A 1,105,109-nucleotide genomic window follows, 5' to 3' on the forward strand; every position below is an offset into this window, starting at 1 on the left:
GTATCCTGTACACTATCTCCTTCTACTGTCTCCTGAACACACTCTCCTGAACATAGTCTCCTGTACTCTATCTCCTGTACACTGTCTCCTGAACACAGTCTCCTGTCCACTATCTCCTGTACACTGTCTCCTGAACGCTGTCTCCTGTACACAGTCTCCTATACACTGTATCCTGTACACGATCTCCTTCTACTGTCTCCTGAACACACTCTCCTGAACATAGTCTCTTGTACTCTATCTCCTGTACACAGTCTCCTGTACGCTGTCGCCTGTGCACTGTCTCCTGTACGCTGTCTCCTGAACACAGTCTCCTGTACACTATCTCCTGTACACTGTCTCCTGTACGCTGTCGCCTATACGCCATCTCCTGTATGCTATCTTCTGTATGCTGTCTCCTGTGCACTGTCTCCTGTACACTGTCTCCTGAACACAGTCTCCTGTACACTATCTCCTGTACACTGTCTCCTGTACGCTGTCTCCTGTACACTGTCTCCTGTGCACTGTCTCCTGTACGCTGTCGCCTATACGCCATCTCCTGTATGCTATCTTCTGTATGCAGTCTCCTGTGCACTGTCTCCTGTACACTGTCTCCTGAACACAGTCTCCTGTACACTATCTCCTGTACACTGTCTCCTGAACGCTGTCTCCTGTACACAGTCTCCTGTACACTGTCTCCTTTACGCTGTCTCCTGTACACTGTCTCCTATACACTGTATCCTGTACACTATCTCCTTCTACTGTCTCCTGAACACACTCTCCTGAACATAGTCTCCTGTACTCTATCTCCTGTACACTGTCTCCTGAACACTGTCTCCTGAACACAGTCTCCTGTCCACTATCTCCTGTACACTGTCTCCTGAACGCTGTCTCCTGTACACAGTCTCCTGTACACTGTCTCCTTTACGCTGTCTCCTGTACACTGTCTCCTATACACTGTATCCTGTACACTATCTCCTTCTACTGTCTCCTGAACACACTCTCCTGAACATAGTCTCCTGTACTCTATCTCCTGTACACAGTCTCCTGTACGCTGTCGCCTGTGCACTGTCTCCTGTACGCTGTCTCCTGAACACAGTCTCCTGTACACTATCTCCTGTACACCGTCTCCTGTATGCTGTCTCCTGTACACTGTCTCCTGTGCACTGTCTCCTGTACGCTGTCGCCTATACGCCATCTCCTGTATGCTGTCTCCTGTACATTGTCTCCTGTGCACTGTCTCCTGTACGCTGTCTCCTGAACACAGTCTCCTGTGTACTGTCTCCTGTACACTACCTCCTGTGCACTGTCTCCTGTTCACTGTCTCCTGCATGCTGCCTCCTGTATGCTGTCTCCTGTACACAGTCTCCTGTACACTGTCTCCTTTACGCTGTCTCCTGTACACTGTCTCCTATACACTGTATCCTGTACACTATCTCCTTCTACTGTCTCCTGAACACACTCTCCTGAACATAGTCTCCTGTACTCTATCTCCTGTACACAGTCTCCTATACGCCATCTCCTGTATGCTATCTTCTGTACGCTGTCTCCTGAACACAGTCTCCTGTACATTATCTCCTGTACACTGTCTCCTGTATGCTGTCTCCTGTACGCTGTCGCCTGTGCACTGTCTCCTGTACGCTGTCTCCTGAACACAGTCTCCTGTACATTATCTCCTGTACACTGTCTCCTGTATGCTGTCTCCTGTACATTGTCTCCTGTGCACTGTCTCCTGTACGCTGTCGCCTATACGCCATCTCCTGTATGCTATCTTCTGTATGCTGTCTCCTGTGCACTGTCTCCTGTACACTGTCTCCTGAACACAGTCTCCTGTACACTATCTCCTGTACACTGTCTCCTGAACGCTGTCTCCTGTACACAGTCTCCTGTACACTGTCTCCTTTACGCTGTCTCCTGTACACTGTCTCCTATACGCTGTATCCTGTACACTATCTCCTTCTACTGTCTCCTGAACACACTCTCCTGAACATAGTCTCCTGTACTCTATCTCCTGTACACTGTCTCCTGAACACAGTCTCCTGTCCACTATCTCCTGAACACAGTCTCCTGTACGCTGTCTCCTGTACACAGTCTCCTGTACACTGTCTCCTGAACACAGTCTCCTGTACACTATCTCCTGTACACTGTCTCCTGTGCGCTGTCTCCTGCACACTGTCTCCTGTACACTATCTCCTGTGTACTGTCTCCTGTACACTACCTCCTGTGCACTGTCTCCTGTTCACTGTCTCCTGCATGCTGCCTCCTGTATGCTGTCTCCTGTGCACTGTCTCCTGTACACTACCTCCTGTGCACTATCTCCTGTTCACTGTCTCCTGCATGCTGCCTCCTGTACACTGTCTCCTGTACATTGTCTCCTGTACGCTGTCTCCTGTACGCTGTCTCCTGTACACTGTCTCCTATACACTATCTCATGTAGACTACCTCCTGTGCACTGCCTCCGGTGCACTGTCTCCTGCACACTGTCTCCTGTGCACTGTCTCCTGAACACAGTCTCTTGTACACTATCTTCTGTACACTGTCTCCAGTACACTGTCTCCTGTGCACTGTCTCCTGTACACTGTCTCCTGTACACAGTCGCTTGGACACTGTTTCCTGGACTCTGTCTATTGTGCACTGTCTCCTGTACACTGTCTCCTGAACACAGTCTCCTGTACACTGTCTCCTGTACACTGTCTCCTGTGCACTGTCTCCTTAACTCAGTCTCCTGTACACTATCTCCTGTACACTGTCTCCTGTGCGCTGTCTCCTGTACACAGTCGCCTGTAAACTGTCTCCTGTACACGATCTCCTGTACACAGTCTCCTGTACACTGTCTCCTTTACGCTGTCTCCTGTACACTGTCTCCTATATGCTGTATCTTGTACACTATCTCTTTCTACTGTCTCCTGAACACACTCTCCTGAACATAGTCTCCTGTACTCTATCTCCTGTACACTGTCTCCTGTGCGCTGTCTCCTGTACACAGTCGCTTGTACACTGTTTCCTGGACTCTGTCTCCTGTGCACTGTCTCCTGTACACTGTCTCCTAAACACAGTCTCCTGTACACTGTCTCCTGTACACTGTCTCCTGTGCACTGTCTCCTTAACTCAGTCTCCTGTACACTATCTCCTGTATACTGTCTCCTGTGCGCTGTCTCCTGTACACAGTCGCCTGTAAACTGTCTCCTGTACACGATCTCCTGTACACTGTCTCCTGCACACTGTCTCCTGAACACAGTCTCCTGTACACTGTCCCCTGTACGCTGTCTCCTGTACACTGTCTCCTGTACACTGTTTCCTGAACACAGTCTCCTGTACACTATCTCCTGTACACTGTTTCCTGTACAATGTCTCCTGTACACGGTCTCCTGTACACTGTCTCCTGCACACTGTCTCCTGCACACTGTCTCCTGAACACAGTCTCCTGTACACTGTCTCCTGTACGCTGTCTCCTGTACACTGTCTCCTGTACACTGTTTCCTGAACACAGTCTCCTGTACACTATCTCCTGTACACTGTTTCCTGTACAATGTCTCCTGTACACGGTCTCCTGTACACTGTCTCCTGTACACTGTCTCCTGAACACAGTCTCCTGTACACTGTCTCCTGTACACTGTCTCCTGTGCACTGTCTCCTTAACTCAGTCTCCTGTACACTGTCTCCTGTACGCTGTCTCCTGTACACTGTCTCCTATATGCTGTATCTTGTACACTATCTCTTTCTACTGTCTCCTGAACACACTCTCCTGAACATAGTCTCCTGTACTCTATCTCCTGTACACTGTCTCCTGAACACAGTCTCCTGTACACAGTCGCCTGTACACTGTTTCCTGTACACTGTCTCCTGTACACTGTTTCCTGAACACAGTCTCCTGTACACTATCTCCTGTACACTGTCTCCTGTACACGATCTCCTGTACACTGTCTCCTGCACACTGTCTCCTGTACACTGTCTCCTGTACGCTGTCTCCTGTACACTGTCTCCTATATGCTGTATCTTGTACACTATCTCTTTCTACTGTCTCCTGAACACACTCTCCTGAACATAGTCTCCTGTACTCTATCTCCTGTACACTGTCTCCTGAACACAGTCTCCTGCACACAGTCGCCTGTACACTGTTTCCTGTACACTGTCTCCTGTACACTGTCTCCTGTACACTGTTTCCTGAACACAGTCTCCTGTACACTATCTCCTGTACACTGTCTCCTGTACACGATCTCCTGTACACTGTCTCCTGCACACTGTCTCCTGTACACGGTCTCCTGTACACTGTCTCCTGTACACTGTCTCCTGAACACAGTCTCCTGTACACTGTCTCCTGTACACTGTCTCCTGTGCACTGTCTCCTTAACTCAGTCTCCTGTACACTATCTCCTGTACACTGTCTCCTGTGCGCTGTCTCCTGAACACAGTCTCCTGTACACTGTCTCCTGTACGCTGTCTCCTGTACACTGTCTCCTATATGCTGTATCGTGTACACTATCTCTTTCTACTGTCTCCTGAACACACTCTCCTGAACATAGTCTCCTGTACTCTATCTCCTGTACACTGTCTCCTGAACACAGTCTCCTGTACACAGTCGCCTGTACACTGTCTCCTGTACACAGTCTCCTGTACACTGTCTCCTGAACACAGTCTCCTGTTCACTATCTCCTGTACACTATCTCCTGTGTACTGTCTCCTGTACACTACCTCCTGAGCACTGTCTCCTGTTCACTGTCTCCTGCATGCTGCCTCCTGTATGCTGTCTCCTGTGCACTGTCTCCTGTACACTACCTCCTGTGCACTATCTCCTGTTCACTGTCTCCTGCATGCTGCCTCCTGTACACTGTCTCCTGTACATTGTCTCCTGTACGCTGTCTCCTGTACGCTGTCTCCTGTACACTGTCTCCTATACACTATCTCATGTAGACTACTTCCTGTGCACTGCCTCCGGTGCACTGTCTCCTGCACACTGTCCCCTGTGCACTGTCTCCTGAACACAGTCTCCTGTACACTATCTTCTGTACACTGTCTCCAGTACACTGTCTCCTGTGCACTGTCTCCTGTACACTGTCTCCTGTACACAGTCGCTTGTACACTGTTTCCTGGACTCTGTCTCCTGTGCACTGTCTCCTGTACACTGTCTCCTGAACACAGTCTCCTGTACACTGTCTCCTGTACACTGTCTCCTGTGCACTGTCTCCTTAACTCAGTCTCCTGTACACTATCTCCTGTACACTGTCTCCTGTGCGCTGTCTCCTGTACACAGTCGCTTGTACACTGTTTCCTGGACTCTGTCTCCTGTGCACTGTCTCCTGTACACTGTCTCCTGAACACAGTCTCCTGTACACTGTCTCCTGTACACTGTCTCCTGTGCACTGTCTCCTTAACTCAGTCTCCTGTACACTATCTCCTGTACACTGTCTCCTGTGCGCTGTCTCCTGTACACAGTCGCCTGTAAACTGTCTCCTGTACATGATCTCCTGTACACTGTCTCCTGCACACTGTCTCCTGAACACAGTCTCCTGTACACTGTCTCCTGTACGCTGTCTCCTGTACACTGTCTCCTGTACACTGTTTCCTGAACACAGTCTCCTGTACACTATCTCCTGTACACTGTTTCCTGTACAATGTCTCCTGTACACGGTCTCCTGTACACTGTCTCCTGCACACTGTCTCCTGCACACTGTCTCCTGAACACAGTCTCCTGTACACTGTCTCCTGTACGCTGTCTCCTGTACACTGTCTCCTGTACACTGTTTCCTGAACACAGTCTCCTGTACACTATCTCCTGTACACTGTTTCCTGTACAATGTCTCCTGTACACGGTCTCCTGTACACTGTCTCCTGTACACTGTCTCCTGAACACAGTCTCCTGTACACTGTCTCCTGTACACTGTCTCCTGTGCACTGTCTCCTTAACTCAGTCTCCTGTACACTGTTTCCTGAACACAGTCTCCTGTACACTATCTCCTGTACACTGTTTCCTGTACAATGTCTCCTGTACACGGTCTCCTGTACACTGTCTCCTGTACACTGTCTCCTGAACACAGTCTCCTGTACACTGTCTCCTGTACACGGTCTCCTGTACACTGTCTCCTGTACACTGTCTCCTGAACACAGTCTCCTGTACGCTGTCTCCTGTACACTGTCTCCTATATGCTGTATCTTGTACACTATCTCTTTCTACTGTCTCCTGAACACACTCTCCTGAACATAGTCTCCTGTACTCTATCTCCTGTACACTGTCTCCTGAACACAGTCTCCTGTACACAGTCGCCTGTACACTGTCTCCTGTACACTGTCTCCTGTACACTGTCTCCTGTACACTGTTTCCTGAACACAGTCTCCTGTACACTATCTCCTGTACACTGTCTCCTGTACACGATCTCCTGTACACTGTCTCCTGCACACTGTCTCCTGTACACTGTCTCCTGTACGTTGTCTCCTGTACACTGTCTCCTATACGCTGTATCCTGTAAACTATCTCCTTCTACTGTCTCCTGAACACACTCTCCTGACCATAGTTTCCTGCACTCTATCTCCTGTACACTGTCTCCTGAACACAGTCTCCTGTACACAGTCGCCTGTACACTGTCTCCTGTACACTGTTTCCCGAACACAGTCTCCTGTACACTATCTCCTGTACACTGTTTCCTGTACAATGTCTCCTGTACATGGTCTCCTGTACACTGTCTCCTGTACACTGTCTCCTGAACACAGTCTCCTGTACACTGTCTCCTGTACACTGTCTCCTGTGCACTGTCTCCTTAACTCAGTCTCCTGTACACTATCTCCTGTACACTGTCTCCTGTGCGCTGTCTCCTGTACACAGTCGCCTGTAAACTGTCTCCTGTACACGATCTCCTGTACACTGTCTCCTGCACACTGTCTCCTGTACACAGTCGCCTGTAAACTGTCTCCTGTACACGATCTCCTGTACACTGTCTCCTGCACACTGTCTCCTGAACACAGTCTCCTGTACACTGTCTCCTGTACGCTGTCTCCTGTACACTGTCTCCTATATGCTGTATCTTGTACACTATCTCTTTCTACTGTCTCCTGAACACACTCTCCTGAACATAGTCTCCTGTACTCTATCTCCTGTACACTGTCTCCTGAACACAGTCTCCTGTACACAGTCGCCTGTACACTGTTTCCTGTACACTGTCTCCTGTACACTGTCTCCTGTACACTGTTTCCTGAACACAGTCTCCTGTACACTATCTCCTGTACACTGTCTCCTGTACACGATCTCCTGTACACTGTCTCCTGCACACTGTCTCCTGTACACTGTCTCCTGTACGCTGTCTCCTGTACACTGTCTCCTATACGCTGTATCCTGTACACTATCTCCTTCTACTGTCTCCTGAACACACTCTCCTGACCATAGTCTCCTGTACTCTATCTCCTGTACACTGTCTCCTGAACACAGTCTCCTGTACACAGTCGCCTGTACACTTTTTCCTGTACACTGTCTCCTGTACACTGTTTCCTGAACACAGTCTCCTGTACACTATCTCCTGTACACTGTTTCCTGTACAATGTCTCCTGTACACGGTCTCCTGTACACTGTCTCCTGCACAATGTCTCCTGAACACAGTCTCCTGTACACTGTCTCCTGTACGCTGTCTCCTGTACACTGTCTCCTATACGCTGTATCCTGTACACTATCTCCTTCTACTGTCTCCTGAATACACTCTCCTGAACATAGTCTCCTGTACTCTATCTCCTGTACACTGTCTCCTGTACGCTGTCTCCTGTACGCAGTCTCCTGTACACTGTCTCCTGAACACAGTCTCCTGTACACTATCTCCTGTGCACCGTCTCCTGTACGCTGTCGCCTATACGCCATCTCTTGTATGCTATCTTCTGTATGCTGCCTCCTGTGCACTGTCTCCTGAACACTGTCTCCTGAACACAGTCTCCTGTACACTATCTCCTGTACACTGTCTCCTGAATGCTGTCTCCTGTACACTGTCTCCTGTACGCTGTCTCCTGTAAACTGTCTCCTATATGCTGTATCCTGTACACTATCTCCTACACACTGTCTCCTGAACACAGTCTCCTGAACACAGTCTCCTGTACTCAATCTCCTGTACACTGTCTCCTGAACACAGGTTCCTGTCCAATATCTCCTGAACACAGTCTCCTGTACGCTGTCTCCTGAACACAGTTTCCTGTACTCTATCTCCTGTACACTGTCTCCTGTGCGCTGTCTCCTGTACGCTGTCTGCTGTACACTGTCTCCTATACGCTGTATCCTGTAAACTATCTCCTTCTACTGTCTCCTGAACACACTCTCCTGACCATAGTCTCCTGTACTCTATCTCCTGTACACTGTCTCCTGAACACAGTCGCCTGTACACAGTCGCCTGTACACTTTTTCCTGTACACTGTCTCCTGTACACTGTCTCCTGTACACTGTTTCCTGAACACAGTCTCCTGTACACTATCTCCTGTACACTGTCTCCTGTACACGGTCTCCTGTACACTGTCTCCTGCACACTGTCTCCTGTACACTGTCTCCTGTACGCTGTCTCCTGTACACTGTCTCCTATTCGCTGTATCCTGTAAACTATCTCCTTCTACTGTCTCCTGAACACACTCTCCTGACCATAGTCTCCTGTACTCTATCTCCTGTACACTGTCTCCTGAACACAGTCTCCTGTACACAGTCGCCTGTACACTTTTTCCTGTACACTGTCTCCTGTACACTGTCTCCTGTACACTGTTTCCTGAACACAGTCTCCTGTACACTATCTCCTGTACACTGTTTCCTGTACAATGTCTCCTGTACACGGTCTCCTGTACACTGTCTCCTGTACACTGTCTCCTGAACACAGTCTCCTGTACACTGTCTCCTGTACGCTGTCTCCTGTACACTGTCTCCTATACGCTGTATCCTGTACACTATCTCCTTCTACTGTCTCCTGAATACACTCTCCTGAACATAGTCTCCTGTACTCTATCTCCTGTACACTGTCTCCTGAACACAGTCTCCTGTCCACTATCTCCTGAACACAGTCTCCTGTACGCTGTCTCCTCTACACAGTCTCCTGTACACTGTCTCCTGAACACAGTCTCCTGTACACTATCTCCTGTGCACCGTCTCCTGTACGCTGTCGCCTATACGCCATCTCTTGTATGCTATCTTCTGTATGCTGCCTCCTGTGCACTGTCTCCTGAACACTGTCTCCTGAACACAGTCTCCTGTACACTATCTCCTGTACACTGTCTCCTGAATGCTGTCTCCTGTACACTGTCTCCTGTACGCTGTCTCCTGTAAACTGTCTCCTATATGCTGTATCCTGTACACTATCTCCTACACACTGTCTCCTGAACACAGTCTCCTGAACACAGTCTCCTGTACTCAATCTCCTGTACACTGTCTCCAGAACACAGGTTCCTGTCCAATATCTCCTGAACACAGTCTCCTGTACGCTGTCTCCTGAACACAGTTTCCTGTACTCTATCTCCTGTACACTGTCTCCTGTGCGCTGTCTCCTGTACGCTGTCTCCTGTACACTGTCTCCTATACGCTGTATCCTGTAAACTATCTCCTTCTACTGTCTCCTGAACACACTCTCCTGACCGTAGTCTCCTGTACTCTATCTCCTGTACACTGTCTCCTGAACACAGTCGCCTGTACACAGTCGCCTGTACACTTTTTCCTGTACACTGTCTCCTGTACACTGTCTCCTGTACACTGTTTCCTGAACACAGTCTCCTGTACACTATCTCCTGTACACTGTTTCCTGTACAATGTCTCCTGTACACGGTCTCCTGTACACTGTCTCCTGTACACTGTCTCCTGAACACAGTCTCCTGTACACTGTCTCCTGTACACTGTCTCCTGTGCACTGTCACCTTAACTCAGTCTCCTGTACACTATCTCCTGTACACTGTCTCCTGTGCGCTGTCTCCTGTACACAGTCGCCTGTAAACTGTCTCCTGTACACGATCTCCTGTACACTGTCTCCTGCACACTGTCTCCTGTACACAGTCGCCTGTAAACTGTCTCCTGTACACGATCTCCTGTACACTGTCTCCTGCACACTGTCTCCTGAACACAGTCTCCTGTACACTGTCTCCTGTACGCTGTCTCCTGTACACTGTCTCCTATATGCTGTATCTTGTACACTATCTCTTTCTACTGTCTCCTGAACACACTCTCCTGAACATAGTCTCCTGTACTCTATCTCCTGTACACTGTCTCCTGAACACAGTCTCCTGTACACAGTCGCCTGTACACTGTTTCCTGTACACTGTCTCCTGTACACTGTCTCCTGTACACTGTTTCCTGAACACAGTCTCCTGTACACTATCTCCTGTACACTGTCTCCTGTACACGATCTCCTGTACACTGTCTCCTGCACACTGTCTCCTGTACACTGTCTCCTGTACGCTGTCTCCTGTACACTGTCTCCTATACGCTGTATCCTGTACACTATCTCCTTCTACTGTCTCCTGAACACACTCTCCTGACCATAGTCTCCTGTATTCTATCTCCTGTACACTGTCTCCTGTACACAGTCGCCTGTACACTTTTTCCTGTACACTGTCTCCTGTACACTGTTTCCTGAACACAGTCTCCTGTACACTATCTCCTGTACACTGTTTCCTGTACAATGTCTCCTGTACACGGTCTCCTGTACACTGTCTCCTGCACACTGTCTCCTGAACACAGTCTCCTGTACACAGTCTCCTGTACGCTGTCTCCTGTACACTGTCTCCTATACGCTGTATCCTGTACACTATCTCCTTCTACTGTCTCCTGAATATACTCTCCTGAACATAGTCTCCTGTACTCTATCTCCTGTACGCTGTCTCCTGAACACAGTCTCCTGTCCACTATCTCCTGTACACAGTCGCCTGTACACTGTTTCCTGTACACTGTCTCCTGTACACTGTCTCCTGTACACTGTTTCCTGAACACAGTCTCCTGTACACTATCTCCTGTACACTGTCTCCTGTACACGATCTCCTGTACAATGTCTCCTGCACACTGTCTCCTGTACACTGTCTCCTGTATGCTGTCTCCTGTACACTATCTCCTGTACACTGTTTCCTGTACAATGTCTCCTGTACACGGTCTCCTGTACACTGTCTCCTGTACACTGTCTCCTGAACACAGTCTCCTGTACACTGTCTCCTGTACACTGTCTCCTGTACGCTGTCTCCTGTACACTGTCTCCTATATGCTGTATCTTGTACACTATCTCTTTCTACTGTCTCCTGAACACACTCTCCTGAACATAGTCTCCTGTACTCTATCTCCTGTACACTGTCTCCTGAACACAGTCTCCTGTACACAGTCGCCTGTACACTGTTTCCTGTACACTGTCTCCTGTACACTGTCTCCTGTACACTGTTTCCTGAACACAGTCTCCTGTACACTATCTCCTGTACACTGTCTCCTGTACACGATCTCCTGTACAATGTCTCCTGCACACTGTCTCCTGTACACTGTCTCCTGTACGCTGTCTCCTGTACACTGTCTCCTATACGCTGTATCCTGTACACTATCTCCTTCTACTGTCTCCTGAACACACTCTCCTGACCATAGTCTCCTGTACTCTATCTCCTGTACACTGTCTCCTGAACACAGTCTCCTGTACACAGTCGCCTGTACACTTTTTCCTGTACACTGTCTCCTGTACACTGTTTCCTGAACACAGTCTCCTGTACACTATCTCCTGTACACTGTTTCCTGTACAATGTCTCCTGTACACGGTCTCCTGTACACTGTCTCCTGCACAATGTCTCCTGAACACAGTCTCCTGTACACTGTCTCCTGTACGCTGTCTCCTGTACACTGTCTCCTATACGCTGTATCCTGTACACTATCTCCTTCTACTGTCTCCTGAATACACTCTCCTGAACATAGTCTCCTGTACTCTATCTCCTGTACACTGTCTCCTGAACACAGTCTCCTGTCCACTATCTCCTGAACACAGTCTCCTGTACGCTGTCTCCTGTACACAGTCTCCTGTACACTGTCTCCTGAACACAGTCTCCTGTACACTATCTCCTGTGCACCGTCTCCTGTACGCTGTCGCCTATATGCCATCTCTTGTATGCTATCTTCTGTATGCTGCCTCCTGTGCACTGTCTCCTGAACACTGTCTCCTGAACACAGTCTCCTGTACACTATCTCCTGTACACTGTCTCCTGAATGCTGTCTCCTGTACACTGTCTCCTGTACGCTGTCTCCTGTAAACTGTCTCCTATATGCTGTATCCTGTACACTATCTCCTACACACTGTCTCCTGAACACAGTCTCCTGAACACAGTCTCCTGTACTCAATCTCCTGTACACTGTCTCCTGAACACAGGTTCCTGTCCAATATCTCCTGAACACAGTCTCCTGTACGCTGTCTCCTGAACACAGTTTCCTGTACTCTATCTCCTGTACACTGTCTCCTGTGCGCTGTCTCCTGTACGCTGTCTCCTGTACACTGTCTCCTATACGCTGTATCCTGTAAACTATCTCCTTCTACTGTCTCCTGAACACACTCTCCTGACCATAGTCTCCTGTACTCTATCTCCTGTACACTGTCTCCTGAACACAGTCGCCTGTACACAGTCGCCTGTACACTTTTTCCTGTACACTGTCTCCTGTACACTGTCTCCTATACACTGTTTCCTGAACACAGTCTCCTGTACACTATCTCCTGTACACTGTTTCCTGTACAATGTCTCCTGTACACGGTCTCCTGTACACTGTCTCCTGTACACTGTCTCCTGAACACAGTCTCCTGTACACTGTCTCCTGTACACTGTCTCCTGTACACTGTTTCCTGAACACAGTCTCCTGTACACTATCTCCTGTACACTGTCTCCTGTACACGATCTCCTGTACACTGTCTCCTGCACACTGTCTCCTGTACACTGTCTCCTGTACGCTGTCTCCTGTACACTGTCTCCTATACGCTGTATCCTGTACACTATCTCCTTCTACTGTCTCCTGAACACACTCTCCTGACCATAGTCTCCTGTACTCTATCTCCTGTACACTGTCTCCTGAACACAGTCTCCTGTACACAGTCGCCTGTACACTTTTTCCTGTACACTGTCTCCTGTACACTGTTTCCTGAACACAGTCTCCTGTACACTATCTCCTGTACACTGTTTCCTGTACAATGTCTCCTGTACACGGTCTCCTGTACACTGTCTCCTGCACAATGTCTCCTGAACACAGTCTCCTGTACACTGTCTCCTGTACGCTGTCTCCTGTACACTGTCTCCTATACGCTGTATCCTGTACACTATCTCCTTCTACTGTCTCCTGAATACACTCTCCTGAACATAGTCTCCTGTACTCTATCTCCTGTACACTGTCTCCTGAACACAGTCTCCTGTCCAATATCTCCTGAACACAGTCTCCTGTACGCTGTCTCCTGAACACAGTTTCCTGTACTCTCTCTCCTGTACACTGTCTCCTGTGCGCTGTCTCCTGTACGCTGTCTCCTGTACACTGTCTCCTATACGCTGTATCCTGTAAACTATCTCCTTCTACTGTCTCCTGAACACACTCTCCTGACCATAGTCTCCTGTACTCTATCTCCTGTACACTGTCTCCTGAACACAGTCGCCTGTACACAGTCGCCTGTACACTTTTTCCTGTACACTGTCTCCTGTACACTGTCTCCTATACACTGTTTCCTGAACACAGTCTCCTGTACACTATCTCCTGTACACTGTTTCCTGTACAATGTCTCCTGTACACGGTCTCCTGTACACTGTCTCCTGTACACTGTCTCCTGAACACAGTCTCCTGTACACTGTCTCCTGTACACTGTCTCCTGTACACTGTTTCCTGAACACAGTCTCCTGTACACTATCTCCTGTACACTGTCTCCTGTACACGATCTCCTGTACACTGTCTCCTGCACACTGTCTCCTGTACACTGTCTCCTGTACGCTGTCTCCTGTACACTGTCTCCTATACGCTGTATCCTGTACACTATCTCCTTCTACTGTCTCCTGAACACACTCTCCTGACCATAGTCTCCTGTACTCTATCTCCTGTACACTGTCTCCTGAACACAGTCTCCTGTACACTGTCTCCTGTACACTGTCTCCTGTACACTGTTTCCTGAACACAGTCTCCTGTACACTATCTCCTGTACACTGTCTCCTGTACACGATCTCCTGTACACTGTCTCCTGCACACTGTTTCCTGTACAATGTCTCCTGTACACGGTCTCCTGTACACTGTCTCCTGCACAATGTCTCCTGAACACAGTCTCCTGTACACTGTCTCCTGTGCACTGTCTCCTTAACTCAGTCTCCTGTACACTGTCTCCTGTACGCTGTCTCCTGTACACTGTCTCCTATATGCTGTATCTTGTACACTATCTCTTTCTACTGTCTCCTGAACACACTCTCCTGAACATAGTCTCCTGTACTCTATCTCCTGTACACTGTCTCCTGAACACAGTCTCCTGTACACAGTCGCCTGTACACTGTTTCCTGTACACTGTCTCCTGTACACTGTCTCCTGTACACTGTTTCCTGAACACAGTCTCCTGTACACTATCTCCTGTACACTGTCTCCTGTACACGATCTCCTGTACACTATCTCCTGCACACTGTCTCCTGTACACTGTCTCCTGTACGCTGTCTCCTGTACACTGTCTCCTATACGCTGTATCCTGTACACTATCTCCTTCTACTGTCTCCTGAACACACTCTCCTGACCATAGTCTCCTGTACTCTATCTCCTGTACACTGTCTCCTGAACACAGTCGCCTGTACACAGTCGCCTGTACACTTTTTCCTGTACACTGTCTCCTGTACACTGTCTCCTATACACTGTTTCCTGAACACAGTCTCCTGTACACTATCTCCTGTACACTGTTTCCTGTACAATGTCTCCTGTACACGGTCTCCTGTACACTGTCTCCTGTACACTGTCTCCTGAACACCGTCTCCTGTACACTGTCTCCTGTACACTGTCTCCTGTACACTGTCTCCTGTACACAGTCTCCTGTACACTATCTCCTGTACACTGTCTCCTGTACACGATCTCCTGTACACTGTCTCCTGCACACTGTCTCCTGTACACTGTCTCCTGTACGCTGTCTCCTGTACACTGTCTCCTATACGCTGTATCCTGTACACTATCTCCTTCTACTGTCTCCTGAACACACTCTCCTGACCATAGTCTCCTGTACTCTATCTCCTGTACACTGTCTCCTGAGCACAGTCTCCTGTACACAGTCGCCTGTACACTTTTTCCTGTACACTGTCTCCTGTACACTGTTTCCTGAACACAGTCTCCTGTACACTATCTCCTGTACACTGTTTCCTGTACAATGTCTCCTGTACACGGTCTCCTGTACACTGTCTCCTGCACAATGTCTCCTGAACACAGTCTCCTGTACACTGTCTCCTGTGCACTGTCTCCTTAACTCAGTCTCCTGTACACTGTCTCCTGTACGCTGTCTCCTGTACACTGTCTCCTATATGCTGTATCTTGTACACTATCTCTTTCTACTGTCTCCTGAACACACTCTCCTGAACATAGTCTCCTGTACTTTATCTCCTGTACACTGTCTCCTGAACACAGTCTCCTGTACACAGTCGCCTGTACACTGTTTCCTGTACACTGTCTCTTGTACACTGTCTCCTGTACACTGTTTCCTGAACACAGTCTCCTGTACACTATCTCCTGTACACTGTCTCCTGTACATGATCTCCTGTACACTGTCTCCTGCACACTGTCTCCTGTACACTGTCTCCTGTACGCTGTCTCCTGTACACTGTCTCCTATACGCTGTATCCTGTACACTATCTCCTTCTACTGTCTCCTGAACACACTCTCCTGACCATAGTCTCCTGTACTCTATCTCCTGTACACTGTCTCCTGAACACAGTCTCCTGTACACAGTCGCCTGTACACTTTTTCCTGTACACTGTCTCCTGTACACTGTCTCCTGTACACTGTTTCCTGAACACAGTCTCCTGTACACTATCTCCTGTACACTGTTTCCTGTACAATGTCTCCTGTACACGGTCTCCTGTACACTGTCTCCTGTACACTGTCTCCTGAACACAGTCTCCTGTACACTGTCTCCTGTACACTGTCTCCTGTGCACTGTCTCCTTAACTCAGTCTCCTGTACACTATCTCCTGTACACTGTCTCCTGTGCGCTGTCTCCTGTACACAGTCGCCTGTAAACTGTCTCCTGTACACGATCTCCTGTACACTGTCTCCTGCACACTGTCTCCTGAACACAGTCTCCTGTACACTATCTCCTGTACACTGTCTCCTGTACACGATCTCCTGTACACTGTCTCCTGCACACTGTCTCCTGTACACTGTCTCCTGTACGCTGTCTCCTGTACACTGTCTCCTATACGCTGTATCCTGTACACTATCTCCTTCTACTGTCTCCTGAACACACTCTCCTGACCATAGTCTCCTGTACTCTATCTCCTGTACACTGTCTCCTGAACACAGTCTCCTGTACACAGTCGCCTGTACACTTTTTCCTGTACACTGTCTCCTGTACACTGTTTCCTGAACACAGTCTCCTGTACACTATCTCCTGTACACTGTTTCCTGTACAATGTCTCCTGTACACGGTCTCCTGTACACTGTCTCCTGCACACTGTCTCCTGAACACAGTCTCCTGTACACTGTCTCCTGTACGCTGTCTCCTGTACACTGTCTCCTATACGCTGTATCCTGTACACTATCTCCTTCTACTGTCTCCTGAATACACTCTCCTGAACATAGTCTCCTGTACTCTATCTCCTGTACACTGTCTCCTGAACACAGTCTCCTGTCCACTATCTCCTGAACACAGTCTCCTGTACGCTGTTTCCTGAACACAGTCTCCTGTACACTATCTCCTGTACACTGTTTCCTGTACAATGTCTCCTGTACACGGTCTCCTGTACACTGTCTCCTGTACACTGTCTCCTGAACACAGTCTCCTGTACACTGTCTCCTGTACACTGTCTCCTGTGCACTGTCTCCTTAACTCAGTCTCCTGTACACTGTCTCCTGTACGCTGTCTCCTGTACACTGTCTCCTATATGCTGTATCTTGTACACTATCTCTTTCTACTGTCTCCTGAACACACTCTCCTGAACATAGTCTCCTGTACTCTATCTCCTGTACACTGTCTCCTGAACACAGTCTCCTGTACACAGTCGCCTGTACACTGTTTCCTGTACACTGTCTCCTGTACACTGTCTCCTGTACACTGTTTCCTGAACACAGTCTCCTGTACACTATCTCCTGTACACTGTCTCCTGTACACGATCTCCTGTACACTGTCTCCTGCACACTGTCTCCTGTACACTGTCTCCTGTACGCTGTCTCCTGTACACTGTCTCCTATACGCTGTATCCTGTACACTATCTCCTTCTACTGTCTCCTGAACACACTCTCCTGACCATAGTCTCCTGTACTCTATCTCCTGTACACTGTCTCCTGAACACAGTCTCCTGTACACAGTCGCCTGTACACTTTTTCCTGTACACTGTCTCCTGTACACTGTTTCCTGAACACAGTCTCCTGTACACTATCTCCTGTACACTGTTTCCTGTACAATGTCTCCTGTACACGGTCTCCTGTACACTTTCTCCTGCACAATGTCTCCTGAACACAGTCTCCTGTACACAGTCGCCTGTACACTTTTTCCTGTACACTGTCTCCTGTACACTGTTTCCTGAACACAGTCTCCTGTACACTATCTCCTGTACGCTGTCTCCTGTACACTGTCTCCTATACGCTGTATCCTGTACACTATCTCCTTCTACTGTCTCCTGAACACACTCTCCTGACCATAGTCTCCTGTACTCTATCTCCTGTACACTGTCTCCTGAACACAGTCTCCTGTACACAGTCGCCTGTACACTTTTTCCTGTACACTGTCTCCTGTACACAGTCGCCTGTACACTTTTTCCTGTACACTGTCTCCTGTACACTGTCTCCTGTACACTGTTTCCTGAACACAGTCTCCTGTACACTATCTCCTGTACACTGTTTCCTGTACAATGTCTCCTGTACACGGTCTCCTGTACACTGTCTCCTGTACACTGTCTCCTGAACACAGTCTCCTGTACACTGTCTCCTGTACACTGTCTCCTGTACACTGTTTCCTGAACACAGTCTCCTGTACACTGTCTCCTGTACACGATCTCCTGTACACTGTCTCCTGCACACTGTCTCCTGTACACTGTCTCCTGTACGCTGTCTCCTGTACACTGTCTCCTATACGCTGTATCCTGTACACTATCTCCTTCTACTGTCTCCTGAACACACTCTCCTGACCATAGTCTCCTGTACTCTATCTCCTGTACACTGTCTCCTGTACACTGTTTCCTGAACACAGTCTCCTGTACACTATCTCCTGTACACTGTTTCCTGTACAATGTCTCCTGTACACGGTCTCCTGTACACTGTCTCCTGTACACTGTCTCCTGAACACAGTCTCCTGTACACTGTCTCCTGTGCACTGTCTCCTTAACTCAGTCTCCTGTACACTGTCTCCTGTACGCTGTCTCCTGTACACTGTCTCCTATATGCTGTATCTTGTACACTATCTCTTTCTACTGTCTCCTGAACACACTCTCCTGAACATAGTCTCCTGTACTTTATCTCCTGTACACTGTCTCCTGAACACAGTCTCCTGTACACAGTCGCCTGTACACTGTTTCCTGTACACTGTCTCTTGTACACTGTCTCCTGTACACTGTTTCCTGAACACAGTCTCCTGTACACTATCTCCTGTACACTGTCTCCTGTACACGATCTCCTGTACACTGTCTCCTGCACACTGTCTCCTGTACACTGTCTCCTGTACACTGTCTCCTGTACACTGTCTCCTATACGCTGTATCCTGTACACTATCTCCTTCTACTGTCTCCTGAACACACTCTCCTGACCATAGTCTCCTGTACTCTATCTCCTGTACACTGTCTCCTGAACACAGTCTCCTGTACACAGTCGCCTGTACACTTTTTCCTGTCCACTATCTCCTGAACACAGTCTCCTGTACGCTGTTTCCTGAACACAGCCTCCTGTACACTATCTCCTGTACACTGTTTCCTGTACAATGTCTCCTGTACACGGTCTCCTGTACACTGTCTCCTGTACACTGTCTCCTGAACACAGTCTCCTGTACACTCTCTCCTGTACACTGTCTCCTGTGCACTGTCTCCTTAACTCTGTCTCCTGTACACTGTCTCCTATATGCTGTATCTTGTACACTATCTCTTTCTACTGTCTCCTGAACACACTCTCCTGAACATAGTCTCCTGTACTCTATCTCCTGTACACTGTCTCCTGAACACAGTCTCCTGTACACAGTCGCCTGTACACTGTTTCCTGTACACTGTCTCCTGTACACTGTCTCCTGTACACTGTTTCCTTAACACAGTCTCCTGTACACTATCTCCTGTACACTGTCTCCTGTAAACGATCTCCTGTACACTGTCTCCTGCACACTGTCTCCTGTACACTGTCTCCTGTACGCTGTCTCCTGTACACTGTCTCCTATACGCTGTATCCTGTACACTATCTCCTTCTACTGTCTCCTGAACACACTCTCCTGACCATAGTCTCCTGTACTCTATCTCCTGTACACTGTCTCCTGAACACAGTCTCCTGTACACAGTCGCCTGTACACTTTTTCCTGTACACTGTCTCCTGTACACTGTTTCCTGTACAATGTCTCCTGTACACGGTCTCCTGTACACTGTCTCCTGCACAATGTCTCCTGAACACAGTCTCCTGTACACTGTCTCCTGTACGCTGTCTCCTGTACACTGTCTCCTATACGCTGTATCCTGTACACTATCTCCTTCTACTGTCTCCTGAATACACTCTCCTGAACATAGTCTCCTGTACTCTATCTCCTGTACACTGTCTCCTGAACACAGTCTCCTGTCCACTATCTCCTGAACACAGTCTCCTGTACGCTGTCTCCTGTACACAGTCTCCTGTACACTGTCTCCTGAACACAGTCTCCTGTACACTATCTCCTGTGCACCGTCTCCTGTACGCTGTCGCCTATACGCCATCTCTTGTATGCTATCTTCTGTATGCTGCCTCCTGTGCACTGTCTCCTGAACACTGTCTCCTGAACACAGTCTCCTGTACACTATCTCCTGTACACTGTCTCCTGAATGCTGTCTCCTGTAAACTGTCTCCTATATGCTGTATCCTGTACTCAATCTCCTGTACACTGTCTCCTGAACACAGGTTCCTGTCCAATATGTCCTGAACACAGTCTCCTGTACGCTGTCTCCTGAACACAGTTTCCTGTACTCTATCTCCTGTACACTGTCTCCTGTGCGCTGTCTCCTGTACGCTGTCTCCTGTACACTGTCTCCTATACGCTGTATCCTGTAAACTATCTCCTTCTACTGTCTCCTGAACACACTCTCCTGACCATAGTCTCCTGTACTCTATCTCCTGTACACTGTCTCCTGAACACAGTCGCCTGTACACAGTCGCCTGTACACTTTTTCCTGTACACTGTCTCCTGTACACTGTCTCCTGTACACTGTTTCCTGAACACAGTCTCCTGTACACTATCTCCTGTACACTGTTTCCTGTACAATGTCTCCTGTACACGGTCTCCTGTACACTGTCTCCTGTACACTGTCTCCTGAACACAGTCTCCTGTACACTGTCTCCTGTACACTGTCTCCTGTGCACTGTCTCCTTAACTCAGTCTCCTGTACACTATCTCCTGTACACTGTCTCCTGTGCGCTGTCTCCTGTACACAGTCGCCTGTAAACTGTCTCCTGTACACGATCTCCTGTACACTGTCTCCTGCACACTGTCTCCTGTACACAGTCGCCTGTAAACTGTGTCCTGTACACGATCTCCTGTACACTGTCTCCTGCACACTGTCTCCTGAACACAGTCTCCTGTACACTGTCTCCTGTACGCTGTCTCCTGTACACTGTCTCCTATATGCTGTATCTTGTACACTATCTCTTTCTACTGTCTCCTGAACACACTCTCCTGAACATAGTCTCCTGTACTCTATCTCCTGTACACTGTCTCCTGAACACAGTCTCCTGTACACAGTCGCCTGTACACTGTTTACTGTACACTGTCTCCTGTACACTGTCTCCTGTACACTGTTTCCTGAACACAGTCTCCTGTACACTATCTCCTGTACACTGTCTCCTGTACACGATCTCCTGTACACTGTCTCCTGCACACTGTCTCCTGTACACTGTCTCCTGTACGCTGTCTCCTGTACACTGTCTCCTATACGCTGTATCCTGTACACTATCTCCTTCTACTGTCTCCTGAACACACTCTCCTGACCATAGTCTCCTGTACTCTATCTCCTGTACACTGTCTCCTGAACACAGTCTCCTGTACACAGTCGCCTGTACACTTTTTCCTGTACACTGTCTCCTGTACACTGTTTCCTGAACACAGTCTCCTGTACACTATCTCCTGTACACTGTTTCCTGTACAATGTCTCCTGTACACGCTCTCCTGTACACTGTCTCCTGCACACTGTCTCCTGAACACAGTCTCCTGTACACTGTCTCCTGTACGCTGTCTCCTGTACACTGTCTCCTATACGCTGTATCCTGTACACTATCTCCTTCTACTGTCTCCTGAATACACTCTCCTGAACATAGTCTCCTGTACTCTATCTCCTGTACACTGTCTCCTGAACACAGTCTCCTGTCCACTATCTCCTGAACACAGTCTCCTGTACGCTGTTTCCTGAACACAGTCTCCTGTACACTATCTCCTGTACACTGTTTCCTGTACAATGTCTCCTGTACACGGTCTCCTGTACACTGTCTCCTGTACACTGTCTCCTGAACACAGTCTCCTGTACACTGTCTCCTGTACACTGTCTCCTGTGCACTGTCTCCTTAACTCAGTCTCCTGTACACTGTCTCCAGTACGCTGTCTCCTGTACACTGTCTCCTATATGCTGTATCTTGTACACTATCTCATTCTACTGTCTCCTGAACACACTCTCCTGAACATAGTCTCCTGTACACAGTCGCCTGTACACTGTTTCCTGTACACTGTCTCCTGTACACTGTCTCCTGTACACTGTCTCCTGAACACAGTCTCCTGTACAATGTCTCCTGTACACTGTCTCCTGTACACTGTCTCCTATATGCTGTATCTTGTACACTATCTCTTTCTACTGTCTCCTGAACACACTCTCCTGAACATAGTCTCCTGTACACAGTCGCCTGTACACTGTTTCCTGTACACTGTCTCCTGTACACTGTCTCCTGTACACTGTTTCCTGAACACAGTCTCCTGTACACTATCTCCTGTACACTGTCTCCTGTACACGATCTCCTGTACACTGTCTCCTGCACACTGTCTCCTGTACACTGTCTCCTGTACGCTGTCTCCTGTACACTGTCTCCTATACGCTGTATCCTGTACACTATCTCCTTCTACTGTCTCCTGAACACACTCTCCTGACCATAGTCTCCTGTACTCTATCTCCTGTACACTGTCTCCTGAACACAGTCTCCTGTACACAGTCGCCTGTACACTTTTTCCTGTACACTGTCTCCTGTACACTGTTTCCTGAACACAGTCTCCTGTACACTATCTCCTGTACACTGTTTCCTGTACAATGTCTCCTGTACACGCTCTCCTGTACACTGTCTCCTGCACACTGTCTCCTGAACACAGTCTCCTGTACACTGTCTCCTGTACGCTGTCTCCTGTACACTGTCTCCTATACGCTGTATCCTGTACACTATCTCCTTCTACTGTCTCCTGAATACACTCTCCTGAACATAGTCTCCTGTACTCTATCTCCTGTACACTGTCTCCTGAACACAGTCTCCTGTCCACTATCTCCTGAACACAGTCTCCTGTACGCTGTTTCCTGAACACAGTTTCCTGTACACTATCTCCTGTACACTGTTTCCTGTACAATGTCTCCTGTACACGGTCTCCTGTACACTGTCTCCTGTACACTGTCTCCTGAACACAGTCTCCTGTACACTGTCTCCTGTACACTGTCTCCTGTGCACTGTCTCCTTAACTCAGTCTCCTGTACACTGTCTCCTGTACGCTGTCTCCTGTACACTGTCTCCTATATGCTGTATCTTGTACACTATCTCTTTCTACTGTCTCCTGAACACACTCTCCTGAACATAGTCTCCTGTACACAGTCGCCTGTACACTGTTTCCTGTACACTGTCTCCTGTACACTGTCTCCTGAACACTGTTTCCTGAACACAGTCTCCTGTACAATGTCTCCTGTACACTGTCTCCTGTACACGATCTCCTGTACACTGTCTCCTGCACACTGTCTCCTGTACACTGTCTCCTATACGCTGTATCCTGTACATTATCTCCTTCTACTGTCTCCTGAACACACTCTCCTGACCATAGTCTCCTGTACTCTATCTCCTGTACACTGTCTCCTGAACACAGTCTCCTGTACACAGTCGCCTGTACACTTTTTCCTGTACACTGTCTCCTGTACACTGTTTCCTGAACACAGTCTCCTGTACACTATCTCCTGTACACTGTTTCCTGTACAATGTCTCCTGTACACGGTCTCCTGTACACTGTCTCCTGCACAATGTCTCCTGAACACAGTCTCCTGTACACTGTCTCCTGTACGCTGTCTCCTGTACACTGTCTCCTATACGCTGTATCCTGTACACTATCTCCTTCTACTGTCTCCTGAATACACTCTCCTGAACATAGTCTCCTGTACTCTATCTCCTGTACACTGTCTCCTGAACACAGTCTCCTGTCCACTATCTCCTGAACACAGTCTCCTGTACGCTGTCTCCTGTACACAGTCTCCTGTACACTGTCTCCTGAACACAGTCTCCTGTACACTATCTCCTGAACACAGTCTCCTGTACGCTGTCTCCTGAACACAGTTTCCTGTACTCTATCTCCTGTACACTGTCTCCTGTGCGCTGTCTCCTGTACGCTGTCTCCTGTACACTGTCTCCTATACGCTGTATCCTGTAAACTATCTCCTTCTACTGTCTCCTGAACACACTCTCCTGACCATAGTCTCCTGTACTCTATCTCCTGTACACTGTCTCCTGAACACAGTCGCCTGTACACAGTCGCCTGTACACTTTTTCCTGTACACTGTCTCCTGTACACTGTCTCCTGTACACTGTTTCCTGAACACAGTCTCCTGTACACTATCTCCTGTACACTGTTTCCTGTACAATGTCTCCTGTACACGGTCTCCTGTACACTGTCTCCTGTACACTGTCTCCTGAACACAGTCTCCTGTACACTGTCTCCTGTACACTGTCTCCTGTGCACTGTCTCCTTAACTCAGTCTCCTGTACACTATCTCCTGTACACTGTCTCCTGTGCGCTGTCTCCTGTACACAGTCGCCTGTAAACTGTCTCCTGTACACGATCTCCTGTACACTGTCTCCTGCACACTGTCTCCTGTACACAGTCGCCTGTAAACTGTCTCCTGTACACGATCTCCTGTACACTGTCTCCTGCACACTGTCTCCTGAACACAGTCTCCTGTACACTGTCTCCTGTACGCTGTCTCCTGTACACTGTCTCCTATATGCTGTATCTTGTACACTATCTCTTTCTACTGTCTCCTGAACACACTCTCCTGAACATAGTCTCCTGTACTCTATCTCCTGTACACTGTCTCCTGAACACAGTCTCCTGTACACAGTCGCCTGTACACTGTCTCCTGTACACTGTCTCCTGTACACTGTCTCCTGTACACTGTTTCCTGAACACAGTCTCCTGTACACTATCTCCTGTACACTGTCTCCTGTACACGATCTCCTGTACACTGTCTCCTGCACACTGTCTCCTGTACACTGTCTCCTGTACACTGTCTCCTGTACACTGTCTCCTATACGCTGTATCCTGTACACTATCTCCTTCTACTGTCTCCTGAACACACTCTCCTGACCATAGTCTCCTGTACTCTATCTCCTGTACACTGTCTCCTGAACACAGTCTCCTGTACACAGTCGCCTGTACACTTTTTCCTGTACACTGTCTCCTGTACACTGTTTCCTGAACACAGTCTCCTGTACACTATCTCCTGTACACTGTTTCCTGTACAATGTCTCCTGTACACGGTCTCCTGTACACTGTCTCCTGCACACTGTCTCCTGAACACAGTCTCCTGTACACTGTCTCCTGTACGCTGTCTCCTGTACACTGTCTCCTATACGCTGTATCCTGTACACTATCTCCTTCTACTGTCTCCTGAATACACTCTCCTGAACATAGTCTCCTGTACTCTATCTCCTGTACACTGTCTCCTGAACACAGTCTCCTGTCCACTATCTCCTGAACACAGTCTCCTGTACGCTGTCTCCTGTACACAGTCTCCTGTACACTGTCTCCTGAACACAGTCTCCTGTACACTATCTCCTGTGCACCGTCTCCTGTACGCTGTCGCCTATACGCCATCTCTTGTATGCTATCTTCTGTATGCTGCCTCCTGTGCACTGTCTCCTGAACACTGTCTCCTGAACATAGTCTCCTGTACACTATCTCCTGTACACTGTCTCCTGAATGCTGTCTCCTGAACACTGTCTCCTGTACGCTGTCTCCTGTAAACTGTCTCCTATATGCTGTATCCTGTACACTATCTCCTACACACTGTCTCCTGAACACAGTCTCCTGAACACAGTCTCCTGTACTCAATCTCCTGTACACTGTCTCCTGAACACAGGTTCCTGTCCAATATCTCCTGAACACAGTCTCCTGTACGCTGTCTCCTGAACACAGTTTCCTGTACTCTATTTCCTGTACACTGTCTCCTGTGCGCTGTCTCCTGTACGCAGTCTCCTGTGCACTGTCTCCTGTACACTGTCTCCTGAACACAGTCGCCTGTACACTATCTCCTGTACATTGTCTCCTGAATGCTGTCTCCTGTACACAGTCTCCTGTACACTGTCTCCTGTACGCTGTCTCCTGTACACTGTCTCCTATATGCTGTATCCAGTACACTATCTCCTACACACTGTCTCCTGAACACACTCTCCTGAACAGTCTCCTGTACGCTGTCACCTATACGCCATCTCCTGTACGCTATCTTCTGTATGCTGTCTCCTGTGCACTGTCTCCTGAACACAGCCTCCTGTACATTATCTCCTGTACACTGTCTCCTGTACACTGTGTCCTGTGCATTGTCACCTTTACACTCTCTCCTGTACACTATCTCCTGTACACTATAGCCTTCACACTGTCTTCTGAACAAAGTCTCCTGAACACAGTCTCCAGTACACTATCTCCTGTACACTGTCTCCTGAACACAGTCTCCAGTACGCTGTCTCCTGTGCGCTGTCTCCTGTACACTGTCTCCTGTACACTATCGCCTTCACACTGTCTCCTGAACACAGTCTCCTGAACACAGTCTCCTGTACACTATCTCCTGTACACTGTCTCCTGTACACCATCTCCTGTGCACTGTCTCCTGTACACTATCTCCTGTATACTGTCTCCTGTACGCTGTCTCCTGTACACTATCTCCTGTACACTGTCTCCTGTACACTGTCTCCGGTACACTGTCTCCTGTGCACTGAATCCTGTACACTGTCTCCTGTACACTATCTCCTTTACACTATCTCCTGTACACTGTCTCCTGTGCACTGTCTCCTGAACACAGCCTCCTGTACATTATCTCCTGTACACTGTGTCCTGTGCATTGTCACCTTTACACTCTCTCCTGTACACTATCTCCTGTACACTATCTCCTGTACACTATCGCCTTCACACTGTCTTCTGAACAAAGTCTCCTGAACACAGTCTCCTGTACACTATCTCCTGTACACTGTCTCCTGAACACAGTCTCCAGTACGCTGTCTCCTGTGCGCTGTCTCCTGTACACTGTCTCCTGTACACTATCGCCTTCACACTGTCTCCTGAACACAGTCTCCTGAACACAGTCTCCTGTACACTATCTCCTGTACACTGTCTCCTGTACACTATCTCCTGTATACTGTCTCCTGTGCGCTGTCTCCTGTACACTATCTCCTGTACACTGTCTCCTGTACACTGTCTCCGGTACACTGTCTCCTGTGCACTGAATCCTGTACACTGTCTCCTGTACACTGTCTCCTCTACACTGTCTCCTGTGCACTGTCTCCTGAACACAGTCTCCAGTACACTGTCTCCTGTGCACTGTCTCCAGTACACTGTCTCCTGCGCACTGTCTCCTGTAAACTGTCTCCTGAACACAGTCTCCTTTACACTATATTCTGTACACTGTCTCCTGTGCACTGTCTCCTGTACACAGTCTCCTTTACACTATATTCTGTACACTGTTTCCAGTACACAGTCGCCTGTACACTGTTTCCTGTACACTGTCTCCTGTACACTGTCTCCTCTACACTGTCTCCTGTGCACTGTCTCCTGAACACAGTCTCCAGTACACTGTCTCCTGTGCACTGTCTCCAGTACACTGTCTCCTGCGCACTGTCTCCTGTAAACTGTCTCCTGTACACAGTCGACTGTACACTGTTTCCTGTACACTGTATCCAGTACACTGTCTCCAGTACACTGTCTCCTGTACACTGTCTCCTGTACACTGTTTCCTGAACACAGTCTCCTGTACACTGTCTCCTGTACACTGTCTCCTGTACACTGTTTCCTGTACAATGTCTCCTGAACACAGTCTCCTGTCCACTGTCTCCTGAACGCTGTCTCCTGTACACAGTCTCCTGTACACTGTCTCCTGTACGCTGTCTCCTGTACACTGTCTCCTATACGCTGTATCCTGTACACTATCTCCTTCTACTGTCTCCTGAACACACTCTCCTGAACATAGTCTCCTGTACTCTATCTCCTGTACGCTGTTTCCTGAACACAGTCTCCTGTACACTATCTCCTGTACACTGTTTCCTGTACAATGTCTCCTGTACACGGTCTCCTGTACACTGTCTCCTGTACACTGTCTCCTGAACACAGTCTCCTGTACACTGTCTCCTGTACACTGTCTCCTGTGCACTGTCTCCTTAACTCAGTCTCCTGTACACTGTCTCCTGTACGCTGTCTCCTGTACACTGTCTCCTATATGCTGTATCTTGTACACTATCTCTTTCTACTGTCTCCTGAACACACTCTCCTGAACATAGTCTCCTGTACTCTATCTCCTGTACACTGTCTCCTGAACACAGTCTCCTGTACACAGTCGCCTGTACACTGTTTCCTGTACACTGTCTCCTGTACACTGTCTCCTGTACACTGTTTCCTGAACACAGTCTCCTGTACAATGTCTCCTGTACACTGTCTCCTGTACACGATCTCCTGTACACTGTCTCCTGCACACTGTCTCCTGTACACTGTCTCCTATACGCTGTATCCTGTACATTATCTCTTTCTACTGTCTCCTGAACACACTCTCCTGACCATAGTCTCCTGTACTCTATCTCCTGTACACTGTCTCCTGTACACAGTCTCCTGTACACAGTCGCCTGTACACTTTTTCCTGTACACTGTCTCCTGTACACTGTTTCCTGAACACAGTCTCCTGTACACTATCTCCTGTACACTATCTCCTGTACAATGTCTCCTGTACACGGTCTCCTGTACACTGTCTCCTGCACAATGTCTCCTGAACACAGTCTCCTGTACACTGTCTCCTGTACGCTGTCTCCTGTACGCTGTCTCCTGTACACTGTCTCCTATACGCTGTATCCTGAACACTATCTCCTTCTACTGTCTCCTGAATACACTCTCCTGAACATAGTCTCCTGTACTCTATCTCCTGTACACTGTCTCCTGAACACAGTCTCCTGTCCACTATCTCCTGAACACAGTCTCCTGTACGCTGTCTCCTGTACACAGTCTCCTGTACACTGTCTCCTGAACACAGTCTCCTGTACACTATCTCCTGTGCACCGTCTCCTGTACGCTGTCGCCTATACGCCATCTCTTGTATGCTATCTTCTGTATGCTGCCTCCTGTGCACTGTCTCCTGAACACTGTCTCCTGAACACAGTCTCCTGTACACTATCTCCTGTACACTGTCTCCTGAATGCTGTCTCCTGTACACTGTCTCCTGTACGCTGTCTCCTGTAAACTGTCTCCTATATGCTGTATCCTGTACACTATCTCCTACACACTGTCTCCTGAACACAGTCTCCTGAACACAGTCTCCTGTACTCAATCTCCTGTACACTGTCTCCTGAACACAGGTTCCTGTCCAATATCTCCTGAACACAGTCTCCTGTACGCTGTCTCCTGAACACAGTTTCCTGTACTCTATCTCCTGTACACTGTCTCCTGTGCGCTGTCTCCTGTACGCTGTCTCCTGTACACTGTCTCCTATACGCTGTATCCTGTAAACTATCTCCTTCTACTGTCTCCTGAACACACTCTCCTGACCATAGTCTCCTGTACTCTATCTCCTGTACACTGTCTCCTGAACACAGTCGCCTGTACACAGTCGCCTGTACACTTTTTCCTGTACACTGTCTCCTGTACACTGTCTCCTGTACACTGTTTCCTGAACACAGTCTCCTGTACACTATCTCCTGTACACTGTTTCTTGTACAATGTCTCCTGTACACGGTCTCCTGTACACTGTCTCCTGTACACTGTCTCCTGAACACAGTCTCCTGTACACTGTCTCCTGTACACTGTCTCCTGTGCACTGTCTCCTTAACTCAGTCTCCTGTACACTATCTCCTGTACACTGTCTCCTGTGCGCTGTCTCCTGTACACAGTCGCCTGTAAACTGTCTCCTGTACACGATCTCCTGTACACTGTCTCCTGCACACTGTCTCCTGTACACAGTCGCCTGTAAACTGTCTCCTGTACACGATCTCCTGTACACTGTCTCCTGCACACTGTCTCCTGAACACAGTCTCCTGTACACTGTCTCCTGTACGCTGTCTCCTGTACACTGTCTCCTATATGCTGTATCTTGTACACTATCTCTTTCTACTGTCTCCTGAACACACTCTCCTGAACATAGTCTCCTGTACTCTATCTCCTGTACACTGTCTCCTGAACACAGTCTCCTGTACACAGTCGCCTGTACACTGTCTCCTGTACACTGTCTCCTGTACACTGTCTCCTGTACACTGTTTCCTGAACACAGTCTCCTGTACACTATCTCCTGTACACTGTCTCCTGTACACGATCTCCTGTACACTGTCTCCTGAACACAGTCTCCTGTACACTGTCTCCTGTACGCTGTCTCCTGTACACTGTCTCCTATACGCTGTATCCTGTACACTATCTCCTTCTACTGTCTCCTGAACACACTCTCCTGACCATAGTCTCCTGTACTCTATCTCCTGTACACTGTCTCCTGAACACAGTCTCCTGTACACAGTCGCCTGTACACTTTTTCCTGTACACTGTCTCCTGTACACTGTTTCCTGAACACAGTCTCCTGTACACTATCTCCTGTACACTGTTTCCTGTACAATGTCTCCTGTACACGGTCTCCTGTACACTGTCTCCTGCACACTGTCTCCTGAACACAGTCTCCTGTACACTGTCTCCTGTACGCTGTCTCCTGTACACTGTCTCCTATACGCTGTATCCTGTACACTATCTCCTTCTACTGTCTCCTGAATACACTCTCCTGAACATAGTCTCCTGTACTCTATCTCCTGTACACTGTCTCCTGAACACAGTCTCCTGTCCACTATCTCCTGAACACAGTCTCCTGTACGCTGTCTCCTCTACACAGTCTCCTGTACACTGTCTCCTGAACACAGTCTCCTGTACACTATCTCCTGTGCACCGTCTCCTGTACGCTGTCGCCTATACGCCATCTCTTGTATGCTATCTTCTGTATGCTGCCTCCTGTGCACTGTCTCCTGAACACTGTCTCCTGAACATAGTCTCCTGTACACTATCTCCTGTACACTGTCTCCTGAATGCTGTCTCCTGAACACTGTCTCCTGTACGCTGTCTCCTGTAAACTGTCTCCTATATGCTGTATCCTGTACACTATCTCCTACACACTGTCTCCTGAACACAGTCTCCTGAACACAGTCTCCTGTACTCAATCTCCTGTACACTGTCTCCTGAACACAGGTTCCTGTCCAATATCTCCTGAACACAGTCTCCTGTACGCTGTCTCCTGAACACAGTTTCCTGTACTCTATTTCCTGTACACTGTCTCCTGTGCGCTGTCTCCTGTACGCAGTCTCCTGTGCACTGTCTCCTGTACACTGTCTCCTGAACACAGTCGCCTGTACACTATCTCCTGTACACTGTCTCCTGAATGCTGTCTCCTGTACACAGTCTCCTGTACACTGTCTCCTGTACGCTGTCTCCTGTACACTGTCTCCTATATGCTGTATCCAGTACACTATCTCCTACACACTGTCTCCTGAACACACTCTCCTGAACAGTCTCCTGTACGCTGTCACCTATACGCCATCTCCTGTACGCTATCTTCTGTATGCTGTCTCCTGTGCACTGTCTCCTGAACACAGCCTCCTGTACATTATCTCCTGTACACTGTCTCCTGTACACTGTGTCCTGTGCATTGTCACCTTTACACTCTCTCCTGTACACTATCTCCTGTACACTATCGCCTTCACACTGTCTTCTGAACAAAGTCTCCTGAACACAGTCTCCAGTACACTATCTCCTGTACACTGTCTCCTGAACACAGTCTCCAGTACGCTGTCTCCTGTGCGCTGTCTCCTGTACACTGTCTCCTGTACACTATCGCCTTCACACTGTCTCCTGAACACAGTCTCCTGAACACAGTCTCCTGTACACTATCTCCTGTACACTGTCTCCTGTACACTATCTCCTGTGCACTGTCTCCTGTACACTATCTCCTGTATACTGTCTCCTGTACGCTGTCTCCTGTACACTATCTCCTGTACACTGTCTCCTGTACACTGTCTCCGGTACACTGTCTCCTGTGCACTGAATCCTGTACACTGTCTCCTGTACACTATCTCCTTTACACTATCTCCTGTACACTGTCTCCTGTGCACTGTCTCCTGAACACAGCCTCCTGTACATTATCTCCTGTACACTGTCTCCTGTACACTGTGTCCTGTGCATTGTCACCTTTACACTCTCTCCTGTACACTATCTCCTGTACACTATCGCCTTCACACTGTCTTCTGAACAAAGTCTCCTGAACACAGTCTCCTGTACACTATCTCCTGTACACTGTCTCCTGAACACAGTCTCCAGTACGCTGTCTCCTCTGCGCTGTCTCCTGTACACTGTCTCCTGTACACTGTCGCCTTCACACTGTCTCCTGAACACAGTTTCCTGAACACAGTCTCCTGTACACTATCTCCTGTACACTGTCTCCTGTACACTATCTCCTGTGCACTGTCTCCTGTACACTATCTCCTGTACACTGTCTCCTGTGCACTGTCTCCTGAACACAGCCTCCTGTACATTATCTCCTGTACACTGTCTCCTGTACACTGTGTCCTGTGCATTGTCACCTTTACACTCTCTCCTGTACACTATCTCCTGTACACTATCGCCTTCACACTGTCTTCTGAACAAAGTCTCCTGAACACAGTCTCCTGTACACTATCTCCTGTACACTGTCTCCTGAACACAGTCTCCAGTACGCTGTCTCCTCTGCGCTGTCTCCTGTACACTGTCTCCTGTACACTGTCGCCTTCACACTGTCTCCTGAACACAGTTTCCTGAACACAGTCTCCTGTACACTATCTCCTGTACACTGTCTCCTGTACACTATCTCCTGTATACTGTCTCCTGTGCGCTGTCTCCTGTACACTATCTCCTGTACACTGTCTCCTGTACACGGTCTCCTGTACACTGTCTCCTGTACACTGTCTCCTGAACACAGTCTCCTGTACACTGTCTCCTGTACACTGTCTCCTGTGCACTGTCTCCTTAACTCAGTCTCCTGTACACTATCTCCTGTACACTGTCTCCTGTGCGCTGTCTCCTGTACACAGTCGCCTGTAAACTGTCTCCTGTACACGATCTCCTGTACACTGTCTCCTGCACACTGTCTCCTGTACACAGTCGCCTGTAAACTGTCTCCTGTACACGATCTCCTGTACACTGTCTCCTGCACACTGTCTCCTGAACACAGTCTCCTGTACACTGTCTCCTGTACGCTGTCTCCTGTACACTGTCTCCTATATGCTGTATCTTGTACACTATCTCTTTCTACTGTCTCCTGAACACACTCTCCTGAACATAGTCTCCTGTACTCTATCTCCTGTACACTGTCTCCTGAACACAGTCTCCTGTACACAGTCGCCTGTACACTGTCTCCTGTACACTGTCTCCTGTACACTGTCTCCTGTACACTGTTTCCTGAACACAGTCTCCTGTACACTATCTCCTGTACACTGTCTCCTGTACACGATCTCCTGTACACTGTCTCCTGAACACAGTCTCCTGTACACTGTCTCCTGTACGCTGTCTCCTGTACACTGTCTCCTATACGCTGTATCCTGTACACTATCTCCTTCTACTGTCTCCTGAACACACTCTCCTGACCATAGTCTCCTGTACTCTATCTCCTGTACACTGTCTCCTGAACACAGTCTCCTGTACACAGTCGCCTGTACACTTTTTCCTGTACACTGTCTCCTGTACACTGTTTCCTGAACACAGTCTCCTGTACACTATCTCCTGTACACTGTTTCCTGTACAATGTCTCCTGTACACGGTCTCCTGTACACTGTCTCCTGCACACTGTCTCCTGAACACAGTCTCCTGTACACTGTCTCCTGTACGCTGTCTCCTGTACACTGTCTCCTATACGCTGTATCCTGTACACTATCTCCTTCTACTGTCTCCTGAATACACTCTCCTGAACATAGTCTCCTGTACTCTATCTCCTGTACACTGTCTCCTGAACACAGTCTCCTGTCCACTATCTCCTGAACACAGTCTCCTGTACGCTGTCTCCTCTACACAGTCTCCTGTACACTGTCTCCTGAACACAGTCTCCTGTACACTATCTCCTGTGCACCGTCTCCTGTACGCTGTCGCCTATACGCCATCTCTTGTATGCTATCTTCTGTATGCTGCCTCCTGTGCACTGTCTCCTGAACACTGTCTCCTGAACATAGTCTCCTGTACACTATCTCCTGTACACTGTCTCCTGAATGCTGTCTCCTGAACACTGTCTCCTGTACGCTGTCTCCTGTAAACTGTCTCCTATATGCTGTATCCTGTACACTATCTCCTACACACTGTCTCCTGAACACAGTCTCCTGAACACAGTCTCCTGTACTCAATCTCCTGTACACTGTCTCCTGAACACAGGTTCCTGTCCAATATCTCCTGAACACAGTCTCCTGTACGCTGTCTCCTGAACACAGTTTCCTGTACTCTATTTCCTGTACACTGTCTCCTGTGCGCTGTCTCCTGTACGCAGTCTCCTGTGCACTGTCTCCTGTACACTGTCTCCTGAACACAGTCGCCTGTACACTATCTCCTGTACACTGTCTCCTGAATGCTGTCTCCTGTACACAGTCTCCTGTACACTGTCTCCTGTACGCTGTCTCCTGTACACTGTCTCCTATATGCTGTATCCAGTACACTATCTCCTACACACTGTCTCCTGAACACACTCTCCTGAACAGTCTCCTGTACGCTGTCACCTATACGCCATCTCCTGTACGCTATCTTCTGTATGCTGTCTCCTGTGCACTGTCTCCTGAACACAGCCTCCTGTACATTATCTCCTGTACACTGTCTCCTGTACACTGTGTCCTGTGCATTGTCACCTTTACACTCTCTCCTGTACACTATCTCCTGTACACTATCGCCTTCACACTGTCTTCTGAACAAAGTCTCCTGAACACAGTCTCCAGTACACTATCTCCTGTACACTGTCTCCTGAACACAGTCTCCAGTACGCTGTCTCCTGTGCGCTGTCTCCTGTACACTGTCTCCTGTACACTATCGCCTTCACACTGTCTCCTGAACACAGTCTCCTGAACACAGTCTCCTGTACACTATCTCCTGTACACTGTCTCCTGTACACTATCTCCTGTGCACTGTCTCCTGTACACTATCTCCTGTATACTGTCTCCTGTACGCTGTCTCCTGTACACTATCTCCTGTACACTGTCTCCTGTACACTGTCTCCGGTACACTGTCTCCTGTGCACTGAATCCTGTACACTGTCTCCTGTACACTATCTCCTTTACACTATCTCCTGTACACTGTCTCCTGTGCACTGTCTCCTGAACACAGCCTCCTGTACATTATCTCCTGTACACTGTCTCCTGTACACTGTGTCCTGTGCATTGTCACCTTTACACTCTCTCCTGTACACTATCTCCTGTACACTATCGCCTTCACACTGTCTTCTGAACAAAGTCTCCTGAACACAGTCTCCTGTACACTATCTCCTGTACACTGTCTCCTGAACACAGTCTCCAGTACGCTGTCTCCTCTGCGCTGTCTCCTGTACACTGTCTCCTGTACACTGTCGCCTTCACACTGTCTCCTGAACACAGTTTCCTGAACACAGTCTCCTGTACACTATCTCCTGTACACTGTCTCCTGTACACTATCTCCTGTGCACTGTCTCCTGTACACTATCTCCTGTACACTGTCTCCTGTGCACTGTCTCCTGAACACAGCCTCCTGTACATTATCTCCTGTACACTGTCTCCTGTACACTGTGTCCTGTGCATTGTCACCTTTACACTCTCTCCTGTACACTATCTCCTGTACACTATCGCCTTCACACTGTCTTCTGAACAAAGTCTCCTGAACACAGTCTCCTGTACACTATCTCCTGTACACTGTCTCCTGAACACAGTCTCCAGTACGCTGTCTCCTCTGCGCTGTCTCCTGTACACTGTCTCCTGTACACTGTCGCCTTCACACTGTCTCCTGAACACAGTTTCCTGAACACAGTCTCCTGTACACTATCTCCTGTACACTGTCTCCTGTACACTATCTCCTGTGCACTGTCTCCTGTACACTATCTCCTGTATACTGTCTCCTGTGCGCTGTCTCCTGTACACTATCTCCTGTACACTGTCTCCTGTACACTGTCTCCGGTACACTGTCTCCTGTGCACTGAATCCTGTACACTGTCTCCTGTACACTATCTCCTTTACACTATCTCCTGTACACTGTCTCCTGTGCACTGTCTCCTGAACACAGTCTCCTTTACACTATATTCTGTACACTGTTTCCAGTACACAGTCGCCTGTACACTGTTTCCTGTACACTGTCTCCTGTACACTGTCTCCTCTACACTGTCTCCTGTGCACTGTCTCCTGAACACAGTCTCCAGTACACTGTTCCTGTGCACTGTCTCCAGTACACTGTCTCCTGCGCACTGTCTCCTGTACACTGTCTCCTGTACACAGTCGACTGTACACTGTTTCCTGTACACTGTCTCCAGTACACTGTCTCCAGTACACTGTCTCCTGTACACTGTCTCCTGTACACTGTCTCCTGCACACTGTCTCCTGAACACAGTCTTCTGTACACTGTCTCCTGTACGCTGTCTCCTGTACACTGTCTCCTATACGCTGTATCCTGTACACTATCTCCTTCTACTGTCTCCTGAACACACTCTCCTGAACATAGTCTCCTGTATTTTATCTCCTGTACACTGTTTCCTGAACACAGTCTCCTGTCCACTATCTCCTGAACACAGTCTCCTGTACACTGTCTCCTGAACACACTCTCCTGAACATAGTCTCCTGTACTCTATCTCCTGTACACAGTCTCCTGTACGCTGTCGCCTGTGCACTGTCTCCTGTACGCTGTCTCCTGAACACAGTCTCCTGTACACTATCTCCTGTACACTGTCTCCTGAACGCTGTCTCCTGTACACTGTCTCCTGTACGCTGTCGCCTATACGCCATCTCCTGTATGCTATCTTCTGTATGCTGTCTCCTGTACACTGTCTCCTGAACACAGTCTCCTGTACACTATCTCCTGAACACAGTCTCCTGTACTCTATCTCCTGTACACTGTCTTCTGAACACAGTTTCCTGTCCAATAACTCCTGAACACAGTCTCCTGTCCACTATCTCCTTTACACTATCTTCTGTACACTGTCTCCTTTACACAGTCTCCAGTACACCGTCTCATGTACACTGTCTCCTGTATACTGTCTCTGGTACACTGTCTCCTGAACACTGTCTCCTGTATGCTGTCTCCTGTACACTGTCTCCTGTGCACTGTCTCCTGTACGCTGTCACCTATACGCCATCTCCTGTATGCTATCTTCTGTATGCTGTCTCCTGTGCACTGTCTCCTGTACACTGTCTCCTGAACACTGTCTCCTGTACATTATTTCCTGTACACTGTCTCCTGTACACTGTCTCCTGTGCATTGTCTCCTTTACACTCTCTCCTGTACACTATCTCCTGTACACTGACTCCAGTACGCTGTCTCCTGTGCGCTGTCTCCTGTACACTGTCTCCTGTACACTAGCGCCTGTACACTGTTTCCTTAACACAGTCTCCTGAACACAGTCTCCTTTACACTATATTCTGTACACTGTCTCCTGTACACAGTCACCTGTACACAGTCTACTGTCCACTATCTCCTGTACACTGCCTCCGGTACACTGTCTCCTGTACACTATCGGCTGTACATTGTCTCTGGTACACTGTCTCCGGTACACTGTCTCCTGTGCACTGAATCCTGTACACTGTCTCCTGTACACTATCTCCTTTACACTATCTCCTGTGCACTGTCTCCGGTACACTGTCTCCAGTACACTGTCTCCTGAATACAGTCTCCTGAACACAGTCTCCTGAACACAGTCTCCTGTACACTGTCTCCTGTACACAGTCTCCTGAACACAGTTTCCTGTACACAGTCTCCTGTACACTATCTCCTGTACACTGTCTCCTGCACGCTGTCTCCTGTACACTGTCTCCTGTATGCTGTCTCCTGTACACTATCTCCTGTACACTGTCTCCTGCACGCTGTCTCCTGTACACTGTCTCCTGTATGCTGTCTCCTGTACACTATCTCCTTCACACTATCTCCTTCACACTGTCTCCTGAACACAGTCTCCTGTACACTGACTCCAGTACGCTGTCTCCTGTGCGCTGTCTCCTGTACACTGTCTCCTGTACACTAGCGCCTGTACACTGTTTCCTTAACACAGTCTCCTGAACACAGTCTCCTTTACACTATATTCTGTACACTGTCTCCTGTACACAGTCACCTGTACACAGTCTACTGTCCACTATCTCCTGTACACTGCCTCCGGTACACTGTCTCCGGTACACTATCGGCTGTACATTGTCTCTGGTACACTGTCTCCGGTACACTGTCTCCTGTGCACTGAATCCTGTACACTGTCTCCTGTACACTATCTCCTTTACACTATCTCCTGTGCACTGTCTCCGGTACACTGTCTCCAGTACACTGTCTCCTGAATACAGTCTCCTGAACACAGTCTCCTGAACACAGTCTCCTGTACACTGTCTCCTGTACACAGTCTCCTGAACACAGTTTCCTGTACACAGTCTCCTGTACACTATCTCCTGTACACTGTCTCCTGCACGCTGTCTCCTGTACACTGTCTCCTGTATGCTGTCTCCTGTACACTATCTCCTGTACACTGTCTCCTGCACGCTGTCTCCTGTACACTGTCTCCTGTATGCTGTCTCCTGTACACTATCTCCTTCACACTATCTCCTTCACACTGTCTCCTGAACACAGTCTCCTGTACACTATCTCCTGTACACTGTCTCCTTTACACTGTCTCCGGTACACTGTCTCCTGAATACAGTCTCCAGAACACAGTATCATGTACACTCTCTCCTTTACACTGTCTCCTGAACACAGTCTCCTGTACACTATCTCCTGTGCACTGTCTCCTGTACACTGTCTCCTGTTCATTGTCTCCTGTGCACTGTCAACTTTACACTGTCTCCTGTACACTGTCTCCTGTACACTATCTCCTGTACACAGTCTCCTGTACACTATCTCCTGTACACTGTCTCCTGTACACTGTCTCCTGTACACTGTCTCCTGTACACTTTCTCCTTTACACTATCTCCTGTCCACCTTCTCCGGTACACTATTCTCCAGTACACTGTCTCCTGAACACAGTCTCCTGAACACAGTTTCCTGAACAGTCTCCTGTACACTATCTCCTGTACACTGTCTCCTGTACACTATCTCCTGTACACTATCTCCTGTACACTTTCTCCTGTACACTGTCTCCTGTATACTGTCTCCTGTACACTGTCTCCTGTATGCTGTCTCCTGTACACTATCTCCTTCACACTATCTCCTTCACACTGTCCCCTGAACACAGTCTCCTGAACAGTCTCCTGTACACTATCTCCTTCACACTATCTCCGGTACACTGTCTCCTGTACACTGTCTCCTGAACACAGTCTCCTGAACACTGTCTCCTGTACACTGTCTCCTGTACACAGTCGACTGTACACTGTTTCCTGTACACTGTCTCCAGTACACTGTCTCCAGTACACTGTCTCCTGTACACTGTCTCCTGTACACTGTTTCCTGAACACAGTCTCCTGTACACTGTCTCCTGTACACTGTCTCCTGTACACGATCTCCTGTACACTGTCTCCTGCACACTGTCTCCTGAACACAGTCTTCTGTACACTGTCTCCTGTACGCTGTCTCCTGTACACTGTCTCCTATACGCTGTATCCTGTACACTATCTCCTTCTACTGTCTCCTGAACACACTCTCCTGAACATAGTCTCCTGTACTCTATCTCCTGTACACTGTTTCCTGAACACAGTCTCCTGTCCACTATCTCCTGAACACAGTCTCCTGTACACTGTCTCCTGAACAGAGTCTACTGTACTCTATCTCCTGTACACTGTCTCCTGTACGCTGTCTCCTGTACGCTGTCGCCTGTGCACTGTCTCCTGTACGCTGTCTCCTGAACACAGTCTCCTGTACACATCTCCTGTACACTGTCTCCTGAACGCTGTCTCCTGTACACTGTCTCCTGTACGCTGTCGCCTATACGCCATCTCCTGTATGCTACCTTCTGTATGCTGTCTCCTGTACACTGTCTCCTGAACACAGTCTCCTGAACACAGTCTCCTGTAATCTATCTCCTGTACACTGTCTTCTGAACACAATTTCCTGTCCAATAACTCCTGAACACAGTCTCCTGTACACTGTCTCCTGAACACAGTCTCCTGTCCACTATCTCCTTTACACTATCTTCTGTACACTGTCTCCTTTACACAGTCTCCAGTACACCGTCTCATGTACACTGTCTCCTGTATACTGTCTCTGGTACACTGTCTCCTGTACACTGTCTCCTGTATGCTGTCTCCTGTACACTGTCTCCTGTGCACTGTCTCCTGTACGCTGTCACCTATACGCCATCTCCTGTATGCTATCTTCTGTATGCTGTCTCCTGTGCACTGTCTCCTGTACACTGTCTCCTGAACACTGTCTCCTGTACATTATCTCCTGTACACTGTCTCCTGTACACTGTCTCCTGTGCATTGTCTCCTTTACACTCTCTCCTGTACACTATCTCCTGTACACTGACTCCAGTACGCTGTCTCCTGTGCGCTGTCTCCTGTACACTGTCTCCTGTACACTAGCGCCTGTACACTGTTTCCTTAACACAGTCTCCTGAACACAGTCTCCTTTACACTATATTCTGTACACTGTCTCCTGTACACAGTCACCTGTACACAGTCTACTGTCCACTATCTCCTGTACACTGCCTCCGGTACACTGTCTCCTGTACACTATCGGCTGTACATTGTCTCTGGTACACTGTCTCCGGTACACTGTCTCCTGTGCACTGAATCCTGTACACTGTCTCCTGTACACTATCTCCTTTACACTATCTCCTGTGCACTGTCTCCGGTACACTGTCTCCAGTACACTGTCTCCTGAATACAGTCTCCTGAACACAGTCTCCTGAACACAGTCTCCTGTACACTGTCTCCTGTACACAGTCTCCTGAACACAGTTTCCTGTACACAGTCTCCTGTACACTATCTCCTGTACACTGTCTCCTGCACGCTGTCTCCTGTACACTGTCTCCTGTATGCTGTCTCCTGTACACTATCTCCTGTACACTGTCTCCTGCACGCTGTCTCCTGTACACTGTCTCCTGTACGCTGTCTCCTGTACACTATCTCCTTCACACTATCTCCTTCACACTGTCTCCTGAACACAGTCTCCTGTACACTATCTCCTGTACACTGTCTCCTTTACACTGTCTCCGGTACACTGTCTCCTGAATACAGTCTCCAGAACACAGTATCATGTACACTGTCTCCTTTACACTGTCTCCTGAACACAGTCTCCTGTACACTATCTCCTGTGCACTGTCTCCTGTACACTGTCTCCTGTTCATTGTCTCCTGTGCACTGTCAACTTTACACTGTCTCCTGTACACTGTCTCCTGTACACTATCTCATGTACACAGTCTCCTGTACACTATCTCCTGTACACTGTCTCCTGTACACTGTCTCCTGTACACTGTCTCCTGTACACTTTCTCCTTTACACTATCTCCTGTCCACCTTCTCCGGTACACTATTCTCCAGTACACTGTCTCCTGAACACAGTCTCCTGAACACAGTTTCCTGAACAGTCTCCTGTACACTATCTCCTGTACACTGTCTCCTGTACACTATCTCCTGTACACTATCTCCTGTACACTGTCTCCTGTACACTGTCTCCTGTATACTGTCTCCTGTACACTGTCTCCTGTATGCTGTCTCCTGTACACTATCTCCTTCACACTATCTCCTTCACACTGTCCCCTGAACACAGTCTCCTGAACAGTCTCCTGTACACTATCTCCTTCACACTATCTCCGGTACACTGTCTCCTGTACACTGTCTCCTGAACACAGTCTCCTGAACACTGTCTCCTGTACACTGTCTCCTGTACACAGTCGACTGTACACTGTTTCCTGTACACTGTCTCCAGTACACTGTCTCCAGTACACTGTCTCCTGTACACTGTCTCCTGTACACTGTTTCCTGAACACAGTCTCCTGTACACTGTCTCCTGTACACTGTCTCCTGTACACGATCTCCTGTACACTGTCTCCTGCACACTGTCTCCTGAACACAGTCTTCTGTACACTGTCTCCTGTACGCTGTCTCCTGTACACTGTCTCCTATACGCTGTATCCTGTACACTATCTCCTTCTACTGTCTCCTGAACACACTCTCCTGAACATAGTCTCCTGTACTCTATCTCCTGTACACTGTTTCCTGAACACAGTCTCCTGTCCACTATCTCCTGAACACAGTCTCCTGTACACTGTCTCCTGAACACAGTCTCCTGTCCACTATCTCCTTTACACTATCTTCTGTACACTGTCTCCTTTACACAGTCTCCAGTACACCGTCTCATGTACACTGTCTCCTGTATACTGTCTCTGGTACACTGTCTCCTGTACACTGTCTCCTGTATGCTGTCTCCTGTACACTGTCTCCTGTGCACTGTCTCCTGTACGCTGTCACCTATACGCCATCTCCTGTATGCTATCTTCTGTATGCTGTCTCCTGTGCACTGTCTCCTGTACACTGTCTCCTGAACACTGTCTCCTGTACATTATCTCCTGTACACTGTCTCCTGTACACTGTCTCCTGTGCATTGTCTCCTTTACACTCTCTCCTGTACACTATCTCCTGTACACTGACTCCAGTACGCTGTCTCCTGTGCGCTGTCTCCTGTACACTGTCTCCTGTACACTAGCGCCTGTACACTGTTTCCTTAACACAGTCTCCTGAACACAGTCTCCTTTACACTATATTCTGTACACTGTCTCCTGTACACAGTCACCTGTACACAGTCTACTGTCCACTATCTCCTGTACACTGCCTCCGGTACACTGTCTCCGGTACACTGTCTCCTGTACACTATCGGCTGTACATTGTCTCTGGTACACTGTCTCCGGTACACTGTCTCCTGTGCACTGAATCCTGTACACTGTCTCCTGTACACTATCTCCTTTACACTATCTCCTGTGCACTGTCTCCGGTACACTGTCTCCTGAATACAGTCTCCTGAACACAGTCTCCTGAACACAGTCTCCTGTACACTGTCTCCTGTACACAGTCTCCTGAACACAGTTTCCTGTACACAGTCTCCTGTACACTATCTCCTGTACACTGTCTCCTGCACGCTGTCTCCTGTACACTGTCTCCTGTATGCTGTCTCCTGTACACTATCTCCTGTACACTGTCTCCTGCACGCTGTCTCCTGTACACTGTCTCCTGTATGCTGTCTCCTGTACACTATCTCCTTCACACTATCTCCTTCACACTGTCTCCTGAACACAGTCTCCTGTACACTATCTCCTGTACACTGTCTCCTTTACACTGTCTCCGGTACACTGTCTCCTGAATACAGTCTCCAGAACACAGTATCATGTACCCTCTCTCCTTTACACTGTCTCCTGAACACAGTCTCCTGTACACTATCTCCTGTGCACTGTCTCCTGTACACTGTCTCCTGTTCATTGTCTCCTGTGCACTATCAACTTTACACTGTCTCCTGTACACTGTCTCCTGTACACTATCTCCTGTACACAGTCTCCTGTACACTATCTCCTGTACACTGTCTCCTGTACACTGTCTCCTGTACACTGTCTCCTGTACACTTTCTCCTTTACACTATCTCCTGTCCACCTTCTCCGGTACACTATTCTCCAGTACACTGTCTCCTGAACACAGTCTCCTGAACACAGTTTCCTGAACAGTCTCCTGTACACTATCTCCTGTACACTGTCTCCTGTACACTATCTCCTGTACACTGTCTCCTGTACACTGTCTCCTGTATACTGTCTCCTGTACACTGTCTCCTGTATGCTGTCTCCTGTACACTATCTCCTTCACACTATCTCCTTCACACTGTCCCCTGAACACAGTCTCCTGAACAGTCTCCTGTACACTATCTCCTTCACACTATCTCCGGTACACTGTCTCCTGTACACTGTCTCCTGAACACAGTCTCCTGAACACTGTCTACTGTACACTGTCTCCTGTACACAGTCGACTGTACACTGTTTCCTGTACACTGTCTCCAGTACACTGTCTCCAGTACACTGTCTCCTGTACACGATCTCCTGTACACTGTCTCCTGCACACTGTCTCCTGAACACAGTCTTCTGTACACTGTCTCCTGTACGCTGTCTCCTGTACACTGTCTCCTATTCGCTGTATCCTGTACACTATCTCCTTCTACTGTCTCCTGAACACACTCTCCTGAACATAGTCTCCTGTACTCTATCTCCTGTACACTGTTTCCTGAACACAGTCTCCTGTCCACTATCTCCTGAACACAGTCTCCTGTACACTGTCTCCTGAACACAGTCTCCTGTCCACTATCTCCTTTACACTATCTTCTGTACACTGTCTCCTTTACACAGTCTCCAGTACACCGTCTCATGTACACTGTCTCCTGTATACTGTCTCTGGTACACTGTCTCCTGTACACTGTCTCCTGTATGCTGTCTCCTGTACACTGTCTCCTGTGCACTGTCTCCTGTACGCTGTCACCTATACGCCATCTCCTGTGTGCTATCTTCTGTATGCTGTCTCCTGTGCACTGTCTCCTGTACACTGTCTCCTGAACACTGTCTCCTGTACATTATCTCCTGTACACTGTCTCCTGTACACTGTCTCCTGTGCATTGTCTCCTTTACACTCTCTCCTGTACACTATCTCCTGTACACTGACTCCAGTACGCTGTCTCCTGTGCGCTGTCTCCTGTACACTGTCTCCTGTACACTAGCGCCTGTACACTGTTTCCTTAACACAGTCTCCTGAACACAGTCTCCTTTACACTATATTCTGTACACTGTCTCCTGTACACAGTCACCTGTACACAGTCTACTGTCCACTATCTCCTGTACACTGCCTCCGGTACACTGTCTCCGGTACACTGTCTCCTGTACACTATCGGCTGTACATTGTCTCTGGTACACTGTCTCCGGTACACTGTCTCCTGTGTACTGAATCCTGTACACTGTCTCCTGTACACTATCTCCTTTACACTATCTCCTGTGCACTGTCTCCGGTACACTGTCTCCAGTACACTGTCTCCTGAATACAGTCTCCTGAACACAGTCTCCTGAACACAGTCTCCTGTACACTGTCTCCTGTACACAGTCTCCTGAACACAGTTTCCTGTACACAGTCTCCTGTACACTATCTCCTGTACACTGTCTCCTGCACGCTGTCTCCTGTACACTGTCTCCTGTATGCTGTCTCCTGTACACTATCTCCTGTACACTGTCTCCTGCACGCTGTCTCCTGTACACTGTCTCCTGTATGCTGTCTCCTGTACACTATCTCCTTCACACTATCTCCTTCACACTGTCTCCTGAACACAGTCTCCTGTACACTGACTCCAGTACGCTGTCTCCTGTGCGCTGTCTCCTGTACACTGTCTCCTGTACACTAGCGCCTGAACACAGTCTCCTGTACACTGTCTCCTGAACAGAGTCTACTGTACTCTATCTCCTGTACACTGTCTCCTGTACGCTGTCTCCTGTACGCTGTCGCCTGTGCACTGTCTCCTGTACGCTGTCTCCTGAACACAGTCTCCGGTACACTATCGGCTGTACATTGTCTCTGGTACACTGTCTCCGGTACACTGTCTCCTGTGCACTGAATCCTGTACACTGTCTCCTGTACACTATCTCCTTTACACTATCTCCTGTGCACTGTCTCCGGTACACTGTCTCCAGTACACTGTCTCCTGAATACAGTCTCCTGAACACAGTCTCCTGAACACAGTCTCCTGTACACTGTCTCCTGTACACAGTCTCCTGAACACAGTTTCCTGTACACAGTCTCCTGTACACTATCTCCTGTACACTGTCTCCTGCACGCTGTCTCCTGTACACTGTCTCCTGTATGCTGTCTCCTGTACACTATCTCCTGTACACTGTCTCCTGCACGCTGTCTCCTGTACACTGTCTCCTGTATGCTGTCTCCTGTACACTATCTCCTTCACACTATCTCCTTCACACTGTCTCCTGAACACAGTCTCCTGTACACTATCTCCTGTACACTGTCTCCTTTACACTGTCTCCGGTACACTGTCTCCTGAATACAGTCTCCAGAACACAGTATCATGTACACTCTCTCCTTTACACTGTCTCCTGAACACAGTCTCCTGTACACTATCTCCTGTGCACTGTCTCCTGTACACTGTCTCCTGTTCATTGTCTCCTGTGCACTGTCAACTTTACACTGTCTCCTGTACACTGTCTCCTGTACACTATCTCCTGTACACAGTCTCCTGTACACTATCTCCTGTACACTGTCTCCTGTACACTGTCTCCTGTACACTGTCTCCTGTACACTTTCTCCTTTACACTATCTCCTGTCCACCTTCTCCGGTACACTATTCTCCAGTACACTGTCTCCTGAACACAGTCTCCTGAACACAGTTTCCTGAACAGTCTCCTGTACACTATCTCCTGTACACTGTCTCCTGTACACTATCTCCTGTACACTATCTCCTGTACACTGTCTCCTGTACACTGTCTCCTGTATACTGTCTCCTGTACACTGTCTCCTGTATGCTGTCTCCTGTACACTATCTCCTTCACACTATCTCCTTCACACTGTCCCCTGAACACAGTCTCCTGAACAGTCTCCTGTACACTATCTCCTTCACACTATCTCCGGTACACTGTCTCCTGTACACTGTCTCCTGAACACAGTCTCCTGAACACTGTCTCCTGTACACTGTCTCCTGTACACAGTCGACTGTACACTGTTTCCTGTACACTGTCTCCAGTACACTGTCTCCAGTACACTGTCTCCTGTACACTGTCTCCTGTACACTGTTTCCTGAACACAGTCTCCTGTACACTGTCTCCTGTACACTGTCTCCTGTACACGATCTCCTGTACACTGTCTCCTGCACACTGTCTCCTGAACACAGTCTTCTGTACACTGTCTCCTGTACGCTGTCTCCTGTACACTGTCTCCTATACGCTGTATCCTGTACACTATCTCCTTCTACTGTCTCCTGAACACACTCTCCTGAACATAGTCTCCTGTACTCTATCTCCTGTACACTGTTTCCTGAACACAGTCTCCTGTCCACTATCTCCTGAACACAGTCTCCTGTACACTGTCTCCTGAACAGAGTCTACTGTACTCTATCTCCTGTACACTGTCTCCTGTACGCTGTCTCCTGTACGCTGTCGCCTGTGCACTGTCTCCTGTACGCTGTCTCCTGAACACAGTCTCCTGTACACATCTCCTGTACACTGTCTCCTGAACGCTGTCTCCTGTACACTGTCTCCTGTACGCTGTCGCCTATACGCCATCTCCTGTATGCTACCTTCTGTATGCTGTCTCCTGTACACTGTCTCCTGAACACAGTCTCCTGAACACAGTCTCCTGTAATCTATCTCCTGTACACTGTCTTCTGAACACAATTTCCTGTCCAATAACTCCTGAACACAGTCTCCTGTACACTGTCTCCTGAACACAGTCTCCTGTCCACTATCTCCTTTACACTATCTTCTGTACACTGTCTCCTTTACACAGTCTCCAGTACACCGTCTCATGTACACTGTCTCCTGTATGCTGTCTCCTGTACACTATCTCCTGTACACTGTCTCCTGCACGCTGTCTCCTGTACACTGTCTCCTGTATGCTGTCTCCTGTACACTATCTCCTTCACACTATCTCCTTCACACTGTCTCCTGAACACAGTCTCCTGTACACTATCTCCTTCACACTATCTCCGGTACACTGTCTCCTGTACACTGTCTCCTGAACACAGTCTCCTGAACACTGTCTCCTGTACACTGTCTCCTGTACACAGTCGACTGTACACTGTTTCCTGTACACTGTCTCCAGTACACTGTCTCCAGTACACTGTCTCCTGTACACTGTCTCCTGTACACTGTTTCCTGAACACAGTCTCCTGTACACTGTCTCCTGTACACTGTCTCCTGTACACGATCTCCTGTACACTGTCTCCTGCACACTGTCTCCTGAACACAGTCTTCTGTACACTGTCTCCTGTACGCTGTCTCCTGTACACTGTCTCCTATACGCTGTATCCTGTACACTATCTCCTTCTACTGTCTCCTGAACACACTCTCCTGAACATAGTCTCCTGTACTCTATCTCCTGTACACTGTTTCCTGAACACAGTCTCCTGTCCACTATCTCCTGAACACAGTCTCCTGTACACTGTCTCCTGAACAGAGTCTACTGTACTCTATCTCCTGTACACTGTCTCCTGTACGCTGTCTCCTGTACGCTGTCGCCTGTGCACTGTCTCCTGTACGCTGTCTCCTGAACACAGTCTCCTGTACACATCTCCTGTACACTGTCTCCTGAACGCTGTCTCCTGTACACTGTCTCCTGTACGCTGTCGCCTATACGCCATCTCCTGTATGCTACCTTCTGTATGCTGTCTCCTGTACACTGTCTCCTGAACACAGTCTCCTGAACACAGTCTCCTGTAATCTATCTCCTGTACACTGTCTTCTGAACACAATTTCCTGTCCAATAACTCCTGAACACAGTCTCCTGTACACTGTCTCCTGAACACAGTCTCCTGTCCACTATCTCCTTTACACTATCTTCTGTACACTGTCTCCTTTACACAGTCTCCAGTACGCCGTCTCATGTACACTGTCTCCTGTATGCTGTCTCCTGTACACTATCTCCTGTACACTGTCTCCTGCACGCTGTCTCCTGTACACTGTCTCCTGTATGCTGTCTCCTGTACACTATCTCCTTCACACTATCTCCTTCACACTGTCTCCTGAACACAGTCTCCTGTACACTATCTCCTGTACACTGTCTCCTTTACACTGTCTCCGGTACACTGTCTCCTGAATACAGTCTCCAGAACACAGTATCATGTACACTCTCTCCTTTACACTGTCTCCTGAACACAGTCTCCTGTACACTATCTCCTGTGCACTGTCTCCTGTACACTGTCTCCTGTTCATTGTCTCCTGTGCACTGTCAACTTTACACTGTCTCCTGTACACTGTCTCCTGTACACTATCTCCTGTACACAGTCTCCTGTACACTATCTCCTGTACACTGTCTCCTGTACACTGTCTCCTGTACACTGTCTCCTGTACACTTTCTCCTTTACACTATCTCCTGTCCACCTTCTCCGGTACACTATTCTCCAGTACACTGTCTCCTGAACACAGTCTCCTGAACACAGTTTCCTGAACAGTCTCCTGTACACTATCTCCTGTACACTGTCTCCTGTACACTATCTCCTGTACACTATCTCCTGTACACTTTCTCCTGTACACTGTCTCCTGTATACTGTCTCCTGTACACTGTCTCCTGTATGCTGTCTCCTGTACACTATCTCCTTCACACTATCTCCTTCACACTGTCCCCTGAACACAGTCTCCTGAACAGTCTCCTGTACACTATCTCCTTCACACTATCTCCGGTACACTGTCTCCTGTACACTGTCTCCTGAACACAGTCTCCTGAACACTGTCTCCTGTACACTGTCTCCTGTACACAGTCGACTGTACACTGTTTCCTGTACACTGTCTCCAGTACACTGTCTCCAGTACACTGTCTCCTGTACACTGTCTCCTGTACACTGTTTCCTGAACACAGTCTCCTGTACACTGTCTCCTGTACACTGTCTCCTGTACACGATCTCCTGTACACTGTCTCCTGCACACTGTCTCCTGAACACAGTCTTCTGTACACTGTCTCCTGTACGCTGTCTCCTGTACACTGTCTCCTATACGCTGTATCCTGTACACTATCTCCTTCTACTGTCTCCTGAACACACTCTCCTGAACATAGTCTCCTGTACTCTATCTCCTGTACACTGTTTCCTGAACACAGTCTCCTGTCCACTATCTCCTGAACACAGTCTCCTGTACACTGTCTCCTGAACAGAGTCTACTGTACTCTATCTCCTGTACACTGTCTCCTGTACGCTGTCTCCTGTACGCTGTCGCCTGTGCACTGTCTCCTGTACGCTGTCTCCTGAACACAGTCTCCTGTACACATCTCCTGTACACTGTCTCCTGAACGCTGTCTCCTGTACACTGTCTCCTGTACGCTGTCGCCTATACGCCATCTCCTGTATGCTACCTTCTGTATGCTGTCTCCTGTACACTGTCTCCTGAACACAGTCTCCTGAACACAGTCTCCTGTAATCTATCTCCTGTACACTGTCTTCTGAACACAATTTCCTGTCCAATAACTCCTGAACACAGTCTCCTGTACACTGTCTCCTGAACACAGTCTCCTGTCCACTATCTCCTTTACACTATCTTCTGTACACTGTCTCCTTTACACAGTCTCCAGTACACCGTCTCATGTACACTGTCTCCTGTATACTGTCTCTGGTACACTGTCTCCTGTACACTGTCTCCTGTATGCTGTCTCCTGTACACTGTCTCCTGTGCACTGTCTCCTGTACGCTGTCACCTATACGCCATCTCCTGTATGCTATCTTCTGTATGCTGTCTCCTGTGCACTGTCTCCTGTACACTGTCTCCTGAACACTGTCTCCTGTACATTATCTCCTGTACACTGTCTCCTGTACACTGTCTCCTGTGCATTGTCTCCTTTACACTCTCTCCTGTACACTATCTCCTGTACACTGACTCCAGTACGCTGTCTCCTGTGCGCTGTCTCCTGTACACTGTCTCCTGTACACTAGCGCCTGTACACTGTTTCCTTAACACAGTCTCCTGAACACAGTCTCCTTTACACTATATTCTGTACACTGTCTCCTGTACACAGTCACCTGTACACAGTCTACTGTCCACTATCTCCTGTACACTGCCTCCGGTACACTGTCTCCGGTACACTGTCTCCTGTACACTATCGGCTGTACATTGTCTCTGGTACACTGTCTCCGGTACACTGTCTCCTGTGCACTGAATCCTGTACACTGTCTCCTGTACACTATCTCCTGTGCACTGTCTCCGGTACACTGTCTCCAGTACACTGTCTCCTGAATACAGTCTCCTGAACACAGTCTCCTGAACACAGTCTCCTGTACACTGTCTCCTGTACACAGTCTCCTGAACACAGTTTCCTGTACACAGTCTCCTGTACACTATCTCCTGTACACTGTCTCCTGCACGCTGTCTCCTGTACACTGTCTCCTGTATGCTGTCTCCTGTACACTATCTCCTGTACACTGTCTCCTGCACGCTGTCTCCTGTACACTGTCTCCTGTACGCTGTCTCCTGTACACTATCTCCTTCACACTATCTCCTTCACACTGTCTCCTGAACACAGTCTCCTGTACACTATCTCCTGTACACTGTCTCCTTTACACTGTCTCCGGTACACTGTCTCCTGAATACAGTCTCCAGAACACAGTATCATGTACACTGTCTCCTTTACACTGTCTCCTGAACACAGTCTCCTGTACACTATCTCCTGTGCACTGTCTCCTGTACACTGTCTCCTGTTCATTGTCTCCTGTGCACTGTCAACTTTACACTGTCTCCTGTACACTGTCTCCTGTACACTATCTCATGTACACAGTCTCCTGTACACTATCTCCTGTACACTGTCTCCTGTACACTGTCTCCTGTACACTGTCTCCTGTACACTTTCTCCTTTACACTATCTCCTGTCCACCTTCTCCGGTACACTATTCTCCAGTACACTGTCTCCTGAACACAGTCTCCTGAACACAGTTTCCTGAACAGTCTCCTGTACACTATCTCCTGTACACTGTCTCCTGTACACTATCTCCTGTACACTATCTCCTGTACACTGTCTCCTGTACACTGTCTCCTGTATACTGTCTCCTGTACACTGTCTCCTGTATGCTGTCTCCTGTACACTATCTCCTTCACACTATCTCCTTCACACTGTCCCCTGAACACAGTCTCCTGAACAGTCTCCTGTACACTATCTCCTTCACACTATCTCCGGTACACTGTCTCCTGTACACTGTCTCCTGAACACAGTCTCCTGAACACTGTCTCCTGTACACTGTCTCCTGTACACAGTCGACTGTACACTGTTTCCTGTACACTGTCTCCAGTACACTGTCTCCAGTACACTGTCTCCTGTACACTGTCTCCTGTACACTGTTTCCTGAACACAGTCTCCTGTACACTGTCTCCTGTACACTGTCTCCTGTACACGATCTCCTGTACACTGTCTCCTGCACACTGTCTCCTGAACACAGTCTTCTGTACACTGTCTCCTGTACGCTGTCTCCTGTACACTGTCTCCTATACGCTGTATCCTGTACACTATCTCCTTCTACTGTCTCCTGAACACACTCTCCTGAACATAGTCTCCTGTACTCTATCTCCTGTACACTGTTTCCTGAACACAGTCTCCTGTCCACTATCTCCTGTACACAGTCTCCTGTACACTATCTCCTGTACACTGTCTCCTGCACGCTGTCTCCTGTACACTGTCTCCTGTATGCTGTCTCCTGTACACTATCTCCTGTACACTGTCTCCTGCACGCTGTCTCCTGTACACTGTCTCCTGTACGCTGTCTCCTGTACACTATCTCCTTCACACTATCTCCTTCACACTGTCTCCTGAACACAGTCTCCTGTACACTATCTCCTGTACACTGTCTCCTTTACACTGTCTCCGGTACACTGTCTCCTGAATACAGTCTCCAGAACACAGTATCATGTACACTGTCTCCTTTACACTGTCTCCTGAACACAGTCTCCTGTACACTATCTCCTGTGCACTGTCTCCTGTACACTGTCTCCTGTTCATTGTCTCCTGTGCACTATCAACTTTACACTGTCTCCTGTACACTGTCTCCTGTACACTATCTCATGTACACAGTCTCCTGTACACTATCTCCTGTACACTGTCTCCTGTACACTGTCTCCTGTACACTGTCTCCTGTACACTTTCTCCTTTACACTATCTCCTGTCCACCTTCTCCGGTACACTATTCTCCAGTACACTGTCTCCTGAACACAGTCTCCTGAACACAGTTTCCTGAACAGTCTCCTGTACACTATCTCCTGTACACTGTCTCCTGTACACTATCTCCTGTACACTATCTCCTGTACACTGTCTCCTGTACACTGTCTCCTGTATACTGTCTCCTGTACACTGTCTCCTGTATGCTGTCTCCTGTACACTATCTCCTTCACACTATCTCCTTCACACTGTCCCCTGAACACAGTCTCCTGAACAGTCTCCTGTACACTATCTCCTTCACACTATCTCCGGTACACTGTCTCCTGTACACTGTCTCCTGAACACAGTCTCCTGAACACTGTCTCCTGTACACTGTCTCCTGTACACAGTCGACTGTACACTGTTTCCTGTACACTGTCTCCAGTACACTGTCTCCAGTACACTGTCTCCTGTACACTGTCTCCTGTACACTGTTTCCTGAACACAGTCTCCTGTACACTGTCTCCTGTACACTGTCTCCTGTACACGATCTCCTGTACACTGTCTCCTGCACACTGTCTCCTGAACACAGTCTTCTGTACACTGTCTCCTGTACGCTGTCTCCTGTACACTGTCTCCTATACGCTGTATCCTGTACACTATCTCCTTCTACTGTCTCCTGAACACACTCTCCTGAACATAGTCTCCTGTACTCTATCTCCTGTACACTGTTTCCTGAACACAGTCTCCTGTCCACTATCTCCTGAACACAGTCTCCTGTACACTGTCTCCTGAACACAGTCTCCTGTCCACTATCTCCTTTACACTATCTTCTGTACACTGTCTCCTTTACACAGTCTCCAGTACACCGTCTCATGTACACTGTCTCCTGTATACTGTCTCTGGTACACTGTCTCCTGTACACTGTCTCCTGTATGCTGTCTCCTGTACACTGTCTCCTGTGCACTGTCTCCTGTACGCTGTCACCTATACGCCATCTCCTGTATGCTATCTTCTGTATGCTGTCTCCTGTGCACTGTCTCCTGTACACTGTCTCCTGAACACTGTCTCCTGTACATTATCTCCTGTACACTGTCTCCTGTACACTGTCTCCTGTGCATTGTCTCCTTTACACTCTCTCCTGTACACTATCTCCTGTACACTGACTCCAGTACGCTGTCTCCTGTGCGCTGTCTCCTGTACACTGTCTCCTGTACACTAGCGCCTGTACACTGTTTCCTTAACACAGTCTCCTGAACACAGTCTCCTTTACACTATATTCTGTACACTGTCTCCTGTACACAGTCACCTGTACACAGTCTACTGTCCACTATCTCCTGTACACTGCCTCCGGTACACTGTCTCCGGTACACTGTCTCCTGTACACTATCGGCTGTACATTGTCTCTGGTACACTGTCTCCGGTACACTGTCTCCTGTGCACTGAATCCTGTACACTGTCTCCTGTACACTATCTCCTTTACACTATCTCCTGTGCACTGTCTCCGGTACACTGTCTCCAGTACACTGTCTCCTGAATACAGTCTCCTGAACACAGTCTCCTGAACACAGTCTCCTGTACACTGTCTCCTGTACACAGTCTCCTGAACACAGTTTCCTGTACACAGTCTCCTGTACACTATCTCCTGTACACTGTCTCCTGCACGCTGTCTCCTGTACACTGTCTCCTGTATGCTGTCTCCTGTACACTATCTCCTGTACACTGTCTCCTGCACGCTGTCTCCTGTACACTGTCTCCTGTATGCTGTCTCCTGTACACTATCTCCTTCACACTATCTCCTTCACACTGTCTCCTGAACACAGTCTCCTGTACACTATCTCCTGTACACTGTCTCCTTTACACTGGCTCCGGTACACTGTCTCCTTTACACTGTCTCCGGTACACTGTCTCCTGAATACAGTCTCCAGAACACAGTATCATGTACACTGTCTCCTTTACACTGTCTCCTGAACACAGTCTCCTGTACACTATCTCCTGTGCACTGTCTCCTGTACACTGTCTCCTGTTCATTGTCTCCTGTGCACTGTCAACTTTACACTGTCTCCTGTACACTGTCTCCTGTACACTATCTCATGTACACAGTCTCCTGTACACTATCTCCTGTACACTGTCTCCTGTACACTGTCTCCTGTACACTGTCTCCTGTACACTTTCTCCTTTACACTATCTCCTGTCCACCTTCTCCGGTACACTATTCTCCAGTACACTGTCTCCTGAACACAGTCTCCTGAACACAGTTTCCTGAACAGTCTCCTGTACACTATCTCCTGTACACTGTCTCCTGTACACTATCTCCTGTACACTATCTCCTGTACACTGTCTCCTGTACACTGTCTCCTGTATACTGTCTCCTGTACACTGTCTCCTGTATGCTGTCTCCTGTACACTATCTCCTTCACACTATCTCCTTCACACTGTCCCCTGAACACAGTCTCCTGAACAGTCTCCTGTACACTATCTCCTTCACACTATCTCCGGTACACTGTCTCCTGTACACTGTCTCCTGAACACAGTCTCCTGAACACTGTCTCCTGTACACTGTCTCCTGTACACAGTCGACTGTACACTGTTTCCTGTACACTGTCTCCAGTACACTGTCTCCAGTACACTGTCTCCTGTACACTGTCTCCTGTACACTGTTTCCTGAACACAGTCTCCTGTACACTGTCTCCTGTACACTGTCTCCTGTACACGATCTCCTGTACACTGTCTCCTGCACACTGTCTCCTGAACACAGTCTTCTGTACACTGTCTCCTGTACGCTGTCTCCTGTACACTGTCTCCTATACGCTGTATCCTGTACACTATCTCCTTCTACTGTCTCCTGAACACACTCTCCTGAACATAGTCTCCTGTACTCTATCTCCTGTACACTGTTTCCTGAACACAGTCTCCTGTCCACTATCTCCTGAACACAGTCTCCTGTACACTGTCTCCTGAACACAGTCTCCTGTCCACTATCTCCTTTACACTATCTTCTGTACACTGTCTCCTTTACACAGTCTCCAGTACACCGTCTCATGTACACTGTCTCCTGTATACTGTCTCTGGTACACTGTCTCCTGTACACTGTCTCCTGTATGCTGTCTCCTGTACACTGTCTCCTGTGCACTGTCTCCTGTACGCTGTCACCTATACGCCATCTCCTGTATGCTATCTTCTGTATGCTGTCTCCTGTGCACTGTCTCCTGTACACTGTCTCCTGAACACTGTCTCCTGTACATTATCTCCTGTACACTGTCTCCTGTACACTGTCTCCTGTGCATTGTCTCCTTTACACTCTCTCCTGTACACTATCTCCTGTACACTGACTCCAGTACGCTGTCTCCTGTGCGCTGTCTCCTGTACACTGTCTCCTGTACACTAGCGCCTGTACACTGTTTCCTTAACACAGTCTCCTGAACACAGTCTCCTTTACACTATATTCTGTACACTGTCTCCTGTACACAGTCACCTGTACACAGTCTACTGTCCACTATCTCCTGTACACTGCCTCCGGTACACTGTCTCCGGTACACTGTCTCCTGTACACTATCGGCTGTACATTGTCTCTGGTACACTGTCTCCGGTACACTGTCTCCTGTGCACTGAATCCTGTACACTGTCTCCTGTACACTATCTCCTTTACACTATCTCCTGTGCACTGTCTCCGGTACACTGTCTCCAGTACACTGTCTCCTGAATACAGTCTCCTGAACACAGTCTCCTGAACACAGTCTCCTGTACACTGTCTCCTGTACACAGTCTCCTGTACACTATCTCCTGTACACTGTCTCCTGCACGCTGTCTCCTGTACACTGTCTCCTGTATGCTGTCTCCTGTACACTATCTCCTGTACACTGTCTCCTGCACGCTGTCTCCTGTACACTGTCTCCTGTATGCTGTCTCCTGTACACTATCTCCTTCACACTATCTCCTTCACACTGTCTCCTGAACACAGTCTCCTGTACACTATCTCCTGTACACTGTCTCCTTTACACTGGCTCCGGTACACTGTCTCCTTTACACTGTCTCCGGTACACTGTCTCCTGAATACAGTCTCCAGAACACAGTATCATGTACACTCTCTCCTTTACACTGTCTCCTGAACACAGTCTCCTGTACACTATCTCCTGTGCACTGTCTCCTGTACACTGTCTCCTGTTCATTGTCTCCTGTGCACTATCAACTTTACACTGTCTCCTGTACACTGTCTCCTGTACACTATCTCCTGTACACAGTCTCCTGTACACTATCTCCTGTACACTGTCTCCTGTACACTGTCTCCTGTACACTGTCTCCTGTACACTTTCTCCTTTACACTATCTCCTGTCCACCTTCTCCGGTACACTATTCTCCAGTACACTGTCTCCTGAACACAGTCTCCTGAACACAGTTTCCTGAACAGTCTCCTGTACACTATCTCCTGTACACTGTCTCCTGTACACTATCTCCTGTACACTGTCTCCTGTACACTGTCTCCTGTATACTGTCTCCTGTACACTGTCTCCTGTATGCTGTCTCCTGTACACTATCTCCTTCACACTATCTCCTTCACACTGTCCCCTGAACACAGTCTCCTGAACAGTCTCCTGTACACTATCTCCTTCACACTATCTCCGGTACACTGTCTCCTGTACACTGTCTCCTGAACACAGTCTCCTGAACACTGTCTACTGTACACTGTCTCCTGTACACAGTCGACTGTACACTGTTTCCTGTACACTGTCTCCAGTACACTGTCTCCAGTACACTGTCTCCTGTACACGATCTCCTGTACACTGTCTCCTGCACACTGTCTCCTGAACACAGTCTTCTGTACACTGTCTCCTGTACGCTGTCTCCTGTACACTGTCTCCTATACGCTGTATCCTGTACACTATCTCCTTCTACTGTCTCCTGAACACACTCTCCTGAACATAGTCTCCTGTACTCTATCTCCTGTACACTGTTTCCTGAACACAGTCTCCTGTCCACTATCTCCTGAACACAGTCTCCTGTACACTGTCTCCTGAACACAGTCTCCTGTCCACTATCTCCTTTACACTATCTTCTGTACACTGTCTCCTTTACACAGTCTCCAGTACACCGTCTCATGTACACTGTCTCCTGTATACTGTCTCTGGTACACTGTCTCCTGTACACTGTCTCCTGTATGCTGTCTCCTGTACACTGTCTCCTGTGCACTGTCTCCTGTACGCTGTCACCTATACGCCATCTCCTGTGTGCTATCTTCTGTATGCTGTCTCCTGTGCACTGTCTCCTGTACACTGTCTCCTGAACACTGTCTCCTGTACATTATCTCCTGTACACTGTCTCCTGTACACTGTCTCCTGTGCATTGTCTCCTTTACACTCTCTCCTGTACACTATCTCCTGTACACTGACTCCAGTACGCTGTCTCCTGTGCGCTGTCTCCTGTACACTGTCTCCTGTACACTAGCGCCTGTACACTGTTTCCTTAACACAGTCTCCTGAACACAGTCTCCTTTACACTATATTCTGTACACTGTCTCCTGTACACAGTCACCTGTACACAGTCTACTGTCCACTATCTCCTGTACACTGCCTCCGGTACACTGTCTCCGGTACACTGTCTCCTGTACACTATCGGCTGTACATTGTCTCTGGTACACTGTCTCCGGTACACTGTCTCCTGTGCACTGAATCCTGTACACTGTCTCCTGTACACTATCTCCTTTACACTATCTCCTGTGCACTGTCTCCGGTACACTGTCTCCAGTACACTGTCTCCTGAATACAGTCTCCTGAACACAGTCTCCTGAACACAGTCTCCTGTACACTGTCTCCTGTACACAGTCTCCTGAACACAGTTTCCTGTACACAGTCTCCTGTACACTATCTCCTGTACACTGTCTCCTGCACGCTGTCTCCTGTACACTGTCTCCTGTATGCTGTCTCCTGTACACTATCTCCTGTACACTGTCTCCTGCACGCTGTCTCCTGTACACTGTCTCCTGTATGCTGTCTCCTGTACACTATCTCCTTCACACTATCTCCTTCACACTGTCTCCTGAACACAGTCTCCTGTACACAGTCTCCTGTACACTGTCTCCTGTACACAGTCTCCTGAACACAGTTTCCTGTACACAGTCTCCTGTACACTATCTCCTGTACACTGTCTCCTGTGCATTGTCTCCTTTACACTCTCTCCTGTACACTATCTCCTGTACACTGACTCCAGTACGCTGTCTCCTGTGCGCTGTCTCCTGTACACTGTCTCCTGTACACTAGCGCCTGTACACTGTCTCCTGTACACAGTCTCCTGAACACAGTTTCCTGTACACAGTCTCCTGTACACTATCTCCTGTACACTGTCTCCTGCACGCTGTCTCCTGTACACTGTCTCCTGTATGCTGTCTCCTGTACACTATCTCCTGTACACTGTCTCCTGCACGCTGTCTCCTGTACACTGTCTCCTGTATGCTGTCTCCTGTACACTATCTCCTTCACACTATCTCCTTCACACTGTCTCCTGAACACAGTCTCCTGTACACTATCTCCTGTACACTGTCTCCTTTACACTGTCTCCGGTACACTGTCTCCTGAATACAGTCTCCAGAACACAGTATCATGTACACTGTCTCCTTTACACTGTCTCCTGAACACAGTCTCCTGTACACTATCTCCTGTGCACTGTCTCCTGTACACTGTCTCCTGTTCATTGTCTCCTGTGCACTGTCAACTTTACACTGTCTCCTGTACACTGTCTCCTGTACACTATCTCCTGTACACAGTCTCCTGTACACTATCTCCTGTACACTGTCTCCTGTACACTGTCTCCTGTACACTGTCTCCTGTACACTTTCTCCTTTACACTATCTCCTGTCCACCTTCTCCGGTACACTATTCTCCAGTACACTGTCTCCTGAACACAGTCTCCTGAACACAGTTTCCTGAACAGTCTCCTGTACACTATCTCCTGTACACTGTCTCCTGTACACTGTCTCCTGTATACTGTCTCCTGTACACTGTCTCCTGTATGCTGTCTCCTGTACACTATCTCCTTCACACTATCTCCTTCACACTGTCCCCTGAACACAGTCTCCTGAACAGTCTCCTGTACACTATCTCCTTCACACTATCTCCGGTACACTGTCTCCTGTACACTGTCTCCTGAACACAGTCTCCTGAACACTGTCTCCTGTACACTGTCTCCTGTACACAGTCGACTGTACACTGTTTCCTGTACACTGTCTCCAGTACACTGTCTCCAGTACACTGTCTCCTGTACACTGTCTCCTGTACACTGTTTCCTGAACACAGTCTCCTGTACACTGTCTCCTGTACACTGTCTCCTGTACACGATCTCCTGTACACTGTCTCCTGCACACTGTCTCCTGAACACAGTCTTCTGTACACTGTCTCCTGTACGCTGTCTCCTGTACACTGTCTCCTATACGCTGTATCCTGTACACTATCTCCTTCTACTGTCTCCTGAACACACTCTCCTGAACATAGTCTCCTGTACTCTATCTCCTGTACACTGTTTCCTGAACACAGTCTCCTGTCCACTATCTCCTGAACACAGTCTCCTGTACACTGTCTCCTGAACACAGTCTCCTGTCCACTATCTCCTTTACACTATCTTCTGTACACTGTCTCCTTTACACAGTCTCCAGTACACCGTCTCATGTACACTGTCTCCTGTATACTGTCTCTGGTACACTGTCTCCTGTACACTGTCTCCTGTATGCTGTCTCCTGTACACTGTCTCCTGTGCACTGTCTCCTGTACGCTGTCACCTATACGCCATCTCCTGTATGCTATCTTCTGTATGCTGTCTCCTGTGCACTGTCTCCTGTACACTGTCTCCTGAACACTGTCTCCTGTACATTATCTCCTGTACACTGTCTCCTGTACACTGTCTCCTGTGCATTGTCTCCTTTACACTCTCTCCTGTACACTATCTCCTGTACACTGACTCCAGTACGCTGTCTCCTGTGCGCTGTCTCCTGTACACTGTCTCCTGTACACTAGCGCCTGTACACTGTTTCCTTAACACAGTCTCCTGAACACAGTCTCCTTTACACTATATTCTGTACACTGTCTCCTGTACACAGTCACCTGTACAAAGTCTACTGTCCACTATCTCCTGTACACTGCCTCCGGTACACTGTCTCCGGTACACTGTCTCCTGTACACTATCGGCTGTACATTGTCTCTGGTACACTGTCTCCGGTACTCTATCTCCTTTACACTATTTCCTGTGCACTGTCTCCGGTACACTGTCTCCAGTACACTGTCTCATGAATACAGTCTCCTGAACACAGTCTCCTGAACACAGTCTCCTGTACACTGTCTCCTGTACACAGTCTCCTGAACACAGTTTCCTGTACACAGTCTCCTGTACACTATCTCCTGTACACTGTCTCCTGCACGCTGTCTCCTGTACACTGTCTCCTGTATGCTGTCTCCTGTACACTATCTCCTGTACACTGTCTCCTGCACGCTGTCTCCTGTACACTGTCTCCTGTATGCTGTCTCCTGTACACTATCTCCTTCACACTATCTCCTTCACACTGTCTCCTGAACACAGTCTCCTGTACACTATCTCCTGTACACTGTCTCCTTTACACTGTCTCCGGTACACTGTCTCCTGAATACAGTCTCCAGAACACAGTATCATGTACACTCTCTCCTTTACACTGTCTCCTGAACACAGTCTCCTGTACACTATCTCCTGTGCACTGTCTCCTGTACACTGTCTCCTGTTCATTGTCTCCTGTGCACTGTCAACTTTACACTGTCTCCTGTACACTGTCTCCTGTACACTATCTCCTGTACACAGTCTCCTGTACACTATCTCCTGTACACTGTCTCCTGTACACTGTCTCCTGTACACTTTCTCCTTTACACTATCTCCTGTCCACCTTCTCCGGTACACTATTCTCCAGTACACTGTCTCCTGAACACAGTCTCCTGAACACAGTTTCCTGAACAGTCTCCTGTACACTATCTCCTGTACACTGTCTCCTGTACACAATCTCCTGTACACTATCTCCTGTACACTGTCTCCTGTACACTGTCTCCTGTATACTGTCTCCTGTACACTGTCTCCTGTATGCTGTCTCCTGTACACTATCTCCTTCACACTATCTCCTTCACACTGTCCCCTGAACACAGTCTCCTGAACAGTCTCCTGTACACTATCTCCTTCACACTATCTCCGGTACACTGTCTCCTGTACACTGTCTCCTGAACACAGTCTCCTGAACACTGTCTCCTGTACACTGTCTCCTGTACACAGTCGACTGTACACTGTTTCCTGTACACTGTCTCCAGTACACTGTCTCCAGTACACTGTCTCCTGTACACTGTCTCCTGTACACTGTTTCCTGAACACAGTCTCCTGTACACTGTCTCCTGTACACTGTCTCCTGTACACGATCTCCTGTACACTGTCTCCTGCACACTGTCTCCTTAACACAGTCTTCTGTACACTGTCTCCTGTACGCTGTCTCCTGTACACTGTCTCCTATACGCTGTATCCTGTACACTATCTCCTTCTACTGTCTCCTGAACACACTCTCCTGAACATAGTCTCCTGTACTCTATCTCCTGTACACTGTTTCCTGAACACAGTCTCCTGTCCACTATCTCCTGAACACAGTCTCCTGTACACTGTCTCCTGAACAGAGTCTACTGTACTCTATCTCCTGTACACTGTCTCCTGTATGCTGTCTCCTGTACGCTGTCGCCTGTGCACTGTCTCCTGTACGCTGTCTCCTGAACACAGTCTCCTGTACACTATCTCCTGTACACTGTCTCCTGAACGCTGTCTCCTGTACACTGTCTCCTGTACGCTGTCGCCTATACGCCATCTCCTGTATGCTATCTTCTGTATGCTGTCTCCTGTACACTGTCTCCTGAACACACTCTCCTGTACACTATCTCCTGAACACAGTCTCCTGAACACAGTCTCCTGTACTCTATCTCCTGTACACTGTCTTCTGAACACAGTTTCCTGTCCAATAACTCCTGAACACAGTCTCCTGTCCACTGTCTCCTTTACACTATCTTCTGTACACTGTCTCCTTTACACAGTCTCCAGTACACCGTCTCATGTACACTGTCTCCTGTATACTGTCTCTGGTACACTGTCTCCTGTACACTGTCTCCTGTATGCTGTCTCCTGTACACTGTCTCCTGTGCACTGTCTCCTGTACGCTGTCACCTATACGCCATCTCCTGTATGCTATCTTCTGTATGCTGTCTCCTGTGCACTGTCTCCTGTACACTGTCTCCTGAACACTGTCTCCTGTACATTATCTCCTGTACACTGTCTCCTGTACACTGTCTCCTGTGCATTGTCTCCTTTACACTCTCTCCTGTACACTATCTCCTGTACACTGACTCCAGTACGCTGTCTCCTGTGCGCTGTCTCCTGTACACTGTCTCCTGTACACTAGCGCCTGTACACTGTTTCCTTAACACAGTCTCCTGAACACAGTCTCCTTTACACTATATTCTGTACACTGTCTCCTGTACACAGTCACCTGTACACAGTCTACTGTCCACTATCTCCTGTACACTGCCTCCGGTACACTGTCTCCGGTACACTGTCTCCTGTACACTATCGGCTGTACATTGTCTCTGGTACACTGTCTCCGGTACACTGTCTCCTGTGCACTGAATCCTGTACACTGTCTCCTGTACACTATCTCCTTTACACTATCTCCTGTGCACTGTCTCCGGTACACTGTCTCCAGTACACTGTCTCCTGAATACAGTCTCCTGAACACAGTCTCCTGAGCACAGTCTCCTGTACACTGTCTCCTGTACACAGTCTCCTGAACACAGTTTCCTGTACACAGTCTCCTGTACACTATCTCCTGTACACTGTCTCCTGCACGCTGTCTCCTGTACACTGTCTCCTGTATGCTGTCTCCTGTACACTATCTCCTGTACACTGTCTCCTGCACGCTGTCTCCTGTACACTGTCTCCTGTATGCTGTCTCCTGTACACTATCTCCTTCACACTATCTCCTTCACACTGTCTCCTGAACACAGTCTCCTGTACACTATCTCCTGTACACTGTCTCCTTTACACTGTCTCCGGTACACTGTCTCCTGAATACAGTCTCCAGAACACAGTATCATGTACACTCTCTCCTTTACACTGTCTCCTGAACACAGTCTCCTGTACACTATCTCCTGTGCACTGTCTCCTGTACACTGTCTCCTGTTCATTGTCTCCTGTGCACTGTCAACTTTACACTGTCTCCTGTACACTGTCTCCTGTACACTATCTCCTGTACACAGTCTCCTGTACACTATCTCCTGTACACTGTCTCCTGTACACAGTCTCCTGTACACTGTCTCCTGTACACTTTCTCCTTTACACTATCTCCTGTCCACCTTCTCCGGTACACTATTCTCCAGTACACTGTCTCCTGAACACAGTCTTCTGAACACAGTCTCCTGAACAGTCTCCTGTACACTATCTCCTGTACACTGTCTCCTGTACACTATCTCCTGTACACTATCTCCTGTACACTGTCTCCTGTACACTGTCTCCTGTATACTGTCTCCTGTACACTGTCTCCTGTATGCTGTCTCCTGTACACTATCTCCTTCACACTATCTCCTTCACACTGTCCCCTGAACACAGTCTCCTGAACAGTCTCCTGTACACTATCTCCTTCACACTATCTCCGGTACACTGTCTCCTGTACACTGTCTCCTGAACACAGTCTCCTGAACACTGTCTCCTGTACACTGTCTCCTGTACATAGTGTCCTGCCTCCAGGATTCCCATGCGATGGGAAATCTGCAGTGGTAGCTGTTGAAGTGGGCTCCTAGATTGATTCTCATTTTGATAAATATTGATGCTTCTCTGAGAGAGTCCAGCAGAAAAACAATTCAGTGAAAAGGAAAGCCTCTGACAGGGCAGTGAGACCGAATTGGACAGATCTTGGACAGAGCCAGCAGGAGTGTAATGGGCTGACTGGTCTCCAGATGTGACTCTACAATTCTCTCTGTGGTGCAGTTCAACACCAACAAGGACAATAGAATATCTGTCAAACACAACGAAATAAATCATATTTATGCGAGCAATGTGGTGTTTACTGGGAGATATCATTGATAGTCGGAGCGAAATGAGATCTTTAAGCTTCTAATGTTCATCATGGTGAACACAACGATATTACTAATGGATTTTTAAATCCCATAGTTACTTGCCTGAAGACATCTTCTCTGCAGCAAATGGGCTTCAGATTGCCCCCAACAACACCACCTCCTGTGCTTTCCGACACTAACAGCACTCCGTGACTCAGTTCCTTGGAGTGAAATGAATTCAAAGTCAGCTTGCCTGTTAAGTGGGAATGCCTGCTCGGAACACCAGCTGTGAGAGAGTGAGAGCTCAATCTTTAGCATAAAGCAGTTACTCATCTAAGCCAGCCTCAACCTCCGCTGGAGATTCAAATCACATCAGTGACCACTGTGAGCATCTTTAACCGTCGCAGTGCCAAGCACACTCTAGGCATCACATTGAGCAGAGCGTGAGGGAATAGTCGTGTTAGAGACACAAACTCACAAATCAACTGTTAAGGGGATCTGGGAGGAAGCTGGATCATCTGTGCTGGCTTCTGACTCCCCAAAGTTTCAGGTGAGCTGCCTGATCAGCCCTTGCAAGGACAGGGTACGCATCATATGGCTAGGTCAAGACTGAGGGTAGGGAATACTCTGACTCCTCATTGGGGGTTGGGGTCAGCTGTTGCTAATTCATTTTTCACATTTCAAGGTGGAAGTCCCTGTCTTTATCGAGAAACAGCACACCTTTCGTAGGCACACTGAGGTATCATTGTGCAATGAAGCAGAAATTTGTTGATGCTGCCTCTATTTTACAAACATTTAATTTCTTTAACTCTTGTATGGGATGCAGGCATCACTAGTAAGGCAAGCACCTGTTACTTTAGTGGCCTTGAACTTTTCAATGTCAACCCCACTTATATGAGTCTACAGTCATATGCAGGCCAGACCAGTGTAAGGAGGGTAGATTTCCTTACCTAAAGGTCATTAATAAACCAGTTAGATTTTTACAATAGTTAACAATTGGTCCAGTTTTTAATTCCACATTTTATTGAATTCAAACTTAATAATGTGATTTAATTCACATAATCCCCAGAATATTAGCTTGGGGCAAGGACCTGAAGAGAGAGCTAAGAGCAGCAAGGAGGGGACATGAAAGGTCCTTAGTTGGTAGGATTAGGGAAAACCCTAAGGCTTTCTATAGGTATGTTAGGAATAAAAGAATGACTAGGGAAGGAATAGGTCCAATCAAGGATAGTAATGGGAAGTTGCGTGTGGAGGCTGAAGAGATTGGGGAGGCGCTGAATGAATACTTTTCGTCAGTATTCACTCAGGAACAGGACATTGTTGTCGATATTAATACTGAGGCACGAATAAGTAGAATGGATGGCTTTGAGATATGTAGAGAAGAGGTGTTGGAAATTCTGGCAAGGGTGAAAATAGATAAGTCCCCTGGGCCTGATGGCATTTATCCTAGGATTCTCTGGGAAGCAAGGGAGGAGATTGCAGAGCCATTGGCCTTGATTTTTGCGTCCTCTTTGTCGACAGGAGTAGTGCCAGAGGACTGGAGGCTAGCAAACGTGGTTCCCTTGTTCAAGAAGGGGAGTAGGGATAATCCTAGTAACTATAGGCCAGTGAGTCTCACTTCTGTTGTGGGCAAAGTCTTAGAGAGAATTGTAAGGGATAGGATTTATGCACATCTGGATAAGAATGATGTGATCAAGGATAGTCAGCATGGTTTTGTGAAGGGCAGGTCGTGCCTCACAAACCTTATTGAATTCTTTGAGAAGGTGACTAAGGAGGTAGATGAGGGGAAAGCGGTAGATGTGGTATATATGGATTTTAGTAAGGCGTTTGATAAGGTCCCCCATGGTAGGCTACTGCAGAAAATACAGAGATATGGCATTGAGGGTGAGTTGGAGGTTTGGATTAGGAATTGGCTCTCTGGAAGAAGACAGAGGGTAGTAGTTGATGGCAAAGGTACATCTTGGAGTGCCGTCACTAGCGGTGTTCCGCAAGGATCTGTTTTAGGACCATTGCTGTTTGTCATTTTTATAAATGACCTGGAGGAAGGGTTAGAAGGTTGGGTGAGCAAGTTTGCGGATGATACGAAAGTCGGAGGGGTTGTAGACAGTGAGGAAGGATGTGGCAGGTTACAGCGGGATATAGAGAAGCTGCAGAGCTGGGCAGAAAGGTGGCAAATGGAGTTCAATGTAGCTAAGTGTGAAGTGATTCACTTTGGTAAGAGTAATAAAAAGATGGATTACTGGGCTAATGGTAGACTACTTGGTAGTGTGGAAGAGCAGAGGGATCTTGGTGTCCATGTACACAGATCTCTGAAAGTTGCCACCCAGGTAAATAGTGCAGTGAAGAAGGCATATGGCGTACTGGCTTTTATTGGTAGAGGAATTGAGTTCCGGAGTCCTGATGTCATGCTGCAGTTGTATAAGACTCTGGTGCGGCCGCATCTGGAATATTGTGTGCAGTTTTGGTCGCCATACTATAGGAAGGATGTGGAGGCACTGGAACGGGTGCAGAGGAAGTTTACCAGGATGTTGCCTGGTATGGTAGGAAAATCCTATGAGGAAAGGCTGAGGCACTTGGGGTTGTTTTCATTGGAGAAAAGAAGGTTTAGGGGTGATTTGATAGAGGTGTACAAGATGATTAGGGGGTTAGATAGGGTTGACAGTGAGAACCTTTTTCCACGTATGGAGTCAGCTATTACAAGGGGGCATAGCTTTAAATTAAGGGGGGGTAGATATAGGACTGATGTTAGGGGTAGGTTTTTCACTCAGCGAGTCGTAAGTTCATGGAATGCCCTGCCAGCAGCAGTAGTGGACTCTCCCTCTTTATGGGTATTTAAGCGGGCATTGGATAGGTATATGGAGGATAGTGGGTTAGTGTAGGTTAGGTGGGCTTTGATCGGCGCAACATCGAGGGCTGACGGGCCTGTACTGCGCTGTATTCTTCTATGTTCTATGTTCTAACTGAGGCCATGAATAATCAGTGAAATTACAAGGTTCCAGCTAAGCATCCATTATGGCATCCAATCGTGGTAAATGCAATATTCCTAAAGATCCTGGCCACTACTGCATGGTAGTTGCTAAGCCAAACTTCCACCTACTGACACCATCTACACTTCTCACTGCCTCAGGAAGGCAGCTAGCATAATTAAAGACCCATCCCACCCCACTTATAGTCTGTTCCAACCTCTACCATCAAGCAGAAGATACAAGAGCTTAAATACACCTATCAACGGATTCAAGAACAGCTTCTTCCACACCGTTATTAGACTTCTGAGTGGCCGTGGCATATTTTACATTTAATATTGACCTTGCTCTTTGTGTACCTTCTCTGCAGCTGTAACATTGCATTCCACCTTCTGTTCTATTGCCCTAACACACTTTGTGTGGTATGATCTACCTGTACAGCATACACAACAAAATCTTTCACTGTAATTAAGTATATGTCACAATAATAAGTCAGAGCTATATAACAGAAACTTTCATGGTAGAGTATGTACCTGCTTTGTCAATACTGAAAACCCTCCCAAGTCCAAACTTGCACTTCCTCCAGTCAAGCTGAGTGCTGTTAAAGGTGAACTCATCACAGACAGTACTAGCTTTTAAATATGCACTCACCTACATGCTTTTGATACCTTCGATAGGATTTTTGCCCAATATCTCAGCTCTTAAAGACCCACCTGCTTGTGACATTGCCGCCATTAATTATTGTTCCCTCTTTTCTCTCCATCTGCAGCCTGCTTTGGCATTGCCTTTCCTCAGTAGGATGACCAGTGAATGGGTCTACAGGATGGAAGACTAGATTCACAGTTATATCTTGGATAACTGACTTGAACAAACCTGGAAACAATGACGCAGTGAGCCATGTCAAGTGGATGGGTAGATGTGGGTGGGTTGGGACATTGCTGTCATTCTATTTGGTATTGTTTATGCTTGAGTTGTCTTGTTTTGTACCAGCTCCGCCCTTTCATTTACGTATTCTTATCTGAATGCCACAATTCCAAGGAGCTTTGTTCCTTGGAATGTAGGAGAATGAGGGTGGATCTTATTGAGGTGTATAAAGTCATGAGCGTAGATAAGATGAATGAATATAGTCCTTTACCCAGGGATGGGGAAGTGAAAATTAGAGGGAATAGGTTTAAGGTGAGAGGGGAAAAAATTAAGAAAGACCTGAGGGGCATCGTCTTCATGCAAAGAGTGGTGTGTGTATGGAATGGGCTGCCAGACAAAGGGTTTGAGGCAGATACAATAGCAACGTTTAAAAAACATTTGGATAGATACATGGATGGGAGGGGTTTAGAAGAACACAGACCAAATGTGGTCAGTTGGGACTAGCTAAGTGGACACCATGGTAAGCATGGATCAGTTGGGCTGAAGGGCCTGTTTCCATGACTCTATGACTAATTGATAGTGCCTTTTGCATCTTTGTTCAGCCAGACAAAACACATACACATTGACCTCTAGATTTACATTTCCTTCATTTGACTCCAGAAAAATACAGAGAATCCATCAGGGTAGCACTTGCCTATAGCACCACAGCCAGTAAAATATTCTGTATACAGCAGAACGACATGGGTGGGAAGTATTTTGTTCAGATAATTGATCATTCAGATAACCAGAAGCAAACAGTAATTTATGAGTGCTGGTTATCCGAACATTTCTCAGTTATCTGGCAATGCACGCCATAATGCTGTTTAACCAATAACTGATCTATCGATAACAAGTGGTAATTGGAGTGTTGATTATCTGAACATTTCTTGGTTATCTGGCAGTGCATGCCATAATGCCGTTAACTGATAACTGAATGCTGAAACGATTAATGCTATTTTTACGGGACCTTGAGATCTTGTTTGGATAATCCAAAATTCGGATAATTGATGCTCAAATAATCAAAGTTCTACTGTACATAGAACACAGAACATAGAAGAGTGCAGCACAATACAGGCTCTTCGGCCCTTGATGTTTTGCCAACCTTTTATCCTACTCTAAGATCAGACTAACCCACATGCTCTTCAGTTTACTATCATCCATGTCCCTAAATGTCTCTGACTCTACTACCACCGCTTGCAGTGCAGTCCACGCACTCACCACTCTCTGTGTAAAGAACCTAACTCTGACATTTCCCCTAAACCTTCCATCAATCACCTTACAATTATGTTCCCTTGTGATACCCGTTTCCACCCTGGGAAAAAGTCTCTGGCTATCCAATCAATCTATTTATGCCTCTCAGCATCTTGTACACCCCTACCAAGTCACCTCTCATCCTCATCTTTCTTCGTTCCAATGAGAAAAGTCCTAGCTCCCTCAACCTTCATTCATTAGACATACCCTCCAATCCAGGCCGCATCCTGCTAAATCTCTTCTGCACCCTCTCTAAAGTTTCCAAATCTTTCCTGTAATAAGGTGACCAGAACTGAACACAATATTCCAAGTGTGGTCTAGCCAAGTCTCTATAGAGCTGCCGCATAACCTCATGGCTTTTAAACTCAATCCCTCTGCTAATGAAAGCCAACACACTATATGTGTTCTTAACAACCTGGGGGGCAACTTTGAGGGATCTATGGACATGGACCCCAAGATCCCTTTGTTCCTCCACACTGCCAAGAATCCTGTTTTTAACCCTGTATTCTGAATTCAAATTTGACCTCCCAAAGTGAATCACTTCATACTTTTCCAGATTAAACTCCATCTGCCACTTAACAGCCCAGCTCTGCATCCTATCAATGTCCCATTGCAACCTACAACAGCCCTCCACACTATCCACAACTCCACCAACCTTTGTGGCATCGGCAAACTTACTAACTCACCCTTCCACTTCCTCATCCAAGTCATTTATAAAAATCATAGAAAGCAGCGGTCCCAGAACTGATCCCTTCAGAACATCATTGGTCACCAAGTTCCAAGCTGAATACTTTCCATGTACTACCATCGTCTGTCTTCCATGGGCAAGTCAATTCTGTATCCAGGCAGCTAAGTTCCCCTATGTCCCATGCTTCATTACTTTCTGAAGGAGCCTACCATGAGGAACCTTATCAAACGCCTTGCTAAAATCCATGTACACCATATCCACTGCTCTACCTTCAACTACGTGTTTTGTCACATCCTTAAATAATTCATTAGGATTTGTGAGGCATGACTTGCCCCTCGCAAATTCATGTTGACTATGTCTGATCAAACTATGCTTTTCTGTGGGGGAATCCAAGATGGTGGTGCTCCAGAAAGATTGTGTTACAGAGCTCTGTATCACATCGCAAGTGGGACAAAGTCCTAACTCACCCTTCCTGGTTCACTGTAATATCCTAGGACTCTGGAAAGGTTGTGGCGTCCCAGGAAACTGTTAAAGAATAACTTACCTCAGTTTTCGGAGTCCAGGGGTGCCAAAGAAGGGAGCAGGTATGTCCAAGGCCAAGCTCGTGGCCCAGCCTGCAGGATCCGTGGACTGGATTTCTGACCAGATCCTGGTAACGGAGCTCGCAAAACCTTGCAAGATGCTGGGTAAATAGATAGAGGAGAAGCTGGCTCTGATCTCTGTCATGCTGCGGAAGCATGAACAGCAGCTGGGAGACCTCAAGAAGAGGATGGATGAGGTAAAACACTGAGTCGCAATAGTGGAAGCTGATACCAGATCCTCCAAGGATAGGGTCCAGGCACTGGAGACGCTGGTCTGTAATTTGCTTGACTAGTTTGATGTCCTCAAGAACAGGGGCAGGAGAAAAATATTTGGATTGTCGGTCTGCTGGAGGGTAAAGAAGGTGAGCAGCCGATGAAGTTTATTGAGAACTAGTTGCCAAAATTCCTTAACTTGGAGTTTGGAATGGGAAGCTTGAAGATTGAGAGGGCTCACCGGTGTGGAGGTCAAGTCTGGACCAATGTCCTCATCCTGTCTTGGTGTGGCTTCATCATTATAGAGATAAGGAGAGAATTGTGGAAGGTTCCAGAATCCAGGGGGAGGATCCAAAGGCCCTACTTTACGAGGATTCTAAGATCATGTTCTTCCAGGACTTCTCAGCAGCAGTGATCCAGAAAAGAAAATCTGATGATTGGATCAAGAAAAGACTAAGTGAGCTCAGGATCCAGTACTCTCTGAGGTATCCAGCGGTTCTTCGGAACATCTTAAATGGATCTGTCCATCTCTTTGACACATCGGAGAAAACAAGAGACTTTATGGACAAATTAACTTAATCTGAAGAATTTAGCATGTACAAACAGTATTGTTGTTTGGGTATGTCTCTACTTTTCTTTAAAAAAAGAGAGGGAGTCTGGTCGGGGCTTTCATTTCCTTTTTTTTATTTGGTAATAATCTGGTCTAAACTATGCTTTTGGAGGCAGCTGGGATGTTTACTTTCAATTTCAAAGTTAAGATTTACCAAAGGATGGGAGGGATACTTACTTTTTATCAAACTTTCTTTGTTCACATTGTAATTTTATGATGTATTTTCTTTCTTTGCTGCTTTTGTTTGTGGTGTGGCTCTAGTTAGGAGGAGGGAAAATGGTTGGGATGGCTAGATGCCTACTTACAGGTAGTTTATTCCTGGTTCAGATATTTAAATACCCTGGCTGCTGTATTGGCAGTGGGATGGGAAGTTGGGATTTGGGATGTGTAGGTGCCCCCTTTGGGTGGGGGCTGAGTTCCCCTATTCAGCATCATTGGTGCTATATATGTAGGATTGCTTTTTGTTTTTTGTTGTTTGCAGTCTGTGATAGATCTGTAGGTTTGTTAACTGCAGTGGGTTTAGTTTATGTAGTTTTTATGATCGATGGATCTTGCAACACTAAAGCTTGGCAATTTGTAATTCAAGTTCCTCCTCTCTGGAATTTAAATGTTACTTCAGAAAGTTATGGCTAATGACTTGATTAAATGGTGTACCTGGAACATCAAGGGGTCTCACTCACCAATTAAGAGTAATTCAGAAAATGCTGCATTGATATTATTAGAATCACATGTTAAGGTCCCAGAACCTTCCCTAATCGACGTAATGGCTTGAGGGGCACTCTTTTCCCTGGTGAGATATGCTAGGTACTTACCTGATTTGTCACCATGCTCAGAGTCTCAGAAAGGAAAAGGTAGATATTGCTTTATTACAGGGGACACACATGGATGATGGGGAGCATTTGAAACTACAGCAGAATTGCTTTGATCAAGTTTACTTTTCATCTTTTAATACCAGAAGTAGGGGAGTGGCTATATTGGTTAGGAGGAATCTCCTATTTAAGTTACTAGAGTGTGTTAAGGACACACACGGGAGGCTTGTAATTCTCAAAGCCCTAATAAACGGGAAGAATATGGTGTTTTAAATGTTTACTGCCCTCCGGCCGATCCCCTCAAGTTTCTGGTAGAAGAGTTCTCTAAATTGATCAGTCTAGAGTCTTGGCATATCATCATCGGGGGAGATTTTGATTGTCTTATGGGTCCCGCGTAGACAAGTTGCTCAAAGGCCCCTGATATCCTCCATACAAACTAAATAATTAATGGATCTGTGGAGTTAGGGTTGGTGGACGTCTGGGGGGCGTCTCCACCTATAGGCAGGGATTTTATGGGTTTTTTCCAGTCTACACAGATGTCATCCCAGGATTGATTATTTTTCTGACTGCCGTGGGCAGCCCTGGACTTGGTGGCATCTTGTACAATTGGTAATATTACCATCTCCGATCACACTGCAGTGTACTTGTTGGTTAAGATTAAGGACGCTATAGTGGGCCCGAGGCACTGGCATATGGATTCCTTTATCCTTAAGGATAATAAGTTTGTGGATTACTTCTCTAAGGAATTTAGGGCATTCCTCAACATTAATTCAGACTCAGCTAGTAGCCCGGCCATTCTTTGGGAAACTAACAAAGCAAAGAAGGAGCTTACTTTCGCAAAGCAGAGGTTGTATGAACATGGTGACAAATCAGGTAAGTACCTAGCATATCTCACCAGGGGAAAGAGTGTCCCTCAAGCCATTACATTGATTAGGGAAGGTTCTGGGAACCTAACATGTGATTCTAATAAGATCAATTCAGCATTTTCTGAATTACTCTGAATTACACCAACCTGAGGGTTGTGAGGAGGGGTGGGCCAAGATGGAGTCCTTTTTCAAGGGTCTGGAGCTTCCAGCTGTGATCCTCAAACAAGAGCATTTTCTCAATGCTCCCTTAGCAGAGCAAGAGGTACAGGAGGTTGTGAAGCAGCTTCAGAGTGGAAAGGCACCCAGTCCTAATGGACTTCCCAGTGAATTCTATAAGGAATTTATAAACATATTGTCAGGCCTGATGTTCAACAAGTTCAATGACTCATACAGCTATGATCGTCTCCCCCCCATCTCTAAGAGGCCAATATTTCTCTTATTCTTAAAAAAAGGCAAGGACCCGGAAGATCGTGCTTCTTACAGGCCCATTTCACTCTTAAATATTGACTTTAAAATCCTCTCTAAGACACTCGCGTTAAGGCTGGAAACTGTGTTACCTTCTATTGTCAAAGAGGACCAGGCAGGCTTCATAAAGGGCGGCAGATCCTCCAATAATGTTAGGAGGCTGCTTAATGTAATTCAAGCATGTCATCAAAAGTCAATAGAGGGATTGGTGATTTCTCTAGATGTAGAGAAGGCACTTGACTGAGTTGAGTGGCCGTACATTGTCTATGCTCTAGAGCAGTTTGGCTTGGGCGAAGCCTTTATAAGATGGGTAATGGTTCTCTACAGTGACTCTCTTGTGGTCATCACCAATAGGATACAATCAAACAATTTTAGTATTTTAGGGGCAGCTGGCAGAGCTGTCTCCTTTCATCACTGCTTTTTACATTGGTGATTGATCCATTGGCAGAGGCAGTTTGTCAGGATCCCAATATATTGACTTCAGAAGTAACATCAAAATTACATAAGATTTCACTGCACTCTGACAATGTCTTTTTTTTACATTCCGCAGTTTCAGTGCATTGCGTGATACAATGCGTCAGCTCGTGTGGCACCTTTTTGGGATACAAGATTAATTTTGCAAAATTAGAGGCCATGCCTATGAATTGTGAGGAGGGGTGGTGGGTCTTGAGGGTGAATCTCTGCTCCCATTTAAGTGGTCACAGTGGGGGTTTTATGTATTTGGGCATATTCATCACTCCAGTTCTTGATCAATTGTTTAAAGCTAAGTTTGTTCAATTATTCAACAAAATCAAACAAGGCCTTCAAAGATGGGAGGCACTTCTGGTCTCATGGTTAGGTCAGATAGCTCTTATTAAGATGAATATTCTCCCCTGTTTGTTGTATCCTATATGAATGCTACGATAAGCAAACGCTCAGGAGACTGAAAAGCTGGTTCAGCTCTTTTATTTGGCATCATAAGCGGCACCTTATTAAATTAGCTAAACTGCAATTGTCTTACAGACTTGGAGAATGGATCTCCCGGACATTATAAACTATCAACTATGCTCATTTTTTTCTTACGTGAGTGATTGGGCTTGTGGGGACCATCTTTCAATATGGTTGGATATCGAAACCCCTCAGGTAAAGTGCCACCTTACTGGCTTGCTGTGTTTGAACAAAATGAGGACAGTTAAGGAATATTGCTATAACGCAATATTTATCAATACAGTTAAAGCATGGAGGGCAATTCAGTAGAGTGGAGGCAATATTGGCACAAATCTTTTCTTACACCAGTACTGGGTATGCCTGGTTTTCAAATAGGGATGATGGATTCAGGATTCAAACATTGGGCAGCTAGCGGTGTGTCTTGCACGGCTGATTTATTTGAGGGAGACACAATGATGTCTTTTGATCAGTTAGCACAGAAATACGAGCTACCTAGCAAGGACTTCTTTCATTCTTTTCAAGCTAGAGATTTTATTTTAAAAAAGACTTCACTTTTGATTGATCCCTACAAATCCGACATAGAGAAGAGGCTGCTCAGTATGAGGAGTACGCTTTCTGTCAGCACTTTACATCATCAGATTAGATTAGATTAGATTACTGACAGTGTGGAAACAGGCCCTTCGGCTCAACAAGTCCACACCGCCCCGCCGAAGCGCAACCCACCCAGACCCCTACATCTACATCTACCCCTTACCTGACACTACGGGCAATTTAGCATGGCCAATTCACCTGACCCGCACATCTTTGGACTGTGGGAGGAAACCGGAGCACCCGGAGGAAACCCATGCAGACACGGGGAGAATGTGCAAACTCCACACAGTCAGTCGCCTGAGGCGGGAAATGAACCCGGGTCTCTGGCGCTGTGAGGCAGCAGTGCTAACCACTGTGCCACCGTGCCTCCGAGTTGGGAGGTGGCCCCTCAGAAGAGTTTGATCAACTCTGCAGGGTGTGGGAGAGACAGCTAGGCGTTAAAGTCTCCTCAGAGGCATGGGGGGATATTTGGAAAACGCAAGAAAGATATCAATTTGCAACAGGACCCATGCTTTACAGTTGAAGATTCTCCATAGGGTCCACTTGGCTCCAGATCATTTGTCAAAATTTAAACCAGGATTATCTTCAACATGTCCCAAGTGTAAAGTTAGTGTGGGCACTCTTACCCATTGTCTCTGAACCTGTGGCAAGCTTCAAACATACTGGAGCACTATGGCAGGTGCAATGGAGTGGATTTTGGGTGTAAGGGTGGAGAAAGATCCAATCTCTCTTCTTCTTGGCCTGACTAGTCTATCCCCTCTAGATGCGCATAAGAGAAAACTTTTCGACATCCTCACTTTCTGTGCAAGAAAGAATATCTTGTTATATTGGGTATCCAAAAATCTGCTGGGCCTGTTGAGTTGGCAGAAGATTGTGATGGAGCATATCCCCGTGGATTTTCTCACAAGTATGGCACACCACAAAACTGAGAATTTCTATAAGACATGGCAGTCCTTTTTGAACTACTTGGACACAGATTTGTCTGCCACACTAATAAGAACTTTTATATAGCCATAATGGTTGTGTTTTACGAGTCTCATATCCAGAGAGGGGGAACAGCGAGCGTATGAATATGTGAAAATTAATGCTCTCGATATTCAAGCATTAGTGTTTTGTTTTGCTGTGCTGTTATATTACTATTTATTGTTTGCTGTTAGTTATTATTTATTTAGTTCAGTAGTTAGTTGGGTTTTTAAAATATTTTTATGCATTTGTACATGAGGGAGGTTTGGGATTTTAATTTTTTTGTGTTCTTTCTTTGTATTGTTTTGTATTTGTTGTAATATTTAAAATCTATTTTTCAATATAAATATATATTTACATATATATAATATACACACACATTTTAAAAAACTATGCTTTTCCAAATAATCATAAATCCTGTCTTTCAGATTCCTCTCCAATAATTTGCCCACCACTAACATAAGACTGACTGGTCTGTAAATCCCTGGGTTATCCCTATTCCCTTTCTTGGGAAAGGGAACAACATTTGCCACCCTCCAATCATCTGGCACTACTCCAGTGAACAGTGAGGACTCAAAGAACATTGCCAATGGCGCAGCAATCTCTTCCCTCACTTGCTGTCGTAGTCTTGTGTATTTCCCGTTTGGCTCAGGGGACTTATCAATTCTCATATTTTCCAAAATTTGCAACATATCCTCCTTCTTAACATCAACCTGTTCGAGCATATCAGCCTTTCTTACGCTGACCTCAAAAAACGACAAGGTCCCTCTCAGTAGTGAATACTGAAGCAAAGTATTCATTAAGGACCTCCCCAACCTGCTCCAACTCCAGGCACAAGTTCCCTCCACTACCCCTGATCAGCTGTACCCTTTCTCTGGCCATTCTCTTGTTCCTCACATAAGTTTAGAATGCCTTTGGGCTCTCCTTAACTTATCTACAAGGCTTTTTCATGCCCCCTTCTAGCTCCTCTAAGTCTATTCTTGGCAATTCTTTTTTGGCTACCTTGTAACCCTCTAGAGCCCTGTCTGATCCTGTCTCCTTAACCTTCACTAAACCTCCTTCTTCCTCTTGACTAGATGTTCCACATCTCTTGTCATCCAAGGTTCCTTCACCCAACTATCCCTTCCTTGCCTCAGTGGGACAAACCTATCCAGCATTCGCAGCAAGTGCTTCTTAAACAGCTTCTGTCGTATTTTTCCTGAGAATATCTGTTCCCAACTTATGCTCCACAGTTCCTGTCTAATAGCATTGTAATTCCCCCTCCCCCAATTAAATACTTTCCCATACCATTTTATCTTATCATTCTCCATGGTATAGTAAAGGTGAGGGAGTTGTGTTCACTATCATCAAAATGCTGTCCCACCAAGAGATCTGACTCCTGACCTAGTTCGTTGCCAAAAACCAGATCCAATATGGTCTCCCCTCTAGTCAGCCTATCGACATATTGAGTCAGGAATCCTTCCTGGACACATCTGACAAAATCTGCTCCACCCAAACTATTTGAGCTAAGGAGGCTCCAATCAGTATTAGGGGAGTTGAGGTCACCCATGACAACAACCCTGCTACATCTGCACCTTTCCAAAATCTGCCTTCCAATCTGCTCCTCCGTGTCTCTCTTGCGATTGGCGCATGTGTGAAAACTCCCAAGAAAGTGACTGCTCCTTTCCTGTTTCTGACTCCCACCCATACTAACTCTGTCAAAAAGCTCACCTTGACGATCTCTCTTTCTGCAGCTGTGATACTGTCCCTGATTAGCAATGCCACTCCCCACCTCTTCTACCTCCCTCCCTAATCCTTTTGAAATATTTATACCCGAGAACATCCTTTCCTGCCCCTGTGATATCCAAGTCTCTGTAATGGCCACAACATCGTAGTTCCAAGTACTGATCCATGTTCTAAGGTCATTACCCTTATTCCTGACATTGCTTGCATTAAAATAGACACACTTCAAACCCACCACCCTCACTGCAACTTTGCCCTATCAACTGTCTGTCCTTCCTCACAGATTCTCTGCACACTGTACCTGCCCTTTCACCAGCTACCCCATCTTGTGCTCCATGGCTCCTGTTCCCATCCCCCTGTCAAACTCGTTTAAACCCTCCCAAAGAGCTCTGACAAATCTCTCAATCAGGATATTGGTGTCCCTCTAGTCCAGGTGCAACTCATCCTCCTTCTACTGGTCCCACCTTCCCCAGAAGGTATCCCAATGATCCACATATCTGAAGCCCTCTCTGCTACACCTGCCCTGGAGCTACTTGTTCAGCCTCACTCACTCTCTTTTCCTAGCCTCACTAGCCCGTGGCACTGGTAGCAATCCTGAGATTACTACTCTGCTCGCCCTGCCTTTTAGGTTTCAACCTAACTCCCCATATTCACTTTTCAGACCCTCATCCCTTTTCCTAGCTATGTCATTCCTACCAAGTGTACCACGACATCTGGCTGCTCACTCTCCCCCTTAAGAATCCTGTAGACTCAATACGAGGCACCCCAGACCCTGCACCCGGGAGGCAACATACCATCCGGGAGTTTTGTTCACGACCTTAGAATCTCCTGTCTATTCCTCTCACCGTTGAATATCTTATCACTATCACTCTCCTATTCACCCCCATTCCCTCATGAGCCACAGAGCCAGATTCAGTGCCAGGACCTGGCCGCTGTGGCTTTCCCCGGTAGATCATCCCCCTCGACAGTATCCAAAGTGGTATACTGATTATTGAAGGGAACGGCCACAGGGGGTCCCTGCATTGTCTGCCTATTCCCTTTCCCTCTCCTGACGGTCATCCAGCTACCTTTAACTGTAACTTAGTATGACTACCTCCTTACAACTCCTCTCTATCACCCCCTCAGCCTCCCAAATGATCTGAAGTTCATCCAGCTCCAGCTCCACTTCCCGAACGCACTCGGTGAGGAGCTAGAGTTGGGTGCACTTCCCACAGGTGAAGTCAGCAGGGACATTAGTAAGGACCCTTACCTCCCACATCCCACAAGAGGAACATGCACCTGCCCTTGCTTCCATCCCCTCTGGTCTAAATTGCCAAAGAGATTTTTTAAAAATGACCTTACCAACCCTCCACACGGAGTCTTTTTTTTTGGTTAGAGGAGAAGGATGGGTGAGAGACCCTATTTGAGTAGTGTTTCGGGATTAGTCACTGCCTGAATATATATTATTCACTTACCCAGCAGTCCCCGTGTCAGCTTCTGCTCCAGTTCAGCCTTCCCTCCGCTGATTCACCAGGTAAGTATTTAATATTCTAACTTTCCTTCCCAGCTGCCCCCCGGCCCATGCTCTCTCAAATCCCACTACTGAAATAGAAGAATACAGTTTGGCACTATTAGGCACACTTGCAGTGTGCTGCCCCACAGTAGATACCTCAATCAATATCAGTGGCATCACAATCAGTATTACTAGCCCCATAACCAATATTGGGCCCATGATCAGTATTACTGGTAACTTGACCAGCTTTACTAGTGTCAGGACTCTCTTTATCTGCTGATTTGATTTATTACTGTGACATGTAATGAGGTACAGTGAAAGGTATTGTCTTTAGTACTTTAAGTGCATCAAGGTAACAGCACAGAGTGCAGACAATGTTACAGCTACTGTGAAGGTGCAGAGAGAGAGATCAACATTCTGATAACAGCGTGGAAGAAGCTGTTCTTACACCTATTTATATTTGTTCATAAGTTTTTATATTCTCTACCCGAGAGGGTGGAAGAGAGTATAACTGGGGTGAAAGGGGTCTTTGATTAGTGAGAAGTCCCCTTTCTGGACGGAAGTTGAAAAGTGTGGTGTTGGAAAAGTGCAGTAGGCCAGGCAGCATCCGAGGAGTGGGAGAATCGATATTTCGGGCATAAGCCCTTCTTCAGGAATCTTATGCCCAAAATGTTGACTCTCCTGCTCCTTGGATGCTGCCTGGCCTGCTGCGCTTTTCCAGCACCACACTTTTCAGCATCAGCAGTCCTCACTTTCTTCTAGTCATTGGATGGGAGGTTGGTTTGTGTGATAGACAGGGCTGTGTTTACAACTGTTCTTTCTTTCCAGTTCGGCAGTTAGACCCACCATTGTTCTGCCATTCTCACATACCAATCATTGAATCTGCACTAGCAACACTCTTTCCCCTCCAGCTCTCCCCCCAACTCCCCCCCCCCCCCACCCCCCATACGCCCCATTGAATAAATGCTGCCCTGTCCATGCTTTTCGTCAGCTCTGACGAAGAGTCACCTAAACTCAAGACATTAGCTTGTTGTCTCTCCAGGAAAGCTGCCTGACCTGCTGTGATTTCTAACATGTTTTGTTTTCAGTACAGATTCTGGCATCTGCAGTATATTGCTCCTGTTTGTAGCTTCAGTTTGTCTTGGGGAGAGCAGTTGCCATACTACACTGTAATGCATCCAGATAAGATACTTTCTAGGGTGCATCTCCAAAAATTTGTCAGAGCCTTTATGGACAAACCATATTACCGTAGCCTCCTGAAGAAGTAGAGGCATTGGTGTGTTTTCTTGACCATAATGTAAATGTGGTGGAGCCAGGACAGATTGTTGGTAATGGTCACTCTTAGGAACTTGACAGTCTCAACCATCTCCACCTCAGCACCATTGATGTAGACAGGGGCGTGTCCTCCACTCCACTTCCTGAAGTCAATGACCAGCTCCTTCATTTTGCTGACATTGTTGGAGAGGTTGTTGTCTTTACACCATGCTGCTAAGCACTCTGTTTCCTTCCTACACTCTGGCTCCTCATTGTTTGAGATCTGATCTACAACGTTGATTATCAGCAAACCTGTAAACGGAGTTGGTGCAGAAGTTGGCCACACAGTCGTATGTGTGTGAGGCGTAAAGTAGGAGGTTGAGTATGTGGCCTTGCAGGGCATCAAATGTTAAGGATTATTGTGGAGGTAGTCTTGTTGTCTATCCTTATGGACTGCAGTCGGTTGGTCAGGAAGTTGAAAATCCAGTTACAGGTGGGACAGCAGAGACCTAACTCCTGGAGTGTGGAATTATGGTGCTTGAAGGCAGAGCTGTAGTCAATAAGTGGGAGGCTGATGCAGGTATCCTTGTTATCTAAATGTTCCAGTGATGAGTATAGGGCCAGGGAGGTGGCACCTGCTGTGGACTTGTGCTCGTAGGTGAATTGCGAGGGACCAAGGCAATCTGGAAGGCTGGAGTTAATGTGAGTCATGACCAATCTCTCAAAACATTGGGCGTTAGTCATTGAGGCACTGTGCATGATTTTAATTTTTGGCACTGGTCTCAAATTCCATAATATATTCGTCTTTTATTGATGTACTATGGTTGTTGTTCATCCCATTGGAAAATGACGGTGAGCTGTCTTCTTGCATTTCATCTGGTGTAGGCACACCTACAAATACTGTTAGGGACAGCATTGCAGGATTTGACTCAGTGACAATGAAGGAAAACAGTCAGAACGGTGAACGGCTCAGAGGGGAACTTGTAAATGATGGTGATCCAATGTTACGGCTGGGCTTGACTTTCCAGTTTGTTCAGGACTTCTGCACGTGTATCATGTCTGCTTCATTATTTGAGAAGCTGCAAATGGTGCCTGAACATTATGTAATCATCAGTGAACATTCCTATATCACACCTTATGACAGAGGGAAGGTCATGCATGAAAGGTCATCCTTAAATGATCAACACAACAAAGTCACTCATAAAAAAAGATTGCAGGTTAAGTAGAAACCTCTCCTCAGACTGCAGAAAATGTGAAAGCTGCTCCCAACAGGAGTAATTGATATGAATAATAGAGCTGCAGCTGAGGTGAGACTTGACAAGCACATGAGGGAGAAGAGAATAAAAGGATATGTTGACGTGGGTAGGGTGAATATATTGTGAGAAAGCTTGTCTGAGGCATAAACACTGACATGGACATTTTGGCCAAATGGCCTATTTTTGTGCTTTATATGCTGCAGCATTGTTGCTCTGACCCTTCATGGCTATTGGAAATTCATCAGTGACACACTGACTGGTTAACATCTCCACCTATGTTTGCAGTTTGCAAACTCAGTTGAGAAAGATAGATCTGAGGCAATAAAATAAAAATAAACACCTTCAATGTGTTAATTATTGACATTGCATATTTGAATTATTCGACATGATTTTAATTTCTGCTTGTACATTTACAAGACAAAGAAGGAATCTTAAATGCATATACAGTGTGTGAGCTTTGCTATCAATTATTATTACACGTAAATTCTGCTTTATCATTGGAGGCATTGGTGGCACAGTGGCTGGATGAGTAATTCAGAGGGCACAGGTTCAAAACCTACCATGGGAACTGGTAGAACTTAAATTCAAATGATTACAAGCTGCGAAATTGAAAGGTAATCCCAGTAATGGCCACCATGAAAGTATAATCAGTTGTTGTAAAAGTTTAAATGGTTCACTGAGAAACTTGCCATTGTTACCACCAGATCCTCATTAGTGTGGTTCATTCAGCACTCTGAAATGGGCTAGCAAAGCAATTAGGTACGCATGACAAATACTGGCTTACTTAGCGATGTCCAAAACTCATAAAATAATACATTTCTTTAAAATACAGGCACTTTGCATGTAGCGCAAGTCCATCACAATTCAGAAGTGCCAAAACCATTTAAAAAATTGAAAGAAAACCATTATTTCCTGGTGGCTTTCATCACATTGACACCTTCCCAATAACAGGGTAACAGACTACAGACAGTCTTGAGGGAAATGGGAAAATAAAATGAAACAGTGATGCCGAACAGCAATGGGGAGCATTTAAAAAGATGTTCAACAAAAAGGGCAAAAATATTATTCCACTTAGAAATGAGAATAAACTACCAAGCAATAATAAAGTGACAGGGAAAACGTGAGAGCTAAGAATAGAGGAATACAATAATTATATGAACAGTTGGGAAGAGCAATGACTGGGGAGAATACAAGGATGTCCGACAAAAAGGGAAGGAGAAAGAAACAATGAAATTAAATTACAACGGCTAATAAAGCAAAACAGGAAAATATTCTAGAGGCATAGAAATCTTTTTTTAAAAATGAGGATGTGAATTGTGCCCCTAAGGTATAGATAAGATGAAATTGAAGGCAATGACAGCAAGATGACAGGAATATGAAAGGAATTGTTTGTTTCAGTAATTGCTGGAAAGATAAATGCAATGAATGTCTCTTTGGAAGGTATGATTAGAAATGGCATAATTACATTTACAATTAAAAGTGGAAGTATTTGAAAAATTCATCAAATTCAAAGAGAAACGCCCCTGGCCTGGACAAATTACATCTTTGTATGTTAACATAATTGTGGAAAAGAGCAGGGAATAATTACAAAGACATAAAACATTTATTGAAAAAGGTATCATTTCAGAGGACCAGTAGATAGCCAATATTTAAGAAGGGTGATTGAACATACTCAAGAAAGTATGAACCAGTCAGCATAACATTGGTGGCACAAATGGTCATAGAACCTTGGCTAAAGTAGAAAATTGAAAAACATCTCAAAACCAAGACTGTGGAAAGGAATACTGAACAGCAAGTTCAAAAGGGAAAATATTTCTTGCCAACCTCATTGAATTCAACCTCATCTTGCTTCTTTACTCAAAAGGTGGTAAGGGAGTGGAATGCCCTGTCTGCCAATGTAGTTAACTCAGCCACATTACGGAGATTGAAACAATCCTTGGATAAGCACATGGATAATGACTGGATAGTGTAAGGGGATTGGCTTAGATTAGTTCACAGGTTGGCACAACATCTATGGCCGAAGGACCTGTTCTGCACTGTATTGTTCTATGTTTTATGTTCAAATTATTTGAGAAAGGAAAAAAGAGAGGAGGTAAGGCCAACACAGTAGATACAATATATCTAAATGGCAAAATGTATTTGATAAGTTAATGCAATTGCACATGACAAAACGTGCTGAATCAGGGTGACAGGTGACATAAAATGGGCGGCACGGTGGCACAGTGGTTAGCACTGCTGCCTCACAGCGCCAAAGACCCGGGTTCAATTCCTGCCTCAGGTGACTCTCTGTGTGGAGTTTGCACATTCTCCCCGTGTCTGCATGGGTTTCCTCCGGGTGCTCCGGTTTCCTCCCACAATCCAAAGATGTGCAGGTCAGGTGAATTGGCCATGCTAAATTGCCCGTAGTGTTAGGTAAGGGGTAGATGTAGGGGTATGGGTGGGTTGCGCTTCGGCGGGGCGGTGTGGACTTGTTGGGCCGAAGGGCCTGTTTCCACACTGTAAGTAATCTAATCTAAAATACAAGTAGGAGCAGGTGTGGTTTGTTCAGCCCTCTAAACTTGCTCCTTGATTCCAAGTATCATGTCTATTATCCAACTCCCTGTAGAAGTGTGGATAGCCCATTGACTGTAAGATGGAAAACAATATTACTAATTACATTTATTCAAAATGTAGATGATAGAAATGGCTCCTACAAGGACCACTACTAATCAAAGTTTATATGATAATATTAATATTAATATGTTTATATTAATCACTTAGACTGAGAAATGCATTTCTAAATGTAAAAGATTGCTAAGCAAGACATTAAATTAAAGCCTTTGTCTTGAGTTCCAGTCCTGATGAGTGCAATCCCAAAGGTTCAACTTCATGACTCTTTCTACCAATATTCAAGACCTTTATCAAGCAGTTGATTCTCAACTTACATAAACCAAAGTTAGCAAAGTGCTAGATAGGCAATACTGAAGAGAACTGCAACAAAGTAAAAAGAGGCAATAATAAGTAGACGTATAATTGGGAAGTAAATTTTAGCAAAGGTAACTGTGGAGTATTAAATTTTGGGAAGAAAAATGAAGAGGTAGCATATTATTTTAAAAATAAGAACCTACATGGAACAGAAGAATGAAGGGATCTGGGAGAACAAATACATTAATCAGCAAAAATGGTGGCATGGGTAATAAAGTCACTAAATCAAACAAATCACTAACCTTTATTCCAAGAGGAGTAGAATTGCAAAGTAGGAACGTTATACTAAATCTGTAGCAAGTCTTGGCTAGGGGACACACACACACGCACACACACACATACACACACTCACACACACACACACACATACACATACACACACACATACACACACTCACACACACACACACACATACACATACACACACACATATACACACACATATACACACACACGCACACACATACACACACACACACACATCCCTACATCTAGTTCCAGTCACCCTATTATAAAAATGCCATAGAACTACTGGAGACAACTGCATGATGATTTATAAAGAATTATACCAGAATTGTAAAGTTATACACACTTGGAAAAAAGAACAAGCCGTTTCTCTTTTCTATTAACCAGAAGGCTGAGAGGTGAGCTGACACAGCTAATTAAAATTTGAAAGGTTTTGATCGAGTGGGCAGAGAATGCAAGTTGCATTTGTGGGAAAGGGGCCAACAATATAAGACAGCCATCAAGAAATGAAATAGTGATTCAGGAATGAGAATGTGGGATTTGCTAGTACAGGGAGTGACTGAGATGTATATTATAGATGTATTTAATGGCAGGCCTTATGAGAAGAGAATTATAAAGGGCGTTGTTGGTAGATTTAGTTGAGGACAAACGGAAGATTTCATTACAGCATAAATGTTGACACGAATTTGTTTGGCTGAATGGACATATTCTAGGTTGTATATTCAATGTAAATTCTTGCAGTTTCTTGATTGGTACCTTCTGTGTGCATCAGAAGATCTCCTACCATGAGTACTTCAGCAAACTGACTTAGAGAGACAGGCCAAGTCAAACACAACTCTGAATTTGGAGTTGAACATCACAAGAAAGCTACCATTGATAAACTTGATGGAAATCAGTTAACTAATTTTTGATGCCCTAAATTCACTTTTATTAAAGAGGCTGAGAAAATTCAGCTGAGACTTTCCAATATCTTTGTGAACACCAGGTCTATGACCATTAGGCCGGCACCAGGTTTTGGTTGTGCAACCTTCTAATTCAGTTGAGATCAAGAGAACATTCTCAGGGATAAATGAAAATAAATGGAAAATGCTGGAACTGTTGAAATAGAACTAGGAAGCAGTACAAATACCCAGCAGGGTGATTACCGTCGGAGAGAAAAATGGAGCAAACAGTCAGTTCTGACAAAAGATCAGACATAAATCGTTAGCCAGCTTTCTTCTTTCGGATGTTGACAGATGTTCAAGGTTCGGTTCTTATTTATAATTTACTCCTTGAATCAATAAGGTTGGTGAACATTGAAAATCAAATGTCATAGATTTATTAAGTCAGCAGTACCGGCAGTAGTGCTTAAATGTAGACTTAAAAAGACAGAACTTAAAAGCTGATCCTGACAATTTAATTCAGTTACTCAATGGTGTCACAGTTCTGTACAAGTTAATCAAACCTCATTGAACACTAGATACCTACACACAGCTCCCCCTCCCCAGTTCCACACTTTTTTCTTGCCCTCTCTACATGACAATTCACTTATTTCTGCATTTTCAGACAGAATAATCAATGAGTGACAGCCTCACAAGATGGTGAATTTCAATTAGCTTGTCCCTCATCAATAGTTTGTTTTTTTTTGCTTAACGAGTTATTTTTCTATGGTGTTAACGAGACCATTTACTTATTTATCTTGTCAATAGTATTACACTTGTTGCACATAATTGCTGTTCTACCAAGCAAAACTTTTAATTATAAGTATGTCTTTGATCCAATGCCATTCCATACAAGTCAATTGCTTGCTGCAACAGAAACCCCAATTAAATAGGTTGATGCACATTCAGATGGTAACCTTTGCACACCTATCAGTACTTGTTACCAATTGATTAAAGTTCTCTGATATATTTGAATAATTACAGAATAAAGTCTTACAGGGGTGATTAAACTGACCATTACTTGAAGGTCAGTCTTAGTTCAATAATTCAGTATTTTTTTGCTTCAACATTAATGAAAGGTTAATACTCCTAAGATATCTGCAATCTCAGTAGGCATCAGGAAGGTTTGGTTTTTTTTTTATCTGATGTGCACTCCGATCATTCTCAGTTTTACTTCATAAATGGAGAAATATCAGTGTTGCCTTGATCTTAGTAGCAGTTGAGGGTCTTAATCAGGAGATTGGTTTAAGGTCCCACTTCAACTCAAGCGTGCAACTTAGACCGATATTTCACTGCAATCATGAGAAAATGCTGTACTGTCTGATGTGTTCACTGTTGAAGGAAATGTCAAACCAAAGCCAGGCCTGGACTGTTTGAGCAACAGCTGGGATTTTCACTCAATCAGCATCCACAAGATAGAGATTCTCTGACTGTGTTTCTGACTGTGTGAGATTTTATTTTAACAGTTCTCAGGATTTGGGCATCAGTATGAATGCCAACTTGTCTCTCGATGTCCGAGTATGATCCAACTGACTGATTTATTAGCCCATGATCGAGGCAAGGTTAGAGCGAATTACATAGCTGCGGCACTGAAATCACATATAGATCAGGTCAATACATTTCCTTACTGCAAGGGAATTAATGAGCCAATTGGTTTTCCACAGCAAGCCAGGCAGCGCCAGGAGGTGGAGAAGTCAACATTTCAGGTATAACCCTTCTTGAGGACTAGGGGTGGTGTAGTGGGAGCTACAAATAATGTGGCTGGCAGAGGCAGGGTGCTGAATTGACAAATCTGCTGGTACACCAACTACCCTCACCTCCATCCAGGGCCCCAAACAGTCCTTTCAGGGAAGACAGAGGTTCACCTGCCTCTCCTCCAACGAGTTGACTGCATCAGGTGCTCCCGATGTGGTCTTCTCTACATGGGGGAGATCAAAAATAAGCTGAGAGAATGATTCTCTGAGCATCTCAGATGGGCCAGTAGGGGTCGACCAGACCTCCCGGTCACTGTCCATTTTCATTCTCCTTCCCATTCCCTTTCCAACATGACCATCATTGGCCTCCTCCATTGCCACAGTGAACCACACTCCAAATTGGAGGAACAACACCTCATCTTCTGCCTGGACAGCCTACAGTGTGGAAGACACAACATTAAGTTCTCCATTTTCAAATAACTTCCCTTCCCATCACCTGAATCCTTTCCCAGCCCCGCTCCATCCCTTTCACTCCTCCCTGCCACCAACCGGATTCATTCCTCCCATTGACCAATCAGGTTGTACCCTCGACCCATCGTCACCTATCCCCACTTCACCAACCTGGCCCCGCCAACCCCTTTATCTGCAGCTCCCCTTACACCCATCCCCAGTCCTGAAGAAGGTTTACACCCGAAACATCGACTTCTCCACCTCTTGATGCTGCCTGGCTTGGTGTGTCCTTCCAGCCTCCTGCCTGTCAACTTTGGATTCCAGCATCTGCAGATTTTTTTTTTGTCTCTAACCAAATTGGTTTTCCACAACAATTTTCACATTCACTTTTGTCCATTTAATTACGCAATTTTAAAATGGAATTCAAATTCCCAAACCCACCAAGGAAGAAATTGAACTCCCATTCTTTGGAATTCTTGTATGATAATCAATCCAAATTGGACTTGAAATGTTGCCCCAGGTTTTTCCAACTTAGGAGATAACTGGGTCAGACTCAGGAATCTACATTGAACTACATAAGCAGCTGTATTTGAGCAGCAGAGCTCAGGGAAAGAAATAAATCTGTGGAAACAACAGCAAGAACTTTCTCTCCCTCCCTGTTTCTCAGAAGACAGCACTAGTGATAAAGGAAGTTATAGAAAAGACCATTCAGAGAGAGCGCAACAATATCTACAAATCTCACCTTTGCTGATGATATGAATAGTTAAATACCTGTGGTCTCAAGGTAAATATCTTACACCTCAAAGATTCAAAGTACTTTTAAACATGTCAGCACAAGGCTGGATAACGTCTAGGTTCCCTGCATGTAGACAGTAAATTTCAGAACATGGGCATGTCAATCAATGTTCTCCAGGACTGACAGTGCATGAGAGTCTACAATAAAGAAATGCAGGTTTCTCTGGGTATTGTGAGATTGTAGATTGCAGGGATAAGGTAGGGGAATGCTCTGGAGAGATTTGGAAACAAGGGTCAAACCTTTGAAATTAAAACAATGCTTGACTGGGAGCCAACGTAGATCAGCAAGCAATCCCCATTTTTTCTATAGGTGTTGTCATCATATTATTTTTACTGGAACAGCATTGATAGGGGAATGGGACAGCATGCAAGTTACAATATGTACAGCAGCGTTTTGGATAACAGATAATATTTGGGTGACCAGCCAGGAATATATGAGAATAATCACGTCAAAGAGTCGTTAAAAAGAATAGATGTGAGTTTCAGCAGCAGATAAGCTGAGACAGGGCAACATCAAGTGATGTCACATGGGTGGAAAAAGACGACCATAGTGAAGGCATGAATATGAGGCCACCATCACAACCTCTGACCTTATGATGGAAGAAAGGTAATCGATGAAGCAGCTGAAGATAGTTGGGTGTCGAACACTACCCTGAGGAACTCCTGCAGAGATGTCCAGTGGCTAAAATGATTGACCTCCAACAACCACAACCGCCCTCAGTTTTTTCTGCATATATTCCAACCAATGTCGAAATTCCAGCTGATGTTCATTGATATCAGTTTTGTTTGGGATCTTTGCTTACACAGTCAGTCAAATTTGACCTTGAAGGCGAAGATAATTGCTCTCACTGATGGAATTTGCTTTCTTTTGTTTGACTAGGTTGTAATGAGTTCAAGAGCCTAATGACCCTCATAGTTCCCAAACTGAGCTATGGTGCGCAAGTAGTATTCTCACTTGGTGACACTATCAACATCACATTTTATGAATTTGCTGTTAATTAAGAATAAACTGAAACAGACTATATCCATTGGTATTGAGCAAATACCTACCAATCATTCATCAAGGTTCAGTCCAATAATATGGACCTTTTATTTGAAATTAATATGATATATACAGACAATGATAATGGGGAGGCAATGTATACACATCTCATCTGCAGTACTGCTTACAGAGTCATGGGATTATACACCACATCTTGTTTTGTGATGGATAGTGATGGTCAGAAATTTAGATTAGAGTCCCTACAGTATGGAACAGGCCCTTCGGCCCAACAAGTCCACTCTGACTTTCTGAAGAGTAACCCACCCAGATTTATTCCCCTGCCCTATATTTACCCCTAATTAATGAACCTAACACAACAGGCAATTTAGCATGGCCAACTCACCTGACCTGCACACTTTTGGACTGTGGGAGGAAACCAGAGCACCTGGAGGAAACCCAAGCAGACACTGGGAGAATGTGCAAACTCCACACAGACAGTGGCCCAAGGCAGGAAACAAACCTGTGAGGCAGCAATGCTAACCATTGAGCCACCGTGCAGCCCTAATTTAGAAAATGCAATCTTAAAAATACATGTACACACACTTCAGACTTAGATTGATAAGTGGTATGTAAAATCTGCACAATTCCAGTGGCAAGAAATGGCTACTTTCTCAAAGAGAGAAGCTAACAATATCCTGCTTCACACTCAACAGAGTATTATTTGCTAAACTATGCACCATCATAGTTTCCTTAGAGATGTTAATCAAAGGATAAGTATTGTCCACTACCCCAGAACTAGCATATGCTCTTCTTCAGAATTATACCATGGGATCATTCACAGACAGCACAGATGTGTGGATTGAGTTTAATATCTCATCTGAAAGATGTCACCTCCAACAGTCTAGCATTCACCCAGTACTGCACTGGAGTGTTACATGGAAATTTATGCTGGATTCTGCCATGGATTCAGCTTGAACACAGAACCTGCTGGCTGAAGTGTGGAAGTGCTACCAACGGGACATTGTATTTCTGCAGACACAATGTCATCCATTGGTTCAGGTTACAAAGAGGTACCTGAGGTCTGATTGAATTGATTTTTTTTGAGTTACATTTAAAATTGATATTTTTCAGTAAACATCAGTAAAGATCCTGTACTGGATCTTTTGATATTTTATGAACTTGTACACTGTTTTCTGGGACTTGGGTGTATGAACAACTAAATCACTGTGCTCCTTTAAGTTCCAAGGCCCTCAGCATTGAGAAAATATTGGAACTTCCTTTCTGAAGCTCAATGTGGATAACATTGTCATCAAGCACAGGTTTTCCTGCTCAGTCAATTTATGTCTCTTGGTAACTTTCTGCTCCAATCTTCACAATCTACTGCCTGTTCTAACTTTGTACCATATGTTTGTATCTCTCTCTGTTCATTCATCCAGCAAAATGAAAAAGAAATAGCTTTAGGGTTTTAGAATAACTTTACCATAATAATCCTACTTATGGAAATCCCAATGGCAAAGGATCCGATTTTTCAAACTAAATCAATATGATTTTGGTTCACTCATGGGATATGGGCATCAGTGACTGGGCCAGCATTTATTACCCATCACCATTTGCTTTTGAGAAGTTGCCTTCCTGAACTGCTGTCATCCATTTGGTATAGGTCAATGTACAATGTCATTCGGGACAGAATTCCCTAATGTAGCACTGAAGGAACAACATATATTTCCAAGTCAGCATGGAGAATTGCTTGAAGGGAAACCTACAGGTGGCGCTTTTCTCATGTATCTGTTGCGCTTATCCTTCTAGATGGTAGTGGTCATAGGTTTGGAAAGATCTTGTTGAATCTCTCTAGTGCTTCTTGGAGATAGTACACTCTACTGTTAATAAGTGGCAGTGGTAGAGGACTGAATATTTGTGTTATGGTGCCAATCAAGCTGGTTGCTTTGTCCCAGATATATCAAGCTTCTTGTGTGTTGGTGGAGCTGCCCTATCCAGGCGTGTGGGGGTAGTCCATCAAACTCCTGACTTGTGCCTTGCAGAGGGTGGACAGCAGGGAGTTACTCACTGCAAGATTCCTGGCCAACAAAGTGCTCTTATAATTGCCATATTTATACTGGCGACTTGTCCATTTCAGTTCCTGGGTATAGTAATCTCCAGGATGTCAATACTGGGTGATTCAGTAATGGTGATACCAATGAATGGCAAGGAGTATTGGTTCGATTCTCTCTTGTTGGTCATTGCCTGACATCTGTGCAGCATGAACATTACTTACCACATTTCAACTTCAGCCCAGATATTGTCCAGATCTTGTTGCAGTTGAACATGGACTACTTCAGTATCTGAGGAAACATGAATGGTGCAGTCATCAGAAAACATCTTCGTTTCTGACCTTATGATGAAGGAAGGTCATTGATGAAGCACCTGGAGATGTTGGGCCGAGGAAACTACCCAGGGAACTTCTGCAGGGATGTCTGGAGCTGAAATGACTGACTCCAACAACCATGACCTTCTTATATGCCAGATATGACACTGACCAGTAAAGAGTTTTACTCTGATTCCTCGTGATTCCAGATTTGCCAGGGCTTTTTGATACCACACTTGATTGAATGTAGCCTTGATGTCAAGGGCTGTCACTCTTCTTTATCTCTGGAATTCAGCTCTTTTGTCCATGTTTGACCCAAGGTTGTAATGAGATCCAGAGCTGAGTGGCCCTGGTGGAACCAACACAGGGCATCACTGAGCAGGTTATTGCTGGGCAGGTGCTGCTTGGTAGCACTGGTAATGACACCTTCCATCACTTCACTGATGATCAAGAGTAGACCAATGGAATGGTAATTGGTAGGGTTGGATTTATCCTACATTTTATGTCCAGGACATACATGGGCAATTTTCAAGTAGCTGCCACTTTTATGACTGTGCTGGAATAGCTTATCTAGGAGTACATCAAGTGCTGAAGCACATGTCTTCAGTACTATTGCCAGAATGTTGTCAGGGCTCATAGCATTTGCACAACCAGTACCTCTAAACATTGCTTCACATCATGTGGAGAGAATCAAATTGGCTGAAGACTGGAACTAAGGATGTTGAGGACCATGAGAGGAAATCAAGATGGATCATCTATTCGGCACTTTTGGTTGAAAATTGCTATTAATGCCTCAACCTTGTCTTTTCTACTGATGTATTGGACTGCCCCACTACTGAGGATAGTACAATAAACTCTTTGGTTATAAAGGAATTTGATGGTATAGTGGTAATACCACTTGTCTAGTAATGCAGAGGGTCAGCCTAATGCTCTCTTGGGAAATATGTTCAATTCTGATCATGGCAGCTAGTGGAATTGTGTTCTGATGATGAAATACGGAAATAAAGGTTTATTCCAGAATGGTGTCCATGGCAATTATCATCAAAGGGAACAGCAATTTATATGGCATGAAAGGAAGGTTCTGATTGGTTGGCACCTGGACTTTGATTGGTTGAGGCATTGTCATAAAGAATACACCAGGACACAGTGAACTGACAAACCTTTTTACAAGTTGAGTTTGATTGCTGTTCCCTTTGAGATTTGATATTCTTGCAAGTGGGTCCCTTCCATGGCAGGCCACCTTGTTGCAATAGAGAGGTTTTAGTGATCTTTTGATTTGAGAACAATGCTGTCAGAAGTACTCAGCTCCTGGCATGGTGACCCGTAGCAATAAGGGCAGAGCAATAAAACACAATCTGAAACAAGTCCTCAATGCCAATCCAGGCGGAAGTTACTTGTATAATATCAATGGCTGTGATGGCGGATGTAGGTTTCAACAATCCAGGGAACCCCAGTCATCAAGGCCACTGGAACTGGATCTACCTGCTCTCAAGAACTTGTGTCTGCTGATGTGTGGCAGTATTCTCTCGTTAAATGATGTCCCACACAATGCACCTATCTAGATGTTTTCAAATCCTCCTCTGAGTCCATGGCAAAAGGTTTTGGCAGTATATATCTTTGCAGCAATATTCAAGATGTACTGTCTAGATTTCTTAACAAAATAACATGATGTTCCATTCAAACTGGTTGTTTCTTTACTTTTGATGCAACAACCAGGCAAACACAGCTACCATAAACACCTTGAGGTAAAGACTTTCTTCTGCCAGGGCTGAGGGGCATAACAAGGATTTTGAAAGAGTTTGATTCAAAATGGGATTGATCCCAGTCAAGTCTCAGAAATTTGGGGAAGTGGTCAGAACCATGAGGTAGCAGAGTGGCAAAATGGTGATCTTCAGTGTGAGTCACACCCTGCACATACCAGCAGGACATCTCTGTCCTGTACTGAAATATGGCTCATTGTGCCACTCATTCATTGAGGGGTTCAGATCAGCTACAATTAACAGGCAACATGCATTTCATTCTGATAGAGTCATCGAATCAGAGTCATAGAGTCATATGGCACGGAAAATCACCCTTCAGTCCTAAAAGTCCAAACAGACCACGATCCCAAAGTAAACTAGTCCCACCTGCCTATGTTTGGCCCCATCCCTCCAAATCCTTCCTATTTGTGAACTTACCCAAATACCTTTTAAACATTGTAACTGCTCACATCCATCACTTCCTCTGGCAGTTCATTCCACACACAAACCACTCTCTGTGTGAAAGAAAGTTGCTCCTCATAATTTTTAAATGTTTTTCTTCTCACCTTAAAAGAATGCCCCCTAATTTTGAACACCCCCACCCTACGGATTAGACCTATGGCATTCACCTTATCTATGCCCCGCATGATTTTATAAATCTCAATAAAGTCAATAGACAATAGACAATAGGTGCAGGAGTAGGCCATTCTGCCCTTCGAGCCCAGCACCACCATTCATTATGATCATGGCTGATCATCCTCAATCAGTATCCTGTTCCTGCCTTATCCCCATAATCCTTGATCCCACTATCCTTAAGAGCTCTATCCAATTCTTTCTTGAAAGTATCCAGAGACTTGGCCTCCACAGCCTTCTGGGGCAGAGCATTCCACACACCCACCACTCTCTGGGTGAAGAAGTTTCTCCTCAACTCTGTTCTAAATGGCCTACCCCTTTTTTTAAAGTGTGTCTTCTGGTTCGGGACTCACCCATCAGCGGAAACATGCTTCCTGCCTCCAGAGTGTCCAATCCTTTAATAATCTTATACGTCTCAATCAGATCCCCTCTCACCCTTCTAAACTCAAGGGTATACAAGCACAGTCACTCCAACCTTTCAACATAAGATAGTTCCGCCATTCCAGGAATTGACATCGTGAACCTACACTGCACTCCCTCAATAGCCAGAATGTTTTTCCTCAAATTTGGAGACCAAAACTGCACACAATATTCCAGGTGCAGTCTCACCAGGGCCCTGTACAGCTGCAGAAGAACCTCTTTGTTTCTATACTCAATCCCTATTGTTATGAAGGCCAGCATGCTATTAGCTTTCTTCACTGCCTGCTGTACCTGCATGCTTGCTTTCATTGACTGATGTACAAGAACACCTAGATCTCGTTGTACTGCCCCTTTACCTAACTTGACTACATTTAGGTAGTAATCTGCCTTCCTGTTCTTGCCACCAAAGTGAATAACCACACATTTTTCCACATTAAACTGCATCTGCCATGCATCTGACCACTCACCCAGCCTGTCCAGGTCACCCCGTAATCTCCTAACATCCTCCTCATATTTCACCCTGCCACCCAGCTTTGTATCAACAGCAAATTTGCTAATATTACTTTTAATACCGTCATCTATATCATTAATGTATATTGTAAAAAGCTGCAGCCCCAGCACTGATCCCTGTAGTACCCCACTGGTCATCGCCTGCCATTCCGAAAGGGAGCCGTTTATCACTACTCTTTGTTTCCTGTCAGCCAACCAATTTTCAATCCAAGTCAGTATTTTGCCCCCAATACCATGTGCCCTAATTTTGCTCACTAACCTCCCATGTGGGACTTTATCAAAGCCTTTCTGAAAGTCCAGGTACACTTTATCCATTGGATCTCCCTTGTCCATCTTCAGAGTTACATCCTCAAAAAATTCCAGAAGATTAGTCAAGCAGGATTTCCCCTTCATAAATCCATGCTATCCTGTTATTGCTATCCAGATGTGTCGTAATTTCATCCTACATAATTGACTCCAGCATCTTTCCCACCACTGAGGTCAGACTAACTGGTCTATAATTCCCTGCTTTCTCTCTCCCTCCTTTCTTAAAAAGTGGGACAACATTAGCCACCCTCCAATCAGCAGGAACTGATCCTGAATCTATAGAACATTGGAAAATAATCACCAAAGCATCCACGATTTCTAGAGCCACCTCCTTCAGTACCCTGGGATGTAGACCATCAGGTCCCAGGGACTTATCAACCTTCAGACCTAACAGTCTCTCCATCACCAATTCCTGGCAAATATAAATTCTCTTCAGTTCAGGTCCTTCAGCCACTGTTCCCTCAGGGAGATTGCTTGTGTCTTCCCCAGTGAACACAGATCTGAAGTACCAATTCAACTCTTCTGCCATTTCTTTGTTCCCTGTCATATATTCGCCCGTTTCTGTCTTCAAGGGCCCAATTTTAGACTTAACCATTTTTTTGCCTTTCACATACCTAAAAAAACTTTCACTATCCTCCTTTGTATTTTTGGCCAGTTTACCTTCGTACCTCATTTTTTCTCTGCGTATTTCCTTCTTAGTAATCCGCTGTTGTTCTTTAAAAGCTTCCCAGTCCTCCGTTTCCCCACTTATCTTTGCTGTGTTATACTTTTTCTCTTTTGACTTTATATGATTCTTAACTTCCCTCATCGGCCACGGCCACGCCTGCCTCCTCTTAGGATCGTTCTTCCTTTTTGGAATGAACTGATCCTGCATCTTCTGCATTATACCCAGAAATAGCAACCATTGTTGTCCCACTGCCATCCCTGCTAGGATATTGCACCATTGAACTTTGGCCAGCTCCTCCTTCATAGCTCCGTAGTTCCTTTATTCAACTGAAATATTGTCACTTCTGATTGTACCCTCTCCCTTTCAAATTGCAGATTAAAGCTTATTGTATTATGATCACTACTTCCTAATGGCTCCTTCACTTCGAGATCTCTGATCAAATCCGGTTTGTTGCACAATACCAGATCCAGAATTGCCTTCTCCCTGGTATCTCGGAGGAACTCCACAAACTCTCTTTCTTGGGGTCCAGTACCATCCTGATTCTCCCAGTCTACCTGCATGTTGAAATCCCCCATAACAACTGTAGTAACATCTTTGCGACAGGCCAATTTCAGCTCCTTATTCAACTTACACCCTACATCCAGACTACTGTTTGGAGGCCTGTAGATAACTCCCATGAGAGTCTTTCTACCCTTAGAATTTCTCAGCTCTATTCATACTGACTCGACATCCCCTGATTCTAGGTCCTCCCATGCAAGGGACTGAATATCATTCTTTACCAACAGGGTCACCCCACCCCCTCTGCCCGTCAGTCTGTCCTTACGATAGCACATATAGCCTTGAATATTCATTTCCCAGGCCCTGTCCACTTGAAGCCATGTCTCCGTTATCCATTATCGTAACTGCCAATTTTCAAATGAGCCTCAAGCTCATCCATCTTATGTCTAATGCTTTGCGCATTCATATATGATATTTTTAATTTGTTACTGCCCTCACCCTTCCTATCAATCCCCATTTCACTCAACCTTATGGCATGATCCCTTTTTGAGTTTTCTGCTCCATTGATACTGTTGTCTTTCTTGACTTCTCTTGTTCTAACTTTCCCAGCCACACATTCAAGTCCATTATCTCTCTATTCCTGGCCTCTCCAGCTCAAGGAACTGGAAGCAAACGGAGATAACCACCCTGGATGTCCTGCTTTTCAGCTTTCTTCCAAGTTCTCTGAAGTCCCGCTGCAGATTGTCCCTCTTCTTCTTCCCGACATCATTTGTACCGACGAGATCTTTCTGGACAGGACCTTCAGCGGGGTTATTACACCGACCATACCAGAAGAGATAAGAAGGGAGAAGACGGTGAGGAAGGCAGAGAGGAGACAAGTGCAAGAGACCCTGGGGGAAGTACCTGTCAGGAACAGGTTGAATCTATAGAAGTTTATAAAATCATGAGGGGCATGGATAGGGTGATTAGCCAAGGGCTTTTCCTCAGGGTAGAGGGGTTCAAAACAAGACAGCATAGGTTTAAGGTGAGAAGGGGAAAGATATTAAAGGGACCTGAGGGGTAACATTTTCACGCAGAGGGTGATGCATGTATAGCATGAATGGCTACAGGAAGTGGTGGAGGCTGGTACAATTACAACATTTAAAAGGCATCTGAATGGGTAAATGAATGAAAAGGGGTTAGAGGGATATGGGCTAAATGCGGACAACTGGGACAAGATTAATTTTGAACATCTGGTCAGCATGGATGAGTTGGACCGAAGAGTCTGTTTCCATATTATACAGCTCTATGAGTCTAAGTAGCCTCACCAATATCTTGAACAATCTCAACATGATATTCCCAACTCCTACCCTCAAAGGTCTGGGCAATGAAGGTAAGCTTTCTAAATACCTTCTTGACCACCCTGTCTACATGTGGCATAAACATCCAAGAATTATGTACGGAACCCATAGGTCTCTTTGTTCTACAACACTACCCAGTACCCGACCGTATAAGTCCAACCCTTGCTTGTTTTATCAAAATGCAATACCGCACATTTATCCAAATTAAACTCCATCTACCACTCCTCAGCCCATTAACCCAAGCGATCAAGATCTCTTTGTAATCTTAGATAACCTCTTCATTGTCCACTATACTACTAATTTTGGTGTAATCTGCAAACTTACTAACCACGCCTGCTAAACTCTCATCCAAATAATTTCTATAAATGACAAATAAAGGAGACCCAATACAATCTCTATGGAACTCACAAGCTTTCAGTCTGATAAACAGCCCTCCACCATCACCCCGTGTCTCCTCCCATTAAGCTACTTTTGTATCCAATTGGCAAGCTCATCCTGAATCCCATGTAATCTAAGTGATCTAACTTTATTAATTACTCTATCATGCAGAACCTTGAACTGAAGTGCAAGTAAACAACATCTACTGTTCTGTCCTCATCATTCATTTCGGCTACTTCATTAAAAAAGCTCAATCAAGTTTGCAAGACATCATTTTCCTCACACAAAGCCGTCCTGACTATTCCTAATCAATCCTCACCTCTCCAAATGCAAGTAATTCCTGCCGTTCAGAATCACCCCCAAAAACGTACCCACACCAATCTTGCTGAACACATTTTTGAATCAATTATAATGCAAATGAATTAATTGTGCACGACATGGAAACAACTGCACATGCTCCATTTTTAATAATGGTTGGAATCATGGAAATGCTTTGAATGTAGGCAATGGCTTTTTTTAATAACCTATCTTAACAGTGTGTGTGTGAGAGAGAGAGACAAGCAAAGACAGTGAATGAGAGACACAAAGGAGCAGGAAAGAATGATTGAAAGTAAAATGGAGAATGAAACAGACTTAATCCTCCAGATTGTTTTATAGTTTGGGTGTTTTCTGCAATTCTCTAGTGTATTTCATTGACTCCCTACAGTGTGGGAGGAGGCCAATCGGCCCATTAAGTCCACACTGACCCTCCAAAGACCACATCATCCAGACCCACCCCCCACCCTCCCCCCCCCCCCCTCCCCTACCTATCGCTGTAAATAATCCACCCAGCCTGATCATCCTTGGACACCATTGGCAATTTAGCATTGCTAATCCATCTAACCTGCACATCTTTGGAATTGAACATAGGTCCCTGGTTATGTGAGGGAGCCGTGCTAACCACTGAGCTACCATTTAATCTATCTTATTTTTGGTTTCGCTCAAGGAAAACCCTCAGCTGCTCAAGCCTTCCAATCTAATCTGGTATGTAGCTATTCACCAGCAAGGTGGAGCTGCTGCAGGCTTTAGTTAGGCCACAGCTGGAATACTGTGTGCAGTTCTGATCTCCACATGATAGGAACAATGTAACTTCACTGGATGGGGTACAGAGGGGAATCATCAGGATGTTGTCTGGAATGGACCACTTCAGCTGAAGAGAGGCTGGATAAACTTGGATTGTTTTCTTTGGAGCAGAGAAAGTCGATGAGTAACCTGACTGAGGTGTATGGGCAAGTGGACAGAAAGTCACAGTTTCCCTTGGTTAAGGATGAACAGGGGGTCATAATTTTAAAGTGAAAGATAAAGGATGATGGGAATCTGAAATGTACTACCTGGGCGGGAAGTCAAGGCAGCCTTTAAAAAGTACTTGGATAAGCTCTTGAAATGCCATAACGTTGAAAACTTTGGGCTGAGTGTGGGAAAGTGGGACTAGTGTAGACTGAGTATACTATTGGCAATTTAAATCCAATAAGCTAAAACGCCTCTTCTGTACTCTACAGTTCTGAGATGCCCAGTTTTATTTTTGATCTGGAACTATCCCTTAAAGAGGCCGCTTACAAAACATGGTGAAATAGCCCAACAAACTCCAGTCAAAATCTCTCAGTCTGGGTCAGAATCCTGTTTCTGGATCAGACACAAAGTCATGCAGGTCCTTTATTGCAATGATTTGGCCCCACCCTCTGATGGAGGATACCGCAGAAATCATGAAAGGCAGCAATCTCTGCATAGACGAGAAGTCACACTCCCTTATAATGGCATTAGCTGTTGTCCTGTGGAAAGGATGCAGAGAGAAGACATGTGTGTGTGTGTGGTAAGTGGAAGAGAATAGAATGACACACAGGGAGGGGTGAAGAGATAGAGTAGCAATTATGAGAGGTGGGCAAGGATAATTGCCCTTTAGGAGATTAAACGTACCAGGGTAATTACTGCATTGTCAGCATGTCAGAGCTTCTAAGAGATGGGGGAGAAATTCTTTCGGAAATGATACCTCTCCTGCTGATGTCAATGTGAAGGGCAGAGTAAGTGGAAGGAATGCCTGAGATGCAGAAACTGCCCATCAGGGACCAGGAAAGCACAGGTTTGACTCCCAGGTTCTGAGACTGTACACTACAGATAGTAAATGTTCCTGTCTCTAGGTCTTTGGAATGGGGTCCACAGTCCAACAGAAACAGGCTCCAATCTGAATCCACCTCCTACTAACTATATAGAAATTTTGGGTCTTATTTGTTTGGCTCTTGATGGAACTTGGTTTGATGTCGTATCTCTCATAGCCATCTTACAGCCAGTCATGTAATTTTGAACTGTTATAAAGCCACTGTTATAAAGTGGCAAAGATAGCAGCTGTACAGCAAGATTCCACAAGATTCGATTAGGTGCTGGATAATTATTGGTCTGAACACCAGTTTATCCCAGAATGTGTTACATCCTGCTGAGTGGCCAGTTGGATTTCAGTCTGATAGATAAAACCGCAGACACAATAGTAACAAGCTTTCATGTTACACCATTGGAAAGAGATATTGTGCTCTAAGCTTCTGGTAACAACAAAAATCCCTCAACCTACAACTCGCAGCTCAGAAGGGAGAGTGCTAACCTGTTGACCCACAACTGAGATTGCTTCACTCTGCAGTTGAGAACAAGAACCCAATCTAGTTGACTCCACTTTCTGGTTGGGCCTACCATTGAGACCTTCACTCCTCCCTTGGCTAGGAATTGTGCATTCACCAGAAAGATGTGATCCTCCTGATCCTCCAATAAGAGAAGACAATGGCATAGTGGTATTATTGCTGAACTGCTAACTCAGAGACCCAGGCAATGTTCTGGGGGCCTGGGTTTGAATCTTGCTGTGGCAGATGGTGGAATTTGAATTCAATAAACATCCGGAGTAAAGAGTCTAAGGATGACTCTGAATCCATTGTTGAATGTCAGGAAAAACCCATCATGTTCAATCATCTCCTTCAGTGAAACTGCCAACCTTACCTGGTCTGGCCTATGTGTGACTCCAGACCCACAGCAATGCAGTTGACTCTTAACTGGCCTCTAGATAATTAGGGATAGGTAATAAATGCTGGCCTAGCTAGTGACGCCCTCATCCGTGAATGAATTAAAATGTTCCATCACATTTAATCACCTGGGAAGAGCCTGTTTGACTGTATCCACAAGGTGAGCCAGACTCTAACATTTCTGCCTGACCTGATGCTAAATTGTCCATCCTTTGGCCAGCGGCTTGCTTGGTATGCGATGACTCTTAAAGTTGAAACTCTTAAAGTTCTTCAGGGCTTAAGCCCGAAATATCGATTCTCCTGCTCCTTGGATGCTGCCTGACCTGCTGCGCTTTTCCAGCAACACATTTTTCAACTCTGATCTCCAGCATCTGCAGTCCTCACTTTCTTCTGGATGACTCTTAATGTCCCAATTAGTATTCTATTCTCTCTCGCAATATTTATAAGTTGGACCGTTGGTTCTATCTGTAACTTGATGTTTTTTGTTGTGCTAAATTAGCAACATGGTTGATGCATTTACAAAGGAACAGGCTTTGTTAAAATGTCCTTAGAATAATTTGGCACAAGACAATTAAATATTGCACTCTAAATGGTGCACAGAGAAACTTGATAGTTATTGAAAGCTGTTCATCAAACTGTACTTCAGACAATTATCCAACAGATCCACCATATGTGTTTGCAGAGTTGAAAGCTCCTTCTCATCTCTCTTCTCTCTGTTAGTATGTCTCTATGCGTCCTCATGCTCAGCATTCACAGCTCAGGTTTGTTGTGCATACTGTAACAAAAGGTATCTGCTTCCTTGTTCTCCTTCTTAATCTGTAGATGCACTGACCCGCTGAACCATTAATGATCAAACTTGTCAAATGCTAACTGCACACTGCAATTAACAGAATAGTGACAGGTGAATCCCATGATGACTAATCTGGTAATTGGGTTGCAATGAATATTTAAATCAAAAACAGAAGAAATATTGCACGAGGAAATAAATAGAAGACAGAGCGCAAAGGAAGCACCAGAAACAGTTGATAGGTAGAAAAGTAAAGTTTATAAATGTTTTAGTTTAATTTATAAATGTAGAAAGCTAATTTCTAGACTATAATTCTATAATTTGTAACATGTTAATTAAGAATAAAATAAAACTACAATAATTTTTAGGATAATGTAATTATAATGCTTTATAGACTATCTCCCATTATATGAAACTGGTCTTGCAGACGTGTTGAATTATCCAGTAATTCAAATTAAGCAATGTGAATGACACAGATGAGGAATTTAGTGCTAAAATCTTAAAATTAGAAGGAATTCAAAAGACAGTGTACATTTAGATAAATAGGGAGATTCAATTGCATTGCCATGGCCTTCGGGGCTATGAAAATGGGATTTGTGTGATCAGAATAGAACAAAGAACTGTGAATCAGCAAAACTACCACTTTACCCCAGCTGCTATCAGTTCTGAACAGGGATCACTGGACCTGAAATGTTAACTCTGCCTCCTGTGCACAGATGTTGCCAGAACGGCTGAGCTTCTCCTGCAATTTCTGTTTTTGTTTGTGTGATCAGATCTTTGTTGACTGGTCTGGATATGGATGGGCCAAATGGCCTGCATCTGTACAGTAAATGTCCATGAATCTATGAGCTCACAACATTATCTTCTTATGCTGCGACGTTTGAGCTGATACCTGTTAGAAACGTGACTGTCCCAGGAAGGACAAGATTCCTTGGAACAAGAAGCGGTTTGGATGGATTTCAAAAGCCCAATGACTTGCTCAATGAGAAAGAATAATTCACTCCTTTTATCATTGGGAACAATCGGTGAGATTGATGGGGATGAAGCATCAATTATCACTTCAGATAAGCAGACATCATCTGAATGTTGGCTTATTGCCTGATCAGGGGTCACTTGTTGGTAATATCTGTGTTGGTAACAGGCTGAGAACTCTGAACATAAACACTGCGTGTATGAGAGAAATGCAGGTGAAAGCAGTAGCAGCATAGAAAAGGTGACTTGCAACGAGTGTCTGTGATCCAGGAGGACCCATTGGTTTATTAGTGGAGTGACGGCACTATGATGAAGCTGCCATAATGGTAACATATGCTGTTAATCAGACAGCAGCTGTTTCCCATTGAAATAATGGAATTCTATTTACATTACATTGGGACACAATTGCAATCCAGACTGCAGGCATTTAACTTTGAAATGAGTTTCATTAATAACAGTTCAGAAAGGCCTGTGCTATGAAGAAAATTAGTTTCAACTCTTCTCCCAACCCCCACCTTGTCTATAGCTAACACAAATCATTCGTTATTATCCTCAGTAGTGTACATCTTGGAGTGACACAGGTATAAATGTGGGAACAGTTATGCCAGCCTTTATTATCAATCTCTAATTGTCTGGAGGGCAGTTAAGAGTCAACCATATAGCTGTGGATCTGGAGTCACTTGGGGGCTAGACTAGGTAAGGATGGCAGTTCCTTCCCTAAAGAGATCCAGATGGGATTTTCCAGCAATTGGCAATGGATTGCCAGCAGGGTCATCATTAGACTATTAATTCCACCACATGCTGTGGCGTGATTCAATCGCAGGCCCTCAGAACATTGCCTGGCTCCCTGGATTAACAGTCCAGTGTGAATACCATCAGGCATTGCCAACCATATAGAATATGTGAAACAACAAAGTAAATGTGGTCTGAGGAAGAAATATCACAAAAATGTGCACTTATCCCTTGCTTTCCCCCTTTTTTAATCTTCACACTTGTAAATTCAAAATTCTCAAAAATACAATGAGAGGAGAGACAATAAAATATCCAACCAGCATACTTCATATAGTAACTTCAAGTTCAGACATCAACACTACCCCTTTGCCCCACAGCAGAAGGGGAAAGGTTGATGAATAGGCACATTCATCTGGTAGTAAGCTTTCAGTCCCAACTATTTCACAGAATCCCATTTACGGAAAGAAGGAAAGAACCCTTATTTGTAAAGTCCTTTGCTGTGAATGGAGTACTCTTGGAGTCTGTTAATTGTTGATCTATGAGTCAATTTGCAAACAATGAGGTCACATAAACAGCAAATGAATGATGAAATGCAAATAGTCTGCTTTTGTTGGTGTTGGCTGTGAGGAAGGAGTTGGTCCATTAAACCATGCAGAATCACTGCTCCTTTCAAATACTGCAGATCATTGTTTTCATTCATTCACTCAGAGGATGTGGGCACACTGGCAGTCATTCCATCCTAATTGATCTCAAGAAGGAACTGATCAGTCGCCACTTGAACCATTGCAGCTTGTCATGGCAATTTCAATCTATGGAACATGGAAGCTAAATGTCAACCATGTTGTTTTGTGTCAGATGTCACATATGGGCCAGACCAGGTAAACATAGCAAACTTCGTCCCAAAGGATGTTAGAGAATTCAACATTGCATCCAACCATCAATTTCATTCCCCTCTCTTGTGAAATTAGAACAAGGCTTGAGACAAAAGGGAGTCAAAATCTTCTATCAACTCTGAACTTCCAACAATTTGGGCACTGCCATTTCAAATCAGAGGTGGAAAGACTCCTTTTGAATCCAGAAGTGAATTTTGATAAATAAGTAGGATGGGGTTCCGTTGAGGTAAAATAGAGAAAATAGAACCAGGAGTGGATCATTTAGTCAATGGGTCATAGTCAAAAAGTGTGGTGCTGGAAAAGCACAGCCAGTCATGCAGTATCTGAGGAGCAGGAGAATAGACATTTTGAGAATAAGCTCTTCATCATATTCCTGATGGACAGCTTGTACTCAAAACGTCAACTCTCCTGTCCCTCGGATGCCGCCTGACCGCTGTGCTTTTCCAGTATCACATCTTTTAACTCGGATCTCCAGCATCTGCAGTCCTCACTTTTTCCCAAAGAGTCATATCATCATACAGCACAGAAACAGAACCTTTGGTCCAACCAGCCCATGCCAACCATAATCCCAAACTAAACTAGTCCCACTTGCCTGCTTCTGGCACATATCCCTCCAAACATTTCTTATCCATGAACTTAACCAAATGTTTTTAAATGTTGCAACTCTACCTGCATCCACCGATTCCTCTTGAAGTTCATTCTACACACAAACCACTCTCTGTGTTGCCCCTCATGTCTTTTTTAAATCTTTCTCCTCTCACCTTGAAAATAATTAGATTAGATTCCCTTCAGTGTGGAAACAGACCCTTCGGCCCAACAAGTCCACACCGACCCTCCGATGAGCAACCCACCCAGATCCATTCCCCTACATTTACCCCTGACTAATGCAACTAACACTACAGGCAATTTAGCATGGCCAATTCACCTAACCTGCATATCTTTGTGACTGTGGGAGGAAACCCATGCAGACACGGGGAGAATGTGCAAACTCCACATGGACAATTGCCCGAGGTAGGGATTGAACCCGGGTCCCTGGCTCTGTGAGGCAGCAGTGCTAACCACTGAGCCATCATGTGGCCCCATTTCTTCTGCTCCTCGGATGCTGCCTGACTAGCTGTGCTTTTCCAGCACCACACTTCCAACTATAAACTTTTAACCTTAAGTCGTGATTGCATACTCTCTTTTGACTCCATCATGGAATATAACTTTTTTTAATTATAGAATCCCTAGAGTGTGGAAACAAGCCCTTAGGTCCAACACATCCACACCGACCCTCCAAACAGCATCCCAACTAAACCGATTCCCCTGCAGTTACCCCTGACTAATGCACATAATCTACACATGCCTGAACACTGTCAGCAATTTAGCATGGCCAATTCACCTAATCTGCACATCCTTGGATTGTGGGAGGAAACCAGAGCACTTGGAGGAAACCCAAGTAAACAAGGGGAAGGCATCTGCAAACTCCACACAGACAGGTGCCTGAGGCTGGAATCAATCCCAGGTCCCTGGCGCTGTGAGGCAGCAGTGCTAACCACTGAGCCACCCCACCCTCAGGAAAAGACACCTGCCATTTACCTTATCTATATCCATAACGATTTTATAAAGCTCCGATGTTCCGGTGCAAAAGGTGCCAGTCGATCCAACCTCTCCCTATAACTCAAATCCCCATTCCCAGCAACATCCTGCTAAATCTTTTCTGAACCCTCATCAGCTTACTAATATCTTCCTTATTACCGTCTTTCAAGACTACTTAGCAGGTAGTTAGTTCCTAATTGCTATTTTTGTCTGCTGTCCTAAGTGGAAGACTGGTGATGCTTTTCCTGCCAAGTTAACACTGTTAGCATTGTTAGATCCAAGGTTGCAGATAAATTTGTAAATTGTTTTACAAACTAGGAAGCTCCCGATGCATTTACCATGTCTCTGTGCTCAGTCCATCAGGTTATCAGGCTTCCATCCTGCTGCCAAACAGCAGTTGCCTTGCTAGTCAAGTCAGGGTTGGGGAGTCAGTTTGCAGTACGCGCATGAGGCCTGTGAGAAATGAACTGGCTACGTGACCTTTAAGCATTTGAAACCAAGCAGGTCACGATGATCGATTCTGTACAGTGTCACATGGTTGAGTAGCACACAGTAAGGGATCAGTTAGTCAATCCAACTTGTAAGCAAGTCAGCCGGGTAGGTCTGAAAAATAAAACCAGGGGCCAAAGGGTTGGAGAGAGTTGTGGGGAGATGTTGAAGGTACAGGGCCTTCTTTCATCTATTAACCTTTTGGGCCGTCGAGCCTCGAGCGCTGACATCCTGCCTGAGCAGCCAGGAGGAAGATGCCTCTGTGTATCTGGTGGCATCCTCCCTGCGCTGCTCAGGGAGGGCATCAGAACACATGTGGCTTCTCGGCACAGAGGGATAGCCTTGCCATTCACAAAATGCTAACAGCCCATAAAAAAGCTCCACATCCAGCACCCTTCATCCCCTTGTACAATCCTCTGACAGAACCAGGGAGGCAACCTGAAGCTGCTCCCTGTGATTTTATCAATACCCCGATCCTCCAGACCAGCAGAATCCAGACCAGCACTTCTGTTTATCTCTGCACAGGTTTTGTTGAGTGTTTCTGGCGTTTTTTATATCATTTCAATCCCTGTTAACTGCTGCTATAATTGCTGCATAATACACTCTGGGGTTAAGAATATTGCACATTCAGGCAATGACTTGTATGGATCCTTATACCAATAACTTCCTGCTGCATTCTTCTCGAGATTTTCCTTAACTCCGCCAATACCAATTTGCCAACCAATGGTGACAGTGGGCACGGTGTTGGCAGATTGTCCAATCATGTCCTTCCAGAAAAACATGGGCTAAAGGCCATGTAAACCTGAGTGGAACTTTTATTGTTACATTTCCTTTGGGCATCCAAAAGACTCTGATACAGTTTATACTGTGATGAAATGAGCATCCAGCTCACATATCCATGTTGTAGGACTCCATTTTCAATGTAGTTTAGGTGCGGCTGGGTGATGGATGTGCTGCAACTGTCCCCTTTCATTCAGATCAAAGTGAGAGACTGCCCAAGGCAGAAGCATTGTCACCACCTCCTCTCTTTGAGCACTGACTTTGGCTTGCCCCTGAGTTGCCAGTTCCCCAGCACCTGTTCCTGCTCACTGAATGCTCAGCAACTCACTTCAATAGTACTATTGAAGCCCAAACCGTATGTTAACTTGGGCATCTCAATGCTGACTTCGGACTAATTGGGATAATAACCAGTTCTCCAATTTCATGCCCCTGATGGGTGAATATTCAAAGGCACATCCATCTTATCCTTTATTGTTCACTTCCCATAATCTCCCATATTTTGGACATTGGAATTAGAATTAGGTTTACTGTTACTTGTTATCAAGTGCAGGGATACGGCAGCAGTGGAAAGTGTACAAAGCCACCATTCCCGGTGCCATCTTAGGTCCAAAGGTACCTAGGTGCAAAATCTTAGGCACAATGTCAAAAAAAAAGAAGATATGAAATTACAGATTCAACATTACAGTCTTTTTAAAGTGCTTAGCCATGCTAGCCTCACAATCTCCACAAGGGCTCGATCTCTTCCGCACTGGCCTCCTTGACCATAATGGGCTCCCCCTCCCTCACACTGGCACAATCTCACTCGTGCCTGACTTCGCCTGAGATGCTGGGAGACCTCTGCCTGCCCACTCTCACCACCGTCGCCGGGGGACCTCTCTTGTCACCACACTGGCTCGATCTCCTCCACACTGCACAAACGCGCTCTCCACAGAAGGTATGTTGATTAAAGCAAGAAAAAAAAGAGCAGTGAAAGCAGATTTTTAAAAAATCAAGCTGATAGAAGAGACGTGCTCCAGGCCGGAGCCCACCTGCTGCACTGCTGTTCTGCCGCCATCTTGAATTAGAAATGCATTGTTAATCAGCCCTGTCCCAATGTTTGAACATTCCTTAATATTTCTAATCTTTCCATCTGGTGAATCTTCATTGTATTCTTTACATGGACCTTTCTGGAAAGAGGTATCCAAACTACCCTCAATAAAATCCAGTTGCAATGAACTGGCATCTCAGGCAGCTCTCTTTTTTTGATATTTGCTATGGTCAGCAGGTACGAAAATAAGAGACAAAACAGATTTTGTTCTGATCTAGCTTGAGAGGCCATGTGGTTTCAAATACAAAATATGAGACACCAAACATGAGAAAATAAGTGTCAGAATTTCAGGGTTGAATTAAAATTTTAACTATGAAAATCTGAAAACACAAACACAAGTAATAATGACTGTGTACTGAACAGGAAAGAAATTGATTCTAAACCACATACATGATATGTACAACTTAGACTCTAACATTCAGAATTAATATGAAATAAGTAAACACACAAAATATGGTCATATACCAGACAGACCATATTTTAATGGTTGATGTGCTCAAGACAGATGCTAGTGATACAGTGGGTCTTCAAATCTCAGTAAGTTTCTGACTCCTTTGCAAGGGATTCCAATTTTTCAATTTCACTGATCTCACCTTGGAATTGCCTCTCTTCCTTTCCAACCTGTACTGCTTTAACAATTGCTCACATCTTGATAGCTCATCTCTTCTCCTGAGATTGAGTTTCCTAGACTCCCTGAGAGTACTCGCAGGCATCTATTTCCTTGCATACTTTCTGCTGGTATCAAACAATTGAACCCAAACTGATCATCAGTGAGGAAGCTATTGCCATGTAAGTAATTGTCAATAGCAATATTGACGGTATCCCCCATTACTTTTCTCATGTTGATTTGACCACATTGGACATATCCTGCTTTTGTGTGGACAGAGCATACCTGAACAATTTTCCACATTGTTAAGTAGCTGCCAGTGTTGTGGCACTATTGGAAGAGCTTGGCTAAAGGCTTATGAATCACATGTTGTCAGTTCCAAACTGGGATATTGTCAGAGGCCACACCTCTCCTCTGCATCAATGTGATTACTTGATATCAAATAGCATGAATGAAAGTATGAGAAAACTAGCTTCTACGATTGTGGAAACTTTAGATGAAGGCTGAGATCATCCATCAGGCTCCACCATTATTGATGATGTGGATGTTGGTGGACTCACGTGTTGTTCATTCTGACACATTGACAATTGGATGCGTAGGAAAGCAGAGCTCAGAACTGAAACATTGGTTATAGCATCACTAAAAACTGTTAACAGCATGCTCTCCTCACTTACAAACATGCACATATTCTTCACCTCATTTTTACCTATTCCTGATTCTGTGACTGGCATGATGTCCCACATTCCTCATTTAACTATCATTGATTGCCCAGGTTTGATGAAGGTGGTACAGTGGAGAATATGTCAGGCTGTGAGGTTACAGATTTTGGTTGAATATAATTCTACTGCCGTTGGTGCCCCTTAGTACCTCATGGATAGCCAGTCTTGAGTTATTAGTTCTGTTCTGAAGCTATTCATTTAACAAGGCTGTACAGCCATGTAACACAATAGAGAGTGTTCTCAGTATGAATAGGGGACTTCACGTCCATGAGGGCTATACAGTGGCCACTCCTACCAATACCATCTTTATCAAAGGAAATGATGACAGATAGATTGGTGAAGATCAGATAGTCAATTTATTCCATTTGTCAGTTCTCACACAACTTACTGCAAGACCAGTGGCTCAATGGTCAGCACTGCTGCCTCACCGCACCAGGGACCCGGGTTCAATTCCCGTCTCGGGCAATAGTCTGCGTGGAGTTTGCACATTCTCCCCATGTCTGCATGGGTTTGTCCGGGTGCTCCGGTTTCCTCCCACAGTCCAAGGATGTGCAGATTAGGTGAATTGGCCATGCTAAATTGCCCATAGTGTTTGCATTAGGCAGTAAATGTAGGGGAATGGGTCTGGGTGGATTGCTCTTCGGAGAGTTGGTGTGGACTTGTTGGGCCAAAGGGCCTGTTTCCACACTGTAAGGAATCTAATCTAAGCAATTTGGCAGATACATGTCGTTAAGAACTTGGCCAGCTCAGTCAGTGCCCTTACCATCTCAGGGATTCTTTCAAGTGATGTGCAATTTGAAGGAGTGCTAATTCATCAGCTGAAACGGTGGCTGGGTAGGAATGAGATAGAAGTTGGAATGGGAGATAGAAATCAGCATGAGATCTCTTTGTCCATTTCTGATCTGATTCCATTTGATCAATGTTGATGCTTTTCAGCACCAGTTACTATCTCCATTGCAAGTTGGAGGCAGAGGAGGATGCTCCATATGGAGCTCATCTGCTCCACCTGTTCTGCCCACTCATCTTCTTCCTTTCTTCTTTCTCTCCTCTTTTTCATCTTCCTAGTGTTTGCTTTCTTCTTCTCCTCCTTCTTTTCTTCCTTTTGACTCCCAACCTTCAACAATACTCCTGGCCACTGGAAATATCCAGGGAGGAGCGGCAATCTCCAGCCTCCAGTGAATGACAATCCCCGGCCTCTGGTGATGACTCCCAGCCTGGTGCAGTGGCCTGCTGCCGCGGCCTCCCAGTGTGGCCCCCTGCAGTGGCCTCCTCCCATAGAGGCCTTTCGGCGTGATATGGCAACTTCCTGGTCTCCTGCAATAGCCTCCTCCTGTCAGGCCTCCCGGTGTGGTGTGGTGACCTCTGCAGTGACCTCCTTCCATAGAGGCCTTCTGGTCTCCTGCAATAGTATCCTACTTTCAGACCTCCCAGCATGGCGTGTCACCAGCACAGTGTGGAGCCAGGGCCTGGTGTGGACTGGAAGCTAAGTGCCAGCATGGTCTACTGTAGAGAAACCTTTTCTGTAATGCTGGACATTTTATTTCTGTAATAAATCTTGTAATAAAAAAAACTGTGCTTTTGTATTTTTATATCTAAGTCAGTGCTGTAATTGGCGATGTATAAACCATTTACTACACTCAATGAGTACATGTGACAATAAAGACTATTCTATTCTATTCTATTCTAATCACCATCCATTTTGAGACCGTTGTGGCAGCGGAATAGGAAATGGTCTGGGATTATGATGGATGAACTTGGGACATTGATTGTGCAGTATCACCACATTGGACTCGTGCTTGACTCATCTACTAAATGGTAAACCCAATGTTGATGTGAACGCCCAGATGTTTATGATGAGAATTTGCAGTATTAACTGGGTAGGATGTACTTTGATAAGTTCAGTGTCAAAGTCAGTGCGGGATGATCCATTAAGTTTCAATAGTTGCAGTAGCTATGCCAGTTCAGAGTGAAAGTGAACCACATTTCTGTGGGTCTTGAGTTATACATGGGTCTCAATATGTGAGAATAGTAAATTTCCTGCCCTGAAGAACATTGCTAAACCAGATGAGTTTTATTGCAATCCAATAGTTGCATGGTCATTACAGCTGACATTAACTTTCTAATTCTGGAAGTATTTAATTAACTGAGTCTAGATTTCCTAGCTGCTATTGTGGGAATGTGATCTACTGTCTTTAAATCTTTTCCCCAGCCAACTTGATCACTAATCCAGTTACTCCAATTTGGAGATGTCTTATGTTGCAGCAGGAAGCATTTTGCCTTTGAGTCAGAAGATTTTTATATTTATATATGGGATGGGGGCAGCACTGGCTAGGCATTTATTCCTCATTTCTTGTTTCCCAGAAGCCTACTGAGAGTCAACCACAGTGTTGTGATTGTGGAGTCACATGTACGCTAAACCAGAATAAGGATGGCAGTTTCCTTCCACCATAGTGAATCAGGTGGGTCTTCATCAACAACTGACAATAATTACATAGTCTTAGTTAGACTGTTAATCCCAAAATGAAAAAGAAAACTGAATTCAAATTCCATCATGGCAGATCATGGACATAGTCTAGCGTTAATACCACTGAGGCATCACCTCACCTAAAGAGCTCAAGTCCCACTCTAAGACCTGTAGACCAAGGAAGGTGTGCTCATAATGTGATCAAACAGGTTGAAGATCAATTTATAAATCCTTCATGACGCCAATGTCAGGTGGTAAGAGTAGGGAAGATTTCTGATCAGCCTGAAGAAATTTACTGTGCGATAGCTCCAGATTGCTTTGTGTTTGTCACCACAGCAACTTAGCCTTCCTTGGTGAACTGTCGTGATGACTTCATTTTGCTGGGCTGCTCTCGAGTCATGAAAGGCACTGCACAAATCAAAATTATTTCTTGTTACATTGCATTGGATCAGCAGCCCAGATTACATATGCACAAACAGGAGTGTAATTTGAATCCATTATCCTCTGACCTAGAAATGGTAGTGCCCAGCAACTGAGCCGAGCTGACATTTGTGTGACCTTGATATTAATGACCATGTGAAGTACTGACCTATTTTTCACCCTGACAGTGGGATCTGCCAGGTTAATATGTAAGCTCCACAGAATAGGAGGACCCAACAGTGGGGCCTGTTTCTGAACAGGACAGGCTGATTGTCATTATGCAGTGGGAGATCTCAACTGGTTAATAAGTTGACCTGGAATGTTAAAGGGAAGATCAGTGCAAATTCAGTCATAACTTTCAAAAGCAATCTGGATATGTACATACAAATGAAACACTTTCACAAGCATGGAGACAGGGAATTGGACTAATTAGGCAGTTCTTTCAAAGGACTTCCATGAAGGACCTAATGATTTTCTTCAATGCTGTAATATTTTATCAACTTTTATTCCTCCTTTATATTTTCAAAGGACATTGCCATCACTGATAAGACCAGAATTTGTTGTCCATCTCCAATTGCCCTGCGTTTAAAGTATTGCCCTCCAAATCCTTTCTTATTGATGTACTTATCCAAATCGACAGAGTCATAGAGTCTTACAGCATGCAATCAGACTCTTCAGTCAGTAAGAACAGCATATTTCCTACTTGTACCATTGATAATGAAGATTTTCATGTCCACTATCTCTGAGAATTTTGAATTGCAGATTTTTATAATTCAATTATTTTCTGGTTCTCCAGTCGGATTTTAGCAAGCATTCCCAGAAAATGGACCTCTGGATTGTTATTCCAGTAACGTTACCTCTACACCACCACAGATTCTGAATTTTAAATTGTCTCCTCTCCACCATTGATACTTCTGGATTTGAGACATTGTGGGTGATATCAACACTTACTGTGTTTGGAAGAAGCAGCTTAAGGTGATTGTTTTAGCAGAGACCTTATCAATAAATTAGCTGGCAAATGTATTTCAGAAATACATTGATTATCTGAGTGCAACTATTCCATAGGATCATTTCAAGGCCATTGAGTTCACAAAATACATGAGTATAATTTGATTGCGTCAGTCAGCTTCTTCTACTGTAGAGTAATAGGTGATGCACTAATCAACATAGAACTATCTAATATCATCGAGATCACAGCATTACACAGGCAGTGCAAACACCTACTGCGTCATCTAATACCCAAATTCCTCCTTAATCATCACCAGTCTGTTGGCTACCTGGTTCAACAGGGCTAAACGACTCCTATTGTATGATGCTGATTGTTTCCTGTTTCATCAATCTGATGGAATTGTAACAAGTTGAAACTGGAATAAAAATACAAAGAGGTGTGAATGTATGTCTCTAAAAGCTAAAGGAAGAATCACAAAGCTGGACAGGTTCCAGAATTCATGCCCATATTCACTGTTTTCATAGAATAGAGAGGCAAACAAACAAATAGAGAGACAGATTATGGACAGATTAAGGATTGAACTGTACAGCTCAAAGAGGTGGCTCCAAGAGTAGTTTGCCTGAAACATTTATCTAAGTTTCAGGATGGTGGCAATAGAGTAGGCAGCATCCAGGATCCCTTCCATCTTTATTTTTCCTTTATTTTTCTTGTTTTCTTGTTTTTATTTCCTCTAATTTTTATTTGGCTTTGTTTTAGAAAGCTAAAGCAGAGGCCCAGAGCAGAGTGGGACATCCAGTGGGCTCGAGGCCTGGAGCAGGGTGGGACAGCCAGTGGGCTGGAGGCCCGGAGCAAGGTGGGACAGCCAGTGGGCTGGAGATCTGGAGCAGAGTGGGACAGCCAGTGGGCTGGAGGCCTGGAGCAGGGTGGGACAGCCAGTGGGCTGGAGGAGTGGAACAGGGTGGGACAGCCAGTGGGCTGGAGGCCTGGAGCAGGGTGGGACAGCCAATGGGCTGGAGGAGTGGAACAGGGTGGGACAGCCAGTGGGCTGGAGGCCCAGAGCAGAGTGGGAAAGCCAGTGGGCTGGATTCCTGGAGCAGGGTGGGACAGCCAGTGGGCTGGAGGTCTGGAGAAGAGTGGGACAGCCAGTGGGCTGGAGGTCTGGAGCAGAGTGGGACAGCCAGTGGGCTGGAGGCCTGGAGCAGAGTGGGACAGCCAGTGGGCTGGAGGCCTGGAGCAGGGTGGGACAGCCAGTGGGCTGGAGGTCTGGAGAAGAGTGGGACAGCCAGTGGGCTGGAGGCCTGGAGAAGAGTGGGACATCCAGTGGGCTGGAGGTCTGGAGCAGTGTGGGACAGCCAGTGGGCTGGAGGGCTGGAGGTCTGGAGCAGGGTGGGACAGCCAGTGGGCTGGAGGTCTGGAGCAGTGTGGGACAGCCAGTGGGCTGGAGGTCTGGAGCAGGGTGGGACAGCCAGTGGGCTGGAGGCCTGGAGAAGAGTGGGACATCCAGTGGGCTGGAGGTCTGGAGCAGTGTGGGACAGCCAGTGGGCTGGAGGTCTGGAACAGGGTGGGACAGCCAGTGGGCTGGAGGTCCAGAGCAGAGTGGGACAGCCAGTGGGCTGGAGGCCTGGAGCAGGGTGTGACAGCCAGTGGGCTGGAGGTCTGGAGCAAGGTGGGACAGCCAGTGGGCTGGAGGTCTGGAGCAGGGTGTGACAGCCAGTGGGCTGGAGGAGTGGAGCAGGGTGGGACAGCCAGTGGGCTGGAGGCCCAGAGTGGAGCAGGGTGGGACAGCCAGTGGGCTGGAGGAGTGGAGCAGGGTGGGACAGCCAGTGGGCTGGAGGCCCAGAGTGGAGCAGGGATGGTTGTTGGACTGGGGACAGGCACAGGCAGTCATTTTGTGAACCCAATCAGACAATATGTGGAAGCCTCTTGCATTGATCTACTGCAGGTGCCATATAGAAAAACTGTAATGTTTATCTTTTTAACATCATTTCTTATTATTCTAACTTGTACTATGAATAACTGTAATATAATGTAACTTTTATTTATTCATTTCTCTATTTTGTTCTTAAGATTTGTATCTAGGTACTTTGTACCTAAGACAGAGCCATGTGGGGTGACATTGCAAACTTTTCACTGTACTTCTGTACGTAAATGCATGTGAAAATAAACCTAATTCTAATTTTAATCCTAAAAATATGGCTGCTGGTCAATGCATATCATCCCTCCCGTAAATTAAGTCGCTGCTGCTGCTGCAGCTTGAAGCTAATTCTGCCAATTGACCTGTTGTTTGTTTTACTCCATCCTCAAACATCGACAGGAACTCATCAGCAACTGCTTTGTACCATTCATCATCCAACCACGCCTAGATCAGGCTGTCATCCACTTTGTCCGCAAGAAGAGGCCTCATATGACATCTCAGTTTGGATCAAATAACTGAAATATTGACATTTTATTTTCTGTAAGAATCCTTTTTGCTCTTGCAGTTTCAATCAACTCTTCATTTGTCTTATGGTCAGTGAATGGAATTTTTCGCCTGCGTCTTGTGATCCACATTTCAAAGGTTCTGATTTGTTTTCAATAGATCACAACATATTATCCAGATTTCTGAGGCAGACAGAAAAGTGTAACAGTGATATAAAAATGGAAAATAAATGACTTGGCCCCGATAATGGAACAGGTAATAGTAGTGACATCTAGTGGGAAAATAATTAAATGCTTAATTGAATCAGGTATTCAGAATATAATCTCATTGTCCCTTTGATAATTATTCCACTCTTATTTGCTTCAAGCTTTTCCATGAACATCCTGTGCAGCTGATATTGATGCTGACAGCTGGCAATATACACAGTGGAACAGTTTGGCTGCAGAGGGGAGGCGAGTCCTGCAGTATGATTGCTGAGGTTTCACAGATCTCAGCTGGCCTCAGTCTTTGATATATAGAACTCCAAATTGAAATGTTTGAATCAGACTGATGTCCCTATACATTAAGTGAAATACGTGAGTGGGCTGTTTTTGTACACCAGATTGTATGAATTGGAAATGTTTTTTTCAGGCTAGGCTAGAATTGTAGGCAAGTGGCTATTTTCATCCTCGGTTAATAGAGTATTCCAGTCGGTAAGGATGTGGTGCATATAAGTGCAAAGAATGATTGACTTACCAATTTTGGTTCACTTGTACATTCTGAGTAGTTCAAAACATTGCCATGCACCTGCATGATGTGAAACTGTTGTGTACATAATTTCATTTTTTGCGATGAATATGAATCTGTCAAGCACTTTGTTCTTCATGAATGTGGTTCAGGCTGGTGTGTTTGCATTTTATTGAATGTTGGATTTAGGTGACTATCTGCTGGCTCCCTTCTGTAGAGGCTGAGTTTGGGTTGGGTTAATCAGTTTTCCGTTAGTTTTAGGTCGAGTTTCAAAGGCTCTCTGGACTGGACTTCAGCTCCTCTGTGTTTGAATGTGCTACTTTTGTGCAGGATAAACAAATTGCTGGGTATATTTGGCACAGACTGTATGTGTTGCTGGAGCTAACAGAGGTGTTTTCATTACTATATAGTACTTTCCCAGTGCACCTGCCAAGGAAGGTATTGCCATCTCACTGTGCCCACCAGGGAGGGCATTGCCCTCTCAGTTTGCTCACCAGGGATTTATTACCCTCTCAATATAGCCACCAGGAAGGGTATTAGCCTCAGTGTGCCCATCAGGGTGTGGTGACTGTTCTGAATTTCTGAGCAGAGTTTGAGAATGAGCGCAGGATGTTTAGGCAATGCTGGACAGTGAATGCTTGCAATGTATGGTCTAGATTCAGGGCCCATGAAAAATTGGTGCTGCTGGAAGAGTGTGGTTTGGAGTTGTTTTTGACTGGCCATTCAACTACTTTGTCGGGATCAGCATTCCATGTGCTGTTTGCGATGGGAACATTGCTGGGCTATTTGTTGAGTGGAGTGGGTTTGGTATGGCTGGTGCCATCTGTGTAACGGTGAGTTTGAATTGCTTTGTAATACTTTGGTTGGGTTTGTTTGGCTTGTTTAGTGCTGGCTGTGACCACTTGCATCTGTTTGAGTGGTTTCATGGCCAAGTGGTGACTTGTATTGGGTTAATAGTGGTCTTGGTTTATTGAGGCTGAACTCTGCAATTGCTGATAATGTTGAAAGATGAGGTTTTGATTAAGTGGTATAATGAGTTAACTGGGTTTAAATTGCCTTGTAGTGGGGGTGGTGATTATATCATGGAACCCCACAGTGTAGAAAGAGGCCATTCATCCCACTGGGTCTGTGCCAACCCTCAGAAGAGCATCCCACCCAGACTGAGCACCTCCCCTACTCTATCCCCTTGATCCCACATTACCTAATCCACCTAGCCTACACATAGGATACTGTGGGCAATTTATCATGACCAATACACCTAACATGCACATCATTGGACTGTGGGAGGAAACTGGTGCACCCAAAGGAAACACATGCAGACACAGGGAAAGTGTGCAAACTCCACACAGGGTAGTTGCCCAAGTCTTGAATTGAACCCAGGTCCCTGGTGCTATGAGACAACAGTGCTACCCACTGAGCCTGTGCCAGTTTCTTCGAGTTGCTCTGTGTTGGGCACATTAGACTGGGCATGCGAGATTCCTATCTGCTAATGACGACTGGGTGCTTATGAGGTATGCTATCCTTAGCATTTGCTGGATATAGGGGCATTTGTGTTTCCAATACTGATTCACATGAACAGGTCAGTCCTGGGTGTGACAGATACAGAGCAGATGAGTTAGGAAGGAGGCATATACCTTACCTTAGGTTGACTGAATTTTCCGTCGCACCATTACCGATATTAGCATCACCCTACGTCAGGTTGCTTGTGCTGGGTAAGGGCAGAGACTGTAGCACTGTCCAGTGCCAGGTTGGCACAGGGAAAGTGTGGGTGACTCTGGCACTGTGGTTTGCTTAGTGCTGGGTCTGATTGGTGTACGTGGAGGGTGAGGAGCCGGTACTGTGGGCGGGGTTGTCTCTGCTGGATCTGAATGACTCTCGGTGAGGAGATGGTGCTGAACCGAGGCAAGAGCGGAGACGGGAGCAGGACAGCGGCGAGAGAGCAGTGACTACAGGCGAGCAGATCCTGAGAGAGTGCGGAGAGAGAGAGAGGAATCGCACGGGGAGTGCAGGCAGCAGCTGCAAGGATCGGCGAGCAGAGCCCACTCTCTCAGCCCCGGCTATGAGGCCGGTCCTCCCGCTGTTCATCGCCTTACTCCTGCGGGAAGGTAAGAGGCTGACAGGAGCCTGCTTCCTTTAGCTCCAATGTACTGTATTCCTCGCGTTGATCTTCGCTGCCGTGGTTTCTGATCTTTGCTGTTGCTGGGAGCTATGACTGTGTACAGTGACAATAACTCCTGTTATCCTACCTGTTGTTGGTGTGGAGGGTGTGTTTTGGGAAGAAATTGTTAGTTTCTTTTTAATACCGCCCAGAAGTGAGGATATTACCCTCTCAGTGTATCCCCGGGAAAGGAATTAACCTTTTAATACGCACATATTACCCTGTCAGTCTGGTGGGGCATATTACCCAGCAATAGGGTATATTACCATGTCAGTCTGTCCCACAGTGGGGTATATTACCTTGTCAGGGCCTGGTGATTATTCCGAATCGCTGCTCAGGGTTTTGGAATGAGTTCCCATGTTTGCGAAAGACTTTCCCGAGTGAGCTCCAGGCTTTGGGTTTGACTCGATGCGCAGAATGACAGCTCGGTCTTCCCAGGGAAAGTTTCCCCCTTCAGAATGGAGCTGCGCACCGGAATGCTGTGCACAGCGAGTGGGAGAGAGTGAGGGGTTAGCTGCAGCCTGTGGGTTCCTCGGCGTTCCAGAGGACCACAGAGAGGGAGACAGAGACCGGGGACTGAATGGTGTGGACTGGCAGCAGAGGGGAGTCGTCTCTCCGTCAGACTCAACATCGCCAGAGCTGTAGCTGTCTGCGATATTCCAAACGGCCAGCAATTCAGTTAGGGACAGACCCTGGCAAGAAAATGATGCTTTCACAGCAAAAGTAACGTTTGTGTGTGTTTGTCTGTCTCTGTGTGCATCTGTCTGTGTGTGTGTCTGTGTGTGCGTGTGTTTGTTCCACACACTCAGCTGTTCCCTTCAAAGAGCAGAATTCAAAGTGTGAAAGGCGAGGAGATGGAAGTCGCAGCTTTCCCAGGCACTCTTCACCAGCTTAAAGTGGGTGAGATACTCACAGCGAGTGCCGGTCACTGAGTGGAGTGAAAACCAAGCCTGAGTTGTTGCAGACTTGTCCTGCACCTCTCGGTGTGAATCCGACACTGAGCTGAAAATTGTGGCGGCGACGCTGCATTGAAAATATGGGAATAATTCGGATTTTCTATCTCCCCCGCCCCCGGGTCTGTGAGAGTGTGTGTGAGCGTGTCTCAAAGTGTGTGTGTGTGACAGAGAATGGGTGTGAGTGTGTGTGTGTCAGAGAGAGAATGTTTGAGTTGTGTGTTTGAGAGAGTGTGAGACAGATTGTGAGTGTGTGAGAGAATATATTAGAGAGTGTGTGTGTGAGAGAGTGTGTATCTGTGTCTGTGTGGATCTGTATGTGTGTGTGTTGTGCGTGTCTGTGTATGTACGTGCGTCTGTGTCAGTGTGTGTGTCTGTGTGTGTGTGTGAGAGAGAGAGAGAGACCCCGGAGTATTTGCAATGCGGGCGTTCTGACTGCGATCGTGTGCAGCTGTCGGTTCCATAGTGCCATGTTGACACAGGAACATTGAAAATTAGCAACAAAAAAGCACCCAGCAATACCACTAGAGAGCCAGGCATCCCCGGTGAGTGCCTGCAGAGAGCTGTATGTTACAGGGGTGCGGTGTTAGGAAGATACGAGGATGGTCACGACTGTGAGTCTCATTTTTTTTGTTGGCCAGGAGTTAGTTACACTGTCCGTGTTAAATGGGAACTTGGACACTCCCTCTGCCTACCATCTCGGTTCACATCAGGGTTTGGACTTGTACCCACACCTGTTCCTCTGTTCTCCTCACTCGGTTCTGACAACAGGGACAGCAGCGGGTGGCCCCAGGGTCTCACCCCCCCCCCCCCCCCCAAGTCGCTGCGCTGGGTGAAGACCCCACAGACCTTCTCCACCGCGCATTCCGTTTGCAGCAAACACTCGGATGATCATTCCAGCTTCTGGGCCCCCCGCAAGATTCGCTGCTCTCTCTCGGTTAGGACACTGCTCACTATCAGAGACATTGGGTTCACTGAGATCACTGATTACTGCCTGGAGATCCCCAGCACGGGATCTCCTCTGCTGCTGGAGAGACTACCAACACGGGAGCCCAGCCTGCTGTTCAACAATGGGAGGAATCACACTGAGTCTGACCCTGATCTCACTCCATTTCCACATCGGTGCATTTTGCAGGAAGTTTGTTGTTTGATGATTTTTTTATTTTAGAAAAGCTGAAGGTTTTATCTCCTCCCGGTCTGGAAGTGATTAGATTTAGATTAGATTCCCTACAGTGTGGAATCAGACCCTTCGGCCCAACCAGTCCACACCGACCCTCCGAAGAGTAACCCACTCAGTCCCATTTCCCTCTGACTAATGCACCTAACACTACGGGCAATTTAGCATGGCCAATCCACCTGACCCTGCACATCTTTGGATTGTGGGAGGAAACCGGAGCACCCGGAGGAAACCCACACAGACAGGGGGAGAATGTGCAAACTCCACACAGACAGTTGCCCGAGGCTAGAATCCAACCCGGGTGCCTGGCGCTGTGAGGCAGCAGTGCTAACCACTGAGCCACCGTGCCGCCCCGTGATGGGCCGAACTGCCCCAAATGCTGTGACAGTTGTAAGAAAATCCAAACAAAGTATTTCGATCTGAATATCACAAAACTACTTGTCACCATTCGCAGGTTGCATTATAAGGGGCATCAGTCTGTTATAATATTCTGAATACCTATCTCACTTGGGACATATAGCCCACTATGGGAGCTGTGGTTAGATCAGAGGGTAGCTGGTGATGTGGTTATGTCAAGGGACTAGTTCCCCCAAAACAAAATCAATTCACGTGTCTTTCCTCAGTAACAATAGCCATGCATTAACCAAATTGTGATGAAAACACAGTTGGTGTATTGATGTCTCTACCTGGTTTAATGTCTCAAAGCCTCCCGTCCTGTGACTCCTTTCCGACGTTACCAAGCAAGCTATTTCAATTGTATTGTCGTTTTCACAGGATACCCAGCTCTGCCCAAACAACTCTAACCCTAAGAATGTTTTAGAGAAAGAAACAGCGCACAATACATCTCTCAACCTGCGCGGTCCGCATCACCTGAGTGTAAATACACCCACAGGAAACACACAGGGAGAGATTGTGATTCATGAGGGGCACAGACAGCTGCACTCAGACACACACACACACAGCTAAACACACAAGTACACACACACATACGCAGCTATATCCACACACATATATACACACACAGCTACAGCTACACACAAATACACACAGCTACGCTCACATACACACACATACACACAGCTGCATACATACACATAAACAGCAGCTACATATGCATTTTGCACACAGCTACACACATACACACAGCTACACTAACATACTTTACATACACAGCTACACACAAAGCTACACAGACAAAACTATATACACAGCTACACACGCATACACACAGTAACATACAGACAGCTACACACACTTTCATTTACACATATACAAACACACCCACACTCATACACACTCTTACACACCCACACACACTCAAACACATAACCACAATCTCACACACATATACGCATACACATTCGTACACATGCATACACTTACATATATACACACACTGACTGATTCACTCTCACATACAGTCTTTCACACAGACGTACACACATTCACTTAAACGCACAGAATTTCACATCCACAGAACCGCAAACATACATGCACTCACATACGCATATGCACACATACTGTTACACTCTCGCTGATTCACTCACATGCACATATGTATTCTCTCAGTGTCACACGTGCAGTGTTGCACACATACTCATACACACACTTAATCACTTGCATAAACATACTGTCTCACACATACACAGTCACACACATTTGTATACACACGTATAACCACACACAAACACACAATGATACATATGCTCACACCCGCATCCCTCTCCCACACACATACACGCACACAAACTCACGTTCATCTTCACACACTCCCATTGCCCACTATACCTTAACACATATAGGAATTAGAACTGGGAGATTGTCATAACAAGCAATAATAGTGTCCGGAAGATATAAGCCTTGAATGATGAAAGTAGAGTGTACACGTGTTAAATAACGAAGGGTAGGAGGCAAGGATAACGTCGGCAGGACGCTTCAGATGTAGCTCTCATCATGGGAAGGACTGCAAAGGGTTTCCTCTGACTTTGTGAGCAAGCCGAGCTATGTCAGCAGCGGTGACAGGGTGAGGCAGATCGGTAACTGAGTGACCGGATCAGCACTGAGAGATCTCCAACAGCTGCTCTCTTCCTCCAGCAATAATACCGCCTCTAATCCGCTAATCCTCGCCTCTAATCCACTAATCCCTGCAATCTGCTTCTCTCAGATTCTCAGAGACTCATCCCGCAGCAGTCTCGCCTTGCCTTGGGCTAAAACTTGCTCCTCCAGAGGATTCTACACTATTTTACATGTCATCTTGAATTAGTCCAAGACCTTGTAATGAAATATTTATAATTGTCTCATCAGAATCCATACAAATTTTAATCAAAGCATCTGCAACATTCTATAAAAATGATTTGAAACATGTTATCATGGGAATAAATAGTAAAAGTGTAGCATTATAAAATAGCAGGAATATTAAAAGTAATTTATAATTTTGATCAAATTTATGGTACTTGGGACACGCTTATCCTCACAGATTTTGAATTGCTAGCAACTCTTTCAATCTTTTTTGTTTGTTGGGTTTTTTTTATTAACCCCGTGAGCGCAATGATTTCGGATCGCGCAGTGAGCAAAACCTGTTCCATTGTAAGTTCATTTCTAGTCTCATTTTTCAACGAAACAAATGCAATTTGTTGGCTGCTGTGGTGCAACGTGAGGAGAATGGGCTTTTTGAACAAGCTTTTGGAGTTAGATTTCCCTCTGTAAGTGCATAACCCAGTTTTGCTTCCTTCTGTTCTCCCTGCTCAAGTTTTAAGGTTTGTATGATAGAACGCTTTTCTTTTCTCAGACCATAGTGAGAGCAGGGTTTAAACTGCTAAAGTACAGATTGAAATAGACTGCGCCGCTTCAGTTTAGGAGGTTGCTGGATGACCTCATGGAAGCGTCCTAAATGATAAAAGAAGGATTTAAAAGGTTAAACACAATGCCTCCAGAACAGCAATCTTTAAATTTGAAACAAGCTATTTAATCAGGAGAGTTTTTGTTTGCTGTACAAAAAATCATGATTATCTTGAACTCCCTCTCCCAAAAAGACTATGGAGACGGAGGTCAATTGAAATGTCCAAGGTTAAGATTGATAGGGTTTTATTTTGTTGTTCAGTGAAGAGATTTGGAAAAAAACACAGGTAAATGGAACTGAGGTACAGCTCAGCCATGGTTAAACAGAATGATGGAACAGCTTCTCAGGACTGAGGAGCCCTCTCCTGTTCCTTTTTCAACTTTTCCCCATTTCAGCTGGACTGGAGTGAGGAGAATTCCCTCACAAAATCAGAAGGTGATTGCACGAGCCCCCCCCCCCCCCCCCCCCCAAACCACATGGTCCAGCAACAATGGGCAGCTCCACTAGCCCATTGAAGTCCTTACCTTAATAAGATAGCACCGAGTTCAAAGGTGAATCCTTTCCCATTTTAGCACACCTCAGTGTAGGTGTAAGGTTACGGTGATCAAGCGGGGGGACAAGTTGTGTTCTGCTTTCACTCAAAACCCCATACTAAATAATACGTTTAGCATTTTTGTTGCAAAGATGACAATATATAATGCCTTGGTTTAATTTTCTAGAAATTAATTTCAGGACTCATTAAAATGTACTCATCAAAATTGATTTCAGCTTTTGAAGATCCATTATGATAAAATGTAATTGTATTTGACTGAGCAGTTCACTTGAGTATATGGCTCTGAACTGATTTATATTGAAAATGCCACAACAGTTAGTAAATACGCGATCTGGTACACTGGAGAAACAACTTTCATGTGCCACTATGTTGCATTATTCCAGGAAATTCCAAACAGATCCCAACTAATGGATTACTGATTGACTTGTGTTCACTACTAAGTGGGTGAACGTAGAGCCATTTTGTGCACTGCAAGATCCCAGTAACGCAAGAGAGATGGAGAGCCAAATAATCTGTTTGTAGTTGTATTGCTCAGAACACTAGAGAACTGTCCTGCATTTCATACCATTTACACCAACCCAATCAGATGAATAGTGCATTCAAATCCTTGGCTTCATAGCTATGTGAAAGATGGAACAGAGCAGCACTCTCCCTCAAGATTCAGCCTCTCAAAGAGGCCTTGAAGTCAGAAGCAAAATTGGTACTAAATGGTCAAGGTAACTATGACATCATATGAAAATAAAATACTGTGGATACTGGAAGTCTGAAATAAAATCAGGAAGCACTGGAGAAACTCAGCATATCTGTGGAGAGAGAAACAGAATTAATGTTTGCGTTCAGTATGATTCTTCTTTGGAAGTGGTGAACTATAATGCCAAGTCAGGCAGACCCTCAGATCCAGGGTTTGAACTCTACAGTTGGGTGCTCTCATTCTTAGCTGTGGGTCAGTGGATAGGTTTCTTAGCTCTTTCTCAGAGGTTCTTAACTCAAATGCCACATGAAACATTTGAGCATGAACAGCTGATGCAATTTACACAGACCCCTGTAGTGCTGAAAGAGGCCGTTTGGCCAATGTTGTTTGCAGCAGCCCTTCAAAGAGTATTTCACCCAAACCAACTCCCACCATAGGCTCTGTAACCCTGCATTTCCCATGATTAATCCACCTAACCTGCGCATCACTGGACTGCAGGAGGAAACCGGAGCCACACAGACTTGGGGAGAATATTGTGATAATGCTGTCACTTTTAAAAGCTTATTTTGTCCTTTTTTTTTGAAGAGAGGTTGTAAAGGCAGAGGTACTGAAGAGTCTAATTTAACAAAGGGAGATGAGTAGCCAATTCTCCCAGTTCAGCTTTTTTCCAGTTTATGTTTGAGCTGTAGCAGTCAAGATGTGAGAGTCCAAGAGAGTTTCAGTAAAGGATTCATCTGACTTTCTCTGCAATCTCTCTCTGGATGTTCCTGCCTCCTGCCTGTAAGAAACTAGGTTTGAATTTATCATTTTTGCCAAGGGGTGTATTTATGGATGTTAATAATTGTTCTATCTGGTTGGTTAAGTTTTCCCATAGTTAAGTGATTCTAAATGCTGCTTTCTTTTGCTTGTGTTTCTACTGTACTGTTTAAATAAATTCTGTTTTGCTTAAAGCCCATTGTTTGACCCGCTGCATAACACATGGAACACCCACTTCACATCTGCCTTTAAATAAGACAGAGTTAAAGTCTAGGTTGCCTTCTTAAACTATTTTGAGGGGGTCTGGCCCAGTCTATAAAAGCATGTTGAAGATGTGTCTTTATGTCTAGTGAGATATTATTAATCTGAGGCTCTGGCTTCTCTCTTCAGTGAACCAAAAGGATCCTGTGATGCAATACAAAGATAACAGGGAAATTATTCTTCAGCATTTACCTCTCAATCAACATTGCTAACCAAAAAAATTAGATTGTTGTTGCAGAATCTTAATAATGTACAACATGAAGGATTCATTCCTTACATCACAGCAATGGCCACACTTAAAAAGTGCTTAAATTTAAAGCACCCAAGGCTGTCATGACATCACAAAGGCACTATATAAACACAAATATAGATTTTCTTTTAACCAGGCAGCAACTGTGGTGGTACAATTGTCCTTATCAACGCTGAATCTAAGAAGTCAAGTTCTACCAGGATTTTGGTGACTGACTCTATCAGTGAATCCTGATGAGAAATCCAGAGGTATGGATTTGAAACCAGGAGTGGATTAAGGCTTGGCTTGATATTGAACAACCTGCCAACATTCACTGTTCAAAATCACACAAAGAGTAAATGGAGTTGAGTGAGATGCTGCAGAGTTGTTGGTGACAAATTATAGAGCTGCTGACAGTCTGCCTTTTCTGTTCTGGAAGTCTCTGATGAGGGTACTAATTGCATTCTGTATAAAACTGTGACGGCACCAAATCCTCTCACAATAAACTGCACTGGGACTGAGTGATTTTTGGAAGATAAAACGGGCAGCAGTTAATTGGTAAGAGACATTGCCATCTCTAAAAGAGGACAGGCTGGTGATAAGGTATTGTCAGAGAGGGAGAATCACACCAAGCTGTTCACAATTGTCCCCGTATTCACCTTCACTAAAAATTGATCATTCTGCCATTTTTGCCTCCCCAGCCTCAGGAATTAACTTTCTCACGTCTCCATAATCTCACTCTCACTCAATACCCCCACCCTCATCCATTCAATCTTGCCACCCACACTCAGTCCGCTCACCCTCACTTAACACTGTCATCCAAACTCAGTCTCTTCACCCTCATCCACACTCAATCCCTTCACCCTCACTCACATTCCATGCCCTCACCCAGGCCCATACACAATTCCCACACTCTCACTCCCACTCAATTCTCTCACTCACACTGTATCCCTTCATTCAATACCCCTCACATGCACATTCCATCACCTCATACTCAGCCATTGTCAATCCTGCCTTGCTTGTCGGACATTGATTGCTGTTTCCCCTTTCTCTCCATGAGTGAAAGTCTATTCAGTTACTTCTTTGAGGAATATGCTGCCATCTTCTTATATCTATTCATGCCACCTTTATACCTTATTGTTCTTATTTGCCATTCCCTCACCAATAACCACTTTTCATTTCTTTTTTATCTTATCCATTTGATATAAATGTAAAGCCATTTGAGGCACCATTCCAAATTGTGAATACCATTCACCAAATCTCTGCAGTCTCATTTACACACTTGACTATGAGTGATGTGTGATAATTATTAGTGGGGAGATCTGGCTAATTTCTCATATTATTAATCATAGGCAAGTTGTTAACTGCTGCCTACCCTGACTTTAACGACATAAGCAGAGAAGTCATGGATCCTCACGGTACTTGTCCATATTGATTCAATAAATAAATAAAGCAAGATATGAATTTATTTAGAATCCATTATTGCCTTAGTGCACTCTACAGTACAGCCCATGAAACCCGTGGGAGCAAATAACAGAGCCAGAATGTAGAAAATACAACAATCAATTTGCACACAGCAAGCTCTAAAATTATCAGTGAAATCGAAACCCAAACAGTTTGGATTCACAATGTCAGCCAAGACACAAAAGAAAATGCCCAAGCTGTTTTTCAAATTATGAAATGAAACCTGTAATGCTCACCTGAAGGGAAAATAGATTTTGATTTAAAATCTCATCTGAAAGCTGCCATCTTGCTTGGTACTGGGATCAAGGAGGTGTGTCTTCTTACAGATGAAATGTTAAACTGGCGATTGTTTGCTTAAAGACCAGCCCAAGCTATGGACTGGAAAATGTCTGAAACCCACAGCCTTCTAAATAAGAGCTCACCCAACTGAACTGCAGCTGAGACTCACTATGACAGAAGTATTTTACTCATCGAACCACTCTGGTCCCATAGCAATCATCAAGTCATGATGTATGGAGGTCATTTGACCCATTAAGTTCATGCCAGCTCTCTGTGGAGTAATCCGGTCAGTGCTGATCCACTGCTCTTTTCTCCAGCCTTGAACACTTTGTCAAGATCCTATCCAATTTCCTTTTGAAAGAATTGATTTTCTCTGCTTCCAATCTGTTTGTTGGTAACAAGTTCTAGCCTATTACCATTGGTTCTTCCTCATATCTCCACGGCATCTTTTGTTTAAAATCTAAACCTGAGTCCTGTAGTCTTTAAACCATAAACGGATAGAAAAAAACTTTATTTGTCCTTCCCAGTCGCCTCTACCAATTCACCCTTCATTTCATTTTTCTCTGAAAAAAAACCCCATTTTCATCAACCTAATCTCTGAACCAAAATCCTTCATCCCTGGTACCATTCTGATAAATATCCTTTGCATTCTCTCTGGAACCGTCATATTCTTCCAAAGTGCATGTACTTTATTCATGGCTGAACCAAAGATGCAAAATGATTCAGCATTAGCATTTGTTCTCAATGCCTCTATTTATGAAGTTTAGGATCCCATATGCTTTACTAATGACTCTGTCAATTTGTCCTGCTACATTTGAAGATTTATGTACATGAATTGCCAGGTCTTTCTGTTCCTGCACTCTCCTTAGGAAGTCATTATGTCTATATTGCTTTCCCTATCCCTTCTCTCAAGATGCATCACCTCACACTTTTCTGTATCAAGTTCCATCTGCTATCTGTCTGTCTATTCTGTTAGTCTATCTATGTCCTGTTGCAATTGATTGACATTTTCCTTAATGTGTGTTACATTTCTCTGTTTGGTATCTTTGCCAAATTTTGAAATGTCACCCTCTATTCCAAAATCTAGGTCATTATGTAAGCAAAATCAACAGTCATGCTAGCATTGAACCTTGGAAAACATCACTGTTTACCAACCAGCAGTCTGAAAAAAGTAACTGTTTACAGTGACCCTGATGGTGTCTGTCTTTCACCCAATAGTTACCCAGTTGGATACTGATTTTCCTGTCACACAAGTTGCAATTTTGCTGACCAGCTTGTTATATGGTACCTTGACAGAAATTTCTTAAAATCCACATAATAAAGCATTTGCTAGATTCTTACAGTAAACGTCTCTTACTTAGTCAAAAGAAAAGAATAGCTAATGTATAATACAAAATCATGCTGTCGTCTTTCATTCAGTCAAACTCCCCACATGTATATATCATAGCATTTCTACAGTGTGGAAACAGGCCCTTCAGCCCAACAAGTCCACACTAACGAGTGACCCACCCCCCTATATTTACCCCTGACTAATCAACCTAACCTACACAACCCTGATCACTATGGACAATTTAGCATAGCCAAACCACCTACCCCACACATCTTTGGACTGTGGGAGGAAACCCATGCAGACAAAGGGTGAATGTGCAAACTCCATGCAGACAGTCACCTGAGGCTGGAATTGAACCCAGGTCTCTGGCACTGGGAGGCAGTAGCGCTAACCACTGAGCTACCATGCCACCATGTGTGTAGATTTCTTCAATTATTACTCATCAGTGGTGTTAAACTGGCTGATGTATAGATAGCAGGAATGTCCTCCCATACTCTCTTGAATAAGGGTGCCATATTTGCCAAATTCTAATCTTTAAGGTTGGAATGTTTTGGTAAGCCCTTTCATTTTCTCTACCATCAATTCCCTTATCAATTTGGGATCTGCCCATGTAAGAACAGATAATTCCGCTCCCCTCTTTATAACTACCTCCCTGAAGTTTGCGACAAATATCTATATTGATTTTTAGCACACAGCTCTCACACTTCAATTAAAGTGTGGTACTCATCAAAACTAAGAAATCATAAGAACCATAAGAAATTTACAAGGCTTTCTTGAGTGAAATAATAAAGAATCATATTGGCCATAAACTGCAAGAACAAATCATAAAACACAACATCAAATGCATACACAGACACAGGTAATATGTTTTAAAAAGGAGAGAATATCTTGTATGGGTAGGAAGGAAAAAGACTAAATTTATAAGGTTTAATTGTCCTGAGAGTTCTGAAGGAGTTAAATTTGTAACATCGATCATAGTCGTTTAATAAAATGTATCCTCAACAGTGATGATTTGTAGATAACTTGGAGCTCTTGGTGAATAAAGTTTGGGAGAAGATTTGTAGCTCGGGTGCTTGTTGTTGTGATTCTGTTCGCCGAGCTGGGAATTTGTCTTGCAAACGTTTCATAGAACATAGAACAATACAGCGCAGTACAGGCCCTTCGGCCCTCGATGTTGCGCCGATCAAAGCCCACCTAACCTACACTAACCCACTATCCTCCTGTTTCGTCCCCTGTCTTGGTGAATGTCTGTTTTCCACTTTGTTTTCTTGCTGGATGTTGTCTGAGTAGCTGAGAAATATTGAGAGGTTGAGACTTCACATTCTGTTGTTACAAATTCATTTGTCCTTCTCTCTGTTCTACTGCTCAAGACAGATATTGAAATATGATTGAAAACATCAAATACTGGAGATCACAGCAGGTCAGGCAGCATTCATGGAGAGAAAGCAGGCTAATGTTTCAAGTCCAGATGACTCTTCATCAGACGTTTGCTCTATCTTCATCAATGTTGCTTAACCTGCTGTGACTGTCAGTATATTTTTCAGTACAGATTCCAACATCTGTAGTCATTTGCTCCCACACTGAAATATGATTCATTTGTATATTCCCAAGTCTAGCTGAATGGTTGCAGGCAACAGTTAATGGGCAATCTGTGCACTTATTATGTAAGTGTGAATTAAATAGTGGACATAGATTTACAGCAGCTGCCTCACTTGCCTGGTTTCAGTTGTTTGATATAAAATATTCATTTCAGTTCAGAAAGTTTTGTCTTCTTCCATGTGGATCCCCTTCAGCTCACCTCAATCTACGACAGTGACAGTTAGTTCATGCTAGTATTTTCTCTTTTCTTAAAAACTGCATTTGTTCATGAAAGGTTTCAGGGATCACAGGGATAATTGAAAAGTCCTTTTTTCCCACAATCATATCACTAAGCTTGTCAGACCAGGTGATTTATCCACTTAAAACACAACCAAGCTTTCCAGCAAAGCCTGCTGTCAATTTTCATCTCTTTCATTGTCACTGCATTTCCACTAATACTGATATTTTATCCCTTTGGTTAGTAGATATCAGTATAAAGTACATTACTCTTCAAGCATTCCATCCTTGTTCAGCACTTCTTGCACATATCACCTTTTCTGGTCCAAATAGACCTGAACTCTTGCAACCCATTTACTATCTACATATTGATAAAATATTTTTGGGTACTTTTAATGATACCAATCATTTATTATCATGTTCTCTCTTTGACAGTCTTGTTTTTTTCTCATTCCCCCTTTAACTTATTACTTTTTACATGTTCCTCACTTGAAATTTGCTTCTTACACCTACTTTTCAAAATTGCATCCCATTGTCAACCTTCCCTGGCTTCCAAGGTACCCCGACATTACTTCACTTGCCTTTCTGTCTTGCTAGAATGTACCTATCCCATTTCACCAAAGTTGCATTCTTAAGGATACTTGTTGTAATTTTTGGGTTTCAGTGTTTAAATTCCTGATGTCTTTGAATCTTCTGCTTTTGTTTTTTAATCTGTCGGTCGTTGTGTGTGTTTAATGAGTCTCCTTGAGGAGCTCAGTAAGTTTACAATACTTTTACTGCACAGTTCCCGGGTGAAGCCAGCCCATGTCAAAGATCAAAGGCTCCTTTGTCAGTTGGCTGTAAAGATCAAAGCTAAAGCGAGCTTAGGCAATGTCAGACCAGCTCCACATCCAAACAAAAATAGGGAGCTTGACATTAATTGGCACTAAGTCAGCAATCTGATTCAGAGGATGAAAAGGGCGACTGAGGTGGACATCAAATCAGATTATGACACAGCAAATGTCACTTTATCTTGAGGTCAATGGCGTAAGGAAGAATTTTACTCTGTGAACTACACTGTCACCAGACCAATGCAGGAATCTATGTGTTCCCATTAATAAAGGAGCTGACTTAAACTCAGACCTTGAAAATGATTTGGACTCCTGATTATCACATGAATATGGTAAATAGTGAAGGTCTTTTCCCAGGATAAGGGAGTCCAGAACTAGACAGCATAGGTTTAAGGTGAGGGGGGAAAGATTTAAAAGGGACCTAAAGGGCAACGGTTTCACACACAGGGTGGTATGTGTCTGGAATGAGTGGCCAGAGGAAGTGGTGGAGCCTGGTACAATTACAACAATTAAAAAGCATCTGGATGAGAATATGAATAGGAAGGGTTTAGATGGATATGAACCAAATGCTGGCATTGGGACTAGATTAATTTAGGATACCTGGTTGGCATGGGTGAGGTGGACTGAAGGATCTGTTTCTGTGCTGTACATCTCTATGACTCTATGAATCTATGGTCTAAGACCAGACCAGTCTGGATCCCCAAGAGGACTCCACTTGGTCCGGGATGGAATAGATCCACCTGGGGATATGAGCAGATTGTTAGATTGTTCATTGTAGATGGCCTAGGAGCTGAGACTCCTGTCTTTAAAAGTCCATCCTACGTTTTACACCCAGTTCCCTTAATGAGGTGATGAAGACCTCCTTGCAAAGTCTTCAAGGACCATTGCCATTACACTTGGAGCTGAGATGTCTTAAGTCTTCAGTCAAGCTTGCAACAATTTGGCTAACAAACACCCTCTAGTGCACCAAGCAAGCAGGGCCACAAAGTCTTTTTGGGCCACAAAATTTAGCTTCTGGTAACATCTAGGTCTTTATGCCTGAAAATCTTAAAGAGGACTGATTGTTTCTTCCAGTATTGCCCTTCTGACAAAGTTAAAGGGCTACAGAGATAGGGTTGGGAAGTGGGACTAGCTGGGTAGCTTTTTCAGGAGTCGGGACAGGCACAATGGGTCAAATGGCCTCCTTCTGTACTGTCAAATTCCATGATTCTATAAAGATCTATCATCCTGAAGCACCAAATTGTGACGACCAACACAATGAGCTTCCTTGATCTGTAATCCTGCATTCAGTTTCAATATTGAGATATAAGAACTAATGTGAATGGGGCCAACAGCTGAGGCATGCTTTCTGCACCAGAATGGGCTGGATTAAGATCAGCAGGAGGACCTCTAACTACTGCTTTACTTCCCACATCGAGAAAGCCAATTGTAGTCCTGATTGCCATGAGCTAATTTGCACAGAACAAGGATCAAACCTGCCACCTACAGACTTGTCTTTACTGATCTGACCATTGGAAGACTGCGAGCTGAGGGACACCTACACCATTTAGAACATAGAACACAGAACAGTACAACACAATACAGGCCCTTCAGCCCTTGATGTTATACTGACCTTTTCTCCTACCCAAAGATCAGACTAACCTACATACACTTCATTCTACTATCAACCATGTGCCTATCCAAGAGTTTCTTAAATGTCCTTAATGTCTCTGACCCTACTGTCACTGCTGGCAGTGCATTATGTGCACCCATCACTCTCTGAGTAAAGAAACTACCTCTGACATCTCCCCTAAATTTTCCTCGTGATTGTTATTTCTACCCTGGGAAAAAGTCTCTGACTAATCACTCTATGCCTCTCATCATCTTGTACACCTCTATCAAGTCACCTCTCATCCTTCTTCACACCAATGAGAAAAACCCTAGCTCCCTCAAACTTTCTTCATAAGAAATGCCCTTCAGTATAGGCAGCATCCTGGTAAATCTCCTCTGCACCATCTCTAAAGCTTCCACATCTTTTCTATAATGAGATTCTTTAATACCGTGGGGCTGGATTTTACGTTTACACCTTTCACCCACAGTGGTGTGTTTGAAAAGGGAAGAGGGTTGGGGGGAGCAACGCATAAAAAGAATCATGTGGCCATCTTGCCAAGCCTCAACCTGTCTCCCATTTTACATGGGTTCACTGCCAGTATTGGAGACCCCACCTACTCTTGAGCTAATAAAGGCCCTTAAGTGGTTATTATTGGCCACTTAAATATTTTGTTACATTTTTGCCACCATTTATCTCTATGGAGGAGGAGGCAGGTAGCTGCGGCTTTTTTCTGGGAGAGTTGGTGTCAGTTAACAGGATGGAGACCTACATTGGAGATCTTTTGTGCCCATTGTGCCCTTGCCAAGCTCTTCACCCTCCTTCATACCTTTCCCTGGTCTCTCAAACCCCAATACCCTCTCCCACTTGCCATGCTGGAGTCTGCTAACCAGATCCTGCTGATTCCCTGGACTCCATAATGTCCTTTCTTCTTTGAGAAGTTGCCATGGTCACCACTAAGACCTTGTCATGTTGCAAGACAGTCAATATTTTGGCGGGTGTCCTCTCAACTAACCTTCTGGTGGGAAAATCGGGGGGGTGGGGGGGGGGAGGATGTTACAGAGAAAACAATGCTCATGAAAACTAATCCTATATCTGCACCATAATGATATTCCTCCCCAACACAGAAAAGGGGATGAAACAGCTAGAGGCAAGAAAAATAAACAGTGATACTTGGAAATGAATGTATTGGTCATACCGAAGCACGACGTTGGAATATGAGTCAAACCAGTGTGCGTCATTCACAGGTTTTACTGGTTTTTCCTTTCGGAGAGTTTCCACTTTTCCTTGTAACAATGTTCTCAACATCAGTTGATCTTTCACACCAAAGCTTAGTATAGCTTGGGATTTTCAGCCTGTCCAGTTGCTCTAAGACCATTTCTTGAAGTTGGCAAAGGTTATCAATTCAGGCACTTGTAAACTGCTGAGGGGCAGTTATATATCTCTGTGCTTCTCAAGGCAGGAGTGAGGGAGCACTGCACGGCATGTGTAAATTATTTGTCATGAAAACGTTGTTTGGTGCAACCGAATGAAGAGCCGTTAAGTTCTCCCAGTATCCCAAATGACATTTCCTTTCAGATTTCACCAAGACAAACAAGTAGTTTCTTTAACAAAATGAGAAGTTGCTGGAAAGCTCAACAGGTCTGCTCAACATCTGCAGACAGAAAGCAGAGTTAATGTTTTGGGTCCAGTGATCCTTGCTCAGAATGGTTTCTTTACCTCATTGTGGGATCCTTCTCTGATTTCCAATAGTTTCTGCATGATTAAATGCAATGTACTCCAAAAGCTGCACATTATGAAATCCTTTGAGATGTGGTGAAGCACTGCACAAACTCAAGTTCATTCTATCTCTCCCAGCTGGCATGAAATCAATAACATTGCAAATTTGCCAACTGTGGTCTGACGAATGATTATTTTCTAAAGTGAATTAATTCCAAAGGAGCAGTGTTCCTGCTCCCTCGCCATGTTTGGGAGCTATTTGTTGTTTTTTTTAAATCTCTAAATCTTTTCTTCATTCCTTCTATCCCAATGCCACAGTTTCCCTTGAGAGAGTTCTATTTCACTGATAATGGCTGCTGTTTCTTAACACACAGAAATGGTGCTTGCACATTTGAGAGCTGCAAACTGGGACCAAGTTGGTTGAGATTTGGAAGCAGCAACCAAATCTTTTAGTAATTTCTCATCAAACTGTTTCAGAGGTGACATCACACATCACTGGAGCTGCTGGAACTTGAACCTAGGCCTCCTAGTCCACAGATTAGGACACTGCCACAGCGTCATGAAAGTCCTCCCAAATCCCTTATAATTGGATTCCATAAAGACTCCACCTGGTGTACAGGCTGAGCAATGAGGAATGGCCTGAGAAAAAAAGCCTTCTACAAAATACCATTTGGGAATTTTGCCCATTGTAGTACTCCTCCTGATTTTTATCAAAATCCTTGATGGAAAGGCTTGAAGTGGCAGGGAACATCCAACATCACAACTAATATCCCAATTATTAACATTTAATCCTCATCAAATATCTTAGAAATCAAGGTGACTGTTTCTAATGGCATTATCCCAAATGGACAGCCTATCCTCACCCAAAGAACAATACTTATGACTAGAATCTATGAATCCCTACAGCGTGGAAAGAGGCCGTTCAGCCCAGTGATTCCACACTGACTCTCTGAAGAACATCTGACTTAGACCTTCCCCCATAACCCTGCATTTTCCCATGGCTAACCTATACAGCCTGCACGTTCCTGAACAATGTGGGCAATTTAGCCTGGCCAAACCACCTAGCCTGTATAGCTTTAGACTGGGGGAAGAAACTGGTGAAAACAAATACAGACCATGGGGAGAATGTGCAAACTCTACACTGGCAGTCCCCTGGGGTTGGAATCAAACTCAGGTCCCTTGCACTTTGAGGTAGCAGTGCTAACCACTGAGCCACCAATCTGCACTAGGAGATATGGATGTAAGGTCTGGGGTAAGAGATGCAGAAGGACTGGAACTTGTTATATAAGACAGTTAGGACTTGTTAGAGTTCCCTGATGTCACAAAGTACGTACGACACACCAGGATATAAAGGATTGTTCCTGGGAGAAGCTAGCCAGTTCTCCAAGTGTCTGAACTGGTTCCTGAGTAATTGTTCATAATGTTAACAGTGTGGAGCTAATGTCGTATTTAGTTTAGCCTGATGTCTCACAAAACGCATAAGTTGATCTTAGATATAATGTAAGTGGTCGTTAAGTATTTTTGAAATAACCTGTGTACCGTTCAAGATTATAGAACTATCTTCTGCCTAAAACATAATTCCCCGCATGGTATCGCAGCCTATACTGATTTCAGCTGAAGGTGTGTAGAGGGTAGCAAAGCTGCTCAGGTTATCTCAGATCATATTCACCATTCAATCAGAACTAACTGTCGACAAAGGTCGTGGGAAGTGTAAGTAATTAGTGATTTAAAAGTAAATCAGGTGGTCACCTGAAGGAAGTAAATATACAGGGATATAGCAGAAGAATCGGACTGATGTGTTACTCTAGGAAGAATTAGCATTGACTTGAAGGGTCAATTGTTCTGATTTTGTGATTCAAAGACTCAAGAGGTTCCCAGAGCAGGTCACTGCCGTCAGGACTAAGAGTCTTGTTTATTTGTTTGAATGTGGGCAAGATGATTAGAAAGTCACTGAAGAATTTTTATTATTAGTCAGTCCAGTAATTCAGGAAATGCATGAAAGCATGGGACCAGGACAAGTTTATCCTCATCCAAAATGTCTGCAGAGTTCTCCCAATCCCATCATGAGGTTCGGCAAGATTTCAGCAAAATAAGGTGGTGGCACGGTGGCTCAGAGGTTAACACTGCTACCTCACACCACAAGGGACCTGGGCTCAATTCCAGCCTTGGACAGCTGTCTGTGTAGAGTTTGCGTATTTTCTTCATGTCTGCGTGGGTTTCCTCCAGGTGCTCCAGTTTTCTCCCGTGGTCCAAAGATATTCAGGTTAGGGGAACTAGCCATGCTAAATTGCCCATAGTTTCCAGGGATGTGAAGTTTAGGGGGATATGCCATTGGAAATTCAGGGTTCCAGGGATAGGGATGGGGATGGGTCAGACAGTCATTCTGGACTTGATGGGCTGAATGTCCTGCTTCCACACTGTAGGGATTCGATGATTCCTACAGTTGATGGCAGTTTCCCTCGACCACTAACTCCGATTCTGCTGCTGAAGGAATTCTGGGCACTTGCATTCACACTGGAAATGGAAGAGCAGCAGAGAAAATTCATTCCCCTTGATCTTTCAAAGCAGAGTATCTGAAACATTGGCCCTATAGACGTTGGTTTGTGTCAACGCAAGCTGACGTTGGACCTTGGGCCTCATTTAGATGAAACTATGTATTTGAAGGAAGTTAAAAATCACACAACACCAGGTTATAGTCCAACAGGTTTAATTGGAAGCCAATTAAATCTGTTGGACTATAACCTGGTGTTGTGTGATTTTTAACTTTGTACACCCCAGTCCAACACCGGCATCTCCAAATCATGACTACTATATTTGAAGGAAAACATTATCTTGTTAGGCCTGGCCTATAAGGTTCCTTTTAAGGGTCATTAGCTAGCAGTACGTTTTATTGATTGTAAATAGCTGCATTCAGGGCAATTGCTGCAATGACACTGCAAACACACAGTGGGAACTTGACTTATTAATGGAAGGGGAGTTGGATTTACATCTGTTTCATTAATACAGTGGATGTATATGCCAATGTACTGTTATGGCCAATCTGCTTCAAGCTCCATCTTGCAAATAAAAATAACACAAGATACCATTGATTTTAGACTGTAATTTTAATGTAAGGAAATATTAGAAAAAATGTTAATCATTCTTTTTAAACAGTTTTAAAAATATTTCCAGCTTTACTAATGACTATTGCTTTGTTAATAAAAGTTCATGTCGACTGCTTTTATTGTCGAAATGAAACATATTTATGTTTGTGAGCAGTGAAATTCTTCATACAACAATAACAAGCCTCCAACTATTTCACAGGCGAGTGATATTCAATCAGCAAATTGCAGATTGCAATGAAACTCAACAGGAAATGTAACAGTCATTAAAAATATTTGTTTTAAAAAATCAGAGATAACAGCTAGCAGTCCGTGAGCTAACCCCATGATAGTGAACTTTCTCATTTCATTTAGGAACTGTCAAGGAATTTTGATGAGAGTTGAGTCTCACTAAATGTAAATGGAAAGATCAAAACATTTCCCTATTGTTCTGAACAGATCTGAAATGAAACAGAACTTCTCTGTAGCTGGAGCGTTGGGATTTGTTTACAACTGCACAATGTTGGCGCCAGCTCTTGAAACAATGAGACCATTTCAATGAAAATGAAAATCAGATTGCTGTCTTCTATTTTCCCACTATTTCTCAGTGACTTTTTTTTGAATGAAGTCGAAGTCCTTCTGTTTGTTATCTCAATCCAACCACTCCACCCTCAAAAGCAATGATTTAACTATTGCACAGTACTGCCCATCTCCGCATTAACTCAGCTGCGGTGGAAGTGGATTCGGTCAGGACTGCTGGACAGCAATGTTCCCTCGAATGATTGCTGTTTCTGGGTGATCTGTACAGTATGCAACCACATACCCAAGGATAATAGAGCATGCACAGCTTACAGGGGGTGTTGCTGAAGTGGTCTTGCTGCACTGCACCCTGTAGATAATCCACTCTGCAATGGAAGTGGAGAGGATGGATTTTTAAACCAAGGATTGGGTGTGCTGATTAACCAGACCACTGTCCAAGATGATATTAAGTGCCTTTGAGAGTTATTGCAAGTAGAGATTACTCAGTCACAGTGACAGCTCGAAAGTGGTGCAACGACTTTCAGTTGAGCCACTGGTTGCAGGATATCCAGCCTAAGACCAGCTCTAGTTGGTGTGACATGTCATAGAATGCCCACAGTGTGGAAGCAGGCCATTCATCCCATCAAGTCCACACCACCCCTTCAAAGATCAGCCCATCCAGACCCATCCCCCGCCCCTACCCCATCCACCTAGCCTGCACACTATGGGCAATTCAGCATGGCCAATCCACCCAATCAGCATATTTCCGGACAGTAGGAGGAAACTGGAGCATCCTAAGGAAACCCGTGCAGACACGGGGAGAATGTGCAAACTCCACACAGACAGTCGCCTGAGGCTGGAATTGAACCCATGCCCCTGGTGCTGTGAGGCAGCAGTGCTAACCACTGAGCCACCATGCTATCCCAATTTGATCCCATTCAGTTTCAGGTGAATGACAGCCACCAGGATTTGGAGGTTGAGCCATTGAGCAATGGTAATGCCATTAAATGATAAGGGAAGGTGATTACACCTTGTCATTTTGCAGGTGGCAAAAGTTGATACTTGTACATCATGAATGTCACTTCTCATTTGATGCTGCTTAACATGGTCACGATTACTTCAGTACCTGAGGAATGGAACATTATGCATTCACCAGTAATCATCTCCACAAAGGCCTATTAATGGACAGGAGGTCATTGATGAAGCTAATGATGACTGGGCCTTGGACACTGTCCTAAACAAGTCCAGCCATGATGGACTGGGACTGAAATGTATGGCCCCAAATGACCACATCCATCCTCCTTTGTGTAAGGTGTGACTCCAGTGATCATCCTCATTCTGATTGATTTCAATTTTGCCAGAGCTCTATGATGCCACAAACAATGAAACACTGACTTGAAATCAAGGATATTCACTCTCGCTTCACCTCTGCAGTTCAGCTCTTTTGTTCATGTTTAAACCTAGACTTCAGTGAGATATGGAGTTAGATGCATTTATTGAATCCAAAATGAGTTTCAGTGGCAAGTTAGTGATGAGTAAATGCTACTTGTAAACACTATTAATTGTTCCTTTCATCATGTTGTGGTGGATAAAGATGGGACTGATAGGGAGGTTAGCTTTAGACCGATGTAAAGATAACCACTTAGCCATCAAGGCTGTCCAAACATTTAACCAGATTATGGTTAATCTGTCTCTTAGTTTCATTAGTCTGCCTTACTTCCATATCCCTTAATACCCCATTAAATCCTTTAATCAATTTAATCACCTGAACCAGATCCCATCCTTATTTTCTGTACTCAAGGCTAGTTGACGTAACCTAGTTTAGTAACTTAACTGTTTGTGGTAGTTATCATTCTGTTGACTGCATCCATCAAAGTCTAGTACATCCTTCCCAAGGTGTGTTGCCCAGAGCTGAATTTTAATTACTGACATGGTTTAACCAGAGCTATGTGCAAATACAGCACAGCTCTTGTGCCTTGCGAAGAAAGCTAAGTTTGATTACCCTTTAGATTTGCAAGAGTCTGTGCTTACACTAGAAATATTTCAGCCATTGTAAAGTTCCTAGATTATGCATCATTGTGAGAATACTTTAAATGATTTGGTCTTTTTTTAAAAATTAGGATATATTGGATAATTCTCCAATTGATAAGTAGTTGTCGATGCTGTAGCTGCATTGAAGGTCAGTGTAGCTGCTAGTTATAGATAATTGGACTTTGACACTGTGACCAAGATGCCGTTGGACCAAGATGCTGTTGAACCAAATGTCTACAGAATAACTGATCATCAGACTCCTCAAAGCACAATACTGCTAATGAAGTAATTCCAGTGTAGAAACATAAAAACACAGAAAATAGGCAAGGAAGCAGGCTATTCGGGCCATCAAGCCTGCACTATCATTCAATGTGATCATAGCTGATCATGCAATCTCAGTGTCCCACTCCCACTTTCTCTCCATACACTTCAATCTCTTTAGCCGCAAGGGCCATGTCCAGCTCCCTGAACATATCTAACAATCTGATGTCAACAGCTTCCTGTGGGAGAGAATTCCATGGGCTCACAACTGTCTGAGTGAAGAAATATTTCCTCATCTTATTCCTGAATGGTTTACACTTTAATCTTGTACTGTGATCCATAGTTCTGGACCTCCGTAATATCGGGGCATTCTTCCCGCATCTAGCCTGCCCAGTCCCATCAGGATCTTATATGTTTATATGAGATTGCCCCCTCATTCTTCTAACTTGCAGTGAGCACAAGCCCAGTCGATCCAGTCTTTCCTCATACATCAGTCTAGCCATCCCAGGAATCAGTCCGGTGAACTATCTTTGGACTCCCTCAATAGATTAGATTAGATTCCCTTCCCTACAGTATGGAAACAGGTCCTTTTGCCTAGCAAGTCCACACTGACCTTCCGCAGAAAAACCCACCTAGACCCATTTCCCTCTGACTAATGCACCTAACACTATGGACAATTTAGCATGGTCAATTTACCTAACCTGCACATCTTTGGACTGTGGGAGGAAACTGGAGCACCCGGAGGAAGCCCACGCAGACACGGGGAGAATGTGCAAACTCCACACAGACGGTTGCGCAAGGCAGGAATTGAAGCCAGGGTCCCTGGCGCTGTGAGGCAGCAGTGCTAAGCACTGAGCCACTGTGCCACTCTAATGTCCTTCCTCAGACTAGAAAACCAAAACTGCACACAATATCCAAGGTGTGGCCTCACCAAGACCCTGCATAACTGCAGTGTAGTCACTGTTGAAGGAAGCATTGCAACCAGTTTGTTCATAGTGAGCTCACACCAATAGCAGTGTGACAATGATGAACTAATCTGTTTCTATCTGAGGAACCAGAGATAGATAATGGACATGACATTCTGGAGAACTCCCTTGCATCTCTTTAACTGGAATTTCTCAAATCCACTGTTATAGCAATCGGGGTTTTGGTTTCCTATCTCACCTTGGGACAGCACCTCTCACAGTGTGGCAGTCTCTCAGCTTTGCAGCTTAAGAGTTTATGACCTTGAACACATAACATTTGCTGACATCCAAGGCACACGCATCCCTCCGAGTTGCAGCTGACACTCAGGAAGGAGGTACTGTCAACATAGACCCCATGAGTTGCAGCTGAGCCTCCTGTAGATATTCTCTCCTGGAGCCACAGCGAAGCTATGGGTTGTACAGGGATTGAGAGTTAAATCAAGTCGTTTCATTATACACCACACCTCATCATCATGTGTCATGTTTCACCACATTTTAGATAAGTGGTAATTAAATGTAATTATTCATTTTAAATAGGGATGATATTGATGCACAGATTGCCAGTGATATTACTGAGAACCAGTTTTTATCTCGGTGTCCTTCCTTCTTCTCATGATAGTGCACCCATGAATAGCTTGGAGAACTGAGCTAAAACCATGTAGATAATCTGCATTTTGATCTTCAGTGTCACTGAAGTTCTGAGCGAGAAGAGTATTTATCTTAAAAGGTGAAAACCGTTCTAAATTTATGAAAGGTCTATTGAAGGTCTTGGTGAGATGTTTTTGAAAATCAATAATATTTCTCAAATGTTTTACTCTGAATAGCAATGAGTTTAGATACAATAAACACTGAGATCGGTATTTCTCAATAGTGCTACACATTACCTCTGTTAAAACACTTTCAACAGAAGAATCTCAAGCAAATTGCCAGCAAGTTCTGAAAACAGGGAGCACATAGTCACACGCTGTCCTAACACATAGTCAGCATTCCTCCATTGTCACTGGGTCAAAGTCTTGGAGTTCTGTCTGAAACAGCAAAGTGGTAACAATTTCACAACACAAACGACAGACATTCAGAAAGGTCCAATGCTACCTTCACTAGCAACAACCAATAGACAATAAATTCCAGTGGCACCTATGTCATAAGATTAGATTCCCTACAGTGTGCAAACAGGCCCTTCGGCCCAACCAGTCCACACCGACCCTCCGAAGAGTAACCCACCCAGACCCATTTCCCTCTGACTAATGCACCTAACACTATAGGCAATTTAGCATGGCCAATCCACCTAACCTGCACATCTTTGGACTGTGGGAGGAAACTGGAGCACCCCGAAGAAACACACGCAGACACAAGGAGAATGTGCAAACTCCACACAGACAGTCACCCAAGGCTGGAATTGAGCATGGGACCCTGCTGCTGTGAGGCAGCAGTGCTAACCACTGAGCCATCATGCCGCCCCCAAAGATTGATCATTAATAAGTTCACACTTTGAACTCTTTTCCAGCCTTTTGGCTCCTTCCTTGCCCAAACCTCCTGGTTTTTTTTGTGTTGTAGGAACAAAGGGATAATCATGAGTTATGGATGAAAGGTCCCTGTGCCATTATATTGTCTGCATGGTTAATGTGTGATGCTTGTTATTTGTGTGTTTTTTATTCATTCGTGAATGTGGATGTTATTGTTTGAGCCACATTTATTGTCCATCCCTAATTACCCTGGAGAAAGTGGTGGATATCTACCTTTATGAACTGCCACAGTCGTTAGGATCCAGGAACACCCACTGTGCTGTTAGGGAAAGGATTCTATGATTTGATCTAGCAACAGTGAAGGAGTGTTCAATATATTTCCATGTCAGGATATTGTATGGCTTGGAAGGAATCTTTTAGCTAGTGTTCGCATATGCCTGTAGACTTGGTCCTTCTAGGTGACAGGGGTTGCAATTTTAGAAGGTGCTATCAGAGGAGCCTTGGCGAGTTGCTGCAGTATATCTTAATGATGATACATACAGCTTCCACTATGAATTAATGGTGAAAGGCATGAATGTACAAGTTGATGGAAGGGGTGCTAATCAATATTCATTCTTTGTGCTTGATGGTGTTGAGATTCCTGAACATTGTTGGAGCTGCACTCACCCAAGAAAGTGGAGACTTTTCCATCAGACTCCTGACTTGTGCCCTGTCAACGATGGACAGACAGGAGATGAATTTCCTGTTAGTGAATCCCAAGCCTCTGACCAACAGCTACAGGATTTTAATGGTTGATCCAGTTCAGGTTCATGTCAATGGTAACACCGAGGATGTATTTCCCTTTGGTGGTACTGGTTTCAACTGTGGTACCACGGGAGGTGTGGTTACCTCTGGTGGTGATGGCAAGTTTCTCCAGTTTCTTGTTCTTGGTGCGCGTGCAGGTGCCTCGTCTGCTTGGTGGTGTCTCATCGCTGTTCCACTCTATCCTGAGCGCAAGCGGACAATATGGACTATATCTCTATTTCAAGATTGTAGCATCTTCTGTAGGGTTAGTGTACGAGATGATTGAGGCAAGTGCGAGAGGTGCAAAGGCAGAGTTTTCAGTGGAATCTGTGTTGTAAATCAACTTGAGTTGGTTCGTGGTCTGTAGTCCTTTCAGGAACTTCTCTACTTTCTTGCAACACTTGATGTCTATGTCAATATGCACAATCTTTTCGGAGATCCTCTCCACTTTGAGCCAGCAGTTTGTAATGTCGATGGTAGCCATGATGTGGAAGTGCTGACACCTCTACCCCAGGACGTTGATAGGAGAGTTTGCTATGATAGTAATACATTGCTTGTATTGATTAGATTCTGTCTTATTTTGAGGTGATCATCGTCTGACACTTGTTGGGTCTAGATGTTGCTCACCAGTTACCAGCCCAATATAGAACATTGGCCAGGTCTAGCTGAACATGAATATGAGCTAGTTATAACTCCAACTACTGGGCTTTGCCCTCTGTCACTGTTCTGTGCGTTCTTTCAACATGTTGTGCACTTTATTGGTGTCTTCTAAATGGTTTCTAATTTACCTGTTCAGCGATGTTATTACACACTTGCGCTCAGGATAGAGTGGAACAGTGATGAGACACCACCAAGCAGATGAGGCACCTGCACGCGCACCAAGAACAAGAAACTGGAGAAACTTGCCATCACCACCAGCAGTAACCATGCCTCCTGTGGTACCACAGTTGAACCCAGGCAGGGACACTATTACTGTGCCACAGAAGACCTTACTGATGAGTTCTATGCTTTACTAATGTACTGTGTTACCACTGTGCTGTACCCTCTGTTAGTGTTCTGTATGCTCTGTTACTGTGTTGCGCCCTCTGAAACTGTGCTCTGTCATTTTTTTCAGCAAAGTAATCATTGCTGCAAATCAGTACAAATTACTCTAAGTGATGTTTTGAGAGGTTTCCGAAAATCGTGTTTAAATCCTATATAAATGCTAGTCTTGTCTTTTCCTCTGTTCAGAAGTGTGACAAGAAATAGAGAAATCAATGCAGTCAGAGTTGGCAGGCTTGACAGCCAATGATGGTCATTAGACTAGGTGTCTATTGCTGGTCTGTTGAATTATGGAGTTCCTTGTGGCCTTTTTTGAGTTAAAATTGTTCAAGATCAACTGTTCAATAACTGCTCAATAATTTGAAAGAAACGGGCATTGCTTCTCCAACATCAACCACAATAAAGGATGAAGTCCTCCTTAATATTGCAATCAGGGAATTAGTTTAATTGGTTTAAAAAATCCAAAGTATTTTATAATAAAATATTTTGAAGTGTTGTTCATTGCCTTGAATTAGTGTGTTTATGTACCATGAATAACAATGGAACAGCTGATCATTTTGCCAGATTTTCAGTGGGGTATGGCTGTTCGGGCAGTTGCATGTTCCTCCTGCAGGATGTGGTAGGTGAGAGACATGACAGATGTAGATGGGGCAGTGACAGGATGTAGTAAATCTAATAGGAAGGTTCTTCAAGTGGTGCAACAAAGGGATCAGTTAAAGTGTGTCTGCCTTAATGCAAGGAGTGTCAGAAATAAGGGTGATGAACTTAGAGCATGGATCAGTACTTGGGGCTACGATGTTGTGGCCATAATGGAGACGTGGGCTTCACAGGGGCAGGAATGGTTGCTAGATGTTCCAGAGTTCAGAACGTTTAAAAAGAACAGGGAGGGTGGAAATAAAGGGAGGGAGTGCAGCATTGCTAATCAGAGAGTGCATCACAGCTGCAGAAACAAAGGTTGTTGAGGATGGTTTGTCCACTGAGTCAGTATAGGTGGAAGTTAGGGACAGCAAGGGAGCTGCCATCTCACTGGGGGTTTTCTACAAACCCCCTAATAGCAGTAGGGAGATTGAAGAACTCATAAGCTAACAGATTTTGGAAAAATGCGGATGTAACCGGGTTGCTGTTAAGGGTGACTTTAATTTTCCCAATATTGACTGGAATGTCCTTAGTGCCGATGGTTTGGATGGAGCCATTTTTGTCAGGTGTGTTCTGGAGGGCTTCCTTACTCAGTATGTGGACAGGCCATTGAGGAGAGAGGCCATTTTGGATTTGGTGCTTGGTAATGAACCAGACAGGTGTTAGATCTCACGGGAGGAAAACACTTTGGTGATAGTGACCACAACTGCTTCACGTTTACCATAGCCTTGGAGAGGGAAAGGAGCAATTATCAAGGGAAAATATTTAATTGGGGAAAAGGAAATTATGACACTATCAGACAGGGGTCGGGAAGTACAGATTGGGAGCAATTGTTCCACGGAAAGGGCACCAGATATGTGGGCATCCTTTAAGGAGCAGTTGTTGCAAGTAATGCACCAATTTGTTCCTCTGAGACAAGCAGGAAGGGGTAAGATTAAGGAGCCTTGGATGACAAGAACAGAGGAGCTTCTCGTCAAAAGGAAGGCAGCTTACGTAAGGTGGAGGAAGCAAGGTTCTAGCACAGCTTTAGAGGATTACAGACTTACTAGGAGGAGAGCCAGGATGGGGCACAGAAAAGTCTCGGCAGGAAGGATTAGGGAGAACCCAAAGGCATTTTACTCATACATGAGGAATAAGAGAATGATCACAGGGAAGGAAGGGCCAATCAGGGATAGTGTAGGGAACTTGTGTGTGGAATTTGAGCAGATAGGGGAAGCCCTAAATGAGTTTTTTTTTGCTTCTGTTTTCACTAAGGAAAGGGAGCTTGTTGTGAATGAGAACTTTGAGGAGCAAGGAAACAGGCTTGAACAGATCAAGATTGAGGAGGTTGACGTGCTGGAAAATTTGGCAAACATTAAGATTGATAAATCCCAGGGCCAGACCAGATTGCTCCAGGAAGAGAGAAAGGGGGTTGCGAAGCTGCTGGTGAAGATCTTTGCCTCCTCATTCTCCACTGCAGTCATACCGGAGGATTGGAGGGAGGCGAATGTTGTTCCTCTTTTTAAGAAGGGGAATAAGGAAATCCCTGGCAATTACAGACCAAACAGTCTTACGTCTGTGGTCAGCAAGGTTTTGGAAAGGATTCTGTGGGACATGATTTATGTCTATTGGAAAAGCATAGCGTGATTAAAGACAGTCAGCATGGCTTTGTGAGGGGCAGGTCATGCCTCACAAATCTTATTGAGTTCTTTGAGGAGGTGACAAGACAGGTGGACGAAGATTGAGCAGTGGATGTGATGTGTATGGACTTCAGCAAGGCATTTGATAAGGTTCGCCATGGTAGGCTCATTCATAAAGTCAGGAAGTATGAGATACAGGGAGTTTTGGCTATCTGGATTCAGAATTGGTTGGCTGACAGAAGGCAGAGTGTGGTTGTAGATGGAAAGCATTCTGCCTGGATATCAGTGGTGATTAGTGTCCTGCAGGGCTCTGTTCTTGGGCCTCTGCTCTTTGTAGTTTTTATAAATGACTTGGATGAGGAGGTTGAGGGGTGGGTTAGTAAATTTGCCAATGACACAAAGGTTGGAGGTGCTGTTGATAGTATCGAGGGCTATTGCAGATTGCAGTGTGACATCAACAGGTTGCCGATCTGGGCTGAGAAATGGCAGATGGAGTTCAAGCTGGATAGATGCAAAGTGATGCTTTTTGGAAGTCAAACTTGAATGCTGAATATAGGGTTAAAGACAGGATTCTTGGCAATGTGGAGGAACAGAGAGATCTTAGTGGGCAAGTGAATAGATCCCTCAAAGTTGCCACCCAAGTGGATAGGGTTGTTAACAAAGCATATCATGTTTTGGCTTTAGTTAACTGGGGGATCAGGTTTAAGAGCTGTGAGGCTTTGCTGTAGCTCTACAAGACCCTGGTGAGACCACACTTGGAATTTTGTGTCCAGTTCTGGTCACCCTATTATAGAAAAGATACAGAGATTTTGGAGAGGGTGCAAAGGAGGTTTGCCAGGATGCTGCTTGGACTAGAGAGCTTGTCTTATGAAGAGAGGTGGACTAAACTCAGACTTTTCTCTCTGGAGAGAAAGAGGAAGAGAGGTGACCTGATCGAGGTATACAAGATAATGAGAGGCATGGATAGCGTCAATAGCCAGAGACTTTTCCCCAGGGCAGGATTGACTGGCACGAGGGGTCATAGTTCTAAGATATTAGGAGGAAGGTAGAGAGGAGAGGTCAGAAGTAAATTCTTTATGCAGAGAGTTGTGAATGCATGGAATGCGTTGCCAGTGATGGTGGTGGAAGCAGAATCATTAAGGATGTTTAAGTGACTGCTGGACATACACATGGATAGCAGTGAATAGAGGGATGCATAGGTTAGGTTATTTTATTTTAGATTAGGAATAATCCTCGGCACATCATTGTGGGCTGAAGGGCCTTTTCTGTGCTGTACTTTTCTATGTTTTATATTCTGTGTTCTATGCTTTAAGTGCTAGCTAAAGGGTAATGTTTGGCTGGGATATGAAAGAGAACACTCCTCTGTCTTTCAAACATACTACTGGATCTCACCAGCACCTTGTACAGTTACAGTAAGACTTCCCTACACTTATACTTCAGTCTTCTTGAAATAAGGACCAATATTCCATGAGTCTTCCTGATTAACTGCTGCACCTGTGTGCTGGCTTTCTATGTTTCATGGCTGAAAATGTGTTGCTGGAAAAGTGCAGCAGGTCAGGCAGCATCCAAGGAACAGGAGAATCAACATTTTGGGCATCAGCCCTTCTTCAGGAAAGGGCTGATGCCCAAAACATCGATTCTCCTGTTCCTTGGATGCTGCCTGACCTGCTGTGCTTTTCCAGCAACACATTTTCAGCTCTGATCTCCAGCATCTGCAGTCCTCACTTTCTCCTTCTATGTTTCATGTACAAGTACCCTGAAGACCCTTTGGGTTACAGCTTTCGGTAGTTTTTTCCCATTTAATAATACTGAGCAGATCATTGAACATTTCAGTGGAAGCTACTGCTAATGTTAATATTAGGAACTTGACAATTGATTTAAGATTCTTAGTTTTGCAGATTGACTCTGCCTGTGTTGTTCTGATTCCTCTTGACCTTTACTGAATTTCCTCATTTAGTCTGACAGAGAGTTCTTTTGTTGGCCCATTTCATTTTGTGTGGTGTGCTAGCTTACTCATACCCAGCATTCAGAGTCAAGGATTCCCTCTCACTGCAACATAGACGTGACTAGAGCTAGTGTGGAAGAACAGTGGGATCTTGGGGTCCGTGTACATAGATCCCTCAAAGTTGCCACCCAAGTTGATAGGGTTGTTAAGAAGGCGCATGTTGTTTTGGCTTTCATTAACAGGGGAATTGAGTTTAAGAGCCACGAGGTTTTACTGAAGCTCAATAAAACCCTAATTAGACCACACTTGGAATATTGTGTCCAGTTCTGGTCGCCTCATTATAGGAAGGATGTAGATGCTTTAGAGAGGGTGCAGAGGACATTTACAGGATACCGCCTGGATTGGAGAGCTTGTCTCATGAAGAGGTGTTGAGTGAGCTCAGGCTTTTCACACTGGAGAGAAGGAAGAGAGGTGAATTGATAGAGGTGTACATGGTAATGAGAGGTATAGATAGAGTAGATAGCCAGAGACTTTTCCCCAGGGCAGAAATAGCTGTTATGAGGGGCCATCATTTCAAGGTGATTGGAGGAAGGTTTAGGGGAGCTAGCAGAGGTAGGTTCTTTACACAGAGAGTGATGGGTGAGTGGAACGCACTGTCAGCAGTGGTAGTAGAGTCAGAGACATTAGGGACATTTGAGGGACTGTTGGACAAGAATATGGATGGCAGTAAGTTAAGGGGTGTGTAGTTTAGGTTGATCTTAGATTAAGATAAATGCTCAGCACAACATCGTGGGCTGAATGGCCTGGACTGTGCTAGACTGTTCTATGTTCTATGTTCTAAATGGATGTTGACAACATAGGTCCTACAAATGCACACATGAGAATCTCAGGCTCACAAACCCATTCCAGCCAAATTGAAATTACCTTTTTTCCTTTATGTATTTTTAAAGGGAAGACACTAAATGTGTTTGTCGTTTGGGGTACAATTCATGGGGCGTGACTTGTTGTTGGGGAGGGAGTTGTCAGACCCTCATTGTCTTTGCAGTCACAAAAGATCACGGTCCAGTCTGTTTTGACATTCCTCCTTCCCTTTTGAAGGGCTGTTGTTCTGCTTGCATTTTTAGGTGTGATGTCATTTTTTTTGCTCGATCTAAACAGCGGTTTAAAAAAAATAGTTTTCAAATTCTAAGCTAAGCATCTCTGTCATCCTTTGGGGTTCTGACCTGTGCCCACAACATGATGCAATGAAGACAGGTGTGTGTGTGTGTGTGTGTGTGTGTGTGTGTGTGTGTGTGTGTGTGTGTGTGTGTGATGCTGGAGTATTGTGCTTGGGAGACTGACGTTAAAAATTCGCCAGTTCAGAGTTTTATGAGCTGGAATGAAGAATGATTGAATGATTTATTTCCTCTCAATTTATTGCTTTTCTCTCAAGATATTGCTTGTGTTTAGTCTAGCTGCAGACAGTCTGTTAACCATCTACTACCTTATCCAAGAAAAATTCTTTCACACAAAGTCAGTCAGAGACTACTCAGTAAAGGAAGGGATCACACCTAGGCTGAATGCTGTCTGTATTCAACTTAACATACACAACAGTGATCAGAGGCTAGGATATTGGCCCAGTTTTTCCTTCTTTGAAGTCGGAGCACAATGGAGATAAATCATGTATTTCTCCCCCTTTTGATTGACTGAAGTAAGACAGCTTACTGCAGACTACTGATGGAATCTATAGCCTGTGAACAAAGGCATGAGAATTTGGTTTTAAGGCCTGGGACGTGAGACCTGAAACTTTGGAGCTGGAGCCAAGGAATTTGGAGCTGGCATTTGGAGCCTGGGACCTAGGGCCTGTGGATCCTGGGGTCTAGGATCTGAGGCTTGGGACTTTGGTGTCTAGGGCCTGGGGGTGAGGGATCTGGTATCTGGTATCTGGGAAATGGGGTTTGGCACCTGGGATCTGGGGCATGAGGTGTTGTAGCCTGTGAATAAAGTCTGCTTTTACAATTGTTAATTGAACATTCAAATAATTCAGAAACTTTAACTGCACCACTTACTGAATCTCATGTGTAATGGAAAGTCTGGGAAAGAGATTAGGATGTGTTGAATTGAATTGAATAAATCCAATTTCCAATACCCAATCCCATCTCAATGAAGAAAGAATCTTCCGGGGCAGTTTTTAAGCATCTTCTGAACACAGAAAGACATTCTGCTGGAGTTTGAGGGGCAGAATGGCCTATACTGTTCCCATCAATATTGTTTTGGGATTCAACCGTCTCACTGCAACTTTCCCCTAAAATGTTAGCATGAGAAACAAATTAAAATGTGAACCAGATTTCACTGCTAAAGGTAGACATTTAGTTGTGTTAAAACAAAAAAAGGAAGACTTATTACTGCTCCCAAAGCATCTCAAAACGCTTTGCAGGCCATGAATTACTTTGACATGCAGCACTAGCAGTTATACAGACAAATGCTGCAGTAAACTCCATGCATATCAGGATTGCAAGGCAACCGTCAGATAAATTACCGATTGATCCTTTATTGCTGAGTCTCAGATGTTGGCATGACACAAAAACATGGAACAAAAAAGAGGAAATTGCTTTTATTTTAGTGACCCTCGCAACCTCTGGGCATCCCTCTGCATGTCACACCCAATGAAGTATTTTTGAAGAATAGCCTTTGCTGAAATCAACATGGATGCGGCTAAAATTCAGCTCAACCCACCTGTACAGGTAGGGGCCATTGTCCAGCTGTGACTAACCAACCCTCTTTCAACTGCACCTTCCAAACCTATGATCACTAACACATAGAAGGACAAGGGCAGCAGATAAATGAGAACACCTCTCCTTACTAGTGTCCCTCCACTCACCAACCTGACTTGGAAAACATATCACAGTTCCTTCAGTAATACTTGGTCAAAACCCTGGCAGTCTCTCCAAAACAGTCTTTTGGAGCCTCAAGCACTAAAGACCACAATACTTTGAGCTGCAGCTCAGCACGACCTTCTCAAGGTTAATTATGACCTGTCCAGTGATGCCCACATCCCATGAAAGAACAACACTGTCTCCAAGGGAACTGGCTTGACAAAATGAAACATTGTGCCTAAGTTTTAATTCACTAGTGGTGCTCTCACGCATGCACTACATAAAAACATACAAGGGCTCCGGAATCCTATGAGAGAAGAGGTGAGCACTCAAGGAAACAGCCATCAATGTTGCTTCCCAGTTTGTGTCAGGTCTCCCCAATTCCCTTGAGGGTGCCTGCTAGTCTCCAGGCTGCAATGGACACAGGAGACTGGGTGAACTGTCAAATCCCAGGATCAAGAACTGGGAAAGCCATTGGCATTCTGAGTCAGGTTTGATATAGATATGTTGTTTGGTGCTTTTTAGGCTGCTGCCTTGAGAAAAGAGGCAAGCCAAGCAATTCAACCCCATCACCGCAGTGATTTGATCATTTATAGGTACTCTGGATATTAGCTGGCCATAGTTCAAACCCACACAGCCTCAGGAGCTATTTCAAGGTTATTTAATAAACCTGCACTATTCAGCAATCTAAAAGTCAGTGAGGAACTTCATGTCAGGCAAGATAATTCACTTAGTTGATAAGAACTACAAGTTAAATGTTTTTTTTTAAATTAGAGTCTGTAAACTATTCATCATGCTCTTGTTTGCAGGTAAACATCAAATTAATTTACTGCTACTTCCTTTCATTTTACACTCACTGTTCATTAAATAAATCTGGTAATAAATCTGAAAATGATCTCTGCATTATTATGGTCTCTGAAAATATTCTGAGATTCAGTAGACATGAGAGTTAGTTCCAGTATTTAGAGGCACAGAGTATTTATTCATTAATCTTGTATTACAGCTGTAGCTTAGCTGAATATTAGGAGGCAGTGGAGACACTCAAAGTTGGGGGGACCTACATCTTCCCCATGAGAACTACAGCTATGATACATAAGATAGAGTAAGGATGGTCAAACTCAACCATTTGGCAAGCATGGTGTTTCGTTAATGCCACATTAATCTGACAGTCATTGAGCATGGTAATCATTTACACAGCTGACACAGTTTAGAGTGGTGGTTGATGGGAAATATTCATTCTGGACTTCAATTACTAGTGTTGTCCCGCAATAATCTGTTTTGAGTCCACTGTTGTTTGTCATTTTTTATAAATGACCTGGACGAGGGCATAGAAGGATTAGTTAGTAAACTTGCGGATGACAGGAAGGTCGGCAGGGTTGTGAATAGTGACAAAGGATGTTGTACCGTTACAGAGAGACATAGATAAGCTGCAGAGCTGGGCTGAGAGGTGGCAAATGGAGTTTAATGTGGAGAAGTGTGAGGTGATTCACTTTGGAAGGAGCAACGGGAATAAAGAGTACTGGGCTAATGGTAAGATTCTTGGTAGTGTAGATGCGCAGAGAGATCTCAGTGTCCAGACACATACATCCCTGAAAGTTGCCACTGAGGTTCATAGGTTCTGAAGAAGGCATACAGTGTGTTAGCTTTTATTGGTAAATGGATTGAGTTTTAGAGTCAGGAGGTCAAGTTGCAGCTTTACAAAACTCTAGTGTGGCCACATTTGGAGTATTGTGTACAGTTCTCATCACCACACTATAGGAAGGATGTGAAAGCTTTGGAAAGGGTTCAGAGGATATTCACTTGGATGTTGCCTGGTATGGAGGGAAGGTCTCACAAGGAAAGGCTGAGGGACTCGAGGCTATTTTTGTTTGAGAGAAGAAGGTTGAGAGGTGACTTAAATGAGACATGTAAGACATCAGAGGGTTAGATAGGGTGGAAAGTGAGAGCTTTTTTCCTTGGATGGTGATGGCGAGCACGAGGAGACATAGCTTTAAATTGAGGGATGATAGATTTAGGACAGATGTCAGAGGTAGTTTCTTTACTCAGAGAGTGGTAGGGCATGGAACGCACTGCCTGCAATAGTAGTAGACTCACCAACTTTAGTGGCATTTAAATGGTCATTGGATAGACATATGGATGAAAATGGAATAGTAGTGGGTTAGATGGGCTTCAGATTGGTTCCACAGGGTGGTGCAAAGTCGAGGGCTGAAGGACCTGTACTGCGCTGTAATGTTCTGTGTTCTGTGTTCTATTTTAATCCAGTTCTTCTTAAACTGGAAGCTCTAAATGTCTTGTCCAAGTCATGACTACCTGTGCATCAAGGTGGTGGGTTCAAAAGTCAGATTATTATTTACAAGTCCCTCCATATCACTCATCCTGCCTCATTCATCTTCATCTCTCTGTATATCAGCCTTTAGCCTCTGTCCCAGAATGCTTTACTTCTTGTCCTTCATATCCAGGCAACATTTTGCAAAGCAACCCTAGCAAATCTGGAATCAGTAGGAATCAGGGGGGAAAGCTGACCATTGGTTGCTGTTATACTCACCACAAATGAAGATGGTTGTGGTTGTCATCTCAGTGGCCAGTCATCTCTGCTTCAGGACATCCTGGAGGAGTTCCTCAGAGTAGTGTCTTAAACCTAACCATTGATGTTCCTTCACTGTCATTGAGTTAAGATTCTGGAACTCCTTTCCGAACAGTAACACTTACACATCATGAACTACAGTAGTTCAGGAAAGCAGCTTGCTCTGACCCCTCAGGGAAAAGAGAGATGGGCAACAAATGTCAATCTTGCCAGTGATGTCCACAAAGAATGACAGCATAAAAAAAAACACAGTGTTTCCCCTCAACCCTCACTCTTTTGTTCTCCAAATAGACTTCCCCTTACCTAGTTAACTACCACCATGCAATCATTCAATCATTCTGCTCTTAGAATCTTGATCTCATTTTATATTTGTACCTGAGATTTTGAACCTCGGTATATTTGTGCCTAAGATGGTGCCAGGATATTAAAATCTAATTCTAATTCTGATTCCTTCAACACTGCATTCTTTACGACTATCAATAACCTTCATAATTGGCATAACTTGTTTTGCATTCCACTGCACTTTTGGTTCCCCCAGGCTAACGTCTGTTCACCTTCAGAGTCCCTTTCTCCTGTTCAACAGCTGCAATGCGCAGATGCACAACCCTGTTGCTGTTGAAAGTAGTCAGTGACCAACCTTACCTATACTCATCCTAAATGCATCTCTTAACATTATATCAGCATGGACCATACTGCGAGTGTATGAGGGAGACACTGCCTTGGTACACCAACACATTCTGCAACTGGCTTCTCAACAATGAATTGCCTTTGGTACATGCATCCAATTCCTAGTTGAATCTCTTCTGTTTCTGCTGTGGTTCATAATCCTCCAAGTGCCAGTCTACAGAACTCTACAGTGAAGTTACCTTGCAAATCAACACGTTGAAACATGTCTTCATTCAAGGACGACTGTAGTTAAAAAAAAGGAACAATTTCATAAAAAAGATACACGCACTGAACAAGAACAAATAGCGATGTTTTTAAATGTTATTCAGATGGGATCAAACACTATTTTCTCTTCCTGGAGAATTACAAGAATTCATTGAAAAGAATTGACTGTGGGCACAATAAGGCTCTTATTTCAATGTCTGTGCATGTTTCTTAAAAATACCTGGTTTAATAGAAACTGAAGGGGTGCAGAGTCGGTCTGCATGGCTTACTTTCTTAAATATTAGTGTTTGCAAAATGGACACGGTCTCTCAGTTAAAGATGATCATCTGTCCCCCATCCATTAAAAATAGTTGAGCTTTTGCCTTTGAAAAATTGGGCTTAAGTCTGAAGAATCCTGTGGTTCCCTTTCTCCATCCCTGTACCTCTTACTTTTTCCCTTTTAGGGTGGACTTTAGAATTCACATCTTATTTCAAATCTTGGTCACTTCTCCTGACATTGCCTTCTGTGGCTTGGTTGTCACACATTGTTGGATAAATTCTCTGGGAAATGATTTGGAATGTTTCACTATCCTACAGGTGTTACAGAAATGAAAGATGCTGCTGGGCTTTGCTTTATCAGAGCTAACGAATTGTAAAGGAGATTTTGGGAAAGAAGCAACCAACGAGCATTTGATGCAATTGGCTGTAATGAATGAAGCCAATTGCAGCATGTCTGTGGCAATGACTCTATGCCAGATCTCTGACAGATAACAAGCTACTTAATAAATGTTACAAAGTTCATTACTCTGAATGTGAACTGTTCCATTGTATCAGAGGTTAGCTGAACACAAACAGAGAAAGCCATGGGATGAAAAGAAAATGTGTAAGATAATGAGCACAATAATAATTTATAGATGTAGCCATAATAAACAGCAACATCATTTATTGTTCAGAGAGGTACGTTTTACTAGCTATCTGAAAGAAGGTGATAGAGTTAGCGAGGTGGAGCAGTTTAGGAGGAACAACCCAGAGATATTTAAGTCTCAGTCAACTCTCGGACTAGCACAGGCTGTCTAATGAGCAGGAAAGAAGCTCACATTTATAAATATATTCCAACAAGATTTTACTCTCACCCAGAAATGTTAACAAGGATGTAGTGAGCAAGGTGGAAGTGAAAACAATGGGGTTATACAATTTGCATTGTGCAAACCATGATGGGAGGGAGAAGGTGCTCTGTTTGGTGGGTCATCTCACCCAGTAATAGTCTCTGATGTTTTTATATTTAAATGTAGAAATGGCACATTATAGGAGGCCACGACATGAGGCACATGCTGAGGTCACCCAGCTCCCATTGGGAATGAAGATTAAGCACCGCACTGTTGTGACCTATCATCTGTCATAGACTCCATGTGTCATAGAGGTATACAACCTGTAAACAGACCATTCAGCCCATTCGTCCACGCCAACCAGATATCCAAAATAAATCTAGTCCCATTTGCCAGCACTTGGTCCATATCCCTTTAAACCCTTCCTGATCATGTGCCAATCCAGCTTTTTAAGCGACATAATTGCACTAGCCTCTACCACTTCCTCTGGTAGCTCATTCCATACACACACCACTTTCTGGGTGAAAATGTAGCCCCTTAGGTCTCTCTTAAACCTTTTCCCTCTCACGTTAAACCTATGCCCTCTAGATCTGGATTCCCCTAACTCAGGAAAAAGATCTTATCGACTTACCTTACCCATGCCTCTCATGATTTTATAAACCTCTCTAAGGTCACCCAGGAGAAAGTGAGAACTGCAAATGCTGGAGAGTCAGAGTCGAAAAATGTAGTGCTGGAAAAACATAGCTGGACATGTGACATCTGAGGAGCAGAGGAGTCGATGTTTCGAGCATGGGGTCTTCATCAGGAATGAACTGATGAAGAGCTTTTTCCTGATGAAGAGCTCATGCTCAAACATCGACTTTTCTGTTCCTCGGATGCTGCCTGACCAGCTGTGTTTCTCCAGCACCACACTTTTTGACTCGATAAGGTCACCCCTCAGCCTTCGATGCTTCAAGGAAAACAGCCCCAGCCTATTCAGCCTCTCCCTATTACTCCAGTTCTCCAACCCTGACAACATCCTTGTAAGTCTTTTCTGAACCCTTTCAAGTTTCACAACATCCTTCCTATAGCTGGGTGACCAGAACTGCTTGCAGCATTCCAATAGTCCTGAACTCCCTTTGGTGGTTGGGCATTGATGAATCAGAGGTATGTAGGAGTGTGGAGATCAGAACACAAATAGATCATCCGTGATCGAATTGAATAGTTGAGCAGGCTTGAAGGGATGAAGGTTTAGTGGGCTGTTAATTTGTATGAATGTTCAGAATTGTAAACCATTTTTAGTCTAATAACAGATTCAAATGACGTTCATGTATCTGATGTTGTGACTCCAACACCATTAAGGTAGATTGAGAGAAGATATTAGAGTGATGAAGAGAGAGGAGCCTTTAACACTGCACTAGACAGCTGTGTTTAGTAACTTGCAATGTACATAAGTAAATAAAAGAGTGTAACAGTACAGGAGGACAGTAGAGCCTTATTTAAAGATAAGAACCCAACAGATCAGCATCAACACATGTGTAGACATGCACAGCACAGAAATACTGAAGACTGATATATCTAAATGAAGAGAAAGCATGTGGTATTGGCTTAAAGCACAAATTAAAGCATTATTGACACTAAAGATGGCATGGTGGCTCAGTGGTGCATCACAGCACCAGGGACCAGGGTTCGATTCCAGCCTCGGGTGACTGTCTGTCTGGAGTTTGCACGTTCTCCCCATGTCTGTGTGGGCTTCCAATCCAAAGATGTGCAGTTTAGTTGAATTGGCCATGCGAAATTGCCCATAGTATTCAGGGATATGTAGGCTAGGTGCATTAGTCAGGGTTAAACCTAGATTAGTAGCTGTAGAGGAATGGGTCTGGGTGGGATACTCTTCGGAGGGTCAGTGTGGACTTGTTGAGCCAAATGGCCTGTTTCCAGACTGTCGGGATTTTAATTCTTTCCAAACCAGTTAGGGGCATTGATTTAAAATTAGGGGTCACCCTTTACAGTCAGGGATCAGGAGAACTTTTATTTTATCTCTCAGAGAGTTGTACACCTTTGGAACCTTCTACCTCAGGAGGTAGTAGGCGGTGGAGCTGGGGGCATTGAAGTTTTTTTAGTTGAAGTAGATAGATTGTTTTTCAGGAAGTGAATAAAGGATTATTAGAGGTATGTAGGAGTGTGGAGATCAGAACACAAATAGATCATCCGTGATCGAATTGAATAGTTGGGCAGGCTTGAAGGGATGATGGTCTAGTGGGCTGTTAATTTGTATGAATGTTCAGATCTTCATTCCTGTGGATGTGCCCAAGAACAAAGCCACCTCTGTTCCTGGAAGTCACTAGTTGATGGCAGAGAGTAATAATACATTCCCCTTGTGGGCAACACAATGATGCCCAGTGGATATTTTGGCTTGACAACAGACACAGAACCTGGAAGCAAAAGCCCACAATGTCATTGGGGTAGTTCACGCACGCGTTTTATGGCAGAACCTGCCTCTCACAAAGTTGCCTCTTCATCCATCAGTGAACGATTGATTGGGAATGGCTCTTTCTGCAAGAAGACCAACAAGCTTCACAACCACCAAAGAGCATCTTGCATCAAGCTGATGATCTTCAACAGCAGTTGGTGTATGTCTTGGAACTATCTGCTTAACACAGTGTTGCACATCACAATATGGTACGGAAGGCGCTAGCTAGGAAGAGAGGTTGAGTAGATTAGGATTATTTTCATTAGAAAGACAGAGGTTGAGGGGGGAGCTGATTGAGGTCTACAAAATCATGAAAGGTGTAGACAGGGTGGGGAGCAAGAAGCTTTTTCACAGAGTGGGGAACTCAATTATTAGGGGTCACAAGTTCAAGGTGAGAGGGGAAAAGTTTGAGGGAGATATGTGTGGAAAGTTCTTCATACAGAGGGTGGTGGGTGCCTGGAATGCATTGCCAGTGGTAGAGGCGGGTACGATGGCTTCATTTAAGATGTATCTAGACAGATATATGAATGGGCAGGGAGCAGAGGGATACAGATCCTTAGAAAATAGGCAACAAGTTTAGATAGAGGATCTGGATCAGTGCAGGCTTGGAGGGCCAAAGAGCCCATTCCTGTGCTGTAATTTTCCTTGTTCTTTGTTCTAATAATTATTAGAATGAACTTTTATTCACAGACCTTCTTTGCAAAGCTACACTCTCGATAAGGAGGTAGGCAACAGTCTGTTCCCCATAACTGATAACTTGTCAGCAGCAGGTGGCAGCACTGAGACTTTGACTGTGTCTTAACAGATCTGCTGGGGAGGGTGATTCTCCCCCATCAGCCAATCTGCATCTCAATGCTTATTTGAATGTTTGAGCAAAGAGCCATTCTATGAAATGACTTTGACAGTCTTCTCGGGGAATGATTATTCAGTGTTGTTTTGAAGAAGTGGGAAACATCACGGACAAAATCAAGATTTCATGCTCCCAAGTAAAATCCCAACATTTTATACTCGTGTCAATTATAACTTGTCTTTCATATTTGTCAAAACCTCTTTAGAAGCAGCTTCAAAACGCAGTCAATTTTTATTCACTCATGGAATATGGGTGTCGCTGGGTGGCTAGCATTTACTGCCTATCTCGAGTAGCCCTTGACAAGGTCATGGTGAGCTGCCTTCTTGAACCGTTGCAGTCCATGTGCTGTAGGTTGACCCACAACGCCCTTAGGGAGGGAATTCCAGGCATTTGACCCAGCGACACTGAAGGAACGATGATATATTTCCAAGTCATCATGGGGAGTGGCTTACAGGGGAACTTGCAGGGTGTGGTGTTTCCACGTATCTGCTGCCCTAGATGGAAGTGGCTATGGGTTTGGAAGGTGATATTTCAAGATCTTTGGTGAATTTCTGCTGTGCATCTTATAGATAGTACACATTGCTGCTACTGAATGTCGGTGGTGGAGGGAGTGAATACTTGTGGATGTAGTGCCAATCAGGTGCACTACTTTGCCTTGGATAGTGGCAGGCTTTACCCATTCAGACAAGTGGGGAGTATTCCAACACTCTCCTGACTTGAGCCTTGTAGTTAGTGGACAGGCTTTGGTGAATCAGGAGTTGAGTTACTTATCACAGTATTCCTAACCTTGGAGATCTGAACATCAATATTGCACATTTACTTTCCCTCTCATGCCTTCTGAATGTCTAATCTCTCCTTTCTTGTCTCTCTCTTTCCTCTCTTTCTATGGTGGTTAATTTTCAGTTATTAACCTGCCACAAGACAAATCAATTTCCCTGTGGGATGTTCCACATCCAGTTTGTGCAGATGTTGGTCACAGTGCTGAAACTGTCAGGCCTGCTTTCAGTTAATGATGGTCTATTGACCAATCTTCTTCTAAATGAATCAACTCAGGATTTTCCAATGGCTCTCAATATAAGGTAAATTTAAAACACTCATTTCAATATAAAGATAGAAAGATCCAAAATAAATAAACCATTGAACCTCGGGTGAGGCAGAGAATTCTCCAACACCACAATTACTCATCAAACTCTCCAGTGCTTGAGCTAGTGCCCCATAGCCACATGCCCTGAGGAATGCAGCTATGATCCTAAGTTGCTATCCTGCATCGTGTAGGCTATGTTACGATCCCCATAGAAATCAATGCATTTTAAAAAGACATTTGAATTTCTCATGCATGGCTGGAAGAATAACCCAGCAAGATTACAAGTTTTAAAACTTGCACTGCAACATAAATTCAAAACCAACATTGTCAAAACACAATAAAAAAAACCAGAAGATCTGTGGCTGTTGGAAGTCAGAAACAAAAACAGAAACTGTTGGAAAAGCTCAGCAGGTCTGGCAGCATCTGTGCAGCGAAAGCAGAGTTAACATTTCGCCACTTTCTGTGTTGCTAATGATTCAACCAAACAGCAATGCTTTCACAAGAACAAAATGATCATTTAAATCATCTTGATGCTGAAACCTGAAGACCACTAGATTCAGCATGAAAGCCACCAGACTACCAATTGAAGATGTTTTCCTAGTCAACCCATTCAGAGATTATTATGACACACCCTGCGACAGATGGGACTTGAACTGGGCTTCCTGGCCTGAAGGTTGGAACACTACCACAACAGCCCTTCTAAAAAGAACAGAATTAAATCTCTTTGACTTTTATGGATCCTAATTTGGTCAAATAATCCTTTCCCACTCAGGTAGGGTGTGTGTGTGTGTGTGTGTGTGTGTGAATTAGAGTGTGTATGCATGTATATGTGTGTGTGTGTGTGTGTGTGTGTGTGTATACAAGTGTGTGGCATGTCCGTCTATGAGATAGCATATGTCTGTTTTTTTCTGTGTTAAACTCAAGAAAATTTGTCAGCTTGGTTAGTTTGTGATCACATCACTTAAACAGTTAGGTACTCCATTGTCAAATGTATCCTTTGAAAAACAAATCTATCACAGTCTAATGAGCCAGCCAACCTGTCTTCACCTGGCCAGGACAGGATTGAGTAGGTTGGAGAATTACATTCCATTGACCAGCCCCCGGCTTGGCTCAAGCATGTGCTGATTGCTCTCTCCAACCCTCCCTCTGGCTCTCCTTCCCTTCCTCCCTCCCTCCTTGTCTTACTGCATCCCTTCCTCACTTTCTCTCTCCATACTTGCCTCCTGTTCTCCTTCCATCCCTTTTGCTGTCACCTCTAGTTTGTTTATCGTAATGATGTCATTAAATTACATGCTGCTCTGAAATTCCCTTTTTCACTCCTGCTAAACTGCGAAGAAACCACTGCACATTGTTCCTGTCAAACTGAAAACGGAAAAATCAGGGACTCTTCAAGTTACTTTGTGTGCAATCATGAATATTTATGACTATACAGCAAAGCCAGCATGTGCCCATAATGAGATTAATGCTTTGTTATGGTCTCCATGTGTTTCATTGCTCTTTTTATACCTTTTGATGTGAAACTGTAATGCAGTATTTATAATAGTGTTGGTTATCAAACAAAGCAAGCCTTTTTTTCATTTGTCTCTGTGCTGCATAGCAAGCTTCCTGCTATCTCTGGCGCTCAACCTATATGTAGCTGCTGTCCTACTTCAGCCAGCCATGTCATAAAAGGAATTCTAAACAGTTTTATTCCACTAATATGACAAAAGTAAACTTCCTTCATTCACTCATCTTTTTTTTCTGTGTTAGTTCTCTCTACCGTTCTCTTATTGTTTGGCCTTTTGTTTTCTTTTCTTTTTCTGGCTCTCAGTCTTATTGACCATTCGCAAGGGGGTGAAGGAAGGGATTGGGATTTATTCACTGCTCACAGGCAGTCAGTGAGGGATGATGTTCAGAAGGGGCTAAGAATTACTCCCAATGCACAATTCAGATTGGGAGTTTTAGCTCATTTCTTGTTCAAGAGTGAATGGAATGGAAATTCGGAGCCTTAAACAGTATACGGCAATTTAGCAACGGCCGATCCACTCAACCTGTACACCTTTGGACTGTGAGAGGAAATCCACACAGACACGGGGAGAATGTGCAAACTCCACACAGACAGTGACCCGAGGGTGAAATTGAACCTGAGTCCTTGGCCCCGAACGCAGCAGTGCTAACCACTGAGCCACTTGGAATAAGTTTGTAATATGGATTGTAGTAAGTCGCTGAGCTACAGGCATGATTTGCAACAAAGGAGTATGATGCAGCAGTAGAATGGAAACATGCATCCAATGGAGGGTGGGTTGGACACTTAATATTCATGGAAAGAGGTTTTCAGAAAGTAAAGGAAAACAATCAAAGAGCAGGATGGCAGTATTGACGATAGATACTGTGTCAGCATTTGCTGAGGGTTCAAAGAGTCTATTTGCTTAATATTCAGAAACAACAGCGGAGACACGAGGAGCTCTTGCAGCAGGGTGCACCTCTCCCCTAATGCAGAAGCTTCAGGTTTCTCCCACACAAAGGGATTTTGATGAATTGGCCAAACAGGTTGGACCTGCCAATCTATCCAACACATGTCGGCGGCAGACAGCAAGAGCACAGGAGATTCCTAGTTGCCCATGTGATGGATAGCATTCATGGAATGTGTATAGATATACGGAACATTTCCAACATAGACATGATGGGCTGAATAGCCTCTTCATGTGCTGTTTGATCTGACAAGGATTGTTCTTTAGAAAATGTTCTCAGGACTAGTTTGAAAACAAAGGCCCACAGCTTCCCCTCAGTGTGACAAGAATGATAACTCTAACATACAACAGCTTAATTGGCAAAGTTTAATCCAGGAGGCTGTGATTGTCCAGACAACCAGTCCCATTGCAGGGGATAATTATTAGGGTTTATTGAACATCCATCACCAGCTAGAAAGTCAACAGAAAATTAACTACCATGTCTGTAGAATCTCTGGTGTTTGAAATGAAATTAATTAACAATCACTCATGAATAAGGATGGTGGGCTGTGCAGATGGATTGTCTCCAGGAACTATCACCAGACTATCCAATCTAAAGTCGCTACACATGGCTGCAGTCAGATAAATAACATCGTGTCGGCTAAGTGACTGTGCAATTAATCTGCATAATACCATCCATTCTTGGTTTGCTGAAATCAGCTACCTTAGATTTACACCCATTAACGTTAGCTCTCAGAGTCCCCTATGCTTTATCATGTGTTTCATACAGTCCGCCATTCCGGGCTGACAAGGGAAAAGCTCTGTAAGATCCCTGAGCACTGTTCTGAACTCATGCCAGAAAATACATGTGTTCCTGCACACTCGGGATGACGACAGGGTCAAATCTCTCTGTGACTTCCCAATGTTTGCTCACAGCCACTTTTCACTCCAGAGTACTGGTCAATTGAGGAAGACACAAGAGAATTTGTTGAGGCTATCAGCAGAGAAGCAGGCCACTCAGCCTAACTGGTCTGGACTGATGTTTATGCTTCATATAAGCTCTGTGCAATTTAATTCCCTCTTCCAATTCTGCCCCTTTATTCGTCTATCCCATGCTCCTTCCTGCCTGTATCAAGCTTCTTGACAAATATTTAATGTTCTCTCCTTCCATTTGTGATCAAGTTCAATGTCCTCATCTCTGCCTGTGTGAAGAAATTCCTCCTTTATTATTTATGTAATTTGTTAGAGACCATCTTTCACATTTATAGCCTCTTGTTCTGGATTCACTCGCAAGTGCAAATGGTTTCTTCACCCTCACACTTTGAATCACTGCATTATTCTTAACACTCTTGCTGAAAAAAAAAGACATTTTGTCAAAGTTTTCTGTCTTGGATCTATTGGGGCAATTTGCAAGAAAATCATCTTAAGGGATAAACCAGCGCTCAGACTGATTGGGAGGACGTTTGGATCAGGTTTCCCTTGCCAACAGGTTTTCTCTTAACAAGCTCTTAGTGGTCGGCACGGTGGCACAGTGGTTAGCGCTGCTGCCTCACAGCGCCAGAGACCCGGGTTCAATTCCCACCTCAGGAGACTGACTGTGTGGAGTTTGCACATTCTCCCCGTGTCCGTGTGGGTTTCCTCCCACAGTCCAAAGATGTACAGGTCAGGTGAATTGGCCATGCTAAATTGTCCGTAGTGTTAGGTAAGGGGTAAATGTAGGGGTACGGGTGGTTTGCACTTTGGCGGGTCGGTGTGGGCTTGTTGGGCCGAAGGGCCTGTTTCCACACTGTAAAGTAATCTAATCTAAGTTCAATTGACTGTTAATTATTTATCGCCGAAAGTGAGGGCTGCAGATGCTACACATTGCAGTCGAGAGTCTGTTGCTGGAAAAACACAGCAGGTTAGGCAGCATCCGAGGAGCAAGGAATCAACATTTCAGCAAAAGTCCTTCATCAGGAATGAGGCTGTGAGCTGAGGGGGTGGTGAGAAGTGCAAAACTTGCGCCCACACCTCCCCCCCTCACCTCTGTCCAAGGCCCCAAAGGAGCCTTCCACACCCATCAGAGTTTTCCCTACACTTCCACACATGTTATTTACTGTATCTGTTGCAGTCTCCTCTACACTGGGGAAACAAGACACCGACTCGCAGAGCACTTCACAGAATCTCTCCGGGACAGCCACACCAACCAACTCCACCACCCCATGGCCGAGCACTTCGACTCCCCCTCCCACTCCACCAAGGACATGCAGGTCCTAGGCCTCCTCCATCACCACACCCTAACCACCCAATCCCTGGAGGAAGAACGCTTCATTTTCTGCCTTGGGACCCTCCAAACACATGGCATAAATGTGGATTTCACCACTTTCCTCATTTCCCCTCCCCCAACCTCATCCCAGTTCCAACCTCCCAACTCGGCACCGCCCTCATGACCTACCCTACCTGTTCATCTTCCTTCCCACTTATCTGCTCCACCTTCCTCTCTGACCTATCACCACTGCCCCCCCCACCTCTATCTTCTTATCGCACTCTCAGCTACCTTCCCCCCGACCCCACCCCCTCCCATTTATCTCTCCACCCCCTTGGCTCACAGCCTCATTCCTGACGAAGGACTTTTGCCCAAAACATCAATTCTCCTGCTCCTCGGATGCTGCCTGCCCTGCTGTGCTTTTCCAGCACCACACTCTCGACTATAAATTATTGATGTATGTATGGTGGGCAGGCTGGCAATTTCAGGCACCCATCCACCCATTATGTTACAGCAGCAAGCTAGAGATTGAGTGGGAAGTCGGCAGGGTGGGTGCCCTCATTGAAAACACCTTTTAAAATCAAGCCCTGAGATTAGAAATGCAGTAAAACTGATAATAGCTGCCTGGTGAAAATGCTTCTGCTTTGAACATACTTGATAGAGATATTATGATCCTACCAGTTTGTGAAAGGCATGTTTGGAGTGATGAACTTCTTTTTATGTCAGTTATGACAAAGAAAACATTTGTTGTTAGTTCATGCCTGTTGCTTTGCATCAATTTAAATCGTACAGACTTAATAAATTAATGTTGTCCTTGTACATTGTGGCTTCAATGTCAATGGAAAATTCATCATTGAAGATTTTGGTGAACTCTTCTTACTCTGCTTCTGTGTGAGCTCAATACCCCACATGTGAATTCAAATTTAGAATCATAGAATCCCTACAGCGTGGAACCAGGCCATTCAGCCCATCAAATCCACATCAATCCTCTGAAGAGCACCTAATGCATGTTCATGAGGGTAAAAAAGAGACCCTAAAAAACAAAACATAGCTCATCAAAATCCAAAACTGACCTTTGAGAAAATCTCAAGAAGAGCTCTCAAGAAAAACAATATTCATGCCTGATTTGACTTTTGTTTGTGGTGAGTGTTGACTGGGGCATTAGTATTATGATGTAACCTGTATTTCCCCACATTTCTTATCACAAATGAAGTTCAATATCAGGTTCTGCACTGTTCAAACTAACCACTTTTCTGTTGTCGAGGCTTCTATCAAAGTCTTGTGGGCTGAATTTTAAGTAGTCAGTACTGGACCCACAGCTTGTGGAAGTTAAGCTGTGGTGTTATCAAATGCAGCCTTCGCCAGCCAATGCTTGTAATTAAACAGAATGAGTAAACACAGAATTTGAAAGAGCAATGCATGAATTATACGATGTGTGCTTACATCTTTTACAGAGAATATTACAGCACTAAAAGAGACCATTTGACCTGACTGATCTAATGCAGTCCCAGACAGTGGTTATGCAGCACACAATCATCCTCCCACTCTTCTCAACTATGAACATAATCTCAATCTGACTCTCTCTCAAGCTTCCCCTTAAAATCTCAAACTTCTTCCACTGACCAATGAGGTGCAATGAAAGACCCATGAATTTACCCAGTGGCCCTCCCCCACCAGCTTTTACTTTCCAGCATAAAACAAAACAGTTAAAAATCATTCTTTTACTACATCTCATCCATTTATACTGAACAGAAAATTATATGCATTTCCGTGTGATAAATATTAATACAAAAGAACAAATTTATTTGAAACATTGAAATCATCAAAACAACCTTATTTTGAGAAGCTAATACTTACCTTCCAACTATAACATGAATCAACTAAAATTAACACAAACATAAACTCTGGATAAATGCGGGGTATTGCATTTTGATACAACAAACAGGGATAGGATTTAGTAGCGCTGTAGAACAGAGGGACCGAGGGGTTCAGGGACATAAGTCTTTGAAGTTTACGTCACATATGGACAAGGTGGTTAAAAAAGCATTTAGGTCACATGCCTTCATTGGTCAGTCCTTTGAGTATAGGAGTTGAGAAGTCATGTCGAGGTTTTACAGGACATTGGTGAGGCCTCTTCTGGAGTACTGTGTCGAGTTCTGGTTGTCCTGTTATAGGAAGGATGTTATTCAGCTGGACAGTGTTCAAGACAAGATTTACCAGGATGTCGTCAGGTATGGAAGGTTTGAGTTATAAAGAAAGGTTGTATGGGCTGGGACGTTTTTCACTGGAGTATTGAGAGGTGACTGTACAAAAGTTTATAAGTTCATGAGGAATGTAGATAGGGTTGATAGAGTCATAGAGTCATAGAATCCTACAGTATGGAGTCAGGCCCTTTGGCCCAAACTGGTCCATGCCGACCAAAATGTCCATCCACACTAACCCCATTTCCCTGCACTTGGCGCACGTCATTATAATCATTCCCTATCCACGTATTTGTTCAAATGCCTTTTAAATGTCATTAATGTACCTGCCTCAACCACTTCCACTGGCAGCTCATTCCATATGCGTACCACCCTCTGTGTAAAAACGTTGCCCCTCAGGTTTCCTTTCATTCTTTCCCCTCTAACCTGAATGTCTTCTCATCCTTTATTTCCCAACCCTGGGAAAAAGACTGAGTCCATTCACCCTATCCATGTCGCTCACGTTCTTATACGCTTCTGTAAGATCCCCCTCAGTCACCTACGCTCTGAAGAAAAATGTCCTAGTTTGTTCAACCTCTGCTTTTAACTCAGACCATTGACTCCAGGCAACATTCTTGTAAATTTCTTCTGCATTCTTTCCCATTTAATAACATCCTTCCTCTAGCAAGGTGACCAAAACTGAACACAATACTCAAGTGCGGCTTCACCAACATCCTGTACAACTGCAACATAAATTCTCAACTCCTATGCTCAATGCCCTGACTAATGAAGGCGAGTGTGTCAAAAGCTTTCTTCATTGCCCTTTTTTATTTAATTCAAATTTCATCACCTGCCATGATGGAATTTGAATCCATGTTCCCCAGAACTTTAGCCTGGGGTTCTGCATTACTAGCCTAGTAACATCACCACTCCACTACCATGTTGATACCTTACATTGAACGAATGGACAATATTCTATCATTTCAGCGTTTTTGAGGTTCCCTATTTATCACACTTCTTTAATGCAATTTAGTCATGGCAGATGGGATTTTTAAAAATAATTTTTCATGAATGTGGGTGTGGCTGGCTAGCATTAACATCCCTAATTGCTGTGGAGAAGGTGATGGTGAACTACCTTCCTGAACCATTGCTGTCCCTGGTTCACGTACTCCGAGATGTTACCGTACCTGGAGTAACACCAATGATGTCGCATAAATATTTTCAGCAGTTTTGCAATGAAGGCATCTGTCTGATTTGCCTTTAGTAGGTCAGCCACAAGTTGTGGATGACTAGCTTTCGCACAGTTCTACTCCTTGCCTGAGTACTTCCCTCCCCCCATATAGCTGTGCATCAAAGTGAATAAGGCAGCATGTAGAAGCCGGGGGAAATTCACCACCAACTGGCGGGAGGAGTTCATATTGACCTCAAGTATTTACACAGTGTCATACCAGGGTCAAAGAGTGGGCCTGTTGAGGACCATTGGAAAAGCCCTCCATTGTGTGCACTGAATATGTACAGCTATAGTTGAAAATCCAGCTACCCAGCAACAGGAGATTTGACAATTCCCTGAGCACTTTGGAAGTGATTGTACAAAACAGAACATTCAGAATACAAAGCCTAAAGATTCAAATTGCAGTTTTGCCTGGTAGTGTACAAGGACAAAAGATTGCACATTGTTCCATGTTGAAATGTTTTGTTAAGATCCAGTCTTTATCCAGTTTACTTCATTGCCTGGAGTAGTTTTTTTCTACAGTGTGTACTTGTAAACCTACAGTACAGGAGGAAACCATTTCATCTTTTGTGCTTGTACATGTTCCTTAGATGGTAGTCATGCCTAATTCACGTCCATGCTTTTTGTGTAAAGCCTGGCAAATCCTTGCACTGAAGTGTCTGTCCCACTCTCTTCTAAGTTTATTTATGGAATTGGAATCCTTTAGCTTTTCGGGGGGACATATAGGATCCAAACAAATCTCTGAATGAAAAATAATTCTCCTCCATTTCCCTTTCAACCAATGATGATAGTTATTTAGCAGAGGGGATTTGATTTCCTTTCTTAATTTACCAGTTGTTATGGATCAGATCAAATCCCCTCGAAATTTATTAAGAGAATAACATAGACCCTAGCTTTTTCTTAAAGTCAATTTAAGGCATTGTATTTCAGAAGCAATTTAAATGGTTGAACTATTCAACTTTAAGCAAACACACTTTATTTTTACACTCCAGTTAACACATAGACAAAATAAAATGAAAAGAAAAGAGTTGGCTTCGCTGTAACTATACTGAATTGCTTAACAAAATAATACATAAACTGCTACTAAAGAACTGTTCCTATATAGTAACATCCCATAAACATACCTTTGGCAAAGGCAAATTCTGTCAAATAGATTGTCTTATGCAATTCTAGCAGCAGGAAGAAAACCCCAACTTTTAGCTCTAACAGAGAGAGGAATAAGAGCTTCCACACCCGGCTTTAAGTTTCCAGCAACTGCTGAAAGCTAAAACTAAAAACCCTGGTTCTGGAACAGCTTGAGCCACCCATTTAGGCTGATTTCATTGTTCCACTTTAAGAAAAAAACCCAAGGCCTCACAAGCTGTTGACTTTATCAACTTTGAAACAGACTGTTTGTCACCTCTGTCTTAACCTTCCTTCACAATAAAAACCAGGACAAAATGCATGTTTTATAGCCATTATACCATCCCACAATGCTCTCACCCTTCATAATTAGGAATACCTCTATTAGGTTTTAATTGTTTTATGTTTCAAAGAGGGCAGTTCAAGATATTCTACCATTGCTTCATAATTGAATTGACTTCTTTGTCTCCTCTTTAAAATGATTTCATCTTTCCTGATGTGCACTGCTCAGAGTTGTGCACCACTCCAACAAAGCTGAGGAACATTGGAACACAGTGCTTCGAATCAGGAGTAGGCCATTTGGCCCCTCAAACCTGCTCCACTATTCAACCATTGTTGATCTGGTTATAGTATGGACTCTTGTTTCCAATCTGCTCCGATAACGCTTGCCTTCTTTGTTTGTCAGAAATCTATCTGGTAGAACTTGAATAGCCTTTAATGACCCAGTCTATGCTGCTTTCAGGGCAAGAAATCTCCACAGGTTAATGACCCTCTCAAAGAGAAAATTCTTCTCATCTCCATTTTAAAAGGGAGGTTTCTTAGTCTTCCATTTGTGTTGCCCAATTCTGAAGCCTAACCAATAATTTATAAAGTTCCAGAATGATATTTTTCTTTTTATATCTGAATCTTCCATTTGACTCACTATCTTGATTAGGTTAGATCGCAAGGTTTGTGAAGGTTTGTAGCTCAGGTTGAGGTTTAGGGTGTAGGTTTGCTCGCTGAGCTGTAGGTTTGATATCCAGACGTTTCATTACCTGGCTAGGTCACATCATCACTTGGAGGTCGCCACTGATGATGTTACCTAGCCAGGTAATGAAACGTCTGGGCATCAAACCTACAGCTCAGCGAGCAAACCTACTCCCTAAATTAGGTTAGATTCCCTACAGTATGGAAATGGGCCCTTCGGCCTAACAAGTCCACACTAACCCTCCGAAGATTAACCCACCCAGACCCATTCCCCTACATTTACCCCTGACTAATGTACCTAACACTATGATCTTGTCTTGTCACCTTTAATAATTTGCATACATGGAAGCCAAGTTTATCTAAATTTTACCAAATTTAATAGAGAAGTAAAGTTTACACTCTTATCCATGTTGTCTGTCTCTAAGTAATATAATTCAGAAATCTAATGGCTACATTTCAATTAAACTTGGTATACAGATAGGAGATACCCAAGGAAATATTGATATCTTTATGGTGAAGCCACAGATTTTTCAAAGAACTTCTTAACTTTTGGACAAAAATTATTTTTTGCATCTGTTCTTCTGTGTAGAGCTGGCATGGTGGTTTAGTGGTTACCACTGCTGCCTCACAGCATCAGGGACCCAAGTTCAATTCCACTCTCGATCAACTGTCTGTGTGGAGTTTGCACATTCTCCCTGTGTCTGCATGGGTTTCCTCCAGGTACTCTAGTTTCCTCCCACAGTCCAAAGATGTGCAGGTTAGGTGGATTAGCCATGGAAATGCAGGTTTACAGGGATAGGGTAGGATAAAGCATTTGGTAGGATGCTCTTCAGTGGGTTGGTGTGGACTTGATGGGCTGAGCGGCTTGCTTTCACACTGTAGGGATTCTATGCTAAGGTAAAACTCCCACACTACTCCTTCTCCACTCCTAAACACATGTCCACCCTCACTGTCACTTACAACTAACTTTGGCATTATTCTGGCATTACCTTAGGCATTGCAATAGCATTAGTCCAGGCAATGCCGTCAATTCATATCTGTCACAAACATTTGCACCCAAGAAAGCTCTTTCAGATCCTATCACATTCAGCATCCCCAAGTCTAGCCCCAGTTCTCTCTGAAGCATTGCATTACAGTAAGAAAACATTTGGGAAACATTGTCTTAAGGTGTGCAAGCTTCCTCAGATTTCTTCCCGTTCTTTTTATTTCTCCTGGATCTTAAACTCTTTTTGAAGCCTTCACCACATTGCTTGACATCTGAGGAAGGGTCACCAGACCCGAAGCGTTAACTCTGATTTCTCTCCAAAGATGCTGCCAGACCTGCTGAACCATTCCAGCAATCTCTGTTTTTGTTTTAGAACAACTTAGTATTATTTTTCAATATATTAAGATTTTTGAGGTTTCAACTTTCATACATTTACTTTCTTGGGTGCAAATCTTTGTGACAGATATGAATTGATGGCATTGCCTGAACTAATGCTATTGCAATGCCTAAGGTAATGCCAGAATAATGCCGAAGTTAGTAGTTTGGTAAATGCTAGATTGGGAGCTAGGGTTCTGCCTTTGGTAAGAGTTGGGAGAATACTGGAGTTACACTTACCTAACATTTATTGTACTAACCAACACATGCCTTGCTGTGCAATCCTCCAGTGTTAGATGGCACCCTGGTGCATGATCTACCTATCTCCCAGCTCACTGAATAGAAGATTAGAATTCCTACAGTATGGAAACAGGCCATTTGGCCCAACAAGTCCACACCCACTCTCCGAAGAGTAGCTCATCCAGGCCCATTCCCCTTCCCTATATTTACCCCGATTAATACACCTAACACTCCAGGCAATTTGGATTATGGGAAGAAACCGGAGCACCCAGAGGAAATCCATACAGACACAGGGAGAATGTGCAAAGTCCACACAGTCACCCGAGGTAGGGACCGAAGCTGGGTCCCTGGCTCTGTGAGACAGCAGTGCTAAACACTGAACCACCGTGCAGCCCACTGGGCCCCTGCCACCAGTCCTGAAACTGTATACGATTATGCTGCATTCACACGAAAACTGAATGCACCAGAATCTTCTGCAAGCCCTTAAATCAATGGAATGCTTTATCTTGCCTCTCCCTGCAATCTAATCAAGCTCGTTATCTCCACCTATCTCTCTATACATTCCTGCCTTTCTGTTATACTCACTTGACCTTGATAGTGGACATTTTTAGTTTCTGACCCTTCAACTGGAACTCTGAAAGTAAAAACAAAACAACAGTTAGTCTCATTGGGTGAGAGGCTACTCGAATTGTATGCAATTATTCTTTTTTTTTATTGCTGTCTGATCATTGAGCTTCGGTTTGTGAAGGCAAATTTATTTTCCTTTAAGTGTCTGGGCAAAGATATCAGTTCTAATTCAAAGTTAGCAGTTATGTTGCATTATTAGCTTGCAGTCAGATATTCTTGTATGTGTGCTATAGCACCATTTTGAGCTGATCTCACCGAAATGACAGCCATTACAAACCAGGTCTGAAAGAATCAGCATGTCAAGGACGGTAACAATCTCATTCTGATTGATTTTGTGACGGGGATCTGAATTTCTCCCCATGATGGTCCTGGCCCATCCATCCCCTGACAGCATGATTCCTGACTCTGGACCACGTCTGTGGTGTCCTGTGTTGCCATAGCAGTGTGCTGTTACACTCTCCAAAATAAGGCCATCTAGAAATGTGTGGAATTGAAGACGGTGAGACTCCAAAAGGAAGCATCAGGAGAGAAGCCCTAGGCAAGAGAGGAGGAGGAATCGGAGGAAGAGACCTGCCAGACGAAGAGCTAGCAAAGGTGGGCAAAGGGCTTGCAAGGATCCCATCAATGCCAAGTTTCTCTCAATTCAAGATCATTTCAACAGAACCCCCTTTCTTCCCAGTTGAAGTGCAGGACATGCAAGGGAGTTGGAAATACCTGCACTGTCACATGTATGGATGTCAGAATCTGGAATATCTAGCTGCTGACCACCATTTCAGGAGGTATAAACACCCAGGTGTTTATCTGTCAACGCAGAGAGATGTGCTATTATTCTTCCTCCAGATTCCGAATTTTCTATTTCAGCAGCAGCAAACAGAGTCCCACACATGTGGTGAATAATTATATTGTGCAATTAAAGTAAAATAGTCTTGTTTTTTCCTTCCAGAGAAAGATGATTATATTCATCATCTGGACTGTGTGGTAGGGTTCCAACACCAAATGCTGAGACCGAGCTGTATTTGGAAGGTTCTGCTGCAAAACAGGACAAGATATAACAGCCAACTGAGTTTGGACAAGATGCTAGATGGTGATTTTCTCTGCTTGAATTTTCTCCCTGCCTGATATCCATGCCATTTTTGTAGGAGCCCACATTGCTTTTGAATTTGGTCATTCCAAGTGCATCTTGTGCAACCTTGTCCCAGGACTCAAGGCTGAGATCAATAGCATTCAAGGTATCTTTGTTGTGTTTCCTTTGATCCTGGTGAAAGTGCAGCCCAGCCTCAAACCTTTCCTAGAAGATTTACTTTGTTAAGTGAGTGTAAGTCATTCTGTCAACAGAACCAGTCTAACTCAGGACTCACTGTCAGTGCCTGCCATACCTGTTCAGAAGCACACCTCAGTATCTGGAACTTTGTCTTGCCATTGTCACTTAAATTATTGAGAATGAAACAGTTAATCTGAGCTAAGTCAATCCTTCACCCACATATATAATGCAGCAACTGCATATAGCTTTGGGCAGCTCGGGGCAGTTTGGGACATTTGGAGTTTGGCCCTGAATTCCACTTGAGATACAAATGCTTAACAAATCTCTTGTTAACAATACTAACACAGAATTAATTACAGCTGTATGTAGTTACTTGTATATAGTTACTGAGATATGTGGCCACGTTGTATACCAATCACAAGCCACACATTATTGGTACTTAACCAGAGGAAGAAAAACACAGGAATAGATTGACATGAATGTACCAGAGTGCCAGCTGGAAGCATGCAAGATGAGTTGGACCAATATTTCACACTCACAAGCTTCACTGGTTTGTTCTTCTGATAGGCATCTCATCATCTATTATATCATCTAATTTAATTAAATGCTTAAATTAAAGCAGTTGAAAGGGAAGTAATGGATGTAAAATGACCCGCGTTGTGTCACATGTGAAGTCATGGCCCTTCCCTGCAACTTCTGGGAAAAGAGCTACCCTCCTTCACAGCGTCCAATATCAGCTCCAGGCCAACATTAGGGGAATGAGGATCTGCTCTGTACTGGGAACCCAACCTCAGGCTCTCATGATGCTCATCTCACCCTGGTGCTGTAGAAGGCTTTGCTACAAGCTGCAGGCCTCTCCCTTGGACCACTAGCATCCTGGGCAATGGCTGCCATGGTGAGTCATCTGATCCATCTCCAATGAGCCCTATGGAGAGGGGACTGTTGTCTCCATATCAATTTGAGACACTTCCCTGTGAAACTCTGGCTGGGGAGGATTTATGACTTGAAAAGAAATCCACATCCTGTCTTCCATCCCTGTAGGTTAAAAATCCAATCCATTATTCCAAAGTGCAACATGGGCCAAGTGCCGGATAATGGAAATCGAATAGTTAGGTTGTTTACAATGGGATTACAATGCGATCTTGATCAGATGGGCCATTGGGCTGAGAAGTAGCAGATGGAGTTTAATTTAGATTAATGTAAAGTGCTGCATTTTGGTAAAGCAAATCAGAGCAGGACTTACACACCTGATGGTAAGATCCTTGGGAGTATTGCTAAACAAAGAGACCTTGGAATGCAGGTTATTAGATCCTTGAAAGTAAAGTCACAGGTAGATAGGATAGCAAAGAAGGTGTTTGCTATGCTTTCTTTTATTGGTCAGAGTATTGACTACAGGAGTTGGGAAGTCATGTTGCGGCTGTACAGGACATTAGTTAGGCCACTATTGGAATAATGCTTGCAATTCTGGTCTCCTTCCTATTGGAAGGATGTTGTGAAACTTGAAAGGGTTCAGAAAAGACTTACAAGGATGTTGCCAGAGTTGGAGGATTTGAGCTACTGGGAGAAGCTGAATAGGCTGAGGCTGCTTTCCCTGGAGTGTTGGAGGTTGAAGGGTGACCTTATAGAGGTTTATAAAATTATGACGGGCATGGATAGGATAAATAGACAAGGTCTTTTCGCTGAAGTGGGGGAGTCCAGAACTAGAGGGCATAGGTTTAGGGTGAGAGGGGAAATATTTAAAAAAGACCTAAGGGGCAACATGCAGAGGTGGTGTGTTTATGGAAAGAGCTGCCAGTGAAGTGATGGAGGCTGGTACAATTACAACATTTAAAAGACAGATGGATGGGTATATGAATAGGAAGGGTTCAGAGGGATATGGGCCAAGTGCTGACAAATGGGACTAGATTGGGTTAGGATATCTGGTTGGCATGGACGGGTTGGACCGAAGGGTCTGTTTCCATGTTGTACATCTCTATGACTCTGTGACTCTCTACATGGAAATTGAATAGTTAGGTTGTTCATTTTGACTGGCACACATCCAAAAGTCCGAAAGCCCTTTCTCTGTGCTGCAGATTCTATGACATATTATATTGAAATCTGTGTCCATCTGTCCAAGACCAGAGAGATTATTCAACAAACACAGAGAATCCTGAAGAGAGAAACAGCATTACTGTTTCAAGTCCAGTAGAACTCTCCTGTAGAGAATCTATGGACCCTGCTTGCAAAGCATCAAAGTTGAGACTATTCAATTGTAACTCAAGTTTCTTCTTGACTTGGAATTGGAAAGATCTGTGATTGTAGTTGTGTTCATTGAGGTGAGATAATGTTTGAGCTATACCATGGTAAGCTAACAACATCACTCTCATGTTATGCACACTGCCCAACACAATCTCCCACTGCAGCTGTTAACAGTTCTGAGTTGTGTCAGCCAATGAAATGATTGTATATCAAACAGACCAGCACTGACATTGAAAAGTCTTTGTCTATTGTGTTGTCTTCAGGATTTTATTCAATGGTAAAACAGCCACAGAAAAGGAGCAACATGCCCATGTTTCTAATATGTTAACTATCATGACTGGATATTTTACCAATTGCTCCTCTCCCCCATCCTCTCAGCTACCCTTGTCATGGAAAAGGAAAAATAAACTGAAAAAAATCCAGTAATCAAAGAAAAGTGTATTCTGGAAATTTTCTATCCAATCTCCTCAATTGATCAAATGATAATCCTCATGAGGACAAGTATCAAGTTGAGTTGTACTCTTGTCAATGCAGAGATCCCATTGCATAATGTCAAAGAAGAATGTTGGAGTTCTCCCTGAAATCCTGAACAATATTTACCCCTCAAACAACACTGAGAGCTTGCCATGAGCAAATTGCTTAACATTGTTCCTACATTACAACAGTGGCCACTCTATGTCTGTGACTAACATGATGTTAAAATGCTTGAGACATCCATTGATCATGAAATACAGCATGTAAGTGAAGTCGTTATTTTTGCTTTCAGCTCAGGAACTACATTATAACACATTAACACTTTATGAACCTCAAACCTTTGCTCCTTATCCTTTAAAAGAGCTGTTGGTAAACTATATTAATGCCTTGAATGAACAGACCAAGAAGAATGTGCCTGCAGTTGGAGTACTGCGTACAATTCTGGTCACCACATTATAGGAAGGATGTGGAAACATTGGAAAGGGTGCTGATGAGATTTACCAGGATGTTGCCTGGTAAAGGTCTTATGAGGAGAAAGTGAGGACTGCAGATGCTGGAGATCAGAGCTTAAAAATGTGTTGCTGGAAAAGCGCAGCAGGTCAGGCAGCATCAAAGGAGCAGGAGAATCGACGTTTTGGGCATAAGCCCTTCTTCAGGAAAGGTCTTATGAAGAAAGGCTGAAGGACTTGAGGTTGTTTTCATGAGACAGAAGAAGGTTGAGGTGACTTAATTGAGACATATAAGATAATCAGAGGGTTAGATAGGGTGGACAGTGAGAGCCTTGTTCTTCAGATGGTGATGGCTAGCACGAGGGGACATAGCTTTAAACTGAGGGGTAATAGATATCGGATAGATGTCAGAGATAGATTCTTTACTCAGAGAGTAGCAGGGGCATGGAACAGCCTGCTGGCAACAGTAGTAGACTTGCTAACTTTAAGGGCATTTAAATGGTTATTGGATAAACATATGGATGAAAATGGAATAGTGTAGGACATATAGGCTTCAGATTGCTTCCACAGGTCAGAACAACATCGAGGGCCAAAGGGCCTGTACTGTGCTGTAATGTTCTATGTTCTTATGTTTTAATGCATTCAAGTTTGCTGGCAGTGAGGAGGCACAAACAGTATGTTAAGGGATCTAGAGGTATATAAGTGCTTGGCAAGGAAATAAAGGAGTGTAATACAGAGACATTCGAAATTACTCACTCGGATAGAAAGAAGAAAGAAACAGATTTTGTTTTAAGAAATTAGAGACTTGTGAACTTTTGTATTTGGATGACCTTGTGCATAAATCAGCAAAGCTGAAGAATGCAACAAATGTTGTAAATGGTCCATTGATCTTTAATGTAAAGGCATTGGAGTGTAAGAGTAGGATCTCTTAATGCAACTGTAAAGGACTAAATGAAGAGACCAGAGTATAAAACGAAAGTACTGGAGAAACTCCAGCAGCATCTGTGGAGAGAGAAACGAGTGTCCTCTCTGCATCGATCTAATCGATTTAACTTACAAGCGGCTTGACAGGAATCATAGTCTCAGGAGAAGACTTTGGATATTTAGGAAATTTCTTGACTCTGAATTAAGAGTCATTGGAACTCTTTACCTCAGTGAGCTGTGGTCGGTTGTCATTGGATACATTCAAGAATAAAATTGATAGATTATTCAGCACTAAGGGAACCAAAGGATATGGAAATAGGTCAGGAGAGTGAATTGATGTTGAAGTTTAGTCATGTCCTTGCTGAGTAATTGAGCAGACTCAAGGGATCAGATGGCCTTTCCCTGCTTTCACTTGTTATGCTCCAAAATCTAACAAAAAAAACTATTGTTCCCAGCCTTGAAACCTTCAGTTCAGACCCAACATTTACAGCAGATAGGACGTAAATTGACAGAAATAATACTCTCTCACTTCACTCCTGAGTGGTCTTGCTCCAAGTTTAAGATGGTGTCCCTTCATCCTTGATTCCCCCACTGAAAAGAATAGTTTCTCTTTTCCTTCCCTTGTAATATTTTAAACATCTCAATCTCGATCACCCTCTAACCCTCTACAGTGAAAGTTATTCTGCAGGAAGGTAAAAAAACATGAGTCATACTCACCCTGGTGCTATTGATCCATGCCAGCTGCAGCCTGCCACTCGTGCATTGATCTCTGTAGATACCGCAGATGATGTTCAGTACAGAAATTACCGACACCCTGGGTACAGTCCATCACTGTGTGAGACAGACCAAAGCAAATTTATACAACCTGTCCTCATAATTTAACCCTCTAGGTCCAGGTATCCTTTTGGTGAACCTTGCTGCTAGGCCAATATTCTAAGAAGTCAGACCCAGGGCAGAACTCAGTGCCGCGGATCACAACACTCAGACATGATAAAATGTGGTTTTAATTACAGTTGTCCCGACAGTACAGCAGCTCTGAAGCTAATAGGTTGAGTGGTGCAGGCCACAGTATAAATTGCTTATGTTAATTAAACACTAATATAGTTTTATCAAATGATCTAACCTGGTTTAATGAGAGAAATTAAAGTGCAATGCAGTGGGTGTCGTTAATTTGCAAGAAAACGTCTCAATTACCTCCAATGTGCATACATTAAATAAGTTACAATTCTCCAAAGAAAATATTGTTTTGATGTCATTTGGCTGGCAATCAGTAAGGTATATCTAAATTGGATTTTTTTTCTGTCAATTCAAATGAGTAGTACAGCACTCCCAGTACCTTAATGTGGTACAGAGACAGACTGTGGTGTTGTTGATCAGGGTGCAGTGCTTTAAGTGGAATTGTATTGTATGGACCCTGCATATTTCCCTATTGGTCTGAGCTGTCAGCATTTGATGAGTGAGGAGACGAGTGGAGGATGAAATAAAAGCCAGTCAGGCTGGCCTGTTGAATATGAATGTTACTTGACGTGATGTAAGGGTTGTGGTGCCCTCCAGAGCTAAATACTGAGAGTGAGATTAGACAGGGGAATACTGTGTCAACATGAATAAGGTGGGATAGTAAACTGAACTGACTGCTGCGGTATACTAACGCAAGGGGCTACGCAATTGTGACTAATTTCTGGCTGATTCTGTCTGCCAGCACAGTCAGTTCCTGTCAAATGCATAGCTGATTTTTTCACATCTCTCCTTCGCTATTAAGAATAGTCACTGAGCAGAGATTTGCACTGAAGTATTACTTTGGCAGCATGTTCATCCGTCGCAACCCATTTATTTCTGTAAATTTTTAAATCCTCCAATTATGCCTTATATTATGTATTCCACCTGCCTTTCTGGGAGTCTTAATTGCTTTGCCTCAGTAACGTGTCGGCATCTGAGTGCAGACATTATTCACAGGAAGCCTGCATGAGGAGAGAGGGTGATTAACTCCCCACGTACTAGTCCTTTCTCCACTGAGATGAACGTATTGCCTGGTGCCTATCGACACTGGGAAGGCATTGGTTGGCAAACTAGTGCAGGTGAAAATCCAGTCTTATTAAGAAAGAGCAAGAAGCTGGTTTCCCTTTATAGTGATAAACTGTACAGAACATAGAACAGGCCCTTCAGCCCACAATGTTGTGCACAACATAACACCAAATTAAACTAATCCCTTCTGCCTGCCCTCAGTCCATATCTCTCCATTCCTCGCATATTCATGTGCTTATCTAGAAGTCCTTTAAATGCCCCTATCTGCCTTCATCACCAACCCTGGCAGTGCAAAAGACATGCCTCTCACATCTTCTTTGAACTTACCCCCTCTCACCTTAAATGCATGCCTCTAGGTTAGATGTTTCAACTCTGGGAAAAATATTCCCACCGTCAACCCTATCTATTCATCTCATAAATTTATAGTCTCCCATCAGCTTCTGCCACTCCAGAGAAAGCCTCTCCTTATAGCTCACACCCTCTAATCCAGGCAGCATCATGGTAAACCTCTTCTGCACCCTCTCCAAAACTTTCAATTCCTTACAATAATGTGGTGACCAGAACTGAGTGCAGTACTCTAAGTGTGGCCTCACCAAAGTCTTAGGAAACTTGTATCTCCATAATTAACAACAGGGTGACAAAAAACAAAAAAAAAAGTTGATGATGCCAAAGCAGTGCAGTCATACAGGGAACCATGATTTCAGAGTTGAGAGTGTGGTGCTGGAAAAGCACAGCTGGTCAGGCAGCATCTGAGGATCAGGTGAATTGACGTTTTGGGCATAAGGTCTTCATCAGGAAGGTGCTTATACCCAAAACATTGATTCTCCTGCTCCTCAGATGCTGCCTGACCTGCTGTGCTTTTCCAGCACCACACTCTCAACTCTGAATTCCAGCATCTGCAGTCCTCACTTTCTCCAACCATGATTTCTGGTCAATGTTCTCAGCTTCTGGACTATGCTTTGATCAGGAGTGTGACTGAAGGCATCTCTTAAGTTTGGGGACAGTTCTGGGTATTCAATGTGTGCAGTTTTATTTTTGGAGGGTGGGAGATGTTGTAAGGGAATTTGCAGCATCCAGTTTACAAACAGCAGTGTGACCATGTCAAGGCTGTCTGTGCTTTACTGACTGAGGGATAAATGCTGTTGACCTGCTTGCTTTCAAATAGCATCATCTGTGTTTATCCAAGTGAGCAGAGTGCCACTAACTTAAAAAAAAGTCACCTCTGACAGTGTAGCATTCCGTCAGTGCTGCAAGGAATTGTCTACTCTGGTCCCTGGAATGAGACATGAACCCACCAACTTTTGAATCCGACATGAGCATGTTGCCAATTTATTATGGAAGCCCAGTAACATGCGGGTCCCTATAACTGTCTCCAGATTTTCCTGGATTTTCACTCCAGAATGATGCTTGAACTCTGGATCAAACAGTTCCACTCTCGTTTCTATCACATCCGATACTTGCACTTCACCCAACCATCTACCCAGATGCTGTACCTTCCCCTACACTCACCTTCATTTTCCCTAATCATTTACTTATCCTTTGATTCATTTTGGAACATCTGCAGATCAATCGATCCATCCCTCTTAATCAGTCAGATCATCTTTATTTCTATTTAAGCTCCACATTTGCACATGTAAAATCCCCAATACCCTTGCCTTACAGAGCTCCATCAATTTTGGTAATGAAAGCTACAGCCTACAGAACATCCATAACCTTTTGTAGCAGGTAATTCTTGGTTTCTATTCCCTCTTGTGTGAAAAATGTCATTCTGATTTTCTGGCCAAATGGCTTAGCTCAAGTTTGAAGATTATAGATTCCATCATCAGAGAGAAATAATTACTCCACACCTACCTTACTAAATCATTTTTTTATTCATTCATGGGATGAGGGCATCGCTGCTTAGGTCGATATTTATTACCCAGAGGGCAGTTGATTATCAATGACACTGGAGTCACATGTAGGCCAGACCAGGTAAGGTTGACAATAGTGAGCCAGATGGATTTTTTTTCTCTGTCAACAGTTTTGTCAACATTAGACTCTGAATGCTATGCTTTCATTGAATTCAAATGTTACTATCTGCTGTGGTGCGATTCAAACCAGGGTCCCCAGGACATTCCCTCGGTCTCTGGATTAACAGTCCAGTAACCGTAGTCATTAGGCCATCACCTACTCCTTTTAAACATAGCAATCAGATTGCCCCACAATATTCTATACTTGAGGGAATTTTATGTTACGTTTATGCAAAATGTCCTCATAATTAAGCCCGGTTGATTGAACTGAAGCTTATTCTTTTGCCCCTTCCCCCCTCACTCCTTATGAGCTCCCCCACTTATTCAGAAGCTAATGCTTCTGATTGGGGTACAGTTGACCCCTCTGAATAACTCACCATGTGCCCATTCTTTATGCATAAACCATGTGCTGACCTGGTAGTCCATGAGAACCCACACTGATGGATGCCAGCCAGTGCCAGGTTAGTGTGTTAGTCTGGACTTGGGGGCAAGAAGAAAGATCGTTGAATTAATGTGCTCAGTAACTGCCAATTGTTTCCATACGGTTTCCTAGCATGTTTTGTTTTGTATATGAACGAGAGATCAAAGCAGCTTGAGGTGGATTTAATTTAATCTGCATGTAATTCACTTCAAGATGAACAGAATGGAATGGGTGAATTTACATTCTAAAGAGCTCACAAGTTCAGAGTGTATTGTGGTCTACATACCAGGACCATTCAAGGATGTGCATGAAGCGTTGTGATGAGCTAAAACTTTGCACACTGAAACTAATTTGGGCAAATTCTTGCTTAGTGTGCAGTGCCATTATTGAACAGACACACAACCAGAGGAGAACTGTGGCTGGATCCCAGAGATTGTCATAACAGCATAGAGTCACAGAACACAGAAATAGTCCCTTCGATCCAACATGCTCACGCCAACCAGTCATCCCAACCCGGCCTAGTCCCATTTGCCAGCATTTGGCCCATATCCCTCTAAGCCCTTCCTACTCAAATACCCATCCAGATGTCTCTAAAATGTTCTAGTTGTATCTGCCTCTGTCACTTTCTCTGGCAGCTCCATACATGCACCAGCCTCTGCATGAAAAAGTTACCCTTCAGGTCCTTTTTAAAAGTTTTACAAGGATGTTGCCAGAACTGGAGGGTTTGAGTTATTGGGAAAAACTGAATAATTTGGCTGTTTTCCCTGGAGCATCAGAAGCTGAGGGGTGACCTTACAGGGGTTTATAAAATCATGAGGGATGTGGATCGGGTGAATAGCCAAGGTCTTTCTCTTAGGGTGAGGGGTTCCAAAGCTAGAGAGCATAGGATTATGGTGAGAGAGAATTTAAGAAGGCATCACAATGATCATGAGGTAGATTGTGACAGAGAAAATCAACCTTTCTGGAAATCCAACTGTCCCATCTGCTCACAACAGAAGTGAACCCTGTCCATGGTCCTGACCCCAACATAACTCCTTTCCAGTATAAGAGAGGGACTTGCTGACAAAAACTCTCAACTTGCCTTTCATACCCTGATTTATTGGGCTTTTGTCCCACTGTGCTTCTGGCGTTGGAGGTTTTGTTCTGATTTAATTATATCCTGCTTAATTATCCTCAAAAATCTGTTTGTTTTTTCCCCCAACTGTGAATAGTCTAAGCTTTCTTCTTCCTCAGTGCTGCCCATCCCTCTTGCACTCATGTCTGTTGTTGATACCTTGCTGGAAATGGATTGATAAGATTCATGGGATGTTGCATTCTTATTGCACCATGTAGCTATGGAGATGAGAGAGGATGAAACTGATGCCTCCTGGTTGCTTTCGGTTCGGAAATATTTTTGTCCCAGGTGTCAGGTTTTTAATTCTTTTGACAGTTGCCAATCCTTTGGGATTATCCTGGAATCTACTGTTTTGAAGATTAATCAGCTGGACGCTGGTGCCAAAATTGGGAGGAGGGTGACAAGGACAAGAATTATGTTTTATTTATCATTTTTCTTTAATGAGTTACAAACAAGGTTGGAAAAAGGACTGGCAGCGGATAAACCTCCAGCTTGAAAATGAAATGAGTGCTTTGTTTTTCTCAGTGTCTGCAAGGAGAGACTGCTTTCGCTGACAGGAGGAGCAGTAACCGGGAGATACAGAATGAAGATAATTGACAAACAAACCAGGGCAGGAGATGGGGAGAGATTTTTTCCCTTATGATCATGGTGACACAGGGGTTAACAGCACCAGGGACTTGGATTTGATTCTAGCTGCAGGTGACTGTCTGTGTGGAGTTTGCACATCCTTCCTATGTTTGTGTGGGTTTTATCTGGGTTCTCCGGTTTACTTCTGCAGTTCAAAGATGTGCAGGTTAGGTGAATTGGCTATGTTAAATTGCTCCATAGTGTTCATGGATGTGAAGGCTAGGTGGGTTAAGTGGAAATGCAGTGTTACAAGAATAAAGTAGTGGGATGGGTCTGGGTGGGATGCTCTTTGGTGGGTCTGTGTAGACCCGATGGGCCGAATGGCCTGATTCCACACTGAGAGGATTCTATGATCAATATACCGTGTGAAGAGGTGTTAATTCAATAATAGCTGTATAAAGAGATTTCATTGATATTTGAAAAGATTAAGACATTTGGGGTTGAGAGGAAATGGCAGGGGAGTGAGATTAATTGGATAACATTCTCAAAGAGTCAGCACACATATAATGGGCTGAATAGCCATCTCCTTTGCTATAAGATGCTGTGCATATATTTTGACAGCAAACTCAATAGCCACCTGATATATTGTCCTTCATGCAATCATTCCTTATTTGATCATAGAGGGCATTATGCCCTTGTCCACTCCTGTCTTCACACTGTCCCATTTACTAGATAAATCTTTCCAATAGAAGAATTTGCTACATTTTTGTGTTTTTTAGCGTTGACATATTGAGCTGATTCACACTGACATTAGTGAACCAAACTATATCACTGATGTTGCCCTCTCAAGACCCTCCAGTTCACGTGAGAAGAAAGGTAGTCCAATAATATCCTTTCCCAAATGAGTACACCCAGCATATTCACTCAAAGCAGCTCTACTAACCAAGATGTGTCATGCATATAACTAACACCAAGCTCACAAATCAATTCTTGTATGTAAACCTAGTAATGGTGAGGTGCTGCAAAGGGGGCAGTGGAAAAGCTTTAGGGATGTCTTCAGAGCATCTCCAAAGAAGTCAAACATTCCCATTGACTCCTGGAAGACACTGGCTTGTGATCAACCAAAATGGAAATATATTATTTGGGAAGGTACCAAATTCATCAAGAGAAAGCACTGCAGATGCTCTAAATCAGAAACAAAATCAGATGTTGTTTGAAAAGCTCAGCAGATCTGGCAAAATCTGTGGAGAGAAATCAGAGTTAACATTTCAGATTGAGTGGTCCTTACTCAGAATTTAAACTCATCAAGAGACTTTGTCAGGGTCACTTAGATGTGATAAAACCTTCAACATTAGGTAGCAATGGTGAGGGAGCATGTTGAGAAGGGAAGCTCGAGTAGTTGCTCCAAGACTTCCAACAACAGATGGCGATGGTGAGGGAGGGCAGCTGGAGCAATTGACTGGATTCTATCAGAAAAATAGAGTGAATTTGGGGAAAGGAGGCCTCATGGGAATTCGAAGCAGAGAAAGGATTTCATAACCCAGTATAAACCCACAGTTTAATTTCATGTAAATGGTGGAAATACTTTATTTATTTTTTAATCTTAGTCTTCCTCCACATTTGTGATGACCTAACACAAATTCAGTAATGAATCCTATCTTAATGGCCTTTGGGCCTTAAATTGCATTGCCGGCATATTGAGCAAGATTCTACTGTATAGACATCAGGTCATGATGGACAAAATTGGGTCCAAAAGAGAAATATTGGGAAAGAAAATATTGAACAATTGCATGACTGACAAGACTGACTTTCCAATTAGCAGACAGGTACTCCTACAAATTGAGGTAATCACAGGTTGGCATAAGATCCAGAATGTGTGGTACCCTGAAGTATTAACAGTTGGCTGCAGACAGATGATCATTCCTACATTGTTGAATCAACAGTTGGAGGACAGCATCAGAAAACTGTTGACAGAGTGAAGTTGCTTGAGGCTTGGAGCCTGGTGCATGACATGAAGGCAAGTGGCTCACTTTGCAGTGTTACAGAACATAAAGTATGATACCTGTCTAAAGTTAAGTTAGATAGCAACGTCAAATCCTGCAGCATCCTGTGGGTTTTGAATCCGAGGGTACATCCAGTTTCTAAGGATCTACATTCACCCTGGAGAATGGAGTGCGGGGAGAAACAAACATATGATTCCTGGAGACCTGACTGATCTAGATCCCAAAATTGGCTGACCCACCACAGAGCCAAATCCCTTGGAAAGTCCCAGGATGGGTAAAAGAATTGGGAAGGAGCTGTCGAATGAATGCTGGAAAGCACCCCAATCCTTAACATTTGTTGAGACCGGTGATACAAGAAGAGAGTACTGCCAATAATCTGAACTCAAACATTCTAGCCATCCTGCTCCAGTTGATTTTGCTAACCATGCATCTGTTTAGCAAATGGTCATTCTGTGCTACCTGTCATTGCTATGACGGCAAGTTTCATACTGGAATGTCTGTAATGCAGCCTCCAGCAGCAGGTGGCAATAGTGAGGGAGGGCAGTGAGCAGGAGAACTTGAGCAGTTGTTCCCACAAGTGACAGAGTCTGCACACTAGATTGATCAGTCACCTCAAAACCCACCAAAATCAGAGCACACGAATATCATCCTTGATTCCATGGGATTGCCTAAAATGCAGAAACAAATCCATTGTTCTCTTACGGCTGTGTGGGCAATCATCAATAAATGTCTAGATCCTTGTTCATGTTTAGAAGTTGTAGCTCCTGACAGTTAAATGTTGTTCACTCTGACATTGTAAGAGAAACTAGTATGAAGAACCAATGATCCTACATTACTATACTGCCTTTCATGACCCTAGGATGTCCCAAAGTCTTTTACAGAATATGAAGTGTTTCTGAAGTGTAGACACCATTGTACTGTCGAAATCTATTATGAAATTCACAACGCAATGAGATAATTAGATTTTTAAAAGTGAATGAATAGCTATGTTTCTTTGGGGCTTGGACAAAGTAAAGCGCATGGAATGCGTTTTTTAAAATATTCTGCTATTTTCTCATTTGATTCAGAGAGGAAGGCAAGATTCACTCCTGTCCCAGAACCATTATGGCTAAGGGAGGCCATTCAGACCATCTTCAATCATCCTTCCACACAAAGTTGTACAACATCTCCCTGTGTCTAAGAATACTGGGCTAGGTGAGATATCTGACAGATGAAATGGGTTTGTCATTTGGAAAGGTGGGCTTGAGTTCATGGAAGCAAAAGACTTACTGCAGATGGTACAACATACAGTCTACACCTGGTGACCAGTTGTGTGGCCCAGTGTAGGGTCTGGAAAAGGAGATGAATGTTTCCAGTCTAAATAGAACTCTCAGTGAGTTTACTATCAACGTGAGGTTTCTGTGGCTACAAAAGAAGTTTGAAAAGTGAAAAACACAAGAAATTAGCAATGGGAATGACCAACAACTACTGCTTATATTTATGTGGTGCCTTAAACGGAACATCCTGGATGCCTCATTCGAGAACAAAGCATGACAATGAACTGCATAGGAAGATATTAGGGTAGAGGTTTCAAGGTTAATCAAAGAGGTATGTTCTAAAGCCACAAAACCCATTCTGTCAGCTAGTACTTGCTCTAATCCTGATCTCCCAGTGCTTAAGATTCACCTACTTTCCAGATAATACTCTAGAGAGGTTTAGTTGTCAAAAAGCGCTAACAAAATAGGGGCTTAAGAAAAGTTGAGGTGAAGGAGAAATTGAAGTGTACAGTCAGCAGCGTGACAAGCTATTGAAATGTTTTACTGGTACTATTATGTATTTAGTTCTGACTTCTATTTGTCTTCCCCTCAGTCCACTCTCAAAGGCAAAGGCCCATTCCTTCAACAGGAACTAGAGGTAAATCTTGGCCTTGTGTTGTAGTACAAAACTTTTCTCCCAAAATTTATGTTTCAATTGGTTTCACTGGGCATGAGGAATAAGTGTGAAGCAGATTGTTTGTGTACTGCTATCGCCCAAAGTCAAGAAGTCAACCCCACTGTAACTGCATCACCTCTCCTGCCAACAACCTTGGACCAATCTCCCCCAGTTTCAATAACATTCATCTAATTTTTTTTGCACAGGCTGTGTTGAGGATGGGAATCAGATTGATGTGCTGCCTGCTGGGCCCACTGGAGGGCAAATTGGTTTATTTATTACTTACTACCAGTCGGAAGAATCTGCATACTGCTTTTCATTAAAATTATCTGAAGAGCTGCTTGACCTAAACCATCAGCCTACACCTTCAATCACATCAAGGTGCCACAGAAATCTGCAACACTTGGGTACAGTTCCTTGTCAAAACCAATAAATTCTTTTCACTCCATTCAAAACACAGTTGACTCCCAACATCCAGGCATTGACATATGATTGCAAGAATGTTTGGCAGGAGTAGGCCATTCGGCCTTGTAAGCTCGGTGTATCATCCATGTCTGATATGATTGTGGCCTCATCTCCATTTTCCCATCTGCCCCATAATCCTCCACTTCCTTGTCCAAAAATATAAATCATGCAGCTTTGAGTAAATTCGATGCGTCAGCCTCAATTACGCTCTGGGGAAGAGGAAGAAAATTCTCCTCATGTGCATCTTAAATGGATGAAATCTTCTGAGTAACTTACATCTGGACACTCTCAGAGGGAGAAACATGATCTCAAAACCACTCTGTCATGACCTCTTTGAATCTTGTATGTTTCAACTTGATCATCTCTTATTCTTGAAACTTTAATGGACATAGGTTCAAACTTAGTCTACAAGTTAATCCCTACATCCCAGGAATCTTTCAACTGATGTAATAGCATTCCATTTTTAGTAAGGATTATATACCATACTCCAGATGTGGTCTCACTATTGTGAATAAGGCCATGTACAGCTGTCGCCTCCTACTTTCAAACTGCAGTCCCCCTGCAATAAATGAGAATGTTCCATGAATGTTCCTAACCACGTGTTGCACCTGCAAGCTAATATTTTGTGCTTCATGCATTGGGACATCTTTCTGTACTGCAGAGCAATCCATATCCATTTAAATAAGACAGTATGTTTCCATGCCATATTACTCTATAATTCTATGACTAGTGTGTAAAATTGTGAGCGGCATAGATAGGATGAACGCATATAGTCTTTTCCCAGGGATGGTGATTTAAAAACTAGAGGGCATATGTTTAAGGTGAGAGGGGAAAGATTTCAGAAGGAATTGGGGGGCACTTGCTTCACTTAGAGAGTGGTATATGTATGGAATGGGCTGCCAGAGAAAGTGTTTGAGGCTGTTGCAATAGCAACATTTTTTTAAAAAATGGCTAGGTACATGAATGGGAAGGGTTTCGAGGGATATGGACCAAATGCGGTCAATGGAGCTAGCTGTGTGGGCACTATGGTCAGCATCGGCCAGTTTGGGTCAAAGTGCCTGTTTCCATGCTGTATTACTCCGTGACTCTTGACTACTTTTCTATTCTCCCTGCAAAAATGGGCAAGTTCACTTCTCTCCACATGATACACCATCTGCCATTGTTTTGCCCACCCAGTTCTAAGACCTGATAGTAAATTCCTGGGCACACCAGGAGTCCCCACTGCATGTCCATGTATTACATGCATTCAGAATTGTGTCCTTCTCCCTGTCAGCATTTCCACACTAATTGAGACTCATTTATGAATGGCCCTCAAAGATTCCGAGTTAGAATCAGGTTAGTCTGGACCAGGTGTTGTGCTTCCCTGTAATGCATTTTGAGATATGGTTTTGATTGTCTCCAGCCCTGAGTAAAGTTGCCCTAGTTTTACCAGGCCAGAGAACTACTTTCTCATTAGAGAGGGACAGAGGTGACTCGTGGTGGTTAAACCTGAGGGTCACCATTCTCTAGGCAGGGAGAGAATTTGAGAAGGAGAGTCCTTCATAGTAACTTCAGTTGATATGGGAATTGAAGGCACACTATTTGAAAAAGTCTGCATTGCAAACCAGTCATCCAGCCAACTGAACTAACTGACCCCACTCTCCAACCCACACATGCACACACAGCCTAACTGGCAAAGAATTCCAGTCAACATCCTGCCATTATTCAAGTGCCAGAGTTTTAACCATAAACTGATGGGCATTGCCTTGTGAGAGCGTACTCACGTTGACATCTTCTGTATCTTGAGGAAACCCAATGCAGATGCCACTGCCAGAATAAACCAGAACTGAGGATTCCACAGGGAAGATTGACTCACTGGCCACATAATAAGAGTACACTACACATGGCCACTTGGTGATACAGAGTTTGGACATTGTTGATAAAAGAAACATACTGTTGAAGCTTTTAATCATGCACTCATCAGGGAAGAATCACGAGAGTCTACCAAACCTCCGGGGGACAACAATTTATACCACATGAGAAGAGGTTGCTGATTGGATGGAAAGTTAAGTCATAGAGATTATACAGCATGGAATCAGACCCTTCAGTCCAACTCACCCATGTTGACTAGATATCCTATATTCGTATAGTCCCATTTATCAGCATTTGGCCTTTATCCCTCTAAACCCTTCCTATTCATACATTCGTCCACATGTCTTTTAAATCTTGTAATTGTACCAGCCTCCACCACTTCCTCTTGCAGCTCATTAGGTGAATCAGCCATGCTAAATTGCCTGTAGTGTTCAGGGATATTAGGTTAGGTGCATTGATCAGTGGCATTGATTAGGGAAAGGGTCTGGATGGGTTACTCTTCTGAGGGTCGATGTGGAATGGTTGGGCTGAATGGCCTGTTTCCACACTGAAGGGATTCTATGATTTCACCCAGTGCATGCTTCTCCATTGGTATAATTGAAGCCAGCCCGAGATAGTGACCTACAGTCCTACCAGCAAATGGTGTAATGTGGACATTTTTCTCCCCATCTATTATAGTTTATTCAAGTCTTTCTATGGTTCTGAAAGTGTTAATGGTATCTATCTGAACTAGCACAGTTCCAAAGTAAAGAATTTTCTGAGCCTGCCCTAATTTTTGGAAAATTCTACAATGATGAACGGCCTTTAATTTGTAGGGAAACAATGTGGCTTAGTGGATCTATGCTTTATACAAACCTCCTCCCACCTTACTGAATCAAACATGAAATCACATCTTTCTGTACCTTTCTCTCTCACATGTATATCTAGCTTCCTTTAGCACCAAAGCTGTCCACCTCAATTTTGATCCTGTTTTTCTATGCGAAGGAGATCTGCAGGATGGCTCATTTTAAAATGTTTCTCCATTCATGCATGCAACAAGATTTGCTGTTATTTTTTGTCCTGTATTTATCAAAACAGAATTTTGAGAGTAACATATTTCAAAAGGGACAGAAATTTACACTGGAGCTCCCAGAGGAATCCCACGCAAACAAAGGGAGAATGTGCAAACTCCGCACAGTCGCTTGAGGCTTGAATTGAACCCAGGTCTCTGGCACTGTGAGGCAGCAGTGCTAACCACTGAGCCACCTTGCTGCCCCAATAAATTGAGTGTAAATTCTACCAGCAGTAATGTGCCTATGTGCCAGGGCTTTAGGCTGGGTCTCCAGATTAGTAGCCCAGTGACATAACCATTATGCCACCATTTCCACCAGTTTGTTTTGCAGTACTGTCTGTTCCCAGGGATCCATCTTAAACTGCCACTTGATACAAATCTCTCCTCCAAAGAGATATAGCAGCACAAACAGGTCTGCTCAGATCTACAGTGCTAGGTTAGATGCAAAAGATATCGAGATAATTTTCTGACATTACACCGTTGGTGACTTGTCGCATTCAATAAACACAGATGAATGAAAATGGTCATCATGCAGCACCTGAACACATACTCCTTCTGACCAAAGTTTCTGCTGGGTGAGCATCATGAAGTAAATTGCACTTTATTATCTTTTTTGATAATGACAGCACCAATTTAATAGATGAGCAGCAGAAGTGGGAACTATGAATATGTACAACTTTGTTATTGATATAACTATGGGAGGAATTTCATGTGCAATGGCAGCACTGTAATAGAATAGTTGCCCTGAATGGCCTGGTTCTGTCCTTTAAAGTTTTATGTAGTTGACTGTATGGAGCAGGATGAACTCCACACCTAAAAAACTAAGAGAAATATATGTTTTCCATGAGGGGACTTTTATATTGCCCTACTCAAACTGAAGATCTTTATTAGGGATCCTTTACAGTCATTCCAATAATTTGTAATCATGCCAGCAGACTATTTCAGTCCCTTTGGAAATCAGCATGAACTTGCAAAATTTTTCCCCCTAAAATTTGGACCCTGCTCCAATTCTTTGCCTTTTTTTCCTTCCTTCCAGGAGCTGGATGCCATGAGGCACCATCTCCTCTCTCTCTCTTCCAAAAGTAATAGGAAGTTATGCTGGCCTTCGATCTCCTGCTGAAAGAATGCCTCAAGGACCCTACAGATCAAAACACTTTGCCTTCTTTATAGTAGTATGTAGAAGAAAGCAGAGAGAGAAAGAGAGAGAGAGAAGAGGACACAACAGAATTTAGAACTACTTCTGAAAGTTCTCAGCATGAAGAGCTTCCACATCCAGACTGCACAAATATTGGTGTTAAACATGCAAACACCTTTGGATGCAAAACATGAAGTGAATCCCCTTGGGTCAGTGCTCATTCAGTTCAGTGATAGCACAGAGCTTGATGAACAACATATTCATTGCTTTAATGTTGCTGACTGACAGTGCAACAACCGCATGACTGATGAGGAACTTCAGAACAAATTTCATTTCAAATGAACTGTTCATTTGTTATGCATGTTGCCTTTTATTTCTAAGCATTTTCTACACTCAGAGACTTGCTAAATTTGTATTTCTCCTCACCGTCTGGAATTGCAGATCAAATCCGGCGCTCACTTCATCCCACCATTCATGACTGTGTCTTCAATCATCTGAGCCCTTAGCTCTGTAATTCTCTACTTAATCCTCTGCTTTGTCCTTTCAGGCACTTCTGAAGAGCTACCTCTATAACCAAGCATTTGATCTTCTGTCCTAACATCTGCATGAGTGCTTTGGTGTTAGATTTTTCTCTGGATCTCACTCCTGTGAAACACTTTGAGAAGCTTTACTTCAAGTTGTTGTGGCTCAGTGGTGAGGATGTTACAATAAATGTCAATGTCTGTGAATCAGGGAGGAACTTTTTGAGAGTCTGCTGCTGCCATTTTATGTTTTTATGGACACTGGTGTCAGGTAAGGGACAGAGAGACAGAGGTTCCACTGCCTCTCCTGGCGAAGTGATCTGTTAGCTTTTACCACCCAGGTTCACGTGTGACCATCTGGGTGGGGTTTCATAGGCTGGATGGCAAACTTCAAGTCTTCATCAAATTCATCATCTTCACTGAGTGTGGACGGGAGTGTGAGAAATTGGGGATCAGAGGTGTACTATATTGACTGTAATTCCATTACTTCTCAGAGCAGGTCTGCTTGCCAGAAATAGGGCTTTGAATCATAGATAAGCAGGCAGTAAATGTTGTTGCAATCCATGGGCCTCTGGAGAGAAATTATGTTTCTCACATGAAATGAGAGCAGAGTTCTGGTTTACTTTCTTTGTAGTAGCTGGTAATATTGTAGTTGCATCTGCTAGATCCAACCATCTCCAACAACTTTGGATGCTTCCATCATAAAATATGAAATGGGAAATTTCTCTGCATCATCTTTTCAACTCCTCAGACATTGAAGCAGACCATGTTCATATACAGTGTCATGACCATAATTTATAGCATCGGATTACCTATGGATTCATCGCATTTTAAATTACACTGTGTTTTTTTTAAAGAGGAGAGATACGGACAAACAAATTACTGTAGATGTGTAAATTCGTTGGCTGTCTGGGGAAAGAGTCCCTGGAGAGTTAAACCAGAGAAGCAACCTACCACACAGCTACTGGGAAGCTCTGGGCATGTCAATCATAATGCCAATGAAAGACTTCTGTTTCCAAGACCTGCTACTGTACACAGGCCTTTAAGGTCCCCTTAACAGCTACACAAACATTACAGGGAAGAGTGCTGACAAGGTGTCAAGGAAGCTTCAAAGGGATGGATTCAAAGCAGGAAAAATGTGTACAAGCTGATATACATTCACCTGGGAGGTATTTCAGAATATGAGAGTGGTGGGAGTAAAGACAGAAATCTGTGTGAGAGACATGTTCCTTTTCAAGAACCTTTTCAAACTGATCTGTGTACTTCAATGGAAGAGGTACATTAGTTAGTTGTTGTACATCTGTGAATTAGCCTAGATTCAAGCTCAAGCTCTAACTCACAGTCAAAAAATATCCACTAGTCACCCCTGCATTGCAAGTAAAGTAATGTCTCACTCTGCAGGCTAGAAAACAGCTAGTCAGCATGCCAGTGAGAAAGAAACAGGACAACTGAAGGAATCTCTTGTTCTCAGTGTTACCAGTCACTGTCAAAAGGAAACAAGACAAAAGAGTTTTAACTAACTTAATCAAGAATCCCAAATTGACTATCTAAATTTGAGCACTCCACTATCAACTCCTCAAGAATGATCCAGAGATTTATCAGTACTTTTAACTTTTATAGCTTTTTAAAACTAATTTCTCATTTCTAATTTATGTGTTTGTGTGACTATCTCTTCTCAGATTTAGTAACAAATTTACTTTTTTGATTGTTAAGAAATCCTGGTTAAATTAGTTACTTTTAAATCATCAATTCATTTGGGCTAGAAGTGAAGTATACCCAAGGGAGTGAATCCTTTGTAAATTAACCTTATTGCAATCAAATGAGAGGGTGAGAGTTGAAATGAAGGGAGCCAGTTCTTCCTCCTTGCCCAGGAGTTTTACAATTTGGTGTATCATATTGAAATCACGGTGGCACAGTGGTTAGCACTGCTGCCTCACAGCGCCAGACACCTGGGTTCAATTCCCACCTCAGGCAACTGTCTGTGTGGAGTTTATACATTCTCCCTGTGTCTGCGTGGGTTTCCTCCGGGTGCTCCGGTTTCCTCCCACAGTCCAAAGATGTGCAGGTTAGGTGAATTGGCCATGCGCAATTGCCAGTGTCAGGTGAAGGGGTAAATGTAGGGGATTGCTCTTGGTGGGTTGCTCTTCGGAGGGTTGATGTGGACTTGTTGGGCCGAAGGGCCTGTTTCCACACTGTAAGTAATCTAATCATAACTTGAAAAACAGCATCCAGGGTCTGGCCAGCATTCTGATTTAATGTAAAAAAAAACAATGAACATATGTGCCATAGAAATAGCAGACAATGACCATCTCCAACATGCAAACGTTTAACCCTCGATCTTTGATGTTCAATGGCATTACCATTGCTGAACCTCCCACTATCAATATCTTGGTGACTGCCATTGGCCTGAAACTTGATCGGCCAGTTCTCTGATTGAAAGCACAGGGCAGAGGCTAGGAAGTCTTGCTACTTGCTACTTGTCTCCAAAAGCCTGCTACCATCCAATAAACAAATTGACTCAATTGACACTCATCCATTACCTTCAATATTCACTCCCTTCACTATCAATGCACAATGCCAGCAGTGTGCTCAATCTACAAGATGTACTATAGTCACTCACTAAGTCTCCTTTGACAGCACATTTCAAACCCATAACCTCTATCACTTAGAGGGACAAGAACAGCAAGTGCAGGGGAACACGATCACATATGGGTTCCCTCCAAGCTAGACACCATCCTTATTGGAACTCAACCACAATCATCATTAATAAGTATGATTATGGACTAAGAAAATTCCATGTCACTGGTCATGGGTTTTTTGATTCCTGTGTGGCTAATGAGATCATTCCTAGAGCTCGATCTCCCAACAAACACTGAGCAGGTGTTTTCTGGAGATGGGGTTGATCATTGGCCTTGAGATCCCTGGCATTACTTTCTCCAGTTCCTTTTCTGTATTTGCTCCTGTCTGCAAGTGTTCTCAAAAAAGAATTGTGTACCTTCATACATGTGTACCTTCATACATGGAGGAAGGTGTAGTTTGCCTCATTAGCAAGTTTGCAGATGACACTAAGATTGGTGGAGTAGCAGATAGTGAAGGGGACTGTCAGAAAATACAGCAGAATATAGATAGATTAGAGAGTTGGGCAGATAAATGGCAGATGGAGTTCAATCCGGACAAATGCGAGGTGATGCATTTTGGAAGATCCAATTCAAGACTAAACTAAACAGTAAATGGAAAGGTCCTGGGAAAAATTGATGTACAAATACATCTAGGTGTTCAGGGCCATTGTTCCCTGAAGGTGGCAATGCAGGTTAGTAGAGTGATCACAAAGATATACGGCATGCTTTCCTTCATTGCATGGGGTATTGAATACAAGAGTTGACAGGTTATGTTACAGTTGTATAAGACTTTGGTTCAGCTACATTTGGAATACAGTAGCGCCTCGACTTACGAACTTAATCCATTCTGGGACCCGGTTCACGAACCGAAAAGTTCGCGAACTGAATCAATTTTTCCCATTGTTCGGATAGCGTACGAATGCTTGGACATAGCAACGAATGCTGCTCACAGCGCGCGTGCCAAAGACGAACTGAATGAGATCACGCGGGGCCCGAGAGCTTTTGCGTTCAGAGCACACGTAGCAAAGCAGAATAATGAAACCATGTGGTCGCACACTGGCTTTTTGCGTTTGTACCTTGAATTTCGTACGTACATTGAAGCAAAATTTTACGTACAATCCTGTTCATGAACCAATTTGTTTGTGAATGGGGTCGTTCATATGTCGAGGTTCTACTGTACTGTATACAGTTCTGGTCACAAAGGATATGGATGCTTTGGAGAGGGTGCAGAGGAGGTTCCCCAGGATGTTTCCTGATATGGAAGGTGCTAGCTATGAGGAGACACTGAGTAGATTAGGATTATTTTCATTGGAAAGACGGAGCTTGGGGGGGACCTGATTGAGGCGCCTACAAAATCATGAGAGATATAGACAGAGTGGATAGCAAGGAGATTTTTCCCAGAGTGGGGGACTCAATTGCTCGGGGTCATGAGTTCAAAGTGGGAGGGGAAAAGTTTAAGGGAGATATGCATGGAAAGTTCTTCACACAGATGGTGGTGGGTGCCTGGAACACATTGCCAGTGGAGGTGGTAGGGGAGTGAATGATAGCAGCAGTTAAGATGTATCTAGACAGACACATGAATGGGCAGGGAGCAGAGGGATGCAGATCCTTAGAAAATAGGCAGCAGATTTAGAAAGAGGATCTGGATAGGTGCAGGCTTGAAGGGCGAAGGACCTGTTCCTGTGCTGTAATTTTCTTTGTTCTTTGTTTGGTTTTGTCTGAATGAAAGTTTCTCATGCATTCACATCTGTATTGCATTTCCTCAGGGAAGCCTTCAAGGGGGTCTTTGAAATGCTCCCTTTGTCCTTCTTTTGTTCAAGTGCCTTCTTTGAGCTGGGTGAAGATGATTCTCTTTGGTAGTCAGAACTCAGATATCCTAAGCGTATGGCTGGCCCAGTGGAGTTGGTTTCAGATGGTCATGGCCGCAATGTTGGTGCTATTGGCTATTACAAAGATGCTAATATTAGTACGCCTGTCCTTCTTGCTGATATGAAGAATCCATCTGAAACAACATTGGTGAGAATTCTCCATGGCCTTGAGGTGGCATCTATACGTAGTCCACATTTCATCTCAAACAGTTGGGTGGATGACTGCTTTACATATAAGTAGCTTGAGATCAGAATGGATGTCATGTCCATCGAAGACCCTCATCCTTAGGGTTAGGGTTAGGGTTAGGGTTAGGCAGCATTGCAGATTGCATGTGATTTTGAATATCTGTATTGATATCAGCCTTAAATTCCCAGAAAAGGGAAATGTTCCCTGCTAAGGAGGATTTCTTCATTGATCTTAATGGACAGATGGACCAGAACTTGACCTGGGAAAGATTGGGAAAGGAATTGAATCTTTTAGAGGTTGAGGCTGAGTCCAATTCTTCCATGAAAGCATTAAGCTGGGCTTGAAGCTTCTCCTCTGAGAAAACAGAAGTGACATTGTCATCCTTAGGTACCACAAGTGAGGGTGCTCTTGTTTTCCTCTTGAATTTAATCTGGATTTACATTACCATTAACTCACTGTTACTGGGTCAAAATCCTGGAATGCCATTCCTCACAGCATTGTGGATGCCCTTACATCCCCTGAATGCCACTGTTCAAAGTAACATCTCACCACAACCTTTTCCAATGCAATGAGGATTTGACAATGAATTCTGAACAAGCCAGCACTGCACACTTTCCATGAGATAGGAAAAGAATCTTTGACTGTAAAGTGTGTGTATTTTGTCTATCATTAGGTATCCCTTGAGTTGCAGAGCTTCTTAAAGCACACTTTTCATCTCTTATTTAATCATACTGTTGTGGGCTATAAAGCTATTTCTTCAACTATGGGATGCTATCTGATATTATGATGACACTGGCTCTTACATCAACATTAAGATTGGTGAGATGTATATTGAAAATGCATCTTCTTGCCAAAATGCTCAGCTTGGATCATTTATTTTCCCCTCGGAATAGTTTTAGCTTTTCTTCTCTCATAACATGTGCTACATCTTAACATCTTTGCGTGAGTAGCTGTTTGACCTTTTGGTGCTTTGAATCCGTGTCTTACTTCTGCCTATTTTTCTGCAATTATCTTTTGTTTTACAGATGAAGCATTTTTTTTAATAGCTAGGTGGTGCTTGATGCCTGTGAGATTTACTTGCTCTATAACAGTGACACTGATAGTTGGTATTTACTGTCTGACTTATTCTCCTGTACAGTACTTTTCATGCTGCTCTTTAGGATTTTGTAACTTAAGTACTGAATGGATGAACTCAGATTTCTCCAGTTTCCTCATTTCCCCGCCCCCCACCTTGTCTCAGTCAAATCCCTCGAACTCAGCACCGCCTTCCTAACCTGCAATCTTCTTCCTGACCTCTCCGCCCCCATCCCCACTCCAGCCTATCACCCTCATCTTGACGTCCCCCCACCTATCGCATTCCCAACGCCCCTCCCCCCAAGTCCCTCCTCCCTACCTTTTATCTTAGCCTGCTGGACACACTTTCCTCATTCCTGAAGAAGGGCTGATGCCCGAAACGTCGATTCTCCTGCTGCTTGGATGCTGCCTGACCTGCTGCGCTTTTCCAGCAACACATTTTCAGCTACTGAATGGATTCTACCAATTTTCTGTGACAAGGTTCATTCCCTTTTCTGAGGTTTGCTCCGTGTTCCTTCTAGACTTCTGTTTCAGCTGAAAGCCTTTTTACAGAGTCAAATCTCTCGACTGTCACAAATCTGACAAATGCTTACCAGTAATTCCAACAACAATTCCATTTCTTATGAATTCCAACTTCAAATTTCCGCAATCTTTTTTTTCATTGATTGATATAGATCATTAGTGTACTTATCTATGCATTTCCCGTAATGCTAAACTCTTCTATAACATCTTGCTTTTTTGAGAATTGTATTTATTCTTGTTAAAAGTTTGTAGAATTTTAACAAAAATGTCTGTTGCACTTTGTATGCTGTTCAAAGCTAGCAACATCAGGTATCCTTTTAATTGAATACAGTAGTCCATTTATTTATTCAGCTTCTGATTTAATATCCAATTTGAACACAATTCTGTATCCTAAGAATTGCATGCTCCAAAATGTCTAATTCTGTGTCAAACACAACCCATTTCTGAATGTAAATCTTCGTGAAGTACTATTTCAGCTGTCATTTCTTCTGATATTTATTGGAATATTTATTTTCCTTTCTTTAAAAGATTTTAATTCTGCAATTTTATTCTCCTTACTTTGAAGAATTTAAATTCTGCAGTGTAGCAAAGCAGATACTGCATACTGCAGTAGTGGATTTTCTTCCCCCCATGTTTATGCAGTCAAAACAACTGCATAAACCTTTTTTGAGAGGACAATGAATGATTCTGGTACATGCACAGCCAAATAAATGATTCCTGTTCTTTATAACAGCTTTATCAAATAAATTCTGCATCCTGCATCTTTAAAAATAACTCATTTTTGTAATGGCTTTATACTGAATGAGTCCTGCTCTTTGTGGCGCAATAAGATTAATTCTGTTCTCTTTAACAGTTTCTCCGAGGTGATTCGTGCTGTCTGCAGCACTACCACTAATTCCTATTGATTTGATTTCTTTCCTGGCTGACTTCTGCCATCTGCAATCCTAATAAATTATTTTTTGTTTTTACTGTGGTTTAAATAATGGATCTCTTGCTTTCTTCTGTAACCTCAATAGTCTCCTAACTTTCTTTTTCCTATAGTCTTTGTTTGCATGAGTTTCTAAATTGCCTCATATCACTTTAATTCAGACTCCGCAATATTCCCATGGCTGCAACCTCCATTTACATTTACTTCTGCGTTCTTTGATTTCATTCCTTGTAGTGCCTGTCTTCAAGGCAGAAATGTTCACGTTCAGCTGTAAGTACTCTACTTAGTGTATAGCTTTTTCAGCCTGTTTTTAAAGTTTTTCCCTTTACCCATCAGAGATTTAGCTTCACTAATAGATCCTCTGATGTGGCTTCACTTTTCAGCTAAACGTTGACCAAAGATCGCTTCTACAGATCACTAACTACAATCTGTAACTGCCAAGCATGGATTGTGTTCTAACTGGACATGACATCTAAATAACACCTCCTTCTCCATGTCCCTTACTTGGTTTGGAATGTTTTTTAACCCCTTAGTTATACACTTTATCTTGTTAAATCTGGCCACGAGGTGGGTTTCTGCCGGAGTTTGGAATGATCTGCTTTTCTAGCTGCTGCCTTCTTACATGAGCTGTCTTCTTAAAACTTTGACTGCAACTGAGCAGACTGGGACTGTATTCACAGGAATTTGGAAGAATGAGGGAGCATCTTAAGGAAACATGTCAAATTATGAAGGGAATAGATGGAAGCAGGGAGATTGTTCCCACTGCTAGGTGAAACTACAACAAGGCGGCATATTCTCAAAATAAGGCAGAGCAAATTTAGAACTGAGTTGAAGAGGAGCTTCTTCACCCAAAGGGTTATGTATCCGGGGAAGCAGTTGAGGCTACATCATTGGATGTATTTAAGGCAAAGTTAGATAGCATTTTGAAAAGTGAAGAAATTACTGGTGAGCAGCAGATCAGTGAAGCTGAGTCCACAAAATGGTCAGCCATTATCTTATTAAATGACAGAGAAGGGTTGATGGGCCAGATGGCCTACTCGTGCTCCTAGTTCCTATGTTCTTCTATTCTTGTGTTTCTCACTGGAAGCCATACCACTGCTCGCAATGTCGTATCATCTATCCTTACCACAGTCAGCTTAGTGAAAGATGCATCTGATAGATTAACTGTTTTCCTCCTCCTTTGTGATCAAATCTAATGGGGCCTGACTGGTCTACTGTAATTGAGATAAACTACTCAGTACTCCAATGAAAAGACTCTCTTATGTTAATCAAGGTGTGGCTTACTGCTTGACAGCTGTCAGGTACAAGATACATTGGAATGATGGACTTCGTTACGAAGAATTTGATGAGATCTAGATGATACATCTGTTTCCTTTGAGATCCAGAGCTGTTATCCCATGCAGTTTGAGTTGAGATAACTTCGTATAAGGTGGTGGATAATGCGCTCCTCCACCTGAACCACTTCAGACCAGATTGCCTTATATAACAGTGATCAGTTTTTATTTGGTCTCCTCCCCAGCAGTACATGTTCAATAGATATTGATGTTTGACTCTAAGTACAAAGTCTGCTGAAGACTCCTTTATTCACACGTTATGCTGTGCAGAGAATTCTCACAATTTCAAAACATTGATGGATGCAACATCTTAATTTACGGGAAGACTAGCCTCAGAAGTCATACAATGTGAATAATTTGGAATACATCAGGGGTTAAAGTTTCATTCGAAAGTTTAAAGTTTTTGAGAGATGTTACAAATTATCCTTGTGGTAAAAATGCATTAAATAAATCAAACTTTTGAATAATAAAATCACTGAATGTATTTGGCAGCCAGCATCAAGGTTCGGCTCATTCTGTTATCAGGCATGTGCAGGGATGCAATTGGCTATATATTCTGTGCGATGAGAATAAGCCTGTAAATGGGGAAGGAACTGGTTGATATTACAGTGAGCAGACGTCGGTCAGGGAGAATGTGAAATCATCTGAACAACAAGCACAGGAAAAGATCAGGTAGTTATTCACCAGCCCACCCAAGCTCACACAATCAATTGGGAGAGGCAGAGTTCCAGTTGGTGCATGAGACCAGAACTGCGTAAAGTATTTGTTTACTGCAAGTCACACAGACTTTACCACTAGAATGCATTCCATTCCCATGTAGTAACAATGTAGTATTAATTCCTCTCCCCACATGTTGCAGAGGCAATGTTTCGAGCTCAATTCCATTGGTTATATTGTAGACCCCAGTCATCTGTCTGTATTGGTGCCAGTGCAGGATCTGTCCATAAGGCCATAAGATGGAGGAGCAGAAATAGAATATTTGGCCCATTTGGTCAACTCTGTCATTCATTGAGATCATTGGTACAGTGTAGCCTCAGTCAGATAACTTTCAACTTCACTTTTGTACCAGTTCCCCATAACTTTTGACTCCCTAAACTAATAAAAGCTGTCCATTTTAGCCTGACTATACTGAACGATGCAGCCTCTCCAATACACTACAGCAAAGAATGCCCCATCTTTCCTCTTCTCTGTCCTGACTGGGTAAACACTGACTTTGATATAGTGCCCTGTGGTCCTAGACTATCTCTAGGAATTAACCTCTCCACATCCACCCTGTCAAGCTCCCTAGGTATCTTATGTATTTTAATAATGTCACTTCTCGTTCTTCTAAGCTCCAATAACTGCAATCCAAACCTATTCAATCTCTTTTCATAAGAATGTCCCTCCATACCCAGGACCAACCCAGTGAACCTCCCTGGACTTCCCCAATGCCATTAACTTTTCCTTAGGTAAGGGTACCGAAACTATTCACAATATTCTGGGTGTGGTCTGACTCTGCCTTGTATAGTTTTAGTAAGGTCTCCCTATTTGATTTGATTTGAGTTGAGTTATTATTGACATCTGTACTAAGATACAGTGAGAGTGTGAACCAGACAAGTCATACCCTACATTAGTACATCAAGGTAATAGAACAGAATATAGATTACAGTGTTATAGCTACAGAGAAGGTGCAGAGAAATATTAGCTCTAATTTATGAGAGGTCCATTCATAAGTCTGATAACAACGGGGAAGAGCTGTTCTTAAATCCGTTGGCACATTCTTTCAAATTTTTGTATCTTCTGCCCAATGATAGAGGGTGGAAGACAGTGTAACAGGTGACAAGTGGTGTAACGCAAGGCTTAGGGTTGAGACCACAACTTTTTACTTTATACATTAACGATCTATGCGAAGGAATTGAGGGCCTTCTGGCTATGTTTGCTGCCAATTTAAAGATAGATAAAGGGACAGGTAGCATTGAGGAGGCGGGGAGGCTGCAGAAGGATTTAGGCAGGTTAGGAGCGAGGGCAAAGAAGTGGTAGATGGAGTAGAATATGGAAAAGTGTGAGGTCATGCACTTTGGTAGGAAGAATAGAGGCGTGAATTGTTTTCTAAATGAGGAGAAAATTCAGAAGTCTGAAGTGCAAGAGACTTTAAAGTTCTCGTTCAGGATTCTTGCAGGTTGAGTCAGTAGTTAGGAAGGCAAATGTAATGTTGACATTTATTTTGAGAGGACTTGCACATAAAAACAGGAATGTACTTTTGAGGGTCTGTAAGGCTCTGGTCAGACCACGTTTGGAGTATTTTGCACAGTTTTGGGCCCCATGTCTCAGGAAGGATGCACTGGCCCTGGAGCGTGTTCAGAGGAGGTTCACAAGAATGGTCCCAAGAGTGAAAAGCTTAACATATGAGGAATGTTTAAGGACTCTGGGTCTATACTCAAAGGAGCTTAGAAGAATGAGGGGGGATCTAATTGAAACTTAGAGAATACTGAATGATCTGTACAGAGTGGATTTTGGGAAGATGTTTCCATTAGTAGGAGAGACTAGGACCTAAGGGCATAGTCTTAGAGTAAAAAGCAGACCTTTTAGAATGGAGATGAGGAGAAACGTCTTCAGCCAGAGAGTGGTGAATCTATGGAATTCACTGCCACTGAAGGCTGTGGAAGTGAGGTCATTGAGTATTTAAGACTGTGATAGATAGGTTATTGAGTGTCAAGGTGATCAAGGGTTATGGGGAGAAAGTGGAAGAATGGGGTCAAGAAACTTATCAGCCACAATTGAATGGCGGAGCAGACTTGATGGGCTGAATGGCCTAATTTCTGCTCCTATATGTTATGGTCTTCTGGTCTTGTGCCCCCTTATCTCAATTGTTATACTCAATAGTTACCCAATTCTCTATTAATTCTCAGACAGTATCCCCACCACCATGGGCTTTTATAAACTGGCCTAAAGTGCAGCCCTATGATTGTATTAGTGCAGCGTAAGGTCAGTCTTGTGATCGTATTAGAGGTAGGACTTTGGCTGTTGTCATAGACTCATAGAGATGTATAGCATGGAAACAGACCCTTCGGTCCAACCTGTCTGTGCCGACCAGATATCCCAACCCAATCTCGTCCCACCTGCCAGCACCCAGCCCATATTCCTCCAAACCCTTCCTATTCATATACCCATCCAGATGCCTTTTAAATGTTGCAATTGTACCAACCTCCACCACATCCTCTGGCAGCTCATTCCATACACGTACCACCCTCTAAATGAAAAAGTTGCACCATAGATACCTTTTAAATCTTGCCCCTAAACCTATGCCCTCTAGCTCTGGCCTCTCCCACCCCAGGGAAAAGATTTTTTCTATTTATCCTGTCCATGCCCTTCATGATTTTATAAACCTCTCTAAGGTCACCCCTCAGCCTTTGATGCTCCAGGGAAAACAGCCCCAGTCTATTCTACCTTTCCCTATAGCTCAAATCCTCCAACCCTGGCAACATCCTTGTAAATCTCCAGAGACAGATCCTGGAACCAGTATGACTGTGTTCCAAGATGTTGATTCATACACTTGTCAGTTTGTGTTTGGTGAAGTGTCAGGCCGCATCCTTGTATTGTAGTTTTGAAATTTCCAGACCCAGCCTGGTGTGTTGTTTTTTGGGTACAGCATTGGACTCTGTTTTACATGCTTTATTCAGACAGTACAGGAACTCCCCTTTTGTATGAACGTTGTTCAGATTCTAGACTCCCATCTGCTTATGGTGCATATGTAAGTTATGCTGATGGCATTCAATCCAAGCAATGATGGGCAGGTGATTATCCTCTGGCCCTTTGTCCCATTATGATATCATTTGTCACAAAATGTATATTCCCAAAACATTTATAAATGCAAACATTCATCTGTTTTTCTCATTGATTGGATGTGGATATCATTGGCTTGACCAACATTTCTTGTCTATTTTTATTTGCTCAGAGAGCAGCTAAAGAATAGTTCACATTACTGTGAGTCTGGGCTAACGTGGAAGCTAGACCAGGAAGAACAGCTAATTTCTTTCTCTGAAGGGCAGGAGTGAACCAGATGGATTTTTATGACAATTGACATTGATTACCTAAGCTAGTGGTTTATACTGAATTTTAATTGGATTCAAATTTCACCATCTGCCTTGGTGAGATACGAGCCCCTGAACCCAGCTCATTAAGGCTGGAGTTCTGAATAAATAACATGTCACTGCCACTACACTACCACCTAGAATCATAGAATCCTTATACTGAGGAAACAGGACATTCGGCCCAACAAATCCACACTGACCCTCCAAAGAGTAACCCTCCGAGATCCATCCCCCTCCCCATTACTCTACATTTACCCCTGACTAATGCATCTAACCTACACATCCCTGAACACTATGGGTAATTTAGCATGGCCAATTCACCTAACCTGAACATCCCTGAACAGCATGGGCAATTTAGCATGGCCAATTCACCTAACCTGCACATCTTTGGATTGGACTCTGACTGGACTATGCAGTGAACTCTACTTTCCTCATGAAAAATCAGATCAATCTGAACCATCTCTGATGACAATTCCACAGGCTTGTGAATCATTGAGAAAAAAAAAATCCTCCTTAAACAAAACAGAAATTGCTGGAAAAGCTCAGCAGGTCTGGCAGCAAGATCAGAATTAACATTTTGATTCGAGTGACCCTTCCACAGACTGTCCTAAGGAAAGTTCACTCAACCTGAAACATTAACTCTAATTTCTCTCCACTAATGCTGCCAGACCTGCTGAGCTTTTCCAGCAATTTCTATTTTGTTTTGGATTTACAGCATCTACAGTTCATTCAGTTTTCATTTAGAATTCTCCTCATCTCTGTTTAGACCCTTATTTTTACACATTGTTGCCTTGTACTGTTTATTGTGATTTTCTAGCACAAAATTAAAAACAAGTTTTAAAGAACAGACCAATCTGGCTAATGCCACTTTGAGTATTCTGGGTGATTAAACCTGAACCAGATCATGTCGATCCTGAGCACCAATCTAAGGCGTGATTGATATGTGGCAACCATTAGATAAATTCAGCAGTTTAGCATTCACTGTGCAAAATGACACTATGCTCCAGATGTTCTGACGAATGAACCATTGTCTGACATCGAACTTAGATCGGGTCTCAGACAATTTAAATTGTGGCCCTTTGGATTTTACAAACCTATTTAACTGGAAGAAACAATTACAATCTATTCCATTTTTCACTTTACAAGCCTCAATCATGTCATTTCCAAACTTTTTCCAAACTACAAGTGTTTTAGCCCTCTCTTGATGCTTTAATTTTGGCATCAGCTTATGGGTGTCTCTGAGTCCTTTCCAAAGCCTCCAAGTGAGGAGACCACAATTAGACAAAGTATTCTAAGTGAAACCAAATCAAGGTTTTGTATAGAATACATCGTCTTCTCTCATAAATAACTGCTCTTAGAGGATACCTCAAGTTTCTACTTTCTCTATTTTATTCCTTCCCAGAAATGCTAAGGTACATTTAAAGATCCTTTACCAGAATGCCCAGATCTCCTTCTTTCTTCACCTTCTTGAATGGCTTTCCCCAAAGTTTGTCAGAAAGTTGAACATTCACTCTGCCTAATGATGCCATATCCAAGTGAAACATCATTTACCAGTCAGCAGTTCAAACACTAACACATCAAGCTCCCCCTTTATCATTGCTTACATACCAACACCCACAGAGATCTTAGCTCCTGACCTTACCTAAGTAATGTACTCATCTTTTTTTTAACATTATTGGTCTTTTTAATTAAAATTATTAAATATTAATTGTCAAGTACTCTCTTCAAGAGCATTCATTTAATCTTTCTGCCATACCAACTAACATCTTTGTAACCTATCCTTGAACATCTGTTAATGGCTCTGTGCAGTCTTTGACAGTTCTCTCACTCTTCAGATCACTGAAAAAGCTTTTCCCATTATTTCCACAATCGTCTGCAATTCACATTTTCATTAGTCTTTTAAATGTTCAATAGCTGCTTTCGTTTTCTTTAGCTGCTCACTGTATTCAACTCTGGTTATTTGAGAATTAGATGCCTTTGATGCATAGAACCATTTCTGTTTACATCTTATTTGTCTTTCTACATAACTAGGCAACTAATGGGCTTTTACTTAGCAGTTCTTTTACCTTTGGCTGTACATTTGTCTCACATTCATTGCCTTGTTCTTAAAATCTTTCTGTTATATTCTGCATTGGTCTCACCACCACTCTGGCAGGTAAGAATCCTGGCAAATCCCCACATTGGGTTTTCTTGCTAATTAACTTAAATTAATTTAAGTACTGTGACTGAGTATATACTCCTTTAATTTCATTGTGACACTATATTTTATACCGATCTATATTTTAAATTTGATTTGTGATGCTCTTTATCTAAATGCAGCTGAGAGTTGACTTGATGGAAAACTGTGGTTTAGATTTTGATTGACCAAATGTTTTTGACCCTGAAGGTCTGGAATAGAACCAAATTGTAAAAAGATAAACTTCAGCAGAAATTGAGTTGAATGCACAAGCACATGAGCTGGCTGTGTAAAGCCTGGAAAAACAAAATCTTCTCAAAAGTCCAGATGAGCAGCAGAGTGCTGGACTCTGAGAAAAGGCATTTGTGTATCAACTGTTTAGAAGCTGATTGATTTCTAATTAATTTATAATTTATATTGATTCACGAATCTGAGTTTGAGATGATTTTTGAGAGCTCAGCCTGTCTTGGATAGGCAAATGGAAGTGACCTCTTCAGTCATTGCACCATTCAAATGGTAGTGAGGTCATGATTGGTCTGAACCAGTCTCCATAGACTTTCTTGGGGAAAGAAAGTATCAGAGAAGATTCCCAGTGTATACAAAATGTAGTGGTTCCATGTTTTGTACTGAGTAATGTACAGCCTGGGGCATAAACAGGGACTTGCTACTTTAAGATTGCACCTCCACCCAAGGCTTAATGGTATTGCTGTTGTTGTTTGATATTCCTTCAGAAACATTAGTTTGTGCCCTCGTTGGAGTATATATGTAGCTCAGTCACCTGTGATATATTGATACAGACCCGGAAGCATTCCCACATTTTGAATTGTTGCCGGGTAGAACCCAGTCCATTGTACTGCATTGATGCAGCATGATATCTAGTCCTATGCTTGTACCAGTGCAGTGCAGGACCCAGTTCCTCATGTTGCTTTGTTGCAGTGATGTATTAATTCTAAAACACTGTATGAGATAATTCTCAGACCTAGTCCACATATTGTGCTCTCATTGTCCTGTTACATTGCAGGACTTGGCCTCGCAGCTAGTTTTGTGCAATCCAGAACCAATGCCATTGGTTATATTTATAATGTTTAAATCCCCAGTTCCAAGTGCTACATTGTGCAAAATAGGATGCCATAGATATTGAGAGTCATGCTGTAATAGTGATGCAGAATTTACTCTCACATGTTGTACTGGACCAATATAGACACAGCCCAACTTAGACTGATGAAGTGTGGGACACCATTTTACTCATTGTATTATTGCCCATCTAGGATCCATTGACATGACACAAATTGATGCTTAAAGGAATTTTTCTGCCTGTTCATGAAAAATAAGAATCATCAGCAAGGCGAGCATTTATTACCAATACATAATTGTTCCTGAAGGGATGGTGGTGAGCTGTCTTCTTATATCAGTGCATTCTGTGCAGGATTGGTAAAACCATAATGCTGTTCAGAAAGGTGTTGTACGATTTTTTTGTGAGAAAAGTTATAGTTCGCAGAGAAGAAGAACATAGAGTCACTGAGGCATGTAGCAATGGGGAAGCATGATGGCTCAGTGGTTAGTGCTGATGCCGAACAGTGCCAGAGACCTGGCTTCGATTCCAGCCTCAGGCAACTGTCTGTGTGGAGTTTGCACATTCTCCCCGTGTTTTTGTGGGTTTCCTCCCACAATTTAAAGATGTGCAGGTTAGGTGAATTGGCCATGCTAAGTTACCCATAGTGTTCTTGGATGTGTAGGTTAAGTGCATTAGTCATGGGAAATGTAGAATAATAACGTAGGGGAATGGGTCTGGGTGGATTACTCTTCAGACGGTTGGTGTGGACTGGTTGGGCCAAAGGGCCTGTTTTCACACTGTAGGGATTCTATGATATGAGCACAAAAACAGACCCTTTGGTCCAATTTGTCCATGTCAACCAGATAACCTAAATTAATCTAGTCCCATTTGCCAGCATTAGGCCCATATCCCTCTAAGCCCTTCCTATTCATAAACCTATCCAGATGCCTTTGAAATGTTACAATTATACCAGCCTCCATCACCTCCTCTGGCAGCTCATTCCATACATGCACCTCCCTTTGCGTCAAAACATTGACCTTTAGGTCCCTTTTAAATTTTTCCTCTCTCACCCTAAACCTATGGCCTCTAGCTTTCGACTCCCCTACCCTGGGAAAAATACCTTGGCTGTTCACCATATCCATGACCCTCATGATTTTATAAGCTGCTATAAAGTCATCTCTCATCTTCTGATGCTCCAGGGAAAATAGCCCCAGACTATTCAACCTCTCCCAGTAGTTCAAGCCCTCCAATCTTGGCCACCAATCTTTTCTGAACCCTTTCAAGTTTCACAACATCTTTCCTAGATAAGGAACCAGAATTGCACGCAATATTTCAAAGGTAGCCTTACCAATGTGACCTACAACCACAACATGACCTCCCAACTCTGATACTCAATTCACTGACCAATAAAGGCAAGCGTACCAAACACGTTCTTCACTACCCTCTCTATTTGAGACTCCATTTTCAAGGAACTATGAACCTGTACCTCAACCTCTCTTTGTTTCAGCAACATTCCCCAGGACCTTACAATTTAGTCTATAAATCCTGCCTGACTTGCCTTATCAAAATCAGCACCTCATATTTCAGTAGCAAAATGGATGAGGAAAATTGAATGAAGAATACGAAACAGAGTGATGGACATGTTTCAGGCTGGAAGAAGATTTGTAGTTGTGTTCTCAAGGGGTCACTACATTCCTTTGCTTTTTTTTTATCTGTATAAATGCTCTGGATCTTAATGTGCAGAGGATAATTTCAAAAGCTTGCAGACAACACAAAGCTTCAGAGCATTGTAAACTGTGAGAAGGACAGTGTAGAACTCTTAAAGAAGGTAAACAAGTTGATAGAATGGGCAGAGGTGGCAGATGAAGATCAATATGGAGAAGCGTGAGATGGATATCATTTGGTGTAAAGAACATAAAGCAACATTACACAATAAAGAGAGACATAGATGTGTATGTGCCTAAGTTGTTAAAGCTGGCATAACCCCCAGAGAGAGCTGTAACTAAAATATATCATATTCTAGGCTTCACAAAGAGAGCCATAGAGTATTGAGGAAAGAGCTTATGGAGAACTTATATAAGGCACTGGCTATGTTTAAATGTTCTGTATTGTTCTGAATGCCAGAATTTCGAAAGGATGGGAACTCATTAGAAAGAATACAGAAGGAGTTTACAATATTGGTTCCAGGAACAAGAAACTTCGATTTTGTAGTTAGATTGGAAAAGTTTGGGCTTGGTAAGGAGAAGGCTAAGAGGAGATTTGATGAAACCTTTCAAAATTATAGGCAGAGGAGATAGCGAGAATAGGTTTCTGCTTGTAAAAGGATTAAGAAACAAGGGACATAGGATTCAAGTGTTTGCAAAAAGACTAAATGTGAGTTTTTTTAACACAGTGAGTAATTAGGGTGTGAAATGCATTGTCTGGAAATGTAGCAGCGGCAGGTTTAATTGAAGCAGTCAAGAGGCATTCAGATGATTATTGAAATTGAAACAATGTACAAGGGGATTGGGAAAACAGCACTAAGTCAAAATGCTCAGTGCCGGTGCAGACTCCACAAGTGGATTGGCCTCTTTCTGTACCATTACTGTAATTCTGTAATTCTGATCCAGTGATGGAGACAGAACAGTGATCCAAATCTAAATGAGGATGGTTTGTGATTTTGTGAGGAAGCTGCTGATGGAAAATACTATCAAAGGAGCTTTGGTGAGTTACTGCAATGCACCTTGATACACTTAGTTGCCACTGTGCATCAGTTAATGTTTAAGGTGCTGGATGATGAGCCAATCAACTTGGTGTCTTTTGGTCTCAATATTGCTGAGCTTGAGTGTTGTTAGAACTGCACTCATCCTGGCAAGTGGAGAATAATCTATTACATTCCTGATTTATGCCTTGTACGTATAGAAGGTTTGGAGAATTAGAAGGTGAGTTACTCACCACAAAATTCCTTGTTTCCTAACCTGTTCTTGGAGTGACTGTAGTCTTTTTTTGTATCTTTGGGAAAATATGCTGTGTACAATGTCATATTATCAGTATGCCTTTCAGAGACATGCTCACGGTATCAGAACACTGATTCTTTCATTGCATGTGACTTGAGGAAGTAGCTTTCCTCAGAATCATTTGAAGCATGACACGCTACTGGAAGATTGCTGCTCTGTGTAACTTACTAGCATAGTGTTAGCCCAGGCATTGGCACAGCTGAAAAGACTGTAGTGACTGTATATAATAACCAATTCAAAGAATCTGTCAGATTCTTCAATATTGCACAATAACCATGCTCAGTTTCTTATGTTACATAAGCATCTCCATATCAGGTAAAATACTCTGTTGGAGGCAAAATAACATCAAAGCACAATATGTTTTGGTCTCCTTATTTAGAAGGGATCACAGTGTTACAAAAGTTCAATTTCATACATTCCTGAGATGAGATGTCTTCTAATGAGGCATAGACTAGATTGAGCTCATTTCATAGAATCAGAGAATCACCAAATCCCTACAGTGTGGAAGCAGGCCTTTCAGTCCATCAAGTCCAAATCGACGCACCCAATCCACCCCCTGTCCTATCCCTGTAACCCTGCATTTCTCTTGGTTAATCCACCTAATCTAAACATCCTATGGGCAATTTAGCATGACCAATCCACCTAACCTGACATGTTTGGACTGCGGGAAGAAACTGGAGGAGGTCAATGCAGAAATTATCACAGTAAGAGGTGAATTTAATGTAATGTTTACATTTCTTAGAGCAGTTGACAGGATAAAGGCTGGGACGTGATTTTCCCTAACTGGAGAGACTGGGGTTATGGGATCCCAGCCACAGGAGAAACAGCCAGTCATTTCAAACAGAGATGACAAGAAATGTCTTCACTCAAGGGATTGTGAATCATTGGAGGACTCCACATAATGAGGTTTAGAAGCTCTGTTTTATAATTATATTCAAGGTTGTGATTGATAGGTTCTCGAGAACTAAGCAATGAAAGAATGTGGAGATTATGTGGGGAGGTGGAGCTGGTACGCAGCCATGATCTTATAAAATAGCAAGCAGGCTTAAGCACATTATAACCAACACCTGATGCTTCTTACAATTTTATGTAGTCCAGGATCAGTCCCACGTGTTTTATTCTTGCTGTATAAGATCATTTAAAAGATGTTGCATTGAAGGCAACATCTATAGCCTGTGTGTTATTAATGAATCTAGGACCTAGCATTACTACTTGTGCAGTACTCTTGTAGACTGAGACCAATTTGCCCATGCCAACCTATTGCAATGGACTCAGCCCGATATATGTATTGATGTAACATATGGTTTAGCAATGCACACTGTGCTTGTGCATTTTGATGTCTCATGGTGTATAACACAGGCTAGGCCCTAGTTTCAGAACATTTATTTGAGAAATCGTACTCCAGTCCCTTCAGCAGAAATGTTTGGTCTTCTTGCCACAGAGGGCTGTGGGTCAGAGTCTTTGTGTATATTAAAGGCTGAGATAGAGAGATTCTTGATCAGCAGAGTTACAGGGAAAACACAGCAAAGGAATGTTGGATCAGCCATGACCCTCTGAATGGCAGAGCAGGTTTGAGGGGCCCAATGGCCTTCTCCTGTTCCTATTTCATATGGTCTTATACTCTTGTGCAGTACTGAAGGAGTGCAGCACTTGTCAAAGCTGTAGTCTTTCAGATGAAGACATTAAACTGAAACCCAAACTCTCCTTTGAAGTGAATGTAATCTGAAAGAACCGAGAGCATTTTTTAGAAGAGGAACTGGGTTAGGGTCAGGGTTAGGTTTAGGCTTAAGGTTAGGATTAGAGTTAGGTCTATGCAACCGAGCTCAATGTTTATCTCTCAAACCACATCATCAAAAATGGGAGTTTGCTGTATGCAGATTAGTTGTTGCACTTCCCACATGGCAAAGTGACTATTCTTCAATCATACCTCACCGACAGAGCACTTTCGGATGCACGACAATTGTCACCTAAATGCGAGTCCCTTGTTGAAGTTCCTTTGAAATTTTCCAAAAAATTGTAACAAAATGATTGCTTCTGAGTGTCCATCAGTTGCTATTTCCTTCTTGCTTGCGAAGTGGATGGTACATGTGAAACGCCATCAGCCGTTCTCTCCATCATTCAGTCGTATTGATGTTCACTGGGAGGCAGCAGCGTTTCTGTGTTAAGTTTAATTATTAAATTGACAGTTTCGACATTCGGTCGATTTACTATTCCTACAAATTACGGTGATGTAACTGCTAAGGAACAGCTCCATGTGTCTCATAAAAGGAGCTAGAGATAAATTATAGCAGCTTTATAACACAGATGATGCCAGAGATTCAGAGACTGCTGTAGCCTGTGAGAATGTTGATCCACTGAAGGAATTTGCATTGTTCTATCTTCAGGGTAGAATACCCTAGATAAATCTCCCAATATGCTAAGGATTTATCAAGAGGCATAGATTTCCAGGTTTCATTTTTCTTTCAGAAACGATGGTTTGTTCAGAAATCTCTGAACAAAGTGCCACAGTGTAGGGTGCTAACAGGCTGCTAAAGAGCAGAGAAGCAAGAAGAACCTGCAGTCAGGTGATACTAAGTTGATGTTCTTGTATTCTGTAGTCGTCAGGGGAAGCAGGTAAGAGTTGTGAGATCATTGTGTGGGAGGAAAGAGAACAAGACAGGTTTCAAGCAGCAAATGAAAACTGAAAGAACTGTGGATGCTGTAAACAAAACCAGAAATTGCTGGAAAAGCTCAGCAGGTCTGGCAGCATCAGTGGAGAGAAATCAGAGTGACCCTTCGTGAGGATTTCTCTCCACAGATGCTGCCAGACTCACTGAACTTTTCCAGCAATTCTTGATTTTGTTTCGGGTCTCAAGCGGTCTTGATTTAAACTCAATGGAGATAATTTAGATTCGATGAACAGTCACCTGTTTTACATCTTCTTAGTTCAAGTCACTTCAATAGAAATAAAAATTTCGGAGGAATATAAAACTGGAAACTAATTTGCTAGGAATCCCCTTTCAGCAGACAGCAAAGGCTCCAGGACTATGTCAGAACCTCAACTGTATTTGAGGAAGGGCCAAAGAGAAATGATCTCGGGAGTGCTGATGCTCATATTGCTCATAGAAAGAAAATGCTTACATTTATAAAGTTAAAAATCACACAACACCAGGTTATTGTCCAACAGGTTTAATTGGAAGCACATTAGCTATCGGAGCATCGCTCCTTCATCAGCTGGTACCACCTGATGAAGGAGTGATGCTCTGAAAGCTAGTGTGCTTCCTATAACCTGGTGTCGTGTGATTTTTAACTTTGTACACCCCAGTCCAACACCGGCATCTCCAAATCATTATATTTATAAAGGGAATTTCAGAACCTGAGGCTGTGCTGGAGTATCTCAATACCATTATAAAATGTGTACCTCTGCTACATATACCCTCCCTAAATTTACCTTTCCGACAATGCTAACATTATCACTACAACCACTGCTGTAATGCAGGGAAAAAGAACAGCAAGGATAGCAAACAATCTGCATTTTCCCTGGAGTCTCCATGACACAACCAAGCATGAAAACCCTTTATGAAAAACCAAAGGGGCAATAAACGCATTGAGTTTCTTTTCAAATGTTTTATACCACAATGATAACATCACTGTGGACAGATCACTGTGTGGAGCATTAGAAGAATGATCAAGGTATGTAACTTTCAGGAATACGTCCAACAAAGTTAGTGAACCCTAACAAAAAGTCTTCAAAATCAGTGAAGTAACGAAATATTGCATTTCTGTTTGAGTCAACAATACTTTCCAGGATAATAATACCGTGGGAATTTTGGACAATAATATCATGGCAATTTTGGCATCCAGCAACAAAACGACAGGTATCAGCTTAATATCTTATCCAAAAGATGGCAATTCCAATGGTTGAATTTAGTAAACCATTCAGAACACAAAAACACAAGAAATAGGAACTGGAGTAGACCATTCGGCCCCTCCAACCTGCTGTGACACTTGATAAAAACCTGGCTAATCTCAGTGTTGTCTCAACTCCATGTTTCTGTTCGTCCCCTGTAATACTTGACTTCCTTGTCAATCTAACTCGAATTGCAGCCTCTTCTTTTTCTTCAGCTTCTGCCTCTAGTTCAGTGCCTTGAAGTCTATCTCTAAGCAATCCCTACCACTACTGAACCTCTCTTCAGATATTTTTCCCAACCTCTGTGGTGGATTGTCACTATCGCCTTGTTGTGTGCTGTCACTGGTCACTAACCTCTGGCCTCTGGTTCTGTGGCTCTAGTATGCACTGCTACGATGTAGGAATATGAGATCAGCATTATGTTTTATTGAGCATAGCTACAGACAGAGGATGATATGAGAGGACGTCTAATTGAATGTCTTACTTCACAAACCCAGGCTTGAGTTCCTTCTGACCTGACATCATTAAAAGGTCCCTTTGCACATGCTCAGTAGTTACAGCTATGGTGTGCAAGAACTAGGAGCAGGTACAGACTATTCAGATCCCCAAGTCTCCTCTGCTATTCAATAAGGCTGATCTCATTGTGGCCTCAGCTCCCATTTCCTGACTGCATCCCATTGCCATTGACCTCTTGCTGACATTGAATCTGTCTAACGTAACCTTGAATATAATCAAAAATGTAGCCTTCTCTAAGAACACTCCAAGAGAAGAAAAAAATCTCCTATATTCTGTTAATTGGTGCATCCCTAATATCTAAAGCAGTGTCCTCTACTTCTAGACTCGCTAACAAGAGGAAGCATCCTCTCAGCATCCACTAATGGTTTGCTTGATAATGAAAATTGACTGGACTGTACCTCCACTTAACTGTTTCTGTTCTTTACAACTAATATCAAGATATATTCTGATCCCAGTTTTCCCTTGGCCACAGAGCTCAAATTGACTATCTCATTGGTCTGAATGTAATTACTTGCCAGTGGTGCCTGACACAGTCAAATAGCTTGCAGCCATAAATTGATGAGGCACATGCATGAATAATGGACTCATGAGTGAGTTACTAGCAATATTGGAATCAGATCCAAGTGGATGGGATGGAAACAAAGGAGAGAAATTAACGAAACTTTGAACTGAAAGGAATCACATTAACTAAAATTGATTGTGAACTACAAGCCTGCAGGAAATGAAGACCTGTTGAAAGAATTCACAAGTGTCTGTTCTGCAGATTCTCCTTTGTGTAGTGCTACACCACCGCGCTTGCCTGTGATACAATGACAGCTCAGGACTGGAACTCCAAGGCACCGCTTCAACTACCCTGCTTATTTGTTGCTCTATTTTCAGCACATTACTGACAGCCCAGTGGGTTAGCTCTCCCTCACTTCCCTACAACCTGCTATTATGCCTTACTTGAGTGTTTGGATAAATACATATTAGATGCATTGGAGCTTTGTGATGAGCTTCAGTTCTTTGAAAAGGAAGCTTTTTCAGAGACACCTTCCTTTTTGTGGTCTTACAAAGACTGTATTTAAAGTTTTCAGAAATCATTACCTGCTGTTTCTTTAACGATAATAGGAATATATCTGTATCTGTATAAATAATACTTTCTTGGACATCATGTCACACCAGTGGCATATTTCACCTGGCGATTGGATGGCTTATTTGTTGTTCTGTTTTCTTAACCTCTGGATTTGGGCCACTCAACCAGCCCCATGATGTAAATTTGAATTCCTTTGTTTCACTTCAGTTCTTTCTTCCTCGTAATCTCTGTTGCCAGCTCAGACTCAGACTGGGTCACAGCTTCACAAATGGAAGCAGCTTCCCACTCTGCTTCCAAGTTGTCCAGCTGCAGTCAACCGTTCGACAGCCAGAGGCATAATCTGATCCTGACCTTCCAAGTAAGAAGGTGCTTTACATACAGTTGCCAGGGGAGACTTTGGACAGCGACTGGAGTGAGACTATTGAATGGCTATAGTTTTGTTTTCAATCACAAAGGCACAAAACCTCACTGTAGCAGCCCCATTACTGTTTAATACAGAGTGGGATCATGTGTATGTCTAGTCGGATTGGTGCTGCACCATATATGTCTGTTTAGGTATGATACATGAGGGACACGTGGGAAATGTGTGTGCATGTGCATACATTTGTGCATGAGTGTGGTGGGGGTGCGTGTATGCATGGATGTGTAGGTGTGTGTTTGTGTGTGCGTGTGCGCGCATGTATGTGTGTGTATGTGCATGTGAGTGTGTGATGAGTCTCTCTCTCTCGAATATGAGTATGATTATTCTTTACTTGGTTGTGAAGATGTGGTCAACATTATGACCCCTTCCTATTTTCCCCACGTGGTGTGATTTTCTCAGCTATTTTGGAGGGCAGTTCAGAGTCAACTAGATTGCTGTGGGTCTGGAGTCATATCTAGGCCAGACCAGGTAAGGATGACAGATTTTCTTCCCCAAAGGACTTTAGTGAACCCAATAGGTTTGTGTGCAGGACTGACATATTTGGGGGTGCTGTGCAGGATTGAGCATGTGCATTTGATGCGTGATTAAATGTGTGCATCTTTGTGAGTGTTTTTGGGTCTGTATGATGGATGGATTTGCTTGAGATATATTGGTGGTTTGGTTAGTGTGCTAGATGGGATATGGGTGACAACAACTTTTATTTATATTGTGCCTTTAATGTAATGGAACATACTAAGAAACTTCACTGGAGCATTGTCAAAAGATAACCAAAAATTTGATCACAAAGGTAGATTTTAAGGATCATCTTAAGGGAGGTTAGACAGAGAAAGAGATAGAGAGTTTCAGGGAGAATCCAGAGTTTAATGGAGGCCTGGTCATTAATATCAAAGATCAAATCTACACCAAGTATAGGTAACTTAGGGCTGTGGAACTGAGGGGAGACTACAGAGTAAAGGAAGAGGGAAGCTATGATGTCAGTTTAAAACAAGAATGAGAATTTTAAATTCTAGACATCATTAAAATAAGATCCAATGTGGGTAATGAAGCAGAATATTGTTGTGCAAATAGGACTTGCTTCAAGTTAGAAGTAGAGTTTTGAAAGACCTCAGGATTATGGAGAGTAGAACAAAGAACAAAGAATAATACAGCACAGGAACAGGCCCTTTGGCCCTCCAAACCTGTGCTGACACATTTTCACACTAAAACTATCTTCACTTACAGGATCCATATCCCGCTATTCGCTTCCTTTTCATGTGTTTGTCCAAGTGGTCCTTGAATGCTTCTGTCGTGTCTCCTTCTACCACCTCATCTGACAATGCATTCCAGGACCTCACCACCCTTTGTGTGTAAAACCTCCCATCTCTTTCAAAAACCTTCCCCCACCGGAAGTGAAGAGAGTTGAGGTGGAAAAAGACAGTTTTTGTGACGGCACAAATATGTCGTCAGAGGTTCATTTTGCAACCCAGCCATCGATGGTTGTCAGTCAGGGGATGGAGTCGATATCAAGTGAATGGGGTTTACAGTGTGGTCTGAAGACAATGACTTCAGTGTTTCCAATATTAGGTTGAAAAAAAAAATCTCTATTCATCCAGTTCTGAATGTCAGACAAGCAGTCTAATCATTGAGAGAGAGAAGGAGGAGAGGAATGCTGAGTTTGAGAGACAGAGCTGGGTGCTCTGGAAACTGAGGAGCCATGTTGTGCGTACCATGTGGGAGTAGGAAGTGAACTCATGTTGAGAGATTCTCTGTTTATGACTTGATGGATATATCTAGGCAGGTGAATATAATCCTATTTTGTTGGATACATTGGAGAAGAAAGAAACACTGGCAATGGGGCATTAGCCTGTAAGGGCAAGGTGGGAGTGTCTTTTTGAGGGAGCGGTAATGGCACAAATTGCTCTTCAAAATCAATGACTGTATTGTTGACTAATTTTTTTCCAAGAGTTTCAAGGGTGGCACGATGGTTCAGTGGTTAAACTGCTGCCTCACAGCACCAGAGACCTGGGTTCGGTTCCTGCCTCAGGTGACCGTGTGGAATTTGTATATTCTCCCCATGTCTGTGTGGGTTTCCTCTGGGTGTTCCAGTTCCCTCCCACAATCCAAAGATGTGCAGGTTAGATGAATTGGCCATGCTAAATTGCCCATAGTGTTAGGTGCATTAGTCAGGGGTAAGTGTAGGGTAGGCAAATGGATCTGGGTTGGTTACTCTTCAGAGGGTCGGTGTGGACCTGTTGGGTTGAAGGGCCTGTTTTTATACAATAGGTAATCTAATCCATGTTCCAATCCCTTCGATAGCTTTCTACCACTGCTGAACCAACTTCTATCAAAGTCAGAATTGACATCCTTTGTGATTGTGACTAAGGTGCGTTTTCTCACCTTGTTATTCTTGGTCTGCCTTCAGCCTTTGATACAGCTGACTACAGTATCTTCCTTCAAATATCCCTACTATTTTCCAGTATGGTGCAACTTCACTCACCTAATTCCATTCTTATCTATAAAATTGTAATTGGTAAATTGTCTTTCTAGAACCACTCCATTACTTTTCTTTAATCACTTCACAGAATTTGTAAGTCTCTGGCTGGGCCAGCATTTACCGCCAGTTCCTTATTGTCCAGAGGGCAATTGTGAGTCAATCACATTGTTACGGGTCTGGAATCACAGGCCAGACCAGGTGAGGATGGATGATTTCCTTCCCTGAAGGACACAATAAACCAGATTTTTTTTTTGTTTTCCTAATAATCAATAACTGTTTCATTGTCAACATCAGACTCTTACTTTCAGATTATTAATGAATTTGAATCCCACCATCTGCCATGGCAGGATTCAAACCCATGTCCCCAGAACATTACCTGGGTCTTTGGATTAACAATACAGCGATATTACCACCAGGGTGTTATCTCTCCATCTTTAATATTCCACTACCACCTTTCTTTGTTCCCACTCTCCCACATTTTCAAATAACATGTCACCTCGATACAACATTATCTGAAATCAAACATCAATATTTGAATGTACACTGATGATGAGTTTTAAGAAGATTTGTAGCTCAGGTTGAGGTTCTGGACGTAGGCTTGCTCGCTGAGCTGGAAGGTTCATTTCCAGATGTTTCGTCACCCAACTAGGTAACATCTTCAGTGGGCCTCCGGGCGAAGCGTCACCTAGTAGGGTGATGAAACGTCTGGAAATAAACCTTCCAGCTCAGCGAGCAAACCTACATCCATACAGTAATGACATAGCCCACTACCTCTCCTTTCCTCCACTGTTTCTGAAGGAAAGGGGACAACATTCATAGAATCATAGATTCCCTACAGTGTGGAAGCAGGCAATTTGACCCATCCAGTTCACACCAAATTGACCACACTCAAACATCTACACTTGAGGAGAACCTACTGTTAACAATATCAGCACAAATGGGAACCAGGGCTGGGAGGTAGGTGGGCAATGGTTTAGTAAAGATAGGAAGAAGCTGATTGGTTTCTTGCAAAAGACAAGCTCAGACAGGCCAGGAGGACAGATAGGACAGAAATTTAAATGAATGCTTGAAATGTCAGTATATTCAAAGCTAGTGTTGGCTATGGGACTAGTGTAGATTTAGTATCGCTTTGATGATACAGATGTGATGGGCTGATTCTACGGATCTAAGTTTCTAGAGGATGTTCAGGGTGAGGGCAGGGGAGAATTGTCTGCAAAGTACAACCTGTTTGGCCAGTGGATGAGCACAAACTGGCAGAGAGAGCTGATCAGATGGCCTCAATCTTTGAGACAAAACTTTTCACACATGTTATTGGCAATAAGAGTGCAGGAGGAAGGGGAGAGAGGTTTAAGAAGATAAACTACAGTCGAGAAAAAGATCAAGAAAATAGCTTTACAATTCTGAATTATCCTCAAGTAGTGAGCAGTTTTGGCAACAAAGAGTTTGTGATGGGTGGCTAAACCTGTGATCCACTACAGATGCTCTAGTTTGTATTCCATCGACTTAAGGGAACAATGGTGAGGCTTTATGACCAAGTACAATGACCAGGGTTTGAGATTATAGGGCATTAATGTGGATTTGGGGTTTCAAAGATTTTGTTGGAAATGTAGTACTGCACATTCAACAATTACCAAATTGTGGATTTTATACTGATACCAGGTGTAAGTGCATGGTACATGGGTAGTATATATAGATGTGCAGTTGTGAGAGAGTGCGCGAAGTATCAGATTGTGTGTGCGAGTGTTTGTGAGTGTGTGTCTCTGTGTTGAGACAGTGTTCATGTGTGTGTGTGTGTTTGTGTGTTTATGAAGAGGCTTGCAAATCTTGGAATCATAGTGAAACTGGAATATTAACATTCAGCTTCCATCATCTGATTTTAAGACCTGAGAATTTCATAGTGTAGAAATTACACTGCGGTGTTAAATAGCTGCTATAATCATCTGACAAGTCCAGATGACCCATGTGGCATATATGAAACTGGATGCATTGAAATCATCATTTTAATCGAGAGGCACTGATACCCAGTGAGGTGTCAAGAAATCCATACTTCTTGTTTTACCCATACTGTTGGATAGATTTACATACTGGACAGAGGGTGATTACTGGAGGAAGGTACAGACAATTGAGCTAGACTTAGAACACACAAATGTGGGTGTCCCTTCTCTGCAACCAAAAGTCTGCAACGCCCCCCTCCCCCCCCACCACCTCTCTCTCTAGACTTCAAAAACTAGTACTGGGTCAAAAAGCAACTCGGGACAACAGGTCACTGAGACCTCAAGATCTATAAGCTTGGCAACTTTTTTTTATGTCTACATTTTTACCGTCATATTTTTACTATTTTGGGTTACCAGGCAAGAAAATTCATTGAAGAAAATCCAGAATCAGCTGTTTTATTTCAATCTATTTAACAAAGTTTAAATTGAAGTTTGGCAGCTGCATAGAAAAAGGGAAATGAACAGTGTTTGCTGTGACTGAATGAGGGCAGAGTGGGTGAGTTGTTGAAAGGAGAGTAGCTGATCACCCCTCCTCATCTGATCATAACAGTGTTTGTACAGATATTACTTATTTCTGTTGTGTTTGTGGGGAATATATGGGAGATGTGCAGAAATCTCATTCACGGTGGTAAAGATAACGGGTTTGGAAAGTGCTGTTGAAGGAGCCATGGTGAGTTGCTCCAGTGCATTTTATAGATAATACATGTGTATGTATGTGTATGATATGTTTGAGGATCTTTAAGAAGGGAAGAGTGGGTATGCAGGTTGTTTGGAATAAGAAACTATCACATTCATTACTGTGTCTTCAGTTCCCTATAGACTCCAAGTTTCCTGTAGAAATTCAATATCTCTCGACATGACTCAATTCAAGCATTCCTTAAAGCCCACCTCTTTAACTAAACATCTTAAAGCCCACTTCTTTAACTAACCGTCTTGTCATCTGCTCTAAAATCACCTTATGCCACTCCATGCATCATTTGTTATTTTTAATACTCTGTGAAATACATCAACGCATTTATTACATTAAATATTCTGAATGGATCCAAGTTCTTGTTGAGCTTAAAAACCCCTTGAATATCTCTCTTTCTTTCCTTTCCCACTACCTTCCATTAAAACTCTCCTTTACTCCTTCCCTTTAGCTCACTTGGTTGCACACTCAACTCTGCCTCACAGTCCATGCCTCACACCAAAGTATGAATGCATTAATTCAAGCTGATACTCCAGTGCAGAGCCAAACACGTGCTGTAGTGTTGCACTGTCAGAATAATATCTTTTAAAATGAGATGTTAAACTGAGGGTCTATTTGTTTGTGTGAGTGGATACAAAAGATGCCCTTGGCACACCTTTTACTCGGAGAAAGTGAGGACTGCAGATGCTGGAGATCAGAGCTGAAAATGTGTTGCTGGAAAAGCGCAGCAGGTCAGGCAGCATCCAGGGAACAGGAGAATCGACATTTCGGGCATGAGCTCTTCTTCAGAAATTCCTGAAGAAGGGCTCATGCCCGAAATGTCGATTCTCCTGCTCCTTGGATGCTGCCTGACCTGTTGTGCTTTTCCAGCAAACCATTTTCAACACTTTTTACTAGACCAGGGTAGTTATTCTTGATGTCTTGGTTCATTATTTGTTCCTCAAATTAATTATCTTCAACATTCACTCCCTCCATTATCGATGGCCAGCAGTATTGGGAAACTATCGATAAAATGCACTGGAGCAATTCACCAAGGCTTATACAACAGCACCTTCCAAACCTGTCACCTCTGCCAAAGCCCTGGACCTCCTTTACTAGTGGCATTGTGGCTGTCCCTACTCTGCAAATACTACAGCATTTCAATAACCAGCTCACTACCACTTTTTCAAGGGCAACAAGGAATAGACAATGAATGTGATCTAATTGGAGATGTCCATGAACAAGTAAATGAAAACAGCATTGTATAAACAAATTATCTGGTCTTTACCATTTGTGGGATTTTACTGTATTCACAATGGCTGCTATTTTTCCAATGTTAAAACAGTGACTAATTTCGAAAGTACATCACTCGCTGTAAAGCACTTTGAAGAATTCAGTGTCATGACCAGTGTGATATAAATGCAAGCCTTTCTTTCCCACATCTCTGCATTGCTCCTTCACTCTTTTTCACCTTCCCTCCCTCTCTTTTTCTTGGTTTCTCCCCCTCTACTCTCTCCTTTTCCTCTTTCTTACTAATTTGCTCCTTCCCTCATTTTCTCAGTAACAGCCTCCTGTAATGTTTGAGATACTAACATATTTCACATTGCTGTGACACATTTCTGAATGAACATTCAAGATTTTCTATTTCTCTTGATGTATATTCACCTGCTGCACCAATCTTCCTTGTTTTATTCTCAAATCAATTTGTTCTGGTGCCTCTTAATGTACCACCTACAGAGCTGGATGAATATTCTGCTTACATGCACACTCTCTCAATGGTTTAAAATATCTGAAGTGTCATTCTCTTTCCAACAGCCAACCACAGACACAAGCTTATGCTCATACAAAATCTATTTTCCTCTTAATCTGCTTCTCTCAAAAGAAACCCAGGTCTTAAAACGTCAGTGCCTAACTGAGAGTCTTATGTTCAGAAATTATCAGACCTTCTGACAGAACAGTTTAACACAGCGTAGCCTTTTTGTCAATAATGGGGTAACTTTTCAACCCTTACCTAGCAACAATAATTGTCAGAATCAGTTGCCCATGTTACTCTTTTTTGGAACTCATGGTGGGTCTAACTGTCCTGATTCCATCTTCCTCCAGGCAGAATCCAACTAACACAACCCCTGCTGTATCAACAATTGCAAATATGCTAAGAGGGCATGTTACTGCTCTACTGGACATTGCTGAGGCCATTTTTGGAATACTGCATTCAATTCTGGCCTACCTGCTGTAGGAACGATGTTGTGAAGCTTCAAAGGGTTCAGACAAGCTTAACAAAGATGTTATCAGGGGTTGGAGGATTTGAGCGATAGAGAGAGGCAGAATAGGCTGGTGCTCTTTTCTCTTGGATTCTAGGAGTGTGACCTTATAGAGGTTAATAAAATCATGAGGGGCATAGATAGGGTGAATAGCCAAAGTCTTTTCCCTGGGGTCGCAGAGTCCAAAACTAGAGGACATAAGTTTAAGGTAAGAGGGGAATGACTTAAAAGTGACCTAAGGGGCAACATTTTCCTGCAGAGGGTAGTGCGTGTATAGAATGAGCTGCCAGAGGAGGTGCTTTTGGTGGGTACAATTACAACATTTAAAAGACACCTGGATGGGTATATGAACAGGAAAAGTTTAGTGGGATATGGGCCAAATGCTGGCAAATGGGATTAGATTTATTTTGGATCCCTGGTTGGCATGGACACGTTGGACCAAAGGGTCTGTTTTCATGCTGCACATCTCTATGATTCTATGACGCTACCTTCAAGTGTCTCCTTTCGCTGCCATTTCACTGACCAGTATCCTCCTCATCAAGTCATTGGCAGAGCAACAATTGACAGGTTAGCACTGCTGCCTCACAGCACCAGGGTCCCAGGTTCGATTCCAGCCTGGGGCGACTGTCTGTGCTGAGTTTGCACTTCCTCCCTGTGTCTGCATGGGTTTCCTCCGGGTGCTCCGGTTTCTTCCCACAATCCAAAGGTGTGCAGGTCAGGTGAATTGGCTACGCTAAAATGCCCATAGTGTTAGGTGCATTAGTCAGAGGGAAATGGGTCTAGGTGGATTACTCTTCGGAGGATAAGTGTGGACTGGTTGGGCCAAAGGGCCTGTTTCCATAATGTAGGGAATCTAGTCTAATCTAATCTAATGGTCTCCACCATTAAGAAGCTTTTATGCTCAATCATTTCTGTAAACGATATCTTTGCCCAATTGCCTCTTTGCACTGCCATTGCTTCAAGGTGAGAGAGAAAGTAAGTCTTCCTGCACACACTTCAAAAAAAGACAGAACAAAGGCTAAATAAAATCATATGAGACCAACTATTGTCAAATTATAGTTAACACGGAAAAGTAATTATGTGCATATATTTGCATTAATTACCATAGTTATCATGTTTATGCAAATAAATCTATAAATAGCATAATTCCCCAGTTGCTGATTGAAGAAAACAACATATTTTAAGTGGAGATAAGACGGATGTGGTAGCTGTGTGGGGTATTCCACTGTAGAAGGTGTGATGATGCAAGTTCTAAGTGCAGAGAACTAATCCACTTTTTTGTGAGAGTACTTATTATCCTGTCAGGAGCTCTTCAGAAGCATTGAGAATAGAATACAGAGCTGTGACTCAGGCCAATTTCAGCTGAGCTGAGGTTCAGGCTGCTGCTTCACTTAATAGAAAGTTAAAAGTTGTTGTGTTGACCTTCAGGTAACGAAACAGGAAAGTTGACAAACTTTCCTCATATGGTGTTCCAGTGTAAGGTAAAGGGTCAATATGACCTAAACCACGATTATTACTAGTTTCATCTGAAGGTTGTGGATGCTAGGGTCAGTTTCAAGATTGAGCTTTTTGTTGGGTAGAGGTTGTTGCCATTTCAGACTCTGTCATGCTGCTGCTGTTGACTCAATGGCTCATAGACATTTGCAGCACAGAAGGAGGCCTTTGGGCCCATTATCTCAATGCTGGTCAACAAAGATCTGACTGCGCTCATCCAATTTTTCATCTTTTTGGCCATAGTTCTGAAAACTATGGCAACACAAGTAAATACTACTGAAACATTATGAGAATTTCTGACTCAAATATCCTTTCTGCAGTTGGTTCCAGACTTGCAGCACCCTCTGAGTGAAAAAGAAATTCACCTCATGTTTCTCCTTATCTTTCTACCCCTTACCTGAAATCTCTGCTGGCCACAAACATTGATGTTCTCACAGGCAATGTAATAACTAAGGCCTCTGAGACAGGTCAGGTCAGGATAGTGAGAGCTTACATCACCCATCCCATCTGAAGTCTGAATGCAATCAATACTAAGCAAACTTATGGCCTCTTCTCTGATTAACATTTTTTTAAAAATTGAGATATCTGATCCCACCAGGTTATTCAATAGTCTTTGTGATACTTGCCGAGAAACCTGCAAGTTTATTCTTGTTAAAACCTCTAATGCTTTCCCCATCTACACGTAAGTTCTGATCTTTTTACCAAGCTCTTGAACATGTATAATTGCATTTCTATATTTTAAGCCATTCAGCTCCAAGATATGAACAGTGCTAGCAAAGCCACTATTTGTTGTCTACCCCTCGTTGTCCTTGACACAACCAGCTTCATCTTGAACTGCTGCTGTCTGTGTGGAGTGGGCATTCCTCCTTTGCTGTTAATATTTCCAGCAACTTTCTGGTTCTAACTTCCGCAACAGTGATCTGACAGATGGAAGCCTGCATTGCTAGTTTGACTCTCAGCCTAGAGGGACATGCTCTTTGATATCCTCCATCCAAACTTTTCTCTGTTTTGTTTTTGTGGATATTTAAAGATGGAAGTAACAACATCTTTATCTGATACATTCCTCTTGAAGATCTGCTAGCAAACCTGGGAATAAGTTCAAGAATGGGTATTAATTCTTGTCAAGTGCTGTTGACGTTTTGTTCTTCCTCTTCTGGTCTCTGTCTGAAGGCAGGTCTTTGGTCTTGCTTCATTGAACCATGGAGAGGTTCTGGGAAGTTTTTTTTTGTGAGTGGAGTGAGGGACTCTATCTCAGCCAAAATGGTGATTAATCCCTCTGCTGGCATGAAGCTGTTCCTTTCACGAGCTGGCTAGTCGACTGCACCCATCCTCCCCACTCCTTTTGCACTGCGAAAATAAAATACTGCAGATGTTCAAATTTTGAAAGGAAAACTCCAAATGCTGGTAAGTACTCAGCAGGATCAGCAGAAACAAAATTAACAATTCTATTCAATGTCAGGTCTGCTCTAGCAATGGACCATCAACCCTGAAACACTCAACTCTGTTTCTCTCTTTGAATTGCTGTCTGACTTGCTGAGTGCTTTCAACATTTTCTGTTTTTATTCCCTCTACAATTCTTTGTCCAGATTTTGACATTCCAAAAAGGGAAATATGGAGTTGCTGGATATTAAAAATCCTGATGCCTCAAAGGATTAAGAATATAGAATATTTTATACAATTTGCCTTTTATTAAATGTATTTATTCTCCTAAGAATGTGCCTGTGAATCTTTTTGAACCAATGGAGTTAATGTGGGGAAGGTAATCTTATTGAGCTCAATTTTGACTCAATAGTGATGAACAAATAGTGATACGTGGTCTATCTTCATAGCTTTACAATTGAAGCTGTCATCTAATAAATCTAGAATCATAGAATCCCTACAGTGTGGAAGCAGGCCATTCGGCCCATCAAATCTGAACCATGAAATTTGTTTTGTGATTTATATTCATGAAAATTGGTCTTGTTGAGTTAAATGTCTTAACCTAACTGAATCAAATGGAACACTTTCACATTTCTGGCACCTCATGATAAAGCATCTCCCCAAATACAGTTCTGAGGAAGGGTCACCAGACCCAAAATGTTAACTCTGATTTCAGACAGCAACTTCTGTTTTTGTCCCCTTTGTACAGTGCTGACTGCTTCCCACATGAGGAAGGTGAGAGCTTGTTATCTACAGAGTCACCTCCACACTGTTAGGATGTCTCTAAATACTTTAACACAGGGTGATGAAGGGTTTGTGCCCGAAACATCGATACTCCTGCTCCTCGGATACTGTCTGACCCACTGTCTTTTCCAGCACCATACTCTCAAGCCTTATTGATCTGTGTTGCTACTTATCGTGATTTGTGCATTTGTATTTCCAGATGCCTTTGTTCCTCATGCTGATTTATATTCCTATTTTCCAAATAATTTATTACTTCTTATTATAATGTAATTCCATGCATTTGTCCTTGTTAAAAATAATTTACTGTTGATATGCCCATTCTGAAAGTTTATTTACGCCCTTCTTTAATGTGTTGTGCTTGTCCTCTGTATTGATGATTGCATCCATTTTAGTGTTTTTGACAAATTTCAAAATTGTGATTTTTATTTCAAATAGTAAATTGTTAATGTGAATTGTGAACAGCAGTGGCCCCATTTTCAATCCATGTAAAACACCATTTCCTAACTTCTACCACTCTGAATAAATCCCCATTATTGCCACTTTTCTGCAATCCTGTTTGACTACTTGTCCACAGATTGTGTGTTTTTTGGTCTTATTTGTGAAGCCATTATGGATAGTTGAATACCAAAATGTTATCAATCTTGTTTGGTGAATTAGGTGACATGGCGACTCAGTGGTTAACACTGTGGCCTCACTCCACCAGGGACCCGGGTTTGAGTCCATTCTCGAATGACTATGTGGAATTTGAGTAGTCTGGCAATCATTTCAGAGATGTCTACGAAGAGTAGAAGAAAATCACCTATACAGTGCATTCTGAAAGCATGGCTACCCAATGAACACAGTCGGTCATTTTCTCAGCAACAAACTCAAACAAGCAGACAAGACATGTCCAGAAACCTGAGTCACTCTCCCCTACATCAAAGATTTATCGGAAATTACTGCCAGACTACTCACACCTTTTTTGGCAACGTAGTAGCCCACAAACTCACCAACACACTAAAACAGCAGCTAATGAACTTGAAATACCCTATACAGACAACAAGCAAAACCAATATCATTTACAAAATACCATGTAAGAACTGTAACAAACACTATGTTGGAGAAACAGGCAGACAAGTAGACCAAAAAGGCATGGCCCACTCTCACTAGTATCCTTACATACGGATGAGGAAGGACACCACTTCTAGTGGGACAACACATTCAACCTAGGACAGGCCAAACAGAGGCACAGATGAGAATTCCTAGAGGCAAGGCATTCCAACTGGAACTCTATCAACAAACACACTGACTTGGATCCCATTTACCACCCTCTGAGAAAATGACAGGAAATGACACCACCAAAAGAAATAACATCATCACAGGAGATGCCATCACCAACCCAAGGAAACCCAAACACATAAAAAGAAAGCAGGCTATACCACCAGTGCTTCATCCGGAGGCACACTAATGATGTTACTTACCATGGTGACGATACGTCTGAAAACAAACCTTCCAGCTCAACGAGCAAACCTACATCCAGAACCTCAACCTGAGCTACAACTCTTCTCAAAACTCCCTGTTTCGTAGTGTACAGGGATGTGGAGGCTGGGTGGACTGGTAAATGCTGACTTTTATGGATAGGACAGGGTTGCAGAGCTGGGTCCAAGTGGGATGCTCATCGGATCGGATCCATTGAGCCAAATAGGCTCTTTCTGCACTTTAGGGATTCTATGAATTAGTTTCTGTGACCTCTTTAAAAGATTCAACAGGGTCATTCAAAAAGGAGTTCTGTTATGAGACAATACAGAGTACTGTCACTTACGTGAGAGGCTCTGGCAGAAACTCTGAGTTCAAATCCAATACGAATACTTGTTGGCTGTGGAGGTTAGCCTATTCCCATTCCTTTATTCCTCTGTAATGTGGTGAGCAGGTTGATTGTCAGGGCACTAATACTTCTAAGATGCTTCAGGGCACATGATAAATGTGAGCGAGTCTCCTGATCAGCCATCCTGCAGAAGGCAATGGGGCAACTTTTTCACTCAGAGGGTGATACGTGTATGGAATGAGCTGCCAGAGGAAGTGGTGGAGGCTGGTACAATTGCAACATTTAAAAGGCATTTGGATGGGTATATGAATAGGAAGGGTTTGGAGGGATATGGGCCGGGTGCTGGCAGTTGGGACTAGATTGGGTTGGGATATCTGGTTAGCATGGACGGGTTGGATGGGCTGCACATCTCTATGACTCCATGACTCTGTCTGTGGTTTGGAATAGAAATCCACGGTCCAAATCTTGGAACGGACGAAGTCAGAAAAGACCCAGACACATGGTTTATGTTTGTTTTAGGCACTGACTTTGGGAAGAAAGTAAAACATTTGCTAGAATGATTCCAAGGATGAGAGCCTTAAGTGACAGAGATAGATTAGAATTAGAATTTAGAATTAGAATTTGCTTTATTGGAGAAGCTGAGAGTGAGGTTGAGAAAAGATTTGATAGAATTGGTCAAAAAAAAAATGGGGATCTGCTTTGCGTAGACAAGGAGAAACTGTTTCCATTGGTGGAAGGGTCAAGAAATAGAAGATGCTGATTTGAAGTGTTTTGTAAAAGTAACAATGATGAGGTGAGGTAAGAATTGGTTTACACAGCAAATTATTAGAATCTGGAAGGCACTGCCTGAGCATGTGGTGAAGCAAATGGCATCAGGCTTTAAATAGAAGCTTGGATAATTATCTGATCAGAAAACATTTATAGGATGATAAATGGATTGTGGCTAGCAACTTGTTGAAAGGCAGCACAGCTGTGATGGGCTGAATAGCCTCCTTATGTGCTTTAACCATTCAATGATTTTATTCGATGATTCTAAATATTCTTCAATTCTCCCTTTTATTAGCGAATCATTTGCTACTTTTGCAAATCACTTTAAAACTGCGCCCTTGGTGCTTCATCCTTTTATAAGCTATGGCATAATGTTAATGTCACTGGACTATTAATACAGCACCCCAGGCTAATATGCTGGGAACATGGGTTTGGGCACGACAAATGCAGATGGTGAAATTTGAATCAGATAAAAATTTGGAATTAAAGAAAGATGGCCTAATGGTGACCATACTTCACTGTCAGTTGTAAAAACCCATCTGGGCCAATAATGCTCTTTTGGAAAGGAAATTGGTCGTCCTTACCTCAATTGACTTACATATGACCCAAAATATTTTGAATGATTCTGGGCAATTAAGAGATGGAGAATAAATACTTGCCTAGCAGGGTAGAGTTATAGAGTCATAGAAACATACAGCATGGAAATAGACCTTTCAGTCCAACTTATCCATGCTGACCAAGTTTCTCAAACTAAACTAAGTCCACTTGCCTGTATTTGGTACATATCCCTCTAAACCTTCCTTATTCAGGTGCTTGTCAAAATGTCTTTTAAATGGTGGAACTGTACTGGCATCTACCACTTCCTCTGGCAGTTCATTCCACACACGTCCTCGCTCCCTTGTGAAAAAGCAGCACCTCAGGTCCCTTTGAAAGCTTTCTCTTTTCACATTAAAAATATGCCCCCTTGTTTTAAACTTCTCTACCCTAGGGGAAAAAAAAACCTTTTGATATTCACCTTATCTATGACCCTCAGTCTTGTGGGTAAATAGCAGAATTAATCAGATTGAAGTTTGATTAATTTAGTTCTTTTTATTTTGAATTGAAAGATCTCCAGAATATTCCATAACCCCAAAGGTCGGTTTGCAGTCAGGGTAATGGCACTTCAGAATTTTGTTGCTGATTTTCCTGCCACTTATCTGCCTTAACAATTAACAGTTACCCCATGACCCTCTTACAACTTTTAAGTCAATGGGAAGAGGTCAATAATGGGAGGATGCCCAGCACGTTAAGCTGCTTGGGCCTACAGAAGGAAAATGATGGTGGAGTGCTCCCTGCTTTTCTGATGGGAGACCCATCCAGGGCCTGACTTTCTTTCACCCTCCCCATCCCCAGTTTCATGAACACCCCCACCTCCACACCCTGACTTCTGCAGTATGTGCCCATAACCTGCTCATGCCTCAGCCTCACCCCTCACATCCTAGGATCATAGAATCCCCTACAGTGCAGAAAGAGGTCATTCAGCCCATTGATTCTGCATTGACTTTCCTGTGTTGGTTGCCCCAAGAGTTCCCTTCATTCGTATCCCCCCACCCACAGCTCCACTTCATACTTACCTTTCGCAAGGTTCACCAGGCTCTTTGTTTTCTCTGACTGGTTGCTGTCTCCATGGGGACCAGAGAACTGCTGATCAATCAGATTATTCCTGCCAGTGATAGAAGGTCCATCTCCTGCCAATGCATTATCCTTAGTGCACTAACTGGCTGTGGGTCAGCCATCTGGAATAGTTAAACTTCGCACTAGATGTTTCAACAGACATGTGAGGCACCACTCCATCAGCTAAATTCAGCCTCACATTTCTAAACACACCATCAAATCTTATTGCTGCACATCTGGTTTTGTGGTAAATGCTGAAGTAAAATAATGGTTCATACTTTATAGTTCTGCCGTTTCTTGATATTTGCCTGTGATCTTATCCTGTCCTTCATTAAAAAGCCCGGCTCCTGTTATCGCTGTCCTTTTTTAAAATTTATGTGCCTGCAGTATGTTATATAATTTTATGGTTCTTGAGAATTTAATTTTATGGCTCCTCTTTGACCTTCTAACTGGTTTCTCACCTTCTCTTTCAGTTTCTTTATTTTTTCCCCACATCATACTGCTGTCCACAGAACTCACTCTATGTCTTTACCGTTAAAACATTTTCTTATGCCTTTCTCCAGCTATGTGGTGTCATCAGTATTTAGTTTTCTTTCCCTTTTTAAAAAATTTATTCAAATTACTTTTCCTATACTCTACTGAAAAATGTTTTAAATGTTTCCTATTTTCTCCATCCACTACTGCAGGTCATAAAGGGGTCAGGAGGAGTTGTCGGGTGATGAGGTCAAGTAGGCTGTCAGTGTGTGTATGGAAAGAAACTGAAATCGAATATCACTGATCATAAATAAGAGGAATCCGAGGATAGATAATTGGAGATCACCAGGGACAATAGCTCTGAGATAAGAAGACAGGCCCTCAATGGTGATTCCCTGGTTGTGAATCATCGGATAAAAATGGGGATAGGTGAGAACAGTCCCACCCAGTTAGGTGACAGTGAGGAACTTTTGAGGAGTTTAATGCCATCGGCTATGTCAAACCTTGCAGGCTAGTCGAGAAAAATGGGGAAGGGGTGCAATAACTCCACAGAGGGCAGTTTTCACAGAATCATAGAATCCCAACAGTTTGCAAACAGGTCATTTGGCTCAACAAATCCACACTGACCCTCTGAAGAGCAACCCACCCAGACCCATTCCTCTAACCTATTATTTTACATTTACCTCTGATTAATGCACCTAACCTACATATCCCTGAAGACTATGGGCAATTTCCCATGGCCAATTCTCCTAACCTGCACATCTTTGGATTGTGGGAGGAAACTGGAGCATCAGGAGGAAAGCCATGAAACCACAGGGAGAATAACAGTCACCCAAGGTTGAAATCAAACCTGGGTACCTGGCGCTGTGAGGGAGCAGTGCTAACCACTGAGCCACTGTGCCACTCCAAAGTGTCACCAAGTCACCCTTCAGTTACACATGAACAGTCCTTCGCTTTCGTCAGCTATCAGATTGTCAGCATCTCTGATACTCCTGTATGTATTTGTCAGCCAGGGCTTCTTGATTGGGCCAGGTTAACATCCCCAATCAGGGAACTCATATTCTATGATGGCCACCTGGCTGACCTCGTTACAATCTCTACAGGGGGGAGTTTGCCCTTGCCCGTAGTGGAGAGGAGGCCATTTGTGACTGATAAGTGCTGTTTCAATGTGACTCCAAAGATGTTATTATTGGACTTCCAAAGTTATTAATGCTATATGTGGTGCCAAATTTTATTTACATGTCTGAGGGTTGTGGAACTAAACAGTATAGCATTGAAGAGCTGTGAATTGGGTGGGCTATAAAACCAAAGTGCTGCCGACTCGCTCTGATGAAAGAAGCACAGAGAATGTTGAAGAAACTCAGCAGGTCTGGCAGCATTCATGGAGAGAGAAGCAGAGTTAACGTCTTGAGTCTGGGATGACTCTTCTTTGGCACTGAAATGTCCTGATTTGAGATTCCACTCATGGCAAAGTACTAATAGTGGCAGGTGTGGAACAGAAAATTGGATATGCTGTCTTAAGGACCACTTTGCTTTTGACCTGGTGTTCTGGTGCAACAAGGATATTATCAGTTCATGGAGACAGCCAAGGCCTTCACGGTGCCTCTTAAAGCAATAATTGAGGCTAATACTTTGTTGACTCAGACTTTGCTAAAACATACTTTCTGTTCATTAAGGCTTTTCCTCCTGCAGCACAAAATGCAGCTTACCAAATGGATTGTCCACATAATCCTGAGTCAGTTTTGCTGAAAAAAAGCACATTTGATCAAATCTTGCACTCATCACGACAATTTGCAAAAAAAACAATGAAAAAGGAAAATAACATTTATACTGTATGCTATTGTCTTTCCTTTACATTGGTCCTTCTTGCAAATTTTCTTGATCAATGCAAGATGTAAAGCTTAGCAAAAAAAGTGCCATCACTATGATAAAGCTGGAAAGATAGGAGCCAATTTATCTTGAGCCGTATGGCACAGGCATGTGGCAACAGAATTTACTCTGGTAATGCTAGTTAAGGGTATGAATGTTAGTCAGGCTTGCTTCTTGCTCTTCACCAAATAAGAATAAGGATCCTTTGCTGCACAGTTGAGATCTTGGTAAGATGTCTCATCCAAAAAACAGCACCTCCAAAATGCAGTACTCCCTAAGTATTGTAATCCACTGTAGTGTCTGGCTGCACCATTTGTCCATGTCTGTAGAGTGGGACTTGAAGCTGCAGACTTCCTGACTCAGAGTGCTACTGATTGACCACATTCTCACAGATTGTGAAGACTGGTTTTTAGCGTCTGGTCAGTTACTTGGCAGAGCACACTGCACAATGTTGTACAACTGTACTGATATGGTCAGCAATCCACTCCATCAGAACAATGCCCAACATGTTCAGATGGAAATCTAACTCATTATCTTCCATTTCAAAGATATTATAAAGGGGTTGCTTAAATCCATCAATTATGATAATGATGCAAACTACTTATAGACACCTGTAAGCTTTTATTCCCACTTTCCCTGATCTGACAAGTGTACTCTGGATACCTGCAACTGAAACCAATTCTAACGATGGTCCACATAATCCTGAGTCAGTTTTGCTAAAAAAAAGCACATTCTTAATTAGAATAAGTACATCGCAAAAATGATCGCAAAAATCTTACTTATGCAATGCTTATAATCACAAGCCTTCTATATGATAGACTTGTCCAATGATCCGAACAGAACAGCTGATCAGCCTGCTCCATTGCAACTTCTAGCTAAAAAACCTCTTGACCCCAGAGCGAGTTTTTGTTTTCTCTCTGTGAAGCAATCTTGTTTTCTACTCTTTCCATACAAAGGAACAATGCATTTACACTCTTGATGCTATCCAGTCTCCAGCAAATGACCAGTTTGACGGTTGTCTAAAATCACAATCATTTCCATGTTGTTTTGATCAATTAATTCATTAAGACTTACTTGTTTGTGTCTCCTTGTAAAGAGGCTTTCCAAATTCAACTTAGCTTGTGCTCCCCATTCACCACTTTTATGTCATCTAATCAACAGCATGATAGTTACACAACATACTTCCATGACAATCACAAATTCAGCTGATCAAGAGTCCACATTATCACATCAGATTCAATGTTTGAATAAAACCTCTGCTTTTCCAAAGTGACTGTGTCACACAGTTCAGTCCATTACTGTTGGGTTACATTGTTTGAAGTAATAAAATTTCTTCAGGAAAACAGAAACATTTTAAAGCCTTTCTAATCATTAGGTCATTACCAGGCTACATGTTTTCCTTCTCATTTCGTTTCACATCATTTTGTCTAACCCAACAAATTGTAGATTAATATCTGCACACCCAGGCTCATTAAATGACAGCGAATTCCCTCTCGACTGATTTTCTGAGCTCTCAGTGGAAACTCAGTACTTTTGAGAAAATGTTTTTCTGCAGTTATGCCTTCAATGGTTTGAGCTTCCTATAGTTGATCATGGAAATCCCTCTAAGCCCCTCATTATCCCGGCTTGGAAATATATCCCCATTCTTTCAGTGTTATTCGGGCAAAATCCTGTGACTCCTCTTTAGTGGAATTGTGGGTCAACCTACAGAACATGGACTTTAGCGGTACATGAAGGCAGCTCACTATCACCTTCTCAAGGGCAACTAGAGACAGGAAATACACGCTGACCTATCCAGCAATGGTCACGTCCCACAATGGTCACGTCGAAAAAAAAACACCCCTCATTCTATCATGCTGTCACTTTGAATTAACCTCACCCAATGATATACGTTTATATGAGATATTTTCACAGTTATTCATCACAGACTTGAAGAATGTAGAAAGCTCCTCATTTGCCCATCTGGAGGTAGGCTGAATAGGCTGCTAAACTATTGCTTGGATTGAAAACAAAATATGCTGAAGATCATAGCAGGTCAGACAGCATCCGTGGAGAGGAGAGCAAGCTAGCGTTTTGAGTCTAGATGACTCTTCATCAGAGCTGATGTGAAGTGAGGAGGGGGCAGCATTTATGCTAAAGTTAGGGGGTATGTGGAGTGCTGGAGCAGAGAGGATAGGATAATATGGTTTTGGTGCAGGCATACTATCTCAATAGTATCTGTCCATAGGAATTGCCTAAAGACCTTTGGCTTAGAAGAGAGTCATCTTACTTCACTGCACTTTGGACATCAGTATTTCTGAAGCACATCATCAAAATCAGTCTGCTTTAAACATGCGCTCTGTGCACATGCAACAATGATTACCCCGTGCTTACTCCCCTTGCACTGAACAATTATGAATATACAAGTTAGAAGCGTGTGGAGTACAGAGTTGAGAGTATAGTTCTGGAAAAGCACAGCCGGTCAGGCAGCGTCCGAGGACCAGGAGAATTGGTCCTTCATCAGGAATATCTGGCTTGAGTAGTACAGCCTCAGAGCATTCTGGAATGCCGACTCTCACCTTTCCTGACCTGTGCTCACTTGAGCCATGGGTAAACATGCCCCTTGTTTTGCTGTATTTGCACATTTAGGAAATATGAGGAAGCCATTCCAATATCATTGTCAACATCCCCTTCAACAAACAGAACCAAATCAATTTAATGAATCATTTATTTCATTGATCTTTTTGGAATTTACTTTGAATAGAACTATCCACCCACATTACCAGATTTCCAAGTAGTTGATACTGGAGTAAGGGTAGGCTGAGAAGCTCATATGTGAATCTTAGTCTTTCTTTGCGATATAATTTTCATCAGAGGCTGGAGAGGACATCACATTGGTTCATATCTTCCTCTGTTGTCTTATACTTCCTGGTTACCTGTCATGATGATGTTTACTGACAGCACTAATTACACTCAAAAATAAAATGCAGGCACTAACCATTTATAATTATTCAGTCAAGGGATTTGTTTTATTGCTTTTTGTTAAATTGAGTTTGATGTTTTCAAAGATTGACATCAATCTGGTCAACAGTCTTGGGGTCTGCCAGAATCAGCCCTGAGAGGGATGGTAAAACATGTCCAGCCTGTCAGGTTGCTGTTAGCTGTCATAATAGGCATGTCTTTCATTTACCAATGATAAACATTATGGTGCTGTGGTGCAAACACTTACCCTGCATATGTGCAATCACCTAATTTGATCACACACTACTGTTCATTTGGATAAAATGTGGGGAGTTGGTTTGAAACTGTACCATGCAGATAAAATCAGAACAGGCTTCCAGAGTATTTACCTACTGGGAAATGCCCAGGTCCAACTCAAACTATTATGCATTTGAGCATCTCAACAGATGGTTAAGTGTGTTCTGGAGAGAGTCAGATTTGTTGGAATCTAATGTTATAAAGTAGGATGCATGACTGAAGAACAAAGATAACACCTTTCTTTTAATTCACTCAAATGATGTATTTATTTATTGCCCATTTATTACTAATTTATTTATTAGTATTTATTGCCCATTTCCAGTTGCCTTTGCGAAGGCGGAAGCGAGCCAATTTCTTGATCCAATGAAGTCCCTGTGTTGCAATTACACAAATAGTGCTGTTAGGAGTGCTGAAGGAACTACAGTACAGTCCCATGTGAGGATGATGAGTGACTTTAAGGGGAACTAGCAGGTGGTTATGTTCCATGTATCTGTTGCCCTTATCCTTGCAAATGCTAGAGGTCACAAGTTAGGAATGGTCAAAGAATGGGAGGACAGAGAATGTTAGGATCTTGAAAACGTACCAAGCTGAAAGAAACTATGAGTGTCTATCTGCTTTATCTCAAAAGTATGTCATTACAACTTTTTAACTCCTTAATCCTTTGCCTAATCTTTTTGAATTTGTAGATTCCAATCATGTGTTTAACTAATGTGTTCTGCATAGAATGTGCACCTATCTTGTTCAGGGCTTAAGTTTATTGCCCCTAGCTGCAAAACTGTGAATTCATAAAACTGGTTATTAAGATTTAAATTATTTATATTCCTTTGCATCTTCGATCACTCTGAGATATTCCCTTGAGTATGGAAGGCTAAAGGATAAGGTAATTGATGTGTTTAAGATGGTAAAAGGATTTGATAGAGAAACTCTTGTGGGGGCTGGGTAGGAAGTGATGATGGGTGTCCAGAACTGGGCGTATAACATTAGGTTCAGGCCATTCAGGGATGACACCAGGATGTTCATTCAAAATGTCCATGAAATTTTAAGCACTCCTGTGAAATTGTTGAGGTTGCAGGGTTCAACTGAATATTTCAAAATGGAGCGTGATCTTTGTTTAGCAAAAATATAAAGGACCAAAATGGGTAGATGGTGCTAAAGTGCAGATCAATCATGATCCAATTAATTGTCAGAACAAACTCTCAGAGCTATGTTCCCATATGTTCTGACATGTCCAAGCTTTCTCTTTCATTATACATATTCCCAGTTTCATTGCCTCTCCTAACAGTTAGATTGTCCTTCTCTATACCCTATTCAATTCTATTACTGTACAAAAAAAACAGAGTTACTACTTTTCTTGGAATAATAAGAGTAGCTGTGCTTCACATGTCTTTGAATCATTTTTGGCTATATTTTAAAGATGTAAAAAGGCTACATCTGAAGACATTTTTTTCCTTTCAATTCCCCACTGTTGCCAAGTGATTAGAAAGTACACAAAATGTGTATGGTAGGTCACAACAAATGAAACTGAAGTACTCTGATACTGGAAGTTTGAAACGAAAATTTAAAAAAATGTTGTAGAAAAGATTTAAAAGCAAAGAAAAGGCTCAGAGGGACATAACCAGAAGTAACAAGAATGAAGGACTTATGTTCTGAGGAGTAGCTGGGCTGCATTTCAGGGAAGCAGAGAATAATTGGATTTAATGGGTTTCAGAATTTTGTTGAATTCAGCTAAAATAGATAGGTTTCCGTAGGAAAGAAGCAGAGATCAAAGATTTCGTGCAATTGTGAAAAGAACCAGAGGGAAACAAGGAAAATTTCCTCCTGCCATGTGTTATGATCTGGAATGTACTACCAGAAAGGGTGGTGAAGCAAATTCAACAGTAACTTTCAAAACAACAATTGGATAGATACTTGCAATGAAAGAAAAGAGCAGGGGTATTAGATTAACTGGTAACACCTCCAAAGAGTTGGCAGAGGAAAGGGAGGATAGATGGCTTCCTTCTATGCTGTAAAGTTGTGCGCTGGAGTTCAGCGGGATCGGGTTAACATTTCAAATCAATGGCCTTCCCTCAGAACTTTTGGTCATGATCAGCCATTGACCTGAAATGTTTGGTTGGTTTTCTGAAGTGTCGTCAACAAATGGGCACCCAGATAATTTCTGAGACCCAACTCCACCAGGTCCCTGCTCCACCCCAAAGAGAAATCTTCTTCACTGGGGTTATTGATCTCAGTTGGCATTGTAGCAAACTTCACCAAGTAAGTCATTGAAACTTCAGTAATGGCTCACTGAATGACACATTGTTTACAGATAGAGAAGATAACCAAATCGGGTGGAATGTATTCTTGGAAGTTTAATCAGTTTGACCCAACCTTAACAATTTTGCTCATGTGATATTATCTTGGAATACAAATTGGGAAGGCGGTGAGGTTGATATTTTGTTAATGGTGCCAAAGCATCAGAATCCCCCCCCACTTACATTACAAGGAGCAAAGTCAGATCTTGATGGGTCTTTGCCAAAGAAAGAAGGCTGCATTTCTGTAGATGTGAAGACTAAAGGCTTGTTCAAATAGCCAAATCAGAGCTAAGGTATACAATCCCGCAGGGCCTGATAATATTCACTGACCCTGAGGTGAGCCTCATAGCCATGGTTGAGCAAACATCAGACTATTCAGTTTCACTGAATTCTCTTTGGAATGTTGTTGTGTCTCCTTCCTTAGGCCCATTAATCAGCTCCAGCAGCAGCAAGAACCAGAGATGAACTCCAGCCCCTGATTTTGCAGTTGTGCCCACACCTATTCCTGATGCTGGCAACAACTGAAAATCCAGCCAATACGATGAAGTGTTTCTCTCTTCATCGATCCTGTCCAACTTTTCCAAAATTCTTGTCCCAAGGTATCTGAATGAGTACATGAATAGGTTTAGGGGGATATGGGGCAAATGCTGGCAAATGGAACCAGATTAATTTAGGATATCTGATCAGCATGGACGAGTTGAACTGAAGGGTCTATTTCAAATCTACAACTCTAAAAGTTTGAAGAACATGTTTTGCAGAATTTTTGTTTTGACTCTGGTGCTTAGTACTGGCTCATAATGATATACTTAGACTTACACACTTCAGTTTAGGTTCTCATTCCTGAATTTGTTAACCACTTACTCACATTGTGCTTCCCTTATATATTCTCCAAAATCTCTCTTTTGTGGTCTAACCTTTCAGTAAATACAAGACTAGTTATATTCCCGCTTCTGCCCAACTTTCAGCATTTTGTGTTATCCAGTTTGAACATCAGCAATCACGTTCTCAATCCAAGTAGCAAATCTCCCTCTTTGAGTTTGCACAGTTTCAGGAATCTCAGGTGTTACTTCACAGCACTGTAGGCAGCCAAGAATTCTGGGAGCAACTAGGCTTCATGGATGTCACATGATTTTAAAATTGGAGGCCTTGGCCTCTAGAGATTGAGGAAAATAGATGGGATTAGAAAGTGGAGAAATTGAAGCTCATAATGGTAAAACTCCTACTGAAAATTCAAACACTGAAGTGAGTAGTTAATGGGTAATGTTCCAATTGGTGGAAAAAGTTGAACCGCGCAGCAGTAAATTTGACAAAATGAATTTAAAATAGTTTATGAAGCAGCCTAGAAGATGTGAGTGGTGGTTGTGTCCATTCCTATCTTCTGTATCTTGCTGATGTTGCCATGGCAGTAAACAACGATCACCATGAGAAATATTATCCACTCTTCACCATTTTAGCCAAGCTGAGACAGGCACAGTGAGAGATCTTTATTGTGATTGTCAGTCTCATTTCCAATGCAATTAGTGTCTCTAAGTAAGAAGGTGCAGTGATTTAGTCACTGACTACATGTTAAGTACAGATGGATAAAATGGCTGATTCTGGTAGAATGTATTCTTGGAGATTTTATCACTGTGACCAAACCCTATGTTTCCACCATGGTCTGTCCCACAGATTAAAGTGCACTGTTTTCTCAAATTAAGTGGCATTCTGTGTTCCCTAAATGAATAATTCTCGAGAGTTATTCAAGCAGTCTTTGTCCTATCTTCAATAGATCTGTAACAGATGAAGTGGAAACATTCAAAGAAAATTTAAACAAAAACAGCACTATATTTTTTTTAATGTCCTAGTGATCCTTTGCTAATGTTTTTACATCTTTCTGGGGATTAATCTTCTTGAACACTCCAAGCTGATACTGGAGAGGCAGTGACCCTTGGTAGAGTGAATGGTCCATAATACAAAACAATTAGATTCAAAACCAGAAATCCCGACTCAATAGCACACACTAATAAAATTCAACTGTAAGGGAGACCAGCAATGGTAGTGACAGGAAAAGTCCACGGGCAGATTCAACACCATCAATCACTTGACAGACAGCCGTATTTCAACTGCCAGTGAGCTGCAGTTAATTAATGTTCATATTCTCCTCAAAGTCGTGCTCACAGAGCCTTTGATGTCAGGATTTTTCCATCTCTGAGATGAAGTTTTGTCTTTCCCATTTATTAGTGAACCTTTCCAGCAGTTTTCTGATGTAGTTCAGGATGTTAGAATTTGAATCTCGTGGGTCGTGAAATTGGTTTTGAGTAAAGGCACAGAAATAGATAGATAAACAACTCATAAGGAGTACTGGGGAATTGGAGGTTGCAAAGAGGAAAGTAAACTGGAACATTCACACACTCTCCAGGGCATGCTGATTTCCATTTTGGTATGTTACAATGGTTCTGAAGGATTTAATATTCATGTTGCTTTCTACTGGTTCTATTCTTCTGTCTTACCCCATTTCTCTTTTTATGGTTTTCTATTTGTCTTGCCAAAGTAGACAAATTCATATTTTCCCACGCTATGCTCCATCTGTCAAATTTTGCACACTTCATCTGTATCTTTCTGCAGGTGCCTTATATCATCTTCAAAAGTACCTTCACATCCATCTTTGTGTCAGCAGCCTGATATTCAGCTCCTTCATTCAGGTCATGAATATGAAATGTAAACAGTTGAGGCCCCAAAGCTGTTCCTGCGGTGATTGGATGTCTACCATGTTAGGTTACCCCTTGCAACAGAAGCTCATGTTGTGTAGTTGTATCCCTTAATGTGCACCTTGTTGAATGGAGTTCTTTCTGAAATTCTTAGTACACCACATCCACAGGTTTCCCCTTATCCCCATTATTTGTTACTTCCTCAAAGAATTATAATAAATTAATCAAGCATGATTTCCTTTTGAGAAACCCATCTAGACTTTGCCTAGTACATGAACATTTTCTAAGTGTCTTGTTATAACCTCTTTAATCATATATTCCACCATTTTTCTGATGGCAGTTGTTAGGCAAATTCTCTCCTTCCACCCAATTATCTGTCCAGGATTCCCTCAAGGTTCCACTAGATTTTCATTGAGCTATTGATATTTTTGCTCTTACCTCATAAAGAAATTTTCTTTCTCTATCTAACTTCCTGTAACAACAGTTCAACATTCATATCCGGTCATATCCAGTAATTGGTTTCAGATTGGAGATGTGCCTAAGAGAGTAACTCCCTTGGTTTTTATGCCACTAAAACAATGTTTAAGATCAATGTTTATCATCATGTTGATGATAGTAAAATAAAGGATGTGCAGGTTAGTTTGATCTTAGAATAGGATAAAAGGTCAGCACAACATCGAGGGCCGAAGGGCCTGTCCTGTGCTGTTCCATGTTCCATGTTCTATGTTCTATGCTCTATCCAACCATTTCAGTCTTCATAAGATTTACAGTGCAAGACTATTCCCTGCCATGAGTGCACTAAAGTCAATTGACTCATGGTACATGGGCACATCACTCAAGAAATTAAATCGGCTCCTGCAGAGGTTGGGCTCTCTGGGTTGGAATACGTTGGGACTTCATGCCCACGATGTCCCAAAATGCTTTCCTGCCAGCCGAACACCTGAACTGGGAGCACCCACAGATAAAAATATTAGGAGCAAATTACTGCAGCTGCTGGAAACTGGGGTACTGAAAGCAAAATGTGCTGGAGATCACAACGGGTCAGATAGCATCCATAGAGAGAGAGAATGCTCATGTTTCCAGTCTTCATCAGAGCTGGTTTCATTTAAGCTTTGATGAACAGCCATCGAGACTGGAAACCTTAGCTTGTTCTCTGTTCATGGATGCTGCCTGCCCAGCATTTTTTGTTTTCAGATAAATATTAAAGGAGGTTATACGGGTTGCAACAGGTGCGGCGACTAATTTCCAGATAGATGCTTTGCAACACAATGGACCCCTTCATTTAATTTTATCATCAATTGAATGGAGAATTGGGCAGGATATGTAATGGACGATTGATCTGCTGCAGTCTGTTTGCCGCCAATACATTTCCATTCAGCCCAGACTGATTATGATGTCCTTCTGAAATGTTACACTCTCATAAGCTTTGCTCCCTGTCTTTTGAAATGCACTCATCTTTTTCCCTCATGCTTCTGCCATGGTCAGTTCAGCAGGATGCCCTTTTGACAAGGGTGCAGCAAAAGTATTGCTAACTTACCGTTTCCTACGGAGAGAGATGTACGTTTCTGATGGAAATCAAGGAATGAAAAAGACCCTTGTGTTTCATAATCTCCCTGTCTTTTATAATGAGGCTGTCAATCAATCATGATCTTAGACAGAATGATATTTTGACTTGTGAGAGTAGCACAGGTTCCTGTCATTTTCTTATAATTACAGTGACAAGGAGATGGAGAAATCCCCAAAGAATGTTAATGAGATAGTAAGCTCACATTGTCAGGAATAACTATGTTAACACTTTAATATCTGCAGTCACAGCCTGTTGTTTGGAACGTGTCACTGTGCAAACCTTACCGTGTTGTCACAAAGCACCAGCATTAACATAGCACTTTGATATGTCGCATATGGTCAATATTCTGAATGGAATAGTCATAGTACAATTAAATAATGTTATCTCATTACCATACTACTGTCATGGTAATATAATTCCTCCAAAGTATTATAATTCACAAGAATAGCATTTAAATAATTGTCTTCGCGAAAACAGGATGAGCCCTTTTTTTTGAACCTTCTTGTTTGAAGACATTGCCATGCACATTAAAATCTATCCAAGCATTCAGGCTGTGCTCTGTTCCCTCGCTCAGTTAATTTTACAAAGCATGTCAGTCAACGTTCAATCACTACTCAAGAAGGTGCATGCTTTAGAAAGGTGAGCATCAGTTTCTCTTGTTTGAAAGGGGGAAGACATGGAGAAAGTGTTTTGTCTTCATTGTCTCCATCTTGAACCGAGAAAGGCATACTCCCGGAACCCAATGCTAATTGCATAGAAGAATGTGCATTTACATAACACCTTTCATGACATTAGGATACTCCAAAGTGACATCCAAATAATTAAGCACTCTTGAAGTCAAATCACTATTGCAATGTTGATAATGCACAATTGCAATGTTGATAATGCAGGGGGCAGTACTTCATTAGCCACAAATTGTTGTCCTGAGATCATGGAAGACTGAGCTGAAATGTACGTTTTGTCCTTCTTCCCAGGACGCTAACTGTTCTCCATGGCTATACCCAAAAAAAGGGGTTATTTTTCTTGTAGATTAAGTTTTGGTTTTGTTTTGCTGCCCATAGCACACTAAGGTTGCTGTCTCGTATCTTGTTTCTACAAACTACAGGAATATAAATTAGAGTCTAGCAAGCCAAAGGAACTAATGTATGCCAGAGTCTTACTTCCTGCTCAACAAAAGAGAGTTTAATATGAAAATATCAATTGAGTAGAGAATCAGTGATGTCAATCAGCTGGATACTGTTCTTAATAGCAGGTTTAACAAGACATGAATTGTCTGTTACACAGATTATATTCAGTGCATTGGAATAACATCCAAGTTCATTGTTAAACTATGAATGGTTATTACCCTATGATTGTTGTAACAGATACAATTGCCATATATTTTTCATCTCAGTATTTTTTCAGTGAAAGAAAGGCCATTGGAAGCAGGCTTAATAATAACTTTCAGAAAGAAATTGAGTAAATGTTTGAAGGACAGAAAAATTGGAGACTAATGGGGTAAAATATAGGGAAATGGAATTCAATTGAATTGCTGTTTGGAAGATTTGGTCGAAGTTGTACTATGTCACACAATCAGAAAATCATTATATCTTTCAGAGACACTGTATGTCAGTGTACCATTAAGTGATATGTTCACATTATCATCACACCTTCATAGCATGTATCCTGAGGTATATAGGTCTCATGGACCACGTGAAGCATGACATGCTGATGACACTGTGGTGCTCTCTGTAAATGAATAGATTAATATTAGCCTGGAGACATGTGTATCTTTGAGTCTGAGATTTGTATATAACACTGGGCTTTAATTAATATTCAGTTGTATTCTTCAATACCACATTACCGCTGTCACAAATGGTTATATTTTCTAAGTGTGGTGCAGTGGTGGTGTCCCATCCTCTGGGCCAGAATGTCCTGGTTCTTGTCCCATCTGCCACAGCTATGAAGTGGTTGATTAAAAATAAAACGCCAACAGATTTCTTGTTGGGGTTCTTAAGCAATCTTCAGGGAGGGCTCTTGTCACATCGCGTCTATACCCGTACATCTAAACCAGGAGTCCCAGGTTCCAGTCCCACTTGTTCCAGATGTATATCATAACATCTCTGAACTGGTTGATTAAAAACATAAAATTCACAACTAATCCATCTCCATCAATTTTCCAAAAAAGACAAAACAATGTGGATGTTGGAAACCTGAAGTGATTGGGCTCCCGAGCCCAGGGCTTTTCTTTTTCTTTTTACCTTTTCTCAATTTTATTTACCTTTTTTGCTATTTGCCTTTTTTTGATGGGCTCAGCAGCGCAGGCAAGGTGGGTCCAGCGAGGGATTCGTGGTGGCAGCCACAGTGGCAGTGCATAGGACGGTCTGGCACAGAGCTCACGGTGAGGACGGTGTTCATGGGCCGGGCACAGAGTTCACGGTGAGGACAATGTTGATGGGCCTGGCACAGAGCTCACGGTGAGGACGGTGCTGATGGGCCTGGCACAGAGCTCACGGTGGGGACGGTGCTGATGGGCCTGGCACAGAGCTCACGGTGAGGACGGTGCTGATGGGCCTGACACAGAGCTCACGGTGAGGACGGTGCTGATGGGCCTGACACAGAGCTCACGGTGAGGACGGTGCTGATGGGCCTGGCACAGAGCTCACGGTGAGGACGGTGCTGATGGGCCTGGCACAGAGCTCACGGTGAGGACGGTGCTGATGGGCCTGACACAGAGCTCACGGTGAGGACGGTGCTGACGGGCCTGGCACAGAGCTCACGGTGAGGACGGTGCTGACGGGCCTGGCACAGAGCTCACGGTGAGGACGGTGCTGATGGGCCTGGTACAGAGCTCACGGTGAGGACGGTGCTGATGGGCCTGGTACAGAGCTCACGGTGAGGACGGTGCTGACGGGCCTGGCACAGAGCTCACGGTGAGGACGGTGCTGACGGGCCTGACACAGAGCTCACGGTGAGGACGGTGTTCATGGGCCTGGCACAGAGCTCACGGTGAGGACGGTGCTGATGGGCCTGACACAGAGCTCACGGTGAGGACAATGTTCATGGGCCTGACACAGAGCTCACGGTGAGGACGGTGCTGATGGGCCTGGCACAGAGCTCACGGTGAGGACGGTGCTGATGGGCCTGGCACAGAGCTCACGGTGGGGACGGTGCTGATGGGCCTGGCACAGAGCTCACGGTGGGGACGGTGCTGATGGGCCTGACACAGAGCTCACGGTGGGGACGGTGCTGATGGGCCTGGCACAGAGCTCACGGTGGGGACGGTGCTGATGGGCCTGACACAGAGCTCACGGTGAGGACGGTGCTGATGGGCCTGACACAGAGCTCACGGTGGGGACGGTGCTGATGGGCCTGACACAGAGCTCACGGTGAGGACAGAACCCGAAGCAAGAAGGAAATGTTAAGGTTAACTCTTTGGCTGTAATTTCTGCCTTTATTTTCTGTGTTGTGCTGTATTTTCTGTGATTTTCTGCACAAAATATTGGCCAAACTAAACAACACGTTTCACACTAATTGTAATGGATAAATCTAGACTAAACACTGGAGAAACTCAGCAGGTCTGACAGCATCTCTGGAGAGACAAACAGAGTTAATGACCTGACGAGTTTCTCCAGAATTTTCTGTTTTTCTTCCATCAGTTTCCTGTTGGGTAATTTTAAAGCTGTTAATTTACCTGTTTAATGCTAAACAGATTTATCAGTTTATTTATAGCTGGATCCTTGGTTTGGTTGAGAGGATATTCAAAGGCAAGGTAATCACTTGGTGGGAGATGACACATCAAATAATGAAGTACAAGACATGTTAGCATTAATCTTATAGTGGACAGGTGGAGAACCATTCTGAATTAAAGCAGCAAATCAAATATGAAAACATAAACATGCAACATATGAAGTAACCTTGTGTACTGTTAACAAAGAAGAAGGAAGAGAGAGAGTTATAGGCCATCTTTATTCCTGTGTCAGGAGAAATTTATTGATTGGTGAGGAGTTTGACCTTTGCTGAAAAAGCCTTGACCGTGTTCCTATTTTAGACACTAAAGGGAAGGCAATGGTCTCATGTTATTATTGCTAGACTATTAATCCAGAGACCGAGGTAATATTCTGGGGATCTGGGTTTGATGGTAGAATTTGAATTTAGCAAAAATCTGGAATTAAAAGTCTAATGATGACCATGACCATTGTCAACTGTCAGGGAAATCCATTTGGCTCGCTTATGTCTTTCGGGGAAAAAGAAAAATGCTTGGTCTGGCCTACACGTGACTCCAGCCCTCCAACAATGTAGATGACACTCAACTGCCCTCTGGACAATTGTGGCAATGAATTCTGACCTAGCCAGTGATGCCCATATCCTGTGTATGAATAAAAAAAGCATGATGCCAGTGAGCATCCTGGAACCTAGTGAATTAATTCTCTGAAGATCTCTGCACTCTTCCAATTCTGGTCCCATTGTGTGCAAGTAGTTTTCCTTGTTCCACAATTGGCTAATGTGCCTTGAATTGCCTAGTCTCTCAACATTGGGATTTCCTCTTTACAATTCTCTGCGTGACTATCTCTCCTCTTGTACAACACTCCTCAAAACCAGTCTTTCTTTTCACTTGTTCATGGGTTGTGGACTTTTCTGGCTAGACCACCATTTGTTGCTTGTCTTGAATTGCCCTTCACAGAGTGGTAGTGAGTTGCCTTCTTGAGCCACAACAGTCCCAGGTGGAGAAGATGTACCCAAGTGCTGGGAGGAAGGGAGTTCTGGGACTTTTATCCAATGGCAGTGAGAGAACAGCAATATCGTTCCAAGTCAAGATGGCATCTGGCTTTGAGGGGAATTTGCAGGTGTTGGTGTGGTATTCCCCTTGTCATCTCCTTCCCATGCTTGTCAGCTTGGTGGTACCTGTCTCGGGTTTGAATAGTGCTATCAAAAGAACATCGGGGAATTGCTGCAGTGAATATTGTTGATGGTCCCTACTGCTGATGCTGAGATAAATATTGACCTCCCTCACCAAATCTCTGTCTATGGCTCAATGTCAACTCTTGCTGGTAAATGCCTTCAGATGTTTAACTGCATCAAAAGCAAGCTTGCTCTTGGCCAAGAGAGACAATAAGAAACAGAGAATGCTGGAAATACTGAACAGACCAAGTGGTATCTACAGAGGGAGAGAATCCGAGCTAATGGCACAAGAGTTAGTATTCCAAGAAGTCAGATTGCCACTCAGCACCTACAATTTGTGTTTAGGCCTGAGTTCTACAGTTTTTACTGGAAGTGAAATTCTCAAATCATTCAGTTGTGCAGAATACACCCAAAACGAAGATTTCCATCATAGAGACAGCTAGCGAAGGAATGTCAAACCTTGTCCCAATTTTCACAATGGGAGTTGGCCTGTTCTATGACTTAAATGCCGACCAGTACAGGCAGGCACTTTAACCCATGTGTATGTATGTAAATGTAGGGTTAGGGTGGCAGCTGGTTAAGGGATTAGTTTGTCAGGCAGGCAGGATGGCATGTGGGTACGGTAGGTGCGGGGTCGATTGGAGGATTTGGTGTCATGCACTGCAGTCGGGATATTAGTGCAGGAGATACATCAGGTCCAGTGAGGGAGAGCTATCATCGGGTTTGGTGGGGGGATGTGTTGTCAGGTCCAGCAAAGAAGAGGTTTCAGATACAGTAGCGAGGATGGGAAATTCAGTTCTGGTAGGGAATATGGTTTCAAAACAGGGTAGAACATCTTATTAAATCCAATGAATTGGTTTTCAGGGTGGGGTGGTTATGGCATGTGGATTTCAGGGGTGGTGAATCAGTTGAATGGTTACTTAGGCAAAGGACTGGTTTTTAATCATAGAATAACTACAGTGTGAAAACAGGTCATTTAGCCCAACAAGTCCACACTGACCCTCCAGGGACTATCCCATCCAGACCAATGCACTTGACTTACATATTATGGGCAATTTATCAAGGCCAATCCACCTCACGTGCACATCTGTCGCCTGTGGGAGGAAACTGGAGCACCCGAAGGAAACCTACACAGACACAGAGAGGACATGCAAAGATCACACAGACAGTTGCCTGAGGCTGGAATTGAATCTGGGTCCCCAGCACTGTATGGCAACAGGCCTAACCCCTGAGCCACCATGTCACACTAACTTCAAACCTTTCCTGGATAATCATGAACTTAAATGAAACAAAATATATTGAATTCTCCAACTTTAATGGGTTCTCTTGGAGTGCTCTAGATGCAGAATAACTGTCCAACACATCTTCAAATTCTCAGGTAATTCCTGCATCTAGAATTCTGCACAGTCTTGATGCAATATTCTAGTCTGCCCTGCTCCAGTGTATTCTGGTCATTGGAATATCTGAACCCAAATTTCAGGTCTCTGACTTTTAACCTAAACTAGTTTTAATTAAAGACAGAGACACAACTTGGAAGGATAGGAAAGAACAATTTGCGGCCGCATCTGGAGTATTGTGTGCAGTTTTGGTCGCCATATTATAGGAAGGATGTGGAGGCACTGGAACGGGTGCAGAAGAGGTTTACCAGGATGTTGCCTGGTACGGTAGGAAGATCGTATGAGGAAAGGCTGAGGCACTTGGGGCTGTTTTCATTGGAGAAAAGAAGGTTTAGGGGTGACTTGATAGAGGTGTACAAGATGATTAGGGGTTTAGATAGGGTTGTCTATGAGAACCTTTTTCCACGTATGGAGTCAGCTATTACAAGGGGGCATAGCTTTAAATTAAGGGGTGGTAGGTATAGGACAGATGTTAGGGGTAGGTTCTTTACTCAGCGAGTCGTGAGTTCATGGAATGCCCTGTCAGTAGCAGTGGTGTACTCTCCCTCTTTATGGGCATTTAAACGGGCATTGGATAGGCATATGGAGGATAGCGAGTTAAAAACAATAACTGCAGATGCTGGAAAGCAAATACTGGATTAGTGGTGCTGGAAGAGCACAGCAGTTCAGGCAGCATCCAACGAGCAGCGAAATCGACGTTTCGGGCAAAAACCCTTCATTAGGAATAAAGGCAGTGAGCCTGAAGCGTGGCGAGACAAGCTAGAGGAGGGTGGGAGTGGGGAGAGAGTAGCATAGAGTACAATGGGTGAGTGGGGGAGGAGATAAAGGTGATAGGTCAAGGAGGAGAGGGTGGAGTGGATAGGTGGAAAAGGAGATAGGCAGGTCGGACAAGTCCGGACAAGTCAAGGAGACAGTGCTGAGCTGGAAGTTTGAAACTAGGATGAGGTGGGGGAAGGGGAAATGAGGAAGCTGTTGAAGTCCACATTGATGCCCTGGGGTTGAAGTGTTCCGAGGCGGAAGATGAGGCGTTTTTCCTCCAGGCGTCTGGTGGTGAGGGAGCGGCAGTGAAGGAGGCCCAGGACCTCCATGTCCTCGGCAGAGTGGGAGGGGGAGTTGAAATGTTGGGCCACGGGGCCGTTTGGTTGATTGGTGCGGGTGTCTCGGAGATGTTCCCTAAAGCGCTCTGCTAGGAGGCGCTCAGTCTCCCCAATGTAGAGGAGACCACATCGGGAGCAACGGATACAATAAATGATATTAGTGGATGTGCAGGTAAAACTTTGATGGATGTGGAAGGCTCCTTTCGGGCCTTGGATAGAGGTGAGGGAGGAAGTGTGGGCACAGGTTTTACAGTTCCTGCGGTGGCAGGGGAAAGTGCCAGAATGGGAGGGTGGGTCGTAGGGGGATGTGGACCTGACCAGGTAGTCACGGAGGGAACGGTCTTTGCGGAAGGCGGAAAGGGGTGGGGAGGGAAATATATCCCTGGTTGTGGGGTCTTTTTGGAGGTGGCGGAAATGTCGGTGGATGATTTGGTTTATGCGAAGGTTTGTAGGGTGGAAGGTGAGCACCATGGGCGTTCTGTCCTTGTTACGGTTGGAGGAGTGGGGTCTGAGGGCGGAGGTGCAGGATGTGGATGAGATGCGTTGGAGGACATCTTTAACCACGTGGGAAGGGAAATTGCGGTCTCTAAAGAAGGAGGCCATCTGGTGTGTTCTATGGTGGAACTGGTCCTCCTGGGAGCAGATACGGCAGAGGCGGAGAAATTGGGAATACGGGATGGCATTTTTGCAAGAGATAGGGTGGGAAGAGGTGTAATCCAGGTAGCTGTGGGAGTCGGTGGGTTTGTAAAAAATGTCAGTGTCAAGTCGGTCGTCACTAATGGAGATGGAGAGGTCCAGGAAGGGGAGCGAGGTGTCAGAGATGGTCCAGGTAAATTTAAGGTCAGGGTGGAATGTGTTGGTGAAGTTGATGAATTGCTCAACCTCCTCACGGGAGCACGAGGTGGCGCCAATGCAGTCATCAATGTAGCTACGCATCCACTAATATCATTTATTGTATCCGTTGCTCCCGATGTGGTCTCCTCTACATTGGGGAGACTGGGCACCTCCTAGCAGAGCGCTTTAGGGAACATCTCCGGGACACCCGCACCAATCAACCAAACCGCCCCGTGGCCCAAAATTTCAACTCCCCCTCCCACTCTGCCGAGGACATGGAGGTCCTGGGCCTCCTTCACCGCCGCTCCCTCACCACCAGATGCCTGGAAGAAGAACGCCTCATCTTCCACCTCGGAACACTTCAACCCCAGGGAATCAATGTGGACTTCAACAGCTTCCTCATTTCCCCTTCCCCCACCTCATCCTAGTTTCAAACTTCCAGCTCAGCACTGTTTCCTTGACTTGTCCGGACTTGTCCAACCTGCCTATCTCCTTTTCCACCTATCCACTCCACCCTCTCCTCCTTGACCTATCACCTTCACCTCCTCCCCCACTCACCCATTGTACTCTATGCTACTCTCTCCCCACCCCCACCCTCCTCTAGCTTATCTCTCCACGCTTCAGGCTCACTGCCTTTATTCCTGATGAAGGGCTTTTGCCCGAAACGTCGATTTCGCTGCTCGTTGGATGCTGCCTGAACTGCTGTGCTCTTCCAGCACCACTCATCCAGTATATGGAGGATAGTGGGCTAGTGTAGGTTAGGTGGGCTTGGATCGGCGCAACACTGAGGGCCAAAGGGCCTGTACAGCGCTGTATTTTTTTCTATGTTTCTCTATGTTTCTAAAGGAAGGGTCTTTGATTTGGTGAAAGGCAGAAATGGTTAAATAACAAAGAGGTGGTAATGTAAGGCAAAAGAAGTGGTGATAGGATCAATAAAATGAGATGTAAATAATTGAATCATCACAAACAGATGGTTGTGTGAAGAAACGTGGAAAGTGTTTCTGATTTGAAATTGCTGAATACTGGGTTTGGACTACAGTTAGTAAAGCGACCAACAATATAACTCGTACCAGAGTTTACATTAGTCTGTATTTGTATCATGTAAGAGATCAAGAACAGAGAGGTCTTCAACTTTTTACAATTGATGTAAATGACATAGATGAAGGGACAGAACTCTGGTTGAAAAATGCTGACACAAAGGTTAGTAGGAATATAAACCGTGGAGAAGATATAAGAAAGCTATAAAAAAAAACATTTGGAACAGTTGAGTGAGTCGGCAAAGATCTGACAAATGTGAGGAAATATGAAATTCCCCATTTTGGCAGGAAGAACAAAAAACATATCATTGAAATGTTGAGAGTTTGCAGAGCTCTGAGACAGATCTGAGTGTCCTTGTACATAAATTATAATAGGAGAGCATGCAGATACAACTAAAAGAAAATATTGCTTATTGTGAGGGAAATTGAATTCCCAGATAGGGAAGTTACGTTCCAGGGCATTGTTGAGAAACGTCTGGAGTACTGTATATAGTCTTGGCTTCCTTATTCAAAGAAGAGTACAAATACATTGGAAGCAGTTCAGAGAAGGATTATGAGACTAATCAGTGGAATGGGTGCGAGATGTTAGGAGAAAAGGTTGGACAGACTAGGCTAGAGCTTAAATGCATAAGAGACAATTTGATCAAAACTAGATTCTGAGAAGTCTTGACAGAATGTTGGTAAAAAGAAAGCTTTCTCTTCAAGAGCATCTAAAACTAGAGTTGTGTTCAAAATAGGGGACTGCCCATTTAAGAAAGGAATGAGAATTTTTTTCAGAGGGTTGTGAGTCTTTGGAACAATTTTCCTCAGAAGGCAATAGAAGCAAAGTTTTCATGTATTTTTTAAGGTTGAGTTGGATTAGCAAGAGTCAAGAATTAATCACCTCGGTATGAATGTAGATTAATCAGATCAGCCACGTTCTTATTGAATAACAAAGCAGAAATCAGGGACTGATTGGCCTATCTCTACTAACTTATGTTTGCGCGTTCATATGTAGAAATAGGGCAGCGGATTAAAATGACAAGCCATCGTTATAAGACTCATGCTTGCAGACTGAATGAAGGTGTTCAAGAAAGCAATTACCCAACATTCATTTGGTGTCTTTACTGTAGGGCTGACTGCATTGTGGGCATGGAATATATACCATTAACTTGAAAGAATACATGTAGAGCATTAATTCATGCAGCAATGAGAGTAGAATCATTGGAACTGGATAGAATTAAGGGTTTCATCAATCCCAAGAAAGAGTAATCTCTAAGTTAGGAGTAAGTTATACGAGAAACAATGGTATGGAAGGTGACATTGTTAGAATGGATTCAAAAGAGAAAGAAAACCTTGGAGAATGGAATGGAGTCCTGACAGGTCGAGAGTTGGAAGATGGATTAAGATAGCTGTGGGAGTCAGTGGTCTTACAGGTGACAATGGTCAATATTCCTGCCCAAACAAATGGAAACAGAGACCAGAGGGAAAGGTTAGAAATGGAAAATGTGAAAGTAAGCGAAGTAAAATTCATGAAACCTTCCAATTCAGGGAAAGAGCAAGAAATTATGCCAATATAGTCATCAATGAAATGGAAAAGAAGTGAGCAGAGACCTGAGCAGAATTGGAATAAAAAAAAATGTTCCAATGATCCCACGAAAAGGCAGGCATAGCTAAGACCCAAACAGGTTGCTGCAAACACTTTTTACTTGGCAGGAACGAGAAGACTCAGAGGCAATGTTTAAGATGCAGCGGCTGCCAATGTATTTTGTAATGTACACTGATATGAAATTGTGTATTGGTGAGTGACCTGCTCGCAGATAGACCTTGGCTGAACAATAAGCTTCACTTCAACTGTCATGGAAAATCAGTGAGGTGCTCCTTCGTGCTGTGAAAGTTGGTGGAATGTCACAAATACACTGAGGCAAAGAGGTTTCAGAAAATGTTTCTACCAGTGATCGACTCCATAAACAACATACGTTATCTCAAAGTACAGCTTGGCACTCTTTTTCCTGCCTATTGATTTTCTCCCATTTCCTTTTGCTGAAATAGTCATGATTATTGTTGCTATCTGTTCCAATTGATGCTGATAATGGAGATGCTTTTCTGAATACGCGTCAGAGGAATGATACTCAGAGAGCACCTGTGATTTCTTTATAAAGGCACCAGTGGGTGAGCTTAGACTGACCCCCAACCTAGATACCATTACTTGGCTGTAGAGTTGTGAGAGACACCCTAAACAATCCAATCCTTTGTTTATTTGACATTCAATGTTTAGGATGTAGTAGCATCGTGGTAATATCTTTGAACCAATGAACCAGACGCCTAAGTTTTTTTTTATATTTGTTCATCATAGAATCAAAATTGTCGTAGTTCAGAAGGAGGATATACAGACCATCATGCCTGCACCAACTCTATCACTTAGTGCCAATCCATTGCTTTTTCCCTGCACATAGAATCCCTACAATGTAGAGGCAGGCCATTCAGCCCATTGAGTTGACACTGACCCTCCGACCAGCATTCCACCCACACCCACTCCACTATTGTATCCTGTAACCTTGCATTTCCCATGAATAGTCCACCTAGGGCCCTCATCTACAGGCAGTTTAACATGGCTAATCCACCTAACCCGCATATCTTTGGACTGAGGGAGGAAACCACAGCACCCAGAGGAAACCCTGGAAGAACTTGCATCTTTCACACAGTTTCCCGAGGGTGGAATCTGGGTCCCTGGCACTATGAGACAGCATTGCTTACCACTGAGGCATTGTGCCACCCAATTTCAATCCAGTAATCATCCAATATCCTGTTTAATTAGGGTGCAATTGAGCCTATCTCCACCACATTTCCAGACAGTGCCTGAATTACTGGTTGTGTGAAAGGATTTTTTTTCTTATGTTGGACTCGCTTCATTGTTATATTACTTTACATCAATCTTTTACCAGCAGGAACAGCTTCTCCATATCTACTCCATCTAACCCTCTCATGATTTTGAATTGTATACAGGCGTCACTGATTAGGCCAGAATTCATTCAACATTGTTCCAAATCAGGATGGTGTGTGGCTTGAAGGGGTACTTGCAGGTGGTGATGTTCCAATGTATCTGCTGACCGTGGCATTCATGATAATAAAGGTCAGGGGTTTGTCGTGCTGTCAAAAGTGGCCTTGGGTAATGCTATGGGGAAATGGATTCAAATGCACTGAACTTTAATTCAGTTAGTTAAATTTGGAATGGAAAACTAGCTCAGTGTTAGTGGGCATAACATCAATTAATTGTTCCACAAACCCATCTGGTCCTCTAATGACCCTTTAGAGAAAGACATAGGCCATCCTTACCCTGACTGAACTACGTGTGAATCTAGACCCACAGCAAAACTGATCAAAATCCATTGCCTCTACAATGGACTCGAATACCATACAGTTCAAGGACAGTTAAGAATGGCACCAAATGCTGGCCCACTGCCAGCAATCCCTACGTTCCCTGGGAAAGTTACAAATAAAAGCTGACAGCCATCACTCTCAGAGTAACACGCTCTCTTAGTGGGTGGCATGGTGGCACAGTGGTTAGCACTGCTGCCTCACAGCACCTGAGACCCGGGTTCAATTCCCGCCTCAGGCGACTGACTGTGTGGAGTTTGTACGGTCTCCCCGAGTCTGCATGGGTTTGCTCCGGTTTCCTCCCACAGTCCAAAGATGTGCAGGTCAGGTGAATTGGCCATGCTAAATTGCCTGTAGTGTTAGGTAAGGGGTAAATGCAGGAGTATGGGTGGGTTGCGCTTCAGTGGGTCGGTGTGGACTTGTTGGGCCGAAGGGCCTGTTTCCACACTGCAATCTAATCTAAAACACTTTTTTTCTCTGTGGGTGAAGAATTTGTAATCAAGCCTGAAATCTAATCTGGCACTTTGATGTCAAATTGAAGGAGTGCTGCACTGTCAGAGGCATCATCAATTTGGTAAGAGGTCAGTCCTGAGCCTGTGTCTTCACTCTGATGAATTAAAGATATTTTACTTCAGGATTTTGAAAAAGAGCAGGGGATTTCCTCCTAGTGTTCCAGTTAATATGTATCCCTTAGCTAACGTCAACAAAAAAGGAGTCCTTTACAATTTCTATTAATTGGGATCTTGCTCTGTGAAAAATAACTGCTGAATTTCCCTACGTTAAAAAGATTGGTTGCACTTCAAAAGGCCTTTATTATCAGTAAAAAGATTTTTGACGGTCCTGAAATGATGAAGGGTGCAAGTTCTTTCATTAGCCTATCCTCGGGAAATTGGTAGGGATCAAGAACGGGAATTCTGAATGATTTCTCCTCTCAATTCGTTGGTTAGTCAGCTCAATAATAACACCCTTATTCAACACCCAGGTCATATTAACAAATACAACATTGACTGAAGAGTTGAACAATGGAAAGTGCCAGGTTTCAATCATCCTCTGTGTTGGCAGGACTGATCCTGTTTAGGGCATCAGTGGAGGTGAGCTACAATGACCCTACTCTTCTCCAATTTAGGAAGGTGAACATGGATTGTGTTTACAGCTTAAAGGATATACAGATGTCACGCTATTAAAGTATTGATATTGCTTTTGAGATGCTCTGATTGCTGATTTAAACTGCATCATTATTGACAGAGAACTTAGAATCTATCACCATTCATAATAAGAAAGGTGAAAAATGAAACTCACTAAATTCCTTAACTTATTCTGACAATGTGCCATTGATTTTTTAAAAAGGGCAACAATTTACTTCTCTCTCAATATTTGCTTTAAACTTAGAATTTTACTGCATGGTTGGCTGGTTTTTCAAAAGAAAACATTCCTGTAATAAATTGTGTCTCAGCACCAGGAGGAGTGAAAAATGATCATTCATCGATTGTGGCAGAATCGCTAACTCAAATGCAATGGAGTTTTGAGTGACTTATAGTCATAAACTTCCTGTTTTGCTACCCCTCATAGCTTACACTGAATGAATGATCTCAAATTGTTTAGCTATTGATTTTTATTTAGTTTTATTTTGCTTGCCTGTTGACAGATAACAAATGCTTTAATACTCCTTATTATGACATGACTCTCCATCTCTCTCAACAATTTCTGGTATCTCATAAAGCTCTTCGGAGGGGTTAAATATTAAACATGTTTGATACCTGGAAGCCTCAGAGTTAACCCCTAATGCAGCTCAGAGTTAACCCCAATGTCCAACAATGCTCTCAGCCTGGACTAAGATGGATGAATGAGGAAGTTGGGATTTTTGCATTAACTTTGTGGAGATATTGAAGATGTTGAGAAGAGAAGAGGAAGTAATCACAGAGCGACACAGTCACCTGGATCAGGGTCTCAGGTTATGATGGCTGAGTTAAGCTTTCTAACATCGAAATATGAAATTGGAGAAATTTTATGGCACAGCTGCAGAATGTCTATGCTGGTTTGGAAGGAATAAAGCACCTAATTACCCTTTCCTGTTCTTTGTCCATACACCCATAGGATATAGCATTTATGAGGAAGATTTCTGTTGTATTAGTCTTTCCCTGAATGAGTTCCAGATCCACACCATTCTCTAGGTGAAAAAAAAATCACTCCTCAACTCCCTTCATTTACTTTGAACCTAATTCTATACTCATCAATCATTCTGTTAATGGATATGACTCCTTCCTATACATTCCAACTAGAGCCCTCAGAGTTTTGTACATTTGAATTATATTTCTCTCCAGGCACCTCCATGCCTCAGCCCAGCATTTTTGACTTGTTCCCCCATAACTAAAATTCTCCATTCCTGATCACATCCGAAGAAAAGTGTGCTGCTTGCTGTCCAGTGTATGACGCTGCACTGTACAGATACCCTCTGCTTAAAGCACATTTTCATTTTAGAGTGATTTGTAAATAACAGCACAGAATTGCACTGCCTGTATCTTCAGGTTTGTATGGTTACAATGCATTGGGCAAGAACTGTAACGAAACTGTGCATTTGTTTTTAGAAACACACTGCTTCTTCACTCAGTCCTTTTGCTCTCCCTTTCTTACAGCATCACTCTCCCTTTCACTCATTACTTCTCTCTCCTGACTCCCTTTCCCTCCTCCAACCCCCCCCCGCCCCCCCCACCACTTCACTCCCCCCCCCGGATCCACTCACTGCTTTCTATTCGTTGCCTCTCTCATCGGCCTGCTCCCGTGTAAACGTCAAAAATACTCCCTTCATCGAGCTTATGATTAAGTCCTCAAAAATGTCTGTCAAGCTTCTCGACATAACCTGCCCTTAAAAAAAGTCCTGCTTTTCTAAATAATAATTTATTTTGTCTTTGAGAATTTATCCTAATACTGTGCCCATTATTGAGGTTTTGCTGCTGGCATGTATCTAGTCAGCCTATCCCTTCCCTTTCAAACAGCAGCGCAATGTTGGTGTCTTCTAGCCCTGAGGCTTTATGCCTGCAGCAAGAGAAAATGGAGAAATGCAGACCAGCGCCTTTGTTGTTTAATCCATTCAACCAAGCCTGATGATTTATCTAATAAACCTTTCACCACTTCATCTCTCACTATGTTTACCCCACCCAAAATATTGCACACTGCTCCAACCCCTTCTTAACTGCAAATGACTCTCTTTTATGGACAGATATAACCCTTCATTGGAGCTCTTGCCCATGTTTTCTGCCTCACAGGTTCCTTTTAAGTGTTCATGGTGCCTATTTTTTCACAGTGCCGTTCTATCTAACAGACTCAATCCTTAAAATTAAATTCAAAACTAATCCTTCTTTTGTCACACTGTATATCGAAGTAAAAACTCCTCTGAATGCATTTTATTTCTTTTTTTCTATTTTGCATTGATATTATCCAATTGAATATTAAGGTAGTCAAAATAACTCGTTATTATCCTAATGTGTTTGCATCCCTCAGCACTTTGAACTTATATTTGCCCTTCCATTCCCCTCAGAATATTTGAAGATATATGGTTTACTCTCAGCTGTGTGGTTCCCCTTTGTAGTTTCGTGTAACGCTGCTCAAAAAGTATTCCTTCTCACAGCTGTAATTCTTCCTTTCAAACAATATTGGCACATCCCCATTTCATACGTCACTAGCTGTTTGAAAATAATTTTACCATTCATGCCGTACTTTGAGCTCTACCGTTATTGCTTTCCTGGTAATCTTCCTACTCCCTCATCAAAAAAGCTGAGCCACCCAAACTGTTGTGGTCTTCCGTCTGGTTGTACATCTCAAAAGAATCATTATCTCCTCCAGTATCCAACACCAGTTAGACAATGAGCAGGCTTAGAGAAAGCGAGAACTGCAATTGCTGGAGGTCAGAGTCGAGAGTGTGGGGCTGGAAAAGTACAGCAGGTCAGGCAGCATCCGAGGAGCAGGAGAATTGACATTTCGGGCATAAGCCTTCAGTGAGAAGGCTTGCATGGCCCTCCCTGTTTGATTGATTGCTACTCATTCCATCTCTATCTGCACAATGTTAAGCTGCAGTATTCCTGATGAAGGGCTTTTGCCTGAAACGTTGATTTCGAAGCTACTTGGATGCTGCCTGAACTGCTGTGCTCTTCCAGCAGCACTAATCCAGAAGTATGAACTCATCTGTAAATGTATTATCCTTTAGACTGCTTATCAACCATTGACTGAAGCAGAAATTAGGAGTCAGTTTCTCTTCCACAGCTCTTTACTGCATTTCATTGTTGAATACAAACAATGGTCTACCCACTTTCTGTTTTCCTCTTATGAGGAATTAACCCTTTCTTTTAAACCCACCACCAAATCACCCAATTGAACTATACAGCAAGCACTGCTTATAAGGGGCAGTGCAAAAATGGAAAAATTAAGGAAGACTGGGAAGAGAGGGAGGAGAGTAAATTAAAACAGAATTGGACGGGAAGATAATATACTCCAAGCCCCGTAGTGTCCACCTCTCTCTGATGGCTTTGAGGGTATTGGTGGGCACCATGTCCTCCTTCGCTGGGGTCACCTGGCATGAACAGAGAAAACTAACTCTCCATAACCATCAACTGGTCTTATTCTCTCTGATGCATAGCCTGGCTCATTGTTGAAAATGTCATCATTTACCACATTCCCACTCCTCATCTAACTCTCAACCTCACAGGTGAACAGGATTGGCACCAATTACTGCTCAAGATCTGAAACCCAGAGGTCAAGTAGCAACAGCTGATAATACTTCTTACAAATGGGGTTATCTTGGACAAGACAAATGAGCTGCAGTTCTTCCTCGGCATTATATGCACCATCAGTGAGGCAAAGATGTCCTGCTGAGTCTGTACTCATTAGACTATCAAATGAACAAATGTCTTTGTCCCTCTCAGAGAGGAAATAGAAGATAAATGCAACATTTAGCAACCAGCCTGCTGTCCTGTGATACCTATCCTTGATGTGTTGCTTTGGAGTTGCTGAATAAATATTGTCACTTCCATTCAGATCTGTGCTGTCACCTGGAACTTCTGTTTTGCTCTCTGTGTTCTTAACTTCTAGGTTTTTTTTAGTCATTTCAATTACATTTGTTTTAGCTTTGTTTTGAGGTACATTAACTTGAATCTTTACCTGTACCGTGACCACTGGAGTACCAGTCCCCCTTTCCCTCTCTTCACTGAAATCTAAATTGCACCAAATTCCCAACTTTTACAATCTGTTAACAATAACCTTCACTTTATGATGTTTCTGTGCGTCAGCAAATACTGCTAACTCCGGGCCACTGGGACAAGTGCTGATTCAGATTCCTGCTCACAGTAATCAGTGCCTATTCTGACAGTCGTATATGGTTGATTGATAGTTGACTGAGCTGAAAATGTGTTGCTGGAAAAGCACAGCAGGTCAGGCAGCATCCAAGGAGCAGGAGAATCGACGTTTCAGGCATGAGCCCTTCTTCAGAAATGAGGAAAGTGTGCCAAGCAGGCTAAGATAAAAGGTAGGGAGCAGGGACTTAGGGGAGGGGCGTTGGAAATGCGATAGGTGGAAGGAGATTAAGGTGAGGGTGATAGGCCGGAGTGGGGGTGGAGGCGGAGAGGTCAGGAAGTAGATTACAGGTTAGGAAGGTGGTGCTGAATTCGAGGGTTGGGACTGAGACAAGGTGGGGGGAGGGGAAATGAGGAAACTGGAGAAATCTGAGTTCATCCCTTGTGGTTGGAGGGGTCCTAACCAGAAGATGAGGTGCTCTTCCTCCAGCCGTCGTGTTGCTATGGTCTGGCGATGGAGGAGTCCAAGGACCTGCATATCCTTGGTGGAATGGGAGGGGGAGTTGAAGTGTTGAGCCACGGGGTGGTTGGGTTGGTGGGTCCGGGTGTCCCAGAGGTGTTCTCTGAAACATTCCGCAAGTAGGCGGCCTGTCTCCCCAATATAGAGGAGGCCACATCGGGTGCAACGGATGCAATAGATGATGTGTGTGGAGGTGCAGGTGAATTTGTGGCGGATATGGAAGGATCCCTTGGGGCCTTGGAGGGAAGTAAGGGGGGAGGTGTGGCCGCAAGTTTTGCATTTCTTACGGTTGCAGGGGAAGGTGCCGGGAATGGAGGTTGGGTTGGTGGGGGGTGTGGACCTGACAAGGGATTCACAGAGGTAGTGGTCTTTTCGGAACGTTGATAGGGGAGGGGAAGGAAATATATCCCTGGTGGTGGGGTCCGTTTGGAGGTGGCGGAAATGATGACGGATGATACGATGTATAAGGAGGTTGGTGGGGTGGTAGGTGAGGACCAGTGAGTGGGGTTCTGTCCTGGATTCCGCCACAAATTCACCTGCACCTCCACACATATCATTTACTGCATCCGCTGCACCGAGAAACAAATTTGTAAGGAGATCTCAGCTATCTGTAAGAATAATAGGGTGGTTATGGTAGGGGATTTTAACTTTCCAAACATCGACTGGGACTGCCATAGTGTTAAAGGTTTAGATGGAGATGAATTTCTTAAGTGTGTACAACACAATCTTCTGATTCAGTATGTGGATGTACCTACTAGAGAAGGTGCAAAACTTGACCTACTCTTGGGAAATAAGGCAGGGCAGGTGATTGAGGGGGAGCACTTTGGGGCCAGCGACCATAATTCTATTTGTTTTAAAATAGTGATGGAAAAGGATAGACCAGATCTAAAAGTTGAAGTTCTAAATTGGAGAAAAGCCAATTTTGACAGTATTAGGCAAGAACTTTCAAAAGCTGATTGGAGGCAGATGTTTGCAGGTAAAGGGATGGCTGGAAAATGGGAAGCCTTCAGAAATGAGATAACAAGAATCCAGAGAAAGTATATTCCTGTCAGGGAGAAAGGGAAGGCTGGTAGGTATAGGGAATGCTGGATGACTAAAGAAATTGAGGGTTTGGTTAAGAAAAAGAAGGAAACATATGTCAGGTATAGACAGGATAGATCGAGTGAATCCTTAGACGAGTATAAAGGAAGTAGGACTATACTTAAGAGGGAAATCAGGAAGGCAAAAAGGGGACATTAGATAGCTTTTGCAAATAGAATTAAGAAGAATCGAAAGGGCTTTTACAAATATATTAACGACAAAAGGGTAACTAGGGAGAGAATAGGGCCCCTCTAAGATCAGCAAGGTGGCCTTTGTGTGGAGCCACAGAAAATGGGGGAGATACTAAATGAATATTTTGCATCAATATTTACTGTGGAAAAGGATATGGAAGATATAGACTGTAGGGAAATAGATAGTGACATCTTGCAAAATGTCCAGATTACAGAGGAGGAAGTGCTGGATGTCTTGAAATAGTTAAAAGTACATAAATCCCCAGGACCTGATCAGGTGTACCCAAGAACTCTGTGGGAAGCTAGAGAAGTGATTGCTGGGCCTCTTGCTGAGATATTTGTATCATCTATAGTCACAGGTGGGGTGCCGGAAGACTGGAGGTTGGCTAACGTGGTGCCACTGTTTAAGAAGGGCAGTAAAGACAAGCCTGGGAACTATAGACCGGTGAGCCTGACCTCGGTGGTGGGCAAGTTGTTGGAAGGAATCCTGAGGGACAGGATGTACATGTATTTGGATTCGGGATAGTCAACATGGCTTTGTGCGTGGGAAATCATGTCTCACAAACTTGATTGAGTTTTTTGAAGAAGTAACAAAGAAGATTGATGAAGGCAGAGCAGTAGTTGTGATCTATATGGACTTCAGTAAGGTGTTCGACAAGGTTCCCCATGGGAGACTGATTAGAAAGGTTAGATCTCATGGAATACAGGGAGAACTAGCCATTTGGATACAGAACTGGCTCAAAGGTAGAAGGTGGAGGGTTGTTTTTCAGACTGGAGGCCTGTGACCAGTGGAGTACCACAAGGATCGGTGCTGGGTCCACTACTTATTGTCATTTACAAAACTTATTTGGATGCGAGCATAAGAGATACAGTTAGTAAGTTTGCAGATGAAACCAAAATTGGAGGTGAGTGGACAGTGAAGAGGGTTACCTCAGATTACAACAGGATCTTGACCAGATGGGCCAATGGCTGAGAAGTGGCAGATGGAGTTTAATTCAAATAAATGCGAGGGGCTGCATTTTGGGAAAGCAAATCTTATCAGGACTTATACACTTAATGGTAAGGTCCTAGAGAGTGTTGCTGAACAAAGAGACATTGGAGTGCAGGTTCATAGCTCCTTGAAAGTGGAGTCACAGGTAGATAGGATAGTGAAGAAGGTGTTTGGTATGCTTTCCTTTATTGGTCAGTGTATTGAGTACAGGAGTTGGGAGGTCATGTTGGTTAGGCCACTGTTGGAATATTGAGTGTAATTCTGGTCTCCTTTCTATTGGAAAGATGTTGTGAAACTTGAAAGGGTTCAGAAAAGATTTACAAGGATGTTGCCAGGGTTGGAGGATTTGAGCTATAGGGAGTGGCTGAACAGGCTGGGCTGTTTTCCCTGGAGCATCGGAGGCTGAGAGGTGACCTTATAGAGGTTTACAAAATCATGAGGGGCATGGATAGGATAAATAGGCAAAGTCTTTTCCCTGGTAGGGAAGTCCAGGGGTAGGGGTAGGGGAGTCCAGAACTAGAGTGCATAGGTTTAAGGTGAGAAGGGAAAGATACAAAAGAGACCTAAGGGGCAACTTTTTCACGCAGAGGGTGGTACATGTGTGGAATGAGCTGCCAGAGGATGTGGTGGAGGCTGGTACAATTGCAACATTTAAGAGGCATTTGGATGGGTATATGAATAGGAAGGGTTTGGAGGAATATGGGCCAAGTGCTGGCAGGTGGGACTAGATTGGGTTGGGATATCTGGTTGGTATGGACGGGTTGGACCGAAGGGTCTGTTTCCATGCTGTACATCTCTATGAATCTATGTCTCTACCTTCCACATTCCCAATGTCCTAAAGAGCTTCTTAGCCATTAAGAATTTTTGACAAATTGCAGAAAAAAAGTATTACAACTTTGTAACTTTGTAACAGTGGCTGACTAACATTTTATTGACTGTCCCTAGTTGCCCTTGAGAAGGTAATGAGCTGCCATCTTGAACTGCTGCAGTCCATGTGCTGTAGTTGACCCACAATGCCCTTAGGGAGGGAATTGCAATCTGTCAACATTTTTTGACTGTCACTCATCAGGACAGATGCAAGCATGCCAAATTTCATAGGGAACAACAATTTAGATTGCAAGAGAACTGGGAGCTTAGCGCTTGGCAGGTCAACTCTTATTAGCTAAGACATTACCATGGAGAATGCATCAGAGAACTATTGTCCAAATGCTTTAGTTTGTTTAAACACATCAATGAATCAGCATCTGTTGAGCAAGAACACAGTTCTTCTCATTCAGCCAGAGCTCTGTGACATCCATTGTTGATTCTGAGCTCACAATCTTAACATTTCAGCTTACAACTCTACTCAAGGTCCTAACTCTCGGAAGCCCCAGGGTTAATGACTCCCCAGAATGATCCCAAGGTGAAAAGAGGGAAACCATGAGGATAGTTTTTGTAGCATGGGCCATTATTCTTTTATAATAATGAATAAGGTGCGATCTGACTGAGGTGTTTAAGACAATTCAAGATCTTCATAAGGTAGCTAGAACAAAGATAATTTTCTTTGATGGAGCATTTATCTTAAATTAGAGCCGGGCCACCCTGGGTGCTGTCAAGAGGCATGTTCTCACACAAAAGGTATTTACAATCTGGAACAATCTGTCAGAACAAACTGATGAGATCACTCAACTGAAAATTTCAAAATTGAGATTGATAGTTTTTATTGAGAATATAAGGTTCAGTGCTCAGAAAATCCCAAGCTAAACCTCTCTGTCTCTTTACCTTGCTTTCTTTAAGAACTCTGATGAGCATACTTCATCAAACAAACATCTGAGCAGTTGTTCCAATATCTCCGCAGTGTCAATTTTTGTCTGAGAATTCCGCTTTGAAGCACGTTTGGACATTTGACTTCACTATTGATCCAAATAAATGCAAATTGATCTTGTTATTGAAATGGAATCAAAGCAAGTTGACAAACATAAGATACAGAAATAGCAACAGAAATTATTGGAGAATGTCAGTACCTCCAGCAGCTTATGTATAGAGAGAAAATTCCAAATAAAAGTTATATCAGGATGTTAACTCTGTTTCTCTCCCCACAGATGTTGCCAGACCTACTGAATTTCTCCATCATTTTCTGTTTTTATTTCAGATCTCCAGCATCCACAGTACTTTGCTTTTACTTTAAGAAACAGAGCAGATATGATATAAATGAATGGTGAAACAGGCTTGAGGGGTTATAGAGTCATACAGCATGGAAACAGACCCTTTGGTCCAACCAATCCATGCCGATCATAACCCAAAACTGAACTTGTCCTACCTGCCTGCACTTGGCCCATATCCCTCCAAACATTTCTTATTCCTGTATTTATCTAAATATCTCTTAAACTTTGTATCTGTACCCGCATCCATCACTTCGTCTGGAAGTTCATTCCATGCAAAAACCACTCTCTGTTTAAAAAACATTGCCCCTCGTGTCTTTTTCAATCTTTCTCCTCTTGCCTTAAAAATATGCTCCTTGTCTTGAAATTCCCGACCCGAGGGAAAAGACTCCTGGCATGCACCTTATCTATACCCCTCATTATTTTATAAACATCTATAAGGTCATCCCACAACCATCCATGTTCCACTGAAAAAAGTCCCAGCCTATCCAGCCTCTCCCTGTAACTCAAACCCTTCTATTCTTGGCAACACCTTGGTAAATCTCCTCTGAACAACTACACCTCCTCCACCCCCCCCCACCTCCCCCCCCCCCCTCCCCCCCGTCCCCCAACACACACAGCCATATCCTTCCTATAACAGAATTGGACACGGTACTCCAGAGGCAGCCTCAGCAATGCCCTGTACAACCTCAATATAATGTCCTGACTCTGATACTCAAAGGGTTGAGCAATGCACACAAGCGTCCTCAATGCCTTCTTAACCACCCTATCTATATGTGATGCAGACTTCAAAATAATTTGTTCCTGTGGGCGGCACAGTAACTCAGTGGCTAGCACTGCTGCCTCACAGCATTAGGGACCCAGGTTCGATTCCAGTCTCGGACGACTGTCTGGGTGGAGTTTGCACATTCCTCCCTCGTCTGCGTGGGTTTCCTCCGGGTGTTCCGGTATCCCCCCACAATCGAAAGGCATGCAGATTAGATGCATTAGCCATACTAAATTGCCCATAGTATTCAGAGATGTGTAGGTTAGGTGCATTAGTCAGGGGTAAATATAGGATAATAGGGTAAGGGAATGGGTCTGGGTGGGTTACTCTTCAGAGAATCAGTGTGGACTTGTTGGGCCGAAGGGCCTGTTTCCACACTGTAGCAATTCTATGATAACCCCTAGATCTCTCTGTTCTACTGAATAACTTCCTCTTGTTCCTATGGCTAGTTGTCTCTACAGGCCTGTGAACACTTAGCTGAAATTGAGGTTAGTAGATGTCAAATTTTCTGATATTTCCCTTCCGACAGTAAATAAGCCATTGGCTGATGTGAATTTGTTGTGTTTGAAGACCACTCAGACGGAACTATTCCTTGGCTCATTCTGAAAGAGTTTTCTAACAAATGCATGAGATTCATGTTATCAGAGGTTATTCTCCAGCACGTCATGTGGTGTGAAACAAATACTTCATGAAATTGGTACTTACAGAGGCTCATCTGCTTCAGAAACAGATTTGGACATTGAGGGACAAGAGCGGGTAGGACAGGTTCAACTCAGAAACAAGCAGCAAGCAGAACATGTTGGTGTGATGGGATTCTCGATGTTTATCACCGTATGTGGAAATCTGGTTTTAATTTGAGTATTTTAAAGTCAATGCAAGCAGCAAGGGATCATTTACCTAGTTGAAACCAGTGCATGAAGTAACAGAGCATGGCTATAACAGAAATTGGCTCATGCAAACTGCTTTCAGCAAACACTCACAGGGTGTGAAATTGACAGGAGTTGACAAATTCCTTTACTATGATGGATACAAACTGGTTGATTATAGGAATACAAAGAACAAAGGGAGATGACTCCTGAATCAATTAGCAGGAGTGTTAGAAGTGTAACAATTATTCCTTTTCTCTGCACTGTACAGAGGTCAGAAGCTGTCTGCTAGACAGTCCAACTTTGGTCAATGTATTGATTTTTCCAGTTCTGTTTGAGTCCTGGTCTCTAAGCATATCTGTTGATTCTTCGATCAAAGCAGATGTCAAATGGTGGAGGTCAAGTGAGGACATGAGCTCTGCCAGTGACCTCTTGGGTTGTGGCTTCAGATTTTACCTCCTTTGTCCCTTCATGAAGAGAGAATGGATCATCCTTGATCCAGTTCTTCCTTTGCATTAGTCTGTGGTTTGGCCTGAAGAAAATCGACAGTGGAGATTGAGATCCTGAATGAACATGGTGTGTTTAGGTTTCTATTGTATTTGTTCTGTATTTGAAAAGTCAATAGTGAATGCAATTTCCTAATCCTTTGCTTTGATTTTCATTCAGGAAAGTGATGGTTTTGTGCAGCTTTGTGTTTCTCCTAGAGGAAAAAATTGGATTACAAGTGACCTCAAAGCTGTTTACATCACTCCTGCTTTAACTTCAGGGAAACTCAATTTGTGTGGAATGTGTAAAGTTAACATGCACCTGACAAAAGTATAATGGTAGTCCATGGGCAATATAGTGGCTCAGTGGTTAGCACTGCTACATCACAGCACCAGGGACCTGGGTTTGATTCTACTCTTAGGTGGAGTTTGTACGTTCTCCCCGTGTCTGCATGGGTTTCCTCCGGATGCTCCAGTTTCCTCCCACAGTCCAAAGATGTGCAAGTCAGGTGGATTGGCCATGGGACATGCAGGGCTACAAGAATAGGGATTCAATGAGGATTCGATGGGCTGAATGGCCTGCTGCCACACTGTAGGGATTCTGTGTTTGCAGCTCAGAGATTATTCCAGTCATGCTGTCATTTTTTTTTAAAATCCTTCCCTTCTTAAAGTTTATGGCGGATACTTCAAGTTACATTGCAGACCAACTTAGAAATCATAAAATCCCTCCAGCGTGAGAACAGGCCATTCAACCAAACAAGTACAGAGCGACTCTCCAACCAGCATCCCACCCAGATTTCCCTCCTATGCCATCCTTGCACTTCCCATGGAAAATCCACCTCATCTCCACATCCAGGACACAATGGGCAATTTCCCACGGCCAATCCCCCAAACCTGCACATCATTGCACTGTTGGAGGAAACTGGAGCACCTGGAAGAAACCCGTGCAGACACAGGGAGAATGTGCAAACTCCACACAGATAGTCTCCAAATGAATTGAATCCAAGTCCTTCGTGCTGTGAGGCAGCTTTGCTAATCACTGAGCCACCAGGCCATCCATTAATACGCCCTTCCAGTAGAAAGGCTTCGGATATTGCTCAATAGATATTTTCCTAACTAATCAAAAATTCAACTCCACACCGGTACAAAAGAAAAGAATTTATACAGCATAATTCATGGTCCCAGGATATGTTTTATCAGCAGTGAAGTACAGTTTGAAACTACGCCTGTTGTAAAAGTAAGGAGATTTGTGCAGTTGTACAGGACATTGGTAAAATCACGTGTGGAGTAGATGGTTTGGCTTCCTTATTTATGAAAGTCCCTTATTGCATTGAAAGCAGAGCAGAGAAACTTCACCTATTAATTCCTGGGATGTGGGCATTATCTTGAGGATACATCTTTTGGAGTTCAGAAGCAAGAAAGTCTACTTTATGGAAATGTGTATGATGGGGTGGATCTTAGGAAGACGTCTCCACTTGTGAGAAAGATTAGAACTAAAGAACGCAGCTTAAAAACAGAGTCTTCCATCTAAGATAGAAATGAGGGGAAGTTTGTTTCCTTTCAGAGGGTTATTGACTTTGAAAATCTCTTCCCCTGTGAGCTGTAGTGGCAGATCATCAACTACTTTTTAATTCAGAAGTGGATAATGCTTTAATAACGAGGGAGTTAAAGGATACTAAGAGTAGACAGGAGAGTGTAATCAAGGCTACAGTCAGATCAGTTAGGATCTTATTAAGTGTCATGGGGACACTTGGTCTCCTCCTGCTACTACCTCATATGTACACATGTATGTTTGTGTGGAAAAAGTGAGGACTGCAGATTCTGGAGATCAGAGCTGAAAAATGTGTTGCTGGAAAAGCACAGCAGGTCAGGCAGCATCAAAGGAGCAGGAGAATCGACGTTTTGGGCATAAGCCTTTCTTCCTGAAGAAGGGCTTATGCCCGAAACGTCGATTCTCCTGCTCCTTTGATGCTGTCTGACCTGCTGCGCTTTTCCAGCAACACATTTTTCAGCTCATGTATGTTTGTGTGCTCATGTGTAAGCGCCAATAGGCTATGACCTAGTAGTATTGTTGCTAAACTATTAACCTAGAGACCCAGGGGACTTGGGTTCGACTCCCACCAAGGCAGATGGAATTTAATAAAAATCTGGGAGTACTAATTTAATGATGACCATGAAACAGTTGCTGTTGTCAGGAAAATTTGCAAATGTGGTTCAGTAATGCCCTTTAGGGAAGTCTGTTATCCTCATTTGGTCTGGGTCTGGCCTATATCTAACTCCAGATCCACAGCAATGTGGATCAACTCTTAACTGTCAGGAGAAAGTGAGAACTGCAGCTGCTGGAGATCAGAGTCAAGCATGTGGTGTTGGAAAAGCACAGCAGGTCAGGCAGCATCCAAAGAGCAGGAGAATCGACGTTTTGGAATCAGCTCATTCCTGATGAAGGGCTTATGACTGATGCAGCGATTCTCCTGCTTCTTGGATGCTGCCTGACCTGCTGTGCTTTACCAGCACCACACTCTCAACTCTCAACTGCCCTCTGGGCCATTTAGGACTGGGCAATACTTGCTGGTCCAGCTGGTGATGCTCACATCCCCTGAATGAATAAAGAAACCTATGCAAATAATCAAAGAGCGATGAGATATGTGATCAGCTTATCAGTTTTGGTGAAGTTGGTTGAGGCTAGACTATTCATCTTGAATGGAGTAATCTTGAGGTAGCCTGTGGTGTGTAAAGAGCGGTTCTTGGCTGTTGCTGATTTGGAAATATATATATTACGGTTGTTGATTCTCCATTGATTTGTTTTATTGTTGTCACATGCACTGAGATACAGTGAAAAGTATTGTATTGTGTGCCAGCCAGACAAATCATACCTTACATAGTATATTAGGTAAATAGAATAGAATTCATCATATAGTGTTACAGCTAGAGAAAAGGTGCAGAGAAAGATCAACTCTTATATGTGAGAAGTCCACTCATAGCTCTGATAACATCGGGGAAGAAGCTGTTCTTGAATCTGTTGGTAATTTATTTCAAAGTTTTGAATCTTCTGCATGGAGGAAGAGGGTGTAAGAGAGTATAATGGAGATATGAGGGGTCTTTGTTTTTGTTGGCTGCTTTCATGAGGCAGTACAATGCTTTTCACTGTATCTCGGTACATGTGACAGCAAAAAATCATTTCAAATCAGATCAAATCACTTAGGGATGGCCAGGGTGGGATCCTCCTCTGCAGCTTGGCAACCTCCCCAATTAGAGATGGCAACTGGCCAGCAGACAGAGACAGGAAGGGACACCAATGAGACTGTTTAAGATGTCAGCACTGTCCATATGATTCTGAACATGAATCATGGAGATTACCCTGTCAATGAGAGTATGAAGATGTCTGATTTGTTTGTCTCCACCTCACTCCCCAATTTCTCCCCCCAGTATGTTCCTGAGCCCATCCAGTCTGAAGCGAGAATTGAAGAAAAGGAATAGCTTCCTTTGTACAACAGCAAATTGCACTTATATGGTGCCTTAAAGCAGGGAAACAATAACATTATCATGTAAAATTGAATACTGAGTAACCTACAGACATACTAGAACAGTTTCAATGGAATTATGAGAGGTATCAGATGGAGTGTGGTGAGTTTGATGAGAAAAATTCCAGACCTTGCAGTAGACAGGGACAGCAATGGGCATGGAGCAAATTGGAGACAGCCCAGAGTTTCCAATGGGAGGAATACAGATATCTCGGAGGTTTGTGGCTGGAGGAGGACTGGGAACGGTGCGACCATGGAAAGACTTGAAGGAAGAAGATGATTTTAAAATGGAGACATTATCAGTTAGGGAAGTATGGGAGTGATAAGTGGGATGGGACTGGATCTCGACATCAGAGGGACAGAGGGAAAAGCAGAGATAAAATTGATGCACTACGCAGAGGGTGACAAAGTACAACAGTCAAGCAAAAGGCAGCTGACTGTGTGCAATTAATAGAGGTATGTGGTGTAGAAAGCTGCAGAAACAAGCTGAAGAAAATAGGGAATGTAAACCCTGCGAATAAAGCGTAACATAACCCATTAATATATTTAATATGTAACAATTCAAAAGGAATGTTATAGTCTGGAACAGGAATGTAATGAATGTAATATTGATTCTTCCAAACTTGCAAAATGTGAACACATTTAAGTAACCAATATTTGAAAGGATTCTGTTTGTACAGGCTAATTCTATCCATAATCTGTCCATCAAGACTATGTAACGGTTCCCCTAGTTCTACCCACGCACTGAATATTTCATTTAAGAATGCTTTGTCATGGCAGTTATTTTGAGCTCAGTTAATTCTTCAGATGAATGAGGAAAATCAATGTATAAAGGTACAGGTTACTGAAACCTCCAGAGGCCATTGATTTAGACAGGACAATACAAAGCCTTTTAATTTAACAGTATGTTGTTTGTGGCAATCATTTCAGAATCTATCATCCGTTAGTCAAATTGCTAACACTTGTGTGTGAGAGCCGCTATTAATCATTGTGTCTTAATTCCTTCTGTGCTGCATTCCATTCAAAGGTCTTTGAAGTGCTTGTCTACTGCCCGTGGGGCTGTGAGACTCCAGTTTATAGGCTATCCATTACACACTGTACATATGTAAATTATTGTTCACAGTGAAATGTGATCAAATTGAATTTTGCTTTGATGGAGATTACTCCCTGAAGGTCTTCCAAGTTTCAAGCTACTTGCAAGGTCGCAGTGCAAACAGTGATGTATTTGATATTTCCAGGGTAATTTTTTTCTGACACGGCATGTCGCTGGCATTTTGGTCATCTTTGTGAAATACATACAAAGTCCTTGCTTTGTTCAGTTTTTAATTAAGATCCGCAGGTTAAGGTTCACAGTGCAGAACATTGACAAGAAGAGATGACTGGCAGTTCCTATGGAGGCATCAGGCGTGAACTGAAATTTGAAGGGATGGTACGATGGGCCATCGTTTGTGGTTCAGAGAAGCTACAAGTTAGAATCAGAAGCAGTACACCAAATCTTGACGAGAAATACACAGCATAAATTTATCAATCCTAACTTCTGGTCATGAGGGCACATGAATCACAACACTTCTGACTATCCAAATCGAGGAAAACATTTGTTTCCTCAATCTCTTCTGAATGAATTCAACACTAATTGCGTCACTCTTTCCTTCTCAAAGCTGTCGGCTTTGCATTCAGCAAGAGGAGCCAGCAGTGTTACTGCATGTGGCACACATAAAGACAGGCATCATGTTAATGTGAGGGCGCCACAATGGAAATTCTTGAAAATGGTGACAGCAGAGTAGATGGTTGAAGCAGGCTGTCACCTGTGGTGCTGAATTCATTCATCGTGACATTGAGGAAGAGAAGAGATTTCATGTTTGCAACCAGGAACTGCTGAAGAGGCACTCTCAGAAGATATTGGGAGCAGGAGTCTGGACATGTGAAGCTGAGAGCAATGGCTTGGAGACACTTGGACCTCACCTGATGGTTGAGGTTAATGTTTGCATCATCATGGGTCATTAGAGGAAAATGTAGAGTTGGGATTATGATACCGGTCTGAAGTGAACTGCAGGTCAGAAGTGGGTACTACAGATGCTGGAGATTTAGTCAAGATGAGAGTGGTCCTGAAAAAGCACAGCAGGTCAGGCAGCATCCAAGGAGCAGGAAAATTGATGTTTCAGGCAAAAACCCTTCATCAGGAATGGGGCTTTTGCCTGAAACACCGATTTTCCTACTCCTCGGATGCTGCCTGACCTGCTGTGCTTTTCCAGCACCACTCTAATCTTAAGTGAACTGCAGTCATGATGAAAATGTGTGTTGAACAAAGATGCTTCATTTACCAGTTCAGTGGAGGGTGAAGTGGTTAGACAGTGCTGTTGTACTAATGCCAACAGGTATCTTAATAGGGCAGTGTCTAGGAGAATGCTGATGACAAGGTAGACTGAGAAGCTCAATGCAATGACTGGTCTGTCAGACGACCTTCTGACAAGGTCAGAGAGTATGATATGTTTGGCTCCAATTTGACAGAAGATATGTCACAGAGTTTAACCTCTCCACAGCCTTTGTGCCATTTCCTTGCCACTGCTACCACGTTCATGTTACAACCTTTCTGTCCACAGGTCACTACCCCTCTGTTTTAATCTTGGGGGGACGCACTCTTAGCTGAGAGACAGAAATAAACTTTTAGTCTCACATTTAATTCTGAGTGGTGCTTTAGCCCTGTGAAGACCTTGGTACAAGATGGCTGTAAAGAGCAGTGCTCCTGAAAATAAAAGGAGATAGGTCCATGGAATGAAGATTAAGTGTTGATTAAAAATCAGATAAAAAGCCAGAAGTGGTTGTTTAAACTGAGTGCAGTGAAGCTCAAGTCTGCAATAGCTTGAGGTTATCTCTGGTTTAAAAATGGACTTAAGCCAAATGACTTCAGTCTTCTGAGCGGTTGGATACAGGGAAACTGTGTGAGTGCTTGATGAGTGATGTTTTGATACTGTACAAAGATTGTTTTGCTTCTGTTCAATTCATAGAGAAGTGTTTAGGGATTATAACTTTTCTGTTTAAAATCTTTGCATTTGTGTTATAAGTAGGTAGGGCAGATTGCTCTATTTTTGTCTGCATTCCTTTTGCAACAAACTTCAGTTTCACTGTTAAAGCAAAATCAGCAGCATTGCAGAGCAGGGGCCTGAACAATATTGTGCTGAAAACATGTGATGCTGCTGGATTGTTCTTCTTCAAAATAACTAACTCTCTTCAAGGAAAGTTGCACTGAACAAGACTGGTGGAATTTCAAACATTTGAAAGTGGAATGTCAGGGCAGACAGAGGAGTCAAGATTATGAGTTCGAAACCAGAGTGGAGGAGAGGTGGGTGTACAGGGTGAAACAAGACAGTTCAACATCATCCCAGCAGATCACCACAGGCAATGTTGAGGAGGGTATGGAAACCACAAGCCTGAGAGACCAATGCCTGGAGTCTGGGCTTGAGGGTTTAGCAGCAGTACCATAAATGTAGTGACCTCACTTAGCCACTTATGGTCTATATCGAAGAGATGGTTCTCAACATCATGAGGAGCAATTATGTCAACTTCCATGATATCCGGTGTCACTGAGAGTATTGAGGGTGATGATGCATTCCTTCCTTGTGCCTCCTCCTGGTAGGCTAATAAAGCATCTCCAACATTGATCTGGCATTCACAGCCACCAGATCAGATCGTGATGGGATTGGCATATAGTGAATGACCAAGGCACCAATCAGTCACCACCTGATGTTGTCCTCTAAGATCTACGAAGTGCCATGAGCTGAACTGGTAGCTGTGACTGTGAGATCAATGTTGGAGACGTTTTAATAACATACCAGCAGGAGGCAGTTCTCATGGTCAAACTGGATCATTGTGGGGTCAGCTTCTGTTGAGGTCAGTTGCTGAGGTAAGGTCATAGTGGAATTGGTTGATAAGGTTGGGTCATGGTGGGGTTGGTTAGCGAGGTTAGGTCATGATGGTGGTTAGTTAGTGAAGTTAGGTCATGTAGTGCTTGGTTGGTAACGTTAGGTCATGGTGAGGTTGGTTGTGAGGTTGGGTCATGGTGGGGTTGGTTGGTGTTGTCAGATCACAGTTGGATTTTTCATGATGAGGTTGGATTGTGGGATTAGTTGGTGGAGTCAGGTTAGTGGTGGTGTCATTGTGGAGTCAGGATATGGTTGCATCAGGTCATGTTGAGGTTGTTTGGTGACATCAGGTTACAGTGGCGTTGGGTTTTACCAGGTTTGCTTGTAGGGTTGCAATTGGCATTTTGAAATGACACAGTTGATTGGCAGTCCAGGATCAGATCACAGTGGGATCAGTGAGTTGTGGGGTCAGGTTACGGTCAGGCATAGCTAGATGAAGCAGAGGCCATTCACCCTTACACAGTCTCGTGGCGGCAGCATGAGAACTACAGAGTCCAGGATCTCCATTAACTCTTCCTTTGGCCTAAGCAGCAGTTGTTGGCTGCCATGCAGGCTGGTGCAGACTATGACAGCTACACGGTCCTTCCCTCACTTTCTCCATTCCACTTTTCATCTTCAAATATGAAACAGGTATCTGGCAAAACATGGTGAAACAGGATTTTAATATGTTCAGTAACTGGGGGAGACCATTTTGAAACCAACATTACATATGTGCCTGTAATTTCGCACTCTGCTGGATTCTATTTGTGCTATTAGTTGGCACAGTCATATGGCAAGCTTGCACAGGTTTGGAACAGAGTTACCATTCCAGTTTTTTGGCTTATCATAGCCATCGATCTTTCAATTTCTTATTCTATTGGAGTTATGAGTGATCTGAATTTGACCCACAGCATCACCTTTATGCTCTGGGTTAGCACACTGTCCTTTCCCTTGTAGAGGGCAGGATCAATCAAGGTCCAGGCTAATGGAACGAAGTAGTCCTCGTCCTCAGTCTCTACTGACAATCACTGTCAAGAATGGATTTTTTTTCAGACGATGTCAGTTCCTGAAAGGACATTTTAAAAAAAAACTACAAATTATGGAACATGAACTGTGGAAAGTAGTTTGGCAGTTTGAAGGTCAGGAGGACAATAGTCAAACAAAATGGAATCACTTAGTTCATCAGGAGACACTCCGCAAAGTGTAGAAATACCAAACTTTGTTTCTTTCTCAGTCCAAGAGGGTCTGACTCAGCGTCCCTAATTTTTGTTCATGTGTCAGGGAGGACAACGGTGGGACATTTCCATGTTAGCAAATCTGACCCACGGGATTCTTGCCCAGAGTATCTGATTTCCAATCTGGGGTGATGTAGTTCATTTGGATGTGGGCCACGTGACATTGGAATGAGAGCAGGGCCTGTGGATGTGGACTGGGTACAAGATCAGCTCGCTTGTACAGGCACTGTACTGTCGTTCAATTAAAAAAAAACCCACTGAAACCAAAACCACCCCTTCAGCTCACCCTTCTACACTCTCTCCATGCCAATTCATGCCACACTAGCCACCCCCATTCTCTCTTTACCAATCTGGGTCCATACACCCATCCCTGGCACTTTTGAAACTTAGTATCAATGCAGTGCCAATTTATACCATCCTTTCTACTCTACCAACCATTCTTCACATACCCACTCCATGCCAAATCTCCTCCTATCGATCATGCTGCTGTAAAATATATTTCTGCATTTATTGACATTACCTGTAACACCTCACTGGGGTAGTGTGCATGAAATCAAGTTCCATTACTCCCCATGTTGTCACATTAATGAAAGATTCTACAAAAGCATACAATAGTTCCCTACTGCACCTTTCAAATTTAGGTTGACAGAAAGCATTCAGCAGGTTACTATACTGAACAAGAATTACTCTTTGTAACAAATACACCGACACTAGCTATAGGTAAACAATTATAAACCAACTGCCTTTAACTCTACGACTTAGAACTCTAACCCCCTAATAAACCCCCACTACACACACATAAGCCAGACACAGACCGGAAAATATACACCAGTGTTGTTTGTGCTGGAAAAGACTGGGAAAGAAAGGCCACTCGATGGTCCCTGTTCACAGGGTTCATTGAGAATGATCCTTTATGCTTGTTTGGACTTGCTGTTTTCTCATCATTCTTCTCCAGATACTTACTTGCCAGAGCAAGTGATGGATTAATGCTTATAAATTTTTCTAACTTCCTGGTGAAAAGTTACACATTGCATCAAGTGCTGAAGGAGGAACGAGCCAAATTTCTTCAGCCTTGAGGTGGTTTTCACTGCAGAGAAGAAAACCAGCACCTTTCCCTTCAATGATCTGTGGATTCTCGCTGATATTTCAAACCCACAAGCTGTTCAGCAGTCTGGGAGCCAACCATGTAGTTCATGGCAGTTTGTCTTTGTCATTAATACCTGGTTACCATTTTACAACCCAATCAGCTATTGGTTGCCAGCCAAATCGTTATTTGAACGCAACTCCCCCTGGCTAGAGCTTGTCTGTAACTAGACTTTCCCCACTGTTTGCACAATAGCTGTGTAAACAGCACTTATAATGAGGGTCAAGTAATTTTTTTTCAAAGAAAGGAACAATCCTTCAACAATTTCTGATTTTAGAACAGTCTTTTTCCTATTCAGAATCAAATATATCGATAAAATTAAATAAAGCATCCTTTATTGTTAAAGAAATATTCTTACTGACAAATTAAATCATACATTGGAATTAGCTGAAAATCAGCTGATCTGTTGTGAAAAACATTTATATTCAAAGCTCGTTGACTCTTTTAACAGTTACTTGGCAATTTGTCAGCTTTCTGTCAATTTGACAATTTTTTTGGCAGCTCTGATGGTTCTCTGACAATTTGATAGTTCTTTTGACAGCTTTCATAGTTCAAATGGTTATGCATTTTTTAAAAAATTAATTTGAACAGTTCCAAGTGGAACCTGACTGCCCTTCATATCCACCCACGTTCCAGCCAAATTTAACTGACCCATCCCTCTCCCACAAATGAAAATATTCTGGAACATATCGAGAGAGGTAACTAAGCAAAATCCTGCCAATCCAATGTAGATTCAAGGAATGATACCAGCTCTGACCAAGTCAGCTCCATGTACTTCGGGTTCTAGACAGTGAACACAGCAAAATGAAATTTAATTGAAGACAGAAGAACATTTAAATGGACTCCTGACTTTGTGAACAATGCATATGTGAAGACCTGGCTGCTTCCAAGAAAATGGTATGTTTAGAGGTCTGATCTCAAATTATTTGGGAATTTTAGCCATGCCCTTTTGAAAGAATTAGTCAATTAGTTCCAGTCCTCTGCTCCTTTCCTATCACTTTGCATATTTTCCTTCTGCAAATATTTATTCAATTATTTTTTGAAAGTTCCTCTTGAACTTACTTCCATTGCCCTTTCATCAGATTCCACTCTCAGCAAGTCATTGTGGAAAGGCTTTGCCTCAACTTCTCATCTTCTGGTCCTTCTCCTGTTACCCTCCTCCTTCAGTTCCCAGCACTTCAGCGATTGGAATAATCACTTTCTCCAGCATTATTTTGAACAAAAGCAGAAATTGCTAGAAAAGCTCAGCAGGTCTGGCAACGTCTATAGAGCACCTTACTTTGAACAGCTCTGTCAAATCTCAGCTTTATGGAGAACTAGGTTCTCCAGTCTATCTACATAAGCAAAGTCTTTCATTCCTGTCCTCTATTCCATTAAATCTTTTCTGTACTTTCTGAATGATGTTGACATCTTCCAAATGTGTGATGCTGTAGTTGGCTGTAATTATCCAACAGTGGTATTTCAATAGGTTTATCAAAAAAGCATAATGTCCTTGCTTATCACTTTACATTCCTCCAAATAAATCCAAGAATCATCAAAACTTATCACCTTCTAATACTTCCAATGACCTGAGTAGATACATCCACTAACCTTTCTGTTCCTGCACCCCTTTTGATGTTTTATCAGTAATCAGTAATCATCATCCTACACCTCAAAATTAATTGTATTACATTTCTCTACCATTAATTTCATCTGGCTTGTGGTCATCCATCCCACCAATCTGTCTGTGTCCTCCCAGTGACTGTTGTCATTCTCCTATTTTTCTACTTTTTGTATTATCAGCAAAGTTCTCAATCATTAACAGAACCAAAAAGAGCAGTATCATTCTTCCATGGAGTACACAAAGTAGATCCTGCCACGTTCCCTAAACAACACCCCACCCCCCCCACCCCCACCCCCACCCCCGCCCCCGCCACAGTCCAATACCCTTTTTACCACAGCACCACCTAACCCCCTTCAACTCACATCTCAACCCTGGTTGCACTCCGCTTTCTGTCCTGTAGTCACACAGCCACCATCCCTTTATCCATACGGGGTTTCAATTTTGTTAAGTAAGTTTATCAAGAACTTTCTCATAAGACGTATTTTACAAGTCAAATTCCAGATTACATTATTCGCACTTCCCAATTCCCTATCAAAGATCTCAATCCAATCAGTTTAGTAGATCTCAGTCCAATCAACACAATATCCCTTTAACTGGTTTAGCCAGTTTACATTTGCTAGCTAATATTTTCCAAGTGACAAGTAATGTTGTCCTTGATTTACTCCCTCAATGTTTACTTACCTAAACTACCCTTGAAAAGGAGTAGTTTTAGGCTGACTGCTCTATCATTGCCACATTTGTTTCCTCTCTCCTTTTCTGGTCATGAGTCTTTGCAACAATTGCAACTCTCCAGATCAATAGATCACTCCAGGATTAGCAGACCCTCCAAACTCCACCCTCTCATGTCTCCTGTATCCCTTAGCAAATCCAGGATGAATCCCAACAGAAACAGACGGCATTCCTACTTTTCTCACAACTAAACTTCCTGTTTATTATACAATTCATTTAATGCCTCTTCATTTAATGTTACACTGGCAACAGCCTCTTATTTCATGAGGACAGTTGCCAATCTCTCAATTAATGCTCAGCCACACCGTCTGTCTCCTTTTAGTCTTTTTGGCCCCAAACCAGATGAATTTTCCTTTATCTAAATTTTCACAAGTAAATTTAAAAAATCAAGCACTTTTGTTTAAAAAAAAACAATTACACTTCCCTCAAATTATCAGGAATGGCTTTCTGCATATGAAGTCATTAAAGCAGCAGTTGACGATCGCTGTGGCTTGAAGAGAATTCACTGTGAATCCAAAGTCAGAGAGATTATCGGAACATAGCAATACTGCTGCATTAGAATGGAGAAAGCAACATGAATGGACAGTGACACTACTGCACTGGAATGGACAGTGACACTGCTGCACTGGAATGGGCAATGACACTATTGCACTGGAATGGACAGTGGCATACTGCACTGGAATGGACAGTGACACTATTGTACTGGAATGGTCAATGACACTACTGCACTGGAACAGATAGTGACACAACTGCACTGGAATCGACAATGACACGACTGCATTGGAATGGATAGTGACACACTGCACTGGAATGGACAGTGACACTACTGCACTGGAACAGATAGTGACACTGCTGCACTGGAATGGACAGTGACACTATTGCACTGGAATGGTCAATAACACACTGCACTGGAACAGATAGTGACACTGCTGCATTGGAACAGATAGTGACACTGCTGCACTGGAATGGACAGTGACACTATTGAACTGGAATGGACAATGACACTAATGCACTGGAATGGACAGTGACACTACTGCACTGGAATGGGCAGTGACACGCTGCACTGGAACAAATAGTGACACACTGCACTGGAATGGGCAGTGACACGCTGTACTGGAACAAATAGTGACACGCTGCACTGGAATGGGCAGTGACACGCTGCACTGGAACAAATAGTGACACGCTGCACTGGAATGGGCAGTGACACGCTGCACTGGAATAAATAGTGACACGCTGCATTGGAATGGACAGTGACATTCTGCACTGGAATAAATAGTGACAGGCTGCACTGGAATGGACAGTGACACTCTGCACTGGAACAAATAGTGACACGCTGCACTGGAATGGACAGTGACACGCGGCACTGGAACAAATAGTGACACGCTGCACTGGAATGGACAGTGACATTCTGCACTGGAATAAATAGTGACAGGCTGCACTGGAATGGACAGTGACACTCTGCACTGGAACAAATAGTGACACGCTGCACTGGAATGGACAGTGACACGCGGCACTGGAACAAATAGTGACACGCTGTACTGGAATGGACAGTGATACTCTGCACTGGAATAGACAGTGACTCGCTGCACTGGAACAAATAGTGACACCCTGCACTGGAATGGACAGTGACACACTGCACTGGAATGGGCAGTGACACGCTGTACTGGAACAAATAGTGACAGGCTGCACTGGAATGGACAGTGACATTCTGCACTGGAACAAATAGTGACACGCTGCACTGGAATGGACAGTGACACGCGGCACTGGAACAAATAGTGACACGCTGCACTGGAATGGACAGTGACACGCGGCACTGGAACAAATAGTGACACCCTGCACTGGAATGGACAGTGATACTCTGCACTAGAATGGACAGTGACTCACTGCACTGGAACAAATAGTGACACTCTGCACTGAAATGGACAATGATACTCTGCCCTGGAATAGACAGTGACAGTACTGCACTGAAATAGACTGTGATATTGGGATGGAGTGTAACTGTTCGACATTGAAACTTGAGAACAAGACAACCAAACCAGATTGCACATCCACACTGCTGCATGGGAACTGACTGTAACTCTGGGGCTAACAGTAATATCACAACCGTGAGGTTTGTTCGAACGATTTTTAAATACTGAATCCATTGAGAATTTATCCTTATCATTTGAGGACCTAAGCCACATCCATGTCAGGAACCGTCTTGTGTTTAGCATTCTTTTTGTGGCTGGATCCCTGATAGTGTTTTCCAAATAAATCTCCAGGACCTCGAGGATGCCCTCGTAACTGAAGTGGGAAAAGCATTAATCAGCCCCAGGCATTTAATAGGAGGTTTGGTGATGCCCTGGGTATTATCCTGGAGAACTTTACAGTGCCTCTTAGCATTGCCTTTACCAATACCTTTAGCGTGTTCACCTCAAGTAGATGTACCACACGGGGACGAACGACTGTAATTGCACAGCATTGTTGCAATTCTCAATGAAATGAGTCACACCAATTATGCTGTTATTGGCAGCAGCCTTCTCTCCATGAGATCAGAAACAGATAAAAATTGATAACTTTTCACAACATTGGTTGATGTTTCTTCCTTCAGATGTCTGGACCCGTGGAAATCCATGTTTGTTTTTTCCCTCTTTAAACCAAAAAGATTTGGAAATGTTAAATCACATTACATATTTAGATTCTGCCTCTGTTAACTCTCTGCAGCTTACATACTGCAGTGGGGGGTCCAGTTAATAACCAAATCAACAGAAAGTATGCCTACAATTTTCCAGGGATCAGGGACTAATAAGGAAAATAAATGGCAAAACAGATGAATATAACAGCAACCAAACAGAAGATTTCAGTGAAAATTTAAATTATTCTAACATTTAGAACATCACCTGCTGGATGGCAAGATTGGGGGGAAGGGGAGGGCATGGGAGGGGAGTGGGGCTGCATTTCCTCTATCTTCTCAATACCTCCAATGGCGAGAATCTACTCCTATAACCACAATCTAAAATCATATAATAGTGAGGAAAATAGAAGACCATTCAGCCCACAAAGCGTCTGCTGGCTCATCAAAGAGCATTCTATATTTTTCTCACTCTTCCTCTTTTCTCCCACGTTCCTGCACTATTTTTCTTCTTTAGTTATTCACTTCAGAAAACAACTCATCAATTTCTGTCCAGCATTCCATCAGCCAGTGCATTCCAAGTTCGAAGCACTGGCTGCAGAAGGTGTTTTGGCTCTAGCTCTTGAAGGCATTAAGTCTGTGCTCACTGCGATTCTTCAGCCACTGAAAACAGTTTTAATGTATTTATTCTATCAAAGCCCTTGGTTATTTTAATCACTGCTGTCAAACTCCACTGATCTTTGTCTGGCATGAGTCACTCCTTCTGTGACTTTAAAGGAGTCACATAACTGTCAACCTTTATCCCAAGATTCATTATAGTAAATATCTTCTGCACTCTCTTCAGATCCTTTGTACCCTTCCTAACTTATGTCTAGAATTGGACACAGTATCCCAACTTGGGGCCACATCTGTTACTATATTTATTTATATTGTCCTGTTCAATTCTCAGTGGAAGAGAATGAGATGCCTCAAGGATGAAAATAGTGCATTCAGGTACCTGAGCACGAGGACACAAAAACTAGGAGCAGGAGTAAGTCATTGAGCCGATGAGTTGACCCTGCCATTTGATAAGGTTATGGCTGATCTCATTGTAGTCTCAACTCCATCTTCCCGTCAGTCCTCCAATAAACCTTGTCTCCCTTGTCAATGTCAAAACGGGTGGCGCTGGAAAAGCACAGCACGTCAGGCAGCATTCCTTCATCAGGAATGGCTTCATCAGGCTTATGTCCAAAACATTGACTCTCCTGCTCTTTGGGTACTGCCTCACGTGCTGTGCTTTTCCAGCGCCACCCTTTTCGACTCTGACTCCAGCATCTGCAGTCCTCACTTTCTCCTCTCCCTTATCAATCAAAATCAGCCTAATTCAGCCTTCAATGTATTTAGTGACCCCATCTCCACTGTTCTGTAGGGAATAGAATTCCAAGACATTTTGGAAGGAGTCAGAAGAAATTCTCCTCATCTCTGTCTTAAATGGGAGATAACTAAAGTTTGAACGGTGCCCCTAAGTTTTGCATTCACCCATCAGGAGAAACATATTTTTAGTACCTACGTTGTCCTCTCAGGATGTCATATGTTACAAAAAGATAAATTCTTATTTTTCTAAACTCTGATATGTTTAAGCCTAAACTGTTTCACTTTTCCTCAAAAAGTAATCTCCTCATGGCTGGAATCAGTTGAGTAAACTTTCTGCGACCTTACTTGGAGTGGAGTTGTATTTTTCTGAAGTAAAGTAACCAAAATTGTACAAGATATCCCAAATGTGATTGAACTAAACAACAGCACCAACACATTCCGCTTTTTTCTAACTGATCCCGATACCTGCATATGAACCTTTTTTTGTGCTTCATGCTGCTGTGAATGAAAGGAAAGAACTTTCTCTCTCTGGTCCCACTGCTACGTGAGCATAACTTCAATAGTTATAACCAGTTCCTGTTGTGGGCAAATGGATGTTTTCTCCACAAAATTATTGATTTATTCTAAAACAAATTTAAATCAGTGAAAATGGAGAATTAGTTACCACAGACTGTGGAAAGGGCAATGTTTACTTTTTTTAAATAGCTTAGAGCGCACACACACACACACACACACATACGGGCACACATGGGCACACACACACACGGGATTTAATCGGCAGGGATTTGTATTGGGAAATCAAAAAAACACTCTTAGCCAATAATCATTAGCTTTTACAGTCATAGAGCCACACAGCATGTTGCTTTAAATATTCAGTAAGTGTAGTTAAGACAAACATGTTTTGGAAAAGGTAATAGTGCGACCAAGGGAAAAGCAGTAAAACTTGTGCATGATACACAAATTTGACTCAGTTAGTTTACCACAAAATGGAAATCTAATCCCAATATGTTTGGTCCCAAATTTCCTGCTTTTTAATGGCCTTTCCCTCAGCTTGGGGTTTCTAGATGGACAGATCTAGGCGCACCCTAGGTTATCGAGTCATAGAGCACAGAAGCAGACCAGTCAGTCCAACCAGACCGTGCCAAACATAATCCCAAACTAAACTATCCCATCTTCCTGCTCCTTTCCCATGTCCCTTCTAACCTTTCCTATTTATGCACTTGTCTAGATGTCTTTTAAATATTGGAATTATATTCACATCCACCACTTCCTTAGGGAGCTCATTCTACCTTCTGTATAAAACTTTGCCTCTCATATGTGTTTTAAATTTCTCTCCTCTCACGTTAAAAATGTGGCCCCTAGTCTTGAAATCCTTGATTCTTGGCAAAAGACAGCTACCATTAACTCTATCTATGCCCCTCATTATTTTATAAACTCCTATAAGGCCTTCTCTCAACCTCCTGCACTCCAATGCAAAAAGTCCCAGCCTATCCAACCTTTCTTTATAAGTCAAATCTTCCATACCCGGCAACATCCTGGTTAATCTCTTCTGGACCGTCTCCAGGTTAATAATATCTTTCCTATAACTGGGTGACAAGGACAGTACACAGTATTCCAGATGAGGCCTGGAAAAGGTGTGAAATATTCCAATGGCAATTGATCAGGTGTTCTGGCACACCCAGGCTGATCACTAGACACATGCAGCTGTATCTGGGGTCTTGGCAGATGCAACTTGCTCAGGAAACACCATTCTGAGAAGTTCTTTGGCCATAATTTGAAGAGGATAACTTTTACACTGGATTCACAGAGCAAGGGTGGTTCAGAAACGAGAGAGAAAGAGAGATGAGCTGGTCAGCCTTTCCTCAATAGAATTTTCCTCCAACTGAAAACTAACTAATCTTCAAACAAAATACTTTTGATGTTGTGGTTCTGTTTGCCGAGCTGGGAATTTGTCTTGCAAATGTTTCGTCCCCTGTCTAGGTGACATCCTCAGTGCTTGGGAGCCTCCTGTGAAGTTCTTCTGTGCTGTTTTCTCTAGCATTTATAGTGGCCTGTCTCTGCCACTTCCGGTTGTCAGTTCGAGCTGTCCGCTGTAGTGGCCGGTATATTGGTCCAGGTCGATGTGTTTGTTGATAGAGTCTGTGAATGACTGCCATGCCTCTAGGAATTCCCTGGCTGTTCTCTGTTTGGCTTGCCCTATAATGGTAGTGTTGTCCCAGTCAAACTCATGTTGCTTGTCGTCTGTGTGTGTGTCTACTAAGGATAGCTGGTCGTGTCGTTTCGTGGCTAGTTGCTTTCATAGTTTAGGACTTGGTCTATGTGTGTGGCTTTCCTGTATATCTTTGTGGTGAATTCTCCGTTCGGTGTTCTCTGTACCATCACGTCTAGGAATGGGAGTTGGTTGTTCCTCACTAGAGATGAAGAAAAGGGCAACCAACTCCCATTCCTAGACGTGATGGTACAGAGAACACCAAACGGAGAATTCACCACAAAGGTTTGTGGTGAAAGCAACCACCCCAACACACACAAACGAAGTTGCATCAAGATACTATCCAAAAGGGCCACAACACACTGCAGTACACCAGAACTGCAAAAAGAGGAAGAGGAACACCTATACAAGGTATTCGCCAAAAACAGATACCCTCGCAATTTCATCAACAGATGCCTAAGGGATGGACAACGGAACAAGGACATCCCGCAACCCAAAGGACTAGCCACACTACCATATATCAGGAGCATTTCTGAACTGACAGCCAGACTACTGCGACCACTAGGACTCATAACAGCACACAAACCAACAGCTACGCTCAGACAGCAACTCCCCAGAACGAAGGACCCGATACCCAACATGAGCAAAACCAATGTAGTGTACAAAATCCCATGCAAGGACTGCACAAAACACTACATCGGACAAACAGGAAGACAGTTAACGATCCGTATACACGAACACCAACTAGCAACGAAACGACATGACCAGCTATCCTTAGTAGCCACACACACAGACGACAAGCAACATGAATTCGACTGGGACAACACTACCATTATAGGGCAAGCCAAACAGAGAACAGCCAGGGAATTCCTAGAGGCATGGCACTCATCCACAGACTCTATCAACAAACACATCGACCTGGACCCAATATACCGGCCACTCCAGCGGACAGCTGGAACTGACAACCGGAAGCGGCAGAGACAGGCCACTATAAATGCCGGAGGAAACAGCACAGAAGCGCTTCACAGGAGGCTCCCAAGCACTGAGGATGTCACCTAGACAGGGGACGAACCGTTTGCAAGACAAATTCCCAGCTCGGCGAACAGAACCACAACAACGAGCACCCGAGCTACAAATCTTCTCCCAAACTTTGAAAAAATATTTTTGAAACAATATTGCTGTAAAACCCAGGCCAAAACACTCGTGTTTTTTTTTCTAGAATGAAGCAAGTAGCTGCAATCAGGTATTTTCCACAGATGGCTTCTTCAACAATAGTTCCAAAGAGAGCTTTCAGTCACTCTGACAAAAGAAAACAATCCAGGTATTTACATAAAAATTGAAACAAATAGTTTCTTCACAATGCACCAAAACTTAAAACCTTAAAAGATATTAAATATGAAGCCTTCACAATGACATAGACTCCACTGTACTGCAGAGTTCTAAAGTTTCTCTCCAGTTAAGTAAAATTCTGTTTTTCTATTCTTCCTGCTAAAATGGACAAGGTTACACTTTCCCACGTCATATACATTATGCAATTTTGTCTCCCCACTCAAACAGCCAATCTAAATCGCTCTAAAAGGAGGAACAGGGAGTGAGTGCTACAGAGCTGGTACAGGTTTTACGACACAGGGTAAACCCTCCTCCTTAACCAGCAACACAGAAAAGATTTATCCCTTGCAGTAATTTGTGAAAATTCAAGAGGCCAAGAACTATTTAAAGTAAAAATTAATAATTTTATTTCTTAAAGAGAACAGAGAATAATTAAGTAACAGCTATTTACAACTCCTTCCTCTAATCTGTCTTTTACTTTCCCTTCTATAATACTAGTCCAATAAAAGCCCCGATTAAGATTTACTGAAAAATTCAAATTTCAAAACCAGCCAGCTGTTGAATCTTCCTTCATAGATTTGCTCTGCAGGTCGGTGTTGATGTTTTTTTTCTCTGTGCAAACTCCTTCTCTAAACAGGTCCCCCTCAGAGAGTTCTCACTTGCAGCCTACATCTGTTGGTTGCAGTTCTCCCTCAACTGTTCAATTTTCCCCTGTCTTATACACCCAAAGCATCAAATAGTGTCATTGGCTTTTAAAATTGTTAATATACTCAATTCAAACGTGATTTGAGTTTGGTTTTTTGGTGGGTATAATTTAAACTGATTGGCCTAATTCAAATTTGCTTTTATCTTCAGGCAACCAGCTACCCCAGCTGCTGCACCACATGTTATTTTGTATCTTATTCAGAACATTTGGTGCTGTCAGGTAGTTCTGGTGCTTTTAACTCTCTTAAATGTACATTACAAGCATATCTTCATAACGGCCACCCCTTAAGAAAAAATGAATCATCATAATGAAAAGATGGCTTCATTTTTTTTTTCTATTCTTTAAACACATTACCCTAACATAGTTATAATTTTAACCTAAGTTCATCTTAACTTCTTCCCATATAACTGTTTATAGGTATATTACATTAAATAAATACAAATCTCATCTAAACTTTATCAGTTTAAAACCGTGATAACGCTTCTGCGATTACATTCTTACAACCTGCAATATGTATGATTTTTAAATTAAAAGCCTGTAACATAAGACTCCAATAAAATAGTCTCATGTTCATGTCTTTAAAGCGTTTAAGAATATAAGCGGATTGTGATCCGTCTACACAGCTGTCTCCGACATATTGTTCATGACTTACACATGACAATGCTGTTCGGCCAGAACCGAACTCAAGAGTTCTTTTTCGATAGTGGAGTATTTCCTCTGGTGGATGTTTATCTTCTTCGAAAAGTAACCAACTGGCAGTTCAATCTGATCCTCATCTTCCTGTGGGATTACAGCTCCTAGTATCGATGGCAACTTTGAAAGGTTTTGCAAAGTTTGGTGTAGATAAAATTGGTCTGGTGGTTAATGTTGATTTTAAATAGTCGAATGCCTCCTGGTATGGTTCTGTCCACCAAAACTTTGTGTTCTTCTTCAGCAAATCAGCTAACGGTGCCACTACACTGCTGAGGTTTGGAACAAACTTCCGTTAGAATCCACTGAGTCCTAAGAATCAAAGCACCTCTTTCTTTGAGGTTGGTCGTGGAAATTCCTCGATGGCTTTCGTCTTTGCGTTCCATGGGGTCAACCTTCCAAGACTGATGTCATGTCCCAAAAACATCACTTCTGCTTTCCTGAATGCAGTTTTATTTAAATTGATCACCAGTTTTACTTCTCATAGTCATTCAAAGAACTCTGCCAATTGTACCGTATGATCTGTCTGGCTTTGAAAGGATTAAGCGGATAGGGGTGTTGTTTTATCGGAGCAGTATTCCCGATTTCTACCTCATGTACTATATTCATCCCCTGCATCTGTTTCTTATATATATCCTTATACTATAGTAACAATACATTCAACTGTGTTCTGTGCTCCTGAGGCAGATAGCTCACTAACTTATCCCACTCCTCAAGGACTTCTTCATTTTCCAATCTATTTTGAGGCACATCAAAATCCACATCACCTGGATTTGATTCCTCACTCTGTGGGGCAGTAACTAACACTTGTTTCTCCAGTTCTTTCTCTCTAGTATAATATGGTTTCAACATGTTCACATAACATACCCAATACCTTTTTCTTCTATCTGACATCTTTATCTGACATCTGACATCTGACCCAACTTTTTACTCAATTTGATAGGGACCACTAAACCTTGCTTTGAAGGAACCCCCTATCACTGGTAACAGTAATAACATGTAATTCTCTCGGGAAAATGTCCAAGTTTCAGAGTTTTTATCTGCTTCATTTTATGTTGTGCCCTCTTTAGGTGCTGTTTAGCTAACTCACCTACTTGACTTAGTCTCTCCCTCACCTCCGATAAATAATCTAAGTGTGAGATATCTGACTTTGGTCCTGTCAATTTTTTAAAAATTAATTTCAAAGGGCCTCTCACTTCATGCTTGAATATTAACTCAAAGGGAGTGAACTGAGTAGATTCATTTGGGTCATCTCTAATGGCGAACAATACAAATGGGATATCTTTATCCCAATCTTTCGGGTAACCCTGACAGTTTGCTCTCAACATGGTCTTTAAGGTCTGATGCCACCTTTCTAAAGCTCCCTGGGATTCAGGATGATACACACTGGATTTAAAATGCTGTATACCTAAGCTATCCATAACCTCCTTAAACAGCCTAGCAGTAAAATTTGACCCTTGATCCAACTGAATCTCTCTTGGGCTTCTTTTATGTCCGGTGGTAAATTGTTACCGGTGTACTCTACTCTTCTCCCAACTACTATCCCTCACAGGATAAACTTCTGGCCGGAAGCTTGTCTTCTACATCAACATGCACTAATCTGCTAATTCTGTTGCCCTTTTCACTTCCTGAACTTCCTGTTCTTCCACGTGAATTCTTACCATCTCCGCAAGTGAGTTTTTAAACTCCTCCAGCAGAATAATCTCTCTTAGAACCTCAACGGTCTTATCTATTTTCAAAGCACACACCCGTCGATCAAAATGACTATGTTTAATTCTTTCGAACTCGATGTAAGTCTGACCTGGTTCCTTCTTTGTGTTTCTGAACTACTGACTATATGCTTCTGGTGCCAATGCATGAACACTTAAAATAGTCTGTGTAACCTCTTCATAATCTCTTGACACCTCATCTGACAGTGTGGCAAAGACCTCACTGGCTCTGCTTACCAGTTTCATCCGAACTAGAATTACCCATAAATCCTCAGACCACTCCGTGTACCTAGGCAATTTTTCAAATTAAATAAAGAAGGCTCCAACATCTTTCTCATCAAAATATGGCAGCGTTTTGACATATTTATACATATCACTACCTTCTTTTTTAATCTCCATCCTGTTAACTTGACTTTGCTGACTAAGTCACAACTTCTCAAGTGCAAATTCTCTCTCTTTTTATCTCTCCTTTTCTTTTCTCTCTCTTTCATTCTCCTTTTCTTTTCTCTCTTTTTTTGGTCTGTCTTTCTTCTCTCTCTTTGCTCAACTAAGAACCTTCTCCCCCTCTTCTCTCTCTCCTCTCTATCTTTCTCTCTCTCTGTCTCTCTCTCTCTCACTCTCTCTCTCCCTCGCTCTCTGTTTGTCTTCTAGCTCCATTTTTATCAATAGTAATTTTGTTTTTTCTACCTCTGCTGCATTTGTCTGTTTCTCTGACACACCTATGTGTTTGAGTAACTCCCTTACAATTTCAACTTTACTTTTGTCCTTGATTAAACTCAAATCTAACTTCTTTGCTAATTCTAAAAGTATGGCTTTTTCCTTTCTTTCTAAACTTCCTTGGCAAATTTGAGCATCATCTTCAAATCCCAGAACCACTTTAGCAATTTTAAGAGCCATTTCTCTCATTTTTAATTTAATCAACCACAAGTCACTAAAATTAAACAATTGTCTCAGCTACATTTTGTTTAAAGATCTAGGGCATTAACTTGCAAGTGTTTAAATCTACTGGGCTTTTTCGTATCCCAAATCCATTCAAATCTATCTAAACCTGTTCAAATCACAAATCCAAGACCCAAACTGTTCAAATCGCAGACAAAAACCCCCCAAACTGTTCAAATCGTGGACGAGCCCACAGACTGTTATGACACAGGGTAAACCCTCCTGCTTAATTTTAACCAGCAACACACAAAAGATTTATCCCATGCAGTAATCTGTGAAAGTTTGAGAGGCCAAGAACTATTAAAAGTAAAATTGACCATTTTATTTCTTAAAGTAGAACAGAGAATAATTAACTAACAACTATTTACAATTCCTTCCTCTAGCCTATCTTTTACTTTCCCTTCCATAGTACTAGTCCAATAAAACTCCCAATTAAGATTTACTGAAAAATTTGAATTTCAAAACCAGCCACCTGTCATATCTTTACAGATTTGCTTTCCAGGTCGGTGTTGATGTATTTCTCTATGCAAACTCCTTCTCTAAACAGGTCCCTCTCAGAGAGTTCTCGCTAGCAGCCTGCATCTGTTGGTCTTTTGGTAGTTCTTCATTTTGGAAGGTCAAATTTGAATGCTGAATGCAGAGTAAACAACAGGATTCTTAGCAATATGGATGAACGGTGGGATCTTGGTGTCCGTGTACATACATCCCTCAAAGTTGCCACCCAGGTTGATAGGGTTGTTAAGAAGTCATTGGCGTTTTGGTTTTCATTAATGGGGGATTGAGTTTAAGAGCCGCTTATTCTGGTTCTGTATAGATTTAGACGTTATTGTCATGTGTACTCGAGTACAGGAGTACAGGAATACAGTGAAAATATATAATGTGCCATCTTAGGTACAAAGGTATCTAGTTACAAAAATCTCAGGTTCAAAATAGTAAAAGAAACACAGTTAAAAAGCTTATTTTACAGACATTCATAAAGTAAATTGAAAAATAAAGAAATGAGGTAATAGTTAACATTAAAGTAATTCTTAATATAAACAAGAGAAGCTCATTCTTCCCATGTCTGGCCGTAATGTCATCACCACTGCTTCTGCCGCTGAAGTTGACATTCCTGATCTCCTCCTGCTGCCTCTGGAACATGCCTGGGCAGGACCCACTCACTGCCTATGATCGCACGATCTTTGGCAAATTACCTTGGCAATTATTGCCATAATCCTAACCGCAACATTTTAAATTTCAGTTTTTTTCAGTGGCTTACAATCACATCTGAGTCTGAATATTACAGGGTTAAATACAACATTGAGCAAGAAATCCAGGATGACATTCCCAATCCACAATTTAGGGAGTTGTGCAGAGAGTTGAGAGTGTCCAGATGAGATTGTAAACTGGTTTTCAGTGAATGTAAAAGGTTCCCTTGACACCGTTTGAAGAAAAGCAGAGACATTTGCCCAACATTCTAGTCAAAAATGATCTGGAAAGTAACATAATTAAAACCAGATTATCAAGCCATTTATCCCGTTGATTGTTATTGTGTGTTTTCCAACATCACAGCATTAAGCAAACATCAGGAGCATTGATCTAAAAGGGCTTTGGGGCATGTGCGAGTTATAATAAGTGCTACAAATGCAAGCGTTTCCTTCTGAATTTCAATGAAATCCTTCCCCAGTCTCCTTCTCTATAGATTATAAACCATGATTTCAACAACAATGTGCATTTATTTAGCATTTTTAAAAGTGAAATGCAATAAAATGCCACTGAGCACTTTAATATCCAATATAGGTAGTCACATATAATTGCGATCTCAGTTATCTGCTGTGCAATTAGCTCACTAAGGAAAATGAATTTATATTACAATGGCACGAAGGTGACCAGTCACACAATTAGTGCACTGGGGCCTCAGTTCTGCACCACATTGACCCATGAATGAGATGTGCAATAGAGAGCCATATATATAAGTTTGCTAATGACACTGTATTGGTAATGTGCTAATACTATAGACAGAAGCATAAAATTGTAGAAAGACTTTGATAAATTATTGAAGTGTGAAAATGTAATCATCATATACATAAAAAATAATTATCAAGGTTAATAGAATGTTAGCCTTTGAAACTGAAAGAAGAGTGGAATATAAAGGACAGAGGTTTTGCTACAGGTATGCAAACTCTACTGGAATAATATCGGGAGTACTGTGTGGAGTATTGGACATTTCACGTTACCAAGGATGTATTAGCCTTGGAAAGAGACCAACACAGATTTTACAGAATATACCATCATTCAAATCTTAGAAAAAACTGAGAAATTGATTAAGCCATGCTTGTGCTCCTTGGAATAGATCGTGTTAAGAGGTGAGTTGTTCAAGAAATTAATAAGATAGTTCAAGAAGAATTATTCTGACGGATGGGAAAGTCGAGGACAAGGGGCATAATCTAAGAATAAGAACCAGTCATTCAGGAGAGCAGTTGAAAAATCCTTTTTCATGCAAAGGGAAATAGAATTGTAGAACATTGTCTCACAAAAAGCAGCAGCTTAAAAATTCAAGGGAGTTGTAAGGATTTAGGATCAGCCACTATTTTGACAAGTGGCAAGGATCACTTTAATTTTTATGCAGAACATGGGTATAACTGCCAATGCTGCTATTTCTTCCCATTTTAACTAATTGCCCTTGGGAAAGTGGTGTTGGGTCATTATTGCAAACACTACAGTCCCTGTGGTCAAGGTGCTCTTTTGATTCTGTTTGAAGGTAAATTCCAGGATTTTAATCCAGCAACTGTAAAGAAATGGAGGTATGGTTCCAAATTAGGATGCTGTAGAACTTAAAGATGGTGATGGTCGGAATGGTAAACTTTCAGGTGGTATTCCCATGCTTCTGCTGCCCTTGTTCCTTGAGTTGGGAGAGACCACTAATTTCAAAACAGTTCTGTCAGTGGGCACCTGGTGACTGGGCACCAATATAACATTTTTTCAAGGCTCTTCTTGAGTTTCTGAAGGACTTTTTTTTAACTTATTTTTACTGTTTAATTTACAGAGTCCTTTTCATTCTCACTACCTCATTTATTAGAGGATGCAACTACCTACCACGCACATTCTGTATTTATGTTGGAACTTCAGAGTTTTTGTTCACACAGAAACAGAATTGGAAGAATTCATCAACATTCTCAATAAATACTAATCTTCCATTGTAACTAAAGCCACCACGCACAAGTCACCACAATTTTAAAATTAGTACAAGACGATAGGCAAAAGTTAGTATTCCATTTATCAAAATATCTAACATGCACATCTACAAACAAGAAGCTGTTAGCCTAAACAGATCGTCCACAGACCAGTGAGGTCACAGTTAATATTGTTCCATTGTATATGCACAAAGTGGGAAAGACACAGGTGGTGTGGTGGCTCAGTGGTTAGCAGTGCAGCTGCACAGTGCTGGAGACCTCAATTCAATTCTAGCCTTGGGTGACTCCATGTGGAGTTCACACATTTTCCCTGTGCCTGCGTGGCTTCCTCCAGGTTGCTCTGGTTACCTCCCTTAGATCAGGTTCGGTGGATTGGCCATGCTCAATTGTATGTCGCATCACAGGAACATGCAGGCTCATCATGTTAGCCATGGGAAATGCAGGGCTATAGATTGGGGTTGGATTGGGCTGAATGACCTCTATCTGCACTGTACAGATTCTGTGATTTAGCAGCAGCACCTACACTTTTCACTGCATCTCCGATTTAAATTTAACCATTAACAAAGTATTGCGATAGAAACATCCACTAGGTGTTTTGCCTTCTTCTTTCCCCTCCTTGCAACCTACTCCTTCCTCTCACTGCTATTGTATCAGCTCCCAATATGCCCATTTGATGTGTCCCTCTCTCATTCACTTTCTCTCCCTCTCTCAGTCTCACCATCCCTCCTCCATACCCCACCAACATCCCAATGTCACCTGTTTCTCCCGCTAAAAAGCCCTTGCAGTCTTTCACTGAATCTCCTTTAGAGCGTGAGATATAGAAGCAGGGTTAGGTCATTTGGCTCATTAAGTCAGCTCCACCATCTGTACCAAAATTTAAGAGAGGCTGCAAGGAAAAACCTGGGAACGATAGACCAATGAGCCTGACATCAGTTGGGGGTAGATTGTTGGAGGGGATTCTGAGAAATAGGATCTACATGTATTTGGAAAGGCAAGGACTGATCAGGGATACTCAGCATGGATTTGTGCGTGGGAAATCATGTCTCTCAAACTTGTTTGAGATTTTTGAAGAGGTAAGCAAGAAGATAGATAAAGGCAGAATGGTAGATGTTGTCTACTTTGACTTTAGCAAGGTCTTTGGCAAGGTTCTGCATGATTGACTAGTTAGTAAGATTAGATCACATGGCAGCCAGGGAGAGCTAGTCAATTTGATTCAAAATTGGCTTGACAGTAGGAGAGAGAGAGGGCAATGGGAGAGGATTGCTGTTTATCCTGGAAGCCTGTGACCAGTGGTATACTGTAAGGGTCGGTGTTGGGTCCACTGTTGTTCGTCATTCATATAAGTGAATTGGATGAGAATATAAGATACCCCCAGTTAGTAAATTTGCAGAGGACACCAAAATTGATGGTATAGTGGATAGTGAAGAAAGAGTACAACAGGATCTTTATCAACTGGGCCAGTGGGCTATGGAATGACAGGTGGAGTTTAATTTAGATAAATGCAAGGTGTTGCATTTTGATAAGACAAACCAGAGCAAAACCTACACAGTTAATAGTTGATCTCTGGGAAATGTTGTCAAACAGAAAGAGCTGGGCGTTCATGTGCATAGTTCCTTGAAAGTGGCATCATAGGTAGGGTGGTGATGAAGGCGTTTAGCATGCTTGCCTTTATAAGTCAGAGCACTGAGCACAGGAGTTGGGATATTATGTCACAGTACAGCCTTAAGAATGTACAAGATGTTATTAAGGCTACTTATGGAGTATTGCATACAATGCTTTGGGAAGAATGTTATTAAACTGGAAAGGATGCTAAAAAGATTTATAAGGATGTTATGGAGACTGGAGGGTTTGAGTTATAAGGAAAGGCTAGATAGGCTAGGAATGGTTTCATTGGAGTGAAGGAGGTGAAGGGGTGGCATTATAGTGGTTGATATAATTATGAGGGACATAGATAAGGTGAATAATCAAGGTCTTTTCCCCAGGTTAGGAGAGTCCAAAACTAGACGGCATAGGTTTAAGGTCAGAGGGGAAAGATTTAAAAGAGAACTGGGGGGTAACTTTTTCATACAGAGCATGGTACATATATGGAACAAGCTGCCAGAGGAAGTGATTGAGGCAAATACAATTACAACATTTAAGAGATATTTGGGTAGGTACATGGATAGGAAAGATTTTATGGGATGTGGATCAAATGCAGGTAAATGGGGCTAGTTCAGTTTAGGAAACCTGGTCATCATTGAAGAGTTGGGCTAAAGGGTCTATTTCTGTGCTGTATGACTCTATGACTCTAGTGAAAATATATTCTCCACTTCCATTCTGTCCAGGCCTCTTCGTGTTCTGTAAGTTTCAGTGAGATCTCACTCATCCCTCTAAACTCTATCAAGTACAGACCCAGAGTCATCAATTGCTCCTCATATGACAAACCCTTCATTCCCAGGATCATTCTTATAAACCATTTGTAATCCTCCAAGAGCAGAACATCCATTCACAGATACAGGATCCAAACTGCTCACAATATTCCAAATATGATCTAATCAGAATCTTATACAACCTCAGCAGTACATCTCTGCTTTTGCATTCTAGCCCTCTTGAAATGAATGCTAACATTGAATTTGCCTTCCTAACTGCCAACTAAGCCTGCATGTTAACATTGGAAGAATCCTGAACACAGGTTCCCAAGTCCCTTTGTGGTTCAGATTTCTGAAGCCTTGCCCCATTTAGAAAATTATCTATGCCTCTGTTCTTCCTACCAAAATGCATAAACATATATGTACCCACATTGTATTCCATCTGCCACTTTTTTGCCCACTGCCCTAGCCTGTCCAAGTTCTTCTGCAGCCTCTCTTCTTCCTCAACACTATCTGTCCCTCCACCTATCTTTGTATCATCTACAAACTTAATAACAATGCCGTCAGTTCCTTCATTCAGATCGTTAATGTATGGTGTAAATAGTTATGATCCCAACGCTAACCCCTGCAGGGCTCTACTAGTCACCAGCTGCCATCCAGAAAAAGACAGATTGAACCTTACTCTCTGCCTTCTCCTCTTTCCATGCCAATACCTTGTCCCTAACACCATGGGTTCTGATCTTATTTTGCAGCCTCCTGTCAAAGGCCTTCTGAAAATCCGAATCGATTATACCTTGGCTCTCCTTTGTCTGAAGTTCTCATTACCTCCTCAAAGCTTTGTCAGGCATGATGCTTCCTTGACAAAGCTGTGCTGTATCAGCTCTATTTTACCATGCACTTCCAAGTGCTCTGCAATTTCATCCTTAATAATGTACTCTAAAACCTTCTTAATGACCAGGCTAACAGCCTGTAGTTTCCTGTCTTCTGTCTCCCTCCCTTCTTAAATTTAGGTGTTGCTTTAGCCATTTCCAGTCCTCAGTAACTCCTGAAAGATCACCACCAATGCTTTTGCATTCTCCCCACTATTTCCTTTAAGTCTCTCGGGTGTAGTCCATCTGGTTCAGGAAATTTATCCACCTTCAGACGTTTCAGCTTCCCGATCATTGTCTCCTTAGTGATGACCATTACACTTACCTCTGCCCCCTGACCCTTTTGAAGTTCTGTTATGCTGTTGGTGTGTTCCACCACCAAGACTGATACAAAGTATCTATTCAGTGCTTACATTTATTTGCTTCCTGCTACAATTTCTCCAGCCTCAATTTCTGATGGTCCAATGTTCATACCTGCCTCACTTTTACCTTTTACATATCCAAAATATCACTTTCAATTCTTCTTGTATATTAATAGCTAGCTTACCCTCATATTTCCTCTTCTCCCCCCTTGTTGTTTTATTGTCCTCTGCAAGTTTTTCAAGGCTTCCCACTAGTTTGCACCACATTGCTTGCTTTTCATTTTGCTTCAATGCTGCCCCTGACTGTCTTTGTCAGCCATGGCTGTCTCATTCTCCTCTCAGTACGCTTTTTCTTCCTTGGGATGAATTTCTGCTGTGCCTTCCAAACTACCCCGAGAAACTCCTGCTATTGTTGCCCCACTACCTTCCCTGCCAGAGTCCCCTTCTAATGAACTCTGGCCAGCTCCTCCCTCATGTATTAGTAGTTGCCTTTAATAGTTTCAACACCAGCAACAAAGGGGGGAGAAGAGGAAATATGAGGGTAAGCTAGCTATTAACATATAAGAAGATTAAAAGCGATATTTTCAACATCATTACATCTACTTCCAGCTTCTGCCTCTCAAACTACAGCATGAATTCTATCATATTATGGTGACTGCCCTCTCGGAGTTTCTTCACCTTAAGTTCCCTAATCAAATTTACTTCAGTTAACATCATCAAATCCAGAATTGCCTATTCCCTGATCGGTTCTATTACAAGCAAATCCAAGAAAACATCTTGTAACCATTGCATAAATTCCTTCCTTGGGATCTGACTTACCCCATCCACCTGCTCATTGAAGTCTCCCATGATTATTGTAATAGTGCGTTTCTTTAAATGCCTTTTCTATCTCCTGATTTATTTTCTTCTCCACATCCTGACTACTGCTAGGAGGCCTGTACACAACACCCTTCAGTGTCTTTTTCCCATTGTAGTTCCTCAATACCACCCACACAGATTGTATCTCTTCTAATTCAATGTTGCTTCTTGCTATCAATTTAAATTATTTTTTGCTAACAGGGCAACCCTGTTATACCTGAAGTTAGATTCCTGACACTTGTCCTATTACATCTTCTGGAAACTTTAGTAACCTCTGTTGAGCCGACCTGTGAAGCCAATCTGAAGCGTTTCTAACCTACATGATTCCATTGTCATCCATGTATTTGTCCGATGACCATGTAAATGCCCTTAAAGTTGGTGAGACTATCATTGCTACAGGCAGGGCATTCCATGCCCTTACTACTCTCTGAGTAAAGAACCTATCCCTGACATCTGTCCTTTATCTATGACCCCTCAGTTTAAAGCTATGTCCCCTCATGCTTGCCATCACCATCTGAGGAAAAAGGCTCTCACTGTCCACCCAATCTAACCCTCTGATTATGCTACATGTATCAATGAAGTCACCTCATAACCTTCTCTCTGACAAAAACAGACACTCCCATCCTCCTCAGACAATCTGCCTCTCCTTTCAATCACACGTTTCCTTAGATATTTCATTCCCAGCCCTTATCTCCTTGCAGCCTCATCGTACTTGTTCATTTCAATCGGTGTTACAAACTTATATCATATACTGCATGCATTTAAGTATAACACCCTCATTCCTGGATTGACTGAACCCCTTCTCACAGTTCTCCCCTTATCTGTTGTGCCTGAAGTTAGATTCCTGACCCTTTCCATACTTCCTGTTCTATTACTTCTCCTGGAAACTTTAGTAACCTCTACTTGATCCTCTCCCCACACCTTTAATCTTTTCTATCATTTTCTACCCCTGACCCTCCCCCTCAACTCCTACTATTTAGTTTAATGTGCTATTCACAGCCTCGTTATGCAATTCGCCAGGACACTGGTCCCAACATGATTCAGGTGGAGTCCATCCCATCAGAACAGCTCCCTCCTTCCCCAGTAATGATGCCAATGTCACATGAATTCAAACCAGTTTCTCCCACATTAATCTTTGAGCCATGCATGTGCCTCTTAAATCTTTTCGATGTTGTTCCAATTAGCTCGTGACTCAGATAGTAATCCAGAGATTATTAACTTTTAGGTTTTGCTTTCGAATTTAGCTTTGAGCTGTTCATTTTCCCTCAGGAGACACTGAATCACAACAACTGGATCTTTCCCCACCACTCCAGGCTCCTCTGCAGGCCAGATGAGATACCCTGAACCCAGGCAGCAGGCAGGCAACACAGCCTTCAGGACTCTCAATCCTAGCCACAGAGAACAGTACCTATTCCATGACTATACTATCTCCGATTACTACCTCAAGATCAGTTTGTTCATCCTCCCTCCAGCTCCCATTCTCACCCTCATAGGGAGCAAGAAGCTCAAACCTGTTAGACAAGCTCAAGAGCTGAAACTCCTTCAGCACTACCTCCTGGCTCCTTGTACCTGCCTCATTGTTAAGCACACTGTCCTGTCCCTGATCAATGGCAGAATTCAAGGTCGTTAATCTAAGGGGTGTGACTGATACAAAACCGCCTTTCCAAGTGAGACAGAGGTTCACCTGTCTCTCTTCCAACCTAGTTCACTATATCCTGTGCTCCCGAGGTGGCCTTCTCTACATTGGGGAGACCAAACATAAACTAAGAGAATGTTTTACCGAGCATCTCAGCCGACCCCGTAAGAGTCAACCTGACCCCCTGGTTTCACTCATTTCAATTCTCCTTCCCATTACTCTCCCACCTGACCATCCCTAATCTCGTCCATTGCCACAGCAAATCACTCTCCCGATCCCTTTCCAGGCCTGCCTCTTCCCTTCCATCCCCTCAACTGACCCTTCCCTCCAGCTACCTCGTCAGATCAGCCAACAACATCATGCCCACCACCTGTATTCACCTCACCACTCTGCCCCTCTCCCCACCCATAACTCTTCCCCCACTTTATCTGCAGCTCCCCCTCCACCCAGCCCCAGTCCTGAAGAAGGGTTATATCCAAAACATCGACTTCACCACTTCCTGATTCTGCCTGGCTTGCTGTGTTCTTCCAGCCTCCTGCTTGTCCTCCTGATACACAGCATCCAGGTAACTCTCCCTCAACCTGGTGTGTCACAATGTTTGAACCTCAAACTTCAGCCTATCAACTCTGAGCTAGAGTTCCTCATGCAACCAACACATGTTACAGTTGTGGTCACTGTGAACCACAATGGAATCCACTAGCTCCCATGTCATAGAACATAGAACATTACAGTGCAGTACAGGCCCTTCAGCCCTCAATACTGTGCCAACCTGTGAAACCAATCTGAAGCCCATCTAACCTACACTATTCCATTATCATCTATACATTTATCCAATGACTATTTAAATGCCCTTAAAGTTGGCGAGTCTACCACTGTTACAGGCAAGGCGTTCCACATCCTTACCACTCTCTGAGTAAAAACCTATCCCTGACGTCTGTCCTACATCTATCACTCCTCAATTTAAAGCTATGACCCCTCATGATAGCCATCACCATTTGAGTCTTTCACTTATACCCTATCTAATCCTCTGATCATCTTGCATGTCTCTATTAAGTCACCTCTTAACCTTCTTTTCTCTAATGAAAACAGCCTCAAATCCTTCAACCTTTCCTCATAAGATCTTTCCACTGCACCAGGCACCATCCTGGTAAATCTCCTCTGCACCCTTTCCAATGCTTCCACATCCTTCCTATAATCGGTGACCAGAACTGTAGGTAATACTCCAAGTGCGGCCTCACCAGAGCTTTGTACAGTTGCAACACGACCTCATGGCCCCAAAGCTCAGCCCCTCCACCAATAAAAGCTAACACACTGTATGCCTTCTTAACAACCCTATCAACCTCGTTGGAACTTTCAGAGGTCTACATACATGGACACCAAGATCTCTCGATTCATCCACACTACAAAGAATCTTGCCATTAGCCTAGTACTTTTTTATTCCTGTTACTCCTTCCAAAGTAAATCTTCTCACACTTTTCAGCATTACACTCCATTTGCCATCTCTCAGCCCAGCTCTGCAGGTTATCTTTGTCCCTTTGTAAGCTGCAAAATCCTTCCTCACTGTCCACAAACTCCACCGGCTTTAATGTCATCCACAAATTCCTTCTACGCCCTCATCTTGGTCATTTATAAAAATGACAAACAACAGTGGCCCCAAAACAGATCCTTGGGGTACACCACTCATAACTGAACTCCAGGATGAACATTTCTCATCAACCACCATCCTCTGTCTTCTTTCAGCTAGCCAATTTCTGATCCAAACTGTGAAATCACCCTCAATCCCATGTGTCCACATTTTCTGCAACAGCCTACCATGGGGAACCTTATCAAACACCTTACTGAAATCCATTTACACCACCTCAACTGCTTTACCCTCATCCACCTGTTTGGTCACCTTCTCAAAGAACTCAGTAAGGTTTGTGAGGCATGACCTACCCTTCACAAAACCGTGTTGAATATCCCTAATCAAAGTATTCATTTCTAGATTATTATAAATCCTGTCTCTTATAATTCTTTCCAACACTTTACCCACAACCAAAGTCAGGCTCACTGATCTATTGTTACCAGGGTTGTCTCTACTCCCATTCTTGAACAAGGAGACAACATTTGCTATCCTCCAGTCTTCTGGCACTATTCATGTAGACAATGACAACATAACAATCTAAGCCTAACGCTCTGCAATCTCTACGATAGCTTCCCAGAGAATCCATGATAAATCCCATCTATCCAGAGGACTTATCTGTTTTCACACTTTCCAGAACTGCTAACACCTCCTCCTTTCAAACTCAATCCCATCTAGTCTAATATCCTGTATCTCATTATTCTCCTCAATAACATTGTCTTTTTCCCATGTGAATATTGACAAAAAAATATTCATTTAATGCCTCTCCTATCTCTTCGGATTCCACGCACAACTTCCCACTGCTGTCCTTGACAGGCCCTAATCTTACTCTCGTCATTCTTTTATTCCTGATATACCTATAGAAAGCTTTAGGATTTTCCTTGATCCTATCTGCCAATGACTTCTCATGTCCCCTCCTGGCTCTTCTTAGTTCTCTCTTTGGGTCCTTCCTGGCTAACTTGCAACACTCAAGTGCCCGAACTGAGCCTTCACATCTCATTTTTACATAAGACTCCTTCTTCCTCTTGACAAGAGTTTCAACTTCTTTAGTAAACCACGGCTCCCTCGCTTGACCACTTCCTCCCTGCCTGACAGGTACATATCTATCAAGGACACGTAGTAGCTGTTCTTTGAATAAGCTCCACATTTCAATTATGCCCATTCCCTGCAGTTTCCTTCCCCATCCTATGCATCCTAAATCTTGCCTAATCGCATCACAATTACTTCCCCCCCCCAGCTATAACTCTTGCATTGCTGTGTATACCTATCCCTTTGCATCACCAAAGTAAACTTATCTAAATTGTGGTCACTATCACCAAGTGCTCACTTACCTCCAAATCTCACACCTAGCCAGGTTCATTACCCAGTACCAAAGCCAATGTGGTCTGCACACATGGGGCAAAAATTGACCCAACTAAAGTACTCTATTGCAATTCCAGTCAATATTAGGAAAGTTAAATCTCCCCCATAACAACGACCCTATTACTTTTGCTCCTAACCAAAATCATCTTTGCGATCCTTTCCTCTACAATTCTGGAACTTTTTGGAGGCCTATAGAAAACTCCCAACAGGGTGGTTTCTCCTTTCCTGTTTCTAACCTCAGCCTATACTCCCTCAATAGACAAGTCCTCATCAAATGTCTTTTTTGCCAGTGTAATACTATCCTTGACTAACACTGTCACACCTTCCCTCTTTTACCACTTTCCCTATTCTTAATAAAACATCTAAACCCCAGAACCTGAAACAACCATTCCTGTCCATGCTCTATCCATGTCTCCAAAATTGCCACAACATTGAAGTCTCAGGTACCAAACCATGCTGCAAGTTCACCCATCTTATACCAGATGCTCCTGGCATTGAAGCATACACACTTCAACCCACTTTCCTGCTCGCCGGTACACTCCTGAGACCTTATTCATGACCTTACTACTCTAAACCTCCTGTACACTGGAGCCACAATTCAGTTTCCTGTCCCCTTGCTAAGTTAGTTTAAATCCTCCTGAAGAGCATGAGCAAACCTGCTCCCCGGGATATTGATTCCCCTCTGGTTCAGGTGTAGACCATCCTGTTTGAAGAGGTCCCACCTACCGCAGAATGAGCCCCAATTATCCAGGAATTCAGCATCCCCCTCCTGCACCATCCCCATAGCCACATGTTCAACTCCCCTCTCTCCCTATTCCTCACCTCGCTAGCACGTGGCTTAGGTAACTAACCTGAGATAACAAACCAGAGATAACAAGTCTGTTTGTTCTGGCTCTAAGCTTTCACCTTAGCTTCCTGAATTTCTGCCTTAAATCTCCATCCCTTATCCTACCTATGTCGTTGGTGCTATGAGGACCATGACTTGGGGCTGCTCCTCCTTCCCCCTTAAGGATCCCGAAAACACAATCCAAGACATGACCATAACCATTGATCTCTCAGAGTTCAAAAATCTTTCTAACATCTTCTGGAAAGTATACAATGACAGCCTCTGCTGGCCTCTGGGGCTAATATTTCAATGACTCATGACTCTCTGAGAGGATCACTGAATCCCAGCATTTCCACAGAGCAGAAGGAAGCTAATCAGCCCATCATGTTTGAGCATGCTTTCCCAACGAGCGATGTACAGAGTGCCAGTCTCCTCATTCTCCCCCTAATCCTGCACCATTTTTTATTTCTTTCCTGATAATACACTGATTACCTCTTGAAAGTCTCAATTGACCCAACATCAATCACCCTCTCAGACAGCACATTGAGTTCTTAGCCACTCTCTATGTGAGAAGGCTTTGTTTCATTGCATTTTCTGACAACTACCCTAAATCTGTGTTGGCTCACTCTTAATCCTCCCACCAACATGAACAGACCTTCCTGGTCCAAATGGTTTTTGCCACTAGCAAATCTCTTCTCAAATTCTCTTCAAGGAGAGTGCCAAAGTCTCCAGTTTACCTTTGTGACCAAAATCTGTCATCACTGTAGCTGTTCTCATGACTAGTGCCTGTATCCTCTCTCATGCCTTCCTAGTGTTCCTGAGATGTCTGGTCCAGAAATGAATGCAACACTGCATGAGCTGACGCTGAAGTAGTGTTTTATCCAGATTATTCAGAATAACCTCCTTGTTCTTGCATTCTTTCCCATGATTAATAAAGTCTAAAGTAAGGACTGAACATGCCTTATTTGGAAATGACAATCAGAAAATGAAAATTAGGATTCTTTGGACTTTTCTGTAAATCAAAGGAAAAGTGAAAACTGTCCTTTTGCTGAAACACTTGGCATCAGGGGAGGTTTTGCAGGAGCTGTTACCCAGTCAGAGCTAATGGGTTGGTCATAAATGGCAATTCATCACAGAACTGAGAGGAGAAAGAATATTTGAGAACCAGAGCTCAGAAGATCCTGCCAACAAACTCTCTCTCTGTGTCTCTCTCTCCCTCGTGCGCGCGCGAACACACACACACACCCACGCACACACACGTGTGCATGCACATGCTTTTATTCCGCGAGTGGAAAAGAAACGACAATTGCAAACTTTGCAAAAAGAAAGTTTTAGCCAGATCTCGGTCTAGTTGACAAGTTACAACACTGAACATCACCATTGTTAACAACAACATGAGATCATTGCCAAATAAGCAAAAACAAACCATCAGAAAGTTACTTTGTTTTTCTTTGTGATTTGGACTGTGACCCACAAACCTTGTGTCTTTCCGTTCCCCTTGTTCCTGCAAAAACCGAATCATTTGTCTTGTCTATCTAATGTATGATTGAATTAAAGGGGAAATAATTTCAGTTTGCACATTAGTAACCAGTAATCTATTTTGTGAAATGTTGAGAATGAAATCGTAATAATAAACAGATTTTTTGATCTCTCATTCATTGATGAAATCTGGTGTGACTTGCTTTTCTCTCAGACAGTGGTCACAGCCAGGCATTAACCATTCTAGTAACTACGTTGATTGTAGTTCACACCTGTGATAACTTGTGGAGAGGGAAGAGTGGGACTTGATTTCCAGTATACTACTAGGATCATGACACTAAGATGATGCGTGTTTCGTTAACTACACCTTTAACTTGTCCTGCAACTTTCTTTGTTTAATGCACATAATCTCTTTGGTCCCTTTGCTCCTGTATACCCTTTAGTGTGATAAGAAGTTCCTCCATAACTCTACCTTAAATGCAAAATCTATTATTATGACATATTGCCTCAGTTCCTAGATTATTTCACAAGGGGAAGACCTTTCAGTATTTACCCTTCTCGGAACTATCTATGTTTCAGTGAGGTCACCCCTCATTATTTTGGAACTCCAGGGAATAGAGGCCCATGCTTTCCTCACAAAATAACTCTTTCAATGCAGGAGTCGATCCACTGAAGTTATTCTGCACCACCTGGAACGCAAATTTATCCCACCTTAAAGAGATTAGAACTGGACACAGTCTTTCCTGGAGATGCTGTTTCCTGAATGCCCTGGATAGATATAATGGCAGGACTTCATTGTTTTTACACTCTATTCCCCTGCAAGAACGGCCAACGTTTTGTTTGTCTTCCAAATTACCTACAGACTGACCTTGAACGTTTCATGTGCAAGTGTATTTGCATCCATATGTACTGCAAACTCACTGTGTCTTCCTCACAACTTGTTTTTCTACCCATCTTTATACAGTCAGAGAATTTGACTACAATGCAAAACTCCTTCATCCAAGTTAATAATATTGATTGTAAATATTGAGGCCCCAGCACAGATCCCTGTGGTACCTAATTGGCTGCTGTTTTTCAAACTGAGAATGATCTATTTATTCCTAAATCTGATTCTGGCAAATTGCTAATCCTCAGCCCATGCTAATAGACTACCATTAGCAACTGTTGCTCTTATTTTGTGCTGTAACCTTTTATGCAACGATAGGATTTCAAAAGGAAGCAAAAATGGATCATCCCTCCAGCATTTCTGACAGATGCTAATTGGTTTACTCCTGCTCCTCTGTTCCTCGATTTTGTATGACTGCTGTTCAAGACAGTGTGATTATTTCTGCATAAAATTTATTTAAACTCTTGCAATGTCTCCTGCTAATGTACATCGTAAAGCAAATAATACTTTTAAAAATTTATTTCGGGATGTAGGCTTTGCTAGTTGAGCCAACATTTATTGCTGGTTCCCAGTTGCTCTTGAGAAGGTACTGGTGAGTTGCCTTATTGAAATGCAGTTCATTTGGTGTTTGGGAACAGTGATATATTTCCACGTCAGGCTTGTGAGTGACTTGGAGGGGAACTTGCAAGTGATGGTGTTCACATTTAGCTTCTGCCTTGTCCTTTGAGATGGTTATGGATGTGGGTTTTGCAGTTTTTGTTAAAGGAGCCTTGGTGACTTTCTGCCGTGAATCTTGTAGATAGTACACGCTGCTACTACTGAGCATCAGTGATGGAGAGACTGAATGTTTGTGAAAATGGTGTCAATCAAGTAGGTTGTTTTGTCCTTTTAAGTGTTGCTGGAGCTGTACCCATCCAGGCAAATGGGTAATATTCCATCACACTCCTGACATGTGCCTTGTAGATGTTAGACAAATGAGGTAAGTTACTCACTGCAGGATTCTTAGCATTTGACCTGCCTTTAAGCTATTGTATTTCTATGGCTAGCCCTATTCAGTTTGTGGTCAATGACAACCCATTGTATCTGATATTCTTGATTGTTATCAATTAGTTGAATTGAAAAAGTGCTTTATTTTATTGTTGCAAAGTAATGAGGCATAGTAAGAAGGCTAAAAATATATAGAATATAACTAAAATACTTTGAGACACATGCAAGATGCTTGAGATACAGCCAAAGAGCTCTAAGAGTCTGAAAAAAATTTGCAATACAGTAATGACTCTTATGAAATACTGAAGATTCATGCGATACCGTCAAGATTCTTAAGATGCAAAAACCTTTGAGGTACTGTGAGGATACTTGAGATGGATCGCAGTGCAAATTTTGTTTTCTCAGTAACAGAAGCACATTAAGTGAACACTCAATAATCACACTCATTAACAAAAAGATATATATGGCCCTTGTCTCATTCTGCATTCCTCCATATTTATCACACAAAATAAATCACTGTTCCATGTAATCAGCTTTGTGCGGGACAGAGAAGTGTTGCAGCAGTCCATCAATATGTATAACAGGACAGAGGGGATCCATCATTGCAATGGGTAGAATAACCAGGCATGCGTACATCAGCACTGCCTGGACAACTCAATCCAACCAATGAACAATAAATGCAATTAGTTACCTGGTTCTAGAATTTCAGGTGACTGGATTGTCAGATCTGGAGAGAATTTGACAATCTGTCAGTGTTTGAGGAGATGCTGTAGAAAAAGCTTTGCCTCTACTCGACCAGTTCTGAGATGGTGTACACAACCATGCAGAAACCATTATGAATTTATCCTTCTCTAGAATTGTTCAGGAAACTGAGCGAGAAGCCTTCCTCTGTATCTATCCTGCATTGCATCTAATCTGTGAGCATCTGAATGGCTGACCTATTCAAATAAGGCAGTAATGATGGTATAATGTTTTCTATCATTACTGCTGCAGCGGCACGTAATGTTGTTGATGACTGTACACAATAGTTCTGGCAAATGAGTAATACATAATACAAATTTAATTACTTCACTGGTCAGTGAAACTGATGATCCGTCAACACTTCTACAACAGCAGATTCTTCCATATTTATGGAGGGCTGCAGTGTTAGAGATGCTGTATTTGTGGCTGTGATATTCAACCAAGTGTCAATCTATCCTCTCAGGTGAATGTAGAAGGTACCATGGTGATGAAGAGCAGTAGAACCCTCCTAGGTGTCCTGGCCAATATTTATCCCTCAACCCACATCCTTAAACAAGATTATCAAAACCGGTATGTCATTGGTAATTGTGGGATATTGCTTTGCTCAAACGAGCTGCAGCTACATTATAATTTTTCAGAAGAAAGGATTGGTTATAAGGTGATTTTGGAACTTCCCTTGTTCTAGAAGGTGATGGACAAGTGCATGTTCCACAGCACTTTTATTGCCCTCACTAGACAGGCAGTTCAGAGAGTCAGGTTCAGGGTTCTGGGTCCAAATCCCACCACGGCAGATGATGAAGGCTTTGTTCAATACAAAATCTGGAATTAAAATACTTAGGATTACCATGAAATAAAAGCCAATGATCATTATAGCTATCTAACAACATTCAGGTCAAGAAGCTGACATTTTGCTTAGCCTGAACTACATGTGACTCCAGTCCCACAGCAATATGGTTAGCCCTCTGAAATAGCCTAGAAAGCCACTTGATTGTATCTAAGGGAAACCAGGAATGGATTATAATTGCTGATCCAGCCATCACCCCATGAAAGAAAACAAAAAATTAAAATTTTGGGAAAATGCCCACCTGCTTAAATCACAGCAGTTGCCCAATCCCTGGACACTGACCATTGCCCACTGCTCTCATCACCAAATATCAACATTTCATAGATAAAGTGGCTGAGCTTTCTTCAATTAAGTGTTTTCCCTTGTTTGTTAGCAGGTTCTCCAGCTTGCTCACTCACAGTTGGCTTTTCACATAAATTCCTGGTAGTTTCTCACTGGTCATTCACATTTCCTAATGAATTCACTTGCGAATTGTTACCTCCTCAACTCAGACTTGCTGCTGTTTTATCTTGAAGTCAACACAGCGACATGCTTCACAATTACGCGAGTGATTACATGAGTATTTTAGCAATGCTATTCTCATCCATATTCTCTCTTCTTAAAGTGTAACACATATCTGAGGCCAATTTTCCCAATTACACAGTAAAGTGGCCAGAGAAACCTGTTTTTAAAATTCATTCATTCACAGGATCTGGCCATCACTGGCCACGTCAGCATTTTTTGCCCAGCGGGCAGTTAAGTGTCAACTAAATTGCTGTAGGTCTGGAGTCGCAAGTAGGCCAGACCACGTGCGAGCAAAAGATTCCATTCCCTAAAGGGCATGAGTGAATCAAATTTGTTTTTTTTCCTGACAATCAACAATGATTTGATGGTCATCATTAAGACTCCTAATTCCCAATGACAGAATACAAGATCTACATCTGCTTAGGCAGAATTCAAACATAGATGTCCAGTACATTACCAGGTCTCTAGCTTAACAGTCTAGTGATAATACCAACAGGCCATCACCTCCCCGATTGACTTTTATTCACATTATCACCCAAGTGGGGAAGGAGAAAATGATGGACATTGTGTGCAGATTTAGGGCAGCTCAGAGAGAGGCCTTCAGTTGAACGAATGTTTGATAGGGCAGTCTTGGTTGCATACAGTTATGTAATATTCCAAACCCCCTAAAATGATGGGTTTACGCACCAAATGTCGATTTTCCTGCTCCTCGGATGCTGCCCGACTGGCTGTGCATTTCCAGCAGCACACTGTCGGCCCCTGTAATAATGTCCAATTCAAGTGATTGCCATTGCCCATTTGACCTCCTGCATGCTTCACTTGTACCTTTGCTCAAGTTGACAAATTATTCATTGCAACTCTGCTTCGGGCGCAGTCAGCAGTGAACGGAAACGACACTCATCTTTAAGTTTTCTTGCAGAATGCTGCCACGTTCATTTGTGCTTGAGACACACTGAGAAATGTCAGACATCTGACATCATGGTGCATGCACTAGTCAGGGTGAAAGGACAGCAAGCGATAATTCTGGTCGGCCATCAAGGGGAAGGGATGTTATTAAACTAGAAAGGGTGCAAAAAGGATTTACAAGGATGTTCACAAGATTGGAAGGTTTGAGTCATAAAGAGAGGTTGGACAGGTTTGCCTCAAGCAAGTATGAATGGCTCATGTCCAGCTTTGTGAGGGGCAGACCTCCCTGCCAGTTTTGTGCATAAATCCTCTATCTGAAGGATTAGGTATTAATTCAGCTTCAAAAAGCAGTTCACCATTTATTTACAATCCCCACAATGATTGGTATGACCAGTGCTTCCCATTCCACAAACTGAACTGCTTTGATGATTCCTTTGCTTTCTAATTTCTGCCTGTACCTTTACCCATAAGGCAAATGGTACCTGGCAGGCCTTGCAGAATCATGGAATTCCTTCATGGTCAACATGTGAGGTGGCCTTGGCCGCTTTGATAGTGCCTAGACCTTCCTGAAAAACTTGCATGTACTTAATCAGGGCTTCACTCAGGTGGCCACTTTCCAATTGAAAAATGTTGAGCCAATTTGGGAGAATCTTTTTCAATCAATTTCACCCCATCAAGCTTGGGCCCAAGTCTTTCACTGCACTCAGTGGTAATGAACCAATTGCTTCTCATAAGAGACCACAACCAAAGTTGTACCCTTAACCTACAAAGGTTCCCCGGTGTTGGTTCTCAGTTTGGCTGAGGTCTTGCACAAACGTAAAGGCTAAGTCCAGGCTGAATCTTGTTAATGACTGGTTCTGCGATCACTGAAAAGGCCGCACTAGTATTGACTTCCATTAGAACTGGGTGACCATTTAACCAGATGTTCTTTTTGATTAGTTTTGATTTGGATATTGCTAAACAATTTAACTGTTCCAAACCAGATGTAGTTGGACTTTCTTAGGTGTGCACGCTTCTTGTTTTGACTAATGAGCTTTCTTATTCAATTTAGGTCTAGTGGGAGTTTTTTTGCTGTCTCAAGTCTGCATTTATAACTGTTTGCTGGCCTAGATGCTGAAGCAAATGTCAATTGCTTGGCTGAGGCTTGGCTTTGGTTTGGAGTTTTGCAGTGGGCTAACTTAGAGTCCATCTGTTCAGGATATGTCCTGGGTGAGGTATTCAATTGTCTTTGCCCAAGTGATGTTCCCCAAGCTCAGTCAGTTTAATTTTAAAGACCCAACATATGCTTTCTGTACATACAAACAGCTGCTTACCATTGTCCTGCTCATGTTTCAACTTGAGTACAAATCGATTTGCAAACAGACTCCAGAATGGAGTTTGTGGACAACCTGGGGACTACCTGTATATTCCAGAGTCCTAATATTCAATATTTTGCTTTGGTTTCTGATGGGTCAGTGTATTCCAATGTATTAGACATGAGCAGAAGGAGCTCATTAGGAATCCAGGTGAGCCTAATTGGATATCCAATTAGCCATTTCATAAAATAATTCACAGATGCAATTGTTGCTTATGTGATCACATTGCTGCCAGTTATGAAGTATTAATCTGAACTTTAATCTTTAACATGAGGTTGGTTGGGATTATTAAAGCAGCTGACTTCCTTGGTGACTGAATGGTTGCTGATGTTTGTTGAATAAATGTCGAGATGTGAATGAGATTTACCTCAGGGATCTCAGGCGTTTTCTATTAAAATGAATACCAGTGACGAAATGACTGTGTCTGCTCAGTAATTTTGATTGGAGGAATCAGTGATCTGTAATGATCCCTTGTTTCTATCCTACAAAACACGTCTGTCATTTGGTTACATTCTTTCCTCTGGTGTTTTTTGACGTAATTAATATTGTAATGGGATTGTCCTTCTCAGATTCCATACTCCCTTGTGCGTCATCAGTGTATTCAATGAAGATTTACTATACTGTCTATTTGATACTTTGCAAGAATCTTAAACCTGCCAACTTCTCTCTGTTTCCCTTTTGCTCCCACATTCTCTAGGATTTAATAATTTAATCTGGGTATCACCCAGTAAAAATCTCTTGCATTACCTCAATTCTTCCTTCCAGTGTTTGTTAACGTCCTCACCCTCTTTGATGAGTTTTCTCAATATAAAAGCAAGACCTGCCCCTTTTAAAACCTCAGAACACTCGACAGCATTTTTTAAAAGTCAGCCACTGCTGTAATGCGGAAAAAGGCAACCAGTTTGTGCTTAGCAACCTGTCATATGTCAGGATAATTCATTTATCTGACAGGACCTGAGGGATAAATGTAGGACACTGAAATGTAGGACCCTGTTCTCCTTTAAAATAATGCATTTGACATCTTTTATCTTCAACTTAGAGGGAGGATGAGGGGTCAGTTTAATACTTACTCTGCAAAATAGCAGCTTTGACAATGTAACACTCCCTCAGTACTGCATTCGAGTGTGAGCTGAGAATTTTAATTAAGTGTTGAAGAAATGGAATTCAATCTAGAAGTGAACACTACCCAGTGAGCCTTAGAGTGTTATTGAAGAAGACTTATTCCTGTATCACTGCAGTAGAAACATCATTAACGTGCGTTGCATTGGTGGCGCAATGGTTAGTTTCTGTCCATAATGATAAATTAATAGGATTAAAGAACATTGTGATTACCGGTATGTTGCTTCTAAAAGGACAACTCACTCCTGCCTACAATTACTGATGAACTAAAAAATTTACATACTATAATGGTTTCCTTTGTGTTTTCATGAACAGATCTGACAAACCGTATGTAACTAACCCACCAGGGTATTTAAACAGTTGGAAATCCTCATTCAGTTCAGAATGCAGCAACACCAGGCAGCCCTTGGCATGTCGTCCTGCAATTGGCACATCACTGTAGCAGATTGCTGCAGGTTTTGTACTTCAGAAATCGACTAGCTTTAGTTTGAACAGAATCAATCTATAAACAAAAAGACAGACTCGCATTTCTACTGTGCCTTCCTCAATCTGAGGACATCAAAAACGCTTTAATTTGAGCCGATGAGTCACTTCAAGATTATGGACAATGTCAGAATGTAAGAAATATGTTAGCCTATTTAAATACAGTAAATTCCCCGAAGACAGTAATGCGATCATCTTTTTATCATATCAATTAAATATTAGCAGGATCTCAGGAAGAATGCCCCACTCTTCTTCCACATAGTCCTCTGATATATTTTGTGATTCTGCTCAAAGGATGGCACCTCGGGCAGTGCAGCACCTCCTCAACACTGCACTCCCCCTCGGCAGCTTAGGTTCTGTGCCCAACTCTCGGGAGTGGTACTTGACCCCAAGACCGGTGGATTTGGAGGTGAGAGCTCTTCCCAGTGAGCCAATATTCATGTCCTCCTTCCCAGTGAACCAATATTCATGTCCTCCTTTCATTGGCTTTATTTTTCCCTCTTTGATCGTCTTACATAAGCTGTCAATCTTTGGGTGTGAGGTTGGACAGTGATGATAATGACCATTTGATTGAGAATGGTGGTACCTTCACAAAACATGCAACCAAATTAGCAAGACATGACTTTGCCATAACCACTTCACACTGACTGACCTGAATTAATTTGAGATTTTCTTAATAATGCTTTGTACTGATTCTTAAAAATGTTTCCAATACTTTGCCCATAATTGCAGTTATGCTTACTGGTCTTTCCTGACTAAGACTGTCCCTTTATACCTTCCAGCATCAAGCCTGTAGAACTGGAAAATAATAACCAGAGCCCATCTTTCCTTGCTTTTTTTTAACAACGTGGAATACATTACATCAGAACTGCTGATTCAAGGATGTTAATTTTTCCCTCACTATATTTATTCATTCCAATATATCAGGTATTTCTTCCTTAAACTATAATGCCTGGTGTGTTCTTTCTTTAAAATCAATTTGAATAAAATAGATAATGATACTGGCATCACGCAGTCTCTACAGTGTAGAAAGAGGCCATTTGGCCCATCAAGCTTAAACTGACCCTCTGAATAGCAACCCACCCAGACCCTGCATTTAGCTAACCCACCGGGCCTGTACATCCCTCAGCTATCGAGCATGGCCAACTCATCCAACCTGCATATCATTGGACTGTGGGAGGGAACCTATGCAGATACTTGGAGAATGTGCAAATGCCACACAGTTGCCCGAGGGTGGAATCAAACCCAGGTCCATGGTGCTGGAGGCAGCAGTGCTATTCACTGAGCCACCATTCTGCCCCATATTGCTGGCTGGATGCCAGCAGGAATATTCAAACTAATTTTATTGAACTATGTTTCAAAATCACAAGGATATACTGATAGCTGGTAAACAGCTGGCTAACACCATAGAGGGCCCATCAATGAAAAAAAAACAAACTTGCAAATTGATTGACTTTAATTTGATTGAATTCTTATTTTATAATGACTGACAGAAGCTGCAGCCTCTCAATTCAGTTTGCGTTTTACCATTTAAACTACAGAACAATGGTGTCATCCATTCTCTTTCTTACTTTAAACCATGAGATCAAGGTATAAATGCCCACTTCTCGGCATGAAACCTATAACGCTGAATTATTCATACTAGCCTTGACCTTCAATATTTCCTTGTTTCCTTTGATCCACAGAAAATTACTGGTCTCTTCCTCCCAGGGCTTCTGTCTTTATCTTTATAAAAAACAAACATAACCTGACTAGGAGACTTAAGACCATGTCAACGTTACTCACAACACCCTTGCCTCTGTTCTAAACTATAATGCTGATGAGATGCTAAAGGGGTAAAACAAAATGTTGGCCTACACCAGCTGTTCACCAAGGAATACATAAGGTAAACCTTTCTACCCTTCTGTGTTCTGAACCTGTGGCAATCAGATTGTGGTTAGTCCCTCCATGGTCAGGCTTGTGAGAGGTTAGAGAAGATGACACCATCATGGACAAAAATGTAGAAACGTAGAAAATAGGATCAGAAATAGGCCATTCAGCCCTTCGAACCAGCTACACTATTCAAAATGGCTGATCATCTAACTCAGTATCTTATTCCTGCTTCTTCCCCTCTTAACTGTAGAGAAGGATGTCTAATTCCTCCCTGAAACATCGAATGTCTTGGCTTCAACTAATTTCTGTATCAGAAAATTCCAGAGGTTCACCACCCTCTGGGTAAAGAAATTCCTCCTCATTTCAGTTCCTCTGAATTGTATCCAGATGAACTTTTTGAATAGTCAAAATCCCCCAACCATTCCCTATATAGCTAAGCAGCTGTATCACCTTGTATCACGGTTGGAACTTCACACAGTTTCAAGGATTCTCATTCCTCTGATCATGATAATGTCCTCACTGAATCAAAAGAAGTTCCAGAGTATTTTAATGAGATTCTTCCTGCGAGTCCCCTCACACTCTGAGTTATTGCTACTATTGGCTTTGCCCCTGTGCCCTTATAATTGTGGACTTTGTGATCATTTCATTGCACTTATCCTCACAACGATAACAGCACACAAAACACTTCACACGATGGTTCCTGTTAAGTGCTTGCTTACATGACTGAGTTGACTTAACTATTTTCCACTCACTTAAACATTGTATTCCCACAAAGATCAAGTTCATAAATTCAATATGAACCAATCTGACTTAGATATATCATTCCTTTAATTCTTTCTTACAGTACAACTATATTTGTAATATGCAACCAAAGGTTAATCGATGACATTGTTAGTTTAGTCCTTATTACATTCTGAATCTTCTTTATCTCCTCCTTGAATACTTTCCGTTGTTCTGACATTGATTTACCTTCAAATAGTTATTTCCAGTCTCTTAGCTCAGTAAAATTAGCCTTTTTCTAATTTAAAATACCTACTCCTGGTTTGTCTTTATCTTTTGCCATAACTAAATTAAATCTAACTGAGTTATGATCGCTAATACCAAAATTCTCTCCCACTGCTTTCCCTTCAAACTTCCCAGTTCCATTCCTGCAAACTAAGTTCGATCTGTTCTTTCTCGATGCACTGGTTAAAATGACCCACCCAAATGCGTTTTGAGAATTCTGTTCCCTAACGTTAAGAATAACAAGAATTGTGATTTTAGATTCCCTGCTGATGCCGACAACTAAACAATGAAGTCTGACAGCACACAGAAATCAAAATAGCATAAAATCAACCTCTTATCTGCACTGAACTTGCAGGCCATTGGCGTTCTAAGTATTGGCCCCATTTTCCAGTTAATACAATTTAGCCTCTCTTAACTCAGTCTGTCAAGAGTCAAAACAAGAAGCACTTAGTCATGCAAATAAAAGTGGGAAAGTGCAGATCTGCACTGATTTAATGGAATGATGGACAAGGCAAAGGAGTTCAAGATCTACTGCTGCACCATCAGAATGTTTGAAAGGAAATCAGACATTGAAGTACAGTCATCAGAGCATGAGATTTTTCTCTCCTCCAGCACTGGCCACGCATTGATTATCAATCCACTGCTCTCCAACGACTTATCTGGTACTTCCCAGGATGCCATTTCAGACCACAAAAGGCACAGCTTCCATTCTAAAGCCTCTCTTGATGTGGTTGCTATTAGCCCACCTGTATCACCAATTCAGGAACAGGTCATGGATAAACATCCCTCTGCAGTTGCCAATAACCTCTTGTTACAATTCACCTACAGACTGGCATCCTTTGAACAATGACACAGCCCAGCAGAGAATAAGCTGCGAGTCTAAGAGAATATGGGACACCTGAGACTGCAAAACCCAAGCAATGAGAATATCAGTCTCAAGGACTAATGACAGTGATTTAAAGATTCTGCACCACTCCTTTTGTGTCTCGGGTACTTTATCATTTGCAGAAGACAAGATTTGGAGTACACTATATGTGATTAACTTGAGATATGGCATGCATTTAGTGTACAATAATTTGGAGAGATTGATGACTTTCAGACTTTGATTCCCAAAGCTCTCCACCACTGAAATCTTCCTCACCACATGCCCTGGTCTGTGGTCTGTCAGCTTGCAGCAATTGTTTACTTATATTAGTCAATGACACCATTATCATTGCATCATGTGACTATCAGGATGGTAGGATGCAAACGCATCTTTGCTTTCCATTGCAACCAACAATTCTGATTCCCGGTGCCATCTCACAGTACAGCTCCAGTCCCCATCCATAGGTCTATCCTGTACTCTTCCAGAAATCTGAGAAGGAAGTAATCTTTTGTCCCATTCATGATTGCAATGAACTTACAGACATACAAACAAGGAGGACGAGTGGCCCTTCAGGTCTGTTCAGCAATTCAATAAGATTATGGCTGATCTGATTTTGACCCCAATCTACATTCCCCAATAAGCTTTTATCCTTTTAAAACTACTGAAAGGTTTTCCACCACTGCTTTTTGATGAAGGGAATTCCAAAGAAATAGAGTTAACTCTAATTGTACCTTGAGGCTCAACTTCACCAGGAGTACATGTCAACAGATTTGGAATCCAGTCCATCGATTGATTCCTGATGAGAATGCAATGTTTTGTGATTTGTTGGTGGTTTAAAAAGTGGGCTATTCACTGCAGTGTGCTGGATAATGAGCCGTGTTGTTGGAGGGCCAGCTGTGATGGTGACTGTTGATCCATTACTGACAACCACTTTCTCTCTCTTTCCTGGGCTGCAACCGTTGCCAGGGTAAAAGCAGCAGACGATTTTATCGGCAGTTGTTGCAGTTGTTGGGTAAAAGCAGGGAGATGGGCAGCAGATGGATGAAGTCAAACCAAGAGGACGCCTCATTAGCTGTGTTCCCACTCATCGATTCCACAGCTGTCGTAAAGAAGATAAACAACCCAGATGAAGTTATTCTGCTCCAGATTTTCATCAGAACTGGCAGAACGTTGCCAAAGAAGCTGCAAACTTAATTCCTCTTGGCAATTCTTCCAGTCCAACAGTCTGTGCATCTCTTTGAATTTCTTTTTCCACCTCCTTCACGTCGCCCTGCCACTAGCCAAATGTCCCAGTTTCAGTTCACTGACCCTTCACTGTAAGTGTTCATCTATAGAAATGAATTGACAATGATTTACTTTGATTTACTTGGTTATGGTGTAGCCGTCTCCAGGATCAGCAGTTTCAGCCAGTGCATTGTTTGCCAACATCATGCTGACCTATCGCACACATTGTCTTCCTGTCATAGAGCGATATCTAAATTCACTCTGTGACATTGTCAGGAGCATCTTCATTACTTCAAACTGACTGCCTTTTACAGTCATCTGTCATGCCCAAGGCAGGCCTCTGCCAATGAAGGCATTGATGAGTCATCATCGGCCATCCCTCACAGACCACGATGACTCTCTTCCGCTTTCAGAGCAAGTCCGGAGGTGACTGTACAGACTGATGCAGCTACTACAGGGTCTGTTACACTTGGGTTAGATGGTGGTCTCAGGAAAGGGGTGGGTGAGATGTTGGTGTGGCAGTGTGCTCCTTTCACGGTTTTTGCCTGGTTTCCATTTTTTCTTGATGGCAAGTCTCGAGGTGCCTTCCTGGACGCTCCTTCACCACTTTGAATGGTCTTGGGCCAGTGATTCCCAGGTACCTGTTGAGTAGTTGAGTAGAAACAGGGAATAAGATTAGGCCACTTGGCCTTCAAGCCTGCTCCGCAATCATTAAGATCATGGCTGATCTGAATTTAACTTCAACTCCATATTCTCCTCTCCCCGATAATCTTTCATCCCCTTGGTAATCAAGAATCTATCTAACTCTGCCTTCAAAATACAGCGGGACTTCAATTATCTGAACGAGATGGGCGGGCACTATTTCATTTGGATAATCAATTATTCCGTTAATTGATTAAATGTCTTTCTTCTGGGGCTCGGAGCTTTCTGTTTTGTCAGCTCCTTGTTCAGGAGACAAGGCAGCAGCACACCGAGCCCCTGCCCCCTTCCAACGCCACCCCCCCCCGTCCGCCCCCACAACCGTGTTCAACACCACCCCCCCCCCGTCCACCACTGCCCCCCCATCCACCCCCCAAACCTGTCCAATACTGCCCCCCCATCCGCCCCCCCCCCCCACACTGTCCATCACCGCCCCGTGCCCCCCCTCCACAACACCCCCCCCCCCCCTTCCCCCCATTCCCCAGGCACTCCCAACCTCTCTGGGGCAGCTGGACTGGAAACCAACAACAAGACTGCTGCTGCTGCTGCCTTTGTGGAGTAAGTCTCCAAATAGCACACACACACACACACACACACACACACACACACACAGCCGCAGCCATGCGCACAACGTTTTACTGCACCTTTTTGACAGGTTCTACTTCTGCCCTGTAAATAACAATGTTGGTCAGATAATCTGGGGAAGGCAGGTCTAGGGTATACCCCTGTGTTGAACTCCAGGGAAAGTTTGGGGAGAAAAAGAAGGTGGGCAGTGAGTCAGTTGGAGACGGTGCCTGTTTAATCACTGTAAACAAAAGACTCTATCACTGTTGGAAACACATCTTTGATGTAATTTTTCTATCGGGACTTCGAGATCTCCTTCGGATAATCTGATTTTCGGATAACCGATATTCGGATAATTGAGGTTCCTCTGTACTGAAAGATTCTACATCGACTGCCTTTTCCGCAAGGGAATTCCAGAGACTCACAACCCTCTGGGAGAAAGAAATTGTGACCCTAGTTCTAGATTCTTCCACAAGAGGCATCACATTTTCAACATTCACATGGTCAAGGTCCCTCAGGGTTTTACATGCTTCAGTTGAGTCACCTCTGACCTTCAGAACACAGGCCTAGTCTGTCCAGCATTTCCCAATAAGGTAATCCACTCATTTCAGATATTAGTCTAGTAAACCTTCTCTAAACCAATTCCAGTGCATTAACATTGTTCTGTAAGCACAGTGCCCAGTGCTGTACACAGTACTCTAGATACAGCCTCACCAATGTCCTGTAGTGACATGCCATTCATGAGAAAGTATTAGCAATCAGAAGATGTGCAATTCAGTTTTGATAACATGGTAATCACACACATTTGGTAACATGACAATCACACACATTGGTAACATGACAATCACACACATTTGATACATTTTTTCCTGACAAGATAGTCAGAATAAAGAAGAAACTTACATTTAGACAGAACTTCTCATGATTTTAGGACCTCCCAAAGCACTACATAGTTTCTGAAATTATTTTGAAATGAAACAAGAGAATGCAAGAGGAATTCAGCAAGTCTGGCTGCATCTGTGAAGAGAGAAACAAAGTTAATGCTTCAAATCCAGTATGACTCTTCTCTGGAACAAGTCTTCTGTGGAAGTAATTTAAACATTTCGTCACTGTTGCAGAAAGTGGAGTAGGAAAACTGTGTAAAGCAAGCTGCAACTAGCATGGTGACCAAAACCTGGTGACCTGGAGATTATCTGCTTCTCACGGTATTGCTTCAGAAAGTCTGAATATCAATCTTAGAGCAATAAGGACAGTCACTTCTGATTAATTACCAAATTTCTCATATTTGAGGCTTATGTCCTGACTCACAATTTTAGTTTTTGTTTCATTCGCTTCTGCATGCATGAATTCTTCCCAGCTGTGTTCCACCCCATACTTAAGTCTACTATACAAACCTGGTCAGATACCAAAATGTCCCTTACCTTATGAGCAAAAGCTGGTCTCCTTGCCCATTAATTGTAACATCATATTGAACTAATGAGCAGTTTCTTACTGATGCTATAAATATTGTCCAGGATTCTGCAATAACTCTCCCTTGAAGATATTTTATACCCAGCTGAGATGATCAAAAGGGCCTCAATTTAATGTCTCACCCAAAAGGATGGCACTTTTGGCAATGCCAAAATCCCCTCAGTCCCATTCTGCCATTTCAGCTTCTCAATTCCCAGCCATGCGATTTGAAGCCAACGTTTTTGACTCAGAATGGACAGTGCTGTCCACTGAAGCACAATTGGCAGAGAAACAAAGGTACTAATTCTTCTATAATAGTGCCAGTTGGTTCCTTGGGTTCTCCAGTCTATGCTTTACCTGCACCAACCTGCCTCTAGACTGAAAATCACCTGTCAGTAGATCAGTGAGAGTGATATTCAGACTTTCTGAAGCAATATCACGAGAAGCAGAAAGTCTCCTAAACCATGTCCGAGTTGACAAGGTGCTAATGTGTTTTGTATCTACACTGCTATCAACAGCTCTCATTTCAAAGCTGCAGGCACCTTAGTAGGATTTGATTCTGGCAGTAAATTGGGAATTATTATAAAGAAAACTTGCATTTATCTGATGCCATTCACAACTTTAGAACAACCCAAAATCCATTACAATCAATTAAGTACTTTGGAAAGGTACTCTTTGTTATAATATAGGAAACATGACAAGCTGCAACGTGATAGTACCAGATAATCTGTTTTTTTTTGTAATCTTGTTAAATGATATATGTTGACCAGGACACCTGGAGTTTTCCTCTATTCTTTTAAATAGTACCATTGAATCTTTATAATCCACCAGGGATGGTTGATGCAGCTTCAATTTTCGGCTCATCCAAAGGGCGACACTTCTGACAGTGCAACACTCCCTCAGAATTGCATTGATGTGTCGGCCTGGATTTCTGTGCACAAGTTTCAGAACTCAGAAAACCCAATTCCTGAGCCACAAGGTGTGAAATCAGTGAGATAAAAACCCAAGTTTAAAACCTAAACAAAACAAAGATATGTGGGCGTTGGAAATCAGAAACAGAAACAGAAATTGCTGGCGAAACTCTGCAGGTCTGTAGAGCGAAAGAGGAGTTAATGTTCACAAATAAAGCCCCCTGGATCCAAAAGCTGCTGCCAGACCTATTGAATTTCTCCAGCCATTTCCACTTTTGGCTAAGATTAAAGTCTTGGTTTCATCTCTCCCTCATTTTCTCAAAGTCCTCTTTAAAGAGACACTCTATTTGACTAAGTTTGTTCTGAAGCTAAACTTTTCTCCTTCTCTATGGATTCACCATCCTCAGAAATGCACAGCACTCTCTCATCAATCCAAACAATGATCATTCTTTAAATCTGAACTTCAAGTGTAAGTTCCGTGGAGATATAGACCCATTGTTTTGTAGTGTCATGGTTAAACTCACAGAGAGTAAAAATCAAAATGTTTCAGCGCTTGATTCACTTTTCAGGCAATTTAGGGGAAGGAGTATGCAGATTTAGGGATGGAGTATGCAGATTTTGGGGCAGGAGTATGCAGATTTAGGGATGGAGTATGCAGATTTTGGGGCAGGTGTATGCAGATTTAGGGATGGAGTATGCAGATTTTGGGGCAGGAGTATGCAGATTTAGGGATGGAGTATGCAGATTTTGGGGCAGGTGTATGCAGATTTAGGGGATGGAGTATGCAGATTTTGGGGCAGGAGTATGCAGATTTAGGGGATGGAGTATGCAGATTTTGGGGCAGGAGTATGCAGATTTAGAGATGGAGTATGCAGATTTTGGGGCAGGAGTATGCAGATTTAGGGGATGGAGTATGCAGATTTTACAAATGAGGGATTAAGGTTAGAGAGAAAAATCCTGTGATAATTAACCAAACAAATTCAGAGGTATATTCTCATATAGCCATGACATTTCTTTGACTTGAAAGGAATGGACTATGTTTATTTGGCACTTTATCATATCTGCAGGGCATCCCAAAGTTCTTCATAGACAATGAATGTACCTTTGAAATATAGGGTTTTGTAGTCAAAACAGTCAGCAGTTTGGATGTAAGTGCCACAGATAGTGGGTAAGTTGAGCTTTGAGTTGTTCTTTTGCTGGTTGAGGAAGGAATGGTGGCTAAGACACTATCAATGCTATAGGCTTTTCCTCCATTGGGGTCAACTTAATGTATTTCAAAAAGACAGCAGCTACAATTAAGCAGCTAATATGTCCCAGCACAAAATTACAATCGGACCACTTGCTGCGCTACCATTCTGTTCCCAATCATCAACAAAGTGATGAAAGGGGTCATCGATAATACTATCAGTTGGGCCTCACTCAACAATAGCTTGCTCACTGACACTCAGTTTGGATTTCGCCAGGGCCACTCAGCTCTTGACGTCATTCCAGTCTAAATATGGACTGGAGAACTAAGCTCAAGATGGAACATGCTGGAGGCTGCATTTGCAATTGCATTTGACTGAGCGTGACTTCAAGTGGCCCTGGCAAAATTGATAGAAATGAGGATCTTTCTGCTGGCTAAAGTCACGCTTAGCATAAAGGAAGGTCAAGGTCATTACACCAGAACATGCGAACTTGGTGTGAGCTTGCCACCTGGGTTAAAGCAGTCTCAGCCATCTGAAGGAATGCCCAGCACTGTAGGAAAGTCAACCTCTTTTATCACCCTGCCAGTGTAACTGCCCCCACGATACCTTACATTCACTGTATCTCTGCTGCTGTATCCAGGTCCCATCAAAGATCATATTCTTACACTCTCATTAATACCTGCAGCATCTTTGCTGCTAGCTTCCCCAGTCCCACCACCCAGGCATCACAAACTATGCATGCCCTCTGTGGTGCCTATTGGGACACCATCCCCCCTGCACCAACTGTGTCACCAACTTTCATTTCCACTAATACCTGCCTTGTCACCCGAAAAGGACAGAAAGATGAAGGACAAGTGATGTCCTGACCAACATTTGGCTCATTACTCTTTAAATGGATGTCATCCTGAGCTGCCCCTCTGGCTGGCTGACCATTCACAAGCTGTCGAAAGCTGCCCATCACTCACTGTATCCCAGGGCTCCCTGATCTAAAACTATCTTCTTGACTTGACTAAAGCCATGAAAAGCTTTGTTCCTCTGTGTCCGCGCTAAATGGCAAAGCAATATCGAAGTAAGCTCAGTGTCTCTGGCTCAGGGGCCAAAGTGCACAATGGAAAGGAAAGGCAGGGATGCTGTGAGCATCCAAGCAGGCTGAAAGTGAGTGAGCATTAAGACAGCAAGTGAGCTGACCAGAGATGCAGTCTGGCCCAGCCCAGGAGCTGGATGCTTGTTCATGAGCACACAGTGACCTAGCTGCTGCACTACAATTAAAATTTGCAGGTACAATTGGAAGTATAGTGATATGTTGCAGGTCGGTGCTACAAGTGGATCAAGTGTGTGTCACGGAAGTTGTTAAGAGGTTCTGATGCATATCAAATGCCAATATGTGTGGATGTAGGGTGCATTTGACCAGTGCCCTTGGAGGAAGTCCTGAAATCTTGGGGCATAGAGTCCCACATAGAGCAATTTCAGAGCAAGTGGCAAGTCTTATTCATCAGGTACAGACTTTGCATCTCGAGTTTCCACGATATCTGGCTTGTTTAACATGTTCAGTAAGATTAGAAACTGAATATTAATGAGGCAAATTGGACCATCAATAAGGTGTTTAATATAAAAAGATTTTCTCTGAATTGGCAACATACCAGCTCTCACTGTGCTGATTGTGAAAAGTATAAAAGATGGAGCAACACATTAAGATCAGTCTCATTGGATTTCTTGTCTGATTTTTGTCACAAATTTTGCCGTAGCCTGCATCAATCTGCCTCTATAATATTCCACCCCTGATATAGGTGCACCTCAAAGAGTTACAGAAGCTGAGGAAATGTTTTGCGGCAATGTGCTGCTGTCTGCAGTGTGGTGAGATTGAAGTGTTCGGTAAGGGAGTGCAGGCAATGAAGGCACTAATAACATGCAACTGTCTTCATTTCTCAGCTCCTGACAGGCTAATTCCACGCAGTTAGCCCTGTCAATGTCTGCAGTCTGTGACTGCTCTGACAGAACAAGGCTGTCAGGATCAGACTAAGTGACAGCCAATATAGGGGGTGTTGGGTGGGATCTGGTTCAGGTACAGTGCTGTCCCTGGTGAAAGCCTACCACAGTCCTCACAGAACTCCAGTCCAAGGTGCAAGTTGTCTATATATGTCTCCTAACTTGTCAATCATACAGACAGAGGTCTAAAGGACAGCTGGTATGGGAAATGGAAATGTCATAGCTGTGCAAAACTATTTGAATTAAAGAATGCTGTCAGGCCAGAGGAGCGAGACACTGGAAGCTTTACATTCTGTCTAGTCTGTATCCTACCTGACCTGCAATGTTTGATAACAGAATGCAAAGGGAACTTACAACTTCATCTCACGGGTACTATACCTTATCGGAGAACAGTTGAAGGTACTAAGCAGAGGGAACTTACCTGTAGCTAACCTTGCCATTCCTGACCTCAGAGTGCTTGATGTGAATGCTGAGAGGAAGCTGTACTCTGTAACTAACCCCACACCATAACCTGGATCTCAAAGTGTTTGAAGGACAGCTTAGAGGGAGTTTTACTCTGTAGTACTGCAAGCACCTGTCTTCGGAGTGTTGGGTGATGTAATTACACAATGTTCTCAAGATGTCAATTATTTAGACGCACAGTTGGAGATAAATGGATATAAGCTAACTGACAATATGAGATATGGTTGTGGGGTAAAGAAGACTGGGATCTGAATACTGAAAGATATTCAACATTTAAGAAGGAAAAGCAAACACGAAAAAGAGGTAGCATTGTGCCAAATATAAGGGATGGGATCAGGATATTAGTAATGGAGGGGCTCAGATCAAAATAACAAAGTGGGAATCTATTCTGGTGGAGCTAAACATGTCAAGGGTCAGCAAATAATGGTAGGAGTTGTTTATAGGCAATTAAGACATAGTCATAGAATGGGGCATGGTTTGATCAAGAAAATAATTAGACATGTAGTATGGATTATACAATAATCCCAGGTGACTTCATAAATATTGGCTATCCTAATGAGCACTAAAGGTGCCATGTGTGGCAACATTATCCACTTTTCACTATACTTCTGTACTTGAATACACATAGCAATAAATTCTAAATCTAATGTCATGGAGGATGAGTTTCTAAAGTATTAGCTAGAACATTTGAAAAATAATCCAGACAGCAGGCTAATTTATATCTACTAATATGTCATGAAAAAGGGTTCGTGAATAGTTTTGTAAAAGAACCTTTAGGAACCATAATATAACAAAGATTTATATTATGTTTTCAAGCGAAGCAGTTCCATCTGAAGCCCGCGTGTTAAATTTGAACAAAGGAAATTATAAAAATGTGAGGGGAAAACTGACTGAGCTGGATTGGAAAATTACATTAAAAGGTATAATAGTTCTTAGGCAATAAATAGTCTTTAAAGAATTATTACATAGTTTCCAGCAATTGTACATTATTTCAAGGTGTAACCCCACCCCCCCCCCCCCCCCCCCCCCACCAAGTGGTGAGCCAACCATTTCAGCCAAAAGAGAGCTAACAAATACATTTCAGGACTGTATAAGGTTAAAATAAAGTGTTTACAACATGCTAGAATCATGGTAAAGATTAGGATTAAATGTATTTTAGAATATAACAACAAAGGACTGAGAAAACTGATAAAGAAAATTCAAATGGAACATAGAAAATAGAACATTTCAGCGAAGCACTGGCCCTTCGGCCTTTGATGTTGCGCTGACCTGTGGAACCAATCTGAAGCCTATCTATCCTACACTATTCCATTTTCACCTATGAGTTGACCCAATGACCATTTAAATGCCCTTAAAGTTGGCGAGTCTACTACTGTTGCAGGCAGTGCATTCCACGCCCCTACTACTCCGTAAAGAACCTACCTCTGTACCTCTGACATCTGTCCTTTACCTATCACCCCTCACTTTAAAGCTATGTCCCCTCATGCTAGCCATCACCATCTGAGGAAAAAGGCTCTCACTGTCCACCCTGTCTAACCCTCTGATTATCTTGTATGTCTCAATTGAGTCACCTCTCAACCTTCTTCTTTCTAACGAAAACAGCCTCAAGTCCCTCAGCCTTTTCTCATAAAGTCTTCCATCCATACCAGGCAACATCCCAGTAAATCTCCTCTGAACTCTTTCCAAAGCTTCCACATCCTTCCTATAATGCAGTGACCAGAACTCTACGCAATACTCCAAGTGCAGCTGCACCAGAGTATTGTACAGTCGCTACATGATCTCATGGCTCCGAAACTCAATCCCTCTACCAATAAAAGCTAACACACCCTATGCTTTCTTAACAACCCTGTCAATCTGGGATTTCCAGGATCTATGTATATGGACACTGAGATCTCTCTGCTCATTTACACTGAGGAAGAGACAAAATACTGCCAGAATTAGAGATCCAAGTTAGTAAGGAAAATGAGGAACTGAAGATACTTAGTTTTAATAGGAAGGTTGTATTGGAGAAAGAAAGACAGAGATTGATAAGACTTTGGACTTGATATCTTACTATTCAAAGTATTTAAAAAGGTAGCTATAGAGATGCTTGGTGATCATCTTCCAAAATTTTATAGATCCTGAAATGACTCATGTGGACTGGAAAATAGCAAATATCACCCCATTATTTGAGAATGGTCGGAAAGAGGAAACGGGGAACTTCAGATCTGTTAACTTTATATCATTCCTAGTGAAATGGTGTCATTTATTATCAAGCCCATAATAAATGGACCCTTGTAGAATATTGTCCTGCTCTAGCACAGTCAGCATGACTTTGTGAATGAGAAATCTTGCTTGATGAACCTGCTGGAGTGATTGAGGATATTGCTAACAGGATTGAAAAAGGGGTGGGTGAAGGTGCAGCAAGTAATATGGAAGGCAAATGGAATTTTGGCATTTGTTGTGAGAGAATTAGAATACAGAAGTGGTGATCGGAGGGTCATTACTGCAATTGTACAAAGCATTAATGAGACAGAACCTGGAGTATTGCATGGAATTGGGTTCCCCTTCCTTGAGGAGACGGAGTTGACTTAGAGGCAATTCATTGGAGGTTGACTAGATTGTTTCCGGAGCTGATACATTTGGCTTATGAAGAGGGATTGGACTGTGTCGGCCTATAATCTCTGGAATTTGTGAGAATGAGAGGAGATCTAAATAAGATATATAAGATGCGAAAGGGGATTGACAATGTAGACGTAGAGAGGATGCTTCCTCATGTGAGATGATCTAGAATGGGAGGTTATAGGGGAGGGGGAGAAATTACTGCTTAAAAAGGGTTATGAATCTGTGTAACTCATTACCCCAGAGTGCAGTAAATTCCAGAGCATCAAGTACATTTAAGGAGGAGATTGACATATTCTTAATTAGTAATGGCAGAAAACTGAAATGGATGCCAAGTTGGGGTAAGCCATGATCATAGAGTCCGTATAGTGCAGAAACAGGTCATTTAGCCCACAAGTCCACACTGACCTTCTGAAGAATAACCCGCCCAGACCCATTCCCCTTCCTATATTACTCTACATTTATCCCTGACTAATGCACCTAATCTGCACATCCCTGAACACTATGGGCAATTTAGCATGGTCAATTTACCTAGCCTGCACATCTTTTGCTTGTGGGAGGAAACCAGAGCACCAGGAGGAAACCCACGCAGAGACGGGGAGAATGTGCAAACTCCACACAGACAGTTGCCCAAGGGTGGAATTGAATCCAGTTCCCTGGTGCTTTGAGAAAACAATGCTATTCACTGAGCCACCGTGCCGCCCATGATATTAAATGGCAGAGCAGGTTTGAGAGGTTGTGTCACCAACTCCTGTTTCTATTCTTGTATTCTTATGAATGCAGTATACTTGGATTTTCAGAAAGTTTGAGTCAGTAATGGGCTGACATTAAGGATTGGATAACATGCAGAAAATAGGCAGTCGGAATAAATAGGTCAATTCACATGATGGAAGGCTGTGGGAAGTGGGGGGGATAGAGAAAGATCATCCATCGCCATCCGCCCCACTGCTGGTCGATATTGACTCGGCCGTTGCTGCAGCACAACCGCGGCGAGTGGCGCTATCAACCCGGGTGGATATTGGAGCGGAGAGGTTGTTTGTACTTGGACCCCAACTGTTCACAATATATGTCAGAGAAGTGGGGACTAAAAGTGATTTTTCCAAATTTGCAGATGTCTCAAAGCTAAGTGGGAATGTATGTGGGAATGTGAGGAACATGCAAAGTGAATTTGGGGAGATTGGACAGGCTTGGTGAGTGGTCAAAAGTATAGCAGATGGAATATGATGTGGAGAAATATAAGGCTATCCACTTTAGTAGGTGGAACTGATGTGACGAGTATTTCTTAAATTGTGGTGTACAAAGAGACTTGGGTGTCCAGGTGAGTAAGTCACTGAAGGCAACGATGTCTGTGCAGCAAGATGTTCAGAAGGCGAATGGCAACTTTAATTTTATTGCAAGAGTTTAGGGGTAGTGATGTCATCCTTCAGTTGTGTAAGAGTTTGGTTAAGCTGTGGATCCTTTTAGCTGAGGAAGAATATTATTGACATTGTGACATTACACCAAATCTTTCCCCAACTTGTTCCCAGAATGTCGTTGGAAGAGCAATTGGGGAAACTAGGCTGGTATTGTCAGAGTTTTGGAGAATGACGGGTGATCTTATTGAAATCTATAAAATGCTTTTAATTTTAACACGAAAGGACAAAATGTGTCGGTGCCAGCTTGGAGAGCTGAAGGGCCTCTTTCTGTGCTGTATTGTTTTGTGTTCCTTGTTCTTGTACTTAATGGGACAGACAGGATAGATGCAGGTATGCGGGTTCCCTTCGTTGGAGTGTCTAGAACCAGGGGACAAAATTTCAGCAGAAGTTGGGAAATCACTTAGGAATGAATTCAGAAGCTATTTCTTTCCACAGAGGTGTGTAAATCTTTGGAATTTTCTCCTCCAAAGGGCTGTAGAAGATCAATCATTGACTCTGTTTAAAGTAGAGGTTGACAGATTTTTAAATACAATGATGCAAAGGCATATGGGAATAGTGAGGAAATAGGTATTGAATTGGATGGTCAGCCACGACCATATTGCATGGTAGAGCAGGCTTGAGAGGGCAAATGGCCCATTCATGTATCTATGTTCTAATGACAAATATTAAAGAGGGAGCTTACTCAGTATCTAACCTTGCTGCACCTTCCCTGAAAGTGTTTGATGGGGACACCACGAGAGATCTTTACTCTGTATCTAATGCCATGCTGTTCCTATCCTGGGAGTGTTTCAGAAAAAACTGGGGAAGCCGTAATGTGCCGACTCTCTTGAGAAACCGATGGCGACAACGAGCATCAAGTACATTGTAAATCTGACAGCCTCTTTTGGTGAACACAGCTGAAAGGAGGAAGGGAACGGATGGAAAATCAAAAGTATAAACACAGTTCTGCAAGGGTGTCAATTCACTCCCTTGAAATATCATGAAGTGGATGCCCTCCGGTCACCCGCAGTCCCCCAAAATGTAGAAATGATTCTAGAATTCCCTCAGTTATTGATCTCCAGCCTTCAGGAAGCCCCAGGAAGAAACAAAAACAGAAATTGCTGGAAAAGCTCCGCATGCCTGGCAGCATCTGTGGACAGCAATCAGCATTAATGTCCAATGACCCTTTCCTCAGGACTACAGCCCAGACAGCACTGTTTCTGTGGAACAATCCCGAGAGAGAGAAATGGTGTCCAAGAGAGGGTGGAATAAAGAATTGATGAAGAATAGTTGAACTTACTTTCATTTGCTTTTCTTTCAAATCAGTGCAGTCAAGGACATGTCTGCAAGCTGCTAATTGTATAGACAGATCCCCAGACACGTTGTATTCTAATCTGAGCACAGGAGAATGTAGCACAATGGAACTTATGATCGATTAATCAATTGATTGCAGTGTCAGGCAGGAAAGGAGCCTCATATCTAGAAGTCCGTGGGTCTGGCACATAAGCTGTAAGTGAAGCTGTCTTTCATGATGGGAAATAGCACCCGTCTCACTCCATTTCTTACCAAGTCCTTTCCAAGTCTTGCATGCAAATACCTCACACTTAAACCTAGCATGACAACGCTGGTGATCAGTCGTCATGATGAAGTGATTATTCATGAGGACAGGTGCGGGAGTCATTGAAAGATCATTGCAATGTGGTCGAGCTGAAATCCATTATTGCTCGGTGAGACAGAATGTCTCTGTCAGGCTGAGATGTGAGTACCGTGGACGATGGTGAAATCAAGACTGACTTTAGCTGCGATTAGAACCAGGGAGATAATGTGTGACAGTCACCGCCAGTGACAGTCTTCGTGGTGAGTGACAGTCCAAAGCAGTGCGCAAGAGAGAGGTAATGGATGCCATCGGGACATGGAAACAAGCTAAAGCTGGAGTGCCAAAGGCAATCGCCTGGTTAATAAAGTAGGCTCGAAAGGAGGTAAGAACCTGCATTTATGTGGCACCTTTCACAAATTCAGAGCATCCCAGAGAGCTTTCTAGTCAGTTCAGAACTTAATGGCTCAGACATACAGTCATTGGTGCAATGTAGGAAACACGATAATGTACACACCAAGATCCACAAACAGCAGTGAGATACATGATCAGATAATGCCAAAATTGTGAGCCAGTGTTACAGCACAAACCTTTACAGAGCAAGGGGATTCCAACCTGTGTAATTTTTTAAATATTCCTTTCACAGAAAGGGGACATTGTTAGCTAGGCTGGCATTTATTGCCCATCCCTAATTGCCCTTGAGAAGATGCTAATGAGCTGAGCTGATAACACAACCTGTGAAGCTGAAGAGGAGGGACATTTTAGAGGGATTCAATTAACTTCATTGCTCCTGGGTTTGGGAGCGGGATAAGTCAGCAAAAGGATCCTCTTCCTAATCACAATCCATTCAGCACCTCTGAGAAATGCCCATTTGCGAATGTTCAGTGCCAACATATTTGTTGTGACTCCCATCAATGAGCAGCCATTGAGGGCAAAACAGCAGAAAATGATCAGCTGTGTCGAAGCTGTCTGTGTCTTTATGAAACAGGAAGAAGCATAGTCAGTTAACCAGAGGGACCATTTTCCTCCTATTTTTCTCTCCCTTCCACTCTTTCTCTTCATCAACAATGACTGGTGCCATCCTGGATTGTTCCCCACAAGAGGATCAAGCTGACCATTATGTTTCTCAGTAAAGAACTGAGGACAGTTGTAAACACATCAGTCATCATTGTTTTCTGTTGCGGAACAGGCACTAGAAGGGGAGTAGACAGCAGCCTCTCTGACAGTCTGTGATATATTTGTTTAGATAGTGTGGTACTGAGAGTGCCACAGAAAATTAATCTCAGTGAGCACTGAGAGATTGCAGCACCAATCTCACCATCCTGCCTTTGTATAGCAGCAACAGCTGGCAATGAGCCCAGAATCTTTTCAGACTTGCCATTAATTAACTCACTATTTATTAGCAATTCTTATACATTTTAGATGCATAAATACTGCAAAAGATCATTGAGAATATAAAGCAATTGTTCATCATTCAGATATCCAATATTCTACAGATTAACCATCTAATCCCTCAATTAGATTCTTGTGTGTTGCTCGCTATTGGCTGACCGTTATTCTCTCCTAACTCAATGGATCCCTCCAGTTAGGTTCAGCCTGTAACTTATTCCCAGGAACCTGTTCTATATATGACCCCTGAATCCATTGATTAGATTCCTACATGTAGCTCACCATTGATTAACTTATTTTCATAGAACATGGAGCACAAAACAGTACAGCACAGTACAGGCCCTCGATGTTGTGCCGATCTTTAATCCTACTCGAAGATCAGACTAATCTACATACCCTTCATTGTACTATCTTTCATTTGTGTATCCAAGAGTCGCTTAAATGTCCCTAATGTATCCGACTCTACTACCACTGCCAGCAGTGCATTCCGTACACCCACCACTCACTGTGTAAAGAACCTACCTCTGACATCTCCCCTGAATCTTCCTCCAATCACCTTAAAATTATGCCTCCTTGCAATAGACATTTTCACCATGGGAAAAAGTCTCTCGCTTTCACTCTATCTAGGCATCACATCATCCTGTGCACCTCTATCAAGCCACCTCTCAGCCTTCTTCACTCCAATGAGAAAAGCCCTAGCTCCCTCAGCCTTTCTTCATAAGGCATGCCTTCCAGTCCAGGCAGCATCCTAGTAAGTCGCCTGCCCACCCTCTCTAAACAGGCAATCAGAACTGAACACAATATTCCAAGCGTGGTCTAACCAGGGCTTTGTAGAGCTGCAGTATGACCTCACAGCTCTTAAACTCAATCCCCCTGCTAATGAAAGCCAACACACCATATGCCTTCTTAACAACCCTATCAACTTGGGTGGCACTTAGAAGGCTCTATGGACGTTGACTCCAAGAATCCCTCTGTTCCTCCACATTGTCAAAAATCCTGCCTTTAACCTATAATCCGTATTCAAATTTGACCTTCCAAATGGATTCACTTCACACTTTCCCAGGTTGAACTCCATCTGCCACTTCTCAGCCCAGGTCTGCATCCTGTCAATGTCCTGTTACAACCTCCAACAGCCCTCCACACTATCCATAACTCCACCAACCTTTGTGTTCTCGGCAAACTTACTAACCCACCCTTTTCCTTCCTCATGCAAGTCATTAATAAAATAATCACAAAGAGCAGAGATCCCAAAACCGATCCATTCAGGACACCACTGGTCACCAAGCTCCAGGCTCAATACTTTCCATCTTACCACCTTCTATGGGTCAGCTAGTTCTGTATTGGGATAGCCAAATTTCCCTATATCCCATACTTCCTTATTTTCAGTTGAACTCTTTGTGAATTCCTTGCTTAGATTCTGGTCTGTAATGTACTCCAAGCTATCTGTTATTCTGTATATCTTCCCTGAATCCCTTGGTTAGATTCCATTTTGTAATTCACTCCCTGGTATAAATGATTTCCTGTATTAGATTCCAGCCTATAATTCACTCCCAGGAACGTGTTATTCTACAGGAAAAAAATACCTGTACCCCTCAATTACTCTCCAGCTTGTAACTCACTGCTAGATACTATTTTCTTATATATATAAGCAACCCCAATGATAAGAGTTCACTAAAGAAGCATGTGGTATGTTTTTAGATTCAGTGTGGGGATGATATCCACCTCTGTGAAGATGGTGGTGTAATGGTAATGTCACTGAACTAATAATCCAAACCCCAGAATAATGTTCTGGGACATGGTTTTGAACCCAGCATGGCAGATAGTGAAATTTAAATACAATAAGATCAGGAATTGAAAAACTAGCCTATGACTGTCATAAAAGAAATCCCATCTGTTTCCCTCATGTCCTTTAGGGGAGGAAATCTGCCATCCTTATGTTCTGATTCCAGATCCACACAAATGTGACTGACTTTTAACTGTCCTCTGAAATAGCCTAGAGAACCATTCTGTTCAAAGGCAACTAAAGATGGCTAATTAATACTGGATTGTTCAGTGACACCCACATCCAATTGTCATTAAGGTGAAAGTGAGGACTGCAGATGCTGGAGACTAGAGTCAAGATTAGAGTGGTGCTGGAAAAGCACAGGAGTTCAGGCAGCATCCGAGGAGCAGGAAAATCAATGTTTATGCAAAATTCCTGATGAAGGGCTTTTGCTCGAAACCTTGATTTTCCTGCTCCTCAGATGCTGTCTGACCTGTTGTGCTTTTCCAGCACCACTGTAATCTTGACAGCAATCGTCATTACTTGAGTGGAGCAGGAAGAGAAGTTTGCATTACATATAGACAGGGTGGTTAAGAAGGTGATTAGCTTGCTTGCCTTCATTGGTCAGTCCTTTGCTTATAGAAGTTGGGACATTATGTTGAAGTTGTACAGGGTGTTGGTAAGGCCTTTCTGGAGTATTGAGTCCAGTTCTGCTCTCCCTGTTAAAGGATGGACATTATTAAGCTGGACAGGGTTCAGAAGAGATTTGCCAGGATGTTGGTGGCAGTGCAGGGTTTCAGTTATCAGGAAAGGTTGGATAGGATGGGAGTTTATTTTCGCCGGAGCAAAGGAGGCTGAGAGGTAATCTAATAGAGGTTTATTAAAAAATGAGGGGTACGGTTAAGATGAATGGCTTTTCCCTAGGATGGGGACTTCAAGACTATTTTTCAGGTAAGAGGAGAAAGATTTGAAAAGGATATAGGGTGCAACCATTTCACACAGAGAGTGGTTCGCATGTAGAATGAACTTCCAGAGGAACTGATGGATGTGGATGCAGTTACAACATTAAAAAGACATTTGGATAAGTACATGAACAAGAAAGGTTTGGAGGGAGATGGACCAAGTGCAAGCAGGTGGGATTAGTTTAGTTTGGGACTATAGTCGGCACGGACAGGTTGGACCGGAGGATCTGTTTCCATGTTGTATCACCCGATGACTCAATGAAAATCTGGGTGTCATGAATAAAACCAATTGTAAGAAGAGTTGGAATTTTCTTTCAGTGCTCTTGACTCCCTGTGGTTTCAGCTTTCTGTCTTGCAGTCTGCGCAGATGAAATTAAAGCCCTCAATCTGCAAAGTCAAAATTCTGCCACCCCCCAACTGCGGCTTATGCATATTATTGAGTTCTCACTGACTGAAGGGGCATGATACACAGTAACTCAGCACCTGAGCAGAATAAATGAGTTTTGATTCATGCACTGCAAACCACAACTTCAATCAGGGGCTTGAACTGAGAAAATCTGAGCCTCTGACTCACATTTTGATCCAATGGAGCTGCTCCACAGGAAAGACAATGGTTCCGGCTGCGATTTCTATTCTTGTGTCCTGGGGGAGGTTTTGTTGATTTCAAATATAGGTTTTTTGCAAGATTCAGCCTTAGGATAACAAGCCTTATAACTACAAAACTCTTGTTTGAACAACTACTATCCAGTTTCCCCAGTGTGCCCCTTCAAACAGGAGCTGAAATTTTATTAAAAGTAAAGAAAGATGAGACTGGTACTAATGTAGTGGCACCTCTCACATTATTAGAACATCTCAAAGCACTTCCTGGGCATTACATTTGTTTGGAAATGTAATCACTGTCGCTAGGTCAGAAAAGATGATGTGCGCTAATGTCACTGAACTAATAAAACAGTGGAGCCCAGGCTAAAACACTGGGTTTCAGATTTCCACCATCTGCAGTATTTTATTTCTATAATACTCTGGGGATGTGGGTTCAAATCCTACCACAGCAGCTGGAAGAATTTAGGCTTCATTGCTACAATCTGGAATTGGTTAATAAAGTTTCAGTTACGATGACCATTGAAACATTGTTGATTATCATAAAAACACAGCTGGTTCACTGATATCCTTCAGAAGAGGAAATCTGCTATCTTCACCAGTCTGAAGTACACGTGACTCCAGACACTCAACAACATGGTTGGCTCTTAATCGTATCTCTCATTTCGCAAACCACTCAGTTCAAAGCAATTGGGGATCAGCAGCAAATGCTGGCCTCACAAACACATCCAATAAACCATAGAAACCCAACAGCGTGGAAACAGGCCATTTGGCCCATCGAGTCAACACTGCCCCTCTGAAGAGCATTCCACCCTGACCCACCTCATAACCCTGCATTTCCCTTGGCTAGCCCATCTAGTCTGCACGTCCCTGAACACTATGAAGCAGTTTAGCATGGCTAATCTATTTAACCTGTACAACTTTGAACTGTGGAAGGAAACCAGAGCAACCCCATGCAGTCACAAGGAGAATGTGTAACTGCACACACAAAGTTGCCCGAGGGTGGAATCAAACACAGTTCCCTGGTGCTGTGATGCAGCAGTGCTAACCACTGAGCCACTGTGCTGTGCATTATTGCATTCAGGCAGAGTAATGTCTCAGGAACAGTGAATGAGATTAATAACCAGATCATTTGCTTTTAAGAATGTAGTTGAAGGAGGAATGCTGATCAAGACATCACATGATTTCCTTGTACTTTATTGTACGGCAGCATAATATGCTTTACATTTATCTAAACAGAACCTTGATTTAGCTTCTCAACTACAGCAACAGTGCAGCACTCCCTCAGTGTTGCAGATGCCTGCAAGCTCAAGTGCTAGAAAGGGGCTAATCCCAAGCTTCCTGAGGGAACTGTTCAATCAGATGCACCACAACTCACACACAACTGAACCAAAGTTGCACAAGACGAGTTGCATCTCTTACAGTCATAGAGACGTACAGCACGGAAACAGACCCTTCGGTCCAACTCGTCTATGCCGACCAGATATCCTAACCTAACCTAGTCGCATTTGCCAGCACTTGGCCCAAATCCCTCTAAACCCTTCCTATTCGTATGCCCAACTAGATGCCTTTTAAATGCTGCAATTGTACCAGCCTCCACCACTTCCTCTGGCAACTCATTCCACCCTCTGCATGAAAATGTTGCCCTTCAGGTCCCTTTTATATCTTTCCCCTCTCACCCTAAACCTATGCCATCTAGCTTTAACTCCTCTACCCTGAGAAAAAGACCTTGCCTATTTACCGTATCTCACCCTCGTGATTTTATAAACCTCCATCAGGTCACCCCTCAGCCTCCGATGCTCCAGGGTAAACAACCCCAGCCTATTCAATCTCTCCCTATAGCTCAAAGCCTCCAACCCTGGCAAAATCTTGTAAATCTTTTCTGAACCCTTTCAGGTTTTACAGCATTGTTCCTCGAGCAGGACAAGGAGAATTGAATGAAGTATTTGTTCGAAGATTTGTTGCTTCTCTGTCCTGACTCCCCATTCAAAGAGTTGGTCACTGCCAAGGCTTTGGGTTTGCTACAAAGCCACTCCACACCTCCCATCCCCAACAATCCTGCCACCCGTCATCCATTACCAAGACCAGCAAGCATTGAATATGTTTGGGATCATATGCTGTGTAATATGTAACATACAATTTACTCCCAAGGAATGTAAACTTGTTGTGGTGAGAAACTGGTGTCTGATCTCAGTGGAAGAGATAGTACAGGAGCAAATTACTGCAGATGCTGGAATCTGTACCTAAAACAAAAAATGCTGGGAATCACAGCAGGTCAGGCAATATCCGTGGAGACAGCAAGCTAATGTTTCAAGTCTAGATGTTTCTTCATCAGAGCTGAAATTAAATGTGGAGAGGGCAGCATTTATGATTAGATTCCCTACAGTGCAGAAACCGGCTCTTCGGCCCAACCAGTCCACACTGACCCTCCGAAGAGTAACCCAACCAGACCCTTTTCCCTCCCACTAATGCACCTAACACTACGGGCAATTTAGCGTAGCCAATTCTCCTAACTTGCACAACTTTGGACTGTGGGAGGAAACCAGAGCATCCGGAGGAAACCCACGCAGACACGGGGAGAACGTGCAAACTCCACACAGACAGCCATCTGAGGCTGGAATTGAACCTGGGACTCTAGCACTGTGAGGCAGCAGTGCTAACCACTAAGCCACCGTGCCACCCATACAATAGTTGGGCGGAGGGGGGGAGGAGGTGGTGGAGTGCTGGAGGAACAAGCATGCTAAATAGTGCAGATGAAGTGATCTGAACATGAGAATGGTAGAACAATGGTGTGTCTAACTGCCAAACTGGAAAGAGCAGATAGTCCCACTGGAGTGGGAAGTGGAGAGATGACATGGTGACCGAGAATATAACAAAGCTAAAATAAAAGGAAGCAATGGGAGTGAGTTCACAATCTGAAGGCATTGAACTCAACAATAAGTCCAATGTTGCCAAGATTGGAGAGTTTGAGCTATAGATAGAGCCTGAATAGACTGGGGCTGTTTTCCCTGGAATCTTGAGGGCTAATGGATGACCTTATAGAGATATACAAAATCATGAGGGGCATGGATAGGATAAACAGATAAAGTCTTTTCCCCAGGGTGAGGGAGTCCAGAAGTAGAGGGCATAGGTTTAGGGTGAGATGGAAAAGATATAAAAGAGACCTAAGTGGCAACGTTTTCAAACAGAGGGTGGTATGTGTATGGAATGAGCAGCCAGAGGAAGTGGTGGAGGCTAGTACAATTGCAACATTTAAAACACATCTGAATGGGTATATGAATAAGAAGGGTTTGGAGGGATATGGGCCGTGTGCTGACAAATGGTACTAGACTAGGTTAAGGTATCTGGGTGACGTGAATGAATTGGACTGAAGAGTCTGCTTCCGTGCTGTATATCTCTATGACTCTATGACCCACAAAGGAGCAAGAGCGGAGTGAGGAAAAACATTTTCACTTAGCGAGTAGTTAGGGTTTGGAAGGCACTGCCTGGAAGTATGGTGGAGACAGGTTCATTTGAGGCATTCAAGAGGCCAAGAGATGTTTTTTTTTAGATTACATTACATTACAGTATGGAAACAGGCCCTTCGGCCCAATAAGTCCACACCGACCCGTCGAAGCGCAACCCACCCATACCCCTACATTTACCCCTTACCTAACACTACGGGCAATTTAGCATGGCCAATTCACCTGACCTGTACATCGTTGGACTGTGGGAGGAAACCACAGAGCACCTGGAGGAAACCCGCACAGACACGGGGAGAATGTGCAAACACCACACGGTCAGTCGCCTGAGGCGGGAAATGAACCCGGGTCTCTGGCGCTGTGAGGCAGCAGTGCTAACCACTGTGGCACCGTGCCGCCCACAACTGGTTATTTGGATAAAAATGATGTGCAAGGGACAAAAGGCAGGAGATTGGCACTTGTTAATGATGCTCATATAACGAGCCAGAGCAGACACAAGGGGCTGAATAGCCACATTCTGTGCAAGAACAATTCTGTGCTTCTGCACCCACTCCATTTCCCACCAAGGACCAATTAAAATCATGTTTGAGGAGCAAAAGTTGTTCCTACAAAAGAAGAAAATACCATGTCCCAGTTAATGTTCAAAAAAAGCATAATTCAATACCTCAGGATCTGCATTTTTGTGATAAATTAATGAGCCTCTTCCTTTGGTATTGCTATCACCAGTTCAGATCTGGCATACCTGCTTTAGGGCCAACAACTTTCTTCATGCTCCAATAGCACTGCTTACTGTCAGCTCACTGTATTACCTCGACCAGATGCCTGAGGCATTGAGTTGTCCTGTGGTGACAGCAATCTAATACGGAGGGCTTGTAGGAAAGGGTGACTGTGGAGACGGTGTGAGATGGACTTAGGGAAGGGAAGGGTGATCAGGTGCATGAGACCTTGGACAACTTTCCCAGATTTCTTACAAAAATATCTGAGAGAGCACAAATCACCACATTGGCTGGCTGTGCATTTTCCCTCTGCACCTATTGAAACAAACAAATAATATCTGAGCGAATGGGAGCTTGGAATGGCTTTAATTTTTCACTTTTACAGTGAACTTTAGTGTAATGTTTTGATAATAGCAGAATTTTCCATAGTTTTATGACTCATTTCGGAAGAGCTTTTCATTTGTAAACTTGTTTTTCCTTACGACTAGTCACTGGGGAGACCCAGAACTTCTGAAGATCCCGAACAAGATGCCACCAAGTAGTTATGTTACTGAGTGAGGAGAGATGAACTGGCCAACTTTCTTTGTTCAACCTCTCTCCTTTAGTTGGTTGCAAAGAAGTTTAAAAAATAATCCCTTCCCTTATGGATGGCTTCTCTAAGCACAACTATATTTATGTTTATAAAGAAGCCAATTTAGCCAGGTTTCCTTGAGTTAAAGAAAGAATGGCTTTATCTGCTATGGAATAGAAAGAGAATAAAATATGATAAGCGTACATATGGATTAGAAGAAAGTGGTGAATCTAATTAGAAAAGACTATATGGCTTCTCCATGGTGAATAGATGTGCAAGATTACAGGCATTGAGGTGGGTGATTCTGTAGCACTGACTTTGGTAGTTGAGTAGTTGTTTGTAGATGCTTTGTTCTTCATTAGGCTGCAAGGAATTTTCCAGATTCCTTTAAGAGTGGCTTTGCTGACGACTTGTTTTCACCAATCAGAGATAGAGCACTGCCAACACACGCAGTATGTCTAGTGGAAATTCTCAGCTGTGCCCCTTCACCAGGTACTTCAATACCTTGGAACTCCAGCCACAGGCTACCTTACTAACACTCCAGCTCACTGAGACCAGCACTTGAAATTGGTTTTTGACCATGTTTCCTTCAGTAAAACGTTTCAGGTCCAGTGACCCTTCCTCAGAACCCTTCCTCTGAGGAAGGATGATGTGTCTCTTCTTATGATTTCTCTTCACAGATGCGGCCAGATTTGATGAGCTTTTCCAACAACTTCTGTTGTTTATGTTTATTTAATGGTATCTCTCCCGTGCTGCCTGAGGCTCCCTTGACACTCTTCAGGTATGATATTCCACTGTTCTGTCTCAGGACACAAGGTGTAGAGATTGTAATGAGGTCAGCCAGGTGAACCTCATAGAATGTGAGTTCCCTGAATGGGGCTGTTGATCTGGTCCAATCAGGGAGCCTTGACTGACAGATATAATCAGGAGTGAAAATATAAGCACTATCTTTGTTAGGTGGTAGCGTTGGGGGGGAGGGAGGGGAAGCAGTGCAGGGGAACTATAACCAGGAGATTAGAATCTCCTCAGTCCAGGAGACTGACTCTCTGCTGGCTGAGTCACAGTGTGTTCCTGCTGGTTTTGAGGAGCAGAGTGTCTTTTTCTTTCCCCCCCAAAAAATAAGCAAGAGTGTCAGACTTCCTGGTCACTGGGAGAGCTGGCTCAGAGGGAACTAGATCAAGGTCAAGGACTGTCCATGTGTAAATAAAGACTGAGTTGGTGACGGGATACCAGTCTCTATTTCAAAAGTAATCAACACAGAGATTTTAAACAGCTCTTCAAATTGTATCCTCAGTTAATGTTTGGCTTGTATGTCTTCCTTTTAAAAGCACTTGAGTATTCAATTAGGATAATGATCCACTTCCTTGCCATGTTAGAGTGTTTCGTAATATGGTTTTTCACGGATTAAATGATGCTGATGGAAGACCCTATGAATTCAGGCCCATGGTCATCTGTGCAGACCTCGGGACAGTTACCTGCCAATGACTGAATTTAGTTGCTGCAATCTCCTGCAGACAAATCGGGGTCATTTTTGGATATTTGCAATTGGAAACAAACAGCTCTTTGGATGATTGTCTGTCCCTAAACTGTGACACTTGTGACTGCTCGCTGGCCAATCCATTCCCCAAATCCCTCTGCACTATAACCAACCATTCCTCTGTTCTCTTTTCTTGTCTGATCCACCTTCCTAAATGTTCCTTTCTTCTGCCTAAGCCATCTCCCTTCCTTTTCCTTACATTAATGGCACAAGTAGGAACTTAGAGCCTGGGTGTCGTTGCCTTTTGACAGTGAAGCAGCGTAACAAGCTTGCACTATCTTATCTCACCCTGAACTCTAATGGGGCGTATATTGAACTCATTATGTGCACCTGTAATGATAAAAGTTGTTCTGAACTGTCCTTCACAAACCGATGTATTGGCCATTGGTGCACTTTCAATTCTGTTTTCCAATGGATAGCTGTAACCCAATGCCCACCCCCACCCCCCTAGCCCAGGCAGTTGCCAGACAGGAACCTACCTATAATGCCTGAGGACAACTGTGTGCATCAGCAAGAGAGCATATTACTCTCATTTGATGTGTGTAACACTGGAATGCCAGGCTTTCAAGTATAGTGGCAGACCAGTAGATTTCATGCTCTAATATTGAAGTACAGTTGGTTCTGCTATTATATGGCAATTCCGTTCTCATGCAAGCCAGTGTTATAAGAAAATTGCATTACAGCAGCACCAATTAAACTAATGGGACCAGATTCGTGTTATAACCAATACATGCTGAAAAAGTTGGCACTTGAGGAACAGTGCCCCAATTTGTCTCCTGTGGCACAGCGAATTCGCATTAACAAAACACGTGTTATGGCAGAACGACCTTACACATAATAAGCTGCAGGGAGGCATCTGTGTAGGCAAGTGTGAGATATCGGTATGGACCAGCAGTAAATATCGGATTGGTGAAAAGATTACTTTCTGTGGCAACAATATATGAATATCAAATCTCCACAGCTTCCCTAAGTAGCAGAGAATGGTTTTGGCCTGACTTCAAAGGACCAGGATTTAAAGCTTTTTTTTTGTGAACAAAGAATAAACTTGCAGTTTTAACAAGGAAACATTTGAATGCGTTTCATCGATAATGAGCCCATGAAATTCCAGAAAAGTCCCTGAATTCAACGCTCATTCATCATTTAGAATAGCCCTTGTAATGAGGAAAAAAGGGATTTCTGTAAATATGTTCCATTGTTAATTAGTTGCTTTCAGCCCTGGTATTGAAAGTTGACAATTGCTGGGTTCTGTCACATTTATCATGTGGGCATACTGTGTGTGTAACAGTGCATACCTGACCCTCACTGAACATGGTAAGATTATAACTCTCCTAATAAGTGTAACAGACTGCACAGTAGAATCATAGAGTTGTACAGCACGGAAACAGACTCTTTAGTCCAACTCGTTCACACTAACCAGATATCCCAATCTGACTTAGCCCGGTTTGCCAGCACTTGGCCCATATCATTCTAAGCCCTTCCTATTCATATTCCCATCCAGATGCCTTTTAAATGTAATTGTATCAGCCTCCACCACTTCCTCTGGCAACTCATTCTACACACGCATCACCCTCTGCATGAAAACGTTATTTCCCAGGTCCTTTTTAAATCTTTCCCCTGTCACCTTAAACTTGTATCCCCTTATTTTGGACTCTCCACCCTAGGAAAAAGATCCTGGTTATTCACTCTCTTCATGGGCCTCATGATTATATAAACCTCCTGAAAGTCACCCGGCAGCCTCTAACAGTCGAGCGAAAATAGCCCCAGACCTATTCAGCCTCTCCCTATAACTTGTTCTGAAGTTGGATAGAGTAATTATAGATTAGGATGCAGGAAGTTAGAATTTGGTGTTTGTAAAGTTGTAAAATTGTAAAATGGGGAAAGCATTGCATGGTCCCTTTAAAGGATTATGTGTTTTTCCATGCTTAGAGATTCAAAATGGATGTCTGTAAAAAGGCAGCAAGTGCACATACAGCCCCCAAATTGAAATATTTGTATTGAAAGTCCATGCAATTAGCAGGCCAGCAGCAGTTTTTACCAAGATAATAGGCTTTTGAATTCAACCAATCAATTTGAACCAGGTATTTAGATATCAAATTCTTATTAAATTTAAATCTGATGGTTCTGACAACATAGGACAAATCCTATTGTAAAAAATATTGATATGTCATCAAGGGTAGAAAAGAAGGAGCCAGTTGGTCAAAGACCCCAGAGCAAGCTGTCATCCGCCAGGACTAACAGCCCTCAGCTCTCAAGAGAGAATCACTAGCTCGCACAGCCTCATCAATGTCTTAGAGAAAACACCATCTAAATAACAATGGTGCCAATGAAGGAGAAGGCATTCCTGAAAGAAGAAACAACAGAGAAGGCACAGAACATTCTGGAAGACATGTAACCTGGCTGTAATTTCGAGAGACTAAATTCTACTTTTTTATAAATGAGTCAGACTTGTATTTATTGAAACAGCATACCATTAGAATCTTGCTTTATTCAGGAATATTTAGTAGCAAGAAGGGATTTAGGCAGTTTGTTTACAGATTAGTTAATTTGTCCACTGCTAGAGTTAGATAATAAATTTGTTACTTGCTGATTTTTAAAGTGAGTGTCAGGGAATTACTTTATTTAACCACTAAAAGTTCCTGAAAAGCAGTTTACACCACTTTTCACACACCTTTTATAGGTGAGATGTTCCTGTTTGGGTGTTTCAGTTTTTAGTCCTCAGCTGAGGAGTCAACCTTTGCTTAAAAGCAAATTCAAATTCTCCAGTCCCAGCAACATCCTTATAAATATTTTCAGTACCTTCTCAAGTTTAACAACATCCTTCCTATCTAAGGGTGACCAGAATTGTATGCCTTTTTCTAAAATTGGCCTCACCAATATCCTGTATATCTGCAACATGGCATCCCAATTCCTATACTCTGTGTTCTGACTAACAAAAGCAAGTGTGCCAAATGCTTTCTTCACCACCCTGTCTACCTGAAACTTCACTTTCAAGGAGCCGTGCACCTGCACCCCCAGGCCTCTTTGTTAGGCAGTGTTCCCTTGGGCCATACCATTAACTGTAGAAGTCCTGCCCTGGTTTGCTTTCCCAAAATTCAACACCTCACTTTTATCTAAATTCAGCTCCATCTGCCACTCCTCAGCCTATTGGACAATCTTACCAAGGTCCAACTATACTCTGAGATGATAATCTTCACTGTCCACTGCACCATCTATTTTGGTAGTGATGTTCTCCATGGTCTAAGTTTATCTAATAAGTGCATCGATATATGCTTTGGAATTGTATCAGAAAGTTGAGAAGAAAACTAAGGTTAACCACCTATTCATTGCTATTACCTAATGTAAAGGAAGAAATTCATTGAAATATTCGTGCTTCTTGCAATGTAAGCATGACATCTAGAATGGAAAGACAACTTGCAGAATGTAGTATAAGCCAGTATTTATTGAGGTTGCTTAGCAACTCAATATCACGAGTTCATAAACTGACAGCATCGATTTATTGAATTGAATAAAGAAAACAATTTATGGGTTGGCAACTGAACAAATGCAGATGAAAACTGTCATAGATAAAAATGCAACTGATTCACTAAAGGCCCTTCAGAGAAGGGAAGTTTTCTGGGATTCTGATCCCACGTTATATGGAATGAAAATGTAATACCTGTCCACAACCCACAGATATATAATAAAAACAATGCTACAGAGGAGAGAAGGTTAAAGGGGAGATGTACTAGAGACATTTAAAATGGTGATCATTTAAAAATATTTGCATCGAGCTGGGTATCTTCACCTGATGTCACAGTGCTTAAGTTACTCCATACAACAGAAGACTCTAGAGCATGGGTAACATGCTATTGAAAGACTCAACAGATATTTATTCCAGTCATATGTGCAAATATTCCAATCACAGGCACTTCAGTGTCTGGTCAATACCGAGTTATTTGATTGCAAACCAAGTGCCCAATTACAGCAATGTGTCATGCTTCAGGCAGCCTGAGGTAAGATGAGTCTGAGATCTTTTTGCCTCCAGATCATATGCTGTAGTGATCTTATCCTGAGCTTATCTCTTAAAGGTATACTGCATATTAACTGTGTGAGATTACACAACAGAAACAATTTAATTGTTGGGAAAGATGATAAGCCAAATTCACATATTTAAAATGGGGATACAGTGGAAAACTGCTTATGCCAATAGATTACTAATCCAGAACAGGGGTCCCTGGTTACAAAGGTTTAAATACCACGATTGAAATTTGAATTCAACAAAAATTAGGAATTGAAAGCCAACTTGATTCTCATATTTGATATTCTTATTTCATAACTGGAAGGTCAGTCCTGTCTGCCTTGAGGTCGTTCAATGTTTTTCTTCTCAGCATTTCTCTGTCAGTCTCTTGGACTCCATCTTGAATGGCTGGCTTAGTCTCATGTGATGCTCAGCTCTCCCCACTCATTGACCTGACAATCTCCATCAGAAGATGAGGGGAGCTGTCTGAAAAATATTATTCCCTTCCTAAAGAGTTCGACAGCCATCGTTCAATCTTCGTGTCTCTCAAACTTCAAGCCAATCCTTGGCATGAAGAATACTCCAATGCTCTCAGCCCACCCCCACATTGCAAACTCAACATCACCCCCAACTCACCCTGGAAGTGTGTTGGACAAAGCCCCTTCAGGAATTGACTATAAGAGTCTGTAATGTATTGTAACAAAAACACTTGATCAGAGACACAAGGAGACTAAGCTTGGACAATGTTATGTGTCATAAAGTATTCCCATAACTGTAAATATATTGCAGTAAAATCTATGTGTTTTGCAGCCTGCAGTCTTCAACAATCATTGAAACTTTGTAATGCAACATCATAATAACATATCTCTCGTTTGGCAACACTGACCTTCCCTTGGGCACTGTGTAACTCTTCCTGATTCTTACTAATTTACTCAGGAGTTATCACTTTTACCCTGAGCTCTGGCCTGTGTTCGTGGCCATGTATAATGAACAAAACCTATTCATTACTGTTACTATGTGGACAATATTCCTCCTTCGGCTATTACTGTGGTAACTCTTCAGGGAAGAAGGATGGAAAAATAAGACCAAGTGAGGCTTTCGGATTAGAGAGATGAAAAATGTGTAGATGATTCTGACGGTGGCACTGTGACATTTCACAGGGTAAGTGAGTACTGCAGATGCTGGAGATTAGAGTCAAGATTAGAGTGGTGCTGGAAAAGCACAGCAGGTCAGGCAGCATCCGAGGAGCAGGAAAAATGACATTTCGGGCAGGAGCACTTCATCAGGAATGACACGCTTACAGATTCCTGATGAAAGGCTCCTGCCTGAAACATCAATTTTCCTGCTCCTTAGATGCTTCCTGACCTGCTGTGCTTTTCCAGCACCGCTCTAATCTTGACTATTTCACAGGCATGCCAAGGCAACCTTGCTAACGAATATGATATTGGTGTTTTGCTAATCTGCTTGCCATCCCTCACAACACGAGCAGAATTCCAATCCCCAAAGGCACCAGAGCTCCCTCCCCTGAGAGTATTGGAGTCTTCAAAGGTAATGATTTCCTCGGTGTGGGTTTGTTTCTCATCTGCATTGTGCAGCCATTTATCCTGGAAGAAGATGAAGGGAAGGATGGTATCTGAGGAGTGCCAAGGGCACAGCAGATCTGTGGGAAATTTGATCCTGATACAATGGAAGAAGAGCTTTCAGCACTGTGCTTCCTGACAAAACTGGGAAGCCACATCGCTTGCTGCCAAGTTAGCAAAGGCTTTGTCAAACTGCATTATGAAAGATAAATTGCTGAGGTTAATAGTGCTTAAAAAGGATGACAAATGTGTTGGTGTGCAGGGTGAACCAGGAAGCAAAGGAAGGGTATCCAATGTGTTGGCCCTGATCCTGGTGAAGGTATTGTATTTCTTGGACATTGGTTGATAGTCACAGGGTAAGAAAGCTGGCACTCATTGATTTCATCCAGGTGGCACTGGAAATAGTCCTGGCAGGACACCCAGAAGTTTGTGCCTTGTTAATTCAATTTCTTCACGAAAAGCAGAAAGGTCTGAATGAGAAAAAAAATGCTGTGTTCTTCTTCTGCATCCATGCCACACACTGCTGCTTTGTTTGGTTACTGAGTTCTATTGATTCCTGCTGTAGGTCTTCTTGAAAAATAGGAGAAGAATTTGAATGACATATATGGTGACATTCTATGAGAGGGTCAGCCATCAGTACTTCCTTACTGCTTCACTGATTACTCAACCTGTCATTTTAATGGTAGCATTCTGAAAAACTGCACTCAGTTTCTACTGAAATTATCCCAATTACAGTGTGAGGACTATACAAATGCCCCAGAAACTATAGTGCAAATACCACTCTGGATCACCAGTAGCTTCCATTCCGTTTTCAATCTAAAGAACCTTATCCTTAGATTCGCTTCCATTCTGGAATCAACACCCCCCCCACTCCCACCTCCCCCCACCCCACCCCCCACCCTACCGGGTCCAAACTCCAACAGTAGCACTTTAAAAAGCGAAGAAAAAGAAAAAGGCTTGGACCGAGCACAATTCTGAAAAGCACTGGCCACCTGATGCTATTATGAGATAAACCAATTGCCTCTCTTTTCCACAGCAACATCCAACCAAAGGCAATAGGATGGACAACCAGTCATTCTTTCTTCAGTTATACATTGTGGATGCTGCTGGCAAGACCAGCATCTATTGTCCTGGAGAAGGTGGTGGTAAGATGCCTTCAATCCGTGTGGTGCAGGTACACCAATAATCCTGTTACAGACTGAATTCCAGGCTCTTCACCCAATCACGGTGCGGGCCTGATGAAATGAACAAAAATAGAGAATGCTGGAGAAACTCAGCAGATCTGGTATCATCTGTGTTGAGAAAATAGATTAACGTTTTGAATCCAATGTCCTTTCTTCAGAATGCTGTTGGAATGCTGATATAGTTTCAAGCCAGCATGATGTGTGGTTTGGGAGGAACTTGAAGGTAATGGAAGGTGTTTGTTACCCTTGCTGTTCTAGGTAGTTTCGGTTGTGGGTTTGGCAGGTAGTGTCAAAGGAACCTGGGTGAGTTAGTGCACTGCCTTATGTCAATGGTGCTCATTGGTACACAATGCCTCTTTGCATTTGTGCTGGAGGAAGTGAATGTTTAGGACAGTGAACATATAAACAGGGTACTTCGTCCTGGATGGTGCCAAGCTTCTTGAGTGTTGTCAGAGCTCCGCAAAGACCGTTCCCTCCGTGACTACCTGGTCAGGTCCACGCCCCCCTACAACCCACCCTCCCATCCTGGCACTTGCCCCTGCCACCGCAGGAACTGTAAAACCTGCGCCCACACCTCCTCCCTCACCTCTATCCAAGGCCTTAAAGGAGCCTTCCACATCCATCAAAGTTTTACTTGCACATCCACTAATATCATTTATTGTATCCGTTGCTCCCGATGCGGTCTTCTCTACATTGGGGAGATTGGGCGCCTCCTAGCAGAGCGCTTTAGGGAACATCTCCGGGACACCCGCACCAATCAACCACACCCCCATGGCCCAACATTTCAACTCCCCCTCCCACTCTGCCGAGGACATGGAGGTCCTGGGCCTCCTTCACCGCTGCTCCCTCACCACCAGATGTCTGGAGGAAGAACGCCTCATCTTCCGCCTCGGAACACTTCAACCCCAGGGCATCAATGTGGACTTCAACCGTTTCCTCATTTCCCCTTCCCCCACTTCACCCTAGTTCTAAACTTCCAGCTCAGTAACTGTCCCCATGACTTGTCCGGACTTGTCCTACCTGCCTATCTCCTTTTCCACCTATCCACTCCACCCTCTCCTCCTTGACCTATCACCTTCATCCCCTCCCCCACTCACCCATTGTACTCTGTGCGACTTTCTCCCCACCCCCACCCTCCTCTAGCTTATCTCTCCATGCTTCAGGCTCACTGCCTTTATTCCTGATGAAGGGCTTTTGCCCGAAACGTCGATTTCGAAGCTACTTGGATGCTGCCTGAACTGCTGTGCTCTTCCAGCATCACTAATCCAGAATCTGGTTTCCAGCATCTGCAGTCATTGTTTTTACCTTAGAGCTCCCAGCAGACAGGGAGTACTTTATTATTTTCCTAACTTGTGCCTTGTAAATATAAGACAGATTTTAGGAAGTTAGGGAGCATGTTACCCACATGTGAGTTAATTCCCTGTCTCTGACTTGTTCTTGTTGCTAAATATTACTTGATATTCAGGTACATTTCTGTTCAGTGGGAGACCCCCCCAGGAATTGTTGTGGGTGTTTCAAACTGATGATTTGAATGTCAGATGAGATGTTTAAATTCTCTCTTGTTGACGATGGCTACTGGCTGGTATTTGTCTGGTGTGAGTGCTCTGTCCCAATTATCAGCCCAAAATTAAATGTTGTCCAGGTTTTTGACTATGGGCACAGACATGAGAAGTCATGAATGGTGTCAAACATTGTGTATTCTTCAGAAACTATTCCCATTTCTGACCTAATAGTGGAGGGAAGGACATTGATGAAGTAGCTGAAGATTTTTGGAGCAAGGCCACTACTTTGAGGAACTCCTGTGACACTTGCACTGTCCTGGGAGTGAGATGACTGATCTCCAACAAATACATCTGTCTTCCTTTCTGCTAAGTATGACTCTAAGCAGTAGAGAGCTTTACCCCTTGGTTCCCATTCATTTCAATTTTGCTCAGTCTCCTTGATCTCACACTCAATGAAATCTTGGCTTTGTATCAAGGGCAGTCACTCTCACCTCACCCCTGGAATCAAGCTCTTTTTGTCAATGTTGAGACCAAGGCTAAATTGAGGTTTGCAAAGGAGTGTACAGGCAGAGCTGGTTGACAAGTTCTGGTGGTGATAATTCTGCAGAGTATGTTAGTAAGCTCATTGTGTCATTATCACCATCCATCTGAACCAGCAGGACAGACAGCTGGACGTTGTCTTAATGATTGTTGTGAAACACAGAACTCTGTATCTCCCGAGGGAACACAGAGAGAAAAAAAATCAAACAAATGAAATAATAATGAGAGTTAAAGGAGTTACAGATTATGGATGCAGATTCTAACTGCTTTGAAATCATAAATCACACAGTGTACAGAGAGGACTTTCGGTTCATTGTATATATGCTAGCTCTTTGAAATAGCTCTCCAATTAGACACAGACCACCTGCTGTTTCCCCATAACTCTCCAAGCTGTTCCTTTTCAAATATTTAACCAATTCTATCTTGAGTGACATGACTGAATCTGCTTTCACTACCTTTCAGCCATGCAACCCTGACTATAACAACTGGCTGCAAAAAAAGTCATGCCCCTCATCTACCTTTTGCCCATTATTTTAAATCTGCGCAATTTTGTTACTCTCTGCCTGCCACTGGAAACTTAATTGTCAAAACCCTTCATTGTTTTGAGCATTTCCATTCAAACTTTCCTCATCCTTCTATGCACTGAGGAAAATAATCCCAGTTCTCTAATTAGATTAGATTACTTACAGTGTGGAAACAGGCCCTTCGGCCCAACAAGTCCACACCGCCCCGCCGAAGCGCAACCCACCCATACCCCTACATCTACCCCTTACCTAACACTACGGGCAATTTAGCATGGCCAATTCACCTGACCTGCACATCTTTGGACTGTGGGAGGAAACCGGAGCACCCGGAGAAAACCCACGCAGACACGGGGAGAATGTGCAAACTCCACACAGTCAGTCACCTGAGGCGGGAATTGAACCCAGGTCTCTGGCGCTGTGAGGCAGCAGTGCTAACCACTGTGCCACCGTGCCGCCTCTCTCCACATCACTCAATTTCATCATTCCCAACATTTCTGGTGGGACTGTTACCCAGATTATTTAAGAGGAGGGGAATTATTATTCATAAGTCCGTGAGAGAGGGACATCACTTTCAAGGGCAGCAGTTTATATAGTGAGTCACCATCCTGAGGCTGATTGAATGGTTTTGATACTATTTCAGGGGACAGTTCAGACTCCCTGCTACAGTCAAGTATCTGGCTGTGAGTCTGGAGTCACATATTGGCCAGACTGGCAGATTACCTTCCAAAGGCCTTGTTAGTCAAGGATAGTATAACGGTGGCTGAGAGAACTTTTGACGAGGACTCATCTACTGAGGTAGTGTGAGCTGAGGTTAGAAACGGGAGAGGAGAGGTCACGCTGCTTGGAGTTTGTTTACAGACCTCTGCAGAGTTCCAGGGGATGGAAGAAAGGATTAACAAAATTATTCTGGGTAGGAGTGAAAGGAACAGGGTGATCATTACGGGGGTCTTTAACTTCCCCAACATTGACTGGAAATGCTATAACTCTGGTACGTCGGATGGATCAGCTTTTGTCCAATGTGTACAGGAGGGTTTCCTGACACAGTATGTCGAAGGGCCGACAAGAGGGGAGGCTACACTGGATCTGGTGCTTGGTAATGAACCAGGCCAGGTGTTTGATTTAGTTGTAGTGAGCACTTTGGAGAGAGTGACCATAATTCAGTTATGTTTAGTTTAGCGATGGAAAGGGGTAGGTACATGCCACAGGTCAAGAGTTATCGATGAGGCAAGGGCAATTATAATGCGATGAGGCAAGAATTAGGATGCATAGAATGGGGTAACAAAATGCAGGGGATGCAGACAATGGAAATGTGGAGCTGGTTTAAGGAACAGATATTGCGTGCCCTTGATAGGTATGTCCCCGTCAGGCAGGGAGGAAGTGATAAGGTAAAGGAACTGTTGGTTACTACAGAAATTGCATCTCTTGTTAAGCAGAAGGAGTCTTATGTATTGATGAGACAAGATGGTACAGATGAGGCGATAGAGAGTTACAGATCAGCTAGGAAGGATTTAAAGAGAGAGTTAAGAAGAACAAAGAGAGGACACAAGCAGTCTTTAGCAATAGAATAAAGGAGAACCCTAAAGCTTTCTATGGGCATGTGAGGAATAAAAGGATAATTAGGGCAAGAATAGGGCCAGTCAAAGACAGAAGTGGGAAGTTGAGTGTGGAGCCTGTGGAGATCAGAGCGGTGCTAAATGGACATTTCTCACCAGTTTTCACTCAGGAAAAGGAGAATATTGTAGAGGAGAAGAATGAGGTACGAGATATTAGACTAGAAAGGATTGAGGTTAGTTACACACAGGTGTTATCAATTCTCGGAGTGAAAGTAGACAAGTCCCCTGGGCCAGATGGGATTTATCCGAGGATTCTCTGGGAAGCTAGGGAGGAGATAGCAGAGCCTTTGTCTTTGATATTTGAGTTGTCATTGTCTACAGGTTTAGTACCTGAGGACTGGATGATTGCAAATGTTGTGCCCTTGTTCAAGAAGGTCAGCAGAGATGACCCAGGTAATTATAGACCAGTGAGCCTTACTTCTGTTGTAGGAAAGGTTTTGGAAAGGATTATAAAAGATAAGATTTATAATCATCTAGCAAGCAACAATTTGATTTCAGATAGTCAACATGGTTTCATCAAGGGCAGGTCGTGTCTCACAACCTCATTGAGTTTTTTGAGAAGGTGACCAAGCATGTAGATGAGGGTAGGGCAGTTGATGTGGTATACATGGACTTCACTAAAGCCTTTGATAAGGTTCCACATGGTAGGCTGTTAGAGAAATTGCAGAGACATGGAATTGAGGGTGATTTAGCAGTTTGGATTAGAAACTGGCTTTCTGAAAGAAGGCAGCGTGTGGTGGTTGATGGAAAATATTCAGCCTGGAGTCCGGTTACTAGTGGTGTGCCACAAGGACCTGTTTTGGGATCAAAGCTATTTGTTATTTTTATTGTTTAAATCTCCCTAATGTGGCTGAGTTGACTACATTAGCAGGTAGGGCATTCCACACCCTTACCACTCTCTGCGTAAAGAACCTGCCTCTGACATCTGTCTTAAATCTATCACCCCTCAATTTGTAGTTATGCCTCCTCGTACAAGCTGATGTCATCATCCTAGGAAAAAGACTTTCACTGTCCACCCTATCTAATCCTCTAATCATCTTGTATGTCTCTATCAAATATATGTAGATGCAGGCATAGGTAGATGGATTAGTAAATTTGCAGACAACACTAAAGTCGGTGGAGTAGTGGACAGTTTGGAAGAATGTTACAGGTTTCAGGGGGACTTGGATAAACTGCAGAATTGGGCTGAGAGGTGGCAAATGGAGTTCAATGCAGCTAACTGTGAGGTGATGCACTTTGGGAAAAATAACAGGAAGGCAGAGTACTGGGTCAGTGGAAAGATTCTTAGTAGTGTGGATGTGTAGAGGGATCTTGGAGTCCATCTGCATAGATCCCTGAAAGTTGCCACCCAGGTGGATAGTGCTGTTAAGAAGGCATATGGTGTCTTAGGTTTCATTGGTAGAGGGATTGAGTTCCGGAACCGCAATATCATGCTGCAACTGTACAAAACACTGGTGCGGCCACACTTGGAATATTGTGTACAGTTCTGGTCCCCATATTTCGGGAAGGATGTGGAAGCATTGGAAAAGGTGCAGAGGAGATTTACCAGGATGTTGCCTGGTCTGGAGGGAAGGTCTTATGAGGAAAGGCTGAGAGACTTGAGTCTGTTCTCATTGGAAAGAAGAAGGCTAAGGAGGGATTTGCTAGAGACATACAAGATGATTAGAGGATTAGATAGGGTGGACAATGAAAGTCATTTTCCTAGGATGATGACATCAGCTTGTACGAGGAGGCATAACTACAAATTGAGGGGTGATAGATTTAAGACAGATGTTAGAGGCAGGTTCTTTATGCAGAGAGTGGTAAGGTCGTGGAATGCCCTACCTGCTAATGTTGTCAACTCAGCCACATTAAGGAGATTTAAACAATCCTTAGATAAGCACATGGATGATTTTGGAGTAGTGTAGGGGGACAAGCTGAGAATAGTTCACAGGTCAGTGCAACATCAAGGGCCGAAGGGCCTGTTCTGCGCTGTATTGTTCTATGTTCTATGTTCTAAGGATCATTCCTGAACCAGATGGGTTTTTATGACAATGAGGTAGACAGTAGTATTTTAAAGGCAGATTGAGTATATTTACTGTAAATATTTTTGACAACTGTCTCTGTAGATTAGTATTCTGAGTGTCCAGATTATCAGTTCACAAAGATGTAAACTACAATGTAAACTGCAACAACGTCTTTTAATTTATACTCGGTGTGGCACTGTTCTGCTGCCTTATAAACCAATAGATTTTGAAGACCTGGCTGTTGCAGACCCTGAGGGCACCTGCAGCATATTCATTGCTTTATTACTATTGTTGTGAATGGGGCCAGACCACCCAAAACACTCTTAAGCAGGTAGCCCCAGACCATAACTTTGCAATTTGTTACAGTAAATGTGCAGTGAGAATTACCAAGATTAAGTTAGCTAGGTTGACTACTAGATTTTAAAACAGACAAAATTTATTCACAAAATTACACAATGAAACACAAAGAACAGAATAAAGAACCCCTCCAGAACTCAACGTATCCAACTAGACTTAGTTATGCTGTTCCAAATAAACACAATAGCCCCAATAAGCAAACTCCCTTTAAAAACCAGCATAAGTGGAACACTTGCTTTCAGGTTAAAGTTGAAGGGCAGAAAGAGAGAGAGAGAGAGAGAGAGAGGGAGTTTCCATACAGCTCCCTGTTGAACTTCTAACCAGCTGATGACTGAACTAAAACTGCTCAGCTCAGCCAAACGCTGACCCTTTCATTATACAGATCACTTCTAAAACATGATCACTTTGGCCTGAAGGAGAAAGTGAGGACTGCATATGCTGGAGATCAGAGCTGAAAATGTGTTACTGGTCAGGCAGCATCCAAGGAGCAGGAGAATCGACGTTTCGGGCATGAGCCCTTCTTCAGGAATGAGGAAAGTGTGTCCAGCAGGCTAAGATAAAAGGTAGGGAGGAGGGACTTGGGGGAGGGGCGTTGGAAATGCGATAGGTGGAAGGAGGTTAAGGTGAGGGTGATAAGCCGGAGTGGGGGTGGGGGCGGAGAGGTCAGGAAGAAGATTGCAGGTTAGGAAGGTGGTGCTGAGTTCGAGGCCCTCGATCTCTTCATAGCCAACTGCCGCCGTGACATTAACCGCCTCAACTTCTCTATCCCTCTCACCCACTCCAACCTCTCACCCTCAGAATGTGCAGCCCTCTACTCCCTCCGTTCCAACCCCAATCTCACTATCAAACCGGCAGACAAGGCAGGCGCGGTAGTAGTTTGGCGCACCGACCTTTACACTGCTGAGGCTAAACACCAGCTTGCAGATACCTCCTCCTACTGCCCCCTTGACCATGGCCCCACCTCCCACCACCAAACCATCATCTCCCAGACCATCCATAACCTCATCACCTCAGGGGATCTCCCATCCACCGCCTCCAACCTCATAGTCCCACAACCCCACACCGCCCGTTTCTACCTCCTGCCCAAAATCACCAAACCTGACTACCCCGGCTGACCCATTGTCTCAGCCTGCTCCTGCCCCACCAAACTCATCTCTGCATACCTTGACATGGCCCTGTCCCCCTTAGTCCAAGAACTCCCAACCTACGTTCAGGACACCACCCACGCCCTCCACCTCCTCCATGATTTTCACTTCCCCGGTCCCCAACGCCTTATCTTCACCATGGACATCCAGTCCCTGTACACCTCCATCCCCCATCACGAAGGACTCAAAGCCCTCCGCTTCTTCCTCTTCTGCCGTACCAACCAGTACCCTTCACTGACACCCTCCTTCGACTGACTGAACTGGTCCTCACTCTGAACAACTTCTCATTCCAATCCTCCCACTTCCTCCAAACCAAAGGAGTAGCCATGGGCACCCGCATGGGCCCCAGCTATGCCTGTCTCTTCACAGGATATGTGGAACAGTCCATCTTCCGCAGCTACACTGGCACCACCTTTTCCTCCGCTACATCGATGACTGTATCGGCGCTGCCTCGTCCTCCCACGAGGAGGTTGAACAGTTCATCCACCTTGCCAACACCTTCCACCCTGACCTCAAATTTACCTGGACCATCTCAGGCTCCTCCCTCCTCTTCCTAGACCTTTCCATTTCTATCTTGGGCGACCGAATCAACACGGACATTTACTATAAACCGACCAACTCCCACAGCTACCTAGACTTCACCTCCTCCCACCCTGCCCCTGTAAAAACACCATCCCATCTTCCCAATTCCTTCATCTCTGCCGCATCTGATCCCAGGACGACCAGTTCCAAAACCGTACAACCCAGATGGTCTCCTTCTTCAAAGACCGCAATATCCCCCCAGACGTGATCAACGATGCCCTCCACCGCATCTCTTCCACTTCCCGCTCCTCCGCACTTGAGCCCTGCCCCTCCAACCGCCACCAGGACAGAACCCCACTGGTCCTCACCTACCACCCCACCAACCTCCATGTACAGCATATCATCCGCCGACATTTCCGCCACCTCCAAACGGACCCCACCACCAGGGATATATTTCCCTCCCCTCCCCTATCAGTGTTCCAAAAAGACCACTCCCTCCGTGACTCCCTCGTCAGGTTCACACCCCCCACCAACCCAACCTCCACTCCCGGCACCTTCCCCTGCAACCGCAAGAAATGCAAAACTTGCACCCACACCTCCCCCCTTACTTCCCTCCAAGGCCCCAAGGGATACTTCCATATCCGCCACAAATTCACCTGCACCTCCACACACATCATTTACTGTATCCACTGCACCCATTGTGGCCTCCTCTATATTGGGGAGACAGGCTGCCTACTTGCGGAACGTTTCAGAGAACACCTCTGGGACACCCGGACCAACCAACCCAACCACCCCGTGGCTCAACACTTCAACTCCCCCTCCCACTCCACCAAGATCATGCAGGTCCTTGGACTCCTCCATCACAAGACCATACCAACATGACGGTTGGAGGAAGAGGGCCTCATCTTCCGCCTAGGAACCCTCCAACCACAAGGGATGAACTCAGACTTCTCCAGTTTCCTCATTTCTCCTCCCCCCACCTTGTCTCAGTCCCAACCCTCGAACTCAGCACCACCTTCCTAACCTGCAATCTTCTTCCTGACCTCTCCGTCCCCACCCCCATTCCGGCCTATCACCCTCACCTTAACCTCCTTCCACCTATCGCATTTCCAACGCCCCTCCCCCAAGTCCCTCCTCCCTACCTTTTATCTTAGCCTGCTTGGTACACTTTCCTCATTCTTGAAGAAGGGCTCATGCCTGAAGCGTCGATTCTCCTGCTCCTTGGATGCTGCCTGACCTGCTGCGCTTTTCCAGCAACACATTTTCAGCACTTTGGCCTGAAGTCTCAGTCTGTTTACATATAAACAAAAGGTCTCTCAAAATCCTTTTCAGCTCTGTACCAAACCAGACTGGTCGGAGTCCCGCCCAGTTTACTGCCCCTCTGCAAAGAATCAAGGCCAGAATCTCCTTGAGCCAAGGAACAGTTTTAGAAAAAAAAAGGACTAGCTTTATGACACCATGAATCACTTTCTGAACGTAAGAAGCTAAGTATTATGGATTAATGACAATCTCTTTGTATGAGGTTGTGACAGTAGTGCTAGCATTGAAAATGTTCACAATGTTAACAATGCAGCTGTTCTTCACATGGAAAATATATGTGTGTGCACATGAACATGTGAGGATGCGCACATGTATGCAAATGCACATGGCTATGTCAATGTGTATGCGTGCACATGCATGTACAACCATCAAATCATAGAAACATTAGAGTGCATGTCGGACAAATTGACAAACAGCAAAATTCCAAGCTGACCTAGGAGGAACCTGTGTGGGAGAGCTCACAGCACAGGAACAGATAAGTTCTTATGTGTAATCTTGCTGTAAATCTGCAATAGTCAGTAGAGTGGGTTATTTCTTGATTATATGTCTTATTGAGATCTGTCTCTTGATTAAACTTTAAAAACATAAGCCATATGTATTAAATTAGCTTGGAACACTATTTTAGAGCATTTAGATGGTGTTATTTTCTGGGTCGCAGATTGTGAAGGAACAAAGATGGCCTTCAGTAGAGTGATATGCTCTTCCTGTCAGATGTGGGAGATTAGGGAGAGTTTTCATGTTACAGATGATTATGTCTTCAGGAAGTGTCTTTGGTTGCAAATCCTCTCAGATCACATAGATTGGTTGGAGTGGCCGTTATAGGCAATGAGGAATTTACAAGTGATGGATGGCAGTTATAGGAATGGAGAAAAGCTGCAGATACCATCAGGTAGATGGGTTAACTTCAGGAAAGTTAGGAGGGGTAGGCAGGTAGTGCAGGAGTCTCCCATGACTATCCCCATTTACAACAAGTGATTTATTCTGATCTAGTCTCTAGTCAGGGGCACAGACAGACATTTCTGCAACTGCAGCAAGAAATCAGAATGGTGTACTGCCTCTCTGGTGCCAGGATCAAGGATTGGAACCAATGACATAGTAAGGAAAAAGGATGATATTCTGAAGGGAGAATATAGGAAGTTAGGCAGGAATTTAGAAAGGAGGTCCTCAGGAATAGTAATATCTATATTACTCAAGTTGCTATTACCTAGTAAGGGTAGGAATAAGAGGATAGAGCAAATGAATGCGTGGCTGAGGAGCTGGTACAGGGGAGAAGACTTCATATTTTTGGATCATTTGAATCTCCTCTGGGTAGATGTGACCTGTACAAGAAGAACGGATTGCACCTGAATTAGAAGGGGAATAATATACTCGCAGGGAGATTTGCTAGATTTGCTCAGGAGGATTTAAACTAGTAAGGTGGGGAGATGGGAATCAATGAGATGGTGAGGAAATAAATCAATCTGAGACTGGTACAGTCGGGAAAAGGAGTGAGTCAAATACTCAGGGCAGGCAGGAACAAAGCAGAGAAAAAGGTAAGACTGATAAATTAAACTGCATTTACTTCAATGCAAGAGGTCTAAGGGAAGGTAGATGAACTCATGGCATAGTTGTGTCCAATCCAGCTCCTGCCTAATTTTGATATAATTGGTCTTGGCCCAGTTCAGTACTCTTCCCATAGCACCATTCTCATCTTTGTCTACGAGTATTCTACAACTTACAGAATTGTGGTCACTGTTCCCAAAGAAATCCCCCACTGCAACTTCTACCACCTGTCCTGGCTCATTCAGCAATACCAGGTCCAATATGGCCCCTTCCCTCATCAGACTATTAACATACTGCACTAGAAAACTCTCCTGGACGCTTCTTACAAATTCTACCCCATCCAGGTTTCTGACACTAAGTGTATCCCAGTCAATGTTGGGAAAATTAAAATCTCTCATCACCACTACCCTATTGCCTCTACATCTTTCCATAATCTGTTTACCTATTTGTTTATCTACCTCACGCTCACTGTTGGGAGGCCTGTAGTACAGCCCCAACAATATAACTACACCCTTCTTATTTCTCAGCTTTACCCATAATGCCTCACTACCCAACCCTACATCGTGTCCTCCTCTAGCACAGCCGTGATATCATCCCTGGCCAACAATGCAACTCCACCCTTCCTTTTACTTCCCTTCCTGTCCTGTCTGAAGCGTCTAAAGCCTGGGACGTTTAATTGCCAATCATGCCCTCCCTTCAACCAAGTCTCTGTGACTGCAAGAATGTCATACTCCCAGGAACCAATCCAAGCCCTAAGTTCATCTGCCTTACCCACTAATACTCCTTGCATTAAAGTAGATGCATTTCAGGCCACCAGTTCTTTTACGCTTATCCACTCTCTGCCTATTCTTTCCTTTATTAATGCTAGCTTCATGATTCTTACAGCCTCCAGTCTCCACCTCGCTGCCTACTTGTTTTCTCTTCTGGTTCCCAGCTCCCTGCCACATTAGTTTAAAACATCCCAACAGCAGTAGCAAAAACTCTCCCCAAGGACACTGGTTCCGGTCTGGTTCAGATGTAGACTGTCCCTTTTGTAATAGTCCCACCTTCCCGTGAACTAGTCCCAATGTCCAACAAATCTGAACCCCTACCTCTTACACCATCCCACAAGCCATGTGTTCATCCTATTCTTTCATTTCTTCGCTGGCTAGCACATGGCACTGGTAGCAATCCCGAGATCACTACCTTTGAGGTCTTCCTCTTTAACTTCTCTCCTAGCTCCCTGAACTCTGCTTTCAGGACCTCATCTCGATGTTTTACTTATATCATTGGTGCCTATGTGCACCACAACAACTGGCTGTTCACCCTCCCCTTTCAGAATGCTCTGCAGCCGATCAGTGACATTCCTGACCTCAGCACCTGGAAGGCAACATACCATCCAGGAGTCTTGTTTTCGGCTACAGAACCGTCTATCTACTTCCCTTGCCATAGAATCCTCTATAACTATTGCCCTACGGGTCTTTTTTACCCATCCTTCTGAATGGCAGTACTTGCCACAGTGCCATGACCCTGGCAGCTGCTGCCCTCCCCTGGTGAGCCATCTCCCCCAACAGTATCCAAATGGTATACCTGTTTTGGAGGGAGGTGACTGAAGGGGACACCTGCACTGGTTTCCTACTCTTCTTCTGCCTTTTGGTCACTCATTCTGTGTCTCCCTCAGCAATTCTAACCTGCGGTGCGACCAGTTCACTAAACGTGCTATCCACGACCTCCTCAGCATCGCGGATGCTCCACAGTGAGTCCATCCACGGCTCCAGAGCCATCATGTGCTCAAACAAGAGCTGCAGCTGGACACATTTCTTGCAAGTGTAAGAGTCAGGAACATCAGCTACGTCACGGAACTCCCACATCAAGCAAGAGGCACAATCTACAGGTCTGAGGTTCTCTGTCATTGTAAGCTTAGCTTTATATCAACTAACTAAAACCAAACAATGCACTTAAATATATGAAAAAGGAAAAAAAAAGAAGAAAGGTAAGTATTTAAGCAGTTTCCTGACCTTCCCGGCACCCTCCTGGTCTCCACGTCACCTCCGCTGTGTCTCCTGCTTTCCCAGACAGGGAGATATTAGGGAGGATATTCCTGGAATTACATCCAGGAAAGTTATTCAGGTGGAACTGAGAAATCAGAAAGGGATGATCACCTTACTGGGATTGTCAGCGGAAAATTGAGAAACAAATTTGTAAGGAGATCTCAGTTATCTGTAAGAATAATAGAGTGGTTATGGTAGAGGATTTTAACTTTCCAAACATAGACTGGGACTGCCATAGTATTAATGGTTTAGATGGAAAGGAATTTGTTAACTATGTACAAAGAAAAATCTGTTTCATTATGTAGATGTTCCGACTGGAGGAGGTGCAAAATTTGCCTTGTCTTGGGAAATAAGGTAGGGCAGGTGACTGAGGTGTCAGTTGGGGAGCTCTTTGGAGCTAGCGACCATAATTCTATTAGTTTCAAAATAGTGATGGACAAGGATAGACCAGATCTAAAAGTTGAAGTTCTAAATTGGAGGGAACTTAATTTTGACAGTATTAGGCAAGAACTTTCAAAAGCTGATTGGGGGCAGATGTTCGCAGTTAAAGAGACGGCTAGAAAATGGGAAGCCTTCAGAAATGAGATAATGAGAGTCCAGAGAAAGAGTAGTCTGTTAGGGTGAAAGGAAAGGCTGGTTGGTATAGGGAATGCTGGATGACTAAAGAACTTGATATTTTGGTTAAGAAAAAGAGGGAATCATATGCAGGTCTAGACAGGACAGATCAAGTGAATCCTTAGTCAAGTATAAAGGCAGTAGGAGTATACTTAAGTGGGAAATCAGGAAGGGAAAAAGGGGACATGAGATAGCTTTGGCAAAATGGGTTAAGAAGTATCCAAAGGGATTTTATAAATACATTAAGGTCTAAAGGGTAACTTGAGAGAGAATAGGGCCTTTCAAAGATCGGCAAAGCGGCCTATGTGTGGAGCCACAGGAGATGGGGAAATACTAAATCAGTATTTTGCCTCAGTGTTTACTGTGGAGAAGGACATGGAAGCTATAGAATGTGGAGAAATAGATGGTGACATCTTGAAGAATGTCCATATTACACAGGGGGAGGTGCTGGATGTCTTAAAATGCATAAAAGTGGATAAATCCCCAGGACCTGATCGGGTGTACCTTAGAATTCTGTGGGAAGCTAGGAAACTGATTGCTGGGGTCCTAGCTGAGATATTTGTATCATCGATAGTCATAAGTGTGGTGCTGGAGGACTAGAGGTTGGTTAACATGGTGCCACTGTTTAAGAAAGGTGGTAAGTAATAGCCAGACTGGTGAGCCTGACGTTGGTATTGGGAAGTTGTTGGAGGAAATCCTGAGGGAGAGGATTTACATGTTTTGGAAAGGCAAGGAATGATTAGGGATAGTCTGCAGGTTTTGCGTGGGGGATATCATGTTTCATGAACTTGATTGAGTTTTTTGAAGAAGTAACAAAGAGGATTGATGAAGGTTGTGCGGTAGACATGATCAGTATGGACGTCAGTAAGGCGTTCAAAAAGATTCTTCATGGGAGACTGGTTAGCAAGGTTGGATCTCATGGAATGGAGGGAGAACTAGCCATTTAGATACAGAACTGGCTTGAAGGTAGAAGACAGAGAGTGGTGATAGAGAGTTGTTTCTCAGATTGAAGGCCTGTGACCAATGGAGTGCCACAAGGATCGGTGCTGGGTGCACTACTTTTCATCATTTATATAAATGATTTGAATGTGAACATAGGAGATATAGTTGTAAGTTTGCAGATGACACCAAAATTGGAGCAGTAGTGGACAGCAAAGAAGGTTACCTCAGAGTACAACGGGATCTTGATCAGATGGGCCAATGGGCTAAGAAGTGGTAGATAGAGTTTAATTTAGAGACACGTGAAGTGCTGCATTTTGGAAAAACAAATCAGGGCAAGACTTATACATTTAATGGTAAGGTCCTGGGGAGTGTTGCTGAAGAAAGAGACCTTGGAGTGCAGGTTCATAGCTCCTTAAAAGTGGGGTTGCAGGTAGATAGGATAGTGAAGAAGGCATTTGGTATGCTTTTCTTTATCAGTCAGAGTATTGAGTATAGGAGTTGGGAGGTCATTTTGCGGCTGCACATGACATTGTTTTTGCCACTTTTGGAATATTGCGTGCAATTTTGGTCTCCTTCCTATCAGAAGGATGTTGTGAAGCTTGAAAGGATTCAGAAAAGATTTACAAGGATGTTGCCAGGTTTGGAGGATTGAGCTATAGGGAGAGGTTGAAGGCCGCTCCCTGGAGCGTTGGAGGCTGAGGGGTGACCGTACAGAGGTTTATAAAATCATGAGAGGCATGGGTAGGATAAATAGACAAAGTCTTTTCCCTGGGGTGGAGGAGTCCAGGACTAGAGGGCATAGGTTTAGGGTGAGAGGGGAAAGATATAAATTGGACCCAAGGGGCAACCTTTTCACACAGAGGGTGGTGCGTGGATGGAATGAGCTGCCAGCGGAAGTAGTGGAGGCTGGTACAATCACAGCATTTAAAAAGCATCGGGATGGGTATATGAATAGAACAAGTTTAGAGGAATATGGGCTAAGTGCTAGCAAATGGGACTAGATTAGTTTAGGATATCTGGTTAACATAGACTGAAGGGTCTGTTTCCATGCTGTACATCTTAAATGATACTGTATTGAAGGAGGCTATTTGGCCCATCTTGTTCATGCTGACATGTGTAGGTGTGTCTTGTAAATTCTTTGCTGATCTCAGCAAGACATCTGTGTCCTTCTCAGGATGAACTTTCATTTATATCATGCCTCTCATAAACTTTGAATGGCCTTAATTGTGTTCCAGTAAATTAACTTGCAGGTAGATAGGACAGTGAATAAGATGTTTGGTACTCTTGCCTTCATTGGTCAGTGAATTGAGTATAGGTGTTGGGAGGTCATGCTTTGGCTGTACAGAACATTGATTAGGCCATTATTGAAGTATTGTGTGCAATTCTGGTCTCCCTGCTAAATGAAGGATGTTGTGAAACTTGAAAGGTTCAGAGAAGATTTACAAGGATGTTGCCAGAGTTAGAGGGTTTGAGCTGTAGAGCGAGGCTGAATAGATTGGGGCTATTTTCCCTGGAGCGTCAGAGGCTGAGGGGCAACCTGATAGAGTTTATAGAATCGTGAGGGGCATGGATCGGGTGAATAAACAAGGTCTTTTCTCCAGGGTGGGCAAGTCCAGAACTAGAGGGCACAGGTCTAGGGTGAAAGAGGAAAAATTTAAAAGGGACCTAAGGGGCAACTTTTTCATGTGGAAGGTGGTGCGTGCATGGAATGAGTTGATAGAGGAAGTGGTGGAAGCTGGTACAATTACAACATTTAAAAGGCATCTGAATTGGTATATGAATAGAAATGGTTTCGGGGGATATAGACAAAGTGCTGGCAAATGGGACTAGATTATGTTAAGATATCTGGTCCATATGGACACTTTGGACCAAGGGGTCTGTTTCCTTGCTGTACATCTCTGTGACTCTATGACTAACTCCTTTGCAAACATCAACATTGCAATTTTGGAAACACATCAGTTAACTATGCAAAGCAAGTTCCCAGGAATAATGTAAATAACCAGATCACTTGGTTTGATGTCGATTGAGAGATAAAATTATGGCCAGGCCATCAGGTGAATTTGCTAATCTTTGGCCAAAAGATCCAGGATGTCTTCTTCATATAATGAAAGAGAAGGCCAGCCTATGTTTGACATCTTTTTTTTGATTTGGATTGATCATGAACCTCATTAAGACAAAAAAGAACTAGATTGAGGATGAGATCACTTTGGAACAGGTTGCTAAGTTTGTCTGTTTGGATAAATGGTGACCGAAGACAGCAGGTGTGATGCTGTAGATGGAAGAGTCGAGGTAGCCAGAATGAAGGATGTATTAACAAGAAAATGCAAACTTGTACAAGAATAACAGGATGCTACATTCCATCCACTTTTCTGTCTAACTTAAAAAAACTGGACAAAACTTGAAAATCTATGGATTAAAAACAGAGACCTTTGCGATGTAGGTCCTATAATATATGCTAAAGCTTCCATACACAGACTCTAAGACAAAAACAGAGGTGATTGAAATTGCAAGAACAAGAAGAACTTTTAAAAGGTAATCCCTGCAATGTGGAAACAGGCCATTTGGCCTTTTGAGACCACACAATACCATCTCACCCCCTGAAGAGCATTCAACTCTCTTACCCTATCCCTGTAACCCTGAATTTCCCATGGCTTTCTCACCTAGTCTGTACATCCCGAGACACTATGGGCAATTTAACATGCTGATCCACCTAACCTGCACATCTTTGGACTGTGGGAGGAAACTGGAGCAGCCAGAGGAAACCCACGCAGACACAGGAAGAATGGTCAAACTCTGTACAGACAGTTGCCTGAGGGTAGAATCAAACCTGAGTCTCTGACACTGAGGCAACAATGCTAACCACTGAAGCACCATGCCAAAATGTCATGCCAAAATCTATTTTGGCCATTTAATCAGAGCTGAAAAGCTATAAAGATCTCTTTTTGAAGACAAAGTGGAGGGGAGCAGAATGGGGAATTGACCCAAGCATAGTTGGATAATAGATGTCACAGAGTGGTTGTAAATGAGTGCCAGTGGATGTGAGAGTATGCTGTGGAAAGCTGTGGCAGGTCTCAGCACAAACTGCAACAGGATTCTGAGTTGAAATGAATTATTTTTGGAAGTACTCAACTCTCCATTATTCTTGAGTGCTTTGCAGTCAGTGATTTGGTGCCCTCTGATTACACTTGATCTCCTGGTTTTAGATAATCCAGCAACATTTCTCTGCAGAAGCAAGGAGAGTTGATTTTTACAACAGGATGTGGCCAGTTGTCACAGAGTTAAGGGTGAATCAGTGATTATAAAGGAATCATTGTACCAGTAAGGTGCTTAAGTACAGAAATAAATCTTGATTTCCAGACAAATTGAATCCTTTAATTATTCTTTACAACCAAGGAGCTTGGAAATCTATCCAGGATTATTACTTGGGCACTTAATTAAATGCTTTTCAAGACAATTGCCTATTTGTCTGAAGCCTGAACTTCAAAAGCCTGCACTTTATGCTTCTTGAAGAGCAGGGACAATAGATAGTGCAAAAGTGCCTTGTGACACACTTTGCAGTGAAGACCAGCCTAGACTCCATACAAATAGAGCCACAGAGCTTTCTGTTTTTGTTTACACTTCTGCATACGTGGTGACAGACAGTGTGGATGCCTTTATACAACCAACTCTGATATTTTTCTCTAAATCAACCCCATTGGGTATGTTATAACACATATCATGTAACTGGCACTCCTGGCTCAGAGGCAGGACACTACCACTGCACCCCAAGAGTCTGACCAACTCAGTAATTAATGACTTCATTAGGGAATGAATCATCTGGGATCTGTGAGGGGATCATGACTGAAAATAAGTTGAGAAGGACGTTTGGGAAACCCATGCTGACAAAAACTGAGCAAACATCAACGTAGGAGGAATGGCTCCATAATCATTTAGTTAAATAATTAACCAGCTCTTGCTTCAAAGCTTGTGGTTGTTATTTAGCTAGGACTGCAGCAAAAGAATTACTGCATTCTTCGAACTGCCATTCCATGATCAGATGCTAACTAAAGCCTGACAGTCAATTCTGGTGAATGAAAACCGAAAGAACTGTGAATACTGTAAATCAGAAACAAAAACAGAAATTGCTGGAAAAGTTCAGCGGGTCTGGCAGCAGCTGTGCAGAGAAATTAGAGTTCTAACCTTAACTCTGAATTCTCTCCACAGATGCTGCCAGACCTGCTGAGCTTTTCCAGCAATTTGTGTTTGTGTAGCCAATTCTGATGACTCAGAGAAGCAATACAAATTGGCACCAATGAACAAAAGACTTCTGCCAATGTCATATCTAGTGCTGCTTGCTTATACTGTCTCACAGAAAATAAATTTACCTTCGTCCACCCCCCTGACCTTTGTGGGGGGGCATTGTTGAACTACAGTTTTTGGCTACACAACTACGACTGTGGGTCTAAATAATGTGTAATAATTGAGGACCTTTGAGACAGTTTTGAGAGAAAGGATGAGATACTTTAACTGAAACTTTTCTTTAGGGGGGATTAAAAATTTAGCTGTAACCAATAGGAAAACTGGTAGTCAACCTCTTCTCTGGCCTGAAGCATGGGAAGCTAAACCTTCTCTGATTGTAATTAACTGGAGCGTTGGCCTGCTGCAGCACCGTGCAAGATGGGAGAGGTTTGGGTACTGTCATCCTTTTTTGAGCCAATGTCAGCTCTACTGTTGCAATAAGGTTTCAGTTGGAGGGCAGGCATTCTCAATACATTCAGCCACAACGTGCCTTTTATAAACCTTTCAGACTACTCTAACTTCGGCTGCTAATTAAATTCAGAGTGTCGTGGATGGAACATTTTACTCATTGCAAGAATATGACTAATTTGTTTCTAATTTTTCTTTCTCAATTTATCTATTTTTTGCCTTTTCTTAAGAAAGGTCTTACATTTCTCTCATTCCTTGGCACATTTCCAAAGACCTCAGTACATTTCCTATCTCCTCCCCAACTTCCATTGAGTTCTGGGATCTCAGGAGTTCCAGGATTTTGACTGAGTGACATTGAAGGAACCATGATATACGTCCATGTCAGGAAGGCCCGTGACGTTGAGAGGAATTTGGAGCTGCCATGTATCTTGTCCTTGGTGGTAGAGGTTGCAGGGGTGGGAGGTGCTGTCACAGAAGACTTGGCTGATTGCTGCTGTTCATCCTGTAGGGAAAAAAACACCAAAGTGAGTGGAGATAGTGAGGACTGCAGACACTGGAAGTCAGCATCAATAAATAGCAGGACTGGAAAGGCACATCAGGTCATACAGTGTCCAAGGAGTGGGAAAGTCAACGTTTCAGGTCAGGACCCTTCATCAGGACTGGGGAGAGGGAAGGGGGCTGAGAAAGAACTACAGAGAGAGGCGTGGGGCTAGGAGAAAGGTAGGTGGGATGGTGGTCTGCTGTGCCTTTCCAGCCCCACATTATCAATGGTAATGAGTGGTGCTGGACAGTGCAATAAGAAGTAATCAGGCCTATGATACTGTGTTCTCTTTGAAAATTCATCAGCAGTAGAGCTACCGACTTTCTTGAAAGTATAAAATAACTTCCTTTTCAAGAATATTCCTTATGAATTCTTAATTTTTAGTGCTTCACTGGAGACTCGCACTGATGATGTTACCTCGTCATGTTGACGAAACGTCTGAAAACAAACCTTCCAGCTCAGCGAACTAACTTACAGACTTAATTCCTAAATCTGTGTGAAGGTACTTGCTAAAGCCCCCTCCTATTGATCATCACGTTTTTTTTCTCCTCAAATATTCTTCATTCTCATTTCTGTACAATTTGGTGAAAGATAAGGGAATAATTATTCAGTATCTTCTTCCAGGATGAGGAGGTAATGAGAGCAAAACATACAGGTTTCCAGAGAGGACAGCTATACACTCAGGGAATTAACAGACAGTCGTTCAGGAAATGGATAGACAGACATTCAGGGAATGGGTAGGCATATACTCAGAGAATGGACAGACTTTAAAGGGAATAGCAACTGTTTAAGCTCATAATTGAACAGTGTATCGAACTCTCCCCACACTCAGTCGAGTCTTAATAAAGCTGATAGCTGTTCAACATCCTCAGATGGACTCACAGTTATTCACTGTAGCTTACCCCGAGGGTATTGTAAGCCATACTAATCTGCATAAATGGGACTTCATCTCATTATTGGAACCCATGTTGATGTGAAGAGCCCTCTGTCTTTGAAAACATTGTGTTCCTCGTGTTTTCATGGCAGTATCTGTCTGATGTGTATTATCCTTATCTCAGCTACTTTGAGAAAGCACCTCCTGTTGTTGTGCAGTATTCCCTGTAGTCGCCTGCCAAACGCAGGAGAAATTTTCCCAAAGAGGTTGAACAAGCTTTGATGAAAGTCCCTGGGAATCTTGAGCCCTCCAGCTATAGGTCTAATACATTTTTTATTTCTCACCGGTCAAACTGTGAGAATATCAATAATCACCTGTATGTTTGATCTCAGCTCAGTGTCTTGCTCTTTTCCACAAAAAAGATTTGGAAGATTATAGGGCATGGTGACAATACAATGACAGGTATCGGTTGGAAATTGAAACCAAGCCCCAAATTTTCATGATAAGCAATTGTTCTGTCAAAGTATAATCATATACTTTAAGCATGATACAATCAAGGACTGTCAAATAATTAATCTCTTGTGCACATCAACATGTCAATTATCACTTGATTTGTTTGGACTTGTCTTCAGTTCTATTGTGCTTCAGGTTATCATTAACATTTGCCAGTTTGTGCTTTAATTACTGATTTATGGGTTGACAGATGAGTTTTGATGCTTAATGTTAGGCCTTTGATCATAAGATTCAATATCTCAAGGCTACTGCAGTGAGCTTACTGTAGAAATGACTTTGAAATAGATTTCTACAGATGCCTTAGAATTTGAAATGACAAGTTCACGCTGTTCCTTATTTTCACTTGCTTTTGATAGGGTTATTAACATATTGTACTCTCATCTTGACTCAAAAAAATCTCACCTAATTATTGTTTAGGAGTTCTCTTTAAGTCATGTACCACACCATCTTATTTCAGTGAAAGGACAAAGGAGATTCACACTGTATGATTTGCATTAATTGCAAATGCTAATATTGTGGGAGACAAAGTAAGCATTGATTCCTTACACTTCCTCATCACATCGAATAAAAGGAATGAGAGGACAGAAGGGAGACTTACAATGCACAGTGCTACTGCTCCCTCACTAACTTGAACAATCTGTTCTCATGCCAGACCCGTTCCATTTCCCTTGTTCTGTTTGTCCTAATTCACTTCCTATTCAAATGATGGACAAAGTTAAAAATCACACAACATCTGGTCTAACACTGGCTCCTCCACATCATATTCAAACGATAGTCACTTCCCCACTCGCTGCTGTGACAAGTGAGCATTCCATTGAAAAATGTAGTTCATTGCTGTCAATTGGACATTACATACAGTAGGTAACCACTGTATAAAACTGCCCTTCTCCCTGCTTTTCTCCTTGATACTTGTTGTGCTTCTGAATTTGGAATCATTGCCAAACTTTAACATTGTTCCTCTTGCATTAGTGTTCATATTGTTTCTGAAAATGGAAATGAAAAGAGAAGTTGGGAGTTGGGAGGTCATGTTGTGGTTGTACAGGACATTGGTTTGGCCACTTTTGAAATATTGCGTGCAATTCTGGTCCCCTTCCTAATGGAAGGTTACAGAAAAGATTGACAAGGATGTTGACAATGTTGGAGGATTTGAGCTATAGGGAGAAATTGAATAGGCTGGGGCTGTTTTCCCTGGAGCGTTGGAGGCTGAGCGACGATTTTATAGAGGTTTATAAAATCATGAGGGACATGGATAGGGTAAATAGACAAGGTCTTTTCCCTGCGGTCAGCGAGTCCATAACAAGAAGGCATAGTTTAGCGTGAGAGGGGAAAGATATAAAAGAGACCTGAGGGGCAACGTTTTCACACAGAGTGTGGTATGTGTATGGAATGAGCTGCAGGGGAAGTGGTGGAGGCTAACACAATTGCAAAATTTAAAAGGCATCTGGATGGGAATATGAATACCCATTTTTAGAGGGTTATGGGCCGGGTGCTGGCAGGTGGGATTAGATTGTTTTGGGATATCTGGTCGGCATGGATGGGTTGGACTGAAGGGCCTGTTTCCCTGCTGAACATCTCTATGACTCTATGACTGTAAATGGATATGCCAACACAATGAAAGAAAATCAATAACCTGAAACATTAATTCTATTTCTCTCCAGAATGCTGCCTGACCTGTTGAGTTTTCCAGCATTTTGTTTTAATTTAAGAATGAGAGCTCTGGTTAACAGCATCATATATATTTAAGAAAAGACTTGCATTTATATAATGCTTGGCATGGCTACCAGATGTCTCAAAGCGCTTTATAGCAAATGAAATATTTCTTGTCGTCAACTCACTATCATAATGTAGAAAACACAACAGACAATTTAGACTCAACAAATTCCCACAAAGAGCAGCATAATTATGTTCTGACAAGCCGTGTTTTGTGAAGTTGATTAAGAATAAATATTTGCTAGCACACCAGGGATAACTCCCCTGTGTTTTCTACAAAATAGCACCATGAGACTCCATCCCTCACCACTACAAACAGGTACATTAGGAGATAATTTAATCTGTTATCTACAGCACTGTGGCGTTGGCAGTGCACCATTCCCTCAGTACTGCATTAGAGACTCGGCCTGAATTATGGGCTGAAACAGAGTGGATCGTGAACCTGAAGTTTTGAGACTCAGAAGTGAATACAATCAACAGAGTTATATCTGATTCATGCAGTAATGTTTATGGAATCCAGTTAAACCTGAATTGAATATGGACTCTCTGAAGGGTTAATATGAAGACTCCTGGAGTTTTTTCTGTGACACTTTACACTCTAGGGAAACTTACCGTACACTGATGGTCATCTTTACTGTTCACCTAATGTCTCCTGTACAGCAGACAAATGTCAAAGGTGTTACTGACATCATGATCATATTTTCTTAGATGTGTGTGCTCTACAAAGTGCCTAGGGGTGACAGAGACCTTCTGGGTGCAGACGATAAGGCACAAATCGACAGCATTAAAGCTTTTCACTGCAGCAAACCTCTTCTACCTCTGGATGAGCTGTCCCCAGTCTCAATGTTTTGTGGTGATTACTAAAGGGCAGCTTGTCTTGTGAAGCGGAGGGAGCAGTCATCTGGGTCAGTCATCTGGAGCTCCTCCCATTCCACAAGGATTATAAAGACAAAACACTGCAGATGCTGGAAATCTGGAATGAAACCAGAAATGCTAGAACTCCTTCTTGGCTCTGATAGCTGAAGTGAAAGTGAAGAAGTCGAACTATTAGCTGGAATTTTATAAAAGGTAAGAAATGCCCCTCCCTCGGTTGAAGGGTGATGGCTCAACATGCCTCTGCTTGGCCAGGAAGCCCAACATTTCAGCCCTTCATTGGCTCAAGGTGAGATTTTGCCCCTACAGGAAGGAGATGCCCCCCCCCCACCCCATAGCTCTAGGGGCAGGGCAACTGCCCATCACTGGAAAACGGATACATCTTCATTCCTCAGCACCAGGCATTGAAGTCAGTCTAAGGATTTCCCTGGGGCCAGCATTGCCAACCTCTCTGGGGTCATGCAGCCATAAGCATTAGTTACAGCACAGAGAGAGACCCTTTAGCCCATTGCACCCATGTTAGTCATTAACCATCTATCTATTCTAAATTCATTTTCCAGCCCATCGTCTTGCATGATATGGTGTTCCAAGAACTCATCTAAATACGGTTTGAAAATTCCCGCTCCAACAATTAATTTAAAGCAGTGAGTCCCAAATACTCACTACTTTCTGGGTGAAATTTTCCCTACTCAAATCTCCTCTAAACCTTCTGTTCCTTACATTATAACTGTGCCTTCTGGTGATTGACCCCTTAACTGAGGGAAAATGTTTCTCCCCATCTGCCTCTGTCTGTGATCCTCAAAACTTTGAACACTCCAATCAGGTCTTCCTCAGCCTATAAAGAGTTTCTCTCATAACTAAATTGCTCTAACCCAGGTTACATCCCCATGAACCTCCTCTGCACCTTCTTTAGTGCAATCATATTCTTCTGATAGTGTGGAAATGCACACAGAACTCCAGTTGCGGCCTCACTCGCATTACGTGCAGCTCCAGCATAGCTTTCTTGCTCTTGTATTCAACGTCTTGATGAATAAAGGCAAGTATCCCCAATGCATTCTTAACTACCTTATCTCCTGTCCAGCTGTTTTCAAAGACCTCTGGACAGGTACACCAAGATTCCTGTGATCCTCTGTAACTTTCTAAGGTCCTACTGTTGAACATGTGCTCCCCTGCCTTGTTAGTCTTTCCAAAATACATCACCTCACACTTTTCAGGATTAAATTCCATTTGTTACCGTTCAGGCCATCTTTATTGTTCTCATCCTCCTCCCTGTTAGCCGCACCACCAATTTTCATGTCATCTGTGAACCCACTGATCATAGATCCTATATCCATGTCTATACCATTAATGTACACAACAAACAGCAAAGAACCTCTGCTTCCTGCCATTAAGCCAATTTTAGATCCAATTTGCCAAATTACCCTGGAGTCTGGGGCTTTTACATTCTTAACATATTCTCCCATGTGAGACCTTGTAAAAAGCATAAGTGAAGTCCACATAGTCTGCATCCACTGCACTACCCTTATCCACATATCTAGTCTCTTCCTCAAAAACCTGAGATCTGCCTGATGTGAACTTCCTCTAACAAAGCCATGCTGACTTTACTTGAGTAATCTCTGCCTCACCAAGCGGGGAATTAATTCCGTCCCTCAGAATTTTTTTCTAGTTGTTTTCTGACATAGATATTGGACTCATGGACAAGTAGTTTCCTGATTTATCTCTATCATCCTCCCTGTAGGTCACGTTCAGGGGCAGTGGAGAGGTATCATGGTACTTGCAAGTGGTGGTGCCCTAGTGCATGGTCATCTCTACTGGGCACAGAGAAACTCTCTCTCTCTGCCCAAAAACTGCATTTTAGCAATGTCAGGTGAACTAGAACCTCCCACCTTTGGTGAAACACCAATTCTGTTCGGCAGAAAGAGGCACAATGCTACCGCCATGGTATATAAATTTGCCACAGCCTGCCCTTCCTCCCTTTTTCCTTGCCAGTTTTCTACTGGGGGGCAGTGGGTCGATAAAATGCTTCTGTATATTTCAGATCTGGGACCTGATAAAAACTTGTAGATGTGAAATGTTCACTAATTTCTTTCTTCCCAAGTGCTGCCAGACTTGCTGGACATTTTCAACATTTTCCGCTCTTATTTTATCCAAAAAAAAATCAGTTAAATCATTAACTTCACAGCAGCTGACCAACACAAATGAGTGGATCATCAAACTCATGCTGTTGTCCTTATTGAACCCAGCTGCACTAAGATTTAGCTCCAAAAACTCCTGCAAAATCAACACATTGTTTCTGAGTGGATGAAAAGCATTGCCCCACCTGTTATTCTGACTCCCTTCAGCCTTGAATACCACCTTCCAAGCCCACTAACTACTCCGTCTAGAAGTACAGGCGAAGCCACACCTCATGGGCTTCAGACGTTTCAGAAAGCAACTCACCAGCACCTCCATATGGACATTCAGAGATGGGCAACAAGTGAAGACAACAATGGAAAATCTAAAATCATTAGCTTGGATGGAAAGCAGAGCGCTGCACTGGGTCAGACATGCAAGGGCTGACCTAAGTAGCTATCTCAATATTTGGGATGACGTGCAGTGGTCACAGGTTGAACTCCATGGATATGAAAAGCTTGGCTTCATTCCAAGTTGACTTGTTGATGGCTTGTTGTAATTTATGTAGTACCATTAAACCTAGTTACTGATGGGGTGCTCAGAGAGACTAACACCTGATGAGTGGCTATTCTCTAAATTCCGTGATGTCTGGGTCAACAGCAAATACAGTGAAAACCTTGATATAACAATTGCTATCATCTATTGTAACAGCCACCTCATCCCAGGATTCAGTACATGCTTTATTTAGCATGAAAAACAGCCTTTCAATTTTTAAAAATAAATCAGTAGAAAACCAATCAGCGTACATTGAACAATTAACTTTCCGCCTTTGTTTTCTGGATATGTTAATTTTGCAGTAACATTTTACAAAATGTGTTTGGTTTGAAACCAGCTTTGATTCTGAACTCAATGCAGCAAGCCTTTTCTTAACTTTCTCATCTATCTACTCCCTGGATATTTGCTCAGTGTCTCGAAGGAGTTTATTTCTCACTGGCTTTAGTGCAGGAATGAGGAGCACCCTCACTGATGTGACTCTCCTGCCCTTTTCCTGTTCTCTAAGAGCAGCCAATTCAGCTTGGAGAGAGGAGAAGATCCTGTCAGTGTATTACCAGTTGGGTGTGGTCTGTAGATTTCAGATGAGAAGACAGATGTTGGGTGCGAAGGACTGCATTTCGAAGATTCCTTGATGACTGTGGTGCCTGTACTTCACTTTTGGGGCAGTATGGTGGCCAAGGGGTTAGCTCTGCTATCTCACAGTGCCAGGGAATTGGATTTGATTCCAATGCTGGGTGACTGCCTCTGTGGAATTTGCACATTCTCCATGAATCTCTGTGCGGTTCCTCCGATAGTCCAAAGGTGTGCAGGTAAAGTGGATTGGCCATGGTAAATTGCCCATAGTACCCAAGGATGAGTAGATTAAGTGGATTAGCCATAGATTTGCAGGGTTATAGGGTACGTGAGCTTGAGTGGGATGTCCTTCAAAGGGTTCGTGTAGACTTGATGGGCCGAGTGGCCAGCTTCCACATGTAGGAATCCTATAATTCTATGATTGAGGTTCTCAAGCCCCATGTGGCTAGGTATTAGTGTGTATCTAACTCAAACAGCCCTCCCCGCTTCATGACTGAGGAAGAAACCCAAGCTGCACAATGTCAGTTCTTCCATCAATTCAATGCATCATCTCTAATTTACTCCAGTGCTGCTGTGTAATAGCTCGAGCTTGTGTAAGATCCTCTAGGTTGGTCTCAGTCTTCTTAATATCTCCCCCATCTCTATCCTATCATCTTGAAGGACCTGTGTGGACAATGGTGAGTTGGAAGCAGCCAATTTATCTGGCTTCACTCTCATGTCAACCACAGCATCGCTCTCACCTCTGAAGCTAAAGCTCATGGATTCAAGTTCCAGGGTCCCAAGTGCAAAATCTTGACTGACATTCCAGTGTTGTGCTGGGGGACTGCTGCAGCGTCAGGTGTATTGATGGGGCATGAAACCGACATTCCTATTACCCAGCAAAGTGCCGAAGAAATTCTGCAGGTCTGCCGCCATCAGAGGAGAGAGAAACAGAGTGAATGTTTCGAGTCCAGTCTGACCATCTTTGGGAAGAACAGTTCTCCCAATTGTCCTCTTGATTGGATTTTTAAAAATCCTTTGTCATTATTTTGGAAAGCAGAGGAGTTCCTCCCGGTGTCCTGGCCAATATTTAGCAACTTCATTCAAACAGACGATCATGGCATTATTGTAATTCTGATTGTGGAACCGAGCTATACTGGTCATTGGAAGAGTGACTTCACTTCAAAGTTTGTTAATTGACTGTGTTTGGGGATCAACTTAGGTTGAAAAAGGTAATATGGAAACTCAAGACTTTCTTTTTCATCTTGCCTATCTGTTGACCTGCAAGTAAAGAAGCTGGTCATTTGCCCATTTACAGAGTTTCCACCTTTACTTGAACATTCTCCAATACTGTCTTAGCTCGTCTGAAAGATGTGTTTTATCAGTGCACAGCTATAAATCTGATAATTGATACAAAGGTGTAAGATGCACTTTCTAATTACTCGGAATCCTGCTGGTGTTGCTGGAAGCTGTTGTACAGGAAATGCTGCATAAGTCCAAACTACAACACCCACTTGCAGCTTGTACCTTCATTAACTTTCTATTGAGTGTGAGGTCCAGCATAATCAGAATAATCAATCGCATTTTTGGAGGAGTCTGAGACAGAGATTCATTTTAAATCTTGCTCCTTAAATTTTTGAGTCTTCAGTACCGAATTTTGATAAATAATCGAGTGCAGTACTGCCAGAGGTGATGTCCTTCACATGAATCATTAAATTAAGGTCTCATCTGTCTTGTCAGCTGCTAGTGAAAAGGTACAATTTCTAAGAGGGCCAGGTGAGATCTCCGCAGTGTCCATGTCATTAATTATACCTGCACCAAACAGACAGTTTACACCTTATCTATTACTTGATGGTGGTCACTTGTTGCTGAGAAATTGGTTGCAAAGCTTTCTACTTTACAGCAGTGAACACAGTTCAAGGGCACCATCAAACTATTTGAGACTTTCTGGGTTCATGAAAGGTGTTAAGGACAAGACTTTTTTCCTCTTCTATTTATCTTTATAGCTTAGTTCAGATGTGCCAATGTGCAAAATACTTGTATATTTGACAGATACCGACACTGGCCAAGGTGGTATCATAAAACTACCCTTTACCCTCCTGTGCCCGGTAGCAAGCTGACAAGCAGATGTTTATGCTTAAAATGTTTCAAGTGGTCATAGAGAGAGCGAGGTGCATTTGTTTGCTTTCTTTTGTGTTATAAACTGGTGTTCATGTGTTAAAAGAACATTGAACCTTGTGTGAATATGTTCAGGGAAAGTAACTGCAAAACTTGAAACATGCAATCAATTAAGCGGAGTTTCATTCTGGGATCTGACCTGTCCGATATCAGCATCAGCTGGCACCATAGTATCTGGAACAGCATAGTGGGCGGCACGGTGGCACAGTGGTTAGCACTGCTGCCTCACAGCGCCAGAGACCCGGGTTCATTTCCCGCCTCAGGCGACTGACTGTGTGGAGTTTGCACATTCTCCCCGTGTCTGCGTGGGTTTCCTCCGGGTGCTCCGGTTTCCTCCTACAGTCCAAAGATGTGCAGGTCAGGTGAATTGGCCATACTATATTGCCATTATCTTCAAAACAAAAAAATTGAAAGGTAAAATAAATTAATCTGTGTCCAATATTTAAGGGTTTCTCATTAATATTTTGCCCGTAGTGTTAGGTAAGGGGTAAATGTAGGGGTATGGGTGGGTTGCGCTTCGGCGGGGCGGTGTGAACTTGTTGGGCCGAAGGACCTGTTTCCACACTGTAAGTAATCTAATCTAATAAACAAGATCAACGACTCCATCCCCGACCCCTGAAACCCATCACAACACCCGTTTAAAAAAACAGCATTTTTTGAAAAAGTTTGCTTATTTTCAACAAACCAATCCCTTACAGGAAAATAAAATTCAGGATGAGAGAGGTTATTATCAATTTGCAGAGCTTGGGCTTTGAGAGCCTGTGGAGGGAGGAAAGCCTCTGTTAGTAGAGGTGAAAACAAGGTGATGAACAATGAGTCGAACCTTGTCTGATGACACTTGTTTCCTTCAGAATTAGCTTTTATTAGTGGCAGGGGTCTAATGTGCACCACAGGTACCTGTTTTTTTCCCATTACTGTGTTTGGTTAAAGGTTAATTTGATAATTTTGCACTTAGTGAACAACAGCTATTCTTGTCAACATTAATTTCCAGGCCATTATCTTCAAAACAAAAAAATTGAAAGGTAAAATAAATTAATCTGTGTCCAATAGTTAAGGGTTTCTCATTAATATTTTTAGACACATTTAACACTAATACAGCTAAAATTGGTAGAGTAGAAATTCATCTTGAATGGTATAAAATAGTATTCTTACAAAGTTAAAGGTGACACCACACCAGGTTATTGTCCAATAGTTTTATTTGAAAATGCAAGCTTTTGGAGCATTGCACCTTCGCCAGGTAGCTCAGCATCAGAAAGCTTTTACTGTCAAAAAAACCTGCTGGACTATAACCTGGTGTTATGTCATTTTTAACTTTATCAACACCAGCACCAGCACCTCCACACCTACCCTACAAAGGCTGTCTGTTCATCCCCAATCAATGATGCACGTTAGTTATTGTTGAGTTGATGAAACAATCCAACTTGTTTCATGCCGGTACACGAGATGGATTTATACAACACCAGGTTGGCATGAATGCAATCAGTTCTCTACCTGTGTCAGTACACTACTCCCAATCCTATTTTAGAGTCATAGCTGTACATCACAGAAACAGACCCTTCGGTCCATCTTGTCCATGCCGACCAGATATCCTAACCTAATCTAGTCCCATTTGTTAGCATTTTGCTTTTATCCCTCTTAACCCTTCCTATTCATGTACCCATCCCGATGCCTTTTAAATGCTGTAATTGTACCAGCCTCCACCACTTCCTCTGGCAGCTCATTCCATACATGCACCGCTCTCTGCATGAAAAAGTCGCCCCATAGGTCTCTTTTAAATCATTCCCCCCTCACCTTAAACCTATGGCCTTTAGTTTTGGACTTCCCTATCCTGGAGAAAAGAGCTTGACTATTCACCCTATTCATACTCCTTATGTCTTACAATCAGAGGTAATGCTGTTCTTTAATTTTATATGCTAGTTTCTTATGACGGACCTGATTGTAAGCTTTCTGAAAGTCCAAGTAAACCACATCTACTGGCTCCCACTTATTAACTTAACTGGTTATATCCTCAAAAAGATCCAGTAGTTTATTGAGCATTATTTCCATTTCAGAAAGCCAGACTGACTACATCCAATCATGTCACTATTTTCCAAGTATTCTGCTATTAAATCTTTTATCATGGACTCCAATATTTTCCCACAAGCAATATTGGGATAACTGCTTTATAATTACCAGTTTTCACTCCATCTTCATTTTTAAATAGTGGGGCTACATTAGCTCACTCCAATCCAGAGAAACAACATCAAGAAGCTTGACACTATTCAGAACAAAGTCGCCCACTTGGTCTGCACTATGTCAACAAACATGCTTTTGGTAATACCCTTAAAAAAATTTAAAACCAGGTTCATCAAACGCGATTTCCCATTTACAAAACCATGCTATTTTCAATCAGACCATTATTACCCCCTGAGCTTTTCCACAATCATGCCATTGGATATGAACATAAGAAATCGGAGCAGGAGTTGGCCATCTGCCCATCGAGCCTGCTCCACCATTCAATAAATTGATGACTGATCCTTTTGTGGACTCAACTCCACTTACCCGCCCACTCACCAGAGCCCTTCATTCCTTTACTGTTCAAAAATCTACCTATCTTTGCCTTAAGAGGTTATGAGGTAGTTTCAACTGCTTCACTGGGCAGAGAATCACAACTCGTTAGGAGAAAAAAATTCGTCCTGAACTCAACCCTACATCTACTGCTCTTATTTTAAGGCTATGCCCTTGTTTAACCCACCAGTCGAAATAACCACCCTGTTTCTACCTTACCCATTTCCTTCATAATTTTATGTTTCTATAAAATTGCCCCTTCTAAATACCAATGTTTATAGTCCCAGTCTATCCAATCTTTCCTCATAAACCAACCCTCTCAACTCTGGAATCAACCTTCTAAATCTCTTTTGCATCCCCTCCAATCCTAGTGCCAGAATCTTTAACCGAGAGGCAAGAGGGAGCCAAACTTCACCTGAAAGATAGTGGCACTCCATCAGTCATGATTTGAATATCAGCCGAGATTATGTGCTCAATCTCTGGGCTTGGTTTTAAATCCTTTAGCAATGGAAGTACAACTGAACCACAGCAGATATTTAAGGCTAATTGCTGGAACTGAACACTTGTTGTGTCAATGTACAGGCAGATGTGAGACAGGAAGAAACTAATATTTCCCCTGGGTTTTGAAGGAAGTAGATCACCATTGTGCTTCTTTGTAATTCCACACTTTCTTGACCAAACTTCCTTTCCCCCAACAATATTTATTTATTAACCTTTATTTAGGTGTGATTCCACCAATGTTATTTTAAAGGACTCAGAAATTATAATCAGACATTAAGGTGCATTGCGCATAACTTGAATGATGAGAATAGATCGAAGACATTGGGACTGTCCTCCTTGGAGAGAAGGTGGAAAAGAGGAGATTTGATAGAAGTTTTCAAAATCCTGAGCATAAAAAAAGGTTTGGTCAGAGGAGCCATTCTTGCTTGTGAAAGGAACAAGAACAATCATGCATTGATTTAAAATGGTGTGCACAAGAAGCAAGCGTAATTTGGGAAAAGCCTTTTACACTCCAAGAGTAATTAGGATCTGGAATGCACTGCCTGGAAATATGGTGGAGGCAGATTCATTTGAGGCAGTCAAGAGGAAATTGGATGAATATTTGGATATAAATATTGGATATAAATGCTAGGGTACTGAGGAAGACCTGGGGATTGGAACTTGGTAATGATTTTCGTTTGGAGAGCTACTGCAGATTTAATGGGCTGAATGGCCTCCTTTTTCACTGTAATAATATTGAGATTCTGGTTCTGTCATCAAACATATCCAAAAGGTGTTAATACTCAGGTATCCTGCAAGTTTGGGGCGACACATGCAGAGAAACAGGATGTGTATTCAACTAGATTCCTGGATTTGGGCCTGAATCTGAGCTCTTCTGCAATCACTATTATTGAACCACATCACGAGGGACTCTTTCCTGTCAACCACTAATATTTAAATGTTTGTTTTCAATTCCAATCACATCTTCTTAAAAATATTTCTCCTATTGAAAAAATAATAAAAATTATTTCTCTAATCAACTGTGTCCAGTTCTGGTCGCCCAGTTATAAAAAGGATATTATTAAGCTGGACAGAGTTCAGAAGAGATTTACCAGGATATTGCTGGGTATAGAAGTTTGAGTTATAAAGGCTGGATAGGCTGGGATTTATTTGAGTGGAACATAGAAGATTGAGACCTTATAGAAATTTATAAAATAGTGAGGGGTATAGTTAGAGTTAATGGAAATTGTCTTTTTGCCTAGGATGGGAGACTTCAAGAATAGGGGGCACATTTTTAAGATATAGGACATGAGGGGAAAAATTTTACACAGAGGGTGGTTCACATGTGAAATGAACTGCCTGAGGAAATGGTGGATTTTGGGTACAATTACAATGTTTAAAAGACATTTGGATAAGTACATGAAAAGGAAAGGTTTGGAGGGAAAAGGCCAGGAGCAGCAGGTAGGACTAGTTTAGTTTGTGCTTATGTTCAGCATAGTCTGGTTGGACCAAAGAATCTGTTTCTGTGCTGTATGACTCTATGACTCCGTGACTACAAATTCTGCATCTCAGGGTGCATCTAGATCTGTGTGTCTCAAAGGCCCAACCTGAAGGAAAGACCATTAAAGACCAGGAATTTTGGAACCAAACATATTGAAAATACTAGATTTCCATTCTATGGTAAACTAGATGAGTCAGACAATTGCATATCATTCACAAGTTTTACTGCAACATTACCTTTACCTAGGCATGTTCGGCTTAACTACAGTTGCTGAATTTTTTAAGGAACATGAAGAAAATTTACATAATTCTACAAATATTTCTGAATTAAAGGTTTACCTTCCAGACTTACAGTTGATTTGAATACAGAATTGTTTCCCTAAGGATTGTTCTAATGGAACTGTGCGCTTTTAATGCCTGTTTAAATGTCTAACTTCTAAAATACTGCAGTGATTATTTCAGAAAGAATGCGTGCATAATGGTTTGTGCTGTCAGAGTCCCAGCTGTGATGGTGACTGTTTAACAGTTACCAATAACACCCACTCTCTGTCCCGGATTGCTAAGGCTGGAAGTGATAAACAATGCTGATTGCTGTTGCTAGGCCCTGGCCTGCAATGGCTGATGGGTAATGGAGGAAGATGGGTAGCAGATGGGAGATTTCAAATCAAGGGAATGCTTCATTAGTTGTATTCCTGTGCATCAATTCCACAGCTGTGGAAAGATGCAACACAAATGGAACTATCTTTCAGTGTTTCTCTCCTTCAAGGATCCAAAGACCATTCCTTTAACTCCACCAACTGGCTTCAAACATCACTTCCTCTTTGCCTGTGAGGTTGGCTGATTATGTACGAGTCACAGGCTAAGGGAGATACACGTTTACATTATTGATTTGATCCAACCATATTTCAACTTCAGATTAGCAGAGACTGAAGGTTGATCGATCCAAGGTGTTTAACATAATCAGGGGATTGGATATGGTGGATGCAGAAAAGCTATCTGCTCAAATGGTTGAATTCAGAACAAGGAGACATTATTTTAAAATTAGAGGCAAACAATTTTAAGACTGAAATCAGGAAGTATTTTATTTGTGTAGAGGTTCGTAACCTGAAACTCTGTCTGCATAAAATCTGGAAATATAAAATTATTGAAGACAATCTGAGCTTAGATTGCAAGATTCTTTTAGGTGAGGGTAAAGGAATTCAGGAGGAGGTCATGTGGTGCAGTGAGTAGTGCCCCTATCTCTGAGACAGAAGCTCCATGTTTAAGTCCGACTCTAGGGCTTGGCTGAGATAACTTTGATGGCTAGGTGGTCATATCACTGCACTGGTAATCTACAAGCCCAGGATAGTGTTTGAGAGACATGCGTTCACATTCTAACACATCAATGAGTGAGATTTAAATACAATGAATAAAAATCTGGAATTGAAAGCTTGTCTCAATAATAGTGATCACGGCAAATTTCACCAATTGTTGTTAAAAACCCATCCAGTTCTCTAATACCCTTCAGGGAAGACTATCTGTCATTTTTACATGAGACCAAAATGCTGCAGTTGCTGGAAATCTGAAATGAAAACAGAAAGTGCTGGAGAAACCCAACATTGGTAGCATGAACAATTTGAGTTAACAGTGTCCAGTTTGAGTCCAGTATGATCTCCCTTTGGAAATCCCTTTGGAAGTCAAAGGATTCTAGCCTCAAATTGTTAACTGCTTCTCTTTCTACAGACACTGCCAGATCTCTAAGCTTCTCCTGTACTTTCTGTTTATAGATCATATATACATGGTCTGACCTACAATGTATTCCAGCCTGGCAATGATGTGGTTGACTCCAAATTGTCCTCCAAAATGAACTAGCATGCCTTGTAATCAGAGGCAAACAACTTCTGCCTTTGTCAGCAATGCCCACATTCCATAAATGGATGGATGGATGGATGGATGGATGGATGGATGGATGGATGGATGGATGGATGGATGGATGGATGGATGGATGGATGGATGGGTGAAGCTATAAAGGGATCATTATCCTGACTTGGAATCATTTTATCATTGCCATTTTGTCAAAACCCTGGAACCCCCTCCCTAACATCACTTTGGCTGTTCAAGCACTGCAGCAGTTCAGAAAAGCATCTCGTCACCACCTTCTCCAGGACAGAGAGGAATAGACAATAAACGCTGGACAAGCCAGTGACACCCACATCTCATGAAGAAATAATAAAAACATTCAATGCTTGGGCAAAAATCTGAGAAATGGAGTACAAATTGGGGAAATGAAAAATTATCCATTTTGGCAGGAAGAAGAATAAGTAGCATGCTGTGTAGATAGCGAGGAATTGCAGAGCTTTGAGCTGCAGTGGGATTTGGTTATCTTAGTATGGAGGCACAGCAAGTAAGGCAAGTGGAAGTAATGCCTAGTCAGCCATTACTGACTACAGAGCTTGCAAATGTGCCTGTTTCTGTATAAGAAAAGGCATAAGGAGGACAACATATTACCCTCGATGAACAAGCTGAAGAAGAACATGGAGATGTAAAGAAAAGCAGAAAATGGAGGGGAAGCTCAGATCAACGATGAAGAAAGGTTTTACAGAAATAGCTCTAGTGTCTGGCTGTCCAGATTCTATTCCAATCTTGTTGTGAGCTTCACAAAGATACTATTGCTGTGCTTCAGTACATATGCATCTGTGTGTGTGCACCTGTGCATGTATCTGTCCGTGTGCATGTGTACGTCTGTCTGTGTACATATGCATGTGTATGTGTGTGTGTGCTGTGTACATCCAGTTATCTGTGCCAGTCTATATAGTGTCTGTGTGTATGTATATATGTGTGTGTGCCTGTGTATGTACACAGGTGTGTGTGTGCCTGTGTCTACGGGCATATGTATGTATGTGTGTGTGTGGGCGTGCATTTACCTGTGTTTATGTACGCATCTGTGTGTGACTATCTATGTGTGTGCATGTGCATGTGCATATGTGTTTGTATATGACTGTGAATGTTTCAAACCACTCTAAGTCTTGAAAATTAATCCTGTCTCCCCTTCAACAAATGATGCCAGATCTGCTGAGTTTCTCCAGCAGTTTCTACTTTTATTACATGAAATAAAAATCCTATGGGGATTGCCTTAAAATAGGAACTTGGAAAGAATTAGTTTGGGATTATACTCAGTCTGAATGAAAATAATGATGGTAACAGGCAGTACCGGGTCCAGAGAACATTGTCCCTGTGAGCAATCATTCTTCAGTTCCGTGACAACCAGTGAAGTATTGAAGCTGACACTTTTTAAATCTCTTTGAATCATCCCTGAACATTATTGTCACTGAGTTACAGATGTGCTCAGTGAAGGAGAAGCCACAACACTTACAGGTAAGTGAAGCGTTTGAGAGTCTTTCTGCTGCCCATTCAGTTTTTTTTAGGTTGCAGTCAGACTGTAAGGCCAGTCGGAGACTGATACTCATACTGACTGAATCTAGAATCCCTACAGTGTGGCAAGAGGCCCTTCGGCCCAATAAATCCACACTGACCCTCTGAAGAGTAACCAACCCAGACCCATTCCCGCTATATTTACCCCTGCCTAATGTACCTAACCTACACATCCTGAACACTATGAGCAATTCAGCATGGCCAATTGACCTTACCTGCATGTCTTTGGACTGTGGGAGGAAACCAGAGCACTCGGAGGAAACCCATGCTTTTCCCGCAGACGTCCTTCTCCAGAACTAAAAAACACAATCCAGTCTGACACTACAGCACCTTGAGTTGGAGTTCTGGAATGTTGGATGTGCTTTTACAGATGAGAAATTAAACCAAAGCACACAAATGTTGTCATGAGCAACTTCCAAATCTGTGGCAATTACCATCTAGAAAGACAAGTGCAACAGATACATGGAAACATCACCACCTGCATGCCCCCTTCCAACTACTCTCCATCCTGACTTTGAAATACTTTGCCGGTCCCAGAATCCCAACCATCACCCCCTAACAGCATTGTAGGGACACAGGCAGCACTTGGACTGTAGTGGTTTAAGAAGGTGGCTCACGACCACCTTCTCAAGGGCAATTAAGAATGGACCATAAATGCTGGTCACTACATTCCCTGAATGAAAAGGGGAAAGCAAATCTGCCACTATTTTGAACAAAATCAGAGGAATTCTCTCCAATATCCTGGCCGACATTTATCCTGCAATGACATCAGTGAACATAAGACTGAGCAATCTATTCTGACAAAGGGTCAGGCTTGAAACTTTAACACTGTTTCTATCCAGATGTTACACTGTACATTTGCTCCTGCACTTTCTGTATTTGTTATCACTAAGCATAGATTATCTGGTCAGTATCTCATTGCTCTTTATGGGATCTAGTTGTGTAGAAATTGCCTGCACCACTTCTTAAATTGCAGCCAGAACTGAACATTATAGGTACTTGAGTGGTTATTAGTGGTTTTGGGACATCCTGAGGTAGTAATTGGTGATATGCAAATGCAAGTTGCTTCTTTGTTATTGCCACTGCTCCAATAGTAACATGCTTGCATTGGCGATTCTGGGCTGGTTACTTCCTCGTTGGTATTCAAGTGCTGTTTACATTGCTTATTCCCCTCACATCAGGTCCTATGTAATGTCAATTGCACGCAGCTTAACAGAAGCATGTGAAGAAAATTATTTCACGATAAAGCATCGAGATACCTCAGAAATTAACATGAAAAATAAAGATGTGAGTGTCATTATCTATAAGAGAAGCTGAAATTGAGAAAAGAAGATGAAATGGATTGGAGTGTTCCACTTCATAAGTATGTTATGCGAATAAGAAGAGTCAAATGGATAATTATTGCAGTTATATAACTCAGTTAAAACGTGGGAAAGCTGTCCTTCCTCTATGTGTGGGTCACACGGTCCCCACAGTACTTAAGGATTACTAGTTCCTTGTCCAGCAGGGCACATATTTTGCTATTTATTTACCACACACCAGTCTTTCAGAGGACCAGCTTTGTAGTGTTGTGTTGGGTGATATCTACCCTTTCACTTTCTATTTCACGCCTTGGTTAGTTTTCTGAAGCACCCTATCAACTTTCTCTGAGCTGCCTTTTCAGTGTTTGTTCATAACCGTTCCTATCCAATTGAGTATCTTGAGAAAACACTTGATGTTCAATGTATCAAGGTTCTACTTGGCTATGTTTGTCACATGCAAAGGATTTAGGGGCATAAAACAAAGAGTATGTTGTGTAGTGCAATGGGTAACATCCTTGTCTCTGATTTGGAACCTTTGGGCTCAAGTCCCAATCCAAGACATGTTGGTTCCACAAGGAGCATTCATGCCACAGTTCACCAGTTTGATAGTCAGCCTGCCAATCCTTCCAGTAATTCCCAAAGGGAGGAATCAGGATACAAAATAAAGGAACAGTGATATACAAATGAGACTTTGTCAGTGTACAGCTGTCACTTTGAGGGAAGTTAAATGTAAGAATTCACCCCTTTCCATGGGCTCTCATAGACAACTGCAATGATTAAACCTATTATAATGTCACTGTTGATGAATATGGATGGTATTGGAGCTTGAGTTTCTGATGTACTGCTCATAGTGTAGGTGGGAATATAGTGGCCTGCATAGAGGTTTGACTAGCTAATGGCAAGAAGAAACTGGACACAAATGGACAATTTTCAAAATTTTAAAAATTCACTCATGGAATGTGGGCATTACTGACAAGACCAGCATTTATTGTCCATCCCTAATTACCCAGTGGGCAGTTAAGCGTCACCCACAATGCTGTGAGTCTGAGTCACATATCAGGTAAAGATGACAGATTTCCTTCCCTGAGGGCATTAGAGAACCATATGAATTTTCTGACAATTGACAATGGTTTCATGGTCATCGTTAGACCCTTAAATCCAGATTCTTTAATTCAAGTTCATGGCAAGATTTGAACCTGGGTACCTGGAACATCAGTTGAGTTTTTGGATTAATATCATGAAGCTATTGCCTCCTCAGGTTGGCAAGAGATAACAGGGTGCCATAGGGATCACTGTTGGCGCCTCAACTTTTTACAATTTATATAAATAACTTATGTAAAGGGACTGAAGGAATGATTGTTAAATTTGTAGATGACTCAAATATTGTTCAGAAAGTAAGCTTTGAAGATCAGATAAGGACACTATGAAGAGATATAAGTTAGGTGAGTGGGCAAGGACCTGGAAAATTGAGTAGAAGTGTGAAATTGTCTACTTTGGTAGAAAGAATGAACACAAGTAATGTATAACTAAATTTTGAGAGATTTCAGAACTCTAAGAGTTGGAGAGATCTGGGTATCCCAGTGCATTAATCATTGCAGGTAAGTAGGAAAGTTAATATAATGCTCTGTTTTCTTCTGAAGGGAATGGAACACAGAAGTAGGGAGGTTATGCTTCAGTTACAGGTGTCCAGGGCATTGTTGAAGTCACATCTGGAATACCATGTACTGTACTATTTTCCTTATTTAAGGAAGTATAAATACAGCCATTCACCTCCCACGTTGCAGAAATTCACCAAGGCTTCTGAGACAGCACCTTCCAAACCCATTTGAAAGGACAAGAGCAGCAGGCATATGGCGGTGAGCTATGCTCATGAACCACTGCAGTCCATTTGGTGTAGACAACCCGACAACGTAGTTAGGAAGGGAATTCCAGGACCCTGCGACACTGAAGGAACAGTGATATATTTCCATGTCAGAATGGTGAGTGGCTTGGAGGGGAACTTGCACATCGTGTTGTTCCCATACGAGCTGCCGTTGCCCTTTGAGATGATAGTTGGTCTGAATTTGGAAGGTTCTAAGAAGCCTTGGTGAACTTCTGTAATGCAGCTGTGGATGGTACACACTGCTGCCACTGTGCATTGGTGGTGGAGGGAATGAATGTTGTGATGTGGTGCCAATCAAGCTGGCTGCTTTGTCTGGGATGGTATCAGGTTTTATGAGTGTTGTTGCAGCTGCACCCATCCAGGCAAGCGGGAAGTTCCATCACACTCTGGACTTGTGCCTTGTAGATGGTGGACAGACTTTGGGGAATCAGGAGGTGAATTCCTTGAAGCAGGATTCCTAACTTCTGACCTGCTCTTATCTTGTAGTCCAGTTCCCTTTCAGGTCAACAGTTGATAGTGGAGGATTCTGTGATAGTGATGTTATTGAATATCGAGAGGCGATGTTTACATTATTTCTTGTTGGGGAGGGTCAGTGCGGCACAATTGTTACTTGTCAACCCAAGCCTAGATGTTGTCTAGATCTTGTTGCATTTGGACAGTAACTGAGGAGTCACGAATGGGCTTCTCTTGTCTTTCGAAAAGAGGTTAGACAGAATAGCCCTATGTCTGCTGGAATTTAGAAGAGTGGGGCGGAGGGGGATGGTGTGGGTTGATTTGATTGAAACCCCTGTGGGGGCATGACAAGGGTGCATGTGGAAGGGATGACTCCTTTTGTGGGAGGATTGGAACCAAGGTTCTTATAATGTTTCTTGCCAGCTCTGACAGCATGTTCACCGCCATCAATCATTCTTACCGGTCTTCACCAAATTTATTGGTGCTAGTCAAAGTGGGAAAGGATGTCCACACAATGTATTCAACAGAAGGTAGGCCCAGTCTTCATTAACAAATAAAAGTTCATTAGGTTATGGAGTTTCATTACACCTAATATATCAGGCTCAACAAGAATAAGGATACATTCCTACATCAGCAACACAATGTTCACAACAAGTGAAATCACTGAAGCAATACATAGCTATCAGAGCGAAGCCTGGTTAGCTCCTCCCAGCAGCTGTCCTTCATTTCCTGATAGATGGAGCTTACCCTGAGATGTCAATGGGCCTTTTCAGTTGCTGGTTGCCTTATACTGCGGCACAGTGACTCAGTGGTTAGCACTGCTGCCTCCAAGGACCTGGGTTCGATTCCAGCCTTGTAGGGGCTGTCTATGTGGACTTTGCACATTCTCCCTGATTCTGTGTGGATTTCCTTCAGGTGCTCCGGTTTCCTCCTGCATTACGAAGATGTGGAGGTTAGGTGGATTGGCCATGTTAAATTATCCAGTGCCCAAACATGAGCAGGTTGGGTAGATTAGCCAGGGGAAATGCAGGATTGCAGGGAAAAGGTAAGGGATTGGTCTAGGTGGGATGCTCTGCCATGGGTTGGTGTGGATTTAATGAGCCAAATGGCCTGCTTCTACACTGAACGGTTTCTATGAAACAACTGCTTAAAATTAAGGGCTCATCCATTTGAGACTTGTTTTTTATCACAAGGTGCCACAAGTCTTTGAAACACTCTTCTTCACAAAGTGGGTGGCACAGTGGTTAGCACTGCTGCCTCACAGCACCAGAGACCCAGGTTCAATTCCCACCTCAGGCGACTCTCTGTGTGGAGTTTGCACATTCTCCCCGTGTCTGCGTGGGTTTCCTCCGGGTGCTCCGGTTTCCTCCCACAGTCCAAAGATGTGCAGGTCAGGTGAATTGGCCATGCTAAATTGCCCGTAGTGTTAGATGAAGAGGTAAATGTAGGGGAATGGGTCTGGGTGGGTTGCGCTTCAGCAGATCGGTGTGGACATGTTGGGCCGAAGGGCCTGTTTCCACACTGTAAGTAATCTAATCTAATGGTGGAAGCCAAGTCTTTGAATACTTTTAAAACAAAGGTAGATAGTTTCTTGTTGATCAAGGGGGTGACAGGTTATTGGTAGAGGTAGGAATGTGGAGTTATCAGATCAGCCATGATCTTATTGAATGGCAAGGCAGGCTAGAGGGGCTGAATAGCCTGCTCCTAGTTCCCATGTTACTAAGGAGATGAGAGGACTAAAGTTGTTTTAGTATGAGACCAGTGGAGATGATCTGGCAGCTTGAAAGGGTTCTCATTGAATTGCATGGACATTCCTGCAGATTTCACAGGATCACAGTTCTTATCTTCCCTCTGCTGTCTGCCTTAAATTCTTTTTTGTGTCTGTTCTGAGTCTTGGCCAACATGAAGTCTATAGCTGCACTTACCAATCCCCCTCTTCCTTCCCTCTCCCTGCCTTTGAACAGATTGTGGCAAGTGAGGATTGCATTTTTGTGCTGAGGGACTTGGCAGCTTTCTTAGTAACAGTGACTGAATAAACCAGAGCAAGCCCAAAACTGCACACAGTCGCATTTATCTGGGATAGAGCATCTGGAGAAGCAGTTTGTGTTTCCAAATGGTGGAGAAGACAAGTCTCGATCATGTCACAGATGATGAACATCAGCAGGTTGATTTGTTGCATCTGCTTCCAAAAAAAACAGGCTGTGGATGGTGCGAAAAGCTTTATCTGTTGTCTGGGTTTCAACTTGCCTCACTGTGCTGAGCATATTTTCGAAAACATGTCCAAGTTCTCCACAGTTTTGGCTTTCTGGTGGCCTAGCTCTTGTTCTCACTGTATTCAGCTAAACATTTTGATTATTTCTGGCTGTTTTGAGACTGAGAAAGCACTGCAGGGCAGATGCTGCACATATTGACAGACTCGACAGTGTCATTGGTGTGTAAACATGAGGCAAAACAACACAGCTGAGACCCACTCGAGCATCCCTTCAGCACACCTGAGCTACATCTGCCAGTTCATCGGGTCTCCTCACCCTGATGCACTTTACATTCATTCAACAATGCCCTGGGGATTGTTGAGATGTATGTCAACAATGAAAGCCGTTCATGTTATCAATTTAGAATACCCCATGGTTTTCACATTGCAGCTTCCAACTGTTTCTGAAATGAAGAGCAGAAATACCAAAGATGCTTGTTTTTAAGTATGTTAATTATCAATTCACAGGTGAAAGGTATTGTTGACTTAAGTACTTAGAGCACTTAACAAGAGGGACTGCTGGGAAACTGGGTGGCTGGATCAGACACAGAATTAGGTATCAATCTATTATCAAGGAATGTGTTAATGTCCAGTTCTATCATCAAATGACCTTGAATTGGATTAACAACATTGGAAGCCAAAAATAATGCTCAGCAGGTCAGACCGCATCTACAGAGAGGTAAATATTTCAAGTTTGTAATCTTTCTTTTGATCAGGTGGCCTTTCCACAATGTGAGTTCCCAGGTAGTGATCAGTGCTGGGATCTCTGTTGTTTGTAGTGTTTATCAACAATCAATGCTGGGACTCCTATTGTTTTGTAAGAGATACAAATGGTCAGTGCTGGGACCCTTGCTGCTTGTAATAGATTTGGAGGAGAAGGTGGGTGATCTGCTTAGTAAGTCTGTGGATGACCCAAAGATTGGGGGAGCTACAGATAGTGAGAAGAAACGTCAGAGTATACAGCAGGGTACAGGTAGGCTAGACACTTGGGTGGAGAAATAGCAGATGGAATTTAATCAGGACAAATGCATCATTATTTATTTTGGAAGGTATAATGCAGGATGAAAGTATACAGGAAATGGCAAGACTCTTAGAAGTATTGATGCATAGAGGGATCCAGGTGTACAGGTCCACAGTTCCCTAAAAGTGGCAGCACAAGTGGATAAGGTGATCAAAAAAGGCAGAAGGCATGCTTGTCTTCATTGGTTGGGGTGTAGAAAATAAAAATTGTTAATTCATGTGGCAGCTGTATAGAACTTTAGTTAGGCCATATTTGGAAGATTGCATACAGTTCTGGTCACTGCATTCCTTAAAACCATAAGACAGAGGAGCAGTTTAGGCAACTTGCTCCACCATTTGATCTTGACTGATATGTTTCTCAACTCCATTCTCTAGCTTTCTCCCCATAACCCTTCATTTCCTTCCCAACCAAGTGCATTTCAATGGCTCCAGCAACACAAGGCCACAGCCAAGTTGCCCACCCTCCATACAGTTCCTTTCATCTATACAAGCTGCAATAACATTGAACTGGTCAGACAGTTCCAGGAGTTCAGTCTCCAATATTGCTACCTCCTGGGTTTCTATACTCATCTCACTCACTGTCAAACCCTCATCAAATCCTGTGTCCCTGATCACAGGCCAAAGCTAAAGTATCTAGACTAAAGGGTGTGACTGGGTCCTGGAACAGTGTCTAGGTAACAAAAGTTTCTTCCTCAGCTGCATCTCATTAGCTGAACCGCAGACCTCCATGTATCAACTTGAAGCTGGAGTTTCTTGTATAATAGATGGTGAGGGAAGGGGCTGAGCAGGGCAGCTTTAGCAGGTTAATGGACTCGCTTTAGAGGGAAGTGTCTTTGGGAGAAGGAGGCTAGATGGAGAAATGGATCAGAAAGGTGAAGGGCTTGCAGATTAGAATAACATTCTCAGGAGTCACAAGTAGGAGTGACTGGCAGTAACTTTGTGAGTGTTTGAAAGCGATTTGGACTGGTATGTTAAAAGGAAAGGTTCAGAGAGATATGCGCCAAATAGGACTACTTTAGTTTGGGAAACCTGGTTGGCATAAACGAGATGGACTGGAGGGTCTGTTTCCATGCTGCATGACTCCATGACTTCCTCGACCAGATGTAAATCACAAGCTTATTTCCAAGAAATACTGTGCCTTCCATACTTAACCATGATTTCCCTTCATGGTTATAATAGCCTGATATCAATGGATGAGAGAATCCCTGATACATGATTTTTGGGCCAACTGCATGTTCAAATCTCGATGTTAGACTCAAACTTCAGGCACCTACTGGAGATGTGGTTGTTATGGATCACGCTGTATGCCATAGCTGCATTTGCAGCGTTGTGAAACCTTGCTTTTCTTCTGCGAGTAGCTTTCTGACCTGTTTTGTATTGAGAATCTTGCGCTTACAATTGGTAGTGATTTGTTAGGAGTGTGCTCGAGAGAGAGAGGAGTGGGAAGGGCTCTGCTGTCCTCAGTCTGCTGCTTGGGGGCTTCCTATCATCCCATACACTGACTGAAAATGTAATTGCTGAGCGTTTGACAGATGTCAGTAAAGGCCATTTTCCAGGAGTATTGGTTAATCCCAAAAATGTCTGTCTGAGTTAAGTACTGTTGAAAAGCCTTGAAGGCAAAGATTGATGAAATTGCTCACTGAAGACAGCTGATGGACCTCTGTGTTAATCAGGGTGGAAATACCGTATTCTATGCCACTTAACAGCACTGACACATCAATCACATAGAAAATGGCAAGGAGCTGGCACTTTCCTGAAAGTGGCACTGACCTATTCATTGACCCATGAAGCTTTGCCATAATTAAATGATTTTTGAGATAAGCGACACACAGAAAAGGAAGAAAGCCAGTGAACTTAAATAAAGTCTTATGTTGATGTAGCCCCTTATCATTTAGGTGGTTGTTGTTGTTGTAGAGCATAAAATATAATCCTTGTGTCAAATCTCTGAAGTAACAAACCAACAAGGCTTAATACTTTGGTTTTGACAATATTCTGTTACTGCTATTTACAAAGGGGATTTTGCATCGCCACTGTGCTTTTTATTACCTCAGGACATCCCAATGTCATTTACAGTGAATGGACAGCAGTGCAAGAAACAAGCAGCCAATTTGCTTACAACGTGCTCCTGCAATCTAACAGTAGTCAGATAATCTATTCATTTGAGATAAATACTGATCAGGACATCAAAGAAAATTCCTCTGCTCGTCTTCCAATAGTGCCCTGGGTTTTTTATATCCCCTGAGAGGACAGCCGAGTCTCGAGTTTAATGAGTCAAATGAGGGAATGTCATGACTGGTAGTGCAGCACTGCCTCAGTGTTGAAGCATCTGTCTGGATTTTGGGTGTTTCTGTAGTGAGACTTGAACCCATGATGATATGACTCAAACTCATACGCCCAAATCTGATAGGAGGGCCCTGAGCCTTATCTGTATTCACTGCACTTAACCGTTACTCAATACCGTGCAACTGAGCCAATGTAACTGAAGACAGACATCTGTTGTGCTAGGAACCACAGTGGGAGGCTGAGGTGGATCAACTACTCAGCACTCCTGGCTGAAGATTTTGCACATGCCTCACCTTATCTTTGGCACTGATGCATTAGAAACCCCGTCATTGAAGATGGAAATGTTCATGAAGACTCTGGTGAGGTTTTTAATTATCCACCACTATTCATAGTTTGTGTGGCAGGACTGTAAAGCTTTGATCTAACCTGTGCATTGGGGAATGCTTTGCTCTCTGTTGCACAGCTTAATGCGTATTGAAGTCCTGTATTTAAGGACTTAAATAGCTAACAAATTCACTAGGTTAGCACTTCATTTTCAGTTACGCCTGGAGCTAGTCCTGATATGGTCTCATACATACCTACTGAACCAGGGTGGGTCCCCTGGCTTATGGGTAATGGGAGGGTGGGGGAATATGCCAGATTGTGCTTGAGTAAAATTCAACAGATAAATTGGTGAGGATAAGGTCAAATGGAGTCCTCAGTGACTGGGGGCATAGATTTAAAGTAAGAGGCAGGAGGTTCTGAGGGAAAATGTTTTCATCTAGTGGTGGGAATTTGGAACTCACTGCCTGTAGGTAGAGCTAGAAATCCTCATAACATTTAAGAGTTATTTAGATGTACAGTTGTGATGCCAAGGCATACAAGACCAAGTGATGGAAAATGGGATTTGAAAAGTTAGGCTTTTTCTTTACTGGTCCTGGCTTGATGGCCCAAAGAGACATTTACTGTACAGTAGATCTCAATGATTCTAGTAGGTTTCTCCCTTCACTATCTACCAGAAACCCCAGTTCAGGGCTCGATCAATAGTTGGTGCATCCACGTTGTTCCTTGACACTGACAACTTCACCTTGAGAACATTTGGAGCCTGAAACTTGTTTGAGTAGTGCCATCTGAATAGGTACTGCAGGGCAATACTGCTGGCTCTGGGAGGGGCGGGCTGGGGTAAGAGATAGCTGGATGGGATGTTGGAGGCCCATCACTGCACATTGCCCACTGTACAACCGTGTGCAACGGACCCCTCCCCAGTGGGCACAGGAGGCTTCAATTTGCTGATGTCCTGATTCGGGCAATACATGTGCAAACAGTGAGCAAACTCCAAAAATACCAAGTATGTCACAAGAGTGGGGCCAGAATGTCAGCAGTTATTTGGCACAGGTCCATGTGTCTGAATTGTTGGAGGAAGTTGGGAGCAGTGAAAGCTGGGTATGAGGCTGCAAACGTTGCATGACATTGGCTGACTGCTAACCGAGGCTCTGAGAGTACAGAGTGTCGGAGCACATTGAGCAGCGCAAAAGGTTTGGTGCATTGTCAATTGGAGCTGCCATGCTTTCGCTGACCTTGACCATCCAGGTGAGGTCATTAGATTTCTTGAGGCACCAGATCCAGGTGCTTGGTTCCAGATCTTGGGAGTTGATCTCCCTGATCAAATCTTCCAAGGATATTCCCTGGGAGCATCCTGATTCCCTGTGGAGCTATCACATCTCTCATCTTGCCTTCCTCTCGTGCTAACACCTCCAGTATCACATCTGCCAATCTAAATCCACCCTCTGCCCTGGGTGCAGAAACCTGAACACATCTGAATGAGCAGAGCTGATTTGTAAAGTCTTCAAATGTTCTGTAAAATGGAGCAGACCATTTTATTGTCAACTCTAATGTCGGTGAAGAACAAACCGTGATCTTTATTTTCAGATACTCCGACTGTCTTCAAGAACGTCCTCCCCTTCACTAACCTTGCTCTAGTTTTACTTATTTTTTTAAGTTAAATCCCAGCTATTTTGTTCAGTGCAGGTTTTGTCTAAAGTGACATTTTACCTTAAAAAGAACATACTGGTTAGGCATATGGTCAATTACAATACAGCTTTTCAACCTACCCCCATCCAAGCCCAATCACCAATCCCTCCTTTTCATTTTCCTTCATATGCCCAGACTATAGATTCTGCAGACAGTGGTGCAGAAGGGGGAGCAGCTCAAACAAACGTTGTAATCACGAAGTCAAGGTGGCCTCGCCAAGCTTGAACACAAAGACACACACAGAAGGTGGAATTTGCAATCTCCATATCCCAGAAATCGGATTATTCATTTTCTCGACCTCTGTGCCCTCACTACACTTGGAGTTTTTTCCACATGGTATTCAGCACAGTGGACCATGATTCACCCACCAAGGCAGAGCAGTCAGGAGGAAGTAGCAGAAAAATTGCTAGCCCATATTTCACCTAAAGCTTGACATGAATCTTCACAGGTTTGCAGACTCCCTCCTGACTGTCCAGCACTCTGCACCCTCCCTTCCACTCCCCTTTCTCTTTACACCAACTCATTGGCTGTCAATCTTCCCAGTTCAGCCTGAAGCCTCCAGGGGATGCTAATCAGCCTGCGGGTAAAATCATAGAAGTGTTCCAAAGAGTTTATTTCAACATCTTCTTGATTGTTTCTGCTTATTGTTATAAAAAGTTTGGAGATGACAAAGAAAGTCTGCTTGATTTGTCAAATCAAGAAAGATTCTTTTCCATCCACAGTTGAATCACTCTTAAATGTTTGATCCAAAATCAGCCTTGCAACCCCAATTGCATACTCCCTCACCGGTCCAACTCATCCTGTAGCCTCCCTCACCGGTCCAACTCTCCTTGCCTCAGAAGGTAAACAGAAGGCCCCAAGCTCTTCTCCTCCAGCCTCAAGTATGTGCTCCCTTCCACAATCTGACACTTCTTGCGCCCAAGGCGTGTCAATTGGAGGGAGAAGACAGGACATAACAAGGATGGACATGTTGCATTGAGTGGGTTGGAACTGGGCTGGGACACCTAATGATGGGATATCTTGTGATGAAGGTTCCAGTGTACACTGAACCAGGGTTGCCAACCCAACAGGCACCATGTTGTTCAGGAGCAATCACCTGACTCTATAGACCAGTACAACTCACATTCTACCTGAGGAGATATTTCTATCTGATTGCCCGTCACTGGTGATTACAAGGGCTGGGGAATTGACTTAAGGCTTTGTGCTTGGCTGGCTGCTTTCACAGAGCAATAATACCATTTATCACATTCAGGCAGTGAGCAGCAGCCATTGCCAACTGGTCGTCAGGGAAAATAACCAGTGTGAAATTTTTCTGTCATCAAAAGAAATTGCAAAAGCTTTCTGTGAATTTCAGACTGAATCAGCATCTCCTGGGCTATAACAAAAAGCTCAAAACTGCAGTTGCTGGAGAGTTGAAATTACAAACTCAAAATGCTAGAAATGTTCAGTGCGTTGGGCGCTGTCTGTGGAGAGGCAAACAAATTTACACCTCAGCCTGAAAAACTCTCATTCAATTCGTAAATAAAATAGTCTCTGAGCCAAGCTTAAATTGGGCACCATGGTCGAAATTAATAGCCAGTTTCTTCTTCAATTTGCAAGATAACATAATTCATGACCTGTTTAAAAATGGTCAGGTGGTGCAATTTTATTAAAATGAGATTTTATATGAAAAATACATAATTTTAATAAGATTGTCCTTTCTTCAGGTGAGAAGAAACTGATTGAAAAATCACTGAAAATGTCTTCAGTTAAGTATACTGAAACATTTGGATGTGAGCATAAGAGGTACAGTTAGTAAGTTGGCAGATGACATCAAAATTGGAGGTGTAGTGGACAGTGAAGAGGGTTACCTCCGATTACAACAGGATCTGGACCAGATGGGCCAATGGGCTGAGGAGTGGCAGATGGAGTTTAATTTAGATAATTGCTAGGTGCTGCATTTTGGGAAAGCAAATCTTAGCAGGACTTTTATACACTTAATAGTAGGGTCCCAGAGAGTGTTGCTGAACAAAGAGACCTCGGAGTGCAAGTTCATAGCTCCTTGAAAGTGGAGTCGCAGGTAGATAGGATAGTGAAGAAGGTGTTTGGTATAAAAGCAAATTACTGCGGATGCTGGAATCTGAAACCAAAAGAGAAAATGCTGGAAAATCTCAGCAGGTCTGGCAGCATCTGTAAGGCGAGAAAAGAGCTGACGTCTCGAGTCTAACTGACCCTTTGTCAAGCTTTGACAAAGGGTCATTTAGACTCGCAACGTCAGCTCTTTTTTTTCTCCTTATACATGCTGCCAGACAAGGTGTTTGGTATGCTTTCTTTTATTGGTCAGAGTACTGAGTACAGGAGTTGTGGCTGTACAGGACATTGGTTAGGCTACTTTTGGAATATTGCATGCAATTCTGGTCTCCTTCTTATTGGAAGGATGTTGTGAAACTTGAAAATGTTCAGAAAAGATCCACAAGGATGTTGCCAGGGTTGGAGGATTTGAGCTATAGGGAGAGTTGAATATGCTGGGGTTGTTTTCCCTGGAGTGGCAGAGGCTGAGGGGTGACCTTATAGAGGTTTATAAAATCATGAGGATAAATAGACAGCCTTTTCCCTGGGGGGTGTCCAGAATTTGAGGGCATGGGTTTAGGGTAAGAGGGGAAAGTAATAAAAGGGTCAACTTCTTCACGCAGAGGGTGGTACATATATGGAATGAGCTGCCAGAGAAAGTGGTGGAGGCTGATACAATTGCAACATTTAAAAGACATCTGAATGGGTATATGATCAGGAAGGGTTAGGAGGGATGTGGGCCAAATGCTGGCAGGCAGGACTAGATTGTTAAAAATCACACAACACCAGGTTATAGTCCAACAGGTTTAATTGGAAGCACACTAGCTTCCAATTAAACCTATAGGGCTATAATCTGGTATTGTGATTTTTTTTTTAAAAATTTGTACACCCCAGTCCAATACCAGCATCTCCAAATCATGAGGATTAGATTGGGTTGGGATATCTGGTTAGCATGAACAAGGTGGACAGAAGGGACTGTTTCTGTGCTGTACACCTCTGACTCTATGACTTAGTATTTTTATTGCTGGACACTGGTCAATTTCTTAGTAAATTAAATATTATAGTCATGACAGACTTTTAAAATGTGTTTCTAGTCCTTAGTGCTTAAAAACGTAAATGCAAATTCTAAAGTCTCCTAAAACCTTTTGTTTTAAAAAGGGAGCGGCATGGTGGCTCAGTGGTTAGCATTGCTGCCTAGCAGCACTAGGGTCCCAAGTTCGATCCCAGCTTTGGGCAGCTGTCTTTGTGGAGTTTGCACATTTGCCCCGTGTCTGAGTGGGTTTCCTCCAGGTGCTCTGGTTTCCTCCCACAATCCAAAGATGTGCAGGTTAGGTGAATTGACTATGCTAAATTGCCTAAAGCACTCTGCTAGGAGGCGCCCAGTCTCCCCAATGTAGAGGAGACCACATCGGGAGCAACAGATGCAATTATAGCAGAGCGCTTTAGGGAACATCTCCGAGACACCTGCACCAATCAACTAAACCGCCCCGTGGCCCAACATTTCAACTCCACCCCCCCCCCCCCCACTCTGCCGAGGACATGGAGGTCCTGGGCCTCCTTCACCGCCGCTCCCTCACCACCAGACACCTGGAGGAAGAACGCCTCATCTTCCGCCTCGGAACACTTCAACCCCAGGGCATCAATGTGGACATCTACAGCTTCCTCATTTTCACCTTTCCCCACCTCGTCCAAGTTTCAAACTTCTAGCTCAGCACTGTCTCCTTGACTTGTCCAACCTGCCTATCTCCTTTTCCACCTATTCACTCCACCCTCTCCTCCTTGACCTATCACCTTCATCTCCCCCACTCACCCATTGGACTCAATGCTACTTTCTCCCCACCCCCACCCTCCTCTAGCTTATCTCTCCATGCTTCAGGCTCACTGCCTTTATTCCTGATGAAGGGCTTTTGCCTGAAACGTCGATTTCACTGCTCGTTGGTTGCTGCCTGAACTGCTGTGCTCTTCCAGTACCACTAATCCAGACATTGATTTGGGCCCAACTGAATGTTGAACCAGAATTAAACATGACCACAACTGGATTTCGGCAGAGTGTTCAACATTCCGGAACCGTCTCTGCTGGCTTGGCCGAAAGTGCCCCTTTGGTGTTGACAAGACTGGCGTTGACAGGAGAAGTTTCAAATCCATGAAATCCTTCTTCCCATTCATTCTGGTTTGACGTAAGTTGAATGCCTTTCAGCTGTGCTGCTTGTATGAAATCCTGGATGTTACAGCATCAGCAAAGGACAACAGATGATCAAAATTGTCCATGGGACAGACAAAGACTGCCAGAGAATGCCCTTCTCCTCCTGGATATACACGCAGAGTGGTTGTAGAATAGACATCACCCCCAGATGAAAAACCAGGATGGGGCTGGTCAAAGAAAATCTGACAAAGCCCATATCAGGAGGGTCTTCAACAGCAGGATATGGCCTGGGCTGGAATGAAAGAGATTGCGATAGATTTGGACCAGTGAGGGTCTCTTTCTACCCATTTCCCCAGAAAGCAGACAACAAATTAAGGTGAAATAAGTCTCTACTCTGCAAACTGCTGGCTGCTTGCTGGGGTAAGATACAGAATCCCACCGTCCCTCCAGTGTGCCTATCAAATTATCCTTCTCCATATGTGACGCCAAATATTGGTGTGATTTCTTTCTTAATGTGCATTGTTGCGGAGATGCCCTCCTGATCACCCTTTTTGGATCTCCAACAAGATGCTGTTAGTTCACACCTCGATCAAACTTTGTTGGTTATACAGCAATTCAGCTGCATATGGCATCACAGGGAAGTTCAATTCTGCCAACATTTCACAGGGTCCACAGGATTGTCAGCAAAAGCAGGACTGCAGGCAACCTCACTCTAGCAGCTGCTTTTAGTCCTTGTATTAACAATAATTCAGTAAACAATTAGACCAGGAGAGGACATGAACTATTTAACGGATTAACCTACTCTTCATTTGGAGACTTCAGGTCATGCAGTAACCTTACGGGTTGTACTATAAGTTCTCAAAGTATAAGTTTCTATTGAGCAAACTGTACTATATACCAATCCTTCGACTGCATAATGTCTATTGGCATTTTATTTAGTTTGTTCAGTGGATGTCATCATCTCTGGCTCAACCAGCATTTAAATATCCAATCTGTAAATATGACTTTCTAGATTTCAGAGAACAGTTAAAAATGGACCACATTGCTGTGGGTCTGGAGTCACATGTAGTGTGACTAGGTAATGATAACATGATTTATTTCTTTCCCCCCCAAAGGGCATCATTACACCAGATAGGTTTTCACAACCTTTGGCAAATATTACATGGTTGTCGTTAGGTTTAATTTTCCATTCCTGATATTTATAAATTTCAAATTGTACTTGGTGAGATTGTTAGCTTGGGTTACTATTCCAGTGACATTACCACCACAACATCTCCCTTTTGTACATTATATGCATGATAACAGAACTTAGAATCCCTACAGTGTGGAAACTTTGACCCAACCAGTCCACATTGACACTCTGAAGAGTAACCCACCCAGACCCATTCCCCTACCCTACATTTACCCTGACTAATGCACCTAACCTACACATCCTTGAACACTATGGGCAATTTAACATGGCCAACCCAACTGACCTGCACATCTTTAGATTGTGGGAGGAAACCCATGCAGACATGGGGAGAATGTGCAAGCTCCCCACAGACAGTCACCCGAGGTTGGAATCAAACCCAGGTCCCTGGGGCTGTGAGGCAGCAGTGCTAACCACTGAGCCACCATGCCACCAAGCACTTGAAGTTGTTAATTATATTCCTGTATGTTCAGAATAACCTTAAATTTTCCAAGGCACTTGAGGGAGAGGAAGGTATTTTCTTTGCCCTTGCCATTTGAGATGCTATTTAAGACAAAAATAAATGCAGATGCTGGATTCCAAGGAGGCTGGAAGAACACAGCATGACATTCTACTCCTAAGCATCCCAGATGTCTACCTATTTTGAACAACATGCTTTCCCTCCCTCTGTCATCCACTGCACCACCGCCATTCCCCTTTTCACTGCTCTAAACACCCCCTCTAAACGCAACAATTTTTGCTGGAGCATAGGAGATTGAGCGATGACCTTTATGGAGCTTTATAAAATCAGGAGGGGTATAGATAAGATGAATGACCAGCATCTTTTCCTGAGAGTTCAAAACTCGGGGGCATATCTTAACGTGAGAGGAGAAAGATTTAAAAAGTAGCTGAGAGGCAAACGTTTTAACACAGAAACTAGTTTGTGTGGAATAAACTTCCAGAGAAAATCTTGGATGCGGGTACAATGACCATGTTTAAAAGATGTTTGGATAAATTCATGAATAGGAACAACTTGGAGAGATATGGATTGGATGCTGGCAGGAACTAGTTTAGTTTGGACATGGTCAGCATGGTCTAGTTGGTCTGAAGGGTCTGTTTCCCTGCTGTATGACTCAGTAACTCAATGACTCTCTGGCTGTCACACAGCCTATTTAACAGGTTACTGCATCAGGATTTCTTGTCTATGAATGTCCCTCGGGTGTTTGACGGAAGCTGCTTAGCATGCCAATCTCCACAGGAAATAAATTAAAGAGGGGAGAGGTTAGCAGAATGGTTTTGATGCAGAGGATTATTAAGACACAGAATGTCTTGCCAAAAACACTGAGAAAGAAGCTTTTGTGCAGTTTTTGGAAAGAATTAAGTGGCCCAGTAGCTTAGCCTTTCACCTCCACGTTACAAGACTGGATTCAACCTCCTCTCAGTAATACAGATTGACTCCAGCGAGTACTGAGCTGTTGGAAGTGTTGTCCTTCAAATAAGGTGCAAAATTGCAAGTCTGATTGATTGATTGCCCTTGTTGGTGACATAAATACCTCAGCGCTATTTAACTATGACAAGGTCTGTTCTCTCCTGTGTCCTGGTCAATAATTATTCCTCCATTAAAAATAGATTGTCTACTCACTATAGATCCCCAAGTTTAGGGATCTTGCTGTGCGCAGGTTGCCTTCTGCATTTCCAGCACTGCTACACAGGAACAGTGTTTTGTCCTGAAAGGTGCTATCAAATGCCCGCCTTTTTTCATTTCAAAAGAATAATTTAGAAAGGAGATTAGAAATCCTGGATGGCTCTTTCAAGAAGTGGATAGAGATTTACTGGGTCACTAAAGCAAACAGTTTAGTTTGTTTTACATTTAATTGTTTTTTATTAACATAATGTAATGTCTCAAGGCACTTCTAGGTTGTGCTGTGCTCTAAGGCAGCAGTATTAAAGTTGATCAGGGCTATATACACTCGTTCCTCTGGACGTCTGACTAACAAACACTCAAGCTTATGAACAATATCCCACACAAAGGTATATTGATATTAATTTGAAAGATTCGATGGGCAAACATTTGTTTAAAGTTATGAATGGCTATTACATATTGTGTTAGACATACACAAAAATAAAACCCATTTGTAACCTGGTGAATTCAGTTGATTTGATTTAAGCTTCATTGTCACGTGTACTTGAATACAGGAATATAGTGAAAAATGTGCAATGTCGCCACGCATGAGACCAACTTTGGTACAAAGATACCTAGGTACAAAATATTAAATACAAGTAGTAAAATAGAGAAACAAAGTTAAAAGTAAAGCACACCATTTTTGGTATAAGGAGAAAAATATAAGAAGTAAAACTAGGAAGGACTGTAATGTTAACATTTAACTTTAAGTGGAAAAATAAAGGAATAAAGGTAAAAGTTCAACAGTCTTTCTTAAGTGCACTCCCTGTAAGGGCTCCGTCTCCTATCCTTTGGCCCACTCTCTGGGAAACCTCTGGCTTCTTGCTCTCAATGCCACTGGGGGAGCTCCCTCACCTACAGATGGATGGTTGGAATGTAAGGTTTTTTTTTGGAACTTCAAATAACTGATCTTTGGCTTATTATAATTTGGCTGGTTTTAGTGTTAGGGCAGGAATTGATTGTGACTACAGCTTTTACAGCTGGCAGCATGATAATGTCACAGTCACTCTTACCGTTGGCTGCTTATTGAATTGTAATATCCAGGTGGTCAGCAGGAAGGAGCAGGCACTGAATGTTACATAGAGAATAAAAGCCATCTGGGTGCAATTAAAATAGCTGCAATCTAGTTGAGGGCTTCAGCCTGTGTTGTACAACAGAATAGCCATGTTATTATTTGGTACTTATAGCATGTAATACAATTGAGAACTCCAGATGGTTTCCACATTGAAAAGGCTCTGGTTGCCCTTCTATCAGGCTCCTCAATGTCCCATAAATGTGATGAGTAGCTATCCGTCCATTTTGTCACACCACCATAGTGTGAAGGTTGTCAAAGTCCAACTTGGGCAATGATGTACCAGATGAGAGGGGCTGAGGGGGAAGAGCCGTCAATAATATAATTAAAAACGAACAATAAAATGATTCACTTTTCCCGGAGTGTCTTTCACAACTACCAGACATCCTAGAGTACATCATCTCAAATTTTTTGAAGTGTAGGAATTGTGCGAGCCAGAGTGCACACAGCACTGAGTGTGGTCTGTCAGTTGGATTATAGTCGTTCAAGAAAGCAGCTCATTATCAAATCAGGTTTAGCCTCTGCCAGTAATGCTCATACCCAATGAAAGAATAAAGGAAACATCCTGTAAATACTAATATGATAATGATATTAATCTAATGGTCTGGGCTTTAGTGGTGGTGTTGAGAAAATAAATATTAGTCTGAAATCATTCCTATCCATATCAGAAACCTGGATGAAGTTGCATGTGAAAGATGGCACACCAAGCAGTGCAGACATCCTCAGTACTACACTGAAGTACTTTTGAAGATTGAAGCTGAGAGTTCCACCCTGTATGAAGATTACAGTTACCCTCGGATTTATCCAATATTCTAAAAAGTATGTTTCTTGTGCGCCTGTTTGATTGTGTGAGCCTGTGCGAGTATGTGCTTGACTGTATCTAATATGTATGTGAGTGAGTTCCCCGTGTGTGTGTGTGAGAAAGTATTTGAATATGTGAGTGTACCTGTACATGTGAGATTGGTTTAGCTCAAAGTTTGGGAGAAGATTTATAGCTCGTGCTCGTTGTTGTGGTTCTGTTCGCCGAGCTGGGAATTTGTGTTGCAGACGTTTCGTCCCCTGTCTAGGTGACATCCTCAGTGCTTGGGAGCCTCCTGTGAAGCGCTTCTGTGATCTTTCCTCCGGCATTTGTAGTGATTTGTGCCTGCCACTTCTGGTTGTCAGTTCCAGCTGTCCGCTGCAGTGGCCAGTATACATCAAGAGCATTTCCGAACTGACAGCCAGACTACTGCGACCACTAGGACTCATAACAGCACACAAACCAACAGCCACGCTCAGACAACAACTTACCAGGATGAAGGACCCAATACCCAGCATGAGCAAAACCAACGTAGTGTACAAAATCCCATGCAAGGACTGCACAAAACACTACATTGGACAAACCGGAAGACAGTTAACGATCCGCATCCATGAACACCAACTAGCCATGAAACGACACGACCAGCTATCCTTAGTAGCCACGCACTCAGATGACAAGCAACATGAGTTTGACTAGGACAACACTACTATTATAGGACAAGCCAAACAGGACAGCCAGGGAATTCCTAGAGGCATGGCACTCATCCACAGATTCAATCAATAAGCACATCGACCTGGACCCAATATACCGGCCACTGCAGCGGACAGCTGGAACTGACAACCGGAAGCGGCAGATACAAATCACTATAAATGCCGGAGGAAAGATCACAGAAGCACTTCACAGGAGGCTCCCAAGCACTGAGGATGTCACCTAGACAGGGGACAAAACGTTCTGCAACACAAATTCCCAGCTCGGTGAACAATACCACAACATTGGCTGGATGGTTACTGTGTGATGCCAACAGCATGGGTTCACTTCCCATTGCTGGCTGAGATGACTATGAAGGACTTTCCTTCTCAGCCTCTCCCCTCACCTGAGACATGGTGGTCCTCAGGTTAAACTGCCACCAGGTTTCTCTCTCATGAGAGAGCAGCCCTATGGTCTGCTAAGAGTAGGGCGACACAAAACAAACTATGTCAATGAGATTTACCCTGTGTGAGTGAGTGTGTGAATGTACAAGTGTGTGAAAGCTTTGCTGTGCCTGTTTGTTTGCCACATTTTCTGACCAGTGCTGGAATCATAGAGAGAGTGTGTGTGTGTGAGAGAGCGAATGAGACTGTGTGCATACAAAGCGATTAATAAATCAAAGTTTTATGACCTGTTATGGTGAGATTTGTGGCAGAATCTTGTAATAAATTAGGCAAGACCCTTTCGATACAGAAATAATCTTCATCCATTTTTAATGCTTTACACAACTGGTGTGGCAATTTCAACTCACGAGGCTGCAGACGGTTCAAGGGCCAACGGGAATCTGTTTCAGAACAGGTTTCGATCTCCGGCTTTTTGTTTATAGGCTCTGTATTGGCATAAATCAATGAATACCAATTTCTGCTAGGTTAAAAACAAGGGCTGCAGATTCGAGTGGTGCTGGAAAAGCACAGCAGGTCAGGCAGCATCCGAGGAGCAGGAAAATTGATGTTTCGGGCAAAAGCCCTTCATCAGGAATAATGGCAGAGAGCCTGAAGGGTGGAGAGATAAATGAGAGGGGGGTGGGTGGGGAGAAAGTAGCATAGAGTACAATAGATGAACGGGGGTGGGGATGAAGGTGATAGGTCAGAGTAGGGTGGAGTGGATAGGTGGAAGGGAAGATAGGCAGGTAGGACAAGTCGTGGGGACAGATTGGAGCTGGGATGAGGTGGAGGAAGGGGAAATGAGGAAACTGGTGAAGTCCACATTGATGCCCTGGGGTTGAGGTGTTCCGAAGCGGAAGATAAGGCGTTCTTCCTCCAGGCGTCTGGTGGTGAGGGAGTGGCAGTGAAGGAGGCCCAGGACCTCTATGTCCTCAGCAGCGTGGGAGGGGGAGTTGAAATGTTGGGCCACAGGGCAGTGTGGGTGTCCTGGAGGTGTTCCCTAAAGCGGTCTGTTAGGAGAGGAGACCACATCGGGAGCAACAGATATAAATGATATTGGTGGATGTGCAGCTAAAACCTTTTTGGATGTGGAAGGCTCCTTTAGAGCCTTGGATGGTGGTGAGGGAGGAGGTGTGGGCACAGGTTTTGCAATTCCTGTGGTGGCAGGGGAAAGTGCCAGGATGGGAGAGTGGGTTGTTTGGGGGGGGGCGTGGACCTGACCAGGTAGTCACGGAGTGAATGATCTTTGCGGAAGGTGGAAAGAGTTGGGGAGGGAAATCCCTGGTGGTGGGGTCTTTTTGGAGGTGGCAGAAATGTCAGCGGATGATTTGGTTTATGCGAAGGTTGGTAGGGTGGAAGGTGAGAACAAGGGGCGTTCCGTCCTTGTTACGGTTGGAGGGTGGGGTCTGAGGGCGGAGGTGCGGGATGTGGACGAGATGCGTTGGAGGGCATCTTTAACCATGTAGGAACGGAAATTGTGGTCTCGAGAAGGAGGCCATCTGGTGTGTTCTGTGGTGGAACTGGTCCTGCTGGGAGCAGATACAGCAGAGGCAGAGGATTTGGCAATACAGGATGGCATTTTTACAGGAGGTAGGATGGGAAGAGGTGTAATACCAGGTAGCTGTGGGAGTTGGTGGGTTTGTAAAAAAAAAAAAAAAAATGTCGGTGTCAAGTCGTTGATAATTAATGGAGATGGAGAGGTCCAGGAAGGGGAGGGAGGTGTCCGAGATGGTCCAGGTAAATTTAAGGTCCGGGTGGAATGTGGTGGATGAAGTTGATGAATTGCTGCGCCACCTCGTGCTCCCATGCAGTCATCAATGTGGAGGAGGAAGAGGTGGGGAGTGGTGCCAGTGTAACTACGGAAGATGGACTGTTCTACGTAGCCAACGAAGAGGCAGGCATAGCTGGGGCCCATACGTGTGCCCATGGCTACCCCTTTGGTCTCGGACGTGGGAGGATTCGAAGGAGAAATTGTTGAGGGTGAGGACCAGTTCAGCCAAATGAATGAGTGTTGATGGAAGGGTACTGTTGGGGATGTTGGGAGAGGAAGAAATGGAGGGCTTGGAGGCCCTGGTCATGGCGGATGGAGGTGTAGAGGGACTGGATATCCATGGTGAAGATGAGGCGTTGGGGGCCAGGGAAATGGAAGTCTTGGAGGAGGTGGAGGGCGTGGGTGGTGTCTCGAACGTATGTGGGGAGTTTCTGGACTAGGGGGCGATAGGACAGTGTCGAGGTAGGTAGAGATGAGTTCAGTGGGGCAGGAGCATGCTGAGACAATGGGTCAGCCAGGGTGGTCAGGCTTGTGGATCTTGGGACGGAGGTAGAACCGGGCAGTGCGGGGTTCCCGGACTATGAGGTTGGAAGCTGTGGGTGGGAGATCTCCTGAGGTGATGAGGTTCTGTATGGTCTGGGAGATGATGGCTTGGTGATGGGGGTTGGGGTGATGGTCAAGGGGGCGGTAGGAAGAGGTGTCCTCGAGTTGGCGTCTGGCTTCAGCGGTGTAGAGGTCAGTGCGCCAGACTACCACTGCACCCCCTTTATCTGCTGGTTTGATGGTGAGGTCGGGATTGGAGTAGAGGGAGTGGAGGGCTGCACTTTGTGAGGGTGAGAGGTTGGAGTGGGGGAGGGGGATAGATAGGTTGAGGCGGTTAATGTCCCGGCAGCTGTTGGAAATGAAGAGGTTGAAGGTCGGTAATAGGCTGGCAGGGGGTGTTCAGGTGGATGGAGTGTGTTGGAGGCGGGCGAAGGGGTCCTCGGAAGGTGGGCAGGAGTCCTGATTGTGAAAGTAAGCTCGGTGGCGGAAGAAGTGTTCAATGTCAAGGCGTGTATTAAATTCATTGCATGGGCAGAGGGGGAATGAAGGTGAGTCCTTTGCTGAGGACTGATCGTTCGTCCTCAGTGAGGCGGAGGTCTGGAGGGGTGGTGAAAACTTGGCAGGGCCGGGAGCTGGAACACGGTGTGGGTGTGGAGCTGGGAGTGGGGGCAGAGCCTGTAACTGGATTGGGGGTGGAGTCATGAGCAGGGGTGGTGTTCCCCTCAGGGTTCTGGGGGGACAGGGATGGTGACAGTGTGATCTGTGGGGGTGTCAGCAGAATGCAGGTGAGTGGCATAGGTGGGGGCAGAAGTGGTGGCCACCATGGCAGTCGCGGGGTGGGGGGGTGGAAGTCACTGAGCATGTGACATCATCAGCGATGTGAGGGGTGGAAGTGATGTCACGTGTGCTGAGTGAGGAATTGCGATGGGCAGAAGTAGCTGTGGAAGCAGCCATGATGAGGGCGGAAGTGATGTCATCCATCACTGTGGGGATCGTATCTACAACCAGCTGTGTGGCTAATGGCATCCGTGCAGTTCCAGAGGCTGGGGGAATCTTCTGGAATGTTTGAGGAGTGCTGGTTATGGAGGTAGGTAGATAAAAGTTTGTTGTACTTACAGTTTTGATGTTTGAGATGGTGAGAGTATGAATTCTCCTGAGAATGTAGTAAAGGAGGGGTCCTTTGCACCCTGACCTTCAATTTACCTGGACCATCTCTGATACCTCCCTCCCCTTCCTGGACTTCTCCATCCCATTAATGATGACTGATTTGACACTGACATTTTTTTTTACAAACTCACCAACTCCCACAGCTACCTGGATTGCACCTATTCCCACCCTATCTCTTGCAAAAATGCCATCTCGTATTCCCAATTCCTCCGCCTCCGCCGCATCTGCTCCCAGGAGGACCAGTTCCACCACAGAACACACCAGATGGCCTCCTTCCTCAGAGACCGCAATTTCCCTTCCCACGTGGTTAAAGACGCCCTCCAACGCATCTCGTCCACATCCCGCACCTCCGCCCTCAGACACCACCCTCCAACCGTAACAAGGACAGAACGCCCCTGGTTCTCACCTTCCACCCGACCAACCTTCGCATAAACCAAATCATCCGACGACATTTCCGCCACCTCCAAACAGACTCCACCACCAGGGATATATTTCCCTCCCCAACCCTTTTCTGCCTTCAGCAAAGACCATTCCTCCGTGACTACCTGGTCAGGTCCACTCCCCCCACCTCTCACCACCCTCCCATCCTGGCACCTTCCCTTGCCACCGCAGGAATTGTAAAACCTGCACCCACACCTTCTCCTTCACCTCCATCCAAAACCCTAAAGCAGTCTTCCACATCCATCAATGTTTTAGCTGCACATCCACCAATATCATTTATTGTATCCGTTGCTCCCAATGCGGTCTCCTGTGCATTGGGGAGACTGGATGTCTCCTAGCAGAGCGCTTTAGGGAACATCTCTGGGACACCCACACCGCCCTGTAGCCCAACATTTCAACTCCCCCCTCCCACTCTGCCGAGGACATGGAGGTCCTGGGCCTTCTTCACCACCGCTCCCTCGCCACCCGACGCCTGGAAGTAGAACGCCTCATCTTCCGCCTCGGAACACTTCAACCCCAAGGCATCAATGTGGACTTCACCAGTTTCCTCATTTTCCCCTTCCCGCACTTCACCCCAGCTCCAAACTTCTAGCTCAGCACTGTCCCCATGACTTGTCCTACCTGCCTATCTTCTTTTCCACCTATTCACTCCACCCTCCTCTCTGACCTATCACTTTCATCCCCACTCCCATTCACCCATTGTACTCTCTGCTACTTTCTCCCCACCCCCACCCCCTCTCATTTATCTCTCCACCCTGCAGTCACTCTGCCTCTATTCCTGATAAAGGGCTTTTGCTCAATACGTCGATGCTGCCTGAACTGCTGTGCTTTTCCAGCACCACTCTAGTCTAGAACCAATTCCTGCTGTACAATGACTGGCATATTGCAATATCAAGGACCTATCACATGTCTGCACGTTTCAGTCCTTCAACTTTCTGATCGGGGGCATCATTCACACTGTATCACCAGGGTAACATTCCTCTAAGGTGATACTGCTGTTTCAAGCTAACAAGTGTCTTCCTCACCTGGATTTCTAAACTGTAAGAATGTTCCTGTAATAGGAAATGGTACCTTGCACCTATGACTCCATGCAGAGTTTGGATCTACACCTTCCCTTGATGTGTTGTGCCAACTTAACAGAGCTAAAAGCTGGTTGAAAAAATTCCTTATTTTGTTGAAGAAGTTTGGGCGTCGTCAATTTTGTCCTTTGGTGGGCTGTGTGATGAAGCTGAAAACCGAGTTGGCATTCACGGTTACAATTTGTTTCCGATTATCCAATACTGGGATCCAGAAGCAAAATACTGTGGAATGCTGGAAACCTGAAAGAAAAATACACACTGTTGAAAATGCATACAGATCTGATCATATCTGTGGAGAGAGAAAAGGTCAGATCAATGACACTTATCAGAACAACACTGGGCTGTCTAATGTCCCAAAAGTCTCAGAATGCCACAATTGTAAGGAAAGTGACGCCAGTATCAATTGTTTTTGCAATGGTCATGCATAACAATTTGAGTAATTCACAAAGACCAAATTCAGCATTTGACCAAGTTCTATCTTGTGAGTTGGAATGGTTCATTACCTGGAGATCTGTGATGAAGCCAACAGGCACCCTACTTTAATAAAACCGAGCACTCCAGTTTCCTCCAACAGTCCAAAGAGCAGGTTAGGTGGATTAGCATTGGGACATGCAGGGCTACAGGGATAAAGTAATAGGGTGGGTGTAGGTAGAATGTTCTTCAGAGGGTTGGTATGGACTCAATGGGATGAATGGCCTGCTTCCATACTGCAGGAATTCTATGATTCTATGAAAAGCAGAGTACTGAGGATACTGGAGATCTGACATAAAACAGAAAGTGATGAAAAAACTGAGCAGATCTGGCAGCAACTTTGAGAGAGAAACAGAGATGTTTCAAGTCCAATATAATTCTTCCACAGAACTTCAGCTTTCCCTACACCTTTCTACTATATTTTCCAAGGCCAGAAGCAGAGTCCTAATAGACTCAAAATGTTAACTCTGTTTCTTTCTCCCCAAACCTGCTGAGTTTCTTCAACACTCTCTCTGCTTTTATTTCATACTTTGTTAAGTATTTTCATGCTCTGTTGAGGTCCTTGCCTGACAGACATTGTCACGTCTACAGACACAACCTTTTTGTGCCAATGCTTGTTGAAGTTGCAGCTGACATTAATTCCTTCTGCAATGCGGCTGGGTTTATGGATTGCAACCCCCTTGATATCAGATCACCTTGGACAGTTGGTTGATCTCACAAGTCAAAGTAGAAGTGGAGAGAATCAGACACCGCTTGATTGATCCCAGACCACCTCAATCTTTGTGTACCTCAGCACTGGGGTTGTATATACCCTTGATAGATATATAATAGGTTGGTCATTTTATATCAATGCTGTCCCAAGTCCAGATGACTTTGATAAGTTTTTCTTTGATATGCTTCAATAAACATTGGCACAGAAGGTTTTTGGACTAAGTCTGTGGTTTTGTTATTTCAGACAGATGTAGGAGAAACACACAAAGACATTGAAGAAACCCAAGCAATCTCTGGATTCCACTAGATATAAGGATCTTGAAAACCATGTGGTGACATTCTCTACAGTCTGCTTCCTGTAGTAACAGATCCTATACATGAAACTTCTTGACTAAAATGTTCAATTTCTTTTAACGTTTAGCATAGCATGATACTTATTACGTCAATGTGGGAAAGGTCCAAGCTTTTCTAACAACTTTGAATCTCTTCAAATAGTTCTTCAAACCTATACCACAAAATCAGCTGCAATGGCACCTGTCCCTCAAAACCCTTCAACTGATGTGTGAACCTTGCATTGACAGACTTCTTGAGTGATCCCAAATGACAGTGTTGACCAAATGATGTAGGAATGTTCTAACCTCCTCACCATCCCTTGAAACCCTTGCTCCAAAATCTATTTCAGGCCATTGAAGATGAAGACATGAGCAGACTATACGAACTCAGCTGTATCTATATTAGTTAGGAGAGGATAATACTCTCACTTTACAGCCCTATTTAGGTTTTCAGTAGATTTGGAGTGAGATTTTCATCTAAGAAACAGCTGCCAATAAACTTATCCACAATGCCGGGATTGTTGTCGGAGTGATACTGTACTGGCTGACAGATAAGACCATTAGAACTATGAGCAGGAGTTGGAAATTCAGCCCTTCAAGCCTGTGCTGCCATTTGCTAATGATCATGGCTGATCTCATCTTGGCCCCACCTCTCTTTTCCTGCTTTCTTGACATAACTCTAACTACAGCACACAGAATTTTGTTCAGTCTATTCCTTAAAGCCACTGGCACATGGCAGAGCACATTATGACCTGATCTCCAGTCTTGTTAAGTCTGAGTACTTTCTCTCAACTCCTTCTGTCCCCACACATAATGGCCAAGGATGCTTTACTATTAAACTGATTTGTAGTCATTGATTGCATATATCAATCGTGTATACATATAACTCTAGGGTGAGGGAATCAATAAGAGTGAAAATCCTACAAGTTCTTGCATTTTCCAGCTTACCTCACTGACAGCATCTATAAGAGTGACAATCCACAATTCTTGTAAAGTTTAAGTTCCTCCTCCTTATTGAGAATACCCTCCATTGTCTTGTGTGGTACAATCACCATGTTAAATGGAAAAGAATTCGAACAAATCTAGCACTCAAAAGTGGACATCCATGTTGGACATTAGCAGCAACAGGTTTGCATTCAACCAAACCTCTTGCAACTTCTTGGCCCAGCATATCCCCACTCCACCATTATGACCTTGCCAGGAAATCAACAGTGGTCTGCTAAACAATGTAGGAGATCCAGCCACAAGCAGTACCAGGCATACATTTTAAAAAAAAAGCTGGAAGTGGCATTCAATGTACAGAATTAAGTGCTTCCACAAACAATTTTTCAAATCTGCAGTCCTGCTACATTGAGTGGTGAACACTTAAATGGTGGTGAACTGGAGGAGAAGGCTCCACAGTTATCCTTTCAGTGATGACATAGGGCCGCATATCAGTGTAAAAGACAAGGCTGAAGTAGTTGCATACACCTTCAGCCAGAAGTGTCCAGTTGATGATCTCCCCCTGAGGTCCTCAGCAGTTAGATACCAGTGTTTAGTAAATCTGATTCACTCCATGTAATATGAAGAATCTGCTACAAATGCTGGATACTTGCTACAACGCAAAGGCGATGAGCGCTGGAAACATGCCAGCAACAGAATTGAAGGCTTATGCTCCAGAAATAGCTGCGCCAATGGGCAAGCTGTTCAAGTACAGCTATCGCACTGACATCTACTTGGTAATGTGTAAAAAAAAAAAAAACGGTATGCCCTGTTCAATACAGGCAGGACAAATCAAATCTGGCCAATTAGTGCTTCTTCATCCTACTCTTCTCATTCACCACTGAAGTGATGAAAATTGCTATTGATGGTGCTATCAAGCATTGCTGTCAGTTACACAACAAGATGCTGCTCACTATGGTCCATTTTGGACCTAATAGGATCACATGCTTCCTGATCTTAACATATATCTGGTCCAAACATAGTCAAAAGAGCTAACCTCAGGAGAGGAGACATTTTGAAGTCAGTCATGGGATTTTGTACACTACGTTGGTTTTGCTCATGCTGGGTATCGGGTCCTTCGTCCTGATAAGTTGTTGCCTGAAAGTGGCTGTTGGTTTGTGTGCTGTTATGAGTCCTAGTGGTCGCAGTAGTCTGGCTGTCAGTTCAGAAATGTTTTTGATGTATGGTAGTGTGGCTAGTCCTTTGGGTTGTGGCATGTCCTCATTCCATTGCCTTTCCCTTAGGCATCTGTTGATGAAATTGCGGGGGTATCCGTTTTTGGTGAATACATTTTAGAGGTGTTCTTCTTCCTCTTTTTGCAGTTCTAGTGTACTGCAGTGTGTTGTGGCCTTTTGAACAGTGTCTTGATGCAGCTTCTTTTTTGTGTGTGTGTGTGTGTGTGTGTGTGTGTGTGTGTGTGTTGGGGTGGTTGCTTTTGTAGTTTAGGACTTGGTTTGTGTGTGTGGCTTTCCTGTATATCTTTGTGGTGAAATCTCCATTCAGTGTTCTCTCTCTGTACCATCACGTCTAGGAATGGGAGTTGGTTGTCCTTTTCTTCCTCTCTAGTGAATCGGATTCCTGTGAGTGTGGCGTTGATGATCCGGTGTGTGTTCTCTATTTCTGCACAAAACACTACATAGAACAAACAGGAAGACAGCTAACGGTCCGCATCCATGAACACCAACTCGCCACGAAATGACATGACCAGCTATCCTTAGTAGCCACACACTCCGATGTCATGGCAACATGAGTTCGACTGGGACAACGCTACTACTATAGGACAAGTCAAACAGAGGACAGCCAGGGAATTCCTAGAGGCATGGCACTCATCCACAGATTCAATCAATAAGCACATCGACCTGGACCCAATATACCGGCCACTGCAGCGGACAGCTGGAACTGACAACCGGAAGCAGCAGATACAGGCCACTATAAATGCCGGAGGAAAGATCACAGAAGCGCTTCACAGGAGGTTCCCAAGCACTGAGGATGTCACCTAAACGGACGAAATGTCTGCAACACAAATTCCCAGCTCAGCAAACAGAACCACAACAACGAGCACCTGAGCTACAAATCTTCTCCCAAACTTTGAAGAAAATATCACTATTGGGCCTTGATCTCCATTGGTATTATCATCACTGAATCCCCACCATTGAAATCCTGGGGGTTACCATTGATCAGAATCTGAACTCAACTTATCATTCAAATACAGCGGCAACCAGAACAGGTCAGAGGGTAGGAATACTGTTGGAAGTAACTCACCTCCTGACTTCCCAAAGTCTGTCCACCACCTATAAGGCACAAGTCAAGAGTTTTTAGGAATACTCCTGGATGACTACAGTTCCAACAACGCTCAAGAACCTCAATGCTATCCAAGACAAAGCAGCCAGCCTGAATGCCACCTTATTCTCTGACATGAACATGCACTCCCTCCATCATTAACACAGTGGCAATTTATGCATTTGATACATCAATCTTGACAAGATTGTTTTGATAGTATCTTCCAAAACCCATAACTCCTACTAGCTGAAAGAACAAATGCAGCAGCTACATGAGAACCACAACCACTTCTTTGAGCCACACACCACCCTGACTTTTGCCATTCCTTCAGTATCACTGAAGTCCTGGAATGCTATTCCTAAAATGAGAGGAACATCTGCACCAGATAGACTGCAGCAGTTCATGTGGGTGGCTCACCATCACGTTTTCAAGGGCAAATAGGATAGGACACAAATTCTGGTTGTCAGCTGTGCTCCCATTGCATAAAAGAATAAAACAGAATTGTATTTTAATGATATGCAACCTCCAGGCAGTCCTTCCTCAGCTGCAGAGGTTATATATTTGTATTTCTCACTAGCTGATAGCCCTGATTACAGTTATAGTCATCACTTTTTGGACCAGAATTCATACTTGTCATCTAATAAAGAGATATAACCCATCATAAGCCATTTCATTAATATGGTCACACTATCTTTGCTGGCATTAAGTGTTGCTCTCTGTTCTCAGTGAAACAGAATCATTTCAGATTATGCCCTGGATCTAATTGATTTCTTAGATAGTTACCAGACTTTATCTTATATGCATCATACTTTGACTCAACCAAGCCAGTTAGATGGAATTTAAGTTGGATAAATACATTTTGGAAATACAGGTAAGGATAGGACTTCTACAATTAACAGTAGAGCCCTGGGTAGTGTTGGAGAACAGAGAGATCTTTGAAATTTCCATCACAAGTAGACAGTGTGGGTAAGAAGGTCTTTAGCATGTTTGCTTTCAATGCTCAGACCTTTGAGAATAGGATTGGGACATCATGTTGAGGTTGTACAGGACGTAGGTGAGGCCTCTTCTGGAGTACGGTGAACAGTTCTTGTTACCTTGTTATAGGAAGGATATTATTAAACTGGAGAGAATTCAGAAAATATTTAACAGGATGTTGCCAAGAATATTGGGTTGGGGGGGGAGGGGGGGGGGGTTGTTGAGTTATAAAAATTGATGAGAAGACTGTAACTTCTTTCACTGGAGCTTAGGAGGTTGAGGGGTGACTTTATTGAGGTTTACAAAATCATGAGGAGGAAAAGAAAAGGTGAATGACAAGGGTCTTTTCCTTCGAGTGGGAGATTTCAAAACTAGGAGTCATCTTTTTCAGGTAAGAGGAGAAAGGTGTTTTTAAAAAAAAGACATGAGTTGTTTGTGTGTTGAACAAACTGCCAGACAAAGTGGTGGATGCAGATCCAGTTACAACATTTAAAAGACATTTAGTTAAGTTCATGAATAGGAAAAGTTTGGAGTGCAGGTAGGTAACACTAGTTGTTTGAGAACATAGTCGGTGTGTTCGGGTTGGACAGTAAGCTTGTTTCTGTGCTGAATGACTGTATGCCTCTATGACTCGATAAGACTAACTTCATTGATGGCACAGTCTTCTTTCATCCTTGGTTTGCCTTCTACTATTAAGCTGTCTTTGTGTGCAGGCAACTTGCAATGAAATGGTTCCTCTATTTGTACTCATCGTATGTCTTCACAAAGGCTGGATATAATATATGGCTGTCCAGTCAAAGTCTTATTTCTCGATGGTTCCAGCATGTACAAGCCTTTAGGGATTGCACCAGCTTGTCTCAGTTTTGCCTTGGGCTTTCTTCAACTGCATGGACTACACTCACACGCCATCTATTCAAGTCCCTGATTACATTCAGTTGAACCACTATTGCTTTCACCCCTGTGATAAATTTCATCTGTCTTCATCAAAAATGGATTAGCCTGCTCAAACAGCCTCTCTCACCCTCTTTGATCCACATTTCCAGCAATGAATTAAACACTGGGTATCACTTTCAGCAATTACATTGCTGAACTCACATCCTTCTCCAAACTTTGGGAGTACTGCACTGTTATTTATAATCAGTCTGCTTGGACATACTATGACATGCTTCCAGTGTGAAGGTGAATCGAACCCCAACCTTCGGGCCTCCACCACGAAAGGTCATGAAGTTCCACCAACATCCTGCGATCTCCTGTTGAATTCCTGGCTCTTTAAAGGAAGATTAGAGTCATCAAAAGTTAAGAGATCTACTGTACAGAATCAGCCCTTCGTCCCATCATGTCTGTGCTTGTATTTGACAATATTGAGCAGGTATTTTTTTTTTTCTCCTTCTTGTATCAGTCTGCAATCTTGACAAGTCTGACCATGCTCTTGTTCACCTAGATGTATCAACACTTGCATTTGTTCCAAGTCGACAACCACTTCATGATTTGTCCAGACCTATTTTACTTTTTGGAAGCATTTGCATTGTGCATTTTTGGGTCTTGAGGTGATGGCAGAGTACCTCTTGACACCATTATACACGCTTCACTTTTCATGTAACATTCAAACTCAAACTCGACTGAATTGTGTGTCAAAATAGAATACGATGCTTTACTCAATCTTTACAGCAGCTCATATCAAATGTCAATACCACTTTATACAGTAAGTATAGCCTTGAGTTGCTGTAAGTGGTGTCAAGGTATTATTTATGTTTATTAAATGACAAGTAAAGTGACAGTGATTTCCAAGAGTAACAGCTACTACTTACTAAATCAGAGAGATTACAAAAGAATGATCATTCACATGTGCAAATACGCTCAGCGTGCATCTTGGATCATACCGACCTCTATTTAAATGTTTAATTGGCATTCCCACTGCAGGAAGCTATCTAGCAGGACTGTTCGTAGGACAGAGACTCCACAATGCATTTACTTAATCAGTTTCCTGGCAGCTCCAAGTTTATTATTAAAATTTTAGAACTGATGTCAGAGGGAGGTGGCACCAAACAAATTTGATTGACTTTTTCGAGTAGGTGGCCAGGCATGTTGATTGTGGTAATACAATTGATGTGGTTTACATGGATTTCAGCAAGATCTTCAACAAAGTCCCTCAGGGGAGACTAATAGTGTCGGCAAAAGAACATGGGATACAAGGTAACTTGGCAAGTTAGATCTAAAATTGCCTTCATGAGAGAGAGTGGCAGTTGAAGTTATTTGTGTCACTGGATCATAGCATCCAATGGTATACCACAGGGATTGGTGCTGGGTCCCTATTGTTAATGATATTCATAAAAGATGAGAATACGTGGGGAAAAATATGTAAGTTTGTGAATGACCCAACCACTGGCCAGGTTGTTGACAGTGAAGTGGAAGGTACAGAATGATATAAACAGATCGAATTTAACCCTGACAAGCATGAGGTCACACACTTCAGAAGAACTAACAAGACAAGTGTGGATAAAAAGAATAGCAGGACACTTGGAGGCTCAGAAGAACAGCTGGATGTTGGAGTTCTTCTCCACATGTCCCTGAATGCAGCTGGGCATGTTAATCAGACAGTTAAGAAGGCATGTGGGATACCTTCTTTTGTCAATCGAGGCAGAGGCAGAACAGGGAGGTCATATTAGAGTTGTATAGGGGTTTAGTTAGATCACAGCTGGAGTACTGTATATAATTCTGGTCACCACATTGTAGGAAGGATGTGACTGCCCTGTGGGAGGTTCACCAGGATGTTGTCTGGGATGAGCATCTTAGCTGTGAAGAGAGGTTGGATAAGGTCTGGTGCAGAGAAGGTTGAGAAGTGACCTGTTAGAGGTGTATAAGATTAGCAGTGTCATGACTGAGTGGATAGGAAGACGCTGTTCCTGTTAGTTGAAGGATCAATAACGAATGGGGCACAATTTTAAGGTGAAAGGCAGGAGGTTTGGAGGAGACTTAAAAAATCTGAGGGGTCTGAATGTTCTGCCTGGAGGGTACTGGATGCAGGTAAACTCAAAACCTTTAAAAAAATACTTGGATGAGCTGTTGAAATGTCATAACATTTGAGGCTATGAGCCTAATGTTGGAAAGTGAGACTAGTGTAGATTGACTGTATTGATGAGTTATGAGAGATTTGTAGCTCATGTTGAGGTTTTGGATGTAAGTTTGGTTGCTGAACTGGAAGGTTTGTTTTCAGACATTTCATCACCATACCTAGGTAACATCATCAGTGAGCCTCCGGTGAAGCACTGGTGATATGGCCCACTTTTTGTTTGTGTTTTGGTTTCCTTGGGTTGGTGATCTCAGTTCCCTGTGGTGATGTCATTTCCTGTCCTTTTTCTCTGGGTTAATAAAAGGGATCCAAGTCAATGTGTTTGTTGATAGAGTTCCGTTTGGAATGCCATACTTCTAGGAATTCTCGTGCATGTCTCTGTTTGGCCTGTCGTAGGATGGATGTGTTGTCCCAGTTGAAGTGGTGTCCTTCCTCAGCTGTATGTAAAGATACTAGTGAGAGTGGGTCATGTCTTTTTGTGGCTAGTTGATGTCCATATACCTGGTGGCTGGTTTTCTGCCTGTTTGTCAAATGTAGTGTTTGTTACAGTTCTTGCAAGATATTTTGTAAATGACATTAGTTTTACTTGTTGTCTGTATAGGGTCTTTCAGGTTCATTAGCTGCTGCTTTAGTGTGTTGGTGGGTTTATGGGCTGCCATGATGCCAAGAGGTCTGAGTCGCCTGGCAGTCATTTCCGAGGTGTCTTTGATGTAGGGGAGAGTGGCTAGGGTTTCTGCACGAGTTTTGTCTGCTTGTTTGAGTTTGTTGCTGAAAAATTGGTGGACTGTGTTCCTTGGGTACCTGTCCTTTTTGAATACACTGTATAGGTGATTTCCCTCTGTTCTTTGTAGTTCCTTGGTGCTGCAGTGTGTGGTGATTCATTGAAATAATGTTCAAATGCAGCTTTGTTTGTGGATGTTGTGAATGATTGATTGCTTCTGTAGTTGAGTATTCAGTCCGTATGTTTGTTTTCTTGTAGACGCTGGTTTGAAGTTTCCCATTAGCTGTTCGCTCTACTATGACATCTAGAATGGCAGTTTGTTGTTGTTGTTTTCCTCCTCTTTTTAGTGAATTTTATGCCAGTAAGGATACTGAGGAAAAGAACAGAGAAATGACATCAGCACAGGAAATGACATCACCAACCTGAGGAAACCTAAACACGTAAATAAAAAGCAGGCCATAGCATCAGTGCTTCACCGGAGGCTCACTGATGATGTTACCTAGTATGGTGGCGAAATGTTTGAAAACAAGCTTTTCAGCTCAGCTTGCAAACCTACATCCAGAATGAGTGTATTTTTGGTGGTAAAGACTTGCTGGGCCAAAAAGGTATTCTCAGTATTGTATGTCTCAATAATTAAAATATTAATCCAAGATGGAGGATGGGAAAAATTTCTGGCTGTAAGAGCTGCTCCTATTTTTGAGGTATTTTAGGTGTCGGAGGTGATTTCCTCGAATTCCAGAAGCAGCAATTACTGTTTTATATGCTGTTGCATTGTTTTTTTTTGGAAAAAAAAAGTCAAATCAACAGCAGTTTTAAAAGGGAGAAGAGCAGACAAAGGAAGCACATGGTGAGGACAGTGCAGGAGAGAGAGAGAGAGAGAGAAAGAACCTGCACGGTTACCGCCTTTGCTGTTTGAGTTTGTGTATCGCTGGACATCTGAGTGCATCTGGGAAAATTAACAAACAGTGAAATTCACAACTAATCTTGGAGGAACTGTTGTGAGGTTCACAGTACAGAATCAGATAAGTTAATTGTTGTTTTAAGTCTGTCCAATAGAAAGGCTGCAGTAGTGGGTACAGTGGGTTCTTTCTTGATTATATGTTTTTGGAGATAAGTCTCTTGATTAAACTTAAAATACAAGCCATAGCTATTAATTTAACCTGGGGCAGTGTTTGTAGAGGAATAAGACGGTGTTAATTTCTGGGTTTGTAGATTGTGAAGGAGCAAAAATGGCCTTTGCAGTGATATGTCCTTCTTGTCAGATGTGGGAGTTTAAAGAGAGTTCAAGGGTTAATGCAGATTTTATCTGCCGTAAATGCTGTTGGACGCGAATCTTATCAGATCGAGTGGATCGGTTGGAGAGACAAATAGAAGCGATGAGGAATTTGCAACAGCTACGGTATGTGATGGATGGCAGTTATAGAAAGGGGGGAAAGTCTTAGATACAGTCAGGTAGATGGGTTAACTCCAGGAAGGGTAAGAGAGGTAGGCAGCTAGAGCAGGAGTCTTTTGTGGATATACCCATTTCAAACAGGTATGCTGTTTTGGAAAATGTAGGGGGTGATGGCTTCTCAGGGGAACATAGCACGAACAGCCAAATTTCTGGTATTGAGACTGGCTCTAATGCAATGAGGGGTGCGTCTGCTTCCAAGAGATCAATTGTGTTAGGGGATTCTGTAGTCCGAGATACAGACGTTTCTGTGGCCAGCAGAGAAAAAGCAGAATGGTGTGTTGTTTCCCTGGTGCCAGGATCAAGGATGTCTCAGAGAGGGGGCAGAATGTTCTCACGGGAGAGAGGGGCCAGCAGGAGATCATTGTCCACATTGGAACCAACGGCATAGGAAGTGAAAAGGTTGAGATTCTGAAGAGAGATTACTGAGTTAGGCAGAAATTTTAAAAAGAGGTCCTCAAGGGACCTCTGGATTACTCCCAGTGCTATGAGCTGGTAAGGGCAGGAATAGGAGGATAGAGCAGATGAAAGCATGGCTGAGGAGCTGGTGTATGGGAGAAGGATTCACATTTTTGGATCATTGGAAGCTGTTTTGGGGTAGAAGTGACCTGTAAAAGAAGGACGGATTGCACCTAAATTGGAAGGGAACTAATATACTGGCAGGGAAATTTGCTGGAACTGCTTGGGAGGATTTAAACTAGTAAGGTGGGGGGGTGGGACCCAGGGAGATAGTGAGGAAAGAGATCGATCTGAGACGGGTACAGCTGAGAACAGAAGTGAGTCAAACAGTCAGGGCAGGCAGGGACAAGGTAGGACTAATAAATTAAACTGCATTTATTTCAATGCAAGGGGCCGAACAGGGAAGGCAGATGACCTCAGGGCATGGTTAGGAACATGGGACTGGGATATCACCGCAATTACAGAAACATGGCTCAGGGATGGGCAGGACTGGCAGCTTAATGTTCCAGGATACAAATGCTACACGAAGGATAGAAAGGGAGGAGGGGGAGTGGCAGTTTTGATAAGGGATAGCATTACAGCTGTGCTAAGAGAGGATATTCCCAGAAATACATCCAGGGAAGTTATTTGGGTGAAACTGAGAAATAAGAAAGGAACGATCACCTTATTGGGATTGTATTATAGCCCCCCCCCCCCCCCCCCCCCCCCCCCCATAGTCAGAGGGAAATTGAGAAACAAACTTGTAAGGAGATCTCAGCTATCTGTAAGAACAACAGGGTAGTTATGGTCGGGGATTTTTAACTTTCCAAACATCGACTGGGACTGCCATAGTGTTAAAGGTTTAGCTGAAGATGAATTTCTTAAGTGTGTACAAGACAATTTTCTGATTCAGTAAGTGGATGTACCTACTAGAGAAGGTGCAAAACTTGACCTACTCTTCGGAAATAAGGCAGGGCAGGTGACTGAGGTGTCAGTGGGGGAGCACTTTGGGGCCAGCGACCATAATTCTATTTGTTTTAAAATAGTGATCGAAAAGGATAGACCAGATCTAAAAGTTGAAGTTCTAAATTGGAGAAAGGCCAATTTTGACAGTATTAGGCAAGAACTTTTGAAAGCTGATTGGAGGCAGATGTTCGCAGGTAAAGGGACGGCTGGAAAATGGGAAGTCTTCAGAAATGAGATAACAAGAATCCAGAGAAAGTATATTCCTGTCAAGGTGAAAGGGAAGACTGGTAAGTAGAGGGAATGCTGAATGACTAAAGAAATTGAGGGTTTGGTTAAGAAAAAGAAGGAAGCCTATGTCAGGTATAGACAGGACAGAATGAGTGAATCCTTAGACGAGTATAAAGGAAGTAGGAGTATACTTAAGAGGGAAATCAGGAGGGCAAAATGGGGACATGAGATAGCTTTGGCAAATAGAATTAAGGAGAATCCAAAGGGTTTTTACAAATCTATTAAGGACAAAAGGGTAACTAGGGAGAGAATAGGGCCCCTCTAAGATCAGCAAGGCGGCCTTTGTGTCGAGCCACAGAAAATGGGGGAGATACTAAATGAATATTTTGCATCAATATTTACTGTGGAAAAGGATATGGAAGATATAGACTGTAGGGAAATAGATGGTGGCTTCTTGCAAAATGTCCAGATTACAGAGGAGGAAGTGGTGGATGTCTTGAAACAGTTAAAGGTGGATAAAACCACAGGACCTGATCAGGTGTACCCGAGACCTCTGTGGGAAGCTAGAGATGTGATTGCTGGTCCACTTTCTGAGATATTTGTATCATCGGTAGTCACAGGTGAGGTGCCAGAAGACTGGAGGTTGGTAAACATGGTGCCACTGTTTAAGAAGGGTGGTAAAGACAAGCCAGGGAACTATAGACCGGTGAGCCTGACCTCGGTGGTGGTCAAATTGTTGGAGGGAATCCTGAGGGACAGGATGTACATGAATTTGGAAAGGCAAGGACTGATTAGGGATCGTCCACATGGCTTTGTGCGTGGGAAATCATGTCTCACAAACTTTATTGAGTTTTTTGAAGAAGTAACAAAGAAGATTCGTAAGGGCAGAGCAGTAGATGTGATCTATATGGACTTCAGTAAGGCATTCGACAAGGTTCCCCATGGGACACTGATTAGCAAGGTCAGATCTCATGGAATACAGGGAGAACTAGACATTTGGATACAGAACTGGCTCAAAGGTAGAAGACAGAGGGTGGTGATGGAGGGTTGTTTTTGAGACTGGAGGCCTGTGACCAGTGGAGTGCCACAAGGATTGGTGCTGGGTCCTCTACTTTTTGCTATTTACATAAATGATTTAGATGTGAGCATAAGAGATACAGTTAGTAAATTTGCAGATGACACCAAAATTGAAGGTGTAGTGGACAGCGAAGAGGGTTACCTCAGATTACAACAGGATCTGGACCAGATGGGCCAATGGGCTGAGAAGTGCAAGATGGAGTTAAATTCAGATAAATGCGAGGCGCTGCATTTTGGGAAAGCAAATCTTAGCAGGATTTATACACTTAATGGTAAGGTCCTAGGGAAGGTTGTTGAACAAAGAGACCTTGGAGTGCAGGTTCATAGGCCCTTGAAAGTGGAGTCGCAGGTAGATAGGATCGTGAAGAAGGCGTTTGGTCTGCTTTCCTTTATTGGTCAGAGTATTGAGTACAGGAGTTAGGAGGTCATGTTGCTGCTGTACAGGACATTGGTCAGGCCACTGTTGGAATATTGGAATTGTGCAATTCTGGTCTCCTTCCTATCGGAAAGTTGTTGTGAAACTTGAAAGGGTTCAGAAAAGATTTTACAAGGATGTTGCCAGGATTGGAGGATTTGAGCTATGGGGTGAGGCTGAACAGGCTGGGTCTGTTTTCCTTGGAGTGTCGGAGGCTGAGGGGTGACCTCATAGAGGTTTACAAAATTATGAGGGGCATGGATAGAATAAATAGACAGTCTTTTCCCTGGGGTGGGGGAGTCCAGAACTAGAGGGCATAGGTTTAGGGTGAGAGGGGAAAGATATAAAAGAAACCTAAGGGGCAACTTTTTCACTCAGAGGGTGGTACGTGTATGGAGTGAGCTGCCAGAGGATGTGGTGGAGGCTGGTACAATTGCAACATTTTAAGAGGCATGTGGATGGGTATATGAATAGGAAGGATTTGGAAGGATATGGGCCGGGTGCTGGCAGGTGGGACTAAATTGGGTTGGGATATCTGGTCGGCATGGACAGGTTGGACTGAAGGGTCTGTTTCCATGCTGTCTTTATGACTCTTAAGTCATTTAGATAAGTCACACTTCCAGCTTATATCTAATTCACGCCACCCAGAACCTAACTCACTCTGTCCCAGTGTCTAGCACACTCTAGCCAGTGACCATCTAACTTCCTGAATGTTCATCTCATTGCACTGATGTCCATCATTCTATGTATGCATCCACTTTTGTGTTTCCTCCTGTGCATCTGTACGTGTCTGGGTGTGTCAGTGTGTGACTGTATTTGTGAATGTCTGTTTGCAAAATGGTGGAATCTGTGGTTTTGAGCTTTGAATTTTTGAGCAAGATTGTAACTAAGACTCGAGCAGAAACTTCAACTAATGAATAGGAAACTGAGTTTCCAAGTTTTTCGGAAAGTTACAGCTACAACTGAAAGGGAAGAATTGAGGAAACTAACATTAGTTTAGACAAAAAGACACAGAGACCAGATCTTCGGTCCCAGTGATACAGTATTGGTAGGTTGAAAATGATTGAAGCTGGATCCAAGATCTCAGAATAGGCAAAACAAAATTGTAATAGTAATTTCTCTTACTTGAAGATAGTATTTATGTATTCTGCCTATCAAGACAATTGTGAGCCGAGCTAAGGAGATTCTGCAGAAGTATGCCAGTTTAATGAAGACCACACCCATGAACTCAGTGTTATTTTGGTGCTGCTATTCAATGACTTCTCGCTAAATCCTCAAAGTCAAAGAACTGATATCCAAAGGGAAAAGGTTCAGCGGTCAGAAGGTCTCTGAGGCTGAAAATATTACCATATGTACTGAAAAGACTTGCTAATAAATCTGAGACATTTATCTTTATTGTATCTGCCAATTAAAGTATAATTTATAGGAAGATTGCAGTCAATATCACCTATCAAATCATGTTTCATTTAGTTTGACTGTGTTGATTATTGGAGTGAAAGGTATAGAATCATAGAATCCCACAGTGTGGAAACAGGTCCTTTGGCCTAACAAGTTCACATCAACCCTCCGAAGAGTAACCCATTTCCCTACCCTATTACTCTGCATTTCCCCTGACTAATGCACCTAGTCTACACACCCCTGAACATTATAGGCAACTTAGCATAGCCAACTCACCCTAACCTGTACATCTTTGGGCGTGAGAGGAAACCAGAGCTCCCAGAGGAAACCCACGCAGACACAAGGAGAATGTGCAAACTCCCCACAGAGAGTCGCCCAAGGCAGGAATCAAACCTGGGCCAAACTATTGTTGTGAGGCAGCAGTGCTAACCACTGAGCCAATGCACCGCCAACTTTATGAAAAGTGGGATCTTTTCTACTGAGGTTCTCAGGGGGCCATTCAGTAAATTTGGTTTTTGTGTATTGTTAGCCTTGTCAGGTGTGTGTGTGTGTGTGTGTGTGTGTGTGTGTGGTGTCAACTGGTATCTTACTTATCTTACACACCTCCAATGTACTGACCCAGACAGCTTACAGACACCAGGCACAGATCTATCAGTCCCCTTACTCCTGCACCCTTTGCTGGACTTAACGTCCCACTTTTCCCATCACTGTACCAGGATACTGTTTCCCCCCCCGATCCCACTACCAGCCCCTCTCCACCTGGCTCCAGTCCCAATAGACTTGATCCTCCCCTTCACCCTCTCGAAGCTGACCCCTTTTGACCCCTGGCCAAAACTCATCTCCTTCTCTGGACCCACTCTTCCCTTCCACTGCTGCTACTTCTGCTCTCTGTCTGTTTACCCAGGAACTAGTTCCACCTTCCCTAACTCCAAACTTTACCCTACCCCTCACCTCACACTCATCCTCTCCTGACACCCATTGGACAAGATTTCTCCTATCCGAACCAATATACCCTCAACACTGTATCACCTACCTTGTCCCCTTACACCTTAGCACCCTATCCCTTTTTGCACCCTACTCACCTGGCATCTGACCCTGTACCCATCTGGCACTTTACTCACCCAGCACCCTAACCTCTTGCTTACCCTACATACAGCAGCTATCAGAATGTCTGTCTGGGATTCTGGGCTTTTACATTTCAGAACACAACAGCTGGCTGCTGTGAAAGGGGAGAAAGTTTGCTTTACTTTGACAGTTCTATGTGATGAGAAAGCTGCAAGAATGGAAGTATGGCTCCGCATTTCTGAGGGTGCACGGAGTGGAATCTTCTCTCAGGACGATGGAGCTAATCTCCTTTCATGAAAAGGAGGAAGCGAGGACTGCAGATGCTGGAAATCAGAGTTGAAAACACATCCCCCCCCCAGCCCCAACTCCCCTACATTTATCTCTCAGCCCCCTTCTTCCCCCCCCCTTATTCCTGATGAAGGGTTTATGCCCGAAATGTTGATTCTCTTGCTCCTCGGATGCCTGACCTGCTGTGCTTTTCCAGCGCTACACTTTTCAGCTCCTTTCATGAAAGGAAGGGTGTGGGGCAGCATGTGTGAAATCACCACAGGTAGGAAAATTCAGCCCCATATTCCTTTCTCACCAATACTCAAGATTGGGATCACCGAGAGACTATACATTTAAATATACTTTGACATCCTTTTGAACTTGTGCGTTAGGTTTTACTCAGTTTTTGACAGAGATCTAATTCCCTTGCTTCCTCACAGTTCCTAGCCTCATGAAAAACTTCTGATGTCTTCTTGAGTAGAATATCTCACACCACCTGCAAATTGAACTAATCTCTCACAGTTTTCCATTCCTCAATCAAATATTTTTGCAGAGCCCTTGATAAACTAATCATTGTTAAAAAGACGCTGTACATCTTTCTCCCAATGTTGGTATAATTTCTCGAGTTAAGTATTTTCTGATGTGAATGAGGCTTGAACATTACAAGCAGGATTAGAGCATTTGAAAGCTCAAGTTTGGTCCTCCATTCAATAAGATTATGGCTGATCTGATTATTCCACATTCCCATATATCCTCAATAAGCTTTACCCTCCTTGCTCATTAAAAGGTAATCTATCTCTGTTTTTTAAGTATTCAAAGAATCTGCTCCCATCGCCTTTTGATGAATGAGATCCAAAGATTCACCACAATATTCCTCCCCAAGAGAAAAAAATGATTCTTTATCACTGTCTTAAATAGGAAGTCTCGTATTTCCTTACTTTCATACAATCAGTGATTCAGGTCTGGAATGCATTACCTGGCGGTATAGTGGAGGCATTGAAACCAATTATTCACAATGATAGTTGAAATAGAAATCTTGGCTTGGACTTTCCAACGACAAGACTGTCTTTATTCCATGGTAGATGGGATCCCTGTGAAATCCCTGTTGCAAAGAAATTGCTGGAATATTGAATGCCAAAAGCTTCTATTTAAATGAGAACATTCAGAGGGTTCAGTTAAAATTAAATAAAATTGTTACTTAGAAAAAGCTAGATTGATAAGTGGCGAGAGTGTGGAACTGGGAAAAGCACAGCCGGTCAGGCAGCATCCGAGGAGCAGGAGAGTCAACGTTTTGGGCAAGAAACCTTCATCAGGAATGAGGCTTCTGAGCTGAAGGAGTGTACAGATAAATGGGGGGGGGGTTCTGGGGGAAGGTAGCAGAGAGTGCGATAGGTGGATGGAGGTGGGGGTAATGGTTATAGGTCAGAGAGGAGAGCGGAGAGGTAGGACAGGTCATGAAGGCAGTGCCGGATTGGAAGGTTGGAACTGGGGTAAGGTGGGAAGAGGGGAAATGCGGAAACTGATGAAGTCCACATTGATGCCGTGTGGTTGGAGGGTCCCGACGCAGAAGATGAGGCGTTCCTCCTCCAGGCGTCAGGTGGTTAGGGTTTGGTGATGGCAGAGGCCCAGGACCTACATGTCCTTGGTGGAGTGTGAGGGGGAGTTGGAGTGTTCAGCCGTGGGGGCGGTGGGGTTAGTCGGTGTGAATGTCCCGGAGATGTTCTCCGAAGCACTCTGCAAGTAGGAGTCCTATCTTCCCAACGTAGAGGAGACCACATCAGGATCAACGGATACAGTAAATGACATGTGTGGATGTGCAGGTAAAACTCTGATGGATGTGGAAGGCTCCTTTGTGGCCTTGGACAGAGGACCTCTAAGCCCTCCATTTCTTCCTCTCCCGATATCCCCATAGTACCCCTCCACTGACATCTCATTCATTTGGCTGAGCTGGTCCTCACCCTCAATAATTTTTCCTTTGAAGTCTTTCACTTCCTCCCGATGAAAGGGGTAGCCATGGGCACCTGCATGGGCCCTAGCCATGCCTGTCTGTTTGTCAGGTATGTGGTCCATTTTCCGCAGTTACACCGGCACCGGTACCACTCCCTATCTTTTCCTCCGCTACATTGATGACTATATCAGCACCACCTTTGTGTTCCTACAGTTCATCAACTTTACCAACACATTCCACCCTGACCTTAAGTTCACCTGGACCATCTCAGAAACCTTTCCTGGACCTCTCCATCTCCATCAACGGTGACCGACTCAACACGGATATTTTCTACAAACCCACCAACTCCCACAGCTACATGGATTACAACTCCTCCCGCCCTGTCCCCTGTAAAAATGTTACTCCTTATTCCCAATTCCTCTGCCTTCACCGCATCTGCTCTCAGGAGGACCAGTTCCACCACAGAATACACTAAATGGCCTCTTCTTTAAAAACCCCAATTTCCCCTCTCACGTGGTCAATGATGCCCTCCAGTACAAATCATCTACTTACTGCACCTCTGCCCTCGAACTCCACCCCTCAACCATATCAAGGACAAAAACCCCCCAGTCCTCACCTTCCACCCAACCAACTTCCCTATACATTGCGTCATCCTCCTCCATTTCTGCCACCTACAAATAGACCCCATCACCAGAGATGTATATTCCCTTCCCACCCCTATCCACTTTCCACCAAGACTGTTCCCTCCGCGACTACCTGGTCAGGTCCACGTCCCCTAACAACCCACCTTCCCGCCTGGCATCTTCCCCTGCCACCATAGGAATTGCAGAACCTTTGCCCACACCTCCCCCCTCTCTTCCATCCAAGGCCCCAAAGAAGTCTTCCACATCCATCAATGTTTCACCTGTACATCCACAAATGTCATTTATTGTATCTGTTGCTCCTGATGTGGTGTCTTTTATATCGGGGAGACAGGACTCCTACTTGCAGAGTGCTTCAGAGAACATCTCTGGGACAGCTGCGCCAACCAGCCCCACCACCCCCCGGCCAAAAGCTTAACTCCCTCTTCCACATCGCCAAGGACATGTAGGTCCTGGGCCTCTTCCATCACATCCTAACCACCTGACGCCTGGAGGAAGAACATTTCATCTTCTGCCTTTGGACCCTCCAACCACATGGCATTAATATGGACTTCACCAGTTTTCTCATTTTCCCCTTCCCCCAAATTATCCCAGTTCCAACCTTCCAACTCGACACTACTCTGTCCTACCTGTTCATCTTCCTTCCCACCTATCCGCTTCACCCTCCTCTCCAACCTATCACCATTACCCCCACCTACATCTACCTATTGCACTCTCAGCTACTTCCCCCCCCCCCCCCCCCCCCCCAGACAACCCCCTCCCATTTATCTCTCCACCCCCACGGCTCACAAGCCTCATTGCTGATGAAGGGCTCTTGCCTGAAATGTCGATTCTCCTGGTCCTCGGATGCTGCCTGACCTGCTGTGCTTTTCCAGCACCACATTTTTGTCTCTGATCTCCAGCACCTGCAGTCCTCACTTTCTCCTAGATTGTTAAGTACCTCATCAGAACCCGAGTAACTATTTCACTGACCCCTCACATGCGCCTAATTACACTTCTCCCAGAACACTTACAGCTGTAAGAAGCTGACACAACACCGCGAGGGATCTGATTCCCCCTTCCCCAATTCTACACCTGGCCCCCTTTCCCCATTCAACACCCGAACACCATTTCCCCACCACAAGACCCAACCCCTAACTCCCTTCCTCACCCTGCAGCCCAAAGGACCAGACCCCAATTCATCTGCCAGTGCCGATGCCAGCGTATCACCCAATTCATAAACTCTATATTGAAGCTGCTCGAGTTATCAATACTCACTGCATCTATTTTTGCCCTGGATCACATTGGCATTCAGGAGGACCCACAGTCTGTAATTGCAATACGTCACCTGGCCTACCACCTTTACTGCCTCTTAGTTTAGTAATTGATTCAGTTTGTTAAACTATTCAATATTCAACATATGAATATCCAATGTAATATAATTATAATATTATCATTAGTACAATAATTAACTAGTCAATAAATTAATTTTTCTTTTCACTACCACTATACATCAGCCTTAGAATCTTATAAACATTTTCACTTAATGATTAAAAAAGTACAAATATTATTTCTTATTTACCTTCTGCTAGAATCTCTTACATAATTTTAAGTCAGGTAATTACATTTGTTAAAAAGCGTGTTTTTCTCACTTACTGCACTTTATACACCGGTGTATATTCAACCCATGATTTTCCTGAGCTATTGCTGTTGTTTTCATTTGCAAGGTTAACATTTTGAAGTTATAGCAGTAACAGCACACTCTGCTATTTCTCCCAGGTAAGTTTGACAATCGTCCTGCACTGTACCAGTCTACTCCCACATGAAGAGCTAATCTCTCAGATATTCCTGTGAGAGGCTTGGAATGTTTTACCATTTCCATCCACAGGACACTTAACAAGGATGCAATGTATTCCGAATACAATGCGCCCCCTGCACATGCACATTTCAATAACTCCATGTGATAGAGTGATTCCTGGTGTGTAAAGAATGTGTATTGTAGCCATCAGAACTGAATGGTAACTGTAAGGATTGATGTATTGTCTGGTTACTGGTGACAGTGTGTGAATATGGTGGTTGGATTTGGAGGTTATGCGATGGATTTGGACAGGTACATGAATAGGAAAAGTTTAGAGGGATATGGGCCAAACGAGGCAAAGGAAACTACTTTAGTTTGGGAAACCTGGGTGACATTGGACAAGTTGGACCAATGTTTCTGTGTTGTGTGACTCCATGACTCTGGATTAGTTGGGCCAAAAGAATGCATTCTGTGTCAATATCTGATGTATTTATATGTTATGCAACTATTACACCATCTGGTACTTGACTCTGGAGCAGCAGTTAACTCAAGGACAATCAATATCCTCCTGCCTTTGAAGCATTGGCATCTGTTGAAATGATTAAAATCACAATAATATTACAATAACAAAATAATCATTACAAGATTGAGAGGGATTTGGGTGTTGGTTGAGTGCAATACTTTGAGAAGTGCTAAGTGGTGTAATGACGTGGAAGTGCTAGTGTTGGTCTGGGTGGACAAAATTAACAATCACACAACACCAGGTTGTAGTTGAACAGGTTTATTTGGAAGCTCTAGCTTTCGGAGCGCAACTTCTTAACTGTCTGATGAAGGAGCAGTGCTCTAAAAGCTAGTGCCTCCAAATAAACCTGTTGGACTATAACCTGATTATTAACTAAGTGGTGCAATGTATACCCATAGGGAGAGTTGGGGACAGAAATATTTTTACAGGAAGATTTTTACTTGTGGAGCAATTTTTGTATTCTTGAAAACACTCGCGTGCACCTTGGATGCACACATGTACAGATCTATGCACACACCAAACATTGGAGCAAAATTGCAGATGCAACCGGGGCACCAGATCAACTTCTTTGCAAACTGATATTCCCCCACCCAGGCAAAATTAGACAAGAGTAACGCTTCAGGGAAATGCAGCTCACTGATTCAGAGTACCAACTGTCTGATAGTCTGAGCTCCACTCCATCACTCCACATCTCAGAATCACACAGAGTTGTAGATTCCAGCAACAACGTACAAAAATAGATCTATAGGAGACAACTGAAGAACAAGAGCATGAAAATGGAAATAAAATCACTCACTGAATATCTTGACTTCATAGTTTGGCAAGCCTGTGGTTTTCTCTTTGATTTTCTCCACAGTACTCCTGTCCTGAGAGCATTGCTGGGTGCTGGGAATCTATCCCTCTCATGCCATGTTGAATGATGAGTGTCAATAGGTTACTTGCCGCATCACAGCCAATTCCAACCTTGTCTCAAGCTGACAGTATCCTGTGGAGTTTACTGGGGAGAAATGGGGAATAGGAATCCCTCCACAACTTTCCCTCACTACTCTGTGAACTACTTTATCAGTTGTGTTGTCTGAATGATTGGGATCATCAAACTATTCAGTGTAGGATTTAGACTCGGGAGATTGGTATCTGACCAGTGTGTGAGCCTTGACTGAAAGGTGAGGAGAAAGAGTAGTTCTGAGGAAGGGTCACTCAACCTGAAACGTTAACTCTGATTTCCCTCCACAGATGCTGTCAAACCTGCTGAGCTTCGCCAGCAATTTCAGTTTTTGTTTCTGCTTTATAGCATCTGAAGTTCTGTCTTTTTTTTTTGGGTACAGATGATTGGCCAAAATGCCAAGTGAAAAATGAGGAGACATTTTGTTTTCATGTGGTGAATTGCCATGACCTGGAATAGACATCGTGAAGTGGATCCAGAAGCAGATTTGATCATAAAACCAGTTTAATTTTAAAAATTATGGCTAAAAAGGAATGAGTTGTAGAATGATGGAAATCGCTGAGGGAGAGAAGATTTGGTCTATATCCAATGAATCCTTCTATATACTCTCTGTGTCCATGTCTAGGATGAAGATCAGAACATTTCACAGAACTCAAATAATAACCCAATAAAGGATCTGCCGTAAATTCCCTACATCTACTTTCTAATTCTATCACTCGAGAATTGCTTGTTAAGTTTCTTTCATGAGTCACGAGCTAGGCCGGTACCTATTATTTACACCAAATTGCCCTTGGGACTGTGGTGCTGAGCTGCCTCCTTGAATTAGTGCAATCATTGTGATGTACGGACACCCCCACAGCACTGTCTGGAAGGGAACTCCAGAGGTTTCACCCAGTGATATTGAAAACAGGATGGTGTATGATTTGGAGGGGAGATTGCAACTGGTGGAGCTCAAATACATCCACAGTCCTTGCATTTTCATTAGGGGCAAAGTACTGAGCAAATTATTGGAACTCAAGGCAGCCAAGTTTCTAGGGCCTCAGGGCCTACATCCTAGGGCCTGAAAGGTAGTGACAGTAGAGATAGTGGATATTGATTATGATATTCCAAAACTCCATAGATTCTTAAAGGGTTCAGTGTATTAAAAAATGCTAATGCAGCACCCTTTTTCGAAAAGGAAGGGAGGCAGAAAGTGTGAAACTAGTTCAAGGTCTGTCATTCGGAAATGGTTGTAATCCATTATTAAGAAAGTAGTAATGGGGCATTTGGAAAGTCAAATACGATTATCAGAGTCAGCATGGTTTAATGAAGAATAAATTGAGTTTCACTAATTTGCTAGTGCTCTTTCAAGATGAAGATGAAAAGTACAGAATAGGGATCCTGTAGATGTATCTGGACTTCCAGAAGACATTTGATAAGGTGCCATACAAAAAGTTAATATGCAAGGTAAGGTCACATGAGGCAAGGTGTGATATTTTAGCTTGGGCAGAGCACTGGATAACTAATAGAAAACAAAGTTGGTTTAAATGGGTCTTTTCCCAGTTGACATGATGTACTTAGTGGGATATGACATGGTTTGATCCTTGGAATCCCACCATTTCCAATCTAAAGAAATAACCTTTACAAAATTTATTCATCTGTGGGATGTGGGCATCACTGGCAAGCCTGCATTTATTGCCCATGACTAGTTGCCCTTGAGAAGGTTGTGGTGAGCTGCCTTCTTGAACATTGCAAATAGGTGGAAAGTAAGTTATAATGAAGAAATAAGACATTTACAAATGGATATGTATAAATTAGGTGAATGGGCCAAATTTGGCAGATGAAGTTTAACATAAGTAAGTGTGAGGTGATCAATTCTGGTAGGGAAAAATAAAAAGACAATTTACTATCTGAACAGGGAGAAACTTCAGAATGCTTCAGTGCAGAGGGATCTTGGTTTCCCTTGTACATGAGTCACAGCAATTTAGTGTACAGGTGGAACAAGTCATAAGAAGAGTCAATGGAATTATGGCATTTTTTTCTAAAGGGATGGATTTAAAAGTGGCGAACTGTCATTGCAATTGTACAAGGCATTGGTGAGAATGCATCTGAAGACCTGCGTATAGTCTTGGTCTTGAGAAAGGATGTAATTGCATTGGAGGTAATTCAGAGAAAGTTCACAAGATTTATTCCAGAGATGCAAGTCTTGTCTAGTGAGAAGCGTTTGTGTGGTTTAGGTTCTACTCGCTCAAGTTTTAAAGGATAAACGATCTAACTGAGATGTATAAGATACTAAAGGAGATTGATGGAGTAGAGATTGAGTGGATGTTTCCTCTTGTGGGGCTATCTAGAATGAGGGGTAATAGTTTTAGGCTAAGAGGTATCAAATTTAAATCAGGAAGAAGAACTGCTTCTCTCAAGGGGCCATGAATCTATGGAATTCACTACTCTAGATTGCATTGGATGCAGGGACATTGAATAACTTTTAAGGAGGAGATAGACATATTTTTAATTAGTAATGGATTAAAGAGATATGAGGAATAGGAAGGAAAGTGAGGTCAGGCATGATGGTATTATGTGGAACAGCAGATTAAGGGCCTGAATTCCCTCCTCCTGCTCCTAGTTCTTATGCTCTTATGTTCTAGGTAGTAGAGGTAATGGTTACAAAAGGTATTGCCAAAGAAGCTTTGGTGAGTTAGTGCAATGCAATGTATAGGTGGTACATACTGCTGCCATTAGCATGGATGGTGAAGAGAATAAATACTGAATCCAGTGAATGGTATGTCAACCTAATGGATAATTTGTCCTGGATGGAGTTGAGCTTCTTAAGTGTTGTTGGAGCTGCACTTATCCAGGCAAGTAGAGAGAGCTCCATCACACTCCAGACTTGTGGCTTGTAGATAGTGGACCGGATTTGGGAAGTCAGGAGGTGAGTAACTCACTGCAGAAGTCTCAGACTGTGACTCATTCTTGTAGCTGCTATGATGTCGCTAATTCCAGTTCAATTTATGGTCAATAATATAGTCCAGGCCTCAATGGGACTCACTAATGGTAATTCAATTCAACATCAAGAGAAGGGGGCTGGATTCTCTCATCGGAAATGATCACTGTCTGGCATTTATGTGTATGTGGCTATGTTACCAAGACTGACACTCACAACATAGACAATCCGATGTCAGCCATTATGTAAAAAAAGGCTTAAGAACAGAAAACAGCAAGTCATGGTAAGGGTTGTTTTTAAGATACTGGTCTTCCCAAGGTTCAGTGGAAGGACCATTACTTTTCTGATATATAGAAATTTTTTGGATATTGGAATGGGGGGATAAAATTTAAAAGTTGACCACTGATGCCAAAATTGAAGGTGTGGCATGCTATGGAGATGATATCAGTTGACTGCTGCAGGACAACAGAATGGGCAGGCAAATGGACTTTAGAAAGCGAGAGGTGATGCCTTTTGGGGAAGGCAGTATTGAATTAATGACATGGTTTTAAAGATAGTGCAGGACCGAGGGTGCACATGCATTGATCAATGAATATGGCTGGACATATCAGAAAGTAGCTAACAAGGCAAATGGGATCCTGAACTTCACAAATCGTACTTATAATGAAACTTTATAAATATATAGTCAAACTACACTGAGAGTATTGTGTCCAGTTCTTGTCACCTCACATTTTCGGAAGTATGTAAGGCTTTGAGATGGTGCAGAGGAGATGTAAGAGAATGCTACTAAGAGGAGAGAGTTCAGCTATGAGATTATATTGGAGAAGCTGGGGCATTTTTCTTGAAGTAAAGGAGATTAAACATAGATTTTATGTATAGTAAATCCACACTTAAAGTCACAGCTGTGCACTCAAAATTGTAACTTTAAATGAAAGATTTTTTTAAAGTGGAACAGATTTTTCAAAATAGAATTATATTTTAGAAAACTGCCACAATTTGCAATGTTAAAAATTACACAACACCAGGTTATAGTCCAAGCATTCAAGTATTCAGACCGCTGCTCCTTCATCAGGCAACTGTGGAGTAAGATCATCAGACTTATGATCCTCCTCCATAGTTACCTGATGAAGGAAAAGCGCTCCGAAAGCAAGTATTCCCAAATAAACCTGTTGGACTATAACCTGATGTTGTGTAATTTTTAACTTTGTCCACCCCAGTTCAAACACCAGGACCTCCACATCACAATTTTCAATGTTTAATCACATTTTGATCTGTTCTTCCCACCAGGCCATGCTTCCTCGTTTACCCTACAGCCTGAGGACAGAGTTGTAGTTGCAGGACACCCAGTCACATTGTCCTGTGCAGTCGCAGGGTATCATGGGATTGTCCTGTGGACAAAGGATGGCCTGGGATTGGGAGTCGAGAAGCAACTGCCAGGTAAGGAGCTGACACTGTGGTTTGGCTTTGGGCACTCCAGGGTACAGTGATGTTTTAACTACTGCGAGATGACAGTCAGTTAATCACAGCCAGTAATTACATGCGACCATGGAAACATAAAAAGTCAGAGCAGGATTAGACCATTTGACCCCTCAAGCCTCTTCTGTCATTCAGTACGATCATGGCTGATCATCCAACTCAATACCCTAATCCTGCCTTTCCCCCATCCCTTGATCCATTTAGCCACAAAAATTATATTTACTTCCTTTGTGAAAAGACCTCAATCGCTTTCTGTGGTAGTGAATTCCACTGGCTTGCCACTCTCAGGTTGAAGATACTTCTCCTCATTTCAGTACTGATCCAGAAACAACTCAGCAGAGTTGATGATCTATTGTGAGGTGTTAGCAAGTACTGAATGATAAATGAATAAATGAATGAATTTAGGATCTGGTTCCCGGCTCAGGCCCATTCAACATCTTCACTAACTAAAGCATGGGGAATAATAAGGATATATCATTGAGAAATCTGCTTGGATAGAGACTGGTGGTTTCATTAAAAAAACCCTCAAATGTTCATCCTGACAGGCACCTTCTTCCCCCAACAATAGGAAGGGAAAGAGAGTCACCATTATCCAAGTGGATAATTCTTCACTGTTAGTCAAGAACAAAACATTGATCCACTACCAAAAATATATTTGCAATAAATAAGTGTTTAAGGAGTGTGAGAGGAGACACTGTGTTGTAATGCAGTGCGATTCTTCTATTTTGTTTGTATAACTGCTAACCCTGCATTTTTAGAGACTCCGACAAAGAGTGTTGAGTTCCAGTCCAAATTCAAACCTGGCGGACAATGGAATGTTCCCCGAAAGATAAAGGGGAGATGCATGAACTGGCAGAGAAAAGGTATGGGGAATGGAACAATGCAACTAGTGAAGGAAAATATATGCAGTTCCTCCAGTTGTTAAGGCTGACTGTGAGTTGATCATAAGAGTAGAGTTTACAGGCCAAACTAGAACGACTTCCAGTTGGATTAATACATCAATATGAGATTTGTTAAGGGAATCACTGGGCATGGAGCAGTGAAATTCTAAACAAATCTTCTAATGTGGCAAACCTGTTTAACAGACAAACACTGTTTGATGTGCACAATAATCAATGACTTAGTAATCATTCTTATTAAAACACATTAATGAGTGTTTGGAGAAGTTGAAGTTTCTATCTCCTATTATTACCCTGTAGGACTAAATACTGTCAATAGAATTCTGCAGTGATGAGTCAATGTAACAGAGTTGACCCAAGTGGTGTAAAGCAGCTTTTGTTGGTTTTGTGTCAGCCATGGCTCAGTTAGTTACATCTCTCAATCATAAGATTTCTCAGTTAATTTCCCTCTCCAGGGCTTGAGCTTAAAAAAAATTAAGGGTGACTATACAGTGGCCTACTGAGTCAATGCTACTAATGCCAAAGGTGCTATCTTTTCAGATGAGACAGAAACCAAGACCTGCTCAGTGAACGGTCATAAAATCTTACCTATGACTGAATCCTAGAGTCATAGAGATGTACAGCACTGAAACAGACCCTTCGATCCTACTGTCCATGCCAACCAGATATCCTAACCTAATCTAGCCCCATTGTCAGCACTTAGCCCATATTCCTCTAAACCTTTCCTATTCATATACCCATCCAGATGCCTGTTAAATGTTGTAATTGTCCCAGCTTCCACCCCTTCCTCTGGCAGCTCATTCCATACACGCATCACCCTCTGTGTGAAAAAGTTGGTCCCTTAAGTCCCTTTTATATCTTCCCTTCTCACCCTAAATCTATGCCCTCTAGTTCTGGACTCCCACACCCGAGGGAAATGAGTTTGTCTATTTATCCTATATGCCCCTCATGATTTTATAAACTTATGTAAGGTCACCCGTCAGCCTCTGACACTCCAGGGAAAACAGCCCCAGCCTATTCAGCCTCTCCTTATTGCTCAAATTCTTCAACCCTGGCAACATCTTTGTAAATCTTTTCTGAACCCTTTCAAGTTTCACAACATCTTTCTGATAAAGAGACCAGGATTGCACGCAATATTCCGAGGCTTTGAAGAAAAGCAGGCAAATTTTCCCTGATGTCTTGTCAAATATTTACTCAGTAATCAACATAATTAAAAGTACAGATTACCTCATTGGTATCACATTGCTGTTCACGGGAGTTTAACGCATGCAAAGCCAGCTGCATTTCTGACATTGCAACAATGATGATGTTAAAAAGCCATGATGTGGAGGTGCCAGTGTTGGATTGGGGTGGGCAAAGTCAGAAATCTCATGAAGGACTTCACCTGATGAAGGAGCTCCACTCAGAAAGCTTGTGATTTCAAATAAACCTGTTGGATTATAACCTGGTGTTGTGTGACTTCTGATGAGGTTTAAAAAGCACTTTCATGCTGCCACACTTGCTGAGGTTCTCCAACAATTTGTGTATTTGTTTCAGATCTTCGACATCCACAGTTCTTTGTTTTACTAAAAAGCACTCTTTGGCTATGAAGCCGCTGCCTGTGAAAAGTGCTTTATAAATACATGTCCTTCAATCTGATTTTTTTTTATCAGGTTTTCTGTTAACTGTGAATTAAATAAATTCCAGTCCATCCATGTGCTGAACTGAAAGTAATTTTACTTCTTTTTCTCTCTTGCAGGTTTTCCACGTTATTCCATTGTGGGAGACCATGCAGCTGGTGAATACAGCCTTCGCATCGACAAAGCAGAACTTATTGATGATGCAGTGTACGAATGTCAGGCAACACACGCAGCCCTGCGATCCCAACCTGCTCGGCTGACAGTACTGAGTAAGTTGTGCATGTGTGCACTGTATATGCCTGCAGACTGCAGCATACTGGCAACATGTGGTTGTAAGAGCCTGCTGTTCAGTCAGGATGAGTTCAAAGGCAGTATTGTGAATCTGAATTGAAGCTTAGTTCAAGATCCCTACTGTTACAGGACTTCAAAGTAATTGATTGCTCAGTTGCTTTGAGACCACTCTGAAAAAACCTGATAAGGCACTTTATAAACTTAAGTCTTTTTATATTATCCATATACTTGAGCCAAATTTATAAAATGAAGTTAACACACATTTTACGCATTCACATATCCGCGTCCAGAGACACACACATTTGCACACACATATATACGGCTGTTCCTGTTTTTTCTAATTAAAGCCTGGGGTACCTGACTGAGCTTGAGTACATAGCTACAATAGTAAGTTGGGGCCCATATAAATTGCTGACAAATTGAAACATTTGTGCATATTTCCACAGAACGAATCATGAAGTTGAAAGACATTTTACTGCCCAATTCACACAATGTAGACTCCCAAATTATTTCCATGCTAAGAAGTACATATTTGTGCTTACCTCTGTAAAACCACCACCTTACTTTCTGAATGTCTGTCCGCTGCCCTAGCTCTGAGCCAGGAGCCCTGGGTTCAAGTCTCACCTACTCCAGAGGGGTGGAATAGTATCTCTGGATGGATTGCTTGAAAATATCTCCAGAAGGTCAGTGTAGACTCAGTGGGCTGATTGGTCTCTTTCTGCACTGTAGGGATACTATTGTTTGCAACATCCACCAACAGTCACAGCTGAAACCTTCTATCCCTCTGCTCTAAATGTCCGTGGGAAAAATTCCTGATGAAGGGTTTATGCCCGAAACGTTGATTCTTTTGCTCCAGTGATGCTGCCTGACTGGCTGTGCTTTTCCAGCATCACACTCTCGACTATAAATTTTTGACCCTCTGTCGTGATTGCATGCTCTCTTTTGATTCCATCATGGATTTTATTTTAATTTTGGAATCCCTACCGTGTGGAAACAGGCCCTTAGGTCCAACAAGTCTACACTGACTCTCTGAAGAGCATCCCACCCAGATCCATTCCCTCTGCATCCCTGAACACTATTGGCAAATTAGCATGGCCAATTCACCTAATCTGCACATGTTTGGATTGTGGGACGAAACCAGAGCACCTGGAGGAAACCCATGCAGACGCAGGGAAAATGCGCAAACTCCACACGGACTGAGACTGGATTCGATCCCAGGTCTCTGGAGCTGTGAGACAGCAGTGCTAACCACTGAGCCACCGTGCCACCACATTATGGCTGTTGCTGGCTTGGGCAGCAGTGTAAGAAGGCAGTGGTGAGTTGTTTCCTTGAAACATTGCAATGCATGTGGCATCAGTATGCCCACTGCTGTTTTAGGGAGGGAAGAGCTAACTGGAATTGTAAGGCAGCACTTTGGAAATTTGTGAAGGAAGGGAAACCAACTGTAATAACTGGCCCAAATCTTAGTTATGTTTAATGACATCCAGCACTCTGATCAAAGTGAAGTAATCAGCACTTTCCTTTTTATGTCCAGGGACTGTTTTAAGGAAAGCAGAGTCACAGTACATATCTACTTGTTTTCAGCCAAAATGATGCTGCCTGTACTATGCACCATAAATAACCCCAAGTGTCAACATAAGTATCAATGATTGGCACATGATCAAATACAAAAAGAAGTTAAAAAATGCTTTCTTGTCACATTGAGCACTAAAGCTTTAAATAAAATGGTATTCACATTTTATTCCTAGAATGCAATTTTGAAGATTTTTCTTTTGTAGTTTTACAAATAATACTGTTTCATATGATCTGCAAAATCCACCTCTAAACATAAACACCCACACTCAGGGCAAACCTAGCTTAGTTGGAGCTTTGGATGCAGGAATTTATGAGCATGCTTCAAATGTTGGTTAATGAAGGGAGCAAAACAGTGAATGAGAGTTTGTGAAGCCAGGGGCATCACAGTGCATGCTGGCTGGTAAACAGCACTAACATTGTCCAATAAGTTGTTTTGTGCAAAAGTAGCAGCAAAACTCAAAGTGTGAGACATTAATCACACAGTACATTTTAGTATATGTTGATACTTGAATATAGCTGATATATTTTGTTAAAACTTATCTTGCACTCATTAGGATAATTCACAACAAATACCAATTCAATTGCATTAGAGGAGAGTCCTTATTGATTGGAATTGGCGTCCAATTGATAGAAGCATTGTCATAGAAAACACACCTTTTAACAATGACTGGTAGTTAACTGCCAAGATTTATTTCAATTTTAAATAACTCAGGTTGACTATGATTGATCAAGGCATTTCCCTGAGAAATGAACAGAGAATGGTTGTCACTTACTTTATTGCATGGAACTGGGACAATGGATGTGCATGTTCTTTGCAAATAATAGGGTCCCTATTATTGATATATTAAGCTCTAAATCTGTGTAGGTACACCACACCATGAACCTAACTGACAATCTGAAATTGGCTCTGTGTGATTCTTTGTATATTCAGGATTATTTAGCCAACATTATCCAATTGCAGAATCACATCTATTGTGATGAGTTTTGTGAATGCAGGCTATTTGGGAACATTCTTGTATCCTGAATGAGAGGGAAAGGTTGAGGCCTGCAGGTCACTGTGATATCATTAACCATTTGTTGAGTTCCTTCCTTCATTCTACCCTAGACTGAGGGAGATGGACTAGAAAGGCATGGAAAGGCAGGATTGAGATCTTGAAGACCTCGAGAGATATTGATAATTGTAATGATTCAATTGATTCAGTAAGGCAGCCATTCTCTGTCCATCCTGACATGTAATTGATCCCAAGTCTCAATGAGGTGGTCTAATGAGTCACTGAACAATCTTTACAGAGGAACACTCAGCATCATCTCAGGATAACTAAAAAATAATCATTTCCTCAGGTACTGTCACCAAAAAACAGGTTCCATGATCAATTACTTTATTTGCAATGGGATCTTGAGGTACGTAAAATGATTGCTTTGTTCACAAATTTAAAAACCGTGATTAGAATTTGGGATTAATTGCCTGCAGAGTGTTTTCTGATATTCTAAAATTCTGATTATGAGGTTCTTTCCAATTGCCAGTTCTTTCTTTCTTATGAATACACTTAGGCTTCTGTCACTCGTGCTTAAAAACCATCTGAGTCAGCTCTCAGTGCAACTTTGTGGGAACGAATGGTCCAATTTTAGTTATATTAGGCAATAGTATTTGTTAATTTTGCTGCTGTAAATCTGATCAGATTTTCTCATGAAGATCACTTCAGATTTACCTCCATGCTCCTCTTAGCCAGGGAGCTGGTGTTAGTTCACCCCAATCCGTGATGTTGGATTAAACTGCCTTAACAGGTTCTTTAAAATCTGATCAAAATGAATACAACAGGACACACATACTTTGATATAAAGCAAATTTACTAGCTTAAACTACTTTAGATATATTCAAATAAGTGAGTATGACATTGTTTCATTCAGTTACAGCTGTCACTTGGAGCTCAAACTCACTTTCCATGGCACCATTTATGAACCCGGTCCAATGGTGAAGTCCAAAGACCTGTGGGAAGTCCGAAACTTAAAAATAGGCAGAATTTGATGGTGTGTGCTGAATTGCCCAACCTCTCACTTTTAATCCACTAAGTATTCTTCCCAACCGTTCCTTTCTGCTCGGTTATTACAAACAAGTCCAGGTAACCTTGCAAAACAGCCTGTTCTCATGCCGAGCCAATTAATAACTTCTTGCCATTTACTATTAACTCTTTGGCATTCTGAGATGTTGTATCTCCCATTAACAATGTGGCTCACTTAAACCTTCTTTGGGGTTACTGTTGCAATTGCACCCAGGAAAGCTGATGTTCTGTGGGTGCACACAATGCTCTAATTTTTTGCTCAATTTAAACTTCATTGAGTTTATTTTGTGAATTACCTTTTCCAATGTGGAGCTTCACACATTGAGGGCATTAGGGAAAGCACCCAGGAATGCTAGGGGTGAGGGTCAGCATGATTTTCCAGCATAGAACTGCAGCTGGAATTCAATGCCAGGGCTGAATTGGAATCATGACTGTGAGAAGTCCATTCTAATTTAACCAAAATTTTATTATGTATTTCTGTGTTCTGCTGTTCCTGCATTTCTCAGGAAACAGAGAAAGCTGTGTGATTCTTCTTGCAGTGATTTCTTTTTCCCTTTCAAGAGATTATCTTCCCCTCTCTATAGGTGAGTCTAATCCTCTCAGCTCTTCATTCCTAATTAGCTTACCTCTCCTCATCTGGCTGCTTTCCAAACTGGCTCCCTTTTGGCTTTTTGTGAAGCTCTTTGTCCCTTTGCTTTCAACTAATCTGCCTGGCCACTGTCTCTGCAACTTGCGTATCCATTTCATGTGAATTTTTTTTTCACTTCTTCAATTTTACTTCTTCTTTCACACTGACCTGAAAGTGAAGGATCAAGTAACTGGCAGTCCAATCCCACCAGGGAAACATGGTGCCTGTAGGGAAGAGTGCATTGTGGGATAGCGCAGGTTGTGAACCGAAAATGCCGCTGTTGCATTCCATTCAAACATTGGATTGGAGGTTCACCAGTTTGTTTACCTTTGTGACAAGAGTCTTTATTTGAAAGCAAACTTCCTTTAATGGTACTTTGCCCACCCAGAATAGCACACGGGCTTTTTTATAATGTGAGCTGTGTAATCTGGAATATTCTGCCCAACAGGACAGTGGGAGCAGATTCAGCAGTAAGCTGCAAAGGGAATTGGATAAAAAACAACTGTACAAAGTTGTGAAGCAGCTCAAATTGTTACTTCTTGATGTTTCAGAAAGACAACCAACATCATCAAAGACCCCCTCCTACGTTAGTTATAATCTCTTCCAACCTCTGTCATCAGGCGGAAGACACAAAAGCTTTAAACACATGTACCAAAAGATTCAAGGACAGCCTTTTCCCCGCTATTGCTAGATTTCTGAATAGACTTCTCAAATTTCAAATCTAATGTTGATCTTGATTTTTGTGTAACGTCTTTGCAGCTGCAACTTTGTATTCCTCGCTCTGTTCTATGAGCTTTGTATGTTATAATCTGCCTGTACTGCTTGCAAAACAAAGCATTTCACTATACTTGGGTACATGAGACAATAATAAATCAAATCAAAAGGAAAGAGAAAGATGCAGGGGTTTAAAGAAACAGCATTAAATGCAACTAATTGGATAACTCTATAAAAAAGCAAGCACACACAACTGACTAAATGGCTTCAGTCTAAATGATTCTTGAAGTCAGCTTCACTGGTGAAGCATCGACCTTCAATTCTTGTTTTTGCATGGTGGGGAACTTAGGGTTTCTATTCACAGAGTTATATCAATCAAGGTGAATTCACCACTCATGCCTGTGTGGGCTGTTATTGTATATTAGTCACAAATGTATAGAGTAACTCTATTGGGAAGCTCCAAGACAGAAATTTGTGGCACAGTATCCTATAACAGGATATGAGGCTCCCATCGAGCTTCACTCCTTGGTACAGTGCTGCATAATCAACAATATTGAACCCAAGGTCATATTGGTCTAAGCTGGTGGCAGAACTGGGGATAGACAATCCATTGGTATTTTGCAATGAGCTAGGTATTCTCTTCATGCCTTGACACCACAATTCCCCTTCACAAGCAGAGTGCATTATGTTCTCTAGTTGTGACAGATGTAGAAAATGGCATCTGCAATTCAATGAGCTTTGTTATATTCAAAAGGCATTTGCGACTTTTCTGAGAGATAGGCTCAAACTCTAGTCACTGAACAGGTTCCCTACCATAATTACCAGGGAATCAATGCTCTGTATTTATTCCTGCAACAGTCTTGAGGTTACACCTAAAAAAGATGGTGAATGAGACTAAATGGCCTGATTCATCTTGTAGACATTTGTTCTAATTAACCTGTTCAGAAATGTTATGATCCACGTTTGGAGCAGGTGGGACTTGAACCCAGGCCTCCTGGTCCATAGAAAGAGACACTTTTGCTACACAATAGGAGACCTTATGATCCATTTTAGTGTTTCAGATTGGAGTGCTAGTCATACAAGATTGATCATTTCCAAAAACTATTGATTTTTTTTCACACCAAGCAAAGTTATCACCAGGCAGAAGGTTGCATCTGAAGATTATCCCTGCTACTTAAAGTTGATGTTGAGTTTCTGAAACACTCTCACTTATTGTCCACTTGTTTTTCAACTGTGCAAAAGTATCTTTGTATAAAGTTGGAAATGTCATGAGTCATATATGCGTAGTACCAGTTTATTCCAAGTGCCTAGATCCATACTCTAACAGTTATTTAGTTTCTCCCAGGCTGCTTTTGTCTCCCCCAGGTGCTTAGAATCACAGAATCCCTAACGTATGGAAGCATGTCATTCAGCCCATCAAGTCCATGCCAACCCACCGAAAATCATCCCACACGGACCCACCCCACTACCCTATCCATGTAACCTGCATTTCCCATGGCCAATCCAGCTGCCCTGAACATCTATGGACACAATGGGCAATTTAGCACGGCTAATCCACCTAATTCAGTGTGGGAGAAAACTTGAGCACCTGGAGAAAACCCACACAGGCATGAGGAGAATGTGGAAATTCCACACAGACAGTCGCCCAGGGCTGGAATCGAACCGGGTTCCTGGTGCTGTGAAGGAGCAGTGCCAACCATTGAGCCACTGTGCTTGTGTCCCTCAGGCAGTCCTCACTACTACTTCCTGCCATTAAGGCCACCATTATCTTCCTCGAGATTTTGTTTTTGTTTATTTTAAATTTTCCAGCTTAAATGGAACACTACCAGACATCTGTCTCACCCAACACATCAATCAATTGAATTAGGCCTGAAGACAGTGGAATGACTGCTGAAGGGCTTTTGCCCGAAACGTCGATTTTGAAGCTACTTGGATGCTGCCTGAACTGCTGTGCTCTTCCAGCACCACTAATCCAGAATCTGGTTTCCAGCATCTGTAGTCATTGCTTTTACCTTTTTGCTCGATTATATGTCAGTTACAAATATTATTGCATTTGCCTCATAAAAGGCCAGGTCTCTTTTTGATGAGAATTGTTGCTTGTGGGCTCCATGTTAGATTGCATCATTACTAATAGAGTCAGTGAGTTACACAACAGGGAAATAGACCCTTCAGTCCAACTCGTCCATGCTGACCAAGTTTCCCAATCTAAACTAGTCCCACATGCATAGAGGCAGAGCAGACCTGGTCCTAATGTAGGTGAAACAGGCAAAACAGAGATGGCATGAACTTTGGTTCTACTATCAACCTATAATAATGTATTGAAATTGGTTCAGTCACTCAAGTTAACTCAGTTGCATCCCCAAACTCTTGGCAATATCTTTAGTGGGTGGAATAATCCCCAAGCCAGAGGTGTTTCTACAACAGAAGCCAGTGGGATCATTAATTTGGGATGGGTTGGGCCCATAATGGGGGATTACAATCACTGGGACTGCGGCTCCTCTGGGCTTGCGTGCTGGGGCCTAGGGTGGGGCCACATTGCTGAGGCTGATAATGGAGGATTCTGAGCTTGGGTCAGGTGCTAGGGACCTGAACCCGAAGCAGCACTATGTTCCATAATTTCAGTCCCGGGCCCCGTGGGAGGGAGGTGACCTGCAATAGGATATATAAAGAGTAAACTGCAATTCAGGAGCCCATGACTGTAGACTGGGCAACTGCCAGACAATCTGGGGCTGTTAGAATTCTCTAAGTGAGTTCTGACAAAGCATTTAACTCTCCACAGCCATTTGCTTAAATTGGGTTAGAGACAAAAAAACTGCAGATGTTAGAATTCAAGGTCAACAAGCAGGAGGCTGGAAGAACACAGCAAGCCAGGCAGCATCAGGAGATGGAATAGTCAATGTTTAGGGTGTAATACTTCTTCAGGACTGGGGGTGGGTGTAAGAGGAGCTGCAGATAAAGGGGAGGGTGAGGGGGTGGTGAGGTAGGGATAGGTGAATACAGATAGTGGGGACGACCTGGTTGGTCGACGGGAGGAATGAATCTGTTGATATCTGGAAGGAAGGGTTGGTCAGAAGAATGGGGGTGGAGGGAAGAGCTGGGAAGGGAGTCGGGGGATGGGTTATTTGAAATTGAAAAACTCAGTGTTGAGTCCTCTGGGCTGTAGGTGTCCAAATGGAAGAGGAGGTCTTGTTCTTCCAGTTTGTAGACTGATTCGCTGTGACAATGGAGGGGGCAGAGGATGGTCATGTTGGAAAGGGGGTGGAAAGGGGAATTAAAATGGGTGGTGACTGGGAGGTTAGGTCCAACTGCCCTTATAACTCAAACCTTCCAGTCACAGTAACATTCTTATAAATCTTTTCTGCACTGTCTCCACTTTAATAATTCCTTCCTTTGCAGAGCAACCAGAATGCTCCACTTGAGATTCTCCCATCTTTTCTGTTCTAGATCCACTATTGAAAACACCTGGTCCCTCCTCCCTCATAAATTTATCCAGCTTCCCATTAAATGCCTATGAACAATTCATGGTAATCACCCACTGTAATAGCAGATTCCATTTGTTCTTTATGGAAATATATTCCATTTGGATTTCTTGGTGATTGTCTTATGACATTATGCTTTACAGAAGTTTTCTCTCCCATGAAAAGGAACATCTCTACCCTTTAATATCTGAGCATACATCTCATCAGCTCCAAATGACTTACCAGTATTTAGCCTCATCGTTTCCCTAGCATATTTTCTCAAGTGATTGTTATTGTACTTATTTCTTTTGCCCTTGAATATTTAATAATTTTTAGAATGCTATTAGTGTGTTCTGCTGTTGCAAAGTAGTAAAGTATTCATTCAACTTCTGTGTCATTTCCTAATTCTCCAGTCTTCTTTACCCCAACCTCATTCACTACTAGGCCCAACTTCACTTTGGCTTCTCTACTCCTTTTCATATAGTTAAAGAAGCTCTTCATGTCTGTTTTTATTATTTTCAAGTTTACCCTCAAAGTTTTTGTTATCTCAGTTTTTTAGATACCTTTTGTTAGTTTTTAAACTTCCACATTCTTTAATTTTATTCATTAGTCTATCATGGGAAATTTATTGAAGCTCTGTTCAAAATACAGATATTGCATTACCATTGCGTATTCTGTCAATAATGTCCCAAAAAATTCAATAAGATTGGCCAAGCAAGATTTTCTCCATTGAAGTCCAGGCTGAGTAATCTTACGTTTCTTATTTCTAGAGATTCTTCTATTCTATGCCTTAATTTGGATTCCATTACTTTTTCATTGCTGGTGTTAAGCTGACTGGTCTATAACTCCCTGGCAGGTACTGTTCCCCTTGTTAAATATAATAAATATTTTACCTATCTGCCAGTTCTCTGGCACTGCACTTTTTTTCTAACAAATTGTAGAAGATGAGTCATGAAGCCTTTGCTATCTCTTCCCTAAATACTTTTAAAATTCAATCCAAGTGGGCCAGGAGATTTGTCCTTTCTGTGTTTGTTCAGTTTATTCAATACATCCTTTTCAAAAAATGTAAATGTACTTATTCCTTACTTTATCATTCACTGTCAGTCCATCTGTTCTACTTTTATGGTAGATTTGGAAGCAAAATAATTATTAATGTTTCTGCCTTTTCTCTATCGTTGCTGGTGGCATTATCCTGTCTATCCACTGATTTGTCCTATTCCCACACAGCATTCATTTTTATATTGAGCTGGCTATAAAATATTTTTTATATTCCTAGATAATTTAAATAGCTCTTGTATTGTCTTCCTAATTATATTTTTCCTTGACTTCTCTCCTAACCTCTTGATATTCTCTCTTTTATCTGTCTACATACATAATGTCAGTATCTTTTCTCCCCCCTCAAATGTTTCTCCATGTCTTTATTCATCTGTAGACTTTCCACCAGTGTTTAGATTGCTCTTTCCTTTGTAGAGTATAATTTCTGTGCACTCTGTTGAACACTATTTTAAATGCTGCCCGGTATTGTTCGACATCACTGTCTGCTGATGTGTATGCCTATTCTAATGCCACAATTATGGTTAAAACCTCTCAAATGCTTCTCCAAACTATTGACGTTTTTTTGTCATAATTATGTCTTACTTTATCATTATCTTAAAGTGCATTATATTGTGGTGGCATGGTGGCTAGCACTGCTGCCTTACAGCACCAGGGACTCTCAGGTGACTGTCTGTGTGGAGCTTGCACATCCTCCTGAGTCTGCATGAGTTTCGCTGAGTTCTCCCATTTCTTCCCACAGTTCAAAGATGTGCAAGTTAGGGGGACTGGCCATGTTAAATTACCCATAGTGTTCAGGGGTATGTAGGTTAGGTGCATTAGTCATGGAAGTGTCGGGTTACAGGGATAGCGTAGGGAGGTGGGTCTGGGTGGGATGCTTTTCGGAGGATCGGTATGAATTTGTTGTTTTCACACTGTAGGAATTCTATGGAAAGTAACCTCTAGGGAAAGTTATGATCACCATTGTTTCGAGCTTTCTTTGCGTTCACTTTTCCTAGCTAACCTGGAGTGTTATGGAATGATCTATCTTCCAACTCACGTTAATTTCCTCATTTGGATTTCTTTTCTCGACCTTCCCTTTTGTAGCTACACAGGTTAATGCCTTTCTCCAGCTCCTTTTCACAGGACTTACACAGCAGGCTCTGCCTGCAGGGTTATTGTTTGTCTGCCACTGTCCTCTTTACAGAGTCCATCTTTAACCTGCTCAACCGCTCTAATTCAGCCTTATCACTAACTTCCTCTTCCTGCAAGATTGTTGAACCTCCAGCTGTGTGTTCATCTCTCCCAAATCTCCCCTGCTCCCACCACAGAAACTGTCTAAAATCACAGACAGTGCCTTTTGTGAGTGTAACTGCATGTGTTATCCCTCTTTGTACTGTGTGATCTTTCAGTGACATTTAGTATTGTTGACCATGCTAATCACACGATTCATCGACTCATCCAGCACAGAAGGTGGCCATTGTACCTGCGCCAACTCTGCAAAAGCTGTCCAATTTCCTTTTGAAAGTTATTATTAAATCGGCTTCTACTAACCTTTCAGGCAAAGCACCATAAATCATAACAGTTTGCAGCATGAACAAAATTCTCGGTCTCCCTCCTGGTACTTTTGCCAATTATTTTAAAACGAGTAACAACTAAAAAGCAGATTATGGCATCATTTTATTGCTGTTTATGGGATCTTACTGTCCATATTTTGCCTGCCTTGCTTCCTAGAACAATAACTGCATTTAAGGTATTTCATCGGCTTCTGAATACTTTAGGACCTCCATGTCACTCACTGTAGTAAAGTAATTAAACTTTGGGCTTTGGAGTTGTCTCAACCAGTATCCAGCCAGCTTATTGTGCCAGTATTTAATTAAATACAGTGCCATCCATTGTACAGTAAAACTGGAGCTATGGTCAAATTTCATCATTAACAGATACAAGTTGCTGTTCCTTGTGGAAACTGCCAACCATTCCATTATAAGAGCAATTACTGCAGAAGCTGGAATCTGTACTAAAAACAAGAGGATGCTGGAGATCACAGTGGGTCAGGCAGCATCCATGGAGAGAGCGCAAGTTAATGCTTCGAGTCGAGATGACTCTTCATGACCCACTGCCTGACACAGTGATCTCCAGCATTTTTTTGTTTTCAGCATCCATTTCATTATGCTTTGAATTGTTGAGTTGAATCCCTAGTTACTTGGACAATGTTCCCAAATAGGCTGGGCAACAAATACTGGCCTAGCCAGTGACACTCATTCCATGACGGTGTAACAAAATTGACATTGGCTCTCAGGGATTGTCCTTGAGTCACTTTGGGCTATTGTCCCATACTAAACTACATTCCTCAAAGAGAAGGTCAGTATTTGAGCATTCGTCTGGTGATTTCTAATCATTTATTTCATTGCTGTTTGTGCAGATTTTCAGTTTGCAAATTAGTGGCCATATTTCCTTTTTTTATAACGGTGATTGCATTTCAAATGTGGTTTGTTGGCTCTAAAGGTTTTTGGGAAGTGTTGATGATGTAAAAAGTGCAAAATAAAAGCAAGTGCTTTCGTCTTAAAATCTGGTGGTTATCTGTTTAGTGTTCGGTAGTTAAAATTAGGAATTCCTTAAAGCGAGCATACAAGCTATGCAGATCAATAGCAACCTTTGTTTTACATAGAGCCACCCTATCAGAATACTAAATCTAGATCTGGTGCAATGATATACATTATTATCCTCCATAATGTTTAGTTGTCTTAGAAGTACTACCGCATCTTATCTCGTTGAAGCATACAAAATTCTAATGGAATTCATTATAATATATATATGCAAAAAGAGTGTTCCCTAACTGGGGTTTCTAGAATGTGAGAACAAAGTAAAAGATAAAGATATTTAGGACTGAGATAAGGTAAAATTTCTTCTGAGAGTGCTGAATCATTGGAATTGTGTTGAAGGTTCTTTATATATTATTATTGCTTGAGAGCTCAGGTTCTAAATTGGAAAAACATTGTGATGCTTCAAGTTGAGATTATATTTTTATTTAGTGTGTGTAAAAGAGGAAGGCATTGCTTTTAGTTTTGTGTTAGATTTGTTCTGTGAATGGTGCTGGGATGTCTGAATATGTTCTGTCTACATGCATTGTAATGAGTTATTTAAATCCCTGCAATAAACAATTCAGCCCATTTGAAAATAAAGAACGATGAGAGGAAAAACAATTGCTGGGTCTAAACCTAGAAATATAGACAAAATGACCAGGAGTAGGCCACTTGGCCGTTTGAGCCCATTCCACCATGCTGTATGACCATGGCTGGCCATCCAACTCAATACCTTGTTCCTGTTTTCTCCTCACTCCTTTTGATCCTTTTAGCTCTAAGAACTATATTTAACTTCTTCTTGAAGACGTTCAATTTTTTGTCCTCAGCCACTTTCTATGGCAGAGAATTCCACAGGCTTTCCACTCTCTGGGGGAAGAAATTTCTCGTCCTCTTTGTCCTAAGTTGACTATCCCATTTCCTTAGGCTGTAATTCCTGATTCTGGACTCCCTGGTCAATGGAAATATCCTTTCTGTCTTTATCCTATCTCGTGCTAATGCTGGAATTTTAAAGGTTTCTATGAGATTTCGCTCCCAGTGACACACATACAGCGATACAGCAAGTCAAAACAAGTCAAATAAAGTCAGTCAGTGTATGGGTTCATTCAGCGAGAAGGAATACCTAAACTTTGATGAAAAGGAAACTAATTACCACTGTGCCACTGAACAAGGAGCTTCAGCATAGATGCAGAGACAAACTTCCCTGAAGTTTGAATATCTGTAAGATTATTGATAACAAAAAGGGTTGGATGTTTCTTTCTGACATTTGCAATGAGACCATTTTAAGTAGTTGTTACACAGTTAACATAGTTTTTTTCTCTTTTGTCTCATAAACTTATCTGTTCTTTTGTTCATGGTTCACTTTTTTCTTTTATATAATAAACATTTATGTCCTTTTGTTTAAAGAACATTGGCAGCCTCTTGTGAATATGTTCAATGACTGACCACCTTAGTTAATAACAAGCAAAAATAAAAGTTAAAGTCTATCAAGCCAGGTCTTACAGAAAACCAACTTGTATTACCATCAGCTGGGACTATAACAGAATTCTCTACCACGGAAGAATATGAACACGAAGTCATTGAGTATACTCAAGAATGAGGTTGAGTTTTTTTATATGTATAAAATGTCAAGGGTTATGATGATGTTGAGAGATATGGCATTGAAGTAGAGGATCAGCCACAATCTTATTGAATGGTGGATATGTTTGATAAGCTGAGTGACCAACTATTAATCCCAGTTTGTATGCTATGGTACCCAAGTTGGGTGATGTATTATGATATATCTTTAAAAATAAGAATATTATTATGATGGCACCCTTTGCCAGACAGTTTATTGTGGAGTGCAATTAAGACAGCTCCTCTTAATGGTCATTATAAGAATCAAAATCATTGTGATTTCAATTGCTTTTATTGATACATGGAATTAAACAGACTTGACTGATTGGTTACCTCTTGAATAAGATGGTAAATCTTGAATTTTAATGCCCTTCATGAAGTAAATTGTGGCTATAAGCCCTCCAAGCAGAATACATGCTGCTAACAACCAGTTTCAAGTGCCCGTTAATTCGAGAGCAGCCTAGTGCCTCTGAAGAGCACTGGCTGAGAGGCAGAGATAGTTCATGTATCTCAATCATGTTGAATAGGAGTGTCTGGTCTGCTGGTTCAAGTGATTGAGATGCTGCCTGTGAGCTAGAGGGATGTAATGATCACGGCTGCTAACTGGGGTTTGTCTGATCCCAAAACCCAGGTAAAACTTCTGGAATCGTATACAGTTATTGCATGTATGTAGTCATTGCAAATGTGTGGTCTGTGGTTCATTAAGACTAAAATATGACACAGAATGTTTCTCCTCTCGCCTCCAGTCAGCTAAGCAGAGCTAATCGAAAAGCACTGATCATGAAATTTTCTTTCAGCAATGTTATCTGATTTTTAAAATTAACCTGAGTTACTATATGCTGTTGGATGTAGAGCCAGCATGTCCCTGACTGATAAAGAAAGCAAGAATTTATATTTCTGCACTCTTTCACAAACTTAGGATGGCTCAAAGCACTTTACAGCAAATAAAATACTGGTTATTGAAATATACTCACTGTTTTAACACATAGGAAGCCAATTTGTCCACAAACAAGCTCCCACAAGACTAAACATGATAACGAACTGATAATATGTTCTTTTTCAGCAATGACAATTGATGATGGCAGCTCTAAGAAGGATTCTAAGGGACTGTAATCTGTGAGAAATTTAAATAAGGATTCATTAAGAAAAGCCAGCACAGATTTGTTCAAAGCAAATTGAGTTTAACCTAACTTGATTGTGCGTTTTTATGAGATAACAGAATGGGTTGATGAGGATAATGCAACTAATGGGGAGAACGTGGGAGCAAAAGGCATTTCATAAAGAGTAACATAATACATTCGGTAGCAAGGTTTCAGCCCATGCAATAAAAAGGACAATCGCAGCATGGATTCAAAGTTGACTGAGTGACGGGCAACTGTGAGTAATGATGAATATTTGCTTTTTTAAATGGATGGAGGTATTTTATGATCAAAAAACCATCAGAAATAGGTGCAGAGTAGGCCGTTCAGCCCATCGAGTCTGCTCCACCATTCAATGAGATCACGGCTGATCTATTAATCCTTAACTTCACTTTCCTGCCTTTTCCTGAGAACCTTTTGATTCCTTGACTGATTTCAAATGTTTATCTCAGCCTTGAACATACATTGCAGTGCTCTGCAGTAAAGAATCCACAGATTCAGAAATTGCTCTTCATCTCTATCTTAAATGGGTGACTCCTTATTCTGAAATGACACTCTCTGGTCCTAAACTCTCTCACACAAGGGAACCAACTACCTTGTTATGTGCTCTAAGAATCTTGTATGCTTCAAGAATGTTACCTTTCAATCTTCTAACCTTCAACAAAATTACAGCCCGAACCTACTCAGTCTCTCCTCATAAGACAGTCCCCCAATATTAGGGATCAATTTAGTGAATCTTCTCTGGATAGCTGCCAGTGCCAGTATTTCTTTCCCAAGGTAAGTGGCTCAGAACTGTTCACAGTAATTATGTCTGTTGCCTGGCTAGTGCCTTTCACAGTTCTAGCAAGACGTCCCTATTTTCATCCTACATTCCCTTTGAAATAAGCATGTTCCATTTGCTTTCTGTATTACCCACTGAACTTAAATGTTAGCTTTATTTTTATAATTTATGCACCAAGACTCCTGAATCTGCAGCCCTTCCGCATTTAAATAATATTAAGCTCCTCCGTTCTTCCTGCCAAATAGAATAATCTCATACTTTTCCACATTATATTCCATCTGCCAAATTTCTTCCTACTTGCTTAACCTGTCTATATCCCTCTGGAAACCCTTTGTGTCATCTTCAGCATTGGCCTTCCTGCCTATTTTTGCGTCATCCATAAACTTGATAATAGTACATTCACTTTCCTCATCCAAGTCATTAATATATCTGACAAATAATTGCAGTCCCAGCATCAATCCCTGTGGCATGCCACTCAGTACAGATTGCCATCCTGAAAATGCTCAGTTTGTCCCAACTCCCTGCAATCTATTAGTTAGCCAATTTTCCACTAATGCTAATACAGTATGTCCAATACCATGGACATATTAGGAACTCAATGCATGGTACCTTATCCAACTCCTTTTGAAAATTCCATTAAATTTCACTCATGGCTTCCCCTTTATGTTATATGGTCCGCCAGGAGTCAATACTAAGACTTCTACTTTTCTTGATACATATTAAGCTTGGGTAAGCCAGACATGTGATTTCAAAATTTGCAGTTTGATTTAAAGCATTTGGTATTGGCTTGTGAATTGCCTGGATGGTAATAGACTTCAAGAGGACAGAGACAGGCTGGTGGGATTGGGCAGACACACAGCAAATGAAACTTGAGAAATGTGATGTGAAACACTTTGATAGGAAGAATGAGGAGAGGTGATGTAAAATAAGGCACACTGTTTTATAGTACAGGAACAGAGAGACCTGAGGGTTTGTAAGCATGGATTGTTGAAGGTGTCATTCAGTTGAAAAAGTGATTAAAATGAAAACTGGGTTCTATGACTACAAAAATAGAGGAATAGATTACAAAAGTAAGCAAGTTATGTTGAACATCCATGAAACTTTACCGTGATCTCAAGTTAACAAGGTGGATAACCTCACATTTCTCCAGAGTATACTTCACCTGCCATGCATTTACCCACTCACACAACCTGGCCAAATCACAATGCACCGTATCTACATCCTCCTCATAGCTCACCCTTCCACCCAAGCTTTGCATAATCTGCAAATTTTGAGATTTTAAAGTTAGTTTTCTTATCTAAATCGTTTAAATATATTTTGAATTGCTGGGCTCTGACGACCAAGCTCTGCTGGACCAAAACTAGTCACTGCCTGCCATTTGAAAAAAGACCCATTAATTCTCTCTCTTTGTCTCCTGAATGCTAACCAATTTTCTATCCATTTCAAGACACTATCCTCAATCCCATGCACTTTAATTATATACATTATTAACTTCTATAAGACTTTGATTAAAGCTTTCTGAAAATCTAAATAAACCACATCCAACTACTCCCCAATCAACTCTACTAGCTACATCCTTGATTAATTCTAGTAGATTTGTCAACCATGATTTCCCTTTTGTATATTCATGCTGATTGTGTCTGATTCTACCACAGTTTTCTAAGTGTTCTGTTATAAAAATTCTTGATAGTGGACTCTAGTATCTTCCCCATTCCCGATGTCAGGCTCATTGGTCTACAATTCAATTTTTTCTCAATTTCCCTTTTTAGGTAGTGGGTATGTATTAGCTACTCTCCAGTCTCTGGGGAGTATTCCACAGTCTAAAGAGTATCAGATGATGACCACCAACTTATTCACTATTTCGAGGGCACTTCCTTAAGTATTCTGGGACATATCTTATCAGGCCTTGGGGATTTATTAACCTTCAATGGATGATTAAATATATTGAGGTTCTAGTCAAGAATAAAAAAGAATCATATATTAGATACAGATAACTGGGTTCAAATTAATCTCTTGAATAAAGAGTATAAAGATTGTCGGGGTATTCTTCAAATGGAGATGGGGAAGGCAAAGCAAGGATATGAGATTGCCTAGGGAAATCGATTGAGGCTAACCCAAGGAGTGCAAGTACATTAAGAGCAAAAGAACAACTAGCGAGAGAGTAGGCCCCCTGAAAGATCAAAGAGCTCCTCTTTGTGTTGAACCTCAGGAGATGGAAGAGACAACAAATGAATATTTTGTGTCAGCTTTTACTGTGGAAAAAGAAATGGAGGCTAGAGAACTCAGAAAAATAAATATTGATGTTTTAAAAATAGCTCAGATTACAGAAGACAAAGTGCTGGAGGTCTTCGAAATGATAAAGGTGAATAAATCTCTGGGACCTGATCTAATGTATCCCAGGGCACTTGTGGGAAGTTAGAGAGGAAATTGTGGGCCCTCTTGTCGAAATATTTGTATCGTCTATAACTATGAGTGAACTGCCAGATGACTGGAACATGGCTAACGCGGTGCCTTTGTTTTAGAAAGGATGTAAAGAGAAGCATGGAAAGTATAGACGTGTGAGTCTGACATCAGTGGTGGGTAAATTGTTGGATGCATTTCTGAAATTTTAGGATTTATATGCATTCAGAGAGGCAAGGATTGATTAGGGGTAGTCAGAATAGTTTTGAGAGAGGGACATCATGTCTCACAAATTTGATTGAATTTTTTAAGGAAGTAACCAAGAAGATTGATGAGGCAGAGCAATAGACATTGTTTACTTGGACTTTAGTAAAGTCTTAGACAAAGTTCTGGAAAAGTAGGCTAATTAATAAAGTTAGATCACTTGGGATTCAAAGTGATCTTGCCAATTGGATACAAAATTGGCTTAATATCAGGAGATAGAGAGTGGTGGTAGAGGGTTGTTTTACATACTGGAGGCTTGTGACCAGCAGCGTTCCACAGGGATCAGTCCTAGGTGTACTTCTGTTTATCATTTACATAAATGATTTAGATGAAAATATAGAAGGCAGGTTAGTGAGCTTGCAGATGAAATCAAAATGTGGACACTGAAGAACGTTATCTAAGATTACAAAGAGATCTTGGTCAATTGGGTCAATGGCTGAGGAGTGGCAGATGGAGTTTAATTTGGATAAATGCGAGATATTGTAATTTGGTAAAACAAACAAAGGCAGGAATGATATATTTAAAATTATGGCTTTGAGTGGTGTTGTGGAGGAGACCTAGGGGTTTAAGTACATTATTTTTTTTTAATTTTCCATCACAGGTAGACAGGATGGTTAAGAAGGCATTTAGTATGCTTGCCTTCATTGCTTAGACCTTTGAATATGGGAGTTGGGACATTAATGTTGAGGTTGTACAGACGATGATGAGGCCTCTTCTGGAGTGCCGTGTCCAGTTCTGGTCTCCCTGTTATGCGATGAACATTGTTAAGCTGGAGAGGGTTCAGAAGGGATTAACTAGAATGTTGCCAGGAACAGAGGGTTTGAGTTATAAGAAGAGGTGGATGGGCTGGAAATCTTTTCACTGGAGCATAGGAGGTTGAGGGGGTGACCTTTATAAAGATTTATAAAATCATGAAAGATAAGGTGAATGGCATCTGTCTTTTTCTTAGGCTGGGCGATTTCAAGACTAGAGGGCATATTTTTTAAACAGAGACTATGTGGAATGAACTTCTAGAGGATGTTGTGGATGAGGGTACAGTTACAACATGCAAAAGACATTTAGATAAGTATATGAAGAGGGAAGATTTTGGAGGACATGGGCCAAGCACAGGCAGGTAAGACTAGTTTAGTTTGAGATTATTGTCAGCATGGACTGGTTGGACCAAAGTGTCTGTTTCTGTGCTATATGACTCTATGATTCAACCCCATCAATTTCTCCAATACCATTTCTCTACTAATATCGATTTGCATCAGTTTCTCCCTCTCACTAGACCCTGTGTTTTACATCATTTCTGATGCATTATCCATATCCTAATGTGAAGCAAAGTACAATTTGAGTTTGTCAGGCATTTCTTCGTTCCCATTATGAATTACTTCATTTCTGACTGTAAAGGACCTATATTAGTTTTCACAATTTTTTTTTCCTCGTTACATACCTATAGAAACTTTTACAGTCAGTTCTTATACTCTGGCCAGCTTACTCTCATAATCTATTTTCCCCTTCTTAATCAATCCCTTGGTCCTCCTTTGTTGGCTTCCAAACTATTCCTGATCCTCAGGTCTATTGTTTTTATCTTGCCAAATTGTATGTCTCTTTTTTCAATCTAATATTATCTCTAACTTCTCTCGTAAGCCATGGTTTAACTATTGGTCTCTTTGCACTCTTGTGCCTGACAGGAAAAAAAATGTTTTCAGTATGCATTGTAGCCAATTCACACCTCATCCTATTGTAGTTTCCCTTAAAACTCAGGACACTAATCACAAAATCAACAACTTCACTCTTCATCCTCATAGAAGATTCTGTTATATTACAGTCACTTATCCACAATGCGTCTCTCACAACCGCATTGCCAATTATTTATTTCTCATTGCATCATACCTTCTCTAAGTGGCCTGTTCTTCAGTTGATTCCCCAACATATTGGTCAAGAAAATACAAGGTCATGTTGTATAGACTCTAGAAATTTCTCCTCTATGGTATTGTCATTAATTTGATTTGCCCAATTTATATGCAGATTAAAGTCATCCATAATTGTTGATGCCCCTTTAATGCATGCATCTCTGATTTTGTGTTGAATGTCACTCTCAACATCACTCCTACCAAAAATACAGCACTCTAGGGAGAAGGTAAGGGAGCGGGACTGGCTCTTTCAGAGAACCAGCAAAGATAAGCCAGGTTACTGCAGTTTGGTGATTGTTTTTTTGATCAGTGCAGTTGCAATGGGCTCAACGACCTTTTTCCGAGCTTTATATCTCTTTATGGTTGGATGACACTGTGAAAATAGCCTTTCTATGTGCTATAACCATTCAATAAGTCTATGTTTCTATTTTGGCCAGGACTGCACAGAATGTCAGCACACCTGTGCTCAATCTGCTGTAAGTCTGAAACTGCATTAATTCATAACACTTACAAAAATACTGCAAATCCAGAAAATGCACTGAGCCACAGGGATTATCGGAGGGATTTGTACTTGATTCCTGGATACTGCAGGTGCATTGAAGGAGAAACCAGTTCAATGGGCTCCGAGAAGTGTTTGAAAAACACACACTAACTTCCAGAATACATCACCTTACAATAAACAAGGTCAGAGGTCATTAAATGTGTAGAAAACCATTTATCTAAAGTAAAAGGAGCTGCTTCTTTTTAGAAAGTTACTCTATTCTGTGCAAACTAATGAAATCACATTACAAATGGTAGCTGAATAAAGAGAAGGGTGTGTAGGTGCAGGAGCAAAAAAGAAAATGAGACTGAATTATGAAGAGGAACTGATGAAACTAAACTGGCCATCACTTGCATAGAAGAATATTGAGAAGGGGCAGAATCCATTTATTTAAAACACTGAGCTTACAGAAAACGGAGAGCACCAAAATGATTAGAGCAGTGAGTTAGGGACATCCAACAACAGCAAAAAGGAGACCAGTCAAAATTTCATTCCACTTCAGATGGCAAAGTGAGCCAAATTCTCATCTGGTGCGTATTTAGAATATTAAAAAAAAACCGATGCAATATCCATATATTAATGAGGCGAAAAATAAGGAGAAGAAATATATGTGTAGTCAAATATTTAGTGGGCCACACGGGTTTCAGGATTGCTGAGATAATGGAGATGTCATTTCATATAATTCTAATGTCTAAGACAGCATCAGATCCCCAGATTTACTTACAAAATGAACTAATGTAGTTTGAGAGTTGGCTACTATCTAAGGTGAAAGATGAAGACTGTGGTTTGGCGTAGGTCCCCCACTTGGAAGCATTGTGATGACACGGAGGGTCCCTGTTCTGTACTTTGCATCAACATACCTGGGAAAATACTGCCGGAAAATGTGAGAACGAGGAACTCTCCATCAATCTCTTCTGCCAGAAGACTGATTATTCCTGAAGTAACAACTAGCTGATGTGACTGGTGCAGCAATGATAGTGAGACCTTGCTACTTTGTAGACTTATGGTTTGATCACTATACTGGCTGAGGGAAGGACATCTGTTGGAATAATAGGTAATCTGTTGGAATAATAGGTAATCTGTTGGAATAATAGGTAATCTGTTGGAATAATAGGACATCTGTTGGAATAACAGGACATCTGTTGGAATAACAGGACATCTGTTGGAATAATAGGACGTCTGTTGGAATAATAGGACGTCTGTTGGAATAATAAGTCATTTGTTGGAATAATAGGCCATTTGTTGGAATAATAGGTAATCTTTGGAATAATAGGACACCTGTTGGAATAATAGGGCATCTGTTGGATTAATAGGTCATCTGTTGGATTAATAGGTCATCTGTTGGATTAGTAGGTCATCTGTTGGATTAGTAGGTCATCTGATGGAATAATTGGACACCTGTTGGAATAATAGGGCATCTGTTGGATTAATAGGTCATCTGTTGGATTAGTAGGTCATCTGTTGGATTAGTAGGTCATCTGTTGGATTAGTAGGTCATCTGTTGGATTAGTAGGTCATCTGATGGAATAATAGGTAATCTAATGGAATAATAGGACACCTGTTGGAATAATAGGACACCTGTTGGAATAACAGGACACCTGTTGGAATAACAGGACATCTGTTGGAATAACAGGTTATCTGTTGGAATAATAGGACATCTGTTGGAATAATAGATCACTTCCACATCTCAACTTCATTCTTTCTCCTGTCTATATAATGTTGAAATATGGGCCAACTCCCTTATTCAACAGATTAACAACAAAGAAAAATGTCTAAACATTTTCTTGTACCAACCTGACTTAGTATTGTTACACCGACACACTGATAGATGCATTTACACTCACAGAGACAGTCAAAGAAATAGGCATTCTGCGACATACCAGGATGCTTGTAGGCACTTTCCCTCACTTCCATGCAGTCATCAGCTTTTGAAAGTTTAAAGTCAGGTATTGGTAGCCTCAGAGACATAACATATTCAGCCTTAAACTCAGGGACCTGAATGATATTAGTCCTGTTGTTTTTAAATCAACTTTGAATTTGTATGATATAAATGTGAAAGTCTGATTGATATTCATTGGGAGCTAGTTGGACTGTCCTAGATTCCTGACTCTCCATGGGAAAGCACTGAAAACAGTTTGTGATGGATACTCCCATTTTTCTGAAATCGCTACTTTTCAGCAAGAATTTCAGGAGTGTAGGAGTTCTGGGCAGAGGACTTCTGAGGGCCAGCTAATCACAAAGTCAATGCCATTGCTCCTTATAGGGGCAGCCAGACAAACTGCAGAAAAATGTTCCTTATTATAATTCTTAAAAATGATTGACATGTCCTCGAGACCTCAATTTTCAATGAAAGGGACTACATTTTGCTTGTTTTATACTGGGTGTTATAGATCTGACATTTTTAGTATGAGCTGTCGATCTGATTGAACACTTTCATCTTAGAATCCCAGTTTGACACAAGGCTTTATTTGCACTAGAGTAAATTCCATATCACTTTGACTGAATTAGAAGTATTTGCTCTTTCAGACAGAAATACTTAGCTTACATTATGTGAGTCTGGTCTGTATGTTGAGTCCCACATGGATAGCTCAATTTAAATATTAAAAATCAAAGATTGGAATAACTTCTAACAGAAACACAAGAGTGTGGTCAAGACATTTTCAGTTCATAGTCAACTGTAACCCAGACACACAAACAAAAGCCCCTCCACAAAACAAAATATTAGAACAAATGAGACATAACACAAAACAAAAGCCATACTAGAATTGTGGGGATCAGAACCAGAAAAAATACACTATTTGAAGCTTAACAAGAGCTATATATAGGTTCAGCATTACTTTCCTGGTTCTCTACTGAACGTCTTTATTTCTGGAATTTAAGATCCTTTGTGTTTACTAACCACTCCATCACTGAGTCCTGCCACCCACAAATATCTTTCCATGTGCACCTCAAGGTCCCTCTGCTCCTGCAAACTCTTTAGAACTATGTCATTAAGTCTATATTACCTCTCCCTATCCCTTCTGCCAAATTGCATCACCTCACACTTCTCTGTATCAAATTCTATCCACCACTGGCTTACCCTTCCACTCACCTACCTATGTCCTCTTAGACCAAAACAACATAAGGTACAGGGGCAGAATTAGGCCATTCAGCTTATCAAGTCTGCTCTACCATTTGATCATGGCTGATATTTTTTTCAACCCCATTCTCCTGCCATCTCCCTGAAACCCTTAATCCCCTTACCAATCAAGGACCTATCGATATCTGACTTAATTACACTCAATGACTCTACGGCAATGAGTTCCACACAGTCATCACCCTCTGACTGAAGAAATTCCTCATCTCAGTTCTAAAGAGTTGTTCCTTCATTGTGAAGGTGTGCCCTCGGGTCCTAGTCTCTCCTACCAGTGAAAACATCTGCTCCATGTCCACTGTATGCCAGCCTGTCTGTAATCTGTGAGTTTTAATCAGATCCGTCCTCATTCTTCTAAACTCTATCAATTACAAAGTCAGAGTCCTCAATCACTTCTTGCACGACAAGCTGTTCTCTGGATTTACATTTTCATAAAACCTCTTCTGGATCACCCAACACCCACATCCCCAAAAGACTAGCACATTTTTGCTTCGATAAAGTGCCCAAAACTGGCCATGATACTTACCTCAGCCCCTGAATCTTTTGAAGATCTGGAATGCTTCTTTTGGCTTCCGTTGTGAAAACAGATGTAGTTCCTTTGCATTTCCTTGTTACCCATTACTACTTCTCCAGCCCCATTTTCCAGTGGTTCAGTGTCCACTCTTGCCTTTCAGATATCGAAATAAATTCTTGCAATCTTCTTTTATACTACTAGCTAGCTTACTTTCATATTTAATGTACTCCTGCGTATTGCTTTTCTAGTTATCCACCACTGATTTTTAAAGCCTTCCCAATTCTCTGGCTTCTCACTAATCTTTGCCACATAATCTGTGTTTACTTCTGCATTTATCCTGTCTTTGACTTTCCCTCATCATCCTCCCTCTCATGTGGTGTCTTCTTCCTTGGGATGAATTTCTGTTGTGCCTCCTGAATTACCCCCAGAAACTCGTACCGTTGCTGCTCCACCAACTTCCCTGCTAGTCACTCCCTCCATTCAACTCCAGCCAGTTCATCCCTCATGACCTTGTATTGTAGTTACCTTTAATTAATTGCAACACTGTTCATCTGATTAAATCTTCTCCCTCTCAAAGTGCAGAGGTAAATTCAATCATATTATGGTCACTACCTCCTCAGAGTTCCTTCGGCTTAAGTTCCCTAATCAAGTCTGCCTCATTACACATCACTAAATCCATAAACTGCTCCAAAGAAATCATCTCATACATACTCCACAAATTCCTTTTCTTATGTTCTGCTACCAACCTGATGTTCCCAGTCCACCAGCATATTGAACTTCCTTGTGATGCTTATAACAGTGCCTTTCTTACGTGTCTTTTCTATCTCCTGATTTATTTTCTTCCCCACATTCTGACTACTGCCAGGAGGCCTGTACATAATTCCCATCAGCGTCTTTTTCCCTTTATAGTTCCTCAACCACCCACACAGATTCTAAGCCTTTCAACTGTATGTCATTTCTTGTTGTAGAGTTAATTTGATTTCGTACTAACGAGGTAACCCCACCCCCTCTGTGCACCTGGCTGTCCTTTCCAGTGTATCCTTGGATATTTAGTTCCCAGTCCTGATCCCCTTGCAGCCACGTCTCTGTGATACTTGCAACATCATACCTGTCAATTTCAATCTGCACTACAAGTTCATTTACCTTGTTTCATTTACTGTGTGCAGTCCTGCCCCCCTTCTCATCATTGTCCCCGGACCTGTTGTGCCTGAAGTTACATTTCTGACTCTCTCTATCTTCTCTGTCCCATTATGTGTTCTGGATACTTTGACCTCTGCTGAGCACCCTGCCACTTTTAATCATTTCCATATTTCTCCATGCAACTGAACCACACCCCTTATTTAGTTTAAAACCCTATCTACTGCCCTAGTTATGTAATTCACCAGGATTCTGGTCCCAGCAGGGTGGAGCCCATCCCATCGGAACACCTCCCTCCTTCCCCAGAACTGATGCCAATGTCCCATGAATTCAAACTTGTTTCTCCCACACTAATCTTTGAGCCACGTATTTACCTCTTTAATCTTGTGGATTAATTTTCTCATGATTCAGACAGTAATTCAGAGATCATTACCTCTTTGGTTCTGCTTTTTAGTTTAGCACCTAACTGCTCATATTCCCTCAGTAGAACTTCTTTCCTCTTTCTATCCTACATCATTGGGTTACCTATGTGAACCACAACAACTTATCTTGCCCCCCCACTCCAGGTTCCTCTCCAGATGAGATATCCTGAACCCAGGCACCAGGCAGGCAACACAGCCTTTAGGACGCTTGATCCTGCCCCCAGAGAATAATGTCTATTCCTCAGACTATACTGTCCTCAATTTGCAACTGCATTTCTCTTTTCTCCCCCTTTTTAATGTTTCTCTGCACCTGTGGTGCTCTGGTCAGTTTGCTCATCTTCCCTACAACCTCTACTCTCATTCACACCAGCAGCAAGAATCTCAAGCCAGCAGCAAGAATCTCAAACCTGTTAGATATGCTAAAAAAACTGAGGCTCCTTCAGCACTACATCCTGGATCCCTCAACCTGCCTCGCTCATAGCCACACCCTTTTTTCCATGACCACTGACTAAATTTAAGATAGTTAGTTTAAGGGTTGTAATTGCTTCTGAACCACAGCATCCAGGTCACTCTCCTCCTCCCTGATATTTCACAGTGTTTGAAGCTCAGACTCTAGTTCATCATCACTGAGCCAGAGTTCCTCAAGCTACCAGTACTTGCTACAGATGTGGTCACTGTGAACCATAATAGGGTCCTCCAGCTCGCACACTGTGCAGTTCAAACTCATTGCCTGGCCCAGCATCTCTCTTACTTATTTTGTTCTTCACTTGATTTTTAAAAAATTTCCTATTAGTCTTTTAGTTTGTTACCTATAAATATTTCCCGTATTGACCTTCAGTCTGAAAATAACCAATAATACATGGTCAATAAAGATTCTGGGTAATCCAAGGTGGAGAACAGAAAAACCTGTGAGTGTAAGAGCTCCTCCTTTTTTTGAGGTATTTTCAGTGTCGGAGCTGATTTCCTTGAATTCTACGAGCAGTAATTGCTGTTTCATAAGCTGTTGCAATGTTTCGTAATTTTGGGGGAAAAAAATCAAAACAATGGCACTTTAAAAAGCAGGAAGAGAGACAAAGGCAATGGCCACATGGGAAGGGCATAAAATGGAGGAATAAAGCTGCACTGCTCTCTGACCCAGCAGTAATCTGCACAGCTGACTGCCTCTGCTGCTTGGTTTCAAGAATCACTGGACATTGGAGTTTGTCTAAGAAAATTTAACAAACGGCAAAAATCACAACTGACCTTGGAGAAACCTGTGTGGGGGAGTTCACAGCAGGGAAACAGCTAAGTGGCTAGTTTTTAAAATTTAACCTCACTGTTCTTTTTTGTAAATCTATAATAATGAGTAGAGTGAGTTCTCTTTTGATTATATGTTTTTATTGCGATCTGTCTCTTGATTAAACTTGAAAAATATAAAAACATAGTTCCTAAGTTAGTCTGGAGCAGTGTTTTTAGAGCATTAAGCCTGTTCGATTTCCTGAGTCTGCAGATGGTTAAAGTGCAAAGATGGCCGTTAGTAGAGTGATGTGCTTTTCCTGTCGAATTTGGGGGAGTTTCCATGTTACTGATGATTATGTCTGCAGGAAGTGTCTTTGGTTGCAAATACTATCATATTGCATGGATCAGCAGTTAGGGGTAATAAGAAATTTACAGGCGCTAAGGGGTGTGATGGATGGCAGTTATAGGAAGGGAGAAAAACCATGGATACATTCAGGTAGATATGTTATCTTCAGGAAAGGTAGGAGACGGAGGCAGGTATTGCAGGTGTCTCCTGTGGCTATCCCCATTCTCAAACAAGTGTGCTATTTTGGAAAATGTCAGGGGTGTTGGGCTCTTGGACAATACAGCATTGACAGGCAGGTTTCTGGTACCGAGACTGGCTCTAATTGTCATGAGGGGTACGTCAGGTTTCAAGCAATCAATTGTGATAGGGGACCCTCTAGTCAGAGGCACAAACATTTCTACAGTCAACAGTGAGACAGTAGAATGGTGTGTTGCCTCCCTGGTGCCAGGATCAAGGCTATCGCGGAGACGGTGCGGAATATTCTCAAAGGGGAGAGGGTCCAGCAGGAGGTTATTGTACACATTGGAACTAACAACGTAGGACAAGAAAAGGATGAGATTCTGAGAAGAGAATGAAAGGAAGTTAGGCAAGAATTTAAAAAGGAGGTCCCCGAGGGTAGTAATATCTGGATTACTCTTGATATAATGAGCTAGTGAGGAGAGGAATAGGAGGATAGACCAGATGAATGCGTAGCTAAGGAGCTGGTAGAGGGGAGAAGGATTCACATTTTTGGATCATTGGAAACTCTTCTAGGATAGAAGTGATTTGAATAAGAAGGACAGATTGCACATGAATTGAAAGTGAACTAATATACTGGCAGGGAGATTTGCTAGAGCTGCTCAGAAGGATTTAAACCAATAAGGTGGGATGGTGGGACCTAGGGAGATGGTGAGGAAAGACATCAATCTGAGGCAGGTACAGTTGGGTAAAGGAGCAAGTCAAATAGCCAGAGCAGACAGGAACAAAGCAGAGAATGAGGTAGGACTGATAAATTAAATTGCATTTATTTCAATGCAAGAGACCTAACAGGTAAGGCAGGTGAGCTCAGGGCATAGTTGGGAAGACAGGACCGGGATATCACAGCAATAACAGAGACGTGGCACAGGGATTGACAGGAGTGGCAGCTTAATGTTCCTGCGTGCAGATGCTACAGGAAGGATAGAAAGGGGAACAAGTGAGGCAGGGAAGTGGCACTTTGATTAGGGATAACACCATGGCTGTACTTAGGGAGGATATTCCTGGGAATATATCTAGGGAAGCTATTTGGGTGGAAGTGAGAAATAAGAAATTATTGGCACTGTATTTTAGGCCCCCCAAAAGTCAACTGGAAATTGAGAAATAAACTTGTAAGGAGATCTCAGTTATCTGCAAGAATAATAGGGTGGTTATAGTCAGGGATTTTAACTTTCCAAACATAGACTGGAACTGCCATAGTGTTAAGGACTTGGATGAAAAAGAATTTGTTAAGTGTGTACAAGAGAATTTTCTGATTAAATGAATGTATCTGCGAGAGGGGGTGCAAAACTTGACCTACACTTTGGAAATAAGGAAGGGCAGGTGACTGAGGTATCAGTGGGGGAGCACTTTGGGACCAGTGACCTTAATTCTATTAGATTTAAAAGAGTGATAGAAAAGGATAGACTCTAAAAGTAAAAGTGCTAAACTGGAGGAAGGCCAATTTTGATGGTATTAGGCAAGATGTTTCATAGGTTTATTGGAGGCGGATGTTCGCAGTTAATTGCATGGCTGGAAAATGGGAAGCCTTCAAAAATGAAATGATGACAGTCCAGAGATGGTACGTTCCTGTAAGGATGAAGGGCAAGGCTGGTAGGTGTAGGGAATGCTGAATGACTGGAGAAATTGAAGGTTTTTCAAGAATAAAAAAAGAAGCATATGTCAGGTATAGATAGCTGGGATCGAGTGATTCCCGAGAAGAATACAAAGGCAATGGGAGTATACTTAAGATGGAAATCAGATGGGCAAAAAAGAAACATGAGATTACTTTGACAAGTAGAAATAAGGAGAATCCAAATGGTTTCTACAAATACATTTAAGGACAAAATGGTAATGAGGGAAAGAATAGGACACGTTAAAGATCAGCAAGTCGGCCTTTGTGTGGAGCCACAGGAGATGGGGGAGATACTAAACAAGTACTTTACATAAGTGTTTACTGAGAAGGACATGCGAGGTACAGAATGTGGGGAAATAGATGGTGACATTTTGAAAAATGTCCATATTATAGAGGAGGAGGTGCTGGGCATCTTTAAATGCCCAAAGGTGGATAAATCCCCAGGACCTGATCAAGTGTACCCTGGAACTCTGGGAAGTGAGGGAAGTGATTGCTGGGCCCCTTGCTGAGATATATAGATTATCGATAGCAGGTTGACTAGCTTGGTGCCACTATTTAAGAAAGGTGGCAAGGAAGAGCCAGGGAATTATAGAGCAATGAGCCTGACCTTGGTGGTGGGCAAGTTTGGGAGGGAATCCTGAGGGACTGGATTTACATGTATTTGGAAAGGCAATGACTGATTAGTTTTTGGTGAGTTTTTTTTGAAGAAGTAGCGAAGTGGATTGATGAGGGCTGAGTGGAGGACGTTCGACAAGGTTCCTTGTGTGAGACTGGTTAGCAACGTTAGATCACATAGAATACAGGGAGAACTAACCATTTGGATATAGAACTGGCTCAAAGGTATAAGACAGAGGGTGGTGGTGGAGGATTGCCTTTCAGACTAGAGACCTGTGCTCAGTGGAGTGCCACAAAGATTGGTGCTGGGTCCTCTGTTTTTCTGTTCTTTGTATAAATGATTTGGATGTGAACATAGGAGATATAGTTAGTAAGTTTGCAGATGACACCAAAATTGGAGGTGTAGCAGAAAGTGAAGAAGGTTACCTCAGAGTACAATAGGATCTTGATCAGATGGGCCAATGGGCTGAGAAGTGGCAGATGGAGTTTAATTTAGATAAATGTGAGGTGCCGCTTTTTGGAAATGCAAATCAGGGCAGGACTTACACACTTAATGGTAAAGTCCTGGGGAATGTTGCTGAACAAAGAGACCTTGGAATGCAGATTCACACTTCCTTGAAAATAGAATCACAAGTAGATAGGATAGTGAAGAAGGAATTTGGTATACTTGCCTTTATTAGTCAGTACATTGACTATAGAAGTTGGGAGGTCATGTTGCAGCTGCACAGGACATTGGTTAAGCCACTTTTGGAATACTGCGTGCAATTCTGGTTTCCCTAGTCTCGGAACAATGTTGTGAAACTTGAAAGAGTTCAGAAGAGATTTGCAAGGATGTTGCCAAAGTTGTAGAGTTTGAGCTCTAGGGAGAGGCTGAATAGGCTGGGGCTATTTTCCCTGGAGCATTGGAGGCTAAGGGGTGACCTTATAGAGATTTATAAAATCATGATGGGCATGGATAGGGTAAATAGACAAGGTCTTTTCCCTGGAGTGGGGCAGTCCAAAATTCGAGGTCATAGGTTTAAGGTGAGAGGAGAAAGATTTCAAAGGGACCTAAAGGGCAACATTTTCACACATAGGGTAGTGCATTTATGGAATGAGTTGTCAGAGTGGAGGCTGGTACAATTACAACATTTATAAGGCACCTGGATGGGTTTATGAGTAGGAAGGGTTTACAGGGATATGGGAGAAATGCTGGCAAATCAGACTAGATTAATTTAGAATACCTGATTGGCATGGACGAGTCAGTCCGAAGGGTCTGTTTTTGTGCTGTACAACTCTGTGACTCTAAATTAGGAGCTATCACCAACCAATAAACTTACAGTTCATCTGTGATGTCACTGTTTTGAGCTGGGCCCCTGACCCTGGGCTCCAATTTGAGCCAATTCATTACAACATTTGAGCCAGAAAAACAAGCAAGAAGTACGTCTTCTCCTCTGCACCAAATTTCCACACTGCCTCCAAATTCCCCGAATTGTATACTCGCTCGGGCGGTGTCCCACTCTGGATGTGAGCTCTCTTTCCTGATCATGCAAAATGTACTTGCAGGCAGTTTGTGTCATTCTCTGTTTGTTACTCTTCCAAGTTTAGTATCATCAACAAATTGAATTTTTACTCCTTTTTCCAAGATCCATGAGATTTACATTTAGCAAAACACAAGCACTGGGGATTCTAACACTGACAGTTGAAAATCACTGCTATCTACCATCCTTTAGTCTGAAAACAACCATTAACATCACTCAATATTTTCTCTCATTATGTCAATTTTTGAATCTAATTGGTCATTGTTTTATTCCATCCATTTGTTGTTATATGTTATCGTTGTGAAAAGTGTGATAAATTTATTAGTCCAACTTGACTTGAATTTAACAACCATAAAACCATAAGATAAAGAAAAAAGGAGCAGGCCATTTGTCCCTTGAGCTTGCTCCATTGTTCAATTGGATCCTGACTGATCCAACATTCCTCGCATCCATTTTCTTGTCCTTTCCCCATAACCCTTGATTCCCCGACTGGTAAGAATCTATCTCAACCATAAATATACAATAACTCTGTCCCACAGCTCTCTGTGGAAGTTGCAAAGATTCTCAACTCTCTGAGAGAAGGAATTCCTCCTCATCTCCTCTTCAGGGTGGCACGGTGGCTCAGTTGTTAGCACTGCTGCCTCACAGCACCAGGGTCCCAGGTCCAATTCCAGCCTCGGGCAATCTGTGTGGAGTTTGCATGTTTGCCCTGTGTCTGTGTGGATTTCCTCCCACAGTCCAAAGATGTGCAGGCCAGGAGAATTGGTTGTGCTAAATTGCCATAGTGTTAGGTAATTTGTCAGAGGGAAATGGGTCTGGGTGGATTACTCTTCAGAAGGTTGTTGTGGACTTGTTGGGCCAAAGGGCCTGATTCCATACTGTAGGGAATCTAATCTAATTTAAATCTTACAACTGATGTCCCTTTTATCCTGAAACTATTCTCTCTGGTCCTCGACTCTCCCATGAGAGTCGGCAATTCCCCTGTCAGGACCTTTAAGAATCCTGCATGTTTCAATGAGATCACCTCTCATTCTTCTGAATTCCAAGGGGATGAGCCCCTCATAACAACATGATCCCTCCATACCAGGGATCAGTCTAGTGGACCTTCCCTAAATTGTCTCCAATGAAATAACATCTTTTCTTAAATAAAGAGATCTAAGATAGTCCAGTTGTGTGAATGGTGCCACAAGCTGGCTTTTGAATTTGCTAATAAAGGACACTAACCCAATGTTACAGAGGGGATTGTTTACAGGAGATTTTCACTACTTTGTTGGAGACTGGGAGGAATTTGAGAATCTGCACTGATCATTTCATTCTGGTTGAAATCCAGCTGCTGAATCAATCATGTTTTGATTGGATGGGAAACACAAGAATGAATTGGTCGATGCCATTTTTCACACACTTATGTTGACAAGCAGCGAGGTGTAATTTCACTGGTGCAGATCATTCAATCAAGACACAGATTGTTGTAGGATGTTCATCTAAAAGTTTATACCTCGTCAAGCTAAAGGAAGTGTACATCTTGGACGGGAACCTGGAGAGTATTTGATCTAACTGAATGTTCAGCAGCAGATGTGGGAACTGAGCAGTAAATCGGTATGAACGATATGACTGTCAAATGCAGATAATTTCACACTATGGCAAGCCAGGCCACCTCCATATATATGGTATTACTGCAGTTTGTCTCATCATGCTGACAGCCTTGGCTCAGTGGGCATCATTCTTCACCCTGAGTTCACGTTGCACTCCAGTGTCTTGAGCATGTAATTCAGGTTTTTACTTCAGCGTAATACTGGAGTAAAATGTTCAATGTGAGCGTATCTCCCATTTCTCACAATGTGAGCTTTCCACACGCCCCTTGGTGAAATGAAGCATATTCTGGGTGACTGCTTCATAGAACACCTATGTTCTGTCTTGAGCTTCCAGTTGCCTGTCACTTCAACACACCTCCATGTTCTCTGAGTCAGGTTTGCTGCGGTGCTCCAGCGAAGCACAATGCAAACTGTAAGAATGGCTCCTAATTTTCCACTTGGGGACTCTAGAGTCTTCTGGACTCAATATTTTAGTTCAACAATGTTCGGGCTTAAGGCTATGTCCTTCTTCTATGTTCTTACCCCAACACCAGGCCTTGTTATCACATGGTCTGCTATTACTCACAACCCTTTGTTAGCCATTAATATTCCCATTAGCAAATAATTATTCCCCTCGCCTGATTGTTATCAACTCCAGACATTCTTCTCTGTCTTTGGACTCCATCTCCACCTAATAGTTTATTCTTTACCCCCTCCCCCACCCTACCTTCTGCATATAAACCCACAGTTTTCCTACTACCATCAGTTCTGAGGAAGAGTCACTGGATCCAAAACCTTTACTCTGACTTCTCTCCACAGATGCAACCAGAGCTGGTGAGCTTTTCCAGCAATTTCAGTTTTTTTGCTTCCCCTTCTTCACTCAGCCTGCCAGTCTCTCCCTACTCTTGTTCAGTGTGAGGGTCCCTCCCTCAGTATGAGGTTGTTCTGCCCTCCCACAATCAGATTGAGGGTCTTTCCATCTCCATCACCCAGTGTAACGTCTCTTCCCCTCCCTTGCTGAGTGTGAGGGTCTCCCATCTCCCTCAATGTGAGGGTGCATCTGCTCCCTCAATCAGTGTGAGAGTGCCCTCCTCAGGCAGTTTCTGCACACTGTCCCTCCAGTGTGAGGATTTCTTCCTTTCCCCTTAGTATTCACATCTCACATAGATGTACTGCTCACACTGGGTTTCCATTGTGTTGACACAGCCTAGTTCTTATAATCTTAAAACCATCTATCTCATTTCATTTTAATTTGTCAGAATTGCAAATTTAATTTTCCAAACACCAAATACGATAATTTAACAAACGTAAGCTTATTCCATTCCAACTTCAAAGGTGGCAGAATATAAACTTAAGAAATCAAATTACAAAGTGCTTCACTGAGGTATAAAAATAACAGATTACAAATTAAGACACAAAAGTAGTTGCTGGGAACGGAGGGTTTGATTTTTGAAAAAAAGGCTGTGACTTTGTTCACTGAAGCGAAGGAGGTTTAGGTCGAGAAAATAATGAAGGGTATAGATAAGGTGAATGGCAGGGGTATTTCTAGACTAGGGGGCATAGTTTAAAGGTGAGATTGGAAAGATTTGCAAAAGACATGAAGGGCATTTTTTTTTACACAGAGTGGTTCATGTGTAATGAACTTCCAGAGGAAGTGGTGAATGCACGTACAGGGACAGCATTTAAAAAAACATTTGGATAAGTTCATGAATAAGAAATGTTCAGAGAGATATGAGCCAAGAGCAGGCAGGTAGGACTAGTTTAGTTTGGGATTACATTCAGCATGGACTAGTTGAACCAAAGGGTCTATTTCTGTGCTGTATAATTCTATGATTTTATAAATAAAATAAAGAACAGTAGGATGGAGAAAAAGTTTGGTCAAAGACGGAGAATCATATTGGGATTTCAAAGAAGTGGACAATTTTTGGAGGTTTAGGTTGGGATTTTGAGATCACGGCTGAGATGACCAAAGGCTATCTATGTTGGGCAAAGTAAAGGGAGTGTTTCAAGGGGCGGGAGGCACAGGACTGGGAGTTCTGATGCTGGAATGGTGGATGCAGATTGGAGAGACTTGCAGTGAAATGGTGGAGTAAGGTCATCAAGTGTTTCAAACACAAGGGTAGGAAGCTCAAATACAAGACATTAAAGGACCATGCCAATGTACGCCATTGTACATAAGGTCGAATGTGTGAATTGGACATAAGATGGGCTCTGGATGAGCTGAAATTTACAGAGAGGGAAAAGATGGCAAACTGTCCAGGAAAAGGCAGAATTGAGGAGTTGAGGAACTAGGTCTGTACAGAAATGAGTAAGTTAGTGGAAACGAGACAGTGTCTGAAGTTCAGCTCAGAATGGAATCAGGCGTGGACAGCTTTTCAACCTGTAACAGTGACTGGGGGCTGGAATGGGATCAATGGCAAAGGATCAAGTAGTAGCATGGCCACTCAATGAGAATGTGGGTTTTAAACCAGCTTTGGGACTTGGGCACATAAAACAAGATCAACACTACAGTGAGGCAGTTACTGTACCTACAAAGATGATGCTCCCTTACGGATCAGATATTAAATTGAGGGCCAATCTCCCTGATACAAGGATAGAAAAGATCCCATGGCACTTCTTCACAGACGTTCAATGAAGATATCCTTGGTGTGCTGACCAATTTTTATCTTTCAATCAAACATCAGAAAAATTAGGTCACTGTCCCATTGCTATTTGTGGGAGCTTGCTGTGCATATTTTGGCTGCTGAATTTACTTCATTGCAACAGTGGATATTCTTCAAAAGTATATAAATGAAACCAAAATATTGCAGATGTTGTAAATCTGAAATGAAAACATGAAGTGCTGGGGTAATGCAGCAGGCCTGGCAGTACTTGTAGAGAGAAAAACAGAATTAACCTTTTGTATGCGAAGAGTCCTCTGTGGTGCTGTGGAAATGCTGCCAGACATGCTGATTTTCTCCAGCATGTTCTGTTTTTATTTCAAAAATGTGTTATTGACTGGCAAGCATTATGGGATGTTGTGAAAGACACTATATAAATGCACGTCTTTCTTTCTCTCCAAGCACAAAGTGAACAGCATCCTATTAAAATATACAACTTGACACTGCATGACAAGCTAAAATGCACATATGGGATATTTAATCAATGATGCAAGTTTTTGGTAGCTGGAAATCATGAATGTAGGAAGTAATTGCAAAAGGTCTGTTATTGATCAGTGTCATTTTAAGTTCCTGTTGAAAAGAAAGGTTAATATATCATTGAAATAGACATCGGGATTCAAAGTGCAATCTATCGATTTCAAGCAAAAATATTAAAACTTTTGTAATAATGAGTGCAAGAGTTAAAGTAATTTACAAAATCAAAGGCAAAAAAAGGTTTTGGGAACAGGAAGGTAAATTCTAGCTTTGAGTTCACACTAATCTGTCTAGCCTGGCTTAGTCAGGTTATATTTAGAATCACGTTAAAAGATGTGGTGTCATAATCTTCACAGCAAGTTAAGTCCAAGAAAAATGCAGAGAGCAGCAGCAATCTCTATACATGCCATTTTCTTTGACCTCTTGTCAACCAGGAGGGATTATGGAGCATCCTCCTTAAATATGGCTCACCATAGAAACCTGATACCATCCTCTGCCTGCTGAACACAATAAGCAAACTGTGATCCCGATCAGTGAAAACATCACAGACACAATATGTGTGAAAATTGGGAGTTAACCAAGTCTACTAATAGCATTAATGTCTTCTCCATCTTTTAGTTAATGTGAGATGTGGATGTTACTGGCTCGGACATTATTTTTTGTCTATTCCTAGTTCCCCTGCAGAAGGTGGTGGTGAGCTGCCATGTTGAAGTGTTGCAGTTCTAGGGGTGTTGGGAAACCCAGTGTGCTTCTAACAAGGTATTTTGATTATCTTCCTGGTTGCAACATTCCATCCCATATCTATAAGACTTCCCATTGGAATGTACAGAACAAAGGAGGAACATTTTAATCTGCATCATCTTCAGTTCAGAGCCAATATTACCCTAACCTCTGTCATCAAGCTGCACTGTGCAGAGAACACTTGACTGTGCCTGCACTCTGAAACCAAGCTGCATACCATCTTTGATGCATTCACAGTGAATAATGAGAGAATTGACTTAGGCTAAACATCGAGAAGGCAGCATTCCTGCACTATCTGTTCCTTCCATACAACACACTGTCTTCCGACAATCAGGATCCACAACAAACCACTAGTCAACGTGAATCCATTCTCATACCTTGGGATCATTCTTTTAATAAGGATGAAATAACTCCAGAGAGGCCAATATCCCATCACCAAAGTCAACCCTTATTTAACAAATGAACAGTCCTTCATCAATAGTACTGCCTCACACAGTTAGGTACCAGGGCATCAGTATCACTGACACTCAGTCTTTTATGTTAGCCAGGGCTTCCTGATTTGACCAGATTAACTGCCCCAATTGTGGTCCTCATATTTTATAAGATCAAGCTGACTGACCTCATTATCGTCACTATATAGGATAGATAGTGATGATGATATTTAAGATCACCTCCAGTGTTTCAGAGCAGCTTTTGAGGAACAGAGTGTTTGATGGCAAAGATTTCAAATTCTGGTACAAAGATTATGGTCCACAGGGTATTCGTGCTACCTGCCCTCTTTATCTATACATCACAGACAATGGGCAGCAGACATCGCAAATCTCTGGAGAACTATAACTCACAGTGTCTCACAAAATCTGACAAATCTCCTGGCAGGTTAGATGCTTATTATCAGTGTCCTCTCTCAGGACACAGTCCTGGCATCAAGGTTGATATGATTTGATTTATTACTGTCACGTGTACTAAGGTACAGTGAAACATGTTGCCTTATGTGCTTTACCGCAGATTGTACCATACATCGACGGCCGAAGCGCCTGTACTGCGCTGTAATGTTCAATAGAAGTGCATCAGGGTAACAGAACAAAGTGCAGGGTACAATGTTACAGCTACCAAGAAGGTGCAGAGAGAGATCAACATTAACATTAAAGAAGTCCATTCAAAAATCTGATAACAGCAAGGAAGAAACTGTTCTTGAATTTGATATATACACATAAACTTTTATATCTTCTGCCCAATAGAAGAGGGTGGAAGAGCGTATAACCGGGGTGGGCGGGGTCTCTGATGATGTTGGTTGCTTTCCCAGGACAGAGGGAAGTATCAATGGAGTCAATGGATGGAAGGCTGGTTTGCATGATGGACTGTGCTGTGTTCACAACACTCTATAGTTTCTTGTGGTCTTGGGAAGACCAGTTGTCATACCACAGTGGGGGTATGCATCTAGTTTGGATGTTTACCAGATGTATCGATAAAAAAAGTTGCAGTAAATATCTACATTGGACAGGCCATATCATCGACATGCCTAAGCTTCAACATGACAGGTGGTTACCCAGAGAATATCCCTCATTTATGTCCTCCAAAGTCTCCCTGAAAAATGTGGTAGCGATGTAGTGGCAATGTCACTCGGCTATTAATCCAGAGTTCCAAACTAATTAGCAATAGAGAGGTAGACAGATATTTTGATGCCTATCAGTCTGACTGGGGCAGTTTTATTCTAATTTTTTTTATGATGATTCTTTTGAATAGTAAAATGCTGAAATGATGTGGGCCATGGGTCTGAATCCCACGATGGCAAATGCTACATGGTTTCTATTAGGCTAACTTTTAATTCTAACTTCAATTTAAATCTTGAATTAAAAGTTAGCCTTATGGGGACCATATAGGTTTGAATAGCCTGTATTGTTATGAATACTTAGTAAGTATAGTGAAAAGTTTATATGTCACCAATTACAGCACCAATACAATCTACAATCAATTCTCAGAAATACCCACCTGGTTTGCAAATATCTTTTGGGGAAGGACACATGTCTGGCCTATGTGTGGATCCCGACCTGCAGTAATACATTTGGAAATAGATCTTGGCTATTCACCTGATCCATGCTGCTCATGATGTTATAAACCTCTACAAGGTCACCCCTCAACCTGTGATGCTTCAGGGGAGAAAGGCCCCAGCCTATTCGGTCTCTCCAAATCAGAGGGAGTATTGGTCCTGAGACCCCACAGTTGACTCCTAGAGTGTAAACTTTGGTGTGTGCTTGTAGTCACAGTCCTGTCCATTGCAGTAGTATGGTATTGCTGAACCAGTCAGACTGGCAGCCCCTGACATGGTACCTCTCCCTGATCAAGAGGTGGAACCACAAATTGATGATGGCATATGGATCCCTGACCTTCTAAGTGACAGAAGGGGAAATCCCAGAATCCTCAAAATCCTGGTCATGGCAGTCATGTGTAATTATACCTGGCAAATCAAGTGGAAAAGGTAGCACAGATCAACAAGCAAAATGGATTAGAGTAACAGTCAGCAATTGTACTTTCTGCATTACAGGTGAAGAGGTCTGCTTTATTAATTCATGAAATGTGGGTTTCACTAGACCAGCATTTATTATCCATCCCTTCATGTGGTTAAAACACAACCACATTGTTGTGGGTCTGGAGTCACATATAGGCCAAACCAGGTAAAGATGGCAGATTTCTTCCTGAAAGGACATTACTGAATCAAAAGTAATTAAACCAGGAAACACATTATTAATTGGCAACAAAATATTGCGTAATAGGATAGATGTAGGATTTGTGACCAAAGTAAATGTTCTGTACACGAACACATGGAGCACAGAGTAAGGGAACCAATTGAAGGAATTCTGGTGCAAATTCAAATATGACGTTATTATACATGACAAAAGAATAGCAGGACCATGAATTAAATTTGCCCAGTTTGGAGGTCTACCAGAAAGACAAGGTAAATGGTAAAATTGGAGGGGTCTCCTGAAGGATTAATGATTAAATTACTTCAATGATGAAAAGATAGAACAAGGGGTTGGCAGCTGTAGAATAGAATAGGCCCCCATGATAGCAGCTGAGAAGAAATAGATTGTGCAGGTACCAAGAGTAGATGAGCGTGTGTAAAGGAAAAAAGGTTTTCATGGAAGATTTTAAGTTTCATCCTAACTGAGATAAGCAACATAGTGAGTATGTCTAGAAATGTTTTTTGTGGTAACATGAACTGACAAGAGGCATTATACCATAAATGTAGAAAATTCTAGAAATGCTCATCAAAACTGGCAGAAAGAATGTAGAAAGAGTAAAGTTCAGGCTTCAGGTCAATGACCTTTCATCTGAACTCTTTTTACTTCAGATTTCCAATATGTACAATAATTTATTCACATAAGGTGACATATCACATTAGACTTAGTCATAAGCAACAAGACAGATCGTTAACAGCTTCCTGCTACATTAACATTTGCCTGATTGCAGTCACAATCAGATGGATTCATAGAACCCCTACAAGTGTGGAAACAGGCCATTTGCCCCAAACAGTGCGCACCAACCCTCCAAAAAGTATCCCACCCAGACTCATTCCCCTATCATATTGCTCTATATTTCCCCTGACTCATGCATCTAACCTCCACATCCCTGAACACTATGGGCAAGTTAGCAATGCCAATTCACCTAGCCTGCACATCTTTGGACGGTAAGAGGAACCAAGAGCACCCAGAGGATATCCAGACGGACAATGGAAAAATATGCAAATTCCACAAAGACAGTCAACCAAGGCTGGAATCGAACCTGTGTCCCTGGCGCTGTGAGGCAGCAGTGCTAACCACTCTGCCCATTTAAAATATTTGGATAGAGACAAAAAAAACCTGTAGATGTAGGAACACAAAGTAGACAGACAGGAGGCTGGAAGAACACAGCAAGCAAGACTGTCCTGAAGAAGGTTTACACCCAAAACGTTGACTTCTCCACCTCCTGATGCTGCCTGGCTTGCTGTGTTCTTACAGCCTCCTGCCTGCCCAATGCAAAAAAACAGTTACAAGAATTCTAGATTTAGGTGGGGCAGTCTTCAATAGAATGAGACAGACTATCCACAGAAAACTGGGTAAAATGACAGAAGATTAATGGGAGGTGTTTGAAAAAAGAAGTTAATGTGATACAGAGCCACTTTATACACCGAAGGGGAAAAATCTCTCCTTGTTAAAAGAAGAAAGCATTGTACAGTTAAAACTGAAAAAAAAAGTTGCTGAAAGGTTGATAATAGCACAAATTAAGGGCAGCACGGTGGCTCAGTAACTAGCACTGCTACCTCACAGTGCCAGGGACCCTAATCAATTCCATCCTTGGGCAACTGTGTGTGGATTTTGAACATTCTGTCTGTGTCTGGTTAGGCTTCCATCGGATGCTTCAGTTTACTCCCACATTTCAAAGATATGCAAGTTAGTTGGATTGGCCTTGGGAAGTGCAAGGTTACAAGGATGGGATGGGGAAGTGAGTCTGGATGGAATGCTCTCCAGAGGGTTGGTATGGACTCAATGGGCCAAATGGCTTGTTTCCACACTGTAGGAATTCTATGATTCGGGTGACGGGGCAAGATACAATGAACAGCAAAGGGTTAGAGATCAGATAGAAAGAGGGAATGTGAAAACAAACTTGCATTTCCAATATAACTAATTCTTGCCTTTGTGCTGGAAGAAAAGTGAAATATAGGCACTTTGAAAAGTGATGGTGATTTTGTCAATGAAAATAAGGCAATGGTGAATGTGCTGAGGAAGAAGTAAAAATGCCAGACATTTCAAAGAAACTAAAAGTGAAGCAGAGTCAGGGACTCCCCCAAATCACTGTGAGCCAAGAGTGACAAATCCCCATTTTTTTTCATTGTTGGAAAACGGGTGAAAACATTACAGGTGTCCTAATTATAATTTCCTAAAGTTTCCCCATTTCAGGAACAATTCCTTTAAATTCGATATCACTCTGTTTCATAAGGAAGTGAGAGTTGGAAATCAGAGTATTATAGATCAGTTAGCTGGTGTCTATAATTAATGACTATCTCTGGTCCAGGAATCCCGGATTCAAATCCCACCTGCTCAGAGGTGTAGAGTAACATCACTGAACAGATAATACCTATAACTGAAGGCACCTGCTAAAAGTCATAAAAATGTTAATCTAGCCAGATAGAGCCAGCATCAATATGTCAGGCCATGTCATACCTAATAAATCTGATCGAATGCCTTGAAGAATTGAAAAGTGAAAATGTATACGGATATTATATACAATGACTTCTTAAAGATATTTGATAAATTAAAAGAGAATGTTGGCTCAAGTTGAAGCTCATAGTATTGAAGGTAAAGTATTGAGTAGATTAGGAAATTAGTCTGAGTGGCAGCAAACAGAGCTATAATCATGGGCAGGTATTTTGAATGGCTGAACAGTGAGGCCTCACTTCTGCAGATGGTAATTGAAGCTACACCAATTGTTAATTTTTTAAAAAAGTTGAGATTGATAGACATTTGTCGGTATTAAGGGAAATGAAACAAGGCTAGGGAGTTTGACCTCATAGGACAGGCTTTGGATGGGAGAATAGCCTCCCATTGTAATGTGATGAAATTAATGTAAGTAATGAATAAGTAATCTTTATTCTTTGAGAATAGGCCACTCATTTTAAAGTTCTAGTTTGAAGTATGGTGACAGGAATTAATGATGTACCTTCTGCTGATGAATGGTTATAACAAAAGCACCTCTTTCTTTTCGCCAGTTCTTCTTTCCTGATGCCAAATTGTGGACTAGTTTTCAACTCAACCTATAAAATGGTGACTGGCCTGCTATTCATCGGGCTCCTGATTCATCCTTAATGAGACACCAGTCAATCAATAATTCATCTCAGCATGAATAAAAAGTGGGCTGAGAGGCTGATAAGCACTTATGTTGGTGACTCGTGCAATCACAGTCTATTCTTGCTGGAACCCCATTTCCGCGTTATTTAATTTGAAGCCTCACTAATCCAATATGCTTGAGAATAATAAAGCAGTATCCAGTGTGCTTAATACAGGAGAGGGAAAAAAAATGAACTGCTGGATGGTTACTGGCTGAAAAGGGGAACTTTTCGAAAGAGCTGCTTGTGGTAGTATTGGCCACAGCAAGAAAAGGAAAACTTTTTTAATGAAAAGACTCTTGCTGAGATTATGGCCTACCTCCTCCTGGGCCCCGCATTGAATGGTCTCTCAAAACTTCAGGAGCCTGTTGCAACAATAATGTCAGTGTTATTCTAACTTCATATTATTTAATGTGCAACATGTTTGTTTGTAACCTCATTGTTTCCTCACTTACCAATGCTCCTGCTTAGGCTAAATTCAATCATTGCATGAGTGTGGAATGTACCTGAAATTGACTGAAGACATAATTGGGGAAAAAATGTCCAACTAAATTCTCTCATTTTATTTTAATTGCAGAAGCTTTTGAATCAGTGTTTGTTGGAAGAATAAAATTAAAAGTTTGATAATCATTCTACAATCTGCTCCATTCAGGAGCTTAAGTTAGAAACAAATTCCTGAAAGGCAGTTTATTTGACTCATTAGAATATTTTGTTTTAAGGGAACGTGTGTTTGCACAAATGGTTCCCTCAATCTTTTATAGTTTCAGCTACCATGTGTCACAAAGCAGAAGCTATAAATTCATTAATTAATTCAATTGTAGAACGTTATTTCAGTAAGTCCTGCATGATCGATTCACCTTCTCAAGCCTAGTTCCAGCTGAAATGTTGAAACTTAACTGTCCTACAGCTTTTTAAAAAAGCCTGAATATTAGCAGAACTCAAACAAGAGTTCTGGAGAGTGCTGGTGGCACCATATTCTAAAGCCTGACCGAGTTAGTAAGTCTGAGCTCCATTCCAGACATTTGCAGTGTGTAGAGGGCAGAAACCTGATTCTGAATACTCAGTTACATCTAGTGGTCAGCTTGTTTCTGGTGAGTGTGTGTGTGTTAGTTTCCTTATTCATACATCTTAAATACCACAATATTAATGATTTCATAAACTAGTCGGCTGAAAGGTTTAAATAGACATCCAATGTTTTCCCTATTAAAACATTTTGCCAGAGCATGGTCCATTACTCTTGTGGCCATTGTAGCAATATTCTAAACCAAGACAAAATCTAATTCAAGGAGGAGAAAGTGAGGACTGCAGATGCTGGAGATCAGAGCTGAAAATGTGTTGCTGGAAAAGCGCAGCAGGTCAGGCAGTATCCAAGGAACAGGAGAATCGACGTTTCGGGCATGACCCCTTCTTCAGGCTCATGCCCGAAATGTTGATTCTCCTACTCCTTGGATGCTGCCTGACCTGCTGTGCTTTTCCAAAATCTAATTCAACACAATTCTCACTGCATTTAGTCACTAGGAAAATGTTCCATTCTAAATCAAAATTTGCAGGTAAATTTGACCCCTTATCTAATTTACCTGCTATTTCCTGACTTCATAAACTAAGCCCTTCCCTGGCGATCTAATTTAAATCTTGACATCTTCCTTTCTTTCTCTCGTCTTTTTCCCTCCCTGTGGAATTCAGATTCATTTCCCATTTTTCTTTCTGTACTTTCTCTTTCTTGGTCCATTTCATAAATCTGAGTTTTAATCACCTTGTTTTCCAATTCAAGTTGCTTCATCTATTAAATTTGAACAAATTCAATCTGTTTTATATAGGATAGTCTTTTTTTTACTCAAACTTTAAACGTTGATTAAAAATCTCGACTATATTTGTTTTTGAAGCACATACTTTTAACTCTGATGTCAGTATTTTTGTAATTGCTTTTAATTTAATCTTTGTTAGTTGGTGCAGGACAACTTTGACTCCTCCTGGGTCTAAACTATAGTGTGTGATACAGCTCTCTGGAATTCACTTTGAATCTCCTTAATATTCCTGCTATTCCCTGAGGTATGAATTTCTTGGATTTCTTCCAAAAGTTTCAGGTTAGGTGAGGTTCCAATACTCCTTCATGAATCAAGGCCATAATGCTCAGGTCAAGCATAAGTCAACTTGCTTAGTGACCTCAAATCAATACCACCCATGGTTTCCGAAAGCCATTTTCTACTGGATCCAGTTGCTATATAAGTCCTGATTGATAGTTGTCTCTCTACATCTCTACATTGTTCTGGACAAAACTTTCAACTGTCTGTTGCTATGAAAAATCAAACACAAAACAAAAAATGATTTGAATGCCCCAGATGGAAATTTAAACAAAATATCTCTAGTTCCCAAAACTCTTCCTTTTTTTTCTGTCAAACCCTACGAATAATTTAAACTCCTTACTGAGACGTTCGTACCCCACCAAGAAGCTCAGAGAGGGGTCAATCATGGTTTTGGATTTGGAATATTTTGATCTGACCTTGGGAAATAAACAAAAGAAGTTATAATTATCTTAGTTATATATATTATATATATATATTAATGATTTGGATGAGGGAACCGGGGGCATTCTAGCGAAGTTTGCCGATGATACGAAGTTAGGTGGACAGGCAGGTAGTACTGAGGAAGTGGGGAGGCTACAGAAGGATCTAGACAGGTTGGGAGAGTGGTCCAGGAAATGGCTGATGGAATTTAACGTGAGCAAGTGCGAGGTCTTGCACTTTGGCAAAAAGAATAAAAGCATGGACTACTTTCTAAATGGTGAGAAAATTAATAAAGCCAAAGCACAAAGGGATCTGGGAGTGCTAGTCGAGGATTCTCTAAAGGTAAACATGCAGGTTGAGTCTGTGATTAAGAAAGCGAATGCAATGTTGTCTCTTATCTCAAGAGGGTTGGAATATAAACGCAAAGATGTACTACTAAGACTTTATAAAGCTCTGGTTAGGCCCCATTTGGAGTACTGTGTCCAGTTTTGGTCCCCACACCTCAGGAAGGACATACTGGCACTGGAACGTGTCCAGCGGAGATTCACACGGATGATCCCTGGAATGACAGGTCTAGCATATGAGGAACGGCTGAGGATACTGGGATTGTATTCGTTGGAGTTTAGAAGATTAAGGGGAGACTTAATAGAGACGTACAAAATAATACATGGCTTGGAAAAGGTGGATGCTAGGAAATTGTTTCCGTTAGACGGGGAGACTAGGACCCGTGGACACAGCCTTAGAATTAGAGGGGGTCATTTCAGAACAGAAATGCGGAGACATTTCTTCAGCCAGAGAGTGGTGGGTCTGTGGAATTCATTGTCACGGAGTGCAGTGGAAGCCAGGACGCTAAATGTCTTCAAGGCCGAGATTGATAGATTCTTGTTGTCTAGAGGAATTAAGGGCTACGGGGAGAACGCTGGTAAGTGGAGCTGAAATGCGCATCAGCCATGATTGAATGGCGGAGTGGACTCGATGGGCCGAATGGCCTTACTTCCACTCCTATGTCTTATGGTCTTATGGTCTTATAGTTGTGCTTCAATGTCTCAAATCTGGTGATTTCATAATTTTAATTTCAATTCCCAGTTACCCTCCAAAACATGAATCATATGATTAGATTTTGGAACACTAATTCTTAAGCTTTTTCATTTGTCACAACTATTTTGTGTTGTGATGACTTGATTGTGCTTTATTACCATTAGGCATGCTTTCAGATGATTCCTAAATTGGAACACCTCTCAGCCAGTAACCTCTTATAGTGACAACCCATCCAGACTTAGAACATAGAAAAATACAGCACAGAACAGTCCCTTTGGCCCACGATGTTGTGCAGAGGTTTACTCCTAATGTAAAATATAGTAACTTGACCTACACACCCCTCAACTCACTGCTATCCATGTGCATGTCCAGCAGTCACTTAAATGTCCCCAATGGCTCTGCTTCCACCACCACAGTTAGTAACGCATTCCATGCATTCACAACTCTCTGCGTAAAGAACCTACCTCTGACATCTGCTTTATACCTTCCTCCTAATATCTTCAAACTATGACTCCTCGTACCAGTCAATCTATCTATTCCACTCATTATTTTGTACACCTCAGTCAGGTTTCCTCTCTTCCTCCTTCTCTCCAGAGAAAAAAGTCCGAGCTTATTCAACCTCTCTTCATAAAGTTAAAAATCACACAACACCAGGTTATAGTCCAACAGGTTTAATTGGAAGCACACTAGCTTTCGGAGTGACGCTCCTTTATCAGGCTCCGAAAGCCAGTGCTTCCAATTAAACCTGTTGGACTATAACCTGGTGTTGTGTGATTTTTAACTTTGTACACCCCAGTCCAACACCGGCATCTCCGAATCATCTCTTCACAAGGCAAGCCCTCCAGTCCAGGCAGCATCCTGGTAAACCTTCTTTGCACCCTCTCCAAAGTCTCTGTATCTTTCCTATAGTAGGGTGACCAGAACTGGACACACTATTCCAAGTGTGGTCTCACCAGGGACCTGTAAAGGTGCAGAAAAACTTGTGGCTCTTAAACTTGATCCTTCTGTTAATGAAAGCCAAAATACCATATACTTTCTTAACAACCCTGTCCACTTGGGTGGCAGCTTTGAGGGATCTATGTACTTGCACACCCAGATCCCTCTGTTCCTCCACATTGCCAAGAATCCTGTCTTTAATCCTATATTCAGCATTCGAGTTTGACCTTCCAAAATGCATCACTTCACATTTATCCAGGTTGAACTCTATCTGCCATTTCTCAGCCCAGCTCTGCATCCTGTCTGTGTCGCGCTGCAGCCTGCAGTAGCCCTCTATACTGTCAACGACACCTCCAACCTTTGTGTCATCTGCAAATTTACTAACCCACCCCTCAACCTTCTCATCCAAATCATTTATAAAAAACTACAAAGAGCAGAGGCCCAGGAACAGAGCCCTGTGGGACCCCACTCAACACTGACCTCTAGGCAGAACATTTTCCATCTACAACCACTCTCTGCCTTTTGTCAGCCAGTCAATTCTGAATCCAGATAGCCAAATCTCCCTGTATCCCATACTTCCTGACTTTATGAATGAGCCTACTTCTATTGTCTGCATTCTAGCCCATCCTGGTTTGTTCTTCTCCCCCATAACGCCTGTCCTCCCTGACCCAGACTGGTCCCATCTTCAAATATCTCAACGTGCCTTCTGTTTTCTGAGAGAGCCTCACCCTTTACTCTGTGACTACTATCAAAATATCTCTGTTACCCTCTGTTAATGGTTATATGTATGAAACCAGCCTCTAAACCCATCCCTCCTCACACTCACTCTTTGATTGCCTGAAGTGCAGAGTCTTTGGAAACAATATTTTTTTAATATCGCACCTTTTCTACTTCAACTTCCTCTTTAAAACTCATCTCATTGACTAAGCATTCACCAACTTCCCAAGGTATTTGTTTTGACTTGGTGCCTAGTTTCTTCATCTGAGATATGGTGGGTAACAGTCAATGCAGTACCCTTGTTCAGGAAGGGAGGAAGGGATAAACCAAGAAACGACAGGCCAGTCTGTCTAACCTAGGGATTGGGAAAGGATTGGAAGCAATTTTGAGGTACAGAATGAATGTGCATTTTGAGAGGCAGGGATTCATCAAGAACGATCAGTATGATTTTCTTAAGGGGAGATCGTGTCTGGTCAATTTAACTGAGTTTTTCAAAGAGGTGACCGAGCAGATGGGTGAAGACAATCTACCTGTGGGAGACTAATAGCAAAGGTAAGAGCCCATAGGAGCTAAGGACATTTTTCTAACTGGATCCAGCATTGACAGAGTGGTAGAAAACAAAGGGTCATGATCATGGTGTATTATTGTGACAGGAAGCCTGTGTCTAGTGACAATCTCCAGGGATCAGTGGTGAGGCCACTGTTACTTATGGAAAATATAGACTTGAATGTAGGAAGGTGATCAGTACATTCAGAGGTGATACAAGAATTGGTGGGGTTCTAAATGGTGAGGAGGATAACCTTAGATTAAGGAAAATCTCGACAGGCTAGTCAGATGGGAAATTGAATCTTCTGCTGTCAGGTGGAGCAATTCCACTCCAGGACATCCCAGATGGCCTCCTATTTCAAGGGCCACAGTTTCCCATCCCACATGGTCAATAATGGCCTCAAGTGCATCTCCTCCACTTCCCATACCACTGCCCTTGAACCCCACCCCTCAAGCCACAACAAGGATAAACCCCTTGGTTCTCATGTTCCACCCCACTAATCTCTATATACAACGCATCATCCTCCGCCATTTCCGCCACCTCCAGTCAGACCCCACCACCAGAGATATATTTCCCTCCCCATCCCTTTCAGCATTCCGCAGAGATCATTCCCTCTGCGACTCCCTCATTAGGTCCCCCCCCACCTTCCATACTCGGCACCTTCCCTTGCCGCCTCAAGAAGTATAAAACCTGCACTACATTTCCCCCTCACCTCCATCCAAGGCCACAAAGGATCCTTCCACATTCGGCAGTGATTTTCCTGCACATCCCAACACCTCATCTACTGTTTCCATTGCTCTTGATTTGTTCTCGTCTACGTTGGGAAGACAGGATGCCAACTCACGGAACATTTCAGGGATCATCTCTGGGACACATACAATAAACAATCCCATTGCCCTGTGGCCAGTACTTCAACTCCCCCTCCCACTCAACCAAAGACATGCAAGTCCTGGGCCTCCTCTACCATCAAATCCAAGCCACCCAACGCCTGGAGGAAGAACACCTTGGGACCCTCCAACCATACAGCATCAACCTCGATTTAATCAGTTTTCTCATCTCCCTCCCCCCCCTCCCCCCCCCCCCAACCACCACCATCCCAGATCCAACTCTCCAACTCGGCGCTGCCCTCTTGAACTGTCTTACCTGTCTATCTTCTTTCCCACCTATCCGCTCTACTCTCCACTCCGACCATCACCCCTCCCCGCCCCCCCCCGACATTCGTAATGAAGGGCTTATGCCTGAAACATCAACTCTCCTGCTCCTTGGATGCTGCCTGACCTGCTGTGCTTTTCCAGCACCACACTTGTCAACTCTGATCTCCAGCATCTGCAGTCCCCACTTTCTCCTCGGCTGGTCAGTTGGACTGATCAATTGCATATGGAATTCAATCCAAATACAATGTGATGCATTTGGCCAGGAAAAAAAAGAGGCGAGGGAATACATAATGAACAGTACAACCGTGAGAAACATTTAGGATCAGAGGTGCATGTATACTGGTCCCTTAAGATAGTGGGACTGGCTAAGAAGGCATATGCGATGCTTACCTTTATGAGCTGTGGAGTTTAAGAACACTGAGATTCTGTTAGAACTATACAAAACGCTGGAGTGTTGTGGGAGGATCTGATAGCACTGAAGAGAGTGCAGAGAGATTTACCAGGATGTTCCCTGGGCTGGACAGATTCAGCAAGGAAGAGAAATTGGACAGACTGGGGTGTTTTCCTTGGAGCAGAGGAGATTGACGAGAAACATGATTGAGATACACAGTATGATAAGGGGCACAGATAGAGTAGACAGGAAGGAACATGGTGATGGGATCAGTGACCAATGGCATCAATTTAAGGTGAGGGTTTAAAGGAGATGTGAGGAAAATCTTTTTCACCCAAAGGGTGGTATGAATCCGGAATGCACTGCCTGTTATAATGGTAGAAATAGAAACCTTCAAACATTTGATAACGTAGGAAGATTCTGGCTAATCCAAGATGAGGGGCAGGGAAAAAAATTGTGGCTGTAAGAGCTGTTCCTTTTGGTGTTGGAGGTGTTTTCCTCGAACTTCAGGAACAGCAGTTTACTGTTTTGTAAGCTGTTGCATTGTTTTGGAACTTTGGGGGACAAAAAGACAAAGGCAACTGTCACATGGTCAGAGAAAGAAACCTACATTGCTGTCTGACACAGCAGTGAATCTGCACTGTTACTGCTGTTGTTTGAGTTCAAGTATCTCAGGACATCGGAGTGCATCTAGGAAAAATGAACAGTGAAATTCACAGCTAACCTTGGAGGAACCTGTGTAGGAAAGCTGAGGAACTGATAAGTGCATTGTTCTTACGTGTAACCTTACCATAAATCTACAATAGTGAGTAGAGTGGATTTTTTCTTGATTTTATGTTTTATTGAGATCTGTCTCTTGATTAACTTTTAAAAATATAAACCATAATGACTAAGTTTGCCTGGAGCTGTGTTTTTAGAGCTATAAAACTGAGCTATTTTCTGAATCTGTAGATTGTGAAGGAGCAAAGATTAGATTAGATGATTTACAGTGTGGAAATAGGCCGTTTGGCCCAACAAGTCAACACTGACCCTCCAAAGAGCAACCCACCCAGACCCATTTCCCTATACTGAACACTATGGGTAATTTAGCATGGCCAATTCACCTAACACACACATTTTTGGACTGTGGGAGGAAATCGGAGCACCCAGAGAAAACCCACGCAGACACAAGGAGAATGTGCAAACTCCACACAGACAGTTGCCTGAGGCAGGAATTGAACCCAGGTCTCTGGTGCTGTGAGGCAGCACTGCTAACCACTGTACCACCGTGCTGCCCATGCTGGCCTTTACTAGAGTGATGTGCTCTTCCTATTGAATGTGGGAGTTTAGGGAGAGTTTCCCTGTTACAGTGTCTTTGGTTGTAAATCCTATCCAATCACATGGATTGGTTGGAGTAGCAGTTGGAGGCAATGAGGAATTTATAGGAGCTAAGGGGTGTGATGGATGGCAATTATAGGAGGGGAGAAAAAACACAGATAAAGTCAGGTAGATGAGTTATCTCCAGGAAAGGGAAACAGGTAGTGCAGGTGTCCCCTGTGGCTATCCCCATCTCAAACAATATGCTGTTTTGGAAAATGTAGGGCGTGATGGACTCTCAAGAGAAAGTGGTACGAACCGCTTTGGTACCTAGCCTGGCTCTAATATAACGAGGGGTACATCAGGGACCAAGACATTGATTATGATAGGGGACTCTCTAGTCAGAGGCACAGATGTTTCTACAGCCGACAGTGAGACATCAGAATGGTGTGTTGCCTCCCTGGTACCAGAATCAAAGATACCTCAGAAGGGTGCAGAATATTCTCCAAAGGGAGAGGGACCAGCAGGAGATCATTGTACACATTGGAACTAATGACATAGGAAGGGAAAAGGATGAGATTCTGGAGGAAGAATGTAGAAAGTTAGGTAGGAATTTAAAAAGGAGGTCATCGAGGGTCGTAATATCTGGATTACTCCCAGTGCTACGAGCTAGTGAGGATAGGAATAGGAGGATAGAGCAGATGAATGCATGGCTGAAGAGCTGATGCAGGGGAGAAGGGTTCACATTTTTGGATCATTGGAATCTCTTCTGGGGGAGAAGTGATCTGTACAAGAAGGACCAATTGCATCTGAATTAGAAGAGGACTAATATACTGGCAGGGAGGTTTGCTCAAGCTGCTCGGGAAGATTTAAATCAGTAAGGTGGTGGTGGGGGGGGGAGGTGGGGGGCGCAGGTAGATAGTGAGGAAAGAGATCAATCTGAGACTGGTACAGTTGGGAAAAGGAGCAAGTCAAACAGACAGGGCAGGCAGGAGCAAAGCAGAGAACGAGGTCAGACTGATGAATTAAACTGCATTTATTTCAATGCAAAAGGCCTAATTGGGAAGGCAGATGAACTCAGGCCATTGTTAGGAACATGGGACTGGGATATCATAGCAATTACAGAAACATGGCTCAGGGATGGACAGGACTGGCAGCCTAATGTTCCAGGATACAAATGCTATAGGAAGGATGGAAAGGGAGGCAAGAGAGGAGGGAGAGTTGCATTTTTGATAAGGGATAATATTATGGCTATACTTAGGGAGGATATTCCTGGGAATAGATCCAGGGACGTTATTTGGGTAGAACTGAGAAATAAGAAAGAGATGATCACCTTATTAGGGACAAACAAATTTGTAAGGAGATCTCAGTTATTTCTAAGAATAATAGGGTGGTTATGGGAGGAGATTTTAACTTTCCAAACATAAATTGGGACTGCCATTGTGTTAAGGGCTGAGATGGAGAGGAATTTGTCAAGTGTGTACAAGATCTACGCTTGGAAAATAAGGCAGGACAGGTGACTGAGGTATCAGTGGAGGAGAACTTTGGGGCCACCGACCATAATTCTATTAGTGATAGTAGGGTTTGCTTCTGTGCTGTATATCTCTGTGACTCTCAGTATTTAGATTATGCTCGGGTGATGCCAAAGCATACAAGGCTGGAATATAGGTTGGAATCGTTAAGTGGCTATTTTTGACTGGAACTGACACAATGGGCAACAGGGCCTTATTCTATGCCATAGTTCTCTATCACTCAGTGACATTTTCTACGTTGAGGGTAATTTTACTTCCAAGGGTGATATTGATACAATTACTTCTAATAGGTTAACATCTAATGGCCAGTTATTCAGACCTCTTACCACTACCAGCACTGTTTTACATGCAGCTAATGTCTTTTCTTTGGCAAAACACTGCTAAAAATGTATGATCTCAGTCAAATAACTATGAACAAAATCAAGGTATTTTCATTAATTGACAAGAGTGCAGAAGAATAATACCTTTCTTACTGGATTAGAAATCTGAAAGATTTACCTCCTAGTCTGAAGCTATATGTGTGTCACAGAGATGTACAGCATGGAAACAGACCCTTCGGTCCAACTCGTCCATGCCAACCAGAGATCCTAACCTAATCTAGTCCCATTTGCCAGCACTTGGCTCATATCCCTCTAAACCCTTCATATTCATATAAATATACAGATGCCTTTTAAATGTTATCCTTGTATCAGCCTCCACCTCTTCCTCTGGCAGTTCAATCCATACACGCACCACCCTCTACATAAAAAAGTTGCCCCTTAGGTCCCTTTTATATCTTTCCCCCTCACCCTAAACCTATGCCCTCTAGTTCTGGACTCCTCTACCCCAGGGAAAGGACCTTGTCTATTTACCCTGTCCATGCCCCTCATGATTTTATAAACCTCTATAAGATCACCCCTCAGCCTCTGACACTCCAGGGAAAATAGCCCCAGCCTATTCAGCCTCTCCAACCCTCCAACCCTGGCAACATCCTTGTAAATCTTTTCTGAACTCTTTCAAGTTTCACAACATCCTTCTGACAGGTGGAAGACCAGAATTGCACACAATATTACAAAAGTGACCTAACCAATGTCTTCTACAGCCTCAACACAACCTCCCAACTCCCAATGCTCTGATGAATAAAGGAAAGCACACCAAATGCCTTCTACCTGCGACTTCACTTTCAAGGAACTAATAAACTATACTCCAAGGTCTCTTTATTCAGCAACACTCCCAAGGACCTTACCATTAAGTGTATAAGTCCTGCTAAGATTTGCTTTCCCAAAATGCAGCACCTCACATTTATCTAAATTAAACTCCATCTGCCACTCGTTGACCCATTGGCCCATCTGATCAAGATCCCGTTGTACTCTGAGATGACTTTCTTCACTGTCAACTACACCTCCAATTTTGGTATCATCTACAAATTTACAATCTATGCCTCCTATGTTCACATCCAAATCACTTATATAAATGACGAAAAGCAGTAGACCCAGCACCGGTTCTTGTGGCACACCACTGGTCACAGGCCTCCAGTCTGAAAGGCAACCCTCCACCACCACCCTCTGTCTTCTACCTTTAAGCCAGTTCTGTATCCAAATGGCAGTTCTCCCTATATTCCATATGATCTAACCTTGCTAACCAGTCGACCATGAGGCAGCTTGTTGAATGCCTTACTGAACTCCATATAGAGCACATCTACTGTTCTGCCCTCAACAATCCTCTTCCTTACTGCTTCAAAAAAACTCATCAAGTTAGTGAGACATGATTTCCCACACACAAAGCCATGCTGCCTATCTCTAATCTGACCTTGTCTTTCCAAATACACATGAATCCTGTCCCTCAGGATTCCCTCCAACAATTTGACCACCACTGATCTCAGGCTCACGGGTCCATAGTTCCCTGGCTTTTCCTTACCACCTTCCGTAACTGGTGGCACCATGTTAGCCAGGCACCTCACCTGTGACTACCAATGGTACAAATATCTCAGCAAGAGGCCCAACAATCACTTTCCCAGCTTCCCACTGAGTTCTAGGGTACTCCTGATCAGGTCATGGGGATTCATCCACTTTTATGCGTTTCAAGACATCCAACACAACCTCCTGTGAAATACAGACATTTTTCAAGATGTCACCATCTATTTCCCTACATTGTATATCTTCCACATCCTTCTTCAAAGTAAACACTGTTACAAAATACTCATTTAGTATCTCCCCCAGCTCCTGCAATTTCACACAAAGGCTGCCTTGCTGATCTTTGAGGGGCCCAATTCTCTCCCTCGTTACCCTTTTGTCCTTAAATGTATTTATAGAATCTCTTTAGATTCTCCTTAACCCCATTTTCCAAAGCTATCTCATATCCCCTTTTTACCCTCCTGATTTCCATCTTAAGTATACTCCTTCTGCCTTTATACTCTTCTAAGGATTCACTCAATGTCTCTTTTCTATACCTAAGATGTATTTCCTCCTTTTTCTTAACCAAACCCTCAATTTCTCTAGTCATCCAGCATTCCCTACATCTACCACCTTTCCTTACATCCTAAGAGGAATATACTGTCTTTGGACTCTCATTATCTCATTTCTGAAGGCTTCCCATTTTCCAGCCGTCCCTTTACCTGCGAACATCTGCCCCCAACCAGCTTTTGAAAGTTCTTGCTTAATACCGTCAAAATTGGCCTTTCTCCAATTTAGAAAATAGAACACAGAACAGAGAACAGTACAGCACAGTACAGGCCCTTTGGCGCTTGACCTTGTGCCAGCCTTATATCTTACTCTAAGATCAGACTAATTTGCATACCCTTCATTGTACTAACTTCCATGTGCCTATCCAAGAGTCGCTTAAATGTCCCTAATATATCTGACTCTACTGTCACTGCCGGCAGTGCATTCTGCACACCCGCCATTCTCTGAGTAAAGAACCTACCTCTGACATCTCCCCTAAACCTCCCTCCAATCACCTTAACATTATGCCACCTTGTGATAAACATTTCCACCCTGGGAAAAAGTCTCTGCCTATCCACTCTCTTCATGGCTCTATCAAGTCACCTCTCATCCTTCTTCATTCCAATGAGAAAAGCCCTAGTTCCCTCAACCTGTCTTCATAAGACATGCCCTCCAGGCAGCATCTTGGTAATGAGGCAACCAGAAAAAAACACATATTCCAAGTGTGGTCTCTCCAGGACTCTACAGAGCTGCAGCATAACATCACAACTCTTAAACTCAGTCCCCCGGCTAATGAAAGCCAACACACCATATGCCTTCTTAACAACCTGGGTGGCAACTTTGAAGGATCTATGGACATGGACCCCAAGATCCCTCTGTTCCTCTGCACTGTCAAGAATTTTGCCTTTAACTCTGTATTCTGCATTCAAAATTGAACTTCCAAAGTGAATGATTCACACTTTTCCAGGTTGAACTCCATCTGCCACTTATCAGCCTAGCTCTGCATCCTGTCAATGTCTCGTTGCAATCTACAACAGCCCTCCACATTACCCACAACTCCACTAACCTTTGTATCATCGATAAACTTACTCATCTACCCTTCCACTTCCTCATCTAAGTCACTTATAAAAATCACAAAGAGCAGAGGTCCCAGGACAGATCCTTGTGAACACCACTGGTCACCAAGCTCCAGGCTAAATGCTTTCTCTCTACCACCACCCACTACCTTCTATGGACCAGCCAATTCTGTATGCAGACAGGTTTCCCTGTATCCCATGCCTCCTTACTTTCTAAATGAGCTTACCACGGAGAACCTTATCAAACGCCTTGCTAAAATCTAGGTACACCGCATCGACTGCTCCAGCTTCATCAACGTGTTTTATCACATTCTCAAAGAATTCAATAAGGTTTGTGAGGCACGACATGCCCCTCACAAAGCCATGCTGACTATCTCTAATCAAACTATGCTTTTTCAAGTAATCATAAATCCTGTCTCTCAGAATCCTCTCCAATACTTTGCCCACCACAGACGTAAGACTGACTGGTCAATGATTCCTAGGATTACCCTATTTCCTTTGTTGAACATGGGAATAACATTTGCACCCTCCAATCATCTGGCACTAACTCCAGTGGAGGGTGAGGATGCAAAGATCATCACCAAAGGTGCAGCAATCTCTTCCCTCATTTCTTGTCATATCCTAGGGTGTATCCCGTCTGGCCCAAGGGATTTATCTATCCTTACATTTTTCAAAATCTTCAGCACATCCACCTTCCTAACATCAACCTGTTCGAGCCTAACAGCCTGTTTCACGCTGTCCTCAGACACATCAAGGTCCCTCTCAGTAGTGAATACTGAAGCAAAGTATTCATTAAGGCTCACCCCTACTTCCACTGACTCCAGGCACAAGCTCCTTCCACTATCCCTGATTGGCCCTACCCTCACTCTGGCCATCCTCTCGTTCCTCACATAAATGTAGAATGCCTTAGGGTTTTCCTTAATCCTACCTGCTGAAACTTTTCATGCCCCCTCCTAGCTCTCCTAAGTCCATTCTTCAGTTCTTTACTGGCTACCTTGTGATCCTCGAAAGCCCTGTCTGATCTTTGCCTCCTCAACCTTAAGTAAGCCTCCTTCTTCCCGTTGACTGGATGTTCCACATCCCTTGTCACCCAAGGTTCCTTCACCCTACCATCCCTTCCTTGCCTCAGTGGGACAAACTTATCCAGCACGATCAGCAGGTGTTTCCAAAACAACTTCTATATTTCTGTTGTGAAAGTTAGAACTTTTAACTTTTAGATCTGATCTATCATTGTCCATCACTATTTTAAAACGAATAGAATCATGGCTGCTGGCCCAAAGTGCTCCCCCACTGACACGTCAGTCACCTGCCCTGCCTTATTTCCCAAGAGTCAGTCAAGTTTTACACCTTCGCTTGTTGTATATCTACACACTGAATTGGAAACGTTTTGTGCACATGATTAACAAAATTCCTCTCCATCTAAACCCTTAACACTGTGTTTGGAAAGTTAAAATCCCCTATCATAACCACCCTATTATTCTTACAGAGAACTGAGATCTCCTTACAAATGTGTTTCTCGATTTCCCTCTGACTATTAGGGGGTCTATAATACAATCGGAATAAGGTGATTATCCCTTTCTTATTTCTCAGATCCACCCAAATAACTTTCCTAGATGAATTCCCAGGAATATCCTCCCTAAGTACAACCGTAATGCTATCCCTTACCAAAAACATCACTCCCCCTCCTCTCTTGCCTCCCTTTCTGTCCTTCCTGTAGCATTTGTATCCTGGAACATCAAGCTGCCAGTCCTGCCCAGCCCTGAGCCATGTTTCTGTAATTGCTATGATATCCCAGTCCCATGGTCTGAAACATGCCTTGAATTCATCTGCCTTCCCTGTTAGGCCTTTCGTATTGAAATAAATGCAGTTTAATTTATCAGTCCTACTTCTTTCTCTGCTTTGTTCCTGCCTGCCCAGACTGTTTGACTCACTCCTTTTCCCAACTGCACCAGTCTCAGATTGATCTCTTTCCTCACTATCTCACTGGATCCCACTGCCCCCCCACCCCAACATTCTTACTACTTTAAATCCTCCTGAGTAGCTCCAGCAAATCTCCCTGCCAGTTTATTAGTCCCCTTCCAATTCAGATAGAATCTATCCTTTTTGTACAGGTCACATCTACCCAAAGGAGATTCGAATGATCCAAAAACATGAACTCTTCTGCCCTGCAGCAGCTCCTCAGCCACACATTCATCTGGTCTATCCTCTTATTCTTACCATTACTAGCTCATAGTACCAGGAGTAATCCAAATTTTACTACCCCCGAGGACCTCCTTTTTAAATTCCTGCCTAACTTCGTATATTCAGAAACTTTCTTCAGAATCTCATCCATTTCTGTTCCTATATCATTAGTTCCAATGTGTACAATGACGTCCTGCTGGCCCCTCTCCCCTTTGAGAACATGCTGCACCCTCTCTGAGATATCCTTAATTCTGGCAGCAGGGAGGCAACACACCATTCTGATTTCTTGCTGCTGGCTGTGGAAATATCAGTCTGTGCCTCTGACTAGAGAGTCCCCTATCACAATCAATCTCCTGGAACCTGATGTACCCCTCGTTACATTAGAGCCAGCCTCGATACCAGAAACTTGGCTGTTCGTGCTGCATTCCCCTGAGAGTCCATCACCCTCTACATTTTCAAAAACGATATACTTGTTTGAGATGGGGATAGCCACAGGAGATTCCTGCATTACCTGACTCTCTCTTCTACCTATCCTGGAGGTAACCCATTTACCTGACAATAAGTGCGGTTTATCTCCTTTCCTATAATTGCCATCCATCACACCCCCTAGCTGCCATAAATTCCTCATTGCCTCTAATTGTCGCTCCAATCGATCCATGTGATTTGATCAGATTTGCAACCAAACATACTTCCAGCAAACATAATCATCAGCAACATGGAAACTCTCCCTAAACCTCCACATCCGATAGGAAGAGCACATCAGTTAAGGTCATACTTGCACCTTAACAATCTACTGACCCAGAAAATAACACAGTCTTACTGTTTTAAAAACACTGCTCCAGGTGGGGTTATATTTTAAAAATTTTACAAGAGACAGATCTCAATAAAACATACAATCAAAAATAAACCCATTCAACTCATTATTGTGGATTTACAGTAAGATTACACTGAAAAACTATGCACTTATCTGTTCCTGTGCTGTGAGCTCTTCCATACAGGTTCCTCCAAGGTCAGCTATGAATCTTGCTGTTTTTTAAATTTTTCCTAGAAGCACTGCGATGTCCTGAGACACTTGAACTCAAACAACAACGACAGTAACTGTGCAAGTTCACTGCTGTGTCAGACAGCACTGTAGGTTTCTTTCTCTGACCATATGGCCGCTGCCTGTCTTCCTCCTTTTTAAATTGCCATTGTTTTGATCTCCATGCTCCCCCCCCCCCCCCGCCAAAGTTCCAAAACAGCGCAACAGCTTATACAACAGTGATTGCTGCTCCTGGAGTTCGAGGAAATCACCTCCAATACTTAAAATACCTCAGTAAAGGAGCAGCTCTTAAAGCCACAATTTTTTGCTGTCCTCCATCTTGGATTACCCAGAATCCTCATCATGGTAGATTTTATTTTAATTTGTTTATGGGCTGTCAATGTCACTGGAGGGCCAGCATTTATTGCCCCTTGATCTGACTACCTTGTTAATGCCATTTCAGAGGGCAGTTAACTGTCAACCAAATCATGAGAGGCACAGATCATGTAAATAGCCAACAGCTTTTCCCCAAACTGGAGGGCATAGGTTTAAGGTGAAGAGAGAAGAGATACAAAAGGGTCCTGAGGGGTAATTTTTCCACACAGAGGGTGGGGAGTGTCTGTAACGGGCGACCGGGGCAGTGGTGGAGTCAAGTACAATTTTGTCATTTTAGAAATATTTCGACAGGTACATGGATGGGATAGATGTGGAGTGATATGAACCAAATGCAAACAAATGGGACTTGACTAGTTGTGAAAAATAAACGGCATGGACAAGTTGGGCTAAAGGGTTTGATTCCTTGCATAAACCTCTCTGACTCTAAATTGCTGTGAGTCTGAAATCTCACATTAAGCCAGGCCAGGTTAAAATGAGAAACGTTGTTCTCCTAAGGACTTTAGTGAACCTGATTTTCTTTCTGAAATAAAAGACCCCAGCTGCCCAGAGCATTTAGCCTGGGGTTCTGGATTAATAGTACAGTGATATTGCCACTATATCACTGCCTTTTAACAAAGGCAAGGAATTTAACTTTGAATAAGTTAATAAATCTGAAATCGAAACGTATCATTAATGCTGGCAGTCTTGAAATTAATTGGTGGTTATAAACACCCACTTCTCCAATGAAGAAAATCTGTGTCCTCTTTGTGTGATTCTAGACCTCATCAATGTAATCAAATCTAAATGCTAAATTCTTGATATGATCTGATAGCTCTCTACCTTAAGAGGTAATTGAAGTGTAAGAAGGCAGAAACATGTACAGTTTAATATTATTAGTTTTGAGATGCTGTGCAAGAGCAATTTATTTTCTATAACTAACTCTCATGCAAAATAAGCAAGTGGAATCGGTGCTAACAGTTTTAAGCAAAGTGAAATGAAGGCTAGCATTGTCTAAGTTTTTAAGTGAGGCACCCAGCAAAGGGAGGAGGTCCGATGGTATCGTGGAAAATACCTTGCTTCTCATCCAGAAAGGTCAGGTCCAAATCCCAGAACAGGACTTGATGGCCAAGGTATGTGTGTTCATAATGCAGCCAAAGTAGGTGGAAGAATGTTTCACAAATTTCCAGCCAGTAGAGAGATTGAAATCAAGAAATATATCTCTTCTTTAGAGAGGAGTTTCCATTGATTTGGTCAGTCCTAAACCTCTCATTTCACATATTGTGTTGCTCTCTGTATTTTTGTTCAATTAATTTCTATTATTTCATCCTTCTTAATCTTAAATAAGATGTTAACAAATGTAATTGGAACTCCAACCATCATTATGCAGAGCTCTAGACTACAACATGCATATAAACATTCAGATTGCCAACAGAACCGTGGGCTCTTTGGGGAGCTGGTTGTCTTAATTAGCCAGACTGTTAGTGGGGATCATACTGGTGCTGACAGGGGTACAATCCCATTTCTAGTTGGAGTAGATTCAGGATCTGCCTCCTTGTCCGACACATGCTGGAGATAATAGCTGAAGAACACAAGGAATGTCTCAGGAGCTGCCATATGTTGAAGCTCCTGAATCCTCTGTGTGTCCAGGGCAGCAGACTTGTATAAGCAAACGTTTAGACTATTTATACAAGGAGGAGGATTTGTCTCATTTCCCGAATAAATGCCATTTGCCTATGTATTGCACATCTTCTTGCATTTTGGCACATACTGCTCACCAGTGTCGTGAATGGTGCTGAACATTTTGCAATCATCAGTGAACATCACTCTTAAAAAGGACAGTGGATACCGGCACTGCTCACTATTTTATGAAGGGGTGGTTTCAACTTGGAAATCTCAAACTCAATGATAGCAACTCTTTTTTTATGGCACTAGGCATGGTGGCTCAGTGGTTAGCACTGCAGCCTCACAGCGCCAGGGACCTGGGTTCAATTCTCGTCTTGGGCAACTGTCTGTGTGGAGTTTGCACATTCTCCCCGTGTCTGCGTGGGTTTCCTCCGGGTGCTCCGGTTTCCTCCCACAGTCCAAAGATGTGCAGGTCAGGTGAATGGGCCATGCTAAATTGCCCGTAGTGTTAGGTGCATTAGTCAGGGGTAAATGTAAGGGAATGGATCTGGGTGAGTTGCTCTTCAGAGGGTCGGTGTGGACTTGTTGGGCCGAAGGGCCTGTTTCCACACTGTAGGGAATCTAATCTAATCCTGCCATGTGAGGAAGGATGTCCACACAAACTCTTAGACAGAAGACAGCTTGATCTTGATTGAATAAGTAAATATTTAAAACACAGCATTGCTAGATAGGTATATAACATCATAAGACCATTACATGTAGGAGCAGAAATAGACCATTCAGCTCATCGAGTTAACTCTGCCATTCAATGAGATCATAGCTGATTTCCTCAAATGCACTTCCATGTCTTTTCCCCGTAATCCTTGATTCCTACTGATTTAAAATCTATGCAGCCTTGAATGAACCAACCTCTATTGCATTCTGTGGCAAAGAATTCCATCAATTCACGACTCTCAGAGAGAAGAAATTCCACCTCATCTCTGCCTTAAATGGTGACTCCCTTATTCTGAGGTTACACCCTAGGGTCCTAGACTCTCCCACAACAGGAAATGACCTTTCTATATCTACTCTGTCAAGTCCCCTAAGAATCCTGAAAGTTTCAACGTGGGCATCTCTCATTCTTCTAAACTCCAGTGAATATGGGCTACTCAACCTCTTCTCAAAAGACAGTCCTTCCATATCTAGGATCAGCCCAATGAACTTTTTTTACACTGCCTCCAATACAGAATATCTTGGCATAGACAAAGGGACCAAAGCAGTTCTTAGTGGTCCATCTGCACATTCGTAATTATCTCATAAAAACTTAGGAACATATGAATCGGGAACAGAAGGAAATCACTTGACCCCATCTGCTATTCAGTAAGATCATGGCTGATCTGAATTCTCCACGTTCCCACCTTCAGCCACAATATCATAGTCAGTACACATTAGGTTAGATTCCCTACAGTGTGGAAACAGGCCCTTTGGCCCAACAAGTCCACACCGATCCTCCAAAGAGCAACCCACCCAGATCCATTCCACTACATTCACCCCAGACAAATGCACCTAACACTACGGGCAATTTAGGCTGGCCAATTCACCTAACCTGCACATCTTTGGACTGTGGGAGGAAACCGGACCACACGGAGGAAACCCACGCAGACACTGGGAGAACATGCAAACTCCACGCAGATAGTTGCCCAAGGTATGAATTGAATCCAGGTCTCTGGTGCTGTGAGGCAGCAGCGCTAACCACTGAGCCACCGTGTCGCCCAGTATTTACTACTGTAAATAAATGTTAGTAACATTGAGGATGATCATTGAAGCAATATACCCCTCTGGTGAACACATAACACATATTCCTCCTTTGAACAGATCTTTATATCCTAATGGAGAGAGCCTTTTCTGTGATGTCAGTAAACTCTTGCAGGCATTAGCTGCCTCATACAATAATTCTCACTTCCTATCGTCTGAAGGAAGGAAGAATAAAGAGATTGAAGATGGTTGGCCCTTGAACACTACCTTGATGAACTCCTGGAGCAACAATGAGAGGCTGAGATAACTCGCTTCCATCAACCACATACCTTCCTTGGCTCAGCATGGCTCCAGGTAGTGGATTGTTTAATCTTAATGAAGTCAACTTTTCTAGTGTTCTTTGGTCCTATACTCAAACTTGATATCAAGGAAAGTCGCACTTACTTGACCTCTTCAATTCTGTTCTTTTGTCCATGCCTTGTTACTGGTGAGCAAGCATGGATTGCTAACACTGCTGGCAAGCACCGTCTATCACTTTTCCACTTGGGGACCCTGCAGCCTTCTGAATCCAATATCAAGTTCAATAGCTTAAGGACTTAGCACTCCCATGTCCTTACCCCAACCCTGGCACACCACATAACCTGCTATTACACACAACCCATTGGTAACCATTAACAGTCCCCCTTAATAGCTATTCACCCTCTTTGCCAGATTGTTATCCACTCCTTTGTCTGTCCAACTGTCCTTCCCTCCCTTTGGGCTCTATCCCCACCTATCATTCACTCCTCATCCCCTTCCTCCACCCTATCTTCCGCATATAAATCTACACTTTCCTAGCGAGCATCAGTTCTGAAGAAGGGTCACTTTCTCAGAAATCAAATTAATTCTGATTTCTCGCCAAGATGCTGCCAGACCTGCTGAGCTTTTCCAGCAATTTTTGTTTTTGTTTCTGATTTGCAACATCTGCAGCTCTTTCAGTTTCTACCTTCTAACACCTTGCTGATCAAAAGTGGACTGATGGGATCATGATCAGGTTGACTGAATTGTCTGACATTTCTTGTGGGCTGGATTTTCCACTTTGTCAGGTGTATGCCAGTATTTTAGCTGTTCTGGAACAACTTGGCGAGAGGCACAACTTGTTCGTAATGACCACAGAGAGTGCTGGAGAAACTCAGTAGGTCTGGCAGCATCTGTGGATAGAGGAAAAATAAAGTTGATGTTTCAAGTCTGGCAGGACTCTTCTTCAGAACTGGAGTTCAGGAATATAATTTTTCAACAGCACAGTGGAGATATATCAGGCTTTGTTGTATCCAGTGCACTTAATCATTTCTTGATATCACATGGAGTGAATCTCATTGGCTGAAGGCAAATATACCTGAAGATAGTATGATTTTTGTAAATTTCATTTGGGATTCTCTCCACAGTATCTCTGTTTTTTATAATATGAATACTCTGCACAATATTCCAAATGTGGTTTATTAGGTTGTAATCATATTTTCACATTAAAATTTTACATTTCATCTTTATCCCTCTAAAAATGAACCCCAGTGTTTGTTTGATTGTTGTTGGTATGGACAGATTGTAAGTTTTAAAACAAAAGATCTCTCTCCCTCTTCTCATACCTATACATTGCCTGAATAGCTCAGTCGGTAGAGCATCAGAGTTTTAATCTGAGTGTCCAGAGTTTAGGTTCCTGTTCAGTTGCTGTTTTAAGGGCTCAGTGGTTAGCACTGCTGCCTTAAAGTACTAGGGACCCGGGTTCAATTCCACCCTTGGGCGACTGTCTGTATGAAGGTTGCACATTCTCCCTGTGTCTGTGTGGGTTTCCTCCCACAATCCAAAGATGTGCAGGTTAGGTGGATTGGCCATGCTAATTTGCCCATAGCATTCAGGGATGTGCAGGCTAGGTGCTTTATTCAGGGGTAGATGTGGAGTAACAGGGTAAGGGAATGGGTCTGGGTGGGTTACTCTTTGGAGGGTCGGTGTGGACTTGGGCTGAAGGGCTTGTTTCCATTCTGGTTCTTCTCTCTGATGGGCTGACTGATATTTAATTATTCCCTTTAATTTAACAACAAGGTTTATTTGCCCAGCACCCTCTGCTTCTTGAGTCTGACTTTGCAAGAGCCATAACTATGTTGTGGCAAAGTTAAACCAGAAATAAAGTTTATTTCACAACTCTTAGAGGTGGGGGAAATCCAGCAACACAACTGTAGGACTCTAACCCTCCTAACTCTTATAATCTATGGTATACTCTATGGAAGCATAGCATTCCAACCGGAACTCTATCAACAAACACATCGAGTTAGACCCCATCTACCACCCCCTGAGAAAAGGAACAGCAAGTGGCTTCACCACAGGAAATAACATCAGCATAGGAAATGACATCATCAACCCAAAGAAACCCAAACACATAAATAGAAAGCAGGAATTTTCAGCATTTCTTCGCCTGAGGCCCACTGAAGATGTTACCTAGTAGGGTAACGAAATGTCTGGAAATGAACCTACCAGCTCAGTGAGCAAACCTACATCCAAAGCCTTGACTTGAGCTACAAATCTTCTCAAAACTTGCTATGAATATTATCTGTTCCAGCACCAATCCAAAAACTTGAACACAGAATCTGAGCTGACTCTCTAATGCAATAATGAGGAAATGCTACACTGTTGGATGGCGATGTCTCACAGATAAGTCATTGAATCAAAGTCCTGTCTATTCTCTCAGATAAACACAATGAATTTCAGGTCATGATTTGAAAAAGTACATACAAGCTTTCCCCAATATCGTGGTCAATATTTATCATTAAACTAATTATCACACAAAAAAAATCAAATTTCATTTTCACAACTCAAATCATCACAACAGAGTTGTACTTCAAAAGTATTTTATACACTGCAAATTGCTCTTGAAGTTATGAAGAATAGATTTCCCTTCACTAGTTGCTAATGAGAAAGTGCTTTTATTCAGATACACTCACCTGACAGTACATCTGTCCATACAGGAATGGTTTGCTATTAGTTGAGTACACGTTCGTCATGTCAACAGAAATTCAAGTTCACCCCAATGTTTTTATTCCATGTATCTCAATCAGTAATCAGAGCTGATGATGATTAGGGATAAATTAATTTGAATCCTTAGAAGAGTATAAAGGCAGTATGAATATACTTCGGGGGGAAATCAGGAGGGCTAAAAAGTGGACATGAGCTAGTTTTGGCAAATAGAATTAAAGAGAATCCAAAGAGTCTTTACAAATGTATTAAGGACAAAAGGGTAACTAGGGACAGAACAGGGCCCCTTAAAGATTAGCAAGGCGGCCTTCATGTGGAGCCGCAGAAAATGGGGAACATACTAAATGAGTATTTTGCCTCAGTATTTATTGTGGAAAAGGATATGGAAGAATATAGAAAGTAGCGAAATAGATGGTGACACCTTGCAAAATGTCCATATTACAGAGGAGGAAGTGCTGGATGTCTTGAAACGCATAAAGGTGGATAAATCCCCAGGACCTGATCAGGTGTACCCTAGAACTCTGCGGGAAGCTAGAGAAGTGATTGCTGGGCCTCTTGCTAAGATATTTGTATCATCGATAGTCACAGGTGAGGTGCCGGAAGAATGGAGGTTGGCTAACATGGTGCCACTCTTTAAGAAGGGTAGTTAGGACATGCCAGGCAACTATAGACTGGTGAGCCTGACATCGGTGGTGGGCAAATTGTTGGATAGAATCCTGAAGGACAGGATGTACATGTATTTGGAAAGGCAAGGACTGATTCGGGATAGTCAACATGGCTTCATGCGTTTGAAACCATGTCTCACAAACTGTATTGAGTTTTTTGAAGAAGTAACAAAGAGGATTAATGAGGGCAAAGGTGGTAGATGTGATCTATATGGACTTCAGAAAGGTGTTCGACAAGGTTCCCCATGGGAAATAGGTTAGCAAGGTTAGATCTCACGGAATACAGAGAGAACTCGCCATTTAGATATAGAACTGGCTCAAAGGTAGAAGAGGGTGGTGGTGGAGGGTTGTTTTTCAGACTGGAGGCCTGTGACCAGTGGACTGCAACAAGGATCAGTACTGGGTCCTCTACTTTTTGTCATTTATATAAATGATTTGGAAGTGAACTTAAGAGGTATAGTTAATAGGTTTGCAGATGACACCAAAATTGGAGGTGTAGTGGACAGCGAAGAAGGTTACCTTAGATCACACCAGGATCTGGACCAGATGGGCCAATGGGCTGAGAAGTGGCACATGGAGATTAATTCAGATAAATGCCAGGTGCTGCATTTTGGGAAAGCAAATCTTAGCAGGACTTATACACTTAATGGTAAGGTCCTAGAGAGTGTTGCTGAACAAAGAGACCTTGGAGTGCAGGTTCATAGTTCCATGAAAGTGGAGTCGCAGGTAGATAAGATAGTGAAGAAGGCATTTGGTATGCTTTCTTTTATTGGTGAGAGTACTGGATACAGAAGTTGGGACGTCATGTTGCTGCTGTACAGGACATTGGTCAGGCCACTGGTGGAATATTGCATGCGATTCTGGTCTCCTTCCTATCGGAAATATGTTGTGAAACTTGAAAGGGTTCAGAAAGATTTACAAGGATGTTGCCAGGGTAGGAGGATCTGAGCTACAGGGAGAGGCTGAACAGGCTGGGGCTGTTTTCCCTGAGCGTCAGAGGCTGAGGGGTGACCTTATAGAGGTTTACAAAATTATGAGGAGCATGGATAGGATAAATAGACAAAGTATTTTCCCTGGGGTGGGAGAGTCCAGAACTAGAGGACAGAGGTTTAGGGTGAGAAGGGAAAGATATAAAAGAGACCCAAGAGGCAACTTTTTCATGCAGAGGGTGGTACGTGCATGGAATGAGCTGCCAGAGGAATTGGTGGAGGCTGGTACAATTGCAACATTTAAAAGGCTTTCGGATGGGTGTATGAATAGAAAGGGTTTGGAGGGATATGGGCCGGGTGCTGGTAGGTGGGACTAGATTGGGTTGGGATATCTGGTCGGCATGGACGGGTTGGACCAAAGTGTCTGTTTCCATGCTCTACATCTCTATGACTCTATGACTATGACAAGTTAGCATTAAATAGCAGAACATTGGTATCTTACTAGTCCACACAATATTTCTAACAGAAAATTAATCAGGATATTTAATAGGAAGTGGTCAGGTATATTCTAGTTAATCTAGTGATTAGTGAAAAGTACATTCATGAATATTATGCATTGTATACTAGATTAATGAGGATTAAACACGGTAAATAAAAGATCAGCTGAAGGAAGGATGTTGTGAAACTTGAAAGGGTTCAGAAAAGATGTACAAGGATGTTGCCAGGGTTGGAGGATTTGAGCTATAGGGAGAGGCTGAACAGTCTGGGGTTATTTTCCCTGGAGCGTCGGAGGCTGAGGAGTGACCTTATCGAGGTTTATAAAATCATGGGGGGCATGGCTGCATGAATATCCATGGTCTTTTTCCCAGGGGAGGGGAGTCCAAAACTAGACGACATATGTTTAAGGTGGAAAGGGTAAGATTTAAAAGGAACCTAAAGGGCAACATTTTCATGCAAAGGGTGGTGTGTGTGTATGCAATGAGCTGCCAGAGGAAGTGGTGGAGGCTGGTCTAATTACAACATTTAAAAGGCATCTGGGTGGGTATACGAATAGGAAGGGTTTAGAGGGATATGGCTGGCAAGTGGGACTAGATTAATTTAGGATATCTGGTCAGCATGGACAAGTTAGACCAAAGGATATGTTTCTGTATTGTATAATCTCTAACTCTATGACTATTACTGAGGATTAATATTGTATGTAGTATATCACATATTAAGGATTTTTAAAAAAATTGTTATTGATTAGATTAGATTACTTTACAGTGTGGAAACAGGCCCTTCGGCCCAACAAGTCCACACCGACCCGCCAAAGCGCAACCCACCCATACCCCTACATTTACCCCTTACCTAACACTATGGGCAATTTAGCATGGCCAATTCACCTGACCTGCACATCTTTGGACTGTGGGAGGAAACCGGAGCACCTGGAGGAAACCCACGCAGACACAGGGAGAACGTGCAAACTCCACACAGTCAGTCGCCTGAGGCGGGAATTGAACCCGGGTCTCCGGCGCTGTGAGGCAGCAGTGCTAACCACTGTGCCACCGTGCCACCCACATTGCTTGTAAAGCCTTCAGTTATCAGCCATCCCTAGTTGCCTTGAGAAAGTGATGGTGGTGAGCTATTTTCTTGAATTATTGTAGTCCATTTAGTGTAGGTGACTCCACAAAATTTCATCCCTTTTTTGAGACTTTCTAGCAGTTGGTAAAACTAAATGATTTGCTAGTTCTTGTTGCCAGTGGCTATTTCAGAGGACATGTTAAGAGCTAACCACATTGCTGTGGTTCTGGAATCACATGTAGACTGAGTAAGAATGGCAGGCTTCTTACCTGAAAGGACCATTAGTGTGAACTAGATGGGTTTTTGCAACAATACTGATTTAATCATGACCTTTCATAGAACATAGAACAGTACAGTGCAGAACAGGCCCTTCGGCCATCGATGTTGCGCCGATCTGTGAACTAATCTAAGCCCATCCCCCCACACTATCCCATCATCATCCATATGCTTATCCAAGGACTGTTTAATTGTCCCCAATGTGGCTGAGTTGACTACATTGGCAGGCAGGGCATTCCATGCCCTTACCACTCTCTGAATAAAGAACCTGCCTCTGACATCTATCTTAAGTCTGTCACCCCTCAATTTGTAGCTATGCCCCCTCGTACAAGCTGACGTCATCATTCTAGGAAAAAGACTTTCACTGTCTACCCTATTTAATCTTCTGATCATCTTGTATGTCTCTATCAAATCCCCTCTTAGCCTTCTTCTTTCCAGTGAGAACAGACCCAAGTCTCTCAGCCTTTCTTCATAAGACCTTCCCTCCAGACCAGGCAACATCCTGGTAAATCTCCTCTGCACCTTTTGCAATGCTTCCACATCCTTCCTGTAATGGGGAGACCAGAACTGTACACAATATTCCAAGTGCAGCCGCACTAGCGTTTTGTATAGTTGCAGCACGACATCACGGCTCCAGAACTCAATCCCTCTATCAATAAAACCTAACACACCATATGCCTTCTTAACAGCACTATCAACCTGGGTGGCAACTTTCAGGGATCTATGTACATGGACTCCAAAATCCCTCTGCACATCCACACTACCAAGAATCTTTCCATTGACCTAGTATTCTGCCTTCCTTTTATTCTTCCCAAAGTGAATCACCTCACATTTATCTGCATTGAACTCTATTTGCCACCTCTCAGCCCAATTCTGCAGTTTATCCAAGTCCCTGGAGCGTCAGAGGCTGAGGAGTGACCTTATAGAGGTTTATAAAATCATGAGGGGCATGGCTGCATGAATATCCATGGTCTTTTTCCCAGGGGAGGGGAACCTGCAACATTCTTCCACACTGTCCATTACTCCACCAACTTTAGTGTCATCTGCAAACTTACTAATCCATTCACCTATGCCCGTATCTAAGTAATTTATAAAATTGACAAACAACAGATCCTTGTGGCACACCACTAGTAACCAGACACCAGGCTATTTTCCATCAACCACCACTCGCTACCTTCTTACAGAAAGCCAGTTTCTAATCCAAACTGCTAAATCACACTCAATTCCATGCTTCTGCATTTTTTTCAGCCTACCATGTATAACCTTATCAAAGGCCTTACTGAAGTCCATGTACACCACGTCAACTGCCCTATCCTCATCCACATGCTTGGTCACCTTTTCAAAAAACTCAGTGAGGTTTGTGAGACATGACCTGCCCTTAACAAAACCATGTTGAGTATCTGCAATCAAATTGTTGCTTGCTAGATGATTATAAATCCTGTCTCTCATAATCCTTTCTAAAACGTTTCCTACAACAGACGTAAGGCTTACTGGTCTATAATTACTTGGGTCATCTCTGCTGCCCTTCTTGAACAAGGGCACAACACTTGCAATCCTCCAGTCCTCTAGTACTAAACCTGTAGACAATGTCCACTCAAAGCACAAAGCCAAAGGCTCCAACACCACCTCCCTAGCTTCCCAGAGAATCCTCGGATAAATCCCATCCAGCCCAGGGGTCTTCTCTAATTCCACTCCTTCTAGAATTGGTAACATCCCTTCCTTACTAACCTCGATCCTTTCTAGTTTAATATCCCATATCCCATTCTTCTCCCCTACAATATTTTCCTTTTCCTGAGTGAAAACTGATGAGAAATATTTGTTTATCACCTCTCCGATCTCCACAGGGTCCACACATAACTTCCCACTTCTGTCTTTGACTGGCCCTATTCCTACCCTGGTCATCCTTTTATTCCTCACATACCTATAGAAAGCTTGAGGGTTGTCTTTTATTCCAACTGCTAAAGACTGCTCATGTCCTCTCTTTGCTCTTCTTAACTCTCTCTTTAAATTCTTCCTAACTAATCCGTAACTCTGTATTGCCTCATCTGAACCATCTTGTCTCATCGTCATATAAGCCTCCTACTTCCGCTTAACAAGAGTTGCAATTTCTTTAGTAAAGGGAGGAAGTGTTGTGTATTCTAAAAGGCATTAAGGTGGACAAGTCCCCAGTTCTGGATGGGATCTATCCCAGGTTACTGAGGGAAGCAAAAGAGGAAATAGCTGGGGCTTTAACAGATATCTTTGTAGTATCCTTGAAAATGGGGGCAGTCTCAAAGGAGTGGAGAATTGCTAATGTTGTCCCCTTATTTAAGAAGGGTAGCAGGGATAGTCCAAGTAATTACAGACATGTGAGCCTGATGTCAGTGGTAGGGAAGCTACTGGAGAAGATACTAAGTGATAGAATATATACCCATTTGGAAGAAAATGGGCTTATCAGTGATAGGCAGCATGGTTTGTGCAGGGAAGGTCATGTCTTACAAACCTAACAGAATTCTTTAAAGAGGTGACAAAGTTGATTGATGAGGGAAAGGATGTAGATGTCATATACATGGACTTTAGTAAAGCATTTGATCAGGTTCCTCATGGTAGGCTGATGAAGAAGATGAAGTCACATGGGGTCCAGGGTATTCTAGCTAGATGGATAGAGAACTTGTTGGGCAATAGGAGACAGAGAGTTGTAGTGAAACGGAGCTTCTCAAAGTGGAGACCTGTGATCAATGGTATCCCACAGGGATCTGTTGTTTATGATATACATAAATGACTTGGAGGAAGGTGTAGATTGCCTAATTACCAAGTTTGCAGATGACACTAATGTTGGTGGAGTAGCAGATAGTGAAGGGGACTGTCAAAGATTACAGCAGAATATAGATAGATTGGAGAGTTGGGCAGAGAAATGGCAGATGGAGTTTAATTCACACAAATGCGAGGTGATGCATTTTGGAAGATCTAATTCAAGAGCGAACTATACAGTAAATGGAAAAGTCCTGGGGAAAACTGATGTACAGAGAGATCTGGGTGTTCAGGTCCATTGTTCCCTGAAGGTGGCAACACAGGTCAGTAGAGTGGTCAAGAAGGCATATGGCATGTTTTCCTTCATTGCACGGGGTATTGAGTACAAGAGTTGGCAGGTCATATTACAATTGTATAAGACTTTGGTTCAGCCACATTTGGAATACTGTGTACAGTTCTGGTAACCACATTACCTAAAGGATGTGGATGCTTTGGAGAGGGTGCAGAGGAGGTTCACTAGGATGTTGCCTAGTATGGAGGATGTTAGCTATGGATAGATGTTGAGTAGATTAGGATTATTTTCATTGGAAAGAAGGATGTTGAGGGGGGACCTGATTGAGGCCTACAAAGTCATGAGAGGTATAGACGGGTGGATAGCAAGAAACTTTTATCCCAGAGTGGGGGACTGAATTACTTGGGGTCATGAGTTCAAAGTGAGAGAGGAAACATTTAGTGGAGATATGCATGGAAAGTTCTTCACGCAGAGGGTGGTGAGTGCCTAAAATGCGTTGCCAGTGGAGATAGTTGGGGAGGGATTGATAGCATCATTTAAAATACATGAATGGGTGGGGAGCAGAGGGATGCAGATCCTGAGAAGATAGGTGGCAGGTTTAGATAGAGGATCTGGATCAGTGCAGGCTTGGAGGGCTGAAGGGCCTGTTCCTGTGCTGTAATGTTTTTTGTTCTTTTTATGTGACACACAAGTGTATACATGCAAAAACACTCTGATACTTACAACTTACACAGCCAAACACACATTCTAACGTACACAACACACACACACAGGCACACACATTTACACACAAGTACACTCAGAATTCTCTCATCGGTGCTTTCTCCTTCTGCCTTTGTTGCTGATTTTAGAATACTCAACTTTAATTCCAATAAGGCACAGAGAAAATCAAGTAAGTAGGTCACCTGAATTATTTGAATTTGAGCAGACAACTGACCTCAGCACAACTGAAATGCTGTCACTTTTACACAATCCATTGACTCTGAGCAGATTCCCAGAACAAATGCAGAGTTACACTGCAAAGGAGCATTCTGTAAGGGGGATTCATTTGTTTCCAATGCTGTGCAAAATCTGAAAGAAATCTTAGAAAGACAGCAGTTAAACCTATCAAAACACAAACACAACCGACAGTACGTTTTCATCAAGAAGAGAAAAAGAGAGAAATATGTAAAAATAGTCCTTTTAATTTTGCTCATTCTGGTGATTTTTGGTCTGCATCAGTCTCACAGAAACTGTGGGCAATTTGAAACCGTACTGTTGATGGTAAGCCTGAAGAATATGTGTGAAATTACGGAAGAAAGCCATTCAGCCCATTGAGGTTGTGGAAGCCCTCTGTGATCGAAGCTTATTTAGTCTCTCTTCCTTGCTCTTTTTTTTCCTGTAACTCTGCTGATTTCTATTCAGGTAATTATTCAAATCCCTTTCAAAGATATAATTGAATCTGTCACCACCACAATTGTAATATACTCAGATCACTGCCATAAGAAAATATTTATCCTTGTCTCCCATTTGGTTTGTTTGCCAATCAGTATAAATTAATTCCCTTTGCTTCTCAATCCTCCTTCCAACTGCAATAGTTTCTATCAGCTCTGTGATTATTTTAAATATCTCTATCAAATCCCCTTCTCTTCCATAGAACATACAGGCCCATCAGCCCTCAATATTGCACAACCTGTGAAACCAATCTGAAGCTCGTTTATCCTACACTATTCCATTATCATCCATATATTTATCCAATGACCATTTAAATGCCCTGAAAGTTGGCAACTCTACTACTGTTCAGGCAGTGTGTTCCATGCCCCTACTACTCTGAGTAAAGAAATTACCTCTGACATCTGTTCTATATCTATCACTCTTCAATTTAAAGCTATGTCCCCTCGTGCTAGTCTTTACCAGCCGAGGATAAAAGCCTCTCACTGTCTCCCTATCTAATCCTCTGACCATCTTGCATTTCACTGTTAAGTTACCTCTTAACCTTCTTCTCTCTAATGAAAACAGCCTCAAGTCCCTCAGACATTCCTCATAAGACCTCCCCCCCCCCCACACTCGGCAACATCTTAGTCAATCTCCTCTGCACCCTTTCCAAAGCATCCACATCCTTCCTATAATGCAGCGCCCAGAATTTTACGCAATACTCAAGTGCGGTTGCACCAGAGTTTTGTACAGCTGCAACATGACCTCATAGCTCCAAAACTCCATCCCTCTACCAATAAAAGCTAACACACTGTATACCTTCTTAACAACCCCATCAACCTGGGTAGCAACTTTCAGGGATCTCTGCACATGGACATAACAAGATCTCTCTGCTCATCCACACTACCAAGAATCTTACCATTAGCCCAGTACTCTTTATTCCTGTTACTCCTTCCAAAGGGAATCACCTCACACTTTTACATGTTAAACGCCATTTGCCACCTAACAGCCCAGTTCTGCAGCTTATCAGGACAACTCGTGCAGTCTATCCATGTAATTTTGATACCCCTCATCCCTGGAACAACAGCAAGATCTCAAATTACATTGACACCTCTCCAGCTTCAACTGAGCCCTGCCTGTTTGATGATCCATGCTTTCTGAAAGCTGTTCAGTCAAGACACTGCTTTGAATAAGATCTGAATGAACACTGTTTGGCATGAATGACTGAATGAATGATTTATTGTCAATATATCGAGGAAGATACACAATCAGGTGCCATTTTGCGGTACGAAAGAATAAAAAGGCAGTACTTAAATAGACCTCTTCTTCATCGGCCAGGGTCCCAAACATGGCTCCAGGACTTCTGCAATGTCCCTGCTCCAGGCCTACCACAGCCGGGAGTCTCCGCCCTGCCATCACTGTAGTCAATGCCCCATCACCATTTCAAAAGTCGATGTATTGAGCCTCTGAGCCATGAGCAGATGACTGGGTACAGGGAATGGAAAAGGTGTAGAGGGGATGTTGAGGGCGTGATGAGTTGCTTGGATCCCTTCTGGAGTTCTGAGTGATCGTAATGAGGGACAGCCCAACTCTGATGCTTTGTGTTGATGTTAGCTGGGGACCATTAGGCCTGGGCTACAACTGAACTAGGTGAAGAAATCAAACAAAATGAAGGAAGTTTCAACTTCCCAAAATGACCATAGTTATGGGTCTCAGTATGTCAGGCAGAATTTTGAAGTTTGTGATAAGAAGTTTCTGTAAGATAAGAATGCATTGTGTTAGGGGTAGAGTATTGGCATGGATAGAGGATTGGTTGACTAAAAGGAAGCAAAGAATGGGGATAAATGAGACTATTCTGGTTGGCAATCAGTGACTAGTGGTGTCCCTCAGGGATTGGTATTAGGACCACAATTATTTACAATTTATATAGATGATTTAGAGTCGGGGACCATGTGTAGTGTGACATGAAAATGAGTGGCAGTGCAAAGTGTGCAGAGGACTGTGAAACTTTGCAGAGGAACAGAGATACATTAAGTGAGTGGGCAAAGGTCTGGCAGACCGAATACAATTCTAGTAAATGTGAAATCATACATTTTGGTCGGAGTAACAGCAAAATAGATTATTACCTGAATGGTAAAAAGTTGCAGCATGCTGATTTGCAGAGGGACATGGATGTCCTTGTGCATGAATCACAGAAGGTTGGTCTGCAGGTACAACAGGTAATTAAGAAGGCAAATGGAATTTTGTCCTTCATTGCTAGAGGGGTTGAGTTTAAAAGCAGAGAGGTAATGTTACAACTGTACAAGGTGCTGATGAGGCTGCACCTGGAGTACTGTGCAGTTTTGGTCCCCTTACTTAAGAAAGGATGTACTGGCACTAGAGGAGGTGCAGAGGAGGATAATTAGGTTGATTCTGGAGTTGAGAGGGTTGGTTTACGAGTAGGCTGAGTAGATTGGGATTATATTCATTGGAATTTAGAAGATGAGTGGGGGTCTTATTGAAACATATAAAATTATGAAGGGAATTGATAAAATAGAAACAGATAGGATGTTTCCACTGGTAGGTGAGACTAGGACAAGAGGGCATGGCCTCAGGATTAGAGAAAATAGGCTTAGAACTGAACTGAGAAGGAACTTCTTCACCCAGAGGGTTGTTAATTTATGGAATTCCTTGCCCAGGGAAGTAGCTGACGCTACTTCAGTAATCGCTTTTAAAACTAAGGTTTTGAAAAAATATAAAATTCAAAAACTTTTTTGAAAAGTTAAGGAATTAAGGGATATGGTGAGAATACGGGTAAGTGGAGCTGAATCCACGAAAAGATCAGCCATGACTGGCGGAGCAGGCACGAAGGGCCGGATGGCGTACTCCTGCTCCTAGTCCTTATGTGATATTATACTACAAAAAAAAAGCAAACAGCAAAGAGGATAATAACAAATGGCCATCCTAATGTAGTAAATGTGACTCTTTACAGCTAATCTGACACCAGTTTACTGCCTTCTCAAGGCAATTCTCTGTGGGTCAAGTTTAAACTTTGGATGACACTCTTTGCTATTCGGTCAGCCCACAGCCCCGAGGGTGAAAAGGCAGTAAAACTGACAAATGAGACATACTGGTTCGAAGCATACACTTCAACATTGAGTTCCTGTACAACCAATATGTTTATTTCCTATTACTGCTGATTATTTACTGTTTTTTCACTTTTTTCACTTTGTACCAGCCTAGGCAGGAGGTCATGCTAAAACTACACAAGGCACCACTCAGACCACAGCTGGAATATTATGAATAGCTTTGTCCCCTTATCTGAGGAAGCATATTCTGGCATTGGAAACAGTTCAGAGGACGTTCACTAGGTTGGTACCAGATCAAGATAGACCGTCTTATTTGGACCGAATCAGAAGGCTGCTCTGTACTTATTGGAGTTTTGAAGAGTGAGAGGTGACTTCATTCAAACATATAAGATTTGTAGAGTAGATGCAGGGAGGGTTGTTAGACTCCATGATCAGAGGCATAATCTCAGAGTGAGGAGTTACTCAGTTAAGACAAGTGGATTTTCTTCTCGCAGTCAGTATGGAATCTGTGGAATTCTCTGTCGGCTTGTTGAGGCTGGGTAGTTAAATATATTCAAGGCTGAGATAGACAGCAAGGGGATTGACAGTTATGGGAAAAAGGCAGGAAAGTAGAGTTTCAGATCTTCAGATCAGCCAAGATCTCACTAAATGACAGAGCAGACTCAAATGACCTATATCTGCTCCGAATCTTATGGTCATTGTTATACAAAGTAATATGCTGTATTTCTTTCTGGTCCATATGGATTGCAGTGTTGGGGGGTTGGAAACTATTCTCGTGGCAGAAACTGCCAATTCACTCAAATCTTTCAACTAAGATTTTGCAACAAACAGAGTGACTCCCTGGTGTCTTGTTACAGAAGTTCATAGAAACATAGAATCATAGAATTTGGAAGCATCAGATGTCGAATTTGTGGTCTAACGATGGGGGTGCAGTTCATGTGGGTAATATCTTTTGTCAGCTGTCAAGAGGGTCATTCGTTATGTGTATGTCAGGGGAAATCAACTCAGAGACTGAGTAATGGGGTTGGAAAGAGAGAGGCCAGCTTGTTCCTGTCTATTTGACACATGAATCCCATGCAGTCTGAATGTGGACAGTGTGCAGTCGTCACTAAGATTGATGTCAAACCTTATTTGAGTCTTGGTCTAAGAAGATGAGGGTGTGTTGAGGACAGTTCAGAATCACTTATGATTATGGCAGGTTTCCAGTATTTTCACGTTTGGTTGTTGCCCATTTGAACTGGATAATCTGACAGGATACAGTGTTGTTTTGGTTACACTCATCATCTGAATATGAGTTCAAAACCCGCATTGCCTAGGTTTCAAATTTGCATTCATTCTAAAATATCTGTACAATTAAGCTGCTTTCAGCAATAGTGACTGTGAAGCTGCCGTACTGAGGTAAATTCTACGTTCTGTTTATTTAATGCCCTGTTGTGAAGAAAACATTGGGCAAAATCTTTTACAGGGCAGGGAAGAGTGATGGACAGCTCACAAGCACCAATCCCACCTCCCTCACCGTGCTGGTAGAAAGCCAGAAAACGTTCAGCTGGCCCACAACCATTGTGCACTGCAGGGGTTAGATCTGTGATGTGGAGGGGTCGGTGTTGGACTGGGATGGACAAAGTTAAAATTCACACAACACCAGCTTCTGATCCAACAGGTTTATTTGAAAGTACAAGCTTATATCTGACTGCTCAGAATAATACCCCAGTCCAACACCGGCATCTCCAAATCAGAATAATACCAATCACTAGCTGATTAAATTGTCAGCATAGATGGTCTACACACATCATAGGCTATTTTGGACACTGGTTGTCACTGTGGACACACTTTTTGGATAATGAGTCCAGACACCCATTAATTGCATCATTTGCCCCCTCTTGCCTCACCTCTCCTTGCCCAAGGGTTTCCCCCTCATTGGGAAGATCTCCTGTTTGCTGGAGATGCTGGCCAATCTGATTGGTCAACAGTTCTGACAGTATGAGAGCTCACTAGTAGGTTTTTACAGAATACCATCTAATGCCAATGTAAAAGCAGACCCAGGTATGTTGGTGGGCATCAGGTGGATTGCGTACATCCACATTGAGGTGGAGGCGAAAGTGGTGAATGGATGGATTTTCAGGATGAAAGAAAAGGTAGTGTACCATTTTCTGAGTGTTGCTCCCAATGAGCATAGGACACCACCCCCCCCACCTCCACCACCCTTCAAGCTAATAGTACTATTCCTGTCATTATTTAAAAATAATTTTGATTAAACATGTTGCTCATAGAATCCCTACTGCCTGCCTGCGAACACCAACTCTATTATGGCACAGTGATATTGGGGTCAATGCAATTTCAACTTACCCTTCATTGTTTAATCATATAATCCCTGCAGTGTGGAAGCAGGCCATTTAGCCCATTGAATCCACAACAACCATCCCAAGAGCATTGCACCCAGATCTACTGCATTCCCTTCACCCTGCCTTTCCCATGGCCAATCCACCTAACTTGTACATCTTTGGACAGTGGGAGGAAATCAGAGCACCTGGAGGAAACCCATTCAGACATGAGGAGAATGAGCAATCTCTACACAGATAGTTGCCTGAGGCTGGAATCGAACCTGGGTCCCTGGTGCTATGAGACAGCAGTGCTAACCACTGAGCCACTGTGCCACCCAAGGCAGGAAAGCTGCCAATGTTGGCCCATCCCACGTCTGCATTATAGGTGTGAGCTTGGCAGCCACCCTACTTTACCTGGCCATTCTCCATCCCATCAGAAACATGGAGTGGAGCATCTAATAGCTAGCCCATACTGTCATGACCCAGTATAAACTCCATCCTGAGGTAGCACAGTGGCTCATTGGTTAACACTGTTGTCTCACAGCGCCAGGGACCTGGGGTTAATTCCACACTCAGGCAACTGTCTTTGTGGAGTTGGCACATTCTCCCTGTGTTGGTCGGTTTACTGTGGGTGCTCTAGTTTCCTCTCACAATCCAAAGATGTGCAGGTTAGGTAGATTGACATAGTGTATAGGGATATGTAGGCTAGGTGGATTAGTAGGATTACAGTGATAGGATATGGGGGGTGGGTCTGGGTAGAATGCTCTTCAGAGGGTCAGTATGGACTTGATGGGCTGAAATGCCAGCTTCCACACTGGAATTCTCTGATATGATCTGACTCCTGTTCTACTTGCCTGCTGTCAATGCTTACCTAACTAGTGAAGTGGTCCCTGAGGGGCCAAAGATCTTCCCACTAAAGGGACAACCCTAGGGCCAAGATGGGGGGTTGGGGGCAGAGGATGTTAATCCCAGAGGAGCACATATCATAGGAATGACATTTCAAGAATGCATCAATTTGAGACTTTCCAAACTGGAATGCGAATACCATGTTGGTGACAGCAGAGAGTGGATCACATCTGCTTCCAAAAGCAGTCTCCATCAGGTTCTCATTAAAGCAAATTTCAAAAGAAGGTGAGGCTAGTGTCAGACTGCAAGCTCAGATGTAGCTGTTTATTACTCCATGTGGATGTAGCCTGCCAGAGTTATTGGAGCCACGTGTGTCAAAACAACAGATGTCTGCAGGCAGTGACTCAAACCAAACAGAAAGTTTGGAAAAAGAAACTGTTTCTTATTTGAATTTAAGAAATTTGACGAGGCCTCCAAACCCCTGTTCCAGGAGCATGTTCTCAGTAATGTGCCATTCAATTTTAAAGATCGAAAACAAAGTAGGTCAGGTAGTCATTCCACAATCCCCAGTATAATGGACCTGAGCATTCTTCCTGGGTCAGCATATTGGTTTTGTTAGCATCTGTGAGCATGTATTGCAGCAATTTAAGATCAGCCATAAAATTACTTTCAGAGAAAGGTCCCTGCTGTATTTTCAAATATAGACAGCATCAAGTGAGTTTGACAGGGATGTGCAGTTGGATAGGGGCAGGGAGATTGAGGCAGGTTGGTTTTTGTGTTGCTTGTTTGAAACACTAGACTCTGAAGGGGCTTGACAGAGTAGATGCTGAGAGATTCTTTCCCCTGGCTGGGGAATCTAGGACATAGGAACACAGTTGCTGATAAAAGACCATTTAGAATTGAGATGAAAAATCCCCCTCACACAAAGCGTGCTGAATCCCCTCAGGGTGGCACGGTGGCTCAGTGGTTTCCTTCCACATTCCAAAGACGTGCAGGTCAGGTGAATTGGCTACGTGAGATTGTCCATAGTTGTTCGGTGCATTAGTCAGAGGGGAAAATGGGTCTGGGTGGGTTACACTTCAGAGGGTCGTTGTGGACTTGTAGGGCCGAATGACCCGTTTCAACACTGTAGGTAATCTAATCTAACCTAATCTAATTTAATCAAGCCTGAGAAAGTGGTTATAAACAGATCATCTTTAGGGCCCATGCCTCAAAGTAGGCTCATTGGCCAAGAAAGCTGTCAGTCAAGGTAGTTGAAGGCCAACAACTTGGTGCTTAGATCATCCAGGTTGTCAAGCTAATTGAGCAATGAATACTGCAGTTTGAAACAACAATGACCATTGGTCGAGTTGGATGCATCAGATTCCCCAGTCTGTTTTTTTGCAGTTCTGAGGAAGGATCACCAAATCCAAAACAGTAACTCTGATTTTTCTTCACAGATGCTGCCGGACCTGCTGAGCTTTTCCAGCAATTTCTGTCTTTGTTCCTGTCTTTTCTTTCTCCTGGTGGACTGTTCTGTTGGATCTGGGCTGCACCTTGATGGAGAGCCAGGCACAGTAACCTGCAGCACCCAGAGCCTCACTTTGATGCTGGAAGAACCTCCCAAACCTCACGATGCCCTGTTCCATTTTGATCTGACATTGTCACCTTCCTCTCAGTGGTGTTCCGTGGCTGTTTGCTCCTTTCTCCTCCATCCCAGTGGCTCCGTGCCCCAAACTGATCCCTTCCCTTTTTGATGTGTAAATGTGCGAGAAAGGGTTTGCATGTGTTAGTGTGTAAGGAAAGGTGTGAGAGAAAGGGAGAGGGACAGAGAGAGTCAGAGGGCAAGAGAGTGTGAGGGAGAAACATAGAGTGAAAGAGAGTGTGAGTGTGAGAGCGTGTGTGTGTGAGTGAGGGACAGAGTGTGAGAGCGTGTGTGTGAGGAAGAGATGTGGGTGGGGGGGGGGGCGGGTGGAACAGGGGGGTGGTGAGGTTTGTACAATTCCTGAGATTGGTAGCGAGTGGATGTTCACACATCATTCCCATCCTCTTCCCTCCATCCTCAAATTCTGCCCACACACTGGACTGAAGAAGGAGGAAAATCCAGGTTAATGCAGTCTTCTTTCAAGCCCCCCAATTTGCATACATTCAGCTTGGAATGTGGGCTACAAAAAGTGAATGCAAATTAAACCCAACTCCTGCATTTGACTCCATCCCCTCCTCTGCCCTGATGACCAGGATTTGGGACTTAGTCTGCCTCTGTCTAGCTCCGCTTCTGAAGTTAAAAAGGAACAAAGGTTGAATTAGTTATGTCAGCTTGTCACTTTTTAAATGGTCATTATTTTTTTGTTAATTACTCATTGCGATTATTAATTTTGCTTAACAGTTTGTTTATGTTTTCTTCATATAGTGAACATGAATTTTATCAAATCATGATAATATTATGACAAACCAGATCTCAGGCAGCTGTTGCAAAGTTTCTTGCTGAAGGGGAATGACAGACTCGCAAGAAACCGAACTGTGTTCTGGAAGTTTGGCAAAGGGTGTATTTTTGCTCGAGGAGAGATGGGAAGTGTTAGAACGACTCAGTCTGACAACATTGCACAGCATGAGAGAGAGAGAGGGAGAACTGTGACTCTTTACCAGAACTTGTGCAGATTGTGAACTTGAAACATTAATTCTGTTTCTCTCTCCACATATGCTTCCAAACCTGCTGAATGTTTCCAGCATTTTCGTTTTATACTTCAGATTTCCTCCACCTTCCATACTGTGCTCTCTTGTGTCCTGTTTGAAGCTCGGCATTTGCAAATGGAACTAGTATCAATTTAAAATTAGAAAATACGAATCACTCAACATAAAATATAATGTTTTCTATTTAGTATAGTGCAAGTCTATTGGATATTGCTGCTTGGCAATTACATCGGGCCAGGTTCAAAGAAGTGGAACTGCCCCCCCCACTGCCGTGTTTGCCACCACTCCTGCCCCCACCAACGCCACTCACCTGCGTTCTGCTGACACGGCCCCACAGATCCCACTGTCACCATCCCTGCCCCCCAGAACCTTGAGGGGAACACCACCCCTGCTCATGACTCCACCCCCATTCCCCCCACCATCACACCCACTCCAGTTACAGGCTCCGCCCCCACTCCCAGCTCCACACCCACACTGGGTCCCAGCTCCCAGCCCTGCCGAGTTTTCACCATCCCTCCAAACCACCCCCTCACTGAGGACGAAGGATCAGTCCTCAGCAAAGGACTCACCTTCATCCCCCTCCGCCCACACATTAATGAATTTAATACACGCCGTGACATCGAACACTTCTTCCACCGCCTCCGAGCTAACTTTCACAATCAGGATTCCCGCCCATCTTCTGAGGACCCCTTCGCCCACCTCCAATACACTGCATCCACCTGGACACCCCGTGCTGGCCTATTACCCGCCCTCGACCTCTTCATTTCCAACTGCTACCGAGATATTAACCGCCTCAACCTGTCGTCCCCCCTCCCCCACTCCAACCTCTCACCCTCACAACGCGCAGCCCACCGATCCCTCTGCTCCAATCCCGACCGCACCATCAAGCCAGCAGATAAAGGGGGCGCAGTGGTAGTTGGCGTACTGACCTCCACACCGCTGAAGCCAGACACCAACTCAAGGACACCTCTTTCTACCGCCCCCTCAACCATGACCCCACCTCCCATCACCAAACCATCATCTCCCAGACCATACAGAACCTCATCACCTCAGGAGATCTCCCACCCACAGCTTCCAACCTCATAGTCCAGGAACCCCGCACTGCCCGGTTCTACCTCCTTCCCAAGATCCACAAGACTGACCACCCTGACCAACCCATTGTTTCAGCATGCTCCTGCCCCACTGAACTCCTTTCTACCTCCCTCGACACTGTCCTATCCCCCCCGTCCTATCCCCCACATACGTTCGAGACACCACCCACGCCCCCCCACCTCCTCCAAGACTTCCATTTCCCCAGCCCCCAACACCTCATCTTCACCATGGATATCCAGTCCCACTACACCTCCATCCGCCATGACCAGGGCCTCCAAGCACTCCGTTTCTTCCTCTTCCGACATCCCCAACAGTACCCTTCCATCGACACTCTCATTCGTTTGGCTGAACTGGTCCTCACCCTTAACAATATCTCCTTCAAATTCTCCCATGTCCTCAAGACCAAAGGGGTAGCCATGGGCACACGTATGGGCCCCAGCTATGCCTGCCTCTTCGTTGGCTACGTAGAACAGTTGATCTTCTGTAATTACACCGGCACCAGTCCCTACCTCTTCCTCCGCTACATTGATGACTGCATTGGCGTCACCTCGTGTTCCCGCGAGGAGGTTGAGCAAATTCATCAACTTCACCAACACATTCCACCCTGATTTTAAATTTACCTGGACCATCTCTGACACTTCCCTCGTTATCCTGGACCTCTCCATCTCCATTAATGACGACTGACTTGACACCGACATTTTTTACAAACCCACCGACTCCCAAGGCTACCTGGATTACACCTCTTCCCACCCTACCTCCTGCAAAAATGCCATCTCGTATTCCCAATTCCTCCGCCGTATCTGCTCCCAGGAGGACCAGTTCCACCACAGAACACATCAGATGGCCTCCTTCTTTAGAGACTGCAATTTCCCTTCCCACGTGGTTAAAGATGCCCTCCAACGCATCTCGTCCACATCCCGCACCTCCGCCCTCAGACCCCACCCCTCCAACCGTAACAAGGACAAAACGCCCCTGGTGCTTACCTTCCACCCTACCAACCTTCGCATAAACCAAATAACCCGCCGACATTTCCGCCACCTCCAAACGGACCCCACCACCAGGGATATATTTCCCTCCCCACCCCATTTCACCTTCCGCAAAGACCGTTCCCTCTGTGACTACCTGGTCAGGTCCACACACCCCTACAACCCACCCTCCCATCCTGGCACCTTCCCCTGTCACCGCTGGAATTGCAAAACCTGCTCCCACACCTCCTCCCTCACCTCCATCCAAGGCCCTAAAGGAGCCTTCCACATCCATCAAAGTTTTACCTGCACATCCACCAATATCATTTATTGTATCTGTTGCTCCCGATGCGGTCTCCTCTACACTGGGGAGACTGGACGCCTCCTAGCAGAGCGCTTTAGGGAACATCTCCGGGACACCCGCACCAATCAACCACACATTTCAACTCCCCCCCCCCCCCCTCCCCCCACTCTGCTGAGGACATGGAGGTCCTGGGCCTCCTTCACCACCGCTCCCTCACCATCCGACGCCTGGAGGAAGAATGCCTCAACCCCAGGGCATCAATGTGGACTTCAACAGTTTCCTCATTTCCCCTTCCCCACCTCACCCTAGTTCCAAACTTCCAGCTCAGCATTGTCCCCATGACTTGTCCTACCTGCCTATCTCCTTTTCCACCTATCCACTCCACTCTCCCTCCCTGACCTATCACCCTCATCCCCTCCCCCACTCAACCTATTGTACTCTTTGTTACTTTCTCCCCACCCCCACCCTCCTCTCATTTATCTCTCCACCCTTCAGGCTCTCTGCCTGTATTCCTGATGAAGGGCTTTTGCCCGAAATGTCGATTTTACTGCTCCTCGGATGCTGCCTGAACTGCTGTGCTTTTCCAGCACCACTAATCCAGAATCTGGCTTCCAGCATCTGCAGTCATTGTTTTTACCCTGCATCAAAGAACAACCAAGTTACATAGAACATAGTAAAGTACTTCGGCCCAGGATGTTTGCTGAGGATTAATCCTAATCTAAAATAAAAAAACCAAACCTATGCCCTCCTCAATTCACTGCTGTCCATGTGCATGTCCAGCAGTCGCTTAAATGTCCGTAATGACTTGCTTCCACCACCACCATCGCTGGCAACGCATTCCATGCATTCGCAACTCTCTGCATAAAGAAACTACCTCTGACGTCTCCTTTATACCTTCCTCCTAACACCTTTAAACTATGACCCCTCGTGGCAGTCAATCCTGCCCTGGGGAAAAGTCTCTGGCTATCGACTTTATCCATTCCTCTCATTACCTTGTGGACCTCGATCAGGTCACCTCTCTTCTCCCTTTTCTCCAGAGAGAAAAATCTGAGCTCAGTCAACCTCTCCACATAAGACAAGCCCTCCAGTCCAGGCAGCATCCTGGTAAACCTCCTTTACACCCTCTCCAAATCCTCCATATCTTTCCTAAAATAGGGTGACAAGAACTGGACACAATATTCCAAGTGTGGTCTCACCAGGATTTTGTAGAGCTGCAGCAAAATCTCGCGGCTCTTAAACTCGATGCCCCTGTTGATGAAAGCCAAAACACCACATGCTTTTTTAACAATCCTATCCACTTGGGTGGCAACTTTGAGGGATCTATGCACTTGAGCACCAAGATCATACTGTTCCTCCATACTGCCAAGAATCCTGTCTTTAACCCTATATTCAGCATTTGAGTTTGAACTTCCAAAATGCATCACTTCACATTTATCCAGGTTGAACTCCATCTGCCATTTCTCAGCCCAGCTCTGCATCCTGTCTATGTTGTGCTGCACCCTGCAATAGCCCTCGGTACTATCAACAGTGCCTCCAACGTTTGTGTCATTGGCAAACCCACCCCTCAACCTCCTCATCCAAGTCATTTATAAAAACTACAAAGAGCAGAGGCCCAAAAACAGAGCCCTACAGGACACCACTCACCACTGGCCTCCAGGCAGAATACTTTCCATCTACAACCACACGCTGCCTTCTGTCAGCCAACCAATTCTGAATCCAGAGAGCCAAATCTCCCTGTATCCCATGACTCCTGATTGAGCCTACTGTTTCAGGTACACCTCATCCACTGCTCGATCTTCGTCCACCTGTCTCGTCACCTCCTCAAAGACCTCAAGAAGATTTGTGAGGCATGACCTACCCCTCACAAATCCATGCTGACTGCCTTTAATCATGTTATGCTTTTCCAAATAGTCATAAATCCTATCCCTTAGAATTCTTTTGAAAACCTTGCTGACCACAGACGTAAGACTGACTGGTCTGTAATTGCCAGGGATTTCCCTATTCCCCTCTTGAAAAGAGGAACAACATTCGCCTCCCTCCAACACTCCAGTACAGCTCCCGTGGAGAGTGAGGAAGCAAACATCTTCGCCAAGCGGCTTAGCAACCTCCTTTCTCGTTTCCTGGAGAAATGTAGGATAAATCTGGTCTGACCCTGGGGACTAATCAATTTTAATTTTTGCCAAACTTTCCTGCATATCAACCTCCTCAATCTTGATCTGTTCAAGCCCATTTCCCTACTCCTCAAAGTTCTCATTCACAACAAGGTTTTTTTTTAGTGAAAACAGAACCCAAAAACTCATTTAGGGCTTCCCTATCTGCTCAGGCTCCATGCAAAAGTTCTGTACGCTATACCTGATCGGCACTACCTTCTAGGAGAAAGTGAGGACTGCAGATGCTGGAGATCAGAGCTGAAAATGTGTTGCTGGAAAAGCGCAGCAGGTCAGGCAGCATCCAAGGAGCAGGAGAATCAACGTTTCGGGCATGAGCCCTTCTCCTGCTCCTTGGATGCTGCCTAACCTGCTGCGCTTTTCCAGCAACACATTTTCAGCACTACCTTCTCCCTGATCATTCTCTTATTCCTCAAGTATGAGTAAAATGCCTTTGGGTTCTCCCTAACCTTTCCTGCCAACCTTTTCATGCCCCCTCCTGGCTCTTCTCAGTCCATTTTTGAGCTCCTTCCTAGTAAGACTGTAATCCTCTAAAGCTGTGCTAGACCCTTGCTTCCTCTACCTTACATAAGCGGCTTCTTCCTTTTGACGAGAACGTCCTCTGTTCTCATCATCCAAGGCTCCTTAATCTAACCCCTTTCTGCCTGTCTCAGAGCAACAAATTTGTGCATCACTCACAACAACTGCTCCTTAAACAGTCTCGACATGTCTATTGTGCCCTTTCTGTGGAACAATTGGTCCCAATCTGTATTTCCCAATCCCTATCTGATAGCCTCATAATTTCCTTTTCCTCAATTAAATCTCTTCCCATGGTAACTGCTCCTTTCCCTCTCCGTTGTAGTCACTGTCACCAAAGTGTTCTCCCACCGTGAGATCTGACACCCATCCTGACTCATTGCCAAGCACCAAATCCATAATAGCCTCTCCCCTCATCAGCCTGTCTATATACTGAGTAAGGAAACCCTCCTGAGCACACCTGACAAAAACGGCTCCATCCAAACCATCTGGACCCACTTTAAAACAATCACTTATCTACCCAGCAGCTCCTCTTCTGCTCTCTGCTCCCGTCGCCTGAACTCAAATTTGTGGGCAATTGTCTGATAAAGCCAGTCGTGTAAAATGTATCAAATCTCAGCTTTCAATAATCTTTATAAATAGAGACATGTTGGTCAAAAACATTAAAATTAATTGAAACAGTTTGAATCTCACTATGAATATAGCTCCCAGTACGAAACACTCGAAGGATATGGATAAGGGTGAAGGCAGTGGAATTGAGGACACCGAAGCAGGAGATCCAATGACTTCTCTTCTTAGCCCTGCTCTACCCAGGAGATTACGGATACTTCATTGCTGAATATGTTTAAGGCTTGGTTAGACAGATTTTTGATCTCTTGGAAAATCAGAGGATGTCAGGTTTGGGCATCAAGACTTGTGCAAGACACTCTTTGTGTGTGTTAAAAATCAGCCGTGAATTACAGAGGATGAATTGGTACTTCAGATCTGTGTTCACTGGGGAAGACACAAGCAATCTCCCAGAGGTAACAGTGGCTGAAGGACCTGAACTGAAGGGACTTTATATTTGCCAGGAATTGGTGTTGGAGAGACTGGTCTACATCCCACAGTACTGAAGGAGGTGGCTCGAGAAATCGTGGATGTGTTGGTAATTATTTTCTAGAGTTAGATAGATTCAGGATCAGTTCCTGCGGATTGGAGGGTGGCTAATGTTGTACCACTTTTTAAGAAAGAAGCGAGAGAGAAAGCAGGAAATTATAGACCAGTTAGTCTGACCTCAGTGGTGGGAAAGAGGCTGGAGTCAATTATAAAGGATGAAATTACGACTCATCTGGATAGCAGTGACAGGATAGGTCAGAGTCAGCATGGATTTATGAAGGGGAAATCACGCTTGACTAATCTTCTTGAATTTGTTTGAGGATGTAACTCTGAAGATGGACAAGGGAGATCCAGTGGATGTAGTGTACCTGGACTTTCAGAAAGGCTTTGATAAAGTCCCACATATGAGGTTAGTGAGCAAAATTAGGGCAATGGTATTGGGGGCAAAGTACTGACTTGGATTGAAAATTGGTTGGCTGACAAGAAACAAAGAGTAGTGATAAACGGCTCCCTTTCGGAATGGCAGGCGGTGACCAATGGGGTACCGCAGGGATCAGTGCTGGGACCGCAGCTTTTTACAATATATATTAACAATATACAAGATGGTATTAATAGTAACATTAGCAAATTTGCTGATGATATAAAGCTGGGTGGCAGGGTGAAATGTGAGGAGGATGTTAGGAGATTATAGGGTGACCTGGACAGGTTAGGTAAGTGGACAGATGCATGGCAGATGCAGTTTAATGTGGATAAATGTATGGTTATCCACTTTGGTGGCAAGAACAGGAAGGCAGATTACTACCGAAATGGAGCCAAGTTAGGTAAAGGGGCAGTACAAAGAGAACTGGGTGTTCTTGTATACCAGTCAATGAAGGTAAGCATGCAGGTACAGCAGGTAGTGAAGAAGGCTAATAGCATGCTGGCCTTCATAACAGGAGGGATTGAGTATAGAAGCAAAGAGGTTCTTCTGCAGCTGTGCAGGGCCCTGGTGAGACCACACCTGGAATATTGTGTGCAGTTCTGGTCTCCAAATTTGAGGAAAGACATTCTGGCTATTGAGGGAGTGCAGTGTAGGTTCACAAGGTCAATTCCTGGAATGGCGGAACTATCTTAAGTTGAAAGATTGGAGTGACTGAACTTGTACACCCTTGAGTTTAGAAGACTGAGAGGGGATGTGATTGAGACGTATAAGATCATTAAAGGATTGGACACTCTGGAGGCAGGAAACATGTTTCCGCTGATGGGTGAGTCCTGAACCAGAGGACACAGTTTAAAAATAAGGGGTAGGCCATTTAGGACAGAGGTGAAGAGAAACTTCTTCACCCAGAGAGTGGTGGCTATCTTGAATGCTCTGCCCCAGAAGGCAGTGGAGGCCCAGTCTCTGGATTTGTTTAAGAAAGAGTTGGATAGAGCTCTCAAGGATAGTGGAATCAAGAGTTATGGAGATAAGGCAAGAACAGGATACTGATTGAGGATGATCAGCCATGATCATAATGAATGGTGGTGCAGGCTCGAAGGGCAAAATGGCCTACTCCTGCACCCATTGTCTATTGATGCTTAAGACACTGCACAGTTCACTTCTGCTCTTATTTCTTGTCTTCATATGTTTCTATGACAACATAGTTAAGTCTAAAGTAGAAGCCTGCATATCACAATTTGCATCTTGCTTTTATAAAGTTAACTCTTGAGATATAATTTTTGTCGACATGTCTGGCATCTGTTGTCTATGGTCTCCTCAGGAAAGTAATGGTGAGCCATTGTCTTGAACCACTTGAGCATGTGTGGTAAAGAGCTTCCCGTAAAGATGCTAGGTAAAGTGCATCTGAACTCTGATTCGACATGGACAGTAAAGTTGCCAGAAAGCATCACTTTCTCATTGATGAGATGATAGCTGGTGGTTTGATCTAGGGGTCACTGTGCCTCATGTGAGGGGGAGGGTTTAGAAAGTGGGCCTTCATGATAACCTTAGGTGGTGCAGGAATTGAACCTGTGTTGTTGGCATCACTTTGTTTTGAAAACTAGGCATCCAACCATCTGAGCTAGCAGATCCCATTTTCACAAAGAGCTGGTCGACTAGCATGACATGGAGGCAGTGGCTGAATTAATCCCTAAAAGTCTCTGGAAAAAAAATCAACCATTGGAGTAAACAATCAAAAGACCATAAGGCATAGGAGTAGACACAGGTTATTCAGCCCATCAAGTCTTCTTTGTCATTTGATCACGGCTGGTACGTTTCTTAACCAATTCTCCTGCCTTATTCCGGTAAACCTCGATCCCCTTCTTAATCAAGAAACTACCTATCGCTGACTTAGGTGTTTAGAGAGAGTAGGTACTCAGCGCTGTGGTCAGGCAGGGACAGAGTGTGTGAGGGAGAAGATGTTGCAAGAATAGCGAGATTAGAAGAACACCCTTCATGGTAGGAGGTGGGTGCAGTTGCAGAGAGAGAGACTATGAGGTGGTAGACAGAATAATGTTACATTTCCTCCAATGGAGTGCAGAAGGTCATTGATCTTCCTGCATTTCTGGTATTGCTCACTATGAGGTCACTGACCAGGCTCCCAGGGTCTAGTGACACAGTCTCCTTTGCCACTCCTCATTTGCACTACCCCCTAGGCCAGGACCTCCAGGCCCTCGTCAGAGATCTGCACACCAACTCTCTCCAAAATCTTCCAAATCTGTCCCTGAGCCAATGTCAAAATGCCGCTCATCCTGGTGCAAGGTGGGCTTTTAAAAATGGCTTGGGCACAAGGGATTCTAGTCGTTTGGTCGATATCCTGTGAGTGGAAAGTTGTTCCAGTGATGAGATGGGGCTGAAATCAGATGTGAGGGACACCATGAGGTGGTTAGGTCACTAATAAGATGCATTTGTTATGATCCGCTGAGAAATCTTACAGTCAGAAACTCCCTAAAACAACTTGACACAACTCGCACTTAGTTTGAAGAACATGAGATTCAGTTCCTCATTTCTGTTGACATCTTCGTAAATCTATTCTCTTTCAGTCCTTTCCATGATTGGGTTCCTAAACGTGTACACAATACCTCAGATACTGTCTAATTTAAGAATGGGCAAGTTAGCATTGTTTAATAGTAAAGCGCAGAAGTTAGATGCGTCCTGGAAGCTATAGTAGTAGTTTGATGCATCAACCCAATAGCTCCCACTTCATTGCCTTTCCCCATAGCTAACAACACCTTGTATTTATATCGTGCATTAAAACGTCCCAAGACAATTCACAGCAGTTTTTAAAAAATGAAATGTATAAAATAGATTTAAAGTGATCAACAAAAGAAGCAAGAATGATGAGAGGAAAGCCCTTTTCACACATCAAGAATGCACTGCCTGGAAATGCAGGGGAGGAACGTTCAACTGAGGCAATCAGAAAGAGCCATTGGATAATTATTTGGATAGAAGTAGAGTCATACAGCATGGAAACAGACCCTACAGTCCAACCAATCCATGCTGACCATAAGCCCAAACTAAGCTAGTCCCACCTGCCTGCTCCTGGCTTATATCCCTTCAAACCTTTTGTATTCATGCACCTATCCAAACGTCTTTTAAATGTTGTAATTGTACCCACATCTACCACTTCCTCTGGAAATTCATTCCACACACGAATCACTCTCTATGTAAAATATTTGCCCCTCATATCTTCTTTACATCTCTCCTCTCAACTTAAAAATGTCTTGAAATCCCCCATCCAAGAGAAAAGACAACTACCATTAACTCTATCCATACCCCTTATTATTTTATAAACTTCTATAAGGTCAGCTCTCAACCTCCTATACTCCAGTAAGAAAAGTCCCAGCCTATCCAGATCATATGTAAGGTTACAGAGATAAAGCAGGAGATTGGCACTAGATAATTTAATAAGCCAGGGCAGCCATGGGATGTGAGGAATGAGATCCTCCTGCACGATAGCACTTCTGTAAGGTATAATAAGGAGATGTTTGGGAAAAGATGGTCAAAAGTATACCTTAAACAAGGAAGTTGAGATCGAGAGATTTAGTATGGGAATTCCACAGCTTAGACCTCAGGCAGCTGAAGGTTGAGCCACCAGTGATGAGGAGATTAAGAGTGAGGATAATTGGGGCTGGGTTAGAAAAAAATGTACATATTAGGGTGCAAGGCTGGAGATGACAATGATATCAAGCAGTGAGATTACAAAGGGATTGAAAACAGGGGCACGCATTTTAGCATCACGGAGTAACTTATACAGGAGCCAGTGTAGGTCAGTGAGCACAGGAGCTATGATGCAGTGGGATTCAAGTTTGAAATAATATGGACCACGGAGTTTTGCATGAAGCCAAGATTCCAAAGGGTAGACCACAGAGTGCAAGCACAGAATGCAATGTGGTTATCAATTTTGCAGATAATAGAGGCACGAATGAAGGTTTCTGCATCTGATAAGCTGTGGCAGGCATGGATTTAGGCAATATTGGTGAAGAACAAGCAGGCGTGTGGTGGAAATTCAGCTCAGAGTCAAATATGACACCAAGGTTGTGAACAGTCTGACTTGGCCTCAAGCAGTTGCTGAAGAGAAGGACAGAATTAGTGACTGGAGTTCCTGCCAGTGACTGAAGACAAAGTCTCAGGTCCTCTCGATATTTTATTTGGAAATTTCTGCAACTCCAGTACTTGATGTCAAATGAGCAGACTGACAGATGGAGAAGTCACAGAATGTGACAGAAAAATCTAATACAAGAAAAATGAGCTCGTTCTCTTAGGGATTAGGAGCGCATAGTCATACAGTCCTATTACTCTGTCCAGCATTTGATGTCCCTGTTGTGATGGGAAAGTAAAACTGAACAAACAGAATAAACAGTCGTTCTTCTCCAGGGAGGCAATGTGAAGCCAAAAGGAAATAAATCTGTCATGACATTCATCCCTGGTCTTGAGTCAGCACCTTCCAGTTCTGTGAGCCCTGGAGCGAAGTGCGTGTGTTCATGTGAGGCAGTTCTGGAAGCATTGTGTATAATGAGGTGTTTACCCAACCCTGATATTCATGAAGCAATAATGTAACTTGCTGTTCAAAAATCTTGTGTCAGAAAAATCCCACTGCTGCACTAACTTGTCCCTGCCATTGCATCTGTCACGTTTGCAAAACACTTATTGAGCCAAAGTGAGAGTCACCCATGAAGACTGCCTCCCCTCTTGAATCTCCACTTGACTGTGGCAACAAGGACTGTGACAGAATATTTTGCTGGAGAGTATGTGTTATGCCAGCTCTCCCAGCAGATCTCAGTCAGATTATCAGAATTCTCTCCCACTTCAATCTCTTGTATTTTTTTTCTCTCTGCAACTTTAATTGTTGCTGCCTGTTTGTTTGACAGGCTGTTGATACCATCCAGTCGGTTGAGAGAGGCTGAGAGATCACTGGGGCTGAGGCATTGGAGAAGCACATAAGCAGAAAAAAGAACAGCCGGAAAGCTATTGTTGAAGGAGGGGTGTGCAACTCCCGCTGTTAACTGCAGCCTGACAAATGGCATAAGAAATTATGTGACCACTAGGCACTAGAATACTATAGGGCCCGTTTCAATCATTCCAAGCTCCACAAGAGCTTGAAAACAGTTGGAGCCAGTGTCAGACCTCGGGCTATGGATGATGTATGTAACTGTTGTCTTACAGGACAGCACGGTGGCTTAGTGGATAGCATTGCTGCCTCACGGCATCAGGGACCTGAGTTTGACTCCGGCCTTGGGCGACTGTCTGTGTGAAGTTTGCACATTCTACCTGTGAGTGTGTGGGTTTCCTTCAGGTGCTCTGGTTTCAACCCACAGTCTAAAGCTGTGCTGGTTAGGTGGATTAGCCATGAAAAAGGCAGGGTTACAGGGATAGGAAAGGGGTTGGGCCTGGATGCGATGCTCTATGGAGGGTGAGTGTGTACTTCCTGGGCCGAATGGCCTGTTTCCACAATGTAGGGATTCTATATTAGTTTTTATGGAAAATTACATACCTCAACAGGGCTCTCCAAAATTTCAGCTGCTAACTATCTCTAACATGTTTGATCCTCTCAAATTACACCTTGAACAACAAGCAGAAGGAATCTGAGGAATTTGATTTTGAAATTCCTGCTGGTTTTGTCTCCAGATTTGGAACTGCTTTCACTACATTGGATGATATAGAGCCGATGGCTGCAGTTTCCTTCCTCTCCCCTCTCCAGAACCCTTTGCCTCAGCCCCAGCCCATCTGCTGCTGAGACTCTCATTCATAATTTTATGATCTCCAAATGTGTCTCATTCCAAAGCTCTCTGCAGGCTGGCTCCCCATCTGCTTACCTTCCTAAACTTAAAGTCAAGCAAAACTCCGCTGCATATATCCGAAAACACTAAACTCTACTCACTAACAATTCCGATTCACTGTCTTTTCATGGCATCACTTGTGGGTAATGTCTCTGTTAAAATTCTGATTCTCATAAGTTGCATACAAACCTCTTTGTATTGTCTCACTCCTAGCCCCTTCTGAGCCCACTGCTGCCCTTTGAAAGCTCGACATTGTGAATCACGTAAGCATTTCCAGACTTCCATTATTCCATCATTGATGGCTGAGCCTTTGGTTACCAAAGCCCTCAATTCTGGAATTCCTCTCCCAACTTCTGCTGCTTTCCTCCTTTGAGATCTCACTTAAAACCTGTCTGTCTTGTATCTTCTTTGACTCAGTGTCAAGTTTGTCTGATGGAATCAGTGTGAAATGCAATCATTGAGAAACTAATTGAGACTTACCAATGCAAGTCATGTTGACTCTGTGTAAAATGCTGGCCATGCAAGAGTGGAAGCCAAGGGGAGAGTGCCAGAGTCCAGATTATAGGTCAGATTATGATGTGGGACTCGATCAAGAAATGGACAATATTCTGACTAATATCAGATGACAGTGGCCAAAGCTGCAGGTGTTGCTGTTAGAATCTTTAACAATGACTTCCTGAAAATCATTTGTATGTTTTTATATCTGAGCCACTCTTGATGATGGATGCTGAAATCCCCCTCCCAAAATACATACATTCTACCCTCAGTGCCTCTTCTAAGTTATGTTTAACAGCCAAGGGGTGGGGGCAGAGGGAGTAGGTTATAACCAACATGAGGTTTCCTTGACTTCATTTGACATGACGCCGTGCAATTTTATGGGTTCTGACAACTTGCAGGGCAACTCCATGCTGACTCTATCCCGCTGTACTCCCATCTCCAAAAGGTCTGTACTGCTGGTGAGACAAGTACTTTGCGTCAGTTTTCACAGTGGAAGACAGGAGTAATATCCCAACAATTAAAGGGAGTCAGGAGGCTGAGTTGAGTATGGTTGTCATTACAAAAAAGATAGTGCTAGAAAAGCTAAAAAGTCTTAAAATTGATAAATCTTCTGGCCCCAATGGGATACATCCTAGAGTTCTGAGAGAGGTGGCTGAGGAAATAACGGAGGCATTGGTTGAGATCTTTCAAGAGTCACTGGAGTCACAGAAAGTCCCAGATGATTGGAAGATCGCGGTTGTAACCCCCTTGTTCAAGAAAGGATCAAGACAAAAGATGGAAAATTATATGCCAATTAGCCTAACCTCGGTTGTTGGTAAAATTCTAGAATTCATCATTAAGGATGAGGTTTCTAAATTCTTAGAAGAGCAGAGTCTGATTAGAACAAGTCAACATGGATTTACTAAGGGGAGGTCATGCCTGATAAACCTGTTGGTATTCTTTGAAGAGGTGACAAGTAGGTTAAACCAGGGAAACCCAGTGGATGTGGTCTATCTAGACTTCCAAAAGGCCTTTGATAAGGTGCCACACGGGAGGCTGCTGAGCAAGGTGAGGGCCCATGGTGTTTGAGGTGAGCTACTGGGATGGATTGAGGATTGGCTGTCTGACAGAAGGCAGAGAGTTGGGATAAAAGGTTCTTTTTCAGAATGGCAGACGGTGATGAGCGGTGTCCCGCAAGGTTCAGTGTTGGGGCCACAGCTGTTCGCATTACATATTAATGATCTGGATGAAGGGACTGGGGGGCATTCTAGCGATGTTTGCAGATGATACGAAGTTAGGTGGATAGGCAGGTAGTACTGAGGAAGTGGGGAGGCTGCAGACAGTTTGGGAGAGTGGTCCAAGAAATGGCTGATGGAATTCAACGTGAACAAATGCGAGGTCTTGCACTTTGGCAAAAAGAATAAAAGCACAGACTACTTTCTAAACGGTGAGAAAATTCGTAAAGCCAAAGTACAAAGGGATCTGGGAGTGCTAGTCGAGGATTCTCTAAAGGTCAACATGCAGGTTGAGTCTGTGATTAAGAAAGCGAATGCAATGTTGTCACTTATCTCAAGAGGGTTGGAATATAAAAACACCATTGTGCTACTGAGACTTTATAAAGCTCTGGTTAGGCCCCATTTGGAGTACTGTGTCCAGTTTTGGTCCCCACACCTCAGGAAGGACATACTGGCACTGGAACATGTCCAGCGGAGATTCACACGGATGATCCCTGGAATGGTAGGTCTAACATATGAGGAACGGCTGAGGATCCTGGGATTGTATTCATTGGAGTTTAGAAGATTAAGGGGAGACTTAATAGAGACGTACAAGATAATACATAGCTTGGAAAGGGTGGATGCTTGGAAATTGTTTCCGTTAGGTGAGGAGACTAGGACCCGTGGACACAGCCTTAGAATTAGAGGGGGTAAATTCAGAACAGAAATGCAGAGACATTTCTTCAGCCAGAGAGTGGTGGGCCTGTGGAATTCATTGCCGTAGAGTGCAGTGGAGGCCGGGATGCTAAATGTCTTCAAGGCAGAGATTGATAGATTCTTGTTGTCTCGAGGAATTAAGGGCTACAGGGAGAATGCGGGTAAGTGGAGTTGAAGTGCCCAGCAGCCATGATTGAATGGCGGAGTGGACTCAATGGGCCGAATGGCCTTACTTCCACTCCTATGTCTTACGGTCTTATGGTCTTAGGAATGGTGATAGTGGTGTCTGGGACTCTAGCTGAGCTCTGATTCTTAGGGCCTGACTAGTCAGTGGGATAGCTCTCCAAATTTTGGCAGTCAGAACTTTGCAACGTCAAGAGGACCTTGTGATTGTCAGTGTCATCTCTGATCCCCAAGTTGATGCCAGGTCTTCTGTCCAAGTTCATTCCTTTTGGTTTGATGTTGCAGTTTTGATGTTACTGGGTGGCTAATTAGGCCATTTTAGAAGATGATGAAGAGTAAGCCATTTTACTGTGGGTCTGAAGTCACATGTAGGTAAAGATGTCATTGAAGCCTACAAAAAACAAATAAAATATAAAAGGGTTCACAAGTTTGATATCACATTTTTAGGAACAGCTGGTCCTGCTCCTGGCATGGCCTCCTGTACTCTTCAGTGAATAAGGTTTATCCCCTGGCTTAATGGTCATGGTTCAAGTGGGGGTATGTCGTGCCTTGAGATTGCAGATTGAGCTGAAGTAGGATTCAGCTGTTGTTAGTGGCCACAGTATGTCATGGATGTCCAGTCTTAAGTTTCTAGATCTGTTCAAAATCTGTCCCAATTAACAGTCAGCCACACAGCATGATGGAGGGTATTATCAATGAGAAGAGGGGACTTTGTCTTCACAAGGACTGTGCGGTGGTCACTCTTAACAATACTGTCACGAACTGCTGCATCAGGTAGATTGGCATAGGTGAAGTCAAGTATATTTCTCCCTCTTGTTGGTTCCCTCATCACCTGCTACAGACCCAGTCTAGGAGCTATACCTTTTAGGACCCGACCAGCTTGATCACCAGTACTGCTGCCAAGCCACTCCGAGTGATGGATATTGAAATCTCCCACTCTGAGGACATTGTGCATCTGAGCCACCCTCAGTGCTTCTGCCAATTGTTCAACACAGAGAAGCACAGATTTGTCAGCTGATAGAGGTTAGTAATCAGGTCTCCTTGGCTACGTTTAAATTGAAGCAATGAGACTTCATGGGGTCCAGAGTCATTGTCGAGGATTCCCAGGGCAGCTCCTTTCTGACTGTGTACCGCCACCTCTGCTGGTCTGTCCTGCTGGTGGGGCAAGACATACCCAGGGATGATGACGGTCGTATCTATGACATTGTCTGTAAGATATGATTCCATGAGTATGACAATTGTTGGACTCGTCTGACAAATTATAATTAATCATCAACCTATTTAAGATGTACTTCATATGGCCATCAAGTCCTGAGCTGGAATTTGAACCTGGAACTGCTGGTATTACTGACTGACCCACAAAAACCTTCCTCTTGGAGCATGGAGCAAGGGCAGAGTTGGAAAGTGATCTGACTGCATGGGCCTCTTGAATCTTAAATATACAAAGTATTTTTTTTTAATTTGGGTGGGGGGGGTGGAACTTTCACTGCACTTCCTGTATCATTGAACTTTGTTACTTCCTCAAAAAATCTCAATTAAATTTGTCAACACATTTGCTTTTCACAAATTCATTCCAGCTGCTCTTAATTAACCTGTATCTGATCTCTGTGAGAATTCATTTCATTCCACAACAGTACTCTTCAGTGAAAACCAGGACACAATATTAATTTTATGTCTTCAACTCATCACAGGGAAATCTTTTACCATTCCATTCAGCCTAACACACATTTAACTTCTAATGATTTTTGTGATCCAGACCACTGTCGCATTTATGTTAGTCTGAGTAACAGTTTCACTATTTTTAAAGTGGATAAAGTGGATACAACCAACTTGATCTTTCACAATTATGACTCCAACCAGGGGAAAGTTTCAGAGGCATGGAGATCTACAGCACAGTGAAAGGCCTGTTGCATTTATGTTCGTCAAAAACACCTACCCAAACTTACCCCTGATACCCATTGATTCAAGTTTTTGCAAGGTCTTGATACCACGGTGAGTCAAATGCAGCTTTGATATCAAAGACTCTTACCTCGCCTCAGCTCTTTTGTCCATATTTGAACCAAAGCTGTAATGAGATCAGGAGCTGAATGGCTCTGCTGGTGCCCAAACTGGGCGTCACTGAGCAGGTTACTGCTGAGCAGGTGCTGCTTGAAAGCACTGTTGATGTCACCTTCCATCATTTTACTGATGAGCGAGAGTAGATGGATGGGACGGTAAAGGGCCAGGTTGGATTTGTCCAGTTTTCTGTTTTCTTAGCAACTTTCCACATTGTTAGGTAGATTCTAGTGTTGTAACTGTACTGGAAGAGCTTGGGTATGGAAACGGCAAGTTCTGGAGCACTGTTACTGAAATATTCTCAGGGCCGATAGACTTTGCAGTATCCAGAGATGGGTATTGAGGGCAAAAGCTCCAAATTTAGACATTTAGATGATACAAAGCTAGGAAGAATAGTGAATTATGAGGTCGATGTCAAGCACTTTCAGAGAAATGTGAGAGTGCATTTTGATAAAATTAGTATTGAGAGATATTACAAGCCTAATCGTGCAACTTTTAGGGGAATACAGGAGCAGAGGGACATTGGGGTACATGTGCATGTTTCTCTGAAGGTGACCAGACAAGTTGGAACAGTTGTTAGGAAGGCTTATAGGATCCTTGGGTATGTAAAGGCAAAGTGATGCTACACATTTAGAAATCATTGGGCAGATCACGTTTGGAATATTGTGTTCAGTTCTGGGCTCCTTATTTAAGGCAGGATATAAAAGTCCCAGGGAGAGTGTAAAGGAGATTTACTGGAATGAGGGATTTTGGATACAAGGAAAGACGAGGAAAACTGGGCATATTCTCCTTGGAGCAAAGAAGATTAAAATGTGACCTTATTGAGGTGTTCAAAATTATGAACAATTTTGAAAGGGTAAAAAATATTCTGTTTCCACTAGTTGGTATGTCAGTAACTAGGGTCATAATTTCAAAGTGTCAGCAAGAGAGCAAGGAATAAGATGAGAAGGAACTTCTTTACTCAGAGAGTTGTAAGGATTCGGAATCCGCTGCCTGAGAGAGTGGCGGAGGCTGTTTCTGTAGAAGGTTTCAAAAGAGAGCTAGATTTATATCTGAAAGTATGAATTTAGAGGAATACAGAGATAGGGCTGGAGAATGGGGCTAGAATGAGGAGGTGCAGACACAATGGGCCAAATGGCCACCTCCTGAGCTGTAAAACTTTATGATTCCAGAACAGGCTAGAGGGTTGAATGGTTTCCTCCTGATCATGATGTTATCATCTTTCTCTGTTTCTCGAGAGCTAGATGCACAAATAAAGTTATCAATAATTTTTATAACCTAAGTTGAAACGTCTTCATTAGTCTTTCTCCACCAGTGACAGCCAAACCCATTGTGACTCTTCTTAACATTGCTATTAGTTTCTTTAATTCAATCATAGTATACTAAGAGTTAAAAAAAAGTTCCCTCACATAAATCATTTGCCCACTTATCAAAATTAGTGATTTTTCAGTCACTATTCTGGACAGAGGTGCCAAGATGCACAATACCAGTAAAAGTATGAAGTTTTTCAGATACATGATTAATTAGTCACGTTTTTATTGAATTCAACTGAGAGTTAGTTAAATTCAGTGAACTTTCAGTTAGAGTGTTGAGATATTTATGGGCTGCCAATTTAATATCAGCTGTGATTCAGTTAGTCGCACCCTCACTTCTGTGTCTCTGGGTTTAAGTCCCAAGAGCTGAAACATCAGAGCAGTACTGAGGGAGTGCTGCATTGCTGTAGGTGCTGATGTTAAGTTGAGATGCCCAATCATATGCTTGGAAGGGTGAAAATGAGTTGGGGAGTTAGCCCCATTATCCTGGCTAATACTGAACCTTCAACTAACACCACCAAAGAACAGATTAAGGGCAAGTGGTGGTATAGTGATAGTGTCACCAAACCAATAACTGACAGAATCCTAGACTGGTGCTCTGGCACATAGGTTCGATTCCCATCACAGCAAATAGTGAAATTCACTTCAATGAAAACTCTGGAATTAAAAGCTCGTTTAATTGTAACCATTGTCAGTTGTCTTAGATATCCATTTGGTTAATTAATGACTTAAAAAGGAATTGAAATCTGACACCCTTATTGTTTGCTGAAAATGTGTTGCTGGAAAGGCGCAGCAGGTCAGGCAGCATCCAAGGAACAGGAGAATCGACGTTTCGGGCATCAGCCCTTCTTCAGGGGTGAGGAAAGTGTGTCCAGCAGGCTAAGATAAAAGGTAGGGAGGAGGGACTTGGGGGAGGGGTGTTGGGAATGTGATAGGTGGAGGGAGGTCAAGGTGAGGGTGATAGGCTGGCATGGGGTGGGGGCGGAGAGGTCAGGAAGAAGATTGCAGGTTCGGAAGGCAGTGCTGAGTTCAAGGGATTTGACTGAGACAAGGTGGGGGGGCGGGGAAATGAGGAAACTGGAGAACTGCTACACTGGCACCACCCCCCACCTGTTCCTCCGCTACATCGATGACTGTATCGGCGCTGCCTCGTGCTCCCATGAGGAGGTTGAACAGTTCATCCACTTTACCAACACTTTCCACGCCGACCTCAAATTCACCTGGACCGTCTCAGACTCCCCCCTCCCCTTCCTAGACCTTTCCATTTCCATCTCGGGTGACCAAAAAAATGAACTCAGATTTCTCCAGTTTCCTCATTTCCCCTCCCCCCACCTTGTCTCAGTCAAATCCCTCGAACTCAGCACCGCCTTCCTAACCTGCAATTTTCTTCCAGACCTCTCCGCCCCCACCCCCACTCCGGCCTATCACCCTCACCTTGACCTCCCTCCACCTATCACATTCCCAACGCCCCTCCCCCAAGTCCCTCCTCCCTACCTTTTATCTTAGCCTGCTGGACACACTTTCCTCATTCCTGAAGAAGGGCTGATGCCCGAAACATCGATTCTCCTGTTACTTGGATGCTGCCTGACCTGCTGCGCTTTTCCAGCAACACATTTTCAGCTCTGATCTCCAGCATCTGCAGTCCTCACTTTCACCCTTATTGTTTGGCCTAAATGTGACTCCAGATCCACAGCATCATTGTTTACTCTTCACAGCTTTACGAAATCTCCTCCAGAGGTGAACAGTGCAACTTGGAGTTAGGTAACTAATGTCAGTTTTGCTAGCTAAGACCACATCCCATACGAGAGTGTGGAGAAAAATGTATCTGGCCATTATCACATTGTTGAATGCGGGATCTTACTGTGGGTAACATGGCTGTGATATTTCCTACATTAGTACAGTGAATGTACTTCTTCAGCTGTGAAGGACTTGAACGTTGGTGAAAAATGCTGTTTGTGCATTGCCTTCACTTGTTGCACCAAGCTCTACCTAATGTTTTCTTGTTCAGGCTATCTGCAACTTGTAAAATAACTTGCAGTGTTAACTTTGAAGGTAAAAAGATGGCATCATAAAGAGCTTTTTTATATTTAATTTTCCGTGGAACTATGAAGTTATTAGTTTTTTGATATGAAGAATCAATGAAAGAACTTGCCTATTTGTTTGTACATTTATTGTTTGTAACATTCATTTGGAGATGAAGCCTGAGATAAAATAATGGGTTTCTATTATTCTGCTACTTCCTCCAATAGCCTTGGGAATACATGATAGAACCAATAGCTAAAAGGATTGAAACCAAAGAATTCTTACTTGCTAGTGTAGGCATGTTATTTTACTTGTTTGGATATACAAACCTTTGAAACGTTTGGAGGACAAAATGAATGGGAATTCATCTGCAAGGGTAGTATGAAATACAGAAGGAAAAACAAGTATAAAGTGAAAAAAAATGTTGAGAAAATGTAAAAATAAAACAGATGCAACTTATCTGAACTATCATATTGGAGGGTCATCCATGCTGTCACTGGAGGTACATTGTCAATCAAATGTGCACAGATGTATTAAACCTGCTATTGATTATTAGATTAAGCAAGCAACTTTATCCAATTATCCAGCCACTGCCAGCATAACAAGGTACTGCAACTTCCCAGAGTCAAGCCCCACGGGGATCCAGAAAGTCATAAGTCACAACTCACATGGTGTTCCCTTAACCTGTGTTTCCATCTATCAATACCAATGAATGACACAGTCTCAATTGTGTGGCCAACAGTACAATGTGTTATAGCTCACCTCCGTGACAACTATTAGGATGTCTTCCCTTTTAGGAAAGCCAGTGCTCTCCTATTCTGAAAAGGATGCCTTAGTGTTCCTTTGGGAACTCCTCTGTTGCCATGATTGTCAATGCACATGTGACTGTCACACTGAGATCCATGAGATTACTAGTCATGACTGAGCACATCATTGGAATAATAAAGGTACACACTGACTCAAATGCTAATTATCTCTGGAAAAGAACTATGGTCTGAGTCCAGCCCAACTCGGCCTCACCTTGATGCTTTAATCACAGATCCTTTACATAAGTTAGAGCCCATGGGGATGAAAAGAACAGCAAATGCCTGAAAATGTTGTGGAGAGTGGCATTCCACAAGCTCCAAGTGTTGTTTCACATCTCACAGTCAGTATGCCGGTAAGCCTTTGACAGACATGCCCATGATATCAACCAGTATATGACCTGAGCATATAAAGCTCTGTCTCCATCCTAACTGGGGCCACTTGAAACATGACATGCTGATGAAAGCATGCTTCTCTCTATAACTGAATAGCTTAATGGTAACTCTGATAATGATGTGCCTGTGAATGAAATACTTGGAATAAATGTCTCTTAGGTCTTTTAATACCATGTCACCCACATCCTAGTTTCTTGTGTTTTGTGTGATAACATAAGCAATACTGCATCAGGTAAATATGCCTGACTGGAGGCGAATCACAGCTTGATAAGATGCAATTGTGCCATTCTAATCCAGGACACCTCCTCCTAACTTTCACCCTTAGCATTGTCTTAAGAATGTGAGAATACAGGGAGGAACAAAGAACCTGACATGATCCTTTGACCATTTTAAACACTTCAATTCACCCTGCCCTTATTTTGCCATCATTTTGAGCAGGCAGGTGGGACTAGTTTAGTTCGGGATAATGTTCGACATGGACTGGTTGACCTGAAGGATCTGTTTTCGTGCTATATGACTCTATGACTCTATAACTGAGAGACTTTCCCACTACCAAAATCACCATGACGCTTTTTATGTTTGTTTTTATTTTTAAACTTTAACCACCATCGTGTACCAATCAGATGTTTACATGCAAAGTCCAAGGGCAATATAAACCATTGCAATGGTTTAGAGTCTATGCAGTGTCTTTATGAGTAAACTCTTTTAACTTCGGTACCCTTCAGGGGCTCTGTGCTGTAGTCCCTCTAGGGCCAGTATAACCTTTATCTGGGGTGCAGCACCCAGAACTGAAGACATGAATCCAGAAAAGATCTTGTTGGAACTTTACAACTAAAGCTTAATTTTTACCCCTTCATATTTCAGCACCTTGAGAGAAAAACCCAACATTGATCAACCATTTAAATAATTTATGGAGCTGCCCAGCAGCTTGTGAAAATTATTGTCTATGGATTCCTAGCTTTCTCTACCGCTCTACATTTGTGCTCTCCTTTCCTTTGCAAAATACTCACATCTATCTTTCTTCAGTTGTAATTGGGTGACCTCCATAATTTGACCTTGAATGTCCTCTGAGATAAATTGAAGTGCACAAAACTATCAGCAATATTTTGCATATTTCAGCTCCCACTGCTTATGTGATTGTGCCAAAAGTGTTATCAGCAGCAAAACAAGAAAGTTTGACTCCCTATTCCTTCTTCAAAAATGTCATGAAATTTGAGGCCATGAGAGGATCTCACTGTTCATGCCAGTAATTCAAAGCTTATCTCCACTCACTGTCGTCAATCTCATAACCAATTCCTTACCTTCGTCAAAGGATTAGCTCCAATTCCTTGCATTTCAATTTTTCTGAACAGTGCCTTATGTGCAATCATAGCAAGTGCTATGTGGAAGTATCATTGAGCACAGGGCAAATATCACTGATTGTGGAGTTGTGAAACAGAAAGAGATCATGCTGGAAATAACCAGCAGGATTGGTGCAATCTGTGAAGTAAGAAATAGAGTGACATCTTGAATCTTTCTGATGAAAGGTCAGCAACCTGATTTGTTAATTCTTTACTTTTATTTTCTCCACAGATGAAGTCTAACCTGCTAATTATTTCCAGCAATTTTGGCTTTGTGTTTTGTTCTTATGAGCCAATTTAGAATGCCACTTCCTCAAGAAATTGAACTCAGTTAATTACATGACTTACCCTTAACTAATCAATGTTGGCTTTATTGAATCAGCTCATACTTTTCCAAGCGCTTAGTCAATCTGTGTCTCATAAAACATTCTAGTAAGTTTGCTTCAACAGATGTTAGGTTAATAGGTTTGTAATTTTCTAGTTTATCTCTCCCATCTTCCTTAAATAATGGAGTGACATTGGCAATTTGCCAAACCCAGGGAGTGTGTTTTGGAAGCTCATCTGAATCCGTTAAAATTTTTCACACCTATTTCTGTTAATACTCCCGGGTGGATTACCACTACAGTCTCCATTTCTTTCAGCAATAACTAGGGTTGTGTCAGACCTTTCCTAACATCAGTATCATATTTATTACTGGGAGAACCTTCAGAGTATATAGAGTTTCCTTATTAAAAGGAAATGAAGAAGGCAAAAATGGGATATGAGACAGCCTTGGCAAATAAGGTTAATGATAATTCTAAAGATCCTATAAATACATTTAGAGCAGGAGAGCAACCAGAGAAAGAGTAGGACCCCTTAAAGACTGATGAGGTCCTGTTTGTGCAGAAGCTCAGGAGATGAGAGAGATATTAAATGCATATTTCGCCGCAGTTTTTATTGTTCTGATAAAATGGAGACTAGAGAAATAAATATTGAGGTTTTGAATACAGTTCACATTACAGAAGAGGAAAAGCTGGTTTTGCTTCTTCCTGCAGTGGCAGGGGAAGGTGCCAGGAGTGGGGTGTGGGCTGATAAGGGGTGTGGACCTAATGAGAAAGTTGTGGAGGAATGGTCTCTCCAGAACACTGATATGGGTGGGGAGGGAAATATATCTCTGATGGTGGAGTCCATTTGCAGGTGGTGGAAGTGGCGGAGGATGATGTGATATATGTGGAGGTTGTTGGGGTGGAAGGTGAGGACCGGGGAGGTTAGGTCCTTGCTGCGTTGGGAGGGGTGGGGTTCAAGGGCAGTATTGCGGGAAGTGGAGGAGATGCGCTGGAGGGGCTGAAGGCATTTGGTATGCTTGTCTTTATTGGTCAGAGCACTGAGTATAGGAGTTGGGAGGTCATGTTGCAGCTGTACAGGACATTGGTTAGGTCATTTTTGGATAGTGTATGCAATTCTGGTCTCCTTCCTATTAGAAGGATGTTGTGAAACTTGAAAGGGTTCTAAGAAGATCTACAAGGATGTTGCCAGGGTTGGAGGATTTGAGCAACAGGGAGAGGTTGAATAGGCTGGGGCTGTTTTCCCTGGAGCATCGGTGGCTGAGGGGTGACCTTATAGAGGTTTATGAAATCATGAGGGGCATGGATAGAGTAAATAGACAAAGTCTTTTCCCTGGGGTGGGGGAGTCCAGAACTAGAGGGCATAGGTTTAGTGTGAGAGGGGAAAGATATAAAAGAGAATGACAAGGGGCAATGTTTTCATGCAGAGGATGGAATAACCTGCCAGAAGAAGTAGTGGAGGCTGGTACAATTGCAGCATTTAAAAGGCATCTGGATGGATATATGAATAAAGTTAAAAATCACACAACACCAGGTTATAGTTCAACAGGTTTATTTGGAAGCACTATCTTTCGGAATGCAGCTCCTTCATCAGGTAGTTGTGGAGATTAAGATCATGTTCACAGAATTTGCAACCAAAGGGGTCCACTGTCATGGACATGTTATACAGTAAACAATCTTAGATTAAAAACTTTCATCTTTTATAATGGGATATGCTGGTTTCTGTTCTTTGATATGTAAATCCCAGAACTTTTTAAAAATTATATTCTCAAGATAGCTCAGTTTTTTAAACAATAGGTGTGAAGTCTGTCTGTGTCCCAATGTTACATCAGACTGACAAACCCTCTGTATAGTTTTACAGAGCTTGACATGGATTCATGCAGTTTTTGAGCAAAATAAAATGTTATTCTGCAAAAACAAATTTATCCCATAGGCTTATATGTGTGAGCATGTCAGAGCAACAAAGTTAGTGTGCATGTCACTGTGCGCTTGTGGGTGTGAGTGCATGTGACAGAGTGTGTGCAATCTTGGTTAAGTGTGTATAAGTGTGATGGGGTATGTGTGAGAGGGTGCCTGTGTCAGTGTGAATGTAGGGGGTTGTATGTGCGTGTGCGTATGTATGTGTGTGAGAGAGAGAGTGTATTGTGCAGTGAGGTCACCTGTAGTGTGGCATGAACCTAAGGTATCGGTTGAGGCCATCCCCATGGGTACCAAACTTTGCTATCAGCTCCTACAGCACATAAGATAGACCACGTTGGTCGAGTCACATGAGAACTTGCCGCATACATGGTGGGAGGTGTCCCCACGTGTCGACACTCTGACACGTCTTGTAGTGGCTGCCGTGACAGGGTTGTATAGTGTTGTCCTGGAGGCTGAGCAGTTTGCTATGAATCATGATCTGTTTAGATTTGGTGGTTCTTTAAAGATTACACAAGTACTTTATCACATATACTCACATCCACATACACACACTCACATGCACACTCATTCTGTCACTCCAACATGCTCACACATATAAGCTTATGGGATGAATTTGTTTTTGCAGAATCACATTTTATTTTGCTCAAAAACTGCATGAGTCCATGTCAAGCTCAGTAAAATATACAGAGGGTTTGTCAGTCTGATGTAACATTGGGACACAGACAGACTTCACACCAATTGTTTAAAAAGCTGAGCTATTTTGAGAATATAATTTAAAAGAAGTTTTGGGATTTACATATCAAAGAACAGAAACCAGCATATCCCATTGTAAAAGAGGAAAGTTTTAAACTAAGATTGTTTATTGTATAGCATCTCCACGACACTAGACTCTTTTGACTATAAATTCTGTGAGCACGACCTTAACCTCCACAACCACCTAATGAAGGAGCGGCACTCCGAAAGCTAGTTCTTCCAAATAAACCTGGTGTTCAGTGATTTTTAACTTTGTCCACCCCAGTCCAACATTGGCACTTTCACCTCATGGTATATGAATAGGAAGGGTTTAGAGGAATATGGGCCAAGTGCTGGCAAATGGGACTAGATTAAGTTGGCATAGACGAGTTGGACTGAAGGTCTGTTTCTATGCTGTACTGTTCCCCATAGGAGATGGTTAGCAAGGTTAGATTTCATGGAATATAAGAAGAACTAACCATTTGGATGCAGAACTGGCTCAAAAGTGGAAGACAGATGGTTCTAGTAGTGGCTGAGTGGCAGGAAGCAGAAGGTGATGCTTGAGGGGTGTTGTGACTGAAATCCAGTGTCCAATGGGATCCCACAGTGGTCAGTATTGGGGCCCTTGTGGGAGTTTAAATAAATGATTTAGACTTGAATGTAGGAGAGTTGACCAGTACATTTGTGGACGACACAAAAATGAGTGGGATGGTAAAAGGTGAAGAGGTAGGCCTTAGATTACAGGAGAATTTAGCAAGGCTGGTCAGATAGGCTGATCACTGTCAAATGGAATCCTATCTGGATAAGTGTGAGATGATGCACTTGGGCAGGACAAGCAAGGAAAGGGAATACATGATGAGCGGTAGGACCCTGGGAAGCACCAAGGATCAGAGAAACCCTTAAGGTAGATGAACAGGTGGATAAAGTGGTTAAAAAATGCGTATGGGATCCTTATCTCTATTGGTCGAGGCATAGAGTTTAAGAGCAAGGAGGTTATGCTGGAACTGTGTAAAACGTTGGTTAGGCCACAGATAGGGTATTGTGTGTAGTTCTGGAATCCAGGATGTTACCTGGGCTGGAGAGTTTTAGTTATGAAGAAAGATTAGATAGAATGGAGCTGTTTTCCGTAGAGCAGAGGAAATTGAGAGGGGACATGTTTGAGATGTATAAAATTATGAAGGCCATAGGCAAAGTAGACAGGAAGAAGCTTTCTGAAGCTTGATGGATGGTTCAGTGACCAAGAGCAGGAGGTTCAGAGGGAATGTGAGGAAAAGCTTTTTCACCTAGAGGGTGGTGGGAAACTGGAACTCACTACCTGGAAGGGTGGTTGAGGCAGAACCCCTCATAATAGTTAAGGATTTAAATGTACATTTGTGATGCCAGGACTGTGGAGCAAGTGCAGGAAAATGGAAGTAGAATAGTTATATGGGGTAATTTTGGTTGGCATAGATTCAGTGGACTGAAGGACCTTTCTCCATACAGTCGATCTCCCTGACTGTATGACTAACATTATCATGGATACTTAGAGCATGTAAGGAGCTAATTTATCCCGTCTCATCAGTGCTGGCCTTTTTGGAAAACTGGTTTATTTGTTCTGCTCCCTTGCATCTTCACTGCAGTGCTATAAATTTCTTCTTCATATATTCAATTTCTTTCAAAAATTTCTGCCTTTTTGACATTAAATTCCACATCATAACTGGCCATGTAAATGTATTTATCCTCACATCCCCTCATATTCTATTGCTGATTATATTGACTTTCTTTTTTAACCTGTCTATTTATTCTTTCAAATCTTGTCAAATCTGCTGTCATTACATTATTTGAGTCCAATTGACCCCAAATGCAAGTCGATTGTGAAATGATGCTGAAGCAAAGTGGCCTGTTTCTTTGAGCTCTGTCCCACTGTTACTGGGAAGTGAGAATATCAGAATGTTGTTCAGGTTTAAAGGCCTTGGCTTGATACCTAGCAATCCATATACAGAATGAGGCCTGTCATTGCTACATTATAATTCCAGCTGTCAGGACAAGCCATGTGATTAGCTCTACAAAACTTATCAGCTGGGGTATGCAGAGTGGAGAATTGCAGTGAAATCAGGATGAGCTTCAGGAAGGAGATGCTAATCAGAAGTGAATTTCAATCACGGGTCATTCACTTAATCAGCAGCAGACATCCTCCAGAGCAATGAAAGAATCGTACTTCGCAACTCTGCAATTTTAAGAAAACTGTATTAAATCTTTTCTCAGTTAACCGATGCAGTGTAATTCAAGTTTGAAAATGAGGAGCTGTGTTCCTGCTGCAGTAGTGGCATCATCAGTCAGTTTAAAAATCATCGGGTTGTGTCAGAATGGGACAGTGTTCACATCTTCTACTTTTAACCAGCCGACAACTAAGCACAGAAAGACTCATTAATTAACACAGATTCAGGGGAAACATAAAAACACACTAAAAAATAGCAGGAGTAAGGCATTTGTCCCTTGGACTGTGCTCTGCCATTTGGTATGATCATGACCTTGTTCCTGTTTTCTTTCCATACCCTTTGATCTCTTTATCCTGAAGAACTATGTCCAGCCCATTCTTGAAAACGTTCAATGGTTTGGCCTCAACCAGTCCCTGGGTGAAGAAATTCTTCCTCATTCTCTATCCCTGATGGCCTACCCCATATCCTTAGACTGTGACCCCTGGTTCTATACTCCCCAGTCATTAGGAACTTCCTTCCCATTTTTATCTTGTTAGACTTTTGCATGTTTCTGTGAGATTCCCACCACCTCCTCCAATTCTTCTAAACTCCAGTGAATATAGTCTTAACAAATCCAGTCTCTCTTCGTACATCAGTCCTGCCATGCCAGCAATCAGTCTGGTAAATCTTTGTTGCACTCCCTCCATCGCCAGAACATCCTTCCTTTGTATAAGGCCTTGTACAAATGCAGCAAAACATCCCTGCTCCTGTACTCAAATCCTCTCACTGTGAAGGCTCACATACCTACCACACCTGCATGCTTACTTTCAGCAACTTACTTTCAGTGTACATGGACACCCAGGTCTCATTGTACATCCCCCTTTCCCAATTTATTACCATTCAGATTATAATCTACTTTACTCTTTGTGCTACTGAAGTGGATAACCTGACATTTCTCTACGTTACACTTCATCTGCCATGCATTTGCCCACTCACTCAACTTGTCCAAATCACACTGAGGCATCTCTGCATCCTCCTCACAGTTTTGCATTATGTGCTTGTGCATGGTCTTTTGTATTGTTTGCCATGAACAACATGAAATGTGCGTTAAGGATAACAAAAGGACACAGTCCATCCCTCTATTACAGCCCCCCCCCCATCAAAGTCTGTCCCATTACTGTAATCTTATTCTCAAGAAGGCCACTCCCTTTTCATAGCTCTTTCATTGAATTCTATCTATCACATGCTCTAACCTTCTCAGGTGACCTTTCCCCAAATTCCAAAACTTTCCATTGAAGAATTTCTATCTAGTCCGGACATCATGAATAGCATTACGGAAATGAAAGTCTTTCCTGTTTGTCCCTGAGTGTGTATCTCTTTCCTTGTGAGTATCTAGGTGGATAGTCTTTATGTCTCTGTGATTATTTGGCTCTATATGTATCATTGTATCTGCTTCTGTATGTATTTACACATCGACTTCTATGCGTATCTTTGCAATTGCTTCTGCATGCTTCTGTTTCTATGTATGTATTTGTGTGTGATTTCAGTTTGTGTGTATATGTGTGTGATTCTGTTTCTGCATATGCCCATGTTTCTGTTTCTCTATGTATCCATGTTTGTTTCTGGTTCTGCGTGTATCCATGCTTCTGTTGTAGTGTGTATCCATATGTTTCTGTGTGTATCCATGTTTCTGCATGAATCTGGGTTTTTGCATGTATCCATATGTTCCATTTCTGCGTGTGTGTTTATATGTATGTCTTTGTTTCTGTCTGTGTCTATGTGTATCTCTCTATATCTGTCTGTATCTATGTGTATGTCGCTGTATCTATGTGTATTTGTGTTGTGTTCCTCTGATCATTATCTCGACAGTGCTTAATTCTACTCCTGTTCCTGCAGGTTGCACCTTCGGTATTGCCATCTTGCTGTATGCTGAAATGAATTATGTGAATACTAGTTTACCAGAATGCTGGATAAGAGCATTGAAGCTGGTTTACAGATCAGCCTAACTTTAGACCTAAAAATAAACAGTCTGACTTCTGACAGTCAACACGGTGGAGTCCAAGCTTCTCAGCAGTCACAATCACTTTTGTATGTGCACAATGCATCAGAGAGGTTCAAATCACCAGCCAGTGCTTTGCTGCCAGTCCGACATGTCCATCACTTCCACAAAGCATTTATTTACTCAGCTGAATTAATCCATTTCAAAATAGAGCTCGGCTCTCCTCACAGGCTTGAGCAGATGGGTTTATGCGATTGGTCTCCACAAGGAAATCGAAGTCCAACAGATTCATTTGTTTCCCTGTGTAATGACAATTACTGCTCTCCAAAAGCAATTCACTGCCAACAGCAAACTGATATAGTCTGAGCACGTTCCTGGGATGTGTAAGAAATGTGCAGCTCATTCCTGACTTGAGGTTATTCTGAGCAACACCCCAGGTGAATCAAAAGGTTTTGCAAGATTGCATGACACATCCAACTTTGCTGGGTGTAAGGCTATCCAGTTATTGGCCCAAGCAGTCCTCCTTTTAGAGTTACAGAGTTATTCCACACAGAAACAGACCCTTAGATCCAACTCGTTCATGCTGAGCAGATATCCTCAATAAATCTAGTCCTATTTGCCAGCACTTGGCCCATATCCTTCTAAACCCCTAGAAAATGAACCGTCCAGCTCAACGAGCAAAGTTACATCCTAAACCATTCTATTAATATACCCATTCAAATGCATTTTAAATGTTAAAAATCACAACACCAGGTTATAGTCCAACAGATTTATTTGGAAGTACAAGTTTGGATTTATTTGGAAGTACTGCTCCTTCGTCAGGTAGCTAATGGGGCAAGGTTATAGGACACAGAATTTATAGCAAAAGGTCATAGTGTCATACACTGATGTAATATATCGAATAAACCTGATTGCTGTTAAGTCTTTATTGCTTCAGTGTATGACACTATGATCTTTTGCTATAGATTCTGTGTCCTATGCTCCTACTCCACTAGCTACCTGATGAAGAAGCAGCGCTTAGAAAGCTTGTACTTCCAAATAAACCTATTGGACTATAACCTGGTGCTGTGTGATTTTTTAACTTTGTCCACCCTAGTCCAACACTGGTTCCTGCACATAATTTTAAATGTTGTAATTGTACCAGCTTCCATTACTTCCTCTGGCAGCTCATGTTTGTGTGAAAAAGTTCTCGCTTTGGTCCCTGTTCACTCTTGCCCTTCTCACATTAAACCTATTTTTGAAAAATTCATTTGGGAACTTCAAAAAGCTGAACAAGATACACAATAGATGTGATAGAGATGGAAAAGCTAGGAGAATAGAAATGAAGGGAGCAGGGTATGAGGATGTATACTCCAGGTAATTGTGGGAGTTGGTGGGTTTGTAATATTCTTGATGTGGAGGTGCCAGTGTTGGACTTGGGTAGACAAAGTTAAAAATCATACAACACCAGGTTATAGCCCAACAGATTTATTTGGAAGTACAAGCTTTCAGAGCTTGTACAATTGCTCAATACATCACATCAGTTGTATGACTCTTGATCTTTTATTACAAATTCTGTGTCCTATAATCCTGTCCCACTAGCTACCTGATGAAGGAGCAGTGCTCTGAAAGCTTGTACTTCCAAATAACTATAACCTGGTGTTGGGTGATTTTTTACTTTGTAATATTCTGTTTTTGTTTCTGTTTTGTTTCAGATTTCCAGCATTTGCAGATCTTTGGGTTTTGTTTTTAAATAAATGCTGGTGTTTCTGCTATGCTCAAAACTAAATTGTGTTCCTATGTTCTTATTGCGGCATCACTCAGCTCTCTCCCCACGCAACTCTAAACACTTTTGGACATGGTTGTCTCTTAACTTTTCTCTGTGATGGTTGAATAATTCACTCTGTTGTCTAAAACAGCCACAAATAATTATTTTGTCACTGGGTCAAAATCATGCAAGTCCCTTGCTAAGACTGCATAGGGAGGTTATTATTAAGATATAGAAGGTTCAGAAGAGATTTATGAGAATGTTGTCGGGTATGGAAGATTTGAGTTACAAAGAAAGGCTGGATAAGTTGGGACATTTTTCACTGGAGTGTAGGAGGTTGAGAGGTGATCTGAAAGAAGTTCATAAAATAATGAAGGGTATCGAGATTTCCAGAGGATGGGAATTTCAAGACTAAAGAGCATATTTTAAAGGTTAGAGGAGAGAAATTTTAAAAATGGCATGAGGGCAATTTTTTTACACAGAGGGTGATTTGTGTGTGAAATGAACTTCCTGAGGAATTGGTAGATCTGGGTAAAATTACAATGTTTAAAAGACACTTGGATAAGTACATGAATTGGAAATGTTTTGGACTGGGGTGGACAAAGTTAAAAATCACCACCTGGTAAAGAAGCAGTGCTTCAAAAGCTAGTGCTTCCAAATAAACCTGTTGGACTATAACCTGGTGTTATGTGATTTTTAACTAAATGAATTGGAAAGGTTTGGAGGGATATGGGTCAGGAGCAGGCAGGTAGGATTATATTCAGCATGACTAGTTGGACCAAAGATCTGTTTCTGTTCTATATAACTGTATGATTCTATGACTGAAAGTGCAGTGGTTCAACATGAAAACTACCACCACCCTCTCTCTGATAACTAGGAAAGGACAATAAATGCAGCCCTGCCTTTGATGCCCACATACCTCAAAATTCATTCCAAAATCATTTCCAAGTAATGTTGGGCTTTAAGATTTGAAGTCCATGTAATTGAACATATTGGACTTTTATAGCAAGGATAATGAGAGATCTGAAGCCTTTCAGAAAGGTGCCACTGAGCAAACCATCTACAAGCCGTGTATTCTATTTAAGATAAATAAACAAAGAACAGCAGATGCTGGAGATCTGAAACAAAAACAGAAATTGCTGGTGAAATGGACCAGGTCTGATAGCATTTTGGATAGAAAGCAGACTTAACATTTTGAAGCTGAACTGGTTCTGATGAAGAGTCGTTGGACTCAAAATGTTAACTCTGCGTTCTCCCCATTGATGCTGCCAGATTAGCCAAGTCTTGCCAGCAATTTCTGTTCTTACCCTTTCCAGAATTTGATTCTCTTTCATCTCCTGTTTTATGTGAAGCTACTGTGTTACTCTCTAAACAGGAGGTGTAATGAGCCCCATTGCTCCAAAAGTGGAACAAAAGTGACAATGCGTTATTTCACAACCAAAATAGGCAAATTGTTTCGCTGTATTATTGTCATCCTTAATAAAAGACACTTACACCAAATTTCATTAATAATTTCTAAAAACACTAGTTTGTTAGAAACATATGTATTCTTACAATAAATTGGTGGTATAGTGGTTAGTGAAGAAGGTTATCTAAGATTACAAAGGGATCTTGGTCAATTGAGTCAATGGGCTGAGGACTGGCAGATGGAGTTTAATTTGGATAAAAATGCGAAACCTGGCATTTTGGTAAAACAGCTGAAAATGTGTTGCTGGAAAAGTGCAGCAGGTCAGGCAGCATCCAAGGAGCAGGAGAATCGACGTTTCGGGCATGTGCCCTTCTTCAGGTTTTATTTTGGTAAAACAAACAAGGGCAGGACTTATACAATTAAAAGTAGGGCCCTGGATAGTGTTGTGGAACAGAGTGATGTAGGGCTTCAGGGACATGATTCTTTGAAGTTTGCATCACATATCCTGTCTAATCTTTATCTCAGAGTAAGTCAACGCCATTCACAGGTAATTTCTGAACAACTGCTTCTGTCTTGGTTCCAGACATTAATCATTTTCAAAGTGCATTTTGTGGGTATATATTCTCCACTAATTGCATTAATTAATACTGTGGTTTTCATTGCACTCTCTGGAAGGAACATTTTATCCTCCACTATCAAAAGAGCTTGAGTTAGCGTCTATATTATGGTTTGCAGCACATGCAAGACAAGGTGGTTAGAGGGCATTTCGCATGCTTGCCTTCGTTGCTCAGACCTTTTAGTAAAGGAGTTGGGGCATCATGTTGAAGTTGTACGGGATGTGGGTAATAGCTTTTCTGAAGTACTGTGTCCAGCTCTGGTCATCCTGCTAGAGGAAAGATATTATTAAGCTAGAGAGTGTTCAGAAAGATTTACTAGGATGTTGCTAGAATAGAGTTATAAGGAGAGGCTAGGACTTTATTCGCTGAAGTGTAGGAGGTTAAAGGGTGACCTTATAAAATCATGATGGGCATTCATCAGGTAAATGGCAGGTGTCTTTTTCCAAAGGACAGGGGATTTCAAGATGAGGGGACATATTTTTAAGGTGAGAGGGAAAAATTTAAAAAAGACGAGAGGCAACTTTTTCACACAGTGTGGAATGGAGTGGAGGAAATAGCTGACGCAGGTAAAGTTACAACATTAAAAGACATTTGGATAAGTACATGAATAAGAAATGTTTAGAAGGATATGGATCAAGTGGGGCCAGTTTTGTTTGAGATTGTGGTCAGCATAGACTGGTTGGACTGAAGCATCTGTATCCATGCTGTATGATTCTATAAGCATAACTAACTATGCAGAATTGTATTCTCTTAATCTAAAACCCACACATTCACACAACAAACAAGATAATGCAGCTCAACAGAGACAAAATGAGATTTGTAAAAATAGAAAAATTTTTGGCTACTCTACTATTTGCTTTGACTTCTGTTGATATACTTTGGCCATTGCACCGCGTACCACGGAAGAATAGCTGCAACTTGCTACTGTAACTGTGCCATCTCGTTAACTTCACTCAGGCTTTCTGTAATTATCAGCGAAGTTACAGTATTTGCTCCTGCCTAATCTTTACCTTGGAGCAAGTCAACCCCATTCACATGTAATTTCTGAATAACTGTTTCTGTCACAGGTCCAGTCATGAAATTATTTTCGAAGTGCATTTTGTACAAAAGAGTAGATATGTACTCTCTATTAATTGCATTAATTAATACATTGACTTTCATTGTGCTCTCTGCAAGAAAGGTTTTATACTTCTCTATCACAAGAGTCTGAGTTAGCTTCTATATTACTGCAACTATGGTTTTAGCAATATCATTTGAGGGATAAGGTTTTGCTAGAGTGACAGAGGTTGAGGGGAGACCTTATAGAAGTATTTAAAATCTTTGAGAGGCATGGATAGGTGGATAGTCAGACTCTTTATCCCAGGATGGAAATGTGAATACTAGGGGGAGCTGGTTTAAGGTGACAGGGGAAAGGTTTGAAAGACATGTATGAGGCAAGTCTTTTACACAGAGGGTGGTGGGTACCTGGAACACGTTGCCAGGGGAGACAGTAGAAGCAGATTTGATAGCAACATTCAAGAGGCATTTATCAGACAAATGAATAAGCAGGGAAGAGAGGGATATGGACCATGTGCAGGCAGGTGGGATTAGTTTAGAATGGCAGTCAGGTTGCACAAACATAGTGGGCTGAAGGACCTGTTCTCATGCTGTAATGTTTTATGCTCTAATAAGGGATATTTTTTCCTCTCAAACAAAAATGTATAGCTCTTATCTTCCTTATTCGCTTTTTCTGGAGTTAACCAAGGTTAATCAGGGTAAAGCAGGGTTAACATTGGGTTTCATAGTTACAGCTGCAATTTGATCTTAAAGTGTAAAAACTGAAATTGCTGGCAAAACATTTATTGGAAGAAAGCAGAGTTAACATTTGGAGTCCAATGACTCTTCATGAGAATCAGTCTGGATTCAAAACATTTTCTCTCCAAAATGCTGCCAGACCTGCTCTGTTTCACCAACAGCTTCTGTTTTTGTTTCAGATTTCCAGCATCCACTGTTCAATTTATTTATCTGAACTAGAGTACATGGCTTGTGGATGGTTTCCTCAGTGGCACCTTTTTGAAAGGCTTCAGATCTCTCATTGTGAAGCCCAATAAGTCCAATGGGTTTCCATCCCAACTTCCAGCATTCTGAATAAAGATATCCCACTTTATTACAATGGAAAAACTTAGGCCTTTAGTTCTCACTTTTACCCTCAGCACCTTCTTTGCTGATCTGAAGAGGAATTCTTAGCTGCCTGTTTTTTAGAATGGTTACTTGCCTTTCTTTTGCTCTTCCAATATCTATGATTCTCGGGCTAATGGGATGATGGAAAAAAAATGTTTAATTTTACGAATCAGCTCATACTCATCAGCCACCCTTGCTGCCATCTAACTGCTGCAACCTTCTGGACTTGAACATAGGTCCTCATTACTGGAGGGGGTGAATTGTTTAATTCCTCCACGGGAAGAATTCTAAGGGAGCTTCATATCCATACCCTATGGTCAAAATTGCTTTGCTTTATCCTCCCAAATTGAGCATGGATCTACTTTTGTTTCAAGACTTTTGTCTGCAGGCCTCGGGAACTTGCTTATATGTGCCAACAGTTCCCATTTTTATAGCCTCATACTCCATTGAATCCTATTCTAATAGTGATACATAAACACCATGAGCTATGCCTGTCAAACTGCTCTGTATGGTCAGTGTCCAGTTATCCTACAGCCATTCCATCTGTTTTGTTACTCTTTTAAATGACATGAAGAGCCTCTCCATGTCCTTTTCCTCAAACTACAGTAGAGTATGAAAACGTTAAGACATTTCCTTCTTGGACTTTGGGAGGTGTTGGTGTTGGACTGTGATGGCTAAAGTCAGAAGTCACATGACACCAGGTTATAGTCCAAAAGGTTTATTTGAAATCACAAGATTTTGGAGCACAAGTCTTTCGTCAGATAACTTCACCTTATGAAGGAGCAGAGCTCCAAAAGCTTGTGATTTCAAAGGTGTCATGTGACTTCTGACTTTCCCTTATCAGAACCTTCTTGTACACCTGAGACCTCCTTTATTTTAACTCCAGCTTTCTAAGCCAATCGAGCCTAGCTCTGATCATTTCAGAGTTTTTAGAGTTTGCAATGCGAGTTTCAGTTTCATAAGTTATTTTCTTTTTCTCCCTGATGTGCTATTTCTCCTTCCTCCGCTCAAGTCAAACCTTTAAGTTCTATTTCCCATTCGTAATTTTTAATTTACTTTTCCATTTCAAGCTCTGTTATTTCTATTTCATGCTCAAGCTGCTTTAACTACAATTGACTTTGCACTGACTCATGTGACTCACCAGTTGGTGCACCTGGTCCCTCTTGTACTTCCACCAATCCCAAATCCTCTATTTGTACTTCAATTATCTCTGTCTTCTTAACTTTTACAAGAAATGCCACCACTAATTATTTTGCTAATTCTATTAAGGTAGCCTTAGTCAAATCTTTTGAACCAATTATTTATCAACTCCATTTTAAAATAAAATTATTGTTAGCATATCTCCTTAACCTTAAAAAAATCTGCCTCCAATGTGAACATATGAGCATATAAACAAAGAACAAAAGTAGATCAATTAGTCCTTCAAGTCTGCTCTGTTATTCAGTAAGATTGTCAAGCATTAAACCATCTCTTAAAACATTTCTTTTGGAAACAGAGATCGCATCTTCTTAAATTTTAAGATAGCTATGAATAAGGATAAGTTGGGACTTTGCAGGAAGGTAGTAAATTGGAGGAGGGAGAATTATGTCAGTATTAGGCAGGAGCTAGAGAGAGTTATTAGGGAGGAGCTGTTATTAAGCAAGTCCATATTTGACATGGCGGACTTGTTTAAAGACTTGCAGATCAGAGTTCAGAATCAGCATGTTTCATTAAGGAGGAAGGACAAGGATGGCAAGCTAAGGGACCCTTGGATAATAAGGGAGGTTGTGAGTTCAGTTATAAGGTGAAAAGAAGCATATGTAAGGTTTAGGAAGCTAAATTCACATAGGGCCTGTGCGGAATATAAAGAAAACAGGAAAGAACCCAAGCAGAGAATTAGAAGAGCAAGATGGGGCCATGAAATGACCTTGGCAAGCAGGGTTAAAGAGAATCCCAAGGCATTCTATACATACATTAAAAACATGAGGATAACTAGGTTGAAGGTAGGACCATTCAAGAATAAAGGAGGGAACCTGTGCTTGGAGGCAGAGGATGAGGGTGAGATTCTAAATGAGTAATTTCTGTCAGTATTCACTCAGCAGAACGATATAGAGTCATAGAGGTGTATAGCACGGAAACACACCCTTTGGTCTAACTCATCCATGCCGACCAGATATTCTAACCTAATCTAAACCCTTTTGGCAGCACTTAGTCCAAATCCCTCTAGACTTTTCCTATTCATATACCATATAGATGCCTTTTAGATGCAGCAATTGTATCAGCCTCCACTACTTTCTCTGGTAGCACATTCCATACATGCCCCAGCCTCTGCATGAAAAAGTTGCCCCTTGGGTCCCTTTTATATCTTTCCCCTCCTACCCTAGACATATGCCATCTAGTTCTGGGCTATATCACCCAAGGGAAAAGACTTTGTCTACTTATCCTATCTATGCCCCCCATGATTTTATAAACTTCTATAAGGTCACCTCTCACCTTCCGATGCTCCAGGGAAAACAGCCCCAACCTATTCAATCTCTCCCTATAGCTCAAACCCTCCAACCCCTTGAAAACTTTTTAGAACCCTTTCAGGTTTCACAACATCCTTCCAATAGGAAGCAGACCAGAATTGCATGAAATATTCCAAAAGTGGCCTAACTAATGTCCTGTACAGCCACAACATGACTTCCCAACTCCTACACTCAATACTCTGACCGACGTGGAAGGTAGTGAGATTTGTTTGAGCGTGCTATTGTGCTATAGCATTTTGAGATCAAGAAAGAAGTGGTGTTGAGTCTCTTGACGAGCATTAAGGTGGAAAAGTCCCCAGGTCCCGATGGTATCTACCCTAGGTTATTGAGAGAGGCAAGACAAGAGATTGCTGGAGCCTTGGACAAGATCTTTGTATCTTCACTAGCCACTGGTGAGATCCTGGAGGACTGACAAGTAGTCAATGTTGTTTCTCTGTTCAAGAAGGGAAAAAGGGATAATCCAGGAAACTATAGAAAGATAAGTCTCTCATTGGTGGTTGGGAAGCTATTGGAGAGAAATCTTAGGGATAGGACTTACGCATATTTGGAAAAGGATGGCCTTTGTACGTCAAATTTTTCGAGACGGTGACAAAGGTGATCGATGAGGATAGAGCAGTGGATGTTGTTGACATAGATTTTAGTAAGGCTTTCGAGAAGGTTCTTCATGTAAGCTCATCCAGAAGATTACTTTGCATGGGACCCATGGTGACCTGTCCACATGGATTCAGAATTGGCTTGCCCATAGAATATAGGGGGAAGTGGCAGAAGAGCATTTTCCTGGCTGGAGGTCTGTGACTGGTGGTGTTCCACAGGAATCCATACTGGGACCTCTGCTGTTTGTGAATGACTTGGACGAACATGTAAACGGGTGGGTTGGTAAGTTTGCAGACAATACAAAGATCGGTGGAGTTGTGGACAGTTTAAAAGGCTGTCAAAGGATATAGTGGGATATAGATCAGATGCAGAAATGGGCAGAGAAATGGCAGATAGAGTTTAATCCAGATAAGTGTGAGGTGCTGGAGTTTGGGAGATCAAATGTTAAGTATAAGTATATAGTTGGTGGTAGGACCCTGACCAGCATTGATGTACAGAGGGATCTTGGGGTTCAAGTACATAGCTCCCTGAAAGTGGCCACACAATTAGATAGGGTGGTCAAGAAGGTGTATGGCATGCTTGACTTTGTTGATCAGGGAATTAAGTACAAAAGTCAGGTTCAAAACTTTAAATCGTCTCAGAGTCTTTGGACCATTAGCAAATAAAAATTATTTTTCTTTGAGCACAATAGTTTAGTGTGTCTAAATATTGTACACTTTGTTTTAGTCACATCTCCCCATGGTTTCCTTTGCTCCAAGAACAACCTCAAGTACTCAATCTCACTTTGTAGCTGAAGTACCCCATTTCCTAGAACCATTCTGGGTTTTCTCCTGTGCACTCTTAAGGATTTTCATATCAATCCTAAAGTAGTGCCTCTATTTAGGAACCCCAAGATCCCATACCTTATGCTACCTGCCCTCTAAATATGCCCAACCACCACCAAAAGTCTACATACATGAACTCCAAGGTCCTTGTTTCCTTGCATAACCTCTACAATTGTGCCATTAAATCTGTATTGTGTCTCATTTCTCCTTCTGCTAAAGTGCATCACTTCAGACATCTCTGACACTTTCCTTCTCATTCTGCTAATCCACCCATGGCACGTTATAGATCATTGGGATCACCCAGACTACCTGCCACACCCTGCATTTGGTTCAAATAAAAAAAAACTTCACAATCCAATATTCAGGTCATCACACATCATTTAAAATGTATAAATAAACTCATTCTCAATCATTTTCAATGAGTACTTGCTTAGTTTGCAGCTTTATAAGACTTTGGCTAAGCCACTCTTAGAGTTTGCATTCAGTCCTGGTCATCACATTACAGGAAGGATGTGCATGCTTTGGAGAGGGTGCAGAAGAGGTTCATCAGGATGCTGCCTGATTAGAGGGTATGAGCTATAAGGAGAGGCTAGAAAAACTAGGGTTGTTTTCTCTGGAGCAGCGGAAGGGGAAACTTGATAGAAGTCTATAAAACTATGGGGTGCATAGATAGGGTTGATGGCCAGAATCTTTTTCCAGAGGTAAAATGTCTAATACTGGGGGGCATACATTTAAGGTGAGAAGGGGAATGGTCAAAGGAGATGTAGGGGGGCAAATGTTTTAACACACACTAGTAGTATTATAGAACGTGATGCCACGGATGGTGGTTGAGGCAGATACAATATGGGCATTTAATGGACTTTTAGAGAAGCAAATGAATGTGGAGGGATATGGACCAAGGGCAGACAGAAGGATTAGTTTAATTTGGCATTACATGGACTAAAGGGCCCATTCCTGTGCTGTACTGTTCTATGTTCCGACTTCTAAAACCTTGTCTGGCTGTGCCTGCGCGTAGTCTTTTGGTAAACTATATATGAAGTTGCATGGAACCTCTTGAATTCAGGAATCATCCAAACCCTTTCATCTCTTCTTCCTTCCTTCACATAGTTACTGTGATTCGATCCCACCATTTAGCACTTTACTATGAGTCCAGTTTTCAACTATCAGTACAATAAGTGCTCATCAACTATTTAACTAGAAGGGCATAAACATCCAGTTCCAATGCCATTCTTAATCAACATCAACACATTGCTGCATTCCAATCAGGATCATTGGATGGGGATTAGAAATAGAAGCTGATCCCTCCTTTCCATTACTCAGGATACTAAGGTTAGATATGATCTGAGCATTACCAGCTTTGCTGAGATCAGCCAAGAGGGCTCATGACTTAGTTTCACAGCTGGTTGCACATCCATGCACTGAGCCATTGAGAGCTCACAGTCAGTGTGAATTTGTAAGACCTCTCTTCAAACCGTAAAGCTTTTAAAACAAGAGCAACAACTTCCATTTACATAGTACATTCCATTTCCCTGAAACCAGCACTTCCTATGATTAAGCACAGTTTGAGACCAACTTCAGAATGGCTAATGACCAGAAGACTAGTCAAAGCAGCTTTAAGGAGCACCTTAAAGGTAGGTAGCGAGATAGTGAGGTTTAGGAAAGAAATCTTCAGTTTAGGGCTTAGATCATTGAAGGCATAGCCACTCAAAATGTATAGGAAAGAAAATGAGGGATTGAGAAAAAAATTGGAGTTCAAGGAGCAGAGAGGCCTGGCAGGTTTGTAGTGCTGGAGGAGGGTACAGAGATTTGGGATGCTGGGGCCAGTGTAGAATCACAGAATCCCTATAGTGTGGAAGCAGGCCATTCAGCCATTGAGTCCACACTAACCCTCCAAAGACTATCCCATCCAGACACACCCTACTGCCCTATTTCTATAACCTTGCATTGGTCATAGCTAACTCATCTAGCCTTCACATCCCTGAACATTATGGGCAATTTAGCGTTGCCAATTCTCCTAACCTGCACATCTTTGGACTGTGGGAAGAAATTAGAGCAGCAGGAGGAAACCCAGGGATATAGACACAGGGAGAATGCACAAACTCCACACAGTCAGTGCCCCGAGTCTGGAATCAAACCCGGGTTCTTGGTGCTATGAGGCAGCAGTGCTAACCACTGAGCCACCATGCCACCCCATGCTGGTGGTGAGACGGTAGTAAATCGTGAAGCCACATAAAGCAAGATGAGAAATTTATAATGAATGTGTTCAGGTATCCACAGTGTAGAACCCCGGTACCAGTGCACAGGATATTGGAAAAGAGGCAGAAAGAGGCAGAATATAGTGATTAGGTGATGTCACATTCTGAATCTGTCCAATATTCATTCAAACAAACAACTGTTTGATGATAGTTTGTGCTCGAATCTCTGTGCTGATTTCAGGATTCCACTCATTCTATCACTCAGACTGGGGTCAGTTGGCTAATAAAGTCACTGTATCGTTCAGACTGTTTATACCAGCAGGCGCACTGATGGCAAGCAGCAAGAGAGGGGAGACTAGGTTATCCGACAAAAACTGCCCTTGATCAGTGATTACAGCTCCTTCTCCAGCCATCCCCTGTCCTTTCTGAACGAGGTTATCCAATTAGTTCCTCACTCTGGACAGTTTTGTGCAGTGAGTTCACGTCCTCTGGGATCACTTAATTAGATCGTTTTCAACATGGTTTACCTGATATTCTGCAATTAAATAGTTACCCAACATTCCGTGGTGAAAACTGACCGAGGGTCATCCAACCTAGTCTGGCATTGCGTCTCTGATTAAAATTGCTTTCTTTAAAGTGCTAATCCCTTTATTGGATGTACTTTATTATCTCATTTCAGCACTTGGCCTAGCTCTTAGTTGAGAGTGACAGAACAGGCAACAATGAATCCCTTGCTGCCTGTCCAGTTGTGATATTGTGCTCTACATGACATCGCTAATGATTGGTGGACAGCAGGATGTTGTCACTATCATTTAAAGTGCAGGATTCAGGGTTACATAGAGGAGTTCACAATGCTCTCAATTTGAGAGACATTTCCCGGTGAAAGTTAATCCTGCATGCAGAATTGCAACTTATCAAACTGCTCAGAACTATGCGTACTTTGCACCCTGCGGTTTAATCTGAAGTTTTACAAAAGCAAATACTGGAACCATCTTGAACTAAGAACTCAAACTGTGGAAGAAATCAACAGCAATTTAACTTTTATGGTGGTGTTGGCTGAGGGTGAATTGTAAGCTAGGGTAGCAGGAGACCACCCAACTCCAGTGCTGTAGGTTTCACTATTTATACAGCCTTCACTATTTATCCTGGGTGCATTGGTGTCGATATGAGTTGTCCATTTGTGGGATAAACAAGAAAGCATGAGTGAACATGGAAGGAACGTTCATCTGTTGTGCTTCCTGACCTGACACAATTGACTAGCAGTGGAGGCAGGTTCGATTGAGGCATTCAAGAAGGAATTGGATTGTTATCTAAAAAAGAAGCGTCTACAGTGCTAAAGACAGATGGCAGAAAAGTGACACTAGGTAAATTGCTTCAAAAGATACCACAGGCCAAATGGTCTCTTTTGTACTGTCACCAATCTGAAATTCTTGTAATGATCCCAAGAGGAAAGTGGTCAATTTCATCCAAATGGGCTGGTAGAGGAGCTTTCAAGAGGTGCAAACCTGAACTGTACAAAGGAAACATCATATTTAATGTGGTTTAAACACGTTCAATATTTTTGGCACCAATGGTAATGAGAAAATAGTTGGTGCCATGTTCCAATATGGGTGGCTAGCTGAGACGAACAGAAATGGTGGAATAGGAATGGAACAGTATCAAGTATCTCCTTGGAATTAATGGTGGAAGATTGGGATGAACGTTGACAGAATCTCAAGAGTTTTTAAAACTCACCTCATGCATGGAGAACAGTCCAGTGAAAAAGCTCCAAGGAAGCATTTGTTCAATCACTATCTGTCTGCTTCTAGTTTACAAGGGAAGAAGGTGCTGGGGGGAATGCCCTGTCAGATGACCAGTGCCAGGAGAGTATAGGGTGAGCTTTTGGAGTCAGAAAATCATCTGAAGTACCTTATTCAATCAGAGTAGGTAATGCCAGAGTTCACAATGGGCTAACACTCTCAGGTGAAGGAAGGAAGGAATTTGAGATAGCAGGAGAGAGAACAAAGTGAAAGGTTATGATGTCAACTGGATGCATATTTTAAAATATCAAGCATTTATCTGAAGGCATTTCAGAGCCTGTGTAATCATTTGATGCTACACGCAGCTCAGCAACCAGTCAGCTGTGTAATTGCAGTGTTCAAACATTACAACAAAAAGACAAATAGTTCACATCAGAAAGGTTTCATTACCTTCTAGAGGACTACTAATGTAATACTTTTGTTGCTGTTAGTGGAAGACTTGGTGTAATTGCCCTTTCCTACATTAGTCTCGATTTTCAGTGACATTGTTTGAAGTTTAAACTTTCAATAGTGTTGTTTGATTCAGAGACCAGACCACTTCCATCCCTGGCTTCCTTGCTGCTGGTTGTCTACTCTGCCTGAACTTATTCCTGGATGTTTTGTCACATAACTACCTGCTTCGATCCTCCCTTGATCTCACTATTGCCATTTATGTCCTGTGTTACCATGCAAATTAAAACCTCAACAGATTCTCCACCATCAAATTGAATGAATCTTGATTATCAGCCAAATAGCAAATTTCCCCAAGTCCTATATTTTTATAAATAGTGAAGAAAAAATTCAATTTTAATCAGAAAAATAGGCTGTTTCTTTTCATGCTTCGTGACTTTTCTCCTTGGCTCATTCACTGCACTGTCCATGTGAACATTCTTCAATTCTTGTCATCCTTGGGAGAATCCTAAAAAGTCGGCAATGTATCTTGCTCCCTAAAATCTAGAACATTCCGCTTTGCTACCCATTTGTGCTCCTTTGGAAGGTGCTTGGTTGGGGGCGGGGAGCAGGGAGGTTGAGGAAAAAAGTTTTGTTTCTGTATCTTGGCTGACTGGATAGATCTCATGATCTTGCAGGACTTCAGGAGACTATGAACACTTCACTGGATCACAATGAAATTGCCAGACAGATTTACTAATTGATATATGAACCACAATAATGACACATCATAGAGTTACAATAGCAGGAGAACTAACTAAATGTCCTTGGAATATTTAAGGAAAAAAAAACAAAACTGTTACAAAACAGAGTAGACCCTTCTGCTAATTTAAACCAGACACACAGAAAAGCTCACCTCTCCTCGTAATCTGTTGAAGTACGGGTGACGAAGAACTACCAAATCCCACTATTTAAAGAAATGATTAACAATTTATTCTTTGGCTCCAAGATTAAATAAAATTAAACAACTATCTACATTGTAAACCTCCTATGTCTTAACGAGTTATCTACCTTCCACTCTACAACTCCATACTGATCCGACAAATCCCCCTCTATTAAGTTTTACAAAAAAATTCAAATTTCAAACCCAATCAGCTATGTCGATTCTCTTCTGAATTTTCCTCTGTAGATTTTTCTGGGTCTTTTCTTCGGTCTTCTGCTGCACAGGTTTCATATGAACAGGTACCTTTCAGACAGCAATTCTGTGGGCATTCTGTGTTTGTTGCTGCTCTTTAATGCTCTGGCTAACTGTTCAAAATGCCCGATTTTTATACCCCAAAACATGAGATTGTCTCATTGGTTTGATGTCATCAAAACAGTAAAATTCAAATTCAATGGGATTTTGGTATCTTGGTGCATAATTTAAACTGATTGGCCAAATATAACTTTGCTGTGTACCATAATAACTCAGCTCAGCTATTTGTTTCATAGCCAAATGTTACATTTTTAAATTTTCACAGTCTGTGCTTGTTAAGTTTTTGCCAGCTTTCACTCTCTGTTACAGGTACAGTACACCTACAACTTTAGAACAGAAGGATGTTGTAAAACTTGAAAGGGTTCAGAAAACATTCACAAGGATATTGCCAGGGTTTGAGGGTTTGAGCTATAGGGAGAGGCTGAACAGAATTGGGCTATTTTCCCTGGAGAGTCAGAGGTTCAGGGTTTATAAAACATGAGGTATATGGATAAGGTAAATAGACAAGGTCGTTTCCCTGGGATGGAGGAGTCCAAAACTAGAGGATATAGGTTTAGGGTAAGAGGAGAAAATTTAAAAGGGACCTAAAGGACAACATTTTCATGCAGAGGGTGGTGCATGTATGGAATGAGCTGCCAGAGGAAATGGGGGAGGCCAGTACAATTGCAACATTTAAAAGGCATCTGGATGGGTGTTATGAAGATGTGGGTGTACTATACATTTAAGAGAGTAAAAGCTAGTAGTGACAGCACCAAGTATTCTCAATAAGATACAATGTAACATACGCTCCAGCTACTGGGATAGCTAGTTGCCTGGAAACAACAAAACAGATTCGAATTCAGCCAATCAGTTTAAATTATACCCTGAGAAAAGACCAAATTCCAATCAAGTTTGAATTGAGTATATTGATAATCTTAAAAACCAATGACACAATCCGATGCTTTTGGGTATAAGACCGGGGAAAGTTGAACAGTTAGGATGAGATCTGCCACCAGACCAACCGCTGTAGACTGCCAGTCAGAATTCTCTGATAGGTGCCTGCCTAGAGAAGGAGTTTGCACAGAAAAAGACCTCAACACTGACCTGGGAAGCAAATCTACCGACCAAGATAAAGAGAAGATTCGACCAATGGCTGGTTTTAAAATTTGAAATTTTCTGTAAATCATAATCGGGAGTTTTATCAGACTAGTATTATCGAAGGGAAGGTAACAGATAGGTTAGAGTAAGGAATTATAAATAGTTGTTAGCTAATTATTCTCTGTTATACTTTAAGAAATAAAGTTGTTAATCTTTACTTTAAATAGTTCTTGGCCACTTGAATTTTTACAGATTACTGCATGGAATAAATCTTTTCTGTATTGCTGGTTTTAAATTAAGCAGAAGGGTTTACCCCGTGTTGCAACAATGGGTATATGAATAGGAAGGGTTTAGCAGGATATGGGCTAAATGCTGGCAAATAGGACTAGATTATTTTCAGATATCTGGTCAGCATGGTCGAGTAGGACCAATGAGTTTGTTTCTGTGCTGTACATCTCTATGAATCTATGATTCTATAATTGTACCTTCAGTATTGTATAGCAATAATAGACCATAGCCTTTGGATAGATGTAATGTGAAGGTACCAGTGTTGTTCTGGGTGGGCAAAGTCAGATGTTACACGACACCAGGTTATAGAGCAACAGGTTTATTTGAAATCACAAAGTTTTGGAGCACTGCTGATGGTGACCTGACAAAGAAACAGGACTCTGAAAGCTTATGATTTCAAATAATCCTGTCGGACTATAACCTGGTACTGTGTGATTCTAACTTTGGATAGATGATAAAGTTGAACAACCCTGGGAAAACCCAAATTTCAATAAAATGACTGGAACAAAGAAAATATAAATTACATGTCCCCATATTTCAAAAGGAGCAGCGACTACACATTCATCCAAACAAATCCCACCAGATACTTGTTTTGACTAAATACATTGGCCAATCCTATTAAAATCAATTTATGTAGTTTTGCCTGCAGACCCAATTTTTAACACCTTACTTACGGTAAAAGACATAAAACATTATAACCATGAATTCCAGAGCCAAAAGTCATTCATTTTTGGGACACTCAGTTCTGTGTATTTTCTGAGATTATACATGTAATATATCTTATGTCATGCAATGTATCTTACCACGTACAGCTCTCACATCACTTCGTCTATCACCTTTGTCTTTTTTCGAGTACCATATTGTCCTAAGGATAGGAAGATAAAGTAGACATTAAGATATTGCTGATCCTGAAGAACCAAAAATATCCACCAAGAGTTCAACATCGAGATTGTATTATCTCACCAGAGTGAGGATTAGGATCAAACATTTGAAAATCCAACTTACTGATTGGGATGTCTGGACTGCGGGCAGTGATCACTGCTCGGTGGATTGAGATGTCCTGTTTGAAGAACTGAGATCATTGCCTGAGTAATCAGATTCTCATATCTGATCATTCCAATATGTCTGTCTCAGTTTCCCATATGTATTTTCATGTCGATAATTCTCAGCCTTCCTCATATTACCTTGTATATGAATAAGTGAAAACATGATGCACTAGGAGCAAGGAAATCCCAGAATCCATAGCTGCAATGAAAATCCTCTATTAGAAATATATAACAAACTTATTCACTATCAAAATTAATGGTGTCATTGTTTTACTCTGGATGAACATATGGAAGAGGGCAGAAATAGATCATTTTCCCATCATGACTGATCTGTTTGTGCTTCAATTTCCACATTTCCATTTACCTGTTTGATCCCCTTCCCTAACATGTAACTATCTACTTCTGTCGTAAAGATATTCAATTATCTTGCTTCCACTGCCTTATGAGTCAGGGGGGTTCCTGACCCTCTGAGAGAAAACCATCTCATCTCTGTCCTATAACAACAAGCTTCAATTTTAATATATTGCCCACCACCACCCCCCCCAACTCTGGGCAGACTCACATAAAGAAACATCTTTTCCATGTCCACCTTGTCAAGATCTTTCAGGATCTTATACATTTTAAATCATCTCTTACTCTTCCAAACTCCAAGGGAAGTGAGCTGCTCTGTCCAACTTGTTCTCATAAGACAACCCAATCCATAATTTACTTAGGTGAATTTCACAGTTATGTAAAAGAGATAGAGAGAGAGAGAAAAGACGTTGAGACAAATTCGGCATGTTGCATTTAGTCATGGACTGTTCTGGTTTGAGGGAATGCCTCAGGATATGCGTCATGTTTTTGTGTCTTATCCCTCAGCTTTGCTGGATTTTAACAGTTACACTATGAAATTAATAAGACAGTGATTTAAAATTAATACCATAGAGTTAGCTCAGTTTCAGCTCTGAATGCATAACAGGGATGGCCACATTTTATCAATGTAATGACAGCCAAACATCATATTACACCAAGTACAGGAACACATTGAAGCTTTAGGTGAGTTCTTAAAATAGCACACTCTAATCTTTTTTCTGAACAGAACATTCTCACACCAATAGTTCCCAATCCATGACAATTTCAGCCTTTCTAAATCAGCTAAGGCAGCAAATTTAATTATTCATCCATGAACGGTATGATTTGTGAATAAAATGTTGTGGAAACGATTTATTTCATCTTGAATGTTAATTACATATCTTTTCTCCCAAAACATCTTTTGTGTGTGTTTAGGCTTTAGAAGATTGCAGCATAACTTGATGAATCCTAGTACCCTGTAAATTGGGGCTAGTTGTTTGCTTAGTAAAATCACCCAACTAGGTAAAGACAGTCAGACTTGGGGATAGACTCTATGGATAATTTGAGAGATGTAGTGATTGAAACTCTTCTGGGACCATCAGGCACTTTTAAAATTATGTTTCCTAGGCTTTCGTGCTTGCTATCCATGTCATTCCCTTATTTAATAGAATTGCTGACTCTACTAGGGCTCTCGCTCCTTTTGGGAATGTCATCAGTCTAGAGGTTTGGTGAGGCAAATCATGGAAACGACCATTCTCTTCTACATGGCAGTGCCCAGTGTCAGCTGCAGCTGAATGGGTACCTATCTTGCCTGAGTTTATAAGTATAGTTTCAAGCTACACACCAAAGAACTCAGTACATCCATCCAGACTGTAGAACCGAGGGAGTGCAGCACTGTCAGATGTGCTGCCTTTCAGATGGGAACTTAAATTTCTGCCTGCCATCTCAAGGAGCTGTACATGACTCCAGGACTCCATGTGGAAGAGGGAAGAGTTTGTTCTAGCCTACATTTATCCCTCAGCTGACGTCACTAAAAATAAGTCATCTCACTGTTTCTAGGAATTGCAGGAAAAATGGCTGCCAGTATCCTGCACTATAATGCTAACCATGTGTTAAGCAGAAACTGCAGTTTGTTGACTGTAAAGTATACTCGGACATTCTGGGCAGTGAAAACTGCTCCATAAATGAAAGTTTGTTATCTTGAGGATATTATCTCAGGTGCAGGTCTGTCACCATGTAACACTGGGGTACAGTACTGGTGGGGCAAGCCTGTCACTGTAAGATGCTGGGGTACAGTACTGATGGAGACAGGTCTGTCATTGTATAACACTGGGGTACAGCACTGATGGAGACAGGTCTGTCACTGTACAACATCAGGGTACAGTACTGGTGGGGACAGGTCTGTCACTGTATTACACTGGGGTTCAGTACTGGTGGAGACCATTCTGTCACTGTATAGCACTAGGGAATAGTACTAGTGCGGAAAGATCTGTCACTGTATAACATGGGTACAGTACTAGTGGAAACTAGTCTGTCACTGTATAACACTAGGTACAGTACTAGTGCGGAAAGGTCTGTCACTGTATAAGACCAGAGTACAGTACAGATGGGAACAGGTCTGTCACTGTAAAACACTGGGGTATGTTACTGGTGGATACCAGTCTGTCACTGTATAAGACCAGGTACAGTACTGATGGGGACAGGTCTGTCACTGCAAAACATTGGGATACATAACTGATGGCGACCAGTCTGTCACTGTATAATGCTGGGGAACAGAACTGTAGGGACAGGTCCGTCGCTGCTTAACACTATGTTACAGTACTTGTAGATAGAGGTCTGCTGCTGTATAATACTGGGATGCAGTGCTGGTGGGGACAGATCTGTCACTGTATAACTCTGGGGTACAGTACTGGTAGATCGAGGTCTGTTGCTTTCTGACACAGTGCTACACTACTGGTGGGGACCAATCTGTCATTGTGTAACAGTAGGGATATGTGTTCCAAATAAATAGGAGAAAGTAGTGGAACTGAATTTCAACCTATAGGTCCCTCAGGTATAAGTCCCTCATGCACTGACCCTATGTGTGAGTAAGGCCCATTGGCACAAATAGTTTTCCATGTGGAAATTGTTCAATGAATCCCAGCAGTCTACTGAATTGTGGAGGTTTTACTGCTTTGTCTTACAAAGTGGGTTCGGATAGGCTGTAATTCAATCCTCAGCATTTTCCTTTCTGAGCTGAGGAAAACATCTTAGGGGCATTTACAGCTGCCCTTTCTCTACCCTGGCTCCTTACTTTCCTTGTGGGGGGTCACTTAACTCAGTTGGCTGGATGGCTGGTTTGCAATGAGAGTGATGCTAACAGAGTGGATTCAATTCCTGCACCAGCTAAGGTTATCACGAAGAACTCTCCTTGACATCTTCTCACCTCACCTGAGGCGTGGTGACCCTCAGCTTAAAGTCATCCTTCTTTATCAGAGAGCAGCCCAATGGACTGATAGGACTATAGTAACTGTACTTGCCTTTAACTTGTCTTCATTATACTCTCCTACTTTTTATCCTTCTCAGGTGTTTTGGGATGATGCAAGAAGATTTTGTTTTATGGATCAGCTCATAAATGTCAGCTGTTGCTGCTGCCTGTCTTGCAACTGCAATTTTATCTTCAATGTTGGCTTTCATTACCAATGGTCAAGAATTTTAAACTCTTCTATGAGAAAGATTTCTCTGAAAGCTTATTTTTACTCCTAAAGCCTGTATCCAAAATCCATCATCAAAATCCCTTTCAAATCAATAGAGAGTTGCCCAGCCTGTACACTTAAATTTTGAAGCTTTTGCCTGTCTGCTTCAGGGACTACCTTACAGACTCCCAGGATAGCCTTTATTACAGCAACTGGACTTGCCATATAAATACATTGGCAAAAAGGGCTGGTCAGAGCTAGGAATACTACAATGAGTAACTTTCTTCCTGACTCCCCAAAGCCTGTCCACCATTTACAAGGCAGAAGTCAGGAGTATGATGGAATACTCCCCACTTGCCCGGTTAAGTGTAGCTCCAACAATACTCAAAGCTTGACACCATCCAGGACAAAGCAGCCACTTGATTGGCACCGCATCCACAAAGATCAATTCCCTCCTCCACCAACCCTCAATTGCAGGAGTGTATTCTATCAAAGAGATGCCCTGCAGAAATTCATTAGAGATCATTGAGACAGCATTTTCTAAACTCGTGACCACTTCTAGCTGGAAGCACAGGGGCAGCAGTTATATGGAAACATCACCACTTACACGTTCCCCTCCAAGGCACTCACCACCCTATCTTGGAAATATATCACTGTCCCTTCACTGTTGTTGGGTCAAAATCCTGGAATTCCTTTCCTAATGGCATTGTAGGTTTATCTACAATACATGGACTATAGCGGTTCAAGAAAGCAGCTCACCACCTTCTCAAGGGCAACTAGTTGCTGGCTCAACTACTAAGACCCACATTCCATAAGTGAATAAAAAGAAATTGGAATTGTGTTGCAACTATGATATGAGCTTGGTATTGTTCAGATGCCTTCCACAATGGTCAGGAGTTTCATTCTTGTATTTTTGTGCTGTTTGTTTCAGTCCCTCCAGATAATCCAGTGATCAGCAGTGGGCCTGTCGTCAGCCTGAAAGTGGGAGATTCTTTGAACCTTACATGTCGTGCAGATAACGCCAAGCCAGCAGCTGTCATCACATGGATCCGAGATGGAGAGCCATTGAAAGGAGCGACCTACATAAAGGTGAGAACAGCCGGCACCAACTTAGATACAAGCAGCGGCAATGCTGACTCCAGGGTTTAGGCAGTTCAGTGGGATGCAATATTGGGATTGACTGGGACGAGGTAGAATGGAATGGAGCAGCTCAGATTGGGATGGGGTGGAAATGGTTCGATGTATGGGGTGAATGGGATGAGGATGGCTTGAATGGGATGGGTTCAGGTGAAATTGGGTTGAGGGAGATGGGTTGGGATGGCATTGGGGAGAGTTGTAGCTATGTGAATCTGGTTGATGATGAGGAGGAAGGGGTGACAGGGGGGATCTGGTGAAACTGAATGGGTTGGGATTGGTGTGTGTTGGGATGGAGTGGGTTAGGGTGGTGTGTGGTGGGATGGAGTGGGTTAGGGGGTGTGGTGGGATGGAATGGATTGGGGTGGTGTGTGGTCAGTGAAGTGGGTTGGGGTGGTGAGTGGTGCAATGGAGTGGGTTGGGGTGGTGTGTAGTCAGATGGAGTGGATTGAGGTGGTGTGTAGTGGGATGGAGTGGGTTGGGGTGATGTGTGGTGGAATAGAGTGAGTTGGGGTGATGTGGTGGAATGGAGTGGGTTGAGGTGGTGTGTGGCAGGTCAGATAGGTAGGAGTGGTGTGTGGTGGGATGGAGTGGGTTGAGGTGGTGTGTGGTGAGATGAAGTGGAGAGAGAGTGAGATGAAGGAGAGAGGAGGAATTGGCTGTGTTTTAGGTGAGTTAGTGTGACTGGCTGGGTTTTGATGGGTTGTTGGTGGCAGTAATAGCAATCTGATGACAGTAATCTAAAGGAAAGGTCACACTGACACCCTTCACTCCAACCTCGTAGCTGAAACAATCATGATGTGGTCAGAAATACAGAAAAATAGAAGACCTCTCAGCAATCCAATTGTGGACTAATACAGCACCTGTCTTTAATTACAGTTCATAAGTTAATCATTGTCTGAAGTAAGAGTGTAAAGCTGACACAGCTGATTGTAGCTGATTAAACAGCTCTCTCTCTCTAACTCATTTTAAAATTAAATTAACTTCCATCCTTCTCAGGTTTCCTTTCTCCATGAATTTAGTGCTCATCGAGGCGAGGGATGATTGTGCTGGAGAATGAGCTGTTCTCTATCCCAGCACCCTGTCAAAAACCCAGACACAAACTGCGTGGTTTGAATGCTGAGGAAAGCTGTTTTTACACTGCTTGGGAAATAGGTCGCATCCCACACCTTAGAAGTGCTAATGCTACCCTTTTCCATTATTACAGCAGCCATTCTGTCAGTACCTGAGATTATTGTACTTAGGGAAGGCCTGTGTTCACAAGGAATTATTACATGTTTATGTATGTCTTTTGACATCAGATAGTGTTAACTTCAAAACAAGATCATTAATTGGAAAGTACTTTTTCACATCAAGAGTAGTGGAGATCTGTATACCTCTTTCCCAGCCCCCAAAAGGCAATGAATGCTGGGATCTGAAAGATTTTGATTAGTAAGGGACATGTATCAAAGACGGTAAATAAAGGTGCACATCAATTCTAGAATGGTAGGAGAGGCTCAAAGGAATGAAGGTGTTTTGTTCCAAAGTCCTTTTCTAGTTGCTGTTTAACCTCATTTGAAATGTAACTCGAATAGGTCTGGAGTTGGTAGGAGAATGTTCCATGATGCATCATTGAAGCAGAAATGATAAAAATCAAACAGGGAAGCAAAATTGTAGTGAAAACTATAACCCTATCTCAGGTTGCAGTCTTTAACATAGCAATAATTCATCCAACTGTATTGGAGCTTTGCAGAGTGACATTGTATGTATTTAGAATTATTGTACTCTTTTTAATGTTGATCTCCCAACAAAAGTCTTCATTGCTGTCATTTTTGGAGATGGTAGGAGCCAACAATTAGTGAGGAGCAGAAGCCTGAGACTAACCACAAATATGAGCAAGTGAAGAGAACATTGAGTTGCATACTTTACTCTGTTAACTCAATGTTATTACAGTTATACGCTCCTCCTTAACACTTTTCTCTGGTTGATGGTCTAACTATTCAGATGAAAAAAAAGTGTTTATATTAACAGTTTCCATCTCACTGAGAAGGCTTTAAGTCAATCCAGATTCAATAATCTGCTTAGAAAATCCTACTTAAACTTTGATCGCTGTTACAAATAGCACCACAACAGCTGAGACAAACTATAACATCCTAAAACAATTCACACTATTCTAAATAAAATAACCCATAACTTACTTTAATAAAAAAAATCAACCTCTCTCTCAAAGCTGACAGATTCTTGAAAAGATTCCAGAACCAGAACTATTGGTGTACCATGCTTCAATGAAATTTGTTCATTCTTTTTTAAATATATTGTCAACAGTGTTGTGATCAATTGAAGACAGATCAAATGGCTCCCTTCTTTGCCATCTCCTGGGCTTGTTTGCTTGTTTTTCATTTTTTAATATCTTGAAGTGCTCTTACACAAAAATAAACTTCCTTTCCCTTCACCAAATCACTGTGCTTTCTTTCATCTATTAACCACCACTGATACATCACCCATGTTTTCCAGTTGAATAATGCAACTGGAAAGCCCATGCACATGCAAACCATCAAAGGTGAGGGAGAGGGGGAAGGTGGTAAGTAAAAATGAGTTGGAATTGAAGATAAATGAGTCCACCCCCTAAGGTGCCCACATCTCTCTGCTCTGAGTTACTGGTGTACACTATGTGCTCCCTCTCCAAGGATACCCAAGCACGAATGTATATCCTGGGTTATTGTGAAAGAGATTAGCATGAGATCAATTCAAGTAAACTAATTTTTAAAAATTACTGACATGCACATATGAAAGGTTATATGCACATGAATACAGATTATAGTGAAGAAAGATAGCTTGGACAAATTAGAGTCCATAAAATGTAAAATTTCATACACTTGAAATTTGTGACTCAGTTGGCTTCAGGATGAATTCTGAGTCTTAATGCTTCTAATTTAAAAATGTAAATGACTAGGTTTAAAAACTGAAAGAACTGTGGATGCTGTAAATCAAAAACAAAAACAGAAATTGCTGGAAAAGCTCAGCAGGTCTGGCAGCATCTGTGGAGAGAAATGAGAGTTAATGTTTCAGGTCCTGTGACCCTTCCTCAGAACTGATGTTGTAGATGATTAGTTTTTTTTAATCCATCTGGAAATATGAGTACTGGGTTGACTTCTTTTAAGAACTCTCTGCAGCACAACATCCTGGACAATTACAAAAGCAAACTCAGCTGGAAACTTCTCAGGTGAGTTGGAGGAACAGGGAGTTATCCCATTTCAGGAGCTCCATAAGCTTTTGTCATCAGTTTTGCTGATAAAGATAAAAAGTGTTTGCTTATCATGTGACTGTCCTGTCTAACTGACCGTTAATTCAAACATAATCCAGATTTTTGAATTTCTTTTCTCTACCAGTGTCCCACTATTCAGGTGCTTTAGTTTAATGTCTGTTTCTAACCAGTTGTATATCTGGACATTGAACCATATTTCTTATTCTATTAGCACAATCAGAGTCCTCTGAGGTAATTGCCTTTGGGTTCTTTTTTGCTGCATTGCCAACTCCAAATCAATTGTTTTGAAATGTAGGATATATGGTAATGCAAACTGGGTGTTTATTTCAGATGTGATTTCAAGTCACTTTCATTTTTCAGCCTTTATATTCAATGTTTTGGGGTTTGTTGTGTTCTAAAATGGAGACACTATACAATACTTTTCACTGTATTTTGTAACAAAGCATACATGAATCAACAAATACAGAGGAACCTCGATTATCTGCATATCAATTATCCGAATTTTGGATTATTTGAAGATCTCAAGGTCCCAATAGAAACATTACATAAAAAGGTATTTCAACACTGGTAAGGGTGTGGAGTTGATGGGGGCGGACGGGGGGTGGGGCGGGGCACAGATGAATGGAGTTGGGAGCAGACAGGGGATGGGGAGTGGACGTGGGCAGGATGAGAGGCAGATGAAGGCGGGGGTGGGGGCAGATGGGCGGGGCATGGTAGATGGAGTTGGGGGCGTGGACGAGTTGGGGGGGCATGGACAGTTGGGGGGGCATGGGAGGATGGGTTTGGGGGATGGGACCAGGGGTGGAGGTGGATTGGTTGGGGGAGGGCGGGGGCAGACAAGGAGCACAGGTGGACGGGAGCGTGGGTGGGGGTGGACGGGTTGGGGGGTGAGGGTGGATGGGGTTGAGGGATGGACAGGGGCTGGGGTGGGGCAGATGGGGGGTCGGGGCAGACGAGGGCACGATAGCGGCAGACGGGGGGAGCAAGTGGAAGGGGTTGCGGGTGCATAAAGGGTTGGGGGGGGGGAGAGGTGGGGACGGATGGGATGTGCCGGTGGACAGGTTTGGGGGATGATGAGGACTGGGGTGGGGGCAGATGGGGGCTCACGCGCAGTGTGCTGCTGCCTAATCTTCTTAACGGGGAGTGGGCTTAGCAAGTGCTCGCTGTGTAAATCCCATCAAACTGATGGGGGTGGGTGGAGTTACAGCAATGTAACAAGTGTGTGTCTGCTCAGAAACAAACCCTGAGACAGAGACGGGGAGCAAGGCAGGCAGAGTGAGGAAAAAGGAAGTTTCAGAAAACTCCGAGCCCTAGAGGAGAGGCATTGAATCAATCAACCGAATAATCAATTATCCAAACGAAATAGTGTCCGCTCATCTTGTTCAGATAATTGAGGTTCCTCTGTCAATCAAATAAACCAAATCAAATAAAACGTAATTTTGTTCAAGGTCAATTCAGATTTTCAGGTGATGGGTTAAAAATCATTATTTAACCTTAGACACATCTTCAAGACAACAACCAAAGAGACCAATACATTAGTAGGGGGGAAACATTACCTCCAAAAAAGCACAGGAGAGGGAAAGTGATTAGACTTAACTGAAGCGAACAATTTTTTGAACCATTTCCGAAACATTAGCTTTGATTCTCTCTCCACAGATGCTGCCAAAACTGATGAGTTTCTGCAGCACTTTGTTTTTATTTGCATTTATATTGCTCTTTTCATGTCATCGGGAGATTCCGAACAGCTTTATAGCCATGAAGAACTGTTGATGCGTAGTCACTGTTGTTATGTTGGCAAAAGTGGCAGCTGATTTGCTTATAGCAAAATCACATTAACTGGGGAAATAATTTGTTTCTTTGACCGGTGCCATGGGATCTTTCATATCCATTAAAGAGCCAGATGGGATCTTGGTTTAATGTCTCAAAAAAAAGCTCTCTCTCAATACTGCACTGGAGTGTCAGCCTAGACTTTTTCCCCGGGTACAACAGAGTGTTACAAGGGGACATAAATTTAAGGTGAAGGGTGGAAGGTATAGGGGAGATGTCAGGGGTGGGTTCTTTACCCAGAGAGTGGTGGGGGCATGGAATGCGCTGCCCGAGGGAGTGGTAGAGTCAGATTCATTGGCGACCTTTAAGCGGCATTTGGATAGGTACATGGATGGGTGCTTAATCTAGGATAGAAGTTCGGCACAACATCGTGGGCCGAAGGGCCTGTTCTGTGCTGTATTGTTCTATGTTCTATGTTCTATGTTCTAGATAATGGCATAAAGTACCAGAGTGAGACTTGAATCCATAGATGTTTAAAGCTCTTTTACTCAGATATTTAATAATAAGATTTCTAACTGCACAACAGAAAAGTTATATTATTGGAGCAGGAATGAGAAAAAATAGAGTTAATTCCATTCCAAAAGTTCCGAGAAGTGGCTTTAACAATGGAGGAGATATATGGGTTCAAATGATACAGTGAAGGTAAGAATGTCAGTGTAAGATGTGGTCACCATCATTTGGACTTAGAAAAGACATGAGAGGTTGAGAGGGAGTCATGGCTTAGTGATTTTGCTGTTATATTGTGATGAGAGTACTGACATTTTGCCATCTGAAGGACATTAATGAATATAAAGTGGAATTGACAACATAGGAGTGGGACTAGATGAAGAAAAGGAATGACCTTTGATATAGAGAAGAAAGAGAATGGCAAACAAGTCAAAGGCTTAGTCATCAAATACGGCACAAAGACAGAGCTTGGACAGGTGGATTTTGAAAAGTAGGTGTAATCTTGAACACATAATGAATCTATTTGTACATAAACTGACAGGAATTTTAAGGGACATTAGTTTTCCTGAATTTCGTGTTCTTTTCCTTTTTGTCTGAATTATGCTGCAATTTGAACAAGTTGATTGTATTCTTACTGAAGATAATAAACAGTAAGTCATTATACTGAAGCTCAGAACAATCCTGATCCAGGCCGAATATCTCCTAGTATCCAGCTCCACATTTTTCAGCATTCTTTGTGTTGTTTGTCTCCGTATCCTCAGAAGTGTTCTTCATTTCCCTCCACAGTTTCACACTGTCTATAATTACTGTGACATTGCAAAGTTTCTCTGTGCACATTATCAAGGGAAAGCTAGACAAAAAAATGTATACATTGCTTCTCAATATCTCAGGATGTCCCAAAGTGCTTGACAGTCAATGAGTACTAGTTGACAAACAATTACAAACATAAAGCAAGAAATACCACAGCTAATTAGGCCTCAGTACATTCCCACAGATAGAAAAACAAAAAACAACAGAAAATTTGTTCTGCTCTTCATCAGATTAGAGTCACAGGATTTTTTTAGATTGATTCACGAAATGTCGTCATTGCTGGCTATGTTCAGAATTTATTGCACACACCGAATTGACTTTCAGAAAGTGGCGTTCTTGGATCGCTGCAGTTCATGAGGTTTAGGGACACCATCAGTACAGTTAGGAATTCCAGGATTCTGACTCAATGATATTGAAGGAATGGTGATATACGGAAGAACGCCCCAGACCACGTCGAACACCACTCCCCGCCCGCTCCCCAGCCAACCTCCCAACCCTGTCCAACACCGCACCTCCACCTGCCCCCCTGTGCACTCCCCACCCGGCCCCCCCAACCCCGTCCAACACCACCCGCCCCAAACACCATCCAACACTGGTCACTCCGCCCATGCCCCTGCCCGTTACCTGTCCATTTCCCACCTGCACCTTTATCCCGTTCCCCCCACCCGCCCATACCCTGTCTAACACGGCGCTCCTGTCCGCTTCCTCGCCCACCCTCATGTCTGCTCCCTGCCCGCCCTCATGTCTGCTCCCCGCCCGCCCCTAACTTCATTCCCCCCAACTGGCCCAAACCCCGTCCAACACTGTGCCCCCCCGTCCACTCCCCACCCGCCCCCAACCCCGTCTAACATCGCCCCCTCCAACATTGCCCGCGCCCTCCTCTCCGCTCCACACACGCCCTCAACCCAGTCAAACACTGCCCCCCCAACACCGCCTCTGATTGCTATGGGAACACACTCAAATATATGAATTAGAAACAGAAATAAGCTACTTATCCCTTCAATTCTACTTTGCGATTCAATAAGATCATGACTGCTATGAGGACTCCATGTTCCAGCTTACTGCCATTGTATATGTTTTTACTCCTTACACTAACCAGTTCAACTTCTGGTTAGTGTTAACATCCTAGGGAATTGATATTGAGGTGACGCAATATTATCAAGATGTTTAGACAGTCTCTTTTTGGAAATGGCCATTGTTTGGCACTTGTGTGGTGTAAATGTTATTTACTACTTAGTGGCCTAAGGTTGAATGTTGTCCATTAGATATAGGACACATTGATACATACTAAAATCTTTTCAGTGAAATTACATCCTTTTACACCCAAGGTATCTCTAATGATTGTGCATTGTACCAGGGTTTTCAGTTTCTGGTACATTTTGAAGGCTTACCCATTTCTTTTAGATCCTTTGGAGGTGCTGACAGCCCGGATTATTTACTCAAATTGTTGGATTGGTTTTGGAGCCTACAATCTTCCAATACCAAGGCCAGTGGGCACCCATCCAAACTACTGCTAATACTCAAATCACTTCCTCCACAGAGACTTCTGAAAGATGGGAAAAGAGAGAGTATAATCAGCAGTCTGCACGTCCCGTCATCAGAAATTGAAAATGGGCAACGTATCATCTGCAGAGCAAAGAACGCAGCGGTCCCAGAGGGCAGGGAAACAGAGGTCACGATCGATATCCAACGTGAGTTGTCTTTTCCAATTCAGCCATTGCCATTCTGATATTCCACTTTCCACATATGTCATTGGCCATGAACGCAAACAATGCACCTTATCCAATGGGCCTCTGGGGTAGGTTTTCAGCTTCTGCTCAACATGCTGTCTTCTATCTATTGATGTGAGTAGAGATATAAAATCACTGCTGTCCATAATGGACAACTGAAATTCAGTGAAAGCTAACAGTAGGGTCTGAATTTAGTTTTCAAATGCCTAAAATATGAAATGGGCACTTACCTGATTTCCAAGATGCCCACACAATTCATGACTGAATTTTCCAAGTTTTGCGTTTTCAGAGTTCAGCTTCGCAGTGCAATGTACAATCCCCAGTGGTATATGGGAGGAGTGCTAAGGTGCATGTGGACTGGTTAGAAGGACAGTCTTGAACTTCAATGATAGCTGCCCTGATCCTCACACTGTTACAAGGATAACACTTCTGAGACCTATGCTCCTTCCATGCCATCTCCATTCCCATCAGATTTCCCATCAGAACACAATGCCACTCAATGCCTCCCATCGATCATAGAATCCCTGCAGTGTGGAAACAAGCCATTTGGCCCAACAAGTCCGCACCGACCCTCCGAAGAATAGTCCACCCAGACTCATTCCCCTACCCCATTACTCTACATTTATCCCTGACTAATGCACCTAACCTACACAACCGTGAACACTATGAGAAATTTAGCATGGCCAATTCACCTAACCTGTACATCTTTGGATTGTGGGAGGAAACTGGAGCACTCGGTGGAAACCAATGAAAACACGGAGTTAATGTGCAAACTCCACATAGACAATCACCCAAAATTGAAATCGAACCATGTCCCTGGCGCTGTGAGGCAGCAGTGCTAACCACTGAGTCACAGTGCCACCCCATTTATCCTCCATTGCCAAACAGTTAGTATCCTAGTGCTCAGGAGCCAGGCAATGGGAAATATTTTGAAAGCAAAGAAAAGAAACACTATTTCTACAGAAAGTAAGTTTAATCGCTTACATGGCAATTCAGGTGTAAACAAACAACTGTATACTCAGAAATCACATCAAATGTAAAGTATTCTATTTTCATTTCTTTAAACTGTCAAGCATTCACTTCAGCAGCTCTTTCAATGGACCAACTGCTGAACTGAAGGGATTCTTAGTACTTGGAACTCAGTGGTGTTCATAATAGCCACAGCTTCGAGACACCAAAAAAAAAGTTAAATATTTCCATTTCAAAGCCATTCCTTTAACAATCAAATGTAAGGATGTTACCATCTCAGCTGATGTTATTTTTGGATTGAAATCTGAGTTGATAGATCATATGCTTTCTTGATTTTATCAAGGTAGTTTTCACTGAAACGCACACACACACAAAATGCCATAAATGCAGACTGAAATATAAAATTGAAGATACAAAATTAAAATAGAGTAAACCAAAGTATTTATATGTAATACACATTTAAAAATGGTGATTCTCAGGGTAAATTATAATCCCATTCTCCCCAAAATCACTCCTGTACAGTATTGATTCCAGATTTCTCTATCCTACATTGGGCTTAATTTAACTGTGGCTTTAGTTCCCCACCTTGAGAATATTATAGCCCCTTTCTGGAGCCATTCCATGCTCAGCTTTTATTTTCTCAGCTTCAAACAACTCCTTCAGGTCTGTAACCGAACACTTCTTGTCTGGAACTTTCAAACTAAGTTGCTTACACTGAAGTAATCTATTTCTTAACAGTGCTAAAACGTCTCCTTTCATCATGAAATACTGTTTCACACATCCAGCTTCAGTCAAACCTTTTGCAAAAACTGCCAACCTGAAATACAGCATGCATTTTCCAAGCTGTGTGAGTCTCCCCAAGGTAATCACTAAACTATTTCATACATACAGACCAAACTGTATGTGCCACTAACTCTTAACTGAATTCAGAAATTAATTATATTAAAACAGTGTTATTAAACAATATGATATCAGCCATGAAGATGGTTGATTGGGTAACAGAGGCAAGTATTGTGATATCACTTTAAGGGAACATGCAAAGATCTGATCAGGGAAGCAGGATGGAAAGAAGCATTAGACAAGCACCTAATTAATGTAGTGTGTTGTTCAGTTGTTGCTGTGAATAATGGTGGTTGCAGAATAGCTCAAGTAAATCTATCTATCCTGTGATATATCTCAAACTTACAGCATACCAATCAAGAATGCATGATTGGTGATAATGTAAAGGACTGACAAACCCAATATGGCGACAGTGTTGTATGTTTGAAGACCGCAGCTCAAGATTTGGTGCAAGATTTTGAGGCTGTACATTCACTGAAGTTGTGCGAATCAGTTTCTCTGTAATTAGTACATTATTGATGTTACAGTCAAGTTAAGGACCAGCAGATTTAAAAACAAAATATGATTAGCCCATTTTAATCTATATCACCATGCCACAAAATTCCATATTTTTTGAAGAAAACAGAAATTATTACATATAAATGAGTGCAATAAAACAAGCACTATTAACTTGGCACAAAGGAGCCTTTGCAAATCTAGGGTCAATGGGAATTGAGAAAGGCTCTTTGCTGATTAGTCTTATCTGACTGTAGGAAGGTGGTTGTGTCTGTTGGGGATTAGTCTTCTAAGCTCCAGGACATCTCCACAGGAGTTCGTCAGGGAAGTGTCCAAGTCCCAGTGATCTTCAGCTGTGTCATTAAGACCTTCCCTCCATGATAAGATGAGAAGGGATGTTCGCTGATGATTATATAATGTTCAGCACCATTCACAATGCCTCAGATACAGCAGGGGTACATGTTCAAATGCAGAATGAACTGGACAATATTAAGGTTTGAGCTGACGAGAGGATAATAGCATTTGCACCATACAAGTGGGAGGCAATAACCATCACAGGACAATATAACTACAATCCCTTCACATTCAATAACATTATCATCACCAAATGCCCCACCATCAGCATCCTGGGTATAACATTTGAATAGAAATGTAACTGGATTCACTATATAAATGCAGTGGCTACAAGAGCAGCTAAGAGTCTAGGAATACTGTAGCAATTAATTTATCTTCCAAAGCATTTCCATCATGCACAAGGCACAAATCAGGGAGTGTGATGGAATACTTCCTACTTGCCTGGATGGGTGCAGTTCAACAACACTCAAGAAGCTTGACACCGTCCATGTCATGCAGCCCACTTGATTGGAATCACATCCACAAACACCCACTCCCTCCACCACCAATGCTCAGTAGCAACAATGCGTACCATCTACAAAGCACATCACAGAAATTCACCAAACCTCCTTCAATAGTATCTTCCAAAATTGTTACCATCTAAGGACAATGGCAGCAGATACATGGGAACACCACCACCTGCAAATTCCTATCTAAGCTACTGATTTGCAAATCACCATTCCGATTTGGAAATAAATCACTGTTCCTTCAACCTCACTGGATCAAAATCCTGGAACGCTGTCCTTAACAATAACAAAGAGGTACCAATACCATTGGTACTGTAACAGTTGAAGAAGGCAGTTCACTACTACATTTTCAAGAGCAATTAAGAATGGGCAATAAATGCTGCCCCAGCCATCAAAAGCCACTTTCTTCAATGAATAAACTAAACTTCACATATTTTGTGATAACTCATACTATTATACATTCAGGTTTACTTAGACCGTAAGACATAGGAATGGAAGTAAGGCCATTCGGCCCATCGAGTCCACTCCACCACTTAATCATGGCTGACGGGTGTTTCAATTCCACTTACCCGCACTTTCCCCTTAATTCCTTGTGAGATCAAGAATTTATCAATCTCTGCCTTGAAGACACCCAAAGTCCCAGCCTCCACTATGCTCTGTGGCAATGAATTCCACAGGTGCACCACTCTCTAGTTGAAGAAATGTCTCCTCATTTCCATTCTAAATTGACCCCCTCTCATTTTAAGGCTATGCCCATGGGTCCTAGTCTCCCCACCTAACTGAAGCAACTTCCCAGCATCCACCCTTTCTAAGCCATGCATTATCTTGTAAGTTTCTATTAGATCTCCCCTCAACCTTCTAAACTCTAATGAATACAATCCCAAGATCCTTAGCCATTCATCATATGTTAGGCCTACCATTCCAGGGATCATCCATGTGAATATCTGCTGGACACGCTCCAGTGCCAGTATGTCCTTCCTGATGTGTGGGGCCCAAAATTGGACACAGTATTCTAAATGGGGCCTAAAAAGAGCTTGATAAAATCTGAGAAGCACATCGCTACTTTTATATTCTAACCGTCTTGGGATAAATGACAACATTACATTTGCTTTCTTAATCACTGACTCAACCTGCAAGTCAACCTTTAGAGAATCCTGGACAAGCATTCCCAGATCCCTTTGTACTTTGGCTTTATGAATTTTCTCACCGTTTAAAAAAATCATCCATGCCTGTATTTTTTTTCCCAAAGTGCAAGACCTCGCACTTGCTCACATTGAATTTCATCAGCCATTTCCTGGACCACTCTCCTAAACTGTCTAAATCTTTCTGCAGCCTTCCCACCTCCTCAGTACTACCTACCTGTCCTCCTAACTTTGTATCATCGGCGAACTTCGCCAGAATGCCCCCTGTTCCTTCATCTAGATCATTAATGTATAAAGTGAACAGCTGCAGCCCTAACACTGAACCCTGCGGGACCCCACTTGTTACCAGCTGCCATTCTGAAAAAGAACCTTTTGTTCCAACTCGCTACCTTCTATCAGACAGCCAATCCCCAATCCATGCCAGTAGTTCACCTCAAACGCCATGGGCCCTCACCTTACTCCGCAATCTCCCACGAGGCACCTTATCAAAGGCCTTTTGGAAGTCTAGATAGATGACATCCACTGGGTTTTCCTGGTCTAACCTACTTGTTACCTCTTCAAAGAATATTTCTTATTTCCCTAAAATTTCTGGTATAAGATACAGCAAGCTTCAAGTTATTTCCACATGTAGAAACCATTTATAAAACTGCCAATCCAATGAATATATGGATTAGAAACATAGACATAGCGTTTGGCCTCTCAACCCTGTTCTGCCATTCAATGAGGTCATATTTTTATGTTTCCAATTCCACATTCCAATTTATGACTAATAACTTTTGATTCCCTTACCTAACAATGATCTATCACCACCTTAAAATCTCACAACACAGAGAGTGAAAAGATCCTCTCATTAGCATCCTCAAAGGGTGACCCCTTATTTTAAAATGGTGCTTCCCCTCCCCCTGCTCTGGACTGACCCCTCAGAGGAAACATCCTTTCCGCATCTACTTTGTCAAGACCATTCCAGATCATACCAACTTCAATCAAATACCCCTGACTTTTCTAAATTCAACTGGAAACAAGTCGAGTCTACACAAAGTTTTCCTGTAAGACAACCCACTCATTCCAGGTATCAATTTAATAAACCTCCTCTGAACCACCCCAATGTATTTACACCCTCTGGAGAATTCACTTCAGCTCTGGCTATTCTCAGAAGTGAACCTTCCATTTGGTCTCTTTAATTGTGGATGCATCAATCTCTTATAGATTCATAAAGTTGGACAATACAGAAACAGATCCTTTGGTCCAACTCGTCCAAGCTAACCAGATATCCTAAAATAATCTAGTCCCTTTTGCCAGCATTTTGCCCATATCACTCTAAACCCTTCCTATTCCTATACCCATCCAGGTGCCTTATAAATGTTGTTATTGTACCAGCCTCCACTCTGACAGCTCATTCCATACACACACTACCCTCTGCGTGAAACAGTTGCCCCTTAGGTCCCTTTTAAATCTTCCTCTTCTCACCTTAAACCTATGCCCCTCATGATTTTGACTCTTCTACCCTGGGGAATAGACTTTGGCTGTTCACCCTGTCCATGCCCCTCATGATTTTATCAACCTCTATAAGGTCACCCCTCAGCCTCCGATGCTCCAGGGAAAACAGCCCCAGCCTATTCAGCTTCTCCCTATAGCTCAAACACTCCAACCCTGGCACCATCATTGTAAATTTTTTCTGAACCCTTTAAAGTTTCACAACCTATAGCAGAGATACCAGAACTGCATGCAGTATTCCAAATGTGGCCTAACCAATGTCCTGTACAGCTTCAACATGTCCTCCCAATTCCTATATTCAATGTATTTACCAATAAAGACAAACATACCAAACGCTTCCTTCACTATCCTGTCAACCTGTGGCTCTAGGTTCAAGGAACTATGAACTTGCACACCAAAGTCTCTTTGTTCAGCAATACTCCCCAGGACCTTACCATTCAGTGTATAAGTCCTGCCTGATAAGTCTTTCCAAAATGCAACACCTCATATTTATCTAAATTAAAGTCTATATGTTGCTCCTCAGTCCATTGGCCCATTTGATCAAGATCTCGTTATACTTGGTAATCATTTTCAATCATTCCTGAAGAAGGGCTGATGCCTGAAACGTCGATTCTCCTGTTCCTTGAATGCTGCCTGACCTGCTGCGCTTTTCCAGCGACACATTTTCAGCCCTGATCTCCAGCATCTGTAGTCCTCATTTTCTCCTCGAATCATTTTCAATGTTCATTATACCTCCAATTTTGGTGTCATCTGCAAACCTACTAACCGTATCGCCTATGTTCACATCCAAATCATTTATGTAAATGACAAAAAGCAGTGGACCCAGCACTGATCCTTGTAGCACACTGTGGTTCCTTGTTATTGTTACTTATTGATACTTCTATGCTGATTCAGCTGATTATTTCGCATTAAGACATTATGAGGCCTGTTATAGATTATCTTGCTAGCTTCAAACTGTGAATTATTCCAGTTCCTTTCCCTCACATGATTCAAACTTAGATTAAACTTCATCTGCAATATGCTCAGTATATTATTCAGTTTCACAGGCTTGCCCGATAAAAAGTCATTTACTTTGGCAATCTTTTCAGTGAGCTACATAACTATAGAACCGCATCAGGTCCAAACTGCAACGATAATCCTCTCTCAGTAAAAGCCCAGATCAAATGAAGCCAGGCAGCCTTTTCTAAGCCCTAACTACTTCCAGGATAATGCAGTCTGCTCTGAGTTATTTTCAAACTAAACTTTAAATTAGTTATACCTCATTTAAAATTTCTTCTTTGATCATATGAAGAAAATGGGATTTACAATCTTTCAGAGACCACTGAATGCTTTTAAATTAACTTCGGTCTCACTCCTAAAACAAAATTTGCCTTCTAGAATGTGCTTCTTTGCAAGCAGTTTAGACATCAGATTTCCCGATCTTCAGCTAAATAAACCCACCTGCTGTTTTAAGATCTTATTTTTCTAGCGGTTAAGCATTTAAGTGTAATAGACTCTTGCTTTAATTGCATAAATCGCATTTCTACAGTTAAACTTTAATTCTTTAAAGTAAAACTTATATAATTAAACCCTATCAACCATGAACTAGATACTCACAACACAGAACAGTGAATACCTCATTTGTGGGATTGGTGATGGATGGGAACAATAAATTGGTTCAGGAGTGTTGTGCTATATAATCTGTTTTTCACTGGGCAGAACATGTGGGAAGGCCATTTATGAATCCTTAGGTGCCATTCCTGCACAAAGACAAAAGTAACATGCAAACAGGAAAACAGCACCACCAGGACGTGTGGTTAAAAAGCTGATATGCAGCCAAACAAAAGCAAAATGAACAACTGATGAATCTCCCCGCGAAGTTGAGATGTTACAAACCCCCTACAGGTCGGAGGATCTATAAAAGATGAGGGAGTCAGTTACAAATTCATCATTTTGAACTGGAAGTCCACAGATTTCCAATACAAATTTCAGCTTTTAAAAGCCAGAGTGAAACTACAACTTGTCACAGACGCTAAATGACCAGACAGTGAAAATAAAGATAGCCATTGGAAATGCGGGTTGCATAAATACAACACTTTGTACCTGTCTGATGAGGATCAGAAAGACCCTGTTGCACTGTGGAACATGCTAGATGATCAGGTTTGTGTGAAGGTGAACATCCGTCTATGCTAATTATAGCTGACGTTTTACAGACACAAGAAACTATTGATCAGCTTGTCAGCAGGTGTTGTGATAAGATCACGGAATACAATATTTCAGAAGCTGAAATGCTGAACAAATAACGGAGCCAGTTATAGCTTCAATGCCAGTTTATGGGAAAAAAAATCACGATATTCACACATAAAGAGATGGGAGACAATATCAATCTTTTGAAGCTGGACAACAATACCTGTAAGTGTTGGTTGCAGCTACCAGTATTGGTATGGTAGCCAGGACACAGGCAAAGTGTGTGGAAGGTGCAGTCTCCTGCATCCACCATGAAGTTGTCTTGCATTCCTGAGGGGAGGCAAAGGTTTAGTCGTCGTATCATTGGACTGTTAATCTAGAGCCCCAGGTAACATTCTGGTGACCTGTGTTCAAATCCAGCCATGGCTGATGGTGAAATTTGAATTCAGTAAATAGTTGGAATTAAGAGTTTAATGATGACATGAATCTATTGCCGATTGTCGGGGAAAACCCCATCTGGTTCATTAATGTCCTTAAGGGAAGGAAACTGTCCTTATTGGGTCTGTCCTACATATAACTCCAGACCCAACAACCAGAGGTCACACAGGTACAGCGTTCCAAACATCCAACAGCATTAAGACGTCCTTAAAAAAATGTTCAGCCAATTTATCACCAGATGACGACTAGACAATTGACTCATAGTGAGCTGACATTCAGCGCAGTGAGCATCAAAGTATATTTTGGCTCAGTGATACCAACAGAAACCTTTACCACTTTTTCCAGGTTATATGCCATAGCTACAGGATCAGCATAATCTATATTCAGGGTATGCGTAAACATCTTTCCACTTCACACACTGAATTCTATGCTCCAGCAGAAGTTGCAAGTGATGATTTGACCAATCAACACCAAACAGACCACGTGCAGTTTGAGATCTATCTCGCTCAAATGTCAATATAAAATATTCATCCAGTCACCCCAGATATTTTATATTGTAGACCTGACAGTAATCATTGCCAACCAAAATGTAAAGACCTGGCCTTGATCACCATTCATGGTATCGTCAAGACAATGACAAAAATCTGAGACCACCATTCACAATCCTGTGCTTACACTGGCAGGTCACATCACCACCCAAATGGGCTGAAACACAATTTGAACTGAATATGTTTTCCCTTCCCCAAACTTACAAAGATTGCACTGTGGAACTAACACAGAAATACTATACAGCAAACATCTGGACAAACTTCCAGAGTCACCTTTATTTGTGTTTCTCCCAGAGTACACTGTCCATTACATGAAAGTCTTGGCAAAAGTGATAGATGCTCATGACTGGCACATAAGTAATGAATAGCTCAACCTGAACATTGGGCAGAAGGTTTAAGTAGAGCACTCAATAGGTGGTGCCCAGAATCCAGCAGAAATCATCAGCAGGTACTAACTGACATGATAGTGTAATGAAACAAGTGTCAACTCAGAAAATTACCACATCTCGAAACACAAATTGAGAACAGAACACTACAAACAGTACAAATCTAACCTAACGCATATAAGCAGTCTTCAGTAGAGATCACCATCACTAATTATCAGATAGATAAGAAAACCACTGACACATTTCAGATACTTGTAAATGATTGCCCTAATTTGAATTATGTTCAGCCACAACATCATTACACTTTTTTCTTACATATTTAGTTTGACTCTTTAAGGGCAAATCTTTTTAGAAAAAAAGAGACATGTTGTGAGATGATGTGCACATACATAAAAGGGAACATAAATTAGCCTGATGTCAGTTCTTACACAACTTGACAGGATGTGATGATATCATCCCATGACTTGTCAGCCATTCTGATGCATCAATATTTGAAGTCAGATGCATTATACTTAGCTCCCCAAAAATTGTTGTCTGTCTATATTCCATCTTCAAAGAAAGAATCCACGTTAATGTTTCACCAATTTTCTGTGGTGAATAGGATGACATGGAGGAGAAACAGAAGCCAACTAAAGGAATTATACAACTGTATAGCATTAAGCACTCCTAGTGTTGTCAAGAACACATCAAAATTTGAACTCAGAAAATAAAACTGTGAAAGATCACCACGAAAATAATTAGGCACTCCATTAAGACCACAGGGTATCATTGCATACCATATTAGTCAAGAACACCACATCGGTAAGTAAATCATAAGGTTTGGGTGGATTAATAAGTCACTAATACAATATGTGGACTCCCAAACTTTTAACCAATATCCAGAAATCTATATTTCTGTATGTAATATTATTGCGGAAAAGAAAGATTATGTTGAGCTATGACTTTCAGAAAATATGTAAATTATCAAGAAACCAAACTCTAAAGAAGCACTTGACCAGCAACTAGTTAGTATGATGATATATGTATATATAGTTTACCAATCCAAAATATGCCAGGAGGTAGCCAGGAAGGTAAATTTGAATATAAAGTACTTACCTTGTGAATCAGCAGCCTCCATTTCAGTAGTGGGAGTTGAGAGAGTGCGAGCCAGGGGACAGCCGGGAAGGGAAGTTAGAATATTAAATACTTAACTCGTGAATCAGCGGAGTGAAGGCTGAACAGGAGCATAAGCGGATATGGGGACTGCTGGGTAAGTGACTAATATATTCGGGCAATGACTAAACCCAAAACACTACACGTGTAAGGTCTCCCACCTCTCCTCCTCCTCCTCTAACCAAAAAAAAGACTCTGTGTGGAGGGTTGGTAAGGTACTGTTTTTTCTTTTTCTCTTCTGGCAATTTAGACCAGAGGTGTTGGAGGCTACGGCAATTGCATGTACCTCTTTCAGGATGTGGAAGGTAAGAGTCACCACTAGAGTCCCTGCTGACTTCACCTGACAGACTGCATTCGGGAACTGGAGCTGGAGCTGGATGAACGAACTTCGATGATTTGGGAGGTTGAGGGGGTGATGGAGAGGGCTTATAGGGAGGTAATCATACTAAGTTAAAGGTAGCTGGGTGACCATCAGGAGAAGAAAAGGGAATAGGCAGATAATGCAGGGACCCCCTGTGGCCATTACCTTCAATAATCAGTATACCACTTTGGATACTGTTGAGGGGGATGATCTACCAGGGGAAAGCCACAGCGGCCAGGTCTCTGGCACTTAGCCTGTTCTGTGGCTCAGAAGGGAAGAGAGAGGAATAGGAGAATGATAGTGATAGGATATTCAGTGGTTAGAGGAACAGATTCTGTGTTCACGAACGAGACTCCCGGATGACATGTTGCCTCTCAGGCGCCAAGGTCAGGGATGCCTCGGATTGAGTCTACAGGATTCTTAAAGGGGAGGGTGAGCAGCGAAAAGTCATGGTACACATCAAGGCTTCATCCAGAGGCCACTGAAGATGTTACCGAGTATAGTGACAAAATGTTTGAAAAAGAAGCTTCCAGCTCAGCGAGCAAAACTACATCCAGAACCTGAACTTGAGCTATAAATCTTCTCAAAACCAATGACATAGCTAAGAAAAGGGACGGAGACCTGAAAAGTGAATATAGAGAGTTAGGCTGAAAGCTAAAAGGCAGGACGAGCAAAGTAGTGATCTCAGGATTGCTATTGGTGCCTTGGGCTAGTGAGGCTAGGAACAGAGATTAAATGCAGCTGAAATGCACAGCAGGTGTAGGATGAAGAACTTCAGATATTCAGACTTGGAGCTGCAATACTGTGGCTATTACAGAGACTTGGATATTCCCGGATTTAGATATTTCAAAAGAAATAGGGAGGGAGGTAAAAGAGGTGGGGGTGCAGCATTGCTAATCAAGGATAGCATGAGAGCTGCAGAAATGGAGGTCGCCAAGGAGTGTTTGTCAACTGAGTCAGTATGGGTGGAAGTCAGAAACATGAAAGGAGCAGTCACTTTATTGAGAGTTTTCGATAGGCCAATAGCAACAGAGACACATAGGAGCAGACTGGGAGACAGATTTTGGAAAGGTACAGAAGTAAAGGTTTGTTGTCATGGGTGACTTCAATTTCCCTAACATTGATTGGAACCTCCTTAGTACAAATAGTTTGGATGGAGCAGATTTTGGAGCAGGTGTGTCCAGGGTGTCCAGGAAGGATTCCTGACTCAACACGTACATAGGCTGACTAGAGGGAAAGCATATTGGATTTAGAGCTGACAACGAATCAGGTCAGGTGTCAGATCTCGTGGTGTGACAGCATTTTGGTGATAATGATCACAACTCCCTGACTTTTACTATAGTCATAGGCAAAAGTGAGGACTGCAGATGCTGGAAACCAGAGTTTAGATTAGAGTGGTGCTGGAAAAGCACAGCAGATCAGGTAGCATCCAAGGAGCAGGAAAATCAATGTTTCGGGCAAAAGCCCATCATCTGGAATCAATTCCTGATGAAGGGTTTTGCCCGAAACGTTGATTTTCCTGCTCCTCGGATGCAGCCTGACCTGCTGTGCTTTTTCAGCACTATTCCAATCTAAACTTTTACTACAGTCATGGAGAGGGATAGGAGCAGACAATATGGGAAAGTATTTAATTGGGGAAAAAGGAATTACAACGCTATTAGGCACGATCTGTGGACTGTAATCTGGGAACAGATATTCTCAGGAAAATGCACAACAGAAATGTGGAGGCTGTTTCCAGAGCACTTAACTGCGAGTGCTAGATAGGTTTGTTCCACTGAGGCAAGGAATGATTTGGAGATGCCAGTGTTGGACTGGGGTGTACAAAGTTAAAAATCACACAACACCAGGTTATAGTCCAACAGGTTTAATTGGAAGCACTAGCTTTCCACCTGATGAAGGAGCAGGACTCCTAAAGCTAGTGCTTCCAATTAAACCTGTTGGACTATAACCTGGTGTTCTGTGATTTTTAATTTTGAGGCAATGAAGGAATGGTAAGGTGAGGGAAACTTGGGTGACAAGAGATGTGGAACATCTAGTCAAGAGGAAGAAGGAAACTGACTTAATGTTGAGCAAACAAGGATTAGACAGGGCTCTAGAGGCTTACAAGGTAGCCAGGAAAGAACTGAAGAATGAACTTAGGAGAGCTGCAAGGGGGCATGATGCTATCTTTGATAGGATTAAGGAAAACCCAAGGTGTTCTACACTTATGTGAGGAACAAGACGATGGCCAGAGTGAGAGTAGGGCCAATCAGGGATAGTGGAGGGAACTTGTGCCCGGAGTCAGAGGAGGAGGGATGGTCCTTAATGAATAATTTGCTTCTGCATTCACTAGTGAGAGAGACTGTCTCGTTTGTGAGGACAGTGTGAAACAGGCTGATATGCTCGAACAGGTTGATATTAAGAAGGAGGATGTGGAAAATTTGGAAGACTTTAGAATGGATAAAACTCCTGGGCTGGATGGGATATACACAAGGTTTACAGGAAGCAAGGGAAGAGATTGCTGCGCCTTTGGCGATGATCTTTGCGTCCTCACTGTCTACGGGAGTATGTCAGATAATTGGTGGGGGGGAGGGGTGACAAATGTTATTCCCTTGTTCAAGAAAGGGAATAGGGATAACTCTGGGGATTATAGACCAGTCAGTCATACATCGGTGGTGGGCAAATTATTGGAGAGGATTCTGAGAGACAGGATTTCTGATTATTTGGAAAAACATAGCTTGACTAGAGATAGTCAGCATGGTTTTGTGAGGGGCAGGTCATCCTCATAAACCTGATTGAATTCTTTGAGGATGTGACAAAACAGAGCAGATAATGTAGTATATCTGGATTTTAGCATGGCTTTTGATAAGGTTCCTCATGATAGGCTCATTCAGAAAGTAAAGAGGCATGAGATACAGAGAAATTTGGCTGTCTGGATACAGAATTGGAGAAAGTGAGGACTGCAGATGCTGGATATCAGAATCAAGACTGGGGTGCTGGAAAAGCGTAGCAGGTCAGCAGCATCCGAGAAGCAGGAGAATTAATGTTTCGGGAAAGAGCCGACGAAGGGATCTTGCCCGAAACCTCGATTCTCATGCTTCTCAGATACTGCCTGACCTGCTGGGCTTTTCAAGCACCCCAGTCTGGATACAAGATTAGCTGGCCCACAGAAGACAGAGGGTGGTAGTAGATGTAAGGTATTTAGCCTGGAGGTCGGTGACCAGTGGTGTTCTGCAGAGATCTGTTCTGGGGCCTCTTCTTTTATAAATGACTTGGATGAGGAAGTGGAAGAGTGGGTTAGTAAGTTTGCCGATGGCACGAAGGTTGATAGGGTTGTGAATAGTGTGGAGGGCTGTTATGGATTGCAACAGAACATTGAGAGTTGCAGAGCTGTGTTGAGAATTGGCAGATGCATTTCAACCTGGAAATGTGTGAAGTGATTCATTTTGGAAGGTTGAATTTGAATGCAGATTACAGGGTTAAAGGCAGGACTTGGCAGTATGGAGGGACAGAGGGATCTTGGAGTCTGTGTCCAAAGATCCCGCAAATCTGCCACCCAAGTTGATAGGGTTGTTAAGAATGCGCATGGTGTGTTGACTTTCATTAGCAGGGGGACTGAGTTTAAGACCCGCAAGGTTATGCTCTTTAAAGCCCTGGTTAGACAACACTTCGAATATTGTGTTCAGTTCTGGCCATTTCATTATAGGAAGGGTGTGAAGCTTTAGAGAGGGTGCAGAGGAGATTTCCCAGAATGTTGCCTGGACTGGAGGGCATGTCTTATGAACAAAGGTTGAAGGAGCTGGGGCTTTTCTCATTGAAGCAAAGAAGGAAGAGAGGTGACTTGATGGCGGTGTATAAAATGATGAGAGGCATAGGAAGCGTGGATAGCCAGAGACTTTTTCCAAGGGTGGAAATGGCTATCATGTGAGGGCATAATTTTAAGGTGATTGGAGGAAGGTTTAGGCGAAATATCAGAGGTAGGTTCATTACACAGAAAGTGGTTGGTGCATGGAATGCATTGCCAGCGGTGGTAGTAGAATCAGAGACATTAGGGACATTCAAGCGACTCTTGGATAGCCACATGGATAATAGTAAAATGTAGGGTATGTACATTAGTTTGAACTTAGAGCAGGATAAATGTTCGGTATTACATTAAGGGCTAAAGGGCATGTACTATCCTGCACTGTTCTATATTCTCTATGTGGGTGGTAAATTTACATAAATGATCCAAGAAACAACCGGGGGGAACAGAGGCCATATAGGTACTTGAAAATAGGGATTGGTTTTCTAGACCAGGAGTCAATGGTTGATTGGGATATACTTAAGTCTTTCTATTTTCAAATGTGCATGGTGTAGATCTATGGAATAGTAAATAGAATCAAACACTGCCGTGATAACTAACAATCCCATTTATGACTTAATAATGGAAAGATGGACAATGATGGAACAGATGAAGATGACTGGGTATGAGACACTGCCAGCAATTGTATGGTTAAGGATGCTTTGTCTCCAACAGCCACGACTTCTTTCTTTTGTACTAAGCATAACTTTAACCAGTGGGAATTTACCCATAACATCCATTAATTTCAGGTTTATGAGTCTTCTTCGATTCAGCCAAACAATTCTTTTAGTGAAGGGCAGTTACCTTCAGGTTGCCTCTTGATTTCAGCTTCAGTCCATGTCTATACCATGGCCATAATGAGGTCTGGAACAGAGTGTCCTTGGTGGATTCCAAACCATGTGTCAATGAGTAGATTATTGCTGTGGATGTGCTCCATTAGTACTATCAAAGACACCTTCCATCACATTGTTGATGTTTGGTACTAGATTGATCATGTGGTATTTGATCAGATTGGATTTTTTCTACTCTCTGTGAACAGGACATACCTGGACAAGTTCATATTTTCCTATATATTCCTATCTATATCCCTATGTAAACTCCATACAGTTGTTCACAATTTACTTTCTTATCTGTCTTTGTGTCATCAGCAAATTTAACAACAATACAGTCGATCCCTTCATTCAAGTCATTAATTGTGAATGGTTGACACCATAGCACTGATCTCCATGGCACTCCACTTATCACATCTTGTCAACCTAAAAATTACCCATTTATGTCCATTTTTATTTCCTCTTCACTAAGTAATCATTGATTTAAAAAGAGAGCAAGACAGAATACAGACAACTGCAGACCTAATGGTCATCAGACATAGTCAGGAAGATGAAGATGAGGCCATCAGCTCCAAACTTATTAAATGGCAAAGCAGGCTTAAGCAGCAAGTTTTGAAAATGACCGATATTAGACAACCACCTTCTAATCCCTATTCTCCATCTTAATACTCAGCCTTAGGTTTTTCTGCTTTTAGGGTATTTAAGAGAGGACTCTATCACTTCATACATGGTACCTCCTTGCATCTTCTCTATGTTTCTAATACCATAAAATTCAGGAATCACATTTTTCCATTTCTCGATCAAATAAAACTTAAGGCATCAAGTCTCTCTTCATAGCTACATGTTCTTGCTTCACCTATGATGTCCTTTTTTGCATCTTCTCCAACTTGTAACATCTTTCTGGGATGGGATCAAAGGTGGCCAAAAAACTCCAAATGAGATCCATGCAAATCCTTAACATTAGCCTTTATTGACCGATCCAGCTAGCTCAGCACCTTGCTTTCATTCATGTGGCAGCAAAACTTTGATGGACTGGTTAAGGATTAGTAAACGATCAGTTTATCTGCATTGTTCAATGCTTTCAAGTCAGGGTCTGCTCTTGTTTCCATTTCTGTACCTATGGTACAATCATGATGTCCTTCCTGTGATAGAAAGACCAAAACTTAATTCCAAATGAGGTCTGGCGGAAGTTTTATTTAAAACCCTGTTACAGTGGCTATTGTTTTGTTAAGAATGGTCCAGACTTGTCTTGGTCACATCCTCCCGGCACTGCACTTAAATACTGTGAGACTGATCAGTAACTAATCAGTACAGCTGGAGTACATGTCATTATATTTAACTGGCTTGGATTCCTGATCTCACCTTTGCCCTCAGTGTCCTTTCATGCAGAACTGGTAAAGATGACATTTACTGTCCATCTTTAATGACCTTGAAGATGTTGTTTTTTTGAGCTGCTGCAATCCATGTGGTGTAGGTACGCCATAATGCTTTAGAGTAGGAGTTCCAGGATTGACACTGAAGGAACTGTGAAAAATTTCCAAGTCAGGAAGGTGAATGGCTTGGAGGGGAGCTTGCAGGTGATGGCGTTCCCATGTATCTGCTGCCCTTGTCCTTTTATTCAGGAATGGTTGTGGGTTTGGAAGGTGATTTAAAGGTATGTTGGTAAGTTGCTGCAGTGTTTTATGTAGTTAGCACATATGCTGTGAGTTTGCATCAGTGCTAAAGGATTTGAATGGTAAAGCTGGTGAATAGTGTGCTGATTAAGAAGCTCCTTTGTCTAAGATGGTGTAAAGCCTCCTGAGAGTTGTTGGAGCTGTCCTCATCCAGACAACTAAAGAGCATTTCACACGAGTGATTTGTGCCTTGTAGGTAGTAGTGAGACTTTGGGAGTTGGGAGCCTTTGACCATCTCTTGTTGCCACAACATTGAGCAATAAAGCAGAATGGTGCTGCAGGAAGAAGAGATGGAGAACTCTCATGTGGTGAGGGCAAATGCAGCCACTCATTTAGCTGCCGGGAATACTTCAGGAGATGGTCTGATTCAGCTCATCTGAGGTAGTTCAGCCATTTGTACATTAATTCTGATCTCACTGTGCTTAACCCAAAATCCAAACACAATTGTCCTGGAGTCAAAAATAAAACTCTCTTCATAGAGACATCTTTTCATCCTTCTGTTTTGCTGCTGTCTGAGTGTTTTGTGCATGATGTGATAGTTCATTTTATCACTATGTAACTGAGATAGCCCCGTGTTTCTGCTGTCAATGATGAAGCCAGGCTTACTGACAATGTGGAGATGACAGGGGGAGGCCACATGCTGGTCTTCTGTCTTCTCCTGGGATTCTGCACTCTGTTCCACCTCCAGAGACAGAGAATAGGGAAGAGATTGCAAGAAAGTATTTTTGGGGTGTGCGTGTGAGAGGTGGATGTGATGAGGGGGTCAGTGATGAATGATCAGGGAATACCTGAAGCAAGCTGGATGGATGCACTTTGCAAGGTGTGGCTTTGGGTGGTGTTGTACAGGAAAAGGCTAAGGAAGGCAGAGTGAGGAGTTACGCACTTGAATTCACCCTGCCACATAATTTTCCTGCCCTGATTAGGCACCTCTTGTGACTTTCTAGTAAGGCACAATATTCCTGTTTCTGACCTCCCTTCCAGTCACCTTCACTTCAGTCCCATGGATCCCCTCTTCTTCCCAACTATAGGTGCAGAGCCTCTGATGCAAACAGTAATGGAGGGGAACTCACTGAATATTTTTAAGATGAAAGTAGGTAGATTCTGGTGAGGGAAGAGAGTCTGAAGTTTCCAGTGATAAGTGGGATTGTGGAAGTCAAAACACAACCAGAGCAGCTATGATACTGTTGAACAACAGAGGGCCAAATAGCCTATTTCTGCTCCTGTGTTGCATGTTCATACTTTCCTTGCCAGACCATAATGCCTGCAGCATATGTCCATCTCGGCCTCTGAAATCTATGGTATAGTCTTTACAAGATAATGCATGATTTATCCATCTCCTAGTTAATTTCTGGAACGTCTGACTTGCCTCCACTCAGAGGCTTGTGGGCTCCCTTTATATTGTGAAGCTGTTGGTCACCATCACAGCTGTCTGTTCCTGTTGGCCAGACAATCTGGTGGTGGATTGAAATGTCATTTCAGAGTTAGAAAGCCACAGACAAAAGTGCTGTTGAATCCTTTTGGTTCCCAACATGTTGTCAGTTCCCCTCACTGTGAGCTGGTCTGAATTTTAGCGTTCAGTCCATGATGCCCTCTTCACAGCTTACATTATCATCTAGCTTTGTATCATTCACAAAACACAGACATATTATTCTGTCACTTTGCCTATTCAAATATATAGATTATAAATAATTGAGGTCCCACTATTGATGCTTGTATCATTTACCCAATCCTTAATTTATACAGGTACATCAACTGCATCCCAGTGAGTTCTCATTGTACTTTGCTAAATGTCTTTTGAAAATTCAAATATATTACATCTGCTGGCTTCCCTTTATTTACTATGATAGTTAGATCTTCATAAAACTCCAATGGATTTGTCAAACATGATTTCCCTTTAATGAAAGCATGCCTAATAATGGTATGATTTTCAAAGTGCTCTGTTGGCATAGATTTAATAATGGATACTAGCATTTTCTCTCTGACATGTGAAGTGAACTGCCTTAAAGTCCCCTGTTGTCTCTTTCTCTGCCATTAATTTATTAGGGATTTTTTTAACGTTAGTTACTTCGGTTTCTCACTCTTCTTAGACCCTGAGATATAGCCATAATCCTCGCTAAATTGCTCAAAGTATCCACTTTGACAGCATGCAAAATCCTGGATAAACCAAACACTTTTTTCTGGATTGAGCCTTTGAATTTCAAGCTTTCAATCTCGATTTAAGTTCTGTTTAATAGGCAAAGGGAAAATATGACCTTTGCAGTTAAAAGCACATAAGTGGTAACTCCTTAAATCTTTTGCACTTTTTAACATGATCTATAGCCAGCCTGCAGTCATCTGATAATACTGTTGATTCATCTTTGAGCTTTGATTCATATCGGAAGCGAAACTTGCCCACCCATTGTCCTCTTTTCCACTATCACTTAGCCAGATCCACTTTAGCTTCCTCAATACATTCTCTTGTTAAAAGTGATTTCTTTTAGTGCCTTCCTCTACCTGAGAGGTTGCTACTCTGTTTACAAATCTAAATTGGTTTTCTTGAGTACAAATTGTTGAACGACTTCTCCATATATCCACTATCGTTTCTTTGCATTATAAATTTGTTTCCCTACCACAGGGTTCTTATCATTTCACTACTTTTTGAACAGTATCTTTATTCCTGCATTTTGTTAATCTGTACTCAGCTCACCTACCCAGTTAACAGCTGCTACATGTCAGCTCATTTCCTTTTGAGATGTTGAATTTGTAGCCTGGGTGTTAGACGAAGCCTAGTGGATAGAATCCTCACACCTAAGTGAGGAGACCATGAGTTCTGCAGAGATTTGACAGCAGCAACATTGCTCAATGGTTAGCATTGCTGTCTCACAGCACCAGGGATCCAGGTTCAATCCCAGTCTTGGTAACTGTCTGTGTGGAGTTTGCACGTTCTCCATGTGCCTGCATAGGATTCTTCCAAGTGCTATAGTTTCCTTCCATAGTCCAAAGATGTGCAGTTTAGGTGGACTGGCCATGATAAACTATCCATAGTGTCCAGGGATGTGCAAGCTAGTTGAATAAATCATGGCAAGTGCAGGATTACAGGGATAGAGTAAGGGTGTGGGTCTGGGTGGGATGCTTTTTGGAGGGTCAGTGTGGACTCGATGGGCCAAATAGCCTGCTTCCACACTGTAGGGTTGCTTTGCTACACTATGATTCTTTGGTTTGAGCACAAAATTGAGGCTGACATCTAGTGATAAACTGAGGTAACTGCAGTGCTATCAAGGGTGTCGGCATCCATATGAAAAATATTCTTATACTAAGAACTTGTCTGCCTCTCAGGTGAACTTACAAGTCCCCATGGAACTATTTCAATGACAATAGGAGATTTGAACTAGTATTCTTATCAGTTTTATCCTTCAATCAATAAAAGTAAAGCATTTTTTGGTCCATATCCCATTGCTAGCTTGGGATCTTGCTATGCGTAAATTATAAGAAACCTAGAAAATTCTAACACGCCTTGATAAGCTAAATGTAGGAAAGATGTTCCCAATAACTAGGAGTTTAGAACCAGGGGTCACAGTCTGAGGATACAGGTGAGGCCATTTCGGACTGAAATTAAGAGAAGTTTCTTAACTGTTAAGTCTATAGAATTCTCTGCCACAGAAACTGGCCAAAACATTGAATGTTTTCAAGAGGAAGTTTGACATAATCTTTTTAGAGCTAAAGTGTTCAAAGAATATGGGGAGAAAGCAGAACAGAATCTTGAGTTGGATGATCAGCCATGATCATACTGGATGGCTGAGTGGCTTACATTGTCAATGTTTCTATGTCTCCTGCATCTCTGGCATCACTTACACATTAAGATGTACCTCACTGGTGTAACATAAATGCAGGTCTGTTTGTTCAGCTTTTTAAACTGATCAATGGACTGCTTATTACCCCAGATTTTACTGCAGATGCATATTTTAGGTTTTATCATTAAAAGTAATGAATAGACAAGTCACTCGAAGTCTTTTTGCTAACTCAGCACAGGCTGACTGTTAATACCCTCTACCTACAGCAGAATATGTTACTCACTTAGGCAGAACCATCCAGACCAACGGAGATGAGTGTCAAAGAAGGATTGGGAACAAAATTGGAAACTTGCTTCGTTGTCGCTCCTTGATGCTGTGTACAAGTGATCTGTCCAGAAACTGGAACTATTGCACGAAGAAGGGTGGACAGCTAATTAGTGGCAAATACACACCCACTTGGAGGCAGATTAGTGAGGTTGGCAGTATCATTCCAATGACTGACAGATGAACCTATTTAAATTGAAAATTGCCAGTTGCTGGAGACAGCCTTGTGACGTGGGGAACGGGCATTAATATGGTGGCTCATTGGTTACCACTGCTACCTCACAGTGCCAGGGACACAGGTTCGATTCCAGCCTCAGGCGACCGGTTGTCTGAAGTTTGCACATTCTCCCAGTGTCTGCGCGGGTTTCCTCCCGGTGCTCCGGTTTCCTCCTACAATCCAAAGATGTGCAGATTAGGTGAATTGGCCATGCTAAATTGTCCTGTAATGTTCATGGATATGTAGGTTAGGTGCATTAGTCAGAGGTAAATGTTGAGTAATAGGGTAGGAGAATGGGTCCAGGTGGTGGGTCGGTGTGGACTTGTTGGGCCAAAGGGCCTGTTTCCACACTATAAGGATTCTATGATTCTATTCTATTCTCCATTCAGGCAATGCCTCCATCTTAACGTGCCCTAGCAATTTCCACCCTGCATCAGTAAATCTCCAGGAAGGACTAGTGTCATTCAGAGCCCAGGCACTGGGATTGACACTCCTACCTGCCCTTCCTCTCTACTTAGATGGTGTATCAAAAGGTCATCAAAGGCAGTCAGAAATCTGACACCAATTGTGTTGTAATCAAGGGATGCTCCCAAAGCCAGAGGATCTTCAAATCGCAGGAGATTCTCAATTGATGTTGGTCCAGTTCCCTCACATGTAAACTCAGCATGGCCTGCACAAGCTGTTTTGCTAGTGATTTTGTGATCTGACTTTTGACCTGAATTTTAAGATTTATGGTATTGTGCTCAGTCTGTGACCCTGGCCATTGTGCCTTCCTGAGCTCAGTAAAAAGCAGTGTCACTCTCCAATCAACAGAACACAAGAGATGAGACTGCCCATCTGCTTTTTGCCCTCCAATCCTAACAGGTATTCCAGCTGCTCCAAAATTTACATCCATGTAATAGGTTTCTGGAATTTTCCCGATGGGTTTTGCCCTTTGGGAGATGTGTCAATTAGAAAACAAAAGAAACAGCCTTCAGTTCAACATCAGTGCATGAAAGTTTGTCAGGCTCAACTCCCTCAAGAATTTTGTTAGACTATAAGTGATGCATATTAAGGTGCATAGGAAAATGAAAGATGAATAAATTTGGACTTTGCCAGTGAGGAGGGAGAAGTGGCTCATTCATTTGGGACATGGTAACTGCAGCGAATAGAGAAAAAAAACTGAGGCAATTGGGCCGCAATTTCAATTCCCTGCTGAGGGAAGCTTGGGTATGATTTGAAAACCAACATGGCCCTGAGCCAGCTAAACATTCTGAGCCAGCAATTATCGAACATGTTCAAGCTGGATTGCCCATTGTCAGGACGGTTCTCATCCATGGCAGATTTATACATGGTAGTCCCAGAAGAGCAGATAAGCTGAACATGGAAGAAATACTCCAAACTGAAAACAGAATTTGTTTGCAAATCTTGGACTGGTCTGAGGTTTCCATTATCAACATCGTAAAAGTCACCATAAACCAAAAGCTTTACTGGTCCAACCACATTGACAATGTGGCAGTGAGAGCAAAAGTGTGACTGGATACTCAGTGATGAATGGCCTCCTGAAATCTTTACTGTTTAGGGACACAAGTAGGCCCTTTGATTTCCCCCTTACCTGCTTCCACTTTTGAAGCACTCAATTGTGATGGTGCATGGTAGTAAAGTAATTTGGTGAGACAAGTGAAGTAGCAAAGAAGGCTCAAGAAACTTGGCACAATTCAGGACAGGGCAGTTTATTTAATGGTCCCTCATGCTATATATCCTCTATATACCACATCACTATATACCCTCTCTACCAGTGGTATGCTGTAATTACAGTTTGTAAGATCTTGACAAATTCACTGAGGTTATTTCAAAAGCATCTTCATTCACTCCAATCTCCACCACAATGAGGAACAAAAGCAGTACTGTCAATGTCTCAAAGTCTGCTCCAAGTCTTGCACCAACCTGGCTTGGACATTTACAGCTAGTCCTTCATCATTACAATGTCAGGATCTTGAAAGATATTTTCAGCATCGTTAGTGCATGGACTGCAGTAATTCAAGGATAACAATTGAATTCAAGGAGAATAGACCATGTATATTCTTGATCCTCAGAATACCTGAAACCACATTGCCTTGCTCTTGTTGTGAAATGACCTATTTAAATATCGCAAGTTGCCATGATGAACGTGAAAGAAATTACTAATGAATGATTTAAACAATTACTCATGTCCTATTTGGCACAAAAATAAAAGATAAAAGGTGGTCCAATCAAAAAAAGGCATTGAGATAGAGGACTAGCCATGACCATACTGAATGGCAAGATAAGGTTCAAACGGCCAAATGGCCTACTTCTGTTCTGAGTGTCTATGAGTCTTTTTCTTATTGTTCAAAGGATAAAAAGCTGGGATAACACCCCTGCTCTTTTTGAAGAAACTGCCTTGCAATCTTTTAAGTCCACTTGAACAGTCAGAAAGGGGCTCGTACAATGTCGCTTCTGCAAGAAGGTGCCTCTGATAGTGCAGCACTCCCTCAGTGTTGATGCAGAGTCCCAGCTTAAAGATGGATGCTGAGGGCCTGAAATGGGGGTTTTATCATGTCTTCACCCTGATTGTTTTGCTCAGGAGCTTACAATGGACCAGTGCCCCAGAAAATGATGGAATGCTTATCATTTGAAAAAGCCCATGCGGGACATGAAAGCAAAGACGACGAGACTGTAGCTGATCCAGGAAGAAAGAGAGCTTCTGCAATTGAGGCTGAAATAGTGAGAGTTTGTAGTAAGAGACAACCAATTACTTAAAATTATCTCTAACATTGCTGTAAAGAGAGATATGTTGCTTTTGTCAGGATAAACACAAATACACCAAATTTCAAACTATAACAGCAGTTTATTTTACAGGATTTCATAGAATCCCTACAGTGTGGAAAGAGGCCATTCAGCCCATCGAGTGCACACCAACCATTCAAACAGCCTACACCCAGCCCCTTACACTATCCTATCCCTACATTTAACATGGCCAATCCACCTAAGCCTGCACATGTTGGACTGTGGGAAACCAGAGCAACGAGAAGAAACCCCTGCAGACACAGGGAGAATGTTCAAGCTCCATAGACAGTTACCCAAGAGTGGAATCGAACCTGAATCCCTGGCGCTTGGAGGCAGCAGTGCTAACCACTGAGCCACCATGCTGCCCTTTGTTAGCAGATCAACCCCAATTGATTAAGGCAATGCCATACAGAATGCAATGGGCAACAATATGCTTCTCAGGCTCCAGGGTTATTCAAAAAAGGTACAAATGCTAAGTATATTCCCTTTGTAGAAAGCAGGTCCCTGTGTTGAAATGCTCGTTTCTTCGAGCAAGTGTAAATGCACTATGTCACAAGCTGATGATCTTAAGTTGGTTGTTAGTGGAACTATTAATATCCTCATCCATTAATTCTCATCCATTCCTTTGTCACTTATAGACATGATTATTGCAATGCTTCAGTTCTGAAGATGGGTCGCTGGACCCAAAGCTTTAACTCTTCTTTCTCTGCACAACTGCTGCCAGATCTGCTGAGTTTCTCCAGCGATTTCCATTTTTGCTATTTCAGTGCCATCCTGGCTGATCTCTCACCATGTATTCTCTTCTAAATAAAACTTCTCCAAAACCCTACAGCCTAAGTTCTGTTCACTCATATATTTTTTATTCATTCATTCCCTGGATGAGGGCATCACTGGATAGGCCAGCATTTATTGTCCATCCCTAATTTGCCCAGAGAGCCATTAAGAGTCAACTACATTGCTGTGGGTCTGGAGTCATGAGTAGGCCAGACCAGGTAAGGATGCAGAAAAAACAAAATTGCTGGGAAAGCTCAATGGGTCTGGCAGCATGTGTGGAGAGAAATCAGAGATAATGTTTTGGGTCCAGTGACCCATCCTCAGAGCGGAAGGGTTCTGAGGAAGGGTCACTTGACCCAAAACATTAACTTTGATTTCTCTCCACAGATGCTGCCAAAACTGCTGAGCTTTTCCAGCAATTTCTGATTTTGTTTCTGATTCACAGCATCCACAGTTCTTTTTGTTTTTATCAAGTGAGGACGGTAGTTTCCTTCCCTAAAAGATATTAGTGAACCCTTTATTATTATCTCTTTCCATGGCTTGTTGTCAAATGTTGGTTAATAAAATTCTTCCAAAATGCCATTGGATATTCTAATGAGTGAAAGACACAGTTAAATGCATAATAATATTGAAAGTGTTTTTGTCCCTAACCTATAGTGGATTAAAGTAAATTCAGAAATGGCAGCAGCCTTTCTTCTGAAGTGTGTTGTGGAGTTCCACCCACTGTTCTGAAGTTGCTGCTATGTTCCAGTAACTTGGCAGGAGTTGAATGCTTATTTCCATACCTCTGTACCACAACAAAATTCTTATGCAATAATTATGCTGAGTGGAGTTACACAGAGGCTGAGCAGCCCGCTGGGCCCCTGGCACATTATTAGCTTGTGCTGCACTGAGTCTCGATGTGATCAGAGGGGGAAATCTATCTTCTGAGTAACTGTTTAATATTAATGGAAAACAGATGTCAAATAGGACCACTGGGGATGAGAGTTGGAGAACCATCTGGCAGCTGAAAAATTTAAATACTGTGTGAAAACCACTTCCTTGCAAAGAATCCAGGATTGTACTAGAGGCACCTTTAGGAATGTTGTAAATATAGCTCATATTAAAGTGGTAGAGCTTCTCTAATCAACATTAAATAGAGCTAACCTGTTCTGGCTATCAGATTTGATTCACTTGCATAATTGAAACAAAAACAGAGTGTTGAAGAAACTCAGCAGGTCTGCCAGCATCTGTAGAGAGAAAACAGAGTTAGTGTTTTAAGCTCAGTGACCCCTTCTCGAGTCCCTGTAGTGTTAAAGCAGACCATTGGGTATCAATTTAAAATTCCTCCAAACACGCACCAGTGGTCTTCTGCTGTTCAAGCTGCTCTTTTTCATCATGATCCTGAAGCTTGGAATTGTATAATCCTCTGTACTCGGAGCAGGTGCTGGAAAGTAACCATTCAACGAGATCAAGTCAGCGAGATGATTATTCACGAGGAAGAGAAATCTTCCCATCATATCATTTTTAAATGATTTTATTTTGGTTTCCAATGCCAAAGAATGCAGTTCTGATCTTTTCAGACACACAGGTCTGGATTTTAAACCCACTACAGCCACCACACCCACTCCACCCGGTCGGGAAGTAATAATGAAAGTGATGAAAAGAAATTGGAGCTCCTACAATTACTATCCATATAACCTCAAGCTACAACATGGAGTAAAGGTATGTGCTGCCTAAGCAACCTGGGATAATGGGGGCCAGTTGGTTGGACGGTTGGTGTGAATCAGAATGGTATCAACAGCATAGGGTTTGATCGTGTCTCTTTGCCCTACCCATGGTGTTATGGGTTAGAGCTGACATTAGGCAGAAATCTCAAGAGAAGGATTATGGTTAAATAGAAAAAGAAATGTAAAGTGATAGTGGGCACTGTTATAAAGCTGTAACAAAGGTGCAATGTTTGAGAAAGAGTGATGAAAGTGTTGCTTTGAATTTAACTGTCTGTATCTGAACAAATGGTGACACCAGAAAGCTGATTTTTACAGGAAGTGAGAGGGTGCACTGTAGCACCTTCCCAGGCCTCCTTCAACCCAACCTTCCAACTCATGGCCTCTACCATTTAGAAGGAAAGATCAGCAGACATAAGAGTAAATCATCATCACCAACAAATTCCCCTCAAGACAATTGGAACTATATTGTTTTTCTTTCATTGTCACTGGGTACAATTCCAGGGCAATGAGGTAACAAACTGGGAAAGGATTGGGGTGTTGGAATAAGTATTTGCAGACTTCTGCTCATCACTCACACAAGGGTCATTAAGAAAGACGAAGGATGAAGGAAGAGTGATTCTCAAACTCCTGTGTCAGGTGCTGTTTGAAACCATCAAGGCAGGAGCTCAGGCACCTCGGAGTATGAAGCTGAACTGAGCACCTTAGAATATTACAGTGCCAGAGAGACAATGACTTGAAGGCAGGACCTCAATCTTTAGTAGTTTACTCCTTTAACTAAACACCGCCCCCTCCCCACCCCCAGCTTGTGTACATGGGTGGAGGGGAGAAGATTGGAATTTGATAATCTGAGTCTCTAACATCACATGAGGTTCTCAAACAGAAGGATCAGAATCAGACTAATATGGATCAGTGTGAGGAGGAAGAAGGTGAGATGTGGGAGGGGCAGGGGGTGTGTGGTGGGTGTAGTGAGTTTAAAATCCAGGCTTGTGTGTCTGAAAAGAGCAGTACTGCATTCTATCGCATCAAAAACCAATTTTTTTTTAAATGATGTGGGTGCAAAATTTCTCTTCCTCATGAATAAACATCTCACTGACCTGATCTAATGGCTACTTTCCAGCATCTGCTCTAGCTGTGTCCAGAGAATTATAAAATTCCTAGCCTCAGGCTCATGATGAAAAAGAGCAGCTCTAACTGCAGCATACTCTAGCAGCCGACCATCAGATAAGAGCAGAGTCTATGGCCAATCTGGCACTGTGGGAATTCTCACATTGAGAATATTTTCACAACAGTGCTAGGATCACTCAATACGCAACATGAATATTCATCAGTCTTTGCCTCTGAGACGCGTCCAATCCCTGATGGAGTACTTAACGATGGATGAAAGTAGACAGACTACCAAACAATAGCGACAGACTGTAGTTCAATATTTTTGTATTCTCTATGAGGTATTTAAGTAATTTATAAAGCTATATTAATGAAGGGAAAACCCATTCCAACAATTTCATTCAGCCTGTCAATTATGTACAGGAACTAGACTCCTTTCCCTGAGTATTATCACAACACTTCAGTCCTCACACAGAAAAATTAGCACTCCAAATCACAACTCCATTTAGTAACTGAATGTACACACACTGCACAGCTGAACAGTTGAAACAAACCCCATATTTCCTCTTCCACAATAATCTCACTATGTGACTCCTCAAAGCCTGTTTACCATCTACAAGGCACAAGTTCAGGAGTGTGATGGAATGCTCCCCAATTGCCTCGATAGATGCAGCTCCAACAACACTCAAGAAGCTTGACATCATCCAGGACAAAGCAACCCATATAATGGCACTACATTCACCACATATGATATTCACTTGCTCCACTACAGATGCACAGTGGCAGTAGTATGTATCATCTGTACAATGCACTGCAAGAACCCACCAAAGCTTCTTTAAATTTACCTACCAAAGTCAACACTCCAAGCTATTTGGCCATCTTTGATTGTCACTGCATAAAAGCTGGAATTCAACATCCACATCCCTTCCAAACATGATCAGCAACACAAACTCAAGTAAAACATGAACATAATTGAAAATATGAGAGTTTTGTACATGAATCCATTTTATTTGTGTTGGTTTGTGAATGCACAACCTGGAGAGAACATTTTTGTGATACTGACACCACATGCAGTTTCTCAAGAAAGCAGATCACCCTTGAACCGGGGACTTCTGTGATGAGCTGCCAAAGTCCTGAAGAGCATAACTGCCAGATTAGACCTACAGCAGGTAGAGAGGGAAAAACCTAGTAAACCTCACCCTCATCTGTCCATGGCAGTACTGGTCAAAGTGACAACTGCACAATCCCATCTTCACAATTAGATCACCGTCCATTATCTTGAGAATACTAAGTGTGCTACTTCACCACTGTGCTAAGTGAGATAGATTCAGGTTGCTACCCAGTCAGTCTACTCTCAATTGCCAAGAAAGTGATCAAATGGGGAGTACTTCATTAAGCAGTGATATCTGCTCACTAATGCTCAGTTTGGGTTCTGCCAGGGTCACTTGGATCCTGAATTTATTGCAGTCGTAGTCCAAACATGGATGAAAGAGCTGAAATCTCTTGAGATGAGTGATGACCTTGACGTCAAGGTCACTCTTGAAAAGGAGCCTGAAGACAGTTTAATTGAATGGGAATCAAGGGAAAACTCTCTGCTGGTTGGAGTCATACCTGGAAAGATGATTGTGACTGTTGGACATCAGTTACCTCAATCCAAAGACATCTCTGCAGGAGTTCCTTGGGGTTGTGTCCTGGGCCCCATCCATCTTTATCAATGACCTTCTCTCCATCATAAGATCAGAATTGAGATTATTGCAAAGTACCAAGTACTATTCACAGCTTCACAAATACTGAAACAGTCAACATCATATGCACAAAAGCTGGACAACATTCAAAGTTGGGCTGATAACTGACAAGTGACATTTACACCAACTAATACATTGACCATCTCCAAAAAGAGAGAGAATCTACCAATTGCCCCTTAACATTCAATGGCATGACCATCACTGAATCCTCCACTGTCAGCATCCTGAGGGCTACCATTGATCAAAAAATGAACTGCACCAGCCAGTTAAGTACTGAAGCAGCATAACTGCAGATCAGAGGCAAGGAATTCTGAAATAGGTATCTCAACTCCTGAGTCCTCAAACCCTGTCCACCATCTACAAGGTAAAAATTACGAGTGTAATGAAGTAATCCCCATTTGCCTGGAAGAGTGCAACTCCAGCAACATTCAAGAAGCTCAATGCCATCCACAATAGAAGTGCTTCATCTAACACTTTAAACATTTAATCTCTCTCTCACCAATGCAGTGGCAGCAGTTTGTACCATCTGCGAGATGTAATGCAGTTACTTGCCAAAGTTCTTCAGACAACATTGTTGAACTTTTCTTACAATCCAGATGGACAAGGGCAGCAGACATTGGGATCATCTCCACTTGTATATGCCCATCCAAGCCACATACCATTCTGAGGTGGAAATATAAATCCATTCCTTCACTGTCGCTGGATTCAAATCCTGGGATGTGGAGCTGAGAATTAGATATAAATTTCCCTGAGTGGCTGGCTACAGACTGCTATCAACTGCACACAGGTGACAACACAAGCATAACCACAACAACCAGGACCTTTTATAAATCAATAATCTATTAATGTATAGCTGGTGTGAAACCATAGTAGATGCACATACAGGTCTGCAGCAGTTTCCCTGTGTGCTGTCACAAATACTGCAGCAATTTGACATCCCAGAATTTTTCATTCCAGGAAGCAGACTTAATGGTTGGCTCATTGGAGATGAGGGATATTCACTTAAAAGGTAGCTCATGACCCTATTGTGGAATATCCACAAAGGAGGCACAAAGTGAGAGCCAGAAAACATCAGGCATGTCATTGAGCAAATTATTGGGATGTTGAAGATGTCTTTTTAGATTCCCAGAAAGGTTCAAACCTGTTCATCTATAATCACCAGCCGGGGTCTCTGGAGTAACTGTGGTGTGCTCCGTGCCACCCCCATTGCCAGGTTAACTTCATATTTGGATCTCTAAGATGCTAGAAAAACCCCAAAGTTCAATTTTAGGTGATTCATAGAGATGGACATCAGAAATGAAATTGTGCTGCCTGTTCTTACCTGTCCACCAACTATTTCCTCCTCCACTTCAATTTAAAAACCACAATCCTTCGACCACACATCCATTTGTTTCAGATCTGTTCAGTGAATCCTGGCAGGTATGAACTACTATCATGAAAGGGTGAGATAGTCCTCCAGATGTAATAGAAGACAAGACATGTAAGTGGAGTTAACAGTAAATTTTATATAGGTAGCAAAAAGGAAGTGCTGGAAATGCTCAGCAAAGTCTGACTGCATTTGTGGGTGAGAACATAACATTTCAGATTATTTCCTTTAAATGACAACTCGCAATTGGGTCATAAACCTCAAATGTTAATTTTGTTTCTCTCTCCAGAGATGCTGCAAGACCTGCTGAGTATTTCTAGCATTTTCTCTGTCCATTTCAGATTTCTCTCGTCATCAAGCATTTTACTTTTTAATATATCTGCTATAAGAAAAGGAGACTTAGCAAAGCAATATTTCATTCAACAAACATTTATACTGAGCATTTCTCTTCTGTTTCCGTCACTTCTGTGTGATGCATCTTATTCAGCAGATGTCGAAAATAATTCCTTAGATCCTTGCCCCGACTGCTGAGATACTCCTGCCCTTAGAAGTCTTAAGGGTGCCCTCTGTAGTGTGTGGGTATTTAGGGATAATGTCTGGACCAGCATGAGTAACATCTCTCACTCAGACATAATAAGAGATCACAGGGAAAACCAATTCAGAAAGCAGTATCGTGACTTCAGCACTTCGTCATGCTTCTGTCGAGTTATGTATTGTGTCTTCATATATAATAAACTAGCTATTATTCAAACCTTTTGAAGATTGTGATTTTGATTTTATTGTCACATGTATTTTATAGTAAGAATACAATAAAGCACAGTGAAAAGCTTTCATTTCATGACACAGTATCATTTTGAATAATTTAATAATTAGGAACAAAAAGAAAGATATACCCTGAAGGGAGTCCATCAGTCCTGAGCCAGCTTATCATCATCAGTGACTTGGCAATCTCTCTTAGTTAGAATAACCAAATGTAAAACACTGCCAAGAACTGTTCCAATTGCATCTTGGTAGGGGCAGGCTCAGCTGTTGAGTACAAGTTAGCATGTCACCTGCCTAACTGGGAAATTTGGAGAAAGTGAGGACTGCAGATGCTGGAGATCAGAGCTGAAAAATGTGTTGCTGGAAAAGCGCAGCAGGTTAGGCAGCATCTAAGGAGCAGGAGAATCGACGTTTCGGGCAATGGGTGAGAAATGAGATTCCTTTGAGTGGAGTTTCCACTTTTATATCCTCACTTCTCATCATCTCTCTCATGGGCTAGTGCCACATCAGTTCTGGCACTCTCGGAGTGAGCAAATTATGACCATTACATGTAAGGTATCTCTCATCTTGTTAAAAGTAACAAAAATGTCTGTTTCTAAATTTTACAGTTATAGCCGTGGCCTGCATGGAGTCATCTGAGAACTATGCTTGAAGCTCCATTGTGATCTTTCTAGCTTTGTCAGACATTATTTTTGTCAGACCAATTCATTAGCAATGAAGTGGACACCTTTAGCTTAATTTTACTTTGGCTTGTTTACTCATGGAATGTGGGCATTGCTGGCTGGACCAACATTTATTTCCCATCCCTAATTGCCCTTAAGGTTGAAATTGGAGAGTTATGGCATATCTTGGATGTCTGACTAAGTTGCTCATGAAACCAGACTTTCATGCAAACTTCAACGCTTCACACCTACAACAGCCCCTGAATTGCAGCATCTTCTCTAACCTAACTAACCAAAATCATGTGTCCTAATTTAAAAACCATCTCAAGTGTTTCCATGCATTGTGAACTTTTTCATGTTGTTACAGAACAATGAATAGTACAGCACAGGAACAAGCCCTTTGGACAACAATGTTGGATCAAACATTATGCCAAGTTATACTAATCCCTTATGCCTGCCCATGGTCCATATCCTCAATTCCTTGATTAATCATGGGTTTATCTCAAAGCCCCTTAAACGCTCTATCATATTTGCCTTTACCACTTCCCCAGGGAGAACATTCCAGGCATCCACCACTTTCTGTGAAAAAACCCTGCACTTTACATCTCCTTTGAAATGTTCCCCTCTTACCTCTTATGATCCCAGCTGATGGTAATACTGGCCAAGATTCTGGAGTGAGACTTGGCTGGTTGGGTTGGTTGGTCCGGGTGTCCCAGAGGTGTTCTCTGAAATGTTCCTCAAGTAGGTGGCCTGTCTCCCCAATATAGAGGAGGCCACATCGGATGCAGCGAATGCAATAGATGATGTATGTGGAGGTGCAGGTGAATTTGTGGTGGATATGGAAGTATCCCTTGGGGCCTTGGCGGGAAGTAAGGGGGGAGGTGTGGGCGCAGGTTTTGCATTTCTTGCGGTTGCAGGGGAAGGTGCCGGGAGTGGAGGTTGGGTCGGTGGGAGGTGTGGACCTGACGAGGGAGTCACGGAGGGAGTGGTCTTTTCGGAATGCTGATAGGGGAGGGGAGGGAAATATATCCCTGGTGGTGGAGTCCGTTTAGACGTGGCGGAAATGACGGCGGATGATAGGCTGTACATGGAGGTTGTTGGGGTGGTAGGTGAGGACCAGTGGGGTTCTGTCCTGGTGGCGGTTGGAGTGGCGGGGCTCAAGGGCGGAGGATCGGGAAGTGGAAGAGATGCGGTGGAGGGCATCATCGACCGTGTCTGGGGGGAAATTGCGGTCTTTGAAGAAGGAGGCCATCTGGTTTGTTCGGTATTGGAACTGGTCCTCCTGGGAGCAGATGCGGCGGAGATGAAGGAATTGGGAATATGGGATGGCATTTTTACAGGGGGCAGGGTGGGAGGAGGTGAAGTCTAGGTGGCTGTGGGAGTCGGACGGTTTATAGTAAATGTCCGTGTTGATTCAGTCGCCCGGAGATAGAAATGGAAAGGTCTAGGAAGGGGAGGGAGGAGTCTGAGACGGTCCAGGTGAATTTGAGGTCGGGGTGGAAGGTGTTGGTAAAGTGGATCAACCTCCTTGTGGGAGCACGAGGCAGCGCCGATACAGTCATCGATGTAGCGGATGAAAAGGTGGGGGGTGGTGCCAGTGTATAGACAATAGACAATAGGTGCAGGAGTAGGCCATTCAGCCCTTCGAGCTTGCACCGCTATTCAATATGATCATGGCTGATCATTCCTAATCAGTATCCTCTTCCAGCCTTATCTCCATACCCCTTGATTCCACTATCTTTGAGCTCTATCCAACTCTTTCTTAAATGAATCCAGAAACTGGGCCTCCACTGCCCTCTGGGGCAGAGCATTCCACACAGCCACCACTCTCTGGATGAAGAAGTTTCTCCTCATCTCTGTCTTAAATGGTCTACCCCGTATTTTTAAGGTGTGTCCTCTGGTTCGGCACTCACCCATCAGCGGAAACATGTTTCCTGCTGCCAGAGTGTCCAATCCTTTCATAATCTTATATGTCTCAATCAGATCCCCTCTCAGTCTTCTAAACTCAAGGGTATACAAGCCCAGTCGCTTCAGTCTTTCAGTGTAAGGTAATCCCGCCATTCCAGGAATTGACCTTGTGAACCTACACTGCACTCCCTCAATAGCCAGAATGTCTTTCCTCAAATTTGGAGACCAGAACTGCACACAGTACTCCAGATGTGGTCTCACCAGGGCACTGTACAGCTGCAGAAGCACCTCTTTGCTTCTATACTCAATCCCTCTTGTTATGAAGGCCAGCATGCTATTAGCCTTCTTCACTACCTGCTGTACCTGCATGCTTGCCTTCATTGACTGGTGTACAAGAACACCCAGATCTCTCTGTACTGCCCCTTTACCTAAATTGATTCCATTGAGGTAGTAATCTGCCTTCCTGTTCTTGCCACCAAAGTGGATAACCATACATTTATCCACATTAAACTGCATCTACCATGCATCTGCCCACTCACCTAACTTGTCTAGGTCACCCTGTAATCTCCTAACATCCTCATCACATTTCACCCTGCCACCCAGCTTTGTATTATCAGCAAATTTGCTAATGTTATTGCTGATACCATCTTCTATATCATTAACATATATTGTAAAAAGCTGTGGTCCTAGTACTGATCCCTGCGGTACCCCACTGGTCACTGCCTGCCATTCCGAAATGGAGCCGTTTATCACTACCCTTTGTTTCCTATCAGCCAACCAATTTTCAATCCAATCTAGTACTTTGCCCCCAATACCATGCGACCTAATTTTACTCACTAACCTCCTGTGTGGGACTTTATCAAAAGCTTTCTGAAAGTCCAGGTAGACTACATCTACTGGATCTCCCTCGTCCATCTTCAGAGTTACATCCTCAAAAAATTCAAGAAGATTCGTCAAGCATAATTTCCCCTTCATAAATCCATGCTGACTCTGTCCTATCCTGTTACTAATATCCAGATGTGCCGTAATCTCATCCTTTATAATAGACTCCAGCATCCTTCCCACCACTGAGGTCAGACTAACTGGTCTATAATTTCCTGCTTTCTCTCTCCCACCTTTCTTAGAAAGTGGTATAGCATTAGCCACCCTCCAAGCCTCAGGAACCGACCCCGAATCTATCAAACTCTGGAAAATAATCACCAATGCATCCACGATTTCCCGAGTCACCTCCTTCAGTACCCTGGGATGTAGACCATCAGGCCCCGGAGACTTATCAACCTTCAGACCCAACAGTCTCTCCAACACCAATTCCTGGAAAATATAAATTCCCGTAAGTTCAGGTCCTTCAGCCACTGTTACCTCAGGGAGATTGCTTGTATCTTCCCCAGTGAACACAGATCTGAAGTACCAATTCAATTCTTCTGCCATTTCTTTGTTCCCCGTAATATTTTCCCTTGTTTCTGTCTTCAAGGGCCCAATTTTAGTCCTAACAATTTTTTTGCCTTGCACATACCTAAAAAACTTTTACTATCCTCCTTTATATTATTAGCCAGTTTACCTTCGTACCTCATTTTTCCTCTGCGTATTTCCTTCTTAGTAATCCTCTGTTGCTCTTTAAAAGCTTCCCAGTTCTCAGTTTTCCCACTTATCTTTGCTATGTTATACTTTTTCTCTTTTAACTTTATATGTTTCTTAACTTCCCTCGTCAGCCACGGCCGCCCATGCCTCCTCCTGGGATCTTTCTTCCTTTTAGGAATGAACTGATCCTGCAACTTCTGCATTATACACAGAAATATCCGCCATTGTTCCTCCACGGTCATCCATTGCACCATTGAACTTTGGCCAGCTCCTCCCTCGTAGCTCCATAGTTCCCTTTATTCAACAGAAGTACTGTCACTTCCGACTGTACCCTCTCCCTCTCAAATTGCAGATTGAAGCTTAATGTATTATGGTCACTACTTCCCAATGGCTCCTTCACTTCGAGGTCTCTGACCAATTCTGGTTTGTTACACAATACCAGGTCCAGAATTGCCTTCTCCCTGGTCAGCTCCAGCACCAGCTGCTCTAAGAATCCATCTCTGAGGCACTCCACAAAGTCTCTTTCTTGAGGTCCAATACCATCCTGATTCTCCCAGTCTACCTGCATGTTAAAATCCCCCATAACAACTATAGTAACATCTTTGCGACAGGCCAATTTCAGCTCCTGATTCAACTTACATCCATATTCCAGACTACTGTTTGGGGGCCTGTAGATGACTCCCAAGAGGGTCTTTTTACCCTTAGTATTTCGCAGCTCTATCCACACTGACTCTACACCTCCTGACTCTAGGTCCCCCCGCGCAAGGGACTGAATATCATCCCTTACCAACAAGGCCACCCCACCTCCTCTTCCCGTCAGTCTGTCCTTACGATAGCACGTGTAGCCTTGAATATTCATTTCCCAGGCCCTGTCCACTTGAAGCCACGTCTCAGTATCGTATCTACCAATTTCCAAAAGAGCCTCAAGCTCATCCATCTTGTGTCTAATGCTTTGTGCATTCATGTATAGTCATTTTAATTTGTTACTGCCCTCACCCTTCCCATCAACCCCTATTTGGGCGGTACGGTGGCACAGTGGTTAGCACTGCTGCCTCACAGCACCAGAGACCTGGGTTCAATTCCTGACTCAGGCGACTGACTGTGTGGAGTTTACATTCTCCCCATGTCTGCGTGGGTTTTCTCCGGGTGCTCCGGTTTCCTCCAAAGTCCAAAGATGTGCAGGTCAGGTGAATTGGCCATGCTAACTTGCCCGTAGTGTTAGGTAAAGGGGTAAATGCAGGGGAATGGGTGGGTTGTGCTTCAGCGGGTCGGTGTGGACCTTGTTGGGTCGAAGGGCCTGTTTCCACACTGTAAGTAATCTAATCTAATCTAATCTAATCTATTTCACTCAACCTTGCAGCATGATCCCTTTCCAAGTTTTCTGCCTCATTGATACAGTTGTCTTTCTTGACTTCTCTTGTTCTAACTTTCCCTTCAATTTCCTTTTTAAACATCCAGTTTGTCCCCTCCCCCCCACTACTGAGTTTAAATGTAGCGATGTTGCAGTAAAAAACCTGCCTGCCAGAATGCTGGTCCCTAGCCTATTAAGGTGCAAACCATCTCTCTTGTAGAATTTTTGCTTGCCACAAAATATACCCCAGTGATCCAAAAACTTAAATCCCTGCTTCCTGCACCAGTTCCCCAACCACACGTTCAAATCCATTATCTCCCTGTTTCTGGCCACACCTGCCCGGGGAACTGGAAGCAAACCGGAGATAACCACCTTGGACGTCCTGCATTTTAGCCTTCTTCCTCGCTCTCTGAAGTCCCGCTGTAGTATGTTCCTCCTCTTCTTCCTGACATCATTTGTGCTGACATGTACCACCACCTCTGGCTCTTCACCCTCGTCCTTGAGGATTTCCTGCACTCTGTCCGTGATGTCTTTCATCCTGGCACCAGGAAGGCAACACACCATCCTTAAATCCTGTCTGCTGCCACAAAAACCCCGGTCAGTTCCTCTCACGATGGAGTCCCCTATTACCACGGCTCTGTGCGATGTCCAACTCTTCCGCTCTGCCTCCACGCCAACTTTTGATTGACAGACCTGGCCGCCTTGCGAACTGGCAGTGTCATCAGTCTCTACTGTTTCCAAAAGCTTCAACTTGTTCCTGACAGGTACTTCCCCTGGTGTCTCTTGCACCTATCTCCTCTCTGCCTTCCTCATCGTCTGCTCTCTTCTGCTCTCTTCTGGCATGATTGGTGTAATAACCTCGCTGAAGGTCTTGTCCAGAAAGATCACGTTCTCTCGGATGAGCCTAAGGTCCTCGAGTTCTTTCATCAGCGCTGCAATATGCTCGGTCAATAGCTGAATGTGCATACGCTTTCCACACATATATGAGCCAGACACACCAGAGTCGTTGACCTCCCACATCAAACACGTAGCGCACTGAACCAGCTGGGCAGTCATGTCTTCACCCTCTTCAACTGTGGCGTAATCACTTCACTCAACCTCCTTGTCAAAGACTCCTGAGCTGAAGCCTCACTCTTTGATCCAAACTTCCTTAGACCCTCTTTTTGTGGCAAGTCTGTGGACTCTTAACATAGGTTAGAGGAGGAGGGTGGCAGGGAGGGAGACTCTACCTTGTAGGACCTGGGGTTTAGAACACACCCACTCTAATAGCAATCATTTACCCTTCCCGACCGGCTTTGCGCTCCGCCTGAACTTCCGCCCAGCTCCCGCCACTCTCTGCTGCAAAAAAAAGTGTAGTTGCGGAAGATGGACTGTTCCACATATCCTACGAAGAGGCAGGCATAGCTGGGGCCCATATGGGTGCCCATGGCTACTCCTTTAGTTTGGAGGAAGTGGGAGGATTGGAAAGAGAAGTTGTTCAGGGTGAGGACCAGTTCAGTCAGTCGAAGGAGGGTGTCAGTGGAAGGGTACTGGTTGGTACGGCGGGAGAGGAAGAAGCAGAGGGCTTTGAGTCCTTCGTGATGGGGGATGGAGGTGTACAGGTACTAGATGTCCATGGTGAAGATAAGACGTTGGGGACCGGGGAATCGAAAATCATGGAGTCAGTTGGCTATGAAGAGATCGAGGGTGGGTAAGAGGCCAGCACGGGTGTCCAGGTGGACGGGGTGTGTTGGAGGCGGGAGAAGGGGTCGTCAGAGGGTGGGTGAGAGTCTTGGTTGAAGAAGTAGGCACGGAGGGGAAGGCGGCGGAAGAATTGTTCCGCCACCTTCGCCTCCATGCCTACTTCTTCAACACACCCCATCCACCTGGACACCCCATGCTGGCCTCTTGCCCGCCCTCGATCTCTTCATAGCCAACTGCCGCCGCGACATTAACCGCCTCAACTTCTCCACCCCTCTCACCCAATCCAACCTCTCACCCTCGGAACGTGCAGCCCTCCACTCCCTCTGTTCCAACCCCAACCTCACTATCAAACCGGCAGACATGGGAGGCGCGGTAGTAGTTTGGCGCACCGACCTTTATACTGCTGAGGCTAAACGCCAGCTCGCGGACACCTCCTCCTACTGCCCCCTTGACCATGACCCCACCTCCCACCACCAAACCATCATCTCCCAGACCATCCATAACCTCATCACCTCAGGGGATCTCCCATCCACCACCTCCAACCTCATAGTCCCACAACCCTGCACCGCCCATTTCTACCTCCTGCCCAAAATCCATAAACCTGACTGCCCCGGCCGACCCATTGTCTCAGCCTGCTCCTGCCCCACTGAACTCATCTCTGCATACCTCGACATAGTCCTGTCCCCCTTAGTCCAAGAACTCCCCACCTACGTTCGGGACACCACCCACGCCCTCTACCTCCTCCATGATTTTCGCTTCCCCGGTCACTAACGCCTTATCTTCACCATGGACATCCAGTCCCTGTACACCTCCATCCCCCATCAAGAAGGACTCAAAGCCCTCCGCTTCTTCCTTTCCCGCCGTACCAAACTGTACCCTTCCACTGACACCCTCCTTCGACTGACTGAACTGGTCCTAACCCTGAACAACTTCTCTTTCCAATCCTCCCACTTCCTCCAAACCAAAGGAGTAGCCATGGGCACCCGCATGGGCCCCAGCTATGCCTGCCTCTTTGTAGGATATGTGGAACAGTCCATCTTCCGCAGCTACACTGGCACCACCCACCACCTTTTCCTCCGCTACATTGATGGCTGTATCGGCGCTGCCTCGTGCTCCATGAGGAGGTTGAACAATTCATCCACTTTACCAACACCTTCCACCCGACCTCAAATTCTCCTGGAACGTCTCAGACTCCTCCTTCCCCTTCTGAAAACTTTCCATTTCTATCTCGGGCGACCGAATCAACACGGACATTTACTATAAACTGACCGACTCCCACAGCTACCTAGACTAAACCTCCTCCCACCCTGCCCCCTGTAAAAACGCCATCCATATTCCCAATTCCTTCGTCTCTGCTGCATCTGCTCCCAGGAGGACCAGTTCCAAAACCGTACAACCCAGATGGCCTCCTTCTTCAAAGACTGCAATTTCCCCCCAGACGTGGTCGACGATGCCCTCCACCGCATCTCTTCCACTTCCCGATCCTCCGCCCTTGAGCCCCACCCCTCCAACCGCCACCAGGACAGAACCCCACAGGTCCTCACCTACCACCCCACCAGCCTCCATGTACAGCGTATCATCCGCTGTCATTTCCGCCACCTCCAAACGGACCCCACCACCAGGGATATATTTCCCTCCCCTCCCCTATCAGCGTTCCAAAAAGACCACTCCCTCCATGACCCTCCCCACCAACCCAACCTCCACTCCCGGCACCTTCCCCTGCAACCGCAAGAAATGCAAAACCTGCACCCACACCTCCCCCCTTACTTCCCTCCAAGGCCCCAAGGGATACTTCCATATCTGCCACAAATTCACCTGCACCTCCACACACATCATCTATTGCATCCGCTGCACCCGATGTGGCCTCCTCTATATTGGGGAGACAGGCCGCCTACTTGCGGAACGTTTCAGAGAACACCTCTGGGACACCCGGACCAACCAACCCAACCACCCCGTGGCTCAACACTTCAACTCCCCCTCCCACTCCACCAAGGACATGCAGGTCCTTGGACTCCTCCATCGCCAGACCATAGCAACACAACGGTTAGAGGAAGAGCGCCTCATCTTCCGCCTAAGAACCCTCCAACCACAAGGGATGAACTCAGATTTCTCCAGTTTCCTCATTTCCCCTCCCCCCACCTTGTCTCAGTCAAATCCCTCGAACTCAGCACCGCCTTCCTAACCTGCAATCTTCTTCCTGACCTCTCCACCCTCACCCCACTCTGGCCTATCACCCTCACCTTGACCTCCTTCCACCTATCGCATTTCCAATGCCCCTCCTCCAAGTCCCTCCTCCCTACCTTTTATCTTAGCCTGCTGGACACACTTTCCTCATTTCTGAAGAAGGGCTTAAGCCCGAAACGTCGATTCTCCTGTTCCTTGGATGCTGCCTGACCTGCTGCGCTTTTCCAGCAACACATTTTCAGCTCTGATCTCCAGCATCTGCAGTCCTCACTTTCTCCTTGACAAACCTATCAGCCATGATTGAATGGCAGAGCAGACTCGATGGGCTGAATGGCCTAATTTCTGCTCCTATGTCTTGTGGTCTTACTTCCACTGGCAGCTCATTCCATACATGCATTACCATCTGCATGAAAAAGTTTCCCCTTATATCTCTTTTAAATCTCTTTCCTCTCACCTTAAACCAATGCCCTCCTGTTTTGGCCACCCCCCCACTCCAGGGAAAAGACCTTGTCTATTTACCCTATCCATGCCCCTCATGGATTTTATAAACATCCAAAAGGTCACCCCTCAGCCTCCAATGCTCCAGGGAAAATATCTTCAGGCTATTCAGCTCCTCCCGGTAACTCAAATCCTCCAACCGTGAGAACATCCTTATAAATCTTTTCTGAACCATCTCAAGTTTTACAAAATTCTTCCTATAGCAGGGATACCAGAATTGCATACTCCAATAGTGACCTAACCAATGTCCTGTACAGCCACAACATGACCTCCCATCTCCTACACTCAATCACTGACCAATAAAGACACATATACCAAATGCCTTTTTCACTACCCTATCTACCTGTGACTTTTTCTTTTGGAACTATAAACCTGTACTCCAAGGTCTCTTTGTTCAGCAACACTCCCCAGCACCTTACAATTAAGTGTATAAGTCCTGCCCTAATTTGCCTTTCCAAAATGCAGCACCTTACATTTATCTAAATTAAAGTCCATCTGCCACTCCATAGCCCATTGGCCCATCTGATCAAAATCTCATTGTTGCTGAGATAATCTTCTTCGCTGTCCACTACACTTCCAATTTTGCAAACTTACTAACCTTACCTCCTATATTCACATTCAAATCATTTATATAAATGACAAAAAGCAATGGGCCCAGCACCGATCAATGTGGTACACTGCTGGTCACAGGCCTCCAGTCTGAAAAACAACCCTGCACAACCACCCTGTGTCTTCTACGGTTGAGCCAGTTCTGTATCCAAGTAGCTAGTATTTGTAATAAAAGAACATTTTAGTTATGAAACACAAGTGAATATAATTGTTTTTTTTACATTTTAAGGGCTATTTGAAACTGTCTTATTGCAAATATCAGAAATAAAGATTCAACCCCTTTCCCCCACAACCACTTCACAGAATTCTCAAAGGCCAGTGAAGGGTTAACCTGTTTCTGCAATTAATGTAGGTTTTGCCCATTTTAATGAGTCTATATTTCCCAAATTGTCCAGTAGTCTGTACAACTGACTTCCTTGTCACTGAACTGCCTAAAGATCTAATTTAATTGAGAATTCATGATACAGTTTGGTAATTGCTTTTGCAGGCCACTCACTCGTTCAGAAAGTGAGAACTACACCATGGAACTGGAAACAATCTACCTCTTGTTTTGTATTCTTCCTGTAGACCCACCTCTGGTGAACCTTACTGTGGAGCCACAGCCTGTCCTGGAAGGAAGCACAGTGAGATTCCGATGCTCAGCCAAGGCAAATCCTGCAGTCAGCTTGTACAGGTATCAGGTCATCTCCAGCTGCGTAGATTTAACAATTAAAATGAGTCCTATTAGCAAGCAGATGCAGTATAGAACTGAGTCACAATGACCAGGGAAGGTCTGGAGTTCATAATCTACAATGTTTTTTATTCATTCACAAGTGTTGCTGCTAAAGTCACTATTAACTATCCATCCCAAAGTTCCATTGAGAAGATAGTGGGAATGAATTACACCTTTTTGACAAATGAGTGACTTGCTAAGCCATTTTAGAGGTCAGTTAAGCATTGACCACAGTATAGAAATGGCAGATTCGCCTTCCTAAAGAGCATTAGTGAACCAAATGGTCTTTTAGAACAATCCATTAGTTTCAGAATTATTACGACTAATGCCTCTTCTTCCAGCTTTATTCGCTTGACCGAATTTAAGTTCCACATCTATCATGACGGTATTTGAACTCATATCTCTCAGTCTTTTGCTTCAGCACTCTGAATTATTGGTCTTTATCACAACCATGCTGCTGCTTAGTCCACTTAGGCTAAATAAATCAGCATTCTTGCTGATTATTGCTGACTAGTGACTGTCTGGTGAGCAGTGCCCTTGTAGGTATGGGAAAAGGAGAAGAATTGGTTTGACTATCCTTTCCTACCCCACCCTCTGATCCCAGTTCGTGCAAATAACCATTTGGACCAATTGGCATGGTACTAACTCTAGCAACAACTCTGTACTTTCAGGAAACTGGGGAATATTGGAGTAGGAAGAAGAATAAAGCTGCAAGTACGTAGTAGATTCATGCCTGAAAATTGTGTTTTCAAGTTGATATCTGTACTGGATAGCTTTGTTACCCAGTGTAGATGCTGAATTAGTTCACCCTTTTTTTTTGCTTAACAAATATTTTTGATTCTTTTTAGCACTCACCTACATCACAGATTAATTAAAGTAGTAAGAGTAGAAATTATGATACCAATTGTAAAAATTTCTTGAGTGAAAATAAATTTTGTAACTGACTGCAAGAAAAATAATAAAACACACATAATTAACAGGCACATAAGCAAAGATATAAAGTTCAAAAAGGAAGAGTATCCAAGACAAAAAGATCAAGGACACTTTAAAACAAAACTTATATCTTTGAGGGATTAGGTTTTAACCTGAAATCTGGTTTGTTTAATTATGTCTGCATTCTCAGCAGTGGTGAAATTTGTCAGTATCCTTCAATTCTTAGCAAATGGGCATTTCTTAAATTTGCTTCAGCACTGGGTGTTGTTTTTTGAGTGAAAAATGAAACAGGGAGAGGGAGAGAGAGAATCCTCAAATTCTGCCCAAAAGCTGTTGACTGAAATACTTCCTCATAGAGTCATGTATTTTACTTTATTGTTTGTTTTTCAAACTAGATAATCTGCATGTGATGTCTTTCATTTCAATATATGAAACTTCCAGAAATGTCTAAATTAAACAGAACACCTGAGGGACTGCTTTCACTCATTTTGATGATATGTTAATTTCAATTCAGAATGCTGTGTGTTTATTGATTGGTTTCATGAACTTGTCTCAACCTGTTCAGGTGATTACTGCAATCACTGTAAGCCAGCACTTTTCCCTTTCTGGAAAACAGCTTTAGCCTATGAAAGAACCCAGGTATTAAAATAAGATGATGGCAGTCAAAAACTAATCCTCTGTTTTTACCACTATCAAAATAATATGGTCAATGTTGGGAACGCAACATTTTTAAACCATCAGATCAGCCATGATCTCATTGAATGGTGGAGCAAACTCCGTGAGCTAAATGGCCTGCTTCACAGCCACTTTTAGAATATTGTGTACAATTCTGGTCACCCGTCTATAGGAAGGATGTTGTTAAACTTGAGAAGGTGCAGAAATAATTTACAAGGATGTTAACTGGAATTGGAGGGGTTGATTTAGAGGTTGACTAGGCTGGTGCTTTTTCCCCTGGAGCGTCGGAGGCTGAGGGGTAACCTTATAAACGTTTATAAAATCATGAGGGGCACGAATGTGGTCCTTTTCCTAGGGTGGGGGCAATGATTTAAAAAGGTCCAAAGGGCAACTTTTTCACACAGAGGGTGGTGCATATATAAAATGAGCAGCCCGAGGAAGTGGTAGGGACGGGTTCAATTATAACATTGAAAAGGCTGGGATATGAATAGATGAATTTAGATGGATATGGGCCAAAGGCTGGCAAATGGGCCTAGGTCAAATTGGGATATCTGGTCAGTATGATTGAGTTGGACTGAAGGGTCTGTTTCTGTGGTGTATCACTCTATGACTTTACCTCTCATTGGTCTCAGAGGCTGGTGCAGGCTAAGTATTGTGGGACTAAAGCCAGATGTAGGCTTGAATATAGTGCTAAAAACAAGGACTGCAGACGCTGGAAACCAGATTTTAGATTAGAGTGGTGCTGGAAAAGCACAGCAGTTCAGCCAGCATCCGAGGAGCAGGAAAATCGACGTTTCGGGCAAAAGGTTTCCTCATTTCCCCTTTCCCCACCTCACCCCAGTTCCAAACTTCCAGCTCAGCACTGTCCCCATGACTTGTCCTACCTGCCTATCTTGCTTTCCACCTATCCACTCCACCCTTCTCTTTGACCTATCACCTTCATCTCGACCCATTGTACTCTTTGCTACTTTCTCCCCACCCCCACCCTCCTTTCATTTATCTCTCCACCCTGCAGGCACTCTGCCTCTATTCCTGATGAAAGGCTTTTGCCCAAAAAGTCAATTTTTCTGCTCCTCGGATGCTGCCTGAACTGCTGTGCTTTTCCAGCACCACTCTAATCTTGAATATAGTGGTGTCAGGCTCCCTTTGGTGCAGAACAATAGAATTACCGAGCTAATGAAGAGCAAATAACCTCATACATTGTTCATTTTTGTGTAAATATTTTTAATCAATTTGTTCAGACATATTATGGCACAGTTTAAGTTTAGATTTAACAGAGGTCTTCAAGTTTATGAGGGATCTGAGGCAGAGTAGATGGGGGAAATCTGTTTCCATTGGTAAGAGAGAGAGCACAACTTAATTAACAAAAGAAACAGGAGTGAAATAAGGAATACACGGCCAGAGAGCAAGGTGGAGGTGGATTCAATTGAAGCAATTTAGATTTTAATCAACCTTGTATGACATATTACAAAACACCTCTGGAGTAGGTGTAACCTGAATCTGAACCTTCCGGCCCAGAGCTAGGGACACTACCAAAGCACCACAGGAAACAAACACAAACAGTTTTATTTCTGTCTCACGTGCCACTAACTGTGGGAAGACAATAAAAGAAGCAGAAAAATTGCTGAAGTATATGAAGCCTCAGTAGGCTAATGGGTTTGAGGTACAGATCAATCATGGGTTGACTGAATTTCAGAACAAGTTTGAGATACTAAAATAAAACAAAGAACTGTGGATGCTGAAGATCTGACACAAAAACAAATTGCTGGAGAAGCTCAGCAGGTCAGCAGGTGTGGTGAGAAAACAGAGTTAATATTTTTAGTCTGGTGACCCTTCTTCAGAACTGAGATGCTAACTGAGCCACTCCTGTTCTCAGGATGCTGAACTAGCCTGCAGAGTCTGTAATGTTGGAAATGAATTACAGCTTTCCATTTGGAAAGGCAAATAGAGATCTGACCCGGGAATCCTGATCATACTATATTTAAATGGTCTTGAAAATTGAAAGCATCAACTGGAAGCAGAGCCTAGTGGGGAAGACAATAGAGCAACAATGGCAGGAGTTTCTGGGTGTCATTGAGTATACAGTATAGAGGTTCATCCCAAAGAAAGATTATCCGGGGAGGGATGAGACAGTCATGGCTACCAAAGGAAGTCAGGAAATGTATCATAGCAAACGAGAGAGCCGATAAAGTGTCCAAGAGTACTGGGAAATCAGAACATTGGGAAGACTACAAAAACAAATTGAGGATAACAAAGAAAAAAATAAGGAAGGAAAGGATCAAATATGAAGGTACCTTAGCAAGTAATATTAGAAATGATAGCAAAAGTTTACTTCAATCGTTAAGAAACAAACGAGAGGCAAAAGTAGAAATTGGGCCACTCCAAATTGATGCAGGAAGGCTAGTGATGGAAGGCAAGGAAATAGCTGAAGAGCTTAATAAATACTTTGTGCCAGTTTTCACAGTGGAAGACATGAGTAATATCCCAACAATTAAGGAGAGTCAAGGGGCAGAGTTGAGGATGGTAACCATTACAAAAGAGAAAGTGCTAGAAAAGCTAAAAGGTCTAAAATTTGATAAATCTCTTGTCTCCAGTGGGCTACATCCTAGAGTTCTGAGGGAGGTGGCTGAAAAAAAAGCGGAGGCATTGGATGTGACTTTTCAAAAATCACTGGAGTCAGGGAAAGTCTCAGATGATTGAAAAATCACAGTTGTAATTCCCTTGTTCAAGAAAGGTTCAAGACAGTAGATGGAAAATTACAGACCAATTTGCCTAATCTGGGTTGTAGGTAAAATTCTAGAATCCATCATTAAGGATGAGACTTCTAAATTCTTCGAATTACAGGGTTGGATTAGAACAAGTCAGCATGGATTTAGGAAGGGGAGGTCAGGCCTGACAAACCTGTTAGAATTCTTTGAAGAGGTGACAAGTAGGTTAGACCAGGGAAACTCGGTGAATGTTATCTATCTAGACTTCCAAAGGGCCTATGATAAAGTGCCTCACAGTAGGCTGCTGAGTAAGGTGAAGGCCCATGGTGTTCGAGGTGAGCTACTGGTGTGGATTGAGGATTGGCTGTCTGACAGAAGGCAGAGAGTTGGGATAAAAGGTTCTTTTTCAGAATGGCAGCTAGTAACAAGTGGTGTCCCACAGGGTTCAGTATTGGGGCTGCAGCTGTTCATTTTATATACTAATGATCTGGATGAGGGAACGGGGCATTCTAGCGAAGATCGCCAATGATACGAAGTTAGGCAGACAGGCAGGTAGTTCTGAGGAAGTGGGGAGGCTGCAGAAAGATCTAGACAGTTTAGGAGAGTGGTCCAAGAAATGGCTGATGAAACTCAACGTGAGCAAATGCGAGGTCTTGCACTTTGGAAAAAAGAATACAGGCATAGACTATTTTCTAAACAGTGAAAAAATTCATAAAGCCAAAGTACAAAGGGATCTGAGAGTGCTAGTCCAGGATTCTCTAAAGATTGACTTGCAGATTGGGTCCACGGTTAAGAAAGCAAATGTAATGTTGTCTTTTATCACAAGAGGGTTGGAATACAAAAGCAGCGATGTGCTACTGAGACTTTATAAAGCTCTAGTTCGGCACCATTTAGAATATTGTGTCCAAGTTTGGGCCCCACACCTCAGGAAGGACATACTGGCACTGTGGCGTGTCCAGCAGAGATTCACACGGATGATCCCGGGAATGATAGGTCTAACATACAATGAATGGCTGAGGATCCTGGGATTGTATTCATTATAGTTAGAAGGTTGAGGGGAGATCTAATAGAAACTTAGAAGATAATGCATGGCTTAGAAAGGGTGGATGGTGGAAATTTGTTTCTGTTAAGTAGGGAGACTAGAACCCGTGGGCACAGCCTAGAATTAGAGGGGGTCAATATAGAACGGAAATGAGGAGACATTTCTTCAGCCAGAGAGTGGTGGGCCTGTGGAATTCATTGCCATGGAGCACAGTGGAGGCCGGGGCGTTAAATGTCTTCAAGGCAGAGATTGATAAATTTTTGATCTCGCAAGGAATTAAGGGCTATGGGGAGAGTTGAAATGCCCATCAGCCATGATTGAATGGCAGAGTGGACTTAATGGGCCGAATGGTGTTACTTCCACTCCTATGTCTTAGGTCTTTGGTCACTGTGAGAGGGTGAGTGACAAAGGAGGGAGTGGAATATGGGAATAGTAAATCATTACATGGTGTGAGTATTCATCTCAGCTGGTGTAGATCAGTATTGGGGAGCTTCTTTTATTTTGTGATAAGTAACAAGAAGATGAAATCCAAGATGGAGGACGGGACAAATTTCTGGCTGTAACAGGCTACTACTTTTTTGAGGTATTTTAGGTGATGGAGGTGATTTCCTCGAATTCCAGGAGCAGCAATTACTGTTTATTGCATTGTTTTGGAACTTTGAAAAAAAAGTCAAAACAACAGCACAGTTAAAAGGGAGAAAGACAGACAAAGACAGCAAGCACGTGGTCCGTAAGGGAGAGAGAGAAAGAAACCCACACTGCTAACTGACACAGCAGCAAATCTGTGCAGTTACTGCCTTTGCTGTTTGAATTCATGCATCGCTAGACATCGGAGTGTGTCTAGGAACACTTAATAAACAGCAAAATCCATAACTGATCTTGGAGGAACCTGTTTGGGAAAGGTCACAGCACAGAAACAAATAGTTTTAAGTATAGCTGTGCTGCAAATCTACAATAGTAAGTAGAGTGGGTTCTTTCTTGATTATATGTTTTTTTAATTGGGATCTGTCTCTTGATTAAATTTTTAAAATATAAGCCATAAATATTAAGTTAGCCTGCAGCAGTGTTTTGTAGAGGAATAAGACTGTGCTATTTTCTGGGTCTGCAGATTGGAAGGTGCAAAATGGCCTTTCGTAGAGTGATATCCTCTTCTTGTCGGATGTGGGAGTTTTGGGAGAGTTTAAGGGCTACTGAGGATTATATTTGCAATAAACATCGTTGGTTGTAAATCCTGTCAGATCAAATAGATTGGTTGGAGCAACAGTTGGAGGCAAAGAGGAATTTACAAGAGCTAGGGGGTGTGATGGATAGCATTTTGGGAAGAGACAAAAGCCGCAGATACAGTCAGGTAGATGGGTTAACTCCAAGAAAGTTAGGAGAGATAGGCAGTTACTACGGGAGTCTTCTGTGGCTATCCCCAATTCAAACAAGTATGCTGTTTTAGAAAATGTACAGGGTGCTAGACTCTCATGAACAGCTAAGTTTCAGGTTGCAAGACTAGCTTAAATGTAATGAGGGGTACATCGGGTTCCAAGTAATTGATTCTGTTAGGGGACTCTCTACTCAGGGGCACAGAATGACATTTCTGCGGCTAGCAGCAAAAAATCTGAATAGTGCGTTACCTTCCTGATGCCAGAATCAAGGATAACTCAGAGAGGGTGCAGAATGTTCTCAAGGGGGAGAGGTACCAGCAGGAGGTCATTGTGCACATTATTATCAACAACATAGGAAGGGAAAAGGATGAGATTCTGAAGGGAGAATATACAAAGTTAGGCAGGAATTAGTTAGGCTCAAGGGTTGTAATATCTGGATTACTACCAGTGCTACGAGCTAGTGAGGATAGGAATAGGAGGATAGAGCAAATGAATGTGTGGCTGAAGGGCTGGTGTGTAGGAGAAGGATTCCCATTTTTGGATCATTGGAATCTCTTCCGGGATAGAAGTGACCTGCACAAGAAGGATGGATTGCACCTGAATTAGAAGGGGACAAATATACTGGCAGAGAGATTTGCTGGAGCTGCTCGAGAAGATTTAAACTGGTAAGGAGGTGGGGTGGGGCCCAGGGAGATAGTGAGGAAAGAGATCAATCTGAGACTGGTACAGTTGAGGAAAGAAGCAAGTCAAACAGTCAGGGCAGGCAGGGACAGAGCAGAGACCAAGGTAAATAATAATGATAAATTTAACTGCATTTATTTCAATGCAAAAGGCCTAACAGGGAAGGCAGATGAACTCAGGGAATGGTTAGGAACATGGGATTGGGATATCACAGCAATTACAGAAACATGGCTCAGGGGTGAACAGGACTGGCAGCTTAATGTTCCAGGATACAAATGCTACAGGAAGGATAGAAAGGGAGGCAATAGAGGACGGGGAGTGGCATTTTTGATAAGGGATAGCATCACAGCTGTACTGAGGGAGGATATTCCCGGAAATATATCCAGGGAAGTTATTTGGGTGGAACTGAGAAATAAGAAAGGGATGATCAAATTATTGGGATTGTATTGTAGACCCCCTAATAGTCAGCAGGAAATTAAGAAACAAATTTATAAGGAGATTTCAGTTATCAGTAAGAATAATAGGGTGGTTATGGTAGGGGACTCTAACTTTCTAAACATATGCTGGGACTGCCATAGTGTTAAGGGTTTAGATGGAGAGGAATTTGTTAAGATTGCACAAGTACATTTTCTGAATCAGTTTGTGGATGTACCTACTACAAAAGGGGCAAAGTTTGACCTACTCTTAGGAAATAAGGTAGGGCAGGTGACTGAGGTGTCAGTGGAGGTGCAATTTGGGGCCAGCGACCATAATTCTATTAGTTTTAAAATAGTGATGGAAGAGGATAGACCAGATCTAACAGTTGAAGTTCTAAACTGGAGGAAGGCTAATTTTGACAGTATTAGGCAAGAACTTTCGAAAGCTGATTGGGTACAGATGTTCACAGTTAAATGGACGGCTGGAAAATGGGAAGCTTTCAGAAATGAGGTATCAAGACTCCAGAGACAGTATATTCCTGTTAGGGTGAAAGGAAAGGCTGGTAAGTGCAGGGAATGCTGGATGATTGAAGAAATTGAGTGTTTGGTTAAGAAAAAGAAGGACGCATATCTCATGTATAGACAGGAGAGATCGAGTGAATCCTTAGAAGAGTATAAAGGAAGTAGGAGTATACTTAAGAGGGAAATTAGGAGGGCAAAAAGGGGACATGAGAGAGCTTTGGCAAATAGAGTTAAGGAGAATCCAAAAGGTTTTTCCAAATACATTAAGGACAAAAGAGCGAATAGGGTCCCTCAAAGATCAGCAAGGTAACCTTTGTGTGGAGCTGCAGGAGATGGGGAAATACTAAACGAGCATTTTGCATCAGTGTTTACTGTGGAGAAGGACATGGAAGATATAGAATGCAGGAAAATAGATGGTGATATCTTGAAAAACGTCCGTATTGCAGAGGAGGAAGTGCTGGATATCTTGAAACGCATGAAGGTGGCTAAATCCCCAGGGCCTGATCAGTGTACCCTAGAACTCTGTAGGAGGCAAGGGAAGTGATTGCTGGGCCCCTTGCTGAGATATTTGTATCATCGATAGTCACAGGTAAGGTGCCAGTAGTAGGGAGGTTGGCTAATGTAGTACCATTATTTAAGAGAGGTGGTAAAGACAAGCCAGGGAACTATAGAGCTGTGAGCCTGATATCAGTGATGGGCAATCCTGAGGGACAGAATTTACATGTATTTGGAAAGGCAAGGACTGATTAGGGAGAGTCAACATGGCTTTGTGCATGGGAAATCATGTCTCACGAACTTGATTGAGTTTTTTGAAGAAGTAACAAAGAGGATTGATGAGGGTAGAGTGGTGGATATGATTTATATGGAAGTTCGACAAGCTTCCCCATGGGAGACTGATTAGCAAGATTAGATCTCATAGAATGCAGGGAGAACTAGCCATTTAGATATAGAACTGGCTCGAACACAAAAGACAGAGGGTGGTGGTGGAGGGTTGTTTTTCAGATTGGAGGCCTGTGACCAGTGGAGTCCCACAAGGATCACTGCTGGATCCATTGCTTTTCGTCATTTATATAAATGATTTGAATGTGAACATAGGAGGTATAGTTCAGAAGTTTGCAGATGACACCAAAATTGGAGGTGTAGTGGACAGCAAAGAAGGTTACCTCAACTTACAACGGGATCTTGATCAGATGGGCCAATGGACTGAGGAGTGGCAGATGGAGTTTAATTCAGATAAATGTGAGGTGCTGCATATTGGCAAAGCAAATCATAGGAAAACTTTGACACTTTATGGTAAGGTCCTAGGGAGTGTTGCTGAACAAAGAAACCTTGGAGTGTAGGTTCATAGCTCCTTGAAAGTAGAGTCACAGGTAAATAGGATCGTGAAGAAGGCATTTGCTATGGTTTCCTTTATTGGTCAGAGTATTGAGTACAGGAGTTGGGAGGTTGTATTGTGGCTGTACAGGACATTGGTTAGGCCACTTGTGAAATATTGCAATTCTGATCTTGCTGGCAAATGGGACTACATTAGGTTGGGATATCTGGTTGGCATGGACGAGTTGGACTGAAGAGTCTGTTTCCGTGCTGTACATCTCTATGACTCTAAGTACAGCAAACTACGTGTGGATTACCCAGCCTAGATCAGTGGATGCTGCTTATTCAATGATTTCTTAACAAACATTCAGAAAGGGAAGGGTTAAACCGTTTAAAAAACAAGAAATAAAGTTAAAAAGCATTACGCTGTTTCCAGCCCATTGGCTGTCCCCTCAATGCTCAGTCCTCCCACCCGCTGGCTGTCCCTCATTGCTCAGGCCTCCAGCCTGCTGGCTATCCCCTCATTGCTCAGGCCTCCAGCCTGCTGGCTATCCCCTCATTACTCAGGCCTCCAGCCTGCTGGCTGTTCCCTCATTACTCAGGCCTCCAGTCCGCTGGCTGCCCCTCATTGCTCAGGCCTCCCACCTGCTGGCTTTCCCCTCAATGCTCAGACCTCCAGCCTTCTGGCTGTCCTCTCAATGCCCAGACCTCCCACCTGCTGGCTGTCCCCATCTTGCATGAGCCTTCGGCCCAAACAGTACAGCACAAGAACAGGTATTCAGCCCACAAAGCCTGCATTGACATCTTTTACCTTTTTACAGTCTATATCCCTCTACTCCCTCTCAGGCCTCCAGCCCACAAGCCTCATTTGTAATGAAGGTCTTATGCCTGAAACGTCGATTCACCTGCTCCTCGGATGCTGCCTGACCTGCTGTGCCTTTCCAGCATCAGACTGTCAACTCTGATCTCCAGCATCCTCACTTTCTCCAACTAAGGGTATCCCAGTCAAAATTGCTGAAGCTAAAATTATCCACCACAGAATTCTATTGATTTTACATTTTCCGTAATCTGGCCACATCTCCATTCTTCTATCACCCTCTGGCTGTTGGGAGGCCTGTAGTACAATCCCATCAAAATGACTGCACCCTTCCAGTTCCTAAGCTTGATCCATATGGCCTCTCTGGATGAGCGCTGCCTTAGTACAGCTGTGATATTCTCCCTAATCAGTAATTCAACTCCCCCACTTCTTTTACATCCCTCTCTACCTCACTTGAAGCATCTAAATCCTGGAATGTTAAGCTGCTAGTCTTGTCCCTCTCTCAACCAAGTCTCTGTAAAGCTACAACATCATAGTTATATGTACATATCCCAGCTTTAAGTTTTTCTGCCTTACTTGTCACACTCCTCGCATTGAAACAAATATTCTTCAGAAAGCCAGTCCCACCATATTCAGTAATCTCTCCCTGCCTGTTCTTCATCTTAGCATTACTAGTTGCTAACTGCTTCTTGCTGACCTATTGGTGTGGTTCCCACCTACTTGCCATAATCGTTTAAACCCTCCCAAGACAAATGTACAGCCATGACCTTCACTCAGCCTGGGCCCAGAACCTGAACACATCATTAACCACAAGCATGAAGCTCATGTTTTCTGGGACCTTCTACTATCAGTATGGATATTCAGGGAGAAAGTTAGGACTGAGGATGCCGGCCATCAGAGACGAGAGTGTGGTGCTGGAAAAGCACACCAGGTCAGACAGCAGGAATGAAGCCTACTGAGATCCCTGTAGACAGAAGAGGAAAATTTCTTCAAGGTAGGACACTTGGAAGAGGCTTCGCAGTAGGGTTGAAATCAACTAGGAGAAAGTGAAGACTGCAGATGCTAGAGATCAGAGTCGAGAGTGCGGTGCTGGAAAAGCACAGCAGGTCAGGCATTAGCCGAGGCACTGAGATCCTTGCAGAGAGAGGAAGAGAACTTCTTCAAGGTAGGCCTCATTCCTGATGAAAGGCTTATGTCCCAAATGTCGATTCTCCCGCTCCTTGGATGCAGTATTGACATTCACACTGCTATTGCAGATTTGGATGCTGCTATACCCACTCCGTACTTTGGCAAAAAGTCCTGCTGTTTTAATATATGTTTGCTAATTGTCAGGAATTTTCACATTAAAAGTCAATGACTGCAGTATTGATGAAACCCTTCCAATAGACTAGAGGCAGCCTCTAGCAAGTCCTTTAAGGGACAACTGGTTGGGCATTATACAATTCTGACTTCCTTGAATGCAGCTGACACACAGTAAACACAATTCAGGACAGCCATATTTTATACAGGGATCCATAAAAAAGATACTAGGCACTATAATTGCTTTGGGCAGACTCTGCCCACATCCCTTTAAACATTTACCAGTATTTAGTGCTGAATGTATATCACAGAAAGAGTGCATGCACTCCATCCACCATTAGAACGATTGTGATGTTCTCCAATATCAAAGTTATTAACAGGTTCAAATGTGCAGGACAAAATGAAAGAGATTAAAAAGTGAGAGCTTTGCAAATCCCTAGTTAATCCTACAATTAAGGGACAAGGACTAAGTCAACACTTTGTCCTTAAGGTATCACGTGTAAAGTAATTTGAAGCCCAGATTGCTTTATCTTGAGTTGGGAAATACTGGCAAATGTACTTTGAGACAGGTGAGCACTTTGTAAGCCATCGCTGAGAGCTGCCAAACTCTCTTCTCTGGGAGCTCCCACATCCCCCTTAGCCACAACAGAGAAGCATAGTGCAATGTTATGTAAATTATGCAAATAGTGCTTAATAAAGAATTAATTCACACATACATCATTGAAATCCTTGCAGGTTAAAGATTTGAATAAAATATCCAACAGAAAATCAGCTATTCAAAACCACATTGAATTAATAGTCAGGTTACATTTTTATTACTTTATTTTGAAAAGTTACTTGGTCGGATTTAGAATAGAAATGCTCAGAAAAGAAAATCTCTTGCTCTGTTTACTATGCTGCACAGGCCATGGAATCAGATGAAGAGGCCTATAGCATAAGATGGTGGGAGTAGCTTTCAACAATAAAAAAAATCAAATAAACGGTACAATGTAAGCTATATTGATTAACCCACTAATTCTTCACATATCAATTCTTGTAACAAGATCAATGTCTTCTCAGAGAAATCATTACCTTAAGGTAATTCAACACTGACCCAGGGCTAGTCACACTGTGATTGATCAGCACTGTCCGAGGGTCAGACACACCATGATTGGTCAGCACTGTCCTGGGCCAGTCACACCATGATTGATCAGCACTGTCCTAGGGCCAGTGTCAGACATACTGTGATTGGTCAGCATTCTCCTGGAGCCAGTCACACCATGATTGGTCAGCACTGTCCTGGGGTCAGACATACTGCGATTGGTCAGCATTGTCCTGAGGTTAGGTATACTGTGATTGGTCAGCATTATCCTGGGGTTAGATATACTGTGATTGGTCAGCATCGTCCTGGGGTCAAAACACCTTGATTAGTCAGCACTGTCCTAGGGCCAGTCACATCATGATGTATCAAACCGTTAGGCAATTCCTCAGTAAGACAATATCCATGGGTGCTACGTGTTCACTATAAGCATCTTGCTATTTAAATCATGAATATAAAAGTGATTGCATTCTTCATAAAGTGTTGCCTTGAGCAGTCTGCACACAAAGTGAGTTGTTGCCGAGTCGGCTGGTATTGTGAATGCAGTTTCTCCCTAGATTCCTGCACACACATCATCTAAACCAAAAACACCTGGGACCAGGATATTTGCAGCTCGCCAATTGACCAACAACCCTTCATTTCACCTCCTGAGCTGTCACACAAGAACCAGAGGAGCCCATTCTGCCCCTCAAGCCAGTTCTACAGTAACAGCAGGCTACCATTCTGTCTTTCAAGCCTGTTACATTGGAACAAGGAGAAACCATTCTTTGAACCTGCTCACCTTAGCTTCATTTAGCAGCTGTTACTCCAAGTGTCTTGACACTTGTACTGAATCATGTTTTTCATATTTATTTTGAAATTAAAGTCGAAAAGGTACGTTCTGACTCCCCTACTAAATAACCTCGATTTAATTTTGAGATTACTTTCCTTTATTATGGATTTCCCCCACCAAAGGGAATAGTTACTGTGTTTCTGCCCTATCAAATTCTTTTGCAATTTTAAAATCTCAATCAGATTGTTCTTCAAATTTCTACACTAAGCATTACGTGTGTACAAAATAGCCTGTATCCAGAGCTTGAATAAACAACCTATACTTTGAGATTGAGCCATGCAGAGGTTCCACCTCTGGTTTATGCTTAATTAACAGAGTCAATCTAACTGCAGAGATTCATTGTCTGAATCTCTGATCTTGCAAGAGGAAAATTAGCGACCGTTCTAAAGACTAAAAGGCATTGTTTCAGAATAATGGGTCACTAATTTAAGATTGAGATGAGGAAGAAGTACTTCTCTCAGAAGGCTGTCCATCTTTGGAACTCCTTGCAACAGAGGGCTGTAGGGGAAGAGTCCTTGTATATTTTTAGGGCTGAGGTAGATTCTTGACCAGTTGGGGAATCAAGGGTTATGGGAAAATTGCAGGAATGTGGATGTAAGGAATGTCAGATCATGCGTGATACAACTGAATGTCAGAGCAGAACTGAGGGTCTTAGGAATGCTTAGAAAGCCTTCAATTCTGCTGTGACTGAGCCTCGTCTTGTTACGACTGACTTTTCCCACATTTTCGCCCAATGACTGGACTGTGACATTTTGTGCATTCACTACCAAAGAGGAATCTGGTGAGTGAAGGCCCCCATTCCCTGGGCCTGCATATCAGTCATACCCACAACAATAAGGAGAAGGTCTGGAGAAGTCATACTGGACTCAAAACATTAACTTTCTCTCCACAGATGCTGTCACACCTGTTCAGTTTCTTTTTTCTGCTTATTTTTCAGTGTAAGGAGAGCTCAAGAGAGTTTGTTCCAGTTCTTCAGTTCAGACTGGACCTGTATTCTCCGAAGTTTAGAAGGATGTGAGATGATCCTGTTGAAGTTCACAAAATTCTAAAAGATCTTGATAGGGGAGATAGAGACAAGATGTGCTGGCCTGGCTGGGCAGTCTAGAACTAAGGGACACAGTCTTAGATTAAGAAGTAGATCATTTAGAAATTTCTTTACTCAGAAGGTGGTGAATCTTTGGAATTCTCCACCCCAGAGGTTTGTGAATGATCAGTATGTTCAAGATAGAGATTGATAGCTTTCTAGGTATCCATAGGATATGGGGATAGCACAGAAACATTGAGCCAAGATGGATGATCAGCTATAACTTAGAATGGTGGAGCAGGGTCAAGTGCTGAGCGGCCTGTTCCTGCTCTTATATTCCCTTAGGTGTAGATCATCTCCTGTCAGACTGTTAAACCACGACCTCAAATGTTGTCTTTTATTGGAGGTCTCACTGCTTGAAAGTGAATTACATCCAGCTATTTAAAATAATCATGAAATATATTGTAAACATGATGGCTGCATACTTCAGTGTAGTTTGAATTTAGTGTGACTTGCCAAGGGCTTTCCAACATATTGGATTCAGTGGCTAGGGTTCAGTTATTGCATTTCTGTGCTATTTTTTAATGGAAGCAGTTATTAAAATTCATACAAATAAAATCCATATGGCAAAGAAAAATTATTCAGATGACATTTTCATCCATAATTCAGACCTTTTATTCAGGCAAATATTAATGTGAATTATTGTCCCCATTATTTAGTTGACAATGTGAGAAGGGTTTAATAGATGACAGTACACCTCCCATTGCCAACTGGGGAATATATCATCACTGGATTGGGTACTAAGGTGCTGCTTTATTCAGTGCTCATTCTGGCTGGTATTCCCATTGTCTAGGACAGGCTTCTGATAGTTTGATGGACTTTTCACTGCCTGCTTCAAGCCAATCTCACACAGAATAAGAGAGTTTGGGTTTGAGACGAGGCCAATGCTAGCTGGCTAATATAACCTACTACAGCAGTAGCAACTACTACAGCTGTCCTTGGTGTTCCCAGGACAGATATAAAAAGAGAGAGCATTCATTAATAAAACATTTTCATAACCTCAAGATACTCCCAAAACACTTTACAGACAATAAAATCCTTTCAGAATGTCAGGCACTGTTTTGCAAACACAAAATGTGCTCAATTTAGGTGAGGGAGCCTGAGTTGTAGGCGACATACACCAAAAACAGACATAGTTTACATGTTTAACATATTCTCCAGACCAGCTTTCAGCCAGTCTGTCTCTAAGTTAGTAGTGCTGGCTCACTCCTCTACTACAACCACAGCACAAAGTTTGCCAGAGGGGGAAAAAAATAACTGGAAAGAAATCAGTAATACTTTGAAATTAACAACCATGTCATACTGGAGCACTGTTTTAAGTATCCAAGCCAAGTCAGACCTGTACGCATCTTGCACACATTTTATTGGATTTTTCTTATGGGTTTGCTATGGGATCCACAACTGTATTCATACAGCACCTTTTATGCTGTCACAACATCCAGATATGCATGCAGCCATTTCAAGTGGATATGAAGGGTGAGGCTAGAGTAGGCAAGCAAATTCAAGAGAAAAGATTTCAGGCTGATGTTCTTATCAGCCTTTGGCTGTTGTGCCAGGAGTAGCCTGGGTCTAAGGTCAATAATCCACGTTTGGATGCCAACCAAGTTGAGTGACTTATCACATTGTACATCACTGGTACTGGTAACCAGTGGCTATCCTGCACCTGCCAGCTCGACAGAACAATAAAAATGCAGCTTCAGAGAGGAAGGTGGGAGCTGCATGAGGACCATATACAGCTCCAGTGGTCACAGCAAGGTAATGGCACAGTTGCTGTCTTACAATCCAACAGCTTTCACATTGAGCAAAGATTTCCAGGAGACTGATGTCTTTGACCCTGTGGGATTAATGCAATATGTCTATTCTCTCCTGCTACTCTTGCCCTGTGAACTGATGGTGAGGGCTGTTAGCAATCCCTCCAGTGAATGGTGGGGCAAAGAGAGACCTTCCCCTCCAGATCCTGCCTGAAACCCCTTATTGGTGCCCAGCTCATCACCCATGTCCCTGGAAATTCAGCTGGTAGGCGCCATGTACACTGAGCAGTTTTAGGAACTTGGCCAAGGTCACAGCCTCCCCAGTGTTTTCAAAGCTGGAAAAGTTCAGCCCATCCTTTTAGGTCTCGACCTTTCACCAGAAATATTTTCTTGAAGTTGGTCAAGTGAATGATAATTGGCCTGGATACAAGGGCAATGTCAACTGCTCATAAGTCATATACGTCTCCAGCACAGAAAAGGTCCTTTGGTCCATTGAGTCTGCACTGACCTAATTATTCTAATCCCATTTTCCAGCACTTGGCCTTGTGTGCCTTGGTGTCACAAGGGAACATCTACGTACTTTTTAAATGTTATGAGGGCTTCCGTCACTACCACCCTTATAGGCATGAGTTCTAGAATCCCAACTCCCCTTGGAAGAAAAATATTTCCTCATATCCCCTCTAAACATTCTACCCTTTACCTTAAATCTATGCCCTCTGGTCATTGATCCCTCCACAGGGGAAACATTTCTTCCTGTCTACTAACCTCATAACTACATCTCACGGCGGCACGGTGGCACAGTGGTTAGCACTGCTGCCTCACAGCGCCAGAGATCCGGGTTCAATTCCCGCCTCAGGTGACTAACTGTGTGGAGTTTGCACGTTCTCCCCGTGTCTGCGTGGGTTTCCTCTGGGTGCTCCGGTTTCCTCCCACAGTCCAAAGATGTGCAGGTCAGGTGAATTGGCCATGCTAAATTGCCCATAGTGTTAGGTAAGCGGTAAATGTAGGGGTATGGGTGGGTTGCGCTTCGGCGGGGCGGTGTGGACTTGTTGGGCCGAAGGGCCTGTTTCCACACTGTAAGTAATCTAATCTAATCTAATCTCGGCTATATCTCCTCTGCTCCAGGGAAACAATCCCAGACTATCCAATTTCTCTTCATAACTAAAATTCTCCAGCCCAGGCATCATCCTGGTAAATCTCGTCTGCACCCTCTCTAGTGCAATTACATCGTTCCGACAATGTGGATTCTAGAACTGTACACAATACTCCATCTGTGGCCTAATCAACTTTTTATACAGTTCCAGCATCATCTTTCTGCTCTTAAACTCTATGCTAAGGCTAATAAAGGCAAGTATACTGTGTGCCTTTGTAACTACTTTATCCACTTGTCCCTCCACTTTGGTTCCTCCATGCTTTCCAGAGTCTACTATTCATCATGTATTCCCTTGCCTCATTTGTCCTGCCCACCTCTCTGGGTTGAATTCCATTTGCCACTAATTAATCCATCTGATCAGCCCATCTCTGTCCTTCTATAATCTAAGGTTATCCTCCTCACTATTTACCACACCACCAATTTTCATACCATCCAAGAACTTACTGATCAATCCTCCCATATTCAAATTTGAATCACTCATATAAACGAAAAAGGTGGATAAAGTTGAGCAGGTCCCTTGCAGGATGAGAAAGGGGAATTAATACTGGGCAATGCTGAAACAGCTGAGGCCTTGAATGACAATTTTGTGTCAGTCTTCACAGTGGAAGATGTGTCTGGCATGCCAAAGCATGATGTTAAGAATACAATGGGAGGTGAGGATCTCAATTCAATTATTATCACTAAATAGGTAGTGTTGAGCAATCTTGAGGGTCTAAAGGTAGATAAGTCCCCTGGTTCTGATGGAATGCATCCCAGGGTGCTGAAAGAAATAGCGGAAGTTATAGTCAATACATTCTTGGTAATTGTCCAAAATTCACTGGACTCCCGGCAGGTCCCAAAAGACTGGAAGACAGCAAATGTCATGCTGCTGTTTAAAAAAGAGTGTAGGAAAAAGGCAGGTAACTATAGGCTAGTTAGCTTAACATATGTAGTCAGGAAAATGCTGGAAGCTATCATTAAAGAAGAAATAGTGAGACATCTGGATAGAAAGGGTTCCATCAGGCAGACACAGCATGGATTCAGAAAAGAAAGGTCATGTTTGACAAACTTATTGGAATTATTTGAGGATGTAACAAGCGTGGTGGATGGAGGAGAACAAGTGGATGTTACCTACCTGGATTTCCAGAAGGTGTTTGATCAGGTGCCACATAAAAGACTCATCTATATGTAGGAATGTATGGAGTTATGGTGCATTTACTAGCTTGGATAGAGGATGGGTTAACCAATAGAAAGCAGAGAATTGAGATAAATGGGTGTTTCTCTAGTTGGAGATCAGTGGTGAAAGGGGTGCTGCAGGGGTCGATGTTGGGACAGCAACTGTTCATGATATAATATATATATAAAAACAATTTGGAAGAGGAGACCGAGTGTAATGTACGCAAGCTTGCTAATGACACTAAATTGAGTGGAAAGGCAAACTGTGCAGAGAGATTTAGGTGAGTTAAGTGAGTGGGCAAGAGTCTGGCAGATGGAATACAATGTTGGTAAATGACAGATTATCCACTTTGGAAGTAAAAGTAATAAGTCAGAGCATTATTTAAATGGTGAAAGATTGCAACATGCTTTTGTGCAGAGGGACTTAGGAGTATTTGTACATGAATCGCTAAAGGTTGATTTGCAGGTGCAACAGGTAATCAGGAAGGCAAATGGAATATTGGCTTTCATTGCTGGGAGGACTGAATTTAAGAGCAGGGAGGTTCTGCTGTAACTGTACAAATGTTGGTTAGGCCACACCTGGAATATTTGACACAGTTCTAGCCTCCTTACTTGAGGAAGGATGTACTGGCTTTCGAGGCGGTGCAGAGGAGGCTCACCAGATTAATTCTGGAGGTGAGGGGGTTATCCTATAAAGAGAGGTTGAGCTGCCTAGGATTGTACTCACTAGAATTTAGAAGAATGAGAGGGATCTTATAGAAACAAATAAAATTGTGAAAGGGATAGATAAGATAGAGGAAGGCAAGTTGTTTCCACTGGTGGGTGAGACTAGGACTCGGGGATATGGCCTCAAGATTAGGGGGAGTAGATTTAGGACAGAGATGAGGAGAAACTGCTTTTCCCAGGAAGTGGTGAATCTATGGAATTCTCTGCCCAAGGAAGCAATAGAGGCAGCTTCATTAAATATATTCAAGACACAGTTAGATGGTTTTTGCATGGTAGGGGAATTAAGGGTTATGGGAATAATGTAGGTAGGAGGAGCTGAGACGATGAATAGATCAGCCAAGATCTTAATGAATGGCAGAGCAGGCTCGATGGGCCAAATGACCTACTCCTGTTTCTATTACTATGAAACAATGAAATAAACCATCGCCCTCCACGTCCTGCCACTCAGCAAATTGTGGATCCAATTTGTTAAACTTCCTTAGATCCCATGAACTCTTACTGTTACTATCAGTCTCTCATGCAGGACATTATAAAATGCCTTTTTGAAGTCCAAGTAGACTACCTCAAAAGCATTGCCCTCATCTACACACCTGGTTACCTCATCCAAAAAATTTATTCAAGTTGGTCAGATATAACCTCCCCTTAACAAAATCCAATTGTCCTTGATTAATCTATGCCTCTCCAAGTGTAGATTAATTCTTCCTCTCAGAATTGCTTCCAACAGTTTCCTTACTTTTGAGGTCAGATTTACTGGTCTATAGTTTCATGGTTAATGCCTTGCTTCCTTCTTGAATAGCAATACCACATTGGCTCTCCTCCAGTCCTCTGGCATCTCTTCTGTGACCAGAGAGGAATTGTAAAAAAATTGCCAGCACCCTGTTCTTTCCTTCCTTGCCTCATGTGCCAACCTCAAGTACATTTCATCCAGCCCTGGATATTCATCTACTTTTAATTTTGCCAGACCACTCAGAACCTGCTGTGCATGCTAATTTCTTTAAGTATGTTACTTTTCCTTGATTTCTATATCCATGTTGTCCCTCTCACTAGTGAACGCTGATTCTTTTAGAACCCTACCGATGTCTTCCAACTCCATGCACATATTGCCACTGTGTTCCTTAATAGGCACTACCCTTTCCCAAGTTAGCCTTTTATCCTTCATGTACTTGTAAAAGTACATTAGAATTTCCCTTATTTTACCCCATTATTCTTTCATGCCCCCTTTTTAATTTCCTTTTTAAGTTTCCTTGCGCATTCTATACTCCCAGACTTCTGGTGCTTTGGAGCCCTCGGTATTTGATCAGCATCAGGGGTTATTTTACATCCATTCTGAGAGGCAGAGGGGTTCTCTATTTAATACCTCACCTAAAAGGTAGCACTTCCAATGATGCTGCATGCATGGTAAGTCAGACTTGTATCCATAACCTTCAGATATAGAGGTAAGAAAGCTGTCACTTACAGCTGGTACCACTGAAATTGAAAAAGAAAGAAATTGAATTGCTCTGCTCTATCCACTTGTTGACGGAACATAACTATCTTTATTTGGGCCAGCATTTATTGCCTATCCCTTGTTGCCCTGATGAAGGTGATGGTAAGCTGTCTGTCTTCTTGAACCACTGCAGTTCTTGAGGAATCGGTGCATTCACTGTGCTGTACAGAAAAACAGTGAAGAAAGTCAGAATGGTGAGTGGCTCGGAGCAGATCATGCAAGTGGTGGTGCTGCCCTTGTCCTTCTCGATGGTGGAGGTCACAGTTTACAAGATGCTGGATGAATTATTACCATGCATTTTATAAATAGCGCCACTAGTTTCTACTGTGCTTTGATGGTGAAAGGAGTGAATATTTGTGAACGTGGAACCAATGATGCAAGTACCAAAGGGGTCGAGTTTCTTGAGTGTTATTGAAGCTGCATGCATCTGGGAAAGTGGGAAGTACTATCTCACACTTCCGACTTGTACTTTGTAGATAGTGGGCAGGTTTTGGGAAGTCAAGTGGTGAGTTACACACTGCAGTACTCCAAGCCTCTGACCTGTTCTTTGAGCCACTGTTTTTTATGAGCTTGCCAAGTTCAGTTTCTGGTCAGTAGTCATTGCTGGGATTTTGCTGCAAGTGGAATCACCAACAATAAGGCAGCTTAGTACCAAAAAGAAGTATTTTAAAATAATTTGTTTGATCAATACACAGTCTCTAAATGTCACAATGCGATGAACAGTCACTGTCCATCCTTTGAAACTGTAGTGATGAATGGTAACCTTGAACCTTGTGGGCTAGTGGAAGAGGGGTTAGCTGCACTAACGGCATTTTTTGTTAGGAAGGAGTTTCAAGATCTTGAGCTAGCAACATATAGTCAGGAGGGTGTATGGATTGGAGGGAAGTTTGCTAGTGGTGGTAGCTTTGTGCACCTGCTGCGCCTGTTCTTCTAGGTTGTAGAGATCACAAGTCGAAAGGTGCTTTTGAAAAAACTTCAATGAGTTGTTGCAGTGCATCTTTAGATGGTATCCATTTTTGCCACTGTGTGCCAGTGGTGGAAGGAGTGAATATTTAAGCAAGAGAATGGTGTGCTAGTCAAGTGGCCTGTTGTGCCCTGAATGGCATCAAGCTTCCTGAACATTGTTGGAGCGGCAATCATCCAGGCAAGTTGATGGTGTGCAAGGTGTTCCATCATACTCTAATCTTGTGTCTTGCAAATGGTGCATAAGTTGTATGGAGTTGGGAGAAGACAGAATTCCCAGCTTCTGACCAGCTTTTGCAGCCATAGTATTGAGATGGCTGGTCCAGTCATTTTATGATGAATAAACACTCAGGATGTTGACAGCACAAGATTGAACAATGGGAATGTCATAGAATGTCAAAGGGAGATGGTTAGATTCTCTCTTGTTAGAAATGAGCATTGTGGGTACTTATGTAGTGTGAATGTTGCTTGTCACTTATCAACTCAAACCTGGATGTTGTCTTGTCTTAATAACTACGGGAACAGATTGCTTCACTTTCTTAAGAATTGAAAATACTTTAAAATGAATGCAATAACTAGCAAACATCCCCACTCTGATGGAGAGGAGGTCATTGATGATGCAGCAGAAAGTGATTGGGCCTACAACACCACACCAAGGAATTCCCGTAGTGGTGCTCTGGGAATGACTTGGTTGGCCTCCAGCTTGATGGTTTCAAATTGGAATGGCTAATTGAATCATTGCCAAAAATTAATTGTTCAAATGAGTGTCTATAAATGTCCTACTGTCTTTCATTGCAGCAAAGATTCTGCATTTTCATTCATTGTTCAATAAAAACATGAAGAAATGGTTTCAGCTAACTCTATAACTCAGTGTCAGCCTAGCATCTAGTCAAAAAGGAGGGAAAGGAAAAGGCATAGGTTGGATCTGGGTGGCAGAACCATGATGATAGAAACTGTGGCAGACACAAAAGGTTGAGGAGTTGTCTGAAAAAGGGGGAGGACAGTAATTATAGTGCAGCATGATGCAACCATCCAGGGAGACACTCAGATATTCTTAGTGAGATCTGACTTTGCCAGTTCACCTCACCCAAAATGATGGTAACTGAAAAAGGTGGAGATTGTTTCTTGTTCTTTGTCCAGTTGTTAGAGTCTAGTCCTCAATCATTTAAATTGTCCTGTTTCTTGGATGCACTTGTTTCTAAAAATCATGTATAAATCATTGGAAAGTTATGTTCATAGCAGATACCATCACTACTGTTGCCAGGGTGCCTAAAGCTGGGCACATCATTTCAATGATGAGAAATGATAAAATATAACACTGAGATATTCATTAACATGGCTAAAGTCAGAGCTAAATTAGATCTTTGTGACACCAAGTTTGAGAACAAAGATCAAGGTGTTTTTGGATCAGCAGCGAACATAAGTCAGTCAGCACTTTTTGGACTGTATTTGGGGCAAGTTAGGATATGGGCAGCATTTTTATAGTTCTGCTAAGAACACTATTCGACCAGTCTTCATAATCACACTTGAAGAAAGAGCAGTTCTTCACTTGGAAAACTGTGATCAAGTTTCCTGAATGGCACCAGGGAGTAGGAGTCTAAGTTGTTGCAAGAATATGCTCAGAAAATGTATTCCAATGAGTTATAAATCCATCTAGAACTTAATTTCAGCATCAGAAGAGATCTCCTGTTCCCTCGGTCATTGCTGCAGATGTCAGATCAGTCTTCCTGGGAGTCAACCCAAGGAAAGCAACAGGCCTGACCGAATACCTGCTGTGCAGGCCAACTGGTGGAGGTTTTCACCGAAATCGTCAACCTCTCCCTGCTGCAAACCAAAGTCCCCACCTGCTTCAAGAAGACCACCTTCATCCCCATACTTAAGAAAGCACATGCAATGTGCCTTAATGATTACCGCCCAATGGCTCTGACCTCAACATTCATGAAGTGTTTCAGAAGGCTGGTCATGGATCACATCAATTCCAGTCTCCCAGCCTGCTGCGATCCCCTGCAATTTGCATACTGACGTATCCATGACATCCAAATCAATCAATCCAAGAACTGAACTTCTACCTTGTGTCTTCTTAAGTCTGGTCTTCAAATCCCTCCAGGGCCTTTTCCCCTCCCTACCTCTCTAATCTCCAATCCTATTGAGATCTCAGCTTTCCTCCTGCTTTCACATCTTGTACATCCCTTATTTCAAATACTTCATCAAATGCTGTGCTTTCCACTGTCTTGACCCTAACATGCTCCCTGATCCACTCATGTTGAGGATGTTCCTTCTTGGTCACCTGCTCCAAAGTTTCCCTATGTTCATTGTTGTTTTGTTCTACTGCACAGATCTCAGAAAGGTGCTATACCTTTAGGACAGCTAGATAACATCACTCTACATGACTCTATTAGAATCGTACTCCATCTTATCCTCTATAGAGTTATTTAATCAGTTAACAGCAGCCAGTCAGCTATGTGTATAATGTAATAGTAACATAACTAAGTACAGCACCCGGACTGTATGTGTAAAGATAAGATTCATATTTTTGTCCATAATTAGTTGTTAATAAACTTCAAGAAATCTATCCCAATAAGAAGTTAAATCTTGTAGTAAATGCACGTAGACTAACTTACAGAAAGTCATATCTTACCAGTGTCAAATGTGGTTTTATAATGCTCCAGTGAAGCATCTTTGGGTGCTGAATTACATTAAAGATGCTGTATTTGCTGGTGTAGCCACTTTTTAAATTCAGCATCTTGCTCTTAGAAACGAGACCCTCTAGCAGTATGAATGCTTGCTCTCAATATTTTTAAAATATAAAACTAAATCTGTTTGAATCATGGGGGAAGGGGGAATTCTAGTTAGGAAAGCTTGAAACAGCTGGTGACTCCTTGTTTCTCCCCAGTGGTTATGCCTGTTAGCCAGGCCATCAATAGTATACAGCCAGGAGCTAGCACAAAGCGGCAGAGAACAATTGTGATGTGGTCCATCCAGAAAACCATATGGTGGAATGTCAGGGAAAGACAGCAAGAGGGAACAGATTGCAAAACGAAGAGATTGTGGCATCAAGGGTGGTCAGAGGAGTACAAATTATAGAGCTGAGGGTTATTGTTGCAGATCAAGTATTGATGGGCAGATAGTGTGGAGAGAGGGGTACACTGTGTAGTATCATTGATTAAGAAATTAGAGTCAAGTAAGATCAGGATGAAACTCCTGCTCCACAATCTGTGTGATAAATACACTCACATTATGAATGGTGACTTCTGGTAATTTTGAAAGATTATCAGGGTTGCTGGGAATGTGGGTTCGAGGTTACAATCAAATCAGCCATGATCCTATTGAATGGCAGAGTAGACTTGAGAGGTTCAATGGCCTACTCCTGCTCCTTGTTCATTTGTTTTGATATGTTTTACCTGCTGAGTTTTGTGAGGCCCCCAAATCCTGGTCAAAATGGGTTTAAGGTGACATTTATTGGAGTTGAAGCACATAACCTGGATGAAAAATGTAACTAACTGCAAGTGGTTTGGTTTGGTTATCCATACTCCCTCTGCTCACGGACATGTGTGGATTTGAGAGAGAGTGAAAGAGAAAGAGAGATGGGGACTAACAGAGGACTAACTTTCACCCAACCCATATATACCTATTTTGGTAGGGGTAGGGGTAGGAGATTCAGATTTGCATGAAACATCCTTTACTTCCACCTTTTTGATGTTAAAATTTACAATGAATATTCAACGATTTGAAATTAAGCGATTTGCTCCTTCAGATAGCCAATACAGACATGACAGTCTGAATGGCCTCCATCTGTGCTATTCTGTCATCAATGCTGAAAACCTTGAACTGTGACCCTCCTAATTCCTCTTCTGCTCAGCTATTTATATTCAGTTTATGGACAGATATTCAAGTGTGTAAAACAAACACCCAAGAAACACATCCCTTCACTGACTCTCCAGCTGCTCCTCCTTATTGCAGACGTCCATTTCCAGTATCTGTGTCATGGGCTCAGTATGGAGAATGTGACAAATTGAGTCTCCAGCTTTGGTTGAACAAATTAAGAGAGATTGCATCATATGATCACTGGTCTCAAACTATCCCACCACTGCTCACTCAGGTGACTATTTTCCATCCATTTCCACACCTTTTGAATTTTTCAAGCAAAAGGGCTCACAGAAAATGGAAGAAAAGGAGCATTTTCTTTAATGTCCCAATCATCCCATTCTGCTTTTGCTTAGAGCAGAGTTCAGATTAATCTTTCACTCCTGAAGATATCAGGAGAGCCCAGCAGGATTAGTGACCCTGTCAATCGCTTCAAACATCACTAAGAAGGTGCTGACATGGACAGAGATGTGATCTTGTGACGTGGATGAACACATTAAAGCCTCCTGCGTGCCTCAGGGCCTGACCGATCAATTCAGACAACAGCATGATAAGGATTATTTGCCTGGAATACTGAGCCTGGGAACATTCTGAAATATCAGTCCCATGAAGGATGATCAGATCCTCATGACTGTCTCTCAAAGTCTCTTGATCTACACAACAAGAACGGTAACATGCTGTAACTGCTGCAAAGCAACACCTCATTAAAGGTGGCAATTCTTCAACAGAATACTGTTTGAAACTTCCTGAGCTGTCTCAAACTGCATGAGTCCATTTCTGGAGCTGCAAGACAACACCCATCCATCACCTGCCCTAAATTATCCTCAGCACAACATATTCATCATATTATACCAGTATACTCAGTTCATATTATTTTGTCAGCCAAAATAATTACGGATATTCTGAACTCTCTGTCCTCTAAAATCAATTTTATTCACATCAAAAGTACAGAGACTGTAAATAAGTGGTCACAAACTCAAAGTTCGGAGTGTGACAGCAAAGCGTGTGACAGGGAGTGTTACACTGATGAGTGTGACAGAGTGTTATAGAGAGGATGTGAAAGGGAGTGTTACAGTGACGGATGTGACAGAGGGTGTTACAGTGAGGGGTGTGACAGGGACTGTTACAGTGATAGATGTGACAGATTGTTATCATGAGGGATGTGGCAGAGTGTAACAGCAAGAAGCGTGGCATAGATTGTTACAGTGAGGTGTGTGACAGGGAGTGTTACAGTGACAGGTGTGACAGTGTTATAGTGAGGGATATGACAGAGTATTACAGTGGGACATGTGATAGACAACGTTACAGTGAGGGGTATGACAGAGTGTGTTACATTGGTGACCATAAGATAGAGGAGCAGCATTAGGCCATTTGGCCACTTTGGTCTGCTCAACCATTTGATCATGGCTGACACATTTCTCAAACTCAATCACCTGTCTTCTCCCATATTCCTTGATACCCTTACCAATCAAGAGCCTATCTCTCTGTCTTAAATACACTCAATAACTTGACCCCCATGGTCCTCTGCGGCAATGCGTTCCACAGAATCACCACCCTCTTTTTTTTTCAATTTTATAATTATAATATTCAGGTCTTTAAAAGAGATCAGTAACAGAGAGTACTGCAGTGACAGAATGGAGTCTATCAGGGTGTAACAGTGAGGGCACATGTTATAACAGGCTGTTACAGTGAGGGAGCTGGATATATCATGTTATTCTAGTAAGGGCTACTGCTTTAATGGAAGTGTGACATGAGATATTTCATAATGCTTCAGGTTTGTTCAGTCACTTGGTGATGTTGAAATTTGTTGTGTTTCAGATGGGCCAAGGGTGGTCAGTTGCTGAGAGGAGTTTTGGGTGAGACATATGAGACAATTGTGGACTACACCTTCTTCACGGAGCCTGTATCTTGCGCTGTGTCTAACCCATTGGGAAGTACAAACATCAGCCGAACTGTCGACGTGTATTGTAAGGAATGTTTAACCTGTGCTTGTCATTCCCCAATCTCCCAACGCTCAGCCATTTCCCAGTTTGTCTTGTTGATTGATGTGGGTGCTGCCAGTTAGACCAGCATTTTTGCCGATACTTAATGCCCAAGAGGCAATTAAGAGTCAACCACCTTATTGTATATCTGGAGTTACATGTCGACCAGCAGTTAAAAATGGCAGATTTTCTTCCTAAAGTACCACCTTTTTTTTATGACAATCAAAAGTGATTAGATAGTCACCAGTCATTTGTCCAGATTTTGACGGAATTCAAATTTATCTGTTTGCCATAGTGGGCTAAGGCCTGGGGTTCTGGGTTACTAGTCCAGTAAGATTACCATTGCACCACTGTCTGCCCAAATTGAAGATATTTGATGAGACACTAGCTCCTTGATATCTGGGCATTATGTGTACACGTCACACTCATTGTAACATCACACTGTTGAGCCATTGCCAGTGGTTTGGCGTGGAGCACAGTGGTTGTGATGGTAAACCATCAAAAGCACAAATTGCGATTTGCACCCACCAGTCAGGGCCATTCTCATCTCCCACCATGGAGAGGAAGGTTCATCTTGAACAGACTCCAAGCAAATTGCTTTAATGCAGTTTTGAATTGAAATTAAAGATAACTGGGTTTTAAAGAAGCTGGGTCATATCTCCTCTTGTGTTTCAGTCAAATTTTATCTTATTACACTGTACTTTGGGATGATATGTTACTGCATTAAAAATGATATGAATACCAAGTTGTTTTGGGGATGCTGCTCAAGCTTAACTGAACATGTTTCATTTCCACTCATCTTTCCTCTCCATTTTCTCTGTGCAGTTGGTCCCCGGCTGACATCTGAGCCTCAGTCTCTTTCTGTGGACCTGGGTTCAAGTGCTATCTTTAACTGTGCCTGGACTGGAAATCCATCTCTCACTATTGTATGGATGAAACGAGGCTCTGGGGTGGTGAGTATAGGGATTGATACTAGCCAGTACATGGGAACATCACAGTGCCTGGTTGACCTGTTGATTTATTCTGCATCGAGCCACTTGCAATACAAACTTCTCCTTAATCTAGTGAAACCAGGGGCTCTCTGCGATAAGACACTTGTGAGAAATTCATTCTTCTCATTCATTGTTTGTGGTCTTTCTTTCACCATTTTTTTCTTTTAAGTTGGATATTTGTGATTGAAATCTTTATTCTGAAGTCCTGATTAAACCTTGACGCCTGGCATTTGTAGTCTACTCTGTTTTCATTTTGGAAACATCTCTTCTAACTCTTCACTTCCTCCAAATTTCAGATGGTGCAATAGCAATCACATGGGCCCCAGTTATACCCTGCCTCTGTTTGGGATACATGCAACATTCCTTTTTCCAGTCCTATTCAGCTATGCATATCTCTTTTATGAAATGTTGATGAGTGTATCAATGCTATACCCTGCTCCTGCCCAGAACTGGTAAAATTTATTAACTTTTTCAATTTCAACACTCTCTGACTTTCACACAGTCCACCTCTAATTCACCTCTTCCCTTCCTTGATTTCTCTGTCTTCTTGGATAGGTATTCAGTAATATTCAATCCAAACTCACTGACTCCCACAGTTACCTTAACTAGACTTCCACACACTCTGCTTCCCATAAGGATTCCATCCTATTCTCCTGATTTCTCCATCTCCATTGCGCATGTTCTAATGACACAATTTTTTGCAGCTGCACTTTCCTTCCAGAAACATGATAAGAGTTTCCTTTGACCTCACCTTTCAATGCTTCAACTTCAGCATTGAGTGGATCATCTTCTGCCATTTCAACCATCTTTAGTTTAATGCTGTCACCAAACACATATTTCCATCCAGGCTTGTGTCGGTATCCCATAGTGATCATTCCTTCTGCGATATCCTTGTCCATTCCCAGAACCGCAAAGGTTACATCTACTGCACCATTAGTAGAAGTAGATGTAACAAGATGTTCAAAGCCCCAAAAACTCCTTATTTGTACTTCTTCCAAATTAGTTATTTGTATTCACAGCTTACAATAGGGTCTCCATTACACTGGGTAGACCAAATATAGACTGGCTGCTGTGTGCATATATACAGTGTTGTGAATTTGCCTGGTAGGTTATCTGCTGTGAATCTGCAAACTGCACATACAGAAATTGGGACACTTTTTTGCAATGTCCACTTTGCAACCTGTAATATGTTTTTTTGTTTTAAATAACCTGACCCAATCAATTAATCACTCCCTGATGAATGATTGATTATTAGACCATTTTTAATAATGTGGCTTCTTGAACAGTGGTTGAAAAAGGAATGTTGCATGTATCAAAAACTGTGGTGTTAGAAAAGCACAGCCAGTCAGGCAGCATCTGAGGAGCAGGATAGTCGATGTTTTGAACATAAGCTATTCATGCTCAAAACGTCGACCCTCTTGCTCCTCGGATGCTGCCTGACTGACTGTGCTTTTCCAGCACCACACGTTTTGACTCTGATCTCCAGCATCTGCAGTCCTCACTTTCTCCTGTGTTTCATGTATCGCACACAAAGGCAGGGCATAACTGTGGCCAATGACTGTTCCTTGCAACACCTATAATTTGGAAGAAATGAATGGAATTGAAGGAGATGTTGTTCAAAATGAGAACAGAGTAGGTCACGAATGCCAGGCAATCCAGTTGAGCCAAGGCTTGAGAATGCTGATGAGGCCTATCTTGTTTGAACTATCAAGCAAGTTAATCTGCAGGTCAAATACATAGTCAACAGTCTTACGTCATGCTAAAGTGCATGAGAAAACCCTTGATATCTTTGTTTGTTACAGGGTAGGAGGGTATTGAAAATATGGTTTGCTGGTGAGCAGACAAATCCTTTTGTTAAGGCCAAGTTAACTCGCCTTTAGAGGCAAGTGATCGGTGTGTGTGATGGATCAATACTAAGTAAGGGAAGGTTAAAGATATATTGTTAGAATGTCCACAATATTCCTAATTTAAATTGGGATATATTAGCCCTTCTAACAGAAATATATGTAAGACCACAGACCATAACAGTCCATCAAATGTGTTCCAACATTCATTGAGATCATAGTTGATCTAATAACCCTCAATTTCACTTTCCTACTTTACCCCTTAATCCTGAATTTCTTTACAGATTAAAAAATTTTATGTCAACCTTTAGTATACTTAAAAGCAATCTCTACAGCTATTTGCATAAAGAATTTCACAGATTCACTACTCTCTGAGTGAAGAAAATCCTCCTTGTGCTCGATTATTTTACAAAATAATCTTAAGAGCCTCGAGGCGTAGGTCAATGATCAGTTACTGGGCCAATGTTGGGAAAATCCATGTCAGAAAAGATTCCAAGATAGCACTTTAAGAGAATTCATCAGATATTTATACATTGGAAGTTACATAGACAGTACATTACTCAAATTTTGAAATGGTCTGTTTTAGACAAACACATTGATTTTTACATTTCCAGAAATGATAAGACACCTGTTACTTCTGGTCTCACCACACCCTCTCTTCCATTGTACTAGCTTGACTCCACTCCAAGGGTTATGTTTCATTCTTATACTTGAGTAACATCATTGCTTTGTCTTTCTCGGTGTTGTACAGCATCACCCTCACACTCCATTCCAAATAAAGTGTCAGGGTTAATGCTGAATCAGGCACATTGCACATTCACAAAAATTTCTCTGATGTATCAACATGTTTATGCAATTTAAGTAATTTGATTTTTTAAACCTTTCTTGAATAAGGATAAATGAAAAATGAATATTAAATTATTTATATGATTATTACCTATGAAGTTAACTCAAAAATTTCTTCCTCATTCTATTCCCAGCTGTAATTTCATGTGAATTTACAGGTTAACTCATAGGATTCCCAAATTGCGCCCTAATACTCCTAATCTCTGTCTTGTTCTGCAATTGGTGCTTCTGGTCCAAGACCCTTCCACAAAGTGAAAACAACCTCTCGACAGCTACCCTGTCAGGTCCATTTAGAATCTTTTATCTTTCAATAAAGTTGCCACACATTCATCTAAATTCCATTGAGCACAGGCCCAACCTTGAGAAACTGTTCTCATAAGAAAATCCCTCCATGCCTTGGATGAAAATGATTAACAGTATTCAGAACTTGGTTTCTGTATTTGGTGTACCCAAGTGCAGAAAGGCAAGCCCTTAAGATTTGCTTAGTCATTGGGAGTCTTGGTCTCCACAGACATAACACAAGAAGACTACAGCTGAAGAGCCAAAAGATCCCCAAAAGACTAGAAGACCAATTCAGAGTCAGATTAAACTTCTGTATCCATGAATTAGAATACATGCTATTGAGACAGAAAACTACATAAAACATAGTGCATTTCATGAGCAGGTGCAAAGAAAATAGTTCATCACCTGATTTTTTCTGATGGCGAGCCAACAGAATTGTTTACTTGCTCAATGCATCCACCCCCCTGGAAGCATAACAGAACAATTTTCCAAAAAAAATCAAAGACTTAAGGCATTGAAAAGCTACTGATGGGCACACATAAATACAAAACAATGCTCTCAGCTCAACAAAACTTACAGGTCCTAAGTACAAACCCAACAGTGGACACAATTACTAGAATACTAAAACAATGCGAGACATGTGAAAGGTTTTGCCTTCTGTATACATAAAGAAAATGCCCAACTTTCAATGAATTTGCAATGTAGCAGAAAAGACCATTGACTCTGGAGCAAAGAGCAAAGAAACCACAAACAGCCGTGCATTGACCAAGCAGACCATACACGAGGAGTATCTTTAATGCTGCAATAAAGACCATCTGGTATCCCATCAGATATGTAATCCTGAAATGATCAACAAATCAGAATCTGGTGATGGTCACAACAAGATAAAGAGTGATAAACACATTTCACACTGTCAATCTAGTGGAAATAAATCAATACCATCACACCATCCAAAGTGTTTACAGAAATTCAAATTGTCTGCCTCAGAAAATTGGTGAAGATTTATCATTGGCTAACATTGACACAGAACAAGTATCAATTTACCATCACTGTAAATTCTAAAAAAAAAATCCATGTGCAAATAAGGGAAGCCATGATGAAACCTACTAATGTAAAACTAATGTAAAACACAACAGTTCAACAGTTCTATGAGCTGGACCAAAAGGGCTGAAGTGCAAGTACCATCAATCTGCCTGGATGTCGCACACGTGCTATATCAATGAAATTGATGGACCAAAAATTGCAGATACATAAGCACGTTGTGACCTTGCATTAGTCACAACTTATGGAATCAGTCAAACATCAGAGGCATATCGAAAACTACAGCAGATTATTCAATAAACATCTGCAGAACTAAATATTTGCAGAACACTTTCTTCTGTAGTAATGGAGGGAAAACTCAATTCTGCGCTGTGGGAAATAAAACAAAAGATCAAGAGGAAAAAGCTGAAGGAGAATAGCAAGGTCTGGAACAACTTGCATGTGAAAGATATCAAGCTCGGCATAAGCAGCTACAGAAACATTGGCTTGAGCTCAAAGTAATGCCAGAAAAACTGACAGACCTGCAAAAACACATTGATATGCACAGTGCACACATTAAGGAACTGCAAATCACTCATGAAACAGTCCTTTTAGCAATAAATGCCAGCAATGATGTTCCAGTGAAAAACTTAAGCAGGACCCAGAGATAAGTGAAGTTGCAAGTAGAAGTGGAACACTTCATTAAAAGCAAAAAAAAGAGAAAAAAACATTGAAAATGCTGAACACTTGTCAGAGCAGAATGTGAAGGAGAGAAAATCCTAGATCAACAAAAACTAAAAATTGATAAGAGTTAGAAGAATCCATGCTGTAAAACAAGGAGCTTCAAAATGAACTGGAAACTCTAAAGGCACTAAGCAGATGAAGATTTCAATCACTTAAAATAGTTTTGAAGATTGATCAGTCAGTAGTTAATCTAGAGCAAACATGGCTGTAGGTATAGTGGACAGCGAAGAGGGTTACCTCAGACTACAACAGGATCTGGACCAGATGGGCCAATGGGCTGAGAAGTGGCACATGGAGTTGAATTCAGATAAATGCGAGGTGCTGCATTTTGGGAAAACAAATCTTAGCAGGACTTATACACTTAATGGTAAGGTCATAGGGATTTTTGCTGAATGAAGAGACCTTGGAGTGCAGGTCCATAGCTCCTTGAAAGTGAAGTCACAGGTAGATAGGATAGTGAAGAAGGCATTTGGTATGCTTTCCTTTATTGGTCAGAGTATTGAGTACAGGAGGTCTTGTTGCGGCTGTACAGGACATTGGTTAGGCCACTGTTGGAATACTGTGTGCAATTCTGGTCTCTTTCCTATCGGAAAGATGTTGTGAAACTTGAAAGGTTTCAAAAGAGATTTACAATGATGTTGCCAGGGTTGGAGGATTTGAGCTATAGGGAGTGGGTGAACAGGCTGGGGCTGTTTTCCCTGGAGCGTCGGAGTGACCTTATAGAGGTTTATAATATTATGACAGGCATGGATAGAATAAATAGACAAAATCTTTTCCCGCAGAGGATGGTACATGTATGGAATGAGCTGCCAGAGAATGTGGTGGAGGCTGGTACAATTGGAACATTTAAGAGACATTTGGATGGGTATATGAATAGGAACGGTTTGGAGGGATATGGGCCAGGTGCTGGCAGGTGGGACTAGAATTGGGTTGGGATATCTGGTCGGCGTGGACAGGTTGGACCAAAGGGTCTGTCTCCACGCTGTACATCTATGACTAAATGTCAACATTGCATTTGCCTTCCTAACTACTGATTCAGTCTACAAGTTTACCATGACAGAATCCTGGACTAGAACTCCCAAGTCTCTTTGCACTTCAGACTTCTGAATGTTCTCCCTATTTAGAAAACAGTTCATGCCTCTATTCTTCTGACCAAAGTGCATGACGTCACAGTTTCCCATGTTGTACTCCATCTGCCACTTCTTTGCTCACTCTCCTAATCTATCAATCCTTCTGCAGCCTCCCCGCCTCCTCAATGCTACCTGTCCATCTACCTATCTTAGTATCATCTGCAAACTTAGCAAGAATGCTCTTGGTTCCTTCACCTAGATCGTTAAAGCATAAAGTAAAAGTTGTAGTCCCAACACTGATCCTTGCCGAATACCACTTGTCACTGGCTGCCATCCTGAGAAGATTAGATTAGATTAGATTACTTACAGTGTGGAAACAGGCCCTTCGGCCCAACAAGTCCACACCGCCCCGCCGAAGCATACCCACCCATACCCCTACATCTACATCGACCCCTTACCTAACACTACGGGCAATTTAGCATGGTCAATTCACCTGACCTGCACATCTTTGGACTGTGGGAGGAAACCGGAGCACCCGGAGGAAACCCACGCAGAGAACGTGTAAACTCCACACAGTTAGTCGCCTGAGGCGGGATATGAACCCAGGTCTCTGGCGCTGTGAGGCAGCAGTGCTAACCACTGTGCCACCGTGCCGCCCAAGGATCCGTTTATCCCCACTCTCTGTTTTCTGTCAGACAGCCAAACTTCTATCCATGCTAGCACCTTGCCTCGAACATCATGGGCCCTTATCTTACTCCAGGATTTAGGCTGATCAGTCTGTAATTTTCTGTATTTTGCCTTACTCCCTTTTAAAGGGTTGTCAAGTTAGCGATTTTCCAGTCCTCTTCCTGATCCTGACGATTCCTCAAAGATCACCACTAACGCCTCCACTATCTCTTCAGCTAATCCCTTAGAACTCTGGAGTCCAAGTCCATCTGGTCCAGGTTATTTATCCACCTTCAGGCCATTCAGTTTTTCTAGCACTTTCTCTATGGTGACGGCCACCATACTCAGCTCTGCTCCCTCACTCATGTGAATCTTTGGGATATTCCTCACCCATTTCCTTGTTCCCCACTACTATCTCTCCAGCATCATTTTCAAGTGGCACAATGTCCACATTTTGCCTACCTTTTGCCCTTTATATATCTAAAGAAACTCTCAAGGTCTTCCTTTATATTACTGGCTAGCCTACACTCATATTTAGTCCTTACTTCTATTTTTGTTGCCCTCTGTTTATCTTTGTAAGCTTCCCAATCCTCTGGTTTCCCACTGCATTTGGCCACATTATATGCTTTTTCTTTTGCTTTTATGCTATCCCAGACTTCCCTAGTCAGCCGTGATTGCCGCATCCTCCCTGTACCATGCTTCTTTTTCCTCAGAATGAATTCTGCTGTGTCTCCTGAATCACTCCCAGAAACTCTTGCCATTGCTGTTCTACTGTCTTTCCTGCTAGGATCCTCTCCCAGTCAATTCTACCCAGCTCCTCCCTCATGACTCTGTAGTTGCCTTTATTTAGCTGTAATACCATTACCTCTGATTCTATCTTCTTCCTCTTAAATTGCAGTTAATTCAATCATATTATGATCACTCCCTCCTTTCACCTTAAGCTCCCTTATCAAGCCTACCTTATTGCACACCACTAAATCCAGTATTGCCTGTTCCCTCATGGGCTCCATCACAATCCGCTCCAAAAAGCCATCTCATACACATTCCACAATTCCTTTTCTTGCACTCCACTACCAAACTGATTTTCCCAGTCCACCTGCATATTGAAATCCCCCACGATCACAGTAATTTTGACTTTCCTACACACCTTTTCTATCTCCTGGTATATCTTGTGCTCCAGCTCCTGACTATTGTTTGGAGGCCTATACATAACTCTAACAATGGTTCTTTTACCCTTGCGGTTCCTCAATTCTACCCACACATATTCTACACCATCTGACCCTACTTCATTTCTTACTATTGATTTAATTTCATTACTTACTAATAAGGCAACCTCACCCCCTCTACCCACCTGCCTATCTTTTTGATAGAATGTATGTCCTTGAGGCGAACACCCTTACCAACTTTTATAGGTGTACCATCAAGAGCATTCTATCTGGATACATCACTACCTGGAATGGCAACTGTACCATTCAAGATCAGAGACAGTTACAGAGAGTGGTGAACTCGGCCCGGACAATCACAAAGGCCAACCTCCCATCTATAGAATCCATCTACCAGGCCCACTGTCAAGGAAAGGCCGCCAACATTCTCAAAGATCCATCCCACCCTGGCAATGTTTTTCGACAACCGCTACCATCAGGGAGAAAGTGCAGAAGCCTGAACACACGCACCATCAGGTTTTGAAACAGTTTCTACCCTGCTGTGTTAGAATACTGAATGAACTCACAACTCTTAACATTCGCCTGTACCTGTGTTTTTGTTTTTGCCACTATTTACCTATTATTTACTTATCTATACTACTTAACTCTGTGACCTGCCTGTATTGCTTGCAAGACAAAGCTTTTCATTGTGTCTTTGTACATGTGGCAATAAATTCAATTTAAATCCAATCCAGTGATGTCTCTGTGATGTCTCACATCATACCTGCCAATTTCACTCTGTGCCACAAACTTATTTATGTTATTCCTTATACTGCATGCATCCAGATATAACACATTCAGTCCTGCATTAACCATCCACCTTCTCATTGTCATTCATTCGTCCAGTGTGCTTGAGGTTTGATTGTTAACCCTTTCCATAAACTGTCTTATTTGTGTCTGTGCTGGAGATTTTAATAACCTCTCCTGAGTTCTGTACTCTTACCTCCTCCTTTAATTTGGGTTCTCTAATTTTCCCTATAACTGAACCCTCTCACCCTTTATTAGTTTAAAGCCGTGTCTACAATCCCCGTTATGTGATTCATTAGGACCGGTCCCTTATGAGTTGTTCATGCTCCCTTAGCAGAACCTCTGCCCTAGTTTTATCTATGTCATGACCATGACCACTGGATCTTTACCTTGCCACTCCAGTTCCTCTACAGCCCAGATGAGACATCCCAAACCCTAGCACCAGGCAGGCAGCACAACCTTCAGGACTAACAATCCTGGCCACAGAAAGCAGTGACTCTGCTTCCAACTATACTATCCCCAATTATAACATTTCTCTTCCCTCCCCCCACTTGAATGGCTCCCTGCAAGTGCTGCAGTCAATCAGCTCATCCACCCTGCAGTCCCCATTTCCATCCATTCTTGAACCGGTTGGACAAGCTAAGTAGCTGAGCCTCCTACAACTCTGTCTCCGGGATCCTGCTTCACTCACAACCACACTCTCCTGTCCCTGATCACTGGCCGAATTTGGGTTAATTAGTCTAAGGAGTGTGACTGTCTCCTGAAACACAGCATCCAGGTAACTCTCCCTATCCCTGATGTGTCACAATGTTTGACGCTCAGAGTCCAGCTCATCAACTCTGAGCTGGAATTCTTCCAGCAACCAATGTTTACTACAGACATGGTCAGTGGGAACCACAATGGGGTCCATCAGCTCCCACATCATGTGGAAGTTAAGTAAATAGTTAAGCTTCTTTTTGGATTATTGGAGGATGTTGCTACTTGGCCTTTAAGACTGTTCACCTTGCAGGAAATCATATGCTATGGGTACACAATGTTAAAATTCTGTGTGACAATTAGTCCATTGTGGGTTGCAAGCTGCACACACCCAAATAAGTTAGTTTGTAAAGTAAAATAAAGAATTCTGAGTACTGAAAATCTAAAACAATAACAGAAATTGCTGGCAAAAATTAGCAGGTTTGGCATAATCAGTAGGAAAAAAAGCAGGGTGGCACGTTGGCACAGTGGTTAGCACTGCTGCCTCACAGCACCAGGGACCCGGGTTCAATTCCCACCTCGGGCAACTGTCTGTGTGGAGTTTGCACATTCTCCCCTTGTCTGTATGGGTTTCCTCTGGGTGCTCCGGTTTCCTCCCACAGTCACAAAGATGTGCAGGTTAGGTGAATTGGCCATGCTAAATTGCCCGTAGTGTTAGGTGAAGGGGTAAATGTAGGGGAATGGGTCTTCAGAGGGTCGGTGTGGACATGTTGGGCTGAAGGGCCTGTTTCCACACTATAAGTAATCTAATCTAATCTAATGTTTCGAATCTGGTGACTCTTCATCAGAACTCAGCTTTGTCGCCACATCCTGAGAACAATACTCTGCTGTACATCGCCATATACACACTCTCGACCCCTCTCTCCACCAGCACCCGCCTCACGCGTTCTCATAGATGTCCTGCCCCAAGTTCCACTTCATTCTCCAGCTTGTTTAAGATTGTAGCAAATAACTTTATCTATTCCTTTCAGGCATTAAGGGACACAAGCTGCAACAATTCCAAGATAACCTACATCATCCTGGAACCTCTTGCTGTATCCCTTCCTTCTGCCTCGATCCTTTTTCATAACCCACCTCTTGTTTTTACTATTCCTTCTAACCTTCTGCTCTCTGATGCTGAACATTCCGTACTCAGAGAAGGTCTTAATTTTATTTCTCTGCACCCATTTCTTTGGAAAGGTGTCCTCTCCCCATCCCACAGATGCCTTCACCAGCCTCTAACACTCTCCTTCTACCTGGACCCCTCCCTCTAGCCTCTTACCCACAATTGACCTGTTTATCAAAAGTATCAACTTGACATTGTTCAGCTTAATTTCTCTGCGAATCACCTCACCTATGTGAACCATCTCCCTTCAAACTGATTACACTGCGTGCTCTCAGATTGAATCCTAACTTCACTGAAGCCAGTATCACATCACCAAGTCACCCTTTATTTACATATGCTGAGTACATGGACACTGACCAGCTAGCTCAGAGCCAACCCCTAAAGTGAGCAGAACCCGAACACTCCTGTTTATATCTGTCAGTCACAGCTCCCTGAGTGGCCCAGATTGTCAAACCCAATCAGGGATCTCATACTCAATGAGATGCAACTGGCCCTCATTCCAAGTAATCAAGCTTGTCAACCAGGGTAGTGCTGTTGCTGACTAACGTACTGACCCCTATATTGTAGAGGTTGAGCAGCTACTCCTGCTGACCCTGAACCATAGCACTACTATTGAGCATCAGGCCATCAGTACATGACTGTTATCAACTTCATCTCATCTGTGGATCTCTTTGTAATAGCCTCCCAGTCCAGTCCTCCAATCCAGTACAGACCACATCCACAATCTTCTCAAAATACACATACAGGACTGCCCTGGCAGTGGGTGGTAAATTGGGTCTAACTCGATGTGCTTGTTGATAGATTTCCAGTTGGAATGCCATGCTTCTCAGAATTCTCGTGCGTGTCTCTGTTTGGCTTGTCATAGAATGGATGTGTTGTCTCTGTCGAAGTGGTGTCCTTCCTCATCTGTGTGTAAGGATACTAATGAGAGAGGGTCATGTTGTTTTGTGGCTAGTTGATGTTTCTACCTGTTCCTATCCCATGAAACCTATTTCTTCCTACCTCGACTCAATTTTTCTCCTTTTGCCCAGTCCCTCCCACTTACATCTGTGATTCTTCTGACGCTTTACATCAGTTCCAAAATCTCCAGTTCATGGTTTCCAACAGTGGTCCTTTTCATCTTTGATGTGTAATCCCTTTACATCTATCCCCCATCAGGATGGTCTCAGGACTCCTCATTTCTTCTTGGAAAGAAGGCCTGAACTATCCTCTGCCTGGTTGGGTTTGTTCTCACCCTGAACAATTTCTCCTTTAACTCCTCTCACTTTGTGGATGTAGTTTTGCTCATTGAGCTGGAAGGTTCATTTTCAGACATTCCGTCACATATTAGGTAACATCTTCAGTGAGCCTCCGGATGAAGCACTGCTGATGATTCCTGCTTTCTACTTATATGTTTGGGTTTCTTTGGGTTGGTGATGTCATTTCCTGTTATTACTCAGTGGACGGTAAATCGGGTCTAACTCGATGTGCTTGTTGATAGATTTCCAGTTGGAATGCCATGCTTCTCAGAATTCTCATGCGTGTCTCTGTTTGGCTTGTCATAGAATGGATGTGTTGTCTCTGTTGAAGTGGTGTCCTTCCTCATCTGTGTGTAAGGATACTAATGAGAGAGGGTCATGTTGTTTTGTGGCTAGTTGATGTTCATGTATCCTGGTGGCTAGTTTTCTGCCTGTTTGTTCAATGTAGTGTTTGTTACAGTCTTTAATAAAAGCAAATTACTGCAGACACTGGAATCTGAAACCAAAAGAGAAAATGCTGGAAAATCTCAGCAGGTCTGGCAGCATCTGTAAGGAGAGAAAAGAGCTGATGTTTCAAGTCTAACTGACCCTTTGTCAAAGATGAAAAGGACCACTGTTGGAAAGCTTTGACAAAGGGTCAGTTAGACTCGAAACGTCAGCTCTTTTCTCTCCTTACAGATGCTGCTAGACCTGCTGAGATTTTCCAGCATTTTCTCTTTTTGTTACAGTCCTTGCACGGCATTTTGTAAACGACGTTAGTTTTGCTTGTTGTCTGTCTTTCAAGTTCATTAGCTGCTGTTTTAGTGTGTTGGTGGGTTTGTGGGCTACCAGGATGCCAAGAGGTCTGAGTAGTCTGGCAGTCATTTCTAAGATATCTTTGACATAGGGGAGAGTGGCTAGGGTTGCTGGACACGTTTTGTCTGGGTTTGTTGCTAAGAAATCTGCAGACTGTGTTCATTGGGTACCCGTTCTTTTTGAATGCATTGTATAGGTGATTTTCCTCTGCTCTGCATAGTTTCTTTGTGCTGCTGTGTATGATGGATCATTGGAATAATGTTCAGATGCAGCTTCATTTGTGGATGTTGGGATGATTGCTTCTGTAGTTAGTATTTGGCCCATGTTTGTTGTTTTCCTGTGGACGCTGGTTTGAATGTTCCCTATTGGAAAGTTCCCCATCAAAACTAGCATCTACAGGAAAACAACACATACAGACCAAATACTGAACAACAGAAGCAATCACTTCAATATCCACAAACGTAGCTCATTAGAACATTATTTCAACGAGCCACCACACATTGCAGCACAGAGGAACTACGCAGAGCAGAGGAAAATTATCTATACAGTATATGCAAAATGAACGGATACCCAATGAGCACAGTCTACAGACTTCTCAACAACAAACCCAAACAAGCAGACAAAACACATCCAAAAATGCTAGCCACTCATCCCTACATCAAAGACATCTCAGAAATGACTGCCAGACTATTCAAACACCTTCACAACATGGTAGCCCACAAACCCACTAACACACTAAACAGCAGCTAATGAACTTGAAAGATCCTCTCCCAGACAACAAGCAAAACTAATGTCATTGACAAAATACCGTGCAAGGACTGTAACAAACACCACATTGGACAAACAGGCAGAAAACTAGCCATCAGGATGCATGAGCATCAACTAGCCACAAAAGACATGACCTACATGTCACTAGTATCCTTACATACAGGTGAGGAAGGACACCACTTCGACAGGGACAACACATTCATCCTCGGACAAGCCAAACAGAGACACGCACAAGAATGCCCAGAAGTATGGCATTCCAACCGGAACTTTATTAACAAACACAATACCTTGGACCCGATTTACCACCCCCTGAGAAAAATAATAGGAAATGACATCATCATAGGAAATGGCATCACCACAGGAAATGTCATCACCAACACAAAGAAACCCAAATATATAAATAGAAAGCAGGAATCATCAGCAGTGCTTCGTCCGAAGGCTCACTGAAGATGTTTCCTAGTATGGTGATGAAACGTCTGAAAATGAACCTTCCAGCTCAGCAAGCAAACCTACATTCTGAACGTCAACCTGATCTACAAATCTTCTCAAAACTCTCACTTTTTTCAGCTCACAGATGTGGTCATGGGTACCTGTATGGGCCCGGTTATGCCTGTGTCTTGGTGGAGTATGTAGAACATTCCTTGTTCCAAATGTTCTCAGCCCCCCGCACACAACTCTTTCTCCAGTACATTGGTGACATCATCACTGTGCTTCTGTTTCTCGTTCTGAACTGGAAAAATCTATCTTTTTTTTAGAAAGGAAATTCTGATGAGGAGTCAATAAATTTGAAACATTAACTCTATCTTTTTCCCCACCTATCATGCCAGACCTGCTGAGTTTCACCAGCAATTTGTTTTCATTTTGCTGTAATGTCTACTTCATAACTTAGAATGTCACAGAGTCCTATAACATGGAAACAGACCCTTCAGTCCAACTTATCCACTCCAACTAGGCATCCCAATCTGACCTGGTCTCATTTACCAGCATTTTGCCCATATCTCACTAAACCCTTCCTATTCATAAACCCATCCAGATGCTTTTTAAATGTTGTAATTGCCTCCACCACTCTGCGGCAGCTGGTTCCATATATATGCACTGCCCTCTGAATGAAAAAGTTGCCCGTAACGTCCCTTTTAAATCTTTCTTCTCTCACCTTAAAAATCTCCCCCTAGGTTTGAACTCCTCCACCCTAGGGAAAAGACCTTTGCTATTCCCCTTACCTATGCCCCTCATGAATTTATACACTTTTATAAAGTCACTGCTCAATCTCCTACCCTCCAGGGAAAAATGTCCCAACCTACCTAACTTCTCCTTATAATTCAAATCTTCCAGTTACTGTTTAAATAAATTAATCCTTGGAGTTAATCAATCCCTGACAAGTGATTATTCATTAAACTACTATCATTAACATGACTGTCATGACTTCTCAGATTTCCTTTTCTTCGTCTCTCATGCATTTTCTAGTTTTAACTTTAACACAGGGCTCTCAGTCTCACCTTATTCATCAGGAAATATCCCAGACAGGATAATGGAGAGTTACTGCTGGTGCTTCCACTGTCCTGTAGTACAACAAATACCTTGTGTAGAAATGTAACTAGAAGCTTGAACAGACAAGGTATTAAGTTTTGGTTGTGCAACCTTTAATAACTATAAACTATACACAGAAGCCTGATACAGCAGAGATTCACTTTTGCCTCCTTGCACAGGTCCCAATCACATGTGATCAATTCCTTATGTACATGTTCAGCAGCTGTTGCTAGACTACAGGTACAGTTAACCCTTTACACTACACTCTCCCAAGTCTGTATTGCCACTGATTGTTTTCACAATTTATTTACCCACCTACACTTTGCAATGTTGATGCTGTTGAACTCTGACCTCTCTGCTTCCTTTAGGTTCTCAGCAATGACAACATCATGACTCTAAAGGCTGTGGCCCAGGAGGATGCTGGGAAGTACGTGTGTAGGGCTGTTGTTCCACGAGTTGGTGCTGGGGAGAGGGAAGTCAGCCTGACAGTCAATGGTAAAATAATTTTGTACTCCTGGTTTACAAATCGATAATGTACTGCATTTCCATATATTTATATACAATATACTAATGCATACACTGCATTCATACACAAAAAACTTACATATGCAGACTCACATATACTTGTGTACAAACAGACTCTCACAGCATTGCACATGTGTGAAGACATGCATAGGTATATTTGCATACAAATGTACACAAATATACAGACTCAAACACACGCAAGAACACCTAAGCACAACAAATGCATGTGCACAAACACACACTTAAAATACACAGACAGATGCTCATATGCACATATAGATGCACTTCATTGTAGTCATGTCTACACATAGATGGGGACGCATGTGCTTCATCACAACTGGCACTTAAAGGCAGGTTCAATGAAACTCTTGGAAAGGTTTACAGATGCACATGTATCTATTTACCAATATATACTGGCATGCACATGCACATCCCTGTGAATGAAACTGCATTCATTATATCGACTTTTATTAGATGAAGAGAACATTGATGTTCAACAGGAACGCATTGTTGTATTGCAGTCTTTGGCACTATGAGGTTAGAAGCAATTCTGTTGTTGATTTTGGCACATTACTCATAGTTCCTCACTAATACTTCCAAAGAATGCTCGTCATCCTGCTTTCATTTGCAGAATCACTAGTCTAAGGCTTGAACACTTATGGGAAAATGTCATTTCATCAGTGTCCTCTGAAAAAAAGTTCTCCCAAAAGAAGGGAAAAATAAATAAAGTTGCACAGTTCAAATTTAGTCCAGAAAACAAAACATTACTTTCAGATTAAATCTGCAGAAAAATAATGGCATTCCTAGTGAACAAAATCAAACATAACCCGAAACCCTGACAGTTCACGTAATCAGACATTTACATCAACTTCCTCTACACTCCATTTCATATTTCAAAAAAGTCTCACAATTTTTGCTCACTGAAGTCAACAAAACAAAAAGAAAAACGCTTGTTACCTTTGAGAAAAAAAATTAATGCAGGTTTGTTTGTTCCATACTGTGTGCAATTACCCTTTAAAATATTCATTAAAATGTAAATTTATTTTAATTAGACTGCTAATAATGAGCAATTATATTCAGTTTAATTATGTGCAGACTGTGCCCTGATGTTGCTTGTTCCTTTGGAGAAGGTGTAATACAAGGAGGGCTGTGATGGATGAACTGTCTAATTTAATAAAGTTGTTTGATGAATTGTGTTTGTGAGTATGTACATATATATAGAGCATGTGTGTATAAATATGCATATATACATATATGTGTATTTATAACATATGTGTGTGTATTCTTGTATGTAATTATATATATTCATGCATATGTGCATACATGTGTATGATTTGTTTGTATTTTTGGTTTCAGGACCTCCCATCATCTCCAGCACACAGATGCAGCATGCTCTACAGGGCAAAAAAGGACAAATCAAATGTTTCATCCGGAGTACACCTCCACCTGACCGAATAGTAAGTGACTCAGCGAAATAGACACTTCCTCAAATGGACAAAATAGACATATTACTGTCTCCAAAATATCACCCTGCTTTATCAGTTAAAGAAAATCTTTCCAATGCCTCAATGATTTTGTCAAGCAAAGAATTTAATTCAACTGGTAAGGAAAGTGCATGCATTTTGGTCTTGTGGTGCAGGTGGCAGGGTTCCTACCTCTGAAAGCTTTGCAGGTTCTACTCTGTGACTTAATTCCTAAGAAAAGTGCAGTCAAATACATTGAACATTGACTTGTAAATCCTACCAACAGTGAATGACAGGCAGTTAAGAGTGGGAGAGATTCCTGGTCATCCATATGAAGGAAAGAAATTGGAGCCTCCACCATCATAATCTGTAGCTCCAAGTTACAATATGCACCTACAAGTGTATTATACCACAGCATTTTGGAATCCTGAGTGGACTGTAACCACTGCAACTACCATAATTGTAGGAAACTTGTAAGCCAAGTAACACACAGGGAGATTCCACAAATAAACAGAAGTACTCACTTAAAGTTCCTGAAAATCACACCTTTAAATGAAACAATTTTAAAATCAATCTTTCCCATATCATTCTCATCAAAACCAGAGTTAAGGCCTTTCAGACACTTCTTACCCAGAAGAAAACAAAGTACAAGTTGAAATACTTCACTACACACGGTACTGAGCATTCTGGATGAAATAACTTATTAAATAAAATAAAATTTGTGGGCGGCACAGTGGCACAGTGGTTAGCATTGCTGCCTTACAGCGCCAGAGACCCGGGTTCAATTCCCGCCTCAGGCAACTGTGTGGAGTTTGCACATTCTCCCCGTGTCTGCGTGGGTTTCCTCCGGGTGCTCCGGTTTTCTCCCACAGTCCAAAGATGTGCAGGTCAGGTGAATTGGCCATGCTAAATTGCCCGTAGTGTTAGGTGAAGGGGTAAATGTAGGGGAATGGGTCTGGGTGGGTTGTGCTTCGGCGGGTCAGTGTGGACTTGTTGGGCCGAAGGGCCTGTTTCCACACTGTAAGTAGTCTAATCTAATAAAACGAAATATAAAAGCAATACTTTGGTTTTAGGCATTTCAGTATGTTTCTCAGCAGAGCAAAACATTCAAACAATATCAACTCTGGTGCAGCACTTTCCAACATATTTATAAATAAAATAACATTCAAAACAAAATAAAAAGAAAAGTATTATAAATGATAACTTTAAATGTAAAAACTAAATGCATCAGCCTCCTGATTTTGCATTGAACAAGCTCCATCTAGTGACAGACATTGATCAATGCAGGCAGCAGTTTAAGACTTCCAGGGATCTCAATTTAAGCTAAGATCAGAAATGGAGCCAGACGAAGAGGACCCAATAGATCAAGACCCCAGTGGTGCCAAAGGCACTGAGGTGTTTGGAGGTGAGAATGGAAAATGGGGACAGGATATCAAGAGTTAAGCCTGGTACAGAATCAAGAGGGGCGATGATACCAATACAGCTGGAGAACTGCCATGTTTGCATGTGGAAAGTGCAAGCCACCAAACAAGAAAGGATGTTATAGCAACTTTAAATACTGACTGAGACAACATTACTTGGGAACTCCTGTGGTGCTATCAGCTCTCTATTCTAAACATGAACCTCCAGTGTCTATTGCCACTACATCTTAAATGTTGCATTTATAGCTTTTGTTTTTTTTAAATATCTCTAATTTATAAATGGCTTGGAATGTACAATAATTCAACTTGTAATGTTTCATAAGACCATAAGACAAATGAGCATACGAAGGCCATTCAGCCCAGTAAGTCAATGCCACCATTCACTGAGATTATGGCTATACTGATAAATCCTCATCTTCACTTTTCTGCCTTTTACCCATAATCTTGGAACCCTTTAAGGATTAAAAATCTCTCAACCATCATACTCCTGTGCAATAAAAAATTCCATTGATTCAGTACCCTCTAAGAGAAATTCCTTTCCATCTCTGTCTTAACTGGGCAACCTCTTACTCTGAGGTTATGCTGTCTGGTCCTAGACTTTCACACAAGGAGAAACAAACTATCTCCATCTTCCCTGCAAAGTCCCCTAAGAAGCTTACATGTTTTAATAAGATCATCTCTCAATCTCTAAACTCTAATTACTCAATCTCTCCTCATAAGACAGTTCCTCCATACTAGGATCAACCTTGAGAACCTTCTCTGAATTGACACCAATGCCAGTATATCTCTCCTTTGATAAAGGGATCAAAACTTTTTATGTTATTCTAATTGTAGTCTAATTAGTGCCTTGTATAGTTTTAGCAAGACCTCCCTATTTTTATACTCCACTCCCTTTGAAATAAAGGCCAACATTCCGTTTGCCTTCCCTATTTCCTGCTGAACTTGGATTCCCAAACCTCTGTGATGCAGGTTTCTGCTGTCTTTTTCCATTTAGATAATACACAACTCCACTATTCTTCCTGCCAAAGTTCACAATCTCACATTTCCTCATATTACATTTCATCTGCCACATCTCTGCCAACTCATTTAATCTGTCTGTAGACTCATATCATCCTCAGCACATACCTTCTCATGTATTTTTGTGTCATCTGCAAACTTGGCAATAAGACATTCACCTTCCTCATTCAAGTTGATAATATATATTGTAAATAATTATGGCCCTCATACTAATCCCTTTGGTACTCTACTAGTTACATTTTGCCATCCTGAAAATGCCTGCCTTATTCCAACTTTGTCTTCTCTTAGTTAGTCAATCCTCTAGCCATGTTAATATTCTACCCCCAACACCATGGGCTCTTACTATGCTGTATACCCCAAACCATCACCCATTCTGTGAAGATTAGGATTATTGAAGCTGATCAACAGTAAGTTAAAAGCAGATTTCTTGAGTCAGGAAGTCATTTTTTTTCATATCATCAGCTGGGTCAGGGCAGAAGAATGATGGGAAATCAATGAACCCTATGGAGTTGGTCCCCAGGGAAAACCATTGCCTTCAGCAGTACAACTGAGGAGAAAACTGAACCAGCAACGCGTTGGTCAGCAGAAAGTGAAGGTTATTTTTGAAGGGGGGAACAGTATTTTTCTAAAGACCTATAATCTATTAGAGTCTCCGCATTCCCATAAATTTAACTTCTTCAAATCCTAATTTTAATCTTTGCACCTGTGTTTTCAGTGTCTTAAACTCCCTGCACTGTAATCTCCAGAATTCTCCCTGTAAGACTTCTCTAGCTCCCTCTCCTATTTGAGGATGTTCCTTAAAATCTGACTTTTTGGCAAGCTTTTGGTCACTTTATCTGTTTGTGTGATGCAGTGTCAAATTTTCCTTAATAATTCACTTTAGTAGAATAATAGTGTTAAACATATAAATGAATATTGAACAATTCTTCCTGCATCACTTCTCGAAGTTGAATCATTCCTTTCCTTCTGTGTAACCCAAGTCACCACTGGTAATACAGCAGTGCAGAGAAAATTCGATAATGTTTGCAAGGAAGAAAATAAACGAGGATATAGTTTCCAGATGTACAATCCAATGCAGCACTATTGGTGAGAAACATCTGGTGCAGCCTGTACAGTGTGTGATTAAATATGTAGAACATGCAAAAGCTATACAGATACTCGATTTCTCATTAGTTCCTCAGCTAATAGCTTTTTTATTGCAGCAAGAAGCCTTTATGGATCAGCAGAAATAAACCTGAATCATTTCAGAAATGGGAATGAATGATTCAGTCTCTCAAATGTCAGCTGTGGGTTTCATGTTCATCGCACTGCTTTCAGCTTTGTACTGATTAATTTGAGCGGGCAAGAAAAATATGTGGGGATCCCTACTCTCAGACTGCACATAATAGCAGAGTTGTGTGTGATTATTGACTGCAAGTGAAATTGTTGTCCAAAATGAATTACTGAGAAGTGCAGCAAACAGGGAAGCACAGGAGAAACAATAAGAGGTTTCTCTCAATGCATTATGCCAGTGATTGCTGGACAATATTCTTTGATGATGATGGACTGTCTATTGGGATAGTTTCCAGCTGCAGTTTTCAGTCCCTGGGTTTGTTTATTACATCGAAGTGATCAGTGGGAGATGCTCAGAATAATGACTGGCTACCCCTTTTTGGTTGGGCACTGTCAACTCACACTGGGCTGTGGTTTTACACTGAATTTGGGTTTATTCTTGGTTAACACTAAACTCAAAACTCTAGGTTTACTCTGAATCCAAAACTATGGGTTCACTTTCGACTCAATGGTCTGGATTCACTCTGGGATAACTGTCAAAGCGACACTCTAGGTTCATTCTGGGTCTGATGTTATGGATGCACTCTTGGTTCACTTTGGATTTGATACTCAGGATTCACACTGGATGAACTGTCTCTATTTATTTTGGGCTTTGTAAATTGACATGATTATGTTTAATTTTGAATCCTTTCTCACTGCAAGTTGCATGGTGAATCTCAAGCCAAAGTCCAGACTGAAGCAGAAATGCTGCACAGATATTTGCTCTCAACAGAAAGGTTGTGCTAGAAATATCAGTAAATCACCCAGAATCACTTGTAGAGTCTTTGGACTTTGATCAGTTAATCCACAAACAATCTTTCATATCATATTTCCCCTTTCTTGTCAATAATCCTAGTTTCTCCAGGGCTGGGTAATAGTTCCACAGGCTTTGGACTCCTCACCTCTTTCATCATTCTTTATGGTCAGACTTAGATGGTAGCAAGTTTTGAGAACACTTGTAACACAGGTTGAGGTTCTGGATGTAGGTTTGCTCACTTAGCTGGAAGGTTCAATTTCAGACGTTTCGTCACTATACTAGGTAACATCATCAGTGAGCTTACAGATGAAGCGCTGGTGGCATCACCTACTTTTTATTTATGTTTAAGTTTCCTTGGGTTGGTGATGTCATTTCCTGTTATTTTTCTCAGGGGGTGGTAAATGGGATTCAAGTCAATGTGTTTGTTGATAGACTTCGAGTTGGAATGTCATACTCACAGGAATTCTTGTGCGTGTTTCTGTTTGGCTTGTCCTAGGATGGATGTGTTGTCCCACTCGAAGTGGTGTCCTTCCTCATCTGTATGTAAGGATATTAGTGAGAGTGGGTCATGTCTTTTGTGGCTAGTTAATGTTCATGTATCCTGGTGGCTAGTTTTCTGTTTGTCCAATGTAGTGTTTGTTATAGTTCTTGCATAGTATTTTTTAAATGTCATTACTTTTGCTTGTTGTCTGTATAGGGTCTTTCAAGTTCATTAGCTGCTGTTTTAGTATGTTGGTGGGTTTGTGGGTTACCAGGATGCCAAGAGGTCTGAGTAGTCTGGCCGTCATTTCCAAGATGTCTTTGATGTAGGAGAGTGGCTAGGATTTCTGGACATGTTTTGTCTGCTTGTTGGGATTTGCTGCTGAGTAATCGACAGACTGTGTTCATTGGGTACCCGTTCTTTTTCAATACACTGTAGAGGTGATTTTCCTCTGCTCTGTGTAGTTCCTCTGTGCTGTAGTGTGTGGTGGTTCATTGAAATAATGTTTTAATACAGTTTTGTTTGTGGATGTTGGGATGATTGCTTCCCAAGAAGCATATTACATATCTGTATCCTCCTCACAATACTCTCTAACTTTCCATATCCTGATTGTTGGAGAATGAACATAAGTTGGGAGAATACTTTCAGAATTCTGCAGAAGTCCTAACAACATACTGAAATTACCTGGCAAGTTTAAACATTCAATGAATTGATTTCCACAACCTGAGACCTTCTGTGAATTACTCCATCCTTGAGCTCAGCATCAGAGACTTTACATTAGTCATACTGATATCCTTATCAAAAAAATGTTATGGTAATTAGTTTCTTTGATCCTTGAGGGAAATCTGAAGATTGTGTCCTGCAACCAATTCCCCTAGTCACCCCCAACCTGTTCTAACCATCTGTCTCCTCCCCCACCACCCAACTACTATTCATCCACCTCACCCACTCATTCACTACCAACACGTTAGTTAGTGAAAACTTGTTTAAAAATCACCAGAACAGGGCAGGTACTGATGGGAAAAGGGACTTGTCATAGAGTCATAAAGTCATTGAGATGTACAGTATGGAAACAGACCCTTCGGACCAACTCATCCATGCCGATTAGATATCCTAAATTAATTTAGTCCTAATTTACAGCACTTGGCCCATATCCCTTAAACCCTTCCTATTCATGTACCCACCCAGATGTCTTTTAAATGTTATAACTGTCCCAGCCTCCACCACTTCCTCTGGCATCTCATTCCATACACGCACCACCCTCTGCATGAAAAAGTTGCCCCTTAGGTCCCTTTTAAAGCTTTCCCCTCTCACCTTAAACCTATGCCCTCTAGTTTTGGACTCACCTACTTCAGGGAAAAGACCTTGTCTACTATCCTTATCTATGCTCCTCATGATTTTATAAACCTCTATAAGGGTAATCCCTCAGCCTCCGATGCTCCAGGATAAACAGCCCCAGCCTATTCTGCCTCTTCCACTAACTCAAACTCTCCAACCCTGGCAACATTCTTGTAAATCTTTTCTCTCTTGTGCTTAATGATATTTACTATCTGATGCCTGCATTGACCCTTTCAATACATCATCTAGAATCAGCAGTCCCAGCTGCAAAAATTACAAAAGGGTCGGTCCATGGAAATCTTCACAACCAGTGCCAATAAATTCAAAATCAATGCTGACTGGAAGATCTGGGTTATTGTATCCTTGTCACAACTTCCTTGCCTACTAATCTTTGTAACATCAGCAAAATCGACAATATGTCCTTTCATCCAATACAGATTGGAAATAGTTAAGCCCAAACACTGATACCTGTGGCACCTAGAGTTTCCAAATTTGAAAATATCCTGTTAGTTATGCAATCCATTAACAATGCTGACATATTGACCCCAATATTTTTATTTTTGTCTTATCATAATCCAAATGCACAACATCCACTGCTTGGACCTATGTCTGCCCTGCTCAATACATCTTCAAAAGAATACTAATAAGTTGATCAAAAAATATTTGCCTTTCCGAATTCCAGAGCTTAGGTTTTATGTAACTGAAGTCACAAGCATAGAATGTTTAAAATCCCAGAGGCAGAAAGGTTGTTAGAACTTCATATCAACAAGTTGTACTATCCCTTCCTTTCGCTTTTCAGGAAATTGTTGATAGGTTATTTAACTAAAAGGATTTTCATTGCAGCTGAGACTGTGGCCCATATCTGGGCTTTCCATTGAGGCCATTATCAGCAATCAACAGGAACCAGGAATCGTGTATTTTGCACAACCCCTTGTCTCCTGCAGATACTGGAGTTGGTGGTTCTGGGAACTCTCCTGAGGATCTCTTACAAGCCATTGCATTGCAATGGAGAAGAAGGACATAGAGTGGACAGGGAGAAACTGTTCCTGCATTATAAATGGATTGAGAATTAGCACAGTTTCAAAGTATTTTGTAAAAGAAGCAAATATGATGTGGTCGTGATCAGTTTTAAGGCACTGCCTGGAAGTGTGGTGGAGGCAGCTTTGATCGAATCATACAAGAAGGCATAATGGTAACTATAAAATCAATCTGCTCAGACACACCTCCAGAGCAGGTGGAATGTCAATATGAACCTCCTGGCTGAAAGATAGCGCACTACCATTGCATCACAAGAACTCTTAAAAAGATATTATATGATTATTTAAAGGAAACAATATGCAGGCTTCAGAGGGAAAAGACAGGAGATTGGTGCTGAACCAAAATGGAATGAGAGCCAGGGCAGACATGAAGGACCAAATTGCCTTCTTCTACATTGTAACAATTCTGAGCTTCATTCAAGTGATTTTCTGGAGTAGGGGAAAGATCTCAGATGGATTAGTCTTTGAAGATTTTATTTCCACCTGCATGCTTGAAGAGCTTAGGAATTAATCTCCCATTACAAATCTTCAACGTTCTCCAAGCAGAATCCCAAGTAGAATTGAGGCTCAATGCTGCATAATTATACAAAGAACATGACATTTATTACAGCTTTCACAAGCTCAGGACATTCCAAACTGCTGCATAGCCAATTAAGCATGGTTACAGCTACTTCACTCTTAAGGCACTCTGGAATATCCTGGCAGGCCTGATGATCTTCGAAAGCAGATGATAATCTAATTTCTCCTTTTCTTCTATTGGATACACCTAGGCTTGGTCATGGAAGGAGAACATTCTAGAATCAGGGACCTCGGGACGTTATACGGTGGAGACAGTAAGCATGGAGGAGGGTGTGATCTCCACACTGACCATCAGTAATATTGTGAGGGCAGACTTCCAGACAATTTACAACTGCACAGCTTGGAACAGCTTTGGTTCTGATACAGAAATTATTCGCTTGAAAGAACAAGGTAGGCCAGCAAGAGAACAATGAACTTGTGCACCTCAGTATTTGAATTCACCTGCCTTGTTTATTTCGAAGTGTTCATCCTACTTTTCACCTTTAAAACCACTTCTCTTTTATAATAACCCACCTATATTTGGGAACATAGAGTTGGAGGAGGTGGGAGAGCTGTCAGGAGTCTGGGGGTTTTTTGAGTGGGAACAATGGTGAGTTGGGTCTATTTAATAGTTACAGTAAGTATCTTATCCTCCAATCTTTCCTGTTTAGCTACTTAGCTTAAGTAAATCAGAACCCTCTAAAATCTGTATCTTTAAATATTTAACCTACTTTTCCAATCAACCTGTTCAGAGATGAAATTATGTCATGTGGGACTTGAAGCCGGGTCTCCTGGTAGGGACACCACGAGAGGGCTGATAAAATCTCTGTCTTTAAAGGGTTCCAGGTGCCAATGAATTGCACATCAGAATTTTGAATTTCCCAGGCAGTTTCCTCAGAGTCAGCTATACTCAACTCTAGTCTGCACTGGTGTAATGACTCCCTGACCATTAAAAAAAAATCTAAGTCTTCATTGCTGAATCTAATATGACTCTAATTCATCCCACTTCCTTCTTTATTTGCTTTCTTTCCTTAAATTTAATCAGGAGACAGAGCTTTGGACTCAACATTCATGAGGTCACAGGTGCCAATTACCCTCATTGTGTGTTGATCCAGTATTTCCAGCATGTAACAGCACAAGAATAATACAACCTGAATGTTGGAATAATCCAATAGATGGGATACCTCCGCTGCAATTTTCCAGGCTGTTGTCTCACTCCATCATGGTTGAAACCCTTGACTGTGCCTTCCTTACCTGGAGAGACAGTTTCTTGAGTACTTGAGTCTCCAGCATTGTTTCTTCCACCCAGTATCAGCTACATTTAATCTAAACCTCTGTGTCCATACAAAGTCACCTAAACCTATCACCCTATTATTAACCAACTTTAACTGGGACCTTATGCCTTAGATTATCATTTCAAGCTCTTTCTTCTTATACTCAGATAGTTCCTCCAACTCTTGGTCACTCTTCCCAGTGGTAAGCATTTATCTCAGCCCCCAGACTGCACCTTGTGTTCCTCTTATTTAGATGGCTCAGATACCCACTCCAATTAAGACTTTTCTTCAACACCTTTCCACTCCACCCTGCCCGATAGATGTTAACATACCATATTTTTATCTGCTCCTGCCTTTAAATTATTCTGAAAATCTCACTTTTGGGTCTGTGATTCTAGTTTCCCAGACTCCTCCCACCCTTTTTTGCTGGCTCTATCCCCATTCACTGTTTACAATGTTCTGAGAACCATTCTTCTGACAGCACCATGATTTAAAGACAAGTGCCCTTGTCATCTTCATTCACAGGCAGTTTGTGCAGCCTGCTCTGCTTCAGTAAACAGTAGTATGTGAATATATTTGTGAGCAGAAATTGAAAATCCCAAGGCCTTCCATCCAGAAACATGTTCTATACAATCCCGTCAGTTGGTTTATTTTAGCAGTAATCATTTTACGCTCAGATAACAAATATTTATCTGACTTATAACTTGCCTACATCTTGGTTGTGTCTCATTTATCTTTTTCTGTTGCTTTATCAGACCTTCACAGATGCCAAATTTAATTTGCTGAGTGACTCTGTGGTTTAGGCAACAATTGAGCCTCTGGTCCTTCTTTCTATGGGTTTGAGTTCAAATCCAGCCTAGAAATAGGAAATGAAGGTCTCACTAAGTAAGTGCATGTTTAACATGCCAAGTTGTCTTTAAACTGGCAATCTTATTCAGTGAGCACCGGCCTTGAAATATGATTGAATTAGTCACAACCCTGTGAGCTTGGGGCTGCCCACAAGCTCTGATTGATGCGGACCACAGTGTATGAGTTCTGCACTTAGCCTACTTTCCCAGCATTGACATCTCTGAACTTGCTGATCCCCACACTTGATCTACTGAAGGATATACCAAATGGTTTAGTACTGCTAAGTACCAAGAAGATCCTAATCTGATCTGCAGTGAGGTTAGTCATCACAATTTTAACCAACGTGAGTGGTTTTGGTATCTCTCGATGAAAGAACACTTCTCAGTCCCAACCCTCAGACTCAGCACCGCCTTCTTGACCTGCAATCTTCTTCCTGACCTCTCCGCCCCCATCCCCTCTCCAGCCTATCACCCTCACCTTAACCTCCTTCCACCTATCGCATTCCCAACGCCCCTCCCCGAAGTCCCTCCTCCCTACCTTTTATCTTAGCCTGCTTGGCACACCCTCCTCATTCCTGAAGAAGGGTTTATGCCCGAAACGTCGATTCTCCTTCTCCTTTGATGCTGCCTGACCTGCTGCGCTTTTCCAGCAGCACATTTTTAAGCTCTGATCCCCAGCATCTGCAGTCCTCACTTTCACCCACTTTCACTGCCTGGGTCCCATATGCAGAACTGATTTTGACATACTTCTCCAAATTTTTTTATATGCCTCTTCAAAATGCCTCTTATCTTCTCATTATATTCTTTGCTCTATGTCTGAATTATCTGATTTTGGAATCTTGCCTTGAAGAGATAAGGTTAAGATTGTTGAGAAGGATTGAAGTTTCTTGTATTGTCTTTTGTTATTTCGTCTCTGTTCAGGAGAAAAACTGGGAGTGGGTTGATGATATCCCACTGTTAGTTCCAGGTGGACAAGGCTCCTGACGGGTGCCCATGTACACCCTAGAATTTCACAATTCCAGGTCCAGTACAGCCTGCTGTCTGGTCAACTCTAGATTGAGTTATTCTGAGGAACTATTCTGAAAACAGTCTATAAACTTCTTACCTAGGCCATCCTTGCTCATCTGATTTTTTCCAGTCTACATGCAAGTTAAGGCATTATTGCCATACCTTTCTGACAAACTCTCATTTTCTTTCCTTTTCACTAAATCCTGCTGTGTAGTTAAATAAGGGGATTGTATACCACTCTCACAAATGGTAAGCTGTTACAATTTCTCACCTCTACTCAAACTGCATCTAAATCCTGGTTTCCTGAATTTCTATCATCCCTCTGTATTGTACTAATACTGTCCTTAACTGATTTTCATAGCTTCCTGTTCTTCCTAACTGTCCTGTGTACTTCAATATTCAGGTCCTAATCTATGTCAGCTATGCAGCTACATTTCTATAACTGCTACCAGATTGTGTTTTTGTATTTCTATCTGCACTATCTATTCATCTCTTTTATTTTATTCAAATACAGAGTTTAGTTTTGTCCTTTTATTACATTTGTATCTTAAATTTGTACACTCTATGCCTTCCTATTACAGTCTGTTTACTATCTTCCAATATACTTAATCTATACCTAACCTCTTTTTTGATCTATCTAAATCCTTGATAACCTACATGGATCACAATGACTGGATTCTCTCCTTCACACTGCTGGGTCCTTTCCATCCCTTAGCACGTGCCAGTAACCCTGGCAGATAATACAACCAACTGGACTCACGCTTTAATGCAAAGGACAGCTTCAGTCCTCTTTACTATATAATCCTGTACTACTGCTACAGTTTTTTTGCTCCTCCCACAAATGGCTTTCTGTAACTCGGTCAATTAGCACATCCATCTTCTGGCTCCCAGTCTTATTCAAGTAAGCGCTAGGCACCTCAAACCTGTCAGACAATCGTAAAGCGACAAAAAAACTGCAGATGCTGGATTCCAATGTCAACAAGTAGGAGGCTGGAAGAACACAGCATGCTAGGCAGCATCGGGGGTACAGAAGTCTGAGAATTGTAAAGACTAAGGATCCTATATATCTTAGGTCCCCACATCTGTTTCACTCTCAGTCGCACTCTCCTATCCTTGCTCATTGAGCAAATCAGAAGACTCTATCCTAATGGGTGCCACTGCCACCTGAAATGAAGTCTCAGTAACGTTCCTCCTCCCTGATTCATTGCAGTTCAGCCTGCAGCTCAGTCTGAGCCAGAAGTCTTGAGTAACAAACACTTGACCCAAATGTTCTTGCCCTAGATCAGCTTGGGTGAAGATGGCATATTTCCAGAACCTAATGGACATTTTCCCCAACAATCAATGATAGTCTTGTGGTCACCAATAACTGAGACTAGCTATTCCAGATATATTATTTGAACTAAAGTTCCCCAGTTGCGGTGGTAGAATTTGAACCCTTGTTCCCAGGCCATTAACCTGGACCTCTGGATTATTACAATGATATTACCACTGTGCCATAATCTTCCTTTATGCAAGGTAAAGAATAATTACCCTTGACAAGAATGGTGAGGTCTTCAGTTCCCTACACATTGGGCTGTGCTCTCCATCATCATAGAACTAAAGCAGAGCAACAGCCACTGGCAAAAGCCAGAGGAAGATGCCACATACCAACTTCATCCTGGGCAAGAAGTGCCTCTTATTCATGCTTAACTAATACAGCAGCCATGCAATCATGGACAGATGTTTGAATGCACTTCCTGTCCACCATCTTACACATTTCACTGTACATCAATAACTTTGACAGTCTTTTGTTACCATCACTCTGCTCATTCTGATGCAGGCTGTGCTTTATCCCAACAGAGGCGCTCTCACTGGCTGTTGTCATTGGCGTAGCAGTTGGTGCTGGAGTGGCATTCGTTGTCGTCTTGGCAACCATCACGGTTATCTGCTGCTCACGCTCCCAGAGAAGTAAGTGCCTATGTGGGATGTGAGCTTCTCATGATCAAAAGGTAAAACGCCCAATCCATGCATTCAGTATGAGGGCAAAACTATGGTGAGATGGAGTTCAATGTTGGCAAATGTGAGGATTTCTACAATACACAGAAAAGCAACAAATTATCGCATTTTATGAATGACATCAAACTAAGAACAGAAGTGAAGTCTGATTACATCCATAACCAGTGGGACAGGTATAAAAAAAATTAAAGGAGTGGTAGTTACAATACAGTTTAACAGAGCATTAATCAGACCCTAAGGTGGAGAACTGTTCAGCTTTGCACGTAGCGCTCCAACAGCAATGAGGATTGGGTTTGGCTGCTGTACCAAAACCATCTGTTAGAGGGTTAAAATTATCAAGCAGGTTGCACAGATTCAGCTTGTGTTCCACTGAGCAGAGAAGATTGAAGAGTGATCTCAGAGTTGCTTAAACTTTTAACCATATTCAGGTTATATACAGAGAAACTGGTGTGGGAATCATGAGTGAGTGACCATAATCTTTCTATTTGAGCTGGGCCATTCAGGAGTGAAATTGGAAGCACATTTTCCACACAAAAGCCAGAAAAATATGAAATTCTCTTCCCTGAATCCCAGAATGAAGAACTCATATTACTTGGAAATGGCTCACGTCAGAAATGCAGTTCCATTTTAATGTGGGTGAGATTTGTTCAGACTAGTACGAGTAAGTTTCAAATATTCTTGGTTTTCTCCTTTTTCAGGGACACTTGGAGCTTTCAATAAATTCATTTTTGTTGGGTAAGGATATGAAAAAGTATGGAGCATGAGTAAGTCAGTAGAGTTGATGAGCAGATCCACCATGATTACATAGAATCTTGGAGAAGCATCAAGAGACTTACTCCTGTTCCTATATTCCTATGTTTCCACAAACCCACCCATCCCTCTTCCAGTTTTAACCTTCCAATTACACTCACCCACTCATTCAGCTATCTTACATGGTCTTGGCCTCCTTCCCAATCATAGCTGGACCTTTCTTCAGAGATGCATCTTTCATCTCAGGCACGTCCACCTTTCTACCACATCTACCATTCAACCAAGCCTCTCAACTCCATGTCCTAACCGTAACCAACAAAATGGGGCAGAAAGTAATTTGTACAAAGGCAGGTCAGTAATTTTGAACAATGTATTTGACCGCTGGAAACTGCAGAACTGAGGAGTCTGATGCCATTCACACGTGTTTGCACTTTGAAGGGGCTACAGGCACACAATCAACTGTACCGCTCAGTTAAAAAAAACCCATGAGCAAAAAAATTGGAAGCTAAAGATTTTGCAAGTAGTTGGTTGGAGTGCCGCTCACTTTAATATTCCAGAGTATTTCATTACAGCTCGAAAGAAACATTCATGGTGGATAAGGAAAATCCCATCTGGTATACGTATTGACAATTGTCAAGTGAAGAGTTTTCTTCCATCCTTTACAAAGACTAACTGTCTAAGAGAGATTAAACCATTGAGACGGCATCACTTTACTTTCATCAACAGAAAACGAAGTTCAGGTAATGTCTATCCAAACCCCACCTCTTGTGAATTATGATGTGTAACTGTAGAGTAGCTTCCTTCACATTGCTTGTCAACATAATGAGATGTTGTCTCCCCACAACACTTCACCAACTCACCTTGACTCCCCACCTTCTGCACTAGGTGGGCAATCTCATCTTGTCACCTCACAGCCTCAACCAGAAAACATTCAGTGAGAGCATAAATCTTCACAGGTGGCAAGCATTAGTTGTTTTGACTTGGCCTCTTCAACTGCCAAAAGTCATGCTTACATCCCAAATTCACTGCAAATAATGTTCCATTGAATGTGTCTCTGTTATTGGTCCCTTGCTTTGAATCTCACCCTGCATTCTTCTCCTGTCCCTGCTGAAATTAAGACTCATCACATTGCCAACTCTTTCCCGTTGTTTATCAAGTGCTTGAAAATATATGACTCCTTCCTCTTCACAAGTTTCTTTGCCCTTAAATTCTATGGGTATTTTTTACAAGTGAGTTCTAGTGTCCTTGAAACAAAACTTCTTGAATCACCTTATTTTATCTTCCACGTTGGTTCTGTCCTCAGTTTCTTCAAATAATGGATGTATCTGCACATTTGTCATAGGTGACATTGTCTGGTGTGGTTCAGTGTGTAGCACTCTTGCTTCTGAGGTTGTGGTGTAAGCCTCAGTCCAATGGCTTGAATGCGACAGATCATGTGAGGGAGTGCAGCTCTGTTGGAGATACTGTCTTGCAGATGTGATGTTAAACTAAGGCCTGTCTGCCTAGCTGAATGGATGTAAAAGCTTGAATCAATAGATGGATGAAGCTGGAAAAGTACATCAGGTCAGGCAGTATTTGAGAAGCAGGGAAGTCCCTGCAGAAAGCAGACAGGATGGGGAAGGAAATATCTTTTTGGTGGCGGGTTCTGATTACAGGTGGCAGAAATGTCACAGGATGATGAGTTGGATTGGGAGGTTGGTGGGGTGGTTCATGAGGACCAAGGAGACTCATTATTGCGAGACCAAGGGGACCAAGGAATCCTTATTGTTGTTGGGGAAAGGGGGTTTGAGGGCAGAAGTACAGGAAATGGAGATGCGATTGAGGGCATCCTTAATTACCGAGGAGGGTAAACTAGGAACCCTAAAATAGGAGGATATCTGGGGTGTCCTCAAGTAAAACAACTCACCCTCAGAGCAGATATGGAAGAATTGAGAGTATGAGATAGCATTTTTGCAGGAGGGTAGGTGAGAGCAGGTGTAGTCGAGGTTGTTGTGGGAATCAGTGGGTTTGACATGGATGTCAGTGGTGAGTCAGTTTCAGGAGATGGAGGCTGAGAGATCCAGGAAGGGGAGGGAGGTGTCAGAAATGGTTCAGATGAATTTGAGGGCGGGATGGAAGGCGTTGGTGAAGTTGAACTGCTCGAGCTCCTCCCAGGAGCACGAGGCAGCACTGATGCAGTCATCAATATAGCTGAGAAAGAGATGAGGGGTAGTGCTGGTGCAGTTGTGGAAGAGGGACTGTTCCACGACTCCTACAAAGAGGCAAGCATAGCTTCAGCCCATGTGGGTGCCCAGGGCCACCCCTTTGGTTTGCAGGGAATAGGAGGCATCAAACGAAAAATTGTTGAGGGTGAGGACCAGTTCTGCCAAGTGAATGAGAGTATCAGTGGAGGGGAACTGGTTGAGCCTATGGGAGAGGAAGAAGTGGAGGGCTTTTAGGCTGACTATGTGGGGAATCCAGGTGTAAAGGGCTGGTAGGTCCATGGTGAAGGTAAGGTGTTGGGGCCAAGGAATTGAAAGCTTTGTAAGAGGTGGAAGGAATGGGTTGTGCCACAAATGTGAGTAGGGAGTTCCTGAACAAAGGGGAAAGAACAGGGTCAAGGTAGGAGGAGATAAGCTCTGTGGGCCAGGAGTAGGAAGAGACAATGGATCCACCAGGGCAGTCAGGTTTATGAATTTTGGGTAGGAGATAGAAATGGACAGTGCAGGGTTGGGGAACTATCAGGTTGGAGGCTGTGGACAGGGGATCTCCCGAAATGATGAGGTTGTTATTGGTCTGGTGATGGCTTGGCGATCAGAGGTGGGATCATAAACGAATGGATGGTAGGAGGACGTTTCAGAAAGTTGGTGTCTCGTCTCAGCAATGCACAAGTCAGTGTGCCATACTACTGCCATGCCCCCTCACCTTATCAGCGGCTTTAATGGTGAGGTTGGGGTCAGAGCAAAGGGAGCAGAGGACTGGGTGTTCCACTGGAGAGAGGTTGACATAAGTGAGAGGGGTGAAGAGATTCAAGCGATTGATGTCACAGTGGCAGTTTGAGATGAAAGAGTCGAAGAAAGGTAGGAGGCCAGGACGAGGTGTCCAGGAGAATGGAATTTGCCGTTGACAGGAGAAGAGGCCATTAGAGGGTGGGTTGGATTCCCATTCAAAGAAATAGGTGCAGAGACGAAGGAAAAAGAGCTCAACATCATGATGTGCATGGAATTCGTTCACATGTGAGCATAGGGGGATGAAGGTGAGCCCTTTGCTGAGGACTGACAGTTCATCCTCAGTGAGGGGGAGATCTAGGGTGATGATGAATACCTGGCAGAGCTTAAGACTGGGGCTGAGTGTAGAGCTAGGGCCAGGAGTGGGAGTGGAGACTATATCAGGAATGGGTGTGCGTACTGGAGCGGTCACGGGGGCAGAAGCAGAACCCAGTTGTAAATGATGTTGGCAGAAGCGGCAGTCACACAATCTATAGTAGTGATTGCAGCATGCATGTGGTCAATGACGCCAGACTGATCCTGGAGGTCAGATATGAGGTTAGAATGTTGAATGGTTGAAGAGATTTGTGTATGGAGTTAAGTATAAGAGAGTTTGGTGTATGACAGCATTTGATATCTGGCAGAGCAGAGGAAAAACATTTGTTGAGGGTGTGGATCTTCTGAGAACAAAGTACAGTAGTGGTCCTTTGCAAGTCTGGGAGACACAGGCTCTGAGCTGGGACAGGGCCAACTGCAGGGAGAGAAGGTGTCAGTGCATGGCAGAGAGCATGGAGCTGAGAATCTGCGGGGAGAAATGTTTGTTGAGGCACTATAGATAGCAATTGTCACAGTTGTGTCCAAATTGTGAAGGTGTGAAAATTATTTGGAATCCTTTGGGGGGGATGAATCGGTTTCGTAGACAGGCAATGAGGAAGGAGACATGGCTCTAGTAGCGAGATTGCTTCAGAATGTGGTTGAAGAGCTTCAGGGCTGAGTAGGCAACTAGGGGCTTGCAGTGGGAGAGAGACGCACTGACCTCTGTTTGGAGGAAGGAGGAAAACTTCTTTAAGGTGAGCATCCTTAGAACAGCCAGAGTCAATAGTCAAAATAGTCAAGCCGAAACCAGTCATCAAGCCCAGAAGTTCATTTGGGGTGGGGGAGGAGGGGGGTTGCTGGGGTAGGGTAGGTGGAATTATGATAGGTTTTTTAATGCAGGTCATTGTGATTGGTCAATGGGAAGAGTGGAGCAGATAGCTGAGTAAGAAGGTGGACAGGTTAAGTCAGGTCAGGAGATGAGGGCTGGAAATGCGATAGGATGGGGGTGGAGGGATCTTGATGCTAATGAGGTCAATATTGAAGTCAATTTCCCCAGGGAAAATATCAGGTATTGTTCCTCCAGATTACATCTCGCCTTACTCTAACAGTGGAGGAGGCCAAGGATGGACATGTCGCCAGTGGAGTGGGAGGGAGAATTAAAATGGATGACAACCAGAAGGTTGGTTTGTTTGACTTATGCAGAGTGTGCTGATGCTCCACAAACTGGTCCCCAAGTCTGTGTTTGTGCTCCCCAATATAAAGGAGACCACATCAGGAGCAAAGAATACAATGTATCAGGTTGGATGAAGTGCAAGTGAATCCTGCTGGATCTGGAAGGATTATTTGGGGCCTTCGACAGAGGTAAGAGGGAGATGTTGGGGCAGGTGTTGCACCTCCTATGGTTGTAGGGAAAGGTATCAGATGTGGTGAAGAAGTTGGTGGGGAATGTAGACTTTACAAGGGAGTTGCGGAATGAATAGTCCCTGCGGAAAGTGGACAGGGTGGGGAAGGAAATATCTTTTGGTTGTGTGTTCTGATTGTAGGTGTGAAAACGTCGGATGATGATGCATTGGGATTCAGAGGTTTTTGGAGTGGTCAGTGAGGAGTAAGGGGACTATCCTTGTTGTTGGGGGGGGGAAGGGTGTTTGAGAGCAGAAATGCAGGAAGTGGAGGCGATGTGGTTGAGTGCATAATTAATTACCAAGGAGAGGAAACTTCAGTCCCTAAAGTAGGAGGGTATCTGGGATATCCTGGATAGAACACCTCATCCTGGGAACAGATTTGGCAAAGACGAAGAATCGAGAGTATGGCCATGCAGGTATGATTTCAACAAGGAAGGAACAGTTCTCCTCTGTCCTGGTTAACACTTATTCCTTGACCAAGACTGCAGAAACAGATTGTCTGGTCATAATCACATTACTGTTGAAACGAGATTGCTGTATAAACAATGGCTGTCACACATTTTAGGTTAAAAAGCCAATAAAAACTGAATGTGTGAAGAAACTTAACATCTGTGGAAAGTGAAGTAGAATCAACATTTTGAGTCTGATATGAATCTCTTTCGGAAGTCATGAAAAGACATTGGTTGATGGTAAAATACTTTGGGAGGTCCTGAAGTTCTGAAAAACATGGAAGAAATACAAGTCCCAGGCTCTTATTGTGTGGTGGTTGTCCCGACTTCTGGGTTAGGAGGTTCCAATTCAAATCGCACTTGCCCTGGAGGTTTATCACAATATATTTGAAAAGGTGATAAAAATATTTTCAGAAATACAAGTCCATGGTTGTTGCACAGAACTATGAAGCAGGGAATCTGGTTTATGAACAGTTAAACCAGTTACATATTTCACACCATATCCAATTCCTTTCTCAACTGTAGGTCTGCAGTTTCATCATTACTTAACCTTCTTTACCATCCAAAGCCAATTTATCCTCCTTTCCTTTGCAGTGTCAAATGGGTGGCACTGACACTGAAATAAAAACAGGATGAGCCCCTACCAGAACTCAAAATACTTGGGGGCAGTAGGCAAATTCACTCCCAAACTCCCCAAAACACCCAGGAACCTAAATCATGAGGGGGCAGCCAGAGATAAGAGACAAGTCACCCTCATAAGCAACATTCCATTGAAGTTGTGTGGCTGAACATGCATGCAGCTTTACAGATTCCCCACACATTCACAGCACTAAACTCTGGTTTCAGAAGTGACTGCCACACATGGCCCCTGGATGTCCAGTCATAAGAAAAAGTAGAATGATCAGCATTTGATGGATGAGCTGCTCCTCCAATGTCAGGCTGCATCACTCCCCTGCTTACTATTGACAGGTTGTTGTTTACAGCCTGGATCAATAGTGCATAGAGTAAGGCACTGAGAAAGAAAAGGAAGTTATGAGTTACCAACAGAGAAGCCTTTTTTCTGGGGTTTGAGTAGAGGGAAGCCCAAGGAAGGGGTGACTGACAATAGACAATAGATGCAGGAATAGGCCATTCAGCCCTTTGAGGCTGCACCACCATTCAATATGATCATGGCTGATCATCCTTTATCAGTATCCTGTTCCTGACTTATCTCCATAAGCCTTGATTCCACAATCCTTGAGAGCTCTATCCAACTCTTTCTTAAATGAATCCAGAGACTGGGCCTCCACTGCCCTCTGGGGCAGAGCATTCCACACAGCCACCACTCTCTGGGTGAAGAAGTTTCTCCTCATCTCTGTCCTAAATGGTCTACCCCGTATTTTTAAGCTGTGTCCTCTGGTTCGGCACTCACCCATCAGCAGAAACATGTTTCCTGCCTCCAGAGTGTCCAATCCTTTAATAATCTTATTAGTCTCAATCAGATCCACTCTCAGTCTTCTAAACGCAAGAGTAAACAAGCCCAGTCACTCCAGTCTTTCAGTGTAAGGTAATCCCGCCATTCCAGGAATTGACCTCGTGAACCTACGCTGCACTCCCTCAATAGCCAGAATGTCTTTCCTCAAATTTGGAGACCAGAACTGCACACAGTACTCCAGATGTGGTCTCACCAGGGCCCTGTACAGCTGAATAACCTCTTTGCTTCAATACTCAATCCCTCATGTTATGAAAGCCAGCATGCTATTAGCCTTCTTCACTACTTGCTGTACCTGCATGCTTACCTTCATTGACTGGTGTACAAGAACACCCAGATCTCTCTGTACTGCCCCTTTACCTAAATAGATTCCATTTAGGTAGTAATCTGCCTTCCTGTTCTTGCCACCAAAGTGGATAACCATACATTTATCCACATTAAACTGCATCTACCATGCATCTGTCCACTCACCTAACTTGTCCAGGTCACCCTGTAATCTCCTAACATTCTCATCACATTTCACCCTGCCACCCAGCTTAGTATCATCAGCAAATTTGCTAATATTATTACTAATACTATCTTCTATATCATTAACATATATTGTAAAAAGCTGCAGTCCCAGTACTGATCCCTGCGGTACCCCACTGGTCACTGCCTGCCATTCCGAAATGGAGCCGTTTATCACTACTCTTTGTTTCCAGTCAGCCAACCAACTTTCAATCCAAGTTAGTAATTTGCCCCCAATATCATGCGCCCTAATTTTGTTTACTAACCTCCTATGTGGGACTTTATCAAAAGCTTTCTGAAAGTCCAGGTACACTACATCTACTGGATCTCCCTCGTCCATCTTCAGAGTTACATCCTCAAAAAATTCAAGAAGATTAGTCAAGCATGATTTCCCCTTCATAAATCCATGCTGACCCTGACCTATCCTGTTACTACTATCCAAATGTGTCGTAATTTCATCCTTTATAATAGATTCCAGCATCTTTCCCACCACTGAGGTCAGACTAACTGGTCTATAATTTACTGCTTTCTCTCTCCCACCCTTCTTAAAAAGTCATATAACATTAGCCACCCCCTAATCAGCAGGAACGAATCCCGAATCTATCGAACTCGAAAAATAATCACCAACGCATCCACGATTTCTCAAGCCACCTTCTTCAGTACCCTGGGATGTAGACCATCAGGCCCCAGGGACTTATCAACCTTCAGACCTAACAATCTCTCCAACACCAATTCCAGGCAAATATAAAGTCCCTTCAGTTCAGGTCCTTCAGCCACTGTTACCTCAGGGAGATTGCTTGTGTCTTCCCCAGTGAACACAGATCTGAAGTACTAATTGAATTCTTCTGCCATTTCTTTGTTCCCCGTAATATATTCCCCTGTTTCTGTCTTCAAGGGCCCAATTTTAGTCTTAACCATTTTCTTTTGCCTTTCACATACCTAAAAAACTTTTACTATCCTCCTTTATATTATGGCCAGTTTACCTTCGTACCTCATTTTTTCTCTGCGTATTTCCTTCTTAGTAATCCTCTGTTGCTCTTTAAAAGCTTCCCAGTCCTCGTTTTCCCACTTATCTTTGCTATGTTATACTTTTTCTCTTTTAACTTTATATGTTTCTTAACTTCCCTCGTCAGCCACGGCCACCCATCCCTCCTCCTAGGATCTTTCTTCCTTTTTGGAATGAACTGATCCTGCAACTTCTGCATTATACACAGAAATATCCGCCATTGTTCCTCCACTGTCATCCCTGCTAAGGTATTGCACCATTGAACTTTGGAGCTATAAAGGAGGAGCTGGCCAAAGTTCCCTTTATTCAACAGAAAAATTGTCACTTCCGATTGTACCCTCTCCCTCTCAAATTGCAGATTGAAGCTTATTGTATTATGAATTGCAGATTGAAGCTTATTGTATTATACTGAGATACTGGCATCAGGTAGCCATCTGCTGGGTAAATGGGACTGCTGCTGTGAAGATGGAGGTTTGAAGAATGATGGGGAAGGAACAGAATGCATATGGGTTCCAAGGGATGTCAATGCTGTATGCAAGGTTGGGGTAGGGAAGATACTTCAAGAGGTGGTGTGCAGGATAGAAGGGATGATTGAGAGGTAGGCTGGGGTGTGGCCTGCCATGTTGCAGTAGTGGAAAAGAAAGTGTGGGGAAGCAGGAGACAGGAAACAAGAAAAAAAATCTTAAACCTATTAACAAAAACAACTCAGTTCACCCAGAGTTGTGAAAATCTGAAATCACTGAGATCATGAATTTCTTACAAATGACTGTGGAATCTCAAATTTAAAGCTACATATTTTGATCAGTTATTAAATGGCGGGGGGGGGGGGGGGGGGGGAAGGGGTGAGGGGATTTGTGGTTAATGTAATGAACATTTTGTCTATTGTTATATTTAAATCAGTCTGGTAAGTCTTCATGGTACTCCCTCCATAGCCAGAATATTCTGATAAGGAGGAGTTTGCATGTTTTCACCAGGTCTATGTGGGTTTCCTCTGGGAGTTGTGTAGGTTATGTGGATTGGCCATGCTAAAATGTCTATAATGTCCAGGCTAGGTGGATTAGCCATGGTAAATATGGAGTTATGGGGATGTGTGTGTGTGTGTGTGTGTGTGTGGGAGAGTGGGGGGTGATGGGTCTTGGTGGAATGTTCTTTGGACTCAATGTGCAGACTCGATGGGTTGAATGGCCTCTTTCTACACTATAGCGATTCTATGAGATAAAAACTGCAAACCATATTCTAGGTGTGGTCTAACCAATGCCTTGTATTATTGCAACAAGACATCCCTACTCCTGTATTCAAATCCTCTTGCTATGCTTATTTTCAGTAAATGATGTACAAACAAGGCCACCCGTGTCTCATTACATCTCCTCCTTTCCCAATTGCCATTCAGGTAATAAATCTGCCTTTCTGTTTTTGCAATCAAAGTGGATAACCTCACATTTACTCAACTGATACTTCATCTGCCATTCATTTTCACAGTCACTTAACTTGCCCAAATCACTCTCAAGCACCTCTGCATACTCCTCATAATTCACCTTCCCACCCAGCTTTGTGCCATCTACAAACTTGGAAGTATTATATTTAGTTTTCTTATCTAAACCATTAATATATATTGTGAATAGCTGGAGCACTGATCCCTATAGTACCCTACTAGTCACTGCCTGCCACTCAGAAAAAGATCTTTTCATTCCGACTCTCCAAATGTTTCCTGTCTGCTAATCATTTCTCTATCCATGTCAGTACACTATCCCCAATTTAGTACACTATAATGTTGCAAACTAGTCTCTTACAAGGGACCTTGCCGTTTAAGAAATTAATACTTACCTCGTACTCTGTGGTCTTAAGCTTCATGGTCAATCGGTAATTTTGGGGAATTTTGATGAATTATTCAAATCCTGCCTCTGTGAGAGTCCAAGTCCTGATTTAGTCAACACAGAAAGATCTGCGTGCAGGTATTATTACTGGCTGACTGCAAAACCTAACAGTGGGTTAGAGAGAGTGGGAAAGGAGCCCCTGAAAATCAAAAATGAGTTCCCAAAAGTCAAGAAGCAGCCCTCAAGAAAATCTGAAGATTAACCCCCAAGATAAGAAATATGTTGGCTGGCCTCTTAACTTTGAACAAAGATCAGTATAGCTCCATTAGGGTCTGTGCTATGGATGAGATTTGCTGTCAGTAGAAGTAGAGAGATGAAGGTGATTTTCTCCTTTTCTGCCTTTTCCTTGGCTCCACAGACTTTACCCAATAATGTAATCTGGGAACCCTCCCTTCCCCATGTCAGATTACATTTCTGATAGCTAGTTACAGGAATCATAATCGAGAGAGGCCTGCATTTCCCTATGCTCTTGGCCAGCATATAGTGACTTGGTTTTATGTTTAGAAAGAAAATGGTGAATCATACATTTGTTTACAACTCCTTGAATAAATAATGGGTTGAATTTCGCATTAGTAGTGTCACTGGGAACAGACCACCTGATACTACAGTGAATGAGAGACCAGCATGACTGCTCCCAAGCTGTAATCCTTAATACCAGTCATAGAGCACCAAGAGATGTCAGAGAAGTAGTGGAGATTGCACAACATTTTCCATCAATTTATGTGCTTCCAACAAGTCTTTGATTCCTCTTCTCTTGGTTTTAAATTCATTATAATTTATGACCCAAAAAAGCTGTTGTCTAAGAGTGGTATCTTCTACACCAGACTGAGTCCTTCACTCACCAGGACAGCAATGGAACATTCTTGAACAGAGCCAGGCAGACAGCCCACTACTTTCTCTGTGTAAAATCAGACTGAGGGCATGTTAGATGGGAAAGGTAACTGCAGAGATCCTGTCATTAAACTCTAATGACTGTTTTTGTGATAATGAAAAGATTATTGGAAACAAAATGACAACTCATGAACATTACCACATCTCCAAAATAGGGCCCCCAAGTAGAAGTCAAAGAGCACTCTAATCAGATCCCTCACCCAACTGCTCATGCCTATTATCTCCATCCTTTCCTTTTTCTTTAACATGCTTTCCTCGTGACTGTGGTCAGTCTTACAAAAGACATCTGATAAAGTTCCTAGAGAAAGGCCATCAGTAAAATGGAATGCTTTGACAATGCCTTGTAAGGCTTGGTATTAGGTGAGAAATTTCAAAACAAAAAGAAAAGCAGGTGGTACCTGTCAGCGGAGTTACACTAGCATTGGCTTGGGATGATGAATAAGTGATTTGAATACAAAGCCCATGGTTGTTAGGGACATTAGCAACTTGGATTCAAAAATCCATTGCTATTTTGTCAAACTCACAAATGTTGTTAGACTGGAAAAGGCAACAGAATGAATGAGAGAGAATAGATCAGAACTCATACAACAGACTGTGCAAAATATGCTGGTGGTAGAAAAATGGCAGATAAATTGATTACTGAGTATATCATGTCCTGAACAAAGGAATATCATGTTCTCCATGAATAATGATGAAAAGAACAATAGTGTATCAAGAAAGGAACCAGGCTCTTAATCATCTTGAGGTTCTGTATAAACAGCTGATGCAATGAATAAAGCCAAGATAATGCCTATAGAAGTAAAAGTCAGGGCACATCAACTGCTCTTACTAAACCCCAATTTCAGCATGGTGTCCAGTTCAAATTTGAGTTTGAGAATTGAAGCCTTAGTTATGAAGAAAGAGAGAAGGAATATTGATTTTTCAGCATTGAAGAGATACCAAATGTGATCCTTTCAGGATGTACAAGAAAATAAACAGGATAGACAATGGGGTGAATTTCACAGAGACAATGGTGAGTCTCAGTCACCAGGTGGAGAGCTGTCAAAAAACCCACCTTGCTTTCTTTAAAGAAGACCCACAAAATTGCGAGACAATCAAGTGATTAACAGGCCAGTAGCAAGACTCCCAAGGTTCGGAGAACACCTGCCTGTGTAGACCTATCACAGACTGGCAGCGCTTCCACTCAGAAATGCCACCAGGAGATGAAGGTTGCTGCTGGAAATGCAGCAACTGGAGGCCTAGAGTCACAGAGCCAGTGAGGGCAGAGGTGAATGATAGCAGGAGGGTTTCACAGCATCAGAGCTGCAGGTGAACCTCCCTCCACTCGGAAGCTGTACCTCTCAATTAGGCTTTAATGAACCAGAGTTTCCATTCCACCATCCCAAAGACTACAAACAATCCACACAGTCATGCTCTCTTCATGGTTACAGGCTCGACTGCTAGCAGAAGATGAGATCCTATCGCATTAATATCCTATTTAAGGATCTGAATTGGTGGCAGGGCAGAAGACATATTCATGGACCTTTCTATCGTGGACTTAATTGGGATGGAGGTGGGAGGATAGCTGTCACTTCACTTGTCACCCTTCCTCCCAATTAAATGTCCACTGCTTCCAAATTCACCATGGGAGAAATCATAAAATACCTTTCACGGACAGAGGAAATAGACCAGAATAATTTTTAAAAATCCATCCGGTTGTAATTATCAAAATTTGCTTATGTAGTTACCCTCTTTTGAAGGATGGGCCTGTTGGGCTGAATTGCCTCGAGATGTAATGAGATGGTTATTACATGCCACAGATTTAACTTGTTTGTCACAGTGAAAACAAATCAGATCTATGCTGGCTGTGAACTTACACCAAATCCTGTTTAGCTATGCTCCCAGTAAAGGAACAACCCCATTTTCAACTTCTGATTCTTTTCAATTCCTTCTGTACTTTCACCCCTCTCTTTCGCTGCAGCTTGCGGCACTCAGAGGTATCTGCACTCCTTTTAATTCTGGATGATTTTAATCAGTTTGCTACTAGTGGCCAAGCCTTTTTTTGTCTCAACCCTTAGTTTGGTGTTCCCTACCTAAGCCTCTGTCTCACCATCTTGTTTTCTTCCTTTAATACATTTCTTAAAGCATTGTGCCAATTATTTACTCATCTACCCTATTATCTCCTTATATGGCATTTGTCAAATTTTGTTAAAGTATAAATATAAATATAAAAAGTATAAATATCAGGAATCTGAACCAAACCATTCCCTGTTGCCTCTGGGATGTTTTTGTCAAAATTGGCATCAAACAATTATTAACATGAACCTCTTATAATTTGTTGACAATTCAAACTTCAGTTTTCTTCCAACTTCCCCTATAATATACTCCCACTTCTTGTGCTGGTTCTCATTGTGTCTTGCCTCAATACAAGCAGGCTTGCTTAAATCTAATAAACTCCCAGTGCAATGATAATGTGCTGACTCTACCACCCTTACTACTGAATGCAAGCTGTTTGATTGTGGCTGACTGGACTACACCTGAAGTCTGTTCCTCTGATTCAGATATGAGTTTGTGTTTAATGCCTGTGATTAAGACAGGTATCTAACAGGAGGGGTAGGAAATTCCAATTCCAATCTCTTATGCATCCCCATGGTTTTTGCTCCTGAGAACATAGCTGTGAAATGCCTTGCAAGTTTTTACTAAATGTGCTGTGCAAATAAAAATTGTTGGTTTTGCTGATTTAAGTTTCAACTCAGGACTTTTTAAACTTTCTCAGCTCCTTCCTTCTATTTTTATAAGAGTTTCTCAGTAGAGACATGAAGCATTTCACATGGTGCACTGAAATGGTATCTCTGAAACTTCGAACCATTTTCTCATGTTATTTAAACAAGGGATAAGCAGAGACAAGCAAGACCACTTGCCAAGACCACTGTGTGTTTAGAATGTTAAAGACAAGAAACGAAGGTTGAGAAAATTGAACAGCTTATGAGCTGAGAGAATAATAACTATCCCTGAGAATTGAAGCTCAAGAATGATGGAAATTTAGAAAAACCTGTATTAGGAGAAGAAGCTGTATCTGAAACTATGGGATTACAAAGATAGATTCCGACCACTGGACTCATCCTGATTGAAGAATCAACAAAGGCAATATGAGCTCCAGGGATAAGCAAAATTGCCCCAAAAGATTTTAAAGGCAATATGACAAGGATTCAGGCTAGGTCATTCTTCATGTGAACACAAAAGAAAGTAAATGAGTAAGATTAGAGATTGCTGGAGCATGGATTTACAAGGTCTGCAAAATCATCTTGCAAAAAAGATCTGAGGCACAAGAGAAATTAACTAAACTATAATTGTAAACAAAATAAATTTGTTACAACCAAATTGTATGTGTGCAAAAGTCAGAGAGAGAAACATTGCGAGTTTAAGAAAAATGATTACTCTTAATTGTTCAAGTTCTAGGGACCACCAATTAACAAGCTGTCAGCTAGAAAGGTGACAGCCATGTCTCAGTGGATATCTCTCTTATCTCTGGGTCAGAAGGTTGTTGGACACAATCCATATCTACAGACTTAAGCTGATGCTGACACTGCAGTATAGCAGAGAGAAACTGTTACACTTCCAGAAGTGCTGTCTGTAGGATTAGATGTCAGATCAAGATCTTGCCTGTCCTGTCAGATGGACGCAAAAAATCCATGACACTATTTTGATGGAAAGCATGGAAGTTCTTCCTGGTGTTTAGATTAATATTTAACCTCAGGTAATATCAAAAGCAGGTTATCTGGTCATTTTGAAGGAAGCAGTAGCCACTTAACTACCGATCCAGAGACCAAGGCCAATGTTCCAGAGACACAAATTCAAACTGCACCTTAGCAGCTAGTGCAATTTAAATTCAACTAACAAATTCAAAACTTGTTTCAGTAATAATGACCATGATAACCACCATCAATTGCTGTAAAAACCTATCTCATTCAATCAGGGGTCAGTCAGCTCAGTTGGCTGGACAGCTGGTTTGTGATGAGAGTGACACCAATAGCATGGGCTCAATTCCTGTATCAGTTGATGTTACCATGAAAGGCTCATCTTCTCAACCTCCCAGTTGCTTGAAGAGTGATGAATTTTAGGTTAAACCACCACCAGTCATCTCTCAATGAGAGAGCAACCCTATAGTCCAGTCAGAGTAAGGTGACTTTTACCTGATTTATTAACATTCTTTACGAAGTGAAAGCTAGTATCCTTACACCATCTGGTCGACATATGACGTATGACGGCAGACCCATAGCAATATAGTTGACTCTTAACTGCCTTCTAAAATAGACAAGCAAGCTACTCACTTTAAGAGCAATGAGAGATTTTAAATGTTGATCTTGCTAGTTTACCCACATCTCTTGAATTTATCATGTTGCTTGTAGGAGCCTGCTGTGAGCAAATTGGCTGCTAGGTTTCCTATATCAAAAGCAGCTGCTTCAAAAATTACTTAATTAACTTTAGAGTGTCTCAGAACCTTCTCAGGCCATGACTAGGCAATATAAAATTAAATGATTTATTTAAATGATAAGCCAGGTATACTGAACAGTAAGCATAAATTAATATATTATCATAAATACAATAAAAGCACACTATCATTTTCAGGATAAATCAGGTGTTCTTCCCAACAGTTCCATATCACAGCTTCTCCTTGGAGTCTATTGTTATTAGGTTCAGCATAATGACTGAAAGAATGTCAGCCCACAATATACTCTCAAAAGCCTTTTATGACCATTTTGGAGGCGACAACATTAAAAATGAAGTGTATCTTTCTGACTCCATTATCTGATCAGCCATCAACAGGATTTAAAACTGTATTTCCACACAAAATAATCAAACATATTCTCCAATAGATGAAACTAAACATCTTTACTAATGAGCAAACAAAGAATCACAATCAATGTAAATTCAGGTAGTACCGGCCTATTCTTTCTTTTGAACTGTACACTAATTGGCTGAGTGTAATACATTAGAAATGGTATACTAAGACACTATAGGTCATAGATGACAGGTGCAACATTAAAGGGTTCACTGAGTATTGCTACAGCAGTGCCAGTGATTATGATAGATATCTTTAAACCTTTAATTCCAATCCTTTACTTTCTGATGATTTAACAGGCACTGGGACTTTGGGACAAATATACTGGAGCATCCAGTGGAGCATGAGGATCAATAATTATAATAATTACAACAGCTTTAACACCACAACCAGATCATTTTGGAGGAGGCAACATTAAAAATTAAGTGTATCTTAGTGACTCCATTATTTGATCAGCCATTAACAGGATGCAAAACTCTATTTCTACATAAAATAATCAAACATATTCAAAAGATGAAACTAGACATTTTCACTCATGGCTACAACCCAGTCTCTGATGTTTATTTCAATGATGGAGATACCAGTGGGTGTAAGGACATGCTGCAGTGCCTCTGGTTCTGCTGCCTCTAGTTGTGCACTTGCTTGTCCAACAATAGAAAGGGGAGTGTCGGGTGTAATCAATCTGGGTGATGTAGTTGTGATGGTAAAGTAACTAGCAATGACATATAGAAACAAGGCTTGAATCAGCATGGGGGAATGAGGTGAAGCTGTGCCAATAACTGGATTGCCGAAATGTAATTGACTATTGTATGATACATTGAGCAGTAACTGAGGTTAGTAATACTAGTTCACTGACTTTGACAACTCATGTGACATCATTGAATGTGTCGCAGCATCCCATCCAGGTCCATTAAGTTTGGCCCCTAGTATTGACCAGCAAGGATATCTAACCCCTGACCTCTAGCACTGACCAGCAACGTTCTCTCTTTGTCTTTGCAGAAACCTTCTGTGCATGGTAGCCTCACTTGACCTTTCTGTAGGAAGGCCTGTAGTACTGCCTCCAAAAACCTTGGAATCCCCTCTTTTCAAATTATATCATTCATCAGAGCTCTCCAACTTCTAAATCCTTTTCAGAACACTTCCTACATCTGCTACAACCACAGAACCTCATCCCAGCCCCTCCTTTAAGACTTTCAGATTAGCTTCAACCCACACCAGTTTATCAGAGCTTTATGGATTTAAAATGTGTTAATCACTGTCTGCATCCTGCAAACATTTGCACAAAGCATGTATGCCACTGGCATCAGAGGCAACAATCAGAGGGTAATCCCATATTCCAATATCCCATAAATTTTCAGCTTCTATCCAATTTCATTTTATCTCCAGTATTCGTGCTACAACTGTCTCTGCTTCCTCTGGTTTAGTTTGTTTCTGGTGGCTTTCTTCCCTATACTTTCCTTTTCAGTTTTAAAGCATCCCCCATTAAAACTTTAAGCTTAAAGGAGAGCCTCTAACAAGAAAACTCCTTGCAAGTGTCCAGTGTGTTAATATTCAGCAAAACCCATGTACTTCTGGAGCAAATGTAAGTAATCACTCCATTAATACAACAGTGCAGAATCAGCATATATTCTAGCTGTTTCTGGACAATATGCTAAAAAGTGGAATTTCCTAAGCAAACAAAGAATCACAATCAATGTAAATTCAGGCAGTACTAGCCTTTTCTTTTTTTGAACTGTACACTAATTGGCTACAGTGTAGTGTATTAGAATTGGTGTACAGAGATACTATAGGTCATATATGACAACATGTGTAACATTGAAGGGTTCACTGAGCATTGCTACAGCAGTGATTATGATAGGTATTTACAAACCTTTAATTCTACCCCTTTATCTCCTGATAATGTAACAGACTCTGGGATTTTGGGACAAATGTACTGGGGCATCCAATGGAGCATGAGGATCAATAATTACAACTAACAAGCTTTAATAGCACAAAGCAAACTGCTAAGTAGCAAAGTCCAGCTGCTCACTCAGCCATTTGATGTCCAACATAATACGGTAAAGAATAGAGCTAAGAGCTATAATAAAGAAAATAAAGATAACGTGGGATCGGTAACTGTTCAAAGTATGTGATGTGTTGGGCACTGATTGATTTATCCATGTACAGCCTAAACACAGACCTTTCCTTACGTACCATGCTGGAGGCTGCCTCCAGAACAGTGTAAGAATACTACAGGTAAATAATACACCTATTATAAAAATTGTTGCCATTTGAAATTTGACATTTTTTTAACTGTCCTGATGAATGCAAGACGTAAACCTACAGCAATGTGTCTCTATCAGCAACTGCTGAGTTCTACACAACTAGGGGCATGAGTACTATTGATTTTGGGACAGGACTACCACAGGTCATGAGCGGATAGGTGAGAAGGGAGATCGGCAGGTAGGACAGGTCATGAGGACAGTGCTGAGCTGGAAGGTTGGAGCTGAGGTAAGGTTGGGGAGGGGAAATGAGGAAACTGGTGAAGTCCACATTGATGCCCTGGGGTTGAAGTGTTCCGAGGCAGAAGGTGAGGCGTTCTTCCTCCAGGCGTCAGATAGTGAGGGAGGAGGAGGCCCAGGACCTGCATGTCCTTGGGAGAGTGGGATGGGGAGTTAAAATGTTGGGCCACGGGCAGTGGGGTTGTTTGGTGCGGGTGTCCTGGAGATGTTCCCTGAAGTGCTCTGCGAGGAGGCGTCTAGTCTCCCAATGTACAGCAGACCGCATCGGGAGCAATGGATACAATAAATGACATTGGTGGATGTGCTGGTGAAACTTTGATGGATGGGGAAGGCTCCTTTGGAGCTTTGGATGGAGGTGAGGGCGGAGGTGTGGGCGCAGTTTTTACAGTTCCTGCAGTGGCAGGGGAGGGTGCCAAGATGGGAGGGTGGACCTGACCAGGTAGTCACGGAGGGAACTGTCAATGGGTTTTGTTGAAATGAAATTTTCTAATCAAACTGCTGAGAGGTGTCATTACACATCTCTGGAGCAGATGAAATATGAATGCTAGCCTTCAGACTGGTGAAGTCCACATTGATGCCCTGCACTGCACTACAAAAACCCTACTAGTCCTGTTGAAGTGCTGGCAAACAATTGAGGACAGCTGAAATTGATTGCCCATTCATTGGACTCCTCACTTCATTTAGTCAAGACATGCAAGATGTAACTCTGTCCCAAATAATAACTCCCATTTTGTCTATTGTTACTTCTACTTCAATAAGGTATTGTAGTTAGTTTGACAGACTTTCAGCTCGATGACATTCGTCTTGTTTATTCAGCCTTCTGAGTTCCAACATCTCCCCCACCCCCCAATATCAACATCCATATGGGATGCACATGTTCACCTCTACACTTGCATTGTGTTTTATCCTCAGCACTTTACCATCCCTGGTCACTGCCGCGATTCTCTACCATCGCCTCTTTACTACAATCACTGTTCATTTTGATAAGACAAACCTGGGCAGGACTTACACAATTAATGGTGGGGCCCTGGGGAGTGTTGTAGAACAGAGAGATCCAGTTAGTTAGCAGGTGCATAATTCATTGAAAGTTTTGACAGGTAGACAGGATGGTGAAGACATCAGTGGGCACACTTGCCTTCATTGCTCAGACCACTGAATAGTTGGGATGTCATGTTGCAGTTGTACAAAGCATTAGTGAGGCCACTTTTGGAGTACTGTATACGGTTCTAGTCTCCCTGCTTTAGGAAGGATATTATTAAATTGGAGAGGGTGTAGGAAAAATTGACAAGGATGTTACTGGGACTGAAGGATTTGAGTTATAAGGAGAGGCTGGATAGGCTGGGAGCGTAGGCAATTAATGGGTGACCTTATAGAGGTTTATAAAATCATGAGGGGCATAGATCAGGTAAATAGCAAAGGTCTTTTCTCCCATAGGCTGGGGGAGTTTGGGAGGGGGTGGGGCACCTAGTGGTACTGTCGCTAGACTTTTAATTCAGAGACCTAGATAATGTTCTGGGGACCTGGGTTCAAATCGTGCCATGGCAGATGGTGTAATTTGAACTCAATAAAATCTGGAAGTAAGAATCAATTGGTAGAAAAACCCATCTGGTTCATTAATGCCCTTTCGGGAAGGAATCTGCTGTCCTTACCCAGTCTGGCCTACATGCGATGCCAGACCCACAGCTATGTGGTTGATTCTTAACTGCCCTCCGGGCAATAAATGCTGGCTTGACCAGCAACATCTCATCCTGTGAATTAACTTTTAACAGGTCTAAAACTAGAGAGCATAATTATAAGGTGAGAGCAGAAAGACTTAAAAGGGATCTGAGGGGCAACATTTTCATACAGAGGTGGCGCATATGTGGAATGAACAGCCAGAGCAAGTAGTAGATGTAGATACAGTTACAATATTTAAAGGACATTTGGACAGGTACATGAATAGGAAAGTTTTAGAAAAATATGGACCAACCGCAGGCAAACGGGCTGGTTTAGTTTGGGAAAAGCAGTCTGCATGGATGGGTTGGACCAAAAGATCTGTTTCTGTATCATATGACTCTATGACTCTTTCATAGAAGCTACTGGATCTCAAGGTCCCCCCTCCCCTCAGAAGCCACCAGAAGTTCCTTGACAATTTCCACCCAACCCCACAAATCAACCACAAAAGAGCCATTTACACACCATATGTCAACTTTGAAATTCCCAAATACAACATACAGCAATCCCTACAATTATTCCCTCTAAATCACGAGCACCCCTCCTACAGACCAAGCCCAGATGTGAGTTGGCGTCAATATGGATGACATTGGGCAGATCCTGCGCCACACTGGACTTATTTCAGGACAGCAAAACCCAGACATACTGGAGCCTAATTCCTAAATTAACTGGATCATACCCCCAAACATACAGTCAAAGCAGTAAGTAATGACCCCAGGCAGTATTGGCTGATACCCACAACTGCATATGTGGCTAATCTGGAAATGCACACAATTCTAGACTTTTTGTGTCAAGTGAAGTTTCACTGGGCCTATTTGCAAAGACTACACTGCACATGCGTAGATAGGAGGCTTTATGTTGTAACGGGGTTCAGTTGTAAAGAGTAAGTGAATAGTAAGTGAGAAGATATTTGGAGGAGGGGATTTGTGTGGGGGGAATTAGAGGGGAATCAGGTGTGGAGCGAGACTGTCCCACCGACCCTATTTAAATGTGGATGCACTGGTATCAGGAGACACAACTTTCCAGCTGCATTCCTAAATTTTGCTGTTGGGTTTCCGAATTATTGTGTTTCTTGATTGGCTATGAGTTAGTCGTGAAATCGAAGTATATACCAGCAAGTTGTCATATTAATTAGATCAAAGTACATAAGGATTGACTTCACAGCATCTGGTGACATATGTGACCCACCATGTGAACCTCATTACTAAAGATTTCTCAATAGTGTCTATCTGATTTTTGGCCTCTTGCCTGATTGAGTTCATTTACATGGCCATTCTTCTCACTGTGGTCAGGAGTGGACAATCCTGCTCATCACATCAGTAGATTAAGAACTTAGCCAAAAGAGGAAATCTTCAAAGGAACTTCAAAGGAGAAGTGGGGGGGCTAGAGAGACATCGTTACATAAGGAAGGCATTCAAGATTGTTCCATATTGCTGAACATTCCTTGTTTTGAGATCAAAACTCTGGACCCATACTCCTCAAACCACACTCAGAGCATTTTCATCACACAGACTGCAGCAAGGTCACCATCAAGTTCTCAAAGAAAACTGGGATTAGCAACTAATGCTGATTCGAGAAGATATTCTCAATGCCATGAATGAAACAAATAAATAAATCTGTTCTAATTTAACCAAAGCTTCAGAAACTTGTCTAGTTTTGTTTACAAACCCATTAGTGGCATTTGAAGCTTGGAATCTTCACCAAGAGGAATTACATCCCTGAGTGATGAGGAAAGGTTGAAAAACTTGGGTCTCCAGGCATAGGCAGAGATAGATCACAAGAGAAGATACACACATACAGTAACTTAGCACGGCTTTCTGACTTTGCAGTTAATTGAGATCCCACCAGCAGCAGTAGCTGGTCTCAATGGTTCACTAGTTTTCATCTAGGTCCCATTAGTGGTGGGAGGGAAATTCGTCAAGATACCAGAAAAATATTTCCTGCAGCAAGATATGTGAAGCATCATGGAGTAAATATTATCTGTGAAGCAACTTGTTCTTTAAACCAAAAACAGAATTCTCCCATTTATTTTAGCACAACCAAAGAAGCACACTTCATAGGTTAATGCTGAATTTTCTTTTAAGTAGATATTCAATTTTGCCAAAATCAGCCCGAAATGATTCTTAACCTTGATGGTTTACATCTGTTCATTGTTTTTCATAACCTGGTAACTTCTAACTCCAGAACTGACTTTCAAGATAAGATCCCTCTGTTACAGGTCATGTGAACCTTCCAGCTTCATTTTAACTCTTCATGAACTTGTTGTTTTCAGCTAAGTATGTGTTTTCACTAGCATTCCAACACAGTAAACCACAGAGATGTTCAACCTTCAGCAGCTCTCTTTGTCATTTGGAATTTGGCAGACTAATCTGTCCGTGATATATTTGTCTATAATCTTATATCGTAATTGATTACTCTGGATACTCACATCTCAAAGCCATTAACAATAGCAATAGGAATCATGAGTCTTGGATTCAGGTAACTATCCTCAAGAGCTCAACTATTTTTCATCTTGGAACTAAAATCACAACAGTTTACTATCAGCTTTTCTCACCATCTTTCTAGGAGTTTGCAGACTCATAGCCCAACTACTGTTTACACACAGGTTGTTACCATTGTCTCTGGTGTAAGCAGTTTGCATTCTCCTGCCCAGCAAGAGAGTCTGGGCTCACTTTAATCTTTAATAATCAAACTATGAACGCTTGTAAACATCAGAACAAATTACATGACCCTTTTCATTTTACCTTAAATTAGACATCATCCCAAAACATAAGAAGCTCATAAATCTCATAATTGTAACATTTTTCATCAAATGAACAACATGTAAAACAATGCTGCATCCCCTCAGTACTACAATAGGGTAGTCAATCTAAAGTATGAAGATCATAGGTCCAATCTTGTAGAGGATAGCAAAGGATTAGAAAAAGGGAACTGCAGAAGACTGCATTAAATGAAAGTTTCATCAAAAGAAGTGTTAAAGCAGGAGAAAATAAATTTAGACTGGAGCCAGGAAGTCCATCAGAGTGTCCATTACTTAGACTGGCAGATGATGGATTTAGGGTGGAGAGGTGTAGAAATCCATGTAATCATTTAAAGAGCGGTTTTTCAATTGTATATCCTTCTGTACACTAATCTGTACTCCACGCTTCTCAGTGTTTGACTGCTCATTAATTCCTAAATATGACTGTTCAGTGGAGGAGATGTTTGATTTCTGTGCTGTGGCTGTTTTTCAGATGGTAAAGGTGACGTCTCTGCGAAGAATGATATCCGTGTAGAGATAGTCCACAAAGATCATAATGGTACCCAGCAACCTGGAGAACAGACAACAATTAAAAATGTGATGGTGAGTTCAGGACTTTTCCAGCAGCTGCTCTTATCCACATTCTTACTGACTTAATGGACAGAGGAACTGTTTATGTAATGTGATAACCACAAGAAGCACATGGTTCAGCTCCAGGGTCCAAGACCCCATCCTGTCTGTAATAAACTAACTGATCACAATCAGGATAGTGGTATACAACTGTGACAAGAGTTACAGAATAGAACACTAAGCCATGGTTCCTGCTTCTAAACACAAGTATAGTGAGAGCTCATATACTCAGTTACCATGCACACTCGGTATAAATGCACAGCTGCATAGTACACACAGAATGACAAGCTGTCCAACACTGCTCAATTACAGAATGAGCACCGTTCCCACATTGCACACAGCATGAATACACAGCCTCACAGTGCAGTGACAATAAGGACACATAGTTCCACAGTGCATACTGACAACATGAACATATTCAATGTGTTAATGCCCTCCAGAATACCTCCATTGTATTATGTGGTACTATCCACGTACTAAATGAGACAGACTTTGAATACATCTATGTAGCTCTATAATGTTTACTTACAGTACAAATACAGAATTAAATTATATATTGATAGTATGAACACAATCCATAGAATACATGGTAGTATGAACGGAGTCTACAGAAAACATGGAAGTTTCAAAGAAATTAAACCGGGGGAACCAACTAGCCTCAGTCTAGGCACTAGAAATGACAACAGCAAAAACAGTCATCACCCTGCAAAGTCCTCCTTACTAACATCTAGGGGTTACTGCCAAAATTGGGAGAGCCGTCTCAGATTAGTAAAACATCAGCTTCACAGCAAAATCATATCTGATAGACAATGTTCCAGATGCCACCATCACCATCCCCATCATTTCCCACTAGTAAGACAGGCCCAGCAGATGTTGTGACACACTGGTATTCAAAGAACAAAGAATGAATAAAATTTACAGCCCAGGAACAGGCCCTTCAGCCCTCCAAGCCTGAGCCAATCCAAATCCTAACCATCTGCATCCCTCTGCCTCCCAGCTAGTCATGCATCTGCCCAGACCCACCTTAAACGAATCTACCATGCCTGCCTCTACTACCTCTGCTGGCAACGCATTCCAGGCAGCTACCACCCTCTGTGTAAAGTACTTGCCGCGTATTTGCCCCTTAAACTTTTCACCTCTCACCTTGAACACGTGACCTCTCGTTATTGAATCCCTCACTGTGGGAAAAAGTTTATCTCTATCTACCCTGACTATACCTTCATGATTTTGTAGACCTCAATCAGATCCCCCTCAATCTCCTCTTTTCTAATGAAAACAATCTTAACCTACTCAATCTCTCTTCGATAAGGTTCCCCACCGTAGGCTATTGTACAAAATGCGGAGGAATGGGATTGTGGGAGATATAGCAGTTTGGATCAGTAATTGGCTTGCTGAAAGAAGACTGGTGATTGATGGGAAATGTTCATCCTGGAGTCCATTTACCAGTGGTGTACTGCAAGGGTCGGTGTTGGGTCCACTGCTGTTCGTCATTTTTATAAACGACCTGGATGAGGGCGTAGAAGGGTGGGTTAGTAAATTTGCAGATGACACTAAGGTCGGTGGAGTTGTGGATAGAGACGAAGGATGTAGTAGGTTATAGAGAAACATAGATAAGCTGCAGACCTGGGCTGAGAGGTGGCAAATGGAGTTTAATGTGGATAAGTGAGATGATTCATTTTGGTCGGAGTAACTGGGCTAATGGTAAGATTCTTGATAGTGCAGATGAGCAGAGAGATCTCGGTGTCCAGGTACACAGATCCTTGAAAGTTGCCACCCAGGTTGACAGGGCTGTTAAGAAGGCATACAGTGTTTTAGCTTTTATTAATAAAGGGATCGAGTTCCGGAACCATGAGGTTATGCTACAGCTGTACTCGGCCGCACTTGGAGTATTGTGTACAGTTCTGATCACCGCATTATAAGGAGGATGTGGAAGCTTTGGAAAGGGTGCAGAGGAGATTTACTAGGATGTTGCCTGGTATGGAGGGAAGGTCTTACGAGGAAAGGCTGAGGGACTTGAGGCTGTTTTCATTAGAGAGAGGAAGGTTGAGAGGTGACTTAACAAAGACATACAAGATAATCAGAGGGTTAGATAGGGTGGACAGCCTTTTTCCAAGAATGGTGACAGCGAGCACGAGGGGGCATAGCTTTAAATTGAGGGGTGATAGATATAAGACAGATGTCAGAGGTAGTTTCTTTACTCAGAGAGTAGTAAGGGTATGGAATGCTTTGCCTGCAACAGTAGTAGATTTGCCAACTTTAAGTATATTTAAGTCATCATTGGACAAGCATATGGACCTACATGGAATAGTGTAGGTTAGATGGGCTTCAGATTGGTATGACAGGACCGCGAAACATCGAGGGCCGAAGGGCCTATACTGCGCCATAATGTTCTATGTTCATAGTAAGCACCTTCCATACCAGGCAACATCCTCGTAAACCTTCTCTGCACCCTCTCCAAAGTGTCCACATCCTTTTGGTAATGTGGCGACCAGAACTGTACACAGTATTCTAAATGCAGCCAAACCAAAGTCTGGTACAATTTTATCATGACCGGCCAGCTCTTATACTCAATACCCTGTCCAACGAAGGCAAGCATACTATATGCCTTCTTGACCACTCTATCCATCTGTGCAGCCACCTTCAGGGTACAATGGACCTGAACTCCCAGATCTCTCTGCTCATCAACTTTTCCCAAGGCTTTTATGTTTACAGTATAGTTCGCTCCAGAATTAGACTTCCCGAAATACATCACCTCACATTTGCCTGGATTGAACTCCATCTGCCACTTCTCCGCCCAACTCTCCAGTCTATCTATATTCTCCTGTATTCTTTGACAGTTCACCTGCTACCAATCTTCGTGTAGTATTCAAACTTACTGATCAGATCAACAATGCCCTCTTCCAGATCAATGATGTATATTACAAACAACAGTGGCCACAGCACTGATCCCTGTAGAACACCACTGGTCACCTTTCTCCATTTCGAGAAACTCCCTTCAACTATTACTCTGTCTCCTGTTGTTCAACCAGTTCTTTATCCGCCTAGCTAGAACACCCTGCACACTATGTGACTTCACTTTCTCCATTAGTTTACCATGGGGAACCTTATCAAATGCCTTACTAAAGTCCATGTATATGACACTACAGCCCTTCCTTCATCTATCAACTTGGTCACTTCCTCAAAGAACTCTATTAAGTTGGTAAGGCACGATCTACCCTACACAAAACCATATTGTCTATCACTGATAAGCCATTTTGTTTCCAAATATAAATAGATTTTATCCCTCAGTACCTTCTCCAGCAACTTTCCCACCACTGACGTCAGGCTCACTGATCTGTAATTACCTGGAATATCCCTACAACCCTTCTTGTACAAGGGGGCAACATGAGCAACCCTCCAATCCTCCGGTACCTCATCTGTGTTTCAGGATGTTACAAAGATATCTGTCAGGGCCCCAGCTATTTCCACTCTCACCTCCCTCAGCAACCTGGGATAGATCCCATCTGATCCTGGGGATTTGTCCATCTTAATATCCTTTAGCTTGCTCAACACATCTTCCCTCCCTATGTCAACATAATCCAGAGTAAACAAACTTTTATCTCTAATCTGAGCATTCATCACCTCCCGTTCCTCAGCGAACACTGATGTAAAGTAATCATTGAGAATCTCACCCATCTTCTCAGGTTCGCTACACAACCTTCCTTTCTTATCCTCTGGTGGACCAACCCTTTCTCTGGTTACCCTCTTGCTTCTTATATAAGAATAAAAGGCTTTGAGAATCTCCTTAATTCTGATTGCTAAAGTTATTTCATGACCCCTTTTAGCCCACTTGATTCCTCGTTTAAGATTGGTCCTAGTCTCCCGATATTCCACCAAGGCTCTTAGCTGCCTGGACCTTATACAACGCTTCCCTTTTCCTCTTGGCTAGTCACACAATTTCTCCTGTCATCCACGGTTCATGAATCTTGCTTTTCCTATCCCTTGCTTTCAAAGGGACATGCCTATCCTGCACTATCTTCAACCTCTCTTTTAAAGCCTCCCACATATCAAATGTGGACTTTCCTTCAAATAGCTGTGCCCAATCCACATTTCCCAGCTCCTGCCTAATTTTGATATAATTGACCTTGGCCCACTCCTATACCATCTCTCATCTTTGTCTACAAGTATTCTGAAACTTACAGAACTGTGGTCACTATTCCCAAAGAAATCCTGGCTTGGCTCATTTCTCAACACTAGGTCCAATATGGCCCCTTCCTTTGTCGGTCTATTGACATACTGCTCTAAAATACTTTTCTGGATGGCCCTTACAAATCCTGCCCCATCCTGATCTCTGACACAAAGTATATCCCAGTCAATGTTGGGAAAATTAAAATCTCCCATCACAACCACCCTGTTGCCTCTACATCGGTTTACCTATTTGTTCTTCTGCCTCACGCTCACTGTTGGGAGGCCTGTAGTACAGCCCCACCAATGTAACTACAGCCTTATTTCTCAGCTCCACCCATAACACCTCACTGCTCAAGCCCTTCATAGTGTCCTCCTTTAGCACAGCCGTAATATCATCCCTCACCAGCAATGCAACTCCTCCCCCCTTTTTACTTCCCTCCCTGTCCTGTCTGAAGCATCTATATCCTGGAACATTTAGTTGCCGATCATGCCCTTCCTTCAACCAAGTCTCTGTGATCGCAATAACATCATACTCCCAGGCACCAATCCAAGCCCTAAGTTCATTTGCCTTACCCACTATACTCCTTGCATTAAAGTATATGCGCTTCAGGCCACTAGTTCTTTTGCGTTCATCTGCTCTCTGCCTACTCTTCCTCTTGGTAATGCTAACTTCGTGATCCTTACAGTCTCTAGCTTCCACCTCACTGCCTAGTAATCTTCTCTTCTGGATTCCAGCCCCCTGCCGCATTAGTTAAAACCTCCCAACAGCAATAGCAAAAACTCCCCCAAGGACATTAGTTCCAGTCAGATTCAGGTGGAGACCATCCAATTTGTAATAGTCCCAGCTTCCTCCAAACCGGTCCCGATGTCCAAAAATCTGAACGCCTCCGTCCTACACCATCCCTCAAGCAATATGTTCATCCTGCCTATTCTTTCATTTCTACATTGGCTAGCACATGGCACTGGTAGCAATTCCAAGATCATGACCTTTGAGATTCACCTCTTTAGCTCCTCTCTTAGCTCCCTGAACTCTGCTTTCAGGACCTCATCTCGATTTTTTACTTATATCATTGGTGCCTATGTGCACTACGACAATTGGCTGTTCACCCTCCCCTTTCAGAATGCTCTGCAGCCAATCAGTGATATCCCTGACCCAAGCACCTGGGAGGCAACATACCATCCAGGAGTCTTGTTTTCGGCTACAGAACCATCTATCTACTTCCCTTGCCATAGAATCCTCTATGACTATGGACCTACGGGTCTTTTTTTCCCATTCTTCTGAACGGCAGTGCTTGCCACAGTGCCATGACCCTGGCAGCTGCTGCCCGCCACTGGTGATCCATCTCCCCCAACACTATCCAAAATGGTATACCTGTTTTGGAGGAAGATGACTGCAGGGGACACCTGCACTGCCTTCCTACTCTCTCTCTGCCTTTTGGTCACTCATTCACTGTCTCCCTCAGCAATTCTAGCCTGCGGTGTGACCAATTCACTAAACATGCTATCCATGACCTCCTCAGCATCGCGGATGCTCCACAGTAAGTCCATCCGTAACTCCAAAGTCGTCATACCGTCAAACAAGAGCTGCAGCTATATACACTTCTTGCAAGTGTAAGATTCAGGAACATCAGTCATGTTCCTGAGTTCCCACATCAGGCAAGACGTGCATACCAGGGGTCTGAGGTCCCCTGCCATTGTAAGCCTTAGATTTATATCAACTAACTAAAACCAAACAATGCACTTAAATGTATGAAAGAAAAGAAAAATAAATAAATCTTACCTTACACAGAGTCCTTTTTCTTCTGGTTAGAGGAAGGCGAGCAGAAGGGAGATACTACACATATTTAGCCGCTGCCCAAATTTATACTAAGTCCTTATCTTCCCAGCAACCTCCTTGTCTCCAACTTTACCTCTGTTCTGTCTCCCGCTGCTTCCGGTCAGGCAAAAGGCCTGTCAATTGGGAGACAATTGCCCTGGGACTCAACAACATGACTCTGGACAAGTCTCATGGCAACAGGTTAAAAATGGGCAAGGAGATCTCTTGCTCATTAATAGATACCAACTTCCCTCAGCTGATGAATCAGTACTCCACTAGGTTGAATAACACTTGGAGAAAGCACTGAGGGTGACAAAAATGCAGGTTGGAGATTGCAATGTCAACTACCAGGAGTAGCTTGACAACAGCATTACAATTGGGTTTGAAAGAACTTAGCTGCTAGATTGCATTTGGGGCATATGGCAAAGGAACCAACAAGGAAAAAAACATATTTGACCTCATCCTCATCAATATGTTCATGGCGGTGTTAGTAAGAGTGACCACTGCACAGTCCTGATAGAGACATAGCTGATCTTCAGACTGAGAATACCATCCATCATGCTGTATTCCACGATCACCATGTTAAATGGGACAGACATTGAACAGAACTAGCAACTCAAGATTTAAGGTGTTGTGAGATATGAACAGAATTGTATTCCAAAACAATCTGCAACATCATAGCCTGACATATCCCTCACTTTACCATTACCTTCAGTCCAGGTGATCAACCCTAGTTCAATGAAGGGTGCACAAGGGCATGCCAAGTGCAACACCAGGCATACCTAAAAATAAGGTGTCAACTGGGTGAAACTTCCAAATATGACTACATGCATACAAAACAACATAAGCAGCAAGTGATGGACAGAGCTAAGCAATCCCGTAACCAATGGATCAAATCTAAGCTGTGCAGTCCTGCTACATCCAGTCATTAATGGTTATTGACAATTAAACAACTCACTGAAGGAGGAGGCTCAACAAATATCTCCATCCTCAAAGAGGATGCAAAAGATATGGTGAAGCATTCACAAGAATCATCAGCCAAAAGTGCTGACTGGATGATCCATCTCAGCCTCCACCTGTGGTTGCCAGCATCACAGATGCCAATCTTCAGCTAATTCAATTCACTCCACGATATCAAGAGATGGTAAAGGCAATGGATACTGCAAAGGCTATGAGGCCTAACAACATTTCGCAATAATAGAGAAGACTTGTGCTCCAAAATTTGCCACACACCTAGCCAAGCCATTCCAGTATAGTTACAATATTGGCACCTACTCAACAATGTGGAAAATTGCACACAAAAAGCTGGACAAAGCCAACATGGTCAATTATTGCCCCATTAGTCTCCTTTCAATCATTAATAAAGTGATGAAAAGTGTCATCAATAGTGCTATCAAGTAGCATCTGCTTAGCAACTACCTGCTCACTGATGTTGACTTTGGATTCCACCAGGGCTACTCAGCTTTTGACTTCATTACAACCTTAATTGAAACATGGTCAAGGAGTTGAATTCTACAGGTGAAATGAGAGTGACAGTCTTGATATCAAGGCTGCACTTGACCAAGTGTGGCATCAAGAATCCCAAGCAAAATAGAAATCATTGGGAATTGGGAAGAAACTCGCTGCATGTTGGAGTGACATCTGGCACATAGAAAGATGGTTGTGGTTGTTGTAGGTCAGTCATCTTTGCAGGAGGTCTTCAGATTAGTGTCCTTAACCAAACCACATTCAACTGTTTCATCAATGAGCTTCCCTTTATAATAAGGTCAGAAGTGGGGATGTACCCTAATAATTGCACAATGTTCAGCACCATTCACAACTCCTCTGATAATTAAGCAGTCCATGTTCAAATGCATCAAAGTTTGGATAATATCCAGGCTTGTGCTGAAAAGTGGCAAGTAATGTTTGTGTCACAGAAATGCCAATGACCATCTCCAACAAGAGACAATCTAGACGTTCAATAGCAGTACCATCACCGATTTCCCCCACTATCAAAATTCCAAGGGTTACCATTGACCAGAAACTCAACTGGACTTGCCATATCAATATAGTGGCTACAAGAAAAGGTCAGAGGCTAGGAACACTGCAGCAAGTAACTATCCTGACTCCCCAAGGCATGTCAACCATCTACAAGCCTTAAGTCAGGATTGTGATGGAATACTCCCCACGTGCCTGGATGAGAACACATTGACAGTATGAACACAGTCCCACAGTACACACTAACAGCATATACATAATGCCAGACTGCACAACGACAGCATGAACACAATCATACAGTACAAACTGACAGCATGAATACATAGTCCTACAACATACACCGATAGTATGAACACAGTCCCTCAGTATAAGTCTTTTGAATTACTGGGAATCAATTTCATATGTATATAATTCAGACATTTTTTTCAGTATTGCACATGAGGATCATATCACCTTGCACTACTCCAGAGCCTATTTAATGGTTGGAACATAAGCCCACACTTTGTCAATCATGCATCCTTACCATGCGGAGCCATTTCAAGGCTTTTATACTAAACCTGTATCAAATTGTGTCTTGCTTGGCAGAGTCTTGTGTCTGGCATTGGCGGTTCCTGATGCCATTTTACCATACATTCCCCCCCTCCCCCCCCGACAGGTCCAGGAAAATCAGACTTAACCCGGTGCCGTGGTGCAGAGTCTTTTAGAAAAAAAACTCTACCAGTGCTATCCCTGTAGTTGCATGTCCTTTATTCAAATAAGAACTATGATAGTTTGGTATCTCGTGAGGCTGTAGGCGGTTTCTTCAATCCAGCCTTCAAAGTTTGGACTGCTCTTTCTGCCAAGCCATTGAATGATGGGTAATTCGGAGCTGTCCTTATATGTTGAATTCCAACTCATCCATACTGACCAGATATCCTAAAAAGATCTCATCCCATTCGCTAGCATTTGGCCCATCTCTCTCTAAACCTTTTCTATTCATGCACCCATACAGATGCTTTATAAATGCTGTAATTGTACCACTTCCTTTGGCAGCTCATTCCAAACAAAAAACACCTCTGCATGGAAAGGTTGCCCTTCAAGTCCTTTTTAAATCTTTCCTCTCTCACCTTAAATCTATGCCCTCCAGTTTTATACTCTCCTGTCCTGGGAAAAAGACCTTGGCTATTCACCCTATTCATGCCCCATATGATTTTATAAACCTCGAGAAGATCACCTCTCAGCCTCCGATGGTCCAGGGATAAAAGCCCCAGCTTATTCGGCTGCTCCCTATTGATCAAACCATCCAAATCCAGCAACATTTTTCTAAATCTTTTCTGAATCAAGCGTACCAAACAAAGGCATGATGTAAGAAACCCTTATCCTAAATGAAAGGTGATGGTTGCAAGTGAATTTATGCAGGATTGAGTTTCTTTACACTCATTGGCACTGAAAGAATCCACAGAGGCCGGTATCCTATCACCAAGTCAGCCCTTATTTACACATGAATAGTACTTCCGTACTGCCTCATTTTGGGTCAGCTCTCAGAGTTACAGTATCTCTGGCACTCTCCTTTTTATCTGTCAGCCTGAACTCCCCAACAGCCTGATATTAACAGCCTCAAGCAGAGAACTCATATTCTATGATGTCCACCTGGCTGACCTCATTATAATCAAATATCAGTTATCCATAGATCTGAAGAACATATGTTAACCCAGTGCTGCCCCCATGTCAACTATTACTTCCAAGCCCTTCTGCTGTAACCAATATTCATTTATCCTTTGTAGTTATTTTGATCAATGAATTTGGTCATAGCTTGACATGCATTCATGGCAGATAAGACTTGAAATTGCACATTCTGGCATTGATGCAGGGACACTACCATAAAGTCAGAGTTATTCAGCATAGAAACAGGCCCGTCAGCTTATCATGCCTATGTCAACCAACAAATGCCAAACTACATTAATTCCAAATACCTGGAATTGGTCCATAGTCTGCCATGCCCTAGCATTTTAAGTGCCTATCCATTTGCTTCTTAAATGTTGCGAGAATATATGCCTCCATCACCCTCTCAAGTAGAACATTCCATACTTCTACCACCTTCTGGGTGAAAAAAGATTTTTCTCACATCTTCTCTAAACCACTTATTCTTCATCTTAATCTTGCGCCCTCTGGTCTCAGCTATACCCTGACATGGAGAAAAGATTCTCAAGATTTACCCTTATTATGCCTCTCATAATTTTGACTACCTCAATCAGATTGCCCACCCTCCTCTACATTTGTAGACATTACCACTCCACCAGTAGACCAGTAACAAAATTCTCCTGACTCTGCAATTATTCTATCAAACACAGACAATCAAGATTCCCTCTGTGGTTCCATGCTTGGTGATAAACACGTTGCTGCTGTTACCAGCATTGACTTCCAGTTCTGGAAGAGGCTGTCATGCACAGACTGCTGAAGTCTATGCAAAGGAAAAAAAATAAATTAGTGGGAATGCTGGTAGGATGCTGCTCCATTCACCTGCAACTTACAGAAGGCAGTCAATGTGTTACATTCATCTCCCTCTTCATGAACTGTGATGGTCCATTGGTTACTCTCCATACTTTAATCACAGCAAAGAGTTACTATGCTCATACTGGATTGATAGGGGTTATTTTAGTTGAAAATGTTAAAAAGGTTTATTTAACCAACTGATAACTTGCATTTACAAAGCAACATAGATACACATCCTACTTGATTATGCTTCTCTTTGGAGTCCTCATGGCTGCTGCTCACATGGAGTTATTCTGGCCTTTGCCTCAATACCATGCTCAGTTTTTTTTTAAAGCAATAACACTACAAATATAGAACCAGGAGGTGATCATCCCACCCCTGGAGCCTTCCTCTGGAAATCAATCAGATTGGAAGAGATCTGCACATCGACAGCATTTAGCTACCTCTGAAGCACAACAATCAATATCCTTGTCTTACTAATCTAAATTGATCGCTGTCTTAGGCTAAAGAATTATATTTCTACTGCCTTTTATACTGAAGATCCTTCCTGATTTCTCCTATGTCCTGGCTGAAATTTTAAGTTTATTTTCCCTTGATCTAGACACTGCATTTTCCTCCCTTGAATACTTTTAAAATTTTAAACTCCTCAATCTTCTCACCTTAACAAGTTTAAGGAATCACTCCTCATGATTAAATCCATTTCATTTCAGTTTATTGATAAATTAGAAAGAAATTATGCTCAAAAACTCTTAAAACATTACAATTTGCAGAGATTTGAGTTGTGCTGAATGCAATTTGCACTTAAAATTCCCTTTTCTTACATACTAGTTTTGCTCATTTTGTGTGAATTTTGTTCAAAAGCCTTATGTAGGTGACTGTAAACTGGTATGTATATGGGTTCCTCCAAGCCCCAAGTGATATAGTATGAGTGAGGGAATATGTAGCTTTCTGATCTAACTAGATGTGATAATATATTATCTCCATAAACATTTTTATTCCTCTATTATGGCAGCCCTCTCTTGCTTCACTGTTGTACTACATAGTTTTACTACATCTTGTGGCTGTAATGAAGCATTTCTAAAGAAAATTTCTAAACCAGAATTGCACAACACTTCAAATTGCCCAATGATTATCTGTTTTCTGTGGCTCAGTTAGTAATTTTCCTAGCTGTCAACTGCCAGACTACATACATTTTCTTTCATGGGCCTCTTTTATTTCTTTCTCCAAGCCTGCCTCATGGTATTCACATAGTGCAGCTGCTCAATCAGAACTGCAGTTTGTGTGTTATTTTCTATTCCTCCCAGTCTTTATTACTGCACTGTTTAAGTCAGAAGTCACACCACTCCAGGTTATAGTCCAACATGTTCCTTTGTCAAGTGAAGTTACCCCAGCCTAACAATGGCATCCCCAGATCACGTACTGTTTAAGGTATCGCTTTTTGCATAAGGGATCTTTGGCTTCACTTCATGCAAAATGTCTGGTTTATTAACCAGTTCAACTGAGATGTGGAATTATTTCTTCTCAACACCACTCCATAATGCAGTCTGCAGCATTAATACCACACCACTACTCACCATTTTGTACATATGGCATCTTTCAAGCTCAAATTAATCATGCGTAGATGAGGATAGCCACTATGCTTGTGTAACAGAAGAATCTTATTGAGTAAACATTATGAAGTTGACTACATTACCTCAAATATTTACAGGTCACATGAATATGACATAAGTACAGAGACTGTCAGGAGCACGTTCTCCCTGGTCTGTCTCCTGCAAGTTCCTTTTTAATTCTGACCAAGTCCCTGTGTATCATCACCCTGCAAAATGATTAAAGTATGGAGAGTAAATTTAATATGTTTCTTTTGAAACATCATTTATTTTTAAAATTTTAAAATATAGAAAGGAGGATTGGTGGTTTCAATCTACCTTAGCCACAGGCCACCATTGGTTGTTACCCTTGGCCTGATATGACAGTTGAATGACCTAACCTTGATGAAGAAAAAAATCAGGAATTTATTGTCAAGAGGCAAGGACAAGATGAAAAAAAAAGGATAATGATAATCATGTATTGGTTACAGATCGACAGAGGTGAGTTTGAGAAGGACCCGGTGCTGAAACAACTGGAAGTTCTCAAGGAAGAGGAAAAGGACTATCAGCACATTAAGGTTCAGCGAATAAATATTTCAGTATTCAATGTAATTTTAGTTCTCAAATTTATATTCATAGAAACTTTACTTTATTTGTGATCATCAGACTACTATGCCAGTTACAAGGAAGGGGAAGTGAATGCAGAGACGGTGGGGCAAATTGTTGAGAGGGGACCTTAATGCCACCAGTGGCAGAACAGTGGTGCCAAGTGGCAAACCAAACCAATTACATGGGTATTTAAGGATTGTTTCCTGCAACTATGGACATTTTGCCCATGTCTGCAAGGAACTGCTATAGTGATGGAACATTGTCAAGTGAATCCTAATGTCCTCCCATTGGGTTGCTGAACGCCTCCTCATTGATGCCATAGCTCATGGAAGGATTATATCCCTCCCACCATCTCCCTCCCCACCTCTGATGGCAATCGTTGCCTTGCAGAAACATGGTTACCAATGCTCAATCAATATATCCAATACACAAGGCCTTAGCGTCCACCACTCCCCATACAATTGATAGAATCAAAACATGTGGTGCTAGAAAAACACATAGATCCTCTTCTTGGAACTGCAATTAGGTGGCAAGGCTGAAGTATTGAGCTCAACACCCATCAGTTTTTTTTTGGTAGGGGAGGGTTGTACTCAAAGTGCTCTGAAAGGGAAGGGGTACCTTGGCAGATTGCCAGAACAACAGCAATAATTGGACAAGTAGCCTATCAATCAAGATGGTCTATGCACCAAATAGTCTGCTTTGGATACTGCTAGAACATAAGTGATCTGGCACTGCCCAGATTATGACAAGTCATCTGGTTACTATATTTACATTTTGTTCCCAAAGCAAGCCTCAGAGTGTGTTCTCAGAGACATGAGAAACAGTGAGAAATGAGAAAGGTCATCTTATTTTTCAATGACTTTCTGATGAAAAGAAACTTAGTAACAGAAGGAGGTTGCTGCACATCTTCCCAGATCTTTGGTTAGCCATTGTGAGGTGCCCTCCAGTCTGTGCCAGCACTGAATAAGAGAATAGCTGATCTGGATAACAACACCATTTCCCCATATTAACTCCAGCTGAGACACTGACCATTACCCAGCAAAATCTATCAATTTCCATCTCAAAATAGGAAAAGAAATATCTGCATTTCTATCATACAGAGCCATTGGTACAATGCAGGAAATATGGTAGCCAATTTGCACACAGTAAGCTTCAAAGCATGAGATAATCACCAGATTACTTGTTTTAATGAATTTCCATGAGATCTGAGGAAAAACAATCTTATTGGTTCCCATATGTTAAGTGGGAGCGAAGGAACCATGCTGACCAAAAAATATTTATTTCTATAGTGCTAAAGTGCAACAAGAACTACGTTAGAAAAGAGATATTAATAATAGTAATTATCCTCAACTGACATTATTAAAAATGGCAACCTGTCACCACATTGTTGATTGTGACATTTTGCTATGAACAAAATGGCTGCCATATTTTCCTTTATTACAACACCAACTGCAATTATCAAATATTTCATTGGCTGTAAGTGCCTAGGGTTGTCAAGAGTTCATCAAAGGAGATAAAGAAATAAAAGATCTTTCAACACAAGCTCCATCTGCAGATCTTTAAACTCTTTGCTCCAAAGCTCACAAGACAAGGTGAACTGCAACCAAAGTCCATCAGCACAATGGATGCCTGATTAAGTATTGTCTGTCCTTTTCGTGCCGTACATAAAAGACATTTTTAATGTGCCAGCGCTCCCTCAAAGAGCACACGTCTCAATCGTTCAAATTGGATTTTTTATGTAAATGATGCAATTTACTTTTACTCGCAGGATCCTACCAATGGCTATTATAGTGTCCGCACCTTCCCGGACCTGCGGCCAGCTGGCAACACCGCCACTGTGGGGTGCCCTCCTGACCAGAGGCCCAATGTGAAGCAGCGGGTGCCCACAGGGATGTCATTCTCCACCCTCTACACACAGCTGAGTGCGGCTAACCGCATGTACGAGTATGGGCAGCGTTTCGTGCTGGGCAATGGCAGCAGTTCCATTGAGCTGTGCGAGCGGGAATATCAACGGGGCTCCATGAGTGACAGCAACTCCTTCCTGGACAACCAGTGCAACAGCAGTGTCAGTAGCAACAGCAAGCAGGACAGCTCAGTCCAGTTCGATGAGGCCAGCAAAGCCTCTGCCTCCTCCCACTACTCGCACTCCTCCTCACAGAATTCAGATTTAACACGGCCACTGCAGAGAAGGATGCAGACCCATGTCTAATCCCTGGACTGACAGCAACTTTGGCACTGTTAACTCCCATCTTTATGGCTTGGTTCTGCTCTCAGGGTGGGACCTTGAACAGACACTTCCTCTTATGGTAGACATGTTATAGGCCAAGCTTCCCAATCCCCATCGATTTGGAACTGCAATATTGCCACATGAAGTAGCCTAGGCATCGGAATTGTGAGAGACTCTTGTTCCCACTTATTCTTCCCTTTCTGGCTGAACCTAATGTGGGACAGTGTCCTATAATAGCTAGGCTTAACCTAGCTGTGTTGATTGTTTGATAAAAACTAATTGATGTATCTTAGTCTGCCAATGACAGGTAAATCAAGCCCATCCAGTTCTTTAACATGTGTCAAGGATTAGCTATGTTGCGATTTTGATATAGCTATGGCCGTGGTACCAGGTTGAATTTTTCCACCCATCTCCCAGGCTTCCTGCAATCCTGGTTTGATCAGATCAGGTTCCGTGGCTCATTGTTAAAGCAGGAATTTACCTCTTAGCCGACCTGAAACATTGACAAGTGCACCAATCTTCATTTAATGATTGCTGTTAGTGAGGCTGTGGGCATCACAGAACGCAGGGGACTGCTCTTCACGCTTCAGTCATCCCTGCACTGGTCTGCAAAATCAGTGCACAGCCAGAATGACGGTTACAGAGCTTAATGTGTGAGCTCCAGACTCTCCACAAATGACACAACAGTGATTAGGAAGGAGGGCAGAAAGGGGAGAAATGTGTTCTTCATGGTCTTCCTGCCCTCATAAGGCAAATTCTAAATAGAATGTCCAGCCAAAGCCATTCTTGTTGCAAAATTCAGTTTTTTTCCAGTCCCTCCCCTCATTCCCTGTTCTGTGCCTGTCTCATTCTACTGCCTTTCAGTTGGAGACTTGATCACTTCTTTTGGACAGTTAAATCCAGAAAAGCACATTTATCCTGCAACATCACAGCCATCATGTGATGCAAATGCTGGACCAACAAATAGGAGCTCAGCTCTTATACAAACAGATACTGGGCCCTATGATCCTAGTTCTAGTGGATATATGGGCCCTGTGATCCACATCCTGTACAATCAGATACAAAGCCCTGAGATCCTGGCTTCCATGCACTCAGATACTAGGCCCTCCAGTCGTAGTTCCAGTACACCAGGTCCTAAGCCCTTTAATTGCCACTCCTGCACACACAGACACAGTATTGGGCTGTGCCATCCTAGCCTCCCACACAGATATTGGGCTGTGCTATTTTAGGAAGATGAAATCCAGTTGGAATGCTTTGTCTCTGTCATATAGATGAGTTGTTGTGACACCATTATTGACAAAGCATTGGAAAACATGTACAAAATATGTAAATAACTTTTTATCATCCTATACAGTGTACCAGAAAGTTTCAGTGTTGTTTCTGTCACATTGATTAGTGCAACATCTTCACCTTAAGTAGACCACAGTGTAACATTCCAATATTGTGGAGCAGTAAACGTCCTTCACAACATGCCATGTTATTCAGGTAAATATATGGGCAATGCAACTGCCCTCTGTGTTAGTAGATTAGGAACCACACTGCCATGAAACTTTAAGAACTTGTGAAAGATTTATGTGAAGCATTGGTTACAGACAATGCATTTTTATAAGAATTTTTGAAATGATTTTAACAAAGAATTGTATATGTGGTTGAGAGAGAGGTTAATGCTAGTGCACCCTCAACTATGGCTGAGAAATTGGGATCCTTAACTCTATAGGCAGTCCAGACGTTGAGGTCTTAAATCAGGTCCATAGCAACTTCTCGAATTTGACAATCAAATCAGTGAATGCATACCTGGGACATTCTGTGGAAGACTGTACAGTGCACAGCACAACTTACTTCAAGAAAGACAAAACAAGAGCAAAATCAAAATATTCAAAATCCCCCGCCATTTCAAAAGCAAAATAAATGAATTTTGTTTTGTAAGACTGGGAGTATTATTCTATCCATAGCACCAAGCCTCCCAAGTTCCTAGGTCACTTCAGTCATGTCACTAAAGGAACTATACTTGGGCTTTGCTTCCTAGAGTAGTATATCTACATCCTAAAGTATAATTTCGATCCTGCCATTCCATCAGGAACGAAGTTCGGGAGCCGGTAAAATACTTCCCCTTTCTTGCCAATTCCTTAACATTGACTTCTGTCAGTTTTGGTGGCAGTTGAGGCTCCTGTTAGTTTCCAAGGTCAGAATCCTATTAATAAATGTAAATCAGGGTCCTGTGATGCATATGGCACCACACTGGACCTCAGTCCCAATCCTGAGAGGGAAAGCTGATCCAAACTGTTGGAAGTCGAGCAAGATATAGATAAGATCTTTTTTTTAAAAAGCCCTGCAGGAGGAAAGGGCATCCAGAGGACAATCTTTTCCCTCACTGCCCACCCCAGAAAGAAAAACCCACATGAAAATATTAATTCTTAAAATGAATGTACTGGTTGTACTGCAGGCTCCTCCATTTAGAGTGAACAAGAGGAGTTGCAGCAGAGCCTCTTACTCACCAGTTTTTACTTTTTTTTTCTCCTCTGGGCAAACAGGCTCTCTTCCCCATAACCCTGTCTGCACTTGCCCTGCTGGACGTAACCAGTCTTATCTCAGCATTATTACACTGTCTCAGTTCCACCTGATCTCCATCCTGCCCTCATACCATTTTCTGCCCAGAAGCTAATCAGGCCCGATCAATAATACCCCTTGAAGCTTTGACAAAGACTCCTGGTGCCAGATTGCCAGCTTGTGGCTAAGTGCTCAAACTCTTATCAGGAAGTTGTGGATTCACGTCCCACTCCAGAGACATAAATAATGAACATAGGCATACATTACAGTGCTGTGAATGAGGAAGTGCTGCACAGTTGGAGGTCTGCCACTTGAAGGAAGCATTGAGCTGTCTCCTCAGGTAGAACCTAAATAATCTCACAGCACTATGTTAAAAAAGACCAGAGTCGCTCCATTGTTCCGGCCAATATATATCTCTCAATCTACATCACTGAAAACAGATGACCTTGTATTATTACATTGCTGTTTATTACATTGCTGTGCACAAATTGTCACATTTCCAATGTTAAACCAGTGACTGCCCTTCAAAAGTACTAAAGTGGCTGTAAAGTGCTTTGGGATGTTCTGATGTCGTGAATCTATATGCAATTCTGTCTTTCTTGGAAATAACTTTGACCGTCCGAAAGATTTGCACATTCTAGTGAAGCTCTTGTGATGAAATAAGCCCTCAAATCAATGTGGTAATAACCAATTGTTTTACAATTTCCAACACCTTATAGAATCTTCCATCAAAGGAATAACAAAAGCCATTCAGAAGAAAAGGCAACAGAGTGTAACTCAAAAAGTTAAATACTGCTGGAAATCTAAAATAAAGACAGAAAATACTGAAAATATTCTGGTAGTGTCTGTGGGGAGAAAAATGATTCAGGACTCTGGTGTCTGATCAGAACAATTCCCAGTTTTGATAAAAAGATGCTAGTATGGGAGGCTTTCTAATTTTGGGTTAATAATATGCAAGTGCCAGACACATCAGCTGACAGGGTGTGCCTCTCTTCCCAAAGAAGGGAGACCTGACTTAAAAAAATCTGTTAGCCTATAAAATAAGAGAAAAAAAAATCACATAATCTCGAATAAAACTCTTACTTCTTCATTGAAATGGGAGAGTATTTGGAGCAAAAGCTGTACCCACCATGCCACTCACACTCTCATTCCCCCTTCTGAAAAGTTCATTTCTGTGCCCGTTATCCCAGTAGGTTTAACTGAGTTTGATTTTTGTGGACTAAATCAGTCAAGATAAAATGTCAATAAATTATGCAAATGAAAAATGTGGGAATCTGTTGTCACCCAGATCTATAAAAATAGATACATACTGTGGTTCTCCAGTCATCAACATGTTTATCAAGAAGCTGAAGACAATTTTCCAGAATGCATTGTTATGGTGCAATTCAAACCCCTTCCAAGGAACCACTTATCATTATGGCTTTATTGGTTCTCAGAATACTGTGTCAAGTTACTATGGAGATGGGCTCTTTGCAAATGTGGGAACTCTACCACTTGGAAGGGTACAGGCAGCAGACATGTGGGAACATCACCACCTGAAAGTTCTCCTCTATATCACACACAGCCTTGACTTAAAAAAAAATTCTTTTCCTTTACTGTTGCCGGATAAAAATATTGAATTTCCTTCCTCAGCAGTGTGAGCGTGCCTTCACAAAAGAGACTGCAGAAGAAGGTGGCTCATCACCACTCCTCCAAGGGCAATTAGGGATGGGCAACATATGTGGATCCTGCCAGCTGTACTGAGAACCCAACAATTTAAAAAAAATACAGATGTGAAAACTGACACCTGAGGACACCCTGAACTCCATTGAAATGCAAATGGATCAGATTCAGGAACCTTATTAGCTTCACAAAAGTCAAAGCTTTTCTAACTGATCCTGCACCTATCTCTTCCGCAGTTTAGTGTCCTTTCTTGCCAAACCGAAAGACACTGAGTTTGACAATAGTCATGATTTTCTGGCCCTCTCCTCAGCTTGCAGCTTCATTGAAGATGTAACTGTGAAGGAGAGAATAGTCTGATAGAAGTCCTGTTCATATTACTAGCAGACCTTTGAACGTAGCTACCCTTCCTCCTGGGATCATTTGAAATCCAGCTGCAAAGCCTCAGCCTGAAAAAAAGAGAGGATTGCATCTCATTGTTGAGAGAAAAATTTACAATTTGATTTATTATATCATGACCATTCAAAGACATTCAATAATAAGCATAATACCATATTAAATATAAATTTTACTGAAATACTTTTACCTTTTTGCAAAGATTGTAAGATTTGTATTTTCACAAGTGATGTCTAATCGTTCAGTTAGCACTGTGCCCTCCGCAATCTTAGAACATGTTAAAGAAATAAGTAAACACCAGGTTATAGTCCAACAGGTTTATTTGGAAGCACTAGCCATCGGACCACTGCTCTTTCATCAGGTGGTTGTGGAGAATAAGATTGTAAGACACAGAATTTGTAGCAAAGGTTTAAAGTGTGATGTAACTGAAATTATACATTGAAAAAGACCTGGATTGTTTGTTAAGTCTCTCATCTTTTAGAATGAACATGTTGGTTTCAGTTCTATGGAAATCACAGAACCTTTTTTAAAAAAGTTATTCTCATGTGAACTTTAACAACTGGTGTCATGTCGGTCCAGATAATGTAGTGAAGTTGTGAGCTTCCCTGTGAGGCTGTCTGTGCCACAATGGTCAGACTGATTCTAATCTAAAATCAGATTTACAGAACCTTACATGGATTCATGCAGTTTTTGAGCAAAGTAAAATGTAATTCTGCAAGTACAAATTCACCCACAAACTTATATGTGTATCTGTGCATGTGGGTATGTGTATGTGTGCAGACAGACACACTTAGAGACTCCTATACATACACACACACATACCCTTTACACTCAAATACACACTCTCTTTCACACTCAAAACCCCACCTCCCACATACATGTGCACATATACACATATAAGTTTGTGGGGTAATTTTGTACTTGCAGAATTACATTTACTTTGCTCAAAAACTGCATGAATCCATGTAAGGTTCTGTAGATCTGTTTTTTTTAAGAGTAGAATCAGCCTGACCATTGTGGTACAGAGAGCTTCACAGGGAAGCTCACACCTTCAATGCATTATCTGGGCCGACATGACACCAATTGTTAAAGTTCACTTAAGAATGTAACTTTTAAAATAAAATGTTGGTATTTACATATGAAAGAATTTAAACCAACGTGGTCATTCTAAAAAATGAGAAACTTAACAAACAATCCAGGTCTTTTTCAATATATAATTTCAGTTACATCACTGTAAATGTTTGCTATAAATTCTGTGTCTTACAGTCTCATACTCTACAACCACCTGATGGAGCAGCGCTCAGAAAAATAGTGCTTCCAAATAAGCCTGTTGGACTATAACCTGGTGTTATGATTTTTAACTCCCGATGCGGTCTCTTCTACATTGGAGGGACTGGATGCCTCCTCGCAGAGCACTTCAGGGAACATCTCTGGGATACCTGCACCAATCAATCCTACTGCCCCGTGGCCCAACATTTCAAATCCCTCTCCCACTCTGCAGAGGACATGCAGGTCCTGGATCTCCTTCACCGCCGCTTCCTCACCACCCAATGCCTGGAGGAAGAACGCCTCATCTTCTGCCTCAGAACACTTCAACCCCAGGGCATCGATGTGGACTTCACCTGTTTCCTCATTTCCCCTCCCCCCACCTTACCCCAGTTCCAACCTTGCAGCTTAGCACTGTCCTCATGATCTGTCCGACCTGCCAATTTCCCTTCCCACCTGTCCAATCCACCCTCCCTTCTGTCCTATCACCACCATCTCCACTCCCATTCACCTATTGTACTCTTTGCTACCTTCTCCCCAGCCCCACCCCACCCCACCCCCATTTATCTCTCCACCTTGGGGGCTCCCTGCCTCCATTCCTGATGAAGGGCTTTTGCCCGAAACTTCGATTTTCCTGCTCCTCGGACACTGCCTGACCTGCTGTGCTTTTCCAGCACCACTCTGGTCCAAACTCTGGTTTCCAGCATCTGCAGTCCTCACTTTTGCCTGCCTGATTTTTAACTCTGTCAATATTGAACACTTGTTAAATGTCCCCTGACCTTACCTACACCAAAAAGATCTATCCCAAATTCTCCACGTTATTCTCTCAACCTTGGCACCATCCTGGTAAATATACCTTGTACATTGGAGAATTGAAAACATATCTAATCAGCCATGATTTTACTGAATGGCCAATCAGGCTTAAAAGGCTTAATGGTCTACTTGTTCTCCTAATTCAGGCACTCATATGTTTTCCAAAGTCTGAACTATGTGCTAAACTGGCTTTTCCGCTCTAGACACCCTCTTATTGTCTACTCTTGTTCTCATTCCATATCATTGTGGATTCCAGTTGTCATATTAGGGTCACAACTGTTTGGCTGAATCAGTGTGGAGGTGTGTGCATGGGCAAGCGGGGGGAGTATGCATAGGGAAATTCTAAGATATGACCTTGTCGGCACTGCCCTGATTCTAGACCTCTCAAATTAATGCTGTGGAGAAGGTACAGATGAGGTATACCAGGATGCTCCAGGGATTAGGTTATTCAGGTTATCCAGAGATTAGAGATTGCTCTCCCAAGAAAGGAAAGGTTTTAGGGGAGACTTAATAGATGTATTCAAAATTATGAAGTTTTGAATGATCAAATAAGAAGAACAAGCTATGACATTCAAGTCAGTAATCAGAAGTCATAGATTTAAAACAATTGACAGAAGAATTGGAAGACAAATGGCGATAAGACAATAAGGCAAAGGAACTGTAGTAGGCCATTCCGTCTGCCCTGATCATGGTCGATCTGATTAGCCTCCATTTTACGTTTCCCCATAAACCTTAATTCCATTACGAATTAAAATTGTGTATATCTCAGCCTTGAACATACTTAATGACGTAGCCCTCTGTAGTAAAGAATTCCTCAGATTCACGAGCCTCAGAGAGAAAGAAATTATTTATCATTGTCTTAAATGGATGACCCTTTACTCTGAGATCATGCCATCTGGTCCTAGACTGTCCCACATTGCTGTCAATAAGGTTGCCTTTCATTCTTCTAAATTCCAATGAGCACAGGCTCAACTTACTCAATTCCTCCTCATAAGACAGTACCTTCATACCTGGGATCTTTTTCACACATCGGGTTTGTAGTGATTGAAATGCGGTCAACCAGGTGGGCTACATAGAATATGAAATTCCATGATTGGGGCTGTTAATCTGGTTCAATCAGGGAGCCATGGGTGAAAAATATAAACAGGATTACCAGGGCTTCTGTTCACTCCAGGAGCTAGCTCTGTGCTCGCTGGGTAGTGTTATGTATAGTGCACATGTAACTCAAGAATGACTTGGTGATAGGATACTGGTCTTCATGGAGGTATTTCAGGGTTGTTATGATTTGAAAGGCACAACCTGACATCACAGGCAATCAGATCCCATAGGAAGTTTCAAAGACAAGCATAGGCTTTGCAAGGGTGTTAATACAATGACTTCTTCACAAAATACAGGCTGACCCTTGAATGCAGATTGTCAGTTGTGTCATTTCTTACAGCTCTCTCAGATGACAGTATAAGATATCAGAGCATTAATTTGAGAACTGATATTATCTCTTTATTGTCCTGGAAAATGTTTATCTCTCAACAATATTTAAAATGAAATTATTGGGATGTTATCTCATTGCTGTGAGATTTTGTCATGTATTGATTGGTTGCCATGATAGCTACCTTCCTACTGGCTGTGCAATGGCTTCATGTCATGCCAAGGTTTTGAAAGGATTATAGAAATCCTTTCTTTCTCTTTTGCATTATGATCCAGGGTGCAGGATTGCACTGTTGCTCTAGTCTTCTTATTCCATGGATCACAACTTGAAATAACACTTTTCCCAGTTAGAGATGATCCATTGCAATGAAATACGCTGAATATTAAATGTTTTTTTGGATAAGTTAAATCTCTGTGAAGTTTTTTGGACGGATTCACATTGCAAGTCCAGCAATATTTCTCAATGTACCTCATCAAATGCACCTCAATAATGACTTATTCCACCCCCCTCCCCCCCCCCCATGCATTCGTCATGTTAGATTCTAACGTCATCCTATGACAAATAGAACAACTTGCCATTCAACAGCTACCTGCCAAACCACCAGCATCCCTTTTGCCTGCACAATCTTTAAAAGGCCATTCTGCAACCAGACAAACATTGGCAATGTCGTGCTCCCCATCATCTCCAACATGACTGCATCGCAGTCACAAAGACATGTATGGGAACATCATGTACTACTAAGCAATCAGACAATTTCAAATATGAACTTGTTTTGATAGCCATCAAAAGGAAACATAAACAAAATCATCATGGCTTCAGGTCACCCCGTGAATGCAAACCATATTGTGGCAAAATGACCAACAACTCCTTAACACTCTATGATAGTCTGCTGCACCTAGCTCCCATTTAGTGAAGTGGATCTACTGCTAAGAAGACTGTTCCCATTCTCCCAGCTCATTAATATCCTCATTGCCACACTCTGTCCAAACTGCACTAGACAGTATTCCTCAACCTTTGATGCCCCACCTATTCTGAATAGTACAAGCAGTGAAACCACATCTTCAGCAGCCCTGTTTTCTGCTCTACTGTGATCTAGGTTGCAACATATGCAGCACTGCATGTGCACTCTGGATCATCAGGGAATTCCACATACTGTAATGAGGCATGGTCGCAATTGGTTTTCCTTCTCCCCTGAACCCTCAAACACACCAGGTATATGAGAGTGCTCCAGGATGTAGGAGTTGTCACAGCTGCCACGATAATGGATACACATCACAGAATACCATAATATTATTAGAATGGACAGGGTGACTGTTGATGAATTCCACAGCATTGCAGTATGACCTTCTCAGTGCCACGTGTATACAGTAAATGGTGCATTAAACTTGGGGAAAGTCAGCTATGTTCCTGAATCCTACTGCACTGACCTCATTGTCGGGAAAGAAAATGAGTCAAGGTGATCTTCCATTGCGGGCATCACTCACCATGTGGGTACATGACTGAGAGATACCACTCAGACTGAGTGAGCCGTCACTCCCTGGAAGGAACCAGTCACAGAGACACTCAAAGCTGTTGTCCCCTACACAGCCCCCGGGAGAAGATGGCCTCCCGTTCCTTGGGTCTATCTCCAGCATCTGTCACATTGCTGTCACAGTGTTCCAGGACAAACAAAGCCTGTATCAACACCATGCCTCACTCATCCTCAGGAAATGGAATTAGGAGCAAAAACTCTCTGCCTCTCGTGGTCCTCAATATTGAGGGGCCCTGCAGCAGTAATGCCTTCCTGTGCTGCGTTTCTTGTTTTCCATTGTAGCTTGTTGCTGCTCCATGGCTTCCCTTTGGTCCCAAGCTTCTTCCCTGCACCTTCAATTTCTCAGGAAGGCAGCCACCAGCAATCAACATCCCCCTAACAGCAAGGCACAGGACTCTCAGTGGAAATGGTCTATGCTGGGAACACAAGGAGCAAAAGTTGTTTTTAATCTCAGAGGAGTTATTGTTAGCATTGCCCACAGGTAAGTGCTGCACACATTCCTCCCCAAAATGAGACATACAGTGAGCTAATAACGCTTCAGCTTCAGCCTCAGCATGGACACCAAAATGGTGAAAATACCGCATCAGCTGAGAGTTCGAGACGTTCCAAATTAATGGACAGCCTGCTGTGCTCTGACCCTAGTCCGATCTCAAACCCACATCAATCAAGAATTTTTTCACTGCATTCAGTAGAGATAATCTTTGTACTTACAAAACAGAAAGAAAAGGTCTCCACCTCCTACATCTCCTTTAGAAATTGGATGATTAATGGTTCACCACTGGCCAGTGTTGGCCTCTTTTAACATCAGCACTGCTAACTGTAGTATCATTGAGTTGTCAATGTTTGCAAGTGCCAACGATACGGTGCAATCTGCATTTGACCAGCATCTGAATGCTAAGTACCTTAACTCTATGTATGGCAAATAAGCAACAAAATGATTTCTAATTAAATGCAGCTTTGGGTTGCAAATGGTTGCTTCATGTATTTGCCCTGTTGTCCTGCAATGTTGGATCCCATACTGTCACCAATCAAGCTGGCACTTTGCCCCCATTGGTCTTCTCCCTGCCAATTTCTAGCTCCATTTTCCATCCAGATCCCAAACTGTTGTGAGACCTCTGGTGGTACCTCTGACAGAGAACAAACCCACTTTGATACACTGATGACGAATGCACAGTACTCTCTGACAGGACCATTTGGTTGAATATGCATGGTGCAGTCTGTTTGCCACAAAGGTAGCTGGCATTTGCTGTAGGTATTGGCATCTCTGTGTGCTGTGCAGCAAGACTTTTGTGCCCATCAGACAAATCCCTATTGACATACATGACAAGCAGTCCTGCATTGAAGAGGACATCAGTATGGCAGTACTCACAGCCTTTGACTCTGGCTGAATCGCCAATACAGAAACAGGCCTGGCAAGTCGTCAATGCTGCGAGTACGCAGGTAACTGCAATGTGAGCAAACACTAAGACAGCAAGTGAGCAGCCCGAGATGGAGCCTGGTCCAAACTGTGTGCTGGATGTCTGTTCATAGAGTGACAGTCATAGAGTCATAGGGAAGTACAGCATGGAAACAGACCCTTCGGTCCAACTCGTCCATGTCGACCAGTTATCCCAACCCAATCTAGTCCCACCCGCCAGCACTCGGCCTATATCCCTCCAAACCCTTCCTATTCATATACCCATCCAAATGTCTTTTAAATGTTGCAATTGTACCAGCCTCCACCACTTCCTCTGGCAGTTCATTCTATACACGTATCACCCTCTGCATGAAAAAGTTGCCCCTTCGGTCCTTTCTTTATAGAACATAGAACAATACAGCGCAGTACAGGCCCTTTGGCCCTCGATGTTGCGCCGATCCAAGCCCACCTAACCTACACTAGCCCACTATCCTCCATATGCCTATCCAATGCCCGTTTAAGTGCCCATAAAGAGGGAGAGTCCACCACTGCTACTGGCAGGGCATTCCATGAACTCACGACTCGCTGAGTAAAGAATCTACCCCTAACATCTGTCCTATACCTACCACCCCTTAATTTAAAGCTATGCCCCCTCGTAATATCTTTCCCCTCTCACCCTAAACCTATGCCCTCTTGTTCTGCACTCCCCCAACCCAGGGAAAATACTTTGTCTATTTATTCTATCCATGCCCCTCATGATTTTGTAAACTTCTATAAGGTCACCCCTCAGCCTCCGACGCTCTGGGGAAAACAGCCTATTCAACCTCTCCCTGTAGCTCAAATCCTCCAACCCTGGCAACATCCTTGTGAATCTTTTCTGAACCCTTTCAAGTTTCACAACATCCTTCTTATAGGAAGGAGACCAGAATTGCACGCAATATTCAAACAGTGGCCTAACTAATGTTCTGTACAGCCGCAACATGACCTCCCAACTCCTGTACTCAATACTCTGACCAAATGCCTTCGTCACTATCCTATCTACCTGCAACTCCACTTTCAAGGAGCTATGAACCTGCACTCCAAGATCTCTTTGTTCAGCAATACACCCTAGGACCTTACCATTACGTGTATAAGTCCTGCTAAGATTTGCTTTCCCAAAATGCAGCACCTCACATTTATCTGAATTAAACTCCATCTGCCACTTCTCAGCCCATTGGCCCATCTGATCAAGATCCCGTTGTAATCTGAGGTAACCTTCTTCACTGTACACTACACCTCCAATTTTGATGTCATCTGCAAACTTATTAACTCTATGCTTTATGCTCACATCCAATTCATTTATAATAATGGCGAAAAGTAGAGGAGCCAGCACCGATCCTTGTGGCACTCCACTGGTCACAGGCCTCCAACCTGAAAAACAACTCTCCACCACCACCCTCTGTCTTCTACCTTTGAGCCAGTTCTGTATCCTGGCTAGTTCTTGGCTAGTTCTCCCTGTGTTCCGTGAGATCTAACCTTACTAACCAGTCTCCCATGGGGAACCTTGTCAAACGCCTTACTGAAATCCATATAGATCATATCTACTGCTCTGCCCTCAATCCTCTTTGTTACTTCTTCAAAAAACTCATTCAAGTTTGTGAGACATGATTTCCCATGCAGAAACACATGTTGACTACCCCTAATCAGTCCTTGCCTTTGCAAGTACATGTACATCCTGTCCCTCAGGATTCCCTCCAAAAACCTGCCCACCATTAACGTCAGGCTCACTAGTCTATAGTTCCCTGGCTTGTCTTTACCACCCTTCTTAAATAGCGGCACCACGTTAGCCAACCTCCAGTCTTCCAGCACCTCACCTGTGATATCGATGATACAAATGTCTCAGCAAGAGGCCTAGTAATCACTTTTCTACCTTCCCACAGAGTCCTAGGGTACACCTGATCAGGTCCTAAAGATTTATCCACCTTTATGCGTTTCAAAAGCAAAGCATCCCTGCAGCAGTCTTTCAATGCAAGTTGTTTGTGCCATCTGCAGTACAATGCATGTCTTTGCTTCCTGAGTTGCCTACAAATGAATTGGTGAGGTTCTCTGAGGACCATGAGGGGCTTAGAAATACTGGTTACCAAAGTCCATTGATGAGTTATGTATGTGGACAGTGCCCATGGATGAGGTCCTGAGATGGTGTTTGATCTTAAGCAACATGGAGGTCTTTCAAACCAAGCAGTAAGCTGAAATCATCAGGTACACTCTGACTTCCTTGTTGTGACTGCTCAACAGGTAGCTTGCTCGATGCATTTGTTAAGTAGAAAGCTGAATAATATTGAGGTGCATTGGGGCCATTAAAAAGGCAATCATCCTCCTTAACTGTGAACTCACAATCGCCTCGTGAGAAACTCACCTTGCTACTGGACAAAAGCATAAAAGATAGAGCGAGATGCTCTTGACATCAAGATTGGCCTCTGCCAACTTTCCATTTCCATCCAACAAACCTCATTATAGCGCATGTCACTCAGACACCATGTCACTAATCCACACCAGGTTTTAAATTATAAGATCTATTAGCCCAGTTTCTTTAATAAATAACAAATCCATTGATTTATTGTCTTATTCAATAAGAATGCAATAACTAGTTAACATACAAAGCAACAAAAAACTGTTTATTGCTCTAAATAATCCAAATCAGAAATACAACATTGATCCATACACTTCAAGAAAAGAGGAAATAAAATAACAAATATCTCTCTGCAGCGTACCTTTCAAATAAACTTCAAAGTTTATTGGTCTTAGGTTCTGAAATATGTGGTCAAGTCATAAATCAGGCATTGTTACCTATGGACTGTTGACAAACACAGCTTGCTCAGGAAATATAACTGTAAAGTTCCTTTAATCTCGCTTTCCAACATAACAAAGAGTTTCCATCCTGAACTCGGCAAGATGTTTGCTTTTCAGGAATAGGAGAGATCAGCAGGGTAGCCATTCCTGATGGATGTACTTTTCCCTAGTTAATTCTGAAGCATTCATCATCCAATCGCTCTTTTAACAGTGTTAGCAAGGTCTACAATACAAGTAACTTCAGAGTTCCTCGTTAAACAAAGATGCCAATGCCCACAGTTTTTTCAGTGACATATATTTACACTGCAGTATCTCTAAGAGTCTTGAAATAAATCAATTTTCCACAAACCTTCAAAACTTAAGACTTTCAATAAAATTAAACACAATATTAAACACAAAGCAATCTTGTAACATCAGTTTTTCTTCAGAGTTACAGCTGAAGATTGGAGAATATGGAAATATGGAAAAAAGTGTGACAAATCGATTTGGTTTATTTTGCTATTGACCAGAGTTGTCAGCCGCTCATTAAATTTCTAGTCAAAAGAGATTATAGTTTCTTTGACATCTTAGGTGTTACATTTCATTGACAGGATTGGGGGGTGTGAGCTATAGACAGGCTGAATAAATTGGGGCTATTTTCCCTGGAGTGTTGGAGGCTGAAAGGTTACCTTTCACAGAATCCCTACAGTGTGAAAACAGGCCACTTAGTCCAAGAAGTCCACACTGATCTTCTGAAGAGTATCCCACCCAGACTCACCCTGCTACCCTATCCCTGTACCCATGGCTAATCCACTTAACCAGCTGGACAATTTAGCATGGCCAATCCACCTCACCTGCACATCTTTAGACTGTGGGAGAAAACCAGATCACCCAGAGGAACCCACGCAGGCACAGGGAGAATGTGCAAACTCCACACGGACAGTCGCCCGAAGCTAGAATTGAACCAGAGTCCCTTGTGCAGTGAGGCAGCATTACTAACTACTAAGCCATTGTGCTACCCTAACTTTATGGAGGTTTATAAAATCATGATAGGCATGGATAGGGTGAGTAGCCAAGGTCTTTTTACCCAGGGTAGGGCAGTCCAAAACTAAAGTGCATAGGTTTCAGGTGAGAGGGGCAAGATTTCAAAGGGACCAAAGGGGTAACTTTTTCACATAGGGAGTGGTGCATATATGGAATGAGCTGTCAGAGGAAGTGATGGAGGCTGGTACAATTACAATAGTTGAAAAGCATATGGATGGATACATGAATAGGATGGATTTAGAGGGAGATGGAAAAAATGCTGGTAAATAGCACTCGATTAATTTCAGATATCTTGTTGATATGGACGAGTTGAACCAAAGGATCTGTTTACATGCTGTACATTTCCAGACATGTGCAAAAGCATAATGAGTTAAGAATGTAATGAACAGGTGACAAGGCTGAAGCCTTCTTCATTAGCTTCCTTGTTTATTTGTGTCTGCCTTATAAAGTTTGAATCCCTGAGAATTCTCCATTCAGGATATTACTGCATGGAAAATACATAATTTTTTCGCGTTCAAGGCCTCTCCATTTTATATGCTTACTTGCCTGTTTTAATGCAGTATACAATGAGGAAACAGCATAAAGTTTGCATAATGGTAGCATAAAGGTCATCAAAAACAGGGACCTGTAAGTTATGTGCATTAGTCAGGGAAATTCTCCTAATAGGTTAAGAGAATGGGTCCGGGTGGAATACTCTTTGGAGGGTTAATGTGGACTTGTTGGGCAAAATGGCCTGTTTCTACACTGTAGAGATTCTATAATTCTGTGAAGGAGTCAAGCCATCACCTTTAACAGTCAAAGAATAATCGAGGTGTGGCATAAGCTTCCTGGGGAGACATTGGAAAGAGTTAGGTTTGATTTGTTTAACTGAAAGATACATTGCTTCCAGAAAATGATATTTTGGGAGAATATGTTAGTAATTTAAGACATGATATTTGGCAAGAATAAAATGATTGGAATGAACTAGATTCACTTCATGTTTAGTTTGTTGTGGACTCGCTGAACAGATTCTTCTGTTATGGTGTCTGATTTTGCTGGGTGCGGGGAGAGTTACGTCCTCTCACAGATCACATGATTTTTAGTTCATTATATATGCATGTGCAAATCACTCAGGAAACCTTATGGCAGAGGCCAGCAGGAACCTCTGCCCTCCCCTTCCCCGTTATCTTCCTATGTTTATGGTCCTGGCATCATATTTAAAGAGCATTAGGGCAGTCATTCATTTCCTGCAAGCCATGAGCATCAGTTAGACTCACTGAGTGAATTCTGGATTAGTGGTGCTGGAAGAGCACAGCAGTTCAGGCAGCATCCAAGGAGCAGCGAAATCGACGTTTCGGGCAAAAGCCCTTCATCAGGAAAGGATTGCCTGCGGCTAAACATTTTGATCCTTCTACACCTCCCAGATCAGTCATTCTCCATTTTCCAGTCAGCTATACTTCCTATCCCAGGCAGCTGCATCTCATTTTCACATATACTTCCTTGCTTAACCAAGGTCGTTCACCCTTTATCCAGTATATTCCAGATGTCCTACCACACTGGACTCCAAGTTCAACACCTTCTTTGGCCATTTTCTATGCTCAGTGGAACTTACAGTCTCAAAAACAAAACAGTAGTTACTTAATCCAACTTTCAAGAAGTAATCTACCTCACATCCTGCACCTTTCCTATATACAGTCAGATATAAATGTCAATGTCACTTACAATGCAAAACTTAGTTTGGAAGTGGAGCTTAATTCTGGTCAGCTTACCTTTCAGTAAGCATTAATGAGGTGCAAATTAATGCAAAGAGATGCCTGATGTTTGCATTGGATATCCTGAACTTCCTTTAATGTTCATTGAACTTCATTTCAGAAGTGCCTCAACATCAGCTTTCTGATTTTTGACAATGACCTCATTTAGAACCCCCACTTGGCTTCTTCCACAAGGTTCTCCGCAACTATTAACAGATTCATCATAATAAGTCAAATACTTCATCATCTTTCTAACATATGACTGCAAGGAAGGGAGAAGGCGAATTTGATGAACTGTAATCTTATTTAGTGATTCTCCTGTCCCCATTTGTATGAGATCAATCCCTTTTAATTACATGAGGTCATTTTTGTCTGCAAGTGTTTTAATGATTGACATTTAGGTATTTTTGCAGCCAAGGAGATTTCATTTAAAAGAGCTTAAGAGAGGAATTAATTAGTTTTTATTTACATTGGGAGATTTTAGTATGTTCGTCTTTCTGACGGAAGATTCTGTTCTTGTTTTAACTTTCAGCTGAGGGAGAGACAGTTGTAGTTTGCAGAAACCTTTTTGTTTTCATTTCAGTTTGGGGAAGTTCTACATAAGCCTTGACTGAAAATGGGTGTGTGGTTGGTCCTGCGAAAGTATGAAAATATTTTAGTTCTGCAAGAAAAAGATTACTTCTGAGTAAGGAGTTTAGTAATAGTTCAAAACTAGAGGTGTTTGGGTAAAATCCAAAACAGATCATTTGAAGCCAACATAACTTCTGCTCAGGTGTATAAAAGCTCCAGGAAGAAGGCACCAGATTCTCCAGACTGGGAATTGAAGCCACGGTTTCAATCAAGCCTACAGAGGTAATGGTAGAGATATTTTCTAGTGATATATTGTAGAGGTTGCTTTTAGGATCTATAAATTAGTATTTTTGGATCTGTAAAAGGGGTGCTTTTGCAACCTGAAAAGCAGTATTTGGGGATTATATTTTTAAGATGTGTTTCAAAATCCTTACATGTATAATACATAGTTTAATGTATTCTATTTTATCATAATTTCTTCTGTCAAATAAACTCCTATTTTATTGTTAAATCTAAATCTGAATATTGCATGCTTACATTTCAGTAACAGATCACTTGGTTAAAATAAATAAAATCTCTATCAAGCCAGATTTTGGTCTGGCATTTGGCTTTTCCAGTAATAACATCAGCTGCGATCATAAAAATTGCAGGCTTTTGGTGGAATTTTTGAAATCATTGAACTTAAGAGGAATCTGTTTTTTTCAAATAACAGTTGTGTGCTGGTTTTTGACAAAGCAATTGTATTGTGGTGAAGTTTACTACACAGAATTTGAAAATGGCTTTGAAAGTTGCTAAGAGTTTTCTGGAAGTTTAAGGTATAAAAATTGATTATTTAAATTTTTTGACAAAACTAAACTAAGAGAGTGAGCAAATAAAGTAAAAGTAGGATCTCATCAGGATAAGTTGCTAGAATTGGGAGGAAAGATACCTGATATTGGAAGGAAAGATACCTGATATTGGAATATCATGACTAAAAATACCTAAGCTGCAGTTAGAAATGAAAAAAAAGAGAAATAAACAGAGACTGATGGACGTATAATAGCTCTGTAAAAGGAAAGATATTATTAAGCTAGTGAGGGTTCAGAAGAGACTTACAAAGATGTTGTTGGGAATGGAATGTTTGAGTTATGTGGAGAGGCTGGATAAGCTTGGACATTTTTCACTAGACATCAGGAGGTTGAAAAGTGACTTTTCAGACGGTTATAAAATCATGAGGGGAATAGATAAGGTACAGCATTTGGTTTGTGTGAGGAGGATATATGTACAGTTATGGCATTTAAAAGACAGTCAGGTAAGTACACAAAAAAAGAAATGTTTGGAGGGACACGGGCCAAGCACAAGAAGGTGTGATTACCTCAGTTTGGCATTATGGACAGCATGGACTAGTTGGACTGAAGGGTCTGTTTCTGTGCTGTATGTCTCCATTCCTGATGAAGGGCTTTTGCCCGAAACATCTATTTTCCTGCTTCTCGGATGCTGCCTGACCGGCTGTGCTTTTCCAGCACCACTCTAATCAAGACTCTGGTTTTGCCATTGTCTTCTGGATGCAGGCTGACCAAAAAAATTCTCCTTAACTTACTGGTTAATAATCAACCTGTAAGTCACACTAAAACATACTTTTTTTATCCATCAAATCACGGAGTAGGCCTTGAGCCCAAAGTTTCCAGCTTAGAAACAGAACTACCACTGATCTTGCCACAGGACTTCCACGCACATGCATTAGCTCTTAATTATGTTATATTATCAAGTAATAGAACTTTAGCCCCAAAAATCTTGGTTTTCTGTATAATGTGTATTAGAACAAAAATCCTTCTTTTTCATATACTTTTGAGAGTGGGTTTAGTGGGAATATTTAGTGATTTTTTTTGTATTTCTTTTCTCAGTTCAAAGTCAGAAATACCAGTTGAAAACTGGGACAGCCATTCCTGCTGAATTCAGAACCATGACTAGCAACAAAGGAACCTAAATGTTCTTGTTTATGATCTTTGATAGGGGCGGCACGGTGGCACAGTGGTTAGCACTGCTGCCTCACAGCGCCAGAGACCCGGGTTCAATTCCCGACTCAGGCGACTGACTGTGTGGAGTTTGCACATTCTCCCCGTGTCTGCGTGGGTTTCCTCCAGTGCTCCGGTTTCCTCCCACAGTCCAAAGATGTGCATGTCAGGTGAATTGGCCATGCTAAATTGCCCGTAATGTTAGGAAAAGGGGTAAATGTACAGGAATGGGTGGGTTACGCTTCAGCGGGTCGGTGTGGACTTGTTTGGGCCGAAAGGCCTGTTTCCACACTGTAAGTAATCTAATCTAATCAAAGACAAGCTGAAAATGGGTGGCAGGAAAATGCAGAGACGGGGTAGGGTGATGGTCGACTCCGCTGTTTACACACACAGGTTGAGACTTAACAGAAACTTTGCAAAGAAGAAAAAGCTGTTAGCTTATTGTCATGTGTGTATGTTGCTAGTAGGACAGTGATAACAGTGAAGGTAAAAACAATGACTGCAGATGCTGGAAACCAGATTCTGGATTAGTGGTGCTGGAAGAGCACAGCAGTTCAGGCAGCATCCGAGGAACAGTAAAATCGACGTTTCGGGCAAAAGCCCTTCATCAGGAATAAAGGCAGAGAGCCTGAAGGGTAGAGAGATAAGCTAGAGGAGGGTGGGGGTGGGGAGAAAGTAGTATAGAGTTACAATAGGTGAGTGGGGGAGGGGATGAAGGTGATAGGTCAGGGAGGAGGGTGGAGTGGATAGATGGAAAAGATAGGCAGGTAGGACAAGTCATGGGGACAGTGCTGAGCTGGAATTACAATAGGTGAGTGGTAACAGTGAAGACATTGCTGGCACTTCAGGAGTTAATGAGAAAAGTCTGTTTTTGTTGTGAGGAGGTTACCCCTCAAGGTGTCCCATATTTTCCTTCTGAAAGTCTGTCACTTAACCCCAACACATGCTGGTAGATGGGGAAGAAGTCACGCAGGCAACTGTAGACAAGGTTTGGGAGATTCAAATTTCATTGAAGATTATGAGTGACTAAGGCAAAGACTGGAACATCATCTAAGGGACTCTAGGATAAGGAGAAATGCAAAATGAACTGGGCGGGGGGGGAAGAGAGTAGGAGGGACACCACTAATGTGGTTATATGGCTTTCACATGTGCCGCCTCATTTTGATAATTTCATGCATTCTCTCCCTTATCATACCTGAGTTCAGGGTGTACTTTAGTTATGAAGTTGAGCTGAATGGGGGCTGATGTTGCCCTACATAGCATCCCAGACTGAGAGCTCACTAGTGTTTGTGCCACCTCTTGGTTAAGTTCACGTTAGTACTTGCTGCCTAGACCAGACAGTGAGCAAGATCAGGCTGTTAAAAGAAGCATCAACTGTGGAGAAGTGAAGTACAAAGAGGTCCTAGCTACAGTTAAAAGGTCCCCTCCAGTGATAGAAAGAATTATTAGTAGTCATACGTAGGCTACTGGTACATTACACGGATTACCACTAGTTACACCATTAGTTAATGGTGCAATTACATTTCCTCCTACCTTAGGTAAACCATTATTACTTGTTCACAGAAAGTGAGCCCTCATTCTCATAACATCACAACAATTGCTGACATGTTATTGATTGCAAAGATTCTCAGTGAAAGGCATCAAATATATGGTAAACAGTGATATTTGCAGAGATAACATTTTCAAGCATCAATCTATCTACCAGGAATGCCTCCAATTAGATTTGGAAACCCTGATTAGAACACAACTCAAGCTTTTAAAACCAAGGGAATATAAGCAAGTTTATGTAATCTTTTTCCAATTTTCCTGCTCCTCGGATGCTGCCTGACCTGCTGTGCTTTCCCAGCACCACTCTAATCTAGATTCTGGTTTCCAGCATCTGCAGTCCTCACTTTTGCCTAATTGATTTTAACCTTACTGGGAATCCTCTTGCAAGGATGCCTACCTTGAAGAAGTTCTCCTACTCTCTCTACAAGAATCTCACTTGAGTCTCTCTACTCTTCGCTACCTTCTCCCCCCTACCCCCATTTATCTCTCCATCCTGGAGGCTCCGTGCCTCCATTCCTGATGAAAGGCTTTTGCCCGAAACATCTATTTTCCTGTTTCTCGGATGCTGCCTGACCGGCTGTGCTTTTCCAGCACCACTCTACTCAAGACTCTGGTTTTGCCATTGTCTTCTGGATGCAGGCTGACCAAAAAAATTCTCCTTAACTTACTGGTTAATGATCAACCTGTAAGTCACACTAAAACATACTTTTTTTATCCATCAAATCATGGAGTAGGCCTTGAGCCCAAAGTTTCCAGCTTAGAAACAGAACTACCACTGATCTTGCCACAGGACTTCCACGCACATGCATTAGCTCTTAATTATGTTATATTCTCAAGTAATAGAACTTTAGCCCCAAAAATCTTGGTTTTCTGTATTAGAACAAAAATCCTTCTTTTTCATATAGTTTTGAGAGTGGGTTTAGTGGGAATATTTAGTGATTTTTTTTGTATTTCTTTTCTCAGTTCAAAGTCAGAAATACCAGTTGAAAACTGGGACAGCCATTCCTGCTGAATTCAGAACCATGACTAGCAACTAAGATAAGTATCATTATTGACAGTTCAATAATGTTAAAGCCTGTGGACAGTTTTCAATTCAGTTTGAACTTTGTAAAAGCTGGCTGTTAGGGCTTTAGTGATAAAATGGTGGTGCTCCTACCTCTGATCGAGGAAGCTGAGGTTCAAGTCCTACCTGTTCCAGACGTGTTCAACAACATCTCTGAACACGTAGATGACAAAACACCTAAAAGCTAGCCGTTTCCCTCCAACCCCATTTTAATTTAACCGTATCCTCTTTACTAACTCTTCCCCTTTGTTATTGCTCCACTGCTCATTGGAGAAGTGCTTGTAATTCATTAATTGAATTAGTGAAGTGAGTTACTTGGCGATGGTTTATTTCAAAAAAATATATAATGCATCTGGCTCTTGTGTTGTGTCTTATATTTGGTACACAGTGTACCTTTTACAGACATGTTCATGACATCCTTACCATAGCATGACATGTAGCCTGATGAATAAAGGTTTTAGTTTCCATCTTACTGGAACCATTTGCAACCTTACATACTAAAGAATGAATGCTTTCAGTTTGTCCATGAATCTTAAAAATGTAGGAGATGTAATAAATATCTATTCAGTATTTAGGAATATGAGACACACATCTATAGGAGCACACATTAACCCATTAGATGTGTAAACTGCACATGGTCAGGATGGAGGGATCACATCCAGAGTGAGGCACAGCCTGAGTGGGCATATGGTCAGAGAATTTGGAGGCAGGGTGGGAATTCAATGCATGCTTGCTTTTTGGTTCATAGGTCTTTATATAGAATAAATAAAGCCCAGGACTGTGGTCTAGAAAAAACAATGTCATCACAGGAAAACTAAATCTGTTGATTAGTAATAGCTATTAATAATATTTATTATAGGTTACTTTCAGGAGAAATATTTACAGGTTTCAAGCTAAAAGACATGTTGGGAGTTTTTAAAAATAAATTCATAACTAGGTAAATAAATAGATATAGGGTCAAGGTGATGTGTTGTATCTGCATGATGTGAGAGCTCATGGACCCCATTCTCATTCACAGGGACCACATCTGGAGCAAATGTTGGTTGCAAAGAGTTGATAAGTTGGAGTCTCAGCTTTGAACACTGTAATACATCAGGGAGACAAAGAATTACCTGGATGCTGTGTTTCAGGAGGCAGTCACACCCCTTGGACTAATTACATCACATTTGGTCAAGGATCAGGGCCAGAAAAGTGCGACTACAAACAAGACAAATAGAGGAATCCAGGAGTTAGTGCTAAAGGATCAGCCTTTCAGCTTGTCTAGGAGACTTGAGATTCTTGCTTTCTGTGTGGATGAGGACTGAGGCTGGAGGCAGGATGAGCAAACTTACGATAGCACCATGCTTCAAGAAGTCAATCAAGAGGAAGAGAAAAGAAAAAAATATACTTGTCATTGAGGATATTACAGTCAGAGGAATAGACACTGTTCTCTGTGGCCAAGATCAAGAGTCCTGAGGTTGTGTTGCCTGTCTGGTGGCCAGGTTCAGGAAATTGTATCTGGGCTGCCAAGAAATTGGGAGTGGGAGGTGAGAGATCCAGTTTTTATGGTCTACTTAGGTACCAATAATATAGATACAAAGAGGAAACAGGTTCTTCTGGGGAATATGAGCAGCTAAGGACTAAATTAAAAAGTAGAACACAAAAAGATAATAATCTCCAAAATATTACCTCAGCCAGGAGCTAACTGGCATAGGGTTAACAAGATTAAAAAGGTAAATGCATGGCTCAAAGATTGGTGTGGGAGAATCTGGTTTGAATTCATGGGACATTGGCATCATTACTGGGGAAGAAGGAAGCAATTCTGATGGGACGGGTTCCATCTGAATCATGGTTGGACCAGAATTCTGCCAAATCACATAACTAGGGCTATAGATAGGGCTTTAAACTACACAATATGGGGTGGGATAGCTGTAGGGAGGGACGTTCATTAAGTTCAGAATGACAGTCCTTCCACAATAATATAATAAAGAAAAAAAGAAATTTGAGAGAAAGAAAGAATTTAAGACTAAGTCCACTTAGTCCATGTCATGGCTCTGGGCTCAAGGTCCTGACACCCTCCAATATCACCACACCTTTGGAATTCTGGGCTGGAAGCACCATGATGCCAAAGAAAATGACACATTATGAGCATTGTTGCCTTTTCCCTGTGTTTTTAAGAAATCAAAACTTATAAGAGCAAGTTTCAGCCATCAGAGGAAATTTGCATCAAATAACAAGCTTTACACACTCTGCATCAAAGCAATAGACCTAAAATTAAAATAACAGAACAGTAAGCCAAGTAAAATTAGGGAGAAAGCAAGCCAGATACTCTGCATCAATGACAAAAAAAACAAACATTTAGTTATTCATTAGGTTGCAAGTTACACCTTCACTGAATTAGAAGTATTTAATAAACATATGCAACATATACATTTCCCCTTTGACCCTGTTTTCAAAATTTTTTATGTTTGCATATTTTATCCTATCTAAGTATCATTGCCTGGTAAACTGCTCTGCAGTGCAGCCATACTCTATTGCTCTGTGAGCATATATATCCCCTCTCCAGAACACTCCCCACCTCCAGTTGGTTTAAATCCCTCTTTACAGCCCTAGTTGTTCAATTTACCATTGTTGGAATCAGGACACTGGTGCCAGCATGATTCAAATGAAAGCTGTCGCACCAGAACAGCTCCCTTTTACCCCGGTTTTGGGGTCAGTGCCCTATGAACAGAAACCCATTCATCCAAAATGAATCTTTGAGTTACTCATTTAGTTGTGACTTTATTTACCCCAATCCAAATTGAATTCACAGAATTATTACCTTGGAGTTTCTGCCTTTCGGTTTAGCTCCTACTGTTTAAAAATCTTTCCTTTCTCATCCTATCAATGCTTTTGGTTCCAACATGGAAGCCAACAACCAATTATCTCCTCTCCCACTCAAAGTTCTTCTCTATATGTGAGAAGATATCTTTAACCCTGACACCGGGCAGGCAACACAGCCTTCAGGACTTAAACTCACAGCTGCAGAAAACAGTATCTACCCCCTAATTATAAAGTCACCCTCCACTATTACATTCCTATTTCCACCCCCACTTGAAAGGCTCCATGTAGCATGGTGCCGTGGTCAGTTTACTAATCCTCCCTGCAGTCCCCATTCTTGTCCACAAACCTTGTAAGAGCTTCAAAACTGTGGGACACTTGCAAGGCTGAGACTTACACATGTAAAATTTCAACCAGTTTAAGTAAGACAGAACTCAGGAAAAAAAATGCCTTTACCCAAAGAGTGGTTAAAATGGGGAACTCATTTAAGAAGTGGTTGAGTACTATACTACTGTATTTAAAGAAAATTAAGTACATGAGGGAGAAATGAATGTCAATAGAGTTTGATGAGTTATTGTGGGAAAGGCTGGTATGAAAAATAATTGCTGGTACACAGCATTTGGGTCAAATGATCTGCTTCGATGAAGTCATTTCTATCTAACTCAAGCCAATTTCTGTACATGAGGTAACCAGATTCACGCACAGCATGCGTTGGCTGGAGTGCTTGGACTATCCTACTTGAATGACATTGCCAAGTCTGTTGTTATCTTGTTACAGTAGGAACAGTCTCAGATTGCTATGTAATTCAAACACTCATGCACAATGCAAGTAAACATAACTTTGTGAACTTTCCCAGCAACATTTTGATTCCAAAATGCCAGAAAGTCAGAAGAGTTCTGGCTCAAAGTGTTATCTCAAATGCACACAGAAAACAAAACTAGTTGTAAACTGGGAAATTGCTTGGTGGAGTTAGACAATTTACATGCCAATTGTGAATACGGGATGGATTATCTTTTGGCAATGAATGGTATACATGAAGTGAGTATTAATGTCATGCTGGGGCTACATAAAAAGCAAACTCATTATCTTACACAGAGGTCAGAAGGTGACTGGTGCGACAATAGAAAGGTTTTCTATTCTCTGATGTTGTTGGGGGACATACCCGAGGTGGAATACATGCAGCATGAAGGAACCTTATAGAACACAGAATATTACAGCGCAGTACAGCCCTTGAACCAATCTGAAGCCTATCTATCCTACATTACAGGTATTCTATTTTCACCCAAAGGTTTATCCAATGACCATTGGACCAGTAGTAGACTCGCCCTTAATGTTGGCGAGTCTACTACTGTTGCAGGCAATGCATTCCATGCCCCTTCTACTTTCTACTCTGACATCTGTCCTCTATCTATCACCCTTCAATTTAAAGCTATGTCCCTCATGCTAGCTATCACTATCCAAGGAAAAGGCTCTCACTGTCCACCCTATCTAACCCTCTGATTATCTTATATACCTCAATTAAGTCACCTTTCAAACTTCTCTCTAATGAAAATAGCCTCAAGTCCCTCAGCCTTTAGATTACTTACAGTGTGGAAACAGGCCCTTCGGCCCAACAAGTCCACACCGACCTGCCGAAGCGCAACCCACCCATACCCCTGCATTTACCCCTCACTACGGGCAATTTAGCATGGCCAATTCACCTGACCTGCACATCTTTGGACTGTGGGAGGAAACCAGAGCACCCGGAGAAAACCCACGCAGACACGGGGAGAATGTGCAAACTCCACATGGTCAGTCGCCTGAGGCGGGAAATGAACCCGGGTCTCTGGCGCTGTGAGGCAGCCGTGCCGCCCAAGGTCTTTCTTCATAAGACCTTCCCTCAATACCAGGCAAAATCTTAGTAAATTGCCTCTGAAATCTTTCCAAAGCTTCCACATTCTTCCTATAATTTGTTGACCAGAACTGTACGCAATACTCCAAACTGTGGCCGCATCAGATATTTGTACAGCTGTTTGTCCTGGCTTGTGCAAGCATGAGGCTTGTGTCTCAAGTCCTGTTTTGCATACTGGATACAGCTATTCTTGTAGCTAGTAGCTTATGACTTGTTGTAGTTTTCTCTTACCCAAGAGTGACTACTGCCTGAATCTATTGAGTTTCTACAAACATATTTATTTACATATTGTAATTATCTGTTTTCTCTGCACATCTCTGTCTAGTACAGACTGTTCCATCCTGTCACATAGTTGTCACTGTTACATCATGCTATAGGTATTACATTCACTCATATTCATACTATGCCTACCTTGGGAGTGTTTGATGAGCACTCTGAAAGGCCAAAAGCAGAAAAACTCAACAGGTCTGGCCAGCATCTGTAGAAAGAAGATTAGAGTTAATGTTTCAGGTTTAGTGACCTTTCACCAGAATGTTTTGCCTTGTTAAGTCTGTCTGTAAACAGATTTCGATTAAACGTGGTGCCGAAATATGGTACAACCCAAAGCACTGATTAGACTTTTGTGAAGATGAAGATCTGCTATGGATCCTGAACGACCTGTTAACATTAGGAGATATTTTTATTAAAATGTTCATGCAGTGGTATACTCAATGCCCAGAATTGCCAAATTTATTTTGAGGGGAAAGAAGTCCACATTCTTGAAATTTGCAGTACTTCTATATGAAAAAGTTTCTAAGAAATGTCAATAGGATGGAAACTTCAAAATTAGAATGATTCTATAATTATTAACAGATTTAGGTGAAACGGGCAGGTTCCAGATTTCAGCTGAAACTGGCAGAAGGTTCATTCTGTAGTGTGGTCAATCATGTGGGATATAGGTGAATTAATGTTACTTCTGCAATTATGCAATTCCATCTTACAAAGGAGGTGAACTCACACCAGTGTGTAATTGTTTTAGCCAAGAGCTGAGTCAACAAGAATGGAAACGATGTGGAGGAAATATATAATTGTTTTTGTATTAGCTAAAACTCTATGCCAGAAGGTAGACATTATGGGCAAGTAGATAAGATGTTGTGAGGGGATGAAGTTAAGCTAGATACGCCTGTACAAACAGTAGATATAAACATGTGCTTCCCACTTTTACAAAAACACAGGAACAAACCCCAATTAAAAGGGTCATAGGGATCAGAACGGCCTCGGGAAAGACACAGATGAAGGGGGTAGATAATGATGAAGAAAGGATAGGCCTAACAATGACCTATAGCAGGATAAGGTCAAACAGCCTTGTGAGACCAGAAATAAGCATTTTATCACAGACAAGGCCGGATAAGGCAAGAGGTAAACAGGGGTAATGGGGGCCGGTCTTAGGGAAGTGGACGATGTAAGCAGGGGAGGGAGCAGTGTAAAACAATAGACATCAAATCATATAAATGTTATGTATGAATTGAATTTAGTGTGTGTATGTCCCTTGCCTTGAGAAAGTGACAGCACACCCACTTGCAAGTGTAAAATAAATGACACTACTGATTCAGATCTTGTCTCGGACTGAAATTATTGAAGTGAGTGGGCTTTGTTTCTCACAATTGGGGGCTGTCCGGGATTTTCTTCCATCACCGGGGGGAGTGGCTGGCCTTGGACACTGGGAAGACGCGTCCCGTTCCCCATTGAGGAGCGGTCTCGTGTCCTGGTTTGGTCTGCTCCCTTGGGCGACTGGTACGAATCCCACAAGAGAGACATCTGAATCAGACAGTGATAGGAGCTCGATAGACAATACGGCACAAAGGGGCCAGGCAACTCTGTGCACAGACCAAGGTAAGAAACCTGACTTTTAAGTATTGCCTTGGTGGCCGGGATTGAGTTTTAGTAGTTAATAAGGGACTAACGAAGGAACTCAATATGGGTTGTGCCGTGGGTAAGGAAAAAGCCTCCGGGAAAAACAAAAGAAGGAAAAAGCAATGGAATTGGAGGCGGGGTCCATTACAACATACCTCCAGAAAGTTCTTTGGGGAGGATGTTGTGGAATTGGCAAAATAATACTTGTACAGGGGAAAAAGATGATTAAATATTGTTGCTTCATATGGACTAAGGAATCCATTCTTCGTCCCGCCTCTTTTGGCCAAAATTCAGGTCGGACAAAGACTGGGTTTGTAAATATCTGAATTTATTTGTCAATGAGTGAGAGAGAGAGAGAGAGAATGAAGAGAGCTGTACAGCTGGTCGAAAGTTTAACCCTTTGTGATTGGTTTGAATGCACATTTGTTTGTTGGTGATTGAATGTTTGCGTTTTATTCCCTGGAGCTTGAGTTCCGGGACTGTTTTGAATCTGATTCTTATTATGGAAACTTAACATGATTTCTTTAAAGGTTAAGGATTCTATAGAGATTATGAAAAAAAAAAGAATGATAACTCCTGTTCTTCTTACAGGTCACGACTGCCTTACTATCAGTTTCTAACTAATCTCTTTTATCTTTGCATGAAAGCGATTTATGGAGGACAGTTGAAGTTTCAGTTCAACATTAGATTGTAGTAAAAACAAGATCCTATGGTTAATATCTGTGACCTTGGATTCGGCCATTGTTCATGCATTAGAAGTTTTTTCTTTAAACTTGAATAGACAAATAATTTTAAGGCAGCTCTGATTATTTCAAGACCTATAGTATTGTAATTGAGCAATGATTGGTCAGTACTACTTAAGAAAACTAATTTTGGATTTAAATTAAGGGACTAAAACTGGGTGATTACAGTGGATTTCAAAATTGAGAACTGTATGCATTTTACATTTTGAATATTAAATACTGAATAAATGAACGTAAATATATAAATATATTTACAAATTTGGAACAGGCTTTAAAGTTAGTCAAGCATGAATTGATGAATTGGTGTTTGAAGTTATGGGGAGCTAGAAATATTGCAATATTTCATTAAAAAAAAAGAAAGAGGGGAAGAACGTAATGACTTATCCCCTTCGGGAGGTACCAATAGGGGACAAAGATTGGGTTTGTAAGTGCCCCCCTCAGCAGTGGGGAGGTCAGGACATTTAAAAAAAAAGAAATGAAGGTCCTGGTTGAGGATCTGGTAGGGTTGTCTGAACAAACTGATCAATTTTTGGGGCCCAGTCTGTATACCTGGGCTGAGTTAATGTCTATTTTGAATATACTATTTACTGGGGAAGAAAGGGGACTTATATGGGGAGCAGCCATTAAAATATGGGACAGGGAACATCCGATTGGAGATGGGGATGCTGGACAGGGAGAGGTGAAGTTTCCCCTCAGAGACCCCCAGTGGGAAAATCAAAATCCGGAGCATAGAGAAGAAATGAGGGAATTGAAAGACCTGATTCTAAAAGGAATAAAAGAGGCAGTTCCGAAGTCACAGAATTTGACTAAAGTCTTTGAAGTTAGACAGGAGAAAGATGAGACTCCTTCAGCTTTTTTTTGCAGAGATTAAGAGACTCAATGTGGAAATATTCTGGAATGAACCCTGAGAACCCAGTGGCACAGGGTCTTTTGAAAGTACATTTTTGTGACAAAGGAATGGCCAGACATACAGAGAAAGATACAGCAAATAGAAGGGTGGAGTGAAAAGCCATTAGATGAATTGTTAAGAGAGGCACAGAAAGTGTTTGTAAAGAGAGAGGATGAGAGACAGAAACAGAAGGTGAAAATGATGGTAGCTGCGGTTGATGAGGTAGTTAAAGAAAAGAGTGGAACCAATATTGAGCAACTGGAGCGGTGGGTGGCAGCATGTAGGACAGAGAGGAAGGGGGAAAGGGAGAGAGAGAGAGAGAGGACAAGGGGGAGTATTTGATAGAGGGTTCGAGCGACAGGGGCAGAGCTGGAGGTCTCCACAGGCAGGATGCTATTATTGCGGAAAGATAGGGCATTTTAAGCGGGAATGTCCGGCTCTGAAAAGGGAAGAGAGGGCAATTCCGCTTATGAATTTTGATGAAGAATAGGGGTGTCAGGGGTTCCTGCCCTCGGGGGCCCACCAGGAACCCTTGATAAACCTGAAGGTGGGACCCTATAAGGAAGAGGTAGTCTTCCTAGTAGATACGGGGGCAGCACGGTCATCGCTGAATTTTAAACCAAAGAAAGTAGGAATGTCAACACGGTCAATTACTGTTTCGGGGTTAAAAAGGGGAAGGATTTACTGTTCCAGTATTTGAACCTATGATGATAGAAGGTCCTAAGGATAGGGTCACAGGGGAACTGTTGTATATCCCTGATATAGGAAGTAACTTATTAAGGAGAGATTTAATTATCCTCTTAGGACTGGGGATTGGAATTCAGGAAAAAGAATTAGTTGTACAAAAGGCAATGTTGGCAGAGGATGTGGAGAGAGAGATAGACCCTATTGTATGGGCTAGGGAAGGGAATTGTGGAAAACTACAGATCCCACCCCTTGAAATAAATTTAAAAAGGAAAGGGGATGTTGTCTGTGAGCGACAATATCCCATTTCCATTGAAGGTAAACGAGGACTGCAGCCAGTAATTGAAGGATTGATTAGAGATGGATTGTTGGAGCCATGTATGTCTCCTTATAATACCCCAATACTACCAGTGCGGAAATCCGATGGAAATTATCGATTGATGCAGGATTTGAGAACATTAAATCGAACAGTACAGATCAGGCACCCAGGGTGCCAAACCCCTCTACGTTATTAAGTGAGATCCCTCATGACCACAAATGGTTTAGTGTGATAGATTTAAAGGATGCCTTTTGGGCTTGTCCCTTGGCAGAGGAAGGTAGGAATTTGTTTGCCTTTGAGTGGGAAGACCTAAGACAGGACAGCAACAGCAATACCAGTGTACTGTGCTTCCCCAGGGGTTTACGGAATCCCCGAATTTATTTGGACAGATGTTAGAACAAGTATCGGAGAAATTTAGCAGCCCCAAGGGGACTACCCTGTTGCAGTATGTAGACGACCTCTTAGTAACAGGAAAAAGAAGAGAAAGAGTAGTAGAAGCCACTAACAAATTATTGAATTTCCTGGGCCAGCAGGGACTGCGGGTATCTAAAAACCAACTACAATATGTGGAGCAAGAAGTGAAATACTTGGGACATTTAGTTAGTGAGGGAAAGCGAAAGATAAGCCTGGAACGGATAGAGGGAATAGTGGGAATGCCGCTGCCCAGCACTAAAAGGGAGTTACGCAAATGTTTGGGTCTCACGGGTTATTGCAGATTGTGGATTGATTCCTATGCACTGAAGACTAAGAAATTATATCTCAAACTATTAGAGGGGGAACCAAAATGTCTAAGTTGGGATGATGAGGCAAAAGAGATCTGATCCATGCCCCCGTGTTAGCCTTACCTTCCCTCTTTGCTACCGTGGATAAGGGAGTGGTTTTGGGAGTATTAACCCAGAGGTGGGGGAAGGGATTAGTACATGAAGAATTGATTAAACGGGTCTTGGAGTCCCTATTACTTCCCCGAGAAATAGCAGCAGTGCATGTAAATGGTCATCAGAAAGGAAATGAACTAGAGGTTAGGGGAAATAGATTAGCCGATGAGGTGGCTAAGGAAGCAGCCCTGAACCCACAAGAATTGGTGATACATTCCCTAATACCTACTGTCCCAGGTCCTTGGGAAGCTCCTATATTTACTGAAAGCAAAGAAAATGAATTGAGAGATTTAGGAGCTGTAAAAACAGCAGACGGGCCTTGGAGGTTACCTGATGGAAGGGAAATGTTAAACAAAATGATGATGCGAGACATTATGGCTGTCCTACACCAAGGCAGCCATTGGGGAGTACAAGCAATGTGTGATTTAGTTCTTAGGGAATATGGATGTAAAGGAATATATACAATTGCTAAACAAATATGTGAGGGATGTATCATATGCAGAAAGGTAAATAAGAAAGTCTTGAGAAAACAGACCCCAGGAGGAAGAGATCCAGGATTGAGACCTTTCCAGAGTATACAAGTAGATTATACTGAACTCCCCAGGGTAGGCAGACTAAAATATATGCTGGTCATAGTAGATCATTTATCTGGTTGGGTTGAGGCATACCCCCTAGCTACCGCCACTGCGAGTGGGGTGTCTAAAACAATATTGGAGCACATAATTCCCCTATATGGGCTCGTGAACCATATTGATTCCGACCAAGGAACTGACTTTACCTCTAAAGTGTTACGGGGGGGTAATGAAAGGGTTGGGAATTTCCTGGGAGTTCCATACTCAATGGCACCCGCCATTATCGGGAAGGGTTGAGAGAATGAACCAAACACTCAAACGATAGCTCTCTAAATTGATAATAGGAACCAGACTCCCTTGGATCAAATGTTTACCTATAGCTCTCTTGCGAGTACGAACAGCCCCAAGGAAAGATTTGGGACTATCCCCCTATGAAATCTTATTTGGATTACCTTACTTGGGAACGAATGGAGAATTGCCAAGTCCCGAAACTAAAGATTTGTTTTTAAAGAAGTATATACTGGGTTTGTCCTCCTCTTTGTCTTTCCTCAGGAAACAGGGTTTATTGGCACAGACTCCACCCCTTGAATGCACCATTCATCCCATCCGGCCGGGAGATTGAATCTTAGTAAAATCATGGGCAGAGACTAAATTGCAGCCGGACTGGGAAGGGCCGTACCAGGCTCTTTTGACCCCTGAAACAGCGATAAGGACAGCAGAGAAAGGCTGGACTCACTACACTCAGATCAAAGAGCCAGTGGACCCTCCAGTTGAGGAAGAAGTCTGGACAGCCGAATCAACGCAAGATTCGCTGAAACTCAGGCTAAAGAGACTTTGAGTAACTGATTATACAGTGGCGACGCGAGCGCGGGATTATTTCTGTAAGATTGTATATTCAGCATGATGTTTAGAATACTGGGAATGCTGCTAGAGATATGATGCTAGTCCTTTTAGTATTGGGATTTTGTCAAATATCATTTTCATATGTATTATTAACGGTCCCCAAGTCTGATAATCCACAAGTAATAGACGCTGATGTATGCAGCTTAGTAAATTGTGGGGATGTAGATAATCAGAGACAGTACCGCAGCTCTGAGATACATCTTAAGTCCTATGGGGATAGCCTTGGGGATGGTACTTAGTATAATGGTCTCGTCACAGTACACCAGACCCCCTTCCGACCAGCTCGTGATTGTCCTGATAAAAAGTGTAACCCAATATACCTAATGATAAGGAAAACCACATGGCACGAAACAATCCTGGTGGGGGCGGGGGGGCACCTATGAGATACAATGAAATGAAATGTTTGGGATAGAAATGAAAGCAAATGGGAAGGATTTCTTGGGCTATTGTTTTTGAATTAGCGTAGGACAGGGAAAACGGGTAGAACTACTGGGTAATAAGATACAATCTTTCACCCCTCCCGATGATCCTAAAGTAGTAAAATTTATAGAGGTAAAGGACTTGAAACAGACCATTGAAATAGAAACTGGGTACGGGGATGCAAATGCCTGGGTTGAATGGGTAAAGTATACTGTGAAAAGTCTGAACAAGAGCAATTGCTATGCATGTGCCTCCGGTCGGCCAGTGGCCCAGGTGGTTTCCTTTCCGCTCGTGTGGAAGTGAGACAGGAAGGGCATGAAATGTATGATAGCCCTGTATCAGGATGAGACTGCGTGGAATGATAGGAATTGTACCTCCCTATCTCTGATGTTCCCTCCCTTGGAGAGAAAGATGTAAAAGTTCCCCCCCTGTTTTCTGCCGCAGTTGGAAATCACACATCGTGTGTGTAGACGAGGTACAAGTCAGTCGAAAGATTTGGGGGAGCTGAAACTATGTACAGAGATTAAGAATGTCACCGAAACGGAGAAGGGAGGGAACTACTCAGCATTAAAGGTTCCCCGAGCGGATCTGTGGTGGTACTGTGGAGGCAAAATATTGAGACCCACGCTACCTCCGGATTGGAGAGGGATATGTGCAATTGTACAATTGGCAATTCCATTTACCCTGGCATTTGAGAAGGAAAACAAAGGAGGGAAAAAGGGAAGGGGTAAGAGATTACTGTTAGACACTTCTTTCGATGACAGGATTTATCTTGATTCGGTATGAGTCCCTAGGGGGCTACCTGATGAATTCAAGGCTCGTAACCAGATTGCAGCAGGATTTGTGTCAGCTCTCTTTTGGTGGGTAACAATTAATAAAAATGATCATACCCTGTATATGAGGGCTCACCCAAAGACTGATTGAAACAGCCTTGATGAAGGTGCCCCTAAAAGAAAAATGCAGAAGATAACAAATGGTAATTAAAGAAAAGGGGGAAATTGTGGGATATAGGTGAATTAATGTTACTTCTGCAATTATGCAATTCCATCTTACAAAGGAGGTGAACTCACACCAGTGTGTAATTGTTTTAGCCAAGAGCTGAGTCAACAAGAATGGAAACGATGTGGAGGAAATATATAATTGTTTTTGTATTAGCTAAAACTCTATGTCAGAAGGTAGACATTATGGGCAAGTAGATAAGATGTTGTGAGGGGATGAAGTTAAGCTAGATACGCCTGTACAAACAGTAGATATAAACATGTGCTTCCCACTTTTACAAAAACACAGGAACAAACCCCAATTAAAAGGGTCATAGGGATCAGAACGGCCTCGGGAAAGACACAGATGAAGGGGGTAGATAATGATGAAGAAAGGATAGGCCTAACAATGACCTATAGCAGGATAAGGTCAAACAGCCTTGTGAGACCAGAAATAAGCATTTTATCACAGACAAGGCCGGATAAGGCAAGAGGTAAACAGGGGTAATGGGGGCCGGTCTTAGGGAAGTGGACGATGTAAGCAGGGGAGGGAGCAGTGTAAAACAATAGACATCAAATCATATAAATGTTATGTATGAATTGAATTTAGTGTGTGTATGTCCCTTGCCTTGAGAAAGTGACAGCACACCCACTTGCAAGTGTAAAATAAATGACACTACTGATTCAGATCTTGTCTCGGACTGAAATTATTGAAGTGAGTGGGCTTTGTTTCTCACAATCACTTCAGAAACCTGACAGCAGCAATCACACTACACGACCAGTCAACAAAATTAAAATTACGAAATGACTGACTTATGGCAAATTTTAAGATTTGGCTTAAAGGTGTTAGCCGGCTTTTGGAACACAAATAGAAAGTTCCCCAAATCGTCGATCAAGGCTATTGAGCTGACATAGCTTTTTAGAAACTCTCGTCCCTTAAAAACAAAATTGATATTTGGCCCGCAAGGAAATTAAATGATCTTACTGTCAGTATCTTGGCGCACACCGGGGACTATCACCATTCACTGAGCATCAGCGGTATTCCGGTCGGGAGAGTCCGAGTGGCGGGTTGAGTTATTATTCACTTCAGCAACAGCACAGACATGTTGAAATATTTTGAGATAATTTCGCCAATTTCTAACAGGACATTCTCCTGTCTCCCCAAACTCAAGACAAATTTACCGCCGGCATCCGGCGTGGCGACAGCACAGCGCGTGCGTTAAAAAGCCCGCGCTTTTGAAACGGACCTAACGGCTGGAGCGCGAGACTCCCCATACTCTTTACCCTCCCCATTCTCTTCCCCCTCACTCGTAGAACAGTACAGGCCCTTTGGTCCTCAATGTTGTGCCAGCCTTTCATCCTACTCTTATACCTTTCATTATGCTGACTTCCATGTGCCTATCCAAGAGCCGCTTAAACATCCCGAATGTATCTGACTCTACCACCACTGTTGGCAGTGCATTTCAGCACCCACCACTCTCCAAGTAAAGAACCTACCTCTGACATCTCCCCTAAACCTTCCTCCAATTACCTTAAAATTATGCCCCCTTGTCATAGACATTTCTGCCTGGGAAAAAGTCTCTGACTATCCACTCTATCTATGCCTCTCGACATCTTGTACATCTCTATCAAGTCACCTCTCGTCCTTCTTCGCTCCAATGAGAAAAGCCCTAGTTGCCTCAGCCTTTCTTCATAAGACATACCCTCCAGTAAATCTCCTTTACACCTTCTTTAAAGCTTCCACATCTTTCCAGTAATGAAAGTTGACCGGAACTGAACACAATATTCCAAGTGTACTCTATAGAGCTGCAGCATAATCTCACGGCTCTTAAACTTAATTCCCCTGCTAATGAAAAGCAACACACCATACACCTTAACAAGCCGATCCACCTGGGTGGCAAATCTGATCAATCTCCCAAGATCCCTCTGTTTCTCCACACTGCCAAGAATCCTGCCTTTCACCCTCCACTCTGCATTCAGATTCAACCTTCCAAAGTGAATGACTTCACACTTTTCCAGGTTGAACTCCATCTGCCACTTATCAGTCCAATTCTGCAACCTGTCAATGTCTCATTGCAACTGACAACAGCCCTCCACACTATCCACAACTCCACCAAACTTCATGTTATTGGCAAACTTACTAACCCACCCTTCCACTTGCTCATCCAAGTCATTTATAAAAATCACAAAGAGCAGAGGTCCCAGAACTGATCCCTGTGGAACATCACTCGTCACCAAGCTCCAGGCTGAATATTGTCTAACTACCAACATCCTCTGTCTTCTGTGGGCCAACTAATTCTGTACTGAAAATGTGTTGCTGGAAAAGCGTAGCAGGTCAGGCACCCAAAACTTGGATACTGCCTGACCTGCTGCGTTTTTCCAGCAACACATTTTCAGCTCTGATCTCCAGTATCTGCAGTCCTCACTTTCTCCAACTAATACTGTATCCAAACAGACAAGTTTCCCTGTATCCCATGCCTCCTTACTTTCTGAATGAGCCTTGTCAAATGCCTTGCTAAAATCCAGATACACCACATCCACTGTTCTACCTTCATCAACATGTTTTATCACAGCCTCAAAGAATTCAATAAAGTTTGTGAAACATGACCTGCCCCTCACAAAGTCATGCTGACTATCTCTAATTAAACTCCAGTTTTCCAAGTAATTATAAATCCTGTGTCTCAGAATCCTTTCCAATACTTTGTACACCACTGACGTAAGACTGACTGGTCTGTAATTCCCAGGATTATCCCTATTCCCTTTCTTGAACAAGAGAATCACATTTGCCACCCTCCAATCATCTGGCATTACGCCAGTGGACAGTGAGGATGTAAAGCTCATCGCCAAAGGCGCATCAATCTCTTCCCTTGCTTCTTGTAGTAACCCGGGGTATATCCCATCTGGCCCAGAGGATTTATCTATCCTTCCTTTTTCAAAATTTTCAGCACATCATCCTTCCTAATGTCAACCTGATCTAACATATCAGCCTGTTTCATGCTGTCCTCAGAAACATCAAGGTCCCTCTCAGTAGTGAATACTGAAGCAAAGTATTCATTAAGGACCTCCCCTACCTCCTCCAACTCCAAGCGCAAGTTCTGTCCATTATCCCTGATCAGCAGTATCCTCACTCTGGCTATTGTCTTGTTCCTCACAAAACTGTAGAATGCCTTAGGTTTTCCTTAATCCTACCTGCTAAAGATTTTTCATGCTCCCTTCTAGCTCTCCTAAGTTCATTCTTCAGTTCCTTCCTGGCTATCTTGTAACCTTCTAAAGCCCTGTCTGATCATTACCTCCTCAACCTTAAGTAAGCCTCCTTCTTCCTCTTGACTGGATGTTCCATATCCCTTGTCACCTGAGGTCCTTTCAACCAACCATCCGTCCTTGCCTCAGTGGGTCAAACCTGTCCAGCACTATCATCAGGTGCTTCCTAAACAACCTCCACACTTCTGTTACGCATTTCCCTGAGAACACTTTAGGCACCCCAGTTGCTGCCTAATAGCATTGTAATTCCCCCTCCCCCAATTAAATACTTTCCCATACAGTCTGCTTCTACTCCCATACTTTCCCTCCAAATCCCCACTTCCCACACACTGACTCTTCACCTACTCAGCCAAACACCCACTTACCCCAAACCCCATTCTAACACACTCCCCTCAAGCCCCAACTCCAAACACTCTCTGCCCACTCCCCACAAACTCCCTAATCCCCATACTCTTCCCCCGCAACTCCCCATACTCACCTCCAAATCCCCACTCCCCACATACTCACCCAAACACCCACTTACCCCAACCCCCCATTCTCACATACTCCCAAGTGCCAACTCCGCACACTTTCTGCCCATGCCCCACACATCCCCCCCAACCCCCACTCCCCATACTCTTTTCCACCCAACTCCCCATATACACCGTCCAAACCCACACTTCTCGCACTCTCCATACACTCCTTCCAACTCCCCATACAATCACTCCAAATCTCCATTCCCCACACACTCACCCCTCATGCACTCACTCACCCCAAACCCCATTCTCAAACACTACCCCAAGCTCCAACTCTGCATATTCGCTGCCCACTTCCCCAGATCCCAGACTGCCAGTCCCCATTTTAACCCCCCTTCCCAAGTACTCCCTCCAAACCTTTACTCCTCACACTCCCCACACACCCCCTCCAAATCTCTACTCCTCACACACTCCCCCATTCCTACATTCTCCCCCCAACTCCCCAAAATAGCAACTCCCCATACTCCCCTCCTCTCCCCACACACTCCCTCCAAATCCCCACTCCTTATACTCTCCCCCACCCCCAACTCCCCTCACACTCACTCCCCACACCCACTTTCCCCATTTCCCACACACTTTCCCAAACCACCACTCATTGCAACATAGGAACAGAAGTACACCATTCTGCCCTTCAAGCATGCTCCAACATTCAATAAGATCATTGTTGATCTGTGGCCGAACTCCAAATGCCGATCTTGTGCCCACATACTTTGATACCTTCACTTACTAAAGATTTGTCCATCTCAGATTTACATTTAACAATTGAATTAGCAGTGACTATTTGAGGAAGAGTTCTTTAAAACTTCCATGACCCTTTGTGTAGAGGTCCTTTCTAACACTCTCCCAAATGGCCTGGCCCTAATTCTTTAGAGGCAAAAGTGAGGACTGCAGATGCTGGTAACCAGAGTTTAGATCAGAGTGGTGCTGAAAAAGCACAGCAGGTCAGGCAGCATCCGGGGAGCAGGAAAATCGACATTTCAGGCAAAAGCCCTTCATCAAGAATAGAGGCAGGAAGTCTGCAGGGTGGAGAGATAAATGGGGGAGGAGCTGGGGAGATGGTAGCAAAGAGTACAATAGGTGACATGGTTGAAGATCTTCAGGGCAGAGGAGATGACTTGGGGTTTGCAGTGAAAGAGAGACTCGCTGAGATTCTTGTGGAGAGAGGAGGAGAACTTCAAGGTAGGCATCCTTACAAGATGCCTAATTCTTTAGACTCTGCCCCGTTCTCGAATTTTTAACCAGTTTATTTTTATCTACCCTGTCTTTCCTTGCTAATATCCTGAAGACCTCGATTAAATCACCCCTTAATCTTCTAAATGTTAGAGAATTAAGTCCTAATTTGTCTAATGTATCCTGATAATTTAACTCCTGAAGTCCAGATATCATCCTTGTAAACCATCATTGAATTCCTTCCAGGGCCAAAACATCCCTCCAAAAGTACAGTGCCCAGATCACAGTACTCCAAGTGGGGTCTAAATAAGATTTTGTATAACTGCAGCAAAGCATCTGCATCCCTATACTCCAGACTAGTATTCCATTAGCATTCTTGACTATTGTCTATGCCCATTTGTTGCATTTTAAGGGACTATGCACCTGAATCCCCATTGGACATCCACTGTATTTAACTTTGTGCGTTCAAAGAAAAAAACATTATCTATCCTATCCTTTTTGATCTGAAATGTGTTATGAAGTTGAAGGTGTGTTCTGTCCCTTCAAGAGAGAATGAAAGCAGTTTAACTTGAATTTGGATTTATTGTTTTTGCCAACCTCGAACCAATGAGATGATCCAATGTTTGGGGTATAAAGAAGCAGGCATTTTGAGAGTTAGCCCGAGAGCAACCAACTGCCATTGTCAGAGTAACTGCCAGCAAAACACTTTCTATTGAAGGTACTTTTTTCAGATGAAACATCTTTGTAGCAAAAGACCAAAGATGACCCAGGGAGATCTTCAACCGAAAGAAGACAGACACCAATGACGACAGCTGTTATCTGGTTTTGAAAATTAAGTTGATCTAATTTTAATAGGTGCTTTTATTGGATCAGTATATCCTTATACAGTTGGAGGTAGATAACAAACCTTTAAGAGAAAGGAGGCTGAGAGTTGTAAATAGTTGTTTAATGTTCACTTTTAGAGTTAACAAATAAAATTTATATTAGTTTCTTTTTATAGTGGGATTTGGGGCGTTCTCTGCATTCATACTTTAACAGGTTATGAGGTGAAGTGAGCTTTTCTATGTGTTTGGTTTAATTGACAGAAGGGTTCACCGCCGTGTCATAATAAATGGATAACCTCACACTTGCTTGTATTAAAATCCATCTGGTATAGCTTTGCCCATTCACCTAATCACTCAATATTCTCTTGTGGTTTTTATGCTGTTGTCAACACCATCTGCAAAGTTGCCCAGTTCTAAAACACCCACTCCCACACACTCCACACCCCCAACCCTACCAAACTCCACACTGCTCTCAAAGTCATGCGTGCTACTCCTACATTGTTCCCCAAATACTAACTCCCTACAGCACTCCCCAAATACTCACTCCTCACATACTCCTCACGAATCCCCAAACCATTCACACTTTCCTTAAACCCCCACTCTCCACGCAGTCCACCAAACCCCAATCCTCTCACGCTTGCACCAAATCCCCACACACTCTCCCACCTCCCAAGTCCTCACTCTCCCCACCCACTCCTCCAAAATGCCAATTCCATTCAAACTGCCCTCTCCCCACACTATACACACCCTTCACATATCTCTCACTTACCCTCCACCAAGCTCTCAGTCCCCACCTTCCTTCTCCTTCCATCTTCCTTCTCCTCATGCACCTTCCACCCTTCACCTCCAGGTCTGTCCCTGCTCGCCAACACCCTGCCTCTCCTTTTCCCCCTCCTTTCCCCCTCTCCATCCACTCCCTCTCTTCCCACTCCTGCTTCTCCTCCCCACCTCTTTTCCTCCCTCCTCCTCTCACCTCCTCACCCCACCTCCACCTCTGCCACCCCCATCTCTCCTGACTCCCCCCTTCTCCCCTTACCCAGTCCCCTCACTCCATTCCGTCCTCTTTCCCCTATCCTCACTTACTCACCCATCCTGTCTCCCCTCCACTCTCTTCAATGCCTCCTTATTGCCCTCCTGCCCCTTCTCACACTCCTCCCACTCCACTTTCCCTCTACGCCCTCTCTTTACTGTCTCAACCTCCCGTTCCCGCCCTCTCACCCCTAATCCCTTACTTTACACCCATGCCCCCTACCTTTCCCTTCACTTTCCCCTTTCCCTCTGTACTTCTCTTCTCCTCTCCTCTCCTCTCCTCCCCCACCATTCACCATTCCTCATTCCTCATCCCTCCCTTACCTTCTCTCGCTCCCTCCCCTTTTTAATGACCTCCATCCCCCCTTACTGACCTCCATTTCCCCAACTTGCTTTCCTTCCCTCTTCTTCCCACCTCCTCCTCACGATCCTTCACTATGCTCACATTCCACTTACTGTTTTACACGTCAAGAGATTCTGTCATTTATTTTTCACACCTTGTGTTAAAATTCAGATTTTCTCCTATGTCTGATGATGCTGCAATATTTCCATTTACCACTGTGTGGTGCTATTTGCTCATAGAATCATTGACGGCCACAGTACAGATGAGGCCATGAGACATTTTGCACTAGCAAGAATAGCTAACTCTCCTACCCTTTCTCTGTAACCCTACGAATATTGCCTCCACTGATGCCTATCCAATTTTCTTGGATACAGTTCACTCACACTCTAGGCCTCACCACTTGCTATTTAAATCTAAGATTTCCTCACGTCACTGTTGGCTCTTTTGCGATTTACCTTAAATTGACACTCTCTGTTTCTCTGCCTTTTCACCACTGGGAGTAGTTTCTCCACAGCTACTTTGTTTCAATAACTCATGATTTTGGACGTCATTTTTTTGGAATAGTGCCCTTGATTTTGTATTTCATCTCCACGTTTTACCTACCAAAGAATAACAATCAACGTTTTTCTGTACTGAAATTCATCTGCCTCTTGTCTGTTCATTCTACCAGCTTATGCCCTCTTGATGCTTATCACTATTCTCTCAATTCACAATCCGTGCAATCTATCATTGGCATGTCCATGTTTTAGTGACCCACCAAAACAAACAAGAAAGGACAGTCACAGAAATTGTTGGAGAAACCCAACAGGTCTGGAGGCATCTGTGGAGTGTGAATGAAAAACAAATCTACAGTTCTTTATTTTGTTTATATAAGAAAGGACAATTGACTGCCAGTGAGTGCTAAGGGCCATGTCATTTGACAGAGAAAGCTGAGGGAAATTACTGATATGGTAAAGCCTAATGGAGGTTGAGGTTACTGAGTTTGGAAAAGGGGATAGGCTGCCTCTGTGTTGTGGCCATCAATGAGTCTATGAGCGAATGGCACCACACAGTGGTAAATGGCAATATTGCAGGAATAACCTGTTGTCTCCCAGAAAGGAAAACTAACCACCAGAATACAACAGTGAGGAACCCTCGAGAAAGATCATTGAGGCAGTTGTCAAAAAGTTTCTTTTGCATTTTATGGAATAACAGATCAGAGAATGAGCACATTCAGGACTCTATCCTCTTCAGCTGTGGAACAACTTCCTGTGCTTATTTACCCACACGCGTCTCTGGTTTTATTACATTCAATCTGAATCTCCTGGTTGACAGACTCTATATCAATGGCAGATTTCTTGGCATCCTTCATGAACCAGTTGGGTGTTTAGCAAAAAAAAACAACCATCAGACCAGTTTCATAGTTCCAGATTATATTAAATCAAATTTCACCATTTTCCAAGATGGGATCAAACCTCCGACCCCAGAATGTTAACCTTGGGCTCTGGATTTCTAAACTAATGACATTGCCATTATGTCATCGTCTTTCCTTTATTTTATCAAAGCCATTCAACATTGACAAATCACCTTCTCATCTTTTATGCTCGAAAGAGAACCACCTAAAATTCTTCAATGGCAGGGTGATCAGCATTCTGCCATTTACAGGATTCTGTCGAAGGCATCCTTCGAAGATGTGAACCCAGAGTTGAACACAATGTTCCAGTTGACCTCTACAGTTTTAACAAAAGTTCCTTAGTTTCTACTCCACGTGATTAACTACTGAGAATCCTCCCTGGCATCCATTCCACAACTGACCATCCTTTTGTTCTTTGTACCTCACTCCCTTCCAGTAGCTTAAAATCTTTCATATTTCTGTTATTCTTCAGTTCTGATGAAACGTCATCAACCTGAAATATTAACATTATTTCCCAGATATTTCCTAATTTGTTGTGCTTTTTTCTGACTTATCTTTTGTTCTCATCAAGTATATTATCCTCAAATACTGTTTTAAATACTGCATTAAGGAGTTCAATCTCATTAGCCTTTAACAAATCTGTGCTAATTGCCATTCCAAATTCCAATTAATTTTAACCCTGATTATTCACTCTAAACTTTCCAGACCATTGACATGAAATAGCTATCTTGAATTGTCCTATTTATTGTTCTGTATCTTTTCAACTAAAGGTAAAAACTTCTGTAGTCTTCCAATGTTCTAACACTACCCAAGGACATTGGCAATGTTACAGCCAGAACCTTCACAAGTTCCATCCTTACTTCTTTCAGTAACCAGGGATACATTTCACTTGGACCAGGTGATTTTTCTGAATCAAGGACTGTCAAGCTTTCAAGTTTGTTTTTTTAATGAAATCAGATAGAAGGGAAATTATTGTTCTTTAACAAAGGCAGCTATGAAGCATTCAGCTCGTCCCCTTGCAGAAGAAATTTGCTTCTCAGCAGCTCACCGTTCCAGTGACGAAACAATTATTAGTTATCTGTACAAGGTTCTTGACTCATGCTGACTGGAACATTTCTCTAAACTCTGTCCCTTGTATTCCTTCTTTTATAGATCAATTCTAAACTTGCTTTTATTCTCTACTGCATTTTGAATCTCTCAGTTGCCATAAGCCTTGGCTTTTCCATCTTAATTTTTTAGCAAAATGATATTGTGATTACTATTTTCCGAATGCTTCCCCCATTATATGTGTGCTCCAGTTGCCCCACTTAATTTCCCTGAATTTAATTCAGCAGTACTTGCTCCTTTGTTATGTAGGAGTGATGCTGATCAAGAAACTATTGTCATAGATATTTCAGGAATTCCTACTCATTTATCCTTTTCCCAGCCAATACAAGGATAATTGAAACCTTTTATTGCTCTTGTGTCTATCATTAATTAATCCACATATTTATTGTTCAATCTCCCTTCCACAATTGGTTACCTGTAGTATTCACCAGATTAAAACTCTACTATTCTACATTTTAACAAGTTTTAGAAGTCTACTGTCTTATTCCAAGGACATCTCTGCAAGTTCCTCACGGGAATATCCTTGGCTCAACCTTCTTTAGCTGTTTCATCAATGATTTGGCCTCCATCAAAAGTCAAAAGTAGGAATGTTTGCTGATGATGACACAATTTTACAGTACAATTGGCGATTCTCGTGATACTGAACCAGTCCTTGTTCATATTCAGCAAAACTTGGATAATATGCAGGCTTCCGTTGACAACTGAACTGATATGTGATAAGTAAAATTTACACCATACACGTTCCAGGTCAATGACTAGAAATATATCCGAACCAGTCATATAAATACAGAGACTACAAGAGCAGATCAGAGGGTAGGAATTCTGTAGTGGGCAATTCACCTCCTCACAATAACTGTTCACTATCTATAAAACACAAGTTACAATTGTGATGGAATTCCCTCCACTCAAGGAGCCTCATTAGTATTTGATTGGCACCACATCCACAACCATTCATTCCCTCTATCACTAATGCTTAGTAGCAGCAGTGTATACCACCTACAAGATGCACTGCTGCAATTCATGCAGTTTCCTTTGACAGTACCTTCCAAATCACGGACCTTTATTGTAAGGACAGAAGGTACATAGGAACAACTCCATCTGAAGTCTGTGAAGGGACAACTATTCAAATCTGAGATTATGGGAGAAACAGAAATCAAAGCAAATTGTGATCTGACTAAAGTAAAGTTCTCACAAAGCAGTTCTTTTTTTGTATCAGATTTCCCAAGCTGGGAGTTGTGCTGTTGTATTTTCTCTGTCAGATATGAAAGCAAAGGTGTTAAAGTCACTTTCCTCAAATATTTTTTTAACATCTACAAGATGTTTTATTAGAAAGTCAGTTAGATCAAAAGGTCTGATTAGTCAACTTGGCTTCACCTACTGATATGATAGTATGACATGATATCTGATTTTTAAAGAAAATTGTTCATTGGGTGTGATGTTGCTAGGTGGTGGGTAGGGTTTAAGGTGGCGAGGTAAATGACACAGTGTTTAGGATAGATCCGAGTTATTGACAGAAGTCATGTCAAGCAGGGGACATGGATAGGAAAGGTTTAGAGGGATATGGGCCAAATGCAAGCAAATGGGACTAATTCAGTTGAGGAAACTCTGTCAGCATGGACTATTTGGGTAGAAGGGCCTGCTTCTGTACTGTATATTTCTCTATTGTTCTATTTTGTCAGCTTACACTGTAATGAAATGGGATATCATGGACAAACAGCAGAAAATGTTATATACAAAATCAAATTGCTGGAGAAACACAGCAGGTCTGGCAGCATATGTAGAGAGAAAACCAGAGTTAATGTTTTAAGTCCAATGATACTTTGTCAGAACCGAAATATCTGAGAAAAGGTGTTCACTGGTTTATGACAACTATGCATCCAATAAGAATGACAGATGTTACCTCATAATGCATGATCAGGTGTAACACCTTCCTCATTGGAGTCAGCATCAAACTCACTCATAATTCCAGGTGTCATTATGTAGCATTTAACCTCTTTATCCTGAACCTTTGGGTTGCATTAACTGTATTTGGGGAATTTGGGGCCCCAAATGAGTCTAAATTCTGAGTGCAGCCCATTCCGGTTCTGGAATCCTGCCATTGCCATTTAAAAATGCTGGTCACCGTCTTTTGGCATTTAGACTGTAGTGTACCTAAACCTACATGAAATCCTTGCTCTTCCATCCACCACTTGTTCCAAACTAATTTCACACCCCTTATTTCCCATAATCTGCCTGTACAAGGCCTTCCAATCCTTTTCAATCCAAAGATTCATTACCTTTAGGATTGTATGTCATCTCTAACAATCACCAGTAGCACAGAGATTTTTGCTTTGACATTTTTGACATATTTATCTGTCCTTTTGCACCTCGGCCTTTGCTGATCACGATATTTAATTTTGGGCAGGATAACTATCCTTCCCCAAAGTTGTAGCCAGTATTATCAGAATATTTAGTTGAATTTGTCATAGAACATAGAACATAGAAGAATACAGTGCAGTACAGGCCCTTTGGCCCTCGATGTTGCGCCGATCCAAGCCCACCTAACCTACACTAGCCTACTATCCTCCATATGCCTATCCAATGCCCGCTTAAATGCCCATAAAGAGGGAGAGTCCACCACTGCTACTGGCAGGGCATTCCATGAACTCACGACTCACTGAGTAAAGAACCTACCCCCATCATCTGTCCTATACCTAAACCCCTAAATTTAAAGCTATGCCCCCTTGTAATAGCTGACTCCATACGTGGAAAAAGGTTCTCACGGTCAATCCTATCTAAACCCCTAATCATATTGTACACCTCTATAAAATCTACCCTCAACCTTCTATTCTCCAATGAGAACAGCCCCAAGTGCCTAAGCCTTTCCTCATACGATCTTCCTACCATACCAGGCAACTTCCTGGTAAACCTCCTCTGCACCCATTCCAGTACCTCCACATCCTTCCTATAGTATGGTGACCAAAATTGCACACAATAATTCAGATGCGGCCGCACCAGAGTCTTATACAACTGCAACATGACCTCAGGACTCCGGAACTCAATTCCTCTTCAAATAAAAGCCAGTACGCCATATGCCTTCTTCACTGCACTATTTACCTGGGTGGCAGCTTTCAAAGATCTGTGTACATGGACACCAAGATCCCTCTGCTCATCCACACTACCAAGTATCCGACCATTAGCCCAGTACCCCATCTTTTTGTTACTCTTACCAAAGTGAATCACCTCACACTTAGCTACATTGAACTCCATTTGCCACCTTTCTGCCCAGCTCTGCAGCTTATCTATATCCCGCTATAACCTGCCACCTCCTTCCTCACTGTCAACAACTCCTCCGACTTTTGTATAATCCGCAAACTTGCTCACCCAACCTTCTAACTGGTCCTCCAGGTCATTTATAAAAATGACAAACAGCAATGGTCCCAAAACAGATCCTTGCGGAACACCGCTAGTAACGGCACTCCAAGATGAACCTTTACCATCAACTACTACCCTCTGTCTTCTTCCAGCCAGCCAATTCCTAATCCAAACCTCCAACTCACCCTCAATGCCATACCTCCGTATTTTTTGCAGTAGCCTACCATGGGGAACCTTATCAAACGCCTTACTAAAATCCATATACACCACATCTACCGCTTTCCCCTCGTCCACCTCCTAAGTCACTTTCTGAAAGAATTCAATAAGGTTTGTGAGGCACGACCTGCCCTTCACAAAACCATGCTGACTATCCTTGATCACATTATTCCTATCCAGATGTTCATAAATCCTATCCCTTACAATTCTCTCTAAGACTTTGCCCACAACAGAAGTGAGACTCACCGGCCTATCATTACTCGGGTTATTCCTACTCCCCTTCTTGAACAAGGGAACCACATTTGCTAGCCTCCAGACTTTTGGCACTATTCCTGTAGACAGCGAGGACATAAAAATCAAGGCCAATGGCTCTGCAATCTCCTTCCTTGCTTCCCAGAGAATCCTAAGATAAATGCCATCAGGCCTAGGGGACTTATCTATTTTCACCCTTTCCAGAATTTCCAACACCTCTTCCCTACATACCTCAAAGCCATCCATTCTACTTAATTGTGACTCAGTACTCACAGCGGCAACAATGTCCTTTTCCTGAGTGAATACTGACGAAAAGTATTCATTCAGTGTCTCCCCAATCTCTTCAGCCTCCACATGCAACTTCCCACTGGACCTATTCCTACCCTAGTCATTCTTTTATTCCTGACATACCTATAGAAAGCCTTAGCGTTTTCCCTAATCCTACCAACTAAGGACCTTTCATGTCCCCTCCTTGCTGCTCTTAGCTCTCTCTTTAGGTCCTTCCTAGCTACTTTATAACTCTCAATAGCCCCAATTGAACCTTCACGCCTCATCTTTACATAGGCTGCCCTCTTCCATTTAACAAGGGATTCCAATTCCTTATTAAACCACAGCTCCCTCACACGACCCTTTCCTCCGTGCCTGACTGGTACATACTTATCAAGGGCACTCAATAGTTGCTCCTTGAACAAGCTCCACATATCAATTACGCCCTTGCCTAGAAGCCTACTTTTGCAAGCCACACATCCTAAGTCATGCCTCACCGCATCATAATTTCCCTGCCCCCAGCTGTAACTCTTACCCTGCAGTGCACACTTATCCCTCTCCATCACTAAAGTAAAAGTCACCGAATTATGGTCACTGTCCCCAAAGTGCTCAGACAACCCAGCCATTCTTCATCACAGAAGTATCAAACAGGTACGATCCCTGAATGTTTACAAATGGTATGTTTGCCCTTATTTCAACTGTACAAGGTGTTGGTGAGACCAGAGTTGAGAGCGTGTTGCTGGAAAAGCACAGCAGGTCAGGCAGCATCCTGATGAAGGGCTCCAACCCGAAACGTCGATTTTCATGCTCCTTGGATGCTGTCTGACCTGCTGTGCTTTTCCAGCAACACGCTCTCAACTTTGACCTCCAGCACCTGCAGACCTCACTGTCTCCTCACTGGTGAGACCCCATCTGGAGCCCTGTGAGCAGTGTTGGTTCCCTTATTGAAGGAAAGCTATCATTTCATTGGGCAGTTCAGAGAAGTTTTACAAGTTGACCCCTGGTATACAGGGTTTGTTTTACAAGCAAAGGCAAAATACATTGGGACTATTCTCAGTGGAGTTTAAAAAATTGAGAGGTGGTGCCACTGAAACATAGGATTCTTAAAGGCCTTGATAGAGTAAATGTTGAGAGGATAATACGCCTCATGGAAGCATCAAGGACCAGACAACTAGTCTGAGAACACAGGGAATTTAAGATTGTATTGAGAAGGGATTTCTTCTCTCAGTGGATTGAGTGTCATTGGAACTCCTTGTTATGGGGAACTATGGGCTCGAGTCCTTGTGTATATTTAAGACTGAGATAGATTCCTTTCAGTGTGGAAACTTACCCTTCGGCCCAACAAGTCCACACCACCTAGACCCATTTCCTTCTGACTAATGCACTGTGGACAATTTAGCATGGCCAATTCACCTAACCTGCACATCTTTGGACTGTTGGAAGAAACCGGAGCACGCAGAGGATACCCACATCGACCCGGGGAGAATGTGCAAACTCCACACAGACAGTCATCCAAGGCTGGAATCGAACCTGGGACTCTGGTACTGTCAGGCAGCAGCGCTAACCACTGAGCCACCGTGCCGCCCCATAGCTAGAGTCTTGATCAGTCAGATAATCAAGGGTTATGGGGAATGGGCAGGAATGTGGACATGAGGAATATCGGATCAGCCAAGATCCGAATGAATGGCAGAGCAGGCTTGAGGAGATGAATGAGGAGACTATTCCTGTTCACATTTCTTCTGGTTTTATGGTCTTTGGACATCATTTACCCACATTTTATCTGACTGCGCTACAATGGGCTTGGCTTCTCCCATGCATCCATCCATAAAAGATATCTTGCATTCCTTTCAATCCCCATGTGCTGCATCAATTAGGATGGTCAACACACTAAGTCACTGCGTGCACTGTATCCTGTGCTGTTGATTCGACTCACTCCTGCAAAAGAGAGAGTAAGAAAGAAAATAGCACCACTATATGGTGGCTTCCCTCTCCAGGTCAGCTTCTGGTTACACGCACATTTCCACTATATTGTTCCAAGTACCATTTTTCCTTTCCTTGAGGTTTGGATCTTTTGTGGCTCAAGGATAGTGGAGGAGGGAGTGCCATGGTTACCCTTGGTCAGAGTGTCTGACTATTCCTCCTTACCCCACTCTTTGAATCAATCACCATCGTCATCCCACTATATGGAAGGAAGGCTTTATGTTGATTAAATTCACAATTGCTCCCCAGTCTTCTTCTGTTTGGTTCTCTCTGGGATTATAGAGATTAAACTGCTGAATATGAAACTATGTTATCCATTTGGGCAATTGTACTGCACATACCACATAATATCCATATCCACTAGACTACACAATTCCTATACTTGATCAAACATCTATTTAAATTGGAATATTTTATGATTTGAATGTCCCTGCCCTAGCCTAGTTTCTGACTAGTGACCTGGTAACCAGGGGCTTTAACCTACCAATAGTGGTGTGGGTTTTAGTTGTATGGAAAATTATGGAAAAAGGGGGCTGAGCAGAGGTGATGAACATTCCAGGAACAAGCAATAGGAAGATCAGAATTTAACTTCAGGCACAACAGATAAGAGGAAAACTACGAGAAGGGGGATGGTCAATGCAGGACTAATTGTTTTGAACTTAAATGCACACAGTATACAAAACAAGGTAAATGGCCTTGAAATACAGATTGGAATTGGCAGGTATGATGTTGTAGGTATCTGAGAGACGTGGCTGCAAGGGGATCAGAATTGGAAACTAAATATCTAAGGATACACATCCTGTTGAAAGTACAGGCCAATGGGCTGGGGGTACAGTCTTGCCTTTTTGACACATTGTTGGTAAGTATTGACACGCTTGCCTTCGTTGATCAGGACATTGTGTATAGGAGTTGGGACATCAGGTTGTAGCCGTACAGGACATTGGTGAGGCCACTTTTAGAATACTGCATACAGTTCTGGTCACCCTTCTTAAGGAAGGATGTGGTTAAACTTAAGACGATGCAGGAAACATTTACAAGGATGTCAGGACTGGAGGGTTTGAGTTAGAAGGAGACACTGAATAGGCTGGGACCTTTTTTTCTCGGGGATATCAGAGGCTGAGGTGTGACCATATAGAGGTTTATAAAATCACAGGGGACATAGATAGGGTGAATAGCCAAGGAATTTTTTTCCTAGAGTGGGAGAGTCTAAAACCTAGAGGGCAGAGGTTTAAAGTGAGAGGGGAAAACCTTTTAAAAGTTTTCACGCAGAGGGTGTTGTAGGTATGGAACGAACTGCCAGAAGAAGCTTTAGAGGTGGGTACAATAACAACATTTAAAAGAAATCTGGATGAGTATACAAATAGGAAAGGGTTAGAGGGATATGGGCCAAATGCTGGTGGATGGTAATAGGACAGACTTGGATGACTAGTCAGTGCAGATGAGTTGGACTGAAGAGTCTCCTTCTGTTCTCTAAGAGTCTAAGATTTTAGAGTCCGTTATTAAGGATTGGATCGCAGAGTACTTGGAAGTACATAGTGAATTATGACTGAGTCAGCACAAGGGGAGACCATGCCTGAGAAATATGTTAAAATTCGTTGAGGAGGTAATGAACAAGTTAGACAAAGGAGAGCCAATGGACATGTTATATTTGAATTTCCAGAAAATGTTTGTCAAGGTGCTGTGCAGGAGGCTGCTAAATAAGGGTCCACAGTGTTAGGGGCAAGGTACTGGCATGGATAGAGGATTAGCTGACAGGCAGAAGGCAGAGATAGGGATCTTTCAGTCTCATTGGAGTCTTGAGGCTCGGCTGTTGTTCACTAACCTGGGTCTTAACATAACACTTCTTTTTCTCTCCTCACCTCAGTTTTCCCCAGCATCTTGCATTGCCACAAGACAAACCCAAAGTCCTGGTTCTGGATTATGTTCAGATCTGTTTATGAACTTTCTCATTCCAGGACCTCTGATTGGCTTCTTTGTAAGACTTTGAGCCACCGTCTCTACTGCCACCTCGATAACTTTTTATTGTCCCTCAACTTTGTCCCTCTAGATTCCTGGCACTTTTCTCCCAATGCGCCTGACACTTCCTTTTACATCCTGTGACCTGAAATTGTAAGTGCTCTATCATATTCTGTGCTGTTTCTTCCTTTCCTACCTTTCAATACTTAAAACTTTCATCACCTGATTCACCAGACCTTATCGATTCTCTAACTCCTCTTTTCCTTTATCCAACTGCTTCACTTGCTCTATGAGAATTCCTTTTTGTAAACACAGTAAACAAACCAAAAGAAGGAAACATGACACGACCAGTCATGATAGTGACCACACACTGTACATCACCGACATAGCAGAAATGACTACCTGACTACTCAGACCCCAAGGGATCTTAGTGGTCCACAAACCAGTGAACACCTTCCACCAGCTCCTAACAAAGGTTAAAGACCTGACATCCACATCCAACAGAAGGAACATTATCTCCAAGAAAACTGTGGAAAATCACTACATAGGGCAAACAGGAAGAAAACTGTCCAAATGAGTACACAAACATCAGCTCACCACTGCCAGACACAACCAGCACTCTCTCATTTCCAACCACACAGGCAACAAAGAACACAAATTAAACTGGGACAATGTCTTAGCGAAGGCAAACAGAGACACACAAGAGAATTCCTTGAGGCCTGGCACTCCAAACGGAACTCAATCAATTGAACTGGACCCCATAAACAAATCACTCAGATACGGAACCGGAAGCACTAAAAAAACCAGAGACATATAAATACCAGGCAGGACAGACTTAATTAAAGATGCACTGATGATGTCACCTAGCGAGTTGACAAAATGTCCGCAGAAAAACACACCAGCTCAGTGAACGAATCTATGACCTGATTCTTGAGCTTAGGGTCCCTTCATGGTCACCAAGATCTATAAGAGATTTAATTCCCTTCTTCCTTCAATGGAATGCACAATTATGAGAACAAAACTCACATAGCAACAGGATTTAGGTCAATCATGGATGTATGTATTTATTTATTAAACATACAAAAAGACTACACTCCAAAAACCTCTATAATGTGACCAGAATTACAGATATCAATGTGGTAGGTAGTTAGTAATGGCGATTGTAGGCCCAAATCTGGAGGTGACTTGAGGGCATTCTTTGCCCTCCTCGTGCTGACTGCAGTCACCATGTTTCAGTGATGTACCTTATTTACATGATCACGCATGAGGCCTCAGGCATTGATTCCATTTAAAGAAGATGCTGGCGTTGACTGGGGTGGACAAGGTCAGAAAAGACATTGACACCTGGTTACAGTCCTAGTCATAAAGTCACAGAGATGCACAGAGAGAAACAAACCATTTGGTCCAACTCATCCATGCCAACCAAATATCCTAACCTAATCTAGTTCCATTTGCCAGCACTTGGCCCATTTCCCTCCAAACCCTTCCTATTTATATGCCTTTTAAATGCTGTAATTGTACCAGCCTCTACCACTTCCTCTGGCAGATCATTCCATTCATGTACCACCCTCTGCGTGAAAAGGTTGCCTCTTAGGTCCCTTTTATACCTTTCCCCTCTCACCCTAAACCTATGCCCTCTAGTTTTGGACTTCCCTGCCCAGGGGAACATATTTTGTCTATTTATCCTATCCATGCCCCTCATAATTTTATAAACCTTGATAAAGACACCCCTCAGCCTCCAACGCCCCAGGGAAAATAGCCCTGGCTTTTTCAGACTCTCCCTATAGCTCATATCCTCCAACCCTGGCAACATCCTTGTAAATCTTTTCTGAACCCTTTCCAATTTCACAATATCATTCCAATAGGAAGGATACCAGTATTGGATGCAATATTCCAAAAGTGGCCTAATCAATGTCCTGTACAGCCACAACATGACCTCCCAACTTCGATATTCAATGCTCTGACCAATAAAGGGAAGCATACCAAAAGCCTTCTTCACTATCTTATCTACCTATGACTACTTTCAAGGAGCTATGAACCTTCACTCCAAGGTCTCTTTGTTCAGCAACACTCCCTAGGAACTTACCATTAAGTGTATCTGTCCTGCTAAGATTTGCTTTTCCAAAATGTAGCACCTCTCATTTATCTAAAGTTAATTCTATCTGCCTCAACTCAGCCCACTGGCCCATCTGATCAAGATCCCATTGTACTCTGAGGTAACCTTCTTCACAGTCCACTACATCTCCAATTTTGGTGTCTTCTGCAAATTTACTAACTGTACCTCCGATGTTCATATCAAAATCATTTATATAATTGATGAAAAGTAGTGGACCCAGCACCGATCCATTTGGCACATCACTGATCACAGGCCGCCAGTCTGAAAAGCAACCGTCCACCATCTCCTCTGTCTTCTACTTTCGAGCCAGTTCTGTATCCAAATGGCTAGTTCTCCTTGTATGCCATGAGATCTAACCTTGCTAACCAGTCTCCCATGAGGAACCTTGTCAAATGCCTGACTGAAGTCCATATAGATCACGTCTATTGCTCTGCCCTCATCGATCCTCTTTGTTACTTCTTCAAAAACCTAATCAAGCCATGTTCACTATCCCTAATTAGTCCTTACTTCTCCAAATACATGTAAATTCAGTCCCTCAGGATTCCCTCCAACAACTTGCCCTCTGCTGATGTCAGGCTCACCGGTCTATAGTTCCCTGGCTTTTCCTTACCACCTTTCTTAAACAGTGGCACCATATTAGCCAACCTCCAGTCTTCTGGCACCTCATCTGTGACTATCGATATATAAATATCTCAGCAAGGGGCCCAGCAAACACTTCCCTAGCTTCCCTAACAGAGTTCTTGGGTACACCTGCTCACGTCCTGGGGATTTATCCACCTTTATGCACTTCAAGCCATCCAGCACCTCCTCCTGTGTAAAATGGACATTTTTCAAGATGTCATCATCTATTCCCCCCCATTCTATAGCTTCCATGTCCTTCTCCACAGTAAACATTGATGCAAAGTGCTCATTTAGTATCTCCCCCACCTCCTGCGGTTCCACATATTGTTTACCTTGTTGATCTTTGAGGGGCACTTTTCTCTTCGTAATTACCCTTTTGTATTTATAATGTATTTATAAAATACTTTTGGGTACTCCTTAACTCTATTAGCCAAAGCTATTTCACATCTCCGTTTTGCCCTCCTGACTTCACTCTTAACTATACTCCTACCGTCTTTATACTCTTCTAAGGATTCACTCGATCTCTGCTGTCTACACATGATATATGCTTTCTTCTTTTTCTGAACCAAACGCTCAGTTTCTCTAGTCATCCAGCATTCCCCACACCTACCAGCCTTTCCTTTCGGGAATATACTGTCTCTGGAGCCTCATTATCTCATTTCTGAAGGCTTCCCATTTTCCAGCCGTCCCTTTACCTGCGGACATCTGCCCCCAAACACCTTTAGATAGTTTTTGCCTAATACCATCAATAATAGCCTGCCTTCAATTTAGAACTTCAGCTGTTAAATCCAGTCTATCCTTTTCCATCACTGTTTTACAACTAATAGAATTATGGTAGCTGACCTCAAAGTGCTCCCCCACTGACACCTCAGTCACCTGCCCTGCCTTATTTCCCAAGAGTAGGTCAAGTTTTGCACCTTCTCTAGTAGGTACATCCACATACTGAATCAGAACATTTTCTTATACACACTTAACAAATTCCACTCCACCTGAATCCTTAACACTATGGCAGTTCCAGTCTATGGTTGGAAAGTTAAAATCCCCTACCGTACCAGCCTATTAATCTGACAGATAACAGAGATCTCCTTACAAGTTTGTTTCCCAATTTCCCTCTGACTATTAGGGCGTGTATAACACAATCCCAATAAGGTGATCATCACTTTCTCATTTCTCAGTTCAACCCAAATAACTTCACTGAATATATTCCGAGGAATATCCCCTCTCAGTACAGCAGTAATGCTATCCCTTATCAAAAACACCACTCCCCCTCCTCTCTTGCCACTCTTTTATCCTTCCTGTAGCATTTGCATCCTGGAACATTAAGCTGCCAGTCTTGTCCATCCCTGAGTCAAGTTTCTGTAATTGCTATGATATCCCAGCCCCATGTTCCGAACCATGCCCTGAGTTAATCTACCTACTCTGTTCGGCCTTTATTTTAAGGTTAGATTACCTATAGTGTGGAAACAGGCCCTTTGGTCCAATAAGTCCACACCAACCCTCTAAAGAGCAACCCACCCAGTGCTATTCCCCTACATTTGCCCCCGACTAATGCACCTAACGTTATGGACAATTTAGCACAGCCAGTTCACCTGACCTGCACATCTTTGGACTGTGGGAGGAAACTGGAGCAAATCCCACAGACATGGGAGAATGTACAAACTCCACCTAGACAGTTGCCCGAGGTGGGAATTGAACCTGGGTCCCAGTGCTGTTCAGCGGCCGTGCTAACCACTGAGCCACCTTTTGCATTGAAGTAAACGCAGTTTAATTTATCAGTCCTACCTTGTTCTCTGCTTTGTTCCTGACTACCCTGTCTATTTGACTTGCTCCTTTTCCCACTGCACCAGTCACAGATTGATCTATTTTCTCACTATTTCCCTAGGACCTACCCTCCCACCCCACCAGCACTCCCCCAACTTCCTAGTTTAAATTTTTCCGAGCAGCTCTAACAAACCTTCCTGCCAGTATAGAAGTTCCCTTCCAATTTAGGTGCAAACCATCATTCTTATCCAGGTCACCTCTCCCCCATGAGAAATTCCAATGATCCAAAAATGTGAACCCTGCTCCCCTGCACCAGCTCCTTAGCCATGCATTCATCTGCTCTATCCTCTTATTCCTACCCTCATGAGCTTGTAGCACCAGGAGAAATTCAGATATTATTACCCTCGAGGACCTCCTGTTAAATTCCTGCCTAACTTCCTATATTCTCCCTTCAGAATCTCATTCTTTTTCATTCCTATGTTATTAGTTCCAATGTGTTCAATGACCTGCTGTTGGTCCCTCTTCCCTTTGAGAACATTCAGCACCCACTCTGAGATATCCTTGATCTTGGCACCAGGGAGGCAACACACCATTCTGATTACTTGCTGCTGGCTGCGCAAATGTCTATCTGTGCCTCTGACTAGAGAGTCATCCATCACAATCGATTGCTCCAATGTACCCCTCATTACATTAGAGCCAGTCTTGATACCAGAAACTTGGCTGTTCAAGCTACATTCCCCTGAGAGTCCATCACCCTCTACATTTTCCAAAACAGCATAGTTGTTTAAAATGGGGTTAGTCTCAGAAGAGTCCTGCAGTACCTGCCAGACCTTCCTACCTTTCCTGGGCTTAGCCCATCTACCTGACTGTATCTGTGTCTTTTCCCCCTTCCTTTAACTGCCAGCCATCACACCCCCTAGCTCTTGTAAATTCCTCATTGCCTCTAGCTGCTGCTCTGATGATTCCATGCAATATTATAGGGTTCGCAACCAAAGACATTTTCTGCAGACATAATCATCAGTAACATGGAAACTCTCCCTAATCTCCCATATCCGACAGGAAGAGCATATCACTCTACTGAAGGCCATCTTTGCTCCTTCACAATCTACAGACCCAGAAAATAGCACCACCTTATTGCTCTAAAAAACAGTGCTCCAGGTTAACTTGGTACTTATGGCTTATATTTTTTAAATTTAATGAAAAGACAGACATATAATCAAGAAAGAACCCTCTCTCCTCACTGTTGTAGACTTACAGCAAGGTTACATGTTAAAAACTATGCACTTGTCTGTTCCTGTGCTGTGAACTCTCCCACACAGGTTCCTCCAAGGTCAGCTTAGAATTTCACTCTTTGTTGATTTTTCCAAGATGCACTCCAATGTCCAGAGATACTTGAACTCAAACATCAAAGGCAGTAATTGTGCAGATTCACTGCTGCGTCAGTTAGCAGTGTAGGTTTCTTTCTCTCTAACTTACTGACTATGTGGTCGCTGCCTTTTTATCCATCTTCCTCCTTTTAAAAGTATCATTGTTTGGATTTTTTTCCCCCAAAGTTCTAAAATAATGCAACAGCATATAAAACAGTAATTGCTGCTCCTGGATTTCGAGAAATTCACCTCCAACACTAAAAATACCTCAAAAAAGGAGCAACACTTCCAGCCAGAATTTTATCCTGTCCTCCATCTATCTGGTTGCTTGATGCATTAGGATATGGAGTGGGATATGAAAACCACTGGAAAGAAAAGTACACGGAGATGGCTGAGGTAAGGTTTTCCAACATTCCCAATTGGTTGTCCTTGCAGAATGTAAATTTAGAATGAGGTTTTGATGGATGCAACTTAACTATCCTTCATTGTCAAAATTTTCTATTTGTTCTTCAAAGACAACACAATCTTTGACAGCCCCATTGTTAGCACTGTATATAACTCCAGAATCTTGTGGCACAAGAATGTTGCTGTGAAAGAAGTGAAGGAAATGGCATAGGTAGGAAGAGAGAGATGGGGATTTAAGGCAGAAATTTAGGGAGCTAGGGTGGAAGCTTAGAGCTAGAAGAAACAGAGTTGTTGGCTCTGGTTTGTTGCCCATGCCACGTGCTCGTGAGTTGAGGAATACAGAGAGAGGAGTTGAACAAATGGCTACAGGGATGGTGCAGGAGGGATGGTTTTGAATTCCTGGATAATTGCGCCACTTTCTAGGGTAGGTGGGATCTCTGCAAATAGGATGGTCTTCATCCGAACCAGAGGGGAACCAATATCCTGCTTTTCGGGTGAGTTTAAATTAATTCAGCAGGGGGATGGGAACCAAAATTGTAGTTTGAGTATACAAGAGGTTGAGAGTGGTGATGTCAAAACTAAGATTTCAAGATCGCAAGAAGGCACTGGCAGGCAAGAAGTTGCTTTAAAGTGTGTCTACTTCAATGCCAGGAGCATCCTGAATAAGGTGGGTGAATTTGCAGCATGGGTTGGTACCTGGGACTTCAATGTTGTGGCCATTCCAGAGACATGGATAGAGCAGGGACAGGAATGATAGTTGCAGGTTCCAGGATTTAGATATTTCAGTAAGAACAGAGAAAATGGTAAAAGGGTGGTGTGGCACTGTTAGTCAAGGACAGTATTATGGTTGCAGAAAGGATGTTTGAGGCCTCGTCTACTGAGGAAGTATTGGCTGAGATTAGAAACAGGAAAGGAGACGTTACCAAATTGGGAGTTTTCTATAGGCCTCCAAGTAGTTACAGAAATGTAGAGGCTGGGATAGCAAAGATGATCCTCGATAGGAGCTAGAATGAAAGGGTAGTTGTTTTGGGGGACTTGAACTTTCCAAATATTGACTGTTCAAGTACTTTAAATGGGCCAGTTTTCGCCCAATGTGTTCAGGAGGGTTTTCTGACAGAGTATGTAGACAGGCCAACAAGGGGCAAAGCCACATTAGATTTGGTACTAGAAAACAAACCTGGTCAGGTATTAGATTTGAAGGTAAGTGAACACTTTGGTGAGAGTGACCACAATTCAGTTATATTTTCTTGAGGAAAGGAAAGGGATAGTTATATATCAGCAGGGCAAAAGTTACAGCTGGGGGAAAGGCTATTAAGCAAGATTTAGGATGCATAGGATGGGGAAGGAAACTGCAGGAGATGGGCACAATTAAGATTTGGAGCTTATTCAAGTACCAGCTACTGCGTGTCTTTGATAAGTACGCACCGGTCAGGCAGGGAGGAGTGCAGGAGCCATGGTTTACTAAGGCAGTTGAATCTCTTGTCGAGAGGAAGAAGAAGGCTTATGTTAGGATGGGATGTGATGGCTCAGTTAGGGCACTTGAGAGTTACAAGTTAGCCAGGAAAGACCTAAAGAAGAGCCAGGAGGGGACAAGAGAAGTCGTTGCCAGATAGAATCAAGGAAAACCCTAAGCCTTTCTATAGATATATCAGGAATAAAAGAATGACTAGAGTAAGATTAGGGCCAATCAGGGATAGTACTGGGAAGTTGTGCGTGGTGTCAGAGGAGGTAGAGGAAGCGCTAAATGAATACTTTATGTCAGTATTCACACTAGAAAAAGACAATATTGTTGAGGAGAATACTGAGATAAAGGCGACTAGACTAGTCAGGATTGAGGTGCATAAGGAGGAGGTGACTTGAATTGAATTGAATTGAATTGAATTTATTGTCATGTGTACTGAGGCACAGTGAAAAGCTTTGTCTTGCGTGCAATACAGGCAGATCACAGAGTTAAGTAGCATAGATAAGTAAAAAATAGGTAAACAGCGGCAAAACAAAAACACAGATACAGGCGAATGTTAAGAGTTTGTGAGTCTATTCAGTATTCTAACAACAGGAGGGTAGAAGCTGTTTCGAAACCGGCTGGTGCGTGTGTTCAGGCTTCTGTACCTTCTCCCTGATGGTAGAGGTTGTAGAAAAACATTGCCAGGGTGGGATGGATCTTTGAGAATGCTGGCGGCCTTTCCTTGACAGCGGGCCTGGTAGATGGATTCTACAGATGAAAGGTTGGCCTTTGTGATTGTCCGGGCCGAGTACACCACTCTCTGTAATGGTCTCCAATCTTGAATTGTACAGTTGCCATACCAGGTAGTGATACATCCAGATAGAATGCTCTCGATGGTGCACCGATAAAAGTTGACAAGGGTATTCACCGTCATGGCAAATTTCCTCAGCTGCCTGAGGAAGAAGAGACGTTGTTGGGCCTTTGTAACCAGTGCGTCCACATGAAGAGTCCAAGAAAGCTTGTTGTGGATGACCACTCCCAGGAGCTTGACACTCCACTCGTTCTACCTCTGTGCTGTTCATGTGTACGGGGGTATGAATAACACCCCACTGAAAGTCATTAATGAGTTCCTTGGTTTTCCTGGCATTGACAGCTAGGTTGTTCTCAGTGCACCATTTTTCCCGGTCTTCCACCTCCCGTCTGTATTCTGTAGTCTGCGATTCAACCAACTATAGTGGTGTCACCAGCAAACTTGTAAATGGCATTAGTCTGGTATTTGGTGACACAGTCATGGGTATTCAGTGAGTACAGTAGGGGCTAAGTACACACCCCTGGGTGTGGGGGGGGGAGGCTCCAGTGTTGAGTGTTAGTGGGGATGAAATATTGTCCCCGATCTTCACTGATTGTGGCCTGTGGGTCAGGAAACTGAGGATCCAGTTGTAGAAAAGTGGGGCTTAGTCCAAGATCACTAAGTTTAGGAATCAATCTCGAGGGGATAATAGTGTTGAAGGCTGAACTGTAGTCAATGAGTGGGATTCTTACGTAGCTGTTCTTGGTGTCAAGATGTTCTGAGGAGGAGTGAAGGGCAAGTAATATGGCATCTGACATGGATCTGTTAGTCCGATAGGCAAATTGGAGTGGGTCAACAGTAGTGGGGAGGCTGGAGTTGATTAATGCCATGACCAGACTTTCAAAGCACTTAATGAACACCGAAGTTAGGGCCACTGGGCGGAAGTCATTGAGACATGCTGCATGAGCCTTCTTAGGCACAGGGATGATGTTGGCCCTCTTGAAACAGGCAGGGAGAGTGGCTTGCTGCAGGGGGAGGTTGAAGATGTCTGAGAAGACCTCTGCCAGTTGATCTGCACATGCTCTGAGTGCATGGCCTGGTACTCCGTCTGGTCCCATCACTTTCCTTGGATTCACACAAAAAAAAACTGATCTGCCCTCTGATGCTGTGATTGTTGGGATAGGTTCGTCAGGACCTGTCGGAATAGGTGCTACCTTTCTGCCAAATCTCTGCTGAAAGTGAGCATAGAAAGCATTGAGGCGATCTGGGGTGGGGGAAATATCATCGTCTGCTATCTTGCACTGTCTGATGTCATTCAGTCCTTGCCATAATTGCTGGGTGTCTGTCTGGGTCTCTACTTTGGATTGGCATTGGTCCTTGGCTGTCTTAATGACTCTGCGAAGGTCATAATTGGATTCCTTATATTTGAGTGGGTCTCCTGATCTGAAGGCCACGTGCCTGGTTTTTAGCCGGTTCTGTATGTTCCGATTCATCCAGGGCTTCCTGTTGTGGAATACTCGGATTGACTTCCTCGGTATGTAGTCCTCCACACACTTGCTGATAAAGTCTGTGATGATGTTGGTGTACCCGTCCAAGGTACCTGCTGACTGTTTGAACAGGGTCCAATTAGCCAATTCCACAGAGCACTGGAGTTGATCCTCTGCCTCCTCTGACCAGCACTGAACCTGTATCCATGAGGGGGTCTCCTGCTTGAGCATTTGCCTGTAAGCCAGGACAAGAAACATGGCATTGTGGTCGGAGTTCCCAAAATGAGGGTGGGGGATAGAGCGGTAGGTATCTTTCACAGTGGTGTAGCAGTGGTCAAAAATGTTTGAGCCCCTGGTGGAACAGGTAATGTTCTGGTGGTATTTGGGCAACACCTTCCTTAGAGTGGCTTGATCGAAGTCGACAGTCACAATAAACAGGGCCTTGGGGTATTCTGTCTCCAGGGTGTTAATGGTGGAGTACAGCACATCCAGAGCTTCCTCAACGTTTGCTTGTGCTGGGATGTACACAGCAGTTAGTATAGCAGCGGTAAATTCCCATTGTAGATAGAACAGGTGGCATTTGATGGTGAGGAATTCAGGGTTTGGGGAGAAATAGCTGCCCAGGGATGCAATGTGCATACATCACAAGTTGTTGATTAAAAAGCAAGACCAAAGACGACCCAGGGAGAACTTTAACTGAAAGAAGACAGATACCAATGATGACAGCTGCTGTCTGGTTTTGAAAATTAAGTTGATCTAATTTTAATAGGGGCTTTTATTGGATCAGTATATTCTTATAGAGTTGGAGGTAGATAACAAACCTTTAAGAGAAAGGAGGCTGAGAGTTGTAAATAGTTGTTGTTTAATGTTCACTTTTAGAGTTAACAAACAAAATTGATATTAGTTTCTTTTTATAGTGGAATTTGGGGCATTCTCTGCACTCATACTTTAACAGATTACGAGGTGAAGTGAGCTTTTCTATGTGTTTGGTTTAATTGACAGAAGGGTTCACCGCCGTGTCATAATAAATGGATAACCTCACACTTGCTTGTATTAAAATCCATCTGGTATAGCTTTGCCCATTCACCTAATCACTCAATATTCTCTTGTGGTTTTTATGCTGTTGTCAACACCATCTACAAAGTTGCACAGTTCTAAAACACCCACTCCCACACACTCCACACCCCCAACCCTACCAAACTCCACACTGCTCTCAAAGTCATGCGTGCTACTCCTACATTGTTCCCCAAATACTAACTCCCTACAGCACTCCCCAAATACTCACTCCTCACATACTCCTCACGAATCCCCAAACCATTCACACTTTCCTTAAACCCCCACTCTCCACGCAGTCCACCAAACCCCAATCCTCTCACACTTGCACCAAATCCCCACACATTCTCCCACCCCCCAAGTCCTCACTCTCCCCACACACTCCTCCAAAATGCCAATTCCACTCAAACTGCCCTCTCCCCACACTATACACACCCTTCACATATCTCTCACTTACCCTCCACCAAGCTCTCAGTCCCCACCTTCCTTCTCCTTCCATCTTCCTTCTCCTCATGCACCTTCCACCCTTCACCTCCAGGTCTGTCCCTGCTCGCCAACACCCTGCCTCTCCTTTTCCCCCTCCTTTCCCCCTCTCCATCCACTCCCTCTCTTCCCACACCCACTTCCCCTCCCCACCTCTTCTCCCCCCTCTCCTCCCTCCTCCTCTCACCTCCTCACCCTCACCTCCACCTCCTGCCTCCCCCATCTCTCCTGACTCCCGCCTTCTCCCCTTACCCAGTCCCCTCACTCCATTCTGTCCTCTTTCCCCTATCCTCACTTACTCACCCTTCCTGTCTCCCCTCCACTCTCTTCAATGCCTCCTTATTGCCCTCCTGCCCCTTCTCACACTCTTCCCACTCCACTTTCACTCTATGCCCTCTCTTTACTGTCTCAACCTCCCGTTCCTGCCCTCTCACCCCTAATAGCTTACTTTACCCCCATGCCCCCTTTCTTTCCCTTCACTTTCCCCTTTCCCTCTGTACTTCTCTTCTCCTCTCCTCTCCTCTCCTCCCCTACCATTCACCATTCCTCATTCCTCATCCCTCCCTTACCTTCTCTCGCTCCCTCCCCTTTTTAATGACCTCCGTCCCCCCTTACTGACCTCCATTTCCCCAACTTGCTTTCCTTCCCTCTTCTTCCCACCTCCTCCTCACGATCCTTCACTATGCTCACATTCCACTTACTGTTTTACACGTCAAGAGATTCTGTCATTTATTTTTCACCCCTTGTGTTAAAATTCAGATTTTCTCCTATGTCTGATGATGCTGCAATATTTCCACCCATTGCTCCCGATGTGGTCTCCTCTACATTGGGGAGACTGGGCGTCTCCTAGCAGAACACTTTAGGGAACATCTCCGAGACACCCGCACCAATCAACCAAACCGCCCCGTGGCCCAACATTTCAACTCCCCCTCCCACTCTGCCGAGGACATGGAGGTCCTGGGCCTCCTTCACCGCCGCTCCCTCACCACCAGACGCCTGGAGGAAGAACGCCTCATCTTCCGCCTCGGAACACTTCAACCCCAGGGCATCAATGTGGACTTCAACACCTTCCTCATTTCCCCTTCCCCCACCTCATCCTAGTTTCAAACTTCCAGCTCAGTTACTGTCTCCTTGACTTGTCCGACCTGCCTATCTTCTTTTCCACCTATCCACTCCACCCTCTCCTCCTTGACCTATCACCTTCATCTCCTCCCCCCACTCACCCATTGTACTCTATGCTACTCTCTCCCCACCCCCACCCTCCTCTAGCTTATCTCTCCACACTTCAGGCTCACTGCCTTTATTCCTGATGAAGGGCTTTTGCCCGAAACGTCGATTTCGCTGCTCGTTGGACGCTGCCTGAACTGCTGTGCTCTTCCAGCACCACTAATACAGTACAGATGAGGCCATGAGACATTTTGCACTAGCAAGAATAGCTAACTCTCCTACCCTTTCTCTGTAACCCTACGAATATTGCCTCCACTGATGCCTATCCAATTTTCTTGGATACAGTTCACTCACACTCTAGGCCTCACCACTTGCTATTTAAATCTAAGATTTCCTCACGTCACTGTTGGCTCTTTTGCGATTTACCTTAAATTGACACTCTCTGTTTCTCTGCCTTTTCACCACTGGGAGTAGTTTCTCCATAGCTACTTTGTTTCAATAACTCATGATTTTGGACATCATGTTTTTGGAATAGTGCCCTTGATTTTGTATTTCATCTCCACGTTTTACCTACCAAAGAATAACAATCAATGTTTTTCTGTACTGAATTTCATCTGCCTCTTGTCTGTTCATTCTACCAGCTTATGCCCTCTTGATGCTTATCACTATTCTCACAGTTCACAATCCTTGCAATCTATCATTGGCATGTCCATGTTTTAGTGACCCACCAAAACAAACAAGAAAGGACAGTCACAGAAATTGTTGGAGAAACCCAACAGGTCTGGAGGCATCTGTGGAGTGTGAATGAAAAACAGATCTACAGTTCTTTATTTTATTTATATAAGAAAGGACAATTGACTGCCAGTGAGTGCTAAGGGCCATGTCATTTGACAGAGAAAGCTGAGGGAAATTACTGAAATGGTAAAGCCTAATGGAGGCTGAGGTTACTGAGTTTGGAAAAGGGGATAGGTTTGACAAAAATTCTCAAAAGGTCCAATGGCTTCCTCTGTGTTGTGGCCACCAATGAGTCTATGAGCAACCGGCACCACACAGTGGTAAATGGCAATATTGCAGGAATACCCTGTTGTCTCCCAGAAAGGAAAACTAACCACCAGAATACAACAGTGAGGAACCCTCGAGAAAGATCATTGAGGCAGTTGTCAAAAAGTTTCTTTTGCGTTTTATGGAATAACAGATCAGAGAATGAGCACATTCAGGACTCTATCCTCTTCAGCTGTGGAACAACTTCCTGTGCTTATTTACCCACACGCGTCTCTGGTTTTATTACATTCAATCTGAATCTCCTGGTTGACAGACTCTATATCAATGGCAGATTTCTTGACATCCTTCATGAACCAGTTGGGTGTTTAGCAAAAACAAAACAACCATCAGACCAGTTTCATAGTTCCAGATTATATTAAATCAAATTTCACCATTTTCCAAGATGGGATCAAACCTCCGACCCCAGAATGTTAACCTTGGGCTCTGGATTTCTAAACTAATGACATTGCCATTATGTCATCGTCTTTCCTTTATTTTATCAAAGCCATTCAACATTGACAAATCACCTTCTCATCTTTTATGCTCGAAAGAGAACCACCTAAAATTCTTCAATGGCAGGGTGATCAGCATTCTGCCATTTACAGGATTCTGTCGAAGGCATCCTTCGAAGATGTGAACCCAGAGTTGAACACAATGTTCCAGTTGACCTCTACAGTTTTAACAAAAGTTCCTTAGTTTCTAATCCACGTGATTAACTACTGAGAATCCTCCCTGGCATCCATTCCACAACTGACCATCCTTTTGTTCTTTGTACCTCACTCCCTTCCAGTAGCTTAAAATCTTTCATATTTCTGTTATTCTTCAGTTCTGATGAAACGTCATCAACCTGAAATATTAACATTGTTTCCCAGATATTTCCTAATTTGTTGTGTTTTTTTCTGCCTTATCTTTTGTTCTCATCAAGTATATTATCCTCAAATACTGTTTTAAATACTTTGTTAAGGAGTTCAATCTCATTGGCCTTTAACAAATCTGTGCTAATTGCCATTCCAAATTCCAATTAATTTTAACCCTGATTATTCACTCTAAAATTTCCAGACCATTGACATGAAATAGCTAGCTTGAATTGTCCTATTTATTGTTCTGTATCTTTTCAACTAAAGGCAAAAACTTCTGTAGTCTTCCAATGTTCTAACACTACCCAAGGACATTGGCAATGTTACAGCCAGAACCTTCACAAGTTCCATCCTTACTTCTTTCAGTAACCAGGGATACATTTCACTTGGACCAGGTGATTTTTCTGAATCAAGGACTGTCAAGCTTTCAAGTTTGTTTTTTTTCATGAAATCAGATAGAAGGGAAATTATTGCTCTTTAACAAAGGCAGCTATGAAGCATTCAGCTAGTCCCTTTGCAGAAGAATTTTGCTGCTCAGCAGCTCGCCGTTCCTGTGACTAAACAATTATTAGTTATCTGTACAAGATTCTTGACTCATGCTGACTGTGGAACATTTCTCTCAACTCTGTCCCTTGTATTCCTTCTTTAAAGATCAATTCTACACTTGCTTTTATTCTCTACTGCATTTTGAATCTCTCAGTTGCCATAAGCCTTGGCTTTTCCATCTTAATTGCTCCTTTGTTATGTAGGAGTGATGCTGATCAAGAAACTATTGTCATAGATATTTCAGGAATTCTTACTCATTTATCCTTTTCCCAGCCAATACAAGGATAATTGAAACCTTTTATTGCTCTTGTGTCTATCATTAATTAATCCACATATTTATTGTTCAATCTCCTTTCCACAATTGGTGACCTTTAGTATTCACCAGATTAAAACTCTACTATTCTACATTTTAACAAGTTTTAGAAGTCTACTGTCTTATTCCAAGGACATCTCTGCAAGTTCCTCACGCGAATGTCCTTGGCTCAACCATCTTTAGCTGTTTCATCAATGATTTGGCCTCCATCAAAAGTCAGAAGTAGGAATGTTTGCTGATGATGACACAATTTTACAGTACAATTGGCGATTCTCGTGATACTGAACCAGTCCTTGTTCATATTCAGCAAAACTTGGATAATATGCAGGCTTCCGTTGACAACTGAACCGATATGTGACAATTAAAATCTACACCATACACGTGCCAGGCCAATGACTAGAAATATATCCGAACCAGTCATATAAATACAGAGACTACAAGAGCAGATCAGAGGGTAGGAATTCTGTAGTGGGCAATTCACCTCCTCACAACAACTGTTCACTATCGACAAGACACAAGTTACAATTGTGATGGAATTCCCTCCACTCAAGGAGCTTCATTAGTATTTGATTGGCACCACATCCACAACCATTCATTCCCTCTATCACTAATGTTTAGTAGCAGCAGTGTATACCACCTACAAGATGCACTGCTGCAATTCACGCAGTTTCCTTAGTCAGTACCTTCGAAATCACGGACCTTTATTGTAAGGACAGAAGGTACATAGGAACAACTCCATCTGAAGTCTGTGAAGGGACAACTATTCAAATCTGAGATTATGGGAGAAACACAAATCAAAGCAAATTGTGATCTGACTAAAGTAAAGTTCTCACAAAGCAGTTCTTTTTTTGTATCAGATTTCCCAAGCTGGGAGTTGTGCTGTTGTATTTTCTCTGTCAGATATTAAAGCGAAGGAGTTAAAGTCACTTTCCTCAAATATTTTTTTAACATCTACAAGATGTTTTATTAGAAAGGCAGTTAGATCAAAAGATCTGATTAGTCAACTTGGCTTCACCTACTGATATGATAGTATGACATGATATCTGATTTTTAAAGAAAATTGTTCATTGGGTGTGATGTTGCTAGCTGGTGGGTAGGGTTCAAGGTGGCGAGGTAAATGACACAGTGTTTAGGATAGATCAGAGTTATTGACAGAAGTCATGTCAAGCAGGGGACATGGATAGGAAAGGTTTAGAGGGATATGGGCCAAATGCAAGCAAATGGGACTAACTCAGTTGAGGAAACTCTGTCAGCATGGACTATTTGGGTAGAAGGGCCTGCTTCTGTACTGTATATTTCTCTATTGTTCTATTTTGTCAGCTTACACTGTAATGAAATGGGATATCATGGACAAACAGCAGAAAATGTTATATACAAAATCAAATTGCTGGAGAAACACAGCAGGTCTGGCAGCATATGTAGAGAGAAAACCAGAGTTAATGTTTTAAGTCCAATGATACTTTGTCAGAACCGAAATATCTGAGAAAAGGTGTTCACTGGTTTATGACAACTATGCATCCAATAAGAATGACAGATGTTACCTCATAATGCATGATCAGGTGTAACACCTTCCTCATTGGAGTCAGCATCAAACTCACTCATAATTCCAGGTGTCATTATGTAGCATTTAACCTCTTTATCCTGAACCTTTGGGTTGCATGAACTGTATTTGGGGAATTTGGGGCCCCAAATGAGTCTAAACTCTGAGTGCAGCCCATTCCGGTTCTGGAATCCTGCCATTGCCATTTAAAAATGCGGGTCACCGTCTTTTGGCATTTAGACTGTAGTGTACCTAAACCTACATGAAATCCTTGCTCTTCCATCCACCACTTGTTCCAAACTAATTTCACACCCCTTATTTCCCATAATCTGCCTGTACAAGGCCTTCCAATCCTTTTCAATCCAAAGATTCATTACCTTTAGGATTGTATGTCATCTCTAACAATCACCACTAGCACACAGAGATTTTCGCTTTGACATTGTTGACATACTTATCTGTCCTTTTGCACCTCGGCCTTTGCTGATCACGATATTTAATTTTGGGCAGGATACCTATCCTTCCCCAAAGTTGTAGCCAGTAGTATTGGAATATTTAGTTGAATTTGTCATAGAACATAGAACATAGAAGAATACAGTGCAGTACAGGCCCTTTGGCCCTCGATGTTGCGCCGATCCAAGCCCACCTAACCTACACTAGCCTACTATCCTCCATATGCCTATCCAATGCCTGCTTAAATGCCCATAAAGAGGGAGAGTCCACCACTGCTACTGGCAGGGCATTCCATGAACTCACGACTCGCTGAGTAAAGAACATACCCCTAACATCTGTCCTATACCTTAATTTAAAGCTATGCCCCCTTGTAATAGCTGACTCCATACATGGAAAAAGGTTCTCACGGTCAACCCTATCTAAACCCCTAATCATCTTGTACACCTCTATCAAGTCACCCCTAAACCTTCTTTTCTCCAATGAAAACAGCCCCAAGTGCCTAAGCCTTTCCTCATACGATCTACCTACCATACCAGGCAACTTCCTGGTAAACCTCCTCTGCACCCGTTCCAGTGCCTCCACATCCTTCCTATAGTATGGCGACCAAAATTGCACACAATACTCCAGATGCCGCCGCACCAGAGTCTTATACAACATGACCTCAGGACTCCGGAACTCAAATCCTCTACCAATAAAAGCCAGTATGCCATATGCCTTCTTCACTGCACTATTTACCTGGGTGGCAGCTTTCAAAGATCTGTGTACATGCTCATCCACACTACCAAGTATCCGACCATTAGCCCAGTACCCCATCTTTTTGTTACTCTTACCAAAGTGAATCACCTCACACTTAGCTACATTGAACTCCATTTGCCACCTTTCTGCCCAGCTCTGCAGCTTATCTATATCCCGCTGTAACCTGCCACATCCTTCCTCACTGTCAACAACTCCTCCGACTTTTGTATCATCCGCAAACTTGCTCATCCAACCTTCTAACTGGTCCTCCAGGTCATTTATAAAAATGACAAACAGCAATGGTCCCAAAACAGATCCTTGCGGAACACCGCTAGTAACGGCACTCCAAGATGAACCTTTACCATCAACTACTACCCTCTGTCTTCTTCCAGCCAGCCAATTCCTAATCCAAACCTCCAACTCACCCTCAATGCCATGCCTCCGTATTTTTTGCAGTAGCCTACCATGGGGAACCTTATCAAACGCCTTACTAAAATCCACATACAGCACATCTACCACTTTCCCCTCGTCCACCTCCTTTGTCACCTTCTAAAAGAATTCAATAAGGTTTGTGATGCACGACCTGCCCTTCACAAAACCATGCTGACTATCCTTGATCACATTATTCCTATCCAGATGTTCATAAATCCTATCCCTTACAATTCTCTCTAAGACTTTGCCCACAACAGAAGTGAGACTCACCGGCCTATCATTACTCGGGTTATTCCTACTCCCCTTCTTGAACAAGGGAACCACATTTGCTAGCCTCCAGACTTTTGGCACGATTCCTGTAGACAGCGAGGACATAAAAATCAAGGCCAATGGCTCTGCAATCTCCTCCCTTGCTTCCCAGAGAATCCTAAGATAAATGCCATCAGGCCCAGGGGACTTATCTATTTTCACCCTGTCCAGAATTTCCAACACCTCTTCCCTACATACCTCAAAGCCATCCATTCTACTTAATTGTGACTCAGTATTCACATCGGCAACAATGTCCTTTTCCTGAGTGAATACTGACGAAAAGTATTCATTCAGTGTCTCCCCAATCTCTTCAGCCTCCACACGCAACTTCCCACTACTTTCCTTGACTGGACCTATTCCTACCCTAGTCATTCTTTTATTCCTGACATACCTATAGAAAGCCTTAGGGTTTTCCCTAATCCTACCAGCTAAGGACCTTTCATGTCCCCTCCTTGCTGCTCTTAGCTCTCTCTTCAGGTCCTTCCTAGCTACCTTATAACTCTCAATTGCCCCAATTGAACCTTCACGCCTCATCTTTACATAACTGCCCTCTTCCATTTCACAAGGGATTCCAATTCCTTATTAAACCATGGCTCCCTCACACGACCCTTTCCTCCCTGCCTGACTGGTACATACTTATCAAGGGCACTCAATAGTTGCTCTTTGAACAAGCTCCACATATCAATTACGCCCTTGCCTTGAAGCCTACTTTTCCAAGCCACGCCTCCTAAGTCATGCCTCACCGCATCATAATTTCCCTGCCCCCAGCTATAACTCTTACCCTGCAGTGCACACTTATCCCTCTCCATCACTAAAGTAAATGTCACCGAATTATGGTCACTGTCCCCAAAGTGCTCAGACAACCCAGCCATTCTTCATCACAGAAGTATAAAACAGGTACGATCCCTGAATGTTTACAAATGGTATGTTTGCCCTTAGTTCAACTGTACAAGGTGTTGGTGAGACCAGAGTTGAGAGTGTGTTGCTGGAAAAGCACAGCAGGTCAGGCAGCATTCTGATGAAGGGCTCCAGCCCGAAACGTCGATTTTCATGCTCCTTGGATGCTGTCTGACCTGCTGTGCTTTTCCAGCAACACGCTCTCAACTTTGACCTCCAGCACCTGCAGACCTCACTGTCTCCTCACTGGTGAGACCACATCTGGAGCCCTGTGAGCAGTGTTGGTTCCCTTATTGAAGGAAAGCTATCATTTCATTGGGCAGTTCAGAGAAGTTTTACAAGTTGACCCCTGGTATACAGGGTTTGTTTTACAAGCAAAGGCGAAACAGATTGGGACTATTCTCAGTGGAGTTTAAAAAATTGAGAGGTGGTGCCACTGAAACATAGGATTCTTAAAGGCCTTGATCGAGTAAATGTTGAGAGGATAATACGTCTCATGGAAGCATCAAGGACCAGACAACTAGTCTGCGAACACAGGGAATTTAAGATTGTAATGAGAAGGGATTTCTTCTCTCAGTGGATTGAGTGTCTTTGGAACTCCTTGTTATGGGGAACTATGGGCTCGAGTCCTTGTGTATATTTAAGACTGAAATAGATTCCTTTCAGCGTGGAAAAAGACCCTTTGGCCCAACAAGTCCACACCACCTAGACCCATTTCCTTCTGACTAATGCACTGTGGGCAATTTAGCATGGCCAATTCACCTAACCTGCACATCTTTGGACTGTGGGAGGAAACCGGAGCATGCAGAGGATACCCACATAGACCCGGGGAGAATGTGCAAACTCCACACAGACAGTCATCGAAGGCTGGAATCAAACCTGGGACTCTGGTGCTGTTAGGTAGCAGCGCTAACCACTGAGCCACCGTGCCGCCCCATAGCTAGATTTTTGATCAGTCAGATAATCAAGGGTTATGGGGAATGGGCAGGAATGTGGACATGAGGAATATCGGATCAGCCAAGATCCGAATGAATGGCAGAGCAGGCTTGCGGAGATGAATGAGGAGACTATTCCTGTTCACATTTCTTCTGGTTTTATGGTCTTTGGACATCATTTACCCACATTTTATCTGACTGCGCTACAATGGGCTTGGCTTCTCCCATGCATCCATCCATAAAAGATATCTTGCATTCCTTTCAATCCCCATGTGCTGCATCAATTAGGATGGTCAACACACTAAGTCACAGCGTGCACTGTATCCTGTGCTGTTGATTCAACTCAGTCCTGCAAAAGAGAGAGTAAGAAAGAAAATAGCACCACTATATGGTGGCTTCCCTCTACAGGTCAGCTTCTGGTTACACGCACATTTCCACTATATTATTCCAAGTACCATTTTTCCTTTCCTTGAGGTTTGGATCTTTTGTGGCTCAAGGATAGTGGAGGAGGGAGTGCCATGGTTACCCTTGGTCAGAGTGTCTGACTATTCCTCCTTACCCCACTCTTTGAATCAATCACCATCGTCATCCCACTATATGGAAGGAAGGCTTTATGTTGATTAAATTCACAATTGCTCCCCAGTCTTCTTCTGTTTGGTTCTCTCTGGGATTATAGAGATTACACTGCTGAATATGAAACTATGTTATCCATTTTGGCAATTGTACTGCACATACTACATAATATCCATATCCACTATACTACACAATTCCTATACTTGATCAAACATCTGTTTAAATTGGAATATTTTATGATTTGAATGTCCCTGCCCTAGCCTAGTTTCTGACTAGTGACCTGGTAACCAGGGGCTTTAACCTACCAATAGTGGTGTGGGTTTTAGTTGTATGCAAAATAAGGAAAAAGGGGGCTGAGCAGAGGTGATGAACATTCCTGGAACAAGCAATAGGAAGATCAGAATTTAACTTCAGGCACAACAGATAAGAGGAAAACTACGAGAAGGGGGATGGTCAATGCAGGACTAATTGTTTTGAACTTAAATGCACACAGTATACAAAACAAGGTAAATGGCCTTGTAATACAGATTGGAATTGGCAGGTATGATGTTGTGGGTATCTCAGAGACGTGGCTGCAAGGGGATCAGAATTGGAAACTAAATATCTAAGGATACACATCCTGTTGAAAGTACAGGCCGATGGGCCGGGGGGACAGTCTTGCCTTTTTGACACATTGTTGGTAATTATTGGCACGCTTGCCTTCATTGATCAGAACATTGTGTATAGGAGTTGGGACATCAGGTTGTAGCCGTACAGGACATTGGTGAGGCCACTTTTAGAATACTGTGCACAGTTCTGGTCACCCTTCTTAAGGAAGGATGTGGTTAAACTTAAGACGATGCAGGAAACATTTACAAGGATGTCAGGACTGGAGGTTTGAGTTATAAGGAGACACTGAATAGGCTGGGACCTTTTTTTCTCTGGGATATCAGAGGCTGAGGTGTGACCATATAGAGGTTTATAAAATCACAGGGGACATAGATAGGGTGAATAGCCAAGGAATTTTTTTCCTAGGGTGGGAGAGTCTAAAACCTAGAGGGCAGAGGTTTAAAGTGAGAGGGGAAAACCTTTTAAAAGTTTTCACGCAGAGGGTGTTGTATGTATGGAACGAACTGCCAGAAGAAGCTTTAGAGGTGGGTACAATAACAACATTTAAAAGAAATCTGGATGTGTATACAAATAGGAAAGGGTTAGAGGGATATGGGCCAAATGCTGGCGGATGGTAATAGGACAGTCTTGGATGACTGGTCAGTGCACACGAGTTGGACTGAAGAGTCTCCTTCTGTTCTCTAAGAGTCTAAGATTTTAGAGTCCGTTATTAAGGATCGGATCGCAGAGTACTTGGAAGTACATAGTGAATTATGGCTGAGTCAGTACAAGGGGAGACCATGCCTGAGAAATATGTTAAAATTCTTTGAGGAGGTAATGAACAAGTTAGACAAAGGAGAGCCAATGGACATGTTATATTTGAATTTCCAGAAAATGTTTGTCAAGGTGCTGTGCAGGAGGCTGCTAAATAAGGGTCCACAGTGTTAGGGGCAAGGTACTGGCATGGATAGAGGATTAGCTGACAGGCAGAAGGCAGAGATAGGGATCTTTCAGTCTCATTGGAGTCTTGAGGCTCGGCTGATGTTCACTAACCTGGGTCTTAACATAACACTTCTTTTTCTCTCCTCACCTCAGTTTTCCCCAGTATCTTGCATTGCCACAAGACAAACCCAAAGTCCCGGTTCTGGATTATGTTCAGATCTGTTTATGAACTTTCTCATTCCAGGACATCTGATTGGCTTCTTTGTAAGACTTTGAGCCACCGTCTCTACTGCCACCTCGATAACTTTTTATTGTCCCTCAACTTTGTCCCTCTAGATTCCTGGCACTTTTCTCCCAATGCGCCTGACACTTCCTTTTACATCCTGTGACCTGAAATTGTAAGTGCTCTATCATATTCTGTGCTGTTTCTTCCTTTTCTACCTTTCAATACTTAAAACTTTCATCACCTGATTCACCAGACCTTATCGATTCTCTAACTCCTCTTTTCCTTTATCCAACTGCTTCACTTGCTCTATGAGAATTCCTTTTTGTAAACACAGGAAACAAACCAAAAGAAGGAAACACGACACGACCAGTCATGATAGTGACCACACACTGTACATCACCGACATAGCAGAAATGACTACCTGACTACTCAGACCCCAAGGGATCTTAGTGGTCCACAAACCAGTGAACACCTTCCACCAGCTCCTAACAAAGGTTAAAGACCTGACATCCACATCCAACAGAAGGAACATTATCTCCAAGAAAACTGTGGAAAATCACTACATAGGGCAAACAGGAAGAAAACTGTCCAAATGAGTACACAAACATCAGCTCACCACTGCCAGACACAACCAGCACTCTCTTATTTCCAACCACACAGGCAACAAAGAACACAAATTAAACTGGGACAATGTAAGTGTCTTAGTGAAGGCAAACAGAGACACACAAGAGAATTCCTTGAGGCCTGGCACTCCAAACGGAACTCAATCAATTGAACTGGACCCCATAAACAAATCACTCAGATACGGAACCGGAAGCACTAAAAAAACCAGAGACATATAAATACCAGGCAGGACAGAATTAATTAAAGATGCACTGATGATGTCACCTAGCGAGTTGTCAAAATGTCCGCAGAAAAACACACCAGCTCAGTGAACGAATCTATGACCTGATTCTTGAGCTTAGGGTCCCTTCATGGTCACCAAGATCTATCAGAGATTTAATTCCCTTCTTCCTTCAATGGAATGCACAATTCTGAGAACAAAACTCACATAGCAACAGGATTTAGGTCAATCATGGATGTATTTATTTATTTATTAAACATACAAAAAGACTACACTCCAAAAACCTCTATAATGTGACCAGAATTACAGATATCAATGTGGTAGGTAGTTAGTAATGGCGATTGTAGGCCCAAATCTGGAGGTGACTTGAGGGCATTCTTTGCCCTCCTCGTGCTGACTGCAGTCATCATGTTTCAGTGATGTACCTTATTTATATGATCACGCATGAGGCCTCAGACATTGATTCCATTAAAAGAAGATGCTGGCGTTGACTGGGGTGGACAAGGTTAGAAAAGACATTGACACCTGGTTACAGTCCTAGTCATAAAGTCACAGAGATGCACAGAGAGAAACAAACCATTTGGTCCAACTCATCCATGCCAACCAGATATCCTAACCTAATCTAGTTCCATTTGTCAGCACTTGGCCCATTTCCCTCCAAACCCTTCCTATTTATATGCCTTTTAAATGCTGTAATTGTACCAGCCTCTACCACTTCCTCTGGCAGATCATTCCATTCATGTACCACCCTCTGCGTGAAAAGGTTGCCTCTTAGGTCCCTTTTATACCTTTCCCCTCTCACCCTAAACCTATGCCCTCTAGTTTTGGACTTCCCTGCCCTGGGGAACATATTTTGTCTATTTATCCTATCCATGCCCCTCATAATTTTATAAACCTTGATAAAGACACCCCTCAGCCTCCAACGCCCCAGGGAAAATAGCCCTGGTTTTTTCAGACTCTCCCTATAGCTCATATCCTCCAACCCTGGCAACATCCTTGTAAATCTTTAGTGAACCCTTTCCAATTTCACAATATCATTCCAATAGGAAGGATACCAGTATTGGATGCAATATTCCAAAAGTGGCCTAATCAATGTCCTGTACAGCCACAACATGACCTCCCAACTCCGATACTCAATGCTCTGACCAATAAAGGGAAGCATACCAAAAGCCTTCTTCACTATCTTATCTACCTATGACTACTTTCAAGGAGCTATGAACCTGCACTCCAAGCAACACTCCCTAGGAACTTACCATTAAGTGTGTCTGTCCTGCTAAGATTTGCTTTTCCAAAATGTAGCACCTCTCATTTATCTAAAGTAAATTCTATCTGCCTCAACTCAGCCCACTGGCCCATCTGATCAAGATCCCATTGTACTCTGAGATAACCTTCTTCACAGTCCACTACATCTCCAATTTTGGTGTCTTCTGCAAATTTACTAACTGTACCTCCTATGTTCATATCAAAATCATTTATATAAATGATGAAAAGTAGTGGACCCAGCACCGATCCATTTGGCACATCACTGATCACAGGCCACCAATCTGAAAAGCAACCCTCCACCATCTCCTCTGTCTTCTACTTTCGAGCCAGTTCTGTATCCAAATGGCTAGTTCTCCTTGTATGCCATGAGATCTAACCTTGCTAACCAGTCTCCCATGAGGAACCTTGTCAAATGCCTGACTGAAGTCCATATAGATCACGTCTATTGCTCTGCCCTCATTGATCCTCTTTGTTACTTCTTCAAAAACCTAATCAAGCCATGTTGACTATCCCTAATTAGTCCTTACTTCTCCAAATACATGTAAATTCAGTCCCTCAGGATTCCCTCCAACAACTTGCCCTCTGCTGATGTCAGGCTCACCGGTCTATAGTTCCCTGGCTTTTCCTTACCACCTTTCTTAAACAGTGGCACCATATTAGCCAACCTCCAGTCTTCTGGCACCTCATCTGTGACTATCGATATATAAATATCTCAGCAAGGGTCCAGCAAACACTTCCCTAGCTTCCCTAACAGAGTTCTTGGGTACACCTGCTCACGTCCTGGGGATTTATCCACCTTTATGCACTTCAAGTCATCCAGCACCTCCTCCTGTGTAAAATTGACATTTTCAAGATGTCATCATCTATTTCCCCACATTCTATATCTTCCATGTCCTTCTCCACAGTAAACATTGATGCAAAGTGCTCATTTAGTATCTCCCCACCGCCTGCGGTTCCACATATAGTTTACCTTGTTGATCTTTGAGGGGCCCTTTTTTCTTCGTAATTACCCTTTTGTATTTATAATGTATTTATAATATCCTTTTGGGTACTCCTTAACTCTATTAGCCAAAGCTATTTCACATCTCCGTTTTGCTCTCCTGACTTCACTCTTAACTATACTCCTACTGTCTTTATACTCTTCTAAGGATTCACTCGATCTCTGCTGTCTATACATGACATTTGCTTTCTTCTCTTTCTGAACCAAACCCTCAATTTCTCTAGTCATCCAGCATTCCCCACACCTACCAGACTTTCCTTTCTGGAATATACTGTCTCTGGAGCCTCATTATCTCACTTCTGAAGGCTTCCCATTTTCCAGCCGTCCCTTTACCTGCGAACATCTGCCCCCAAACACCTTTAGATAGTTCTTACCTAATACCATCAATAATAGCCTGCCTTCAATTTAGAACTTCAGCTGTTAAATCCAGTCTATCCTTTTCCATCACTATTTTACAACTGATAGAATTATGGTAGCTGACCTCAAAGTGCTCCCCCACTGACACCTCAGTAACATGCCCTGCCTTATTTCCCAAGAGTAGGTCAAGTTTTGCACCTTCTCTAGTAGGTACATCCACATACTGAATCAGAACATTTTCTTATACATACTTAAGAAATTCCACTCCACCTGAATCCTTAACACTTTGGCAGTCCCAGTCTATGGTTGGAAAGTTACAATCCCCTACCGTACCAACCTATTAATCTGACAGATAACAGAGATCTCCTTACAAGTCTGTTTCCCAATTTCCCTCTGACTATTAGGGCGTGTATAACACAATCCCAATAAGGTGATCATCCCTTTCTCATTTCTCAGTTCAACCCAAATAACTTCACTGAATATATTCCGAGGAATATCCCCTCTCAGTACAGCAGTAATGCTATCCCTTATCAAAAACACCACTCCCCCTCCTCTCTTGCCACTCTTTTATCCTTCCTGTAGCATTTGCATCCTGGAACATTAAGCTGCCAGTCTTGTCCATCCCTGAGTCAAGTTTCTGTAATTGCTATGATATCGCAGCCCCATGTTCCGAACCATGCCCTGAGTTAATCTGCCTTCTCGTTAAGATTAGATGACCTATCGTGTGGAAACAGGCCCTTTGGCCCAACAAGTCCACACCAACCCTCTGAAGAGCAACCCACCCAGCGCTATTCCCCTACATTTGCACCCGACTAATGCACCTAACACTATGGGAAATTTAGCACAGCCAGTTCACCTGACCTGCACATCTTTGGACTGTGGGAGGAAACTCCACAGACTTGGGGAGAATGTGCAAACTCCACATACACAGTTGCCCGAGGTGGGAATTGAACCTGGGTCCCAGCACTGTCAGGCAGCAGTGCTAACCACTGAGCCACCTTTTGCATTGAAGTAAATGCAGTTTAATTTATCAGTCCTACCTTGTTTTCTGCTTTGTTCCTGACTACCCTGTCTGTTTGACTTGCTCCTTTTCCCACTGCACCAGTCATAGATTGATCTATTTTCTCACTATTTCCCTGGGACCTACCCTCCCACCCCACCAGCACTCCCCCAACTTCCTAGTTTAAATTTTCCCGAGCAGCTCTAACAAACCTTCCTGCCAGTATATAAGTTCCCTTCCAATTTAGGTGCAAACCATCATTCTTATCCAGGTCACCTCTACCCCATGAGAAATTCCAATGATCCAAAAATGTGAACCCTGCTCCCCTGCACCAGCTCCTTAGCCATGCATTCATCTGCTCTATCCTCTTATTCCTACCCTCATGAGCTTGTAGCACCAGGAGAAATTCAGATATTATTACCCTCGAGATCCTCCTGTTAAATTCCTGCCTAACTTCCTATATTCTCCCTTCAGAATCTCATTCTTTTTCATTCCTATGTCATTAGTTCCAATGTATACAATGACCTGCTGCTGGTCCCTCTTCCCTTTGAGAACATTCAGCACCCACTCTGAGATATCCTTGATCTTGGCACCAGGGAGGCAACACACCATTCTGATTTCTTGCTGCTGGCTGCGCAAATGTCTATCTGTGCCTCTGACTAGAGAGTCATCTATCACAATCGATTGCTCCAATGTACCTGTCATTACATTAGAGCCAGTCTTAATACCAGAAACTTGGCTGTTCAAGCTACGTTCCCCAGAGAGTCTATCATCCTCTACATTTTCCAAAACAGCATACTTGTTTAAAATGGGGTTAGTCTCAGAAGAGTCCTGCAGTACCTGCCTGACCTTCCTACCTTTCCTGGGGTTAGCCCATCTACCTGACTGTATCTGTGTCTTTTCCCCCTTCCTTTAACTGCCAGCCATCACACCCCCTAGCTCTTGTAAATTCCTCATTGCCTCTAGCTGCTGCTCTGATGATTCCATGCAATATTATAGGGTTCGCAACCAAAGACATTTCCTGCAGACATAATCATCAGTTACACGGAAACTCTCCCTAATCTCCCATATCCGACAGGAAGAGCATATCACTCGACTGAAGACCATCTTTGCTCCTTCACAATCTACAGACCCAGAAAATAGCACCACCTTATTGCTCTAAAAAACAGTGCTCCAGGTTAACTTGGTACTTATGGTTTATATTTTTAAAATTTAATGAAGTGACAGATACATAATCAAGAAAGAACCCTCTCTACTCACTGTTGTAGACTTACAGCAAGGTTACATGTTAAAAACTATGCACTTATCTGTTCCTGTGCTGTGAACTCTCCCACACAGGTTCCTCCAAGGTCAGCTTAGAATTTCACTCTTTGTTGATTTTTCCAAGATGCACTCCAATGTCCAGAGATACTTGAACTCAAACATCAAAGGCAGTAATTGTGCTGATTCACTGCTGCGTCAGTTAGCAGTGTAGGTTTCTTTCTCTCTCACTTACTGACTGTGTGGTCGCTGCCTTTTTATCCATCTTCCTCCTTTTAAAAGTACCATTGTTTTGATTTTTTTCCCCCAAAGTTCTAAAATAATGCAACAGCATATAAAACAGTAATTGCTGCTCCTGGATTTCGAGAAATTCACCTCCAACACTAAAAATACCTCAAAAAAGGAGCAACACTTCCAGCCAGAATTTTATCCTGTCCTCCATCTATCTGGTTGCTTGATGCATTAGGATATGGAGTGGGATATGAAAACCACTGGAAAGAAAAGTACACGGAGATGGCTGAGGTAAGGTTTTCCAACATTCCCAAGTGGTTGTCCTTGCAGAATGTAAATTTAGAATGAGGTTTTGATGGATGCAAGCAACTTAACTATCCTTCATCGTCAAAATTTTCTCTTTGTTCTTCAAAGACAACACAACCATTGACAGCCCCATTGTTAGCACTGTATATAACTCCAGAATCTTGTGGCACAAGAATGTTGCTGTGAAAGAATTGGAGGAAATGGCATAGGTAGGAAGAGAGAGATGGGGATTTAAGGCAGAAATTTAGGGAGCTAGGGTGGAAGCTTAGAGCTTAGAAGAAACAGAGTTGTTGGCTCTGGTTTGTTGCCCATGCCACGTGCTCGTGAGTTGAGGAATACAGAGAGAGAGGAGTTGAACAAATGGCTACAGGGATGGTGCAGGAGGGATGGTTTTGAATTCCTGGATAATTGCGCCAATTTCTAGGGTAGGTGGGATCTCTGCAAACAGGATGGTCTTCACCCGAACCAGAGGGGCAACAATATCCTGCTTTTCGGGTGAGTTTAAACTAATTCAGCAGGAGGATGAGAGCCAAAATTGTAGTTTGAGTATACAAGAGGTTGAGAGTGGTGATGTCAAAACTAAGATTTCAAGATCGCAAGAAGGTTCTGGCAGGCAAGAAGTTGCTTTAAAGTGTGTCTACTTCAATGCCAGGAGCATCCTGAATAAGGTGGGTGAACTTGCAGCATGGGTTGGTATCTGGGACTTCAATGTTGTGGCCATTCCAGAGACATGGATAGAGCAGGGACAGGAATGATAGTTGCAGGTTCCAGGATTTAGATATTCCAGTAAGAACAGAGAAAATGGTAAAAGGGGTGGTGTGGCTCTGTTAGTCAAGGACAGTATTATGGTTGCAGAAAGGATGTTTGAGGCCTCGTCTACTGAGGAAGTATGGGCTGAGATTAGAAACAGGAAAGGAGACGTTACCAAATTGGGAGTTTTCTATAGGCCTCCAAGTAGTTACAGAAATGTAGAGGCTGGATAGCAAAGATGATCCTCGATCGGAGCTAGAATGCAAGGGTAGTTGTTTTGGGGGACTTTAACTTTCCAAATATTGACTGTTCAAGTACTTTAGATGGGTCAGTTTTTGCCCAATGTGTTCGGGAGGGCTTTCTGACAGAGTATGTAGACAGGCCAACAAGGGCGAAGCCACATTAGATTTGGTACTAGAAAACAAACCTGGTCAGGTATTAGATTTGAAGGTAACTGAACACTTTGGTGATAGTGACCACAATTCAGTTATATTTTCTTGAGGAAAGGAAAGGGATAGTTATATATCAGCCGGGCAAAAGTTATAGCTGGGGGAAAGGCTATTAAGCAAGATTTAGGATGCATAGGATGGGGAAGGAAACTGCAGGAGATGGGCACAATTAAGATTTGGAGCTTATTCAAGTACCAGCTACTGCGTGTCTTTGATAAGTACGTACCGGTCAGGCAGGGAGGAGTGCAGGAGCCATGGTTTACTAAGGCAGTTGAATCTCTTGTCGAGAGGAAGAAGAAGGCTTATGTTAGGATGGGATGTGATGGCTCAGTTAGGGCACTTGAGAGTTACAAGTTAGCCAGGAAAGACCTAAAGAAGAGCCAGGAGGGGACAAGAGAAGTCGTTGCCAGGTAGAATCAAGGAAAACCCTAAGCCTTTCTATAGATATATCAGGAATAAAAGAATGACGAGAGTAAGATTAGGGCCAATCAGGGATAGTACTGGGAAGTTGTGCGTGGTGTCAGAGGAGGTAGAGGAAGCACTAAATGAATACTTTATGTCAGTATTCACACTAGAAAAAGACAATATTGTTGAGGAGAATACTGAGATACAGGCTACTAGACTAGTCAGGATTGAGGTGCATAAGGAGGAGGTGACTTGAATTGAATTGAATTGAATTGAATTTATTGTCATGTGTACTGAGGCACAGTGAAAAGCTTTGTCTTGCGAGCAATACAGTGGATCACAGAGATAAGTAGCATAGATAAGTAAATAATAGGTAAACAGTGGCAAAACAAAATCACAGATACAGGCGAATGTTAAGAGTTTGTGAGTCTATTCAGTATTCGAACAACAGTCGGGTAGAAGCTGTTTCGAAACCGGCTGGTGCGTGTGTTCAGGCTTCTGTACCTTCTCCCTGATGGTAGAGGTTGTAGAAAAAACATTGCCAGGGTGGGATGGATCTTTGAGAATGCTGGCGGCCTTTCCTTGACAGCGGGCCTGGTAGATGGATTCTGCAGATGAAAGGTTGGCCTTTTGATTGTCCGGGCCGAGTACACCACCCTCTGTAATAGTCTCCAATCGTGAATTGTACAGTTGCCATACCAGGTAGTGATACATCCAGACAGAATGCTCTCGATGGTGCACCTATAAAGGTTGTGCTGGATTAGTGGTGCTGGAAGAGCACAGCAGTTCAGGCAGCATCCAACGAGCAGCGAAATCAACGTTTCGGGCAAAAGCCCTATAAAGGTTGACAAGGTTATTCGCCGTCATGGCAAATTTCCTCAGCTGCCTGAGGAAGAAGAGACGTTGTTGGGCCTTTGTAACCAGTGCGTCCACATGAAGAGTCCAAGAAAGCTTGTTGTGGATGAACACTCCCAGGAGCTTGACACTCCACTCGTTCTACCTCTGTGCTGTTCATGTGTAGGGGGGCATGAGTTCCTTGGTTTTGCTGTCATTGACAGCTAGGTTGTTCTCAGTGCACCATTTTTCCCGGTCTTCCACCTCCCGTCTGTAATCTGTTTCGTCACCATCTGCGATTCAACCAAATTATCATAGTGTCACCAGCGAACTTGTAAATGGCATTAGTCTGGTATTTGGTGACACAGTCTTGGGTATTCCGTGAGTACAGTAGGGGCTGAGTACACACCCCTGGGGGGGGTGGGGGGGTGCTCCAGTGTTGAGTGTTAGTGGGGATGAAATATTGTCCCCGATCTTCCCTGATTGTGGCCTGTGGGTCAGTAAACTGAGGATCCAGTTGCAGAGAAGTGGGGCTTAGTCCGAGATCACTAAGTTTAGTAATCAGTCTCGAGGGGATAATAGTGTTGAAGGCTGAACTGTAGTCAATGAGTGGGATTCTTATGTAGCTGTTCTTGGTGTCAAGATGTTCTGAGGAGGAGTGAAGGGCAGTTAATATGGCATCTGACATGGATCTGTTCGTCAGATAGGCAAATTGGAGTGGGTTAAGAGTAGTGGGGAGGCTGGAGTTGATTAATGCCATGACCAGCCTTTCAAAGCACTTAATGAACACCGAAGTTAGGGCCACTGGGCGGTAGTCATTGAGACATGCTGCATGAGCCTTCTTACACACAGGGATGATGTTAGCCCTCTTGAAACAGGCAAGGACAGTGACCTGCTGCAGTGAGAGATTGAAGATGTCCAAGAAAACCTCTGCCAATTGATCTGCGCATGCTCTGAGTGCACGGCCTGGTACTCTGTCTGGTCCCATCACTTTCCTTGGATTCACACAAAAAAAACTGATCTGCCCTCTGATGCAGTAATTGTTGGGATAGGTTCGTCAGGACATGTCAGAATAGGTGTTACCTTTCTGCCAAATTTCTGCTCAAAGCGAGCATAGAAAGCATTGAGGCGATCTGGGGTGGGGGAAATATCATCGTCTGCAATCTTGCACTGTCTGATGTCATTCAGTCCTTGCCATAGTTGCCGGGTGTCTGTCTGGGTCTCTACTTTGGATTGGCATTGGTCCTTGGCTGTCTTAATGAATCTGCGAAGGTCATAATTGGATTCCTTATATTTGAGTGGGTCTCCTGATCTGAAGGCCACGTGCCTGTTTTTTAGCCAGTTCTGTATGTCCCGATTCATCCAGGGCTTCCTGTTGTGGAATACTCGGATTGACTTCCTCGGTATGCAGTCCTCCACACACTTGCTGATAAAGTCTGTGGTGATATTGGTGTACCCGTCCAAGGCACCTGCTGACTGTTTGAACATAGTCCAATTAGCCAATTCCATACAGCACTGGAGTTGATCCTCTGCCTCCTCTGACCAGCACTGAACCTGTATCCATGAGGGGGTCTCCTGCTTGAGCATTTGCCTGTAAGCCAGGACAAGAAACATGGCATTGTGGTCGGAGTTCCCGAAATGAGGATGGGGGATAGAGCGGTAGGTATCTTTCACAGTGGTGTAGCAGTGGTCTAAAATGTTCAAGCCCCTGGTGGAACAGGTAATGTTCTGGTGGTACTTGGGCAACACCTTCCTTAGAGTTGCTTGGTCGAAGTCGCCAGTCACAATAAACAGGGCCTCGGGGTGTTCTGTCTCTAGGGTGTTAATGGTGGAGTACAGCACATCCAGAGCTTCCTCAACCATTGCTTGTGGTGGGATGTACACAGCAGTTAGTACATAGTTATTAGTAATTTTAAAAAGTATGCTATTAAGTTTAAAGAGCGTAAAAAAATTGTAGGAAATAGGAAACTTAGATCTGCATGCAGGAGCTCGCAGGGAGTTGACCATACCCAGTGCCATCTGGTGTTAGAAATTCTGGAAAGTGTAAAAATAAGTAAGTCCCCTGGGCCGGATAGGATTTATCCTAGGATTCTCTGGGCAGCCAGGGAGGAGATTGGCAAACCTTTGACTTAATCTTTATGTTGTCATTGTTATAGGATTAGTGCCAGAAAACTGGAGGATAGCAAATGTTATTCTCTTGTTCAAGAGGGTGAGTATAGGCAATCCTGGTAATTATAGACCAGTGAGCCTGACTTCGGTTGTGGGTAAAGTATTGGAAAAGGTTATAAGAGATAGGATTTATAATCATTGAGAAAGGAATAAGTTGATTAGCGATAGTCAACACGGTTTTGTGAAGGGTAGGTTGTGCCTCACAAACCTTATTGAGTTCTTTGAGAATATGACCAAACAGGTGGATGACGGTAAAGTAGTAAGGTCTTTGATAAGGTTCCCCATGGTAGGCTGTTGCACAAAATACAGAAGCAAGGGATTGAGGGTGATTTATTGGTTTGGATCAGAAATTGCCAAGCTGAAAGAAAACTGAGGATGGTGGTTGATGGGAAATATTCATCCTGGAGTTCAGTTACTAGTGGGGTAGTGCAAGGATCTGTTTTGGGTCCACTGTTGTTTGTCATTTTTATAAGTGACCTGGATGGAGGGCATAGAAGGATGGTTTAGTAAATTTATGGATGACACTATAAGGTCGGTACAGTTGTGGATTGTGACGAAGGATATTATAGGTTACAGAGGGACATAGATAAGCTACAGAGCTGGGCTGAGAGGTGGCAAATGGAGTTTCGTGAGGAAAAGTGTGAGGTGATTCACTTTAGAAAGAGTAACAAGAATGCAGAGTACTGGGCGAATCGTAAGATTCTTGGTAGTTTCGCTGAGCAAAGAGATCTCAGTGTCCGGGTACGTAGCTGCTTGGAAGTTGCCACCCAGCTTGATAGGGTTGTTAAGAAGGCATACAGTGTGTTAGCTTTTATTGATAGAGTGATTGAGTTTCGGAACGATGAGATCATGCTGCAGCTGTACAAAAGTCTGGTGTGGCCACATTTGAAGTATTGTGTACAGTGTGTATTGTGTATTGTGTCACTGCATTAGGGGAAGGATGTGGAAGCTTTGGAAAGAGTTCAAAGGAGATTTACTAGAATGTTGCCTGGTGTGGAGGAAAGACTGAGGGACTTGAGACTATTTTCGTTAGAGAGAAGAAGGTTGAGAGGTGACTTAATAGAGACATACAAAATGCTTAGCAGGTTAGATAGGGGAGGAGTAAAAGCTTTTTTCCTTGGATGGTGATGACCAGCACGAGAGGACATTGATTGGGGGTGATTAATATTGGACAGATGTCGGGGTAGCTTCTTTATTCAGAGAGTTTTAGGGGGCATGCAACACTGCCTGCAATGGTAGTAGACTCACCAACTTTAAGGGCATTTAAATGAACAATGGAAAAGCATATGGACGAGAATGAAATAGTGTGGGTTAGAGGGGCTTCAGATTGGTTCCACAGGTCGGTGCAACATTGAGGGCTGAAGGGCCTGTACTCCGCTATAATGTTCTATGTTCTGTGTTCTTTGAAAACAACAAAAGCAGCAAGATAAAAGGCACTTGCTCTAATGCACAAAATTCTAGTCAGAAGCAGCTGTCAGAATGTAAACTTCACTAATACGATCACTTGACTGAAAATCATAGAACACTTAAATATGTAGCCTGCAAATATGCTCAATTTACTTGCTTCAATCGAGGGGAGTGCAGCAAAATTACATGGAATACATTTGCATCACCTTGGTGTTTTTGAAATGTATGTTAATTCAATATGACTAGTCCAACAGTTTATTTGACGTCACAAGCTTTTGGAGCACTGCTTCTTAGTCAGGTGAACTGACTTCACCTGATGAAGGAGCAGCACTCAAACAGCTTGTGATTTCAAATAAACCGATTGATTTCATGAACAAAAACCAAACCAACTGCAGATGCTGTAATTCAGAAAGAAAAACAAAAGTTGCTGGGAAAGTTCAACAGGTCTGGCAGCATCTGTGCAGAGAAATCAGAGTTAACATTTCGAGTCCAGTGACCCTTCCTCAGAACATGATTCCATTATGAATCCATTAACAATCTGACCTCTACCTCAGTCTTTTCCATTTTCTGGCCAATGCAAGTCTGCAAGGGCATAGACTTCTGCTTTTTACACAACAAAAATGAATGTGATTCTTTCCCCAAAGCAAGAGGAGCCTGGCTCAAAGTTGATTGTGGTGCAAATACATCTATCATTCCTGGCAGCAACTATTCAATGCAAAATGCGGTTGCCCTGTGTTATTGTAACTGTTCCCCCAAATTACAATGAAATAGGGCTTCAATTCGCTTACTCCCTCTGTGTGTTGAAGTTAACCATTTCATGTCTTTACAGTTTAGTGGATAATTGTCCTTTACACTAGAGGTGACCTCCATCAATCACAGCACTAATCAGAGCTGTTCTGTCTGACCCAGAGCTTGGAGCCCCAGGGAGTAAAATAACACTAAAACAAAACAGCAATACTTAAAAATTGACGGTCACACTGGAACTGTGTTCTGAGATACTCAAGATAAATTGGATCAGTTGCATTGTTGCTTTTTATTCATTCATGGGATGCGGACATCTGAGTCAACATCTGTTGCCCATCCCTGACTGCCCCATGATTTGAGTGGGTTAGGCCATTCCTTAAGGACAGTCAGGAATGTATCACATTGATCTGTAGCCTCAGGCCAGACAAGGTAACATTCTTAATTTCCTTAAAGGATATTTGTGAAACAGACTTCTTTTTAATCAACAGTTATTACATAGTCACCATTAAGCTGGATGACTGCATTCAAATTTCACCACCTGTCAAGGTAGGATTCAAATACTGGATTAGTGGTGCTGGAAGAGCACAGCAGTTCAGGCAGCATCCAACGAGCAGCGAAATCGACGTTTCGAGCAAATTCAAACCCATGCCCTCAGAGCATTAGCCTGGAGTTCCAGATCTCTAGCCAATTGTCATTACCATAACACTACTGCACACTCACACCAACGCTTTACCCCGCCTTTCCCCGCCCCCCCCCCCCCCACCCCACCCCCTACCCCCAGCTCCAATTTGTCATTTGCACATTTAACTGATTTTTCTCCCTTCTGGGAAAGGAGCTATCAATAAAAATCCAATTATGGGCACCATCTTGTTCTGTGCCTTAGAGCTCAGCAAGTTAAGTTACTGCCCCAATCCCTTCCTGTCTCCTCAGCTCTGCTGCTGCCTTCTCCCACAGCTGCTATTGTTTCTGCCTTCATTTCCTCTGCTGCCTCAGCTAAAGCCTCCACCTCAGCTGCTGAATGTGCCCACTTAGCAAATGTAACACTGCTATTCAAGAAAGGAGATTGTTGTGTCATGTCCCATGGGCACATTGGAAGACTTCCTTGTGAGACTGATCTGGGTCCAGGCAGAGGAGGGAATAATAGTTACTAACAGTCTACCTCTCTTCCATAGTTATATTCGAGCTGGGGAGTCCTTGGAGAGGTAGCATGATGTGTCTACTCACACTTTTGATGCCTTGAGAAAGGTGGGCACTGAAAGAGGTAAAATGCCTTATTTTGCCCTCGAACTTCATTTTGATTTAATCCCCTCCCACTTCCCTTTGGTGTCTGTAGAGGGGGTATATTAATTAATTGGAAACATAGTGGTGGTGGATAACAGGTGAAAAATCACACAGTGTTTTATTGGTGAGGAAAAATAAATTCAGCTGTGTGAAATAGGACTTCTGGATATAAAAATGAACTCTGTTCTACAGGCCTTCAGATTTCCGTCAGGATGCTGCCTGCCTTTTACCAGGACCTGAACAATATCTGGAACATGGTCAATTTGTGCTGGATCTTCCCAGTGTCAGGAGTAGCAGCTATTAACCACGGTTCAGGGATCTGGGCCTCTGTCATTACGGGTCTGAAGTGTCTGGCAGGTTCGAGGGCTGTGGCCATGGGAGTGACAAGCCTCAGGGACCTGCTGAGTGGAGCTCTGGGCTGGGTGCTGGGTGGCGGAGACATTGGCTGATGCTGCCACAGGAAGTGGCAAACAGGGTGGCAGGGAACATTCAGCTGTGGCCATTTGTCACCTGAAAACAATGGTGCTCGAACCTGACATTGTTCACCAGTTGGAGGATGATCAGGTGTGTGATGGAATCCCATCTGCACGTACTTTTACTCAGATGGAATTTCACATTGAGCACAGGGTCCTGAACCTCCCTCAGGGGCTGGTGCTCACAATTGATACTCCTTGGCATGCTTTTTTACTGCCAAGCAGCAGTTGTTCCCAGTGGAGAATTCGCAACATGGGAATCCTTCCAGTTTCCATCGGGATCCTGAAGTAGAGGGTGCTGCACATTGCAGTCTCATGTCACCACAGATTGCAGTGGTTGACAGATTGTGAGTCGAACTGTTTATTTCACAGAGCTTTGGAGCTGATGTATATTTAGTGTGAGTATTTGCACCCATTTTTAGTTACTTGCAAAATCTTTCATTGAGCTTTCAATTGCACTTCAGCTCCAAGCACCTGATTTTCAGGCATCTAGAATGGAGGGGTGTGGGCAAGTAGGAGGACCTCCTCATGGGCCTTCTTCTGGGCCTGACCAAGTTAACTATTAACATAGCGTCAGATGATGTGGAGTCTGTGTGGGTGGAATTGAGGAACCACACAGGCAAAAAAAAACCATAATTGGAGTTGTGTACAAACCTCCTAACAGTGGTCAGGAGCATGTACTGGGAAATAGAGAAGACATGTCAGAAAGGCAAGGTCACGGTGATCATGGGGGACTTCAATATGCAGGTGGACTGGGTAAATAATGTTGCCAGTGGATCCAAAGAAAGGGAATTCATGGAATGCTTACAGGATGGCTTTTTGGAACAGCTTGTCATGGAGCCCACAAGGGAGCAGGCTATTCTGGACCTAGTGCTTTGCAATGAACCAGACTTTATAAAAGATCTTAAAGTAAGGGAACCCTTAGGAAGCAGCGATCATAATATGGTAGAGTTCAGTTTGAAAGAGAGAAGGCAAAATCGGATGTAATGGTGTTACAGCTAAATAAAGGTAATTATGAGGGCATGAGAGAGGAACTGACAAAAATAGACTGGAAGCAGAGGCTTGCGGGGAAGACAGGAGAGCAAAAATGGCAGGAGTTTGTGGGTATAATTAAGAACACTGTACAGAGGTTCATCCCCAAGAAAAGAAAGATTATCCAGGGAGGGATTAGACAGCCATGGCTGACAAAGGAAGTCAGGAAATGTATTAAAGAAAAAGAGAGATCCTATAAAGTGGCCAAGAGCAGTGGGAAATCGGAAGATTGGGAAGATTGGGAAAACAAACAGAGGATAACAAAGAGAGTAATAAGAAAGGAGAGGATCAAATATGAAGTAGGCTAGCCAGTAATATTAGAAATGATAGTAAAAGTTTCTTTCAATACATAAGAAACAAACGACAGACAAAAGTAGACATTGGGCCATTTCAAACTGATGCTGGAAGCCTAGTGATGGGAGATAAGGAAATAGCAGGAGAACTTAACAAGTACTTTGCGTCAGTTTTCACAGTGGAAGACAGGAGTAATATCCCAACAATTAAAGGGAGTCAGGAGGCTGAGTTGAGTATGGTTGTCATTACAAAAGAGATAGTGCTAGAAAAGCTAAAAAGTCTTAAAATTGATAAATCTCCTGGCCCCGATGGGATACATCCTAGAGTTCTGAGAGAGGTGGCTGAGGAAATAGTGGAGGCATTGGTTGAGATCTTTCAAGAGTCACTGGAGTCACGGAAAGTCCCGGATGATTGGAAGATCGTGGTTGTAACCCCATTGTTCAAGAAAGGATCAAGACAAAAGATGGAAAATTATAGGCCAATTAGCCTAACCTCGGTTGTTGGTGAAATTCTAGAATCCATCATTAAGGATGATGTTTCTAAATTCTTAGAAGAGCAGAGTCTGATTAGAACAAGTCAACATGGATTTACTAAGGGGAGGTCATGCCTGACAAACCTGTTGGTATTCTTTGAAGAGGTGACAAGCAGGTTAGACCAGGGAAACCCAGTGGATGTGGTCTATCTAGACTTCCAAAAGGCCTTTGATAAGGTGCCACACGGAAGGCTGCTGAGCAAGGTGAGGGCTCATGGCGTTCGAGGTGAGCTACTGGGATGGATTGAGGATTGGCTGTCTGACAGAAGGCAGAGAGTTGGGATAAAAGGTTCTTTTTCAGAATGGCAGCCGGTGACGAGCGGTGTCCCGCAGGGTTCAGTGTTGGGGCCACAGCTGTTCGCATTATATATTAATGATCTGGATGAAGGGACTGGGAGCATTCTAGCGAAGTTTGCCGATGATACAAAGATAGGTGGACAGGCAGGAAGTACTGAGGAAGTGGGGAGGCTGCAGAAGGATCTAGACAGTTTGGGAGAGTGGTCCAGGAAATGGCTGATGGAATTCAACATGAACAAATGCGAGGTCTTGCACTTTGGCAAAAAGAATAAAAGCACAGACTACTTTCTAAATGGTGAGAAAATTCGTAAAGCCAAAGTACAAAGGGATCTGGGAGTGCTAGTCGAGGATTCTCTAAAGGTCAACATGCAGGTTGAGTCTGTGATTAAGAAAGCGAATGCAATGTTGTCACTTATCTCAAGAGGGTTGGAATATAAAAACATCATTGTGCTACTGAGACTTTATAAAGCTCTGGTTAGGCCCCATTTGGAGTACTGTGTCCAGTTTTAGTCCCCACACCGGATGACCCCTGGAATGGTAGGTCTAACATATGAGGAACGGCTGAGGATCTTGGGATTGTATTCATTGGAGTTTAGAAGATTAAGGGGAGACTTAATAGAGACGTACAAGATAATACATGGCTTGGAAAGGGTGGATGCTAGGAAATTGTTTCCATTAGGTGAGGAGACTAGGACCCGTGGACACAGCCTTAGAATTAGAGGGGGTAAATTCAGAACAGAAATGCGGAGACATTTCTTCAGCCAGAGAGTGGTGGGCCTGTGGAATTCATTGCCGCAGAGTGCAGTGGAGGCCGGGACGCTAAATGTCTTCAAGGCAGAGATTGATAAATTCTTGATGTCTCGGGGAATTAAGGCTACGGGGAGAATGCGGGTAAGTGGAGTTGAAGTGCCCAGCAGCCATGATTGAATGGCGGAGTGGACTCGATGGGCCAAATGTCCCTATGTCTTATGGTCTTATCCAGGCAGCAGGCTATGGAGTGGGTCATAGCTGCTGCTATCTGCACCTCTTCCTTGATTACATTCATGCCTGCATGTCATAGAGTCATACAGATGTACAGCATGGGAACAGACCCTTTGGTCCAACTCATCCATGCCATCCAGGTATCCTAACCTGGCCCATATCCCTCCAAAGCCTTCCTATTCATATACCCATCCAAATGCCTTTTAAATGTTGTAATTGCACCAGCCTCCACCACTTCCTCTGGCAGTTCATTCCATACATGCACCACCCTCTACATGAAAAAGTTGCCCCTTAGGTCCCTTTTAAATTTTTCCCCTCTCATTCTAGACTTATGCCTTCTAGTTATGGACTCCCCCACTCCAGGGAAAATACCTTGTCTATTTATCCTATCCATGCCCCTCATTTTATAAAGGTCTATAAGCTCATCCCTCAGCCTCTGAAGCTCCAGGGAAAACAGTCCCAGCCTATTCAGCCTCTCCCTATAGCTGAAATCCTCCAACCTGGCAACATTCTTGTAAATCTTTTCTGAATCCTTTCAAGTTTCACAACATCCTTCTCTTAGGAGGGAGACCAGAATTGCACACAATATTCCAAAAGTGGCATAACCAATGTCCTGTACAGCCGCAACATGACCTCCCAACTCCTATACTCAATGCTCTGACCAATAAAGGAAAGCATACCAAATGCCTTCTTCACTATCCTATCCACATGTGACTCCACTTTCAAGGAACTATGAACCTGCACTCCAAGGTTTCTTTGTTCAGCAACACTCTCCAGGACCTTACCATTAAGTGTGTAAGTCCTGCTCTGATTGGCCTTTCCAAAATGCAGCATCTTGCATTTATCTAAATTAAACTCCATCTGGCACAACTTAGCCCATTGGCTCATCTGATCAAGATCCCATTGTAATCAGAGGTAACCTTCTTCGCTGTCCACTACACTTCCAATTTTGGTGTCATCTGCAAGCATACTAATACCTCCAATATAAATGACGAAAAACAGCGGACCCAGCACCGATCCTTGTGGCACTCCAATGGTCACAGGCCTCCAGTCTGAAAAACAACCCTCCAGCACCACCCTCTGTCTTCTTCCTTTGACCCTGTTCTGTATCCATATGGCTAGTTCTCCCTGTATTCCATGTGATCTAACTTTGCTAACCAGTCTCCCATGAGGAACCTTATCGAACACCTTACTGAAGTCCATATAGATTATGTCCACTGCTCTGCCTTCATCAATCCTCTTTGTTATTTTTGGTTTTTAGTTCTATTTCAGAAGTGTGCTCAACAATGCCTTGTGTCAGTGAAGTATAATCTTCCTACTTCGTACTCAATTCTTCTTTCATAAATTATAACATTCTCTTCGTTTGCCCAATTATTTGCTGTATTGTGTGCTAAGCTACATTGAAAGGGTAGCAAGAAATATATTACTGAGAAATCAATAATAATTGACAATAAGTTGTACATCAAGCACAATAGCATTCAAAACTAAAATCCCTCAATTGAAGGTAGTCATCATTCCAGAGAGGCAATTAGCAATTATTATGTTCTAAGAAGGTCCCAGAGCCTGAAGTGTTAAACAGGAGGGGCTTTATAATGGAGATGTTTACAGTCAGCAAGGTAAGACTAAGCCGTTTTCTGCCCAAAATGGCCAATGACATCATCATTATGTCACATGGCTGGACTCTTAAAGTGACAGTCCACCATACTTACACAAATAAACATCTCTCCCTCTTTACATCAGAGGAACCTGCAATTAAAACATTCACAATATTTACAATCATAATCCCCGTCAGAGGACATCAATTCCTTTATGGCTCCTGGCTCAACTCAGGAATCTGTTCATTCTTCTCATTGGCTGTAACCTAGGTACTAGGAACATCATCTGTCATTGTCTTTTCCTGAGATAACTGAATGTTCAGTGGTTGACACAATAATATGTTCTCCACTAAATTACTGACTACCTCAGATATTCCAATTACTCATCTGATCTCAGGTACATCCGCATTTCTTTTTGACATAGTTATTAATTCAATTAATATTGTCCCTGGCAAATTCATTCTAGTTGCCAAGAGTTGATCTGCATGTCTTCTCTGTACTACATTGTCTCTTGACGTCCTATGTAGGAAACCAATCTAGTCTGAGCTACGGTGATGGCCGGTACCCAGTACTTGTCCATGGTGTAATTTCTCACCAATACTTCCTCACCTTTATTTTCAGAAAATGCAGCATTTGAACTTGTTCATTCATTGGAAAACCTGATTCTGTTGTTTCCTGTCAACAATGTCTTTCCGCGGTTTCCGCAAAACAAATGACATTTGCAACTTGTGCTTTACCCTGAGCAATGCCCAAAAACTTTGAATCTTCAAGTGAGTTAAATTCCAGTACCAGGTTATAATCCAACAGGTTTATTTGGAAGAACTAGCTTTCAGAGCACTGCCCCTTCATCGGGTGATTGTGGAGTTTAAAATCATGCTCAGAGAATTTATAGCCAAAGGAGTCCAGTGTCATGGAGATGTGATACAGTAAACAATCCTAGATTAAACTTTCCATCTTTTATAACGGGATATGCTCGTTTCTGCTCTTTGATATGTAAATCCCCTCTTTTAAACTACATTCTCAAGATAGCTCCAGTTTTTGAACAATAGGTGTGAATTCTGTCTGTGTCCAAATGCTATGTCAGACTGACATATTTTATAGTTTGACATGGATTCTGTCACGACAATACAGATATATTCAGAAATTCAGTACCAACAGAACCAGTCAAATCAGGAACATTCCTCAACGCAGTCTATACAAACATCCACCATGATGACCATATTGCTGCAACTCAGTATTCAATATCAAAAACTGCCAATCTCCAAGCACCATCCTACAACTCATCCACTTCACCCTCAATCACAACGTCTTCACCTTTGACAAGCTGTTCTTCATCTAGCTTTGTCGAACAGCCATGGAGACCAAACTTGCACCCCAATATGCCAACATTTTCATGCACAACTTCGAACAAGACTTCTTTGCGACACAGGACCTCTGACCAGCACTTTATACCAGATACATTGCAGACATTTTCTTCCTATGGACCTATGGCGAGAAGATACTGAAACAACTACTTAGTGATATCAACAGGTTTCATTCCACTATCAACTTACCACGGACTACCCTTCAGAATCAGTCTCAATCTTGGACCCATGCATCTCCGTCAAGGACAGGCAACTCAGTACCTCATTCTACCTCAAACCCATGGATAACCTCATGATACTGCACTTCTCTAGCTTCCACCCTCAATATATTAAAACAGCCATCCCCTATGGACAAGCTCTACGCATACACAGGATCTGTTCAGATGAGGAGGAACGTGATGGACACCTGAAGGTGCTGAAAGACATGTGAATAAGAACAGGGTACTATGCTCAACTCATCGATCACCAGTTCCAACGTGCCACAAAGGGAAACTGGAATGACCTCCTCAGGAGACTGACACAGGATATGATCAATAGGGTACCTTTGTTGTCCAGTATTTCCTGGGAGTGGAGAAACTACGCCATGTTCTTTGCAGCCTGCAATGCATTATCGATGAGGATGAGCGCATCACCAAGATCTTACCTACGCCTCCACTTCTCACCTTTAAACAACTGCCAAACCTTAAACAGACTATTATTTGCAGCAAACTGCCCAGCCTTGAGGACAACATCGTACAATCCTGTCAGGGCAACCACTGCAAGACATGTCGGAGAGTCGACATAGACACCACCCACTGTGTACTTGGCAGGTACTCATGTGACTCGGCCAATGTTGTCTGTCTCATACATGGCAGGCAAGGATGTCCTGAGGCATGGTACATTGGTGAGACCAAGCAGATGCTATGACAATTGATGAATGGATACCGTATAACAGTCAACAGACAGGAGTATTCCCTCACAGTTGGGGAGCATTTCAGCGATCAGGGACATTTTGGCCTCAGATCATTGAGTGACCATCCTTCAAGGTGGACTTTGGCATATGCAACAATGCAAACTGGCCGAGCAGAGGCTGATAGCCAAGTTCAGTAACCATGGGGATGGCCTCAACTGGACCTTGGGTTTATGTCATACTCCAGGGGGACCCTACTATACTATATACACACACACACACACACACACACACACAGACACACAGAGACACACACACACACACAGTGAATTTGTATATACAGAATCCTATTTGCAGATACATTCTATTTTGCTCAAAAAATATACAATCTGCAGGCAGTCAATCCATATAATATTTTGTAAATTCTAGTTTGGAAATAGAACCAGTCTGATTCAAGATTGGGCTACATACAGACTCTAACTCATACCACTCATGAATGTCTGACCTAAGATGTCAGTTTTTGTTGTAAAATCTTAAGTTATCTCGAGAAAGTGACTTAAAAGAAGTTCTGGGATTTACATATTAATGAAAGGAAACCTGCCACTCATTCTAAAAGATTAAAGACTTAACAACAATGTAGGTTTTTTTGAATATATCATTTCAGTTGCATGACACTGTAATCTTTTGTTGTAAATTCTGTGTCTTATGATCTTATTCTCCACAACCACCTGGTGAAGGAGCAGTACTCAAAAGCTAATGCTTCCAAATAAACCTGTTGGACAATAAACTGTGTTGTGTGTTTTTTACAGTTGTATACAACTTTGGTTCAGCCACATTTGGTATACTACACACAGGTCTTGTCGCCACGTTACCAGAAGGATGTGGATGCTTTGGAAAGGGTGCAGATGAGGTTTATCAGGATGATGCTTGGAGTGGAGGGTGCTTGCTGTGAAGGGAGGTTGAGTAGATTAGGAATATTTTCATTAGAAGGATGGAGGTTGAGGGGGAACCTGATTGAGGTTTACAAAATCATGAGAGATGTAGACAGGGTGGATAGCCAGAAGCTTGTTCCCAAAATGGGGTCTTAATTACTAGGGGTCATGAGTTTAAGATGGAAGGGGGAAAGTTTAAGAGAGGTATGTGTGGAAAGTTCTTTATGCAAAGTGTGGTGGCTGCCTGGAATGCGTTACTAGCGGAGGTGATAGGGGACAGAATGATAGCATCATTTAAGATGTATCTAGACAGATACATGAATGGCCAGAGAGCAAAGGGATACAGATCAATAGAAAATTGGTGACAGGTTTAGATAGACGATCTGGATCGGTACAAGATTGGAGGGCTGAGGGCTTGTTCCTATGCTGTAATTTTCTTTGTTCTTTGTTCCTCGTTCAATGCATTCAGTTTCATGTATGTTATCTCTGGAATCCTCTCTGTGTCCTCATGTGCCACTTTCCATAATTTAAATGCAGCTCCTCTTTAAGAGAAATGCTGCCATATTGATTTTAAGGACAGAGCACTGGTTGCCTTCTGTGCCTTCTGTACTCTCCACTGAGCACACAGACAACACAAACAGGAAGCCTGCAGTAAGTAACCTGCTTGGTCCAATGGTACCATTATGCTAATAAGGTGTGAGAACCAAGGTTGTAACTTGCTAACACTCCATCCTCAAAAACCAGAACTGACAGGTTTTTGCCCAGCATTGTGGACAACAGTGGCCTGGAATTTCTAATAGCCAGCTGACTGGTTTTGAAGTGTAGATAGGTATTGTGCATGGGATCCTGAGGAACGACCAATGTAGCTGATTCTGAAGGAACTGCCTGTGAAATTGAAGATTCCACTGTTCAATTCCCTGATACCAGGAACCCGCTGAATATATCTAGTTAAATTAGACAGTTCAGCTGATTCTGCTTCAGTTAAGTAAATAGTTACTCAAGAAAAGCTAGACTATTATAAACCTAGGCTAAGTCCTGAGTAATTATTCAATGTACCAAGAGTACCCTCAACTATACCGCCCCATGCACCTGACATCCCCAGACACACTTCATCTCCCACCAGGACTCAACACCTAATCACCAACTCAACCCCCCATCACAGCAGCTCCCCCCTCCATGTGACCTGGCACCATACCTCAGCAGACCTGATACCTCCTACACACCTAAACAATTAATCATGTACCTGGTCCCTTTGTTGCATTGTCCCCTGACTGCCTATTCCTGATCCCTCACTTGCCTAGCACCTTTCCCCTATCCACCTGGCATCCTCCAACCCCTACCTACTGGCACACTACTGATGCCCTGACCTCACATTTAACATTGTTACTTAATATTTCAAAGCAATTGCTAATTGGCTATCTGTGATCTTGGGCCTTTAAGTTATGGAATGCAGCAGTTGACTGGTCTATGCTACATGGGTCTATCAAATTTGAAGTGCAGTTTGTTATTTCTGAAGAAACCCGGATTGGAATCTCTTTCATTTCCTCAAGAAGAAGGAAGGGATTGGCAATCTGCATGAGATTGCTACTTCCTGGAAAATCCAGAGCCTAAGAAGAACAGTTTCTCCTCGTCACTCCTCCTCCAGCTCTGTCGGTTGGTTTATATTTTCTGCTGAATGTCGCCCACTCTCATTCCATTCCTCCTTCACTTGCTCATTTAAAAATGAAATATTACAAAATAAGTAAAGCCATTTGACTGGTTTTGAGCTAAGTAATGGCACCTCTTTATATAACGAATGATCTCCTGCATTATGTCTTTGAGTCATTAGACATGAGCAATCCTCGATGACTTGTTTTTCCGCACTGTTGCCATACATGTCACTGAAACCCTTCAGTATCACTGATTGCTTCAAGAAATCAAGTGTGTTCTGACCCACAGACTGTTCAGGATTTCCTCTGGACATTCCAATGACAATCATTCATTTCTGGATATTGGGCTAGGAAATGAAATGGGGCAGGATTGCTCCATAACACTTGGTACCAGAACCTTGATTTCTGCCATGATCTTGCTCCCATGGCCTTCCAATGACCCTGATCACTTTCATGGTAGCACACTCACTCATCACAGAGGGGGCAAGCCTTTGGTAAGTGTGATTCTGAAATACGCATTTGATTGGAAGCATGTCAATTCCATTGAATTTCTGGTCTCTTGAATTTTTTTTAACCCCTTTTGTCGCATGGCCATCGATAGAAACTACAATTGTTACCACTGTAGAAACTATAACAGTTCTCATGCCTTCCTTTCAATATCTCGATAGTGCTACAGTGATCTTTTGGGTAGTCAGTCAATGGGGTGTCTCTCAGCCCATGTCCCGCCTTGCTCATTGCACAGACTGGGTTAACCAAACCAGAACTAGATGATTGTACAGGGCAGCAAATAAGAAATTGCACTTTATGACAATGTCTTTTAGGTCTTTGGTCATTATTTTACTTTATGGTGCAACCCTACCACAGACTGAATAAAGATCAAAAGGTTTATAGTTAGCAAGTGGGAAGCGTATTAATTCTATTCATGATTACCTGTAACCCCTCACTGATACCTACCAAAAGGGATTAGTGAGAAGTGGGGTCAGATGGAATTGCAATTTAGTTGGGGGGGGTTGTGGTGGTTAAGTGAGGCTTTAACATGGGGGGGTGGGGAGGGGGCTTTAATATGGAAAAATGTGTGGCGATCATTGGACAGGTTGAAGACAGCAATCAAAATAGACATTTTATCTGAGGAGAAGACAGAGAAGCTTCCTACAGGTAGACTATTAATTCTAACTCAATCGAATTCATTACTCAGGGGCTTTCCCCGTTGCTCCAGGAAAGCTGCAGACTGGTAAGAGAGTACAGTCACTGCCATTACTTCATGTCCTTGTTGTGGTGGGAAAACTCCACATTGCCACTATCTCTACCCAGCCATGAAGTGACAATGTCAAGCATGTCATGAGAAGCTATTTTAAAATATCTTGCCCAAACAGCAGCAGAATATAATAACTGCAGGTCAACAATTTCAAACTAGGCCAGTCCAAAATGCAACTGCCCAAGGTAGAGATGATACCAAACTACAAGGCAATGCTTTCCAAACCCTAACGAATCACTGTGCATTAAGAAAAGTCTTACATCGTAAATCTGTTTAAGAGTGGGAATACTTTTCAGATTTCTATTTTGTCTAAATCCTCATGATGCTGAAATCATTTCCTTTCAGCCTTCTGCTCCCCAAGGAAAATTCCCCAAATTCTCCAATCTATCTTTGTCATTGAATTTTCTTTTTGTTGGAGCCATTTTTGTTAACTTTTTTTTACAGTCTCTCCAATGCATTCATATATAAACAATGAGCAAATGTAGGCTCTTTAACCACTCAAACCTGCTACAACATTTTATAAGATCATAGCTGAACTGAATGTAACTTTCCAATAACTCTTACTTCCTTGTTTACCTGGAATCTATCGACCAATGTGTCAAAATTATTCAAAGACTCTGCTTTCAATATCTTCAGGAAGCGAGTTCTCATCTTTGTTTTATATGGGTAACCTCATAATTGAAACAATGGCTGCCTCTCTGATAGTAGGGTCAAAGATATCTCAGAGGACATACAGGAGGCGTTGTGAAGTGAGCAGCCAGTAGTCATGGTACACATTGGCATAAACAAAATGGTTTAAATAAAAGGAAGAGGACCTAAAAGCCGAATATAGGAAGTAAGGAAGTAAGTTGGAAAGTAGGACATCAAAGGTAGTGATCTTCAGATTCCTAGCAGTGCCATGTGCTAGTCAAAGTGGAAATGGCATATAAATATGTGGCTGAAGAGTTTCCTGGCAAACTGGGACCGGTTCTGGGGAGTTCGGACCAGTACAAACTGGACAGATTACACCTGGCAGGACTTGGTATTGATGCCCGAGGAGGAGAATTTGCTAGATACTGGTTGGAAGTTTTAAACTAAATTGTCAGGGGGTTACATACTGATGCAAGGAGATAAAAGGAGGGCAAGAAGAATAAGAAAATGGAATGCAGAGAACCAAGGGCTAAGATCAAATAGGGACACTCAAAATAATGGGAATGCGCTAAATAATGTTAAAAAGGCGAGCTATTTCTGCCTTAATGCATGGAATATTCACAAAAATATAGCTGAAATAATCACACAAATACAGGGAGTTCCTTGATAACAGGGTGGTTGTATTCTTGTGCAACCCGTGCTGTAGAAAAATTGCACTTTAGAAGCAGTGCTTAAAGTGTTGGCGATGTAATCGCATTACAGCCAACACACATTTTAAAAGTTTAAAAGAAATGGGGTCCCCAATTCATCAATCACGTTATAGCAAATTTGTGCTAAGGAAACATGCGTTATAGCAGAATGACCTGTATCTGAAAACGCTATCTGACACAGTCAGATTCCCAGAGACATGGCTGCAGGGTAGCAAAGGACAGGAATTGAATATCCAGGGTATTCTGTATCTCAAAAGCATTCAGTCCCATTCGAGTCAAGAAAAGTAGTTACATTAAGGGTAAAAGCATAACAAAGGAAAGAGTTGGGCTCATTAAGGACCACAGTGGTACTTTGTGCATGGAACCAGAGGGTGTAGGCAGGGATTTAAATAAATGCTTCATGTTGGTACTCACTAGTGAGAAGAACGATATGGGTACCGAAATCAGGGAGAAGGTGTGATACAATTAAAGAAATTAACACAGTCCGAGAGGAGGTTCTGAGTGGTCTGGCAGTTTTAAAAGTAGAGAACTCCCCAGGGCCGGGTGAAATGTATCCCAGGTTATTGAATGAGGCAAGGGAGAAAATAGCTGGAGCTCTGACAAAAATGTTTAATTCCTCTCTGGCCACGGGAAAGGTGCCAGACCATCAGAGATCAGCCAACGTGGCTCCATTTTTCAAGATGGGAGCAAGGGATAAACCAGGAAACTGCAGGTTGGTCAGTCAGTCTAACCACAGCGGTAGGGAAATTTTTGGAAGCAATTTTGAGGCACAGAACTAAACTGCATTTGCAGAGATCGGGATTAATCAGGAACAGTCAGCGTGGTTTTGTTTAGGGGAGATCATGTCTGACCAATTTGATTGAAGCTTTTGAAGAGCTAATCAGGCATGTAGATGAGAGCAATGCTTTTGATGTAGCCTATGATGAAGGGCTTTTGCCCGAAACGTTGATTTCACTGCTCGTTGGATGCTGCCTGAACTGCTGTGCTCTTCCAGCACCACTAATCCAGTATTTGATTTTCAGCATCTGCAGTCATTGTTTTTACCTTATCAAAGAGAAGAGCCCATCGGATCCAAGAAATGTTAGTAAATTGGATCCACAATTGGCTGATTGGCTGGAAACAAAGACTAATGGCTGAGGGTGTTTTTCTGGCTGGAGTTCTGTGTCCAGTGTAACCCCACAGGGGTCAGGTTGGGGCCCTTGATGTTTGTGGTTTATAGAAATAATGTGGACTTGAGTGTGGGATGGTTAATTAGTAAGTTCACAGATGATACAAAAATTAGTGGGGTGGTAAATAATGAGAATGACAGCCTTAGGTCAAAGTAGGATATAGATGGGCTTGTAAAAGGCTGATCAAGCAAATGGATTTCAACTCGGATAAGTGCGAGGAGAGGCACATGGGCAGGACAATCAAGGCAAGGTAATACGTGGTGAATACCAAGGATCAAAGGGACTTTGTTGTCCATGTTTAATGACCTCTTATGGTATCAGAACAGATGGATAAATTGGCTAAGAAGTGGTATACTTGCCTTTATCAACCGAGTCATAGAGTTTAAGGGCATGGTAGTTCTGCAGGAACTGTACAAAATGTGGATTTGGCCATAGCGAGAATTTTGTGTGCAGTTCTGGAATCCACATTATAGGAGGGATGTGATCCCAATGGACAGGGTGCAGAGGAGATTTGCCAGGTGTTGCCTGGGCTGGAGAGTTCAACAGGTTGGATTGTTTCAATTAAAGCAGAGGAGATTGTGAGGGGACGTGGTTGTGATGTCTAAGATTCTGAGAGGCACAGATAGATTAAACAGAAAGGAACTTTTCCCTTTGATAGAGAGGTTAATGACCAGGGGCATAGATTTAAGGTAAGGGGCAGAAAGAGCGTGGTGAAAATCTGGAACTCGCTGCCTGTAAAAGTAGGGGTAGAGACAGCAACTCTCATAAAATTTAAGGTTTTTAGAAATGCACTTGTGATGCAAATATACAATACTTTGGGCAAGTGCTGGAAAATGGGAATAGAGTTGCTAGGTGATGGTTTTGATTGATGGGCCAAAGGGCCTTTTTCTGTGCTGTCGATCACTATGACTCGATGAGAGTGCAGAGGAGATTTATGAGAATGAGAACCTTCAAATATAAAGCTAGTTGGAGAGGTTGGGCTGTCTTCCTCAGAAAGGAGAAGGCTCAGAGGAAATTCAATTGATGTTTTTAAAACCATGAGAGGCCTGGGTTATTGCCTGGTAATATATCAGGAATGAAAGAGTGCAGATTTTAAAGTAATTTGCAGAAAAAAGCAGTAAATGTGATGTGAGAAGAAACTTTTTCAGACAGTGAGTGGGTTTAGGTCAGGAATACACAGCCCGGAATTTGGTGTGGCATGTTCAACCAACTAATTCAAAAGGCATTTGGATGGTAATTTAAAAATAAATAATTCTTCGAATTATGAGGGAAGGACAGGGTAATCAAATAGATCATGATGTTCATTTAGAGACATAGAGATGTACAACACGAAAACAGACCCTTTGGACCAACTTGTCCACGCCAACCAGATATCCCAATCCAATCTAGTCCCGTTTGCCAGCAATTGGCCTATATTCCTCTGAACCCTTCCTATTCATATACCCATCCAGATGCCTTTTTAGATTTTTTTTTAGATTACATTACAGTGTGGAAACAGGCCCTTCGGGCCAACAAGTCCACACTGATCCGCCGAAGCGCAACCCACCCATACCCCTACATTTACCCCTTACCTAACACTACGGGCAATTTAGCATGGCCAATTCACCTGGCCTGCACATCTTTGGACTGTGGGAGGAAACCGGAGCACCCAGAGGAAACCCACGCAGACACGGGGAGAACATGCAAACTCCACACAGTCAGTCGCCTGAGGCGGGAATTGAACCCGGGTCTCAGGCGCTGTGAGACAGCAGTGCTAACCACTGTGCCACCGTGCCTCCCTTTTTACCTGGACCATCTCTGACACTTCCCTCCCCTTCCTGGACCTCTCCATCTCCATTAATGATGACCGACTTGACACTGACATTTTTTTTTAGATCGCACTTTCGACACAGCAAGCAGGCACCACTGGGATATATGTTGTAATTGTATCAGCCTCCACAAGCTTCACAACATCCTTCTCTTAGTGGGGAGATCAGAATTGCACACAATATTCCAAAAGTAGCCTTAACCATGCTGCAACATGTCCTCCTAATTCCAATACTCAATGCTCTGACCAGTAAAATATACCAAATGCCTTCTTCACGATCTCATCTACCTGTGACTCTGGTGGCTCATTCCATCCATGCACTACTCTCTGCAGGAAAAGGTCCCTTTTAAATCTTTCCCCTCTTACCTAAACCTATGCCCTCTAGTTCTGGACTCCCCCAACCCAGGGAAAAGACCTTGCCTACTTACCCTATTCATGCCCCTCATGATTTTATAAACCTCTATAAGGTGACCCCTCAGCCTGGGAAACAAACCCAGCCTATTCAGCCTCTCCCTCGAGCTTAAACCCTCCAACCCAGGTAACATCCTTGTAAATCTTTTCTGAACTCTTTCATGTTTCACAACACCCTTCTCTTAGTGGGGAGATCAGAATTGCACACAATATTCCAAAAGTAGCCTAAACCATGCTGCAACATGTCCTCCTAATTCCAATACTCAATGCTCTGACCAGTAAAGGAAATTATACCAAATGTTTTCTTCACTATCTTATCTGCCTGTCACTCCACTTTCAAGGAACAATGAACTTTACAGCTAGTATTGACACAATGAGTGAAATGGCCTTGTTCTGCACTGTAACAACTCTATTCTGTGATTCTTTATTACTGTTCAATTATCCCATTGTAGTTAGATACGTAATCAGTGTTATTTTTCAAAGACATACACCCACACTGATTCACTGTATACCTAAATATGATAGGTAAACATACATGGTGCAATCTTTGAAAGTGTATAAACGTCCACAAACCAATTTTAAAATTCCAAAATAAAGGTTCTTTTTCAATCCTTAATTTCTCAAATAAAATTGAAAAAAATCTGTCCCAGTCTTGATTAGCATCAATTTTCTCTTGTGTATTGCACTGGGTAAGACAACTTGTTCAACTTTTTAAATCCATTTTTCTGATAACATTATTTATACTTCCACAACAGAGAGGGCAGCAAAGAGAAAAAATAACCTTAGTGTCTTTACTCATATAAGTCATTTTCTTAAGCACCACTCCCAAGTCTCTTTGATCCTTACCTCCTCCAACGAGCATAGGCAACTGATGGGCTCTCTGTCCCTAAAATTGAGACAATCTGGTTCGCTGCCCTATTATTTCCTTCCCTTTGTTTTCCCGTTAATTCGACAAAAAATGCCCCTGTCTGCACTCCAATATCCATTAATCCCATGTCAACTCCCCTTATGCTTGCTCTCAACTCATGCTGTCTATAACAATCGGTTCCTGTCCTCTCATTCCTATTTCCACTCAGCTGCTGTACACTTACTTCCCATCTTGGTCCCTGATTAGCTGTTATCATTCATAGCTTCTTTTTCCCTAATACTGTCCCCTTCTCCTCCAAATCTGCAGTTAATTCATACCTATCAAAAAGCATATCTCCAATCTCCCTTTGCTTGTCAGTGTGACCCTCTTGTCACCATTCAAGTCCACTCTGATTTTTCCATTTTCAATTGTAGAGCCATAGAGTCGTGCAGCATGGAAACGGACCCTTTGGTCCAATCCGTGTATGCCAACCACAATCCCAAACTAAACTAGTCCCACCTGCCTGTGCTTGGCCCATATCCCTCCAAACATTTCTTATTCATGTGCATCCCTAGATGCCTTCACAACATTGTAACTCTACCATCATGCACCACTTCATCTGGAAGTTCATTCTACATACAAACCACTCCCTGTGTAAAATAATTGCACCTTAAGTCTTTTTTAAATTTTTCTCTCACCTTAACAATATGGTCCCTCGTCTTGAAATTCCCCACCCTTGGGAACAGACACCTGCCATTCACTTTATCTACATCCCTCAACAGTTTATAAACCTCCATCACAGAGTCATAGAATCACAGAGTTTTATAGCACAGAAACAGGATCTTCGGTTCAACCAGTCCATGTCGGACATATTCCCAAACTAGGTGAAGAAGCGGACTTCAGATGCTGGAGATCAGAGTTATAAACTGTGGTGCTGGAAAAGCACAGCCAGTCAGGCAGCATCCGAGGAGCAGGAGAGTCAATGAGGAGCTTATGCTAAAACGTTGACTCTCCTGCTCCTCAGATGCTGCCTGACTGGCTGTGCTTTTCCAGCACCACACCTTTTGACTATAATCCCAAACTAAAATAATCCCACCTTCCATGCTCCTGGCTCATATCCTTCCAAACATTTCTTATTCATGTACTTTTCCAAACATCTTTTAAATTTTGTGATTGTACCTTCATCCACCACTTACTCAGAAAGTTCAATCCACACAAGGACCACCCTCTGTGTAAAAGATTTGCCCTTCCTGTCTTTTTTTAAATCTCTCTCCTCTTACCTTAAAAATGTGCCCCCTAGTCTTGAAATCCCCCATCCTAGGATAAAGAAACTGCTGTTAATTCAATCTATACCACTCATTATTTTATAAACTTCCACAACGGCTTCTCTCAACTTCCATGTTTCAGATAAAAAAGACCCAGCCTATCCAGCCTTTCTTTATAACTCGAGCCTTCCATTAGCAACATCCTGATAAATCTCTTCTGAACCCTCTCTCCACTTAATGATATGCTGCCTGTAACTGGGCAACAAGAACAGGACACAGTACTCCAGAGGTGGCCTCACCAATACAACCTCAACATGACTTCCCAACACATATATTCAAAGATCTGAAGCAATGAAGGCAAGCATGCCAAACAACTTTTTAACCACCCTTTCCATATGTGTTGCAAACTTCAAAGAATTATGCAGCTGAACACCTCCGTCCCTCTGTTCCACAATACGAACACAACCCTACCATTAATTGTATAAGCCATTTTTCAGCCTATTGATCCATTTAATAAAGATCCTTTTGTAATCTTCGATAACCTTCTTCACTGTCTAGTAAGCCACCAATGTTGGTGTTGTCCACAAGCTTACTAACTTATTATATTCTCATCCAAATCATTTATATAAATCACAAACAAAAGAGGATACAGAACCATTCCCTGTGGAACACCACTGGTAACAGGTCTCCAATCCGAAAAGCAACCCTCCATCGCCACTCTCTTTTTCCCATCATTAAGCCAATTGTGTATCCAATTGGCAAACTTACCCTGAATCCCATGTGACCAAACTTTACTGATTAGTGTACCATGCAGAACCTTTGCTAAAATCCAAGTAAACAATGTCTACTGCTCTGCCCTCATCAATCCTTTTGGTACCTTCCTCAGAAAACTCAATCAAGTTTGTGAGACACAATTTTCATCACACAAAACACCACACTGACTACTTCTGATAAATTGTTGCCACTCCAGATGTCTATAAATGCTTTTTAAATAATCACCTCTTACGATTGAGTCTGCACTTGTCAGTCAAAATATTTCCCTCCCTATTGGAACGTATTACTCACAGTAGTCCATCAATGTGGAGCAGATGGTAAGCCTCTTCTGCATTGTTTACCCCTTTCCGGTGTGAATTCGTTTTTGTTGCTGACTGTGCCTGCTTCAATATAGCAATGGTGTCATTTGGTTTATTTTGTTCTTTTTAATCAGTGCACCTCGAAGATCTGCAGTACGTACCACATTTCATTTTTTTTCCCTCTGGCTAATCAGTGGATTAACCCAACAGATCGCAAAGCAGTTTATTTCCTCCTTGCCAGATTTCTTCTTCTGCTACATTCCAAGAAAGACCACAAGGCCAAATGGCAGGAGATTTATAATGGAGTTGTTTACTCTGCAGGCAGCAAGGCTAGACTGGGTTGTTTCCTCACCAGAATGGCCAGGGATGTTATGATTATGTCATGTGATAGAGTCATTGAGATGTACAGCATGGAAACAGAACATTTGGTCAAACCTGTCCATGTTGACCAGATCTCCCAACCCAATCTAGTCCCACCTGCCAGCACCTGGCCCATATCCCACCAAACCCTTCCTATTCATATACCCACCCAAATGCCTCTTAAATGTTGCAATTGTACCAGCCTCCACCACTTCCTCTGGCAGCTCATTCCATACACGTACCACCATCTGCATGAAAAAGTTGCCCCTTAGGTCCCTTTTATATCTTTCCTCTCTCACCCTAAACCTCTGCCCTCTAGTTCTGAACTCCCCGACTCCAGGGAAAAGACTTTGTCTATTTATCCTATCCATGCCCCTCATAATTTTGTAAACCTCTATGGGGTCCCCCTTCAGCCTCCGACGCTCCAGGGAAAACAGCCCCAGCCTGTTCAGCCTCTTCCTGTAGCTCAGATCCTCCAACCCTGGCAACATCCTTTTAAACCTTTTCTGAACCCTTTCAAGTTTCACAACATCTTTCTGATAGGAAGGAGACCAGAATTGCATGCAATATTCCAACAGTGGCCTAACCAATGTCCTGTACAGCTAACATGACCTCCCAAATCCTGTCCTCAATACTCTGATCAGACTTGTAAAGTGACAGTCACTACATTTCTGCAGATACACAAGAACAATTTTTAACTCAATTTCCAATCAAAGATAGTTGGAACTTGCAGCAAAAATCAGATAATTCTGGTGAAACTCAGCAGATTTGGCAACATCTGTGGGAAGAAAGCGGGACTAACGTTTCAAGAGGAGTGACTCCTTCATTACAGGATTTCAGAGAAGTAACCGAACTCATAACATTAACTCTGCTTTCTTCCTACTGACGCTGCCAAATCTGCTGAGTTTCGCCAAGGATTTCTCATTTTGTTTCAGTTCTCCAGTATCCGCAGTTCTTTGGATCATTTTGGAAAATGCAGTCTTGTTTCCAAATGAGTTCAATAAAGTAGCTACTAAGTTTGAGCACAAATTTTGAAATTGAAACAAGTTTTAAATTTTACAAGGGAATCGAGAGAAATTGCAGGAGTAATGAAACAAGGAGCATCAAAATTATATAAAACTCATGACAGGGTGTAGCGGAAAGCTGTGGGTCGGGAGCACCGAGCAGATTTGGTAACCCCTCCCTCTCTGTTGGGGTGGGGCTGAAAACAAGGATATTGTCGTTAAAATACTGGCTATTAAACCAGTACAAATCCTTGAAAGAACTAAATTTCACGTTTCATTTGGCAGTAAGGTAAGACACAATATCATGTTCAATACCTTAAAAATGCAAGGAATGTAGAATTTTGTCTGCTGGGAGAGCTGCATTGAAACGATAGAAATTCCGACAACAAATTATGTTTAAAAACAATGTTGTCAAACGTTTCTTTGTTGTAAATGTATTCAGAAATATAGTGGACTTTGATGTGAGATGCATAAAGACAGACACAGGCAATGCTGAAATTGAAGATAAGAAAATGACAGACTTGTTAAATGATCACTTTTTAAACATGAGAGAGTTGACAAAACGAAAATGAAACAAGGAAATCTGAAGATAAATTGACCGACAACATGTTAAGAGAAAGGGAGAAATTAATGAATATATCTGTTTGAAGCAGGGTCAGTGTAGAGGATATAATTTCTGCTTGTTGTCGTGATGAAGGTGCCTTACCGACCATGTGAAATGGACTGTATTTGAGGTAGAGCTACTGGCGAGGTAAATGTTACAGAAATCACTGGGATTCTGAGAGCAAAAGGGAGCCCGTGGACAATTCTGGTCCCTATAACAAATCGAATTCAACACGTATTTGGAAAAGTAGTTACAACAGGAACGCGTCAGTTCCGAATTACAGAAACTCTAATTAAGAATCGATTTTGAGACCTGAAACTTGCAAACCCCCGATGACGTGACTATTGAGAATTATTGTCAATAAAAAGAAAATTTGACGAGAAGGTAAGATGTGCCATTAAGAAAGTTAGCGATTCGATCTTCGGAACATTATTTTTCAGGACAAGGCGTGAGCAAAATTATTTTCATGTTCTGTAACTTGGTTGGTATTTTTCCAACATTGCATTAACAATGGTGCCCGGTCCACTTTTGTTTGCTTTTTATATAAACTGTTTAGGTGAGAGAATAGAAGGCAGTTAGTAAGTTTGCAGATGACAACAAAATTGTGGAGGAGGTTATCTCAGATTACAAAGAGACCTTGATCCACTGGGTTAATGGGCTAAAGAGTGAGAGAAGGAGTTTAATTTGGACAAATGTGAGGCATTGTATTTTGGTAAAACAAGCAAGGGCAGGATTTAGACCATTCAAAGTAGGACCCTGGGTAGTGTTGTAGAACAGAGAGATTGAGGAGTTCAGGTACACAGTTCTTTGAAGTTTGCTTCACATGTTGACAGGGTGGTTCAGAAGGCATTTAGCACGCTTACCTTCATTGCTCAGACCTTTGAGTATAGGAGTTGGGATGTCGAGGTTGGACGTTGGTGAGGCCTCTTCTGGAGTACAGTGTCCAGTTCTGGTCCCCTTTTATAGAAAGGATGTTAAGCTGGAGAAGGTTCAGAAACAATTTACCTGAATATTGTCAGGAATGGAAGGATTGCGTTATAAGGAGAGGCTGGGAATACCAGGACTTCTTTCACTGCAACATAGGAGGTTGAGAGGTGACCTTATAGAAGTTTATAAAATCATGAGGAGTACCAATAAGGTGAATGCAGGTGTCTTTTCCTTCAGGTGGGGGATTTCAAGTCGAGGGGGTGTATTTTTAAGGTGGGTGAATGATTTTGAAAAGATATGCGGGGCAAATTTTGTTGCACACAGTATGTGGAGTGAACTTCCAGAGAAACTGGTGGATGTGAGCACAGTTACAATGTTTAAAAGATATTTGGACAAGTAAATGAATAAGAAATGTTTGGAGGGATATGAACCAAGTGCAGGCAGGTGGGACGAGTTTAGTTTGGAATTGTGGTTGGCATGGACTAGTTGGACCGAAGGGTTTGTTTGTCTGCTGTACAATTCTAAGACTCTATGACTCTATAATCAGACTTTAACTGGTGTTTAAGAATTCTATGATTATTAAAATGCCAGCTAAATACAAATCTTGTTTGTTTTTTTTCTTCAACACTGTAACATATACAAAGTTTTCAAAAACATAACAAGAGACCATGCTGAGGTCTTTCTCACAGCGCAAGGGCATCATTTTGTTCAACAAACCTATGTTACATACCAGCTCCTGACACAAAAGATCCAGTCTTCGCATGTCAATTTGAAGTTCTGATCTGCCCAGAGTGATGAAATATGATAGTATTACAGCAATGGTATGGAAGTTGTTTTTGTATCCTTGCCTGTCTTATTACTTCATTGAAATATTGCAAATCATGTAGGAGTGGCAGTGAATCAGTTGTGGGAGGATTGTATGTGCTAATTGTTGTTTCAGTGAAACCCAATCCTTGCCCACGTTAAACCTGAAGCCATGAGGCTTCATGGGGTCCAGAGTCAATGCTGAGGACTCCCAGGGCAACTGCATCCCAACTGTGCACAACCATGCCAACACACCTGCCAGTTCTGTCATACTGGTAAGGTGGGACATATCCAGGGCTGGTGAGGTTGCTGTCTGGGACATTGTCTGTAAGCTATGATTACGAGAGTATGATTATACCAGGCTATATGATTATATCATATGATTATATGCTTGACTAGTTAGTGAGGTAGCTGTCCCAATGTAGGCACGAGCCCCCAGATGTTAGTGAGCAGGGCATTACAGGGTCAAGAGGGCTGTTTCTGCTATTGTCGATGCCGAGGTCGATGCCAGATGATCCATCCAATTTAATTTCTTTGAGACTTTGTAGTGGTTGATACAACTGAATGGCTTGTGAGGCCATAGTAGAGGGCATTTGAGAGTCAAGTGCATTGTTCTTGGTCTGGAGTCACACGTAGGCCAGATGAGGTGAGGATGGCAGATTTCTTTCCCTAAGGGGCTATCGTGAACCAGATGAGTTTCTCTGACAAATGATAGTGATTTCATTGCCATCAGTAGTTTCTTAATTCCGTATTTTTTTAAAAATTAAGTTCAAATTCCGCCATCTGCTTTTATATTCCACAAGCATCCACTCCTCCACCACTGAAGCTCAGTAGCAGCAATATGAAACATCCACAAGATGCTCTGCAGAAATTCACCAAAGATCGTCAGAAAGCATCTTCCAAACCCATGATCACTTCCATCTAGAACGACAAGGGCAGGAGACATAGTGGAACGCCACCATCTTCAAGTTTCCCTCCAAGCCACTCCCCACCCTGACTTGGAAATATATTGCTGTTCCATTAGTGTTGCTGGGGTCGGAATCCTGGAATTCCTTCCCTAAGGGCATTGTGAGTCAACCCGCAGTTGGTAGACTGCAGTAGTTCAAGGAGGCAGCTGACCACCACCTTCTCAAAGAAAACTAGGGACAGGAAATGGCTCGCATGCGGCACCCACATCCACAAATAGATACATCCTTTTAAAAATTATTTTGCCTAAGAGGCGTAGATTTGTCCAGATGCAACTCCTTTCTGGTTCCACTCCTCCACTGCTCATTCTCCATTTTAAGCTGAAATTGGTTGGTGATGTGGCTAATTATAAACATTTCTGCCAGTGTCATAAACAAGTCAGCTGGATTTCTTTATTATTAAAGAAACATGCCTGCCTGAAAAGCTTTACTGAATCAAGGAGATTGTGACAGTTATCATGTCAAAGGAAGACTCTGATCTCATCGTACAGTTAAGATTGTGGTTGCAGTGGCAGTCAAGGTCGCAGGAATAACATTGCCTGTTCAGGATCTTAGTATACATTTCTGGAGCAGGTGGGGCTTGAGCCCAGACCTCATGGCTCAAAGGTAGGGACACTACCATAGTGCCACAAGAGTCTAAAATGCTTCATTTCTTACACTACTTCCACATAGCCTACAACAGCAGTCACAGATGATGTCAGCCTCAAATTGCTCTTCTGCAAAAGATATTTGCTAAGGTTATATATTTCATCAAGAAGACTCCACTATTCCCTACTGCTAAAGACTAGAAACAGAGTGCTCAAGGATTAAGCAGGTTTGGAGAATTCCCTTGTGGTCCAAATGAACATTGATCACATACACAAGATCAGTGAGGTCCTGATTTAAACTGACCTCCGTGGATCTGCGTTAATGGGTTTTCAATTATACAGTCATCTGTCCCACAGATCTTGGAGTGTCTCTGCACATCTGGTCATTGGGCATTGGGAAATTCTCTCTGATGCCACAGTTCATGAGTCTTCTGAGAAAGCCCCTGACATCAGCTGAGCATTCAGACAGTGCAATTCACTCAGCCCCCAGGGCTGTTACTGAGCAAAGGTTCAGCTGTACAGTACAGTCAGAAAGTGCTGTGCTGCGCATGGTCTCTCCAGGTTTGTATTGTGATTTCCCACTCTGGTGACTGTGACAACAAAGGGTTAAACTACAAAGCAGGAGGAGGAAGATGAGGGGGTTCTCATATTGTTTGTCATCCGCGTGTGTGGCTACTAAGGATAGCTGGTCGTGTCATGTCCTTTGTAGCCACACACACAGATGACAAGCAATGTGAGTTCGACTGGGACAACACTACTATTAAACGACAAGCCAAACAGAGAACAGCCAGGGAATTCCTAAAGGCATGGGTCTCATCCACAGAATCTATCAACAAACACATTGACCTGGACCCAATATACCGGCCACTGCAGCGGACAGCTGGAACTGACAACCGGAAGTGGCAGAGACAGGCCACTATAAATGCCGGAGGAAACATCACAGAAGCACTTCACAGGAGGCTCCCAAGCACTGAGGATGTCACCCAGACAGGGGATGAAATGTCTGCAACACAAATTCCCAGCTCGGCGAACAGAACCACAACAACCAGCACCCAAGTTACAAATCTTCTCACAAACTTCAAGCCTTGCTCTTTTTAACTCCAGAGGAACCAACCCCAGCCTGTTCAGACTCTTCTCACAAGACAATCCACTCATTCTACGTATCAATAAATCTCCTCTGAACCATTTTGAATTGATTTATGTCTGTTTTAAATAAGAAGACCAAAGCTACACAGTATTTAAGGTCTGGTCTCATCAGTGCCTATTTAATTGAAGCACAACATCCTTACTTTTATGATGAATTCCACTCTTACTAAAGGACAGCATCACATTAGCCTTCCTGATTACATCTATATCAACATATTTACGTTTTATGAGACATGTACCAGAACACTTAAATCCCTTGGAATTCTACAATTGTTGTCTATTTAAGTAATAGAGTCATAGGCTCACAGAGATGTATAGCATGGAAACAGACCCTTTGGACGAACTCATCCATGCCAACCAGATATCCTCAATTAATCTAGTCCTGTTTGCCAGCACTTGGCCAATATACCTTTTCCTATTCATATACCAATCCAGATGCCTTTTAAATGTTGCAATTGTATCAGCCTCCACCACTTCTCTGGCAGCTCATTCCATACACGCACCATCCTCTGTGTAAATAAGTTGCCCCTTAGGTCCCTTTAAATTTTTTCCCCTCTCACCCTTAATCTATGCCCTCTACTTCTGGACTATCTGATAAGGGAAAAGACCTTATCTATTCACCTTATCCATACCCCTCATGATTTTATAAACATCTATAAGGTCACCCCTCAGCCTCTGACACTTCTCTTTTTTTATTTTTTGTGTCAAATTAACAACGAGTTTTGAGAAGATTTGTAACTCAAGTTGAAGTTCTGTATGTACGTTTGCTCGCTGAGCTGGGAAGTTAATTTTCAGACGTTTCATCACCATACTAGGGAACATCTTCAGTGAGCCTCCAAATGAAGCAGTGTTGGTGTAGCCCACTTTCTATTTATATGTCTGAGTTTCCTTGGGTTGGTGATGTCATTTCCTGTGGTGACACTATTTCCTATGGTGAATTCATTTCCTGTTCTTTTTCTCAGGGGGTGGTAAATGGGATCCAAGTCAATGTGTTTGTTGACAGAGTTCCGGTTGGAATGCCATACTTCTTGGAATTCTTATGCAAGTCTCTGTTTGGCTTGTCCTAGGCTGGATGTGTTATCCCTGTCGAAGTGGTGTCCTTCCTCATCCATATGTAAGGATACTAGTGAGAGTGGGTCATGTCATTTTGTGGCTAGTTTTCTGCCTGTTTGTTGAATGTAGTGTTTGTTACAGTTCTTGCAAGGTATTTTGTAAATGACATTAGTTTTGCTTGTTGTCTGTATGGGGTCTTTCAAGTTCATTAGCTGCTGTTTTAGTGTGTTGATGGGTTTATGGGCTGCCATGATACCAAGGTGTCTGAGTATTCTGGCAGTCATTTCCGAGATGTCTGTGATGTAGGGGAGAGTGGGGTTTCTGGATGTGTTTTGACTGCTTGTTTAGGTTTATTGCTCAGAAATCAACAAACTATGTTCATTGGGTACCCATTCTTTTTGAATACACTGTATAACTGAGTTTCCTCTGATCTGCGTAGTTTCTGTGTGCTGCAATGAGTGGTGGCTTGTTGAAATAATGTCCCCTCATGTTAGCTTTCACCATCCAAGGAAAAAGGCTCTCACTGTCCACCCTATCTAACCCTCTGATTATTTCATACGTCGCAATTAAATCACCCCTCAACCTTCTTCTCTCCAATGAAAACAAACTCAGTTCCCTCAGCCTTTCCTTGTAAGACTTTCCTTCCATACCAGGCATCATCCTAGTGGCACAGTGGTTAGCACTGCTGCCTCACAGCGCCCAAGAGACTCGGGTTCAATTCCTGCCTCAGGCGACTCTCTGTGTGGAATTTGCACATTCTCCCCGTGTCTGCGTGGGTTTCGTCCAGGTGCTCCGGTTTCCTCCCACAATCCAAAAATGTGCAGGTTAGGTGAATTGGCCATGCTAAATTGCCTGTAGTGTTAGGTGAAGGGGTAAAGGTAGGAAAATGGGGTTTGGGTAGGTTACGCTTCGGCGGGTCGGTGTGGACTTGTTGGGCTGAAGGGCCTATTTCCACACTGTGAGTAATCTAATCTAAATCTCCTCTGAACTCTTTCTAAAGCTTCTATATCCATCTTATAGTGTGGAGACCAGAACTGTACGCAATACTCCAGGTGTAGCCTCACCAGTGTCTTGTCCAGCTGAAGCATGACCGTGTGGCTCTGAAACTCAATGCCCCTACCAATTAACACCAACATGCCATGTGCCTTCTTAACAACCCTATCAGCCTGGGTGGAAACTTTCAAGGATTTATGTATCTGGACACCAAGATCTTCCTGTTCATCCTACACTGCCAAGAATTTTACCATTAGCCCAGTACTCTGCATTCTTGTTACTGCTTCCGAAGTGAACTACCTCACACTTATCTACATTAAACTCTATTTGCCATTTCTCAGCCAAGCTCTGCGTCTTATCCATGTCCCTCTGTAACCCACAACAACCTTCAGCACTATCCACAATTCTGCCTACCTTAGTCACCTCCAAATTTACTAACCCATCCTTCTATGCCCACCTCCAGATCATTTATAAAAATGACAAACAGCAGTGGCCCCAAAACAGATCTTGCAGCACACAACTAGTAACTGAGCTCGAGGATGAAGATTTCCCATCAAGCACCACCCTCTGTCTTCTTTCAGCTAGCCAATTTCTGATCCAAACCACGAAATCACCTTCAATCCCGAAACTCTGTATTTTGTGCAATAGCCTATTGTGTGGAACCTTATCAAATGCCTTATCGAAGTCCATATGCACCACATATACACCACATCAACTGCTTTACCTTCATCCACCTGTTTTGTCACCTTCTCAAAGAATTCAATAAGGCTATTGAGGCACAACCTACCCTTCACAAAACCGTGTTGACTATCCCGAATCAACTTATTCCTCTCTAAATGGTTATAAATCCTATCTCTTATAACCTTTTCCAACACCTTACCCACATATGAGGTAAGGCTCACTGGCCTATAATTTCCAGGGTTGTCCTGACTCCCCTTCTTAAACAAGGGAATAACATTTGCTATCCTCCAGTCTTCTGGCACTACTCTTGTCAACAATGATGATATAAAGATCAAAGCCAAAGGCTCTGCAATCTCTTCCCTGGCTTCCCAGAGAATCTGAGGAAAAATTCCACCTGGTCCAGGGGTCTTATCTGTTTTCAGATGGACCTGATCAGGTGTACCCTAGAACTCTGTGGGAAGCTAGGGACATGATTGCTGAGCCTCTTGCTGAGATATTTGTATCATTGATAGTCACAGGTAAGGTGCCGGAAGACTGGAGGTTGGCTAACATGGTGCCACTCTTTAAGAAGGGTAGTAAGGACAAGCCAGGGAACTATAGACCAGTGAGCCTGACATTGGTGGTGGGCAAGTTGTCGGAGGGAATTCTGAGGAACAGGATGTACATGTATTTGGAAAGGCAAGGACTGATTAGGGATAGTCAACATAGCTTTGTGCATGGGAAATCATGTCTCACAAACATGAATGAGTTCTTTGAAGAAGTAGCAAAGGGGATTGATGAGGGCAGAGTGGTAGATGTGATCTATATGGACTTCAGTAAGGCATTTGACAAGGTTCCCCATGGGAGACTGATTAGCAAGGTTACATCTCACAGAATAAAGGGAGAACTCGCCATTTGGATACAGAACTGGCTCAAAGGTAGAAGACAGAGGGTGGTGGTGGAGGTTTGTTTTTCAGACTGGAGGCCTGTGACCAATGGAGTGCCACAAGGATCGGTGCTGGGTCCTCTACTTTTTGTCATTTACATAAATGATTTGGATGCGAGCATAAGAGGTATAGTTAGAAGTTTGCAGATGGTACCAAAAATGCAGGTGTAGTGGACAGCGAAGAGGGATACCTCAGGTTACAACAGGATCTTGATCAGATGGGCCAATGGGCTGAGAAGTGGCAGATGGAGTTCAATTCAGATAAATACGAGGTTCTGCATTTTGGGAAAGCAAATCTTAGCAGGACTTATACACTTAATGGAAAGGTCCTAGGGAGTGTTGCTGAACAAAGAGACCTTGGAGTGCAGGTTCATAGCTCCTTGAAAGTGTAGTCGCAGCTAGGTAGGATACTGAAGAAGGTATTTGATATGCTTTCTTTTATTGGTCGGAGTATTGAGTACAGGAGTAGGGACGTCATGTTGTGGCTTTACAGGACATTGGTTAGGCCACTGTTGGAATATTGCGTGTAATTCTGGTCTCCTTCCTATCAGAAAGATGTTGTGAAACTTGAAAGGGTTCAGAAAAGACTTACAAGGATGTTGCCAGGGTTGGAGGATCTGAGCTACAGGGAGAGGCTGAACAGGCTGGGGCTGTTTTTCCAGGAGCGTCGGAGGCTGAGGAGTGACCTGATAGAGGTTTACAAAATTATGAGGGACATGGATAGGGTAAATAGACAAAGTCTTTTCCCTGGGGTGGGGGAATTCAGAACCAGAGGGCATCGGTTTAGCATGAGAGGAGAAAGATATAGAACATAGAACATGGTAAAATACAGTGCAGTACAGGCCCTTTGGCCCTCGATGTTGTGCCGATCCAAGCCCACCTAACCTACACTAGCTCACTATCCTCCATATGCCTATCCAATGCCCGTTTAAATGCCCATAAAGAGGAAGGGTCCACCACTGCTACTGGCAGGGCATTCCATGAACTCACGACTCGCTGAGTAAAGAATCTACCCCTAACATCTGTCCTATACCTACCACCCCTTAATTTAAAGCTATGCCCCCTCGTAATAGCTGACTCCATACGTGGAAAAAGGTTCTCATGGTCAACCTGATCTAAACCCCTAATCATCTTGTACACCTCTATCAAGTCACCCCTAAACCTTCTTTTCGCCAATGAAAACAGCCCCAAGTGCCTCAGCCTTTCCTCATACGATCTTCCTACCATACCAGGCAACATCCTGGTAAACCTCCTCTGCACCCGTTCCAGTGCCTCCACATCCTTCCTATAGTATGGTGACCAAAACTGCACACAATACTCCAGATGCGGCCGCACCAGAGTCTTATACAACTGCAACATGACCTCAGGACTCCGGAACTCAATTCCTCTACCAATAAAAGCCAGTACGCCATATGCCTTCTTCACCGCACTATTTACCTGGGTAGCAACTTTCAAAGATCTGTGTACATGGACACCAAGATCCCTCTGCTCATCCACACTACCAAGTATCCGACCATTAGCCCAGTACCCCATCTTTTTGTTACTCTTACCAAAGTGAATCACCTCACACTTAGCTACATTGAACTCCATTTGCCACCTTTCTGCCCAGCTCTGCAGCTTATCTATATCCCGCTGTAACCTGCCACCTCCTTCCTCACTGTCAACAACTCCACCGACTTTCGTATCATCCGCAAACTTGCTCACCCAACCTTCTAGCCCTTCCTCCAGGTCATTTATAAAAATGACAAACAGCAATGGTCCCAAAACAGATCCTTGCGGAACACCGCTAGTGACGGCACTCCAAGATGAACCTTTACCATCAACTACTACCCTCTGTCTTTTTCCAGCCAGCCAATTCCTAATCTAAACCTCCAAATCACCCTCAATGCCATACCTCCATATTTTTTGCAGTAGCCTACCATGGGGAACCTTATCAAACGCTTTACTAAAATCCACATACACCACATCTACTGCTTTACCCTCGTCCACCTCCTTAGTCACCTTCTCAAAGAATTCAATAAGGTTTGTGAGGCACGACCTGCCCTTCACAAAACCATGCTGACTATCCTTGATCACATTATTCCTCTCCAGATGTTCATAAATCCTATCCCTTACAATTCTCTCCAAGACTTTGCCCACAACAGAAGTGAGGCTCACCGGCCTATAGTTACTAGGGTTATCCCTAATCCCCTTCTTGAACGAGGGAACCACATTTGCTATCCTCCAATCTTCTGGCACTCTTCCTGTAGACAACGAGGACATAAAAATCAAGGCCAATGGCTCTGCAATCTCCTCCCTTGCTTCCCAGAGAATCCTAGGATAAATGCCATCAGGCCCAGGGGACTTATCTATTTTCACCCTTTCCAGAATTTCCAACACCTCTTCCCTACATACCTCAAAGCCATCCATTCTAATTAATTGTGACTCAGTATTCACATCGGCAACAATGTCTTGTTTCTGAGTGAATACCAACGAAAAGTATTCATTCAGTGTCTCCCCAATCTCTTCAGCCTCCACACTCAACTTCCCATTGCTATCCTTGACTGGACCTATTCCTACCCTAGTCATTCTTTTATTCCTGACATACCTATAGAATGCCTTAGGGTTTTCCCTAATCCTACCAACTAAGGACCTTTCATGTCCCCTCCTTGTTGCTCTTAGCTCTCTCTTCAGATCCTTCCTGGCTACCTTATAACTCTCAATCGCCCCAATTGAACCTTCACGCCTCATCTTTACATAGGCCACCCTCTTCCCTTTAACAAGGGATTCTAATTCCTTATTAAACCACGGCTCCCTCACACGACCCTTTCCTCCCGTAAAGGGACGTAAAGGGCAACTTTTTCACACGGAGGGTGGTACGTGTATGGAATGAGCTGCCAGAGGATGTGGTGGAGACTAGTACAATTGCAAACTACCTCAGTGGATGAGTCCTCAAATGTTATCTCAGCTGCTGTAATACTACCCTTGATTAATTATGCCGCACCCCCCCACCCCACCTCTTTTACCATCTTCTCTGTTCTTACTGACACATCTAAATCCTGGAATCTGCAACAACCATTCCTGTTCCTCCTCTATCCATGTCTCTGAAATGGCCACAACATCGAAGTCCCAGGTACCAACCCATGCTGCAAGTTCACCCTCCTTATTCCGGTTGCTCCTGGCGTTGAAGTACACACATTTCAAACCAACATTCTGATTGCTGGTGGCCTCTTACGACCTTGTAAACCTATCCCTGACCTCACTACCCTCAACCTCTTGAACACTGGAACTACAATTCAGGTTCCCATCCCCCTGCTGCATTAGTTTAAATCCCTCCGAAGAGCATTAGCAAATATCCCCCCAGGTACCCCTTTGGTTCAGGTAAAGACCATCCCATTTGTTGATGTCCTGCCTTCCCCAGAAAGAGCCCCAATTATCTAGGAATCCAAATCCCGCCCTCCTGCACCATCTTTGTTGCCACGTGTTCAGCTCCGTTCTCTCTCTGTTCCTCGCTTCACCAGCATGTGGCATGGGCAACAAACCAGTGATAAAAACTCTGTTCTAGCGCTTTCTTAAATCCCCACCTTTCTTCCTACCTGTGTCTTTGGTGCCTATGTGGACCACGACTTGGGGCTGCCTTCCCTCCCCCTCAAGGATCCCAAAAACACGATCAGAGACATCACGAACCTGGCATCGGGGAGGCAACACACCAATCGTGAGTCTCTCTCATTCCCACAAAACCTCCTATCTGTCCTCCTAACTATGGAGTGCCCAGGCTCTGCTTCTCTTCCCCCTTCCCCTCTGAGCACCAGGGACAGACTCTCCACCAGAGGCCTGCGCCCTATTGTTTACCCCTAGTAAGTCATTTCCCCCCAAAAATATCCAAAACGGTATACTTGTTGATGAGGGGAACCACCGTAGGAGATCCGTGCACTGCCTGCCGGTTCACTTTCCTATCCCTGATAGTAACCCATTTACCTTCTTCACGTGGCTATGAAGTAACTATCTCCCTGTAGTTCCTCTCAATAACCCCCTCCGCCTCCTGAATGATCTGAAGTTCATCCAGCTCCAGCCCCATTTCCCTAACGTGGTTTTCGAGGACCCCTGCACTTGCCACAAATGCAGTCAGCAGGGACACTAGAGGTGACCCTTAACTTCCACATACTGCAGGAGGAACATTCACCTGCCCTAACCTCCATTCCCACTATTCTAAATTCCCAAATAGACTGCTGAAAAAAAAATGAAACAGGAAAGAAAATACTTGTCACCGTACCAACCGATACACAAAACTTTTTAAGTACATCCTCTCTGAGATTTAGGGTCCATAATTACGCACTGTACTCTAAATGTGGTTTGACCAGAGACTTATAGGACCTCAGAAGTACATCCCTGCTTTTATATTCTAGTCCTCTCAAAATAAATGCCATCATTACATTTGCCTTCCTAACTGCTGATTCAGCCTGCAAGTTTACCTTGAGAGAAGTCTGGACCAGAATTCTCAAGTCTCTTTGCAATTCAGATTCTTGAATTTTCTCCCCATTTAGAAAATGGTCCATGCTTCTATTCTTCCGACCAAATTGCATGACCTCACACTTCCCTACATTGTCCTCTACCTGCCACTTATCTGCCCTCTCTCCTAACCTGTCAAAATCCTTCTGCAGCCTCCCCACCTCCTCAGTGCTACCTGCCCCTCCACCTATCATTGTATCATCTGCAAACTTATCCAGAATGCCCTCAGTTTCTTCATCTAGATTGTTAACGTATAAAGTGAGTTTGTAATGCCAGCACTGACTCTTCCAGAACACCATTCAGTCACACCCCCCACACCACCACCATTCGCCACTTTGCCCTGTTTGTCACCTTGAGAATGACCCTTTTAAGCTTACTCTCTGCTTTCTACCAGACAGCTAATCATCTACCCATGTTAGCACCTTGCCTCTAACTCCATTGGCCCTTATCTCACTCAGTAGCCTCCTGTGCGTTATCTTGTCAAAGGCCTTCTTGAAGTCCAGGTAGATAACATCCATTGGCTCTCCTTGGTCTAACCTGCTTGTCACTTTCTCAAAGAATTCTAACAGATTTGTCAGGCATCTTTTTGCCTTAGTCCCTTTTTAAACAGGGGTGTCACATTAGTGATTTTCAAGTCCTCTCGGACCCTCCCTCACTCTAGTGATTCCTGAAAGGTCACCACTAGCATCTCCACTATCTCTTGAGATATGTCCTTTGGAACTCTGACTTGTAGTCAAACTGATTCAGGTGATTTGTCCACCTTTAGACCATTTAGCATGGTCAATACGAGGTCAGATATTATGATGTATTAAGTTCAAGTAGGTGAGGTGTTCCGGAATAAATATGTGGACCACATGAAAGCAGCAACCTCACAAACGAGGCAAGAGCTAAACACATCTGGGGCCCTTGGAACAAGGACCCTCTGGCAAGTCTGTCAGAATCTGTGAGTTCTCCCTCTCTGCCTAACATCAAAGAAACCTCTGAGGAGTGTCAGAGGTTCTGCTCAGTCAAGGAGCCAGCTCTGAGCTACATGGGTCAGTGTCATGTAATATGCATGTGTAAATAAAGGGTGACTTGGTGACGGGAGACCGGCCTTTGTGGTGTAATTTCAGCTCTATTCAGTCTCTAGTTATTCTTTTGCCTTAATATACATGTAGAATCTTTCTTTGATTCTCATTTATTTTTTCTGCTAAAGTTCTCTTTTTGTCCTCCTTATTTCCATTTAAAGTGCATCGTACATCCCTGTACTCCTCAAGGGATTCACTTGATCCCGGCTGTCTATACCTGACATCTGGTTCCTTTATCTTGAACAAAGCTCAATATCTCTCATCATCCATTGTTCCTTATTCCTCCTACTCCTAACCCTTCACACTAATAGGAACATGTTGGTCCTGAACTCTCATTATCTCGGTTTTGAATGCCTCCCACTTGCCAGACATCCCTCCACCTGTGGACAGCCTCTCCCAATCAACTCTCCTGTCTAATAACATCAAAAGTGGCCTACCCCAATTTAGAACTTTAACTTCTAGACCAGACCTCTTCCTTTTCTATAACTACTTTACAACTAATATAATTATTGTCACTAATCCTAGAGTGCTCCCCCACTAATGCCTTAGTCACTTGCCTGTCTTATTTCCCAAGACGGAGTCAAATTTTGCTCCTTCTCTTGAAGGGCGCTTTACATATCAGTTGAGAAAGGTCTCCTAAGCCAACTTAAGTATGACTATGAGGAAAGATTTAAAAGACTAGGAATGTTTTCACTGGAAAGACGGTGGCTGAGAGAAGGCTTGAAAGATAGCTGCATAATTATATGGGGAATAGATAGGGTGGATAGTCAGAGTCTTTTTCCCAGGGTTGAAGTTTCAAATACAAGGAAGCACAGGTTCAAGGTGAGAGGGAGGAAGTTTACAGGAGATGTGTGAGGGAAGTCTTTCATGCAGACAGGAATGCACTGCCAGAAAAGATGGTGGAAGCAGGTACGTTGGTGAGATTTAAGAGGCATCTGGATGGTTACATGAATAGGGAGGGAATAGAGGGATGTGGTCTGAATAAGGGCAGAAGTTTTTTTTTAGTTCAGTCAGGGCTTGATAGTCAGCACAGGCTTGGAGGGCCGAAGGGCCTGTTCCTGTGCTGTACTTCCCCCTTGTTCTTTGTTTGTTCTTTTGTTAACAAATTCTTCACCATCCAAGTCCCTAACGCTATGGCAGTTTTTGTAAAGTTAATTTTCCACTAAGTCACCTCCAACATGACCTCCTTTTTCCTCAACCATGGATTCATTCTACAATGTAGTTAACAGCTAAGTCTGACACATGTCCTACACCTTTAACTTCACCCTTGCCATCTCAAGGATTTCCCTTGTCTCCACATTCCACCCCAATAATCTTCACATTCAAAGGTCATCCTCCATCAATTCCACTACCTCCAGCAGGTTGCCATCATTAAAATCATCATCTCCCACCTTCTACTGTCAGCCGTCTGCAAAGATCAGATACAGACTGAGTGACCATTTTACAGTACACCCCGTTCTGACCATATGATTGACCCTAACCTCTCTGTCATTGTGATGGTTACAGTTTAGTGCCTAATTTTTTTTTTCACAAGGTACACTAAATAATTCACAAGCTGTTTAAATGGATGGGCTTTTAATTTCTGCAACAATCTGAAAAATGGTGGTTTGTACCATGCAGATCTAAACATTACTACAGGGGAGCTCAGGAGCTGCACACTGACACAGTTATCTCTGCCACATAATGCAGGATATGGAGAATAAAACATCATCATTACAGTCAAGGAGCAGATAGCTTTGAAGCTCATCATCTGCTTTGATGCCACACTATCAGTTCACAGTGGGAGCAAAGACAAGACTTCAAAGTATTTATCACAGATTAATACTAAAGATAGTAATTGCACATTAACTGGTCTCTGATATTAACATTATGTTATTAGATTACTTACAGTGTGGAAACAGGCCCTTCGGCCCAACAAGTCCACACCGACCCACTGAAGCGCAACCCACCCATTCCCCTACATTTACCTCACACTATGGGCAATTTAGCATGGCCAATTCACCTGACCTGCACATCTTTGGACGGTGGGAGGAAACCGGAGCACCCGGAGGAAACCCACGCAGACACGGGGAGAACGTGCAAACTCCACACAGTCAGTCGCCTGAGGCGGGAATTGAACCCGGGTCTCTGGCACTGTGAGGCAGCAGTGCTAACCACTGTGCCACCGTGCCATCCCCTTATGTAAGGTCTAAGCTATCATCTCATATTTATATCTACATGTTCTTTCAGTCTTTCACTCTGTTTTACCTCTGCGCACACTGTTCCTTTTTTTGCTCAGTGATGTTCAGCTCCGTGCCATAATCAAATGGTTGCTGTATGGTCCTGAAGACCTTGCACATTTTGGGGTGATAAGCTTTTTGGGAGTTATAATGATGGGCGAGAAAGACAAATGCGTTGGTCATGGCAGAATTTGATCAATAAAATTTTATTATTGGAGTCATTGAGCAGAGATCCTTGAAATCACAATGAATAAAGGCACCTTGATTATGCTAATCAAATATTTGAAATGATAAACTTCTTTGAGAGTCATAAAGATTGTTAATGCTATGACATGACCTAAACGTAAGATTTGGAGAACAAATTAATTCATCAGAGAATTAGCAATAAAGTTTGTAACAGTATAGGAAAATAGAATATGTCTGTGGGATTGTACAGATGGTGAGATAGGAAAATAATAATAAAATATTTGTTAATCAAGTGTTTGATAAATCAGGAAAAGGCCCCAGTATGGACCTTAAAGACAACATCTACAAGGGGAGATTGAGGTCAAACTTTCTTATACAGACATCTGCATCGAGAGGATGTAACTAGTTATTGAGGAAGATTCCTCCCAAATGACTGAACATTAATTAATGGGAACTTACTGAGATATAAAACGCCAATGATACAAATGTTACCAGTTATAACATGTTTATTTTACAGTAGCACACATTGAGATGTTATTAATGCTGTTTTACTTGTGTTAAGTAAGATTAGATTCGAGAATACTTTTCATTTGCACATCTTACAGAGAAGAGTCATGTCCGTGGAGCCTCCTCCTTCTGACAGTTGTTTATTTGCTCCTCTCATTTTCACACAATGTGACAAGATTTCAGAGCTGTGCGATCACTCAACTCTGTCCAGAGCAAGCTGTTTCAACAGGTTAATAGGGTTCCTACATAACAATATATAAGGTCAAAACTCTGGAGATTAGAGGTGATACCGGAGGTGAAATCAGATTTTCAAATGCCCTATGAACATGAAAGTATTTTTCCATTGATTGGACAGTGCAGGGTGAAGCACGATGGTGACTGAAGTTTGGGGCACTTTTCCACAAATGGAAACTGATATTGCATCAACAGTTGATTATAATTCTGTAATTAATAATATTTTGTCAACCAAAATTATTAAGGGATGTGTAGCACAAATGTGATGATAAATGACAGATCAGACATGATTGCATTAAATAGTTAAGGGACTAAATGATCGCCTCCTGATCATACATACTCGCACACTCATGCAGACCCTCTCTCATATACATGCTCTCTCTCTCGCACACACACATACACTCCCCCACACTCACACCCCTGCACACACCCTCTCACAGGCTTGTACTCCATCACACCCACACACACTCTTTACCAAGCTTACACACACGCAAACACATACTCTCTCACGTGCACTCACACTCACATGCACACACTTACATGTACAAACTCTCTCTCCCTCATGCACACACACACACACACATGTATAAGTCTATGGGGGTGAATTTGTATTTGCAGAATTATATTTGCAGATACATTCTATTTTGCTCAAAAAATGCCCTATCTGCAGGCAGTCAATCTATATAATATTTTATAAATTCCACTTTGGAAATAGAACCAGTCTGACTCAAGATTTGGATACAGACAGACTCTAACCTCACAGCTTTGATACATTGTCTGACCTGAGATGTCACCTTTTATTTATTAAACCTTAAGTTAGCTCAAGAATGTGACTTAAAAGAAGTTCTGGGATTTATGATTTTTAACTTTGCCCACTCCAGTCCAATACTGGCTCCTCCACATCCTGACAGATCTATTGATTCAGAATGTTCTTGCCTGATTAACTTATTCCTATCTTGACTCTATCTATCCACTATTGTTCAATCTCTCCCCACTTGCCTGTATGATTCTCTGATGGTTCATGTGATTTCAGTTTTCAGCTCGAGCCACCTCCTCTTCAACATGGATGTGTTATAATTCTCAATGTTCATGGTCTGAAGACAATCCATTTCTTCTCAAACAGGGATTCTCCCCCCATTGACAGCTAAGTCTGACACATCTCCTACATTTTTAATTTCACCCCACGCCCTCCAATCCAAAATAAATGTAGGGTTCCTTGTCTTCACATTTACCCCCCAATAATCTCTACATTCTAAGGATCATCCTCAGCACATTTCACTACCTCCAGCAGCATGGCGCAACAGAAGCATTGTTCCCACCCCTCTACTAACAGCATTCCACAGAGATCATTCCCTCAATGACACCCTGGCCCACTTCATCATGTTTAACACTTTTTCGTGTACTTTGGCATGTGATGACAGAAGGTTAACACTTGCCCATTCATCTCTGCTCTAATTATCCAAGGCCCCAAAATACATCTTCCAGGTGGAGCTGAATTTGACTTGTGCTTCTTTCAATCTAGTCTGCTGCATTTGCTACTCACAGAACAGACTTCATTATAATGGCGAAGCTGAACACTGATTGGGTAAACACTTTACAGACCACTTCCACTCTGTCCAGATGAATGACCCCAACCTTACATTTGCTGCCAACTTCAATAAACCATCATGCTTTTTTGCCAACATCACTGTCCTATGCCTTGTATAATGTTCCAATGAAGCACAAAGCAAACTTGGGATGCAACACCTTATTTTTCACTTAGGAATTTTACAGGCTCGAGGACTCAGTATTGAATTCACCTTCAAAACCTGACCTTACAACATCTGATCTGCGCCTTCCTTACACTCAGACAGATTCTTAAGTTATTTCCCAATCTCCTCCCCTCCAACCCTTGCATCTAGCTTACTTTCCTCTTCATATATGCCCATTTTACATCTTTTATTCTCTTTCACTGTGATTAATAGCCACTTTGCCTTTTGTACTTTGTCTCCTCGCCTCTCCAACTCTGTCCAAAATGTAAAAAAACACATCTTTCTAACCCTTTAATTTCCAAAGAAGAGAGATACTAGACTCAAAACCTTAACTTTGTTTCTCTCCACAGATGTGCAAGACTAGCCAAGTTTCTTCAGCATTTTCTGTGCTTGTTGAAATATAATCTCTATACTTTTAAAGAAAACCTTTGAAATCTAAAACGAAAGCAGAAATTTCAAGAAAATCTTAGCAGGTCCAGCAGCATTTGTGGAGAGAAACCAGAATTAACATTTTACATCCAGGTGCTTTTCTTCGGGCCTTCCTTGTGAAGAAGGCTCCCTGGTCCTGAAACATTAACTCTGATTTCTCTCCACAGATACTGCTAGAGTTGCTGAGATTTTCCAGCAATTTGTGCTTTTACTCCTTTTCATGTTCAATTCCTCTTGTTAAGTGGATCGTAAAGGTCTAGGTTGCCTACATCTGTAATTTTTCTGTGTGTGTTGAGATGAAAAGACACAGACACATTATGTGCGAGCTATCAGATGGACCAATTGATTTTACAGTAACATTCTAAACTTTGAAGTTATTTACTGGAATTCTCCCTAGCCCAAATTTACATGTATGCATTTAATGTTGCAAGAATTGTTTCATTTTCGAAAATTATATGGAAAAAAACTTAACTCCAACTAACCCAACTGCATTGGCAATTATTTCAATATGAAGTTTAATCCATATTTATGTGAGGTAGCACTTGAGAATAGTTTTTAATTGTTTCACTCATAAAGAAGGGAATGTTAATTGGTCCTTCACCTGCTGGCAGTTATGTAATTGCTCCAACTTTTGCAACCCTGTGTGGCATGACTGCAGAGAATTGCTCTACTGGGTTTGGGATTATTAAATCTATACAGACTAAACTGCTACCAGAAACAGATTATTAACCTCTGTCCAGAGTTAGCTGCGTCCATAGACAGATTATTAACCTCTGTCCAGAGTTAGCTGCTTCTTTAGACAAATTATTAACCTCTGACTCATGTTAGCTGCTTCCATAATCAGATTATTAATCTTGGTCTAGAGTTAGCTGCTTCTATAGACAGATTATTTATCTCTTTCCAGTGTTAACTGCTTCCACAGACAGATTATTAACCTCTGTCCAGAGGTAGTTGCTCCAATAGACAGATTATTAACCTCTGACCAGAGTTAGCTGTTTCCATAGACAAATTATTTAACCTCTGTCTTGTTTTAGCTGCTTCTATAGACATATTGTTTACTTCTGTCCGCAGTTAGCTGCTTCCATAGTCAGAATATTAACCTCTTACCAAAATTAGCTGTTTCTATAGACAGATTATTAACCTCTATCCAGAGTTAGCTTTTGCAGTAGACTGATTACTAACCTCTGTCCAAAATTAGCTGCGTCTATAGACAGATTATTAACCTCTGTCCAGAGTTGGCTGCTTCTATAGACAGATTATTAATGTCTGTCCAGAGTTATCTGCTTCTATAGACAGATTATTAACCTCTATCCAAAGTTAGCTCCTGCAATAAACAGATTATTAACCACTGTCCAGAGTTAGCTGCTTCTATAGACAGATTATTATCTACTGTCCAGATTTAGCTGCTTCTATAGACAGATTATTAACCTCTGTACAGATTTAGCTTCTTCTATAAACAGATTATTAACCTCTGTCCAGAGTTAACTGCTTTATATAGACATATTATTAATCTCTGTCCAGAGTTAGCTGCTTCTATAGACAGATTATTATCTACTGTCCAGATTTAGCTGCTTCTATAGACAGATTATTAACCTCTATCCAAAGTTAGCTCCTGCAATAAACAGATTATTAACCACTGTCCAGATTTAGCTGCTTCTATAGACAGATTATTATCTACTGTCCAGATTTAGCTGCTTCTATAGACATATTATTAACCTCTGTCCAGAGTTAGCTTCTTCTATAGACAGATTATTAATCTTTGTCCAGAGTTAGCTGCTTCTATGGACAGATTATTAACCACTGCCCAGAGTTAGCCACCTCTATAGGCAGATTATTGACCACTGTCCAGAGTTAGCTTCTTCTATGGACAGATTATTATCTACTGTCCAGATTTAGCTGTTTCTATAGACAGATTATTAACCTCTATCCAAAGTTAGCTCCTGCAATAAACAGATTATTAACCACTTTCAAGAGTTAGCTGCTTCTATAGACAGATTATTATCTACTGTCCAGATTTAGCTGCTTCTATAGACAGATTATTAACCGCTGTACAGAGTTAGCTTCTTCTATAGACAGATTATTAATCTTTCTCCAGAGTTAACTGCTTTATATAGACATATTATTAACCTCTGTCCAGAGTTAGCGGCTTCTATAGACAGAGTATTAACCTCGGTCCAGAGTTAGCTGCTTCTATAGGCAGATTATTAACCTCTGTCCAGAGTTAGCTGCTTCTATGGACAGATTATTAACCACTGCCCAGAGTTAGCCACCTCAATAGGCAGATTATTGACCACTGTCCAGAGTTAGCTTCTTCTATGGACATATTATTAACCTCTGTCCAGAGTTAGCTGCTTCTATAGGCAGATTATTAACCTCTGTCCAGAGTTAGCTGCTTCTATGGACAGATTATTAACCACTGCCCAGAGTTAGCCACCTCAATAGGCAGATTATTGACCACTGTCCAGAGTTAGCTTCTTCTATGGACATATTATTAACCTCTGTCCAGAGTTAGCGGCTTCTATAGACAGATTATTAACCTCAGTCCAGAGTTAGCTGCTTCTATAGACAGATTATTAACCTCTGTCCAGAGTTAGCTGCTTCTATAGACAGATTATTAACCTCGGTCCCGAGTTAGCTGCTTCTATAGACTAATTATTAACTTCAGTCCAGAGTTAGCTGCTTCTATATATATGTTACTAACCTCTGTCCTGAGTTAGCTACTGCAAGGGACACATTATGAACCTCTGTCCTGAATTAGCTGCTACCATGGATAGATTATTAACCTCTGTCCAGAGTTAAATACTGCAATAGCCAGGTTATTAAACTCAGTACATTGTTAGCTGCTTCCACAGACAGTTTATTAAACTCTGTCCAGTGTTAGCTGCTTCTATAGTCAGATTATTAACCACTGTCCAGATTTAGCTGCTTCTATAGGCAGACAATTAACCTCTATCCAGAGTTAGCTGATACAATAGACTGATTATTAACCTCTGTCCAGATTTAGATTTTGCAATAGACAGACTATTAACCTCTGTCCTGAGTTAGCTGCTTCCATGAACAGATTATTAACCTCTGTCCAGAGTTAGCGGCTTCTATAGACAGATTATTAACCTCTGTCCAGAGTTAGCTGCTTCTATGGACAGATTATTAACCACTGCCCAGAGTTTGCCACCTCTATAGGCAGATTATTGACCACTGTCCAGAGTTAGCTTCTTCTATGGACAGATTATTAACCTCTGTCCAGAGTTAGCGGCTTCTATAGACAGATTATTAACCTCTGTCCAGAGTTAGCTGCATCTATATACAGAGTATTAACCTCGGTCCAGAGTTAGCTGCTTCTATGGACAGATTAGTAACCTCTGTCCAGAGTTAGCGGCTTCTATAGACAGATTATTAACCTCAGTCCAGAGTTAGCTGCTTCTATGGACATATTATTAACCTCTGTCCAGAGTTAGCGGCTTCTATAGACAGATTATTAACCTCTATCCAGAGTTAGCGGCTTCTATAGACAGAGTATTAACCTCGGTCCTGAGTTAGCGGCTTCTATAGACAGATTATTAACCTCTATCCAGAGTTAGCGGCTTCTATAGACGGAGTATTAACCTCGGTCCTGAGTTAGCTGCTTCTATAGACAGATTATTAACCTCTTTCCATAGTTAGCTGCTTCTATAGACAGATTATTAACCCCGCCCAGAGTTAGCTGCTTCTATAGACAGATTATTAACCCCGCCCAGAGTTAGCTGCTTCTATAGACAGATTATTAACCCCGCCCAGAGTTAGCTGCTTCTATAGACAGATTATTAACCCCGCCCAGAGTTAGCTGCTTCTATAGACAGATTATTTATCTCTTTCCAGTGTTAACTGCTTCCACAGACAGATTATTAACTCCTGTCCAGAGGTAGTTGCTCCAATAGACAGATTATTAACCTCTGACCAGTGTTAGCTGTTTCCATAGACAAATTATTTAACCTCTGTCTCGTTTTAGCTGCTTCTATAGACATATTGTTTACTTCTGTCCGCAGTTAGCTGCTTCCATAGTCAGAATATTAACCTCTTACCAAAATTAGCTGTTTCTATAGACAGATTATTAACCTCTATCCAGAGTTAGCTTCTGCAGTAGACTGATTACTAACCTCTGTCCAGAATTAGCTGTGTCTACAGACAGATTATTAACCTCTGTCCAGAGTTAACTCCTTTATATAGACATATTATTAACCTCTGTCCAGAGTTAGCTGCTTCTTGAGACAGATTATTAACCTCTATCCAAAGTTAGCTCCTGCAATAAACAGATTATTAACTACTGTCCAGATTTAGCTGCTTCTATAGACAGATTATTATCTACTGTCCAGATTTAGCTGCTTTATATAGACAGATTATTAACCTCTGTACAGAGATAGCTTCTTCTATAGACAGATTATTAATATTTGTCCAGAGTTAACTGCTTTATATAGACATATTATTAACCTCTGTCCAGAGTTAGCTGCTTCTATAGACAGAGTATTAACCTCAGTCCAGAGTTAGCTGCTTCTATGGACAGATTATTAACCAATGCCCAGAGTTAGCCACCTCTATAGGCAGATTATTGACCACTGTCCAGAGTTAGCTTCTTCTATGGACAGATTATTATCTACTGTCCAGATTTAGCTGCTTCTATAGACAGATTATTAACCTCTATCCAAAGTTAGCTCCTACAATAAACAGATTATTAACCACTGTCCAGATTTAGTTGCTTCTATAGACAGATTATTATCTACTGTCCAGAGTTAGCTGCTTCTATAGACAGATTATAAACCTCTCTCCAGAATTAGCGGCTTCTATAGACAGATTATTAACCTCTGTCCAGAGTTAGCGGCTTCTATAGACAGATTATTAACCTCGGTCCAGAGTTAGCTTCTTCTATGGACAGATTATTAACCTCTGTCCAGAGTTAGCGGCTTCTATAGACAGAGTATTAACCTCGGTCCCGAGTTAGCTGCTTCTATAGACTAATTATTAACTTCGGTCCAGAGTTAGCTGCTTCTATATATAGGTTACTAACCTCTGTCCTGAGGTAGCTACTGTAACGGACACATTATGAACCTCTGTCCTGAATTAGCTGCTACCATGGACAGATTATTAACCTCTGTCCAGAGTTAAATACTGCAATAGCCAGGTTATTAAACTCAGTACATTGTTAGCTGCTTCCACAGACAGTTTATTAAACTCTGTCCAGTGTTAGCTGCTTCTATAGTCAGATTATTAACCACTGTCCAGATTTAGCTGCTTCTATAGGCAAACAATTAACCTCTATCCAGAGTTAGCTGATACAATAGACTGATTATTAACCTCTGTCCAGATTTAGCTATTGCAATAGACAGACTATTAACCTCTGTCCTGAGTTAGCTGCTTCCATGAACAGATTATTAACCTCTGTTCAGAGTTAGCTGCTTCTATAGGCAGATTATTAACCTCTGTCCAGAGTTAGCTTCTTCTATGGACAGAGTATTAACCTCTGTCCAGAGTTAGCGGCTTCTATAGACAGATTATTAACCTCTGTCCAGAGTTAGCGGCTTCTATAGACAGATTATTAACCTCTGTCCAGAGTTAGCTGCATCTATAGACAGAGTATTAACCTCGGTCCAGAGTTAGCTTCTTCTATGGACAGATTATTAACCTCTGTCCAGAGTTAGCTTCTTCTATGGACAGATTATTAACCTCTATCCAGAGTTAGCGGCTTCTATAGACAGATTATTATCTACTGTCCAGAGTTAGCTGCTTCTATAGACAGATTATAAACCTCTCTCCAGAATTAGCGGCTTCTATAGACAGATTATTAACCTCAGTCCAGAGTTAGCTTCTTCTATGGACAGATTATTAACCTCTATCCAGAGTTAGCGGCTTCTATAGACAGAGTATTAACCTCTGTCCAGAGTTAGCGGCTTCTATAGACAGATTATTAACCTCTGTCCAGAGTTAGCTGCATCTATAGACAGAGTATTAACCTCGGTCCAGAGTTAGCTTCTTCTATGGACAGATTATTAACCTCTGTCCAGAGTTAGCGGCTTCTATAGACAGATTATTAACCTCAGTCCAGAGTTAGCTGCTTCTATGGACAGATTATTAACCTCTCTCCAGAATTAGCGGCTTCTATAGACAGATTATTAACCTCAGTCCAGAGTTAGCTTCTTCTATGGACAGATTATTAACCTCTATCCAGAGTTAGCGGCTTCTATAGACAGATTATTAACCTCGGTCCTGAGTTAGCTGCTTCTATGGACAGATTATTAACCTCTGTCTAGTGTTAGCTGCTTCTATAGACAGATTATTAACCCCGCCCAGAGTTAGCTGCTTCTATAGACAGATTATTAACCCCGCCAAGAGTTAGCTGCTTCTATTGACAGATTATTAACCCCGCCCAGTGTTAGCTGCTTCTATAGACAGATTATTAACCCTGCCCAGTGTTAGCTACTTCTATAGACAGATTATTTATCTCTTTCCAGTGTTAACTGCTTCCACAAACAGATTATTAACCTCTGTCCAGAGTTAGCTGCTTCTATAGGCAGATTATTAACCTCTGTCCAGAGTTAGCTGCTTCTATGGACAGATTATTAACCACTGCCCAGAGTTTGCCACCTCTATAGGCAGATTATTGACCACTGTCCAGAGTTAGCTTCTTCTATGGACAGATTATTAACCTCTGTCCAGAGTTAGCGGCTTCTATAGACAGATTATTAACCTCTGTCCAGAGTTAGCTGCATCTATAGACAGAGTATTAACCTCGGTCCAGAGTTAGCTGCTTCTATGGACAGATTATTAACCTCTGTCCAGAGTTAGCGGCTTCTATAGACAGATTATTAACCTCGGTCCAGAGTTAGCTTCTTCTATGGACAGATTATTAACCTCTATCCAGAGTTAGCGGCTTCTATAGACAGAGTATTAACCTCGGTCCTGAGTTAGCTGCTTCTATGGACAGATTATTAACCTCTGTCTAGTGTTAGCTGCTTCTACAGACAGATTATTAACCCCGCCCAGAGTTAGCTGCTTCTATAGACAGATTATTAACCCCGCCCAGAGTTAGCTGCTTCTATAGACAGATTATTAACCCCGCCCAGTGTTAGCTGCTTCTATAGACAGATTATTAACCTCTGTCCAGTGTTAGCTGCTTCTATAGTCAGATTATTAACCACTGTCCAGATTTAGCTGCTTCTATAGGCAGACAATTAACCTCTATCCAGAGTTAGCTGATACAATAGACTGATCATTAACCTCTGTCCAGATTTAGCTATTGCAATAGACAGACTATTAACCTCTGTCCTGAGTTAGCTGCTTCCATGAACAGATTATTAACCTGTGTCCAGAGTTAGCTGCTTCTATAGACATACTATTAACCTCTGTCCAGAGGTAGCTGCTTCTATGGACAGAGTATTAACCTCTGTCCAGAGTTAGCTGATTCAATAGACAGATTATTAACCACTGTCCAGATTTAGCTGCTTCTATAGTCAGATTACTAACCTCTGTCCAGATTTAGCTGCTTCGATGGACAGATTATTAACCTCTGTCCAGAGTTAGCTACTGCAAAAGCCAGGTTATTAACCTCTGCACAGTGTTTGCTGCTTCCATAGACAGATTATTAACCTCAGTCCAGAGTTAGTTGCTTTATAGACAGATTATTCACCTCTGTCCAGAGTCAGCTGCTTCTATAGGCAGAGTATTAACCTCTGTCCAGAGTTAGCTGATTCAAATACAGATTATTAACCAATGTCCAGATTTGAATATTGCATGCAATTCTGGTCTCCTTCCTATAAGAAGGATGTTGTGAAAGTTGAATGGGTTCAGAAAAGATTCACAAGGATGTTGCCAGGATTGGAGGATTTGAGCTATAGGGAGAGGGTGAATAGGTTATTTTCCCCAGAGCGTCGGAGGCTGAGGGGTGACCTTATAGAGGTTTACAAAATCATGAGGGGCATGGATAGAATAAATAGACAAAGTATTTTCCCTGGGTTGGGGGAGTGCAGAACAAGAGGGCATACGTTTAGGGTGAGAGGGGAAAGATATTACGAGGGGGCATAGCTTTAAATTAAGGGGTGGTAGGTATTGGACAGATGTTAGGGGTAGATTCTTTACTCAGCGAGTCGTGAGTTCATGGAATGCCCTGCCAGTAGCAGTGGTGGACTCTCCCTCTTTATGGGCATTTAAACGGGCATTGGATAGGCATAGGATAGTGGGCTAGTGTAGGTTAGGTGGGCTTGGATCGGCGCAACATCGAGGGCCAAAGGGCCTGTACTGCGCTGTATTGTTCTATGTTCTATAGACAGATTACTAACCTCTGTCCAGATTTAGCTACTGCAATAGACAGATTATTAACCTCTGTACAGTGTTAGCTGCTTCCATAGACAGATTATTGACCTCTGTCCATACTTAGCTGCTTCTATAGACAGATTATTAATCTCTGTCCAGAGTTAGCTGATTCAATGGGCTGATTATTAACCTCTGTCTAGTGTTAGCTGCTTCTATAGACAGATTATTAACCCCGCCCAATGTTAGCTGCTTCTATAGACAGATTATTAACCCCGCCCAGTGTTAGCTGCTTCTATAGACAGATTATTAACCCCGCCCAGTGTTAGCTGCTTCTATAGACAGATTATTAACCCCGCCCAGTGTTAGCTGCTTCTATAGACAGATTATTATCTTCCGTCTCATGTTAGGTGGTTCCATAGAGACATTATTAACCTCTGTCCAGAGTTATCTGCTTCCATAGATAGATTATTGACCTCTGTCTCAAGTTACCTGCTTCTTTAGACAGATTATTGACTTCTGTCTCGTGTTAGATGCTTCTATGGACTAATTATTAACCTCTGTCTCATGTTACCTGCTTCCACAGACAGAGTGTTAACTTTTGTCCAGAGTTAACTGCTTTCATAGACGGATTATTAACCTCGGTCCAGAGTTAGCTGCTTCCATGGTCAGATTATTAACCTCTGACCAAAATTAGCTGTTTCTATAGACAGATTATTAAACTCTGTCCAGAGTTAGCTGCTTCTATAGACAGATTATTAACCTCTGTCCAGAGTTAGCTGTTTATATGGACAGATTATTAACCTCTGGGCAGCACGGTGGCACTGTGGTTAGCACTGCTGCCTCACAGCGCCAGAGACCCGGGTTCAATTCCCGCGTCAGGCGACTGACTGTGTGGAGTTTGCACATTCTCCCCGTGTCTGCGTGGGTTTCCTCCGGGTGCTCCGGTTTCCTCCCACAGTCCAAAGATGTGCAGGGCAGGTGAATTGGCCATGCTAAGTTGTCCGTAGTGTTAGGTTAGGGGTAGATGTAGGGGTATGGGTGGGTTGCGCTTCGGCGGGGCGGTGTGGACTTGTTGGGCCGAAGGGCCTGTTTCCACACTGTAAGTAATCTAATTATGAATGAAATCTAAATCTAAGTAATCTAATCTAATCTAATCTCTGTCCAGATTTAGCTGCTTCTATAGACAGATTATTAACTTCTGTCTCGTGTAAGGTGTTTCTATAGACAAATTATTAACCTCTGTCTCATGTTAGCTATTTCTATAGACAGATTATTAATGTCTGTATTGATTTAGCTGTTTCCATAGACAGATTATTATCCTCTGTCCAGAGCTAGCTGCTTCTATGGACAGATTGGTGACTTCTGTCCAGAGTTAGAAACTTCCATAGACAGTGTATTAACCTCTGTCCAGATTTAGTTTCTTCTGTAGACAGATTACGAACCTCTCTCCAGTGTTACCTGCTTCCATACACAGAGTATTAACATCAGTTCTATAGTTAGCTACGTCGATAGACAGATCATTAACCTCTGTATAGAATTAGCATTTTCCATAGACCGATTATTAACCTCTGTCTCGTGTGAGCTGCTTCCATCGACAGAGTATTAACATCTGTATAGAGTTAGCTGCTTCTATAAACAGATTATTATCCTGTGTCCAGAGTTAGCTACTGCAATAGACAAATTATTAACCTCTGTCCCGAGTTAGCTGCTTCTATCGACATATTATTATCTGTCCAAAGTTAGCTGCTTATATAAACAGATTATTAATCTCTGCCCAGTGTTAGCTACTACAATAAACAAATTATTAACCTCTGTCCCGAGTTAGCTGCTTCTATAGACATATTATTAAACTCTGCCCAGATTTAGCTGCTTCTATGGACAGATTATTAACGTTTGTCCAGAATTCGCTGATTCAATAGACAGAGTTAGCCACCTCTATAGGCAGATTATTGACCACTGTCCAGAGTTAGCAGATTCAATAGACAGATTATTAACCTTTGTCCAGAGTTAGCTGCTTCTATAGACAGATTACTAACCTCTGTCCAGATTTAATTACTGCAATAGACAGATTGTTAACCTCTGTACAGAGTTAGCTGCTTCTATAGACAGATTATTAACCTCTGTCCAGAGTTAGCCACTTCTATAGACAGATTACTAACCTCTGTCCAGATTTAATTACTGCAATAGACAGATTATTAACCTCTGTACAGAGTTAGTTGCTTCTATAGACATACTATTAACCTCTGTCCAGAGTTAGCTGCTTCTATGGACAGAGTATTAACCTCTGTCTAGAGTTAGCTGCTTCTATAGACATACTATTATCCTCTGTACAGAGTTAGTTGCTTGTATAGACAGATTATTAACCTCAGTCCAGAGCTAGCTGCTTCTAAAGGCAGATTATTAACCTCTGTCCGGTGTTAGCTGCTTCTATAGGCAGATTATTAACAACTGTCCAGATTTAGGTGCCTCTATAGTCAGATTATTAACCTCTGTCCAGAGTTAGGTGTTTCTACAGACAGATTCTTAATGTCAGAACTGCTTTAGCTGCTTCCATAGATAGATTATTAACCTCGGTCTATGTTAGCTGTTTCCATAGACAGATTATTAAACTCTGTCCAGAGTAAGATGCTTCTATACACAGAAAATTAACCTCTGTCCAATGTTAGCTGCTTCTATGGAGAGATTATTAACCTCTGTCCAGAGTTAGCTGCTTCTATGGACAGATTATTAACCTTGGTCTAGATTTAGCTGCTTCAATAGACAGATTATTAACCTCTGTCCAGAGTTAGCTACTGCAATAGGCAGATTATTAACCTTTGTCTCATGTTAGCTGCTTTTATAGACAGACTATTTACCTCTGTCCAGAGTTAGCTGCTTCTATAGACAAATTATTAACCTCTGTCCAGAGTTAGCTGTTTCCATAGTCCAGAGTATAAATGTCTGTACTGATTTAGCTGCTTCCATAGTCAGATAATTAACCTCTGTCTAATGTTTACTGCTTAAATAGACAGATTATTAACCTCTGTCCAGAGTTAACTGCTTTTTTAGACAGATTATTAACTTCTGTGTCGTGTTAGGTGCTTTTATAGACAAATTATTAACCTCCGTCCAGAGTTATCTGCTTCCATAAACAGATTATTAACCTCTGTCTAGATTTGTTAGCTGCTTCTTTAGATAGTTTATTAATTTCTGTCTCATATTAGGTGCTTTTATAGACATATTATTAACCTCTGTCTCGTTTTAGTTGCTTCCATAGACAGATTATTAAATTCTGTCCAGAGTTAGCTGCTTCCATGGACAGATTATGAATGTCTGTCGTGATTTATCTGCTTCCATAGATAGGTTATTAACCTCGGTCTTGAGTTAGCTGCTTCTTTAGACAGATTATTGACTTCTGTCTAGTGTTAGGTGCTTCTATGGACAAATTATTAACCTCTGTCTCATGTTACCTGCTTCCACAGACAGAGTGTTAACTTCTGTCCAGAGTTAGCTGCTTTCATAGACAGATTATTAACTCCTTTCTCGTGTTAGCTGCCTCTGAAGATGGATTATTAACCTCTGTCCACAGTTAGCTGCTTCCATGGTCAGATTATTAACTCTAACCAAATTTAGCTGTTTCTATAAACAAAATATTAACCTCTGTCCAGAGTTAGCTGCTTCTATAGACAGATTGTTAATCTTTGACCAATGTTAGTATCTTCCATAGACAGATTATTAACCTCTGTCGAGTGTTAGCTACTGCAATAGGCAGATTATTAACCTTTGTCTCATGTTAGCTGCTTTTATAGACAGATTATTAACCTCTGTCCAGAGTTAGCTGCTTCTATAGACAATTTATTAACCTCTGTCCAGAGTTAGCTGTTTCCATAGTCCAGAGTATTAATGTCTGTACTGATTTAGCTGCTTCTATAGTCAGATTATTAACCTCTGTCTAATGTTAACTGCTTAAATAGACAGATTATTAACCTCTGTCCAGCGTTAGCTGCTTTTTTAGACAGATTTTTAACCTCTGTCTCGTGTTCGGTGCTTCTATAGACAAATTATTATCTTCTGTCAGGAGTTAGTTGCTTTCATAGACAGATTATTAACTCCTTTCTCGTGTTACCTGCTGCTAAAAACAGATTATTAACCTCTGTCCAGAGTTAGCTGCTTCCATGGTCAGATTATTAACCTCTGTCCAGAGTTAGCTGCTTCAACAGACAGATTGTTAACCTCTAACCAATTTCAGTAGTTTCCATAGACAGATTATTAACCTCTATCCAGAGTTAGCTGCTTCTACAGACAGTTTAATTAACATCTCTCCAGAGTTAGCTGTTTCCATAGACAGATTATTAATGTCTGTACTGATTTAGCTGCTTCATTAGATAGATTGTTAACCTCTATCCAGAGTACGCTGCTTCTACAGACAGATTATTAAAACCTGTCCAGATTTAGCTGTCTCTATAGACAGATTATTAACCTCTGTCCAGAGTTAACTGTTTCTATAGACAGATTATTAATGTTGGAACTGCTTTAGCTGCTTCAATAGACAGATTATTAACCTCGGTTTATGTTAGCTGTTTCCATAGGCAGATTATTAACCTCGGTCTCGTGTTAGCTTTTTCCATGGACAGATTATTAATCTCGGTCTCGTGTTAGCTGTTTCCATAGTCAGATTATTAACTTCTGTCTAATATTACCTGCTTAAATAGATAGATTGTTAACCTCTGTCTAGAGTTAGCTGCTTCTTTAGACTGATTATTAACTTCTGTCTCGTGTTAGGTGGCTTCTGTAGACAAATTATTAACCTCTGTCTTGTGTTAGCTGCTTCTATAGACAGATTATTAACCTCGGTCCAGAGTTAGCTGCTTCCATGGTCAGATTATTAACATCTGTCCAGAGTTAGCTGCTTCCATAGACAGATGTTTAACCTCTGTCTCGTGTTCGGTGCTTCCACAGACAAATTATTATATCCTGTCGGGAGTTAGTTGTTTTCATAGACAGATTATTAGCTCCTTTCTCGTGTTACCTGCCGCTAAAAATGTATTATTAACCTCTGTCCATTGTTAGCTGTATTCATAGACAGATTATTAATGTCTGTACTGATTTATCTGCTTCCATGGACAAATTATTAACCTCTGTCTAGAATTCGCTGCTTCTTTAGACAGATTATTAACTTCTGTCTCATATTAGGTCCTTCTATAGACAAATTATTTACCTCTGTCTCATGGTAGGTGCTTCGAAAGACAAATTATTCACCTCTGTCCCGTATTAGCTGCTTCCATAGATAGATTATTAACCTCTATCTACTGTTAGCTGCTTCTATATGTAGATTATTAACCTTGGTCTTGTGTTAGCTGCTTCTATAGACAGATTGTTAATCTCGGTCTCATGTTAGCTGTTTCCATAGACAAATTATTAACCTCTGTCCAGAGTTAGCTGCTTCCATGACCAGATTATTAACATCTGACCAAAATTAGCTGTTTCGATCAACAGATTATTAACCTCTGTCCAGAGTTAGCTGCTTCAACAGACAGATTGTTAACCTCTAACCAATTTCAGTAGTTTCCATAGACAGATTATTAACCTCTATCCAGAGTTAGCTACGTAATAGACAGAGTATTAACCTCTGTCTCGTATTAGCTGCTTTTACAGACAGATTATTAACCTCTGTCCAGAATTAGCTGCTTCTACAGACAGTTTAATTGACATCTGTCCAGAGTTAGCTGTTTCCATAGACAGATTATTAATGTCTGTACTGACTTAACTGCTTCCATAGGTAGATTGTTAACCTCTGTCCAGAGCAAACTGCTTCTACAGACAGATTATTAAAACCTGTCCAGAGTTAGCTGCTTCTACAGACAGATTATTAACTTCTGTCTAGTTAGCTGCTTCTACAGATTATTAACCTCTGTCCAGAGTTAGCTGCTTCTATAGGCAGATTATTAACCACTGTCCAGATTTAGCTGCTTCTATAGACAAGATTACTAACCTCTGTCCAGATTTAGCTACTGCAATAGACAGATTATTAACCTCTGTACACAGTTAGCTGCTTCTATAGGCAGATTATTCATCTCTATCCAGAGTTAGCTGCTTCTATAAACACATTATTAACCTCTGTCCAGAGTTAGCTGCTTCAATAGACAGAGGTAAAAACAATGATTGCAGATGCTGGAAACCAGATTCTGGATTATTGGTGCTGGAAGAGCACAGCAGCTCAGGCAGCATCCAAGTAGCTGCAAAATTGACATTTCGGGCAAAAGCCCTTCATCAGGAATAAAGGCAGTGAGCCTGAAGCATGGAGAGATAAGCTAGAGGAGGGTGGGGGTTGGGAGAAAGTAGCATAGAGTACAATGGGTGAGTGGGGGAGGGGATGAAGGTGATAGGTCAAGGAGGAGAGGGTGGAGTGGATACGTGGAAGAGAAGATAGGCAGGTAGGACAAGTCCGGACAAGTTATGCAGACAGTTACTGAGCTGGAAGTTTAGAACTAGGGTGAGGTGGGGGAAGGGGAAATTAGGAAACTGTTGAAGTCTACATTGATGCCCTGGGGTTGAAGTGTTCCGAGGCGGAAGATGAGGCGTTCTTCCTCCAGGCGTCTGGTGGTGAGGGCGAGTTTGTTTCACGACATGGTTGAAGAGCTTCAGGGCAGAGGAAATGACCTGGGAGTTGCAGTGGGAGAGGGACTCCCTGAGATTCTTATAGAGAGAGGAGGAAAACTTCTTCAAGGCAGGCATCCTTGCAAGAGGTTTCGTAGTAGGGTTAAAATCAACGAGGTAAAAACAATGATTGCAGATGCTGGAAACCAGATTCTGGATTAGTGGTGCTGGAAGAGCACAGCAGTTCAGACAGCATTCAAGTAGCTGCGAAATTGACATTTCGGGCAAAAGCCTTTCATCAGGAATAAAGGCAGTGAGCCTGAAGCGTGGAGAGATAAGCTAGAGGAGGGTGGGGGCGGGGAGAAAGTAGCATAGGGTGAGTGGGGGAGGGGATGAAGGTGATAGGTCAAGGAGGAGAGGGTGGAGTGGATAGGTGGAAAAGAAGATAGGCAGGTAGGACAAGTCCGGACAAGTTATGGGGACAGTTACTGAGCTGGGAGTTTAGAACTAGGGTGAGGTGGGGGAAGGGGAAATGAGGAAACTGTTGAAGTCCACATTGATGCCCTGGGGTTGAAGTGTTCCGAGGCGGAAGATGAGGCGTTTTTTCTCCAAGCGTCTGGTGGTGAGGGTGAGTTTGTTTCACGACATGGTTGAAGAACTTCAGGGCAGAGGAAATGACCTGGGAGTTGCAGTGGGAGAGGGACTCCCTGAGATTCTTATAGAGAGAGGAGGAAAACTTCTTCAAGGCAGGCATCCTTGCAAGAGGATTCGCAGTAGAGTTAAAATCAACGAGGTAAGAACAATGACTGCAGATGCTGGAAACCAGATTCTGGATTAGTGGTGCTGGAAGAGCACAGCAGTTCAGGCAGCATCCAAGTAGCTTCGAAATCGACGTTTTGGGCAAAAGCCCTTCATCAGGAGTAAAGGCAGTGAGCCTGAAGCATGGAGAGATAAGCTAGAGGAGGGTGGGGGTTGGGAGAAAGTAGCATAGAGTACAATGGGTGAGTGGGGGAGGGGTTGAAGGTGATAGGTCAAGGAGGAGAGGGTGGAGTGGATAGGTGGAAAAGAAGATAGGCAGGTAGGACAAGTCCGGACAAGTTATGGGGACAGTCACTGAGCTAGACCGCTTATTAACCTCTGTCTAGAGTTAGCTGCTTCTTTAGACAGATTGTTAACCCCTGTCTCGTTTTAGCTGCTTCCATCGACAGAGTATTAACATCTGTATAGAGTTAGCTGCTTCCATAAACCGATTATTAGCCCAGAGTTAGTTACTGCAATAGACAAATTATTAACTTCTGTCCCGAGTTAGCTGCTTCTATAGACAGGTTATTAACTTCCGCCTCATGTTAGTTGCTTCCATGAACATATTATTAACTTCTGTCCAGAATTAGCTGCTGTCATAGACAGATTATTAACCTCTGCCTTGTGTTACCTGCTTCCACAGACAGAGTGTTACTTCTGTCCAGAGTTAGCTGCTTTCATAGACAGATTATTAACTTCTGTACAGAGTTAGCTGCTTCTACAGACAGATTATTTTTTACCTCTGTATCATTGTAGCTGCTTCGATAGTCAGACTAATAACCCCTGTCTAATGTTAGCTGCTTCAATAGATAGATTGTTTACCTCTGTCTAGAGATAGCTGCTCCTTTAGACAGACTATTAACTTCTGTCTCATGTTAGGTCCTTCAGTAGACAAATTATTAACCTCTGTCTTGTCATAGCTGCTTCCACAGACAGATTATTAACTTCGGTCCAGAGTTAGCTGCTTTCATAGACCGATTATTAACTCCTTTCTCGTGTTAGCTGCCTCTGAAGACTGATTATTAACCTCTGTCCAGAGTTAGCTGCTTCCATGGTCAGATTATTAACCTCTGACCAAAATTGGCTGTTTCTATAGACAGAATATTAACCTCTGTCCAGTGTTTGCTGCATGTATGGACAGATTATTAACCTCTGACCAGAGTTAACTGGTTCAATAGACAGATTGTTAAACTCAGTCTCATGTTAGCTGTTTCCATAGACAGATTATTAACATCGGTCTCATGTTCGCAGTTTCCATAGGCAGATTATTAATCCCGGTTTCATGTTAGCTGCTTCCATGGTCAGATTATTAATCTCTGTCCAGAGTTAGCTGCTTCTATAGACAGATTATTAACCTCTGTCCAGAGTTAGCTGCTTCTATAGACAGGTTATTAACCTCGGTCCAGAGCTAGCTGTTTCTATGGACAGATTATTAACCTCGGTCCAGAGTTAGCTGCTTCTATAGACAGGTTATTAACCTCGGTCCAGAGTTAGCTTTTTCTATGGACAGATTATTAACCTCTGTCCAGAGTTAGCTGCTTCGATTGACAGATTATTAATTTCTTTCCAGAGTTAGCTGCTTCCATAGACAGATTATTAACCTCTGTCCAGAGTTAGCTGATTCAATAGACAGATGATTAACCTCTGTCCAGTGTTAGCTGCTTCTATAGACAGATTATTAACCTCTGTCCAGAGTTAGCTGATTCAATAGACAGATGATTAACCTCTGTCCAGAGTTAGCTGCTTCTATAGACAGATTATTAACCTCTGTCCAGAATTAGCTGATTCAATAGACAGATGATTAACCTCTGTCCAGAGTTAGCTGCTTCGAAAGTCAGATGATTAACCTCTGTCCAGAGTTAGCTGGTTCTATAGACAGATTGTTAACCTCTGTCCACAGTTAGCAGCTTCCATAGACAGAGTATTTACCTCTGTCCAGATTTTGTTTCTTCTGTAGACAGATTACGAACCTCTCTCCAGTGTTACCTGCTTCCATACACAGAGTATTAACATCTGTCTATAGTTAGCTACGTGGATAGACAGATCATTAACCTCTGGGTAGAATTAGCATTTTCCATAGACCGATCTTTAACCTCTGTCTCATGTTGGCGGCTTCCATTGACAGAGTATTAACATCTGTATAGAGTTAGCTGCTTCTATAAGCAGATTATTAGCCACTGCCCAGAGTTCTTGCAATAGACAGATTATTAACCTCTGTCCAGAGTTTGCTGTTTCATGAACAGATTATTAACCTCTGTCTAGAGTTAGCTGCTTCTTTAGACAGTGTATTATCTTCTGTCTCATGATAGATGCTTCTATAGAAAAATTATTGACCTCTGTCTCATTTTAGCTGCTTCCATAGACTGTTTATTAACTTCTGTCCAGAGTTAGCTGCTTCCACAGACAGATTATTAATGTCTGTCGTGATTTATCTACTTCCATAGATAAATTATTAACCTCAGTCACGAGTTAGCTGCTTCTTTAGACAGATTATTGACTTCTATCTCATGTTAGGTGCTTCTATGGACAAATTATTAACCTCTGTCTCATGTTACCTGCTTCCACAGACAGAGTGTTAACTTCTGTCCAGAGTTAGCTGCTTCAAGAGACAGATTATTAAACTCTGACCAAAATTAGCTGTTTCTATAGACAAAATATTAACCTCTGTCCAGAGTTTGCTGCGTGTATGGACAGATTATTAACCTCTGACCAGGGTTAACTGATTCAATGGACAGATTGTTAAACTCAGTCTCGAGTTAGCTGTTTCCATCGGCAGATTATTAACAACGGTCTCATGTTCGCAGTTTCCATAGGCAGATTATTAATCTCGGTTTCATGTTAGCTGCTTCCATGGTCAGATTATTAACCTCTGTCCTGTGTTAGCTGTTTCTACAGACAGATTATTAATCTCTGTCCAGAGTTAGCTGCGTCTATAGACAGACAATTACTGTTGGTACTGATTTAGCTGCTTATATAGACAGATTGTTAATCTCTGACCAATGTTCTCAGCTTCCTTAGACAGATTATTAACCTCTATCCAGAGTTAGCTACTGTGATTGACAGATTATTAACCTCTGTCCCGTGTTAGCTGCTTCTATAGACAGATGATTAACCTCTGTCCAGAGTTAGCTGGTTCTATACACAGATTGTTAACCTCTGTCCACAGTTAGCAGCTTCCATAGACAGAATATTTACCTCTGTCCAGATTTAGTTTCTTCTGCAGACAGTTTACGAGCCTCTCTCCAGTGTTACCTGCTTCCATACACAGAGTATTAACATCTGTCTATAGTTAGCTACGTGGATAGATAGATCATTAACCTCTGGGTAGAATTAGCATTTTCCATAGACCGATCTTTAACCTCTGACTCATGCTGGCGGCTTCCATTGACAGAGTATTAACATCTGTATAGAGTTAGCTGCTTCTATAAACAGATTATTAACCACTGCTCAGAGTTAGCTCCTGCAATAGACAGAATATTAACCTCTGTCCAGAGTTTGCTATTTCATGAACAGATTATTAACCTCTGTCTAGAGTTAGCTACTTCTTTAGACAGTGTATTATCTTCTGTCTCATGATAGATGCTTCTATAGAAAAATTATTGACCTCTGTCTCTTTTTAGCTCCTTCCGTAGACAGATTATTAACTTCTGTCCAGAGTTAGCTTCTTCTGCAGACAGTTTATTAACCTCTGTCCAGAGTTAGCTGCTTCCATAGACAGATTATTAACCTCTGTCTAGAGTTAGCTGCTTCTATGAAGAGAGTATTAACCTCTGTCCAGATTTATGTTATTCTGTAAACAGATTACTAACCTCTCTCCAGTGTTACCTGCTTCCATAGATGGAGTATTAATGTTTGTCTATAGTTAGCTGCTTCTACAGACATATTATTAATCTCTGTCCAGAGCTAGCTGCTTCTCTCGACAAATCATTAACCTCTGTCCAGAGTTAGCTGCTTCCATAAACAGATTATTAACATCTGTCCAGAGTTAGCTGCTTCTATAGACATATTATTAACCTCTGTCCAGAGTTAGCTGCTTCCATAAGCAGATTATTAACCTCTGTCCAGAGTTATCTGTTTCCATGGTTAGATTATTAATGTCTGTACTGATTTGGCAGCTTCCATAGACAAATTACTAACCTATGTCTCGTCTTAGCTGCTTCCACAGACAGATTATTAACTTCTTTCCAGAGTTAGCTGCTTTCATAGACAGATTATTAAGTTCTGTCCAGAGTTAGCTGCTTTCATAGACCAATTATTAACTCTTTTCTCATGTTAGCTGCTTCTGAAGACTGATTATTAATCTCTGTCCAGAGTTAGCTGCTTCCATGGTCAGATTATTAAACTCTGACCAAAATTAACTGTTTCTATAGACAGAAAATTAACCTCTGTCCAGAGTTTGCTGCGTGTATAGACAGATTATTAACCTCTGACCAGAGTTAATTGATTCAATAGACAGATTGTTAAACTCAGTCTCGTGGTGGCTGTTTCCATAGGCAGATTATTAAACATCTGTCCAGAGTTTGCTGTTTCCATAGACAGATTATTAATGTCTGTACTGATTTAGCTGCTTCCATAGACAGATTATTAACCTCTGTCGAATGTTAGCTGCTTCACTAGATAGATTTTATAACCTCTATCCAGAGTTAGCTACTTCTTTAGGCAGATTATTAACTTCTGTCTCGTGTTAGGTGCTTCTATAGACAAATTATTAACCTCTGTCTCGTGTTACCCGCTTCCATAGACAGAGTATTCACCTTGGTCCAGAGTTAGCTGCTTCCATAGAAAGACTTTTAACCTCTGACTCGTGTTAGGTGCTTCTACAGACGAATTACTAACCTATGTCTCGTTTTAGCTGCTTCCACAGACAGATTATTAACTTTTGTCCATTGTTATCTGCTTTCATAGACAGATTATTAACTCCTTTCTCGTGTTACCTGCTGCTAAAGATTGATTATTAACCTCTGTCCAGAGTTAGCTGCTTCCATAGTCAGATTATTAACCTCTGACCAAAATTAGCTGTTTCTACAGACAGATTATTAACCTCTGTCCAGAGTTAGCTGTGTCTGTAGACAGATTATTAACGTCAGTACTGATTTAGCTGCTTCCATAGACAGATTATTAACCTCTGTCTCGTGTTAGTTGCTTCTATAGACAGATTATTAATGTCTGTCCAGAGTTATCTGCTTCCATAGATAGATTATTAACCTCTGTCCAGAGTTAGCTGCTTCTATAGTCAGAATATTAACCGCTGTCCAAAATTAGCTGTTTCTATAGACAGATAATTAACTTCTGTCCAGAGTTAGCTAGATTAATTAATAGACAGATTGTTAACCTCTGACCAATGTTAGTAGCTTCCATAGCCAGATTATTAACCTCTGTCTCATGTTAGCTGCTTTTATAGGCAGATTATTACCCTCTGTCCAGAGTTAGCTGCTTCTATAGACAGATTGTCAACCTCTGACCAATGTTAGTAGCTTCCATAGATAGATTATTAACCTCTAGCCAGAGTTAGCTACTGCAATAGACAGATTATTAACCTCTGTCTCGTATTAGCTGCTTTTACACACAGATTATTCGCCCCTGCCTCGTGTTAGCTGTTTTTACACACAGATTATTAACCTCTGTCCAGAGTTAGCTGTTTTCATAGACAGACTATTAATGTCTGTACTGATTTATCTGCTTCCATAGACAGATTATTGACCTCTGTCTCGTTGTAGCTGCTTTTTCCACAGATTATTAACATCTGTCCAGAGTTAGCTGCTTCTATGGACAGATTATTAATCTCAGTTTCGTGATAGCTGTTTCCATGGATAAATTATTAACCTCTGTCCAGAGTTAGCTGTTTCCATTGTCAGATTAATCACATCTGTGCAGAGTTAGCTGCTTCCAATGACAAATTATTAACTTCTGTCTTGTTTTAGCTGCTTCCACAGACAGATTATTAACCTCTGTCCAGAGTTAGCTGCTTCTATAGACAGATTATTAACTCCTTTCTCGTGTTAGCTGCCTCTAAAGACTGAATATTAATCTCTGTCTAGAGTTAGCTGCTTCTTTAGACAGATTATTAACCTCTGTCTCCTGTTAACACATTCCATAGACAGACTATTAATCGCTGCCAGAGTTAGCTGCTTCTAAGGACAGAGTATTAACCTCAGTCCAGATTTAGGTTATTATTATTAACCTCTCTCCAGTGTTACCTGCTTCCATAGACGGAGTATTAATGTTTGTCTATAGTTAGCTGCTTCTATAGACATATTATTAGCCTCTGTCCAGAGTTAGCTGCTTCCATAAACAGATTATTAACATCTGTCCAGAGTTAGCTGCTTCCATAGACAGAGTGTTAACTTCTGTCCAGAGTTAGCTGCTTCAAGAGACAGATTATTAAACTCTGACCAAAATTAGCTGTTTCTATAGACAAAATATTAACCTCTGTCCAGAGTTTGCTGCGTGTATGGACAGATTATTAACCTCTGACCAGGGTTAACTGATTCAATGGACAGATTGTTAAACTCAGTCTCGAGTTAGCTGTTTCCATCGGCAGATTATTAACAACGGTCTCATGTTCGCAGTTTCCATAGGCAGATTATTAATCTCGGTTTCATGTTAGCTGCTTCCATGGTCAGATTATTAACCTCTGTCCTGTGTTAGCTGTTTCTACAGACAGATTATTAATCTCTGTCCAGAGTTAGCTGCGTCTATAGACAGACAATTACTGTTGGTACTGATTTAGCTGCTTATATAGACAGATTGTTAATCTCTGACCAATGTTCTCAGCTTCCTTAGACAGATTATTAACCTCTATCCAGAGTTAGCTACTGTGATTGACAGATTATTAACCTCTGTCCCGTGTTAGCTGCTTCTATAGACAGATGATTAACCTCTGTCCAGAGTTAGCTGGTTCTATACACAGATTGTTAACCTCTGTCCACAGTTAGCAGCTTCCATAGACAGAATATTTACCTCTGTCCAGATTTAGTTTCTTCTGCAGACAGTTTACGAGCCTCTCTCCAGTGTTACCTGCTTCCATACACAGAGTATTAACATCTGTCTATAGTTAGCTACGTGGATAGATAGATCATTAACCTCTGGGTAGAATTAGCATTTTCCATAGACCGATCTTTAACCTCTGACTCATGCTGGCGGCTTCCATTGACAGAGTATTAACATCTGTATAGAGTTAGCTGCTTCTATAAGCAGATTATTAGCCACTGCCCAGAGTTCTTGCAATAGACAGATTATTAACCTCTGTCCAGAGTTTGCTGTTTCATGAACAGATTATTAACCTCTGTCTAGAGTTAGCTGCTTCTTTAGACAGTGTATTATCTTCTGTCTCATGATAGATGCTTCTATAGAAAAATTATTGACCTCTGTCTCTTTTTAGCTCCTTCCGTAGACAGATTATTAACTTCTGTCCAGAGTTAGCTTCTTCTGCAGACAGTTTATTAACCTCTGTCCAGAGTTAGCTGCTTCCATAGACAGATTATTAACCTCTGTCTAGAGTTAGCTGCTTCTATGAAGAGAGTATTAACCTCTGTCCAGATTTATGTTATTCTGTAAACAGATTACTAACCTCTCTCCAGTGTTACCTGCTTCCATAGATGGAGTATTAATGTTTGTCTATAGTTAGCTGCTTCTACAGACATATTATTAATCTCTGTCCAGAGCTAGCTGCTTCTCTCGACAAATCATTAACCTCTGTCCAGAGTTAGCTGCTTCCATAAACAGATTATTAACATCTGTCCAGAGTTAGCTGCTTCTATAGACATATTATTAACCTCTGTCCAGAGTTAGCTGCTTCTATAGACATATTATTAACCTCTGTCCAGAGTTAGCTGCTTCCATAAGCAGATTATTAACCTCTGTCCAGAGTTATCTGTTTCCATGGTTAGATTATTAATGTCTGTACTGATTTGGCAGCTTCCATAGACAAATTACTAACCTATGTCTCGTCTTAGCTGCTTCCACAGACAGATTATTAACTTCTTTCCAGAGTTAGCTGCTTTCATAGACAGATTATTAAGTTCTGTCCAGAGTTAGCTGCTTTCATAGACCAATTATTAACTCTTTTCTCATGTTAGCTGCTTCTGAAGACTGATTATTAATCTCTGTCCAGAGTTAGCTGCTTCCATGGTCAGATTATTAAACTCTGACCAAAATTAACTGTTTCTATAGACAGAAAATTAACCTCTGTCCAGAGTTTGCTGCGTGTATAGACAGATTATTAACCTCTGACCAGAGTTAATTGATTCAATAGACAGATTGTTAAACTCAGTCTCGTGGTGGCTGTTTCCATAGGCAGATTATTAAACATCTGTCCAGAGTTTGCTGTTTCCATAGACAGATTATTAATGTCTGTACTGATTTAGCTGCTTCCATAGACAGATTATTAACCTCTGTCGAATGTTAGCTGCTTCACTAGATAGATTTTATAACCTCTATCCAGAGTTAGCTACTTCTTTAGGCAGATTATTAACTTCTGTCTCGTGTTAGGTGCTTCTATAGACAAATTATTAACCTCTGTCTCGTGTTACCCGCTTCCATAGACAGAGTATTCACCTTGGTCCAGAGTTAGCTGCTTCCATAGAAAGACTTTTAACCTCTGACTCGTGTTAGGTGCTTCTACAGACGAATTACTAACCTATGTCTCGTCTTAGCTGCTTCCACAGACAGATTATTAACTTTTGTCCATTGTTATCTGCTTTCATAGACAGATTATTAACTCCTTTCTCGTGTTACCTGCTGCTAAAGATTGATTATTAACCTCTGTCCAGAGTTAGCTGCTTCCATAGTCAGATTATTAACCTCTGACCAAAATTAGCTGTTTCTACAGACAGATTATTAACCTCTGTCCAGAGTTAGCTGTGTCTGTAGACAGATTATTAACGTCAGTACTGATTTAGCTGCTTCCATAGACAGATTATTAACCTCTGTCTCGTGTTAGCTGCTTCTATAGACAGATTATTAATGTCTGTCCAGAGTTATCTGCTTCCATAGATAGATTATTAACCTCTGTCCAGAGTTAGCTGCTTCTATAGTCAGAATATTAACCGCTGTCCAAAATTAGCTGTTTCTATAGACAGATAATTAACTTCTGTCCAGAGTTAGCTAGATTAATTAATAGACAGATTGTTAACCTCTGACCAATGTTAGTAGCTTCCATAGCCAGATTATTAACCTCTGTCTCATGTTAGCTGCTTTTATAGGCAGATTATTACCCTCTGTCCAGAGTTAGCTGCTTCTATAGACAGATTGTCAACCTCTGACCAATGTTAGTAGCTTCCATAGATAGATTATTAACCTCTAGCCAGAGTTAGCTACTGCAATAGACAGATTATTAACCTCTGTCTCGTATTAGCTGCTTTTACACACAGATTATTCGCCCCTGCCTCGTGTTAGCTGCTTTTACACACAGATTATTAACCTCTGTCCAGAGTTAGCTGTTTTCATAGACAGACTATTAATGTCTGTACTGATTTATCTGCTTCCATAGACAGATTATTGACCTCTGTCTCGTTGTAGCTGCTTTTTCCACAGATTATTAACATCTGTCCAGAGTTAGCTGCTTCTATGGACAGATTATTAATCTCAGTTTCGTGTTAGCTGTTTCCATGGATAAATTATTAACCTCTGTCCAGAGTTAGCTGTTTCCATTGTCAGATTAATCACATCTGTGCAGAGTTAGCTGCTTCCAATGACAAATTATTAACTTCTGTCTTGTTTTAGCTGCTTCCACAGACAGATTATTAACCTCTGTCCAGAGTTAGCTGCTTCTATAGACAGATTATTAACTCCTTTCTCGTGTTAGCTGCCTCTAAAGACTGAATATTAATCTCTGTCTAGAGTTAGCTGCTTCTTTAGACAGATTATTAACCTCTGTCTCCTGTTAACACCTTCCATAGACAGACTATTAATCGCTGCCAGAGTTAGCTGCTTCTAAGGACAGAGTATTAACCTCAGTCCAGATTTAGGTTATTATTATTAACCTCTCTCCAGTGTTACCTGCTTCCATAGACGGAGTATTAATGTTTGTCTATAGTTAGCTGCTTCTATAGACATATTATTAGCCTCTGTCCAGAGTTAGCTGCTTCCATAAACAGATTATTAACATCTGTCCAGAGTTAGCTGCTTCCATAGACAGATTATTAACATCTGTCTAGATTTAGCTGCTTCCACAGACAAATTATTAACTTCTGTCCAGAGTTAGCTGTTTGTATAGTCATATTATTAATATCTGTACTGATTTAGCTGCTTCTATACAGAGATTATTAGCTTCTGTCTCATGTTAGGTGCTTCTATAGACAAATTATTAACCTCTGTCTCGTGTTAGCTGTTTCCAAAAGCAGATTATTAACCTCTGTCTAATGTTAGCTGCTTCAATAAATAGATTATTAACCTCTGTCCAGAGTTAGCTGTTTTCATAGACAGACTATTAATGTCTGTACTGATTTATCTGCTTCCATAGATAGATTATTAACCTCTGTTTCATGTTCGCCTCTTCCATAGACAGATTAATTACCTCTGTCTAATGTTTGCTGCTTCAATAGATCAATTATTAACCTCTGTCCAGAGTTAGCTGATTCAATAGACAGATGATTAACCTCTGTCCAGAGTTAGCTGCTTCTATAGACAGATTATTAACCTCTGTCCAGAGTTAGCTGATTCAATAGACAGATGATTAACCTCTGTCCAGAGTTAGCTGCTTCGAAAGACAGATGATTAACCTCTGTCCAGAGTTAGCTGCTTCGAAAGACAGATGATTAACCTCTGTCCAGAGTTAGCTGCTTCGAAAGACAGATGATTAACCTCTGTCCAGAGTTAGCTGGTTCTATAGACAGATTGTTAACCTCTGTCCACAGTTAGCAGCTTCCATAGACAGAGTATTTACCTCTGTCCAGATTTTGTTTCTTCTGTAGACAGATTACGAACCTCTCTCCAGTGTTACCTGCTTCCATACACAGAGTATTAACATCTGTCTATAGTTAGCTACGTGGATAGATAGATCATTAACCTCTGGGTAGAATTAGCATTTTCCATAGACCGATCTTTAACCTCTGACTCATGCTGGCGGCTTCCATTGACAGAGTATTAACATCTGTATAGAGTTAGCTGCTTCTATAAGCAGATTATTAACCTCTGTCCAGAGTTTGCTGTTTCATGAACAGATTATTAACCTCTGTCTAGAGTTAGCTGCTTCTTTAGACAGTTTATTAATTTCTGTCTCATATTAGGTGCTTTTATAGACATATTATTAACCTCTGTCTCGTTTTAGTTGCTTCCATAGACAGATTATTAAATTCTGTCCAGAGTTAGCTGCTTCCATGGACAGATTATGAATGTCTGTCGTGATTTATCTGCTTCCATAGATAGGTTATTAACCTCGGTCTTGAGTTAGCTGCTTCTTTAGACAGATTATTGACTTCTGTCTAGTGTTAGGTGCTTCTATGGACAAATTATTAACCTCTGTCTCATGTTACCTGCTTCCACAGACAGAGTGTTAACTTCTGTCCAGAGTTAGCTGCTTTCATAGACAGATTATTAACTCCTTTCTCGTGTTAGCTGCCTCTGAAGATGGATTATTAACCTCTGTCCACAGTTAGCTGCTTCCATGGTCAGATTATTAACTCTAACCAAATTTAGCTGTTTCTATAAACAAAATATTAACCTCTGTCCAGAGTTAGCTGCTTCTATAGACAGATTGTTAATCTTTGACCAATGTTAGTATCTTCCATAGACAGATTATTAACCTCTGTCGAGTGTTAGCTACTGCAATAGGCAGATTATTAACCTTTGTCTCATGTTAGCTGCTTTTATAGACAGATTATTAACCTCTGTCCAGAGTTAGCTGCTTCTATAGACAATTTATTAACCTCTGTCCAGAGTTAGCTGTTTCCATAGTCCAGAGTATTAATGTCTGTACTGATTTAGCTGCTTCTATAGTCAGATTATTAACCTCTGTCTAATGTTAACTGCTTAAATAGACAGATTATTAACCTCTGTCCAGCGTTAGCTGCTTTTTTAGACAGATTTTTAACCTCTGTCTCGTGTTCGGTGCTTCTATAGACAAATTATTATCTTCTGTCAGGAGTTAGTTGCTTTCATAGACAGATTATTAACTCCTTTCTCGTGTTACCTGCTGCTAAAAACAGATTATTAACCTCTGTCCAGAGTTAGCTGCTTCCATGGTCAGATTATTAACCTCTGTCCAGAGTTAGCTGCTTCAACAGACAGATTGTTAACCTCTAACCAATTTCAGTAGTTTCCATAGACAGATTATTAACCTCTATCCAGAGTTAGCTGCTTCTACAGACAGTTTAATTAACATCTCTCCAGAGTTAGCTGTTTCCATAGACAGATTATTAATGTCTGTACTGATTTAGCTGCTTCATTAGATAGATTGTTAACCTCTATCCAGAGTACGCTGCTTCTACAGACAGATTATTAAAACCTGTCCAGATTTAGCTGTCTCTATAGACAGATTATTAACCTCTGTCCAGAGTTAACTGTTTCTATAGACAGATTATTAATGTTGGAACTGCTTTAGCTGCTTCAATAGACAGATTATTAACCTCGGTTTATGTTAGCTGTTTCCATAGGCAGATTATTAACCTCGGTCTCGTGTTAGCTTTTTCCATGGACAGATTATTAATCTCGGTCTCGTGTTAGCTGTTTCCATAGTCAGATTATTAACTTCTGTCTAATATTACCTGCTTAAATAGATAGATTGTTAACCTCTGTCTAGAGTTAGCTGCTTCTTTAGACTGATTATTAACTTCTGTCTCGTGTTAGGTGGCTTCTGTAGACAAATTATTAACCTCTGTCTTGTGTTAGCTGCTTCTATAGACAGATTATTAACCTCGGTCCAGAGTTAGCTGCTTCCATGGTCAGATTATTAACATCTGTCCAGAGTTAGCTGCTTCCATAGACAGATGTTTAACCTCTGTCTCGTGTTCGGTGCTTCCACAGACAAATTATTATATCCTGTCGGGAGTTAGTTGTTTTCATAGACAGATTATTAGCTCCTTTCTCGTGTTACCTGCCGCTAAAAATGTATTATTAACCTCTGTCCATTGTTAGCTGTATTCATAGACAGATTATTAATGTCTGTACTGATTTATCTGCTTCCATGGACAAATTATTAACCTCTGTCTAGAATTCGCTGCTTCTTTAGACAGACTATTAACTTCTGTCTCATATTAGGTCCTTCTATAGACAAATTATTTACCTCTGTCTCATGGTAGGTGCTTCGAAAGACAAATTATTCACCTCTGTCCCGTATTAGCTGCTTCCATAGATAGATTATTAACCTCTATCTACTGTTAGCTGCTTCTATATGTAGATTATTAACCTTGGTCTTGTGTTAGCTGCTTCTATAGACAGATTGTTAATCTCGGTCTCATGTTAGCTGTTTCCATAGACAAATTATTAACCTCTGTCCAGAGTTAGCTGCTTCCATGACCAGATTATTAACATCTGACCAAAATTAGCTGTTTCGATCAACAGATTATTAACCTCTGTCCAGAGTTAGCTGCTTCAACAGACAGATTGTTAACCTCTAACCAATTTCAGTAGTTTCCATAGACAGATTATTAACCTCTATCCAGAGTTAGCTACGTAATAGACAGAGTATTAACCTCTGTCTCGTATTAGCTGCTTTTACAGACAGATTATTAACCTCTGTCCAGAATTAGCTGCTTCTACAGACAGTTTAATTGACATCTGTCCAGAGTTAGCTGTTTCCATAGACAGATTATTAATGTCTGTACTGACTTAACTGCTTCCATAGGTAGATTGTTAACCTCTGTCCAGAGCAAACTGCTTCTACAGACAGATTATTAAAACCTGTCCAGAGTTAGCTGCTTCTACAGACAGATTATTAACTTCTGTCTAGTTAGCTGCTTCTACAGATTATTAACCTCTGTCCAGAGTTAGCTGCTTCTATAGGCAGATTATTAACCACTGTCCAGATTTAGCTGCTTCTATAGACAAGATTACTAACCTCTGTCCAGATTTAGCTACTGCAATAGACAGATTATTAACCTCTGTACACAGTTAGCTGCTTCTATAGGCAGATTATTCATCTCTATCCAGAGTTAGCTGCTTCTATAAACACATTATTAACCTCTGTCCAGAGTTAGCTGCTTCAATAGACAGAGGTAAAAACAATGATTGCAGATGCTGGAAACCAGATTCTGGATTATTGGTGCTGGAAGAGCACAGCAGCTCAGGCAGCATCCAAGTAGCTGCAAAATTGACATTTCGGGCAAAAGCCCTTCATCAGGAATAAAGGCAGTGAGCCTGAAGCATGGAGAGATAAGCTAGAGGAGGGTGGGGGTTGGGAGAAAGTAGCATAGAGTACAATGGGTGAGTGGGGGAGGGGATGAAGGTGATAGGTCAAGGAGGAGAGGGTGGAGTGGATACGTGGAAGAGAAGATAGGCAGGTAGGACAAGTCCGGACAAGTTATGCAGACAGTTACTGAGCTGGAAGTTTAGAACTAGGGTGAGGTGGGGGAAGGGGAAATTAGGAAACTGTTGAAGTCTACATTGATGCCCTGGGGTTGAAGTGTTCCGAGGCGGAAGATGAGGCGTTCTTCCTCCAGGCGTCTGGTGGTGAGGGCGAGTTTGTTTCACGACATGGTTGAAGAGCTTCAGGGCAGAGGAAATGACCTGGGAGTTGCAGTGGGAGAGGGACTCCCTGAGATTCTTATAGAGAGAGGAGGAAAACTTCTTCAAGGCAGGCATCCTTGCAAGAGGTTTCGTAGTAGGGTTAAAATCAACGAGGTAAAAACAATGATTGCAGATGCTGGAAACCAGATTCTGGATTAGTGGTGCTGGAAGAGCACAGCAGTTCAGACAGCATTCAAGTAGCTGCGAAATTGACATTTCGGGCAAAAGCCTTTCATCAGGAATAAAGGCAGTGAGCCTGAAGCGTGGAGAGATAAGCTAGAGGAGGGTGGGGGCGGGGAGAAAGTAGCATAGGGTGAGTGGGGGAGGGGATGAAGGTGATAGGTCAAGGAGGAGAGGGTGGAGTGGATAGGTGGAAAAGAAGATAGGCAGGTAGGACAAGTCCGGACAAGTTATGGGGACAGTTACTGAGCTGGGAGTTTAGAACTAGGGTGAGGTGGGGGAAGGGGAAATGAGGAAACTGTTGAAGTCCACATTGATGCCCTGGGGTTGAAGTGTTCCGAGGCGGAAGATGAGGCGTTTTTTCTCCAAGCGTCTGGTGGTGAGGGTGAGTTTGTTTCACGACATGGTTGAAGAACTTCAGGGCAGAGGAAATGACCTGGGAGTTGCAGTGGGAGAGGGACTCCCTGAGATTCTTATAGAGAGAGGAGGAAAACTTCTTCAAGGCAGGCATCCTTGCAAGAGGATTCGCAGTAGAGTTAAAATCAACGAGGTAAGAACAATGACTGCAGATGCTGGAAACCAGATTCTGGATTAGTGGTGCTGGAAGAGCACAGCAGTTCAGGCAGCATCCAAGTAGCTTCGAAATCGACGTTTTGGGCAAAAGCCCTTCATCAGGAGTAAAGGCAGTGAGCCTGAAGCATGGAGAGATAAGCTAGAGGAGGGTGGGGGTTGGGAGAAAGTAGCATAGAGTACAATGGGTGAGTGGGGGAGGGGTTGAAGGTGATAGGTCAAGGAGGAGAGGGTGGAGTGGATAGGTGGAAAAGAAGATAGGCAGGTAGGACAAGTCCGGACAAGTTATGGGGACAGTCACTGAGCTAGACCGCTTATTAACCTCTGTCTAGAGTTAGCTGCTTCTTTAGACAGATTGTTAACCCCTGTCTCGTTTTAGCTGCTTCCATCGACAGAGTATTAACATCTGTATAGAGTTAGCTGCTTCCATAAACCGATTATTAGCCCAGAGTTAGTTACTGCAATAGACAAATTATTAACTTCTGTCCCGAGTTAGCTGCTTCTATAGACAGGTTATTAACTTCCGCCTCATGTTAGTTGCTTCCATGAACATATTATTAACTTCTGTCCAGAATTAGCTGCTGTCATAGACAGATTATTAACCTCTGCCTTGTGTTACCTGCTTCCACAGACAGAGTGTTACTTCTGTCCAGAGTTAGCTGCTTTCATAGACAGATTATTAACTTCTGTACAGAGTTAGCTGCTTCTACAGACAGATTATTTTTTACCTCTGTATCATTGTAGCTGCTTCGATAGTCAGACTAATAACCCCTGTCTAATGTTAGCTGCTTCAATAGATAGATTGTTTACCTCTGTCTAGAGATAGCTGCTCCTTTAGACAGACTATTAACTTCTGTCTCATGTTAGGTCCTTCAGTAGACAAATTATTAACCTCTGTCTTGTCATAGCTGCTTCCACAGACAGATTATTAACTTCGGTCCAGAGTTAGCTGCTTTCATAGACCGATTATTAACTCCTTTCTCGTGTTAGCTGCCTCTGAAGACTGATTATTAACCTCTGTCCAGAGTTAGCTGCTTCCATGGTCAGATTATTAACCTCTGACCAAAATTGGCTGTTTCTATAGACAGAATATTAACCTCTGTCCAGTGTTTGCTGCATGTATGGACAGATTATTAACCTCTGACCAGAGTTAACTGGTTCAATAGACAGATTGTTAAACTCAGTCTCATGTTAGCTGTTTCCATAGACAGATTATTAACATCGGTCTCATGTTCGCAGTTTCCATAGGCAGATTATTAATCCCGGTTTCATGTTAGCTGCTTCCATGGTCAGATTATTAATCTCTGTCCAGAGTTAGCTGCTTCTATAGACAGATTATTAACCTCTGTCCAGAGTTAGCTGCTTCTATAGACAGGTTATTAACCTCGGTCCAGAGCTAGCTGTTTCTATGGACAGATTATTAACCTCGGTCCAGAGTTAGCTGCTTCTATAGACAGGTTATTAACCTCGGTCCAGAGTTAGCTTTTTCTATGGACAGATTATTAACCTCTGTCCAGAGTTAGCTGCTTCGATTGACAGATTATTAATTTCTTTCCAGAGTTAGCTGCTTCCATAGACAGATTATTAACCTCTGTCCAGAGTTAGCTGATTCAATAGACAGATGATTAACCTCTGTCCAGTGTTAGCTGCTTCTATAGACAGATTATTAACCTCTGTCCAGAGTTAGCTGATTCAATAGACAGATGATTAACCTCTGTCCAGAGTTAGCTGCTTCTATAGACAGATTATTAACCTCTGTCCAGAATTAGCTGATTCAATAGACAGATGATTAACCTCTGTCCAGAGTTAGCTGCTTCGAAAGTCAGATGATTAACCTCTGTCCAGAGTTAGCTGGTTCTATAGGCAGATTGTTAACCTCTGTCCACAGTTAGCAGCTTCCATAGACAGAGTATTTACCTCTGTCCAGATTTTGTTTCTTCTGTAGACAGATTACGAACCTCTCTCCAGTGTTACCTGCTTCCATACACAGAGTATTAACATCTGTCTATAGTTAGCTACGTGGATAGACAGATCATTAACCTCTGGGTAGAATTAGCATTTTCCATAGACCGATCTTTAACCTCTGTCTCATGTTGGCGGCTTCCATTGACAGAGTATTAACATCTGTATAGAGTTAGCTGCTTCTATAAGCAGATTATTAGCCACTGCCCAGAGTTCTTGCAATAGACAGATTATTAACCTCTGTCCAGAGTTTGCTGTTTCATGAACAGATTATTAACCTCTGTCTAGAGTTAGCTGCTTCTTTAGACAGTGTATTATCTTCTGTCTCATGATAGATGCTTCTATAGAAAAATTATTGACCTCTGTCTCATTTTAGCTGCTTCCATAGACTGTTTATTAACTTCTGTCCAGAGTTAGCTGCTTCCACAGACAGATTATTAATGTCTGTCGTGATTTATCTACTTCCATAGATAAATTATTAACCTCAGTCACGAGTTAGCTGCTTCTTTAGACAGATTATTGACTTCTATCTCATGTTAGGTGCTTCTATGGACAAATTATTAACCTCTGTCTCATGTTACCTGCTTCCACAGACAGAGTGTTAACTTCTGTCCAGAGTTAGCTGCTTCAAGAGACAGATTATTAAACTCTGACCAAAATTAGCTGTTTCTATAGACAAAATATTAACCTCTGTCCAGAGTTTGCTGCGTGTATGGACAGATTATTAACCTCTGACCAGGGTTAACTGATTCAATGGACAGATTGTTAAACTCAGTCTCGAGTTAGCTGTTTCCATCGGCAGATTATTAACAACGGTCTCATGTTCGCAGTTTCCATAGGCAGATTATTAATCTCGGTTTCATGTTAGCTGCTTCCATGGTCAGATTATTAACCTCTGTCCTGTGTTAGCTGTTTCTACAGACAGATTATTAATCTCTGTCCAGAGTTAGCTGCGTCTATAGACAGACAATTACTGTTGGTACTGATTTAGCTGCTTATATAGACAGATTGTTAATCTCTGACCAATGTTAGCAGCTTCCTTAGACAGATTATTAACCTCTATCCAGAGTTAGCTACTGTGATTGACAGATTATTAACCTCTGTCCCGTGTTAGCTGCTTCTATAGACAGATGATTAACCTCTGTCCAGAGTTAGCTGGTTCTATACACAGATTGTTAACCTCTGTCCACAGTTAGCAGCTTCCATAGACAGAATATTTACCTCTGTCCAGATTTAGTTTCTTCTGCAGACAGTTTACGAGCCTCTCTCCAGTGTTACCTGCTTCCATACACAGAGTATTAACATCTGTCTATAGTTAGCTACGTGGATAGATAGATCATTAACCTCTGGGTAGAATTAGCATTTTCCATAGACCGATCTTTAACCTCTGACTCATGCTGGCGGCTTCCATTGACAGAGTATTAACATCTGTATAGAGTTAGCTGCTTCTATAAGCAGATTATTAACCACTGCTCAGAGTTAGCTCCTGCAATAGACAGAATATTAACCTCTGTCCAGAGTTTGCTATTTCATGAACAGATTATTAACCTCTGTCTAGAGTTAGCTACTTCTTTAGACAGTGTATTATCTTCTGTCTCATGATAGATGCTTCTATAGAAAAATTATTGACCTCTGTCTCTTTTTAGCTCCTTCCGTAGACAGATTATTAACTTCTGTCCAGAGTTAGCTTCTTCTGCAGACAGTTTATTAACCTCTGTCCAGAGTTAGCTGCTTCCATAGACAGATTATTAACCTCTGTCTAGAGTTAGCTGCTTCTATGAAGAGAGTATTAACCTCTGTCCAGATTTATGTTATTCTGTAAACAGATTACTAACCTCTCTCCAGTGTTACCTGCTTCCATAGATGGAGTATTAATGTTTGTCTATAGTTAGCTGCTTCTACAGACATATTATTAATCTCTGTCCAGAGCTAGCTGCTTCTCTCGACAAATCATTAACCTCTGTCCAGAGTTAGCTGCTTCCATAAACAGATTATTAACATCTGTCCAGAGTTAGCTGCTTCTATAGACATATTATTAACCTCTGTCCAGAGTTAGCTGCTTCCATAAGCAGATTATTAACCTCTGTCCAGAGTTATCTGTTTCCATGGTTAGATTATTAATGTCTGTACTGATTTGGCAGCTTCCATAGACAAATTACTAACCTATGTCTCGTCTTAGCTGCTTCCACAGACAGATTATTAACTTCTTTCCAGAGTTAGCTGCTTTCATAGACAGATTATTAAGTTCTGTCCAGAGTTAGCTGCTTTCATAGACCAATTATTAACTCTTTTCTCATGTTAGCTGCTTCTGAAGACTGATTATTAATCTCTGTCCAGAGTTAGCTGCTTCCATGGTCAGATTATTAAACTCTGACCAAAATTAACTGTTTCTATAGACAGAAAATTAACCTCTGTCCAGAGTTTGCTGCGTGTATAGACAGATTATTAACCTCTGACCAGAGTTAATTGATTCAATAGACAGATTGTTAAACTCAGTCTCGTGGTGGCTGTTTCCATAGGCAGATTATTAAACATCTGTCCAGAGTTTGCTGTTTCCATAGACAGATTATTAATGTCTGTACTGATTTAGCTGCTTCCATAGACAGATTATTAACCTCTGTCGAATGTTAGCTGCTTCACTAGATAGATTTTATAACCTCTATCCAGAGTTAGCTACTTCTTTAGGCAGATTATTAACTTCTGTCTCGTGTTAGGTGCTTCTATAGACAAATTATTAACCTCTGTCTCGTGTTACCCGCTTCCATAGACAGAGTATTCACCTTGGTCCAGAGTTAGCTGCTTCCATAGAAAGACTTTTAACCTCTGACTCGTGTTAGGTGCTTCTACAGACGAATTACTAACCTATGTCTCGTTTTAGCTGCTTCCACAGACAGATTATTAACTTTTGTCCATTGTTATCTGCTTTCATAGACAGATTATTAACTCCTTTCTCGTGTTACCTGCTGCTAAAGATTGATTATTAACCTCTGTCCAGAGTTAGCTGCTTCCATAGTCAGATTATTAACCTCTGACCAAAATTAGCTGTTTCTACAGACAGATTATTAACCTCTGTCCAGAGTTAGCTGTGTCTGTAGACAGATTATTAACGTCAGTACTGATTTAGCTGCTTCCATAGACAGATTATTAACCTCTGTCTCGTGTTAGTTGCTTCTATAGACAGATTATTAATGTCTGTCCAGAGTTATCTGCTTCCATAGATAGATTATTAACCTCTGTCCAGAGTTAGCTGCTTCTATAGTCAGAATATTAACCGCTGTCCAAAATTAGCTGTTTCTATAGACAGATAATTAACTTCTGTCCAGAGTTAGCTAGATTAATTAATAGACAGATTGTTAACCTCTGACCAATGTTAGTAGCTTCCATAGCCAGATTATTAACCTCTGTCTCATGTTAGCTGCTTTTATAGGCAGATTATTACCCTCTGTCCAGAGTTAGCTGCTTCTATAGACAGATTGTCAACCTCTGACCAATGTTAGTAGCTTCCATAGATAGATTATTAACCTCTAGCCAGAGTTAGCTACTGCAATAGACAGATTATTAACCTCTGTCTCGTGTTAGCTGCTTTTACACACAGATTATTCGCCCCTGCCTCGTGTTAGCTGTTTTTACACACAGATTATTAACCTCTGTCCAGAGTTAGCTGTTTTCATAGACAGACTATTAATGTCTGTACTGATTTATCTGCTTCCATAGACAGATTATTGACCTCTGTCTCGTTGTAGCTGCTTTTTCCACAGATTATTAACATCTGTCCAGAGTTAGCTGCTTCTATGGACAGATTATTAATCTCAGTTTCGTGATAGCTGTTTCCATGGATAAATTATTAACCTCTGTCCAGAGTTAGCTGTTTCCATTGTCAGATTAATCACATCTGTGCAGAGTTAGCTGCTTCCAATGACAAATTATTAACTTCTGTCTTGTTTTAGCTGCTTCCACAGACAGATTATTAACCTCTGTCCAGAGTTAGCTGCTTCTATAGACAGATTATTAACTCCTTTCTCGTGTTAGCTGCCTCTAAAGACTGAATATTAATCTCTGTCTAGAGTTAGCTGCTTCTTTAGACAGATTATTAACCTCTGTCTCCTGTTAACACATTCCATAGACAGACTATTAATCGCTGCCAGAGTTAGCTGCTTCTAAGGACAGAGTATTAACCTCAGTCCAGATTTAGGTTATTATTATTAACCTCTCTCCAGTGTTACCTGCTTCCATAGACGGAGTATTAATGTTTGTCTATAGTTAGCTGCTTCTATAGACATATTATTAGCCTCTGTCCAGAGTTAGCTGCTTCCATAAACAGATTATTAACATCTGTCCAGAGTTAGCTGCTTCCATAGACAGAGTGTTAACTTCTGTCCAGAGTTAGCTGCTTCAAGAGACAGATTATTAAACTCTGACCAAAATTAGCTGTTTCTATAGACAAAATATTAACCTCTGTCCAGAGTTTGCTGCGTGTATGGACAGATTATTAACCTCTGACCAGGGTTAACTGATTCAATGGACAGATTGTTAAACTCAGTCTCGAGTTAGCTGTTTCCATCGGCAGATTATTAACAACGGTCTCATGTTCGCAGTTTCCATAGGCAGATTATTAATCTCGGTTTCATGTTAGCTGCTTCCATGGTCAGATTATTAACCTCTGTCCTGTGTTAGCTGTTTCTACAGACAGATTATTAATCTCTGTCCAGAGTTAGCTGCGTCTATAGACAGACAATTACTGTTGGTACTGATTTAGCTGCTTATATAGACAGATTGTTAATCTCTGACCAATGTTCTCAGCTTCCTTAGACAGATTATTAACCTCTATCCAGAGTTAGCTACTGTGATTGACAGATTATTAACCTCTGTCCCGTGTTAGCTGCTTCTATAGACAGATGATTAACCTCTGTCCAGAGTTAGCTGGTTCTATACACAGATTGTTAACCTCTGTCCACAGTTAGCAGCTTCCATAGACAGAATATTTACCTCTGTCCAGATTTAGTTTCTTCTGCAGACAGTTTACGAGCCTCTCTCCAGTGTTACCTGCTTCCATACACAGAGTATTAACATCTGTCTATAGTTAGCTACGTGGATAGATAGATCATTAACCTCTGGGTAGAATTAGCATTTTCCATAGACCGATCTTTAACCTCTGACTCATGCTGGCGGCTTCCATTGACAGAGTATTAACATCTGTATAGAGTTAGCTGCTTCTATAAGCAGATTATTAGCCACTGCCCAGAGTTCTTGCAATAGACAGATTATTAACCTCTGTCCAGAGTTTGCTGTTTCATGAACAGATTATTAACCTCTGTCTAGAGTTAGCTGCTTCTTTAGACAGTGTATTATCTTCTGTCTCATGATAGATGCTTCTATAGAAAAATTATTGACCTCTGTCTCTTTTTAGCTCCTTCCGTAGACAGATTATTAACTTCTGTCCAGAGTTAGCTTCTTCTGCAGACAGTTTATTAACCTCTGTCCAGAGTTAGCTGCTTCCATAGACAGATTATTAACCTCTGTCTAGAGTTAGCTGCTTCTATGAAGAGAGTATTAACCTCTGTCCAGATTTATGTTATTCTGTAAACAGATTACTAACCTCTCTCCAGTGTTACCTGCTTCCATAGATGGAGTATTAATGTTTGTCTATAGTTAGCTGCTTCTACAGACATATTATTAATCTCTGTCCAGAGCTAGCTGCTTCTCTCGACAAATCATTATCCTCTGTCCAGAGTTAGCTGCTTCCATAAACAGATTATTAACATCTGTCCAGAGTTAGCTGCTTCTATAGACATATTATTAACCTCTGTCCAGAGTTAGCTGCTTCTATAGACATATTATTAACCTCTGTCCAGAGTTAGCTGCTTCCATAAGCAGATTATTAACCTCTGTCCAGAGTTATCTGTTTCCATGGTTAGATTATTAATGTCTGTACTGATTTGGCAGCTTCCATAGACAAATTACTAACCTATGTCTCGTCTTAGCTGCTTCCACAGACAGATTATTAACTTCTTTCCAGAGTTAGCTGCTTTCATAGACAGATTATTAAGTTCTGTCCAGAGTTAGCTGCTTTCATAGACCAATTATTAACTCTTTTCTCATGTTAGCTGCTTCTGAAGACTGATTATTAATCTCTGTCCAGAGTTAGCTGCTTCCATGGTCAGATTATTAAACTCTGACCAAAATTAACTGTTTCTATAGACAGAAAATTAACCTCTGTCCAGAGTTTGCTGCGTGTATAGACAGATTATTAACCTCTGACCAGAGTTAATTGATTCAATAGACAGATTGTTAAACTCAGTCTCGTGGTGGCTGTTTCCATAGGCAGATTATTAAACATCTGTCCAGAGTTTGCTGTTTCCATAGACAGATTATTAATGTCTGTACTGATTTAGCTGCTTCCATAGACAGATTATTAACCTCTGTCGAATGTTAGCTGCTTCACTAGATAGATTTTATAACCTCTATCCAGAGTTAGCTACTTCTTTAGGCAGATTATTAACTTCTGTCTCGTGTTAGGTGCTTCTATAGACAAATTATTAACCTCTGTCTCGTGTTACCCGCTTCCATAGACAGAGTATTCACCTTGGTCCAGAGTTAGCTGCTTCCATAGAAAGACTTTTAACCTCTGACTCGTGTTAGGTGCTTCTACAGACGAATTACTAACCTATGTCTCGTCTTAGCTGCTTCCACAGACAGATTATTAACTTTTGTCCATTGTTATCTGCTTTCATAGACAGATTATTAACTCCTTTCTCGTGTTACCTGCTGCTAAAGATTGATTATTAACCTCTGTCCAGAGTTAGCTGCTTCCATAGTCAGATTATTAACCTCTGACCAAAATTAGCTGTTTCTACAGACAGATTATTAACCTCTGTCCAGAGTTAGCTGTGTCTGTAGACAGATTATTAACGTCAGTACTGATTTAGCTGCTTCCATAGACAGATTATTAACCTCTGTCTCGTGTTAGCTGCTTCTATAGACAGATTATTAATGTCTGTCCAGAGTTATCTGCTTCCATAGATAGATTATTAACCTCTGTCCAGAGTTAGCTGCTTCTATAGTCAGAATATTAACCGCTGTCCAAAATTAGCTGTTTCTATAGACAGATAATTAACTTCTGTCCAGAGTTAGCTAGATTAATTAATAGACAGATTGTTAACCTCTGACCAATGTTAGTAGCTTCCATAGCCAGATTATTAACCTCTGTCTCATGTTAGCTGCTTTTATAGGCAGATTATTACCCTCTGTCCAGAGTTAGCTGCTTCTATAGACAGATTGTCAACCTCTGACCAATGTTAGTAGCTTCCATAGATAGATTATTAACCTCTAGCCAGAGTTAGCTACTGCAATAGACAGATTATTAACCTCTGTCTCGTATTAGCTGCTTTTACACACAGATTATTCGCCCCTGCCTCGTGTTAGCTGCTTTTACACACAGATTATTAACCTCTGTCCAGAGTTAGCTGTTTTCATAGACAGACTATTAATGTCTGTACTGATTTATCTGCTTCCATAGACAGATTATTGACCTCTGTCTCGTTGTAGCTGCTTTTTCCACAGATTATTAACATCTGTCCAGAGTTAGCTGCTTCTATGGACAGATTATTAATCTCAGTTTCGTGTTAGCTGTTTCCATGGATAAATTATTAACCTCTGTCCAGAGTTAGCTGTTTCCATTGTCAGATTAATCACATCTGTGCAGAGTTAGCTGCTTCCAATGACAAATTATTAACTTCTGTCTTGTTTTAGCTGCTTCCACAGACAGATTATTAACCTCTGTCCAGAGTTAGCTGCTTCTATAGACAGATTATTAACTCCTTTCTCGTGTTAGCTGCCTCTAAAGACTGAATATTAATCTCTGTCTAGAGTTAGCTGCTTCTTTAGACAGATTATTAACCTCTGTCTCCTGTTAACACCTTCCATAGACAGACTATTAATCGCTGCCAGAGTTAGCTGCTTCTAAGGACAGAGTATTAACCTCAGTCCAGATTTAGGTTATTATTATTAACCTCTCTCCAGTGTTACCTGCTTCCATAGACGGAGTATTAATGTTTGTCTATAGTTAGCTGCTTCTATAGACATATTATTAGCCTCTGTCCAGAGTTAGCTGCTTCCATAAACAGATTATTAACATCTGTCCAGAGTTAGCTGCTTCCATAGACAGAGTGTTAACTTCTGTCCAGAGTTAGCTGCTTCAAGAGACAGATTATTAAACTCTGACCAAAATTAGCTGTTTGTATAGTCATATTATTAATATCTGTACTGATTTAGCTGCTTCTATACAGAGATTATTAGCTTCTGTCTCATGTTAGGTGCTTCTATAGACAAATTATTAACCTCTGTCTCGTGTTAGCTGTTTCCAAAAGCAGATTATTAACCTCTGTCTAATGTTAGCTGCTTCAATAAATAGATTATTAACCTCTGTCCAGAGTTAGCTGTTTTCATAGACAGACTATTAATGTCTGTACTGATTTATCTGCTTCCATAGATAGATTATTAACCTCTGTTTCATGTTCGCCTCTTCCATAGACAGATTAATTACCTCTGTCTAATGTTTGCTGCTTCAATAGATCAATTATTAACCTCTGTCCAGAGTTAGCTGATTCAATAGACAGATGATTAACCTCTGTCCAGAGTTAGCTGCTTCTATAGACAGATTATTAACCTCTGTCCAGAGTTAGCTGATTCAATAGACAGATGATTAACCTCTGTCCAGAGTTAGCTGCTTCGAAAGACAGATGATTAACCTCTGTCCAGAGTTAGCTGCTTCGAAAGACAGATGATTAACCTCTGTCCAGAGTTAGCTGCTTCGAAAGACAGATGATTAACCTCTGTCCAGAGTTAGCTGGTTCTATAGACAGATTGTTAACCTCTGTCCACAGTTAGCAGCTTCCATAGACAGAGTATTTACCTCTGTCCAGATTTTGTTTCTTCTGTAGACAGATTACGAACCTCTCTCCAGTGTTACCTGCTTCCATACACAGAGTATTAACATCTGTCTATAGTTAGCTACGTGGATAGATAGATCATTAACCTCTGGGTAGAATTAGCATTTTCCATAGACCGATCTTTAACCTCTGACTCATGCTGGCGGCTTCCATTGACAGAGTATTAACATCTGTATAGAGTTAGCTGCTTCTATAAACAGATTATTAACCACTGCTCAGAGTTAGCTCCTGCAATAGACAGATTATTAACCTCTGTCCAGAGTTTGCTGTTTCATGAACAGATTATTAACCTCTGTCTAGAGTTAGCTGCTTCTTTAGACAGTGTATTATCTTCTGTCTCATGATAGATGCTTCTATAGAAATATTATTGACCTCTGTCTCATTTTAGCTGCTTTCATAGACAGTTTATTAACTTCTGTCCAGAGTTAGCTGCTTCCACAGACAGATTATTAATGTCTGTTGTGATTTATCTACTTCCATAGATAAGTTATTAACCTCAGTCACGAGTTAGCTGCTTCTTTAGACAGATTATTGACTTCTATCTCATGTTAGGTGCTTCTATGGACAAATTATTAACCTCTGTCTCATGTTACCTGCTTCCACAGACAGAGTGTTAACTTCTGTCCAGAGCTAGCTGCTTCCAGAGACAGATTATTAAACTCTGACCAAAATTAGCTGTTTCTATAGACAAAATATTAACCTCCGTCCAGAGTTTGCTGCGTGTATGGACAGATTATTAACCTCTGACCAGGGTTAACTGATTCAATGGACAGATTGTTAAACTCAGTCTCGAGTTAGCTGTTTCCATCGGCAGATTATTAACAACGGTCTCATGTTCGCAGTTTCCATAGGCAGATTATTAATCTCGGTTTCATGTTAGCTGCTTCCATGGTCAGATTATTAACCTCTGTCCTGTGTTAGCTGTTTCTACAGACAGATTATTAATCTCTGTCCAGAGTTAGCTGCGTCTATAGACAGACAATTACTGTTGGTACTGATTTAGCTGCTTATATACACAGATTGTTAATCTCTGACCAATGTTAGCAGCTTCCTTAGACAGATTATTAACCTCTATCCAGAGTTAGCTACTGTGATTGACAGATTATTAACCTCTGTCCCGTGTTAGCTGCTTCTATAGACAGATGATTAACCTCTGTCCAGAGTTAGCTGGTTCTATACACAGATTGTTAACCTCTGTCCACAGTTAGCAGCTTCCATAGACAGAATATTTACCTCTGTCCAGATTTAGTTTCTTCTGCAGACAGTTTACGAGCCTCTCTCCAGTGTTACCTGCTTCCATACACAGAGTATTAACATCTGTCTATAGTTAGCTACGTGGATAGATAGATCATTAACCTCTGGGTAGAATTAGCATTTTCCATAGACCGATCTTTAACCTCTGACTCATGCTGGCGGCTTCCATTGACAGAGTATTAACATCTGTATAGAGTTAGCTGCTTCTATAAGCAGATTATTAGCCACTGCCCAGAGTTCTTGCAATAGACAGATTATTAACCTCTGTCCAGAGTTTGCTGTTTCATGAACAGATTATTAACCTCTGTCTAGAGTTAGCTGCTTCTTTAGACAGTGTATTATCTTCTGTCTCATGATAGATGCTTCTATAGAAAAATTATTGACCTCTGTCTCTTTTGAGCTCCTTCCGTAGACAGATTATTAACTTCTGTCCAGAGTTAGCTTCTTCTACAGACAGTTTATTAACCTCTGTCCAGAGTTAGCTGCTTCCATAGACAGATTATTAACCTCTGTCTAGAGTTAGCTGCTTCTATGGAGAGAGTATTAACCTCTGTCCAGATTTATGTTATTCTGTAAACAGATTACTAACCTCTCTCCAGTGTTACCTGCTTCCATAGATGGAGTATTAATGTTTGTCTATTGTTAGCTGCTTCTACAGACATATTATTAATCTCTGTCCAGAGCTAGCTGCTTCTCTCGACAAATCATTAACCTCTGTCCAGAGTTAGCTGCTTCCATAAACAGATTATTAACCTCTGTCCAGAGTTAGCTGCTTCTATAGACATATTATTAACCTCTTTCCAGAGTTAGCTGCTTCCATAAGCAGATTATTAACCTCTGTCCAGAGTTATCTGTTTCCATGGTTAGATTATTAATGTCTGTACTGATTTGGCAGCTTCCATAGACAAATTACTAACCTATGTCTCGTCTTAGCTGCTTCCACAGACAGATTATTAACTTCTTTCCAGAGTTAGCTGCTTTCATAGACAGATTATTAAGTTCTGTCCAGAGTTAGCTGCTTTCATAGACCAATTATTAACTCTTTTCTCATGTTAGCTGCTTCTGAAGACTGATTATTAATCTCTGTCCAGAGTTAGCTGCTTCCATGGTCAGATTATTAAACTCTGACCAAAATTAACTGTTTCTATAGACAGAAAATTAACCTCTGTCCAGAGTTTGCTGCGTGTATAGACAGATTATTAACCTCTGACCAGAGTTAATTGATTCAATAGACAGATTGTTAAACTCAGTCTCGTGGTGGCTGTTTCCATAGGCAGATTATTAAACATCTGTCCAGAGTTTGCTGTTTCCATAGACAGATTATTAATGTCTGTACTGATTTAGCTGCTTCCATAGACAGATTATTAACCTCTGTCGAATGTTAGCTGCTTCACTAGATAGATTTTATAACCTCTATCCAGAGTTAGCTACTTCTTTAGGCAGATTATTAACTTCTGTCTCGTGTTAGGTGCTTCTATAGACAAATTATTAACCTCTGTCTCGTGTTACCCGCTTCCATAGACAGAGTATTCACCTTGGTCCAGAGTTAGCTGCTTCCATAGAAAGACTTTTAACCTCTGACTCGTGTTAGGTGCTTCTACAGACGAATTACTAACCTATGTCTCGTCTTAGCTGCTTCCACAGACAGATTATTAACTTTTGTCCATTGTTATCTGCTTTCATAGACAGATTATTAACTCCTTTCTCGTGTTACCTGCTGCTAAAGACTGATTATTAACCTCTGTCCAGAGTTAGCTGCTTCCATAGTCAGATTATTAACCTCTGACCAAAATTAGCTGTTTCTACAGACAGATTATTAACCTCTGTCCAGAGTTAGCTGTGTCTGTAGACAGATTATTAACGTCAGTACTGATTTAGCTGCTTCCATAGACAGATTATTAACCTCTGTCCTGTGTTAGCTGCTTCTATAGAAATATTATTAATGTCTGTCCAGAGTTATCTGCTTCCATAGATAGATTATTAACCTCTGTCCAGAGTTAGCTGCTTCTATAGTCAGAATATTAACCTCTGTCCAAAATTAGCTGTTTCTATAGACAGATAATTAACTTCTGTCCAGAGTTAGCTAGATTAATTAATAGACAGATTGTTAACCTCTGACCAATGTTAGTAGCTTCCATAGCCAGATTATTAACCTCTGTCTCATGTTAGCTGCTTTTATAGGCAGATTATTACCCTCTGTCCAGAGTTAGCTGCTTCTATAGACAGATTGTCAACCTCTGACCAATGTTAGTAGCTTCCATAGATAGATTATTAACCTCTAGCCAGAGTTAGCTCCTGCAATAGACAGATTATTAACCTCTGTCTCGTGTTAGCTGCTTTTACACACAGATTATTCGCCCCTGTCTCGTGTTAGCTGCTTTTACACACAGATTATTAACCTCTGTCCAGAGTTAGCTGTTTTCATAGACAGACTATTAATGTCTGTACTGATTTATCTGCTTCCAGAGACAGATTATTGACCTCTGCCTCGTTGTAGCTGCTTTTATACACAGATTATTAACAGATTATACACAGAGTTAGCTGATTCTATGGACAGATTATTAATCTCAGTTTCGTGTTAGCTGTTTCCATGGATAAATTATTAACCTCTGTCCAGAGTTAGCTGTTTCCATTGTCAGATTAATCACATCTGTGCAGAGTTAGCTGCTTCCATTGACAAATTATTAACTTCTGTCTTGTTTTAGCTGCTTCCACAGACAGATTATTAACCTCTGTCCAGAGTTAGCTGCTTCTATAGACAGATTATTAACTCCTTTCTCGTGTTAGCTGCCTCTAAAGACTGAATATTAATCTCTGTCTAGAGTTAGCTGCTTCTTTAGACAGATTATTAACCTCTGTCTCCTGTTAACACCTTCCATAGACAGACTATTAATCGCTGCCAGAGTTAGCTGCTTCTAAGGACAGAGTATTAACCTCAGTCCAGATTTAGGTTATTATTATTAACCTTTCTCCAGTGTTACCTGCTTCCATAGATGGAGTATTAATGTTTGTCTATAGTTAGCTGCTTCTATAGACATATTATTAACCTCTGTCCAGAGTTAGCTGCTTCCATAAACAGATTATTAACATCTGTCCAGAGTTAGCTGCTTCCATAGACAGATTATTAACATCTGTCTAGAGTTAGCTGCTTCCATAGACAGATTATTAACATCTGTCTAGAGTTAGCTGCTTCCACAGACAAATTATTAACCTCTGTCCAGAGTTAGCTGTTTGTATAGTCATATTATTAATATCTGTACTGATTTTGCTGCTTCTATACAGAGATTATTAGCTTCTGTCTCGTGTTAGGTGCTTCTATAGACAAATTATTAACCTCTGTCTCGTGTTAGCTGTTTTCAAAAGCAGATTATTAACCTCTGTCTAATGTTAGCTGCTTCAATAAATAGAGTATTAACCTCTGTCCAGAGTTAGCTGTTTTCATAAACAGATTATTAAAGTCTGTACTGATTTATCTGCTTCCATAGACAGATTATTAACCTCTGTTTCATGTTCGCCTCTTCCATAGACAGATTAATTACCTCTGTCTAATGTTTGCTGTTTCAATAGATCGATTATTAACCTCTGTATCGTTGTAGCTGCTTCCCTAGACCACTTATTAACCTCTGTCTAGAGTTAGCTGCTTCTTTAGACAGATTATTAATCTCTGTCTCGTTTTAGGTGCTTCTATAGGCAGATTATTAACCACGGTTCAGAGTTATCTGCTTCTATGGACAGATTATTAAACTCAGTCTCAAGTTAGCTGCTTCTATGGACAGATTATTAAGCTAAGTCTCGTGTTAGCTGTTTCCACGGACAAATTATTAATCTCTGTCTCGTGTTAGCTGCTTTTACAGACAGATTATTAACATCTGTCCACAGTTAGCTGCTTCCATAAACAGATTTTTAACTTCGGTCTCGTGTTCGCTGCTTCTTTAGCCAGTTTATTAACATCTGTCCACAGTTAGCTGCTCCCATCAACAATTATACGTCTCTGTCTCATTTTAGCTGCTTCCATAGACAGATGATTAACTTCTGTCCAGAGTTAGCTGCTTTCATAGACAGATTATCAAACTCAGTCCAGAGTAAATTGCCTCCATAGACAGATTATCAACCTCTGACCAGAGTGAACTTATTCAATAGCCATATTGTTAACCTCTGTCTCATGTTAGCTGCTTCGATAGACAGATTATTAACCTCGGTCTTGTGTTAACTGTTTCCATAGACAGATTGTTAACCTCTGTCCAGAGTTCGCTCTTTCTATAGACAGGTTATTAACCTCTGTCCAGAGTTAGCTGCTTTCATAGATCGATTGTTAACTTCTGTCCAGAGTTAGTTACTTTCATAGACGGATTATTAACTCCTTTCTCATGTTAGCTGCCTCTAAAGACTGATTATTAACCTCTGTCCAGAGTTAGCTGCTTCCATGGTCAGATTATTAACCTCTGACCAAAATTAGCTGTTTCTATAGACAGATTATTAACCTCTGTCCAGAGTTAGCTGCTTCTTTAGACAGATTGTCAACCTCTGTCCAGTGAATAGCACAGAATCGATGGGCAGAATGGTTTACTGTTGCTGCTAATGTTTGTGGATTTACTCTTTTGTAACCTCCCCAAGCCCCTACAAACCATCCTATCTGTGTAGCCTCCTCCAGCCCCTACCCCCTCCCTATCTCTGTAACCCCCTTCCGTCCCTGCACCTTCTCCCAATCTCTGTAACCCCTTCCAGTTCCTACACCCCCTCCCTATCTCTGTAACCCCCTCCATTCCTATGCCCCCTCCCTATCTCTGTAACCCTCTCCATCCCCTCAACCACTCCATATATCTGCAACCCCCTCCAGCCCCTACACCCCCTCCCTATCTCTCTCACCTCCTCCAGTCCCCAAAATCATTAGATCCAGTCTGCCCTCCCCACTGATTGTATCACAATTACCCCCATTCCCACATCCATCTATCACCTTCCCACCTACTTTACCCCCAGCCCCACACCCATCTTCACATGTACCTCTCATCCCCCTCTCCCCTCCGCATTCCTGATGAAGTGCTTATGCCTGAAATGTCATTTCTCCTGCTCCTCGGATGCTGCCTGACCTGCTGCGCTTTTCCAGCACCACTCTAATCTTGACTCTAAACTTCAGCATCTGCAGTCCTCACTTTCACCTCCAGATTTACAACTGTCTGGGTGAAGAAGTTCCTCCTCAATTCAGTCCAAAGGTTGCACCCTCTAATTTTGCAGTGGTGCCCTCTTGTCCTTGTTTCATCCGTCAGTGGAAACATCATCTCTACTGCTATCTTATCGATTCCCTTCATAATTCTATATATTTCTATAAGGTCCCCCCTCATTCTTCTAAATTCCAATGACTATTATTTCAGCCTACTCAGTCTCTCCTTATAAGCCAACCCCCTCAACTCCGGAATCAACCTAGTGAACCTCCTCTGCACCCCCTCCAGTGCCAGTATATCCTTTCTCAAGTAAGGAGACCAAAACTACACTCAGTACTCCACGTGTGGCCTCACCAACACCCTGTACAGCTGCATCATTACCTCCCTGCTTTTAAACTCAATCCCCATTGCAGTGAAGAGCAAAATTCCGTTTGACTTCCGAATTACTCGTTGTACCTGCAAGCCAACATCTATGATTCATGGAGAACGTGAGGACTGCAGATGCTGGAGATCAGAGCTGAAAATGTGTTGCTGGAAAAGCGCAGCAGGTCAGGCAGCATCCAGGGAGCAGGAGAATCGAGGTTTCGGGCATCTTCCTGAAGAAGGGCTGATGCCCAAAATGTCGATTCTCCTGTTCCTTGGATGCTGCCTGACCTGCTGCACTTTTCCAGCAACACATTTTCATCTATGATTCATGGACAAGGATACGTTTGCATAGCAGCATGTTGCAACATTTTCGCATTTAAGAAATAAATCTTTTTACTGTTACTCCTCCCAAAATGGATGAGTTCATATTTATTAACATTATATTCCACCTGCCAGACCTTTGCCACTCACTTAAAGTATCTATGTTCCTCTGCAAAGTTTCATAGTTCTCTGCACACTTTGCTCTCCACTCATCTTCGTGTCATCTACAAACTTTGACACACTACACGTGGTCCCCAACTCCAAATCATCCATATGAATTGTGAATACTGCAGTCCCAACACTAATCCCTGAGGCACATCACTAGTCACTGATTGCCAACCAGAAAAGCACTCATTTATCCCCACTCTTTGCTTCCTGTTAGTCAACCAATCCGCTATCCATGCTAATAATTTACCCTTAACACCATGCATCTTTACCTTATTTAGCAGCCTTTTGTGCGGCACTTTGTCAAAGGCCTTTTAGAAATCTAGGTACACCACATCCACTAGGTCCCCATTGTCCACCTTGCTCATAATGTCTTCATAGAATTCCAAAAGATTTGTTAAGCATGACCTGCCTTTCGTGAAGCGCATGTTGTGTCTGCCCAACAGGACAATTTATATAGAGATGCCTTGCTATTTCTTCCTTGATAATAGACTCAAGCATCTTCCCCACTACAGAAGTTAAGCTGACTGGTCTATAACTCCCCATCTTTGGTCTACTGCCCTTTTTAAACAGTGGCAAGACATTTGCTATTTTCTAATCTGCTGGAACTATCCGAGTCTGGCAAATTTTGGAAAATTGCCACAAGTGCACTTGCTATTTCTCCTGCCATCTTTTAGAACCCTGGGATATATTCCATCAGGGCCAGGAGACTTGTCTATCCTTAGCTCCACTAGCTTGCCTAACGCTACCTCTTCCATAATAATGATTGTTTCCAGATTCTCACCTACCTTTGTCTCCTTGTCAATTACTGGCATGTTATTAGTGTCCTCCACTGTTAAAATTGACACAAAATACGTGTTCAGTGCCTCGGCCATTTCATCATCTCCCATAACTAAATGTCTCTTTTTATCCTCTAAAAGACCAGTGTTTACTTTAGCCACTCCTTTTTTTGTTTTATATATTTATACAAACTTTTGCTATCTGTCCTTATATTCAGTGCTAGTTTTTTCTCATGTTCTATCTTACTTTTAGAGGCTTTCTGTTGACCTTTTAAGTTTTCCCAATCTTCTAGTTTCCTGCTATTCTTGGCCACTTTGTATGCCTTCTCTTTCACTTTGATAGCCTGCCTTATTTCCTTAGACACCCATGGCAGATTACCCCTTTTCTTACAGTCCTTCCTTTTCACTGGAATATACTTTTGCTGACCACTTTGGAAAAATTGCTTTGAAAGTCCACCACTGTTTTCCAACTGTTCCACCATAAAATCTTTGTTTCCAGTCTACTTTAGCCAACTCCTCCCTCATCCTGTTGTGGCCTCCCTTGTTTAAGCACAGGACCCTGGTATTGGATTTTATCTTCACACTGTCCATCTGTATTCTAAATTCAGCCATACTGTAATCACTCCTTCTGAGAGAATCCTTAACCATGAGGTCATTAATTATTCCTGTCGCATTACACGGGACCAGATCTAGGTTAACTTGCTCTCTCATCAGTTCCATTATATGGTGGCCAAGAAAACTATTGTGGATAGACTCAATGAAATCCACCTCAAGGCTAACCTGACTGAGCTGGTTCAACCAGTTGACACATAGATCAAAAATCCCCCATGATGATTGCCAAACCATTTTTACAAGCATTCATTGTTTTTAATTGCCCGCCCCAATGTGATGTTATTTGGTGGTGACTACACCCAGCAGTGACTTTGTCTTCTTAGAATTTCTAATTTTCGCCCAAATGGATTCAACCTTATTCTCCATAGAACCTTAATCATCTCTCAGCACTGCCCTGAAGTCATCCTTCATATCAGAACCATACCACCTCCCTTATCTTCCTGTCTGTTTCTGAATAGTCAGATACCCATGGATATTTAACTCCCGGTTGTGACCATCCTGTAAGCATGTTTCCATAATGGCTACTAAATCATACTCAATCAGTAATTTATGCCATTCAGTCATCGACCTTGTTACAAAAGCTACAATCATTCAGTAAAGTGCCTTTATGCTCGTTTTGATACCCTCATGATTTCCAACATCTCTCAATATCTCCTGAGTTATCCTTCCTTTTTACTTCTTTCATAGTCTGCCTTGTAGTTAAATCCTCCTGCATACATGCTACCCTGCTGCTTACCTTTTTACTTCCCATCATACTTTCAGTCGTTTTCCCTTCTCCCCGACTCACTAGTTTAAACTCCTAGTGATCACCCTATTTATCCTTTTCCCTAGAACCCTTGTTCCAGATCAGTTCAGGTGGAGACCGTTCCATTGGTACAGATCTCCTTCTGTTCCAAACTGTTGCCAATGCCCTATGAAATGGAACCCCTCTCTTCCATACCATTCCCTTAGCCACATGTTTACTTCCCTAATGTTCTTATCCCTAAGTCAATTTGCATGTGGCTGAGGTAGTAATCATGAGATTATAACCTTTGTGGACCTGTTCCTTAATTTTGTTCCTCGTGCTTGATCATCCCCAAACAGGTCCTTGTTCCTAGCCTTGCCTATGTTGTTTGTCCTAGCATGGGCCACAACACCTGGATCCTCCCCCTTCCATTCCAATATCCTTCCTGTGCCCTGGCACCATGCACGACTCCTGATCCGGCTTACAAAGGATACCATCTATCCCCCTAATTATAGAATCCCCTGTAACTATCACTTGTCTCTTTGCTCCTCCCTCTTGATTGGTACAGGATACTGATTAAGGCTGATCAGACATCATATTGAATGGTGGTGCAGGCTCGAAGGGCAGAATGGTCTACTCCTACACCTATTGTCTTCTGCACCACGATGCCATGGTCAGCTGCCTCATTCTCCCCGCAGGCCTTTTCCTCATCCACACGCGGAGCAAGCATCTCATACCTATTGGACAAGGTCCAGAACGGAGGCTGTTCTGTTCCTGAACTCAGGATCCCTCTACCTGCCTCACTTGCAATCACACCCTGTTGTCCCTGATCACTGACTGAATTTGAATTACTTAATCTACTGGGTGCGACTGCCTCCTGAGACAAAACATCCAGGTAACTCTTCCCACCACCACCGCCCCCCCCCCACCCCCCCCCCCCCCCCCCCCCGCGCCCCACAACCGTGCTGCAGTGTTTGAAGCTCAGATTCCAGATCATCAACTCTGAGGCAGAGTTCCTCCAGCAACCAACACTTGCTGCAGATGTGGTTACTGCTGTTCACAATGGGATCAGGCAACTTCCACATCATTCAGCTGCAGCACATCACCTGCCTAGCCATCTCGACTTAGTTATGTTATTAATTTATATAAATTTATGAGTTAATTTATTTCTAATATTTCTCTGCTGTGCTGTTTTCCAAATAATCAAATGATAGATAAAGGCACAAAGATTTTTTTTATCAGTCACACAATAAAAAGGTTACCTTTATTCCTGATGAAGGGCTTTTGCCCGAAACGTCAATTTCACTGCTCGTAGGATGCTGCCTGAACTGCTGTGCTCTTCCAGCACCACTAATCCAGTATTTGGTTTTCAGCATCTGCAGTCATTGTTTTTACCCAATAGAGAAACCTTACCTTATCAACTGTCTTTTTTGTGGTTAGAGGAGGAGGGCAGGTAGGAGACACTACACGTGTAGTGTCTTGGGTTCAGCTGCTGCCCAAATAGTTCACTCACCTTCCCAGAGTGCAATTCAACTGCTCCCACCACTCTGGGAAGGTGAGTGAACTGATATATTCGGACAGGTGCTAGAGATCAGAGTTGAGAGCGTATTGCTGGATTAGCACAGCAGGTCAGGCAGCATCTGAGGAGCAGGAAAATCGATGTTTCAGACTGGAGCCCTTCATTCATACACTCTCAACTCTGATATATTCGAGCAGCCCACTGCTGCTGCAAAATGGAGGCTGCTGACCCTTGAGGTAAGTCCTTTTAGAAGCAAGTTTGCCTTCCCGGCAGCCCCCTGCTGTTACCGCTCCCAGTAAACAGTTCTGAGGATGGGTCACTGAACAGAAATGTTAACTCTGATTTCTTTCCAAAGATGCTGGTAGACCTATTGAGCTTTTTCAGAAATTTCTGTCTTTGTCTTTGATATTTGGTGTCAGTTGTTTTGTAAAGTATCATGACACCCAATTTTCATTTTCAAAATGCATTAGCTGAAAGAATAGTTAATAGAGATGAAATTAATTGTAACAGGTCCCTTACAGTTCCTAAATGGAGTTTCTGCACATACATAGACTATCGGTGTGTTAGGTAGGAGCAGATAAGTAGGGAAGATAATGCACCAAGGAACAGCGAATGCACCAGTGCCCATGATTTCTCTTCTCAGTCTAAGGGAAGTGTGGAGCAGATTGAGCTGCAAATAAAATGATTAATTTGCAATGTAAGTTGACATCCAAATGAAGCGGGAAGTAGAATATTGTTAACTTCTTAATGAGAAAAGAATTTGCATGGGAAAGCCAAACAGAATTCTGTTCGGAATAACAAAACTTATTTTTGCTTCAGTATTAACTTTTACTTATTCATTAATGGGATGTGGGTATCACTGGCTGGCCAGCATTTAATGCTCGCCCCTAGTTGCCCTTGAGAAAATGGGGGTGAGCTACCTTTCTGACCCGCTGCAGACCATATGCTGAAGGCAGACCCACACTACTGTTACAGAAGGAATTCCAAGATTTTGACCCAAGAACAGTAATTTATTTCCAATTCAGGATGGTGAGTAGATTCAAGGGGAACTTACAGGTATTGATGTTCCCACTTATCTGCTGCTGTTGTCCTTCTGGATGGAAGTAGTTGTGGCTTTGGAAGGTGCTGTCGAAGGATTTTTGGTGAAGTTCTGCAGTGCATCGTGTGGATGATATATGCTGCTACTCCTGACCACCGGTGATGGAAGGAGTAGATGCTTGTGGACGTCGTGCCCATCAATCAGACTGCTTTGTCATGAATGGTATCATGCTTCCTAAGTGTTGTTGGAGTTGCACTCATCCATGTAAGTGGTGAATAGTCCATCACACTTTTGACTTGTGACTTGTAGATGGTGGACAGACTTTGGGAAGTTAGGAGGTGAGTTAATTGCTATAGATGTCCTAGTCTTTGATCTGATCTTGTAGCTGCTGTATTTATTTAGTGGATCCAGTTGAATTTATGATTAGATTCCCTACAGTGTGGAAATAGGCCCTTCGGCCCAACAAGTCCACACCGACCCTCCGAGGAGCAACTCACCCAGACCCATTCCCCTACATCTAACACTACGGGCAATTTAGCATGGCCGATTTACCTAACTTGCACAACGTTTGGACTATGGGAGGAAACTGGAGCACCCCGAGGAAACCCACACAGACACGGGGAGAATGTGCAAACTCCTCACAGGCAGTTGCCCAAGGTGGGAACTGAACCCAGGTCCCTGGCGCTGTGAGGCAGCAGTGCTAACCACTGAGCCACCGTGCTGCCCTATGGTCAATTGTAAGTGGCAAGATATTGATAATTGGGGTTTCAGTGATTATAATGCCAATGAATGTCAAGGGGCAGTGTTAGATTGACTGTTATTGGAGATGGAGAAAGTGAGGACTGCAGATGCTGGAGATCAGTGGTGCTGGAAAAGCACAGCAGGGCTCTTGCTTGAAATGTTGATTCTCCTGCTCCTTGGATGCTGCCTGGCCTGCTGTGCTTTTCCAGCAAAACACCTTTGACTCATATTGGAGAAAGTCTTTTCCTGACAGTAATGTGGCATTCATGTTACTTGTTACTTGTCAACCCAAGCTTAGATATTGTTCAGATCTTGCTGCATTTGGACATGGACTGCTTCAGTATCTGAAGAGTTTTGAATGGTATTGAACAATGTGCAGTCATCAGCGAACATTTGTACTTCTGACCTAATATGGAGGGAAGGTCATTGATGAAGCAGCTGAGGATGACTGAGGACAGGGCATCACTTGAGGAACTTCTGCAGAGATGTCCTGGAGCTGAAATGACTGACCTCCAGTAACCACAACCATCTTCCTATGGGCCAGATATGACTCCAATCAGCATTTGACTTTGAATATCTGCTATTATTTGTGTCTGTCTGTTAAGTTCTTTCTCCTGAGGTTCTTAGACACTTGATGCAACTTCAACACACCAATTTTTGTGAACCAACAACCATATTTATTAATCACAGTATGGTATAAGCTTTCTGGAGGAACATTTAACACGCACCTCACAGAGCTTACGGGATTGTGGCAAAAGCTGTCTCTGAACAAAGGAAGCAACCTGTCCTTTATACAAAGTACTGCCCACAAGTTGATCACAATGAAACAAAAACTGTTCACTCTATCAAATGTACTATCAAAGACTGTTATTCAGAAGTGCAAAATATATTTTCAAAAACACTGCAAATTTCATTCAAGAATTACGAGAAGGCGTTAACCATCATTCGTTACTTGCCTAGGTAAAATGAAGAAATGAACAATTTATTCAATGGTGTTCTGTTAAATAATTCACTTGCAAAAAATAATTTCTGAGCATGAAGAGATAACGTTTTGCAGTGTAAACGCAAACTTAGCATAAAATACTCACACCAGTGATAAATGTCATAAACAGTTAGTACTGCCCACAAGGAAACCCGAAACCAGCACCTCATTGTCACATGCCACTCAAGATATAATACAGTGACCACCCCACTTCCAGAAACAACATAATGCAAATCATCCCTTAATAGTCAAATCTGTTGCAAATTGTTTTTTATAACTATAGGGGAGTAGTTAAATTCCAACTGTAATGTTCTCATTGATCTCTGGATGAAAATGTAAATCATCCCTGAATGGCAAGGAAATGGCCATGTAAACCTCCCACATTCCACCTATCAGACAAAGATACACCACCTTAGCACCGGGACATTCAATTTCTTGCAGGTCAGTCGAGCAAATTAACTCTTTAATATCTCAAGTCATCAATGAGCATTAAGGTTTACTACAGCCCTTTAGAGAACTACTTTGACAATTGGCTGCGTGACGTCAAAGCAAATAAAAGATCTTCATGCAAGTCCATTTATTAAATTATCACACAACCAGATGTTCCAATTATGAAGGTTGTTTTTCTGTTTAGAGTTAATGCTGCTATCTACTTTTGTTAATGACATTTATCACTGGTGTGATTATTTTATGCTAAGGTTTGTGTTTGATAGAATGAACAGTTTTTGTTTCATTGTGATCACTTTTCTTGTTGATAATTACTATTAAGTAAATTGCAGTTCCAAACAATCGGGCACGTAATTTTTTTTCCTAGTTGATCCGGAATGTGAAGCGTGATGGGTCACATGATCACAGACCAATTTCCACCTGGTGACTCCACGATCATCCAGGCTCACGCAAAGCACAACGTACACTTAAACCACAAAGCTTTTGCAGGTAGCACATTTGAAAATCACACCTAACTAAGATCAAGCAAATATCATCAAAGCAAGTTTTGAGAACATTTGTAGCTCAGGTTGAGGTTCTGAATGTAGGTTTGCTCGCTGAGCTGGAAGGTTTGTTTTCAGATGTTTCATCACCCTGCTAGGTAACATCTTCAGTGAGTCTCCAGACGAAGGACTCACGGAAACCCAAACATATAAATAGAAAGCAGGAAACATCAGCAGTGCTTCGCCCAGAGGCTCTCTGAAGATCTTACCTAGTAAGGTGAGGAAACTATATCTGGACTGCCTGTCTTCTTTTCCACCTATCCACTCCACCCTTCCCCCCCCCCCCCCCCCCGACCTATCACCTTCATCCCCTCCCCCACTCACCTATTGTAACTCTATACTACTTTCTCCCCACCCCCACCGTCCTCTAGCTTATCTCTCCACCCTTCAGGCTCCCTGAATTCCTGATGAAGGGCTTTTGCCCGAAATGTCGATTTTACTGCTCGTTGGATGCTGCCTGAACTGCTGTGCTCTTCCAGCACCACTAATCCAGAATCTGGTTTCCAGCATCTGCAGTCATTGTTTTTAACCTACATGGTAGCAGCAGTACAGATTTGAATTCCAAACAGGAACCCCATTTCGTAAGGAGAAAATGCCAGAAGAAGCAGTAGAGTTAATTTTTTTGAAGAAAAGTGAATTTACTACTTCTAGAGTATCACCCCCATTTTCTCAGCAAAACTAGAAAAGGACGATAAATTCGAGCTCGGAGCAGGACAAGGCCATACAACCTACTGTGGGAAATAAGAAATGCAGCTTTCTGCAGTCAATATAGAAATGTAATTGTTGTAAGTGCTAGTGGAGTGTAATTTCTGTAGATGGGGAGGGGTGAGACATACAAATGGTCATGGAATTCTTGTAGCATGTTGTATACTTAAGGCTAAGACTTTAATGAATATAGGGGGTCTTTTAAAGAAGTAGTTTTAAAGAAAATAGTTTTAAGCTCGGAAATAACTATGGAGTGTTGCAGCTGCCCACAAAAGAAGAAGTAAGGGCATTTTCACAATAAAGCTTATAGCAACAGAACAAGGAATACAGACATCCAAGGACACGGACAGCCTGGTACATAGATAAGGAAAGAGAAAAACAAGTGAAGTAATTATCTTACGTTTAGTCACAAGTAAAGGCAAAATAAGGGAATGAAATTAAATAAATGATTGTGATAGGGAAAGGGGATGTGAGCCTGCAACACACAAACTGTATAAAAATGATTGCATAACTGATATCTTTGCACTTTTTGCCAGGCTAGCGGGGTGCCGTACTTGCAAGTTCGTAATAAATTTACCTTGTTTCCATGGCTTTGTCTCCGGCTGATTTATAAGTGAGTTTCGTTTCTAACACTACCATTCAATAACATCATGACTGATCAGGTTGAGGAGAATTGATTCCAGGAGAATAGTTAGACATCCAGATCACCTTGAATTTGTCGTTAGAAACTTGGGAGGGGTATTGTGAGTAGGGGTCATGGTAAATGCAATTATTTTCAGCAACGAATAATACTAATAAACAGGCAGAAATCTTGAGGGGAGCTGTTGTGTGTGGGTTTGAAAGGGTCTGAAGGAGTTGAAGGAGTTGAAACTGAGGTTGCCCATATGCACCACCTACTCTGCTAATAGAAGGACAGAGCGTCAAAGGAGCGTCAAAGGACGCTGAGTAAAACATTCGTTGTTCAATTTAAGAGCTTCTTCTGAGTAGACTAGTCAGTCTGGTTTTTCTTTCTCGAACTAAATCAAGCAGTTCCATAGCTAAAATGCATTAGTGCAGAACATCATCAAGATAGTTGTTGCACCTGTCACACAGTGTGTTTAACTCTGTTATCGAGCAAAGAAACTGCAAGTCAACTCAATAATAATAAATGATAATATTTATATATTTAACACAATTAATACTATAACAACAAAATATACTATAAACTATTAACAATTTACACTATAAACCTAATCAGCTACCTTGTACTTTAACTTCACTCTAGATGATCATATCCCACCACACTAAATCTTGGCCTGATCCATGTGGAGATGACCATCTGGTCGCCTTTTCCTAGTGGGCCCAGGGGTGTCTGCGCTTCACGGTGGTTGGTCTTGAGTTACTATTCCTGAGGGTGGTGTTGTGGTGATTCTTATGCTTAGTGGCTGTTCCAGCCCTTTAGGATAGGTCTTTAGTGCCCTCCAATAGATTGATCAGGGCTTCATCATCCCGATTGATCGGACGCAACCAGGCATGGTCCTTAGGCCTCCATTCCTGGAGGTGTAAGTCAGGTAGCTCCCTCCAAATAAGGGTGTGAGGCGCCCTGTGTCTGGCAAACATCTCAAGGTTTACTATTGTCCGGGGGGTGGCGTTCAGACTGTATATAGTATTGTCTGCAGCTGCTGGGTCAGTTACAGACTGTCTGTCTGTAGCTACAGTCTGTCAGGATTCTGCAGGATGGTTTATTAACACAGTCACTTTGGTCATGGTTTGTCTCAAGTTCCCAGCATGCCTCAGTTATTGTCCATTTTCATAAGTGAGTGGCCCGTCCGGCCACAGTCCCTCCTCTTGATCCGGAATGTGAAGCATGATGGGTCACATGATCACAGACCACCTTCTGCCTGGTGACTCCATGATCATCCAGGCTCATGCAAAGCACAACATACACTTAAATCACAAAACTTTTGCAGGTAGCACATTTGAAAATCACACCTAACTAAGATCAAACTATATCTCAATGGAATATCATTATTCGGACTTAACGGCTGATCAAACATATGCAAAAAATTAAAATAAACAAGACAATGGCGAAACAAACAAATACACAAATGAAATTCAGAATAAAATGGAAAAATCAAACCAACATTATAGAAGCAGGGAATATTTTATACAAACAATATGATAGAACATCTTATACAAACACCATGATAACTAATATTTACTAGTCTAACAATATTTATCCTGGTCTGTTCCGTGTTTCTTGTGTCATTTCCGGTGCTGATGATAATCCCAATGAAGTAGCTCTTGATTGCATTCTGCATGGTGATGGTTGTCCTGGAGGGATATCAAGGTTTTTTTCGGATGTTATCCTAGTTTAATAACTGAATAGTTTCAAACTACTGTAATACGTATGCCCTAACCCTCCCCCATGTTTTTTTTTCAAAAGGAATGGGAATGTCACCCCCATGTGGAAAGTTAATTCGAGTTTACAGGCTTGGTTAGCTCCAACCGGGGTTTCTAGTGGTCGGGTTTAGGGTGGTAACCTGGTTACTCCCATCAGATTCTAGATTAGAGTGGTGCTGGAAAAACACAGCAGTTCAGGCAGCATCCGAGGAGCAGGAAAATCGACCTTTCGGACAAAAGCCCTTCATCAGGAATGGAGGGCTTTTGCCTAAAACATCGATTTTCCTGTTCCTCGGATGCTGCCTGAACTGCTGTGTTTTTCCAGCAACACTCTAATCTAGAATCTGGTTTCCAGCATCTGCAGTCCTTGTTTTTACCTGGTTACTCCCATCAGCTTGTACAGGTATAAGAGCTGGTCCCACTGGGACTGCAGAGATGTGTGAAATATGTTTGGGTTCAGACCATCAGAAACAGTTGTATCTCATCTTGGGTGGCTGTGATGAGCTGTTTCATCACCTGGATTCATCAATGACTGCATTCATCAAATGGCACCCAACAGAGAGCCATCAGTGTGTTGTGAATCTTCAGAGTCTGGGAGGGTGGCAATATTGTATCCTTCCAGTTCGCACATCCATCTCCTGTCATTCCCTCTAGCGGTAATACCCTGAATGTTGGATGTTACCATTTGATGGTCTGGGTCAGTCTGTTTGTCTCTGGTCTGTACCAGCCTTTTAGTGTTGTCACATTAACATGCTGTGAGCATGTCATCTGAGATCTGAGTTATAATGAGTTGGGGTTGTTTGATTTCCCTGTCTGTCGGGGAGCTATTGGGGAGTTCTGTCGTGTCTAGACTTTTGGGAATGTGTAACATGTCTGTGCTGTCAGTCACTAGCGAGTTGCTCCAATTTGTTGGAGAATCGCCCATTAAATCAATTAAGTCGTCCAGGGGTCCCTTGGATGTTGAAGTTGCAATCGGTGGCAGTGATGGGAGAATAAAACTTTCATTAGGGGTGCAGTCTGACTGAGAGGATGTGTAGGGGGGGGGTGGTGTCCTTAGTCTTGTAACTTGCTCTAGGGCAGTGTCATCCACCAAACATATACCTAGGTGGTGAGAGTGGCTGTGTTGTGTGTGCCATAGGCTTTTCATTGGTTTACAGGGTAGCAGCCGGTCTTTCCTGTGGCTAGTAGAACCTTGTATATGAGGGATTTGCCTTATCCACCACAGTGTGTGCTCCTGAATATTTCGGGGAGAGAAAGGAACCAGGATTGTATATCTGTGGCATCACCTACTGTGCCATGGGACATTTGACAGGGTTAACTTTACTGTGGAAGGAAGCCTTGCTCACTTTCCTTTTAGTCCCTAACCTGACAGCTGCTGCTAACTGAATGGCCTCGATATTCTCGGGGAGCTGCTGTACGGCTTTCTCATGGGGGAGGGCAGTGCGAGACTGAGCAGGTGGTTGGCTCCTTTCATAGGTCAGCCTGTCATGAGGGTATGGTGGGTATACCCTGGGGATCACGTACCATCATGAGGACAAACGGAAGCACTGTGTCCCAGGTTTTAATATTCTGCTGCATCATCTTCCTAATCATCCCTTTCAGGGTGCGGTTCAACCTTTCCACAATCCCGCTGGATTGGGGGTGGTATGCAATGTGGAATTTCTGCTCGATACCAAACATTGTCATCACATTCTGCATGACTTGGCTGGTGAAATGGGTTCCCTGATCTGACTCCTTGCTGCGGGGTAGACCCTATCTCGTAAATACTTGTTGTGTAAGGATTTGTGTGGTTGTTTTGGCAGTATTTGTCCTAATGGGTTAAAGCCTCAACCCATTTTGTAAATGTGTCTGTGTTGACTAGAATATAGATAAATCTGTTCCCACATGGTGGAACAGGACCAATATAATCAATTTGTAGATTTGTTTGGGGCCCTTCCACTGAACGGTGTACCTCAGTTCTCCCTGTTGAGCCAACCTGTCAGGATTGTTTTGGGCTAACACCAGGCAGTTCTCTATGTAGTGTGCGACATCCCTGTGTAACTCAGGCCACCAACACCATTCTTTCAATTGTTCAGTAGTAGCCATGGTGCCCATGTCCATCATGATACTGATACATGATTTGATTCCTGTCTTGAGTCAGAACTGCATAGATTCATGCTTTTAACACTAATTCATCCTATATCTGTCAGTTATCTCTCCTTTTCGCACAATCCTCTGGATGAACTCCTCCCACAATCTATTTTAAGGAATTCTCGCAGTGTTGCTAAGGTCAGCAGGTCAGGCACCATTCGAGCCTTAATTTCTGATGAAGAGCTTATGCCCGAGATGCCAATTCTCCTGCTCCTCAGATGCTGCCTGACCTGCTGTGTGTTTCCAACACCACACTCTTGACTCTGCTCACCTCTGGGTGGCTGCCAGAATTCTCCTACATGAGCACCTCCCTTAACTAACTCATCTGCTCCATGGTTACCTGCTGGGAATGCTTGTGGTGGCTTCTAACTTTAATTATGCCAAATTTTCTTCCACCAACAGCCCGCAGTATGTACTTTAATGAGGGAGCTGAAGGGAGGGGTTTCCCATTGGCAGGAATAAAGCCTTTAGCTTTCCATAGTGAGGCTGTTATACACACACACACACACACACACACACACACACACACACACACACACACACACACACACCATATATCTGCGGGTGAAGGGAACTAATCGGGGTGGTCGACTACATCAGCTACAGCTATTTGTTCCACAGCTTGGACTCTTCGATGGCTGGGGAATTTGAAAGCTACTTCAACTAGTGGTTGTCCTTGAAGGTCAGTCATGGAGATCCACAGCCGTGATCCGACTGCCATCCTCTATGGTGAAAGATCCATCAACATAGATTTTGACTGCGGAGTCTGCCTGCTTATCACTTTGTCTTATTTCATAGAATCTTAGAATCCCTACAATGTGGAAATAGGCCATTTGGCACAACAAGTCTACACCAACCTCCGAAAAGTAACCCACCCAGACCCATTCCCGCCCCCCTATTACTTTACATTTTCCCGTGACTAATACACCTAACCTACACAGCCCTGAACACGATGGGCAATTTAGCTCGGCCAAGCCACCTAACCTGCATATCTTTAGATTGTGGAGGAAACCGGAAAACCCAGAGGAAACCCACGTGGGCATGGGGAGAATGTAGAAGAAAGCGAGGACTGCAGATGCTGGAGACCAGAGTTGAAAAATGTGTCGCTGGAAAAACACAGCAGGCCAGGCAGCATCCGAGGAGCAGGAGAATCGACATTTCGGGCATAAGCCCTTCTTCAGGAATGTGCAAACCCCACACAGATAGTCGGCCGAGTATATTGACAAATTATTTCTAACGTCCAGAACTAATAAGTAAACCGCACTTGAACACCCAAAGTTCAACAAATAGCAATCAGCAATGTTAGTGACACTGTGAGTCATTAAATCACTTTAAACTTTGCCAGTGATTCCAGTTTCTTCTCTATTGAAGTGGTAGCCTCAAAACCTCCTCAGAAGCGGATGTTACGGTCTAATTAAATGATTGCTTATGTTCCAGTAGTTTACTCTCCCAATCATGACTGCAATCCCCTGATTTATAACAATTGCACATCAGCAACTATTGAGGTCCAATTTCAGTTTTTCACATACAGTTAGCTTCCCCAAGCCAGAACGGTCCTGAGCTTTTTTTTTCCCCCAAGCTCTCATCATGCTCAATTGCATTAGACAGCGCTTAGAACTCTTTCCTGAGTCCTTGTGGCAAGGAACTATCCAACCATTTTTGGGAACTCTTCCTCTGCCTCAACGCACAGAATGATTTAGGCAGTCTTGTTTATCATAGAGGCTGCTTTTTGGTGCTTCCCTGAATGATTAGCAGCCCAAATACAGCAATCGGCCTCTCTGATGACCTCCATCTGTCCAAAATTAACCAAAATTGCTTGAACTATTCTGAGTGACTCATTGAAAGCCCTCCAACCCATTCTGCCCCTATTACAAGACAAAATTGAAAAGATCCATTGAAATTAGAATATAACTAATATTGGAATACCAAATACCATGATTTTAAAAATTTTTCACAAGTTATGGGTTACACGTATAAAATGGTTGCAAATTCTAACTGTTTCTCAAACTGCTTTGGTCCAAAAGGGCTGGTGGGGTGTTTAGTGGCTATGATTTGGCAGTCATGTGGGTCTCCTCCATAATTTAGGTTATCGGCTGGGAAGGTGGACACCTTGGTATGTCTGACCTCGATGTCCCAATCTTGAAGCAGCAGAGTCCATTGTATGGCTCGAATCTGGATCAGTGAGCCATCTCTGATTCAGCAGGAGCTGGACTGGAGTGTGCTCAGTCAGTATGGTCAGTGGATTTAAACCAATGATAGAGTCAAATTACTGAACTGCCCAACACACTGTGAGGAGGTGTCATTTGCACATGGAAAACCCTTGCTCCATAGGCTGTAGGACCTTGGAGGGGTAGGCCACTGAGCATGGCCTAATGTGCTGCCCCTGCAGTAGAACAGCAGCTATCATCTAGATCTGTGGCTGCAACTTCTAGGGTGTATGGTAAGTCAGGGTTAAGAACGAGTAAAGCGGGTGCTCCAGCAAGGGTGTGTTTTAAATTAGTTACTGCCTTTGTCTGATGGGACGTCGAATTCCAAGCAGTGTCCTTTTTCAGCCACTCTCAGAGGGGTCTGCTTTGGTCGTGAACCCATCGATGTGGTTCCTGCAGTATCCCACTAACCCTAGGGAAGATCAGAGCGCACTAACATCTCGAAGTAAATGGGAGTTGCACTATGGGATCTATTCACTTTTGGTCTATCTTTCTTTTCCCAAGAATGTAACCCTAGGAGCTGAGGAGCTGAATGTGCTGCTCCCTTGTTTCCACGTGTAGGAATAAGTTGTTACATATTGGATTAGGCAGTCAGGCGGCAAACCTTTCCAGTCCCTTGGCTAATCGTCTCTGGAAAATCGAGGGTGAGTTATGGAACCCTTGGGATAGACATGTCCAGGTATGCTGCTGTTCCTGGAAGGTAAATGTGAATTTGTACCCAGGGTATGGACCAGAGGCTATTCCTGTGAAGTACTTTGTTTATGGGACTTGCTCCGTTATTGTGGCTGGACTGGTGGCTGCTGTTGGTGCACTGAGAGGGAGTGGCTTTATTAAGCTCCCAATAATCAATGGTTAAAAGCCATGAACCACCTGGTTTCCTGAGCAGCCAAATTGGAGCATTATTAGTGGAGGCTACAGATCTCGGCACTCCTTGCTGTAACAGCCTGTCAATCATCATGGCTCCCTCCCCCTCTGCCTGACTATTGTCTTTGTGGTTTCGGGTCAGGCCCCTCAATTATCACCTCTCCCAGGACACACCCACAATCATGTTTATACTGGGCGAATACACCTTTGTGTTTCACATTGACCTTTCTCATAGCCGATCCTTGGTCATTGTTAGGGGATTGAATGTCCTACCTGCCTATCTTCTTTTCCACCTATCCACTCCACCCTCTCCTCCTTGACCTATTACCTTCATCCCCTTCCCCACTCACCCATGGTACTCTATGCTACTTTCTCCCCACCCCCACCCTCCTCTAGCTTATCTCTCCACGCTTCAGGCTCACTGCCTTTATTCCTGATGAAGGGCTTTTGCCCGAAACGTCGATTTTGAAGCTACTTGGATGCTGCCTGAACTGCTGTGCTCTTCCAGCACCACTAATCCAGAAGGGGATTGAATGCCCCTATTGTGCTGAATTGATTAGCATGCCTTCCTATTGAAAGTTAAAAATCACACAACACCAGGTTATAGTCCAACAGGTTTAATCGGAAGCACACTAGCTTTCGGAGCGACGCTCCTTCATCAGGTGATTGTGGAGGGCTCGATCGTAACACAGAATTTATAGCAAAATTTTGCAGTGTGATGTAACTGAAATTATACATTGAAGAATTGATTGTCTGTTAAGCGTTTCATCTGTTAGAATACAGTGATAGTTTCACTTCTTTCATGTGTAAATCACAAAACCCTTTTTTTAAAAGTTGCGTTCTCGGGTTAGCTGTTAACAATGGTGATAGCTAGACAATATGTTGAAGGTGTTAGCCTCCTGTGTTCTCTGTCTATGACCTGATGTTTAGATTGATTCTAATCTAAAAAGTGAGATAACAGAGTTTTACATAAATTCGTGCAGTTTTTGAGCTCAGAGTTCTACATGAATGTATGCAGTTTTTGAGCAAAGTGCAATGTAACTCTGCAAGTACAAATTCACCACACAAAATATATGTGTGCATGTGGGTCTTTGTCTGTGTGTGTGTGTGTGTGTGTCTGGGGTGGGGGTTGTGAGTGTGAGAAAGTGTGTGTGTGTGTGTAGTGAGTGCAGAGTGTCTTGAGTCTGTGTGGGGGTGCATATGTGAGTGTGGGAGTGTATGTGTCTATAAGAGTGTGTGTGGGTATCTGTGTGCGCGTCTGTGTTTACCTGTTTCTGTGTGTGTGTGTGTGTGTGTATAGTGCAATGGTGATCACCTGTAATGTGACATGAACCCAAGGTCCCAGTTGAGGCCCTCCCTATGGGTACCGAACTTAGCTATCAGCCTCTGCTCGGTCACTTTCCTCTGCTCCCTGTCCCGAAGCCCATCTTGGAGGATGGTCACCCGAAGGTCCGAGGCTGAATGTCCTGGACCATTGAAGTGTTCCCCACCTGGGAGGGAACTCTCCTGTCTGTTGATTGTTGTGTGGTGCCCATTCATCCGTTGTCGTAGCCTTTGCTCGGTTTCCCCAATGTACCTTCCCCTTATAGACAAACACACTCCCACACTCACACATGCAGTCCCTCACAGACTCAAGACACTCTGCACCCACCATACACATGCACACACACACACACCTTCCCACACCCACAACCCCCACCCAGACAGACAGACAGACAGACACACACACACACACACAGACAAAGACCCACATGCACACATTTTCTGTGGTGAATTTGTACTTGCAGAGTTACATTGCACTTTGCTCAAAAACTGCACAATTCATGTAGAATTCTGAGCTCAAAAACTGCATGAATTTATGTAAAACTCTGTTATCTCACTTTTTAGATTAGAATCAATCTAAACATCAGGTCATAGACAGAGAACACAGGGGGCCAACACCTTCAACATATTGTCTAGCTATCACCATTATTAACAGCTAACCCGAGAACGCAACTTTAAAAAAAACGGTTTTGTGATTTACACATGAAAGAAGTGAAGCTATCACTGTACTCTAACAGATGAAAGGCTTAACAGACAATCAGTTTTTCAATGTATAATTTCAGTTACATCACACTGCAAATTTTTGCTATAAATTCTGTGTTACGATTGAGCCCTCCACAATCACCTGATGAAGGAGCGTCGCTCCGAAAGCTAGTGTGCTTCCAATTAAACCTGTTGGACTATAACCTGGTGTTGTGTGATTTTTAACTTTGTACACCCCAGTCCAACACCGGCATCTCCAAATCATTCCTGTTGAAATGATAGGTGGGGCATTGCTAACTGGAGTCTGTTGCCATATGCAGGTATTTACTGGATCAAAAGTCAGATTGCTTGATCACTTATTCCGCTAAGGGTCTCACACACACACACACACACTCACGCATAAAGACATGCACACGCAGACACTCACAGACACGCACACACATGAAACATCTGTTTGCTTGATAGGAGTAAACACCTGTTGGCTTTATCCTTTTAAGAACAGTTCAGTTTATATATTTCTGTTTCCTTTGATTTACTTGAATTCCTGACCTTTGCATGGGATAGCTTTCCTTTTAACAACCAGCCTAGGCAAAATCTCAGGGAATATTAGGTTCCATGGGCTTCAATCTCAGAGCGACAGTCACTTCTATTCGCGGTCCCACCCGGGGTGCCAATTTGTTGCACCTGTCACATGGTGTATTTAACTCTTCTATCAAGCAAAGAAACTGCGAGTCGACTCTCAATAATAATAAAGGATAATATTTATTCATTTAACACAATTAATACTATGACAACAAAATACACTATGAACTAGCAATTTACTCGATAAACCTAACCAGCTACCTTGTGCTTTAACTTCACTCTGGATGATCATATCCCACCACACTAGATCTTGGCCTTGATTCACGTGGCGATGACCATCTGGTCGCCTTTTCCCGGTGGTCCCAGGGGTGTCTGCCCTTCACGGTGGTTGGTCTCAAGTTACGGCTCCTGAGGGTGGTGTTCTGGTGATTCTTATACTTACTGGTTGTTCCAGCCCTTTTGGGAGGGTCTTTAGTGCCCTCCAATAGATCGATCAGGGCTCAATCATCCTGATCAATCGGATCCAACCAGGCGGTGACGTGTGGTCTTTGAGCATCCATTCCTGGAGGTGTTAGGTGCACGTAGGTCAGGTAACTTCCTCTAAATAAGGGTGTGAGGTGCCGTATATCTGGCAAACCACTCAATGTTTCCGATTATCCCGGGGATAACATTCAGGTGGTATATTGAATTGTCTGCTGCTGCTAGGTCAGTTACAGACTGTCTATAGCTGCAGCCTGTCAGGATACTGCAGGATGGTTTATCAACACAGTTACTTTGGTCAAGGCTTGTCTCAAGTTCCCAGCATGCCTTATTTATTGTCCATTTTCATAAATCCATCATTTTGAGCAGACCATCCGGCCACATAGTATTCTAGCCAAGTTTTAGTCATGGTCTTCCCTTCAGCATGCGGTCAAAATTGGCAATGTTCACATATGATTTTATAATGCTCAGCATCATTTGTGACCTATGAGGTACTGAAGCTGTCTGTGCCCACATGCAGCAAGACCTGGCATTGGGGAGACTGGGCACCTCCTAGCAGAGCGCTTTAGGGAACATCTCCGGGACACCCGCACCAATCAACCACACCGCCCCGTGGCCCAACATTTCAACTCCCCCTCCAACTCTGCCGAGGACATGGAGGTCCTGGGCCTCCTTCACCGCCACTCCCTCACCACCAGACGCCTGGAGGAAGAACGCCTCATCTTCCACCTCGGAACACTTCAACCCCAGGGGAACAATGTGGACTTCAACAATTTCCTCATTTCCCCTTCCCCCACCTCACCCTAGTTCCAAATTTCCAGCTCAGCACTGTCCCCATGACTTGTCCGGACTTGTCCTACCTGCCTATCTCCTTTTAGACCTATCCACTCCACCCTCTCCTCCCTGACCTATCACCTTCATCCCCTCCCCCACTCACCCATTGTACTCTATGCTACTTTCTCCCCACCCCCACCCTCCTCTAGCTTATCTCTCCACGCTTCAGGCTCACTGCCTTTATTCCTGATGAAGGGCCTTTGCCTGAAACGTCGATTTTGCTGCTCCTTGGATGCTGCCTGAACTGCTGTGCTCTTCCAGCACCACTAATCCAGAATCTGGTTTCCAGCATCTGCAGTCATTGTTAAGACCTGGATGATATCCAGGCTTATTCTGGTATGTGGTGGGTGACGTTCACATCATTCAAGTGTGAGGAAATGACTATCTCCAGCAAGGAGAATCTAACCATGACTGAAAACCTCACTATCAACATCCTTTGGGGTTTATTATTGACCAGAAATGGAATTAGACTAACCATAAAACTAAAACAACTACAAGACAGATCAGAAGCTCGGATTCCAGTGGTGACGAAGTCATCTCTTAACTCCTGAAACCATATCCATCATCTACAAAGCATGAGTCAGGAGTGTGAATGAATAATATTTACTTGCCTGGATGAATGCAAATCCAACAACGCAAAAGAAACTTGACACCATCAGGATATCCCATGTGATTAGCATCCATACATTCAACATTCACTCACTCCACCATGGATGCACAGCAACTTTGAAACCCATGACATCCTGAAGAAGGGCTTTTGCCCGAAACGTCGATTCTCCTGCTCCTTGGATGCTGCCTGACCTGCTGCGTTTTTCCAGCAACACATTTTTCAACCCATGACATCTGCCAGGCAGTAGCAGGCACGAACAGCAGGCGAATGTGAACACCACATGGTTCTTCACCTTTGCTGCGTCAAAATTCTGAAACACCCTGCCTAACAGCATTGTGGGTAACATCAGATGGAGTGCCATAGTTCAAGAAGACAGTTTGCCACCACCTGGTGGCAATTGCAGATGGGCAATAAATAATGGCCTGCCCAGCAGTGCTTACAATGCATAAACAATTAACAAGAAGAATTAAGTCTACGCTGAAAAATCTACAACCCAGGTCTTCTAACAGATAGTGTGGGAAACCAGCTGATGTTCTCATTGGTGCATAGGAGATTGAGGGGAGGTTTTCTAAATGGGTCTAAGGTTAATACAGTTTGGATAACATAAGCAAGGAAAGAATGTTCCTATTAACCAATGCCACCAAAGATTAACAAGCATAGTTTTAAGATTTTGGGCAAGTGGGGAAGAATTAACCTGAAGAGCAGCTTTCTTTTGCAGCAAGTGGTAATGACCTGGAACCTGTTGCTTGTGATGGTTGTGGAAGCAGAGACAATGATTTTAAAAGAAAATTAATGAATAAAACCAGCAAGGATGCAGGACCAAAAAATAATTGGTTAGGTTTCTCTGTGGAGAGTCTGCGTGGAGGCAATGAGCTGCATTGTCTCCTCTTGTTCAGTGAATAACTCTATTACTCTATCATCTTTGACTCATGAAGTTATATTTCTAAGATAAGCTAAATTTTAAACTGAAAATCTTCTTTCATCTCATTACAGGTGAAATCTTCAGCAAAGCTTTAAGTCCAAGAAGCGTCATTATTACTTGGCTAGCCAATAAGGATGAGATTCAGTGGAAGTAGGAGCTCAGCATCTTTGTGTTCTATTAGTTTGTTTAAACATTGAAACTTTAATGTGAAGCCTGCTGCTGTTTTACAAATGGGAGGAGGTACCTGATGTAACATGGCTGTGGAAAAGCAAAAACGAAACAGATATTTATATTTATATTTATACTGGGCCTATCATAACATCAGGATACCTGAAAATGCTGCACAGCCAAAGACGTTTCCTTTTCAATTGAACTCATTATTGTATTAGGAGAGATGCCACAGTCAGCTTAGTGCAACAAGTTCCTGCAAACAACTAGATAGTCCATGTTTATGTTGAGGAACACCAGAGAGAACTGCATTGTGCTTCTTCAAACTACTGCCAGGTTTTCTTATATAGCCTAAAAAGGATTTACTTCCCATCCAAAAGATAGCTTGTTAAACAGTACAAGACATCCTTAATGAGTCATTAGTGAGTCTTCAATGAATCAATATGGCATAGAAAGAGGCTATTCATCCATAGTCACAATGAGGATACCCTTCTGCACACTGTGGTGCAGTAAATGGTGTATGTGGAGGTGTAGGTGAATTTGTGGCGGATATGGAAGGATCCCTTGGGGCCTTGGAGGGAAGTAAGGGGGGAGGTGTGGGCGCAAGTTTTGCATTTCTTGCGGTTGCAGGGGAAGGTGCCGGGAGTGGAGGTTGGGTCGGTGGGGGGTGTGGCCCTGACGAGGGAGTCACGAAGGGAGTGGTCTTTTCGGAACGCTGATAGGGGAGGGCAGGGAAATATATCCCTGGTGGTGGGGTCCGTTTGGAGGTGGCAGAAATGACGACGGATGATACGATGTATATGGAGGTTGGTGGGGTGGTAGGTGAGGACCAGTGGGGTTCTGTCCTGGTGGCGATTGGAGGGGCAGGGCTCAAGGGTGGAGGAGCGGGAAGTGGAGGAGATACGGTGGAGAGCATTGTCGACCACATCTGGGGGGAAATTGCGGTCTTTGAAGAAAGAGGCCATCTGGGTTGTTCGGTATTGGAACTGGTCCTCCTGGGAGCAGATGTGGTGGAGACGAAGGAATTGGGAATATACTAACCCAACCTCCCCGTGGCTCAACACTTTAACTCCCCCTCCCACTCCACCAAGGACATACAGGTCCTTGGACTCCTCCATCGCCAGACCATAGCAACACGATGGCTGGAGGAAGAATGCCTCATCTTCCACCTAGGAACCCTCCAACCACAAGGGATGAACTCAGATTTCTCCAGTTTCCTCATTTCCCCTCCCCCCACCTTGTCTCAGTCCCAACCCTCGAACTCAGCACCACCTTCCTAACTTGCAATCTTCTTCCTGACCTCTCCACCCCCACCCCCACTCCGGCCTATCACCCTCACCTTAACCTCCTTCCACCTATCGCATTTCCAACGCCCCTCCCGCAAGTCCCTCCTCCCTACCTTTTATCTTAGCCTGCTTGGCACACTTTCCTCATTCCTGAAGAAGGGCTCATGCCTGAAACGTCGATTCTCCTGCTCCTTGGATGCTGCCTGACCTGCTGAGCTTTTCTAGCAACTCATTTTCAGCTCTGATCTCCAGGACCTGCAGTCCTCACTTTCTCCTATCTGCAGAAAAAGCCTTGTCCTCCAGAATATGATGATCAAATTGTGAGTGGAAGGGCCATAGCATTCCATTCAGATCTATTTCATTGGTCCTTTGACAGCAACAAAACAAAAGGGAACAAATGTTGTCTGGTCCTAAGGAAATTCCACAAAGTAGGTGGAGGCTTTCCCCTGTAGGTTAGCTACTTCTGAGTAGATGGCAAGAACACTCATAAGGAAATGTTTTCGAGGTGAAGTTTGCCTGATCTAGTGGAATTGAATCAGGGAAATCATTTTATAGGACTGGTGATGGACACCACGTTCAGGTTGCTGGGATTGAGAGTAAATGGCATGTGTTCCACCAAACTTCAAGTGGCTTGAAGTGTGTATACTTCAATGCAAGAAGTATACGAAATAAGGCAGGTGAACCTGCAGCGTGGGTTGGTACCTGGGACTTCGATGTTGTGGCTATTACGGAGACATGGGTAGAACAGGGACAGGATTGGCTGTTGCAGGTTCCAGGGTTTAAATGTTTTAGTCGGGTCAGAGGTGGGGGTAAAAGAGGGGGAGGTGTGGCATTGCTTGTCAATTTAGTATTAAAGCGGTGGAAAGGACGATGGATGAAGACTTGCCATCTGAGGTAGTTTGGGCTGAGGTTAGGAATAGGAAAGGTGAGGTCACCCTTTTAGGAGTCTTTTACAGGCCTCCTAATAGTCCTAGAGATGTAGAAGAAAGAATTGCGAGGATGATTCAGGAGAAGAGTGAAAGTAATAGGGTGGTTGTTATGGAGGTCTTTAACTTTCCGGATATTGATCGGGAAAGCTATAGCTCAAGTTTGTTAGATGGGTCGGTGTTTGTCCAATGTGTGCAGGAGGGTTTCCTGACACAATATGTAGATAGGCCAACAAGAGGTGAGGCCATACTGGATTTGGTTCTGGGTAACGGACCAGGCCAGGTGTTAGAATTAGAGGTAGGTGAGCACTTTGGGGACAGTGACCACAATTTGGTGACCTTTACTCTAGTGATGGAGAAGGATAAGTGTGCACTGCAGGGTAAGAGTTATAGCTGGGGGCAGGGAAATTATGATGCGGTGAGGCATGACTTAGGAGGCGTGGCTTGGAAAAGTAGGCTCAAGGCAAGGGCGTAATTGATATGTGGAGCTTGTTCAAAGAGCAACTATTGAGTGTCCTTGACAAGTATGTACCAGTCAGGCAGGGAGGAAAGGGTCGTGTGAGGGAGCTGTGGTTTAATAAGGAATTGGAATCCCTTGTTAAATGGAAGAGGGCGGCCTATGTAAAGATGAGGTGTGAAGGTCCAATTGGGGCGATTGAGAGTTATAAGGTAGCCAGGAAGGACCTGAAGAAAGAGCTAAGAGCAGCAAGGAGGGGACATGAAAGGTCCTTAGTTGGTAGGATTAGGGAAAACCCTAAGGCTTTCTATAGGTATGTCAGGAATAAAAGAATGACTAGGGTAGGAATAGGTCCAGTCAAGGATAGTAGTGGGATGTTGCGTGTGGAGGCTGAAGAGATTGGGGAGACACTGAATGAATACTTTTTGTCAGTATTCACTCAGGAACAGGACATTGTTGCCGATGTGAATACTGAGTCACAATTAAGTAGAATGGATGGCTTTGAGGTATGTAGGGAAGAGGTGTTGGAAATTCTGGAAAGGGTGAAAATAGATAAGTCCCCTGGGCCTGATGGCATTTATCCTAGGATTCTCTGGGAAGCAAGGGAGGAGATTGCAGAGCCATTGGCCTTGATTTTTATGTCCTCGTTGTCTACAGGAGTAGTGCCAGAAGACTGGAGGCTAGCAAATGTTCCCTTGTTCAAGAAGGGGAGTAGGGATAACCCTAGTAACTATAGGCCAGTGAGTCTCACTTCTGTTGTGGGCAAAGTCTTAGAGAGAATTGTAAGGGATAGGATTTATGAACATCTGGATAGGAGTAATGTGATCGAGGATAGTCAGCCTGGTTTTGTGAAGGGCAGGTCGTGCCTCACAAACCTTATTGAATTCTTTGAGAAGATGACTAAGGAGGTGGACGAGGGGAAAGCGGTAGATGTGGTGTATATGGATTTTAGTAAAGCATTTGATAAGGTTCCCCATGGTAGGCTACTGCAAAAAATATGGAGGTATGGCATTGAGGGTGAATTGGAGGTTTGGATTAGGAATTGGCTGGCTGGAAGAAGACAGAGGGTAGTAGTTGATGGTAAAGATTCATCTTGGAGTGCAGTTACTAGCGGTATTCCGCAAGGATCTGTTTTGGGACCATTGCTGTTTGTCATTTTTATAAATGACCTGGAGGAGGGGCTAGAAGGTTGGGTGAGCAAGTTTGCGGATGATACGAAAGTCGGAGGAGTTGTTGACAGTGAGGAAGGATGTGGCAGGTTACAGCGGGATATAGATAAGCTGCAGAGCTGGGCAGAAAGGTGGCAAATGGAGTTCAATGTAGCTAAGTGTGAGATGATTCACTTTGGTAAGAGTAACAAAAAGATGGGGTACTGGGCTAATGGTCGGATACTTCATAGTGTGGATGAGCAGAGAGATCTTGGTGTCCACGTACACAGATCTCTGAAAGTTGCCACCCAGGTAAATAGTGCAGTGAAGAAGGCATATGGCGTACTGGCTTTTATTGGTAGAGGAATTGAGTTCCGGAGTCCTGAGGTCATGTTGCAGTTGTATAAGATTCTGGTGCAGCGGCATCTGGAGTATTGTGTGCAGTTTTGGTCGCCATACTATAGGAAGGATGTGGAGGCACTGGAACGGGTGCAGAGGAGGTTTACCAGGATGTTGCCTGGTATGGTAGGAAGATCGTATGAGGAAAAGCTGAGGCACTTGGGGCTGTTTTCATTGGAGAAAAGAAGGTTTAGGGGTGACTTGATAGAGGTGTACAAGATGATTAGGGGTTTAGATAGGGTTGACCGTGAGAACCTTTTTCCACGTATGGAGTCAGCTGTTACAAGGGGGCATAGCTTTAAATTAAGGGGTGGTAGGTATAGGACAGATGTTAGGGGTAGGTTCTTTACTCAGCGAGTCGTGAGTTCATGGAATGCCCTGCCAGTAGCAGTGGTGGACTCTCCCTCTTTATGGGCATTTAAGCGGGCATTAGATAGGCATATGGAGGATAGTGGGCTAGTGTAGGTTAGGTGGGCTTGGATCAGCGCAACATCGAGGGCCAAAGGGCCTGTACTGCGCTGTATTCTTCTATGTTCTATGTTCTAGTATTCAGGAATAGCGGAACATATGAACAGAAACATTAAAACGACCCTGCAGAAAGAACCTGTGAGTCATCTCAAAAATGGGGTAAAGGTGTTGTCCTTGACACTTATGAATATATGGAAACTGAAATATAAGGAGAGGTGTTAGTATCCCCATGAGCAAGTAGCAGGCAGGTTCAAATGGACCTCCCCATCCTCTACTACAGCCATTCCAGCAGACATGAGAGATGATGAAATACAAATTGACTGATGACCTGTGGGAATGGTTGCAGCAATTGTTCAGACAAGCAGCTTGAATCATTGGGAAGAGACATCACCAAAATAAATTGTTGTTGATGCCAAACAGAACACAGTAGTGGGATAAAATCCAAAAGAGCAGCGGATGCTGTAAATCAGAAATATAAAGAGAAGTAGCTGGAAAAGCTTAGCAGGTCTGGCAACACCTGTGAAGAGGAATCAGAGTTAACTTTTCAGGTCCGCTGATCCTTCCTCAGTGGAATAGTTGGGATCAGGTGATGATATGGAACTGTACAAGGGCGGGTGTATTTGAACCCTTATATAGGGGTCCATACTGTATTGTGGACAAGGTCAGTCTCATGATCTATGCTGCCCAACTGCCTAAGCATGTCATTCTACATTAACCAAATGAAATATAGAAACGTAGAAAATAGGAGCATGAGTAGCCTCCTCAGCCCTTCCTGTGTGTCATTCATAATGATCATGGCTGATCATTCAACTCAGTACTCTGTTCTTACGTCCTTTCCATACCATTTGTTTCCCTTCGCCCCAAGAATTCCCTCTTGGAAACCGTCAATATTTTGGCTGAGTCTAAAGCAAACAGCCATGCAGACTTTGTTAAATTGAACTCGCAAGGTCAATTGTAAAAGTAAAACTAAACCTCATGTCCTTCTAACATCACAAAATGAAACTTAAAGTTATATAATTTTCCTGAAAACATCAGGAGAGTGATGGCAGAGTCTCCAGTTGCATGGGCGGGTGTCGCTTCTGCAAACCTTAGGAAACTGGACACCACCCCAGACAAAGCAGACCAGTCACCACCTTCAATATTCACTCCCTTCACCGTCAACATAGAATGGCAAGACTGTGTGTCACCTATATGATGGTAGTTATGGAGGTCCTTGGGTGAATTGCTACAGTGCATTATCTATACGATGCACCCGAGCATCACCCAAGGACCTCCAAAAATCCCATTCAAATTTGCAGCCTCTACCACCTAGGAGGATGGGAGCAGCATATACAGGGGCAATACCACTACCTGCAAGTTCCTCTCCAAGTCACACATCATCCTGATTTGGAAATATGCTGAAAAATGTGTTGCTGGAAAAGCGCAGCAGGTCAGGCAGCATCCAAGGAGAAGGAGAATCGACGTTTCAGGCATAAGCCCTTCTTCAGGAATGAGGAGGGTGTGCCAAGTAGGCTAAGATAGGGAGGAGGGACTTGGGGGAGGGGCGTTGGGAATGCGATAGGTGGAAGGAGGTTAAGGTGTGGGTGATATGCCGGAGAGGGGATGAGGGCGGAGAGGTCGGGAAAGAAGATTGCAGGTCAAGAAGGCGGTGCTGAGTCCGAGGGTTGGGACTGAGATAAGGTGGGGGGGGAGGGGAAATGAGAAAGCTGGAGAAATCTTTAACAAATAATCTTGATCAACCTTCTTAATAACTGAAAAAACGTTTCTCTGCAAACCATCAAAATAATAATGATTTAAATAAATTTTCCATTAAGGCTCAAAACATCCAAAACAAGGAAATGTAATTGATTTACGAATTATTTTGAAAAATTATTTCGAAAGTTACTTGTTGCCAATTTTGCTTCAGAATAAATCAGTGCGGGAGAGTCTAGAACCAGGGGTCATAGTTTAAGGCTAAGGGGTAAATCAGAATGATGAGACTGTAGATTCCACTACAACAGAAAGTGGTTTAGATCAAAGCATTATGTATTTTCAAGAAGAAGCTAGGTATAACTCTTGTGGCTAAAGAGATCAAGGGATTTAGGAGGAGGGCAGGATTACGGGATTGATCTCAGTGATCAGCCTGACATTATTGAATGGTTGGGGCAGACCTTAATGGCCTATTGCTACTCCAACCTTATTTGTTTCTATGATTCTAAAACTGTTAAATGAAAGTGAAAACTGTTAAAATTATTTCAGCTTCGATTCCCATCCCAGTTTTGGGTGTATTCTCCTTTAACAACTAGATTCAGCTTTGGGCATCCAGTAAGCACTCACTTGCGGGCTGGATTTATCTGTTTGGCTGCTCACGGGCTTTTAGTGATCTCACAGTTTTTTTCTTTTCCCTTAAAAATGTGTCTCCCCTCATACTGGCTGTGGAAACATTTTACTGGCTTACAACTGTCTTTAATGATTTCTCTGCAGGCATTTTCTGTTCAGAGGTTTCTCTGTTAAAGTCACATTATCAAAGAATGCTTGCAGTGCAGAAGGTGGTTATTCAACTCCTCATGTCTGTATTGGCTCTCTGAGCATTTCAATGCAGTGAAAATTTCCTACTTTTGAACCATAACCTTTTAGATTGATTTTATTTAAATAATCATACAATGTTCTCTGGAATGTCTATATTGAACCTGCAAGGCGAAAATGCAGATTGCAGATGCTGGAGATTACAGTCAAGATTAGCGTCGTGCTGGAAAAGCACAGCAGGTCAGGCAGCATCCAGGCCAGAAAAACTGATGTTTCGGGCAAAAGCCCTTCGTCAGGAATGAGGCCTGATGAAGGGCTTTTGCCCGAAACATCGATTTTCCTGCTCCTGGGATGCTGCCTGACCTGCTGTGCTTTTCCAGCACTACTCTAAATTGAACCTGCCTCCAACACAATTTCATACCCTAACTACACGCTGTATGTTAATCTGTGTGCCTTTCCTAAAATCCTATTATTTCTTTGAGATAGGTCCTGCTTGACCACAAAGTTTAATATCATCATTCATTATACCTCATATACATTTAACTAGAGAAATGGAGAGGAATTGATCACGAATAGCACTAATGTCTAAGCCATTAACTGTGGAAACTCTTGCACTGGGGAAGTGATAATCTAATGGTATTATCGCTGGACTGTTAATTCAGAGGCCTGGATAACATTCTGGGGATCTGGCTTTCAATCCTGCCACAGCAGAATTTGAATTCAATAGTTATTTGGAATTAGGAGTTTAATGATGACCATGAATCAATTGTCAGAAAAAAAAATCTGGTTCACTGATGTCCTTTAAGGAAGGAAGCTGCCATCCTTATCTGGTCTAGCCTACATGTGACTTGAGACCCACAGTAATCTGGTTGACTCTTAACTGCCCTCTGGGCAATAGATGCTGCCTAGCCAGTGATGCCCTCATCCTGTGAATGAATAAAAAAACCTGCAGAACCTCCTATCAAACTTCTGTATTTCCATTTTTGTAATCCTCTTGATTAAACGTTACCTTGTAAATGTGAGATAAAGATATGACTGAAAGGTTTTGAATTACTGGGACCAATTCGTGATGAATATTTCTATACAATACCTGTGCTTCCCATAACCCTTCCTCCTCTGGGTCCTTCTTTTCCTCCAGCACAAATTGACTTATTTCCAATGCCACCATTGAACCAAAATTTAATGTATTAAGTTGTAGACAGAGATGTCTTCGAACACAACTGGCCCCACATGCACTAGAATTTGATTATTTGTACAATAATACACAGTTACCATACTAACCCCACACAAACTGGATTGGTTTCTGCTGATGGATTCGTTGAATACATATAAACCGTGTTCATCCTGCGTGGAATTTACTCTGAACAGGGTCATTACATGTTGCATAACCTGAGCATTAAAATGTGTCCCTTGGTCTGAGTGAAAGCTTCTGCAGAGCTCCCCCCACCGATAAATACCTGATGTATTAGTATGGTGCTGAGAGTTTAGTCGTCCAGTGGGGAAATGCTTCTACTTATTTAGAACAGGAATCTATGATGATCATCAGAATATATTTAAACCCCTCTCTGCATGGAGAAGATCCAACGTCATTTAACTGCAAGTTGGACCATGGCCCTCCAACAGATCGGGTGTGTCTCAATTCCCCTCGATTTGCATACCTATCCAGGCTGTTCCGGGCACACATTAAACAGTTATCCATATAGTCACTCCATCGTCCTCACACTTTGGTCACCATTCTTTACGAAGTTGCAGGGTACTCACTTTCACTTGGTACCTATACCTGTCATGGGTCATATCAGTCAGTTGATTCCTAACACTCTGAGGTGCAGAATACTTCCCTTATTTAACATTATTCCATCCTTCATCTGAACGTCGTACTTCCAAAATTTGTAATCATCAACTATTCATGTTATTGGATTTTCATTAAATGTTTGTGCTTGCCTTGGGCTTGTAAGATATCTTTTGTAGTTTGGTTTAATTTTACTGCCTTCTCAGTCTCAGTCACTATCCATGGTTACACATCCTGTATCCCTGCATTCCCCATCTCAACTGCACATCCCTGGACACTATGGGACAATTTAGCATTGCCAATCCACCTAGCCTGCACATCTGTGGATTGTGGAAGGAAACTGGAGCACCACGCAGACACAGAGAGAATGGGGAGCTCGACACAGATAGTCACTGGAGGCTGGAATTGAACCTGGGTCCTGATATTGTCAGGCAGCAGTGCTAACCACTGAGACACCGTGCTGCCCCTTTCTCAAAATTTCTAATGAATCTCCTCATTGGAAACAACCACATCTCCTCCTTTTATTGTTTCACAATCTTTTCTGAAGACCCAAATTTGTCCTTCCTTGAATCAGGTCAACATTATTACCCCACAAGATAATCTGTGCTTTTACTCCCCGATCTTAATTAAGATCACTGAATTAATCATACTTGGCACGGTGGCTCAGTGGTTAGCACTGCTGCCTCACAGCACCAGGGACCTGGGTTCAATTCCTGTCTCGGGCAACTGTCTGTGCGGAGTTTGCACATTCTCCCCGTGTCTGCGTGGGTTTCCTCCGGGTGCTCCAGTTTCCTCCCACAGTCCAAAGATGTGCAGGTCAGGTGAATTGGCCATGCTAAATTGCCCGTAGTATTAGGTGCATTAGTCAGGGGTAAATGTAGAGCAATGGGTCTAGGTGGGTTGCTCTTCAGAGGGTCGGTGTGGACTTATTCGGCCGAAGAGCCTGTTTCCATACTGTAGGGAATCTAATCTAACACTCCCTGCATTTACCTACATGCAGTGCAACCCTGATTTCGACTCCATTTCTTTCTCCTTGACTGCAATTCCACCTATTAAGTTATAAGAATACTTTACTTTAGTGCTATCTGCCTCTCAGAGCAATTTTATGCACCTTGGTAATATTTTCTAATCAATGGTGTTGTGCTGAGAAAGCACAGCCAGTCAGGCAGCATCTGAGGAGCAGGAGAATCGACGTTTCGGCATAAGCTCTTCATCAGGAATGAGGCTTATTCCTAAAGAAGGGTTCTTACCCGAAACATTGATTCTCCTGCTCCTCGGATGCTGTCCGACCGGCTGAGCTTTTCCAGCACCACACTCTTTGACTCTGGTCTCCAGCATCTGCAGTGCTCACTTCCTCCCAGTTGATTAAGACTTTCTAATCTGCTCTCTTGGCTCCTACAGCCGTGCTGACTTAGTTTCTGCTTTCCCCCACCAGCAGAATGGCCTGTTCCATTTGTTCAGATGCAAATGTCTGACTTTTGCAGTTGCCATCTCTCCAAGAATCACTCCCAGTGTTCTAGAAATCTAAAGTTCTCCCTGCTTCACCATCTTTCCCGCCATCCATTCACATGACTTATCCTCGTATTCCTGTGCTGTCTTGTATCATGCACTGGGTGTAATTTGGAGGTTACTACTTCATAGATCCTGCTCACTAATTTCCTACCCAGCACCCTAAATTCTGGGTCGTAACAGGACCACATCTCCCTTCCAATCCATGCTGTTAGTGCCAATGTGAACCATGACCTTGGACTATTTACCCATCTGAAAAATAACCTGCAGCTGTTCTGTGACATCTCTGACCTTAATATCAGGGAGGCAACAAACCCTACTGGATTCATATTGATGGCTGCAAAAATGCCTGTCTGTTCCCCTAGCTAAAGAATACCCAATGAATTCAATCCCTCTGTTCCTCTTCCATCTCTGTTGTGTGGCTAGCGAACCTGTGATGCTACATACCTGCTCTTTTTGCATTCATGCAAGGAACCATCATCCTCACCAACATCCAGTGCAGAAAACCTGTGAATGAGCAGGACTTTGGAGGACTCCTGTTATCTGTATAGTTCTCGATTACACAGGTAGACCTCAGTGATTCTAATCACTGTTAAATTCTGATACCAGGAGTTAAAACTTGTACAACCACTTCCTGCACATGTGCTTATCATTGTCACAAAGCATCTACAACTCACCACACATCAAAGGACAGATATTTTGCTTGCTTAGGTTAACACACTATAAATTCAGTCATATTTTAAAGTTACTTTTACCCATATGATTGTGACTTTAATGACCTTAACTTACATTAATCCAACTCTTTTACTATTAATCAAAAAGTGGAGATTTGTCCAAAGATGTACAGGTTCAGTGGATTGTCCCATAGTGTCCCAGGATGTGCAGGGTAGGGATATTGGCTATGGGAAATGCATGGTTACAGGGATAGGGTAGGAGGGCACTGTGGACTTGTTTGGTCAAATGGCCTGTTTCCGAACTGTAGGGATTCTGTATTTCTATAGTAGGAAGTAGAAATTCTTCAACTTTACTCAAAAGTTAGCTTCATCTCCTGTGCCTATGAATTATTTCTTTCTCCAAGATCATTGAGAAATTTATGTTTTTCAATACTGCTGGTTTTGAGCCACGAGCCCTGTCAGCAACCAACAGCTGTTCAGCAATTAATTGTCTCACCGCTTTCCCAGACAAACAAATTTTTGACTTTTTCCTCTTCTCCTTGTACTGTTTTATCTGGTGACTGCTCTGTCTCTGTCACTCTTTCTTTACCCCCACCTTTGCTGTTTTATCTGATAGTGACTGCCTCCAGACCTCCTCCCTCCCATTTGTATTACAGCAGTTGTTCAGCTCTGTGCACCTTCTGGCTGCTGGCTGGTCTTAAAGCTATTCCAATGATATTTTTGGAAGAATTATTTTTGGAGTTCTCATCTTGCCCAAATGATTTCAGATATGTTCCTGATCCTCACTACGGCCACAATGATTTAGTTAGTGGATCTGTTCAATGTCATCACCGTATAGAGTCATAGAGATGTACAGCATGGAGACAGACCCTTCAGTCCAACTTATCCATGTCGACCAGATTTCCCAACCCAATTACCCGGCCCATATCCTTCCAAACCCTTCCTATTCATAGACCTATCCAGATGCCTTTTAAATTTTGCAATTGTACTAGCCTCCATCTCTTCCTCTGACATTGCTTATTCCATACACATACTACCCTTTTGCACAATAAAGTTGCCCCTTAGCTCTCTTTTATATCTTTCCCCTCTCACCCTAAACCTATGCCCTCTAGTTCTGGATTCCCCCACCCCAGGGAAAAGACTTTGTCTATTTATCCTATCCATGCCCCTCATGATTTTATAAACCTCTATATGGTCATCTCTCAGCCTCCGACGGTCCAAGGAAAACAGCCCCAACCTATTCAACCTCTCCCTATAACTCAAATCCTCCAACCTGGCAACATCCTTATAAATCTTTTCTGAACCCTTTCAAGGTTCATAACATCCTTGCAATAGGAAGAAGACCAGAATTGCATGCAATATTCCAAAAGTGGCCTAACTAATGTCTTGTATAGCTGCAAACTGACCTTCCTACTCCTATACTCAATATTCTGACCAGTAAAAGAAAGCATGTGACTCCACTTTCAAAGAACCTGCACTCCAAAGTCTCTTTGTTCAGCAACACTCCCTAGGACCTTACCATTACATGTATAAGTCCTGCTAAGATTTGCTTTCCCAAAATGCAGCACTTCGCGTTTATCTAAATTAGACTCCATCTGTAACTTCTCAGCCCATTGGTCCATCTGCTCAAGATCCCATTGTAATCTGAGATAACTTTCTTCATTGTCCACTACACCTCCAATTTTGGTGTCATCTGCAAACTTTCTAACTATACCTCTTATGCTCACATCTAAATCATTTATATAAGTGATGAAAAGTAGTGGACTCAGCTCTGATCCTTATGGCACTCCACTGGCCGCAGGCCTCCAATCTGAAAAGCAACCCTCCACCACCACCCTCTGTCTTCTACCTTTGAGCCAGTTCGGTATCCAAATGACGAGTTCTCCCAGTATTCCATGAGATCTATCCTTGCTAACCATTCTCCCATGGGGAACCTTGTCAAATGCCTTACTGAAGTCAACATAGATCACGTCCACCACTCTGCCCTCATCAATCCTCTTTGTTACTTTTTCAAAAAACTCAATCAAGTTTGTAAGACATGATTTCCCACGCACAAACTATCCCTAATCAGTCTTTGCCTTTCCAAATACATGTACATCCTGTCCCTCATGATTCCGTCCAACAACTTGCCAACCACCAATGTCAGGCTCACCGGTCTATAGTTCCCTGGCTTATCCTTACCACCTTTCTTAAACAGTGGCACCACATTAGCCAACCTCCAGTCTTCTGGCACCTCACCTGTGACTAGCGATGAAACAAATATCTCAACAAGAGGCCCAGCAATCACCTCCCTAGCTTCCCGGAGAGTGTGAGTGTGCAGTGTGCTTATATGCAGTGTGGTTTTTTTTTATATCCACAGTCATGAATTTGTATTCAAGATCGATTGGTCGAAGAGAAGACAATGTCAAATGCTGTCTTCAAGCTTAAATCTCTATTTAATGCTCACTAATGCTTACTCCTGATATATATGGTAATTGGAGATATATTGGGCTCTAATATGACAGTTATACTTTTAAGACTATTAAGACCATTAGAAAAAGGAGCAGGAATAGGCCATTCAGCCCCTCAAGCCTGCTACGCCATTCAATAAGATCTGCCCTGTCAAGCCCTGTAAGAATCCCCTAAGTATCAATAAGATCACCTCTCATCCTATCTATGCCAATACCCTAATTTTAACGCTGTGGACTCTTGCGTTTTGACTTAACATTTTATGAAGTCCTATTCTCTACATGTGCTTCTTGCATCTCTCTAACGTAAATCCATCTACATTGTGTTATTTATACCCAGTTAGGAGGCAACTCCATGACATCATCACAAGATTCCCCCAGGGTCGTAAAGTCCTTAAATAACAAAATAAATAACTATTTATTTTTCAGTTAATACTATTTGTAAACAATCTTAGGTTCAAATAAAGGACCCCTTTACTGCTTCCCTAATCCTTATGTGCAATTGGTACATTTATTTTGAAAACTACATAACAAAAATGGCTGTCCTTGATATCAATGAAGCTTTTTCACTGAGTGTGATATCAAGAAGCCCAAGCTAAGCTGAAGTCAATGAGATTTGGGGGTAATTAATTAGCACAAAGAAAGGTATTTGCGGTTATTGGAGGTCAGTCATCTCAGTTGCATGAGATCACGACAGGAATTCCTCAGTTTTTTCACATCTATCATAAGAAACAGGAGCTGGAGTAGGCCATTCGTATCTCTGAGTATACACCACCTTTCAATAAGATCAGAACTGATCTAATTGCATTCTCGGGTCCACTTTCCTGCCAAACCCCCATTACACTATTGTTTGAAAAATACTGGAGCCAATTATTAAGGTAGTGATAGAAAACCAATTGGAAAATTGTAATCTAATCAACCAGAGTCAGCATAGAATCCCTACATTGTGGAAACAGGCCCTTTGGCCCAACAAGTCCACACCAGCCCTCCCCTACCCTGATACCCTACATTTACCTCTGACTCATGCACCTAACCAACATATCTCTGAACACTTTTGGCAATTTAGCATGGCTAATTCACCTGACCTGCACATCTTTGGATCATGGGAGGAAACTGGAGCACCCGTAAGGAGTTCATGAAACCCATTGGGGTTTTCATGAAAGGGAAATTGTGTTTAACCAATTTATGCCAGTCTTTCGGGGAAGTCTCAACCAGTGTGGATAGAGTGGAACCAGTAGATGTTTGGATCAGAAGGTGTTTGACAAGGTATCTCTCAAAAGATTAAGTCATGAGATAAGAGCCCACAGTGTTGGAGGTAGTATATTGGCATGAATAGAGAATTGGCTATTGGACAGGAAACAGAGACTGGTGACAAGGAGCTAATTTTCATGTTGGTGACCTGTAACCAGTAGGTTCCACAGGGATCAAAGCGGGGACCACAACTGTTTATAAGATATATTAATGATTTGTAGGAAGGAACTGCTGAGAGGGTGTTTCCCCTCATGGTCCTCTCTGAGAGGGTTATGAGTCTTTGGAACTCCTTGCCACCGAAAGCTGTGAGGGCAGAGTCTTTATGTATGTTTAATGCTGAGATAGAGAGAGTCTTGATCAGTTGGGGAATCAAGGATTCCAGGGAATGGTAGGAAAGTGGACATGAGGAGTGTCGGATCAGCCATGATCCTATTTGATGGCTGAGCAAGCTCAGTTAAACAGCCTGTTTCTATTTCTTATGGTCTTAAGCATGACTTCCTTTTGACTCAAAAATGTTTCTAACTCAGAAATTTTTCTGACTTGAAATATTCACTGGCCCAGCTCCATTGCCTTCCGGAAGAGAATGACCCTCTAAGAGAAGAAATCCTTCCTCCTCTCAGATATCAATGGGAGACCTTTGTTTAAACTGTGCGCCCTAGTTATATATTCACCATTGTTCTGCCATTCTCGCATTCCAATCACTTAATATCAACAATTTCTCCACTAGCTCCCTACACTCACCACTGCTTCCCTGCCTGCCCCCAACTATAATGTAAATGTTGTTCCCCTCTATGCTTCACTTCAGCTCTGATGAAGAGTCATCTAGATTTGAAATGTTAGTTTGCTCTCTCTCCATGGCTGCTGCCTGACCTGCTGTAATCTCCAGCATTTGTTATTTTCAATCTATATTCACCTGTAGGATTGATCCGCACGCACTCTCTTTCATTCTTATCTTTTCAACCGTTACCAGAGAATTATTTACAACAGAATATCTTCCGACTTTGACAATGTAACCTCTTGTGTCTTGTATCACTGACTGTCCTCCTTTTTATCATCGACATTTTGCCTCTTGGTGCCATCACTGAAAATCCAAGATTACTTTTCATAAGCGCATCGGGGACATTCAACTCAACTTGACCACCACTTCTTTCAATTCCTGAATATTGCTAAATTCTTTGATTTCTTGTCCAACATCCAATGCTAGGTGAGAGGAATCTTTTCTGTTTAAATATTGGAATGAGTAAAGCCATTGTCTTTGATTCCCATCACAAACTTTCGTACAAAACCAAAGCTCTGTACTGACTGACGGATGCCTCCCCTGTTCATGACAACTGCCTGAGCCTCAAACAAGGTAGTTTGTAACCTTAATGTCATTATCGATCCTGTGACGAGCTTCCTAACACCACTTTTAATACTGTCTTTGAACCATCAATTAGTCCATCCATTGAACCACCCAGTTACACCTTTGTTACCCCTCGATTTAACTATTCCAATGCAGTCCATAAACTTGTTGAAATCTCTAGTACCTGAATTCTAACCTACAGGAATCTTTTACCATCTATCGCACATGTGATCACTGACCATCTTGGCCTCTGTTAGGAAACGGTGTCAAATTTAAAATTGTTATTCTCATTTTCAAATTCCACTTGACACCATCTCTCCAGTTATATTAATCTCCTCTAGCCCATAACTATTTCGGAAACCTTGCCACTTCTACTCTCCTGAATATTCTTGATGTTAATTCGTGCACCATTGGTGGCTGTGTCTTCAGTGACAGAAACTCTCAGCTTTGTAAGTCCCTCCATAAATCTCTCCATTTCTCTTCCTCCTTCTCCTCCTTTAAGAAGCTCCTTAAAATTTACTTCATTGACCAAATATTCAGTTATCTTGCCTAATATTCCCCATGTGCCTCTAAAATACTCCTAAGCAGCTTTGGGACATTATATTACATCATAGGTGCTATATGTTGTTATTCCTATTGATTGGTGAGATGTAAAAGCTCTCATTTTGAATCTTAATTTACTCAGAATTAAAACAGATCTTCTATTTTCATTTAAATTCTAAATGTCTGCTTGCTTCAATCAAGGTGCTATGAAATGGGCAAATATTTGGGACACGTTTCACCCCAGATTGTGGTTTCTTGCTTATTGGCTGATTCCAGTTGCAAGCCACATAATAATAGGCTGAAGGCATAAAGAATTATATTTCTTGTGTTGTTTCTAGAATGGTGTAAGAAGAAATGCCACCTTTACTTTTTGTGTATCACAATGACCCTATTTATTTGGACCTTACATTGGAACAAGTTTCTTAGGTAAGTTCTTTCAAATATATCTCCTTTCATAACTATTTTCCTTTCTGATACCCAGTGGACTTAATAAGTAAAATGGTCAAATGTGTGTTCAGGCAATATTTCTGTATTTTGTAAAGTAATTACAAATGAGGAAGTTTTCTTTAAGGAAGCTGGTAATGGCTGTAATTCATTGTATAATAATGAGAATTGCCTCATTTCTGTCGTGATTCAAGATTTACCCTGGTTTCACTTCAACTTTATGATAATTACCTACTCAAGTCAGAGCATTAAAAACCATAATTACACTAAATATGAAAGATGTTTGTTTCTGTCCTTTGTATTACACACTGGTTAATATTACTTAAACATTTAGTTGGGGATGGCCAAGAAATTATTGCCCACATTCCCATCAACAAATGTTCAAATCTCTCCCTCCCACCAAACTGCATCTCTTCTTGAACCATTATTTGATCAGGTAGTTGGATGGTCAGTCAGCTCATGGAACGCTGCTGATCAATTGGAATTAGTGGAGCCCCTATGGTCCTTTAAATCTCCTTTCGAAAATGGAAACTTTAAAATATTTCCTGCAATGCCAATTTCCATAACAATGTGGCACACATGGGATTATCTACTGAGAAATTTAAAATAATTATTTCCAACTCTGAAGCTTCCCTTTGTTCTGAGAAACCATGTGAATGATTATGTCCCTGTTAGAGTGAAAAGGTAAGGCTGGTAAGATGAGGGTACATGGATGAATAAAGATATTAAGATTCTCGTCAAGAAAAAAAAAATATACAGAGGAACTTCGATTATCCAAATGTCGATTATCTAAATTTCAGATTATCTGAACAAGATCGCAAGGTCCCAATGCTTGGCTAAATTGTGTTACCCAGCATTCAATTATCCAAACATTCGATTATCTGAACATTCGATTATCTGAACAAAATACTCCCTGCTTGTGTCATTTAGATAATCAAGGTTCCTCTGTAATAGGTAAAGACAACTGAGTTCAAATAAATCTCTTGAACAAGTGTAAACAGTGTAGGGGCATTCTTAAAAGGGAGATTATACGAGATAGCTTTGACAAATAAGGTTAAGGATAATCCAAAGAGAGCAACCAGAGAGAAAGTAGGGTCCCTTAAAGTTCAAAGAGGACGTCTTTGAGTTGAACTTCAAGAAATGGGAGAGATATTAAATGACTATTTCGTGTCAGCTTTTACTGTTGAGAAAAGAAAAGAGTCTAAAGAACTTAGGGAAATAAATATTGATTTTTGGAAGCAGTTCACATTGCAGAAGAGGAAGTGTTGGAGGTCTTTGAAAATGTGAATAAAATGTGGATAAATCTCCGGGATCTAATCTGGTGTATCCCAGGATGTTGTAGAAAGTTACAATGGAAACTTTGAGGCCTCTTGCTGAAACATTTGCCTCACCTATAACTATGGATGCCAAAGGACTGTAGGGAGGCCAATGTTATGCCTTTGTTTACAAAAGGGATGGAAGGAGAAGCCCTGGAACTATAAATCTGTGGGTCTGACTTTGGTGGTGGGTAAAAAACAGGATTTATATTCATTTGGAAAGACAAGGAATGGTTAGGGATAGTTAGCATGGCTGTGTGCGAGGGAAATCATGTCGTACTTTGGTTGAGTTTTTGAGGAGGTATCCAAGAAGATTGATGAGAGCTGCACAGGAGAAATTGTTTAATGGACTTTTGTAAATCTTTTGACAAGGTTCCGCACGGGAGGGTAATGAGTGAAGTTAGGTCGCATAGGATTCAAGGTGAGCTTGCCAGTTGAATACAAATTTGGCTTAACAGCAAGAGACAGAGAGAGATGCTAAAGGAATTTTTTTCAGACTAGAGCCCTATGACAAGAGGGGTTCCATAGGGTCGGTGCTGGGAAGATATGGTTAGTAAGTTTGTGAATGGCACTAAAATTGGTGGCACAGTGGACAGTGAAGAAGATTATCTAAGATTACAAAGAGATGTTGATCAATCGGGTCAATGGGCTGAAGTATGGAAGATGGAGTTTAATTTGATTGAACGTAAGGTATTGTAATTTTGTAAAATAAACAAGGGCAGGATTTATAAATTAAAAGTAGCCTTGGGTAGTGTTGTAGAACAGAGGGACCCAGGGGTTCAGGTACAAAACTCTTTGAAATTTGCGTCACAGCTGGACAGGGTGGTTAATACGCTTGCCCTTATTGTTCAGACCATTGTGTATAGGAGTTGGGATGTCATGTTGAGGTTGTACAAGACATTGGTGAGGCCTTGTCTGGAGAACTGTGTCCAGTTCTGGTCACCCGGTTATTGGAAGAATATTATTAAGCTGGAGAGAATTCAGGAGAGATTTCCCAGGATGTCGCAGGAAGTAGAGGATTTGAGTCATAAAGAAAGGCTGGAAAAGTGGGGACTTTCTTTTACTAGAGTGCAGGAGGTTGAGGAGTGACCTTATAGAGGTTTATAAAATCATGAGGTGAATGGCAGCCGTCTTTTCCTTAGAATGGGGGATTTCAAGACTAGCGGCATATTTTTAAAGTGAGCAGACAAAGATTTTAAAAAGTCATGAGGGGCAATTTGTTTTGCACAGAGAGTGGTTTATGTGTGCAATGAAGCTTCAGAGAAAGTGGTAGATTGTGGCATAATTACACCATTTAAAAGATGTTTAAATAAGTGCATGATTTAGCAATATTTGGAGGGATATGGTTTAGTGTGGGATTAAAGTCGGCATGGACTGGTTGGACCAAAGGGTCTGTTTCTGTGCTGTATGACACTATGACCCTATTTCCAGATTATTGAGATAGCTCCAGAAATGATGTTGTTGATTGTTGAGCTCCCAACACTTCCCACTTTAACTTGAGCAAATAAGCATGGTCTACCCTCTGATTTCTAATTCCCTAAAGGTTATCTGACAGCCCGTCAAATCAGGAGTTGTCATTCTAAAACTTGTGAATCTTGTGAAGATGTATGAATCAGGCAATTAGGCATTTGCAACAACTTCACAACCCTCATAAGAGAAACAATTCAATTTCAGTTATGTCAGAACATCACAGCAGAGTTCTCAGAGTAAATGAAATCTAAACCACACGACAGAAAAGTTATGCAATTGGAACACCCATCATTTCAAATTTTGTTCAATTTGACATTTCATGTTAAAATCAGGCAGAGTTTAATAGTAGGTGATATTCCATAATCATCAGTTTCTTGGTTGGCAAGAATATGCACAGGCTACTGACGAAGTAACTATGACAGATAAATGTCAATTTTGGCCTGAGACATTCTCCATACTGACCATCACAGAATTGCAGCATGAGGTCATGCTACAACTATATGAAACTCAGGTGCGGCCGCATTTGGAGTATTACATGCAGTTCTGGTCACCGTATTATAGGAGGAATGTGGAAGCTTTGGAAAGGGTTCAGAGGAGATTTACTAGAATGTTGCCTGGTATGGAGGGAAGATCTTATGAGGAAAGGTTGAGGGACGTGAGGCTGCTTTCATTAGAGAGAAGGTTGAGAGGTGACTTAATTGAGGCATATAAGATTATCAGAGGGTTAGTTTGGGTGGACAGGGAGAGCCTTTTTCCTAGGATGGTGACGGCGAGCACGAGGGGGCATAGCTTTAAATTGAGGGGTGATAGATATTGGACAGATGTCAGAGATAGCTTCTTTTCTCAGAGAGTAATAGGGGCATGGTACGCACTGCCTGCAACAGCTGTAGACTCGCCAATTGTATGGGCACTTAAATGGTCGTTGGATACGCATATGGCGAGAATGGAATAGTGTAGCTTAGATGGGCTCCAGATTGGTTTCACAGGGTGGCATAACATCGAGGGTCGAATGGCCTGTACTGCGTTGTCATGTTCTATGTTCTATGCAGAAGGTGATTCTTTGCCCATTGTGCTGGCCAGCCCTTCTAACAATCAACATGACTTAACACTGTTGTGGAACATGGCAATATATATTTCTTTAATTTGCAGTAATGCAGAGAGTCATGGGGAAGGGTCAGAGAATAGTGTTAAGTTCAAAGTTTGGGAGAAGATTTGTAGCTTGGGTGCTCATTGTTGTGGTTCTGTTCACCGAGCTGGGAATTTGTGTTGCAGATGTTTCGTCCCCTGTCTAGGTGACATCCTCAGTGCTTGGGAGCCTCCTGTGAAGCACTTCTGTGATGTTTCCTCCGGACATAGGAAGAAACAGGAAGACAGCTAACGATCAGCCTCCATGGACACCAACTAGCCACGAAACGACATGACCAGCTATCCTTAGTAGCCACACACTCAGATGACAAGCAACATGAGGTAAAAACAATGACTGCAGATGCTGGAAACCAGATTCTGGATTAGTGGTGCTGAAAGAGCACAGCAGTTCAGGCAGCATCCAACGAGCTTCGAAGTCGACGTTTCGGTTTTCGAAGCTCCTTGGATGCTGCCTGAACTGCTGTGCTCTGACAAGCAACATGAGTTTGACTGAGACAACACTACTATTAGAGGACAAGCCAAACAGAGAACAGCCAGGGAATTCCTAGAGGCATGGCACTCATCCACAGATTCAATCAATAAGCACATCGACCTGGACCCAATATACCGGCCACTGCAGCGGACAGGTGGAACTGACAACCGGAAGTGGCAGATACAAACCACTACAAATGCCGGAGGAAAGATCACAGAAGTGCTTCACAGGAGGCTCCCAAGCACTGAGGATGTCACCTAGACAGGGGACAAAACGTCTGCAACACAAATTCCCAGCTCAGCGAACAGAACCACAACAACGAGCACCCGAGCTCCAAATCTTCTCCCAATCTTTGAACTTTATACTATTCTCTGACCCTTCCTCATGACCCTATGCATTACTGCAAATTAAAGAAATATATATTGCCATGTTGAATGCCTTGATTGAACCTGCCTCTTGCACATTATGATAAGTATGACTGGCTGTACATACAGAGAGATTAATTTCATTTAGTACCACCTCATTGGCTAACAGGGTCTCTGGTACTCACTTCAAAGTTCAAAGTAATGGTTTATTTCATATTCAGCAATAGGTTTGTCCATGTAACATGGTGAAATAAGGCACTGTGGCCATAAGATACCAGGAGTATGGAACCTATCTGTTCTGTCTGTTTGTTGTATCAAAGGAGTTCACTGTGTCACTTTTAAGCATTTGATGTGCTCAACTTAATGTTTTATTTCTTTTTCTCAGGTTCAGCAATGTTATCAAGTCTGATTTTGCCCATTTGTAAGTAAAATTGCTTGCCCTTTCAATTCTAATAGGTACCATGTAGCCAACTGGTCTCTGTGGCTGAGGCATTAACTGAATGCAATGTGAATCACTGAATCAGCATCACTTTATTCATGGCAAGGTACTTTTAAAAAGTACCTTCCAGTCATTTGACTACTACCTTCCGGAGCACCTGACAGGACTGCAAATACCTGTCTGTTCCTGTGTTCCCATTATTTTCCATCTCACAGCTACTCCCAGAGCAGAGCATTATAACCCACTGAACAGAGGGCTGCATCCTCAGTGTGTATTGACCTTGGTTGCCCTGTCTGCTTGCTGCTGACTTGTGGTTGGAGACTCACCCCTTGCCAGTCCGCCTCACTGATCAGGGCACCTACTCAATGTGCCAGCCTCTGAGTGTGGCTAAACATTCTTAGGAGGGGTAAATTGTTCTGGGGGTGGGGGTTGGGGATATTCCAAGAAAGGAGAAAGTGAGGACTGCAGACGCTGGAGATCAGAGCTGAAAATGTGTTGCTGGAAAAGCGCAGCAGGAAGGGCTCTTCAGGAAGGGCTCATGCCCGAAACGTCGACTCTCGTGCTCCTTGGATGCTGCCTGACCTGCTGCGCTTTTCCAGCAATACATTTTCAGCGATATTCCAAGAAAGTTTGTTCTTTGTGAGCTGGCCCTGGAGAAAAGAGCAAGTGTGAAGATTTAGTCATGGTGATTAGGAAATCTGAACAGGTACATAAATAGTTTATGATAATGATTCAGGAGATGAAGAGGATGCCTAATTTCAAATCAATTGCTTGAATCTGCAGATCAGTTAAGCCAACTTTGTCAATGCTGAGGGCATTGTGGGCTCAGCTTATCTTTAGTGCTTCACTCTGCACTGCCAGCATGTTAATAATCTGAGACTTGCCCCTTGGTCTTGTTTGTCTCTCTGTCTTGTTCTGCACTCTCTTCTTTAAAGTGGCTAAGACAGTGTGGTGAAATACATATTTACCAGATTAACTGAGAGGGAAAACAGGTTAGCATCATAACAGAGGTGTGATAAGGATATCATAATGTGAGGAATTAGGAGGTGGGCTTGCCAATTGCAGCAGGCAGACAAGAAGACAAATGGTATGCTGGTCTTCACAGTGAAAAGAAGTGCTTAAAAGTGGCAGGGATGTCATGCTGCAAATGTACAGGGCCTTGGTGAGACCACACCAGGAATATTGGGTGAAGTTTTGGTCTCCTTCTCTGAAGCAGGATGTTCTAGCTACGGAGGGAGTGCAAGAAAAGTTTACCAGCCTGATTCCTGGGATGGCAGGACTGATGTATAAAGACAGACTGGATTGGTTAGGAGAAGAATGAAGGAGACCTCACAGAAACCTATGAAATTCTAACAGGACTATATGCAGGAAGATGTTCCCAATGACTGGGGAGCCCAGAACCAGGGGTCACGGTCCAGGAAAATTGGGTAGGTCATTTAAGTTTGAGATGAGGAGAAATTTCTTCATCCAGACAGTGATGAACCGATAGAATTCCCTTTTACAAAAAGACATTGAGGCCAAAATATTGAATGTTTTCAAGAAGAAATTAGATGTAGTTAGGATCTTATAGCTGAAGGAACATTGACATTTCGGGCAAAAGCCCTTCATCAGGAATCTGCCTGACTTGCTGTGCTTTTCCAGCACCACTCTAATCTTGATTCTAATCTCCAGCATCTGCAGTACCCACTTCCTCCTAATGTGTACAGTTCTGGGTTGCACACTTTGTAAACAATGTAAAAGCATCAGAGAAGACACAACAAAGATTCACGAAAACAGGATTGAGGAATTTCAGTTACTTAGAAAGATTGAAGAAGACACTATTGTATTCCTTTGAGAAGTCTGAGAGGAAATTTGAGAGAACTATTCAAAATCATGAGGGATGTGGACAGAGTAGAGAAACGGAAATTGTTCCCATTGGTAAAGGATCAAGAAGCAGAGATTACAGATTTGAGGTAAGCTACAGCAGATTGGATAAACACATAATGAAACACATTTTCATGTAGTGAGTTTTTAAGATCTGGAATTCACTAACTGAGTGTATAATGGAAGCAAAGTTAATTGAGTCTTTCGAAAGGGAACTTGATCAGATGGTGCAATAATCTGCTCTCTCTGAGGACATAACAGAAGAGGGGGTTAGGAAGGGGAAATGTTACCTGGGCACTGCTCTAGGAGGTGGTCACACTCCTTTTATTAAGTCATTCAAACTTGGTCGATGATCAGGAACAGAACAGTGTGACTGCAAGTGAGGTAAGTCTGGGGATTAGAGTTCAGGGTACCTCAGTCTCTGCAATCATCCATAATTGCAAGCTGAGTGGACAAGAAGAGGGACTGCAGGGAAAATGAGCTAACTGACCATGGCACCATGGTTCAAAGATGAATTTAAGTTGGGGGAGCAAATAGCAACCTCGTAGTGGCAGGGGACAGTGTAAATAGGGAAGAAATACTGTTCTGTACAGTGGGTCTCCTGAAGTCTGTGTTGCCAGCTCAGTTAAGGACATCTCCTCAGAACTGGAGAAGAACTTGCAATGGGGAAGGATGGAACCAGTTTCATTATCCACACTGGTAGGAACAGGGAGGAGTTTCTGCTGCAAGGTTTTGAACTGTTCGAACCTAGAGTAGAAGGTAGAACCTCAAAGTTAATAATCGTGGAATTACTACATGAACCATAGGCAAAGTGGCATTGGATAAATAAAGTCAAAATGTGTTGTGCAAAGATTGGAGTGGGTGAAATGAGTTTTGGTTGTGGAGTACTGGTATGAATACGAGGTAGAAGGGATCTGTTCTGAAGTGAGGGGTCGCATTTGAACTGTACTGAAACCAGTGTCCTGGTAAATCGAATAAACAGGGCTGTAGAGAGGGCTTTGAACTAATTAGGAGAGTGGAGGGTGAAGGGAAATCTATACAAAACAAAAGGATATGGTAACATTACAGGGCCACTAGCTTGGTACTGATAGATAGGGCAAGAATGGACAGAGTGCAAACATAGAAAAACAACAGCAAATAGAGCTAATAGGAGCATAAATGATTTAAAACTTGGAGCAAAGTAAATGCCATTAATAGAGGTTAATAGGTATGATCTTATAGCCATTATCGAGGCATGGTTACAAGGAGATCAAAATTGGGAACTCAATAATCAAAGGCTTGCAACACTTCGAAAAGTAAGCACAAAGGAAGGGGTACCTTTGTGGATATTTGGTTAGTTCAAGATAAATTAAGTACAGTAGGAAAATTGATCTTCGATTGTAAGGTGTAGAATCCATATTGATAGAGGTAAAAAATAACAAGGGCAAGAAGACAAGGAAGGAGTCTATAGGCCCCTGGACAGTAGCTACTACGTAGAGCTGAGAATAAATCAGAAGATAATGAGGGCATATAAAAAGGCAATACATTAAGCATGGGTAACTTTAATTTTCATGTAGATTGGAAAGTTAAATTGGCAGTGGTAGGCATGAGGAAGAATTCATGGAGTCTATTTGAGACAGATTCCTAGAACAATATATTCAGGATTCAAGCAGAGACCATGATGTTCGGATCTGGTGATGTGTCATGGGGCAAGCTTAATTACTGGTAAGAATTTACCATTCAGTTTAAGAGTAAGGAATTGGGGTTGAAAACAATTGCGAAATATAAATAATGGTAATTGCAGAGGAATGATGTCAGAGTTAGCTGGAGAGGACTGGGAAAGTTGTTTGCGGAAAAGTCAGCTGTGGAACAATGACATGTTTTTAGGTAAATAGGTTATGATTCATGTCAAAGGTGTAGCCCAGGGAGGGGATAGACTAATCACAGTCATTTTGGGAAGTTAAGAATATTGTCAAATTGAAAGAAAAAAAGGATAAAATGTGGCAAAGGTTCGAGGTCTAATGGTAGACAAATTTATTAGATTTTTTGAGGAGGAAACAAGCAGGATAGATAAGGAGAGTCAACACACACAGACACTCGCACACTCACACACATACACACAGACAGACACACACACACACATGTACACACATACACACAGACACACACACTCACACACACACACACAGACACACTTACTCAGACAAACGCACACACAGAGTCTCTTGATTCTTAGGAAAATCCCACCCAGTGGCCTCACCTCATCGGCTCATGTTTTGGTGGACATTCCAGATGGGAAGCAATGCAGATCTCACCCAGTTGTTCAGCCACCAGCAAAGACCTCTAATGTGTTAACCATATTGTACCCTTTAAATTTCCCGCCTCAGGCGACTAATTGTGTGGAGTTTGCACGTCCTCCCCGTGTCTGCGTGGGTTTCCTCCGGGTGCTCCGGTTTCCTCCCACAGTCCAAAGATGTGCAGGTCAGGTGAATTGGCCATGCTAAATTGCCCGTAGTGTTTGGTAAGGGGTAAATGTAGGGGTATGGGTGGGTTGCGCTTCGGCGGGGCGGTGTGGACTTGTTGGGCCAAAGGGCCTGTTTCCACACTGTAAGTAATCTAATCTAATGTAAGTAATCTAATCTAATCTAATCTAAATGAAAAGATAACATTGACAGGGTTATATAGAAATAGCAGGAGAGTGGCACTATGTGAATTGCTTCTTGAAAAGGCGAACACACACACGGTGGAATGAATGGCGTCTTCTGCACTTTATCTATTTCATGATTCTATGATTCATTAGAATAAAACACCAGCAATCATTCTAAATTCTAGACGTATCCTTAGATCAGAATGGAATTCTCAGCTATGACCAGATAATAAGTGATTTGAATTCCTATATCGCAGGTGGTTTCAGTATAGGTCTGTGCAGGACCCCTACTCTTTCAAATGGCTCTTGTGGTGCACTGGAAGTGTCCCTTCCTCTGGATTAGGGGGCCTTGGTTCAAGTCCCACTTGCTCCCAAGATATAGAATAGTATTGCTGGACATTGGAAAATGTCATTAAAAGCCATGATCCAATAAATGATGTGGTGATAGCACCGTTGTTCTTTCCTTATGTCTGACCCAGGCTCAAGCCCCACCACTTCTAGACTAAAACAAGTTGATTAGCAATGTCAACCCTTGTTTTCTCCTACCTCCTATAACTGTCCAGAGGCAATGACAGAGCACAGAGTGGGGATTGAAATGCATTTAAACGTGTTATCTTCAGTTTAGATATACTACGCATGGTGTAGAATTTGTTGTCCACCTTAGAAATGGGAGGTGATTAGTTCTGTTGTGGTTAAAAGGTTGAATTTGTTGTTGTAGATACACAGCTATATCCCTTTCTCATAAACCTGTCTCTGTTACATTACAGTCAAGATGCACGGTGTACAAACTGGCTTTCAAAAGAACATAATTTGTCAGTCCTCTCCAAGTGAGTCAACAACTATTGACTTCTTCATTTTGACTGATGTAATTTTCAATTTTTGTTTCGTTCTGAGCTCTTACCCTTTTGTCTGCTTCTTTTTCAGTTTTATTCGAAATACTGACATATTTTTATCAATCGCTGGTGGGTGGTGGTATCAACCAAACCACCTGCATCATTCATTACCCTATGGAATTAAAGGCAATGGTGAGGAAATTTGCAATGCCTTTCATTTGGTCTGTCTTTGATAGGAAAGGACAAGAGAGTTCCTCACGGTGTGAAGTGTAAGGGCAGCTCATAATCAAATCTCACAAAACAGTTCAGAAATATTTAATTAAAGTTCGTTTTAAATTACGTGGGTCAATTTAATATTGTCTGTAAGCAAGGAGGAGAGAGACTCTGAGATGTTTTGCTGCAGAGGTATGGATGGCCCACAACAGAGGAGGCTGAAAGCAAGATCATTACACTATTTAAAAGAAAACCAGATAAATATTTGTAATAGAGGAGGTTTGCAAGCCTTTGGTGAGATCATAGATAGAGTCATAGAGATGTACAGCACGGAAACAGACTTTTCAGTCCAACTCGTTCATGCCGACCAGATATCCCAACCCAATCTAGTCCCACTTGCCAGCACCTGACCCATATTCCTCCAGACCCTTCCTATGCATCTGCCCCATCCAGATGCCTTTTAAATTTTGCAATTGTACCAGCTTCCACCACTTTCTCTGGCAGCTCAATTCCACACACGTACCACCCTCTGCATGAAAACGTTGCCCCTTAGGTCTCTTTATATCTTTCCCCTCTCACCCTAAATCTATGCCCTCTAGTTCTGGACTCCCCCACTGCAGGAAAAGACTTTGTCTATTTATCCTATCCATGCCCCTCATGATTTTATAATCCTCTATAAGGTCACCCTTCAGCCTCCAATGTTCTAGGCAAGGAGTGATTAGGGATAGAAGCCTATCTTGAAGAAGTTCTCCTCCTCTCTCTACAAAGATCTCAATTAGTCTCTCTCTCACCACAACCCCTAGGTCATCTCCTCTGCCCTGAAGCTCTTCAACTATGTTCTGAAACACATTTGATCCCCATCTCCATCCACCTATTGTTCTCTTAGCTACCTTCTCCCCAGCCCCACCCCCTCCCATTTATCTCTCCACCATGGAGGCTCCCAGCCTCATTCCTGATGAAGGGCTCCTGCCTGAAACATCGATTTTCCAGCTCCTTGGATCCTGCCTGATCTGCTGTGCTTTTCCAGCACCATTCCAATCTTGACTGCATGGGAAATCATGTCTCACAAACTTGATTGAGTTCCGTGAGGAAGCAACAAAGAGGATCAATGAGGGCAGAGCGGCAGATGCGTTCCACATGGACCCCAGCAAGGCGCTCGACAAGGCCCCTCCATGGCAGACTGGCCAGCAAAGTCAACCAGTCTATTCAATCTTTCCCCATAGCTCAAACTCTCCAACCCTGACAACATCCTTGTAAATCTTTTCTGAACCCTCACAACATCCTTCTGATAGGAAGGAGACCAGAATTGCATGCAATATTCCAAAAATGGCCTAACCAAAATCCTGTACAGCCGCAACATGACCTCCCAACTCTTACACTTAATGCTCTGACCAATAAAGGAAAGCATACTAAACAAACTTCTTCATTATCCTCTCTACCCAAGATTTTACTTTTAAGGAGCTATGAACCTGCACTCCAAAATCTCTTTGTTCAGCATCGTTCCCCTGGACATTACCATTAAGTGTACAAGTCCTGCTAAGATTTTCTTTCCCAAAATGCAGAACCTCGCGTTTATCGAAATTAAACTCCATCTGCTGCTCCTCAGCCCATTGGCCCATCTGGTCAAGATCCCGTTATCTGCGGTAAGCTTCTTCACTGTCCACTACACCTCAAATTTTGGTGTCATCTGCAAACTAACTAACTATACCTCCAATGTTCACATCCAAATTATTTATATAAATGATAAAAAGTAGTTAGCCCAGCACCAATCCTTGTGGCACTACACTGGTCACAGGCCTCCAGCATGAAAAACAACCCTCCACCACCACCCTCTGTCTTCTACCTTTGAGCCAGTTCTGTATCCAACTGGCTGGTTCTCCCTGTATTCCATGTCGTCTAACTTTGCCAACCAGTCCGCCATGGAGGAACCCCATCGTACGGCCCACCGAAGTCCATACCAACCACGTCCACCACTCCATCCCCATCAATCCCCACTGCCACCTCCCCAAAAAAACCAATCAAGTTTGTAAGACATGACTTCCCATGCACAAAGCCATGTTGACTATACATAATCAGTCCTTGCCTTTCCAAATACATGTAAATCCTGTCCCTCAAGATTCCCTCCAACAACTTGCCCACCACTGACATCAGGCTCACTGGTATCTAGTTCCCTGGCTTGTCCTTACCACCTTTCTTAAATAGTGGTACCACATTAGCCAACTTCCACTCTTACAGCACCTCACCTGTGACTATCGACGATACAAGTATATCATCAAGTGGCCCAGCAATCCCTTCTCTAGCTTCCCACCAAGTTCTCAGATGCACTTGATCAGGTCCTGGGGATTTATCCACCTTTGTGCGTTTCAAGACATCCAGCACTTCCTCCTCTGTAATACTGACATTTTTCAAGATGTCACCATCTATTTCCCTACATTCTATTCCTCTTGCAGCATCTTTGCATCTTTCTCGCTATTCACACTTCCACTCTGGTTTTGAATAATCTCAAATCTTTATATTTTATCTCTCTCTAAACTGTTGATACAGATTGTGAACAGCTGGGGCAAAAACACTTATCCTTGCCATATCTCACTAATCACAGCTTGTCAACCTGAAAAATGACCCACTAGATCTTCTAGGAAACTATTCTAAAGGTAGTATCCTACTTACAATGATAACAAATCATCATACAATGGGAAATATCACAATTAACATTAAATGTGTACTCGACTGGCTCAAAGGGCAACACCTTTCAGGACAAAGAAAATCAGCAAAATCTTTTAACTTTATAAAATAGCAAAACACAAAGCCAGAACCTAACTTTTGGATGTAAGCATTATGCAGAAACAACATGAAAAATTTCTTCAAGGAATCACTTAATCAACATGTATTAATTTAGCATCATAGAGTCCTACAGCACAGAGATAGGCCCTTCGGTCCACATTGGTCCATGCCAATTTGAAGGTCATGTTAATGAAACTCAAATAGACCTTCAAGCTCTAGACCATCTGATGGAGGAGAAATTACGCAAGAATTAATATAGGGTTAGCATCAAAAAGCTAAGGAAAATATCAGTTCTCACGTTCCAGCATTCCCTAAAGTCTTACATGGGTGGAAAATGGAATCTAATCGACATGAAACACGACTGTGTGATTCCCTACAGCCATCCACAATATAGGTTTAATTCCCACCTGTTTAGAGATGTGCAATAACATGTCTGAACAGGTTGGTTAGAAAACACCTAAGCTCATACAATATGGATGTTCACTTTAAACATAAAAGGGTTACTGGTATCCATAGATTCATGCAGCATGCTGAACACATTCAAGAAACAAATTAGTGATACATTATCTGATTTCAGATCTTCCTGCCCTGTTCTTTGTACAATTAGTTACTCAAACAGTGCACAGCTTAGAGCAAATAATGGAAACGCCTAAACAAAAGTTTAGTCTTCAGGTAAAGAATATTAAAAGGAATAATATTTTCAAGAAGTAACTTCATTTAGTTTTTCCCTTGGGGATAATATTCCCACAAGCTTCATGTACCAAAATCTTAACAGTAGTTATTAATAAACAAAGAGTTGTCACATATTTTTATACAGCGAATGCTCATTTAATATTAACATCTTACACCAATTATTAAGCCACATAAATATCAAGAGGAGTCAACTGTGCACTTCCTAACTGCTCTAAAGTTTGCTGCAGCAGTTACCTGCTAACACACTATGTTGAATTTTGTGTCTAGGTCTTAATTAAGGCCTGACCCTACCAGCCCGAACCCACTGCACTTCCTTCCCCAAAACCCAAACTTCTTTCCCAGTGGGAGAAGTGAGCAGAAGAGGCATTGGCGATTCTTTCCTAGTCGAGAATATTTACCGGTAGTGCAAGCGTTCACGGCTGTCTGTTTTTGCACTGTCACTACATAGGTGCAAGACATGGTTACAACCCATGCAGTTCAACGACACCAGCTCACCTCTCTTGATATGAATGTGGAGTTAATTTTACTTTTTGAAAGAGCCAGAATATATAACATCTTAAACAAAAACAGAAATTGCTAGAAAAGCTCAGCAGGTCTGGCAGCATCTGTGGAGAGACATCTGCATTAACGTTTCACCCTTCCTCAGAATGGGTCACTGGTTCTGAAGCGTGTGTTCTGATTTCCCACCACAGATACAGTCATTGAGTCATAGAGATGTATAGCACGGAAACAGACCCTTCGGTCTAACCTGTCCATGCCGACCTGATATCCCAACCCAATCTAGTCCCACCTGTCAGCACCTGGCCCATATCTCTCCAAAGGGGTAAAAACAATGACTGCAGATGCTGGAAACCAGATTCTGGATTAGTGGTGCTGGAAGAGCACAGAAGTTCAGGCAGCATCCAAGGAGCTTCGAAGTCGACGTTTCGGGCAAAATCCAGATAAACTACATCAACTGCGCTCCCCGCATTTGTACACTTGGTCACCTTCTTGAAAAATTCATCCAGATTTGTTTGGCATAATTTCCTCCTGTTGATTATCCTTCATCAAACCTTGCTTCTCTAAATTAAGATTAATTTTCATCTACACTACCCTTCTCCAATAATTTCTCTACCACTGATGTTTGACGCACTGGTCTATCTCTACCACCCTTCTTCGAAAGTAGAATTACAGCCATCAGTCCTCTGGAACTTCCACTGTGGCCAGAAAAGATTTAAAACATTGTGTCAGGGCCCATATAGTTTCTTCCCTTGTCTCTTCCCTTTCTTTTTGGAAGCTAAAAATCTGTTTTTGTACTTGAACTCAATTCCAAATCACTTCCTCCTCTGTTTCCCTCTATGTTGAGCTTCCAACAGCACATCCCCTCCATCACAAAGACTACCCACTCCCACCTCCATAATATAACCCTTCTCAGCTTGTATCTTAGACCATCTGGGAGAAAGTGAGGACTGCAGATGCTGGAGATCAGAGCTGAAAAATGTGTTGCTGGAAAAGCGCAGCAGGTCAGACAGCATCCAAGGAACAGGAGAATCGACGTTTCGGGCATAAGCCCTTCTACAGGAATTCCTGAAGAAGGGCTTATGCCTGAAACGTCGATTCTCCTGTTCCTTGGATGCTGCCTGACCTGCTGCGCTTTTCCAGCAACACATTTTTCAGCTCTGATCTCCAGCATCTGCAGTCCTCACTTTCTCCCAGATGGTCTAAGATACAAGCTGAGAAGGGTTATATTATGGAGGTGGGAGTGGGTAGTCTTTGTGATGGAGGGGATATGCTGTTGGAAGCTCAACATAGAGGGAAACAGAGGAGGAAGTGATTTGGAATTGAGTTCAAATACAAAAACAGATTTTTAGCTTCCAAAAAGAAAGGGAAGAGACAAGGGAAGAAACTATATGGGCCCTGACACAATGTTTTAAATCTTTTCTGGCCACAGTGGAAGTTCCAGAGGACTGATGGCTGTAATTCTACTTTCGAAGAAGGGTGGTAGAGATAGACCAGTGCGTCAAACATCAGTGGTAGAGAAATTATTGGAGAAGGGTAGTGTAGATGAAAATTAATCTTAATTTAGAGAAGCAAGGTTTGATGAAGGATAATCAATTGAAGGAAATTATGCCAAACAAATCTGGAGGAACTTTTCAGGAAGGTGACCAAGTGTACGAGTGCGGGGAGGGCAGTTGATGTGGTTTATCTGGATTTCAGCAAGGTTTTTGACAAGATCCCATGTGGGAAACTGCTCATGGGATGCAGGGCAGCTTAGAAAGTTGGATCCAAAATTGGTTTCATGACAAGAGACCAAGGATGGGTGGTAGAAGGCTGTTTGTCTGACTGGAGCTCGGTGCGGTGGCGAATCTCAGGGATCAGTGCTAGGTTCCTTTATTGTTTGTGACATTCATATGTGATATCGATGAGGATGTGGGGTAGCTGGAAGGGGGTTTCATTAGCAGGTGGAATTTAACTCTGATAAAGTTGAGGTGATGCACTTTGGAAGAAGGGACAAGACAAGGGAGTACTCAGTGAATGAAAGGACATGAGAAGCCTCAGAGGAGCAGAGAGATAGAGTCATAGAGTCATAGAGAGGTACAGCACTCAAACAGACCCTTTGGTCCAACTCGTCCATGTCAACCAGATATCCTAACCTAACCTAGTCGCATTTGGCAACACTTGGTCCATATCCCTCTAGACTCTTCCTATTCATATACCCATCCAGATGCCTTTTAAATGTTGCAATTGTACTAGCCTCCACCACTTCCTTTGACAGCTTATTCCATACATGTACCATCCTCTGAGTGAAAACGTTGCCTCTTAGGTCTCTTTTATATCTTTCCCCTCTCACCCCAAAACTATGCCTTGTAGTTCTGGACCCCCCCACCCCAGGGAAGAGACTTTGCCTATTTACTCTATCCATGTTCCTCATGATTTTATAAACCTCTATAAGGTCACCCCTCAGCCTCCAACGGTCCAGGAAAAACAGCCCCAGCCTATTCAACTTCTCCCTATAGCTCAAATCCTCCAACCCTGGGAACATCCTTGTAAATCTTTTCTGAACCCTTTCAAGTTTCACAACATCTTTCTGATAGGAAGGAGACCAGAATTGCACACAATATTCCAACAGTGGCCTAACCAAGTACAGCCACAACATGACCTCCCAACTCCTGTGCTCAATACTCTGACCAATAATTGAAAGCATACCAAACGCCTTCTACCTGCGACTCCACTTTCAAGGAGCTATATATCTGCACTCCAAGGTCTCTTTGTTCAGCAACACTTCCTAGGACCTATCATTAAGTGTATATTTCCTGCTAAGATTTGCTTTCTGAAAATGCAGCATCTTGCATTTATCAGAATTAAACTCCATCTGCCACTTCTCAGCCCATTGGCCCATCTGATCAAGATCCTTTGGGATGCTGGTCCATAGAGCCTTGCAGGTGGTGTACCACAGGTTAACAGGATAGTTAAGAAATATATGAGATACTTGCCTTCATCAGTTGTGGCATAGATTATAAGAGCAGGAAGGCTATATTGCAGCTGTACAGAATTTTGGTGGGGCCACAGTTAGAGTAGTGGGTGTAGTTCTGGTCAACACACTATCAGAAGGATGTGATTGAACTGGAGGAAGTGCAAAGGACATTCACCAGGTTGTTGCTCCAGGTGGGGTATTCAGCTAGGAAGAGAGACTGGATAAGGTCAAGTTGTTTTCTTTGGAACAGAGAAGGTTGAGGGGAAACCTGGTAGCAGTGTAGGCGATTTTAAAAGGTGTGGACAGAGTGAACAGAAAACAGCTGTGCCCCGTGAAAAAAAGGGTCAACAACAAAGGGGCATAATTTTAAAGTGAAAGGCAGTTTTAGAACCTAAGTAAAAAAGATCATGACGGATCTTTTCGTGTCATCAGCTCCACTTACCCACCCGCTCACTGTATCCCTTAATTGTTCAAAAAAAACAATCGTAGCTTTAAAAATGTTTACTGTGATAACATCAACTACTTCACTGGGCAAGAGATTCCATAGATGTACAACCCACTGGGTGAAGAAGTTGCTTCTCAATTCAGTTCAAAATCTGCACCCCCTAAATTTGAGGCTGTGCCCTCTTGTCCTAGTTTCACCCTCCAGTGGAAATGTCCTCTCTACTTCTATCTTATCTATTCCCTTCATAATTTTATGTGTTTCTATAAGATCCCCCCTCATTCTTCTAAATTCCAATGAATATAATCCCAGTCTACTCAGCCTCTCCTCATAAGCCAACCCCCTCAACTCCGGAGTCAACCTAGTGAACCTCCTCTGCATCTGCTCCAGTGCCAGTACATCCTATCTCGAGTAAGGAGACCAAAACTGTACACAGTACTCAAGGTGTGGCCTCACTAGCACCCTATACAGCTGCAACATGCTTTTAAACTCCATCCCTTTCACAATGAAGGACAAAATTCCATTTGCCTTCCTAATTACCTGGGAATTTGTCTTGCAAACGTTTCGTCCCCTGTCTAGGTGACATCCTCAGTGCTTGGGAGCCTCCTGTGAAGCGCTTCTGCAACCATAGGGATGCCAAGACAGCAGACTTCCCAGCAGCACTAGAATGCACACTCAGGAACAATGGACTGACAGAAGAGACACAACAAACAGTGACACAAAGTATCGTACCGCTGATAACAAGAAAAAGACAAACACATAACCTCAACACCAAGGAGAGGGAAGCACTAAAATCACTAAGAAACGATAAGAACATAATCATACTACTAGCAGACAAAGGCAGAATGACGGTCATCCTGGACAAAGCAGAGTACCTCCAAAAACACAACAACTACTTGCAGATACCAACACCTACCAAAAGAGGGAGTTTAACCCCATCCCACAGCTCACCAATAGGATAAACAACACACTAAGGAATCTACATAAAAACGGACAGATAACCAGGTCTGACCTACAAAGAATGAAACCTGAAAGCAACAACACCCCCAGATTCTATGGACTACCCAAAGTGCACAAACCAGACATCCCACTCAGACCCATAGTGTCACTACCAGGGACACCATCACACAAACTGGCTAAAGAACTACAGCAGAAACTGAAACACCTGATCAGCGGATCCAGACACTCTATACAATCAACACAGGAATTCTTGGACATCATCAGAAATATACACATAGACAAGGAAGAAATCATGGTCTCATTCGATGTAACGGCACTGTTCACCTCTATCGACAAAACCCTAGCCAGAGAAACAATAGCCAACCTGCTAGACAGACATAACAGACAACAAGACGTTGAACCTATCAACAAAGATGGCATACTTAAACTACTGGACTTGTGCCTCATAACACACTTCACATTCAACAACCAGATATACGAACAAATCAACGGAACACCCATGGGCTCACCGATCTCTGGACTCATAGCAGAAGCAGTAATGCAAAAGTTAAAACAAACAGTCTTACTGCAAATTCAACCCAAACTCTGGGTCAGATATGTGGATGACACCTTTGTAATCATTAAAAACACAGAAATAGAGAACACACACCAGATCATCAACGCCACACTCAGGAATCCGATTCACTAGAGAGGAAGAAAAGGACAACCAACTCCCATTCCTAGACGTGATGGTACAGAGAACACCGAAAGAAGAATTCACCACAAAGGTTTACAGGAAAGCCACACACACAGACCAAGTCCAAAACTATGAAAGCAACCACCCCAACACACACAAACAAAGTTGCATCAAGACACTGTTCAAAAGGGCCACAACACACTGCAGCACACCAGAACTACAAAAAGAGGAAGAGGAACACCAATACAAGGTATTCACCAAAAACGGATACCCTCGCAATTTCATCAACAGGTGCCTAAGGGAAAGACAACAGAACGAGGACATGCTGCAACCCAAAGGACTAGCCACACTACCATATATCAGGAGCATTTCTGAACTGACAGCCAGACTACTGTGACCACTAGGACTCATAACAGCACACAAACCAACAGACACTCTCAGACAACAAGTCACCAGAACGAAGGACCCGATACCCAACATGAGCAAAACGAATGTAGTGTACAAAATCCCATGTAAGGACTGCACAAAACACTACATAGGACAAACAGGAAGACAGCTAACGATCCATATCCATAAACACCAACTAGCCACGAAACGACACGACCAGCTATCCTTAGTAGCCACACACACAGATGACAAGCAACATGAGTTCAACTGGGACAACACTACCATTATAGAGCAAGCCAAACAGAGAACAGCCAGGGAATTCCTAGAGGCATGGCACTCATCCACAGACTCTATCAACAAACACATCGACCTGGGCCCAATATACCGGCCACTACAACGGACAGCTGGAACTGACAACCGGAAGCGGCAGAGACAGGCCACTATAAATGCCGGAGGAAACAGCACAGAAGCGCTTCACAGGAGGCTCCCAAGCACTGAGGATGTCACCTAGACAGGGGACTAAACATTTGCAAGACAAATTCCCAGCTCGGCGAACAGAACCTAACCAGTCTATAATTCTGCATTTTTTGTCTACCTCCCTTTTTAAACAGCGATGTCACATTTGCTGTTTACCAATCTGCTGGGACTGCCGAATTTTGGAAAATTACCACCAGTGCAATTGCTATTTCTCCTGCCATCTCTTTTTGTACACTAGGATGCATTCCATCAGAGCCTGGAGACTTGTCCATCCTTAGCATCATTAGCTAGCTCAACACTACCTCTTCCGTAATTACGATTGTTTCCAGGTCCTCACCTACATACGTCTCTTTGTCAATTACTGGCATGTTATTAGTGTCCACCACTGTGAAGACTGATACAAAATACCTGTTCAGTGCCTCAGCCACTTCATCATCTCCCATAGCTAAATGTCTCTTTTATCCTCTAAAGGACTAATGTTTACTTTAGTCACCCTTTTTCGTTTATATATTTATCTATCTTTATATTATGTGCTAGTTCTTTTCTCGTGTTCTAACTTACTTTTCTTCATAGCTCTTTTTGTGGCTTTCTGTTGACCTTTAAACTTTTCCTAATCCTCCAGTTTCCTGCTGTTTTTGGCCACTTTGTATGCCTTCTCTTTCAATTTGATAGCCTCCCTTATTTCCTTAGACACCCATGGCAGATTACCCCTTTTCTTACAGTCCTTCCTTTTCACTGGAATATACTTCTGGATTTGAGGAAAAACATTTTCACTCAGAGTATGGTGGGAGTGTGGAATGCGGAGGAGGGTGGTTGTGGTGGGAAAACTCACAATCTTTAAGAACTATTTGGATGAGCAATTGAAGTGTTATGCAATTTAAGGCAATAGGCTGAGTGCAGGAAAGTGGGACTACTGCAGGATATAATGTATTTTTGGATAAACAGACTTGATTGGCCAATAGGCCTCTTCTCACCTGAGATGTTGACCCTATTACTTAAATATTTAAATGTACATTTCATTCAGCCTTTAATCAGTCCATGGCTGCAGGTTCCCTGGTTTGTATGGAGTGCACCAAGATCAAAGGATCTTATCAAAGGATAAGGGTGCATTGAGGTGTCACTGATTGATGAAACTGGCAGAGTAGAAACCATACAGTTTTTCTCTTTGCCTAGGTGAAAGGCTTGAACTCAGGGGACTGGTTCTGAGGGAATGCTTTCACTGCTTTACAGGTGATTTCCAACTTTTGGGAAATATTTCACCTGTCATGGAAATTGAGGGGGGAGGGATACTAATTGAGTATTTTGCCTCAGTCTTTATTGTGGAGAAGGATGTGGAAGATAGGGAACATTGGAAAATAAAAATCGACGTCTTGAAAAGTGTCCATATTATAGTTGCTGGGCATCTTAAAATGCATAAAGGTGGATAAATCCCGGGACCTAATCAGGAGTGCCCTAGAGCTTTGTGAGAAGCTAGGGAAATGATTGCTGGGCCCCTTGCTGACATAATTGTATCATCGATAACCACAGGTGAGGTGCTGGAAGACTGGAGGTTGCTTAACGTGGTGCCACTGTTTAAGAAAGGTGGGAAGGAAAAGCCAAGGAACTATAAACTGGTGAGCCTGACCTCAGTGGTGGGCAAGTTGTTGGAGGGAATCCTGAGGGACAGGATTTACATGTATTTGGAAAACCAAAGACTGATTAGAGATCGTCAACATGGCTTTGTGAGGGGGAAGTTGTGTCTCACGAATTTGATTGAGTATTTTGAAGATGTAACAAAGAGGATTGATGAGGGCAGAGCAGTGAATGTAATCTATAGTAGACTGGTTAGCAAGGCTGAAAAGAGGGAGAACTAGCTATTTTGATACAGAATTGGCTCAAAGGGAGAAGACAGAGGGTGATGGTAGAGGGTTGCTTTTCAGACTGGAGGCCTGTGACCAGTGGAGTGCCACAGGGATCGGTGCTGGGTCCACTACTTTTCGTCAATTATATTAATGATTTGGATGTGAACATAGGAGGGATGGTTAGCAAGTTTGCAGATTACACCAAAATTACAGGGGTACTCAGAATACACGGGATCTTGATCAGATGGGGCAATGTGCTGAGGAGTGGCAGATAGAGTTTAATTTAAATCAACATGAGGTGCTGCATTTTCGAAAGACAAATCAGGGCAGGACTTATCCACTTAATGGTATGGTCCTGGGGAGTGTTGCTAAACAAAGAGTTCATGGAGGGTAGGTTTATAGCGCCTTGAAAGTGGAGTCATAGGTAGACAGGATAGTGAAGAAGTGGTTTGGTATGCTTTCCTTTATTGGTCAGTGCATTGCGTATAGGAGTTGGGAGGTCATGTTGCAGCTGTACAGGACATTGGTTAGGCCACTATTGGAATGCTGTGTGCAATTCTGGTCTCCCTAATCTAGGAAGGATATTGTGAAATGTGAAAGGGCTCAGAAAAGATTTACAAGGATGTTGCTAGGGTTGGAGGGTTTGAATAATAGGGAGAGGCTGAGTAGACTGGGGCTGTTTTCGCTGGAAAGTCAAAGGTTGAGGGGTGACCTTATAGAGATTTATAAAATCATGAGGGGCATGGATAAGGTAAATAGACAAGATCTTTTCTCTGGGGTGGGGGAGCCCAGAACTAGAGGGCATGGGTTTAAGGTGAGAGGGGAAAGATATAAAAGGGATCTAAGAGGCAACTTTTTCACACAGAGGGTGGTACATGTCTGGAATGAGCTGCCAGAGGAAGTGGTGGAGGCTGGGACAATTACAACATTTAAAAAGCATCTAGTTGGGTATATGAATAGAAAGGGTTCAGAAGGATATGGGCCAAATGCTGGCAAATGGGACTAGATTAATTTAGGATATCTTGTTAGTGTGGACGAGTTTGACCAAAGAGACTGTTTCTGTGCTGTACATCTCTTTGATTCTATGTTTCTATGTCATTAACTTTTTTAACTTTTATCTGCCCTTTCTTGCTATGACCCCTCACTGCTGTATGCAAGCAGCTTATGCAGCTCAACCTTGGACCTCTGCTGAGGATTAAAGGAATAGCACCAGCAATAGGAGTAACATGAGCCATGTTAGCTGCCTTCTCCCCAGCTGTGTTCCATTCCACAGCATAGAGGGGAAAGACACAGGACTCCAACTTGATAGAGGTGATACCCCAGGTTCAGGTTTGACAGGCAGGGAGTCAACTTTTTTAACAAGATGAAACAACAGGGCCTCAGGTGCTCAGACCTTCAAAGTTAGTCATTGCTGACATCTGTAGCTGCTTGAAACAAGATCCCTTTCCCAGTAGGGCAGGATGGCATACATTGCCTTGTCAGCACAGCCATGAATCTTTGTTACCTCCGCATTCTTTAGTGATCTGCTGGTGACCTTCTCGCTGCTCAGTCGTGTATTGCTCAAGTGACTGTCGGGTTCTGATTTACAATCAGTTATTTTCTGATTTTTAAGTAGTTCAAATCACCCCCAGATCCCTGATTCTGGATACTGGACTTATTTAGGGAATGTGAAATGAAGAAGGCGTTTCAGGGCAAAAGAATCTCTGCATTTATTTAACATTCAAAAGTTAAGTATAATACAAGAAATATAGGAAAATGGAATCAACAGGGAAATTGACACAATCAACTATACAGAGATCTGTAATGCTCTTAAACATACCCTTAGCTAGATTAAACAGTATTAGAACCTGAAGATAATGGTTTTAACATTTAGCAGATGGCTGACATCTGCTCCGATATCTTCTGTTTTTCTCTTGTAAATAAATAACTGGTTTATCACTCAAATAAACTTATTCAAACAAAGACACAAAGACTTTTAGCCAACAGTTTGGATTAATCAAATTTATGTTTGACCTTCAAAACCAAAAACACACGCCAACATGTCAGAGGAGAAAAAGAGTCGAAACTCCAGACTGTTACCTTGAAGCTACTTTGACTAACTGATAGTCAATCTTACTGAAATAGAGAAGTGATGATTGTCCCAGACTGTATTCTGCTTCTTAGGTCATTCTGCACACACAGTTTGTTGGGTGTCTTCCTTGCGCAGTGGAATCTGGCTGAATTCCTTTTGTGCACAGTAGATTTCAAAACCTTCTCTTCAGGAACTCTCCCCTTGTGACACAGATTACGTTCCATGAGTTTTCGGCTCTTACACTTTAAAGAAAGGAAGTATAAAGAAACACAGTGTGAGAGTAATGAGTTCTTGCTCTTCAGAGTTAAAACTAAAGTAGTCTTTCCTTGTGGGCCAGTCAATCTCTCTTGAAAAGTTCTCCAGTCTGTAAGATATCATCCAAGTTTCCTGCTCCTTTCAGATGTGATAATGTTGCTGTTGGACCCAGTCCCTTTTCCACAGCAAAATAACTTTGTTTAAAAATCAATTTATAAGTGGGTCCAAGTAACCTTTAGAAAGTTAATATTTGCATCATATGCCTTCATAACACAAATAAACACCTGAATGTATTTTTCTTCTGCTTTTGGTTATTCCTGTGTGGTGCTGTCCCTGTGTTTGAAATCAGGGGGCCAGCTGCTGTAACATCTGAAATGTCTGTGATGGCATCAAATCCCAGAGGAAATCCCAGAAGGACCACACCAAAGAGTGTTCCCCAGGAGGCAGCATCAGGACCAGAAGGAGAAACCTTCCGTCCTGCTGATTTACTAATATCTAGCACATTTATCTAATTACTAATTCTCCACAATCTCCTCTGCACCTCCATTACCCAACACTCCTGTTCAGCTCTTTGGAGTACTCAGAATGAGAAAGAATAATCAAGGTAGAATTGGGTTGGTTTATACCAGATTAACAAAATTAATTTGCTTATATTCTATTGCTCTATTTATAAAATCAATTAAAAGTGATGATTTGGAGATGCCGGTGTTGGACTAAGGTGTACAAAGTTAAAAATCTCTCAACACCAGGTTATAGTCCAACAGGTTTTGTGCGGTGAATTTGTACTTACAGAGATACATTGTACTTTGCTCAAAAACTGCATGAATTCATGTAAGACTCTGTTATCTCACTTTTTAGATTAGAATCAGTCTAAATATTAGATTAGATTAGATTAGATTAGATTACTTACAGTGTGGAAACAGGCCCTTCGGCCCAACAAGTCCACACCGACCCGCTGAAGCGCAACCCACCCATACCCCTAACCTAACACTATGGGCAATTTAGCATGGCCAATTCACCTGACCTGCACATCTTTGGATTGTGGGAGGAAACCGGAGCACCCGGAGGAAACCCACGCAGACACGGGGAGGACGTGCAAACTCCACACAGTTAGTCACCTGAGGCGGGAATTATGGCACAGACAGAGAATGCAGGGAGCTAACATATTGTTTGGCTAACACCAATTATTACAGTTAACCTGAGAATGTCACTTTTTTAAAAAAAAATGTGATTTAGACATGAAAGAAGTGAAACTATCATGGTATTCGAACAGATGAAAGACTCAACGAACAATCAAAGTATTTATCAATGTGTAATTTCAGTTCCATCACACTGTAAACTTTTGCTATAAATTCTGTGTCTTAAATCGTGTCCTCCACAAGCACCTGATGAAGGATCAGTGCTCTGAAAGCTAGTGTGCTTCCAATTAAACTTGTTGGACTATAACTGGGTGTTGTGTGATATTTAACATTAAAAGTGAACCTTTGAAGAGCTATGGAGGCAATTGCAAATAATCGGTCAGTCATACTAAGCACCAGGTCTGCATCTTTGAAATGTGAGGTATGTAATATTCAGACTTTAGATTTGCTAATACAAAATTGATGTTTTGTAATAACTGATAAACATGTTATAATTTTAAACTGAAACTAACCACACTAGTCTCTAAATCATAAAACTGTAGAACACATAATATAGTACAGGACAGCACAGTACAGGCCTTTGGCCCTTGATGTTTTGCCGACCTTTTATCCTACTCTGACATTAAAATAACCTACATACCCTTCAATTAACTCTCATCCATGTCCCTATTCAAGAGTCGCTTAAATGTCCCTAATATATCGGAGTCTACTACCACTGCTGGTAGTGCATTCCACACACCTGCCGCTGTCTGTGTAAAGAACCCACTTCTGTTATCATCCCTAAACCTTCCTCCAATCACCTTAAAATTATGCCCCCTTGTGATAGCCATTTCTGCCCTGGAAAATAGTCTCTGACTATTCACTCTATCAAGTCTTCTTCTTCGCTCCAATGAGAAAAGCCCCAGCTCCTTTAACCTTTCTTCCTAAGACATACCCTCCAATCCAGTTAGCATCCTAGTAAATCTCCTCTGCACCCTCTCTGAAGCTTACACGTTCTTCCTGCAATGAGGTGACCAGAACTGAACACACTATTCCAAATGTAGTTTAACCAGGGCTCTATAGAACTGCAGCATAACCTTGGGTATATCCTGTTTGGCCCGGGGATTTATCTATCTTTACATTTTTCAAAATTATCAGCCCCTCCTCCCTTCTAACATCAATCTGTTGTAGCATATCAGTCTATTTCCCCTCAGTAGTGAATACTGAAGCACGGTATTCATTAAGGACCTCCCCACTTCCTCTGACTCCAGGCGCAGGTTCCCTCCACTATTCCTAATCAGCCATGCACTCACTCTGGCCATCCTCTTGTTCCTCACATAAGCATAGAATCCTTAATCCTACCTGCTGAAGCTTCTTCATGTCCCCTTCTAGCTCTCCTAAGTCTATTCTTCAGTTCCTTCCTGGCTACCTCTAGAGCCCTGTCTGATCCTTGCCTCCTCAACTTTAAGGAGAAAGTGAGGACTGCAGATGCTGGAGATCAGAGCTGAAAATGTGTTGCTGGAAAAGCACAGCAAGTCAGGCAGCATCCAAGGAACAGGAGAATCGATGTTTCGGGCATCAGCCCTTCTTCAACTTTAAGTAAGCTTCCTTCTTCATCTTCACTCATCCTTTGTCACCCAAGGCTCTTTCAACCTACCATCCCCTCCTTGCCTCAGTGGGACAAGCTGTTATGTCATACAGTCATCGATGGAGACCATGACTGTTGCCATTATAGAAATTACAACAGTTCTCATGCCTTCTTTCCAATATCTCGATGGTGCTACAGTGATCTTCTGGGCAGTCAGTCAATGGGGTGTCTCTCAGCCCATGTCCCGCCTTGCTCATTGCACAGACCGGGTTAACCAAACCAGAACTAGATGATTGGACGAAGCAGGAAAGAAGAAATTGCACTGGCCTTTGGAACTTATTTTAACTTATGTACAACCCTGTCATGGACTGAATAAAGTTCAAAGGATTTAGCCAGCAAGTGGGGAGCTGATTGATTGTATTCTAGATAGCCCATAACCCCTTGCTGATACCTGCCAATATGGTTCAGTGAGAAGTGGGGTCATATGGGATTGCAGTTCAGTGGGAGGGGGGGGTTAGGTGAAGCTTTAACATAAATTTTAGAATCCACAGGGGGCCCTTACATTGGAAAAATCTGTCATTGGACAGGCTGAAGAAAACAACCAAAATAGAATTTTATCTGAGGAGGACAAGCAGGAGGCTGGAAGAACACAGCACACCAGGCTGCACCGGGAGGCTGGGAGAACACAGCACACCAGGCTGCACCAGGAGGCTGGGAGAACACAGCACACCAGGCTGCACCAGGAGGCTGGGAGAACACAGCACACCAGGCTGCACCAGGAGGCTGGAAGAACACAGCACACCAGGCTGCACTAGGAGGCTGGGAGAACACAGCACACCAGCCTGCACCAGGAGGCTGGGAGGTCACAGCACACCAGGCTGCACCAGGAGGCTGGGAGAACACAGCACACCAGACTGCACCGGGAGGCTGGGAGAATACAGTACACCAGGCTGCACCAGGAGGCTGGAAGAACACAGCAAGCCACGCTGCACCAGGAGGCTGGGAGAACACAGCAAGCCAGGCTGCACCAGGAGGCTGGGAGAACACAGCAAGCCAGGCTGCACCAGGAGGCTGGGAGAACACAGCAAGCCAGGCTGCACCAGGAGGCTGGGAGAACACAGCACACCAGGCTGCACCAGGAGGCTGGGAGAACACAGCACACCAGGCTGCACCAGGAGGCTGGAAGAACACAGCACACCAGGCTGCTCCAGGAGGCTGTTTTTTTTTAGATTACTAACTGTGGAAACAGGCCCTTCGGCCCAACAAGTCCACACTGACCCTCCAATGAGCAATCCACCCAGACCCATTTCCCTACATTTACCCCTACACCTAACACTACGGGCAATTTAGTGTGGCCAATTCACCTGACCTGCACATTTTTGGACTGTGGGAGGAAACCGGAGCACCCGGAGGAAACCCACGCAGACACGGGGAGAATGTGCAAACTCCACACAGACGGTTGCCTGAGGTGGGAATTGAACCCAGGGCTCTGGTGCTGTGAGGCAGCAGTGCTAACCACGGAGCCACCTTGCCACTGGATGCCACTGTGCTGCCATTTGTTTACCCAAGCAACAGCAGAATATTTTGCCTGCAGGTCAACAATTTCAAACCGGACCACTCCAAAATGCAACTGCCCAAGGTAGAGATGATACCAAAGTATAAGGCAACACCTTCCAGACCCTAACGAATCACTGTGCATTAAGAAAATGCTTACATCACAATCTGTTTATGAGTGGGAATAATTTCCAGGTTTCTATTTGGTCAAAATCGTCATGATGTTGAAATCATTTCCGTTTAGCCTTCTGCTCCCCAAGGAAAATTCCCCAAATTCTCCAATCTATCTTTGTCATTGAATTTTATTTTTGTTGGAACCATTTTTGTTAACTTTTTTTACAGCCTCTCCAATGCATTCATATATAAACAATGAGCAAGTGTAGGCTCTTTAACCTCTGAAATCTGCTTCAGCGTTTAATGAGATCATAGCTGGACTGAATGTAACATGAGAGAGATGGTTTAGGGATTGGTATTTATGTCAGTTAGATTCTTTGGACATTGGGATCACTCAGGGAGATAAGGCCTCTACAGATTGAATGGATTATGCCTTAACAGAGCTGAGAACTAATTTGGGTCGAGAGTGTGGTGCTGGAAGAGTACAGCTGGTCAGGCAGCATCTGAGGAGCAACGTTTCAAGCATAAGCCCTTCATCAGGAATGTGGCTTGTAGGCCAGGGGAGCTGAGACATAAATGGGAGGGGGGTGGGGCTAGGGAGAAGGTGGATGAGGGTGGTTGGGGGGGGGAGCGAAAAGGAGATGACCTGGGAATGCAGTGAGAGAGAGACTTACTGAGATCCTTGGAGAGAGAGGAGGAGAGCCTCTTCAAGGTAGGCATCCTTGGAAGAGGCTTCGCAGTAAGGTTAAAATCAACTGGAAAAAGTGAGGACTGCAGATGCTCGAGATTAGCTTTAAAAGTGTGATGCTGGAAAAGCACAGCAGGTCAGGCAGCATCCGAGGAGCAGGATAATCTGGCACATGAATGGGAGCCAGAATATAGCAGCAGCAGTGGGAACGGTGAGAGCAAAGACCAGGGGCTGCCAGGAAGGTAAATTTCCCATTTAAGTACTTACCTCATGGAATAAGCAGCCTCCATTTTGCAGCAGCAGCTGGAGCAGTGAGAGCCAGGAGCTGAGTGGGAGCGGTCAAATTATGCTCTGGGAAGGTGAATGAACTGATATATTTGGCCAGTGGCTAAGTGTAGAAGGTAAGGCAGATGAACTTAGGGCTTGGATTAGTACTAGTGAGTATGATGTTATTGCTATTACTGAGACTTGATTGAGGGAAGGGCACGATTGGCAACTAAATACCCCAGGACATTGATGCTTCAGGCAGAATAGATACAGAGGTAAAAGGGGTGCAGGAGTTACATTTCTGATCAGTGATGATATCACAGCTGTGCTGAAGGAGGGCACGATGGAGGACTCGAGCAGTGAGACAATATGGGCAGAGCTCAGAAATAGGAAGGGTGCGGTTACAATGTTGGGGCTGTACTACAGGCCTCCCAACAGTGAGCATGAGGCAGAAGTACAAATATGCAAATAGATTATGGAAAGATGTAGGAGCAACAGGGTGGTGCTGATGGGAGATTTTAATTTTCCCAACATTGACTGGGATTCACTTTGTGTTAGAGGTTTAGATGAAGCAGAATTTGTGAGGAGCATCCAGGAGGGTTTTATAGAGCATTATATAAATAGTCCATATCAGGAAGGGGCCATACTGGACCTGGTGTTGGGGAATGAGCCCGGTCAGGTGGTTGAAATTGCAGTAGGGGATTACTTTGGGAATAGTGATCAGAATTAGATAAGTTTTAGAATACTCAAGGACAAAAGACAAGTGGCCCTAAAGAAGGAGTGCTAAATTGGGAAAGGCCAATAATAGCAAAATTCAGCAGGAGCTGGGGAATGTGGATTGGGAGCAGCTGTTTGAAAGTAAATCCACATTTGATATGTGAGAGGCTTTTCAAGAGAAGTTGATTAGAGTGCAGGATAGACATGTCCCTGTGAAAATGAGGAACAGAATTGGCAAGATTAGGGAACTATGAATGACAGGTAAAATTGTGAAACCAGCTCAGAGGAAAAAGGAAGCATACATAAGGTCTTGGTGAGCGAAAACAAACGAAACTTTGAAAGAATATCGGGGAGGTAGGACCAATCTGAAATGAGGAATTAAGAGGGATAAAAGGGATCATGAAATATCTTTAACAAACAGGGTGCAGGAAAATCTCAAAGCCTTTCATTTGCATATAAGAAGCAAGAGGGTAACTAGAGAAAGGGTTGGCCCACACAAGGACAAAGGAGGGAAGTTATGCGTGGAGTCTGAGAAAATGATTGAGATTCTTCATGAGCACTTCACCAAAGAGACGGACGTGACAGATGTTGAGGTTAGTGATAGACTTTTGATTACCATAGGTCAAGTTGGCATAAGGAGGGAGGAAGTGTTGGGTATTCTAAAAGGCATTAATGTGAACAAGTCCCCAGGTCCGATGGGATCTATCCCAGGTTACTGAGGGAAGTGAGAGAGGAAATAACTGGAGCTTTAACAAATATCTTTGCAGCATCCTTGAACACAGGTGAGGTCCCAGAGGACTGGAGAATTGCTAATATTGTCCCCTTGTTTGAGAAGGCTAACAGGGATAATCAAGGTGGTTATAGACTGGTGAGTCTGATGTCAGTGGTAGGGAAACTGCTGGAGAAGATACTGAGGGATAGGATCTATTTACATTTGGAAGGAAATGGGCTTATCAATGATAGGCAGCATGGTTTTGTGCTGGGTTTTGTCTTATCAACTTAATAGAATTATTTGAGGAAGTGACAAAGTTGATTGATGAGGGAAGGGCTATAGATGTCATATACAATGATTTCAGTGAGGTGTTTGATAAGGTTCCCCATGGTAGGCTGATAGAGAAAGTGAAGTCAGATGGGTTTCAGGGTGTACTAGCTGGATAGATAGAGAACTGGCTAGGCAACAGGAGACAGAGAGTAGTAGTGGAAGGGAGTTTCCCAAAATGGAGAACTGTGACCAGTGGTGTTCCACAGGGATCTGTGCAGTGGTATGCATAAATAATCTGGAGGAAGTTTTAGGTGGTCTGATTAGCAAGTTTACAGATGACACTAAGATTGGTGAAGTAGCAGATAGTGAAGGGGACTGTCAGAGAATGCAGCAGAATATAGATAGATTGGAGAGTTAGGCAGAGAAATGGCAGATGGAGTTCAATCTGGACAAATGTGAGGTGATGCATTTTGGAAGATTCAATTCTAGAGCGAAGTATACGGTAAATTGAAAAGCCCTGGGGAAAATTGATCTACGTGTTCAGGTCCATTGTACCCTGAAGGTGGCAATGCAGGTCGATAGAGTGGTCAAGAAGGCACATGGCTTTTCTTCATCAGACGGGGTATTGAGTACAAGAATTGGCAGGTCACATTACAGTTGTATAGGATTTTGGTTCGGCCACATTTGGAATACTGCGTACAGTTCTGGTCACCACTTTACCACCAGGATGTTGCCTGGTATGGAGGGTGCTAGCTATGAAGAGAGATTGAGTAGATTAGGATTATTTTCATTAGAAAGACGGAAGTTGAGGGAAGACCTGATTGAGGCTTACAGAATCATGACAGATGCAGACATGGTGGATAGCAAGAAGCTCTTTCACAGAGTGGGGGACCCAATTACTAGGTGTCACAAGTTCAGGGTGAGAGGGGAAAAGTTTAAGGAAGATGTGCATGGAAAGTTCTTCATGTAGAGGGAGGTGGGTGCCTGGAACGCGTTGTGTGGTAGAGGCGGCAGGACAGGATCATTTAAGATGTATCTAGACAGATACATGAATGGGCAGGGTGTAAAGGGATACAGATCCTTGGGAAATAGGTGACAGGTTTAGGTAGAGGATCTGGATTGGCGCAGCTTGGAGGGTCTTGTGCTGTAATTTTCTTTGTTCTTTGTGTTCTTTTTAAACAAGGTACAGAGGAATCTCGATTATCTGGTATTTGATTTTCTGAATATCAGATTATCCAGCAAGATCACAAGGTCCTGATGCTTGGCTACATTATGTTATGTGGCATTTGGTTATCCAGAATTCAAGTAACCAAACGGAATATTCCCTGCCTGTGTCCTTTGGATAAACAAGGCTCCTCTGTACACAGATGATTGAGGATACTATAAAGATAGAAATAGAAGGTTTTAATGATGAACTGATAGGATTGACATATGATTGCAAACACATTCCTTCCGTGTTACTGCTCTCAGTTTTTACACTGCTTAACATGATGTTCACTCTGCCAACAATAGCAAATGGTTGGTGCTCACTCTAACCCTCATTTGGTATTCCTAATGCTCCTGAGAAGGTCATTTTACCTTTGGATCCAATGGCTGGGATACAGCTCATCAGATTTTCAATTGCACTGACACCCATCATGATGTTGATCTGGGAGTGAACAATCTACCCAATAAGTACAAAGTCAAGCACCATTGTTGGAAAAGCTCAACAGGTCTGGCAGCATCTGTGGGGAGAAATCAGAGTTAACATTTTGGGTCAAATGACCTTTCCTCAGGCCCAAAAATGTTAATTCTGATCTCTCTGCACAGGTGCTGCCAGACCTGCTAAGTTTTTCCAACAATTTTTGTTTTTGTTTCTGATTTACAGCAACTGCAGTTCTTTTGATTTTAGTTAGCAAGCACCACTAGTCGCTCTGGTATATTGATTCAAATTGTAGGCCATCGTGGTTAAAGTAACAATCAGACTTTAATGTTGCTCACTTTATAGCTTATCTCAAGATGAAAAATTCTCATTTATAATGACCACCTGTTTCCAGTGCTTAGTCCAGTTACCTACAACCACCCTTCCCCAAACCTCCCCTCCTAACCCTCTCTCCCCAACACCACCAGACTTTAATGTCAATTCAGGACTTTTTCACTCAACTGTTGAAAAGTGTGGTGCTGGAAAAACACAGCAGGCCACACGGCATCCGAGGAGCACGAGAATCGACGTTTCGGGCATAAGCCCTCCTTCAGGAATGAGGCTGGTGCGTCAAGCGGGCTGAGATAAAAGGTAGGGGGGAGGGAATTTGGGGGAGGGGTGTTGGGAATACGATAGGTGGAAGGGGGTGAGGGTGAGGGAGATAGGCCGGAGAGGGGGTGGGGGCGGAGAGGCTGGGAAGAAGATTGCAGGTCAAGAGGGCGATGCTGAATCTGGGGGTTGGGACTGAGATAAGGTGGTGGGGGGTGGGGGGGTGGGGGTGGAAATGAGGAAGCTGGAGAAATCTACATTCATTCCGTGTGGTTGGAGGGCTCCTAGGCGAAAGATGAGGCGCTCTTCCTCCAGGCATCGTGTGGCTAAGGTCTGGTGATGGAGGAGGCCAAGGACCTGCATGTCCTTGGCGGAGTGGGAGGGGGAGTCAAAGTGTTCAGCCACGGGGTGGTTGGGTTGGTTGGTGCGGGTGTCCCAGAGGTGTTCTCTGAAACGTTCTGCAAGTAGGCGGCCTATCTCCCCAATGTAGGGGGGACCACATCGGGTGCAGCGGATGCAATAAATGATGTGTGTAGAGGTGCAGGTGAATTTGTGACGGATATGGAAGGATCCACTGGGGCTTTGGAGGGAGGTGAGGGGGGAGGTGTGGGTGCAAGTTTTGCACTTCTTGCGATTGCAGGAGAAGGTGCCGGGAGTGGAGGTTGGGTTGGTGGGGGGTGTGGACCTGACGAGGGAGTGGCGGAGGGGGTGGTCTCTCGGAATACTGATAGGGGTGGGGAGGAAAATATATCGCTGGTGGTGGGGCCTGTTTGGAGGTGGCAGAAATGATGGAGGATGATACGATGTATCCGGAGGTTGGTGGGGTGGAAGGTGAGGACCAGTGGGGTTCTGTCCTAGGTCCTAGGTCCTAGCTCCCAGCCCTGCCGTGTTTTCACCATCCCTCCAGACCTCCCCCTCTCTAAGGATGAAAGATCAGTCCTCAGCAGAGGCCTCACCTTCATTCCCCTACGCTCCTGGATTTATGAGTTCAACACGTGGCTAGACATTGAGCATTTCTTCCGCCGCCTTCCCCTCCGTGCTTACTTCTTCAACCAGGACTCTCGCCCACCCTCTGACGACCCCTTCTCCTGCCTCCAACACACCCCATCCACCTGGACACCCCATGCTGGCCTCTTACCCGCCCTCAATCTCTTCATGTCCAACTGCCGCCGCGACATTGACCACCTCAACCTGTCCACCCTGCTCACCCACTCCAACCTCTCACCCTCAGAACGTGCAGCCCTCCACTCCCTCCGCTCCAACCCCAACCTCACCATCAAACTGGCAGACAAGGGAGGTGCAGTGGTAGTTTGGCGCACCGATCTTTACACCGCTGAAGCTATACGCCAACTCATAGACACCTCCTTCTACTGCCCCCTTGACCATGACCCCACCTCCCACCACCAAACCATCATCTCCCAGACCATTCATAACCTCATCACCTCAGGGGATCTCCCATCCACCGCCTCCAACCTCATAGTCCCACAACCCCGCACCGCCCGTTTCTATCTCCTGCCCAAAATCCACAAACCCGACTACCCCGACCGACCCATTGTCTCAGCCTGCTCTTGTCCCACCGAATTCATCTCTGCATACCTCGACACTGTCCTGTGCCCCTTAGTCCAAGAACTCCCCACCTACGTTTAGGACACCACCCACGCTCTCCACCTCCTCCATGATTTTCGCTTCCCCGGTCCCCAACGTCTTATCTTCACCATGGTCATCCAGTCCCTGTACACCTCCATCCCCCATCACGAAGGCCTCCAAGCCCTCCACTTCTTCCTCTCCTGCCAACCCAACCAGTACCCTTCCACTGACACCCTCCTTCGACTGACTGAACTGGTCCTCACTCTTAACAACTTTTCCTTCCAATCCTCTCACTTCCTCCAAACCAAAGGAGTTGCCATGGGCACCCGCATGGGCCTCATCGTCGGATAAGTGGAACAGTCCATCTTCTGCAACGACACTGGCACCACCCCCCACCTTTTCCTCCGCTACATCGATGATTGTGTTGGCGCTTCCTCATGCTCCCACGAGGAGGTTGAACAGTTAATCCACTTTACAAACACCTTCCACCCCGACCTCAAATTTACCTGGACTGTCTCAGACTCCTCCCTCCCCTTCCTAGACCTCTCCATTTCTATCTCAGGGACCAACTCAACACAGACATTTACTACAAAGCGCCGACTCCCACAGCTACCTAGATTACACCTCCTCCCACCCTGCCCCCTGTAAAAACGCCATCCTATATTCCCAATTCCTTCGCCTCCACCACATCTGATCCCAGGAGGGCCAATTCCATCACAGAACAACTCAAATGGCCTCCTTCTTCAAAGACCGCAATTTCCCCTCCGACCTGGTCGACGATGCTCTCCATCGCATCTCCTCCACTTCCCGCTCCTCCGCCCTTGAACCCCGCCCCTCCAATCGCCACCAGGACAGAACCCCACTGGTCCTCACCTTCCACCCCACCAACCTCCGGATACATTGTATCATCCTCCGTCATTGCTGCCACCTCTAAACAGACCCCACCACCAGGGATATATTTCCCTCCCCACCCCTATCAGCATTCCGGAGAGACCATTCCCTCTGCAACTCCCTTGTCAGGTCCACACCCCCCACCAACCTAACCTCCACTCCTGGCACCTTCTCCTGCAACTGCAAGAAGGGCAAAACTTGCACCCACACCTCCCCCCCCCCCCCTCACCTCCCTCCAAGGCCCAATGGATCCTTCCATATCCATCACAAATTCACCTGCACCTCCACACACATCATTTACTGTATCCACTGCACCCGATGTGGTCTCCTCTATATTGGGGAGACAGGCCGACTACTTGCGGAACGCTTCAGAGAACACCTCTGGGACACCCGCACCAACCAACCCAACCGCCCCATGGCTGAACACTTTAACTCCCCCTCCCACTCCGCCAAGGACATGCAGGTCCTTGGCCTCCTCCATCGCCAGACCCTGGCCACATGACGCCTGGAGGAAGAGCGCCTCATCTTCCACCTAGGAACCCTCCAACCACACGGGATGAATGTAGATTTCTCCAGCTTCCTCATTTCCCCTCCCCCCACCTTATCTCAGTCCCAACCCCAGGATTCAGCACCGCTCTCTTGACCTGCAATCTTCTTCCCGACCTCTCCGCCCCCACCCCCTCTCTGGCCTATCACCCTCACCCTCACCTCCTTCCACCTATCGTATTCCCAGCGCCCCTCCCCCAAATTCCCTCCCCCATACCTTTTACCTCAGCCTCATTCCTGAAGAAGGGCTTATGCCCAAAACGTCGATTCTCCTGCTCCTTGGATGCTGCCTGGCCTGCTGTGTTTTTCCAGCACCACACTTTTCAACTCTGGTCTCCAGCATCTGCAGTCCTCACTTTCTCCTTTTTCACTCAACTGTCCTCATCTGTCACCCACTGAGTTATAAATAGCTTCTCAGCATCTCTCAGAGTGTTCATTCAGGGAAAGAGTTTAATTGTTACTTATAAATGCTGCAGATAGAATGATTCTGATCAGAATTGAAACAGCAAGTCTTTCTTGTTTTAAAGTCTTCTTCAAATGTTTGAGATGTTACATCTGGGGCATGACCCCTGGAGTATGATAACTGAATGTGATACGTCATGTCAGATCTGAAGGCTTTCAAAATGTTGATGTCAGTTGAGCTTTGTATAGCCAGGATGAGAGGCAACAACACGCTTTCTCACATGAATTTACACGCTCTCCAAAATATCCATTGTGTCAGGCTAAACTTTTCTTTTCCTTTACAGAAGCGCTTGTCAAAATGATATTAACCCATACAAAGTTCAACATGCCTGAGGAGATAAACAGGTAAACCGTCTGAGGTCTACTTGCCAGGAACACTTTTCCCTTCTTCAGAAATAGAGTGGCTCAGTGGTTAGCACTGCTGGCTCACAGTGCTCGGGACCCAGGCTTGATTCCAGCCTCAGGCAACTGTCTATGTGGCGTTTACAAATTCTCCCTGTGTCTGCGTAGGTTTCCTCCTAAGGTGCTTCAGTTTCCTTCCACAATCCAAACATGTGCAGATTAGGTGAATTGGCCATGCTAAATTGCCCATAGTGCTCATAGATATGTAGGTTGGTGCATTAGTTGATTTAAATATAATGGGGATTGGGTCTGGGTGGGTTACTCTTTGGAGGGTTGGTGTAGACTGGTTGGGCCAAATGGTCTGTTTCCACACAATAGGGGTTCTATGAAATTATCTGAATGCATTTTCTGTATTACGTTTATACTCCCTGTGTAGGGCAGAATATGTCAGGAAGTATATACAGTATGGAGATTCATTCACGTTTGGAGACTAAGTGGGACCTATTCTGTGATAGGGTCCCAGTTGTCTGTCCTGAACACTTCCCTCCACATTCCTGTTGACTGGCAAAGACGTAAATCAAAACTCCAATGTACGCAACAAATGAGCAACGAATCCTGACTGATAATTCCATATTGGGTACAATAGTGAAGGAAGAGCAGGGTGTTTTGCTAATGTCCCAAGTTAATATTTATTCCTCAACACGTGTCAAGCAAAAATAGCTAATATCTAATCATTTATTGCATGGGTGTTTGAAGATTCTACTTGAATAAATTAGCTGACATGATTTGTGCATCACATTGGATAAGCAATGGTTCTGAAGGGGTTCATATTCATGTCCATTCTATTGAAGACACACACAGGCTGAGAGTGGATATGAGGAAGCAAATATATATGCACCAGCTCCCAAGTTTCTGATAACTATGCCTGCCCAAAAGTATTTGTACATACTGATACTATCCAATAAATGTTCTTGTTATCTAAGAATGCTGCCACTCTATGGTGGTGTATTCTCTCCCACTAATCACTAGATAGTCTCAAGAAAAAAAGCAACAAGTCCACAAGACCCTCCGAAGAGGAACACACACAGACCCATTCCCTTACTTGTATTACTTTACATTTGCCCTGACTAATACACCTAATCTACACATCCCTGAACACTACGGACAATTTAGCACAGCCAATTCACCTAACTTGCACATCTTTGGACTATGGGAGGAAACCTGAGCACCGAGAGGGAACCCACGCAGACACGGGGAGAATGTGCAAACTCTACCCAGACAGTCACCTGAGGCAGGATCAAACCCTGACACTGCGAGGCAGCAGTGCTAACCACTGAGCTACTGTGCATATTTGTAAGTGCTCTGCTGTTAAAGGTAAACTCATCATAATCTAACCAGACCATAGGACTACTTTCTCATTAGAGAGAGATAATTGGTGGTGTTTTACCCTGAGAGACACCACAACTTAGGCAAGGACAGGGGTTAAGAAAGAGGGATCTTTATGGCAATCTCAGCCAGTGAAGTAATTGAACCTGCACTGTTGGTGTTACTTGGTACCACAAACCAGCTGCCCAGCCAATTGAGCAAACTAACCCCTAAAGTCACCATTGTCTTACCAGATCATAGGACTGCTCTCTCATTAGAGAGACAGAGGGAGAGAGAGACAGAGAGAGAGAGAGAGACTGCTCTTTACATCCTTTCTAGGATTCATATAGGATATAAGACAATAAAGCAGATGTTAAGCTAACTAGCCTATAGTTACCTTTTTTATCTCCCTTTTTTGAATAAAGACATTTGAATAAAGCCAGTTTACCAATCCTCCAATACATTTTTAGTATTTAAAGATCGTTGGAAGATTGTTAATACAGTATCCACTACCTCTGTAGTGACTTCTTTTAGTTTTTAATTATCTAATCATCAACAGAGAATTACTTGCAAAAGCTTCTGTTCCTACTCCTATACCATTACCTCTGATGTCCCCTAAAGATTTATCCCTCTCCTATTTCTCATCTCCACACTGACATTTAGCAGTACCAGCTGAAGGCACCGCATTAGTTTGACAAGATGTAGAGGAACCGGTGTTGGACTGGGATGGACAAAGTCAAAAATCACACAACACCAGGTTATAGTCCAACAGGTTTATTTGGAAGCACTAGCTTCGGAGCACTGCTCCTTCACCAGGTGGTTGTGGACTATAAGTTCGTAAGGCACAGAATTTATAACAAGTTGCTAAAACCTTCATCCATGCCCTGATTAACTTCGGATTCAATGGTTTCAGCATACTATTGGCTTGCCTCTCACACCTGAACCTCCATAAACCTGTTGTCATCTGAAACACTGTTACCTGTGACTGAATTTATGCCAATTCTATTCCAAACTATTCTGTACTTATTGACTTTCCTTGGCTCCTGCTTAAGCAACATCTTGATTTTAAAATTCTCATCTTTATTTTCAAACTACTTCATGGTCTCACCACTTGCTATTGCCCCATAACTAACTGAGAAATCTATGTGCCTCTAACTGAGGCCTGTACTGCATACTCAATTCTAACTTTTCCACATTTAATAACTGTGCTTTCGGCTGCCTACACCAGAAGTTCCAGAGGTCATACACTTCCCTACCTCTCTAACTGTTTCCACCTTAAGATATTTGTTAAAACAACCTCTACACCCAAGATTCTGGTCATTTACCAAACAACTCCTCATATGGATCAGTGTCCTATTTTGCTTTACAATGCTCCAATGAGGTGAGTTGAGATGTTGAATTATGTTGAAGCATGAAGTTGTTTTATTATTGTCACAATGGCATGTGTAGGGTTTGGTTAGCTCAGTCAGCTGGCTTGCAGTGCAATGACAGCAAGAGTGTGGCTTCATTCTTGAAAGGACTGAGGTCACCATGAAGGTTCTGCCTTCTCAACCTTGCCCCTCACCTCAAGGAAAATCCTCAGATTAAATGTTTAACCATTCATCTCTCTCTAATGAGTGAGCTGTTCTCATTACCTTTTATCACGTACACCATTGTAGCTGATAATGAGTAAGCAGTAACCAAGGAAATAAAGTACTCACAACAATCAAAAACAAAATTGTACACTCTACCTTTCGTCTTAATTCAGACAAATTCAACTAAATTGTATGTGCTATTAGAAAATGAGTACTGAGATCACATGCAAACTGATGGCCTCTGTTTCTTATTTTTCTTATACAAGTGAATTTCCATCAAGTCTCACATGGCTGGTGGCTAATGAAAATACCTCTAAAACTAATGCAATTTGGATTGATTCAAAGAACATCAGCTGGCCAGTCCAGAAGCAAAAACAGCAAGATATACGGATTTTTTTAAAAATGGCTGATCAAAATTGGCAGTTTACATGCTGTGAATAAAACTTCTCATTTGTTTTATTCATTCGCGGGATATGGGTAACACCATACCTGATTGCCCTTGAGAGGGCATTGTTGCTTGTTTTCTTGAACCACTGCAATCCCATGGGGGTAGGTACACTCACAGTGCTGTTAGAAAGGAAGTTAGATCATAAGACCATAAAAGGTAAGAACAGGAGTAAGTCATTTGGCATCTCAAGCCATTCAGTAGAATTATGGCTGATCTGACATTCCTCTCATTCACTTTCTTACCCTTTCTCCAAATGCTTGATTTCCCTAGTGATCAAGAATCTAACTGTCTCAGCCTTAAATCTGACACCTTCCCCACCCCACCTCACCCCACCAAAGCTCTTTGTGTCAAGGAGTTCCAAAGATTCGCAACTCTCTGAGAGAAGATTTTCTTCCTCATCTCAGTCATAAGTTTGTGCCCCTTTATTCTGAGACTGTGCCCTCTGGTCCTACACTCTCCCACAAGAGGAAATATCCTCCCAGCATTTACCCAGACTCCAGTATAGTATAAATTTTACTGGTCACACACTATAACTCACTGCATAGAAATTCTTCACTCGTTAAATAAACTTGAACTTCTCACTTTGTAGCGTTCAGTCACAGCATATATTAATCCTGCTTTAATATAAGGTTTTGGTCTTTTCAGTTTATATTGCAAGCGATGTGTTATCGTTGGCAATGGAGACACTCTGAGGAACAGCTCCCTGGGAGAAACAATCAACAAGTACGATGTTGTTATTCGGTGAGTCGCTTTGTTCTACTTAATCATTTTGTTCTTAGACCTGGTTGTACTCTGACCATTAGCTCAAAGAGTCCCAAAGGCTCAATCCAGAGACACAAGCACATAAGCTGACATTTCAGTAGAGTAGTGAAAGAACACCTTTGAACTTTGAGTTTGACTACTCCATTTAACGATTGGGATTGTAACAATGATTGATTTGTTTTAATCAATGATCATGGCTCACATTGTTCTGCTGATGGTATTGTGACATAGGCAAATATCTAGCTTCTTTTTGACTTCCACTTTCTTTCAGACTTTCACTGTGGACCACTGAGGGTTAATGATGTACTTCCTTTGTCAAGTTTCCTCTTTCAAGCAAATGGCCTACCTGGTGTTGACAGTGCCTCTTTGCAATCTTCACGAGATATATGAATGCCTGTAATCTTTTCATAACAAACTCTGGTCTCATTCTTCTTATCACCCAGTGATTTTTCACCATTAAGTTTCACTCATTGTTGATTTTCACTTTATCTTGCTATTCTCTTACTTTGCAATCGGTACCACATTTAAGGAAACTAAATCTTGTCCTAGAGCATGTTGAAACAACAAACTGATGTTGGGTGTATAGTCACACATGCAGGAAGCAGAACATTGGGCATCCCAAAAGGAAAGGAACTCTCCAAATCCTGCAATTATCACTTTCTGCCATTTTCATGGCCTCAGAAGAACCTCTTCCTGCATTTGCCAATTGCCTGTTTTAAAAAATCTTCGGTCTGGATTTTGTTGTTCTTTAGGTCTCTTACAAGTATATCGCTAAGATCAAAGTCTAAATTGCACTATTCCAAGTGCTGCAAGAAGATTTCATTAATTTGAGAATTTGCAACAGTCTCTCTTAGCATCTACTTCATTTAATGAAGTGAACATTCTTAGTTGTGCTGTCATTTGAGTTCAAAATTTCATAAATTTGACATAGACCAAATTGAGATCCCTCTGGCAACATTAGGTTTCCAGTACCTTAAAAGCATTTGGTTCCATTAGTCAAGAAAAGTGGTTATATTAAAGGTGAAAGCATAACAAAGGAAAGAGTTGGGCTCATTAAGGACCACAGTGGTACTTTGTGCATGGAACCAGAGGGTGTAGGCAGGGATTTAAATAAATGCTTCATGTTGGTACTCACTAGTGAGAAGAACGATATGGGTACCGAAATCAGAGAGAAGGTGTGATACAATTAAAGAAATTAATACAGTCCGAGAGGAGGTTCTGAGTGGTCTGGCAGTTTTAAAAGTAGAGAACTCCCCAGGGCCGGGTGAAATGTATCCCAGGTTATTGAATGAGGCAAGGGAGAAAATAGCTGGAGCTCTGACAAAAATGTTTAATTCCTCTCTGGCCACGGGAAAGGTGCCAGACCATCAGAGATCAGCCAACGTGGCTCCATTTTTCAAGAAGGGAGCAAGGGATAAACCAGGAAACTGCAGGTTGGTCAGTCAGTCTAACCACAGCGGTAGGGAAATGTTTGGAAGCAATTTTGAGGCACAGAACTAATCTGCATTTGCAGAGATCAGGATTAATCAGGAACAGTCAGCGTGGTTTTGTTTAGGGGAGATCATGTCTGACCAATTTGATTGAAGCTTTTGAAGAGTTAATCAGGCATGTAGATGAGAGCAATGCTTTTGATGTAGCCTATGTAGATTTCAACAAGACTTTTGATAAGATACTGCATGGGAGACGGTTATCAAAAGGAAAAGCCCATTGGATCCAAGAAATTTTAGTAAATTGGATCCACAATTGGCTGATTGGCTGGAAACAAAGACTAATGGCTGAGGGTGTTTTTCTGGCTGGAGTTCTGTGTCCAGTGTAACCCCACAGGGGTCAGGTTGGGGCCCTTGATGTTTGTGGTTTATAGAAATAATGTGGACTTGAGTGTGGGATGGTTAATTAGTAAGTTCACACATGATACAAAAATTAGTGGGGTGGTGAATAATGAGAAGGATTGCCTTAGATTACAGGACAATACAGATGGATTTGTCAGAAGGACTGCTCAGTAGCAAATGGAATTCAACTCGGATAAGCGTGAGATGATGCAAATGGCAGGGACAAACAAGGCAAGGTAATACATGGTGAGCACCAAGGATCAAAAGGACTTTGCTGTGCATGTATAATAGTCTCTTACAGTATCAGAACAAAGGGATAACTTGGCTAAGAAGTGGTATACTTGCCTTTATCAACCGAGTCAGAGTTTAAGAGCAGTGTGATTATGTTGGCACTGTACAAAATGTGAGTTAAGCCATAACAAGAGTTTTGTGTGTAGTTCTGGGATCCACATTATGGGAGAGATGTGAATCCCATGGAAAAGGTACAGGGGAGATTTACCAGATGTTGCCTGGACTGGAGAGTTCAATTATTGAGACATTGGGTAGGCTGGGATTGTTTTAATTAGAGCAGAGGAGATTGTGAGGGGACGTGATTGTGATGTAAAAGGTTATGAGAGGTACAGATAGAGTCAATAGAAAGGAACTTTTCCCTTTGGTGGAGAGGTCAATGACCAGGGGCATAGATTTAAGGTAAGGGGCACAGTGTTAGAGGAGATGTGAGGAAAATCTTTTATCACCCAGAGTGTGATGGAAATCTGGCACTCGCTGCCTGTAAAAGTGGGGGTAGAGACAGAAACTCTCATAACATTTAAGAGGTTTTTAGAAAATGAAACCCGACGGGACCAACACCCCATGATTCAACAGACTACCAAAAATCCATAAACCAGGAGCCCCCTTCAGACCCATAGTCTCACTACCCGGAACATCAACTTACAGACTGGCCAAAGAACTACACGCAAAACTGAAATACCTAGTAGAAGAGTCACAGCACTCCATCCACTCCACCCAGGAATTCCTAAAAATCATCAAAAACACCAAAATAGAGGAAGACGAAGCAATGATCTTATTCGACGTAACAGAACTGTTCACCTCCATCGACATTGACCTGATAAAGGAAACACTTACCACACTTTTAGAAGAGACCATCACACACACACCAACCACCATCAATCACATTACCAACGAAAACATCATGAAGCTAGTGGACCTGTGCCTCACCACCCACTTCACCTTCAACAACATAATCTACAAACACCCATGGGATCTCCGCTATCAGGATTCATAGCAGAAGCGGTAATGCAAAGGCTAGAACAAACAGCCCTACCAACCATCAAACCAAAAATCTGGGTCCGCTAGGTAGATGACACCTTTGTCATCACAAAACTAAACAAGATAGAAGAGACATTTAACATCATCAACAACACCTTCACAGGCATAAAGTTCACCAAGGAGGAAGAAACTGATAACAAACTCGCATTTCTGGACGTGACAGTCAAAAGAAAGGACAATGGAGAACTACAAACCTGTGTATACAGAAAACCGACAAACACTGACCAAATACTTAACTACACCAGCAGCCATCCCAACACACACAAACGAAGCTGTATCAGAACACTATTCCAATGAGCCACCACACACTGCAGCACAGACGAACTTCGAAAAACAGAGGAGAACCACCTATACAACGTATTCAAGAAGAACAGATACTCAAATAATACAGTGCGCAGATTCCTCTAGAACAAACCACGACAAGCAGACCAAACACAGCCAGAAACCCTAACCACCTTACCATACATCAAAGAAGTTCCAGAAATGATAGCCAGACTACTAAGACCTCTCGGAATCCTTGTGGCACACAAACCCACCAACACTCTCAAACAAAAACTAACAAACTTAAAAGACCCAGTACAACCCAAGGACAAAACCAACGTCATCTACAAAATTCCATGCAAGGACTGCCACAAACACTATGTAGGACAAACAGGAAGAAAGTTAACCACCAGGATACATGAACACCAGCGAGCCACAAAAAGACACGACCCTCTCTCCCTCGTAGCCCTACACACAGATGAAAAAAAACCCCACCATTTTGACTGTGACAACACATCTATCCTGGGACAGGCTAAGCAAAGACATGCCAGAGAATTCCTAGAGGCCTGGCACTCCAATCACAGCGCCATAAACAAACGCATAGATCTAGATGCCATCTATCAACCCCTCAGAAAACGAACAGGAAATGACATCACCACAAACCCCAGGAACCGCAACCAGGAGAAAGATATAAATAGAAAGCAGGAGACAACAGCTTCGCTTCACTTGGAGGTCGCCACTGATGATGTTACCTGGTCAGGTAATGAAACGTCTGGATATCAAACCTACAGCTCAGCAAGCAAACCTACACCCTAAAGGTGTTTAGAAGTGCACTTGTGATGCAAATATACAAAACTTTGGGCAAGTGCTGTAAAATGGGAGTAGAATTGCTTGGTGATTATTTTTGATTGATGGGTCAAAGGGCCTTTTTCTGTGCTGTCGATCACTATGACTCGATGAGAGTGCAGAGGAGATTTATGAGAATGAGAACCTTCAAGATTGTGTGAAGATCGTTGGAGAGGTTGGGCTGTCTTCCTCAGAAAGGAGAAGGCTCAGAGGAAATTCAGCAGAGGTGCAAGCAGATAGGGAGAAACTGTTATTGCCTGGAAATAGATCAAGAATGAGAGAATGCAGATTTTAAAGTAATTTGCAAAAAGCAGTAAATATGATCTGAGAAGAAACATTTTCAGACAGTGAGTGGGTTTGGGTCAGGAATACACTGCCCGGAATTTGGTGTGGCATGTTCAACCGACTAATTCAATTGGACATTAGTTGAAAATTTTAAAATAATAATTCTTGGGATTATGGAGAAGGACAGGGGCAATCATTTAAATCAAGATTTTTTTTTGTAAACTAAGTAGAGACACAGTGGGCCAGATGGCCTTGTTGAGCATTGTAATATTATTCTCTGTGATTTTGTTCAGTTAAATTATCCTATTGTCCCTAAATAAGTAATCAGAGACATTTTTCAATGACATACATCCACACTGATTCACTGCATACCCAAATACAATATATAAACTTCCACAAACCAATTTTAAAACTCCAAACTAAAGGTTATTTTTCAGTCCTTAATTTCTCAAAAGAAATGCAAAAAAGTTCTGTTCCAGTCCTGATTGGCGTCAATCTGTTGTTTATTGCACTGAGTAGGGCAAATTAATGCTCAACTGTTTGTATCCATTTTTGAGATAACATTATTTATGCCTCTGCAACAGAGGGTGGCAGAAAGAGCATATGGGAAAAGAACCCTTTCCTCCCCATGTCTCTTTTTACTATAAACCATCTTTTTCAACAATTTCCTTTGCCTCCTTGATCCTGACGTCTTACAATGAGCTTAGGTAACTGACGAGCTTTCTGTTACTAAAATTGAGACAATCTGCTTTGCTGCCCAGTTGTTTCCTTCCCTTTGTTTTCCCATTAATTCAACTAAGAGTGCCCCTGTCCGCACTCCAATATCCATTAATCCCCATGTCAACTCCCCTTATGCTTGCTCTCAACTCATGCTGTCTATAACAATCGGTTCCTGTCCTCTCATTCCTATTTCCACTCAGCTGCTGTACACTTCCTTCCCATCTTGGTCCCTGGTTAGCTGTTATCATTCATAGTTTCCTTTTCCATTATACTGCCCCCTCTCCTCCAAATCTGCTGTTAATTCATACCTACTCAAAAAGCCTATCTCCAATCTCCCTTTCCTCATCAGTGTGACCCTCTTGTCACCATTCAAATCCATTGTCATGTTTCCATTTTTACTTGTGGAGTCAAAGAATCACATAGCACGGAAACAGAGTCTTTGGTCCAACTAGTCCATGCCGACCATAATTCCAAACTAAACTAGTCCCACCTTCCTACGCTTGGCTTGATATCTCTCCAAACACTTCTTATTTGTGTCCTTATCTAAATATCTTCTAAATGATGTAACTGTACCTGCATCTACCACTTCCTCTGGAAGTTCATTCCACACATGAACCATTCTCTGTGTAAAAAACAATTGCCACTCGTGTCTTTTTTAGATCTATCTCCTATCATCATAACAATATGCCCTCTAGTCTTGGAATCCTCCATTCTAGAGAAAAGTCACCTTCCATTCACCTTATCCAAACCCCTCATGATTTTATAAACTTCTATTCTCTCCAATCAGTTATCCCCTCAACCACAGAATGACTGTATAGAATGAATAGAAGTAACAAATTATGTCCTATGCGATTTTAACCCTGGTGAACTATCCCTTGCCATTCTTGTCAACCTGCCTGCAGCCTTTGTGTCATGGCTGACCACACTTGTTCACCTCCGACCTTGCTCCAGTGTCGTCCATCTGTCTTCCTTTTAATTGCATCCTAGTCTAACCAGTAATAGCCAAAGTGGCAATTATAATGGCTTCTTGAATCTAATTGAAAAATGCACGACTTGACTGGGAAACGTGCACTGATAATCAAGCCCCACTGTTCCACAAATCATCACAAATTAGTAAAGACACAAATAAACCACCAAAATGACCAACTTGCCTGACTGGCTTCTATTCAGGACAAAGTAATTCACATTGGGTTTCGTCATTAATAGGAAATAACTCTATTATAACACAACAACTTTAAGAAATGGCAAAGAAAGAATGGCTAATTATTACTTTGTGACTTAAACTATACTGCTTTAAAAATCCTAAATGAGCCCACACTCATTCACATTTCAGAAAGAAATAAAAGACAAATAGTTTGACACAAAATTCATGGGTGGAAAAACAGATTCAAGGAAAAATACAATGATCAAAATTCTCCATCTCAAGCATGGGAGGAGTTGTTTCTCACAATTCCTTTTGTAGCGATTGTAACGAGGTCAACCTAGTGGACCTCATAGAATAGGAGCTCCCAGATTGGAGATGTTTACCTGGTTCAATCAGAGACCTCTGGCTGACAAATCTAAACAGGAGCATCAGGGATTCTGTTCACTCGAGGAGTTGGCTCTGAGATGGCTGGGTTAGTTTTGTGTACTGTGCATGTACGGGCGGCATGGTAGCACAGTGGTTAGCCAGAGACCCAGGTTCAATTCCCGCCTCAGGTGACTGACTCTGGAGTTTGCACGTTCTCCCTGTGTCTGCGTGGGTTTCCTCCGGGTGCTCCGGTTTCCTCCCACAGTCCAAAGATGTGCAGGTCAGGTGAATTGGCCATGCTAAATTGCCTGTAGTGTTAGGTAAGGGGTAAATGTAGGGGTATGGGTGGTTTGCACTTCGGTGGGTCGGTGTGGACTTGTTGGGTCGAAGGGCCTGTTTCCACACTGTAAGTAATCTAATGTGTAAATAAAGGGTGACGTGGTGACTGGATACCAGCTTTCATGGAGTTATTTCAGCTTTTAACTTTGCAATGATGACCTGTCATTCTTCATTTCAATAGGTGATCTGCTAGATCTAGGTATTCCTTGCATCAGAATTATTTCATTTAACATTTTTGTGCTTCTGTCTTTTCACTCAGAGAAGGAACAGAGCAATATTTTCTGTTTTCTGCCCCTTGATCTCTTCTTGCTCTTCAATTATAGATCTGTAACAAACTGCAGTTCAAACAATCAGGAAGATTACTTATTTCATAATCCTTGGTGCCACTCAGTCCCACTAATGTAACAATCTCACTGCTTCAACAGCAACACTGTCTCATACAGCTCAAAATTTGCAGCATTTGGTTTTACCAAATCGTAAATCTCTTCTGGTATTTCAGCTAGATAGCAGTGTCTCACTTCTATTTCAGTTTGTAATCCAAAAAGGAAGATATGCAATCCCTTGGAAAAGAGAGACATGTTGCTTGTAAGCTGTAAACGGTCAGTAAAGTGTTCCAAACTGCCAGTATCTAGTGGCCACTCAAGTGTTACTTTCCACTTGAATGTATGATTAAGGAGCAGAAGTTGGCCATTTCATCCCTTGAACCTGTTCTGCCACTTATTAAGATCATGGATGGTCTGATTACTCCATATTCCTGTCTATTCCCAATAACCTTATCTAAACTCTAGCTACAGTTACAACTGAGGCTAGTGGAGTACACTGTCACTCGACTACCACTAGATCATGGGTCCCAATATAAAATAAACAGAGTTGTTCTGGTTTCCAAGGTTACAGAATAAATAACTTAGCAATGTCAAGTCTTGAGCAAGTAGATCTATCAACCAGATTTCTCAATAAGTATAGATCAAATGAAAAAGAGACCAGATTTCTTTGAAGAGACTGGCTTTCTGAAAAACAAACATGTTGGGTTATTCTATAATGAAAATGGTGAAGCATAGGAATTTCTGGAATCTATTCATCTGATGTTTTGGCAAGTTTAATTTAATCACTTATCAAGCATGATTGTTTTTGAAGTCTTGCAGATATAGTTTGCTTGCGAAATACAATTTTGAAGTGTTAGTTTCAAAAGAACAACTAGGTTTCACTCTGAACTGATCCAGAGGATTTTATTCTCAGAAATGGGAAAATGGGAGTAATCAGCTTAGCAGCTCGTTCACAGCATGCTTTCCTCCAAGTTAGCTTGTTCTTAACAGGCATCCTTCCAACTGAGTCGAGAGTGTGGTGCTGGAAAAGTACAGTAGGTCAGGCAGCATCCAAGGAGCAGGGGAATCGACGTTTCAGGCATAAGCCCAAATAAACCAGTTTCTTTTCAAATCATCCCCACCAGGAGCTATAGCAATCATGTGATTTCTAGGTGCATTTGAACATCATGCTATCTTCAAGCTGCTATACAAATGTAAATAAATATAACGTTGTCTCCAGTAGTTGAGATGTTAAACCAAGACCGTCTGCCCTGCAAAGTGGATGTACAAATTGGTGACACTATTCGGAGAAGAACAAAGAGAGTAACCCTGGTGTCTTGGTTAATATTTATAATTAAAACAAATTATTTGGTCACCATCAACTTGGTTCCTGTGGGGGCATTTTCTGCACATTGGCTACCACAGTAATGACATTACTTCAGCCATTAAAATTTAAAAAGCTCTGAATCGGTTGCAGGGTGCTTTATGAGCTTGTGAGAGTCACTTGATGAATGTCAATCTTTCATTTTATAATGTTACTGCTTTTCCATTGTGTCAGTAGCAAGTCTAGAGTCCTGCTTTCACTCTGTTTTCAGGGTGGCACTGAGTGACAAATCGTGCTCCTCCTATGTTGGCTAAGCTTCCTTTATGTATCAGCTTCTCTTAAAAGAGAAAAGGAGCCAGTGAGATAAAGTGGAAGAAATCATTGTGAGACTGATCGCAGCTTCTGACTGTCCAGGGCAAATCGAAAGAAAGTGGAAGTGTTTCCTGTAGATTTGTAGGCAGCTATGGAGAGCAGGGAGGGGAAAAATTGGAAGCAGGGCTATGCAGAATATTTGAGAGATGCAAATGTTGTCTAAACTTGTTAATTATTCAATTTCTTCCTGCATTGTATATTGATCTTGGAGGTGATGCTCCACACATCCATGTGCCATCTCTTGCCACACAAATTTCCCATTCTCAGAGAACTAAGAACTGCAAATGCTGGGGTTCCATAGTATCCACTGATTATTTAAGGATTAAGGGCTCCCTTGTTCTCAGCTCGCTTCACCTTTATTTCCATGGCTGCTTCGAATAAACTCTCAACCAGGCTGCAATTTACCCCGTAATCTGCAGTCCCTTTCCCCCGTTCCACTAACACTGACACTCTGTTGCTTTTCTACTCCATCCATAAAATAGCACCTCCCCTTTAATCTTCTGAAAGTTGTTCAGAATTGGTTGCAATGTAAAATTTTCCATCTCCAAATTGCCAAACTGACAGTAAGGATGCCTGAATAGAGTGCCTAAAACCTCGCAGATGTGATTAATATCTCACCCCACCAATTACCAACTGAGAGCACAAACTAACCCTACTGATCACTGCCAGGGGATGCGAATTAATCAAATGATATAAAAATGTACAGAAGAGAACTGTGTCTGATAATTAATAAGTAAGAATTTAAGAGGAACGTTTCACACAGAGTAGTTTGGATTTGGACCTCACTTTCAGGGAATGCGATTTGGAAGAATAATTTAGACATGTTTAATAGGTGGGCAGAATATCCTATCTCTGTAGTTCTAAGCAATATGGAATTCTGTGTAAAAGATAAGACTGAAGAATGTGATGAGAAAGTGACATCAGGATTAATGGGAATAATTAAGAATTTCAGTCAGGAGAAAGTCTAGTGATTACATTGGAATGCTGGTGACAGAGATGTCCCTCGTTCTACCAATAAGTCAATCTTTCAAAAGGGACTAATTATGCTCATCTGAATTCATATTTTGTCTTCTTAATGAATGTTACTTACTGGAGATTTAAAGCAGTAAAGTCACCCAAAGGACTGCCTTATTTTTAGATGCAAATAATAAAGCATCTTAAAGTCAATGTGATTAAATCATTTAAAATGGAATGTTAATTGGGCATAATAATTACTTTTGAACTGGTTTCTTAATGTTTCCTGTTTCTAGATTAAACAATGCTCCAGTGAGAGGCTATGAGGAGGATGTTGGAAACAAAACAACCCTAAGGATCTTTTACCCGGAATCAACAATTGAAGATCCCACCGTTGAAAACAATCTTGATACACTCTTTGTGCTCGTACCATTTAAGACAGCCGACATCCACTGGTTGAAGGCAATCGTGTACAATGAGACAAAAGTAGGTATCCTGGATTGAAACTGTAATGGTTCACACCAGCTACACCCAGACTGGAGCCATTCAGAATTACTATGCGGTGCTTCTGTATTGTGTTCACGAAATGGTTAAGAGTTGCAGCTAAACCTTTGCTTGCAAAAGCTCAATTGTTCAGGGGCCTTGTTCTGATAAATGATGTAGTGAATTTGCAGCCCACCGTTTACAAAACAATGCATTTTGACTCAGTCACATTGGTATGGGAGGTCAGGTGACTCTAAACATAATTAGTGGAGACAAATTTAGGTCTCTTAGAGCAGAAACAGGTGAAGTTATAATGGTGAATAAAGACCAATTAAATACATATTTTGGTTCCCAAAGGAGGCCACAAAGAATGCCCCAAAAATGTTGGGGAGCGCAACCAAGTGAGAGGAAGGACGTGAAGAAAATCACAAAAAGTAGGGAAATGGTGTTGGGAACATTGATGGAGCTGATGGCTGATGTACCACCAGAGTCTGATAATCTACAGCCCAGAGTACGAAAGGAGGTAGCCCTCGAGATATTGGAAGCATTGGTATCTGGTACACAGATTTCTCTCCACAACTGTTGCCAGACCTGCTGGCTTTTTCCAACAATTACTTTTTTAGTTTGCTTTGGATAGAGAATTGCTTGGCAGACAGGAATCAAAGAGTCGGAAGAATCTGGTCTTTATCCAAGTGACAGCCAGTGACCAGTGCAATATCACAGGAATCAGTGCTGGAACCCCAGCTAATCACATTATGTAGAAATGAGTTTAGATAAGGGGGTGAAATATAATATATCCAAATTTTCAGATGATCCAAATTGTAAGGAGGATGCAGAGAAGCTACAGTGTGATTTTGGGCAAGTTAAGTAAATGGGCAAGTGCATGCCAGATGAAGTATATTGTCAATAAATGAAACATTATTCACTTTGGTGGCAAAAACAGGAAGGCAGATTACTATCAGTATAAAGATAGATAGATTGGGAGAAAGGGAGGTGCAATAAGACTTGACTGTCCTGTATACCAATCACTGGTAGTAAGCATGCAGGTGCAGCAGAGCGACAAAGATAGCAAATTGCCTTCATAACATGAGGATTCAAATACAGAAGCAGCGATGTTTTGCTGCAATTCTACAGGACCTTGGTGAGACCACACCTGGAGTATAATGTGTAGTTTTCATCTCACTACTTAAGGAAGTATGTTCTGATTATGGAGGAATTTCAATAAAGGATTACCAGATTGATTCCAGGGAAGGCAGGACTGGTGTATAACGAGAAACTAGATTGGTATAGGTCTTTATTCACTGGGGTTTAGAAGAATGAAGGGTGATCTCATACTAATCTATAAAATTCTAACAGAACTAGACAGGGAAATGCAGGAAGATTGTTCTCAATAATAGATGAGTCCGAAATCAGGGTTTCACATTTCAAGGATACGGAGTATGTCATGTTGGACTGAAATGAGGAGAAATTTCATCACCCAGAGACAGGGATACCTGTGGAATTCTCTGACACAGTAAGTGGTTAAGGTCAAAATATTGGATGCTTCCACAAAGGAGTTATATGTAGTTCTTATGGCTAAAGGGATCAAAAGAGATAGGGAGAAAGCAGGAATAGGGAACTGAGTTGAATGATCAGCCATGATCACATTGAATGGCCTCTTTCTGCTGCTGTTTTTGATGTTCCTAAGTGAAGACATAGGGAGGACAAATCAAGAGGCTGATGATTGGATGTACCAATGTCTTTCACACCACATGAGCCAATGTCATGTGAATGAAAGCATAAGCCAGGTTCAGTAGTTAGAAAAACTCTGTTTTTGGAGAGATGGAGATCTGAGAAACAAGAGACTTGCCTCATTATTCCTGGATTGGAGAAGGGAAGGTCTTCCTTCTCATTCTCCCTCAGCAAAACCTCTTTCTTTCTTCTACCTCTGTATTAGAATCGATGTGGATCAAATCACTGGATTCTCCCTTCCCATTTCAAGTTCTTCTCCTGCCCACAGCAGATGTCCTAAACCCTGCCACCAGGCAGACAACACAACTACCTGGAGTCTTTCTTTTCTTCCAAGAACAGAGCCAACCTCCTTCACTATGGTTTCCCTTAGTGCCACTGCATTGCTATTTCCCACCCTGCCCGCAACACCCCCCCCCGCCGCAGCTCATTTATCTTCCTGCATTATGATGCCAACGTCAGTTAGCTGATCTGTCCTGCATCCAAACAGTTTGAAAATATCTTAAAGCTATTGAAACAATTATAAAGGCTGAGGCTTCTGTTTGCCACCTTCTGGGTTTTCTTAATTGCCTCACTTGTAGTCACACCCTCTGAAGCCCTGACCACTCATCAGTTGAGATGACCGAGGATGCTGTCTTAACATGAGTGACCACTCCGCTGAAATAAAGTTCCCAAGTAACTGTCCCTTCTCCCTGATGTGTCACAGCATCTGTAGTTTGGTGTCTAGCCCAATTATTTCGTGCTGACGTTCCTGCAGCTACAGACACTTAGCAAGACACATTTAATCTGGATGAAAGTGGCCTTCAGAAGCTCTTACATCCTGCAGTTTCAGCGCATCACCTTTGCTGTTTCTCTATGGTGCAATTCGTAATGATTTTCATTGATTTATAATAATTAAATGTCAATATAGTACTGCCAATAAACCTTACCAATGCTATTAAAGAACTCGCGATCACCAATAAATTGTAGATAGCTGAGGACTTAAAACTTGCACCTTTTCAATGTCATAAATTACCTCTCATGGCAAAGCCTCTCAGCCTGGTCCTCAAGTTATTCTTTGTTTCTTCTCCTGCTGCTGTCTTGAAGCTAACCTGCTCACTCATATTGACAATTCCATTGTACACTCACACGGGTGGCTTCATTGTAGATCCACACCAGCATTTCTGTTATTGCTCGCCATAGACATTTGCATTACATACCCACACAGATATCATCAGTAAATACTGACACAGACATTACTATTACATATCTTCCCATATATTTTGATTTTACAAGCAAATTAACCACTAATTATCCATTGTACCCATACTGACAGTTCCTTTAGACATGCACTTACACATATCAGTTATATACTGTGTAGAAACCTAGGAACAGGAGTAGGCCATTCTGCATCCTCAGACCTGTTCTGCCATTCAATCAGATCATAGCTGATTTGTTGCCTCCTCCATATACCTGCCTTTGGCCCATATCTCTTAATATCTTTACTTAACAAAAAATAATTTATCTTGGATTTCAAATTAACAACTGATCTAGCTTCACCTGCCATTCATGGAAGAGAGTTCTAATCTTCTGCCACCCTTTGTGCTTGGAAGTGCTTCCAACATCTCTCCTGTACAGCCTGGCCCTAACTTTTAGACTATACACCCTAGTTCTAGAATCTCTAACCAGTGGAAATACTTTGAGTCCATCTACCTGGCTTGTTATACCCACAAAGTAATTTCCGTATACACCCAAATAGACAATCTCATTCTCCCCTCACAAGACACTTCCCTCTAACAGCCACATGGACAGTTCTAAGATGCACCACCACAGACATGACTCAAACACTCACTCAGACAGGCACCCACATATTATAGACTCACATGATTATTCCCATCAACCAATTCCACATTGACACCTACATATGCACTTGCCCAAACATTCCATTAAACACCCAGCCAGAATTTTCCTTTCTACAAGCATGCAGGCAGTTCTCTTATACACCATAACTGACATCCATTTTCACATTTTATACCTACACAGAAAGTTGTACTATACACTATACAGAGTCTCCAATATACGTTCATATAGACATTTCCACAACATGCCAATACAGCTAATCCTATTGTACTCCTACACTGTTATCTCAACTATGCACCCACTGAGTAATTTCCAACATACGTTCACACAGACAATTGCAATATACACGCATGAAAACATTAACATTTTCCACTCACATGAGCCATTATACAAAAGCATTGATAGTTCTATTATACATTCGCATTTAATTATGGGTAAAGATGGACATTTCCACTTTACAGTGACATTGACCATAATATTGCACATCCACATGTCTATCTCAATAATACACCCGCACAGCTGAAATATATACCCAGGCAGTCATTTCTATGGTACACTCAATGCACTCAATTGTTTCACATTGATTGTTCTATGATACACTTGTTCCGACATGAATATCACAACCCACAGAGTATTGTTATTATGCACCAGCGTTGTCAGTTTTACTGGATACTTACACACATACGGGCTCAGTTGACAATTACACAGACATTTCCATTTCACTCCTACACATGGAAGCTCAGAATTGTTACAGTGTAGAAAGAGACCATTCAGCCCTCATGTCTACACCAGCTCTCTAAGCATTTTGAATTACTGCCAAACCTCTGTCTTTTCACATAACTCTGCACCTTACTCCTATGCAAACAATCAGCCTTTAGAAGTGACCCAGAAGTAGGGAAGGAATGGTGATATATTTTCAAGTCAGGATGGTGAGAGGCATCTTTCAGAAGAGAGTAGAATATCCTTTATTGTTATGTGTACTCCAGTACAGAAGTACAAGAGTATAGTGAAACATTTTTACAATGGCTGTCTCTGCTGGTGCCATCTTAGGTACCTATTTGTACCTAGGTTCAAATCTTGGACACAAAAAAAATGTTAGAAATAAGATAGTTATAACATTATTGAAGGATTGACATTACAGTCCAATAAAGAATTTCAAACAGACATTACATTGCAGAAGCTTAGCGAGCATATGGTCTGACTGCCTGTGCCAGGCCCCAGTCCAACATTTGTCCTGCTCCACTCCAAGCTTCCAGTACACTCTCCATTGGCACTCAGCTGCACCAAGGTAAGTTGTGCTGCTCTGGGACTCACTTCCCCTCACGCTGCTCTTGGACTTGCTTCCCCACACACTGCTGCAGGACTGCTAAAAAGAGAGAAGAGAAACAGAACAAGGGGAGCGTCCTCCTCTGACGCCAACTTGCCCTCATCCTTCTCAGTGGAGATGCAGATGTGGTTGTGGATTTTGGAATGTGCCATTGAATTAGTCTTAGTGAATTTCTACAGTGCTTCTTGTAGATTATAAATACTGCTACTGAGCAGCAGAAGTGGAGGGAGTGGATGCTTGTGGACATGGTGTCAATCAAGCAGGTTACTTTGTCTTGGATAATGTCGAACTTCTTGAGTGTTGTTGAACTTGCATTCATCCATATGAACATACAAACATCTGAGCAAGGAAGAGTCGGCCCTTCAAGCCTATTCCACCACTCAATAAGATCATGGTTGATCACAGCTAATACACTCAAATCTACAATCCTGCATACCCCGATAATTTTTCATCCCTTTAGTAATCAATCGGCCTCTGTCTTAAACATATTTAAAGATTCTGCATCCACAGTCTTTTCCACATTGCGTAACTTCCCACAAGAAGGGAATTCAATGATTCACAACATGTTGAGAGAAAAAATGTTTCCTTGTCAATGTCTTTCATAGGCAACACCTTATTTTCAAATTATGACCCCCAGTTCTAGACTCTCCCAGAAGAGGAAACATCGTTTTGATGTCCACCTGCTCAAGGCCCTTCAGAATCTTATGTTTCAAGTCAGTCACCTCTGATTCTTCTAAACTTCAGACAATACACTCTAACCCTGCTTTGCCTTTCTTCATAAGGCAATCCACTCATTCCAGTTATTAGTCTAGTAAACCTTCTCTGGCCTGGTTCCCACACATTAACATCCTTCGTACGGTGTCCCAGATATAGTGACCAGTACTGCATACTGCACTTCAGATGTAGCCTAGACAAGTGGGAGTATTCCATCACACTCCTGACCTGCACTTCATAGATGGTGGGATAAGCTTTGGGGAATCAGGTGAACTCTTGCCACAGCATTGCTCATCTTTGACATGCTCTTCTAGCCATAGTATTTATATGGTTGGTCTAGTTCAGTTTTTGGCCAGTGGTAACCCCAGGATGTTGGTATCGGGAATTCAGATATGGTAATGCTGCTGAAAGTCTAAGTGATGGTCGGATTGTCACTCATTGGAGAAAGACATTGCCTGGTATTTGTATGATGCGAATTTTACTTGCTATTTGTCTGTCTAAGCCTGATATTGACAAGGTCTTGCAGCATTTGAAAAAGGCCTATTTCAATGTCTGAAAAGTAGTAAATGGCCCTGAACATTGTGCAATCATCAACCAAAATCCCCACTTTTGACCTCTTATGGAGGTCATTGATGCTATAACTCAAGATGGTTGGGACAAGGATACTACCCTCAGGAACTCCTGGAGCTGTGATGACTGACCTCTAACAGCCACAACCGCCTTCCTTTATGTTAAATATGACTCCAACTAGCAGAGAGCTTTCCCCCGATTCCTGTTTTCTAAGGTCGCCACATTTGGTTATATGCCCTCAGTGTCACTCTCCCCTCCCCTCCCCTCCCCTCTGGAATCCAACTCTTTCGGCCATGTTTAAACCAAGACTGGAATGAGGTCAGAGCTGGGTGTCACCGAACATATTATTGCTGAGCAGGTGCTGTTTGATACCCCTGTGGAAGACACCTTTTGTCATTTTACTGAAGATTAAGAGTAGACTGATTGGATGGTAACTGGCCAGGCTGGATTTGTCCTTTTTTTTGTGTATAAGCCATACCTGGGCAATTTTCCAATTGTTGGGTAGGTGCAGTTTTGCTAGGACTGTGGCAATTTCTGGAACATAAGCCTTTGGTACATTGTTATCAGGGCCTGTAGCTTTCACAGAATTCAGTGCTTCCAGCCATTTCTTGATTTCACACAATGTTGAATTGACTGAGGACTTGCATCTCTGCGACCACAGGAGGAGGCCAAGATGGATCATGCATTTCTAACTGAACGTTGCTGAAAATGTTTTTCATTTGCACTGATATGATTGGCTCCCCCATCCTTGAGGATGGAGATATTTGCAGAGCCTCCTGCTCCTCCAGTGAGTTGTTCAACTGCCCACCATCCTTCATGACTGGATGTGACAGGACTGAAGATCTTAGACCTGATCCATTGATTGTAGAATCAAATAGCTCTATGTCATTGCTTGCTGCTTGTGTTGTTCGGTCTGCTGGTACTCCTGTTTAGTAGCTTCACCAGGCTGACACCTCATTGTTACATATGCCTGGTGCTGTTTCTGACACGCCCTCCTGAACTCTACATTGAACCAGGGTTGATCCCCTGGCTTGATGATAATGGTAGAATTGGAGGATATGCTAGGCCATGAGGCTGCAGATTGTGTTGGAATATTTCTGCTACTGTTGATGGCCCACAGCCCCCCATGGTTCCCCAGTCGTGAGTTGCTAGATCTGTTCAAAATCTGCCCCATGTAGATCAGTGAAAGTGCCACACAACACAAGAAGGGTGTTCTCAATGAGAAGGTAGGACTTTTTCTTCACAAGGACTGTGCATTGGTCACTCTTACTGATACTGTCATGCACAGATGCAACTGCATCCGGCAGACTGATGAGTTGAGGTCAAGTATGTTTTATCATTCTCTCACCACCTACTGCAAGCCTAATCTAGTACTAATGCCCTCTAGTACTCAGCCAACTCAATCAGTAGTGGTGTTACCGACCCATTCTTATTGGTGGAAATTGCATTTCCCCAACCAGAGTGCATTCTGGACCGTTGCCATCCTCAATACATCCTCCAAGTGGTTGACAGCACGATGGAGCATTGATTCATCAACTGGGCGGGGAATGTTATAAACATCATGAGGTTGCCTTGTCCATGTTTGACCTTGTGACATGAGACATCATGGGGTGCCAAGTTAATGTTGAGAACTCCCAGAACAACTCCCTCCTGACTGTATCAAACTATGCTGCCACCTCTTACTGGCTTTGTCCTGCCTCTCTGTCAGGTAAGGTTCTTTGAACATGGCATCAGGCTGATGCTTGATTGTCTGTGAGACAGTTCTCCCAATTTCTGCATTCACCCCTAGTGCAGAAGGATGCTGTTGCAGGGTTGTATTTGCTCTTTTGTTTTTAGTGCCTGATGTCAGGTGGCTTGACCAGCTTCATTTCTTTTTTGAGACTTTCACACAGTTTATACAACTGAATGGCTTCTCGGCCATTTCAGTTCAGAAACACATGTAGGCCAGACAGGTAAGAATATAGTTTTCTTTCCCCAAAGGCATAGTTGAACACATGTGTTTTAAAATACTTTCATGATTATTATTGGATTTTTAATTTCAGATTTAACTGAATTCAAATTCAGCCATCTGTGGTGGTGAGATTTGAAGTGTGTCTTTGGATTACTAATCCAGTGACAACATCACTCGGCCATCTCCTGCCCCAATTGCTTATAATTCTTTACTCTTTACTCAGCGATTAAATCTTTACTCAGCGAGTCGTGAGTTCATGGAATGTCCTGCCAGTAGCAGTGGTGGACTCTCCCTCTTTATGGGCATTTAAACGGGCATTGGATAGGCATATGGAGGATAGTGGGCTAGTGTAGGTTAGGTGGACTTGGATCGGCGCAACATCGAGGGCCAAAGGGCCTGTACTGTGCTGTATTCTTCTATGTTCTATAATTGCTGGCCATATCTATTAACCTCATTAAACAACGATGCAATGCTTGCACATCTTCAGCCCTCTGGTACCAACCCAAATCCAAGGAAGATTGCAAGATAAATGTCACCGTCTCTCCAAATACCATTCTTGTTTCTTTCAATATCCTCGGATGCATCTGATCAGACCCTGGAACTCTATCAACTTTAAGCGCCAACAGTCTATTCAGTGCTCTACCTATTCGATGTCAAACCTTCCCAGTGACTAAATTTCCTTCTCTATCACTAAGGCCTGGGAAGTATCTGCCTTGTGGGTAAAAACAGATGGAATATATTTGTTTGATACTGTAGCCATTGCTCTCACCTCAGTGCCTCTTTTTGGCCCTAATCGACACCGCTCCTCTTTTTAATATTCTTTTATTATTGATAAATTATCAGAAGATTTTGGGATTTCTCTGGATCGAGTGATATCATTTTCCACCATCATCCTAAACGTTATAATCACTGTCCCCCAACAGCCTCCTATGGTCACTGCATCCACTTGGTCTACCTGATTCCCAAGACCCAGGCCAAACAGAACACTATTTCTTGTTGGATTAGTGGTGCTGGAAGAGCACAGCAGTTCAGGCAGCATCCAACGAGCAGCGAAATCGACGTTTCGGGCAAAAGCCCTTCATCAGGAATAAAGGCAGTGAGCCTGAAGCGTGGAGACATAAGCTAGAGGAGGGTGGGGGTGCGGAGAAAGTAGCATAGAGTACAATGGGTGAGTGGGGGAGGAGATGAAGGTGATAGGTCAAGGAGGAGAGGGTGGAGTGGATAGGTGGAAAAGAAGATAGGCAGGTCGGACAAGTCCGGACAAGTCAAGGAGACAGTTATTGAGCTGGAAGTTTGAAACTAGGATGAGGTGGAGGAAGGGGAAATGAGGAAGCTGTTGAAGTCCACATTGATGCCCTGGGGTTGAAGTGTTCCGAGGCGGAAGATGAGGCGTTCTTCCTCCAGGCGTCTGGTGGTGAGGGAGCGGCGGTGAAGGAGGCCCAGGACCTCCATGTCCTCGGCAGAGTGGGAGGGGGAGTTGAAATGTTGGGCCACGGGGCTGTGTGGTTGATTGGTGCGGGTGTCTCGGAGATGTTCCCTAAAGCGCTCTGCTAGGAGGCGCCCAGTCTCCCCAATGTAGAGGAGACCACATCGGATACAATAAATGATATTAGTGGATGTGCAGGTAAAACTTTGATGGATGTGGAAGGCTCCTTTAGGGCCTTGGATAGAGGTGAGGGAGGAGGTGTGGGCACAGGTTTTACAGTTCCTGCGGTGGCAGGGGAAAGTGCCAGAATGGGAGGGTGGGTCGTAGGGGGGTGTGGACCTGACCAGGTAGTCACGGAGGGAATGGTCTTTGCGGAAGGCGGAAAGGGGTGGGGAGGGAAATATATCCCTGGTGGTGGGGTCTTTTTGGAGGTGGCGGAAATGTCGGCGGATGATTTGGTTTATGCGAAGGTTTGTAGGGTGGAAGGTGAGCACCAGGAGCGTTCTGTCCTTGTTACGGTTGGAGGGGTGGGGTCTGAGGGCGGAGGTGCGGGATGTGGACGAGATGCGTTGGAGGGCATCTTTAACCACGTGGGAAGGGAAATTGCGGTCTCTAAAGAAGGAGGCCATCTGGTGTGTTCTATGGTGGAACTGGTCCTCCTGGGAGCAGATACGGCGGAGGCAGAGAAATTGGGAATACAGGATGGCATTTTTGTAAGAGGTAGGGAGGGAAGAGGTGTAATCCAGGTAGCTACCCTCCTCTAGCTTATCTCTCCACGCTTCAGGCTCACTGCCTTTATTCCTGATGAAGGGCTTTTGCCCGAAACGTCGATTTCGCTGCTCGTTGGATGCTGCCTGAACTGCTGTGCTCTTCCAGCACCACTAATCCAGTATTTGGTTTTCAGCATCTGCAGTCATTGTTTTTACCTTACTATTTCTTGTTGGACAGGGCACATACGGCTGTAGGAAATACTTCAGAAACTAATTTAGGAGTGCCTGCCTCTTTCTGCCTCTGGTGCTACCACTATCCCATCTATACCTGTGTAGTTACGATACTCCATTATAATAACTCTATCCACCCATGTGCACACATTACAATTATACATCCACAGAGATAGTTTCAATGTCACCACACACGTGCACTCTGCACTACTTCAAAAATGCACACGTGTGTTTACAGGAACAAGCATATACATGTTTAAACTGGTTTGGCTTCAAATTTAGTGTGGCCAAGAAGGAGGGAGACAGACTGTGATGGCAGGAGGAAGACTGAGGAGGGGCTGCTGGGTATAGAAGGGGTACTTCAACAAGACTGCAGTGGGGATAGTAGTCCCTCTCCTCCCATCACCATTTCAATAGTCTGCTTCTTTTTGACAAATGCACAATTCCTTTTTGCATGACGTCATTGGAATGAATGTTAAAAATCACACAACACCAGGTTTTCATTAAACAGGTTTATTTGGAAATACAAGCTTTCAGAGCAGTGCTCCTTCATCAAGTAGCTAGTCACGAGCTTCCTGACGAAGGTACAGCACCCAAAAGCTTGCTGTTCCAACAAGCAACCTCTGTGTGATTTTTAACTTTTGTCCACCCCAGTCCAACACTGGCACCTCCACACATCATTGAAAAGCTACATGATGACGCTGTGTTTTTGGAATTATGCACATTAGATTACTTACAGTGTAGAAACAGGCCCTTCGGCCCGACAAGTCCACACCAACCTGCCGAAGCACAACCCACCCAGACCTATTCCCCTACATTTACCCCTTCACCAAACACTACAGGCAATTTAGCATGGCCAATTCACCTAACCTCCACACTTTTGGATTGTGGGAGGAAACCTGAGCACCCATGCAGACATGGGGAGAATGTGCAAACTCCACACAGAGTCGCCTGAGGCAGGAATTGAACCTGGGTCTCTGGCGCTGTGAGGCAGCAGTGCTAATCATTGTGCCAGCATGCCGCCCACCTTTTTAGCCTACTGCACCTGGTATTCCCATGCGGTCTCCCATCCAAGTACTAACCAGGCCTGAGTCTGTTTAGCTTCCGAGATTAGACAAGATGAGACATTTTCAGACGAATATGGCGGTAGGCATGAGCAGTTGCAAGTGATATTTATGTCATACCTCTAGCAACTGAATTTTCTTCAGTGATAATAGGAGTGGAAAACATTTCCGACAACATATAATCATAGATTTCTATCCTGTTGCTGATATGAAATTAGATTACTTACAGTGTGGAAACAGGCCTTCGGCCCAACAAATCCACACCAACCCTCCAAAGAGGACCCACCCAGACCCGTTCCCCTACATTTACCCCTTCACCTAACACTACGGGCAACTTAGCATGGCCATTTCCCCTAACCTGCACATTTTTGGACTGTGGGAGAAAACCGGACACCTGGAGGAAACCCACGCAGACACGGGGAGAATGTGCAAACTCCATACAGCAGTTTCCTGTGGCGGGAATTGAACCCGGGTCTCTGGCGCTGTGAGGCAGCGGTGCTAACCACCGTGCCACCATGCCACCCGTAATAGCTCTTCTATGCCAAGATATGTCATCTCAATTGATGCCTTTCTTTTAGATTTTGTGGTCCAAAAAGTGAGGCCAGAAAGCCCAATTAAATCTTTTCTGGATTGTCACTTGGCCAATTGTTCAACAGATTTTGTTCAATACCTGATTTCTCCTTGACCTGAAGTTCCATAACTAATTGTTCCTTGACCAGCTGACCTCACTGGTGACGTCTTGATGAGAATTGACAAAATTGGCTGTCTTTTGTTCAGTTGCTGTTGACTTTAATTAACTATAACAAATTTAATGAGGTTAAGGTCAAGATGTGCATTCATCCTCAAGAATGAGACATTGTGACTGTGCAGTGCATATATATTTTCTGGTCTATTATACTCTTTTCGCTTTGCAGTGTTTCAAGTAGCTACACTTAAACATGAGAACGATACTTCCTAAACCATGCTGTTTCACCATGGTTGGCTGCAACTTTTATTTATTCATCCATGTTACATGATCTGATAATTCAGTCATTTTTCAAATTAATGCGATCCACTTTGACATAAATTGCTTCTTGCCAAAACAATTGATTGGATCACCAGGTTACCCTAAGAATAAATTGGCTATGTCTCCTATTTCCAGTTGTTTTACCGCATTACCATCTTTGTGTGAGCCTTTATTTACTATTTATTACTCTGTAACTGCATCCGACTCTGTATATCGCTGGAAGTGATCTGCTACTTTACAGAAGTGGCATTCTCTCCTAATAGCTGGGCACAGGTTGTGCCTATAAGGTTTCCATGTCCCACAGCGCTGACACTGGCTGTTAGTATCTGCTGAAAATGTGTTGCTGGAAAAGCGCAGCAGGTCAGGCAGCATCCAAGGAAAAGGAGAATCGACGTTTCGGGCATAAGCCCTTCTTCAGGAATGTTAGTATCTGCTGTCTGGTCTATTCTTTGTGTTGATTGGTTACGAGTGTCTTTAAACATTTTAAACCGTTGTAAACAGAATTAATTTTATTGCGGTCTGTGATACGCTTGATCTTTACTTTTCCAATTTTCTTTGTGGATCTCTGTGATTGCAGCTTCCAATTCCATTTGAATTGCTTTCTCTAAAATCAAAGCCTCTTTGGATGATAATAAGTCTGACAAATATTCATAATCAATTTCAATCAAAATCTACCTTTTATGAATTTTCATTTCAAAGCTTCTCTGTGACATTTTTCACTGATGTATAGAAATTTCCTCAGATGGTGATGGCGAGCACAAGGGGATATAGCTTTAAATTGAGGGTGATAGATATAGGACAGATGCCAGTGGTAATTTCTTTACACAGAGAATGGTAGAGGCATGGAACTTCCTGTCTGCAACAGCAGTAGACTTGCCAACTTTAAGAGCATTTAAATGGTCATTGGATAAGCATATGGATGAAAATGGACTAGTGTTGGTTAGAAGGGCTTCAGATTGGTTCCATAGGTTAACGCAACATCAAAGGCATGTACAGCGCTGTAATGTTATTTGTTCTATTAATTGGTTTATCTATGGATCCCCTGTATCCCCTGTATGCTGAATATTTTTATTTTACACTTTCAAGAATGACATTTATCTAAAGTAAATATGTAAAAAGCTTATAGAACTTAACAAAATGATCTATGCCATTTACACTTTGATGAACTATGAAGTCATTAGCCCTAGTCCAAATTAAATGTAAAAATATGTTTACTTGTTCAGCTTCTGATTTTAAATCCAGGTTGGAAGCAATTCTGCATAGATAGAATCATAGAATCATAGAGATATACAGCATGGAAACAGACCCTTCGGTCCAACCCATCCATGCCGACCAGATATCCCAACCCAATCTAGTCCCACCTGCCAGCACCCGGCCCGTATCCCTCCAAACCCTTCCTATTCATATACCCATCCAAATACCTCTTAAATATTGCAATTGTGCCAGCCTCCACTACGTCCTCTGGAAGCTCATTCCATATACGTACCACCCTCTGCGTGAAAAGGTTGCCCCTTAGGTCTCTTTTAAATCTTTCCCCTCTCACCCTAAACTTATGCCCTCTAGTTCTGGACTCCCCGACCCCAGGAAAAATACTTTGTCTATTTATCCTATCCATGCCCCTCATAATTTTGTAAACCTCTATAAGGTCACCTCTCAGCCTCCGATGCTCCAGGGAAAAGAGCCCCAGCCTGTTCAGCCTCTCCCTGTAGCTCAGATCCTCCATCTTGAGAACTGTTTACACCAAACTGTGAAAACCAATGTTCTATTTGGTTCAGTTCTGAACTTGAATCAGCCTGCCAATATTATTTTTACTGCCATTTCTACTTAATGTTTTTATTTATTCATCCTATTTTAAAGTTAGAACAAAGAGAACAAAGAATAATACAGCAGAAGAACAGATCGTTCAGCCCAGCAAGACTGTGCCACCATTTGATGTCTTTCTAAACTAAAACCTTTTACTTTTATGCTGTCCGTATCCCTTTGTTCCCTGCCTACTCATATATCTGTTAAGATGCCGTTTAAACATTACTATTGTCTCCACCTCCATAACCTGCTCTGCTAGCACATTCCAGGCACTTACCAGCATCTCTGTAAAAAACGTGCCACTCACATCTCCTTTAAACTTTCCCCCTTTTACATTAAACCTATGACTGCAGTGATTGGCATTTCTATCCTGCGAAAAAGAGTCTCATTATCTATTCTATGATTTGGAGGAGCCAGTGTAAGTTAAAAATCACACAATACTAGGTTATAGTCCAGCAGGTTTATTTGGAAGCACCAGCTTTCGGGAGTGCTGCTCCTTCATCAGATGGTTGTGGAGTATAAGATTGTAAGACACAGAATTGATAGCAAAAGTTTATTGTGTGATGTAACTGCAATTATATATTGAAAAAGACCTGGATTGTTTGTTGAGCCTCTCAGCTTTTGGAATGAAAATGTTGGTTTCAGTTCTTCCGTATGAAAATGACAGATCTGTTTTAAAGTTACCTTCTCAAGTGAACTTTAACAATTGGTGTCATGTTGGCCCAGATAATGCATTGAAGGTGTGAGGTGCCCTGTGTGAGACTGTGTGCCACAATGTTCAAACTGATTCTAATCTAAGAAATGGATTTACAGAATCTTACATAGATTCATGCAGTTTTTGAGCAAAACAAAATGAAATTCTGCAAGTACAAATTCACCCCACAAACTTTGTGTGTGTGTGTGTGTGTATATATAAAGGGGTATAAGTCTGTGAGAGGGTGTATGTGTGTGTGTGAGTGTAAAGAGGTATAAGTCTGTGAAGAGGTGTATCTGTGTGTGTGAGTGTAAAGGGGTATAAGTCTGTGAGAGGTTGTGTGTGAGTGTAAAGGGGTATAAGTCTGTGAGAGGGTGTGTGTGAGTATAAAGGGGTATAAGTCTGTGAAGGGGTGTGTCTATGTGTGTGTGACTGTAAAGGGATATAAGTCTCTGAGAGGGTGCCACAGCGAGAATGATCTCAGGAGATAGACACGTGCTGCAACCAACAGGGTACCCTTCCTTAACCAGTACTTCCCAGGAGCCAAAAAACTACACCATGTTCTTTGCAGCCTGCAACACATTATCAATGAGGATGAGCACCTCGCCAAGATCTTCCCCATACCTCCACTTCTCACCTTTAAACAACCACCAAACCTCAAACAGATCATTGTTTGCAGCAAACTGCCTGGCTTTCAGGACAACCCCACACAACCCTGTCATGGTAGATGCTGCAAAACGTGTCAGAGTGTCGACACGGGAACCACCATTACACGTGAGGCAGGCAGGTACTCATGCATCTCAGCCAATGTAGTCTATCTCATATGCTGCAAGCAAGGTTGCCTTGAGGCATGGAACATTGACGAGACCAAGCAGATGCTACGGTAACCGATGAATGGACACCACACACCAATCAACAGACAGGAGTGTTCCCTCCCAGTCAGAGAACACAAAGCCACTACATCCTTCTTGTAATGTGGCTATCAGAACTCTACACACTGTTCCAAATGTGGCCTAACTAAAGTTTCCAGCAATACATTCTCAGCTCTGATCTCCAGCATCTGCAGTCCTCACTTTCTCCCCTAACTAAAGTTCTGTACAGCTGCAACATGACTTATCATTTTTTTTTGTGCTGTATGCCCTAAACAATGAAGGCAAATGCCATTTGCCTTCTTGACCACCTAATGTGCCTGTGTTGCCACTTTCAGTGAACAGTGGACCGGAATGCTTAAATCCTTTGCAGGTTGATGCTACTAAGGATTCTGCCGTTTATTAGAAACCTCCTCCTCGCATTAGATCTTCTAAAATGTATCAACTCGCATTTGTCTGATAAAACTCTCTCTGCCATTCCCCTGCCCAAGTCTGCAGCCTTTCTATGTCCTGCTGTATTCTCTGGCAAAATGATGCAAAGTGTTTGGCAAGGACCTCAACCACTTCCTCCCGCTCCAAGCGTAAAAGTTCCATTCTTTGTCCTTGAGTGGCCCTATCTTTTCTCTAGCTACCCTCTTGTTCCTTATATAGCACGGTGGCTCAGTGGTTAGCACTGCTGCCTCACAGTGCCAGAGACCAAGGTTTGATTCCTGCCTCGAGTGACTGTCTGTGTGGAGTTTGCACATTCTCCTCGTGTCTGTGTGGGTTTCCTCCGAGTGGTCCAGTTTCCTCCCACAGTCCAAAGATATGCACGTTAGGTGAATTGGACATGCTAAATTATCCATAGTGTTCAGTGTGTTAGGTGCATTAGTTAGGGAAATCGATCTGGGTGGGTTACTCTTCGGAGGGTCAGTGTGGACTTGTTGGGTCGAAGGGCCTGTTTTCACACTGTAGGGATTCTTCTGTATGTATTAAATGCTTTGGAATTTTCCTTAATTCTGCTTGTCAAAATCCAAAGATGTGCAGGTTAAGTGGATTTTTAATATTAAATTGACCTGTAGTGCCCAGGGATTATAATTCTGTTGAATTTGCATAAACCACTTGTCAAAGCTCAACTGTGGTATTGCATATAACTCTGTGTGCAACACGACAGAAAGGATGTGAATCCATTGAAGAGAGTGCAGAAGTGATTTACAAGAATGATTTCAGGAATATGCTAATTCAATTATGAGGATAAACAAAGAAGTTGGTACTGATCTCTCTTAAAAAGTTTGAGAGGAGAGATGATACATGACCAGCCATATGGAATGGATAGGGAGAAACTGCTGCTGCTTGTAAAAGCAGTTAGAATGAGACAGCAAATATCTGAAATGACTTGCAAAAGGAGCAAGTATGAGAAAAGACGTTTCCCACTCACTCAGTGAATGTTTAGGTTATGGGTGTAGGTTTGCTCGCTAAACCTCAACCTGAGCTACAAACCTTCACAAACCTTGCACGTTTAGGTTATGGAATGCACTGCCTGGAGGTGTGGTGGAAGCAGGTTTTATTGAGGCATTGAAGGGGGCAGTGATGTAAATAGAAGTAATTTGAAGGGCATGGGAAAAAGCAGGAGATTCACCACTCGTTAATGAAGCCCGTTTGTAGATTCAGTGGGCTGAATGGCCTCCTTCTGCACTGTAACAACTCTGTGATCCATAAACGACAGATAAAAATTTCAACCAACTAAGTGAATCAAGAGCTGCTTAATAGCTGCACTATAATCAGGACACCAACTCTGAGATTTTAAGGTGGGTAATGAAGTGTTAGTTCATGGTCTTTGGGCAGGAAGCCAAGTTTAACTTATTCAGAACACCAATGTCAACTTTGCTGGGGGCACAATACTATTAACCATGCACACCATATCACGGTTTTTATTTAAGATTACTTACAGTGTGGAAACAAGTCCTGCGGCCCAACAAGTCCACACTGATCCACCGAAGCACAACCCACCCAGACCCCTACATTTACCCCTTCACCTAACATACGGGCAATTTAGCATGGCCGATTCACCTGACCTGCACATCTTTGGATTGTGGGAGGAAACCGGAGCACCCGGAGGAAACCCACGCAGACAAGGGGAGAATGTGCAAACTCCACACAGTCAGTCGCCTGAGTCAGGAATTGAACCTGGGTCTCTGGCGCTGTGAGGCAGCAGTGTTAACCACAGTGCCACCGACACCACATTCTATCATGGTATATCACAGTATATCACATTCTATCATGGTATATCATGGTTTATCACAGTATATCATAGTATATCACAGTATGTCATGGAATATCACAGTATATCACTGTTGATAAACAGACTGACACCTCTCTCCACATGTTGTAGAAAAGAATGAGGGCATTGGAGAAATGGATCATGAAAAGTCACAGTAAACTATTGGCATCAAATATTAAGGATGTAGTAGCAGCACATTTAGAAAATCATAATCTAATAAAGCAGACTCTGCACTGCTTCATAAAAGGGAAATCATGTCTGAATAGTTTATTGGCATTTTTGAGGAAGTCACAACCAGAGTGGACAGAGGGGAACCAGTAGATGTTATGTATTTGGACTTCCAGAAGGTATTCAGCAAGGTACCTCACAAAAGATCATAAGATAAGGACCCATGGTGTCAAGGTGGCAAATAGGCACATGTACAAAATTGGCACATGGACTGGAAACAGTGATAGGGGATATGGGACTCTTTCTCAGGTTAGCGATCCATGACCAGTAGGATTCCACAGGGTTCAATGCTAGGACTGCAACTGTTTACAATCTGCATGAATGATTTGGAGGAAGGAAGCAAATGTACTGGAGCCAAATTTGCAGATGGTTCAAAAATAGGTGAAAAGGCAAGTTACAAGAAAGATGCAAACAGATTACAGAGAGACATTGCTAGGTTAAATAAGTGAATGATAAGTAGGAACACAGAGTATAATGTGGGAAAATTAGGAGTTGTTATTTTTGGAAGGTAGAATAAAAGAACGGAATATGATTTAAATTGGGAATAGCTGCAGAAAAGTGCAACACAAGGGACTTGGGGTAGAGCTGCTGAGCATTTCCTGCTGTTTCTGTCTTTGATTCTGATTTACAGCAGTTCTTTTGGTTTCTATCTTAGAAAAATGTGTTTCCTCTGGTGGGTGAATTGTGTACAAGGGACTGTAACCTTTTAACAGGTGATGACCAGGGATTGGCTCATTCTGATGATGTTCTCGATGCAGCTGCACATGCCCACTGATGATATTAGGAAGCAGAATTGCCTCAACCAGGCCTGTGAGCATGAGGAACTTACTGCAAAGGCTGTAACTGCAGTGACATTGGGAATCTGCCGTGCTGAGATTGACTGGCTGATTTCTGTCAGGTGATGCTAAAAGACTCAGTGTAAAACTGGCTAATGGCTGTTGGATCAAATTCAGCAGATTGTGGATTGAGCTCTTGAATCATTAAATGATAGACTCAGAGTCAGAGAGGATGGAAACAGACCCTTTGGTCCAACCACTCCATGCTGAACATAATCCCAAACTAAACTAGTCCCACCTGCCTGTACCCGGCCCACATCCTTCCAAATTTTTTCTACCCATGTACTCATCCAAGAGTGTCTCTTAAACATTGTAACGGTATCTGCATCCACCACTTCTTCAGGAAGTTCATTCCACACGCGAACTACCCTCTGTACAAAAATAAAGTTGCCCCTCATGTCTTAATCATGTACGTCCTGAAGATGTCTCTGCAGAACTGGATGATCCAACCAGCAGTATCATTTATGTTTGTGTCCAGAAGTGCTCTTACACATGACTGACCCATTCTCTACTCCCCCATCAGCAAATCAAGTGTGTTTTTTAAAATCTATTAGCCACCATTTTCCAGTTGACTCATTTATGTGTAAAGTCAATAACTGCAATGCAGATTTAAAAGGGAACTAAGGGGCACAGAGGTGGAATGAGCTGCCAGAAGAAGTAGTGGAAGCTGATATTATTTCAACACTTAAGAGGCATCTGGATGGGTATTTGAATAAGAAGGGTTTAGAGGGATATGGGCCAAGTGCTGGCAAACGGGACAAAATCAGGTTAGGATATCAGGTTGGTTTGGACGGATTGGATTGAAGGGTCTGTTTCTGTGCTGTACATCTCTGTGGCTGTACTGGGGGCATGGGGCGGGGTGTGGAGCTGGGGGCAGAAGGGGAGGGAAATAGGACTGGCGGAGTTGCCAGCGGCCAATGCCTCTATGACTAGCTGAATGGCTTCCTCCTGTGCTGTAATGGTCCTGCGGTGAAATGTTTGTTTCCCCACATGCTCCTGTTTTCAGTGCTGGGCTGGGGATGTGGGATTGAAGGTTTGAGGAACTGACATTCCACAAAGCTCATGTCATCAACGTGATGTGGGAAAGGCTGTTTGAATTCGTTCCCAAATGAAATAGCTTTAAATGTGCAACTCCAGCTGTCCAATCAATTTCTCCTCCTGCAGCCTTGAGGGAAGTGGGTTATCGGCACTACACACCTGCAAACGTGACTCCGCAATTAGTCTCCGCAAGCTGTCAACACAATTATTAAATACAAAACAACAAATACAGTGTTGTTGACTAACGATTCATTTCACAATAATCCAGTCATAATATTGAGTACACTTTAAAACCACAGGAGGCTAGTAACAAACGTGTGCAGTTTCCAAGTGCTCAACATGCCTCCTCTCTGTTATTTATGTCCTTATGTTAAATCCTGAACCTCTTCACTGAGACTGGCCATTTCTATCTTGGTCACATTTCCTGGTTCTACCTTCTCCTTCTCTCTCATCTGCCACTTGGGTCCTCATCCTTTGTCCTTTGTTCCGACGCACTTCTGTTGGAATGCTGCTGCGTTAGCCTCCATAAACACAAGGATGTCTAAAACCCTGCTGCCCATTCATCATGACCTCCATTCTTTCAGGAGATGAACCCTTTGCTGGAAAAGCTATTGAGCCGAGAGGCTAGCTCCTCTGACTAATTATTTCAATCTCAGGGTCCTCTGGTCCTCAAACAATGGAAAGGGTTTCTCCGAATTAGATTAGATTCCCTACAGTGTGGAAACAGGCCCTTTGGCCCAACAAGTTCACACCGACCCTCCGAAGAGTAACCCACCCCGACCCATTCCCCTACATTCACCCCTGACTAATGCACATAACACTACGGGCAATTTAGCATGGCCAATTCACCTAACCTGCTCATCTTTCGACTGTGGGAGGAAACTGGAGCACCCGGAGGAAATCCACACAGACACGGGGAGAATGTGCAAACTCCACACAGACAGTTGCCTAGGGCAGGATTTGAACCCGGTTCCCTGGCGCTGTGAGTCGGCATTGCTAACCACTGAGTCACCGTGCTGCCCTAATCCATGGCATTGAGTGGTGGGACTGTCTAATTTTGCAGCCAATATGAATTAAGTTTATAAGCTTTGACCCAGGGGTGCAGATTCATAGCTCCTTGAAAATGGCATCACAGCTAGACTGTTTAGTAAAGAAGTCGCTTGGTCACAACTGGCCTTTATTGGTCAGTGCATTGTATCTAGGAGTTGGGAGATCATGTTGCAACTGTACAGGACTTTTGGAATACTGCATTCGGTTCTGGTCTCCCTGCTACTAGCAGGGTGCTGTTCAACTTGAAACGGTTCAAAAAGATCTACCAGAATGTGGCTGGGGTTGGAGGGTTTGAGCTGTAGGGAGAAGCTGAATAAGCTGAGGCTATTTTCCCTGCAGCGTTGCAGGTTGCAAAATGGCCTTTATAGAGGTTTGTAAAATCATGGGACACATGGATAGGGTGTTTAGGCAAGCATTTTCCCCCTAGGGAGATAGGTTTGAGGTGAGGGGGGAAATATTGGTGCGTGTATGGAATGGACTACTGGAGGAGATGATGGAGGCTGGTACAATTACAACTTTGAAAAGACATCTGGATGGGTTTATCCAGAGGGATATGGGCCAAGTCCTGGCAAATGGGACTACATTAGGTTGGGATATCTGGTCAGCATGGACGAGTTGGGCCAAAGTGTCTGTTTCCGTGCTGTACGTCTCTATGACTCTATGACTCGAAGTGTGTCAGATAATCAGGAAGTCTAATGGAATGTTGGCCCTTATTTCATAGGGGTTGGAGTATAAGAGTAGGGATATCTGACTGCAACTGTATTTAAGAAAAGATTTCATTGAAGTCAATTCGTAGAAGGTTCATTGGGATGATCCTCAGTCTAGAGAGATTGTCATATGAGCAAAGGTTAGAGGTTGGGACACTATTCAATGGAATTTAGAATAATGAGAGGTGTTCTCATTAAAACATTTGGATGTTAATGGGCTGGATAGTGTAAATTTTGAGAGGATATTGTCCCTCATGGGAGAGTTTGGACCAGAGGACATAGTCTCAGAGTAAAGGGGAACCAACTTAAAACTGACACGTGGAAAAGTTTCTTCCCAAAAGAGAGTTGTAAGTCTTTGGATTTCCTTTCTGGAGAACTGTGGGGGAAAAGTCCTCATGTATGTTTAAGGCTGAAATAGACAGATTATTGATCAATAGGGGAATCAAGGATTATCGAGTAAACACAGGAAAGTTGACATGAAGAATGGCAAATCAACCACAATCCTTTTGAATTTCGGAGTAGGCTTAAGAGGCCAAACGGCCTACTCCTTTTCCCATTTTGCATGGTCGTATGGTCTTATGGACTCCAGCTTTGAGTTGCAATTAAAAATTTGGATGGGAGGTAATGTTGGTAATACAGGCTGCCTTTACTGTTTCTCTTTAATATTTTTCCCTGATTGCAAAATATTTTTCCCACTAGATTACAACAGGATTCTGGAGAAGGCCAGCCTTTGTAAAGAATTTGGATCCTGCCAAGGTGGGGATACTCAATCCCTACTATATGTTTCAAGCTGCAACATGTTTTCTGAGTCAACCCAATAAAGGGGTAAGATTACCTTTCTGTTCTCCTTTGTAAAGGTCATTGTGATGTTTCTCGAGAAGGCACAATTAAGGAAATGTAAAGACTCAAGAAAGATTGTGGATTTTTCATCCATCATTTATTAAATCTTAAGAGTCTGCATTGAGTAAATAAGGGGAAAGGGATCCTATTTTAAATAGATCCAGAATAAGAGGGTGCAGATTTAGAGTGATTTGCGAAAGAAGTAAATTTGATGTGAGAAGAAGCTTATTCACTCACTGAGTCTCTTGGTTCAGGAGTGCCCTGCTTGGAAGTGTGGCATAAACCGTTTAATTGAGGCATCCCAGAGGGAATTGGAGAAAGAGTGTATGGGATTATGGGGAAAAGGTTGGACAATGGCACCAAATCATGATGATCATTGATAGAGCCAATGGAGACATAGTTGGCCTGATGGCCTTTTTCTGCACTGCATCAATTATAGAGTCATAAAGTCATAGAGATGTACAGCACAGAAACAGACCCTTCAGTCCAACTTGTCCATGCTGACCAGATATCCCATCCCAATCTAGTCTCATCTGTCAGTACCCGGCCCATATACCTCCAAACCCTTCCTATACATATACCCACCCAGATGCCTTTTAAATGTTCCAATTGTATTAGCATGTACTACTTTCTCTGGCAGCTCATTCCATACATGTACCACCCTTTACATGAAAAAGTTGCCCCTTAGGTCTCTTTTATATCTTTCCCCTCTCACCATAAACCTATGCCCTCTAGTTCTGGACCCCCCCACCCCAGGGAAGAGACTTTGTCTATTTGTCCTATCCATGTCCCTCATGATTTTATAAACCTCTACAAGGTCACCCCTCAGCCTCCGACACTCCAGGGAAAACAGCCCCAGCCTATTCAACCTCTCAGTTTAGCTCAAATCCTCCAACCCTGGCAACATCCTTGTAAATCTTTTCTGAACCCTTTCAGGTTTCACAACATATTTCCGAAAGGAATTTTGGAAAGCAGTTTTTTTAATATACAAAGTATTTGAAATCCCAGGTACTTACTAAAAGAATGAAGTCACAATATCTGACACATTTTTGACCAATCAACAATAATTTATAATATCATGTTAAAAAAGTAAAACAATCTACAACATCGAAAAAATCTATACTCTAGCATCCAGAAGTAACCTGAGAAAAAAACTAAGTAACTGACAAACTGTATTCCAGTACCCCACAGCATTCACCAAACAACAAATGCAGCCAAGGTAGATCTTATGGATTCCCCAATAACCTCCCACTCCAGACATTGGTCAAGTCTCATCAAACTTTATAAGGAATTCCAATTTCTTCTCTCCCAAAGACCTAACTTCAAATATGTTTCAAATGTTTCATCAAGGACTATTTCAATAACAGCTCACATTCTGGGAATTTACTCTCCCAATTAGGATTGCACTCCCCTTTGATCTGGAAACTGCACTCGAACGATTACTCACCGGCACAAGATCAGTTCGTCTGCAGAAAGCTAGTTTCACTGGTACCATATCTATGTTTCTCCAAGCTCTGGCCTGGTTCAGTAGCACCAATATTGCTTTTGGCCTTCATTCACTCTCAGTCACAGCTGCACTGAACTAATAAGGCTATCTAGTTTCTGTCAAGCCTCCAAAGCTTCCAGGGATGTTCCTGGCACCTAACTCCAATGCTCAGCTGCACATCCTGACTCCCTGGAGTTCTCCCACGTCCTAATAACTCAGACCCTCTTACAGCATTAAAGGACTGAGCCTCTCTAACCTGCTCCAAAGATCGTGATTGACTGGAGGGTCAAAGCAGCAACCTCTACCTTGTGTCAACTGACTAAATTGACTGTCTTTAAGTCTTGAACTGTTCTGATTGGCCCGTTGAAAATTTTGTAACATGCCATGTCATTGTTCCTTGGTGGTATTGAACATGCTTAATATTTTTGAATTAGTCAAATTCAGCCACCTCCTGGAACTCTTTGTGCCCTGAAATCACTGCTCCCCATTTTCACAGATTGCTTTCTTATATGGTACAAATAGTATACGAAATGATTTTCATCACAAGTCCCATCAGCCTGTCTTTTCCACACAGTTGTTCCAATTTATCCCCTTTGAATAATGACCCAGTTTGTATACCATGTAAGCAATTGGAATTCTTCATCTCTGGAACCATAATTGTGATTTTTTTTCTGAGTCTTTTATCTAATGCCTCCTGTCTGGGGGTGGTTTGTACAGTATTTGTATTCTTATTTAATAAAAGACATAAATGCATTGAAAGCTGTTCAGAGACTTTTACCAGACTAATATCTGGAATGAGCAAGTTGTCTTGTCAATCTGCTTATATCTGCTGGAGTTTAACAGAGTAAATATGGGACGGTGTTTGCTCTTGTGGTTGTATGTAAGGGTCAGTGTTTGAAAATTGTGGGTCATCTGTTTAAAACAGAGACAAGTCAAAGCTTTTTTTCTCTCAGAGGGTTATGATTCTTTTGAGCTCTCTTTCTGAAAGCATGGTAGAAGGACAGTCTTCGAATATCTGTAATGATATAGAGGTGTCAGTGTTGGACTGGCGTGGACAAAGTCAGAAGTCACACAAAACAGGATCATAGTCCATCAGGCTTATTTCATAGAATCCCTACAGTGTGGAAACAGGCCTTTTGGTCCAATAAGTCCATACTGACCCATCAAACAACCCACCCAGACCCTACCCTACTCTTTTTACCCCTGACTAATGCCCCTAACCTACACATTCCTGAACACTATGGGTAATTTAACATGGCCAATTCACCAAACCTGCACATCTTTGGATTGTGGGAGGAAACTGGAGCATCCAGAAATGCATGCAGACACAGGGAAAATGTGCAAACTCCACACCAACAGTTGCCTGAAGCTAGAATCAAACCAGCAGTACTAACCACTGAGCCACCATGCCGCCTGACTATTTTTAAGACAGAGGTGGATAGACTTGTGTTTTGCAAGAGGGTGAAGAATTATCAGGAGTTGGTGAAATGCAGATTTAAGATTACAGTTAGATCAGCCATAGTTTTATTGAATGGTGGAGCAGGTTTGAGTGGTTGACTGGCCTACTTCTCCTTGTTTGTATGGGTCGTTCTACTCTACCACATGTTTCGCTAATGTAGATTCACCATAATGTGATTGAAGAATTAGGGTCACTGTTCCTGGAGCGTGAACTTGTAAAGTATGTATGGGCTATCGCGCGATTCTGGCCCCATTAGTTTAAATAGTGCTGCTAGTACGCAATGTTCTTATAACAGTGGGTTGCATTAGAACAGAACTGCTGTGTTACAGCACAACTGAATGTACGTCCACATACTGCAGGAAGACTGTACCCAGAACTGGATACAATATTCAGTTGAGTCCAAACTAGTGTTTCATATAGGTTTATCACAACTTCATTGTTTTTATATTTTATAACTCTATTTAAAAAGCTTTGGGTCCTGAATACTTTATTAATATGCTCTCAACTTGTCCTACCATCTTCAGGAAACGTTAGACTGTTAAATATGTTACTCTTGAATAACTGCTAAACAGACTTCATACTTACCACACACACACCCCCAACTACACCTTCCCCAAACCCCTCATACCCCCCAGACGCTGACCTGACACCCCATGACCTGATTATCATGGCTCAGGAGCCAATAATCCTGGTTGGGACCTGGGACTACTCTTTCTCCTTAGGAATCCCGACCCTATCTCAGCACCTGACATTGTTCTGGTGGAACTGATACTCCTCACCTGAGGGCCAAACACTTTCCTCCCCCACCAGTGGCCCATCCCCACCCCCAGGATCCACCGTGACTTTTCCTCTGTCATCACAGGACCTGATTCTCCCCAATTCCCCCTCCCCTGCTGGTGGATCCAAAACGGTCCCAGACCTGATCTGACCTCCAAATGATTCCCTGCCACTGGACATGAACCATATGTGCACCAACCCAAACTTCCCCCCCCCATCAGATCAGACTGGAAACTGCCCCCACAAGACCCAAACCACCCTTGCCTTGCTGATGGATCAAACCCCTTAGACCCTTTGTCCACTTTCCTCAGTCCCACTGGACCCAATTTCTCCAAACTACCAATACTTATCAAAATTCTTACCAAAACACCCCCTTACATTCTGGCACCCTGTCAACATTACACCCTCGCCCCTTCCCACAGCATCCTACCAACTTAGCACCCTACACCCACCCCAGCTGGAATTCTACTTACCTGGCATCCTACCTACCTGTCACCTGCTTACCTGGCACCCTTGCTTTCTACCCATCTGGCAGCCTACCTTCCCAGCACCTTAATATCATGTTTACCTTATGTACTCCCCCTTTGACAGAAGCTGTCAAATTGGCTGAAGTGACCTTTGCATTTCAGAGTACAGCAGCTGACTGCTACGAAAGCAGGCCAAGGGTTTCCTGTCTCTGACAGTTCTGCACAAAGAAAGAAGCATTATTAGGGAAGCAAGGCTCTGCATTTCTGAGTACAAGTCCACTATCCACAATGGTATCTCCAACATGTCTTCTTTTCTCTTCATCCAACCTGCCGTCACTTTCCACACAAAGCCTCCCTATTTCAAAGATCATTCACCTCCATTTAACATAGAACATTACAGCACAGTCCAGGCCCTTTGGCCTTCGATGTTGCGTTGACCTGTGAAACCAATCTAAAGCCCATCTATCCTACACTATTCCATTATCGTCCGTATGTTTTTTTTTTCAATGACCATTTAAATACTCTTAAAGTTGGCAAGTCCACTTCTGTTGCAGGCAGGGCATTCCATGCCCTTACTACTCTCTCAGTAAAGAAACTACCCCTGGCATCTGTCCTATATCGATCACCCCTCAATTTAAAGCTATTTCCCCTCTTGCTAGCCATCACCATCACAGGAAAAAGGCAGTCACTGTCCCCCTATCTAATTTCGGCCAAGTCCAGTACGAACGTGCCACCAAACAAATCTTTGCCTCCCAGGCCCTGTCAGACTTCTGCAGGGACTATTCCCTCAATGAGACATGGTCCACTCTTCCGTTACTCACAAAAACCTCAACCTCCTCCTGCAGAACCTTCCCATGCAGTCATAGGATGTGTAAGACTTGGTCTTTTACCTCCTCCTTCCTCACTGTTCTAGATCTCAAGCAATCTTTGTAGGTGAAGCAACTGTTTACTCGTACATTTCTCAATCTGGTTTACTGTATACACTACTCACAATGCTGCCACCTCTACACTGACAAGACCAAATGCAAACTGGCCCAATGGTTGATGGAACACGGTGCTCAGTCTACAAGCATGACTCCAAACTTTCAAATACTTGCAATGTCAATCACTCTCTCATGCTAACTTTTCTGTTCTCGGCATGCTGCAGTGTGAAACCCAACGCAAACTGGAGAAACAGCACCTTGTTTTCCATTTAGACACTTCACAGCCTTCTGGATTCTTCATTGAGTTCAATAACTTCAGACCACAGATTCTGCCTTCAGCTTTCATAGCATAACCCACCCCAACGCCCTATTTCTGTACTTTGTATTTACATTTTTGTCTTCAGTCAGCATTGACTTTTATTCCGTGATTAACCTCTGCTCCAGACCCCAATATTTTGTGTCTCCTCTGCAAGTATTACCACGTGCTTTACCTTATATTCCATGACGCCTCTGATCGGCAATCTGCTTCACCCTCTAACCTTCCCCTCATATATTCTTGTGTTTCACGTGTCCTTTCCCTCTTTACAGCAAAATCAAATACATCACATTTTCACTTGTTCTCAGTTCTGCTGAGTTTCTCCATGCTTTCTGTTTTCATTATGATTCACAGCTTAATGAAAATTGAATGTGGCTAGGATCTTGCTCATCCTTGCAAGAGAGGGGACAGGTCAGGGCTGCCAGCTACATGGTGGTACCAGCCAGCAACCTTAATCTGCATGGGGAAAAGTTCCGGTGCCAGGAAATGGGTACTGAAGCCTGCAATTGAGTCCCATCATCATCTTCACATCGGCAAGGTATCGCCCAAACACCATGAAGACCCATCCCCAAATCTTTGCATGTGTGCTATTCTTAACTCAAGATGAACAATTGAACAGAAAAGGTAAGGACATGAATTTGAGCACAAAGCAGCCATTCATGTGGCTGGAGGGCTGAAGGTTCTTCTCTAGCTTTTGACTAATCTGTATGTGTAATCTTTCAGAACAGTAGATTTTCCTTCTGTGCAGTAATGTTGAAGATAACTAAGGGTCTAATGGGGACCAGGACAAGATGTTGAAACTGCCAATATATTAGTCATAAAAGCTCAGTACCTTTTGAATCTGTGCCTTTGAAATGTAATTACTGATCCAACTGCACCTCTGGGCGGCACGGTGGCTCAGTGGTTAGCACTGTTGCCTCACAGCGCCATAGACCCTCAGGAATTGAACCTGCCACTGTGTGGAGTTTGCATATTCTCCCCGTGTCTGCGTGGGTTTGCTCTGGTTTCCTCTCACATTCCAAAAATGTGCAGGTCAGGTGAATTGGCCACGCTAAATTGCCCATAGTGTTAGGTGAAGGGGTAAATGTTGGGGAATGGGTCTGGGTGGGTGATGGGTCGGTGTGGACTTGTTGGGCCAAAGGGCCTGTTTCCACACTGTAAGTAATTTATTGACCTCCGTGAGAACCAGGTGGCCAGTTAACTAGACATTTATTTTGATTGGTTCTGATTTGGATGTTACTAAGCAATTTAACAGTTGCCAATCACATGTAGATGGACTTTCCAGTGTGTGCACTCTCCTGGATATGTTCTCTTACTTGAAGCAGGCCTCGTAAGATTGTTTTGCCATCTCGATTCCATTTCTTGGTAGCAATTACAATGGCTTGCCACCTCAGATCCTGAATAACATTTTAGCCATTTGGCTGAGACTTGGCTTTGTCTTATGATTTCACTGTGGGCTGCCCAAAGGTCCCTCTGCTTAGGATATGCCCTGCGATTGTCTACACTCAAGTGGTGTTCCCCAAGCTCAGTTGGACAGGTGAGGGTGTCCACTTCCATTGGGATGTCCCATGCCTCCCATGCTCCTCTTGCTGCATTTGCTCATGACAAAGCCAGTTGTAATGCCTGTTTGAAGTCCAGTTGGACTTTGGCTAGTCAGCAGTTTTACATGGTTATGTCATTAATCCCACATTCCTGATTGTCTCTCAGCATCTCATTCAGGGTAAACATAAAATCACATGCCTCAGCCAATCATCTTAATCTCATTAAAATCCCATTAAAATCCCATCTCATTAAAATGTTCCTGAATAGCCAAATAAAACTGATAGCATCTCAGAATTTGAAGAGGCTTGGGTCATAATATTCCTTAAGTAAATCCATCAATAGTTGAAAAGATTTAGTATCTGGTGCCTCGGGGGAGTTCAGCTCCTAATAACCAAAAATGCTATAGATGCGCAAGCATACAGAAGGACTACTCATTTTTCACATGCACCAATGTCATTTGCCCAGAAAAATAAGTTTTTTCCACATACTGTGCCCAGATTTCGACAGGATAGAATGAGTCACGCTTCCCAAACAATGGAATGATGGCAGAAATGCTTCCTCAACTCAGAAGTATCCTATTTTTCTTTTGCTGCCACTGAAATAACTGGACAGATGCCAATATCTCATCTCCAAGCCACCCTTTATTTATATGTGCACAGAACGTGGCCTTTGCCCAATCAGCTCAGAGCCAATCACTCAAATGAGGAGATTCTGTGAATCTCCTATTTATAGCTATCAGCCAGGGCTCCCTGATTCATAAACATAAGTATGCTGAGAGTTCACTTGAACACATCTCAGAAAGTTTATCTCTGACCCTTCCATTATCACTAACCCAGTCTATATTATGATAATTGTAACACCCATGATTGCTACTTCAGGCCACACTATAACTTTCCTGTAAATTTGCCCTTCTATTTCATTCCTGCAATGAAGTACAACTGTAATATTATGACACCTGAATTGTTTCTTACCTCTAACCACTAACTTTGACCTTCAGCCCTCCAAACCATCCTTTCTCCCTAGCACTGCTTACTCATCACAAGCACTTCCCCTCATTTCTTCCTTGACTGTGCTGAACATATTGCAGCCAGGAGTACTCAGTATCCAGGCCAAGGGTTCATTCACAGAACAAGATTTGCATTCCATGGCCTGAGGTGCCCTGTTTTGCCTTTATTGCATAATTAAGCAGAAAATGCTGATTCATTACAGTCTTATGTTTAAAAAAAAGCTTGAATTCTTGCTAGCCAGTACCTTCCATCAGCCTACAACAAAGAATAGTACAGCCCATAGTAATAGGCCTTTTGGCCCATCAAGACTGTATTAAGACTTGGTGCCTTTCTAAACCAAAAACCTTTTGCCTCTATGTTACCCATATTATTATTCTATTCTCTCCTTATTCATAAACCTGTCAAGCTGCCTCTTAAACCTTGTTATTGTGTCCACATCCAACACCTGCCCTAGCAGTGCATTCCAGGCACTTTCTACCCTCCATATAAAAAACCTGCCTCTCACAACTGCTTTAAATTTTCCCCCTTTTGTCTTAAAACAAGTAATCGACTTTTCTGCCCTTGGGGAAAAACAAACTCTGACTATCCATTCTATCCACGCCTCTCATAATTTTATAAATGTCTATCAGTTTATCCCTCAGCATTTGACTTTCAAGCGAAAATGAACTGAGTCTGCCCAATCTCTTGCCATAGCTAATACCCTCCAAATCAGGCAAATCTGTGCCCTCTCCAAAATCTCTGCATCCTTCTGGTAGTGTGGCAACCAGAACTGTACAGTTTTCCAAATGCGGCCTAACTCAAGATCTGACCTGGGAGAGACAAAACAACAAGTGAAAATATAGCATAGGTAGAAAAAAAAATTGATTAAAAATTATCTTTTTCAACCACAAAGATTGATTAAAAATTATCTTTGCCACCAGCCTTGTGGTTTAGCATTCTATTCTGCAGATTAGAGAAATGGCTACTCTTTGTGAGAAACAGAGCTCACTCACAAATCAATCAGCCTGAGACAAAGCCTTGGAAACAAGAACAATTTATTACAGGCTTGCAAGCACCAGACGCTTCTGTAATCAAGCAGAAATGCGCGTGAAAACAGAGCATGTAAGCAATCTTATTTATTTACAAGTTGCGGAATCACACCTCCCTTTTCCCATCCTATCATAAGCCGATTACCTCATTTGTTTTTCTCTCTCGTTATTTTCTTATCTGACCATCCTGCTGTCCTCATATGTCTGCGTTCTTTGTTCCTTGTTTATTACAGCTTGTTCTTTTTATCCAGTTTCTCTTATCATACTATAAGCTTTATAGTGAAGTGCCCCTGCTGCTTCTTTTTGTGGTCAACTACAACACTTTAAAGTTATTTCCTAGCTTAAAACTATTTTCTTCAAATGAAAATATTCTTTAAAGTCTTAGCCTTAAGTATGCTACATACTACATGCTACAAGAATTCCGCGACCGTTTGTATAATGTTCCCCTTCTCCTCACCTTCACCCCCACCCCCCCCCCACTACACCCCCTCACCCATCTGCAAAAAGAACATTTCTAATCTCCCACATCTTGTATCTTCAAATAGTTTGTTGCCTTAAAGGGTATCCCCTTAGCTCAAAGTGATTGCTGTCTCATTGTGGTATGTTGCTACAAACTCTTTTCTTTACATGGTTTTACATTATCCTGCTTGTTGCAAGTACATCTAGTACAATAATGCAGTCTATTCCATCCTTTTGTCACAAAATTAGCTGCTGATGTCACTGTTATATTTGAAAACCATCACAATTTCATGGTCATATCCATTATCATTATACTTCAAAATCCTTTAAATAGCAAAACTAGTCCAAGAGACTCAAATGATATGTGTTTATTCTTGTGTCGTTTATCCAACCTGTCTCTGCCAAATCACATACAGACCCAGCTCTCTACTGAAGGCAAAGCAGTGAAGCAATATTCACCATGCAATCCTGTAACCTGTTCCAATGGTTTCCTATTCTCTGGAAAACATAGGAATCTCTAAACATAGAACATTCCAACCTGTCATTATATGTAGCCATGAACTTTCAACTTCCCTAAAAGTTCCAAATGAATTAACTAGTCCACAAAAACAAATGTAGCAAAAACAAATGCAACAAATAAGCATTGTTTATTCAAAATAAATGTTAATTTTCTAAACCTCAGTTAAGTCAAGCTTGAGTAGAGATTCTTTAAATGTTACAAACCATCTTTTTTAGCCTATTTTGATAACTTGCAATAGCATGCATTCTAATATGATGTCTTATAGTTTCGACACTATATCTCATCACAGGAAGTGATTCAACGTCACATGAACTTGCCTGTGTTATGCACCCTTGTGATAAAATATAAATCACGGAACTATTAGCGAAGAATTGTGACAGCTCTAGCTTTTCAAATGAGCATGATTCCTGATTTGGGTCTCATTATGGGAAGGAGGTGTACACATTGTATCCATTCTGAAGAAGGCTCACTGGACCTGAAACATTAATTCTGCTTTCTCTCCGCAGATGTTGCTGGAGCTGCTGAGTTTCTCCAGCAATTTCTGTTTCATTCCTGATTTCCAACATCCACAGTTCCTTTATTAATCATTACTGATGTCCTGCTTTTACCAAGTACCCTTGCACATTATTAATATCCAAATAATCATCCACTGTTGTCTTGAATACTTAAAGGTGAATTTGTTTGCAGGCTGTGCAGTCCATACCCTATTAGCAGACTAATACTGAACTGATGTTTAGTTAGGTTGCTGGTGAAACAGAGAAACAGATATTGATTATGACACAGAAAGAGGCCATTCTGCCCATTTTTTCTGGGCCACAAATCATTGAGGAAGCACATGGATCTCAGTTGAACTCAAGCATTCAATCCTCACCATGGCCAGTTGTGAAATTGAATGCATTAAGTCTAGTCATTTGTGGCTAGCACCAGAGTAAACGTGTATGAAAGCTCATAGGTTGTTCACATATCGTTGGAGGGGGGAGGAATTCTGTCCATTCCTGCCTTTTGTGACATACACGTAATTCCAGTCATACACTGTGTTGCTGACTCATAAATCACCTCAGGAATGGACAGTAAATGTTGCCTTGATAGTGTTAACCAGATCTCAAGACAAATAAAAGAACACAGATGTATGTCTAAAATTTCAATACGAATCATGTACCATGGGTCTTAATCTCTCTCTGAATCATTGCTCATCAGAAATCTTCTGTCAAGTATGAAAATAGTTATCTTTCATTATCTTCTTTCTCCCAGTATCCATATTGCCTTAAAGTCAAAACTCATTGTTTTCTGCTTGTTCTTCCCCAGAACCTCAAAACCATGATCTTTTCACATGCTCAAACCCTGAAAACTGCAAACCCACCCCCCCTTATTCATTTAATGCTGAATGTTTTTTTTTTGTATTCTGTCCCAGTGCCCTTGATTATGGACCTTTGTTCTATATTAAAGGTTTTTCATTTCAATTATCTCATTATCATTTCTAAATGACCATTCAGTCACCATCTATGTCTCTTATACTAATTTTATCAGCTGAAATTACCCTCTTCCCATTTGGTCTATTCTAATGTCCCTCTCCCTCACTCTCTGTCATGTTCTGTTCTTACTCTATTGATGGTTGGTTAGATATATCAACATAACGTTGTTTCTGCATCCACAGAGAAGAAATCGTCCAACCACTGGGTTCTTAGCTGTCACGTTGGGCCTGAACTATTGTGATGAAGTTGATGTTGCTGGATTTGGTTATCCATTGAATCAAAAAAATGGGAGGATTCATTACTATGATCAGCTGAGTATGAAATATATGGAAGTAAGTATCTGATGGAAACAATCCCCTGATTCCATGTTCCATCTTGTGGAGGAGGAAAGACAGCTTGATGCACAAGTCATCACTGTTCAGAAAGATTGATAACATGTTCCTCTCAGTCATTAATGTCATGCTGCTGCACTTCAAGGAGAACTCTAGGGTGGGCTTTTTATCATTTTTGTTCTTCTCCCCAAGAATTTCTGTCATTTTATAGTTGAGGCAAGCAGGGGCAATGTTTTCCAGCTTTCTAGTCAGTGTCCAGTCCCAAGATAAATTTGCAGGAGGTTTGCCCACACTGTGGACCTAGCCCCAGGAAGGAGATTAGTGTTTGCTTAACTGTCCTCCCATTTCATCTGGAGAATATGGCAGAGGGATTTCTGGTGGAATTTCTCTAGAGCATCGCTCATACATAGTCCAAGATACACTGCTGTGCTGGAGTGTGGTAGCAGAAACTGTCCATTGTGACTTTCACTGGCTTGCTGAAGACTTTGTTGTTAAGCACCTACTCACAAAATTTGTGTAAGAGTGAACTGCTGCAGCTGATCTGGTATTGGATGTCTTTGTCAATACTTTGACAGTCACTTCACCTTAAAAAACAATTGGAAAAACCTTTAGGCAGACATTTACACCATTTCTCTGAGGACGCTGTCAATTGCCCATTGAAGTTCCAGTTGAATGATTGATGAAGTCCTACAGAAATTCTATCCTATAGCTTTTGTGGAAAAATGGTCCGAGAACTCAAAGAATCAGATGCTTCTTAATGCAAAACATTTATCCTAAACTACTGTCTTCTGAACGCATATCTTTAAAATCCCCTTTCAGTCCACAGAATGGGTTTGAATCACCAGACACTTACTGAAGGGAGTCTTTGATGATGATGGTCAATCCAGTCTCAGTTCATAATAAAAACAGAAAGAAGATTTCAGAATGAAATAACTCCACAGAGACTAGTATCCCACCACCAAGTCACTTTTTACTGAAAGGTGAAGAGTCCATGATACTGATCTAGCTCCCTCAGAGCCAGGTTTCAGAGCAAACAGGTTGGCTGACATTTCTGTTCATTTTTTTTCTTTTTTTTTCTTTTTTTTTTCCCTTTTTGTTTTTATTAAACCCCCACACTACCGCCTAACTGCAGTAGTGCTTACTTTTCCCCAGCACCCACGTTGTGTATGTGTACAGGTGTGAGACACAGTGAGAGACTCAAGGTGTACAAATCTTTATTCAATTTCCACCACCAGGAAGATAGGAAACACCCAAGTGGCCAGTGACAAGCAGTGCCCTTCGCATCAAAGGGCGATGCTGTGTGAAACATTTCTGTTCTTTTTTTTCCTCCTCTTTTGTTTTTATTAACCCCCACACTACCACCTAACTGCAGTAGTGCTTACTTTTCCCCAGCACCCATGGTGTGTATGTGTGCAGGTGTGAGACACAGTGAGAGACTCAAGGTGTACAAATCTTTATTCAATTTCCACCACCAGGAAGATAGGAAAACACCCGAGTGGCTAGTGACAAACACTGCCCTTCACATCAAAGGGCAATGCTGTGTGATCAAACAGTGAAGGGGGAGGGCAGGGACTAAATCAAAATAGAATTGGACGGGGAAATAATGCACTCCACTCCCTGCGGCGCCCACCTCTCCCTGAACAACTCCAGGGTGTTGGTGGACACCGCGTGCTCCTTCTCCAAGGACGCCTGGCTCTAACTTAACCACGGAAAGAGGGGCAGGCAGTTGGCCCTAACGACCCCCTCCATGGCCCGCTGCCTGGACCTGTTGATGGCCAGTTTGGCCAAGCCCAGGAGCAGACCAACGAGGAAGTCTTCAGACCTGCCCTCCCTCCTCCGTACCGGGTGCCCGAAGATCAGGAGCGTGGGACTGAAGTGCAACCAAAAGCAGAGGAGAAGGTTTTTAAGAAAATCAAAAAGGGAGTGCAAATGCCCAAACCCAATATACACGTGGTCCATGGACTCCACAGCACCACAGAACAAGCAGTTGGGCTGGGAGTCTGTGAACCACCGCAATCTGCAGTTGCAGGGGATCGCTACGTGCAGCACCCTCCAACATTTCTGTTTTATTTTAACCCCCACACTACTGCCTAACTGTGCTTATTTTTTCCCCAGCACCCATGGTGTGTGTGTGCAGGTGTGAGACACAGTGAGAGACACAAGGTGTACAAATCTTTATTCAATTTCCACCACCAGGAAGATAGGAAACACCCGAGTGGCCAGTGACAAGCACTGCCCTTCACATCAAAGGGCAATGCTGTGTGAAACATTTCTGTTCCTTTTTTTTAATTTTTTTTTTATGTTTTATTTATTTATTTATTTTTTTCTTTTCTATCCCCACACTACCGCCTAAGTGCGGTAGTGCTTATTTTTTTCCCCAGCACCCATGGTGTGTGTGTGCAGGTGTGAGACACAGTGAAAAGACACAAAGTGCACGAATCTTTATTCAATTTCCACAACCAGGAAGATAGGAAAGACACCCGAGTGGCCAGTGACAAGCACTGCCCTTCACATCAAAGGGCAATGCTGTGTGAAACATTTCTGTTCTTATCTGTCAGCCAGGGCTCCCTGATTGGGCCAGATTAACAATCCCAAACAGGGAATTTATATTCTGTGAAGTCCATCTGGCTGACATTGTTACTACAACACAGAGGGTCTGACAGCATCTGTGCAGCCCAATTTGATTCTTTCTCAGAACTGGGTTATGAGGAGCTGGAAACAGTCTCTGAGGATGGAGATGTGGCTGTGAAAATTAACTTTAGCAAACACCTTGTAAAAGACTGGGAGAGAAATGGAAACCAGTGCAGGTAAACAAGCCAAGAGATTAAAAAACGGAAATCCCATCAGAGAGAAGAGGAGAACTTTGTCGAGATGGGCACACCTGGAAGAAAAGTCACAATGAATTAAGCATTCAAATAAAAATAAGACACTACACTTGTTGGAAGTCTGAAATAAAACCAGAAAATGCCAGAGAAAGTCAGATGGTCTAGCAGCATCTGTGGAGTGAGGGACAGAGTTAATATTTCAAATCTAATATTATTTCTCCAGGAGTCAATCCAGTTCAGCGTTTAGTGAACAGTGACACAGATACACTCCTAGAGTTATAGAGGTCTATAGCATAGAAAAAGGACATTTGGTCCATCACCAGTTAAAAACGGGCACCCAACTATTTTCATCCCATTTCCAGATGATTTTCAATTTACTGGCTTTGCTCAAGGGATGTGTGCCCATAGCTAGCTGAGTGCTTACTGGGTAATTCTTCAAATTGTGTCTTTGAGTCCCACTTCAGAAAGCTAAGCACATTCTCTAGCTGCTTGTTTAACAGAGTACTGAAAGAATGCTGTGCCGCAAGAGATACCAGCTGGTAAAACTGCAATGACCTTACTTTGAAGAAGTAGGGTAAGTTTCTCCAGAGTCCACACTGAGAGGCATTTCTTAACAAACAAAATTAACAAAATCAGTCGATTTGCCCACAAGCACATTTCTGATTTCACAGAAAGCTATCCAACTTTTTTGCCAAAAGCAGAAACCAAGAAGATTCAGCAAAAGGTTTTGAGAGGAATTTTATACCAGAAGGGAAATTGAACCTATATATTTTATAAGGTATAAACATTCCAAGTACACATAGAAAAACATAACACAGAGAATAGGTAAAACAGCAGATAGTGAGAATCAGTGTCAATGCTGTGCAACTTAAAGAGCCCCATAGCCACAAGCATAGAGATGTATAGCACAGAAACAGACCTTTGGGTCCAACTTGTCCATGCTGACCAGATATCCTAAATTAATCTAGTCCCATATCCTTCTAACCCTTCTTATTCACATACACATCCAGATGTCTTTTAAATGTTCTAATTGTACCAGCCCCTACCACTTCCCTTAGCAGCTCATTCCATACATGCACCACCGTTTTTGTGAAAAAGTTATCTCTTCCGTCCCATTTAAATGGAAGTTTGTGGGTATAATTGAGGACACTGTACAGAGGTTCATCCCCAAGAAAAGAAAGATTATCCGGGGAGGGATTAGACAGCCATGGCTGACAAAGGAAGTCAGGAAATGTATTAAAGAAAAAGAGAGATCCTATAAAGTGGTCAAGAGCACTGGGAAATCAGAAGATTGGGAAGGCTACAAAACCAAACAGAGGATAACAAAGAGAGAAATAAGGAAGGAGAGGATCAAATATGAAGGTAGGCTAGCTAGTAATATTAGAAATTATAGTAAAAGTTTCTTTCAATACATAAGAAACAAACAACAGGCAAAAGTAGACTTTGGGCCACTTCAAACTGATGCTGGAAGGCTAGTGATGGGAGATTAGGAAATAGCTGGAGAACTTAATAAATACTTTGCATCAATCTTCACAGTGGAAGACAGGAGTAATATCCCAACAATTAAAGGGAGTCAGGGGGCTGAATTGAGTATGGTTTCCATTACAAAAGAGAAAGTGCTAGAAAAGCTAAAAGGTCTTAAAATTGATAAATCTCCTGGTCCCGATGGGCTACATCCTAGAGTTCTGAGGGAGGTGGCTGAGGAAATAGTGGAGACGTTGGTTGAGATCTTTCAAGAGTCACTGGAGTCAGGGAAAGTCCCAGATGATTGGAAGATCGCTGTTGTAACCCCCATTTCAAGAAAGGATCAAGACAAAAGATGGAAAATTGTAGGCCGATTAGCCAAACCTCGGTTGTTGTTAAAATTCTAGAATCCATCATTAAGGATGAGGTTTCTAAATTCTTGGAAGAACAGGGTTAGATTAGAACAAGTCAACATGTATTTAGTAAGGGGAGGTCGTGCCTGGCAAACCTGTTGGAATTCTTTGAAGAGGTGACAAGTAGGTTAGACCAGGGAAACCCAGTGGATGTGGTCTATCTAGACTTCCAAAAGGCCTTTGTTAAGGTGCCACACAGGAGGCTGCTGAGCAAGGTGAGGGCCCATGGTGTTCAAGGTGAGCTACTGACGTGGATTGAGGATTGGCTGTCTGACAGAAGGCAGAGAGTTGGGATAAAAGGTTCTTTTTTGGAATGGCAGCCGGTGACAAGCGGTGTCCCGCAGGGTTCAGTGTTAGGGCCACATCTGTTCACGTTACATATTAATGATCTGGATGAAGGAACTAGGGGCATTCTAGTGAAGTTTGCCGATGATACGAAGTTAAGTGGACAGGCAGGTAGTACTGAGGAAGTGGGGAGGCTGCAGAAGGATCTAGACAGTTTGGGAGAGTGGTCCAGGAAATGGCTGATGGAATTCAATGTGAGCAAATGTGTTGCACTTTGGCAAAAAGAATACAAGCATGGACTACTTTCTAAACGGTGAGAAAATTCATAAAGCCAAAGTACAAAGGGATCTGGGAGTGCTAGTCAAGGATTCTCTCAAGGTAAACATGCAGGTTGAGTCCGTGATTAAGAAAGCAAATGCAATGTTGTCATTTATCTCAAGAGGGTTGGAATATTTAAAACTCTTATATTTTGAATAAAACAAAGAAGTGCAGATGTTAGAGATCTGAAACAAACAAAACAGAAATTGCTTTTCTTGTATCAACCTCTGTTGCTTCATCAAAATATTCAGTTAGATTAGTCAAGTGTCCTGGCTGTCTTTATCTAGCCTGAAATGTACTTAGGTAATGACTTCCATCCATCCTCTTCCCCTAACCAAAACTAAAGGTTCTGTGTGTAGGATAAGGTTATTTGTTTTCTCAATATTCTCTTTGGGAATTCAGAACAGTGGGAATGGATGTTAGGGCAGGTGCATGCTCCTCCTGTAGGATGTGGGAGGTAAGTGTCCCCACTGACTTAATCTGCAGGACGTGCACCCGACTCCAGCTTCTTGGGAACCATGTTAGGGAACTGGAGCAAGAGCTGGATAAACTTCAGATCATTTGGGAAGCGGAGGGTGGAGTAGAGAGGAGTTACAGGGAAGTAGTCTCACCTCAGGTCCTGGATAAAGGTAGATGGGTTACAGTCAGGGGATAGGGAACGGGCAGACAGTACAGGCTTCCCCTATGACTGTTCCCCTCAATAATGAGTAAACCGTTTTGGATACTGTTGCGGGGGAGGGGGGGGGGGGCGGGTGGAGGTTGACCTACCAGCGGAAAGCCTTTGTGGCCAGGTCTCTGGTAGTGAGCCTGTCTCTGTGGCTCAGAGGAGAAGGGGGGGGAGAATAGAAATGCACTAGTGGTAGGAGACTCAATAGTTAGCGGAATGGACGGGAGATTCTGTGGTCACGAACAGGACTCCCAGAAAGTATGTTGCCTCCCAGGTGCCAGGGTCCGGGATGTCTCTGATCGAGTCTACAAGATTCTGAAGGGAGAGGGTGAGCAGCCAGAAGGCATGGTGCATTTTGGCACCAATGACATAGTTTGGAAAAAGGATGAGGATCGACAAAGAGATTTCAGGAAGTTAGGTTGGAATCTAAAAAGCAGGACAAGCAGAGTAGTAATCTGAGGAACGTGCTAGTGAAGTGAGGAACAGGGAGTGAGTGCAGCTAAATACGTTGCTATGGGATTGGTGCAGGGCTTCAGATAGGTAGATCATTGGGGTACCTTCTGAGGAAGGTGGGACCTGTACCTGAAAGACAGGTTGCACTTAAACTGGAGGTGCACCAATGTCCTTGGTGGGAGATTTGCTACAGCACTTCAGGAGAGTTTTAGGGCAAAGGGATGGATTAAAGTGTGTCTGTTTCAATGCAAAGAGTGTCAGGAATCAGAGTGATGAATTTAGAGCATGGAATCAGTACTTGGATCTACAATGTTGTAGCCATAACGGAGATATGGATTTCACAGGTACAGGAGTGGTTGCTGGATGACCTAGGGTTTAGATCATTTAAGAAGAACAGGGAGGGGTATAAAAGAGGAGGGGGAGTAATATTTATAATTAAAGAGTGCATCACAGCTGCAGAAAAGGAGATTGTTGAGGACATTTTGTCTACTGAGTCAGTATGGGTGGAAGTCAGTAACAGGAAAGGAGTAGTCACTTTATTAGGTGTTTTCTATAGACCCTCCCAAATAACAACAGGAAGATGGAAGAGCAGATTGGACAGCAGATCTTGGAAAGGTGCAGATGTAACAGAGTTGTTGTTATGGGTGACTTCAACTTGCTCAATATTGATTAGAATCTCCTCAGTGCAGATGGTCTGGGTGGAGCTGATGTTGTCAGGTGTGTCCAGGAAAGATTTTCCTGACTCAATATGTAAATAGGCCGACTGGGGGGAGGCCATATTGGATTTGGTGCAAGGCAACGAGCCAGGTCAGGTGTCAGATCTCGGTGGGAGAGCACTTCAGTGACAGTGACCACAACCACCTCACTTTTACCATAGCCATGGAGAAGGATAGGAACAGACAGTATGGGAAAGTATTTAATTGGGGGAAGGAAAATTATATTGTTATTAGACAGGAGTTGTGGAATATAAATTGGGAACAATGGTTCTGCGGGAAATGCACAGCAGAAATGAGGAGGCTGTTTAAGGTGCACTTGTTGCAAGTGTTCGATAATTATGTCCCACAGAGACAGGCAAGGAATGGTAAGGTGAAGGAGCCTTGGATTTACCTTTTTCCACGTATGGAGTCAGCTATTACGAGGGGGCATAGCTTTAAATTAAGGGGTGGTAGGTCTAGGACAGATGTTAGGGGTAGGTTCTTTACTCAGCGAGTCGTGAGTTCATGGAATGCCCTGCCAGTAGCAGTGGTGGACTCTCCCTCTTTATGGGCATTTAAACAGGCATTGGATAGGCATATGGAGGATAGTGGGCTAGCGTAGGTTAGGTGGGCTTGGATCGGCGCAACATCGAGGGCCAAAGGGCCTGTACTGCGCTGTATTGTTCTATATTCTACGTTCTATAAAAGCACCATTGTGCTACTGAGACTTTATAAAGCTCTGGTTAGACCCCATTTGGTGTACTGTGTCCAGTTTTGGTCCCCACACCTCAGGAAGGACATATTGGCATTGGAGCGTGTCCAGTGGAGATTCACACGGATGATCCCTGGAATGGTAGGTCTAACATACAAGGAACAGCTGAGGATCCTGGGATTGTATTCATTGGAGTTTAGAAGATTAAGGGGTGATCTAATAGAAACTTACAAGATAATACATGGCTTGGAAAGGGTGGACGCTAGGAAATTGTTTCTGTTAGGCGAGAAGACTAGGACCCGTGGACACAGTCTTAGAATTAGAGGGGGTAAATTCAGAACAGAAATGCGGAGACATTTCTTCAGCCAGAGAGTAGTGGGCCTGTGGAGTTCATTGCCGCGGAGTGCAGTGGAGGCTGGGACGCTAAATGTCTTCAAGGCAGAGATTGATAAATTTTTGATGTCACAAGGAATTAAGGGCTGCTGGGAGAATGCGGGTAAGTGGAGTTGAAATGCCCATCAGCCATGATTGAATGGCGGAGTGGACTCGATGGGCCAAATGGCCTTACTTCCACTCCTACGTCTTATGGTCTTATGGTCTAAATCTTTCCCCTCTCACCTTAAACCTATGTCCTCAGAGTGATGCAATCAGCTCCATTTTGCTACAATTATCTCTCACCTTGCATTTTTTTTCCATTTCCCTTATCTATTGTTTTGAAATATCAAATTGCTCCCTTTTGATTTGTTCCCATCACATCTCAGTGCAGTCCAATCCCAAATATAATAATGAAATGTGGACGGAAAATTTTCCTCATCTTTCCTTTTAATCTTTTGTTTCTGAACTTAACTGTATGTCCTCTGGTTACTGATCCACCTCACTTGTGGAAAAGGATTGTCTTTCTTTGAAGTTAACAAGCCTCATAATTTTGGACAATTCCATGCAATCTCCTCTCAACATGCTCAAGAACAAACCCTGTTTATCCAGTCTCTCCACGTGCCTCCTTCATTCCTGACAGCTTTTTGGAAAGCTCCTCTTCAGCCTCCTTCACCTTCAGATTCTTCCCAAAATGTGGTGCTTGAGCTCTCTGAAAATACTCGAGATGAGGTGATTGTAAAGTTGCATTTTTCTGTCAAAAGGGGGAGGTTGGCAAAGTATTCCTTCGATTACAATTGTCTCTCTCTCATTATCTAGACTCTATTGTCTTTGATTCCTATCAGTATATTTGCAACTAATCACATGTACTTTGATCTTGTGACTTTTTTTCAGAACAATGTGCACAATGTCACCCATGAACACCTGTTTTTGAAGATGCTGAAGAATGCTGGAGTGATCAAATACCTCACTTAACCATCACAACCATCTTCACATTATTGAGATGGTTTACTTCCAAAATATCTGTCAGTTATGTACTTTTATCTGTGCTTGATCCTTGTATATATTAAGAATCCCTCCACTCTATGACCATTTTCCTCCCTGCTAAGACACAACGTTAGTTTCTGGCTTGACCTGGTGATTAAGTACAACATTCTCTGTCTGCAGTGAACTGGTGAAATACTATTGGAAGGAGGGACTGTGCCATTTCAACACAGTGTGATTGAAGAGGCTGTGTTATCATGGCAAGATTATGGGCCTAATTTCACCACAGGCATCAGGACCCTAACACTGATGTGAAAATGGGGTTGCTAAACCCAGGTCACACACCAATATCTCGGTGGCCCACCATCAAATTAAGGCCATCAGCTGGTCTCCTGTTTGCTGCTAGCCCAACCAGAGAGTTGAACTCTCAGTCACACCCAGAAATGAGGTGACCTCAGACAAGGCAGGTTGGTGACCCTAGGAGCCAGGCAAAGGAACTGTTAAAAAGAATGACAAGGTGGGGATGGGAGAAACCTCTCTGGGTGGACACTGCAGAGACAGCCTTTCCTGCCCATGGGCCACTCCTTGGGCCAGTGTGTCTCCATTAATCCCCTTCATTCGAAACCTAAATCTCACAGAGTCAGAGAGATCTAAAAGTATTGTGTAAATGATGCCTCACACATAGTGGAATCTGGCAGACTCACTGCTTCCAAATAAATTAATGTTCTTTTTTAATGCAGTAGTGGAGCTGGCACTGAGCATTGACAGCTTCTGTCAAATTAGTTGAAGGACAATGTGACAAGGTCTGGTATGAGGTAAAGTTGCATCGAGTTAGGGAATGGGGAGAGGTGGTTGGGCTGGGGAAATGCTACTGGGTACTGAAGGTTGTGAGGAGTTTGGATAAAGCTGTACGGGAATTAGGACATAGTGAGGGAGAAGGGTTTCTCCTTACTACTGTTGATTTGTCTCCTCTTTATCTTGACAACATTGCAGACAATTTGTTTCTTTTCCTTTTCAGGTAGCTGCTGGGTTTCCTTGATGGTGATAGACATTTTAATAGGATTGCAGGTTCTTAAGTTCCAGCCAAAAGCTGGTTACAAGTAGCAAAATAACTAACTGTATGGCCCTTAAAAAATGTCAGCTACTATTGTTACAATGATGACATGGGTAATTAGAAGATTTTGTAGTCATTGAGCACTGAAAATGTAAACATTAAAGAGCAACATATTTGCAGCAGAGTACAGTTTTGCAAAGAGATGAGATAAATACATGATAGATCATTTGATTATAAAAAAAGACATGTAATAAGACATAATGTGCTCAAACTGTGGAAGAACAAGATTAGCAATAACATCCAACAGCAAACATGGGAATCAGACTGAGCAAATTGATCTGCATGGATTAAAAATTCTACCCTAATGTTTCTTTATCCTACAGATGGAAGGAATGGGTTCTCATTCATTTGAGGGGTGATAGATATAGCATGGCTGTCAGAGATAGTTTCTTTACTCAGAGAGTAGTAGGGCGTGGAATACACTACATGCATTAGTTGTCGACACCGCAACTTTAAGGGCATTTAAACAGTCATTGGATAAACATATGGATGAAAATGAAATAGTGTAGGATAGATGAGCCCAGTTGACATCGACTCCTGGGCAGATTATTTGATCTATATGAGGGATCCCTGTTCTTTTATTTGAAGGTTTGCTAACTGGAACAAGTTCAAAAGACTCAAGGCCTGATACTCCAATAGTTAAAGCACCTCATCGACAAGCATGAATGTTTTTTAATAGATGAAAAAAATTTGCAATGCTTCCTTCTCAGATTAAGACATGTTTTAATATTTACAATTTGAATTGTGTCCAAGTGCTATAGGCATACTTCTTTCTGAAGGATTGCTGACGACTCCAGTAACAAATGTAGGAGTTGCTGGAATTGAAGATTGTCAGCCCTGTGATCTTCAATTTTATATTAATCTTCAATATCCAAATTAACTTTAACCAAACCATTTGTGGTATAACTGAAGTTTTCAATGAAGAAGATAGCTCTCCAAGTGACTTGCAGGAAGAGAAAGACTCCTTTCGAGCCTCCTGGTTTGTCTAATGTGACTCTACTGTTAGCATTGTTCCTGTATTAATGAGTCTGACACAATGCACAGACACACCTCCTTCCAGCTACCTCTACCAAGGTTTATATGTATCTTGTGGGTTTGAACATTGTTCTCTGGTTTCCTGTTTGAAACGGGCACAGGACAGGCAACTGGAGCTCAATACAATGAAGTTTACACATCTCCAAGAAGCAAGTACTGAGTCCTGCACTTGGGAGCATGGCCATGTGAATAGCAGCAAATTGCACAAGCTATTTAACCGTAAGACATAGATTAGTAATTCGATAATGTAATGCTTTAAGTGTAATATTGTTATATTTGATGGTCTTTTTTAAAGAGGATCTCAATAAATGCAGCACTGTGTCTCTTGGCACTGCAGTGTCGTCTGAGCTGAATGTGAACAGTCTTGGTGCATTTTCTACAGCACAGTCAGTGCACAATCCAGTGACATCAGCACAAGCTGCCATTGGTCTGGATTAACAAGTTCACTCACAGACAGGCCAAAAGAGGTTCAATGTGAACAGTGGGGAAAATAATGAATTAGAGGCTATTTATCTGTCAGTGGGATGAGAGATATGTTTGAAATGACTGTCTAATCTCCACCCACTCGACAATCCCATTGACCACTGCATTTCTCTAATTCATGCCTCATCTCTCCCCCACTCCTTTTGCCACCCAAAGTGATCATGTCTCGACTCTTCTTAGCCACAAACTGCAGGATTCCCTCAATAAATTGACCTCTCATTCATTGAGACCCTCCTTAAAATTTACCTCAGTGCCCATGTCTTGAGTCATTTTTCATTATATCTCCTTCTGTCAACCAATGTCAGATTTTGTGAAGTGCCTTGGTATTTATAATTATGTTAAAGACACTGTATCAATGGAAGTCCTTGTTGAAGCTCTTTTTTAATGCACACAGCATATTCTTGCTGAACGGGTTAAAGTTGGGGTCTTTAATGTGACTTGAATATATTATTTACAATGACAATTAAAAATGTTTGGCCTGGGAGTCTTTGTTTCTTTTTTACTGGTGTTAGTCAATGGTCACATTTTACAACACCGTCAGGCAGGAGACAGTTTGGTTAGCGACCAGGCCTTAAGCCAACTCACGGAAACACATCTCCTGTGACATCGAGAAGGATAGGAGTCCATGGCAGAAGTCTTGAATGTGTTGGAGAAAATGCTGATCAACTTTCGTCACCCTCGAAAGTCCTGGTGAGCCACACTTTGAAATGCTGCATTTCTTCCAGTGAAGCTGCTCACCCAGTGCTGTTCAATAGGGACTTCTGATCTTTTAATCCAATAGATGAACACTGGGGCTTAGTGTCCCAGTTAGGACAGCGGGTGATAGTCTGTTGAATCTGGTGTTGTCCATGCTGCTTTTCTGGTGATCAAGGTAATGAGTTTAGAAAATTCTGTTGAAGAATCTATCATGCACTGGTACCATGTTATGGAGAGGTCAGGTCGGTACCTGGGTGCAGTGTCACTTGTGGGATTGGCTGCATGAACCCAGTGTCCATCCCAACAAGTTGTAGGGAAAAGAAGTGGTTTTATATTTCTGGCCATGCCATGAACAGGAGCAGCATTTTGAGGCACTATCTGGACCTGACAGAATCTAGATATCATTGTAACGATGTGGGTGCTGTAGCATGGTGTCTTTTCCCAAAGCACAGCATGAAATACAGGGGAAATGTGGGAGAAGCTGACTTAATATTTCAGAGGCCCCACCATTGCTATAGTGCTATTTGGCACCTGTTGCCCTGGGAACAGATAATCTGCATGTGTTTGTGGAACAAGTCCACAAACAGAGTCATGGAATCCTTGGTATTTAGAGTTCAGAAGGAAATTACTTGTCCAATTGTGTCCATTTTGGCCAAAAAGAGTCACCCAGGGCTTATCCATTTTCCAGCTATTGATCCATAGCCGTGTGAATGACAACACGTCATTTATAGACCAATGTGATGAGGGTTTCTGCTTCCACCACCCTTTCAGGAAGTGAATTCCAGATGGCTACAATCCTGTTGATGAAAATATCACTCTTCAAGTCTCTACTCTTCCTTCTATCAATATAAATCTTGCCCCTCTTATTATTTCCCTCTTTATTAAGAAACATAGATCCTTTAATGCACTCTATCACAGCCTCCTATATTTCAGTTATTCAATATTTACTTGAATCTATAATTCTCCCTTGCTGTTAGCACATTCATAAAACTCCTCAATGCACTGCAGTGTGATCACATGGGCTGAATCTTATCATTCTGGTAGGTGCCCCAACATCAAATTGCAAAATCAGTGTGACTCTATGGCAGGCATTTGGTGGGCCTTTGACCACATTTTCCAAGGGGTAAACAACTAATAAGTTGTTTTTGAGGCTGCTGCCCCTTTAGAAGATGGTCACTCTAACCTGGGAACTGCCAGCCAATGACAGGGCAACAGCTGCCAAACAGCAACATGGCAACGGTGGGGCCAGTGAAGTATTAGGTTACCTTCTCCCACATTTCCCCTCTATCTCATGCTGTGCTTTGGGAAAAGAGACAATGCTCCAGCACCCACATCCTTACAATGATACCTAGATTCGGTCAGGTCCACACTGTGCCAGCACTGAAACGCTCTCAGCAATGCCACTGGAATTAGTGGCCAGTGTTGGTACTGTAGCTGGCAAATGAGGATACTATACGAGCCCACCACACTCTCAATCAGGTAAGTGGGGTTTGAAGACATCTAGGTTAGTCAGACAAGCATTTCAGACTGAAATGAGAGGAAACATTTTCTTTCTGAATATCATTAATCCGTAGAATTCTTTTCCCCAGAAAATATTTGAAGCTAGGTCATTAAGCTTATTAAAAGCTGGTTCGGCAGAGTTTTGATCAACAGAGCAGTCGGGGTTCTGGGAGAGTCAGAGTCAAAAAATGTGGCACTGGAAAAACACAGCAGATCAGGCAGCATCTGACAAACAGGAGACTGACCTGCTGTGCTTTTTCAGTACCTTACCTGTCAACTCTGATCTCCAGTTACTGCAGTCCTCACTTTCTCCGGGTTCTGGGGGAGTCAGCCAGGACAGTGGAGCTGTGACCATAACCAGATCATCAATGATCTTATTGAATGGCAAAACATGTTCAAAGGGCCACTTGGCTTCCTCCTGTTCTTAAGTCATCCTCTTCCCTTGACAGATCCATGCTGACCATTCTTCGCTAATCCATGTCTTCATAAATTAAACTTTCTACTTTAGCTCAGAGTGTTATCAAGTATTTTTGTCAGTAATTCTTCTCTTCCTTTTTAGACCGTGGTCCAACATTCACATCCTTTCACCTCTCTGTGGCCCGAGAGGGTTGGATAATGATGGGCAAAGCCTCCACTGTTCCCTTACAGTTTTTTCTTAGCATCCCAGCATATATTTCATCTGAACTTGGTAATATACCTGTTTTGAATTATTCTAACCAACATATAGACCAAATCTTCTGATCTCTGGGCAGTCAGAAACAGAAAATATCCCAGAGAGACAGTTCAGACTTCTTTGAAGTCCCAATCTGCTGACTCAATGGAAATTGCATACGAAACCTATAACTTCTGGTTGAAAATTTCCCAGGTCTCCAGGAACAGCACTAAGTGACAGCCGAAGACTTAGGAGAGATTTGATTGACTTACTTAGTCAGTTATCAGGAAATGTTGTGCAGGTCATAGAGTCATAGAGATGTACAGCATGGAAACAGACCCTTCAGTCCAAATCGTCCATGCTGACCAGATATCCCAACACAATCTAGTCCCACCTGCTAGTACCTGGCCCATATCCCTCTAAACCCTTCCTATTCATATACCCATCCAGATGTTTGTTAAATATTGCAATTGTACCAGCGTCCACCACTTCCTCTGGCAGTTCATTCCTACACGTACCACCCTCTACATGAAAATATTGCCCCTTAGGCTCTTTTATACTTTTCCCCCTTACCCTAAACCTATGCCCTCTGTCTTTTAGCCAATTGATTTAATTCCTATGTAACGAGACAACAGACACCTCCAATCTACCAACCCCTGACATTCCTACTTCCCTCCTACCAACACGCTGATGTCCTGACTCTCCCACTCCACATGACCAGTTGACCTTTCTTCAACCCTCCCAATTTCCAAATCCTCCCCGACTCAAACTGATCTGACCTCCCCATCCTACCCATCTAATACCCAACTGTACTACCACCATGTTATTCTAGCCTCCATGTACCTACTACTCCATCTATCTGTCACTCTGTCACCTCCTTTATGCCAAACAACTCTCCCTATACCCTGACAAGTATCTCAGCAGCCAGACTACACACCTACTATCCTACCCACCTGTTGCCTCACCCACCTGCCTTCCTACCTCTTTACCCACCTACCTCATGCACTCTGTCCCCTTACCCTCTTGCTGCAGCTACTCTACCGACTTAAACTTATCCATTTGCTCAAGCTCATATCAACACACTAGGCTCAGCCCATTTAACCTGTTAACAACTACAACAGTGCAACTAATGCTGACAAGTGTTGTGCACTACAAAGATCTTCTGTCCTCTCATTCTGAGGAATCCTGTATTGAAGGAACTTTGAAGAATCTTCCATCCCAAGATTAGCCAGAAAAGTCAGAGGACACCAAATGGGTAGATTCTTGTTTGTTCTGCGATGGAATGAGATGACCTGATGCTAACCGGGTTTAGGCTCATTCTTTATTTTCTTCCAATATTACACACTTGTCTTCCTTAACTACAGTGTTTTTCTGTTGTGAAGCTAAACTGCTAAGAATTCATTAAGAGCCATGTCTGTATCGTTCACATGTTCCTTTTCTTTCTTTTTCTCTTTCTCTCCTCTCATGTCTTTTTTTTCTCTTCTGTTTCTTTCCTTTTCTGTGGTTTAGAGCAAAGCAGGGATGGCCAGCTGTTCGGGAACAGGGACCGTCAGCTGGCCTGGAATAAAGCAGGAGTGTGGTGACCAGAGGGCCCAGAGCGGGCTCAGCTAACAAGCCTGGAGCAGGGTGGCCAGTGGCCTGGAGTGAAGATGGCCACTAATTGGTATCCAATGGAGCCTCCACATGTAACTTACCTTTTTTGTCAATAGTAGGACAATAATACTCTAACATACTTTCCTCTGTTATCTTTTTGCTCTTTCCATGTTCATGAAATGTCTTGAGGTTTTTCCTGATGTGGATATATGAATTAAAAACAACGGTAGACAATTGACCCTACAGCCATTGTCTCTGCATTCAATAAAATCATAGGCAATTTGATTGAGACCACAATTCTACATTTCAATATACCTTCAATAACCTTTGATTTATCTCTTAGTCAAAAATCTATCTATTTTCACCTTAAAAATACCCAATGACCCGGACTCTACCTTCTCTGGAGAAAAGAGCAAACAGCTCCAAAGATGCAAAATCCTCTGAAAGAAAAATAACTCTCTGCATTTCAATCTTAAATGGATCACAGTTTATTTTTTAATTGTTCAAGAGACGACCTTTGTTTTTGGAATATTGACTGATAATGGAAGAAGATAGGACTTTAAACTTAAGGAAATGTTTGCAGTTTTAAAACTACTGAAGTGATAAGGATAAGGAAAAACATTAGATTTTGTCATAAACAAAAGATGACACAAGATGCTGTCCTTGATGAACACCAGAGTCAAGTTGATTGAATTGGTGTGTAATTTGGATTGGAATTATGTGCCTGAGCGGCACGGTGGCACAGTGGTTAGCACTGCTGCCTCACAGCACCAGAGACCCAGGTTCAATTCCCGCCTCAGGCAACTGACTGTGTGGAGTTTGCACGTTCTTCCCGTGTCTGCGTGGGTTCGCCCCGGTTTCAGATGTGCAGGTCAGGTGAATTGACCATCCTAAATTGCCCATAGTGTAGGTAAGGGGTAGATGTAGGGGTATGGGTGGGTTGCACTTCAGCAGGGTGGTGTGGACTTGTTGGGCTGAAGGGCCTGTTTCCACACTGTAAGTAATCTAATCTAAGAAGGTGTTCATAATTGAAAGTCTAACACAACATTTGGGCTTAATAGAGATATAGAATTAAAATTAGATTTATTGTCACGTGTACTGAATTTACAAAAGAATAGTACAGTGAAATGCACAATGCCGCCAACACACAGCACCAGCTTAGGTACAAAGTACTTTGATACAAATCTTAAATACAAAAATAGAGCAAATGAAAATGTTTCACCACATTACAGATATGCATGGTATACTTATAAATTTAGAAAATAAAGCCAAAAAGCTGGACAGGCACAACAGTTCAAGCAGTATCCGAGGAGCAAGAAAATCGACATTTCGGGCAAAGTACAGGATTCCTGATGAAGGGCTTTTGCCTGAAACGTCGATTTTCCTGCTCCTCGGATGCTGCCTGAACTGCTGTGCTTTTCCAGCACCACTCTAGTCTAGAATCTAGCTTCTAGCATCTGCAGTCCTTGTTTTTAACCTAAAGAGATGGACATTACTGTCTTTGCATGAGGGTTTCCACATGGTCTGACCAGGCTCCACTGGATACTAATTAGTGGCCATCTTCACTCCAGGCCACTGGCCGCCCTGCTCCAGGCTTGTTAGCTGAGCCCACTCTGGGCCCTCTGGTCACCACACTCCTGGTTTACTCCAGGCCAGCTGATGGTCCCTGTTCCCGAACAGCTGGCCATCCCTGCTTTGCTCTAAACCACAGAAAAGGAAAGAGACAGAAGAGAAAAAAAAAGACATGAGAGAGGAGAGAAAGAGAAAAAGAAAGTAAAGGAACAAATGGAGTGGATGACTTCTGCCTGGAGCTTCCCTACTCTGCCACCATCTTGGAAATTCATATAGAAAAGACCTGGTACCCCAAGTACATTAGAATCTGACAACATTGTGCTATAAGTCAAAAAGTGTGGGTCTGGAAAAGCACAGCCGATCAGGCAGCATCCGAGGAGCAGGATAGTCGATGTTTCAAGCATTAACTCTTCATCAGGAATGTGGTGGGGGGGGTGGGGGGGGTGGTGTCAAGGGGGCTGAGGGATAAATAGGAAGGGGGGTAGGGCTGGGAGAAGGTAGCTGCGTAGATGAAGGTTGGGAGGTGATGGTGATAGGTCAGAGAGGAGGGTGGAGCAGATAGATGGGAGGGGAGGTGGGCAGGTAGGACATTGAGTCATAATTCAATCAGTTTCAGCATCAGGGAAAAAAGAAGCTAGAGATGGCAAAGAAAGAGAAGAAAAAGCAAGGGTAGGGAATTGGAATTTAAAAGGAATAGAAATGGAAACAAGATTAGATTTCTTTTTATTCATTCAGGGATGACAATTTTGCTGGGTAGGCAAACATTTATTGTCCTTCCCTAATTGTCCAGAGGGCAGTTAAGAGTCAGCCATATTGCTGTGGGGCTACATGTAAGCCAGACAGGCATGGGTGCCAGATTTCCTTTCGTAAAAGACAATGGTACAAGGACAATGATGTGCGATATCAGAAGCTGAAGGGGACTGTGACAGGGAAACTTGTAATTACAATCTAAAATCCAGGAAGAAAATGTTTAAGTTTGTTCAGGTCCTACCAAATTTTGAGGCAAAGGTTGTGGAGGAATTGTTTATGCCATTTGAGAAAATAGTGAAACAGATAAAGTAGCTGAGGAAAATTGCAATGTAATGAAGACAGAGTAGATTGCATTTGGAATTTATGCGTCACTGTCAGAGGAGGCTTCTAATCATTTTAATGCTGTAAAAAGGATTATCCAGGATACATATGGTTAGTTCCCAAAGCATACAGGAACTAGCCATTGCTACAATGACAATTAAAAGTATCTGGCATCAAGAATCTACTGATTACTGTGAAACCATTGTTATTTGTTGGGAAAATCCATCTGGTTCACTAATGTCCTCCATAGAAGGAAATCTGCCAGCCTCACCTGGTCTGGCCTACATGTGACTTCAGACCCAGAGCAATGTGGTTGACTCGCAATACCCTCTGAAATGGCTTCACAAGCTATTTAGTTTTGTCAATCATGAAGACTCAACAAATAAGTTAAACCAAACGACCTGGCCTTGACGTAGGCACTGGAAAAGACAACAAAGAAGCAGCCCTGTGAACCCTGCAAAATCCTCTCCTTACTGACATCTGGGGGCTAGTGCCAATATTGGGAAAGCTGTCTCACAGACTAGTCAAGCAACAGCCTGACAAAGTCATGCTCACAGAATTACCTTTTATCATGTCCCAGACACTGCTGTCACCATCCCTGAATATGTCCTGTCTCATCATTAGGACTGACCTGGCAAAGTGGCAGCATGGCAGTGTACAGTCCAGTGCAAAAGGTACTTTGGGTGTGGGATTTCAATGCCCACCAGCAAAAGTGGCTCAGCAGCTCCACAGATCAAGCTGGCTGGCTTTTAATGGACATAACTGCTGTACTGGGAGTGCAGCAAATGGTGAGAGACCCAACAAAAGGGGAAAACATACTCCACCTCATCTTCCTTGTCATTCTGACTAATCTGCCAATTGCAAATGTATCATGTCCATGATAGTATTGGTAAGAGTGACCACCACAAAGTCCTCATGGAGACAAAATCCTGCCTTTACATTGAGAATACTCTCCATCGTGTTGTGTGGCACTGTACTAAGTGGGACAGGCTATGAATAGATCTCGCAACTCAAGATTGGGCATCCATAAGGTACTGTGGGTCATCCACAGCAGCAGATTCGTACTCCAATATAATCTGTAACCTCATGACAAGGCATATACCCCATTCTACCATTAATATCAAGACAAGGGAATCAGGTTCAATGGAGAAGGTATGAGGGCACGCCAGAAGCAGCACCAGGTATATCTAAAAATGATGTGTCAATCTGGTGAAATGACTAGACATAGCTACTTGCATGCCAAACAGAAGAAGCAAGTGATAGATAGAGTGAAGTGATCTACAACTAATGGTGCTATCAAACAGCATCTGCTGATAATAATCTGCTCATTGATGATTTGGAGACACCGGTGCTGGACTGGGATATACAAAGTTAAAAATCACACAACAACAGGTTAGAATCCAACAGGTTTATTTGGAAGCACTAGCTTTTAGAGCACTGCTCCTTCATCAGGCAATTGTGGAGAATAAGATTGTAAGACACAGAATTTGAAGCAAAAGTGACGTAATTGAAATTATGCATTGAAAAAGACCTGGATGGTTTGTTAAGTCTCTCATCTTTTAGAATGACGATGTTGGTTTCAGTTCTTTCATATGTAAGTTGCAAAACCTTTTTTAAAAGTTACATTCTAAAGTTGTGTCAGCTACCACCCCCACGCTGAGTGATGATGTCACTTCCGCCCCCATCATGGCCACTCCCACAGCCACTTCCGGTCCTCACATCATCGCTGATGCCACACGCTCAGTGACTTCTGCCACCCCTACTGACATGATCACCACCACTTCCGCCCCCACCAGCACCACTCACCTGCATTCTGCTGACACGCCCCCCACAGACCCCACTGTCACTATCCCCACACCCAGAACCCCGAGGGGAACATTACCCCAGCTCATGCCTCCACCCCCATTCCCCCCACCATCACACCCACTCCAGGTACTGGCTCCGACCCCACTCCCAGCTCCACACCCACACCAGATCCCAGCTCCCGGCCCTGCCGAGTTTTCACCATCCCTCCAGTCCTCCCACTCACTGAGGACGAACGATCAGTCCTCAGCAAAGGACTCACCTTCATCCCCCTCTGTCCACGCATCAATGAATTTAATACACGCCGTGACATCGATCACTTCTTCCGTCGCCTCCGCCTACGAGCTTACTTTCACAATCAGGACTCCCGTCCACCTTCCGAGGACCCCTTCGCCCACCTACAACACACTGCATCCACCTGGAAACCCCACGCTGGCCTATTACCTGCCCTTGACCTCTTCATTTCCAACTGCCGCCGGGACATTAACCGCCTCAACCTGTCGACCCCCCTCCCCCACTCTAACATCTCACCCTCACAACACGCAGCCCTCCAATACCTCTGCTCTAATCCCAACCTCACCATTAAGCCAGTGGACAAAGGGGGCGCAGTGGTAGTCTGGCGCACTGACCTCTACACCGCTGAAGCCAAACGCCAACTCGAGGACACCTCTTCCTACTGCCCCCACGACCATGACCCCATCCCCAATCACCAAACAATCACCTCCCAGACCATACAGAACCTCATCACCTCAGGAGATCTCCCACCCACAGCTTCCAACCTCATAGTCCGGGAACACCACACTGCCCGGTTCTACCTCCTTCCCAAGATCCACAAGCCTGACCACCCTGGCCGACCCATTGTCTCAGCATGCTCCTGCCCCACTGAACTCATCTCTACCTACCTCAACACTGTCCTATCCCCCCTAGTCCAGGTACAACCCACATACGTTCGAGACACCACCCACGCCCTCCACCTCCTCCAAGACTTCCGTTTCCCTGGCCCCCAATGCCTTATCTTCACCATAGATATCCAATCCCTCTACACCTCCATCCGCCATGACCAGGGCCTCCAAGCCCTCCGTTTTCTCCTCTCCAGACGTCCCCAACAGTACCCTTCCACTGACACTCTCATTCGTTTGGCCGAACTGGTCCTCACCCTTAACAATTTCACCTTTGAATCCTCCCACTTCCTCCAGACCAAAGGCGTAGCCATGGGCACACGTATGGGCCCCAGCTATGCCTGTCTCTTTGTTGGCTATGTAGAACAGTTGATCTTCCGTAATTACACCGGCACCACTCCCCACCTCTTCCTCCGCTACATTGATGACTGCATTGGCGCCACCTCGTGCTCCCGCGAGGAGGTTGAGCAATTCATCAACTTCACCAACACATTCAACCCTGACCTTAAATTTACCTGGACCATTTCTGACACCTCCCTTCCCTTTCTGGATCTTTCCATCTCCATTAGTGACGACCGACTTGACACTGACATTTTTTGCAAACCCACCGACTCCCACAGCTACCTGGATTACACCTCGTCCCACCCTATCTCTTGCAAAAATGCCATCCCGTATTCCCAATTTCTCCGCCTCCGCCGTATCTGCTCCCAGGAGGACCAGTTCCACCATAGAACACACCAGATGGTCTCCTTCTTTAGAGACCGCAATTTCCCTTCCCACGTGGTTAAAGATGCCCTCCAATGCATCTCGTCCACATCCTGCACCTCCGCCCTCAGACCCCACCCCTCCAACCGTAACAAGGACAGAACGCTCCTGGTGCTCACCTTCCACCCTACCAACATTCGCATAAACCAAATCACCCGCCGACATTTCCACCACCTCCAAAAAGACCCCACCACCAGGGATATATTTCCCTCCCCACCCCTTTCCGCCTTCCGCAAAGACCGTTCCCTCCGTGACTACCTGATCAGGTCTACACCCCCCTACGACCCACCCTCCCATTCTGGCACTTTCCCCTGCCACCGCAGGAACTGTAAAACCTGCGCCCACACCTCCTCCCTCACCTCTATCCAAGGCCCTAAAGGAGCCTTCCACATCCATCAAAGTTTTACCTGCACATCCACTAATATCATTTATTGTATCCATTGCTCCCGATGTGGTCTCCTCTACATTGGGGAGACTGGGCGCCTCCTAGCAGAGCGCTTTAGGGAACATCTCCGAGACACCCGCACCAATAAACCAAACCGCCCCGTGGCCCAACATTTCAACTCCCCCTCCCACTCTGCCGAGGACATGGAGGTCCTGGGCCTCCTTCACCGCCGCTCCCTCACCACCAGACGCCTGGAGGAAGAACGCCTCATCTTCTGCCTCGGAACACTTCAACCTCAGGGCATCAACAGCTTCCTCATTTCCCCTTCCCCCAACTCATCCTAGTTTCAAACTTCCAGTTCAGCACTGTCCCCTTGACTTGTCCGGACTTGTCAGACCTGCCTAGCTCCTTTACCACCTATCCACTCCACCCTCCCCTCCCTGACCTATCACCTTCATCTCCTCCCCCACTCACCCATTGTTCTCTATGCTACTCCTTCCCCACCCCCACCCTCCTCTAGCTTATCTCTCCACGCTTCAGGCTCACTGCCTTTATTCGTGATGAAGGGCTTTTGCCCGAAATGTCGATTTCGCTGCTCGTTGGATGCTGCCTGAACTGCTGTGCTCTTCCAGCACCACTAATCCACAAGTTGTGTCATGTCAGCCAGATAAGGTGCAAATTTCCCTGTGAGGTTGTCTGCACCACAATGTCGAGCCTGATTCTAATCTAAAAAATGGATTTACAGAATTGTGCATGGATTCATGCAGTTTTTGAGCAAAGTAATATGTAATTCGGCAAGTACAAATTCACCCACAAACTTATATGTGTATGTGGTAAAAACAGTGACTGCAGATGCTGGAAACCAGATTCTGGATTAGTGGTGTTGGAAGAGCACAGCAGTTCAGGCAGCATCCAAGTAGCTTTGAAATTGACTTTTCGAGCAAAAGCCCTTCATCAGGAATAAATCTATATGTGCGCATTTGGGTGTACGTGGTAGGTATTCATGTGACTCAGCCAACGTTGTATATCTTATACAATGCTGGCAACGATGCCCTGAGGCATGGTACATTGACAAGACCAAACAGAGGCTACGGCAACAGACGAATGGACACCAAAGAACAATCAACAGACAGGAGTGTCCCCTCCCAGTCGGAGAACACTTCAGCAATCCGGGATATTCGATCTCGGACCTTTGGGTGATCATCCTCCAAGGCAGACTTCAGGACAGGCAGCAAAGAAAAGTGGCCAAGCAAACGCTGATAGTCAAGGTCCCTACCCATGGGGATGGCCTCAACTGGGACCTTGGGTTCATGTCACACTGCAGGTGACCCCATTGTACTATACACACACACACACACACACACACAGAGGAGGACATACACACAAACCCCTCTCTCATGCACTCACACAAACACTCCCACATACACCCTCTCACAGACTTAAACCCCTTTACACTCACACTCACACACATAGACACACCCTCTAATAGACACTCATGACCCCCTGCCCAACATCCCCCGCCCCCCCCCCTCCCCTTCCCCACACACACACATACCCACATGCACACATACACATATACGTTTGTGGGTGAATTTGTACTTGCAGAATTACATATTACTTTGCTCAAAAACTGCATGAATCCATGTATGATTCTGTAAATCCATTTCTTCGATTTGAATCAAGCTGACATTGTGGCGCAGACAGCCTCACAGGGAAGTTCGCACCTTATCTGGCTGACATGACACAACTTGAGAATGTAACTTTTAAAAAAGGTTTTGTGATTTACATATGAAAGAACTGAAACCAAAATAGTCATTCTAAAAGATGAGAGACTTAACAAACAATCCAGGTCATTTTCAATATATAATTTTAATTACATCCCACTGTGAACCTTTGCTATAAATTCTGTGTCTTACAATTTTATTCTCCACAATCACCTGATGAAGGAGCAGCGTTCCAAAAGCTGTTGCTTTTAAATAAACCTGTTGGACTATAACCTAGTGCTGTATGATTTTTAATTCTGCTCAATGATTGCCAATTTGATTATGCCAGGGTTACTCAACTCTTGACCTCAATACAGCCTTGGTTCAAACATGGACAAAAGAGCTGAATTCCTGAAGTGAGGTGAGAGGAACAACCCTTCATATGAAAGCCACGTTTGATCAAGTGTGGCATCAAGGCGCCCTGACAAAACTGAAATCAATGGGAATCGGGGGCAAATTCTCTGCTGGTTGGGGTCAAACCTGGCTGTAGGAAGATGGTTGTGTTTGTTGGATGTCAGTGAGCTCAGCTCAAGAACATCTCTACAGGAGTTTCTCAGGGTAATATCCAAGGACCAACCATCTTCAGCTGCTTCATTAATGACCTGCCCTCTATCATAAGGTCAGAAGTGGGAATGTGCACTGCTGATTGTAGAATGTTCAGCATCAATCATGACTCTTCTGATACTGATGCAGTCCATGTTCTAATGCAACAAAATGTGGAAAATATCCTTCATGGGCTGAAAAATTGGCAAGTAACATTCACATTACAAAAATGCTATGCAATGACCATTTACAGTAAGTCAGAATCTAACCATATTTGACATTCAATTGCAATATCATCATTGAATTCCCCACTATCAACATCCTGGTGGTTGCCATTGACCAGAAATTCAATTGGGAGAAAGAAATGCAAAGCTTGCGCCCACACCTCCCCCCTCACTTCCCTCCAAGGCCCCAAGGGATCCTTCCATATCCACCACAAATTCATCAGCACCTCCACACACATCATTTACTGCATCCGCTGCACCCGATGTGGCCTCCTCTATATTGGAGAGACAGGCCGCCTACTTGCTGAATGTTTCAGAGAACACCTCTGGGACACCCGGACCAACCAACCTAACCACCCCTTAGCTCAACACTTCAACTCCCCCTCCCACTCCACCAAGGACCTGCAGGTCCTTGGACTCCTCCATCGCCAGACCATAGCAACATGACAGTTGGAGGAAGAGCACCTCATCTTCCGCCTAAGAACCCTCCAACCATAAGGGATGAACTCAGATTTCTCCAGTTTCCTCATTTCCCCTCCCCCCACCTTGTCTCAGTCCCAACCCTCGAACTCAGCACCACCTTCCTAACCTGCAATCTTCTTCCTGACCTCTCTGCCCCGACCCCCACTCCGGCCTATCACCCTCACCTTAACCTCCTTCCACCTATCACATTTCCAACGCCCCTCCCCCAAGTCCCTCCTCCCTACCTTTTATCTTAGCCTGCTTGGCACACTTTCCTCATTCCTGAAGAAGGGCTCATGCCCGAAGCGTCAATTCTCCTGCTCCTTGGATGCTGCCTGACCTGCTGCGCTTTTCCAGCAACACATTTTCAGCTCAGAAATTCAATTGGACTTGCCATATAAATGCAATGGCTCCAACTGATAGGAACGCTGTGACAAGTAATTCAACTCCTGACTCTCTGTGGAGCAGGAGAATCAATGTTTCTAGCATAAGCTTTCGAGCATAAACTCTCCAAAGCCTGTCGACCATCTCCAAGGCACAAGGCAGAAGTGTGATGGAATATTCCCCATTTGGGTGCAGCTCCAACAACACTCAAAAAGTGTGACATCATCCAGGACAAATCAGCCTAATTGATCAGCACCACAACCACAAACACTCACTCACTCTACCACCTACACTCAGTCGCACCAGCTACTTTAGCCATCTACAAGATGCATTGTCGAAATTCACCAAACCTCCTTCGGCAGCACTTCCCACACCATGATCACTCCCACCTTAAAGGACAAAGGCAGAAATACTTTGGAACATCACCACCTGCAAGTTCTCCTGCAGTCTCTCACTTTCCTCACATAGACATGTATTGCCATTCCATCACTGTCACTGCATCAAAATTTGGGAATTCCCTCCCTCATGGCATCGTAGGTCTACCTAGAGCAAATGGCCCATAGCAGTTCAAGAAAGCAACTTCTCAAGGGCAACAAATTCTGGCCAGCAACAACCACCAAATAAATGTAAAATAAACTGGATATACAATGTTAGCGGCACACAGGCTCGATGCCAGTAAAGCAACACCCTCAACAGGTCAGCCTAGAAGATATTTATCCTTAGGTGGAAACAGAGATTCAATCTGTTGCAAATTCAGTTGAGGGGATTTAGACAAAGCTGCTGCATTGACTACAGAAATGTAAATGCAGTAGTAAAAATAGTTTCCTATCTAATTCGAAGATTGCATCAGCAAACTCGATGGTGCCTCATTTCTTTCAGAGATTGATCTATTAAAGGGGAACTGTCAAGTGCCAAAAACCCTGAAAGAACTGCAGATGCTTGAAACCAGAAACCAAAACCGAAACTGCTGGAAAAACTCAGCAGGTCTGGCAGGGTCTGTGGAGAGTAATTTGAGTTTATGTTTCAGGAACAGTGACCTTGGATCCATTCTTAAAAAGGTCACTGGACCCAAAACGTTAACTTTGATTTCTCTCTGCATCTGCTAAAAGAGATGGTCAGAGATTAGGAATAATTCGGTGAGTAACTCACCTTCTGATTCCCAATATCCTGTCCACCATTGGGGAGGCACAGGTCAGCATTGAGATGGAGTACTCGCCACTTGTCTGGATTGGCACAGCTCTAACAACACTCAAGAAGCTTGACATCATCCAGGACAAAGAAGGTTGCTCAGTTGGCACCATCACATCCACTCCCTCCACCACCAACACTCAGAATCAGCGGTGTGTGCGGTCTAGAAGCGGCAGTGCAGAAATTTGCCAAATATCCTTCAAAAGCATTTTCCAAACCCATGATCACTTTCAAATAGAAAGGCAGCCAATGCATGGGAACATCACCACTTACAAATTCCCCTCCAGGTCACTCAGCATCCCGATTTGGAAATATATTGCCATTCCTTCACTGTCACTAGGTTAAAGTCTTAGAATCCCCTCCTGAATGGCACTGTGGGTCAAGCTGCACCACATGGACTGCAGCAATTCAAGAGAGTCTATGTAGCTTTGTGTATGGGAAATTGTGTCTCACTAACTTGATTGAGCTTTTTGAAGAAGTGTTGAAGAAGATTGGTGAAGGCAGAGCAGTGAACATTGCCTGGACTTCAATTAGGCATTCGTAGAATCATTGAATCCTTACACTGTGGAAGCAGGCCATTAGGCCCAACAAGTCCACACCGACCCTCTGAAGAGTAACCCACTCAGACCTATTTCTGTACACTATTACTCTATATTTAACCCTTGACTAATGCACCTAGCATACACATCCCTGAACACTATGGGCAATTTAGCATGGTCAAGTCACCTGACCTGTACATCTTTGGATTGTGGGAGGAAACTGAAGCACCTGGAGGAAACCCTCCCCGTACTACCGGGAAAACCCTATGCAAAGTCAACCCACATAAGGCTGCTTGACCAGATACATCCCTGGCAGAATGCTCAGAGGATGCTCTGATGTACTGGTGGATGTTCTCATGGACGTCTTCAAAACCTCTCTGAGCTGCACCAAAGTTCCAAAGTGCTTCAAGGCAGCTACCATTGTTGCGGTGCTGAAGAAGTCTTCAACATCCTGTCTCAACAACTACTGCCCTGTTGCACTTACACCCATTATCATAAAGTGTTTTGAGAGGCTCATGATGAGGCATGTTAAGACCCTGCTGCCCCCCTCACTGGACACCCTGCAGTTCACGTATTGTCCCAATCGCTCAACAGATGATGCCATTTCCACCACCCTCCATCTGGCCCTCACTCACCTGGACAAGGAGGACCCCTATGTCAGATTACTGTTCATTGACTTCAGCTCATGGTTCAATAAGGTTGCCTCTATTCTTTTATTTACCAGGCCCAGTCTACTCAACCTCTCCTCATTAGTCAGTCCACCTAAAATGGATAACCTTGCACATCTTCATGTTAAACTCCAATTACCAAAGTTTGGCCTATTCACTGAACATATCCATATCCATAACATTCCTCAGCACCTGATTGGAAAGCTGAGTCTGCTGGGCCTAAAGACCTCCCCGTGTAATTGGATCCTGGACTTCCTGACTGGCAGACCTCAGTCAGTCCAGATTGGGAACAGAATGAGCAACACCATCACACTGAGCACGGGGTCCCCCCCCCCCAGGGCTGTGTGCTCGGTCCACTGCTGTTCACCCCACTGACACACGACTGTGCAATGATGCACAGGTCGAATCACATCATCACGTTCGCTGATAACACGATTGTAGTGGGTCTCAACAGCACAAACAGGGAATCAGCATATAGAGAGGAGGTGCAGCAGCTAATGGACTGGTGCAGAGCCAACAACCTGACTCTGAATGTGGACAAGGCGAAAGAGATGGTTGCTGACTTCAGGAAGGCACGGAGCGACCACTCTCCGCAGGACATTGACGGCTCCCCCGTGGAGATCGTGAACAGCACCAAATGTTCAGGCATACACCTGGTGGAGAATAGCACCTGGTCCCTCAACACAAACTCCATAGCCAAGTAAGCCCAGCAGCATCTCTACTTTCTCGCAGAATGAGGAAAGCCCACTTCCCACTCCCCCTCCTCATCACATTCTACAGAGGGTTCATTGAGAGTACCATGAGCTGCTGCATCACTGCCTGGTTTGGGAATTGCACCGTCTCAGATGGTAAGACCTTACAACGGATAGTGAGGACGGCTGAGAGGATCATCAGGGTCTCTCCTCCCTCCATTACAGACATTTACAACACATGCTGCATTCAAAAGGCTAAGAGCATTGTGGAAGACCCCACACACCCCACACTCAAACTCCTCTCCCTCTTGCGATTTGGTGTCCCACGGCAACAGTTTCTTCCCCCAAGACATCAGACTCCTTAACACTGTTTGATCAGACTCTTTCCCATCTGAAATTCTTTGTTGCTCGAACAATGTCTGTTAATGATCATTCTTGGTTACACTGGAATTTGTGTGTTTTGCACTTCTTTGCCACCCTTTGTATGATCATGTAGTTTATGCTGTCCATGTCACACCTTGGTCCTGGAGGAACGCTGTCTCAATTTTTGGCTGTGTCAGCTGTACATGGTAGAAATGACAAATAAAAGCTACTCTACTCTATCATTCGATTGCTCACTCAGAAGAGGTCAGAATCACACATATCTTGGAGACCAGAAGTTGGAGCAGAACAGCAGGAGTAAACCTGAGATAAAGACTTATATTCATATTGAGACGTTCATGATTCTAACTACATTTTACAGAGAAAGAGCACTTCTGAAATAACTGCAATAATTGAAGAACGTTTGCAGCCACTTGGTGCAGAGGCTGCACAAGACAGCTAGGATTATTTGTTTTAGTGATGTGGTTGAGGAGCAACTATTGACCAGGATGGCAATGAGAACTCCCCAGAAGTGCTATTGGGATACCTTACATTCACCTAATAGAGGAGATAGGATCTCAGCTAAATATCTCATCCAAAAGACAACACCTCTGCCAATGCAGCACTCCATCAATGCTGTACCAAAGGTAGAATTTCCCCAATTCTGAAAGATACAGGCAGCGCTGAGGAAGTTCGGACAATAACCATCAATGAGCTTCTCAAAATTAATTTTCTAATCAAGTGTTTTGTTTTCTAAATCTCCTGTTTATATATTTTTTCCCCTCTCCCCTACACTACCACCTAACTGCGTAGTGCTTATATTTCCCCAGCAGCCATGATGTGTGTGTGCAGGTGTGACCAATCAAGTGTTTAGTGGTGAGATGAGATTTGGATGAATAATGGTGAGAGGCCTCTTTGCATGTGTTAGCGTGCATTAATATCTCATTTCTATGTTATTTTCCCTCAATTGCCTGCAGTTTTCCATTCTCCCAGTGGTCAGTTAGAAACTAGATGGCTATAATTCCTGATGTGAAAGTTGGAGCAGGTATCTGGTAACTCCAGTTGTCACCTGCCGCTCTGGGCTTCCTTCTAAGACACCTGGCACAATCATCTCAGGTACCACTCCACGGACAGTGACACGGACATGCAATCCCCATCCATGGACCCTGGCATCCGACCTCTGAACAACTATATCTGGCATTTAATTTAATATATCTGGTGTTGGGGGTGTAAAGTCAAACTCATGTTGCTTGTCATCTGAGTGTGTGATCTGAGGGAGTTCGACTGGGACAACACTACTATTATAGGACAAGCCAAACAGAGAACAGCCAGGGAATTCCTAGAGGCATGGCACTCATCCACAGATTCAGTCAATAAGCACATCGACCTGGACCCAATATACCGGCCACTGCAGCGGACAGCTGGAACTGAAAACCGGAAGCGGCAGAGACAAACCACTATAAATGCCGGAGGAAACGTCACAGAAGCACTTCACAGGAGGCTCCCAAGCACTGAGGATGTCACCTAGACAGGGGACGAAACGTCTGCAACACAAATTCCCAGCTCGGCGAACAGAATCACAACGAGCACCCGAGCAACAAATCTTCTCCCAAAATTTGAACTACTCATCCAAATATTTTTTAAAGTCTATAATATTTTCAGACTACCATCCCAGGCAGTGCATCCAGATTCCCTCTACTCACTGAGTAAAAACGTTTCTTCCCAAATCCCCTCTGAATCTCTTGCCTCTTACCCTAAAACTATGTCCTCTCAGAACTGACCCCTCAAACATGGGGACAGCTGCTCTCTCTTCACTCTGCCCATACCCCTCGTAATCTTATACACCTCAATCATGTCGGCCCTCCATCTGCTCTGCTCTAAAGAAGACAAGATTAGAGTGGTGCTGGAAAAGCACAGCAGATCAGGCAGCAATCGAGGAGCAGAAAAATCGACCTTTTGGGCAAAAGCCCTTCATCAGGAATAGAGGCAGAGTGCCTGAAGGGTGGAGAAATAAATGAGAGGGGGGTGGGGATGGGGAGAAAGTAGCATAGAGTACAATAGATGAATGGGGGTGGGGGTGGAGGTGATAGGTCAGAGAGGAGGGTGGGGGAAGGTAGCAAAGAGTACAATGGGTGAATGGGGGTGGGGATGAAGGTGATAGGTCAGAGGGGAGGGTGGAGTGGATAGGAGCAAAAGAAGACAGGCAGGTAGGACAAGTCATGGGGACAGTGCTGAGCTAGAAGGCTGGAACTGGGGTGAGGTGGGCGAAGGGGAAATGAGGAAACTGGTGAAGTCCACATTGATGCCCTGGGGTTGAAGTGTTCCGAGGCGGAAGATGAGGCATTCTTCCTCCAGGTACCGGGTGGTGAGGGAGTGGTGGTGGATGAGGCCCAGGACCTGTATGTCCTTGGGAGAGTGTGAGGGGGAGTTGAAATGATGGGCCCCAGGGTGGTGTGGTTGGTTGGTGTGGATGTCCCAGAGATGTTCCCTAAAGCACTCTGCTAGGAGGCGTCCAGTCTCCCCAATATAGAGGAGACCGTATCAGGAGCAACAGATACAATAAATTATATTGGTGGATGTGCAGGTAAAACTTTGATGGATGTGGAAGGCTCCTTTGGGGCCTTGGATGGAGGTGAGGGAGGAGGTGTGGGCGCAGGTTTTGCAATTCCTGCGGTGGCAGGGGAGGGTGCCAGGTTGGGAGGGTGGGTTGTTGGGAGGGGGGGGCGTGGACCTGACCAGGTAGTCACGGAGTGAATGGTCTTTGCAGAAGCGGAAATGGGTGGGGAGGGAAATATATCCCTGGTGGTGGGGTCAGTTTCCAGGTGGCGGAAATGTCAGCGGATGATGCAGTTTATGCAAAGGTCGGTAGGGTGGAAGGTGAGCACCGGGGGGGTTCTGTCCTTGTTACGGTTGGAGGGGTGAGGTTTCAGGGCGGTGGTGCGGGATGTGGACAAGATGCATTGGAGGGCATATTTAACCACATGGGAAGGGTTTGTAAAAAATGTCAAACCCACTGACTCCTACAGCGACCTGGATTACACCTCTTCCCACCCTACCACTTGCAAAAATGCCATCCCATATTCCCAATTCCTCCACCTTTGCCGTATCTGCTCCCAGGAGGACCAGTTCCATCACAGAACACACCAGATGGCCTCCTTCTTTAGAGACTGCAATTTCCCTTCCCACGTGGTTAAAGATGCCCTCCGACACATCTCGTCCACATCCCGCACCTCCGCCCTCACACCCCACCCCTCCAACCGTAACAAGGAAAGAACCTCCTGGTGCTCACCTTCCACCCTACCAACCTTCCCATAAACCAAATCATCTGCCGACATTTCTGTCACGTCCAAAAAAGCCCCACCACCAGGGATATATTTCCCTCCCCACCCATTTCCGCTTCCGCAAAGACAGTTCCCTCCATGACTACCTGGTCAGGTCCACACCCCCCTACAACCCACCCTCCCGTCCTGGCACCTTCCCCTGCCACTGCAGGAATTGCAAAGCCTGCTCCCACACCTCCTCCCTCACCTCCCACCAAGGCCCTAAAGGAGACTTCCATATCCGTCAAAGTTTTACCTGCACATCCACCAATATCATTTACTGTATCCGTTGCTCCTGATACGGTCTCCTCTACATTGGGGAGACTGGACACCTCCTAGCAGAGCAGTTTAGGGAACATCTACGGGACACTCGCACTAATCAACCACACCGCCCTATGCCCCAACATTTCAACTCCCCCTCCCACTCTGCTGAGGACATGTAGGTCCTGGGCCTCCTCCACTGCCAGTCACTCACTACCCGACGCCTGGAGAAAGAACATCTCATCTTCCACCTCGGAACACTTCAACCCCAGAGCATCAATGTGGACTTCATCAGTTTCCTCATTTCCCCTCCCCCACCTCACCCCAGTTCCAGCCTTCCAGCCCAGCACCATCCCCATGACCTGTCCTATCTGCCTATCTTCCTTTGCACCTATATACTCCACCCTCCTCTCTGACCTATCATCTCCATCCCCACCCTCATTCACCCATTGTACTCTTTGCTACCTTCCCCCACCCTCCTCCCTGACCTATCACCTCCATCCCCATCTCCCCTTCACTCTGTGCTACGTTCTCCCCATCCCCACCCCCCTCTCATTTATCTCTCCATCCTGCAGACAGCCTGCCTCTATTCCTGATGAAGGGCTTTTGCCCGAAACGTCGATTTTCCTGCTCTTTGGATGCTGCTTGATCTGCTGTGCTTTTCCAGCACCACTCTGATCTAGACTCTGGTTTCCAGTCTCTGCAATCCTTGTTTTTATCTAAAGAAGACAATCCAGGCTTATTCAGTCACTCCTTCTACCTCAGTTTCTCCATCCCAGGCAACATCCTGGTGAACCTTCTCTGTACCCTCTGTAGTGCTGTCACATCCTTCCTGTAGTGAGGTGACCAGAACTGCACACAGTCCTTTAGTTGTCGCCTGAGCAACACTGTGCAACACCATCATTATCACCTTGCTCTTATACTGATGAAAGCAAGTGTCCCATATGTCTTCTTGACTATCCTGTTTATGTGCTGTGCTGACTTTGGGGACCTGTGAATAATCTCCTCAAGCTCCCTCTGTTTCTCTAAACTACCCAGTGCCCTGCCATTTATTAAATACTCCTGCATCTTGTTTCTTCTTCGGAAGTGCATCACCTCACACTTTTCAGGGTTAAATAACATCGACTACTCATCTGCCCATCTGACCAACCCATCTATATCTTCCTGTAACCTAAAACCATCTTTTTTGTGATTATCACTTTACCAATCTTGATTTTGTCTGCAAATGTGCTTACCATTCCCCCCATATTTTCATCTCGGCCATTTACATATCTAACAAACAACAATGGTGCCAATATTGCTCCCTGTGGTACATCGCTGGATACCAGCCTCCAGTCACTCAAACAGGGCTCTACCACTATCCTTTGTGTCCTATCACTCCGTCAGTTTCTGATCCATTTTGCCAAGTTTCCCTGAATTCCATGTGCTTTAACCTTCCCAATCAGCCTCCAATGTGGGACCTTGTGGAAAGCTTTGTTAAAATCCATATAAATTGCATCAACTGAATTTCCCTCAACCACAAACTTGGTCACATTTTCAAAAAAGAGTTAGAACAAATTTGTTTGGCCTGATCTCCCTCTGACAAAGCCATGCTGACTATCCCTCATTAACCTGTGCCTTTCCAAGTGGGTTTTAATTCACTCCTTCGTAATTTTCTCCAATAGTTCCCTGAATAGTGACGTGAGACTCACCGGTCTGTAATTTCCTGCTTCATATTTACCACCCCTGTTTAAAGGTGGAACCATATTAACTGTCCTCCGATCCTCTGGCACTTTCCCTATGGCCAGAGAGGAATTAAACAATTTTATCAGATCGGTTTTAACACACAAGAAGTTTTTAAGGTGTATCATAGAAATGTGTTCAGAACAGTAATAGAAGTTGGAGAAGAAGCATCTTTACTGAGGGAACAGTGTGAATGTTGTAGATTAGATTCCCTACAGTATGGAAATAGCCCCTTCAGCTCAACAAGTCCACACCAATTCTCTGAAGATTAACCCACCCAGACCAATTCCCCTACATTTACCCGTGACACTACAGGCAATTTAGCATGGCCAATTCACCTGAACAGCACACCTTTGGATGGCAGGAGGATACCTACACGCACACAGGGAGAACATGCAAACTCCGCACAGACAGTCACCCAAGGCTGGAATTGAACTCGGATCCCTGGCACGGTGAGGCAGCAGTGCTAACCACTGAGCCACCATGCCATGCATATGGAGCCTACAGGGCTTTATTGAGGTTCATAGAATATTGTCCTTAATTTGAAATTGAGGGTTTGCTCCAACAGGTCATTGAATAAAAGAAAGATGTGCATGTGCTTCGGACCATTCATTATTTCAGCATGATAAGAAACACTTTATAGATATAGAAGTACTCACAGCTGAAATGCAGCAGGAGAGGTCAGGAAATATACCACTGAGATAAAGACTTGTTAAAGAATACAAATAGGTTAAGTGTGTTGGTAAAAATTGGCAAAGTGAGTATAATGTACAAAACTGTTAAACTGTCCATTTGTCAGGGAAAATACAAAAGCAAGATGCTATTTAAGTCAGGACAGGTTGCAGAACTGAGCAATGCAAAAGGATGTGGGTACCCTGGTGTATCAATTACAAAACTGAATAATGTGTTGCTGGAAAAGCGCAGCAGGTCTGGCAGCATCCAAGGAACAGGAGAATCGACGTTTCGGGCATAAGCCCTTCTTCAGGAATGTGTCCAGCAGGCTAAGATAAAAGGTAGGGAGGAGGGACTTGGGGGAGGGGCATTGGAAATGCGATAGGTGAAAGGAGGTCAAGGTGAGGGTGATAGGCCGGAGTGGGGTGGGGGCGGAGAGGTCAGGAAGAAGATTGCAGGTTAGGAAGGTGGTGCTGACTTCGAGGGATTTGACTGAGACAAGGTGGGGGGAGGGGAAATGAGGAAAGTGGAGAAATCTGAGTTCATCCCTTGCGGTTGGAGGGTCCTTAGGCGGAAGATGAGGCGCTCTTCCTCCAGCCGTCGTGTTGCTATGGTCTGGCGATGGAGGAGTCCAAGGACCTGCATGTCCTTGGTGGAGTGGGAGGGGGAGTTGAAGTGTTGAGCTACGGGGTGGTTGGGTTGGTTGGTCCAGGTGTCCCAGAGGTGTTCTCTGAAACATTCTTCAAGTAGGCGGCTTGTCTCCCCAATATACAGGAGGCCACATCGGGTGCAGCGGATGCAATAGATGATGTGTGTGGAGGTGCTGGTGAATTTGTGGCGGATATGGAACTATCCCTTGGGGCCTTGGAGGGAAGTAAGGGGGGAGGTGTGGGTGCAAGTTTTGCATTTCTTGCGGTTGCAGGGGAAGGTGCCGGGAGTGGAGGTTGGGTCAGTGGGGGGTGTGGACTTGACGAGGGAGTCACGGAGGGAGTGGTCTTTTCGGAATGCTGATAGGAGAGGGAAATATATCCCTGGTGGTGGGGTCCATTTGGAGGTGGCGGAAATGACGGCGAATGATATGCTGTACATGGAGGTTGGTGGGGTGGTAGGTGAGGACCATTGGGTTTCTGTCCTGGTGGCGGTTGGAGGGGCAGGGCTCAAGGGCGGATGAGCGGGAAGTGGAAGAGATGTGGTGGAGGGCATCGTCAACCACGTCTGGGGGGAAATTGCGGTCCTTGAAGAAGGAGGCCATCTGGGTTGTACGGTTTTGGAACTGGTCCTCCTGGGAGCAGATGCGGCGGAGACGAAGGAATTGGGAATATGGGATGGCGTTTTTACAGGGGGCAGGGTGGGAGGAGGTGTAGTCTAGGTAGCTGTGGGAGTCGGTCGGTTTATAGTAAATGTCCAGCACCGCCTTCCTAACCTGCAATCTTCTTCCTGACCTCTCCGCCCCCACCCCACTCCGGCCTATCACCCTCACCTTGACCTCCTTCCACCTATCGCATTTCCAATGCCCCTCCCCCAAGTACCTCCTCCTTACCTTTTATCTTAACCTGGTGGACACACTTACCTCATTCCTGAAGAAGGGCTTATGCCCGAAACGTCGATTCTCCTGTTCCTTGGATGCTGCCTGACCTGCTGTGCTTTTCCAGCAACACATTTTCTGCTCTGATCTCCAGCATCTGCAGTCCTCACTTTCACCTCATATCAATTACACAAGGTTAGGTGCAGGTGCAGCAAGTGATTAGGAAGGCAAATAGGATATTGGATTTTATTCCAAGTGAATCAAAATGAATTGAATTGAATTGAATTTATTGTCACGTGTAGCGAGGCACAGTGAAAAGCTTTGCCTTGTGAGCAATACAGGCAGATCACAGAGTTAAGTCGCATAGATAGTAAATAATAGGTAAGCAGCGGCAAAAACAAAAACACAGGTACAGGCCAATGTTAAGAGTTTGTGAGTCCATTCAGTATTCTAACAACAGTAGGGTAGAAACTGTTACAAAACGGGCTGGTGCGTGTGTTCAGGCTTCTGTACCATTTCCCCGATGGTAGAGGTTGTAGAAAAACATTACCAGGGTGGGATTGATCTTTGAGAATGTTGGCGGCCTTTCCTTGACAGCGGGCCTGGTAGATGGATTCTATAGATGGGAGGTTGGCCTTCGTGATTGTCCGGGCCGAGTTCACCACTCTCTGTAACTGTCTCTGATCTTGAGTGGTACAGTTGCCGTACCAGGTAGTGATACATCCAGACAGAATGCTCTCGATGGCGCACCTATAAACAGCCCAGCTTGCAATCATGCCAAATTTCCTCAGCTGCCTGAGGAAGAAGAGACGTTCTGGGCCCTTTGTAACTAGTGTGTCCACAAGATGTTGGCAGGTTTGGAGGTTTGAACTATAGGGAAAGGCTGAGTAGACTGGGGCTGTTTTCCCTGGAGCAATGGAGGCTGAGGGGTGACCTGATAGAGGTTTATAAAATCATGGATGGAGTAAATAGACAGGATGTTTTCCCCAAGATAAGTGACTCCAAAACTGGATGACAAAGGGGAAAGATTTATAGGGACCTAAGGAGCAACGGTTTCACACAGAGGGTAGTGTGTGTATGGAATGAGCTATCAAAGGAAGTGGTGGAGCCTGGTACAATACATTATTTAAAAGGTATTTGGATGGGTATATGAATAGGAAGGGTTTAGAAGGATTTGGGCCAAATGCTGGCAAATAGGACCAGATTAATTTAGGATACCTGGTCGACCTGCATGAGTTGGATCAAAGGCTGTACATCTCTCAGACTCTATGACTGTAATACAACTCACCACCAGTTTCTCATTGGCAGTTAGCGATGGCAACAAATTACTGGCCAACGTATGACGTCCACAAATGAATAAAAATGTATATCTTTCCTTAGACAAGACCATTTATGATAATCAAGCTTTGTTCTCACTGGTGGCTTGTATAGTTTTAGCAAAACCTCCCCTCATTTATACTCTATTCCCCTTGAAATCAACAAGGTAAAAACAATGACTGCAGATGCTGAAAACCAAATACTGGATGAGTGGTGCTGGAAGAGCACAGCAGTTCAGGCAGCATCCAACGAGCAGCGAAATCGACGTTTCGGGCAAAAGCCCTTCATCAGGAATAAAGGCAGTGAGCCTGAAGCATGGAGAGATAAGCTAGAGGAGGGTGGGGGTGGGGAGAGAGTAGTATAGAGTACAATGGGTGAGTGGGGGAGGGGATGAAGGTGATAGGTCAAGGAGGAGAGGGTGGAGTGGATAGGTGGAAAAGAAGATAGACAGGTCGGACAAGTCAAGGAGACAGTAACTGAGCTGGAAGTTTGAAACTAGGATGAGGTGGGGGAAGGGGAAATGAGGAAGCTGTTGAAGTCCACATTGATGCCCTGGGGTTGAAGTGTTCCGCCCCTTGAAATCAAGGCCATCCGTACTAACAAAATTACACTCCTGCTCTCCCATTTGTGACTGTTCCCTTGGAAAGTCACATACACCTGAATATTTAGTTCCCAGCTTTGATATCCTTGTAATTGTGTTCTCGAAATTGATTTACTTATATTGTTCAGAATATGACACGCATTTAAGTGAAGAGCTATTAATTTTACCTCTTTTCCATTTTCCCTCGCTAAACCCTATTTACTCCTGTTTTTCTATCCTTGCATTTTCTGTCCCTTCATGTCCCACACTGGGTAAGCTTATCCAGCTGGCAGCCCGGTAATACTGCCATATTATTCTGGTTTGCAAGCCTGCAATTTCTTCTCCCCAACTCCCTTCCTTTCTATTAGATTTAAACCCTCTCCATGTTTTGATTTATTTGATTCGTCAGGACATTCGTCCAAGTATGGTTCAAGTCAAGACAATCGCACCAGAACAATTCCTTTCTACCCTACTCCTGGCAGTAGTGTCCCATGAACTGAAAGCCTTTCCTCTCATACAATCTTTGAACAATGTGTTTAATTTCCTGATTTTATTTACGCCATAGACAAGCAGGAGGTTGGAAGAACACAACAAGTCAGGCAGCATCAGGAGGGGGAGAAGTCAACGTTTCGGATGTAACCATCCTTCAGGTCTAAGGGTGGGGGTAAGGGGAGCTGCAGATAAAGTGGGTGGGGGAGGGCAGGGTGGTAAGATGGGGTTAGGTGAACACGGATAGAGGGTACGACCTGGTTGGTCAATGGGAGGAATGAATCTGGTTGGTGGCTAGAAGGAAGGACTGGTGAGAGGAATGGAAGAGAGGGGAAGGAGGTGGGAAGTGAGGGAGAAGGGCTGGGAATGGAGTCAGGGGATGTGGAAGGGAGGTTATTTGAAACTGTATAGCTCAATGTTGAGTCCTCTGGGCTATAGGCTACCCAGTTGGAAGATGAGGTGTTGTTCCTCCAAATTGCGGATTGATTCATTGTGGCAATGGAGGAGGCCAAGGATGGTCGTGTCGGAGAGGTAGTGGGAAGGGGAATGAAAATGGACGGTGACCGGAAGGTCTGGCTAACCTCTGTGGGCTCAGCTGAGATGCTCGGTGAAACGTTCCCTCAGCTTACGTTAGATCTCCCCAGTGTAGAGAAGATCACATCAGGAGCACCTGATGCAGTAAAGTAGGTTGGAGGAGAGGCAGGTGAACCTCTGTCACACCAGGAAGGACTGTTTGGGGCCCTGGATTGAGGTGAGTGGGTTGGTGCACCGGCAGGTTTTGCATCTTTTCTGGTTGCAGGGGAAGGTACCTGGGCATTTGGGGGTGGGGTGGGGGGGGGGGGGTGCGGGAGGTTAGTGGGGAGAGAGGCACAAACCAAGGATTGGCAAAGGGAACTGTCTTTGTGCAAGGCATAAAAGAATGGGGAAGGGAAAATGTGGTGGGGTGTAGTTGGAGTTGGTAGAAGTGTTTAAGGATGATGCGTTGGATGAAAAGACTGCAAATTGGAGGAACAACACCTCATCTTCCACCTGAGCAACCTACAGCTCAGAGGACTCAGCACTGAGTTCTCCAATTTCAAATAACCTCCCTTCCCATCACCCGACTCCCTTCCCAGCCATTCCATTCCATTCCTCTCATTGACCCTTCCAGCCACCAACCGGATTCATTCCTCCTATCGACCAATTACGTCGTATCGTCTACCTGTCTTCACCTATCCCCACCTCACCAACCTTTACACCCACCCCCTTTAACTGCAGCTATCCCTACCTCCACCCCCAGCCCTGACAAAGGGTTAATACCTGAAACCTTCGAGGAGAAAGTGAGGACTGCAGATGCTGGAGATCAGAGCTGAAAATGTGTTGCTGGAAAAGCGCAGCAGGTCAGGCAGCATCCAAGGAACAGGAGAATCGACGTTTTGGGCATGAGCCCTTCTTCAGGAATGAGGAAGGTGTGCCCAGCAGGCTAAGATAAAAGGTAGGGAGGAGGGACTTGGGGGAGGGGCGTTGGAAATGCAGTAGGTGGAAGGAGGTCAAGGTGAGGGTGATAGGCCAGAGTGGGGTGGGGGCAGAGAGGTCAGGAAGAAGATTGCAGGTTAGGAAGGCGGCGCTACCTCGTGCTCCCACGAGGAGGTTGAACAGTTCATCCACTTTACCAACACCTTCGACCCCGACCTCAAATTCACCTGGACCATCTCAGACTCCTCCCTCCCCTTCCTAGACCTTTCCATTTCTATCTCTGGCAACCGAATCAACACGGACATTTATTATAAACCAACCGACACAGCCACTTCCGCCCCCAGTGACATCACTAACCTGCACGATCACAACACCGCATGTGTCTCTGCCCCCACGCCGATCCCTGTCACCATGCTTAACCCCGCCCCCATGCCGATCTCTGTCACCACGCCTAACCCTGCCCCCACGCCAATCTCCGATACCACACCCAACCCAGCCCCCACGCCCAACCCCGCTCCCATTCCCAGCTCCAGCCCCACACCAGGTCCTAGCTCCCAGCCCTGCCGTGTTTTCACCATCCCTCCAGAACTACCCCTCTCTGAGGATGAAAGATCAGTCCTCAGCAGAGGCCTCACCTTCATTCCCCTACGCTCTCGGATTAACGAGTTCAACACGCGCCGTGACATCGAACAATTCTTCCACCGCCTTCGCCTCCGCGCCTATTTCTTCAAACAAGATTCTCGCCCACCCTCTGATGACCCCTTCTCCTGCCTCCAAAACACCCCATCCATCTGGACACCCCGTGCTGGCCTCTGACCCGCCCTCGATCTCTTCATAGCCAACTGCCGCCGCGACATTAACCGCCTCAACTTCTTCCACCCCTCTCACCCACTCCAACCTCTCACCCTCAGAACGTGCAGCCCTCCACTCCCTCCGTTCCAACCCCAACCTCACTATCAAACCAGCAGACAAGGGAGGCGCAGTAGTAGTTTGGCGGACCGACCTTTACACCGCTGAGGCTAAACACCAGCTCGCGGACACCTCCCCCTACTGCCCCCTTGACCATGACCCACTTCCCACCACCAAACCATCATCTCCCAGACCATCCATAACCTCATCACCTCAGGGGATCTCCCATCCACTGCCTCCAACCTCATAGTTCCACAACCCCGCCCCGCCCGTTTCTACCTCCTACCCAAGATCCACAAACCTGACTGCCCCGGCCGACCCATTGTCTCAGCCTGCTCCTGCCCCACCGAATTCATCTCTGCATACCTCGACACGGTCCTGACCCCCTAAGTCCAAGAACTCCGCACCTACGTTCGGGACACCACCCACACCCTCCACCTCCTCCATGATTTTTGCTTCCCCGGACCCCAACGCCTTATCTTCACCATGGACATCCAGTCCCTGTACACTTCCAACCCCCATCATGAAGGACTCAAAGCCCTCCGCTTCTTCCTTTCCCGCCGTACCAAACAGTACCCTTCCACTGACACCCTCCTTCGACTGACTGAACTGGTCTTCACCCTGAACAATTTCTCTTTCCAATCCTCGCACTTCCTCCAAACCAAAGGAGTAGCCATGGGCACCCACATGGGCCCAGCTATGCCTGTCTCTTCATGGGATATGTGGAACAGTCCATCTTCCACAGCTACACTGGCACCGCCCCTCACCTTTTCCTCCGCTACATCGATGACTGTATAGGCACTGTCTTGTGCTCCCACGAGGAGATTGAATTGTTCATCCACTTTACCAACACCTTCTACCCCGACCTCAAATTCACCTGGACCATCTCAGACTCCTCCCTCCCCTTCCTAGACCTTTCCATTTCTATCTCGGGCGACCGAATCAACACGGACATTTACTATAAACCGACCGACTCCCACAGCTACCTAGACTACACCTCCTCCCACCCTGCCCCCTGTAAAAACGCCATCCCATATTCCCAATTCCTTCGTCTCCGCCGCATCTGCTCCCAGGAGGACCAGTTCCAAAACCGTACAACCCAGATGGCCTCCTTCTTCAAGGACCGCAACTTCCCCCCAGACGTGGTCGACGATGCCCTCCACCGCATCTCATCCACTTCCCGCTCCTCTGCCCTTGTGCCCCGCCCTCCAACCGCCACCAGGACAGATCCCCACTGGTCCACACCTACCACCCCACCAACTTCCATGTACAGCGATTCATCCGCCGTCATTTCCGCCACCTCCAAACGGACCTCACCACCAGGGATATATTTCCCTTCCCTCCCCTATCAGCATTCTGAAAAGACCACTCCCTCCGTGACTCCCTCGTCAAGTCCACACCCCCCACCGACCCAACCTCCACTCCAGGCACCTTCTCCTGCAACCGCAAGAAATGCAAAACTTGCACCCACACTTCCCCCCTTACTTCCCTCCAAGGCCCCAAGGGATCCTTCCATATCCACCACAAATTCACCTGCACCTCCACACACATCATCTATTGCATCCGCTGCACCCGATGTGGCCTCCTCTATATTGGGGAGACAGGCCTCCTACTTGTGAAATGTTTCAGAGAACACCTCTGGGACACCCGGACCAACCAACCCAACCACCCTGTAGCTCAACACTTCAACTCCCCCTCTCACTCCACCAAGGACATGCAGGTCCTTGGACTCCTCCATCGCCAGACCATAGCAACATGACGGTTGGAGGAAGAGTGCCTCATCTTCCGCCTAGGAACCCTCCAACCACAAGGGATGAACTCAGATTTCTCCACTTTCCTCATTTCTCCTCCCCCCCACCTCGTCTCAGTCAAATCCCTCAAACTCAGCACCGCTTTCCTAACCTGCAATCTTCTTCCTGACCTCTCCGCCCCCACCCCACTCCGGCCTATCACCCTAACCTTGACCTCCTTCCACCTATCGCATTTCCAACGCCCCTCCCCCAAGTCCCTCCTCCCTACCTTGCCTGCTGAACACACTTTCCTCATTCCTGAAGAAGGGCTTCTGCCCGAAACGTCGATTCTCCTGTTCCTTGGATGCTGCCTGACCTGCTGCGCTTTTCCAGCAACACATTTTCAGCTTAATACCTGAAACGTTGACTTCTGAATTCCTGATGCTACCTGGCTTGCCGTGTTCTTCCAGCATCCTGCTTGTCTACTTTGGATTCTGGCATCTGCAGTTTTGTTATCTTTACCTACACTGTGCCAGTTCGACCATGGCTCAGGTCATAACCCAAAGTTAATCTCCGAAATGTTTCTACTCAAGCTCCTAACTTGTCAAAATCTTTCAGCAGATCTTTAGAAATGCTGGAATCTAGCATTTCTAGTTCTATAAATGTTGTTCATACTTAGGTCCATATGATTAACATGGGCTATTAACTCTGGACATGTTGCAATTTTCTAAAATCAACACTACTCCTTTTGCCTTTCATTCTGTGACCTTTGTGATGTCTAATCCCCCTCCCCTTCCATCTTCACTGACCTTCTCTTCTATTCCACTTGTTCCTCACTTCCATTTGCTTAGTATGAAACCAATCACTTTTCATTTCTCACTTCTGTTCTGAAGAAGAGCCATACATATCCTTGGACCTGGAGAGGAATGTGGAGAGGGAGGAAAAGGATCCATTTCCCATTTTCAACATTGGTACGAACAACATTTATAGAACTAGAAATGCTAGATTCCAGCAGATTTCACCTAACCTGCACATTTTTGGACTGTGGGAGAATATGCAAACTCCACACAGACAGTTGCCTGAGGCAGGAGTTGAACCCAGGTCCCTGGTGCTGTGAGGCAGCAGTGCTAACCACTGTGCCACCATGCCACTTAAGCAAGAGTGCCCCTTGGTTGGTGACTCACTGCTGCCCAATGAGAAACTTGTTCTATGCTTGTCAAGCCATAAGAGATGGTGTGAGTCTTCCCAGACATTGTTTGGAGGTGCTGGTGTTGGACTGGGGTGGACAAAATTAAACATCACACAGCACCAGGTTATAGTGCAGCAGGTTTATTTGGAAGCACTAGCTTTTGGAGTGCTGCTTCTTCATCAGTGGTTGTAGAGTATAGGATTGTAAGACACAAAATTTATAGCAAAAGTTTACAGTGTGATGTAACTGAGATTATGATTAGATTCCCTAAAGTGTGGACACAGGCCCTTCAGCCCAAATTGACCCTCTGAAGAGCAACCCACCCAGATTCATTTCCCTCTGACTAATGCACCTAACACTATGGACAATTTAGCATGGCCAATTGACCTAACCAGCACATCTTTGGACTGTGGGAGGAAACCCACGCAGACACAGGGAGAATGTGCAAACTCCACACAGACAGTCACCCAAGGCTGAGGTTGAACCTGAGAACCTGGTGCTGTGAGGCAGCATTGCTAGCCACTGTGCCACCCTAATTTGTATTTAATTGAAAGAGATCTGGATTATTTGTTAGAATGGGCATGTTGGTTTCAGACCTTTCAGATGTAAATCCCAGAACTTTCTTAAAGTTACATTCTCAAGTGAACTTTAACAACCGGTGCCATGTTGGCCCAAATAATGCATTGAAGATGTGAGGTGCCCTATGTGAGACTGCCTGTGCCCCAATGTTCAGACTGACTCTAATCTAAAAAAGAGATTTGCAGAATCTTGCATAGAATCATGCGGTGTTTGAGCAAAATAAAATGTAATTCTGCAAGTATAAGTTCACCCCACAAGTTTATGTGTGTGTGTGTGCATGTGTGTGTGTGTGTGTGTGGAGGGGTGGGTATGAGTGTCTGTGAGAGATTGTGTGCATGTGTATGTGTGTGAGTGTAAGTGCAAAAGGGTATAACTTTACAACCTTGTCATGGTAAATGCTGCAAGACGTGTCAGAGTGTCATAATGGATACCACCGTTACATGTGGAGACACCTCCCACCATGTACGTGGAAAGTACTCATGTGACTCAGCCAACGTTGTCCAACTCATACTCAGTAGGCAAGGATGCCCTGAGGCATGGTATATTGGCGAGATCGAGCAGAGACTATGGCAACAGATGAATGGACACCGCACAACAGTCAATTGAGAGGAGTGATGCTTCCCAGTTTGGGAGCACTTCAGCGGTCTGGGACATTCGGCCTTGGATCTTTGGGTGACCGTCCTCCAAGGTGGACTTCAGGACAGGCAACAACGCAAAGTGGCTGAGCAGAGGCTAATGGCCAAGTTCAGTACCCATGGGAATGGCCTCAACTGGGATGTTGGGTTCATGTCACACTACAGGTGACCTCACTGCACTACACACATACACACAGATACAGATGCAGATACAGACACTCCTATAGACACACGGACTTATAGTTTATACTCACATTGACACACATACGGATACACACACTCTCTCATAGACAATCAAACACCCCACCCCTGCAGACACTCATTTTACCCCCCGCCACAGACACTCATTTCCCCCCTTCCCCCCACACCGCACCCCCCCCCCACCCCAGACACACACACACATATAAGTTTGTTGGGTGAATTTATACTTGCAGAATTACATTTTATTTTGAAAGTTAATTCACTGCTTTGGAGACCAACCAAACAGTATGTCACAGTCTTTTGTAATTCATCTGAACATTCCTCCATATTCATGATATTGTCTGACTTTAGTTTGTGTCAGTGTCTTTCCATTAGTTTTTTGGCCATCCAAATCTTCCACCCTTTCTTTACAGACCTCACAACTGTGGGCGTCTTAGCGTTTTGTTCAGGATTTTGGCAGAAAGGATATTCTTCTATCCAGGCTCCATTTCTGCAATTACTCAAGGGCACAATTCTTGCTTTATCTCAGATAGCTTCACTAACCTGACACTGCCCCCCCCATTTGTCTGCAACACCCAAATTGTTTTCAGGTACACCACATGAATACTGCTGACAGCCTCCTCCACACCCACTGACAGCTGGACTGCATTCTTAATGTGACCCATGTATCTATTAAACCCCATGGCTCCAAACTGATCCCAAGGCTTTTTCCAGAGCAGACAACAATTAATCTATTTCCTCTCTCCCAGCGCTTCTGTGAACCTGAATTGTATGGATTCTGTTACAGCCGGGCTCGTTTGATGATGGAGCCATTTCTCCAATCTGCTGACCACCTCCCCTTCCTTAACCTGTAATAGGCCTTCAGTTTCATGGCTGGATTTTTCTATGTTTATCCCATGTATCTCACATCACAGAGACAGGTTTTTATTGAATCAGATATCTCAAAGTTTATTAACAACTAACTATTTACATTAATATGACACCCTTGACTTATATGTTCAGTCTACGTCATATGTTAAATTACTGTTACTTTGCAACATAACATCACATATCATGATGCCATATAAAGTCCTTTCATGAGGTCTGTGCAATAATGCAACACCATTGACTTCAGTGAGGAAATAATTTTGATGTCTTTTTTAACTTAATGAGCTGTCTTGTCTGCCAGGCATAAGTGAGGACTGCAGATACTGGAACCCAGAGTTTAGATCAGAGTGGTGCTGGAAAAGCACAGCAGGTCAGGCAGCATCCGAGGAGCAGGAAAATCAACGTTTCGGGCAAAAGCCCTTCATCAGGAATTGCCCGAAACATTGATTTTCCTGCTCCTTGGATGCTGCCTGACCTGCTGTGCTCTGTCTTGTCTGCCAGACATCTGCCTGTGAGACGAGCGGAAAAGTCATTGCACCATCTTCACCTCTCTTTGCTTCCAACTGGAGAAGCAGTTCATCTGGGACAACCTGACTGAAAGCGCATTGACCCTATATCTCCTAATTCATCAAGGTGATGACCACTTCCATCTCTGCTCTTGCCTCTGGCCAAAAGATGCTAAAGCAAAAGCAAAAAACTGCAGAAGCTGGAAGTCTGAAAGAAGAAAGAGGAAGTGTTGGTAATATTCAGCAGGTGCGGCAGAAACAAGCAGATCTTTCGCTTCTTTCCATTCTTTGTTTACGTGTTGATTTAACTATTCCAAAGCCCTTTAGCTGGCCACTCACCCTTCATAATCATCAACTCATCCCAAATTCTGCTGTCCATACCGAGATGTGCACCAACTTCATCTTGTATTCTTATGTTTATTGACAACACTGGAATCAGCAATGCCTCAGTTTTAGAATTCTCATCATACGTTCTTAATCTTTACCTCTCTCTTGCTCTGTAATGACTTTCATTCTTAAAATCTTCCAGTATCTTGGCTTTTATTTAATTTTGGTCCCTTCACTGCTGATGGATATGTACTTGATGGGCAAGGTCCTAATCCCAAGAACGCACTCTGCAAAGCTCTTTCTCTCTTTCCTCCATAACTCACATTTTAAAATCTTTTCTGTGGCTAAGATCTCAATTATATTTTTTAATCTGTGTATAAGCAGTGTCAAATTTCTCTTCATAAAGCTCCTGTGTAATAACTTGGCATGCCTTTATCCAGTCAGAGAAAATGCAGCTTGTCTTAATGATGCTATTTGGTATTGACAATACCCAGGAAGAGGCCAGGATCTTTTTTGGTTTTTAACAAAAATAGAAACTGCTGGACAAGTTCAGTGAAGAGAAATCGGAGTGACTCTAGCTCAAAACACTTTTGTCTCTGATTTACAGCATCCACAGTTATTTAAGTTTTGCTTTTTTGTTTGTCTTTGCTAAAATGATTAGAACATTCATTCAGGCTCAGTGTGATATTTAGTGGCTTATGTAATTGTCACTGGAGAAAGTTTGCAACAAGTTTAAATATATTTGGAAGGGCTCGCTTTTATCACATTGTCAGTGAGTGCTTCCCTCCAGAAGAAACACAAATTGCCTTGGTGGAAAAGGAATGTCAGCATGAAGCGATAGCAGCAGACCAACATTGATTACATACTTTAGATGAAAATGACACTGTTGCTGCAATCTACAAAGTGGTTTGTCAGGCCATCATGCATTTCCTCACATCTGCAAAGCATGTGGCACCAAAGGATACTGGGCATGCAGGTACAGAAAGTCTGCTCTCAAAATCAAACCAGATCCCAGACAAAACCCAGGCGACCAACAAAGTGGCACAACATTGGCAACTCGGCAAGTCCAAATGTACTGGCAAAGTGAACAGACAACAAACTGAAAAGCAACCTTCAGAAGATGACCAGGCCTTCCATAAGACCCTAAAGCATAGGAACAGAAATTAGACCATTTGGCCCATCAGGTCTGCTCTGCCATTCAATCATGGCTGATAAATTTATCAACCCTATTCGCCCGCTTTCTCCCTGTAACCTTTGACCCCTTTGACAATCAAGAACCTATTTATCTCAGTCTTAAATGTACTCAATGACCTGGCCTCCACAGCCTTCTGTGGCAGTGAATTCCATAGATTCATCCCTCTCTGGCTGAAGAAGTTCCTCCTCATTTCCGTTCTTAATGGTTTTCCCTTTACTCCAAGGCTATGCCCTCAGGTCTTAGTCTCTCCTGCCAACAGAAACATCTTCCCAACATTCACTCTATCTCTTGGCATCCCACTGCCCTTAGCTGCACTATACACTCTCTCTTTTGCTTTTATACTGTCCCTCACTTCCCTTGTTAGCCATGGTTGCCTCTTCCTCCCTTTAGTATGCAATTTTTCCCTTTCGATGAATTTCTGCTGTGCCACCTGTAATAATCCCAGAAACTCCTTCCATTGCTCTTCCACTGTCACTGCTGCTAGGCTCCCCTCCTAGTCAATTCTGACCAGCTAATCCCTCATGCCTCTGTAGTTGCCTTTATTCAACTGTAATAATATTACATCTGATTCCAGCTTCTCCCTCTCAAATTGCAGGGTAAATCTGTCATATTATGGTCACTGCCTCCTATGAATTCCTCACTTTAAGCTCCCTTATCAAGTCTGCCTCATTACATAAGACTAAATCCAGTATCGCCTGTTCCCTCATGATCTCCAACACAAGCTGCTCCAAAAAAGCCATTCACAGACATTCCACAAATTCCTTTTCTCGCAATCCATGACCCTAACCTGATTTTCCCAGTCCACCTGCATAATGAATTACCCAAAGATCACTGTAACCTTGTCTTTCTTACATGCCTTTCTATCTCTTGGTGTATCTTGTGTTTGGAGGTCTGTACTTAACTCCCATTATGTTTTTTCACCTTTGCAGTTTCTCAAACTCTACCAACACAGATGTTACATCATCTGACCCAATGTCGTTTCTTGCTATTGTTTTAATTTCATTTATTACGAGTAAGACAACCCCACCTTCTCTCCCTACCTGCCTATCTTTTCGATAGGATGTATCTCCTTGGGTATTTAGCTCCCAGCCCTGATCCCGTTGCAGCCATGTCTATGTGATGCCCACCATATCATACCTACCAATTTCAATCTGTGCCACAAGCTCATTTACTTTATTTCGTATACTGCATGCATTCAGATACAGCACCTTCAGTCCTGATTTACCACTCCTCTTCTCATTGTCATCCTTTCCAAACACTCTGTCCTATTTTGTGCTCTGGAGATTTGAATCATCGCCCCTGAGCTACCCTTCACATTTTTTTACAAACTTTTCCATGTAGTTGAATTCAACCCATCACCCACCTCCCCTAACGCCATATGCTAACCTGCTGCTTTGATTCCCATTAGACATTATACGTTACCCCTCCCTTCTTGCCCCACCCCCACTTTCTACTTTAAAGTCCTGTTAAACAGCTTATTTATCCTTTTCGCTAGAATATTGGCCCCAGGTTAGTTCAGGTGGAGACATTGCAACAGATCCTTTCTGTTCTGATACTGACCCCCCATGATGTAGAACTCATCTTTTCCTCACCATTCCTTTAGCCATGTGTTTACTCCCCTTGTTCCCTTACAGACTTACTCCATTCAAAGCCACACAAGTCCAGAAGGAAGTTGACACAATGCTCAACGAAGATATCATCGAACTGAGTCAGAGTGAGTGGGGTTCACTGATCATGTTAGTTCCCAAACCTAACGGGACTCAATGATTTTGTGTCTACTATCGGAAAGTCAACATCATAACACATCGGACTCCTATCTAATACCAAGATTGGAGAACTGAATAGAGAAGGTTGGATAAGTCACTTACATCACAAACTTGGATGTCTTCACCTGTCCCCATTTCACCACCCTGCCCCTTTTATCTGCTGCTCCCCCTACACCCACCCCAGTCCTGAAGAAGGGTTATACCCAAAACATCCACTTCTCCACCTCTTGATGCTGCCTGGCTTGCTGTGCTCTTCCAGCCTCCTGCCTGTGTACTTTAGATTACAAGTTAGTTCTTAGTTAATGATAATACCCAAACAGATTCTCTTTCCTCGTCTTGCCTATGTCGTTTGCCCTGACATAGACCACAGTACTGGATCCTCCCCCTCCCTCTCCAAAATCCTTTCAAGCCGGTCATAGATGTCACTCACTCTGGCACTGGGCAGGCAGTGCACCATGTGGGCCTCCCGACACTGCTTACAAAGGATGCTATCAATCACCTTAATTATAGAATCCCTAACAGGTACAACTTGTCTTTTTGCTCCACTCTCTTGAATGGCCTCCTGTACCGGTGCCTGGTCAGCGGGCTCATCCTCCTTATACCCTTGATCCTCATCCAACAGGGATCAAGTACCTCATCCCTATTGGACAAGGTCAAGAGCTGAGGCTCCTCTGTGTTGCCAATTCCTGCATTTGAAGAATCGCTCACGCTGGTTATAATTGATTGTGTAGGTCCCCTCCCTAAAACTAAAAGTGTGAACTAGTATTTGCTAACTATAATGGATGTTTCCAGATTTCCAGAAGCAATTCCATTAGGGGGTATTAAGGCAAAAAGGGTAGTGGAGGAGGAGTAGCTTTTTATGTGTGGTGTGGACTACCCACAGAGATTTTGTCAGACAAAAGGTCTAATTTTATTGCTAGGTTGTTTAAGGAAGTCATGGATAGCTCAGGTATACAGCACCTTAGACCAAGTGCATACCATCCTGAATCCCAGGGAGCTTTGAAAAGGTGGCATCAAACCCGGAAGAGCATGTCAAGAGCTTACTGTCGGGAGTATTCGAATTATTGGGATAAAGGTATCCCATTCATATTGTTTGATATTAGAGATGCCCCAAATGAATCTATTCAATTTACTCCCTTTGAGTTAATATTCAGACATGAAGTGAGAGGGCCTTTGAAATTAATTAAAGAAAAATTGACAGGACCAAAGTTGGAGATCCCACATTTCGATCATGTATCAGAGGTGAGGGCGAGATTAAATTGGGGAGGTGAGTTAGCTAAACAGCACCTGAAGAGGGAACAGCATAGAATGAGACAAAAAAAAACTGCAAATGCTGGAATCCAAAGTAGACAGGCAGGAACACAGCAAGCCAGGCACCATCAGAAGGTGGAGAAGGTGACGTTTTGGTGTAACCCTTCTTCAGGACTGGGATGGGGGTGTAGGGAGAGCTGCAGATAAAGGGGGTGGCAGGGGCAGGGTGGTGAAGTGGGCATAGGTGAAGTCAGGTAGAGGGTACGACCTGATTGGTCAATGGGAGGGATGAATCCTGTTGGTGGTTGGGAAGAGGGTAAGGGAGGGGGAGAGGTTAAGAAGGGAGTTGGGGGATAGGAAGGGAGGTTATTTGAAATTGGAGAACATTGAGTTCACCAATCACCCCTTTTATCTACAGCTTCCCCTACACCCACCCCCAGTCTTGAAGAAGGGTTGCAGCCGAAATGTCAACCTTTTCCACCACCTGATGTTGCCTGGCGTACTGTGTTCTTCCAGCATCCTGCCTGTCTACAACAGAGAGTGAAGCAGGTGGCAGATTAAAAACTCTAAAATTTGGATGTTTTCCCGTGGCGATGACGAATTATTATTGTTACCAGTGGTAGGATACTAAATTTCTGAAGTACCACTAAACGTCAAAGCCAGGTTTAGTGGTCCCTATCAAATTGAGAAGAAGTTGAGTCATGTAAGTGATCTGGTGAAGATGCCAGATAGAAAAAACTGTATCGGGTATGTCATGTGGCTGTGTTGAAACCTTACTATAATAGAGACAGGAAACTGGAGAAACAAGTGTTAGTTACTGCCCCGCAGAGTGAGGGATCAAATCCAGATGGCATGGAGGTTGAGATGCCACAAACTACATTAAATAATGAGGAAGTCCTTGAGGAGTGGGATAGGTTAGTGAACTGTCTGTCTCAGGAGCAACAAACCCAGTTGAAAGGATTGTTGTAGCAGCATGAGGACATAAGCAGGAATAAGATGGGGAGGACTAATGCTGTTGTGCATGAGGTGGAAGTAAGGAATGCTCTTTTATACAACAACAACCATACAGACTTAATCCATTCAAAGCCGCACAAATCCAGAAGGAAGTGAATGCGATGCTCAATGAAGATATCATCAAACTGAGTCAGAGTGAGTGAGGTTCGCTGATCGTGTTAGTTCCCTGACCTAACAGCACTCCACAATTTTGTGTGGACTATTGGAAAGTCAACACCGTAACAAAATCGAATTCCTATCCAATACCAAAATTGGTGAACTGCATAGAGAAAGTTGGACGAGCCACTTACATCACAAAATTGGACTTACTGTGTGGTTACTGGCAGGTACCTTTATCTGAGAACATGAAAAAAGTTTCACAAAGGCAGAAGTGATGTTCTTCGAACATAACATTGGTCATGAAAAATTGATCCCAAGGAACGCGCAGATGAAGGCCATCGAGGAATTTCCAAGGTCAACCGTGAAGAGGTGCTTTGATTTTTGGGATTAAACGGATTCTACTGGAAGTTTGTTCCAAACATCAGCAGCATGGTGGCACTACTAACAGATTTACTAAAGAAGAACACAAAATTTCAGTGGACAGAACAATGCCAGGAGGCATTTGAGAAGTTAAAAGCAGTGTTAAGCACTGCACCAGTTTTCGCTACACCAATTTCTTTGAAACCCTGCAAAGTTGCAATCGATGCTAGTGATATAAGAGTTGGAGCTGTACTGCTACAGGAAGATGATGATGGAACTGAAAAGCCAATTGGCTACTTTTCAAAGAAACTCAACACCTACCAGAGAAAATACTCTACCACCAAAAGGAATTATTGAGTTTGGTACTGGCCTTCAAACATTTTAATGTTGATGTGATGAACAATGTGTCGGCCACAATCCTCTTATATTCTTGGTAAGATTTAAAGTCAAAAATATGAGACTATTTCATTGGAATCTTATGTTACAGACTTTTAATTTACAAATTGTACATGTCGCAGGTCGTAAAAATATGATAGCAGATGCATTATCACAGATTTAAGGGAAAAAGTATAGATAAGATTGGACAGATTCCAATGTTAGGTATATGTGTGCAGAAATGTATTTGCAAGTATAACTTAGATTGATGGCCTACGCATTTCCTTGTAATGGGATTAAGAATTAGAAAAAAATGAAGCCATCTTTTCATTATGACTGTTCATTTTTCTCCTAAGGAGGGAGGTGCAATGAAGTTGAAGGCATGTACTGTACCTTTAAGTGAGAGTGAATGCTGCTCTGAACTGAGAGATTACAAGCACCTGTGTATATGACAAGATGGCAGTCCCAGACTGTACTGGAAAATTGAAAATATGCAACATGAGCTACAAGTCTTCTCAAGACTCACTAATATGTAACATTTGGCTATTAAATGGATACCCAAGCTTTGGTGCTGTTTTGACAACGATTTGAATTTAACCAATCAATTTCAACTATGCCCCAGGATACTAAAACCCAATCGAGTTTGAGTTTATTGTTCTGCCAACTTCGAACCATTAAGATAATCCAATGTTGTGGATATAAAAAATATAGACATTTTGAAAATTGGGGAGAGTGCAACTGCTGTCAAGTTCAATCTTAGAAATTCGGAAACACTCTCTATCAAAGGTATCTGTTCATATGAAACTTACTCACACTAAAAAGAAAGAATATGACCCAGGGAGATCCTCAGCCAGAAGACTGGAAGTCACAGAAGCTGAAATAAATTGATTTAATTTTAATAAGAGTCTTATTGGAACAGCATATTGTTATAGAGTTGGAGGCAGGCAATAAGCAATGCTATGTATGTACCTTGTGCCATTACAATAGTAAAGCAAATATAGTTAGTTCATAGGGATGTGGTGTGGTAGGATATGCTAATCATCTGTGGTTTGCATGCTGTGATAGTTATATCAGCGATTGTAATGTGGTCAGTTCGCTGGATGGCTGGTTTGTGATTCAGACTGGCACCTAACAATATGGGTTCAGTTCCACCTGAGGTTACTATGTAAACTCTTCTCCTCAATGTCTCCCCTTGACTGAGGCATGGTGAGCCTTGGGTGATTTCACTACCAATTATCTCTCTGTAATGAGAGAGTAGCCCTGTGACAACCTTTTTTCAGTTGTCATAAAATAAAGATGAGGCATAGTTCATACAGTGCTGAACAAATCAACAAACTACATTTGCAGCTACTGACATTTAAGTGGGTATAGCTCTTATGTGTTGAGGCTGTAGATAAGCATGCTAAGTACACTTCCCTCAGTTTGATCGATTGATTTTTGGGCCTCAGGAGAAAAATGCAGAAAATTGCAGAAGTGAAACTCTGAAACAAAAGCAGAAAATGCTGGAGTCTCCCAGCAGGTTAGGCAGCCTGTGTGGAGAGAAGAAATGTATTCATTTTCAGGTGTGAGCTTGTGTAAAATAGGAAAAGAACAAATAGTTCACAATCATGCAAGTTAACAATGAGGTTAATTATGCATTAAATTTGTTTGACATTTATTGAGTGTTTCGACTTGAACTTCCTCATTGGTTTCATGAGAAAAATGTGTCATGCCAGTTTATTTGTATTTGTTCCAGAGTTTATCTTCTAAGAATTACAGAAGTCACTGACCATCACACAGACCTTCTCTCTGTAAAGAATCGCTTCAGCAGCTAAAGTAAACATGACCACATCAAGAGGACAGAGCTCAGGAAAATGGAGACTGAGAGTTTTGTATTGTTAGGTTATAGGACACGATGTGATGACCACATGAGCATGTCCTTTGCTGATATATCACACATCTGCTATTATCTACCGCACAATATTCACAGAAATTCAAAGAAAATGAATCCAATGGCAGATATCCATCATTTTGTACAGGCATGTGTTGTCAATTCAACAATTATACATACATATAAAAACAGAGTAAAACTGAGTTTTTCCAGCACTTTCTGTATTTGTTTATGATTTTCAGCATCTGCAATACTTTTGGTTTTACACATATTGGAAGAAATGTGATGATTATGTCTCAGCACTAGCTCCTGTATCATTGGGACTTTCAGGGTGTTTCAAGCTGCCTTTTGGGAACATGCAAAGTTGATAGTTGTGAAAGCTTCTGCTCAACTTATATTGTTGACATGGTGAATGAGATTGAAAATATGGGCCTTTTTTCCAGGAAGTGGAGTCAGATAGAAGAACATGAAGTGGTGAGTATAAAGCTCACTTACTTTAGGGGTGACATGATGGAGCCAGTGTTGGACAGGGGTGGACAAAGTTAAAAATCACACAACACCAGATTATAGTCCAACCGGTTTATTTGGAAGCAGTAGCTTCCAGAGCACTGCTCCTTCATCAGCGACCTGATGAAGGAGCAGCGCTCCAAAAGCTCGTGCTTCCAAATAAACCGCTTGGACTATAACCAGGTGTTGTGTGATTTTTAACTTACTTTAGGGATTCCCGTCCTTGTTGCAGGGAGCAGAGTCAGGCGGAGGAGAACGGAGCAGTGAGTATAAAACTAACTTACCTTAGGGATTTGTGGCCTTGTTTCCAGGGAGTGGAGTCACAGGGAGGAGCATGGAGTAGTGAGCATAACTACCTTCGGGATTCGCAGCCTTGCTCCTGGGGGAGGAGCACATAGATCAGAGAGTGCACAGACTAACAGGAACCAAACTGCCATGATTCCTTTTTCTGATAAATCCAATGATGAAGTTCAAGTAGAACATATCAAATATAAAACAATTTTTTTGCATAATTGCCCTCATTGTTAACTTGTGTGATCATTAGTTATTTGTTCTTTGATCATTTTACACTATCTCACATTTGAAATTGAATTTTCTCCACATGGGCTGCCTAACCTGCTGGGAGACTCCAGCATTTTCTGCTTTTGTTTCAGATTATCACATTTGCAATTTTCAGTATTCTTTTTTCCTTCGGCCCAAAAGACCAAGAATTGTTGTGCCATAATCATTACTCCAGTCATTCTACAGAATCCATGTTTGTCTAGTTTAGATTAGATAACTTACATTGTGGAAACAGGCCCTTCGGCCCAACAAATCCACGACGACCCACCAAAGCGCAACCCACCCAGACCCATTCTCCTCTCGGAAGCTTGTGAGTGTAGATATGGTGCAGAGTGGGATAGCCAGCAGTTGGCAAGCTAGTGCATCGTGGTATGGTCAGCAGGTGGCAGGCTGGTCTGGAGTAGGATGGTCAGTGGTTGGCAGGCTGGTGTGGAGTGGGATGGTCAGTGGTTGGCAGGACAGTGTGGAGTGGGATGGTCAATGGTTGGCAGGCTGGTGTGGAATGGAATGGTCAGCAGTTGGCAGGCTGGTGTGGAGTGGGATGGTCAATGGTTAGCAGGACATTGTGGAGTGGGATGGTCAGTGGTTGGCAGGCTGGTCTGGGGTCGGATGGTCAGTGGTATGGTCAGTGGTTGGCAGGCTGGTGTAGAGTGGGATGGTCAGTGGTTGGCAGGCTGGCATGGAGTGGGATGGTCAGTGGTTGGCAGACTGGTGTGGAGTGGGATGGTCAGCAGTTGGCAGGTTGGTATGGAGTGGGATGGTCAGCGGTTGGCAGGCTGGTGTGGAGTGGGATGGTCAGCAGTTGGCAGGTTGGTATGGAGTGAGATGGTCAGCGGTTGGCAGACTGGTTTGGGGTCGGATGGTAAGTGGTTGGCAGACTGGTTTGGGGTCGGATGGTAAGTGGTTGGCAGGTTGGTGTGGAGTGGGATGGTCAGTGGTTGGCAGGCTGGTGTGGAGTTGGATGGTCAGTAGTTGGCAGGCTGGTGTGGAGTTGAATGGTCAGTAGTTGGCAGGCTGGTGTGGAGTGGGATGGTCAGTGGTTGGCAGGCTGGTGTGGAGTGGGATGGTCAGTGGTTGGCAGGACAGTGTAGAGTTGGATGGTCAGCGGTTGGCAGACTGGTGTGGGGTGGGACGGTCAGTGGTTGGCAGGCTGGCATGGAGTGGGATGGTCAGTGGTTGGCAGACTGGTGTGGAGTGGGATGGTCAGCAGTTGGCAGGTTGGTATGGAGTGGGATGGTCAGCGGTTGGCAGGCTGGTGTGGAGTGGGATGGTCAGCAGTTGGCAGGTTGGTATGGAGTGAGATGGTCAGCGGTTGGCAGACTGGTTTGGGGTCGGATGGTAAGTGGTTGGCAGACTGGTTTGGGGTCGGATGGTAAGTGGTTGGCAGGTTGGTGTGGAGTGGGATGGTCAGTGGTTGGCAGGCTGGTGTGGAGTTGGATGGTCAGTAGTTGGCAGGCTGGTGTGGAGTTGAATGGTCAGTAGTTGGCAGGCTGGTGTGGAGTGGGATGGTCAGTGGTTGGCAGGCTGGTGTGGAGTGGGATGGTCAGTGGTTGGCAGGACAGTGTAGAGTTGGATGGTCAGCGGTTGGCAGACTGGTGTGGGGTGGGACGGTCAGTGGTTGGCAGGACGGTTTGGAGTGGGATGGTCAGTGGTTGGCAGGCTGGTGTGGAGTGGGATGGTCAGCCATTAGTGGGCATGAGCTGAGTGGGGCAGTTGGAAGTCACAAGGCTGGTACAGGCAGCTTGTTAGAGATCTCGTGCCCAGTAGTATGGGGGAGTGACAGCACACATGGAAAGCCCACAGCATGGAGAGTCTACAGACTATATAAGGATTGTAACATTTATCTTTTAACTACATTTCTTTAGCTTACTAATTTGTAATATGAAGAGCTAAAATGTGGAGCTTATAACATTTTTATTTATTTCTTTATTTTTGTAACTAATCTGTTTTAGTACCTAAGATCTGAAGTAAGACATTTTGTACATAAATAGTACCTTGTGTGGTGACATTGTGCACATTTCAATGTACACGTGTACTGTGTACTTGAGTACACATCACAATAAGCCTAATTCTAATTCTTATATTAATGATAAGGCCTCTGAGCATCGGAGTTGGGATGTCATGTTGAGATTACACAGTTAGTGTTGGTGAGGCCTCTTCTGGAGTACTGTATCCAGTCCTGGTCACCCTGTTATAGGAAGATATTATTAAAATAGAGAGGATTCAGAAAAGATTTACTAGGAAGTTGCCGGGCATGGAGAGTTTGTTATAAAAATACGCTAGATTTTGGACTGGAGGAGGTTGAGTGGTGATCTTATCGAGGTCTATAAAATCATGAGTGCCTTGGATTGGGTGAAGAGCAAAAATCTTTTCTCTAAGATGGGGGAATTCAAAGTTAGAGGGTACATTTGTAAGGTGAGAGGAGAAAGATTTAAAAAGAACATGAGGGGAATTTATTTTTATGCAGAGAATGGTTAGTGTGTGGAATTAACTGCCAGAGCAAGTGGTGGATGCAGGTATAGTTGCAATGTTTAAAAGACATTTGGATAAGTACATGAATAGGAAAGGGTTTGAGGGATATAGGACAAATGCAGGCAGGTGGAGCTTGTTTAGTTTGGGGACATGGTCGGCGTGGACTAGTTGGACTGAAGGGTCTATTTCTATGTTGCATGAGTCTATGACTCTTTAAATCAACAATCCATTCCAATTTCTGATATGGTAATAATTATCTCACATTCCTGTGCCCTGTTCTGTATTGATTAGATTGGGAACTTCCAAATTTCTGACTATTACTCTTCTCTGTTCACAAGGCAGCTCCTTACCACAGTCACAATGTGCTCCTCTTCATTGCTGTTCAATGTTTAAAGGTTACCTATTAAACTTCATCACTGAGCAAACATATCATCATTTAAAACGTTAATCGGAGTGTTCACGCTCTTTACTAACGTATCTGGTCAGATAGCGGAGACTGTTATCCCACTTCTGTGACACTCAGTTGCTCCTAAGCTAGTTTGTCGTTCAAAAGAATTCTCCACAAACTGATGCTGTAATGGGATCTAACCTAACATGCCCGCTTTGTGTACCAGGCTCTTCGATATTTGATCACAGGATATGAGCATTAATGCAAACAGACCAGTAAATTCTAGCAGTGAGCCACACCTACAAATTGTCTAAGTGCAGTTTTCTCAATATTATCGTCATTTCCCTGATAAGAAAACCAATAAGTCAATACCTAAGAGTTTCTTCCTATTAGCTATCTCAAATTTGGGTGGAGAGGAACACTGTGTGATTATATAGCAAACAACATATTTACAATGAAAGGACTTGAATGTCACAGACCCTAAATATTCATCAGAAATCTGAAGAGTAAACATTCTAATTAAGGTCATCCATTGCAGCCTCGAGCTCTCCCAATGAAGCTTATTCCTCTCGTACTTTAATATTTCCATCAAATCCCTTTTCTCTGGATATCTGACACTCCCACTGTAGTGTTTGAATTACCCTGTCATTAACTGCACCACAAGCAGCATTTTCTTCCTTGATACACTGATGCAAAATACTTTTTTAATGTCTCTATCATGTCGCCTTTCTCCTCTTTTATCAGGTCTACTCTCCCTCTCTTATCACTCTTCTGGTATTTAGAGGTGCCAGTGTTGGACTAGGGCAGACAAAGTTAAAAATCACACAACACCAAGTTATAGTCCAACAGGTTTATTTGGAGGCAGTAGCTTTGGGAGCACAACAGCATTGTTCCTTGTACATCCTAATAGCCAGCCTAAATCTAATATCACACTGATCAATGTTTTACTGACGTTTGATCCACTTGGCTCACCTCATCACAAAAAATATCCCGTGCCTACTTTCTCATTGGATTGGAGACTCTGAGGAGAATTTCTCAAGCAATGCCTCAAAGGAGCCCTCTTTTTGCCCTTGTACTGCTACTATATGAACCTATACTTGGACAATGAAAGTCACCTATTATAATGACTCTATATTACTTACACTTCTGTATTTTCTTTGCAAATTTGTTCTTCAATGTCGTTTTCCCATATCAATGGCCTGTAGACAACTACAAGCATTATAACTGCAATGTTTTGGTTCACGAGCTTAGAATCCCTCCAGTGTGGAAACAGGCCCTTCAGCCCAACAATGCAGACCGACTCTCTGAAGAGTATCGCACCCACAGCCAATCCCCATTACTCTATATTTACCCCTGACTAATGCACCTAACCTACACATTCCCAAACACTGTAGGCAATTTTCCAATTCTCCTAACCTGCACTTCTTTGTACTGTGGGAAGAAACTGGAGCATCCGGAGGAATTCCACACACAGTGACATGAGGTTGGAATTGACGCTGGGTCCACGGTGCTGTGAGGCAACAGTGCTAACCACTGAGCCACCGTGCCACCCCACTCTCTAACCAAATGTTTGAGTGGTCACAACTACAAGTGAAACAGTGATTTGCTTGTACTCCTTTCATTCAGTTCTGTACTCACTGCTCACAATGGGGTAACCTCTACACTGGTGACACCAAACATAAACTGGGTGACTGCTTTTCATAGCACTTCCAATCTGTACGAAATGGCCTTGCAGTTGCTTGCCATTTCCATATACCATTTTGGCCTTGAGCTATCATTTCTGTCTTATGCCTGTTGAAGTGCTCGAGCAAGCTGGAGGAACATTACATCATTTTCTGCTTCAGCACTTTGCAATCTTCAGAGGCCAAAGTTAAAAATCACATAAGACCAGGTTATAGTCCAACAGGTTTAATTGGAAGCACTAGCTTTCGGAGCGCTGCTCCTTCATCAGGTGGTTGTGGAGTACACGATTGTAAGACACAGAATTTATAGCAAAAGTTTACAGTGTGATGTAACTGAAATTGTACATTGAAAAATACGTTGATTGTCTGTTGAGTCTTTCATCTGTTCGAATACCATGATAGTTTTACTTCTTTCATGTGTAAATCACAAAACCTTTTTTAAAAGTTACATTCTCAGGTTAACTGTAACAATTGGTGTTAGCCAAACAATATGTTGAAGGTGTTAGCTCCCTGTGTTCTCTGTCTGTCTCTGTTCAGAAACCAACAACTTCAGAGCAAGAATATTGTCTTCAACTTTGATTACTCGCCACTCTCTCTCTTCACCCACTGTCTCATTTACATGGTTTTTCTCTCAGCAAAGGAGAAAGTGAGGACTGCAGATGCTGGAGATCAGAGCTTAAAAATGTGTTGCTGGAAAAGTGCAGCAGGTCAGGCAGCATCCAAGGAGCAGGAGAATCGACGTTTCGGACATAAGCCGATTCCTGAAGAAGGGCTTATGCCTGAAATGTCGATTCTCCTTCTCCTTGGATGCTTCCTGACCTGCTGCGCTTTTCCAGCAACACATTTTTAAGCTCTTTTCTCTCAGCAAAGCCAACCCACTTTTGATTATTCCAACCTACTATTAGCACCTTTTCTTTTAATTAAGGAACCTCCATTAGCACTCTCCTTGTCTTTTGCTCTTGGTACCCTTACAATCTGTTCCACTCGCTCCTCCTCCTGCTGCTTCGTCAACAGCATTGAATGTGTCATTTTCCAGTTCCATTCAGTTGTGGAGTCATAGAGTCATACAGCACAGAAACGGATCCTTCAGCCCAAATCATCCATGCCAACCAGGTTTCCTAAACTGAACTAGTCCCATTTGCCTGCATTTGGCCCATATCCCTTTAAACCTTTTCTATCCATGTACACATCTAAATGTCTTTAAAATGTTGTAATTGTACTTGTCTCTACCACTTCTTCTAGCAGCTCAATTGCTATACACACCACCCTCTGTTTGAAAAAGTTGTCCCTCAGTTCCCTTTTAAACCTTTCCCCTCTCATCTTAAACCTGTGTCCTCTAGTTTTTAAAATCCCGCACTTTGGGAAAAAGACCTTGGCTATTCACCTTATCTAAGCCCCTCATGATTTTATAAACTTCTATATTGTCATCTCTCAGCCTCCTACTCACTCAGGAAGAAAGTCCCAGACTAATCAGCCTTTTCTTTTCACTCAAATCTTCCAGCCTTGGCAATATTCATGTAAATCTTTTTTGTATCATTTAAAGTTTAATAACACCCTTCCTATAGCAGAGCAATCCGAGTATTGTATGCAACTCCCGTACTCAATCCTCTGACCAACAAAGGCAAGCATGCCAAATGCCCTCTTCGTTACCCTGTTTACGTGTGACACTACTTTCAAGGAGCCATGCACCAGCATTCCTAGGTCTCTCTGTTAGACAACACTCCCATTAACTGTGTCAGTCCTTTGTACCAAAATGCAACAGGTTGCATTTTATCTAAATTTTATCTCCATCTCCCATTCCTCAGCCCAATGGCCCAGTGATCAAGATCTCATTGTACTCTTAGATGATCTTTTTTGTCCACTATACCATCAATTTTAGTGTTATCCACAAACTTATTAACCATCTCTCCCACATTTTTATCCAAATCACTTATATGAATGCTGATCAACGGTGGACCCAGCAGGGATCCTTGCAACACCCCGCTGGTCACAAATCTTCGGTCAGAATAATAAAACTCTGGCACCACCGTCTGCCTTCTGCCATCAAGCCAATTTTGTTATCAGTTGGCTCTCTCTCCCTGGATCCCATGTGATCTAATCTTACAAACCAGTCTCGCATGTGGAAACATGTCAAAGGCCATGCTAAGCTATAAATAAAAATTTCAGTTTAGGCTTTACTATTTCTCGTCTTCAGTTGAACCTGTCTTAATATTTCCTACTTGCTTTTCCCATTATTCCGTGAACATTAGCATTGTTTTCTCATATGACTTCCTAGTTCCTCAATCACTATCAAGTTAGTTTAAACTGTTTATAGTATTATAAACAAATCATATTTGAAAGCAAGTGACCTCACTGTTGTTTAAGTGCAGCCTATCTGATGTGCACAAGTCTCATCTCGTCCAGAGCTGATCCCAACATCCCAAGAATCCAAAGCCCTTCCTGTTGCACCATTATCTCCAGCTATGTATGAATCTGTTCTAACCTTTCATTTCCAAAACACTTGCACATGGTCCCAGAAGTATCCCTGAGATTACTACTATTGAAATCCTGCTTGCTCGCTTTTTTCACCTTTCCTTAAGTTCTGAATACAGGACCATATCCCACTTTCCACAATGTTTATGGCATCAGTGTGAACCACTGAATGTTCACCCTGCCAGCTTTCCTGAAGAAGAGTCACACCTGAATCATTGACTTCTCCACCTCCTGATGCTGCCTGGCTTGCTGTGTTCTTCCAGCATCCTGCTTGTCTACCTTGGATTCCAGTATCTGCAGGTTTTTTTTGGTCTCAGGCTCAAACCCCTCGGCAGCCATCCACGACAACTGCTCCTTCTGCTCACCACCACCCTCTCAAATGGCAACTAAGGATGGACAATAAATGCTGTGGCATGGTGGCTCAGTGGTTAGCACTGCTGCCCCACAGCACCAGGGACCCGGGTTCAATTCTAGTCTCGGGTGACTGTCTGTACGGAGTTTGCACATTCTCCAAGCCTATGCAGGCCAGGTGAATTGGCCATGCTAAGTTGCCCGTAGTGTTAGGTGCATTAGTTTGGGCGAATGGGTCTGGGTGGGTTACTCTTCGGAGGGTCAGTGTGGATGAGTTGCCGAAGGGCCTGTTTCGACACTGTAGGGAATCGAAACAAAAACCTATGAATGAATAAAAAAATTAACTTGGGAGTCAAAAGGCTGGCACGTGGGCAATACTAACTCTTGCTTCATTAATGTGGAACTGAATTGATGGTAGTACATTATAGAAGATAGTTGTAATATAATCATGTCTATGTTGTTGATAGGAGGTTGTTCATCGCATCTTAGAATCCCTACAGTGTAGAAACAGGCCCTTTGGCCAAACAAGTCCACACCGAACAGTATCCCACCCAGACCCTTTCCCCTACCCTATTACTCTACATTTACTCCTGACTAATGCACCTAACACTATGGGCAATTTAGCATGGCCAATTCACCTGACCTGCACATCTTTGGATGGTGGGGGGAAACCACAGCACCCGAAGGAAACCCACGCAGACACCGGGAGAATGCGCAAACTCCACACAGACAGTTGCCCGAGGCGGGAACTGAACCTGTATCCCTGGCGCTGTGAGGCAACCACTGAGCCACTATGCCAGTCCAAACAAGATTGTATTGTTGGTAGTAGGTTCTCAGAATATAAACAGGAGTGTATTGTTGATAGAAGGTTGTTATAGTAAAATCAGATCTGTGTTGTTGATTGAATGTCACCCAAACCTATATCAGGTTGCATCAACAATCCTTAGTAAGAAAGCCCAACATTTGCCAGTTAAGTGCTGATCAGAATTAAATAACTTTGGTCCTTTCAATCCTGGACTCATATCAGTTTTCCTGCCAGTTGCTGAGAATGCCGCATTTAATCCCAGATTCTATGTGTAGTTTTGCCTCCATGTTTAAGAAAGTATATGCTTGCTTGTAGGCAGTTCTTTAGACTTTTTCCTCCTGCAGGGTGGTTCGCCCTGCAATGAGAGGTTGAATAAACTGTGCTTATAAATCAGGAGTTTAGGAGAATGAAAATTCCCATGCAAAATTCAATCAGACCAAACACTGAGAAGTTGTTTCCCTCTGGCTGTGGTGTTTGGGATGGGAGAAGATCAAGGGTAGATCATTTAGGATTGGGATGAGGAGAAATTTCATCATTCAGGCATTTGTAAAACTTTGCAATTCTCTGCTCTTTTAGTATGTGGATGCTCCCTCAATTTATTTCCATCTGAGTAGAACTCTCGGGAGATTCAAGCGATATTGGGAGCACCTGGGAGTGTGGTACCTCCACTATTGTGTTGAAAGGCAGAGCAGATCTCAGTTTCCAGATCTCCCACTAAATGCCCTTAAAGATTCTATAAATTTAAGTTTCTATTCAGGGAATACATATTTATTCTACTCACCGATTGCTCTATCCATCACAGAGGCTAGTAATTCAGATTAATGTTCAGGGCACATGGGTTCAAATCCCAGCGTGGCAGGTGGGGAACTTTGAATTAAATATTTTGGGGATTCAAGATCCAGATCTTTGATGGATCTGGGGTTTGGCTGGTGCCCATCTGTGCCCTTTTATGGGAGAGGATTCCAGGTGTGACTCATGCTCTGGTTAGGTCCAGGTTTTAGGAGGTCTGGATTTAAGGAAGTCTGGTCCAAGTGTTGATAGTCCAGATTTTGGGACTGGATTGTGGATGGAGTGGGTCCAGTTTTGGGCAGCTTGTATCTGGGTTTTGGACATTCATTTAGGAACTTTCAGGAGCTTGTGGTTTTGCATCTGGGCCTTGGAAGTTTTGGTCCCATCAGTTGGATAGTTCAGGCCCATGTTTCTGTTGATCCTGTATTCAATGCATCCAAGTGCAGGGACTCAGGTCTGTGTTTTCTGTGCCAGAAATTCAGGTTTTGGCGGAGGTTCAGGGTATATAAGGTCCAGGCACAGGCTGGAGGGGGAAGCAGATACCATGTTTTGCGGGATCAGCGTGTAGATTTTGTGGGGTTTGGGTATGGATTAAGCATGATTGTTTAGAGTTGTTTCAGTTTTTGGTATCCCTAGTCAGGGTTTAGGAAATCAGGCTCCAGAATTTTGAGTGTCCAAGTCAGAGTTTTCAAGATCTGCTTTTGAGGGTTCATGTCCAAATTTCAGTCAGCAGAAGCCATTCCATAGCTTCCTTCTGAAGAGTCAGCTCTGGAAGTGATTGGTCAAGGCAGCAGTGGGGGAAACCAGAATAACATCTCCAGGTCATCCATTCACAGGTTTAGTCTCCCCCCCTGTCCTCTCTGCTCCTCCAATCAACACGTCAGTACCTTCAGGAGCAATGGGTAAGAGAAAATCTGTGGTTGGTCAAGCAGCCCCTCACAGATTCTGTTTCTCCTTCATATAGGAATGGATTCCAGGTATTTACTGTCAAAATCTTGAATTTTTGTGGGTTTTGTCAGGACAAGTACACCTGCTATTACCCAATATTTAGGATCCTACTAAGTCCCTTCCTATTTATGGTACGTATCAGTGATTCAGACTTAACTGAAGAGGGCATGATGAAGAACTTTGCTGATGATACAAAAATTACTTTCGAGTGAAAAAGGGAAGCTGTACGCTGCAGGAAGATGTTAATGGATTTGTCAGGTGGGCAGTAAGGTGCTTAAACCAAAATAAATCTGAAGAAGTGTGAAAGCAAGAAAAACAAGGCAGGGTAAATGATAAGATTCTGTGAAGTGCGGAGAAATTGCAGAATATGACCACAGATCTCAGAAGGTAATGTTGTTAAGAGGTAAGACAAAATTCTTTCCTTAACTGGCTGAGTCATAGAGTCTTACTGGTCTACTATACAGAAATAGGTCCCTCTGCCAATTATAGAGTCATAGAGATGTACAGGACAGAAACAGACCTGTCAATCCCACTCTTCCATGTCGACCAGATATTCTAACCTAATCTAGTCCCATTTGCCAGCACTTGGTCCATAACCGTCTAAACCTTTCCTCTTCATATTCCCATCCAGATGCCTTTTCATGCTGTAATTGTACCGGTTTTCAATCTGTGCAAGCCAAAAACAACCAGCTATTCTATTCCCACTTTCTAGCATTTGACCCATACTCTTGATGTCCTTAGATACACAAGTGTACATCTAAATACTTCTTAAATGTTATAAATGCTTCGGCCTCTACCATCCTTACAGGTAGCAAGTTCCAGTTTCCCACTACCCTCTGGGTGAAAAATCCCCGTCTAAACCTTCTGCCCTTTGCCTTAAGCCTGGGTCATCAATCCCACCTCCAAAGCTCCTTCCTATCTACCCTGTCTTTGAAACTTAATTTTATACATCTCAATCATGTCTCTCCTCAGTCTCGTCTACTCCAAGCAAAACAACTCAGTCTACCCACTCTTTCACCATGGTGAAAACTCTCCAACCTAGGCAACATCCTGGTAGATCTCCTCTGTACCCTCTCCAGTGCAATCACATTCCTCCCATAATGTGGATTCCAGGACTCGCACACAATACTCTAGCTGTGGCCCAACCAACATTTTATTCTGTTCCAGCATCACTTTAAATAAAGCAAAGAACTACGGACGCTGGAACACCGAAACAAAAACAAAGACATAATTCTCACCTATCTCCCTCAAATGAGCACCCTAAACTCTCGACAACATGGTGCCAGAGTGTATTGATCGGAACCAGATAGATCTTGTTGGCTATGAGGTCCTTTATTAGGGTTGGTAACCTGGCCCAATCAGGAAGCCCTCGCTGACCAATATAACGCAGTGTCCACCAACGCCCTTGAGTTGTTCAGGGAGAGGTGGGCACCGCATGGAGTGGAGTGTATTATTTCCCCCTCCAATTCTATTTTTGATTTAATCCCTGCCCTCCCCTTCATTGTTTGATCACACAGCATTGCCCTTTGAGGAGAGGGACACCACTTCGACTGGGACAGCACATCCATCCTAGGACAAGCCAAAGAAAGACACGCATGAGAATTCCTAGAAGCATGGCATTCCAACCAGAACTCTATCAACAAATACATTGAGTTAGACCCCATCTACTATCCCATGAGAAAAAGAACAGGAAGTGACTTCATCACAGGAAATAACATAATCACAGGAAATGACATCACCAATCCAAAGAAACCCAAACATATAAGTAGAAAGCAGGAATTTTCAGCAGTGCTTTGCCTGAGGCCCACTGAAGATGTTACCTAGTATGGTGATGAAACGTATTGAAATGAACCTTCCAGCTCAGTGAGCAAATCTACATCCAAAACTTCGACCTCAGCTACAAATCTTCTCAAAACTAGCTGATAAGCACTACCAAAAGAAAAAAACAAAACCAG

The 1,105,109-nt window shown here is 42.9% G+C and overlaps 2 protein-coding genes, 2 long non-coding RNA genes and 1 pseudogene across 5 annotated transcripts; 3 read left to right on the top strand and 2 right to left on the bottom strand.

Annotated features, from left to right (window-relative positions):
• Positions 1 to 119,495: 119,495 nt before the first annotated feature.
• On the top strand, positions 119,496 to 735,289 carry kirrel3a (kirre like nephrin family adhesion molecule 3a). Of its 2 annotated transcripts, XM_072593027.1 has the most exons (16): positions 119,496 to 120,011; positions 444,486 to 444,635; positions 447,312 to 447,461; positions 582,919 to 583,076; positions 590,990 to 591,140; positions 633,952 to 634,057; positions 661,787 to 661,935; positions 662,776 to 662,903; positions 677,921 to 678,047; positions 679,434 to 679,534; positions 687,673 to 687,871; positions 692,430 to 692,537; positions 693,908 to 694,075; positions 716,487 to 716,596; positions 729,133 to 729,219; positions 731,019 to 735,289. In XM_072593027.1, exons 1-16 carry the CDS (start codon positions 119,966 to 119,968, stop codon positions 731,457 to 731,459), a joined length of 2,379 nt encoding a protein of 792 aa, XP_072449128.1. In that variant the 5' UTR covers positions 119,496 to 119,965; the 3' UTR covers positions 731,460 to 735,289. The 2 variants fall into 2 exon arrangements, with proteins under 2 accessions (XP_072449128.1, XP_072449129.1); XM_072593028.1 differs by lacking the exon at positions 693,908 to 694,075 and having other exon boundaries at positions 119,498 to 120,011.
• On the bottom strand, positions 708,814 to 767,409 carry LOC140494086 (uncharacterized). Its single transcript, XR_011963906.1, has 4 exons — positions 767,219 to 767,409; positions 758,370 to 758,436; positions 736,073 to 736,132; positions 708,814 to 716,564 (listed from the first exon to the last, which is right to left on the bottom strand). It is a non-coding gene; the product is annotated as an uncharacterized lncRNA (long non-coding RNA).
• Positions 758,891 to 766,920, top strand: LOC140494084 (uncharacterized). Its single transcript, XR_011963905.1, has 2 exons — positions 758,891 to 759,830; positions 764,486 to 766,920. It is a non-coding gene; the product is annotated as an uncharacterized lncRNA (long non-coding RNA).
• A 74,660-nt stretch (positions 767,410 to 842,069) lies between the features above and the next one.
• Positions 842,070 to 1,048,679, top strand: LOC140494087 (CMP-N-acetylneuraminate-beta-galactosamide-alpha-2,3-sialyltransferase 4-like). The gene is made up of 12 exons (XM_072593029.1): positions 842,070 to 842,136; positions 931,854 to 931,932; positions 949,033 to 949,120; positions 954,293 to 954,328; positions 959,603 to 959,662; positions 959,760 to 959,860; positions 986,947 to 987,007; positions 991,037 to 991,132; positions 1,001,521 to 1,001,710; positions 1,024,458 to 1,024,583; positions 1,036,237 to 1,036,386; positions 1,045,485 to 1,048,679. The coding sequence occupies exons 2-12, from the start codon at positions 931,917 to 931,919 to the stop codon at positions 1,045,563 to 1,045,565; spliced, it is 1,005 nt and encodes a 334-aa protein (XP_072449130.1). The 5' UTR covers positions 842,070 to 842,136; positions 931,854 to 931,916; the 3' UTR covers positions 1,045,566 to 1,048,679.
• Positions 1,013,237 to 1,013,355, bottom strand: LOC140494285 (5S ribosomal RNA; annotated as a pseudogene).
• Positions 1,048,680 to 1,105,109: the final 56,430 nt, after the last annotated feature.

Source organism: Chiloscyllium punctatum, chromosome 23 (assembly GCF_047496795.1).
Source record: "Chiloscyllium punctatum isolate Juve2018m chromosome 23, sChiPun1.3, whole genome shotgun sequence".
Classification (NCBI taxonomy): domain Eukaryota; kingdom Metazoa; phylum Chordata; class Chondrichthyes; order Orectolobiformes; family Hemiscylliidae; genus Chiloscyllium; species Chiloscyllium punctatum.

What these genes read in the sequence shown, in the direction of transcription:
- LOC140494087 (XM_072593029.1), top strand. An exon ending in AATTTGTCAGTCCTCTCCAA is followed by an intron (nt 959,663 to 959,759) that starts GTGAGTCAACAA and finishes CTTCTTTTTCAG; the next exon opens with TTTTATTCGAAATACTGACA. An exon ending in AAGTACGATGTTGTTATTCG is followed by an intron (nt 991,133 to 1,001,520) that starts GTGAGTCGCTTT and finishes TCCTGTTTCTAG; the next exon opens with ATTAAACAATGCTCCAGTGA.
- kirrel3a (XM_072593027.1), top strand. Translation starts at nt 119,966, where the DNA reads ATGAGGCCGGTCCTCCCGCTGTTCATCGCCTTACTCCTGCGGGAAG. An exon ending in CCGAACTGTCGACGTGTATT is followed by an intron (nt 661,936 to 662,775) that starts GTAAGGAATGTT and finishes TTCTCTGTGCAG; the next exon opens with TTGGTCCCCGGCTGACATCT. An exon ending in TGAAACGAGGCTCTGGGGTG is followed by an intron (nt 662,904 to 677,920) that starts GTGAGTATAGGG and finishes TGCTTCCTTTAG; the next exon opens with GTTCTCAGCAATGACAACAT.